The 1,129,931-nt window shown below is 41.2% G+C and overlaps 5 protein-coding genes, 1 long non-coding RNA gene and 1 pseudogene across 9 annotated transcripts; 4 read left to right on the forward strand and 3 right to left on the reverse strand.

Annotated features, from left to right (window-relative positions):
• Positions 1-8,509: 8,509 nt before the first annotated feature.
• On the reverse strand, positions 8,510-17,744 carry LOC138985792 (uncharacterized). The gene is made up of 3 exons (XR_011462753.1): positions 17,343-17,744; positions 10,800-10,887; positions 8,510-10,338 (listed from the first exon to the last, which is right to left on the reverse strand). It is a non-coding gene; the product is annotated as an uncharacterized lncRNA (long non-coding RNA).
• Positions 17,745-52,793: 35,049 nt separating this feature from the next.
• GOT1 (glutamic-oxaloacetic transaminase 1) lies at positions 52,794-77,314 on the forward strand. Its single transcript, XM_005892067.2, has 9 exons — positions 52,794-53,017; positions 62,122-62,303; positions 70,042-70,165; positions 70,617-70,729; positions 70,953-71,057; positions 72,224-72,374; positions 72,460-72,625; positions 73,343-73,485; positions 76,393-77,314. Exons 1-9 carry the CDS (start codon positions 52,900-52,902, stop codon positions 76,530-76,532), a joined length of 1,242 nt encoding a protein of 413 aa, XP_005892129.1. The 5' UTR covers positions 52,794-52,899; the 3' UTR covers positions 76,533-77,314.
• Positions 77,315-86,111: 8,797 nt separating this feature from the next.
• Positions 86,112-156,878, reverse strand: CNNM1 (cyclin and CBS domain divalent metal cation transport mediator 1). The gene is made up of 11 exons (XM_070363580.1): positions 155,065-156,878; positions 127,276-127,419; positions 123,691-123,831; positions 121,308-121,477; positions 119,298-119,397; positions 118,906-118,953; positions 103,157-103,320; positions 89,919-90,075; positions 89,610-89,759; positions 87,445-87,546; positions 86,112-86,251 (listed from the first exon to the last, which is right to left on the reverse strand). The coding sequence occupies exons 1-11, from the start codon at positions 156,626-156,628 to the stop codon at positions 86,172-86,174; spliced, it is 2,820 nt and encodes a 939-aa protein (XP_070219681.1). The 5' UTR covers positions 156,629-156,878; the 3' UTR covers positions 86,112-86,171.
• An 83,500-nt stretch (positions 156,879-240,378) lies between these two features.
• HPSE2 (heparanase 2 (inactive)) lies at positions 240,379-957,441 on the forward strand. Its single transcript, XM_070363563.1, has 12 exons — positions 240,379-240,800; positions 243,682-243,839; positions 314,968-315,129; positions 681,783-681,956; positions 693,739-693,910; positions 716,817-716,864; positions 787,075-787,168; positions 805,341-805,447; positions 809,625-809,739; positions 927,665-927,810; positions 935,332-935,478; positions 954,840-957,441. The coding sequence occupies exons 1-12, from the start codon at positions 240,511-240,513 to the stop codon at positions 955,003-955,005; spliced, it is 1,779 nt and encodes a 592-aa protein (XP_070219664.1). The 5' UTR covers positions 240,379-240,510; the 3' UTR covers positions 955,006-957,441.
• On the reverse strand, positions 274,106-274,900 carry LOC102284873 (small ribosomal subunit protein eS1-like; annotated as a pseudogene).
• A 16,115-nt stretch (positions 957,442-973,556) lies between the features above and the next one.
• On the forward strand, positions 973,557-999,545 carry HPS1 (HPS1 biogenesis of lysosomal organelles complex 3 subunit 1). Of its 4 annotated transcripts, none has more exons than XM_070363353.1 (20): positions 973,557-973,607; positions 975,283-975,389; positions 979,209-979,325; positions 982,855-982,992; positions 983,200-983,342; positions 985,665-985,773; positions 986,795-986,955; positions 987,436-987,538; positions 988,190-988,285; positions 988,426-988,495; positions 989,980-990,035; positions 991,330-991,497; positions 991,592-991,771; positions 992,840-992,901; positions 993,377-993,511; positions 993,593-993,657; positions 994,679-994,824; positions 996,904-997,017; positions 998,264-998,346; positions 998,815-999,545. In XM_070363353.1, exons 3-20 carry the CDS (start codon positions 979,209-979,211, stop codon positions 998,975-998,977), a joined length of 2,109 nt encoding a protein of 702 aa, XP_070219454.1. In that variant the 5' UTR covers positions 973,557-973,607; positions 975,283-975,389; the 3' UTR covers positions 998,978-999,545. The 4 variants fall into 4 exon arrangements, with proteins under 4 accessions (XP_070219454.1, XP_070219455.1, XP_070219457.1 ...); XM_070363354.1 differs by lacking the exon at positions 973,557-973,607 and adding an exon at positions 973,614-973,766; XM_070363356.1 differs by lacking the exon at positions 973,557-973,607 and adding an exon at positions 974,043-974,186.
• A 1,836-nt stretch (positions 999,546-1,001,381) lies between these two features.
• Positions 1,001,382-1,026,363, forward strand: PYROXD2 (pyridine nucleotide-disulphide oxidoreductase domain 2). The gene is made up of 16 exons (XM_070363534.1): positions 1,001,382-1,001,592; positions 1,005,829-1,005,848; positions 1,008,547-1,008,640; positions 1,008,721-1,008,794; positions 1,013,451-1,013,606; positions 1,015,730-1,015,883; positions 1,018,090-1,018,151; positions 1,018,243-1,018,340; positions 1,019,716-1,019,857; positions 1,020,215-1,020,349; positions 1,021,858-1,021,930; positions 1,022,185-1,022,341; positions 1,022,713-1,022,867; positions 1,023,591-1,023,697; positions 1,025,224-1,025,344; positions 1,026,107-1,026,363. The coding sequence occupies exons 1-16, from the start codon at positions 1,001,466-1,001,468 to the stop codon at positions 1,026,175-1,026,177; spliced, it is 1,746 nt and encodes a 581-aa protein (XP_070219635.1). The 5' UTR covers positions 1,001,382-1,001,465; the 3' UTR covers positions 1,026,178-1,026,363.
• The last annotated feature ends 103,568 nt before the right edge of the window (positions 1,026,364-1,129,931 follow it).

The raw sequence follows: 1,129,931 nt of genomic DNA on the forward strand, positions 1-1,129,931 counted from the left end.
ACTTTGATACAGCTTTTAGAAGACATCCAACTAGATAAGCATCATTTTGTTTCTAAGAGCATAAAAAATAAATTTCAAAGAGCATCCTCCCTACATATTGCATCCATCAATGTAATTATCTGCTCATATCCTCACTGTCATAGTTTCCATTGTCCAACGTAGTTCGCTATAGTGGTTTTGCAGTATAGACAAGAGCAATAAATAGAAGAATGGGGCCTTGGATATATTCTATGGTACAGTGCAGGTAAGAAGTTGGTGAGCATTTTTCACCCATCACTTTCCCCCTTCCCTACATCTTTATTTTTCTAGGAACTTCATAATCTGAGGATCTTTTATCTCCCTAAACTTACTTTCCATATGGTTTCTCAATCCAAAGCCCCTTTTACAGGTTAGGTCAAGTTTCCTTACTTCTATCCCTCCCCCACAGGATATAATCCCTTCCTCAGTTCCTCTTGGGAGGAATGCCTTTTCTGCCTTTCCCAATCCTTTCCTTCCTCCAAGGTCCACTTCAGACCAATGTCCTCCATCAAGTCCTCCCTGACAGCTCCTGCCCAGTTCCCTCTTCCTTCTCTGACCTCCAACGACACAATGGTATGTGATAATAATAGCCTTCATCGGTCCACTGGTTGACAAAGCCCTGCGTTCACTTGAGATTTTCACAAGCCTCTGAAGTTGGTAAGAAGAATTTTCTGGTCCCCTCAGAGAGAGAATGGAAAACTATTCCAAGGCCGTATTGCAAATGGCCAAACTGCGATGTCAGCCCAGGTCCTTAAAGTCCAAAGCTTTTCCACTACAGTCTTTTGCCTCTCACGCTTCTGTTTACCAACAATGCCCAGTTCAGAGGTGAGAAAACTTAGACTCTGAGAGGGGTATGGTCTCCTTGAGAGCTAGAGAAGGGGGGAATGTCTCTAAAGCACTGCAGAATGAGGACATGAATTCACTTGTTTGTTACGAGAAATTTTTTGAACCAAAGAAAAGAGGTATTTAAAAAAACACTAGCAAAGAAAATCTCCCTCCTTTGGCTGGATGACAGTTCGTGCCTGTTCATATCATTATGTCAGACTTAGAATAATGAACAGCTAACGAAGTCTCTTTCCTCACTAGACAAAAGGGAGAACTGGGTGTTTCCCCAGTAGGAGACCCAAATGTGATGACTGAAACATTAGGATTGAGGCTGAGTCACTGGCATTGGGGGAGGTCAGAGCCTTCCCCCCGAGCTTTCAAAGCTGGTAAATGTACTTAGGGCTGTAGTTACACACACCTGTTGGCTGCAGCCAGCGCTGGCATTGTTAGTAACTAGAACGTGGTTCAGGGAAAATCTGCAGCTGTCTTTAGCTTTTTCAAAATAGATCTTCTCCAGATCAAGGCACTAGTATTTTATGTTTTAATAATTTAAAAAAGTAATTTAGGATTCACAAGTAGTTGCAAAATACTACAGAGATTTCCTGTATACACTTCACTCAGTCTCCCCGATGATAATATCTTACCTAAACATAGTAGTTTGATTTTAATGTAGTATCTAAGAGCAAACACTTTATTATCTATGATGGATCTAGCTCCCCTGGTGGCTCTGTTGGTAAAGAATCTGCCTGTAATGCAGGAGACCTGGGTTTGATCCCTGGGTTGGGAGGATCCCCTGGAGAAGGGAATTCTTGCCAGGAGAATTCCATGGATAGAGGAGCCTGGCAGGTTATAGTTCATGGGGTTGCAAAGAGTTGGACATGACTGAGCAACTAACACACATACTATGATGTTTCTAGGGGCTGATGAGCCTAGTTGGGTGGTTCTCACCAGAAGTCCTTCATTCAGTGACTATCAGATGACAGCTGAGTCTAGAGTCATCTGAAGGTTTCTTCACTCATGTGAAGCTGGGCTGGTAAAGCATCTCTCTCCATGTGGCCTTTCCTAGTTCCAGCTTCCTAACATAAGGTCTCGGGATAATCAGATTTCTGGTGGTAGTAGCTTACTCCAGAGCAATTGTTCCAAGAGGTCTGGGTGGAAGCTTCTTATAATATAGTCTTGAAAGTCCCAGAACTTCCCTTCCATCACATTCTATCAGTCAAGCAAGTTATTTAGGACAGCCAGATTCAAGGAAAGAGGAATCAGACTCCACATCACAACGGGATAAGTAGCAAAAAATTGACAGCTATCTTCAATCGCTGACAACTGCCCTGCAGTTTGGTTATTCCCGAGTGGACAAGTGCACTAAGGAAGAGCTCATCAGAAGCATTGTTTATGTCATTAGCAGGATAAATCCTTACGTCTGATTGGCCCTATGAGAATTTTCATCCAGTTATAGGGTCACAACACCAAGAGTCAGCATATGCTCAATAAATGTCTGATAGGACAACTGAATCACCTTCTCCACCCAGACATAGTAAGTGGAAATAAACTGGGAAGCAGTGACTATCTCTGTGGACTTTAGGGTAAACCCTGGAATTAGCCTTCTACTGCTGCAGCTTCCATTCTCCAAATAGGCTGGAATCCATTGTATTTTTTTGCTGTATTTGTGTCTGTTACAGGGTAATCCCCCTGGAATAGATAAGGCACTGTGCTAGGTACGACATGGTTTACCAAAATGATTTATGCATGGGTTCTGCTCTCAGGAACATAACAATCCCTCACTACCTTTCTGCTGAGGTGTATTTTCCCACCTCTGCGTTAAGCAGGACTGGAAAACTGGTGGGGAGGGGAACTGTTTGGGGTGGGGGGCAATTGCCAGGATTGTTGTGATGGTTAAAACAGGTTCAAGTGGTTACTCCATCAGCAGCTTGTCTGTTTGCTTGTTATAATATTTATTTATTTGACTGCTCCAGGTGTTAGTTGCAGCATGTGTGATCTTCACTGTGGCATGGTGATTCTTTGCTGTGGCCTGTGGGATAACTAGTTCCCTGACCAGGGATCATATCCCCCGACCTCCTGCACTGGGAGGGCAGCATCATAGCCACTGGACCACCAGAGTAGTCCCAGCAGTTTGCTTCTTGAGAGCAGCATGTACTGGAGGGAAACATTCTTTTGGTTCTCAGGCTAAGAGCAGGGGATGCGGACTGGCATGCTGGATCTCGGATTCCCACCCCCCACTCTTTTACTTACATTACCATATGCAAAATAGATAGCCAACAGGAATTTGCTATATGGCTCAGGAAACTCAAACAGGGGCTCTGTATCAACCTAGAGGGGTGGGATGGGGAGGGAGATGGGAGGGAGGTTCAAATGGGAGGGGATAATATGTATACCTATGGCTGATTCATGTTGAGGTTTGACAGAAACATTAAAAAATAAAAATAAATAAATAAAAATTTACCTTCGTTCCATGTCCAGATGTCAAATCATCTGGGGGAACAATTCTTTGAGCACGCATTGTCTGGGTGAAAAGAAAAGCCTTCACCAGGAATGAAGATCATCCAACTCGGGGTGGGTGGAGTTGGGAAGTCTTAGGAGCACAATGGGCCAGAAAGGAAGGTGAAGACAGGAGGGAGCTAAGAATGAACCCTGCGCGGCTTGAACTAAGGGAGAGGCGCAAACTGAACAACCCAACTAGTTTGTATATTGAAAATGCTGCCTGTGCTCCTCTTTCTCAGATTAAAGTTCCAGCCCTGGGGTTTGTGGGGAAGAAATTCAGAGGAGAGGAAGTTAGGTGGGAAAATGGGTGTGCCTGACAAAAGCAGAATTGGGCGAAAGGGCGCCACCTGGAGGCCTTTTCTGGTGGTGGGAACAGAAAAGTGGAAACGGGGTGCGTCTGGGAAGCGGGGTCTCAGAATCAAAAGAGAGGAAGAAAAAGGTTTTCGCCTGAAACTCTCTTATAAACGGAGTCAGAATAGTGGCGTCCTGGCTTGATAGAGTGAGCTGGAAGAGAACTGTGTATGTCTGAATCCTGAGGAGTGTGATTAAGTGGAAGGGGGGAGGCGGCCTTAAGAATGAAGATGGAGGAAGGAGAAGCCATTAGACAAACCTTAAGGTCTGGGCTTTTGAGAAGCCCTCCTGGCTGTAGTACTGCCAGTTCTCTGGTTGTGCCATGCTTTTTCATACCTCGGGGCCTTTGCTCATGCTGTCTTTTCCGCAGAGAGTACTCTCCTCTTTTTGCGTGCGTGCTCAGTCGCTTCAGTCGTGTCTGACTCTTTGCGAGCCTGTTGACCGTAGCCCGCAGGCTCCTCTGTCCATTGGGTTCTCCAGGCAAGAATACTGGAGTGGGTTGCTTAGGCCCTCCTCCAGGGGATCTTCCTGACCCACTAATTCAACTTGCATCTCTTCAGACTTCTGCATTGGCAGGCGGGTTCTTTACCACAGGCACCACTTGGGAAGTCCCTCCCCGCTTCTTGGGCCTGGATAGTATGAGGTTTTCAGTACAGTGGAAGCTTCAGAACCTTAGGGAGTCCTTTCCTGATGATTCTCAGTTTGAATTAGGGGCTGCTCTTCTGTGTCCCTGTGACTTGGTGTTCCCTTCGGATATAAGCTCTATTAAGGGAGAGATTGTGTCTATCTTGCTCACTGTAACATTCCTAATGCCTAAAACTTGTAAATTCTTAATATATATCTGCTGAATGAAGCACCTCTGTTGCAGCAGTTATCATAGGAATGAAACTGTATAGATTTCTCTGTCTCTCCCACCACTTTGAACTTCCTGAAGGCCATGGCTTACTCATCTTGGTATCCCCAGCTCAGTAGCTCAGAACATGGGAAATACTGTATCATTTATCAGTATTTGTTGAATGAATATAAGAGGGGGCAGTCTAGGGGTGCATGTAAGCTAGTAGCTAGTTAGTGATTCTAAACTCTGGCTCAGGTCTTCCCAGGTGGCACAGGGGTAAAGAACCCACTGGCTAGTGCAGGAGACACAGAAGACATGAGTTCTATTCCTGGGTCAGGAAGATATGCTGAAATAGTAAACAGCAACCCACTCCAGTATGCTTGCCTGGAAAATTCCATGGACAGAGGAGCCTGGCGGGTTGTAGCCCACCAGGGGTCGCAAAGAGGCACGATTGAGTGACTGAGCACATGCACACACCAGCTTTGGTTCACAGGAAGACCATCAGGGGAGCATTAAAAATACTGCTGCCTAGACTCCACACCAAAACAATCAAAACAGAGTCTCTGGGGGCCAGGCATCCATATCCTTAAAAAGTTTCATAGGCAAATTAATGTTGAGAACCTCTAGGTGAGGCTCTAAGGGAATGTCAGAACCTAAGGCATTGGAAAGAACATTCCAGAACAGAATTCCATTCTGCTGGAAGGGAAAGGACTTTAACTCTCTTCCATAGCTGTGTAGCTACTGGAGCAAAAGAGAATAAAGAAGGCTAGTGTGTGTGTTACTCGCGTCTGACTCTTTGTGACCTCATATAGCCTGCCAGGCTCCTCTGTCCATTGGGTTCTCCAGGCAAGAATACTGGAGTGGGTTGCCATTCCTTTCTCCAGGGGATCTTCCTGACCCAGGGATTGAGCCCAGGTCTCCTGCATTGCAGGCAGATTCTTTACTGCCTGAGCCATCAGCAAAGTCCAAGGAAAACTAGATTCTATCCTCACACTCAATGGGTTCTCTATACGAGAAGAACTGAGGTAGCCAAATGAACTTTGCTTTTAAGAAATTGGGGCATTTTCAGGGATAATCTTCACCAGAATTCCCAGGGCAAGCAGCATCAGTATTATCTGGGAGCTTATTAGAAATGCAGCCTCTCTAGACCCCACCCTCCCAGACCTACTGAGTTAGAATCGGTATTTGCACAGGATCGCCAGTGATTCATATGCACACTGAAGTTTGAGAAGGATTGTTCTGAAGTAGTTTTCCCAAAGTGTGGTTGGGGTACCAGCATCATCTGAGGAAAGGATGGGGTGGGGTTGGGAGAATGTGGTTATCACACTTTAGTTTGCATCAGGATTACCTAAAGGGTTTGATAATCTCATAATGCTGAACAATTCCCATTCCACATGGAAAATGGTAAATCACCTCAGTCAGTAGTTCTGGGGTGGAGTATGAGAATTTGCACTTCTAACAAGTTCCCAGGTGATGTTGATCGTGCTGGTCCAGGGACCACCTCTTTGGTTTTTACAGATAAGCCTTCTTATGACCATTCATGTACAAGTCTTTGTAAGGAATATGCTTTCATTTCCTTGGGGTAAATAAACATCTAGGAGCAAAATTGCTGGATCATGTGAGAGTTATGTTTTATTTTTTAAAAAATTACCAAACCATCTTCTAAAGTGGTTGGACTCAACAGTGGACAACAGTTCTAATTTCTCCATGTTTTCACCAACCCTTAATATCATCTATATTTCAATTTTAACTATTCTAATAGATATATGGTAGTATTTCAGTGTGGCTTTAATTTGTATTTCCTTAATGTCTAATGAGGTTAAACATCTTTTCATATGCTTATTTGTCATCTTTATGTCCTTGTGGTGAAGTGTCTGTTAAATTTTTTTTGCCATTTTCTTATTGTATGGGTTAATTTTTTATTATTGGTTTTTCCTTATTAAGTTTTGAGAGTTTTTTATTCTGAATATAAGTATTTTTTATTATATATATGATTTGCAAATATTTCCTTTCAATCATCATTACCTTTTCATTCTCTTAGCAACATCTTTCAAAGAGCAGAAGTTTTAAATTTTGATAAAGTCCAATTTATCAATTTGGTTTCATACAGAATGTACTTTTGGGTTTGTGTCTAATAAATCTTTACCTAACCCAGAGTCACAAAGGTTTTCTCCTATGTTTTCTTCTATAAATTTTTTATAGTTTTAGGTTTTACATTTAAACCTATGGTCCATTTTTTGTATTACTATATAGAGATCCATTTTTTTCACTATCATTTGTTGAGGACACAGTCTACATCTTTAATGTCTGTCAACATTGCTTTGTAATTTGCAGAGTATAGTTATTTTGTATCTGTTGTCACATTTATAGCTAAACATTTTATATCTTTTAACACCCTTATAAATAGTATTTTTATTTAATTTTAATTTCTAATTGCAGTATGTAGAAATACCATTAATTTTTGCATATTGATCTAGTATCATGCAACCTTGCTAAACTCATTAGTTCTGGTAGTCCAGACCATATTGTTGTTGTTGCTCAGTCTCCAAGTTGTGTCCAACTCTTTGTGACCCCATGGACTGCAGCATACCAGGCTCCTCAGTCCTTCACTATCTCCTGGAGTTTGCTCAAATTCATGTCCATTCAATCAGTGATGCTATCTAACCAGACCACACTGTTGTCCTTCCCATATGCCTGGAGCTGTGTTCTAGGATTTTATTAAATCACTTGAGAACAGTTTAAGGCATTTGGGTCTTGTTTTTAAGATTTGTTAGGTAGTACCGGGACAGTTCAGTTCAGTCCAGGACTAATTAGTTTTTACTACAGAGGCAGTATCCTTCTGTGTACTCTTATCCCCAGCCCCACCTCAAAGCGTGCATCTTGAAGTTTTCAGGTCTTGCTGGTGAGAACAGATACTCCTCTCAGCCCTGTGTGCACGTCAGTTACCTCTAACCTTCTGAGATGATTCTCTGGCCTCAGTTTCCTTTTATGTATGTGCTGATCAGTCCTCAGCTGAATACTCACATGGGAACCTTCTGCACACCTCTAAACTTCCTCTTTCTGTGCAGTTCTCTCCTGAGAATTCCAGCTGCCGTGGTCTTCTCAGACTCTCAGCTTTGTATTCTCAGCTCGCTGAGTTTACCTGGCTTTGCCTGGGTGCCCTCTCTCTGTGCTATGGCCTGGAAACTCTCTCCAGGCAATAAGCTGGGACAATTATAGTGCTCCCTTCGTTTGTCTCACATCTTTCAGGAATCATTATCCTTCTTTGCCTGCTATCTCATGCCTTTCAAACCACTGTTTCAGGCATTTTGTCAATTTAGGGGGTTGTTTCAGGTTGGAGAGGAAATCAGTCCTTAATCTTGGCCAATAGTTTGCATTTAAAATTTAAAGCGTGCTTTTATCCTAAAAAGTTTTTTTTTAAAATATATTTTGTGGAATTAAAAATAATTGGCTTATGTATTTCTAAGATAGAACTATGGTTTTCTTCACCTGAAAACTGTTCCTGACCAAGTGAATTGCCCTGTTCTTTTTTAAAAGCAAACTCACTACTCTCTGCAATGTTAGAGCAGAGCCGCATCTGAATATAAACCAAGCTGTGTTAAATCACTGTGTGTGTATTTCACAATGATCAGCAAAACACAACTGTAGTCCTAGGTACAGCCACTTGAACTAGAGCAGCCGCATTAAATCTTCACCTCACTCAAGTATGGCCATTCTGTGGTTTGCTTTACAGCTGACATGTCAAAGACATTATGAGGAAGAAGATGAAACTCAAAGGTAAGATTTATAAACATACGCTCCCTGCTCTTAGATTAAGTGTCCCTGAAGACTTCAACCTAAAGTGGACCTCTGTAAGTCAGAATCCTGGTCATGTACATGCTGATGTCTTCTATTTGGATACCAGTGGGAATTGTTAAGTGACTGTGTAAATCTGACGATAGTGAAGCACAAGCATTTATTTGAGAATGTTGAACAGGGGGAGGTGCAAAACATGGAGCAGTAACAAATGAAAACCGCGTCTAGACATAGAGGCACGACAGGGATATATTCAGGCATATATTGAAGTATTAAAATTTAAGCACACTATAGAAATAATATAGATTCTGAGGCCTGGATTCAAATCCTATTGGTGACAATTGTAGCCATGTAACTTTGGGAAAGTCACTTTGTGCCGTGCTTAGTCCCTTCAGTCCGACTCTTTGTGATCCTATGGACTGTAGCCCGCCAGACTCCTCTGTCCATGGGATTCTCCAGGCAAGAATACTGGAGTGGGTTGCCGTGCCCTCCTCCAGGGGATCTTCCCAACCTAGGGATTGAACCGGGGGAAGTCATTTTACCCTTCCTTAGTTCCCACAGTACTACCTTATAGGGTTGTTGCAAGACTTAAATGAAATAATATGTGCAAAGCTCTTATAATAGTGCCTGGATACAATGAGCTCAATATAAATATTAGTCATTGGTTCCACCATCATCATTGTTTTTTTTTCATGGTGCGCAATAGAGAGGTTTATGTTATGGCAGAGAAGTTATGTATTAACACTCACATTAATACATTTTTTAAATCACCAGAGATAATATTAACACTTCAAGTCTTGATGATAGAATAGTGGGAGATGTATCATTATAGAAATAGGGAGACCAAGGAATGGAAGGCCTTTAGGGGCAAGATGTTGAGTCTGGAACTAAGCATGTGTTACAGCTGCAGCATCATTCCAGGAGTAGGTAGGCAAAAGAAAGTGGGATAAATAGATGGGAAGTTAAATGGATTTAGGTATCATCCTCAAAGAAATGATAGTTGAAGATGTGGGAATGAATGAGAAGAGAAATATAGAGAAAATATAGAGAAAGATGAGAGTTAAGGACAGAAATTCAGAAAATACCCACATTTCAGGATAAGTGCTGACAAGAAGGTTTAAGAAAAGAGAGAGTGGTCCCAGTGTCCAGGCCTCACCTAGACACATTCCATCAGAAGCTCTGGAGGTGAAATTCATGCGTTAACATTGTCAACACCTTCCCCAGCAAGTCCTTGTGCAGCCAAGGTTGAAAACCTTTGTTCTAGTGGCTTATGTGATGCTTAATGATCTTTAGGGTCGTGAAGGAAAGCAGTTGTTAAGGAATAAAGTCCTAGTTTATTGGATTTAAAAAACAGAAACTCTAACATTCTCATTTTGCTAAGGAACCTGGGGCTCAAAGCAATTAATTAATTGTGTGACGTTAACCAAGAAATTTGATACATTTCCAATCTTGTACTTACCCTCATAGCCTTAGACACGAACCCCTTTCCCTTGTCGTCTCTCACCCACTACTCCCCATCCCAGCCCAAGCGCTCCACTACCCTTGTGCTGAGACTCCCAAGGCTGCACGGTCCTTCCAGAGTCTGTCCATTCAGATTTTAGAACGCATTTCTGACAGCTTAAAGGCTCACCTGATGTCTCTTCAGCACCAGCAGACCAGACCACCCTGTCAGAGAAAAGCCCTTTAAGGGGCTGTCTCAGAACTTTGTGAGCCTGGGAAGAAGGTTAACCTCCAGGAGAAAATGGGGTGAGGGGATCTTGTATTTTGAGGTTCTGGAGGTAGAGAAGCTCTGACTTCTACCAGAGCCCCTTCCTTGCTTTTCATGAATTGGCATTGCAGTCTGGGGCTGTGGTGGCAAGGCTGCCAAACTGATGAGGACACAGCATTTGTGGGAATTCTGTGACTCCAGAAGGCGAAAGGTCAGTTTCTTTTCATTGACAGTATTCTTGCTGCCTGAGGTTTATCTCTGCGGATCTTGACTGGTTTCCAGGGTTAGGCTTCACCTCTATTGTTATCTGGAAACACAGGAACAGCCCTGTTGTCGTGCCAGACTGGGTCACGTTGGACCCCCCTCCCCACGGCACTGTAATTACACCCTCTTGTCACAAATGAAGTCCTATGGTCTTTTAAACCAGCTGGAAGAGGATTTTTAAAGATACACAAACCTGCTCATATTCCTCTCCTACATACATTCATTCATTCAGGCTTGATTTGTACTCTCCCTGTCTTTTGTTTTTTTCCTTTGGGCTCCACAAAGTTAGCCATGAATATGATCCAGCGCTGGAATGCACTCTGGAGCTTGAGGACACGCCTGAAATCCCCTTCAAACACTTGTCTTTCATGCGTCCTCATATGCTGAAAAGATGTGCACATGCAACCCCTGAACTCACACATGACTCTGCCAGCCCGCAGTCACACTAAAAATGGGTTTGAGTTACACGTGTACTTGCTTATACCTCAGCTCACCCACTCTCACCTGGGTATTTGCGTACACAGGGCCTGTTCATTCCCAGCAGAGCCAATATCTGTGTTCACGCCCACATCAAAAACACACCTCCAGGTTCCTAAGAAACAAATGGCAACAGAGAAGGGAAACAGGGAAGCTGAAAGAACTGCCCTGTTCCTCGCCTTCTGTCCTGAAGCAAAGTAACCAGGATCTTTCGGGCTAACTTGGCGTGCTGGGCCCCAGTATAGACTTTTACAACAGGCCGTGATCTGACTCCAAGGCTGAGCGTAGCAATCTCCTCCCCAACCATGTCTGCTGGATTCCTCCAGCTGTCTCCAGGGTAGTTCTCCCTAAATGCAAACTATTAGCATTTCCTGTTAAAACATTTCTAATAAATAAATGAATACATCATCTTCTTAACCCAAAGCAGGTCCGAAAGCAGCCTAGGAGCTGCTCTGAGCTAAGGACAGACATGGACCACCCAGCACCAGCCCTCTGGCTCAAGGCCAGTGCTGCTTTTGTTTGAATTCCTGTATGAGTAACTGCTCCAGTTGACGCCAACCAAACTCAGTGAAATATTATTTTTAATATTAAATAAATAGATGGTGGGGTGTGTTGATCTTTTTTCCCCTCCAGTAAACTGTAGCATCACAACATCGAAGCTGGCTCTGATATCCAGATTTCCCCAGATAGCAGAAGGAAGGCTGACATTCTCTTTGACCTTCCTCATGGAGCACTTACCCCGCAGGAGACAGAAAAGTCCCAGTTGGTTTTAACAGGACCCTATTTGGAGTCAGCTGGGAATTCAAATGCTAACAAAACTTGTATGGGATCACCAGCCACTTTTGTTAATTTTTCTAACTTATCAATTTCTTTCGCTATACAAAAGGCACATGCTCTTTACATAAAAGTCGGAAGGCACAGATAAACAAGAAGCTGCCAAAATACTACTACCTAGTAAGAGACAATTACTGCTAAATTTTGATGACTGTTCTTTCTTGCTTTTACATATTTACATGTATGTATAACACTTGGTGAATGTCAATTTTACAAAAATGTACATGGTAATGCATATGTTTTTTTTAATATAGAATTGATCTTGGGCATCTACTGTATGTCAGTAAATACTCTCCTAAATCTCTACTTGTAAGGGCTACATAAAACTCCATCACATGAATTTGTCACAGTATACTCTACTGGGATCTTTCTGGTGGCTCAGATGTTAAAGAATCTGCCTGCAATGCAGGAGACCCAAGTCTGATCCCAGGGTCTGGAAGATCCCTTGGAGAAGGGAATGGCAACCCACTCTAGTATTCTTGCCTGGAGAATTCCATGGACAGAAGACCTTGGTGGGCTATAGTCCATGGGGTCACAAAGAGTCAGACACGACTGAGTGACTATAACCATAATGAGTGTTAATCACTCAATCATTTCCAACTCTTTGGGACCCCATGGACTGTAGCCCGCCAGACTCCTCTGTCCGTGGAATTCTTCAGCAAGAATACTGGAGTGGGTTGCCATTCCCTTCTCCAAGGGATCTTCCCAACCCAGGGATTGAACTTGGGTCTCCTTTGCAGGCAGATTCTTTACCATATGAGCCATCTATGCTCAACCAGTCTCCCACTGTTGGATATTAAGGTTGTTTCCAAGGTTTTTTTTTTTTTTCTATTATAAACAACACTCCAGTAAAAAAAATAAATAAAGTAAAATTCTTGTAGCTAAATCTTTGCTTATGTCCTTAGTTATTTTCTTAGGATAAAGTCCCAAAAGTAGAATTCTAAGACCTTGGCCACATATTGTCAAATTGTCCTCTCGAATGATTATACCAACTTACATTGCCATCGGCAAGAAACCAAAATGTTTTCCTGCTTGACCCTCTGCCATTCTGTATATTATTCTTCAAAAACATTATTTATTTATTTATTTTTAGCTGTGCTAGGTCTTCGTAGCTGTGCGGGTTTTTCTGTAGTTGTCGTGAGTGGGGGCTTCTCTTGTTGCAGAGCACGGGCTTTAGGGTGCAAAGGCTTCAGCAGTTGCAGCTCACAGGCTCTAGAGCATGGGCTCAGGAGTTGTGGCACGCAGGCTTAGTTGCTCTGTGGCATGTGGGATCTTCCTGGATCAGGGATCGAGCCCATGTCTCCTGCATTCGCAGGTAGATTCTTTACTGCTGAGCCGCCAGGGAATCCCCCAAAACAATGTTTGACAACTTGTTAGACAAATAAAGAAAAAAGAACCAGAAACGAGTTGGTTATGGACAGGGAGGCCTAGGCGTGCTGCGGTTCATGGGGTCGCAAAGAGTTGGACACGACTGAGCGACTGAACTGAAACATAAACATTTAACAGCAGACGTGAGCAATATAAAAGTTTTGCATTTCTGAGTCTGTTTTTGCAGCATATCTTTTTTTGCCATGCTGGGCAGCAAAGAGTACAGACAGAAGAGGAGCCCCTGTCGGTGATGACCTTCAGAAAAGTTCAGACCAGTGAGAAGGTGCCTTAACATCAGGTATGAGTAGAGGAAGTCGACGCTCTAAAGCCCCAAGGTGAGCCAAGAAGAGAGGCTCTACCACGGGGTTCCCCAAATTCTCAGTGAGATTCATTTATTTGAAGGGAAAAGACACTGAGGTCAAGGAAATTTGGGGAACAGTGGGATAAACCAGCTTAGACCAGTTTCTTCACAGCAGGATTTCTCAGAACTTATTAAATGCTAATAGGGGTGCTGAAGCTTTAGGGGGAGACATTTTGCAATTGAACTACAGATCCAGCTTTGCCCTCCACCCTATCTTTCCATCTTTTTTAACTTTCCACAGAATATCTCATGGACCTGGTGTTTGGTGGGACACGCTATAGGAAATCCAGTCTGATGCCATAGTATAGAATGGTCTTCACAGGAAAAGCAGAGGATGGCAGCTAGAACAAAAATCGAGGGATGGGGCAGAGAGAAAAGAAGAGACAAGGAAAAGCAGGAGAATGGAAGGGTAATTAGAAAAAAAAGGATAGGTGAGAAACACAAAGGTGAAGGGAAAGGAGAGAGGGAGGAAAAACTTAAGAGAATGAGGAAAAGGAAGAGGGGAGCAGGAAAGTACCACTAGAGAGACCCCTCCTTACGAAAACCACCTCTCCATCGCTTTGATAGAGACCCAGGGGCCTGTGTCTTCTCTGTGCTCATCTCCCCCACAGCCACCCAACACCAGCATGTTACTCTCCACTGTGGGTTTTCTCTGAAATGTGACCCACCTCACAATCCCTTCCTCAATGGCTAATTACTTGAAATGCAAGAATTCATTTGCAAAGGAAGCTCGTAACATGGAAGTAAACAGTGGGCCCCAAAGAAACCCAGAAAAATAAAATAAGAAATTCCAAAAATATTTAATTACTGCATCTCTTATTGTTGTTGTGTAGCTTCTTATAGCGTAAAACAAGACCCAAACTAGCCAAACATACTCTACTCAGCCAGAAAGTCTAGTCGTCTAAAGAGCAGATGAAGGCAAACTGACAGCTTTTAAGCCCCAACAGGGCTTTTAACGCAAAAGGGCCTGCTTTCAAGCAAACTGAAAGCACCAAAGTAGTAAAATAAATTCCTAAAAGCTTAAATGCTGTGCATGTACACAGTGCTAAACCCCTTAGAATTCTACAACAAAAAGATACTTAACTACTTAATGGAAGCTGTTTGTTATTTTTTTTAAAGTCTCAAGTAACACATACTAAAATAGAAATAAGTATTTTGAAATAAACTCGTGGAGTGCTCATCCAAATCTGAAGCCCCTAGAGTTCTCAGAAATATGGGATAGGATTTGAAGCAGTTTGGGCTTCCCGAGTAGCTTCCTGGTGGCTTAGCAGTAAAGAATCTGCCTGCAACACAGGAGACGCAGGTTTGATCCCTGGGTCAAGAAGATCTCCTGGAGTAGGAAATGGCAACCCACTCCAGTATTCTTGCCTGGGAAATCCCATGGACAGAGGAGCCTGGTGGGCTACAGTCCATGGGGTCACAAAACTGTCAGATACAACTGAGCAACTGAGCACATTTGAAGCAGTTACATTAAGACTGATACCAGGTTTCATTTGAACAGTGATTCTCACCTCTTAATTCCCATGATTCTTGTGTGTGTGTGTGTGTGTGTTGTTGTTGTTCTCTACAGTTAGTCTCTTGTCTTGGTTTTCAGTCCATATTTATGTTCACAATTGCTCCTGGACTCAGTGCTGGACTGTCAGGTTGACCAATGACATCCCCAAACTTTCTCTGATTTCAATGAATGTAGTGACTAGCATAGTACACCCTGGGTTAGAGAATGGAGTTGATACTAGTCTATCCAAAAGGAAGGAAACTTGACATGTAGTTTAATTCTTCCACAGATAAGGAGTTGGCCTTTCTTATTATTAAAAATGAGACATAAGCCAATATTACTGACTTTGTAAGTGCTCCAGAGGATGAAAGCCCTCACATTTGAGATTTTTCTGAAAGCCTTCCAGCTTTCAACAGTTGCTGCATATTTTGAGTTTATTCATCTTGAGCCTCTAAGCCATGGTGGCCAGTGATTGTACACATGGTGTTCTCACTTTCTGTGCCTGTGGCAGACATCTCTAATCTATCTCTACCTTCTTTCCCACTGAGTGGTCTCTTAATACAGTGTTCCAAGCAACCAATGAGTCAGAGCTGGTGCTGAAAATGAAACCAACTTGTCTTTCTTGCTTTACTCTGAATCCGAGGTGATTTGTTCATAAAGCAAGAACAAGGAATATAGGCTCAGAACTCCTCTGAATAGGGAAGGTTGAGATCTCATGTTAAAGATAGAAGATACAAAAATGAGGGGAACCAAGAGATATAGAGTCACATGAAAATAAGATCTGACTTTTCTCCCATCCTCTTGAAAGCTCTTTATAAATAACTCCTCCTCATTCTTTTTGTATCCTATACTCCTCAGCACAAATGCAAGGATTGGACCAAAAGGTATCAGAAAGTTTTATCCAAGAATGGATTAGTCTGGGCTGGGGAAACTTTCAAAATGGTCTTGGAATAATACAGTTAGGGCTACTGGTCAGAATTTCCTGGTCTCCCAAGTCTTTCTCACATTAACCCCTTGGAGCTTGACATCTCTGTGAGAAAGGCGAAAGAGATGTCATCTTTTCTTTTATTCATGAGGAAAGAGAAGCTTAAAGTAGGTGGGGATTTTGCAAGCTCACATGGTTGTGAAGGGATGGAATCGGAAAAAGAACCCAGATTTTAACACTGAATCCAGCGCTCTTTCTGAAGAAAGTTGTGGTACTCACATTGGGGTGGAAGCATGCCAAGATAGGTAGGGCAGGGCCAAGAGATCATTTCAAATACTTGGTTTAGGGAATTCCCTGGAAGTCCAGTGGTTAGGACTCCACACTTCCACTGCAGGGGGTATGGTTTCAATCCCTGGTCGGGAAAATAAGATCTGGCAAGCCTTGCAGTGTGGAAATAAAAAAGGTATAAAATGTCACTTTTAGGGAAACATTTTGATATAAACAGAGTAAAGGCACATTATGAAGTAGAACACAGAATTTGCATGACTTTTTACAATAAAATACAATAAAATGTAAGTTTTCAAAGATGCTGACTGGCATCCTTTTTCTGGCCACGCCCCCAGGCCTTCTGATGGTATACCTTCATTGTTCTCTGCTGTTCTGGTGAAATGAGTGAGAAGTATTGCTCTTCAGCATGCTTTTCTTCACCCTTTCTTTTCTCCTCCTCCTTGTTCTTCTTTGTCGTCTTCATTTATTTAGGTGATGTTGCCACCCTCAGAGCCCCCCAGAGGCAGCTTGTTCGTGAATCATTTCAGAGGCATGGAGCTGCCATGGCTAGGTTCTGGTGAGGCTCTCTTCCTGGCTTACAGACAGCAGTCTTATCACACACATCCTCACATGGCAGTGAGAGCAAGAGAGTCTTTCTGCTGTCTTTTCTTATGAGGGCACTAACCCCACCACAGGTGCTCCAACTTCATGGCCTCTCTGGATTGGTTGATCCAGAGCCTGAGCCCTATTATCAAGGACTTCATACTGAGACTGATGTAGGATGTCTGAGACTTTGTGCTTCCTGATTCACCTACAGTGAACTTGTTTTGATAGTTGGAATTAGGCATGGGCCCATTTCCAAGCCAGTCACCATGGCCAGTGTGAGGGGCTTTACTGATTCATTTAACCCAATCAAAGTTCATTTCAGGAGCTGAAGTGTCAGCCCATCCAAATTGTACAGCTATTTCATAATCTGGGAAAGAAAGGAGTAGAGATGATGGGATATGACTATGTTGCCACCTACAATATCCTCTTTAAAGCCATCCACTTTAAACTGTTGACTGTGTCTGCTACAAGGTAAGTTGTAAGTACAATGAACAGTCTAACTGACCATCTGCCTGTTTATTATGAGCTATAGTGAACATCCTGGCCGAGGGTAATAATGGGATGGACCCTACAGAAAACACAAAGGGAAATGCTGTGAGGCCAACACCCGCTCTGAACTCTTATGTTGTGGCAACACAAAGGAATTCAAGAAAGGGACAGAAGCCCCTGACCCCTAAAACTGCATTTGGGACTTCACTGGGTCCACATCCTTACCTGCATTCACTCCTTCCTCCAGCTCTGGGAAGAGTCATCTTCATTCTTCTTCCATATGGAAATTTCAATCACTTTCCAGATGACTTTGGAATATATATAGTTTAAAAGTTGAGAGTCCATTATGCTAAGCGAAAGATAAGAGGACAAATATGGTATAATTATAATTATAATAATAATTATATGAGGCTCATATAAGTTATATAATATAATAATAACTTATATGAGGCTTCCCTGGTGGCTCAGAGGTTAAAGCGTCTGCCTGCAATACGGGAGACCTGGATTCAATCCCTGGGTTGGGAAGATCCCCTGGAGAAGGAAATGGCAACCCACTCCAGTATTCTTGCCTGGAGAATCCCATGGACGGAGGAGCCTGGGGGACTACAGTCCACGGAGTCACAAAGAGTGGCTTCACTTTAACTTTCACACTTATATGAGGTAGTCAAATTCATAGAGACAGAGAGTAGAACAGTGGTTTCCAGGGGCTGGAGGTGAGGCAAACAGGGAGTATTGTTTAATTGGTATAGAGTTTCAGTTTTGCAAGATGAAGAGTTCTAGAGATGGATGGGGATGATGGTTGCATAACAATGTCAACGTACTTAATAGGACTCAACTGTATACTTTAAAGTGATTACAATGGTTTATGTGTATTTTGCCACAACTAAAAAAATGTTGAGAGTCATTTGTGGAATTTCCTTTTTTTAACCTTATTTTCACCAGAACATTTTTTTTTCAAACTTCTATTTCTATTATAAACATCTTACATGAATAGTCAGCAATTTTTTCCCACCTCAAACACTTTTTTTTTTACAGATAAATTTAGACCTTCTAGTGAGCTACTCTAGATTTTCTTTTCCTAGATTCACAATGTATTTTTTATTTTTTTTGTCTAAAGTGTTCTTTTTCATTTTTACCCTCCTGATTTCCTCTCCCAAATGGAGTAACTTTAGTTAGTTTTAGTGGCTATTAGAGTTACCATCATTTCACATTTTCTTGGGAGGATGAGCATAGCCCAACTGTGTTTTGGGTAGGATTCAGATAAAGCCAAATCAGTCACTAACTAAGGCTGCAGCCTGAGTGTCACAGCTTTCACTGGATTCTCAACAGTCACCTCCTTTGCCAGGTCCTTTATGAACAAGATTTCACTAGGTTCTCCCAGCTTCCCTGAGAGGTCTGTGTATCATCACCATTATACACAGGGACACCCAGAGATGTTCAGCAACTTAAATGTTCAAAGCTCACAGTTAGCATCCTTGGCTCTAAGCTTTGTAACTTCGTTCTTTCCATACTAGCATGCCTCCATCCAGTCTTTTCCTTTTATTCCGAGCATTAGGATATTTCCATACCTGAAATGGGGATTGAAAAAGTTGGCTGGGAAGAACTGGTGGTGGAATCTCTGCAGTACAAGAGGATTCATCACAGCTTTCTGACTTGCCTCCTACCATCTTGCTCTCCATCTGCCCAGCTCCTCCTGGTTCCCCTACTTCTCCAGCTGCCATCACCACACCTGAAGGACACATCAATCCGCACCTTGAGGCAACCTCAGTCAGTCAGTCCAGTCACTCTGTCCTATCTGACTCTTTGTGACCTCATGGACTGCAGCACACCAGGCTTCCCTGTCCATCACCAACTCCTGGAGCTTGTTCAAACTCGTGTCCATTGAGTTGGTGATGCCATCCAGTCATCTCATCCTCTGTCATCCGCTTCTCCTCCTGCCTTCAGTCCTTCCCAGCATCAGGATCTTTTCCAATGAGTCAGTTCTTTGCATTAGGTGGCCAAAGTATTGGAGCTTCAGCTTCAGCATCAGTCCTTCCAATGCATATTCAGGACTGATTTCCTTTAGGATTGACTGGTTTGATCTCCTTGCTGTCCAAGGAACTTTCAAGAGTCTTCTCCAACACCACAGTTCAAAAGCATCAATTCTTCAGTGCTCAGCTTTCTTTATAGTCCAACTATCACATCCATACATGACTACTGGAAAAATCATAGCTGACTATATATGGACCTTTGTTGGTGAAGTAATGTCTCTGCTTTTTAATATGGTGTCTACATTTGTCATAGCTTTTCCTTCAAGGAGCAAGCATCTTTTAATTTCAAGGCTGCAGTCACCATCTGCAGTGATTTTGGAGCCCAAGAAAATAAAGTCTCTCACTGTTTCCATTGTTTCCCTATTTGCCACGAAGTGATGGGACTGGATGCTGAAGCTGAAACTCCAATACTTTGGCCACCTCATGTGAAGAATTGACTCATTGGAAAAGACTTTGATGCTGGAAGGGATTGGGGGCAGGAGGAGAAGGGGACAACAGAGGATGAGATGGCTGGATGGCATCACCGACTCGATGGAAGTGAGTTTGAGTGAACTCCAGGAGTTGGTGATGGACAGGGAGGCCTGGCATGCTGCGATTCATGGGGTCGCAAAGAATCGGACATGACTGAGTGACTGAACTGAACTGATGGGACTGGATACCATGATCTTTGGTTTTTGAATGTTGAGTTTTAAGTCAGCTTTTTCACTCTCCTCTTTCACTTTCATCAAGATCTCTTTAATTCCTCTTAGCTTTCTTCCATAAGGGTGGTGTCATCTGCATATGTGCAGTTATTGATATTTCTCCTTGCAATCTTGATTCCAGCTTGTGCTTCATCCAGCCCAGCATTTAGCATGATGTACTCTGCATATAAGTTAAATAAGAAGGGTGACAATATACAGCCTTGATGTATTCCTTTCCCAATTTGGAATCAGTCCGTTGTTCCATGTCCAGTTCCAACTGTTGCTTCTTGACCTGCATACAGGTTTTTCAGGAGGCAGATAAGGTAGTCTCGCCCACTCCAGTACTCTTGCCTGGAAAATCCCATGGATGGGGGAGCCTGGTAAGCTGCAGTCCATGGGGTCCCGGGGAGTCGGACGCGACTGAGCGACTTTACTTTCACTTTTCACTTTCCTGCATTGGAGAAGGAAATGGCAACCCACGCCAGTGTTCTTGCCTGGAGAATCCCAGGGACGGGGGAGCCTTGTGGGCTGCCGTCTGTGGGGTCGCACAGAGTCGGACACGACCTAAGTGACGTAGCAGCAGCAGCAGCAGTATTCCCATCTCTTGAAGAATTTTCTAGTTTGTTGTGATCCACACAGTCAAAGACTTTAGTGTAGTCAATAAAGCAGAAGTAGATATTTTTCTGGAATTTTCTTGCTTTTTTTTGTGATCCAGCAGATGTTGGCAATTTGATCTATGGGTGCTCTGCCTTTTCTAAATCCAACTTAAACATCTGGAAATTCTTGCTTCACGTACTGTTGAAACCTAGCTTGGAGAATTTTGAGCCAACCTGAGAGGAGGCAAATCTCTGGCTTCCCTTTTTAAAGCAGAAACAAGAATAGCACTTTTCAGAAATAAAGGAATATTTACTAAGATAAATTGTTATTCGTTCATCTATAATAAAATAACATGCCTACAGGTGCCCTGACAATTCCAAGGCTGACCATAAAAGGCCAAAAAGTGGGCAGTGACCCAATTCTTGGAAATCCCCACCCCTTTTCTAAAGTAGTTGGAATAATCCTTTCACTCATTAGCCTATGAAATTATCCAGTGCATAGGGAAACTGAAAGTGTGTTAGTCATTCAGTCATGTCCAACTCTTTGCAACCATATGGACTGTAGCCCACCAGGTTCCTCTGTCCATGAAATTCTCCAGGCAAGAATACTGGAGTGGGTAGCCATTCCTTTCTCTAGGAGATCTTCCTGACCCAGGGATTAAACCTGGGTCTCCTGCATTGCAGGCACATTCTTTCAGTTCAGTTCAGTTCAGTCATTCAGTATTGTCTGACTCTTTGCGACCCCAAGAACCGCAGCACGCCAGGCCTCCCTGTCCATCACCAACTCATGGAGTCTACCCAAACCCATGTTCATTGTGTCGGTGATGCCATCCAACCATCTCATCCTCTGTCGTCCCCTTCTCCTCCTGCCCTCAATCTTTCCCAGCATCAGGGTCTTTTCAAATGAGTCAGCTCTTTGCATCAGGTGGCCAAAGTATTGGAGTTTCACCTTCAACATCAGTCCTTCCAATGAACACCCAGGACTGGTCTCCTTTAGGATGGACTGGTTGGATCTCCTTGCAATCCAAGGGACTCTCAAGAGTCTTCTCCAACACCACAGTTCAAAAGCATCAATTCTTCGACGCTCAGCTTTCTTTATAGTCCAACTCTCACATCCATACATGACCACTGAAAAAACCATAGCCTTGACCAGAAGGACCTTTGTTGACAAAGTAATGTCTCTGCTTTTGACTATGCTGTCTAGGTTGGTCATAACTTTCCTTCCAAGGAGTAAGCATCTTTTAATTTCATGGCTGCAATCACCATCTGCAGTGATTTTGGAGCCCCCAAAAATAAAGTCTGACACTTTTTCCACTGTTTCCCCATCTATTTCCCATGAAGTGATGGGACCAGATGCCATGATCTTCGTTTTCTGAATGTTGAGCTTTAAGCCAACTTTTTCACTCTCCTCTTTCACTTTCATCAAGAGGCTTTTTAGTTCCTCTTCACTTTCTGCGATAAGGGTGGTGTCATCTCCATATCTGAGGTTATTGATACTTCTCCTGGCAATCTTGATTCCAGCCTGTGCTTCTTCCAGCCCAGCATTTCTCATGATGTACTCTGCATATAAGTTAAATAAGCAGGGTGACAATATACAGCCTTGACATACTCCTTTTCCTATTTGGAACCAGTCTGTTGTTCCATGTCCAGTTCTAACTCTTGCTTCCTGACCTGCATATAGGTTTCTCAAGAGGCAGGTCAGGTGGTCTGGTATTCCCATCTCTTTCAGAATTTTCCAGAGTTTATTCTGATCCACACAGTCAAAGGCTTTGGCATAGTCAATAAAGCAGAAATAGATGTTTTTCTGGAACTCTCTTGCTTTTTCCATGATCCAGCAGATGTTGGCAATTTGATCTCTGGTTCTTCTGCCTTTTCTAAAACCAGCTTGAACATCTGGAAGTTCATGGTTCACATATTGCTGAAGCCTGGCTTGGAGAATTTTGAGCATTACTTTACTAGTGTGTGAGATGAGTGCAATTGTGCAGTAGTTTGAGCATTCTTTGGCATTGCCTTTCTTTGGGATTGGAATGAAAACTGACCTTTTCCAGTCCTGTGGCCACTACTGAGTTTTCCAAATTTGCTGGCATATTGAGTGCAGCACTTTCACAGCATCATCTTTCAGGATTTGAAATAGCTCAACTGGAATTCCATTCTTTACCATCTGAGAAACCCCCTGTTTTGGGGCCTCTCTCAAGCCTTTTGAGACAGACCACATTCTGTCTATGAAGTGTGGGGTATATTTCTCTCAATAAATCTACCTATCACTCTGCCTCTTACTAGGAGGCAATCAGGAAGCTGAGATATAAAACACCTGAGCTTCAGTAAGTCCTGTGGCCAGGTGTGCGATCTCAATGAAAAGTAAGTGAGTTCGGATCTTAAGTCATGGGTTCTAGTCCCAATCTAAATTTTGGCTGGGTTTGAATATCATGTGACCTGTGCGGTTTCAGAGTTAAGAGTGTGTTCAAACTCTAGCAATGCCCATCACTAAGTGGCTGTGAGATTTCAGGCTGGCCAAATCTGTCCACCCCTCCAAGTATCATTTCCCTCCTATATAGGGTTTCAGGGAAGATCGAAGAGGTACATACACACAGCATTCAATAACCTCTCCCATAATGTTCTCTATCAATGAGCCGATGAGTTGGGTGTCAATACTCCAGTTTCACAGATAATGCGGCCTTTGAACCGAGGTCTGCTGTGGTCAAGGCCCATGTTCTTTCCATCTCCCCACTGCGGTGACCCTCATGTGAGCACTTGTTCACATACTGTCTTACACCGTTACCAGACTGTATTTGAGGAGGCCAAAACAGCCCTAAGTAAACAACTGTTTGAACTGCATGCATGAATGCCCATGTTAGTAAAAGGAGAGGAAATGATTTGAATTTGAAAGACAGAAAAAGCTCTTGTACCAGAGGCTAATAGAGTAATTCGTTTAGACAGTCAGTTAGTTAATATTTACTGAGTATTCATAAGATACCTGGCCCTATTCATATAGATTGTACAATTTTGGATGCCTGGAGGGAGTGGGTAAGGCAGGTTGGGGGGATTGCAGGAATGGGGAAGTTGGCCTAAAAAATTCTGAATTATAAATTTTAATATTTCTTATTATTTTCAGATAATTGGAAACCTCAATCTGGTTTAAAAACTATTATTAGAGATAGTAAAGACTGATATTATAGTATGATTTATAATAAATATATTATTAATGTAATAAATGTATTAATAGTAACTGTTATGTGAAAACATTTCTGTCCTCTTTCTATTCCCAAATTTGGTTGCTTGCAAACTTTGCATAGTCTCTCAAAACTAGCCATTTTAAATTCTGAATTAGCCAAGTGCAAGTAAAGGCTTTTATTGGACTGTTGCTATGGGCAGAAAATACTTGAAAAGAAGACTTCACTTCTTGGATAGGAGGTGCACAGAGTCTTCCAGAGAGCAGGACTTCAGGTCTGGAAGGAGGTTTATGTCATTCAGTTTATGAAAGGGACAAGCAGCACAGGTAGGAACCCAAAGGTCCCAGGTATGTGTAGTTAGTTGAGGGGTAACACCAGCATTGCTGGTGGTTAAGTCAGGATGTGATTAAGTCTGGATGAATTGGTAGAAAGTGGTGAAGAGAAGCAAGAACCCAAGGCCAAGGATCCCTCCACGTGGGCATCTGCAGGTTCAGGCAGGTTAGGAGAATGACGGGTTAAAGCAGGTTGGATCACAAGTGACACAGTGAGGAAGGGCTCAGGGGAGTGGTTCCCGAGCTTGAATCCTCAAAATGAGTGTTGAAATGGGAATGGGATGATTCTAGGGACCTCTCTCCTCTTTCTGTCATTCTTGACTCATTAAATGGATTCTAGCTGATGCAGAAAGGGGATGAAGGAAGGCAGTCTAATCAGGTGCCTCCAAGCAAATTTGAATCCCAGTCTGTCATAGGCTGAGCTATCTTGGTAAATCATTAATCTTCAGGCTTCCATTTCCTCATCTGTAAAGTGGGGATAACAACAACAGTACCTTCCTCCCAAGATGGACTGTCACATGTTCAGCATTGTACCCAGCACCGAAGCACCTCGGTGCTCAGTACCAGGCAATGATGATGAATGTTGAACTGGCAGGATCTAGGGCTCCCACTTTTGGTTTGCTAGCTCCTCCAGGGCAGGATCTAAGGTTTTATTTTTAGTGCTCAGTAAACTATTTAGTTCACCATCATGATTGTGAATAAAATAACATTCAGCTATTTTGTAACATGGCTTCTGCTCCCAATGATGACTAATACCTGATACCAAGCAACCTCTCTGTGGACTTGGAATCAAGTCCTCCAGGTTTTTTTTCTACCAGAACAAGAGACAGCTGAGCTATAGCAACCCAGTTGTGTTGTCATGTGAGTCATCCCTGCTCCCACTGCTTATCCTTCCATTAGTCCCTGAACCTCAGATCCTAATAAAAGAGCCAGCATAGAAAGAAAAAAGAAAGGAATATGACAGCAGAAGTAGAGAATGGTCCACCTGGAGGGTTGGAAGGCATTTCTGAAGGTTTTCCAGACCAACCGCCCCATAGCCAATTAAGTAACAGCAAAGTCCAGAAGGGGATGGAGAGAAGTGACAGGAGGAAGGAAGGGAGCCCGCCAAGGAAAGGCAGGTTACAGATGTTAAGGGGGTTCAACAGAAGCTTTGCTTCTAATTCTGATGTTAACAACTGATCTGTGCTATGTTAGAATACCAGACCACCTTACCTACCTCCTGGGAAATCTGTATGCAGGTCAAGAAGCAACAGTTAGAACCGGACATGGAACAGTGGACTGATTCCAAATTGGGAAAGGAGTATGTCAAAACTGTATATTGTCACCCTGCTTATTTGACTTGTATGCAGAGTACATCATGAGAAATACTGCGCTGAATGAAGCACAAGCTGGAATCAAGATTGCAAGGAAAAATATCAATAACCTCAGATATGCAGATGATACTGCCCTTACGGCAGAAGATGAAAAGGAACTAAAGAGCCTCTTGATGAAAGTGAAAGAGGAGAGTGAAAAAATTGACTTAAAACTCAACATTCAAAAAACTAAGACCATAGCATCTAGTCCCATCACTTCATGGCAAATAGATGGGGAAGCAATGGAAACAGTGAGAGACTTTATTTTTGGGGCTGCAAAATCACTGCAGATGGTGACTGCAGCCTTGAAATTAAAAGATGCTTGCTCCTTGGAAGAAAAGCTATGACAAACCTAGACAGCATATTAAAAAGCAGAGACATTACTTTTTACAAAGCGCCATATAGTCAAGCTATGATCTTTCCAGTAGTCGTGTATGGATGTGACAGTTGGACCATAAAGAAACCTGAGCACTGAAGAATTGATGCTTTTGAACTGTGGTGTTGGAGAAGACTCTTGAAAGTCCCAGAAGGACTGATGCTGAAACTGAAGCTCCAATACTCTGGCCACCTAATGCAAAGAACTAACTCATTGGAAAAGACCCTGATGCTGGGAAAGACTGAAGGCAGGAGGAGAAGGGGACAACAGAGGATGAGATAATTGGATGGCATCACTGACTCAATGGACATGCATTTGAGCAAGCTCTGGGAGTTGGTAATGGATAGGGAAGCCTGGTGTGCTGCAGTCCATGGGGTCAGAAAGAGTTGGACACAACTGAGTGACTGAACTGAACTGATGCTATGTTGTAGAGGCTGAGATTCCTGGGGAGTAGACAGGAGGTCTCTTCCACAGATTCGGAGTCTCTGACTGAGAATCTCTTTTGCAAAGAGGCATGTAACATCTTCTGTAGATATTCTCATCAGATAACTAGCTTAAATTATATTAGACTTTTTTCTCAACCCTAATTACTCTTTTCCACTTTGCTTTTGTAGTACTCTGTATGTTACTACCTTTCTTTCTTTGCCATCCCTTTCTTTTTTAAAATGTTGCTTCTCTACTTCTCTTTCATTCAAAGTATAAACATTTTTTTTAAAAAGTCCCTTCATTTCCTTCTTTTCTCTCCCACTGCCTCTTCAACTCTCTATCTCCTGCCCTTTGCCCTTCTGTTCTTTCTGATTATTTATTTCCTTTTCTGTTTTACTTGCCATTTATCTTGCTCTAACACTGCTTATGAGCTTCTACTTATATTCAGGTCTACATCTTCAGTCCAAGATAATTCCACCTCTTCACAGGGAGGAAAAAACTAGAAAAAAACGCAGAGCTGTGGGTTCTGGCTCTTCTCTTATTGTGTAGCTCTGTTATTCGCTCATGCTTTTGATTCTTAGTCTCAGCACTGAAAAGAGAGAATGATGCAGGAATACTGCTCAGCAATGTGCTTCACTAATCGTCTTTCAACTAAAGCCTTAGAAGGCACAGCTTCGCTATATAAGGTGCAAGATGTTCCAGGATGATATTATGCCACTGATATTATGCCTTTCAGGACTAGGTAATCTGCTAAAGTCCAGCCTCTGCCACTCTACTGCCCACATTGGGACACTATGTGATTCTGGGATTCACTTTGGAATTACAGAGATTTTGACAGAAAGCTTCTTCAAAGTCAACAGAGTCAATCTAGCCACTTGCCATTTATGTTCCTGAAAAGGGAAACTCATTACTTCTCGAGGCAGCCTAATTCATTCCATAACCAAATAAGAAAGCTAGGTTTAAAAAAAAAATTTCATATATTTTATCTTGGTGGCTGTTTGCTTAGCAAACTCTCCTTCCATGAACTATAGTTATTTGTAATCTTCGGTAGCCACAGGTCATTCCCCTCCTATCAAAGTCTTTGCAAGAGAGGGCTTTAGAGTTATCAGAATACTGGGTTATTTGTCTTTTTCAATTTATAGATGTGGTAGTAAAAATGTGTTTGTAGTGCATGGATCCATCCTCATCAGCCTCATTGTCATGTATGATAATAATAGCTAAAATTTCTATAGAATTACTATGTGCCAAGCATTATGTTTAGCATTTTGCATATATTAAATCAAGTTAATGTGATTTCTCTAAACAACTTTTCCTATTTGCTTCCCTATTGAGGAATTTGATGGCCTATCAAGAAAAGAAGGAATCTAGATGTCATCTAGTCCAATCCTCAACTTGTCCCATAAATCCCAGACAGGGTGTGTACCTTACCTTTGGTGGTAGTGTGGGATCTCAAGCATCTTACTAACAAGTTCATTGCTCATAGCCAGGATTAAGAAAGGTATTGTAGGAACCTGAGAGACTCTTTCATAAGAATTTGCCTTGCTTTGCTCTACTCGTGGCTAATACTCTGCCACAGGGTGCCCAAATCATGTACCTTACATTGTTATCTTTTAAAGTAAGTCCTTCTTTGAATTTCTTTTAAGGCCCTTATATTATCTCTCTTTCCAGAGTTTCCTTCCAAGCTATTGAGATTTCTGATTTGGAACAAAACCATTTCAACTGCTCTTCCATTAACTCCCCTATCAGAACAACTAACAGACACAGTTCAGTTGACCCATTAGAGGTCTGCCAGGTCTTTCTCCTGCCTGGCTTGTGGAAGGATGCAAGAAGCAGTGGGAGAACAGGTATCAGGAGAGGGGAACCCTGGGTGGAACTCGAGACGTCTTAGCAGGCTTCATGTGAAACAGAGCACCTCTCTGGCAGGAAAGAAGGGAGCTGGATCCCTGGTTATTTACTCCATGGAAGTTCACTTGAATTCTCTGGGATGGAATTGGAAACTCCTGCTCAATACTGATTGTGTACATTTCTTCTCAAGACCCTCTCTATGACCCATCTACCTTTGGAACCATGTCTGGCACATCAGTAGAGAGGAAAGATTTAAACTAGAAAGATGGAGTTTGTATGGATTTCAGGGTTACACACAGGCTTCCCTGGAGGTTCAGACAGTAAAGAATCTGCCTGCAATGGGGGAGACCTGGGTTTGATCCCTGGGTTGGGGAACATTCCCTGGAGAAGGGCATGGCAACCGCTCCAGTATTCTTGCCTGGAGAATCTCCATGGACAGAGGAGCCTGGTGGGCGACAGTCCATGGGGTCACAAAGAGCTGGGCACAGCTGAGCAACTCAGCACAGCACACGATCACACACACATCTGTGTGTATGGTCATTGTACCGCTTAAAACTGGGAGCTTGTATAAGTGACTTAACTCCCTGTCTCCAATTCTTTCCTTGTGACTGATAGCACTGATCTCAAACGCCAGTGTGGGTTTCAAACAAGGTAACATGGAATAAGTTTGCATAATGTTAGGTATAGACACTCAGTAAAGGTTCGTTTTCTTATCTCTCACTGTGTGTGTGTGTGTGTGTGTGTGTGTGTGTGTGTTTGGAGAGAAGAGGAGGAAGATTTGATGAATATGAATTGGAGAACTGGTCCAGAAATAAAGGATCTATAAATAGTCAAACACAAAAAGTCAAACACAAAACAGAAAAGAACAGAGGTGGAAGGAATGGGAAAAATAAGTTTAGAAAAACGCTACCTAAATTACCTAAATGCTACCTAAATGCTACCAAATATTAACTAAACACCTCCTATTTATTTGTTTAGGTTCTCTTCGAGTTAACCAGTGTATAGGATTAAAGGATTTTTTTTTTGGCTCTTAGTTCCCACCCGGCTCCCCTACATCTGGAAGCCTCAAGTCTTAACCACTGGACCACCAGGAAGGAAGTCCCAGGGTATTCTTGTCCTCAAAAAGCCTCAATACTTTTGAGAAGACAAAATTTATTCATTTGTAAAAGAGATAATTAAAATACAAAGGACCTGCTACTCTGGGAGTTAAGAGGCAAGATCTGTCTGTGTTTCTAGTCTCTGGAGACCAGACAGCAGTTCATTGGTGCTGTGGGTGGGAGGCAAGGGAAGATGAGAAAATCTTAAAATGATTTCAGTCTGATGACAAAGGCTTGGAAATGTCTTTACACGGGGAGACCGTTGATTTTGTTAAAACTGCAGTGGTGCAAACGATCTTGGTATTCTTTGTGACAACAGAAAACCCCCAAACAAACCTAAATGGGGCCTGGTGAGGGGGGCAGGGGTGGGGAAGGCTGAAGACGTCCAGTGCATTCTCCTGGTTTCCTTATTCAGTCTGAGAGATGCTGATACCCCTTGTTGAGTTACTTATCTAGATTCTCTCTAAGCTCCGTTTCTTTCTTTCCCCAGCAGATCCCTGGAGAGATGCCCTTTCAACCTTCCAACTCTGCTAAATGCCTTTTGGATCCCAGTAGTGCAGCCCTTTGGGTGGTTGGATTGACTTAGAGCAGACTATTACTGAGGGCTGTTAGGGTTGGTGGAAAGAATTCTAGCCGAATCCTCCAGGTTAGAAAAGAAATGACAGCTCCTCCTCAAAGTATTCCCGTGACAAAGCACAGCAACCACCCTGCAAAGGGTTAATACCCCCCTTCCCTTGCCCCCCCCCCAACTTGCTGCCAGAGATCAGCTAATCTGATAATTATGGCAACAAACACAGTTTAGACAAACAAGACCTGACCCTGAGGGTTTGGAATGAAAACATTTACTCTCTCCCTCCCCAGAGAGGCTGTGCCTGGAGCATACACACAGAGAGACACTGGGAAAATACCCTTGTGCAGAGGGACAGGGTGAAAACATCTGTGTTCCTGAGCTGCTTAAGAAGATAAAGTTAATGGGGAGAAGGAAGGGGTGGGGGCGGTGTGGGGAGTGGGGAATGGTCCAGTCGGAGGGTGTGCATGTATGGAGCAGATGGAAAATGTACCCAGAACTGGAGATGTAAGCCAATTGTAATTGATTTTACAACAGAGGCAGAGTGTGAGGAGAGGTACAGAGGAATCTGCTGCTGCTGCTGCTAAGTCGCTTCAGTCGTGTTCTACTCTTTACGACTCCATGAATTGCAGCACACCAGGCCTCCCTGTCCATCACCAACTCCTGGAGTTCACCCAAACTCATGTCCATTGAGTCGGTGATGCCATCCAGCCATCTCATCCTCTGTCATCCCCTTCTCCTCTTGCCCCCAATCCCTCCCAGCATCAGAGTCTTTTCCAATGAGTCAACTCTTCACATGAGGTGGCCAAAGTATTGAAGTTTCAGCTTTAGCATCAGTCCTTCCAAAGAAAGTCCAGGACTGATCTCTTTTAGAATGGACTAGTTGGATCTCCTTGTAGTCCAAGGGACTCTCAAGAGTCTTCTCCAACACCACAGTTCAAAAGCATCAATTCTTCGGTGCTCAGCTTTCTTCACAGTCCACCTCTCACATCCATACATGACCACTGGAAAAACCATAGCCTTGACTAGACAGACCTTTGTTGACAAAGTAATGTCTCTGCTTTTAATATGCTGTCTAGGTTGGTCATAACTTTCCTTCCAAGGAGTAAGCGTCTTTTAATTTCATGGCTGCAATCACCATCTGCAGTGATTTTGGAGCCCCCAAAAACAAAGTCTGACACTGTTTCCACTGTTTCCCCATCTATTTCCCATGAAGTGATGGGACCAGATGCCATGATCTTAGTTTTCTGAATGTTGAGCTTTAAGCCAACTTTTTCACTCTCCTCTTTCACTTTCATCAAGAGGTTTTTTAGTTCCTCTTCACTTTCTTGGATTGTGGCTGGAGGGGGAGAAACATCTTAAACTCCCAAAGTAGGACTTCTCCCTGAGAACTGGAAGGGAAGATTATTCCAAATAGCCCATGATGCTAAGTGAATTTTTAATAATATCTACCTGCTAGGAGTGAGGCTCACAATGACTTGGTTGGTCATCCTTTTCTCATCCCTCGTTTTGCTTCTGAGCTGAACACACCCTTTCCCCCTCGCTGTCTGCCTCAAAACTTGTCGAACTGATAATACTTTCCCCTCTTTAGGAATCTAAAATGATGCTTCCTAGAAGAAAACTTTCTGCTTAAACTGGAGATTCTGATCTTGGCTGGCTTTAACCTGGAATTCCAACAGTTTTTCCTTTCTCAACTACCCTCAAGTTTTGCCCCACGTACCCATGAGCCTAATGTCATCCTAGAGTCAGATGTCATTTCTTTTTTACACATGGCTGGTGGTGTATCAGCTGGTAAACACACCTTGCCCCTTAGAGCTCTCCAGAGGATCTCCAGGTATCCTAATCCTTGGAGATTTGCAGATCATATATATAGATGACACCAAGCTAAAAGGAGCAACTACTGTGATTGATGATAGGATCAAGGTTTAAAAGGAATTCCGTAAGGTGAAAGATGGCCTAAAATCAATAAGAGAGATGATGCGCCAGGAATGTGAAGCAGTGCATTTAGGTCCACTAATCAATTTACGAGTATGGGATGCAAAGACCTACAAAACAACAGTTTATGTAAAAAACAAAACACAACCAACAAAACATTTTTTGGTCAATGACTAGTTCAATATGAGATAACAGTGAACCTATCTGTTTAAAGAGTGAATACAATCATGGTAAGTGTTAATAAATTACCATAATCATATTGACATTTTACTGTGTTCTAATCTAGGGAAGGGTAGAACTGAACAAACTTTTTTCTTCCTTTTTTTCCTAAAGTGTAACTGTTGGCTGACCAAATAGAGTCTAAGAGGTTATGCAGATCAATTTTCCTTTGTTTGTGTTTTAATTTAATTTCAGATTCAAGGGCCCAGTGGCAATCTACGTAGGATCCACCTTGGAAATCATTACACCTTGTTCAGCTGGTTCCAATTGCCCCTGGCTTTTGAATCCCACTCGGGTCCACTTACCTGCTTCTCTACTGATCTGTTGGAGAGTCAGAGGGCCCTCTACTCCTCGAGGAAAGATGTGCCTATGTGTGTGCTCAGTCGTGTCTGACTCTGCGACCCCACGGACTGTGTCCCACCAGGGTCTTCTGTCCATGGGATTCACCAGGCAAGAATACTGGAGTGGGTTGCCATTTCCTCCTCTAGGGGATCTTCCCAACCTAAGGAAAGACACTTCTTTCCAAATAGGCCAGTTTTCTCACCTCTCCTTACACACTCCACGGTTGTTTGTTCACTTGTTCATTTATAAATCCATTGACATCCACTATGTGCCAGGCACTGTACCAGGAACCAGGATTCACTAGTGTTAAGACCCAGTCCTTGCCTTCATCAGGCTTATGTTCTCAGGGGGTTAAGCAGACCCTAAATAAAAACTAAGAACATTTCCGATAATAAAAGGATAAGAAAATTTGGGACTTCCCTGGCAGTTCAGTGGTTAAGACTCTGTGTTTCCACTGCAGGAGGTATGGGTGAGACCCCAGTTCCTTGCAAAGTGGCCAAAAAAAAATGGTCTGAACATTTACACTGTACTTGAAAATCCTCACATCTTCTGCCTAGAGTTCTCAGAATGTTACCTTCTGCTTCCTAACCCAGCTCAAGTTCCACCTTCCCCTTGAAGGCAGAGAGTTCTGCCAGCTCTCTCCTCCCTGATTTTCTGGTGTCCAGGGACTTGTAACACACAATTAACACTCAGTTGCTCTCTATTTGTTTCCCTTACACTAATTTTGCCTCCCAATAGACTGTAGGAGCCAGTAAACTTTGAAGTTAAAGGATATGCCTTCAATTTAAACATATTTGGTCCATCTTTACTATACACTGTTAAAAAGGAAATGAGAAGCACAAACATAATCTGAGGTTTTAAAGCTGATTCCCAGATAACAAGAGAACTTCTTCCAGTGTCTCCGAAATCCTCTAGAATAAGAGAGTAAAGTCAAGATGGTAGTTTGTTTATTTGCTGAACTTAACTCCTCCAAAGAACCCAAGACTCTGTAAGGAAGGGAGATCTTTAAAGCAACAAACATACCTTGAACAGAGTATTAGTAAGATTAGAGAGAACAGCAGGAGAGAAACAGCCAGCAAACTCAAAAAGGGAAAAAGGGCAAATTCAGAAAAATGCTCAGTCCAAAATGAAGCCCAGATAACATTCTTTTGGCCACCTCACACTCTCTAAAAGAAAAACGGCCCCCAAACAAAACAGAAACAGTACAAACGACCATCAATAGAGGACTGATTAAAGCAATAATGGCACCTTCAGAAGGTGTACAGGTATGTGGAAAGAGTAAAGTAGGAAAAGCTGTATACACGGATGTGAAGAGATGCCACTGTGTAGTTTAAGAAGCAGTTCTCAGAATGATACAGATAATATGATTCTTTTCATTAAAAAATTTGTACATGTGGAGAATATGCATTTAAGGATATATACACTAAATTGTTAACAATGGTATTCCTGGGAATGGGTTATAGACCATGGGTTTGGGGAGACAGGAGAGAATTTTAATAATTTTATAACTTTTATAATTTTAATAACTTTATAACTTCTGAACTGTTGTATATTCTTCACTTAATTATGAATACCCAGAGTGGTTCCTGGATTTGTATATGCCCCTTGTGCCTCATGGAAGGACTTCTGAAGAGAATTCCTGAGCACCTGCCGATGAACTGTGCATGGTTATGCTGTAGGGGCGTTCTTAGGTAGAACCAGAGTGTGTCCCACCAGAGATGTGGCAGGGCACACTGAGAGCCATGAGGAGGTGACAAGAAGCGTGTTTTGTGTTTGCTTCCTGAATGCAACTCAAGGATGCACTGAACAAATTCCTCGACAAATCTCGTTGTTGTTATTTAAAAGGATGCTGGGAAAAACATGTATAAATAGAATTTTTGCATCACCAGGCAGTGAGGGAGAACAATATTTAAGAGATGTTGAGGTCAAGAACGTGGCTTTGGAGGGACTTCCGTGGTGGTCCAGTTATTAAGACTCCACTGCAGGGGCCTCAGGTTCGATCCCTGGTTGAGGAATAAAGATCCTGCATGCTGCATGGTGTAGCCAAACAGAAGACATTTACATTTTTTTTTTTTTTTTTTAGAGAGTGTGGCTTTGGAATGATGCAGACATTTTGAATTCTAAGTTTGCAGCTTACTAGCTTTGTGATCTTGAACAAATTAAATCACCTCTCATTGTTTTCCTTCTCCTTCTTCTGAATCTTTTTCCTGGGTCTCCTCCTTTTCTTTCCAACACTTTCCTGAAATGCTAGTGTTCCCAAGGCTGCTGTCCGAGGCCCTCTTCTCCCTTCCTTGGGTGATATTATCTTCTGATGGCTTCAGTTACTACTGTATGCCTGTTAACATAAAAGGCAATGGATAAGACCAAATCTCTCTTCTCAGTTTCATGCTGTGCCTAATACCTTCTAATGGATCTCCATTTCCCTCATGCTAAAACCCTTTAACATGCATAACATAGTCAGTCTTTCAATATCTTGGGCCAGGTTACTTTTCCAATCTCATCACTGATACATTCCCTCTTCTCTCTCTGCTCCATTCAGACCAAACTATGTTTCATTTCTTCCACTAACCGTGTTATGTGCTCCTTGAACTTTGGACTTTTACAACTGTTTGGTCTTCCTGCTGTAGGCTACGGAGAAGGCAATGGCACCCCACTTCCAGTACTCCTGCCTGGAGAATCCCAGGGACAGGGGAGCCTGGTGGGCTGCAGTCCATGGGGTCGCTGAGGGTCGGACACGACTTCACGTTCACTTTCATGCATTAGAGAAGGAAATGGCAACCCACTCCAGTGTTCTTTCCTGGAGAATCCCAGGGATGGCAGAGCCTGGTGGGCTGCCGTCTACGGGGTTGCACAGAGTCAGACATGACTGAAGTGACGCAGCAGCAGCAGCAGCAGCTGTAGCCTACTGGTCTAGCACCTACCCTGGTGGTTTCCCAGTACTGCACTCTTCACACTGCATTGAATGACCTGTTTACACATCTGGTTTGCCCATCAGATCGTGAACCCCAGAAAGCTGGGACCATTTTTGTCTTGTTTGTCACTGTATACTTAGAACGTTATGCCACCAATACTGACACTTGATAGTCTTTCATTTCAGTTCAGTTCAGTCGCTCAGTCGTGTCCGTCTCTTTGAGACTCCATGAATCGCAGCACACCAGGCCTCCCTGTCCATCACCAACTCCCGGAGTTCACTCAAACTCATGTCCATCGAGTCCGTGATGCCATCCAGCCATCTCATCCTCTGTCGTCCCCTTGTTCTCCTGCCCCCAATCCCTCCCAGCATCAGAGTCTTTTCCAATGAGTCAGCTCTTGGCATGAGGTGGCCAAAGTACTGGAGTTTCAGCTTCAACATCAGTCTTTCCAATGAACACTCAGGACTGATCTCCTTTAGGATGGACTGGTTGGATCTTGCAGTCCAAAGGACTCTCAAGAGTCTTCTCCAACACCACAGTTCAAAAGCATCAATTCTTCGGTGCTCAGCTTTCTTCACAGTTCAACTCTCACATCCATACATGACCACTGGAAAAACCATAGCCTTGACTAGACGAACCTTTGTTGGCAAAGTAATGTCTCTGTTTTTTAATATGCTATCTAGGTTGGTCATAATGTTCCTTCCAAGGAGTAAATGTCTTTTAATTTCATGGCTGCAATCACCATCTGCAGTGATTTTGGAGCCCAAAAAAATAAAGTCTGACACTGTTTCCACTGTTTCCTGATCTATTTCCCATGAAGTGATGGGACCAGATGCCATGATCTTAGTTTTCTGAATGTTGAGCTTTAAGCCAAATTTTTCACTCTCCTCTTTCACTTTCATCAAGAGGTTTTTTAGTTCCTCCTTTCTGCCATAAGGGTGGTGTCATCTGTCTATCTGAAGTTATTAATATTTCTCCTTGCAATCTTGATTCCAGCTTGTGCTTCCTCCAGCCCAGCATTTCTCATGATGTACTAGGCATATAAGTTAAATAAGCAGGGTGACAATATACAGCCTTGACGTACTCCTTTTCCTATTTGGAAACAGTCTGTTGTTCCATGTCCAGTTCTAACTGTTGCTTCCTGACTTGCATATAGGTTTCTCAAGAGAAACCTCTAATTATAGATATTTGTTAAATAAAGCCCTATCGTTGTTAACATGAGCAAGGTAATATAATGGGTAAGAATTGTGAGCAAGGTGATATAATGGGTAAGAATCGGGATCTGGGTTCAAATTTTAGTTCTACTGCTTAACAGCCGTGCAACTTTTGGTGAGTGATTAACTCGTCTGTGCCTCAGTTTCCTGTTACCTTCTGTGACTCCATCTAAAATGCTTAGAGGAAATGAAGGACTAAATGAAATAATTGTTTTTATTACCAAGCAAGTGCTTAGTAAATATCAGATAATTTAACACTTAGAAAATGCTTAGAACAGTTTCTGTAACATAGTAATAGCATAATAAACATTATTTATTATTATTACTATAATTTTTGTAATGATAAAAATAATCTCTAGTTTTAAAACTTTAGATTTCTGTGTATAGATTTCACTTAAACCACAGAGTATTTGTGTTTAGTAAGTTAGGTAGTCTGATATCTTTTCCCCTCTAGGAAGGTGTTTGAATGCTCGAGTGGAAAGTTATTAGGAACTGTGAGACAGCAAGGGAGGAGATTCAACTGTGTTTGGTGTTAATAGTGTAGATTTCAGTTTTTCAATACAGTGGTTGGACCTTAATGTTTCTATGGTTGTTGCTTTTGTTCTGATGTCTGTTCTCAAGCTTTGGTGTGCATTGGCATCGCCCAGTAGCTTGTTAAATTATCCATCAACTATCTCCATTGCTGGTTCTGGGACAGGGCTTGGGTCCATGGACATTTACAAAGAGCCCCTGGTCATTCTGATGCAAAATGAGGTTTAAGATCGTGTGAGCTAATAAAAAGCAATTGGTTAAAATCAACAACTACTATGTCTGGGTGGCAGCTTCAGGCTCAGTAGGACTTTGTTGAAGTTGCCTTCTGGAAAGGGCCCTGAGAGACTGGTGTCCCAGAGATGCCTCTGCTGGTGGGCTCGATCTTTTCCTCCAGGAGACTCCTAAGGATGGCTGGCTTCACCTCTAACAGGAACAGCTGCCAAGGAACCGCCCTAGGCTTGTTAGGGGAGGGGAAGAGGAGGTCCCCCAGGAGGTGTGCTGGAAGCACCATTGGAAGCCCTTGCGGAGGCACCATCCTATAGCAGCAGGTAACAGCAGTGCATCTCAAAGCCAGACCCCAGGATCACCTGCATCCAGAATCACCTAGAGAGTTTGTTAAAATGCAAGTTCTTTGGTCCTACTCCATACCTACTGAATCGAGATCTGCAGTTTAAACAAGCTTCATAGATTTGTCTGAGACATGTTGTTGTTCAGTCACTCAATCATGTCCGATTCATTGAGACCCCATGGACTGCAGCACGCCAGGTTTCCCTGTCCTTCCCTAACTCCTGGAGCTTGCTCAAACTCATGTCCATTGAGTCAGTGAGGCCATCCAACCGTCTCATCCTCTGTCGTCCCCTTCTCCTCCTGCCTTCAGTCTTTCCCAGAATCAGGGTCTTTTCGAGTGAGTCGGCTCTTTGCATCAGGTGGCCAAAGTAGAGTCAGAGAACTTGAGTTGATCCCAGTGCACCCCAGCCTCTGCCATCTGAAATGGAGAGGTGTTTTTGTTTTGTTTTGTTTTGTTTTGTCATACTCTCCTTCCCAGCAGACTGCACAGAACCTAAACTGACTTCTCGGATTGTATTTTAACATTTTATTTACTTATTTATTTTTCGGCTGTGCTGAGTCTTCACTGTTGTGCGAGGGCTTTCTGTAGCTGCAACGAGCGAGGACTACTCTTTGTTGTGGTGCACAGGCTTCTCATTGCAGTGGCTTCTTTTGTGGCGGGGCAGCGCTCTAAGGCCAGGCTTCAGTAGTTGCAACACATGGACTTCAGAAGTTGCAGCATGTGGGCTTCAGGGGTTGCAACATGTAGGCTCAGCAGCTGTGGCTCATGGGCTTAGTTTCTCTGTAGCACATGGGATCTTCTTGGATCAGGGATCAAACTTGTGTCCCCCACACTAAGGCAGATTCTTATCCACTTTGCCACCAGGGAAGCCCCAGACTTCTCAGATCTTACATGATCACCAGCCCTCAAAGACCGGGTGGAAGGTGTAACCTCAAAAAGACTTTTGTAAATCAAAGCATAACTGTCTTTGAATTTTTAGATGTTCTGCCCTTTTCTAAGGGCAACTCGAGTGGGCATTTGGTTTTCAGGGAGTGTCCGGTTAAAAGGATTTTCTGTAGAGAAATCTCAATTGTGGGCCGTGCCTGGATTCCTCCTGTGGGTCCTGCGAGGGCGACAGGGCCATCCTGGTGCACTTGGCTCCGCTGAGTGAAGCGTTTTGTAGGTGACATCTATTCTCCTTATCTGTCAAAGAGAGATGAGCCGGGACTGGGTTGCCGCGGGGGATGTTACCGCCTTGGTTTTCCCATCAAACTCTGTCAAGCTTTGTAACTTGAAGGAATGAAAGGGGGGAGTGGGAGAGGGACAGTTTCTAACAAGCTGTCAGCAGGGCCCCACCAGCTTGCCTCTGCCCTGACTTTGTTCCAATACTATTAGGGTAAAAATCTTTGAGTTTCTCTCAGAGAAAGAGAAATGGCCTGGGGCTGAGAGGCACAGATTCATAAGTAATTTCCCTCATTATACACTTCCAGTGCTTAATCACCATTTCAAAGAGGAAGAGCCATCACAGCAGACTTTGAAAACTGCCTGAGAAAGGATGCACTGCCCTCACACTGTAGCTTCATCAGTGTGCCCTTCTCAGCTGCGTAAACTGGGGGAGACCTGGCTCTCAGCAAGGCTGAGATATACGAAGCCTTCTCTCCCTAGTGATTCTTAGGACTGGGACAAGGCCTAAAAATGCTTGTCCCACTTTTGCAAAGTGCTCGTGCAGAGATCACTCCAGAAGTAGGATCTGCTTGCACGGGTGAGTTTTCCAAGGAACCAGAGAAGTGGTCTGAGTCAATGCCAAGTGTTAACATTGGATGGGAAGGTATCTGGAAAAGTCAGAGCAACCCAATTCCAGTAATCCCAGAGTTGAAAAGCAACAGGTTTAACAGCAAAAACCTTGGTACACTAGCCGTTTTTGTTTGGTGTAGGAATTATAGATTTATTTTTGTAAGTCACTCTATTATTTATTATAAAATTACACACTCAAGATTATAATGTTAAAAAAGTCATAATTATCTTAAATAATCTGTAATCCAGGATTACAGATGGTATGACAACCAATAGCCCTGGAATGCACTTGGAATATTTACACAAGTAGTGCATGGATACATTCTTGTAAAATATTTAGAAGTTTACACAGTAAAAAGTCCCTTTCCCTCCCATTCCTCTTCCCAGAGGTAACCACTGTCAACAGTTTGGTCAGTATCCTTCAGTCATCTTTCTAAACATTTATATACACATGTATGTATATATGCACACTCATCTTTTCACATAAATGAGATCATATATCACATATTGTTATGTAACTTAATAAAACCCAAATAGTGTATATATCTTGGGGATATTTTAATGGCAGTACATATGAGTCTTCCTCATTCATTTTCACATCAGCACAGTACTGTATTATAGGGATGAACCCTTCTTAGGGAATCACTCACTAACTGGTGGGCATCAACATTTTTTCCAATGTGTTTGCTATTATAAACTTTTAAAAACAATGTATGCCCAAGCTGCACCCAGACCCACTGATTAAGAATCTTTGAGAGTAGGGTGTACATTTTGGATTTTTTTTGGAAAAAAAAAAAAAACCTGGAAAATTCTAATGTGAAGCAAGGATTGAGAATCATGATCTATACATCAAACAAAATAGAACTCTAGAGCATTTTAAGGTAGTACAATTACTATGGAAGCAATCAGAGACTATCAAATAGTCACTGATTAAATTTGAATCATTTACTTTGAAAACAGCTTGAGTGAATCAAGTTATCCAGGTGAAAATAAATTTGATGTTTAATAGCTACATAACATTTTTAATCTTTGGAAATGCTTTCCTTTTTTATCTCAGCGTCTTGGATTTGAAGCTGTGAGCAAGGTAGGCCAGGAATGAAACAGTCCAGGAAGCTGATGGGGGTAAAAATGATGCTTCTCAATTTTAATGTGCTTAGTAAAAGTCTGGGAATCTTCTAAAAATTCATATTCTGACTTAGTTGGTCAGGGGTGGGGCCTGAGGTTTTGTGTTTCCAACAAGCACGTGGGTGACACTGATGTTGCTGATGAGGACTGTACTCATTATTAGTAAGCACCTGGGTAAAAGGTAGTAAGCTACATACAATGGAGAACCCAATTCAACAGAAGAAACTGAGTGTCATCAGAATGATGGACACTTGGCATGACAAATAAAAGGATGAAAGGAGAAGGGAATACAGGGTGGGGAAGGATGAAGGGCAAAGAAGCTCTTCGTCTACATTAGCTAAACAAGGATACCTTCCATCTTGGAATCCCATGCCCTAGACAGGGGCACATCCTGAATATGGTACTAAAAGCATTCCAAGACTATTGGCTGTCATACCAGCTATAATCTTGGAGCTTGCCCAGTACTGTTTCTTGTCTCTGTAACTGTCCCTTCTGGGGAATCCTGATGGTGGCCCATGGGTCCTGACGTGCTCATGCCACAGCCTTTCACCTCAGTTGCAACCCACTCCTTCCCCTGGGAACCAGAGGCCTAACTCTGAACTTGACTTGCCTCTGCCCATCGTTTACTCTCTTGGTCAGTGGTCTTCCAGAGGAGACTTTGCGGCCCAGCACTGGCTGTCATACCCATCAGACATGAAGTAGGCACCACAAGTCTCTTGGCAGTACCCACTCATGATCTAGGATAGTTCTGGCCTCTTTGGGCAGTGCCTGTCATCAGTTTTCCTCTCACCCTTTAGAGATTCTTGTTCTGTGTAGAATAAAAATAATAAGCATGTAGGTACGTGTTTCTGATCCTTCCTTTTTCTTGATGTTTGTTTTTTTCTTTAAATTAATAAAAATCTATGACATTCACAATACACTTTTTTACTTGCTTCACACTTCTTAACTGAGTCACAAAGATAATATACTTGTATCTTACTAATAGAAATTAGATTTTTTAAATACTATTTTGTGTTTTTATCATTGGAAGCTAGGAGCACTAATACAATGATAAAGGTATTATTTTAATGGTCCATTTTCTCTTGAAAATATTGGCCACCAAAACAGATTCCAGAAATTCAAAATTAATGTGTGCAAGCTGTGAGGTCTGAGAGGTGCTACTGGGGTGGGAATTAGAAGGGGAATGCCATCCATACTGGAGGGAACATTCTGAGGGGGAAAGAACTGGCCTCAACTGGATGAATTCCTTATTATATGCTTTCAGTTCCTTTTCCGTGAAAAGACAAACAGCACTCACTATGGCTGTAATTTTAGTAATTTTATTTGTACCTTGCTTTTATTGTCTGTCTTCTCCATTAGATTAGCGAATTCATGAGGACAGGGACTTTGTCTTTTTTTTTTCACCATGTAATCTCTTTTTGGCCCTGCTAAATGGCTTGTGGGATCTTATTGTTTCCCGACCAGGATTGAACCCAGGCCATGGCAGTGAAAGCACCAGGTTCTGATTACTGGGCTGCCAGGGAATTCCCTCACCATGTTGTCTTTAGAACCTAGTGAAGTGCCTGGCACAAAGTATTAACAGAAGGTTAACAAGTATTGATATGATGAATAAGTGAATGGGAAAAATAATGAAGAAAAGAAACAGTGCTATTATGAGATGAAGTTAAACTGAGTTAAACTAAAATTAAAACTAAAAAAGGGCTCTCAAGTTTACAAAGCTAATAAATGTATTATTGCCTGCCATATTAATAAACAGAGGACTTCACTGTCATCAGGGACTGGGGCCACAGCCCAGGGTGAACTGGTGAACCCCGAGGAAACTCAGGAAGGAAAAGAATACCAGCCATCTACCTGCCGTTAGACTGCAGCTACCCTCTATGGTGAGCTCTGCGAAAACTCAGGATGCGAAAACACAGTATATTGGCCCCAGATAGCTGAGTACATATCAAAGGAATGATTTCAATGTGCCCAGACTCTTGCATCTTCCCATATAGAAAAACACTAGATTCCTTAACTTGCAATTTCTATTAGTAGTTTTCTTTAATTAACAGTAATCTTTTGTTCCTACTACCTGCCCTTTTTGTGAAACTCCTATATATCCTAGCTCCCTGCTCACCTCCTTGGAGCAGTTTTCTCAGGGTTCCTAGAGAGTTGCTGCCTCCCTGGCTTGAAGTCCTAAACACTCCCACCGAATGAAACATAACACTTGACTTTTAGGTTGTACATGTTTTTTTAGTTGACAAAGCTTAGCTTCGGAAGAAAGATTCCTGATTGGAAAAGTTGGAGATCCATTCCTTCAGTCATGTGGGAGATTGAAACACAGCGTACCCCTTTCAAATAATTTTGACATTGTGATGCCATTCTTTGTAACTCCTATGCCTCTTCCATTTCTAGAGCACAATATTTTTCTGTTCAGAACTTGGAACTCTTGTATGGAAATTAATATGACGTCAGAAAGCAAATACAGGGACTTCATTACAGAATAAGGACTTCCTGTGGTCTTTTTAAACACAATGAATGAACCACTAATACATTTAAAATGTTTTTTTTAAAAAATACAATTTAACTTAAGGAGAAATTATCAGATTAATATTTGGTATGCATTAACATAAAATATTCTTTGCTCCCTGGAATAAAAGCATAATATGATATCTCAAATCAGAGCATCTCATTCACCCTTTCATTCAGGAAAATTTTTTGACACCAGAGGCCACATGGCAGAGTGGAGCAGGGACCCTGAAGACAGACTACCTACATTCCTATCCCCACCATGGTATCAGTTCAGTTCAGTTCAGTCACTCAGTTGTGTCTGACTCTCTGCAACCCCATGGACTGCAGCACACCAGGCCTCCCTGTCCATCACCAACTCCCGGACTTTACTCAAACTCATGTCCATTGAGTCAGTGACACCATCCAACCATCTCATCCTCTGTCATCCTCTTCTCCTGCCTTCAATCTTTCCCAGTATTAGGGTCTTTTCCAATGAGTCAGTTCTTTGCATCAGGTGGCCAAAGTACTGGAGTTTCAGCTTCAGAATCAGTCCTGCCAATGAATATTCAGGATTGATTTCCTTTAGGATGGGCTGGTTGGATCTCTTTACAGTCCCAAGAACTCTCAAGAGTCTTCTCCAAAACCACAGTTCAAAAGCATCAGTTCTTTGGTGCTAGTCCAAGTTTCACATCCATACATGACTACTGGAAAAACCATAGCTTTGACTAGATGGACCTTTGTTGGAAAAATAGTGTCTCTGCTTTTTAATATGCTGTCTAGGTTGGTCATTACTTTTCTTCCAAGGAGTAAGCATCTTTTAATTTCATGGCTGCAGTCACCATCTGCAGTGATTTTGGAGCCCCCCAAAATAAACTCTGACAGTTTCCACTGTTTCCCCATCTATTTCCCATGAAGTGATGGGACCATATGCCATGATGTTAGTTTTCTGAATGTTGAGTTTTAAGCCAACTTTTTCACTCTCCTCTTTCACTTTCATCAAGAGGCTCTTCAGTTCTTCACTTTCTGCCATAAGGGTGGTATCATCTGCATATCTGAGGTTATTGATACTTCTCCCGGCAATCTTGATTCCAGCTTGTGCTTCTTCCAGCCCAGCATTTCTCATGATGTACTCTGCATATAAATTAAATAAGCAGGGTTACAGTATACAGCCTTGACGTACTCCTTTCCCAATTTGAAATCAGTCCATTGTTCCATGTCCAGTTCTAACTGTTGCTTTCTGACCTGCATACAGATTTCTCAAGAGGCAGGTCAGGTGGTCTGGTACTCCCATCTCTTTCAGAATTTTCCACAGTTTGTGGTGATCCACACAGTCAAAGGCTTTGGCATAGTCAATAAAGCAGAAGTAGATGTTTTTCTGGAAGTCTCTTGCTTTTTCTATGATCCAACAGATGTTGGCAATTTGATCTCTGGTTCCTCTGCCTTTTCTAAAACCAGCTGGAACATCTGGAAGTTCACAGTTCACGTATTGCTGAAGCCTGGCTTGGAGAATTTTGAGCATTCCTTTACTAGCGTGTGAGATGAGTGCAATTGTGTGGTACTTTCAGCATTCTTTGGCATTGCCTTTCTTTGGGATTGGAATGAAAACTGACCTTTTCCAGTCCTGTGGCCACTGCTGAGTTTTCCAGATTTGCTGGCATACTGAGTGTAGCACTTTCACAGCATCATCTTTCAGAATTTGAAATAGCACAACTGGAATTCCATCACCTTCACTAGCTTTGTTCGTAGTGACGCTTTCTAAGGCCCACTGGACTTCACATTCCAGGATGTCTGGCTCTAGGAGAGTGATCACACCATCGTGATTATCTGGGTCATGAAAATCTTTTCTGTATAGTTCTTCTGTGTATTCTTGCCACCTCTTCTTAATATCTTCTGCTTCTGTTAGCTCCATAGTATTTCTGTCCTTTATTGTGCCCATCTTTGCATGAAGTGTTCCCTTGGTATCTCTAATTTTATTGAAGAGATTTCAAGTCTTTCCCATCCTATTGTTTCCCTCTATTTCTTTGCATTGATCACTGAGGAAGGCTTTCTTATCTCACCGTTGTATGGATGTCCCTCTTTTGGCAAATTGTTCTAGTGCTTTTTGCCTCAATTTGTTCATCCGTTAAATGGAATAATAAGACCACCTACTTCAATTGTTTTTGTAATTTAAATGAACTAGTTTTTATTGAGCTCTTAGGACAGTACCTGGAGTATAATAAGCAACATGTGCAGGTGTGCTCAGTCGCTCAGCAGTGTCACCAACTCCTCTGTCCACGGGATTCTCCAGGCAAAAATACTGGAGTAGGTTGCCATTTTCTTTCCCAGAGAAATTTTCCTGACTCAGGGATCAAACCTGCATTTCCTGCATTGCAGGTGGATTCTTTACCCATTGAGCAACTTGGGAAGCCTGTAAGCACTATGCACATGGTTTTAAATAAACAAACTCCTGTAATGTGCCAAGCAGGTATCAAGCACCAACAGGCTCCCGGGAAAGTTGTGAACTAGTATCTACTGAACACTTGCGATATATCAAGCACTAATCTGTAGCAGTTTTGCCTCAGTTTTTATGACAATTCTGACGGCGACATCAGCCTTCCGCATCCCTTCAGCCAGTACTTACTGAGTGTCCACTAGATGTCAGGGGCTGTTTTCGGTCCTGAGGCACAGCATCTTGGGATTTATGTTTTTAAAAATTATTATTTTACTAAATGATTTTCAATAGCGCCCTCAATTTCCAGATCAGCTCTAAATTGTAGTGTATCTCACTAATCTCTATTAAAACATTCTTATAACTTCTGAAGTTTTAAATTACTACATTCCTAGAGCTTTGTAGAACTATTTTTTTGCGTGTCTGTTCTACTTAATTATCATTGTTAGAGACTGTCTTAATTTTGTATTCTTGTGAAATCACTTTCAAATCTGTTATTTTTCAACAATAACTTGATTTTTTAGGTTATAAAACAATATATTTGTTGGAAAATATGTCATTTTTCTATTGAAGCAATGCTGTAATGCATAGTTGTATATCTCTATGCCTATCTATCTTTGTAAACTTATGTAGAAGTCTTTAGGATAGATTCCTAAGAGGAGAAATTGCTCGGTGAAATGGTATATGCATTTTAATTTTGACTGATATTGCCAAAATGCATTCTAAGAAGAGGTTTTTATCTATTGACACTCACCAATAGTGCACGAAAGTGCCTACACCCCTACGCTCTCAACATGATTTAACAATATTTATAAATATTTTTGTCAGTCTCATAAGCAATAATGGATAAATTGGTGTGGTTTCAGTTTTATAACAAGAATGATTTTTGGTCCATTTATTGGCTATTTGTATTGATTCCTGATTGATTTCTCTATATCCTCAATTCATTTTTATATTGATACAATGAAGCTCTGACTATCTAACAGATGTGACTGACAAGCAGGCTGCAAGTATTTTTTCCAAGTCCTCATATTTTAATTTATGGTATCTATCATCAATTTTTTCTTTAGGGCTTCTGAGATTATGTCATGATTGGGAGAGTCTATTCCACCCCAGTAATGTTTGAAAGATCTCCACTATCTTCACTATTTTGTTTTAGTTTAAAATATTTAAATCTCAAAAAATTGCTGCTGTGATAGCAATAATGATTAACAATAGTACTTAGTTTTCAGTCATTAGCAGAAGTCACATATTTTGAAAATCAAATAATAATAAAGTGAGTTTGTTTTAATGTGGTAAGTTTCCTTCATATAACTGTTTAATTATGTGCTAGACATAAATGACTTGTGAAAGCATTTTATAGAGGCGCCTCCCATTTCTTGCATATATTCCCAGGTTTATAGAAAATGGCTGAGAAAATGGTTGGGGAGAGACCAGGGCAGAACCTCTATGAGGGGAATGAGGGTTTAAAACAGAGTAGAAGTCTTTTGATTACCTTGTTCTTCACAGCCCTATCCACAGAGTGAAAGTCCTATATTTTTTTCCTGTTTTTGCCCAATCAACAAAGACATGCTTTGGAAAGCAGGTGATGTGGAAGATGGTTATTAAGAATTAATTCTGGGTGAAAAAGTTATAGAGATCTGTTGCACACAATGTGCATGTAGCTAAATCGACTGTATTATACATTTTAAAATGGTTAAGATGGTTAGTTGCATGTTATTTTTTTTACCATAATTAAAGAATTCATTCTGCATAATAGTGTATGTTTTTAATCAATCAACTAGTATTTGAGTACCTATTATGTATCAAATATCTTGTTGTGGTGGAAGATACCGGGAAATATAATTGGTGATTTCAGTCCTCAGGGAACTAACAAGCAATCAAGTTGGAGAAAATAGTTGAGTATGCATGAAAATGTACAGTCTCAGGCAGTGTAATGATACCAAATGAGAAGAGAGACACAAATTCTTATAGGAGTTTTAAAAAAGCAGAAATCTGACTACAGTGATAGAAATGTTAGGTACTTAAACGGCTTTCAATGCACTTTAACGTATATTTTCCAAATTGACCCTTTTACCAGATCTAGGAGGCATTATCTCCATTTAACAGATGAGGAAACAAAGGCTCAGAGGTTGTAATTTTTCCGAGTTCACATGGCAGAGCTGGGAACTAGATCCAGTGTTTTCCAGTTCTTACTCCTAGTGGGCTTTTTTTTAAGCTGGCACTGAAGATTTATTGCCTGAAAGTTTTGAGGGTTAGAGCAGAATACAAATGTGCTAGGGACACTGTGGTTATGTATTTGTTAGAACTACGATTATTCTTTCCTCACTGTCATCATGCCAAAGAATATAAAGTAATTTTTATTTATTTATTGGTTATGCTACACAGCATACGGTGTCTTAATTCTGCTACCAGGGATCAAACCTGGGTTCCTTGCATTGGAAGCTCGGAGTCAACCACTGGACCACCAGAGAAGTCCCTCAAGTAACTTTTAATATAAAGTAAGGAATCTTTCTTTTTCTTACTATTTACTGCATAGAGAAACTCAAATCAAACTGCAATTGAATGAGGACTAACATGCAAGTCTGCAGTTTCACTGCTGGATATACACAGCCGTTTGGCCAACTGCAGTCCATGACAGACATTCCTTACCCATCACTTCTGACATCATTCTTTAAAGTCATAATACATGCGGTATAGTTAAAATCATTCTAATCTAACCCAGGTGTGACAGAAAGGAAAACTAACACAGGTAGCAGAATAAAGTCAGTGAATTCTAATTTAAAAGCAGTTCTCAGAGCTAAGACCACATGAGTTACACACATTTTCTTAAACCACATCCTGCTGGTTCAGTGAACTGACTTCTACCCAGAAAGTGCAGAGCCTTAGGTCTTTTCATACAATAACCCTATCTGATTGCCCAGGGTCAAGCTACTGTTTATCTTTGCCAGACACAACCCATATCCTGAACAGAACCCATATCCTAAAACCTGTGTTTTCACCAGTTACTTCAGGGCAATACAGGCTCTGACATTCTTTCTACATAATCACCTAAACAGGAGAAATACTCTAATTTTTTTTTTTTTTTAAGTATTAGGTAAAAGTAGCTCAGTGGTAAAGAATCTGCCTGCTAATGCAGGAGCTGCAGGGGCTGCAGGTATGATCCCTGGGTCCCGAGGATTCCCTGGAGGAGGAAATGGCAACTCACTCCAGTATTCTTGCCTGGAGAATCTCACGGACAGAGGAGCCTGGCGGGCTATAGTCCATGGGGTTGCAAACAGGCAAACACATACACAGCACTACTACAAACACACACACAGCGGTCAAGAGCTTTGCTTTTCATTTTCTTTCTCACGAGTGCTCAACATTCTGCAAAAGAAGGGCCGTGCTGCCCTCTACTGCAGGATGTTTAAATGTTCACAATACACTTTGATATCTGCCTGCCACCCCACACCACAACCCAGCCATGTGGGATAGAGGAAGACAATCTATTACAATGTTTTACACTATCCCTTTCGGAGGTGTTTAAAAGAAATGTGAACAACAACAAACAAACAAAAAAAGAAATGTGTTCTTGGAAAATACATTGAATTTGTTTCCATCATTATTTCTTTATCTACCTTCAATTTGTACCAAAGCGTAGGACTTGAGGACATGATCTAACAACAAAAAAAGGATATTACAACTTGGGTTGGGGGGAAGCTTAAGACATTGCTCTAGAGGTAAGAGGCTGTGTTTTGGTGCATTTAGGGAGAAACAGCGCAAAGGGAGGAAATTTAATTCTGACTTTAAGGTCTGTGATCTTTTGGTCTCCTTTCATTTGGAGTATTGTCATTAGCTTTCTGCTAATGGCACCCCACTCCAGTACTCTTGCCTGGAAAATCCCATGGATGGAGGAGCCTGGTGGGCTGCAGTCCATGGGGTTGCTGGGAGTCGGACACGATTGAGCAACTTCACTTTCACGCATTGGAGAGGGAAATGGCAACCCACTCCAGTGCTCTTGCCTGGAGAATCCCAGGGATGAGGGAGCCTGGTGGGCTGCTGTCTATGGGGTCGCACAGAGTCGGACACGACTGAAGCAACTTAGCAGTAGCAGCAGCAAGGTGATCTTACTAAGTGTCCAATACAATTTTAAGCATTTTAGAGTCAATCGTTTAATAACATTAAATCATTTAATCCTCACAGCAATCCCATGTGGTAGAATTATTATTATCTCTGTGTCACAGGTAAGGGAACTGAGGTATACAGGGGAAATCTAGTCCCAGAGGCCATGCTTTTAACCATTATACTACACTGCTCCTTTAAGTAACGTACAAAAATTACATAACGCAACAATTTTTAAATGGGGCTCAAGAACTTAGTTACATTAACAAGTAGATAAAGCCCAGCCATACTTTTCAGTCTTGTTGATATCTCTGTTATACAAAGGCCTCAGAGGTTTTTAAAAAGTTCTGCCCATGTAGGTGCCTAGTTTAGGACCTAATGTTAGACCTTGTCCACCCCAGGCCTCACTAGACACACCCTTCTATGAAACAGGAAACAGCAAGAGCCCTTCACTTGGTCTAATCCACGTGTGCAGGTGGGAAGAGAAGTCATACACAGGAAGGGAGCGACTTCTCTGGTGGTTCAGTGGCTAGGACCCCAAGCTTCCAATGCAGGGGGCTTAGTCTGATCCCTGGTCAGGGAACTAGATCCCATGTGCTGCGATGCAGAGTTCAAATGCCACTGAAGATCCCGTGCGCTGCAGCTACAACCTGGCACAGCCAAATAAATACTTTAAAAAGTATATGAGAGAGGAGAGAAGTGAGGGGAGAGATGCAAGGAGATGGTTCCACCAAGACACACCCAGGAAACAAATGAGTTAAGTTGAAGAGAGTGGTTGATAAGCGCTCACTTTCCTTAGCAAGTGTAATCTCAATACAGAAGGAGGACAGCATCAGCCTAGGACCTCTACTCTTACCTTCTCGGCCACAATTTAGCCACATGGTGACTACTGAACAGATCTCCTCTTACAGCTTTGATTTTTATTGTTTAGCACACAACTTAGATTCTAAATATCCTACCCTTTATGACAGCATACCCTCAAACACAATCATTCCAAAGTGCTTTTGTGCTTGAGTGCAAAGTGTGATAAACTCCTCTGTCCCTTGACTTCTTGCTAAGTGTAGATCTGGGTATCAGGAGCAAGATTAACTGCAATAAGCAGATGTAGATTTAGTTAGAGGTCCATGCAGTGCCCACTGCTGCCCTGGCTTGCCTCTTACACTACGGGGCAGTGCTGTCTAGCCCTGAAGGCTTCAGATTTCCAAGCGAGTATATTATTAAAGGGATTCATTCCTGATCAAGTTGTTGCTGTATGGTTCCCACCTCTTCCCTTTCAATTCTTTTGAAGAAAAAAGAAAAAAAAAGAAAAAGGCAGAAGGGAGATGGTAGGTACAGACAGTCTCTTGAACAGATAATCCTAATGAAGTCAGGAGGCAGGGGAAATACCTGCCAATCTTCCTTCTGACCCTCACTGCCCTTTCCCTGGACTCTTTTCCCTGGCTGCCTATTTGTCTGGGCAATGTTTGCCTCTCAAGAATCCTTTGAATTATCCATTGGCGGGGAGGCAGTCTTAAATCCATTCTAAGTGTTAAAATTAGTGATGGCCTGGAAAGCATTTTGTTTACTTCAATACACAGAGTTTGGTTAGAGGGGCAGCCTGCAGGGCTCAAGACAGGAGTACTGAACTTAATCTCCAAGAAACATATTCACGAGGAAAAAAGCTTGAGACTTGAATCCCACATAATACATAATGTCCTCCCCTAACACCCGGTAACTGTCCCTTTCTAAAACTCAGAACAGATATTATGAAGACATGAAGAAAAACCGCTTAAGGTACTTTACCCTTATCAGCACTGATTTGGTTATGAGGATGTTTAGGTTGCCAATCAATATTTATTTTGGCTTAGCTAAGTTGATAATGTTGAGGTAACCTAGGGTTGTTTTCCCCTCAGTGAATGACGTAAGTAGTGACCATGATATTTTCGGCCAGTGCTGTGAAGACCATACTTTTAAATCAAACTTTGGGAAGGCTGGGCTATAGAACATCCCACTCAGCAGTTGCCCTTTGCCTCTGCTTAGGGAAGCACGTAAAGTTCATTGTCATTTCACCTTCAGTGTTGAACTTGCAATCTTAAAGGAAAGTGCTGTCAATGAAACACTGTGGACAGTTACCTTTAAAACTAGAGGTTAAATTTCTGAAAAAAAGCAAATGATACAAAGGTTGGCAGCTGTTGCACAAAGGTCTTCTGGCTTTGTTACTTTGAATGAAAGATTCATTTTGAGATTTGTCATATTATCCAATGAAGCGAGGCTGAAGTATTGCGTTTTTTCCTGAAAAACCAAAAGCACAGGCTCTTCCACCATTTATTGAATACTTACTAAGTGCAAGAAATTAAGGGAGACTAATACAGACTAAGATCTCTAGCCAAGGGTGTGCAGATGTGCAATAATGATAATAGCCAACATTTAGTGAGTGCTTACTATGTGCAACTAAACACTTGATATTTATTAACTCATATAATCCCCACAACTCTTAAGGAAAGTACTATTGTCTCCATTTACTGAGCAGGACCCGAGAGATTAAATAACTTGCCTAGACTTACCTGAGTTGGTAAGTGGTAGGGCTAGACTTTAAACCTAAGTAGTCTGCCTCCAGAGCTGGGTTTTAACTGGGCGTTTTCTAAAATATTGCCAACAAGATACAGAAGCATAGGAAAGAGAGACGGATTTTAAGCAGACTGAGGGTTAAAGCAAAGCTTTATGGAAGACGCATTTGCTCTGGATCTTGAAGAGAGGGGCTGGGGAGGAAGGAACAGCCTGACTAAAAGAAGACACAGTTTGAGTACCGGCCAGCTGACGACAGCAAGATGTGGTTGAGTGCCCGCGTGGGAGAAAAGCTGGAGGGGGAGGCCGCGCCTGGATCCGGAAGGTCCTTGAGGACCAAGCTCTCAGTAAGGGAAGGGGAGCAAAAATCTCAAACTATAAGGGTGGCAGAAAGGAATTCCTGGACACTTCTCCAATTAGTAGGATGGCCCCCTGTCTGAAACCAAGGCAGGTGGCCCACTAATATTTCTCTCTGGGGAAAACAGCCGATCGAGATGGTCAAGGTCGTCCACGAGGGCTCCAGAGCTGCACGTCCTGGCCCAGGACTCACGTCCAGTGCGCAGAGGCCGGATTTAGCTGCCAACCGAGCCGGGCCAGGCTGGGTCAGGAATGTGCGTACTCCCGGGCCTGGCAACGAGAATACCAGCTTCGCGGGTACTGGAAGGCCAGTCCTCCAGAATTCCCGTCAGCTACCTCTCTCTGGCCTCTTGGCCCTTGAAGGTCGAGGAGGCCACCTCCTCGCTACGCAGCTTGGCTCCTCCCCTCAGCCCCGGGAGGGCTAAGGAACAACGGCCTCAGCGATAGGAGCATGCTCTGCCAATCAACCCTATCCCCGCCCCTTCCCAGCCAGCGTACGTTGCATTGGTTGCATCATTACCGGCTCAGATAAGAGTCTTTTCTTTGATTGGCTAATATCATCCCCGCCCGCCTGTCTTTTTGAGTCAGAAGCTCGCGATTGGTTAACCGCGTTGCCAAGCTCCGGACGCGGCTCGACCATTGGAGGCCGCGGGCCCGCCCCCGCCGGCTAGGTGAAGGTGAGAGTCTCCTCCAGTCGCCGCGGTTGGACCGGACCGAGAGGATCCAGGCGCTGAGTGGAAGCTTTCAGTCGACTCCTGCTTTCTAGCTATGGCGCCTCCATCAATCTTTGCCGAGGTTCCTCAGGCCCAGCCGGTCCTTGTCTTTAAGCTAACTGCTGACTTCCGGGAGGATCCGGACCCCCGCAAGGTCAACCTGGGAGTGGGAGGTAAGGATGCAGTGCCTAAGAATGTGAGCAGCGTGGGAGTGGAGCGGGCTGTGGGGACCGTAGGAGATGCCGAGGTCTAGCTTGGAGACGAGGCAAGATCCCCGAGGCTTAGTTCAACCTGCCCCTTGTTTATGGAGTCCCTGGAAAAGGGAGATGTATCTGTGAACACACAGAATAGGTGTAGCAGTCAAGACACAAACTCATGTTTTCTGATTCTGCATTGTGTATTCATTGTGTATTTCACTGCATTCTTTTGCCTCTCAAGAAATGGGGCAGTCAGGGATTGAAAGGAGAAGGAGAAAAATAAGCCTGATAGGCTTGGAGTCCTGGCTACAGGGGAGTGGATAAAGGAGACCTCTTAGCCCTACAGAGCTCTGGTCTGGGTCAGTGAATATTTGAGTGACTACAAGGTATCAGTCGGGTACTTTACCAAGCCTTGTTCAGGAAAGACTGAAGCTTGGTTTTAGCCCCAAGGAGATTAAAATCAGCAGGTGTTAAGTGAAATAATAAAGATCTAAAATGCTTCTGAGACAGGATAATGCTCCCTTGGGATCTGGGAAGAATGTTTTGGCTGTGGTGGGAATGGGTAGAGATGGTGGAAAAGAGAGGAAAGAATGTGGACAGTAGAAGCTTACTTTCCACACATCCTTGTCATCATTTCTTGCGTGTATTTCTTGGACCTTGGACAGCTGAGAGCATTGGGTTCTTTTTTTATTACTACCAAGAAAAAGATCTGGACTGGAGTGCCTCTGAAGTTCCTTTAACTCCTAATCTTCTCTGAATTTGTTATTTCTATCAACGTCATTGGGATGTTTGCAGCCGCACCGACACTTACCCAAGGGCATACAAAGCAAGCCAAGGAAAAGAGCATGAGTAGGATCGTGTTCTGTGCTAGGGAACAGACAGAATAGAAGGACTAGAAATTCAGAAAGAGAAAAATTGAAGTGTTTTGTAGAAGAGAAGAAGTGGCAAGAAGGAGATTCAGAATCAGGTGTCCCACAGTGATTCTGTTCAAAGGATCTTTTAAAGTTTTCACCAGGGAGTATGGAGTAGGGGTGAGGAAAAAGCAGGTAATGGGTACATGGTAATGAAGCAGCAGGTAATGAAGCTGGGTAATGGGTACATGGGCATCCATTATATTATTCTCACAACTTTTGTATATATTTGAAATTTTCCATAATAAAGCATAAAAAGCCAGTTGTACATAGTTTCACCCACAGAGGGAAAGTGATGCTTTTAGCAGGCAGCAAAGTGGGGGTGATATTGAAAGACCTTGAATTGAATTGAAATGAGCACTATTCAAGCTCTTAATTTAAAACCAATCCAGAACCTCCAGATATTTCTTCAGAGCTGGGTATAACATGATGAACTAGTATTGATGTTAATCTAAATACATCGTTTTAAAACTTCAGATTTTATTTGCTCAGTTACCTTTGAACTATCCTACAGGCTTTTGGTGAGGATTAAATGCATTTAAAATGCTTAGAACAGTGTCTTGCACCTAAGTAGGAGTTATGTAAGTACTAGCTATTACTGTGGTTGTTTTGGCATTTCTTTGGGTGGGTCACATAAAAGATGTTTAGTAAAAATTTTCAGCTCAAGAACTGCAAAATGAAATAACCCTGGTTCAGAAATATATTGCCCTTGCAGAATTAAGTACCCTGCCTGCTAAGGCCAGAAGTGATTGACTCAGAAGCGCATTCTGTGGCCCAGATTGGGGTCACTTTAACTGTGAAAGTGCCTTTGTCATGTGAGAACTGAGGAATTCTTTCTCTTTATTAGAAGCAAATGGTTTAAGTGCTCAGGATGACTCTGGAGGGTTGTTTATTACTATTACTGTTTTAGAGGTAAGAAAGCTGAAGCCCAGATTGATGAAACATTTTGGTGCAGGTCATAGGCTGTAAGTGGGAGAGCTGGGATTATAGGCCATGTCAGGTACCTGGGTCTCTGTCCCCTTCTCTATTTTGGGCAGCTTCAGGTGGTCCAGATGGAGCCAGTGCACTGTAGTGAGAAGAGTGAGAAGACTTGGGTACAGGCCTGGGTCTGTAGTCCAGTGATGTGACCTTGGGAGTGTTATTTAACATCCCAGGCGGGACTCTGTCTATTAAGTGAGGGGCCAGAAAGGAGTGATCTTCCTCTAAAATTCTACTCTTAAGATTCACAAGCATGTTACATGACTGTAATATAGGATAATAATGTTACTGATCTAATCAGATGACTTTGAAGTAAATAATTATGTGTGAAATGTGACATATAAATGAAAAGTGCTATATAAATGTTATTTTTATTGATCACTGAGACCCATTTTTTTTTGTGTGTGGATAGTAAGTGTTCAGATAAGGGTCTCATTAAAGTATAGTATTGTGAGAAGTCTCTTTATGGCTTTCTTATGTCCTGGCTCTGTTTATACACATCCCAAAGTATATCCTTTGTGAAGGAAATGTAATTAATCTTGCCGACTTTGGGAAAGATGCTTTTTTTTTTTTTTTCCTCTTTCTAAGTTAAGATAAAGCCTAATGGAAGTTATCCAGTTCAAGTTCTAGTGACGCTGGGCATTTAAAATGAGCTGCAACTCTAATCTTGTTAGCTCATTCCACTTGCAGGTAGTTTCCCCAGGAATTTTTCTTGCTGTTACTATTTGCATAATTTCCATGTAGTAACAGAGCAGAGCATCATATTTTCCAGTGTTGAATATGATGCTAAGTTTCAGAACTTTAAGGGCAGGGGAAATATGTGTCTAGCCTGATGTAGCCTGAAGCAAGACATTTCTTCACAGACTCCAGTCCGTTTATCATGTAAACTTTGTTTTGTTCCAGATAAACTGTGCTTGATTTTATATTTGTTGTTTTTAATGTGGTTTCCTAGCATTTTCAAATAAAACTGTGGGTGAGATGTGCTGTATCAAGTACCCCCGGCCCTTTCCCAGGGACCCTAGTTGGAGAAGGACCTTAAAGAGGCATATGTTCATGGGCTCTTGGATGGGGATGGATGAGGGAAGGGGAGGTGATGGTTTAATCACTTAATTTTCCATGTTCTTCTGGAAATTGAGACCACTGTACTCACCTGAACCTGTGTGACTCCTTAAGAGCTGGTCCTTGGGGAGAAGGCAGTGGTGCATGGAGTTGGGGTGGGTGTGCTGGTAGAAAGACCTCTTGCACAGTCAGTCCCCTGGGGCCTGCTGGCTTCAGGCTTTCCCTGAACATCTCTTGCTCATTAGAAAAAACACAGGGATCCATGCACTTAATAGTATGGCAGCCTAGCCCTTATCATCCTATGATCTTGGGGAAACTTCTGGCCTCAGTTTCCAGATCCCTAAAATAGAGATCATAATATTATTTTGTGAGTTGTTATAAGACTTAAATGACAGTTGTGTTTTTTTTTTTTAAGGTGAAGTGTTTAGCACAGTGCCCTGTATGTACTAAGTATTCAGTAAGTTCTTGTTATGACTGTGGCTTCAGCCACCGTCCATGTCTGTAATTATAAAACCTTTTTCCATCCTGTACTACTTCCCTGAATGCTGGACCCATACTTGCTACAGTTTGCTGGACACGTTGTACAACCACCTCAAATTCAGTGTATTTAGACAACACGTGAATTCTACCCTCCCCCATCTTTTCTTTTTCTCTTCTGCTTACTTGGTTGCCCCCTCTCCCACCTCACCCCCACCAGTCTTTATTCAGACTGGAGAGACTTTGGAGGTCGTTGGTGACACTTTCATCAATTCTACATCTATTTATTTGGTCATTCAGTTCAGTTCCATTCAGTCGCTCAGTCGTGTCCGACTCTCTGCGACCCCATGAATCGCAGCACGCCAGGCCTCCTTGTCCATCACCAGCTCCCGGAGTTCACTCAGACTCACGTCCATCCAGTCAGTGATGCCATCCAGCCATCTCGTCCTCTGTCATCCCCTTCTCCTCCTGCCCCCAATCCCTCCCAGCATCAGAGTCTTTTCCAATGAGTCAACTCTTCACATGAGTTGGCCAAAGTACTGGAGTTTCAGCTTTAGTATCATTCCTTCCAAAGAAATCCCAGGGTCGATCTCCTTTAGAATGGACTGGTTGGATCTCCTTGCAGTCCAAGGGACTCTCAAGAGTCTTCTCCAACACCACAGTTCAAAGGCAGCAATTCTTTGGCACTCAGCTTTCTTCACAGTCCAACTCTCAAATCCATACATGACCACTGGAAAAACCATAGCCTTGACTAGAAGAACCTTTGTTGGCAAAGTAATGTCTCTGCTTTTCAATATGCTATCTAGGTTGGTCATTACTTTTCTTCCAAGGAGTAAGTGTCTTTTAATTTCATGGCTGCAGTCACCATCTGCGGTGATTTTGGAGCCCCCAAAAATAAAGTCTGACACTGTTTCCACTGTTTCTCCATCTATTTCCCATGAAGTGATGGGACCAGATGCCATGATCTTCGTTTTCTGAATGTTGAGTTTTAAGCCAACTTTTTTACTCTCCTCTTTCACCTTCATCAAGAGGCTTTTTAGTTCCTCTTCACTTTCTGCCATAAGGGTGGTGTCATCTGCATATCTGAGGTTATTGATACTTCTCCCGGCAATCTTGATTCCAGCTTGTGCTTCTTCCAGCCCAGCATTTCTCATGATGTACTCTGCATATAAATTAAATAAGCAGGGTGACAGTATACAGCCTTGACGTACTCCTTTTCCTATTTGGAACCAGTCTGTTGTTCCATGTCCAGTTCTAACTGTTGCTTCCTGACCTGCATACAGATTTCTCAAGAGGCAGGTCAGGTGGTCTGGTATTTCCATCTCTTTCAGAATTTTCCACAGTTTATTGTGATCCACACAGTCAAAGGCTTTGGCATAGTCAGTAAAGCAGAAATAGATGTTTTTCTGGAACTCTCTTGCTTTTTTGATGATCCAGCGGATGTTAGGTTCTGTCTTTTCTTTTCCTCATAAGTTTATCGTGAATGTGTCCCCTTTTGTTTATCCCTGTGGCTGCTGCCTTAATTTAGGACATCATTATTTCCTTTGTGGATTATTGCAGAAACCTCCTTACTTAACCATCTACCTCTGTCCTCCTTCCAGTTTGTTTTCCATCATGTCACTCAAATGATTCTGTTTAAATGTACAGCTGTCCATGTCACTCACTTAAATGCTTTCAGTGGTTTCCCCATTGAGACAGTGTTCCTTAGAAGAGACTCCCAAGACTCCTTGAGCCATTCCTTGCTGCTTCTCCATGGATCTTATTTCCGAGCCACGAAAATGCAGATCCTCATAAACCTCATCTCTCCAAGCCCCTGGGACCTTGCACAAGTGTTCCGCCTGCCTGGAATGCCCCCTTTCCTTGTCTGTCTTTGAAACTCTTACCATCTTTCATACTCTGTCTTTTGTAAAATCTTCCCTGATCACTTACAGGAGAATTAAGGACTCTATGCTGTGTTTCCTGGGGGGAGACCAGACAGTATCTTGTTTTATCTTACTCATCTCTGCGTAGCTTTTTCTAGTCAGTGCCTGGTTCATGGTGGATTCAGTGAGTACCTGTCAAACACATGAGAGAATGAAAGAATGAATGAGAAGCTCATAGGTCCAACAAACCGGAATAGAATCCCTCTGGCAGAGCAAGAACAGTGGTTGTTGATAATGCCTCTTCCTCACTGCTCTGATCAACTCAGAGTGACTGCAGGACAGTTAGGACATTCAGCAGGACAGTTAGACAAGGCATTGAGAACAAATCTAGAACTGAATCTGGGGGAGCCTGGACAGTGAAGAAGGAAGCAGAGGTGTGAACTGGCCAATTTCTCTTTTGTCACAATATGGACCCAGTGCCTTCCTGCCTCCAGTCATATAACAGGATTTTTTTATAGTTGCATGGAGTATGTTTGTTACTGGTAAGAGCATTCGTATTAGGACTTTTTCTTTATTTTTCATATTTTATTTATTTATAATACATGATTTATAAATGACATGATTTACATGATTTATAAATCTATGTAGCGTAATTATATAATATATTAATAGAAATCTTCTAAACATAGATGGGAAGCATAATAGAATTAGTTTTTCTATGGGCACCCATATTCTTGTACATCTAAATAGTATCCCCTCAGTGCTGTAGTCTGGATATACTGCTATTGCCCAGAGTTTTCTGGAAACCTTCTTTTCTAGAGCATGTTGGACCCACAGAGGAGGCCATCTTTTTATAGCTGTTCTCCATTCATATTATTCAGTCCATTCACCCGCCTACTCTGCTGGGCATAATGTAAGTACTCTTTTCAAAGATTAAATTTATGTTCAAAGGATGAAAATATGGGACAGTTGAGGATATGCAGAATAATGAGACATAATAATGCCTCTAAAGACAATTCCAAGAGAATAATTCCAGGAATATTTAGAACAATGGTAGCATTGTGATCATAGATGGGGTGATCTCTTTCAGGGACAGTGATTATTTGAGAGTAAGTTATTTCGGTATCTCTTTGAAAAACCAGACCAAACCTCGCCTGATAAAGCAGGATTTTTGAACTCGTTGAAAGGGAGTTAGTTTGGTGGGCCAGTGGGTCTCGTGTGACTGATAGGACTGTATTGTGCATCAGATTCACCTACCCAGAGACTGGTTGTTGATTCGTGGCTGTGTCAGTCTGGAACTCTGTTCACATTTTTATTACTGGCTTGATATGCTTATCAGATTTGCAGATGACACATTCCTGGAGGACAGGGTTAGTGGACGGAATAGAAGACAGACACAGAATCAAAATATCTTACTAAGTCTTATTTGTTGTCTGACTTTTGATCTAGTAATTTTACATCTAGAAGTTTTTCTAAGGAAGCCCTCATGAATGTGTATAAAGATACAGAAATATTCGTTACCTTGTTTATATTAGCAAATAATCAAAAGTAACACAAACAGTTACTAAATTATATGTAGAAAGGAATATTGTCTAGCCACTAAAATTGTGTTGTAAATGGCTCATGTGTATGAAAAATGCCCAAGTACTTCTATGCTAAGAGAAAGGCAAATTTAAACTACGCTGAAATAGCATTTGCACTCTTAAGTTGGCAAAAATTCACTCAGTGGCTGAGGATGTGGGGAAGCAGACACTCTTATACACTCATGGTAGAAATGTAAGCTGATAAAATCCCTAACCTATGGTAGGAATGTGTGACTCAGACAGTGTAAGAATCTGCCTGCAACGCAGGAGACCCGGGTTTGATTCCTGGGTCAGAAAGATCCTCTGGAGAAGGGAATGACTACCCACTCCAGTATTCTTGCCTGGAGAATGCCATGGACAGAGGAGCCTGGCGGGCTGCAGTTTTTGGGGTCGGAAAGACTCAGACACAACTGAGCAACTAACACACACGGTAGGAAAGTAAACTGATGGAATCCCCATAAAAAAGCCCAGGTGGCCGTGTCTATCAAAGCTACAGATAACACAAAGTATGCTTAAAGGTAACATATTTGCATTTAAAAGGACCGTATTCTTTAAACTGTTCATCGATTGCTACCAGTTTCTTCCAGTCAGTTGTCTTAACCATATTTGTCATGTGTTGGAAGTGAAAATCGGTTGAAAGTAGTAAACTAATGTATACCCGCAAAAACAACAACGAAGCTACAAATACACATACTTCTCAACCTACTCTTCCATTTTCAACCCTGCCTCTTACAGCTGTATTTACGTACATGTAAGATGACGTGTGTACAAGGCTCACTGAGGAATTGTTTTCTAATAGCCAAGGATTAGAAACAACTCCAGTGTCTATCAGCAGGAGTCTGAATGAACAAATTATGGTGCATTTATCAGTTATGCAGCTCTAAAAAGAATATAGACATAGTACAGAGATTTAGGTAGTTAATGGTGATGAAAGATATTCATAATATACATTTAACAAGTGGAAAAAAGCATGCTGAAAATTCTATATAAAATTGATACATAATTTATAAAAGAGTATACTCATGTAAAGTTTGGAAGGTTATACACCAAAATTTTTATATTCCTCATCTCTGGGTGCTGGAATTACGTGTTAATTATAATGTTTATTATTTTGTTTCTAGGCTTTTCTAAATTTTCTGCAATCAAAATGTGTTGTTCAAAAAACATCAACTACCCTAAAAAGTGATTAGAAAAAAAAAAGTCAGGGATTAAAGCTGAGCAGAAATCAAGATAAGAATTATTTTAAAAATGTCAGTTTCACCATCCTTTGCCAAAGTATAGGCTTATTGGAGACCTAAACATTCCAGCAGAAGCAAATTCCTGTCAGGAATCCTGCTCAGAGAGGTCACTGGCTTGGATACAGGCCAAAGCAGCTGTCCTCTCAAGCTGTAATCTCAGAATGATCATAAGATACTATAGGGAGAAAAAAGTCAGTGATAGGGGTAACCCAAAGTAGACTGAAAATAATTGTAGCATAGAAGAAATGCTTAGAAATGTGCTTTAATCACTATTAAACGTTATGAAATAGTTAAACTTACATCAGTGAAAGTGTGAAGCTGAGGAAGTGAGTGGTAAGAACAGTCAAATTGGTAAACACTGGCTGTTATCAAAAATCAGCAAGAGGACAAAGATGTGTTTAAATTGGATGTTGGACGATTGTGTAACCAGTTGTTGGAATCTTCAGTCACAGAGTGTCTCCTTGCCATCTGTCCCATTTCTGCTTTACAGTTCCTCCCTCTCGTGCCCTCTTTCTCCGTGTTGGTGTTTGCAGGTGAGGCGTTCATCTAAAGTAGCACCGAACCCTTCTCCTGGGGAGATGCAGGAAGAAGGCGGTTGCAGGGCCAGTGGCCTGGAGACCTCAGTGCCCTAGTAATATTGACATAGCTAGCATTTGTACGCTATTTTTAATTTGCTAAGTACTTTTGTGTGTACTCTGTCACTCAGTCGGACTCTGTCATATCCCAGTTTTATTTCAGCATTCTACTTGTTGGAGGTAAGAGCTGTAATTTCCAGAAGGATAGGAATCACATCTGTCCTTCTGCCTGTCCAGCACCTAGTCTGGTGCCTGCTGAAAGCAGGCAGTGAGTGAGTGAGCAGCACAGTTCTGCTTTGATTGGAAGGTGGTAGAACTCCCCCTGTTCACAGTTCCAGACTCTTCCTTGGATCAAGCCTAAGGCTCCCCTGTTGTATGTCTCTTTCTTGTGTCCTAGCTTATCGCACCGATGATAGCCAGCCCTGGGTTTTGCCAGTCGTGAGGAAGGTGGAGCAGAGGATTGCTAACGACAGCAGCATAAACCATGAGTATCTGCCCATCCTGGGCCTGGCAGAGTTCCGAACTTGTGCTTCCCGCCTGGCCCTTGGGGATGACAGCCCAGCTCTGCAAGAGAAGCGGGTGAGTTTTGGGTGAGGATCTGTTTTCTCTTTAGAAGCTGTGAGGGTAAAAAGAGGTTAAAAATTAAGTATCGTGTCTATTGAACTGTCAGTGAATAAGGGTTTAAAGAGTGTGACCTCAGGAACCTGATTGTGGAAGTAACATGCTTTTGTATAACGCATAGGTTCTTTAGTTGTACACTTTTGCCCAAGAAATGGTCAGATTTCAGCTGCTGGGTTTGAAGTAGTCAGTGGGAATACCAAGCCAAGGGAGTTTAATGGAATGATCAAGACATCAGGGTCTGGATCCAGCTCTGCCACTACTTTTGACCAAAGGCAGCCCCTCCAGCCCCTACAACTCATCTATGAGTTAGAGAAAGACTAGTTTATGGTTCATGGTCCCATAAGGAGTATTTGCATAGGGAATCATTTAAGGGACCTCTGAACGCCCCAGATTCTGAATTTCAGAATTCTGTGTGTATGTGTATTCCATACCTTTAATCAGAGTTTCTGAAGGAGCCTGTGGCCCTCCAAAGTCTAAGAGCCACTAGTCTAGATGCTTCAAGATCCTGCCAGTTCTAATATTTGATTCTTCTAGTCTTAATCTCAGCGTCTCTCATTTAAGTGCTTCCTGGTACATAGTCTATGTGTAACTAGAGATCATGAAAGAATACATTTGGCGAGAGGCTGTGTGTGACAGAAAGTATTGGGATAGAGATTATCAGTGTTATAGGAATCCAGGGAGAGAGACTGGTGGAGTCTGGAGGTGGGGCTTGAGCTGAACCTTGGGGAATGAGACCAGGGCTCATTCTGGTTCTGTACTCTGACTCTGTTACCTAGGTGGTTTTAAAAGCATACTGGTGGCAGGATCCCATACCAGGCTCGTTATCCCATACCACCCTCCTCTGCCCTTTTATTTCCTTTCCCTCCAATTCCTTCCCTTCAAGGGTATTTTTAAAAAGCTCCTCCTTGTGACTCCAAAGGACAGCCAACGTTGAGAACCATGAAGTGCAGAGGAAGAGAAAGGAATATTTGTCTAGAACACTAGGAGTCCAGGGACAAAGGTTGGAGGTAAACAGGTCTGGTGCTGCTGCTGCTGCGTCACTTCAGTTGTGTCCAATTCTGTGCGACCCCATAGACAGCAGCCCACCAGGCTCCCCCGTCCCTGGGATTCTCTGGGCAAGAACACTGGAGTGGGTTGCCATTTCTTTCTCCAATGCATGAAAGGGAAAAGTGAAAGTGAAGACGCCTCTTAGCGACCCCATGGACCGCAGCCTACCAGGCTCCGCCGTCCATGGGATTTTCCAGGCAAGAGTACTGGAGTAGGGTGCCATTGCCTTCTCCGAAGCAGGTCTAGGTTGTAAAAAGACCTACCTGAGTAGAGCTGGGAACATGTTGGATAGATCAGGCAGGCTGATTTGGCAGCCAGGGCAGGGGAAGCCCCTTGAGGGTTTGCGCAGAGGAGTTACCCAATAAGGGTATTTGAAGAAGATGGACCTGGTTGGAGTGCAGGAGGGGGATGAGCTCAGGTTTTTGCAATAGTCCAATTAGGTATTGTGCAATTTAAACCAACTGCCCTATTGCTCTGCTGGGCCAGTGTCAGGCCATTGGAGCAGCCTTCATGCAGGTGCAGCCTTCATGTACGACAGGGACCATGTCTTGGAGTCATTGATTTATTCTCATGCTGTCACCCACACGCCCTGATAAGCACACGGCAGGGTAAAATGAACACTGCTCACTCTTAGATAATGGAGGAGACAGGGAGGCTCTGGATGAAGATCTTGGAATTCAGATTAATGATTAGGTAAGTATCAATAATTAACTTGATGAGGGTTTTATCTGGATTGGTATGAGAGACGGTGAAGGAATACTGATAGACATAGGATAGAAATGGTAGAGATTATGGTTAGCATTGGGCAGTTGCTCTGAAAATCCAGGGTTTCCACAGAGGAAGAGAGAGAGTCCCGATGAAGTTTGAAAATAGGGAACTTTGGTAACTGGGGGTGATCTTTTGAGAGATGGTTGATAAATTAGTTTAAACTCAATTGTTAACAAATGGAAACAGAGATTCTGTGTTGGCAAGCTTCTTCCTCCAAGACTGTACATTTCGTACATGCTTGTTAACTATGCTGGCAGATAGATGCTCGTTCCCCTGCCCAGTGCTCCCCGTTTTCCTCACTTAATACCCAGGGCTGTTGCTGGTGGAACAGAGCCCTTCCTCTTAGTCTAGTTCATCCTGTGTTGTGTTTTTGATCATAGAACAACTTTGAATGGCAGTCCGTAAACATTTGAAGACTTTTACTCTCTTTTTTTGGTAATGGTTTAGGGTACCCTCTTGGCATGTCCAACACCCTAGGTACCCATTGATACTGAGTTCTGAGTACTTCCTCTTTCCCTGAACCTCCCCCAGGTGACTATCTTGTTCAGCCCGTTGTCATCTGATTGGATTCTCATAATAGCCTCTGGCCTCTAGTCTCTTCCCCATTCTAGTGTATAATGCACAGTGCAGCTAGAATGATCTTCCTCAGCAAAAAAAAAAAATAAGCTGATCCTGTCACCTGCTTCCCCTGTCACACACACAGTGTCTCCTCCATTATCTACAGGGTAAAATGCAGACTCTGCCCTGGGCATGCTGCGTGTTTTGTAGCCAGGCTTCATCCTGTTCTTCCAGTTAGTTACTCTTGCTCCCAGGTCCTGGCGTCCGAAGAGCCTGCTGCTTTCTAGACCCGCTGGGCCCTGCCATGACTTGGCACTTTGCCTCAGCTGTTCCCTCTGCTGGGAATGCCTCCTTTACTTCTCAGACTCTCCAGTCCCACCTCCAAGTCCTTCAAGGCCTCATTATTTCCATGTTGAATCCTGAGCTCTCTCAGGTGGAGCTAGCTATTTGAGTGCTCTGAGTCATCACAGGACTGCATCGCTGGGGAAATAGCAGTGCTTTCTGGATTTAATGTACAGTTCTGTAAGCCTATCCCTCCCACAGACCCTAACTTCTTCCAGGGTAGGAGTGATGGCTTATTTGCTGACCTCGTAGATCTTCAGCACTTAGCTCCTAGCCTGGCACCTCAGAGACCTCAGATGTTTGAGTTCCGTCATTCGCTCAGTTAACAGATGAGTGCTTACCACTAGGCACTGTTCTAGATGCTGGAGCACAGTGGTGACCAAAACACCCCAGGGTCTCTGCCTGGCTTACAGTTTTGTGGGGAGAAACCAAGATTAAACATAATAAATAGGAGCACAGTATAGTATATTGAAAGGTGATAAATGCTAAAAAAAAAAAAAAAAAATAGGGCAGTGGAAGGTGTATTAGGAGTGCTGAGGGTTGGAGTGAAAGTTTAACTAGGGTGGTTGTGGTAGAAATAGAAATGACATTGGAGCCAAAACTTGTAGGAGTTGAGGCATGAATGAAAGAAGGAACCAGAAAACAAACAGTAATCACGTCTTTTCTTAGACTGTTCTCAAGATTTCACATTACCATGTCCGTTAACCACTTTGAGGAGCCCTGTTTTCTAGACTCGTCACCGCCTCCTACTGCTTTTCCATCTTCAGATCTTAGAATCTGGACTAAATGTCCAACTTTCATCTCAGCTGATAAACATTTCAGCTTCTGAAATTACTGGGCCCCTGCGGGTAGGAGGTCTTGGAACCATGAGATGGCATCACAGTTTCCTGGCTTGGACCACTGCCTCTCGGAGATTTGGGGTTTTCTCTGTGGCTCTCACCTTGTTATTGTTGTTCAGTCGCCCAGTAATGCCCGACTTTTTGCGACCCCATGGACTGCAGTGCGCTGGGTCTCCTGGTCCGTCACCATCTCCCGAAGTTTTCCCAAGTTCATGTCCATTGCTTCGGTAATGCCATCCAGCCATCTCATCCTCTGATGCCCTCTTCTCCTTCTGTCCTCAGTCTTTCCCAGCATCAGGGACTCTTTTTCTTCATCTAGTTCAGTCCATGTTTATTTAGTGCCACGTGCCAGATACCGCCCAACTAACTGGGGGCACCCAGATCAACACATCATAGCGTTGACTACAAGTGGCTCCTAAACGGCTCTCCTGCTCCTCACAGGGAAGTCATTACATCAGCAAATCGTGACCTTGGACAGGCGTTCTAGAGCCAAGTAGGGATTCCTTCCGGCAGTGTGGCTAAGTTGGGAGTACAGATTATACACTGGCATAGTTTTCTGCCAAGTCCTAACTGCATTTCTCTTGTTCTGGATACCCCTGTTTAGCCACCCAGGCCCCATTGCCTGCTCCCTTTGAAGTTTGCATTTATTTTCTTTGCTATTATGGTTTTTTCCTTCATACCAAATACAAGACTTTCTTGGGCTTTAGAGCAGTTTGCCAAAAATCAGTTCACAGAATGATCAAATTGACATACTATTGATTCACCCAAAGTTTGTTCCTGCTAGTTGTCGGTACAGTTTAGAGCAACTAGCATTTCACTGAATTCATCTAGCGTACAATATATTTTTAGAGAGAATGATAATTTCTTGAGAATTTGATATGTCACTGTCATATACATCATGAATGTCAAGGATTGGTTAATGTTAGTGAAGTGGGTTTATCTCTTCCAAACGTTTTTAATCTAGTGTACTGACTTTCTAGGGAAGCCCAGTTGGCTCAGTGGTAAAGAATCCACCTGCCAAGCAGGAGTCATGGGTTTGATCCCTGGGTAGGGAAGATCCCTGGAGAAGGAAATGGCAACCCACTCCAGTATTCTTGCTTGGGAAATCCCGTGGACAGAGGAGCCTGGCGGACTACAGTCCATGGGGTTGTAAAGAGTCGCTCATAGCTTAGCGACTAAACAGCAACAGTTGACTTTCTGACTTCTCTTAGTTAACGAATTTGCTTTCTAGAGTGAGAAAGGGTAGAGTTGGAAGCTGAGCACAGAAAATAAAACCTATGCCTGAGAATGTCTTCACTGATATCCACATGCCCCTGTCACATATCCATGGTAACTTAAAAACCCTATTCAAGGGAAACCTTGCTCATTCGTATAGGAAATAACACGCACGGTGCTGAGGTGTTTGAAATACGAAATAAGGAATAAAGTTGACATTCAACTTAGTTGATGAGAAATGAAAAAAAAAAATGTACATTTGGGTTACATGACCCTTGGTAGCCATTTGCACAAGAAATCCAGGTAGATCACACTGTGAAGCCGAAACCTTTAATGGGAAAGTCTGGTGTTCGGGGGCGGGGGTGGGGGCGACTCCTGTGAGGAGCTGTGTCGGATGTGCACTGACCTTTTCCACTCGCATCCGCGGCCTTTGCTTCTTGCAGTGGACGCCGTGCTTCATTCCTTGTTTCCCTGAATGTCAGTCTCATTTCTGTTTCATGTTTCAGTGTTCTCTCACAGATGCTCAAATCTCTGAATAAAAATAGAGCAGTGGGGAATAAGAGCGACAGTTGGTATCATTGCATGGTTCCGAGCTTACAGGGGATTTCTGCTCATGATTCAGTGTTCATCATGACGTGGCTGAATCAAAATTTTTTCAAGTTGTTTTTAGGATGTCTCCATTGGTTCTTGTTTTACTGAGCATTTATATCAGACATAGCTCTATTTTTCTCTCCTGTTATGATGGTCATTTGGTGACCATTTTCTTTATCTAGCAGACTTAATATTTCTTTTCTCTCGTTTTTGAACATGAGAGAATCAAAGTTTAGTGACACATATACATGGGAGAGGCCTAGGAAAACTGACTCACTCCTATATTTGTTAATAATCACATATTCAAGGGATAACTCATTTGACCAAGGGGTATTTTTAAATGTACTCTTGGATACATAGTGTTTATTAATATTTATTTAGGACATTAATATCCATATTCATGAAAGAGAGCTCTCTTTTTTGCTTTGTCATCTTCTTGCATTGATCTTATGCTAGTTTTTTATTTATTTATTTTATTTATTTATTTTTTTTTTTATGCTAGTTTTTTTAAAAAAAGATTTTGGAAGCTTTTTTCTTTATCTACAAAGATTTGTTTTTTTCCTTTTTTTGTGGAAAATTTCAAACATATATAAAAGTAGATAAAACAATGTAATGAACAAACCCCCATGGATCCATCAGCTAGCTTCAACAATGGTTTATATTTGGTCACCAAAGTGGAATTATTTTACAGCAAATTGCAGAACATCTAAATATAATTTTTTAGTTATTAAAAAATTTCCAACTAATGCATGAATAGATTCTCCTTATCTTAAAAAAAAAGAAAAAACATAGATTAGGCCAAAGTCCCTTTGACCACTATTCCACCTCCTAGCTCCCTCCCCAGAGGTTGTCGCTGTTATTACACTGGTACGTATACTTCTTTGTCGATAGACTTCCTTATGTGATCTTTTTCTCTCTTTTCTTCTTTAGATATTTAAACAATATGTAACTTATGACATTTCTCCAGTTAGAATTGTGAAAGGGCAGGATTAAAGATGTTCAGACAGAACAACAGAAGTGGGGCCCCGTGACTAGACGTAGACTGAGGCGATCTGGAAGTGTGCCCAGCTCTGCTGCTCACCAGCTATAAATCCTCTGGCAAACCACTTCTCTGAGTCAGTTTCCTCATGTATAAATTGGGGATCTAGTACTTATTTTATAGGGCTGTGTGAAGGTCAGATAAGTATGTGTGTGAAGTGAAAATCGCTCAGTCGTGTCTGACTCTTTGTGACCCCATGGACTATACAGTCCATGGAATTCTCTAGGCCAGAACACTGGAGTGGGTAGCCTTTTTCTTCTCCAGGGGATCTGCTCAACCCAGGGATCGAACCCAGGTCTCCCACGTTGCAGGTGGATTCTTTACCCTCTGGGCCATCAGGGAAGCCCAAGAATGCTGGAGTGGGTAGCCTATCCCTTCTCCAGCAGATCTTCCCGACCCAGGAATTGAACCGGGGTCTCCTGCATTGCAGGCTGATTCTTTACCAACTGAGCTATCAAGGAAGCCTATGTGTGTGAAAGTATTTTGTAAAAGGCAAAGTATAGGACTTTAATTATTGCTCAAGTGAGGGCATTCTAAGCCTGAGGAGAGAAAAGTAGTGTATGCATAGTACCTTTGTTCTATGAGGACATTTCTAAGGATTAATAAGCCTTCATTATAGCGATGAGAAGGGGCATTGCAGATTGATGTTGATGGCAAGCTCAGAACATTATTTTACAGGCTATTGTTGGAGGGCAGTTTTGATCTTGGGATGGGTGCAAAGGAATGAGTTTGCCTTGAAGGCCACACTTCACGTGGCTTAGGTATGTCCTCTACCTCTGTTCAGAGGGATGCTCCCTTGGGAGTCAGACTTCAAGACTGCCTGGGTGAACACCTGGCCTTTCCGCTCAATAGCTGGTAACTGAGGAAAGTGCTTCACTTCTCAGCCTTTGTTGTTGTTCAGAAGATCAGTCGTGGCCGACTCTTTCCAACCCCCTGGATTGCAGCCCGCCAGGCTTCCCAGTCCTTCAGTATCTCTCAGAGTTTGCCCAAACTCATGTCTATTGAATGGGTAATGCCATCCAACCATCTCATCCTCTGTCGTCGCTTTCTCCTCCTGCCCTCAATCTTTCCCAGCATCAGGGTCTTTTCTAATGTGTCGGCTTTTCCCATCAGGTGGCCAAAGTAGCTTAACCTTAGTTTCCTTATTTGTAAACGTGGGCAAATAATACTTCTTCGTGTACCTAGGACATTTTATAGAGAGAACACATTTAAGGAAGTGCTCATCATTACTGTATTTTCCCTAATGTTATCTGACCTCACCCTTAAATGACCAGCAACCCTGCTGTCTCTCTTTCAGGTAGGAGGTGTGCAGTGCTTGGGGGGAACAGGTGCACTTCGAATCGGAGCTGAGTTCTTGGCGCGCTGGTACAATGGAACAAACAACAAGGACACGCCCGTCTATGTGTCCTCGCCAACCTGGGGTGAGTCCTGTAGCTGTAATGAGAGGAGAAACAGAGGAGCCAGGGGAGTTATCCCCACAAGTCTCACCGCTTACACTGAAAATGTATGCCAGCCCTGGATCAACTAACGGTGAATGGCTTGAGCAGCGGATTATGGCAGGACATGGGTAACCTGATGCTTAAGTTCAGATTGGCAGTGCTTTTTCCCAAGAGTCTTGGCGAACTTGTGTTTTAGTGAATGTTGAACCTTCCCGGAGGAGGGAGATCCCTCTGCAGTGGGGTGTAAATCAGCATGACGACAACTGGTTGAACTTGTTCTTGGTTACAGTCATTCCTCTCCATCTTAACCTCTCACCTCGTGTCCCCCAGTAGACGTGGAGCCTGTGACGGCCCTGGAAGCTGCCTTGTGTCCTTTCCGTTTATGCCTCCTAGTGTTTGTAAAACATTTAACGTTTTACCCCTTTGCTTGCAGAGAATCATAATGGTGTCTTTATTGCTGCTGGATTTAAAGACATTCGGTCCTATCACTATTGGGATGCAGCGAAGAGAGGACTAGACCTCCAGGGTTTCCTGAATGATTTGGAGGTGGGTGATTAGAAGAGAAAAAGTGGACAGAATGCCAAGGTTTCAGGCAGAGTGGGGGACAGTCTTTGGATCAGTTGATAAGTGAAGAGTCTGAGCATCCTCCCCAAGCCGGTGCTCTTTTCTGAAATGGCACTTAGGAGGGAGTGCCTGTCCTGTGTGCCCCTGACTCTGCCCCACCACGTCCCTGCTGGCGTCAGAGCTGACACGGCTTCCTTCTCCCCAGAAAGCTCCCGAGTTCTCCATCTTTGTCCTCCATGCCTGTGCGCACAACCCGACTGGGACTGACCCGACTCCGGAGCAGTGGAAGCAGATCGCCTCCGTCATGAAGGTAACTGCCTTTTCAGAGCCGCTCTTACAGTGGTGTGTATTAACAGTTGATGTATTCAAAAGAAGTACCTGTTTACTGAAGCATTTGGAAAATGGAGAAAGCCCAAAGAAGAAAGTAAGTATTAACTATGAATTCCATTACCCAAAGAAAGCCGCTGATAGCAATCTGGTATACAGAATGTCAGGCTCTTTTCTTTTTCAATATTTTTAGTGTAGTTATACATGCTTAAGTGTGTCACGTTACACATTGATTAAATCACCTGATGGTTGTTTAGAGCCCAGGTTTCTTATTCTTGTGAACAATATATGTAATAAACCTTTTTATGATTTCTTTGGGATAACTTTCTACATTGTAATTTCTAGCTCAGGGAGTGTGTGTGTGTGTGTATTCATTAACGTATTTAAAGAATGCTTCTTGATAAACTGTTATGTACCAGGGGCCATGGGCGTACAATAGTGAGCAAAGCAGAGGCGGTCCTACCTTCAGAGAGTGTGGCCTGTTCGGGGAGATGCCGTGTTGATGGGGTGCCGTTGAGGCACATATCCCAGACTTTGGGGAGTGTGTGTCTTTGGGAGGGCTGATGGTAGCAGAAGAAGCTTTCCTGGAAGAAATGGTTTCCCTGTTTAGCTTTGAAGGATGAGGATAGGTTGGGGCTGACAGGGAAGGAAGTTTCCTACAGAGGGAAGAACACTGTCAAAAGCCCAAGACAGAGGTCTTGGTCTATTTAAGGAAGAGAAAGTAATTCTTGCTATGGGCTAGAGTTCCAGGGGAGGGGCTGAGTGACAGGCCAGGGGAGGGGCTGAGTGACAGGCCAGGCCCTGCGCTGAAGCCTCAGACTTGATTCTGAGGGCGGTGGGGAGCCCCTGGAAACCTTTGATATCCTGGAGTGACATGATCAGTTGTGCCCTGTTGGCAGAGCAGCATCATGACTCTCTAGGACTATGTACTTAAAGAAATGAGCTTTACTGATGTCATTAGATTTGTTGGTTGGTATTTAGGTGAACAGAGAAACAGACATAAAGTGGAGTTGGATACAGAAAGGAAAGATGTAGGAGGAACAGACAGAATGAGATGGTCCTTCCAGGCATCATTTGGGGAAGGAAGGCCTGTGTCTGAGGTTGGTTCCAGGAACATTTCCTGCCCTGACTCGCTTTGCTTCCTTGCAGCGCCGGTTTCTGTTCCCCTTCTTTGACTCGGCCTATCAGGGCTTCGCATCTGGCAGCCTGGAGAAAGACGCCTGGGCCATTCGCTATTTTGTGTCTGAAGGGTTTGAGCTCTTCTGTGCCCAGTCCTTCTCCAAAAACTTCGGGCTCTACAGTGAGTGCTCTCCTGCGTTACAGCCCAGCCACCCCGGCCCCACCCCCGCTGGAGCCCCAGGGCTGACACCTGTCCTTCTTTTTAGATGAGCGTGTGGGGAATCTGACTGTGGTTGCCAAAGAACCAGATAGCATCCTGCGGGTCCTTTCCCAGATGGAGAAGATCGTGCGAATTACATGGTCCAATCCCCCAGCTCAGGGAGCACGGATCGTGGCACGTACCCTGTCTGATCCTGAGCTCTTTAATGAATGGTAAGGGGCTCACGCCCGATGGGTGAGGGGTGGGGATGCAGAACAGAGATTGTCCCATTACATCTCACTGTCTCTTCCTTTTACTTTGGCAGAGGCAGGACAAAACTGCTTGAGCCTCTTTGAGTGTCAGTTATTTCTCTAAAATAGGGCTGGCATCTACATGTGTGTGTAACACAGAATCAGGAATGTAGGAAGGAGGCCTTGGGTGAATGGGAGTTTCCTCTCCTCTCCCGCCTCCCAGGCTTCCTCCTCTTAAAGTCAGGAAATACAGGGAGGGATTTCTGTTAGAATAGCATTAAGTTCGTGCAACAGTTTGGGGGCTCTTCGTTCTTATCTAATTTGTATGTATTTTATCCTGTCCTTGAAACAGAGTAATTGTTGTGTAGTAGCTGAATCTGCAATCTCTACTTAATTAAGCCTGATAAAATATATTATTCTGTCTTGAGCAGCACCTTGCTGAAGTGTGAGTTAAAACATAAGTGGTATTACAGCCAGTCTACTGGCCATAAACTCCATCAGTGAATATAGTCCTTCCCTTCTGTCCAGTAAGTCCATGCCTCTGGTCTCCTTATCTACCCATCCAGGCATCAACACACCATAATAGATAGGTTCTGACTCTGTTTTTAGCTTATAGTTTAGATGACACTTAAAAAATGTTTATATTGTTGTGTGCCATCTCTGCTGCCTGTGTTGGTATTCATATTGCTGTCCACTCAGGACAGGTAACGTGAAGACAATGGCAGACCGCATTCTGACCATGAGATCTGAGCTCAGGGCACGATTAGAAGCCCTCAAGACCCCAGGAACCTGGAACCACATCACAGAGCAGATCGGAATGTTCAGCTTCACCGGGTTGAACCGTAAGTGGCCCGCCTACCTGGAACGCTCACCACTGGACACGGCACTCCTCACAGGCAGTGCTCCTGGGCTTGGCTCCCTGAGCCGTCGCCCATTTGGTCAGCCAGACTTTGGACTGGAACTAGTTTGATTTTCTCAGTGTGGCCCCCCCCTCCATCTCCTGGACCCCTGGGGTTTCAGAAGAGCATTGTTGTGGCCCACTGTCCTGATCATAACTCAGATATCTTCATTTTGGTGGGCTCGGGAAGTGGCTCAGGGCTGACTGGGAAGTAATAGGATATGTACCTTGGAACCTTGATTTATGAAACGTCTTTTATAAATGCTCAAGCACCTTTTGGCTTGTCCTTAATCTTAAGTATAAACATTACCTATGATTTTCCAGGGACTTAATTTCTTAACAGGTCTTTCCTAGTCTCCAAGCATTGCCTAGGTTATAACATTCTGTCTTTATAAAAAAGAAATTAGATTTGTAGTTGGAATTCAAAGCCGATTGAAAGTCTAGTAGGCAGCCTCACATGATCTTGGTCAGCCATCAGTGGAGCATATCAGCGATGGGCCATCCCGTCTGATGAGAGAGGATGCGTCATTTAGTAAATTATTCCCAAGCACCTCAAGTCAAGCCACTGTTCACAGGGTGCAGATATGACCTTGGGTGGCACTTGTGTCCGAGTGGCTCTAGAGACAGATATGTGCTTTTGGGTTGTAAGGAACTGTCAGAGGTGCTGGTAGGTCCTTTAAACAAGGGCCATCAGTGCACCTGTTTGAATTGGGCTCAGAAAAAAATTGGTAGAGATTATAGAGATTATGTTTTGTAGACCCACAGAGATACTTTGGGTAAAATGAGGCTACGTAAGAAAGTAAACGGATAGCTTAGTTAACCTTGCGTGTCCTCACCATCCTGATGTGGGGAATTAGTACACTGGGCTAAGGAAAATCATCCTTATACAATTTTTAAGATATTAAGTGTAGTGGAAATGGTAGTAGTAGTAAAATGGAAATGGCTTAGTAGTAATATTCTGAAAGCTCACAAGGTGGAGATGTCGTCCCATAACATATCCATATTGTCCTGCTGTCCAGCGTAGGGACTTAGTTTTATTATGGATTGGAAAATGCTGAGAATAGACGTGAGCTTATAACATAAAGCTGTATATGTAGAACTTGGCATCATTTACCCACCCCTCCCTTTAAAAAAAAAAGAGAAGGGTTTTTTTTTGTGTGCTCCCAACATTTTATTAGGAAAAATTTGACACATACAGAGAAGCTGGAGGAATTGTACAGTGAACTCCATGTGCACACCACCTCGTTCTTACCGTTCTCATGTTGCAGAGCTTCCTTTACTACATTTCATCTATCAGAACAGGGGCTTTCATCCTGAAATGATGTTTTTAAAATTGTGTATGTTACCCTTTTTCTAGGGAAGGAGTCCCTAACTTTTACTCACTTCTCAAGTGTGGTACTCCCCTCCCCCACAAAAGTAGAGGAGTTTCGTTTCTATTTAAAAAATGAAGGTGGAAGTCCTGTATCCACATCTACCCCTGGGGCATGGGCTTAACAAGCATGCTCTGTTGGGAGTTACAGTGCCTACCTCAAAATTCCAGATCCAGTGAATAGCTGTGGGCCTTGGGAAGGTCACGTAGCTTCCATCTATGCCATCTGTAAAAGGGGGTGATAACTGAGCTAAGATAAAGGGAGTGGAGCACTGCCTGGCACAAGTGCTTGCTCCTCTAATGATTATGATTTTATTACCACGTTAGTCTGCTTGGGCTGCTGTAGCAAAATGCCGTCGACTAGGTGGTTTAAACAAGAGGTTTATCTCTCACAGTTCTGGAGACTGGGAAATCTGAGCTCAGAGTGCCAGCACCATCAGGTTCTGGTGGGGTTCTCTTCCTAGCTTGTAAATGGCTGTCTTCTTGCTGTGTCCTCACATGGGGTGGAGGAGGGAGGGAGAGAAGGGGAGAGAAAGAGAGAGCTCGTCCGTGAGTAGGCTCTCTGGTCTCCTCTTAGGAGGTCACTGCTCCCATCACACATGCTTACCCTCATGACCTCATCTAAACCTGACTCCACTTCCTAATACCATCATATTGGGGGTTGGGGCTTCAACATATGAACTTTGGGGGGACACATTCAGTCCATAACTATTAATATTATCCTGTTCTCTCAAACTGATGGTGTCTTAAGGGTGCTAATTACTTAAGGGGAAAAAAATCACCTAAAATCCACTAAATGGCTTTTACAATAAATCACAAAAGCTCTAGAGATTATGGCAGAAAGGAAGTACAGACAGTCCCTTCCCATTTTGTCCACAAGCGTTTCTGCAGACTCAGGGGAAAGCCCTCCTGGGTGTGTGTGAATGACAGTTGAGATGCGCCAGGCCTGAGAGGTCTCTGCAGTTTTCAGCCTGTGAGTTCACATACACAACATTTATCCAGTAGCTCTCATCTCAGGGCCTTGTCCAGTGTACTGTGAAAATGAAGTGTCAAAGGGAAGTTGCTCTAGGTGCTCAGAGTTAAGCAAATACAGTTGAAGAAACAGATAAATGAAGTGATTCTTAACAGTTTTTCATATCGTGGGTTGGTCTTGAGTCTATGGGTTTGGTTGGGTTGATGGGCTATCCCAGTGAATGTAACATTCAAGGTTTGATGGACAGGTAGTCCCAGATTAAAATTCCCATCAGGAAAAACCATGTTAAGCTTTCTGGGGATTAGAAACTTAGCTCATGAGAGTAGCTTCCAGAATCTGTTGAGCATTAGTTACTTCTTGCTATGCCAACCTAACAAAATAACTCCTATAGTTTTGCTTCTCTGTGAAGGGGGAAAGAAGGAAATTGTCACTATAATGGACTCTTTGGACCTCCATTGCTTAAAGGATTCCTTCTGCTCTGATTATATATCTTTTTTGGTTTTCAACAGCCAAGCAGGTTGAGTATCTGATCAATGAAAAGCACATCTATCTGCTGCCAAGTGGTCGGATCAACATGTGTGGCTTAACCACCAAAAATCTAGAGTACGTGGCCACCTCCATCCATGAAGCAGTCACCAAAATCCAGTGAAGAAACAGCACTCACACCAGCACCACCAAAGCGGTCCTCTGTTTCATGTGCTCCCTGCCTGCACAGACCTGGTTGTAAACATCACAACTAGATTAGAGACTACTGAGGGACAGAGACGGCTCCTCTGGTAAAGTGGCTTCTGTTTAAATTGGCCCCTCAGGAAAAGCACATCTCTTGAAAAGAAATAGGGGCCTGGGATTAGAGCCATTTTGGAGGTCAGAGCAAATTAAGGTTTTTATTTGAAGAATAAAAAGGTACTTTGATAATGAAACTTAAATGTCTTGCCCCCTCGCTGGAATCAGGAGTACTGCCCATGTCACTCACGTGCTCCCGTGTGTTGGTTTACTTCGCATCAAGTCGAGTCCCAAAGATGAAGTTGTCTGAAGAGCCAAGTGTGACTGTGGGTGTTGGCTGTGTCATTAAAACTCCTCATCTCGACCCAGAGTGTCTGTCTCCCTGCTCTTTCTGCATGGTTGTGTCCCTAGCCCTACGCTTGAGTTCTTTAGGGTGACCAAGGTAAGAAATGTATTTATGTGTCACCCACACCTTTAACTGAGATGGAAGTTTCACAGAACAGTGTTCACCCTTACTGTGCGTAGTGGATTCCGTCTTCTGTTCTATCAGTCATGTTCCATTTCACTGAAGTAATAAAAGTAAAAGTGCTGATCGAACCCATGGACTTGATTTTGTCATCCTCTAATGGGTCGTAACCCACAATTTAAAATGAATGCGATGGTGGGACTTACCAGTTGCCAAAGAAAATACTAAAATGTATTCTTGTGGCCTGCCTCCTTTTGTGAACTCACCATCCCACAGCCTTTTGTCAGTTCTGTCCTTCAGGGGCCAGCCATCATCTTATATCGGAGAAGGCAATGGCACCCCACTCCAGCACTCTTGCCTGGAAAAATCCCATGGGCGGAGGAGCCTGGTAGGCTGCAGTCCATGGGGTCTCGAAGAGTCAGACATGACTGAGCGACTTCACTTTCACTTTTCACTTTCATGCATTGCAGAAGGCAATGGCAACCCACTCCAGTGTTCTTGCCTGGAGAATCCCAGAGACGGGGGAGCCTGGTGGGCTCCTGTCTATGGGGTCACACAGAGTCGGACACGACTGAAGCAACTTAGCAGCAGCAGCAGCATCGTCTCATATTACACAAGAAACTGAACTTCTGGATTCATAGAAGGGTTGACATCACTCAGGGTGATTCTAAAACTTAATCCCTCCCTCTGTAGTTGGAGTACCTCAGTCTATTGAAACGATTAGAGCCACTTACACATAGATCGTATTTTTCCAGGGAGTCCAAGGCCCTCTCCAGATGATAGTTTAGTAGAATTTCAGCCTTACCTCAAACAAGAGGGCTACGACTTGGCATTTTAAAATATTGAAAAATAACTCTTGTTATGTTAACAGGATCTGCTATGTTATCCTGCTACAAGATCTGTTATGTTGACAGGCATCCTTTTTAGGATGCCTTTGAGTTGTTATAAAATCCTATAGATTTTTTTTTCCAGACTAGAAGAATATATTTGCCATGCATGTCCCTGACAAAGGATTACTATTCTGAGTTACAAAGGATTACAATCCAGGATTTTGTAATTTTTAAAATCCTACATATTAAACATTAAAAGAAAAATACAAATAACTAGAAAAAAATGAACCAAGGACATGAATGGGTAAATCAGAGGGAAAGCTCAAATCAAGTATAAACAACGAAAAGGCTCTGAACATTCCTAGAATAATGGAAATATAATTAAAGTAGCAAGATACCATTTTACACTTACTACCAGATTGGGGAAATGGAAAATGTGGCACAAACATGTTGGAGAGCATTTTGGCAGCATTTTGAAAAGCTGAGGATGTATGTACTGTACATTCAAGGGGTCATAAGCAGTTTATGTACACACTTTAGAGAAACTCACATGTGCACATGGAGAGAGGCTTAGGGTTGGACAGTGACCAGGGCACAGTGAAGAGCACATCCGGGCCAGTCTCAGGACTGGACATGGTACCGGAGCTGTGTGTGTGAGTGAGGGTAAAGCTCATGGTTAGTTCTGAGTGGATGAGAGGTGAAATGAGATGTCATTTATGATATCATCTCTTAAAATGTGCCGCACACTGTGGTTGCTTATGAGTACATACGTATGTAATAAATTTTAAAATATAGGTAGGAAAGGTATACCTCAATCTCGGAAAGGTGAAAGGGAGTAAGACGGTGAGATGCTTCACCTGTAACTAATATTTTCTTTAAAAAGTACATATCTAAGGGAAATCTGAGAGGCTTCCCCGGTGGTCCAGTGGCTAAGACTCCACGGTCCCAATGCAGGAGACTCGGGTTCGATCCCTGGTCAGGGAACCGTACCCCATGTGCTGTAACTAAGAGTTTGCATGCTGCAACTAAAAGATCTTTCGTGCTACAGCTAAGGTCGCAGACTCCCTGTGCTACAACCCAGACCTGGTGCGGCCAGATAAATAAAACTAAATGTTTCAAAAACAAAGGTCTGAGGAAAGACTTCATTGAATATGATTTATTGTCAGGCACTATTCCAAGCCCTTTATATATATCTATGTAGGTTCACTTAATCCTCAATGATAAATCAATGCAGTGGGCATTAATGTTACCATCACCCTCCACTGAGGAGAAAACAGGCACAGTGAATCAAGGGACTTGCCTAATACCAGTATCAGTCACGTGACTCACAGGTGCTAGGGATCTGAAGCCAGGGAGTCTGGCTCGAGTCCACAAGTTTAACCTGTTCCTTAATCCTGCTGCCGGGCCTTCCTCTCTGAATCTCCTACAGCAGGAAGGGTGAGTACCGAGCAGCTCTCGGGGTCTCACAGCGTGGCCTGTGACTCCCTCAGTGCCAAGGGAGGGAGTTCTCTGTCAGAATTCAGTCTTTCTGGAGCCTCATCTGAATCTTTGCCCTTTGTGACTCAAAAAGGTACAAGGTGACCACGTTTATCCAGGGCCGCCTCCTTCACTTGCCTCTCCCTTCCTGAAAATACCTGTCCAGTTTTTCACTCTTCCCTCACAGGAAGAGGAAAGACACTCCTCACCAATTCCTATCCTCACCAGCTCCTTCTTCAGTGTCTGCCTGGAATAGGACACCATGTATCTCCTCCGGGTTCCTGACTTGTCAAACGGCACAGCAACCCCTTTGCCTTTCAAGGGAAGAGCACACATCCCTCCCCAAGAACCCAGTTACACTAGAAGCAGACTTTCCCTCGGTGCAAGGCGAGAGCTCCTCTCCATTCCCTTACCCGATGAGCAGTGGCTGGAAGCATCGTTCAGACAAATCTCATGTCACGATGGAGGATTCTGGAAGGAACAGAGGACAGTGGGAAGTCACTGGAATCGGGGACTCTAACGTTACTTAGCACTCAGGAATTATTTAGTCCTCAGTTCAGTTCAGTGTCTCAGTCATGTCTGACTCTTTGCAACCCCATGGACTGCAGCATGCCAGGCTTCTCTGTCCATCACCAACTCCTGGAGCTTGTTCAAACTCATGTCCATCGAGTTGGTGATTCCATCCAGCCATCTCATCTTCTGTCATCCCCTTTTCTTTCTGCTTTCAATCTTTCCCAGCATCAGGGTCTTTTCCAATGAGACAGTTCTTTACATCCGGTGGCCAAAGGATTGGAGCTTCAGCTTCAGCATCAGTCCTTCCAATGAATATTCAGAACTGATTTCCTTTAGGATGGACTGGTTGGATCTCGTTGCTGTCCAAGGGACTCTCAAGAGTCTTCTCCAACACCACAGTTCAAAAGCATCAGTTCTTCAGTGCTCAGCTTTATGATCCAACTCTTACATCCACACATGACTACTGGAAAAACCATAGCTTTGACTATATATGGACCTTTGTGGGTAAAGTAATGTCTCTGCTTTTTAATATGCTGTCTAGGTTGGTCATAGCTTTTCTTCCAAGGAGCAAGTGTCTTAATTTCAAGCCTGCAATCACCATCTGCAGTGATTTTGGAGCCCAAGAAAATAAAGTCTTTCACTGTTTCTGTTGTTTCTCCATCTATTTGCCATGAAGTGATGGGACCAGATGCCATGATCTTAGTCTGAGCTGCCAGGGAAGCATCTTGGTCCTCATGATTACCACAAATAACCCAGAGGAATCTCATACCCACTCCTTGGGCTGTCTTAGAATGGGAAGTTTCTGGGCCAGGGGAGGGGCACCCAATGCCTCAGCCTGGGGATCACTCTGAGGCTTAGCAACCTTCAGGAGCTCCTGGAGCATAGGTACATGGCACTATCCTATAAATCTTGTTAAGTCAGCAGGTCGGGAACACTCAGTGTTGGGCTGCACTCCACGGGCCTGCAAGCCCTGTACTTACCCAGCCTCAAGACAAAAACAATAAAATTTTACAGTCTGTTTATTTTAATTTTTAAAAAATTAAAAAAAGGTTGCATTGTGCTGCATGTGGAATCTTAGTTCCCCAACCAGGGATCAGACCTGCACCTCTTGCAGAGGAAACGTGGATTCTTAACCACTGGACTGCAAAGGAAGTCCCTAAAATGCTACAGTCTTGAGGGGCCGATCAAGATTTTAGAAGTCATCAGCTGCAGCCTCTCTCTCCCAATGCAAGGGTCTCTTCTGTGTTGTCCCTGACTCACCACTTTTAACTGGGTTGGGTGGGGGGTTGTGTTCTTTCGATACTTGATGAAAAATCCCATTCTACTGATGGAGCATTTTCATTAAAGAGGTCTTTTACCTTGATCCAGAATTTGATTTCCATCTACCCTATCCCCTGGCTCCCCTCCTCCCTTCCTTTAAACCACACACACTAAATTTCTGGGTACTTTCTAACTGATGACCTTCCAAATATTTGAGAGTAGTAGTTGGTATTCCTTGCTTTTGCTTCTCCATGTGAAACTCCACCCTCCATGATGCTTCAGTGTTTCCGCACAGATTATGGCTTCTAGATCCTTCACCACCCGGCTGGTTCCCCAGAGTCCTTCAGAGAACTCATGTCGGTGTGTGACTGGGTCTGGAGGATGCGAATGGATATGACCTCACACTCATCTCTCCATTACCTTTCATTTTATCTTCCTTTCTATCAGTATTTGTTCTCCTTTCTGTTTAAAAATGCTTGCCCTTCATAAGGGAATGAGAAAAACTGGAGTCCAGTGATTTCTACCTTCTGTTAGAAGGTAGAAAGACCTTCTGTCTTCCCAAACAGCTTTAAACTGAATTCTCAACAGGGGTGATAGGACCTCTAAGGTGGCAAAGATTGGTTCATGAGGGCAAAAGAAGGTCTAAAATATTAAAGTGGTTCTGTGGCCTTCCAAAGCAAAATCCTACTTGACAAAATCTTATTTCTGGGTATCTTATCAAAATCATAATTTCTCTTGTTGGGGAGAATTTGAATTTAGTATTTCTCTCTGGGGGGATTGCTAATGAAAAACCAGTTGGAAACACTTCTTTAAGCCAAAGTATACTTACCAAAGTGTGCAAATGTTTTTAGCATATAAAGAAGTCCCAATCTCATGAGAATCTGGCCTTCTTAATTCTCTTCTTACATGTCTATTCCCTGAAGTGTGTTCCTTTTTCCCGCTAGTGTTCACACGAATGGCCTTGGGCAAGTCTGGGAAAAGCTGGCCTTAGCCAGTTACACAAGGTTCTTTACTGCAGGGCCTCTCCGTGTGCCTCTACATGTAGGCACACTCGTTTCTTTCTCAAAACCACCCTGGGAAGGAGCATGGTCCCTGTGCTGTGTCACAGTCTGTGAAATAGGTTATGAATTGCTCAAGGTTCCATGGCCAGGAAGCGGTGAAGGCTAGGTGCATGAGTGTTGGGCCGATCCTATCTTTGAAGTTCACATAAAACCCCCAACAAAATAGCTATAAGTATCATTTATTTAAGGCTTCCCTTGTGGCTCAGATGATAAAGAATCTGCTTGCAACGCAAGAGATCTGGGTTTGATCCCTGGGTTGGGAAGATCCCCTGGAGTAGGAAATGGCAACCCATTCCAATTTTCTTGCCTTGCTTGGAGAAGGGAAAGTCTACCCACTCCAGTATTCTGGCCTGGAGAATTCCATGGACAGAGGAGCCTGGCGGGCTATAGTCCATGGGATTGCAAAGAGTCGGACATGACTGAGCAATTAACATCACATCATTTATTTACTGTTAATGAACTTTAGGAGCTTCCCAGCTGGTGCTAGTGGTAAAGAGCCTACCTGCCAATTCAGAGGACATAAGAGATGCAGGTTTGATCCCTGGGTTGGGAAGATCCCCTGGAGTAGGAAATGGCAACCCATTCCAGTTTTCTTGCCTGGAGAATACCATGGACAGAGGAGCCCGGTGGGCTACAGTCCAGGGAGTTTCAAAGAATCGAACACTACGGAGCATGCGTGCACAGTGAACTTTACAGCCTGTGGCAGCTCCTGGGAAGAATCGCAAGCAGTTCTCATGCAGGTCGCTCAGTAATTGTCCTGTGTGCTGGTTGGAGACGGTAGTAGGTGAGAGATTCCAACCTTCCACAAAATCCATCAATACCTCAGTGACTGCCCACCTGTTGGTTGTCCCCTTGTTCCTGTCTTGGTTTATAACTATTCAATAAGCCCTCCCTGCTCCCTTGTTCCTTTTCCCAGCCTCTGGTTGGAAATCACTGGAATTGGGCTACTATGGCTCCTCTCCAAAGGGCCTGCAGAAGTGAGCCTGCAGAAGTGTGACCAGCACATTGCTTCAAACGCTAGACTGGATCTGGCCGCTAAGACCTTGAACTGGGAAGGCACCCAGTCCAGTGCCTCGCAAACACAGGGCTCCGAAAAATGCCAGCGCTTCTCATTTTCATCCTCATGCTCGTTTCTTGTCTAAAGTCACACTCTGGCTTCTCATCTGGGTTTTACTTTCCGTTTCTGAAATTTGTTCTTGCAAGATCTTACCCATCTGACATCCCAAAGCAGAGCGCAGGGCTTTCCTGTAACCTTACCTGCAACCTCACACCTGGCCTTGAGAGGGGTGCCTCTTCAGGCAGGTGGCCCTCAGGTAAGGTAATTATGTGTGTGCCTCACCCCACCCTACATCTCATACGAAAACTACTTTGGAACTCTGAGATGCAGGGGCAAGGAAAACAGCCATAGTCCAGGAAAAGGATTTTTATTTTATTTAAAAATTATTTACAATGTATTGAGGCTTCATAAATACTTTATTTCAAAATCCTCTTTTTTTTTTAACCTGAAGAAAATCTTGGGATGGGGTGGGGTAAAGGGAGAGGAGTGGTGACAGGCTCTTTAGGGGTTTTGCAAAGAGACGGGTGTAAAGCAACAGCAGTGACCTAAGGGGTAATGAAAGGAAGACCAGCCAGGCACAACCCTTGGGTCAGTGGCCAGCTGGGCAAGAAGACTGCGTGACTGCAGACCTTGTTTGAAACAGCATTCATCGGTTTGGGTCAGAGGCACCCAGCACCAAGGGCTGACACTTTGGCTGTTTCTACCAGGCAAGGGTAGGTGTTGGGGGTGGGTGGTAGCTGTGTTATTTACGAGAAGTCATGCACTGCTGAGCCTCAGGCAGGGCCAGGCAAAGGATGTGAAGTCAATAACACACTGCTGAGAAAGGCAAAGTCCACTTCCACATGCTGTGCCCCTCCTGTCTGCAGACACCTGCTGGGGTTTGGTGGGGACCCAGTTACGTGGGTGTACGCTGTACAATACCATAGGGTATGCCAAGGACTTCTGACGATTTCCACTTGGTGGGTGCCAGCTTTCGCCATCGATTTGATGGACACTTGGGAAGACCATTTACAACTAAAAATCTGTCTCAAACTACGCAGTATTCACTTCATTCTGCATTGCAGAAACTCTGGGCTGAAAGTTCCACTAGTTAAAATAGTGGATTTTAATACTTGACGGGTCTGAGAACTTTGAGAATCGTATGAAAGCTTTACCCTCTGGAAAACACACATAAGAAGGCAGACACTAAATTCTGACAGTTAGGGGTTTCATAGACCCGCTAAGTCCAACAATGGACCCCCCTGGAGTGACGGACCCCAAGTTAAGAACCCCTGAGGTAAATGTTCCCGTGGGTAAGCATTTTCTTTTGAGATGCAAATAACCCAGAGGAATGATCAGTTTCTCCACCCTCTATGTGATTATTGATTGAATGGGTATAGGGAGGTGGGAGTAATGGTTTTGGAGGAAGATGAGGGAAGCCTGAGAATTACATCCCCAGAGAAAAGTTAGGGAATGGTTTTGAGATGAGCACTGGATCACTGGATCCCTGATCGAGGGAACCCAATGGGTGGGATATACATCAGAAAGGGATACAGGTGTCCCAAAGACAACCTTCACTTCCACATTTTCCATAAGGCTGGCTCTGTGGTTTCTGATCAGTTTACTCTTCAAGCAGGTTCGTGCAGTCATCCTGCCATCTGGTGGTCACGCTTGGAATTGCACCTGTCCCAAGTGAAGCGAAGCGAGGTTCAAGTTGCTCAGTCGCATCGGATTCTTTGCGACCCCATGGACTATAGAGTCCATGAAATTCTCCAGGCAAGAATACTGGAGTGAGCGTCCTTTCCCTTCTATAGGGGATCTTCCCAACCCAGGAATCGAACCCAGGTCTCCTGCATTGCAGGCGGATCTTTACCAGCTGAGCCACAAGGGAAGCCCAACATCAGGTGAAAATGGTTGTTCAATGTACCAGCTCTCTCTGGTACTTTATTCAGAGATCTGGTACATTCTCAGAATAAAGTACACTCAGCTGACTTGACGGAGTGGAGAAAAGGGTGGAGGTGGGGGAATGGACAAAAAAAGAAGAGTGATTCTTCCATGTTCCTGTGTAATACACACTGAAGCCACGTGAGAGCTTGCATCCTTCTTGGCTGACCTGGGCACTCTTTGGTTTGTCATGGCTAAAACTTTTCCACATATATATATATATATATTTTAAAATTTAAAACCTGAAGTTCCATCTCTGGCTCCCAAATGGGTTTCTCTTCTTCTTGCTCCTCCTCTTCCAGAGCAGATTTACTGATGGACTGATGACTACTAATCAGGAGCCAAAACAGATGTGTCCCTGGGAAATACAGTGACTTGAGGGTCCATCTTACATTCTTTTCATTCCAGCCGAGACACACCTCCCAGGCTGCTGGAACCCTCTTCTAACAGGAAACTGGTCACCAACAGTTTTCTGTCCTGTAACGTCACACGGCAGCATGACTGAGTCCCGCTGCTCTAATGTTCTGGAGAAATTCTTGGTGTGTCTCCCGAACTACCCCTCCTACCTGCTGCCCCAGCCTCCTTTGTTCTCTGCCAGTGGCACCTTTTGAGCTAAGGGAAGCATGAATATGGTGCCAAGGGACACCAAGGAACAGGAAGTGCATCAGGGGTTAGCCTAGAGTGGCATTGTCAGCCTGGGGTCATTTCTTCTGCAGTCCCAGACTGTGCTGTGGACGAGATCATTTCCAGCATGTTCCACTGAGGCACCTCCTTCCGTCACGGCCACCGCAAGGCTCTGAGTCAAACTGGAGGCGATGAGAGAAAATCTGCCACACCGATGGCTAGGGGTGAAGAGGTGGTAAAGAAAGCAGTACGCTCTGTCACCAGTGGGAGGCCTTGGGGAGAAGCAGACGACGGGAGGATGGGTTCTCCCCAGCGCTCTGGAATCTCACGCCCCCAGTGGACACCAACAGCCCTGTCATGTGATGAGAGGCGTTAAGTTGGAGTTCTCCTCAGAGGTTCTCTCTCCATCTGGTGACCTCTTCCTTTTTCGACCACCTGAAAAACACATTTTCTAAGGGTCAGTCTGTAAGGCTGGGAGAACATGAGTACTCTCTCGGGGGCCCAAGCGCTCTTCAAAATAGAAGCAGGAATGGAGACAAAGCCCTCGATAGTTTGGCAGTAGCCTGCATTGTCTCCAGGTGCTGACATCAGCATATGCACGTCTTGAAGGATTAGAATGCACCTTCCACCTGAGATGACATCTCCAAAAAGCCACACGTCCAGACTAGTGCCAATATAGGGAGATTTCCTGGACGGGATCGAGCGAGGCCCACACGGTGTCCCAGGAGCATGCCTCCTCATCGTCAGCTCAAATGGTTGCCAGACACCCTCAGAAAGAAGACTGGTCTCACGGACGTTGATGTCCCTGAGCCAGAGGTGGCGGTGTAGCTGGGAGCCATCCCCAGGGACCTGCACTTTCTAGATCAGAGGCAACCTCCCTCTGCACTGGGGTATGTGGGGGTGGAAGGGTACTCTGTTCCCAGCTCCATTGTTTTTGGAAAGGACTATATTTCACCTTGTTCTCCCTGCCATTGACTTCCTTCCACAGAGGATATTGCTCTCCTTTTTATTGAGTTTCCTGAACACAAATTTTCTTTAAAAGACCAGATTGTAAGTATTTTAGGTTTTGCAGGCCATTTGGTCCCTGTTGCAACTACCCAACTCTGCCATTGTGGCCATCAAAGACTAGTGGGTTCTATAATCCAACAAAGTCAAAGTGAAAGTGTCTGACTCTTTGCGACCCTATGGACGGTAGCCTGCCAGGCTCCCCTGTCTGGGGAATTCTCTAGGCAAGAATACTGGAGTGGGTTGCCATTCCCTTCTCCAGGGGATCTTCCCAACCCAGGGATCAAACCCAGGTCTCCCACATTGGAGGCAGATTCTTTACTGCCTGAGCTACAGGGAAGCCTCCTTATTTTTTATAGGAATGGGCAGGGGAGGAGGTCAGGATTTGATCTGTGGCCATGGTTTACAGACTCCTGCCCTAGACAACTACCCACTGAATGGCACAGATGCCCAAACTATCAAGGGTGCAGTACCTGCCCAAACCCCATTACAGGTTTCCACAATTGTAGCTCATTAGGGTTCCCAAAAGGAGTCAATGGTTTCTCCTTCAGGAGTAAGATCCTAGCATGTTTTCATACTAACCAGCTGGTGGGTGGTTTTCATCCTGGTAAAGAAGTACTCACTCAAGGTTCTCAGCAACTTCCTGCCCATGGTTTCCTCCAAGTCACTGCTGCAGGGGCTGGCCTCTGTGTCCACGTTGATATGACAACATTCACTATCTGATGCTGAGAAAAAGAAAAGAAGAAAGAACACAAGCCTTTCCACCTGAACACCCAGGGATCCAGGTAGGGTGTTTTTTGTCAATGTTCCTTGGCAGGTGAAAGCTCAAAACCAGAGCCAAGGCAGTGGTGGCTGTAACATAGAAGGGATGTCCAGGAAGAAAAAGGCTCTAATTACTTAGCAAGAGGCTTTTTAGGGCCACAAAAGGAACTAAGAAACAAGAGAAGAGGAGCAGGAATCCAACTTTCCAAGCACTGTTAGGTCAGACAGAGACGGGAACACGAGCATTTCCACTCAGTATCTGCCAGATAAGAAGCACCTTGGAGCACAGGCCGGGTGTCACCTCACACTCCTCTCCTTGCACGGACCCTGCAAAATCACAGGGCTCAGTAACAACTAAGCTCATGTGCTCTCTTCTCCCACCAAACCCAGGGGGGATTCAGAGAACTGCCTGATCTGAGAGCTGGAAAGGGACCCAGGCCCTGACCACCAATGCCTCTGAATCTCACTGGGGAGGCAGATGGTGTGGTGGACTGGGCAAGTCATTTCCCTTCTCCGGGCGTAGGCCCTTTTGTGTCATACGAGGAGGATGGACTGGAATAATCTCCAAAGACTGGCCCATCTCCTCTATTCTCATTCCTTTGATATAAACTTCTTGCTACATGTGTTAGCTATTAAAATCAGTGTGCACAGGAGGAAAACCATCATTCTAAATTCAGGTCCTGGAGTTGTGATTATGCATATCCTTGATTTTCTGAGTTAGCTACAAGTTCAAACACGTTGTCTCACTGACTTCAAAAGTCTGTGAGCACTTGTCAGGCCACTGCTCTGGACCTGGGGGATCTCAGACTTTCGGACTGGGGTGGGTCTGGAGGCGGGATGGGTGCTGGCCTTGGGGTCGTTGGTGTAGGGGGCGGCAGAATACATGGAGATGACTAGCTTGATGAGGCAAGTATAGAAGGATCTCAGGACTGGTGGGACGCTTGGAGCTTGGAGCAACACTGCAGTCAAGACAGGAGTATTCAGTGTCTCCATAGGAGGTGCTATGATCTCAGAGATCAGGACAGATCCTACAGATTACTGCTAGTCTCAGGGACTCAAAGAAAGGGAAGAGCCCTGCCAGTAAGAGCAAAGGCTGACCTCAGTTTCCTAATCTACGTGCTCAATCGCTCATTTGTGTCCGACTCTTTGCAACCCCAAGGACTGTAACCTGCCAGGCTCCTCGGTACATGGGGATTCTTCAGGCAAGAATATTGGAGTGGGTTGTCATGCCCTCCTTCAGGCGATCTTCCCAACCCAGGGATTTAACCCAGGACTCCTGCATTGCAGGCGGATTCTATACTGTCTTGAGCCACCATGGAAGCCCTTCCTAATCTATAAATTAGGCCGAATAATAACTTCCTAATATTTAGGGAGCACAGTATCAGTACTGGGATGCGCCCTCCTATAAATGTTATTTCATTTCTGCTCAAAACTACTTCATGAAGTAGCCACCGTGATTTTTATCTATTAACATAAGGAAGAATTGGTTTCCTTGGATGCTCAGTGGTAAAGTACCCATCTGCTAATGCAGGGAAGTTTGATTCTGGGTTGGGAAGTTCCCCTGGAAAAGGAAATGGCAACCCACTCCAGTATTCTTGCCTAGGAAACACCATGGTCAGAGGAGCCTGGTGGGCTACAGTCCACGGGGACGCAAAAACGTCAGACATGACTGAGCGACTAAAAAACAAACATAAGGAAAGATATCTATTAAGCTAACGGAACCGAGTCTCAGGTTAAAGTAACTTGCCTAAAGTTGCCGAACTCCTAAATGGGGAAGCCGAGGTCTGAATCCAGGTGGAAACCTAGCTAACAGTGTTCTGAGAACAAACTACCGCGGATCTGATGCCTGGGAGAGGCATAGTAAGCCTTAATGTTCCTTCCCTGGTAGCATAAGGAAGTGGGGAGTTTTACGTGGGGGCTCTGGTCCCAGACTTCCCTCACCTGGATCACCTAGGGCCATACCAGGACCCAACGGCCTTGACCCATTCCCCCTTTACTCCCACGGGACTCAGTTTCCCTCCCTGACCTGCTCTAGCGGGCACAGCGGCAGGAGACAGCGAGAGCTGTTGCGTGTTCTGCTCCTCAAAGTCGGTCATTTCCTCCTGGGTGAAGGCCATCTCCTCCATCCTCAGGTACACGACCTCGCCGGGACTTCTCAGCCCATCTGAGCGGCTGCCTGGGGAGGACAGTAAGTGTGTCACCTCCCTGCTCTGGAGGAGACCTGGGGCTCCCTGCGGACGAGACTGCAGCTCTGGGCGGGGCCGAGGACGGAGGCGGGGCCGAGGAGGGAGGCGGGCAGTCCCTGGCCGGGCTCATCACCTCCCAACCAGCTTACACGGCAGGCTGCTCCGGTGGCTCAGGAGGGTGGCAGCAGGGTCATCCTTGGGAGTCTGGGGTGTGCCCCGGGTCGTGGAGGCCTCCATGTCGGGGGACTGGGGTGAGCTCTCCATGTGGCAGGCGGTGAGCGCGTTCTGGTACTGCTGCCGTGTGACCTGGAAGATGGAGGCAGAGAGGTGGGTCGAGGTCAGAAGTTGGGCAGACCCCTCCCTGGACCTGGCTCACCTTCCTGAGCTCAGAAGCACCCCCAGTAAGGTTCTTTGGAACCTTTGGCCTTGGTGGTCTGGGATCCATGTTCTGGGGCCCAGCAGTTAAGGGGCAAAGAGGGAACCCCTTTGCCACCAGCGTTCTTCTGTTCATTTTTATTGGCTCTGGACTCTTACACATGGAGGAACCTTCTCCTGAGACCCAGGAGAGGATGGAAGGCCTTTCAGTTAGCAGGTGGTTGCCCATGGAGAGGTTTAAAACACAGGCTTATGTTGTTGCCAAGGGCCCTCTTCTTAACGGGCAGTCAATGGGGACTCAGCAAGAACAAGATCCCCAACTTGTGTAGAGGCTGAAATAAGAAACCTCCATATGAAGAACATAAACTTTGGCAAAACCACGGATGAAGTCACTTTATTACTACTGTTTTTTCTAATGACTTCCATAATCATATAGGAATCCATTTGATAAATCCTTCAAGAAAGTAGTGCCAGGAAGAAGCTCCTTTCTGTAGATGCACTGTATACTTCTTTATATTGAATGAGGACTCAAATATCCACTAGGTTTCCTTTTTTTCCTTTTATGACAGGAAGCTCACAAATTTATTTATTTGCAGTAACAAACTCATTCCTGATAGTATTTGCACCAAATTGGCTTGTAATCTCAACTTTTTATTTAAAACATCATTGAGTTATTTATTTTTGGAAATCCTATGTATTACTGGAAGTGCTATAAATATACTAAAGAGATGGAACTGATGATTTGATTTTCAGATGTTGGTGAAGTGCTAATGTTACGCAGAAGAGTTTGCTTTTGCAGACAGACATTGGAATATGAGAATAAAACCTTCCATCCATTCAGTGCATTATGGCTTACAGAGCACTCAGGAATGCGTTATCTCCTTTGGGCACCATGGCTGCAGGGGGGTAAGCATGAGAGGTCCTGTGATGCCCATTTTACAAATAAGGAAATGACGTTCAGAAAGGTTGGGGATTTGCCTAAGCTTTAACAGTTAGCAAGCCTTCAGAGTTCCAGCACTGAGATGTGCATTCTGCTTGGGAAAGTGCTACTCATCCTCAGGGGCCAGGGAGAGGGAAAGCGAGGTGGGACTGTAGAATTCCAGGTTCTCTGAGGAGAAACTCCAGGGTCTGATAATGGGCAGGATCTGCCCTTGCAATCTGGTCATTTCAGTTTAAAGGGCCTTTACGCTTGCTGTCCAGGGGAAAGCATCTGAGCTCACCTCTGTACATTGTAAATGCATCTGGCTGCATTAGGCTGCCTTTCACAAAACTTTAGGGGAGGTCCCTCCAAAATTGCTATGTTATTTTGGGGGCCCATAGGCATCAGATGGGAGAAGACAATGGCAACCCACTCCAGTACTCTTGCATGGAAAATCCCATGGATGGAGGAGCCTGGTAGGCTGAAGTCCCTGGGGTCGCCAAGAGTCGGACACAACTGAGCGATTTCACTTTCACTTTTCACTTTCATGCATTGGAGAAGGAAATGGCAACCCACTCCAGTGTTCTTGCCTGGAGAATCCCAGGGACGGGGAAGCCTGGTGGGCTGCCGTCTATGGGGTCACACAGAGTCGGACACTACTGAAGCGACTTAGCAGCAGCAGCAGCAGGCATCAGATGACTGAAGAGAAGTAGGATACATGGTCTGAGCCAAGGTTATTATCAAAACTCAGTCTTCTAATGTTACCATGGGTTTCTAAAGGTGACGCTTTCTTTGGAGTCTTGAAATTTCTCCTGGCTTAAACAACAGGAAAATGTCCTAAATGACTCTTGGTAAGCTCAACAAAGCACTTGATATTATTCTATTTGGGTTCTTTTAACTAGTTAGTTTAGATTTGGCTTCCAGTTTAGTTCCCTGGTGACTCAGATGGTAAAGAATCTGCCTGCAATGCAGGAGACCTGGGATCAATCCCTGGGTCAGGAAGATCTGGAGAAGGGAATGGCTGCCCACTCTAGTATTCTTGCCTGGAGAATTCCATGGGCAGAGGAGCCTGGAGGGCTACATATAGTCCATGGGGTCCCAAAGAGTTGGACATGGCTAAATAACTAACACTTTTACTTTTTCACTTTTAGTTAAAGACCAAATGATTCTTTGCCTAAAAACTATGGTATAAAACACACTGCCTATTCAAGACAAAGGCATTGGGCAATGCCTTGGTTACCTGCTCTAGGGATCTCACAGCCTTGCTTTCACAATGCTTCTCTTTTAAGTTAGAAAAGTCACAAACAAATATGATGTCAACGAAAATGAAAGTTGCTCAGTTGTGTCTGACTCTGCCATGCCCTGGACTGTTGCCTGCATGCTCTTTTGTCCATGGAATTCTCCAGGCCAGAATACTGGAGTGGGTAGCTGTTTCGTTCTCCAGGGGATCTTCCCAACCCAGGGATTGAACCCAGGTCTCCCGCATTGCAGGTGGATTTTTTACCATCTGCGTCAAAGTGCCACCTTAAAAGAAATTTGAGAAGGCACTAGCCAAATGTATTCAGCAAATCTCTCCAGCTGCATTTCTAGATCCAAGCATCACTTTTTGTCAGTTCCCTCCTCCTGTTCAACTGTGGAGCCTTTTCTACCTAGCACAGTACTATCCAAGAAAAAGATAATGTGAGATCACATAGGTAAATTTTTTTTTGGCCGAGCAGCATGTGGGATCTAAGCTGCCTGACCAAGAATTGAAACCATGCCTCCTGCATTGAAAGTGCAGAGCCTTAACCACTGGACCACTAGGGAAACCCCCACATAGGTAATTTAAAATTCTCTAGTCGTCACGTTTTTAAAAAAGTAAAAGCAAACAGGTGAAATAATTTTATATATTTCATTTAGCTTAACATATCCAAAATAGCTTCACTTCAATGTGTCACCAATATAAAATAATTAATGAGGAATCTTACATTCTTCTTTGTATCAAGTCTTTGGAATCCGATATGTATTTTACATTCTAGCAAACCTCAGTTTGGATGAGCCGCATTTCATGTGCTCAACAGCCACCTATGGCCACTGGATTCTGTATCAGACACTGACGGTCCAGCAGATCAACTAGATAGCTCTGCCCAGTTTCGACAGTCCAGCCTGGCACGGCCCCAGTGTCCCGCTGCTTGCCAGCACAGAACCTCTGGTCCGGCTTAGCCCCTCTTTTACATTCCTTGAGTGCGCCATGCTCACTTGCCTCCCATACCCCTTCCTTCCTTCTCCCTCTTGGCCTTGCCTTCACTCACCTTTTATTCCTTCCTAATTCTTAAAGGCCCAGTGCTTTCTCCAGCCAATACAGTGCTTAAAGTGTCATAGGATTTCATAATCAGTTAGATGCTTCCCTGCATTGGTCACTGTCGTTTGACTTATGGTTCTTTTCCCCAATTACATTTCTTGAGTACAGCTCATGGTGCCTAGAACCATCGTTAACTGCTTACCAAATACTTACTGATTGGCACCAAGCGAATGAAACCACTGTTCAAAGGACACCATGTTCTTATTCTCTTTTCACTACTGTAGCTACCATTTCTTAGCAATAGCTTGAGTTCAAGTTGTCTTTTACTGTAGCCAATTAAGAACCCAGTTCAGTTCAGTTCAGTTCAGTTGCTCAGTCGTGTCCAACTCTTTGCGACCCCATGAATCGCAGCACGCCAGGCCTCCCTGTCCATCACCAACTCCCGGAGTTTGCTCTAACTCATGTGCATCGAGTCGGTGATGCCATCCAACCATCTCCTCCTCTGTTGTCCCCTTCTCCTGCCCCCAATCCCTCCCAGCATCAGAGTCTTTTCCAATGAGTCAACTCTTCGCATGAGGTGGCCAAAGTATTGGAGTTTTAGCCTCAGCATCAGTCCTTCCAATGAACACCCAGGACTGGTCTCCTTTAAGATGGACTGGTTGGATTTCCCTGCAGTCCAAGGGACTTGCAAAAGTCTTCTCCAGCACCACAGTTCAAAAGCATCAATTCTTCAGCGTTCAGCTTTCTTCACAGTCCAACTCTCACATCCATACATGACCACTCAACTGTCCTCTAAATTACAAAAGAAATGGAGATCAGTTGATCTCGAAACTAACAGGAGTTAAGGGTACCCTTTGGGACATTTTGACTTAGCAGTCAACGCGTCCAGAAGTTCACCTTTCAGCCAGAGTGATGTTTCCAATCCTCTTATGATGTTCTGCTTACATTTTCAACTCTTGGGTGGTTTATTCATCCCTCAAGGGCTTCCCTGGTAGCTCATTGGTAAAGTATCCACCTGCCAGTACTCGAGATGAGGGTTCAGTCCCAGGTCAGGAAGATCCCCTGGGGAAGGAAATGGCAACCCATGCCAGAATTCTTGCCTGGGAATCCCATAGACAGTAGAACCTGGCGGGCTACAGTCCATGGAGTCCCAGAAGAGTTGGACACAACTTAGCGACTAAACAGCAACAGAAATTAATTCCTCAAAACACAATTTTGCAATTTAGAGATTCTGCCTCCAGATGGTGATGGGGCATCTGGGCCATGGTTACAATTCACTATATAATGTCTGCCAAATATTCTTAATTTAAAGATGATATTAATATTTATGGAATACATTAAAGAATTCCTAAAGATTCTTTGGTACCTTCATAACTTATTAACGCCTATTAATCATGGCTTTGGGACTTTCCCAGTGGCTCAGTGGTAAAAAATCCACTTGCACTGCAGGAGACTTAGGAGACGAGGGTTCGATCCCTGGGTTGAGTTGATCTCCTGGAGGATGGCATGGCAACCCACTCCAATATTCTTGCTTGGATAATCCCATGGTCAGAGAAGCCTGGTGGGCTTCAGTCCGTAGGGTCACAAAGAGCTGGACATGACTGAAGCAACTGAGCACGCATGCACACACACACACACAAACACACACAGACACAATCATGGCTTTAATACCTTTCCCAGATACTCACTGGATATTGGATATACCTTTCTTTCTAATTTTATATTGAACTCAAATTACTCCTGGACTTAATGAACAGTTCTAGAAGTTAGTCCGTTGGACAGGAAAAGCCTCTGCAGCCAGTCACAGGGGCTTTGGCCAGTGAAATCACCCCTGAGCTTTCTCAAAAACTCTCTTTGTATTAAAAAAAAAATGTGGGTTTGAGGAGGTGAGTAAAAGAGCAACCTGAACATGGCCCTAAAAGTCCATTCAGTCAGGAGAAAAATGTCATCTTAACTTATATTAAAAAACAAAACAGAAAAATCAAACCCTTATGTTAAACAAGAGCTTGAACTTACAATGTTCCCTTCCGTAGAACAACCCATTGCAATTGAAGTTTTTAAGTGACTTGAACCACAAGTTGAAAGAGATTCCTGAATAATACTTTACTAGGTTTCTAGCCTTCCCTAAATTTCTACTTCTGACATGTAGCTTTCTCAATTTCAGAATATCTAGGTAGACAAAAGGACCATGTGCAGTGATGCCCTGCTGCCCCAGTCACAGCAAGGCCCTCTGGCCTGAGATAAAGGATAACACCTGTACCTGAGAACTGACCGCGGATTTGGAGTTCTCAGCATGCCACTGGCTCACTGTCAGGAAAGAGACATTCCTTTTAAGTTCCCTGTTATTTATAGAATGTTTCATTTGTTTTTAGGAGTGGATACATGAGCTATGTGAGATCAATTGTAAGTTTTAGGAAAATCCTTACAAACTTAGTGTAGGGTATTCATCCTAACAGGGCTTCCCTGGTAGCTCAGATGGTAAAGCGTCTGCCTACAATGCGGGAGACCCAGGCTCGATCCCTGGGTCGGGAAGATCCCCTGGAGAAGGAAATGGCAACCCACTCCAGTACTCTTGCCTGGAAAATCCCATGGACAGAGGAGCTTGGTAGGCTACAGTCCATGGGGTCGCAAAGAGTTGGACACGACTGAGCAATTTCCCTCACTCACTCATTCATCCTAACACATTCCATTTTGAGGAATAGCTAAATCCATCTCCTAAAAGTGCTCTCTAAGCTGTGCACTCCCAGAGATCTTTCAGAAAACTCTGGGCTTATCACAGTTGCTCATTACACATGACACCTCAAAATTTCCTTCACTTTTCTCTCCAAAGCCTCATATGGATTTTCTCGACTTATGATACAAATGGTGTATGGACTGGATGTTTGTGTTCCTCCAAAACTCATACGCTGAAATTCTAACTTCGAAGGTGATGACATTAGGAGGTAGAGCCTTGGAGGTAGTTAGGTCATGAGCAGGGAGCCCTTATAAGAAGGAAGCCTGCTTCCTCTGTCTCTCCCTCTCCCTGCTCCTTCCCACCATATGAGGATACACAGAGAAGACAGCCATTTTCAAACCATGAACTGGACTCTCACCAGATACCACCTGGATTGACCAGCACCTTGAACTTGGAGATCCAGCTTCCAAGAACTTCGAGAAATAAATGTTGGTGGTCTTAGTCACCCAGTCTATGGTAATTGTTATAATAGCTAAAATAGACTAAGACAAGTGGAAAGACATGAGAAACGAACTGAACAAAAATTCCCAATGCACTTAAAACAGAATCCAGACCCTGTGCTCTGGCCTAAAGATGCCAGGTAACACTGCTACCCACACTCTATTCCCAACTCAGATCAGCCTCTGTCTGCACATAACATGCCAGGCCAAATATCCTCGGACCACCAAACTCTTTCCTGGCTCTGTCATTTCTGTCTTGAACATTCTCTCCACAGCCCCTTCCAGGTCCCAACAAAAAATGTCCTTTTCTCAGCCTGCTCTAATAACCATTTCTAAAGCAGCCTCCTCGATAAGTCGCAGCATTGGCGCTCGCCCAACACTTCATCACCTGAGCTGCTCGGACCTGGGAAGAGCACAAAACGCAGGCCCAACTGAGTCTGCGCCTCTGAGGACTACCTGAGTGCCTGAACCTGAGCGGCTTGGACCTGGGAGGTGCATGCAACCCAGGGCCAGCCTCGGATTGTTCCCGGCGGAACAATCTAGAGCCTGAGCAGTGTGGGCAGGGAGGCTACACGCGCCGTGAGCGGGGGCAGACCCAGTGTGGCTGAGGCACTGCGAGCGCACGCCAGTGTCATTTGTTTGCAGCATCCCTCCCTCCCTCCCCACAGCGCGACTGAACAAAGAGAAGAAATACAGCTCCACCCACCAGAACACCGACACAAGCTTCCCTAACCAGGAAACCTTGACAAGCCACCTCTACATACCCACACACAGCGAGGAAACGCCACAATAAAGAGAACTCCACAAACTGCCAGAATACAGAAAGGACTCCCAAACTCAGCAATTTAAACAAGATGAAGAGACAGAGGAATACCCAGCAGATAAAGGAACAGGATAAATGCCCACTAAACCAAACAAAAGAGGAAGAGATAGGGAATCTACCTGATAAAGAATTCCAAATAATGATAGTGCAATTGATCCAAAATCTTGAAATTAAAATGGAATCACAGATAAATAGCCTGGAGACAAGGATTGAGAAGACGCAAGAAAGGTTTAACAAGGACCTAGAAGAAATAAAAAAGAGTCAATATATAATGAATAATGCAATAAATGAAATTAAAAACACTCTGGAGGCAACAAATAGTAGAATAACAGAGGCAGAAGATAGGATTAGTGAATTAGAAGATAGAATGGTAGAAATAAATGAATCAGAGAGAATAAAAGAAAAACGAATTAAAAGAAATGAGGACAATCTCAGAGACCTCCAGGACAATATTAAACGCTACAACATTCGAATCATAGGGGTTCCAGAAGAAGAAGACAAAAAGAAAGACCATGAGAAAATACTTGAGGAGATAATAGTTGAAAACTTCCCTAAAATGGGGAAGGAAATAATCACCCAAGTCCAAGAAACCCAGAGAGTCCCAAACAGGATAAACCCAAGGAGAAACACCCCAAGACACATATTAATCAAATTAACAAAGATCAAACACCAAGAACAAATATTAAAAGCAGCAAGGGAAAAACAACAAATAACACACCAGGGAATTCCCATAAGGATAACAGCTGATCTTTCAATAGAAACTCTTCAAGCCAGGAGGGAATGGCAAGACATACTTAAAATGATGAAAGAAAATAACCTACAGCCCAGATTATTGTACCCAGCAAGGATCTCATTCAAGTATGAAGGAGAAATCAAAAGCTTTTCAGACAAGCAAAAGCTGAGAGAATTCTGCACCACCAACAGCTCTCCAACAAATACTAAAGGATATTCTCTAGACAGGAAACACAAAAATGGTGTATAAACTCGAACCCAAAACAATAAAGTAAATGGCAACGGGATCATACTTATCAGTAATTACCTTAAACGTAAATGGGTTGAATGCCCCAACCAAAAGACAAAGACTGGCTGAATGGATACAAAAACAAGACCCCTACATATGTTGTCTACAAGAGACCCACCTCAAAACAGGGGACACATACAGACTGAAAGTGAAGGGCTGGAAAAAGATTTTCCATGCAAATTGGGACCAAAAGAAAGCAGGAGTCACAATACTCAGTATCAGATAAATTAGACTTTAAAACAAAGGCTGTGAAAAGAGACAAAGAAGGTCACTACATAATGATCAAAGGATCAATCCAAGAAGAAGATATAACAATTATAAATATATATCCACCCAACATGGGAGCACCACAGTATGTAAGACAAATCCTAATAAGTAATATCATAAAAAACAAAGAAAGGCTGTAAAAGTGTTCCAGATTAAAAGAGACTTTATCAACATGACAATGAAATGCAATATCTGATCCTGGACTAGATCTTGTACTAGAAGGAAAAAGTGCTAAAAAAGGACACTGAGGGTCAGTTAACAGTATTAAAATACAGACAGTAGATTTAATAAAAGTATTTTATCAAAAAAAAATAAATAAATAAATAAAAAATAAAGCTCCTAAAAAAAAAAAAAAAAAAAAAAAAAAAAAATAACCTACAGCCCAGATTATTGTACCCAGCAAGGATCTCATTCAAGTATGAAGGAGAAATCAAAAGCTTTTCAGACAAGCAAAAGCTGAGAGAATTCTGCACCACCAAACCAGCTCTCCAACAAATACTAAAGGATATTCTCTAGACAGGAAACACAAAAATGGTGTATAAACTCGAACCCAAAACAATAAAGTAAATGGCAACGGATCATACTTATCAGTAATTACCTTAAACGTAAATGGGTTGAATGCCCCAACCAAAAGACAAAGACTGGCTGAATGGATACAAAAACAAGACCCTACATATGTTGTCTACAAGAGACCCACTCAAAACAGGGGACACATACAGACTGAAAGTGAAGGGCTGAAAAAGATTTTCCATGCAAATAGGGACTAAAAGAAAGCAGGAGTCACAATACTCGTATCAGATAAATTAGACTCTAAAACAAAGGCTGTGAAAAGAGACAAAGAAGGTCACTACATAATGATCAAAGGATAAATCCAAGAAGAAGATATAACAATTATAAATATATATGCACCCAACATGGGGAGCACCGCAGTATGTAAGACAAATGCTAACAAGTATGAAAGGAGAAATTAACAATAACACAATAATAGTGGGAGACTTTAATACCCCACTCACACCTATGGATAGATCAACTAAACAGAAAATTAGCAAGGAAAAAAAAAAGAGGTGTGTAAGGCAACTGGAAATTTAAACATCACTGGATATTTGATGATATTAAGAATTTATTCTTAAAAAAAAAAAAAAGAAACCAATATTCATTGCAATACTATTTACAATAGCCAAGAAATGAAAGCATGAATAAAGAAGATGTGGTACATGTATACCATGAAATATTACTGAACATTAAAAGGAGTGAAATAATGCCATTTGCAGCGACATGGATAGACCTAGAGATGATCATACTAAGTGAACAAAGTCAGAGAAAGACAAATACATATGATATCACATATGTGAAATCTTAAAAAATGATATAAATGAACTTATTTACAAAACGGACAGACCCAAAGACATAGAAAACAAACTTATGGTTCCCAAAGAGGAAAGAGGAGAGAGGATAAATTAGGGATATTAGATTAATAGATACACTCCTATATATAAATCAGAAAAGCAACAAAGTCCTACTGTATAGCACAGGGAACTCTACTCAGTATTCTGTAATAACCTATAAGGGAAAGAATCTGAAAATAATATGTGTAACTGAATCATTTTGGTGTATACCTGAAACTAAAGAACACTGTGAATCAATTATATTAAAAAAAAAAAAAAAAACTACAAAGATCCAAGAGAAGTGCAAAACTCAATTGTTTTTTATCATATGTCATATTAATTTTACTCCATTACAGTTTACCATATAGTTTCACATATGTTAAGCAATTGCTTTCAACAGCTTACATAGAAGACAGCATTTATCCCTGCATCTCAGAGGAGGAAACAAAGTCAGAGAAGTGAACTCCTAATATTTATCCAAATAAATGTTAGTGGAATGGAAATTAGAGGACCTTCTAGTTCTTAAAAAAATGTGTTTCCATTTCACAACAAATCTTTTTTTACAAAAGGTTTGGAATGGTGGTGGGGAGGGAGTTCAGTATATTGCAGAATATCAGAATTTGGAAAGGCAGAATGGAGAGACATTTAAAAATTGAAAGAAGTGATTTTAAGATGAATAAAATTGCTATTAAGGCAGTTTAGCAAATCTATCATGCAGATAAAAAAAAAAAATAAATAAAGCAGCCTCCTTGCCAACTCTGCCCAGGCACTGTTTATCCCATGATCTGATTTATTTCCTTCAGAGCCTTCATCACTCTCCTAAATAACCTAGGTTACTGATGTGGTTACTTGTTTATCACCTTTCTCCTCCTATGAGCCTGGAAGCTCTAGAAAAGCAGGAACTTGCAGTCTTGTTGACCACAGTATCTTGTTGATGCCTAGACAGTGCTGAGCACGAGCAAGTAGTCAGTAGCTACCTGTTGAGCCACTGACTCATATCATGACATTCAATTTCTTTTCCCACAAACCATGTGCCCAGTACTACCAACCACTGAGTTAGCACAGCAGAATTTCTCTCCTCCCACTTTTTCTTACCTCATTTCTGAGGACGGTCTACAATTACAGGGCTTCAGGGCTGGAGGCAAAAGGGAGCAGAATCGTGGGCTGTGGTTTTCTGAGGTTCAACCTCATTGTCACGATAGACTAGTTAAAGTGTCCACAATCATACATACCATGCATACTGTTGGATTAGTTACTAAAGCACTTTCCCCTGGCTCCATCAGCTCTGATTTCCCCGAACTCTCTCAAAGCCCAGTGACTTGAGGGCTTGGACTCTGGAGACAGAGAGACTTAATCTTGCAGCTTGCAGCTTGGTTCTGCCACTTCCCAGCTATGAGATGTTATACTCCTCAAACTCCCACGTGTATGTGTGCTGAGTCACTTCAGTTGTGTCTGACTCTTTGTGACCCCATGGACTGTAGCCTGCCTGGCTCCTCTATCTGCGGGATTTCCCAGGCAAGAATACTGAAGTGAGTTGCCATTTCTGTCTCCAGGGGATCGTCCTGATCCAGGGATCCAACCAGCATCTCTTACGTCTCCTGCATTGGCAGGTGAGTTCTTTACCACTAAGACCACCTGGGAAGCCCCCCACAAACTCCTACTTCATCTATAAAGTGGGGATGACAGAGTACCTACCTCTTAAGGTGGTTGTGGGACTAAGTGGATAATTCAGATCAAGGACTTAAAGTGCGTGGCACAGGGCACGCCACCAACAGTCATTACCCCAGCCCATTCCACAGGTACAGCCCCTCCTCTGGTAACTCTCCAGGGTTACTTTTATCAACGATGTGTATTTTAGTTCAGGGTGTCTACAGAGTCATGGAACACAGAAAGCCAGTCAGCACACACCACCCTCAAATTATCAGGGTGAGTGTTCTGAACAGAAGGAAAGGACCTTTTCCCACCTTTGTGATTCAGCACACCCTCATCCCCTGTAACCGGGACGACAGTCACCGAGTGAGCACGTTGGGTGTTCAGCTGGACTCAGGTAAATGGGTTCCCTTCTGATCTCAGGCCAAGTGTGTAATGATTTGTGGAAGGCTAGCAAACAAAACCAACAACATAAAACCTATCAAAGCAAGAGAAAGCAGGAAATCTTAGAATGTGTTTGTCTAATATTAAACTCAATGAGGGGTATGAAGAAACAGCTTTCCTTAATTACAAGGTGATAAGCATTGCTGCCTCTCTCATACTTGCAAAGTGATTCTCTTCAGATAGTTCAGGGACAGGGCAAGGTGGTATGATAATTACTACAAAGATTTTCAGCTCACAGACTGCATTGTGTTTTAGATTTCTAGATAATAATATGTGAAACCTGATACATATGTAAGATCATAGCTGGGATTCCCATGTGGCTCAGTGGTTAAGAATCTGCCTGCCAATGCAGTAGATGCAGGCAATGCAGGTTTAATCCCTGGGTCAGGAAGACCCCTGGAGGAGGAAATGGCAACCCACTCCAGTATTCTTGCCTGGGAATCCCCACAGAAAGAAGAGTCTGGTGGACTAGAGTCCGTGGGGTCACAAAGAGTCAAACACCACGGAGTACGCATGGAGGCACTGGGAAGCCACTATACAAGACTATATTGTTGTTGATTAGTCCCTAAGTTGTGACCAACTCTTTTGTGACCCTATGGACTGTAGCCTGCCAGGCTCCTCTGTCCATGGGATTTCCCAGACAAGAATACTGGAGTGGGTTGCCATTTCCTTTGCCAGGGATACGCTCCTATATGCTTGGTTTATTAATCCCCTGCAAATGTATCTTGAATAAACCACATCAACCTTGTGCCAATGATGGGGCAACTAAAGGAAACAGTCCTGCTGGCAACTTCTCTCAGGCAAGCTAATTCCCTATCTCTTCCTGCCTCAGTTTCTCCACATGAAAAATGGGGAGACAGTCATGAACAACCAGGGTTCAAATGAACAAAGGAACGATAATAGTGACAAATAATGAACAGAATAAAACTGACTGGGAAAAAAAAAACAACAACTGACTAAAACCAGGGCCTTTAGAAAGCCGAGGTATGGGGAACGGGGAATAGAAGGGTGCAGGGTTGGGGTGGGGGAGGGTCCTCTGCAGAGTTACCTTCACGAACTGCACGTCGCTGAGGATGTGGACCGAGTAGTCGGGTGTGTAGAGGTTGTTGCTGCTGCTGCACAGCTGGGTGTTGCTCCCCCCAAAGTCGCTGCGCTCACGGTTCGGAGACTCCGAGCGGTTCAACCCACTGCAGCGGGAAGGGGACCGGTTTACTGCAGACGAGAGAGGAGATGGGGGAAAGGCAAGGAGGGTGGGGTGGGGAGGCAGTGGTGGGAGGAGAAGGAGGGAGAGAGAGGAAGGGGTGTGGTTTACTGAGGTCCCGCAGGACATTTAGGTGATGGCAGCATGGGGCCCTCACCTCTCCCCGCAGAGCCCAGGAAGTGCCCTGCTGCTCCGTTTCTGAGTATCAAATTCAGACCTCGGGGCTCCACGTGGCTCAGGCTCCTTCCCTCCCCATGACCTCTACCAGCGAGGAGCTGGGTGGCCCACTGCCCTTCTTGGTTCAGGGGTAAGGAAGGGAAGGAGATGAGGACCCCATTGTGAATGTGGGTGGCGACCCCAGACCATGAGACCCTTTATTTACCAAAGTGAGTTATTTTATATAAACTCCATTCACAAACCTTCTTTTAGAAAGGCTGAAGCCTTAGGTTTGCCCTAAAAACCACCTGGCAAGCACAGATAACCAGCCCTCACTGTGGTGAAGCATTTCAGAGGGAATATCAGGCCTGCCTCCAGGCAGGGACCAGCAGAGGCCCACAAACCATATGGATAGATATTTAAATCACATCAATAAACTGTTAAAATATGCTCTACACTTCTCCTTGACAAATAACACCGTCTTGACAACCTAGTAGGCCAGGTCAGGCTCCTTAGAGTTTTGTGCCAGAAAATAGGCTGTAGGGGGAGACCCTGCCCTGCCCTAGGGCTTCCCGGCCTGGTCTCCTAGAGCTGTCTGGGTGGAAAATTCAGGATTCTTGTATCTGAAATATGGTCTAGAAGGAAAAACACAGCTCTGGGTGGTACATCCCTTTGGCTCCACGAACTACTCACCCCGCAGAGAGGAGGTGGAGCTGGGGAGGGCCAAAGTGGAGCCCCCTGCGGGATGGTTCTCAGGCAGGGCTTTCTTTAGGCTCACAGGCCAGAGGCTGGAACAATGCTCCAGGCCTTTGGTCAAAGGCCTCCTGAATATTCTGAGTCAGTCTCTCTTTCCATTTTCAAGAACAATTTCTTGGGAACATTCAATTATGACCGTATCACTTGGTTTCAAAATGGACTGGGAACTGCCCTCCCAGGATCAATAGAAGAGAGGTTCTAAGGTGACTTTAGCATTACCTCCACCACAGAATAACCCTGAGTGAGACTGCAAAGCCCTTTCCACCGCTCTGCATCCCTCTGACACCACTCTGCATTTCTTCCCAAGAAAGAGAAGTGGGAAGCTGTGCCCTCTCCTGACACAGTCAGTTCAGGGGTGCCAATGAAGAGCCTGATTGTTAAGAGATTAGGCTCCTTGGTTCCTTCAGGGAAGAACTTTAGGAATTTAATTCTGTTTCTTAAGATAATGCTGCCATCCATCAAAATGATTAGCATCTCTTTGGAGTGTCTTCCGGAGGTCTGCCGGTCTGATTAGCTGTCAAGCTGTTACTGTTGTGGAAAGATTAAAATGACAATATGTTGAATCATTTTCTCATTAGAGCCAGAATAATCACTGCCTTGATCAGAGTATAGAATTAAGGGTTCTACCTTCAGTGTTTCCCTTCTCAGTTAAGTGTCATCCGCATATACACTGTTACTTGAACCAGAAACCTGGGAGTCTCCTGCGACTCCTGCCAATCCATCAGCCCCACATCAGGTCTCTGTTTCGGCTCAAGTCCCAGTTACCGTCACTCTTGCCTAGACCACAGTCTGGTCTTCCCATTTATAATCTCATAATCTGTTCTCACCTCAGCTGTCAAAAGCACATTTTCAAAACACAAATCAGGGGACTTCCCTGGTGGTTCAGTGGTTAAGAATCTGCCTTGCAATGTAAAGGACACAGGTCAATTCCTGGTGGGGGACTAGGAACCAAGACCGCATGCCACAGCTAGAGAGTCCGTGCGCTGCAACGAAAGAGCTTGAGTGCCACAACTAAGACCTGATGCAGCCAAATAAATAAATATTAAAAAAATACACAAGTCAACTTCCAGTTGAATCTAAGCCCCCATGACTTGACCCTAAGCACTAACCCCGCCACGGCTTGACCCCTGCTTTCCCATCTGATCTCCTCCTGGGGCTCCCTTCCCACCATGCTTGTTCTGCTCCAGCCTACTGGCCCCCTTGGGGATTCTCAATCATGTAAGCCTCCCCCACCTCAGTAGATGCCATTTCCCCTTCTCCCCTCCTGCTCATTTTACCCTCATGCCCCCTTTTCTCCCCTCATTTTACCCCCCAATCCCTGCACTCACTTTTCAGTCATTCAGTTCAGTCGCTCAGTCGTACCAACTCTTCGCGACCCCATGAATCGCAGCATGCCAGGCCTCCCTGTCCATCACCAACTCCTGGAGTTCACTCAGACTCATGTCCATCGAGTCAGTGATGCCATCCAGCCATCTCATCCTCTTGTCCCCTTCTCCTCCTGCCCCCAATCCCTCCCAGCATCAGAGTCTTTTCCAATGAGTCAACTCTTCGCATGAGGTGGCCAAAGTACTGGAGTTTCAGCTTTAGCATCATTCCTTCCAAAGAAATCCCAGGGCTGATCTCCTTCACAATGGACTGGTTGGATCTCCTTGCAGTCCAAGGGACTCTCAAGAGTCTTCTCCAACACCACAGTTCAAAAGCATCAATTCTTCGGCGCTCAGCTTTCTTCACAGTCCAACTCTCACATCCATACATGACTACTGGAAAAACCATAGCCTTGACTAGACGCACTTTTGTTGGCAAAGTAATGTCTCTGCTTTTGAATATGCTATCTAGGTTGGTCATAACTTTCCTTCCAAGGAGTAAGTGTCTTTTAATTTCATGGCTGCAGTCACCATCTGCAGTGATTTGGGAGCTCAAAAAAATAAAGTCTGACACTGTTTCCCCATCTAGTTCCCGTGAAGTGATGGGACCAGATGCCATGACCTTAGTTTTCTGAATGTTGAGCTTTAAGCCAACTTTTTCACTCTCCACTTTCACTTTCATCAAGAGGCTTTTTAGTTCCTCTTCACTTTCTGCCATAAGGGTAGTGTCCATCTGCATATCTGAGGTTATTGATATTTCTCCCAGCAATCTTGATTCCCTCTTGTGCTTCCTCCAGCCCAGCATTTCTCATGATGTACCCTGCATAGAAGTTAAATAAGCAGGGTGACAATATACAGCCTTGACGTACTCCTTTTCCTATTTGGAACCAGTCTGTTGTTTCATGTCCAGTTCTAACTGTTGCTTCCTGACCTGCATATAGGTTTCTCAAGAGGCAGGTCAGGTGGTCTGGTATTCCCATCTCTTTCAGAATTTTCCACAGTTTATTGTGATCCACACAGTCAAAGGCTTTGGCATAGTCAATAAAGCAGAAATAGATGTTTTTCTGGAACTCTCTTGCTTTTTCCACGATCCAGCAGATGTTGGCAATTTGATCCCTGGTTCCTCTGCCTTTTCTAAAACCAGCTTGAACATCTGGAAATTCATGGTTCATATATTGCTAAAGCCTGGCTTGGAGAATTTTGAGCATTCCTTTACTAGCGTGTGAGATGAATGCAATTGTGCAGTAGTTTGAGCATTCTTTGGCATTGCCTTTCTTTGGGATTGGAATGAAAACTGACCCTTTCCAGTCCTGTGGCCACTGCTGAGTTTTCCAAATTTGTTGGCATATTGAGTGCAGCACTTTCACAGCATCATCTTTCAGAATTTGAAATAGCTCAACTGGAATTCCATCACCTCCACTAGCTTTGTTCGTAGTGATGCTTTCTAAGGCCCACTTGACTTCACAGTCCAGGATGTCTGGCTCTAGGACAGTGATTACAGCATCGTGATTATCTGGGTTGTGAAGATCTTTTTTGTACAGTTCTTCTGTGTATTCTTGCCACCTCTTCTTAATATCTTCTGCTTCTGTTAGGTCCATACCATTTCTGTCCTTTATCGAGCCCATCTTTGCATGAAATGTTCCCTTGGTATCTCTGATTTTCTTGAAGAGATCTCTAGTCTTTCATATTCTGTTATTTTCCTCTTCTTCTCTAAGATCCGGTCTGGCCACCTTAAGAATATTCCCCCTATTTTCCTCTATCACTGTCCCCTGTTCATCCCTTTAAAGCACTTTTCACAAGTTTTAATTAATTACATGTTTGTATTTATTTGTAATGTCTGCTCAGTTCAATGCTAAATTCCATGAGGGCAGAGACCTTGTCTTTTCTGGTCATTGTTGTATATCTGGTATCTACCACAGTGCCTGGCCCAGAGTAGGTGCTCATTAAAGAAGGATGGAATGAACAATCAGCACCTAACAGTCCCTGAAGGAGTTTTTATTTAGAATCTAAATTTTGTTTTTAAAAAGGTTTCAGACCTTTTAGTCACTCTGGAATCAGAAAGCCTTTTCCAGCAACCTAAGTCATTCCTGGTAGACTGACTTCTTGAAGTAAGGGGTGGGCAGAAGGACACTCCAGGAATGCACTGCCACGGCCCCATAACTCGAGGAAGAGGCCTCAGGAAACATCAGAACCTTCTGTTTGTCTATTTAATAAGAGCGTGTGAAACCAGGAGGCCTGGAGTCCTACTTACCAGCCAGGTGACACTGGAGTGACCAGGGGCCGAGAGGGACAGTGATGGTGATGTGGAGAACAGAATAAAGCACCAATGTGACTGTGAAGAGCAGCAGTATTGGGCAGAAAAAGACGCATTTCACATTTGGTCCTGGTCCCTTGAAGTAAATGGACAAGGTCTGGCTTGCCCAGACCCACTGTGGCTGTTCTGAGGTGGTGGCTGACTAAGTCGTTTGGTAGTGTTTCCTCAGGTCTGGTTGTCTTGGAAAAGGGGGCAGGCAGCCCTGCAGGAGTGTGGCTTATTTGGTGCAAGAAGAGTCTGGAAAACCACACCTTGATCTGGTAGGTTTTGTCCTCAACTCAGTTTGGAACAAAGAGAGTGGGTGTGAGCAGGGGTTTGTGGCTTCAGTTACCCTGAGAGATAACCACTGCTCCTTGATAATCCTCCACTTTGCCTGGTGGGACCTGTGCCCCACAACCCCACATCTCTGTTCTACATTCTCATCCCTTATGTCATCATTCAAGACAGCTTCAGTGAGGCTGATAGGGAAATATATGGTGCCTACTAATCAACTTCCGCTTACTTACAAGCTATGACAAACCTAGACAGCGTATTAAAGAGCAGAGACATTACTTTGCTGAAAAATGTCTGTCTAGTCAAAGCTGTGGTTTTTCCAGTAGTCATGTATGGATGTGAGAGCTGGACCATAAAGAAGGCTGAGCACTGAAAAATTGATGCTTTTGAACTGTGGTGTTGGAGAAGACTTTTGAGAGTCCCGTGGACTGCAAGATCAAACCAGTCAATCCTAAAGGAAATCAGTCCTGAATATTCATTGGAAGGACTGACGCTGAAGCTGAAACTTCAATACTTTGGCCACCTGATGCCAAGAACTGACTCACTGGAAAAGACCCTGATGCTGAGCAAAGCTTGAAGGCAGGAGGAGAAGCGAACAACAGAGGATGAGATGGTTGGATGGCATCACCGACTCGATGGACATGAATTTGAGCAAGCTCTGGGAATTGGTGATGGACCGGGAAGGCTGGCATGCTGCAGTCCAAGGGGTTGCAAAGAGTTGGACATGACTGAGCGACTGAACTGAACAGAATTAACTTCTGCCTGAATCACTTCCACTTGCTGTTGAAAACAGGAAACAGTTTCACCCCTGTTTTTCCCAAAGCTCTCGTCTTCACTGGCACCCAGGGCAGGCATGTCACCCTGCTGTCACTCATAGGGCCCACAAGTCAAACACAAGCAACATCACTGTTGTGCTGGGAGGAAAAACATGTTTCTTGGTTTTTTAAGTAAAGACAATGCTATTGAAGGTTTATTCATAATATCCCAAAGGATTCTCTACAGCAAAAGATACAGCTGTCTTACAAAGGTTGGGTCTATAAAAGCCATCTTTAGAATGAAAAAGGAATCTTCATTTCATGACAAAGAAAGTCCCAGCTCATCTGACTGTTGTGCAAGATCAATGATTTTGTGTCCCAGAGCCTGACATTCCTCAATAGGTAGGACGCTGATGACTCGGCATTTTGGTAATTGTGCACATACACTCAGAAGTTTTTGAGCAAGGGAAATGGAAATGCTTTTAATAAAAAAAAAAAGAGAAGAAATCAGTAACAGACGAGTGTCCCAGCAGCATGGCAAACTAGTTCAAGTTGTATAATTCCCCTTGGCATTTTCTAAGAGCACAGAGGCGCAGCTTGGGGGAGTGAAGAGAGAAGAAAAATTCTAAGCACAGGGCAAAGAGGTCTAAGAGGCGACGGATTGGGCAGTGATGCATGAAACTGACCACAGGATCCCTCAATAGGGTTCAGGCCAAGCTGTTGACATCTCCCTCGCCCATCTTGCTCTTACATCATGCTCTCAATTTGGGTGGAGAAGTGTGGCAAGCTCAATCCTGCAGACTTCATGTGGTTTGCCTGTAAGGTACATCTGTCCTGGATGGCAAGTTGGAGTTACTGAGGTTGGGTGGAGAAGACACTGGGGTAAAATCGGGTTGTGGTGAGAGAAGGGGTGGAAGAGGATTTTAAAGAGAAGTCAGGGCTGGATGGAATCTCCCCTCATTCTGTACGGATAGGCAGGGGCCCTGAAAACCTAGACACACCTCTGCGACTCTTGCTTTACTCGTGACACCTGTGCCCAGAGCTCTCACAACTCTATCCCAGGAACAGGAGCCACACACAGAAGAACGCCTCATTCTCCTTTTCAGTCTGGGGATGTGAGAAGAGGTAGGGTTCATCAGCTGCCTGCTTACATCTTTCCAAGTCTCACTGAGGGACAGAGAGGAACAACCCGATTTGGTCATCATCACTATGCCACAGGCCATCTGTGCTTTCTAAACTGGATGCGGGAATTTAATTACACAGGCTTATAAGAGTACAAACTAGGATTATTAAAATTCATCATTCTGGGGTACTATTCAACATCAGAAAACCAAATGCCAAAAGCTCTCTGTCAAAGCTGCAATGTGAACTCTGCAAATCAGCCCAAGTTAGGAGCCCAGATGAACTCGCTCACATTACATGGAGCTTTAATGGTTCCCAAATGTTGACTACGCAAGAGCCGACCCAAAGGAATATTTCCACTTACCACATTTCACAAAGTAAAAAGATTATTTTTAGGTTCTTCCTTTATATTCTGGGGAAAAAACTATCCTCACTGATCTCAAAGTACATTACAAATGCAACTGGGCTTTGAACAAGGACTCTTGCTCGCGGCCTCTCTCTTGCTTTTGTTCTTTCATGGATTCAGAAGGACTGTCATGGGGAACTTGAAATCATCTCTACCATCAGGAGAAGACAAAAGGAACGAATCCGGGGAGAGGGAATGGTAACTGTAGTGGGGCTGTGTACTCTCAGTGGTTTTAAATAAAAACGCCTGCAAATCTGGCTAATCACATATCGCAGCATACTCTGGAGGTAATCCCCACACACTCTGCTCTCCTTATTTCACCCTCAGGCTCAGCTAGAAGGAAACTGCCTATGAGTAATAGTGGCAATATTTGGAGTAGGGACCACCAGCCTCAATCCAAGGTGAGTACATACCATAGTTGATTAGCACAGCTGCTTTCAAAATGCAAACAAGTCACAGCCCTCTAGAGGGCACAACAGGCCCACATTCAGAAACACAGTAAGGTCCCAGGCAACAGAACAAGGCCTAAGAGAGTTGGATTCTGGTCCTCAGCCCTCCGCATCCTAATTACACGTCTGACACTGACCCAACCGCTTAATTTCTTAGAGTTGTTTTCTTACCTATTGTCCCCAAACAATTTCTGCCCATCTCCTAAGGTGGTTGTGGGGATTTAAACAAAATAACCAGGTCTTTTAAAACTTAAAAGCCCTCTTAATTTCCAGGGACTCTCCTGGAGGTCCAAAGGTTAGGACTCTGTGCTTCCACTGAAGGGGGCAAGAGTTCGATCCCTGGTAGGGAAACTAAGATCCCGCCTGCCATGTGGTGTAACCAAAAAAAAAAAAAGATGGGAGTAAGACATAACAATGAAGACCTCCAAGACCTTTTAGAACTAACACCCAAAGAAGATGTCCTTTTCATTATAGGGGACTGGAATGCAAGAGTAAGAAGTCAAGAAACACCTGGGGTAACAGGCAAATTTGGCCTTGGAATATGGAATGAAGCAGGGCAAAGGCTAATGGAGTTTTGCCAAGAGAACCCACTGGTCATAGCAAACATCCTCTTCCAACAACACAAGAGAAGACTCTACACATTGACATCACCAGATGGTCAACACCGAAATCAGATTGATTATATTCTTTGCAGCCAAAGATGGAGAAGCTCTATACAGTCAGCAAAAACAAGACTGGGAGCTGACTGTGGCTCAGATCATGAACTCCTTACTGCCAGTTTCACACTTAAATTGAAGAAAGTAGGGAAAACCACTAGACCATTCAGGAATGACCTAAATCAAATTCTTTATGATTACACAGTGAAAGTGAGAAATAGATTTAAGGGATTAGATTTGATAGAGTGCCTGATGAACTATGGACTGAGGTTCGTGACATTGTACAGGAGACAGGGATCAAGACCATCCCCATGGAAAAGAAATGCAAAAAAGCAAAATGGCTGTCTGGGGAGGCCTTACAAATAGCTGTGAAAAGAAGAGCAGCAAAAAGCAAAGGAGAAAAGGAAAGCTATAAGCATCTGAATGCAGAGTTCCAAAGAATAGCAAGGAGAGATAAGAAAGCCTTCCTCAATGATCAATGCAAACAAATAGAGGAAAACAACAGAATGGGAAAGACTAGAGATCTCTTCAAGAAAATCAGAGATACCAAGGGAACATTTCATGCAAAGATGGGCTCGATAAAGGACAGAAATGGTATGGACCTAACAGAAGCAGAAGATATTAAGAAGAGGTGGCAAGAATACACAGAAGAACTGTACAAAAAAGATCTTCACAACCCAGATAATCATGATGCTGTAATCACTGTCCTAGAGCCAGACATCCTGGACTGTGAAGTCAAGTGGGCCTTAGAAAGCATCACTACGAACAAAGCTAGTGGAGGTGATGGAATTCCAGTTGAGCTATTTCAAATTCTGAAAGATGATGCTGTGAAAGTGCTGCACTCAATATGCCAGCAAATTTGGAAAACTCAGCAGTGGCCACAGGACTGGAAAAGGTCAGTTTTCATTCCAATCCCAAAGAAAGGCAATGCCAAAGAATGCTCAAACTACTGCACAATTGCACTCATCTCACACGCTAGTAAAGGAATGCTCAAAATTCTCCAAGCCAGGCTTTAGCAATACGTGAACTGTGAACTTCCAGATGTTCAAGCTGGTTTTAGAAAAGGCAGAGGAACCAGAGATCAAATTGTCAACATCCGCTGGATCATGGAAAAAGCAAGAGAGTTCCAGAAAAACATCTATTTCTGCTTTATTGACTATGCCAAAGCCTTTGACTGTGTGGATCACAATAAACTGTGGAAAATTCTGAAAGAGATGGGAATACCAGACCACCTGACCTGCCTCTTGAGAAACCTATATGCAGGTCAGGAAGCAACAGTTAGAACTGGACATGAAACAACAGACTGGTTCCAAATAGGAAAAGGAGTACGTCAAGGCTGTATATTGTCACCCTGCTTATTTAACTTATATGCAGAGTACATCATGAGGAACGCTGGGCTAGAACAAGCACAAGAGGGAATCAAGATTGCTGGGAGAAATATCAATAACCTCAGATATGCATATGACACCACCCTTATGGTAGAAAGTGAAGAAGAACTAAAAAGCCTCTTGATGAAAGTGAAAGAGGAGAGTGAAAAAGTTGGCTTAAAGCTCAACATTCAGAAAACTAAGGTCATGGCATCTGGTCCCATCACTTCATGGGAACTAGATGGGGAAACAGTGTCAGACTTTATTTTTTTGAGCTCCCAAATCACTGCAGATGGTGACTGCAGCCATGAAATTAAAAGACGCTTACTCCTTGGAAGGAAATTTATGACCAACCTAGATAGTATATTCAAAAGCAGAGACATTACTTTGCCAACAAAAGTGCGTCTAGTCAAGGCTATGGTTTTTCCAGTGGTCATGTATGGATGTGAAAGTTGGACTGTGAAGAAAGCTGAGCACTGAAGAATTGAGGCTTTTGAACTGTGGTGTTGGAGAAGACTCTTGAGAGTCCCTTGAGTGCGAGAAGATCCAACCAGTCCATTCTGAAGGAGATCTGTCCTGGGTGTTCTTTGGAAGGAATGATGCTAAAGCTGAAACTCCAGTACTTTGGCCACCTCATGCGAAGAGTTGACTCATTGGAAAAGACTCTGATGCTGGGAGGGATTGTGGGCAGGAGGAGAAGGGGACGACAGAAGATGAGATGGCTGGATGGCATCACTGACTCAATGGACATGAATTTGAGTGAACTCCGGGAGTTGGTGATGGACAGGGAGGCCTGGCATGCTGCAATTCATGGGGTCACAGAGAGTCAGACATGACTGAGCGACTGAACTGAACTGAAGACATAATATATGTAAATTAATGCATCTGTATAATAAATCAAGTATGGGGCCAGAATGTTCCCAGAACTGCTTTCTGTAAATCCAATGAGTGAGGCTTCTTCTTCTGCTGAGATGGAACAGAAGTAAGAATGACTGTAAATACTCAATTATAGGATTATACTGATGAACTAGAACTAACCTTTTTTTAAGTAGGAAGTTTTCATTAACTAGGTTTTCTGATGAGCTGAGGGTTGATTTTTAAAAAGTATATTCCAGCTCTCATGCTTTCATTCTTCTTCTTTTTTAATGCTTTGATCTTTTTAGTTGAAAATATTTTAAAAATGTGCATCTTCCCTTTCTGCTGAAACTAAAGAGCACGTTATTCATTCATCAAGACTCCCCACGTGGGAAGGATCTTGAAGGTCCATGATGTGGTCATTTCTAATTTTGCTGGCATGTGGGAGTGACCACTCAGCTGGTGAGGGCACCAGAATGGCATCTCTGATGGGCCATTCTCCTGTAGTCATCATAAAGGCATGAGCTCCCACAAAGTGAGAAAAAAAATTTTATTTATTGGTGGAAAATCACCATGAAGAGAGAAAACTGATAAAATTGGAGAAGGTGGTTAATTTGTTTTATACAGATAAGCATGGGAACCAGATGGCTTTTGATGGAAAACTGTGATTTGTGAGAACGTAGAAGTCAACATAAATAGTTCTGAAGTTGCAAATTTGGGGGTTTTAGGTCTCAGCCTATTTGAATGTTGAGAATCTACTATATACACAGTGAAATACAATTGATTTCTTGATGATGAGGCTATGGTGGGGCCTCAGAATCACTACCATAGCATTGGAATAAGGAAGACAGATGTAGAGGGTGTGGGGAAGTGGATTGTGCTTTAACTTCAGGGTAACTTAAATAAATCCTTAGTTTGGTCATTATTTCCTCCATGAAACTAAGAGATCAACTTCTAGGGATGAAAAAAGGAAACAAGTTCTTAACCGATTATTCAGATTTATTCTATTCTATTCCATCTTAGAGTTATAGTATGGAGCTGCTTTACCTGATTAAAAGGAAATCGGTAACTTTTCATTAACAGGAGAGGTTCAACCTAATGAAAAGCTGTTCTGAAGTTTTTAATATAGCATCCTTTGTGTGAGCAGAGCCAGAGCGATTATGGTCACTACATAGTAACATTTCAAGGAAGATGAGGTGGGGTTAGTGGTTAACTGAGGTCAGAGACCACGTAGAGGAAAAGACAGAGGAAAAATGGAAATAAAGCATAGCCTTTCATTGTTTTCTCCCATTTTTCATCTGCTGCACCTCTTATCCCTCCTTTCTGCAGTCAGACAAACGATAAGGAAAAACTCAGACCGTTCCTCTCCAGCCCTCCCCATTTCTCACATGGATGCACACAGGCATATCCCTGGGGGCTAAGTTCATAAGTGACACTGCTGCACCAGCAACGCTTGGGCAGTGAGTACCAGTGAGTAGTAGCAATGCATCGTGCTATGCCTACGTCCTGGGCGTGTCTGTTGGGAGAGGCTAGTTTTCATGCGGGACAGTGACAGAGACCAAAGGCCTCTTGTAAACCCCATGGATCTATGGAGACCCCATGGATCTATGGAGACCGAGACCCCATGCATGTTTACCTGGGGAGCCTGCCAGAGAGTCCCCTCTGCTGAAGGCGAAGGTACGAGACACAGAGACGGGCACTAAAGAGTCAAGGATTTGTGAGTTGTGAAGGGGAAGATAAACACAAAAGGAGAGAGACAAAGAGCAAAGTGGGTGAGACAGTCTGCTCCTGGATCTTCACAACATCCCATTTCTCTGCCAAAGGGAGTCTTGCCTCTGGAAACATGGAAATCGCATCTTCTCACAAAGTCACTCTCCGGAAAGAAGAAAATAAATAGATTTTGCTGAAGTTCTTCCAAAAAGATGCACAATAATCTCAGAGGGGATGAGACCCACCAGTGACAAGAAAGGCAGTGTCCCAGCAGGGAGTACGCGTGGGCAGTGTTCCGTCTGAGACGCCTTTTTGAGCCAGCACATGTGTTGGGAGCCCAGCACTGCATCCCCTCGGGGCCCTCCCGACTGCCTTAGGGTTTCTCACCTGTGGGAGGGCTGAAAGCAAAGTGCAAGCTCCTGCTAGGGGGGGCATCCTCGAGGAAGAGGAGGCTATCTTCTGCCTCGGACTCATAGGAGTTCCCTCTGTGGGCACAGTGCTGGGGAGGAACTGTGCACAGCTGGAGCCTTGGGACACAGGAAGGGCAGTTTCTAGCAATCTTCATGTGAATCAACTTGATAAACTAAATCATAGTCACTTCTTAGCCAGTACAAGTGCTCCAAAGAACCTCTCTTCCTATCCCCTTTTCCTTCGCTCTCTTTCCCCACAGTCTGAAATGGTGCTGGCTATCACTTGGGGCCTGGGTGGAGTGGAATGTGTAGTAATATTCCAGTCCTTCACCGACCTTGATCCTGATCCAGCAGTCCGGGAGGCAATCTGTCTTTATCCCTCTTATCTGATCATTCCCAGAGTCCCTTCCAAGAAACTGAAGTCAGTCTGCAGGTGACAGCACTCTGAAATAGGTGGCTTTGGCAGTCTTAGTTGCTGCACCCAATGATTTGCCTGAAATTACCCAATAGTGTAAAGGGGAGAGGGGAGAGGGGAGAGCCTTATCCTACCTGATAATCATTTATTTTGTCAAGAAATCACATTCTTTGTCAAGGAATATTTAAATGGGCCCCTAGTGTTGCAAGACACACTGGAATAAGAAACCCCATTGTCTCGAGAAGAATCCTAGTACTTCTGGCCTACAAATTAAATATATCTCAGTCAAACAAATAGGAGACTTGTTCTCTCCCACTTCCACACCCCTGTGGGCATCTGTTCTGGTCACGCTGAGCTCAGACCCCATTCCTCCAGATTACCAGGCTCACTTTGGTCCTCCTGGGTTCCCTGGCAATCAGAACCAAGACAAAGGAGACAATACTGATTGTGTTTCCTTCACCCAGCACAGGAAAAGCAGAGGGATTGACTTATAACCTCAGACTCAACTTTGAGGCATCGGTCACAGGGCCAGTGTTCTGGCAAACTCATCATCTCATTTATCACCCTCAAGGCTGACAAAGCTCCAGATTGGCATCAAGGACAGGGCTAGTTAGGTAGACTGAGACCCTACAAGAATCCACCACTTTGTGGTCCAGCCTTAAGCTCTTCCTTGACCTACAAGTAAGGTTCTTGGACAGTGAAAGATGCTGGGTGGCTGGACCTGGGCTGAGAGGTGGACCTGGAATAAGCAGGGGCAGGGGGGTAGTGGTGGTGGGCTTGGCAGTTATCCACACCTAACTCTATTAGATGTGGAGGGCTCGTGGGGGAGAAAGGAAAATGTCTCTATATCCCTACAAGCTAATTTGATTTCTTTTTCCTCCTGAAGATGGATAAATAAAGATGCTCAGAAGTGTGGGGAGGGAAAGAGAGGTTAACATTTCTTTTTAGTTAACCAGTTTTGAAGGAGAGATTACTATTGCAGGTTTATTCTGTCTCAATGATAAAATGGATTTTGATAGGAAGAACTAGAGACAGGAAGGAAGGAGGAACCAAATAACATTTTCCCACTACTTAAAAAAAAATTTTTTTAAAGAAAGAAAGTCATGTAAATTAGATGGGCTTGGGACCTTTACGCAGCAATTTACCCCTAGAGTCCCCACTTCTTTTGGTCTTATGTAAAGGCCAACACATCTAGGTAACACTTTGAATCTCAGTAGTCACTCTACCTTGAGCAAGGACCAATGTGATGGCTGGTGGAGACCTCCTTTAGAGAACCAAGGTCTACTTGGTCCTGTAGACCATCCCTCTCCCATATCTTGACTTCTTGTTCTGCGAACTGATGCTTCCTTCACCAACCTTAATTGACATTTGCCAGTTTATATAACAACATACCAGGGTTTTTTGTTACAGCCCTCCTTCCACATATGTGGGACCACTCCTTGGGTGTGGGCAGCTATTTCAATTTCTTTTAAGTCCTCTGTTGGGCCAGGATGGGAAATTACACTGTAAATTGTCCCAATATTCCCACATAGAAATGACATCCTGGAACATGTTGGATCTAAGATCTGTATTTCATTGTGCTGTTTGAACAAGTCAGGCCACTGGAATGCACTGAGTAAATAGTTGCATTGAGGTGATTCGGAGCAGGTCATTTCTTTAGTTTCTCTGTTAAAACAGTACCTACTTTTCAGGTGCCGTGGATTGTGATTTCAAGCTTTGGGACCCTCTGATAAATCCCAATATAAAGCACTATGGAAGATTTTCTTTTTTTTTTTTATGATGAGAAAAAACACCCATTTGGCATTAAAATGGCCACCATAAATACTAAGAGCTGAAAGCAATGCAAAATTCAGACTGGTCAATCAAAGACAAATCTAGAGAAATAATGCTTTTTGGATCACACTTGTATCACAACAAATGCCATGCCCTCTAAACACAAGTACGATAACTGATGCAGGCAGCAGAGAGAAGGTAGAGTACAGAAGGGGCAGAGAACACCCACCAGAAGCCTGTGCCAGCCCCTGCCATCAGCATGCATGGCCAGCCGCAGACCCCTCCCCACCTGCTGAGATGTGGTCAATGAGCAAAGAGAAGCAGATGAGCAATATATGTGCCAGCCTGGGCTTTACATCCTAAGATCTTGCTGTTGCTGCTTACTAAATGCCACAGACACAATAATAGCATATTACGGTTTGCAAGTAGAGGACAGAGGGTGAATTACCACAGCAGAGAAGGAATGGTTCAACCTCCAGCAGAGCACACAAAACCACCTGCTTGCATTCCCTGGCAGGTGACAGCAAATGGTGCCTCCCCTCACAACCTCCCTCGCTGGGCATTCATCATTTTGCACATGAGCAGAGAAGCAGCAGAAAACATTCTAGACTCTCAGAAACTAAGCTCCCCCGCCCCCTGCCCTGTGGTCTGCGGGTACCTGGCAGAAAGCAGTGTTCCTGGCAGAGCATACAAAGAGGCTGCCAGCATTTGTGTCAGTCCCAGCCCAGGCTGAGAGTGGTTGGTCCGGGTCCCCAGCCTGGGCTGAGGCAGGACCTCGGCAGGGAGGACGAGGGAGGGGTTTGAGAGATACATACGAAAGACAGAGGATCCAGCCAGACTTCCAACCTTCCGCACATCGTTATCTAAGGACAGAAGGATGCAGTGTGTTTCAGAGGCAATTCAGAAAACACACCTTCTTAAAGGAATTCTCCCTCTCCCACCCCACCCACAGCACCAATCAACCCTGCAAAAACAGGTAATCAGGTGGAAGTAAAGAGTAAATGTGTTTTTTCATATTGAAAATTACCACTATCCATCCCTAACACTGGATAATGTTACAGTCTACTATGTACTTCCACTTCTAAAGTCCGGGAAGGTAAAAGGCTTGTCCGGGGTCCATAACAGGAGTCATGACTTGGAACCCAGATGCATTTTCTCCACTATCCCACTGCTTCCCCAATAAGCTATGGCTTGGAAACTGGAATACCTGAGCAAGCAGTGGTCATGATGGCTGGGACACCATAGTAGGTGAAGGCTCCGTTCTCGAAGCGAAGGCCTTCCTTACCAACCTCCACTTCCACTTTACCCTGGAGAAAGAAGGTAGTGTGCTAAGGGTGTGGACAAGCACTTCCAGCTCTTTTAGTGAAGATGACCCTAAGTACTTCTGTTTGGATAATAAGTGGACCTAAAATCTTATCACAGGAGAATGTGAATTCCATCCAGATATGTTTTGAAACAGCAGCTTTAACTTCAGGAGCCCTTGGCAGTAAAGTTCTTGTTTAGTTAATAAAGCAGTATCCAGTCATGAACATGCAAGCTTTCCTTGAAGACTCTAATGGCTCCTTCTGAGGCAGGTCCAGCTAGCTCAGGACCCCATAAACCCCATAAACTGCTCCAGTGGTATAGTCTGAGACTGCTGCTGCTAAGTCACTTCAGTCGTGTCCAACTCTGTGTGACCCCATAGATGGCAGCCCACCAGGCTCCCCGACCCTGGGATTCTCCAGGCAAGAACACTGGAGTGGGTTGCCATTTCCTTCTCCAATGCATGAAAGTGAAAAGTGAAAGTGCAGTCTCTCAGTCATGTCCCACTCTTAGCGACCCCATGGACTGCAGCCTACCAGGCTCCTCCATCCATGGGATTTTCCAGGCAAGAGTACTGGAGTGGGTTGCCATTGCCTTCTCCGATAGACGATCTCTATTATCTCTAGCTGAGATAAAGCCAGATTCTGTGAGAAGCTTGAGCATATGGTATGCTATTAGGGGTCTGAAACCGTGTGTATGCACTGCATGGATCCATCCCAGACCCTACAAGGCCTGTACTATTTTTACCCCCAGTTTTATAGATGAATCAATTTTGAGGCTCATAAAGATTAAATAACTGAGTCAAGGTTAGTTAACAAGTACCAATATTGGAATTTTAAAACTAGGTCTTTCCAATTTCTGAACCTACCCTCTTGCCCCTATATTTTACCCCCGCCAAGATTTATTTGAAAATGGTTATGTTTATATTAGGCATAAGACTCTACTAGCGTTCCTTGTGTTATATAAACAATGTAAACACCCTTCTCAATTTCCAACAGTAAAGAATGCGACTCCATTTCTGGAGAAGAAGGCATTTTAACGAGGTTATCTGGAAGGATGGGTTTGAGGCATATACCATGTCCGAGCAGACAGGTGGCAGGGGGACTGTAACAGAGAGGCCCTTTCTAAGTCACTGTGAATTTAATTAAGATTTTAAGACAATCATTGTATTTAGGGTTCACCAGATTCTACTGGGAAGAGACTGTGAATAGGGGCGGGGCTAATGGTGGAGCCAGGCCAGGAGGCGGGGCTGGAACCTTGCCTGACATTTATTAACAGGCCTCTCCGCTTATTTACACCCACTCAGGGCAGGGTGGGTGACTGTACTCATGTGAGTACCAGGAAGATGCTGCAGCTCTCTCATTTGCTTGTTTATTCCCTCATAGCGCCTTTAAGGAGAAGATTAAGGGACTGCAACAGTTGAAGTGTGGCAGAGAGAGTGGACCTGTTTCATGTGCCTCCAGAGAGCAGAGCATGGACCAGTGGGTGGAAATCAGAGATGGTGAGGTTTTAGCTCGACAGAGAGAAGAGCTTAAAACAAGGAGTGCCTGAAATTTGGGAGGCATTGCACAGTTGCATTCCTGGGCATGGCCAAGCAGAGACAAGAGGTGATAGGGATTTTGTAGGACACCAGTTTAGGAAGTTCAGCAGCAGAACCCCTCGGCTGGGAGTTACCCACTGCACCCCCAACCACAAACATTGCTGACATCAGACTAAATGCCATCAAGACCCCATCACTCTAGGATGCCAGCCAGTCACACCTGTCTCCTTCTGTGAGTCATGGACAAACGCCCGCCCCAACTGGCCTTGCTCCCAAGGCAGCCTTGGAACCTGGCTCGGAGGAGGCATGGGCATTCCTCGTCAGCCTGGAGAAGTCCTACCTTGCCCTTGGAGGGTCCAAGGCTTTCCCACTCACCTGCAGAAGCAGCACAAAGTAGTCCACGGGGCGGTTGCGCTGGTAGAGGTAGTGTTCCGGGGCCTTCTTGTTCTTCTCATCAAACTTCAGCTCCTGGATCACGTTGGGATGTTTCAAGAGCCGAAGCAGGATCTTCTCCGAGAGGTACAGAGACTTAAATGGCTCCACTTCTAGGGGAGGGTGAAGGCAGGAGGAATCAGCAGCAGGGAGGAGTCAGGGTGGACATAACCAGAGCCATTCATGCTCCACGCTCCATCCTGCAATTCCCTTAGGTGGGTGGGTCGGGGGGTGTCTTAAGCCCAAGTGTGCATCTTCGGGCCCTCTGGGGATATGGGTACCTGCACTGGCATTTCAGGTCACTGTTATGACAGTGTCAATTTTGTTATTAATTTTCTCATTGACTTTATTTAAAGCTGCACATAGACTTAAAAAAGAAGAAAATCCTGCCATTTGTGACAGCATGGATGAACCTGGAGGATGTTATGCTAGGTGACATAAGCCAGGCACAGAGGGACAAATACTACACGATACCATTTATATGATGAATCTAAAATAGTCAAATTCATAGAAACAGAGAGTAGAATGGGCTGGGAGAATGAGGTAATGGGGATATTAGTCAGAGGGTACAGAGTTCCAGTTGTGCCAGATGAATAAATCCTAGAGATCTACTGCACAGCATATAGAGCCCAAGAACAATGCTATACTGAAGACTCTTGAGAGTCCCTTGGACAGCAAGGAGATCCAACTAGTCCATCCTAAAGGAAATCAGTCCTGAATATTCACTGGAAGGACTGATGCTGAAGGTGAAACGCCAATACTTTGGCCACCTGATGCCAAGAACTGACTCATTTGAAAAGACCCTGATGCTGGGAAAGATTGAAGGTGGGAGGAGGAGGGGAAAACAGAGGGTGAGATGGTTGGATGGCTTCACCTACTCAATGCACATGAGTTTGGGTAAACTCCGGGAGCTGGTGATGGACAGGTAGGCCTGGCGTGCTGCAGTCCATGGGGTCGCAAAGAGTCCGACATGACTGAGCGACTGAACTGAATTGAACTTAAAATTTTGCTAAGATCTTATATTAACACACACACACACACACACACACACACGAATAGTAATAACACATATAGAAAGTGGCAGGAAACTTTTGGAAGTGATGTTTATGGCACAGATTATGATGATGGTTTTATGAATGTATGTGTATCTCGAAGCTCATCAAGTTGTTTACATTAAATATGTACCATTTTTTGTATGTCAACTATATTGCAATAAAGTGGTTTAAAAAGCAGCTGGAGTTAGACATGGATAAGTAAGCCATGTGAACATGGCTAAAAATGTTTTTGTTTTAATGCTATGATCAAATGAAATACAGAGAATTTAATCTGACTTATTTGTATGATGTATATCTGTTGAGTTGAAATGAAATTTCAAGTTAACAGGAACACTTAATTATTTAAGTGGAAAGTTCTCAATAAGAAGCATCATTGCATTGTCTTTACATATTAATAGATATTATTATATACTATATTATTATGTTATGTTATACTATACTATTATATTATGGCATATCATTATATTTACAGATACATCTGCTTTGTTCTAGGAAATCAGATATCCAGTTGACATCTGTAGTCATTGAAAGACTATATTAGAACTATAAAGTCAGAACTATATTACACGTTTAAAACCCTAAAGAAGCTCCAATTTAAAATTTTCTACCTTTTAGCATCTGGAATAGTACTAGCATTCATTATGCACTCAATAAATACATGCTGGATTAAATAGTGAACTTACTAATGTGTGTGATTGTTCTAGGTCAGCACATAATTAGGCATGAATGAGGAGATTAGACAGCTCAAAGACAATTTTACCTTCTTACAAGAAGGAGAAGTTTATCTTTGGATCCTCTCTTTTTTTTTCTCTAAAGATTCTGGGATTCACAATCCATGTCTGTATTTGAAGAACTCATAGCTCACAGGCCTACATGGCCCCTGGAGAGTCCGGGCCCCCAGGGCTTTGTAGCTACATAGGACATCGCCTGTCCCTCCCAGATGAACCCTCTGGGCCACCAACCCCCACCATGAAGCAGGTAGAGGAAGGGAAAGTGCAGTGGTGGATTCCTCAGCTCTTTTCTCAAGTAGAAGAGAGAAAAGCAGAGTTGCATCATACTCACTTACCCTGAGAAAATCGGAGGCTGAAAACGAGCAAATGTAGGGTCCTGTTGCCCCTGCCCAAGGATAACCTCCTCTTCTGGAACAGAGGTTCTCAGTCCCTGCACTGGACTCGTTGCAAGGTGTTAAGGATGACTGGTGCCTGGGTCCCGCCCTCCAGAGCTGCCTTGCCTGCCTGGGGTGGAGATGCAGGAGGGCAGGGTCATCATACCTGTGGCCATGAAGCGGTGTGTGGCCAGCAGAAGCTGTGGCGAGATCTTCACCCTCATCTCCGAGTCGGAAAGCTTAAACAAGGAGAAGTCGTGCCGCTTCCTCTCCCTGTGTGGGACCCTCTGCTTTTTCCGATTGTCTGCTGTGGGGACAGGGGACAGATCGCAACTATCTCAGAGTCACTGTTGATTTTTGGAGGTTTCACCTGAGACAGGTCCTTTGGGACCATGGGGATTTCTGGAAAGTGTCAACAAGTCTCTGTATTAATCGCACTGAAGTGGTGAACAGTGGAAAAGTGGAAGGCTGGCCTGGGGCTCCAAAGTTCAGGCTTCTAGGGCTGGCTCCCCTGCTTATGAGCCGTGCAGCATCTCTAAGCATCACAGTCTTGTGTGCTTTAATTTATACAATAGAGTTAGTGATTAATCATAACTCTTCTGCTCATAAGTTTAGTGTCTGCATGCTTAGTCACTCCATCGTGTCCGACTGTATTCAACCCCAGGGACTGTAGCCTGCCAGGTTCTTCTGTCCATGGGATTCTCCAGGCAAGAATACTGGAGTGGGTAGCCATTCCCTTCTTCAAGGGTCTTCGAAACTCAGGGATAGAACTCAGGTCTCCTGCATTGTAGGCAGATTCTTTACCGTCTGAGCAACCAGGGAAGCCCCATAAGGTTAATGATTAATTGTAATTTTTCTGCTCATCTCAGGTAGTTATTATAAGACTCCCATCAGAATCTATCTGTGAAATGCTTACAAATAACTGTATGCTTACAAAAAGGACTTCACACACGAGGGACTTGTGTTCTTAGCATCAGGGACTCTGGCAGGGCCTGGGGGTTTATGCCTCGGCCATACTCCTGTCCCCAGAGCTGGACTCACCTCGTGTCTTCCCACTGATTTAAACCATGCTCCGAGCGGTACAGACGGATGCCACCCAAAGGAGGTGGGGGGTGGTCACTCCTCTTTCCACTCACAATTCTCTTGCTTCAACCCTGGCCCCTCCACCGGGAGAGAATTGGGGGAAATAAAGGAAAGGAGAAAAATGCAACTAGCTCTATAATCCATAAAGGTGAGTTCTCCGGGTGGGCCTCAGGCAGGACTATTGTGATTATTGATTGAAAAAAATCTCTGCTTTTTCCAGTTTAATTTTTCTCTCTGCTTTTTAAAATCTTGTCTCTCTCTCTCTAAAATATATATATATATATATATTTTTTTTTTTTTTTCCAGGGGTGACTTCCTTGGTGGTCCAGTGGCTAAGACTCCACGCTCCCAAGGCAGGGGGCCTAGGTTTGACCCTTGGTCAGGGATCTAAGATGCCACATGCCACAACAAAGTGTTTGCATGTTGCAACTAAAAAGATCCTGAGTGCTGCAACTAAGACCTGACACAGCCAAATAAATCAATAAAAATCTGTTTTGGGATAAAGGGTAGGTTTTCTTTGGTCATATGTCTCTTGCTTTCCCTTAGTACTGAGTAAAATATTGAAACTTTAACCTATCTTAACCTGTGCTAGGGAAGCAGAGAAGCAGATTAGGGTTTTTCTAAAGTTGCCCTGGAGCAAAACAGCGGTTCAGGGAACTCAGTGCAGGCTGAACAGACACACTGGAAATGAAAGGGAGAGAACTCCAGGGGACGGGCTCCCTGGGACTCTCCCCCTCCTTCTGATTTCGCTCTGCCACATGACTGAGTTCCCTTCTAGAAGGAAGAAAGTGCCCTCCTTCACACTGCTCTTTTGTGGGCCTGCCTTGGACTTCCGGCCCCGGCTTTAAGGCTCCTTGTGTCTGGTTGCCACAAATGGTGAGATCCCACAGTGAGATCCAGGCCCAGCTGTCCTGGGGGTCAGGATCTGGGGAGAAGCAACACAGTAGTCCTGGCTCCTCAGCCTTCTCACCGTTCTTAAGGATTCATGCTTATTTATAAGAATGGGAAAATCATAACCCTCTCTTTTAGAGAGGGGATGGTTTAGCAAGAGAGCAGCAAAGATATCTATCAGACCACTCTTTTCCATTACTGGTAAGTAACCTTCTGATTTATATGACGTGTTCGTCTAAATATTCCCTCTCTATCCTCCATCAGAATGCTACCAAATAGTTAATCACCGGAGAATCAGTTTCCTCTGATCTCCCTCTTCATTCCTTCTATTTTATTCTATTTATTTTTAAAATACTTTTTTTTTGATGTGAACCATTTTTAAAGTCTTTATTGAATTTGTTAAAAATTGCTTATGTTTTATGTTTTGTTTTTTTGGCCATGAGGCATTTAGGGTCTTAGCTCTCCAAGCAAGGACTGAACCCATACCACCTGCGTTGGAAGATGGAGTCTTACCCACTGGACTGCCAGGGAAGTCCCCATTCCTTCGATTTTAATAGTGAGTATTGGAATATCAGGTTGTTGAAACAAATGCCCTAGGAAGAGCTTACTCACTTAGACTGCTGTCACTACTATTAACATCAGCCACTAACACTTTAGTGTGAATATTTTCACCAATATATCTATTGAGACACTTGGGATTTCTAAATCTAGAGCACAGTGATAGTCAGAGGTGGAGAAGGGGAAAAGGACTGGGGGATGGAGAGATCAGCCCCTATTTTAAGGTAATGAGCTGGGCCGGGGCTCCACTGCAACAGCAGACACTGTGACGCTCCTGCTAAGTTTCATCAAGGCTTGGCCCACCTTGATCTGATCTCTTCTCACCCCAAAGGGAAGCACTCTTTCTGCACCACTCACTGCCTTAGCGTCTTGAAGTTTTTTCTACTAGGAGCTTGTCTCTGAACAGTTGCCCCCAGCAAACCAAGGACACAGATCTGGAGTGGGTTCTCTGAGGGGAGGATGGGGACTGCTGTTATACTTGATGAAACTGGGAGGAGGGGACACTTACTGGCCTAGGGACTCCCATGGATTTGATAACACTCCCATTTTTGAGGAAAGCAGGCCTTTGTAATGTTTGTGAGCAAAGCTTTGATAAGACTCAGTAACGAAAGCAGTCACTATCGCAGGGAGGAACCTGTGTTGTTCCTGGGAGGATTGGGGAGGAGGGTGAGGAGACTAGACCAGAGCCAGGGGTGAAAGGGAGGAGGAGGGGAACCAGGCAGCAGGGTTGAAACATACACAGGACAAGAGCAGCGTCTAAAAGGACGACTTAGGTCTGGCTTAGGTTGTGCTGGGTGATGTCATGAGTCTCCACAGCACGCTGATGTTGCTGTGAGTGAATCATGAGTGGAACCCCCAGGGATGCTGGGGTCTATGTCCAGGTGGACAAAGAGACAAGCCAGGAACAACACAGGGGACAGAAACAAGGGCAGAGAGGTCATCTGAGGTGCACTTCATTTCCTCCATCCAAAGGCCAGGAGGTCTCCTTTTCATAGTCTTGGCTCTGTTCCTAAAGGTTCTCTCTTGATAAACATTTAGCTAGCATACTCTCAGTGACTCATCGGTGGTTCAGGCTGGGGCATGTTGCCATGCCAGCCCCTGGGGCACACACAGCAACACTTGGGGCTTGTCCTGACCCCCTTTCACACTGTTCATTAAATTAAGCCAGCTCTGAGAACCTCACAGGAAAATATGATGGCTTTGGACAAGAGCCACTTACTGTAGAGGTCAGTTTCATCCAGGATCTCTGACTTGATGATCTCCTCTATGATGTCCTCCAGTGTGACGATGCCCATCACCTCATAGAAGGGGTCCCCTTCTCCCTCGTTATTCACCCGCTGGACAATGGCCAGGTGAGACTTTCCTAGAGACAAAGGAAGTCACAGTTAAGCATCTGGGATATTTTCAGAGAAATTTCCTTTTGAGAAAATGATACTAAATTGCTCTCTGACCAATCTTGGGACTGAACCACTGAACCCATTCCAGGATCTCTTTAAAACATGAAGTCTGTATACAACCTCTTATAAATGCAAACTTTATACTTTTATATCACTATCGCTTTTGAAGCAAGTTACTTGGACTTCCCTGGTAGTCCAGTGATTAAGAATTTGTGTGCCTAACAGGGCACATGGGTTTGATCCATGGTCTGGGAAGATTCCACATACCTCGAAACAACTAAGCCTGTGTGCCACAACCACTGAGCCTGTGCTCTAGAGCCCTCGTGCTGCATCTAGAGAAAGCCCATGTGTGGGAACAAAGATCCAGTATAGCCACAAATAAATAAATAAATAGAAAGTTACCTGATATACACAACGCCATTTAATTTTTTTTCCTGTAATTTTCCTATATTAAGAAGTATATCTAAGCTGAAGGAGGATGAATAATCTAATTGAGAGAATTAGAATTTGGAGTTAGAAGAAGTAGGTTAGAAGCCTGCAAACCTCCTCGCCCCCATCCCTAACTATCTTAGTGACTATCTGTGCAACTCACCCTGGACAAACCAGTATGTTAAACCTGTACTGAATCTCAAGCTTCTCATCCAGCATTAGAAGATAATACTAAAATGGTGATTTTCAATATGGCTCCCAGAGGCTTTGATATGCCTCCCATTGAGAAGCATGGTCTAATCAACTCCCTCGGGCTTGTGGCTGCTTCAATCAATCGAGAACAGGGAAAGTGAAAGTGTTAGTCGCTCAGTTGTGTCTGACTCTTTGTGACCTAATGGACTGTAACCCACCAGGCTCCTCTGTCCATGAAATTCTCCAAGCCCAAGGGATCTTCCTCACCCAGGGATCAAGCCCGGGTCTCCTGCCTTACAGGCAGATTCTTTACCACTTGAGCCACCAGGGAAGCCCAGAGAACAGAGAAATGTCTGCAATGAGGCTTCTGAGAATGCATCATAAAAGGCATATAGCTTCTGCTGCAGAAACACTCTAAAGAAGTCTGACAACTACCGTGAGGCCACCATGGTGAAGGGGACCCATGTCGGTGCTTAGGTGACAGTCCCAGCTAAGCCTGGCCTTTCCACCATGCCACCAAAGTGCTGGACAGGTTAGAGAAGAAGCCTTCTATGGCGGTGGATCCTGCCCCACCTGCTGGCATTCTCCCCAATCATCTGAGACGTTTCTAACCACGGGCACAATCACTGTGAAGCAGAGATAAGCAACTCCCACTGAATTCCTGACTCAGGAATCTGTGAGCATGATAAAATGGCTGTTGTTTCATGCTTCCAAGTTTTGAGGTGGCTTGTTAATAGCAGCAGTAACTAGGACAATCAATTTCCATCAAGTGATTGTGGAGTTCAAATGGCCTAGTGGATGTGTCCAGGATCAGTTGCACAGATAGTCACTAGGGAGTAGGGGCAGGGAGGTTTCCATAGTGCTTTCCATAAAGGCACTGTGTAAACTGTAATATGTCATAGGCAGTTAACTTACTGCCCAGCAGCTGACTAACAACAGTTAACATTTATTGAGATAACTACATGCCAGGTACTATTTGGAGCACTTTACATGTATCAGTTCATTTCATCCTCATAACAACCCCTGAGACAAGTACCATTATTATTCCTATTTTACAAGCGAAACAACTGGGGCACAGATGGTTAACTAATAAGCCTAAAGTTACAGTCTGTAAGTGGCAAAGCTACACTTTGTGAACCCAGGTAAACTGGTTTTCGGTCCTAATCTAGAGACTGTCTTACCTGAGTCCTGCTTCACCTTGGTTTATTTTCATCCACTGATAGATGCATTTTCTGGATCTGTTTCTCAAAGGACAATCTGGGTGGTTCTTTTCCTTGGCTAAGAGAACATCTTCTTAAATTAGGAGACTATCTAGGGTACGGATTCAGATGTTATTCTTGCCCCTCTCCAAAAAAAGGAAGTTCATGCCTTATCACTGCTACCCTGTATAAGCTTTTGCTCACCCACTGTTAGAAATATCAGACTAGTAAGCTTGCCAGTGCATAATTAACCATTAAAATTTAAACAACATGAATTTACGTATCAAATACTTCAAATCGCAAGACAGCTACTTATTGGGATTTTTAACGAGACAGATGGCATCTATATCACTCAAAAATAGTCTCTAATTTCCTCTCCACCTTCAACTCATCCTGCGACTTACTCCCAAACTGACTTGATCAGGCCACTCCCCCACTCAAACACCCTCCCTATTGCGCACAAAGTCAAATCTAGGCTCATTAGTTTGGTATTCTCAAGACTGCAAAATGTAGCACCTCCCTGTCTTTCTAACTGCATGCCCTACCACATCCTCCAAATATCCCGTACTCCAGAGGAACCCTGTTACCTCCAGCTCCTAACTTCCTCCACGTCCATTTTCCAGGTTCTCACTCACACCATCTCCTTTTCCCATTCTGTCTCCTTTATAACTCCATTAAAGCACTTATCACAATTTGCTGCTTCTCATAACTTAAAATGTATGTGTCCTCTACAGCAGCAGTCCCCAAACTTTTTGGTACCAAGGACTGGTTTCGTGGAAGACAATTTTTCCATGGATGGGGAGGGGGGTGGTTTTGAGATAATTCAAGTGCATTACACTTACGGTGTATTTTATTTCTAATCTAATGCTGCCACCGATCTGACAGGAGGTACCAGTCCGCGGCCTGGAGGCTGGGGACGCCTGCTCTACTGGGCCTACGTGTCTTCCTCAGATTGTAAGATTCTTCAGGACAAAGGCTCATACACTTAGTCAGGGTTTTCTCTACACAACAGGCAGTCAATAAGTGCCTGATGAACTGAGCTAAGACTGAATAAAAGTCCACAGTTTATGTAATACATGATATTAAAACCAGACAAAACCCTTTTTAAAAACTAAAATACAGTGTGTTTAAATTAACATTTAAACTGAATCAGTGGTTCTAAAATTATCCTTTGAAACAACTACATCCTGCCCAATTGGATTGAAGTGTTTTGTAGCTTAAATTAGATTATGTTAATTGTTAGGATGTGCTCAATTTAAAATTGTTTTTTTTAAACACATGTTCTTAAACTTCTGGCACCTGCTCTCACTTTTCTGCTAACACGTGCTAGCATATGACTAGCATAATGGAAAAAGTTGGAAAAGTGATTTCTTAAAATTATTTTCTATAATTGGATAATTTTTTGTTATGTGGAGCCCAGAATATATATAATACAGCCATACTTCCTGCCACCCAGAGGTTAGTTTATATAATGGGATTAAATAAATCAACATCTTATGTTGTTTCACAAGAAGTGTCCCAACTTCCAAGTGAAAATCCACCTTTGGTCTACACCTTTCAAGGTCAATTTGAGGACAAACTATATGATCATCAGGGAATAATGATTTCAAGTCCTAATTATATGATATTCAAGACAATGTACTTGTGTAATCTATTTAGAAATATTTTATAATTCACAATCAGCCTTTATGATTCCGTCAAGTGCCTGTAGAGATCTACAAACAAATGAAGGAAGTCATTGTTTCCTGGGGACAGACTGGAACAGGAATCAATAATCACATACCCCTGTTCTGAGCTGACAATGGGACAAGAAAGCCAGCTGTTCCCATGACACACATACCCCAGGTCCCTCCCTCAAAGCAGCTGGCCTTGGAGACGCAACTCCTGACACTCTTCCTCTTCCTGGGCCCCAGAAGTGCTAGAGCTGTGGGCCTGGGATGGAGAAGGTTCATGTCTCTTAGAGATCTTACCAACCCTGAGCGATGACCTATGAGTATTCAAAACTGCGGCAGTGGAGGCTCAAATTTCACAAGTGTTTCTATCTTTTGCTGGGCAAAAACTGTTTCTAACATGCTTTATGTCTCCTCCCATGGATGAGTGCTGTGTTTACTTGCAAATGGCACACTTGAGGGAGTGGCTTCAATCTTGGTTAATCCCCTCTGATGTCCTTCTATGAGGTTCTGTGAATGCTGTCCCTCTACAGACTAGCAGAATTGCTCAAGTTCCTTCTAACAACCACTAGCCTATTGATTTCAATTTCCTTCCAACTTACTAGAAATTTGGGTATCTGTGAAAGAAATTTAAAATATCAATGACCTCAGATATGCAGATGACATCACCCTTAAGGCAGAAAGTGAAGAACTAAAGAGCCTCTTGATGAAAGTGAAAGAGGAGAGTGAAAAACATTCAAAAAACTAAGATAATAGATTCTGGTCTCATCACTTCACGGAAAATGGGTGGGGGAACAATGGAAACAGCCAGAGACTTTATTTTCTTGGGCTCCAAAATCACTGCAGATGGTGACTGCAGCCGTGAAATTAAATGATGCTTGCTCCTTGGAAGAAAAGCTATGACAAACCTAGACAGCTTATTAAAAAGTAGAGACATTACTTTACCAACAAAGGTCCATCTAGTCAAAGCTATGGTTTTTCCAGTAGTCATGTATGGATGTGAGAATTGGACTATAAAGAAAGCTGAATGCCAAAGAATTGATCCTTTGAACTGCAGTGTTGGAGAAGACTCTTGAGAGTTCCTTGGATTGCAAGGAGATCAAACCAGTCAATCCTAAAGGAAATCAGTCCTGAATATTCATGGGAAGGACTGATGCTGAAGCTGAAACTCCAATACTTTGGCCACCCGATGCCAAAAACTGACTCCTTGGAAAACACCCTGATACTGGGAAAGATTGAAGGTGGGAGGAGAAGGGGATGACAGAGGATGAGATGGTTGGAAGGAATCATCGACTTGATGGACATGAGTTTGGGTAAGCTCTGGGAGTTGGTGATGGACAGGAAGCCTGGCATGCTGCAGTCCATGGAGTAGCAAAGGGTCAGACATGACTGAGCGACTAAACTGAACTGTGAAAACAATTTAGGTTAATGATGATGAACGTTAACATTTATATGCTGCTGCTGCTAAGTCGCTTCAGTCGTGTTCGACTCTGTGCGACCCCATAGACGACAGCCCACCAGGCTCCCCCATCCCTGGGATTCTCCAGGCAAGAACACTGGAGTGGGTTGCCATTTCCTTCTCCAATGCATGAAAGTGAAAAGTGAAAGTGAAGTCACTCAGTCATGTCCGACTCTTAGCGACCCCATGGACTGCAGCCTACCAGGCTCCTCTGTCCACGGGATTTTCCAGGCAAGAGTACTGGAGTGGGGTGCCACTGCCTTCTCCATAGAACTAACAATTTGTTAAGATGTTTCACACAGGGTACAGGAGAGTCATGGACATTGTGAGAAGATTTCCTGAGAATTGTGAGAACCCTTCATTTTGTGAATTAGAGATGTTTGGCCCTGCTTTCTCCAGAATCTATTGAGAGACAATAGGAACTGTGTCATATACAAGTGTCTTATGCATATTTTGAAGCAAGATAGCTTCTTTCTCAACTTCTGGATTCTCTCTCATTGGGTGCCCACTTCACTTGAAGAATTAAAAAAGACTATTTCTTTAGGATTGTTACTGTAAACAAGATGGTACATGGAGGACAGCAACGCCATGTTGAACTGCAGAGGGCGCTTTGCTCAGTACTTTGCTCTGTACACTCCCAGCCTATAGGTAAGTCCAAAGCAACTGGGTCCCTGGAAGAATCACCCTTCCTTTTGCTAAAAATAGTCAAAGTGAAAAAATTTAAGTTTGCTAATTCCAAGGCCCTATTTGATCTGATTAAGATATAAAGACTCAGGGCTTACCTGGTGATCCAGTGGTTAGGAATCCATCTGCCAGTACATGGGACACGAGTTCGATCCCTGGTCCAGGAAGAACCCATATGCTATAGAGTAATTAAGCCTCTCCACTGCAACTACTGAGCCCATGTGCCTAGAGCCCTCCCTCTGCAATAAGAGAAGCCATGTTCTCTTATGAGAGATGAGAAGCCTGTTCACTGCAACTACAGAAAGCCTGCATGCACTTAAAAAAAAAGATACAATCAGGCAAAAGGCAATTCTTTAAACAGAAAACTCATGAATGCTACCACTTGATGAGGTATTTTAACATGTCCCTTGACCATACTACCATGGCACTGAACACCAACAGATGAAAATCTCTGGATTGAATTGAAAGATAAGGAAACAATGGATCTTACTGCAATGCATTTTCTAGAAATTAAGGCAACATCTGTCTCTGTTGTAAGAATACATTTCATTCTGGTTTAGTAGCGTTCTACTTCTGAACTGGTAGCTACTGGCTTGAATCCCTGCCATGTTCCTGGTATCCAGCCTCAGCAGAAGTCCCAGTCCTGTCCTGATGATTTGGCCTGTTGACATGCCTTTCCTGGCTTCCAGCAGCTGTAGACTCCTTAAGCCTTGATTGCTGCCCTCTAGGCTACTTGCCCGGAGAAGGCGATGGCACCCCACTCCAGTACTCCTGCCTGGAGAATCCCATGGACAGAGGAGCCTGGTAGGCTGCAGTCCATGGAATCGCTGAGGGTCGGACACGACTGAGTGACTTCACTTTCACTTTTCACTTTCATGCATTGGAGAAGGAAATGGCAACCCACTCCAGTGTTCTTGCCTGGAGAATCCCAGGGACGGGGGAGCCTGGTGGGCTGCTGTCTATGGGGTCACACGGAGTCGGACACGACTGAAGTGACTTAGCAGCAGCAGCAGCAGCAGCAGGCTACTTGCCTGGGAGAAGGCAATGGCACCCCACTCCAGTACTCTTGCCTGGAAAATCCCATGGATGGAGGAGCCTGGTAGGCTGCAGTCCATGGGGTCGCTAAGAGTCGGACACGACTGAGAGACTTCACTTTCACTTTTCACTTTCATGCATTGGAGAAGGAAATGGCAACCCACTCCAGTACTCTTGCCTGGAGAATCCCAGGGATGGGGGAGCCTGGTGGGCTGCTGTCTATGGGGTCACACAGAGTCGGACACTACTGAAGTGACTTAGCAGCAGCAGCAGCAGCAGGCTACTTGCCTGGAAAATCCCAGGGACGGGGGAGCCTGGTAGGCTGCCGTCTATGGGGTCGCACAGAGTCGGACACGACTGAAGTGACTTAGCAGTAGCAGCAGGCTACTTCCTCTCAGACTCTGATTTGCAATCTTCAGCTCCATTGCTGTCTACAGCTCAATGAAACATGCAGTAGAGAATACGCACCTATGGCTTAAGACTTGTTTGGACCACAGTGTTAGGATGATTTTGGTGAAACTGGAGAAGTAATCCTCAAAGAAGCATAATGGGTAAGAATATGGGATTAAGTCATACTAAAACCCTCCATTAAGCAGGGCCACCTGGGGTAGAGGTACCCCAGTGCTTTGGAATACATTCCACCTAGTTCAGTGTTTCTCAATGCTGGCTCTATACAAGAATCATCTGAGAAACTAATAAATACACTCTGAAGACTGGATCTCATGCACAGACATTCTGATTTCATTTGTTTGGGATGGGGCCATGACACCAATAGTTAAAAACATTCCTCAGGTAATACCAATGTTCAGCCAAGTCTGAGAATTATTACTTGCTTTCCAGTCACGTTCTCAAAGTGTGGTCCCTGGACTATCAGCATCACTTGAAATGCAAATTCTTAGGCCCCACTCTAGACCTAGTAGATCAGAATCTCAGGGGGTATAGTCCAGTGATCAGTGGTTTAACAAGCTTTTAGCTGGTTATGATGCAGGCTAAAGTTTGAAAACCACTGGTTTATAGGTAGGCTCTATGGCACTCTGGTTATTTGTCTGATGACCTCTACTGAGGAAGAGAAACAAGCACTGAGATTTCTAATACAATCCTCATCTTTTCTGTGTACTTGGTTTAAGTCACAAGATGTTAAGTACTCATGAAAGGAGAGGAAAGAACCTCCTGGACAAATGATAGTTGTGTGGCAAGCTGATGAATGCTTTCTCTCATATGATGTGGTGGTTATGGTATTTTGTTACAGGGCATAGCGTGGCAGCTGACTCTTTCATGCTGAGCCTGGAAAGAGGTTTCTTTTTTTTTTTAATATATATTTATTTTAATTGGAGGCTAATTACGATATTGTATTGGTTTTGCCATACATTAACATGAATCCGCCATAGGTGTGCATGTGATCCCCATCCTGAACCCCTCTCCCCTCCCTCCCCATACCACCCCTCTGGGTCATCCCAGCGCACCAGCCCCAAGCATCCTGTATCATACATCCAGCTTTTGTACCAATGAGACAAGTTTGAAGTACTGCACCATCTATTAGGCTCTTGGTATAAGTGAGGTCAATAAAATTTCCCACTTCTGAAAGTCAAACTAGTCTTTTCTGTTGCCTCAAGAATCCAAAGGGTGGTCCTAGTACTGGTTACTGGTAGTGCTCTGTCTTTACCACCTGGCATCAACATGCCCAAGCTATAAGTCAGACTTCTTAGAAGGGTGACTAGGTTTTCAAACATTGCTTTTGAAGCAGTGGTTCTCAACTGGGGCTGATTTTTGCCTCCCAGGGAACATTTGGCAATATCTGGAGACAATCTGGCTTGTCACAACTTGGGGCAGGAGATGATATTGGCATCTAATGGTTGCATGTAGTGTTGCTCTCCAACAGCCTCAACATAAGGAGTGTCAAGGTTGGAAACCTTGCCCTAAAGAAAGTTACAAGTGTCAGCAACATTACAACTGTTCTCTGGTATTTGAAGAAGTTGGAATAACCTCCAAAGGTCCTTAATAAATGTAGCTTCTAGATGGTTTAGGCATATCCACAGAGAAGAGCTCCCAGGTACCCTATTAGCATACCTCCAATGCCTTGAAAAGAAAATCAAATAATTGATTTGCTTTCTCTCTCTTTCAAAAATAGTTACCGCACTTTGGTAAGGTAATTGTTCCCAAGATAAAATACAGAAGCCGGGGGAAAGCTTACTGCTTGAAAATAGAGAACCAAGGAAAGCAGAAATCATTTTATGGTTTTATGGTTTCTGCCTCACTTATGACCTTCACCTTGCAAAATCTAGTGGCTTTGCTACATTCTTATTCTTTCTGGTATCCCTACAATATCTTTTATTCACTTGGTAGGCAGTATTGAGTGCCTCTTCTTTCCTTCCTTTTTTAAAACAAAAATTTATTTATTTATTTGGCCGTGCCAGGTCTCAGTTGCAGCCTGAGGGATCCAGTTCCCTGACCAGAGATCGAAACCGGGTCCCCTGCACTGGGAGCACTGGACCACCAGGGAAGCCCCAAGTGCCTCTTCTTCCTTCTGTGGTCTTGGTGACTCTCTCACACTTGAAGTGCGGGACCAGCAGCATTGCATATCACCTCATTCAAAGTGCAGGCTCTTGCATTTGAGTCAGTTCTAATGAAGTGGATGAACCTAGAGCCTAGTATACAGAGTGAAATAAATCAGAAAGAGAAAACCAAATATCCTACATTAACACATATATGTGAAATCTAGAAAGATGGTCCTGAGGAACCTATTTGTAGGGCAGCAATGGAGACGCAGACATAGAAAATAGACTTGTGAACATGGGGGAGCGGCGAAAGAGAGGCTGGGATGAACGGAGAGAGTAGCACGGCAATGTGTACACTACCATGTGTGAAACAGATCGCCAGCGGGGATTTGCGATATGGCTCAGGGAGCTCAAACCAGTGCTCTGTGACAACCCAAAGGGGTGGGAGGGAGGTCCCAGAGGGAAAGGACGTATGTATACCTATGGCTGATTCATGCTGATGTATGTGGAAACCAATACAATATTGTAAAGCAGTTATTCTTAAATTAAAATAAATGAATTAAAAAAATGATGCAGGTTCTTGGGTTCTATTCCTGACTTACAGAATCTGGATCTTGGTGGGTGGGGTCCAGACAGCTGCTTTAATGATATCCCAGGTGATTCTTATGTACATTAGAGTTTGAGAAGCACTGCTCTTGACACTTGCTATTCAGTGTGGCCCTTGAACCAGGCGTCACAGGATCACCTGGGAGCTTGGCAGTTTGAGTCATGATCTGTAGATCCTCAAGATCTCAGGTGATTCTTTTGATCCTTATGGAGTTGAGTATGAGAAGAGCTGGCCAAGACTACCCTGTTTTTCTTTCTGCCCTTATGACTAATATTTTTCTGCTCCCATTGTGGATTCCTTTACTTTATCCTCACCTGAAGGTAAACATTGGAGAAGGAAATGGCAACCCACTCCAGTATTCTTGCCTGGAAAAATCCCATGGACAGAAGAGCCTGGCGGGCTGCAGTTCAGGGGGTCACAAAAGAGTCGGACACAAATTAGTAACTAAACAACAAGCACAATAAAGATAAATATATCTTAAAGACTTTAGCTCAGTGAGTCTTGACACTGGCTGCCTGTGGGAATTAGCTGGGGAGTTTAAAACCTACTGAGACCTGTGTCCCACCCAGGAAAGTTCTGACCTAATCAGTCTGGCGTGTGGTCCAGGCATTGGGATGTTCAAAACATCTTCAGGTGACTCTAAAGTGGGCAGTTGCAGTTAAGAACCTCCACTCCAATCCCTGATCCTCTGCTCTTCTCTCTCCTCTGGATTAAATATCCCTGGGACTTCCCTGTAGTCCAGTGGTTAAGAATCCACCTTACAATGGAGGAAATGTGGGTTTGATCCCTGGTTGGGGAACTAAGATCCCACATGCTGTAAACAACTAAGCCAGTGAGCCTCAACTAGAGACTGAAGATCCTGCATACAGCAACTAAGACCCGATGCAACCAAATAATCAATTAAAAAAAAAATCCCAACAGAGCCTTTCAATGTCACCATCACTTCTTTCCTGAACTAAATTTATATCTTAACATCAGAGTCTATTTTGAACTGTCATCTTGTTTTAGACGTTGTGCCTGAGCTTTCCCCTTGTCTTGTCAAAATCACTTATCCAAATAGGAACACACGGTTTCCAAGACCCACTATCCCCACTCTCCCTCCCTCTCCACCATAACAAACGGCACCTTCAGCTCTAACCCAGGAGTTGTAACCCAGGAATCAGTTTTTACCTTCTTTTTCTTTGTTCCTATTTAGAAAAAAAAAAAATCCCAAAAAACTTCCAATTCTTTCTCCTCTTCATTCTCTCAACTGGTATTTATTAAATACTACTATGTGCCAAGCACTCATCTAGGCACTGGACATGCAGCAATGAACAGATGGACAAAATCACCTTCTTCCTGTAGCTTACATTCTAGTACGTGGGGTGAGAGATAATAAGGCAGATAGATATATGAACTCTATTGCTCTGGCTACGGGAGAAGCACAGCAGGGAAGACTGGTGAGGGAGCGTGTGGATGGAGTGACCATGTAGTACAGTTTCAGGCAAGGGATGCCAGATAAATTCCCTGAGAAGCTGGTATATAAATACAGATCTAAAGGCGGTGAGTTAGGGAGCCCTGTGGATACCTGGAGCATATCAGCAGCATAAGATGCAAAGGCCTTGAATTTTGGAAGTGTAACTGATGTGCTTGAGGAACGGTTGCAGAAGTGAAAGAGGACAGTAGTGGGCCAAGGTCAAGGAGGAAAGGGGTGGGGTATCTGTCACTTTGATAGATAGAGCCTGAAAGGTCTTTGTGAGGACTTAGGCTCCTACTCTGGGTGAGATAAAGCCATTGTAGAGTTTTGTGTTTGTGTCTATGTTTGGTTTTGGCAAAAAAGTGATATGATCTGACTTACATTTTAAAAGAATCTCTCCAGCGGCTGTTTGAAGAGTGGACACAAAGTGGACAGAGGTGGAAGCAGAGAGACCTCACAGCTCTGGTATTCATCCAAATGAGAGATGGCTCATGGCATGGACCAGGGTGTATTGGAGGTAGTGAGATGTAGACAGATTCTCTATATATGTTGAAAGCAGAACACATATGAGGGACTGGATGTGTGGCAAAAGAGACAGCGAAGTTTGGGCCTGAAAATCTAGAAGAATGGAACTGCAATTTAGGGAGTTGGGGCATATTGTGCAGAGTGTAGATTTAGCAAAGAGAGCAGAAGTTCAATTCTGGATAGTTTGAAGTTTGAGATGCCTTTTAAGCCTCCAAGTGGAGATGTCAAATGTCAGTTAGAAATTTAAGTCTGGTTTAGGTTGGTAATCTTTGGGAGAATGAATGAAATAAACAAAGGGAGTAAGAGAAGACAAAGAGATTTATTTCTCAGCCCTGTGCACTCCCAACATTCAGAGGTTATAGAAATGCAACATTCAAGCAACAGATATTTGAGTGTCTGATAGGGGTAGGTCCTGTCCCAAGTGCTGACAATGTATCAGTGAATATGAAATAGGAGGAACAGAAAAGGAGACTGAGCAGGAGTGTCCAGAAGGCAATGAAGCCTCATATTTCCCTCTTTCCAATTGCAAGTATATAGTTAATTTCCATACTCTCATTGTATCCTGGAGAATTGCACCAATATCCTACCCAGTTCTCCTGTTGGTTTTTTTCTGCTGTAATCAATCCTATCCAGTAAAAACAGATTGACTGCCCCCAAACACTACATTCATGAGGTTATTCCCCATCTCAGTAACATGGACAGGTAACCGGGGAAGATCATTTCTGAACTCTTCTTTCTGCCATTAGAGGCCTCCATGGCTTGGGGTATATACGTTGCCTTCTTTCCCACTAACTCTATCAAAATATGTTGTGCCAAAGAATTGAGGCTTTTGAACTGTGGTTTTGGAGAAGACTCTCGAGAGTCTCTTGGACTTCAAGGAGATCAACCAGTCCATCCTAAAGAAAATCAGTTCTGAATATTCATTGGAAGGACTGATGCTGAAGCTGAAACTCCAATACTTTGGCCACCTCATGCGAAGAACTGACTCATTTGAAAAGACCCTTATGCTGGGAAAGATTGAAGGCGGGAGGAGAAGGGGATGACAGAGGATGAGATGGTTGGATGGCATCACCGACTCGATGGACATGAGTTTGAGTAAGCTTCGGGAATTGGTGATGGACAGGGAAGTCTGGCGTGCTGTGGTCCATGGGGTTGCAAAGAGTTGGACACGACTGAGTGACTGAACTGAACTGAACTGCAGCTTTAAGAGCTTTCATTGATCTGGTATGATATTTGTTTGTAGATTATGTTTTTTTTATTTACTGTGCCTGAGGAAGGTCACAGTGATACAGAAGGAAACCTAACTGATGACAGGATAAAAGAAATGCAAGGAAATTTCCACAATCAATTTGGTCTCTGGGCCCTATCCAAGGTAAACAGCTGTCATTCTTATTTTCTTATTGTATACAATGACTTCCATATGGGCTGAATCAGGGAAAGCACTTGTTACACAAAATAACTAACTAGATAGAATTCATTTAGGTAGATCAGTGAGGTGAAAGGCAAGTGGGGGAGTGTCTTAAGTACTATATAAGCATAATCTTTAGCCTTCATGTTAATCTTACAATGTAGGATTGTTTTTAAAATATTGTCATTTTAAGAAGGAAGGTAAGCCTCATTTGGAGTGGTGGAGTGACCTGCACTAGTCACACAGCTAGTAAACAGAAGAGCGGGGCCCAGGTTCCTGTGACTATGTCTGGCTGTGGCTCCATGGTCTGAGACAGCGAATCACAGATGTGGCTTCTGGTTCTGCCTCTGTCATTAACACTGAACAGGACACTTGTGTCTCCAGATCCCATGTGCCTCTTCAACAAAATGGGGATAAATTCTACTGACTTCACATGCGTGGTGAACACAAAATGAATTACTGTTTGAAAAGATCTTTGCAAATGTAAATGCTTTGCAACTATAAGGGATTATCATCGCTATTTTTATAATTTGTCTTTTCTGGGCCTCAGCTTTCTCTGCCTTAAAATTAAAGGACGGGGGGATTTACCTGGTAGTGCAGTTGATAAGATCCTCCTGCCAATGCAGGGGACACGGGCTCAAGCCCTGGTCTGGGAAGATTCCACATACTTTGCAACAATTAAGCCCTTACGCCACAACTGTTGAGCCCCCATTCTAGAGCCAGTGAGCCATAGCTACTGAAGCACGCATGCCTAGAGCCAGTGTTCCCCAACAAGAGAAGCCACTGAAATGAGAAGCCTACACACTGCAAGAGTCAGCACAGCCAAAATAAATAAATAAAAATTACAAAAAAATTAAAGGATGGGTTCAGGTGATCTCCAAGGTCATTTTTCATGCTCTAAAATTCTATACTAAACAGTCCTGGGCCACAAAACCAGTTTGGCTTAACAGGGTGCTTCTTTGTCATGAGATGTGCTTTGCTTAATCACTTAGTCACGTCCGACTCTTTGCAACCCCATGGACTCTAGCTTGTCAGGCTCCTCTGTCCATGGGGATTTTTCAGGCAAGAATACTGGAGTGGGTTGCCATGTCCTCCTCTGGTATGATGATATATGACATACCAAAATTTTAACAGTGCCAATAATTATAGCCTCTTAAGTTTACAAAGGAGCTTGAACTCCTAAGTTTTATATTTTAATATTAAAGAATAAGATAAGAAATATTACCTTGACACAAGCTAGACTTAAAAAAAAAATTTATACAATCAAATCAAATCACTTTCTATCAAATCAGGAAGAGCAACACAAAAAATATCCTACCAGTCCTGCAGCAACCACCTTAATCTGGAAAAGCAAAACAGTCCCTTTTTCTAGTTTTTTTTTAAAAGTCTGTACTTTGTAGTAATCCTGCCCTACTTCATCAGAAATAATCAATGCATTTATCATAAAAAAACTACTCGAGCCACTAAAAGGCAATTATAAAAAAAGCCAGCCATGTCACCCAGAACACCATGGTAACCAGCATCACCAGGCCTTGAAGAAAATAGGTGTTAGTCACTAGACTCTAAGCTGGTTGGCAGTCTGTTCTTGCTAAGCAACACTGCAAAAATAGCAGCGTAACCACCCATTATCTGGAGGTGACTTCGCACGGTTTTGAGTCTGGTCCCAGGAGGAACTATTCTAGGTCTGTACACCAACCCCATACCTGAGACTCCCAGTCCAAGCCTAATTAATCATTTATTCAACAAATATTTATTGAAGCCTATTGTACGTCAGGCATATGATTCCCAACCCATGTATTTACTTGGTTTCTCAGTTAAATAGAATGATTTTGTGATGAGCAAGGTGGGGACAGGGCTTTGCTTGAGGCTGACTCAAAAACAACCAGCAGCTGACAGCCAGAGGACAGAGAAAAACAAAAGAGCAGAGAACTGATTTACAACGCAGCATAAAATAACTACACTCTCATGACCATGATCATGCGTCATCAAGAAAAGGTTGTTATATTTAGGATCCTTTATTAAGGCAGGCAGGAATGGGCTTAAAACATTTTAGAAATATCACCACCAAAAATGGTTAACATATACAGTTTTGGCGCTTGGAGAGAACATAAATTATGTTTGACAAACGTCTCGATCTGCCTAGTTTCCCATTTTGCTGGAAGAAAAGGAACAATATAATCACAGCTTTAACAGCTTTTGAAGGTCCTCTCGGCTCCCTTTCCTTTTCTCGCTCAAGCTCCTGCCTCAGCTAAAATGTTCTTTCCCTTCATAACTGCTTATGAGAGTCCCTCTTCATTCACTTCCTCAGATAAGTTTTCCCAGATCCTTCCATGGAATCAGTTCTCCCTAGCAGCCAACCCCCCTCACCCCCAGGGGGTGAGGCCCCCAATCACCCATAGATGTTGTCTGGATGCCCTTGTCTGTACCCCAGGCTGCTCTGTATCATTTCCATCAGGGTCCTTCCTCTTTTCATGCTCTTGGATATTTATATTCAAATCCACCTCCCAGAGCCCTGGTAGCTCAGCATTCTGATAACGTCGATAGAAAGAAGACTGGTTGGCAGAGGTGGTGCTTTCCCCACTGGGTGTCAAATGGCCCATGAACCCTGCAGGACACCCGCTTGGCCCTCTTTCCTCAGAGCCTTTGCAGGTCTGTTCCCTTCTGGAAAGCTCTGGTGAACTCCTCTCCACCCTTTAGGATTCAGCACAAATATCACTTGGGGAGGGGGTAGTTTATCCTTACCTGTAAGACCAGGTCAGGACCCCCTATTATATGCTCTCAGAGCTCCCTATACTTTTCCTTCAAATAACTTGTCTTCCTTTGTAATTGTTTATTATTAGTGTGTATCTCCTTACTTGACTGCAAGCACCAGGAAGACTGGAGGCCTCATAGAGAATAATGTCATATGGAAGGAAGGAAGGGAGAAAGAGAAGAATGGAAGGAAGAATTGAGAAGAATCTAGTTTGGAAAGGAATAGCAGGAAATAGGGGATTGAAATTGTTATTAAAGGTCCAGGAATCTCTAAATATGGACATAGAGGTAAAACAGTTTATGAGTACTAGAAAAATCTATTCACCACTAAAAAACTAAGATCATGGCATCTGATCCCATCATTTCATGGCAAATAGAAGGGGAAAAAGTGGAAACAGTGACAGATTTTAGTTTTCTTGGGCTTCACGATCACTGTAGACAGTGACTGCAGCCATGAAATTAAAAGACGCTTGCTCCTTGGAAGGAAAGCTGTGACACCTGAAAAAGTGAAAGTGAAAAAAACAGTGGAAAAAAAAAAGTGAAAGCTCAGTCGTGTCCAATTCTTTGCGACCCCATGGACTATACAGTGCATGGAATTCTCCAGGCCAGAATACTGGTGTGGGTAGCCTTTCCCTTCTCCAGAGGATATTCCCAGCCCAGGGATTGAACCCAGGTCTCCCACATTGCAGGCAGATTCTTTACCAACTGAGTGACAGACCTAGACAGTTGTATTAAAAAGAAGAGATATCACTTTGCCAACAAAGGTCTGCATAGTCAGAGCTTTGGTTTTTCCAGTAGTTATGCATGGATGTGAAAGTTGGACCATAAAGAAGGCTGAACACCGAGGAACTGATGCTTTTGAATTGTGGTGCTGGAGAAGACTCTTGAGAGTACTTTGGACTGCAAGTAGATCCAACCAGTCAATCCTAAAGGAAATCAGTCCTGAATATTCATTGGAAGGACTGATGCTGAAGCTGAAACTCCAATACTTTGGCCACCTGATGTGAAGAGCTGACTCTTTGGAAAAGACCCTGATGCTGGGAAAGATTGAAGCCAAAAGGATAAGGGGACAACAAAGGTTGAGATGGTGATATAGCATCACCAATTCAATGGACATGAGTTTGAACGAACTCCGGAAGATAGTGAAGGACAGGGAAGCCTGGTGTGCTGCAGTTCATGGGGTTGCAAAGAGTTGGACATGATTCAGTGGCCGAACAACAATAGAAAAATCAACAGAACCCCTGCCCTGAGACATCAAATGCTTTAAGGGAGCCAGAAACATGACTAAGTCTATCTGGTTGTTAAAAAATAGAATCAAGGCAAGCTACTATGTCCTCCAAGTAAAAGAGGACCCACAAAACATGATAAAAAGAGGAAACAGAATTTGACTGTAGGCTGTGGGGTTTAGATTAGATATAAACAGGGTCTGATAACAAAGGCTGTTATGTCCTAGAAAGGATAAGTAAATCTAAAAAAAAAAGTGTGAATTAGACTCTCTCTCAGGTCTTTCAGTGCTCCTTTCAGTTCAGATTCTCTTGTTACCTGGTATATCTACTGCTAGGCAAAGAAAAAAAGAAGACTGCTGCTGCTAAGTCACTTCAGTCGTGTCTGACTCTGTGTGGCCCCATAGACGGCAGCCCACCAGGCTCCGCTGTTCCTCGGATTCTCCAGGCAAGAACACTGGAGTGGGTTGCCATTTCCTTCTCCAATGCATGAAAGTGAAAAGTGAAAGTGAAATCACTCAGTCGTGTCCGACTCTTAGCGACCCCATGGACTGCAGCCTACCAGGCTCCTCCGTCCTTTTTTCCTGGCTAGAGTACTGGAGTGGGTTGCCATTGCCTTCTCCAAAAAGAAGACTACTGCATAAAAGTATTAAAACAATCATAATGAAAAGTTGTAAAGAAAGAAATATAAATCAGCAAGTTTAGCACCTTGTATAATTAATTATTTTCACTTTTCCTTCTTTTCTTTTGTTCTTCCTCCCTGGATATGATGGACTATGCTTTGTTTACTGTTACTCTAGTTATTGTTTAGAAGGTAAACATCTTATTCTAAGTTTTACTAATTATTATATAGCAATGTTTAACACATTTTAAAGCATATTACCTCTAATTATATCGGTGAAATATACCTTTGAGTGAAATAACTTTTTATTTTCTTCTATAGAAGACAAAGAAAGGGGCATTAATGTTTTGGCAGCTTTTTATAGAATTAAACAGTGGGATGACTATTCTTTCTGCTAAAATAGCTCACAATAGAATTTGGAGTGATGACGCAGAATACTGACTTTTCAGATTATTCCCCAGTGAAAATGTTACACAGTGTGTCTGTGCCAGAAGTACTTACTGGCTGGTTGGATGTACTTTAGGGAACAAATCACATGCAGTAGACCAAAAACTGAAGTGGACCTTTTTCAGCCCCATAATTGCAGCTCAATGTCTTTCTTGTTCACGTCTATATTCCCAAGTCCCACCCAGGTGCCTGGCCCAAAGCAGGAATTCAATATTAATTGAATGAATGAATGAATCAATCAATGAACAAAGGCCGATTTTGAAAACAGCAATAGGCCATTTACATAATTTTAGATGGCTATGCTTGCCTACAGATCGAGTAACCCAACATTACATGGATTTTGCCGTCTTTTGTTTAGGAAGACAGAGCTGTATTGTTTAACCAAGTTAGATACTGGAGCTACAGTACCCAGAGGCCTTCAACTTTGGAACAAAGCTTTTTTCCTTCCACGTGTTATCTATACAAGATTAGTGTTCTCCTAAAAACAATCCAATAAATAGAAGAGTAAATTTTAGAAATTAAGTTCAATAAATTTCTAGGGCTGTGTTTTATGAATTAGTGTTTCCAAATTATAGAACTCAACTCAAGGAGACTACTGTGAAAATAATACCACCTCATCAAAAAATCACTCTTCAGATTAGAATGAGATATTTGATCTCTGGAAGAAGGTAAGACCAGAGGGTTTTTCTTTTATCCTGTTTAAGAATTTGATTAATGTTGTTATTGCATGCAACATGTTTATCATGGCAAAATATTAAAAGTTACTATTTCCAGACAGTAGAATGATTATCTTCTGGTAATTTTCATACTTTGCTCTACAGTTTTCAATTTTCTAGAGTGAATAAGTATAGAAACTTAAAACTTTAGTAAAAATTTTATAAAAGCAAAATAACCCTATCATAATCACTGTCTTCTCCATAGTCTCATTGCACATTAGTATTTCTATTATTTCATTTTTGCTTTCTCTGGTGGCTCAGCTGGTAAAGAAGCCACCTGCAATGTGGGAGACCTGGGTTCAATCCCTGGGTTGGGAATATCTCCTGGAGAAGAGAATGGTTATCCACTTCAGAATTCTGGCCTGGAGAATTCCATGGACTGTATAGTCTACGAGGTTGTAAAGAGTCGAACATGACTGAGAGAATTTCACTTTCACATTTGCTTTAACGATTTATGTACAGGTCTGTCTTATCCACATAACTTACATGTTAAGCTATGACTCATGAAATGTAACATTGTAGGAAGTTGGGGGGAAAGACCAGTTCAGGCTGCTTTCTAGCTTTTCAAAGGGGAAAGCTGTTTTCCCATTAGGCTGAAGGCTCCTTGAGAGGAGGGATTGTGCCTCATATACCCAACTTTTAGCACAGTGTTTGGGAAGGGCTAAAAAATTGTTACCTAAAGATGTAAAGAAACATAATGCTGCTGCTGCTTAGTCGCTTCAGTTGTGTCTGACGGTGCAACCCTATGGAGTGTAGTCTGCCAGGCTCCTCTGGTCCATGGATTTCTCCAGGCAAGAGTACTGGAGTGGGTTGCCACACCCTCCATCAGGGGGTCTTCCCAACCCAGGGATTGAACCCAGCTCCTGCATTGCAGGTAGATTCTTTTACCACTGAGCCACCAGGGAAGCTCAAAGAAACAAATACATAACACTTTTCCCCTAACATTTAAACTTTGACTTTGTCCTTCTGCATGGTCCAAAGTGATTGGACTGAAGATAATGAATGATTCATTTACTAGAGCTCTGCAGATCCCTTCCATTATATTGAAGTTTAACTCCTTCCAGTCATTCATTCAGTCATTCAATAAAGACTTATTGAAAACTTACTGTGTCATATCCATTGTTAGGTGCTACAGCTACAAAGGTAGATATGACAGCCTCTGCCCTGCAGATGCTCTTTATATGGATGGCTGGCACTTTTCAACAGACACTAATAATACCCCGTTAGTTCAATAATGGAGATTTTGAAGAATTAAGTTGGCCAAATCTGAGGTTTACAGAAGTTTCACAGAGAAGGTGGCTCTTGTGCTGTGTGTTAAAGGAGGGGCTAGAGTAGGAATTGGGCTTCCCTGGTGGCTTACATGGTAAAGAATCTGCCTGCAATTCGGGAGACCAGGGTTTGATTTCTGGGTGGGGAAGATCTCCTGGAGTAGGAAATGGCAACCCACTCCAGTATGTTTGCCTGGAGTAGGGACTAGTTGGGTGATGCATATTTCTGTCAAAGAGGACAGCATGAGTAAAGGGACAAAGGCAAGAAATAGCACAGTGTGGCCATGAAGTTTGGTCTTGCTGGAGCATGAAGCTGTGGGAGTGATGAGTCCGCAGGGGAGGGCTGGGAGCAGGTCCTAAGGGGAAAGCTTAGACCTCATCCTGCAGGCAGTGGGGAGGACTGCAGAAGTGTTTGAAGCAGAGGATAATGACACTAGGCATTATTTATTGGCTCCGGAGAGGATGGATTTGAAGGTGGAAAAAAAATTGGAGGACGTAGAACTTCTCAGGAGGCATTTGCACAAATGAGTATGTAATAGATTTGTGCTTATATTTAGTAATCAGGGCTAACATTTATTTAGCACTTATTATATGACAGTTACTAAATAAGCTGTATTATGCAATATTGTCTTTCTGCTGCTGCAATATTGTCTTAATATTATCTTAATATTTCAAATAATCCTGACTCAAACAGGTGCTCTGTATCAACCTAAAGGGATGGGATGGGGAGGGAGATGGGAGGGAGGTTCAAAAGGGAGGGGGTATATGTATACCTATGGGTCGTCCCTTGTGGCTCAGGCAATAAAGCGTCTGCCTACAATGCAGGAGACCCGGGTTTGATCCCTGGGTCGGGAAGTTTCCCTGGAGAAGGAAATGGCACCCCACTCCAGTATTCTTGCCTGGAAAATTCCATGGATGGAGGAGCCCGGTAGGCTACAGTCCATGGAGTCACTAAGAGTCGGACACGACTGAGCCACTTCACTTCATGGCTGATTCATGTTGAGGTTTGACAGAAAACAAAATTCTGTAAAGCAATTATCCTTCAATAAAAAAATAGAGTAAAAAATAATCCTATTATTATCCTTATTTTACAGCTAATGAAGCAAAGAGTTAAATAAATTGCCCAAGGCCAGGATGCAACCCAGTGGGGTTTGGTACCAAAGCTTATGCTCTTAATTCCTATCTCATTTGTTTAATTTCTGTCTCCTGTATTAGTATGAAAGCTCCATTCAGACAGGGTCCCTGTTGGTAGTATTCTCCACTGTGCCTACACAATATTATTTATTTAATAAAATTAAAGAATAACCTAAGTGGAATAAATAGTGGACTAAGTTATGCATAGGTATTCAGTAAAAGAAATATGCAATTTTAGCAAACTTTTTTGCAGACTTTGTTCAAATATGGGGCTGACTTTGGAGATTATTATGGACTGAATGCTTGTGTCCTTTCCCCTCTCCAAATTGACATGTTGAAGCCCCAACCCCCAGTGGGCCTCTAAGGTTCAATGAGGTCAGAAGGGTGAGGTCCTAATCCAAAAGGATGGGTAATTTCATGAGAAGAAGAGAGACCGGGGCTGTTTCTCTGTCTCCCTGTGCGTGTGCACTAAGTAAAGGCCACGTGAGGACACAGTGAGAAGGTAGCTGTCGGCAAGCCAGGAAGACAGCTCTTATCAGAGACCAAATCAGCTGGAACCTTGATCTTGAACTTCTCGCCTCCAGAAAAGTGAGAAAATAAATTTCTGTTGTTTAAGCCATTCAATTTGACATCTGTTGTGGCAGCCTGAAATCACTGTGGCAGACAGTGATTAATAGGATGAGGGTGGGGGGAAGGAGAGAATTTCTAGCCTGGTAGCCTGTGGGCACAGTGGTGCCACTAACTGGGGTAGAGAACCCGGGAGGAGGAAAGATTGGTCACGGTCAATGGAACAACACTAATTATTCTGTACTTAAAGTTCACCTCACTCAAACACAGAAATAAAATTGAAATCAGCCATTTAAGATCATTTATTCAATAAATATTTATTCAAGCTCTTGCCATGATGGCCAGGACTTTCCTGGTGGCTCAGCAGTAAAGAATTTGCCTGCCAACGCAGGAGATGTGGGTTCGATCTCTGGGTTGGGAAGATCCCCTGAAGAAGGAAATGGCAATCCACTCCAGTATTCTTGCCTGAGAATTCCATGGACAGAGGAGCCTAACTGGCTATAGTCCATGGGGTCATACAGAATCAGATACGACTTAGTGACTAAAGAAGAAGAAGTCATGAGGGCCACTGTGATTGTTCTGAGTACATAGAGTAAGTAAGATTCATTCTCTGCCCTCAAGGAATTCACAGTCTAGTGGGGAGAAATATTGTTCCTTTTTGTAAAGCTAGCATGCTTGCTTTCCTTTCCTCTATGTCTAAAGACTTGGAACTCCTAAGAAATATATAGAGAAAATCTTAAATGGATATGAGCTTTGGAGTTACAAGACCCAGACTTGAATCTGGGCCTTGGAATATACCAACCAGGTGATGATCTTAGGCAGAGCAAGTAACTCTTCTGATTCTTATGGTCCTCACCTACAGAGTTGTTTTACAGATAAGAGAGGTAGAAATTTTTTGTAAAATGCATATTAGCAATTAATGTAATTATAAAAAGCTACATTTCCAACCTGCAGAAACAGGAGGTGAATCAGTCACGGGCAGCAAGTCTGAATTGAAAGACCAGCTTTGAACTCTTTGGATGGCAGGAGTTTTGGGATGGGAAGTGAAATAAGACATGTGGTGGGGAAAAAATAGGCTTTCCGGTCCTTTGATCTGGTTCAAATCATGATTCAGGCAATTATTAGCTCTGGAAAGTTGAGCAAGTCATGTAATCAGTCTGAGCTCTAGTTTCTTCATCTGTAAAATGGAGTTAATAATTCTTACCCAGGAGGGTTGTTCTGAGTATATAAAGAGCTTGGTGTGGTGCCTAGTAGAGCTGTCGCTCAATTAATGGTAACTGTTGTTCCTATTAAACTGACTGTTTTCCTCTCCTACCTCCTAAGGGATTTGTTTGCTAAGTCACTGCTAAGTCACTTCAGTTGTGTCCGACTCTGTGCAACCCCATAGACAGCAGCCTACCAGGCTTCCCTGTCCCTGGGATTCTCCAGGCAAGAACACTGGAGTGGGTTGCCATTTCCTTCTCCAATGCATGAAAGTGAAAAGTGAAAGTGAAGCCGCTCAGTCGTGTCCGACTCTAGCGACCCCATCGACTGCAGCCTACCAGGCTCCTCCATCCGTGGGATTTTCTAGGCAAAAGTACTGGAGTGAAGTGCCATTGCCTTCTCCGAAGGGATCTGTTTAGGCAGTTAAATTCCCTGAAGTACAAGGGAGTGAGAGAAATGGAAGGGCTGTTATGACTTGACTAAAATGTTATTTTTAAAGATAAAGAAAGATAGTTCAATTCAGTTTTCCTCTCCTAACCTATGATGGAAACATAATTCTTATAAAAAATTACCACTGTATTATATGGCTTGCAGTCAGAGAACACCTACCTTAATAATTATACCTTATATTTATTCTATTCTAAGTTAATCTACCAATCATTGTTAATAAGCTCCTCATAAGGCAATGATTCTCAAAATTTAATGTACACGTGAGTCTCTTGGGGACTTGCTAAAATGCAGATTTTTATTCAGTGGATTTGGAGTGAGGCATGAAAATCTGCATTTCTAAAAAGGTCCCAGGTGAGGCCCATGATTCTGGTTCATGGACCATACTTTGAGGAAGGAGGGAGGTTCTAAGGGGGCATGGAAATATTTTCCTTGGTGTAACTACCTGCTTCTCTTTGGAGATCTACCTAATTGCAAACTAACCACTTGCTGATAGAACACTACCAGGCCTTTTTAAGACCAGATTTAGAAATTCTGCAACAAGACTCATATCTGATTAATTCTGACTTTTTCAAGCAACCTACTATGCGCAAAGCACAGTGCAAGGTGCCAGAGATACAGTGGTTAGAAAGGCACAATTTCTGCTTCAGGAGACTGCCTTTATTCTAACACTGTCCTCCTTGGAGACTGTTACCATTCTTAGGGCAATCTTATTGTCTCCCCTGTTCCCTAGCTCTATATAGATGCCCAGTAAATAATTAATGAAGAAATGAGTTCCCAGGAATTTCATTAAAAATGTTGTCTGGCAGAGAAAGGCAAATGCTATATGATATCACTTATATGTGGAATCTAAAAAATAAAACAAAGTAGTGACTATAAAAAAAAAGAAACAAGGCTTATAGATACGGAGAATAAACTGAGGGTTTATTTCTCCAGTGGGAGAAAAAAGAGAGAGGGGGTCCCATAGGGGCAGAGGACTAACAGGTACAAACTATTATGTATAAAATAAATAAGCTACAAGGATATATAGTGCAAAACAAGGACTATAGCCAATATTTTACAATTACTATAAATGGAATGTAATCTCTAAGAATTGTGAATCACTATGTTATATGCCTGAAACTTATATAATATTGTATATCAACTATGCCTCAATAAAAAAAATCTTGTCTAGCAGTGCATGACAATGAACACTATCTTGGCTATCACATGTAGAAAGTGAAAGTTGCTCAGTCATGTCTGATTCTTTGAGAGCCCATGGATCCGCCAGGCTCCTCTGTCCATGGAATTCTCCAGGCAAGAATACTAGAGTGGGTTGCCATTTCCCTTCTTCAGGGAATCTTCCTGACCCTGGGATTGAACCCATGTCTCCTGCACTAGCAGGTGGATTCTTTACCATCTGAGTCACCAGGGAAGCCCAATCACATGTAAGAGGTGGTTACATTAAAAAGGGGCTAATAGGGTGAGCCTTAGGGCTTCCCAGTCCATTCTAAAGGAGATCAGTCCTGGGTGTTCTTTGGAAGGACTGAAGCTGAAGCTCCACCTCACGCTCCACCTTTGGCCACCTCACTCGAAGAGATGACTCAATGGAAAAGACTCTGATGCTGGGAGGGATTGGGGGCAGGAGGAGAAGGGGACGACAGAGGATGAAGATGGCTGGATGGCATCACTGACTCGATGCACATGAGTTTGGGTGAACTCCGGGAGTTGGTGATGGACAGGGAGGCCTGGCGTGCTGCAGTTCATGGGGTCGCAAAGAGTCGGACACGACTGAGTGACTGAACTGGACTGAACTAGGGCTTCCCAGGTGGCTCAGTGGTGAAGAATCTCCTTGCCAATTCAAGAGATGAGAGTTCAATTCCTGGGCTGGGAAGATCCCGTGGAGCAAGAAATAGCAACCCACTCCAGTATTCTTGTCTGGAAAATCCTATGCAGGAGCCTGGTGGATTACTGTTGATGGGGTTGCAAAAGAATTGGACACGACTTAGTGACCAAACAACAACAAGGGTGAGCCTTAATCCAATCTGACTGGTGTCCTTATAAGAAGAGATTCACACGCACACAGAGACTCCAGGGATAAGCACACACACACACCCCCCGAACGGCCACTCTGTAAGGGCACAGCAAGAAGGCTGCCATCTGTGAGCCAAGAACAGTGACTTCAGAAGAAATCAAGCTTGAAGATACCTTAATCTTGGACTTTCAGCCTCCAGAACTATGAGATAATAAATTTCTGTTGTTTAAGCCACTCAGTCTATGGTATTTTGTTATGGCAACCGTAGTAAATTAATACAAATTTTCATAACTTTTATGCCCAGAACCAAGACTGTGTTCTGGAGGGTACACAAAATGTCAGAAAAATGCAAAGACTGGATGGATGAACCTCCAAGTGCAGTGGGATTGAGTCATGGAAGGACTGGGGGGAAACAGAAGAGGCTGAGATAGTAGCCCAGATTGGGTTAAAACAGCTGCAATACATGTACATTTCCTTTCCCTTCTCATGATCAACACAAAATGTAGGATTGTTCTGTCTCCAAATCTGAGATCAAAAGTAGCTTTTTTGACTTTTTCCCCCTTCTCAGGTTATGTTTTGATATTCAATACAATTTTACTTGTTTAAAAATATTGTGGCAGGAGGAAGACCACAGATTACTCTCTGAATGCAAATTCTTCATATACAAAGAATACCTGTGCTGATAAAATAGGTAATGAGACTGAATTTTTGACAAACATAAAAATATATCAAAAACACGCAGTCAAGTGAGATTTCTGCTAGGCAGAGGCAGCTACATTTGCAACCAGATTCTAAAGTCAAGGGATTAGTTTTTTGCTTTGCTTTGTTTTCAATAAACATGCCAACTCATATGTATAGATGAATGCCTCTTTCAAAATTCTGGGAGGTTCTACACTTATTCTAACTGTGTCACTGTTTTCAAATCATTTCTTGAATTGCTTTAAGGGTCTGTGAGACGGTCTTCTGAAAGCTCTCAGTGGTGACTCATGAAGGTAGATTTGACTTTCAAAAACAACCCAGGGTCCTTCTGGGTCAACTCTGGTTAACCAGGGGGACCAGTCAAACTGTAATGTCAAGCAGATCAGCCCTAAAGCTTCCAGGCTGATTTTTCTGGAGTGAATCATTCTCAACCTCAGAAGACAGTTTCCAAAGGCAAACGCCAGATACATAGTAAATATGTTACAGGCATGACAACAAGGGCAGGGGATGTGACTGCTCTGAAGGAAACTCCATTCATTTGGATATGCAAGTTTTTTAGTGGTTTCTTTTACCAGAATATTTCCTCAGATCTAGATCTACTTTAATTTACTTCATGAGACCACAGTTTCCAGAAGTCCAAGGATGTCACTACCTTAGTTAACTTTTAATCTCCAACCTGGGTACTTGGTCTGTGTCCAAGACAGCTGATGGAAAGATCAATATGGGGGAAGAATAGCTAAGATGCCTGGGGCTTGCGCTATGTGATTCAAAGGGCAAAATTAGGACCCAGAAAGAAGCTCTGGAGACATAAATTTCTGCTCCTAGTAAGAAATACATTGTCAGCTGCTGGAGCTGTCCAGCAATGGAGTTTGCTCTGGAATTGGAAATGGCGAACTTCCACCCAGAGTGTAGAGTTCAAGGCAAAGACTACTTGTTACAGGAACCTTTAGAAGTTTCTCCTGCAATGGGGAGCTATGCAGGGTCCCCCAAGGATTAGCCCTGAGTCCTACCTGCACAATACCTGACAATTGGTGGGCCCTGAAAAAATACTGGAATGGAATGAATGAGGCATGCAGTGAATCGTGTGAACCACATAAAGGGGAAGAGGCAGGGACTCAATCAGCCTCAAGGAAGGTAGGGAGAAGTGCAATGAAAAGACCCAGGGAGCCATGAGGTAGGACCTTCCTCGAGTTTTTGGTACCATAGGAGAGAAGCTGCTCTGGGTACCTGAAGCCTCACGTGTTTACGAAAGGTTACGATCCCTGGGGGGTCGCACCGAGTCGGGCACGACTGAGCACGCAAGCACTCCAATACTTTTAAAGGGGGGAAGAGTGGAGGGAGGAGATAGACCACATGCTCACCCTTCTTAAATTCCTCCAGCACTGTGTCCAGCCGGGTATCGTTGAAGACGCAGTGCAGGGGCCGGTTGTAGAAGCGGGTGACGGTGAGGAGCGGCGTGCAGTCGTCGGGGTCCACGAAGGCCAAGTCCTTGACAAACAGAATGTCCACAATGTTGTGCCGCTGGTCGCCCTCGTATACGGGGATGCGCGTGTAGCCGCTGCGCAGGATCTCGGAGACTGTCGCGAAATCCAGCACCGCGTCGGAGCGCAGCATGAAGCAGTCCCCAAGGGGGGTCAGCACCTCCTCCACCACTTTGGTGCGCAGCTCCAGGGCGCCCTGGATGATGTTGAGCTCCTCTTTGACCAGGTCGCTGTAAGGGTCCGCAGCTCGCAGCGTCTCCAGCAGCTTCTCCCGCGTGTAGAAAGTGCTGATCTCCTGGCGCAGCGCCCAGTCGAGCAGGCGGCCCAGTGGGTAGCACACGGGGAAGGCGGCCGCCATCAGAAGCCGGGTCAGGCACACGCTGTGCGAGGCGATGGCCAGCCCGTGCCGCGAACACACTGAGTAGGGGCAGATCTCGGCTCCCAGGAACACCGCGCCGGTGCACACGAGTGCCGGCAGCCACGGGAAGTGAATTCCCGCGTCGCCGTAGTCCTCCCCCGTGCCCTCGACCCCCGGCGGCAGCGAGGCGTACAGCCAGCCCGCCAGGGCCGCGTTGGCTCCGGCTTGGCCCAGGAGCAGGGTGCAGAGCAGATGGGTCCCCCTGCCGCGCACGGCCTGCACTCGGCGCGCCTGCTCCTGCTCGGCGGCCGAGCCGCTGTTCCGCAGCACCCGTAACTCCACCGGGTCCAGCGAGAGCAGGCTCAGGCGTAGGCCGCTGAACAGGGCAGACAGGGCGAGCAGCAGGAGTGCTCCAAGCGCCCGCAGCCAAGCGGGGGGCAGCAGGTCCCCGCCGGGGCCGTACAACCGCGGGCGGACGCGCAGCAGGAAGCCGCCGGCGGCGCCGTGGTGGTGCCAGGCGCGCCCGTCCCAGGCGCACAGGGAGAAGAGCTTCCCGCCACCGCCCGCGCCGCCTCGCTCCGCCTCACCCTTGCGGAGTTCCCGCACCCGCACCTGGACTAGGGCTGAGCCCGCCACGCCTCCGGGTCGCAGGGGCCCCAGGACCTCCACGTCCGATGCCCAGTCGCTCTGCTCGCGGCAGCGCTGCGGCCCCGGGGGGCGCGTGGGCACAGCGCTGGGCGCCGCGCCGCTCCCTCCCGGAGGCTCCTCGATAAACACGAGCCGTGGAGCCCAGTCTCCGGTGCTGTTCTCCCCCGGGGAAAAGGTGGGTGCAGGTACCGGCGCCGCGGGCGCCGCGGGCCCGGGCTGGAAATAGACGCGCAGGAGGAAGCTGGTGCCTTCGGCGGCGCGCAGGGTGCCCCCCTCTAGGGACACGCGGCCTCCGGCGGTGTCCTCGGGCCGCAGGCCCAGTAGCCAGGCGGCGGCGGCCGGGGGCCGAGGGGATAGGGAAAAGAAGAGCAGGAGCACAGCGCCCCGGCTGCAGCAGTCTCGGAGCCTGACACCCACCGCTGCAGCGGCCGCCGCCATCCTGCACCCGGCGCGGCTGCACGTGATACTGCAGAAAGCCGAACGAGAGCTGGAGGGAGGAGGAGCCGAAGCCGGGAACCCGGCCCCGGGCAGGTCACCACGTGTATGCCCCCCCGCGCGCGTGAACCGGAGGCCGTGGGGGTTCAGACCCAGCCCGGGCCGTGGGTCCCCACGAGAAGCTGGAGATGGTCATGCATCATTGCACTGTGACCCCGACCCACTTGAGTACCCAGAGTCGCAGCCTAGGGAAAGCTGGTCTTGGAGCATGGCCTCCTACTAGAGCATTAGGGCACCCCTGGGCGAACTCCTACCCGGCAGTAATTTCCTGCTGGTCCTTCCACTTCACCATTGGCCAGGGAAATTTCCCAGCATTTCGCTTCTCCTCCTGCCTCTTGCGTTCCCCCTCCTGGTGAAAAGATATTCTGGAGACAAGTCTTGAATCTGTGTGTTTCGTCTCAATTTCAGCTGACCTTTCATGTTTTAAAAATTTACAGATTACGTAGGTTAAATCCTTTTTAAGATCCCAATGTCCATTGATTGGAAATTGTGGAATAAAGTTGTGATTCCACTGTGTGATGGAATACTATGCAGCAGGAAAAATATTGATGTGGCTCCACGTGTTCGTGATATGGAAATACCTCTGAAGTAATAGTTGAAAATATCAAGGTGCAGAACAGTGTGTGTCATATGCTACTGTTTGTATTAAAAATATATAAGTATAAATGTTTATGTACACATATACATATATAAAATAATAGATTTAGTATGCAGAGGATACACAAGAAATTTGTAACAGAGTTCAACTCAGGGGAGCAAGCCTACAATACAATGCCAAAAGCAGGAAATTGGCATTGAAGAGTTTTGTCTCATTTTACTGCATGTATAGATTTATATAATCATTTCTGAATCAAAATGCAGAACTATTCTATCACCATAAAGAGCTAGGAGCGAGACTTTTTACTGAATTCCTTGTATTGTTTGAATTTACCATGGGCTTGTTACCTTATTTTACTTTTATGCATTTTGAAAACAATTATATAGTAAAATTCATCCCCTGGTGTACTATTCTATGAGTTTTGACATATGTTCATATAATGACCACAATAAATACTAGTGCCATGGGGACTTCCTGGTGGTCCAGTGGCTAAGAATCGGCCTCGTAATGCAGGGGACGTGGGTTCTAAGATCCCACATGCTGCGGAGCAACTAAACCAGCATACTTTAGCTACTGACCTCGTGCACTCTGGAGCCCGCTGGGTGCAACAAAATATCCCACATGATAACAAGTGGCAACTAAGACCAGAGGCAGCCAAATAAATAAATATTTAAGAAAAAAATAGTGCCATCATCCTCCAACTTTCACTCTTTTTCTTTGTGGTTAACTCTGCCCTCCCCCCACCCCACTTCTATTTATCATCTAGCAGCTACTGATCTGATTTGTTATCTCCTTAGCTTTATTTTCCAGAATGTCATATTAATGAAATAATACAGAATATGGCCTTCTGGCTCTAGCTTCCTTTACTTACTTAGCAATATGCAGTTGAGAGTCACACATGTTGCTGTGTTTATCAATAGTTCATTCCTTTTTATAGCTGGGTAGTATTCTATTACATTGCAGAAGGAAATGGCAAACCACTCTAGTATTCTTGCCTGGAGAATCCCATGAACAGAGGAGCCTGGTGGGCTACTGTTCATGGGGTCACAAAGAGTCAGAAACGACTGAGTGACCAACCATATTCTATTACATAGATGTATCACAGTTTATCCATTTACCAGTTAAAAAACATTTGAGTTAGTTCCAGCTTTTGACAGTTGTGAATAAAGCTGCTACAAATGTTTGTATGCAAATTTTTGTGTGAACATATGTTATCATTTCTCTTGGGTAAATTTGCCACAGGTCTGTATTACCTTTTAAAATATAAAAGTAACAATACTTTGGCATACTACCTTTGGCACCTCTAATTAAAAAAAATCATATATGAAATATTTCATCGAATTTCAAAGATACTGATTGAGAAAGACTTGCAAAAGATGAAGCTCAATATGGTGCAGACTCAAAGTTACCTTCTTTTCATAACAAACTCTTATCATCCAGAGTGGAAATAGCCCCCCTCCTTCCTTGTCTGTGACTACATAGGCCTTAGTGGGCTGCTGCTCACATTCTGGTCTCATAGGCTGCTTTTCACACTCTGCAGGGAGGGAGTGTGAAGCAAAGCTGCCATTGCCTTAAAATACATAGATCCTGTGTGCTACAAGCTGCCTCTTGCATGGACTGCTTAGAGAACTGAAGAAACGTTTAATCTAGAGAAGGAACATTGAAGCATTTATTGGAAATGTAGAGGAAAGGGTGGAGGTGTCAGGCATGTGATTGTTTAAGGCAAAAAAACACATTCTCACTTTTGTCCTCACACTTAGATCTCCCTCCTCTCTCAGCACAAAGTTACCTGTTATCATAAGGGTTCTCTCACCTCTTTTAGGTCACAGGACTTTATCATCATTATAATACCAGCTGACACCTTTAGCAAGCTTTAGAGTTACAAAGGGATTCCATATTTATTATCTCTCACACACACACACATACATGCACACAGCCTTGTGAAGTAGATGTAATTGTACCCATTTTACAGATCGGGTGAAATGACTGGTAAAACTTTGAATTCTAGGTTGATGCTCCCTCGCTCCATAGGGCTGACATGTGCCAAAATAGAAGCTATCAAAAATATTCAATTAGGAATTAAAAAACCTAAATGTCTAATATAAAGTATTACATTCCCATTGAAAACAAAGTTTTAATACAGAAAAGCTTACATAAAAATAAACTATAACCCTACCAAGCAGAGATAAACAGTTAATATTTTGACACATTTCCTTTTTTATTTTCCACATAGATAACTGAGAAGAACACATACATCTATAATTGAATACATATTATGCATACAATTTTAGTCTGCTTCTATCACTTAACATATCAGGAACATTTTCCCTAATGTAATAAAAATTCTTTGATAAGCATATTTTTTTAATATTAACAGGTATTAGGCTTCAGAAAGTCAACTCACAATTCTGGACCCATTTCTTTATCTGTGAAATGAAAGACAGTTTTAAGGTCCTTATCCTTTCATGAATCAGTGAGTACGGACTAATGTACACCAGGTGAAGATAATCTAAAGAGACTGAGTACTTTTCCTTTTCTGAATAAGAGGTTCTGGAAAAGTACTGGGTTTCAAAAGCTTTACTGTAGCTGAAACGATTCCTGGGGACAGATTCAGGCAGTGTGATTCTAGTAAGGAAGAGCTGCCAAAAACAGTTCTCCAGAATCTGGATGTTGATTATCTTTCTAGCTTATAAAGTGGGCAACTCCTCAGTTCTCAGAGAGATGGAGGAAATGATACTTGCCTTTAACCTCATGACTAAGATATTTCAGAATATATGTATTAAAATGCTTTTATTTGCTTAATTACTTGTTCATTCATTCAATAAATACTTGTTAATATTCAATAATCCTTGCCATCACTGAGTTTAGATTCTCCTAAGAATGACAGATGTGAACCAGAAATTGCTTACCTATCTAATTAGTTAGTTATTCCTATGAAAGAGATGTTCAAAGTGCATGCAAGTATATAACCTAGGCCAAAGAGGAAAGCCTGGGCAGATTATACCCAAGATGAAATAAAATGAAAGTGGAAGAACTTAAACATTAGGAAGAACATGAAACATATATTTTGTATCTTCTTTTTTGTAATACTTTTAAAACTATGACAATGTATTAATAATATCCTTGAGAATGGTCACAAAGAATTGGACATGACTGAGTCACTATAGATGGTGACTGCAGCCATGAAATTAAAAGACGCTTACTCCTTGGAAGGAAAGTTATGACCAACCTAGATAGCATATTCAAAAGCAGAGACATTACTTTGCCAACAAAGGTTCGTCTAGTCAAGGCTATGGTTTTTCCAGTGGTCATGTATGGATGTGAGAGTTGGACTGTGAAGAAGGCTGAGTGCTGAAGAATTGATGCTTTTGAACTGTGGTGTTGGAGAAGACTCTTGAGAGTCCCTTGGACTGCAAGGAGATCCAACCAGTCCATTCTGAAGGAGATCAGCCCTGGGATTTCTTTGGAAGGAATGATGCTCAAGCTGAAACTCCAGTACTTTGGCCACCTCATGCGAAGAGTTGACTCATTGGAAAAGACTCTGATGCTGGGAGGGATTGGGGGCAGGAGGAGAAGGGGACAACAGAGGATAAGATGGCTGGATGGCATCACTGACTCGATGGACGTGAGTCTGAGTGAACTCCGGGAGTTGGTGATGGACAGGGAGGCCTGGCGTGCTGAGATTCATGGGGTCGCAAAGAGTCGGACACGACTGAGTGACTGATCTGATCTGATCTGAGTGACTGAACTGAACTGACTGAACTGAAGAATATAATTTGTTGACATTTATCAAGTGCTTACCATGTGCCAAGTACATTATCCCTTTTAATTCTCACAACAGATGAGACAACTTAGGCTCAGATTGGGTAACTTTGCGAAATTCCTGTTGCTGGTGGGTAGTGGTGCTCAGTTGGATACACAGTTTGAGTTCAGAGAGTACAGCTTAAAAAGTTAAGAAAACGGTACCAGTTAACCCTTACTATGTATTAGGCATAAACTAACTCATTTAATTCTCAGAAGAACCTTTGGAAGTAGGTGTTATTATTATTTCCACTTTATATGAGGAAGCTAAACTACAGAGAGATTAAATACCATGTTAGCCAAGATTATACAACCAAGGGCAGATGCCTGCCACTGTACCACACAATTTTACACAATACTCTACTACAGCTACCTGTCGTATCTTTGCCCATTTACATACACCGTCTTACATAGTCACGTATATTTCTACAACTATAGTATTCTGTTTCTTTTCATTCATCATTATAACATGTTTTCCCTCATTAAAACTAATTGTAAACATGTTTTTCCTTTTTCCTCCCCACCTCCAAGTCCATATGTGCTCAGTCATGTCTGACTCTTTGCGACCCTATGAACTGTAGCCTGCCAGACTCCTCGGTCTGTGAGATTTCCCAGACAAGAATGCTGGAGTGGGTTGCCATTTCCTCCTGCATCCCACCTCTGAATTCTGTTGTTATTGTTGATTATTTGTTGGTTTTACCACAAGCACAGAGGATTGAGTAAATCATCTTTTTCAGTTCATGGGCTTTGTAAAGTCCTCCTCCACGCCATCCTGAAAGTTCCCTGGTGGCTCAGTGGTAAAGAATCTGCTTGCCAATGCAGGAGACATGAGTTCAATCCATGTGTCTGGAAGATGTCCGGAGAAGGAAATGAAAATGCACTCCAGTATTCTTGCCTGGGAAATCCCATGGAGGAGCCCAGGGGGCTGTAGTCCATGGGGTTGGCAAAGAGCTGGACACGATTTAGCAACTTAACAACAAAAACACTACATTCTAATCCCAATCCCATCTCCTCCTGCTTCAGGCAGCCATTCCAACTTTTTTGATGTGTCCTTAAAACAAGTATAAAATATTGTTTGGGGCTTCCTTGGTCATCCAGTGATTGAGAATCCATCTGCTAATGCAGGAGACACGGGTTCAATCCCTGCTCCAGGAAGATCCCACATGCCATGGACAGAGCAACTAAGCCTGTGTGTCACAATGACTAAGCCAGCACCCTAGAGCCTGTGCTTCACAGCAGGAGAGGCCACTGCGGTAAGAAGCCCGTGTACCACAACTAGAGAGTAACCCTTGCTCTTCACAACTAGAGAAAGCCCTTGAGCAACAACGAAGACCCAGTATAGCCGTAACTAAATAAATCTTTTAGAAAATACTGGTTTGTGTGTTTTTTTCTTTTATTGTAATATGGTTCCCATACCATAAAATTCACCCTTTTAGGATATACAATTCTGTGGTTTTTAGTATATTCATAAAGCTGTGCAACCATCATCATTACCTAATTCCAGAATATTTTCAGAAACCTCCCCAAAGAGGCCCTTATTTATTAGATGCTTCTCTCCCCCTCACCCAGCCTTTAGCAACCACTGGTCCACTTTCTGCCTGTGCTTTTAATTTTCATTAGAAGTGCTGTAGAACTTGTTCTGCTTATCACGTTTTCACTCAACACTACATTTGTAAAATCTGTCCATGTTGCTGAATTATGACTGATATGATGGTTCTCAATGCTCTTCCACACTGCATTGCCACAACATTAATTTCATTCTAATGTCCCTTAGAGAGGGACACTTAGATTGCCATCAATTTTTATCTACCACCAACAATGCCACAGTGACATCCTTACCATTGCCTTCTGGATCAGTGGGGGTTTCCTCTGATATGTACCCACTGTGGGACTGTTGGGTCACAGTGTATACATATACTCAGTTTTACTCAGTACAGCCAGATTTCCCTTAACCAGTAATGTCTGAAGTTTTCTGTTTTCCTACATCTTAGCCTACACTTAGTATCATTCACTTTTCAAATCCGGCCAAGCTAATGGGCATGAAGTATTTTTTCATAAAAACAACAACAACAACAACATCAACTTGCCTGTCTTTTATTTCTAACAAATTTAAGCATCTCTTTATATATTTGTTAGCCTTTCAGTGTGAAATTGAATGGATTGGGGCTGAAGTTTGAGGCTGGCATTAAAGTACACCTGCTCTTTTCTAGGACATATATTCAACAGTGCTTCATATCTGAAAACACTAACTCACGCTTTACTTGGCTTGAAGCCCTGCACCAACCCACATGGAGAGGGAGCTCCCTGATAGAGCAGGGGTAAAACAGCCTGGATTTGTTAATATCTATAATAAACAGTTAATTGTGTGCACAGCATTTCTCAGATAGAGGCATTTCTAAAAGTTAATAAGAGAAGCCCCTTTGCAGGGCAAAGAGAGATTTATCCCCCTAAAAATGTCAAGAGCTTTTGAGGGGAATGATTACACAGCCTCTGGGCAGTCAGAGGCTTAACTGATTAGTCAGCTGATCAGTTCATTCAACACCTGAATCAAGTAATACAGTGGCGGGGTACCAGCCTGGGTCACAAAGAGTTGGACCCAGGGGCAATAACCTTCAGTCAAACAGAAAAAAATATTATTAATATTGAAGGTATTTCCTTTACTGAGTGGGGATGCGGATTGAAAGTTACTTATATGTGATTGGCTTGATGTTGCTTTCCAGGATAACCTGGTTCTCAGATGGGCAGGAGAGAAAGTAAATCTTATTAAGATAGTCTTTAATGCACTCAAACATTAATTTTTTTCGTAGCTCAATGATTCTCAAATTTTTTATGCATAAAAATCTCTTGGGAGTGTTTTTTTTTTTTTGGACAGGTTCTGGAAGAATAGATCGGAGAAGGCAATGGCACCCCACTCCAGTACTCTTGCCTGGAAAATCCCATGGACAGAGGAGCCTGGTAGGCTGCAGTCCATGGGGTCACTAAGAGTCGAACACGACTGAGCGACTTCACTTTCACTTTTCACTTTCATGTATTGGAGAAGGAAATGGCAACCCACTCCAGTGTTCTTGCCTGGAGAATCTCAGGGACAGGGGAGCCTGGTGGGCTGCCGTCTATGGGGTCGCACAGAGTTGGACACGACTGAAGTGACTTAGCTGCAGCAGCAGCAGAATAGATAGGAAACTGTTAACAGTGGTTGCCTCCCTGAAGAGAAACTGGTCGCTGGGAAACAGGGATAGGAGAGACCTTTCCCTTTTGACCTTTTAAATTTTGTACAGTTAATATACATTTTCTATTCAAAAATAATTTACATTTTATTAAAAAATGCACGTCCCTATTTTGATTCTGTGAGTCTGGAATAGGACCCAAGAATCTGCATTTTAACAAGCATCTCCTGTGGTTCCAATATAGCTGACTGTTGGTTCACTTTTTGACAAAAGATGATATAAGAGTGGCTTTTATTCTTGTTTGGATTTACACACTCCTGTGAATTTCTAATGAAAGCTATGGGCCTTTTCCCTAGAGAACTGCACCTGTACTCAAGGACATAATCATGTGAATATGTGGTGAATACAACTGCAGGCATTCGTGCCATTCTGGTGGCATTATGCCATCCATGTTTCTTATGTCAGGGACCCTGATGTAGAGGTTTTGTTCTATATCATGGCAAGGAGTTTTTATTTTAAGAGAGGGAAATTCATAGAATTGAGAAGAATTTCAAGTGGGGGCATTCATGTGTGCATGGGTGTGTGTGAAAGAAAAGAGCAGAGGCAATTTCTACTTTTGATGACGGGGCTCCTTCTCTATTTCTAGAAGCAGTTCCTAATTAATAAGGGACAGAAGATGGATCCCTCAACAATTCCCTTCTAGCTACATCCTGTCCACAAACATGCTAATGAAATCTGCAGATGACTCCAAAAGAGGATATGCTCCAAACACCAGGAAAGCCAAAGAAATTATAGAAAACATTAGCAATATGGCAAATAGAATGACCCTCAGCTTGGGAAAATTTCAAGTTGAAGTATCTAGGGAAAAGTAATCAGAAAGAAAATTTTTCATGGGGAGGGCAACACCTGGAAAATAGTAATGTCTATAGAAGGCCCAAGGGTGGTGCTAAATGGCAAATTAGATACATGTCTGTTGTATAATATTGTGAGAAAAATAAGACACTGACCTCTTGTCACAAAGCAGGGAGATAATGGCTCTTTCTGTTTGGCCCTAGTGAGATAGCACCTGGGATGCTGTGTTTAGTTTTGGACACTTCATTAGTGGAAAATTGTTGATTAGCATTTGGGAATTTGGAGGCAAGAAACAAGAAACAATTAAAAGCATACATTTGAAATGACTCAACCATTCAAAGCCAACAGTAAAGAGAGAAAAAGGAATAAGGAAGCTGCACTTAGATTATGCTGCTGAGAAATCAAAAGTCTCTTCATTTCAAGTTCAGCATAGAACCACTGATTATTGGAGCTGGGAGGGACTTTGGAGATGACTTTTGCTGACCTTTAATTAAATTTCTGGGCAGTGCCAAGATTTTAGCTAGGCAGGTTGCTGTTGAGCTATGGATCCCACAGAGATCTAGAAAGGTTCCTCTTAAAATATAGATCTGATATTATTCTCCTAATTAAAACCCTCCAATGGATTCCACAGCATTTAGCATAAATTCAGCTTTTTATCAGGGCCCAAACTGTTCTACTGAATCTGGCCTTTACCTAAATCTTGACTTGTACTACTCTCCACTGAGCTCACCAATGTTCAGCCACAATGTGCCTTCCTCCTCCACCTCCTGCTGTTTCTAGAACTCTCCAAGATCTTTTCAACCTCAAGGCCTTTGCATTTCCTGTTTATTTCTCCAGTTCCTTGCATTATTGATTCCTTCTCATCTTTCTTCCTTCCATAACCATGTTGTCTAAAGGCTCCATCCCCACTCCATCATCCTGCTAATAGTGTTATCACAATTTGTAATTATTTGCATTTAGTTACTTGTTTGTTATCTTTTTCTTCTATAAGGACGTAGAATGCAGGAGAGTAAGGACCTTTTCTATCTCACCCATTCTTATATGTCCAGTGCCTTGAATGAAGTAGTAGCTAACGTATATTGAGTTCTTATTTTATTTCTGAAACTGTTCAGTGTCTGACATGTATCAGCTCATTTAATCCCCACAACAACCTTATGAAATTAAACTATGATTATCTCCACCTTCCAAATGGGGAAAATGAAGTGCAAAGAAGTTAAGTTAAATTGCCCAAGATTAAACAGAAAGTTCTAGGGACAGGATTTGAATTTTGGCAGTGTGACTTGCTCAGGGTCTGAGAAGTTAATGGAATAGTCAAAGATAGCATCCAATACTTTTGACTGCCTTGTGCTCATCTGCCTGGAAAATTGGCAATGGATTAATTACTTGGATAGTTATACACTATAACCTTTTCCTCTATGAGAAATTCTAGTAAATGAGAATTTGCTTCCATATTTGAGAATGTGTGATCTTGAGTCATTCCTTTTGGGGATAATGAGGAAAAGAGGCAATATAGGAAGAGGGACAGGAACAAAAACAGAAGGTTAAATATGTGGTGAAATGAGATTTGAACTTTCTGTGATATAGTCTTGTGAGAGGCAAAGGAAGCTAAGAGGAAGTAAAGCAAGGACATATTTTTCTGGACCATTAGGAAGCAGGGAAGTGAGCTGGGATAAGAATAATTAAGGGCATATGCTTTGGCAGAAATTTAATATGGGCCAAAACAAGACCTATATAACCCCATATTTTAGAGAGACAATTGAGAAATACCTTTTAGCTAGACCAAACAGACTAAACAAAATATGTCAAAGGACTTTTTGCATTGAGCATCCAAGTGCCGCAGTCTCTGTGAAACTGTGAGATCAAGAATGTGGGAGTCAGTGACAACCTGGTGTTACAAAATGAGAAAGGCATGTTTGGATAGAGCCAACAGGGACAACATTTTCTTAATTTTCAGATTATCTCTTACCAAACAAACCAAATTCCAAGCCAGCCAAAAACAAACTGGAAAGTTTTAGCACGCATGGTAATTTTAGCACACAGTGTAATTTCAATTACACTGAAATTATTTGGACATATCACTATTATTTATACAGTTCATGAGGTTCTCACAGCAAGTATACTGGGGTGGTTTGCCATTCCTTCCTACAAGTGGATCACGTTTTGTCAGAACTCTCCACTATGACCTGTCCATCTTGGGTGCCCTTACATGGCATGGCTCATAACTTGAGTGACACAAACTTCTTCACCACAAAAAGGCAGTGATCCGTGAAGGGGATAACTGCCCTGTATTTTGGTCATCTGATGCAAACAGGTGACTCATTGGAAAAGTCCCTGATGTTGGGAAAGTTTGAGGACAGAAGGAGAGAAGGGTGTCAGAGAATGAGATGGCTGGATGGCATCACCGATGCAATGGACATGAACTTGGGCAAACTTCAGGAGATGGTGAGGAACAGGGAGGCCTGGCGTGCTGCAGTCCATGGGGTCACAAAGAGTCAGAAACAACTGGGTGACTGAACAACAATGAACAACAACATCACTATTATTCATAGATGTGAGGTGAATGTCAGGAGAGTTCCAGAAAAATGTCTACTTCTGCTTTATTGACTATTCCAAAGCCTTTGGCTGTGTGGATCACAATAAACTGGAAAATTCTGAAAGAGATGGGAATACCAGACCACCTGATCTGCCTCTTGAGAAACCTGTATGCAGGTCAGGAAGCAACAGTTAGAACTGGGCATGGAACCATGGACTGGTTCCAGATAGAAAAAGGAGTACGTCAAGGCTGTATATTGTCACCCTGCTTATTTAACTTATATGCAGAGTACATCATGAGAAATGCTGGGCTGGATGAAGCACAAGCTGGAATCAAGATTGCCGGGAGAAATATCAATAACCTCAGATATGCAGATGACACCATCCTTATGGCAGAAAGTGAAGAACTAAAGAGCCTCTTGATAAAAGTGAAAGAGGAGAGTGAAAAAGTTGGCTTAAAACTCAACATTCAGAAAATTAAGATCATGGCATCTGGTCCCATCACTTCATGGGAAATAGATGGGAAAACAGTGGAAACAGTGAGACTTTGTTTTTTTTGGGCTCCAAAATCACTGCAGATGGTGATTGCAGCCATGAAATTAAAAGATGCTTACTCCTTGGAAGGAAAGTTATGACCAACCTAGACAGCATATTCAAAAGCAGAGACATTGCCAACAAAGGTCCGTCTAGTCAAGGCTATGGTTTTTCCAGTGGTCATGTATGGATGTTAGAGTTGGACTGTGAAGAAAGTTGAGCATCGAAGAATTGATGCTTTTGAACTGTGGTGTTGGAGAAGACTCTTGAGAGTCCCTTGGACAGCAAAGGGATCCAACCAGTCCATCCTAAAGGAGATCAGTCCTGGGTGTTCATTGGAAGGACTGATGTTGAAGCTGAAACTCCAATATTTTGGCCACCTGATGCGAAGAGCTGACTCATTGGAAAAGACCCTGATGTTGGGAAAGATTGAAGGCAGGAGGAGAAGGGGACGACAGAGGATGAGATGGTTGGATGGCATCACTGATTCAATGGACATGAGTTTAGGTAGGCTCCAGGAGTTGGTGTTGGACAGGGAGGCCTGGCATGCTGTAGCTCATGGGGTTGCAAAGAGTCGGACACGACTGAGTGACTGAACTGAACTGAACTGAGGTGAATGTTAACGTTAACAGCCTTAACAGCTTTATTAGCCTGAATAAAAACATACCTACGAGAGCTTTCATTGGTTCAATCTTGATAACCTTGGATTTTTCAACTCCTTTTTCCCTGACTCTAGTCTTCACAAATCAGAGATTGATATTTTTAAAATTTTATCTTAAAAAAATTATTATATTGAATTATAGTTGATTTACAATGTTGTGTTAATTTCTATGGTACAGCAAAGTGCTTCAGTTATACATGCATACTTTCTTTTTCATATTTTTCCCATTATTATTTATCACAGGATATCAAATACCATTCCCTACAGTCATTTTACAGTTCAAAGTGATTTATACCATCATTACAGTATTAGAGTATAATAAATCTCACTATATGCTTTCTTTTACCTATTAATTTTAAGCTTTCATGTTTTCTGATTACTTATTAGTGTCTTTTCATTTCAGCTTAAACAAATTCCTTTAGCAACTCTTGTAAGGAAGGTGTAGTGGTGATGAATTGCCTTAGCTTTTGTTTGGGAAGAGATAGGTATTCATAAAACAAATCTGATTACATCAACCCTCTGATTCCAAAGGCTCTCTATTTTTCATATGTGGCTTATCAAAGTCCTTCATGAACTGCCTTCTCTTTGCTTTGTCACCCTGCTTCTCCATGATGATAAGTGGCAGAGCTGGGGTTTGAACTCAGATGATTTACTTCCAGAGCCAATATTCTTAATGGCTTGCTTGCATTGCCCCAGCAGTCGGGCATACTGAATGTCCTTTATTGTCTCCAGGAGCTATGATTTTTCTTGTCTCTAGGCTTTATGACAAGCAGTTGCTTATGCTTGAAACTTTCTCTGTCCACTCTCTTGGCTTGGAAAAGCCCTTTTTATTATCTTTCATATTTTATCTTTCAAGTTTCTCTAAGCTTTATGAGATTCCCCAAGTCTGGGTTAAAAGCCCTTGTCTTATAGTCCTATAAAGGCTTTCTCTTCCTCTGACATGTAGCTTATTTGTTGTATTATAAGTTCCAGTTTATTTACCTCTTTAATGAGATTTTTAATTCTGTGATTTTTTTCAGAGGCTGGGCTATTTTATACATCATTACATCCCCAGTGCATATAGGAGGCACTGGTAAGATATCTTGTATAAACGAACAAAAAGATCCTATTCTGCAAGTTTTAGAAACTTAATACTGGGGGTTGAGAAAGGAGTACTGCTGTCATTTTCCTGTTTGGATCTCTTGCTGGGGAGGTTCAAAGCACAACCTAAAAAGAACTCAAAGGCAGTCATGATGCTCAGGAGAGAGAGAGATCTGGGATGAGCAGAATTTGGCGCTGCTTTGCTCCTACGGTTTTCTCTCCGTGGCCTTTCTTTGCAGGTGGACCAGTTTTTTTTGGCTGGGCGGAGCCAGAAGCCCCCTCACAGCCCAGAATATCTCGCGGTGCCTCATCATCGGCGAGAGCAGCGCAGAGCCTCCTCACAGCCAACAACGGTCCTGCGTCGTGTCACTGAAAGTGCAGGAACTTTCCACAGGTCGTCGAACATGTGGTGACTTTCCAACACGTGTTCCGCCTCTGCTTGACTTTCTGGGGCGCCCAGAACATGGAACTGAATCCGAGGAAGCCTGCGGAAGAACGATGGTCCTCTAATTGGCGCCCCCTGAGGGGAAGAAACCCGGTGAGTGAGGAAGAGCCCACCGAGCCTTGCGGGCGTTGCTGCAAGCGGCCACCCCACGCTTGACTCGGACCTCACCCTCTGCTCTCCCTTGGGCTGAGAACAAAAGGGAAAGCCGGCGTAGGGGAGCGAAAAAGAGGAACCCGCGAGGCGGGTATTTTTCCCTGTCAGCAGTGGTGAAGAGTCCCACGGTCGGTGGACAGAGGAGGGCATGAACCGACACCCGACCGTAGGCTGAGGGACCCTGGGCTGAGGTCCGAGAGCAGCAAGTGGCGACTCAGAAGACAGGTGAGCAGCACCCTCTTTTGAGGACCAGAGGGACTAATGGAAGAGGGGGTATACCAAGAAAATATGGACTCCCTGTTAGTGAAGGGGATGGGGACTGAGGGCACAAGATTTGGGGTGTGGCCCTGAGGGGATCAAATTTATACTCACCATTCTGGAAGATCATGGAAAATAGTGGTTGTATTTAGACTTAGATGTGATGCAATCGGGTGACCCTTTATGGGACTAAGTGGATAGAACTCAGCTGAAGAAACAACTTGTAAAACGTTAGTATAAAATCACCTTAGAAGTAACTCCAAGTACTGTCTGCGAATCTCCAAGCGTATTTGCTTAGCCGGAGTCCAGAGATGTAGCTGTATTTATTTTTTGCTCCTCTTCATTCTGTTTTGTCCTCCATCCTGTCTTCCTGCCCTCGATTTTCACTCCTCTCCTTGCTTCATCTCCTCCTCCTCACTACCTCCTTCCTTCCATCAAACCAGGAGTTCTTAACCTTAGAATTCTGGGGTCCTGTGAACTATTGTGGAAAGAAAATCACATTTGTTTAACATATAAATAGAATATTTAATCTTTATCAATTATGAAAGTGATTGTAACCACAGGAATATTAGCAGTACCCAGACTGTCATCAATAGAAATCAAGTGATATTAAAAGTGCCTGTACCTTTATCACAAATCACAGATGTCATTCATTTTGTGGTATGTAGAAATATTTTTGCTCACTACTATAAAATTGAGTTATTTGACTTGCCACCTTATCTTTTATTCAATACATTGACACTGAAACATATTTAATGTTTTTTTCATTAATTTAAAAAATATTTTGACAACTATGTGTGCATGCTCAGTCACTTCTGTCGTGTCTGACTCTTTGGGACCCTATGGACTGTAGTACAATATAATTCATTGCCTTTGCATACTTTTAATCCATTCCTGATCTTGCTATGGTGCTTAGAAGGTAAATTGATGATCTTGAGAAAGTGAATGACCCAAATCACTCGACCACAAATCTTTTTCTGATTTAGTTGGTTTGCAGTTCTTTCTTTCAACAAAGTAGAAGGAGGACCTAATGTAGCTGTTAACTGATAGATAATTAGAAGTAATTTTTAGTAATAGGTCACTATAGATTTTTTTGGCAAATAAGTCTGAGATCAAAGAATTACGTGCTGTTGCCATAGCAAAATGATTATTCCTAATTACTTATGTAAACAAGCTTTTTTCAGAATTTATATTTAAAAATAAATAAATATAGGAAAGGGATTGATTTTGTAGAGCAACGATTACCGACTTTGCTACTAGGGAAGCCCAAAGCAATTGTTACTGTGGGTAAAAGCATGAAGTCATAAAATAAAAGCTACATTCATCTCACTAAGAAATATGATGCAAATACAATTTTTCTTAGGTTTTGTATCTACATAAATTTTATTATGTTTATACTGTTTTGTTCAATTGCATGCTGATACTAATTGTAATGACAGTGTAATTCAGAAGAAAGTTTTAATGCTCTGAGCCTTCAGAGCTATGAGAGGATAAGTTTATTTTGTTTAAGCCAACAAAGCTATGATCATCTGTTACAGCAGCCACAGGAAATTGTTCGTTGTTGTTGTTTAGTTGCTAAGTTGGGTTTGATACTGCATGACCCCATGGTCTGTAGGGGTTTGTAGTGTATATATTTGTTCAGTTTTTGTAGATAAACCAAATAGTTTTCCAGAGTGGATTTGTGCCAATTTACACTCCCAGGAGCAATGTATGAGAGCTCTGGTTGCTCTACGTCAAGGGTTGGGGTTATATATTGAATAACTGGATAGTAAGTATTTTAGGCTTTATGGGCCATGTGATCCTATGGCAGACACTCAGGTCTGCTATTGTAGCATGAAAAAGCCATAGAAAGAAATAAAGAAAGTGAAGTTGCTCAGTTGTGTCTGACTCTTTGCAACCATGGACTGTAGCCTACCAGACTCCTCTGTCCATGGAATTTTCCAGGCAAGAGTACTGGAGTGGGTTGCCATTTCCTTCTCCAGGGGATCTTCCCGACCCAGGAACGAACCTGGGTCTCAGCGTTGCAGGCAGATGATTTACCATCTGAGCCACCAGGAAGCCCCTCTGAGCCACCAAAGAAGCCATGGACAGTATATAAATGAATGAGTATGGTTGCATTCTTATAAAACTTTATTTATGAATAAGGCAGTAATGAGTCTTATTTTGTTGACCCTTGCTCTTTGTCTTCACTAACACTTGGTATTTTCTGTCCTATTCATTTTAGCCATTCTGGTAGTGTGTAGTGGCATCTCATTATGGTTTTATTAAAAAAATCACACATCTCTGATGTTGAGCATCTTTTCAGGTGAAGCATCTTTTCAGGTGTTGAACATTTATATATACACTTTTGTGAAGGGCCGTTCGAGTGTTTTGCTAATTTTTAAAATGTGAGATATAATGTGAGATATAATCCACATACTATCAGATTCAGCCTTTAAAAAAGTATACAATACAGTGGTTATAAATATATTCACAGAGTTGTGTTACCATCAACATTACCTGATTTCACAGTGTATTTAAGCCCCCCCCAGAAGAAAATCCCACAACCATTAACAATTGCTTTCCATTCCTTCTACTCCTAGCTCCTGAAGACCACTAATCTACTTTCTGTCTCTATGAATTTCCTTATCCTGGACATTTCATATAAGTGGAATCATAGAATATGTGATCTTTTGTGTCTGGCTTCTTTCACTTAGCATAGTATTTTCAAAGTTCATCCGTGTATCTGTAGTAGGCAGAATAATGGCCTCAAAGATGTCCATGTCCTAATCCTGGTACCTTGAAAGTGTTACCTTATATGACAAAGGGGCTTTACAGATGTAATTAAAGACTTAATTGATATGGAGAGATTATTCTGGATTATCTGACTGGTCCAGTCTAGTAACAGGAATTTTTAAAAGTAGGAGCGCTTTCCTGGCTGTAATTGGAGGGAGATTTAATTACAGAAGAAGCATCAAAGAGGTGCAGTGTTGCTTGCTTTGAAGATAGAGGAAGGACCCTTGAGTTAAGGAATCTGGGCAGCTTCCAGAAACTGCAAAGACAAACAAATGGATACTTCTCAAGAGCCCTCCTGACAGCTTGATTTTAGCCTAGTAAGAGCTGTGTTAGGTTCTGATTTGCAGAATTTTAAGATAATAAATTTGTGTTGTTTTAACCCACCAAGATTTCATTGGTTCAATCTTGATAACCTTGGATTTTTCAACTCCTTTTCCCTGACTCTAGTCTTCACAAATCAGAGATTGATATTTTTAAAATTTTATCTTAAAAAATTATTATATTGAATTATAGTTGATTTACAATGTTGTGTTAATTTCTATGGTACAGCAAAAAGTGCTTCAGTTATACATGCATACTTTCTTTTTCATATTTTCCCATTATTATTTATCACAGGATATCAAATACCATTCCTACAGTCATTTTACAGTTCAAAGTGATTTATACCATCATTACAGTATTAGAGTATAATAAATCTCACTATATGCTTTCTTTTACCTATTAATTTTAAGCTTTCATGTTTTCTGATTACTTATTAGTGTCTTTTCATTTCAGCTTAAACAAATTCCTTTAGCAACTCTTGTAAGGAAGGTGTAGTGGTGATGAATTGCCTTAGCTTTTGTTTGGGAAGAGATAGGTATTCATAAAACAAATCTGATTACATCAACCCTCTGATTCCAAAGGCTCTCTATTTTTCATATGTGGCTTATCAAAGTCCTTCATGAACTGCCTTCTCTTTGCTTTGTCACCCTGCTTCTCCATGATGATAAGTGGCAGAGCTGGGGTTTGAACTCAGATGATTTACTTCCAGAGCCAATATTCTTAATGGCTTGCTTGCATTGCCCCAGCAGTCGGGCATACTGAATGTCCTTTATTGTCTCCAGGGAGCTATGATTTTTCTTGTCTCTAGGCTTTATGACAAGCAGTTGCTTATGCTTGAAACTTTCTCTGTCCACTCTCTTGGCTTGGAAAAGCCCTTTTTATTATCTTTCATATTTTATCTTTCAAGTTTCTCTAAGCTTTATGAGATTCCCCAAGTCTGGGTTAAAAGCCCTTGTCTTATAGTCCTATAAAGGCTTTCTCTTCCTCTGACATGTAGCTTATTTGTTGTATTATAAGTTCCAGTTTATTTACCTCTTTAATGAGATTTTTAATTCTGTGATTTTCAGAGGCTGGTCTATTTTATACATCATTACATCCCCAGTGCATATAGGAGGCACTGGTAAGATATCTTGTATAAACGAACAAAAAGATCCTATTCTGCAAGTTTTAGAAACTTAATACTGGGGGTTGAGAAAGGAGTACTGCTGTCATTTTCCTGTTTGGATCTCTTGCTGGGGAGGTTCAAAGCACAACCTAAAAAGAACTCAAAGGCAGTCATGATGCTCAGGAGAGAGAGAGATCTGGGATGAGCAGAATTTGGCGCTGCTTTGCTCCTACGGTTTTCTCTCCGTGGCCTTTCTTTGCAGGTGGACCAGTTTTTTTTGGCTGGGCGGAGCCAGAAGCCCCCTCACAGCCCAGAATATCTCGCGGTGCCTCATCATCGGCGAGAGCAGCGCAGAGCCTCCTCACAGCCAACAACGGTCCTGCGTCGTGTCACTGAAAGTGCAGGAACTTTCCACAGGTCGTCGAACATGTGGTGACTTTCCAACACGTGTTCCGCCTCTGCTTGACTTTCTGGGGCGCCCAGAACATGGAACTGAATCCGAGGAAGCCTGCGGAAGAACGATGGTCCTCTAATTGGCGCCCCCTGAGGGGAAGAAACCCGGTGAGTGAGGAAGAGCCCACCGAGCCTTGCGGGCGTTGCTGCAAGCGGCCACCCCACGCTTGACTCGGACCTCACCCTCTGCTCTCCCTTGGGCTGAGAACAAAAGGGAAAGCCGGCGTAGGGGAGCGAAAAAGAGGAACCCGCGAGGCGGGTATTTTTCCCTGTCAGCAGTGGTGAAGAGTCCCACGGTCGGTGGACAGAGGAGGGCATGAACCGACACCCGACCGTAGGCTGAGGGACCCTGGGCTGAGGTCCGAGAGCAGCAAGTGGCGACTCAGAAGACAGGTGAGCAGCACCCTCTTTTGAGGACTCCGAGAGGGACTAATGGAAGAGGGGGTATACCAAGAAAATATGGACTCCCTGTTAGTGAAGGGGATGGGGACTGAGGGCACAAGATTTGGGGTGTGGCCCTGAGGGGATCAAATTTATACTCACCATTCTGGAAGATCATGGAAAATAGTGGTTGTATTTAGACTTAGATGTGATGCAATCGGGTGACCCTTTATGGGACTAAGTGGATAGAACTCAGCTGAAGAAACAACTTGTAAAACGTTAGTATAAAATCACCTTAGAAGTAACTCCAAGTACTGTCTGCGAATCTCCAAGCGTATTTGCTTAGCCGGAGTCCAGAGATGTAGCTGTATTTATTTTTTGCTCCTCTTCATTCTGTTTTGTCCTCCATCCTGTCTTCCTGCCCTCGATTTTCACTCCTCTCCTTGCTTCATCTCCTCCTCCTCACTACCTCCTTCCTTCCATCAAACCAGGAGTTCTTAACCTTAGAATTCTGGGGGTCCTGTGAACTATTGTGGAAAGAAAATCACATTTGTTTAACATATAAATAGAATATTTAATCTTTATCAATTATGAAAGTGATTGTAACCACAGGAATATTAGCAGTACCCAGACTGTCATCAATAGAAATCAAGTGATATTAAAAGTGCCTGTACCTTTATCACAAATCACAGATGTCATTCATTTTGTGGTATGTAGAAATATTTTTGCTCACTACTATAAAATTGAGTTATTTGACTTGCCACCTTATCTTTTATTCAATACATTGACACTGAAACATATTTAATGTTTTTTTCATTAATTTAAAAATATTTTGACAACTATGTGTGCATGCTCAGTCACTTCTGTCGTGTCTGACTCTTTGGGACCCTATGGACTGTAGTACAATATAATTCATTGCCTTTGCATACTTTTAATCCATTCCTGATCTTGCTATGGTGCTTAGAAGGTAAATTGATGATCTTGAGAAAGTGAATGACCCAAATCACTCGACCACAAATCTTTTTCTGATTTAGTTGGTTTGCAGTTCTTTCTTTCAACAAAGTAGAAGGAGGACCTAATGTAGCTGTTAACTGATAGATAATTAGAAGTAATTTTTAGTAATAGGTCACTATAGGATTTTTGGCAAATAAGTCTGGAGATCAAAGAATTACGTGCTGTTGCCATAGCAAAATGATTATTCCTAATTACTTATGTAAACAAGCTTTTTCAGAATTTATATTTAAAAATAAATAAATATAGGAAAGGGATTGATTTTGTAGAGCAACGATTACCGACTTTGCTACTAGGGAAGCCCAAAGCAATTGTTACTGTGGGTAAAAGCATGAAGTCATAAAATAAAAGCTACATTCATCTCACTAAGAAATATGATGCAAATACAATTTTTCTTAGGTTTTGTATCTACATAAATTTTATTATGTTTATACTGTTTTGTTCAATTGCATGCTGATACTAATTGTAATGACAGTGTAATTCAGAAGAAAGTTTTAATGCTCTGAGCCTTCAGAGCTATGAGAGGATAAGTTTATTTTGTTTTAAGCCAACAAAGCTATGATCATCTGTTACAGCAGCCACAGGAAATTGTTCGTTGTTGTTGTTTAGTTGCTAAGTTGGGTTTGATACTGCGACCCCATGGTCTGTAGGGGTTTGTAGTGTATATATTTGTTCAGTTTTTGTAGATAAACCAAATAGTTTTCCAGAGTGGTTGTACCAATTTACACTCCCAGGAGCAATGTATGAGAGCTCTGGTTGCTCTACGTCAAGGGTTGGGGGTTATATATTGAATAACTGGATAGTAAGTATTTTAGGCTTTATGGGCCATGTGATCCTATGGCAGACACTCAGGTCTGCTATTGTAGCATGAAAGAAGCCATAGAAAGAAATAAAGAAAGTGAAGTTGCTCAGTTGTGTCTGACTCTTTGCAACCCATGGACTGTAGCCTACCAGACTCCTCTGTCCGTGGAATTTTCCAGGCAAGAGTACTGGAGTGGGTTGCCATTTCCTTCTCCAGGGGATCTTCCCGACCCAGGGAACGAACCTGGGTCTCCCGCGTTGCAGGCAGATGATTTACCATCTGAGCCACCAGGGAAGCCCCTCTGAGCCACCAAAGAAGCCATGGACAGTATATAAATGAATGAGTATGGTTGCATTCTTATAAAACTTTATTTATGAATAAGGCAGTAATGAGTCTTATTTTGTTGACCCTTGCTCTTTGTCTTCACTAACACTTGGTATTTTCTGTCCTATTCATTTTAGCCATTCTGGTAGTGTGTAGTGGCATCTCATTATGGTTTTATTAAAAAAATCACACATCTCTGATGTTGAGCATCTTTTCAGGTGAAGCATCTTTTCAGGTGTTGAACATTTATATATACACTTTTGTGAAGGGCCGTTCGAGTGTTTTGCTAATTTTTAAAATGTGAGATATAATGTGAGATATAATCCACATACTATCAGATTCAGCCTTTAAAAAAGTATACAATACAGTGGTTATAAATATATTCACAGAGTTGTGTTACCATCAACATTACCTGATTTCACAGTGTATTTAAGCCCCCCCCAGAAGAAAATCCCACAACCATTAACAATTGCTTTCCATTCCTTCTACTCCTAGCTCCTGAAGACCACTAATCTACTTTCTGTCTCTATGAATTTCCTTATCCTGGACATTTCATATAAGTGGAATCATAGAATATGTGATCTTTTGTGTCTGGCTTCTTTCACTTAGCATAGTATTTTCAAAGTTCATCCGTGTATCTGTAGTAGGCAGAATAATGGCCTCAAAGATGTCCATGTCCTAATCCCTGGTACCTTGAAAGTGTTACCTTATATGACAAAGGGGCTTTACAGATGTAATTAAAGACTTAATTGATATGGAGAGATTATTCTGGATTATCTGACTGGTCCAGTCTAGTAACAGGAATTTTTAAAAGTAGGAGCGCTTTCCTGGCTGTAATTGGAGGGAGATTTAATTACAGAAGAAGCATCAAAGAGGTGCAGTGTTGCTTGCTTTGAAGATAGAGGAAGGACCCTTGAGTTAAGGAATCTGGGCAGCTTCCAGAAACTGCAAAGACAAACAAATGGATACTTCTCAAGAGCCCTCCTGACAGCTTGATTTTAGCCTAGTAAGAGCTGTGTTAGGGTTCTGATTTGCAGAATTTTAAGATAATAAATTTGTGTTGTTTTAACCCACCAAGATATCAATAACCTCAGATATGCAGATGACACCACCTTTATGGCAGAAAGTGAAGAGGAACTAAAAAGCCTCTTGATGAAAGTGAAAGTGAAGAGTGAAAAAGTTGGCTTTAAGCTCAACATTCAGAAAACAAAGATCATGGCATCCGGTTCCATCACTTCATGGGAAATAGATGGGAAAACAGTGTCAGACTTTATTTTTTTGGGCTCCAAAATCACTGCAGATGGTGACTGCAGCCATGAAATTAAAAGACGCTTACTCCTTGGAAGGAAAGTTATGTCCAACCTAGATAGCATATTGAAAAGCAGAGACATTACTTTGCCAACAAAGGTCTGTCTAGTCAAGGCTATGGTTTTTCCTGTGGTCATGTATGGATGTGAGAGTTAGACTGTGAAGAAGGCTGAGCGCCGAAGAATTGATGCTTCTGAACTGTGGTGTTGGAGAAGACTCTTGAGAGTCCCTTGGACTGCAAGGAGATCCAACCAGTCCATTGTGAAGGAGATCAGCCCTGGGATTTCTTTGGAAGGAATGATGCTCAAGCTGAAACTCCAGTACTTTGGCTACCTCATGCAAAGAGTTGACTCATTGGAAAAGACTCTGATGCTGGGAGGGATTGGGGGCAGGAGGAGAAGGGGATGACAGAGGATGAGATGGCTGGATGGCATCACTGACTCGATGGACGTGAGTCTGAGTGAACTCCGGGAGTTGGTGATGGACAGGGAGGCCTGGCGTGCTGCGATTCATGGGGTTGCGAAGAGTCGGACATGACTGAGCGACTGAACTGAACTGAACTGAACCCACCAAGTCTGTGATAATTTGTTATGCATATGTGCTAAGTCGCTTCAGTCATGTCCAACTCTTTGCAAGCCTATGGACTGTAGCCTGCCAGGCTCCTCTGTCCATGGATTTCCCAGGCAAGAATACTGGTGTGGGTTGCCATTTCCTCCTCCAGGGGATCTTGGATTGAACCCTCATCACCTGCAGCTCCTGCACTGCAGGCAGATTCTTTATCGCTGAGCCACCAGGGAAGCCCAACAAAAGCTTAGTAGGAATCAGCAAATGCAACACAAAGCAGCACAGCTCCAAGTCTAAACTCTCTAGCAGGCAGCAGCACAGCTCAGAGAGCTTGCTAGCTAGCAGACAGCAACTGTACAGTAAAGTGCACGCACACCAGCAGTCAGCAGAACTAGTTAGCAAGCTAACAGAAGGAAGGAAAGACCCTCAGTGGCTGAGGTCATCATCTGAACATTCTACTCACAGCACCAGTTGTATTATGGTGCCCTGTGAGAGGCAGGATCAACCTCTTTCACCAAAAATTTCATTAGGATGTTGAGATTGATTTTACCACAGATGAATCAAGAGGATAAAAAAGGCTTTATTATTCATGGAATGAGGCTTTCTGGAGGTGAGCAGGGCAGGCTCCCAAGCAGGTCCAAGAATAGCTTGAGAGAGTGAGGAGGAGGGACTAGCTTTAGCTTTCATTGTGGAAATAGGTTAGGGTGTAGATGGGGTGATAGTGGCCCATGATAGTTACCATGGGCCAAGGCTACTGTGTTTTGAAACTTACCAATGCCAAAGTGGGTAGCAGGCAGGCTCTCTTGCTGGCTTGCCCATTTGTGGGGCACAAAGGTGAACAGGGGCGGTAAGGCTTGAAAGCTGCTGGAAACTTTTTATTCCAGTGGATCTTTGATCAGTTGTAGGAAATCCTCCATCATTATCTCTTCAGATGCTGCTTCTGCCTTGTTCTCTCTCTCTTGTTCTTCTGGAGCTGTAACTACATGTATGTTAGATCTTTTGACTGTGTCCCACATGTTTCCATGTTCTGTTTATTTTCTTTCTCTTCATATTTTTTTTTCTCTTCTCTACTACCTCTAGCAGTCCTTTTTCTTTTTGTGCTTCAGTTTGGATATTTTCTGTTGATATCTCTTTGAGCTTACTTCCTGTCTTTGGTTAGGTCAGTTTATTTTTATATATGTCCATTGGGTTCTTAATCTTATATTTTATTTTCAGTTTTAGAATGTCCATTTAATTCTTTATATAAATTTCACTTGCCTGTTGAAATTTTGTATCTTTTTATCTCTATCTTTTCCTTTCTTTTGTTTAATGTATGAATCATTTAAAGTCCTTGTCTGCTAATTCCAGTATCTAGATCACCTATTTTGCTCTGCTTTTATTGGTTACCAGTCAAGTGGTTATATTTTTGTATACCTAGTAATTTTTGTTTGAATGTCAGATGCTTTATATTAAACACACATACTCACACCCCAATAACAACTTTAGAAGGTTCAGATAATGGAATTTTTTTTTTTTTTACCAGAGAAGTAAGAGTCTAAGAAGGTTGAATAGCGTCCACCTTAATCCTGTTGCAAACTTATTTAGGTCAAGACTGGTTTTCAGTTTTGGTGAGATCTAGTCCATCTTTGTTTTACTTATTCCGAGGACATGGTCCTTTATGGTTTTTCACTGACAGCATGAGAAGAAGGGGGAAATCCTATGTTTAGAACCAATATTAAGTTTTCACTCTACTTTCCAGAGATATTTGAATTATTCTTTCACCTTTTGAAATTTCAAAATATCTCACATCTTTTGGGGAAAGACTGGCTGTAGGCTTGAAATCACAACTGCCAAGACTACTGGTTACTCTATTTCCTAAGAGCAGCTTTCTGAAGCCTAAATTCTTAGTCTCTGGCTGTGTCCATATCGGAAAATGCAATGAGGAAAAAAGTGATAATAGATGGTAGCATTAATCTGTCATTCCCTCCAATGCTTTCACCTCCCACTGGTTATATTCAAGACCCTTTATCTCCTAAATATCCATAGACTCTAGAAAATTCTACTCTACTTTCTGGAAGTTTTGGCTTACCTTCAGAATTTAGCAAATACTTTGAGGAAGAAACTGATCTTGTGTTTGAGGCTTTTCAAATCCTCAGTTTTGTCACTCCATCCCAAGCAGTTATCAAAGATTTGGCTCATTTCTCTGCCCTATAGTAGCATTCCTGTGCTTGCCCTGACTTCAAATCTCAGCCACTGGCTTGTGCCCCAAAATGACAAATGTCTCCCAAACCCTGTGCATTCTAAGATTACTTCTGAATGGTTCTCTGCTCTCTGGAATTTTGCCTCTGATATTTCTTATTGCCTTTGCTGCTCTTTTTTCTTTTTCCTCACTGCATGGCATGAGAGATCTTATTTCCTGACCAGGGATTGAATCATGGCACTGTGCCCCCTGCAGTGGAGGGTCCAGCACCTACCACTGGACTGCCAGGGAAGTTCCACATTTGTAGCTCTTTGATGGTTTTAAATATGTGATTTTTGTAATTTATCCAAATTTTAGTTGTTTTTCAGTCTGCTTCAGACTACTTCATCCTACATGGAAACATAAGTATTCATGTCCATATTAAAAAAAAATCTTTTGGAAGGTTGTGGAGCAATGTTTTGAAGACCACTAAACTAGAAATTGATTAAATAGATAATTCTGGTAAGTATTTGGCATGTTTAAGGAAATAAGTGCTATGAAAGTCAAGGTTAAAGAAACTAGTTTTGGGAGTACACTTTCTGAAGGCACTGTTGTCTAAGATGATTATCTAAATGTTAAGCAGGAATTAGTTGGGCATTGTTGAGGGTAGATTTTTTGAAAAAATTTTGGACTCTCTTAGCTAGCAGACTGCATCTGGCCAATTCCTCATGCTTTCCAGATAGTCGGTCCTGAGCATTTGGAAACTGTGTACTGTGCTTTCTGGTGTTCTGAGGTCTGAATGTGCCCATATCATACTTCCTATTTGCCCTTCATGTTAACCCACCTTTCCTAAAATCCTTATTATTTCATGTAAATTTAGATGCTAGATTCTTGGAAACAGTCCTTTTCAAATTGGATCTGCCAACTGGATTCAACTTTGGGTTCTAATTGCACAAGCCTAGGGTAGCATTGTTTTAAAGGAACTTTGCTTTCCAGTGGAGTAGTTCACTTTTCTAGGACACTGGAATAAGGAAAGGAAAGGTTTGTTAAGGTCCCTTACCTGTGCTATGTCAGAGAGGAGTGCAGCTTCTTTCAGGAGTCTGGGAGAATGAAAAGTGTTTTCACAAGTCTTTGAGGCTGTGAAAGATTACTTTAGTTAATTCTTCAGGACTACAACAATTTATGAAGTAATATTATTACCATTGTTTTACACATGTATAACTGACAGGCTAGGTAACTTTCCCAAGATCATCAGAGTGGGGATTCAAACCCTGCAGGTGTAATGCTCATATCTGTATTCTTGACCACTACCTTATTTTGAATATTGAAAATTGTTAGTTGAGGTATACTCTAACTTGATATAATTTAAAAATCATATTCCACTGGTCAGACAGTGTTGTTGCTTTCATCTGATAGAAATATCCCTAGGATATATCCTTAGGGGTATTTTTGCTCTGAAAAATTTAGCCAGGAGGTGAAGACTAAGGGAAAACCTATAACTTCATTTGGAGTTTACTGCATTAGCCTTGCTGATCAGCAGTGGACCTGGACAAGTATTTGTCCAGTCATATTGGCAAGTGTTTTGGCTGGTGGACTTGGAAAACCACAGAGATAGCCAGGGTTTGGACTGAGAAAGACATTTTTACCACTCTTTGATCATATTTCCCTCTCCTTTCTGTTTCCTGTAATTGGCTATAATCTGGGGCTGACCAACGTAGATAGCATATTCAAAAGCGAAGACATTACTTTGCCAACAAAGGTCTGTCTAGTCAAGGCTATGGTTTTTCCAGTGGTCATGTATGGATGTGAGAGTTGGACTGTGAAGAAGGCTGAGCACCGAAGAATTGATGCTTTTGAACTGTGGTGTTGAAGAAGACTCTTGAGAGTCCCTTGGACTGCAAGGAGATCCAACCAGTCCATTGTGAAGGAGATCAGCCCTGGGATTTCTTTGGAAGGAATGATGCTCAAGCTGAAACTCCAGTACTTTGGCTAACTCATGTGAAGAGTTGACTCATTGGAAAAGACTCTGATGCTGGGAGGGATTGGGGGCGGGAGGAGAAGGGGACGACAGAAGATGAGATGGCTGGATGGCATCACTGACTTGATGGACGTGAGTCTGAGTGAACTCCGGGAGTTGGTGATGGACAGGGAGGCCTGGCGTGCTGCGATTCATGGGGTCACAAAGAATCGGACACGACTGAGCGACTGAACTGAACTGAACTGGGGCTGAGGTTTAAAAAATTGTAATTGTATTATTAATTGAAATCTAAATTTCTGTTTTCTTGATCAGTTTTTCAGTTATTCGTCTGTGTTTATATATGGTTTTATATTGTTTAAAGATTAAAAACTATTTTTAGTGTTTTCTTTTAAAATTGAAAGCTGTAAAAAAACTTGTTTTTCTCTTGAGTATTACCCTTAATTGACTCCTCCCACCCTCATCCCTGTTTCTGTACGAAGAGCAAAATGTTCCTATCCACTTCCCCAAAACATATTTTAGGACTGAGTACATAGTCTCCTCAGAGTTTTTAAAAATGCGTTTTAAGTCATGGCTTGCTCAAGTTTTCAAATTACGATTTTTGTATGACAAAGGTGAAGTGTTTTAAGTTTTCTTTCAGTGTGCCTTATTGATCTTTCAAGACACAGTTCAAGCCCCATGCTCTCAATAAAGCCTTTCCTAACTGCTCTGGCCAATCCTAATATTTCTCAATCCAGCTCAGCATTTGCTGAGCATATATATATATATATATGCTATATATAGCATATATAGCTATATGCTATATAATCATGCTTTTGAGATAGTTCACATAGTTTGCTTTTTTTTTTTTTGGTTGTTTTTTATATCCTATAGTAGTTTTATTTTATATTATTTTATTTTATATTTGTGGCCCTTTAGATTCAATAGTGGCTCTCAGATAGGTGTTGTATGTGTGTAGTGGTAAAGGTGGGGGATGGTAGCTGCTATCAGACTTTACAGGTGAAGAGGATCATATCTTGGAAGAGCATAGAACTTCTGACCTCTTGCTTTAGCCAGTAAGGTGGTTGTTCAGTTGCTAAGTCGTGTCTGACTTTTTGTGACCCCATGAACTGCAGCACTCCAGGCTCCTCTGTCTTCCATTATCTCTTGGAGTTTGCTCAAATTCATATCCATTGAATCGGTGGTGCTATCAAACCATCTTACCCTCTGCCTCCCCCTTCTCCTTTTGCCTTCAATCTTTCCCAGCATCAGGGTATTTTTCAGTGAGTTGACTCTTCACATCAGGTGGCCAAAGTATTGGAGCTTCAGCTTCAGCATCAGTCCTTCCAATGAACATTCAAGGTTGATTTCCTTCAGGATTGACTGGTCTGATCTGCTTGCTGTCCAATGGACTCTCAAGAGTCTTCTCAAGTGTCACATTTCAAAAGCATCAATTCTTCTTTGCTCAGCCTTCTTTATGGTCCAGCTCTCACATCCATACATGACTATTGGAAAAACCATAGCTTTGACTATATAGATCTTTGTCAGGAAAATTAACATTTCTGCTTTTAAATATGCTGTCTAGGTTTGTCATAGCTGTTCTTCCAAGGAGGAAGTGTTTTTTAATTTTGTGCTGCAGTCACTGTCAGCAGTAATTTTGGAGCCCAAGAAAATAAAATCTGTCACTGCTTCCACTTTTCCCCTTCTGTTTCCTATGAGGTGATGGGAAATTCCCATGGAATTCTCCAGGCAAGAATACTGGAGTGGGTTGCCATGCCTTCCTCCAGGGGTTCTTCCTGACCCAGGGGATGAACCTGTGTCTGTTATGTCTCCTGAATTGGTGGGCAGTTTCTTTACCACTAGCGCCCCCTGGGAAGGCCCCATATAGGCTTAGTAGAGTGTTATACACATAGTAGGGATTCAGAAAATATTTGTTATTATATGAATGAATCAAATGATGCTTTCTGATGGAAACTTACCAAATGTTCACTTCCTCTGTTATTAGCTAGTTCCAAGCTGGTTTTCAGAAATTTCCAATGTGATATATCTGGCTACTTGCCTCTTTCCTTTCCTCTCCTTTTCCCCATCTTCTCCTTTCCCCTCTCCCTGTCCCTGTAAACTTTTTTGGGGGACATCTTCAAACTAAAGCCATTTAGTCAGACCCTTCTTGTTTCTAGATTTTGTTCCTCTTTGCAAATTTCAATTAAAGTTCACTGGAGCTTGCCAAGGGCTGAGAGAAAGACCAGCTTTCCTCTCTTTCTGCCCAGACACCTGCACAGGCCTTTCGCAGTGGGGCTCACTACAGTGTGATTTACTTGGCAGCTTGGAACCCTCTGCAGGCCACTACATTTTTATAACTAAATAACTAAATGGGACTGAGAACGAGAGAAGAAAAGAGAGAATATGAACCAAGCAAGAAAAAGTGCACAAAAATGAAGATAGTCTGAAGATGTGGGTGGTGGTGCCAGCTCAAGTCTTTACTAGATGTGTGATTTGGGGGAAATCTCTTCTTGGAATCTCAGATCTTCATTAGAAAAAATTCAAGAGAGAGGATGATTTCTCTGTTCCCTTCTGGCACTAAAACTTAGTGATTCTCTAACCACTAACCAGAGAGGGCAGAAAGAAACAAATGAAGATCAGACTGTTGTGAATTCAGGATGGGAACTCTTATTGGTTGACACATCTTTTGTGACCTTGTTGCTATATTATTCTAACATCAATGTTGTAAGGTCTCTTAATCTTTAATCCTACTTGTTACTCTTTCCTCCATAGTATTACTTCTGGAAACAGAATATCTATAAGAAGAGGGCTCCTCCAGGGTTCACTGTAGGTCTAATTCCTTATGGTTGTTCAACAATTGCTTTTCTCTCTTTTTAAAAAGCTATGTTTAAATACACATAATATCCCCCCAATATTAACCATTTAAAAATGTATAGCTCAGTGATATTAAATACAATCACATGGTTGTGCAGCTATCACCACCCTTTTCATCTTGTAAATCTGAAACTCTATACTTGAAGTGAGGTTAAAGTTGCTCATTCATGTCTGACTCTTCGAGACCTGATGGACCATACAGTCCATGGAATTCTCCAGGCCAGAATACTGGAGTGGATAGCCTTTCCCTTCTCCAGGGGATCTTCCTAACCCAGGGATCGAACCCAGGTCTCGTGCATTGCAGGTGGATTCTTTACCAGCTGAGCCACAAGGGAAGCCCAAGAATACTAGAGTGGGTAGCCTATCTCTTATCCAGCCGATCTTCCTGACCCAGGAATTGAACTGGGGTCTCCTGCACTGCAGGCGGGTTCTATACCAATTGAGCTATGAGGGAAGTGAAACTCTATACTTATTAAATATTAACTCCCCATTTTACCTTCCCCCAGTCTCTGGAAACCCCAATTATATATACTTTCCATCATGATGATTTTGACTACTTTAAGTTCTTCATGTAAATGGACTCACACAGTGTTTTTCTTTTTGTAACTGGCTTGATTCACTTAGTATAATGTCCTCAAGATTCACTGAAGCATATTGCAGAATTTGCTTTCTATTTAAGGCCTAATAATTTTCATTTTGCTTATCTATTCATTTATTGACGGACTCCTGGATTGCTTCCATGTTTTAGCTGTTGTGAACTGCCATAAACATGGGCATGGATGTGCAGCTATCTCCTTGAGACTTTGCTTTCAATTCTTTTAGGTATATACCTAGAAGTGAAATTAGGGGTCATGTGGTAATTTTATTTTTAATTTTTTTAAGAACCCCCACCATTTTTTCCACAGTGGTTGCACTGTGTTACATTCCCACATACAGTAAGCAAGGGTTCCAGTTTTTTCACACCCTCAGCAACACTTGTTTTCTTTATTTTCTTATATTAGAATGGGTGTGAGGTGGTATCTCATTGCGGTTTTGATTTATATTTCCTTAATGATTAGTAATGTTGAGCACTTTTTCATGTGATTATTGGCCTTTTGTATATCTTCTTTAGAGAAATGTCTATTCAAGTTCTTTGCTCATTTTTTAATCAGACTGTTTGTTTAATCAGATTGTTTCATTGCTGCATTTTAGGAGTTCTCTAAATATTCTGAAATCCCTTCTGAGATACATAATTTGCAAATGTTCTCTCCCATTCTATGGGTTGCCTTCTTACTCTGTGGGTAGTATCTCTTAGGGCTTCCCAGGTAGTGCTAGTGGTAAAGAACACACCTGTCAGTGCAGGTTAGATGTAAGAGACAGAGAGGTTTGATCCCTGGGTCAGGAAGATCCTCTGGAAGAGGGCACAGCAACCCATTCCAGTATTCTTGCCTGGAGAATCCCATGGACAGAAGAGCCTGGCAGGCTGCAGTCCTTCGGGTTGCATGGAGTCAGACATGACTCGGGTTGCATGGAGTCAGACATGACTGAAGAGACTTAACATGCACACACACAGTATCTCTTATGGTACAAAATTTAAAACTTTTCATGAAGTGCAGTTTGTGTTTTCATTTGTTGACTGTACTTTTTGGTGTTATATCCAAGAATCGTTGCTAAATCCTGTGTTTTCTTCTAAGAGTTTCATTGTTTTAGGTCTTACATTTAGGTCTGTTGATCCATTTTGAATTAATTTTTATGTACAGTGTTAGGTAAGGATCTAATTTCATTCTTTTGGGTGTGGATGTTCAGTTTTCCCAACACCATTTGTTGATAAGACTGTCCTTTTCCCATTGACTGAACTTGGCACCCGTATAAAAAATTATCTGACCATATGTATGTGAAGCTTTATTTCTGGGCTCTCTGTTCTATTCCACAGGTCTATATGGTCTTTATTGCCAGTACCACACTTTTTTGATTGAAAGTGAAGTGAAAGTTGCTAAATCACGTCTGACTCTTTGCAACCCCATGGACTATACAGTTCATGGAACTCTCCAGGTCAGAACACTGGAGTGGGTAGCCTTTCCCTTCTCCAGGGGATCTTCTCAACCCAGGGATCGAACCCAGGTCTCCCACATTGCAGGCAGTTTCCTTACCAGCTGAGCCACAAGGGAAGCCCAAGAGTGCTCAAGTGGGTAGCCTATCCCTTCTGCAGTGGATCTTCCTGACCCAGGAATTGAACTGGGGTCTTCTGCATTGCGGGCAGTTTCTTTACCAGCTGAGCTGTCAGCTTTTTTTGATTACTGTGGTATTGTAATAGATTTTGAAATCAGGAAGTGTGAGTCCTATAGGTTTATTCTTTTTCAATATTGTTGTGACTGTTATGGTCCCTTGAAGTTCTATATGAATTTTCTGCAAAAAAATTCTACAGAAATGTCATTGGAATTTTGATAGGGATTGCATTGAATCTATAGATGGCTTTGGGTAATATTTACATTTTAGCAGTATTCATTCTTCCACTCCATGAACATGGGATGTTCATTTCCATTTATTTACATTTTCTTTAATTTCTTTCAGGAATGTTTCAACTACAAACCATTGTAGTCGAAACACTGTACTAGTCTTTCAGCTCCTTGATTAATTTGTCGGCATTTTGGATTGCACGAATTTAACTCAGATGACCATTTTATCTACTACTGTGGACAACAGTCCTTTAGAAGAAATGGAGTAGCCATCATGGTCAACAAAAGAATCCAAAATGCAGTTCTTGGGTGTAGTCTCAAAAATGACAGAATGATCTCTGTTTGTTTCTAAGGCAAACCATTCAATATCACAGTAATGATGCCCCAACCAGTAATGCTGAAGAAGCTGAAGTTGAACGGTTCTATGAAGACCTACAAGACCTTCTAGAACTAACACCCAAAATGATGCCCTTTTCCTTATAGGGGACTGGAATGCAAAAGTAGTAAGTCAAGAAATACCTGGAGTAATAGGCAAATTTGGCCTTGGAGTACAAAATGAAGCAGGGCAAAGGCTAATAGAGTTTTGCCAAGAGAATGCATTGGTCATAGCAAACACTGTCTTCCAACAACACAAGAGAAGACACTACACATGGACATCATCAGATGGTCAATACTGAAATCAGATTGATTGTATTCTTTGCAGCCGAAGATGGAGAAGCTCTATAGAGTCAGCAAAAACAAGACCAGGACCTGACTGTGGATCAGATCATGAACTCCTTATTTCGAAGTTCAGACTTAAATTGAAGAAAGTAGGGAAAACAACTAGATTGTACAGGTATGACTGCCGGGGACCAGCCCCGGCTGATCCAGGGAATTCGAAGCGGGGACGGCGTTGGCGAGGATCAGGAAACAACTGCTTAATTAAACGTTTATTAAGGATATAAAGAGTGGTGAAATAAGGATAGCTCAGCGAAGAAATTCAGTGAAGAAAAGAGGCTGAATAAAATTCCAAAGCAGGGAATTCACGTCACCTACGAAGGCCGCAGGCGTCCTCCCGTACTCCCGAAGGAGAGGAGACACTAAGGCCTCCCCGGTCAGATCTTAGAAGCCCAGGCAAAATTAGTAGGCTTGACGAGCTTCCCTGCCTCAGAGGAAAAGTTCAGCTAGAAGGTGAAAGAAAGAACGACATGGGGAGACCAAATTCCGGTGAACAAAAGGACATACTTTATTTTCCAAAGCAGTTTTATACCTTAAGTTGTGCATAGAGGATAATGGGGGAAGGGGTAGAGGCATGCAAAGACAGCAGTTCCTGATCCTTATCGAAGTCAGGCTTTCAAACTTATCATATGCAAAAGTTTAGGTGATTTACATCATCTTCTGGCCAGGAAGCCTGTTAACATTTTAAGAAACTTATTTTTCTCTAAAGGTGATTATTCTAAAGTCAGGCGCCAGCCTCCAAAAAGCATTGGAGAAAGTTGCATTCCTATAGGGCAAAGGTGAGGTGGGCTCAATCAAGAAAAGAATTAACTCAAGGGTCCAAGATTACAAACATTGAGGCAACTGCTTACATTTCTATACACCCATTATATCAATCAATACACCGCCAAGGACACAGTAGGTAAGGGATATGGAGACTTAGCAGCAAAGATTGGCCCAACAAGTGAAAAACCCTTCACCAATACAATTTCTAATCAATCTTTTAACTACTCAAAGGAATCTGTGTTTAGACAGTTTAGAACATCTCCTGCCTCTCACAGTTGGGAGGCTCTGAACAATCACATGTTGCCGGAAAAAACCTATTCAGGCAGGCTAGAGGACTTCCAAAGGAGTTTGTAGGTTGAAACACTGTCACACCCAGGAATTATTAACTAGAGCTGTAAGCTAACTCTTTTTTCAGAGAGAGGTAGTGGGGGACAGCCCCCTGTAAAGTCAGAGGTGTAGGTGAAAGCACAAAGCAGAAAGTAGGCAGACTCTGGTTTTGGGGGTAGATTGCTCGAGAATTTCCAGGGAGACTCCTGAGGCTTGATCCCGCCTTTGCGTATGTCAAGCCTCCTTCCTCATGACCTTTGCCAGGGGCGGAGCTCGCTCCCCACATATGACCTAAATCAAATTATGCAGTGGAAGTGACAAATAGATTCAGGGATTAGATCTGATAGAGTGCCTGAAGAATGATGGGTGGAGGTTCGTGACATTGTACAGGAGGCAGTGATCAAGATCATCCCCAAGAAAAAGAAATGCAAAAAGGCAAAATGGTTGTCTGAGGAGGCCTTACAAATAGCTGAGAAAAGAACAGAAGCTAAAGGCAAAAGAGAAAAGGAAAGATATACTCTTTTGAATGCAGATCAGATCAGATCAGATCAGTCGCTCAGTCGTGTCTGACTCTTTGCGACCCCATGAATTGCAGCACGCCAGGCCTCCCTGTCCATCACCAACTCCCGGAGTTCACTGAGACTCACGTCCATCAAGTTGGTGATGCCATCCAGCCATCTCATCCTCTGTCGTCCCCTTCTCCTCCTGCCCCCAATCCCTCCCAGCATCAGAGTCTTTTCCAATGAGTCAACTCTTTGCATAAGGTGGCCAAAGTACTGGAGTTTCAGCTTGAGCATCATTCCTTCCAAAGAAATCCCAGGGCTGATCTCCTTCACAATGGACTGGTTGGATCTCCTTGCAGTCCAAGGGACTCTCAAGAGTCTTCTCCAATACCACAGTTCAAAAGCATCAATTCTTCGGCGCTCAGCTTTCTTCACAGTCCAACTCTCACATCCACACATGACCACAGGAAAAACCATCGCCTTGACTAGACGGATCTTTGTTGGCAAAGTAATGTCTTTGCTTTTGAATATGCTATCTAGGTTGGTCATAACTTTCCTTCCAAGGAGTAAACGTCTTTTAATTTCATGGCTGCAGTCACCATCTGCAGTGATTTTGGAGCCCAGAAAAATAAAGTCTGACACTGTTTCCACTGTTTCTCCATCTATTTCCCATGAAGTGATTGGACCAGATGCCATGATCTTCGTCTTCTTAATGTTGAGCTTTAAGCCAACTTTTTCACTCTCCACTTTCACTTTCATCAAGAGGCTTTTTAGTTCCTCTTCACTTTCTGCCATAAGGGTGGTGTCATCTGCATATCTGAGGTTATTGATATTTCTCCCAGCAATCTTGATTCCAGCTTGTGTTTCTTCCAGTCTAGCGTTTCTCATGATGTACTCTGCATATAAGTTAAATAAACAGGGTGACAATGTACAGCCTTGACGTACTCCTTTTCCTATTTGGAACCAGTCTGTTGTTCCATGTCCAGTTCTAACTGTTGCTTCCTGACCTGCATACAGATTTCTCAAGAGGCAGATCAGGTGGTCTGGTATTCCCATCTCTTTCAGAATTTCCCACAGTTTATTGTGATCCACACAGTCAAAGGCTTTGGCATAGTCAATAAAGCAGAAATAGATGTCAGAGTTCCAAAGAATAGCAAGGAGACATAAGAACATGATCTCAGTGATCAATGCAAAGAAATAGAGGAAAACCATAGAATGGGAGAGACTAGAGATTTCTTCAAGAAAATTAGAGATACCAAGGGAACATTTCATGCAAAGATGGGCACAATAAAGGACACAAATGGTATGGACCTAACAGAAGCAGAAGATATTAAGAAGAGGTGGCAAGAATACACAGAAGGACTATACAAAAAAGATCTTCATGATCCAGATAACTACGATGGTGTGTCTACATCTTGGAGTTAGACATCTTGCAGTGCGAAGTCAAGTAGGCCTTAGGAAGCATCACTGAACAAAGCTAGTGGAGGTGATGGAATATCAGCTGAGCTATTTCAAATCCTAAAAGATGATGCTATTAAAGTCCTGTACTAAATATGCCAGCAAATTTGGAAAATTCACCAGTGGCCACAGGACTGGAAAAGGTCAATTTTCATTTCAATCCCAAAGAAAGGCAATACCAAAGAATTTTCAAACTACCACACAAGTGCACTTATCTTGCATGCTAGCAAAGTAATGCTCAAAATTCTCCAAGCCAGTCTTCAACAGTACGTGAACCGTGAACTTCCAGATGTTTGTTGGATTTAGAGAAGGCAGAGGAACCAGAGATCAAATTGCCAACATCAGTTTGATTATCAAAGAAGCAAGAGAGTTCCAGAAAAGCATCTACTTCTGCTTTATTGACTGCTCCAAAGCCTTTGACTGTGTAGATCACAACAAACTGTGGAATTGTTAAAGAGATGGGAGTACCAGACCGCTTAACCTGCCTCCTGGGAAACCTGTATGCAGGTCAAGAAGCAACAGTTAGAACCAGACATGCAACAATGGACTGATTCCAAATTGGGAAAGGAGTACGTCAAGGGTGTATGTTGTTACCCTGCTTATTTACCTTATATGCAGAGTACATCATGAGAAATGCTGGTCTGGATGAAGCACATGCTGGAATCAAGATTGCCGGGAGAAATATCAGTAACCTCAGATATGCAGATGACACCACCCTTATGGCAGAAAGCGAAGAAGAACCTCTTGATGAAAGTGAAAGAGGAGAGTGAAAAAATTGGCTTAAAACTCAACATTCAGAAAACGAAGATCATGGCATCTGGTCCCATCAGTTCATGGCAAATAGATGGGGAAACAAGGGAAACAGTGAGAGACTTAATTTTGGGGGGCTCCAAAATCACTGCAGATGGTGACTGCCGCCATGAAATTAAAAGACACTTGCTCCTTGGAAGAAAAGCTATGACAAACCTAGACAGCATGTTAAAAAGCAAAGACATTACTTTGCCATCAAAGGTCCGCCTAGTCAAAGCTATGGTTTTTCCAGTAGTCATGTATGAATGTGAGAGTTGGACTAAAAAGAAAGCTGAGCACTCAAGAATTGATGCTTTTAAATTGTGGTGTTGGAGAAGACTCTTGAAAGTCCCTTGGAGTGCAAAGAGATCAAACTAGTCAATCCCAAAGGAAATCAGTCCTGAATATTCATTGGAAGGACTGATGCTGAAGCTGAAACTCCAATCCTTTGGCCACCTGATGTGAAGGACTGACTCTTTGGAAAAGACCTTGATGCTGGGAAAGATTGAAGGCAGGAGGGGAAGGGAATGACAGAAGATGAGATGGTTGGATGGCATCACTGACTCTATGGACATGAGTTTAAGCAAGCTCCCGGAGTTGTTAAAGAACAGGAAGCCTGGCGTGGTGCAGTCCATGGGGTCACAAAGAGTCGGACATAACTGAACGACTGAACTTTATTCTTTCTGGTGCTATTGTAAGTGGGATGTTTTTGTAATTTCCTTTTCAGATTGTTCATTGTTTGTGTATGGAGATGCCAGTGATTTTTGTTTGTTGACTTTGTACCCTGCTGCTTTGTTGAATTCATCTATTCTAACAGCTTTATTGTGGAGTCTTTAGGATTTTCTGTATATAAGATGATATTGGGACTTCCCTGGTCTTCCAGTGGTTAAGACTTTATCTTCCACTGCACTCAGTGCAAGTTGGATCCCTGGTTCAGGAGCTAAGATACCACATGCCTTGAGGCCAAAAAACCAGGACGAAAGCACAGAACTAATATTGTAACAAATTCAATAATGACTTTAAAATCCACATAAAATAATCTTAAAAATAATATATATAAAGATTCTAATATCTGTAGAGATAATTTTACTTCTTTTATTCCTATTTGGATGCTTTCACCCTTATTTTTCTTGCTTAATTGCTTTGACCAGAGCTTCCAGCACTATATTAACTAGAAGTGGTGAAAGTGGGCATTTTTTCTTTGTTCCTGATATGAGAGGAAAAGTTTTCAGTCTTTCACCACTGGTTATGTTTGCTGTGTGCGTTTCATATGTGGCTTTTACTGTATAGAGGTGGTTTCCTATTTCTATTTTATGTAGGTTTTTATCATGAAAGATGTTGAATTTGGTCACATGCATTTTCTGAATCAAGATTATCATGTTTTTTTCCTTTAATTTTGCTGATGTGATGAATTATTACATTGATTAATTTTCGTATACTGAACTACCCTTGCACAGCAGGAATTAATCTCACTTTGGCATGGTATATAATCCTTTTAATATGTTGCTGAATTGTGTTTGCTAGTATTTTGTTGAGAATTTCTACATTGGTCTTCATAAGGGATATTGATTTGCAGTTTTCTTCTCTTGAAATGTCTTTCTTTGGCTTTGGTGTCAGGGTTATGCTAGTCTCATAGAATGAGGTAGGAAGTGTTTTCTCCTTTTAATTTTTTTGGAAAAGTTTGAGAATGGTATTAGTTTTTCTTTAAGTGTTTGGTTGCATTCACCAGTGACACCATCAGATCTAGGGCTTTTCTTTGTATGGATATTTTTGATTACTGATTTCTTCATTTACTGATTCTTGGTAGGTTTTGTGTTTCTGGAATTTTTCCATTTCATCTAGGTTATCCAATTTTTTTTTTTTGCATACAGTTCCTCATAGTATTCTCTTATAATCCTTTTTATTTCTGTATAATTGGTACTAATGTCCCCACTTTCTAATTTTAGTAATTATTTTCTCCTTTTTTAAAAGTCAATCTAGTTAAAGATTTCTCAATTTTGTTGATATTTTCAAAGTATCAACTTTTTGTTCATTGATTTTTTTTCTATTTTTCTGTTCTTGGTTTCATTTATCTCTAATCTTTATTTTTTTTAATATTTATTTATTTTTGGCCGCATTGAGTCTTAGTTGCAGCACACAGGATCTTCACTGCAGTGTGTGGACTCTTTGTTGCAGTGTGCAGGCTTCTCTCTAGCTGTTGTGTGCAGGCTGCAGAGCACAGGCTCAGTAGCTGTGGTATGCAGGCTCCCGAGTGTGTGGGCTCTGTAGTTGTGGCACATGGGCTTAATTGCCCTGCAGCGTGTGGGATCCTAGTTCTCTGACTAGGAATTGAGTCCAAGTCTCCTGCATTGGAAGGTGGATTCTTAACCACTGGACCATGAAGGAAGTCCCTCTACTGTAATCTATTTTTTCATTCTGCTGTTTTTGGGTTTAGTTTTTTCTTTTCCTAGTTCCTTCAAGTTGTAAAGTTAGGTTATTGGTTTGAGATCTTTCTTGGTTTCAAGACTTGTAGCTATAAATTTCCCTCTTGGCACTCCTTTTGCCATGTCTTGTGAGTTTTAGTATGTTGTGTTTTCATTTTCATTCATTTCTAAGTATTTTCTAATTTCCCTTGTGATTTCTTCTTTGATATATTGGCTTCGTAGAAGTGCAATGTTTAATTCTCAAAATTTTGTGAATTTTCAGTTTTCTTTTTGTTATTGATTTCCAGCTTCATCCTGTTGTGACCAGAGAAGAAACTTTGTATGACATTTATATTTTTAAATCTATTGAGACTTAGTGAAAGTGAAAGTCACTCAGTCATGTCTGACTCTTTGGGACCCCATGGATGTCCATGGACTTCTCCAGGCCAGAATACTGGAGTGGGTAGCCTTTCCCTTCTCCAGGGGATCTTCCTAACCCAGGGATCGAACCCAGGTTTCCTGCATTGCAGGCAGATTGAGATTTATTTGTGGCCTAATCTATGGTTTATCCTGGAAAACATCTCATGAGAAGATGTGTATGTTGAGAAGAATGTGTATGTTGCTGTTTTTGGGTGGAGTATTCTGTATGTCTGTTAGATATGGTTGGTTTATTGTGCTACTTAAGTTCTCTATTTCCTTATTTATCTTTTGTTTGAATTCATTACTGTGAGTGGGATATTGAGATTCTGTCAGTTTTTGCTTCTCATATTTTGTTAGTCTGTCACCAGGTGTGTAAATGTTTATAATTGTTATATCTTTTTGGTGAATTGACCCTTTTATGAACATATAATATCCTTTTTCTTTTATAAACTTTTCGACTTAAAATCTATTTTGTATGATATTAATTTAGCTACTCCTCATCTCTTTTGGTTACTATTTGCATGAAATAAACCTTTTGTGTATTTGTATCTGTAGTGAGTCTTGTATAGACAATGTGTAGATGGATCACGTATTTTAAAACCCATTTTCCCAATTTCTGCCTTTTATTTATTTATTTTTAATTTGTTTTTTAAAAAATTTATTTATTTTAATTGGAGGCTAATTACTTTACAATATTGTAGTGGTTTTTGCCATACATAATTTCTGCCTTTTAATTGAAAAGTTTAATACATTTGTACTTAATTGCTGATAAGGAAGGACCTACTTCTGCCATTTAACTATTTTTTTTCCTATGTGTTATATGTGTTTTTCATCTCTTGATTTTTCCACAGCCTCATATTGTGAAGGAAATGAAAGTATCATGGTTTTAATACTTAAAAGTACTTTTTGAAGTGTACTCATTATATGATTCAGTACCAAGATGAGAAAAACTAGTTTTCAAATGTTAAATAGTCTTTAAGGAAAGTGAAACATTCTTGAAAAAGATGAAGTTATTTAAGAGTTCATTTTAAAACAACCATTAGTTAGATGGCTTTATTTAATATTTATAGATGGCTCTGTGGAGATATAGAATAATAGTAATGGCAGTCTCCATTTGTTGAGCAAGGACAGGCACAATGTTAAGTCATTACATTCACAGGACAAAGGAACAATGAACTGATTTCTTATGCTTTTACGAGTGATATTTTTATAATAACAGAAAACAAGTAATATTTATTTTCAAAGTCCTCCCAGTAGATAGCAGAGTCAGTTGGATATTTTTGTGAGTGTTCTCAATAAAACATCTTGTTAAATGTAGTATTCAGTTCAGTTCAGTCGCTCAGTCGTGTCCGACTCTTTGCGACCCCATGAATCGCAGCATGCCAGCCCTCCCTGTCCATCACCAACTCCCAGAGTTCACTGAGACTCATGTCCATCGAGTCAGTGATGCCATCCAGCCATCTCATCCTTCGTCGTCCCCTTCTCCTCCTGCCCCCAATCCCTCCCAGCATCAGAGTCTTTTCCAATGAGTCAACTCTTTGCATGAGGTGGCCAAAGTACTGGAGTTTCAGCTTGAGCATCATTCCTTCCAAAGAAATCCCAGGGCTGATCTCCTTCAGAATGGACTGGTTGGATCTCCTTGCAGTCCAAGGGACTGTCAAGAGTCCTCCAACACCACAGTTCAAAAGCGTCAATTCTTCGGTGCTCAACTTTCTTCACAGTCCAACTCTAACATCCATACATGACCACTGGAAAAACCATAGCCTTGACTAGACAGACCTTTGTTGGCAATGTAATGTCTCTGCTTTTCAATATGCTGTCTAGGTTGGTCATAACTTTCCTTCCAAAGAGTAAGCGTCTTTTAATTTCATGGCTGCAATCACCATCTGCAGTGATTTTGGAGCCCCCCAAAATAAAGTCTGACACTGTTTCCACTGTTTCCCCATCTATTTGCCATGAAGTGATGGGACCAGATGCCGTGATCTTCGTTTTCTGAATGTTGAGTTTTAAGCCAACTTTTTCACTCTCCTCTTTCACTTTCATCAAGAGGCTTTTTAGTTCCTCTTCACTTTCTGTCATAAGGGTGGTGTCATCTGCATATCTGAGGTTACTGATATTTCTCCCGGCAATCTTGATTCCAGCTTGTGCTTCTTCCAGCCCAGCGTTTCTCATGATGTACTCTGCATATAAGTTAAATAAGCAGGGTGACAATATACAGCCTTGACGTACTCCTTTTCCTATTTGGAACCAGTCTGTAGTTTGGTGCAAAAGTAACTGTGGTTTTGCATTGTTGAACTTTGCCATTTGATATTGGAATACATTCTTAAATAAATGTACATCATTTTAATGTACATTTCTGTCTTTTTTTTGCTAATGACTTATTACTTGCTGTTTATTTTATATTTATTTAGACTGTAGAAGTGATTTTAGACAAAAAGCAAATTCGAGGGATTTTTTTATTCAAGTTCAAAATGGGTCATAAAGGAGTGGCAACAACTTGGCACATAAACAACACATTTGGCCCAGGAACTGCTAACAAATGTACAGTGCAGTGGTGGTTCAAGAAGTTTTACAAAGGAGATGAGAGCTTTGAAGATGAGGAGCATAGTGGCCGGCCATTGGAAGTTGACAATGACCAGTTGAGAGTAATCATCAAAGCTGATCCTCTTACAACTACATGAGAAGTTGCCAAAGAACTCAACGATGACCGTTTTATGGTCATTCGGCATTTGAAGCAAATTGGAAAGGTGAGAAAGCTTGGTAAGTGGGTGCCTCATGAGCTGACCGCAAATCAAAAAAATCATTGTTTTGAAGTGTCATCATCTCTTATTCTGTGCAACAACTCTGAACCATTTCTCAATCAAATTGTGATATGCGATGAAAAGTAGATTTTATATGATTACTGGCAACAACCAGCTCAGTGGGTTGGACCTAGAAAAAGCTCTAAAGCATTTCCCAAAGCCAAACTTGCACCAAGAAAAGGTTATAGTCACTATTTGGTGGTCTGATGCCTGTCTGGGGGCTTCCCTGTTGGCTAGATGGTAAAGCATCTGCTTGCAATGCAGAAGACCTGGGTTTGCTCTCTGGGTTGGGAAGATCCCTGGAGATGGGAATGGCAACCCACTCCAGTATTCTTGCCTGGAGAATTCTATGAACAGAGGAGCCTGGCAGGGTACTGCCCATGGGGTCGCAAAGAGTTGGACATGCCTGAGTGACTAACACTTGCCCGTCTGATCCACTACAGCTTTCTAAATCCTAGTGAAACTATTACATTTGAGAACTATATGCAGCAAATCAGTGAGATGCACCAAAAACTGCACCACCTGCAGCAGGCACTGGTCAACAGAATGGACCCCATTCTCCACAACAACTCTTGACCTCATGTTGCACAACCAGTGCTTTAAAAGTTGAACGAAGTTGGGTTACGAAGTTTTGCCTCATATTCACCTAATCTCTCGCCAGACTACCTCTTCTTCAAGCATCTTGACAACTTTTGCAGGGAAAATGCTTCCACAACCAGCAGGAGGCAGAAAATGCTTTCCAAGAGTTCACTGAATCCCAAAGCATGGATTTTTATGCCATAGGAATAAACAAACATTTCTTGTTGGGAAAAATGTGTTGATTTGTAGTGGTTCCTATTTTGACTAATAAAGATGTGTTTGAGCCTAGTTATAATGATTTAAAATTCACAGTGAATTTAAAATTTAACCTGTAATTACTTTTTCATCAACCTAATAATTACAAAAGTAACCTCAGTGATAAGTAACTTAGGCTGTTCTGGGCACTAGTCTTTATTAGCTCTTAATTCTTCCAACAACTCATGAGGTAGTTATTTTTTTAATGTGTTAAAATTTTTAAATCATTTTACAGAGGATAAATTGAGGTACAGAAAGGTTAGCTATATAGTTTTTGTAATATGTTCAGTTCAGTCGCTCAGTTGTGCCCGACTCTGTGACTCCATGGACTGCAGCATGCCAGGCTTCCTTGTCTTGTATTCTTGTAGCTATATGGTTAAGAGAGAACACTTTTCTTTACTGTCTTTTTGAGACTTCCTTCTCAAGCAGTTTTGAGGAACTGTAATTTCAAAGCTAAACACTGAAATTCCATTAGAACTGAGAGAAAAGAATCAGAGAACGGAGACCTGAAAATCCTAAAACTGTTAGTACAGAAAAGGGCAGAATAGAATTGTAGCAAATACTTATTGAATGAGGGAATGAAATCTCATTTAACAGATAAATTGAGGCTCAGGGAGTTTAAGTGCCCTGTTCAAGTTCTCCGGAGAAGGCAATGGCACCCCACTCCAGTACTCTTGCCTGGAAAATCCCATAGACGGAGGAGCCTGGTAAACTGCAGTCCATGGGGTCGCTAAGAGTCAGACACGACCGAGCGACGTCGCTTTCACTTTTCACTTCAATGCATTGGATAAGGCAATGGCAACCCACTCCAGTGTTCTTGCCTGGAGAATCCCAGGGACGGGGGACCCTGGTGGGCTGCCATCTATGGGGTCGCACAGAATCGGACACGACTGAAATGACTTAGCAGTAGCAGTGGCAGCAGTTCAAGTTCTCAGAGCTATTAAGTGTGGAAGTTTGGATTTGAATCCAGAGCTGGAAGTTTAACAACTGCATTGCTTTTAACATAAGACTGGTATACTTACTGTTATTTATAACACAGGGTAGCAGAAAGACAGGGCTGTGTTATTACTGTACATATGCAGGGTAGGTAGTGATGATAGGGACTAGTTCCTAATTTGGCCAGAGTTTCTTTGTTGCTATGCTTCAAATTGTGGCTGTTTCACTGTTCCCCAGAGCCTGGGAAAGGTTAAAGGGAAATGTTGCCATTGTTTGACTGCTGATGAAAAGTGTGAAAGAGCAGTTGAAGTGATTATTAGATAGTTAAGATTTGGGGAATGAATCTCAAATATCTGTTTTGTTCCTTTTCTATATAACAGGGAACATTTGAGTCTCTACTATACTGCAGATGTTAAATAAATAAAGTTGTGTTTTAAAAGATGTGGCATTCATACTCTTGGTGATTTTGCCAAACTTCTCTTTTTGTTCATTTCTTCCATTATTAACCTTATTGAATCCTTCTTCAGATAATCTGGTTCATTCACTACCCGTCTAATAGACTGTTCACTTTCCTTTCTCCGAGCTCTTGCCTAATGGAGGCTGTAATCTCTCTTGTGATAAATCTGGAATATTCATAAATTCACCATCTTGGAAGGGACTGTAAAGAACTTCTGATCCAGAAAGCTGAAGAGACTTGTCCTGCCAGGGTCATACTACAACAGCTAATGACAAGGTTAGTCTCTGAACCAAGTCCTCCTGAACTTGCAGTTATAGGCTCTGTGCATAACTCACTTTTGGATTGCTAGGAGCAGTCTCTAAAGAATATGCTGAGAGGGCCTCTGGGTCTCTTCTGACATCAACTTCAAAATATGTGCCAGTGTGATTTTCATATACAGAGTATGGGATTTTTCAAGAAAGTCACGTCTGTTTTATTTACTCAGTGTAGTCCCTGACAGCAATATGCAAATATAGAATTTATTTAGTCTGCCTCCTCTGGTGACTTGCCAGTCTCTGAGTGGGGAGGAACACATTTCATGTTTCCCATGGGTTTTGTTTGTCATAGCTTGATTTCCCATAATGAAAAAGAGTCCTGGGTAGCCCCGTATGGGATGAAGCTGGAGATTATTAAATGCTTCTGTCTTATGTACATTGGGCATTCATATTTACGTATGAAGTTCCTCTATACATTGAGTTTAGAACTTGCCAAAATCTATCACTTAAAAATTGGTTTCTTGGGTATTCTGATAAACCATAGTATTTGACAAAGGAAAGTTAGCTATTTAGTTACAGTGTAAGAAATTGTAACCTGGGTTTTATTTGCAGTTTAGAAATTTTTCTTGGCAAAGTGTACTCTTTTAGGTAAAGAATAAAAGCCTTGGTTCTTATTTAGAATTATGAATTCTTTTGCCTCTGTTTTTGCCCATTACCAGCATATTCTTTTATCAGAATGGATGTTCTTGGTCCAAAATCCAGCATCGTTCTACCTTTCTGTAATTTTTTGTAGCATTTCTCTGAAAGAGCTCATTTATGTGCTTTCACTTTCTGTGGTATTAGTAAATTAGAAGCCATTTCTTCTTCCTTTCTAATTGGTTCTGTCATTTATCAAAAAGAACAATTACAACTATGTTGTTCTGAAGTGAGATTTTTTTCTGATGATAAGTGAAGATCTAAGGAATTTATATGAGCTCAATGATCAGGAGAAAAATAATGTTTTTTTAATAAATTGTAGTTTTGAAGACTTAGTTATCTTTGGTATTTTGAAGTCTAGAATCTAAAGAGGCAATTTTTTTTAAAGGAAATATGTGCCTAGAACATAGTCTCTTTTAAACATTACACTGTTACTCTCTTGCCCTTTTTCACAATACCCCCTTGTTACTTCAGTAAAGGAATAATCTGAACCTTTTATATATTAAACAACTACTGTGTGACAGCTACTTTTATGTAGTTTAACTTATTTAGTTTCTTCAACAACTTTATGAAGTGGTTATTTTTATACTAATTTTTACTGATGAAGAAATAAATGGTGAGAAAGCCCAAGTAATTTGCCTGAATTCACATAATGTGATAGAGCTGGGGTTTAAACCCAGATTTGTTGATTTCTGTGGCAGTGAATGCCAGTTGCCTACTTGGTATTCATCCTCTCTTCTTTCTTATAAACAGAACCCCAGTTTTATTTGAGGTGGCCAAAGACTGTATTTTTCAGCCTCCTTTTCAGCTAGGAGTGGCCATAAGATATAAGTGGAAGTTATTGGATGAGGCTTCAAGGAATGACTCAGCTGGGAGATGTCTTTTGCTCTTCTCAAATTAGATGTGATGGCTGAAATTCTAGCATGGGCATGAGGAAACCTTGAAAATGGAAGCTACTTGCCAGTGCTAAGAAAAACAGAAATCTGCAACGCTGATGATAATGTGGTGTTACCATGATAGTTTTGAATTGCCTGCCTACCTTAAGACTATGTTAATGAGGGAAAGAGAGAGGGAAAAACCCATTTGTCAGATCTGTATAACAAGCAGCTGAATGCAGTTTTCTGATTAAGACAGACTTCAAGAACCATTCTACCTTTGTTGTACCAGAGCAGTATAGCTGGTTTGCTTGCCATTTTTTGAATAGCTGAGTGACTAACTTTTAAAGTTTAGTACAGTCCAGTGTCACTATTCAAAGTATAGTGGGTAGACCAGAGCACCAGCATCACCTGGGAGTTTGTACAGCATTTCAGGCACTACCGTAGACCTATTGAATCAGCATCTATAATTTAACAAGATCCCCTTGTGATTTGTATGCCTATTAAAGTTCAAGAAACACTGATTGCCTTATAGTCACAAGAAGTTCTTAACTGAAAATGAATTTGTAAGTATACTTATAGGTATGCCTTGATTTATGCAATAGATGTATTTATAATAAACAGTAGGGCAGTTGAAGCTTTGTAAATTAAATCCTATTAAACACACCAGGATAGAGGGGCAATTAAAAAAAATTTTTTTTTGGCTGACATACTACTATATGCCAGTTACTTGCATTAATTCTTAAAAAAATCCAATGAATATAGATATCGTCATCATCATCAAAGATTGCCATTTATGAATGAAGAAACTAAAGATTTGAAAGTTTAAGTAACTTGCACACTCTCAAACAGCTAGTTTACAGCAAAACTGGGGCTTGAATTAAAATCTGCCAGATTCCAGAACCTGTGTTCTTAAGCATTTAAAATGATCTCATGATGTAGTCTTTGCTAAGATCTTTCTCTTTTTAAATGAAATCCCCTCTGATCTTTTTTCCTTACAGATTTTGATTTGCTGAAACAATTTATGTAATAAATATAAGAATATAATAATGCTGTTATATATTAAATATCAATTATTATTGGCACTAACAGCATTATTTCTGCTAGAACTCTTTAATTGAACATATATAAAGTTATAATGATAATACTCAGAATACAATCTGCATTTTGAAAGTTCCTAAGTATCCTTCTTTGATTTTATAGTTTAAATTTTATTTCTTACACTTATTTTTTCTGATTATGTGTTTACTATAGAGTGTTTTGGAAATATAGAATATAAAAAAGAATAACATAAAATCCCTTGTAAACCCAGAAATAGCTACGTCTGCCTTTCAAACTTTTTTCTTATATATATATATTACTTTACACATATTCACTGTCAAAGTATTATAGACTCCTGTTTGAAGTTTTTCCTATCAGTTTTTCTTAAAGTGAGATGCACACACATTAAATAGTATTAAATGATAGACATCTTGAAGATTCATCCTCTTCTTAGGAATTTGAGAATCTGTATTTGATTATATTGTGCATATGGCATTTACACTATAAAGAGTTAGCTAATTGTTCCAAAAACTACTAGGATGCACAAATGGTATTTCTATTATTAAATGTCTTCTAACATGGAGAAGTGGGGTCATTATCTAAAGTACCTTCAGAAGTGGAAGGGCTTGTAGGGATCTCACCTAGTGGGGAACGAATCCCCTTCCATTATCCTATCTTTTCATGGCTTCATCCAGTGAAACTGAGCTCACTATTTCAGAAGGCGTCCATTTCATTTTTGTTGCACAACTTTATTTGGTAGATTTTCTTCAAACTGGGCCCAAACCTTGTTTTCCTTAGTTTTATACCTGTTCCAAAGAATAGCAAGGAGGGATAAGAAGACCTTCCTAAGTAATCAATGCAAATAGAGGAAAACAATAGAATGGGAAAGACTAGAGCATGCATGCATGCATTGAAGAAGGAAATGGCAACCCACTCCAGTATTCTTACCTGGAGAATCCCAGGGATGGAGGAGCCTGATGGGCTGCCATCTATGGGGTCGAACAGAAGCGACTTAGCAGCAGCAGCATCAGAGATCTCGTCAAGAAAATTAGAGATATGAAGGGAACATTCATGCGCAGATGAGAACAATAAAGGACACAAATGGTACAGACCTAGCAGAAGATATTAAGAAGAGGTGGCAAGAATAAACAGAACTATACAGAAAAGATCTTAATTACCCAGGTAACCACGATGGGGTGATCACCCACGTAGAGCCAGACATCCTGGAGTGTGAAGCGAAGTGGACCTTAGGAAGCATCACTGTGAACAAAGCTAGTGGAGGTGATTGAATTCCAGCTGAGCTATTTCAAATCCTAAAAGATGACGCTGTTAAAATGCTGCACTCAATATGCCAGCAAATTTAGAAAACTCAACAGTGGCCACAGGACTGGAAAAGGTCAGTTTTCATTCCAATCACAAAGAAAGGCAATGCCAAAGAATGCTCACATTACTGCACAATTGCACTCATCTCACACGCTAACAAAGTAATGCTCAAAATTCTCCAAGATATGCTGCAACGGTATGTGAACTGAGAACCTGCAAAATAGAAGTGCTTCAGCTTCTCTCCGATTTTTCTCAGCATGCAGTGTAAGCATCTCAGGAGAATGAGGTGATCTCATTCAAGTTTTTTTGATTTATATTTTTGTGTACTTTTAATGTACATTTTTTGGTATAGAAATAAATATTTATAATTCATAAATTAGTAATGTATATTGATCTGTTAAAATATGGTCACAAAGTTTGGAGTCCACTTTCTATCCCTCCAATGTCCTTTCAAATTCAGAAGTCTCTCTTTTATAGTCATTTCTCTGGGTAATAGTGTCCTGGGAATCTTTCTTCAACTGACCTTCCTAAGATGCTGATTTTAAATTTATACCACCTGGTTTCTTTCCCCAGAGAGTCTCTGGCTTATCAGTACCCCTGCAGATGTGGCCTGCTCTGGTAGAATAACATTTTGTGAGGATAGACTCTAACAATATATTGTACCATGAATTATTTAACTATAGTTTTATTTAATTTTTTTTTGTTTAAAAAAAAACTTATTTTTAAGTTAGGCCTTAGCTGTGGTATGTGGGATCTTCCTTGTGGCATGTGGGCTTCTCTTTAGTTGTGGTAGATGGCCGTGGGCTCTGTAGTTATGGTGTGGAGGCTAAGCTGACCCGTGGCATGTGGTATACTAGTTTTCCCTCCAAGGATTGAACCCATATCCCCTGCATTGGAAGGCAGATTCTTAACCACTTGACCACCCAGGAAGTCTCTTAAGTATTCTTTTATTGTTAGATGTTTATGTTCTTTCCAACTTATAAATGATACTGTTTTCATATTTGTATGTGAATTCATGTATCATTCTGATCATTTCTTTAGGATAGTTTCCTAATTGGAATTATTCTATTTAAGACATTTGATATATATTGCCAAATTGCTCCCTAGAAGGTTGAATCGCTTTATTCTTTCACTGGAAATAGATGAGAGTATCCAATTATTATAGCCTTGGTAAAAATGAGTTATATTCCTTGGCATTAATATTTTATTTTACTGTTTTCTAATTAAATGGTCAAAATGAAATTCATTGTCATTCTATTATTAATTTCTTTGATTCTTAGTGTTCTAATTATTTCTATAATTAATTTGTATTGTACCAGATTCTGTCTCTTCTGTACATTATTCTAAAAAAAATTAAAGTATTTATTACTTTACATAGTTTTTCCCCAAAAGTAAAAAATTTAAGTTAAGAGATTTTTTATTGCTAACTTGTTGTAATGTTCATGGCAACTAAATGATACTAGAAAAATATTTTCAAACACCAGTTTCTAGAAGTCTATTTCTATAGAACGAGTTTCTTTCCAGAAAGCAATTAAGATCTCATTTGTTAATATGTCACCCTCCCCTTGAAAGTGGTGTGTGTGCACTTGAATGTCAGCTGTGTGTTTGTGTGTTTTAATATATGCAACATAGCAAAACACTGATGGCTTTTTAGAAGTACAGAAATGATCACAAAAGTGGAACACTTATTTTTTATTTTCAATAATACTTTTCAAAAATTGCTTAATTTTTGAAGTTTGATAATATTAAACACATTTGCCATAGGACAATTAATGAGTCACCATGTGATATAAAATATTTTAAAACATTTTTGTACTCATAACCCATTATTTTTCTATTCTATTGTGACTGTTAAATTAATTGATTAATTTTATTGATGTATAGTTGATTAACAATGTTATATTAGTTGCAGGTGTACAACAGTGATTCAAAATTTTTATAGATTATACTATATAAGTTATTATAAAATATTAGCTGTATTCCCTGTTCTGCAAATTATTTGTTCTGAACATTATTTGTTATTTGCTAAATACCATTTTCCTTGATTTAATTTTTGGGCTAACAACAAATAAATGAAAGAGTATTAATTAAGGCATCTAGGCATCTCATAGAAGTAGATTTTGTCTCTGTAGGAGTAAGGAAGAAGAAAACCTAATATTTGCAGGTTTGAATCAGTGCACTGATGATTTTAAAATGCGGATTATCTGAAGGGAAGTGCAGAAACATTTTACTGCTGTAGAATCAGAGTTTACTTTCTTTCAGGTTCCTACCTAGCAAAATTGTTTTTCCCTCTGTCACAATGCATTCTTTCCTTTTTTTTTTTACATTACTCAAGTTGCTCTATAAGCTTTGGGTCTGTGGTGTATGTGTGTGTACATACTTTAAATGCCATAAAATGATAGAGGTGATTGTTTTTATGTTATTTCTCCTCCCACTGCTTGGGGGATATCTTGCTTTGAATGGGGGATAAATTAATTTCCAGCATTTTCTAGGTTTGCTTTAAACATTTTTCCTGTAATTAGATAAAATCTTGCCAGATGATAGTCACTATCCATTTCTCCCACTTTGTCTTATTCTTTCAGAACTGACCTGGTGACTCAAAGATTATGGCTCCGGGTAATATAGTACCATAATTTAGTATTTCTATTCCTAGCACATAATCTTAACAATTACTGTGAATGGTTGCAGTCATCAGTTTTGGCAGGTACCAGTACATGTATTTATATCATCACTGTCACTGATTTAATAACCCCTGTAGAGAATAGAACTCAATATTGTTTCTTTTCTGCTGTTACTAACAGCTTGTTGTTGTTCAGTTGCTAAATCATGTCCAACTCCTTGTGACCCCATGACCTGCAGCATTGCAGGCTTCCTGGTCCTTCACTATTTCCTGGAGTTTTCTTAAGTTCATGTCCATTGAGTCAGTGATGTTATTTATCCATCTCATCCTGTGCTGACCCCTTCTTCTTTTGCCTTCAGTCTTCCCCAGCATCAAGGGCTTTTCCAATGAGTTATCCCATTTGCCAGCTATGGGGTTTTTAATACTCTAAATACAGATCAAAAACTCCACAGATTTAAAAAAAGTTCTAGAATCCATAAATGAGCATTATAAATATAATTTGGATGAGGCTATAAATGCTCAAGGTGAGAGTACAGGGGAAAAGAAGAGGCTGATAGGTTATTTAAGACATACATACATTAAAGGAGTTAGTGTGTAGTTAAAAAAAAAACTGGGCTGGAAGCAAGATTCTTTTAAAAATTATGATTAGATAATTATGCCACACAAGTGCCCAATTATGAAATTTTAACACTTTATTAGAGTTTTTTATGCCAATGAAATAAAGGCATTTAGTGATACATGGACTAAATCTGTTGGGTTGTAGGTAAACAGGCATTACTATGAAGCACTGAGCATAGCGTCTGGCTCACTGTGTGTGCACGTGTGCTAAGTTGCTTCAGTTGCGTCCGACTCTGTGCGACCCTATGGACTGTCACTGTTTCCATTGTTTCCCCATCTATTTGCCATGAAGTGATGGGACTGGATGCCATGATCTTAGTTTTCTGAATGTTGAGTTTTAAGCTAACTTTTTCACTTTGCTCTTTCACTTTCATCAAGAGGCTCTTTAGTTCTTCACTTTCTGCCATGATTACTAAAAAACCAAAAAATTTTTAGTGTTTGTTTTGCTGTTTTTTCATGCCTGTGTTCATGATAGCATGTACCAGTAGTCAGTTATTAACATTACTAGGGTTTTCATGTGTGTATATGTGTGTGTATGTCTTTCTGTCACACACACATACACACAGAGCAACACACATCTTGCATCCTGTAACAACCTATTTGCTTCACTTCCAGTAAAAGGGTTCTCTTACAGTCTCATGTCCTAAAGATACTGTGGCCGGATGGAGATGATTTGGGTTGGTACCTGGGATGAAGTTGGTTGTCCTAGGGGCAACACTGCAGTCATCTTGCTAGGGGAAAGAGGGTGAAGACACAGGAAGGATGCTGCTCAGCTGGTAAAAGGCAGTATTTAAAGTGAATGGACTTTACGTATTCCTGTGATGAGCTCTAAGAGCGAGAGGTTGGAGATCGGGATGGGGAAGATGGAGAATAGAGGGGGATACTTTCTGGCCAAACAACCTAAGCACGTAATACTTAGCAGAGTGACCATAATATATTCCAGTTTGTCCAGAGGAGTCCAGTTTAGATCTTGGTCCTTGTGTACTTATTAATAGTATTCTCTTAGCTTTCAGAAGTGCCCAAATTGGATGATAAACTATATGGTCACCTTAACTTTAGTTTGCTAAGGTGTAGGTGTCAAGGAAGTTCCCATGGCTCATTCTATCTACATGGCCACCTACAGAGAAAATAGAGACATATTGGGGGTAAATGATAACGAGAAAAATTAGCTTCAATCAGTAATGTAAACTTTAAAGATTTAAAAAGTTCTTTTATCTTTCTTATTTTTTAAATTATGAAAATATGATAACACACTTACAGGAGACTTTGAAAATACAGAGCAAAGTTATGTATAGTTCCACTATATATTACAGTTGTTTGTTTTAAGTAGATAAATTTTAAGATTTTTAGCTGGAGTTTCAATATCAAACTCTCAGAAATTTAGAATGAGTGTACATAGAAGTAGAATATAGTAGACCTGAAAACCATTGTAAACCAGTTTGACATAAGATTTGTACAATTGTCACACAACAGTGGGATCTGAATTCTATTTAAGTTCCCATAGACTATAAACTAGAAGACATATCCAGAGACATGAGACTGTGCAGAAATTTCATGGTCTATAAGTATTGAAATCATACAGAGTCTATTCTCTTATTACTGTGAAATTATGTTAGATATCAGTATCAAAGAATATTTTAAAATAACCCACATAGTTTCAAGTACAGTGTGACATTTACCAAGAGAGATCTTTGACTTAGCCATTGAAAGCCTCAATAAAGTTAGAAGACTGAAAAAATCACAAAGGGTAATTGCAGAGAAGAAAGCATTTAAATGAGCAATTATTATCGAAGATACTTTAAAAAATTCCATATGTTTGGAAATTAAATGTCTGCTTTTGAATGAGTGGTATGTCTAAGAAGCCATTACATGGAAAATTAGAAAATATTTGTAATAGAATAAAAACAAAAAGAGAATTTACCATAATTTGTTGCATACAGCTGAGGCAGCTCAGTGCCATTAAATATAATGTGGAGTCTTGAATAAGGTATGAAAACAAATAATGGACATTAGCATAAAATTTTGTGACATTTGAACAAAGTGTGTACTTTAGTCAATGATACTGTATCACAAAATTTTTAGCTAGGCAAAAATTCATAAGTTTTCTAAAATATATTTATTATATAATACATCCTATATATATACATATATGTGAAGTGAAAGTTGCTCAGTTGTGACTGACTCTTTGCGACTCCATGGACTATATACAGTCTATGGAATTCTCCATGCCAGAATACTGGAGTGGTTAACCTTTCCCTTCTCCAGGGGGATCTTCCCAACCCAGAGATTGAACCCACATCCACTGCATTATGGGCGGATTCTTTACCAGCTGAACCATTAGGGAAGCCCATACATATATGTATATATACACAAAAGCCTTTCTACTATACTTGGTAAAGGCTTGAGAAAGAACATAAAAAAGAAGAGAGACAGAGAAATTGGAAAACATAAACTAAATGAAATGGGAACCCTGAATATGAAATAGAAAAAGTGAAACAAACTAGATAAAAGTAAAAGATCCTCATATAGTCCAGTTGTTTTTAAACATGGCTGCTCATCAGAAACACATCTGGAGCTTTAGAGGAAAAAATGCCTGGGCTTTTGTATTTTTTTAAAAAAATTCCAATATAATTTTGATATTCATCTGAATTTTAAAAAGCGATTACAGAGTTTTCTATTAAATGGTAGTTTTACTGATACAGAATTCTGTTACTTTCTGTTGACCAATCATGATACAGTTATTGTATTAAGCAGAAATCATAATAGTAGAAGATGTTTATCAGTTTTCACAATCAATAGCCAGACAAAAAATATTATTACAATTGCAGGCCATAATGGAAACATGATTAACCTAACCATATAAAATAATTACATACAATTTGGGGGGTTAAGTAAAGTGATGTGGTAAGTGGAAGTGTGTACATGCACATGTTCATTTACCAGTCTAGGTCTTTTGGTTCCTGCATTTAATCCATTTACATTTAAGATAATTATCTACATGTATGATCCTATTACCATTTTCTTAATTGTTTGGGGTTTATTTTCTGTAGGTCTTTTCCTTCTCTTGTGGTTCATGCTTAGAGAAATCCCTTTAGCATTTGTTGTAAAGCTGGTTTGGTGATGCTGAATTCTCTTAACTTTTGCTTGTCTGTAAAATTTTTGATTTCTCCATCAAATCTGAACGAGAGTCTTGTTGGGTAGAGTATTCTTGGTTGTAGGTTCTTCTCTTTCATCACTTTAAATATCATGCCATTCTCTTCTGGCTTGTAGAGTTTCTGTTGAGAAAACTGATAACTTTATGAGAGTTCCCTTGTATGTTACTTGTCATTTTTCCCTTTCATATTTTATCTTTGTCTTTAATTTTTGTCAGTTTGATTACTATGTGTCTTGGTATGTTCCTCCTTGGGTTTATCCTGCTTGGGACTCTCTGTGCCTTTTGGACTTGGTTGACTATTTTTTTTCCCATGTTAGGGAAGTTTTCAGCTATTATCTCTTAAAATATTTTCTCAGGTCCTTTCTCTTTTCTCCTTCAGAGACCCCTATAATGTGAATGTCGGTATGTTTAGTGTTGTCTCAGAGGTCTCTTAGGCTGTCTTCATTTTTTTTTTTCATTCTTTTTTTCTATATTCTGTTTTGCAACAGTGATTTCCATCATTCTGTCCTCCAGGTCATTTATCCATTCTTCTTCCTCAGTTATTCTGCTGTTGATTCCTTCTAGTGTATTATTCATCTCTCCTTCTTTGTTCTTTAGTTCTTCTAGGTCTTTGGTAAACATTTCTTGCATCTTCTCCATTGTTTTCCTGAGATCCTGGAACGTCTTCACTATCATTATTCTGAATTCATTTTTTGGAAGTTGCCTATCTCCCCTTCATGTAGTTGTTTTTCTCGGGGTTTGTTTTGTCCCTTCATCTGGGACTTTCTGCTTTTTCAGAAGAATTTCAGAATCCTAATTAACTTTCTGTAATGTGGTTTTTGTTGCTGTGGGATTGTGGTTCTTTTTGCTTCTTCTGTCTTCCTTCTGATGGAGGAGGCTAACAGGCTTGTGTAAGCTTCCTAATGGGAGGAACTGTCATGGGAAAAACTGGGTCTTGCTCTGGTGGGCAGGGTTGTGCTCAGTAAAGCTTTAAGCCAATTGTCTGCTGATGGGTGAGGTTGTGCTCCCTGTTTGTTATTGTTTAGCCTAAGGTGACCCCACCCTGAGATCTGTAGGCTCTGTGATAGGGTTAGTGGCAGTTTAGAAGAGGATTTGTGCCAAGGGGCCCCTTCTAGGACTGCTTCTGCCAGTGCCCCTGTCCACATGACAAGCCACTGCTGATTCCCACCTCCCAAGGAGATCCTCCAACACTAGCAGGTAGGTCTGGTTCAGCCTCCTTTGGGGTCACTGCTCCTTTCCCCTGGGTCTTGATGCATGCAAGATTTTGTTTGTGCCCTCCAAGAGTAGAGTCTGTTTCCCCCAGTGCTGTGGAAGTCCTGTAATCAAATCCCATTGGCCTTCAAAGTCAGATTCCCTGGGGATTATGAGTCTCTTTGTTAGATCCCCAAGCTGGGAAGCCTGACTTGGGGCTCAGAATCTTCACAACAGAGGGAGAACTTCTTTGGTATTATTGTTCTCCAGTTTGTGGGTTGCCCCCTGGTGAGTATGGGATTTGATTTTATCAGACTACACCTCTCATACCATCTCATTTTGGCTTCTTTATCTTTGGATATGGAATATCTTTTTTTGATGAGTTCCAATGTCATCCTCTCGATGGTTGTTCAGCAGCTAATTGCAATTTTGGTGTTCTTGCAGGAGGAGATGAGCGAATGTCCTTCTACTCTGCCACCTTGAACTAGAAGTCAAACTTTAAACTTTAACTTCATCTTGCCCTTATCTCAATAGGAAAAATGAACTGAATGCAGAAGTGCTGAAATTCTTCAAGAGACTATAATACTAGATTTTGGAGGAGCTGAATTCTACATCTAACTCAGTCAGTAATTTTGCTGTATAACTTTTCCTCTTTTGCTGTGCAAGGGCCTATATTTCCACATGTGTAAAATGGAGTAAATTAAAGTATTTCTTAAGGGACTTCCCTGGCCTTTCAGTGGTTAAGACTCCAAGTTTCCAATGCAGGGGCTGCAAGTTCGATCTGTGGTCAGGGAACTAAGATCCCACATACCATGTAGTGTGGACAAATTAGAAAAAAACATGGAAGAGACCTCAGAGACTCCCTCTGCCTTTAAAAAAAAAGAAAATAAATTATTTCTTAGGTCCTTTGCAGTTCTGATATTAAATGACTATTTTTTTCATGAGATGTGAACTGGAAAATAGACCCCTCATAGAATTTTGTTCTAATTTATAAAGTTAGGGATTCCCTGGTGGCTCAGATGGTAGAGTCTGCCTGCAATGTGGGAGACCCAAGTTCAATCCTTGGGTCAAGAAGATCCCCTGGAGAAGGAAATGGCAACACACTCCAGTATTTTTGCTTGGAAAATCCCATGTATGGAGGAGCCTGGCTGGCTGCAGTCCATAGGGTCGCAAAGAGTTGGACATGACTGAGCAACTTCACTTTCTTTTCACTTTAAAAAGTTATATCCATGTAAGAGGTATCACTGAGCCTACTTTTGGTGACGTATATAACCCAGCTGAGTGTTGCATCGTTTGACTTTATGCTACATGAAGGCACTCTCCAGTTTGCTCTGTGGAAATTGAGGAAAAAAATTGTTTTTCAGACATCTGTAGTGCCATCCTTGTTAGAGAATTTCATTACCTGCATTTAGCCTACTAAGATGGTATCTCAGACAGAATGGAAAGTTCTGAAAATATCTGACTGCTCCTAGAGATGTTATCTCTTGCCAAGGCAGTTCTGATGATGAAAGTGAAATTCCCCTTTCTATCTCCATGTCCATTGACTGATAGATTGTAGCTCAGGAGCTCCAAGCTGTTTCTGTTCCTATCTTCTTGAACTCCTTGCTCATACTGATAAATACATTTAGCTATACTTTGTACAAATGGTATCAGAGAAATTGTATCACCACAGATTATTAATGATCTGTTTGCTTTTATCCTTTATAAGGGTTTGCTTCAGATTGGATCTTAGAAGTCATGTCCCTGGCATTAGATATAGTGAACATATCCTCATTGGTCAGAGCATCATGGCTTCCTATTTTCCCTGCCATTAAGTGGTTATTCCCTTTCTCTGTAGCGTTCATTTTTTAGAGGGTCAGTTACTGGATCATTTATCTATCACTCCATCCATCCATCTATCCACTGCCTATCCATTCATTCACCCATTTTATATGTGCCCTACCTAAACATCTGTATCAAGTAACTCCAGTAGAGAAGGCTTATCTCCTTTGTTTCTCTTGGAAACTATTGGGCCTGATTCTCCTAGGTTTTAGTGCCTAGACTTGGACCCTGTTTTCTCGGATTCTGTTTTGTCCATAATTTGTTAAGCATCTACCTTTAACCTGTTTTATGGTTATTGCATATTTTAATATTTTGATTTTTTTCTTTTTATTTAAAAAAGCTCCTTTAATGGAGAGTTTCCAGAAGATTCCCAGAATAGAATTAAATAATGAACCCCAATGTTTCTATCACCTAGATTCAATAATTAAAACATTTTGAGGATGTTTTCAGCTATTTTACCTCTCTTCTCTTTTTTCTAGAGTATTTTAAAGCAAATGCCAACATTTTTGAAATTGTGCTTATAAATACTTCCGGATGTATCATTAAGGCTGAAGATTTTTTCCTTTTTTAAAATATTACTATGACATCCTGGGTTTTGCTCCATCTTTGATGTTCTAATCTTTGCTTAAAAGGAGCTTTCATAATGGGAATGATTTAAAGAACGAATGAAGAGGAAGTTGGAGTGTATATGTGGGGGCATGAGAGTAGCAGTAAAGATCAGAGCTTTTGTTAAAGGGAATTTAAATCTGTCTTTTAAAATTAGATACAAGTGATCAGATGATTCAAAACACAACTGTTTACCTGATATCACCACGTTGCAGTTTTTATTTATTTATTTAAATATTACTTTTGTTTATTTATTTGGCTGTGCTGGGTGTTAGTTGTGGCATGTGAAATTTTAGTTGAGGCTTGTGGGCTCTAGTTCCCTGACCAGGAATTGAACCCAGGGCCCCTGCATTGGGAGCATGGAGTCTTAGCCACTGACCACCTGCGTGCGTGCTAAGTTGCTTTACTGCTACTGCTGCTAAGTCACTTCAGTAGTATCTGACTCTGTGCGACCCCATAGACGGCAGCCCACCAGGCTCCCCCATCCCTGGGATTCTCCAGGCAAGAACACTGGAGTGGGTTGCCATTTCCTTCTCCAATGCATGAAAGTGAAAAGTGAAAGTGAAGTCGCTCAGTCGGGTCTGACTCTTAGCGATCCCATGGACTGCAGCCTACCAGGCTCCTCCTCCCATGGGATTTTCCAGGCAAGCGTACTGGAGTGGGCTTTAGTGATGTCCAAATCTGTATGACCCTATGGACTGTAGCCTGCCAGCCTCCTCTGTCCACAGGATTCTCCAAGCAAGAATACTGGAGTGGGTTGCCATTTCTTCCTCCAGGGGATCTTCCTGACGTAGGAATTGAAGCAGTGTCTCTTAAGTCTCCTGCATTGTCAAGTGGGTTCTTTACCATTAGCACCACCTGGGAAGTCCCTACAGTTATTATTTAATCTGACTTGTAAGCAGATGCTTTTCTAGGGTTTCCTAACACAGGTCCAGAACTTGATGATATTCTAATACATATTTCATTATGTATCTCTAAAAGATAAGGTTTTTAAAATCATAACTTGAATTATATAGTTATATCACCTATAGAAGCATATCACTTGAAAGAATTGGCAGTAAGCCATTATGGTCAGCAAATGACCAATTTTCTTTTAAAAAAATTTTATTTTTAATTGAAGGGTAATTTCTTTACAATATTGTGTTGGTTTCTGGCATGTACCATCATAAATCAACCATAAGTATACATATGTCCCCTCCCTCTTGAACTTCTCTCTCACTTCTCACCCCATCGTACCCCTCTAAGTTGTCAAAGAGCACTGATTCGACCTCCCTGAGTCAAACAGCAAATTCCCACTGGCTATCTATATTGCATATGATAGTGTATATGTTTCTATGCTACTCTCTCCATTCGATCCACCTTCCTGTGTCCACAAGTATGTTCTCTATGTCTTCATATCCATTGCTGCGCTGCAAATAGGTTCATCAGTACCATCTTTCTAGATTTCATATATATGTGTTAATACATGGTATTTGTTTTTCTGACTTACTCCACTCTGTATGATAGGCTCTCGGTTCATCCACCTCATTAGAACTGACTTAATGCATTCCTTTTTATGACTGAGCAATATTCCATTGTATATATATACTGTAGCTTCTTTATCCATTCATCTATCGATGGACTTCTAGGTTGCTTCCGTATCCTAGCTAATGTAAATAGTGAGCAAATAACCAACTTTCTAATTGCTTTATAAATACTCTGTATTTTTTTATTTTGTCTGAATTATGTTGTGATTGGTTTATTTATGTATATTTATGGGCTCCCCAGGTGGTGCTAGTGTTAAAGAACCTGCCTGCTAATGTGGGAGACATGAGACTCAGGTTTGATTCCTGGGTTGGGAATTTCCCCTGAAGGAGGGCATGGCGATCCACTCCAGTATTCTTGCCTGGAGAATCCCGTGGACAGAGGAGCCCTGTGGGCTACAGTCCATAGGGTCGCAAAAAGTCAGATATGACTGATGCAACTTAACACACACACACACACACACAGACGTATATTTATGCATATGTGTGTGTAATTGAAGTATAGTTGATTTATAGTTGTAAAACTAATGTTACCTTAGTTTCAGGTGTACAGTATAGTCATTCAGTATTTTTATAGATTACATTCCATTTAAAATTATTATAAAATATTAAACTCCCTGTGCTGTACATTACATCCTTATATCTTATTTATTTTATATTTAGTAGTTTTACCTATTAATTCCCTTTTTCTGTCTTGCTCCCTCATCTCTCACTGGTTTGTTTTCTGCTTCTATGAGTCTGTTTGGTTAAATAGTTCACTTGTTTCGTGAAATTAAAATTCCACATATAAATATTTTATTTATTTTTAAAATTCCACTTATAAATGAAAATATATAGTACTTGTCTTTATCTAACTTCACTAAGCATAATACCCTCTAGGTCCATAAGATGATGTATTTTTTAAGTAAAATGCCTCCCCGTGTACAGTTGTGTGTGTGTGTGTGTGTGTAGAAGAAACTAGATCATTTGTCCTGTAGAAAGGAAACTGAGTCTGGCTTTTCCTATTTGCTTTTCCTTGATGTTTAATGGATTTCTCTTCTTTCTGTATTTTCATGTGACCTAGTAATTGAGTTTGGAGATCCAGATTCTTTTTTTATTTCTTCAAAACTTCTTAGATAATGCTCTGTTTTTCTACCAGGTGGCACATTATATCTGATTTTCTCTCTTCTTATAGTGGTATTTTCCTAAGGATCCACAATTCCTCTTGGTAGCGAAATCTGGACTTTAAGGGTACTCATTGCTATATTCAGTACTATAGGATTTTTTACTTAACCTCATATTTGTGTTTGTCTTTTAATATTACATGATATTCTAATTTTTTTTCCTTTTCTTTACTGAGAGCTGTGGTTCTCCTGAATGCTGGATATGATAGAATAAAAGAGAATATTACATGAAAGTTGATTTACTTTATCCCACATTATATATATAACAGTGTAAGAATAATAATACCAACACTACCGCCAACAATTTTAACTATTATAGATGTATAAATTACTGGGCTTTAAAGTCACTGGAAATAGTTCCTCTGTGTGTAGTTATATTGCTATGTGGATACACTTGTAGGTTGCTTTGTTTCATTTTATTTTCAGTTTTTAATGGCTGCTTAAATTTTTTCTTTTATAATTAGGTAAATTATTTATATAGTTCTAAGTCAAATCAGTAAAACAAGCTAATTTAGAAAATTCAGAATGAGCCATCAATATGGTGGAAGAATAGGATGTGAAGCTTACTTTCTACCACAACTACATCAAAAATACATGTGGAACAGTTCTCACAGAACATCTACTGAATGCTGGCAGAAGACCTCAGACTTCTGAAAGGCCAAGAAATCTCCATGTAACTGTATGACAAAAGAAGGAAGAAAAAAGAAAGAGAAAGGAATCTGGATGGGACCTGAACCCCTGGGAAGGTGCTATGAAAAAGGAAATGTTTCAGCACCCTGGGAAGTCCCGTCACTGGTGGGGAGATCTACCAAAATGGAGGGAGATCTTCTGAGCCTTGGAGGAGAGTATAGCAACAAGTTTGCAGAAGGTAAAATGGAGACCTACACAGACAGGTCTGTGCTCATAGCCTGCCCTGCACTCATATTTTTCAATTATTGTATTCTTCAGCTCCGTGGTTCTTCTTTATATTTCCTAACTCCTTGTTAAAATTGTCATTGTGTTTATCTATTCTTCTCCTGAGTTCAGTAAACATTTTCATTGTGTAGATTGCTTATCTCCACTTTGTTCAGTTCTTTTGAGGTCTTGTCTTGTCACTTTGGAACATATTCCTTTGTCTCCTCATTTTGCCTAGTTCTCTGTGTTTATTTCTGTGTGTTAGATGTTGGTTATGTTTCTCCAGTAGTAGAGAAGTGGCCTTATGTTGGAGACATCCCATGAGCTATATGCTCTAGGTGTGTCCTCTATATGGGCTACGTGGGTCCTTCTGTTCTGGGGCCAACTACTGTGGGCACCCCGATTGGTGGGGCTGGCCCCTGACCTAGTTAATTGCCTGCCCTGCCTCATCTGGTGACTTCTGGCTTCTTGGTAGGCAAGTATATGTTCTGGCATGGCTGACTATGTGACCTGGGGGGTCCTGAGGCTGGTGCTGGCCCACTAGTAGGCAGTCCTGGGACTTAGGGCGGCTTGTTGTGCAGCCTAGGGCATCCTGGGTCTGTTTCTGGTCTGTTGGTGGGTAGGGCTGAGTACCAGCATGGCTAGCTGCATGACCTGGGGGACCAGGGCTGATGCTGGCCTGCTTGTAGATGGGGCCAGGTCCAAGCATGGATGGCTGTGTGATTGGGGGAGTCGTGGAGCTTGTGCTGACCCACTGGTGAGCATATAAGCATCCTTGCACTAATTGTCTAGAGGGAGAACTCCAAAATGATGCATCCCAGTACCAGTGTCCTTATGTTAGAACAGGGTCCCCAAAATGGTTGCCACCAATGTCTTTCCCTAAGGGAGGTCCAAGTTGCCTCCTGCCTCTCCCAGAAGCTCTCCAAGATCAGTAGTTGGGTGTGCCCCAGGCTTCTTTCAAAGCATGTGAGATTTTTGTGTGCACCTTTTAAGAGCAGAATCTCTGTTATATGTAGCCCTCCAGTTCTCCTGTATGCAAGCCCTATTGGCCTTCCAAGGCAGACTTTTTTGGGGCTTGTCTTCCAGTGCAGCAACCTCAGGCTAGGGAGCCTGATATGGAGCTTGGACTCCTTGCTCCTTGGGGAACTTCTGCAGTTGTGATTGTTCTCCATTTATAGTTCACCTACCTATGGGTCTGGGTTTTGACTATACTGTGTTTCTGCCCCTTCAACCTGTCTTATATGGTTCCTTCTTTATGTATTAAGTAGTGAAATTTTTTTTTCTGCTAGTCTTTGAGTCTTCAAGTAAGTCTCAAAGATAGTTGCTCAGTAAATAGTTGTAATTTTGTTGTGCCCATGGGAGGAGATGAGCTCAGGGTCTCCCTACTCTGCCATCTTGACCATACTTATATTCTCTCCTCCACTTTTATCTGAGCTTTCTGTTTCCTTTGCCTAAATTGTCTATGCACTGGACAATATGGATTCTTTTCCCAACTATTTCTCCTCATTATGGGGTTTTGTTTGTGGAAGGGGAGTTTTGGGTGGTTGGTTTTGTGAGTTATCATAGAACCCAGATGCTTCAGGTGTTTTGAACTTCCTGTGGATTCTTTTTCTTTTTTAAAAGAAATTAATTTATTTATTTTAATTGGAGGCTAACTATTTTACAGTATTGTAGTGGTTTTTGCCAAACATCGACACGAATCAGCCATGGGTGCACATGTGTTCCCCATCCAGAACCCCCCTCCCATTCCCCTCCCCATTACATCCCTCAAGGTCATCCCAGTGCACCAGCGCTGAGCACCCTGTCTCATGCACTGAACCTGGACTGGCAATCTATTTCACATATGATAATATACATGTTTCAGTGCTATTCTCTCAAAACATCCCACCCTCGCCTTCTCCCACAGAGCCCAAAAGTCTGTTCTTTACATCTGTGTCTCTTTTGCTGTCTCACATATAGGGTCATCGTTACCATCTTTCTAAATTCCATATATGTGCATTCATAACTGTATTGGTGTTTTTCTTTCTGGCTTGCTTCGCTCTGCATAATAGGCTCCAGTTTCCACCTCATGAGAACTGATTCAAATACATTCTTTTTAATAGCTGAGTAATATTCCATTATGTGTATGTACCACAGCTTTCTTATCCATTTGTCTGCTGATGGACATCTAGGTTGCTTCTATGTCCTGGCTATTGTGAACAGTGCTGTGATGAACATTGGGGTACACGTGACTGTTTCAATTCTGGTTTCCTCTGTGTGTATACCCAGCAGTGGGATTGCTGGGTCGTATGGCAGTTCTATTTCCAGTTTTTTAAGGAATCTCCACACTGTTCTCCATAGTGGCTGTACTGGTTTGCATTCCCACCAACAGTGTAAGAGGGTTCCTTTTTCTCTGAACCTTCTCCAGCATTTATTGTTTGTAGACTTTTTGATAGGAGAAGGCAATGGCACCCCACTCCAGTACTCCTGCATGGAAAATCCCATGGATGGAGGAGCCTGGAAGGCTGCAGTCCATGGGGTCGCTGAGGGTCGGACATGACTGAGTGACTTCACTTTCACTTTTCACTTTCATGCATTGGAGAAGGAAATGGCAACCCACTCCAGTGTTCTTGCCTGGAGAATCCCAGGGATGGGGGAGCCTGGTGGGCTGCCGTCTATGGGGTCACACAGAGTCGGACACGACTGGAGTGACTTAGCAGCAGCAGCAGCAGCAGCAGACTTTTTGATAGCAGCCATTCTGACTGGCGTGAGGTGGTACCTCATTGTGGCTTTGATTTGCATTTCTCTGATAATGAGTGATGTTGCTCATCTTTTCATGTGTTTGTTAGTCATCTGTATGTCTTCTTTGGAGAAACGTCTGTTTAGTTCTTTGGCCCAATTTTTTATTGGGTCGTTTATTTTTCTGGAATTGAGCTTCAAGAGCTGCTTGTATATTTTTGAGATTAATTCTTTGTCAGTTGCTTTGTTTGCTATTATTTTCTCCCATTCTGAAGGCTGTCTTTTCACCTTGCTTATAGTTTCCTTCATTGTGCAAAAAATTTTAAGTTTAATTAGATCCCATTTGTTTATTTTTGCTTTTATTTCCATTACTCTGGGAGGTGGGTCATAGAGGATAGTGCTGTGATGTATGTCAGGGAGTGTTTTGTGTACATTTTCCTCTAGGAGTTTTATAGTTTCTGGTCTTATGTTTAGATCTTTAATCCATTTTGAGTTTATTTTTGTGTATGGTTTTAGAAAGTGTTGTAGTTTCATTCTTTTACAAGTGGTTGACCAGTTTTCCCAGCACCACTTGTTAAAGAGATTGTCTTTTCTCCATTGTATATTCTTGCCTCCTTTGTCAAAGATAACATGTCCATAGGTGTGTGAGTTTATCTCTGGGCTTTCTATTTTGTTCCACTGATCTATATTTCTGTCTTTGTGCCAGTACCATACTGTCTTGATGTCTGTAGCTTTGTAGTATAGTCTGAAGTCAGGCAGGTTGATTACTCCAGTTCCATTCTTCTTTCTCAAGTTTGCTTTGGCTATTTGAGGTTTTTTGTATTTCTACACAAATTGTGAAATTATTTGTTCTAGTTCTCTGAAAAATACCGTTGGTAGCTTGATAGGGATTGCATTGAATCTAGATTGCTTTGGGTATTATACTCATTTTCACTCTATTGATTCTTCCGCTCCATGAACATGGTATATTTCTCCATCTATTTGTGTCATCTTTGATTTCTTTTATCAGTGTTTTATAGTTTTCTATATATAGGTCTTTTGTTTCTTTAGGTAGATTTATTCCTAAGTATTTTATTCTTTTTGTTGCAATGGTGAATGGAATTGTTTCCTTAATTTCTCTTTCTGTTTTCTCATTGTTAGTGTATAGGAAGGCAAAGGATTTCTGTGTGTTAATTTTATATCCTGCAACTTTATTCATCGATTAGTAATTTTCTGGTGGAGTCTTTAGGGTTTTCTGTGTAAAGGATCATGTCATCTGCAAACAGTGAGAGTTTTACTTCTTTTCCAATCTGGATTCCTTTTATTTCTTTTTATTCTCTGATTGCTGTGGCTAAAACTTCCATAACTATGTTGAATAGTAGTTTGGTCACCCTTGTCTTCTTCCTTACTTTAGGGGAAATGCTTTCAATTTTTCACCATTGAGGATAATGTTTGCTGTGGGTTTATCATATATGACTTTTATTATGTTGAGGTATGTTCCTTCTATGCCTGCTTTCTGGAGGGTTTTTTTTTTTTTTATCATAAATAGATGTTGAATTTTGTCAAAGGCTTTCTCTACATCTATTGAGATAATCATATGGTTTTTATCTTTCAATTTGTTAATTTGGTGTATTACGTTGATTGATTTGCGGATATTAAAAACCCTTGCATCCCTGGGATAAAGTCCACTTGGTCATGATGTATGATCTTTTAAATATGTTGTTGGATTATGTTTGCTAGAATTTTGTTAAGGATTTTTGCATCTATGTTCATGAGTGATATTGGCCTGTAGTTTTCTTTTTTTGTGGCATCTTTGTCTGGTTTTTGTATTAGGGTGATGGTGACCTCATAGAATGAGTTTGGAAGTTTACCTTCCTCTGCAATTTTCTGGAAGAGTTTGAGTAGGGTAGGTGTTAGCTCTTCTCTAAATTTTTGGTAGAATTCAGCTGTGAAGCCATCTGGTCCTGGGCTTTTGTTTGCTGGAAGATTTCTGATTACAGTTTCAATTTCCGTGCTTGTGAGGGGTCTGTTAAGATTTTTTGTTTTTTTCTGGTTCAGTTTTGGAAAGCAATACTTTTCTAAGAATTTATCCATTTCTTCCAAGTTGTCCATTTTATTGGCATATAGTTGCTGATAGTAGTCTCTTATGATCCTTTGTATTTCTGTGTTGTCTGTTGTGATTTCTCCATTTTCATTTCTAATTTTGTTGATTTGATTCTTCTCCCTTTTTTTCTTGATGAGTCTGGCTAATGGTTTGTCTATGTTGTTTATCTTCTCAAAGAACCAGCTTTTAGCTTTGTTGATTTTTGCTATGGTCTCCTTTGTTTCTTTTTCATTTATTTCTGCCCTAATTTTTATGATTTCTTTCCTTCTACTAACCCTGGGGTTCTTCATTTCTTCCTTTTCTAGTTGCTTTAGGTGTAGAGTTAGGTTATTTATTTGACTTTTCTCTTGTTTCTTGAGGTAAGCTTGTATTGTGTGAACCTTCCCCTTAGCACTGCTTTTATTGAGTCCCATAGGTTTTGGGTTGTTGTGCTTTCATTTTCATTCATTTCTGTGCTTATTTTGATTTCTTTTTTGATTTCTTCTGTGACTTTTTGGTTATTCAGAAGCATGTTGTTTAGCCTCCATATGTTTGTATTTTTAATAGTTGTTTTTTTTTTCCTGTAGTTAACATCTAATCTTACCACATTGTGATCAGAAAATATGCTTGGAATGATTTCAGTTTTTTTGAATTTACCAAAGCTAGATTTATGGCCCAGGATGTGATCTATCCTGGAGAAGGTTCCATGTGCAATTGAGAAAAAGGTGAAATTCATTGTTTTGGGGTAAAATATCCTACAGATATCAGTTAGGTCTAACTGGTCCATTGTATCATTTAAAGTTTGTGTTTCCTTGTTAATTTTCTGTTTAGTTGATCTATCCATAGGTGTGAGTGGGGTATTAAAATCTCCCATTTTATTGTGTTATCGTTAATTTCCCCTTTCATACTTGTTAGCATTTGCTTTACATATTATGGTGCTCCTATGTTGGGTGCATATATATTTATAATTGTTATATATTCTTCTTGGATTGACCCTTTGATCATTATGTAGTGTCCTTCTTTGTCTCTTTTCACGGCCTTTATTTCAAAGTCTATTTTATCTGATATGAGTATTGCTACTCCTGCTTTCTTTTGGTCTCCATTTGTGTGAAATATCTTTTTCCAGCCCTTCACTTTCCATCTGTATGTATCTCTTATTTTGAGGTGGGTCTCTTGTAGACAGCAAATATAGGGGTCTTGTTTTTGTATCCATTCAGCCAGTCTTTGTCTTTTGGTTGGGGCATTCAACCCATTTACATTTAAGGTGATTATTGATAAGTATGATCCCATTGCCATTTACTTTATTGTTTTGGGTTCGTGTTTATACACCCTTTTTGTGTTTCCTGTCTAGAGAAGATCCTTTAGCATTTGTTGAAGAGCTGGTTTGGTGGTGCTGAATTCTCAGCTTTTGCTTGTCTGTAAAGCTTTTGATTTGCCCTTCATATTTGAATGAGATCCTTGCTGGGTACAGTAATCTGGGTTGTAGGTTTTTCTCTTTCATTACTTTAAGTATGTCCTGCCATTCCCTTCTGGCCTGAAGAGTTTCTGTTGAAAGATCAGCTGTTATCCTTATGGGAATCCCCTTGTGTGTTATTTGTTGTTTTTCCCTTGCTGCTTTTAATATTTGTCCTTTGTGTCTGATCTTCATTAATTTGATTAATATGTGTCTTGGGATGTTTTGCCTTGGGCTTATCCTGTTTGGGACTCTCTGGGTTTCTTGGACTTGGGTGGCTATTTCCTTCCCCATTTTAGGGAAGTTTTCAACTATTATTTCCTGAAATATTTTCTCATGGCCTTTTTTTTCATCTTCTTCTTCTGGGACTCCTATGATTCAAATGTTGGGGCGTTTGACATTGTCCCAGAGGTCTCTGAGGTTGTCTTCATTTCTTTTATTTTTTCTTTTTTCTTCTCTGCTTCATTTATTTCTACCATTCTATCTTCCACTTCACTTGTCCTATCTTCTGCCTCAGTTATTCTACTGTTGGTTCCCTACAGAGTGTTTTTGATCTCAGTTATTGCACTATTCATTATTGATTGATTCTTTTTATTTCTTCTAGGTCCTTGTTAAACATTTCTTGCATCTTCTCAATCCTTGTCTCCAGGCTATTTATCTGTAACTTCATTTTGTTTTCAAGATTTTGGATCATTTTCATTATCATTATTCTGAATTCTTTTTCAGGTAGACTCCCTATCTCCTCCTCTTTTGTTTGGTTTGGTGGGCATTTATCATGTTCCTTTACCTGCTGAATATTTCTCTGCCTTTTATCTTGTTTATATTGCTGTGTTTGGGGTGGCCTTTGTGTATGCTGAAAGTTTGTGGTTCCTCTTTATTGTGGAGGTTCCTCCCTGTGGGTGGGGTTGGACGAGTGGCTTGTCAAGGTTTCCTGATTAGGGAAGCTTGTATTGGTGTTCTGGTGGGTAGAGCTGGATCTCTTCCTTCTGGAGTGCAACAAAATGTCCAGTAGTGAGTTTTGAGGTGTCTATGGGTTTGGTGTGACTTTGGGCAGCTGTATATTAATGCTGAGGTCTATGTTTCTGTGTTGCTGGAGAACTAGCATGGTATGTCTTGCTCTGGAACTTGTTGGCTCTTGGGTACAGCTTGGTTTCAGTGGTATGGAGGCTGTTGGATGAGCTCTTGTTGATTAATGTTCTCTGGAGTCAGGAGTTTTCTGGTGTTCTCAAGTTTTGGATATAAGCCTCCTGCCTCTGGTTTTCAGTCTTAGTCTTACAGTAGCCTCAAGACTTCTTCATCCATACTGCACCGATGATAAAACATCTAGGTTAATGAAGAAAAGATTCTCCACAGTGAGGGACACCCAGAGAGGTTTACAGAGTTATGTGGAGAAGAGAAGTGGGAGGAGGGAGATAGAGGTGACCAGGAGAAGAGGGGGAATCAAAAGGGGCGAGCGCAGTCTAGCCAGTAATCAATTCCCTATGTGCTCTTCACAGCCCAGAATACCCAAAGAGATTCAAAGAGTTGGGTAGAGAAGAGAAGGGGGAGGGAGGAGATAGAGGTGACCTGGGAGAGAAAAAGGAGAGTCAAAAGGGGGAGAGGGCAACCAAGACAGTAATCACACTCCTAAGTAAAAATGGTTACTGAAGATTGGCTTCTTAAAGGTACAAAATTGATAACAAATACCAAAGAGCAAAGATTAAAAATCTACAGTAGAGGTTAGATTCTCAAAAATGCAATATTAAAAAACAAAATAAAATCACAAAAATTATAAAAAATATATATGAAATTTGCTTTAAAAATAGGGTCTTTTTTTTTGCAAGGTAATAGTATGTCATAAAAATGAAACTGAACAGAGTAATAAAGGACTTACAATTAAAAAATTTAAGAAGTGATAATAGTAAAATATATCTAGGAATTTCTCTTGAGGCTTTGTGGGCAGTGTGGGGTCAGTTCAGTTTCAGATAGTTCCTTGTTCCAGCTTATACTTCTTTGTGAGGTCTATAGGCCCCTTCCAATGTAGTTGGTGCTAACTACAGGGTTTTAATCTGTTGCACCTGTCACTTCCAAAGTGGTTCCCTCTATTTTGGCTTCTTCTGTTTGCATGTCTCTTCAGTGTCTAATTTCTGCCCTGACACAAGGGGGCGGAGGTGGTCACTTATTTAGGCTCACTTGTTCAGTTGTGCTGTGGGGAGGGAGGAACACTGCAAACAGATATCACTGGCGTGTGTGGGGAGTGCTTGCAGTGTCTGGGCCATACTGGGTTGTCCCCGCTAACAGCGTGTGTGCTTTCCTGGTCTACACTGCTCAGGCTCCAGGTTGCTCTGCAGGGGAACTGTCTAAAGTGGGCCCTGGGTTGTGTGCACTTCCCAGATCTACGCCGCTCAGGTTCAGGTTGTCGGGTACTCCACAATGGCACAGAGTCAGTTGGGCCTGTGTTTTGTGCCCTTCCCAGGTCTGGGCAGCTCAGGCAACCAGGTGCTTGGCGAACACACTCTCCCCAGGTGGGGCGGTGTGTCTTATCACCTCCCCCGTCCCAGCCGCTCAGTTTCCTGGGTGCGCAGTGGGAACGTTGTTTCAGGTGTGCCATGTGTCTCCTCTGGGGAGCTGATCTCTGGCTGCAACCCTCCTGGCAGATGTCAACTGTCCAGGATCCCAGGAAGACTTGTTTAGCAACTGGGGGCCTGCTCACAGTTTGGTGGAGGATGCTGTCTCTTGGGCCAAGATTGCCCCTCACCGGCTCTGGCTGTTGCCCACCTGCCTCTCTGCCTCTGGTGGGAGATGGGCCAGTCCGCAGCTGGCTAGCTCTCCTCTGGTATTTGCTCAGTCATTTGTTCTGTGAGCGGCCTGGCATTGCTTTAGGCTAGAGCTTTTTGTGGGGAAGTTCTCTCTCTCTCTATTTTTTCTCTCTGGCTATCTCACAGTTAAATAAGCAGGGTAAAAATATACAGCCTTGACATACTCCTTTCCCTATTTGGAACCAGTCTGTTGTTCCATGTCCAGTTCTAACTGTTGCTTCCTGACCTGCATATAGGTTTCTCAAGAGGCAGGTCAGGTGGTCTGGTATTCCCATCTCTTTCAGAATTTTCCACAGTTTATTGTGATCCACACAGTCAAAGGCTTTGGCATAGTCAATAAAACAGAAATAGATGTTTTTCTGGAACTCTCTTGCTTTTTCGATGATCCAGCAGATGTTGGCAATTTGATCTCTGGTTCCTCTGCCTTTTCTAAAACCAGCTTGAACATCTGGAAGTTCATGGTTCACGTATTGCTGAAGCCTGGCTTGGAGAATTTTGAGCATTACTAGCGTGTGAGATTAGTTTCACTAAAATTTTAAAGAACTAAAGAAGTTTCAGTATTTAAACATTAAGACATAGATACATTTAGCCTAGAGGAACAGGGTGGAGCTAGCTTTGGCAACCTCTCCTAAAAAATGGTGCTCAGGATCTATTTGCTGTTCTGTGAAGTAATGCTTATCAGATTTGAAATATGAATTTTAATCACTTGGGGAACCTGTGAAAATGTAGATTCTAATTTGGTAGGTCAGAGTGGAGCCTGAGATTCTACATTTCTAACTGCTCCCAGTTTATGGTAATACAGCTAGATCTGTGGACCACATTATGAATAGCAAGGCCTTAAAGCAGAAGTATGATCTGTTCAGATATTCAGTGAGCTATTAAAACACATTTTGCTTTACATTTACATTTTTATGGGAATTTATTGTATGTAATATCTTAGAGGCAGATTATTTATATTAAATATAAATATATAAATGAGGGGAAGATCCATTTACAGTTTTTAGCTTCATTAAGGATAGATTAAGAAGCATATTTAAATTAGTATTAGAGGTTTAGTTTAGCTGTTAAATATTTTTCTGATATTATTAAGCATTTCATTTTTATATGTGCCCTACAAATTACTACAATATCTCTATAAATTGGGTTACTGTTCTTATTTCACATATAAAGAAATTGAGATTTAGGAAAGTTAAACATTTTTCTTAAGGCTTCTTAGTATTTAAATAGTAAAGCTGAGATGAATGTAAGTCTGACCTTGAAGCCCATTTGTTTGGCACTCTAGTAAGCTGCCTTCCTAAGATTGTTTTCCTGGGAAATGGGACTTACATAAATGTTTAAACAGGTCTTATGGACCCCTGTAAAGTAGTTTATATGTTTATCTCTCTAGGAAAATTAAGGTAGTTTAGCTTTGTGAGTCTTTACAAAGTGTTGTGAGGCTCACAGAAGTGATGAAAGGGGTATGTGAAAATTCACACACACACACATTTTCCTTAAGTGAGATTCAGTATTGTAAGGAGATATTTCCTCATCTCTAAACCTTAGATGATTTCCAAGATTCCTTCAAGCCCAAATATCCTATAATGTATGTGACATTTTTGTTTTTTAAAATGGATTAAGATAGATAGGGGAATATAAAACATTTTTCACCAGCAGATGGCACTCCAACATTTCTACAGCAAGCAAGCCTTAGCTGTTCCCAAAGTAGAAACTACACAAAACTGGGCTTCCCTTGTGGCTGAGCTAGTAAGGAGTCTGCCTGCAATGCAGGAGACCTGGGTTTGATCCCTGGGTTGGGAAGATCCCCTAGAGAAGGGAAAGGCTATCAATACTCCAGTGCTCTGGCCTAGAGAATTCCTTGGACTAGTTCATGGGGGTCACAAAGAGTTGGACACGACTGAGTGACTTCCACTTTCACACAAAACTAGGAACAGATAAATAAGAAAGAAGAAAACAAAAAAAGCCCAAGCATCCAACTCATTAAAGTATGATATATTTCAATCATCATTTTGATGGAAAATTACGTGTACATTAAGTAATAGACCCCTTGTTGTTGTTTAGTCCCTAAGTAGCGTCTGACTCTTTTGGAACCCCATGGACTGTAGCCTCCCAGGCTGCTCTGTCCATGGAATTTTCCAGGCAAGAATACTGGAGTGGTTTGTCATTTCCTTCTCCAGGGGATCTTCCCCATTCAGGGATTGAACCTGCGTCTCCTGTGTTGGCAGGCAGGTTCTTTACCACTGAGCCACTGGGGAAGCCCAATAGGCCCCTATATAAACACACAATAATATTAAGTCATAATCTTTACAGTACTCCACAGCACTTTCACCAAAGTCTATTTACAGCACTTACCAAATGGATTTTAGTTAACTTGTTTATTTTCCCAACTGGCCTGTGAGGTTTCCAAGGGGATAGATATTCTTTGCCTCCCAAGGTGGAGAGGCAGACAACACTATCTAGCCTGTAATCAGCACACCCAATAAATATTTCTGTCTTTCACTTTCCAGAAAATGGATTAAGTATTGCCTTGAACGCAAGAAAGTGTTTATGAGCATTGGTCCCTTTAAAGCCTTTTGTTTAATTTTCTTCTTTCAGTGATTACCTTATAGGCATCAACTCTAATGTGTTTGATATATGTCCTTTGATATTTTTTATCCTTATAAAATATATTGTTTCATGTGTGTATATTTTATTTGTGCTAATGGTTATAATGCTATAGCTATGCTTTTGTTTTTTTGTTTGTTTCTCATGTATCATTCTACTTAAAGCCTATCCATGTTGTATGTACATTTAGTTTGTTGCATCTAACTGCTGCCTTCCTTATTTTACCTGTTCATTTCCCTGTGCTGAACATCTAGGTGCCTAATTCCTTAGTATTAAAATCAATTCTTTACTGCCTATCCTCATTCAGGTCCTTTGATGAGCCTTTTGTGAGTTGTTTGGGAATTTATTCCCAGAGTGGGGTTGCTAGGTTGTAGGGAATACACATATGTAATTTCACTAAATATTGCTAGATCACTCTCCAGAATGGGTCAACCAATTTACACTCCCATCAGTGTGCAAGAAGTTTCCTATCTCCCCACATCCAGAGTTAGTTATCCAGTGTTCACATTTTGCCAATAAGATGGTGTAAAGTGAAAACATTTCTTGAATGAAGGAATAATCAGTTGAGAATCCACTAAGCTACTAGGATATATGATATGTACTTGCATAATTTTCCCCCTTTGAGGATGATCCCTCACTATTTGAACTTTCATTGTCTAAATGTAGGAACAGAATAGATTAAAAATTTTTTTTGAATTATCCCTTAGTATTTGAACTCCTCATTATCTGAAATCTAGAAATCAAATAAATTCAAATAATATATCCTTTGTCATCTAAATTTTCTTCCTGAAACTAGAAACCAAATAAAGTTGTATAGCAAGGGATCCAGGATATACTGAGGCCCCATTCCAAATCAGTTACCAGCATATCTGGGGGTGGGCCCAGGCATGATTATTTTTAAAAAGCTCCTCAGGTGATTTTTATTTTATTTTTTTTTAAATTTTATTTTATTTAACTTTACAATATTGTATTGGTTTTGCCATATATCAAAATGAATGGAGGAAGGAGGAGGGTTCAGGATGGGGAACACATGTATACACATGTATACCTCAGGTGATTTTTTAAAAATTAACTTATTTTATTTTTTGTTGTACTGAGTCTTTGTTGCTTTGTGTGGGCTTTCTCTAGTTGTGGTGGGCGGGATTCTCTTGTTGTGGAGCTCAGGGGCTCTAGGCGGGTGGGCTCAGTAGTTGCGGCTCTCAGCCTCAGTAGTTGTGGCACACAGGCTCAGTTGCTCTGTGGCATGTGAAATCTTTCCAGACTAGGGATCAAACCTGTGTCCCCTGATTGGCAGGCAGATTCGTGTCCACTGTACCACTAGGGAAGTTCTCCTCAGGTGATTTTAATATGTGGCTGAGGCTAAGAATCACTGCCCTAAACTCTCAAATTGATTTTACATATTCCTGAAAGGGAAAGACATTTTTTAAATATTTATTTTCATTTGTTTATGGATTTGGCATGCAGGGTCTTTGTTGTGGCATGTGGGATCTTTTTTTTTTTTTTTAAGTTGTGGCATGTAAACTCTTAGTTGCAGCATGTGGGATCTAGTTCCCTGATGAGGGATGGAATATGGAACCCCTGCATTGGGAGCATGGAATCTTAGCTACTGGACCACCAGGGAAGTCCCGGAAAAATATTTTTAATTTTTTAAACACAGTATTATTATGGCTAGGCTTCAGAAGATCAAAAAAGAAAGTTAAAGTATCTGATGGAAATGAAACATACTTTCTAAAAGTCACGTCATGTTAATATCTCTAGGTGACCAAAAGGAGTAGAAGAATTGGGAAATTTGCTGAGTGTTAAGGCAGGTATGGTTTAGCACAACTGGCATTGAATGAGGAAGAACTTGGATCTACTTATGTGGGGACAAAACTACTCCAAAGAATTAGGGATCTAGATGTTAGTTTAAGCAGAGGCAAAATACTCAGTTGAGTAAGTATGTATGGATAGAGTGTGTCAGCTGATTTTTATTATTGAGGAGTGAACTGAACCTGTGGTAGTCTTTCTGTTGTCAATATTTATATAACTCCCATTATTATGAACTAAGCACATTAGGGTATTTAAAAAGGTCAAAGTGTGCCATTAGCCTAGGGAGCAAAAGCTATTCGTTTATGTGACACAATTGTGTTCCAGGCAGCTGTTTTATTACAGGCTCAACTTCTCATTGTTGAGGCTGAAATAGGAGGTAATTGAAATAAATATGATATACATATTTTACTTTCTTAGAAATTATCTTTAGTGTTATTTCTTAGAATTATCTCACTCAGAAAGTGGTATAGTGGAAACTATATAATATAAACAGCTTATAGTTATTTTAAGGTATGTATAAACAACATAATGAAGTTATAAAACATATGAAAGGCAATTTGTATTTTTGTCCTGGGACTTTATATGTAAAAGTTCTCAGGTATTTTCAATAACAAACACACTGAAAGTGTAGTCTAGTTTTCATTCAGCAGAGCTGGTTTTAGTCTCAGGTCCTTCAAGAAGTGGCATTTTGAATTTTTTGCCTCTTGATTTCCTTACCTGAATTATGAGGAGACAGCTTGTCCAATCTAAGCTATGAGCATAAAATGGGACAGTATATAAATAAGTTATTATACTATTTTCAAACCTTAGATTTCAGGTCGTGTCCGACTCTTTGCTACTCCATGGACTGTAGCCCACCAGACTCCTCTGTCCATGGGATTCTCCAGGTAAGAATACTGGAGTGGGTTGCCATTCCCTTCTCCAGGGGATCTTCCTGAACCAAGGATCAAACTGGTCTCCTGCATTGCAGGCAGATTCTTTATGGTCTGAGCCACTAGGGAAGCTCTTATTATACTATTTTGAAACCTTAGATTTCAGGTGAAGGTGTATAAATTTCTTATTTTATCCATGCAAATTACATTTATTTCCAATATGAAATCCCATCAGTGACGTTGATAGCTGAATAGTAACTGTGTGCCAGGAACTAATACCTCATTTAATTCTCACAGTGCACATGGAGGGAAGTATATTTATGCATATTTTATAGATGGGGAAATTGGGGCTCAGCAGGAATAAATGACTTATTCACCAAAGGTTCACATGAGCAGGCAGGAAACTGTGAACTGGGTTTTAGTCAAAGTCATTTGAGCTGTAGAGCCCATACAGTTTCCAGTGTCACACGTTGCTTTTCAGGACTTACCTGAATGTATAAAGGCAGACAGGACATCTCTTCAGTGAGTGTGACTTAGGACATTAATAATTTTGAGATATTTTTCTGTTACTTTTTTTTTTAACCTATAGCAGTTCTTCAAATCTCTGTCATCCGTACCTCCAAAAATGTTAAAGGATTTCAAACTGAACTCATTAATGAGTTAACTACATCTATTATGGTTATGATCTTCCCCACATAAGTTTACTGGTTGATGGTAACAATGGAAAAAAAATAATCAAGTTAGAGTTTCTTATATAATGAGGTGGAACAATCAGTTACAAATTCTTTTCCCCTTCAACTTTCCATATGGAGAAAGTGTTGCTATCCCTTGCTCCTCTAAGCAGGACAGAGAGCACAGTCTTTCTTATTCCCCAAAACTGTCCATTTTCCACTCCTGTCTTCCCCTCTCCCAGTGGAGAACTGAAGAAGGCACGTAAAACCTATTTAACTTTTCTTCGTTTATCAGATGCTAATCATAGGCAAAAGAGCCGGCAGGGTTAAAATATGTGGAACATACTCATTTTATTACTCCATTTATTGACAGAGTTGACTTTCCCCCCACGTTTATCAATAAGTTATTTATATATAGCTTAATTCTTGCTCCAGTTGTCAATTAAGGGAATATATTTGTGGCAAGTGTGGGAGAAGGAATAAGAAATAACAAGAAACAAGTAGTACAACTGTATAATATTTTAGGATTTATAAAGCACTTTCTCCATACATCATTTTATTAATTTCTTATTTAAAGATATTAATTTTAGAGTCAGCAGCTGTGATTTGTTGTTGTTTAGTCACTAAGTTGTATTTGACTCTTTGCAACCCCATGGACTGCAGCATGCCAGGCTTCCCTGTCCTTCCCTGTCTCCCAGAGTTTGCTCAAATTCATATCCATTGAGCTGGTGACACTATCTAACCATCTCATCCTCTGCTATCCCCTTTTCCTTTTGCCTTCAAATGCAAAAGCATTTATGTTTGGGCTTTCCTGGTGGCTCAGATGGTAAAGAATCCACCTGCAATGCAGGAGACCTGGGTTCAATCTCTGGGTCAGGAAGATCCCCTGGAGAAGGGAATGGCTACCCATTCCACTATTCTTGCCTGGAGAATTCCATGGCCAGAGGAGCCTGGCATGCCTGTATAGCTATGACTTAGAACAGTTTTTTAAAAGTACCCAAGGTAACAAAGCTAGAATATGTAGAATCTGTAAATATAGGACTTAAACTCAGGTCTTCCAACTCCTGTTCCAGGGGTTTTCCCATGAAAAGTTGGGACAAGTTGACCAGTTGTTTGAGGGAATACAGTACTTTAGCCTTAGAGAGTGGTGGTTAACACAGACATATGCTTTGGAGTCAGTGTGCCCTGGGTTTCAATCCTTGCTGACACTTATTAACTGTGTTCAGTTCAGTCGCTCAGTAGCACACCAGGCTTCCCTGTCCATCACCAACTCCAGAACTTTGCTCAAACTCATGTCCATTGAGTCGGTGATGCCCTCCAACCATCTCATCCTCTGTCGTCCCCTTCTCCTCCTGCCTTCAATCTTTCCCAGCATCAGGGTCTTTTCTAATGAGTTAGTTCTTTGCAGCAGGTGGCCAAAGTATTGGAGCTTTAGCTTCAGCATCAGTCTTTCCAATGAATATTCAGGACTACTTTGCTTTAGGATTGACTGGTTTGATCTCCTTGCAGTCCAAGGGACTCTCAAGAATCTTTCCCAACATAACAGTTCAAAAGTGTCAGTTCTTCGGCACTCAGCTTTCTTTGTGGTCCAACTCTCACATCCATACATGACTACTGGAAAAACCATAGCTTCGACTAGATGGACCTTTGTCAACAAAGTAATGTCTCTGCTTTTTAATATGCTGTCTAGGTTTGTCATAGCTTTTCTTCCAAGGAGCAAGTGTCTTTTAATTTCATGGCTGCAGTCACCACCTGCAGTGATTTTGGAGCCCAAGAAAATAAAGTCTGTCACTGTTTTCATTGTTTCCCCATCTATTTGCCATGAAGTGATGGGAACACTTATTAGCTGTGCATTTGTTGCTTAACAAGTCTGAGTCTCCATTTTCTTATATGTAAACTAGGTGTAATAATGAATTGTATCTACCTCTCAGAGTTATTCAAGATCAGTGAGATTTTCCTGAGCACCATGCCTGGACCATAAGATATCAATAAATAGTAGTCATCATGGACAAATACCCAGGCAGCAATGACACAGTGGACTGGCTGCTGTAGCTTCATGCTTCCTGTCCCATTATGGTGGAATGAATTTTTTTTTTTCTTTTTTTTCCTAGCTATTAGACATTAAGGAATAGTTCTCTCAGAAGGGAGGAATAGTTCTCTCAGAAGGGGAAAGCAGGCATTGAAATTACAATGATTTTCTGTGTTTAATAGAAGGAAAGGGAGTCAATAAGTTTGTGACAAGCTAAAAATGAGGAAAAAGCATAGGAGACTGGAAAGAAATTATTATAGTCACAACGACCATCATTAAAAAGTATCCTGACTGTATGTTACAAAGTAGAATTTGGCCATAAACACAAGATAAATCGTTAGTTCCAGTCACCAGTCATAGTACCCATATTGGTCACTGGCATATTTCCATTGCTCTGAGATGAAATGATAAAATATTATAGTGATTTTTCATGAAGCTAAATTTATTCAGTTTACACACTTGCTGTTTATTTTGACATATCATTTCAGCTCTTTTTTGGCAGTTAATGTCCTTTTCTTTTGGGAAAAAATAGTAATAAGTAGTTGATACATTTAAGGTTCTTACTAGACAAAATAAAAATTTGGCAAATATGTTGGTTCTTCCACACTAATACTTATTTTGAAATCCTATTGTTTAGAAATCACTGGACCAGTTAATCTTCAAGATTTCTTACAAATATGGAAACTTAGACTCCCAGAAAGCAAAATAATTTATCTATAAGGACCAAGGACCATTCAGTAACACCAGGCAGAGCATTTCCAAGGAGAGATTTCAATGCATCTAGTTCCCAGTAATTCATATTTTATACAGTCCCAATTCTTATCCCCTTGGAAATTACAATCTAAGGCAGAAGAGAGATAGATTGTTATCACCTGGCACACAAAAGATAGGATAGAAACATCAATATACGCATTAACAATGAGCTACTTACAGAATATAATTAGGGTTAGATGAGAGGTAAGATAAAAACTGTGATATGGGGAGGGAGGTCCTATTTGGAAAGAGTAGCCCTGTGGAGAGTTATATCCAAACTAGACCAAAGGACTAAGCAAGTCATCTCAGAGTTAATCAGGACTATCTAGGACTCCTTAAATGTTATTGAATCACTTTATTTGCCTAGATGTCCTCAGGCTGGACATGGCTAGAGTTTCAGTGGCCAGGCTAGAGAGATGGTTTTCCTCAGGAAGTAAGAAAAAAAACACTGTTTTGTTGGGTTTGATTTTTATACTACATAGAGGTTCTGGTGAAGACACTGAATACGGGTTAAAGTAATTAACTAGGCCACCGAGAAATTACTGAATGGTTGGGTTACTAACAAAAAATATGGATAAAATTTATAATTAAGCAGATTCTCATTATAACCAAGTTCATTCTTAGTCACAGGAATAGCTATTTTTGAAAGGTATATTAATTATAGACATCTAGTGGGTGAGTCGGAGAAGGCAATGGCACTCCACTCCAGTACTCTTGCCTGGAAAATCCCATGGATGGAGAAGCCTGGTGGGCTGCAGTCCATGGGGTCGCTAAGAGTCGGACACCACTGAGCGACTTCACTTTCACTTTTCACTTTCCTGCATTGGAGAAGGAAATGGCAACCCACTCCAGTGTTCTTGCCTGGAGAATCCCAGGGTCGGCGGAGCCTTGTGGGCTGCCGTCTATGGGGTCGCACAGAGTCGGACACGACTGAAGCGTCTTAGCAGCAGCAGTGGGTGAGTGATTTCTTTATTTCATTCAGGTGGTCTTCCTCTGGTCCCGATTAATGTGGCTTCTGAAAGTACATTCACTTGTAATCCAGAAGGTGTTTAAGCCCTTGGAAAATCTGACTCCTTGTTAAAAATATATAATTAGTTTTAATTCTGAGTATAAGCAATGAACTAATGGCTTCTGAATTTGGAAGATAAGTATTTCCTAAAGGAGATGACCAGAAAAATGCTAATAACTGAGAAAACAAATTACTGAAAAGAAACCTAAAAGTTTACTGTCACAAATAAAACTATGCATTTATTTTCACATTCTTCTTGAGAGCAGTCTATGATTTTAGTGTGCTGAGCATGATTTGATTTACCATTAATTTAGCTCACAGGCATTTATTGAATACCTACTAAGTGCCTGGTTCTGGTGATACAAAGATAAGTAAAAACCTTTGTTCATCAGGCTGTTCCCATCTCTAGGAGTTGCTCAGTGCACATTTAAAAATTACAATAATTTCTATTGAAACGCACACTATACTACACACCCTTACATAGAAGCACACACATATTTTCAAGGATCTAGACGTGTTAGACATTTTTAGGAACTGTGGGAAGCAGGTCTTAGGGCCAGAGATCACCTCTAATCCTTCAGTATATTAACATCTTGGTTTTAAATATCATCTTTAAATAATATGCTTTGGTTCCCCCCGCCCCTCCACTTTGGTCTCACTTTATGCAGACTTCCTAAAAGGTCTTCATGGCACTTCCCAGTCTAACCCACCTAAGCTCTATTTCCTGGTTGATTAGTTTGGTAGAAGTTCTTCAAGGAACTTCAGTTGAGGGGAAGGAGGGAGAGGTAGGTTGCCATTTTGCTGTTTTTTGGTGGCTGTGATGCTGCCCTTGGCTCACGAGCCCTTGGGGAAAACCTTGCCTCTGCATTTTAAGAGTTTTGCATGTTTGATACCAGTAGGCCCTGGGAGGCTCATGCATTCCCCACACCACATAAAGTAGTTCTCTTCATCTGCCAAGTAGAAGCCCCATTTTATTCCAGAAAGAAGCTGAAAGGTGGAACCTGACAGTATGACTGCAGCAAACTAGGTCTGGCCTCTCTCTCTGACTTTAACTGGGGACCTAGGGCTCAATCCTAGCACCCTGGGAGGTGCTGTGGGTTGGGGATCCATGAACCAGGGCGGGTGGTGCACCCTGCAGCTCTTGGCTGTTCTGGAGCATCCAGGAACTAAGTGTGGGAAGATTCTGGCTTTGGCTCCCGACTAAGTTTGGAAACCTAATTGTGTTACTGTTCTGTTCTGGCACCAGAAAGGTGTAATTCCCGGTGGGAGGGATGAGCCCAAGGTTGATATAGAGGTGGGGCTAAGGGGGTGGCTCTGCTGCTGCAGTGGAGTAGTCAACCAGTGGCTCAGATGGGCGCAACGCCTCCCAGACTAGGCAAGCATAGACAGGGTTGCTTTGACTTGGCCTAAGTCAGTATATAGTGAATCCCCCAAGACATTTTGGCCTCAGCTGCAGGCAGATGGGAACCATGGGCAGCCTTTTACCCACACGGGCAGATAAACCTTTTGATCTGGTCACTCTGTGTGTTCCTTCTGGCCAGTCTTTGCCCTATGGAGGTCAGAGGCGGCTTCTGTGTGTCTGCCCAGCGCCTCGAAGAGGTCCATACTTGGATCCATGGAATCTCCCTTTGCTCTCTGTGCTTTGGCAGGAATCACAGTCGCCACTGCAGGACCCCTCTGCAACTTAAGCAGCCTTGCTCTCGCTGCTTTACCCCAAAGAGAAGGGCCTGGAGGAGTCGAAATGCCAGACGCTGTCAGGGCAAACAGGCGAGCGACTGGTGCAGCCTCGACTCCATGGCGCAGGGGCTTTCGCGTCGGGGTCGCAGCTAGAATCGCCCTCCCCAGAGCCTTACTGGGAGGGAAGTAAAAACAAGACGTCCCGCCCGTACCCCAAATGTTACAACGGTATAGTTTCGATCCCTCCCTCCGCTTCCCGAGCCTAGAGGGTTAAATCAGGAGGGTACAACACCACCCCTTCCTCTTACTTCCCGCCTCCCCCCCTCCACCCCCTTACCTTTAAAAAGTTAAAAAATGTCTGCAGTCGAAATCTCTTAAAGGGGCGGTGCTGGTGAACGAGTACTCTTGGCACGAGTCTCTGAGAAGGCTGGCTAGGGGCGTGAGTTCGCTCCACCAGCACCAAAACACTGAAGGGAAAAAAAAAAAAGAAAAAAGAAAAAAGGGAGAGAGAGCTCAAGAGAGGGGGGGAAAGGAAGGGAAAAAAAAAGGGGGGGGGGAGGCAGACAGACACACACTTTAGATAAGGACAATTAGTCACCAGCGAGACCCTGTAGGAAGAGAGGTTTAAATCAGAGGGATTTAATGAGGGTGCTCTGTGCCTTCCCTGAAGCCATGCCCTCCAGCAACTCCCGCCCCCCCGCGTGCCTAGCCCCGGTGGCTCTCTTCTTGGCTCTGTTGCTCCATCGCTCCCTTTCCTCCCAAGCTGGAGACAGGAGACCCTTGCCTGTAGACAGAGCTCCAGGTATGAAGGAAAAGACCCTGATTCTACTTGATGTGAGCACCAAGAACCCAGTCAGGACAGTCAATGAGAACTTCCTCTCTCTGCAGCTGGATCCGTCCATCATTCATGATGGCTGGCTCGATTTCTTAAGGTAAGGCAGGGGCTTCGATGGATCATTTTTTTTTTTTTTAAGTAGCAACCCCCACCCCTTCCTATCCCCCCATTCCAAAGGGGGAAGAAGAAGAAGAAGAAGAAAATACACCAGGCGGATCTCTCAAAGAGAAGAAAGGTTTTCTTCCTCCAGGAATATTTGCTGTTAGGCTGTAACTGGTGATTGAGAAAAGCAATGTTTTCTATTAAGATGCACATGTTTGCAATGCAGAAGGCATTTCAGAAACTTATCAGTTATGACTGAAAAAATGTTGTGCTTACATATATCCACAATTAGCCTCCCGGACTCCTTCTGAAGAGAAACAAGAGATTCAGGGCAGTTACAAAAGCGAAGAAAAGGTCTCGAGCAACAAAGACCCGAGAGGAATGGGTGTGTGTGAGAGAGTGCGTGTCTGCGTGTGTCTGTGAATGTTTAAGCGGGATTCGCACGAAAGTGGAATTTTCCACGGAAAGATCGTTTCGTCAGTTCTCTCCCACTTCCAGACAGAAAATCAATCTAGGCAGAGGCTTGAGCGGTAGGCAAATTGGTTCGGATGTTTTAATTTTATATCCTCTGCTATCCTCTCCAAATTTAAGGACTTTGAAAGATACTTTTAATAGACCGAATGGTCCCCCAGTCCCTCCTCCTTAAATCTGCGGTAACTGCATAGCTTAGTTTTTCTTGAAAGAAAGAAAGAACCCTCGCTGCGGTCATAGCGTAAAAAAGGAGAGCGGAAAGGGTCCTAGAAATACTCTAGGGATGTTTCGGAGGTCTGAGTCTCGCACCGGTGGATTAGGAAGCCAGGAGATTTATAATCGTGGATTCTACATTACTTTAGGGCTTGGACTCTTAATTGGGGCGCACCCTCTCCCCGGTTATTACTGTTCAGCAGTTAGGCAACCACGATCCCTTCACAACAGGGAGAGGGTTGCATTGTAAAAATAAATAAATTGTCTACAATGTCGAATACAAATGTTGAGTTTTAAAAAATCCCCTCCAAATTGGAGCTCAGCTGTGGGCTCCCTCGAAGAGCTCCGAGCGCTCTCAGTCTCACTTCTCTGCCCTGAGGCCGCGTCCGCCGTGCGTCTTTCGTGAGTATCTTTCACTCTCCGCGAAATTCGAGTTTGCTTCTAGTGTGCGCCCGCCCCTCAGTTCTCCGGGTCTCTCCTGCCCTCTGCCCGGCGGGAGGACGCTGCAGGTAGCGGGAAGCGCAGTTTGGGGCGTTTCTTCCACGTGGAGCGAGCGTTGCGGGAAGGCTGAGTGCTTGCTGTTGCGGCTGCCGAGGCCGTTTCGGTTCCTGCCCGCGCCTCTGCTGGGAGGGCGGGAACAACTCTGCGCGGCCCGGATTCCTCTTCGGCAGCTCTTCATGCAGCAGCGCGCGTCTTTGAGCTCTCCCGGAGAGTTGGGTGGGGTGGGGGGCCGGCGACGGGGGGGCGACTACACTCCCTACTTGCATCGCGGTTCTCCAGCTGCGCGGACTCCTTTGGAGTTCTTTTGCTTCTTATCTTAAAAACAACAACAAAACCTTTACTGTTCTCGCTAAATGCTTGCCTCAGAAAAGACTGTGGAAGGCGGCTTTTCGGGAAAGAAGCCGTGGCGGGGCGTATTTGCATTGGCTGTGCAGGCTTCCGGCTGGATGGTTGTTGGAAACGCCGGTTCCGCGGGGCCGGACTCGCGCGACGGTCTCCTCTGCCAGCCGTGGGCCCACACGACGCCCGATTGCGCCCGCTTGGTAACGCAGTCCTGGAGTCCACGGCCAGGGTATCCTACTCCCTACTGGGACTTCTCTGGGCGGCCACAGCTTTTGTCCGAAACTCTGAAACCGGAGTCTCCGTTGTTCCCCCACCCCCCCTTTCCTATCCACCGTCTTCAAGATGCTCTTTAGTACCATTTGGATTTGCATTTTCAGAACCTGAACCAGAAAAGCGTTAAAAATAACTTAGAAATCCGAAACTCAATAGCAGATGCCCTTAGCATTAAGCGTATCCGCATTGCTCTTCTCTGCGCCTTCCCTAATTAGCTTTTGGCTTTTAAAAAACGTATTTATGGAAATCCTGAACCTAAATAGCTGTAAATGCCATTGTTCTGATGCTCTTCAGAGTCTGCTGCGACGCGCACGTTCCACATTTCGGCAAACTTCACTTTCCTCAGAGCTTCCAAATGATCCCAAGTGGGAATGGAAAAAGATGGAGCCCAACTGGGGGGGGGGGTGTGGAGAGAAGGTCGTTACCTTACCTGAGATCTGGCTGAGTTATTTCAGGGACCGAAGAGACCTTGCTTTTACTGTGCAAGGGTGTAGGGAGTGTTCTCAGAAAGACAAGGATTTGGGAGATGCATGCAGTTGTTATAAGGTAGTGGAAAAGGAAAATCAACTGGCGTTGAGAAAAAGAAAAAAGAATCAAACTTGATGTCAGGTGCCTGGTCTGAGAGAAGGCGGGTTTCACCTTCTGCATAGAGGTTGCGGTTGCCCCTGGGGCAGATTCCCTCTTTCAGCCGAGAAGTTTGGCAAACGTCGGAGCCCGAGGTCCCTGCGCTGCGCGACTCCTTTCGGAGCGCTTTCCCGGCAGGGGCAGAAGCCCAGCAACTGCGCCTTAGTCCAGTATTCTCAGCAGAAGCGTACCCCCACCTATGCACACACTGTTAACAAACAGTCTAACTCTTTGTAAATACTGCCTTACGTGAGCACCGTCGGGGTGCCTGAAGGAGAGGGCCGCGACCAGCTGGGCGCAGGAGGCGAAGTGCCGGGTCCCTCGGCCCAAAGCTAGGCGGGCTAGGGTGCCAGGCGAAACTCCACAGAGAGTAGAAAGAGGGATTTGCTGGTGCCCTGCGGCCTCTCGCTTGTCCCCCGTATCCTTTCCTTTCTCCTTCTCTACCCCTGCAGCTCCAAGCGTCTGGTGACCCTGGCCCGGGGACTTTCGCCCGCCTTTCTGCGCTTCGGGGGCAAAAGGACCGACTTCCTGCAGTTCCAGAACCTGAGGAACCCGGCAAAAAGCCGTGGGGGTCCCGGCCCGGATTACTATCTCAAAAACTATGAGGATGGTGAGAAACTTGGTTCCCACTTTTGTTGGGTGGGTAAAGTTTGGGGAGTGCAGGGGAGCAATCTGTGTGTGTGTGTGTGTGTGTGTGTGTGTGTGAGGGGGCGTGCAGATTTGGAGGAGGACCAGGTTGGAGCTCACTTGAAAAACTGGTAGCTGTAGGCGAGGGGACACAGGAGTGTGGGAGTTCTGAAGTGATTAGGTAAAGGGGGCTCCTCAGGTTCTCCTTGTCCAGGCTCCTGGCTTTTCTTGGGCGGATGAGTCTCAGACAGAGGCCCAGAACTAGTAGCCAAAACTTCTGGCTGACTAGTCCTGTGGGGAGAAAGTTCAAGGAATTTCTTGAGAAAATTCTTTCAGGTTCGTAGGCTGTTAAAGGGTCAGGGTCACATTTCCTTCTTGAAATTATAGGAAAAGTTGCCTTTTGTTTTTCTTATTCCTTGCTTTCCTGAGATGAGGCTACCGGTCTTCAGCCGTTTTTGAAATCCACTAAAATTTTCTGGAACAATCCCTTTTAGATTGGTCCCTTGTTGGAAAGGTTTGAAAATCTTTGCAGTGAGTTCTCCTTTAGACTGCCTAATCTCAGAATCACACTTTCCCACCCCCTAAATTTCAAAATGGGGTTATAACTGCCAGCTTTTCCTGCCAGGATCAGAGTTGAGTGCTGGAAGGGCTTTGAAAACTCTGAATCCCATTCTAATATGAGAGGCCAATTTTTTTTTTTTTTTAAATATACGAACAGTCTCTTTTTTACTAGGGAAAAGTGAAAATAATATTTTTAAAAATTGTTTAGAGGGTTTGGTTTTAATATCAATGAATTTTCTTTGTGGGTAAAATAGGCAAGATGGCAATTGTTGGGTCTTCAGCCACTAAGGTAGAAGATTAGATTCTACCTTAGATTGCATAGAAGAAGCATTAGTGTCCATTCCTGGAGGACTATCTCTGCCCTGCTGTCCCTTTTCATATGTGAGCTACAGTTTTATTTTTAAAGGGCTCAGGGACATGTTCTCAGAGCTCCCTGGATTTTGTTACATCTTGTCCTTATAAATCAGCAAAACGAGGAAAAGCCTGTTGTATTTTCTGGGGCTTTCACTGAACAGGAATTCTGGAGAGTTGGGATCTATTTCAAGGTTGGCTGAGAAACTTTTTTTTTTTTTTAAGTGTCAGATGAGAAAGAGGGCAAGGCTGAGGCTTCTTGAGTTTGAATCCTGAATCAGACTTACTCTTTTACAACATTTGCCAAGTGTGTAGGTGTTTAAGACTACATCTTTTCAAAGGTAAATGTCATTACTATGAAAATGTGGATTGCAGGTAGACTTTGCTGTCACTCAACATAAAAGGCTGAAAGCTAAAAGATAATCCCGAGCAGCAGCTCTGATGGTAATTTGACCCAGTGCTTTTTAGCTCCCAGGGTCACTGTCAGCTTTGTGTTCAGGTACAAGAAGGGAGGATATTAATGGTTTTCCTGATGAAACTGCTCTTCTTTGAGTCCATTTGAACTACTTCGTCTTTAGTTTGTGAAAAAACTTGTAAGAGTCCCAGGAACCACTGTGGGAGGTAGTGGGGGGGCATTATAAGTTTAGGAATTAGCCTTTTTCTCCAAAATTTGTACCTAGGGTTATATTACATATTCACTGAGAATGGGAGATCTGCTTAAAATGAAGGTTACAATTTGTTTCCGTTTGTGAAAGGAGAAAGTGGGCATCACGGGGAGAAAGGAAATTGGTAGAAGGCCGTGCTCCATAAAACTTCATAGAATTAGGAAAAAATCAGAAATAGAAAAGATCTAAGAGGTCATCTTCATTCCTCCCACCACTTCAGGGGCCAGTACAGTATCATTCCATATGGAATCCTTTTCTTGTCTTGTCCAACATGGTATTAAATATCTCTAGGAATGTAGTTTTCACCACTTCTGTGGGAGAAAGTTCTTTTGTCCCATAGGTTTTTGTTGGTAAATTTCTCCTGAATTTTCCCTTTATATTCTCCAAATATGTGAGTATTCCTTTTTGCACTGTTTTAGACATTTATCTTCAAAATAATTTCTTTGTTGTGAGTGTCAGCTTCAAAAAACAGGTTTCCTCTTAGCTGTTTTTTTATCTAGACTACCTGGATTTAATTCTTTTAAAACTTTCTTTAAAGTCAGTCCTTCCAGACACTAATCTGTTTTATTGCTCCTAGCTGAACTCCTTTTGATTTATGTCTCCCTGGTAATAAGATGCTCTGAACTATATCAGTATTTGAGGCCTTTGCACAGCTAAAGAGAGTAGGAATGCCCTGTTTCTGTCCTTTGATGCTCACATATCCTTAAATCACCCATATTGTCTTGTTACATGTTGTGTTGCAGAATTAAAGGCAAAAATGGTTTTGGTATAGGCTCAGCAATTTTGTAAATATTATACTTCAGTCATCACTTTTCATCTAGTGATAACTATCATCATAATGAGCCTCATAAAATAATTAGGTTTTCTCAGTAAATGGCTGTGTAATAGGGTCATTTGGGCATAAGTACCTAATTTTTTTAAAAAAGAGATGTATTGGCTTAAACATAGTATAGAATAATGACATACATTTTGAATAATTAGATATAGCTACTGGCACATGATGAAACTGAGTGACATAGGGAGGAGAATATGGAATTTGGATTCAGAAAACCTGTATTTCAGGCCTGACTCTATCACTTATGAATATGTGGCCCTGGGCTTGCTGCTTCTGTATAATATATGGATGATGATAATACCTGCTGTGCATTGCTTCTGTGAGGGTTCTGAGAGGTAATGTGTATAAAATATTTTGTCAACTGCAAAGGCTAAATATGAAGGCTAAATATTCCTACTTTTATTAAAGGCAGCTTCAGAAAATTTATAATATATATATTTAATATTTTAAAGTGGAACTAAGAAGTAAATAAAATACAGTAGACCAAAGAAGAAAGACCATAGAAGAAAGGAGATAGAATTAGGGAATTGTTTGAGAGGGTTAAGAAAATGTAGGGAGAATTCTCTTTAAGAAGTAGAGGTGGAGAACATAAGAGTGATTATTTTTTTGTGTGTGGTAATGAGAGAAGAGACTAATACTTGGTTTTGTTATATACTAACATTTAAAGGAACTGATACCCAGCTTGGGTAATGTACACTTTTCTGGTTAATGCATTCATATTGCTACCTTGAAGTGACTTTTTGTTTTTGTTGTTTTTCTCTGAACTAACTGAGCAATTAGCAAGTCATGTGGCTTGTATTTTCTGAATACTTTTAAAGCATTTTAAGGCAGCTGCATTTCCTCTTTCTAAAGTCACTGTTTATATATCACTTTGGGAACTTCTCTAGTTAGTCCTTTAATACAGTTACCTATTCCACTTTAGCTTAGGCAACTTGAATTTCATACAAACATGATGGAAGAAATGAAAATAGGAAATAGGATTATTCTTCATACTTTGGGGTCTTACCCTGTGCCTAACTTCCTTTCGGTTCTATGTGATGTTACGCTATTCTTGCTCCTAACAAAGAAATCATAGGTTAATCTTTTGTTCTTAAATTTATTTTGCTACAGTCTGCTCCTCTTTGTTATATATTCAGTGTGCTTTATTTGTATGCCTGTCTCTTTACTGCCATAATCATATCTTTAATCAAGGTATATACCATTTATTGTGCACATCAAAAGCCAGTTTAATATTTTTAAAATATCATGTTCATCATGTCACTCTTTTGCTGGAAATCTTTTGATTATTTTTGGATTGCTTACAGGAAATGTTCAAACTCCTCAACTTGCCATTCAAAACCTTTTTAAAATCTCAGCTTATCTTTTGTACTCTTATGTTTTCATATACCTTTTATTGCAGCTTTGCTTGATTTTCACTGTTTCCTTAAAACACCTTTATCTCAACCCCTTGTGTTCAGCCATTCTGTCTGTGCTTTAAATGCCTTTTTCTTGGCTTTGTTAAAATCTTACAACCCACTTTACCCAATTTTGCAAGTGCCCCTTATTTCCACAAGCCTTTCCTGAACAGGTCATTTCATAGTTATCTTTTCTTTCTTTGGACGGTTGCAGCTTTCTTTCTTTTGGCCCCTTCTGTCTTTTACTTTTTAATAGAATGTAAATTATTAATAGGAAGGGACCATATATAATTGTTGCATATCCCAAAATGTCTAGCATTCTAACACAGAGTAGAACTTCAGCAAATATTTCTAGATGCCTACTAGGTTAAAAGCATGTTAAAGGCACTGGAAAAATGGAGGTTGCCAATGAAGAAATGTGTAAACACATACATAAAAATTCTATTCATTTTTTACCTTCAATGCATTTTCCCATGAAGTCCATTCTTAATATTTATTTAATGACATACTTCATTATTTTAACTGTGTTCTCTTTATCTTTGGTAGTCTAAGTGCCTTGGTTTAATACTGTGTGTTAAATCAACTTTACCACCTGATTTAAAGCCTTGCACTGGAGTCACACTTTTTTTTTTTTTTATCATATCTGTTTCTTCTTTGCCTTTACTTTAGTTTTGCTTGGTTGACCTTTTGTAGTTTCTACATCTAATTTTCCAACTCACAGTTTAATAGTACCTTTTCACAAATTTAAATGTTGTTTTCAATTTTCGTTTCCTGAGAGCTTCTGAAATCCTAAATAATGAATGTGGAGTACACTTTGTAAACTCTAAGGCACTATACAACTAATATTATTGTTCTCCTTTCTCCAGGAAGTTTTCCTAGTTTTAGTAGAGGTGAGGTAGTTAATTCTTTGTCTTTCTATTCTCAGTCCATCCATCAGGACATATGACATATGAACAGCACAACTGCCAAAATACATATTTGCCTTGAACATACACACTTTGCACTGTCTCACTTTATTTTACATAAGTGTTTCTTGAAATTCAACTATGTTTAACAAGTCTTTATTGATTACCTGATCTGTGTTTAGTTTGATGCTGGACAAAATGGCAGATTATCAAACAAATAAAAGATACAGTACCATATCAACATTAGAGCACAACTGTAATTATTGCTGTAGGCAAGATCCACTAATCAGTATTAAAATAAGTAGGTGTAGTTTAAAGCAAAATGGGATATTTGCATAGCATCAAACATTTCTCTCATAGTGTTAATTAATTATTGTGGTGGTTTTAGCATATGGCCACCAATTCTTTGATACATTTAGGATGTGGAGCTTCTGTTCTCTGCTTGAGTGTGGGCTGGATTTAACAACTTGTTTCTAAAGAAGAGAGTCTGTAAGGGGGAAAATAGTAACTTTACAGTGGAGAAGCTGTCTGATATCATTTCAACAAAGTGATCAAGGTTAACATCAGCAGATGAGTCATGTTGATATCATGTATTCCCTGATATCATGTGATGAGAGGACACTTTACCTTTGTGATATTCTCTCTTCAAATCCATAACTCTCTGTAAATATGAGAAAACACTAGTCAAATTGAAGGATACCCTACAAAATACTTGACCTTTCCCCTTCAAAAGACATTGTCCAGCTATCAATGATCTAATAGCTTGTTAGTGAGATAACATTTGACAGGGAAAATAGAGATGAGTACTGGCTGGACTTACATGGGAGTTAGGTTGGGCCTTGTGAAATATAGAGATGAGGAGAGAAGACATTATATTCAAAGGAAAGAGCATGAGGCAAAGCCGAATTATGTGTTTGGGCAATATTACCCTATTTACCACCCTGCCTAAATAGAAGGTACATGTTAGAAATTATCTTAGTTCATATTGCTAGAAGCATAACATTTCTTTTTATAGAAGCCTATTTGCATACTTTTGTTAATTCAGAAATGTGTATAATTTATGAAAGGCACATACTAGAAAATATTCTAAGAATATTTTCTTAGAATGAATATTCTAAATGAATAGAATGAATATTCTAAAAATATTCTTTTTCTCAAATGTCTAGTTTGGATTTAAAGAAGTTCTAGTGTAATGTATTTTTGTTAGCTTCAAAATATGTAATTACAAAAGAAGAAAGTACATGTGGAAGAGTAAAGTTTGGTTGGGTAAATCCAGATCAGATGATGGGAATGTTGAATTTTAAACATAGTAAAATGGAATTGGCCCTATAGGAAAATAGAGGCTATTATAAATATTTTTACTCTATTGGAGAAGGGAAGGACATGTTTTCAACATGGGCAGTGACCCTTGCCCTTCCCCATTTTTTTCTAAATCATTGCACACATTCATATATTTTAGCTAAAGTGTGTTACAACTGCACTTGATGAGGTTTGAGTTATGAAGCATGTTTGAAGCACAGATAATTTAAAACTAAATTATTAATTTGGTTCTTATAGGGTATATAAAGTAAAGGTTTTAGGATTTACATGATAATTTTTATTACTCTTCTTCTATAGAGTAAAAACAGGCTACTATTTCATGTTTATTCACTCATGAATATACTCATTGAACAGGAAGCTAGTTCCAGGCTCGTTTGGTGCTGAGGCTGAGAAGATGAATGAGGCCCAGGTACAGTTGTCAAATTATATACTCCTGACCTCTTATCACTTCAGAGCATCAGCCAAAAATAGTTTCTAAAGATTTTTTAGGCCAAGAAAAGCCTCCATTCCAAGGTCAGCATTTAGCATTTCATGATTTGTCTGCCAGCAACTTTAGAAGGATTTGACACAATTTAATATTGTATTAAAGGGTGTCAGAAATTACCTGAAGTTTTATGTGTATTTTATTCTGCCTTTTGGAAACAAAGTGGATGTGTTTTCTGTAATTTTTGAAATTTGGTACCCAGGTCCGGAGTGCTAGTTGCAGCTCACTATATATACCCCTGTGAATTTAATGTGGTATCTCACAAAGATAGTTATCATGCCATTTGGTCACAGTTTAGTAATTGTGGATCTATCTAGTGCTGGAAGTGGTAGAGAAGAGATATGAAAACTCTCGTCTACTGCTCGTAGAGTTGACTTAATTTCAGTGAATCAGAAAATAGATGTTTCAATCACAACCACATTTTGCATAATTTATCACCTGATAATTGGGTACAAAGGTAATCCACAAATTGTTGTGTGTTCCTGTTGTGTTGCTGTTGCCAATACCAGATACCACTATTTCTCTTGCCATATTTATTTACATCCTATCTTCTCTTCTCCCAAGGCCTCCTGGTGGCATGGGTACCTCATGGAAGAAAAGAAATTTCTTTCAAAATTCCGTGGGCCTCTTCAGCCTGCCAGTCACATGGTCTGGGTTTGTAGAGGCAGGAAGGAGCCTCTTCTGAGAATCCTTCATCAAAGTGGATTAGATGTTAAGACTCTTAACGTCTGTGCTTCTTAGTACCTTAATCAAATTTTCAGCTGTCTCAGTCTGTGAGTAATGGATTGGAACTCTGAATAGTGTGTGTGTATATATGAGACAGAAAGAGATAAAAATAGACAGAGAGTATGAATACATGAGCATGAAAGAATTTTGTGTGTTTTGTTTTTTTTGCACTTGTCCACAGATAGTGATGTAGACAAGTAAATACACATTGGTGGACTAGTAGCTAGTACTGTGGAGGTTCCCTGGTGGCTCAGACAGTAGAGAATCTGTCTGCAATGAGGGAGACCTGGGTTGGGAAGATCCCCTAGAGAAGGAAATGGCAACCCACTCCAGTATCTTGCCTGGAGATTCCATGGACAGAGGAGGCTGGCAGGCTGTAGTCCACGGGGTCACAAAAAGCTGGACACAACTGGGTGGCTAACACAGCTAGTGCTGTAGAAGGTATAGATATCTTGTTGGACTCCTTTGTCTTTTGGTTTCATAATCAGTTTTGTTCACTTTAGTACAGTGGAAGACTATAATTTTGCTTAATTCAATACATGTTTTTTGATTATAAATCATATCCCAAGCTTAGTGCTAGATACTGTGGCTACGCAAGAGGAATAGAATATGAACCATACTCTTAAAGTGGTCTTACATATTCAATAGAATTTTTCAATGGTCTTGAGTATCATGTTTCTTTTTTAATCAGACTAATCTTTGTCAAGTCTTTCCATTTTGCTCATCCTATACCCTCTACCTGAACACTGATTTTCTGTCCTGAATTAAAATTTTTACTTGTCCTTCAAAGCTCTGCCCAAATTCCCTTTTTCATTGAGGTTTCTGGTGGGCCAGTCCTTATTAATCCTCCCTCATTCTCTAAATTTTTCTGAAATTCTTCTCTGAATTATTGATCTAATTTAGTCCAAGTGCCCCAGAATTTATGTTTGATTGACTTAAGCAGACATCATTTTTGTCTCTAGGAATTTAAAATTAAAACACTGTGGTTGATATACACATAAAAATCCATATAGAGATAACTATCATCACATTGCATGGAACAGACACATGAAGTAAAACGAAATATTTATATTATTTACAAACCTTGATGCATGTGTTTTGCTTTTTGTGTAGTGAAGAATGAAGAATGAAAACTATAAACTGTATATTTAGAAAAGATGGGGTACATATCTGTATCTGTATGTTTGAATTGAGGGATTTGGAAATTGAACCAGTACCTTATTTTTTACTAGCCCTGGAAAGGTAAAAACACCTTGAAAGATGGAAGATGAGATTGGAAAGCTGGGAAAAGTTGAATTGCTCAGATTTGGGTTATTATCTTAGAAATACTATGGAAGGATGGATATTCCCCTGCTGCTTAATAATAGTAATATTATCTAACATTGTTGGGTGCTTCTTATGTGTTAAGTACTATTTTAAGGAATTTACAGAGATTAATATTTAATCTTATCAGCCCTATGAAGAATGTAGTCTTTTTCCTACTTGATAAATGGGGAAACTGAGGCGCAGATTGGTTCAGTTCAGTTCAGTCGCTCAGTCATGTCTGACTCTTTGCGACCCTGTGAATTGCAGCACACCAGGCCTCCCTGTCCATCACCAACTCCCGGAGTCCACCCAAACTCATGTCCATCGAGTTGGCGATGTCATCCAGCCATCTCATCCTCTGTCGTCCCCTTCTCCTCCTGCCCCCAATCCCTCCCAGTATCAGAGTCTTTTTGAATGAGTCAACTCTTTGCATGAGGTGGCCAAAGTATTGGAGTTTCAGCTTTAGCATCAGTCCTTCCAAAGAACACCCAGGACTGATCTCCTTTAGATTGGTTAACTTGCCCAAAATCACCTAGGTGAAGAGTTGTAGAGTGGGGAGTCAGTGACATCATTTGTTAAACCTGAAGGCTTAAGCAGAGCCTGTGTTAATGAACTTGTTTTTCAACTAATTAAATGGGTCATTGTGTAAGTTGTTAACTTTCCTAAAGTCTTTGTTATCCATAAAATGAAGAAAATGGATCCTAGTGTCTGTTTGGGGCATCTAATTCTAATATTCTGTGAGTTAGAGATCTCCTCACACATACAAGGTGTGTAGGAAAAAATAGCAGTCAGCACAGGAAATGATATATTCAAAGGTTAAAGGATGTGGAACAAGCTGTAAGGGCTATAGGATTTCAGAGAAGGAGGTTAAATGAGAGCTGGAGTGGTCAGGACAGGTGCCTAGGGGGAGAGATCTTGATCTGGCCTTAAGGGTAACTAATAATAATAATGCTTAATAATAGCATTTTGTTTTGAGTTCTGTTTTACATATATTATCTCATTTAATTCTTAAATCAATCTGTTGACAAACGTGTGTGTGCTCAAATGTGTATGTATGAAGAAATAGGGACTCAGAAAAGACATGTCACATGCTGAAGGTCATAAGATGAGTAGTTAGTGCAACTAGGATTAGAACCCAGTCCTGTTTTCTCTACACCATGCTTAGATAAGAGAGATCCAGTCTTTGATTCATTCACTAATTCATTTATTTGTCCATTCATCTATCAGGTGCTCAGAAGCCCTATACCAAGTATCATGGAACATTAAAAAAGAAATGTGTATCCATAGACCCTCCCATGAGGGTATTCAAAGGTCTGGTGGGTTAGGACACAAAATATGTGTTAGGAAAAACAAAAGAATAATCACAGAGAGACACATGAGCAATTAAAAGAGATGGTTGTCACTTTTTATAATGTGTTTGCTTGTGTGCTGGGGTCTAGTTTAGTCTCCGGTTCTTTTTGAACTCTTCTTCATTGACAAACTTCTGGACAGGCTGCAGGATATCATTTTTTGTAGATTTTGCATCTGAATCTCAGAATCCCTTGAGATTGTAATCCAAACCCAGAGTGAGGTTAGAACTAGTTCAGAGAATGACACAGAGGGGACTTTGTAGAGCGCTGTGTGGATGCCAGTATCACTTGAGACTTCCAACAAAGAAATTAGAAGCCTTTAAGTTCAGGCATTCATTAGGAATCACAGTGTACCCAGTGAGAGGGATTCATTTACCACAGAGGAGGCCCACACTGAGTAAGCAGTTTAGTCGGTTCAGTTCAGCCACTCAGTCATGTCCGACTCTTTGCAACCCCATGAATCGCAGCACGCCAGGCCTCCCTGTCCATCACCAACTTCCGGAGTTCACTCAGACTCACGTCCTTCGAGTCGATGATGCCATCCAGCCATCTCATCCTCTGTTGTCCCCTTCTCCTCCTGCCCCCAATCCCTCCCAGCATCAGAGTCTTTTCCAATGAGTCAACTCTTCGCATGAGGTGGCCAAAGTACTGGAGTTTCAGCTTTAGCATCATTCCTTCCAAAGAAATCCCAGGACTAATCTCCTTTAGAATGGACTGGTTGGATCTCCTTGCAGTCCAAGGGACGAGCTGGAAATAGAATATGAGCTTTTGGTGATGGGCACTAAACCATGCGCATTTAACAAAATGTTTGCGATCACCATTGAGATAAAACTTTATGTGTCTTTCAGTACCCTAATGGGCTTCCCAGTTGGCGCTGGTGATAAAGAACCTGCCTGCCAATGCAGGAGATACAAGAGATGTGTGTTCAATTCCTAGGTTGGGAAGATCCCTTGGAGCAGGGCATAGCACTCCAGTATTTTTGCCTGGAGAATCCCATGGATAAGGGAGGCTTGGTCCATAAGGTCACAAAGAGGTGAACACAACTGAAGCTACTTAGCACGCATATGCACAGTGCCCTAATATGTATACTCTTCATCCGAATGTTTATTTCTTTGCTGCTGCTAAGTCGCTTCAGTCGTGTCCAACTCTGTGCGACCCCGTAGACGGCAGCCCACGAGGCTCTCCCGTCCCTGGGATTCTCCAGGCAAGAACACTGGAGTGGGTTGCCATTTCCTTCTCCAGTGCATGAAAGTGAAAAGTGAAAGTGAAGTCGCTCAGTCATGTCCGACTCTTAGCGACCCCATGGACGCAGCCTACAAGGGCTCCTCCATCCATGGGATTTGCCAGGCAGGAGTACTGGAGTGGGTTGCCATTGCCTTCTCCTATTTTCTTTGTAGTTGTTGGAGAAAAAACAGATTGTGGACTTACTGGCCATTATGAATCCTCTAGGAAGAGTAGACTCAGGTTAAATTCACTGTGTTGTAGATTCAAAAGAAACTGCAGTTCAGGTTTAGCCAAGTTATAACCCATAGGTGAAACTAAACATGTAACCTGAAACCATTAGAAAAATAAATGCTATTGTTTCATAGAACATTTGTAGAAGCAAATGAATGGTACCCCAGCCCAAAGGTCAGGATTTTCAACAACTTGCTGTAGAAAACTTACACTTATTAAATGTCACTAGGGGTTTTTGTGTAGTGGATGACTGAGGTCTTTTGTTTCTTCTATTTTCCTCGTGGCAATAAAGTTGAAATTTAGAAAGCTTTCAAAATGAAATTTCTCATAGAAGTTATAACCACAGGTTTTAAGATTTCATCACCTAAATGTGGAACAGAACGATTGACAATTTGCGGGGGAGGGAAAGAGAGATTTGAGGACACATGTGGTGTGCATCAAGAATCAGTGTAAATCAGGAAGGTGTGGTAAGGGGGATTTCCTGTGTTACAGACCTGCTGAAATAATGCTCCCCCACCTGCCATCAGTACATTCCAAATTAAGGTGCTGGCTTTTGCTGACACCTTGCAGGGATGGTGTGCCCCTTACCTGACACGTTGTAGTTTCCTTGAAGCTTCAATCAACAGTTGGCTGCTAGGAGAGGTCATCCTGGGGATAATGTGTTACTTTGATTGTGTCCTTTCTTTTGTACCTGATGAGTTTGGCTGGTACGTACCTGTGGGGCCAGACTAATATTTTGTTCTTTTTTTATCCTTGCCATAGGACAGTTCATTTCCACATTTCCAGTCTGATAATAATAACTGCCAATTATTGAGCACTTATACATCCCAAGTACTAGGCCAAAAACTCTTCAAAGGTGATCGGATTTTTTGTTCCTCACACCCCCTGTCCTGTTTGATAGAAGCTTAGAGAAGTTACTCAGTAGTTCTGAATTCTGGCTTCATTCCCCTAGTTAGGGGAGCTTTAAAAATTATTGGGTCAAAGGAGTTAGCAGCAGCAGCAGCAGGCTAATTAAATCAATTTCTGGTGGAGCCAAGGCTTTGTGATTTTTAAAAATCTTTTTAGAATCCAGGTGGTTCTAAAGTGTGCACTGGAGTAAGAATCCCTGGATGAAGTGATTTGCATAAGGTACTCCAGTGGGTCTGCTGTGGAGTTCAAGTCTAGACAGTCTGAATCTAGAGACCAGGTATAGTCAGCTCTACTTCAGTGTGCATGTAAATCACCTGGGTATCTAGTTAAAAATGAGATTCTGCTTTTTCAACAAATTCCCAGGTCTTGCTCATGCTGCTAATCTGGGTACCACATTTGGAGGAACTAGGCTTTGCTACTGGTTACTAGTACTAGTACCTATGGTAGCCAGAAGAGGTAAATGTTCTCTGAAAGGCAGCAGCAAGATGGAGAGCTGGGAGGGGCTTCTCAAACATTTTACTTTAGTAATGATGGCAGGGATCATAGGCTGATTATATAGACTTTTCAGAGTTTTCCGAGGGCTAAGGCAATGGCACCCCACTCCAGTACTCTTGCCTGGAAAATCCCATGGATGGAGGAGCCTGGTAGGCTGCAGTCCATGGGGTCGCTAAGAGTCGGACATGACTGAGCAACTTCACTTTCACTTTTTACTTTCCTGCATTGGAGAAGGAAATGGCAACCCACTCCAGTGTAATTGCCTGGACAATCCCAGGGACAGCAGAGCCTGGTGGGCTGCCGTCTATGGGGTCGCACAGAGTTGGACACGACTGAAGCGACTTAGCAGCAGCAGCAGCAGCAGCAGCAGCAGCAAACAACCTGTTTCAGGTTATTTTCCTGTTCCTGAGATCCTTGGAAGTTTAAGACTGGCAAAACTAGTTAAAACATCACTTGTTGAGGTGCTTTCATTTATTCAGTTCAGTTCAGTTCAGTTGCTCAGTTGTGTCTGACTCTTTGCGACCCCATGAATCACAGCACGCTAGGCCTCCCTGTCCATCACCAACTCCCGGAGTTCACTCAGACTCACGTCCATCGAGTCAGTGATGCCATCCAGCCATCTCATCCTCTGTCGTCCCCTTCTCCTCCTGCCCCCAATCCCTCCCAGCATCAGAGTCTTTTCCAATGAGTCAACTCTTCGCATGAGGTGGCCAAAGTACTGGAGTTTCAGCTTTAGCATCATTCCTTCCAAAGAAATCCCAGGGCCAATCTCTTTCAGAATGGACTGGTTGGATCTCCTTGCAGTCCAAGGGACTCTCAAGAGTCTTCTCCAACACCACAGTTCAAAAGCATCAATTCTTTGGCGCTCAGCCTTCTTCACAGTCCAACTCTCACATCCATACATGACCACAGGAAAAACCATAGCCTTGACTAGATGGACCTTTGTTGGCAAAGTAATGTCTCTGCTTTTGAATATGCTATCTAGGTTGGTCATAACTTTCCTTCCAAGGAGTAAGCGTCTTTTGATTTCATGGCTGCAGTTTACTAGTCAGGTATAAATGTGAGTTGTAATTTAGGTATAAATGTGAGTTGTAATTGTTAAATTGGCCACCTTTCAAAACCTCCTCCTCTTTTTTTAGGGAGGCTGAAACAGGAATTCAGAGATGAGAAGTTACAAGAATTCCAGGAAGTTTAAATTAAATGCTCATTCAATAAACATGTATTAAGCACAGTTACTAGGTATCAGCATTGCAGTATGTTCTCCCAAAGGATACAAAACTGAATGGAACACAGTCCTTACTCTGATAGAACTTAAACTTTAGTGGGAAAAATGTCATATGTTTACAATAGATAATGATGTGATGAAAGTATAAATAGACAAACTACAGAGGAAGAAGCAGTAAACTTTATCTGAAATAGTTGAGGAAGACTTCATTGGTATCACTGTTATTACTTCTGATTGTCATAGATGTTATTGTTTCTGATTATTGTAAATATTTATAGGAGTTTAGGTTATTAGAACATTGCTGAGATTTCTTAATGTTTCCTCTATATTACATAATAGTTTTATTATTTTGAGATTAAGTGTGCAGATGATTCTCATCAGTAACATGCATGAAAAAAATTGAGATTAAATGTATTTTCTTCCGGAAACAATATCAGTAACATCATCAGTCTACATTTATTGAGCACTTCCGAGATGCTATAAGCATTGTCTTTTTTAATCTTTAAAAAATGGCTTTATTGGTATATAATTTACATTCAATACAATTCACACACCACTTAAACACTCGATGGCTTTTAGAATATTCACAGAGTTGTGCAACCATCACAATCACATTTTCATCACTACAGAGGGAAACCTCACATCCCTTAGTTATCTCACCCAATCTCCTCCCACACCCAAATGGAGGCAACAACTAATGCACCTTCTGTCCCCATGGATTTGCCTATTCTGGGTATTTCAGATAAATGAAATCATACAATCAGTAGTTCTCTGGGAATAATTACTTTAACTTAGCATAATGTTTTAAAGTTTCATCCTTTTTATAACATATATCAGTACTTATTTCTTTTTATTTCTGACCAGTATTAGACTGTATCGATATACCATATTTTGTTTATCCCTAAAAGAATGTTTCTTTTAGTTCATGAGTGTAATGAAACCTTTTTGATGCAATGCTAAATCTCCTGCCTGACTGTTTGATTGCCTTTGATATATCTTACTTTTCCGTTGGTCTTACTGTCGCTGTCTTAGTCTAGACCATCTGCTAAAGTGGTAATCTCCTAATTGGTGTCAGTAGCCCCATTTTCTTTGAAACAAAGGTAATAAACAGTTCTTGAGCACTGACCCTCTGCAAGGCATTTTATATTATGTTTCATTTAATCCTAACCAGGCAGATTTTCTCACCTCTTCAAGTTAAAGAAGTGCTTCCCTGTTGACTCAGCTGGTGAAGTACCCGCCTGCCAGTAGAGGAGACATAAGAGACATGGGTTTGATCCTTGGGTTGGAAAGATCCCCTGGAGAAGGAAATAGCAACCCACTCAAGTATTCTTGCCTGGAAAATTCCATGGATAGAGGAGCCTGGCAGGCTACAGTCTTTGGGATCACAAAGAGTTGGACACACACACACAAGTTGAGGAAACTGAAGTTCAGAGAGGTTAAATAACTTGTCCTATTTTTACAACTAGGACTTGCTAGAATCAGAGTTTATGATTCTAAAATTTGTGTTCTTTTCAGCAATACATGGTTGCTTCCAGTCCATTTTAGAGTTTTGTAGTATCTGGTTCAGTGATGAGTACGTTGTGGGTGGTCAGAATGCTTACTTACTTGTTTTGAACTCCTATTTTAATATACCCTTACAGAATTTAAAAGCCAGAGAGGGACTAATGATCCTCTTACTATAAAATTATAATGCCTAAGGACTCACTCCACATTTCACCTTAGAGTAGACCTCTGTTCCTTGGTATCTCTGCCCTTGAGTGTGTGGTGGTGTTTTTAAAAATCATTATATGCCCTGTGCTAAGCACAGGCCTGGCACATAGTAGGTGCTTGATAAATGTTGAAGGAATAATGAATGAGTTAGCTTGTGGTGATCTGGAATCCATCAAAATTGAAGACAAAGGTCTTTAAATCACGTACCTTGAAGGTAGTTGTCCTTCCAGTGGTCTCTTCTGGATCTGTGTTTGCAATAACCATTAACCAAAAGAACCCCAGAGTCTACAGAGAATCCATGAATCTAATCTAATGAAATATTCACATGCAGAAAACAGAGATCTTTAGGAGTTGCTGCTTCCATGTGAAGAAGGCGCCCTCACATCTTGAGAGTCTTGTATTAGACAAGCTTGTTTATTCAGAAGGAAAAAAAAATATAAAGAGAGACTAAAAACAGACTAAAGCCAAACGGACAACTCCTAGTAACTGGATATGAGGCAGGAATAGAATTCTTGGATTCTGTTCCCAGCCTGGCAGTTGATTTACTCAGCTGCTCCCAGTCCCTGACTTGCCCCCAAGTAGTCGCATTTGCTTTACTAGTATAGGAGGGGGGCTGTGGTGAGGGCATGAAGTGAGCATTGTGAAATCTTGATGACATTGGAAGACTGATGAGTTACCACCATAGACACCAGTTTCATGCTCATTCTTTGACAGTCTTGGTTTACTGGAAGTTAGAAGAGCTCTGGAAATAACTGTGAGCATAGTTTGAGAAATAAAATTTTCTTGAGAATGAAGGAATATAGGGTGGATTTTTTTTTAACAAACATTAACCTTTGATCCTTTTCATGGGTTTTTAGTTGTGGTCAGGAGTATTTGGAAATGAAGGAATATTATTCTTTTTATCTTTTTTATTTTTCTGTAACTGCTTAATATTTGGGAATTGATGAACTACAGATAATGATTATGTGCCATTGAGTCAGTGTCATTTCCAATATACCAAGGCCATTTGGGAACCAGTTGTAAAAGGCATTCCTTGAAAGATGAAATTGGGATTGGGGATCAGATTGTGCAAGACAATCTGAGAATTAACTTGAGAGTTAAGTAAAGGGGTTTGGGTTTTATTCTTTACGTAACAATCAAGGAAAGGTTGTGATTAAGAAAATTATATGTGATATTTTAGGAATATTTGTTTCATAGCTCCTCACAGAACAGAAAGTGGTAGATTCCTAGCTGCAGAGGGACCAAGGAGAGACTAGTGAGAATATCCAGGAGTGAGATGTGGACAGATTACATTAGTAAAGCAGCAATGAGACAGAAAAGGAATAGTTGGGGAGTCATTACAAAGGAAAAATTGACAGGACATGGTAATTGATTTGATATGGATAGTATCCTCTGCAATTACTTTGTGCTCCATTTCTAACATGAAAGGGAGACTCTTTTTAAAAAAGAGATTCATTGGGATCAAACGGAGCTTACAAACTGAGGGATTAATAACATTGGCATGAGCCAAACTTAATTTTTTAAAATTTAGTCAGTGCAAAGCAGGTTTTTGGCTGTTAGTTCAAGTAGAAATAATCTCCTTTTTCACTTCTTTCTTTTCCGGACTTTTCTTTCAAAAGGCAATTAAAGTCAGACAGTTGGATTATTGAGGATGGGGTTAAAAATCTTTTCTAAGTATTAGTACATGGGAAGAAAACACTTTTGTATTTCATACCTGTGTGACAGTTATGAATCTAGTTAACATGTAGGGGGAAAATCTTTCCTGTAGCTAATATGTACTCTTAAACCTGCCCTGTCATCTTACAGTATTATATTCTTGCTTATAAATAAGGATTAGGTAAGTGAGTGGATGGCTCTGTTAATTGTCATCATCTTATCACCATGTTGGAGGAGTAAATGGCAACCCACTCCAGTGTTCTTGCCTGGAGAATCCCAGGGACAGGGGAGCCTGGTGGGTTGCCATCTATGGGGTCACACAGAATCGGACACGACTGAAGCGACTTAGCAGCAGCAGCAGCAGCAGTATCACCATGTTGTTGTCATCATCATATAGCTTTTTCTTTTTCTTTTTTTTTTACTGATGACTTGTATTAAGCATTTAATGTGAATCAGACATTGTACCCACATTTAATCTACTATTTTATTTAATTCTCATAATTTCTGCATTTACAGACAGCTGATCTTCAAGCAGGGTGCCAAGAATACACAGTGGGGAAATGATAATCTCTTTAATATATGGTGTTGAGAAAACTGGATATCCTCTGCTACTGCTGCTGCTAAGTCGCTTCAGTTGTGTCCGACTCTGTGCGACCCCAGAGACGGCAGCCCACCAGGCTCTGCTGTCCCTGGGATTCTCTAGGCAAGAACACTGGAGTGGGTTGCCATTTCCTTCTCCATTCATATGCAAAAGAACAAAATTGGACCCTTATACTATGAGCAAAATAAACTCAAAATGGGTTAGAAACTTCAAAATAAGACCTGAAACTGTAAAATGTATAGAAGGAAACATAGGGGAAAAGCTTCATGAAATTGATCTTGACATTGATTTTGTTGGTAAAAGTACAGATAATGAAATAAAAGACAAGTGGGACTACATCAAACTAAGAAGTTTCTGCAGAGCAGAGGAAACAACAGGGTAAAAAGACGACCTGTACAATAGGAAAAAATATTTACAAACTGTCTATCTGACAAGGGGTTAATACCCAAAAATATAGAAGAGGTCCTCACTTAATAGCAAGAAAACAAATAATGCAATTGAAAACTTGGCAAGTTCAGTTCAGTTCAGTAATTCATGGTCTTTGGGACCCCATGGACTGCAGCATGCCAGACTTCCCTGTCCTTCACCAGCTTCCAGAACTTGCTCAGACTCATGTCTATCGGGTTGGTGATGTCATCCAACCATCTCATCTTCTGTTGTCTCCTCCTCCTCCCTTCAATCTTTCCCAGCATCAGAGTCTATTCTAATGAGTCAGCCCTTTGCATCAGGTGGCCAAAATACTGGAGCTTCAGCTTCAGCATCAGTCCTTCCAATGAATATTCAGGATTGATTTACTTTAGGATGGACTGGTTGGATCGCCTTGCTGTCCAAGGGACTCTCAAGAGTCTTCTCCAATACCAGAAGTTCAAAAACGTCAGTTCTTTTGTGCTCAACTTTCCTTATGGTCCAACTCTCACGTCCATACATGACTCCTGGAAAAACCATACCTTTGACTAGGTGGACCTTTGTTGGCAAAGTAATGTCTCTGCTTTTTAATATGCTGTCTAGGTTTGTTGTAGCTTTTCTTCCAAGGAGCAAGTTTCTTTTAATTTCAAGACTGCCATCACCATCTGCAGTGATTTTGGAGCCCAAGAAAATAAAGTCTGTCACTGTTTCCATTGTTTCCCTATCTGTCATGAAGTGATGGGACTGTATGCCATGATCTTAGTTTTTTAAATGTTGAGTTTTAAGCCATCTTTTACATTCTTCATCTTTCACCTTCAGCAAGAGGCTCTTTAGTTTCTCTTCACTTTCTGCCATAAGGGTGGTGTCATCTGCATATCTGAGGTTATTGATATTTCTCCTGGCAATCTTGATTCTAGGCAAAGGACTTGGAACAACATTTCTCTATAGAATATATACAAATGGCCAGCAGATCTATGAAAAGATGCTCAACATTACTGATTATCAGAGAGATGCAGATCAAAACCACAGTGAGATATCATCTCATACCTGTTAGGATAGTTATTATCAAAGAAATAGAATATGACAAGTGATGATATAGAGAAATTGAAACCCTTGTGCACTGTTGGTGGGAGTGTAAGGTGCTGCAGCTGTTATAGCTGGAAAATAGTATAAAGACTCCTAAAACAAAGAATTGTCATACCTTCCATCAATTCCAGTTCTGGGTATTTATCAAAAAGAATTGAAATTAGGATCTCAGAGGTATTTTCACACCCATGTTCTTTGTAACAATAGTCTAGATATGGAAAAAACCTAAATGTCCATTGATGGATGAATGGATAAAGAAAATGTGGTATGTACATACAATGGAATATTATTCAGCCTTAAAAAGGCAAGAAATTCTGCCATATGCAATAGCAGGTATGAATCTTGAGGATACTGTGCTTAAAATTTTAAGAGGGTTGATCTCATGCTGTCTTCTTCTTCTTTTTTGTTCAGTCATTCAGTCTTGTCCAACTCTTTGCAACTCTATGGACTGCAGTATACCATGCTTCTCTGTCCTTCACTGTCTCCTGGAGTTTGCTGAAACTCATGTCTGTTGAGTCACTGATGCCATCTAACCATCTCATTCTCTGTTGTCCCCTTCTCCTCCTTCCCTAAATCCCCAGCATCAGAGTCTTTTCCAGTGAGTCAGCTCTGCTCATCAGGTGGCCAAAGTATTGGAGCTTCACCTTCAAGCATCACTTCTTCCAATGTGTATTCAGGGTTGATTTACTTTAGGATTGACTGATTTAATCTCCTTGTTGTCCAAGGGACTATCAAGAGTCTTCTCCAGCACCACAGTTCAAAAGCATACATTCTTCGGTGTTCAGCATTCTTTATGGTAGAACTCTCACATCTGTACATGACTGCTGGAAAAACCATAGCTTTGACTATATGGACCTTGGTCAGAATAGTGATGTCTCTGATTTTTAATGCACTGTCTAGGTTTGCCATAGCTTTTCTTCCAAGGAGCAAGTGTCTTTTAAATTTCATGGCTGCAGTCTCCATCCTCAGTAATTTTGGAGCCCAAGAAAAATCTGCCTTTATTTCCATTTTTTTCCCATCTGTTTCCCATGAAGTGATAGGTCCAGATGCCATGATCTTTGTTTTTTGAATGTTGAATTTTAAGCTAGGTTTTTCACTCTCTTCTTTCACCTTCAGCAAGAGACTCTTTAGTTCCTTTTCACTTTCTGGCATTAAGGTGGTGTCATCTGATTATCTGAGGTTATTGATATTTCTCCTGGAAATCTTGATTCCAGCTTGTTATTCATATAGCCTGGCATTTCACATCATATACTCTGCATATAAGTTAAATAAACAGGGTGACAGTATACAGCCTCGACACACTCCTTTCCCAATTTGGAATTAGTCCATTGTTCCATGTCCGATTCTAACTGTTTTTTCTTGACCTGCATCCAGGTTTCTCAGGAGGCAAGTAAGGTGGTCTGGTACCCGTCTCTTTAAGAATTTTCCACAGTTTGTTGTGATCCATACAGTCAAAAGCTTTAGCATAGTCAGTGACGCAGAAGTATATGTTTTTCTGCAGTTCTCTTGCTTTTTCTATGATCCAGTGGATGTTGGCAATTTGATCTCTGGTTATTCTGTCTTTTCTAAATCCAGCTTGAACATCTGGAAGTTCTTGGTTCAGGTACTGTTGAAGCTTAACTTGGAGAATTTTGAGCCTTACTTTGCTAGCATGTGAGATGAGTGCAATTGTTCAGTAAGTTGAACATTCTTTTTTGTTGCTCTTCTTTGGGACTGGAATGAAAACTGACCTTTTCCAGTCCTGTAGCAACTGCTGAGTTTTCCAAATTTGCTGACATCTGAGGTGCAGCACTTTCACAGCATCATCTTTTAGGATTTGAAATAGCTCAGCTTAAATTCCATTACCTCCACTAGCTTTGTTTGTAGTAATGTTCCCTAAGACCCACCTGACTTTGCACTCCAAGATTTCTGACTCCAAGATGTAGGTGTGTGATCACACCATCCTAGTTATCTGGGTCATTAGATCTTTTTTGTACAGTTCTTCTGTGTATTCTTGCCACCCTTTCTTAACATCTTCTGCTTCTGTTAGGTCCATACCATTTGTGTCCTGTATTGTGCCCATGTTTGCATGAAATGTTCCCTTGGTATCTCTAATTTTCTTGAAGAGATCACTAGTCTTTCCCATTCTATTGTTTTCCTCTTTTTCTTTGTGTTGTTCACTTAGGAAGGCTTTCTTATCTTTCCTTGCTATTCTTTGGAATTCTGCATTCAGATGTGTGTATTTTTCCTTTTCTCCTTTGCTTTTCTTCTTTTTTCAGCTATTTGTAATGCCTCCTCAGATACCCATTTTGCCTTTCTTTTTCTTGGGGATGGTTTTGATCACTACCTCCTGTACTATGTTACGAACCTCCACCGGTAGTTCTTTAGGCATTCTATCAGATCTAATCCCTTGAATCTATTTGTCACTTCCACCGTAAGGAATTTGATTTAGGTCATAGCTGAATGGTCTAGTGGTTTTCCCTACTTTTTCCAATTTAAGTCTGAATATTTCAATAAGGAGCTCATGATCTGAGCCACAGTCAGCTCCCGGTCTTGTTTCTGCTGACTGTATAGAGCTTCTCCCGCTTTGGCTGCAAAGAATATAATCAATCTGATTTTGGTATTGACCATGATGGATGTGAGTTTGAGTGAACTCCGGGAGTTGGTGATGGACAGGGAGGCCTGGCGTGCTGCTATTCATGGGATCGCAAAGAGTCGGACACTACTGAGCAACTGAACTGAACTGATCTGGTGATATCTCTGTGTAGAGTCATCTCTTGTTTGTTGGAAGAAGATGTTTGCTATGACCAGTGCATTCTCTTGGCAAAACTCTGTTAACCTTTGCCCTGCTTCATTTTGTACTCCAAGGCCAAATTTGCCTGTTACTCCAGGTATCTCTTGATTTCTTACTTTTGCATTCCAGTCCCCTATGATGAAAAGAATGTATATATATATATATATATTTGGTTGTTAGTTCTAGAAGGTCTTGTAGGTCCTCATAGAACTGTTTGACTTCAGCTTCCTCATCATTTGTGGTTGGAGCATAGACTTGGATTACTGTGATATTGAATGGTTTGCCTTTGCAACGAGCAGAGATCATTCTGTCATTTTTGAGATTGAACCCAAGTGCTGCATTTCATACTCTTTTGTTGACTTTGAGGGCTACTCCATTTCTTCTAAGGGATTTTTGCCCACAGTAGTAGATATAATGGTCATCTGAGTTAAAATCGCCCATTCCAGTCCATTTTAGTTCACTGATTCCCAAAATGTCAATGTTCACTCTTGCCATCTCCTGTTTGACCACTTCCAGTTTGCCTTGTTTCATGGACCTAACATTCCAGGTTCCTGTGCAATATTGTTCTTACAGCATTGGGCTTTACTTTCTCCACCGGACACATCCACAACTGGGCGTTGTTTCCGCTTTGCCTCAGTCTCTTCATTCTTTCTAGAGATATTTCTCAGCTCTTCTCCTATAGCATATTGGGCACCTACCAACCAGGGGAGTTCATCTTTCAGTGTCATATCTTTTTGCCTTTTCTTACTGTTCATGGGGTTCCCAAGGCAAGAATGCTGAAGTGGTTTGCACTTTCTTTCTCCAGTGGACAACATTTTGCCAGAAGTCTCCACCATGACCCATCCTTCTTGGGTGGCCTTACATGGCATTGCTCACAGTTCAGTTGAGTTAGACAAGGTTGTGACCCATGTGGTCAGTTTCCTGCCCAATACATAGTAGATAAATAACAAATGGTGTTTACTCTCTTCTTTTACGTGAGTCATGGCATGATTGCTACATAAAGTGATCTGTGGCAGAAAGGACTCTGTATGAATTAAGTTAGAAAACAGCCACTGGGAGGCAAGCAGTAGGGGAGATACATGTGGGGCAACAGAAGCATCAACATAGGGTAGTTCACAGAGGGTTGGAGGCACCCTTTTTGCTTCCTAAGCTGGGCAGAGCATCTCTTGGGCCTCCTCTGACTAAGAACAGTGAGAACTCCCCATTATTCAGTGTGGTCAATCTATTGAAAGAAAGGCAGGACATTCCTAGGATATTTAAAGGGTTTTCCTCTATCTCAAAAAAGATATGCCTCTCCCTTTAGAGCCACAGTCAGAGCTCATTTAGAAGAAGATTTTCTACATAAATAAAAATAAACAGGCAAACAAAACATAAAAAAATCATGCTCGATAGGAATTGGTTATATGTACCATCAATCGAGTTCTTTCAGAATACTAGTTTAGTTAGTTTAAGATGCAAATCCACTCTTAATTTCGGTTTGGTATTGTTTTATGTATAGGCCTTACTCGGCAATCTTCAGACATTGCAACAGAGAGCACTTGATTAGAATTTCCACACAATAAGAAAAACCACTTTAGTAAGTTATGCTTTTTAAACAAGGGCCTCTCTTCTCCCAAACATGTATCTTTTCTTCCTCAATTGTCTATCTGACATGTATAAAAGGAAAGATACATATCTCTGCCTTTTGGAGGAATGAAGAATCTACCATTTAAACTTGCTCTCATGTGTTTTGTTTTCTTGGCCTGTTTATATAAATATAAGAAGCCAGAAGCCAGTGAAAATAAAAATCATGAAGCTATCCATGAGACATGAAGAAGCAGACTCCTTGCGTGATAAACAAGCTCAGCTGCAGGAAGATCTATGGTCTGATATTCATTATTGAAAAACTTCCATTGGATGGACAGTTTGTCCAGATGAGTTAGTTAATTTTAAGAGCTCTCTGTCCTCTTAGAAATATACCATTCCAGATTGGCTGAAAATGTGTTTATTTTGAACATTCATCAGTAATTTTGGGTCAGCCACCCCACAGCTTGGTTTGCTTTGGTGCCAGCTGCATGTGTCAGGAAAGTTAGATGTCTCTTGTTTTGTTAAAAGGAGGAAAAGTCATGTGGGGGAATGGGACTCTTGGAGAGAGAAGGGAGTGTGGAGTTTTCAGTTTGCCTCAGGATTGAGAAGCTATGAGGAGAGGCTAGTCCATATAACCTGTAAGGAATTCAGGGGCTTTTTCCAAGGATAACTTCTCTTCTCTGCAAATGAAATTCCATTTTGATATTCCAAAACTATTTAAACAAATCATTTCACTTGTGCAAAAGCTCTTTTTCTATGCTAGATTTACTAATCCTTACAAGTTCTATTTGAATCCTGCTTTTACTCCTAAATTTTTTGTTATTGCTGCTGCTGCTAAGTCACTTCAGTCGTGTCCGACTCTGTGCGACCCCATAGATGGCAGCCCACCAGGCTCCCCCATCTCAGTGGCTTTGTTAAGCCTTCTCTTGTCTAAAGTTCTGAAGCAGTAGGAGATAAGAACCATTGCCCTTTACCAATGTATTATACTCTTTGTGTTCTCTGGTGGCTCAGTGGTAAGGAGTCTGCCCTGCCAATGAAGGAGACATAGGTTTGATCCCTGGTTCAGGAAGATACCCTGGAGGAGGAAATGACAATCCACTCCAGTATTCTTGCCAGGGAAATCCTATGGACAGAGGAGCCTGATGGGCTACAGTTAGTGGGGTAGCAGAAGAGTCAGACACAACTTAATGACTCAGTTCAGTTCAGTTGCTCAGTCATGTTCGATTCCTTGCGACCCCATGGACTGCAGCACGTCAGGCCTCCCTGTCCATCACCCACTCTCAGAGTTTACTCAAACTCATGTTCATTGTGTTGGTGATGCCATCCAACCATCTCATCCTCTATCGTCCCCTTCTCCTTCCTTTAGTCTTTCCCAGCATCAGGGTCTTTTCCAGTGAGTCAGTTCTTTGCATCACGTGGCCAAAGTATTAGTGTTTCAGCTTCAGCATCAGTCCTTCCAATGAATATTCAGGATTGATTTCCTTTAGGATGGACTGGTTGGATCTCTTTGCAGTCCAAGGGACTCTCAAGAGTCTTCTCCAACACCACAGTTTGAAAGCATCCGTTCTTTGGCGCTCAGCTTTCTTTATAGTCCAACTCTCACATCCATACATGACTACTGGAAAAACCATAGCCTTGACTAGACGGACCTTTGTTGGCAAAGTAATGTCTCTGCTTTTGAATATGCTATCTAGGTTGGTCATAACTTTCCTTCCAAGGAGTAAGCGTCTTTTAATTTCATGGCTGCAGTCACCATCTGCAGTGATTTTGGTGTCCCCCCAAAATAAAATTTGTCACTGTTTCCATTGTTTCTCCATCTATTTGCCATGAAGTGATGGGACTGGATGCCATGATCTTAGTTTTCTGAATGTTGACCTTTAAGCCAACATTTTCACTCTCCTCTTTACTTTCATCAAAAGGCTGTTTAGTACTTCTTCACTTTCTGCCATAAGGGTGGTGTCATCTGCATATCTGAAGTTATTGATATTTCTACTGGCAGTCTTGATTCCAGCTTGTGCTTCATCCAATCCAGTGTTTCTCATGATGTACTCCGCATATAAATTAAATAAGCAGGGTGACAATATATAGCCTTGACGTACTCCTTTCCCTATTTGGAACCAGTCTGTTGTTCTGTGTCCAGAACAGTTCTGTGTTCTAACTGTTGCTTTCTGACCTGCATACAGGTTTCTCAAGAGGCAGGTCAGGTGGTCTGGTATTCCAGTCTCTTTAAGAATTTTCCACAGTTTGTTGTGATCTGCACAGTCAAAGGCTTTGGCATAGTCAATAAAGTAGAAGTAGATGTTTTTCTGGAATTCTCTTGCTTTTTCTATGATCCAGTGGATGTTGGCAATTTCATCTCTGGTTCGTCTGCCTTTTCTAAAACCAGCTTGAACATCTGGAAGTTCGTGGTTCACGTATTGCTAAAGCCTGGCTTGGAGAATTTTGAGCATTACTTTTCTCAAAAGTGCAATTGTGCGGTAGTTTGAACATTCTTTGGCATTGCTTTTCTTTAGGATTGGAATGGAAACTGACCTTTTCCAGTCCTGTGGCCACTGCTGAGTTTTCCAAATTTGCTGGCTTATTGAGTGCAGCACTTTCACAGCCTCATCTTTTAGGACTTGAAATATCTCAACTGGAATTCCATCACCTCCACTAGCTTTGTTCATAGTGATGCTTCCTAAGGTCTACTTAACTTCGCATTCCAAGATGTCTGGCTCTAGGTGAGTGATCACACCATTGTGATTACCTGGGTCGTGAAGATCTGTTTTTGGATAGTTCTTCTGTGTATTATTGCCACCTCTTCTTAATATCTTCTGCTTCTGTTAGGCCCATACAATTTGTGTCCTTTATTGTGCCCATCTTTGCATGAAATGTTCCTTTGGTGTTTCTAATTTTCTGACGCCTAAAGAACAACAAATTCTAGTGAATGTAGAGTGATAATTCATGTTTTCATTTTCCTAAATCACATCCCTTATGATTGTACAGTGAAAGTAAGAAATAGATTTAAGGGACTAGATCTGATAGAGTGCCTGATGAACTATGGATGGAGGTTCATGACATTGTACAGGAGACAGGGATCAAGACCATCCCCATGGAAAAGAAATGCAAAAAAGCAAAATGGCTGTCTGAGGAGGCCTTACAAATAGCTGTGAAAAGAACAGAAGTGAAAAGCAAAGGAGAAAAGTAAGATATAAACATTTGAATGCATAGTTCCAAAGAATAGCAAGGAGAGATAAGAAAGCCTTCCTCAGAGATTAGTGCAAAGAAATAGAGGAAAACAACAGAATGGGAAAGACTAGAGATCTCTTCAAGAACATTAGAGATACCAAGGGAACATTTCATGCAAAGATGGGCTTGATAAAGGACAGAAATGGTATGGACCTAACAGAAGCAGAAGATATTAAGAAGAGGTGGCAAGAATACACAGAAGAACTGTACAAAAAAGATCTTCATGACCAAGATAATCACGATGGTGTGATCACTCACCTAGAGCCAGACATCCTGGAATGTGAAGTCAAGAGGGCCTTAGAAAGCATCACTACCAACAAAGCTAGTGGAGGTGATAGAATTCCAGTTGAGCTATTTCAAATCCTGCAAGATGATGCTGTGAAAGTGCTGCACTCAATATGCCAGCAAATTTGGAAAACTCAGCAGTGACCACAGGACTGGAAAAGGTCAGTTTTCATTCCAATCCCAAAGAAAGGCAATGCCAAAGAATGCTCAAACTACTGGCCGCACAATTGCACTCATCTCACACATGAATAAAGTAATGCTCAAAATTCTCCAAGCCAGGCTTTAGCAATACGTGAACCATGAACTTCCAGATGTTCAAGCTGGTTTTAGAAACGGCAGAGGAACCAGAGGTCAAATTGCCAACATCCACTGGATCATGGAAAAAGCAAGAGAATTCCAGAAAAACATCTATTTCTGTTTTATTGACTATGCCAAAGCCTTTGACTGTGCAGATCACAATAAACTGTGGAAAATTCTGAAAGAGTTGGGAATACCAGACCACCTGACCTGCCTCTTGAGAAACCTGTATGCAGGTCAGGAAGCAACAATTAGAACTGGACATGGAACAACAGACTGGTTCCAAATAGGAAAAGGAGTATGTCAAGGCTGTATATTGTCACCCTGCTTATTTAACTTCTATGCAGAGTACATCATGAGAAACGCTGGGCTGGAAGAAGCACAAGCTGGAATCAAGATTTCTGGGAGAAATATCAATAACCTCAGGTATGCAGATGACACCACCCTTATGGCATAAAGTGAAGAGGAACTCAAAAGCTTCTTGATGAAAGTGAAAGTGGAGAGTGAAAAAGTTGGCTTAAAGCTCAACATTCAGAAAACGAAGATCATGGCATCTGGTCCCATCACTTCATGGGAAATAGATGGAGAAACAGTGGAAACAGTGTCAGACTTTATTTTGGGGGGCTCTAAAATCACTGCAGATGGTGACTGCAGCCATGAAATTAAAAGACGCTTACTCCTTGGAAGGAAAGTTATGACTAACCTAGATAGCATATTCAAAAGCAGAGACATTACTTTGCCAACAAAGGTCCATCTAGTCAAGGCTATGGTTTTTCCAGTAGTCATGTATGGATGTGAGAGTTGGACTATAAAGAAAGCTGAGCGCCAAAGAATGGATGCTTTCAAACTGTGGTGTTGGAGAAGACTCTTGACAGTCCCTTGGACTGCAAGGAGATCTAACCAGTCCATTCTGAAGGAGATCAGCCCTGGGATTTCTTTGGAAGGAATGATGCTGAAGCTGAAACTCCAGTACTTTGGCCACCTCATGCTAAGAGTTGACTCATTGGAAAAGACTCTGATGCTGGGAGGGATTGGGGGCAGGAAGAGAACGGGTCAACAGAGGATGAGATGGCTGGATGGCACCACTGACTCGATGGATATGAGTCTGAGTGAACTCTGGGAGATGGTGATGGACAGGGAGGCTTGGTGTGCTCCGATTCATGGGGTCACAAAGACTCGGACACGACTGTGCGACTGAACTGAACTGAACTGAACTGAATGACTAATGATATTGAACATTGTCTTCTATAGTTATTTGCTTTATATATTTTCTTTGGTGAAATTTCTGTTCCAGTGTTTTGTTTTTAAATGGGTTGTTTTTCTTGTTACTAGGTTGTGGGAGTTTAGTATATTCTGGATACAAATCCTTTGTCAGCCATTTGTTTTGTAAATATTTACCCCCTGTGTATAGTGTCTCTTTTCATTTTCTTAAAATGTACCTTTTTGAAGTGTAAAAGTTTTGGTAAAGATGGGTGGTCAAAAGAGTAAAAAACAATAATCATTAAAAAAAAAGTTCTACATCCTTCAATTAGATGAATTCAGGTATGCATTACTAAATTTCCACTTTTGCCTTGAGGACAAAAGGAAGCTCACAGCTAAATTCACTGCTAAATCATACTAAACCATCCTTTCCTTAAGTCTGGGATGATCCATGTGCCTTGTGAGGGCAAAGGATGATTTTGTTTTTGTATGTATTTTCAGCATGCCTGATACTGTACCTGGTAATAGTAGTAACATTTATTGAATACTCACTACATGATAGGCAGTGTGCTAAGCATTAGAAAAGTTTTTTGTTTGATAAAGTCCAATTTATTTAAAAGTTAATTTGTGCCTTTTGTGTTCTAGGGTTTACAAAATGAGTTTTAAATGATCAGAATCTACTTTGAGTTTATATTACACAGTTACATGTATGGTGTAAGTACCATATTTTCCCTCCCATCCCTCATGCCATTGATATCATAATTTCATTGTAACATATGCCATGCTTGAAACCTGTTGTTCTTATTTTTGCTTGAACCATTCAGTTATCTCTGAGAGTAACTAAAATAAGAAAACCAATTTTTTTTAACCTTCACTTATCTTTTCTGACACTCATCAACTGTTTTTTACTTCCACTTTTTTTTTTTTCCTTCTGCCTGAATACTTTTCTTTAACATTTCTTAAAGAGTAGGTATACTGTCAGTGAGTTTGAGAAAATTATTTCTCCTTTACCTTTGAAGGATATTTTTGCATAGTGCAAAATTTTGGGTTGACCTTTTTTTTTTCTTTTAACACTTTAAAAATTTCATTACATTTTCTTCCATGGTTTCTGTTGGGAAGTTTGCTATAATTCTTGCTCTTTCTTTTTTATTTTTGGCCATGCTGCTGGCCATGTGCAGAATCTTAGTTCCCAGATCAGGAATCAAGTCATGCCCCTTGCAGTAGAAGTGAGGAGTCTTTAACCATTGTACAGAGAAGTCCCTGTAATTCTTTTTGCTCCTCTCTAAGCAGTGTATCTTTTGTTTTCCATAAGTGCTTTTTAGATTTTCTCTTTGTCTTTGGTTTTTAGCATTTTGACCTTGATATGCCTAGGTATGTGTGTGTGCATGTTTGATTATTGTTATTTATCCTGTTTTTAAATCACAAATAAGATCTTTTGTTTGTCACCGTTAAAAGTCTGCATTTTAAACAGATTCTTGAACTGCTGGCTCATATCCTTCAGCTCATTCAACTTTAGCACCTGTCTCATCCCCAGTGGCTTTTCCAGAACTACTAATTTCACCATTAGCTCCATGAGTTTTCCCAATTTAAACTTGAACTTTTTTAGCATTTTTACTTTTCTAATGAAGACATCACAGAGCACATAAAGAGATTGGCAAGCCTTTTCTATGTCTTTTCCAGTGGTGTCTGAAATCAGTTTATTAACCATCTTTTCCAAGTCACTTGTCTGCACCTCTTGGGTAATGATTTCCATCATCTTCTTGTGGATCTGGCGCACCTGCTGGTGCTGGGCCTAAGAAGTCTTCTGAGTCTGGTTACTGTGATTTTCTGTGTAAAACTCACACAGAACAGATGAATCAAGTAACCATTGGTAGTCGTACATTAATGTGAGCTTCAATAATGGTCTGCCATTTTTTAACTATGGAGCACATTTTGTCACAGGTAAGATCCATGCCATGGAAATTAGTCAGGAAGTTTTTGCCCTGAACATCCACAATAATTAACTTGAATTTTCTAAATGCAATTTCATCATTTTGCAGGTCAACAAGACTCACTTCAAAAACACAACCCTTGAGGCCATCAGATGAGATTTTGGTGCCTTGAGTTCTCGTGACCAGTGTTTTCCTGATATTTCTTATATTGAACTTAGCTGGTGCTTTCAGATCATACCAGTCTTTATTAGAAAATGGGTCAACCACTTTCTTCATGGTTGCCTTTTTGCCTCCTTTTGTAGGGCACTTATTCTTACTGACCACCATGGTGCTGCTCAGAGAACCAAAAGGGCTATTTATCCTATTAGTGCTATCTGAGTTTGTTGGATCTAGGCCTTGGTTTGTTGTTTGTTGTCTGTCACTAATTTTGGAAAATTGTCAGCCATTATTCTTCAGCCCTCTTGTTCTTTTTTTTTTTGCCTTCTAGGATTCTAGTTTTGTGTATAATATACCATTTCATAGTGTTCCTCTGCCCTTAGCTTCTCTGTTCCTTTTTTGTTGTTGTTCTTTTTTTTCCCTTCTCTTTGCATTTCATTTTGGTAATCTGTGTTGACTTGTCTTTTGCTGGTTTGCATTGTTTCTGACAAAAAGTCTACTCTACCTTATGTGTCTTTTTGCTCTATCTACTTTTAAGATTTTCCTTTAATCTCTGCTTTTTAGCAATTTGATTGTGATACACTTTGGTGTGTTATTCTTGTTTCTTCTTTTTAGGTTTTTATGGGTTTATAGTTTTCATTTAATTTAGAAGTTTGGACCATTATATTTTCCTTCTCCCATCCTGTTTTGGCACCAATTACTCATATAGTAGGATGCTTAATATTGTCTAATGGCTCTGTGATGCTCCATTAAATTTTCTTGAGTCTTTTCCCTCCTTATATATGTCATTTTATGCCATTAATTTTTTGCAGTGCCTTAAATTCAGTATACTTTTCAGTTATTATGTTTTATTTCTAGAAATTAAGTTTGTTTCTTTTTATATCTTTTATATTTCTAATTTTCACTCCTTTGCTTTCTTTTGTCTTCTTAAATATATAGACAATATTTTAAAACAATTTTTTAATTTCTGTGGCTACTACTTTAATCATCTGTGTCATTTCTGTCTGTTTCTGTTTATTTATTTTTCTGCTGCTTATGGGTCATCTTTTTTTTTTTTTTCTTTGTGTGCTAGTAGTTTTAAACTGGATATCAGAAATTTAAAATTTTACATTGTTGAATGCTGGATAGTTTGATATTCCTTTAAATATTATTTGTCTTTTTGAGAGATGAAGTTAAGGTCCTTGGGATCAGCTTGATTTTTTTCAAGTTTTCTTTTAAGTTTTGTTAGAATAGTCTATGACTAATTTGACTTCTCTGTTGTAGCAATACCTTTCTGAGGCAATACTTTTCTTTTTCTGTACCCTTCTTACTAGAAGCCTTGTATGTTATGAGGTCTTTTCAGTTGCCCAGAATGTGAATTATTCCTGGTCCTGTGTGTACTGTGCTGATTGTTTTACTTATTCCTTCCTGGTGGTTCTTTTCCTTACCTTGGTAGTTTTCTCACATATGCAAGGATGTCACTACTGGAGCTCATGTTCTTTGTGTAACTCCCTCCTCTCCTGTATGCTGCAAATTTAAGTTGCCTTGGCCTCTTGTAGCTCTGAACTCTGTGTCATCAACTCAATAAGACTGCTGAGTTCTGTTTTGGTTCCTTGTTTTGTACTACAAGCCTAAAAGTTCTCTCCAGGTATGGATGGCAAATGATAGGGCTCATCTTGTTTGTTTTTCCTTCTTTAGGAATCACTGTGCTGTGCTTTATGTTTTTATGTCAGAAAGCATTGTTTCGTGTACCTTGGTCCTTTTAAAAAGTTATTCAAGGTAAGGGGGTTAATGTGGTTTCTGTCATTCTAGCATAGCTGGATACTGGAATTTGTGATATGATTTTGAGTTTCCCAGAATGTCTCCCTGTCACCAAATAGATTCCTGACTGCCTTTCAGGAGGTTTATAATTCCATTGTTAAATAATCATTAATTTGGCTGCTTTGGAATTTGAATATTCTGTTAAGATGCAAACATGCCTCATAGGAAAAGAAACATGGCGCACAAGTACCTCAATGAATCAGAATATTAGCATTGACATATATAAATACTATGTGTAAAATCGATAGCTAGTGGGAACCTGCTGTGTAGCACTGGGAGCTCAATTCAGTGCTCTGTAATGATTTAGAGAGGTGGAATTTGGGGGATAGGAGGAAGGCTCAAAAGGGAGGGGAATATACATATACATACAGCTGATTTTTTCCCTTTGTTGTATAGCAGAAACTAATGCAACATTGTAAATTAATTATATTCCAATAATAAAATTAAAAAATAAATATTTATGGGGCACCTGAAAGCATAGAAATGTTAAGGAAATAAAGCTCTGGGTACCTGGACTCACAAACTACTTGTGAACCCTGCCCAACTTATTTAGCTTGTCTGGGCCCAGTTTTATCATTTGTAAAATATAGGGGAGGTGAATTAGGGGATTAGTTGGAATATGGATTAGTTGGCCTCTGGCTGAGAGCAGAAGTAGGCCAGTGCCTTACTCTTTAAGGAACTTAAATATAGTTGGAGAGACACAACTAAATTTCCTTAAAACTCTAGCAAATCATAAAGGACAATTTAGTAGAATGTTATCTGTGCCAAGTGCTATGAGAGTTCAGATATTACCATAATATCTGAACCTAAGAGAGTAATATGTAAGGTCTGAAGGAGTAAGATAAGGCTTTGTGGCAAGGCAAAGGTGAAACTCAACTTGTTCCTTGAATGATGGATGTTTTTGGATAAACCAAAGGGGACAAAGGTAAGGGGAATAAGATGTTCACTTTTGCTAGAAAATTTTCATTGTCTAATGAAAGTTTAATTTTCTGAGACTGGATCAATTTCAGGATGTTTATGAAAATGGATATGATTGTTCTTTTCTCTATATCACTAAGAGATAACAACAATTAACATTTTAATAATGGTTATCACTGTTGATTATTTTGAGATTGTTATAGTGTTTTTCAGAGTTAGGAGTTTTGCAGTCACTTCCTAGTGTTTCTTAAACAAATCATAAATTTTGTACCTCAAATAAAACTAGTTACTAATGTTCCTCATTATTACTCATCCCCTTGATTTCTTTTGTGTTCCTTATCTTGGTTAAAGGCATCGTCTCCTACCTTATCTTATCCTACCTTATCTCTTAAGGAAAATTTTGAACTATTTTTTATTCTTTTCTGAGCCTAGTCTCCCATATTCATTTGGCCATCAGATATCATAAGTCTTTAACTTAGGCCTTTAACACAGGTATACGTGCATACATGTGTGCTAAGTCACTTCAGTTGTGGCCGACTCTTTGTGACCCTATGGATTGTAGCCCGCCAGGCTCCTCTGTCCTTGGGATTTTCCAGGCAAGAATACTTGTTGGAGTGGGTTGCCATGCCCTCCTCCTCCAGGGGATCTTCTCTACCCAGGGATCTAACCTGGGTCTCCTGCATTGGCAGGCAAGTTCTTTTACCACTAGCGCCACCTGGAAAGCCCCTAACATAGGTGTAGTAGTCTAATTCTGAAATCCTCTTTCTTGCTACTGTGCTGCCAGCCCTTACCATTCCCTTGGAATACTGTGACATATTAATAGACTCTGCTCCCCAGCTCTCCTAATAACATTTTTCATACTACTATCAGAATTATTTTTGTGAATAGTCTTCAATAGGTAAGTCACTTATTTGATTTACAGTCTCTGACATCTCTCCAGTGCTTGGAAGATAAAACTAGAACCTTAAGGGTACTCAAGTCTTAGTATTCTAGGTATGATATATGGAAAAGGGAGAATAATCCAAAGAGGAAGGAGAATTAGCAAAGACATGAAAATATATATGTCCTGGGATTCTCTATCGGATAGACTTCCATTTTTCCTTTAGTCAAGACTTGGCTAAGAAGTCAACCCCCTTTATCACACACTCCTGAATTCATCCTTTCCCTTTATTTTGCAGATTATAAGTGCATATTACATTGAATCAGAGTTACTTCTGTTCTTACTTGTGTACATAGTAGTAGGCTGTGAATTCCATGAGGGTAGGGACAAACATTTATTCATCTTTGAATTCCCATTGTTTAATATAGTGTGTTGAGCACTATATCCAGGCCAGAATATTGGAGCGGGCAGCTGTTTTCCTTCCCCAGGGGATCTTCCCAACCAAGGGATCAAACCCAGGTCTTCTGCATTGCAGAAAGATTCTTTACCATCTGAGCCACCGGGGAAGCCCTGAGTACATTGTAGGAGCTGATATATTTGTGTGAATTGATCATCAGTATAGATAACAAACACTCTTGAAAGTCTGGTCCGTTCCAGGACTCCAGTTCTGTAGGTCCCCTGAGGCTGCCACTAGGAGGCTCCAAAGCCATCCACATGAAGAAATTTGGTTTGCTTCCAAGTTAGACAAGGAACTGATGATGCTTGATAAATCCTTATCAAAAGTTCAGATGTCTAAACTTTTATTTTGATTTATTTAGAATTCTGTTTTGTTTTCTGGTTGACTTTGACATTTAGCAGCTTTGGACTACACATTACCCTTTGGAGAACTTTAAACCTAAATGATGTAAGTCAAGGATATAAACATTCTAGTCCTAGTTAGTCTACCCATACCATGGGGGATGTCAACTTTCAAAGAAGCTAAGTTAGTTTCTCCAGGCACAAAATGAAGACAAATGCTACTGACTCTATTCCAGTGCCTAACTAAGTATTTCTTCACTTCATCAAAAAGTATGCAGTAAGTATAATTGTTGGTACCTGTCCTTACCTATCATTTTAATATATCAGATTCCAATAGAAGTAGCCATCTAAGATTATTACTGCTCAGTCAACAATTATGCCAGACTGTTGGCTTTAGTTGGTGTCATTACTGCTGCTTTGGTGCAGTAAATTCCAAATCATTAGCAGGTTCTCTTTAGAAACTTCTTGATATTGGGATCATCTTAGAGCTTTTGAGTGGATTTTATTGTTTGGGTATGAGGAAGAGAGGCGCTGTTTGTGTAGTTATTAATAACACTGATCGCTTCACATACCTCTCCCTTCACTTTCCACATCTAACACCTGTCTTTTCTTCATGCCCGAGTTCATCTTCTATGAGAGTTTTTCCAGGATGTAGCATTCTCTTTTTTCCCCCCTGAATTTAGACTAACTAAATCTTAGAGTAGGAAGAACTTTAGTTCATGTAGTCCAGTATTCTACCCAAAGTGTGACATATCAAGTGAGGGTAAAAACAACCCCAGATTTGTTGAGTAAATCAGCAAAGCCTTGGTTTTGGCCAAGGCTGATTATGTCGCTTTTCTTGTCCAAGCCCAGTCCTTTTCTGAGAACTACTACATTGCTTCAAGTTGTGTGTATCACTGCTAATAGCTATTTATTATTACATAGTCCTTCCATGAGGCTTAGTTGCCGTGAGGCAACTTATTTAGCACTTTTGTGAGGAATCAATCAGGTCAAACAAAATAACTCTATAGATGGAATCTTAGCAATTGCAGATGAATGAAAAGTAGATGTTCTATATTCTTATACTTTGTATAGATTAGTATTAGATCCAGTTCTGAAGGATTCTCACTTGAAAATAGACTTCAGGTTAATAGGGTGTAAGCTCTCTTGTACAGATGAAAAATCAGAGCTGTGCTCAATTTTGTGAGGCTGTCCTTAGAAATATCTAGCAGATGAATGATTTATGCTGAGTTATTGTGGGAAGTCTCTGCTTCTGGGTTCAGCCTTTAGCCCAATTGTATTGCATGTTTTCATGAACATTCTTGGGATGAAACCATGGTGTCTTCATCTGGGAATGATGTAAAATTAGAGAAATACTATACACCACAGAGTAGGAAGACAGCTGGAGCGGAGCCTTATATATTCATGGACTTCTGCCAAGTATCCATATATATTTGCATACATTTAGTAGAAGTGGATAAAAATACTTGCTGAGGCAGATTCTTCCAGGGTGTCATTTATTCTGTTAGGTGTCCCAGTGGGAAGAGCACCAGCAGTTAGGAGGCCCTGTTCTAATCACTGCTTGGTACAAACTGCTGTGCAGTCAAAACGTTGGGGAAATCACTTCATCCATGACCCCATTCTCTTATCTGTGAAGTTTGAGGATATTCTACTCTCTACCCATCCCTCTCAGCAAAGTACAGCCTGCAGGCCAAATCTTGCAACCACTTGTTTTTGTCAAGTTTTATTGGAGTATGCTACTGCTAAGTCACTACAGTCGTGTCTGACTCTGTGCGACCCCATAGACAGCAGCCCGCCAGGCTCCCCGGTCCCTGGGATTCTCCAGGCAAGAACACTGGAGTGGTTTGTCATTTCCTTCTCCAATGCATGAAAGTGAAAAGTGAAAGTGAAGTCGCTCAGTCGTGTCTGACTCTTAGTGACCCCATGGACTGCAGCCTACCAGGCTCCTCTGTCCATGGGATTTTCCAGGCAAGAGTTCTGGAGTGGGGTGCCATTGCCTTCTCCATTATTGGAGTATAGCCATGCTCATTTATTTATGTATTGTCTATGGCTGCTTTTGCATTACATTAGCCGACTTGAGTAGTGCAACAGAGGCTATGTGGCCCACAAAACCTAAAATATTTGCTGTCTGGCTCTTTATAGGAAAAGACTGCCAACTCTGACTCTAGAGCATATTTGAAAAAATTGGTGAGGGAAGAGGGGTGGTTCAGGCATCAAGACTAGGGATGCTATTGGTATCTAGTTGGTTGAGGCTAAGAATGTCAAATGTTCTGTGAGGCATGACATAATGAAGAACTGTCTTACATGAAATTCTAATAGTCCCTCCTAGGAATTTCTTTCCTATTTTTAATTCCAAGGAGAACCACTTTGGAAAGCTGTGTCAACTCTTTTAGGCCACTAAAATAGCAGTTTCCCAAGTTAAATGGGTAGGTTAGGAATTTTTTTTTAACAACTTCCCATAACTTGAAAAACAATATACACCAAGAATCTAAATCAATTATTATGCTTAATATTATGGTAAAATGTTAGAATCATTTTTCTTAATATCAGGAAGAAGACAACAATGCCCGTAGGTCACCACTGTACTGGAGGTTATAGCCAGCAGAATAATGTCAAGAACTTTGAAGGATCTGAAATTTTACCCTTCTTGTAAGCTAACACAGTAACTTGCCAGTTTTATGAATGTTGACAGAAGATATGAGACTCCTGTGTAAAACAAAAAGGAGTTTATTTTTTATAGCAATAGCAGTGGCCAGAGTATCAGCAAATTTTTGTGTTGTTTTTCTGAGTCCAAATTTCCATAGAAAAATGGGAAGACTGCTAGGTGATACTTGAACATGCAATGGGTTATATAACCGGAGGGTAACTCTAGATTAGGCTTCCCAAGTAGAGCTGTGCTAAAGAATCGACCTGCCAGTGCAAGAGATGCAAGAGATTCAGGTTTGATCCCTGGGTTGAGAAGATCCCCTGGAGGAGGAAATGGCATCCTAATCCAGTTTTCTTGCCTGGAAGGTTCCATGGACAGAGGAGCCTGGCGGGTAATAGTCCATGGGGTCATAAAGAGTTAGACACGACTGAGCATGCACACACAACCATGAGATTAGGGAACCTGAATCATTCATAGTGAGGAGTAAACAGGCATGCTCTTTATTTAGAGGGGAATATTATCTTTATTGCATTGGACATTTAAGTATGCCTGCCCTTTGCTCTGAAGTGAGGCACTGTCTCTTTCTTGTAAGACTGTTAAATATACAAATACCTTTGAAAAGATAACGTGGAACAAAGGCAGCCAGCGTCACTGATTGTAAGGTAAGCAGAAATGCAGGAGTTCCATGTCTTTCAACAAATAGGAAAAGTAAATAAATAAAATATGCAAGAAGAAGGAATAAACAACCTTGTTTTTATTAGCAGATGTGTGATTGTTTACCTAGTGAATTTATAAACTTCTAGTCTCAAATGGCTAGAAATAATAAGAGAGTTCATTGAGATTGCTGAATTCATGCTCCAAATAGCAAAACCATGTGCATTTTTATAAACTAGGGACAAAAGTTAGAATATATTATAAAAAGATACTATTTATAAAATCAAAAGCTATACTATCTTTGAATATATCTAAGAAATATTTTGCCGAATTTAAATAGAGTATATTGTAAAATTTATTGAAAAATGGAAGAGAAGCTTACATGGAGATGCAAAATGTCATGGATAGAAAGACTGAGTATCTTTAGTTTATAAATTTAATGCAATTTAAACTCCTACAAGCTTTGCGTGTGTGTTTGTGTGGGTGTGTATGGTGAGTGTGTAACTTACTTAACAGATTGATCATCTCAAAATATGTAGAGAAAGCATTTGATAAGATTTAACATTCATTCATGATATAGGCTCTTAGTAAACTAGGAAGAATAAGGAACTTCCCTAACCTGAAAAAAGGTATCTAAAAAATGCTATGGTAACATTATTCTTAATAATGAAAGACTGAATACTATTCATCTGAGATTGAGAAGGAGGCAAGATGTTCACTCTCACCACTCGTATCCAACTTCATACTTGCACATAGTGCATTACAGCAAGACAGTGAAAAAGCATGCAGTTCGGAAAGGAAGACATAAAGCTATCTCAGTGTGCAGATAACATGATGATTTACCTTAGGAAATCTCAACGAATCTATTAAAAATTTCCCAGAACTAATAATAAGTTTACCAAGGCTGCAGGAAAGGTAGACATAAAACTGTCTCTGTTTGCAGATAACATGATAATGTATATTGGAAAAAACCCAAAGAATCTATAAAAAATTCCTAGAACTAACAGTGAGTTTACCAAGGCTGTAGGATAGAATGTTAATGTACAGAAGTGAATTATGTTTCTATAAAATGAACATTAGAATCTGAGATTTCAAAAAAGGACATATATAATAGCACCAAAAGGTATAAATCTAACAAAATGTATATTTATGCTGAAAACTGTAAAACAGAGGTGGAAGAAGTCAAATATATGAAGAGAGAGAGAGAGAGAATGTGTTCATGGATTAGAGGACTCAATATTGGTAAGACATCAATTCTCTCTAATATGTAATCAACATATGTAACTCAATCCCTATCAAAATCAAATAAAACTCTTCTATAGGTGTGTGTAATATGTGTGTGTGTGTGTGTGTGTATGGGTGCTTAGTCACTTCAGTAGTGTCCAGCTCTTTACGACTCTATGGACTGTAGCACACCAGGCACCTCTGTCCATGGGATTCTCCAGGCAAGAATACTGGAGTGGGTTGCCATGCCCTCCTCCAGGGAATCTTCCCAACCCAGGGATCGAAACTGCCTCTCCTGAATCTCCTGCATTGCAGGCAGATTCCTTACCACTGAGCCACTGGGGAAGCCCGTATGTATGTGTGTGTGTGTGTATATATATATATACACACACATGCACAGTTAAAATAAAGCTTCTTAGGTCAGCTCCTTTTTTTTTCTTCCCAAGCCTTTAGTGTGGTTGTGTCATTCATTGTAATAGAGTTAGATTCATTTGTAAATCTACATTCCATATGTATATACACACACATATATATGTAATATATATTATATTTTAAACTTTATGACAAGTTTATAATACTTATTACACACGGACACACACAGGAATTAGAATAGGCCAAAAATATCTGAAAAAGAAGAACAAAGTTCTTTGAAATTCACATTTTTCAAGACATTATAAAGCTACAATTATCAAGATATAAAGTTTGATAACTTTATCAAAGTTATCAAGTTATAAAGCTACATAGATCAGTGGAACAGAATAGAGAGCTTAAAAGTAAATGCACACAAGTGTTGTGAACTTATTTTTGACAAGCGTGTAAAGGCAGTTCCAGTGCCATTTGTTTTGGAAGGAATAATTGGAAGGAAGTTCTGTGAAAAGATGAACCTTAATACATACCTCATACTTTATATAAAAATTAACTCAAAATTGATCATATACTTAAATATAAAACACAAAACCTACACAACTTCTAGACGAAAAAGTAGGAGAAATGTGTGTGGCTTTGGAGTTAGTGAAAACTTTAAAAATAACTATCAAAAGTATGATCCATAGAATAAAAAATTGATATATTAGACTATAAAAACTAAAAACTTGCTGTGTGAAATACCCTATGAAAAGAAGTGAAGCCACAGACTGGAAGCAAATATTTTTAAAAATCACAAATTTGATAAGAGATTTATATCCAGAACTCACAAAGAACTTTTAAAATTAAAGAAGGTTAGAAGCTGAATTAAAAAGTGGACAAAAGATATGAGCAGATACTTCACCAGAGAAAATATTTAGATGGAAAATAAGTATATAAAATATGTTCAACATCATTATCATTAGGGAGTGGAAATTAAAACCACAATGAGATCCTGTTTCAAATCTATTAGAATGTCTTATCAAACAAAATTGGCAATGCCAAGTGCTATTGAGGATGTGGAACAGTAAGAACTCTCCTACATTATTGGTGAGAATGCTAATTATACACCCACTTTGGAAAAAATTTAGTAGTTTCCTATAAAGCTAAACATCCATTTATCATATGACAATCTAGTCTTGCTCTTAAATGACTCAAGTCAGTTGAAAACTTGTATCTACAGAAAAAGCTGTATTGTAGATGAATGGGTCAGTAAACAGTGGTACATCCATTCAGTGGAATACTGTTCAGCAATATAGAATAATGAACTATTGATTCACAACAACATAGATGAATCCTAAATGCATTTAGCTAAGTGAATGAAGACATATCCCAAAGACTAAATGTTGTATGACTCCATTAATAGGACATTCTGGAAAAAAAATGAACTGTAGGGCCCAAAACCCAAAATCAAAAAACAACAAATCAGTTTGCTAAGGGGTGAAAATGGAGAAAGGGATTGATAATGAAGGAGTGGCATGAGGGAGCTTCTTGGGTAATCAGACTGGTTTATGTGGTAATGTGCTAGTGGATACTTGATTATATGTGCAACTATCAAAACTCATAGAAATGTTACACCACAAAGTGAATTTTACTGTCCTCAAATTTTAAAAAATCAACCAGGGTGATGGGAAACTAAAAATGGAATTTACAAATGAATCTTACCTCTATTACAATGAATGACACAACTACACAAAACGCTTGAAGAAGACAGGATTATTAATAAGAAACTTTATTTTGACTGAATTCTGCAAGACTAATGAAAAAAAGTACTGAACAAAACCACTGAACTGTAGTTGACAAATTTGTTTCTCCAAGCAATGTGTGTGTGCTAAGTCCCTTCAGTAATGTTCAACTCTTTGTGATCCTATGGACTGTAGCCCCCCAGGCTCCTCTGTCCATGGGATTCTCTAGGCAAGAATACTGGAGTGGGTTGCAGTGCCCATCTCCAGGGGATGGAACTCTTGTCTGTTGCATTGGTAGGCAGGTTCTTTACCATTAGCATCACTTGGGAAGCCCTCTCATAGGGTTATGGAATAGCAATTCTGAAGCTGTTTTTAATTGCTGTTGAACAGATAAGTAAATACAGTAGATGGCAAGCAGGTTTCTCACTATTAGAGAAAAAAATGACAAATGGGAATTCTAGAATGAATCCTTTGGTATCAGATTGGATTTGGAGGCATCTGTATGAACTAATGTATTCTATTCCCCCGTCTCCCTGCTTTTAATGTTTATACAGGTAGATAGATACAGAAATAAATATGGACGTGTGGGCATATATCAGTTGTATATACATATGAATTTCCTATCTCCTACTGAGAAGGACCTAGAAGTAGTAATACCCTAATAGTAATGAGCACATGTTGTGCCTAGATGTTGATTTTTAAGTTGTTGTTGTTCAGTAGCTCAGTCGTGTCTGAATGAGTCAGCTCTTCGCATCAAGTGGCCAAAGTATTGGAGCTTCAGCTTCGGCATCAGTCCTTCCAATGAATGTTCAGGATTGATTTCCTTTAGGCTTGACTGGTTTGATCTCCTTGTTGTCCAAGGGACTTTCAAGAGGCTTCACCAACAGAATCAGGGCTTTTGGAGAAGAGTATGATTCCAGAACTGGGGCAGGGAAAATACAAGGTGACCCTGGAACATTTGCAGTGTTAAAAAAAGTAAGAAAGTGCTTTAAAAAAATGATAGTATGTCAGAAAGACACAGAAGTTAACCTCAAAGTGCTCCAAATAGCTAAAGCTGGAACAACTTGTGTAACAGAATAGGTAAATATGATGATATGAAGAATAAAACACCTATGAATTCATGATAATATAAACAGTGGTTGCATAAATTAGGAGAAGGGACAGCTCTTCTCTTACAGGAGAATTCCAGTTAATAAATGTAGATGGAATGAGAAAAATGAGAAGTCACAACTAGAATACCAGAGGAATAATTGTAGGCAAGATTCACTGATGAATGCTAAAATTATTGAGTAGAAGTTTATAGAAAAATGTAGCATTGCATAGCCTCAAATAGTTTCTCCTATAAAATTTTCATTTAGTTGTCCAGGTATGAGATACATGGTATTAACTGAATTGAAAAGAAGAGGACAACTTTAAGACATTTTGACGCCAAAGTGGATAAACTCAGTGACTTGAAGGGAAAGGGAGAGAGAGGAATTCCGAGATGAGTGGGGATCAGAGACTAGAATATTAGGAAAGTATATAGTTGACTAGGTCAGGAAAATTAAAGGAAAAACCAGTGGCAGGGGCAGTGAGGGAGATAATGAATACTTTGGCTTGGGACTCCAGTCTCTTAGCACAGAGGCTCTTCTAGCATCTGTGAATCTTCTCCAAGGGACTAGATAGAATCTTTCTTTTCCTGCTGCTGTTAGTAGAGGCTGGTTTGAAGCCAGGAGGGGAGGAAGTATCTCTAGTCTGTCTCATCCTTGGTGAGTTTGTGTAAGAATAAGCCCCACTTTTTGTTTTTTGGTATTGTTTTCTATAAATCTCAAGCTCATGTTCTTTTGCCTTTTTCTTTTTCTTCCACCCTAAGTCCCAAGGGACTTCCCATTCTCCCCTCTTGAGCATCCCATTTGTGGTCTTCTATTGGCTATGTCCTAGGCTGGATATGCTTGAGGGACTGAATTGTGACAAAGGTAGGCTGATGTTCTTCAGGCCTGCTCCTTATTCTTCTGGATCTGGCACTGCTAATAGCAGCATACAAGATTCTTTCAAAGTTGTGCTATCTAAACTCATACAATCTACAGAGAAAACTGAACATGGACTATAGAGCAATAGCATTGAGGTCCCAAGGTTTTAAGGCGACTTAAGTTTTAAGTAAAAAAAAACAAAACCCTACATTTCTGGTTATTTTTATTACTTAAAAATTTATAATTGTGATAAAATACACATAATACAACTTACCACCTTAATCACATTTAAGTGTTCGATTAAATGGTCTTAAGTACATTCACATTGTTGTGCAACAATCACCACCATTCATCTTCATAACTCTTTAAAAATCTTGTAAAACTGAAACTCTATAGCCATTGAAAAATAACTTCCCATTCTCCCCTCCTCCCAGTTCTCTAGCAACCACCCTATGTACCTCATACAAATAGAATCAGAGTATTTGTCTTTTTATAGCTGGATTATTTCATTTAGCATAATGTATTCAAGATTCATCCATGTTGTAGCATGTGTTAGAATTTCCTTCTTTTTAAGACTGAATTTCTTTGTATATCTACCACATTTTGTTTACTTATCTGTCAATGAACACTTGAGCTACTTTTATCTTTCGGCTATTGTGAATAATGCTGCTATGTACATGCTAGGGGTGGTTTTTTGTTAGGTTGTACAGTAGGTTTAGGGCTTCCCTGTTGGCTTAGTGGTATGGAATCTACCTGCAATGCAGAAGTCACAGGAGATGCAGGTTCAATTCCTGGGTTAGGAAGATCCCCTGGAAGAGGGCACAGCAACTCACTCTAGTGTTCCTGCCTGGAAAATCCCATAGACAAAGGGGCCTGGTGGGCTATAGTCCATAGAGTCACAAAGAGTCAGACATGACTGAAGCAGCTTAGCACACACATTAGGTTTGCTGCTGCTGCTAAGTTGCTTCAGTCGTGTCCGACTCTGTGCGACCCCATAGACGACAGCCCACTAGGCTCCTCTGTCCCTGGGATTCTCCAGGCAAGAACACTGGAGTGGGTTGCCATTTCCTTCTCCAATGCATAAAAGTGAAAAGTGAAATTTAAGTCACTGAGTCGTGTCCAACTCTTAGTAACCCCATGGACTGCAGCCTACCAGGCTCCTCTATCCATGGAATTTTCCAGGCAACAACATTAGGTTTAAGTCTGGCTTTTTAAGAAATTGCTAAAGTATTTTCTGAAGTAGCTGTACCATTTTACATTCCCACCAGCAATGTGTGAAGGCTCGTGTTTTTCTACATTCTTGTTAACACTTGGTATTGTCAGTCTTTTGTATCACAGGGGTAGCACTTATTGTGATTTTAGTTTACATTTTCCTAATGACTACTGATGTACAACTTTTCATGTGTCTTGTGCTTATCCTTAAAGGCCCAGGGAGGCATGAGGCTTCTGAGCCGGTGTGGGCAGAGGCCCTTGATGTCCTGGTCTCGTCCTCAACGCTGGGGCCCTGGTAGCGTGGGAATTTCTCAGATTTGCTTGTCTCTAGCTACAGTAAGCCAGAGGTCTTCCCTGGTGGCTCAGACAGTAAAGAGTCTGCTTGCGGTGCAGGAGACCAGGGTTCGATCCCTGGGTTGGGAAGATCCCATGGAGAAGGAAATGGCGACCCACTCCAGTATTCTTGCCTGGAAAATCCCATGGATGGAGGAGTTTGGCAGGCTATAGTCCATGGGGTCACAAAGAGTCGGACATGACTGAGCGACTTCACTTTTCACTTTAATGACTACTGATATACAACTTTTCATGTACTTACTAGAAATTTGTATATCTTCTTTGATAAAATGTCTCTTTAGATGTTTTGACCATTTAAAATTGGATCATTAGTTTTTTAATTAAGTAGTATTAATATATTTTATCATATATATGGTTTTAAAATATTTTCTTTCAGATGTCTTTTCAAGTTCTTAATTTTTTAAAAAATTGAAGTATAGTTGATTTATAGTATTATATTAATTTTAGGTCTGCAAATGGTGATTCAATTTTTTTTATAGATTATACTCAATTCAAAGTTATTGTAAAATATTGGCTATATTCTCTGTTCTGTACAGTGTATACTTGTAGCTTATTTATTATATACTTATTTTGCCTCTTCCTCTTTCCCTCTACCACTGGTAACTACTAGTTTGTTCTCTGTATCTGCCTTTTTCTGTTTTATTTATTCTTTTGTTTCATTTTTTAGATTATTCCATATATTAATATGTTTGTCTTTTCCTGACTTATTTCACTAAGAATGAAACCCTCCAGATCCATCCATGTGAATGCATTATTAATTATTCAGTTGTATAAGCTACTTATGTATTTTGGATATTCACCCCTTATTTGTCACATCATTTACAAATATATTTTCCATTCAGTAGGTTGTGTTTTCATTTTAGCAGTGGTTTTATTTGCTGTGCAAAAGCTTTTAAATTTAGTTAGGTTCAATTTATTTTTGTATTTTCATTTTCTTAAAGATTAAAATCTTTTACTTTTGGTGAAGCTCAGTTCATTGTTTTTTTCCCCATTCTATATTGTACTTTTGGTGTTATAACTAAGAAATTCTTTATCTAACCTAAGGAAACACACTTTTTCCTATATTTTCTAGAAAATTAATGACTTTAATTCTAATATTTAGACATATCCATTTTGAATTAACTTTTTTTTGTTTGTGGTATGAAGTTAATACCTTCATATAAGTAGGGCATAGCAACCCACTCCAGTATTCTTGCCTGGAGAATACCATGGACAGAAGAGCCTGGTGAGTTATTGTTCATACTGTTGCAAAGAGTTGGACATGACTGAAGTGACATAGCATGGACATGAAGTTAAAAAAGTCTCAAGTTTTGTTTAAACTATTTTGAAATAGTTGTAGACTCATAAAAATTTGTAAAAATGCACAGTAAAGTTAACTAAACTACAGACTTTATTTGTATTTCACCAGGTTTTACATGTATTTATTTTGTATGTGTATTTAATTTTAATGAAATTTTATTACATACATGAATTTCTGTAAAAAATATAGCAATCAGAATACAGAACTACTGCATCACACAAGAGCGACAACCTCATGCTACTTATTTATAAGCTATTCTTTATTGCTATAATTTTGTCATTTTGAAAACATTATATAAATGGAATCATAGTATATAACCTTTCAATATTGCTTTTCCTCTCCTGGTTTTGATCATTTTTGTCTTCTTACTTTGTCAGTCTAGCTCAAGGTTTTCCAATTTTGTGTATCTTTTCAGAGAAGCAATATTTTGTTTCCTTGGTTTTCTCTGTTGTTTCTCTGTTTTCTGTTTCATAAATTTCTATTAGAATAGAAATCAATAGAAATATTTATTATCTTCTTTCTTTGTGTTTAATTTTTAATTCTTCTAGCTTGTAAGTGGGAACTTACATTATTGATTTGAGATTTTTCTTCCTATCTAATAATATAGGTGTATACAGCTATAATTTTCTCTTTAATCATTTAGGCTCTGTTCCATACATTTTGATATGTTCTGCTTCCATTTTCATTCAGTTCAAAATATTTTTTAATTTCCCTTGTGAGTTTTTGACTCATACCTTGATTAGAAGTTGTTTGTTTGGACTTACTTTGTGGGCTGGCATAGGAATATCCTAATTGTTTCATATATGCTTAGAAAGTATGTGTACTCAGCTTTTGTTTGGTATGTTCTATAAATGTCAGTAGGTTAAATTGGTAGATAATATTTTTCATACGTTTGCTACCCTTACTGTTTCTCTGTCTAGTTCTATCAAATACTGAGTGGAGTACTGAATCTCCAACTCTAATTGTTGAATTACTTTTTAAATTTAGCCAGATTTTGCTCCATGTCTTTTTTTGCTTCATTGCACTTGTTATGTGTATATATATTTATGGTTGTTATATCTTCTTGATGTATTGACTCTTTTATCATTATGATCTGCCCCTGTTTGTCTCCAGTAATATTACTTGCCTTAAAAATAATTTTGTCTTGCACAGAAAAGGAAAGCATCAACAAAATGAAAAGGCAACTTACTAAATAGGACAAAATATTTGCAAATATATTTCATAAGGGATCAATATCCCAAATATATAAAGAACTCTTACAATTCTAGAACAACAGAAAACCCCAAAATTCTCATTAAAAATGGGCAGATGATTTGAGGAGACATTTTTCCAAGGAGGGCCTACAGGTGGCCAGCAGGTACATGAAAAAATGCTCAACATCACTAGGGAAATGCAAATCAAAACCACAATGAAATGTCATCTCATATCTGTTAGAATGGTTATAATAAAAAAAGAATAACACTGTTGATGAGGGTGTGAAGAAACGGGAACCTCTACACTTCAGTGGGAATGTAAATTGGTGCAGCCACTATGAAAAACAGTATGGAGGTTCCTCAAAAAATGAAAACTAGAACTCCCATATGATCCAGCAATTGCACTTCTGGTTAGTTTTCCAAACAAAATGAAAATCCTAACTTGAAAGATATGCACCTGCATGTTATTGCAACACTATTTACAATAGTCAAGAGAGAACCACTTAAGTGTCCATCAATGGATGAATGGATAAAGAAATTGTGGTGTACATATACAACAGAATATTACTCAGCAATAAAAAGGAACGAAATCTTGCCATTTGTGACAACGTGGATTGACCTTGAGGACATTAGGTTAAGTGAACTAAGTCGGATAAAGACAAATACTGTATGATCTCACTTATATATGGAATCTAAATTTTCAAAAAACAACCATACTTTTCGATGCAGAGAACAGATTGGTGGTTGCCAAAGCAGGAGGTGGGCAAAATGAGTGAAGGAGGCACAAATTTCTAGTTATAAAATAAATAAGTCACAAGGATGTAAGGTACAGCCTGGTTATTATGATTGATAATACTATATTGCATATTGGAAAGTTGCTAAGAGACTAAATCTTAAAAATTCTTGTCATAGGAAAAATTTGTAACTGTATATGGTGACAGGTGTTACTCAACCTTACTGTGGTGATCGTTTTACCATATGTACAGATTTATAATGTTATATCAGTTATATCTCAATAAAAAATTCTGATTACCCAAAGCTTAAGAAAAATAAAACTTAAATAGGTTGTCTTTCTCATTCCACCCTTAGAGAAGTTTGGCTAGAAAGACTTACCTATGTGTTAGGTAGTGTGAAAGAAGGGGAAAAAAACACTAGGGCAAACCAAAGTCAAAATCAGTGACTTTTGTTAACTTGATCTGTGGATTCTTTGACTAAAAGGAATGATGGAGGAGCAAAGTTTAACAAGGAATTAGATTTAAAGAATGAACAAACAGAGATGAACAGTATAGTAACTGAAATGAAAAAATATACTAGAAGGAATCAATATCAGAATGACTGAGGCAGAAGAATGAGTAAGTGAACTAGAAGACAGAGTGGTGGAAATCACTGCCACAGAACAGAATAAAGAATGAAAAGAATCGAAGACAATCTCAGAGACCTCTGTGACAGTATTGAATGGACCAACATTTATAGGGGTCCCAGAAGGAGACCTGCTGGGTATTATAGGGCTTCTGGGTATTATAGGGCTTCCCTGATAGCTCAGTTGGTAAAGAATCCCCCTGCAATGCAGGAAATCCTGGTTCAGTTCCTAGGTTGGGAAGATCCCCTGGAGAAGGGATAGGCTGCCCACTCCAGTATTCTTTGGCTTCCCTGGTGGCTCAGCTGGTAAAGAATCCACCTACAATGTGGGAGACCTGGGTTCAATCCCTGGGTTGGGGAGATCCCCTGGAGAAGGGAAATCCTCCAGTATTCTGGCCTGGAGAATTCCATGGACTGTATAGTCCATGGGGTAGCAAAGAGTCGGACATGACTGAGCAACTTTCATTTTCAGAAGTAGAAAAGAAAGAGAAAGGGCTGAGAAGATATTTGAAGGTATTATAGCTGAAAATGTCCCTAACATGATAAAGGAAACACTCAAGTTTAGGAAGCACAGAGAGTCCCATATAGGATGAACCCAAGGAGGAGGAACACGCTGAGACACAAATTAATCAAACTGACAAAAATGAAAGACAAAGAAAAAATACTAAAAGCAACAAGTAACACACAAAGGAATCTCTATAAGGTTATCAGCTGATTTTTCAGCAGAACGTAAGCCAGAAGGGAATGACATGATATATTTCAAGTGATGAAAGGGAAAACCTACAATCAAGAATACTCTATCCAGCAAAAATCTCATTCAGTTTCAATGGACAAATCAAAAGCTATGGATAAGCAAAGTTAAGAGAATTCAGCACCACCAAACCAGCTTTATAACATATTTTAAAGGAACTTCTCCAGGAAAGAAAGCAACTTAAAACAAAGACCAGCAACTTAAAACAACCTTGTACGTATATAGACTGCTGTATCAAAACCTCCTAGGAATAGCAAACCCCCAAACTACAATAGATACACCAACTAAAAAGAAAAAGGATCCCCAATACCACACCAAAGATAGTCATCAAACCACAAGAGAACAAAAGAGGAAGGGAAGAAAAAAGACCTACAAAAACAAACCCAAGACAGTGGGTTTAAGAAAATGGCCAATAGGCATATGCTGTTGTTGAGTCACTGAGTCTGACTCTTTGTGGCCCCATAGACTGTAGCCTGCCATGTTCCTCTGTCCACGGAATATTCCAGGCAAGAATACTGGAACGAGTTGCTGTTTCCTTCTCCAGGGAATCTTTTTGACACAGATTGAACTCGTGTCTCTTGTGTATCCTTCATTGGCAGGTGGATTCTTTACCACTAAACATCACCTGAGAAGCCCTATGTAAACCATAGGTAATCAATTAAAATTCAATTCATTGAGTGAGAAAAGCAATAATATTAGAAAATGCAATCGTTCTTTTTTTTTTTCTATTGAGGAATTAAAAACTCAGTTATTTTATTCCACAAGCTTGAATCTTGCTGCAGATCTTGTAGATCATCTCTCATTTTTTTAAAAAAACAAAATGCACAATATTAAAAACTGAACTAAATTAAGGTTTGGGGGGCTTTTGTATCTTAATGTGTATGCAATACCTACTTGAGGAGTTTGGTTACATTGGTATCTTGATTTTTGAGACCTGACTTAGAATCCGAAGCTGCTAAATTCAAGCAAGGATCTGTTCTCTTAAGCAGTGACTTTGTTCATCTTATGTTGCCATATTCAGTTCAGTTCAGTTCAGTTGCTCAGTCATGTCCGACTCTTTGTGACCCCATGGATCGCAGCACACCAGGCCTCACTGTCCACCACCAGCTCCCGGAGTTCACTCAAACTCATGTCCATCGAGCCGGTGATGCCATCCAGCCATCTCCTCCTCTGTCGTCCCCTTCTCCTCCTGACCCAATCCCTCCCAGCATCAGAGTCTTTTCCAATGAGTCAACTCTTTGCATGAGGTAGCCAAAGTATTGGAGTTTCAGCTTCAGCATCAGTCCTTCCAAAGAACACCCAGGACTGATCTCCTTTAGAATGGACTGGTTAGATCTCCTTGCAGTCCAAGGGACTGTCAAGAGTCTTCTCCAACACCACAGTTCAAAAGCATCAATTCTTTGGTGCTCAGCCTTCTTCACAGTCCCAACTCTCACATCCATACATGACCACTGGAAAAACCATAGCCTTGACTAGATGGACCTTTGTTGGCAAAGTAATGTCTCTGCTTTTGAATATGCTGTCTAGGTTTGTCATAACTTTCCTTCCAAGGAGTAAGCGTCTTTTAATTTCATGGCTGCAGTCACCATCTGCAGTGATTTGGGAGCCCCCAAAAATAAAGTCTGACACTGTTTCCACTGTTTCCCCATCTATTTGCCATGAAGTGATGGAACCAGATGCCATGACCTTAGATTTCTGAATGTTGAGCTTTAAGCCAACTTTTTCACTCTCCTCTTTCAGTTTCATCAAGAGGCTTTTTAGTTCCTCTTCACTTTCTGCCATAAGGGTGGTGTCATCTGCATACCTGAGATTATTGATATTTCTCCTGGCAGTCTTGATTCCAGCTTGTGCTTCTTCCAGCCCAGCGTTTCTCATGATGTACTCTGCATATAAGTTAAATAAGCAGGGTGACAATAAACAGCCTTGATGCACTCCTTTTCCTATTTGGAACCAGTCTGTTGTTCCATGTCCAGTTCTAACTGTTGCTTCCTGACCTTCATATAGGTTTCTCAAGAGGCAGGTCAGGTGGTCTGGTATTCCCATCTCTTTCAGCCATATTAAGATACATATATTGTCTCTGCATAAGTGGGAAGGAGAAACAGAGATAGCAGTTTTCCTTGGAGTGTTTAATATCTCCCCCCTCATAAAACTTGTAACAATTTAAAAGGAGAATAGGAATTCCCTGGTAGTCCAGCTGTTGAAAATGAAAGTTGAAAGTTAGTTGTACAGTCATGTCTGACTCTTTGCCATCCCATGGACTGTAGCCCGCCCGGCTCCTCTATCCATGGAATTCTCCAGGCGAGAGTACTGGAGTGGGTTGCATCTCCTCCAGGTGATCTTCCCGACCCAGAGATCAAACCCAAGTCTCTTGCATTACAGGCAGATTCTTTACCAACTGAGCTACTACAGTGGTTAGGACTCAGTGTTTTCACTTCATAGGCCCAGGTTTCATCTCTGATTGGGGAACCAAGACCCTGCAAACTTTGTGGCCAAAATAAGTAAATAAATAAAGAGATAAATGAAAAGAATAGCATAAACCAAATATTCCTTGAACATATTCATTTACTTGCATTATAAACATTGCTTCAGTAAACTAGATCTGATTGGCTGGAGAAAATGTAAAGTATCCTTATCATTGTTGTATTAAAGGGTATTTTCCTCAACTGCAAAGCACAAATGAAAGTTTTTATACAATAATCTTAACAAATTTCATGAATATCATTCCAAAGTCCATCATCTGATAAGAGAAAAGAATTTTCTTTCTCAATGTAGTACACATTTCACTCTGGGAGGAGTCAGCAATTTCTGGCTCCAAATACTAAGGCACATTTTGGCTTGTACCCCAAAAGGTCATGTCATTCTTACACAACTTAATCATCAGCTACATAGAGAAAAGCAACACTGCAATTTTTCTGATCATTTTAGTGAGGATGACTGGCTCAATTATATTTGAGCAAGTCAGTTATATTTCAATTCAGTCATTGAAATGTAATTGACTGGTTCTCCTCTTATTTTCATAATAGACACTACTACCTAGACCACATTTACTTAACTATAAGAAATGTCAGGAAGAATTGGAACTTTTCTGAGTGTGCCCATTAAAGCTGAAAATATGCCATCTTGTCTTTTACACGAGCTGCAAACATTTTGCATTGGTCTCATTATGCAATACAATATGCAAATATTCCAGTTGCCCTTCTCACCAGACTGCAAGGCCAGGACAATATGCACACCAAAAATGTTTTGTTTGATCTTTGTTAACTTGATTAATATGTGTCTTGGGGTGTTTTGCCTTGGGTTTATCCTGTTTGGGACTCTCTGAGTTTCTTGGACTTGGGTGATTATTTCCTTCCCCATTTTAGGGACGTTTTCAACTATTATCTCCTCAAGTATTTTCTCATGGTCTTTCTTTTTGTCTGCAGATGAATGGATAAGAAAGCTGTGGTACATATAAACAATGGAGTATTACTCAGCTATTAAAAAGAATACATTTGAATCAGTTCTAATGAGGTGGATGAAACTGGAGCCTATTATACAGAGTGAAGTAAGCCAGAAAGAAAAACACCCATACAGTATAATAACGCATATATATGGAATTTAGAAAGATGGTAACAATGACCTTGTATGTGAGACAGCAAAAGAGTAAAGAACAGTCTTTTGGACTCTGTGGGAGAGGGCAAGGGTGGGATGATTTGGGAGAATGGCATTGAAACATGTATATTATCATATGTGAAATGAATCGCCAGTCCAGGTTTGATGCATGATACAGGATGCTTGAGGCTAGTGCATTGGGATGACCCAGAGGGATGGGATGGGGAGGGAGGTGGAAGGGGGGTTTCAGGATGGGGAACACATGTACACCCATGGCGGATTCATGTCAATGTATGGCAAAACCAACACAATACTGTAAAGTAATTAGCCTCCAATTAAAATAAATAAATTTATATAAAAAAACAAAACCAAAAATGTTTTGTTTTATCTGTATCATTTTCTTACAATTTAGTGTTATTTGCTCAGTATTTTAGAAAACAGGAAATAGGAACAGTAAGTATGTGTTACTGATTTTACTGAATTTTAGTAAGATTGCAGAGTAGGACTGATATCTTTCTTCTCAATAATTAATCTATTTTTATAAAAGTGCAAAATTTTCCTCCACAAACTTACATAATCTAAGGATTAGATAGATGTCATTTGCAAAATAATATTTATGCTGAGAGATTGAGCTTGCAAAATTAATTACTGTAATCTTTAAAACTATGTGAATTATTATATTTTGGAACTTTTATAAACATATCAATTAAAGCTTAAAGAAACAAAAACTATTTGATAATGTAGAACTTTAATGTGCACAAGATTTTGTGTGTGCCCTCCAAGAGTGGAGTCTTTGTTTCTTCCAGTCCCATGGAAGTCCTGCTGGCCCTCAAAGTCAGATTCTATGGGAATTCTTAGTCCCTTTGCTGAATCCTCATGCTGGGAAGCCTAACGTGGGATTCAGAACCTTTATAACACTGGGAGAACTTTGGAATTGTTGTTCTCCAGTTGGTTCATCCAACAAGTATGAGATTTGATTTAATTGTAATTGCACCCCTCCTACCATCTCATTGAATCAATCTCTCTGATAATGTAGGACTTATATAGAGATATAAACTCAATAGTTAGTCCACCATAGAAATATCAATAATTCATAAACCTCTATAAAGGAAACTAAGCATCTTGCCATCAGATATGTTTTTCTTAATGTGGAATATTCAGGATAGAGATGTCATTCATCAGATTAAGTAATAACTAATTAGTTCTATTTCAGTTAAGATAAACTTCTACTCATTTGTAAAGTTTTTTAAAATTAATTTTTGTTGGAGTATAGTTGCTTTCCAATGTTGTGTTAGTTGCTGTACAGCAAAGTGAATCAGCTATAGATATATATATATGTATGTATATATATACACACAGACATATATTCCTTATGTTTTGGATTTTCTTCCCATTTATGTCAACAAAGAGTCAAATTCTGTGTGCTGTACAATAGTTTCTCATTAGTTATCTATTTTATACACGATATCAATAGTGTATATATGTCAATCGCATTCTCGTAGTTCTTCCCAAGCAGAGAGGGAAACCCCTTGGTGTCTATACATTTGTTCTATATGTCTGTGTGTCTATTTCTGCTTTGAAATAATATAATCTATGCCATTTTTTCTAGATTCCATATATATGTATTAATATATTTATTTTTTCCTTTCTGACTTACTTCAGTCTGTATGTGAGTCTCTAAGTCCATCCATGTCTCTGCAAATTACCCAGTTTCATTCCTTTTTATGACTGAGTAATATTCCATTATATGTAGGTACCACGTCTTTATCCATTCATCTGTGAATGGACATTTAGTTTGCTTTCATGTCCTGGCTATTGTAAATAGTGCTTCAGTGAACACTGAGGTACATTTTTCTCTTCACTGGGTATATGCCCAGTCAAAGGCATATATCTGGGATTGCTGGATCAAATGGTAGTTCTACTTTTAGTTTTTTAAGGAGTTTCCATACTGTTCTCCATAGTAATTGTTTCAATTTACATTCCCACCAACAGTGTCAGAGGGTTCACTTTTTTCCACACCCTCTCCAGCATTTGTTTATGGATTTTTGACGATGGACATTCTGCCAAGTATGAGGTGATGCCTCATTGTAGTTTTGATTTGCATTTCTCTAATAATTAGTGATGTAGAGCTTCTTTTTATGTGTTTGTTGGCCAAGCATATATCCTCTTTGGATGAATGTCTATTTAATCTTACACCCATTTTTTGATTGAGTTTTTTTTTTTTTTTTAATATTGAACTGTTTGTATGTTTTGGAGATTAATCCTTTGTCAGTTGCTTTGCAATTATTTTTACCCAGTCCATAGGTTGTCTTTTCATTTTGTTTATGGTTTCCTTTGCTATGCACAAAGCTTTTAAGTTTAGTTAGGTCCCGTTTGTTTATTTTTGTTTTTATTTTCTTTACAGCATGTATCAAAAAGATCTTGCTGTGATTTATGCTAAGAATATTCTGCCTGTGTTTTTCTCTAAGAGTTTTGTAGTGTTTGGCCTTAAAAATAGCTCTCAATCCATTTTGAGTTTTATTTTTGTGTATGGTATTAGGGGGGCTTCCTAGGGGGCTCAGTGGTAAAGGAGTAGGAAATGGCATCCCACTCCAGTATTCTTGCCTGGAAAATTCCAGGGGCGGAGGAGCCTGGCAGACTATAATCAATGGGGCCACAGAGTTGGACAAAACTGAGGAACAGAACATGCACACATCTATAATATTAACTCTTCCCTACACCCATGGCCTTGTACATCTTTGATAAATATCCTTGCTTTGTGTTTATCTAGTCTTTAATACAATTTAAAACAGATTAGGGTTGAATAAAGAGTCTACAGAGAGTTTAACCAAGATGGTGGAGTAGGAAGACCTTAAGCTCACCACCTCTCATGGGCCTACCAACATTACAGCTATTTACGGAGCACCTACTGATGAGAAAGACACGAATCTAACAGAAAAGACCTTCTACAACTAAAGATATAAAGAAAGACCCACAATAAGATGGGTAGGAAGAGTGGAGCTGTGCTATAGTAGAGACTCATACCCTTAGGTGGGTGACCCAAAAAGGGGAAGATAAATAAAATTGCAGAGTTTCTTCCCAGGGACTCATGGGTCTAAGTCCTACAGCAGGCTCCCCCACTGAGGGTCCTGTACTGGAAAGATGAACCCCTCAGAATGATTGACTTTGAAGGCGAGCAGGGCTTACTTTCAGGAGACCAAGAGGGCTGTGGGAGGTAGAAAGTCCCCTCTTAAAGGGCATACAAAATATCCCACACCCTCTGGGACCTAGGGTTGAAATAGTAGTTTGAAAGAAGCCTGGGTCAGAACTACTTCCTCATCTTGGAGAACCTCCTGTAGAGGCAGGAGGCAACTGGAGCTCAACCTGAGACCATAGCACTGGCAGAAGCCATTTGGGGAGCTCATTATACCATGTGGACACTGATCCTGGCAAGTGCCTATTTGGAATTCTTCCTCTAGCTTATTAGCACCCGGACCTGGTCTCACTTGCAGCCTATTGGTACCAGTACTGAAATGCCTCAGGCCAAGCAACTAGCTGGGCAAGGACACAGTCCCACCCACCAGCAGACAGGCTGCTTTAAGATCCCTGAAGCCCACAGCCGCCCTGGGACAAGGCCATGTCCTCCAGAGGGCTGAGGACTGGGCTGCACACACCCCATTACAGGCACTAATCATGGGACACCCAGTGCCCTGCAGCCAGAGACCCTGGCCCATCAGTGGGCCAACATCAGCCCCAGGACAGTTGCAGGCCTTCAGCCTGCATGGCATGACCAAGATAACCCGTCAGCAGGCTGGCATAAGTTTTGGGATACCTTGGACCTGCAACCAGCCCCACCTACCAATGGGCCAACACCAACTCCATGACCTCCAGGGACGTGCTCCAGGTATCTTGGACATGGCTCCATCTACCAGTGAGACAACATTAGCTACATAACTCCAACATCCTCAGTTCTGCCCATCAGTGGGCCAACACCAGCTCTAGAACCCCTGGGCCCAGTAGCCAGAGACCTCAGAATCCAGCTCTGCCTGCCAGTGGACTGACTTTAGATCCAGGACCCAGCTTTACCCACCAATGTGCAAGCATCAGCTCCAGGATTCCCTGGGCCCCAACTCCACTCACCAGTGTGTGGCCACCAGTTCTAGGACCACTGTAACCTTGCAGCCAGCTGTATAGGACCCAGCATGCCCATCAGTTGGTCACCTCCAGCTCTGAGACACCTGAGGTCCCTCAGCCAGCTGTCTTGGGATCTGGCCCCACTCACTAGCAGGCTGATACAAGTTTTGGGATGCCCTGGATCCCTCAGCCAGCTGCACTAGGAGCTGGCTGCTCGCCAGTGGGCCAACACCAATACCCTGCAGGCAGAGATCCTGGGACCCAGCTCTGCCCACAAGTAAGCCACCACTAACCCCTTGATCCCCTGTGCCCTGATGCCATCAACCGGCAGGCTGACACCAGCACTGGGATCCTCTGGGCCTCCTGCCTCACTCCCCCATTCCCACCCCCACAGCAGGCTAACACCAGCTGTGAGATACCTTGGACTCCTCAGTCAGCCACTTCATGATCCAGCCTCATTTATCAGGCCAACATGAGCTTTGGGACACCAGTTGTGTCCAAAATGTGCAACTAGTTGTATCAGGAACCAGCCCCACCTACTGATAGGCTGACACTAGATCCAGGAACTCAGGTCCCACCAACTACAGAACCTGACTCTGCCCACTAGTGAGCCAGCACTAGCCCCAGGACCCCTCATGACTCCACAGACAGCCACCTTGTGACCCAGCTCCTCAACCAGCAGCCAGCAACCTCCACACAAGGCAGGACCTGGTAATCAACTGATCCAAGGCCAGCCATGCCTACGGAGGACCCATGCAGCCCACATAGGGGGCCTGCCTAGAGCATATGTTATGGTGACCATATGGAGAGGAGAGTATGCTGCTTGGATGCATAGTATGTCTCCTACAAAAGGTGCCTTCTCCAAGGTCTGGAAATGTAACCAACCTACCAGATGTATAGAAACAAAAACAGCAAATCAGGCAAAATGCAGCAACAGGAACAAGTTTCAAATGCAAGAACAAAATAAGACCCCAGAAGAATTAAGTGGAGATAGGCAATCTACCCAATAAAAAGTTCAAGGTATTTATTATAAAGATTATCAATAAAGATAAAGAATTTGGGAGAATGGATCAAGAGTATGAGAAGTTAGAAATTTTAAACAAAGAGAAAATATAAAGATGAAGACAAAGCAGAGATGAAGATCACAATAACTGAGATAAAATATACACTATAAGGGAGACTTCCCTTGTGGCCCAATGGTTAAGAATCCACCTGCCAATGCAGGGGACACAGGTCTAATCCCTGGTCCGAGAACTAAAATCCCACATGCCAGGGGCAACTACGCCTTTGTGCCATGATTGCTGAAGCCCATGCATTCCAGAGTCTGCACTCTGCAACTTCTGGGTGCATGCTACAGCTACTGAAGCCCTCCTGCTCTGGAGGACATGCTCTGCAACAACAGAAACCATCACAATGAGAAGTCCACACACCCTAATTAGAGAGTAGCCCCCACTCACTGCAACTAGAGAAAGCCTGTGCACCACAACAAAGACCCAGCAGCCAAAAATACATTAAAAAAATATACTAGAGAGAACAAACTGTAATTTAAATGATATAGAGGGACACATTAGTGAGCTGGAAGACAGAATAGTGGAAATCATTGAAACTGAATAGAAAAGAAAAAATGAGCACTGTATAAAGAGACCTTTGAGACAACATCAGGTATATTAACATTCACATTGTAGGGGTCTCAGAAGGAGAAAAGAGAGAGAAAATGACAGAGAGCATATTTGAAGACATAAGAGTGGAAAACTGCCCTAAACTGGGAATAGAAACACATCTAGGTCCAGGAACCACAGAAAATTCCAAACAGGATCAATCCAAAAGGCCCACACCAAGTCACATTGTAACTAAAGTGGCAAAAATTAAAGACAAATAAAGAATATTAAACAGGGAGGGAGGAGAGAAGAGGGTTCAGGATGGGAAACACATGTATACCTGTGGCGGATTCATGTTGATATATGGCAAAACCAATACAATATTGTAAACTTAAAAAAGAAAATTAAAAAAAATAAAAAAAAAAGCAAGAAGGGAAAAAGGAACGAGTTACCTATAAAAGAACTCCCATAAGGCTGTCAGCCGACTTTTCAGTAGAAACTCTGTAGGTCAGAAGGGAGTGGCATGATATATTTAAAACTATGAGAGAGGAAAACCTACAATTAAGAGTACTCTACCTGGCAAAGGTTTCATTCATATTTGGAGAGATCAAAAATTTTGCAGACAGGCAGAACCTAAAAGAGTTCAAAACCACAAAATCATCTTTACAAAAATGTTAAAAAGGCTTTTCTAAGTGGAAAAGAAATGGTCGTAACTAGAAATGTGAAAATTATGAAAACAAACAGCTCTCTGGAAAGGCAAATACACAGAAAGGGTAGTAAGTCAATGAGATAACAAAGCAAGTGGGAACATTAAAGCACAAAAGTAGTAAAAAGTCATCCATATCCACTGTCAGTAGTTAAGGGAAAAACACAAACATGGAAAGTAAGCAATATGCTACTAGACAACTAATGTATCAGTGAAGAAACCAAAGAAGAAATAAAAAATATCTGTAGACAAGTGAAAATGAAGACACAGTGATCCAAAATTAATGGGATATAGCAAAAGTAGTTCTAAGAAGGAAGTTTATAGTTATGCTTTACCTCAGAAAAGAAGAAAAATATCAAAGAAACAAACTAACCTTACACCTAAAAGAAGAACAAACAAAACCCAAATTTGGCAGAAGGAAAGAAGTCATAAAAATCAGAGCTGAAATTAATGAAATAGAGACTAACAAAAAATAGAGAAATCAGTGGAACTAAGAGCTGGCTCTTGGAAAAGATAAAATTGATAAACTTCTAACTAGCCTCATCAAAAAAATAAAATAAAAAGAGAGAGAGAGAGAAGGCCCAAGTCAGTAAAACCAGAAATGAAAAAGAATTTACAGCTGACAGCACAGAAATACAGAGGGTCATAAGAGATTGCTATACACCAATAAAATGTGCAACCTAGAAAAAAATGGACAAATTTTTGGAAATATATAATCTCCCAACCAAATCAGGAAGAAAGTACAAATAACAGTAACGAAACTGAATCAGTAGTAAAAATTCAAGACAAGATGGCTTCATAGTTGAAGCCAAACATTAATATCTATCCTTTTGAAACTACTTGAAAAAATTTCAGAGAAAGGGACATTTCTGAACTTATTCTGTGAGGTCAGCATCACCCTGATACCAAAACCAGACAGAAAAAATCACACAAAAAATAAAATTGCAGCAGTTATCTATATGAACGTAGGTGTAAAAATTCTCAACAAAATATAAGCTAACTGAATCCAACAATGCATTAAAGGATCATACACAATGATCAAGTGGAATTTATCCTAGTAATGCAAAGATTTTTCAATGCTTACAAATCAATCAATGTGATACATCACATTAACAAATTGAAGAATAAAGCCATGTGGTCATCTCAGTAGATGTTGAAAATGCTTTTGATAAAGTTCAACATCCAATTATGATAAAACAATCTCAGGAAAATGGGCATAGAGAAAACATACCTCAATATAGTAAAGGCCATTTATGATAAACATACAGCTATTAATAACATCCTGTTCAATGGTGAAAAGCTGAGTGCATTTCCTCTAAGATGAGGAACAAGACAAGGATGTTTGTTTACTCCCATCACTTCTATTCAACATAGTTTTGAAAGTCCTGGCCACAGAAATCAGAGAAGGAAAAGAAATAAAAGGAAGCCAAATTGGAAAGGAAGAAGTAAAACTGTCACTGTTTGCAGATGACATGATACTGTACATAGAAAATCCTAAAAATGCCACCAGAAGACTAATAGAGCTCTTCAATGAATTTGGTCAAGCTGCAGGATACAAAGTTAACATACATCTATTTGTTGCATCTCTATACAGCAACAAACTATCTGAAAGAGAAACTAAAGAATCCCATTTACAGTCACATCAAAAAGAATAAAATATCTAGGAAGAAACCTACCTAAGACCTGTACTAAGAAAACTTTTAAGATACTGGTGTAAGAAATTGAATATAACACAAACAGATGAAAAGATACTCCTTGTTCATGGATTGGAAGAATCAATATTGTTAAAATGATCATACTACCCCAGGCAGTCTGTAGATTCAATACAATCCCTATCAAAATACCAATGGCATTTTTTTCCTCAGAACTAGAACATTTAATTTTAAAATTTGTATGCAAGCACAAAGGACCTTGAATAGCCAAAACAATTTTGAGAAAGAGGAACAGATCCTGTGGTATTATGCTCCCTGACTTCAGATTGTACTACAAAGCTACAGAGATCAAAACCGAATGGTATTGCCACAAAAACAGACATAGATCAATGAAACAGATGGGAGAACCCAGAAGTAAACCCACAAGTTTATGGTCAATTAATCTATGACAGAAGAGATAAGAATGTGCAATGTGGAAACACAGTCTCCTCAGTAAGTGGTGCTGGGAAAATTGGATAGCTACATGTAAATAAATTGAACTGGACTACTTTCTCACACAAAAGTAAATTCAAAGTGGTTTAAAGACCTAAATGTAAGAACAGAAACCATAAAGTTCATATAAGAAAACATATGCATAACACTGTATGACATAAATGATGGAAATTTTTTTTGGATCTGTCTCCTAAGATAAAGAGAAATGAAAGCAAAAATAAACAAATGGATTTCAAAGCTTTTGCACGGCCAAGGAAATCATTGCCAAAATGAAGACAATCTACTGAATGGGGAAGAATATTTGTAAATCATATGACTGATTGGGAGTTGGTCACTGTTGTGATCTATCTATCTTATCTTTATCCTTTCATCTATTGATGGGTCAGTAGAATATTACTCAGCCGTAAAATGATGAAATCTTGCCATTTGCAATTACGTGGATGGATCTGGAGGGTATTATGCTTGGTGAAATAAATCTGAGAAAGACAAATACTGCATGTTATCACTTACATATGGAGTAATCTAAAAAATGAAACAAAAGAATGAATATAACAAAACAGAAAACACAGATAAAGAGAACAAATTAGTGGTTACCAGTAGGTAGAGGGAAGGAAGGAGGGGCAAAATAGGGACAAGGGATTAAGAAGTACAAACTACCATGTATAAAATAAATAACCCGCAAGGATATATTGTACACCACAGGGAATATAGCCAACATCTTATAATAACTTTAAATAACTGTTAATATAAAAATACTGAATCATGAACTTGTATACCTGAGATTAATATAATATTATGAATCAACTGTACATCAAAAAAAAGTCTATATTGCAAATCTATGTTTTCCACAAACATTGTTGAAATGTACTTTTAAAAAGTTTAGGATATACGTTAGGCTGTGCCCATTGTTTTCTTAGTATTCTTAATGTTAAGGTAATTTGTTCATTTTATTTCAAGTTTCTGGATTAAATGATGTTGAGGGTATCAGTTATTGCTTCTTCTGCCTTCTGAACAATATGTTTGTTATATAGGAAATAGTTTAGTAGATATTCTGTTGTTTGAATTAGATTTCTATCAGAAGATGTCAGGATAATTGAAACCCCTCTTTTTTCATATAGTGTATTTTGGAACAAGTTTTGTAATGTTTTTTGGGAAAGTATCATCCATGTTTTTTTTCTGGATAGATCAGCTGTAGTGTGCTACTGTATAGTATAAGGTTTTCTTTTTGGTTCCTCAGTTTTATTGATTACTATACTATTAAGTTCATGAGTTTCTATATAGGAGTAACTTCTGGAACAATCAGTGAATTTGGCTTTGAAAATTTTGGGATTTGGGACTCATGATTTCTGAACTTGAGCAAGTCACTTAAGCTTTGTGGACCTCGGTTTTTCCATATATAAATTAGGGATAATAATGTTACTCATTATCATTTAGGATTACAAAACAGATTCTTGTTTTTTAGTTGCTAAGTTGTCTCTGATTGTTTGTGACCCCATGGACTGCAGCACGCCAGGCCTCCCTGTCCTTCACTACCTTCCAGAGTTTGCTCAAACTCATGTCCATTGAGTCGGTGATGCCACCCAACCATCTCATCCTCTGCCACCCGCTTCTCCTTTTGTCTTCAATCTTTCCCAGCATTGGGTCTTTTTGAGTGAGGCAGCTCTTCACATCAGTTGGCCAAAATATTGGAATGTCAGCTTCAGTATAAGTGAATGATTATTCCAATGAATATTGAGGACTGATTTCCTTTAGGATTGACTGATATGATCTCCTTGCTGTCCAAGGGACGCTCAAGAGTCTTTTCCAGCACCACAGTTCGAAATATGAATTCTTCGGTGCTCAGTTTTCTTTATAGTACAACTCTCACATCCATTATATGACTACTGGAAAAACCATAGCTTTGACTATACAGACCTTGGTCAGCAAAGTGATGTCTCTGCTTTTTAATATTCTATCTAGGTTTGTCATATCTTTTCTTCAAAGGAGAAAACATCTTTTAATTTTATGTCTGCAGGTACCATCTGCAGTGATTTTCAGTTCAGTTCAGTTGCTGAGTTGTGTCCGACTCTTTGTGACCCCATGAATCACAGCACGCCAGGCCTCCTTGTCCATCACCAACTCCCGGAGTTCACTCAAACTCATGTCCATCGAGTCGGTGATGCCATCCAGCCATCTCATCCTCTGTCGTCTCCTTCTCCTCCTGCCCCCAATCCCTCCCAGCATCAGAGTCTTTTCCAATGAGTCAACTCTTCCCATGAGGTGGCCAAAGTATTAGAGTTTCAGCTTCAGCATCAGTCCTTCCAAAGAACACCCAGGACTGATCTCCTTTAGAATGGACTGGTTGGATCTCCTTGCAGTCCAAGGGACTCTCAAGAGTCTTCTCCAACACCACAGTTCAAAAGCATCAATTCTTTGGTGCTCAACTTTCTTCACAGTCCAATTCTCGCATCCATGCATGACCACTGGAAAAATCATAGCCTTGACTAGACAGACCTTTGTTGGCAAAGTAATGTCTCTGCTTTTGAATATGCTATCTAGGTTGGTCATAGCTTTCCTTCCAAGGAGTAAACAATCTTTTAATTTCATGGCTGCAGTCACCATCTGCAGTGATTTTGGAGCTCCAGAAAATAAAGTCTGACACTGTTCCCACATCTATTTCCCATGAAGTGATGGGACAAGATGCCATGATTTTAATTTTCTGAATGTTGAACTTTAAGCCAACTTTTTCACTCTCCTCTTTCAGTTTCATCAAGAGGCTCTTTAGTTCCTCTTCACTTTCTGCCATAAGGGTGGTATCATCTGCATATCTGAGGTTATTGATATATAATCTCCCAGCAATCTTGACTCCAGCTTGTGCTTCTTCCAGTCCAGTGTTTCTCATGATGTACTACTCTGCATAGAAGTTAAATAAGCAGGGTGACAATATACAGCCTTGACGTACTCCTTTTCCTATTTGGAACCAGTCTGTTGTTCCATGTCCAGTTCTAACTCTTGCTTCCTGACCTGCATGTAGGTTTCTCAAGAGGCAGGTCAGGTGGTCTGGTTTTCCCATCTTTCAGAATTTTCCATGGTTTATTGTGATCCACACGGTCAAAGGCTTTGGCATAGTCAATAAAGCAGAAATAGATGTTTTTCTGGAACTGTCTTGGTTTTTCGATGATCCAGCAGATGTTGGCAATTTGATCTCTGGTTCCTCTGCCTTTTCTAAAACCAGCTTGAACATCTGGAAGTTCATGGTTCATGTATTGCTGAAGCCTGGCTTGGAGAATTTTGAGCATTACTTTACTAGTGTGTGAGATGAATGCAGTTGTGTGGTAGTTTGAGCATTCTTTGGCATTGCCTTACTTTGGGATTGGAATGAAAACTGACCTTTTCCAGTCCTGTGGCCACTACTGAGTTTTCCAAATTTGCCGGCATATTGAGTGCAGCACTTTCATATCATCATCTTCCAGGATATGAAATAGCTCAACTGAAATTCCATCACCTCGCTAGCTTTGTTCATAGTGATGCTTTCTAAGGCCCACTTGACTTCACAGTCCAGGATGTCTGGCTCTAGGTGAGTGATCACAACATCATGATAATCTTGGTCATGAAGATCTTTTTTGTACAGTTCTTCTGTGTATTCTTGCCACCTCTTCTTAATATCTTCTGCTTCTGTTAGGTCTATACCATTTCTGTCCTTTATCGAGCCCATCTTTGCATGAAACATTCCCTTGGTATCTCTAATTTTCTTTAAGAGATCTTTAGTCTTTCCCATTCTGTTGTTTTCCTTTATTCTTTACATTGATTGCTGAGGAAGGCTTTCTTATCTCCCCTTGCTACTCTTTGGAACTCTGCATTCAGATGCTTATATCTTTCCTTTTCTCCTTTGCTTTTCACTTCTCTTCTTTTCACAGCTATTTGTAAAGCCTCCTTAGACTGCCTTTTTGCTTTTTGGCATTTCTTTTCCATGGAGATGGTCTTGATCCCTGTCTCCTGTACAATGTCACGAACCTCTGTCCATAGTTCATCAGGCACTCTTATCTATCAGATCTAGGCCCTTAAATCTATTTCTCACTTCCACTGTATAGTCATAAGGAATTTGATTTAGGTCATACCTGAATGGTTTAGTGGTTTTCCCTACTTTCTTAAATTTTTCTTACTTTCTTCACTTCAGAGCCCTTCTGAATTTGGCAATAAGGAGTTCATGATCTGAGCCACAGTCAGCTCCTGGTCTTGTTTTTGCTGACTGTATAGAGCTTCTCCATCTTTGGCTGCAAAGAACATAATCAATCTGATTTCAGTGTTGACCATCTGATGATGTCCATGTGTAGAGTCTTTTCTTGTGTTGTTGGGAGAGGGTGTTTGCTATGACCAGTGCATTCTCTTGGCAAAACTCTATTAGCCTTTGCCCTGCTTCACTCCGTAATCCAAGGCCAAATTTGCCTGGTACCCCAGGTATTTCTTGACTTCCTACTTTTGCATTCCAGTCCCCTATAATGAAAAGGACATCTTTTTTGGGTGTTAGTTCTAAAAGGTCTTGTAGGTCTTCATAGAACCGTTCAACTTCAGTTTCTTCAGCATTACTGGTTGGGGCATAGACTTGGATTACTGTGATATTGAATGGTTTGTCTTGGAAACGAACAGAGATCATTCTGTCTTTTTTGAGATCGCATCCAAGTACTGCATTTCGGACTCTTTTGTTGACCATGATGGCTACTCCATTTCTTCTAAGGGATTCCTGCCCACAGTAGTAGATATAATGGTCATCTGAGTTAAATTCACCCATTCCAGTCCATTTTAGTTCACTGATTCCTAGAATGTTGACATTTACTCTTGCCATCTCCTATTTGACTACTTCCAATTTGTCTTGATTCATGGACCTAACATTCCAGGTTCCTATGCAATATTGCTCTTTACAGCATTGGGCCTTGCTTCTATCACCAGACACATCCACAGCTGGGTATTGTTTTTACTTTGGCTCCATCCCTTCATTCTTTCTGGAGTTATTTCTCCACTGATTTCCAGTAGCATATTGGGCACCTACTGACCTGGGGAGTTCCTCTTTCAGTATCCTATCATTTTGCCTTTTCAGACTCTTCATGGGGTTCTCAAGGCAAGAATACTGAAGTGGTTTGCCATTCCTTTCTCCAGTGGACCACATTCTGTCAGACCTCTCCACCATGACCCTCCCATCTTGGGTGGCCCCATATGGCATGGCTTAGTTTCATTGAGTTAGACAAGGCTGTGGTCCGTGTGATTAGATTGACTAGTTTTGTGTGATTATGGTTTGTGTGTCTGCCCTCTGATGCCTCTTGCAACCCCTACCCTTACTTGGGTTTCTCTTACCTTGAATGTGCGGTATCTCTTCACGGCTGCTCCAGCAAAGCACAGCCATTGCTCCTTACCTTGGATGAGGGGTATCTCCTCACAGCTGCCCCTCCTGACCTGAACATGGAGTAGCTCCTCTCAGCCCTCCTGTGCCCGTGCAGCCACAGCTCCTTGGACATGGGGCAGTGATTTTAGAGCCCAAGAAATAAAATCTGCCACTATTTCCATTTTTTCTCCATCTATTTGCGATGAAGTGATTGGACTGGAATGTTGAGTTTTAAGCCAGCTTTTTCACTCTCCTCTTTCATCTTTGTCAAGAGGCTCTTTAGTTCCTCTTCACCTTCTGTGATAAGGGTGTTGTCATATACGCATCTGAGGTTATTGATATTTTTCCCGGCAATCTTGATTCCAGCTTGTGCTTCATCCAGCCTGGCATTTCGCATGATATACTCTGCATATAAGTTATATAAGCAGGGTGACAATATACAGCCTTGACATCAGATCAGATCAGATCACATCAGTCACTCAGTCGTGTCCGACTCTTTGCGACTCCATGAATCGCAGCATGCCAGGCCTCCCTGTCCATCACCAACTCCCGGAGGTCACTCAGACTCACGTCTATTGAGTCAGTGATGCCATCCAGCCAACTCATCCTCTGTCGTCCCCTTCTCCTCCTGCCCCCAATCCCTCCCAGCATCAGAGTCTTTTCCAGTGAGTCAACTCTTCGCATGAGGTGGCCAAAGTACTGGAGTTTCAGCTTAAGCATCATTCCTTCCAAAGAAATCCCAGGGCTGATCTCCTTCAGAATGGACTGGTTGGATCTCCTTGCAGTCCAAGGGACTCTCAAGAGTCTTCTCCAACACCACAGTTCAGAAGCATCAATTCTTAGGCGCTCAGACTTCTTCACAGTCCAACTCTCACATCCATACATGACCACTGGAAAAACCATAGCCTTGACTAGACAGACCTTTGTTGGCAAAGTAATGTCTCTGCTTTTGAATATGCTATCTAGTTTGGTCATAACTTTCCTTCCAAGGAGTAAGTGTCTTTTAATTTCATGGCTGCAGTCACCATCTGTAGTGATTTTGGAGCCCAGAAAAATAAAGTCTGACACTGTTTTCACTGTTTCCCCATCTATTTCCCATGAAGTGGTGGGACCGGATGCCATGATCTTCGTTTTTTGAACGTTGAGCTGTAAGCCAACTTTTCACTCTCCACTTTTACTTTCATCAAAAGGCTTTTGAGTTCCTCTTCACTTTTTGCCATAAGGGTGGTGTTGGTATCATCTGCATATCTGAGGTTATTGATATTTCTCCCGGTAATCTTGATTCCAGTTTGTGTTTCTTCCAGTCCAGAGTTTCTCATGATGTACTCTGCATATAAGTTAAATAAACAGGGTGACAATATACAGCCTTGATGAACTCCTTTTCCTATTTGGAACCAGTCTGTTGTTCCATGTCCAGTTCTAACTGTTGCTTCCTGACGTGCATACAAATTTCTCAAGAGGTGGATCAGGTGGTCTGGTATTCCCATCTCTTGATGAATTTTCCACAGTTGATTGTGATCCACACAGTCAAAGGCTTTGGCATAGTCAATAAAGCAGAAATAGATGTTTTTCTGGAACTCTCTTGGTTTTTCGATGATCCAGCGGATGTTGGCAATTTGATCTCTGGCCTTGACATACTTTTGCCAATTTTGAGTCATTCCACTGTACCAAGTCTGGTTTCAACTTGTTTCTTGACCTGCATGCAGGTTTCTCAAGAGGCAAGTAAGGTGGTCACAACAAGAGAAGTCACTGCAATGAAAAGCAATGAGAAGCCTGTGCACCACAACAAAATCTATTTAGGATTTCAAAAATAGCTTACTGTTAATGGTTTGGGCTTCCGTGGTGGCTCAGATGGTAAAGAATCTGCATGCAGTGCAGGGGACCTGGGTTGGGAAGATCCCGTGGAGAAGGACATGACAACCCACTCCAGTATTCTGTCCTGGAGAATTCCCATGGACCTGGAGGGGTACATTCCAAGGGGTCACAAAGGGTCGGACACAACTGAGCAACTCAGTACACATTAATGGTTTATACAAATAGTGCCTTTATGTTACATAACAAGAAAGAAAAGATAAGCTTTTCAGCACAAATATGATAGCTCAGTAATGACCTTAGGGGCATAAGCTCACCTCATCTTCCTGTTCACCATCTTTAGTATGTAAGACTTTTGCCCTTGTGCTTTTTGAGTCATTGCCACAAAATGGCTATTATAACTTCGGGCCTTTTGTTATATTTCAGGCATAAAGAAGAGAAAGGACTAAAATGCTCAAGGAAAAAAACTTTTTTTCTTAGTGAGGTTCTCTCTTTTAATTTGGCCAGAGAACCCCCTAGGGATATATGGCTGCAGCGTTGGCCAGAAGTATGTTACATGGCTACTAATGACTTTCAAGGAAAGCTGGGGTATTGTATATTTTGGCTCTTCACTCTCTATAGTAGAGGAAGGCAAAGGTGAATATACTGTGTTTAGGATATAGGTCAGCTAGTCAACAATGTTTGCTTTCGTCAGTGGTTCAAAGGATTTAATGATGCACTGTATTTTAAAAATTTTATAAAGTGTAATTTAAATAAAAGTTATTTATTATTCCTCTTACCTTTGATTATGATCTTGTAAACTAGAGTTATTTTTCATTTTATTCTAATTTTATATTCAAGGCTCAGAATATCTTCGAGATTAGTTACTTACTTGATTGTTAAATGAGTTCATCTTGTTGCCTACATCATAGAAATTAGTATAAATATGTTTATGTATAAATATTGCATTATTTGCAACCAGCTTCTGTGTTTTTATCTAAAGTGAGTGAGCACTATTCTCACATTTGGGTAATCTTTGTGAACCATACATCTTAATGCTTAATTGTCATGAGTTTGTTTTTATATCTGAGCTTCTCTTTTAGGGCTCTTTTGATATGTTTGAAAATCTTTTGCACAGAATGATGGCCCACCATTCATGTCTCCTACCTTGTTTTCTTTTAGGTGTCAATGATATCGCTTAAAGAGCCAAATCTTTCCTATTGGTACTGTTGACATGAGCATTAGTTTTTCTTTTCCAAAGCCATAGATGTCAACAGTTTTTTTTTTTTTAATTTTTAGCATTTTCTCCCTAAAATCCTTCAGTTTGTTATGTAAAACTTGAAAGTTTCTAGAGTTACCTTTCAGATTGCTGCATGACAATGACCTTCATAGTCACTAGTATTCAGGCAAGATTGTATTGTTTTTCCCCATGGTAAAAGATGTAAAGAAAAGGCCCTAGTTTCAAATAATGAAGTCATTCTTCATAAAAAAAAAAAGAAAATGCCCCAGGAGGTAAATAATTCCTGGAGGTGAGCTGAGAAGGGGAACCAAGGAGTGAGAATCTTAAATGAGGTCAGAGAAAACTAAGAAACAGAAGTCTCCAAAGATTTTGAAAATGACCAGAGAAAATTTTAGGATGCATTGTGAAGTGGGAGATGCTTCAGGTTTATTTCCGAATCTTTTCATTTTGATGAAAATGTAGTAGTTTACAAATTCTGTCATACTGGGTGAAATAGGACTTTGTGTATATAGTTTCTGTTTGTTTTTGTTTGTTTGTTTTTGCTGCCTGCCTTCCTTCTTTTTTTTTTTTTAGACATTGTTCGAAGTGATGTTGCCTTGGATAAACAGAAAGGCTGCAAGATTGCCCAGCACCCTGATGTTATGCTGGAGCTCCAACGGGAGAAGGCAGCTCAGATGCATCTGGTTCTTCTAAAGGAGCAATTCTCCAATACTTACAGTAATCTTATATTAACAGGTAAGGGTATTGGAGTCGGCTGGAATCTTAGAGCACTGTAGATTGATGGTCTCCATTGGTTAGCAGCTTGATGCTTGGGAGACACTGAAGTGGGATTCAGATGATCTGTCTGTCTCTTTCCACATATCCTTTTTAAAATCATGATGAGTATTCATATAAAATATTTATTATATTTTGCAGATGTATTTTGACCTGAGGTTATGGGTGGTTTGGCATGTGTGTTCTCAAAAGAAGGACCAATGAAAACCTAATGAAGCCTTGTAAAAATATGACTTTTTAGATGTGTGCCAATAGATTTGAGAGAATTACTAAATTTGGTGTCTAAGAAGCAGCTATTTTCCTCTTTCTGTGTATGCCCTTTCTGTGAACCCAGTGAATATAAAGATGAAATGTAAAAGAGATAATGATCCACAGGCAGAGCTGAGAATGTTCTATTTTTGGGAGAGTTTGAAACTATCTAGGGAATTTGATTTTCTTTTTGAGAGCAAAGAGGCAATGAGACTGAGCCATATTCACTTACATCTTTGGTTCTAGAAGGGAAGTGAATATATGTGAAAGTTTAAAGGAGAAACAACTTTTTGCGGGGCTGCTGCAAACTTTGTTTGTAAAGAGCATGTGAGTGGCATGCCTTTGTCAAACTTTGGAAAAAATTCTAATAGCACTCTCTAGTGTGAGAATCATGAAGGACTTGTGATGAACTAAGAACAGCAGTCTGAGTTACCTCCGTTTTCCTAAGGGTACGCAAGGCAGATCTGCATTATATTGATTCAGATAAACTTGAATAAATCGAAGTGTATGTTTTTTTTTGTTTATGAATATTAAAAATAAAAAGATGCAATGTCTGATGGGCAATGAACATCTCACAGTTACTTTTGTAAGCTCCAAGTTAGGAAAATTTAAAAATTTTTTACAAACTTACTGGCATTTCACCAGGAATTACTGAGTGGCAACCAAGTTGTTTTGCTTTTGAAAAAGCGCAAGTCTCTACTAACGTTCCATCTTGTAACTGGTGAAAAACCCAACAGCGTAGATGAAAGCCAGATTTAAATGTGACTTTGGAGAGCAGAAAAGAGGATTATGGGTTTCATAAGTATAGGCCCTATTTTTTGTTCTTGGATAGGTCATTAAGGAGGGAAAACTTTAAAGTGATTTATGGCTAATAAATCCTAAATTGGTTAGTAAAACTATGTTTAAGTTTAGATGTTTGGAAAGAACATATTTTTCTCCAAATTTCTTTAGTCTACCTCAGATGTACAAATGTACATGTGTATAGTATTTTCCAATTCAGTTGTTCTAACATTTTTCAGCATACATTAGAGAGGTCAAATCCTGTGTTCTTTAATGTGGCATAGAAAGAGCTTAGGGTAATTCTAATCCTAAACTGTGCATCCAGAGTGTGGCTTGAAGGCATATTATCTTTGAAAACACAAATGCTCTATTGAGTTCAATGGAATCTTTTCTAATTCTCAGTAACATAATCCCTTTGGATGTTTATTCACAGTTCAAACTGTTGGAATCAACATTGTCAACTTTTACCCTGACAACTTGCTTACTTTCTACTAAACAAACTTACCCTAGAGAAGAGCCTCTTTCCTGCTCTCACTTCTCCCAAGCTGCTTCAAAGAGCCCTCAGGCATTTTCCACATTTTTCACCCAAATGCCTGTGCAGAGGTGGTACCTTGCTGCAGACAGAGCATTTGGTGTGCCCTGGTTTGTTTACATGAAAGTTCGAAAGGTTTTGGTTCCAGGTGTTGGGAAGAGATGGAGTCATTTCGTTTTAGCACCAGTGGTAAAACTATTTTAATATCTTTTAACTAACTCTTTGATTTTACACAGTGTGGTTTTCTAATTGTTATGAAGTTTAATCCTTGATTTCTTGTATAAATTTTGAGAACATGGTCTCCAGACAGCTAAACATAATATTTAAACATAACTAAACTAACTTTTGTAAATATTTCCCTTTTCGGTGATGAATGTATATTGGTAAGGAGGGTGAGGTTGAAGGGGCAGAGACCTCTCAAATGAAGTGACTTTCTTTACCAACATGTTCAGAACACCTACCCTAGGATTTCTGCTTGGTGATGTTTCACTTATTTTGTATAACTGTGGAATAATGTTTGAAATGTCTGCGATGAAAGTTTGTGGGAATAGGATGAGGAAACTGGGCCTCCAAAATCTCAGAAATAGATCACTCAACCTCTCTCCCCAACTGTTTACAGAATTTCATGTATATGGGTAGCAGTGTATCATAATTGTTTCCTGCTAGTGGTCAGTTATTGGTATAGTCTTTATTTTTAAATTGGACAACTAAGATAACAGTAGAGGAAAAAATTAATAAAGTGATTCAAATGTCAGTATAGTAAGAAATTAATAAAGTGATGGAAATGACAGCTGCTTAAAAGTGTACTAAAAATGATGGCTATTGCCCCTACCTCACAAATAAGCCCTCATTCTTAGGTATTCCATCTTAGTTGATCATACTGACAGCGTTGAGATGAGGTATGCCTTCATATTCTGCATTCTAGCTCACGATCTCTCTTAAACAGCCATCCCTCAGATGACGGCAGATGATATTCTAGCTCTGAGGATCTTCTAAACAACCTTACGGTCCTAGTGACAACTCAGTCAATAGAAACAAGTAGACCTCATTATATTTTTTAAAAAATGGATTGTATTTTTGCCTGATGCTAAACATGTCTTAATATCTTCATGTGAATGATTTACATGGTATGGGAAATAATGTTAGCCTTAGCTAATCTAGAAGGTTTTTGAAGTAAACTCTTAAGGTTGTATGAAGGTGATGGAGGAATTCCAGGAGAACTTCAGTGATAGAACTGTTTTAAATATGCTGTATTCTTTCACACTAACTCTCCAACACATGCGTGTAATCTTGTCCTGTATTATCCTGTAGCTTCTTGAATCTGAGAGTATTAAATATCACTGTGCATGTTACTCAAGGAGTGATAAATGAAAGTGAAAGTTTGGTAGGTGACTTTAAGAAAGAGTAGGAATCATAACTTCTGTATCTTTGTGCTTTCATGATTCTTAATGTGATAATTTTCAGTGTTTGTTGAAAATGTTCTGCTGTATACACAATGAATAAATTCACTCAAAGACTACTTCTTAAGGGTTGATTTGGATGTCTGTTAAGTTTGAATAGGTTCACATATATTATTTGTCTCCCTTCCCTTGGCAAACCCCTCTCTTTTAAGGTGTAAATTGAACTTTTGTGGCAGACGCCTGTACTATAATTAAATCAAAACAGAAAATAAAAAGTTAAAAGCCAGCCTTAAGGGGCAATATACTTTCTAGGATTTTTTTTAGAACATAAATTCGCAGAAGGCAAGGAATATCATATTTGTGCAAATATGCATATTGTGCTGCATTCTACATGGTGAGTAGAACATAGTGAATGATCCTGAAATGAAGTCAACTTTTGAAAAATTTATGTTGTAAAGTCATCTAGTCAACTCTCATTTCCAGGCAGCCTGAAATATGTAGCCCTTATAAATGGATGGCATTCGTCAAGATGCTTTCCAAAATTCTTTTTTGAGGACACTTGTCATGTTATTGTCTGGTACTGTAGGTTTTGTACTTCTTCTTTCAGTAATTAGATTTCAAAGTAGACTGGAATTCCTATGGTTAGCTTTACTGTATTACTGTGAAAATGAATTGAGCAAAAGAAGCTCATACTTCCCTGTTATGGTCAATCTTTCTAACTTCAGCCGAGCAAAGGGCTCAAATAAGTGGAATGAAAATTGTCCTTTCAGTTTTCAAAGGACAGGATCCAGATCTGTTTAATTATTTGCATTATACAGTGTAGTACTGAGGGCTTCCCAGGTGGTGCTAGTGGTAAAGAACCTACCTGCCAGTTCAGGAGATGTGAAATGTGGGGTCAGCCCCTGGTGGAAGATCCTTTGGAGGAGGACAGAGCAACCCACTTCAGTATTCTTGCCTGGAGAATCCCATGGCTAGAGGAGCCTGGCAGGCTACAGTCCATAGAATCTCAAAGAGTCAGACATGACTGAAGAGACTGAGCACACATGCAAGCATGAATATTTCATAGTTGTTTAATTGATCTTCTATTGCTAGGCATCAGAGGCGTCTCTAATTTTTAGTGATTATAAATAATGTTGTGATGAACAGCATTGCATATATATCTTTGTGCAGTGCCTGTGAGTATGAGTGCTATGTCAAAGGAATGCACATTTAAATTTTTGATGCATTTAGTAAGTTGACTTTCAGAAAGGTCATGCTGGTTTATACAGTGTATGAGATAACTCATCTTGTCTTTGCTCATACTGATTATTTTCCAATCTTTTATCTGTGTTACTGTAATAGTGATTGGTATTGCATTTTTTTTTGTAAGTGCAAATTGTAATTTTTTTAATATAAATTTATTTATTTTAATTGGAGGCTAATTACTTTACAATATTGTATTGGTTTTGCCATACATCAACATGAAATTACATTTCATTGGTTTACCAGTGAGGTTAATAATCTTTTTACATTCAGTTCAGTTCAGTTCAGTCACTCAGCCGTGTCTAACTCCTTGCCACCCCATGAATCGCAGCACGCCAGGCCTCCCTGTCCATCACAAACTCCCGGAGTTCACTCAGACTCAAGTCCATCGAGTCAGTGATGCCATCCAGCCATACATTGGTTGCCATTTTTATTTCTTCTGTGAATTGTACATTTCTTTAGCCTATGTTTTTAATTGAGTTGTTGGTCAATTTATTATTGAATAATAAGGTCATTTTTTATATTAGGGATATTAATCTTTTGTTATGCATATTGCCAAAAAATGTATTCTTGGACTTTTAAAATTTATCTTTGTCATATATATGACTAAGGGACTAATGCTTTCTTTCACTTTCACTAAGAATAGTTTAGTTGTTTTTTCATTTTGTTTTATTTTTTTTCTCTCTCCCTTCCTCTGTGTTTATCCTGACAGGCTAACAGTTTGAGGATTGTCTCTATCCTGCCCTTCGTGTTCCTACTCTAGAACTAGGTATTATAATGGTGTTTGGTTCTACTCTGTAATGCTATTGGGGATGTTGTACATCTAGTTCCGGGGCAGCATAACCTGCCTGAGTTAAGTACTTTGCTTTTTTCTTGGTGCTATTTTTGGGAATCTTTGCCTTGGAGTGTGTCAGAACTAGAGGAATAGTGTTCTGTTCTTGTATTTGAATAATAAGATAATGAGTGTGGAGTTACTTCCTAGTAAGAGATTTGTTTCACCTTTTTATAAATGAAGGAATCACTGTGGTCCCTTGGTATAGAAATGTGTAAATGGTTAGGCAGCTTTTAATTCTACCTCGTGTATTGATTCAGCATGTGAGTTTTGAAATCAGATAGTCTGAGTTTGATTCTGGAACAGCTACTTAACAGCTCCGTTAACTTGGGAAGTTTTTTTATCCTCTGTTTAGCTTTAATTTCCTCAAATCATTGTATCTTACATACTTCAGAGACTTGTTTGAAGATTAAATGAGGTTTTGTACATAATTCCTTAGCGTAGTGCCTGAAACACAGTAAATATTCACTAAATGTTAGATTTTATTATTGTGATTAATCTTACAATGTTTTCAAATGCACATATTACTCTTGGGTGACTTTGTTGCTTTTGTGGTACTGAAATCTCTCTGCTTTAAGATGTCAGTTGACACAGTATGGTAAGATAAAACTAATCAGAAACAGTTTTGAACTCTGCTGTTAATTTATGGTAGTTTCATGATAAATCTCCTACCACTCTGAACCTTAGATTCTTAGTTGTCTATGATGTGTGTAATAATTAGTAAAATAAAGCATGAGTCACTATGTCCCCTGGAAAATGAAAGTCTGAAAATGTGTCATATATGGGAAGCTGTGTTCAGAATGTCTTGATCAAGCGTTTTGAGTTCTTTGAAAGCATGATACTAACTAGATGAATATTAGTTGGTATTAGAATTATTCCTGAATATCTGAAAATGCAGCTCTGAGGATGAGCAGAACATCAATTAGATGGTATTTTACATATTAAAATGAGCCCAGTGCTATTATCAAAACAGTGAAATGTCTGCATAAAAGTCAGTGGCCATACATAAGTGCATAGTCATGAAGTTATGTAGCACATGATTAGAAGTTCCCCTTTTCTCCAGCTCTTTTTGGTTTTAAGTACAAATATACATACTCTGTTGCTTGTAAGTCCTTATATGAACTATTACATAAGTGAAGATTCTTTTTGAACTCAATTCTTACTACTATATTCAACAGACACAAATTACATTTCAGTAAATGTGATCAGGAAAAAAAGGTAACATAGGAGAAAAGGATATAATTGCAAAAACTGTTCATTTTGTACATTACCACCATTGTACTGACAATAGTACAGAGAATCACTAAAGAATATATATATTTTTAAAGTGGTCACATTCTGCTTCTCTCAGAAGTAAACTTGGGGGCATTGATTGATTTCTGTCCCAAGTTGGTAGAATCTTTGTCTTTATGAATCACAGAGTGAACGTCCTCTTTTTCAGGAGTCTTTGTTAAGAGACTTGAGGAGATGATGATTACTTCCTGCTTTTCACCCATATTCTGTAAAAGATGATGTTGGAAGGAGTCCTTTGAATTTATTTATACATTAGCTCTCCTGTTTTCTTACTATGAGAAGCAGTTTCTCATAGGTTCCTTCATTTAGGTTGATGGCATCACATCAAAGCATAATTAAATAAAAGCAACTTTTTTGGATGGTGAATTAAGTGTGGATAGCCCTCTGCAAGTCTGGTTGAATCCAACAGTGAAGTTTAGTGAATTTAGGTCAGTGATCTCTAAGGTCCAGGTAGGTGTGGCAAAGGATGTATAGGCACTTCAGGATATGTATGAAGAAATCCATCGAGTCAAGATTTTCTGATTACTAGACAGTTAACTTGTCAGAAGATTATTAATTTTATACATTTTAAAATTCTGAGAATAGGGTGAGAATTTTCCTATTTGAGAGTAACTGACAATGTTCCATCATCTGTTAGTTTAAGCATATTTAAACATATTGCAGTTCAGTGTGCACAGCCAAGTGGACTTAAAGGGACTTTTGAAAAGAAACATAATTAAATATAATTCTATTAATAATAATGCCAGCATGAAGCAACAGCAAGAAAATTGAAAAACTGAGAGTTCACCTTTTAGTAAAAACTTTGTCAGCCACAGAATGCAGTAAACATGATCTGGCAATATACTGTCCAAAAAAATGCCTGAATTATCAAGAAGACTATTTGAAAATCAAATTTGCATGTTATTTTTAATAATATGTGTTATTGAAAGTTTATATAATGCCCAGAAATTATTATTAATACTATTTTAAGAATAGGAGCAAAAAGGTGTTTGAATCATTGTTAAAAAAAACACACAAAAAACATTGCTGATGAATTTGAAATTTCTATTTTGATCTATGTTTTATAATGTAACTAAAATATTACTGCAATTGGTGCATAAGTAGTATATGTATGTATCACATATATGTAATTTTATGTTACATATGGATTGTTTATGATAAAAATATTTTACTGGTATGAAATAAAAAAATTTAGGGACCAGAAACCTGTGAAGTCCTCTGTTCCTCATAGCAGTATAGGAGACTAGATATGAATAGGAACCTTAGGGTTAAACAGACCTAGGATTTAACCCGGAGAAGGCAATGGCACCCCACTCCAATACTCTTGCCTGGAAAATCTGATGGACAGAGGAGCCTGGTAGGCTGCAGTCCATGGGGTCACAAAGAGTCGGACACGACTGAGTGACTTCACTTTCACTTTTCACTTTCATGCATTGGAGAAGGAAATGGCAACCCACTCCTGTGTTCTTGCCTGGAGAATCCCAGGGACAGGGGAGCCTGGTGGCCTGCCGTCTATGGGGTCGCACAGAGTCGGACATGACTGAAGTGACTTAGTAGCAGCAGGATTTAATCGTGCACTTACCATGTACTAGTGTGAACTAGGGTAAATTGCTTAATTTCATTCCCATTTGTAAAATAGAGAAAATAATATCTTACATAGTTTGTGAGGACTGGATTAATTTAATGTTATAAGTTCTTAATACAGAGCCATATGCTCAATGAATGTTAATTTTTGTTGTTATTATTTTAATTATTGTATTATTAATAAAGAGATTGTCCTTTTGGGAATCTTTCATAAATAAACTTATGTCTAAGGTACTGTCACAATGCACAGTGAGAGGAACTAAATAGATTCCGAAAGAAGTAAGTCCTTGAGTTTTATGATTATTGTCAGAAGTAAAGTTTTCTGTGCATTTGTTTTGTGTGTGTTGTGTGTGTGTGTGAATAAGGGTCTAGATTTTGGAGGAAGTAGAGAGTTTATTGTGAGATTATAATTGTGAGATTATATACATGAACACACTTGCCCACTTGCCACACTTCTTCCCCAGAGCAGCTCTTTTCTCTGTTAGGGTTCTAAAGAAGAGAAATGCAGCTATTCTATAGTTTCTTTAGTCTTTGGATCATTTCCTTTGAATGTAATGACCTCAGCTGTTGTAGGTTACATGTTCCTTTTCATAGTATGAAGAAAAGTTGCAGATTTGCAGGTAAAGGTTTACACATAATCTGGGTAAGTGTGGAAGTAAGACCCCATGAATCGCAGCACGCCAGGCCTCCCTGTCCATCACCAACTCCCAGAGTTCACTCAGACTCACATCCATTGAGTCAGTGATTGCCATCCAGCCATCTCATCCTCTGTCATCCCCTTCTCCTCCTGCCCCCAATCCCTCCCAGCATCAGAGTCTTTTCCAATGAGTCAAATCTTTGCATGAGGTGGCCAAAGTACTGGAGTTTCAGCTTTAGCATCATTCCTTCCAAAGAAATCCCAGGGCAGGAAATGATAAATTATACTATGCAGGGGAAAATAGCATTTTGTTCATTTGAATAGACATTTGATTGTCCTGTGACTTATGTTGTAAAATATATTGCTGTTACAGTGATTGATAGATGGTACATTGGGGAGAAGATGTCAGAATCGAGAGATCTGGATTTCTTTTTGCTTTATGTGTATCCTTGGGGCAAGCTTCAGCTTTCTCATTCATAAATTTAGAATTATAGTATCTGCCTTTTGTCAATATTTTTTCAGCCTGTGTCTGAACACCTATCATTAGTTAGAACCACGCTAACCATGGGATCTCTGACGCTGGGAGGGATTGGGGGCAGGAGGAGAAGGTGACGACAGAGGATGAGATGGCTGGATGGCATCACTGACTTGATGGACGTGGGTCTGAGTGAACTCTGGGAGTTGGTGATGGACAGGGAGGCCTGGTGTGCTGCGATTCATGGGGTCGCAAAGAGTCGGACGACTGAGCGACTGAACTGAACTGAACCATGGGATCTGTGGATGATAAGACATGTTCTGATTCCTGCGCTCCCTGGAAATGTAGTCCAATAAGAAGATAAACCGGCAGACAATTATGGCTCACTGTGGTTAGGTTTATATTAAAGGAATAGGAGTGTGAGTTGACCTAGGAGAATCAGAGGGGCTTTTATGAAGGAAATGGTGCTAATGATCTCTAAGTTTCCTACTTTTATTTTAAAATTCTGGTTAGTGTGTGCTTCAGAAATTAAGGATTCTTTTGCAAACTGAAAGGGATTGGGACAGGAGGAGTTTTCTTCAAATTTGTTGATAGCCTTGATGCCTTCAAAAATAATTTAATCCATTTGAGTTTATTTTTGTGTATGATTTTACAGACTGTCTTAATTTCATTCTTTTACATATGGTTGTCCAGTTTTCCCAGCACCATTTACTGAAGAGACTTGTCTTTTCTTCATTATATTGTCTTGCCTCCTTAGTCTTAGATTAATTGACCATAGGAAAGTTAAAGTGAAAGTGAAGTCGCTCAGTCCTGTCCAACTCTTTGCAACTCCATGGACTATAGCCTACCATGCTTCTCTGTCCATGGGATTTTTCCAGGCAAGAGTACTGGAGTGGGCTGCCATTTCCTTCTCCAGAGGATTTTCCTGACCCAATGATCGAACCTGACTCTCCCGCATTGTAGGCAGATGCTTTACTGTCTGAGCCACCAGGGAAGGTGTATGGGTTAATTTCTGGGCTTTCCTTCCTGTTCCTTTGATCCATGTATCTGTTTTTGTGCCAGTATCATACTGTTTTGATTACTTTAGCTTTTTAGTATAGTCTGAAGTCAAGAGAGCCTGATTCCTTCAGCTCCATTTTTCTTTTTTAAGATTATTTTGGCTATTCAGGGTCTTTTGTGTCTCCCTACGAATTTTAAAAACTAAAAACTTTTTTCTAGTTCTGTGAAAAATGACACTGGTAATTTGAAAGACCTAAATAAATATAACAGATACTGTAAAACTCTTAGAGGAAAACAGGTAGAACATACTTTGACAGAAATTGCAGCAATATCTTTCTTGTTTCATCTTTTAGAGTAATAGAAATAAAAACAAAAATAAACAAATGGGACCTAATTAAACTCAAAAATTTTTGCACAGAAATAGAAACCATAAACAAAATGAAAAGGCAACCCACAGGATGGGAGAAAGTGTTTGCAATGATGCAACTGAAAAGGGATTAATCTCCAAAATTTACAAACAGTTTGTTGGGGATTTTCTCCCCGGGACTTGGAAGCGACGAACCTGAAAGAAGGACACTTGGACAGTCTCTTGCAAGGACTGACAAGTTTATTTCTGCAGTCAAGCTTTTTTATAGAAGCAGGAAAAAAGAGCTTAAAGTATGCGGCCAGCAGAGTGCATACGGAGTTAACACCTAATCAGTAGAAACATTTCAAGGACAGCACGCTCTAAATGACTCATGGGCTTCTCCCACAACCTGCTCTCACAAGTAACATCCCTATTTATTATTAACTCTTGGCGCCGAGCATAACCAAAGGCAGGAGATGTCTTTCTGTCCATAGTGCAAAGCCGAGTACTTCTGGCCCTTCGCCATTTTCCCAAGGACTTTCTCCTTTTACGGCTATTTTGCACTACACTTCCCAACACAGTTCATGCAGCTCAGTATTAAAAAAAACGAACAACTCAGTCAAAAAATGGGGCAGAAGACCTAAACAGACCTTTCTCCAAAGAAGACATACAGATGGTCAACAGGCACATGAAGATGTTCATTATCTTTAATTACTCGAGAAATGCAAATTAATACTACAATGAGGTATCACCTCACACCAGTCAGAATGGCCATCATCAAAAAGTCTACAAACAATAAATGCTGGAGAGGGTGTGGAGAAAAGAGAACCCTCCTACACTGTTGGTAGGAATGTAAACCAGTAATAGCCACTATGGAAAACAGTATGGAGGTCCCTCAAAAGGCTAAAAAATAGAACTACTATGATCCAACCATTCTAAGTAAAATATGTCAGGCAGAGAAAGACAAATATGATATTGCTTATATGCAAAATCTAAAATAAATGATACAAATGAACCTATTTACAGAACAGAAACAGACTCACAGACATAGGAAACACACTTACGGTTACCAAAGTGGGAAGGAGGGAGGGATAAATTGGAGTTTGGGATTGACATATATGCACTACTATATTTAAGATAGATAACCAAAAAAACCCAACTATATAGCACAGGGAGCTCTGCTCAATATGCTGCAATAACCTAAATGGGCGAAGAATTTGAAAAAGGATAGATCTGTGTGTATGTGTGGGTTTCTCTGGTGGCTCTGCTGGTAAAGAATCTGCCTGCAATGCAGGAGATCTGGGTTTGCTTCTTGGGTTGGGAAGATCCTCTGGAGAAGGGAATGGCTACCCACTCTAGTATTCTGGCCTGGAGGATTCCATGGACAGAGGAGCCTGGTGGGCTACTTTAGTCCATGGGTTGCAGAGTTGGATTACTGAGTGACTTTCACTTTCACTTCATGTATATGTATAGCTGAATCATTTTGCTGTACACCTGAACTAACAAAACATTGTAAATCAACTACAGTCCAGTGTAAAATAAAAATTAAAAGGAATAGTTTATAGATAACGTATCTTATTTTTTGTACACTAAGATTAGAGATATTACATGTAGGTACCTGTAGATATCATTTAGAATTAAAATTATTGAGCAACTTGGAGGATCTCAGTCTTTCTTCATTCTTGTTCTTTTTTCCTTACCTCTTTGTTTTGCTTGATTGAGGACATACATTAGGGCAGCACCCTCTGCTTTCTCTCTTCAAGTTTTTTTAAGTTTGACTTAAAAAATTTTTTAAATGGGAGGATAATTGCTCTATAATATTGTGTTGGTTTCTGCCATACAATGTGAATTAGTCATAGCTATATATATATATATATATATATATCCCCTCCCTCTTGAGTCTCCCTCTTATCCCACCCTCATCCCTCCTCTCTAGGTCATCACAGAACACCAGGCTGGGCTGTCACCAGAGAATATTAATTGGTGAGAACTCTCCCAAAGGCCTCCAAGTCAACACTAAGACCTGACTGCACAAAAGGCCAGCAAGCTCCCGTTCCCTTCAAGTTTTAATCCACCCTTATGGTTTGAACTGTCAGTAGAGGTTGAACTGTCCAATCCATTAATAAAGGAGAGAGAATAAAAATATCATTTTTATTGTCATCAGAATTCAAGTGGGTCTGATTTGGGCCCTGTAGGTTATAAAATTTTATTTGCCCCCATTTAGACAAAGGATACAAAATTAGAAACTCAAAATTACACACAAAAGTTTATATGGAAAGGCAAGAGACTCAGAATAGCCAGTACAATACTGAGTTAAGAACAAAGTTGAGGACAGATACCATCTGACCTCAAAACTTATTATAAAGCTACAATAATCAAAATAATGTAGTATTGGTGAAAGAATAAATAAATTAGATAATGAGATAGAATAGAAAGCCCAGAAATAGACCCATACAAATGTAGTCAATTGTTTGTTGACAAAGGAGAAAAGGAAATTCAACGGATAATCGTTGGTCTTTTCAATATACTGAGCTGAAACAATTGGACATCCATCCAGTGTAGAAACAGACCCTTCACTTTTCACAAAAGTCAACTCAATGAATCATAAACTTAAATGTAAAATGCTAAACTATGAAACTTCTAGAAGATAATACAGAAGAAAATCTAGGTTACCTTAGGTTTTGTCATGAGTTTTCAGATATATCAAAAGCATGATCCCTGAAATAAAAAATTGAAATTTGAACTCAAAAGTTTCTGTCCTTTGAAAGACATTGTTAAGATAATGACTGTGTTGGTTCAGAACTATTCTGAATTCTTATTTTTAATTTGGAATAATATAAAATGATGTTTTATGTTTGTCCCGTCAGAAATTATTTTCCCTTTCTCCTTGTGATAATTATTACAAAAGGAAAGTTGCTGATCCTTTAAAAAAGTATTAGAAATTTCTATTTTATGAAAGGGAAAAAAATGACCAATAAGGAAGACTTTAATGATGCTTTTAATGAATCTTTTGAATAATTTTAATAGGATCATTTGGCTTTCCAATCCATTAATAAAGGAGAGACAGAATAAAAATATCATTTTTCTTATAAACAATTCAAGTAAAATGTTTATTTTATGCCTTGCTTTCAATTGCCAATTTCTCTTTACCCTGAGCATATTTTCTCAAGATTACTATTTTCTCAATGCATTTTGTGAAAACATATAAATTCTCATATAGATGAGTCTCACTTCCATAAATCTTCCCCTTTCCATTGCACTGAACCCATACTTTATGTTGGAAGAGAGGAGGAGGCTTATTATTCTGTGCTCTTAAGGCAAGGACATGGTATACTTGTCAAGCATGGAGCTTTTGCACATACACCCTGAGGAGTAGTTACCATATTTGTGCTATGGCTGCCACTCCCATCTCTTCAGAGAGGAATTTGGGCTGGAGAGCTGACCAGGAGCTGAGAATGCAATTTCCTTTCAAGTGAACCTAGTTGAATGAAGATTATGTGCTAAGTAGGAAATAGTACAGGAAGCCAGTGTCAAGGAGCATGGGTTTTTCCTTTAAAATATCTTCAAGATTATATTCTTTTAGCAAGAGGAACCCCCAAACTAACACCCTTGTGTTTTTGAGTTAAATAATTCTATTTATGATGTTTTAGAGATGTTTACTGGTGACAGACTAATTTGCTAGCATATGAGTTCTGGAGAACAAATTGGTCTACCTTCCTGAAAGCTTTAAAAAATAGTTTTAAAAATTTATTGAATTATAGTTGACTTATAATAAGTTTCAAGTGTACAACATAGTGATTCCTAATTTTATAGATTACAAACCATAAAAAGTTATTATAAAATATTGACAAAATGCCTTGTGTTGTACAATACATTCTTGTGACTTATTTATAACTGCTAGTTTATACCTTTTAATTCCTTTCACCTATGTTGCCCATCTCTTTATCCCTTTCCCCACTGTGGTAATCACTAGTTTGTTCTCTGTATCTCTGAGTCTGTTTCTGTTTTGTTGTATTTATACATTTGTCTTGTTTTTAGATTCCACATATAAGCTATAACATACACTACTTGTCTTTCTTTATCTGACGTATTTCATTAAGCATAATACTTGCATGTCTCTCCATGTTGTTGCAAATGGCAAGATTTCATTCTTTTTTATGGTTGAGTAATATTCCATCATGTGGACATACTACATCTTCTTTATCTATTCGTCTGTTGATGGGCACTTAGGTTGCTTCCATGTCTTGGTTATTGTAAGTAATGCTGCTGTGGTTAGTGGGATGCATATGTCTTTTTGAATTAAAGTTTTCCTTTTCTTTGATAAATACCAAGCGGGTGGAATTGCTGGATTGTATTACAGATTTTTTAATTTACTTTCCCCTTGTCCCTGTCACATTACTGTCTTCAGATCTGTATTTTGTCATACTCCATATGAGTAAAATAGCAGAACCTGGTTTCTGTGGGACCTCACACAACCAGTGTCATCTGGTAGTGATGTTTACTTTTATTTTTTCTAATTTAATTGTCTTATCTGTGATGATTCTACTTTTTCATGTCCTGGCTTTCCAGTGTATGGAAAAGAAAATTTTTTCTGTCATCATCAACCTCTTAGTAGAATAAGTGAATGAGAGAAGAATAGAGCCCATGCTAGTTATGAAGATAAACTACATTCTGGAGTATTTGGGGGATATTGAATTCTACTAGTTTTGTTCTATTTTTTTTTTCCTTGAGAAGAAATGGCAGTAAGTAGCCAGCCTCACATAGCACAAGAGATTCCTGTTTAGCATTATCATTCCATACCATTTTTGTTTGGAAAATAATCCATTCCACTCTGTGCCAGTTGGGAATGACTCTTGTTTGCCTGGCTGAAGTCATCATTCCAGCATTTGGTACTCTAGGCAAGAATTCCAAGAAGCTCATAAAAGGCTATCCAGGTAAACAGTTTTCCAAATTAAATTTATTGCTGAAAGTGTTGTTAGGAATCAGACCAGGCTTGCAATGTTACAGGTAAGTAAACTGAGGCTACTTGTTCAAGGTCACGTAGTTGCCTATGCTATGCTATGCTAAGTCACTTCAGTCGTGTCCGACTCTGTGTGACCCCATAGCCGGCAGCCACCAGCCTCCCCCGTCCCTGGGATTCTCCAGGTAAGAACACTGGAGTGGGTTGCCATTTCCTTTTCCAATGCATGAAAGTGAAAAGTGAAAGCGAAGTCGCTCAGTCGTGTCCAACTCTTAGCGACCCCATGGACTGCAGCCTACCAGGCTCCTCCATCCATGGGATTTTCCAGGCAAAAGTACTGGAGTGGGGTGCCATTGAGGTAGGACTAAAATTCAGGCTTTGGATTTTTGGGTTCATTGCTATTTTCACTACACTTCAAAATACTTTCTCTCCTGGAAATTAAATAACTTCTGTCCAATTGGAAAAAATTATGCAATTAAAGAATTAATTCACATATGTACTCCAGAAGTTTTATTGAGGGCTGCTTTGACTAGTGTAGAAGTAGACACACAGTATGGAGGTAAATACTTTTAGCCACAGATGAGCCAACTGTCAGTCTGTTGGTACAACTGACAGATCCTTGACAACACAAGGAGGCTAAATGCTCTCTCTCAGATGTGGTGATCCAGAGTACTCTACCTGTGAATAGGGAAGTGGACCTTTTGCCTGAGTCTTGAAGGAAGGATATGAACTGTAAAATGCATGATAGGATGCAGGTTAACTTTATTGAAAATGTGACATCATTTAACCCTTTGTGGCCTACTAAGACTTCGAGTCCCTGTAGTAAAGGCATCACTTACAAGAGCATCCAATTTAAGAAACCACTTCAGACTGAGAGGATTAAGGCTATAGGATAAATCCAAGAGGGACTTTTAAAATTCTCTTTAGGTATTTTATTTTAGAGGGCTGGGTGGTAATTGCTACTAGGATTATTTTTTAGGGTAAATGATTAGATTTTAGGCATAGATAATGGAGAAAAACAATATTCTTCAGTTGTATGTTTGTATTTTTAATAGAATTATAATAGTTTACCTAGGTGAGAATACAAATTAGCCATGAAATATATATAGAGACTTTAGAAGAAAGAGATTTCTAAATTTGAGGGGTGTACATATCATGTTACTAAAATAAAGTACTTTTCCCCTTCTAATCAGAGTCTCTCTTTCTTACTTATGGGTTGCTACACATCACTTTCAGTTTACCCTCTCTTTTTAGTTGATGCCTATTACTCCACAGTTGCCAAATTCATGTTTTGTACTTTTCTGCTAATCTCTCTGAACACAAGTAAGCTTTTAACAGACTCTCAGATACTCTCAGCATAGGTCTGTTTTCCATGTCTGTTTTTGTATCTCTGTATTTCTTTGTTCTCAGCTGTTTCCTTTCTTATAGCTCAAAATGACAGTATTTTCTTTTCATTAGCTCTAAACTATCTCTTAAAGAGGAGACATGCAATGTCATTGTCTACTTCAACTGTTTAGAATTTCATCTAGAGAGTAATATAGTTTGTTATATTTTATAGGAGTTGTTGTATTTTAGTCACTAAGTCGTGTCAGACTCTTTGCAACCCCACGGACTGCAGCACACCGGGCTCGCCTGTCCTTCACTCTCTCCCGGAGTTTGCTCAAATTCATGTCCATTGAGTTGGTGATGCTCTCTAACTATCTCATCTTCTGCTGCCTTCTTCTCCTTTTGCCTTCAATCTTTCCCAATATTAGGGTCTTTTCCACTGAATAGGCTCTTCACATCAGGTGGCCAAAGTACTGGGGCTTTAACTTCAGCATCAGGAGTTCCATATTTTTATGTCTTGTTTGAAAAAGCAAAATAGATTTAAGCTAATTAAGAAGTCTACTTACAGGTAGTCTTTTCTTATTTCTTGATGTAATATGAACATTTGCGGAAGTCTAGTGAGATGCCTTCTTAGAAAAATGAGTCCAGTGGATCCTTAGTGTTCATTTTTTTCCCTTTTCTCATTCTAAGAAAACCAGACAAGTTCAGTGTGCAAGTCCCTGGGAGATATGTATTGAATGTTCATCCAGAAGTTTCATGACAATTCCAACAATATTCTGTTGTGACTTTGAGCAGTCTTTTATCAATCAATCACTTTTTAACTGAAAATCAAATGTATAAAGGTACAGTGCTGGGAGCCATGGAGAAAAAGAAGTTAAGTATGTATTCTTGATTTCCAGAGTAGCTAAAACAAAGTGTTAAATATTCATTTAAGAATAAGCACCAATATGAAACATCATTTAAAATGACAAAGTTAATCACAAATGTGAAATTAAATTGTTACAGTTTATGTTTAGTGTTGGTTGGGGTCAAGGAGGACATGGTTGTCGAGGAAGACATGGTTCCTTTGGGAAAGGAGTCTATGAGAGAGCAGTAACTCATTTTCTAAATTAGCTGAGAAATGGCAAAGGGCTAGAAAACCAATAACAGAAAATTAAAAAAAAATTATGGTGGCAGAATAGAAACTGATCAGTATATAAAAGTATAGTTAACCTTTCAGAACTGATTATTCTGTTTAAAGGAAAGTTTAAATAGCCTGTTTCAAAAGATGCCTAGACTATTATCAGATTAATGTCACAGAAAAGAACATGGAACATGATCTAGAAAAATTAGTGAAGATTAGCAAATTCTTAAAACATAGGAGTCAGAAAGGCCAGCAGGACTAGAATTCTGATGTTAATATAAACAGTAGGGGTTTGAAAATAACTTTTTAAAGTCTCAGCTTCCTCAGCTATAAAATGGGGAGTTTCATAGATTACTGTGAAGGTTAAGTAATATGCATGCTTAGGGATTGGGGCTTTCCTGGTGGCTCAGATGGTAAAGAATCCTCCTGCAGTGCGGGAGATCTGGGTTTGATCCCTGGGTTGGGAAGATCCCCTGGAGGACGGCATGACAACCCACTCCAGTATTCTTGTTTGGAGAGTCCCCATGGACAGAGGAGCCTGGTGGGCTACAGTCCATGGGTTGCAAAAAGTTGGACACAACTGAGCGAAGGGGACGGCAGAGGATGAGATGGCTGGATGGCATCACCGGCTCGATGGACATGAGTTTGGGTAGACTCTGGGAGCTGGTGATGGACAGGGAGGCCTGGTATGCTGAGATTCATGGGGTCGCAAAGAGTTGGACACGACTGAGGGACTGAATTGAACTGAACAGAGCAATTGAGTACCACACAGCATAGAAAATCTTAGGGCTTAGCACAGTGCCTAGTTCATAGTAAAACCCTCAAATAAATGGTAACCATTATAAATTTCGTATAACCAAAGCTTAGAAAAAATAGAAGGGGTTTAAAACATAATATTATTTTAAAAAATTTGCACTGTTTTCTCATATTTTAAAATCAGAATTGTTCTTATATCAGGTTATGAAAACCCAGGCACTTCAGTTAACTGATGCAGTTTTTAAAAAATGATTGGGGCACTTCCCTGTTGGTCTAGTCTCTACAACTCTGTGCTCTCAATGCAGGGCCTGGGTTCAATCCCTGGTCAGAGCACTAGTTCCCATGGGCTGCAACTGAGTTTGCAGGCTGCAACTAAAGATCTCACATACCATAGCTAAAGATTCCACATAACATAAGTAAAAAGATCTTGAACGCTGCAACTTTAGACTTGACACAGCCATATAATTAGATAAATAAATACTAAAAAGAATTTTAAAATATAGAAATTATAAACCAGAAATTAGTTACAGAAAGAAAAGTGGGAAAAAAATGTAAACATTTGGAGACTATATAACTTGCTACTAAAAAGCTGATGGAACAATGAAGGAATCAAAGAAAATCAGAAAGTACCTCAAAAACAATGAAAACAAAAACATTAAAGGAATTTGAAAAAGAACAAACAAAGTTCAAAGTCAACAGAAGGCAGGGAATAATAAAGATTAAAGAAGAAACAGAGATAAAAACCAAACAGAAAAAAAATCAATGAAACCAAGAGCCTTTCTTTGAAAAGATAAAATTGTTAAGCCTTTAACTAGGCTTAAAAGATCAAAATAAACTAAGAAGTGAAAAGAGGAGAAATTACAACTGATATTATAGAGATGCAAAGAAATAAGAGAATAAAGTTACATGCCAACAAATTGGACATTTTAGAAAAAAGGGATAAATTTCTCGAAACATGCAGTCTTCTAATACTGAAGAAGGAAGAAATAGATAACCTGAACAGGTTGATCACTAGTAGTGAAATTGGATTAGTAATCAAAAAACTCCCAGCAAAGAAAAGTTCAGAACTAGATGACTTTACAGAAGAATTCTACAAACAGATAAAGAAGAGCTAAATACCTATTTGCAAATTTTCCAAAAATTGAAGAGGAGGGAACATTTTCAAATTCATTCTATGAGGCCACTATTGCGTGCATATGTGCTCAGTCTTTCAGTCGTGTCCAAGTCTTTGCAACCCCATGAACTGCAGCCTGTCAGGCTCCTCTGTCCATGGAGTTTTCCGGGCAAGAATACTGGAGTGGGTTGCCACTTCCTACTCCAGGCTATCTTCCCAACCCAGGGACTGAACCTGCATCTCCTGTGTCTATTGCATTGGCAGGCAAATTCTTTACCACTGAGCCACCTGGGAAGGCCTGAAACCGTTATTACCCTGATACCAAAACTAGGCAAAGACACTACAGTAAAAGAAAGTTACAGGCCAGTATCCTCGGTGAATATATATGCAAAATCCTCAACAAAATCCTCAGCAAGCCAAATTCAGCAATATATAAAAAGGATCATACAATGTGATCAAGAGGGTTTTATTTCTGTGATATAAGGATGGTTCAATATTTGTAAATCAATGTGATACAGACCTTAGCAAAAGGAAAGATACAAATCACATGATCATCTCTATAGATTTAGTAAAAGTATTTGACAATATTCAACATCTGTTCGTGATAAAAACTCTCACCAGCATTGGTACAGAGGGAACATATCTCAACATAATAAAGGCCATTTATGACAGATTCACAGCTAACATCAAATTTATCAATGAAAAGCTGGAAGTTTTCCTCTAAAATGAAGAAAAGGACAAGAGTGTCTACTTTTGCTACTTCTATTTAGCATAGTATTAGAAGTTCTAGCCACAGCAATCAGAAAATGAAAAGAAGTAAAAGGCATTCAATTGGAAGGGAAGTAATATATCACTATTGACAGATGACATGATAACCCTAAATTCTCCATAAAAAGCATCTTAGAACTAATCAAGGAATTCAGTGAAGTTGAAGGATACAGGATTAATATAGAGAAATCTGTTGCTTTTCTATATACTAATAATGAGTTATCAGGAAGAGAAACCATCTAATTTAAAATCACAACAAAAAGAATAAAATACCTAGGAATTAACTTCACCAAGGAGGTGAAGGTCCTATACTCTGAAAACTATAAAACACTGATGAAAGAAATTAAAGATGACACAAACAGATGTAAAAATATTCCTTATTCATGTATTGGAAGAATTAATATTGTTAAAATGTCCATACTATCTGAAGCAATCTATGGATTTCAGAAAAATATCTTATTATATCACTTATATGTAGTATCTAAAAAAACGATGCAAATGAACTTACTTACAAACAGAAATAGACTCACAGATTTAGAGAGCAAACTTAGAATTACCAGGGGGAAGGGTTGGGGGAAGGGATAGTTAGTGAATTTGGGATTGACATGTGCATACTGCAATATTTAAAATGGGTAAGTAACAGGGACCTACTGTATAGCACAGAGAACTCCATTCAGTGTTATGTAACTATCTAAATGGAAAAAGAATTGGAAAAAGAATAGCTACATGTATATGTATAGCTGAATCACTTTGCTGTACACATGAATTAACACATTGTTAATCAACTGTAGTCCAATATAAAATAAAAAGAAAAAAAGAAGTTGGGTGTAAAAGTGCACACTGTATGATTCAATTTATATGAAACTCTAGGAAAACAGATTTAGTTTACAGTGACAAAAAAATTAGATGCTTGGGTGCTTGGGTGGGGATAAAGTGATTGGCAAGGAAGGTGCTAAAGAAACTTTTTGGGGTGATGAAAATGTTTTATATCTTTATGAGGAAGGTAGTTATATGGGCATACCTTTGTCAAATTTTATCAAACTGTATAATTAAAATGGGTGCATTTAATGTAATTTTTACCTCAATATTTTGAAATAAGTTCTAAATAATAATGCAGTCTCTATCAAATACCTATGACATTTTTCACAAAATTAAAACAAATAACCCTAAAATTTATATGTGGTTTCTATTTATACCACAGAAGACCCTGAATAGCCAAAGCAATGTTGAGAAAAACAATGCTGGAGGTATCATCTCCCTGACTTCAAACTGTAGTACAAAGCTACAATAATCAACACAGTATGTTACTGGCACAAAAACAGAACACACATCAGTGGAACAGGATGGAGAGCCCAGAAATAATCCATACAGTTCAGTTCAGTTGCTCAGTCGTGTCCGACTCTTTGCGACCCCATGAATTGCAGCACGCCAGGCCTCCCTGTTCATCACCAACTCCCGGAGTTCACTCAAACTCATGTCCATCGAGCCGGTGATGCCATCCAGTCATCTCATCCTCTGTCGTCCCCTTCTCCTCCTGCCTCCAATCCCTCCCAGCATCAGAGTCTTTGCCAATGAGTCAACTCTTCGCATGAGGTGGCCAAAGTACTGGAGTTTCAGCTTTAGCATCACTCCTTCCAAAGAAATCCCAGGACTGATCTCCTTTAGAATGGACTGGTTGGATCTCCTTGCAGTCCAAGGGACTCTCAAGAGTCTTCTCCAACACCACAGTTCAAAAGCATCAATTCTTCGGCGCTCAGCCTTTTTCACAGTCCAACTCTCACATCCATACATGACCACAGGAAAAACCATAGCCTTGACTAGACGGACCTTTGTTGGCAAAGTAATGTCTCTGCTTTTCAATATGCTATCTAGGTTGGTCATAACTTTCCTTCCAAAGAGTAAGCGTCTTTTAATTTCATGGCTGCAATCACCATCTGCAGTGATTTTGGAGCCCCCAAAAATAAAGTCTGACACTGCTTCCACTGTTTTCCCATCTATTTCCCATGAAGTGATGGGACCAGATGCCATGATCTTAATTTTCTGAATGTTGAGCTTTAAGCCAACTTTTTGACTCTCTTCTTTCACTTTCAACACGAGGCTTTTGAGTTCCTCTTCACTTTCTGCCATAAGGGTGGTGTCATCTGCATATCTGAGGTTATTGATATTTCTCCCGGCAATCCTGATTCCAGCTTGTGCTTCTTCCAGTCCAACGTTTCTCATGATGTACTCTGCATTTATGGTCAATTAATCTATGACAAAGGAGGCAAGACAGTATGATGGAAAAAACACAGTCTCTTCAGTAAGTGGTGTTTGGAAAACTGGACAATTACATGCAAAAGAATGAAATTAAAACATTTTCATACCATATACAAAAGTAAACTCAAAATGGATTGAAGACCTAAATGTAAGACCAGAAATCGCAAACCTTCTAGTGGAAAACACAGGCAGAACACTCTTTGACATAAATTGTGGCAGTATTTTTTTTGGATCTATCTCCCAAGATAAAAGAAAGAAAGCGAAAATAAACAAATGTGACTAAATTAAACTTAAAAGATTTTGAACAGCCAAAGAAACTATCACCAGATCAAAAAGACAATATACTGAATAAGAGAGAATATTTGCAAATAATATGAGTGATAACAGGTTAATATCCAATATATATAAATAACTCATACAACTCCATATTAAAAAAGCAAACAAAGGCTTCCCTGATGGCTCAGAGGTAAAAAATACCTCTTGTCAATGCAGAGGACATGGGTTCAGTTGGTTCTTGGTCCGGGAAGATCCTATGTGCTATGGGACAACTAATCCTAGGCACAACTACTGACTCAGTGCTCTAGATCCTGTGAGCTGTAGTTACTGAGCCTTAAATACTTATCTTAGTAAAGAAAGAATGAAAATCAGTGTACTAAATACTTAACTCAAAAAATTCAAGAAAGGAAAAAATATATATTAATATTAGTATGTATTTACATAAATAAATTAAAAAAGAAACAAGAAGCAAAAGTGATTATCTTAGAGATGGACACAGGTAGGGGAATAGGATGAATAAAAGATTGAAAGGGAAACTCTATATACCATTTTATGATGTTTTGCATCTTAAACTTTGTGAATGTATAACTTATTCAAAAGTTTGAAGAAAATTTAAAAGTTGGTGTTATTCTTTTTTCAGGAAGATATTCTCATGTAAAAATTCTACAACTATGATGAACAACTAGAGTATAGGTCTGAGAGAGGAATTCTTGAGAGGTGGAAAGGGCTGTACTTTTTAAGAATCATCCTTCTTGGAGAATTAAATAATTCAGTTTGCATGCCAAATGTATATTATATAATTTAAGAGTCTTAGAAGTCAACAAATCTCACTGGAACCATGAAAACATTTATTTTTTGACTGCCTGCTATGTCCTAGGTATGTTGTTTCTAAGTATTAAAACAACCTTGCAGAAATTGATGGTGATATCTTCAGTTTACATCCTGTGAAAATGTGGCATAGAGGAGCTAAAGGACCCAAGCTGGCTTCAATGTTTGACGTGTGTGCTAAGTCGCTTGAGTTGTGTCCGACTCTTTGCAATGCTGTGGACTGTAGCCCACCAGGCTCCTCTGTCCATGGGATTCTCCAGGCAAGAATACTGGATTGGATTGCCATGCCTTCCTCCAGGGGATCTTCCTGACCCAGGGATTGAACCCATGACTCTTATGTCTCCTGCATTGGCAGGTGGGTTCCTTACTACTAGTGCCGCCTGGGAAGCCCTAGGTGAATGTTTAACTGCAAAAGTCACTTAGACTTCTTCACTTAGACCAAGTTGTCTCCCAACACTATTTGATCATACTTTCTGATATTCTGAAGTAGTAGCATTCAGAACTGATGATGCCTAGGTTCCTGAGAGTTTCTTTGAGTATTTTACCCATATGATTTTTCATTGGAAATTGTAAACTGACATTATTTCCTAGGATCAGTGGATGTGTTTTAAACTGAGCACATTAGGACCACAACTTACCATCTATAGAGAATGGATTAACTGAGATGTGACATTTACTACTTGTTAATGATAGCAATAATAAATATCACTTATTGAACATTTATTGCTTAGCATGCATTATACATGTATTGGATCTTGTGATTTTGTTGTTCAGTTGCTAAGTTGTGTCTCTTTTAACCCTGAGGACTGCAGCTTATTAGGCTCACCTGTTCTTCACTGCTCCCGGAGTTTGCTCAGATTCATGTCCATTGAGTCGGTGATGCTAACCATCTCATCCTTTGCCACTCCCTTCTCTTTTTGTTTTCAATCTTTCCCAGCATCTAGGTCTTTTACAAAGAGTCAGCTCTTCACATCAGGTGGCCAAAGTATTGAAACTTCAGCTTCAGCATCAATGAATATTCAGGATTGGTTTCCTTTAGGAATGACTGGTTTGATCTCCTTGCAGTCCAAAGGATTCTCAAAAGTCTTCTCCACATTATAATTCAAAAGCATCACCTTCTTTATGGTCCAACTCTTATATCTGTACATGACTACTGGAAAAACCATAACTTTGACTATATAGACCTGTGTTGAGAAAATGATGTTTCTACTTTTTAATATGCTTTCTAGGTTGATCATAGCTTTCTTTCCAAGGAGAAAGCCTCTTTTAACTTCATGGCTGCAGTCACTTCCCTGGTGGCTCAGATGGTAAAGAATCTGCCTGTAATGCAGGAGACCTGAGTAGGGAAGGTTCCCTGGAGAAGGAAACGACAACACACTTCAGTAATCTGCCTGGAGAATTCCATGGACTGAGGAGCCTGGTAGGCACAGTGATGGGGTTGCAAAGAGTCAGACATGACTGAGTCAGTTTTTCAGTCAAAGAAAAGAAAATCTGACACCACTTCCATTTTTTCCCCTTCTGGTTGTCATGAAATGATGAGACCGGATGCCATGTTCTTGGTTTTTTGAGTGTTGAGTTTTAGGCCAGCTGTCTCACTCTCCTCTTTAACACTCATCAAGAGGCTCTTTAGTTCTTCTTCACTCTGCCATTAGAGTGGTGTCATCTGTGTATCTGAGGTTGTTAATATTTCTCCTGGCAATCTTGATTCCAGCTCGTGATTCATCCAACCTGGCATCTTGCATGATGCACTCTGCATATAAGTTAAATAAGTAGGGTGACAATATACAGCCTTGACATACTCCTTTCCCAATTTTGAACAAGTCTGTTGTTTCATATCTGGTTCTAACTGTTACTTATTGATCCATATACAGGTTTCTCTGGAGATAGGTAAGGTAGTCTGCTGTTCCCATCTCTTTAAGAATTTTCCATAATCATTGATCCACATAGTCAAAGACCTCAATGTAGTCAATGAAGCAGAAGTAGATATTTTCCTGAAATTCTCTTGCTTTCTCTATGAGCCAACAAATGTTGGAAATTTGATATATGGTTCCTCTGCCTTTTCTAAACCCAGCTTCTACATCTGGAAGTTCTCAGTTCATGTACTGCTGAGCCTAGCTTGAATGATTTTGAGCATAACCTTGCTAGCATATTAAATGAGCACAACTGCATGATAGTTTGAACATTCTTTGACATTGCCCTTCTTTGGGATTGGAAAGAAAACAGATCTTTTCTAGGCCTGTGGCCACTGCTGAGTTTTTAAAATTTGCTGACATATTGAGTGTAGCTATTTAATAGCATCATCTTTTAGGATTTTAAATAGCTCAGCTGGAATTCCATCACATCCACTACCTTTGTAGTAATGCTCCGTAAGACCCACTTGACTTCACACTCCAGAATGTTTGGCTCTAGGTGAGTGACCACATCATCGTGACTATCCAGGTCATTAAGACCTTTCTTACATAGTTCTTCCGTGTATTCTTGCAACCGCTTCTTAATCTCTTTTGCATCTGTTAGGTCTTGACCATTTCTGTCCTTTATTGTGCCCATCCATGTGTGAAATATCCCCTTGATATCTCTGATTTTCTCAAAGATATCTCTAGTCTTTTCCATTTTATTGTTTTCCTCTATTTCTTTGAATTGTTCATTTACGAAGGCCTTCCTATCTATCCTTGCTATTCTCTGAACTCTGCATTCAGTTGGGTATATCTTTCCCTTTCTCCCTTGCCTTTAACTTCTCTTCTTCCTTCAGCAATTCGTGAAGTCTCCTCAGACAACCACCTTGACTTCTTGCATTTCTTTTTCTTTGGGTTGGTTTTGGTCACTACCTCCTGTACAATGTTAAGAAACTCTGTCCATAGTTCTTCAGGCACTCTGTCTACCAGATCTAATCCTTTGAACACTGTATTATCATAAAGGATTTGATTTAGATTATACCTGGATGGCCTAGTGGTTTTCCCTACTTTCTTCAGTTTAAGCCTCAATTTTGCAATAATGAGCTGATGATATGAGTCACAGTCACCTCCAGGTCTTGTTTTTGCAGACTATATAGAGCTTCTTCAACTTCAGCTGCAAAGAATATAATCAATCTGATTTTGGTATTGACCATTTGGTAATGAACTGGCATGTAATGTGGTCTCTTGTCTTATTGGAAGATGGTATTTTCTATGACCAGTGTGTTCTCTTGACAAATATCCTTTAGCCTTTACCCTGCTTCATTTTGTACTCCAAGGCCAAACTTGCCTGTTTCTCCTGGTATCTATTGACTTGCTACTTTTGTGTTCTAATCCCCTATGATGAAAAGGACATCGTTTTTTGGTCATAGTTCTAGGAGGTCTTGTAAGTCTTCGTAGAACTGTTCAGCTTCAGTTTCTTCAACTTTAGTGGTTGGGACATAGACTTGGATTACTGTGATATTGAATGGTTTGCCTTGGAAATGAACCGAGATCATTCTGTCATTTTTCAGATTGCACACAAGTACTGCATTTCTGACTCTTCTGTTGATTATAAGGGCTACTCCATTTCTTCTAAGGAATTCTTGCCCTTAGATATAATGGCAAGATATATTAGATATAATGGCAAGATATAATATATATAATGGCAAGATATAATACATATACAATATATATTATATAATCCTTTAGAATTCTAAGGGATTCTTGCCCTTAGATATAGTAGATATAATGGTCATTTGAATGAAGTTCACCCATTCTTATATGTTTTAGTTCACTGATTTTTAAGATGTTGATGTTCACTCTTGCCACTCCTGCTTGACCACATCCAATTTACCTTGATTCATGGACCTAACATTTCAGGTTTCTATGCAATATTGTTCTTTATAGCATTAGACTCCACCACCAGACACATCCACAACTGAGCTTCATTTCTGCTTTGGCCCAACTGCTTCATTCTTTCTGGAGCTATTTGTAACTGTCTTCTACTCTTCCTCAGTAACATAGTGGGCATCATCTGACTTGGTGTCTCATATTATGGTGTCATATATTTTTGCCTTTTCATACTGTTCATGGGGTTCTCATGGCAAGAATACTGGAGTGGTTTGCCTTCAGTGGACTTTGTTTGTCTTGGGTCGCCCTGCACAGCATGGCTGATGGCTTCATTGAGTTATGCAAGCTCCTTTGCCATTACAAAGGTGTGATATGGGAAGGGGATCACATTAATATATGTATATATATTACATATATTTACCATTTGTATATAAAACATCTATAGGATATTTTAGATGTTGAATAAGGGGGGAAAAGTTTCATGGTTAATCAGGTTTGGGAAATGCTGAGTTAAAATGACTTTTCACTGAAGGACTTATCAGAGTCTTTAATATGCTTATATGCATATGAATTTCATTGAGGGGATATCGATTATGGTTTTCTCTAACCTTATTTAACCAGTAATCCTTTCTCTCCTCTCTTCCTTCCCCCATCTTCTACATGTTTTGAGATTTGGATTATCTGAAGAATATACTTTCAAAAATACCATCTAAAAATATTTGTTTGGAAACTTCAGGATTCTTAGAATTTGAGTTTATGCATATAATAAAGATAAGAAAACTTTTGAGTTAAAAAGCTTCTAAAAAGAAACCTCAAAGAGAATTAAAAACTCATAGTGAATTTTCAGTTAATGACCAAAATAACATTTCCTTTGTTGAAAGCAAGTATGATAAAAAGACCAGAAAAAAGTCAATGTGGCAGAACTGTGACATTGAGAACATTTGAATTAAATGACATAACAATGACATTCATGCCCCCCACAAAAGAATAAATAAAAAGTAGCTGGGGCAGAGGAATATGCTGGCAGTACTATCAAGAAACAACACAATAGGGAAGGGAATACAGAATACCAAGTGGAACATGTGTAGGAGACTTTGTGCTTTTCACTTTAAAATTTTAAATCAGAGCAGCTCTACTTTTTATGGAAAGAGAGAATTGGGCCAAAATTGTTAGTAAGTAGTGGTTGTGACTTTAAAGAATTCTGTTATAGATTGATAAAATAATCGTGGAGTCTGGGGTTCAGTTTTTGCTCTATGAGTATTAGTGAAGTGATTCTGGACAAATAACATAATGTTATTTACCCTCATTTCACAAGGTTTAGAATCAATGACATAATGAATGTGATTCTCTGTGCTACATGCTGCTGCTGTTTAGTCACTAGCTAAGTTACACAGAAGAACTGTACAAAAAAGATCTTCACGACCCAGATAATCACGATGGTGTGATCACTGACCTAGAGCCAGACATCCTGGAATGTGAAGTCAAGTGGGCCTTAGAAAGCATCACTACAAACAAAGCTAGTGGAGGTGATGGAATTCCAGCTGAGCTATTCCAAATCCTGAAAGATGATGCTGTGAAAGTGCTGCACTCAATATGCCAGCAAATGTGGAAAACTCAGCAGTGGCCACAGGACTGGAAAGGGTCAGTTTTCATTCCAATCCCAAAGAAAGGCAATGCCAAAGAATGCTCAAAATACCGCACAATTGCACTCATCTCACACGCTAGTAAAGTAATGCTCAAAATTCTCCAAGCCAGGCTTCAACAATATGTGAACCGTGAACTTCCTGATGTTCAAGCTGGTTTTAGAAAAGGCAGAGGAACCAGAGATCAAATTGCCAACATCCGCTGGATCATGGAAAAAGCAAGAGAGTTCCAGAAAAACATCTATTTCTGCTTTATTGACTATGCCAAAGCCTTTGACTGTGTGGATCACAATAAACTGTGGAAAATTCTGAAAGAGATGGGACTACCAGAACACCTGATCTGCCTCTTGAGAAATTTGTATGCAAGTCAGGAAGCAACAGTTAGAACTGGACACGGAACAACAGACTGGTTCCAAATAGGAAAAGGAGTACATCAAGGCTGTATATTGTCACCCTGTTTATTTAACTTATATGCAGAGGACATCATGAGAAATGCTGGACTGGAAGAAACACAAACTGGAATCAAGGTTGCCGGGAGAAATATCAATAACCTCAGATATGCAGATGATACCACCCTTATGGCAGAAAGTGAAGAGGAACTCAAAAGCCTCTTGATGAAAGTGAAAGTGGAGAGTGAAAAAGTTGGCTTAAAGCTCAACATTCAGAAAATGAAGATCATTGCCTCTGGTCCCATCACTTCATGGGAAATAGACAGGGAAACAGTGGAAACAGTGTCAGACTTTATTTTTCTGGGCTCCAAAATCACTACAGATGGTGATTGCAGCCATGAAATTAAAAGACGCTTGCTACTTGGAAGGAAAGTTATGACCAACCTAGATAGCATATTGAAAAGCAGAGACATTACTTTGCCAACAGAGGTCCGTCTAGTCAAGGCTATGGTTTTTCCTGTGGTCATGTATGGATGTGAGAGTTGGACTGTGAAGAAGGCTGAGTGCCGAAGAATTGATGCTTTTGAACTGTGGTGTTGGAGAAGGCTCTTGAGAGTCCCTTGGACTGCAAGGAGATCCAACCAGTCCATTCTGAAGGAGATCAGCCCTGGGATTTCTTTGGAAGGAATGATGCTTAAGCTGAAACTCCAGTACTTTGGCCACCTCATGCGAAGAGTTGACTCATTGGAAAAGACTCTGCTGCTGGGAGGGATTGGGGGCAGGAGGAGAAGGGGACGACAGAGGATGAGATGACTGGATGGCATCACCGGCTCGATGGACATGAGTTTGAGTGAACTCCGGGAGTTGGTGATGGACAGGGAGGCCTGGCGTGCTGCGATTCATGGGGTCGCAAAGAGTCGGACACGACTAAGTGAATGATCTGATCTGATCTGAAGTTGTCTCCAACTCTTTGCGACTCCATGGACAGGCTCCTCTGTCCATGGTATTCTCCAGGCAAGAATACTGGAGTACATTGCCATTTACTTCTGCAGGGGATTTTCCTGACCCAGAGATTGAACCCAAGTATCCTACCTTGGCAGGCGGATTGTTTACTGCTGAGCCACCAGGGAAGCTTTTGAGATAATTCAAATAATGAACTATTAGATATTGCCTGAAGCCAATGGAAAGCTACTGGATTATATTCATGAGAGTACCAGTCTTAGATTTACAGTTTAAAAGTATCATTCTGCCACCTGTGTGGAGAATGTGTAGTATTCAAGATAGGGGGAAAGGAGACCAGAACAATGAGACTATTGCAATTGTCTAGGAAGAAAAATGAACAGGGCTAAAAATAGTGAAGCTGAAGAAAAAGGGAGGTGTACTCAGGAATTAGGGAGACAGAATTGAGAGGTTTTGGTGAACTGAATGTTTATGTGTTTGTCTGTGGGAGTGGGGGGATATGGGTGGAGATCAGGCTAGGAAGAAAAAGAAGCATAGGATGAGTCTGGGTTTTCCAGGTAGTTCCAGATTGCCACTTTACCAGTTTATCTCCCTGTGTATGTAGTTTTATAAGTGTCCTGAAATTATTAGCATTTACAATTCAATTCAGTGAAAAACAAAAAACAGAAAATAAAATAATTTAGTAGCTACATAAATGAAGTTTATGAACTGAGTGCAGCTTTCATCCTAAAACTCTTAAAAACTGTTTTTAAAATCATCAGCATTAGTTGTAATCTTAGTTTTATTCTCTTTAATTAGGATGTGGGTCCAGAAATGAAAAATCTTGCTCTATGCTGGTTATCAGGGCAGTAGTACACCAGGGAATATAGAGGACTTAAAATCTAGCTCTTCCCTTGGGTCAAAAGGCTACACAGGCTACCACCTGGTTCTGAAGTGCTTCATTTGATCACAGCCTTCATGCATCATTTCTGGTATTGTATGCACATTTAAGAGAAAGAGAGCCAAAATCAAACCAGTCTTAACAAAGATAATTTCAGCAGTCACATTAGGAATACTCAGAGGACCATAGTCTGCCCTCAAATGCATATCCAGAATTTCCACTGACGTCAGTACTTATTACTCACATGTATCCAAGGGCAGAATCTGGCCCTTAGAAATTAAATTTAAAAACTCATTGTGTGAGATGCTAGAAAGTATCACAGATCTGCTGAAAGGGACAAGTTCATGACCATGAAAGGGAAGTTTCTCTGTGGTAATATCAACATTGATGGCTTAAGATGGCCCAGAGATGCAAAATACAGGCTCAGCTCATTACTGTTTAAGTTTACAAATACTTGTGATCTGCAAATGCGTTTTCAAGAGTATACGTGAGTTTTCAAACATGCAGGAGCTGACTCTAGTAAAGTTTTCATCCTTTGCCTGTTGTATGGTTTCAAATACAATGAAATTAAAATTCTAAACCCAAATATTCCAAAATCACTCTCATTTTATAATTGGAATAAAACAGAGAAAGAAAACTAACTATTTCTCCAAATTGTGCTACATTTCATCTGTTGTTGGGTGTATTTTCCACAATGAAGGTGTCTAGAGTTTGAGAATTGCTGAGAATCTTTTGGATTCAACAAATGGGAAAATGGTACTCTGCGTGATCTTCTGATTTGCAAGTTGGTTGGAGATTGAGTTCTTGCCAATACTCAGGAGAGAAATTGTCAGTTTTTTACATAGTAGTAAATAGAAGGGAGTTTTCACTTTGTGACACAGACACAAAAGTGGGAAACACATTTGTTCTTTGAATGAAGGATGACAATTTGTTTTCTGTAAGAAATTCAATTCAAATACGTACAGAGGTTACCATGTAAACTCTTCAGATGAAAGTTCTCTTGTGTATTACCATATTGAAGCTATTTAATGCTGGTTAATAATACTTCCTTTTCCCCAAATCTTCGGTTCAGTTAAAAAAACACTAATTGTGTGACTCCTTTAAGCCTGTCTCAGGGCTGGTATTCTGGGCTGAAAATCCAGTTCCAGCTATCTAAGTACTTAGTATCTGTTGATGGGGTAGACACAATACACTATGCACAGAAGATAAATGTAGTAAATTCTATAGTAGACATATAAACAAAATTCTTGAAGAGAATAAAGTCGGGGGAAGGGGAAGTTTTCACATTTGCCTGCTGTTTTTGAAGGGCCACAAATAACCCTGATCATCTGTGATGGCACTTTGAAAACAAGTGTGGTTTTCACTGATAACAGAGGTGTAGTTAGGATAATGAGAATAGTGTTCCAGGTGGAAGTGATAAGCCTGAAAAAATAATTAAATGGGTGCTTGATATGAATACTGGGGAACAATGAGGCATCTTGTGTGGTTAGAACATAGAGTGTATTGAGTAGTTATAGTAGAGATAAAATAGCTGGGACCAACTTTGGCCCCTGAATGTCAAGCTGAGGGATTTGGACTTTGCTATGAAAGCACTTCTCAATTTCTTAATGTTTTTGTCCAATCTCAGTCCATATCAGAATAAAATTCTAGTCATTTTTCTTGCATGTTGATGTATGGCAAAACCAATACAATATTGTAAAGTAAAAAAAATAAAATAATAATTTAAAAATTTAAATGATTAAAAAAAAAGTTTCAGATATTATCTCTAAACCTCTTAATCCAGTTTATATCTTCTCTCTTTCAGTGCATCAAATAAATGTGTTTCTCCACTTATTCAGGAAAGTTTTAATATTGAATAAAAAGGCTTATGAATCAGGATGGTGGATATCGTAGAAGGGATTCAAGGTGAAAAACAGTGATGTAAAAAATCTCTGGGTGAGAAAAAGAAACAAATGAAGGAGAAACAGTTTTCAGCTCTTATTTTCTCATTTTAGAGATGATGTAGGTGAATACCATAGGCATGCAGCTAACCCCAGTCTGACAAACTGTGGTACTGGGAAATAATCTTAGACCTCTGTGTTAGCCCCAGCACACACACTTGGACAGATTACTCCACTTCTCTGGGTTTCATATTTCTTAGTTTGAAAATGAGGAGTTGGTCTAAATATGCTCCAGGAACTCTTCCTCTGTTGATTCAATACTGAACAGTCTATAGAAGTCTCTCTCTCTATATATACATGTTTGTTTTCAGTTGCTAGTATCTTAATTTCAAATGCAATTCCCATTTCCTGCATTTGTACTCTCTTCTCATGGTTGCTGGTTTTGATATCATATTTGTTTGTGAATCAGATTTGTGTGTGGATGATTTCCTACATTTACTGTATGTTTGCCTTTACCATTGAGCTTTCTCATTTGTGATTTTCTTGTTTGTAGTTGTGCCTTTTTTTGTTTTTTCCCTGACTAGAGAATTTCCTTTAGCATTTGATTCAAAGCTGGTTTGGTGGTGCTGCATTCTAATAACTTTTGCTTGTCTATAAAGCTTTTAATTTCTCCATCAAATTTGAATGAGAGCCTTGCAAGGTAGAGTATTCTTAGTTGTATGTTTTCCCCTTTTATTACTTGAAATAGATCATGCCACTCCTTTGTAGCCTTTTTAATCTGCTGAAAAATCAACTGATAACCTTATGGGGGGATTTCCTTGTATGTTTTTTGTTGCTTTTTCTTTGTTTCCTTTAATATTTTTTTCTTTGTATTTAATTTTTATTAGTTTAATTAACATGTGTTTCAGTGTGTTCCTCCTTGGGTTTATCCTGTGTGGACTCTCTGCACTTTCTGGACTTGGGTGATTATTTCCCTTACCATGTTAGGGAAGTTTTATTACTATAATCTCTTCGGATGTTTTCTCAGACCCTTTCTCGTCCCCCTCCTCCTCCTCTACTTCTTGGACTCCTATAATGTGAATTTTGATGTGTTTAATGTTGTCCCAGATGTCTCTGAGACTGTCTTCATTTCTTTGTATTATTTTTACTTTACTCTGTTCTGTGGAAGTGATTTCCACCACTCTGTCTTCCATCTCACTTATTCATTCTTCTGCCTCAGTTATCCTGCTATTAATTCCTTCTAATGCATTTTTCATTTCAATTATTGTGTTGTTCATCTTTATTCTTTAAATGTTCTATCTCTTTAATAAACATTTCTTGTATTTTCTGGGTCTGTGCCTCCATTCTTTCTCTGAGATTTTGGATCATCTTTACTATCATTACTCTGACTCCCTTTACTGGTAGATTGCCTATCTCCTCTCATTTAGTTGTTCTTGTAGGTTTTTATCTTGCTCCTTCATCTACAACATATTTCTCTGTCATCTCATTTTTTTCTGACTTACTGCAGCCTTTCTGCAGGCTATGGGATTGTAATTCCTTTTGCTTCTGGTGTCTGTCCCCTGGTTGGTGAGGTTGGTTGAGGGGCTTGTGCAGGATTCCTGGTGGGAGGGACTGTTGCCTGACCTCTGGTGGTTGGAGCTGAGTCTTGTCCCTCTGGTGAGCAGGACCACATAAGGGAATCTGTTTTGGTGTGGCTGTGCACTTAATATGATTTTAGACAGCCTCTCTGCTGATGGGTGAGGCTGTGTTCCTTTCTTACTAGTTGTTTGCCCTGAGGCATTCCAGGAGTGGAGCCTGCAGTCTGTTGGGTAGGGCTGGGTCTTGGTGCTGAAACAGAGACCTCCAGTAGAACTCATAGGGTTTTCCAGGTGGTACTAGTGGTTAGGAACCTGCCTGTCAATGCAGGAGACATAGAGACATGGGTTCGATCCCTGGGTTGGCAAGATCCCCTGGAGGAGGGCATGGCAACCCACTTCAGTATTCTTGCCTGGAGAATCCCCATGGACAGAGAAGCCTGTGGGCTATAGTCCATAGCGTTGCACAGAGTCGGATGTAAATGAAATGACTTCACATACACGCATGTAGGAGAGCTCATGGATGAGATGGTTAGATAGCATCACTGACTCAATAGACATGAATTTGAGCAAACTATGTGAGACAGTGAAGACAGAGGAGCCTGGCATGCTATATAGTCCATGGGTTTACAAATAGTCAGATACAACTTAATGACTAAAGAACAACAAGGAGAGCTCATGTTTATTAATGTTCCCTGGGGCCTCAGCTACCAGTGTTCTTGCCTCTACAGTGAGTTACAGTCAATCCCTACCTCCCCAGGAGACCATCTAAGATCCCTAGATAGGTCTTGTCCAGGTTCCTATGGAGGTACTGCTTTGTGCTGGGTCTCAGGACACATGAGACCTTGTGTGCAGTCTCCAAAAGTGGAGTCTATTTTCCCCAGCTCTGTGAAGTTACTGCATTCAAGCCCTGCTGGATTTGAAAGCTAAATGCTCTGGGGGTTCTTTTTCTCAGTGCCGGACCCTCAGACTGTCTAGGAGGGCTATTTTTATGTTTTTAGTATGGATAACTGCCACTTCTTTCATCAGGTTTGCTGACTGTTTATCCCCTCAATAGGGAGTTTGACTGGTGGTGTGGTGACCAGAGCCTGCCCTACTACACTGTTGGTTGAAATGTAAATTGGTACAGCCACTATGGAGAACAGTATGGAGGTTCCTTAGAAAACTAAAAACCATATGATACAGCAATTTCACTCCTGCGCATATATCCAGAGAAAACCATGGTTCAAAATTATAATGCACCTCAATATTCATCGTAGCACTATTTGCAATAGCCAGGACATGGAAGCAACCTAAATATCTATCAGTAGAGGAATGGATAAAGAAGATGTGGTACATATATAAAATGGAATATTATTAAGCCATAAAAAGAATGAACTAACGCCCTTTGTATCAACATAGAAGGACCTAGAGATTGTCACACTGAGTAAGTTAGTCAGACAGAGAAAGATAAATATCATATGATATTGCTTGTATGTGGAATGTAAAAAATGGTATAAATGGACTTATTTACAAAACAAATATAGAGTAACAGATGTAGAAAACAAACTTATGGTTACCAGTGGGGAAAAGAGGGGTGGAAGGATAAATTGGGAGAGTGAGATTGACATATATACACTACTATATATAAAATAGATAACTAAGAATGATGTACTGTATAGCACAAGGAATTCTACTCAATACTGTATGATGGCCTATATGGGAAAAGAATCTAAAAGAGTGGATATGTGTATGTGTGTGTGTGTATGTATATATATATATATATAACTGATTCACTTTGTTGTACAGCTGAAACTAACACCACATTGTAAATCTACCATACTCCAATAAAAAAAAATACTGAACAGTCAAGGCTACCCCTGGCAAATTTTTCTCTGCTGCTATTGGGCAGTGCTTAGGCACATTAGCATTTCACTCTGGATGCACTCACAGACCTGCAATCTTATGCTGCTCCCTCCCCTTGTCTCATACCTACAGGCCAGGAAGAGTGGTGGAGGAGATGGGAATGGGAAGTACTAGACAGAGAGAGGAATATTGATAGTCAAGGTATACTTTGAGTGGAAGATGTGCAACATATGGACTAGGAGAGGGAGAATTATAACATAGGTAAAACCGATCTTTCTCATTGCTGACTATGTTGCTTTTTAATGTACCTTCTTTGTGTCAGGTATTATTGATAGGGAGTGGCAGGTTGGGGACAGTGTTTGGCTTGTTTTTGTAGATTGTACTCTCTGACTTCTTTGGAAATCCAACCAGTCCATTCTGAAGGAGATCAGCCCTGGGATTTCTTTGGAGGGAATGGTGCTGAAGCTGAAACTCCAGTACTTTGGCGACCTCATGTGAAGAGTTGACTCATTGGAAAAGACTCTGATGGTGGGAGGGATTGGGGGCAAGAGGAGAAGGGGACGACAGAGGATGAGATGGCTGGATGGCATCACTGACTCGATGGACGTGAGTCTGAGTGAACTCCGGGAGTTGGTGATGGGCAGGGAGGCATGGCATGCTGTCATTCATGGGGTCTCAAAGAGTCGGACACGACTGAGCGACTGAACTGAACTGAACTTCTTTGGATACATTCTGCTGGCAACTAAAGGCATGTATTTGTAATAGGTGCTATCTTTGGGGTTACCAGCTTTTTGTTTGTTTCCGTTTTTGGAATTTTGGTCCTTGAGAAATAAGCTTCAAATGGTTGACGTCATTCAGATCAGTTTCTAACCAATGGAGCCAAACTGCCCAGCAAAAATTGTGTCCCAGGGAGGTTCAATATTGGCTTGTTTGCAGAAATATCTAACTTTAAAAATAACTCCCTGAGAATAAGGGAAAACCCATGTCCTGTAGATATTTGGTTCCCTCTGTGAGACTCTTTGGTCTACATGGGAGTTAATGGGCATCAAGTGGTTTGTTAGTGAAAGGGGCCGATACATATTTGCATAGCAAAAAAAGTGAAAGTTAAAGTCGCTCAGTAGTGTCTGACTTCTCCAGGCTAGAATACTGGAGTGGGTAGCTGTTCCCTTCTCCAGTGGATCTTCCCGATCCAGGAATTGAACCAGGGTCTCCTGCATTGGAGGCAGATTCTTTATCAGCTGAGCTACCAGGGAAGCAAAAGGGCCACTTTATATTTTAATTTCATGCAGCATTTTCCACTGAGGGGAAAAAGCCTGAAATCATTGTCATTGTCCTTAATTCTCTGGAATTGAAAATATGGACTTCACTGCTCTTAAAAGTACGGGTTACCAAGAAAAGCAAATGCTTCTCTGTGGCATTCTTTTGACATTCTAGAAACATTACTCTGCCTAGCATTTATTTTAGGATGAGAAGGAATCAAGTCTTATGGTCCTCTCTGCCAAGAGCACAAGCTAAACAAATCTCATACTTCTGACCTGGCTGTGAATGGCAGCCTTTTCCCAATAGCTGTACCTTATGTTTCAGGTTGAAGATGGGGTGACCAGGCCTGAAATGACTGTTGGGAGAAAACCCTGAGCACTTACTTTTTTAAATGCTTTTTTTGTACATTCTCATACAGCTTTTTGGTTTAGACTTGCAGATGAACAATGGCTTCTGAATCATAGGCATTTTTCAGCCTTTAGAAAATATTCTTATTTTCTTCTTTGTCACTTGTAATTTTTCTTTTCAGAAAAAAAAAATTATTGACCCCAAAAGCATATTTTTTGGAGAAAAAGAAACTTGGGGCCCTCTCAGGAAACACTTGTTTCTAGGAAAAATGAGTGACACGATAGTTGAAAAGGGATAGAAGGCTTTTCACCATCCTCTGGATTGCCCATAGTGGATCCAGGAACAGTGTTGTCTGGACTAAAGAAGAAAAGATCTTTGCTGCTTTAATTTTTTAGTGTTCTCTGTGCCCTGGATCTATGATTTGTCTTTCATAGCTCATATGTGCATATATATTTTGATCTTACAGTCCATCTGTATAGTTTTTTCCTTCACTTTCTGATAATGCACACATTTTACCAACATTCTCTACCTTTGGCTTACTGATGAGTAAGGAAGAACTAAAAGGAAAAATAACAATGGGTTGTCTCTTTTCCTTTCTTTCCATGCCATCATTTTCATTGTAAGTAGTTGTATGTTAATACAGAGAAGGAAAACACGTAAGAAAGGATATGATAGGCTTCTTTTGTGAGAATTTCTTAGAATGCCACCTCCTTATTCCTGCATTCAAAGCAGGTTCTAGTTTGAATTGAAAAGCGTGACTTCTCACAGCTATTAGACTCAGTCATGGGCTTCCCTGGTGGCTCAGCTGGTAAAGAATCTGCCTGCAATGTGGGAGACTTGGGTTCAATCCCTGGGTTGGGAAGATCCCCTGGAGAAGGGAATGGCTACCCACCCCAGTATTCTGGCCTGGAGAATTCCATGGACTGTATAGTCCATGGGGTCGCAAAGAGTTGGACACTACTGAGAGACTTCCACTTTCACTTTACTCAATCATAGATGTAACATGCTTATCCTGGACTCACTTTGAGTCTTCCGAACTCCACATATTGTGGGTCCATCTGAGTTCTGTACTTGTAGAGCAACATGAAGTCTATATGTGAGGTGGCAGGAGATGGTGAGAATTGGGGGTGGCATGTGGAAGATATACATATTATTTGTTACCTCTACTTGTGCACATACTGCATTGTCCCTTGGACTTCACTTATAAAACACAAGTTCAAAGATGTAATTGGTAATAATAGAGATTAAACCAACCATAGGCCCTTCTGAGTGTGGGCCTTGTGTGACTGTATAGTTTGCATGTCTTTGAAACTGGTCCTGGATTCTTCACTCACATTTATGATGCCTGGGCTGGAATGACTCAAAGGTTGAACTCAGTGGGGCCTGTTGACTAAGAGGCATGTACATATGTCTTCTGAATGTGAATTTGGTTTCTCCCAACAAGGACTCTCCATGTGGTAGAGTCTTTGTGGCTGCTGCTGCTGCTGCTTAGTTGCTTCAGTCGTGTCCAACTCTGTGTGACCCTATGGACTGCAGTCTGCCAGGCTACACTGTCCATGGGATTTCCTAGGCAAGAAAACTAGAGTGAGTTGTCATGCCCTTCTCCAGGGGATCTTCACAATCCAGGGATGAAACGCAGGTCTCCTGCATTGAAGGAGCCACTGCAGTGGCTCTTTACCACTGAGCCACCAAGGAGCCACCAGGGAAGTCCTGGTAGAGTCCTTAGAGGACAATTATTCCAAAAGAACCAGATGAAAACTTTTTGGACTTTAATCACCTCATCTTGGATATCATATATCACTTCTTGCCTACTCTATTGGTTCAGTTCAGTTCAGTTCAATCGCTCAGCTGTGTCTGACTCTTTGTGACCGCATGGACTGCAGCATGCCAGGCCTCCATGTCCATCACTAACTCCCGGAGTTTACTCAAACTCCTGTCCACTGTGTCAGTGATGCCATTGAACCATCTCATCCTCTGTTGACCCCTTCTCCTCCTGCCTTCAGTCTTTCCCAGCATAAGGGTCTTTTCCAGTGAGTCAGCTCTTCGCATCAGGTGGCCAAAGTGTTGGAGTTTCAGCTTCAGCATCAGTCCTTTCAATGAATATTCAGGGTTGATTTTCTTTAGGATTGACTGGTTCCTTTAGGATTGATCTCCTTTCAGCAAAAGGGACTCTCAGGAGTTTTCTCCATCACTGCAATTGAAAGCACTAATTCTTCAGTGCTCAGCTTTTTTATGGTCCAACTCTCAAATCCATACATAACTACTGGAAAAACCATAGCTTTGACTATATGGACCTTTGTTGGCAAAGTAATGTCTCTGCTTTTTAATATGCTGTCTAGGTTGGCCATAACTTTTCTTCCAAGGAGCAAGCGTTTTTAATTTCATGGCTGCAGTCACCATCTGCAGTGATTTTGGCACCCCCCAAAATAAAGTCTCTCACTGTTTCCACTGTTTCCCTGTCTATTTCCCATAAAATGATGGGACCAGATGCCATGATCTTAGTTTTATGAATGTTGAGTTTTAAGCCAGCTTTTTCACTCTCCTCTTTCACTTTCATCAAGAGGCTCTAGTTCTTCTTCACTTTCTGCCATTAGGATGGTGTCATCTGCATATCTGAGGTTATTGCTATTTCTTCTGGCAATCTTGATTCCAGCTTGTGCTTCATCCAGCCCAGCATTTCTCATGAAGTACTCCGCATATAAGTTAAATAAGCAGGTTGACAATATATAGCCTTGACGTACTGCTTTCCCTATTTGGAACCAGTCTGTTGTTCCATGTCCAGTTCTAACTGTTGCTTCCTGACCTGCATATAGGTTTCTCATGAGGCAGGTCAGGTGGTGTGGTATTCCCATCTCTTTCAGAATTTTCCACAGTTTATTGTGATCCACACAGTCAAAGGCTTTGGCATAGTCAATAAAGCAAAAGTAGATGTTTTTCTGGAACTCTCTTGCTTTTTCTATGATCCAGTGGATGTTCGCAATTTGATCTCTGGTTCTTCTGCCTTTTCTAAATCCAGCTTGGACATCTGGAAGTTCACAGTTCATGTACTGTTGAAGTCTCACTTGGAGAATTTTGAGCATTACTTTACTAGTGTGTGAGATGAGTGCAATTGTGCGGTAGTTTGCACATTCTTTGGCATTGCCTTTCTTTGGGATTGGAATGAAAACTGACCTTTTCTAGTCTTGTGGCCACTGCTGAGTTTACCAGATTTGCTGGCGTATTGAGTGTAGCACTTTCACAGCATCACTTTCAGGATTTGAAATAGCTCAACTGGAATTCTATCACCTCCACTAGCTTTCTTTTTAGTGATGCTTCCTAATGCCTACTTGACTTCACATTCCAGGATGTTTGGCTCTAGGTAAGTGATCACACCATTGTGATTATCTTGGTTGTGAAGATCTTTTTTGTACAGTTCTTCTGTGTATTCTTGCCACCTCTTCTTAATATCTTCTGCTTCTGTTAGGTCCATACCATTTCTGTCTTTTATCGAGCCCATCTTTGCATGAAATGTTCCCTTGGTATCTCTGATTTTCTTGAAGAGATCTCTAGTCTTTCCCATTCTATTGTTTTCCTCTAGTTCTTTGCTTCGATCACCGAGGAAGGCTTTCTTATCTCTCCTTGCTATTCTTTGGAACTCTTCATTAAAATGGGTATATCTTTCCTTTTCTCCTTTGCCTTTAACTTCTCATCTTTTCACAGCTATTTGTAAGGTGTCCTCAGACAACCGTTTTGCTTTTTTGCAGTTGTTTTTCTTGGGGGTGGTCTTGATCCCTGTCTTTTGTACAATATCACGAACCTCTACCTGTCATTCTTCACGCACTCTATCAGATCTAATCCCTTGAATCTGTTTCACACTTCCACTGTATAATTATAAGGGGTTAATGGATAAGGCAATGGCACCCCACTCCAGTACTCTTGCCTGGAAAATCCCATGGACGGAGGGCCTGGTGGGCTGCAGTCCATGGGGTCGCTAAGAGTCGGACACGACTGAGCAACTTCACTTTCACTTTCACTTTATTTAGTTCATACCTGAATGGTCTAGTTGTTTTCCCTACTTTCTTCAATTTAAGTCTGAATTTGGCAATAAGGAGTTCATGATCTGAGCCACAGTCAGGTCCTGGTCTTGCTTTTGCTGACTGAATAGAGCTTCACCATCTTTGGCTACAAAGAATATAATTGATCTGATTTTGGTATTGACCATCTGGTGATATCCATGTTTTGCATCTTCTCTTGTGTTATTGGAAGAGGGTGTTTGCTAAGACCAGTGCTTTCTCTTGGCAAAACTCTATTAGGCTTTGCTCTGCTTCATTCTGTACTCCAAGGCCAAATTTGCCTGTTACTCCAGGTGTTTCTTGACATCCTTCTTTTTCATTCCAGTCTCCCATAATAAAAAGGACATCTTTTTTGAGTGTTAGTTCTAGTAGGTCTTGTAGGTCTTCATAGTTCAACTTCAGCTTCTTCAGTGTTACTGGTCTGGGTGTAGACTTGGATTACTGTGATATTGAATGCTTTGCCTTGGAAATGAACAGAGATCATTTTGTCATTTTTGAGATTGTATCCAAGTACTGCATTTCGGACTCTTTTGTTGACTATGATGGCTACTCCATTTCTTCTAAGGGATTCTTGCCCACAGTAGTAGATATAATGGTCATCTGAGTTAAATTCACCCATTCCAGTCCACTTTAGTTCACTGATTCCTAAAATGTCTATCTTCACTCTTGCCAAATCCTGTTTGACCTCTTCCAATTTGGTAGAAGTAGTCAAAAGACTACTCTAATTCAGGTGATGGGACATAGAGTCGACTTACTGATGGAAAGAGTGTCAAAAAATTTGGAATCATGTTTTAAAATTGCTTCATTGTTAAAAGTTATCAGGTGTTCAGGTGTTTTAACAGTCTTTTTTCTTTCCCCTCTGTTCCGATTTCTTCCCATGTAGGTCTTTCTCTCTCTTAACGTCTCCTCCTCCTCCTCTTTCCTCTTTTATTTACTCACATTGCAATACACTTTCTCTCATTGTTGAACAGGAGAAAAATTTTAGACAATTGGAGAGAATCATGAATGTGGGTGAGAAACTAAGTGGGAAGAAGAGAGAAAGTGAAATTAGCACTTATCTAACTATGTGAATCCCCAGCAGTATTTTAAAATTGCAGATATGTAGGTTATCTCCATTAACTTCATCTCAGTCCCACCTTCCTTTCAAGACATATTGGTGGTTATACAAATTTCCATTTTTAGCATTTATTTCTCATCTATTTGCCTTTGAATATAATCACTTCTACTAACCCTGAAAGATGAACTCCCCAGATTGGTTAGGTGCCCAACATGCTACTGGAGAAGAGTGGAGAAATAACTCCAGAAAGAATGAAGAGAAGGAATCAAAGCAAAAACAACAGCCAATTGTGGATGTGACAGATGATGAAAGTAAAGTCCAATGCTGTAAGAACAATATTGCATAGGAACCTGGAATGTAAGTTCATGAATCAAGGTAAATTGGAAGTGGTCAAACAGGAGATGGCAATAGTGACCATTGACATTTTAGGAATGAAATAAAATCAAATAAATGAAATAAATAAATAAAATAATAAGTGAAATAAATATGAACTGGAATGGGTGAATTTAATTCAGATGACCGTTATATCTGCTACTATGGGCAAGAATCCCGTAGAAGAAATGGAGTAGCCATCATAGTCAACAAAAGAGTCTGAAATGCAGTCCTTGGGTGCAGTTTCAAAAATGACAGAATGATCTCTGTTTGTTTCCAAGGCAAACCATTCAGTATCACAGTAATCCAAGTCTATGCCCCAATCACTAATGCTGAAGAAGCTGAAGTTGAATGGTTCTATGATGACCTATAAGATCTTCTAGAACTAACACCAAAAAAAAGATGTCCTTTTCATCATAGGGGACTGGAATGCAAAAGTAGTAAGTCAAGAGATACCTAGAATAACAGCCAAGTTTTGCCTTGGAGTACAAAATGAATCAGGGCGAAGGCTAACCAAGAGAACACACTGATCATAGCAAACATCTTGTTCCAACAACACAAGAGATGACTCTATACATGGACATCACCAGATAGTCCATATTGAAATCGGATTGATTATATTCTTTGCAGCCGAAGATGGAGAAGCTCTATACAGTCAGCAAAAACAAGACTGGGAGTTGACTGTGCTCAGATCATGAGCTCCTTATTGCAAAATTCAGATGAAAGTAGTATCGACGAAAGTAGGGAAAACCACGAGGCCATTCAGGTATGACCTAAGTCAAATTCTGTACGATTATACAGTGGAAGTGACAGATTTAAGAGATTAGATCTGATAGAATGATAGAAGAATTATGGATGGAGGTTCGAGATATTATACAGGAGGCAGTGATCAAGACCATCCCCAAGACAAAGAAATGCAAAAAGGTAAGATGGTTGTCTTAGGAGGTCTTACAAATAGCTGGGAAAAGAAGAGAAGCTAAAGGCAAAGGAGAAAAAAAAAGATATACTTATTTGAATGCAGAGTTCAAAAGAATAGCAAGGAGAGATAAAAAATCCTTCCTCAGTGATCAACGCAAATAAATAGAGGAAAATAGTAGAATGGGAAAGACTAGAGATCTCTTCAAGAAAATTAGAGATACAAAGGGAATATTTCATGCAAACAAGGGCACAATAAAGGACAGAAATGGTATAGACCTAACAAAAACAGAAGATATTAAGAAGAGGTGGTGAGAATACACAGAAGAACTATACAAAAAAGATGTTCATGATCCAGATAACTATGATGGTGTGATCACTCACCTGGAGCCAGAAACCCTGGAATGTGAAGTCAAGTGGGCCCTTAGGAAGCATCACTATGAACAAAGCTAGTGGAGGTGATGGAATTCTAGTTGAGCTATTTCAAATCTTAAAAGGTGATGCTGTGAAAGTGCTACACTCAATATGCCAGCAAATTTGGAAAACTCAGCAGTGGCCACAGGACTGGAAAATGTCAGTTTCCATTCTAATCCCAAAGAAAGACAATGCCAAAGAATGCGCAAACTACCACCCAGTTGCACTCATCTCACACGCTAGTGAAGTGATGCTCAAAATTCTCCAAGCCAGGCTTCAACAGTACGTGAACCGAGAGCTTCCAGATGTTTAAGCTGGATTTAGAAAAGGCAGAGGAACCAGATACAAATTGCCAACATCTGTTAGGTCATAGAAAAAGCAATAGAGTTCTGGAAAGGTCCCTACTTCTGCTTATTGACTATGCCAAAGCCTTTGACTGTGTGGATCACAACAAACTGTGGGGAATTCTTAAAGAGATAGGAATACCAGACCACTTTACCTTCCTCCTGAGAAATCTGTATGCTGGTCAAGAAACAACAGTTAGAACCGTACAAGGAACAATGGATTGGTTCCAAATTGGGAAAGAAGTGTGTCAAGACTGTATATTGTCACCCTGCTTATTTAACTTCTATGCAGAGTACATCATGCAAAATGCTGGGCTGGATGAAGCACAAGCTGGAATCAAGACTGCCGGGAGAAATATCAATAATCTCAGATATGCAGATGACACTATCCTTATGGCAGAAAGCAAAGAGGAACTAAAGAGTCTCTTGTTGAAAGAGGAGAGTGAAAAAGTTGGCTTAAAACTAAACATTCAAAAAATGAAGATCCCATCACTTCATGGCAAATAGATGGGGAAATAATAGAAACAGTGACAAACTTTATTTTCTTGGGCCCCAAAATCACTGCAGAGGGTGATTGCAGCCATGAAATTAAAACACGCTTGCTCCTTGAAAGAAAAGTTATACTATTCTAGACAGCATACTAAAAAGCAGAGACATTACTTTGCCGACAAAAGTCCATCTAGTCAAAGCTATAGCTTTTCCAGTAGTCATGTATGGATGTGAGAGTTGGTGTATAAAGAAAGCTGAACACTGAAGAATTGATGTTTTTAACTGTGGTTTGGAGAAAACTCTTGAGGGTCCCTTGACAGGAGGGAGATCAAATCAGTCAATCCTAAAGGAAATTAGTCCATAATATGCTTTGGAAGAGCTGATGCTGAAGCTGAAATGCCAATACTTTGGCCACTTGATGCAAAGAACTGACTCATTAGAAAAGACCCTGATGCTGGGAAAGATTGAAGGCAGGAGGAGAAGGGGACGACAGAGTATGAGATGGTTGGATGGCATCACCGACTCGATGGACATGAGTTTGAGTAAGCTCCGGGAGTTGGTGGTGGACAGGGAAGCCTGGCGTGCTGTAGTCCATGGGGTTGCAAAAGTCGGAGATGACTGAGTGACTGAACTGAACTGATTTCTGGTCTTGTGTTCTCTGCACTTCAGTTCCCTCTTAACATTCCTTGACTTTTCTAGAATTCAATCAACATTGTTTCAAATATTCTGTAACTAGCATTATGTATTGGGGAAGGAAATGGCAATCCACTCCAGTGTTCTTGCCTGGAGAATCCCAGGGATGGAGGAGCCTGGTGGGTTTCTGTCTTGGGGTCGCACAGAGTCAGACACGACTGAAGCAACTTAGCACCAGCAGCAGCATTATGTAAAGAGATAAAAGCTTACTCTAAGTAACCTGAAGCGAGATGGAGCTGCAGAGATATTTTGGCCTATATTTGTGAAATAAATCTCATGGCATATTCTAAGAAAATGCATTTGGTAAGAACACGGTCTTCAGTGAAAACTGATAGAGCTGGGTTGTAAAAATCATCTTTAATCCATATGCTACTTGAATGATGGCTTCTGACTCAATCTCCTTATTTCAAAGGATACCACTTGAATATTACCTTAAATCTCAAGCAGCAATCATGAAACAGCACTTTCATTTGCTAAATGGAACTAAATCAGAACCATGTAGTCTTCACACCACTCATATTTACGAAATGGTTGAGCAGTGTCAGGATAATGCCACATAAAATAATGTGATGGATCTACACATTATTCTCTCACATCCCTAAGAGTTCTTGGTTCCGGGCTCTCCAGAGTCAATGCCAAAAATACCCTTTTTTTGACAGAATCTATGGCTTTAAGAAGAAAATGTATCATGGTGTTTGTCCCCAAAGCCATTGTCTTCTACATGTGATAGGCCTAATTTAGATTTTTATTAGATAATAAAGATGGAATAGAAGCATTTCATATTGGATTATTGGTACATAAATTTGTTTTCCATAAGGAACATTAGAGGACCCCAAGAAAAATGTTTTCCGTTTATAATAATAAAATATTATTATATTTATTATAACATAATATAATTATATTTATTATTATATAATAGAAATTATCTTTTATTTCAGCAATCTAAGACAATCATTTTCATTTTTGATATGGTTAGATAATTACAATAACATGTCCATACCACTTGGTATTTCACTTTTCCCATGAATATACAGTGTGAAGAATGTGGACTTTGGCGCCAGACACATGTGGATTCAAATCTTAACTATATCATGTACAGTCTCTATGGATTTGGTCAAGTTATTTACCCACTTTGGTTCTCAGTTTATGTATAAAATAAGATGACAAGTGACACCTAAATATAGCTAGAATTCAACATAACTAATCTCTGTGTACTATTCTAATCAAATAAATAGCAATTTAGCAGAAAATTGTAACTGAAAGTAATTAAGATATTTTAAAAAATCAAAATAATAATTTATGGTATATAGTTGTAAGCAATTGATATACAATAAGTTGCATATATTTAAAGCAGAAATTTAATATAGTTAACATTGATATACACCCACGAACTCATCACCGTAATCAAGATAATGAATACACCTATGTTCCCCCAAAGTTTCCTCATGCTCCTTTGTAATACACTCCTTTCACCCTACCCTGGCTCCCTTATCCCTAGGAAGCACTGATCTGTTTTCTGTCATTATACATCAGATTGCAGTTTTAAAAATTTTATATTAATGGAATCATACAGGATGTATTTTTTGTTATTGTTGACTTCTTTCATTCAGCATAATTATTTTGAGACTCATCCTTGTTACTTTCCACTAGTATTATTGTATGGAAATTCTAATTGCTTCACGTGCTTTTCAATACTTGATCTGATCAGTCTTTGTTTAGCTATTCTGACAGTAGGCAGTGGTATCTCACTGTGGTTTTACTTTGCATTTTCCTAATGAAAAATGATGTTGATCATATGCTTATTTGCTACCAAATAAGCATATTTTGGGGACTTCCCTGATAGCTCAGTTGGTAAATAATCTGCCTGCAATGCAGGAGACCCTGGTTCAATTCCTGGGTAGGAAGATCCCCTGGAGAATGGATAGCTACCCACTCCAATATTCTTGGGCTTCCCTTGTGGCTCAGCTTGTAAAGAATCCGCCTGCAGTGCGGGAGAGCTGGGTTCGATCCCTGGATTGGAAAGATCCCCTGGAGAAGTGATAGGCTCCCACTCTAGTATTCTGGCCTGGAGAATTCTATGGACTGTACAGTGTCAGACATGCCTGAGTGACTTTCACTTTCATGTTATTTTTGGTGAAGTATATATGTTCAAATATTTTGCCCTCTTAAAAATTGAGTTGTTTATTATTGAGATATGAGATTTTTAAAATATATTCTTGATAAAGTCCTTTATCAGATATTTGAGTTGCAAATATTTTGTCTTGGTCTGTGGCTTATATTAACATTTTCTGAACAATGTCTTCCAAAGAGCAAAAATTCTTGATTTTGATGAAGCCGTTTATTGTTTCCTTTCATGGGCCATGCTTTTGGTGTGTATTACATTCTTAATGCACAGGAAAACTTAAAAAAGTCTTTAGGCGTTTCTTTCCATATTACTCTGGACAAAAGCACTAAAAACCTTGCTCTATTCTTTTCCCAAATCGCCCCACTATCTAGATATATAGATTCTTTTGTTTGTTTGTATCTACCCCAGTTTTACTCTCTTTATTATAGATAAAACATCCCAATTTTATTTGTCCAAATAAGCAGAGATTTTTTTTTACACGTTTACAAAATAAAAAACTGCCGCAGTTACAGTATTTGCAGTGTCTACTTAACTCTGTTTGCTGCTGCTGCTGCTAAGTCGCTTCCGTCGTGTCCGACTCTGTGCGACCCCATAGATGGCAGCCCACCAGGCTCCCCCGTCCCTGGGATTCTCCAGGCAAGAACACTGGAGTGGGTTGCCATTGTCTTGTCCAATGCATGAAGGTGAAAAGTGAAAGTGAAGTCGCTCAGTCGTGTCCGACTCTGAGCGATCCCATGGACTGCAGCCTACCGGGCTCCTCAGTCCATGGGATTTTCCAGGCAAGAGTACTGGAGTCGGGTGCCATCGCCTTCTCCGTAACTCTCTTTAGATGATAACAAACATGGGCAATGGTAGCATTATATGAGATAGCACATGACAGTGCTGAGTACAAGTAAATGCTTGATGAGGCGATCATTGTCATTGCCATTCTATGCTGATTAAGCTAAACAGTTTTCAGCATCACTCACAACTGTGAAGTTGAGTGTTGGTATTATATACCTATAACTGTGGTGTATATATAATAAATGTACATATAAGAAGGAAGGAAAGAAGAAGTTCTTTTTTGGAACATACTTAAAAAATTTTTGTTTTAACCTCATATATATGAGATGTTACTTACCTAAACCAATAAGGATGTCCAATATCTATAACATGATTGAGAACAGAGAGGCCCAGCTGTGGTGACTTGTTCCCAATATTGCCCTGTAACAAAATATTTCAGTTACTAACTATTCAGGGCAGAGATAGGGAAAAAAAGTTTTCTTTTGGCCTTTTAGGTAGCTGTTCTCAATTTCTCCATGAGGTGGCCTTAAATATTTAGAGGACTTTTGAGAACCAGGTTGGTTCTAGAGCTTTCTTTAAATGTTCTTAGATGACATTTCTAGCTTCTCAGCTGGCTTTAAGAATCCATTGAAAGCCCAGAGGTATAAGAACTAACTGAGATCTGATCTGTGATCTTGGGTTTTGTTCAGACCAGGTTAAAGAGTACCCTCAGGGGAGCGCTGGCCTCATAGAATCAGTGGGGAATTATTCCCCCCTTCTCCATTTTCTGGAAGAATTTGTGAAGGATTGGTATTATTTATTCCTAAATTTTTAATAGAATTAACCAGTAAATCCATTTGGATCTGGTCTTTTCTTTCTGCAAAAAATTTTAATTACTAATTTAGTGTCTTTACTCATTTATAAGTCTATTCAGATTACTATTTCTTTTTGACTTGGTTTTGATCATTTGTGTATTTCTAAGAATTTGTTCATTTTATGTAAGTGGTCTAATTTGTTGACATGAAATTGTTCATAATACTCCCTTATAATTCTTTTGATTTTTGTAGCATCAATGTTGTGTTCTTTTTCATTCCTGATTTTGGTGATCTGTCTTGTCATTTTTTTCTTAATGGGTCTTAGTAAAAGTTTGAAAGTTGTTTACCTTTTATGAGAAGCATTTTTAATTTTATTTATTTTCTATGTTTCTTTTCTATTTAGTTGAATTGCAGTCTAAACTTTATTATTTGCTTTGGGGTTGAATCTGCTCTTTGCTTTCTAGGTTTTTAAGGTAGAAGCTTAAGGCACTGATTTGAGATCTTTTTTCTAGCAGAGTCATTTAAAGATATAAATCTCCCTCTAAGTATTGCTTAGGTGAAAACAGACAAATTTATTGCTGGATATTTTGTACTTCAGAAGATATAGTAGCAGTTTTTAATCTTGGTTTGGCAGAGACTATCCAGATATTTATTCTGTTTGGACATTGGTGTTGAATATTTATTGCTCTGCCAAAGCTACAATCTTTAGGGGCATATACACTGTTGCTGGGAATTCTGTTTTGTCCCAAACATTTGTCCTCCAGAGAAAGTCTTACAGAGCCATTTTTTCCAGCTGTCTACCTATACCTACTCGGTTTCTGCCCTACATTTGTGATTTTCTTTAGCTTCTCATTTTAAGTTCAGTTGTTTTCCGTGACAATTTGAAAGTAAAGAAAGGAGAGGAAGTGAGGGATATAGTGTTCCAAATGATGAAAGGAATTAGAAGTTAGAAGGATGCAATTTTGTTCCTAACTTCCCTAGTCACCAGGGTCAGACATTATTTTAGATGGATGAGGTGATGTGATTTTAGAGATGTTAAGAAGGTATTCTTCATACATTCATTTCTTCTTCCCACCGATCTTTGACTGGTTGATGCCCCACTTAATGTTAACATCCTTGGCTTAGATATTTCTTCTATAATTTCCACACCCTTTGCACTTAGTGAGATCTTCCATCTTAAAAGACTGTGTCTTAGCCATAACACCCTGTTGTAGCCATCACTACACTTCAGTGTCACTGCTTGTCTGTTTTCCATGTTTTCTGAGGGCTGTTGCTGCTGCTGCTGCTGCTAAGTCACTTCAGTCGTGTGCGACCCCATAGAGGGCAGCCCACCAAGCTCCCCCATCTCTGGGATTCTCCAGGCAAGAACACTGGAGTGGGTTGCCATTTCCTTCTCCAATGCATGAAGGTGAAAAGTGAAAGTGAAGTCGCTCAGTCATGTCCGACTGTGCGACCCCATAGATGGCAGCCCACCAGGCTCCTCTGTCCATGGGATTTTCCAGGCAAGAGTACTGGAGTGGGGTGTCATTGCCTTCTCCATTTCTGAGGGCAGGGCCCATCAATTTGGTTCATATTGTATATAGTACGCAATACTGGGTATGCAAGTCAAATATTTAAAAATAAATATTCGGTTGTGCTGTGTCTTAGTTGCAGCATGTAGGATCTTCAGTCTTCAAAGCAAGAATACTGGAGTGGATTTCCATTTCCTTCTCCAGGGGATCTTCCCAACCCAAGGATTGTACCCACGTCTCCTGCTTGGCAGGTAGATTCTTTACCACTGAACCTTCAGAGAAGCCAAAAAATTAGTTCCCTGACTAGGGGTCAAATCTGGTCTGCCTGCGTTGGGAGCACTGCATCTTAGCCACTGAACCTCCACGGATGTCCCCCTCAAGTTGAATTTTAAATATCAGTTTTTGATATTTAGCAATTACAGCTTGATTTCTTCTATGTTGTTCACTCATCCATGTTTTTCCTGAAAGCAGGCTTTGCTGGGAGGGAGCTTGGGGTGCCTGGGAGGCAACACCACAGGAGAACTGGGCACAGAAAGGGGTACAGGGAATGCTAAAGACTCCATTTGCCCTTGGGCTTAACATGGTTTATTGAAATTCTTGTTTTTTGATAAATTTGCAACATTTTATATTACCTTTAGTGATGAAATGCAAGGTGTGTGTGTTTAATTTGCTTATCTGACAAAACTGAGCTGGTGATCTTTTTATGCCTCAGAGAAATATATTCAAATTTAAAATGATCTGACAAACTGAGAAAAGGTAAGATATTAAAAGAAGAGAATTTCAGTCTGGGGTAATTAGTCTAGAAGACAAGTAGGTCAGAGATGGTATCATGTTCTAGGAATAGTAATAATGTCTGTAAATTGCCTTAAGCATGCTGCTGCTGCTGCTGCTAAGTTGCTTCAGTTGTGTCCGACTCTGTGCGACCCCATAGACAGCAGCCCACCAGGCTCCTCCGTCCCTGGGATTCTCCAGGCAAGAATGCTGGAGTGGGTTGCCATTTCCTTCTCCAGTGCATGCATGCATGCTAAGTCACTTCAGTCGTGTCCGGCTCTATGCGACTGTATGGACAGCAGCCCACCAGGCTCCTCTGTCCACAGGATTCTGTAGGCAAGAATACTGGAGTGGGTTGCCATTTCCTTCTCCACATTAAACATGAGAATAATACTAAAAAAAAAGCTGGTATAATTTGCAAGGACATTTTCTCTACACCCTTTTTAAAGAGAACTATAATTCTGTACTTTAAGTCTAGAATCATCATATTTTTAAGGAAAGCTTGACAATTTTTGTTTCTTGACTCAAAGATAATTTTAAGTGAGAAATTTGGGTAAGAAATAATAACACTACATGTTTATTTTCACCTTAGATTCTTTTTGTTGATAAAATATAACAAGATTAATAACAACTATACTTTGCTTTATAATCTGCAAAATATTTTCTTTTTGTCTTTAAAAATTATGAAAGAAGTTTGGGTAGAGAAAATTACAGGATATATATATATATATATTTTTTTATATACATATAAAAATAAAATATAAGGCCTCCTCTCCATATTCTCTAATCTCACTTCCCTGGAATGGATACCATCAACAGTTTATAAATTTCTAGATCTTTTTATATTCACTAGAAACATATTTGTATGTGTATAACATATATAAGAAAGGAATAAGTATAAAATATCTATATGTAAGTGAAAGTGAAAGTCATTCAGTCATGTCCGACTCTTCGGGAAGCCATGGACTACATGTTCTATGGAATTCTCTAGGCCAGAATACTGGAGTGGATGGCCTTTCCTTTCTCCATGGGATCTTCCTAACTCAGGGATCAAACCCAAGTCTCCCTCATTGCAGACAGATTCTTTACCAGCTGAGCCACAAGGGAAGCCCAAGAATACTGGAGTGGGTAACCTATCCCTTCTCCAGCAGATCTTCCCGACCCAGGAATCGAACCGGGGTCTCCTGCATTGCAGGCAGATTCTTTACCAACTGAGCTATCAGGGAAGCCCTATCTATAAGTGCATATTTATTCACAATTAATTTAGTTATTTTATTGGATATCCTAGACATATATTTTTAAGAATTTGTAGTAATATTTCTTATTGATAGTTTGCTAGCAGTATGATATCCAGAGTAAAGGTTATTCACATTTTAAATATTAAAAGGAAATTGTCTACTAAGAATTCTCTGTGGAGAATAGGTGAATAGGCTAAGGAGACACTGAACAAAGAAGGATCCATAGAACAAACTGACTGCTTTTCAGGGCCCAGCCATTTGGGCAGCAGTTTTTAAGAAGACTATGCCTAAAGCCGCAGTAATAGCTTTGCAATGGCCTCTAGTTGGTTGTGGTGATACAAGGTGTTTGTAATTCCTTTGGCTTAGATTTGACACCCATTTCCCTTCCTTGCCTTTCCCTGCCAACTTTATTTTATGGCTTTTGGCTCAGATCTTGAATATTAACTTTGCTTACTTCATAATTTCTGGCTCTGATCATTGGCTGTACCTATGGACAGATTATTGGCTGCAATCTCAGTGGATTCCCTGGTTCCAGATCTAGGATTTTGCCCCTGGTTGAAGGCCATGGTGGTGATAACTGGGCTCTTAGATCTTTGTATTAGTGGATGACAGAGGTGGAGAGTTGCATTGGGGAAAATGAAACAGAAAATATTTTAAAATGCCCTCGAAATGTTTAATGAGAAAATTCAGCTACTAGATACCAAATATAAGTGAGGAGCTAGGGGTAGATTGGAAGTGTATGTTTCATTCTTCTTTCTGACTGGGAAGAACTCGCTATTGGCAGTTTACTCTCTCATCATATAAATTCTCCTTAAAAATTTTGTCACCTGTTGTTTGAGAGGAACAAAGGGACTAAAGGAAGCTGGCGTGTACCTCCTAGCCAGTCTGAAATTCAGAGAGTAACTAAGTTCTTGTCAAATAGAAAGCAAAGTGTGGAACATTGTGAATAGTATGATTCTATTGTTATAAAATGAAACCCTACCTTAGAATATTAATATCAGTTAGCTAACTCATAAGCAGTAAAATGCAACTCTGGCTAATTGAAGCAAAAAGAAAAAAAAAATCTCTCTTGATAGGTATTTTGGTGACAGATTTATAGCAGTCTTTGAGCAATTTCTGCCCATTTTCTCTCCCCATCCTACTACCCCCATGAGCTTACTATGACGTACATACAACCACTCTCTCTCATATGCATCAGTGGGGAACAGTAAAAATCTTTTTGAGAAAATATTTGACAAAATATTCTCTCTAATAATTTCCAGCAGATGGAAGTTTCTACCCGTAAGTTAATTTTTGCTAACGAACATTTCTATTTGTTTAGATATTGTTTACATACAATGTCTTATTTAATCCTTACAACAATCCTATTTACATATAGGGAATGTGACATAAAGAGAGTTTAAATGATTTGCCCAGGCTCATACCTAGTAAGTGGTAGAGCACAGGGCTCTATAGTCTGTCTTCTTTTTTTTTTTTTTTTAATTAAAGTGATTTTATTTTATTTATTTTTTTGGTTTTATTATTTTTAATATAAATTTATTTATTTTAATTAGTTGTTAGGTTGTCCTGCCTGTTATGGGTGAAAATATGGAAAAGGGGGATTTTTTTTTTTAATAGCTAACATTTATTATTTATTACAATTGCGCTTATTTCACATGCCAGTTAAGTTATGCTCAAAATCCTTTAGGACATGTATTACATACTTTATGTATAAAATGTTACTTAAACTTCACAATAGTCCTTTGTGGGAGGCATTATTATTATTATTATTTTTAATTAATATATTTATTTTAATTGGAGGCTAATTTCTTTACAATATTGTGGTGGTTTTTGCCATACATTGACATGAATCAGCCATGGGTGTACATGTGTACCCCTGTCCCAAACTCTCCTCCTACCTCCCTCCCCATCCCATCCCTCTGGGTTGTCCCAGTGCACTGGCTTTGAGTGCCCAGTTTCAGAGGCATTGTTATTATGTTTTATGGATGTAAAATCCTAGTAGCTCAAGAGCATACAACCAGTAATGTCAGTGATGAAATTTAAGCATAGATCTGTGTGATGCCAGGACTTGTAATGTTAACAGTTCTTTATACTGATGAAAAACAATAAAACTTAGATGCTTTTAGTCTTCTAAGTATTGAACTTATAAACCTACAGTTATAAGTATAGATACTAAAATGTAACTTTCAGAAATTTCTGAGAGTAACAAGAACGGACACACATCACTAGAGGACTTGGTATGAAGTGAGCGTGGTGCATACTGGACCATCTGGAGATAGGAGAATAAGGTTGGAATCTTAGGCCTGCCAACTGATTATATGAATTTGTGTAAGTCAGTTTATCTATCTGGTTTGAAGATGTGTATATGAAATTAAAGCATAGGATTCAGTTCAGTTCAGTTCAGTTGCTCAGTCGTGTCTTGACTCTTTGTGACCCCATGAACCGCAGCACGCCAGGCCTCCCTGTCCATCACCAACTCCCAGAGCCCACCCAAATCCATGTCCATTGAGTCGGTGATGCCATCCAACCATCACATCCTCTGTCATCCCCTTCTCCTGCCCTCAGTCTTTCCCAGAATCAGGGTCTTTTCCAATGAGTCAGTTCTTCATGACAGGTAGCCAAAGTATTAGAGCTTCAGTATCAGTCCTTCCAATGAATATTGAGGATTGATTTCCTTTAGGATGGACTGGTTGGATCTCCTTGCAGTTCAAGGGACTCTCAAGAGTCTTCTCCAACACCACAGTTCAAAAGCATCAATTCTTCGGCGCTCAGCTTTCTTTATAGTCCAACTCTCACATCCATACATAACCACTGGAAAAACTATAGCCTTGACTAGATGGACCTTATCTCAAAGGATCTTTCTAGTATTCATTACTGCTATACATTGATTGTAAAGAGGAGATATTAGGCTGTCTTATAGTTTGGTTTTACCTGGCTATCTACTTGGAAATTATGCTGTGTGGGTCTGTTGAGGGTTATTTTCCAACTGATGGACTCCCTTTGCCATGAGCAGGCATATTTCTTGAAAGTTTAAAAGTGGAAAAGGAATTTATTTTATATATACATTTATTTAGATCTCTGGCATATATACTTGAGAATGAAAAGTTTACCACAGCTACTCATGGTAGGATGTAACACTTTAATTTTTAAAAAATCTGCTCTGAGTAAGGTATCATGTGAGGGTCTTAATGTAAACATTGTGCATTTCTGGAACTAATCCTGGAATAACGGTCTTTATTGGTATTAAACAGGGATTGGCAAACTATTGCCTATGGGCCAAATTTAGCCCACTGACTGTTTTTGTATGGTTTCCAAGCTAAGAATAGTTTTTGTATTTTTAAATGGTTGAAAAAAAATCAAAATAATAATATTTTGTGACATGTTAAAAATATATGAAATCAAAATTTTGGAATCCATAAATTGAAACTTTTGTTTACATATTGCCTTTGATTGTTTTTATTCTACAGTGGCAGAGTTGAACAGTTGTGACAGAACCTGCAAGGCCCACAAAGCTTGAAATAATTTCTATCTGACTTTTAAAAGTAAAAGTTTGCTTTTATACCCCTGGTTTAAAGCAAGATAGAATAGGAGACTAAAAAAAAAGTTAGTTGGGGCAGAAATGAAGATAGAAGATAGAGGCATAATCCTCTACCTTTTATTCCTTCCATTGACCTTCCTGTTCCTCAGTAATCTCCTTTTTTCACCTTCTCTTCCCTCATGCACCCCCAGTCTATATTAACAAACACATACATGTGAAAGAAAGAAAACCAAAGTCTTTCATTATTTTGAGGGTTTGCAGTTGCTCTTAAATTTTTTAAATTATATTTCCCTTTACTGTTTTACATCTGGAGTTTGGACCATCTGGGAAAGAAAACTGGGGACCTCAGTATGTAGGCTCTTCGTTTGGCCACAGCTAAAAGTAGTGCTAAGACTAGTCAAGAGGGGTGAGAATGAAAATGAAGCTTAGTTGGCCGGTACTGGGATATTTGGACCAGATCTGACAGTTGGAGCACCATTTTTGACCACCATGCTGGCAATCCTATTTTGTTCCACTGTAAAGAAAACCTTTAGGGGTTAAACTCCTACATTCAGTTCTTTGTAGGGAAACAATAATGCGAAACTAAGGGCTCAGTTTGGAGGAGGAATTGAAACTGATTCAAACAAGATTTCATTAACTAATTTGGGGAGAATTCAGAGCTGTTCTGAGCTATACAGTTACTCCTTTCTTCATCTCCACTGGCACTCTGAGAATCGGATCACCTGGGGAAAGCAGATTTAAAAAATTCCAGATGGTGTGTGTGATGCTCCAGCTGTGGAGACTCTCTCCCAGTCAGGCAATCTGCCTTTCTGCCGGAACCCTCTAAAACTGTGCTGCCCATTTGTCATGCTTCTCCAATTGCAGCCTTCTGGATAGCTTCTCTTTGCCTTGTCTGACTCTTCCTTTCCAGTTTTTGTCATCCCTCCTCCATGAGCTAATGTAGTAACATCTCTTCATTGGCTATAAATCCATAGAAGAACCTGATATAAAATACGATTTTGTGAAGGAAAATTGGAAAACATCTGTTTTTTACCCATAAGATTCAGTATTCACTTGTCTCATATGCTGACGTGACTGTGCATGTGTGAAAAACAAAAGAAACGGGAAGAACGGAGAGAAAGGCTAGCATTAGGGTGAGCGAGAAAAAATTCATGCACATGTTTTTGTAGCTCGCTGGTCAAAGTAAGTTAATTTCCATGTCAGCTTAATTAGAATCCTGGGTTAATGTTGGGAAAGGTCAGTCTCACTGACTTGAATGACCTTAATGGGGCTACCAGAAGAATGATTACTTCTGGATTAGTTCTGGATATTATCTTGATAAGCTTTGTCTGGAGTTATTCCTAGCTTATAGTGTCAAGCCTGGAAGCTTATGGACATCTTTTGCGCTCCAGAGGGTTCAGGTGGGCTTTCCTTGGAACTCGGATGCTGTGGAGGGGTGAAGGGAAGAAGCAGATACTAGATGAAACCCCATGTAGTTGGTTGCCTGCTCCCGTTGTCGTGTCTTTCTACAGTGAATGTGCCTTAATCTGTGGAATATTAGATGGGTAAATTTTGGAATCTCTCATTTTACCTATGTTATAGGTGATAACTGGAAGTGGACTTCTAGATCCACCATTTTTCTGTTTGTTTTCTATTTGCCCTGGCTTTTATCCCCTCTCCCCTTTTCCTCTTTTTCTGTTTTCTTTTGGATTAATCAACGTTTTAAATGTTTCATCGATAGCTCAGTTGGGTAAAGAATTCGCCTGTCACGCAAGAAACCTGGGTTGATTCCTGGGTCAGGAAGATCTGTTGGAGAAGGGAGAGGCTACCCACTCCAGTGTTCTTGGGCTTTCTTTGTGGCTCAGCTGGTAAAGAATCTGCCTGCAATGCGGGAGACTTGGATTCGGATCTCTGGATTGGGAAGATCCCCTGGAGAAGGGAAAGGCTACCCACTCCAGTATTCTGGCCTGAAGAATTCCATGGACTGTATAGTTCATGGGATCGCAAGAGTCGGACACAACTGAGCGACTTTCACTTTCACTTTGATGACTTTCTAGCTATAACTTTGTATTATTTTTAAATGGCTTTACTAGAGATTACAATATGGATCTTTAAGTGATCACATCTTAGAGTTAATATAGTACAATTTCCAATAAAGTTTTATACTTTAAGTATAGAAAGTTTGTAACACAGCAATTCCACATGCAGCCCTGTCCTTTATGATATTGTTGTTACATATTTTTACATCTACATATATTACAATCCCCATAATACAATATTATAATATTTTCATTAGGTAGTTATTTTCTTCTTTTTGTTGTGGTAAAAAGCACATATAAAATTTATCATCTTATTTGTTTTTAAGTGTATAGTTCAGTAGTGTTACATATATGCAACCAGTTGTTTTTTCAAGGAATTAATAGACGGAAAATACCATCTTTTAAAATTATCCACATATTTACCTTTTCCTTTTATTTATCCTTGTATATAGATTTCCATCTGATGTAGTTTCTCTTCTTCCAGAGTACTTCCATTGGCATGAAGAGTATCTGTTTGAAGACAAATCCTCAAATTTTGTTCGTATGAAAATTTTTTAGTTATCTTTCATTTTGAAGAATACTTTACCTAGCCATAGAATTCTAGGTTGATAACTTTAAATTTTTGTTTGTTTTTTGATAAAAAAAATTATTGTTCTACTTTCTTCTGGCCGTCATTCTTAATGTTGGAAAGTCAGCTTACATATATATTGTTCTTTCTTTATATGTAACATTTCATTTTTCTGTGGCTGCTCTCAAGATTTTTAAATTATCTTTGTTTTTCTTCTCTTCTACTAAGATGTGCCTAATGCGCCTTTCTTTATGTTTTTCCTGTCTTGGGTTTTTTATTTTATTTTATTTTTAAACTTTACAAATTGTATTAGTTTTGCCAAATATCAAAATGAATCCGCCACAGGTATACATGTGTTCCCCATCCTGAACACTCCTCCCTCCTCCCTCCCCATACCATCCCTCTGGGTTGTCCCAGTGCACTAGCCCCAAGCATCCAGTATTGTGCATCAAACCTGGACTGGCAACTCATTTCATACATGATATTATACATGTTTCAATGCCATTCTCCCAAATCTTCCCACCCTCTCCCTCTCCAACAGAGTCCATAAGACTGTTCTATACATCAGTGTCTCTTTTGCTGTCTCGTACACAGGGTTATTGTTACCATCTTTCTAAATTCCATATATATGCATTAGTATACTGTATTGGTGTTTTTCTTTCTGGCTTACTTCACTCTGTATAATAGGCTCCAGTTTCATCCACCTCATTAGAACTGATTCAAATGTATTCTTTTTAACGGCTGAGTAATACTCCATTGTGTATATGTACCAAAGCTTTCTTATCCATTCATCTGCTGATGGACATCTAGGTTGCTTCCATGTCCTGGCTATTATAAACAGTGCTGCGATGAACATTGGGGTACACGTGTCTCTTTCCCTTCTGGTTTCCTCAGTGTGTATGCCTAGCAGTGGGATTGCTGGATCATAAGGCAGTTCTATTTCCAGTTTTTTAAGGAATCTCCACACTGTTCTCCATAGTGGCTGTACTAGTTTGCATTCCCACCAACAGTGTAAGAGGGTTCCCTTTTCTCCACACCCTCTCCAGCATTTACTACTTGTAGACTTTTGGATCGCAGCCATTCTGACTGGAGTGAAATGATACCTCATAGTGGTTTTGATTTGCATTTCTCTGATAATGAGTGATGTTGAGCATCTTTTCATGTGTTTGTTAGCCATCTGTATGTCTTCTTCAGAGAAATGTCTATTTAGTTCTTTGGCCCTTTTTTTGATTGGGTCATTTATTTTTCTGGAGTTGAGCTGTAGGAGTTGCTTGTATATTTTTGAGATTAGTTGTTTGTCAGTTGCTTCATTTGCTATTATTTTCTCCCATTCTGAAGGCTGCCTTTTCACCTTGCTAACAGTTTCCTTTGATGTGCAGAAGCTTTTAAGTTTAATTAGGTCCCATTTGTTTATTTTTGCTTTTATTTCCAATATTCTGGGAGGTGGGTCATAGAGGATCCTGCTGTGATGTATGTCGGAGAGTGTTTTGCCTATGTTCTCCTCTAGGAGTTTTATAGTTTCTGGTCTTACATTGAGATCTTTAATCCATTTTGAGTTTATTTTTGTGTCTGGTGTTAGGAAGTGTTCTAGTTTCATTCTTTTACAAGTGGTTGACCAGATTTCCCAGCACCACTTGTTAAAGAGATTGTCTTTAATCCATTGTATATTCTTGCCTCCTTTGTCAAAGATAAGGTGTCCATATGTGCATGGATTTATCTCTGGGCTTTCTATTTTGTTCCATTGATCAATATTTCTGTCTTTGTGCCAGTACCATACTGTCTTGATAACTGTGGCTTTGTAGTAGAGCCTGAAGTCAGGTAGGTTGATTCCTCCAGTTCCATTCTTCTTTCTCAAGATCGCTTTGGCTATTTGAGGTTTTTTGTATTTCCGTACAAATTGTGAAATTATTTGTTCTAGCTCTGTGAAGAATACCATTGGTAGCTTGATAGGGATTGCATTGAATCTATAAATTGCTTTGGGTAGTATACTCATTTTCACTATATTGATTCTTCCAATCCATGAACATGGTATATTTCTCCATCTATTAGTGTCCTCTTTGATTTCTTTCACCAGTGTTTTATAGTTTTCTATATATAGGTCTTTAGTTTCTTTAGGTAGATATATTCCTAAGTATTTTATTCTTTCCGTTGCAATGCTGAATGGAATTGATTCCTTAATTTCTCTTTCTGTTTTCTCATTATTAGTGTATAGGAATGCAAGGGATTTCTGTGTGTTGATTTTATATCCTGCAACTTTACTATAGTCATTGATTAGTTCTAGTAATTTTCTGGTGGAGTCTTTAGGGTTTTCTATGTAGAGGATCATGTCATCTGCAAATAGTGAGAGTTTTACTTCTTCTTTTCCAATTTGGATTCCTTTTATTTCTTTTTCTGCTTTGATTGCTCTGGCCAAAACTTCCAAAACTATGTTGAATAGTAATGGTGAAAGTGGGCACCCTTGTCTTGTTCCTGACTTTAGAGGAAATGCTTTCAATTTTTCACCATTGAGGATAATGTTTGCTGTGGGTTTGTCATATATAGCTTTTATTATGTTGAGGTATGTTCCTTCTATTCCTGCTTTCTGGAGAGTTTTTATCATAAATGAATGTTGAATTTTGTCAAAGGCTTTCTCTGCATCTATTGAGATAATCATATGGTTTTTATTTTTCAATTTGTTAATGTGGTGTATTACATTGATTGATTTGCAGATATTGAAGAATCCTTGCATCCCTGGGATAAGGCCCACTTGGTCATGGTGTATGATCTTTTTAATGTGTTGTTGGATTCTGATTGCTAGAATTTTGTTAAGGATTTTTGCATCTATGTTCATCAGTGATATTGGCCTGTAGTTTTCTTTTTTTGTGGGATCTTTGTCAGGTTTTGGTATTAGGGTGATGGTGGCCTCATAGAATGAGTTTGGAAGTTTACCTTCCTCTGCAATTTTCTGGAAGAGTTTGAGCAGGATAGGTGTTAGCTCTTCTCTAAATTTTTGGTAGAATTCAGCTGTGAAGCCGTCTGGACCTGGGCTTTTGTTTGCTGGAAGATTTCTGATTACAGTTTCAATTTCCGTGCTTGTGATGGGTCTGTTAAGATTTTCTATTTCTTCCTGGTTCCGTTTTGGAAAGTTTTACTTTTCTAAGAATTTATCCATTTCTTCCACGTTGTCCATTTTATTGGCATATAATTGTTGATAGTAGTCTCTTATGATCCTTTGTATTTCTGTGTTGTCTGTTGTGATCTCTCCATTTTCATTTCTAATTTTATTGATTTGATTTTTCTTCCTTTGTTTCTTGATGAGTCTGGCTAATGGTTTATCAATTTTATTTATCCTTTCAAAGAACCAGCTTTTGGCTTTGTTGATTTTTGCTATGGTCTCTTTTGTTTCTTTTGCATTTATTTCTGCTCTAATTTTTAAGATTTCTTTCCTTCTACGAACCCTGGGGTTCTTCATTTCTTCCTTTTCTAGTTGCTTTAGGTGTAGGGTTAGGTATGCCTGTATTGCTATGAACTTTCCCCTTAGGACTGCTTTTACAGTGTCCCACAGGTTTTGGGTTGTTGTGTTTTCATTTTCATTCATTTCTATGCAAATTTTGATTTCTTTTTTGATTTCTTCTGTGATTTGTTGGTTATTCAGCAGCGTGTTGTTCAGGCTCCATATGTTGGAATTTTTAATAGTTTTTCTCCTGTAATTGAGATCTAATCTTACTGCATTGTGGTCAGAAAAGATGCTTGGAATGATTTCTATTTTTTTTTGAATTTACCAAGGCTAGATTTGTGGCCCAGGATGTGATCTATCCTGGAGAAGGTTCCATGTGTGCTTGAGAAAAAGGTGAAATTCATTGTTTTGGGATGAAATGTCCTATAGATATCAATTAGGTCTAACTGGTCTATTGTATCGTTTAACGTTTGTGTTTCCTTATTAATTTTCTGTTTAGTTGATCTATCCATAGGTGTGAGTGGGGTATTAAAGTCTCCCACTATTATTGTGTTATTGTTAATTTCTCCTTTCATACTTGTTAGCATTTGTCTTACATACTGTGGTGCTCCCGTGTTGGGTGCATATATATTTATAATTGTTATATCTTCTTCTTGGATTGATCCTTTGATCATTATGTAGTGACCGTCTTTGTCTCTTTTCACAGCCTTTGTTTTAAAGTCTATTTTATCTGATATGAGTATTGCTACTCCTGCTTTCTTTTGGTCCCTGTTTGCATGGAAAATCTTTTTCCAGCCCTTCACTTTCAGTCTGTATGTGTCCCCTGTTTTGAGGTGGGTCTCTTGTAGACAACATATGTAGGGGTCTTGTTTTTGTATCCATTCAGCCAGTCTTTGTCTTTTGGTTGGGGCATTCAACCCATTTACGTTTAAGGTAATTACTAAGTATGATCCCGTTGCCATTTACTTTATTGTTTTGGGTTTGAATTTATACACCATTTTTGTGTTTCCTGTCTAGAGAGTATCCTTTAGTATTTGTTGGAGAGCTAGTTTGGTGGTGCAGAATTCTCTCAGCTTTTGCTTGTCTGAAAAGCTTTTGATTTCTCCTTCATACTTGAATGAGATCCTTGCTGGGTACAATAATCTGGGCTGTAGGTTATTTTCTTTCATCACTTTAAGTATGTCTTGCCATTCCCTCCTGGCTTGAAGAGTTTCTATTGAAAGATCAGCCGTTATCCTTATGGGAATTCCCTTGTGTGTTATTTGTTGTTTTTCCCTTGCTGCTTTTAATATTTGTTCTTTGTGTTTGATCTTTGTTAATTTGATTAATATGTGTGTTGGGGTGTTTCACCTTGGGTTTATCCTGTTTGGGACTCTCTGGGTTTCTTGGACTTGGGTGAGTATTTCCTTCCCCATTTTAGGGAAGTTTTTAACTATTATCTCCTCAAGTATTTCCTCATGGTCTTCCTTTTTGTCTTCTTCTTCTGGGACCCTTATGATTTGAATGTTGTAGCGTTTAATATTGTCCTGGAGGTCTCTGAGATTGTCCTCATTTCTTTTAATTTGTTTTTCTTTTTTCCTCTTTGATTCATTTATTTCTACCATTCTATCTTCTAATTCACTAATCCTATCTTCTGCCTCTGTTATTCTACTATTTGTTGAGTCCAGTTTGTTTTTAATTTCGTTTACTGCATTATTCATTATATACTGACTCTTTTTTATTTCTTCTAGGTCCTTGTTAAACCTTTCTTGCATCTTCTCAATCCTTGTCTCCAGGCTATTTATCTGTGATTCCATTTTGATTTCAAGATTTTGGATCAATTTCACTATCATTATTCAGAATTCTTTATCAGGTAGATTCCCTATCTCTTCCTCTTTTGTTTGGTTTGGTGGGCATTTATCCTGTTCCTTTATCTGCTGGGTATTCCTCTGTCTCTTCATCTTGTTTAAATTGCTGATTTTGGGGTGTCCTTTCTGTATTCTGGCAGTTTGTGGAGTTCTCTTTATTGTGGCATTTCCTCGCTGTGTGTGGGTTTGTACAGGTGGCTTGTCAAGGTTTCCTGGTTAGGGAAGCTTGTGTCGGTGTTCTGGTGGGTGGAGCTGTATTTCTTCTCTCTGGAGTGCAATGAAGTGTCCAGTAATGAGTTATGAGATGCCTATGGTTTGGGGGTGACTTTGGGCAGCCTGTGTCTTGAAGCTCACAGCTGTGTTCCTTTGTTGCTGGAGAATTTACTTGGTATGTCTTGCCCTGGAACTTGTTGGCCCTTGTGTGGTGCTTGGTTTCCGTGTCAGTATGGAGGTGTTTGATGAGCTCCTGTCAATTAATGTTCCTTGGAGTCAGGAGTTCCCTGGAGTCAGGGTTTGGACTTAAGCCTCCTGCTTCCAGTTATTGGTCTTATTTTTACAGTAGTTTCAAAACTTCTCCTACTATACAGCACCATTGATAAAACATCTACGTTAAAGATGAAAAGTTTCTCTACCGTGAGGGTCACCCAGGGAGGTTCACAGCGTTACATGGAGAAGAGAAGAGGGAGGAGGAAGTTAGAGGTGACCCGAATGAGATGAGGTGGAATCAATAGTGGAGAGAGTGGGCTAGCCAGTAATCACTTCCTTATGTGCACTCCACAACTGGACCGCTCAGAGATGTTCATGGAGTTATACAGAGAAGAGAAGAAGGAGAAAGGAGACAGAGGTGGCCAGAAGGATAAAAGGGGGGAATGAAAAGGAGGGAGACAGATCCAGCCAGTAATCAGTTCCCTAAGTGTTCTCCACTGTCTGGAACACACAGAAATTCACAGAGTTGGGTAGAGTAGAGAGGGATTAGGGAGGAGACACATGCAACCTTGTGGAGAAAAAGGAGAGTCCAAAGAGAGAGAGAGCAGTTAAGCCAGTAATCTCGCTCCCTAGTGAAAAATGGGTATTGAAGATTGGGTTCTTAAAGGTACAAAATTGGTAACAAATACATAAAAGCAAAAATTAAAAATCTAGAGTAGAGTTTGGAATTTCAAAAATACGATGTTAAAGAAAAGAAGAAGGAAAAGATAGAGAGAAAAAACGAACAAACAAAAACAAACAAGGTCGCGAAAATTATAAAGAAAATATAGGTACAAAATTGATAACTAATACCAAAAAGCAAAAGTTAAAAATCTAGAGTAGAGTTTGGAATTTCAAAAATACAATGTTAAAAAAAAGAGGAAGAAAAAGAAAGAGAGAAAACAAAAACAAAAACAAACAATGTCGCAAAAATTATAAAGAAAATACAGGTACAAAATTGATATCAAATACCAAAAAACATAAATTAAAAATCTAGAGTAGAGTTTGGAATTTCAGATATACAATGTTATATAAAAGAAGAAGAGAAAGAAAACAGAAAAAAAAGTCACAGAAATTATAAAAAAACTATAGGTACAAAATTGATTACAAATACCAAAAAGCTAAAATTAAAAATCTAGAGTAGAGTTTGGAATTTCAAAAATACAATGTTAAAGAAAAGAAAAAAAAAAAAAGGTCAAAAAATTATAAAAAATATATATATGAAGTTTGCTGAAGAAAAAAAATAGGGTCTTTTTTTTTTTTGCAAAGTAATAGGTTATAAAAGTGAAAATTAAAGGAATAATAGAGAACTTAAATTTTTTTTAAAAAATTAAAAAAAAAAAGAATGATCGTAAAAATAGTAAAAATATATCTAGGACTTTCTCTGGTTTTGTTGTGAGTATTGTGGGTTCAGTTCATTTTTGGCTAGTTCCTTGGTCCGTCTTATATTTCTCAAAATCTATAGGCCCCTTCCTATGTAGTCGGTAGTAACCACAGGGTTAATCTATTGCCTGTAGCTTCCAAGGTGGTTCCCTCTGTTATAGCTTCTTCTGTTTGCTGGTCTCTTCAGTGTCTGGTTTCTGCCCTGACACAAAGGGGATGGTGGAGGACACTTTTTTTTTTTTTTTTTAGGCTCACTTGTTCAGTCACGCTGTGGGGAGGGAGGGAGGGATGCTGCAAACAAATAACACTGGCGTGTGTTCGCAGTGCCTCAGCCACTCTGGGTCTGCCCCCGCTCACGGCGCATGTAGCCTCCCTGCTCACACTGCTCAGGCTCTAGGTTGTTCTGCCGGGAACCATCCGTGGCTGGCCCTGGGCTGCCTACACCTCCCAGGTCCAAGCTGCTTAGGTTCAGGCACTCGGGTAGTCCTCAGAGGCGCAGACTCTGTTGGGCCTGCGTTTTGTGCCCTTCCCAGGTCCAAGCAGCTCAGGTGATGAGGTGTTTGGTGAGCGCGATTGCTGTGACTTATCGCGTCCCCGCCGCTCGGTTATCTAGGTGTACAACCGGTGCACCTTCTCAGGCAGATGTTGACCATCCAGACCCCCAAGAAGTTTTAGTTAGCAAAGAAGCCTGCTTACAGTTTTATAGATAATGTCTCTCTGGGGCTGTGATTGCCCCCTTCCGGCTCTGGCTGCCTGTCACCAGAGGGGGAAGGTCTGCAGCCGGCTATCTCTGTTCAGTCCTTTGTTCCGTGTGCGGGCCTGGTGGTGTCTTAGGTTAGGGCTGGCTTTTCGCGTGGTAGATATCCCACAGTCTGGTTTGCTAGCCCAAATTATTTCGCTCAGATAGCGCTGAGGGTATTCAGGCCAGGTCCTTACTCTAAGCAATGCAGCCCGTGCCACGCCTCCCTGCCCAGCCCCCGCTTGCTAATGGCGTGTGCAGGCATCTGCGCTGCTTCTCCACTGGGGGAGTTACTGTAGGGCTCGCAATCTGCGAGTTTTAATTGTTTATTTATTTTTTTCTCCCTGTTATGTTGCCCTCTGTGCTTCCAAAGCTTGGCACAGATTCGGCAGTGAGAAGGTTTCCTGGTGTTTGGAAACTTCTCTCTTTTTAAGACTTGCTTCCCGGGATGGAACTCCGTCCCTCCCTCTGTTGTCTATTTTTTGGTCTTTTATATTTTTTCCTACCTCCTTTCGAAGACTTGGGTTGCTTTTCTGGGTGCCTGATGTCCTCTGCCGGCATTCAGAAGTTGTTTTAAGGAATTTACTCGGTGTTTAAATGTTCTTTTGATGAATTTGTGGGGGAGAAAGTGTTCTCCCCGTCCTACTCCTCCGCCATCTTGGTTCCTCCCCTGTCTTGGGTTTGATGAGCTTTTTGTCTCTTAAAGTCAGTGTTTTATATCAAATTTGTAAAATTTTCATCCACTACATTTTCAAAAAATTTCCGCACAATTTTGTGCTCTTCTCCTGAGATTCTTATTACACAGATGTTCAACTATTTGATATTGTTCTATATATTAATAAATTCCCTAAACTCTATTAATTTTGTCTGATCTTTTATTCTCTGTGTCTTCAGAGTTAATACATTCTATTGACCTGTTTTTCGAGTTTGTGATCTTTTGAGGGATGCCTCCAATCTTTTGATAAGCCCATCTCTTCAGTTTTTTAATTTTATATATTGTATTTTTCATTTCTAGAGTTTTCATTTGGTTCTTTTTTAAGTTTATGTTTTTCTGCTTAGATGCTCCATTTTTTCATTCAATATGATTATCTTTTTCTTTAGTTCTTGGTCATATTTATAATAGCACCTTTAAAGTACTTGATTGCTGATTCTGCATCATTTTGGGTTCTTTTTTTTTTTTTTTTTTTGACTGCATTTTCTTTTAACTATGGATCACATTTTTTTTTCCTCTTCCTATGTTTGTGTGTGTGTGTGTGTGTGTGTTAGCTTCCTATGTTTACTAATTTAAAAATTTTATCTGGACATTATATATATATTACAAATATTTGATACACCTAGACAACATATTAAAAAGCAGAGACATTATTTTGCTGACAAAGGTCTGTCTAGTCAAAGTTGTGAAAGTGAAAGTCACTCAGTCGTGTCCGACTCGTTCAGACCCAATGGACTGTAGTCCATGGAATTCTCCAGGCCAGAATACTGAAGTGGGCAGCCTTTCCCTTCTCCAGGGGATCTTCCCAACCCTGCAGAGGTCGAACCCAGGTCTCCCACATTGCAGGAAGATTCTTTACCAGCTGAGCCACAAGAGAAGCCCAAGGGAAGTCAAAGCTATAGTTTTTCCAGTAGTCAAATATGGATGTGAGAGTTGGGCCATAAACAAAGCTGAATGCCAAAGAATTGATGCTTTTGAACTCTGGTGTTGGAGTAGACTCTTGAGAGTCCCTTGGATTGCAAGGTCCCTTGGATTGCAAGGGACCTGTGCTAGGTCTTAGCTGTGGCACGTGGAATCTTTAGCTTCAGCCTGTGGGATATTTTTAGTTTCTGCATGCGAGCTCTTAGTTGTGGCATGTGGGATCTAGTTCCCTGTCTAGTTCCCTGACTGGGGATTGAACCCAGGTCCCGTGAATTGGGAACATGGAGTCCTAGCCACTGGACCACCCAGAAGTCCCTGGAAATTATATTTGACACATTATAGAGAATCTGGATTTTGTTCTCTTTCTCTGAATAGTTCTTTTTTTTTTTTTCCTTAATGCAAGGAGACAACTGTTCCTGACTCATTACCTTGAAGCAGTGTAGACGTTGTTTTACACTTTGATAGAGCAGTTCTGTTTTACTTTTTCTTTAAATTTAGGGTGAGATGTAGTCTTTGCTCCTATGGCATTACTCCTTTTGCAGTTTTACTGCAGAATCCAGATGATTATCAAGCCTTACTGACTTCGAAAAATTCAAATTCAAAGTACTCTCTCCTTGTATTTTACATCAACTGAAATCTCAGCCTTTTCAGTTTTTCAGCTGTTGCTTTCCAGCAGACTTTTTGGAGTATCACAGTTCAGCGGTCAGTTTACACTTAGATTTTATACTTAGATTATAATGTTATTTGGAATACATTCAAGTCAAACCCAAAGAAATCTGTTATCCAAAAAATGAGTAACAATGTGAAACTTGCTCCTTCAGTTCAATTCAGTTCAGCCACTTAGTCGTGTTCAACTCATTGCAACCCCATGGACTGCAGCACACCAGGTTTCCCTGTCCATCACAAACTGCCAGAGCTTGCTCAAACTCATGTCCATTGAGTCGGTGATGCCATCCAACCATCTCATCCTCTTTCATCCCTTTCTCCTCCTGCCTTCAATCTTTCCCAGCATCAGGGTCTTTTTCCTGTGAGTCAGTTCTTTGCATCAGGTGGCCAAAGGATTGGAGCTTCAGCTTCAGCATCAGTCCTTCCAAGAATATTCAGGACTGATTTTCTTTAGGATTGACTGGTTTGATCTCCTTGCAATCCAAGGGACTCTCAAGAGTCTACTCCAACACCAGAGTTCAAAAGCATCAATTCTTTGGCATTCAGCTTTGTTTATGGCCCAACTCTCACATCCATATTTGACTACTGGAAAAACTATAGCTTTGACTTCCCTTGGGCTTCTCTTGTGGCTCAGCTGGTAAAGAATCTTCCTGCAATGTGGGAGACCTGGGTTCGACCTCTGCAGGGTTGGGAAGATCCCCTGGAGAAGGGAAAGGCTGCCCACTTCAGTATTCTGGCCTGGAGAATTCCATGGACTACAGTCCATTGGGTCTGAACGAGTCGGACACGACTGAGTGACTTTCACTTTCACAACTTTGACTAGACAGACCTTTGTCAGCAAAATAATGTCTCTGCTTTTTAATATGTTGTCTAGGTGTATCATACAACCTTGACGTACTCCTTTTCCTATTTGGAACCAGTCTGTTGTTCCATGTCCAGTTCTAACTGTTGCTTCCTGACCTGCATACAGATTTCTCAAGAGGCAGGTCAGGTGGTCTGGTATTCCCATCTCTTTCAGAATTTTCCACAGTTTATTGTGATCCACACAGTCAAAGTCTTTGGCATAGTCAATAAAGCAGAAATAGATGTTTTTCTGGAACTCTCTTGGTTTTTCAATGATCCAGCGGATATGGGCAATTTGATCTCTGGTTCCTCTGCCTTTTCTAAAACCAGCTTGAACATCAGGAAGTTCACGGTTCACATATTGTTGAAGCCTGGCTTGGAGAATTTTGAGCATTACTTTCCTAGCGTGTGAGATGAGTGCAATTGTGTGGTAGTTTGAGCATTCTTTGGCATTGCCTTTCTTTGGGATTGGAACGAAAACTGACCTTTTCTAGTCCTGTGGCCACTGCTGAGTTTTCCAAATTTGCTGGCATATTGAGTGTAGCACTTTCACAGCATCACCTTTCAGGATTTGAAATAGCTCAACTGGAATTCCATCACCTCCACTAGCTTTGTTCGTAGTGATGCTTTCTAAGGCCCACCTGACTTCACATTCCAGGATGTCTGGCTCTAGGTCAGTGATCACACCATCATGGCTAACTGGGTCATGAGGATCTTTTTTGTATAGTTCTTCTGTGTATTCTTGCCACCTCTTTTTAACACCGTCTGCTTCTGTTAGGTCCACACCATTTCTGTCCTTTATTTTACCCATCTTTGCATGAAATGTTCCTTGGTATCTCTGATTTTCATGAAGAGATCTCTAGTCTTTCCCATTCTATTATTTTCCTCTATTTATTTTTACTGATAACTGAGGAAGGCTTTTTTCTCTCTCCTTGCTATTCTTTGGAACTCTGCATTAAAATGGATATATCTTTCCTTTTCTCCTTTGCCTTTCAGTTCAGTTCAGTTCAGTCGCGCAGTCATGTCCGACTCTTTGTGACCACATAGGCCTCCCTGTCCATCACCAACTCCCGGAGTTCACCCAAACTCACGTCCATAGAGTTGGTGATGCCATCCAGCCATTTCATCCTCTGTCATCCCCTTCTCCTCCTGCCCTCAATCCCTCCCAGCATCAGATATCTTTTCCAGTGAGTTAACTCTTTGCCTGAGGTAGCCTAAGTATTTGAGTTTCAGCTTTAGCATCATTCCTTCCAAAGAAATCCCAGGGCTGATCTCCTTCAGAATGGACTGGTTGGATCTCCTTGCAGTCCAAGTGACTCTCAAGAGTCTTCTCCAACACCACAGTTCAAAAGCATCAATTCTTCAGCGCTCAGCTTTCTTCACAGTTCAACTCTCACATCCATACGTGACCACAGGAAAAACCGTAGCCTTGACTAGACATACCTTTGTCTTCAGCTTCTGTTTTTTTCCCAGCTATTTGTAAGGCCTCCTCAGACAACCATTTCTCCTTTTGCATTTCTTTTTCTTGGGGATAATTTTGATCACTGCCTCCTGTACAATGTCACCAACCTCCGTGTATAGTTCTTCGAGCACTCTATCAGATCTAATCCCTTGACCCTATTTGTCACTTCCACTGTATAATCATAAGGGATTTTATTTTAAGTCATACCTGAATGATCTAGTTGTTTCCCTACTTTCTTCAATTTAAATCTGAATTTGGCAATAAGGAGTTCATGATCTGAGCCACAGTCAGGTCCTGGTCTTGTTTTTGCTGACTGTATAGAGCTTCTCCATGTTTGGCTGCAAAGAATATAACCAGTCTGATTTTGATATTGACCATTGCATGATGTCCATGTGTAGAGTCATCTCTTGTGTTGTTGGAAGATGGTGTTTGCTATGACCAGTGCATTCTCTGGGCAAAACTTTGTTAGCCTTCAACCTGCTTTGTTTTGTACTCCAAGGTCAAATTTGCCTGTTACTCCAGGTATCTTTTGACTTCCTACTTTTGCATTCCAGTCCCCTATAATGAAAAGGACATCTTTTTTGAGTGTTACTTCTAGAAGATCTTATAGATCTTCATTGAACCATTCAACTTCAGCTTCTTCAGCATTAGTGGTTGGTGCATAGGCTTGGATTACTGTGATATTGAATGGTTTGCCTTGGAAACAAACAGAGATCATTCTGTCGTTTTTGAGATTGCATCCAAGTAGTGCATTTCACACTTTTGTTGACTATGATGGCTATTCCATTTCTTCTAAGGGATTCTTGCCTACAGCAGTAGATATAATGGTCATCTGAGTTAAATTCACCCATTCCTGTCCATTTTAGTTCACTGATTCCTAAAATGTCTATGTTCACTTTTGCCATTCCCTGTTTGACCACTTCCAATTTGCCTTGATTCATGGAACTAACATTATAGGTTCCTATGCAATATTGCTCTTTCCAGCATTGGACTTTACTTCCATCACCAGTCACATTCACAACTGGGTGTTGTTTTTGCTTTGGCTCAGTCTCTTCATTCTTTCTGGAGTTATTTCTCCGCTGATCTCCCATAGTATATTGGGGACCTACCAACCTGGGGAGTTCATCTTTCAGTATACTATTTTTTTGCCTTTTCATGCTATTTCATGGGGTTCTCATGCTTTTCGTGGGATTCTTAAGGCAAGAATACTGAAGTGGTTTGCCTCTCCCTTCTCCAGTGGACCATGTTTTGTCAGAACTCTCCACCATGACCGTCCATCTTGGGTGGCCCTACACATCCTGGCTCATAGTTTCATTGAGTTAGACAAGGTTGTGGTCCATGTAATCAGTTTGGTTAGTTTTCTGTGATTGTGGTTTTCATTTTATCTGCCTGGCAACCCACTCCAGTACTCTTGCCTGGAAAATCCCATGGATTGAGAAGCCTGGTAGGCTATAGTCCGTGGGGTCGTAAACAGTCGGACAAGACTGAGCGACTTCACTTCACTTCTGATGGAGAAGGATAAGAAGCTTATGGAAGCTTCCTGATGGGAGAGACTGACTGAGGGAAAACTGGGTCTTATTCTGATGGGTAGGGCCATACTCAGTAAATCTTTAATCCAATTTTCTGTTGATGGGTGGGGCTGTGTTCCCTCCCTGGCCAAACTATGGTGGAGGTAATGAATATAACCTAGACCTCTTTCAAAAGGTCCCATGCAGGCACTCAGTGCCCCCGGCCCTGTAGCAGGCCATCGTTGACCCATGCCTCCCCCAGAGACTTCTGGATACTCACGGGCAAGTCTGACTCAGTCTCTTGGGGGTCACTGCTCCTTTCTCCTGGGTCCTCGTGTCCACAAGGTTCCATTTGTGCCCTCCAAGAGTCTGTTTCCTCAGTTCTGTGTAAGTTCTGGCAGTTCTATTCGAATTGTAGCTCTCCTATAAATAATACATCATTTTTCTCTGGCTGCTTTGAAGATTTTTTTCTTTAAGTTTCCAGCAGATTGATTATGATGGGTGCAATGTAGATTTCTTTATGTTTATACTGTTTGGAGTTCTCTGAACTTGAATCTGCAGGATTACATCTTTCATCAAGTGTGGTAAGTTTCAGGCATTATTTCTTTACATATTCTTTCTGCACTACACTTCTCCTGTTCTCCCTCTGAGACTCTGATGACACAGATGTTAAACATTTTGGTATTGACCCTCAGATCCTTGAGAATCTTTTAAATGTTATTCAATCTTTTTGATCTTTTGTTCAGATTGGATAGTTTCTCTTGATCTATTTTCATAGTCACTGACACTTCATCTGTCATTTCCATTGTGCTATTAATCCTCTGCAGTGAGTTTTTTATTTCGTTTACTGTATTTTCAGTTCTAAAATTTCCATTTGCTTCTGTTTTATATTTTTTTTATTTATTTACTATGACAGTATATATTTGCATTTATTTTAAGAGTGTCCACCTTTATTTATTGGAGAATTATTATAATAGCTACCTTAGAGTCTTTGTCAGATAATTCCAACATATGTGTCATCTTGTCATTTGCATCTGTTGATACAAGTTGAGATTTTCCAAGTTATTTTTATGCCATATAATTTTGAATATATCCTGGTCTTGTTCAGTACTCTGGAGATTATTGATATTTTTGTTTTAGTAGTCAATTCAACAGAGATGAGTTCAGGCCAGAAATCCAAACCAGTCCTCCATGGGTTATGGTTTCAATGAGAGTACTGTTTTCAAAGCCTTTATAGTGCTATTGAAAAATATTCTGCATGTATGCCTCCCCAGCCCCTGTGACAAGTACAGTGGTCCAGTTCTTGGTTCAGTTCTGATAGATTTAATATGGTGATTAGGATCAGATTTATGAATACCCAGCTCAGTGATAAGCTTTTGAACACATAAATAATTCATTTACTCTCCTGAGCTCCTCCTTTTTGAACCAGATTCCTTTGATGTCTGCTTTTCAGTTTTGTTGAGCAGGACCAGAGTAACCTTTGATCCAATACCGATTTTACTCCACCAATGAGGGAATCCCTTAAGAGTAATTTATCCAATGTCCCATTAATTATGAGGCTTTTGACTATGGCTGGTAAAAATATTAACTACTCCCAGACCTGTGTAAACCCCATAAATTATTCATTCTGCTTCTTTTGTGTGTACATTCCTTGCTTCTGACAATTATAACACATGTATGTGCAGATCAGTAATCAGCAGAAAAATCAGTGGGGTCCCACTGAATATCTCCTGAAACTCTCTCTGTGTACAGATATAAATTCTAGCCACCTTGCCTTTTCTGGAATCCTAGTTTAGTCTGCTCATTTCAGGGAAACCAAGGAGGAAAGATTCCTGCTCCTTCTACTGAAAACTGGAAACTTTCTACAAGCAGTAAACTGATGCAATTATTTTTTCCTTTTCTCAGAGATCACTGTCCTGAGCTACCTGATGTGCTATGTCTTCAAAACTTTTATTTCATATATTCTGCCTGGTATTGCAGATATTTCAGATGAGGAGGTAGGTCTAGTCCCTATTACTCCCTCTTGGTGAAAAGTAGAAGTCCCCACTCTTTTGACAGCAAGTTCCAGGTTCTGACCATGACGAATAATGATTAAGAATGAAGATTAAGACTGATATTGAACTGAGGCCAGAGTGTTGGGCATCCAGATAACATGGGTTCTGAAATGAAATATAATGGCAAAAATAAGGTCAAGTCACACAGGAAAGTAAATTAAGTCCAATGTAGTAGCTGAAGTCACCAAAGATTTGGAAAGAATAGGAAGATAAGAGAGCATAGACTTTCAATGAGAAAGAGTTGAATTAATAATTTGGAAAATGTCCCCACAACATGATTGCTCTATGAGGGCAAGGACTTTGTCTTAGTCATTGATGTATGGGTTAAACACTGTTATGGGTGCTTGATAAACATTTATGTTGAATGAATATTTGTAGAATTAGTATAGTTGAGGCTAACCTTCCAATTTTTCCCCTTGAATATATACAGAAATGGGGTAATAAGTTATGCATAGAATACCTATCTTACTTCATTTGAAAGCTAGTTTTTGGTTAATTAGGGAAGATGAAAAAAAAATAAAAGAATGTATTTAACAAGAAGGAATCTTCCCATAACAGGACAAGAACCCTTGGAAGAATCTTCATCTTTTACCTCTTAGCCTTCCAATTCTTAGTTAGTCTTCAATTATAAGATGAGCTCAGACATAGTATAGTCAAATAGTTCCCTTCTTTGTTCTAAATCAAAATTACCAAAGAAACTAATACACTATATGTTCTTAAATAGTCTAGTTCTTTGAACTCTGCATGTCAATTACGTGAAAGTAGTATGTCTCGAGTAAAAATACATTTATGCAAAATAAAAGGCAAACATACAGACACTAAAAACCAAGTTGCCAAAAGCTGGTTTTCAAATGTAAAGAACCATCTGTGTGAGTGGATTCATGTCAGTTGTCCTAGTTTTTCTACTCCAACAGTTATTTCATATAATCTTATGCAGCATCTCTTGAGAACTTAAATTTTATACTTGCCCTAAAGAAATGAGGAAGTAATTCAGAAAGTCCCTACTTTAAGGAGTTTATAAAGTAATCAGATTTCCATAATACGTAACACAATATTATAACTTCTCTGTAACAAATCCCTTCCAAGAATAAGAGGACACAATGAGGAGATAGAATTTCAGCTGGGACTTGAAAAATGCTTGAATTTTTGTAGGCTAAGATGGAGAAAAGATGGGAGGGAATTCTAAGTAGATGTAAGCATAGAAAGAAAAAGATATAGATCAGTTGTATGGGCCAGAAAACAACCAGTTTTGATAGTACTTGGATTATTTATAGGGCACTTTTGAAAGGCAAAACGGGGAAGGCTGTGGAAGTCCTCAAATACAAAGTTAAACAATTTGTAGTTAAGTCAATAGGTCCATCTCTAAGGTAAATGTAACATACTGGCAATGAAATAGGAATAGGTTCAGTATTTTTTAAGCTTATGTAGAGAATGCCACAAGTTCAAATATGGCAAGGTATTAGTGACTTTTGTTTCTGGGATTTCTGATTCCTTTTTAAGTATGAGAGCAATCACAACATTCACAAAATATGCACGAATCAACCTAGGCTTTTCGCCTAAGTTTGAATGTCTGCATCAATCACACCACATATATCTGCCTGAAGTATAAGCATGATAATCTTAATCTCCACTTGCCACTTCATAAATAAGACATTTTAAAGGTGTTTTTCATAGTTACTGCTGAAAGTTTGGAGCACATCATAAGAAAGTGAGAAACAGCTGTTGGATCTAGATTTAGCAGACACATACTTGCACATAGGGCAATCTTTAGAAAATGTCTTCTAACCTGTTCTATTACTTCTTGAGAGCATGAGGTCCTGCTTATATTCATCCACTACTTAAAAAATAACATGGAAAGAAAAAATTCAGCATATAAGAAACTTTGGGTCTACAAAAGCAGAAAATACACCATGATTTAGTCATTAAAAATCAATCTTCAAAGTGAATACCATGGAACCCTAAGGATTCCATTGAAGTATCTCAGGATACCCACATACTCCCTCTCCCATTTATTTCAAATCCATATTTACCTATTTTAACATACATTGTCTCTGCTTTTTAAAAGTTTTTAAAGATCTTATATTGAATGAACACTTATTGATGTGGAACAATTACACAGAACACAACTGACATAGAAAAAGCAAGAAAATGCCAGAAAAACATCTACTTCTGCTTCATTGACTATGCTAAAGCCTTTAACTGTGTGGCTTACAACAAACTGTGAAAAATTCTTAAAGACATGGGAATACCAGACCACCTGACCTGCCTCCTGAGAAACCTGCATGCAGGTCAAGAAGCAACAGTTAGAAATAGACATGGAACAACAGACTGGTTCCAAATTGGGAAAGGAGTACGTCAAGGCTATATATGGACACACTGCTTATTTAACTTATATGCAAAATGCCAAGCTGGATGAAGCTCAAGCCGGAATCAAGATTTCTGGGAGAAATATCAATAACCTCAGATATGCAGATGACACCATCCTTATGGCAGAAGGCAAAGAGCCTCTTGATGAAAGTGAAAGAAGAGAGTGAAAAAGTTCGCTTAAAACTCAACATTCAAAAAACAAAGATCATGGCATCCGGTCCCATCACTTCATGGCAAATGGATGGGGAAGCAATAGAAACAGTGACAGACTTTATTTTCTTGGGTTCCAAAATCACTACAGATGGTGACTGCAGCCATGAAATTAAAAGATGCTTGCTCCTTGGAAGAAAAGCTATGGCAAACCTAGATAGCATATTACAAAACAGAGGCATCGCTGTGCAGACAAAGGTCCATCTAGTCAAAGCTGTGGTTTTTCCAGTAGTTGTTTATGGATGTGAGAGTTGGACCATGAAGAAGACTGAGCACTGAAGTGCTGATGCTTTTGAATTGTGGTGCTGGAGAAGAGAGTCTTTGGACAGCAAGGAGACATAACCCATCAGTCCTAAAGGAAATCAACCCAGAATATTCATTGGAAGGACTGATGCTGAAGCTGAAGCTTCAGTACTTTGGCCACAAGAAGCAAAGAGCCAACTCATTGGAAAAGGCCTTGATGCTGGGAAAGATTGAGGGCACTTGGAGAAGGTGATGCCAGAGGATGAGATAGTTGGATGGCATCACCAATTCAATGGACATGAGTATCAGCTAACTCTGGGAGATGGTGAAGGACAGAGAAGACTAGCGTGCTGCAGTCCATGGGGTCGCAAAGAGTTAGACATGACTGAGAGACTGAACAACAACAAAAAAATAGAGTAAAAATCTAGATCTATGTTTCACTCCCTTACCTGCTGTCTCAAGTAAGTAACATACCAACCATGTCAAGCCTCTATTAGAATAGGAACACTTGCTTTTCCTAACTCACAGGACTACTGGGATAATCACATTAGATAGTGCATGTAAAATCTATGAAATGAAAGACAGTAAATATATATATTTCCCATTTTCTCTCTGAAGCAGCAGGTACTCTGGGCCGTGATTCTCCTTTGGCCTTTCCAAGTAGAGGTTTAGCGAGATCATCAAGATCATCATATAGCTATGGGTTATAGGCTGTTCAAGCTAGGGACAGCAGCACAGAGAAATGGAGCAAGTTCAGTGGAAATGGACTCTGGGAATCTTGGAATCAAGCAGTAGAAAAGGACAGTTAATACGTATAGTGGAAGGAAGAAATGAAAAGGAAGAAAGTCGGCTCTTTGAATTAACTGACTTATTTCTGATCTAGCCAAACTAAAATAGCTAAAGCGTCAGGGCTTTATTTTTACACTGTAATTTTATTCTAGAATATACTTCTCCTTAATTACTCTTCAAAAGTGATTTTAAAGTGTAAATGTCTACCTCTATCCCTTAAAGCTTACATACTAGCTTCAATTATCATTAACCATAAGCAAGAGAGTTCGAGAAAAACATTTATTTCTGCTTTATTGACTATGCCAAAGCCTTTGACTGTGTGGATCACAATCAACTGTGGAAAATTCTGAAAGAGATGGGAATACCAGACCACCTGACCTGCCTCTTGAGAAACCTGTATGCAGGTCAGGAAGCAACAGTTGGAACTGGACATGGAACAACAGACTGGTTCCAAATAGGAAAAGGAGTATGTCAAGGCTGTATATTGTCACCCTGCTTATTTAACTTATATGCAGAGTACATCATGAGAAACGCTGGGCTGGAAGAAGCACAAGCTGGAATCAAGATTGCCAGGAGAAATATCAATAATCTCAGACATGCAGATGACAGCACCCTTATGGCAGGAAGTGAAGAGGAACTCAAAAGCCTCTTGATGAAAGTGAAAGAAGAGAGTGAAAAAGCTGGCTTAAAGCTCAACATTCAGAAAACGAAGATCATGGCATTGGTCCCACCACTTCATGGGAAATAGCTGGGCAAACAGTGGAAACAGTGTCAGACTTTATTTTGGGGGGCTCCAAAATCACTGCAGATGGTGATTGCAGCCATGAAATTAAAAGACACTTACTCCTTGGAAGGAAAGTTATGACCAACCTAGATAGCATATTGAAAAGCAGAGACATTACTTTGCCAACAAAGGTCCGTCTAGTCAAGGCCATGGTTTTTCCAGTGGTCACTTATGGATGTGAGAGTTGAACTAAAAGAAAGCTGAGCACTGAAGAATTGATGCTTTTGAACTGTGGTGGGGAAGACTCTTGAGAGTCCCTTGGACTACAAGGAGATCCAACCAGTCCATCCTAAAGGGGATCAATCCTGGGTGTTCTTTGGCAGGACTGATGCTGAAGCTGAAACTCCAATACTTTGGCCACCTCATGCAAAGAGTTGACTCATTGGAAAAGACCCTGATGCTGAGAGGGATTGGGGGCAGGAGGAGAAGGGGACGACAGAGGATGAGATGGCTGGATGGCATCACCAACTCGATGGACATGAGTTTGGGCAAACTCCAGGAGTTGGTGGACAGGGAGGCCTGGCGTGCTGCAATTCGTGGAGTCACAAAGAGTCAGACACCACTGAGCGACTGAACGGACCTGAACTGAACTGAACCATAAAATATGTTTTCTTTCATAATATTTTTCTGTGATTTATATATATGCATATATGTACACATATACTTTCACACATACACTTTTCTCTTTGCAAAAATAAGATTATGCTATACAGATGCTCTTCAAATTGCATTTTTCATTTAAGTATATATCACAGACACCTTTCTGTATCAACTCATAGAGTTCTACTGTGTTCCTTTAATAGCTGTACGTATTTCAACTGAACAGATGTACTAAATTTATCTAATCATTCTATTAATGTGCATATACTAGTAATTTTCTATTTTAAACTATGCTACAAAGAAAACTTATAGTAAAATACTCATGGGCTTATTTCTATAAGACAGGGTCCTGGATTTAGGATTGCTAAGAATGTGCCTCTTAAATTTTATACCAATGTACATTCCTACCAGCAGTGTCCATTTTCACAGAAGTTTATCAGCTTTTTGCCTTCTTTATTTCACATCCATTTTCTTCAATCTGTTGTTCACATTTTTACTTTATGTATTATTTTGTAAAACAAGTATTCTGATGTAGTGAAATCTATTTCCTTTATTAGCAATAACTTTGATGACTTATCTAGATATACCTGAAATTGTGAAAAATATTCTTCCAAATTTTTGTAACATTTTTATAGTTAGAAAAGGAGTTATATTTAGACTTTCATCCAGAGTTTATTTTTGTACATTATGTGAAGCATAAAATTAAATCTAAATTTCTATTCTTAAAGTTGCAAAGTCCAGTATTAAGTTGTTGTTGTTCAGTCCCCCAGTTGTGTCCAACTCTTTGTGACCCCATGGACTGGAGCATACCAGGCCTCCCTGTCCCTCACCATTTCCTGGAGTTTGCCTAAGTTCATGTTCATTTCATCTGTGATGCCATCCAGCCATTTCATCCTGTGATGCCCTCTTCTCTTTCTGCCCTCAATCTTTGACAGCATCAGGGACTTTTCCAATGAGTCATCTGTTAACATCAGATGACCAAAATACTGGAGCTTCAGCTTATTGAATCTATCTTTCCTCATTGATCTAAAGGGTCACAATCTTTTTGATACATTAAATTTCCATATATATTTACCTATTTTCTAGACTCATTCCTCTAAGACATTGGTTTTCTTCACCTTTCTTGGTGTTTTAAAAATTTTACAATTATAATTTCTCAGATACTCTCATATCTTTATTGTAAATAAGTTTTAGAATAAACAAGCCAAATTTCATCCCCTAAAATCCTCTTGGGATTCAGATTGTAATTGTATTACTAACAGTAGGACAAACATATATTATATGTTTGTCACCTAATATATATATGTCACCTAATATGATCAAAGATGAAATACATAGAATTTAGGAAGAAATAACATTTAAGTTTCCTCTTCAAAAATATGGTTTGCTTTTATTTTATTCAAATCTAGCCTTATGAACATCAATAAAACTTTGCTTTTTAAATTTAGATTTCATGTCTTTTTGATTAAATTTATCTCTATTTTAGACCAAATTAACTTTAAAATGTTTATACCTGCTGCTAAGTCTCTTCAGTTGTGTCCAACTCTGTGCAACCCCATAGACGGCAGCCCACCAGCCTCCTCTGTCCCTGAGATTCTCCAGGCAAGAACACTGGAATGGGTTGCCATTTCCTTCTCCAATGCATGAAAGTGAAAAGTGAAAGTGAAGTCTCTCAGTCGTGTCCGACTTAGCGACCCCATGGACTGCAGCCTACCAGGCTCCTTTGTCCATGGGATTTTCCAGGCAAGAGTACTTAAAATGTTTATACCTACATGTATTCTATTTGAAATTAAAACAATAAAGAAAAATCCCTAAAATAATTCAAGAATAAACAATTATATAAAGCAACAAAATTCATATTTCTTCTCTACAACATGAAATGCAAGAAAACAACACGTTACAAAATTTAAGAGGAAATGACTACTGTCGACTACAAATTGGCACTTGCTGAGATCGTTGCCGACGATTGAACAAGGGCATTTGCCATCTGCCTCTGCAGAGACTGAACCCTGCAATCTTGCAGCTGTTGACCTTCAACACTCCCTGAAGGAGTTCAGGGTAGAGTAAGGCACTCTGTGCTCGAGGCAGTCTGGTGGGACAGGTTTTATTTAGTTAGTTCAGTCACTCAGTCGTGTCCAACTCTTTGTGACCCCATGAGTTGCAGCATGCCAGGCCTCCCTGTCCATCACCAACTCCTGGAGTTCACTCAAACCCATGTCCATCGAGGTGGTGATGCCATCCAGCCATGTCATCCTCTGTCGTCTCCTTCTCCTCTTTCCCCCAGTCTCTCCCAGCATCAGGGCCTTTTCCAATGAGTCAACTCTTTGCATGAGGTGGCCAAAGTATTGGAGTTTCAGTTTCAGCATCAGTCCTGCCAAAGAACACCCAGGATTGATCCCCTTTAGGATGGACTGGTTGGATCTCCTTGTAGTCCAAGGGACTCTCAAGAGTCTTCCCCACCACAGTTCAAAAGCATCATTTCTTCAGTGCTCAGCTTTCTTTTAGTCCAACTCTCACATCCTTTATTTTAGTCCAACTCTCACATCCATAAATGACCACTGGAAAAACCATAGCCTTGACTAGACGGACCTTTGTTGGCAAAGTAATGTCTCTGCTTTTCAATATGCTATCTAGATTGGTCATAATTTTCCTTCCAAGGAGTAAGCATCTTTTAATTTCATGGCTGCAATTACCATCTGCAGTGATTTTGGACGCCCCCAAAAATAAAGTCTGACACTGTTTCCACTGTTTGCCCATCTATTTCCCATGAAGTGATGGGACCAGATGCCATGATCTTCGTTTTCTGAATATTGAGCTTTAAGCCAGCTTTTTCACTCTCCTCTTTCACTTTCATCAAGAGGCTTTTGAGTTCCTCTTCACTTCCTGCCATAAGGGTGGTATCATCTGCATGTCTGAGGTTATTGTTATTTCTCCCGGCAATCTTGATTCCAGCTTGTGTTTCTTCCAGGCCAACATTTCTCCTGATGTACTCTGCATATAAGTTAAATAAGCAGGGTGATATGCAGTCTTGACGTACTCCTTTTCCTATTTGGAACCAGTCTGTTGTTCCATGTCCAGTTCTAACTGTTGCTTCCTGACCTGCATACAGGTTTCTCAAGAGGCAGGTCAGGTGGTCTGGTATTCCCATCTCTTTCAGAATTTTCCACAGTTGATTGTGATCCACACAGTCAAAGGCTTTGGCATAGTCAATAAAGCAGAAATAGATGTTTTTCTGGAACTCTCTTGCTTTTTCAATGATCCAGTGTATGTTGGCAATTTGATCTCTGGTTCCTCTGCCTTTTCTAAAACCAGCTTGAACATCTAGAAGTTCACGGTTTTGAGCATTACTTTACTAGCATGTGAGATGAGTGCAATTGTGCAGTAGTTTGAATATTCTTTAGCATTGTCTTTCTTTGGGATTGGAAGGAAAACTGACCTTTTCCAGTCCGGTGGCCACTGCTGAGTTTTCCAAATTTGCTGGCATATTGAGTGCAGCACTTCCACAGCATCATCTTGCAGGATTTGAAATAGCTCAACTGGAATGCCATCACCTCCACTAGCTTTGTTCGTAGTGATGCTTTCTAAGGCCCACTTGACTTCGCATTCCAGGATGTCTGGCTCTAGGTGAGTGATCACACCATCGTGATTATCTGGGTCATGAAGATCTTTTTTGTACAGTTCTTCTGTGTATTCTTGCCACCTCTTCTTTATATCTTCAGCTTCTGTTAGGGCTATACCATTTCTGTTCTTCATTGAGCCCATCTTTGCATGAAATGTTCCTTGGTATCTCTAATTTTCTTGAAGAGATCTCTAGTCTTTCCCATTCTGTTGTTTTCCTCTATTTCTTTGCATTGATCACTGAGGAAGGCTTTATCTCTCCTTGCTATTCTTTGGAACTTTGCATTCAGGTGCTTATATCTTTCCTTTTCTCCTTTGCTTTCTCTTCTTTTCTTTTCACAGCTATTTGTAAGGCCTCCCCAGACAGCCATTTTGCTTTTTTGCATTTCTTTTCCATGGGGATGGTCTTGATCTCTGACTCCTGTACAATGTCATGAACCTCTGTCCATAGTTCATCAGGCATACTGTCTATCAGATCTAGTTCCCTAAATCTATTTCTCACTTCCACTGTATAATCATAAGGGATTTGATTTAGGTCATACCTGAGTGGTCTAGTGGTTTTCCCTACTTTCTTCAATTTAAGTCTGAATTTGGCAATAAGGAGTTCATGATCTGAGCCACAGTCAGCTCCTGGTCTTGTTTTTGCTGACTCTATAGAGCTTCTCTGTCTTTGGCTGGAAAGAATATAATCAATCTGATTTTGGTGTTGACCATCTGGTGATGTTCATGTGTAGAGTCTTCTCTTGTGTTGTTGGAAGAGGGTGTTTGCTATGACCCGTGCGTTCTCTTGGCAAAACTCTATTAGCCTTTGCCCTGCTTCATCCATACCCCAAGGCCAAATTTGCCTGTTACTCTAGGCGTTTCTTGACTTCCTACTTTTGCATTCCAGTACCCTCTAGAGAAAAGGACATCTTTTTTGGGTGTTAGCTCTAAAAGGTCTTGTAGGTCTTCATAGATCTGTTCAACTTCAGCTTCTTCAACGTTACTGGTTGAGGCATAGTCTTGGATTACCATGATATTGAATGATTTGCCTTGGAAACGAACAGAGATCATTCTGTCTTTTTTGAGATTGCATCCAAGTACTGCATTTCGGACTCTTTTGTTGGCCATGATGACTACTCCATTTCTTCTAAGGGACTCCTGCCCACGGTAGTAGATATAATGGTCATCTGATTTAAATTCACCCATTCCAGTCCATTTTAATTTGCTGATTCCTTGAATGTCGATGTTCACTCTTGCCATCTCCTGTTTGATCACTTCCAATATGCCTTGATTCATGGACCTGACATTCCAGGTTTCTATGCAATATTGCTCTTTACAGCATTGGAATTTGCTTCTACCACCAGTCACATCCAGAACTGCGTGTTGTTTTTGCTTTGGCTCCATCCCTTCATTCTTTCTGGAGTTATTTCTCCACTGATCTCCAGGAGCATATTGGGCACCTACTGACCCGGGGAGTTCCCCTTTCAGTATTCTATCATTTTGCCTTTTCATACTGTTCATGGGGTTCTCAAGGCAAGAATACTGAAGGGGTTTGCCATTCCTTTCTCCAGTGGATCACATTCTGTCAGACGTCTCCGCCATGACCCTCCTGTCTTGGATGGCCCCACACAGCATGTCTTAGTTTCATTGAGTTAGACAAAGCTGTGGTCCATGTGATCAGATTGGCTAGTTTTCTGTGGTTATGGTTTCAGTGTGTCTGCCCTCTGATGCCCTCTCGCAACACCTACTGTCTTACTTGGGTTTCTCTTACCTTGGATGTGGGGTATCTCTTCTCAGCTCCAGCAAAGCTGTTGACCTTCAACACTCCCTGAGGGAGTATAGGGTAGAGTAAGGCACTCTGTGCTCCAGGCAGTCTTGTGGGACAGGTCTTTAGATAGATGTTTTAGGAACAGATTTTATAATCTCAGTCTTTGCATCTCCTCATATCTAGGAAAGCAATAAATCCTTTCATGGTGACATCAGATCCTAGTGACTAGCAGAAAATGCTTAATGATATTGAACTCCCCCCATTCACCAAAATCTTATATATTGACCTTCCCCTACTACCTCTTTGGAGCAGTGTCTCAGAGCTATCTGAGGTGCTGCCTCCCTGGCTGCAGTCCTCATTTTCCCCCAAATAAAACTCAACTTGCAACTCTCAAGTTGTGCATCTTTTTAGTCAACACTGTGATGACATATTTTTATACTAAGCCAACCTGTCATTCATATATAAATGAAACAGAAAGATATTCATGGGCTAATATAATAATTCACTCAATTGACCCCTTTAAAATATCTTGCAGATATGAAGAATAGAGAGAAAAAAAGATGGAAGAAAAATTAGTAAAGTCTCAGAGACCTTTAAGACAACTTCAATTATATCAATAGACTATAAAGTAAATCTCAGAGGAGAGAAAAGAGGAAAGGCACAGAAAAATAAACAATAGTTGAAAAGGGTTCCCAAATGATGAAATTCATTCAGATAAAAATAAAAAAGCTCAAGAACACCCAAGAAAGATAATTGTAGAGAGATACAAAGTTAGACACATCACAGTCAAATACTGAAAGCCAAAGACACAGCAAAAATTTAAAGTCTCAAGAAAAAACTATCCATTATATAGAGAAGAAAAAATTAGCATTAAAGGTGACTCTAATCAGTAACAGTCGAGGACATGGTACCAAGTCCAAGCTCATTCTGCTCGCCATATGACAGGCCAGTGAATCTGGGACACAAAGCATTGAGGCCAGGAATATGACTTCATTTGGAAAGCTGACTGATGAACAAGATGGTCAACTAATGTCTCAAAGTAACCATATTGTTGAGGTTTAGATGCCAGACTCTTTTATAGAGTCAGAGAGAGAAGCAATGAAGAACTAAAGTCAAAAAGCAGAATAGAGAGGAGAGGCAGTGGGGAAGTAAAGTCAAAGAGCCTTCAGTCTTACAAAGCATCTCTCAGAATGGTCTGCCTCAGGGACGTGATGTGTTAAACTCTTCTTTCACAGGTCAGATTATCTCCCTGTGAGCTAAACAAAGGCACTTTAACAGTCAGGAAGAGGGACAGGGTTCTCTGAGCTAGGACATTATGTATGATTGCAATAAGAAAAACAACAAAAAAAGAAGTTAAGAAACAGTTCTAACATGGAGTCAGAATTGGTTCTTCTCTGCAACAGACAGAATGCAGTGGAAACACATAAAGTGCTGAGAGGCAAAACTGTCAACCAAAGATTACATATCCAGCAAAACTATACTATAAATGTGAAGGTAAATAAAGACATACTCAGATAAATGACCAAAAATGAAAAAAAAAAATTGATTAGCAGGATTTTATCATAAAAACTTTTGCTCTTCCAAAGACATGTTTAAGAAAAAATTTTGGAAAATAAGTTACAGACTAGGAGAAGGTATTTTTCACAAATCACTTACATGATAAAGGATTCGTATCCAGAATATGGGTATATGCAGAGTACATCATGCAAAATGCTGGGGTGGATGAAGCACAAACTGGAATCAAGATTGCTGAGAGAAATATCAAGAACCTCAGATATGCAGATGACACCACCCTAATGGAAGAAATTAAAGAGGAACTAAAAGCACCCCACTCCAGTATTCTTGCCTGGAAAATCCCATGGGTGGAGGAGCCTGGTAGGCTGCAGTCCATGGGGTCACTAAGAGTCAGACATGACTGAGTGACTTCACTTTCGCTTTTCACTTTTCACTTTCATGCATTGGAGAAGGAAATGGCAACCCACTCCACTGTTCTTGCCTGGAGAATCCCAGGGACGGGGGAGCCTGGTGGGCTGCCATCTATGGGGTCACACAGAGTCGGACATGACTGAAGTGACTTAGCAGCAGCAGCAAAAAGCCTCTTGATGAAGGTGAAGGAGGAGAGTGAAAAAGCTGGCTTAAAACTCAGCATTCAGAAAACTAAGATCATGGCATCTGGTCCCATCACTTCATGGCAAATAGATGGGGAAACAATGGAAACAGTGCCAGACTTTATTTTCTTGTGCTCCAAAATCACTGCAGATGGTGACTGCAGCCATGAAATTGAAAGATGCTTGCTCCTTGGAAGAAAAGCTATGGCCAACCTAGACAGTATATTAAAATTCAGGCACATTACTATGCTGCCCATATAGTCAAAGCTATGGTTTTTCCAGTAGTCGTGTGTGGATGTGAGAGTTGGACCATAAAGAAGGCTGAGTGCTGAAAAATTGATGCTTTTGAACTGTGGTGTTGGAGAAGACTACCGAGAGTCCCATGAACTGCAAGGAGATCAAACCAGTCAATCTTAAAGGAAATCAACTTGAATATTCATTGGAAGGACTGATGTTGAAGCAGAAGCTCCAGTACTTTGGCCATGTGAAGTGAAGAACTGACTCATTGGAAAAGACCCTGATGCTGGGAAAGATTGAAGGCAGGAAGAGAAGGGGATGATAGAGGATGAGATGGTTGGATGGCATCACCAACTCAACGGTGACGAGTTTGAGCAAGCTCTGGAAGATGGTGAAGGACAGGGAAGCCTGGCATGTTGCAGTCCGTGGTCCAAAGAGTCAGACACAACTGAGCAACTGAACAACAACAACCCAGAATATATAAAGAACTCTCACAACTCAATAGTAAGATGAACAATTCAATTAAAATACAAGCGGAGTGAAATGTAGGTGCAAAATATGGGCTAGAGAGAAAGGTTTGGGATCAGCATCATATGGGTAGGATCTTCTAAGTGAGACCACTTAGGGTGATGTGGAGGTAACAAAGTGATGGGCTTGAACAGTAGCAAGACAAACAAAAACAAATCCTTTAGGATGGAACCTGGCTGTGTTTTAAGTATAGATGAGTGGAAGAAGAAAAGCCTGAGAAAGAATCCTCAGAAAAGTAAGATGCAATCCAGGAGAGGGTAGTGTAACAGATTCAAGGGAGGAATGAGACTGTCCAGAAGAAGGAGCAGGGTGTCAGACACAGTGGAGTCACCAAGAAAGAGGAGGACTGAAAAGAGCCTAATGAATTCAGTTTTCAGATCATTGGTTGATCTCAGCAGGAATAATTGCAATGGGATGAGGCTGAAAAAAAAAACCACTAAGAATCTGAACGGACACTTTACTACTACTACTACTACTAAGTTGCTTCAGTCGTGTCCGACTCTGTGCGACCCCATAGATGGCAGCCCAACAGGCTCCCCCGTCCCTGGGATTCTCCAGGCAAGAACACTGGAGTGGGTTGCCATTTCCTTCTCCAATGCATGAAAGTGAAAAAATAAAGTGAAGTCACTCAGTTGTGTCTGACTCCTAGCGACCCCATGGACTGCAGCCCACCAGGCCCCTCCGTCCATGGGATTTTCCAGGCAAGAGTACTGGAGTGGGTTGCCATTGCCTTCTCCAGAATGGACACTTAACCAAAGACAAATGGCTAATAAGCACATGAAAAGATGCACAATATCATTAGTTATTAGGGAAGTGTAAATTAGCACAATGAGATACCACTTCACATTCATTAGAATGTCAAGAGACATACCTCAGAGATATTGCAGATTTGGTTCCAGACCACTGCAATAAAACAAGTCACATGAATTTTTGCCTTCTCTATGCAAATAAGAGTTATGTTTACATTATACTGTAGTCTTTTGTAATAGCATTATGTCTAAAAAATGTACATACTTTAACTTAAAAATACTTCATTGCTAACAAAAATTGCTAATCATCTAAGCCTTCAGCAAGTCTTAATCTTTTTCCTGGTGAAGGGTCTTGCCTTGGTGTCGACAACTGCTGACTGATTGGGGTGGTGATTGCTGAGGCTTGGGATGGATGAGACAATTTCTTAAAAAGAAAACAATGAAGTTTGCCACATTAATTGACGCTTCCTTTCACTTGAACACCAAGGGGCCATTTTAGGGATTTTTACTGGCCTAATTTCAATATTGGTATATCTCAGGGAACTATGGTTTTTCCAGTAGTCATGTATGGATGTGAGAGTTGGACTAGAAAGAAAGCTGTGCACCAAAGAATTGATGCTTTTGAACTGTGGTATTGGAGAAGACTCTTGAGAGTCCCTTGGACTGCAAGCAGATCCAACCAGTCCATCCTAAAGGAAATCAGTCCTGAATATTCATTGGAAGGACTGATGCTGAAGCTGAAACTCCAACACTTTGGCCACCTGATGCAGAGAACTGACTCATTAGAAAAGACCCTGATGCTGAGAAAGATTGAAGGCAAGAGGAGAAGGGAGGTGACAGAGGATAAGTTGGTTGGATGGCATCACCAACTGCATGGACATGAGTTTGAGTAAAGCTCCAGGAGCTGGTGATGAACAGGGAGACCTGGCGTGCTGCAGTCCATGGGGTTACAAAGAGTTGGACATGACTGAACAACTGAACTGAACTGAACTGAACAGTTCGAATAAGTACAGGTTTCTCACCAGAAACAGTAATGGCCAGAAAAAAGTGAAACAACATTTTAAAAATGTTGAAAGAAAAGAACTCTCAACTCCACACTCTGTATTAGGTGAAAATATCCTTTAGAAAAAGATGAAATAAAGATCTTCTGAAACTAATGAAAATAATTCATTTCTTGGAAACGTCTTAAAAAATTGCTAAAGTGAGTTGTTTAGCAGAAAGTAAATGGTATCAGAAAGAAGCTTAGAAGCTCAGAAATGAAGGAATATTAATAGAAATGATAATTTATTAAATGCATTTTATTTTGAAAGTGAAAGTGTTAGTCACTCAGTCATGCCCGACTCCTTGCGACCCTTCTGTCCATGAAATTCTGCAGGCAGGAATACTAGAGTGGGTTGCCATTTCCTTCTCCAGGGGAACTTCCGGATGCAGGGATCAAACCCACATCTCCTGCATTATAGGCAGATTCTTTACGGTCTGAGCCACCAGGGAAGCCACAGTTAAAAATCCCTAGAAGAATGGAAAAAGTTTATACTCATTCCCAGTATCTGATTGGTTCCAGGACAACTCCACATGGATACCAAAATCCAAGGATGTTCAAGTCCCTTACAGTTAGCCCTCTGAATCCACAGGTTCTGTATTCTGTAGATTTAACCAACTGCAGATTATGTAGTATTTTTACTATGCAGTTGGTTGAATTCATGGATGCAAAATCTGCAGATATGGAAGACTGACTGTATATTGTGAAAATGCTAATAAAAAGAAATTTGTAGGGGCACATTAATATCAGACAAAGTAGATGTAAGAGATAAGAAAATAAAAGATAAAAGGTAAAGAAGGATCTTGCATAATGATAAAAGGATCAATTAACCAAAAAAATATAACCATCCTAAATTTGTATGTACCTGATAACAGAGCTTCAGAATAAATGGATCAAAAAATTACTGGGATAAACTTATTATTTAGATAAGTTATATTTGGCATGATTCTATTTATTGGAAATTGCACAGAATGTAGACTAATTGACAGCAACAGAAAATCAGATCAATGGTTGCCTGGGTACAAAAGAGTAGGATTACCAAGAACCACAAAACTCTGAGGGATGATGAATATGTTCATTATCTTGACTATTGTTTTCTTATGTATATAGCTATATTAAAATTTATCAAATTAGTACTTTAAATATCTGTTTATTGTATATTGATTATGACTCAATAAAGCTATACAGAAGCTTAAAAGATACAGATTGGAACAGCTCCAGTCTTCTACATTTGTCTTAGTTCATTGTCTGTATGATTCTCCCTATTCCTACTCTTCTTCCTTACCAAATCTCTTTATCTTTTTTGTATCTCTGGTGTCTTGACCACTTCAAGCTACTTCTTTGCTTCTGGATAGCCCCTTTCTAGGCATATATTAAAGAAAGTCAAGGGACTTAAGGAAGTTCTGGATTGTCTGACTTTATCATTTCAGCTGAGAAAATAGAACCTAATCTAAAAGAAAAGGGTATGGGAAGGGCAGATTGAAAATAATTTTTTTAAGATCTTGTGTCTTGAAATCACAAAACTGCCCAGTTATTTATTAGGTTGATCTACTGGAAGGAACCAAAAAAGAAGAAAAAAAACCCCCACAAAAACAAAAAAACAAGCACATTAAAATATGCTCAATATCATTAGTCAGTTAGGAAATGCAAATAAAAACCCTAATGAAATACTACTTCACATTCACTAAAATGGTCCATTTTTAAATAGAAAATAAGTGTTGGCAAGGATGTGAAGAAATTGGAATTTTAATACAGTGCTGGTAAATTGTATGCTTATGGTCTGAATGTGTGATGTGCTATCTCAGGGATATGATCTGTAGTTTGAGTTGGTGTCATATGTGCTTGTATTTGTATTCATTAAATGATTGTAGAAAGACTTAGTAAATAAGTGCTGTCTTTAGGACACTCTAAATTAGTGAGTAATGCAAAACAGAGGGCCCAGACCAGTGTTAGGACTCTAGAAGAGTCCTAGAAAGGAAAACATCTTAATTTCAGAAGATTATAATTGGAAGAGTAACTTGTATAGTCATAGAATATTAATAACTAATGAACACTTACATGAATATTCTGAAATTTGAAAAGCATTTTACTGTGTGTAATCTCATTTGTTCTTATAATGTCTCAGTGATATAAGTGGCATAATATTAATACTTATTTAATGAAAGAGAGAACTACTTACATTTTAGTACACTTATTGCCAGCCTAATTAATGTGTTTTTTTGCTGGATTAAAGATCACTTAATGCTACCATCAATGAGAGAGAATCCTTTCCCTCTTAAATATTTTCCATTCTTTTTGAAAGGTAAGATCCCTTCCTAGAGCTTTTGCAGTTTAAGGCAAACACTTGTCTCTAACTCCTTCATCCTTTGGGCTGAAGAAGCAATTGGATAGTCACTACTGATGTGAAGACTGCAAATATTGCAGGGAGAAAATAATACTGAATCAGGCATCTTGTGCCTCAGTGAGAGAACCCTTCAGGATAGGATGTGTAGGATTAATGGAGAAGCTGTTGTGTTTGTCATTTATGATGTGTACTATGTAAATGGCAGCTCAGAGGTTAAAGCATCTGCCTGCAATGTGGGAGACCCAGGTTCGATCCCTGAGTCTGGAAGGTCCCCTGGAGAAGGAAATGGCAACCCACTCCAGTATTCTTGCCTGGAGAACCCCATGGACGGAGGAGCCTGGTAGACTACAGTCCACGGGGTCGCAAAGAGTTGGACACGACTGAGTGACTTCACTTTCACTTTTCATGTAAGGTATAGATATTTAGAGAGAAAATACTGCTGGGAAATGTGAACTTGTTGATACGGATGGTTTGATAGTAATCTTCACTCTTTGTGTAAGCCTTGAATATATTATTGTAAGTTGATGTTTTCTCATCTATAAAATAGAATTAATATAGTGTCTGCCTCAAAGGACTTCTCTGGAGGATGAAAAAATATCATGCACACAAAAAATATAAAATCAGACCTGATGTGGAGTAAGGAATTGATACATATTAGCTATTAATATTAATATATCATTATGATGAAGACAAAGGTTAGATACTCTAGTAGTAGGAAATCTGTTAGAGAGCAGTTGGAAATGGAAGAAAGACTATCATAAAGAACACCTTTAGCTAGATAAAAAAGTCTTGGAAGAAAGAGAAAGTCACCTCACCCTGGCAAATCTCCATGAATAAACATTTGGACCTCCAGTGGCACAGCCTGATCTAACCGCAAAGATAGATCTTGGAAAGAGAAAGGAGAAAAGATCTCTACTCCTAATCAGTTATGAAAACAATGAGGTGGAGTATTCCCTGGACTTGGGGATGAGACTTGAAGCAAGGGTGGAATTAGGAAAGGAAGCAACAGACAATAGAAGTCTTATCAGTGCATTTATCTTGATTGAGCTGATTTAGGTAGTGAGATTCTATACTTGAAAATTACTTATTCTAGATTATCAGACACTGTAATTAAATAGAATCAGAATTTAATTAAAAAGACATTTATTGAGTACTTTTTACTTGTAAGGCAGTGCCTTTTGTACTTTGTTAAACTTGATATGTCAATATAAGACAAAGCCCATGTTCTTCAGTCCCTTGCTTAAATGAACAGATGAATTTGCAACGCAGGTGACCTTTTGGATGAGAAATACTGAGAGAACTGACAGGGAAAGAAGTTCTCCCAGCAGCATGGTCTAAAGAAGAAAAATACCTGAAATCAGTCTTGAGTGTTATTGGTAATAGGAACTGATTATAACACAGTGCTTGGAGTCTTTGTTTTGGGGGACTGCCCAATTTGTTTATTCATAGTTTTTCAAGCTAGATATAGCTACACTTTAAGCATCGTATTTGTACAGTTGCTCAGTCAGTCATGTCTAACTCTTTGCGACCTTATTGACTGCAGCACGCCAGGCTTCCCTGTCCTTCACCATCTCCTGGAGCTTGCTCAAACTCATGTCCATTGAGTCGGTGATGTCATCCAACCATCTCATCCTCTGTCATCCCCTTCTCCTACTGCCTTCAATCTTTCCCAGCATCAGGGTCTTTTCCAATGAGTCGGCTCATTGCATCAGGTGGCTAAAGTATTGGCGCTTCAGCCTCAGCATCAGTCCCTTCAGTGACTATTCAGGATTGATTTCATTTAGGAATGACTGGTTGGATCTCCTTGCAGTCCAGGGGACTCTCAAGAGTCTTCTCCAACACCATAGTTCAAAAACATCAATTCTTGGGTGCTCAACCTTCTTTGTGGTCCAATGCTCACATCTGTACATGACTTGGAAATACCATATCTGTGACTAGATGGACCTTTGTCAGCAAAGTCATGTGTCTGTTTTTTAATATGCCATCTAGGTTTGTCATAGTTTTCCTTCCAAGGAGCAAGTGTGTTTTAATTTCATGTCTTCAGTCACCATTTGCAGTGATTTTGGAGTCCAAGAAAATAAAGTCTGTCCCTATTTCCATTGTTTCCCCATCTATTTGCCATGAAGTGATGGGACCGGATGCCATGATATTCGTTTTTGAATGTTGAGTTTTAAGCCAGCTTTTTCACTCTCCTTTTTCATCTTCATCAAGAGGCTCTTTAGTTCCTCTTTGCTTTCTGCCATAAGGGTGTTGTCATATACATATCTGAGGTTATTGATATTTTACCTGGCAATCTTGATTCCAGCTTGTGCTTCATCCAGCCTGGCATTTCACATGATATGCTCTGCATATAAGTTAAATAAGCAGGGTGACAATATACAGCCTTGACATACTCCTTTCCCAATTTGGAACCAGTATGTTGTTTCATGTCCAGTTCTAACTACTGCTTCTTGACCTGCATACAGGTTTTGCAGGAGGCAGGTCAGGTGGTATGGTATTCCCATCTCTTGAAGAATTTTCCAGTTTGTTGTGATCCACAGAGTCACAGGCTTTGGCATAGTCAATGAAGCAGAAGTAGATGTTCTTCTGGAATTCTCTTGCTTTTTCTATGATCCGTGGATGTTGGCAATTTGATCTCTGGTTCCTCTGCCTTTTCTGAATCCAACTTGAACATCTGGAATTCTTTGTTCACTTACTGTTGAAGCCTAGCTTGGAGAATTTTGAGCATTACTTTGCTAGGATGTGAAATGAGTGCAATTGTGTGATAGTTTGAACATTTTTGGCATTGTCCTTCTTTGGGATTGGAATGAAAACTGACCTTTTCCAGTCCTATGGCCACTGCTGAGTTTTCCAAGTTTGCTGGCATTTTGAGTGCAGCACTTTCACAGCATCTTCTTTTAGGATTTGAAATAGCTCAGCTGGAAAACCATCACCTCCACTAGCTTTGTTTGTAGTAATGCTTCCTAAAGCCCACTTGACTTTGCACTACAGGATGTCTGGCTCTAGGTGGGTGATTACACCATTGTGGTTATCTGGGTTATGCAGATCTCTTTTGTTTAGTTCTTCTGTGTATTCTTGCCACCTGTTCTTAATATCTTCTCCTTCTGTTAGGTGCATACTGTTTCTGTCCTTTATTGTGCCCATTTTTGCATGAAATGTTCCCTTGGTGTCTCTAATTTTCTTGAAGTGATCTCTAGTCTTTCCCATTCTATTGTCTTCCTTTTTGCATTTCTGACTTCTTTCCATTGTTCACTTAGGAACAATGAGCATTTTATTGGCTTGCTATTATATAACAGACTGCTCCAAAATTCAATATCTTTAAACAACAAATACTTACTATTATTCATAAGTCTGAAGGTCAGCTACCTGGGGATTAGCTGATCTATTCTTGGCTTTATTTAAGTGTCTCTGCTCTTTGGACCAGTGAAATAATCTGGATATATTGTTAGAGTGGTGGTAGAAAGCAAGAGAGCAGATGAAAGCCTCTTAAGGCCTAGATTAAGATATAAGTCAGATATAGGTCAGTGTCATATCAGCCTCATTCTGTTAGCCACAAAAAGTCACTAGACTAAGGTTGGTTGCCAATCAAAGCTAAGATTGACTCATGGAAATAGAGGAGAGTCAGTGAAAATTTCTGGACAGTTATCTAATCTTTCAACATTAAGCTCTGAAAACACTGGCAAAGGCTCTTCAAAAACCCAAATATTTGGGGCACATTACATTGATTTCCATCATGTAAGTCATTCCGTTGACTAAAATCAGAACTTTTAACAGAACATTTTATTTGGCTTCCCAGGTGGCTTAGTGGTAAAGAATCCACTTGCCAATGCAGGAGATGTGGATTCCATCCTTGGGTCAGGAATATTTCCTGGGGAAGCAAATGGCAACCCACTCCTATATTCTTGTCTGGGAAATCCCATGGACAGAGGAGCCTTGCGGGCTACAGTCCATGGGGTTGTGAAAAACTCAGACATAACTTCAGTTCAGTTCAGTTCAGTTCAGTTGCTCAGTCGTGTCCGACTCTTTGTGACCCCATGAACTGCAGCACACCAGGCCTCCCTGTCCATCACCAACTCCCGGAGTCCACCCAAACCCATATCCACTGTGTCGGTGATGCCATCCAACCATCTCATCCTCTGTCGTCCCCTTCTCCTCCTGCCCCCAATCCCTTCCAACATCAGGGTCTTTTCTAATGAGTCGGCTCTCCGCATCAGGTGGCCAAAGTATTGGAGTTTCAGCTTCAACATCAGTCCTTCCACTGAACACCCAGGACTGATCTCCTTTAGGATGGACTGGTTGGATCTCCTTGCAGTCCAAGGGACTCTCAAGAGTCTTCTCCAACACCACAGTTCAAAAGCATCAATTCTTTGGCGCTCAGCTTTCTTTATAACAACTAAAATAAAAATAAAAAAAATTCTGCTTGTGTAGCAAATTAAAATTTGCAGAGAACTTTCACAAGTGTTATTTCATAACTTCTTATTAGTATAAGAAGAGATTATCATTTCTAAATAAGGTTCAGAGACATGAAATGGCAATCCCAGGTTAACAGTCTTTAGTGATGAAGACAGGATTGGGTTCCACCTGATTTAATACAGAAGAAATTCTGAAACGTGGGTAGTTATAACTTAGGAGCCATCTTGGGCCCTTGAGCAGCAAGTCGTCCTTTGTCTTAGAGTCAAGGGCAGAAGGATTGGAAGAACTGGCTTCTACATATTTTCTTCTCTTAGACTCTGAACTCTAAGAAAGAAATCATGTTTTTCTTTCTTTGACATCAGATCGGTGGAAAATGGATTATTTTGTTTGCTTCTACAGTTTCTTTTCATTCCAAAAGCCTAGAAGATTGGAATTGATTACTACTTTGCCTTTGGAAATAACTAGATTTGAAAGCATTTGTCAAGTAGTATTTGGCAGTGGTTAGAAAATGCTTCAGTTTATATAATTCAAGTTTTACTTTGGATTTGGTCTGAGTATGTAGCAGTTACTACTAGTTTTCTATCCAGCAGCCATTCCTGCCCTTCTGCTTGTTAAAAGGTCCTTACATATACTCTGGTTTCTTTTCAGCTCATATAAACCTTTTGCTTTTTTTCAAAGGATGTCACTTTTGTTTAGGAACAGGTGACTGTATGCTTCAGGGAAGCTGATTCCTTCTCAACCCTAGGTAGGTAAATATTAACTACTTTAAGTCAGTCGTGGTAATTCTAATCTCTTTAACAGTGATTGATTTAGGAATGGCCAATGAGGTAAAAATGGAAGTCTACTGGTGAGGTGAAGCCTTCTGGGGGAGGTTTCTGCACTTCTGAAAGAAATGCACTCAGAAAAACAGTTCCTTTTTTGCCTCCAGACACCACAGTGTGAGGAAGTAATGCCTGTAGTTGCTGCAGCCATCTTGCTAGCATTAAGGGCCATACCTGAAAACAAACCCAAGCACTCTGATGACAGCAGAGCAGGAATTGGAAAGGATTTGCATCATTGAAGATATCACTGAACCACTGAAGTAATCAACCATGAAAACACCTTACTTCAGGACTCCTCTTTGTATGTGAGATATTACTTTTATTTTTTGTTTACAATACTTTGTTCTTGTTTGCTGCTGAGAGTGATCTAATTAATTGAGAGTAGGACCCTGTAATGAGGTACTCTACATCTTGCCCTGACTTGATCCTGAAGGAGAAATTAAATATAGTGATCAGGAGCATGAACTTTGAGTGTGTTAGACCTAGGCTTGAATCCTGCATCTTGCTTTTTATGAGCTGAATAACCTTGGGTCAGTAATATAATCTCTCTGAATATTCATTGGAAGGACTGATGCTAAAGATAAAGCTCCAACATTTTGACCACCTGATGCAAAATGCTGATTGATTGGAAAAGACCTGGCTGCTGGGAAAATGGAAGGCAAAAGGAGAAGGGGGCTGCAGAAGATGAGATGGTTAGACATTATCACTGACTGAATGGACATGAATTTGTGCAAACTTCTGGAGATAGTGGAGGACAGAGGAACCTGGTATGCTGCAGTCCATGGGGTCGCAAAGAGTCAGACATGACTTAGTGACTGGACAACAATAAAGCCTTTTTGTTTTCTCATCTGTGAAATGAGAATAATAATGTTAGCCATCTTATAGGAACCTGGAATGTTAGGTCATGAATCAAGGTAAATTGGACATGGTCAAATAGGAGATGGCAAGAATGAACATTGACATTTTAGAAATCAGTGAGCTAAAATGAACAGGAATGGGCAAATTTCATTCAGATAGCCATTATATCTACTACTGTGGGCAAGAATCCCTTAGAAGAAATGGAGTAGCCCTTGTAGTCAACGAGAGTCTGAAATGTAGTACTTGGGTGCAATCTCAAAATGACAGAATAATCTTGGTTCATTTCCAAGGCAAAACATTCAACATCATAGTAATCCAAGTCTGTCCCTAACCACTAATGCCAAAGAAACTAAAGTTTCTTTGAAGAAACTGACTGGTTCTATGAAGACCTATAAGACCTTCTAGAACCAACACTGAAAAAAGATGTCCTTTTCATCATAAGGGACTGGAATGCAAAAGTAGTAAGTCAAGAGATACCTGGAGTAACAGGCAAGTTTGGCTTTGGAGTACAAAATGAAGCAGGGCAAAGGCTAACAGAGTTTTGCCAAGGGAACACACTTATCATAGCAAACACCCTCTTTCAACAACACAAGAGATGACTTTACACATGGAGATCACCAGATGGTCAATAGCGAAATCAGATTGATTATATTCTTTGCAGCTGAAGATGGAGAAGCTCTATACAGTTGGCAAAAACAGGACTGGAAGCTGACTATGGCTCAAATCATGAGCTCCTTACTGTAAAATTTAGACTTAATTTGAAGAAAGTGGGAGAAACCACTAGATCATTCATGTATAACCTAAATCAAATCCCTTGATTATACAGTGGAAGTGACAAATAGATTAAAGAGATTAGACCTGGTAGATAGAGGGCCTGAAGAACTATGGATGGATGTTTGTAACATTGTGCAGGAGACAGTGACCAAAACCATCCCCAAGAAAAGTCAAAGTGGTTGTCTAAAGAGTCCTTGTGAATAGCTGAGAAAAGAAGAGACGCAAAAGCCAAAGAGAAAGGGAAAGATATACACATCCGAATGCAGAGTTCTAAGAAGAGCAAGGAGAGGTAAGAAAGTCTTCTTAAGTGAACAATGGAAAGAAACAGAGGAAATCAATAGGAAATGGGAAAACTAGAGATCTCTTCAAGAAAATTAGAGATACCAAGGGAACATTTCATGCAAAGATGAGCACAATAAAAGACAAAAATGGTAAGGACCTAACAGAAACAGAAGAGATTAAGAAGAGGTGGCAAGAATACACAGGAGAACTGTACAACAAACGTCTTAATGACTGGATAACCACAATGGTGTGGTTATTGACCCAGAGCCAGGCATCCTGGAGTGTGAAGTCAAGTGGGCTTTAGGAAGCATTACTATGAACAAAGCTAGTGGAGATGATGGAATTTCAGCTGAGCTATTTCAAATCCTAAAAGATGACGCTATTGAAAGTGCTACACTCAAGATGCCAGCAAACTTGGAAAACTCAGCAGTGGCCACAGGACTGGAAAAGGTCGGTTTTCATTTCAATCCCAAAGAAGAACAATGCCAAAGAATGTTCAAGCTACCGCACAATTGCTCTCATTTCACATTCTAGCAAGATAATGCTCAAAATCATTCAAATGAGGCTTCAGCAGTACATGAACAGAGAGCTCCCAGCTGTTCAATCTGGATTTAGAAAAGGTAGAGGAACCAGACATTAAAGTGCCAACATTTGCTAGATCATAGTGAAAGCAAGGAAATTCTAGAAAAACATCTACTTCTGCTTCATTGACTGTGCTACAGCTTTTGATTGTGGATCACAACAAAGTGTAGAAAATTCTTAAAAGAGATGGGTATAACAGACCATGTTACCTGCCTCCTGAGAAACCTGTATTCAGATCAGTAAGCAACAATTAGAACCGGACATAGAACAACAGACTGGTTCCAAATTGGAAAAGGAGTATGTCAAGGCTATATATTGTTACCCTCCTTATTTAACTTACGTTCAGAGTACATCATGCGAAATGCTGGACTGGATGAAGCACAAGCTTGCTTGGAGAAATATCAATAACCTCAGATATAAGATGGCACCACCCTAATGGCAGAAAGCAAAGAGGAACCAAAGAGCCTCTTGATGAAGGTGAAAGAAGAAAGTAAAAAGCTGGGTTAAAACTCAACTTTGAAAAACTAAGTTCATGGTATCTGGTCCCATCACTTCATGGCAAATAGAAGGGGAAACAATGGAAGCAATGACAAACTTTCTTTTCTTAGGCTCCAAAGTCACTGTGGGTGGTGACTGCAGCCATGAAATTAAAAGACACTTGCTTCTTGGAAGAAAAGCTATGACAAACCTAGAGAGCATATTAGAAGAGCAGCGACATCACTCTGCCAACAAAGGTCCATATCATCAAATCTGTGATTTTTCCAGTAGTCCTGTACGGATGTGATAGTTGGACCATAAGGAAGACAGAGAGCTAAAGAATTGGTGATTTTGAACTGTGGTGCTAGAGAAGACTCTTGAGAGTCCCTTAGACAGCAAAGAGATCAAACCAGTCAATCCTAAAGGAAATCAAGCAGAATATTCTTTGGATGGACTGATGCTAAAACTGAAGTTCTAGTACTTTGGCCACTTGATGCCAAGAGCTGATTCATTAGAAAAGACCCTAATGCTGGGAAAGATTGAAGGCAGGAGGAGAAGAGGGAGACAGAGGATGAGATGGTTGGATGGCTTTACAGATTCAACAGATGTGAGTTTGATCAAGCTCTGGGAGACAGTCAAGGACAGGGAAGCCTGGTGTGTTGCAGTCCATGGGGTTACAAAGAGTCTGACATGACTGAGTAACTGAACAACAACATAGGATTCAGTTCAGTTCAGTTGCTCAGTCGTGTCCGACTCTTTGTGACCCCATGAATCGCAGCACGCCAGGCCTCCCTGTCCATCACCAACTCTCGGAGTTCACTCAGACTCACGTCCATCGAGTCAGAGATACCATCCAGCCATCTCATCCTCTGTTGTCCCCTTCTCCTCCTTGCCCCCAATCCCTCCCTGCCACCTGACCTGCCTCTTGAGAAATCTGTATGCAGGTCAGGAAGCAACAGTTAGAACTGGACACGGAACAACAGACTGGTTCCAAATAGGAAAAGGAGTACATCAAGGCTGTATATTATCACCCTGCTTATTTAACTTATATGCAGAGTACATCATGAGAAACGCTGGGCTGCAGGAAGCACAAGCTGGAATCAAGATTGCCGGGAGAAATAACAATAACCTCACATATGCAGATGACACCACCCTTATGGCAGGAAGTGAAGAGGAACTCAAAAGCCTCTTGATGAAAGGGAAAGAGGAGAGTGAAAAAGTTGGCTTAAAGCTCAACATTCAGAAAATGAAGATCATGGCATCCGGTCCCATCACTTCATGGGAAATAGATAGGGAAACAGTGGAAACAGTGTCAGACTTTATTTTTCTGGGCTCCAAAATCACTGCAGATGGTGACTGCAGCCATGAAATTAAAAGACACTTAGTCCTTGGAAGGAAAGTTATGACCAACCTAGATAGCATATTGAAAAGCAGAGACATTACTTTGCCAACAAAGGTCCGTCTAGTCAAGGCTATGGTCTTTCCTGTGGTCATGTATGGATGTGAGAGTTGGACTGTGAAGAAGGCTGAGTGCTGAAGAATTGATGCTTCTGAACTGTGGTGTTGGAGAAGACTCTTGAGAGTCCCTTGGACTGCAAGGAGAGCCAACCAGTCCATTCTGAAGGAGATCAGCTCTGGGATTTCTTTGGAGGGAATGATGATGAAGCTGAAACATAGGATTAGGATTATGTAAAGAAATGCATTCCAAGCCTTATCATAATATCTATTACAAGTTAAGTGCTCAGTAAAGTTTTCTTATTTATTAATGTTTGAAAATGCAGATTGATGCCACTGTCCACACAAGGGCAGCTTGTTCTCTCTTGTGGAGACAAAAATCTAAGCTGTGAGAAGACTTATATTTATTGCAGAAAATTTTAGAATTTATAGGACGTTGTAAAGCTCCTAATGGAGGGACTGACTACCTGAGACTTACCTACTTCCATGTCCTTTTCTCCTCCTCTGGGAAGGAGTAATTGGACTACCTGATTTGGCTACTTTGACTGTGGAGATAATGCTTCAGAGGGACCTGACTCTGCTCTTCTTGCCAAGAAGCATCATCCTTTCACATAGTTGGTTGCTCTGGTTTGCCAAGTCATGTCCATGGCCTCTGTGTTCCCTGGCCCTTTAGGCTGAGCTGAGTCACTATTTTCAGCCAGTATTTAAGACAGAAGCTTGTAGTTATTCTCAAAAATCACTTAGAATGCTATCACCTATTCCCAGATATACTTCTTTTGCCTTTGGGAGGTTATCCTGGTTCCTAGAGAAAAGCTGTGTATGCACTGCTTTCACTCGTGTAGTCTTGAGTGTTCATAACAATTTAGGAGACCTCCATCATGATGTTGCTTCTAGTTACACTGCCTCAACCACACCTCCCAACACACAAGCATATACCCTCCCTGTCTTTCCTCTAGGTATGCCTTTAAGGAGAAAAGCATTTTATAGCTTCAGTAGGAGGTAAAAAGCTTGGAAAGACCTGCTGTAGAGAAGCTGCTACAAGACTGCCTTGGAAATAGAGTATCAGATTATCTTTCAGTCCAGGGGAAAGACAGTGAAATGCACTGGGGTACAGCCCGAAACAGAACTGGGCTGGGAGCCAGGAGAACCGTTTCTATAAAAGATTTACTGTGGGACCTTTGGAAGTCACTTTGCCTTTCTATGTCTATTTACTCATCCTCAGTTAATAACTATACATTAACTGAATTAACTTATATAATGACTATAAAATTTTGATTTATGAATTATACATTCATTTAAATAATTACTTAGTGTTTTATTATTTAAGTGCCTCCAAGAGATCAGGAACAATGTCTGGGTCTACTCACTATTGTAACTGTTAGCATAATTCCTGATTTAGAATAAGTTTAAAAAATAATTATGACTGTAGGAATGAATATTTAATAGAAGAAACTCTGTAAGAGGATCCCTAAAGTCCCTTTTGTTCTGTAAATAAAAGGAAAATTATATTTCCTCATGCCCTCCTTCATGTAAAATGGAAGAGTGCCTCTTTTAGAACAAATACAAAAGAATATTTGAGGAGGGAACTATCTCAGTCCCTGAAGTATCAAGATAACTGGGGCATATGAAAGAACTTTTGAGGAAAAATTGGCTATTTTAACTTGACAAGAGTGAATTTGGCAAAGCTAGAAAGTATATACAAGTATGCACTTATCTTGAAGACCAAGGTAGGATCATGTACAGGTAAGACCATTACTTTGGACTATCTGGTCTCAATGAGAAATAAGAGAAAGTTCAATTCTTCATATATTGAAATAAGTTTGGGAGCTTCCAGAAAAGTAGTTGGGAACCAGAAGAATTCTGTAGAAAAAGTTGACCCCTATATATGAGATGTCTCTGATGCAGAGGACATCTTGAAGTAATATACATCTTTGATGACACTTCTGCAACACTTAGTAAATCTGACCTTTCCTTTCATCTGTCATTATGCGGAATCACATAGCCTAGCAAGCAGCTAACACGTTGCAACCAAACTTCACAACTGTGGGCTGGGAACTTGTGCTGTCTCAGATTGATTAGTGATATTATCAGTGTTTAAACCCATTTCCTGTCACCTCGGAGGATGTCAGTTACTTGACAGGAAGTCATACAGCAGGGCTGCCAATGCAGTTGTTTAAACTTGTCAGTGAGTAGAGTGGTGGCCAGCTTTACTTTGGTCTAAAGCTTTTGCTTTTGGAGAAGGAAATGGCAACCCACTCCAGTGTTCTTGCCTGGAAAATCCCAGGGACGGGGGAGCCTGGTGGGCTGCCATCTATGGGGTCGCACAGAGTCGGACACGACTGAAGCGACTTAACAACAACAACAACAGCAAAGCTTTTGCACATGTTGAGTAATGTAGGCATTTAGCATAGCATGGAAGCTCCTAGTTTTGATACTAATAGAATGTGCATTTTCTTGAGATTTCTAAGTTCTCAAAGGTTTTGGCAAATGCTGACACAGAGACTGTTGTAGTTTAAAATGAGCCTTATTTTGTGTTTAAAGAGTCATTCTGCATTAGCTGTATCTTCAAGTCAATTTTGAAAAATCACCTCTTTGGGGAATGGGCAAAAGAGAAATCCCAAGAGGCAGCACATTTCCTCTAATAAATTCAAGCAGCTTTTTCTTTGTATTGAAGATATTATTTGTCATACATTTTCCTTGTCATACTGAGCATTCCCAGACCATCATTTAAAACAGATTGGTAATTTGGCCTTTAATTTTGGCACCTGTACGTCTTTTAAAGCTCTGGTCTGTGTTTGGAGACTTAACTACTCTGTAAGTTAATACCCTTTTAGGGCCTAAACACCACCATTAACAGCAAATTGGCCTCTTAGGATTCTGGATAGAACCATTTTTTATATTTATTTGTTTAATCTTTATTAGCTTATGGTTGTCCAGCAGCTCTAAGGGAGTGAATTGCCCATGAGGCTTGGAGGCATGTTTAAATCTTTCTCTATAACTTCAGGTTGAGGAGAGGGTTTGAGCATTGTAAGTACTTTGGACTGCTTATGAGTCTAACCTTGTTTCTAGGCAGCCTTTCAAACCCAGCCTAAGTTGTTCACATTCTCTGGCCTATAGGCCTAATAAGTCCTAGATTTTCACAGCTGAAGGATACCACAGAGATCATCTGGTCAAAACCACTTATTTTATAGGTAGGCAAACTGAAGTCCAAAGAAGGGAAGTTATTAAGCTGCTAGAGTCTTAAGTTATTTCTCTTCCCAGGGTGTATTTGCTTTTTAGTGGTAGTCTTCTAATATGAATTCTTTAAAAAGCAAGGAAAAGGATTCTTATTAATGGAGTTTCACAAACTGTCAAATGGTGGGGAGCTATTCCTAGACAGGGAAGCTCTTCAAGTGCCTATTTCTTCTACTTTTCCTGTTTATTAATACTAATTCTGCCACTGCTAGGGAGTAAGACTCATTAAAATTAAAGAGGCTTCATTCTACATAATACCTGGGTGTGTTTATTTTAGGAAAACAATTAAGCACAGTGCCTGGAATGAAGTAGGTGCTTAAAAATGTGTATTTAAAGCATATATCAAAATAATTGTAAAGATTTTGGTATAATGAAAAGTAACATTGTATTTAAGAACATTTTAACTGAGTCCAGATTTCCAATTCTAATAATTGCTCATCTAAGCATGACTGATGATTGCTGAGTTGTCAATATTCTGAAATTGTGTAGTTAACATTTGTCCTCATGAGAGTTTTGTGTCTATTCTGAAGTATCTGACTAATCTTTTGCTGATTCTTGGTTTGTAGGGGTTGAGATGAAAACAAAATCCTAGATTTTTAGTGTTGGATGACTTCTTTGAGGTCATCTAGGTCAAGCAGTTATTTAAAACTTGCTTGATTTCTCTTTGCACTAAACCTGTGAAATTATTAACCAGATTTTGCTTAAAGCACTTCCAAGATTGGGTGGCTTCTCATATCATGAGAAGGTTCAACCAGCTTTGAACAGACTTATTAGAAAGTTTTATCTTTTAAAAATAAGTTCTTATCTTTAGCAATGCTGTTAATATCTTAAAATTTCTACCCATTGATGATAGTTCTGATCTCTGGAATCAAAATACAAGATTCCTTTTCTACAAGACTGAAGTTCATAAGTCTGTTTTTTCCCAAGCTTAGAGGGTGTATTGTTAACATTATTCCTGCTTCTAAGGAAAGATGAAGATTCCTAGTCAGGCTGATTCAGTTGTAATTTTTCTTTGTGCATATGTTTTATTTACCTTTTATAATATTTGTGCTTAAAGATTTTCAAAGTAGTAGCTAATAACACATTTAATTTCCTTGTTAGTCTTTAGACTTTCCAAAATTTCATTTCTTCCAAATTCAACACCGCCCCCCCCACCCCACCCCCCAAAAAGACTGTGTTTTGGATTATTTCTTCATGGGAGAGCAACTGTGATCACAACAGAGAAAATTCTAAAGGTCTGCCATTAATAACTGGTCTTTGGATGATTCCACTTTTCAATCCAAAATAAGTGAATGAATAGACAAGGAAAGAGTATATACTTCTCTGCTTAAAAAAAATTCAGCTGATCGTGAATGTTTTCCATTCATGTCTAAATGTTGCTGAATGTAGTGTTACTTACAATATGATCCACAGATCGACCTCGTCAACATTACCTGAGAAATAAATTCTCAAGCTTCACCCAGACCTATTGGACCAGAGTCTCTGGTCTCCCAAATCTGAACTCTGACAAATTTTCGGGGAATTCTTATGCACACTAAAGTTGGAGATGCATTGGTGTAAACTTAGATTGACATTCAACATCTACTGAAATGCCAAAATGACCTTTCTTATTCTTTCCTTATTATCTGCTTTCAAAGTTTGCCCAAATTCAAATGCTTGATATTACATCATAGATCCTTAACTTACTTTTCTGTTAATTTCTGCTCACACCATTTACTTGATTATGTATGTCCTTATTGCCTTCTTTTTTTTCTTCTCAAGACCCAGTTCAAATGTGGCCTGTTCTATAAATCAGGAAGTCCCCAACTATAACTAGTTCCTCCTTTTTCTCAAACTTTCATAGCAATTTGCATCTCCCTGCACATTACATTCTTCTCTAAATTAGAATTGTTACTTGTCTCTTCTCCAAACCTACACTTACTACCCTGTTCAACCCTGACCATAAATTTTTCAGGAGGGTTCTCTTTTTAACTTTTCCATAAGCATATAGTCAGGGATCAAGGAGTTCATTGAGCAAATGAAATAATCTGCTATCAATGGTAAAGCAAAATACTCAGAATTTAGAGAGCTGGGTTTTGGTCCATTCTCTGCCATCAGTCAGTTTTATTTCTGTGAGCAGTTCTTCACCTCTCTGGAGGTCAGAGTTCTCATCAGTAAAGTAAAAGGTTTAGACTAGCTGTTTGTTTCCCAAACAGTGGTCTATAAATGAATGTTAGTGCATGATGAATTTTTCAGCAATTTAGGGTGAAATGAGAAAAAAGAAAAATGTAATAAATTTTTAATGAGGTTAAATTTATTTAATTTTTAAGTTCCATGTTTATGTCCTTCACATATTTTTGGTATTAAAATGTAACAGCTGAAATGGTACTGATAATTAGCGGTAGTAGCTATTTTAGTCTTTATTTTGGTAAAGCAAACACCTATGAAAAAATGAGTAATCATATTTTGGTGCCCTCAATATTTACTTTTTTGAAATGTTACTGGTCCGTGAAATCTCTAAGTATGTGAATCACTGGCTTAGATGCTCTCCAAGTTTCCTCCCAGGGTTAACATTCTATAGTCTGTGAACTGTAGTTGGATCAGGTTATGTCCAACTGTGGTTGGACATAAAACCCCTATGGAGAACCCAGGTGCTGTAGAAACTGAAGTTTGGAATTCTGCAAGAGACTGGCTGCATTTGTCTCTATGGTCCACCGTTGATTCAGTACTTCAGGATGATGGCAAGGACATGTGGCTGCCAGTAACCCTGCTCTGGGGAGAAATTGAAAGCTGACCCTAATGCTCAGGCCTCTTTTAAGATCCTCAGAAAAGCTTTAAGAGCTTTGTCACTGAAAAACTACATAATTGAACTAAAATGTAGATTTCAATAACCACGCCCGCCCCCCACACACCACCCCCCACCCCCGCCCTGCCCCACCAACCTCGAAAAGTATTTGGTTCACACTTGACAGGTCAGTAGGGAATTTACAGGTATAAGTTAAGGAAGTGGTGTCAATTGATAGTAAGGAGCAATTTTTCTAAAGTGATGTATGTTTTCAGATACGAAAATTCTATTGCAGTAATAAAAGGACCATTTAAGAAAAGCTTATCAAACTGTCCTCAGAATTGCTTCATTCTATTTCCATTTCAGTCTTCATATCCATTCCAGTCCCCCAAGCACTGAGTCTAGCTGCTTTAATGTTCAAGCAGGCTTGACTCAAGAGGCTTTCTGTATCTAATTTTACAGTAGCATATCTCTCAATTATTAACACATTAAAGGCAATATATTTGCAGTTTAGAAATCTGATATTCATTGGCTTGGGATATTTTATTTAAAAAATATTTTCCAAAGGGGCTGTGAATTGTTCAGTTTTTTTTATCCAGGACTAAAGAAAACATTAATTCTGCCAGGAAAAGTTTGTTCAGCAGGGCAGAAATATTAGCATCTTGGAGTTCGCCTGTCAATCTTGTATTTTCATGTCCTTTGCCTGGAAACAAACCTACAAGCTAGTTGACTTCTGTTCTTTTCCTCTTGGCCTCTCATTTTTCTGAACATAGAGACTCAAATTAAAACAAAGATAAAATTCCAGGGGAAGCTGGCATTGATCAAGATTTGGATTAAATTAAATTAAGTGCTTTTATTGAACTCAGAAGTATTAGTTATTAAAACCAGAAGGCTTTAGCCTGGTTAGTGTAAAAAAAGAAAGCAATGACTCATGCTGCAGCACAGACTTTATTGGGAAATTAAAGCAATCATTTTCTCTTATTTCATTAAAACTTTTGCAGACAAACACATGTAAACAAGATCAGGAGATGGAAAGCAGTGAGGAGTCACTCTTCTCGGGCTCTGGTGCTTTGTGGGTTCTAGCTTTCGATTACAAGAATTTAGGGGAAAAAATCTTATCTGGGAATTGAAAATAGGAAGGCATAGTAGAATTTTCTTTTTGGAGAGGATAAGTTATATGTATTGACCAAGTGCTGAATAAGTGTTCCCGTATTTCTGTAGTGACTTGAAATTATGTATATAGGGAAAAGGAGAGGGCAGCAGCATAATGTAGCATAAAAAGCATTAGCCAAAAAGTTAAACCCCAAAATCCTAGCTTTAGGTCCACTGCTTACAGGCTGGTTGAACTTGGGTAAGACACTTAACCACTCTGCTCCTGTTTTCTCAGTTATAAAATAAAGTGCTAGACTAGATAGTCTCTAAAGGCTGTGCTCTCATTCTGTCATCTATTTCTATGTTTTGTTTTGTGCTTTGGGTGACCACCATGACCTACAGTGAATACAGCAATTAACCAAGGTTCAGTTCAGTTGCTTATTTGTGTCTGACTCTTTGTGACCCCATGGACTGCAGTGCACCACACTATCCTAGAGCTTGCTCAAACTCATGTCCATCGAGTTGGTGATACCACCCAACCATCTCATCCTTTGCCATCACCTTCTCTTCCTGCCTTCAATCTTTCCCACCAACAGGGTCTTTTGCCAGTGAGTCAGTTCTTTGCATCAGGTGGCCAAAGTATTGGATTTTCAGCTTCAGCATCAGTCCATCCAATGAATATTCAGGACTGATTTCCTTTACATTTGACTGGTTGGATTTCCTTGCAGTCTAAAGGACTCTTAAGAGTCTTCTACAACACTACAGTTGAAAAGCATTAATTCTTCTGTGCTCAGCTTTATTTATAGTCCAACTCTCACATCTATATATGCCTACTGGAAAAACCATAACTTTGACTAGATGGACCTTTGTCAGTAAAGCAATGTCTCTGCTTTTTAATATGCTGTCTAGGTTGGTCATAGCTTTTCTTTCAAGGAGCAAGTGTCTTTTAATTTCATGGCTGCAGTCACTATCTGCAGTGATTTTGGAGCTCCCCAAAATAAAGTCTGTCACTGTTTCTATTGTTTCCTCATCTATTTGCCATGAAGTGATGGGACTGGATGCCGTGATCTTTGTTTTTTGAATGTTGAATTTTAAGCCAGCTTTTTCACTCTCATCTTTCACCTTCATTAAGAGGCTCTTTCTTCACTTTCTGCCATAAGGGTGGTATCATCTGCATATCTGAGGTTATTGATATTTCTCCCAGCAATCTTGATTCTAGCTTGTGCTTCATCCAGCCTGGCATTTCTCATGATGTACTCTGCATATAAGTTAAATAAACAGGGTGACAATATATAGCATTGAGGTATTCCTTTTCCAATTTGGAACCAGTCCGATTCTAACTGTTGCTTCTTGACCTGCATATAGATTTCTCTGGAGGCAGGTAAGGTGAGTGTGGTATTCCCATCTCTTGAAGAATTTTCCACAGTTTGTTGTGATCCAAACAGTCAAAGGTTTTAGCATAGTCAATGAAGCAGAAGTAGATGTTTTTCTGGAACTCTCTTGCTTTTTCAATGATCCAATGGATGTTGGCAATTTAATCTCTGGTTCCTCTACCTTTTCTAAATGCAGCTTGAACATCTGGAAGTTCTTGGTTCATGTACTGTTGAGGCCTAGCTTGGAAAATTTTGAGCATTACTTTGCTAGCGTGTGAGATGAGTGCAATTGTGTGATAGTTTGAACATTCTTTGGCATTGCCTTTCTTTGGGATTGGAATGAAAATTGACCTTTCCCAGTCCTGTGGCCACTGCTGAGTTTTCCAAATTTGCTGATATATTGAGTGCAGCACTTCCACAACATCATTTTTTAGGATTTGAAATAGCTGGAATTCCATCACTTCCACTAGCTTTGTTCATTGTGATGCTTCCTAAGGCCCACTTGATTTCATACTCCAGGATGTCTGACTCTAGGTGAGTGATCACACTATCATGGTTATCTGGGTCATTAAGATCTTTTTTGCCCATCTTTGCATGAAATGTTCCTTTGGTACCTCTAATTTTCATCAAGAGATCTCTAGTCTTTCCCATTCTATTATTTTCCTCTATTTCTTTGCATTGATCATGTAGGAAAGCTTGTTTTATCTCTCTTTGCTATTCTTTGAAACTCTGCATTCAGATGGATGTATCTTTACTTTTTGCCTTTGCCTTTTGCTTCTCTTCTTTTCTCAGCTATTTGTAAGGCCTTCTGAGACAACCGTTTTGTCTTTTTGCCTTTCTTCTTCTTGGGAATGGTTTTGATCCCTGTCTCCTGTACAGTGTTAGAAACCTCCATTCATAGTTCTTAAGGCACCCTATCTATCAGATCTAATGCCTTGAATCTATTTGCCGCTTCCACTGTATAATCATAAGGGATTTGATTTAGCATATACCTGAATGGCTCATGGTTTTCCCTACTTTCTTCAATTTAAGTCTGAATTTGGCAATAAGAAGTTCATGATCCGAGCCACAGTCAGCTCCTGATCTTGTTTTTCTGACTGTATAGAGCTTCTCCATCTTCGGCTGCAGAGAATATAATCAATCTGATTTCAGTATTGACCATCTGGTGATGTTCATGTGTAGAGTCATCTCTTGTGTTGTTGAAAGAGGGTGTTTGCTATGACCAGTGTGTTCTCTTTGCAAAAGTCTGTTAGCTTTTGCCATGCTTCTTTTTGTATTCCAATGCCAAACTTCCTGTTATTACAGGTATCTCTTGCCTTCTTACTTTTGCATTCCAATCCCCTATGATGAAAATGACATCCTTTTTGGTGTTGGTTCTAGAAGGTCTTGTAGGCATCATAGAACCGTTGAACTTCAGCTTCTTTAGCATTATTGATTAGTGCATAGACTTGGATTACTGTCATATTGAAAGGTTTGCTTTGGAAATGAGCAGAGATCATTCTATCATTTTTGAGACTGCACCCAAGTACTGCATTTCAAACTCATTTGTTGACTATAAGGGCTACTCTATTTCTTCTAAAGGATTCTTGCCCACAGTAGTAGATATAATGGTCATCTGAGTTAAATTCACCCATTCTGGTCCATTTTAGTTCACTGATTCCTAAAATGTCTATGTTCTCTCTTGCCATCTCCTGTTTGACCACTTCCAATTTACCTTGATTCGTGGACCTAACATTCCAGATTCCTATGCAATATTGTTCTGTACAGCATTGGACTTTATTTCCATCATCAGTCACATCCACAACTGGGGGTTGTTTTCACTTTGGCTCAGCTTCTTCATTCTTTCTGGAGATAAGAGTTTTGTCCAGGTTGGCCCAGGCCAAATCTGGCCTGCCATCTATTATTTTCATTTTTAAAAATAACTAAAGAAGTATATATCTTATTCAGATTTCCTTAGTTTGTACATATGTTCTTTTTCTGTTCAGGATCTCACCCACATTACCATATTACATTTAGTTATCTGACTTTTTTTAGGCTGTTCTTGATTATGACAATTTCTCAGACTTCTCTTTGTTTTTGGTGATTTTGTCAGTTTTAAAGAGAACTGTCAGAAAATTTATAGAATGTTTGTTTATTGGCATTTTTCTGGTGTTTTTCTCATGACTAGACTTAGGCTTCTGGTTTGGGAAAGAAAAGCACACAAATAAAGTGTCATATTCTCATTGTGACATATTAAGAGTACATAGAGCCAGCATTGGAGAAGGCAATGGCACCCCACTCCAGTACTCTTGCCTGGAAAATCCCATGGGTGGAGGAGCCTGGTAGGCTGAAGTCCATGGGGTCACTAAGAGTCGGACACTACTGACCGACTTCACTTTCCCTTTTCACTTTCATGCATTGGAGAAGGAAATGGCGACCCACTCCAGTGTTCTTGCCTGGAGAATCCCAGGGTTGGGGGAGCCTGGTGGGCTGCCGTCTATGGGGTCGCTCAGAGTTGGACACGACTGAAGCGACTTAGCAGCAGCAGCAGAGCCAGCATGACTTATTTCTGTTCGTATGGACCTTGATAGCCTTGCTGAAGTAGTGTTTGTCAGATTCCTCCACTATAAAGTTACTCCTTTTTCTTCTCTTTCTATAATATGTATTTTTGTAAGGGAGTCCTTATGTTCAGCTCACACTTGAGTGCAAAGTTTTAACTTACCTCCTTGAGGATGGAGTAAATACATAAATTATTTGTATTCTGCATGGAACATTCATCTCTTTCCCCTTATTTGTTTATTTACTCAGTCACTTATTAATATCAGTATGGACTCATGGCTAGTTATATTCTTTTGATTTTATTTCAGTATTACTTTATTTCATTGCTCAAAATGTTCCAACTCTGGCCATTAGGAGTTCTTTTTGTTGGCTCCCGTATCCCTTTGACATATTCCATCATTAAGTTTGTGTTGTTGTTATTGTTGATGTTAAGCACTTCTGTTTGCTGCCTGTTTTTGTAAATACAATTTTAATGTAACACAGCCACACTCTTCTATAACATATTCTGTGGCTGAATTTGCAATAGAAAGGCAGAGCTATGTCAGTGCAATAGAGACTCTATGACTTGCAAAACCTAATTACTATCTGAACCTTAAGAGAAAAGTTTGCTGATTGTTTATTTTAGACTATTCCCTATGTTTTCTAATGTTGCATTATAGCTGTAGCTTGATGGAATATAGTTTCCAGCATTTTCAGATTTAACTTTATATAATGTTTTTACTCAGACATGATCTCGGCAAGCCTTCACTAAACACTCATGGGTTTGGGTAGCTATGTTTCTTTGGCTCTGACTGTTTCCTTTACCAGGGTACTTGACTAGTTGCAAAGTGCCTTTTCTGTCAGCAGTTTTTTCATTGAGAGGATACGTTTAAGTATCAGGTCTATTGAGTCTTTATTCCTTTTACTAACTCAGAATAAAAGAATTCATATAACCAAGGTCTGAGGTATTTAGTTGCCTATATCTTTGAGAAATTCCTAGATGGTAGCACTAGGTTTTCCCCATGGAAGTAGACAGGTGGAGAATTTGATCTGAATTGAGGAATGTTGTTTCACACAAGTTCATCAAGCTTCTTTCACTGGTAATTTTACTCAAATTGGAACCAAAGGTTCCAGTAGTGAAATATGAGTACATTAGCTCACTTCTTTTAAGTGTTCTCTAAGCCATATGCTCTGACCTATAGAGAGAGAAAATAAATCATCAGGCTCCATAGTGGTGTAATATGTCTAAACATCTGGATTTAGACATAAATCTTATTTCAATATGGTTTTCACGCTCCTATGTCATCATCTCACCAAATTGGTAAAGTTGTCAATAGAAGGTGATTACAGAAATGGGGTGATTTATTTCAAATAATAAGTATATTAATGTTCCAATGAACCAACATTAGTGTTATAAACTCAAATTACAGTTCAACCCTGTATTAACACAGATAGGACTGGAGTGGATAAGGATAATACTCACAAGCTTTCTCTGGTGTATTGAGACTGATATCCTGTATAATAGCATGCACACAGGGGACAGGATTTGACCCGCAGTATAGCTTGATTCAGATTATAGCATACTGATTCTTTATAATAGAATTGTAATATGAAAATAAAAATAATGGACTGAGAAAGTTGAAGTTCTCCCAGGTACATTAGCACATAATATAAAGTCCTATTTTTTTTTCTTTCACTGCCAATCTTTTCTAATATTATCTGTAGTCTGTCTCATAACCTCCACTTTTAATCCACACTCTCATTAGTTCTCAGAAATCTGCCTTTTTTTCTGATTGCTTGCCTTAACCAGAACATTTGAAGATCGCTATGACCTAATTGCCAGTTACAATTGTCTTTTTTAAGCCTTGGTTTCCTTGATTTAGATGCAAATTTGAAACTGTTTCGCATTTCTGAATATGTGTGTGTGTGTGTTTTCGTATGTTTATTTGTAAAATCTAGCTCTTAGCCATTAACTTTTGTCACTCTGTACGATTTTTCTTGGTGAACTTGTTCCCTACTTGGTTCATAGCAGATGGTGTGTGTGGGGGTGCTAAGTAGCTTTAGTCATGTCCAGCTCTTTGCGACCCCATGGACTGCAGCCTGCCAGTCTCCTCTGTCCATGGGATTCTCCAGGCAACCATACTGGAGTGGATTGCCATGCCCTCCTCCAGGGGATCTTCCAGACCCAGGGATCAAACTTGTGTCTCTCATGTCTCCTGCATTGGCAGGCAGGTTCTTTACCACTGAGTGAGCGAGGGAGTGAAGTCGCTCAGTTGTGTCCGACTCTTTGCGACCCCATGGACGGTGGCTACCAGGCTCCTCCGTCCATGGGATTTTCCAGGCTAGAGTTCTGGAGTGGATTGCCATTTCCTTCTCCAGGGGATCTTCCAGACTCAGGGATCAAACTCAGGTCTCCCGCATTGCAGGCAGATGCTTTACCCTCTGAGCCACCAGGGAATGCTTCTTTACCACTAGCACCACCTAGATAGCAGATGGTGGTCAAATCTAAATCTTCAGTCTGATCTTTCTCCTGAGTAATCATTTCTATCAAACATTTTCATGTGGTGTCTTGAGTTGTCTCAAATTTAGTGTGTCTTTGACCTGCCTTGCCCTTTGAGCAGAATGGAAGGAGACAAAGAACATGTCTTTTGATAATGATTAATGAGTTTACAAGGTTGGAATCTCTTTAGTATCCTCTGTTATCCAGGAGGTGTCACTACAGCCTCATATGCATCCTGAAAGTATAGAACGTATCTTTTTGCATGAGTGGATCTCTTACTGTAGGATGGCAGTCTGAATACTAGATTATCATTGTCTGGCCTTTCAAATAGTGCATGCATGACTATCAAGGAGGAAGCATTGAAATTCAAGACACAAATCCTTATATACTCCTGAGAAATGATGGGGAGTTTCTGGAAGGCTGAGTGATCTGGTTCAATTTTTATGTATGGGAAAAATGACTTTAGGTCTAGCATCCAGAATAGTTTAGAGGTAAACAAAGGAGGATTTATGTTTCCATAGATGTGAGGCAAAAGTGTGGTGGTTATTTGCAGGCATGTTTATGCCCTTCTTATAAGAAGCTTTCATATACGGATAGTACTGGCCAAAAGCACATGAAGAAGTCGGTCTTCTTTCATATCTTCTACATCTAGAATTCTTCTCTACGTCTCTTCTCAAAAACTAGATGAGCTTGTCTTCAGGAAGGTATTTGAAGGCTATCACAGGAGGGGAATATAGTCAAAATTGTCTCATTTAATTTAGTAAAACTAAAGAAATAAAACCAAGAATTTCAAAAAATACCTAAAAGGAGAGTCTTGGATGACAATGTGTTTATCTGTACTTCCTTAACCCAAATTACAGCTTTCTCTGTCCTATTTGCCTGTGGTGAAATATATCCAACCAACTATTGGCTTGACCTTGTGACATCAGAATAAAGATCTTGTCATATTTCAGCACATTTAAACTCGTGTGCAGTTTAGTACCTGGAAAGGAGACCTCAGAAACGAATGATTTGAACATGGCTAGTGGGAGCATTTTTCTTGTATTAGGAAATAAACCAGTGCTCCTGATGGAAGGGAAAGGTCACTGTGCTGTGGGGTGTGCCTTCTGTGAGGTGAGGTTTTGACCACTAATGACACTTGTGCTTTTCATTACGACAGAGGTGTTAACCACACAGTGCTGGCTGTGCTCCAGCCCATGCCATTGCAGCCTTCTGCTTCTACAGCCTTCCTCCTCTTTGCCTCAGTTGGCTGTAGAATTCTTCACTTCCTGTCCTAAAGTTTTGTGAGGTGTCATGGCTGTTAAACAGCTGCCATGTTGCAGGCCAGATGTCGCTGCACTTTAGTGTGCATGAAATGTTTCTCCTACAAAATATTAGATAGTTTAAAAATCTGTTTTGAAGGTTTGTAAAACACTTAGGATTCCCTCAGATAAGAGGGCTATTTGTATATTCTTAAATTATGTGTGAAAATTGTGCCAAAGTATAACATACAAAGAGTGGAAATACTGTAGTCCCTCAATCTCTTGATAGTGAAGATAAGTTGACAGCTATTTTGCGGGGAAGAAGTGGGTGTAATGCAAGCAAGACTTTTAAAAATCTGTAGCGAGGTTTCTAATCAAAGGCCTTTAAAATAAAGTCATTGCACAGTTTTTGGAGTGAGAAGGGTCTGTTTGGAAGGAAGGGACTTTATTTAGGGACAGGAAACAAATTTAGGGACAGGAAACAAAAGGAAAGAATAAGGCATAATCATATTATTTTAAAAATTGGTTTATTGAGGTATAATTTTGCATAACGTGAAGAACAGATATCTTAAGAGAGTAAGTTGGATTAGCGTTCACAAATGCATACTCTTAAGTAACTGCATCCCTGTTGGCATCCAGAAATTTCTATCACCTCCAGATAGTTTCCTCATATCCTTCACTGGTGAGCACTCACCCTATCCCACCCTCAAACAACCTCTGGTCTGATTTCTCTCACCATATATTGAGTTTGACTTTTCTAAGAGGACTCCATATAAATAGACTTACTCAGCATGTACTTTTTTGCATCTGACTTCTTTCACTCAGAATGATGTTTTTGAGATTCACCCATGTTGTTGTTTATATCAGTGATTTGTTCCTTTCTTTTGCTGCTGAATAGTACTCTATTTGGAGAAGGCAATGGCACCCCACTCCAGTACTCTTGCCTGGAAAATCCCATGGGTGGAGGAGCCTGGTAGGCTGCAGTCCATGGGGTCACTAAGAGTCGGACACGACTGAGCGACTTCACTTTCACTTTTCACTTTCATGCACTGGAGAAGGAAATGGCAACCCACTCCAGTGTTCTTGCCTGGAGAATCCCAGGGACAGAGGAGCCTAGTGGGCTGCTGTCTATGGGGTCGCACAGAGTCGGACATGATTGAATAGACTTAGCAGCAGCAGCAGCAGCAGCAGCAGCAGCAGTACTCCATTATATATATTACAGTTTGTTTATCCATTATTCTGTTGATGGCTCTGTGGATTATTTCCAGTCTTTGGTTATTATGAATGAAGTTTTCATGAACATTATTGTGGAAGGCTTATTTGAGACATACATTTTCATTTTTCTCATATAGATATCTAGGAGTGGAATTGCCGAGTCAGAAGGTAGATAAATATATGTTTCATGCTTAAACAAACTGCTGAACTGTTTTCCAGAAAGATTCTACCATTTTATATTCCCACCAATAATATTCAAGAATTCTGGTTGTTCATGTTCCCTCCAACATTAATTCTTTCTCACTTTACCAGTTCTAGTCTATGTAGAGTGGTACTTCACTTTTTAAAGGTTTTTATTTTCAATAAGTTTAGATTTATAGAAGTTTTAAAAACTTCTGTAAGTTTGGCTTTGAAAGTTCCTATAAACTTTTCACTTAGCATCCCCTCATGTTAACGTCTTACATCTCCCTGGTACCTTGATCAAAACTAAGAGATTAAAATATAATGTCATGTCAATTATACTTCAATAAAAATTAAGAGATTACATTGTTACAGTACTATTAATTGATCTACAGATTTTATTTGTATTTCCTCAGTTTTTCCACTATTGTCATTTTTATTTGTTATTGTTGTCCTAGGATCCAATCTAGGATACCATATTGCATTTAATCTCATTATGGTTTTTTAAATTTGTTTTTGGCTTTGCTGGGTCTTTGTTGCTACATGGGCTCTTCACTAACCGCTCTCTCGTTGTAGTGGATGGGCTCATTGTGGTGACTTCTCTTGTGGAGCACAGACGCTAGGCATTCAAACTTCATTAATTGTGGTTTGTGAGCCAGTAGTTTGGACTCTCGGGCTCTAGAGTACAGGCTCAATAGTTGTGCACAGGCTTAGTTTCTCCAGGGCTTGTGGGATCTTCCTGGATCAGGGATCAAACCTGTGTCTCCTAAATTGGCAGGCAGATTTTATTTTTACCACTAAGCCACCAGGGAAGCCCTCATTATGGTTTTGATTTGAACTTTTCTGGTGACAATTGATCATTTTCTTCATGTGTTTTTTGGCCATTTGTAGATTTTCTTTTGTGAAGTGTCCAGGTGTCTTGTTTCTTTTGGAGGGGAATTTGCTTTTTTTATCATGGATTTTAAAGAACTCTTTATTTGTTCTGAATATAGTTCTATTGTCAGATATACATGTTGTGAATATTTTTTTCCAGTCTATGGTTTGTCAGTTTTCTTAATGGTATATTTTGCTGAGTAGAACTCAGTGTTTATCTTAAGAGGGAAGTATGTTAGAATTCCTATGGATCAGAAAAAAAGGCTCATTTAATATTTTAAAAATTAACCTGTAAGGAAGAACATACAATGACTTCTTCAAAAACATAGGTTGAACTAAGTTTGCCTGGACATTGAGACATAAAGGGGGACACTTTAGGAATGTGCTTAGTCTTTCAGTCATGTCCAACTCTTTCTGACCCTTTGGACTATAGCCTACCAGGCTCCTCTGTCCATGGGATTTTTTTCAGGCAAGAATACTGGAGTGGTTTGCCACTTCCTTTACCAGGGGATCTTTCTGACCCAGGGATCAAACTCTTGTCTCCTGTGTCTCCTGCATAGGAAGTGGATTCTTTACCTACTGAGCCACTGGGGAAGCCCGATTTCAGGAATGGGCCTAATAATAGCAATAGTAACTGCTAATACTTGGGCACTTACTCTGTAGGAAACGCTTTGCTTATTGCTCTATAGCATTTCATTTTATCCTAACAACAATCTTATGATTATCCACTTTTAAAGGTAAGGAAACAGAGGCTTAAAGAAGTTAAATAATTTGTTCAAATTGTGGTTAGAAAATGGTGAATTGAGGTAGTCTGACTCCAGAGGCTGTAAGCTTAATTTCAGTACTAACCTGACAGAAAGAAAGAAAATCTGTGAACTTCAGTGTGTGTGGCTATGAGCATCAAAGCCAAGGAACACTGCTTCCTGATATCATTGTTGTGGAAAAAGGTGTATATTGATAATTTTCTGGAAAACACTATTTTATTTTTGGAGAAGATAGATGCCCTTCTACCTAGAGCATTGTGTATAATTTTTTTGGACACCAAAATTAAAAATGATAGAATCAGAAAGGACTAAAATAATAGAGGGGAGGAAAGTGTAGTGATGGAGATGTTCAAGAATAAATCATGTAGATTGGAACTGATGTATGAGATGAAGAGCTACAATAACCAATATAGAAAAACAGCCAGAGTATTAGCGAAATGAGCATGGTCTTAGTCATTGAGTCCCAGGACTGTAGGTTAAGAGGGCTATCATTGAGGCTTCTATCATGGATGGAATCTCAAGTAAAATAAAAGGAAAAAACTCTTTTATACAACTTATAGAACTTGTTAACTGAAGAGGTTGTAAAGGGTGAAAATATATTCAGGAGAAAGATCGAAAGGTTCGATGAATGGCAGTTCCATGGATTATTTAGGAGAACCTTGGACTTCCCTGTAGCTCAGATGGTAAAGAATTTGCCTGCAGTGCAGGAGACGCGGTTTTGATCCCTGGGTCATGAAGATCCTCTGGAGAAGGGAATGGTGACCCACTCCAGTATTTTTGCCTGGAGAATCTCATGGACAGAGGTCCCTGGCAGGCTACAGTCCATGGGGTTGCAAAGATTCGGACACAACTAAGCAACTAACTCTACTATTACTACTACTAGGCTGTCACAGAGATAGGACAGGGCTTTGAAGTTGATATCCAAGAGGACATCTGTGTTTCCTTTTAGCATATCTCAGGGTAAAACTTTCAGTTCAGTTCAGTTCACTCAGTTGTGTCTGACTCTTTGCGACCCCATGAACTGCAGCACGCTAGGCCTCCCTGTCCATCACCAGCTCCTAGAGCTTACTCAAACTCAGGTCTACTACGTCAGTGATGCCATCCATCCATCTCATCCTCTGTCGTCCCCTTCTTCTCCCACCTTCAATCATTCCCAGCATCAGGGTCTTTTCCAGTGAGTTAGCTCTTCACATCAGGTGGCCAAAGTATTGGAGTTTCAGCTTCAGCATCAGTCCTTCCAGTGAATATTTAGGACTGATTTCCTTTAAGATGGACTGGTTGGATGTCCTTGCAGTCCAAGGGACTCTGAAGAGTCTTCTCCAACACCACAGTTCAAAAGCATCAATTATTTGGTGCTCAGCTTTCTTTATAGTCCAACTCTCACATCCATACATGACTACTGGAAAAACTATAGCTTTGACTATACAGACCTTTGCTGGTAAAGTAATGTCTCTGCTTTTTAATATGCTATCTAGGTTGGTCATAGCTTTTATTCCAAGGAGCAAGTGTCTTTTAATTTCATGGCTGCAGTCACCATCTGCAGTGATTTTTTGATCCCCCCAAAATAAAGTCTATCACTGTTTCCACTGTTGCCCTATCTATTTGCCATGAAATGATGAGACCAGATGCCATGATCTTAGTTTTCTGAATGTTGAGTTTTAAGCCAACTTTTCACTCTCCTCTTTCACTTTCATCAAGAGGCTCTTTAGTTCTTCTTTGCTTTCTGCCATAAGGGTGGTATCATCTGCATATCTGAGGTTATTGATATTTCTCCCGGCAATCTTGATTCCAGCTTGTGCTTCTTCCAGCCCAGCGTTTCTCATGATGTACTCTGCATAGAAGTTAAATAAGCAGGGTGACAATATACAGCCTTGATGTACTCCTTTCCCGATTTGGAACCAGTCTGTTGTTCCATGTCCATTTCTAACTGTTGCTTCTTGACCTGCATACAGATTTCTCAGCAGGCAGGTCAGGTGGTGTGGTATTCCCATCTCTTGAAGAATTTTCCACAGTTTGTTTGGTCCTCACAGTCAAAGGCTTTGGCATAGTCAATAAAGCAGAAGTAGATATTTTTCTGGAACTCTCTTGCTTTTTTGATGATCCAACGGATGTTGGCAATTTGAATGGTTCCTCTGCCTTTTCTAAATCCAGCTTGAACATCTGGAAGTTCATGGTTCATGTACTGTTGGAGCCTGGCTTGGAGAATTTTGAGGATTACTTTGCTAGTGTGTGAGATGAGTGCAATTGTGAAGTAGTTTGAGCATTCTTTGTCATTACCTTTCTTTGGGATTGGAATGAAAACTGACCTAGGACATTCTATATGCCTGAACAACTTGTCTTTTCCAGAATATGATGTTGTTTTTTTGGTTGTATAAGCAGCGCTGTCTCACTCAGATGCCTAGCCATCTTCATCCTTTAAGACTCAACTTGAAAGCAGAAACACCATGCTCATTAAAAAAAAAAAAAAGACTCAACTTGAAAAGCACCTCTTTTGTGAAGCCTTGCCCAGCATTTTCAGGAAGTCAGTTATTCTCTACTCAGTGCTTCTTGTAACTTTTTCTATTTTAGTTCCAATTACAGTTCTTAGGCAATCGTACAGCCTATTTTTTACTGGTAAATAGCTAGATGGCAGATCTTGTGGTCAAAGAGATAAAGACAGGAACAGGAAAGTACAATCCTCCTATGTACCCAGAACTAGAAAACTGAATATTGGTTAACTTGTAGTAATTCCCACCACAACTACTATCCCTACTGTGAGCTAAGGCTCAGAGAAGTTAATTTGTCCAAGGTCAAATAGCTGCAAAGAACTATAGTCAGATTGTAACTCTTTGCAGTCTAACTTCAAACCCCAGCTTTTAATCAGTGCAATATGAAGATGTTTTGACTCCTGAATCACATTTTATTTTACTCTATACTTGACTATCATGGAGAATACTTGTAGGGAAGAAGGATGTTACTCCTTTCCTTAAGTGCTTTGTGCCTCTGTAACAGGCATCATTATTTCTTGTATATACTTTCTTGTTTAATAAGGTCTTTGAGTGAAAGAATTTTCTTATCTTCACTCTGTAGATCTAGCACAGCCTTGGACATGATAGGTGCTCAATGAAAAATTTATTGAATTGAATTAAATATTTCTGTACTCTAGTCATCCAACACAGAGGCTGGGCTATGACTTAGAAATAAAACTCTCATTGGTTTTAGAAATAAAACTCTCATTGGCTTCAGCTTCCTTACAGATCTCTCCAGTAAATGACTGGCAGCAACATAATCTCATGCCAGTGTTCTGGAATACATTAGCATTTTCTATTTTAATATGTCTTATTTTGGCTCTTTTAGAGAGTTATTACTAAAGAAGTTCTATTGTAAAATGCTTACTGTGAAAAAACAATGGTTTAAATTATAAAATTGATTCTAAAGAAGGCAGAAAGTTAAAGGAAAGGGGGATATTCCAGTCCTCTGAAGCCCAAGGGAACAATAAAATACTTATACGGTAAATTTTATTTTTGTCACTTCTAACATTTATTTTAAAAAATAGCCTTGCCTTAATATGACTGTATCATGTATTTAGGAATATGTAGCAACATATTGTTTTGCTTTTTGAAGAAATAAAAGTCTGATTGGGAGGACAAGATAGAGTTAAAAGTTGCAATTGATGAAATATGCAATTTACTTTTTTTCTACATGAATGGAAAAGAATCTATATATCTTTAGAGAAATATTTGTGGAACTTATGAAATGGAAGAGGTGGTTGAAACCTGGAATGGTCAGGAAGGGTTTGGGAGAGAGTGCAGCCTGCTTCAGCGCTGCTCCAAAGCAGCTTTATGCGGCTAGAGAAAAACATCCCCGTGGTAAGTAACTAGTTTTGTTTTAATGTCATGATTGTTGTTGTTATTGTTTAGTCACTCAGTCGTGTCTGACTCTTTGCAACCCCATGTACTGCAACATGCCAGGCTTCCCTGTTCTTCACCATCTCCCGGAGCTTGCTCAAACTCATGTCCATTGAGTTGGTGATGCCATCCAATCTTCTCATCCTCTGTTGTCCCTTTCTCTTCCTGCCTACTATCTTTCCCAGCATGAGGATCTTTTCCAGTGAGTCAGCTCTTCCCATCAGGTGGCCAAAGTACTGGAGCTTCAGCTTTAGCATCAGTCCTTCCAATGAATATTCAGGATTGATTTCCTTTAGGGTTGACTGGTTTGATATCCTTGCAGTCCAAAGGACTCTTCAAGAGTCTTCTCCAACACCACAGTTTGAAAGCATCGGTTCTTTGGTGCTTAGCCTTCTTCATAGTCCAACTCTCATATCCATACATGGCTACTGGAAAAACCATAGCTTTGACTAGATGGACCTTTGTTGGCAAAGTAATGTCTCTGCTTTTTAATACTCTGCTAGGTTCGTCATAGCTTTTCTTCCAAGGAGCAAGTGTCTTTTAATTTCATGGCTTCAGTCACCAGCCGCAGTGATTTTGGAGCCCAAGAAAATATCATGATTAAGCTGAAATAGGTCTTGGTGATGCCCAGCAATCTTACTCTTTTTCTTGTCCATTCACTTGCCTATTCTTTCTCTTCTCTCCTCAAAACACTTCTTTTTCTCCCTCTATCCCTTACTTTAATTGGCCTAACAAACATGAGTCCTTTAAACCTAAGTCGGACCATGTGATTCTTCTGCTCAAAATCTCTCAGTGGCTTTCCATGTCTCTCAGAGTAATTCCACAGTTCATAGAGCGGTATGCTGGGCTCTGTGGTCTGCCATCCATACTCCTCCCCCACTCCCTTATGCCTGTTCACCGTATGACCTATCTCTTACTACTCTCACATTTGTTTCCTCCTCTGACCTCCTTGCTTTTCCTTGAAAATACAGACCATGCGCTTATGTAAGGGATTTTGCATTAGCTATTCTTTTCCTTAGACATTTCTTCCCTCAGATGCCTGTGTGGGTTGTCTCTTACTTTTTTCAGGCCTATGTTCAAATGTTAGAGAGAGTTTTATGTAGAATACCAAGCCCCACTCTCACCACACTCTCCAGCTCCCTTACTCTGCTTTATGTCTCTTTCTCTCTTTTATATATATATATATATATATATATATATAAATATATACACACATACACTTGTTATACACACACACACTTGTTTATCTATTCAGTATCTGTCACTTCTCATTTAAATAAAGGACTTTGTTATATTTTTTGTTACATTCTCAGAACTTACATGTCATACACACTGCATTTTGAATGAATGAATGAGCTAGTAGACATTTGAAAAATGGGTGGACATTTGACAGATGAAGGCTACGCAAGTCATTTCATGTTAGGGAAATGGTATGAGAAAAATATAGAGATAGGAATATGTATGATCAATTGTAGAGACACTGAGTAGACCAGTATGACTGGGGCATTGAGTTTGAGTTGAGAAATGGTAGTACAAAATTTGGAAAGTTATGCTTATGTACAGTGTGAAAAGTTCTGAAGAACAAACTGAGGTGTTTATTTATATGTGCAGTTAATGTGAAGTGATGTCTGATTTTAGAAAAATGGTGTGTGTTTTTCCTACCACTGGGACAAAATCCGTTAGACACACTTGACAGAAACTTAACAGTCTGTCCAGTGTCTCCAGTACCAGAGTTTCAGCAGCTTGCCTTATTTTGAAATATAGATGAACAGGTTTTAATTAATTTTCAGTTTTGAGCTGGAAGATAAATTTGACATATCATTCAAACCATTCGTTGCATGATATTATAAGTACTCTCATAGCAAGAACCATTGTTTAGCACATTGTCTGGTGTTTAGTAGAAGCCAGGGTTTATTAGCAGTATACATGCTATCAATATTTGTTATGTGGAAACAAGTCTCTAAGAATTTAAGTGATAAAGAATCTGCCTGCAATGCAGGAGACCCAGGTTTGATCCCTGGGTTTGGAAGATCCCTTGAGAAGGGAATGGCAACCCACTCCAGTATTCTTACCTGGTGAATCCTGTGGACAGAGGACCTAACAGGCTATAGTCCATGGGGTCGCAAAGAGTTGGACACAACTGAGTGACTAACCCTTTCTTTCTTCACTTTCACTTTAAGGTTACTCAACAAAGTAGTTCACAACTGTAAGGGCTTTTGCATTAGCTATTCTTTTGGCAACTGTTCTTTATGGTTTCTTTACGGCCAGTAAGTCAAAAGATTAACCATATAATCCAGAGTTTAGAATTAGAACTTTTCCCCCTTTGACGATTAGCTATTAAAAATACAGCTGTATTTGTTATATTAGAGGTAAATAACAAATAAAATGTACTTTGGATTAAAATGGAATGGGATAGAACTGTAAGCATGAGTTACTTTTACTTAGTTGATTGCTAATTACGATTATAATCTTATCTAGAATGCATAGTGAATTTTATTTACATAACTTTTGTCTTGGCCTCTGCTTGGTTAGTTACTGGCAGCATTGGCATTAGAATGTTACATCTGTTTCTAGGCACCTAAAACCTCTTTTCTATTGATTGCTGATGTTCCTTTATTCCCTGTTAGCAAGAAGGAATACAGTTTATTTCCCTTGCTTTAAGATATCAGACACTTAGTAACTTTATCCTAAGAACTGAGCCAGGAATCTGCTTGTCTCTGTGAAAATCTTGTGTTATGAACTCTATATAGAATTCCTAGACAAAACTTACTCCATAGGGCTTCCCCCTTGCCCCTAGCTCTTTCATCTGTTTTTATTGTTTTTTTGTGTGTGTGATTGATTTAAACATATTATAACTTGGCAACTTTATATCCATCTCTCTTCTCTCTGCTCCAGATTTCTCACAAGACTGTGAGGAAGACAGTGTCTCTGTTTCTCTGTGAGTATGTGCTATAGCAGTTGAAAGAGAGATTTATATGTCATTATTCAGAGTATACATTTTATTTTTTGTGACAGATGGTCTTTTTTTGTTTGTTTTTCTGATTTTCTGATGGAAGTTAAGTCTTTTTTTCTCTAAAAATATTTTGAAACATGTATTGAGCAAGATGGAAGAAAACCCAATTTTTGAGGGAAAAAAGGGATAGAAGAAGTATCTTCTGATGGTAGTATCTTCTCATTTGGAAGTATCTTCTCATTTGGAAACAGTTATTTAAAATGAGCATGGAGTTAGACACCAGTCAAGTGAGCAGTTTGAGGAAAGGAGGCCAGTGAAGAAAGTATTGTTTAATCCAGGACTCAAGTATTAGTGTTAAGGAGATTTTAGAGAAATAGAAAATACTGTATGAACAGAAGGATAAGATTTTTTTTTAAGAGTTGTAGGAGAGGAATGAAAGTAGTGGAAGATATAAGGCATTTAGGAGGGCAAACTGGTTGTAGATATACTGGGGAGAAAAGAGGAGATGGGCATAGGGTGGAAATAGCCATGAGGTAGGTGATGATATTGGACAGGAAATTAGAAGAGATATCAATATTGGAAATAGAGATTTGAACTTTCAGTACTCTAGTAGTCTTTTACCTAAAGACTGTTTGGATCTCCTGGTGGAATCAGAGTGAAAATGAACAGGAGGAATTAACATTTTTTGAGCCTTTCATTAAACTGGTTACTATATCACTTCATAGCAAATAGATGGGGAAACAGTGGAAACAGTGGCTGACTTTATTTTTCTGGACTCCAAAATCACTGCAGATGGTGATTGCAGCCATGAAATTAAAAGACACTTACTCCTTGGAAGGAAGGTTATGACCAACCTAGACGGCATATTAAAAAGCAGAGACATTACTTTGCCAATGAAGGTCTGTCTGGTCAAGGCTATAGTTTTTCCAGTGGTCATGTATGGATGTGAGAGTTGGACTATAAAGAAAGCTGAGTGCAGAAGAATTGATGCTTTTGAACTGTGGTGTTGGAGAAGATTCTTGAGAGTCCTTTGGACTGGAAGGAGATCCAACCAGTCCATCCTAAAGGAGATCAGTCCTGGGTGTTCATTGGAAGGACTGATGTTGAAGCTGAAATTCCGGTACTTTGGCCACCTGATGCAAAGAGCTGACTCATTTGAAAAGACTCTGATGCTGGGAAAGATTGAGGGCAGGAGGAGAAGGAGACGACGACAGAGGATGGAATGGTTGGATGGCATCACTGACTCGATGGACATGGGTTTGGGTGAACTCCGGGAGTTGGTGATGGACAGGGAGGCCTGGCGTGTTTCGGTTTATGGGGTCACAAGGAGTCGGACACGACTGAGTGACTGAACTGAATTGATACTAACCTTTCATACATGTTATTTCGATGATTCTTACTTAATCCTGTGGGGGTATGAGCCTCATTTTTCTGATGAGGATGTCAAGGGACTTGCTAGCATATGGTTAAGCCAGGCTTAAACTTAATATTTTGTTTCCAAAGTCCATGCTTTTCCTAGTCAAATCATTGATTCTGACATCTAGGAATGGAAAAACTGGAAAGGAACTCTGGGGGTAAGGATTAAGAAATACACAAGGATAATAGTTTTGGTATTAGAAGAGTAGATGGAGAGTATGGAAGAATTGTTTAAGAAAGAAAATGGGGTTTTGCTAAGGCAAAAGTGCTTCCCTCATGGCTCAGCGATAAAGAATCCACATGTCAATGTAGGAGGCACAGGAGATCCCTCAGGTTTGATCCCTGGGTTGGGAAGATTCCCTGGAAAAGGGAATAGCAACCCACTCCAGTATTCTTGCATGTAAAATCCTGTGGACAGAGGAGCCTGGTGGGCTATAGTCCAGGGAGTCGCAAAGAATTGGACACAACATGTATGGATGTGAGAGTTGGACTGTGAAGAAAGCTGAGCACCGAAGAATTGATGCTTTTGAACTGTGGTGTTGGAGAAGACTCTTGAGAGTCCCTTGGACTGCAAGGAGATCCAACCAGTCCATCCTAAAGGAGATTAGTCCTGGGTGTTCATTGGAAGGACTTATGCTGAAGCTGAAGCTCCAATACTTTGGCCACCTCATGCGAAGAGTTGACTCATTTGAAAAGACCCTGATGCTGGGAGAGATTGGGGGCAGGAGGAGAAGGGGACGACAGAGGATGAGATGGCTGGATGGCATCACTGACTCGATGGACATGAGTCTGAGTGAACTCCAGGAGTTGGTGATGGACAGGGAGTCCTGGCGTGCTGCAATTCATGGGGTCACAAAGAGTCGGACACGACTGAGCGACTGAACTGAACTGAACTGAGTGACTGAGCAAGGCAGTATGAGAGTGCTGATTTACTAGCAATATTTTTTTCAAAACCGGGATATATAAATGTGAAATTGATTCTACTTGAAATCTTTTTTTCAGTTGTTTGGTGGCTGATATGCTTGAGTTCTTCTCTCAGTATTTCATATACTCAATACATTGGAATGTTGCCACCTAACATAAACATATTCCCATCTTTAGCTAAAGGTTCCACGAGGAAAGTCAAAACATTCTCTAACATAAATTGTCTCCCAAGGCAGTAGAAATAAAAACAAAAATAAGCAAATGGGACTGATCAAACTCACAAGCTTTTGCACAACAAAGGAAACCATAAACAAAGTAAAAAGAAGACCTACAGGCCGGAAGAAGATACTTGCAAATGAGATAACCAACAGGGGCTTAATTTCCAAAATATACAAACAATTCATAAAACTCAGAATCTATAAAACAAACAACCCAATCAAAATATGGGAGGAAGACCTAAATAACCATTTCTTCAAAGAAGACATATAGCTGGCCAGTAGGCATATGAAAAGATGCTCAGTGTTGCTAATTATTAGAAAAATACAAATCAAAACTATGATGAAATATCAACTCATACTGGTCAGAATGGCCATCATTAAAAAGTCTACAAATAACAGATGCTAGAGAGGATGTGGAGAAAAAGGAACCCTCCTACACTGTTGGTGGGAATTAAGAATAGAGTTGCCGTATAATCCAACAATCTTACTCCTCGGCATATATACAGAGACAGCTTTGAAAGATACATGCACCCCAATCTTCATAACAGCATTATTTACGGTAGCCGAAGACATGGAAGCAATCTAAATGTCTGTTGACAGATAAATGGATAAAGAAGATACAGTGTGTGTGTATGTATATACATACACATACACACACATGTATATAATACATATAATGGACTATTGCTCAGCCATAAAAAAGAATGAAATCGTGCTATTTGCAGCAACATAGATGGACCTAGAGTAGAGACTGCCATACTGAGTGAGGTAGGGCAGATAGAGGAAGACAAATACCATATGATATGTGTGGAATCCAAAATGGGACACAAATGAACTTATTTACAAAACAGAAACCGATGCACAGACATAGAAAACAAATGTATGGTTACCAAATGGGACAGGGGGTAGGGGAGAGATCAATCAGGGGTTTGGGATTAGCAGGTACAAAGTACTATATATAAAATATATAAACAAGATCCTACTGTAAAGCACAGAAAAATATATTCAATGTCCTGTAATAAACCATTATGGAAAAGGATATGAAAAAGAATATATGTGTTTGTGTGGGTGTGTGTATAACTGAATCACTTTACTGTACACTAGAAACTAACAACCCACTCCAGTGTTCTTGCCTGGAGAATCCCAGGGAGGGGGGAGCCTGGTGGGCTGCCGTCTCTGGGGTCGCACAGAGTCGGACACGACTGAAGCGACTTAGCAGCAGCAGCAGCAGCAGCAGAAACTAACACAATATTGTAAATCAACTATACCTCAATTAAACATTAAAAAAATTAAGCATATGAAATGAGTGCCATTGTGTGGTAGTTTGAACATTCTTTGACATTGTCCTTCTTTGGGATTGGAATGAAAACTGACCTTTCTAGTCCTGTGGCCACTGCTGAGTTTTCCAAAGTTGCTGCCGTATTGAGTTCAGCACTTTCACAGCATCATCTTTTAGGTTTGGAAATAGCTCAGCTGGAATTCTATCACCTCCACTAGCTTTGTTCATAGTGATGCTTCGTAAGGCCCACTTGATGTCTAAGGCCCTCCAAGATGTCTGGCTCTAGGTGAGTGATCACACCATCATGTCTATCTGGGTCATTAAGATCTTCTTTGTATAGTTTTTCTGTGTATTGCCACCTGTTCTTAATATCTTCTGCTTCTGTTAGGTCCATACTGTTTCTGTCCTTTATTGTGCCCATTTCACATGAAATAGTCCCTTCAGTTTAAGAATTTTCCTTTTTACAAGATTCAGACTTAAATTGAAGAAAGTAGGGAAAGCCATGAGGCCATTCAGGTATGACTTAAATGAAATCCCTTACAGTGGAAGTGACAAATGGATTCAGGGGACTAGATCTGATAGATAGAGTGCCTGAACTATGGGCGGAGGTTCATAACATTGTATAGGAGGCGGTGATCAAAACCATCCCCAAGAAAAAGAAATGTAAACAGTCAAAATGGTTGTCTGAGGGGGCCTTACAAATAGCTGAGGAAACAAGAGAAGTGAAATGCAAAGGAGAAAAGGAAAGATATACTTATCTGAATGCAGAGTTCCAAAGAATAGCAAGGAGAGATAAGAAAACCTTCCTAAGTGAACAATGTAAAGAAATAGGGGAAAACAATAGAATGGGAAAGACTAGAGATCTCTTCAAGAAAATTAGAGATACCAAGGGCCACAGGACTGGAAAAGGTCAGTTTTCATTCCAATCCCAAAGAAAGGCAATGCCAAAGAATGCATAAACTACCACACAATTGAATTCATCTCATATGGTAGCAAAGTAATGCTCAAAATTCTCCAAGTGAGGCTTCAACAGTATGTAAACCGAGAACTTCTAGATATTCAAGCTGCATTTAGAAAAGGCAGAGGAACCAGAGATCAAATTGCCAGTATCTGTTGAATCATAGAGAAAGCAAGAGAATTCCAGAAAAACATCTACTTCTGCTTTATTAACTACACCAAAGCCTTTGACTGTGTGGATCACCACGAACTGTGGAAAACTTTTAAAGAGATGGGAATACCATACCATTTACCTGCCTCCTGAGAAACCTGCATGCAGGTCAAGAAGCAACAGCTAGAATTGGACATGGAACAATGGACTGGTTCCAAATTGGGAAAGGAGTATGTCAACACTGTATATTGTCACCCTGCTTATTTGATTTATATGCAGAGTACATCATGCTTGAAATGCCAGGCTGGATGAAGCACAAGCTGGCATCAAGATTGCCGCAGAAATATCAATAATCTCAGATATGCACCACCCTTATGGCAGAAAGTGAAGAGGAACAGAAGAGCCTCTTAATGAAAGTGAAAGAGGAGAGTGAAAAGGATGGCTTAAAATTCTGCATTCAAAAAACGAAGATCACGGGATTCAGTCCCATCCACTTCATGGCAAATAGAAGGGAAAAAAGTGGAAACTGTGACAGATTTTTTCTTGGGCTCCAAAGTCATTGCAGATGGTGACTGAAGCCATGAAATTAAAAGATGTTTGCTCCTTGGAAGAAAAGCTATGACCAACCTAGACAGCATATTAAAAAGCAGAGACATTACTTTGCTGACAAAGGTCCCTATGGTCAAAGCTATGGTTTTTCCTGTAGTCATGTATCAATGTGAGAGTTGGACTGTAAAGAAGGCTGAGCACCAAAGAACTGATGCTTTTGAATTGTGATGCTGGAGAAGACTTTTGCGAGTCTCTTGGACAGCAAGGAGATCAAACCAGTCAATCCAAACAGAAATCAACCCCAAATATTCATTGGAAGGACTGATCCTCAGTATGAAGCTCCATTACTTTGGCTACCTAATGCAAAGAACCAAATCATTGGAAAATATCCTGCTGATGGAAAAGATTGAAGGAGAAGGGAACAGCAGAGGATGATTGTTAGATAGGATCATCCTCTCAATGGACGTGAATTTGAGCAAATTCCAGGAAATAGTGAAGGACACGGAAGCCTGATGTGCTGAAATCCATGGGGTTGCTAATGTCAGACATGACTTTGCAATTGAAGAACAAGAAAACGTAGCTGTTTATAAATTTGCCAGTAGCACTGAATTAGGGAAACTGGGCCATTGCTCCTGGGTGAGCAATACAAGGAGCAATACAAGCTCCTATGAGCTTCTGATCACATTTTCTTCAGCCAGTCAACACACAGCCTTGTTTATATTTGTTTTGTTAAAAGACATTTTATTTGATATGCACTTCCTACAAATAATTTTGTTATCAAACGGAACTCAGATCTGCTCACCCATGAAAAGCAAAGCCAATCTACGGACACGTGATTGTGGTAAAGAAAAAGTACAGTGTATATTGCAGGACACCATAAAGGAGAATGGGCAGTTAATGCTCAAAAGAGCCAAACTCCCTGATAACTTTAAGGAAATATTTAAAACAAACAAACAAAAAGAACATTGGTATGAGGGCTCTCGGATGTGTGATGATCTCACGGACTTTCTTCTGAGCGGTTGATGGTGCAGTAATCGGGTGACGTTTGGGAATCTTAATCATCAGCCTTCTGGTTTCAGCCAGTCTGGGGTGTATTTTCTTGTGGTCAGCATGTAGTCCTCTTCTTCCACCTGGATGGCAATCTTAGTTTCTGCAGAACAGCTCAAAAAATGTGCATCAGATTGTTGCATAGATCCCTTGGGGAGGAACTCAAACTCTATTTTATTGCTAAACATTGTTTAAGCTATCATTACTTTTCTTGATTGACTTTTTCTTTATTTCTGCATTCCCTCACTTCCATAATTGTTAACTTCTTGTGTCTGCTCTTAGAACTTGAAAAAGGCCTCGGAGACTAAAGCTGTTTTTTTCTTCAGACAAGAAACAGGGGACATGGAAGGGCTTTTACACCCAGGAAGACCTTACAAGGGCCTCCTCAGTTTCAGTTGTATGGAGTATTTCTTTATAATAAAACACTAGCTCAAAAGATTGTAACATATTCATGACCCTGAATACTGTGACTGTAAATTCCTTTCACTTGAAGCCTCACCACCACATTTTTGAAAAATTGGTCATCATCATGTGAATCCACACATTGACTCACTTTTCCATCTTTTCCATAGCTTCACCACACACTATTGATGTTATTGTAGCACTGTTGAGAGTGGCCTTTCTCTTGAGGTACTGTATTATTGATTTATTAACATTGACCTCAAGACCAACAAAACCAGGATTCACTTTCTGATGGAAGTTTATCTGCTATATGTAGTTCCTCTGGAAGACACATCACAGCTTTCTTATGCTTAAGTACACTAGAGAACACTTTAGCGCTGTGCTTGGGGACCACGTTAAATAATGATATCACCAAAAAAAGCACAAGAATGTGAAAAACATGGCATAAAATAGACTGAGAAAAGCGTACTTGTTTGCAGTTTGAAAACTGAAACAAGAAGGCAGACCATCACCTTATTTGACTTCTGTTGGGAACATGCGAATGGAATGTCTAAATTTTGCCATGCTGCACATTTCTGCAAATGAGCATGAGCGCACCATGAGTACTGACTTTGAGGTTACAAATAAATACATTTAGCAAGTACACAAATGAGCAAATATAAAGTCAGCAAAAATAGCATCAAAACTTTGATTGGGCTTATCACAAACCAATTTTTGTGCTTTGCAATTTTCAGGATTTTTATGATGCTTTGAATGAATTAGGTAATATTTTAAAGTTACCTCATGCTTTCAGTTCAGTTCAGTCGCTCAGTTGTGTCCTACTCTTTGCGACCCCATGAATCGCAGCACGCCAGGCCTCCCTGTCCATCACCAACTCCCGGAGTTCACTCAGACTCATGTCCATCGAGTCAGTGATGCCATCCAGCCATCTCATCCTCTGTCGTCCCCTTCTCCTCCTGCCCCCAATCCCTCCCAGCATCAGAGTCTTTTCCAATGAGTCAACTCTTCGCATGAGGTGGCCAAAGTACTGGAGTTTCAGCTTGAGCATCATTCCTTCCAAAGAAATCCCAGGGCTGATCCACACACTTTACTACTGTGTATTTCTCAGGGTAGCCCTGTAAAGAGAAAATTTTGACTCTATTATCAGATTACTATTAGACAAACAGAAGCTGAATAAATAAAGGGATAATTTACGTATTTTAATATATTTATTTTTTAAATGAAGGATAAATAGTTTACAATATTGTGTTGGTTTCTGCTGTACATAGCCACATATCAGCCATAGGTATACATATGTCCCCTCCTTCTTGAACCTCTAGGTTGTCACAGAGCCTAGTTTGAGTTCCCTGAGTCAGACAGCAGATTACCACTGGCTATTTTACATATGGTAGTGTATATATTTCCCTGCTTCTCTCTCCATTTGTCCCACCCTCTCTTCTAAAGGGATTATTTTAAAATCACAGAATAATCCACTGTTTAGTCAAAAAGCATCAGTGGCAAAACAGCACCAGACTGAGAGGGTGTTTTGCCCACTTCTACTGATGCTACCCTACATCCCTCTCTTTTTTTTTTTTCAATATCGCTGATGGAAAAAGCATTTCTTTGAGACTATAGCCTTTTCCCCCTCTATTTCTTATGTCTGCTCAAAAGTACATTTTTATCCAACAAATTCTCTTTCAAGGCTTTATCTATCAGTTACAGTTTTTGACATTTGTGTAACAAGTATGATGTGGTGGTTAAAACCGCATTGAGCCTGGTTCAAATGCTGGTTCTGCCTTTTTACAAGCTATGTAGACTTAGGCATATTTATCATCCATAAGTCTGTCTCTCCATTTTTAAAAATTGGTGAAATAATGATATTAATATGAGTTGACTCATTGAAAAAGACTCTGATGCTGGGAGGGATTGAGGGCAGGAGGAGAAGGGGACGACAGAGGATGAGATGGCTGGATGGCATCACTGACTCGATGGACGTGAGTCTGAGTGAACTCCAGGAGTTGGTGATGGACAGGGAGGCCTGGCGTGCTGCGATTCATGGGGTCGCAAAGAGTCAGACATGACTGAGCGACTGATCTGATCTGATATATACATAAGTAATAATTGGGCTTCCCTTGTGGCTCAGCTGGTAAAGAATCCACTTGCAATGAGGGAGACCTGGGTTTGATCCCTGGGTTGGGAAGATCCCCTGGAGAAGGGAAAGGCTGCCCACTCCAGTATTCTGGCCTAGAGAATTCTATGGACTGTATAGTCCATGGGGTCGCAAAGAGTCAGACACAATTATGTATAATCATGTACATAAATAACCATTAGGTTGTCCTAAGAGTTAAATAAGGTAATTTGTATACGATGCACAGCACAATGCTAGGTATGTATAAACATTTTATAAGGAGTAGGTATTATTATTATAGAGAACCTATTTTAAATGAGGACACAATAGTTCTCTAAAGCAGGAAGTGTTTGTATTGTCTCTGTTATTTACTATTTGTTATATCATGAAGTCTCAAAGAAGTTAAGTGAATTGTTTCCCAGACTCCACTATCTTGGAGCTGTCCCTTCTATAAATTTATAATGAATACTGCTCTTCTACTGTTAGAGTATTAATTACAGGATTTGGATATGACTGAGCGACTGAATTGAACTGAATGTAATAAGTCACCCAGAATGAAATGTGGGCAAGGATTCATTTGTTGTATTCATGGTTGACTTCCTGATTGCCCAGTTCATTGTCTGGAACATAGTAGGCCACACTATATGATTACTAAATGAATAGATTAAATCTCAAGGTCACAATTTTTATGTAGTAAACTCTTTTTCCATTTCCACTCTTATTTCCCCAAATTATTGCCATAAGACCCATGCCTTTTAGGCACTACACTAGGTTGAAAAAGTAAAGAGTATCAGTTCAGTTCAGTTCAGTCACTCAATCGTGTCCAACTCTTTGTGACCTCATGGACTGCAGCACTCCAGGCTTCCCTGTCCATCAGCAGCTCCCAGAGCTTGCTCAAACTCATGTCCATCAAGTCAGTGATGCCATCCAACTGTCTCATCCTCTGCTGTCTCCTTCTCCTCCTGCCTTTAATCTTTCTCGGCATCAGGGTCTTTTCCAATGAGTCAATTCTTCGCATCAGGTGGCCAAAGTATTGGAGTTTCAGCTTCAGCATCAGTACTTCCAATGAATACTCAGGACTGATTTCCTTTAGGATTGACTGGTTGGATGTCCTTGCAGTCCAAGGGACTCTCAAGTCTTCTCCAATACCACAGTTCAAAAGCATTAGTTCACTGGTGCTCAGCTTTCTTTATGGTCCAACTCTCACATTCATACATGACTACTGGAAAAACCATAGCTTTGCTGCCCTGTTGGCTCAGAGGTTAAAGCATCTGCCTGGAATGCAGGAGACCCGAGTTCGATCCTTGGGTTGGGAACATCCCCTGGAGAAGGAAATGGCAACCCACTCCAGTACTCTTGCCTGGAGAATCCCATGGAGGGAGGAGCCTGATAGGCTATAGTCCATGGGGTCGCAAAGAGTTGGACATGACTGAGCGACTTCACTTTTACTTTGACTAGACAGACTTTTGTTGGCAAAGTAATGTCTCTGCTTTTTAATATGCTGTCTAGGTTGGTCATAGCTTTTCTTCTAAGGAGCAAGCATCTTTTAATTTCATGGCTGCAATCACCATCTACAGTGATTTTGGAGCCCAAGAAAATAAAGTCTGTCACTGTTTCCATTGTTTCCCCATCTATTTACCATAAAGTGATGGGACCAGATGCCACCATCTTTGTTTTTTGAATGTTGAGCTTTAAGCCATCCTTTTCACTCTCCTCTTTCACTTTCATCAAGAGGCTCTTCAGTTCCTCTTCACTTTCTATCATTAGGGTGGTGTCATCTGCATATCTGAGTTTATCGATATTTCTACCAGCAATCTTGATTCCAGCTTGTGCTTCATCCAATCCAGCATTTCTCATGATGTATTCTGCATTAAATTAAATTAAATATGTGGGTGACAATAGACAGTGTTGACATACTCCTTTCCCAATTTGAAACCAGTCCATTGTTCCATGTCCAATTCTAGCTGTTGCTTCTTGACCTGCATACAGGTTTAGTAGGAGGCCAGTAAGGTGGTGTGGTATTCCCATCTCTTTAATAATTTTCCACCGTTTGTGGTGATCCACACAGTCAAAGGCTTTGGCATAGTCAATAAAGCAGAAATAGATGTTTCTCTGGAACTCTCTTGCCTTTTCAATGATCAAACAGATGTTGGCAATTTGATCTCTGATTCCTCTACCTTTTCTAAATCCAGCTTGAACATCTAGAAATTCTTGGTTCACATACTGTTGAAGCCTAGCTTGGAGAATTTTGAGCATTACTTTGCTAGCGTTTGAGTTGAGTACAATTGTGCGGTTGGTTGAACATTCTTTGGCATTGCCTTTCTTTGGAATTGGAATGAAAACTGATATTTTCGAGTCCTGTGGCCACTGCTGAGTTTTCGAAATTTGCTGGCATATTGAGTGCAGCACTTTCACAGCATCATCTTTCAGGATTTGAAATAGCTCGACTGGAATTTCATCACCTCCACTAGCTTTGTTCATAGTGATGCTTCCTAAGGCCCACTTGACTTCACATTCCAGGATGTCTGGCTCTAGGTGAGTGATCATACCATTGTGGTTATCTGGGTCATTAAGGTATTTTTTGGAAAAGTTCTTCTGTGTATCCTTGTGACTGTTTCTTACTATCTTCTGCTTCTGTTAGATCCATAGCATTTCTGTCCTTAATTGTGCCTATCTTTGCATGAAATATTCCCTTAGTGTGTCTAATTTTACTGAAGAGATCTCTAGTCTTTCCCATTCTATTACTTTCCTCTATTTCTTTGCATTGATCACTTAGGAAGGCTTTCTTATCTCTCCTTGCTGTTCTTTGGAACTCTGCATTCAGATGGGTGTATCTTTCCTTTTCTCTTCTGCCTTTAGCTTCTTTTCTTTTCTCAGCTATTGTAAGGCCTCTTCAGTAAACAGTATAAAGATACACAAAACACAGTTCCTGTTCAAGGAACTGCAGTCTGTTACAGATAGCAGGTGTATAGTGTATCAGTTTCCTGTGACTGCAGTAACGAAATACCACAAATGTAGTGGCTACCACAGTAGAAATTTATTCCGTCACGATACTGGAGCCCAGAAATCCAAAATCAAGGTGATGGCAGAACTGGCTTCATTTAAAGTCAAAAGGGATATTCTGTCCCTTGTATCTTCCAGCTTCTGTTGGCTCTAGATGTTCCTTGGTTTGTGGCTGCATCACTCCAATCTTGACCTCTATGATTCCATCCCTTCCTCCTATCTGTTCTCTTTATATCTCTTATCCACTTGTCATTGGACTTCAGGCCCACCCTGATACTCCAAGATGATTTCATCTCAAAATCCTAGATTACATCTGCAAAAACCCTTTTTTCATGTAAGGTGACATTCATAGATTCCAGATATTTGATGTGAATATTTTGAGGGGCTATTTTTAACCTATCACAGCTTGCAGTAACTGTCAAATTTGTTTTTATGAGGGTGCAAACAGTTCCTTACTTCAGGTGTGAGAAACGATTATGTTGCCAACTACAAATGGGAAGATGGCAGTATGTACAAAACACCGCTCAGCCATGCTTAATTGTTGTCTTTTTAAAGTATGTTAAGTTTTGAATATATTCCCAGCTACTTGTGCTTAGTTCTTACTGAGAAATTTAATAGGCAGTTCTGCTCATCACAAGCCTCTACAGCCAGAAAAGACAGTGGAATTCAGGCTCTGGTATGAGATTGCTTGGCTATAGATCCCTGGCCGTACCCCTATCATTTATTAGCCATGTGGCCTTTGGCAAGTTGTGCCTGGAAATGGGAATTATGATAGTAGTTGCCTCACTGAGTTGTTGTAAGGATTAAATAAGTTAATATGTGTAAAGCATTTATTATAGTTGCTGGCACACAGCATTTAATTAGTTAATGTTTATTAATTATTTTTAGCTATTGTTGTATTTGCCTTTGTGAGGATATAGGAGAAATATAAGACCTGGGGCTTTTCCTTGAGGTCTCTAAAATCCTGTGGAAAATACAAGACTAATATAGTTGGGTTCTAGTTGTAGGACGAGAGACCAAAATTATGGAGTCTATACTAGAGATGGTTATGATAAATCTCATAATGAGGTAAGGATGCTTGATCTTGTGCTGTGATAGAGAATGGAGTAGAAGGGTGGGATGAAAAGTGAAAATGTTAGTCATTCAGTTGTGTCCAATTCTTTGCAACCCCATGGACTATAGTCTGCCACACTCCTCTGTCCTTGGAATTCTCCAGGCAAGAATACTGGAGTGTGTTGTCATCTCCTTTTCTTGGGATCTTCCCCACCCAGGGATTGAACCCAAGCCTCCTGCACTGCAGGCAGATTCTTTACTGACTGAGCTACCAGGTAAGCCCTAGAAGGTGGGATAAATGAGTAATTTTAATGGAAAAGTGGGCCAAGGCTTGGTCATTTAATTTTACTTCGCTATATGGGAAAAACAATCTTTCTTAGTTCCATTCTGTTTCTAAAACCAGCATTGGTTGGTCTTTTTACTAAGGTAAATTAATTATAAGATTCCTTCCTGATCTCAAGTTTTCTGAATCTGAACTCTTCTGGTTTTTTAAGAAATCCACCAGATCAAACAATTTGCTTAGGTGAACTGAGTGCCAGAAACCTAACCTGTTCTAGCCTCTGCTGTTGTCTGAACTATACTCTTTGGATTAATCAACCCATATACACACTCAATCCTGCTCTTATAACTCTTGAAACACATGAACTGGGTCTCAAATCCCTCTATATGGGAAAAGATTAACTGAATAAATTATATATGCATATATTTTTCTATAAAAACTTCTCTTTCCAATCCCCTCTTCTGATGGAAATACAGAGAAATGGCCTAGAATAAATAGCAAAAGCCTTATGAAATAGGTGGGTGTTGTTTCTTTTCATGAGCAAATAGTGTGATCTTACAGTAGTTTTCTACTTTGTAAGAATGCAGCAAAGTACATACTTATTCAGCCAGATACATGAACATTATTATTTCAGCAATTGCTATAGTTTCTCTATTAAATCTAATAATATTTCATGAAAAGCTGGCACCCAAACAAAGTGAAAAAAGGAATCAATTTAGGAAATAAAGTTGAATATAAAATTAAAATTAGAACCTCCTTTATTTTCATAGTTCAGCCTTTATGTAGCTGTTATACAGTCAAAGGAGATAAATCTAACATTTCATCTGCTGTAATGAACACCAGAATAACAAAACTAATAGCATTAGGTTTTCCCATTTATAAAGGTTTGATGTTATCTTTATTTAGCATCAGTTCCCTGCTTCCAAAACAATGCATCTGTAGTCAATCTTAAGTTAGTGGTTGTAGCTGGAGAGATATTAACAATAAATGGGAACAAGGTAATAAGATTTTTATTTATTTTATAATGAGTATATTGGTGCCTAAAGTTGAATTACTGGGATTAATATAATTCAGAGTTTTTCACAGTGTCTTTCTATGATCACTAGGTAATTTTTTTCTCTATAAAGTTGCTTCAGATTTTCAAAATGTCACATTAAGAGTATTTTATTTGGGATTTCAAATCATCCTCTTTGCTCACTCAAGCTCCCCTGGACTTTGAACCTCTCTCTTTTGTCACTATGGATACTTTTGGTAGTGTTGGTGGTGGGAATATGGATGAACACAGTTTTTTAAAAGAAATTATTTCATTTGTTTGGTATATTTTGTATACTAAAGGAAATTTGAAAAATACAGACACATAGAAAGGAAGGTTAAAGACAGTACTCAAATATCCTCCTGAAAAATTCCAATGAAAAACACAAGATTCTTATTTTTACCGTTGGCAAAATGCTGTTCTTGCTTTTAGAACTTGTTCACAGTTGGTAAAGCAAATTTGCAGTTTACCTTTTGTTGTTACTAAGACGTGATCAAGACCATCTAGTTCAGAAGTGCTATTTGTACAGCAGACACTTTTTAAAATTTTGTAGACCTAAGTATCTTGCTTTAGAAGCAGTATCTTCACTATACACAAGAATTTACCTTCAGAAACAAAGGCATGCATGAGCAGGAAATTCTTTGAACATTATCAGATGGTGATACATTGGAGGGATATTCTGAAATTAGTGAATCAGCATGGATGGCAGCTTTCTTCTGAAGGATATTTCTTTGTGTCAAAGTTGTTATTTCCAGTTAGTTGATCTAGATGGAAAATTGCTTATCTATTGAGATAATTTTGACATGTGATTGTGATTATATAGCTCAAATGTAGAAAATTACAGACTCTTTCAGTTTTGTACTACTACTTTATTGAGGGTTTTCTCAGCAAGGATTATTACTGTAGCTTCTGATTGATGGAAGACACAATAGACCTTAAGTTTATAGTTTATTAATGTAGTTTATTATCATTTTCACCTGATTTGTGCAACAAATTTTTGTAAAATTATATTGTAATTTTATTGTACAATGGAGGTCACTGGAGTCCTTGTAAGAAAAAAATTTCACAGTTTTTTTTTTTTTTTTGGTTGCTTAATGAAATCTAGAATATATACACAATTCAGTACAATGGTGTTACTATTACTTGACTTAGGAATTAATATATGAATTTATTATCTTAAAAAAAGCATTTGCAATTAGTAATTTTGGTAACATTATAAAAACAGAGAACTATTATTTTTTACATACTAGACTGGCCAAGTTGGAAAGTTTAACAAAGTCAAGTTTTGGTGTGTGGATATAGGAACCCTTGTGCACTGTAAGTGGGACTGAACAGGGATAGATGTTCTGGACAGCAAATGAAAAATATCCTTACTCTCTTATTTTGAAATTCCACTCATATGTGTTTACTCCCATGGAAATTCTCATGTGGATTCATAAAGGAACATGTACTAGGGTATTCACTGCAACTTTATTTGTGGTAGAGAGTTGTGTAAACTGGATGCTCACTACTGGGAGCTTGCATAGGTAAAATAAGCACAGAGAGTATTATGCAACAATTAAAAAGAACCAATTTGTTGTTATACATAACAACACAGATGGATCATAAAAACATTGTGAAAGAAATAGTGATATAACAATATCATTTATGTAAATTAAAAAAATGCTGACATGATAAAAGCATATGCAAAGAAAAATAAATAAAGCACATTTAAGTGGTTTTCTCAGAGAAGGCAATGACACCCCACTCCAGTACTCTTGTCTGGAGAATCCCAGGGACGGGGGAGCCTGGTGGGCTGCCGTCTATGGGGTCACACAGAGTCGGACACAACTGAAGTGAGTTAGCAGCAAGTGGTTTTCTGTCTTCAGGATAGGGGAAAACTTTAATGTAATGTGGGTATAACGATAAACAAAAAAACTAAATGCAATAAGCGAGGGGATTTGCAAAGATTCATGATGATATGTATCATGAACTGAGTATAATTAATTCTGCCTTCTGAATTTGAGATTATAAGTAAAATAAGAAGCAAAAACAATAACAAGTTAAAAAATAAAAACCATCTATAATTCTTTTACAAATTCTATATTGTTTGAAAGAATGGTTTTGTTGTTGTTGTTAACCTTTGTAACTCTGGTACCTGAAACACAGTAAATTTTTGTTAGTTAAATGAGTAAATTGGATGGATGAATTAATATAAATAATTATTTTTCAGTGATCTTATGTTCCTTACAATTGTTATCTCCATGGTTTAAACTGCTGAATCAGGGAAATAAATATAGCCTCTCCATTTTGGTGGCTCTGCATGTCATATCACAAATTGTTTTAATTAAATCAGTGGCTTTATAAAATGCAAATTTGCTTACTTCCATGACTAACTGCTTTATTAGCTCCATTTAAGCTTTTAGAGGAAAATGAGGTTTTTTTCCCTCTTTTTAAAACTTTTAATTTTATATTGGAGGATAGCCAATTGACAATGTTGTGAAAGTTTCAGGTGCACAGCCACATGACTCAGCCATACATATACAGGCATCCATTCTCCCCTAAATTCCCCACTCACCCAGGCTGCCACGTAACATTAAGCAGAGTTAAAACTCTGTTAAAACTTAATCTGCACATGATTTCTTCTGACTATATATATATTTTTAAAAGATATATTATTTGTTTGTTTTATTTTTGGCTGAAGAGGGTCTTCATTGCTGCATGCAGGCTTTCTCTAGTTGTAGCAGCAGGGGCTACTTCTTGGTTGTGGTGCATGGGCTTCTCATTGAGGCGGCATCTTGTGCTGTGGACCACAGGCTGTAGGTGCACTCGCTTTGCTAGTTGCAGCACGTGGGCTCAGGAGTTGTGGCTCACAGGCTCTAGAACACTGGGGCCCAGTAGTTGTGGTGCTTGGACTTAGTCACTCTGTGTCATGTGGGATCTTCTCAGACTAGGGATCAAACTGGTGTCTCTTGCACTGCATGGTGGATTCTTAACCACTGGACCACCAGAGAAGCCCTGACTGTTATCTTTTTGCTTCATCCCTTTCCTCAAACACTCTGAACTCCATGCCATCAGGAATTTGTTTTATTTTACAAATATGACATGTTTGGTAACTAGAATAATGATCTTTCACCCAAGAAATTTACAAAGTGATTTCAGATACTTGTGACAATCAAAAAAGTCTGTTTCAAGCCAGTTACTTTTGTTAAGCACTGTCCTGGATTAAGGAGCTGCAGTGATAAAAGAGTACATTGCTTATGTCAGCATGCTTTTTAGTATCAGCCCACTTCTATTGTGGAGGGTTGTTCTTTTTTTTTTTCAGTTGTTAAGTCATGTCTGACTTTGCAACCTCATGGACTGTGGCACGCCAGGCTGCTCTGGCCTCTGCTATCTCCTGAAGTTTTCTCAAATTCATATCCATTGAGTCAGTGATGCTATTGATATCTAACTGTCTCATTGTCTGCTGTCACCTTCTTCTTTTCCTTTCAATATTTGTGCAGGGTTATCAAATCATCAATTTTACACTAATATAACCCTTTCCTTGACTTTATTGAGCCAGAGGAGATCCTGTAATTACAAAATTTAAGAATTGCAAAGGGTCTTTGAGATCACTCTAATGTAAACTCTCATATCACTGGTCAGGGACTGAAGGCAATAGACATTATTCTGTCTTCAGAATGTCACAGTGTATTCTGTCTTCAATCAAGGCTACTTTCTAGAAACTACATCATGCTCATTTTTAGTTAACCTCAAATAACCTATAAATGAACAGTGAATTTTTATTCTGATACTGAAGTGGTAAAAGGAAAGGTTAGTGTGGAAGGTCCTTGGTTGTTAAGACTTGACTTATGTAAATTTGGCTTTTTAGTTTTCCATAAGCCAAGATAAATTTTTCATGGTGCATAACATGTGTGTCTTGCTTATCCTTGAGTAGTCTGTTGTGTGAGGGATGAAAAGACTCAACAGGAGTCTCACTGAGAAGTCATATTTTCTCTCTATCTCTTTTAATTGTAGATAGTTGTCTAGTAATGTAAAGTGACTTTTTGTATGCCAAGGAAAAAAAAGTACTTACTGAGAGTTTCCACAGTAGTCACTCTATGAAAGTCAGGGATTTTTAATGATAAGAAACCCAAACAATATAGCTCTGGGATTCAGAGAGTGCTGATTACTCAAAAGGCAAACTAATCGTATGCTTAGGGTTCTAGGGAAAATAGATGCACCAGATTTAAAAAAATAATATTATTTTTTGAAAGCATTGAAGTGATTGCCATGGGGAAAATTAGATATTTCTTTGACTTTCTTATACTTTTTTTTTATACAGGTTGGCATTGTTTTTATTTTGAATTATATAGTGGAAGATGTATAGGGAGAGGAGAGCCCATAATTCTCAGTCCTGCAAAGGTTTTAGTCTCTAATCTGAAAAATTCATTATTTAATCCAAGAGTTTATGAATCGTGTGTGTGATAGACTTATTTAGAGTATTCCCAAAGGCCTCAGAATTTCAATCGTTAGTGGATCAGGCACTCCTCCTCATCTCACTTCTATCCTCTGGTCAATTTGGAAAGACACCCACCATAATTGGGTTGTTTCTGAACTCTCCCAACTCAAAAATCTTACAAGGCATCTATCCATAACAAGTGGCAGTTTGGGGTCACTAGTGGTTACTCAACTGAATCATCATCCAAATATGTTACTTTATTTGCTTTACCAGTTCATTATTTGAATTGTTTTTTTTTTCCACATTTAGCTTAGAGTCTGTCTGAAGCTTGACCACATGTGAAGTTTGACATTTTGAAGGTCAGCTGGTTTGAGTTACTTGTATGTAAGCATCAACAGATTTTTTTTTTTTTTTTTAAAACAGGGAAATGTCTATTGTTTTTTCCACTTGAAAAACTAAATAAAACATACAAATATCTCATGAGCTTTTCTTGGACTTTCCCAGAAAGAATCTTTATTTATGCTGAGACAGAGCACAGAGAAGTTACAACCTCAGATGGTTTGGAGACAGTTCACAATGCAATAGCTGAATGGTTAGATAAGGGGAAATCTGTGGAAGGAAGACTTCTAGTGACTTAAGTGGAGAGAAGAAAATATGACTTCTTTGTGTCTATGTTATAGCACTTTACAGTGTCATAAACTCTAACACGGAACCACATTTGGGACATGGTTGGGGTGGGCCTAGTATGTCAATATGTGCTAAGCTATTTCTGTGATATTCTGTTGCTTTTTGGTTTACAACTAGCTCCCATATCCATATGATCTTTTTGAGCTGAAGCCTCTATGGAAACTCTTGGCTAAACAGTTTGGAAGTCTCCCACCTTCTTCTAATCTCTCTCCTCTAGATCATAGTTCATATAGCAGAAAATGATTTATTAGGATGCCAGGAAGATCATACATTCCTTTGCATAAAACTCACCTTTTTCCCTGTAGCCTGGGAGTGCCAAGCATGATCTGAATCCCGGCTGAGGTAGAGAGAGGATCAGGGAGGGAGTAGACCAAGGGATCCTGGCCATTGAATGTTAGAAACACTATGGTTTAAAGGGCGGATTCATTTTGATATTTGGCAAAACTAATGCAATTATGTAAAGTTTAAAAATAAAATAAAATTTAAAAAAAATCACTATTTAACTACTCTTTTTGTTACCCTAGCAGTTTTCCTATTGCTATCTTTGAAGTCTTTTCATTATAGTATTAACAGCTATAATTTAATGTATTATTTGTTGTTGTTATTCAGTTGCTAAGTCATGTCCAACTCTTTGTGACACCGTGAACTTCAATGGCACTTTGATAGAACATGTTCAGGGTAAACAACTGCTTCCCCTTCTCTCCCACTTTACTGTGTTTCAGTCTGGTCTCTTTCTGTTTCTCCATGTCATCTCTTTTCTTAGTTACTTTAATTGGCCAAGCTGTTTCTGCCCCAGGAGCATCACACAAGCTATTCCTTCTGCCTGAAGCTTTCCCTCCCACTTTTTGCCATGTCAGTTTCTACTTATTCTTTAGAACTCAGTATAATTCAGTCCTCATCAAAGAGGATCTTCCATGAGTGATTGAATAAATGCTGAGAGATACAAAGAGGAACAATGCAGAGTAGTAGTCTTCAAGGAGAATGTAATATTGCCAAGACGATACATTCCGAGTAAGTGAAAAGTTTATGATAAAAAACTAGCTAGTAAGTTGAGATCTGAATGCTTGAAAAAGGTAGTGATGGTTTTCAGTTGAGGTTTTTGTTATGGACTTTACAGAATAGGTACGTTTTGAAAAGAACTTGAAGGATGCTATTTGCATAGATGTTGAAGAGGGGCATAAGAAAATGGAATTCCTGTGCGGGAGAGGTGAATAAGGGAATTGGATTGGAATTGGAATTTGAGAGACTGAGGAACACTGAACTTTAGAGAGAAAAAAGCTTTTATTGAGATTCAAATGACTTTGAATGCCTATCATATGTCAAGCATATTAATATTTTTTACCTAATTTTATTTACTCCAGGTATATGAAAACACTATTACTTATCTTTAAGCAGCTTTCCTTATCTTTGAGATTCATAAAGGTTAGTTGACTTGCCCATACAGCTAGTAAATGCCATAAATTGGAATTTTAACTTTTTATCTCCTTACTTAGAGTCTAGTTCTCTTTTCTCTTCCCCATGTTACTTATTACAGTGGTTTAGTTGCTAAGTTGTGTCTGACTCTTGCAACCCCATGGGCTGTATGCAGCCTTCCAGGCTTCTCTGTCCATGGGATTCTCCAGGCAAGAACAATGGAGTGGGTTGCCATTTCCTTCTCCAGGGGATCTTCCCAATCCAGGAATTGAACCTGGGTCTCCTGCATTGCAGGCAGATTCTTTACCAACTGAGCTACAAAGGAAGTCCTTGTATATATAGACAGTCCCAAAATAATAATCTTGGGTTGGAAATGGATTGTAGAGGACCTGAATGTGAAATCTGAGCTTTATTTTTTTTAGACAAAAATATCTTTAAAAATCTTTGATTACTTTTTTTTTTGATTGTGGAAATTTCCTGATTAAAGTAATATTTTAGCAGGATTATTCTAGTAGGCATGTGCAGGGTGTGTGAGAAATGGGAGAGTTTTGACAGAGATCCTAATAAGGAAGGTGTTGGAATTGTCTAGGTATGAAGTAATATGTGGCCCTATCTGGAAACAGAAACATGGGAAACAAGTTATAATAGAAATTAGGAAGAGGAGCAAGGGCGAATCAGCAGTGCTTGGTGAGGATTAAATATAGTCAGCTGGAAAGAGAAACCATTGGTGATTCCAAGATTTTGAGTCATCTGTAAGAGAATGGTTTACTTCTATTAAAAAAGAAAAGGAAACCAGGGATTGATATTGATTTGGGGGAAAATGTCATGGACCTGGATTGTTTATATGATCCTAGCAAGACATAGAATTGGAGATAAGAAGATGTGACTAGAATTTGGGAGAGAAGTCAGAACTTGAGAGATTTAACTAGAAATAATTAATAAGTAGTAGCAAATGTCATGAATGCATTTGAATTCTCTAGTAGAAAGGGTGTGGATAGTGAAGGGAAGTAAAATATACCACTTTGGAATATTGATTATTTTAAAGTTACTTAAGAAAGGGCTGGTGCAAGAAGGACACCTGACCCTCCTTTATCCACTTGCAAGCAGGAAATAAATCTTCCATGTGAAAGGTACCCTTCCTGAACCAGGAGGGTAGAAGGGAATTTAGCGTCAAGAAAGCTTTATAAACAAACTTTGTTACTTTTTTACTAATTTACTGCCTCAGATTCAAACTCCTTTGTTCTCATTGTGAGTGCATGGGTGCTAAATCACTTCAGTTCAGTTCAGTTCAGTCACTCAGTCATGTCCGACTCTTTGCGACCCCATGAATCGTAGCACGCCAGGCCTCCCTGTCAATCGCCAACTCCCGGAGTTCACTCAGACTCACGTCCATCGAGTCAGTGATGCCATCCAGCCATCTCATCCTCTGTCGTCCCCTTCTCCTCCTGCCCCCAATCCCTCCCAGCATCAGAGTCTTTTCCAATGAGTCAACTCATCACATGAGGTGGCCAATACTTTGCCAATACTGGAGTTTCAGCTTTAGCATCATTCCTTCGAAAGAACACCCAGGACTGATCTCCTTTAGGATGGACTGGTTGGATCTCCTTGCAGTCCAAGGGACTCTGAAGTCTTCTCCAACACCACAGTTCAAAAGCATCAATTCTTTGGGGCTCAGCTTTCATCACAGTCCAACTCTCACATCCATACATGACCACAGGAAAAACCATAGCCTTGACTAGACGGACCTTTGTTGGCAAAGCAATGTCTCTGCTTTTGAATATGCTATCTAGGTTGGACATAACTTTCCTTCCAAGGAGTAAGTGTCTTTTAATTTCATGGTTGCAATCACCATCTGCAGTGATTTGGGAGCCCCAAAAAATAAAGTCTGACACTGTTTCCACTGTTTCCCCATCTATTTCCCATGAACTGATGGGACCAAATGCCATAACCTTAGTTTTCTGAATGTTGAGCTTTAAGCCAACTTTTTCACTCTCCTCTTTCACTTTTTCAAGAGGCTTTTTAGCTCCTCTTCACTTTCTGCCATAAGCGTGGTATCATGTGCATATCTGAGGTTATTGATATTTCTCCTGGCAGTCTTGATTCCAACTTGTGTTTCTTCCAGCCCAGTGTTTCCCATGATGTACTCTGCATATAAGTTAAATAAGCAGGGTGACAATATACAGCCTTGACATACTCCTTTTCCTATTTGGAACCAGTCTGTTGTTCCATGTCCAGTTCTAACTGTTGCTTCCTGACCTGCATATAGGTTTCTCAAGAGGCAGGTCAGGTGGTATGGTATTCCTATCTCTCAGAATTTTCCACAGTTTATTGTGATCCACACAGTCAAAGGCTTTGGCATAGTCAATAAAGCAGAAATAGATGTTTTTCTGGAATTCTCTTGCTTTTTCGATGATCCAACGGATGTTGGCAATTTGATCTCTGATTCCTCTGCCTCTTCTAAAACCAGCACGAACATCTGAAAGCTCACAGTTCACGTATTGCTGAAGCCTGGCTTGGAGAATTTTGAGCATTACTTTACTAGATGTGAGATGAGTGCAATTGTGCGGTAGTTTGAGCATTCTTTGGCATTGCCTTTTTTTGGGATTGGAATGAAAACTGACCTTTTCCAGTCCTGTGGCCACTGCTGGGTTTTCCAAATTTGCTGGCATATTGAGTGTAGCACTTTCACAGTATCATTTCCCAGGATTTGAAATAGCTCAACTGGTATTCCATCACTTCCACTAGCTTTGTTCATAGTGATACTTTCTAAGGCCCACTTGACTTCACATTCCAGGATGTCTGGCTCTAAGTGAGTGATCACACCATCGTGATTATCTGGGTCGTGAAGATCTTTTTTGTCACTTCTTCTTAATATCTTCTGCTTCTTTTAGGTCCATACCATTTCTGTCCTTTATCGAGCCCATCTTTGCATGAAATGTTCCCTTGGTATCTCTAATTTTCTTGAAGAGATCTCTAGTCTTTCCCATTCTGTTGTTTTCCTCTATTTCTTTGCATTGATCGCTGAGGAAGGCTTTCTTCCCTCCTTGCTATTCTTTGGAACTCTGCATTCAAATGCTTGTATCTTTCCTTTTCTCCTTTGCTTTTTGCTTCTCTTTTTTCACAGCTATTTGTAAGGCCTCTCCAGACAGCCATTTTGCTTTTTTGCATTTCTTTTCCGTGGGGATGGTCTTGATCCCTGTCTCCTGTACAATGTCACGAACCTCTGTCCATAGTTCATCTGGCACTCTTTCTATCAGATCCAGGCCCTTAAATCTATTTCTCACTTCCACTGTATAATCGTAAGGGATTTGATTTAGGTCATACCTGAATGGTCTAGTGGTTTTCCCTACTTTCTTCAATTTAAGTCTGAATTTGGCAATAAGGAGTTCATGATCTGAGCCACAGTCGACTCCCGGTCTTGTTTTTGCTGACTCTGTAGAGCTTCTCTATCTTTGGCTGCAAAGAATATAATCAGTCTGATTTCGGTGTTGACCATCTGGTGATTTCCATGTGTAGAGGCTTCTCTTGTGTTGTTGGAAGAGGGTGTTTGCTATGACCAGTGTGTTCTCTCAACAAAACTCTGTTAGCCTTTGCCCTGCTTCATTCCATACTCCAAGGCCAAATTTGCCTGTTACTCTAGGTATTTCTTGACTTCCTACTTTTGCATTCTAGTCCCCTATAATGAAAAGGACATCTTTTTTGGGTGTTAGTTCCAAAAGGTCTTGTAGGTCTTCATAGAACCATTCAACTTCAGCTTCTTCAGCATTACTGGTTGGGGCACAGACTTGGATTACTGTGATATTGAATGGTTTGCCTTGGAAACGAACAGAGATCATTCTGTCGTTTTTGAGATTGCATCCAAGTACAGCATTTCAGACTCTTTTGTTGAGCATGATGGCTGCTCCATTTCTTCTAAGGGACTCCTGCCCACAGTAGTAGATATAATGGTCATCTGAGTTAAATTCACCCATTCCAGTCCATTTCAGTTCGCTGATTCCTAGAATGTCAACGTTCACTCTTGCTAGCTCCCGTTTGACCACTTCCAATTTGCCTTGATTCATGGACCTAACATTTCAGGTTCCTATGCAGTATTGCTCTTTACAGCATCGGAACTTGCTTCTATCACCAGTCACATCCAGAACTGGGTGTTGTTTTTGCTTTGGCTCCATCCCTTCATTCTTTCTGGAGTTATTTCTCCACTGATCTCCAGTAGCATAGTGGGCACTTACCAACCTGGGGAGTTCCTTTTTCAGTATCCTATCATTTTGCCTTTTCATACTGTTCATGGGGTTTTCAAGGCAGGAATACAGAAGTGGTTTGCCATTCTGTTCTCCAGTGGACCACATTCTGTCAGACCTTCTCCACCATGACCCTCCAATCTTGGGTGGCCCTACATGGCATGTCTTAGTTTCATTGAGTTAGACAAGCCTGTGGTCCATGTGATTAGATTGACTAGTTTTCTGTGATTATGGTTTCAGTGTGTCTGCTCTCTGATGCCCTCTTGCAACACCTACCATTTTACTTTGGTTTCTCTTACCTTGGATGTGGGGTATCTCTTCACGGCTGCTCCAGCAAAGCGCAGCCGCTGCTCCTATAGTATTGTTCAAATCCATGGTTTCCTAATTGATTCTTTGTCTGGATGATCTGTTTGTTGTTTGGATGATCTGTGCATTGTTGAGAGCAGGGTAAAGTCCCCAACACTTAAAGTGTTACTATTTTTTTCTTATCTGCTCTGTTAATTTTTACTTCATATATTTAGGTGCCAAAGAAGGCAGTGGCACCCCACTCCAGTACTCTTGCCTGGAAAATCCCATGGACAGAGGAGCCTGGTAGGCTGCAGTCCATGGGGTTGCTAAGAGTCGGACACAACTGAGCGACTTCACTTTCACTTTTCACTTTCATGCATTGGAGAAGGAAATGGCAACCCACTCCAGTGTTCTTGCCTGTAGAATCCCTGGGACAGGGGAGCCTGGTGGGCTGCCGTCTATGGGGTTGCACAGAGTCGGACATGACTGAAGCGACTTAGCAGCAGCAGCATATTTAGGTGCTCCAATGTTGGGCACGTACATATTTAAAATTGTTACATCTTTGTTGATGTATCGACCTCTTTATCATGATATAATGCCCCTCCTGTCTTTTTTTGTTAAAAATCACTTTTAGCTTACAGTCTATTTTGTTTGTTACCATTTTCTTGAAATGTCATTTTCCATTCTTTTACTCTCAGTCTATGTGTATATTTAAGGCTAAAGTGAATTTCTTGTGGGCAGCATATTGTTAGATCTTATTTTGCTTTTTAAAATTCATTCAGCTATTCTATGTCTTTTAATTGGAGAACTTAATCTGTTTACGTTAAAGTAATTATGCAGCTAGGAACTTACTATTGTCATTTAAAAAATTGTTTTCTGGATGTTTTGTAGATTCATTGTTCCTATTTCTTATTCTGCTGTCTTTTTTGCTTTGATAGCTTTTGGTATCAGTATTCTTTGAGTTCTTTATTGTTAAAGAATTAATTGTACAACTATGACATGATTTTACCTTGTAATTACCATGGGGCTTTCATGAAATAGCTTAAACTTATAACACCATATTTTAAACTGATGACAATTTAACTTCAATAGAATTTATAAACTTTACACTTTTTCTTCTTTTCCCCCTCACATTTTAGGTTTTTACTTTTAAAATTTACATGTTTTTAAAAAAAATAAATTGTGTAACTAATAATAGATTATTGTATATATGGTTGTTTTTAAAAACTTTTTTAAAGTGAGAGTTGTAAGTGAATTATACACCATGATTAGCATATTGCAGAATCTAATTATGACTGTATATTTATCAATATCAATGATATTTATACTACCTTTTAATAGTTTTATAATGTTCACTAGTGTTCTTTTACTGCCACTCAAAGAACTTCCTTTAGCATTTCTTATAATGTGGTAATGAACTCCGTCAACTTTTGCTTGGTTAGGAAAGTCTTTATCCCTCCTTTGTTTCTGAAATGCAACTTTGCTAGGAATAGAATTCTTGTTAATATTTATTTTCTTTCTATAGTTTGAATATATCATTCTATTTCTTCCTGGCCTGAAATTTTTGTTGAAAAATCTGCTGATAGTCTTATAATGTTCCCTTGTATGTAACTTCTCTCTTTTTTCTTACTGCTCTTAAAACTTTTTTCTTTTTGTCTTTTGTTTCTGAAAATTTAATTTCATGTGTCTTGGTGTAGACTTTGGGAACATGGATCTGGATGTCCATTTTTTTGACCAGGTGAGGGAATTTTTCAGTCATTATTATTTTACTTGCTGTTCCTTTCTCTTTTCTCTTTCTAAAATTCCTATTTTGCAAATGTTTCTTTTTGTTGTTTTCTGTAATTCCTGTAGGCTTTTTACACTCTTTTTCATTCTTTTTCTTTTTGTTCCTCTGACTGCTGAATGGGCTATGCAGCTCTCTGTGTGTTGTGGTTAGGTCCTCTGGTCAGACAAGCTGAAGGCTGTATTCAGCAATGAATGTGGCTACAACATAGATTCCCTGCCTGGGTGCATTGGGAGAAGCAGCTCTAAAGCCAGTAAAAGACTTTTACCTGTTGTCTTAAGCTGACAAGACTGAGCGACTGATCTGATCTGATCTGATCTGATAAGCTGACTTGCAGCTCAAGTTTCCTAACCAAACAGGGTCACCGACTTTGCAAAACTATCAGTGCTGCCTGCCTGCCTCTCCACATGGGTGCTTCTGGGCTGTACAACTTTCGGAAATTGTCTCAAGCCCTCTCAGTTAGACAGGGCTATGTCTCCATACTCTCCACAGTAATTGGGCTCCGTGTCAGCTCCCTTGCCTAGGTGGGAGAGAGAGGGGCTGTTCCAGGTTACTGTCAAATTTTTGAGGTTCTCTGGTTGGGAGGGGTCTGGGAGCTACTTTCAGCCTTGGACTATGAATTAATCCCCCTGCCTGTGCATAGCATAGAAACGCTTTATGCCCCAGGGCAGCTTTGCTCTGGAGGGCGATCATCTCTGCCCATTCACCTCTTGGCTTGATTGCCACTGGACCACACTGATTCTAGGAGTTGTCTCTAGCTCTTCTGGCCAGGTGGAGCGAAAGTGGATGGCACTGTGATTCAGCTCTTCGTCTCGATATAGATAAACTGAGATCTAGAGTTGACAAAATTCCTCATTTGAGGACCCAAATCAGGCAAAACTGTACCCTACCTAGTTGTCAGGTCAGAGTGCACCTCTGATTTGGTTCTGCAGATTAGCAAAGCCACTGGCTGGGATTACTACTTGGGCACTGCAGGTATGAACTGGTCTGCCAAGACCATGTGCTGATTGATGCAAGCCCCCTTCCCTCTTCTCTATCACAGTCAGATTCCCAGTTCTTGAGCCCTACAGATCCCCTGCAATCCCTGTGGTACACAATCAGAGTAGGGACTCCCACAAAGTAACCCACAATGCTTAAGGCAGTGCTGGTTGTACTCCTGGGTTCTCTTTTCCACTGGAGGAACTGTACTGGTCTGGAGGAGGGGCAGTGCAGTCATGTAGCCATTTCTTTTACCCTTTCAAGAGAGTGTATCTTGGTCTTTGTGGTACAAGGTATGCTTTAGTCTCACCCCCATGTTCTAGGATTCTCTCAGTGGTATCTTGTTCTTGAATAGTTATTAATTGTTCTTCTTTTAAGGAGAAGCAGTGTCAGGAATAATCTGTGTCTCCATCTTGGTGATGTCCCATAGTAGAAGTTTAATAAGTCTATTTTACTGTTTATTGACTGATATTTAAATAAAGTGATGAAAACCATGTGGTATAGAGAAACCTTCTTCTATTTGGGTCCTGAGGATACTTAAAGTAATTATCAGTATTCTGCAGGTGGGATCAAGATGAAACAGGTTCCCTATTCAACAAACATTCAGAGAATGTACTTTTATATTACATAGAGGGGATCTGCACATATCAGCAAGACTTCCAGGAGCTAACTCTATTTAGAGAAAATGAGAAACGTACCTACTACAATTCAAAAAAGATGAATTCATGGTGTGTGAGGCACAAACAAGGCAGTGTAACCACACATGAGGGAGAGGTTAGCTCTGCTTTAGGGTAGTAGAGGAATATATTTTTAAATCTTCTGTTTCCAGATTATATAATAACTAGTATCTCTCATCTCATCATTCTCAACTCACCTTCATAATTTCCTTTTTATCTGTATACCATCTTTACAGTTGATCCATCTTTTTAACTTTAATAATTCAAGTAAATGAATTAAGAAATTAAACTTCATCTTAGTACTATAAATGGAAAACCAGTTCACTTGCCATAAAAAGACGGTAACTAAAAATAAAAATGGTATAAACAAAATAGTGTTATTAAATTCTATCTAGGTAGTGTTGCCTGTTCCTTGGCTCTGAGTCTAAGTCTTTATAAAAGAAAGCTTAGCGAGTGTTGGAGAGATGCTCATGACATATTAGCATGGCACTGAAACTTGTTTCTTAACAAATCAGAAAATTAGAAAAAGAATTTAGAATGCCATTCTCACTATGTGATTCAGTGCTATCTAATGACTTCTCTTACCATTATTGGTATCAGTCTCACTTTTTAAGAAGTTTTTTGGTGAATCAATAGTCCAGATTTTACGTCTGATGGATATGATATCAGTAGAAGAGAGGCAAATTTCATGGAAGAAGTCATGTTTGAGGCATTTGGTTGACAGAATCTAAGGCAAGGATATTCCTATGGAGAAACTGCACAGAAAGTATAGTGGTTTCTACGGTGGCAGTAGAAAGAGGAGTGAGAAGACTTGCTTTTTATCTTACAGTCTTATTTTTCTGCCCCTTGAACTCATTCTGGGCTTCCCTGTTAGTTGAGCTGCTAAAGAAATGCCTACAGTGCAGGAGACCCTGGTTCGATTCCTGGATTGGGAAGATCCCTTGGAGAAGAGGTAGGCTACCCATTCCAGTGTTCGTGGGCTTCCCTGGTGGCTTAGCTGGTAAAGAATCGGCCTGCAATATGGAAGACCTGGGTTCGATCCCTAGGTTGGGAAGATCCCCTGGAGGAGGGCATGGCAACCCATTCCAGTATTCTTGCCTGGAGAATCCCCATGGACAGAGGAGCCTGGCAGGCTACAGTCCATGGGGTCACAAAGAGTCAGACACAGCTGAGTGACTAAGCACAGCACACAGCAGCAGAACTCATTCTGGGCCTAGAAATAAGGTTGAGCTGAATGCCATTTCTCATTTCTAATGAGGTGAGCTCATTTCTAATCCCTTTCTCTTAGGTGTCTCCATCTAGATGAAGGCCACCACCTTCAATACCGCATCAGCTTTAGACTATAAATACATTTACAGATGTGATTAATAGGTGCCTTTTCAAATGTATATGACATTGAAAATGAACTTCACTAGTGGGATTTCTTAGAGTCTGTCAGCTTTAGAAATACAGCCTCTCAAGTGCAGATCATTGAACACATTAGTATCATTTCACAAAACATTTTGGGGACCAGTTGTCCTTTGGTGCTTTGAAATCCAAGATAAATGCTGTCAGTCAAGATAGAAAATGATATTTCTTTATGGGTTAGACCTTTGAAGAGATATGGGTATTGAACTTGGCAGCCTATCAGCAGCCACTGGGACTCCTTTCCATTATCCATTTTTTCCCAGAGATAATTTTGACAAGAGACTGGAAAGAATCCTTCTCAGTTCCCTGGGGAATGTAAAATTACTAGATTTATAAGATTTATCTTGTTTGCCTCAGAAGAGCCCAACTTTGAGCTTGTTAAGATGCTTGGGGCTGGTGCACTGGGATGACCCAGAGGGATGGTACGGGGAGGGAGGTGGGAAGGGGGTTCAGAATGGGGAACACGTGTATACCTGTGGTGGATTCATGTTGATGTATGGCAAAACCAATACAATATTGTAAAGTCATTAGCCTCCAATTAAAATAAATAAATTTAAATTTAAAAAAAGAATTATAATTTGTAGGAGAACGAAAAGTAATAATGAAACCACTTCCTTAGAAAGGATGAATTCACAGCTCATGCTAATGTTCAGAAAATATGATCAATATCCTAGTCATTCTCTTCTTGGAATAATAATAGTAAATCTATGGGTTGCCATATTTTTATTGCCTTTTCTGCTTAGTCTATACCAGACACTGTTTTTCATTTCACACACATTAACTTTAATCTTCACATCAACTTTGTAGATTCTTTACCCATTTCAGATGAAGAAATTGAGGTTCCTATGTAACCGGCCAAGGTCATATAGTTAGGAGTGGTTGAAGACAATACCTCCTAATTTTATAAGTCTGTGTCATTAAATTTGGTTCCTAAATTTGACATGATAATCCATGTGAGGTGTGATAAGAATATAATCCAGTAGAAATAAACTTTTAATATAGCTTAAGTTTAGTCTCTCCTCTTTTCTACCCTGTCTTGCATATTAGCATCATGTAAGGATCTGCCTGCATTGCAGGAGACCGGGGTTCGATCCCTGGGTTGGGAAAATCTCCTGGAGAAGGAAATGGCAATCCACTCCAGTATCTTGCCTGGAAAATTCCATGGACAGAGGAGCCTGGCAGGCTTCAGTCCATGGGGTCACAGAACTAAGTCGGACACGACTGAGCGACTAATAATAAGCATAAGAAGTTGTTAGAGAATAAGATTTAGAGTGAGACAGATCTGGATTGAGTCCAGCTCTATCACTTACTAGTTCTCAGACTTGGCAAGAGATTTAATCTTTCTAGTACTCAGTTTCTTTAACTATAAATCAGGTATAATAATAGTGCCTGTCTCTTGAGGTTATTATTATTAATTGAGATAAGGTAATTTAAATGCTTAGTACTTTATCTAGTATGTAGTTAATGTTCAACAATTGCATGTATAATAATCACTATCATTATTCACTTATTTAATCAAAGTTTGACTTTTCCTCTGTGGCAGCTTCTCCTTTCTTCTGTAGTTCTTTGAGTGACCTCCTTTTCTGTGTATGTTGTTTTAAACTCCATTATTTGGTTAACTAATCCTTGACTTAAACTTGTTCTCTACAATGCCCAGCCAGGTTCTACAAATGTGTTAAAAAAAAAAAAGTCACATGCCAATTACTTGGCCTGGTGTAGCTATTGCATAGGTATATAAATATACGCAATTGTATGTGTGTGTGTGTGTTTGAGTGTGTAAGTGAGTGATATATACAGAGACAATGAAAGACCTTTGAGACACTAACCTTATAGGGCATTATTTTGTTAATAGCCCTGCTGATCTCCTCTTGGAAATCCAGATCCATTTTTAAACAGCTAAACTTTCTGGAAGGTCTATGACTCAAATTGTCAAAGCTTACAGAGAGCAAATGCTGGAAGAAGAGACAGCCCCTCCAGCTGTTCCCTTTCCCCTCTCTTTGCAGATGGGAACATGTTCGACAAATCCTTATATGAAATGTGGAAGAAGCAGAAGGGAAACTGTTGAACTGTTTATTTTATTGCAAACAAAGGTTAGGATAGTCTTTGCTGAATATTTTTCTAGGGAGCTGAGAATGAAATCTTATATTAATTGACCAATATGTTTATTTTGAGGGAATTTAAGATTTAACTACCTTGAATTGTATCTCTGTTCATAACACACCTACATGATCTTCTTTAGCCCAGGCACCCCAGTGCAGCAGTTGGGAAAATCTGCTAAGGAAGTAGGGGGAGGAGGAATGAGAATGAGATGAAGACTCAAGAATCATAAGTCACTTTATTGATGGAGCATGTAGAATTAGAAGACTATTCATGACAAGGGAACGAAGATAAATCAGGTGTTTGATGGTCTCAGATTCAAGGATGATCTTGTCTATCCATATTACAATGAGCATAGCCCTTTCAAGAGAACTGAACATACTCTATTCTAAACTTATTTCTCTGAACTATTTATTATAAGGTCTAACATGCTAATCTCCTAATTTCATTCTGTAGTACCCTTTCCCTCATTCAGTTTTCATCAGTGTCCTAGTTTTCTTTTGATTCAAAGATACACAGAGTTCATTCACACTTTAGGGATTTTGTACTCATCTTTCTCTCTTATTAAAATGCCTACTTCCAGGTCTTCGTGACTACCTTCTTCTCATCACTGAGGCTTCAAGCCATGTGCTAACTTATCAGTGAAGCCTTCCCTGACCACTTTTGGCAGGAATGCTTTTTGCTTCCCAATATTCCTTTTACCTTTCTTCCCTTTTTAAATACTTTGGCATACAGCCAAACAGCTATATTAACCAGGTTCTCTGTAACTAGGTATTCTGACCAAAGAAATGTAAGCCAAAGCATAATGTGGTGCTTTGAAAACAATCCCTAAAAAGAAGGAGGTTCATCCTTCTTTCTCCCCATCTCCCTGGAACATCAAGTGTGGTGACTAGGCTCTAGGAACTATCTTTAATCATGGAGAAAAAGGGATTCACTTTGGATTTGCATTTTTCTGTTGGAGCAGAGATCTGGAAAGTGTGAGTGCCTGATGAATTTGTGAGTCTCTAAACTTTTCATGGGTTGTCTACTTAGAAGCTTCTTTTAAATAAAAGAGAAATAAACTTTATCTCATTTAAGCCATTGCTATATATGTATACAAATATATAATTTGTATATTCATTCATATCTACACAAAACCATAGATTGCCTTGGGTAGTATGATTATTTTGATAACATCGAATCTTCCAATCTATCTTTCTATCTGTTTGTGTCATTATTTATTTCTTTCATCAGTGTCTTACAGTTTTTGGAGTACAAGTCTTTTGCCTCCTTAGTTATGTTTATTTCTGGATATTTTATACTTTTTAATGCAATGGTAAATGGGATTGTTTCCTTAATTTCTCTTTCTTATCTTTCATTGTTAGTATATAGAAATGCAACATATTTCTGTGTATTAATTTTTATCTTGCAACTTTATTAAATTCATTAATGAGCTCTAGTAGTTTTCTGGTAAAGTTTTTAGGATTTTCTATATATCGTATCATGCCATCTGCAAACAGTGACAGTTTTACTTCTTTTTTCCAATATGGATTTTTAAATTTCTTTTTCTTCTCTGATTGCTGTGGCTAGGACTTCCAAAACTATGTTAATGCAAGTGGTGAGAGTGGACATCCTTTTCTTGTTTCTGATCTTAGAGGAAATGCGTTCAGCTTTTCACCATTGAGTATGATGTTAGGTGTGTCATGTATGACCTTTATTATGTCGGGGTAGATTTCCTCTATGCCCACTTTCTGAAGAGTTTTTATCATAAATGGATATTGAATTGTATTAAAAGCTTTTTCTGCATCTATTGAGATGATCAAATGGTTTTTACTCTTCAGTCTGTTAATGTGATATATCATGCTGATTGATTTTTAAATATTGAAAAATCCTTAATCCCTGAAATGAATCCCACTTGATCCTGGTGTATGATCCTTTTAATTTATTCTTGTATTTGGTTTGCTAGTATTTTGCTGAAGACTTTTGCATACTATTTACCATAACCAATATATAAAAACAATTTGAATGTCCACTGACAGATGAAGGGATAAAGAAGATGTGAATTATATATTTACAATGGAATAATACTCAGCCATAAAAAGAATGAAATAATGCCATTTGCAGCAACATGGATGGATTTAGAGATTATCGTACTAAATAAAGTAAGCCAAACAGAGAAAGACAAATATCATATGATATCAGTTATATTTGGAATCTAAAAGAAATGATACAAATGAATTTATATGCAAAACAAAAATGGAATCACAGTCATAGAAAACAAACTCATGGTTACCAAAGGGAAAAGGTAGGGAAAGAATAAATTAGGAGTTTGGGATTAACACATACACATTACTGTATATAAAATAGATCACCAACAAAGACCTGTTGTATAGCATAGGGAACTATACTCAATATTTTGTAATAACTTATGAGGGGAAAGACTGAAAAATATATATACATATCCTACGGATATGATTATATTATACATGTATTATATATATTGTGTATGTATATAACTGAATCACTTTGCTGTATACCTGAAAATAACACATTGTAAATCAAATATATTTCAATTAAAAAAAACTGCACAAAATCAATTTAAAGTATCCCTCTCCTGCTTCCATACGCATTTCTCTATTAACCATTACTCTTTGACTTGTCTTCTTTTTATATTTTTAATATTTTTATATATTTATCTAATTTTGTTGGAGTGTAGTTGATTTACAATGCTGTGTTAATTTCAGATATACAGAAAAGTGATTCAATTATACATGTACATATATTCATTCTTTTTTAGATTCTTTCCTCATCTAGGTTATCAAAGAATATTGAGATAGTTCCCTCTGTTATTCAGTATGTTAGTCACTCAGTTGTGCCTGACTGTTTGTGATCCCCATGGACTGCAGCCTGTCAGGCTCGTATATCCATAGAATTCTTTGGGCAAGAATACTGGAGTGATAGCCATTCCCTTCTCCAGGGCGTCTTCCAGACCCAGCAATTGAACCCAGGTCTCCCACATTGCAGCTAGATTCTTTACCATCTGAGCCATCAGAGAAGCCTCATGTTATTCAGAAAGTTCTTGTTTATTATCTGTCTTTTATATATATATATATATAGTAGTGTGTGTATGCTCATCCCAAGCGCCTGACTTATCTCCTCTCTCCTGCAATTCCTTTTTGGTAATCATATGTTTATTTATGATATCTGTGAGTCTGTTTTGGAAATAATTCATTTGTATCATTTTAAAAATTAGATTCCACATATAAGAGATGTCATATGATATTTGTCTCTGTCTGTCTTACTTCGCTTAGTATGATAGTCCCTGGGCCCATCCATCTTGCTGCAAGTGGCATTACTTCATTGTTCTATGGCTGAAGAATACTCCATTGTGTATATGTACCACATCTTCTGTATGCATTCTTCTGTCGATGGATATTTAGGTTGCTTTCGTGTCTTGGTTATTGTAAACTGCTGTTCAGTCACTCAGTCGTGTCCAACACATTGCGACCCCGTGGACTGCAGCACGCCAGGCTTACCTGTCCTTCACTCAGCACGCCAGGCTTACCTGTCCTTCACGGTTTCCCAGAGCTTGCTCAAACTTATGTCCATCGAGTCAGCGATGCCATGCAACTGTCTTGTCTTCTGTCATCCACTTCTCCTCCTGCCTTTAATCTTTCCCAGCATTGGGGTCTTTTCAAATGAGTTGGCTTCTCCCATCAGGTGGTCAAAGTATTGGAGCTTCAGCTTCAGCATCAGACCTTCTAATGAATATTCAGGATTGATTTCCTTTAGGATTGACTGGTTTGATCTCCTTATAGTCCAAGGGACTCTCAAGAGTCTTCTCCAATATCACAAGTCAAAAGCATCAATTCTTCAGCACTCAGCCTTCTTTATGGTCCAACTCTTACATCCATACATGACTACTGGAGAAACCATAGCTTTGACTATACAGACCTTTGTGTTGGCAAAGTAATGTCTCTGCTTTTTAATATGCTGTCTAGGTTTGTCTTAGCTTTTCTTCCAAGGAGCAAGGGTCTTTTAATTTCATGGCTGCAGTCACCATCTGTAGTGATTTTAGAGCCCAGGGAAATAAAGTCTGTCACTGTTTCCATTGTTTTCCCATCTATTTACCTTGAAATGATGGGACTGGATTCCATGATCTTCATTATTTGAATGTTGAGTTTTAAGCCAGCTTTTTCACTTTCCTCTTTCACTTTCATCAAGAGGCTCTTCATAAGGGTGGTGCCACCTCCATATCTGAAGTTATTAATACTTCTCCTGGCAATCTTGATTCCAGCTTGTGCCTCATCCAGCCCAGCATTTCAAGCATGATGTACTCTGCACATAAGTTAAATAAGCAGGGTGACAACATACAGCGTTGATATACTCCTTTTCCAATTTGGAACCAGTCTGTTGTTTCATGTCCAGTTCTAACTGTTGCTTCTTGACCTGCATATAGGTTTGGTAGGAGGCAGGTTGGTGGTCTGGTATTCCTATCTTTTTAAGAATTTTCCACAGTTTGTTGTGATCCACACAGTCAAAGGCTTTAGCATAGTCAATGAAGTAGAAGTAGATGTTTTTCTGGAACTCGCTTGCTTTTTCTATGATCCAATGGATGTTGGCAGTTTGATCTCTGGTTCCTCTTTATTTTCTAAATCAGCTTGAATGTCTGGAAGTTCTTAGTTCTCATACCATTGAAGACTGGCTTGGAGAGTTTTGAGCATTACTTTGCTAGCATATGAAATGAGTGCAATTGTGCGGTAGTTTGGACATTCTTTCTGCAATGGACCTTGGGGTGTGGCCTGTCTTCTTCATGACACTTTTTTTAGTTTGTTTGTTTTTTATTTATGACACTTTTTAACAGTTGGAGAATTCTGATTTCTTTCCTTCTGTATTGCTTGTTCCTCTGATCTACAATGTAGATAAGAGGGGAGGGACCTTATCTTCTTTATTAACTATGGTGTCCTCAGAACTAAAAAATATCTAGTAGGATTCACAGACATAGAGAAAAGACTTGTGGTTGCCAAGGAGGAGGGAATGTGAGGGAGGAATGAATTGGGAGTTTGTGGTTAGCAGATGCGAAGCATTGTAAGTAGAATGAATAAACAAGGTCCTACACTATAGCTCAGGTGCATGCTAAGTCGCTTCAGTCGTGTCCAACTCTTTGTGACGCTATGAACTGTAGCCTGCCAGACTCCTCTGTTCATGAGATTCTCCAGGCAAGAATACTAGAGTGGGTTGCCATGCCCTCCTCCAGGAACCTTTCTGACCCAAGGATCAAACCCACATGTCTTATGTCTCCTTCACTGGCAGGTCGGTTCTTTACCACTACTGCCACCTGGGAAGCCAATAGCTCAGGTAACTACATTCAATATTCTATGATAAATCATAATGGAAAAGAATATGAAAAAGAATGTATATATATATATATATTTGTATAACTGCATAATTTTGCTATGCAGTGTAAATTAACACAGTATTGTAAATCAACTATATTCCTTAAAATAAATTTTAAAAACATCTAATAGGAACTCCATAAAAAATTGTTGAGTGGATGAAATTTGTAGGCTAAAATTCCTGCTGCTTGGATCTGTAGTTGTCTCTGATTCTGTTTCTATGGTTGACCAGTGGTCCTATTAATCATACCTTCTTCCTTTGGAAATAATAATGTATTGCATAACTCTTTCTAGCCTTGGCATGCCTTATGTTATTGTCTTTCACTTTGTTGTATTTTCCAGGTATTGCATTTTTACAAACTGAATGTTTGTGGCAACCCTGCATTATTAAATGATGGTTAGCATTTTTTAGCAGTAAAATATTTTAAATGAATATATGTTCTTTTTTTAGACGTAATGCTATTATGCACTTGATAGACTGTTGTATAGTGTAAACATAACTTTTGTATGCACTGGGAAACCAAAAATTTGTATGGCTTTCTTTATTTCAAAATTTCACTTTATTGTACTCAAATTTGCAATATCGCACAGGTAGCTTGTATATTTGCTGATGCTTTGATCTATTGGGTATTTAACACTCACTTTAACCTTTATTTCTAATTTTTTTGAGGGGGACATCCATTTTAATCTTTAAGTATTTAAAAAGATAAAATTTGAATTATTTTTACTGTATAACCTAAACTATATACATTAGAAAGAAACAGGGTGGAAAATGCTGGGTTTTGTTGTATTCACTTCATATTTATAACTGTTGCCTCAAATAGAATGAATGTGTTTTTATTTTCTTTATTTCTCACTAATGTGTTAAATGTGACAAGGCTGGTACTTTGTAGAGTTGTGCTTCCAGGATCCCAGCAGCTACATGTTGCTAACTCATGTCCAACTTGCCATCTCTTTTGACCTCATACAGAAAAACACACTAGATCTCCCTAAAAATGAGTCAAAGGCAACAACTGGTACAATGAGAAAATGTTTAGAATACTTTACAAGTAGTGGGAAACCAAGGGACACTTTGAAATATTTCTAATGTTTTAAAGGGGGAAAATTAGAAGCTACCCAGGACCAGTGATATTAGCATGGATAGGTGATCTCTGAGAAGAGATGATAAAATATAATGCTCTATACCCAACTCATAGTACCGAGAATTGAGAATGAGTTTCTCTGTATACATAGGGATACGACTAGATTGTGAAAAGGGCTTCTCTAGTGGCTCAGTAGTAAAGAATCTGCTTGCTGTCAGTGTAGGAGATGCGGGTTCCATCCTTGGGTGGGGAAGACCCCTGGAGAAGGAAATGGCTACTCACTCCAATATTCTTGTCTGGGAAATCCCATGGATAAAGGAGCCTGGCAGGCTAGTCCAGGGGGTTGCAAGAGTCAGACACAACTTAGTGACTAAACCACCACCAGTACCACAGAGCTGGAGAGCAGAGCTATCCCCCTCAAATACTACATTTCAGTACCCTTGTGCATTCAAACAGGGATGCCACTTAGGGATATTGCAGCAAATGGTGAATTGAATTAAAAAGGTGTAACACATCTTCTCAGTGTGACAACCATCAGTGTCATACCTTATCTCACATTTCAAAATGAAAGAAACAGTTTCTTTAATTATATTCCTTCATATGAATCAATAGGCTTTATATACCAAAGTCACAATAGCCATATTTAAATAAATCTGTAAATTACCTTTGTATTATAGAAAAGTAAAAGCATAAGAAATAAAGAAGCTTCAGAAATACTGGAAAGTAATTTCAACCAATTGATGACTTCTGAAGCTTACAACTTACTGTGTTCTTCCTAACAAACTAGTGTTGTCATTTTTTAGTAAACCTTGATATCTTACTATCATATTTAATCAAGAAGATTTCTGGTTACCTATTTGATGACACTGCTGCTGCTGCTGCTGCTGCTGCTAAGTCGCGTCAGTCATGTCCGACTCTGTGTGACCCCATAGACGGCAGCCCACCAGGCTCCTCTGTCCCTGGGATTCTCCAGGCAAGAACACTGGAGTGGGTTGCCATTTCCTTCTCCAATGCATGAAAGTGAAAAGTGAAAGTGAAGTCGCTCAGTCGTGACTCCTAGCGACCCCATGGACTGCAGCCCACCAGGCTCCTCTGTCCATGGGATTTCCCAGGCAAGAGTACTGGAGTGGGGTGCCATTGCCTTCTCCCTTTGATGACACTAGGGCTCCCAATAGAAGGGAAAAGGGAATGAAGATTTGGGGACCTTCTCATTTTGCTTCCTGTATCCCTTTCCAAACTTTTAGTGTTCTTTTCTCCCCACTCATCTCTTCTTAATGATAATAACTATTATATATTGAGTGCTTATTATAGATTTCACACTCAGCTTGCTTGCATTACCTTTTTAACCCTGGCGAAAACTATGTGAATTTAGAAGAGGGAGAGTGATGTCTTACTCTCTCCATGCACACCCACTGAGGAGAGGCCATGTGAGGACAAAGAGAGAAGGAGGCTGTCTGAAATCCAGGAAGAGAGCTCTCACCAGAATCCGGTCATGCTGGCACCCTCATCTTGTGCTTTCAGCCTCCAGAACTGGAGGAAATACATTTCTGTTAGGTAAGCCACCCAGTCTATGGTATTTTGTTATGGCAGCCTGAGCTGATGAATGCAACTACTTTATCATCAAAGCCTTTGTCCTCAGTGTCTTGTTACTTTCTTTGGCCAGAGCAACAGGAATTCTTCAGTCCCTAAAAGAAAAGCAAATTGATCAATGTAATTCACACTGATTTGTAAATGACTGACAAGTTTAACCTGAGGGAGGAGGAATTTGCCATTTTAAAGTGAGGTTTGTTATAGCCCTGTCTCACTTCTTCCCCAACTCTGTCCCCAATCCTGGCTCATTTTGTCCAGCTATACACACACACACACAGATTTTTTCTTGAGAAAAGAATTCTTCTTCAATGCCCTTGACTTTCTTGACCACCCTCTTTTCACACACTTGGGAACAGTGGGACATGAGAAAAAGAGGTGATCTGCTTAGCATCTCACTTGTCAAAGTGAGTCCGCCTCTGACAGTAGATTGTTTTTTTCTATCCATGACATGAAAAACAAAATCCTATGAAACCTAATCAGGAAGAGGTCACTCATTATCCCCCTCTAGAACTAAGAACAGAAATTCAAGTCAGCGATTATTTAGCATACGGTTAAGAGTGGAGAAGGAAATGGCAACCCACTCCAGTATTCTTGCCTGGGAAATCCCATGGACAGAGGAGCCTGGCAGGCTACAGTTCATGGGGTCGCAAAGAGTTCCACACAACTTAGCAACTTAACAGCAACAAAGAGTGGTAAGACTTTGGAATTGGCTACTTGGGCTTGAATCTTGTCTCCACAGATTATAGCTGTATGAACTTGGATAAGATTTTACCTCTCACAGCCTTCACTGTCTCATCTTTATAACATGGAGTTTAACTGTTTGAAGGGGTGTGGGATTTAGTTGGATAATCTATATTAAGCTTATAGCAGAGAATCTGGTTTTCTAAGTAGTCAATGAATGTTAGCTTCATTATTATTTACTAAGCACTTCCTGTAAAGGATACTTGGAAATACATAGATAAATAATGTTCTGTTCCTACCTGCAGGGAGCTTACAAGTATGAATAACAGCGTGCAGGATTCCTATGAGGTTAAGGGACTCTTCTAGACACTAAGCCTTTTAAAACATTTTCAAAATTCCTGTTTTCCAGAAAAAACTACTGTTATGCTTTCCTACACACTCAGTTTATCTATCTTCCTAGGCCTTTTGAAGTCAGTTCCACTGGACTTTTTTTGCATCTTTACTTCTAACCCTGTATACAATGTGGCCAAATATTATACCTCATGTATTATTTTTTTGTCACTTCCCTGGTGCTTCTCCAAAGCATGTACAGGAGAGAGACTTCCTTGGAAGAACATTTAGTCCAAAGGCTCCACGTATCACATATGCTGACTGTCATTTCTTCACAAAGATAGTGTATTATCTTGAAACAAACAAAACAACACCTCCGTAGAAATGATCAGCATATCTTAATGGTACCAATTAGCATAAAAATACTTTGCTTCTCTTCTATGTTAGAGCCAAGGCTGCAGTATTTCTGTAGTCACACTGTTGTTGTCTAGACAGGGTTATTGCACTGTGCTTTTTGTTTGAGAAAGAAAGGGAGCCAGTGTTTATCTCCTTGTGCTTATAAAATGGCTCTTTCACTTTCTAGCTCACTTTGAACCTCTCTTCCTTCTATATTTAAACTAATAATATGCTAAAGGGGCTAACTACCAGTTCTTGTCACTTTTCTTAAAGGCGTGGCTTACATAGCTTTTGTGTGAAATTTCCTTCATTACAGTCTCTGACTTAAGGTGGCACAGAAAGCTAGACAGAGGTCAGTGCATGTATAAACAGTATTTAGAACAGTGAAGGGGAAAAAGTCCAACCCGCTTCTCAATGGGCTAAAAATCACAAAGATACTATGTGGTGTGTGGTGGAGGAAGCATGTTTCAATTCATGGCTTATTTAAATTGCTTATCTTCCTGAATGAGTTATTTGAGATAAAAATATTGATATTGTTGAGTGAGCACATATTGCAGTAAGCCAATATTGCACTGAAAAAAAAGGTGATGGTACATTATGCCATCATATGATAGCATAATAAAATGCCAGGTTGATTATATTGTTTCTGGGATTTTGTACATTCAGAAAGTCAATATTAGGGAGGTCAGAATAGCCAGAGAGATACCAAGTAACATTTGGAAATATTGATAACATATGCAGGAAAATGAAAACAGGCACTCTCATTATAGTATCATTTTTTCTTAATTCTATTTAATCATTCAACAAGTATTTACTGAGTTTCTCCCAATGATTCTGAGACTTCATCAATTACACCCTCTTCCAACAACACAAGAGAAGACTCTACACATGGACATCACCAGATGGTCAATACCGAAACCAGATTGATTATATTCTTTGCAGCTGAAGATGGTGAAGCTCTATACAGTCAGCAAAAACAAGACTGGGAACTGACTGTGGCTCAGATCATAAACTCCTTATTGCCAAATTCAGACTTAAATTGAAGAAAGTAGGGAAAACCACTAGACCATTCAGGTATGACCAATATCAAATCCCTTACAATTATACAGTGGAAGTGACAAATAGGTTCAAGGGATTAGACCTGATAGACAGAGTGCCTGAAGAACTATGAATGGAGGTTCATAACATTGTACAGGAGGCAGTGATCAAAACCATCCCTAAGAAAAAGAAATGCAGAAAGACAAAATGGCAGTCTGAGGAAAGCTTACAAATAGCTGAGAAAAGAAGAGAAGCAAAAAGTAGAGGAGAAAGGAAAGACATATCCGTCTGAATGCAGAGTTCCAAAGAACAGCAAGGAGAGATAAGAAAGCCTTCCTAAGTAATAAATGCAAAGAAATAGAGGAAAACAATAAAATGGGAAGACTAAAGATCTCTTTAAGAAAATTTGAGATACCAAGGGAACATTTCTTGCAAAGATGGGCACAATAAAGGACAGAAACACTATGGACCTAACAGAAGCAGAAGATATTAGGAACAGGTGGAAAGAATACACAGAACTATACAAAAAAGATCTTAATGACCCAGGTAACTACAATGGTATGATCACTCACCTAGAGTCAGACTTCCTGCAGTGTGAAGTCAGGTGGGCCTTAGGAACCATTATTATGAACAAAGCTAGTGGAGGTGGTGGAATTCCAGTTGAGATATTTCAAATCCTAAAAGATGATGCTGTTAATGTACTGCAATCAATATGCCAAAAAATCTGGAAAACTCAGCAGTGGCCACAGGACTGGAAAGGTCAGTTTTCGTTCCTATCCCAAAACATGTTCAAACTACCACACAGTTGCACTCATCTCACATGTTAGGAAAGTAATGCTCAAAATTCTCCAAGCTAGGCTTCAACAGTACATGAACTGAGAACTTCCAGATGTTCAAGCTGGATTTAGAAAAGGAAGAGGATCCAGACATCAAACTGCCAATCTATTGGATCATAGGAAAAGCAAGAGAATTCCAGAAAAATATCTATTTCTGCTTCGTTGACTTGCTAAAGCCTTTGACTGTGTGGATCACCACAAACTGTGGAACATTCTTAAAGAGTTGAGAATACCAGACCACCTGACCTGCCTCCTGTTAAATCTATATGCAGGTCCAGAAGCAACAGTTAGAACTGGACATGGAACAACAGACTGGTTCCAAATTGGGAAAGGAGTATGTTAACACTACATTGTCACTCTGCTTATTTAATTGATATGCAGAGTGCATCATGCTTGAAATGCTGGGCTGGATGAGGCACAAGCTGGAATCAAGATTGCCAGGAGAAATATTAATAATGTCAGATATGCAGATGACACCACTTTTATGGCAGAAAATGAAGAGGAATTGAAGAGCCTCCTGATGAAAGTGAAAGAGTAAAGTGAAGAAGCTGACTTATACTTAACATTCAAAAATTAAGATCATGGCATCTGGTCCCATCACTTCATGGTAAATAGATGGGGAAACAATGGAAACAGTGACCAATTTTATTTTATTTTATTTTATTGACTCCAGAATCACTGCAAATGGTGACTGCAGCCATGCAGGTAAAAGACACTTGCTCCTTGGAAGAAAAGCTATGACAAACCTAGACAGCATATTAAAAAGCAGAGCCATTACTTTGCCAAGTCATGTAAGGATGTGAGAGTTGGACCATAAAGGAAGTTGAGTGTCAAGTAATTGATGCTTTTGAACTGTGGTGTTGGAGAAGACTGCTGAGAATCCCTTGGACAACAAGGAGATCCAACCAGTCCATCCTAAAGGAAATCAGTCCTGAATATTCATAGGAAGGACTGATGCTGAAGCTGAAAATGCCAATACTTTGGCCACCTGATGCAAAGAACTGACTCATTGAAAATGACTGTGATGCTGGGAAAGATTGAAGGTAGGAGGAGAAGGGACAACAGAGGATGAGACGGTTGGATGGCCATCAACGACTTGATGGACATGAGTTTGAGCAAACTCTGGGAATTGGTAATGGACAGGGAAGCCTGACGTACTGCAGTCCATGGGGTCACTAAGAGTCAGACAAGACTGAGCAACTGAACTGAATAGAACTGATTATCATTTCAAGTACCACTATAGTGACAAATACCTCTGACACAGCTCATTGATCCCTACCTACTATATCAATGCCCTTGGGTAATCCTTGAGTGTGGACTGGACCTAGAACTTGCTTCTGCACAATAGAGAGAAAACAGATGGGTTGTAATTTCATAAGTTGGTTACAAAAGATCATGACTTTAATCTTGCTAAGACTGTCTCTCTTTCTGGCACTCTCCTTTGCCTTTATGCTTGTTTGTTCTTGTAAAGCAAGCTGCCACATTGTGATGTACTCTGTGGAGAGGTCCACGTGGATCAGAGACTGTGAGGCAGAAGATGCAGTTAAGCTGCTCCTGGATAAGATACACTTTAAAAAGGAAATGCCGAGATGGAATTGGCTGTTATGAAAGATTCTCAAAAGTTATTTTTCTTAGCAATTTACAAACACTTGCTCTTTCTTCGGTTTCAACTAAACACAAATGCCATGGGTGTGTGTATATGTGTGTGTGTGTGGTATTTTACAGCATATTTCCCCATTTGCCATACTTCTATGTCTTTCTGTTTTATGTATTCACTTTTTATGACTTTTTTAGCTGCTTTTTTTGTTCCATGGAATGCAGCTTGTCTTTAAAGAAAATACATGTGCTTCAAGGCTAAAGCTTACTGACTTTGCAGTCTTACTTATTTTTTCTGAACCTTAGGTTTCCTGTGTGAATTTTCTTTTGATGTACTCCTTTCTCAATTTTGAACCAGAATACAAATATCTGCTATATTAGAAATTACCTTTGTATTTTAAGTGAGAGAAACCCAACTCAGACTAGCTTAGATGAACAATAAAGTAGAAATTTAGAAATGTATTGATTGAGGTAACTTCAGAAAGGGGTATAATTGAAGCTCAGGGATTACTGACATCTGGGACTGTAGTGTCATAGTGTAGTGTCATAAAAACTGTCCCTTTTCTTCTATAAACTCTACTACTTTCTGGTCAGCTTCATTTTCTCAGACTGGCTTCTTTCACAAGGCTGGTAACTTGGTTACAAGCAGCCCTTACTTACATCTATGACATAGGCTTGCCACCAGAAAAGGGAAGAATTTCTTTTCCAAGATCCAATTTAACAAATGCCAAGGAAAGTCTTATGGCAGAAAGCAAAGAATAACTAAAGAGCCTCTTGATGAAAGTGACAGAGGAGAGTGAAAAAGTTGGCTTAAAACTCAACATTCAGGAAACTAAGATCATGGCATCCGGTCCCATCTACTGCTGCTGCTGCTAAGTCACTTCAGTCGTGTCCGACTCTGTGCGACCCCATAGATGGCAGCCCACCAGGCTTTCCTCTCCCTGGGATTCTCCAGGCAAGAACACTGGAGTGGGTTGCCATTTCCTTCTCCAATGTGTGAAAGCGAAAAGTGAAAGTGAAGTCGCTCAGTCATGTCCAACTCTTCGCGACCCCATGGACTGCAGCCTACCAGGCTCCTCCGTCCATGGGATTTTCTAGGCAAGAGTACTGGAGTGGCTTGCCATTGCCTTCTCTGCCGGTCCCATCACTTCATGGCAAATAGATGGGGAAACAATGGAAACAGTGACAGACTATTTATTTATTTATTTGACTCCAAAAGCACTGCAGATAGTGACTGCAGCCATGAAATTAAAAGACCTTGCTCCTTGGAGGAAAAGCTATGACAAACCTAGACAGTATATTAAAAAGCAAAGACATTATTTTGCCAACAAAGACCCATCTAGTCCAAGCTATGGTTTTTCCAGTAGTCATGTATGGATGTGAGAGTTGGACCATAAAAAAAGCCGAACACCAAAGAATTAATGCTTTTGAACTGTGGTGTTGAAGACTCTTGGGAGTCCCTTGGACAACAAGGAGATCAAACCAGTCAATCCTAAAGGAAATCAGTCCTGAATATTCATTGGAAGGACTTAAGCTGAAGCTGAAATGCCAATAGTTTGGCCACCTGATGCGAAGAACCAACTCATTGGAAAAGACTGTGATGTAGGGGGAAAGGGAATGACAGAGGATGAGGTGGTTGGATGGCATCGCCGACTCAATGGACATGAGTTTGAGTAAGCTCCAGGAGTTGGTGATTGACAGGGAAGCCTGATGTGCTGTAGTATATTGGTTGCAAAGAGTCGGGTATGACTGAGTGACTGAACTGAACTGAAGAAAAGACTGCACCTTGGGTTCCATGGTTGTGGAAAAAGACAGAAGCCTATATATGTGGTAACCCTCAAGGAAATTGCCTAGTCATCATGTGTGAGGGGGGCATTACATCATTTTTGGAAAGATTATTGTGAGTTACAAATAAAAATTCTTCTGAAGTATTTTTCTTACATTATTATTGTTATTTTTCTATGCTTGTGGAAAGAATACTCTCATCTGTAGATATGTGAAATAGAAACTGTAGATCTGCTCTAGATTCATCACCAACCAATTTTGAGAATTAGAATAAAATCATCAGTGGTAAATGTAAAATAAGAGTTAAGTGTTTTCTAATTGTCTTTCTTTGCATGCATGCTAATTCGCTTCATTCGTCTGTTTGTCCTGTGGATCCTATGGACTATAACCCGTCAGGCTCCTCTGTTCATGGGATTCTCCAGACAAGAACACTGGAGTGGGTTGCCAATGCCCTCCTCCATCTCTCTCCTTAGGTATTATTAAATGTCTTCTAAAAAGAGGTTCAACATTGAGAATATTTAATATAAGATTAAAGAAAAACTTTGAGGAAGAAAAACAATTACCCAGAAACCCATTTACTTGTTGTGTTTTTGCATATATCCTTCCAGGTCTCCTCTACATCCCCAAAACACCCAAAGAGTTATGATTGTATTTACCTATTACTTTCTATCTTGCTTTTAATATTATGTGATAAATATTTCTTACCTAGGTAGCAATCAGAATGATAACATTATGCTATTCAGTTGTGTTGATAGTCATAATTTATGTTGTACTTCCTATTTATTGGCTGGATTTTACAATTTGTTGTTCAATCACTAAGTTGTGTCTGCCTCTGCAACTTCATGAACCCCGCACACCAGGCTTTTTTGTCCTTCACTATCTCCTGGAGATTGCTTGAACTCATGTCCATTGTGTTGGTGATGCCATTCCACCATTGCATCTTCTGTTGCCCCCTTCTCCTCTTGTCCTCATCTTTCCCTGCATCAGTGTCTTTTCCAATGAGTCGACTCTTTGCATCAGGTGGCCAAAGTATTGGAGCTTCAGCATCAGCATCAGTCCTTCCAGTGAATGTTCAGTGTTCATTTCCTTTAGGATTGACTGATTTGATCTCCTTGCTGTCTGAGGGACTCTCAAGAGCCCTCTCTAGCACTGCAATTCAAAAGTATCAATGCTTTGGTGCTCAGCCTTCTTCATAGTTCAACTCTCACAATCCTACATGACTACTGCCTTGACTATATGGATTTTATTTGCAAAGTGACATCTCTGCTTTTTAATATGCTGTCTAGATTTGTCATAGCTATTATTCCAAGGAGCAAGTGTCTTTTAATTAATGGTGACTGTAGTTACCATTTGCAGTGATTTTGGAGCCCAAGAAAATAAAATCTCTGTCACTGTTTCCAATTTTTCCTCATCTATTTGCCATGAAGTGATGGGACCAGATGCCACGATCTTAGTTTTTTAAATGTTGAGTTTTAAGCCAGCTTTTTCACTCTCCTCTTTCACCTTCCTCAAGAAGCTCTTTAGTTCCTCTTTGCTTCCTGCCATTAGAGTAGTATCATCTGCATATCTGAGGTTGTTGATTTTTCTCCCAGGAATCTTGATTCCAGCTTGTGATTCCTCCAGCCTAGCATTTCACATGATGTACTCTGCACATAAGTTAAATAAATAGAGTGACAGATAAACAGGATGTACTTCTTTCCCAACTTTGAACCAGTCTGTTGTTCCAGGTCTGGTTCTAACTGTTGCTTCTTGACCTGCACACATGTTTCTCAGGAGACGGGTAAGGCAGTCTGGTATTCCCACTTCTTTCAGAATTTTCTGCGGTTTGTTGTGATCCACACAGTCAAAGGCTTTAGTGTAGTTAGTAAAGTAGAAGTAGTTTTTGTTTGTTGTTGTTGTTGTTGTTTTTTATTTCCTTGTTTTATCTATGATTCAATGGAAGATAGCAATTTGAGCTCTGGTTCCTTAGCATTTTCTAAATTCAACTTTTACATCTGGAAGTTCTCGTTTCATGTACCACTGAAGCCTAACTTGAACAATTTTGAGCATAACCATGAGAGCATGTGAAATGAGTGCAGTTGTACGGTAGTTGGAACATTCTTTTGCATTGCCTTTCTTTGGGATTGAAATGAAAACTGACCTTTTCCATTCCTGTGGCCACTGCTTAGTTTTCCAAATTTGCTGACATATTGAGGGTATCAGTTTAACAACATCATCTTTTAGGACTTGAAATAGCTCAACTGGTATTTCATCACCTCTACTAGCTTTATTTGTAATAATGCTTAGGGCCCACTTGACTTCACACTCCAGGATGTAGGCACTAGGTGAGTGACCACACTATCATTTTTATCCGGGTCATTAAGACCTTTTTTGTATAGTTCTTCTGTTTACTCTTGGTACCTCTTCTTAATCTCTTCTGCTTCTGTTAGGTCCTTACCATTTTTGTCCTTTATTGTGCCCATCTTTGCATGAAATGTTCCCTTGATATCTCCAATTTTCTTGAAGAGATCTCTAGTCTTTCCCATTCTATTGTTTTCCTCTATTTCTTTGCATTATTTGCTTAAAAATATTTCTTAGCTCTCCTTGCTATTCTCTGGAACTCTGCATTCAGTTGGGTATATCTCTCTCTTTATCCTTTGCCTTTCACCTCTCTTCTTTTCTCTGCTATTTGTAAGGCCTCCTCAGACAACTATTTGCCTTTTTGCGTTTCTTTTTCTTGGAGATGATTTTTGTAACCACCTCTTGTTCAATGTTATGAACCTCTGTCCATAGTTCTTCAGGTAGTCTGTCTACTAGATTTAATCCCTTGAATTTATTTGTTACCTCCACTGGATAATCATAAGTGATTTAAGTCATACCTGAATGGTCTAGTGGTTTTCCCTGCTTTCTTCAATTTAAGCCTGAATTTTAGAATAAGGAGCTTATAATCTGAGTCACAGTCAGCTCCAGGTCTTGTTTATGCAGATTGCATAGAGCTTTTCCATTTTGAACTGCAAAGAATATAATTGATCTGATTTCAATATTAACAGTTAGTGATGTCTATGTATAGAGTCATCTTTTGTGTTGTTGGAAGAGGGCGTTTGCTATGACAAATGCGTTTTCTTGGCAAAGCTCTGTTAGCCTTTGCCCTAATTCATTTTGTATTTCAAGGCCAGACTTCGTTGTTACTCCAGGTATCTCCTGACTTCTACTTTTGCATTCAAATCTCCTGTGATGAAAATGATATCATTTTTGGTGTTAGTTCTAGAAGGTCTTATATGTTTTCATAGAACCATTCAATATCAGCTTCTTCAGCATTAGTGGTGGAGGCATAGACTTGGATGTTATGTGGTTTGCATTGGAAACAAGCCAAGATCATTCTGCCATGTTTGGGATTGTACCGAAGTACTGCATGTTGAACTCTTCTTGACTATGAGAGCTAATACATTTCTTCTAAGGATTTCTTGCCCACGGTAGTAGAAATAATGGTCATTTGAATTAAATTCTCACATTCCTGTCCATTTTAGTCCACTGATTCCTAAACTCTTGATATTTATTCTTGCCATCTCCTACTTGACCACATCCCATTTACCTTGATTCATGGGCCTAACATTCAAGGTTCCTGTACAATATTGTTCTTTATCGCATTGGACTTTACTTTTACCATCAGGCACATTCACAACCGAGCATCATTTCTGCTTTGCCCAGCCTCTTCATTCTTCCTGGATCTATTTTTCTGGTCTTCTCTAGTAGCATATTGGATGCTTACTGACCTGGGGTCTCATCTTTGGTGTCATATCTTTTTGCCTTTTCATGTTGTTCATGAGATTCTTAAGGCAAGAATACTGAAGTGGTTTGCCATTCCCTTCTCCAGTGGACCAGGTTTTGTTAGATCTCTCCACCATGACCCATCCATCTTGAGTGGCCCTGCATGACAGTTTAATTTTGGCTGTTGTAGATAACATCACATTACATTGTTAGCAGTGTACTGGATATGTTGTATGTGCATAATGTTGTTCACAAACAGGCAATTATAATACGGCAAAGTGCTCAATAAGCACTTGTTGCATAAGTGAATGTGTCAAAATATGGTTTCATGGAAGTAAGTAGAGTTAAACATGGAAAGAACATTGGACTGAGGTTAAAAAGAGAGGAAAACTCATGTGCAGTTGAAAATTGTGGTAAAGGAAAAAGGTATTAAAATTAAGATGCTTCCTGTATCATGAACATTGACTTCTGTGTATACCTTTTCGGTGTCCTTGGACAAAACCTTTACTCTCCTGAGCCTCAGTTTCTAAAGAATATTTGAAGTTACTTTCAAGTAAAACAATTAGTTTGCTGTCTGATGTTGAGTGTATGTAGACAGTCTAACCAAAGAATAGTTATCAATAATGCTTTTCTAATACAGATTACAAAGAGCAAACTATAGTAATTCTAAACAATTTAACTATCTTGATGGCTGCTGGAAGCCAGTGCTACCAAAGGCAGGGTATTTTATAAATCCTTTGCATGTTTGATTGATTTTTTTTATGTCTATGGGAGTAAAGAAAGAAAGCAGTGAGAGAATCTTTGTCATCTACAAATGAATATGATAAGTAGGTAAAGCTATCAAGAGATCAAATGTAAGCAAAATATTTTTAAGGGAGATGAATGAATTCTGGAAACACTAGAGTGATTTATATGTTCCAATATGCGTAAAAACAATGTAGAGGACTATGAAGCTTTTACTTTGTGGACATTTGGAGGAAAAACTAGTGATCAATAAAAGCCATCTTGTGTTAAGAAGAAACTCTGCCAAAGTAAATTTGGTTCCTTATTGTTTGGGGTTAGTGGCTTGATATATTGGATATTCTCATACACAGGAGTTATATTGGTTTCAGAAAATCAATTTACAAAGGCTTCCATGTCATACATCTTGTAGCTGAAATGATGAATTTGTATATACTTAAGCGAATTTACAGTCGATTAAGCAACCACTGTAGTATGACAACAAAGCAATCTAAGCAATCTTATGCTCCATTCATAGATGTTTAATGTCCATAAAGAGGGAAATAATGATCCCCTTGGTTATTAAAGTTAACAGTGCTCAGGAAGGTCCTTAGCTCTCCAGGTGCCCTTTCCTTCTAAAGACAGCACTGAGAAAAAGATAAAAGAATAGATGGGGAAGCTTAAATAGTTTAGAGATGAAAAAACTGGAAGCTAACTTACAATTTTAGAGATGGATAAAGAAAAGAGGAAACTTTCTACTTAAATCAAAAGGCAGGTGGTATTGAGATACCTGCCTTTTGATTTAAGTAGAAATAGTGTCAGACCAGGCAGAATGAGTGTATTGTGGGTTTCCTAAGGAATGATATTGCATCTTATTGAGCACTGGAATTCATTCTTATCCCTAAGGCCTAGCACATTATGCCTGGAACAGAGGAAACAGTAAACAATTATTGAATAAATGATAAATGCAAAAACTTGAACAAGAGTTACCTTCCAAACTGAGAACATGCCCTGACAATATGTATCTTCATCTCTCAAGGACAATGAAACAGTGTAAATTATAGTTTGCCCAAGACAGTGCTACTGCCTCTGCTGCTGCTGCTGCTGCTGCGTCACTTCAGTCGTGTCCGACTCTGTGCGACCCCATAGACGGCAGCCCACCAGGCTCCCCCGTCCCTGGGATTCTCCAGGCAAGAACACTGGAGTGGGTTGCCATTTCCCTCTCCAATGCATGAAAGTGAAACGTGAAAGTGAAGTCGCTCAGTCGTGTCCACTGCCTCTAGCATGGTGGAAAGAGAATACTGCAATGGTAGAGTCTATAGGTATCTTAACCAACTTTCCTTTCTAGATAGGGAACCAAATCCCCCAAAAGACCAAGAGGCTTGTCCAAGATCTCATAGCTAATTAGAAACACAATTGGTTTAGAAAATGTTTATCTTTTGTTCCTAGCGCAACAAAGCTTTCCGTGCCTCCTTCCTGCCCTGCTGATCTCAGCTGTTTCATAAGCAAGTCTTTGAATCCATTTTCCACCTGAGCACTTGATGTAAATTGATTCCTGTCCATCACTCCAGAACTCATTCCCTATCTCCACTCTTTGCCTGCTAAACTGATTTGGATTCTTATTCTTGTGCTTATTTTGTCCCTTAGTAGAGGCCTGCTGAGAGGCCTTCCCAGGAACACCATTGCTCCCAGTCTTGGGTTTTAGTCAACATTGTCATTATCCTTTTTCTCTTAGATCGGCAGAGATGATGGTTTTATTAGTTATCTATTGCTGTGTAACAGACTACCCCCAAATTAAGTGCCTTAAACTACGAATATTTATCATCTTGCAAAAAGCAATTGCAAAAGCAATTAAAATTAAAGCTTTTATTATTGGGGAATATATTTGTGTAGTCCCCAAATAGAAAACAAAAAATATTTGTTTTTAAATGTGTTATTTATTTATTTAAAAATATTTGTTTGACTGCCTTGGGTCTTAGTTGCAGCATGCAGGATCTTTTGTTGTGGAGTGTGGGTTTCTCTCTAGTTGTGGTGCTTGGGCTGTAGAGCACACAGATTCAGTAGTGACAGCTGCAACACATGTAATCTTAGTTTCCTGACTGGGGATCAAATCAGCATTCCCTGTATTGGAAGGTGGATTCATAACCACTGGACCACCAGGGAAGTCCCATCATCTCATTTTCTGTGGGGAGGAATCTTGTAGATGCTTAGCTGGGTGGGTCTGGTTTAAGGCTTCTCATGAAATTACAGTCAAGATACTGGTTGGGGCTGTAGTCTCATCTGAAGGTTCAGCATGTGGAGTGTCCATTTACAAACTCATTGACATGGTGTTGACAGACTTCACTTCCTCACTGGCTGTTGGCCAGAGGCTTCAGTTCTACACCACATGGACCTTTCCATAAGTTGCCTAAGTGTTCTCATAGCATGGCAGCTGGTTTCTCCCAGAGCTGATGAACTAAGTGAGAAACAGAGAGAGGGAAAGAAAAGCCATGTTTTTTATAATACAACCTCAGAAGTGAAATACCATCTGTTATGTGATATTTCTTACTCAGACTTTCTTGGTTACAGAGAGGGAGGAGATTACCAAGGATTGGAAAATTCCATGGGTGGAGGAGCCTGGTAGGCTACAGTACATGGGATCATAGAGTCGACCATGACTGAGCAACTTCACTGGTTCACTGGATGAATACCAGGAGGTGGGGATACCTTTGGGGTCCATACTGGAGACAGGCTGCCACAAGAGTACAGGAGTGCTCTTTGGCAATGATGTCCCAAAGCAATTAAAATTAAAGCTTTTATTATTGGGGAATATATTTGTGTAGTCCCCAAGTCAAAATAATATAAAAATACTCAAACAAGATTCTTATTCTTGTCCTCATCTTTGCCCCTTCTTATAGGTAACCATTTAAAAAACTTTCTTTTATATTAATTAAGAGATGAGAAAAACATTTTTAAAAAGAATCAGATGGTAAATATTTTAGGCTTTATGGACAATTCAGTCTCTGTTGCAAGTATTTTAATTCTTTTGTTGTAGGATGAATGTACTCAAAGACAATAATAGTAAGGAAGAGATCCTGTCTGTGTGTAAATAAAACTGTTTATGTACACTGAAATTTGAATTAAATTTTTTTTTCTGTATTATAAAATATTCTTATTTTGATTTTTTTTGGTCATTAAAAATGAAAAAATAATGCTTAGCTGTGTGTTGTTTTAAATCAGGCTGACATTACTTTGCCAACAAAGGTCTGTCTAGTCATGGCTATGGTTTTTCCAGTAGTTATGTATGGATATGAGAGTTGGACTGTAAAGAAAGCTGAGTGCTGAAGAATTGATGCTTTTAAACGGTGGTGCGGGAGAAGACTCTTGAGAGTCCCTTGGACTGCAAGGAGATCCAACCAGTCCATCCCAAAGGAGATCAGTCCTGGGTGTTCATTGGAAGGACTCATGTTGAAGCTGAAACTCCAATGATTTGGCCATCTGATGCAAAGAACTGACTCATTTGAAAAGACCCTGATGCTGGGAAAGATTGAAGGCAGGCGCAGAAGGGTACAACAGAGGATGAGATGGTTGGATGGCATCACTGACTCAATGGACATGAGTTTGGGTCGACTCCAGGAGTTGGTGAGGGACAGGGAGGCCTGGCGTGCTGCAGTCATGTGGTCGCAAAGAGTCGGACATGACTGAGTGACTAAACTGAACTGAACTGATTTTGCCCACTAGCAGTAGTTTATCAACCTCTGTTTTAGATTTTCTTTATGCAAATACAAGCAAATATGATTATATAGTTTTCTTTTTTCCCCTTTATGGACATTAAATAATTCTGGGTCACTCCAGAGCAAGCCCCTTATCTGTAATCTCTTCTTGGTATTTATCTGAAGAAACTAAAAACCCTAATTAGAAAAGATAAATTCCCTCTATATTCATTGCAGCATTATTACAATAGCTAAGATATGGAAGCAACTTTAGTAGCCATCAATAGAAAAAAATGAATGAAAAAGATGTGGTGTATAATACAATGGAATATTAGCCATAAAAAGAATGAACTCTTGGTATCTGAAACAATATGGGTGGACCTGGAAGGCATTATGCTATGTGAAATATGTCACATATAGAAAGATAAATATCATATAATTTCATTTATATATGGAATCTGGTGGGGGTGGGGCTCGTGTTCCAGTGTCCTATCTTTTTACCTTTTCATGCTGTTTCTGGGATTCTCAAGGCAAGAATATTGAAGTGGTTTGCCATTCCCTCCTTAGGTGGACCACATTTGGTCAGAACTCTCCACAGTGACCCCTTCGTCTTGGGTGGCCTTGCACGTTACGGCTTATAGCTTCATTGAGTTACACAAGGGTGTGATCCATGTGATCCTTTAGGTTAGTTTTCTGAGATTGTGGTTTTCATTCTGGAGACCATGGGATTGTAGTTTTTGCTTCTTCTGTTTGCCTTCTGATGGATGAGGATAAGAGGCATTGTGTGTGTGTGTGTGTGTGTGTGTGTGTGACATCATGTGACATCGTGGATTGCAGCACACGAGGCTTCCCTGTCCTTCATTATCTGCCAGAGTTGCTCAAATTCATGTCCACGGAGTCAGTGATGCTATCTACCATCTCATCCATCCTCTGCTGTCCTCTTCTTTTGCCTTCATTCTTTCCTAGCATCAAGGTCTTTTCCAGTGAGTCAGGTCTTTGCATCAGATAGCCAAAGTATTGGAGCTTCATCTTCAGCGTCAGTCCTTCCCGTGGATATTCAGGGCTGATTTCCTTGAGGGTTGACTGGTTTGATCTCCTTGCTGCCCAAGGAACTCTCAAGAGTCTTCTCCAGCACTATAATTTGAAAGCATCCATTCTTGGATGCTCAGCTTTCTTTATGGTCCAGTTCTTACAAATCTATCAGAAAAACCATAGCTTTGATTATATGGACCTTTGTTGGCAAAGTGATGTCTCTGTTTTTAATATGCTGTCTAGGTTTGTCATAGGTTTCCTTCTAAGGAGCAAGCAGTCGCCATCCACAGTGATTTTTAGAGCCCAAAAGAAAATCTGTCACTGTTTCCACTTTTTCTCCATCTATTTTCTATGAAGTGGTGGGATCAGATGCCGTAATCTCAGTGTTTTTAATGTTGAGCTTCAAGCCAGCTTTTCACTTTTTTCTTTCATCTACATTAAGAGGCTTTTTAGTTTCTCTTTGCTTTCTGCCATTAGAGTAGTATCATCTGCATATCTGAGGATGTTGATATTTCTCCCAGCAATCTTGATTCCACCTTGTGATTCATCCAGCTCAGCATTTCACATGATGTACTCTGCATATAAGTTAAATAAGTAGGGTGACAATATGCAGCCTTGATATACTACTTTCCCAATTTTGAAACAGTTCATTGTTTCATGTAAGGTTCTAACTGTTGTGTGTTGATCTGCATACAGGTTTCTCAGAGACAGATAATGTGGTCTGGTATTCCCATCTCTTTAAGAATTTTCCCCTTACAGTTTGCTGTGATCCATACAGTCAAAGGCTTTAGCATGGTTAATGAAGCAGAATAGATATTTTTCTGAACTTCCCTTGCTTTCTCTATGCTTCATCAAATGTTAACAATTTGATCTCTGGTTCCTCTACCTTTTTTAAACCCAGGTTGTACATTGGGAAGTTATCAGTTGACATACTGCTGAAGCTTAGCTTGAAGGATTTTGAGCATAACCTTGCTAGGATGTGAAATGAGCAAAGTTGTACAGCAGTTGGAACATTCTTTGGCATTGCGCTTCTTTGGGATTGAAATGAAAACTGACCTTTCCAGTCCTGTGGCCACTGCTGAGTTTTCCCAATATCTGACATATTTAGCATATAACTTTAACAGCATCAAATATTTGTATTTGAAATAGCTCAGCTGGCACTCCATCACCTCAACTAGCTTTGTTCATAGTAATGTTTCCTAAGGCCCATTTGACTTCACACTCTAGGATGATGGCTCTAGGTGAGTGACCACACCATCATGGTTATCCAGGTCATTAAGAATCTTTTTTTTGTATAGTTCTTCTGTGTATTCTTGCCACCTCTTCTTAATGTCTTCTGCTTCTGTTAGGTCCTTGCCATTTCTGTCCTTTATAAAGCCCATCCTTCCATGATAAATAGTGGGAGACTAAAGACTTCTATTCATAATGTAAGAAGAAGTGTTACAATGTAACTTTGTTGTTGTGGGGACCTATTTTATCACCTTTACATACAAATAATCTTAGCATTTGTCAATCACAGATGCCCTAAAAGCCCTGAGGTGGGGGCAAACCATTTTTGTTCCCTTTAGTTTTCCAGTAATTTTATAGAATATGATTCAGGTAGGTGCTGAGAAGCCTTTATTTGTTTTCTTCCTTCCCCTCTATTCTTCCTGACTCCTCATGGATGTCTGTTTCATGTTGCCGCCTTGTCTGTGTTCAGTGATTGTGAGAATCCGCCCACTGTGTGTCCATTCATCCTGTGTTTCAGAATGGGACATCTTCAAGGCAAAGACAAATGTATCTGTTATGCTTAACCTGATGGCCTTTTGTAGTTTAGCTTCAATTTGTTAGGCTCTGAGACACATTTACTAAGTGAGGAGAGGTTACAAAGTAGAATACCCTATCCTGTTATTTTTGATAGTCACAATAGTTTGGTGTACTTTATATGAGCAGAAACAATGTACCAAGCACTGTGCTAACAGCACAACACACATTATCTGTAGTAATCCTCAACTACCCAACATATAATGATGAGGAAATGGAGATCAAGGGAGACTGAGTGACTTGTTCAGGGTAATAGATGCAGTAAATGGCAAAACTGAGACTCGAACCCTTGTTTCCATAATATCAAAATCTGCATATGACATTCTCCAGATATCTTTTCAAGTTAGATTCATAGTTGAACCCACTATAGAACCCACTCTAGCTAGTTTAAGCATCAGGGAAATTTATTAAAGGATATTAAGTAGCTCACAGAAGCTCTGGGAATGCCAGAGAAGCCCAGGATTTAGTCCTTTTCTTACAGCTGATCACTTGCGTAGAGCACAGAAATCTTTCCTCACAAATATTCACCTTAATAATTTATAATGATTCAATCCTTATCTTTTTTTTTCTCTTTTGCTGTCATTTATTATTTTTATAACCAGACAAAAATATGTAAAAGTTTTTAAAAGCCTTTTGGGGCAGATAATTTTTTTTTTTTTTTGTATTCCAAATTTCTTATTCATCCAATAGTGTCTCAATAAATATATATATATATTTTAAATTTAAATTTATTTATTTTAATTGGAGGCTAATTACTTTACAATATTGTATTGGTTTTGCCATACATCAACATGAATCCGCCATGGGTATACATGTGTTCCCCATCCTGAACCCCCCTCCCACCTCCCTCACTGTACCATCCCTCTGGGTCGTCCCAGTGCACCAGCCCCAAACATCCTGTATCCTGAATTGAACCTGGACTGGAGATTCATTTCTTATATGATATTATACATGTTTCAATGCCATTGTCCCAAATCATTGCACCCTCTCCCTCTCCCACAGAGTCCAAAAGACTGTTCTATACGTCTGTGTCTCTTTTGCTGTCTAGCATACAGGGTTATCATTACCATTTTTCTAAATTCCATATATATGCGTTAGTATACTATATTGGTGTTTTTCTTCCTGGCTTACTTCACTCTGTATAATAGGCTCCAGTTTCATCCACCTCATTAGAACTAATTCAAATGTATTATTTTTAATGGCCGAGTAATACTCCATTGTGTATATGTACCACAGCTTTCTTATCCATTCATCTGCTGATGGACACCTAGGTTGCTTCCATGTCCTGGCTATTATAAACAGTGCTGCGATGAACATTGGGGTACACGTGTCTCTTTCAATTCTGGTTTCCTCGATGTGTATGCCCAGCAGTGGGATTGCTGGGTCATAAAGCAGTTCTACTTCCAGTTTTTTAAGGAATCTCCACACTGTTCTCCATAGTGGCTGTACTAGTTTGCATTCCCACCAACAGTGTAAGAGGGTTCCCTTATCTTAAAAGACAACATGGGAACTTCCCTGGTGGTCCTGTGGCTAAGACTTCGCACTCCTACTGCAGGGGCCCTGGCTTCAATCCCTGGTCAGGGAACTAGATCCCAGGTGCCACAGTGCCACAACTAAGAGTTTGTAAGCTAGAACTAAAAAAAATAAAATAAAATCCCTCATGTTGCAAGGAAGATTGAAGATCCCACATGCCAGAACTAAGAACTGGCACAGCCAAAAAATTAAAAAAAAATTTAGGTCAACGAGGATTTCATGAAAGCAAAACCTTTAAAATTTGTATTAAACATTCATGTGTCTAACTGAAAAAAAAAATGAAAGAAGAACATCAGCATAGATGACAGGACATCATGGAGAATATCTTCTTAATAAGGCTGTTTAGCACTCATGGGAGGAGGTCTGTGACTGCACTGATTTCAGAGATTTCCTCACAGGACGCTGGTTCCAACTGCTAGAGAATAGACTTTGAAATGAGAAGATCTGTGCTGATAAGTGATGTCACATTTGGGCAAAGGAGTATGCGCTAATGAACCATGCAAAGCCCTAGTCACTAAAGTTGGAGTTTTACAGATGTGTTTTTATGGCTCCTTATTTACCATGAACATTTAGATGGTAATTGGAGCACAAATTGTCTGTTAAAATAGTTATTTCAGCTTTCCCCTGACCATCATAATCTTTTGGTAATCCCTGTTTGGGCCCTCTCCAGCTGTCTGCCCCTTATTCAGAGAGAGATCAACTTCCCTCTTGCTGTTGTGAGTGAAGGCTGAGTCTTAATGTGTGGCCACTTATGTCACTTCTCAGCTTTCTAGTCAAAAAAGGGCCCAGATCACTCTATATGGTCACTGGCTTCTCCAATGTGGAGAGCAACTCTTTCCATTCCCAGAGCCAACATTCCCACTGATGACAATGACATAAATAATAATAATTTTCAGTTACTGATTATTCAGTACGTGCCAGCAACTGTGCTAAATACTCTCTCTGCCTTGGCTTATTTAATCCTCACAAATGCTCAAGATGGGTATTGTTATTATAATCATTTTACAATTGAGGGAACTGAGGATCAGAGAGGAAAATAAACTTCCCTCATAGCTCAGTTAGTAAAGAATCTGCCTGCAATGCAGGAGACCCGGGTTCAATTCCTGGTCAGGAAGATCCCTTGGAGAAGGAAATGGCAACCCACTTTAGTATTCTTGCCTGGAGAATCCCATGGACAGAGGAGCCTGGCAGGCTACAGTCCATGGGGTCATAAGAGTTGGACATGACTTAGCGACTAAAGAGAGAGAGAAGGTCACCCAGTTTGAACACCTAATGAAGCCAAAATTTAGACCCAGGTGTGTAGGAGTACAGAGCTTGTACATTTAACTATCATGTGAGACTACTTCCCTTGACTAGAATTCTTGTGTATTGACTGTGAGGCAGTGTCGTCCAAATATTCTCCTGGCAGCTGGATGAAGCTTCTTGTAGCAGGAAAGGCAAATTCTCCTGAGAAATGGATGAATGTTGTACTCCACGGAAGACTATGTGGTCTGCCTGAATTGCTTGTGCCCCTGGGGCTCAAAGAGGAGGCTATGATTATTTTAGTTGAGAATTCACTTGATTTAAAACAAAATTCTTATGGGTAGAGTTCTCACTATTTTTAGTTCAACCCCGTTTTTATGGAAAGTTTAATCTAATTTAGTTAAATTATATAAAATGTTAGTAAAAGATGTTCTGGAAGTTAGAATGGAACATATGACCCAAGGGAGGTGGGTTAGTCATTAGGAATAGAGTGTCTGTCTGTGAGAGCTGTCCAACACTGGGCCATTGTATCATCTCTGGAAAATCCTGAGGACTAGCTCCATTTCTGTCTTATGGAGGTGGCTTCGGTATGAGATTCTCTGTGGAAGACCTTGTGTTTTTTTGTGATTCCTATTCTGTTCTTTTAGTGTCTTTATTTGGTTTTTATGTCAAAGATATTCTAACCTCATAAAGTGAGTTGGGTTATTTTCTCTGACTTTCTAAGTTCTGAAACCATTTCATAGGGTTTGACTGTTATTGTGAAACATTTGAGTCTGGTGTCTTTTATGGGGGTAGTATTTCATTATTAGTTTCATTTTTTTAAAGGGAATTAATTTGGGACTTTTATAATTCGTTTTGAGTAAATTTTGGTAATTTAAATTTTTCTTGAAAATTGTCCATTTCAGTTTTCACATATATTGGCATGGGTCATGTTTCCTAATTTAAAAAAAATTGGAGTATAATTGGTCTACAACACTGTGTAGTTCTAGGTATAATTCTTAATAAAATTACTTAAACAGGTGTCTCAGTTCAAGTCCTCTGAGAAGCAGATACCAAGAGAGAAATTATATACGTATAAGGTTTATTTGAAGCACCCATGAAACGTAAGGCGAAATGAACAGTAGGCAGGGAGAGCCTTCAGCCAGTGATGCAGGTCCAACACTTGTGAGAGGAGTAGGAGAAGGAAAGAAAATTGGTCAGGAAGAGCTTCAGACCACTGTGCAGTTCTGAGAAAGTCTGGATCAGGCTGTTGAGAGTCTTTAGGCAAATGTTCTTTGTTAGAGATATCTAGGAAGATGGCCTACCTCTGCTGCATCTTTTGTACTTGGGAGCAGAAGGTCAGGGATAGGACTGGGGGCATGGCCTCAGTGAATGCTGTTGTGGATCTAAAGGTGTTAGATAACTAGGCTTCTAGCAGTAGGTTTTCTTGAAGAGAGAGCTGAGTGGGACACCTTCATGTCTGCCAGTTATATCAGTTACAGATTGCATTGATAAACTGGGGTACATTCCACGAATTTACAGCTGGTGTCAAGTGAACCAAGAAGCAGACTTTCCATTTCAGTGATATTTCCCTCTAAATATGAATCCTCTGATATCAAAGTACATTGCTTATAAGAATCCCCTCATCTCTTCCTTTCTAGACACATCTTCAACTATCTGACTTTTTTAGTTTCTGGAGTCTATTAAAGCTATGCCATTTTGGTAGCTAATAATTTTTCAAAATGCTTCAAATTTCTGTTCTGGTTTGAGTAGAAAGAACAGTCTTGTATATACTTTTCACTTTCATATAAATATTGATCAATCTACAATGATAACTTTGTCTCTTGAATATATTTAAAAATTGTTCTTTCTCTCCATTCCCTGAGCTATTAGATTAGTTCATTTCCCTCCTCCTCATTTCCTTGGATTATTCTAGTAGCTTTTAGTCTGTTCTCTCGGAGAAGGCGATGGCACCCCACTCCAGTACTCTCGCCTGGAAAATCCCATGGACGGAGGAGCCTGGTAGGCTGCAGTGTATGGGGTCCCTAATAGTCGGACACGACTGAGCGACTTCACTTTCACTTTTCACTTTCATGCATTGGAGAAGGAAATGGCAACCCACTCCAGTGTTCTTGCCTGGAGAATCCCAGGGACGGGAAGCCTGGTGGGCTGCCGACTATGGGGTTGCACAGAGTTGGATACGACTGAAGTGACTTAGCAGCAGCAGCAGCAGCAGCAGCAGTCTGTTCTCTCTTCTCTACAGATACAAAACACAAATCTGACCCTTGTATAAAACTTTAATGGCTTACTTGCCTTAAGAAGAAAAAATTCCAAGCCTCCTAGCGTGGTAAGTGAGAGAGGCAGTTTCTAGTTGAACCCTCCTCACCTTGCTAACCTTACCACTTTCTTTTTTCTCCCCTGTGCTTCCTAGTCAAGGGTACCGAACCATTTGTAGTTCTGCTCACTACATGCCTGTGTAATGCCCCTTTCTTTGTCGAGACTGGACTCTTTTGTGTCCATTTGACATACTGCTGTTAAAAATCTTGCCAGGCATGACATTCTCTTCTCAGTTTTTCCAATTTCTTTTCAGAATTGATCACTTCATCTTTCGTATTACTACTGAATTTCCTACCAGTCTCCATGTTTTGTATTGTAATTATTTGTGCCCTTTTCCTCAAGGGCTCAGGCTGTATCTTATTTTTCTTTACAGCCCTTGTACCTAGCACAGTGCTTGGCCCATGAGAGGTGCTCATTAAATACTGGTGAACTGAACCAAAATTTGTTACATTCTTTGTATTGTTTACAGTGTCTACCACAGTTTCCTTGAACAAATATTTGTATTATGGGATGTAAATGAATAAAATGAGGGTATAAATAAGGAACCATAAGAAACCTCAATTTTAATATTCGTTAACTGGACTTATTGTTGATGTTTAAATCTTATCATTTTCAGTACTTGATCATAGTTGCCTTACTTGCCTTGCTAAGGGGTCAACACCATTCATGTATGTATCACATGTGTATATATAAGTATGATGGCAACAGGCAAAAATTGAGGGCCTTAGTTATTTGGCAAGTGTGACCCTAACATGATATAATTTTCATATAATATATACCTTAATATTAGATTGTATCTGCAGAAAAATGTCACTAGTGATATGTGATTGCTCTTCATTAAAATTTTTGTGGGCCATCAGACTAACTAAAAAAGAAATGCAGTTTCCTTGCTAGGTACCCCCTAGAGTCTACTCTCTACAAGTGTTACAGTGTGTTTATTTTTCTTCTTTTCATTCATTTCATTAATTCATTCATATTTCAGCCTATAATAGTAAGTAAAAACATTACACCAGAAAAATAATAGTAGCAATAAGAATAGATGCAAGTTGTTGAGTGCTCATTCAGGTACCATACTAGGTGGTTTAATCCTCAGAACAACTTTATGAGGTACTAAATATTATTTTCATTCTAAAGATGAAGAATTGCATGTTCAGAGAAATTAAGTGGTGGAGGAAGGATTTGAAGGCAGGGGTTAGTGCTTTGAAATAGCTCTATTTCATGATTGATTTCAGACTTACCTATTTCAGAATCATTTCCACCTATTCATCTGAAGATTGTTTATACTATTTATATTGCTGAGGTTTTATTTTTTTTCCACTCAATCCAGGACTCTGATGATACTAACTTCTAAATGAGATTAGTCAGTCAGTTCAGTCGCTCAATCATGTCCGACTCTTTGCAAACCCATGGACTGCAGCACGCCAGGCTTCCCTGCCCATCACCAAACCCTGGGGCCTACTCAAACTCATGTCTGTCGTGTCGGTGATGTCATCTAACCATCTCATCCTCTGTCGTCCCCTTTGTCTCCTGCTTTCAATCTTTCCCAGGATCAGGGTCTTTTCCAATGAGTTGATTCTTCGCATCAGGTGGCCAAAAATATTGGAGTTTCAGCTTCAACTTCAAACCCTTCCAATGAATACTCAGGACTGATTTCCTTTGGGATGGATTGGTTGGATCTCCTTGTTGTCCAAGGGACTCCCAAGAGTCTTCTTCAACACCACAGTTCAAAAGCATCAATTCTTTAGTGCTCAGGTTTCTTTATAGTTCAACTCTCACATCCATACATGACTACTGGAAAAACCATAGCCTTGACTAGATGGATCTTTGTTGGCAAAGTAATGTCTCTGTTTTTTAATATGCTATCTAGGTTGGTCATAACTTTTATTCCAAGGAGTAAGCATCTTTTAATTTCATGGCTGTAGTCACCGTCTGCTGTGATTTTGGAGCCCCCCAAAATAAAGTCTCTCTCTGTTTCCATTGTTTCCCCATCTATTTGCCATGAAGTGATGGGACCAGATGCCATGATCTTAGTTTTCTGAACGTTGAGTTTTAAGCCAACTTTTTCACTCTCCTCTTTCATTTGCATCAAGAGGCTCTTTAGTTCTTCTTTGCTTTCTGCCATAAGGGTGGTGATATCTGCATATCTGAGGTTAGTGATATTTCTCCCGGCAATCTTGATTCTAGCTTATGCTTTTCCAGACCGGCATTTCTCATGATATACTCTGCATATAAGTTAAATAAGCAGGGTGACAATATATAGCCTTGACATACTCCTTTGCCAATTTGGAACCAGTCTGTTGTTCCATGTCAATTCTAACTGTTGCTTCTTGACCTGCATACAGATTTCTCAGGAGGCAGGTCAGGTGGTCTAGTATGCCCATCTCTTTAAGAATTTTACAGTTTGTTGTGATTCACACAGTGAAAGGCTTTGGCGTAGTCAATAAAGCAGAAGTAGATGTTTTTCTGGAACTCTCTTGCTTTTTCGATGATCCAACAAATGTTGGCAATTTGATATCTGGTTCCTCTCCCTATTCTAAACCCAGCTTGAACATCTGGGAGTTCTCAGTTCACATCCTGTTGAAGCCTGGCTTGGAGAATTTTGAGCATTTCTTTGCTAGCATGTGAGACGAGTGTAATTTTGTGGTAGTTTGAACATTCTTTGGCATTGCTTTTCTTTGGGATTGAAATGAAAACTGACCTTTCCAGTCCTGTGGCCACTGCTGAGTTTCCAAGTTTGCTGGCATATTGAGTGCAGCACTTTCACAGTATCATCTTTTAGAATTTGAAATAGCTCAACTGGAATTCTGTTACCTCCACTAGCTTTGTTCATAGTGATGCTTCCAAAGGCCCACTTGACTTCGCATTCCAGGATGTCTGCTTTGCTGAGTGATCACACCATCATGGTTATCTGGGTCATGAATATCTCTTTTGTATAATTCTTCTGTGTATTCTTGCCACCTCTTATGAGATAATGTCATACAAAATTAAGTTCTGAATCATACTCCTCTTTATTGGACAACTAATGTATAGAGTTTGGACATTTGTAATTTAGCTCTTATTGTACCAAGAAGGATTTTTCTATTAAAAATGCTAGAGATTCTCCCTCAACATCTCCCAGTTTTCAACCAGCTAATGGTAAATTGGTGTGGTGGAGATGGTGTCTGCATTTAAGTCAACAATGATAAAATAGTCTTGGGTGGATCTATATGTGTAGAACATTTATAAATGGCTTCCTTCTTTCCTGCTTCCCCCACCAAAAAAGGAAGAACTGAAAAACCTGTCACAGTTTGGAATAGTTAGTTGCCAAGTCGCCAGGTGGGGCTTCCCAGGTGGCTCAGTAGGTAAAGAATCTGCAATGCAGGAGACGCAGGAGTCATGGGTTCAATTCCTGGTTTGGGAAGATTTCCTGGAGTAGGAAACGGCAACCCACTCCATTATGAAGATCCTCTGGAGTAGGAAATGGCAACCCACTCCAGTATTCTTGCCTGGAGAATTCCATGGACAGAGGAGCCTGGCGGGAGTTTGTCCATGGAGTTGCAAAGAGTCAGACACAACACAGCACAGATATATAGCATGTGAGTCATTTATTTTGCTTTTAATACAGATATGCTACAATATGGGACTTCCCTGGTGGCTCAGAGAGTAAAGTGTCTGCCTACAATGCAGGAGACCCATGTTCAAACCCTGGGTTGGGAAGATCTCCTGGAGAAGGAAATGGCAACCCACTCCAGTATTCTTGCCTGGAAAATCCCATGGAGGGAGGAGACTGGTAGGCTACAGTCCATGGGATCACAAAAAGTCGGACACGACTGAGCAACTTCATACTACAATATAGCCTAAGGGGAACTCAAGTCAGACCTGTAGCAGCCTCATTTCCTCCCAGTAGGAGGCACGGCAAGGAATGTTTCTGAGGATAGATGCTTCAGATATACAGCAATGTTAATGTAGAAAGTGCTGACTGAGAAGGGGAGAAGGGGCTGAGCTCTGTGTAAAGGCAGGGGCCAGGCCAATGTGTTAAGACTAATCAGAATAGATGATCTGATGATCTCCCAGAATATAAACATTCCCAAAACTTAATGGTTCTATTTATGTTGAAAGAAATCAAGAAACAAACTTTGTTATGTTATTTGGAATAAATCTGTGCAGATGGTAAGCAGAACCAGAAACTGTTTGAAGTTTCACGACAAGCAACGGGCATGCATGAATATGATAACCTTTTCTTTTTGAATGAGCTTGATTTTATCAACTTGTTTACCTATCTGTCACAATAGAGCATAAAACCTAAGCGTTGTATAGACTGATATCTGAGAAATGTGTTTCTGGTAGCTGAGAAGCAATGAGAGGGTCATATATCAGTTTTCTGCTCTTTGTTAAATGCAGTAATAAACTAGTTTTTCAAAAATCACCTAACTGGTTGTCAAATAGAGTGTGACAGTGGACAGATTTATAGCAAGGAGTAGACATTGTCTGTGAAACAAATTGCTCTCTTGCACCAGTATTTCATGCCCTGTGCAGATAAATAAAAAACAATTTGTCACATTCTCAAAAATTCACTCCCATTAAGTTGTTAAACAAAGCAAGTAATTGCAGTACACAGTTTTCTGTTCTTTACTTTTCAACTGAAGGACACCATCTAGGCCTCTGACAAACCTAGAAGGTTACTGTAGCTGGAGCAGAACTGGTTAAATCTTATTCTGCCTTCCAAAAGGGAGCTAAAAGTAATTGCAAAATATTTCGTCCCTCTTGGCTCTGCGTGTAGATTTAAAATTAAATTGGTTCTGGTTAGCAAGCTAGAACAGGGCAACTAAATTGAATTTTCTGAGGAATGTTGTGAATCCTATATGAAAAACACACACACACATGAAGTTTGTATTTTTCCTGCTATCTTTTCTTTTTTGCTCTCTCTTCATTATAATCTTTTTATACTCTACCCCCAGTTGGTAAGGCCAGCCTCAAGTCTATCTCATTTGGAGTTTTATTTGCATTTTTACCCATTCATACTTCTCCAAAAGTTTGTCACTCATTTGTCACACACTTTTCAAACACTCTCCCTCTCCTTCTTAAGTGCATATTTCTCTCCTTCTTTCTCTTCTCACTTACACACTCTCCATGGAATGAGATTTTTATTAGCATTTTGTCGAGTTTGCACAGAGGAGAAACAAACACAGAAAGACCAGTGGCTGGAGCATGCAACATGTGAGGCTGTTTTTAAAGCATAATTACAGAGTTTTGGTGATGCTAATTTTCTGAGTTTATGATGATGTTCTAAAGAAAATTCTAGAATTATCCCCTTAGAACTAAGTGTTACCCCTCCCTCTTATTTTTCGTTTTTCCATTTGATATTTTTTGTTTGTTTGTTTGTTTTTACTGTAAAGCTAGTTGCTTGCTCGTTGTAGAAAAAATGTAAAACTCAGAAGAGTATTAAATTATATCAGAGTTTATTGGGGTATATAGAAGAATATAGAAGAAAAAAATACTTACCATTAAAGACAAAAACAATGAATTATCATATATCCTTACAGTGTTTTTGCCTTTTAGTATATAATGCGTTGCTGTTAAGATTATACTGTGTATATTCTTTTGGTTGTTGCCTTAACTTTGGAAAGTTTTATAATAGTTTTTTCTTCAATTGATCTTTGGTATAGGGGCCTGCCTGGCCTTGGGATGAAGTCTACCACATAGCTCCCTTCCATTATTTTATGAGTGTTTAGCTAGTAGGACATCTGGAATGGGATAAAACTGGCTTCAGTTGGGCAGTGGATGGATGTCCATTTTCTAAGCTCTTCCTTCACCCTTGAGTGTAGAGGGTGAGTACCTGAGTGCTGCTACAGTTCAGATTTCTCAGCTTCCACTAGGGTGCTTTTTCACAGGACTTGGGCAGATTCTCTTATTAAGTGTTCATTCTGCATATCAAAAGATGCGAGATCAGACATACATCTGAAGTTATAGCAAATTGCTCAGTGTAGCTAACTTGGAGTAAGAAATGTTTGCTGTTTGACATTTAGGTAACATATTGGAGCCATCTTAATTTTTATTTTATGCTTCCTTCCAGGAAGATAAATGCCCAACTGATACTAAATTGTGTGGATCTGAGAAAATCAGAGTGTTGTTTGTTTTGTTTATTTTGCCTCTTATTTTTGTTGAAGAAATAACACTAGATCTTACAATACTGAAGCCCTCTATTTTTACCTACTAAAATTTCATTTCCTTCACTGATCTTATGAGAAAGAGGGGGGAAAATTAGCTATTTACTTTATCCCCCTCAATTATTTCTGGATTTGAGGCTCCACTAGTTATTCAGTATGGTACTTGCTGGGTTTTATTAAGACATCATGCCCTTCTTTTAAGTTCTTTAAAACTTTCCTTTCAAGAAATATGTTTAAAAAGTTTTGAAGAGCCATCTCAGATTCTCCCAGAGAAGGCTTTAATTTTCTTTTATTTGCTCTGATTCAGGCATTTTCAAGCCATGTGGGTAGCCAGTTTTCTACATCCCTGGGTTTTTTTGGTGGCATTTGGGTTGTTCATTTTGGAAAGTTTTAGACTAATTTTTCTCACAAATCAAATGTCTTTAGGGTGATATTTTACAATATTTCAGAAGGAAACCAAAAACCAGAAATAGTTCAGTCTTCTCTTAGGTCAGTTCATTGTCAAAGTATTGTCAGGCCTGCTTTGCCTCTACTGTGCACTAATTAAAGAGCCTAAATTGTTTATGTGTTTCTTAAGAGCAGGAGCCAAATCCTGATCTTTGTACTGTCTCCTGTAGCTCCTAGCAAACAGTTTGGTAGTGGTCACCAAGTAAATCGCTGCCCCTAGAAAACAAAACCACATTATATCTTGGTTGAAGAAATAACAATCCAAGAGTAGAGTGACATTTGGTGAGATCTTGTTTCCTCTCCAAGCCACTTCTATACCCAATAGACTTATTTCTCATTGTTGTCTGATATTTTCTTCTCTTTCCTTCTCTTCTTTCTTGGCTAAGCTCTTCTTTTTTCTGGTTTAATTCTGTCTTCTATTTCTGATTCTTTGTATTCTGCATCACAAGGACTAGGAAAATATTTTCTTGTGGAGATAGACATTTCTTTGGAATGACTGGTGGAAACTCAAATCCACAAAAAAAAAAAAAATGAGACAAATAAACATCTAATAAATATTTTTCTCTTTCTCATATAATCATTGAGGAAAATGAAATTTTAGTAGGTGAAAATGAGAGTCCTGGTTCTGTGTTCTACAAAAGTAAGACACAAAACAATACAAATAACACTGTAAATTTCTTAATCCCATACTGTTTACTATCATTGGGCCATTTATCTTCCCGTAGGGTGGTCACATGAAGCTGAGCAGACAAACTTAATACCTTTTAGTTAAGCAAAGTTTTCTTAAAGGAAGATTCAGTGCTCATGCCTTAAGATTTTAAACAAAATAACCTATGTATTTTGCATTGAATTTGGTCTACTGGAAACATCACCAGATGATCAGCTGACCTGGGTTCAAGGTCTCCGTTCTGGGTCATTCTGAGTCTTAACTGTGGTAGTGATGTAGAAGCACTTTGGAAGCTACAAAGCAACGCACTGACACTGAGTAATTACTAATTTTCTGGGCCTGTCCTTGGCAAATATTATCTATTACTATGTGTGAAGAGGCTTGAACTCTCCAAGGCAACTATCAGTCTTAGGCTTTTACTTAAGTATCTTAGATGTTTTGCATCTGCCTGTTTGCTACGGAATATTCTAAGCACTTTTAAAGTAATTTTTAATTCCCAAAATAGGGTGATCTCTATCATATAAGTGTAACTACAGTGGTGAAAAGGAGATCTTCAACAAACACTGGGTGGTTGTTGGGGATACAAGGAGGGAAAGGAAGTAATAGTTTGTTGAACACCTACCATATGTCAGGTACTGTTTTTCACTTTTATACCATATCTCACGAAATTCTCCTAGTAACTCTGTGAAGCAGGTATTATTATCCAGACTGATTAGATAAGGAAAATGAGGTTCAGATAATTAATTCAAGATCACAAATGCTAGTAAGTAGCAGGATCAGAATTTAAACTGGATCTGTCTCCTGTCAAAGTCTCTCTACTATTCCAGGATGCCTCTAATTTATACCAGGATGCCTGTTGCACTTGTGATGTTAGTGTGGAATAATGTGCAGTTTTTAGGCCAGGCAGGGACAGAGCAATTCCAGTGACTGTTGTTAATCACCAAGAAAAGAAACCTAAAGTGAGAGTTCTTTAAGCTTGAGAGCTGCTTCTCACTTCTCCGTCATCTTTTTTTTTTTTCTTCAAACATTTTTGATTGAGAACTAGAAAGAACTCTTAACTTTAGTTTACAAACATTCAACCAATGTACTAGCATTAAAAACAATGGCTAACATTCTACCTCCTTACTCTGGGTGTATTGGCCACATTGCCCTGAGACCTCAAATATGAATATGTATGAAAACACAAATCCAATTACCCCTCAGAATTTTCAAGTTGATTTCTTACCTTACTGGCCATTTAAAACTCAAGTCTGGATTGCTACAGAAATTTGGGGAAATTTAAGCACAATTGTCATTTAAGCTTCTTCCCCTCTCAGTTATACTCCTCCCACCCTAGGGGGGTCTCTGTAACCTCACTAATGACTGATGTAAATTACCCTATGATAAGTCTCGTTTCCTTTGTCTTTTTTCCTTCTGCTTAATCTAGATCAGTTTGTGGACCAAACCTGGTATGTTCTGAAATCTGCATGTAGTTTTTATATTTAAAGTGTTGGGAAAGAGAAGAAGAAGATGTGACAGATCCTGACAGCCAAAGATATCTACTATCTGGCTTTTTAGAGAAAAAAGTTTGCTGACGTTTGATCTAGTTTTCTAGCAGATTAATCTATGGGAAAAGACCTCAGAGGTACCATGAGGTATATGACAAATGGGATGGACAGTAGCCCTGGACTGTGAATTCTTGGCTTCCAGTCCCTGGTTAACCTTCCTCTGACTGTTTCCTCATTTAGAAAAGGATGTGGAATAATATGATCTAACATTTGTGTTTTTTTTTAACTTTTAAAATTATATTAGTAATTTGTATGTAAGAGAAATGTTTTAATGTAATATAGAATATATATATATGTATGTATGTATGTGTAGATAATCAATCTGATTTTGGTGTTGACCATCTGGTGATGTCCATGTGTAGAGTCTTCTCTTGTGTTGTTGAAAGAGGGTGTTTGCTATGACCAGTGCATTTTCTTGGCAAAACTCTATTAGTCTTTGCCCTGCTTCATTCCATATTCCAAGGCCAAATTTACCTGTTACTCCAGGTGTTTCTTGACTTCCTGCTTTTGCATTCCAGTCCCCTATAATGAAAAGGACATCTTTTTTGGGTGTTAGTTCTAAAAGGTCTTGTAGGTCTTCACAGAACGATTCAACTTCAGCTTCTTCAACGTTACTGGTTGGGGCACAGACTTGGATTACTGTGATATTGAATGGTTTGCCTTGGAAATGAACAGAGATCATTCTGTCGTTTTTGAGATTGCATCCAAGTACTGCATTTCGGACTCTTTTGTTGACCATGATGGCCACTCCATTTCTTCTGAGGGATTCCTGCCCGCATTAGTAGATATAATGGTCATCTGAGTTAAATTCACCCATTCCAGTCCATTTCAGTTCGCTGATTCCTAGAATGTCGACGTTCACTCTTGCTATCTCTTGTTTGACCACTTCCAATTTGCCTTGATTCATGGACCTGACATTCCAGGTTTCTATGCAATATTGCTCTTTACAGCATCTGACCTTGCTTCTATCACCAGTCACCTCCACAACTGGTATTTTTTTTTCTTTGGCTCCATCCCTTCATTCTTTCTGGAGTTATTTCTCAATGATCTCCAGTAGCATATTGGGCACCTTTTGACCTGGAGAGTTTCTCTTTCTGTATCCTATCATTTTGCCTTTTCATACGGTTCATGCCTTTTTTTTTTGGCTTTTCATATTGGTTCCAAATGGGAAAAGGAGTACGTCAAGGCTGTATATTGTCACCCTGCTTATTTAACTTATATGCAGAGTACATCATGAGAAATGCTGGACTGGAAGAAGCACAAGCTGGAATCAAAATTGCCGGGAGAAATATCAATAACCTCAGATATGCAGATGATACCACCCTTATGGCAGAAAGTGAAGAGGAACTAAAAAGCCTCTTGATGAAGGTGAAAGAGGAGAGTGAAAAAGTTGGCTTAAAACTCAGCATTCAGAAAATGAAGATCATGGCATCTGGTCCCATCACTTCATGGGAAATAGATGGGGAAATAGTGGAAACAGTGTCAGACTTTATTTTGGGGGGCTCCAAAATCACTACAGATGGTGACTACAGCCATGAAATTAAAAGATGCTTACTCCTTGGAAGAAAAGTTATGACCAACCTAGATAGCATATTCAAAAGCAAAGACATTACTTTGCCAAGAAAGGTCCATCTAGTTAAGGCTATGGTTTTTCCAGTGGTCATGTATGGATGTGAGAGTTGGACTGTGAAGAAAGCTGAGCACCAAAGCACTGATGCTTTTGAACTGTGATGTTGGAGAAGACTCTTGAGAGTCCCTTGGACTGCAAGGAGATCCAACCAGTGCATTCTAAAGGAGATCAGCCCTGGGATTTCTTTGGAAGGAATGATGCTAAAGCTGAAACTCCAGTACTTTGGCCACCTCATGCGAAGAGTTGACTCATTAGAAAAGACTCTGATGCTGGGAGGGATTGTGGGCAGGAGGAGAAGGGGATGACAGAGGATGAGATGGCTGGATGGCATCACTGACTCGATGGACATGAGTCTGGGTGAACTCCGGGAGTTGGTGATGGACAGGGAGGCCTGACGTGCGGCGAATCATGGGGTCGCAGAGTCGGACACGACTGAGCGACTGAACTGAACTGATGTGTGTGTATCTTTAAAAGTCTAGGTAAAACTTTTCGAGCCTTTTGCACACACATGTATACATACACATATAAATATATATTTACAGTATTTTACAACTCAAAAATTTGTTCTAGATATCCTAACTTGTAGTGTATTAGAATATTTCGTGTCTAAACGTGGCAGTGCAGTGGTCTATTAACACTCCAGGTGCGTACCATGGCAAATGGAAATTCTGCACTTGTGCCTTGAAACAAAAAATTTTGCAAAGCACTGGTTTGGGCTATTTAGGGCTACTTGTGCCTTGAAACAAAAAATTTTGCAAAGCACTGGTTTGGGCTATTTCCCAGTCTTAATAAAAAGATAGGGCTAAGTTAATCCATATAAGTGAGAGTTATTGTTTCTTTTCAAAGTCTTCTCTTCCTCAAACACGCCATGCTTATTCTTGATCCTTGTTCATGTTATTCTGCCTTGCTTAAATGACCTGCTGTATTACCTTACATCTATCTGATTCTACTAGCTCTAATCTTTATCTTTTTTTTTTTTTCCTGAGAACTTTCACATCCCATTGCTTAATTTATTCTGTTTACAGAATTCCTACTTTTTTGGTCTCCTCTATTTTCTAGAAATATGAGACTTATCTTTTAAAGGGAATGCATATATGAATGTTATTTCTGCCCCTAGTTTTTCCCAAATTACTTACTCAGAGCAGTTTCCTTTAAGTGAATAATAGTTTAGTTTCTTAAAGATATATAACAATATAAAAATTTTTATCCTGTTCAACAAAAAATTATAAAATCCTAGATTTTATTGACCAGGGGCATCAGTTGTTTTCTGAATGCCTTTAGGCAAAAAAAAAAAAACGGTATCATTACCTCTGCTGCTAAGTTGCTTCAGTCATGTCCGACTCTGTGTGACCCCATAGACAGCAGCCCATCAGGCTCCCCCATCCCTGGGATTCTCCAGGCAAGAACACTGGAGTGGGTTGCCATTTCCTTCTCCAATGCATGAAAGTGAAAAGTGAAAGTGAAGTCGCTCAGTCGTGTCCAACTCTTAGCGACCCCATGGACTGCAGCCCACCAGGCTCCTCTGTCCATGGGATTTTCCAGGCAAGAGTACTGGAGTGGGTTGCCATTGCCTTCTCTATATGACACAAATAGCAACAGAAGCTCCAAAAGATTCTATGATTGGTCAGAATCTACATCAACTAGCCATTCTTCCCATTGGATTAGAGAAAATTAAGCATATCCTTTCATTTTCTCAGACTCTAACACAACACACAAAATATATATGTACCCAGAGGCAGTAGTCTGGATTGTGAGTTTTAGAGTCAGAAAATCCTGGGTTGGGATCCTTATTTTATCATTTTCTAGCTGTGTAACTTTAGACAAGTTACTTTATCTTTGTAAGTCTTGGGAATTTCTTTATCTATAGAATGGGCATAATAATAATTCTTCCTCATAGCACTGTTGTAAAGATTAATTACTTAAATATGCTGTATGACATGCTCAGCATAGCTCTTAACATAGAGTGAATTCAAATTATTTTATTTTAAATGGTATTAAATGAATAATCTAACTTCATTATCAGTTATTCTAATATTCTATCACTTTGAATTATTGGCAAATCTTATATCTAATCTATATCCTCTATACTAAAATTTTATTTTCTAATCTTATATTGTTGGTTTTCTCCCTGTCAATTGTCTTGAAATAAGTAATTCCAATTCCTTTTGGCACCTCTGACTCTCCAGGTTTTCCATAGGTTGATAATTAGTTGTCAGGTACTGAATGAAGACCAAGAATGGGGAGGGATTTGATAAACTTCTTAGTGTACTGGACTACCTAGGGACCTTTGATATTACTAATATCATAATTTATTCACAATAAAACTGCATAGCAGTGGTTCAGTATCTCCTTGACTTGCTGGTTGGGTTTCTCACAAAGCAGATTCTGAGGTAGAGACTAACATGGACAGAGTTTTCTGAGAAATGCTCTCAGTATCAATACTTTAGGGGGAAGGAAAGGAGTCAGAATTGGGCAGAGGGAGAGGCTGGTCTGTGGTAACATTCCAAACAAATGCTCTGCAAACTCCACCAAAGCTCTGGAGCTGGGATGGTCTTTCAGGATTGAGGTGAGGGAGTCAGAACTTCAGACCCTCACATCAATCAAGCAGTTATTGGATGCAGGCTGTATGACTTTGGAAGAAGCAACTCTTCAAGCAAGGACAATTCCTGGAGAGGGCAGTTAGCTGAGGATTGTCAGCTGGTAGCACTTCAGTAGCCAAGGAACTAAATTCTTCGGTCCTGAAGGGGGATCTGGTAGCTGCAATATAGCATCCATTCCAGCATGTTTTGTACAGTTGTATCTAGTAGCCCTGTAGGGCATGTCTTCCATTGTTTCTGTCAAATATCAGTTTTTTACTTTCAAATTCTATCTCCAGTTGTGTCCTTCTAGTCTTGGCTCAGGAACTCTATAAACTCTAAAATCTGAGCACAGCAAAAGGTTAAAAATCTAGGGCCAGTAACTCTCCACCTAATCCTCTCCAGCCTTTATTAAATAGTGCCATGTTGGTACTACTTATGGAAACTAATTGAAAAAAATATTTATAACTAATTTTCTAATGCTAATTTAGGAGAGAAGCCTCCCCCGCACATATGCCATGGGTGATAGTACTGCCATTCCTATAGGCTAGGAGGATTTGGGCCTGAACATTTACGTAACATCTAGGTTATGTAAATAAAACACCTCCCTTTTCTTAAGTTTAGTTTTTTTCCCCCCTCTCATCCATCAGTTGCTGGGCTCCAGTCAGAAGCACCTGTTAGGACCCATGATAAGTATTAAATAGGAATAAATGCAAACATTTAGCCCATATATGTGACTGATGTTATTTGTGGGCTGTAATTATTACATTATCTTATTATATCCAGCTAAGTGAGAACTTGGAATAATATATTAGACATTAAAGAATTTTTTGGAAATATATTACATTTGTATGTCATTAAGATTGAAACACACACACACTTACATATATATATATGAGTTGGGACATTGAAATATTAAATGTCAAATAGTAGTATTAACTCTATTATTCTGTTATTTGAGATTATAATTTATTTGCCTCTCTTTAATATATATGGTCTGTAGAGCTAGTTTGCCATTGTTATTATTTTTAATTTTTGTCTTTATTCAGATTTATTGGTTAACTTGTTCTTTAGCTTATAATTTATTTGGTATTTAAACAGAAAGGAAGGGTAGAAAATATACAGAGACTCCACAAATTTCACCAGGAGCCACCACTATGTCAGTCAGTTCAATTGCTCAGTCGTAATCGACTCTGTGATCCCATAGACTACAGCATGCCAGGCTTCCCTGTCAATCACCAACTCCCAGAACTTGCTCAAACTCATGTCTATCGAGTTGGTTATGCCATCCAACCATCTCATCCTCTGTCATCCCCTTCTCCTCCTACCTTCAATCTTTCCCAGCATCAGGGTCTTTTCCAATGAGTCAGTTCTTCATGACAGGTAGCAAAGTTTTGGAGCTTCAGCTTCAGCATCAGTCCTTCCAGTGAATATTCAGGATTGATTTCCTTTAGGATGGACTGGTTTGATCTTTTTGCTGTCCAAGGACTCTTAAGAGTCTTCTTCAACACCACAGTTCAAAAGCATCAATTTTTTGGTGTTCAGCTTTCTTTATAGTCTAACTCTCACATCCATACATGACTACTGGAAAAACTATAGCCTTGACTAGACAGACATTTGTTGGCAAAGTAATGTTTCTGCTTTTTAATACGCTGTCTAGGTTGGTCATAGCTTTTCTTCCAAGGAGCAAGTGTCTTTTAATTTCATGGTTGCAGCCACCATCTGCAGTGATATTGGAACCTAAGAAAATAAAGTTTGTCACTGTTTCCATTGTTTCCCCATCTATTTGCCATGAAGTGATGGTTTGAATGTCAGGATCTTCATTTTTTGAATGGTTAGTTTTAAGCTAGTTTTTTTCAGTCTCCTCTTTCACTTTCATCAAGAGGCTCTTTAGTTCCTCTTCACTTAATTAAACTGACCAGAAAACATGCTGTTCTTATGTCTGTGCATGTAGCTTCTTAGTTCTTTGTTTCTGGGAGATTTGAAATACAGTAGAATTTTGTGCTTAAGTTACTCTTGGAAAGGACATTTCCTCACTGAGATAAATTCACTTTTATATGTTAAAAGAAAGTGTATGTGATTGATAAGAGTATAGCAAGCTCATAGCTCTCATTAAAATTCTTCCTCACTTTCAAAGTCCTGCCTGCAATACCATGTTTTCTACCCCACCTATGTTCAGTTCAAGCTTGCTATCCAGTTGGGCTTTGTCTCTTCCAACCATGATCTAAACCTTTGTCCATGTTATTCTCCATCTCCTCAGTCAGTCTTGAAATCATTACATTTCAAGATGTTTCCTTTTGTTCCAGAAAGTATTAAAATTCCATCTGTTATTTTCAGTTATAAGAAAAATATCATTATTTTTTCTCAGATCTTAGAGCACATTACTTACTTTATCCTTACTAAATTGCAAAGAAAGTAGATGAAGCAATAATTATTTTCAAAATATTATTATCATGGTATACTAGAATATATAGTTTATAAAGTATTTTCATATTATGTTTGCATATGATTATCACACAAACCTGGTAAGGTAGATGGCATTTTCTCCATTTTACTGGGACTTCCCTGGTGGCTCAGACGGTAAAGCATCTGTCTACAATGCGGGAGACCCAGGTTCTATCCCTGGGTTGGGAAGATCCCCTGGAGAAGGAAATGGCAATCCACGCCAGGACTATTGCCTGGAAAATCCCATGGACTGAGGAACCTGGTAGGCTACAGTCCATAGGGTGGCAAAGAGTTGGACACGACTGAGCGACTTCACTTTCACTTTCACAGGGTAATTAAGTGACTTGTTTAAGATTTCAAAGCTATTAAACCTACTTCACTTAACCTAGGTTTTCTGGCTTTAAGTGTAACAGCAAAGTCTTCTCTCCCTTAGCTCTTTTACTTGCTTCAGTTATGGTACATGTTGATTTATATATGAATTATCTGTTTATATATCTGCCTCCCTTAATAGACTGCAAACATTTTGAGGGCAAGCACCAGGCGGTTTTTTTGAGTTTATACCTTAGGTGCTTAATAGAGTGTCTGACATGACATAACTACTCTATACATTTGTCAAATGAATTAATGGAATCAAGAAAGCCTCAAAAATTATTATAGTTCAAGCACAAAGGTGAAATAAAACTAAAAAAAAACAACAAAACTAAAACTAAAAATAAAATAAAACTAAAAAAAAAAAAGAAATCTAAGGAGTAGTTTTCCAGGAATATATAAGAAAGTTTAAGTGCCTCTGAAGCAAAAGACAAGGGAAAGAGTTGGTGAGACCACTTCTTGACCAGAGAGCTAATGAGACATAGGGCAGAGAAGAGACCAGAGAGAGACTGGATAAGTTTTGACATGATTTTCAATTTTTTACAGCTTTATTGAGGTATAATTTATATACCATACAATTCACTTATTGAAACTGTAAAATTCATTGACTTTTAGAACAATTACAAAGGATGTATCTATCACCACCATCAATTTTAGAACATTTTTACTGTTTCCAATCCTGTGAAAACCCTGCAGTCATTAGCCGTCACCCCAAACACTCATCTCCTCTAGCCTTTGGGAATAACTAACTTTCTGTCTCTATAGTTTTACACTTTCTGGACATTTCATATAAATGAAATTATACAATAAGTGGTCTTTTGAGATTGTGTTTGTTTATTTAGCATAAAACATTCAAATTTCATCCATGTCTTAGTATGTGTCGATACTTCATTCCTTTTTATGACTGAATAATATTCTGTTATATGAATATATCACATTTGTTTATCCATACACCAGTTGATGAACATTTAGGTTTTTTCCACCTTTTAGCTATTATAAATAATGCTATTATGAACATTGTGTTCAAGTTTTTATATGAGCATATGTTTTTATTTCTCTTGGGTATATATCCAAGGGTAGAATGATCAAGTCACATGATTACTCTGTGTTTAACTGAGGAACTATGAGCCTGTTTTCCAAAGTGGCGACACTATTTTACATTTCATCCAGCAGTTCATGAGAGTTACAGTTTCCTTATATCCTTTCCAGTATTTGCTATTGTCATCTTTTCATTAGCCGTTTTTTTTTTTTTTTTTTTTTTAATATTAGGGACTATATTACGGACTGTGCTAAAAAGATTAGGGAGGAGAATCTTGCCATGTGCTTGGTATTTATGCACATTAAGTCATTTCAGTCATGTCTGACTCTTTGCAACCCTATGAACTGTAGCCCATCAGGCTCCTCTGTCCAAGGGATTCTCCAGGCAAGAATATTGGAATGGGTTGCCATTCCCTCCTCTAGGGGATTTTCCCAACCCAGGGACTGAACTTGTATCTCTTACCTCCCCTGCATTGGCAGGCAGGTTCTTTACCACTAGCACCATGTAGGAAGCCCAGGGATATGTAGGATTACCAATGTTGTTTGAATATGTAAGAAGAAATCAGAATCGTGGGGTATTTTTTCTGATATTTAAAAGATTACTTAACTACTGGGGTTTTTTTCAACATTTTATTATGAAAATTTCATAGACCCAGGTTGACAGAATTTTGCAGACTTCCCCAGTGGCTCAGAAGGTAAAGAATCTGCCTGCAATGCAGGAGGCACAAGAGATACGGGTTCAATCCCTGAGTCAGGAAAATCCCCTGGAGAAGGGAATGGCAACCCACTCTGGTATTCTAGCTTGGAGAATCCCTTGGACAGAGGAGTCTGGTGTGTTGCAGTCCATGGGGTCACAAAGAGTTGGACATGACTGAGCAACTATTCCAGAAAAACGTCTGCTTCTGCTTTATTAATTATGCCAAAGCCTTTGACTGTGTGGATCACAGCAAACTGTAGAAGATTCTTCAAGAGATGGGAATATCAGACCACCTTACCTGCCTCCTGAGAAATTTGTATGCAGTTTAAGAAGCAACAGTTAGAACCAAACATGGAATGACATGGTTTCAATTGGGAAAGGAATACATCAAGGCGTATATTGTCACCCTGCTTATTTAACTTATATGAAGAGTACATTATGCATAATGCCAGGCTGGATGAAGCACAAGCTGGAATCAAGATTGCCAGGAGAAATATTTAATAACCTTAAATATGCAAATGACACCACCCTAAGGCACAAAATGAAGAGGAACTGAAGAACCTCTTGATGAAAGTGAGAGGAGAGTAAAAAAGCTGGCTTAAAACTCAGCATTCAAAAAACGAAGATTATGGCATCCAGTCCCATCACTTCATGACAAATAGATGGGGAAACAATAGAAACAGTGACAGGCTTTATTCTCTGGGGCTCCAAAATCACTGCAAATGGTGACTGCAGCCATGCAAGTAAAAGACGCTGCTCCTTGGAAGAAAAGCTATGACCAACTTAGACAGCATATTAAAAAGCAGAGACATTACTTTGCCAATAAATGTCTGTCTAGTTGGAGCGATGGTTTTTCTGGTAGTCATGTATGGATGTGAGAGTTGGACTATAAAGAAAGCTGAGCACCGAAGAATTGGTGCTTTGAACCGTGGTGTTGGAGAAGACTCTTGAGAGTCCCTTGGACTGCAAGGAGATCCAACCAGTCCATCCTAAAGGAAATCAATCCTGAATGTTCATTGGAAGGACTGATGCTAAAGCTCCAATACTTTGGCTACCTGTCATGCAGAACTGAATCATTGGAAAAGACCCTGATGCTGGGAAAGATTGAAGGCAGGAGAAGGGGATGACAGAGAGTGAGATGGTTGGATGGCATCACCAACTCGATAGACATGAGTTTGAGCAAGTTCTGGAAGTTGGTGATTGACAGGGAAGCCTGGAGTGCTGCAGTCCATGAGGTTGCAGAGACGGACATGACTGAGCAACTGAACTGAACTGAGCGACTATCATTTTCACTTTCTTTGACAGAATTTTATAATGAACCCTCATATACTCACCACATAGATTCTACCATTAACACTTTTGTATAGTTTCTTTCTCACCTTTCTAACCCTGCGTCCATCCATTTATCCTTCTTATTTTGGGTGCATTTTAGCAGAAATCAGTATACTTAATCCTTAAATGTGTGAGCATGCATATCATTAACTAAAGTTTATCATTTGTATATAGAGTTTTCTTTGATGTCATAAAAAATTTGTATCTAATGGAATGTGGAAATAATAAGAATCTATTGACTAAGTTTTAACAAATGCATACTCAGGTGTAACCTGGGTTATAGGGTTTTAAGTTAGAAAAGAGCTTGGAGAGCTTTACATTATCCCCCCTCCTCCCATTTTACATATAGGAAACTGATGTCCAAAGAAGGGAAATAGCTTGGTCAAAATCAAGGGAGGAATAGAACATCAGCTTAGCATGCTTTGACTCACATTGTCATCCAGAGCTTAGGTATTGAGGTTGCTATGATCCATAGGCAGCCCCCTAATGTGGCAATAATCTTAGACTTTAATCTCATGCTTATTGTACGTAGGCTTAAATGAAGCAGGGCTTTATATGTCAAGTATGAAGTTTCTTTTCAGAGCACTTCATGAAAAGAAAATAAATTAAGACTCTGGAAAGTCTAACCAAGATCACAAATTAAATTCTCCATTCTTTCTTTAATCCAACACACTGTTATTTATATACTTTATAATCTGCAAAATCATATTCAAGTACTATTTCTGCTGAAACTTTGTTTCAAGTCTTTTTTCTAATCCTTTTACAATTATTGTTTGTATCAGATAATGAATGCCTCTTAAGTCAGCATTTTGTGATTGTGAATTGAAAACTTAAGGCATATTTAATGTTGAAAGAAAAAAAAATGGATGACTGTGTAGGTTTTAATTACATTAACAATTTATAGCATTTTCAAGCAATCTGGATGTCAAATGCTCTGGAATTAAAATCTTAATGATTGAGGTACCTGTGTTGATTAGTCTGGTTAATATGCCAAGCATTATGTGAAGAGCTTTCCATGCATCATCTCCTTAATTCTCATAACCCCCATAGAGCTATTATTATGAATATTTTACAGCTGAGGAGACTGAGGTCTAGCAAGCTTAAGTAACTTGCTCAAGTTCACTAATAAGTGGTATGACCAGAATCAAATTCAGATCTGTCAGATCTCAGAGCCCATGTTAAAACAGCTCTGCTATACTCCAAGACAGGTATCTTTGAATATTCTACTGTTGTCAATAAGATTATATTAAGGTAGCTGCTGAGTGGAGAACTTATACCATTAGAGGGAAATATGTTTAGACTCAGCATGAGAAGTTTTTCTGACAGAGCTGTCATGAAGTGGACAGGGTAGCCTGTGTAGCTGCAAACTTCGGACATGAGAAATATTCAGACAGGGGTAGGTGATTATTGTAGAGAAGATATTTGCATACAACTGGAGGTTAAGTTTATTCAGAGATTTCTTCCCCAATGCTGGAATCACTTGGAGGAATTTTTTTTTTTCCAAACCAACTTTATTGAGGTAAAATTAACATACAATAAATGTACCTGTTTTAATTGTACATTTTGTATAAATTTGTACAATCATGTAACCACTACTATAATTAAGATGTCAGTCAGTCAGTCAGTCATTTTAGTCACTCAGTTATGTCTGACTCTGCGACCCCATGGACTGCAGCACGCCAGGCTTCCCTGTTCATCACCAATTCCCGGAGCTTGCTCAAACTTGTGTTCATTGAGTAGGTGATGCCATCCAATCTCATCCTCTGTCATCCCCTTCTCCTCCTGCCTTCAATCTTTCCCAGCTTCACGGTCTTTTCCAATGAGTCAGTTCTTTGCATCAGGTGGCCAAAGGATTGGAGTTTCAGCTTTAGCATCAGTCCTTCCAATGAATATTCAGGACTGATTTCCTTTAGGATGGACTCGGTTGGATCTCCTTGCAGTCCGAGGGACTCTCAAGAGTATTCTCCAACACCACAGTTCAAAAGCATCAATTCTTCAGTACTCAACTTTCTTTATAGTCCAACTCTCACATCCATACACGACTACTGGAAAAATCAAAATGTAAAACATTTCAATGTCTTCAAAGTGCCCTTATGTTCCTCCCCAGTGAATGCCCCCTCCATTCCCATCCTCAAGCAAACATTAATATGTTTCTCTTACCATAGGTTAGCTTAGTCTTTTCTAGAGTTTCATATGAATAGTATCTTAGTGTATGTTGGGTTTGGCTATTCCCACTCATAATTCTGAGGTTCATTCATGTTGCATGTGTCAGTATCTCATTATTTTTTACTGCTAAGTAGTAGTCTTTTATATGGGTATACCACAATTTCTCAATTCATTCACCTGTTGATTTATTTCCAGTTTTTCGCTACTATTAATAAAACTACCATGAAGATTATATACACATTTTTGCATGGGAATTTGTTTTCATTTCTCTTCAGTAGATAGCCAGGAGTGGAATTCATGGGTTGTATGGTAAATGTAGGGGTTTCCCTGGAAGCTCAGCTAGTGAGAAATCCTCATGCGATGCGTGAGACCCCGGTTTGATTCCTGGGATGGGAAGTTCCCCTCAGACGGTAAAGAATCCGCCTGCAATGTAGGAGATCTAGGTTCAATCCCTGGGTTGAAAGATTCCCTGGAGAAAGGCATGGCAACCCACTCCAGTATTCTTGCCTGGAGAATCCCCATGGACAGAGGAGCCTGGTGGGCTTCAGTCCATGGGGTCTCAAAGAGTTGGACGTGACTGAGCGACTATGCATGCATGCGTGCACGCGCACACACACACACACATATGGCAAATGTAAGAAACTGCCTGTTTCTGAGGTGGTTGCACCATCTTATGTTCTCATAAGCCTCATCCTAAAAATGAGGGTGATAATACCTATTTCATAATATTGTTTGCAAGAATTATATGAGATAATGTACATGAAATAGTTGGACCAGTTATGGCACTTGGTAAGTACTCATTAGCTACCCCCTTCCTCCCTGTTCCAAGAGAGGGGACGATTCTACAAAGGTTTAACACCAAAAAATAAAAGTGTTAATTGCTTTTTCAACACTGTACTTCTCACTTCTGTCACAGAAGTTAGTCACAATTCTTGGCTACAGAGATAATTAAAATCATTCAGGGGAAATGAGACTTGTCATAAGGCAATTTATTTTCAATGTCAGACAGTTAACTGGTTGATGAATTAGTTTGTGGTTTTTGGAAGTTGGGTCTGTAACTGAACTCAGCAGAAAAGACACTGGCACAGCTTTGAATATCCTGATTTTTCCTATATTGATCTGTAAAGGATAGTAGAGGGTTCTGTTCAACAAAGGCCTGAGAGTTCATAAACTGGGAGATCCGGAGAGAAGGGTTCATATTTTTTCGTTTCTGGTATATTTGCTGTATTTACTCCCATGCCTTGCACATTGTCATGTGTTATTGTATTAAGTAGAAGATTGACTAAGCGATGTCAGGATATATTGAAGAATTTTTATTCTAAATTTATTCCAAAACTCATTTAAGATTGCTGGGATTGTGATGACGCTTTGGTTATCATATTAGGTGGTGACCTTGGACGGCCGAGGATTTGGATAATGCAAATGGGATATAGTACGCCTAATCCCAAGGGCCCTATTATTTTCTGATAGCATTTATTTAATTTAAATAAATGCTTTTCTCTTTTGAAAAGAATTTTTTGACTTTTTGCTCATTTTTTTTTTTTATGTTTTCCATCTCTAGTTTTGTGTCTGAAAGATTTGTGGCAAAATGCTAGAAGTATAAGATAATTGGCAATGGCACTCCACTCCGGTACTCTTGCCTGGCAAATCCCATGGACGGAGGAGCCTGGTGGGCTGCAGTCCATGGGGTCGCTATGAGTCGGACACGACTGAGCGACTTCACTTTCACTTTTCACTTTCATGCATTGGAGAAGGAAATGGCAACCCACTCCAGTGTTCTTGCCTGGAGAATCCCAGGGATGGGGGAGCCTGGTGGGCTGCCGTCTATGGGGTCGCACAGAGTTGGACAAGACTGAAGCGACTTAGCAGCAGCAGCAGCACACATTTAAGAATGTAACAACTGTTAAACCCTTTACTTACATTCCATGAGTCAGTCAGAAATGAATGTTCCACATCCATGGGCTTTCATCTACACTGATTCTGCATGGTTTGAATTATTTATTCAGTTTATTCTTAACCCTTCTATGCTTATGTGATCACTTTGAAATTTTGATGACCTGCTATTCAAATGGTTTTCTTTGGCTATTGTTGCTCATTTGGATATGATTCTCTTTTTTGTTTGTTTCTAAGTTCAGTGGATATTGAGTTGCTATTGGAGTAAATGGAGTGGCCAGAAGAGTTTAAAATCTAGCTCTGTCAGTAAAATAATCACGACAAAAGCATACCTTCTAATGTCCCTGTGCATACAGTGTAGAAATGTGTAAACTGTTAGGATGTCCTGGGCTTAATGCCCCCTTTATAATCCCAGAAGAACCCAAACTGTCATGTATTAATGTTATCCTTTACCTGAGGGCTTCCTTGGTGGCTCAGACAGTAAAGAATCTGCCTGTAATGCATGAGACTTAGGTTTGATCCCTAGGTTGGGAAGATCCTCTGGGGGAGGAAATGGCAACCTACTCCGGTATTCTTGCCTGGAGAATTCTATGAACAGAGGAGCCTGGTGGGCTACAGTCCACGGGGTCACAAAGAGTGTGACACAACCGAGCGACTAACACACACACACACACACACACACACACACACATCCTTTACCTGGAAGGTTTTTTTCTTTTGTTTCTTTCATTTGTTTTTATGTACTGAATTTTTATGTGCATTATATAACAATACCACACTTATATTGAAAAAAAATGTTTTTAAAGAAAAAACCAGGATAACTCAATTTATCCAAATAATCAACTGATTTCATTTTCTGTGTTCTTTTCTAGTCCTTATATACATGTATGTACATTATTCTATAGTTGAAATCATAATATAGAAGCATTTGGGTCATGCTTTCTTTACTTAGCATTATATCATACACTTTTTTTCATGATATCATCTACCCCTTGTAATAATAATTTCAGTGGCTTATTTCTCTATCAAGTGTATAACCACTTTTTAATTGTCAAACATTTAAATATTTTGCAGTTTTTTTCCTGCTGCATTCAGTAATACCACAAATTATCTCATTAAATGCTTCATTTGTTCTTTATAATTATTTCTTAAGAATAAATCCCCAAGAGTGAGGTCACTGGGCCAAAACATAGTAAAAAACATTGGCATATATCTTGAGCACTTTCCATATGCTGATTTATGAGTGGAGCAAATCTCTACCCAGATTTAATCTTCACAATAACCTTCAGATAGCTGTATTATTGTCTTTAATTTATGGCTATGATAACTATGTTAAACAACTTAACTAAATAGGCATTGAATCCTGCCACTTTGAAAACAGCAAAAGTGCAGCTTGCAACCACTATCTATCTGACTCTAATGTTCTAGATATATTTTACTAAATTTCTCTTCTAAAGAATTCCATTAATTTGTAGCAGTTCTCCACCCTGTCCTGTCCACCCAAACTATGAACCTTATAAAACATTAACGGCACCCCCCTCCCCTCTGTCACACTCTACTCAGTCTTGTTAATTTATAAAAAGCAAAAGATACCCTGTAGTTAATCGAGAATATTGGAGCTGGAAGACAACTCCTGGAATAGCATCTTATTGATTAATAAATTGTAGTTCAAAGTTCAAGTTTTCTGAAACCAGTCTGAGATCCTTAATTCCCTGGGCTAGTGCCCTTTGCAGTGTACTTTGCTGCCATCCAGCTGTTCATGTCTTCCTTCTGTGTTCTGATTCTTGTTCTCACTTGGTCCATGCCCACAGATCAGATCAGATCAGTCGCTCAGTTGTGTCCGACTCTGCGACCCCATGAATCGCAGCGCACCAGGCCTCCCTGTCCATCACCAACTCCCAGAGTTCACTCAGACTCACATCCATCGAGTCAGTGATGCCATCCAGCCATCTCATCCTCTGTCGTCCCCTTCTCCTCTTGCCCCCAGCCCCTCCCAGTATCAGAGTCTTTTCCAATGAGTCAACTCTTTGCATGAGGTGGCCGAAGTACTGGAGTTTCAGCTTGAGCATCATTCCTTCCAAAGAAATCCCAGGGCTGATCTCCTTCAGAATGGACTGGTTGGATCTCCTTGCAGTCCAAGGGACTCTCAAGAGTCTTCTCCAACACCACAGTTCAAAAGCATCAATTCTTCAGCGTTCAGCCTTCTTCACAGTCCAACTCTCACATCTATCTATACGTGACCACAGGAAAAACCATAGCCTAGACCAGATGAACCTTTGTTCGCAAAGTAATGTCTCTGCTTTTGAATATGCTATCTAGGTTGGTCATAACTTTCCTTCCAAGGAGTAAGTGTCTTTTAATTTCATGGCTGCAGTCACCATCTGTAGTGATTTTGGAGCCCAGAAAAATAAAGTCTGACACTGTTTTCACTGTTTCCCCATCTATTTCCCATGAAGTGGTGGGACCAGATGCCATGATCTTCGTTTTCTGAATGTTGAGCTTTAAGCCAACTTTTTCCACTCTCCAATTTCACTTTCATCAAGAGGCTTTTGAGTTCCTCTTCACTTTCTGCCATAAGGGTGGTGTCATCTGCATATCTGAGGTTATTGATATTTCTCCCGGCAATCTTGATTCCAGCTTGTGTTTCTTCCAGTCCAGCGTTTCTCATGATGTACTCTGCATATAAGTTAAATAAGCAGGGTGACAATATACAGCCTTGATGAACTCCTTTTCCTATTTGGGACCAGTCTGTTGTTTCATGTCCAGTTCTAACTGTTGCTTCCTGACCTGCATACAAATTTCTCAAGAGGCAGATCAGGTGGTCTGGTATTCCCTTCTCTTTCAGAATTTTCCACAGTTTATTGTGATCCACACAGTCAAAGGCTTTGGCATAGTCAATAAAGCAGAAATAGATGCATTTCTGGAACTCTCTTGCTTTTTCCATGATCCAGCAGATGTTGGCAATTTGATCTCTGGTTCCTCTGCCTTTTCTAAAACCAGCTTGAACATCAGGAAGTTCACGGTTTACATATTGCTGAAGCCTGGCTTGGAGAATTTTGAGCGTTACTTTACTAGCATGTGAGACGAGTGCAATTGTGCAGTAGTTTGAGCATTCTTTGGCATTGCCTTTCTTTGGGATTGGAATGAAAACTGAGCTTTTCCAGTCCTGTGACCACTGCTGAGTTTTCCAAATTTGCTGGCATATTGAGTGCAGCACTTTCACAACATCGTCTTTCAGGATTTGAAATAGCTCAACTGGAATTCCATCACCTCCACTAGCTTTGTTCATAGTGATGCTTTCTAAGGCCCACTTGACTTCACATTCCAGGATGTCTGGCTCTAGGTCAGTGATCACACCATCGTGATTATGTGGATCATGAAGATCTTTTTTGTACAGTTCTTCTGTGTATTCTTGCCATCTCTTCTTAAAATCTTCTGCTTCTGTTAGGTCCATACCATTTCTGTCCTTTATCGAGCCCATCTTTGCATGAAATGTTCCTTTGGTATCTCTGATTTTCTTGAAGAGATCCCTAGTCTTTCCCATTCTGTTGTTTTCCTCTATTTCTTTGCATGGATCGCTGAAGAAGGCTTATCTCTTCTTGCTATTCTTTGGAACTCTGCATTCACATGTTTATATCTTTCCTTTTCTCCTTTGCTTTTCGCTTCTCTTCTTTTCACAGCTATTTGTAAGGCCTCTCCAGACAGTCATTTTGCTTTTTTGCATTTCTTTTCCATGGGGATGGTCTTGATCCCTATTTCCTGTACAATGTCATGAACCTCATTCCATAGTTCATCAGGCACTCTATCTATCAGATCTAGGCCCTTAAATCTATTTCTCACTTCCACTGTATAATCATAAGGGATTTGATTTAGGTCATACCTGAATGGTGTATGGTTCTCCCTACTTTCTTCAATTTAAGTCTGAATTTGGCAATAAGAAGTTCATGATCTGAGCCACAGTCAGCTCCTGGTCTTGTTTTTGCTTACTGTATAGAGCTCCTCCTTCTTTGGCTGCAAAGAATATAATCAATCTGATTTCGGTGTTGACCATCTGGTGATGTCCATGTATAGAGTCTTCTCTTGTGTTGTTAGAAGAGGGTGTTTGTTATGACCAGTGCATTTTCTTGGCAAAACTCTATTAGTCTTTGCCCTGCTTCACTCCGTGTTCCAAGGCCAAATTTGCCTGTTACTCCAGGTGTTTCTTGACTTCCTACTTTTGCATTCCAGTCCCCTATAATGAAAAGGACATCTTTTTTGGGTGTTAGTTCTAAAAGGTCTTGTAGGTCTTCATAGAACCGTTCAACTTCAGCTTCTTCAGCATTACTGGTTGGGGCCTAGACTTGGATTACTGTGATATTGAATGGTTTGCCTTGGAAATGAACAGAGATCATTCTGTCGTTTTTGAGATTGCATCCAAGTACTGCATTTCAGACTCTTTTGTTGACCATGATGGCTACTCCATTTCTTCTGAGGGATTCCTGCACGCAGTAGTAGATATAAGGGTCAATCTGAGTTAAATTCACCCATTCCAGTCCATTTGAGTTTGCTGATTCCTAGAATGTCGACATTCACTCTTGCCATCTCTTGTTTGACCACTTCCAATTTGCCTTGATTCATGGACCTGACATTCCAGGTTCCTATGCAGTATTGCTCTTTACAGCATTGGACCTTGCTTCTATCACCAGTCACATCCACACTGGGTATTCTTTTTGCTTTGGCTCCATCCCTTCATTCTTTCTGGAGTTATTTCTCCACTGGTCTCCAGTAGCATATTGGGTACCTACTGACCTGGGGAATTTCTCTTTCAGTATCCTATCATTTTGCCTTTTCATACTGTTTATGGGGTTCTCAAGGCAAGAATACTGAAGTGGTTTGCCATTCCCTTCTCCAGTGGACCACATTCTGTCAGATCTCTCCACAATGACCCGCCCATCTTGGGTTGCCCCACGGGCATGGCTTAGTTTCATTGAGTTAGACAAGGCTGTGGTCCTAGTGTGATTAGATTGACTAGTTTTCTTTGAGTATGGTTTTAGTGTGTTTGCCCTCTGATGCCCTCTTCCAACACCTACCGTCTTACTTGGGTTTCTTTTACCTTGGGTGTGGGGTATCTCTTCACGGCTGCTCCAGCAAAGCGCAGCCATTGCTCCTTACCTTGGATGAGGGGATAGAGAAGAATAAAATTCTAAGGAATAAGCCTACCTAAAAAGTCAAAAGAACTGTACTCATAAAACTGTAAGATGCTGATGACTGATACCAAAGATGACACAAACAGATGGCACAAACATATACCATGTTCTTGGATTGAAAGAAGTAACACTGTCAAAATGACCATACTTATCAGATACCAACTATACATGTTGCAGAGTAAGGTCAAGAATGAAAGCGTAAAAACAAGAATAAATCCAGTCTGTATGACTGAATCAAGCTCATTTTCAGTTCATTTTTATTGGAGGAGGAGCAAGAGAAAAAAATCTAAAACCTAAGTCCATATTGTTTTAGAAAAGAAAGTGATAGGTATCCCACTGATATCACTGGTGAGATGGCTAATTCTGGAGATGTGACTCGAAATGACTAGTTTTCATCTATCTTTTCATCAATTTCAAATTGAAAGGCATATGAAATTTAATTGACTTCCTGCAGTTCCTTGTTTTTGGCAGAGGAATGCCCTGTTCATAGTTAACAAGAGATTTATTAAAGCGTTATGGACTGTAGAGAAATATCTTTTGATATCCAAATGAATTATGTGTGTTTCAGTGTGTTTATGCCACTAAGTTTGAGGAGGAGAAAAGGAGAGGATAATAGAGAAATTAATAAGTGCCGTATTTGTGGTTAACAACAGATATTATCATTCCCATTTTACAGATGAGAAAACCAAAGCTTAGAAAAGTTAATTGACTTAGTGTCACAAAAGATAATTAAAAGGTGAGATGGTATGTCTCTGATTTCCTTATGGTTTCTTCTCTCATTGACACTCAATGACATTTTTGCCTAATTTTCTAGTACAAAAATTGGTATAGTCAATTATGACTATCATTTTAAGTGGATAAGTCAAGATTTTTAGCTGGAGTTTCAATTTCAAGTTCTCAAAAGTTAATAGAATGAATAGATAGAAAAGTAAAAGGATATAGTAGAAAAGCATTATGAACCAATTCAACATAATTAATATTTATACAATTTTCACACAGTAGCAGGATACAAATTCTATTCCAGTTCCCGTAGACTATATACCAGGAGACACTGGAACATATCCAGGGACTTAAAACAAGGTGCAAAAATTTCATGATCTAAAGGTATTGAATTGGGTTTCCTGGTGGCTCAGAGGTTAAAGCATCTGCCTGTGTCTGCCTGCAATGCGGGAGTCCTGGGTTCAATTCCTGGGTCGGGAAGATCCCCTGGAGAAGGAAATGGCAACCCACTCCAGTATTCTTGCCTGGAGAATCCCATGGACAGAGGAGCCTGGTGGGCTGCAGTACATGGGGTCGCAAAGAGTCGGACATGACTGAGCGACTTAATATAATATAATATAATATATATATAAAGGTATTGAAATCATTCAGAGTCTGTTCTTTTATCACTGTGGAATTATGTTAGAAATCAGTATCAAAAGATATTTGAAAATAACCCACAGGTATTTAAGTGCAATGTGACATTTACCAAGAGAGATCTTTGACTTAGCCATTGAAAGCCTCAATAAAGTTTAAGAGACTAAAAAAACACAGAGGGTGATTGCAGCGAAGAAAGCATTTAAATGAGAAATTACTATCAAAATGAGAAATTCATATCAAGAATATTTTAAAAATCCCATGTATTTGGAAATTAAATGTCCATTTTTAAATGATAGGTGTATCTAAGAAGCCTTAACAAGGAAAATTAGAAAATATTTGTAACAATAAAAATGAAAAAGAGAATTTATCAGAATGTGTTGCATGCAGCTGAAGCTGCTCAGTGCAACTAAACACAATGTAGAATCTTGAATAAGATATGGAAACAAAGAGTGGACCCATGAAATTTTGTGAAATTTGAACAAAATCTGTGCTTTAGTTGTTAATACTGTATCACATGTTACTTTTCTGTGTTTTTTTTTGTTGTTGTTGTTGTTGTTTTGCAGCATAGTATTTCTTTGTATTCTCAGAATTGAATTAGAGAATTCAGGCCTGTCCCCCCCAAATTTTTTTTAATCCTAAAATAATAAGCTTTCTAGACTTTTAGCAGTAGTATTAGATGTTTCAAAGTTCTGAGTGAATATAAATTTGAAATCTACCATTCTAGTCATGCTTAGTCAAACAAGTATAACGAAAATGTTATAAATTCTTTAGCTAAGCAAAAACTTAACGTTTGCTAAAATATATATATTATGCATACAATTATATGTATAATGCACATGCAAAAACAAAAGCTTTATATTATATGTATAATACACACAAAGAAAAGCTTTTCTACTACATTTGATAAAGGCTTGAGAAACAACAACAAAAAAGAGACAGAAATTGGAAAACATAAACTAAATGAAATGTGAGCACTGAATACAAAATAGAAAAAGTGAAACAAACTAGATAAAAGTAAAAGAGTATCATAGTCCAGTTGGTTTTAAACATGGCTGCTCATTAGAATCGCATGTGGAACTTTGGAGAAGAAAACAATACCTGGGCATTTGTATTTTTCAAAAAATCCCAAGACAATTCTAATGTGCATCTGGATTTAAAAAAGTGTTTACAGGTTTTTCTATTAAATGGTAGTTTTTTTGATATCGAATTCTTATTTTATCAGTTTATCAGTTTGATTTCTCTGTCACATCTGAACCAGAGTCTTGCCTGGTAGAGTATTCTTGGTTGTAATTGCTTCCCTTTCATCACTTTAAATCTATCATAATATTCCCTTCTGGCTTATAGTTTCTTTTAAGAAATCAGCTTATAACCTTATGGAAGTTCCCTTGTATGTTATTTGTTGTTTTCCCTTGTTGCTTTTAATATTTTATCTTTGTCTTTAATTTTTGTCAGTTTGATTACTATGTTTCTTAGTGTGTTCCTCTTAGGGTTAATCCTGCCTTGGATTCTCTGAACTTCCTGGACCTGGTTGACTATTTCCTTTCCCATGTAAGGGAAGTTTCAGCCATTATCTCTTCAAATATTTTCTTGGCTCCTTTCTCTCTATCTTCTCCTTCTGGGATGTCTATAATGTGAATGTTGGTGCCTTTAATATTGTCCCGGAGAAGGCACTGGCAACCCACTCCAGTACTCTTGCCTGGAAAATCCCATGGACAGAGGAGCCTGGTAGGCTGTAGTCATGGGGTTGCAAAGAGTCAGACACAACTGAGCAACTTCACTTTCACTTTTCACTTTCATGCATTGGAGAAGGAAATGGCAACCCACTCCAGTGTTCTTGCCTGGAGAATCCCAGGGATGGCGAAGCCTGGTGGGCTGCCGTCTATGGGGTCACACAGAGTCTGACACGACTGAAGTGACTTAGAAGCAGCAGCAGCAGCAGCAGGGGTCTCTTAGACTATCTTTCTTTTTTCATTCTTTTTTCTATATTCTGTTCTGTGACAGTGATTTCCACCATTCTGTCTTCCAGGTCACTTATCTGTTCTTCTGCCTCAATTATTCTGTTGATTCCTTCCAGTGTATTGTTCATCTCTGTTTGTTCTTTTGTTGTTCTAGGTTTTTGGTAAACATTTCTTGCATCTTCTCCATTCTTTTTCTGAGATCTTGGATCATCTTTACTATCATTATCCTGAATTCTTTTTCTGGAAGGTTGCCTATCTCCACTTCATTTATTTGTTTCTCTGGGGTTTTATCTTGTCCCTTTATCTGGAACAAAGTCCTCTGCCTTTTCATTGGATTAATTTTCTGTGGTGTCATCGTCATTCTAGTGGCTCTTCCCTCTGGTGGATAAGACCATGAATCTTGTGTAAGCTTCCTGATGGGAGGAGCTGGCAGTGACAAAAACTGGGTCTTGCTCTGGTGGGCAGGGCCATGCGCAGTAAAACTTTAATTCAACTGTCTGCTGATGGGTGGGACTGTGCTCCCTCCCTGTTTGTTGTTTGGCCTGAGGCAACCCAGTCCTGAAGTCTACAGAATCTATGGTAGGGTTCATGGCAACCTCCAAGAAGGCTTATGCCCAGGAGTACCTCCCAAGACTGCTGCTGCCAGGGGTCCCAACCCCACAACTGCTGACTCCTGCCTTCATAGAAGACTCTCCAACACTAGCAGATAGGTCTGGTTCAGTCTCCTGTGGGATCACTGCTCCTTTCCTCTGGGTTCTGGTATATGCAAGATTTTGTTTGTGACCTCCAAGAGAGGAGTCTGTTTCCCCCATTGCTGTGGATGTCCTGTAATCAAATCCCACTGGCCTTCAAAGTCAGATTCCCTGGGGATCCCTAGTCCTTTTGCCAGATCACCAGGTGGGAAAGCCTGACATGGGGCTCAGAACTTTCACAACAATGGGAGAACTTTGGTATTATTATTCTTCAGTTTGGCTTGCCCACCTGGTATGGGATTTGGTTTTATCATGATAGCACCCCTCCTACCATTTTGTTGCCGTTTCTCCTTTGTCTTTGGACATGGGGTATCTTTTCTTGGTGGGTTCCAGTATCCTCCTGTTGATGGTTGTTCAACAGCTAGTTATGATTTCAGTGCTCTCTCAGGAGGAGATGAGTACACAGCCTTCTACTCCACCATCTTCAGCCTTCTTCCTTATAATTATCATTTTTAATAAGTAGACAAAAATATTTATCTTTTTCTGACTTTAGAAAGTATGCTGAAGTAATTTCCTTAAATATGGGAATGTGAGTGATGAGATTCCATGGACAGATTTCAATGGAAAATAGATGTAGAGAGAATGGAAAGAAAAATCTGTTTGCTAAATTTCCTTCAGGGCTAATTACCATGTACTGCTGGGCTTTCTTTAGAACTTACCCTGATGTGTGTGTGTGTGTGCGCACGCATGTATGCAAGTACATGCATATTTAAAGGTCTTTCTCTGTATTCATTGATTTTTGCAACTGGTCTTTTTGTGTGTTGAACTTTCATTTTAAAATTACTTTCCTTGTATTTCCTTTTGCCATATTGTTTTCACTGAGGCTTACGTTTCCTGTTTTCTAAAGGATACATTTGTGCCAAGTTTGGCAAATGCTTGTTTTTCGTCTCCTCCCCCATGCTGCTTCTCTTATTTTCCTCTCTGTAAGTTTTTTCTTTACATTTTCAAGATTCATCATTTCTGTCCCTCCTCCCTTTTTGCTTTTTCTGTTTGTTCCTGGTTGCTGAATTGTTTTCCTTCAAAGGCCATCCCTGTGAATATTTAGATCCTCTTTCTTTCCTGACCACATGGCTTCACAATGCCTCTCTGTCCATCCTTCTTGCTTCCCATTTACTAGAGTCATTGATCCTGTGTTGTCCCACATGGTTCACATTTTTTAAACCAGAAACATCTGCATGGGGAGGAGATGCTAATAATAAATAATTAAATTTAGCACTTTCCTGTGTCTTAGGCCTCTTTACTAATGTTACTTAATTCTTTTACACAACAACAGAGTGAGTTGGCAGTATCATTTTTTTTCCCACTGCAGAAACAAAGGGCCTAATGACTTGAAGAAACTGAGCTAAATTGAGATCCAACCCTGGAATTCATGAAGTGTTGCAGCTAACATTATGAGTCCTAACTTTGATTTGAAAAAAATACATATTGTATGATTGTATTCTATAGAGAATGAATCAGAGGTGATACAGCTTTTGTGATACAGGAAAACTCATTGTTTAGTATCTTAATCATTGGAAACTTGTGACTTTTTAAACAATTAGCACTGAGGTATTTCTTTGTGTTATTTACAAAGGAACCAAAACCGTTACGTCTGCTTTACGTTCTTTAGAAAACAGAAGATTGAGAAGGGTCTGACCATCTTGTTTGTCTTTGTATGTATATAACTTATTGCAAATGAGACTCATTAAAACTGGGAACTATTTTTTGACAGTTAGTTCAGCTTCCCTGGTGGCTCAGATGGTAAGAATCTGCCTGCAATGCAGGAGGCCTGGGCTCGATCCCTGGATCAGGTAGATCCCCCCGTGAAAGAAATGGCTACCCACTCCAATGTTCTTGCCTGGAGAATGCCATGGACAGAGGAGTCTGGTGGGCTACAGTCCACGGGGTCACAGAGAGTCATACACAACTGGGAGTAACACCTTCACGTCACTTTTTATTTCTATTATAGCTTCCAAATTCATGATTCATCCTAAAACTTGCCTCCTTAGAAATAACATTCTGGCTTCCCATTCTCTGTTGAATTAAGGAAGTACTCTAGGAACCATATGTGGCTGGCTCTGCATTAAATATATCAATCTTTTCTTATGCTTGGGTGGCTTTGCATTAAATATATCAATCTTTCAATCCTTTTCTCTTCCCGAATCTCCAATCTTATTAAGTTACTCATCAGGCTATTCTACTATTTAGCACCAAGCCTGGCACATGGTAAGTCATTTCAGCTCTCCATTCTATGTATGGATGAACATCACTATCCCTTCTAATGAATCCTTTTATCTCTCTTCTTAGGCTTTGTGTTTGATTCATTAGCGTGCATTTCTTCTGTCGTTTTATAGATCTTTAACTCCTTATTAAAGCATTATACTCAGTAGATGATCTATAAATTTATTGGGAGTTAGGCATATGTGAAAATAATATATCTTTATTCAACATATTCTACTAAATTAGATTGGCATGCCTTTTATTTAGTCCAAGCAAGTGTATTTTTACCTTATATGCCTTGGGTGTATCTATATGTTGTAAATATTTCATTATGCCTGTTTTATAGATGAGAAAAATAAGTATCAAAGAAATTAAATAATTTGCCCAAGGTAGTGGATTAAAACCTGAATTGACCTACATCCAAGCCAATAAACCATCAAAAAAAAAAAACTTTGAGAACTTTTACTTACAATAATAGAATATACCTTTTCATCTTACTGCATTTCCTAAAATGATAACAACTGAATTTACCAAAGTAGTCTTTTCAATCTGATACTTCACTTATAAGTATTATGAAATAGTTCCTATAGTCTTTATGTTGTACAATAATAGCTATAAATGGAGTATAACCTTTAAAATATTTTTATTTTTTAACTTTTACTTTGTGTTGGAGTATAGTTGATTTACAATGTTGCTTTCAGGTGCACAGCAGAGTGATTTGGTTATACATATTAACGTATCTATCCATTTTCAGATTATTTTCACATTTAGGTTATTACAGAATATTAGTAGAGACCCCTGTGGTATATAGTAGGTCCATGTTGATTATCTATTTTATATACAGTAATGTGTAAATGTTAAACCCTAACATCTATAGTTTATCCCTTTCCTCGCCTTTCCCTTTTGGTAATCATAAGTTTGTTTTCTAAGTGTGTGAGTCTGTTTCTGTTTTATAAATAAGTTTGTATTATTTTCTAAGATTTCACATATAAGAGGTATCATATGATATATGTCTTTCTTACTTCATTTAGTATGATAATCTCTAGGTGCATCCATGTTGTTGCAAATGGCATTATTTCATTCTTTTAATGGCTGCATTATATTTCATTGTGGCTACTCTTGTTGAGGAGCATGGCACTAGAGTGCAGGCTTCAGTAATTGCAGTACACAGGCTTAGTTGCTCCATGGCATGCGGGATCTTCCCAGACCAGGGATTGAACCCATGTCTTTGGCATTGGCAGGTGGCTTCTTAACCACTGGACCACCAGTGAAATCTCTTAAATTTCTATTTTAATTAAATATTTTTAGAAATCTTTTACTGTAAGCCATCTACAATTCTATTTGCAGGTACAGAGTACTAGGAGGCAATTTAGGTAGCAATATAGTGAATACACATGCTCAAACTGTGTCCAGATTCTGGCTCCATTGTGTCCCAGCTCTATTATCTTGACATTTTACTTAACCAGTCTGGTCTTGGTTTCTCGTCAATTGAATGGGAATAATAATAGATACCATCTCATAAGTTTGTTGAGAAGATTAAATCAGTTAATGCTCAGTATGGTACCTGGCAAATCATAACTGAAAATAAATGCTAGTTGTTTTTCAAAAGTAATAAATGTGACACTTCTGCATTGCAGGCAGATTCTTTACTGTCTGAGTTACCAGAGAAGCCCAAATTAAATAATAAGTAGGATTTAATCTTGATGAAGAGTAAACTGATAAAGAATTTAAATAGTTAAAAATCAACTGTGCCATTTTTTTAACTTCTAAACCAATGTGTCAGTTATTTGTAGAATTGTGATTTGCCAAGGCCGGTGTCCTACTTTAGGTTGAGTAGCAGATATGCAGTGAGTGAGGATATTTGGGGGCAGTTTACATTCAACTTTTAATTTATTCAGCATCTACCATGTTCCCTGTGTTGCTCTGGGATCTACGGATTCAGAAATGAACAACAAAAATCTTAGCCCAATGGAAATGTGCATTAAGCTTAAGAGTATATCAGGGGAAGAAGGATAGCTTCTGGGGGGTGGAAAAAGGATCTAAACCACAGAGAATGTTAATATATAGTAATTACAAAGGAAAGTATGTGAGATCTAGTCTTTAAAACTAAACTGGAATGTCCATTTCCAGCCAAGATGGAATAATAGGAACCAGAATTATGCTCTTGACTTAAATAAGTAAAAAGTTGGACACAGTATAGGTAGATTTCAGATTCTGGACAACAGACAGCACAGGACTATCACTGAGAAAAGAGAGAGAAGTGTCTCCAACTTATTGCCTGCAAGTAGTTTCTAGGTCATGTGTAGGATATATAGGATGCTATTTTTGTTGTTGTTGTTTAGTTGTTAAGCTGTGTTTGACTCTTTTTCGACTCCGTGGGCTGTAGCCCGCTAGGCTCCTCTGTCCATGGGACTTCCCAGGCAAGAATACTAGAGTGGGTTGCCATTTTTTTCTCCAGGGCATCTTCTCAGCCCAGGGATGGAACTTGTGTCTCCTGCATAGGATGCTATGCATGCTAAGTCACTGCAGTCATGTCCAACTCTTTGCAATACTGTGGACTGTAGTCCACCAGCCTCCTCTGTCCATAGCATTCTCAAGTAAAGAATACTGGAGTGGGTTGCCATTCCCTTCTCCAGGAGATCTTTCTGACCCAAGGATTGAATGTATGTCTCCTGTGTCTCCTGCATTGCAAGTGGACTTTTTACTTCTAAGCCACTGGAGAAGCCCATAGAATGCTATCCGGATGTATAATAAAGGGATATAATTCTTTTCCTGAAAAGAGGCTTCCTTGAGGAAGTTAAATTTATGCTGAAACCTAAAAGTTTCATTTATCATTCAACACATATTTATTGAGCATCTGTCATATTCATGCAAGGGCTTCTCAAGTGGCTCAGTGTGTGGTAAAGAATCCACCTGCCAAGCAGGAGATGCAGGTTTGATCCCTAGGTTGGGAAGATTCCCTAAGAAGGAAATGGCAACCCACTCTAGTATTCTTGCCTGGGAAATTCCATGAACAGAGGAGCCTGGAGGATTACAGTCTATGGGGTCGGAAAAAGTCAGACACGACTTGGTGACTCAGCAACAACACATTTATGCGTTGTTCTAGGTGTTAGCAGAGAAGGCAATGGCAACCCACTCCAGTACTCTTGCCTGGAAAATCCCATGGATGGAGGAGCCTGGTAGGCTGCAGTCCATGGAGTCGCAAAGAGTCGGACACGACTGAGCAACTTCATTTTTACTTTTCACTTTCATATACTGGAGAAGGCAATGGCAACCCACTCCAGTGTTCTTACCTGGAGAATCCCAGGGATGGTGGAGCCTGGTGGGCTGCCATCTATGGGGTCGCACAGAGTCGGACACGACTGAAGCAACTCAGCAGCAGCAGCAGCTAGGTGCAAGGGTGGCAGAACTGAACAAGATGACAAGGTAGGTAACTTGCTCTCATGGACTTACTTCCTGGTGATGGAGGTTAGGGATGGCATAACCACTTAATATTTTATACTGAAAAAATAGAAGCTTCAATCACCTAGAAGTGAGAGAGATCCTAGTATGTCCAAGCAATTAAACATTTAGTTTGATTAAAATGGAAATACAGAGGACAGGTTAAGAACTGCAATGAAGCTGGAGGATGATGCAGGGGTCAGAGCATGCAGAGGGTTATAGGCCATGCTGAGAATATGGTACTTTATCCCAGTGGTAATAGGAAACCTGTTTGTGAAGCAAAGAAGAGATTGATTCAGTTGCTGTTTAGTTGCTAAGCTGTGTCCAGTTGTTTGCATCCCCATGGACTGCAGCATGCCAGGCTTCCCTGTTCTTCATCTCCTGGATCGTGCTCAAACTCATGTCCATTGAGTCGGTGATGCCATCCAATGATCTCATCCTCTGTTTCCCCCTTCTCCTTTTGTCTTCAATCTTTCCCAGTATCAAGGTCTTTTCTAATGAGTTGGCTCTTTGTGTCGGGTGGTCAAAGAATTGGAGCTTCAGCTTCAGCATCAGTCCTTGCAATGTATATTCAGGGTTGATTTCTTTAGAATCAACTGGTTTGATCTCCTGACTCAATTACATATTATTAAAAAAGCCTAGTCAAGAATGAATTGGAATGGACAAGAAGCAGGGAGATCAGTTAGCAGGTTAATGCAGATGCCCCAGTGAGAGGCTGTAGAGACTGTATGACAGTAGTATGAAAAGAAGTAAATGAGTGAGATAGATTGAATGCTAGATCAACTGTCTGGGGAAGGGTGAAACAGAGGGATATGAGGGATGGCATCCCTGTTTCTGTCTTTAGCAATTGGGAGAATAATTTTTTTTTTTTCTGAAGAGACAACTCTGAAGAAAGCATATATTTGAGGGAGAATAAGTTTAACTTTTACAAAACTGCATTTGAGATGCCTGTGAATACCCACTTGGAGTTGTCAAGGTAATGAACACATATGTCTAGGGCTCAGGTGAGAGTGCCATCAAGATATGGGAGACTTAAGCATGTAGACAGTAATAGAAGTCATGGGTGTTGATAAAAGGAACTCTGTCCCCAATAATATGTCTAAGCATCTATTGTTTTGATTTTGCTTCTCTGTATGCTTAGTGGTTGTTTTAAGGTATTCCACCCACATCTGTATTCTGTAAGTGATGCTTTTAGTCTTTGGTTTCTTTTAGAGGACTTCCTACTTCTTCCTAGCTTCTTGTATAAACTTCTATACATAGTGCAAGTACCATAAACACTTTTGGTAGAGAAACCAGGAAGAATTATTCCTGTTCCAACTGATGACTGGCAAGGATTCACTTTTTTCTCTAACAGGTTTATCATTCCACATTTGAGGCAATAGTTATCTTAGGCATTACAGAAATTTTGATGGATTTTTTTTTTCTTTTGCCATAACGTGTATTCTGGCAAAATAAATGTTCATTCCCTTATTGGATCAGGCGGCCAGGAATGTAGAGTTCAGGGAAATCCCTAAAGTAATGAGCTCTGCAGTGTAAAAACCCATGTGAATCATTTTCAAGCACGAATTGATTGAGCTTGTCCCCAAACTGGCAAAGGTTTTATGGAGCAAACATCTGTGGCTTTGGTGGACCTCAAGAAAATAGGCTTACAACTTAAAATTTTTGAGTTAATACTGGGGAACAACTGTGGCTCTGTGTGTGTGTGTGCATGTAAGATGCATTTCTTCAGAATTCTGTTCCAATGAGGAACATGAGTTTTACATTATGATTGTTTCCCTTTCTGTACATGACTTTGCCTTCAGTCTTTTGCCTGTTGAAGCTGCAGTGCTGGTCTATTCCGACGTTTCTTCAGTGCAGCTGGAGGCATGTCTTTTGGCAAGGGTCTGTGTTTATTATAATCTCTGTGATGTGCAGAAGTAAATTTCTTCTTTAACTTTCTCTTTAAATACTTAGAATTATGAATGTGGTTTTAATTAAGGATTTCAAATTGAAACATTTCCTTTTCCTTAGGACAGTTTTTAGTTAGAATATTTTAGAGTTTTGAGAAATACCAGACCCTAACACATAAAATGCAAAAAAAAAAAAAAAAAAAAAATCATCAGTCAGTCCTTTAAATTGCCATGGTGTGGATAAGGGTATAGTGCATGGATTTAGGTCACAGTCACAGCTAAATAACTCTTCTTTGGCCCTTTAAATGACTACAAGCTATTTGCAGACTTGGAAAATCTTCCCTAAATAATATGGTGAACATTCCTTTATGTAAACTCATGCCTGTAAGGCTTAGGTCTTATTCCAGGTCTGGCTTTTCATATCCCACACTAGCTTTTCCTTTCTTAGGCTCATGACCTTGACAAGTAAGTTAGCCTTCATGAACCTCAGGAGATGCATATGTGTAACTCAGGTGTTTTGCTCTTACCAGCCACAAAATGAATACTCAAAATTAAATAACTCTATGTGCTCTGCTTCCTCTTGGTTATTAAATCCATCTATCTACCTACCTATCTATCACCATCTATCTGTCTAGATACTCTCGTAAAATTACACTGAAATAACTCTGCAGAGCTATTACAGAATCTGAATAACAATTGTTGCCTCCAGCAATTGACTAGAGGTAAGAGGGAGACTTATTTTTCACCATATGGATATCCTTTTATACTACTGAATTCCGCCCCCTCCTCCATGTTTAAGTATTTTTAAAAAGCAGCAAAGCAAAATCACTATGAATAGAAGCCTCTATCTTTTGAATTGTGAGGATTATTTTCTGTTCTTGGAATTTGTTTTTTTCAGATATTCCTAAGATTACCCTCCCAGTCCTAAGTGGTCAGTCCTCTTTATTTTCAAAGGAAAGTCTGCTATGCCAACAAAGGATTTGTATTAATTCTTGTTGCTGTTGCTGCTCTCTCTATCTCATAGTGTTCTCCTGTATTTGAGGATAGCTTGTAGGACCCACTAGTTCCTGCCCAGAAGCATTGCTTTGTTTGCTTATAGTTTTGAGCCTCCACTCTTTTTTCCTCCACAGTCTCATGGCTGCAGCACAGTCAGCAAGCAGCTGCTAAGGAATAACTCAGAAAGAATGATGAAATAGAATTGCCAGTGTTTTCAGGAGGTCTACTCTTGCAGAAAGCTATTGGCTCCTGTTTCGTGGGTGGGGATTCCACAACTTCCCTGGATAGATGTGGTCCAATTGAGTCCTTCCATCCTATGTTGTTAGTATAAAATTTCTCTTGCTGACTTGGATGAAGATAGAGTACATGTATGAAATGAAGGTGATAAAATCAGGATCCAAAAATATCTGAGTAGGCTGCAACTAAACTAAGTATCCCAAGATAGACTTAAATATACATATAGCCAAGTGATCTATCACTTAAGGAAAGAGATGTTTGAGCATTCACATATGAAAGAGAACTAGGATTTTAGGTGAAAGTGATGGGCTACTGAAAATGTAAATGCTTAGGTTCTTTTAAAATAAGAATACCTAGAATGAGAACTATAATAATCCCATCCTGTCAGATAATAAATAAGCTGTTATTTTCTGTAGCAGCATCTTATTTTTGAGGAGGTAGTAACAAATTGTGTTTATAGGAGAGTAATAAAAATGGAGAATAGCCTGAATCATTTTGATGATGTTTAATTATGATAGCTAGTACTTGTTTTCCAGTTGCTGTGCATCAAACATTCTTTTAAGTGCTTGTATTAATTTTTATTGTGTAACCATGGTAGATTAGATTATTGTTTAGTAAATATTTGCTCCTCCATCACCCCAAATCCATTAGGAGAGTAAACTTTCCCACCCCATTAATGTTGAGCAGAGCTGTGTGACTTGCTTTGGACACATGGTCTGCAGAGTTTATTTCCTCTCCTCTTGACTTTGGGCTTGGGCATATGACTTTCTTTGACCAATGGTAAGTTAGTAGATGTGATAGGCAGAAGCCCAGCTCTTTTCTAAAATTTATTTTTAATTGAAAGATAATTGCTTTACAGCGTTGTGTTGGTTTCTGGCATACAACAACATGATTCAGCTATCAGTATACGTATGTCCCCGTCCTCCGGAACCTCCCTCCCACCCACTGCCCTATTCCACCCCTCTAGATTGCTATGGCGCACCAGGTTGAAGCTGTCTCTGTTATATAGCAAATTCCCACTAGCTGTCTGTTTTACGTATGCTAAAGTATATGTTTCAGTGCTACTCTGTCAGTTCGTCCCATCCCCTCCTTCCCCCACTGTGTCCACAAGTCTGTCCTCTATGTCTGTGTCTGTATTCCTGCCCTGCAAATAGGCTCATGAATACCATTTTTCTAGATTCCATCTATATGCATTAATATACAAAATATGTTTCTGACTGACTTCATTCTGTATAAAAGGCTCAAGGTTCATCCACCTAAGTTCAACTGACTCAAATTTGTTCCTCTGTATGACTGAGTAATGTTTCATTGTATATATGTGCCATATCTTTTTTTTTTTTTAATCCATTTAGCTTGCCTTCATGTCCTGGCTATTGTAAATAGCACTGCAGTGAACATTGGGGTAAAATATGTCTTTGTGGAGTATGGTTTTCTCAGGTGTATGCCCAGTAGTGAGATTGCTAGGTCATATGATAGTTTTATTTCTAGTTTTTAAAGGAGATGCCATAGTGGCTATATTAATTTACATTCCCACCAACAGTGCAAGAGGGTTCCCTTTTCTCTACATCCTCTCCAGCATTTATAGTTTGTAGATTTTTTTGATGACGGCCATTCTGACCAGTGGGTTGATACCTCATTGTAGTTTTCAATTGCATTTTTCTAATAATGAGTGTTATTGAACATCTTTTCACATGTTTATCTGCTATCTACAAACAAAATCTGTTTGTAGAAGCCTAGCTTTGTGTGTGTATATGTGTGTTTTCTTAGTTTGGTTTCCCCCCTTACACTCCTGCTTTTCATCGTGACATGAACTTGTCTTAGTAGCTGCTCATTTGAGGAAAATAGGACATATCTGGAGCAGACCCAGATCCAATCAGCAGCTTTTGGAGAAAATCACAGCTAAGACTAGTGTATAGCTCAGCCCCAGTCAACCTATAGATGAGAAGGCTAGAATAAATGCTTATTGTTTTTGCTATTGAGTTTTGGGGTGTTTTGTTATGCAATATTACTGTGGCAATAGTTGATCAGTTTTGTAACAGACAACCTAAAAGTCTTCATGGCTTACAACAAGAAATTATTTTTCTCAAAAGTTTATAAATCAGTTGTGGGCTTCCCTCATAGCTCAGTTGGTAGAGAATCTGCCTACAATCCAGGAGACATGGGGTCTATCCCTGGGTCAGGAAGATCCCCTTGGAGAAGGAAATGGCAACCTACTCCAGTATTCTTGCCTGGAGAATTGCATGGACAGAGAAGCCTGACAGGCTACAGTCCTGGGGTTCACAAGAGTTGAACACAACTTAGTGACAGGCCACAGTCCGTGGGGTCACAAGAGTTGAACACAACTTAGTGATTAAACCACCACCACCACCATGAATCAGTTGTGGTTCTACTGGATTTGGCTGAGCTAGTAGGGTAGGTTTGGCATTATAGTTCCAGTTGGGTTCAAGTATGCTTTGTGTGTTTTCTTACTTTCCTTGTATTAGTGACTTCCTGGTCCCATGTTCTTATGAAAGATCATCACAGCACATGAGAGCAAGCAAACCAAAAGTTTCTAAGTCACTTCTGCTAGTGTTACATTGGTGAAAGCAAGTCATTTGGCTAAACCCAACATCACTGATACAGGTAAGTATGCTTAACCCACAGTGTAGGCCCTGCATGCATTGCAAAGAAGATGAATGTTTACTTCTAACACAGAGAGGCATGAAAAGTTGAGGACAATGATTGTCCAGTCTACTCCAGTGATATGCACTTAATTTAATCTTTACAACAACACTATGGAATCAATACCATTATTATTTCTCTGTAACAAATGGGGTAACCTAAGATATAGGGTATTAAGTATCCAAGTATCACACAGTCATAGGTTGTTATAGAATTTGAACCTTTGGAATATGACGCCAAAGACTGTACTTTTTGCCACTATGATTCACCTCTTCCCAAACTTGGCGTATGAGCAATATGTAAAGGCATTAGAGCTGTTTTGTTTGGAGAGGAGAGGCCATGTGTTCACCATCCATCCTCCTACCTCTGAAGGGCTATCATATGGAAGAGAGAGATTAAATACTTTTTATGTATCTTCAAAATGTAGTGTCCTTGGTATTGGTAGCAGGTAGAGAAATCAAAGGGATATAAATTTTGGCACAATTAAAGAAAACCTATATAACAGTCAAATGTTCTCAAAGATAGAATGCATCCAAGCAGATACCTAGATGACTACTAGGTATAGATGTTATAGAGAAGGTTCATGTGATTAATCAGGTTAACTTGCGAGAAGATTGAAATTTCAGCCCTTCTAGCCAAAACATTCTGTAATTCTATTAAAATGTTAATTGTTCTAGAAGTATTCATTTGCAGTCAATAAAAACTGAAAATATAATAAAGCAGAATTTTCCGATGTTTAAAATGGCTAGAAAATTTTAAAAGTTTTTTATTTTATATTGAAGCATGGTTGACTAAAAATATTGTATTAATTCAGGTTTATAGCAAAGTGATTCAGTTATATGTTACATATATCTATTCTTTTTCAAATTTGTTTCCTATTTAAGTTAGTACAGAATATTTAGCAAAATTCCCTGAGCTATACAGGAGGTCCTTGTTGGTTATCTATTTTAATTATAGCAGTATGTACATGTCAAGCCAAATCTATTCCTCCTCCCCCATCGATCCCCCTAGTAACCTTAAGTACATTCTTTATGAGTCTGTTTCTCTTTTGTAAATAAGTTCATTTGTATCATTCTTAAAAACGATTCTACATATAAGCAATATCATATGATATCTGTCTTTCTTTGATTTACTTAGTATGATAATCTCAAGGTCCATCCATGTTGCTGCAAATGGCAGTGTTTCACTCTTTTTAGTGACTGAGTAATATTCATTGTATATCTGTACTATATCTTCTTAATCCATTCCTCGTTCGATGGATGTTTAGGTTGCTTCCTTGTCTTGGTTACTGTAAATAGTACTGCAATGGACAGTAGGGTGCAAGCATCATTAGAGTTTTCTCCAGATATATGTCCAGGAGTGGGATTGAAAGATCATATGGTAACTCTATTTTTAGCTTCTTAAGGACCCTCCAGACTGTTCTCCATAGTAGATGCATCAATTTACATTCCTACCAGCAAAGTAGGAGGGCTACTTTTTGTGCACACACTTTGCAGCACTTATTGTTTATTATTTGACAGCCATTCTGACTGATGTGAGAAAAGACCTCACTGTAGCATTGATTTACATTTCTCTAGTAATTAGTGTTGTTGAGCATCTTTTTATGTGTCTGTTGGCCCTCTGTATGTCTTCTTTGGAGAAATGTCTATTTAGGTCTTCTTCCAATTTTTTGATTGGACTGTTTGTGTTTTTTATATAAAGCTGTATGGCCTCTTTGTTTACTTTGGAAATTAATCCCTTGTCAGTAGAATCATTTACAGATATTTTCTCCTGGTCAGTAGGTTGTCTTTTCATTTTGTTTATCAGATCAGATCAGATCAGTCCCTCAGTTGTGTCTGACTCTTTGCAATCCCAAGAATCGCAGAACGCCAGGCCTCCCTGTCCATCACCAACTCCCAGAGTTCACTCAGACTCACGTCCATCGAGTCAGTGATGCCATCCAGCCATCTCATCCTCTGTCGTCCCCTTCTCCTCCTGCCCCAATCCCTCCCAGCATCAGAGTCTTTTCCAATGAGTCAACTCTTCGCATGAGGTGGCCAAAGGACTGGAGTTTCAGCTTGAGCATCATTCCTTCCAAAGAAATCCCAGGGCTGATCTCCTTCACAATGGACTGGTTGGATCTCCTTGCAGTCCAAGGGACTCTCAAGAGTCTTCTCCAACACCACAGTTCAAAAGCATCAATTCTTCGGTGCTCAGCCCTCTTCACAGTCCAACTCTCATGTCCATACATGACCACTGGAAAAACCATAGCCTTGACTAGACTGACCTTTGTTGGCAAAGTAATGTCTCTGCTTTTGAATATGCTATCTAGGTTGGTCATAACTTTCCTTCCAAGGAGTAAGCGTCTTTTAATTTCATGGCTGCAGTCACCATCTGCAGTGATTTTGGAGCCCAGAAAAATAAAGTCTGACACTGTTTCCACTGTTTCCCCGTCTATTTCCCATGAAGTGGTGGGACCAGATGCCATGATCTTTGTTTTCTGAATGTTGAGCTTTAAGCCAACTTTTTCACTCTCCACTTTCACTTTCATCAAGAGGCTTTTGAGTTCCTCTTCACTTTCTGCCATAAGGGTGGTGTCATCTGCATATCTGAGGTTATTGATATTTCTCCTGGCAATCTTGATTCCAGCTTGTGTTTCTTCCAGTCCAGCGTTTCTCATGATGTACTCTGCATATAAGTTAAATAAACAGTGACAATATACAGCCTTGACATACTCCTTTTCCTATTTGGAACCAGTCTGTTGTTCCATGTCCAGTTCTAACTGTTGCTTCCTGACCTGCATACAGGTTTCTCAAGAGGCAGATCAGGTGGTCTGGTATTCCCATCTCTTTCAGAATTTTCCACAGTTTATTGTGATCCAGACAGTCAAAGGCTTTGGTGTTTTTCTAGAACTCTCTTGCTTTTTCTATGATCCAGCGGATGTTGGCAATTTGATCTCTGGTTCCTCTGCCTTTTCTAAAACCAGCTTGAACACCAGGAAGTTCACAGTTCACATATTGCCGAAGCCTGGCTTGGAGAATTTTGAGCATTACTTTACTAGCATGTGAGGCGAGTGCAATTGTGCAGTAGTTTGAGCATTCGTTGGCATTGATTTCCAAGGAGATCAAACTAGTCAATCCTAAAGGAAATCAGTTCTGAATATTCATTGGAAGGACTGATAACTGAAGCTGAAGCTCCAATACTTTGGCCACCTGATACGAAGAACTGACTCATTGGAAAGACTCTGATGCTGGGAAAGATTGAAGGCAAGAAGAGAAGGGGATGACAGGGGATGAAATGGTTGGATGGAATCACCGACTCAATGGACATGAGTTTGAACAAGCTCCACTAGTTGCTGATGGGCAGGGAAGCCTGGTGTGCTCCAGTCCATAGGGTTGCAAAGAGTTCACATGACTGAGTGCCTGAACTGAACTGATAGTTTCCTTTGTTGTGCAAAAGTTAATTAGGTCCTATTTGTTTTTTTTTTTTCCCATCACTTTAAGAGATGGATCCAAGAAAAATATTGCCTCCGTCTTATGTCAGAGAGTGTTCTGCCTGTGTTTTCCTCTAGTAGTTTTATAGTATCTGGTCTTACATTTAAGTGTTTAATCCATTTTGACCTTTGTAGTGACCCCACGGTAGTTCACTAAGAATGTTCTGCAGTGTCGCTTTAGCCACTTAGAAAAAACATTCTTTTCCTTTATGTAGTATTTTTATAAAACTTTGACCTGCTTTTTAACAAAATATCACAGTGTGGCACAAATAACAAGTATAATTAGCAACGTGTTCTACATTTATTCTTCTGGTGCTTTTCAAATTAAAATCCCGGTTGGTTAAACTTTAATATACAAAATTTAATTTATATAGAATCCCAGTTAAAACAGGGTGAGGTCTGACAAATCATTCAGGCTTCTAAAATACTGTCTAGAATTGACTCCTTTTGGGGCCCATTTTCTAGAATACATACCAGTTAGAAAATTAAAAACAAGCAAACAAAAATTTTCCTGCAAATGGCAATTCTTTATATGAAAACTAAGTTTTTAGAGGAAAAAAACAGATCTCATCTTGAAGTATCAGTGGTCCTCAATATCTGTAAATTTATAGAAAATAAATTTATTGGATGCCATACTTTTTGTTCTAGATACTTAAGACAGTTTTCCATTTAAATATTATTAAACTGTTTTCTGTTTTGTTTTTCAAATTTCCTTTTATTGCTTTCATTAGAATAACATACAATAAACAAAACATTCATATTTAACAAATATCTATTAATATTCTCAAAGTGAGCAAACTTTCTTAACATAGGAAATACTAAACTACTTTAATACTCCCATTATATTTGTTTCTTAAATTATTTGTTTTATTCTTACTCAGATTAAGTTCAGTTTATTCACATCTTCTAAAAAATAGCTTTATTGAGGTATAATTGATATGCAGTGAACTGTACATATCTAAAGTGTCTTATTTGTTAGCTCCAAAATCACTGCATACGGTGACTGCAGTCAAGAAATTAAAAGACACTTGCTCCCTTGGAAGAAAAGCTATGACCAACCTAGTTCAGTTCAGTTCAGTTCAGTTGCTCAGTCGTGTCTGACTCTTTGTGACCCCATGAACCACAGCACACCAGGCCTCCCTGTCCATCACCAACTCCCAGAGTTCACTCAGACTCACGTCCATTGAGTCAGTGATGCCATCCAGCCATCTCATCCTCTGTCATCCCCTTCTCCTCCTGCCCCCAATCCCTCCCAGCATTAGAGTCTTTTCCAATGAGTCAACTCTTCGCATGAGGTGGCCAAAGTACTGGAGTTTCAGCTTTAGCATCATTTCTTCCAAAGAAATCCCAGGGCTGATCTCCTTCACAATGGACTGGTTGGATCTCCTTGCAGTCCAAGGGACTCTCAAGAGTCTTCTCCAGCACCACAGCTCAAAAGCATCAATTCTTCGGACCAACTTAGACAGCCTATTAAAAAGCAAAGACATCACTTTGCCGACAAAGGTCTGTATAGTCAAAGCTGTGGTTTTTCCAGTAGTCATGTGCAAATGTGAGAGCTGGACCATAAAGAAGGCTGTGAAGTGAAGTGAAAGCTGTTCATTCATGTCCAGCTCTTTCAACACCATGGACTATACAGTCCATGGAATTCTCCAGGCCAGAATACTGGAGTGGGTAGCCATTCCCTTCTCCAGGAGATCTTCCCAACTCAGGGATTGAACCCAGGTCTCCCACATTGCAGGTGGATTCCAAAGAATTAATGTGTTTGAACTGTGGTGCTTGAGAAGACTCTTGAGCATTCCTTGGACAGCAAGGAGATCAAACCAGTTAGTCCTAGAGGAAATCAACCCTGAATATTCCTTGGAAGGACTGATGCTGAAGTTGAAGCTCCAATACTTAGGCCACATGATGCAAAGAGTTGAATCACTGGAAAAGACCCTGATGCTGGAAAAGATTGAATACAGGAGTAGGGGGTGACAGAGGATGAGATGGTTAGATGGCATCACCAACTCAGTGGAGTTTGAGCAAACTTGGGGAGACAGTGAAGGACAAGGAAGACTAGCATACTGCAGTCCATGAGGTTACAAAGAGTCAGACATGACTTAGAGGCTCAATAACAACTTCTTTAAATGTGGGTAGAATTGCTAATGAAGCTGAAGCTATCTAGACCAATTTTCTATGGGGAAGCTTTTTTTTTTTCCCTTAACTAGTTTTAATTTCTTTAATAGATATAGGGCTATTTGGGTTATTTACTTCTGTTATCTGTAAAATTTGCAATGACATCTTTCTCCTTCCTATTACTAGCAATTTGTGTCTTTCTCTCTTTTTCTCCTGATTAATCTGGCTTGTGATTAATCTGGCTCAATATCAGTTTTATTGATCTTCTCAAAGAACAAGCATTTAGTTTCATAGATTTTTCTGTTATTTTTCTGTTTCATTGATTTCTACTTTGATCTTTATTATTCCCTTTCTTGTAGTTACTTTGTCTTAAACTTGCTTTGCTTTTTCTAGTTTCCTAAGGGAGAAGATGAGATCTAATATAGGTATTTAATGCTATAAATTTCTTCCTAAGTACCTCTTTAGTGGTATTCCATAAATTCTGATTTATGTTGTAATTGTATTCTGGTTAAATAAACGTTCTAATTTTCTCTCTCTTTCTCCATGCATGCATGCATTCTAAGTTACTTCAGTTGTATATATGCTTCATTTTTCAGAGAAGTTTTAGGTTCACAGCAAAATTTAGTGGAAATACGGAGTTCCCACATACCTCCCTCCCCAACAGGCATAGGCTCCCCCATCCTCAAAGTGGTACTCTCCCTCATCAAAGTGGTACATTTGTTATAATAAATAAGTCAACATTGACACATCATTATCAAACCAAAATTAATTGTTTACATTATGGTTCACTCTTAGTATTGTAGTCCTGTGAGTTTTGACAAATATATAATGACATGCCCAGTGGCTCAGCAGTAAAGAGTCTGCCTGCCTTGCAGGAGTTGTGGATTCGATTCCTGGGTCAGGAAGATCCCCTGGAGAAGGGAATGGCAACCCACTGCAGTATTCTTGCCTGGAAAATTCCACGGACAGAGGATCCTGTTGGGTTACCTTCCATGGGATCACAAAGTTTTGGACATGACTAAGCATGCCCGCATAATGACATGTATCCTCTGTTATAGTATCATACAGAATTATTTCCCTGCCCTAAATATCTGCTGTGTTCTATCTGTTCATCCCCACTCCCACCAACCCCTGTCAACCACTGATTTTTTCTACTGTCTCCATAGTTTTGCCTTTTCCAGAATGTTACTCACATTGTTGGAATAATACAGTACATTTTCAGATTATCTTCTTTCACTTAGTAATATGTATTTAAGGTTCCTCCATGTCTTTGTTGGCTTGATGGCACATTTCTTTTTTGTGCTGAATCATATTCTATTGTCTGGATGTATACAGTTATTTATCCATTCACCTATTGAAGGACATCTTGATTACATCCAAGTTTGGGCAATTATTAGTAAAGCTGCTGTAACTATCCATTGCAGATTTGTGTGGAATTAAGTTAAAATCAATAACAGAAAGACCTTTAGAAAAAGCTTAAATATTTGGAAATGAAATCAAACATTTCTTAATAACATACAATTTAGCAATTGCACTCCTTGATATTTACTCAAAAGAATTGAAAATTTAATTAATGCAAAGAAGCACTAATATTATTTTTTACATTGTTTAATCAGTGGTTATCCCCATCTCCTGTATTTTTCAACTCACACATTGTATATTTTGTCTCTAGAAATTTGATTTTTTTTTTTTAATATCTTCCGTGTCTTTAATTAACTTCCTGGACAAATGAAACACAGTTACAGTAAATGTTTTAAAGTCCTTCTTTTCCAGTTCTAGCACACCTGCCAGTGTGGTTTGGTTTTGATTAACTGGCTGTTTTCCTTGGTGTGGGTCGTGTTTTCTTACCTCTTTGCATGCCAGGTTGACTGAATGCCCAATATTATGAAAGTTACCTGGTCAGAATCTGTTTTTGCATTCTCATATATTTTTTTGAACTCTGTTTGAAGATAGAGTTAAGTTATTTGAAAACAGTTTGATCCTTTTATGGCTTGCTTTTATGATTCGGAAGATAGCTTTGGAGCAGTTTTCAGTTTAAGGGTAATATTCTCTAAAACTGAGACAACTCAGGCCTTCCTGAGTACTTTATCCAATATGTGGCAAATTATTACTATTCCCAGTCTGGCTGGTGGGAATTAATACTATTCTCAGTGTTAGTGAGCATTAGATACTGTTCCGTATTCTTTTGGTTGATTCTTTCCATGGCCTCAGGTGTTTCTTCATACCTATGTGCTGATCCGTTAGACTCTGTTGAAAGTCTCTGAGAACTTTCTACAGATACCAGGGTCATGTTTCCATGCATCTCTCTCCTCTCTGGTACTCTGAACTAAGTGACTTGGTCTCCTAGACTTTTATCTTCATCTCCTCTAATCAAGGAGTCTACCAGACTCCCTCTCACTTCCTCCCTGTGTTGTGGCCTATAAGCCCTTTCAAGACAGAAAGATGGATATTTATAGCATCACCTTATTTATTTCTCATTTCTTAGAGTGCATTGTCTTTTGCTGTCTGATAGCCAATGTTTTGAAATTCATTATTTCGTATATTAAGTCTGGTCCTTGTTATTCCATCCTGGCTGGAAGCAGAAGACTCCCACATTTTCCTTTAAACTGCATTTAGTAACTTACCAATGTGAAAATATCTTAGGAATCTGTCAATATACCCTCTATTTCTTAAATCTGGAATTTTTCTTTTTATGGCCACTTAGATTAAATTAATTCTTAAGAGAAATTTCTCAACTATAACTCAAGTTTTAATTATTCTTCTAACTTAGGGGTATTATTGTTGGGCCTCTGTTGAGATTATATTCTATAAAACTTTTAAACACCAGCATTTTGTGCATCTGTTTTCCTGTGACAATAATTGCAAACTGTTTTGATAACCAAATAAAAAATTTAATTTGACCTAATTAGGTATCATTACTGCCTGATAAAATTACCCAGTGGTAAAACCTGCTCTCATATCTCCTCTAAGGTATTGAAGGAGATGACCTGAGAGTTATAATTCTTTAAATTCTTTAGATTATTAGGAAATGAAAATTTCAAAACATTTAAAAATGGTTTTAAATAGTGCACATTTGATCAGTAGAACTCAAAATTTTTCTAATACCAAGTTGGCAAAGACTTTCTAGGCTTAATCAAATCATGAATGTTAGAGGGAAGAAACCTAGCCATTTATACAGCAACTTCATCTGATGCAGAATGTGTGGCTTTGACACAATTATTCATTAGGGGCAATTTGTATTTGTGGGTATCCTATTGACTGGTCTGGGAAATGTGCTGTGCATAGTGTTTTAATATAGTCCTCATGTGAGCATATTAAGTCTGACAAACTGGGTTAGTTTAGTCTCTCTCAGCCTCATTGTCTTCATGTATAAAAGTGGGAATAATAGTAATACTCATCTTAGTATAAGGAAAAAATAAGATACTTCCTTAGTCCATGCATTCTCAGTAAGGGCAGTATAGCCTCAACTTGGTTAAAAAAAAAGTTGGTTCTTAGGGAAATGTGTGGAAAAAAAACACCTTTTATATTACAGTGTTTTATTCCCCTCCATAGGGCTATAGTAATAAAACAGATACACAGTATATATGTAGCATTAAAATTTCATGGGGGAGGGAGGGTAATTAAGAAAAATAAATATCTAAAAGGCTCTTGGGAGAAAGGACAATAAAAAAGGCTGAGACTCACTGCCTTAATCCAGTATTTAGCCAATATAATTAGTAGTTTGCTCGATCAATTAGAATGCATTTTTTGTGTATATGTGAGTTTACTGTTATAAATCAGTGGTTCCTAACATGGGGTAGAGTTTTCTGGGAGCCTCAGAGTTATAAGGGGTCTTTGAATCCATTTATATACTAATTATTACCTTATAGGCTAAATAAATTTTAAGTTTTGTGTAGTACATATAAGTTTTAGCTCCTTAAACTTGGTATAAGTTTGGTAAACACACTTATAAATGAGAGAGTTTTTTAGACCAGCATTAAAGAACTATTTAACCTGTAGGATAGCTGAACGACAATGTTGATTGTGTACCTGAGTACCCTGAGATGAACACTTTCTAAACTTGAAGCAGGAAGAAATGGAGACTAGCTGTTACTGACTACCTTTTAGTAGTACTGGACAGGGTGAGTAGGAGTAGTCACGAAACAGAACTGTGTACATATAGGTAGCTGAGTTGTTCCTAAATTGGAAAAAATGTGTCTTGATCATATATATTTATTCCTTTTATTTTTGTCAGGTCTATTCCTGTTTCTTTTTTTAAACATAAATTTGTTTCAATTGGAGGCTAATTACTTTACAATATTGTATTGGTTTTGCCATACATTGACATGAATCCGCCACGGGTGTACATGTATTCCCCATCCTGAACTCCCCTCCGACCTTCCTCCCCATCCCATCCCTCTGGGTCATCCCAGTGCCCCAGCCCCGAGTACCCTGTCTCATGCATCAAACCTGGACTGGTGATTCGTTTCACATATGATAGTATACATGTTTCAGTGCCATTCTCCCAAATCATCTCACCCTCACCCTCTCCCACAGAGTCCAAAAGACTGTTCTATACATCTGTGTCTCTTTTGCTGTCTCGCATACAGGGTTATCGTTACCATCTTTCAAAAGTCCACAGGGTTATTGTTACCATCTTTCAAAAGTCCATATATAGGCGTTAGTATACTGTACTGGTGTTTTTCTTTCTGGCTTACTTCACTCTGTATAATAGGCTCCAGTTTCATCCACCTCATTAGAACTGATTCAAATGTATTCTTTTTAATGGCTGAGTAATATTCCATTGTGTATATGTACCACAGCTTTCTTATCCATTCGTCTGCTGATGGACATCTAGGTTGCTTCCATGTCCTGGCTATTATAAACAGTGCTGCGATGAACATTGGGGTACACGTGTCTCTTTCAATTCTGGTTTCCTCAGTGTGTATGCCCAGCAGTGGGATTGCTAGGTCATATGGCAGTTCTATTTCCATTTTTTTAAGAAATCTCCACACTGTTCTCCATAGTGGCTGTACTAGTTTGCATTCCCACCAACAGTGTAAGAGGGTTCCCTTTTCTCCACTCCTTCTCCAGCATTTATTGCTTGTAGACTTTTGGATAGCAGCCATTCTGACCCGCGTGAGATGGTACCTCATTGTGGTTTTGATTTGCATTTCTCTGATAATAAGTGATGTTGAGCATCTTTTCATGTGTTTGTTAGCCATCTGTATGTCTACTTTGGAGAAATGTCTGTTTAGTTCTTTGGCCCATTTTTTGATTGGGTCGTTTATTTTTCTGGAGTTGAGCTGCAGGAGTTGCTTGTATACTTTTGAGATTAATTCTTTGTCAGTTGCTTCGTTTGCTATTATTTTCTCTCATTCTGAAGGCTGTCTTTTCACCTTGCTTATAGTTTCCTTCATTGTGCAAAAGCTTTTAAGTTTAATTTGGTCCCATTTGTTTATTTTTGCTTTTATTTCCAATATTCTGGGAGGTGGGTCATAGAGGATCCTGCTGTGATTTATGTCAGAGAGTATTTTGCCTATGTTCTCCTCTAGGAGCTTTATAGTTTCTGGTCTTACGTTTAGATCTTTAATCCATTTTGAGTTTATTTTTGTGTATGGTGTTAGAAAGTGTTTTAGTTTCATCCTTTTACAAGTGGTTGACCAGTTTTCCCAGCACCACTTGTTAAAGAGATTGTCTTTTCTCCATTGTATATTCTTGCCTCCTTTGTCAAAGATAAGGTGTCCATAGGCACATGGATTTATCTCTGGGCTTTCTATTTTGTTGCATTAATCTATGTTTCTGTCTTTGTGCCAGTACCACACTGTCTTGATGACTGTGGCTTTGTAGTAGAGCCTGAAGTCAGGTAGGTTGATTCCTCCAGTTCCATTCTTCTTTCTCAAGATTGCTTTGGCTATTCGAGATTTTTTGTATTTCCATACAAATTGTGAAATTATTTGTTCTAGTTCTATGAAAAATACCATTGGTAGCTTGATAGGGATTGCGTTGAATCTATAGATTGCTTTGGGTAGTATACTCATTTTCACTATATTGATTCTTCCAGTCCATGAACATGGTATATTTCTCCATCTATTTGTGTCCTCTTTGATTTCTTTCACCAGTGTTTTATAGTTTTCTATATATAGGTCTTTTGTTCCTTTAGGTAGATATATTCCTAAGTATTTTATTCTTTTCGTTGCAATGGTGAATGGAATTGTTTCCCTAATTTCTCTTTCTGTTTTCTCATTATTAGTGTATAGGAATGCAAGGGATTTCTGTGTGTTAATTTTGTAGCCTGAAACTTTATTATATTCATTGATTATATTCATTGATTAGTAATTTTCTGGTGGAGTCTTTAGGGTTTTCTATGTAGAAGATCATGTCATCTGCAATCAGTGAGAGTTTTTCTTCTTCTTTTCCAATCTGGATTCCTTTTATTTCTTTTTCTGCTCTGATTACTGTGGCCAAAACTTCCAAAACTATGTTGAATAGTAATGGTGAAAGTGGGCACCCTTGCCTTGTTCCTGACTTTAGGGGAAATGTTTTCAATTTTGCACCATTGAGGATAATGCTTGCTGTGTGTTTGTCATATAGAGCTTTTATTATGTTGAGGTATGTTCCTTCTATTCCTGCTTTCTGGAGGGTTTTTTTTAATCATAAGTGGATGCTGAATTTTCTCTGCATCTATTGAGATAATCGTATGGTTTTTATCTTTCAATTTGTTAATGTGGTGTATTATGTTGATTGATTTGTGGGTATTAAAAAATCCTTGCATCCCTGGGATAAAGCCCGCTTGGTCATGATGTATAATCTTTTTAATATGTTGTTGGATTCTGTTTGCTAGAATTTTGTTAAGGATTTTTGCATCTATATTCATGAGTGATATTGGCCTGTAGTTTTCTTTTTTTGAGGCATCTTTGTCTGGTTTTTGTATTAGGGTGATCGTGGCCTCATAGAATGAGATTGGAAGTTTACCTTCCTCTGCAATTTTCTGGAAGAGTTTGCGTAGGATAGGTGTTAGCGCTTCTCTAAATTTTTGGTAGAATTCATCTATGAATCTGTCTGGTCCTGGGCTTTTGTTTGCTGGAATATTTCTGATTACAGTTTCGATTTCCATGATTGTGATGGGTCTGTTAAGATTTTCTATTTCTTGCTGGTTCAGTTTTGGAAAGTTGTACTTTTCTAAGAATTTGTCCAGTTCTTCCAAGTTGTCCATTTTATTGGCATATAGTTGCTGATAGTAATCTCTTATGATCCTTTGTATTTCTTTGTTATCTGTTGCGATCTCTCCATTTTCATTTCTAATTTTGTTTATTTGATTCTTCTCTCTTTCTTTCTTGATGAATCTGGCTAATGGTTCATCAATTTCATTTATCTTCTCAAAGAAACAGCTTTTGGCTTTGTTGATTTTTGCTATGGTCTCTTTTGTTTCTTTGCATTTATTTATGCCCTAATTTTTAAGATTTCTTTCCTTCTACTAACCCTGGGGTTCTTCATTTCTTCTTTTTCTAGTTGCTTTAGTTGTAGAGTTAGGTTATTTATTTGACTTTTTTCTTGTTTCTTGAGGTAAGCCTGTATTGCTATGAACCTTCTCCTTAGCACTGCTTTTACAGTGTCCCATAGGTTTTGGGTTGTTGTGTTTTCATTTTCATTCATTTCTATGTATATGAGGAGAAGAGGACGACGGGGATGAGATGGCTGGATGGCATTACCAACTCGATAGACATGAGTTTGAGTGAACTCCGGGAGTTGGTGGTGGACAGGGAGGCCTGGAGTGCTGCGATTAATGGTTGCAAAGATCCGACTCTTTGTGAACTGAACTGATGCATACTTTGATTTCTTCTGTGATTTGTTGGTTATTCAGCAACGTGTTGTTCAGTCTCCATATGTTGGAATTTTTAATAGTTTTTCTCCTGTGATTGACATCTAACCTTACTGCATTGTGGTCAGAAAAGATGCTTGGAATGATTTCCATTTTTTTGAATTTATAAAGGCTAGATTTATGGCCCAGGATGTGATCTGTCCTAGAGAAGGTTCCATGTGCACTTGAGAAAAAGGTGAAATTCATTGTTTTGGGGTGAAATACCCTATAGATATCAATTAGGTCTAACTGGTCTATTGTATCATTTAAAGTTTGTGTTTCCTTGTTAATTTTCTGTTTAGTTGATCTATCCATAGGTGTGAGTGGGGTTTTAAGTCTCCCACTATTATTGTTATCGTTAATTTCCCCTTTCATACATGTTAGCATTTGTCTTACATATTGTGGTGCTCCTATGTTGGGTGCATATGTATTTATAAGTGTTGTGTCTTCTTGCACTGATCCTTTGATCATTATGTAGTGTTCTTCTTTGTCTCTTTACACAGCCTTTATTTTAAAGTCTATTTTATCTGATATGAGTATTGCTACTCCTGCTTTCTTTTAGTCTCTATTTGCGTGCAATATCTTTTTCTAGTCCTTCACTTTCAGTCTGTATGTGTCCCTTGTTTTGAGGTGGGTCTCTTGTAGACAACATATATAGGGGTCTTATTTTTGTATCCATTCAGCCAGTCTTTGTCTTTTGGTTGGGGCATTCAACCCATTTACATTTAAGGTAATTATTGACAAGTATGATCCCATTGCCATTTAGTTTGTTGTTTTGGGTTCGAGTTTATACACCCTTTCTGTGTTTCCTGTCTAGAGAAGATCTTTTGGCATTTGTTGGAGAGCTGGTTTGGTGGTGCTGAATTGTCTCAGCTTTTGCTTGTCTGTAAAGCTTTTGATTTGTCCTTCATATTTGAATGAGATCCTTGCTGGGTACAGTAGTCTGGGCTGTAGGTTTTTCTTTTTCATCACTTTAAGTATGTCCTGCCATTCCTGCCATTCCCTTCTGGCCTGAAGAGTTTCTATTGAAAGATCAGCTGTTATCCTTATGGGACACCAGAGAACTCCTGACTCCAGGGAACATTAATCAATAAGAGCTCATCAAAAGCCTCCATGCCTACACTGAAACCAAGCACCACCCAAGGGCCAACAAGTTCCAGAGCAAGACATACCACGCAGATTCTCCAGCAACACAGAAACATAGCCCTGAGCTTCGATATATAGGCTGCCCAAAGTCACACCAAATTCACTGACATCTCAAAACTCACTACTGGACACTTGATTGCACTCCAGAGAAAAGAAATCCAGCCCCACCCACTAAAACACTGACACAAGCTTCCCTAACCAGGAACCTTGACAAGCCACCCGTCCAACCCCACCCACAGTGAGGAACCTCCACAATAAAGAGGAACCACAAACTGCCAAATACGGAAAGGCCACCCCAAAGACAGCAATATAAACAGGATGAAAAGGCAGAGAAATACTCAGCAGGTAAAGGAACAGAATAAATGTCCACCAAACCAAGCAAAAGAGGAAGAGATAGGGAATCTATCTGATAAAGAATTGTGAATAATGATAGTAAAATAATCCATAATCTTGAAAACAAAATGGAGTTACAGATAAATAGCCGGAGACGAGGATTGAGAAGATGTAAGAAATGTTTAACAAGGACCTACAAGAAATAAAAAAGAGTCAATCAATAATGAATAATGCAATAAATGAGATAAAAAACACTCTGAAGGGAACCAACAGTAGAATAACGGAGGCAGAAGATAGGATACGTGAGGTAGAAGATAGAATGGTAGAAATAAATGAAACAGAGAGGAAAAAAGAATTAAAAGAAATGAGGACAACCTCAGAGACCTCTGGGACAATGTTAAATGCCCCAACATTTCTATTATAGGAGTCCCAGAAAAAGAAGACAAAAAGAAAGACCATGAGAAAATACTTGAGGAGATAATAGTTGAAAACTTCCCTAAAATGGGGGAAAAAATAGTCACCCAAGTCCAAGAAACCCAGAGAGTCCCAAACAGGATAAACCCAAGGCAAAACACCCCAAGACACATATTAATCAAATTAACAAAGATCAAACACAAAAACAAATATTAAAATCAGCAAGGGAAAAACAACAAATAACACACAAGGGGATTGCCATAAGGATAACAATGGATCTTTCAATATTCCTGTTTCTTAGCCATTAGAATTACCAACAAGATCTCCCAGAAATTATGTCAAGTCTCTATCTCTCTCTGGAAGTCAGCTTCCTGCCTATTTTCTTGTGCTCTCACGCTATGGAAATGGCAACCTACTCCAGCATTCTTGCACAGAGAAGCCTGGCAGGCTACAGTCCATGGGGTTGCAAAGAGTTGGACATGACTCAGCATGTATGCACTCACATGCTATGGGGCTCATATTTAGTACTCTTGGGGCTCTGGTTCCAGAATACTAAAGATCCTAGTTCCACACAATGGATATCTCTCTGAGCCTTGGCTCCAGCCCAGCCAATACTTCTGTTATGAATTCATTTATTGCTATGTCTGTTAACCAATATTTCATTAGGAGCCCATAATTATTTCAGGTGAGGTGTCAATTTTCACCTTAATATCATACTAGACAACTCATTCCTGCTAACACTAGAGAGCTTATATTTCAAAGATTCAACTCCTCCAAGAGATATTTAAATCATGAGGCATCTTGGAGTCATAAGTAACAATGACAACATTATTTACCATTCGTGGCTCTAGGGTTAGCCTGCCACAGTGTTGAGATATTGCCCTCTGAGTCATTTTTTCTGCACCCCCCATCTTGTTAGTGCCAGAATCATTATCTTTAAGCTGTCCAGTGGCTATGTGATATGGTTACCCTCTCATGTCTATTTTTTCTTGACCTCAAAAACTTCTCTTGGTCTCAATTTCCCAACCTGTAGATGGGCAAATTAATAGTAGCTACTTCATTGATTTTTTGTGACAATTAATTTAAAAAATACCTGTAAAAATTTTAAAACATAGAAAAGTACTCGATTTTGTGAACTCATGTTCAGTTCAGTTCAGTTCAGTTCAGTCGCTCAGTCGTGTCTGACTCTTTGCGACAACATGAATCGCAGCACGCCAGGCCGCCCTGTCCATCACCAACTCCCAGAGTTCACTCAGACTCACGTCCATCGAGTCCGTGATGCCATCCAGCCATCTCATCCTCTGCCGTCCCCTTCTCCTCCTGCCCCAATCCCTCCCAGCATCAGAGTCTTTTCCAATGAGTCAACTCTTCGCATGAGGTGGCCAAAGTACTGGAGTTTCAGCTTGAGCATCATTCCTTCCAAAGAAATCCCAGGGCTGATCTCCTTTAGAATGGACTGGTTGGATCTCCTTGCAGTCCAAGGGACTCTCAAGAGTCTTCTCCAACACCACGGTTCAAAAGCATCAATTCTTCGGTGCTCAGCCTTCTTCACAGTCCAACTCTCACATCCATACATGACCACGGGAAAAACCATAGCCTTGACTAGATGTATTAGCTTTTTTATTTCAGGGGGAAGAGTATTCCAAGTTGACTGAACAGCATAAGCAAAGGTCTGAAATATGACTCTTAAAATTTGCTATCTTTTCATGTGTGTATCTATTGTAGATTTTTGGTTTGCAGTTACCATGAGGTTTTGATACAGCAGTCTATATATAAACTAGGTAGTTTTAAATTGCTTGTCTCTTATTCAAATGTACCTCCTATATTCTGCATTTGTACTCTTTTCTTCTCACAATTTCTGGCTTTGATATCATATTTGTATGTGGATGATTTCCTACTTTTACTGTTTTTTTACTTTTAGCAGTGGGCTTTCCCATATATTCTTGCTTTTAGTTATGATCTTTTCTTTTCTGCCTCAAGAAGTTCCTTTAACATTTGTTGTAAAGGTGATCTGGTGGTTCTGAATTCCCTTAGCTTTTGCTTGTCTGTAAAACTTTTGATTTCTCTTTTGAATTTGAAGGAAAGCCTTGCTGGGTAGAGTATTCTTGATTGTAGATTTTTTTTCCTTTCATCACTTTAAAAATATCATGCCACTCCCTTATGGCCTGTAGAGTTCCTGCTGAAAAATCATCTGATAGCCTTGTGGGAGTTCCTGTGTATATTATTTGTTACTTTTTCCTTATTGCTTTCAATATTTTTTCTTTATCCCTAATTTTTGTCAGTTTGATTACGATGCTCAGTTCCTGAAACTGTCCTAATTTGTTTTTATTCTTTTTTCTTTGTTCTGTTCTGCAGCAGTGATTTCCACCATTGTGTCTTCAAGCTCATTTATTCATTCTTTTGCATCATTATTCTGTTATCAATTCCTTCTAGTGTATTTTTCATTTCAGTTATTATATTGTTCATCTCTGTTGTTTTTTCGTTAAATCCTCTTCTCTTAACATTTCTTGTACCTTCTTGATCTGTGCCTCCATTCTTTTTCCAAGATCTTAGATCATTTTTACTATCACTACTCTAAGTTATTTTTCAAGTAGATTGTCTATCTCCAGTTCACCTAGTTCTTCTAGGGTTTAATTTTGTTCTTTTATCTGGGACGTATTTCTCTGCTATCTCATTTTGTCTAACTTGCCAAGAAAACTCCCACCAAGGAATTCCCCTGGGCCTCTGCCACTAGTGTTCTTTCCCCTGTGGTGAGCCACAGCCAACCCCCACCTCCCCAAGAGATCCTCCAAAACCCACAGCTAGGTCTGACCAAGGGTCCTGTGAAATCACAGTTGTGCTCTTGGTCCCATTGCATGTGAATCTTGTTTGTGCCCTTCAAGAGTGGAGTTCCTTTTCCCCCAGTCCTGTGGAGCTCCTGCACAGAAGCTCTGCTGGCCTCAAAGCCAAGTGCTCTGGGGGCTCCTCGTCCCAAAGCCAGACCCGCAACCTGAGGACCTGATTTGGGGCTCAGAACTCTCACTCTTGTGAGAGAACCTCTGCAATATAGTTATTTTCCAGTTTGTGGGTCACCCACCTGGTGGGTATGCAATATGATTATATTGTGAAAGCACCTCTACTGCCATCTTGCTGTGGCTTCTTCTCTGTCTTTGGGTGTAGAATATCTCTTTTGAAAGGTTCCAGTCTTTTTTGTTGATGGTTGTTCAGGAGTTAGTTGTGATTTTGGTGTTTTTGTGGGAGGAGGTTAGCTCAAATCATTCTACTCTGCCGTCTTATCTGCTTTCAACCCTGAAAGATTTTTCTGGTATTCAGTGCTTCCACTGGTGGACTGCCACCAGAGTTCTCAAAAGAGCTCAAAGCATAGACTTGGGGATGGTATTAACACCACAGCACAAACACATTTTAAATGATATCACTTTTTTGCCAGATAATCTGGGAATATACTAACCATTTGTAATGAAATCAGCAAATTAAATTATTTGTAATGAAATTGGATAAATGAAATTTTTACTGTAAAGGGCCAGATAGTGTGTGAGTTCATGCTTTTGTAACCCATAATGTCTCTGTCACAACTCTGTTGTTATGTGTGAAAGCAGCCATAGAAATACATGAACACATGAGTGTTGCTGTATTCCAATAAAACTTCAGGGACACTCAAATTTTAATTTCATGTAATTTTCATGTGTCATGAAACAGTAGTCAACTTTTGACTTTTTTTCACAATTAAAAAAAATGTAAAATTCATTTTTAGCTTGTGAGCCATATAAAAACAGGTGGTGGTCCAGATTTGGCCTTCAGACTACAGTGTTGATCCCAGATTTGGAACATTGTTCCCCTGGTGAAATTAATTCTGCATTCTAAACAAGTTACCTGGAAACCAATTTTTGTAATACAACTTGTTGGTAAGGTAGGGTCTTTGTAACCTCTATGTTTTCTAGCAGTCCCCTTTGCTGATTGTTATTCACAAATGTCATCATGAACGAACCAAGGTCATTCTGTTGATTTTGAGATTGTACCCAAGTACTGCATTTCAGACTCTTTGGTTTGAGGGTCCACTTCATTTCTTCTAAGGGCTTCTCTCCCACAGTAGTATTAATAGATATAATGGTCATCTGAATTAAACCACCCATTCTCGTCCATTTTAGTTCACTTATTCCTATGATGTTGATGTTTACTCTTGCCATCTCCTGCTTGATCATGTACAGTTTACCTTGATTCATGGACCTAACATTCCAGGTTTCTATGCAGTATCATTCTTTACAGCATCAGACTTTACTTTCGCTGCCAGACAAATCCACAATTGAGTGTCATTTTTGCTTTGGCCCTGCTACTTCATTCTATCTGAAGCTATTAATAATTGCTCTCCATTCTTCATCAGTAGCATATCGGACACCTTCCAACCCAGGGGCTCATCTTGTGATGTCATATCTTTTTGCCATTTCGTACTGTTCATGGTGTTCTTGAGGCAAGAAAACTGGAGATCAAACCAGTCAATCCTAAAGGAAATCAACCCTGAATATTCTTTGTAGGACTGATGCTGAAGCTGAAGCTTCAATACAAACTCCAGTACAGCAGAGGATTAGATGGATAGTGTCACCAACTCAATGGACGTGAATTTGAGCAAACTCTGGGAGATAGTGAGGACAGGGGAGCCTGGTGTGCTGCAGCCTATGGGATCACAAAAAGTTGGACACGACTTAGTGACTGAACAACAAGAACAACATCATGAACAGATTCTCAGGAATTCATTTTGCTTACAAATAATTGTAATATCAGCTCACATTTACTAATAATGTTTATTATGGCATCCTTTTGCACAGTTCCAAAGAATCTTTTCATCTAGTTCGTAGTCTCTGATACGGACTCCTTGTCCTTCTCCAAACTTACTTTTGTATAACTTCTTATTGATTTCTTAGTGAAGGTTTTAGTCTAAGGCCATAGAAGTCAACCTACAAAGAACAAGAATGAAATTCTTATTGTCAAATTTGGTTTTCTGTTAGTTGCCCTAAAAAATTACTTTTCAAATTTAAAGTCAATTTTAAAGTTGCCAAAAATCAAAGTTTATTATATTTCAGGGTTTTGTTGTTGCCTGTTTGGTTTTTTTTGTTCTTAACAGACTGCTAATTACCAGTGCTTACTCTATGTCAGACAATCCAAGTCAAGATTGGCAGAATTTATAGTTTCTGAGTCAACCCTATTCAAACTAAATGTCAGCCTTCAGAGGTAGGGATGCTAATGATTAAGACAGATTCATTTACATAAGCATTCAACAATCATTACTATAGCATTGGGCACACTACTTAGGCTTTTTGAATTTCAGCTAGCTTGTCAGTAAATGGTAAAGAATCTGCCTGCCAATGCGGCAGATGTAAGAGATGCAGGTTCCACTCCCTGGAGAAGGGAATGGATACCCACTCCAGTATTCTTGCCTGGAGAATTCCATGGACAGAGGAGCCTGGTGAGTTACAGTCCGTGGGCTCATGAAGAGTCAAACACAACTGAATGACTAACACTTTCACTTTTAAAATAGGAAGAATAGTTATTTTGAAGGATTGTTATGGATTGAATGAAATGGTATGTGATATCTGATACATATTGATAGCTATGATTTTTATTTGGTAGCTATTATTATTATTTGCCTCTAATAAACTGTTTTCCTTTTATAAAACTGTTTCTCAAATAGTTCAACCTCCACATTTTTTTTTCTATGTACAATGTTTTGTGAGATCGTGTTACATTTTCTCATCTCTTTGACATTGTATAAAATAGGAAATTTTCTGTACTCTATAGTTTCCACTCTGCATTCCCTGTTTCAAATAATGCATAAAAATACTAAATAAAACTGTCTTAGATCAGATCCTTAGGTAACTCCATTAGTAATACTTCTTTGCTAAAAGCCATACACATTTAACTTTCATCTTTGCTTCTGATCATTAGTATAATTCTCTTTCTACTGTAAGACACAACTCTGTTGAGATCCATACTGTACATTTTTTATGTCTTTGGAACTAGATTTGGGGTCCATGTGCATGTGTGTGTTTACTAGTCTGTATTTCGAAGTTTAATTTTTATGTTGTAAATGTTGTACTTGTATTAATATACTTTGGGGAGTGATCTAAAATTTTATAGTGTTCAGTGTTCTCAACCAATAAAGAGATTTTTTTTTGCTCCAAAAATATACTCTTCCACTCCAACTAGTAATTGCAAAACTGAATTGCCTTCACATTGTTGTTTAGTTGCTAAGTCATCCCTCTAATTGGTGCAAGAAATGATTTTCTAGATTATCTAACTTTTTCTTGTCCTTAAAGTGGGAATGAAGTTTCCTGTATTCTAAGAAGTTATCAAAAAGTCCAATGAGTTGCCACTAGAACTTTTAAAGAGGTGAAATAGATTAATTTATCTCCTTTTGTTAGCTTCATTGATTATTATAGGTGAATGTTATATATTTCTGCTTTATTGACTATGCCAAAGCCTTTGACTGTGTGGATCACAATCAACTGTGGAAAATTCTGAAAGAGATGGGAATACCAGACCACCTGACCTGTCTCTTGAGAAACCTGTATCCGGGTCAGGAAGCAACAATTAGAACTAGACATGGAACAACAGACTGGTTCCAAATAGGAAAAGGAGTATGTCAAGGCTGTATATTGTCACCCTGCTTATTTAACTTATATGCAGAGTACATCATGAGAAATGCTGGGCTGGAGGAAGCCCAAGCTGGAATCAAGATTGCCGGGAGAAATATCAATAACCTCAGATATGCAGATGACACCACCCTGATGGCAGAAAGTGAAGAATTAAAGAGCCTCTTGATGAAAGTGAAAGAGGAGAGTAAAAAAGTTGGCTTAAAACTCAACATTCAGAAAACTAAGATCATGGCATCCGGTCCCATCACTTCATGGCAGATAGATGGGGAAACAGTGGAAACAGTGGCTGACTTTATTTTTCTGGGCTCCAAAATCACTGCAGATGGCGATTGTAGCCATGAAATTAAAAGACACTTACTCCTTGGAAGGAAAGTTATGACCAACCTAGACAGCATGTTAAAAAGCAGAGACATTACTTTGCCAAGAAAGGTCCATCTAGTCAAGGCTATGGTTTTTCCAGTGGTCATGTATGGATGTGAGAGTTGGACTACAAAGAAAGCTGAGCACTGAAGAATTGATGCTTTTGAACTGTGGTGTTGGAGAAGACTCTCGAGAGTCCCTTGGACTGCAAGGAGATCCAACCAGTCCATCCTAAAGGAGATCAGTGTCTTCATTGAAAGGACTGATGTTGAGGCTGAAACTCCAATACTTTGGCCACCTGATGCGAAGAACTGACTCATTGGAAAAGACCCTGATGCTGGGAAAGATTTAGGGCAGGAGGAGAAGGGGACGACAGAGGATGAAATGGTTGGATGGCATCACCGACGATGGACATGGGTTTGGGTGGATTCCGGGAGTTGGTGATGGATAGGGAGGCCTGGCATGCTGGGGTTCATGGGGTCACAAAGAGTCAGACACGACTGAGTGACTGAACTGAACTGAATGTTATATATAAGGAACCTCAGTGGTTTAGAATAACTCTTTATAAAACTAGGTGACTCAGTCAGTAAAGAATCTGCCTGCAATGTGGGAGACCCGGGTTTGATCTCTGGATAGGAAAGATCCCCTGGAGAAGGGAATGACTACCCACTCCAGTATTCTTGCCTGGAGGATTCCTTGGGCAGAGGAGCCTGGTGGGCTACAGTCCAGGGAGTCCAAAGAATCAGACATGACTGAGCAACTAACAGTTTCACTTTTCATACTTTTTTATAAAGCTAAACCTCAGGGACTTCCCTGGTGGTTAAGATTCCACATTTCCACTGCAGGAGGCATGGGTTCCATCCCCGGTTGGGAAACTAAGATCTTGCATGGCACAGAACAACAACAACAAAAAAAAAAACAAAAAGACCCTAAACCTATAAGTACGAAAAACTTGGTTTTCTTGCCCCTCACTAGTAGTGTCTCTTTCATTTTAGTGCCCTGGTTTACATATATTTCTCAGTATGCTCCTTACATGTTATATATCCTTCTCTTTTCTCCCTACTAGAGTTTCTGCTCCTTTAGGGCAGCAGTTATATTTACTTTTCATATTTATTCTTCCCAACCTCCCACATGCTGCCTATGTATAGCAGTAGGTTCATACATTTTTGCTAAATTCCAATTTAAAAAAATTTTTCTTAATTATAGATCACTAGACTACTGGGCATCACTGACTCGATAGACATGAGTTCGAGCAACTCCATGAGTTGGTGATGGACAGGGGAGCCTGGCCTGCTTCAGTCTGTGGGGTCACAAAGAGTTGGACAAGACTGAATGACTGAACTGAGACTACTGGGTCTTTAGAGACATTTCACTCCCTGAATGGAAAGTTGAAATATCATGAGTTGGCCTTGACAAGCAAAGATATGCTGTCATTAATGCCTAATGATACATTAAATAGAAAACAAAACAAGACACAGGTTTCAGTCTTCTCTGTGTGAGTAGAACATTTAGCAATTCATAATTGAATTTCTTGTAAGTGAACCTTGAGACAATTCCCTCTCTACTTGATTACACGGTAAACCATTTCTCATAAAAGAATCATCAACTCATAAAATAGTCATTATGATATAAAGTGTGCATGAAATGTGCAATATGGGGAAAGCAGTGTAGAGAAAATTAAGAGAAAGAGCAGAGGACATTCAAGAAAACTTCACTTTTAAATTTTCATTCTTGCCTATATCATCACCAGTTCCCAGAGGAAAGAAGGCAACTTTTTCTTGTTATATTATTTTAGATTGTTTTTCTTAATATAATTTAAAATTGCTGAGATACAAGTCTTGCTTATTATCTTGATTTTTCTGATGAACGTACTTAGAAGATGAAGAAGATAATAATATTTCCTTTCACTTGTTTATCACTTGACAGTATACAAAACAATTTCACATACCTCATATGTGAGGCAGGGCCTTTAGTTTCATTTTACAGATAAAGCAACTGAAGCTCAATGTAGATATATGAGTGGACTAAAGTGATGTAGTAAGCAGTGGAACTGAACCATCTCCTCTGGTTTAGCATCAGAAATTATCTCTTTATAACTTCCCTATCCTTTGTTAGGATTATTTTATATGTATGTTGACATTACCAATTGAATAGTTGGTACTAAGGAAGAGATTACTATGGGTATGTGAGGTTCTTAGGGGAGATGGCACTTTTAGTTTTTCTTGACCATTTTACTATAAACCATGTTACTGCATTATGCCAAAACATTTTTCCTAATAATATTTCTGGAAAGGAAAGGGGATGGAAAGAAAGGAGAGGTGATAGGAGATGAGGCGAAAAAAGAGACTGAGAAAAAGATGAAGATAGGAAGCTTGTTTTTTTCTGTCTACTATCAGTATCAGAGGCAGTAACATTGCCTAAAAGAACTTGGATTAGAACTTAATTCTTCAGGAGCCTTTTTCATTGAAGCACCTTGCTTCTCAGGAGAGGAATAGAAAAATTGCCCCTATACCTCATTTGGCTTTTTGACAGACATAAGAGGAAAAGCATCTCCCTTTGTCTGTGTTTTCTTTACAAGCTCTCCACAAGTGCTCAGAACTTTGGGGGGAAGTTTTTCTGTTCCTCCTTCATTTAGCTGTGAGAATAAAATAGTTCAGCCTTCTATAAATAGCCTATTTTGTAAGAATTTTTCAAAGAAGATTAATTGCACAGATATTTTTGAAAATGTCTGTGTGATTTTCATTTGTAACTATTCAGATATGTGGTTTTTGCCATTTGTGTTTAATTTACATTCTGAAACTTTTGTGTTGGAGCTCATCCAGACAACATATAGCCCTGTAGAGGGCTTTGAAGCTGTGAAAACAAATAAATGATGCAATGAATGTTATGTACATATAGGAAACTTTTCAGCTCTTGTTCAAGGAAGTCAGCAGCTCTCTAGTTGCAGGCGAGTAGAAAAGCTCATCTAGCTTTTTCCAGTTTCTTCAATTTCTTCCTTCAGTTTGTAGGTTGTTAGAAAAGATGAAGAACTATGAGGTTTGTCAAATCTTCACTAAAGAGAATTAGTTTTTTGAGTGTAAATGAAAATAGGGGCTACCATAGCTGGACAGTCTTGCTAACATGGTGAATTCATGATAAACCTTACATTTTTGGAGTCATTTTTAGTCTCTTTCTGGTTTATCTCCCAAGTATAGCATCTATGTTCCCCAAGTCTCTTAGAAGGCAAAGTAAAGGAAGAAATTCTGTAAAGTCGGCAACTTGTTCTCTTATGAGTCTGGCAAAATACGGTAAGACAGACATGACACAAGCTGGTCTACAGAGTAGGTCACATATCAAATGTAGAGAGATTAATACTTCATAAAATCTGGTCCCATCACTTCATGGGAAATAGATGGGGAAATAGTGGAAACAGTGTCAGACTTTATTTTGGGGGGCTCCAAAATCACTGCAGATGGTGACTGCAGCCATGAAATTAAAAGACACTTACTCCTTGGAAGAAAAGGTATGACCAAACTAGATAGCATATTGAAAAGCAGAGACATTATTTTGCCAACAAAAGTCCGTCTAGTCAAGGCTATGGTTTTTCCAGTGGTCATGTATGGATGTGAGAGTTAGACTGTGAAGAAAGCTGAGCGCCGAAGCATTGATGCTTTTGAACTGTGGTGTTGGAGAAGACTCTTGAGAGTCCCTTGGACTGCAAGGAGATCCAACCAGTCCATTGTGAAGGAGATCAGCCCTGGGATTTCTTTGGAAGGAATGATGCTCAAGCTGAAACTCCAGTACTTTGGCCACCTCATGCGAAGAGTTGACTCATTGGAAAAGACTCTGATGCTGGGAGGGATTGGGGGCAAGAGGAGAAGGGGACGACAGAGGATGAGATGGCTGGATGGCATCACTGACTCGATGGACGTGAGTCTGAGTGAACTCCGGGAGTTGGTGATGGACAGGGAGGCCTGGCGTGCTGCGATTCATGTGGTCGCAAAGAGTCGGACACGACTGAGCGACTGAACTGAACCGAACTGAATGACGCATTACCTAGGGCGCAAATACTTGATACATTTGTCACTGCTACCACTTTCACCCCTTCATTCATACAAGACATCAATAAATGACCACAGTTTTTCCCCGCTGAGGTTATACTTTGCCTTGCTGCTAAGTCGCTTCAGGCGTGTCTGACTCTGTGCAACCCCATAGACGGCAGGCCACCAGGCTCCCCCATCCCTGGGATTCTCCAGGCAAGAATACTGGAGTTGGGTGCCATTTCCTTCTCCAGTGCATGAAAGTGAAAAGTGAAAGTGAAGTCTCTCAGTCTGTCCAACTCTTAGTGACCCCATGGACTGCAGCCTACCAGGCTCCTCCGTCCATGGGATTCTCCAGGCAAGAGTACTGGAGTGGGGTGCCATTGCCTTCTCCAATTAATCTCCATAAGCAGCCGCTTTTCGCAAGATATACATCACATCCTTCCAAGCAAGTAAGGTCATAAAGCAGAGTAACACCTTTAAAAGCTCTAATATATTTTTCTGGGTCCTCTAAATAGTATCCCATCACTTCATGGGTAATAGATGGGGAAACAGTGGAAACAGTGTCAGACTTTATTTTTCTGGGCTCCAAAATCACTGCAGATGGTGACTGCAGCCATGAAATTAAAAGACGCTTACTCCTTGGAAGGAAAGTTATGACCAACATAGATAGCATATTCAAAAGCAGAGACATTACTTTGCCAGCAAAGTCTCGTCTAGTCAAGGCTATGTTTTTTCCAGTGGTCATGTATGGATGTGAGAGTTGGACTGTGAAGAAAGCTGAGTGCCGAAGAATTGATGCTTTTGAAGTGTGGTGTTGGAGAAGACTCTTGAGAGTCCCTTGGACTGCAAGAAGATCCAACCAGTCCATTCTAAAGGAGATCAGCCCTGAGTGTTCTTTGGAAGGAATGATGCTAAAGCTGAAACTCCAGTACTTTGGCCACCTCATGCGAAGAGTTGACTTATTGGAAAAGACTCTGATGCTGGGAGGGATTGAGGGCATGAGGACGACAGAGGATGAGATGGCTGGATGGCATCACCGACTTGATGGATGTGAGTTTGAGTGAAATCTGGGAGTTGGTGATGGACAGGTAGGCCTTGCATGCTGAGATTCATGGGGTCACAAAGAGTCAGACACAACTGATCGACTGAACTGAATTGAACTGAAATAGTATCCCAGATCCTGCCTGATTCTTTGTATTTATTGAAAAGAAAAAGGCATATTAACTCTCATAGACTGATTTTTTCTCCCTGTGGGTGCTTCATGAAAAGCAACAGCTTGTGTGGCTGTTCCTCAGTCTCTCTGGCTGCTCTGTACATATGATCCCAGAGATAGATTGGAGAAACCTGATTTTCTTTATCTCTTTGTCTCCTGTCCTCCATCTCATCTAGCAAAGTAGGAGGACAGGAGGGAGCTAAAGGAGTCACACCCAAATCTATACCCTTAGGACATAAGTCTGGCATCTTTCACAGAGAGAAAAAGGGCAACACATATGCTACTTCTACCCATTTCCCTTGTTTTCTACAGAACCAGTCTAATTGTAGAACAGTATTATACTTAAGTGGAGAAGGCAATGGCAACCCACTCCAGTACTCTTGCCTGGAAAATCCCATGGACGGAGGAGCCTGGTAGGCTGCAGTCCATCGGGTCGCCGGGAGTCAGACATGACTGAGCGACTTCACTTTCACTTTTCACTTTCATGCATTGGAGAAGGAAATGGCAACCCACTCCAGTGTTCTTGCCTGGAGAATCCCAGGGACGGGGGAGCCTGGTGGGCTGCCGTCTCTGGGGTCGCACAGAGTCAGACACGACTGAAGCGACTTAGCAGCAGCATTATACTTAAGAGACCCTCCAACCCGCCACCGTTTGCCATCCTCCAATGGATACCGTGGCATGCAGTATCACATAGGAAGACCAGGTGTGTCTTCTTTAAACCCTGAGGATCAGATCTATCCCAGTTTTTCAGGATACAGTTCAAAGGAGTGAGGCTGGACTTGTTAGCTCCCATCTTGTCCTGAAGAATCCTGGATCAGCCCTCAAGATGACAGGTTGTTGCTGAATCACACAAAGACGCCGGGATTCTTGGCCTCTGGAGGAGAAGAATTCAATCCGGGGCCAGAGATGAGGCTTGATCACTCAGAGATTTTGTGTAGCTTTGCCTTAGAATCCAGGAATGTATCCCTAATCCAAGTAAGTTGGCATATAAAATGAAATCCAACAGCCATGCCTGGAGTAGTGGTTAAAACCATTAGCTTTAGTGTTTAGGCAAATTTGTGTTCAATCCCAGCCCAATTGCTTATTAGATGTGTAACTTCTCTTAGCCTTAATTCCCTTAGTTATTATATGGAGATAATAGTAAATGTCTCCTAGGATTGTTTTAATTATTAAATGATATAACATGAAGTACTCAACAAATACCTGACACATAACAAGTATTCAGTAAGTGGTAGCTGCTATTATGATTAGGATTAAAAGAGTTACTAAATGCATTTTGGGAGATAGTATGAACCATCCCTAACTGAAAGGCAATGGGACGTAGATTACATTCTTAAGAGCACATACAGTTATACAGCATTTATAACTATCTAGAGTTATATAGAGTTATACAGCATCTGCATAACTCTGGGAAACCTTTTTAATTTGGACTTTGTGTCTCTTGTCAAGTGTTTTCATTGAATCTGAAAGTGGATGGTGAATTGAAGAGATGAATGTCCCAGACTGTCAAGGATATGCTTGGGCTAACTTTAGGCATTGGTATTCTTCTTCTGTAGTTTATACTTGCTTGGAACTTCTCTGAAGTTGTGTTGTATCTGCAGATACACACTCTCTAAACTTGCCCAGAATATTGTGGAATTCAGTTCCTGCACTCATCAGTGTAAACCCTGTCAGTGAAAATAATGTGCCATTACAGCAGTTTGCAGCTGCATTTGCTCATTTATTTGTTAATTTTAATCTATTTATTTGCTTGGCTTGAGTTTCAGTAACTTTTTGATTTTCCAGATTTATTGAAAGTTTTTTTCCTTAAAAATTAAAATGTTTAAATTGTACATCAGTTATTCCAGCAATCTCTCCAAAAGATCCTACACTATTCCTAGGTTTCCTGGATAACAGGGGAAAAAATGTACACAGCTGTGTATCAAGGCATGTCTCCATGCTCAGCATACTGAAATATAGACTTGTGCTATATTTTAAGATTCTTCTTTAATAATGAACTTCAATACCTGGATCATGAGAAAAAAAAAAAAGAAATATAACCAAATGTAGGAAGTAGCATAGCATAACAGAAAGATCTAGGAGCCTTGGATTCTAGTCCCAGATCTGGTATTAACTAGTTGTCTGACCTTTCTTGCTTAAATCCCTTAATTACCCTGGGCCTTAGTATCTTTATCCCCTATGTGAACATATAGGCCCACGGTACAGATTCTTGGTAGTGCCTCTGGGGCATTTTAGAATGCCATGTCATATGAGTAGTCTGAAAAGGTATATTCAATATTGTTATGTTATAATTGAAAAGCAAAAAATATATCATTCCCATAAAGAAACAGAAACTAGTTTCATTCTTTTACAAGTGGTTGACCAGATTTCCCAGCACAACTTGTTAAAGAGATTGTCTTTAATCCATTGTATATTCTTGCCTCCTTTGTCAAAGATAAGGTGTCCATATGTGCGTGGATTTATCTCTGGGCTTTCTATTTTATTCCATTGATCAATATTTCTGTCTTTGTGCCAGTACCATACTGTCTTGATAACTGTGGCTTTGTAGTAGAGCCTGAAGTCAGGTAGGTTGATTCCTCCAGTTCCATTCTTCTTTCTCAAGATCGCTTTGGCTATTCGAGGTTTTTTGTATTTCCATACAAGTTGTGAAATTATTTATTCTAGCTCTGTGGAGAATACTGTTGGTAGCTTGATAGGGATTGCGTTGAATCTATAAATTGCTTTGGGTAGTATACTCATTTTCACTATATTGATTCTTCCAATCCATGAACATGGTATATTTCTCCATCTATTAGTGTCCTCTTTGATTTCTTTCACCAGTGTTTTATAGTTTTCTATATATAGGTCTTTAGTTTCTTTAGGTAGATATATTCCTAAGTATTTTATTCTTTCCGTTGCAATGGTGAATGGAATTGTTTCCTTAATTTCTCTTTCTGTTTTCTCATTATTAGTGTATAGGAATGCAAGGGATTTCTGTGTGTTGATTTTATATCCTGCAACTTTACTATAGTCATTGATTATTTCTAGTAATTTTCTGGTAGAATCTTTAGGGTTTTCTATGTAGAGGATCATGTCATCTGCAAGTAGTGAGAGTTTTACTTCTTCTTTTCCAATTTGGATTCCTTTTATTTCTTTTTCTGCTCTGATTGCTGTGGCCAAAACTTCCAAAACTATGTTGAATAGTAATGGTGAAAGTGGGCACCCTTGTCTTGTTCCTGACTTTAGAGGAAATGCTTTCAATTTTTCACCATTGAGGATAATGTTTGCCGTGGGTTTGTCATATATAGCTTTTATTATGTTGAGGTATGTTCCTTCTATTCCTGCTTTCTGTAGACCACTTTCTAACACCATACACAAAAATAAACTCAAAATGGATTAAAGATCTAAACGTAAGACCAGAAACTATAAAACTCCTAGAGGAGAACATAGGCAAAACACTCTCCGACATATATCACAGCAGGATCCTCTATGACCCACCTCCCAGAATATTGGAAATAAAAGCAAAAATAAACAAATGGGACCTAATTAACCTTAAAAGCTTCTGCACATCAAAGGAAACTATTAGCAAGGTGAAAAGACAGCCTTCAGAATGGGAGAAAATAATAGCAAATGAAGCAACCGACAAACAACTAATCTCAAAAATATACAAGCAACTCCTACAGCTCAACTCCAGAAAAATAAACGACCCAATCAAAAAATGGGCCAAAGAACTAAATAGACATTTCTCCAAAGAAGACATACAGATGGCTAACAAACACATGAAAAGATGCTCAACATCACTCATTATCAGAGAAATGCAAATCAAAACCACTATGAGGTACCATTTCACACCAGTCAGAATGGCTGCAATCCAAAAGTCTACAAATAATAAATGCTGGAGAGGGTGTGGAGAAAAGGGAACCCTCTTACACTGTTGGTGGGAATGCAAACTAGTACAGCCACTATGGAGAAGAGTGTGAGATTCCTTAAAAACTGGAAATAGAACTGCCTTATGATCCAGCAATCCCACTGCTGGGCATACACACTGAGGAAACCAGAAGGGAAAGAGACACGTGTACCCCAATGTTCATCACAGCACTGTTTATAATAGCCAGGACATGGAAGCAACCTAGATGTCCATCAGCAGATGAATGGATAAGAAAGCCATGGTACATATACACAATGGAGTATTACTCAGCCATTAAAAAGAAAACATTTGAATCAGTTCTAATGAGGTGGATGAAACTGGAGCCTATTATACAGAGTGAAGTAAACCAGAAGGAAAAACATAAATACAGTATACTAACGCATATATATGGAATTTAGAAAGATGGTAACAATAACCCGGTGTACGAGACAGCAAAAGAGACATTGATGTATAAAACAGTCTTATGGACTCTGTGGGAGAGGGAGAGGGTGGGAAGATTTGGGAGAATGGCATTGAAACATGTAAAATATCATGTAAGAAACGAGTTGCCAGTCCAGGTTCAATGCACGATACTGGATGCTTGGGGCTAGTGCACTGGGACGACCCAGAGGGATGGTATGGGGAGGCAGGAGGGAGGAGGGTTCAGGATGGGGAACACATGTATACCTGTGGCGGATTCATTTTGATATTTGGCAAAACTAATACAATTATGTAAAGTTTAAAAATAAAATAAAATTAGAAAAAAAAAAAAAAGAAAGAAACAGAAACTAAAACTTAAAAAGTCTCTTCTTGGTTGGTAGGACATGTGTTAAAAAAATGAAACAACAAAACTTTGCAGGTATCTCTGCCCTCTTCTACATTTATTTGCCATGTTAGAGATGCCAGGGTTTGTTTGAATTGGTGGGTTCAAATGTGAGTACAACAAAATTTCTATTATCTAAACTAGCTAGGAGCTAATTAATTAAATATTGGTACTCTTCTACCCTTACTTTCCAGTCTCTGCTCCTTGAACTGTTAAAAAAATTTATTATTTCTTATTAATTTTAAGTCATCATTTGTAGGTAATATAACAACTGCCATTTTAAAGCTTTTTTTTTTCCCCCCCAAAGTGAAAAATGAAGCTGCTCAGTCATGTCTGACTCTTTGCGACCCCATGGGCTGTAGCCTACTATGCTCCTCCATCCATGGGATTTTCCAGGCAAGAGTACTGGAGTGGGTTGCCATTTCCTTCTCCAGAGGATCTTCCCGACCCAGGGATTGAACCCGGGTCTCTCACATTGTAGGCAGACACTTTACTGTCTGAGCCACCAGGGAAGCCTTATTTCCCAAAAGCATTCATTAAAAAGTACTCTGTGTTTTCGATTTCAAAAATCCAAAACATGAAATCAGAACATAAGATAACAGTTATACTTTTAAATTTCTAACTAATGTTAAAGAATGTTCTACTTAAAAGGGGTGAAAAATCTTCACTCAGTATTTATTAATATAGCTATCAAAAGAGAACTTAAACTAATTCATATATCATCATGGTCAATAAAGTCATTAGGCTTCATTTTCTTTATAGTATGTATGTATGTATGTATGTATATGATATCAAGTAATTGTATGTTAAATCTAAACAGAACATTTTGACTTTCAAAGCACTTACAAGTGAATCTGGTGATCCCAGGAGGTAGGCAGGCAGGGCATTATATAGCTATCAAAAACTTTAGCTTTGACCTGCTTCTTTTTTAAAACTTTCAAAAACTGGTGTAGGCTTTTTAGCCTGGCTTCTTTTCTTGTTAAGCTATATATTAAAAAACAAAAATTTTCTATCAGTAAGTTTGTGATAATATATTTCTCTACAGAATCAGCTATGACAAACTTCCATTTAATGGTGAATAAACTCTAGCTGTAAAGAAAATCTGTAAAGTTATCTTGCTTGATAGGAAACAGAAATCCCACACCACATGCCAGACTCCAGTTCCCTTATTCTGCATCTGTTCAAGAGGGAAATACTTGGAATGGAAAAGAATTCCTATTGGTTGGGAAACACAACTACTGGTAATTAAAAATTCTGATTCCTTTACTGAGCAGTCCCAAGGCAATCAGCAGAAGCTTGTGCTCTGAAGACTCCAGCTGCCTTTAGGCTACAGATGACCCAGTTCCCAACCTGATGTTAGTGCATGTCACACCTGTGCACTGGCCAGGAGACACTGGAGAGTAGACGGGAAGTCCCTTGTCCAGGCTGCTAGCAGCCACATCAGAGACATACACCAGGTGTCACTGGAAAGTAATGAGGTTCAATCAGAATTGAAGCAAGACAACTGGACCAAAAATAGGATTTATGCATTCAATTGAGGATAGTTTCTCAAGGTGATGGCCTTGGAAAACATAAAATGCTGTCATTGCTCATAGCACTTTTAGAGTGTCTTCTTGGGAGTGACCTTTAGAGATTATGAGCTCTAGAAAATTTGTTCATTTCTTTAATACTCAGCTGTCAGTCTTTTAACCAAAAACTTTGTGATATATATAGATCTGATGCTCAGATAGGAGGTCCACACAGGAGATATATACCACTAGAGATGCCTTCATTGCCACAGACTACCTGTTAGAAACAACAAAAGGAGATGAGAAACCGATGTTGAAAGTCATCTTTAGGCTACTCACCCAGTTGTCATCACTGAAACATTCATTTGAGAGGAATGAAGTATTGAGCCCTTCTGCCCTAACCCCATGCTCCTAATTTAGTTGGGCAAATTACTTTTTATTTCCCTTTTTCTGAATTCTTCCTCATCCCTGACTAACTGAAGAAACTCCCTTGTTATTAGCCATCCCTTAGCACCTTTCTCCTCCCAGTTGCAACTTTAGGAGTTAACCTCCATTTCATTTGGGTCACACTTGGCAATATATTCAGCTAGGAAATTAAAAATCTTAATGGACTTTAACAACTGCCTTACCTTGCACATAATAGAAAAAGATATTCTTGATGTAATTTGTTAATAAGTTAGGGTTTTTAGTCAGAAGGTAAGGGTTAGAATCTTGTTATTCTTAAGTAATGTCACCACTCTGAGTTTCAGACTCCTCATGAGAATAATTAAACCAACTTTTCAGATCTGTTGTAAAGATTAAGTATTAGGAATATATTTGTAATGTAAACCTACATAATGCCTAGGACATAATATGTATTTAATACGTAAAGTGAAGTGAAGTCACCAAGTTGTGTCTGACTCTTTGCAACCCCATGGATTATAGCCTACCAGGCTCCTCTGTCCATAGGATTTTCCAGGCAGTAGTACTGGAGTGGATTGCCATTTCCTTCTCCAGATTTAGTATGTAGTAGCTGTTATTAGAAGTAAATGCTTACGTTCTCAGAGGCTGAGTTTCCCAAGGCAACATGACTGATTAGTATCCTGCATAGACTTGGATTCAAGTGTGTTGTACCTCTGATTACTGCTAAACTAGGTGTTGACTTTTTCATTTTATTAATGTTTGTCTGTCTTTGTCTCTGAAGCACAGGTCAAAAATAGATAAAGGTCTAAGTTTTCAATCTTCTGTCTAATTCTAAGGAAATTACTTTTAGACATACAGCTATCATTTAAATAATTACCACATTACATAAGACTATGGATAGCTTAATATCATAAACTCAAGCATAGCCCACAACCCAAAAACGTAAGCAGTTCTAAATGAAGTCAAAGGGTTGAAGATTCCATACACACTGAGTTGTTCTTACTAAAAGCTCTAACTTTGCACATGCCTTCTTAGGAAATTCTGCTCCTTTTTATACTTCTCAATTCAGAGAATATCAGAGCTGGAAAAGACCTCAGAAATCATCTAGCCTATTTCCTCAGTTTATAGACGAGGGAACTTAAGCCCAGAAAGGGAAAGTGATTTGGTCACATAAGTAAGGTCATATAAGTAAGAAATAGAGCCACATCAATTAATGACTGATTTAAAAGAGCACTTGCCACGGGTAACTCCTTAGAAGCACCAAGGAATTCCTGTCTTCCGATGAAACTATCATCCTAGGAGTGAAAGATAATACTTTAATCGGAATTAAAATTGTGATAACACTTTCTAAAAATATAAGAAATGTATATCTAAAATTAAGTCAGAAGACTCAGGATTTTATTTACCTTTGATCACCAGACAGTAAACTCATCCAGTTGGAGGCTTTAGAACAAAAGCATTTGAATACCCTTTCCCCAACCTGGGAAAAGAGTCATGTACAAATATAAATATCTAGAGAGAAGACAAAATTTATCATTTGTAGATTTATGTAGAATGCAATTTTTCTCATGAGAGGTAATGTTATGTTTACTTTCAACAGTGAGAATGGGGATGGGCATAGCTGTAGTAGGAAATGGGAAATTTAAAGAGCCTTTCACTACATTTCTTTATGTTATGGTTTAATTTAATTATTGAAATGTGATATAATTAAAAAACCTATCCATATTCAAACATAAGCCAAATACAAGTATCTTTTGAATTAGCTGTAACACTCCAGTTTCACTCCAGTTTTGTTATAACTGAGAATGTATGTATTGTATCCTATATTGGGTTATTCTTTCTGTTATCAGCCATTTCCTTTATATCCCAATACAGAATTTTAAGTTAGGAAGGATTTAAATCTCAGTGAATCCAATATCACATCATTGACATGACTATAAAATATGAGGCAAATTTTTGGCAAACTCAGCCACAACCAGTTTATCCAACTAGACACCACTGTGGCTTATAAAAGTGTACTTGTGGAGTCAAAGAGCATAGCCATGAGTGGGTTGTTGCTCCTAGGTCAGCACATAAGAGGAGAGTATCTTCTGATCTTCTGATGAGTGTCTCTGTCTTTGGATCACTAATGTTTATGTATTACTAGTTCCCATTGCTTCAGTGTATGTAAGTAAATATTTTTTGGCTATCTATTGTGAACGAGGCAAGGAGACACAGCATGGAATAAGAAAGACAGCTGCTGCTGCTAAGTCACTTCAGTCGTGTCTGATTCTTTGAGACTCCATTGACTGTAGCCCAGACTTCTCTGTCTTGGGATTCTCCAGGCAAGAATACTGGAGTGGGTTGCCATGCCCTCTTCCAGGGGATCTTCCTGACCCAGGGGCCAAACTTGTGTCTCTTATGTCTTCTGCATTGGCAGGTGGGTTCTTTACCACTGGCACCACCTGGGAAGCCGTGTTAGCATATTACGTGAGAATTATTGAAAAAGGAATCCTTATGGAGAAAATTCTCAAGGGAGTAACTGTTCCCCCTGTTTCACTCACAGCTACAATTCTGGGAGCAAGATATTAATTAGGATTCCACAATGCATTATAGCTACATAGAAGTGAGGCTAAACCTTAGCAACATGAGTGAAAAAAGTAAGTCCCAGAAGATTACTTAAAATATGAGTTTAAAAAGTTATTTTGTCTTTTCTAAATGATGCTAAATTACAACCGAAACTAAGAAATACATACAGTTTTTAGGAATATATGTGTTATTAACCTATATTTTTAAAAAGGCTACGGGAATCATAAACAGAAGATTGGGATAGTAGTTACCTTGTAGTAACTACTCAGAGATTCTGTCAGAAAGGCAGAGAGAAGTGATAGGGAAGGAGCATGTACATAAATGTTATCATCATTATTACACTGCTTGTGTTGAGTGTTGAGTTCTTAAATGTTAATTAGTTGACTAAATAATAGAGTGTGCCATGAACCAACAATTGTGGTTAATTCAATACTATGTACATTAGATTAAAACCAATACAATATTGTAAAGTTAAAAAATAAAATTAAATTAAATTAAAAAAAAATTTATTCCTTCTTAAAGTTAAGTGACCGACCTTTAAATAAACATGGCTATCCTGTGTTTCTGTCATTTCTTAGTTCTAGGATAGATGAGCTGATTTCTTTAACCACTCTCATTTATCTCAGTATGACTAAAAGTCACCTTATTATCTTCTTCCCATTTTTTTCTTCTGTATTTCTTGTTTAGGTAGATGACACTATCTTCCTCTGAGCCACTCAGACTTGAAAATTTGGAGTCATTTCTCTGAAGCCTACTTTTTTCTTTTGTCTCCTCCCGAATCCAGTTTTAAAGCCCTGTACAGTCTTTCCTGGCCCCCTCTTCTCTATTCCCATTGTCATCGTCTTTGCCGAAGCTCTATTATCTCTCTTACAATACAACTACTATCTCTGACTTTTGTCTGCCACCTCTCCCAACCATTTTCATGGTGCTGTCAGATTTATTCTCCCTTTATACTTTCAGACTTCATGGCATGCTTCTGCTCAGAACTTTTTAGCACTTAAGGATAAAGTCCAAACTCAATAGCTTCTGCCATCTACCACTGCCTATTTTCAACCATATTTTCTACTCTTCTCTTTTTATCCATTATATAAAACAGCTCAACTATTAACTCATTTTTCCTTATAAAAGATTTCCTGCCCTATCCTGAGAAGAGATTTTCTTAATTAAGGATAATTTGTCTACTAGAATGAACAATGAACATGAAGTACGAAAACTTGAGATTAAGTTCACCAGCTACAGGATCTTGAACAAGTCACTGAATTTCGCCAAACCTCAATGATCTTATCTGCAAAAAATGAAATCCAACTGAAGATTTTCATAGGTTTAAATAAGAATGTATATTAAAATGTAAATGTGTATTTTTAAAATGCTTTGTAAAGTATTTAAAACTGTAATCATGTGCTTAGTTGCTCAGTCATGTTCAACTCTTGCAGCCCCGTGGACTGCAACTCGCTAGACTCCTCTGTCCATGATGATTCTCCAGGCAAGAATACTAGAGTGGGTTGCCATGCCCTCCTCCAGGGGATCTTCCCAACCCAGGGATCAAACCTAGGTCTCCTGCATTCCAGGCAGATTCTTTACTGACTGAGCCATGAGGGAAGCCCCAAAATGTAATTAGGTACTCTGATTTTTGCTTCTCAAAGATGATTTTGAATGCCTTTCTTGGAAATTTTCTTTTTACTATCATCACCTCTTCCTCCAACTGAATGTAAGCCCTTCTTTCTTTGAACCCCAGTAGCCTTTTCACGTTACTTGGGTAACAACCAGCATACCTTTCATTATTAAAGATGTATGTTTATGTTTTAACTCTCCTAATAAATTGTAAGGATCTGGAGAACTGGGTTCCAAATTATAGTTCATCTTTGTTTCTACCTCCTAGAACTTAGTATAGTGTCTTGAACACTCTGAGTGTTCCCTTACACTTAATAGATGAATGATAAATTTGAATTTATGTTTATAAAAGTATTATTCACCTTTTTGTAATATTTCTTAAAAAAAAAAAAAAACTCCATCTTATCTTTCAAGAACAGAATACTGGAGAGGTTTGGGAACGGTTTGAATCTGATAAGACTTTAGAGCTTCATGTGCATGCATGTGTGCCAAGTCACTTCAGTTTTTTGGTGCTCAGCCTTCTTTATGACCCAACTTTCACATCCATACATGACTACTGGAAAAACCATAAAGAAGGCTGAGCGCCAAAAATTGATGCTTTTATACTGTGGTGCTGGAGAAGACTCTTGAGGGTCCCTTGGACTGCAAGGAGATCAAACCAGTCAACCCTAAAGGAAATCAACCCTGAATATTGATTGGAAGGACAAATGCTGAAGCTGAAGCTCCAATACTTTGGCCATCTTTTGTGAAGAGCCGACTCATTGGAAAAGACCCTGATGCTGGGAAAGATTGAGGGCAGGCAGAGAAGGGGATGACAGAGGATGAGATGGTTGGATGGCATCACTGACTCAGCAGATATGAGTTTGAGCAAGCTGCAGGAGATGATGAAGGACAGAGAAGCCTTTCTATGGAGGTCGCAAAGATTTGGATACAACTTAGCAACTGAAGGATGATCAACAACAAGCAGTGCATGTCCATTTTGTTATATCATCTGGAGCATCAGCCTGTAAGTTTACTATGACAAAATTATAAAAAATTTTGAGTATTGTACCAGATGCTTTAAAAGTCCAGGCCCCAAAGTGGTATATATAACTTACAGCCACATTCCTCATTGGCTGAATTTAATCACTTTTGCTACTTAATTGTGAGGGATGCTGGGAAGTATAGTCTTCCACTGTGCCTGGGAAAAAGTGGTATGATGAATACACCAGTGCCTCTGTAACATTAGGTAACTTAGTTATCATCTGTATCTCAGTTTTCTTATATATAAAATAAGGACAATAACAAAGTCTTGTTATTATAACAAATTACTTTACAGGGTAATATTAAGACTTGAACAAGTTACTGAAAAAATATTTCATTCAGTATAAGTGCTCAGTAAATGTTACATATTAATAATATTATTTCAATAGCAATGTCTTAAATGCTTAATATGTTCCAGAAGTCTGAGCATGATTAATCCTTAAAAGGCATTCTTTGGAGCATGCTCAGATTTAATAAGCACAGAAGGTTTTGGCAACTATATGGATGCTCTAAACTAATCCCCTAATGAAGCCATCTTTTTTGAATTCACCTTAAATTGTCAGGTCAAAGAAAAAAGGTCTCTAGGAATAAGACTAGTTGGTAGTCATGGATTGATTTTTGCTTCTTCCCTATAGGATCTGGTTCCATTTTTGTCTCTCTGACAGCCTCATGGATTGTTAGGTGTTTGGAGAGCTGTCTGCCTCTTGACTATTTGAGTATGCTTTAAAAAGTTTCCAGAAACTGATGTTTGTTGATAAATTGGAATAATCAGAAAGAAGAATATTAGTGAAACTGTAAAAGTAGGAACAAGATTTTATGCAGTGGTGCCAGCTGTCATCCCACTTAGGAATACACATCATAGATTTCAATGCTTTTCAGACATCTGCTTTCTTAGCCATATAAAACAGTCATTCTGTCAGCAAAGTCCTGGCACAAGAGCTCCATTATTTCAGGAATCACATTTCCAGGCCTGGTGCCTGTATCTTCATAGTTATGGATATGGAGAAGTCCCACAATATTCTTTTGCAAAACTAGCCCATGACCTAGTACTTGTATATACATTTTCTTATTCCATGGTTGGAATTCAAGCTTCTTTCTACATTAGCTAAGTAGTCCTAGGTCACTGGTATGTGGGCATCTTCTCTGTCTCATAATCTGAAAAGAGTAGCCACTATCTAAATCCTTTCCCCATGTGGATCATGACCACAAGTTGTCTCTAATCATCTGGTGCAGATTCTTAGCTACTTCACCTAGACTGTAGAATCCTCCAAGCTGAACTCATTTCTCACGACAATTATCTAAACCCTTAACATTTTGAGATTGAACGCAGATCTTGCAGTTTATTTCAAGCTGTTTGTCAGCTTTCACTTGAACCTAGAAACTATTGTTGTCATTTGAACTCTTTACCATCTGACGATTGAAACCAGACCCCCAAGCTGGTCTTCCAAGCTTTTTAATGACAAGCGATTGAACCCAGACCTCATTCCTGACATCCAAAACTCTTGCCATTTGAGGATTAAATTCATTCTCAAGTATTGTCCAAACTCCATGCCATCTGAGGACCAAACTTTAGGTCTTAGGACTTATATCTGTATCCTTTACAGTTTCTGGATTTAACCCATGATGTTCATATGTTATCAAAGTGTTGTATCAATTGAAGGCAGAGTGACTGCATAACAGAAGGCAGACAGCCAAGCTCTTTAGCAGTTAGATATTGAACCCAGACCTCATTGAAGTTTGTCTTCCAAGTTTTGTGCCAGCTGGATTTTGAGCCTGGCCTGTGGTTGTCTTCCAACTCCCTTATTGATGAGGGAGAAACAGAGGTCCCAAAACCATATTAAACATTCTATCTCAAGGGATGAAACCTATCTGTGGTCATTATCCAACCTCTTTACCAGCTGTGGATTGGACTCGGCTGTCAAAAACCAAGCAGAAAGATTGGTTGAAAGCCTGTTTATCATTTTCAGCTGCTAAATTATTTTTTTTTAAGCTGCTAAAATTTTTGAATGATGATATTAGTAACTCTGAGGAGCAGAACTTCTAAAAATCTGGTTTTCTACCACCTGCATCAGAATCACCTGAGGCTGCTTATTAAAAGGCAGATTTCTGGGTTCCCTCCCAGTTCTTCTGGCTCAGAATTCTTAGACCTGTGACCATGGAATCTGCATTTTTACAAGCGCTCTAGCTGATTCCAGGCACACTAAAATTTGAGAACCATTGCCCTTGAATAAGGTCTCCCTTTATCTGTTGAAGGGCAATCTCAGATCTCCCAGCTGCCATCCAGCTGCTCACCAGCTGGGTCTAAAATGCAGATTCTTATGAACATACTGTATCAGTACATTACTAACTTGGATGTATAAGCCAAGTTTTTCCTAACCATTATTCAGTTGTGCTGGTTTATAGGATGGGACTCATTCCCCTGGTTCAATAAATATGGGGGTGGGAGTAAGCTGCGTTGTGGACGGCACAGCCAACTCTGCCACAGGGATTTCATTTCCCACTCAGAGAGGACCACCACCACTACAGTATCCTGCCTTGGGGGAAGCATATCAGCAACCCTGAATGCGTTTTCTTAGGACCCCACCATCCTATAAATATAGAAAGGCCAGTATAACTTTCATGAAGGTAAAACTGGCCCTCCCCCAGTTTCACTCCAGCAAACAAGCTGGTCAAATTGGCATATTGGGTGAGACCCTAGTTCTTTCCTATCCTACTTCTTCCCTCTTTCCTGCAATCCCCCAGTATAAAAAAATCAGAACATTTACAAATGTACTGTTCTGTAAGGAAATGCAGAGGGGCGGAGAATGAAAAACAAACAAATCTAGATGTTAACATCTGGAGCACACCAAATTAAGACATAAGAACTCATTATTGTAGCAATTACTTACTAAGTCTGGGAAACTTAAACCTAAATCTGGGTTGAAATTTTTCAAGCATGTCTTAATATAAAAATAACTTGGGAAAAATATGCATGGACTATTGTGAATCAAATTGAATTTCATGTCCACTATTGAAAATGCATGGCCTTACTTTCCCATTGATTCTGAGGGGAGAATCATGCTCTCTAGAGCCGACATGTGTGTGTTTGTTTTTAACCAAGAGATGTTAAGTTAAAGACTATTTTAAACCATCAAGTCTTTTTCCCACACACAAGATGGATGTTTATTTTTAAGTTTCTTTGTTAAAGTGAAGCAAAATTCTCATGTTTGAAATTTTGTTAATAAGCCTTTCTTGTTTCTATACAAACACTTTTACCATGGAGTTAGATTCCGTAAGTTGTTCAATCGATAAGTTGAATCCAACTCTTTGTGACCCCATTGCAGCAAGCCAGGCCTCCTTGTCCTTCACTATCTCTTGGAGTTTGCCCAAGTTCATGTCCATTGAACTGGTGATGCCATCCAACCATCTCATCGTCTGTTGCCCTCTTCTGCTTCAGCAAGAATCAAGCATAATTCTTGTAAATTCTTCTCCTTCTTCCCAGGAGGTTATAACCACTGAAACTCAGGGTTCTGTCACTGAACCTACTGTTTTCAGACTGCAGCCTTTCGGTTCTGAATTGCATGGTGTCTTTTGCCCATGAAATAGAGGAAGTGAAGGGCTTCCCGGGTGGCTCAGATGGTTAAGAGTCTGCCTACAATGTGGGAGACCTGGGTTCAATCCCTGGTTTGGAAGAGCCCCTGGAGAAGAGAACAGCTACCCACTCCAGTATTCTCACCTGGAGAATTCCCTGGACAGAGGAGCCTGGCAGGCTACAGTCCATGGGGTCACAAAGAGTCGGACACAACTTTGAAACAGAGGAAGGAACGATGCTAATCTAAAATAGTACCTTCCTCTCCTTTAAGTCCTATTCCTTATCCTGGTTTCTTCTTTACCTTCCACTCATCTTCTTCCTCTTCTTACTTCTTCATTATATTTATTATTATTTTTTTCTGTCTTCCCCACTAGAATATAATCTTCATTAAAACAGGGACTGAATCTGCCTCATTCACTACAGTTTCATTGTGCCTGGCACAGAATAATATTTATTGACTGACTGAAAGACTGCCTGATTAAATAAATGAATGGATGAGAACATCCAGAAAAGAAACAAGTTACTTAAAAAATCCCCAGTGATTTGGCAGAATAATTAAAGATAAAAATTTCCTAAATCAAGATGGCATTGAAAAATCACTTTGAAAATACAATCTAAGCCCTTATGATAAATGCTGGATGGGATTTTCAAGGGTCTTTGTTTGTTTGTTTGTTTTGAGGGTTTTGGATATTCACTTTTTAAATTTTATTTTTTATTGTGGTAAATATACATAAAATTTATCTTTGTAATCAGTTTTAAGTGCACAGTCTCATAAGTGCATAGTGCTAATGGAAATTACATTCTAGTAAGGAAGAAAGAAAACAGGTACCTTATGTATAATATCATGTATGAAATGAGTCGCCAGTCCAGGTTCGATGCACGATACTGGATGCTTGGGGCTGGTGCAATGGGACGACCCAGAGGGATGGTATGGGGAGGGAGGAGGGAGGAGGGTTCAGGATGAGGAACACATGTATACTTGTGGCGGATTCATTTTGATATTTGGCAAAACCATACAATATTGTAAAGTTTAAAAATAAAATTTAAAAAATAATAAAAAATAAAAAATAAAAAAGACATTCACATCGTTGCACAACCATTACAATCATCCATCCACAAAATGTAAAACTGAAAAAATTTTCATTTGCAAAGTTGAAGCTCCATAGCGATTAAATAACACCTCATTCATACAGAAGGTAGGATGACATAGCAGCAATAATCTGTACCAAGAATCAGATGATTATGACTTGTAAGCCAGGCTCTGCCACTTAGCAACCTTGTGACACTGGAAGAATTCTTTAACTTGAACATCCTTGAAAATTTCACTCTGCTGCCTTTCAAGATTATGGACATCCAATAAGAAAATACATATAAATTGTTGTTGTTCAGTCATTAAGTCATGTCCGACTTTCTACAACCCCATGGACTGCAGCACACCAGGCTACCCTGTCCTTCACAATTTCCCAGAGTTTGCTCAAACTCATGTTCATTGAATAAGTGATGCCATCCAACCATCCCATTCTCTGTCACCCTCTCCTCCTCCAGCCCGCAATCTTCCCCAGCATCAAGATCTTTTCCAAAGAGTCAATTCTTCACACCAGGTGGCCAAAGTATTGGAGCTTCAGCTCCAGCATCACTCCTTCCAATGATTATTCAGGGTTGATTTCCTTTAGGATTGACTGGTTTGATCTCCTTGTAGTCCAAGAGATGCTCAAGAGTCTTCTCCAACATCATAGTTCAAAAGCATCAATTATTCAGCACTCAACCTTTATGGTCCAACTCTCACTTCCATACATGACAACTGGAAAAACCATAGCTTTGACTATGTGGACTGTGTTGGCAAAATGATGTCTCTGCTTTTTAATACACTGTCTAGGTTTGTCATAGCTTTTCTTCCAAAGAGCAAGCGTCTTTTAATTTCATGGCTGCAGTCACCATCTGCAGTGATTTTGGAGCCCAAGAAAATAAAATCTGTCACTGTTTCCATTTTTTTGGACTGTATGCCATGATCTTAGTTTTTAGAGTATTGAGTTTTAAGCCAGCTTTTTCACTCTTCTCTTTCACCCTTATCAAGAGGCTCTTTAGTTACTCTTTGGTATCTGCCATTAGAGTGGTATCTGCATATCTGAGGTTGTTGATATTTCTCCCGGCGATCTTGATTCCAGTTTGATTCATCCAGTCCAGCATTTTGCATGACATACTCTGCATATAAGTTAAATGATCAGAGCAACAACATACAGCCTTGACATACTCCTTTCCCAATTTTGAACCAGTCTGTTGTTCCATGTCCAGTTCTACCTGTTGCATCTTGATCTGCATACAAGTTTCTCAGGAGGCAGGTAAGGTGGTCTGGTATTCCCATCGCTGGAAGAATTTTCCACAGTTTGTTGTGGTCCACGCAGTCAAAGGCTTTAGCATAGTCAGTGAAACAGAAGTAGTTTTTCTGTAATTCTCTTGCTTTCTTTATGATTGAACGGATGTTGACAATTTGATCTCTGGTTCCTCTGCTTTTTCTAAATCCAGCTGAACATCTGGAAGTTCTTGGTTCACATACTGTTGAAGCCTAGCTTGAAGGATTTTGAGAATTACCTTGCTAGCATGTGAAATGAGTGCAGTTGTACAGTAGTTTGTGCATTCTCTGACACTGCCCTTCTTTGGGATTGAAAAATGCAAAGCTTTATGCAAAGAAGAAGCGATGTATTGTTAGAGGTTTCTAGAAAACAGAACCAATAGGATGTGTGTTGTGTGTGTGTGTGCATCCTAAGAAAGAGTGCTTGAGAGAGACTGGTTTATTTAAAGGAAACAGCTCTCACAATGTAGAGGCAGGCAAATCCAAAATCTGCAGGGGTGTGGAGTGTGGGCTGATGGGCTACAAATCCAGGAAGGAGTTGAAATTTATATCCAAGGCAGTCTACTGGCAGAATGCCATTTGCTCTAAGAGGTCAGTCTTTATTTCTATTAAGACCTTCAACTGATTAGATGGGGCACACCCACATTATAGAGGGTAAGCTATTTTACTCAAAGTCTACCGATTTTAAATGTCAATTTCTGTGAAGGTATTTTTTGACCTAATACTTGGGTACCATAATGTTTGACCTAGTATGTAGGTACCATGACCCAGAAAAGTTGATACATGAAGTTAAACACCACATGGTCATATAGTGGGCAGATACATTACTTGGTGAAACTACTGCCCCAGTAATCTCAACTATTATTTATCTCAACATAGCTAAAAGCAGCTTTTAACTATTAACTTTCAGTTCAGTCACATAGTTGTGACAGACTCTTTGCAAACCCATGGACTGCAGCACGCTAGGCTTCCCTGTCCATCACCAACTCCCAGAGCTTACTCAAACTTACATCCTTTGAGTCGGTGATGCCATCCAATCATCTCATCCTATGTCATCCCCTTCTCCTCCTGCTTTCACTCTTGCCCAGCATCAGGGTCTTTTCCAATGGGTCTGTTCTTCGCATCAGGTGGCCAAAGTATTGGAGCTTAAGCTTCAGCATCAGTCCTCCCAATGAATATTCAGGACTGATTTCCTTTAGGATGGACTGGTTTGATCTCCTTGCAGTTCAAGAGACTCTCAAGAGTCTTCTCCAACACCACAGTTCAAAAGCACCAATTCTTTGGTGCTCAGTCTTATTTATAGTCCAACTCTCACATCCATACATGACCACTGGAAAAACCATAGCTTTGACTATATGGACCTTTGTCAGGAAAACAATGTTTCTGCTTTTTAATATGCTGTCTAGGTTGGTCATAGCTTTTCTTCCAAAGAGCAAGCGTCTTTTAATTTCATGGCTGCAGTCACCGTCTGCAGTGATTTTGGAGCTCAAGACCCTGTATACGAGACAGCAAAAGAGACTCTGATGTATAGAACAGTCTTTTGGACTCTGTGGGAGAGGGAGAGGGTGAGATGATTTGGGAGAATGGCATTGAAATATGTATAATATCATATATGAAAAGAGTCGCCAGTCCAGGTTCGATGCACGATACTGGATGCTTGGGGTGGGTGCACTGGGATGACCCAGAGGGATGATATGGGGAAGGAGGAGGGAGGAGGGTTCAGGATGGGAAACACATGTATGCCTGTGGCGGATTCACTTTGATATATGGCAGAACCAATACAATATTGTAAAGTTTAAAAATAAAATTAAAAAAAAAAAAGAAAATAAAGTCTCTCACTGTTTCCACTGTTTCCCCATCTATTTGCCATGAAGTGATGGGACCAGATGCCATAATCTTAGTTTTTTGAATGTTGAGTTTTAGGCCAGCTTTTTCACTCTCCTCTTTCACTTTCATCAAGAGACTCCTTAGTTCCTCTTCGCTTTCTGCCATAAGGGTGGTGTCATCTGCATATCTGAGGTTATTGATATTTCTCCCAGCAATCTTGATTCCGGCTTGTGCTTCATCAGCTGGCATTTTTCATGATGTACTCTGCATATAAGTTAAATAAGCAAGGTGACACTATACAGCTTTGACCAACTCCTTTCACCACATGATAAAATGTATAATTCATTCACTTTTTCATTTCCCAGTCTTTTACTAATTTGTAACTAAATTTTAGCTGCTCTTTAGTAAGCATTTTTCTACTCTTTTCTGTTGAAGGCTGTTACAGTTTTCTGTTGCTGCATAGCAAAACACTCCCAAATCTAGTGGTTTACAGTAATAATTATTCAGCTCACATCTTAACACAGCCAGCTGCACATCTTAACCTGGGAACTGATGATCCACTTCCAGTGTGGCTGACTCATGTGGCCAGTAAGGTGGAGTTGGCACAATACCTGCTGGGGTTGATGGCTAGGGCCCTCATTCCTTTCCACATGGATCTCTCTGTGGGCTGCCTGTCTTTCTCATAAAATGATGTCTGGGTACCAAGAGTGAGCATTATAAAAGATAGAAATAGGAAGCTCCTGGCTTTTAAAAAGGCCAAATATTGTCTCATTGTCACTTCTGGAGTATTACAGAGTCTAGATCCAGAGCCTACATCACAGAGTCTAAATCTAGATCTTGACTTATGATGTAAATTGGTACTTTCCTTTCACCATGAAAAAATTCCTTTAGGGTATAGTGGCTGCCGCTTATCTTCTGCTTCCAAATTTTCCATTAATTCCTTTTTGGCCAACTCTAACCCAGAACAATATGGGGAAGGAGACATGGGGGAATGTTTCCAACTTAATCAAGTTAGCACCAAAGCAAACATCACACTCAGATTGTCATTTTCCTCCAGAAAGTATTTACTTTTTTTTCTAATTTTATTTTATTTTTTTAAATTTAAATTTAACTTATTTTAATTGAAGGCTAATTACTTTACAATATTGTATTGGTTTTGCCACACATCAGCGTGAATCTGCCACAGGTGTACACGTGTTCCCCATCCTGAACCCCCCTCCCACCTCCCTCCCCGTACCATCCCTCTGGGTCATCCCAGTGCACCAGCCCCAAGCATCCGGTATCCTGCATCGAACCTGGACTGGCGATTCGTTTCTTGTATGATATTATACATGTTTCAATACCATTCTCCTAAATCATCCCACCCTCTCCCTCTCCCACAGGGTCCAAAAGACTGTTCTATACATCTGTGTCTCTTTTGCTGTCTCGCATACAGGGTTATCATTACCATCTTTCTAAATTCCATATATATGCATTAGTATACTGTATTGATGTTTTTCTTTCTGGCTTACTTCACTCTGTATAATAGGCTCCAGTTTCATCCACCTCATTATAACTGATTCAAATGTATTCTTTTTAATGGCTGAGTGATATTCCATTGTGTATATGTACCACAGCTTTCTTATTTTTTGTTATTAAACAAAGTAGGAACCAATTACCTTAATCCATTTTGGGATGGAGCTGACTTGAAACTTGTTTCAGTCTTTGTGAGGACTTCTGTTTCTCATTAATTCTTTCAACTAGAATACATCTTTTCAAGACCCCAACAGAAAGCTTAGGATAAGTGTTATATTTTCGTATGGTGAGACCGTGCTCACGTTCTCAGCCCTTTAGCTGCTCCTTTCTCCTTAACTCTGCAGCTTATTTCTGCACACACATGAATCAGCAAATACTCTGAGTGGAAGACCATGAAAGAATATTCAGCTAACCTCAGTAAGACACCCTTCTTTCATAGATCTACCTCTCAGGTCCTGACTTTTTTTGATGACACTCCAATGCCTTCAAACTGATTTTTTTTTTTTTTTTTTAGTTTTCTGTTTTTTTTTTTTTAATTTTATTTTATTTTTAAACTTTACATTATTGTATTAGTTTTGCCAAATATCAAAATGAATCCGCCACAGGTATACATTTGTTCCCCATCCTGAACCCTCCTCCCTCCTCCCTCCCCATACCCTCCCTCTGGGTTGTCCCAGTGCACCAGCCCCAAGCATCCAGTATCGTGCATCGAACCTGGACTGGCAACTCATTTCATACATGATATTATACATGTTTCAATGCCATTCTCCCAAATCTTCCCACCCTGTCCCTCTCCAACAGAGTCCATAAGACTGTTCTATACATCAGTGTCTCTTTTGCTATCTCATACACAGGGTTATTGTTACCATCTTTCTAAATCCAGTTTTTCTAGCAAGAGGAAGAATAGTCTGATACAGCATGACTCTTCATAATCAAGAATGGAAGTCTCAGAGTTATTTTTAAATTTATTGGCCACGAGGGTATAACATAATAGCAGGTTATATTGAGTGATAAATGGGAAGGGGCAGAGATAACACTAAGAAACAATAAATAATGGTTATTTTACTGGATGACTTCTCTATTGCTAAAGATAATTGCTTATATACAATAAATAAATAAATCTCTGCTGCCTCTAAGTATGGAGCATCATAATACATATATTTTCCCAAATGAAAAGCAGGTCATAAATTGCAGTTTAGTATGTCTGCCCTTAATGTGCTCCTTAATTGATTGTTTCTCTGTCCCTGGTATTTTAATAAGTGTGTCCTTTCCCTTTGGTCATTTTTGGATAGATTATTAGTCTAATCACAAGTCACAGCCTCAAAGTTGGTGAAAATCCATAAAGTCATTTTTACTTAACATGATACAGAGAAATAAACAGACAATGATGTTTCTGTAGACTGGGTCTGTATAATCTACAAAAATGCTAGCAGGACTAATCAGTGAATTTGGCAAGATTGTAGGCTATGTGTTCAGTATACAAAAATCAATTATATTTTTACATACTAGCCACAGATGACTGGAATATAAAATTTTAAAATACCATTTTCAATAGCAGCAAAAGAAAATATACATAGTAACAAATTTGATAAATTGGATCTGTGAAAATTTACATAATACAATTCCAATAACTTGTACAAGCTTTTGGGGTTAAAAAATTCAAACCGTACCTCTTAACTGATTACTAGCAGGATAACATTAGATAGGTACTCAGCCTTCCTAGAATTAGGTTTTCCTTTTTGTGAAATTAAGGTAGTAAAAATTACCTCAGAAGGTTGAAATGTGTCAACATATATGGCACATAGCAAGTTCTTAGTAAATGTTAGTGATTCCTCTCTTCTCTGAATAATAATATAGGGATATGCTCTACTTTTGAGTTTAAAATATTTTACTTAAAATATGGCCAAATTGGCTATCTTAACCTTTTTAGATATCAGTTGATTTACTAAAATAAAACATAATGAAAGAACGAATACCATTAGAAAATATAATAACTCATCTTTCCTTTTCTCCTTTGCCTTTAGCTTCTCTTCTTTTCTCAGCTATTTTTAAGGCCTCCTCAGACAACCGTTTTGCCTGTTTGCATTTCTTTTTCTTGGGGATGGTCTTAATCACTTCCTCCTGTACAATGTCATGAACCTCCATCTATAGTTTTTCAGGCACTCTGTCTATCAGATCTAATCTCTTGAATCTATTTGTCACTTCCACTGTATAATCGTAAGGGATTTAATTTAGGTCATACCTGAATGGTCTAGTTTTTTCCCTACTTTCTTCAATTTAAGCCTGATTTTGAATTTAAGTCTGGATCACAACAAACTGTGGAAAATTCTTAAAGAGATGGGAATACCAGACCACCTGACCTGCCTCCCGAGAAATCTGTATGCAGGTCAAGATGCAAGAGTTAGAACTGGACATGGGAAAACAGACTGGTTACTAATTGGGAAAGGAGTATGTCAAAGCTGTATATTGTCACCCTGCTTATTTAACTTATGTGCAGAGTACATCATGCAAGATGCTGGCTGGATGAAGTACAAGCTGGAATCAAGATTGCCAGGAGAAATATCAGTAATCTCAGATATGCAGATTACAGCACCCTCACGGCAGAAAGCAAAGGACTAAAGAGCGTTTTGATGAAAGTTAAAGAGGAGAGTGAAAAAGTTGGCTTAAAGCTCAACATTCAGAAAACTAAGATCATGACATCTGGTCCCATCACTTCATGGCAAATAGATTGGGAAACAATGGAAACAGTGGCTGACTTTATTTTTTGGACTCCAAAATCACTGCAGATGGAGACTGCAGCCATTAAATTTTAAAGATGCTTGGTCCTTGGAAGAAAAGCTATGAACAACCTAGACAGCATATTAAAAAGCAGAGACATTACTTTGCCAACAAAGGTCTGTCTAGTCAAAGGTATGGTTTTTCCAGTAGTCATGTATTGATGTAAGAGTTGGACTATAAAGAAAGCTGAGTGCCGAAGAACTGATGCTTTTGAACTATGGTATTGCAGAAGACGCTTTGAGAGTCCCTTGGACTGCAAGGAGATCCAACCAGTCAATCCTAAAGGAAATCAGTCTTGAATATTCGTTGGAAGGACTGATGCTGAAGCTGAAACTCCAATACTTTTGGCCACCTGATGCGAAGAACTGACTCATTGGAAAAGACCTTGATGCTGGGCAAGATTGAAGGCAGGAGGAAAAGGGGATGACAGAGGATGAGATGATTGGTTGACATCACTGACTCTATGGACATGAGTTTGAGTAAGCTCCGGGAGTTGGTAATAGACAGGGAAGCCTGGCATTTTGCAGTCCATGGGGTCACAAAGAGTCAGACACAACTGAGTGAATGAACTGAGTTGAACTGATATCAATTAATTCATAAAGCAAAGGCCAGAGAACTGTCATATGGAAAATACTGCTTTATAAATACTGATAGTGGCAACCCACTCCAGTATTACTGCCTGGAGAATCCCATGAACAAAGAAACCTGGTGGGCTACAGTCCATAGAGTTGCAAAGGGTCGGACACAAGTGAAGCATCTGAGCATACATGCAGTGACAAAGAAGGCTATTTATGGAGAGACAGTAATTTGGAACCCATAGGATAAAGTAAAGCATGTTCTATTGTAATAACAATATCTAATAAAATCATTTAATTATCTTAGGGATATCTATTACTCCTTCAAAGAAATAATTTTTTTTTTCTATAACCTTTAACTCTATCAGACCCATAGAGCATAAGCTCAATTCACAGGTATATTTTTGTAGCATTATGTTCCAAATTATCTAAAATATTTTTAGTTAGCAGTCGATTTCCAGGAAAGCTGATTGTGAAATTCAGTATGAGGACAGGAGCAGATATATGATAGATTATAAAAGGTCGTTGCATCCAGTAGATCATCTGGCTTCTTTTAGACTAGTGACTACATGAGAGCTTTAAAACACAAAATATATGTATTTAGTTTATATGTGTATATATATAAAAAGACACTTGCTTCTTGGAAGGAAAGCTATGACAAACTGAGACAGGATATTAAAAAGCAGAGGCATCACTTTGCCAACAAAGATCCCAATTATCAAAGCTATGGTTTTTTCCAGTAGTCATGTACAGATATGAGAAGGCTGAGCACTGAAGTATTGATGCTTTCAAACTGTGGTACTGGAGAAGACTCCTGTGAGTCCCTTGGACTACAAGAAGTTCAATTAATCAATCCTAAAGGAAATCAACCTTTATATATTGGAAGGACTGATGCTGAAGCTCATGCTCTAATAATTTAGCCACCTGATGTGAAGAGCTGACTCATTGGAAAGACCCTGATGCTGGGAAAGTTTGAAGGCAAAAGGAGAAGGGGGCAGCTGAGGATGAGATGGTTGGATAGCATGACTGATTCAATGGACATGAATTTGAGCAAACTCCAGACGATACTGGAGGACAGAGGAGGTTGGCATGCTACAGTCCATGGGGTTGCAAAGAGTTGAATACAACTTAGTGACCGAACAACAACAACAGCAATATATATGTGTGTGTGTGTGTGTGTGTGTGCGTGCGCACGCGCGTGTGCGCACACGCCTGTGTTAGTTGCTCAATCTTGTCCAACTCTTTGCAGTCCCATGGGCTGTAGCTCACCAGGCTCTTCTGTCCATGGAATTCTTCAGGCAAGAATACTGGAGTAGGTTGTCATTCCTTTCTCCAGGGGATCTTCCCAATCCAGGGATCAAACCCAGGTCTCCCTCATTGCAGGCAGATAACGTACCATCTGAGCCACCAGAGAAACCCCCAAAATATATATAATTTATATAAGTATATGAATAATTTGCTAAATCTTATCATAAATAATTTAATCAGTAAATAATCTTTATATAATTTATTATATACCACATCTAATTATATAAATATATGTTTTACACTTTATAAATTATTTAAATAGATATATTTTGTACATACATATATTAGCATTAAGCTGATTGCTAAGAATTTAGCTGGAGATGGAGATGGCAACCCATTCCAGCATTCTTGCCTGAGAAATCCCATGGACAGAGGACCCAGGCAGGCTGCAGTCCATGGGGGTCACAAAATAGTTGGATACAACTTGATGACTGAACAACAAGAATTCAGCAGTGAAGAAGTCAGACATAAATTTATGGTGAAGCTACTAAAGCTTAGACTTTAAGATCCATCACCTACTAGTGTGTGAGTACCAGTAATGGGAAAGGAAAGCCAGGTTGCAATAAGGATGCATTTCTATGTAAGCATCTCTAGTAAATTGTCTAAAGAAGTCTCAGAAGAGAGGGATCATAAACTCTAAAGCCTCAATAATCTGTTGTAATTTCTCTTCTCATTCTAAATAATACACATGTTTATACATAATTCTGCATATTTTGTGCTTATAATTTATATCCTTTTCTTAAAGAAGGCTCCCTAAGTTGTATTAGATTCAGAATCCACAAAATTTGGACCTTTCCTGGTTGCTGCTTTCTTGCAGTCTTACAGGGAACGTGCATAATATGACAGCTAATTTGATAGAAGAAAGTACTAGACCCAGACATGGATGGGAGATAGTGAAAAGCAGGGATACTAGGACCTGAAGGGTATAAGAATTAGTAGATACCAAAACAAGGAGAGGTACAGATCCCTGAGTACAGACAGTGAAGTCCCAGTGTCTTTCGGCCAAGCAGAAAGTTAGCAGCTATAGGTTGCCATGGAAATCGACTGTGATCATAATTTTGAAGAAAATTATGAATTTGGACCAGACGAAAGGGGCAAAAAAAATCTTTTACGGCTTTCCTCCATCTGTTCTGCCTATAACAAGGAAAGATCAAAGAATTAAGTAAAACCTTGCCAGGAAGTAACAGAAGGCAGTCCCAGATAAAGTTGGTAGGGAAAGCACTTAATTAAAGTCAATGCCTTGAGAGAATAGGTCAGATAAACAGATTGGATTTTACCTTTATTATGTAGCATGCTTTGAAGTATAGATATATATCTTTAGTATTCCTCAGTATTTAATATTCCCAAGAATATAAGCCTCTAGGTCCCTATAGCATGGAAGATATTAGTTATTAATATAATTATTTTCTTTATTTTTCAAACTTAACAGATGCTAGTAAAAGTTCAAACCTTATTGCAGTATATCGAGCAAGATGTGCTCGTCCACTCTTATTCCTCCTAATTCTGGGGGTTATCTGTCAGTTTCGTGGGCCTCTGTTTAGACCTTTATCTGTGGTAATGCAAAAATATATACTCATAAACATATGGAGAGCTTTAAAAATCCCCAAGAGGAGATAAATAAACTCATTGTTTATTTATTCATTATTATTTGCACTTGACAGTGTATCATAGCTCTATTTCTGAGTATAGATCAACCAATTAATTGTTTCTAGTGTTACATTATATTCATAGTAGGTTTATCCCTTAATTTGAAAATTTTTTATGGAAAAATGCAAACATACACAGAAAAGCAAAGATAATTGTATAATAAAACTATCACTCAATTTCAACAAGAAACAGCTCATGGCAATTTTGTTGCATCTGTATACTCACCCAGGCTTCCCTGGTGGGTCAGTGGTAAAGAATCTGGCCTGCAATGCAGGAGACCTGGCTTTGATCCCTGTGTTGGGAAGATCCCCTGGAGGAGGGCATGGCAGCCCACTCCAGTATTCTTTCCTGGAAAATCCCATGGACAGAGGAGCCTGGCAGGCTGTAGTGCACAGGGTTGCACAGAGTCAGACATGGCTGAAGCCACTGAGCAGCAGCAGCATGTACTTACCCACTCTCCTACCCACTTACGAATTGACATTGTTGTATCTAAGATTTTACTAAATAAGTGAGACTATAATGTATATATTTGTAATTGTATCTATGCATGCATATTATCAGAACTTTGAGCCCCAGAGCACTGGAGTGAGTGAATGTCAGTTGGGGTATTCTCTGATGGAAGAGTCACCTGGGAAGGTAAATGTTTAGACTGTACTCAGTTGCCTGAGAAAAACTAAGCAGAAAACTAAAATCTGGAAGTTAGCTGTTTTGCATAGCTGGGGGCTTGGAATGGAAACCAGTCATTAGAGATAAATGTTTTCAGTTAAGATAAGCTCTAGCTTGCATGTTAAGCTAGTAAACTAGAACTTCAGAGCTATGTAACTAGGACACTAATTGGAGATTATCAAGACTGGAACTTTATGTCAACTTTGAAGGGCTCTCTAAATGTAATAATGGGAATATAAGTTTTTATGTAGAGACCATAAAATTAGGGAAATGTGAGCTATATTTGAGAGGGCCCAGATTGCACTCAGATTTTGTTAGTGTGATTTCTCTGAAGATTATCAGATGTTTGCATTATTCAGGCCTAGTTATAAAATAACATGCTTTACCAATAAAGAGAACTCTGTTTTATCTGACTCAGAAAAAGGATCTATATCTTTTTAAACTCTCCTAAGTGTTAGTTGAAGGACTGTTGAGGCATGATTGACTTCTAGAAGAGTTCAGAATTTTGATTTCTTAATTCAGAATATGCTAGAAAAGCAAAAATAATTGTATAATAAAACTATCACTAGATAGTGATATATATGTGATACTTTATATCACATATATATTTATTTCTAGCATATATATATAGTTTAGTGATATATATATGCTAGAAATCATATGTGATTGACCACATGAGCTATTGCATTAATTAGGTTGTAAGTTGTAATGTTTCCAGTTAATGGAGTTGGGTAAAGTGTGGAGCAAATGAAAGAATTATTTCTAAGGAGGAATCACTCTTCCTTGGAATTGAATTGAACATAGGAGTTAGGGATTTAAAAAATGGAATGATGAGGCTTTTAGGACACAGTGACCAGGAGAGTGATGGTACGATCAACAGAAAGAGGATTTCTGGGAGGGAAAAGGGAGTTTGCAGGGAATAGTGACGAGTTCAGAAGATTCTTGAAGTCAGAGAATTGTGGACTGTGGATGTTGGTTTTAGAATGGCTCATATATAGAGCTTTGACTGAAGTCATTTAAATAAGTCATCTACTGGAACTTGTAAAAGAACTTAAGGTTGAGGAGTAGTTCTTAGAATATCTTCCCATTTAGTATGCAGAAAGTTAAAATGAAGCTGAGGAAAACCTGTCAGAGATGAGAGAGCCTAGACAGAGCAGTGACCCAAAAGAGGGGAGCCAACCCTTTCCTGTGTCTTCTACAGTGGCTTAGTTATTAAAGGAAAATCAAAAGTGTTTCTTATTTTCTCATCAACAAACTTGAATAAGTTATTGTATAGAGTTGAGAAACTCCTCACTTAGGCTACCAGAACTTATTTTATTACTTTTATGATTAAGCACTGTCACCAAGACGTAAAGAACTTCCTCATCACTTCTCTGTGTGTGTTAGGTGGTCAGTCGTATCTGATTCTTTCCAATCCCTTGGACCATAGCCCTCCAGGGTCCTCTGTCTATAGGATTTTCCAGGCAAGAATACTGGAGTGGGTTGCCATTTCCTTATCCAGGGGATCTTCCCAACCCAGGGATTGAACCCAGGTCTCCTGCATTGCAGGCTGATTCTTTACCATCTGGGCCAGACAGTTATCATATTGGAAACTTAATTAGGTATATATGTCCCACCCAGATAGGATACAAAGGAACAATGAAGAAATGTCAAGAAAATATTCCAAGTAAAACTTGAGAGTTGTCACATTAGTGACATAGAATCCACTGTGTTTTCAGCACAGCATTGCTGGGATCAGTCATACCATATGAAGGGTGCAAGCAAGTGAACTAAGTTATTGAGTGCCTGCTATGTAATAACAGAGTGCTTTCTTTAAACTTAACAGCAACTTTGAGAGAGAGGTGTTATGATACTCATGAAGAAGAACTGAGGGTTAGAGCAAAAAGTTGCATGTGAATTTGGATGGAAATTGAAGTGTTAGATGTCTGATTTAAACCATGAGATTTTCAGATCATGGAGCCAATAGGTGGAGAGTAGGTGGAGGTTTGGTGCATGCTTAATTGCTCAGTCGTGCCTGACTCTTTGAGACCTCATGGACCATAGCCCACCAGTCTCCTCTGCCCATGGGATTTTCCAAGCAAGAATACTATGTATCTACCTGCTCCCCTCCTATTTCCTCCATGATATGAGAATCTAATAGCTGTGCTATTACATAGTAGGCATTCAGTAACTTAGGTCACTTGCTCGCACCCTTCATATGGTATGACTGAATGCATGGATTCCATGTCAGGAGATTTAGGTAACATAAGAATGGCAGACACAACATCTGAATGTGCTTATTGCCACTGAACTGTACACTTAAAATGGTCGATTTTATATTATGTATCTATTACCACAGTAAAAAAAATAAAAGAGTGGTGGAATTTTGAAGATACTGATGCTGTGTGAAAGATACATGGGGATTCATTATATTTGATTCCCTGTGTATATATTTGAAATTTTCCATAATCAAAAGGTTAAAAAGTAAGATTCTTTAAAGTCAGATTTAAATCATGCAACATCTTTGCTGAAGCATGGGTATTAGTATTCAAACTGTCTGTTATACAACATCCCCATAACCATCTACTTACTTGAAAAACATATATCTTTTTAACCATATTGTTACTATGAGATCATCATAGTCACAATTAAACTTAAGTCATGCTAATGTGCTATGCTAAGTCGCTTCAGTCATGTCAAACTCTGTGTGACCCCATAGATGGCAGCCCACCAGGCTCCCCCACCCCTGGGATTCTCTAGGCAAGAACACTGGAGTGGGTTGCCATTGCCTTCTCCAATGCATGAATGTGAAAAGTGAAAATGAAGTCGCTCAGTCGTGCCCGACTCTTAGCAACCCCATGGACTGCAGCCTTCCAGGCTCCTCCGTCCTTGGGATTTTCCAAGCAAGAGTACTGGAGTGTGTTGCCATTGCCTTCTCTCTTAATTCCTTAAGTCATAGGAATTAAACATAGTCACAAGGAAACTTAAAAGGCATGAAAATTAAAAGAAATATGTGTTCCTGGGTTGGATCAATAAAATTTCTGTGAAGGACATTTAGGTCTATAAATTAGATAATAATGTTGTTATATAATTTTTGTTAATGTTATTTTTTGATTTTGATTGATTATTTTAGTGAAAATTTCCTAACTTTGATAATTACACCTTCATACTTGCCATTGATCTTAGGAAAAACACACGAAAATTTTTAAGAGTTAAAAAAAAAAGTCACAATTCTTGAGATCCCTCACGTATAACTTCTTCATGATTTAGCTGTGTGAGCATCTCACCTCAGGATAGCAGTCTTTGACACTCAAACAAAAGCAGCTTTCCACCCAGTCTCCATCAAATTTACCTGATTTCTTGTCTTCATAGGACTGCTGCTGCTGCTGCTAAGTCACTTTAGTCATGTCCGACTCTGTGCGACCCCATGGACAGCCAGGGCTCCCATCCCTGGGATTCTCTAGACAAGAACACTGGAGTGGGTTGCCATCTCCTTCATAGGACTACTGCCATCCAAATTTATCTTATTATTGCCTATCATCTCCCTCAATCCCCATCTTCCTTTCCTCCTTATTTAGGGTATAGGTCACTGAAAGCAGGGACCTTGTCTGTCTTACTAATTTCCATAGACCCATTGTCTAGAACGGTATCTAGCACATAACAGGTACTTAGCACTATTTGTCAAATGGATGAATGCATTTATATATACAAAGATGAGATGAATAGCAGCAGAAAAACATTGGTTGTAGGAATTGATGTTATAGATAACTAAAAAATTTATCAAATACCACTAGCCAGTTGATTTTGTAATTGAAAATGCCCATGACTCCAAAATAATTAACACTTGGAATGCGATCTGCTATAATGGTAGCAATGATTGGTTACTTTCTTTATAAAGCAAAAGCCTAAGGAGATAGGACATGGCATAAGGATTAGGGAAAATTGGATTTCCAAACTTAACTGGTGTAACAGTTAGGGGAGAATGCCTGAAGTCCAAACTATCCTGGACTGTTCCTGGAGCACTACATATGCCCCTGAGAGAGAAAGGGTCTCCAGGCTGATGAAACAGAGCATTCATACACTTTGAAAACAGCTCATTGGCCTGAGGGCCCATCCTAATGAAAAATTTCACATTCCAACTTACTTTTTTGTCTGTTAAGTGGGCATGTCTTTATTACTTTGCCATATTTTGAGGCATGCTAGAGAAGAGCTAAGGCAAGCATTTGTTTAATATAGGCATTAAGTAACAACATTCCTCATTTCATCTTCTTCTGACCTTTTCAAAGCTCTTCTTCAAAGCTATTCTCTGAGGCTATATTTACCCCGTATTAAATGTCTTTCTGAGTAAATTCTTTGGGTAAGGATCAGTCTTCATGGTGTTTTGCTAATGCAAGACTTTGGAGCTATCTATAAATGACAGGTCTCCCTTGTACAGTTGGTGGGAGCAGTACCACCACTCTGACCCCTGAGTAGCAGGAACCATTTCCCAGTCTTCAATTTTTGAAGGAATTTGTAAGGAGCTGGACTTCATTAGACTCTTAAATGCATAAAAATGCCAACCACATTTTGCAGACATGATGTTTTCAGACACTTGTGACTTCAAAAATACCCTTTATTCTTTCCAATGCAGTAAGAAGGCTGTTCCCCCATGGAGGCCTAGCGACAAAGCAAGCTTGAAGTTTTCTTTCGTTTGGCTTATATAGAATTACTGATGAACTAGCTAGAAGTGCCCCCCCACACCCCGATGCCACACCCTTTTTTATGTTTGAGGTGGAGGAGGTGAATGGTAGAAACAAAGCTAAAGTTGTCTTCATTTCATTCTTCTTTATGTCTAACATGATCAAATATATTTTTACATGAATATAGATACCAATAATGTTTTCACCTTGATGATCAATAAAAGATAAAAACAAGTAGCTAATGATTGGATTTATTGGCTGAAAGGAAAACTGTTTTGGATCATTTAGTAGGACTGTATTCTGGCAGAAGTATCTACACATCTAATCAACAGGCATAGGATTTTACCTCTTTAGTGATACATTAATTCATCAGTTCTTTTGGAGAAGGGAATGGCAAACCACTTCAGTATTCTTGCCTTGAGAACCCCATGCTGCTGCTGCTGCTAAGTCACTTCAGTCGTGTCCGACTCTGTGCGACCCCATAGACGGCAGCCCGCCAGGCTCCCCCGTCCCTGGGATTCTCCAGGCAAGAACACTGGAGTGGGTTGCCATTTCCTTCTCCAATGCATGAAAGTGAAAAATGAAAGTGAAGTTGCTCAGTTGTATCCGACCCTTAGCGACCCCATGGACTGCAGCCTACCAGGCTGCTCCATCCATGGGATTTTCCAGGCAAGAGTACTGGAGTGGGGTGCCATTTCCTTCTCTGATGAGAACCCCATGAACAGCATGAAAATGCAAAAAGATAGGACACTGAAAGATGAACTCCCCAGGTCGGTAGGTGCTCAATATGCTGCTGGAGATTAGTGGAGAAATAACTCCAGAAAGAATGAAGAGACAGAGCCAAAGCAAAAACAGTACCCAGTTGTGGATATGACTGGTGATGGAAGTAAAGTCTGATGCTGTAAAGAGCAATATTGCACAGGAACTTGGAATGTTAGGTCCATGAATCAAGATAAATTGGGAGTGGTCAAACAGGAGATGGCAAGAGCAAACATCAACATTTTAGGAGTCAGCAAACTAAAATGGACTGCAATGGGTGAATTTAACACATATGACCATTATATCGACTACTGTGGGCAAGAATCCTTTAGAAGAAGTGGAGTAGCCATTATAGTCAACAAAAGAGTCTGAAATGCAGTACTTGGATGCAGTCTCAAAAATGATAGAATAATCTCTGTTCAGTTCCAAGGCAAACCATTCAATATCACAGTAATCCAAATCTATGACCACACCAGTAATGCTGAAGAAGCTGAACAGTTCTATAAAGACCTACAAGACCTTCTAGAACTACACCCAGGAATGATGTCCTTTTCATTATAGGGGACTGGAATGCAAAAGTAGAAAGTCAAGAGATACCTGGAGTAACAGGCAAATTTGACAGTACAAATTTGGAGTACACAATGAAGCAGATCAAAGGCTAATAGAGTTTTGCCAAGAGAACGCATGGGTCATAGCAAACACCCTCTTCCAACAACACAAGAGAAGACTCTACACATGGACATCACCAGATAGTCAATACCAAAATCAGATTGATTATATTCTTTGCAGCCAAAGATGGAAAAGCTCTATACAGCAGCAAAAACAAGACCAGGAGCTGACTGTGGCTCAGATCATGAACTCCTTATTGCCAAATTCAGACTTAAATTTAAGAAAGTAGGGAAAACCACTAGACCATTCAGGTATGACCTAAATTAAATCTCTTATGATTATACAGTGGAAGTGATAAATAGATTCAAGGGATTAGATCTGATAGACAGAGTGACTGAAGAACTATGGATGGAGGTTTGTGACATTGTACAGGAGACAGAGATCAAGACCATCCCCAAGAAAAAAAAATGCAAAAAGGCAAAATGGTTGTCTGAGGAAACCTTACAAATAGTAGAGAAAAGAAGAGAAACTAAAGGCAAAGGAGAAAAGGAAAGATATATCCATTTGAATGCAGAGTTTCAAACAGTAGCAAGGAGAAATAAAAAATCCTTCCTTAGTGATCAATGCAAAGAAATAGAGGGAAACAATAGAATGGGAAAGACTAGAGATCTCTTCAAAATTAGAGATACCAAGGGAATATTTCATGCAAAGATGGGCACAATAAAGGACAGGAATGATGTTGACCTATCAGAAGCAGAAGATATTAAGAGGTGGCAAGAATACACAGAAGAACTATACAAAAAAGACCTTCATGACCCAGATACCCACGATGGTGTGATCACTCACCTAAAGCCAGACATCCTGGAATGCGAAGTCAAGTAGGCATTAGGAAGCATCACTACGAACAAAAGCTAGTGGGGGTGATAGAATTGCAGTTGAGCTATTTCAAATCCTAAAAGATGATGCTGTGAAAGTGCTGCACTCAATATGCCAGCAAATTTGGAAAACTCAGCAGTGGCCACAGGACTGGAAAAGGTCAGTTTTCATTCCAATCCCAAAGAAAGGCAATGCCAAAGAATGTTCAAACTACTGCACAGTTGCACTCACCTCACATGCCAGGAAAGTAATGCTCAAAATTATCCAAGCCAGGCTTCAACAGGATGTGAAACGAGAACTTCCAGATGTTCAAGCTGGATTTAGAAAAGGCAGAGGAACCAGAGATCAAATTGCCAACCTCCATTCAATCATCAAAAAAAGCAATAGAGTTCCAGAAAAACATCTACTTTTGCTTTATTGACTACTCCAAAGCCTTTGAGTGTGTGGATCACAACAAACTGTGGAAAATTCTTAAAGAGATGGGACCACCTGACCTGCTTCCTGAGAAATCTGTATGCAGGTTAATATGGAACAGTTAGAACTGGACACGAAACAACAGACTGGTTCCAAATGGGAAAAGGAGTACGTCAAGGCTGTATATTGTCACTCTGCTAATTTAACTTATATGCAGAGTACATCAAGAGAAATGCTGGGCTTGATAAAGCACAAGGTGGAATCAAGATTGCTGAGAGAAATATCAGTAATCTCCAATATGCAGATGACACCACCCTTATGGCAGAAAGTGAAGAAGAGCTAAAGAACCTCTTGATGAAATTGAAAGAAGAGAGTGAAAAAGTTGGCTTGAACTCAACATTCAGAAAACTAAGATCATGGCATCTGGTACCATCACTTCATGGCAAATAGATAGGGAAACAGTGGAAACAGTGACAGATTTTATTTTTAGGGGCTCCAAAATCACTGCAGATGGTGACTGCAGCCATGAAATTAAAAGACACTTGCTCCTTTGAAGAAAAGCTATGACCATCCTAGATAGCATATTAAAAAGCAGAGACATTACTTTGCCAACAAAGGTCTGTCTAGTCAAAGCTATGGTTTTTCCAATGGTCATGTATGGATGTGAGAGTTGGACTATAAAGAAAGCTGAGTGCTGAAGAATTGATGCCTTTGAACTGTGATGTTGAAGAAGATTCTTGAGAGTCCCTTAAGCAGCAGGGAGATCCAACCAGTCAATCCTAAAGGAAATCAGTCCTGAGTATTCACTGGAGGTACTGATGCTGAAGCTGAAGCTCCAATACTTTGGCCACCTGATGTGAAGAACTGACTCATTGGGAAAAAAAAAAAAACAAACCTGTTTCTGGGAAAGATTGAAGGCAGGATAAGGGGATGACAGAGGATGAGATGACTGGTTTTCATCACCGACTCAAAGGACATGAGTTTGAGCAAGCTCTGGGAGTTGCTGATGGACAGGGAAGCCTGGCATGCTGCAGTCCATGGGTTTGCAAAGAGTTGGACACGATTGAGCAATTGAACTGAAGTGAACTGAACTGAATTTGTCAGTTCTTCTTTTAAGCTCAGCTCAAGGGCTTCCTTTGTAGCTCAGCTGGTAAAGAATATTCCTGCAATGTGGGAGACCTGGGTTCGAGCCCTGAGTTGGGAAGATCCCCTGGAGAAGGGAAAGGCTATCCCACTCCAGTATTCTGGCCTGGAGAATTCCATGGATTGTATAGTCCATGGGCTCACAAAGAGTTGGGCACGGTGAGTGACTTTCACTTTCAAGGTTATATTAGGTTTTATAAAAATGAGAAATGGTAATGAACATATTTTCCCATACTATTCCAGACACAGGTAATGTTTAACTGTTACAAGTCTTGTATAGTTTGGAAAATATACAAAACAGGGTAATTTCAAGGAGCCATTTTCATTTTGTGCATGCTATAAAAATAAAATTAGATAAGTAGAAACTTGAAATAGAAATTGAGTGACAGGAAGGATAATTCTAGAGAAGGGGTGTGGAATTATGCATCAGAAAACTGGCCCACAGCTCTGTTTCTATGCAATATTAGGCAAATTTTGAGATCTGTAGGCTTTCATTCAAACACTCACTGTTTGGGCAATATAATATGATGAATAAATATGAATTTATTTTGAAAAGAAAGAAGTGCTATAATACTGGGGAACCAAAAGAGTTATTTAGTTAAACACACGTATTTCTGCAGCAGAAATGCATTTACTTTGTAGAGATACTGTTGTATGAGATCAAGTGCCATTTAACAGGTAGTTTGGTTAAGTATTTGAAACTTATGGATAAGGCAAACAATGTTTCATTTGGGAAGTAATCACTTTCAAGGAAAAAGTCTACCTGTCTTCCATCCTGTCTTCCCCAGCAGATGAGCTAAACACATAGTCTGTCTGCTTTTTCAGACGTTATTGGTCCTCAACACTAAGCCATCTGGCTTCCATTTCCATCTGTATTAATTTTCTTGAAGCTAATTGGTCTTCATTTGACGGCTGGTCCCAAAGCCTTTTGTTAAGACTTCGGTACTATCTGCTGTAGCATTACATTTGTTCCCTCCTCCAGATTCTAGTACCTCCCCCACCTCCCCACTCGTTTCTAACATTATGTATTCATATTGTAAAGGGGAAAACAATGATAAGCTGTGGGGGAATGATAGAAAATGAGACACAAGGTTATACGTAAGTTGTGAAACATACAATATCCTCTTTGTTCCGTGACAATAACATTTTTGTAAAATGTTTATAGATAGAAACTCAGAAAAAGAGGAACTATGAGTGCCATCTTGTGGCAAGGCATGCCCTACCACAGCTAATTTGACATACTTCACCCACTGCTCTTCCCCTGCCCAAATATTGTATAGCTGTATGTGTTCTGCCTGTATGTGTCATTTAATACTGATGCTATTCCTTTTTGAAGCTTTTTAAAAAATCTGTAGTCTATTTGTCACTGCAGTAGTTCTCAGTCTTTATCTTCTTTTACGTATCTTCTTTAATTTTCAAGATTTGCTATTATATCCACCTTATTATATTGAAAATCACCTTCTTCTTTGGATCTTATTGCTATTCTTTCATCTTGGTTCTTGAATCATTCTATGACTTTCTCTTATCTCTTCTTGACAATTCCACTTACTTCTCTCCTGACAACTATAGCTGTACACTAAGACTCAGCCCATAGTAGAGTTGTCAGATAGACAACAGGACCTTCCCTGGTCCAGTGTTTAAAAATCTGCCTTGCAATGCAAGGGACCTGAGCTTGATCCCTGATTGGGGAACTAAGTTCCCACATGCCTTGGAGCAATTAAGCCGACATGCTGCAACTACTGAGCCCAGGTACTCTGGAGCCCATGTGCCACAACCCAACACAGACAAATATATAATAAGTGTTAAAAAATTTTTTTTCAGGTTCCAGCCTCCAGTTTGTGCACAGACTACTATGTCTGAGTAGGGCTGAGCATGTGTGGACCATTCCAGGTGATTGCTGATGCCTTTGAGGGCAGGATGCAAGTCTTGTAAGAAAACCTGAGGGATAATATTGATAAAAATTTAGAGATGAGTAATTGGAACAGGAGGGAGAACAAGACGGGGGAGGAGTAGGTGGATGTGGAGTACATCTCTCCCCACAGATACATCAAGAATACACCTTCAGACACAGAAGTGCATTCAGAACACCAGCTGAGAATGGACAGGAATACCTGACCAGAGGAAAAGAATATATAGAACCACTCAGAACTTGGTAGGATGAAGGAACTAGTGGGAATAATAGAAGTGTTAGTAGGACTGGACCTGCCCTTAGTGGGTGGGGGAACTGAAGCAGGGGTCCAGCCTCAACATCGGGGCAATGGTCTGAGTCAGAGGAGAAACATTTAAGGCCGAGAGTTAAACAGTTGATCTGGGGCAGCCTAAATGAAATGAGAATCACAGTCCTTGCCACAGCCATACATACCCCAGATAGAGACACAGGTCCCCTGGAAGGTGCAGCAGCTGGGAGCTGGAGTTTAGGGTTTGTGGAGCAATCCAGGGTGAGGGCTGCTGTTGACTATGGAGAGACTGATCAGGGGGATGTGAGGGAGGAGATTGTGGTAGGAAATGCCTGTGGAGGAAAGCCGGGCAGCCATGGAAGCAAGGTGATACTGTTGAGTCACGTGTAGGGGTGGAGCCATCACCACAGCCTCTCTCTCCCCACAAGCCAACATCCACAGCTGAACAATAGGGAGGCTGGTCCATCAAATGGCTGACACACTGAACTACAGAGCAGGACCCCACCCAGAGTGCTCCTTTCAGTGACTGATGTGCTGAACTACAGAGTAGGACCCCAGCCAGGGGTGCCCCTCTACTCACCGAACAACAGAGGAGTCCAGGCAAGGGAGCCCTCTAGGTTCCTGAATGGGCGGAGCTACAGAGAAAGACTGGACAAAGAGGCCTTCTGATAGCCAGCTACAAGAGGCTCAAAAAAAGACTCTGATAGGGCCATAATTCCTGCGGTGGAGGCAGTCCATGTCCCTGCACACTTGGCACCACCAGGGTCCCCACAAACCAAGCAGCTGCGCCACCTTCACGCTCAACTCTCACTGAAGCAGAGCTACCACAGGCAAAAAAAGTCTTGCATCTATAAGTGCAGGGTTGCTTCAGTAGTGTCCGACTCATTGTGACCCTGTAGACTGTGGCTTGCCAGGCTTCTCTGGCAGGGAGGCGGGGTTCTCCAGGCAAGAATACTGGAGCTTATTGGCCAACACTGGTTGCCATACCCTTCTAAAGCACTATATTTCCTGCTGCCCTGGCTGCCAACTCCCCTGAGTACCTAATGCTGCCAGAATCCCTGCGACCCAAGCAGCTGCACCACTCCACACCTGGCCCTCACAGAGGCAAACCTAAGTCCTCCAGGACAACCTCAGGAGCAAATCCCAGTGGGCAACCCACGTACAGAGGTGGAAATAAAACCACAGTTGAAACCCAGGGGCACTGTGGCTAAGGAAGAAGACACAAAACCTTCCCACCAGCTGTACAAGCTGCAGATTAAATCCACACGATCAACTAGGCAGACTGGGTGTCTATGGAATACTTAAAAGGGCATTGAGGGCGCTCACAAAAGAAAAGCACTAGTTCTGTTAGCTGTGGACATTGGAGACAAGAACACACAGGGGTAGGACCAGATTAGAGTCTGAACTGCCACCACAGCAGGTCCAGAGATCAGCACAGTGTTGGAGGGCATCCTAGGGAGGTAAAGTGGACTGTGACTCACAGCAAGGGCAAGGACTCTGACAGCGATGACTCAAGAAAAACATTTTTTATTCTTCTTGACTTGTTCTGTAGATTCTTTTGGATTTATTTTATTTTTTCCCTTTCCCCTGCTGTTGTAGTTGTCAATTTTATTGGCACTATGAAATCTAATTAAGCTTTTGAGCTTTTTTTTTTTTCCCTCAGTCACATTTTTTATTGTTGTTATAAACCTTTGTCTCTACATTGGTTTTTTGCAGTTCTCTGGAGTTTTCCTTTTTTTCCCCTTTTTTCTTTCTTCTTTTTTTTTTTCTTTTCTCTTTTTTTATAATTTCATTAAAATATTTTTGAACCTATTATATTTTTTTCTACATTTATTCCTTTGTTTGCTTTTCCTACTGTTTTTTTCCCCTTTCAGTTAATCTTTAATGTATATAAATCTTCTACACCTACCACTATTTAACTGTGCATATCTATTCTTTCTTTCTTTACTTTCTTTCCTTTCCTCTCAACATTTTGTTAGTTTTATTTTCATTGCTTTATTTCCCAATTGGTACCCTGCTTTAGTTTCATTTTCCAGTTTGTGCTTTAGTTAGTTTTGTTCTAGTAGATACAATTTTTGATTTCCTTTGTTCTCAGGTCAGTCTATTGTACTTTAGTTTTCTTGGACTGTTTTCATTTTGCTTATGGGTGTATATCTATATGTGTATATTCAGTCACAGTTTTTATTGTTGTTATAAACCTCTGCCTCTACATTGGGCTTTTGCAGTTCTCTGGAGTTTTCCTTTTTTTCTTTCTTCTCCCATTTTTTTTCTTTTCTCTTTTTTATAATTTTAATTTTTAAAGCCTGTTATTTTCTACATTTATTCCTTTGTTTGGACAAAGTCCCACATTTATTCACTTATTTCCTACTGTTCTTTTCCCCTTGCAGTTAATCTTTAATGTGTATAAATCTTCATCTACCTCTATTTGACTTTCCATATCTATTCTTTGTTCTTTTCTTTCCTCTAAACATATTTGTTACTTTTGTTTTCATTGTTTTATTCCCCACTTGCTTTAGTTTTGTTTTCTGGTTTGTGCTTTAGTTAGTTTTGTTCTTAACTGGCATACATAATTTTTGATTTCCTTTGTTCACCAGGTCAATCTACTGTACTTTACTTTTGTTGGGCTGTTTTGACTTTGCTCATGGATTTATATGTATATGTGTATGTGCCATTATTTTAATTATTATTTGCCTGATTTTCCAACTGTCATTTGTCTGGGGTTCATCTTTGGTTTCTAATTTTTGGATATTTGTTTTGATCTCACTTAATGCCATAACAAATCACTTGTTGAATCTTTGTTCCTGACCAAAGATCAAGCCTGAGCCTTTGGAATAGGAGCACTGACTCCAAGACCCTAGGATATCAGAGAATTAACTCTAGGGAGTATCAAATACTGAGAACTCACACAAAGGAAACCACTTGAATACAAGACCCGGAATCACCCAACCACCAGTAGCAACCTGTGCAGGATGCCTCGTCTAAACAACAAACAAAACAAAAATACAAGCCCAATCATCAGCAGACAGGATTACCACCTCACTCAGCCTTGCTCATCAAAGACAAACAAATAACAACAACAACAACAAAAGTCAGCACAAATATCACCCTATACCAACCTTACACAAACCACTGGACCAACCTTAGCAGGACAGAAACCAAAAAAGAAAGAATTCAGCCTTGAAGCCTGGGAAAAGGAGACTTCAAACACAATAAGTTAAAAAAAAAGGAAAGGCAGAGAAATACTACATAAATGAAGGAACAAACTAGAAACACAGAAGTCCAAATAAATGAAGAGGAAATAGGCAAACTATGAAAAAGAATTCAGAATAATGATAGTAAAGATGATCAAAACTTTGAAGACAAAATTGAGAAAATTCAAGAATCAATTAACAAAGACCTAGAAGAATTAAAGAATAAACATACAGAGACAAACAAGACAATTACTGAAATTAAAAATAGTCTAAATGGAATCAATAGCAGAATATCTGAAGCAGAAGGACAAATCAGTGAGCTGGAAGATGAAATGGTGGAAATAACTTCTGAAGAGCAGAATAAAGTAAAAAGAATGAAAAGAACTGAGGATAGTCTCAGAGACCTCTGGTACAATAACAAATGCACTAACATTTGAAATATAGGGATCCCAGAAGAAGAAGAGAAAAAGAAAGGGTATGAGAAAATTTTTTAAGAGATTATAGTTGAAAATTTCCTCAACATGGAAAAGAAAATAGCCAATCAAGTCCAAAAGGCACAAAGAGTCCCATACAGGATAAACCCAAGGAGAAACACACCAAGACACATACTAATCAAACTAACAAAGACTAAAAGCAAAGAAAGAATATTAATAGCAGCAAGGGAGAAGCAACAAGTAACATACAAGGGAAGCCCCATATGCTTAACAGCTGATCTTTCAGCAGCAACTCTGCAGGCCGGAAGGGAATGGCAGGATATATTTAAGTACTGAAAGGGAAAAATATACAATCAAGATTACTGTACCTGGTGAGGATCTCATTCAAAATTGTTGGAGAAATAAACAGCTTTTCAGACAACAAAAGTTAAGAGAATTCAGTACCACCAAACCAGCTTTACAACAAATGTTAAAGTGACTTATATAGTCAAGATATGAAAGAGAAGAAAAAAAAATCTATAAAATCAAACTCAAATGATTAAGAAAATGGCAATAGGAACATATATATCAATAATTACTTTAAATGTAAATGGATCAAATGCTCCAACCAAAAGACACAGACTGGCTGAATGGGTAGAGAATCAAGACCCATATATATCTGTCTACAAGAAACGCACTTCAGACCTAAAGACACATATAGACTAAAACTGAGAGGATGGAAAAATATATTCCATGCAAATGGGAAGAAAAGAAAGCTGGAGTAGCAATCATCATATCAGACAAAATAGGCCTTAAAATAAAAAAGATTACAAGAGATAAGGAAGGACACTACATAGTGATCAAGGGATCAATCCAAGAGGAAGACATAACAATTGTAAATATCTATGCAACCAACATAGGAGCACCTCAATACGTAAGACAAACACTAACAGACATAAAAGGAGAAATTGGCAGTGACACAATAATAGTAGCAGACTTTAACACCCACTCACATCAATGGATGCATCATAAAACAGGAAATTAATAAGGAAACACAAGTCTCAAATGATACATTAGATGAGATGGATCTCATTGATATCTTCAGGACATTCCATCCAAATGCAGGAGAATATACCTTCTTCTCAAGTGCACATGGAACATTCTCCAGGATAGACCACATCTTGGGTCACAAATCAAACGTCAGTAAATTTAAGAAAATGGAAATCATAACAAGCATCTTCTCTGACCATAATGCTATGAGACTAGATATCAATTACAAGAAACAAACTGTAAGAAACACAAAGACATGGAGATTAAACAACTCATTTCTAAATAACCAACAGGTTACTGAAGGGAAATAAAAAATTTTCTAGAAATAAATGACAATGAAAGCACAACTCAAAACCTACAGGATGTAGCAAAAGCAGTTCTAAAAGGAACGTTTCTAGCAATACAGTCCTACCTTAAGAAACAAGAAAAACATTGAATAGACAACCTCACTTTACACCTAAAACAGCTGGAAAAAGAAGAACGAAAAAACCCCAAAATTAGTAGAAGGAAAGAAATCATAATGATCTGAGCACAAATAAATGAAAAAGAAATGAAAGAAACAATAGTCAAGATTAATAAAACTAAAAGCTGGTTCCTTGAGAAGGTAAACAAAATTGACAAACCTTTAGCCAGACTCATCAAGAAAAAAAGAGAGAAGAATCAAATCAACAAAATTAGAAATGAAAAAGTAGAGGTTACAACAGACAGTGCAGAAATACAAAGGATTATAAGAGACTATTATGAACAACTATATGGCAATAAAGTGGATAACCAGGAAGAAATGGACAGATTCTTAGAAAAGTTCAATCTGCCAAGACTGAACCAGGAAGAAATAGAAATTATGAACAACCCAATTACAAGCACTGAAATTGAAGCTGTGATAAAGAATCTCCAAAAAAGTCAAAAGCCCAGGACCAGATGGCTTCACAGGAGAATTCTATCAAATATTTAGAGACGAGCTAATGCCTACCCTTCTAAAACTCTTTCAAAAACACTACTGAGGAAGGAACACTCCCAAACTCATTCTACAAGGCCACCATCACCCTGATACCAAAACCAGACAAAGAGAACACAAAAAAAGAGAACTATAGGCCAACATCACTGATGAATATAGATGCAAAATTCCTCAACAATTTTAGCAAACGGAATTCAGCAACATGTCAAAAAGCTCATACATCATGATAAAGTTGGGTTTATTCCAGGGATGCAAGGATTCTTCAATGTACACAAATCAATCAGTGTGATACACCATATAAGAAATTGAAGGATAAAGCCATATGATTATCTCAGTAGATGCAGAAAAAGCTTTTGACAAAGTTCAGCAACAATTTATGATTAAAACTCTTCAAAAATGGGCATAGAAAGGAACTTACCTCACCATAGTAAAGGCCATACATGATAAGCCTACAGCAAATATTATTCTCAATAATAATGAAAAGCTGAAAGCATTCCCCCTAAGATCAGGATCAAGACAAGGTCCACTTTACCACTAGTATTCAATATAGTTCTGTAAGTCCTGGCTACAGCAATCAGAGAAGGAAAAGAAATAAAAGGAATCCAGATTGGAAAAGAAGAAGTAAAGCTCTCACTGTTTGCAGATGACATGATTCTGTACATAGAAAACCCTAAAGATAGTATCAGAAAATTACTAGAGCTAATCAGTGAATTTAGCAAAGTTGCAGGATACAAAATCAATACTCAGAAATCATTTGCGTTTCTATATACTAACAATGAAAAATCAGAGAGAAATTAAGGAATCAATACCATTTACCATTGCAACAAAAGGAATTAATAACTAGGAATAAACTTACCTAAGGAGACAAAATAACTGTATACAGAAAATTATAAGACACTAATGAAAGAAATCAAAGACAACATAAACAGATGGAGAGATATTCCATGTTCCTGGGTGGAAAGAATCAATATTGTGAAAATGACTATACTACCAAGGGCGGTCTACAGATTCAATGCTATTCCTATCAAATTACCAATGACATTTTTCATAGAACTAGAACAAAAAATTTCACAATTTATGTGGAAACACAAAAGACCCTGAATAGCCAAAGCAGTCTTGAGAAAGAAGAATGGAGCTGGAGGAATCAACCTTCCTAACTTCTGATTATACTACAAAGCTACAATCATCAAGACAGTATGGTACCGGCACAAAAACAGAAATATAGACCAATAGAACAAGATAGAAGCCCAGAAATAAACCCATGCACCTATGGGTACCTATTTTTGACAAAGAAGGCAAGAATATACACTGGGACAAAGACAGCCTCTTCAATAAATTGGGCTGGGAAAACTGGACAGCTACATGTAAAAGAGTGAAATTAGAACACTTTCTAACACCATCAGATCAGATCAGATCAGATCAGTCACTCAGTCGTGTCTGACTCTTTGCGACCCCATGAATCGCAGCACGCCAGGCCTCCTTGTCCATCACCAACTCCCGGAGTTCACTCAGACTCACGTCCATAGAGTCAGTGATGCCATCCAGCCATCTCATCCTCTGTCGTCCCCTTCTCCTCCTGCCCCCAATCCCTCCCAGCATCAGAGTCTTTTCCAATGAGTCAACTCTTTGCATGAGGTGGCCAAAGTACTGGAGTTTCAGCTTGAGCATCATTCCTTCCAAAGAAATCCCAGGGCTGATCTCCTTCAGAATGGACTGGTTGGATCTCCTTGCAGTCCAAGGGACTCGCAAGCATCTTCTCCAACACCACAGTTCAAAAGCATCAATTTTTCGGTGCTCAGCCTTCTTCACAGTCGAACTCTCACATCCATACATGACCACAGGATAAACCATAGCCTTGACCACATGAACCTTTGTTGGCAAAGTAATGTCTCTGCTTTTGAATATGCTATCTAGGTTGGTCATAACTTTCCTTCCAAGGAGTACGCATCTTTTAATTTCATGGCTGCAGTCACCATCTGCAGTGATTTTGGAGCCCAGAAAAATGAAGTCTGACACTGTTTCCACTGTTTCCCCATCTATTTCCCATGAAGTGGTGGGACCAGATGCCATGATCTTCGTTTTGTGAATGTTGAGCTTTAAGCCAACTTTTTCCACTCTCCACTTTCACTTTCATCAAGAGGCTTTTGAGTTCCTCTTCACTTTCTGCCATAACGGTGGTGTCATCTGCGTACCTGAGGTTATTGAGATTTCTCCCGGTAATCTTGATTCCAGCTTGTGTTTCTTCCATACACAAAAATAAACTCAAAATGGATTAAAGACCTAAATGTAAGATCAGATACTATAAAAGTCTTAGAGGAAAACATAGGCAGAACACTCGATGACATAAATCAAAGCAAGATCGTCTATGACCCACCTCCTAGAGTAACGGAAATAAAAACAAAAGTAAACAAGTGGGACTTAATTAAACTTAAAAGCTTTTATACAGCAAAGGAAATTATAAGCAAGGTGAAAAGACCATCCTCAGGATGGGAGAAAATAATAGCAAATGAAACAGCTGACAAAGGATTAATTTCCAAAATATACCAGTAGCTCATACAACTCAATGCCAGAAAAACAATCCAATCAAAAAGTGGGGAAAAGACCTAAACAGACATTTCTTCAAAGAAGACATACACATGGCTAACAAACACATGAAAAGATGCTCAACATCACTCATTATTAAGTTCAGTTCAGTTCAGTTCAGTTGCTCAGTCGTGTCCGACTCTTTGTGACCCCATGAATCGCAGCATGCCAGGCCTCCCTGTCCATCACCAACTCCCAGAGTTCACGCAAACGTACGTCCATCGAGTTGGTGATGCCATCCAGCATCTCATCCTCTGTTGTCCCCTTCTCCTCCTGTCCCCAATCCCTCCCAGCATCAGGGTCTTTTCCAATGAGTCAACTCTACTCATTATTCAGTTCAGTCACCCAGTCGTGTTGGACTCTTTGCGACCCCGCGAATCGCAGCATGCCAGGCCTCCCTGTCCATCACCAACTCCCAGAGTTTACTCAAACTCATGTCCATCAAGTCGGTGATGCCATCCAGCCATCTGATCCTCTGTCGTCCCCTTCTCCTCCTGCCCCCAATCCCTCCCAGCATCAGGGTCTTTTCCAATGACTCAACTCTTCACATGAGGTGGCCAAAGTATTGGAGTTTCAGCTTTAGCATCAGTCCTTCCAATGAAAACCCAGGACTGATCTCCTTTAGGATGGACTGGTTGGACCTCCTTGCAGTCCAAGGGACACTCAAGAGTCTTCTCCAACACCACAGTTCAAAACCATCAATTCTTTGGAGCTCAGCTTTATAGTCCAACTCTTACATCCATACATGACCACTGGAAAAACCATAGCTTTGACTAGACGGACCTTTGTTGACAAAGTAATGTCTCTGCTTTTTAATATGCTATCTAGGTTGGTCATAACTTTCCTTAAAAGGAGTAAGCATCTTTTAATTTCATGGCTGCAGTCACCATCTGCAGTGATTTTGGGGCCCAAAAAAATGAAGTCTGACACTGTTTCCCCATCTATTTCCAATGAACTAATGGGACCAGATGCCATGATCTTAGTTTTCTGAATATTGAGCTTTAAGCCAACTTTTTCACTCTCCTCTTTCACTTTCATCAAGAGGCTTTTTAGCTCCTCTTCACTTTCTGCCATAAGGGTGGTGTCATCTGCATATCTGAGGTTATCGATATTTCTCCTGGCAATCTTGATTCCAGCTTGTGCTTCTTCCAGCCCAGCATTTCTCATGATGTACTCTGCATATAAGTTAAATAAGCAGAATGACAATATACAGCCTTGACATACTCCTTTTCCTATTTGGAACCAGTCTGTTGTTCCATGTCCAGTTCTAACTGTTGCTTCCTGACCTGCATACAGGTTTCTCAAGAGGCAGCTTATGTTGTCTGGTATTCCCATGTCTTTCAGAATTTTTCACAGTTTGTTGTGATCCACACAGTCAAAGGCTTTGTCGTAGTCAATAAAGCAGAAATAGATGTTTTCTGGAACTCTCTTGCTTTTTCAGTGATCCAGCGGATGTTGGCAATTTGATCTCTGGTTCCTCTGCCTTTTCTAAAACCATCTTGAACATCTGAAATTTCATGGTTCACGTATTGCTGAAGCCTGGCTTGGAGAATTTTGAGCATTACTTTACTAGCGTGTGAGATGAGTGCAATTGTGCGGTAGTTCGAGCATTCTTTGGGATTGGAATGAAAACTGACCTTTTCCAGTCCTGTGGCCACTGCTGAGTTTTCCAAATTTGCTGGCATATTCAGTGCAGCACTTTTGCAGCATCATCTTTCAGGATTTGAAATAGCTCAACTGGAATTCCATCACCTCCACTAGCTTTGTTCATAGTGATGCTTTCTAAGGCCCACTTGACTTCACATTCCAGAATGTCTGGCTCTAGGTGAGTGATCACACCATCGTGATTATCTGGGTTGTGAAGATCTTTTTAAAATAATTCTTCTGTATATTCTTGCCACCTCTTCTTAATATCTTCTGCTTCTGTTAGGTCCATACCATTTCTGTCGTTTATCGAGCCCATCTTTGCATGAAATGTTCCCTTGGTATCTCTAATTTTCTTGAAGAGATCTGTAGTCTTTCCCATTCTGTTTTTTTCCTCTATTTCTTTGTATTGATCACTGAGGAGGGCTTTCTTATCTCTCCTTACTATTCTTTGGAACTCTGCATTCAAATGGGAATATCTTTCCTTTTATCCTTTGCTTTTCACTTCTCTTCTTTTCACAGCTATTTGTAAGGCCTCCCCAGACAGCCATTTTGCTTTTTTGCATTTATTTTCCATGAGGATGGTCTTGATCCCTGGCTCCTGTACAATGTCTCGGACTTCTGTCCATAGTTCGTCAGGCACTCTGTCTATCAGATCTAGTCCCTTAAATCTATTTCTCACTTCCACAGTATAACCATAATGGTTTTGATTTAGGTCATACCTGAATGGTCTAGTGGTTTTCCCTACTTTCTTCAATTTCAGTCTGAATTTGGCAATAAGCAGTTCATGGTCTGAGCCACAGTCAGCTCCTGGTCTTGTTTTTGCTGACTGTATAGAGCTTCTCCATCTTTGTCTGGAAAGAATATCAATCTGATTTCGGTGTTGACCATCTGGTGATGTCCGCTTGTAGAGTCTTCTCTTTTGTTGTTGGAAGAAGGTGTTTGCTATGACCAGTGCATTTTCTTGGCAAAACTCTATTAGTCTTTGCCCTGCTTCATTCCGTATTCCAAGGACAAATTTGCCTGTTACTCCAGGTGTTTCTTGACTTCCTACTTTTGCATTCCAGTCCCCTATAATGAAAAGGACATATTTTTTGGGTGTTAGTTCTAAAAAGTTTTGTAGGTCTTCATAGAACTGCTCAACTTCAACTTCTTCAGCATTACTGGTTGGGGCATAGGCTTGGATTACCGTGATATTGAATGGTTTGCCTTGGAAACGAACAGAGATCATTGTGTCATTTTTGAGATTGCATCCAAGTACTGCATTTCTGACTCTTTTTTGACCATGATGACTACTCCATTTCTTCTAAGGGATTCTTCCCCACAGTAGTAGATATAATGGTCATCTGAGTTAAATTCACCCATTCCAGTCCATTTTAGTTCACTGATTCCTAGAATGTCGACGTTCACTCTTGCCATCTCCTGTTTGATCACTTCCAATTTGCCTTGCAAGAAGCAAGATAAAACGTATGTGTGTGAGTATATGTGTGTGGGGTTTTTTTGTTTTTTGTTTTTTAATGTTTGTGAGGAAGCAGAGCAAGTTTTAGAAACAGTGGCCAGGGAAGGAATGTTAGAAACTTAGGTTCGGTGGTTTAGCCCAACAGTTTAGTTTTTGTTCATAGGAAGACTGATGTAGATGATTCCTCACTCCATTCTGTGAGTCAGCTTTCAGGGCTTCTTCCACACTGTGATGCTGCCACACAGACTTATAGCTTCTAAGGGCAGAGAGAGACAGTAGCCAATACGTTACTTGTCCTGGAAGTGACACAATGCTCCTGCTTATGTTGCCTTTTGCCAAAATTAAATCACATGCTCCCACTCTTTGCTACAGGGATACCTAGCAAAGGTCCTCCTGTATACCCAGAAATAGGAAATGGTGCAATGAACATGCCATTTTTGTTACCTGCCACAAATGGCTTTACTTAAAAAGAGACATTTGAATAAGACCTGAAGGAATTTTCCTAGAATTTTTGCTCTTCTTTAAAGTTTGTTCAGTTGAGTTCAGTCACTCGGTCGTGTCTGACTCTTTGCGATCCCATGGACTGCAGCACTCCAGGCCTCCCTCTCCATCGCCAACTCCCAGAGTTTACTCAGACGCAAGTCCCTTGATGCCCTCCCACCATCTCGTCCTCTTTTGTCCCCTTCTCCTCCTGCCTTCAATCATTCCCAGCATCAGGCTGTTTTCAAATGAGTCAGTTCTTCACATCGTGTGACCAAAGTATCGGAGTTTCAGCTTCAGCATCAGTTCTTCGAATGAATATTCAGGACTGATTTCCTTTAGGATGGACTGGTTGGATCTCCTTGCAGTCCAAGGGACTCTCAAGAGTTTTCTGTTTCAAATATGTTATTACTCACAACCTGTTTCTCATTGAAAGCTTCAAGTTATATTGTATTCTTTTTCTTCATCTCTATTTAACCAATAAAAAGTCTGACTCTTGTGTATAGTGTTGCAATAATCTCCTATATTCTATATCTATCTCTAGACCTTCTCTGTTTCTCAGCCCCAAACGCATCTTCCATGCCACACTCGGAGTGAAAGTTTTAAGGAAAAAGTCCTGTATAAGTTGCTTTTCCTTAAACTTTTTAGAATTGGTATACGGACACCAATTGTAACCATGCATTTGTGATTTTCCCACTATTAGTAATACATTTAAAAATTTTTTATGGCTGTTAATATTCCATTGTATATGTGTACCACATCTTTTCAGTTTTATATTAGAGTATGGTTAATTAATAATTTTGTATTAGTTTCAGGTATACAGCAAAATGAGTTAAACATATTCTTCTATCTATTCTTTTTCAAACTATTTTCCTATTTAGGTTATTATATTAAGAGTTCTCTGTGCTACGCAGGATGTCCTTATTGATTAGTTAAGTATAGCAGTGTATGTATTTAAATTTGTATAGTTTGTACATTTTGGAGATTAATCCCTTGTCAGTCACATTGTTTGCAAATACTTTGTCCCATTCTGTGCATTGCCTTTTCATTTTGTTTATGGTTTCCTTTGCTGTGAAAAAGCTTTTAAATTTAATTAGGTCCCTTACTTATTTATTTATTTTCATTACTCTAGAAAGTGGATCCAAAAAGATATTTCTGTGATTTATGTCAAAGAGTGTTCTGCCTATCTTTTCCTCTAGGAGTTCTGTAGTATCCAGTCTTGCATTTAGGTCTTTAATCCATTTTGTGTTTATTTTTGTGTATGCTGTTATAAAATGTTCTAATTTCATTCTTTAAAATAATTTTTTTTGCAGTATAGGTACTTTACACTGCTGTATCAGTTTCTGCTGTACAGTAAAGTGACCCAACTATATATATACATATGTGTTCTCTTTTTTTGGATTTTCTTTCCAGTTAGGTCACCACAGAGCATTGAGTAGAGGTCCCTGTGCTACACAGAAGGTTCTCGTTAGTTATATATTTTATCCATAGTAGCCAGCACCACTTATTGAAGAGACTGTCTTTTTTCCACTGGATATTCTTATCTCCTTTGTCATAGATTAATTGACCTGGAGGCAAGTCAGGTGGTCTGGTATTCCCATCTCTTTCAGAATTTTCCACAGTTTATTGTGATCCACACAGTCAAAGGCTTTGGCATACATAGTCAATAAAGCAGAAATAGATGTTTTTCTGAAATTCTCTTGCTTTTTCTGTGATCCAGAGGATGTTGGCAATTTGATCTCTGGTTCCTCTGCCTTTCTAAATCCAGCTTGAATGTCTGGAAATTCACAGTTCATGTATTGCTGAAGCCTGGCTTGGAGAATATTGAGCATTACTTTACTAGCGTGTGAGATGAGTGCAATTGTGCGGTAGTTTGAGCATTCTTTGGCATTGCCTTTCTTTGGGATTGGAGTGAAAACTGACCTTTTCCAGGCCTGTGGCCACTGCTGAGTTTTCCAAATTTGCTGGCATATTCAGTGCAGCACTTTTGCAGCATCATCTTTCAGGATTTGAAATAGCTCAACTGGAATTCCATCACCTCCACTAGCTTTGTTCATAGTGATGCTTTCTAAGGCCCACTTGACTTCACATTCCAGAATGTCTGGCTCTAGGTGAGTGATCACACCATCGTGATTATCTGGGTTGTGAAGATCTTTTTAAAATAATTCTTCTGTGTATTCTTACCACCTCTTCTTAATATCTTCTGCTTCTGTTAGGTCCATACCATTTCTGTCGTTTATCGAGCCCATCTTTGCATGAAATGTTCCCTTGGTATCTCTAATTTTCTTGAAGAGATCTCTAGTCTTTCCTGTTCTATTTTTTTCCTCTATTACTTTTCATTAATTGCCGAGGAAGGCTTTCTTATCTCTCCTTGCTATCCTTTGGAACTCTGCATTCTCCTTTGCTTTTTGCTTCTCTTCTTTTCACAGCTATTTGTAAGGCCTCCTCAGAGAGTCATTTTGCTTTTTTGCATTTCTTTTTCTTGGGGATGGTCTTGATCCCTCTCTCCTGGGCAATGTCACAAACCTCCTTCCATAGTTCATCAGGCACTCTGTCTATCAGATCTAGTACCTTAAATCTATTTCTCACTTCCACTGTATAATCATAAGGGATTTGATTTAGGTCATACCTGAATGGTTTATTCCTAGGTATTTTATTATTTTTGGTGTAATGGTGAGAGGGATTGTTTTCCTAATTTCTCTTTCTGATCTTTCATTGTTTATGTATAGAAATGCAACAGATTTTTGTATATATTGTAGTATTCTGCAACTTTATTGAATTCATTGATGAGGTCTAATATTTTTCTGGTAATATATTTAGGATATTCTATGTACAGTATCATGTCATCTGCAAACAGTGATAGTTTTACTTCTTCTGTTCCATATTGGATTCCTTTTATTTCTTTTTCTACTATAATTGCCATGGTTAGGACTTCCAAAATTACTATGAATAATAGTAGAAAGAGTGGACATCATTGTTTTGTTCCTGATCATAGAGGAAATGTCTTCAGTGTTTCATCATTGAGAACCATGTTAACTAGGCCACATGTATTTCTCATATATGGCCTTTATTATGTTGAAATAGGTTCCCTCTATACCCACCTTCTGGGGAGTTTTTATCATAAATGGATGTTGTATCTTGTCCAAAGCTTTTTCTGCATTTATTGAGATGATCATATGGTTTTTATTCTTCAATTTGTTAATGTGGTGTATCACACTGATTGATTTGCAAATATTGAAAAATCCTTACATCCCTGGGATAGAGTTCACTTGATCATGATATAAGATCCTTTTAATATATTGTTGGATTTGCTTTGCTAGTATTTTGTTGAGGACTTTTGCATCTATCTTTATCAGTGGTATTGCCCTGTAATTCTCTTCTCTGTGTTATCTTTGTCTGGTTTTGCTATCAGGGTGTCAGTGGCCTCATAGAATGAGTTTTGGAGTGTTACTTCTTTTGCAATTTTTTGAAATAATTTCAGAATGTTAAGTGTTAACTCTTATCTAAACGCTTGATAGAATTTGCTTGTGAAGCCAGCTAGCCCTGAATTTTGTTTGTTGGGAGTTTTAAAATCATAGTTTCAACTTCAATACTTGTGATTAGTCTGTTCATATTTTCTATTCCTGGTTCAGTCTTAGGAGATTGTACGTTTCTAGGAATATGTCCATTTCTTCTAGATTGTTCATTTCATTGGCATGTAGTTGCTTGTAGTACTCTCTTATGATACTTTGTATTTCTGTGGTGGGGATTTTAACTTCTTTTTCACTTCTGATTTTTTTAGATTTACTTATTTTTAATTGAAGGATAATTGCTTTACAGTTTTGTTTTGCTTTTTACCAAACATCAACATGAATCAGCCATAGGTTTACCTATGTCCCCTCCCACTTGAACAACCCTCCCACCTCTCTCCCTATCCCACCTCTCTGGGTTGTTACACAGTCCAAGTTTGAGTCAGTCCCTTGAGTCATACATTCCCATTGGCTGTCTGTTTTACATATAGTAATGTTTGTTTTCATGTTACTCTCTCCAGGCCCTCTCCCTTTTTTTCTTTGGTGAGTCTGGCTAAAGGTTTATCAATTTTGTTTTATCTTTTCAGAGATCTGATTCTTAGTTTTATTTATCTTTTCTATTGTTTTTTCTCTATTTCCACTCTGATCATTTTGATTTCTTTCCTTCTATTAACTTTGGGTTTTGTTTGGTCTTCTTTCCTACTTGCTTAAGGTGTAAGTTTAGGTTGTTTGTAAGTTGTAAGGTTGTTTGAGATTTTTCTTTTTTTCTAGTGTAAGATTGTATTGCTATAAACTTTCCTTTTGCAGTTGCTCCTGCTGCATCCCACTGGTTTTGAATTTTTTTCATTTGTCTCTAGGTAGTTTTTTATTTCCTCTTAAATTTCTTCAGGATCCTTTGGTTGTCTAGAACCATATTGTTTAGCCTCCACTTTGTGTGTGTGTGTGTGTGTGTGTGTGTGTGTGTGTTACTTTTTTTTTTTTCTTTTTCCCCTTGTAGTTTATTTCTAGCCTTGTAGCATTGGGGTCAGAAAATTTGCTTGATGTGATTTCAATTTTCTTGAATTTACTGAATCTTGCTTTATGGTACAGTATGTGATCTATCCTGGAGAATATTCCATGTGCACTTAAGAAAAAGAATATATATTCTGCTTTTGGATGGCATGCTAAATATCAGTTAAGACCCTCTGGTCTAATGTGTTATGTAAGACCTGTGCTTTCTTACTGATTTTCTGTTTGGATGATCTGACATTGATGAAAACGAAGTGTTAAAGTCCCCCACTATTATTGTGTTGCCACTGATTTCTCCTTTTATGGTTATTAGCATTTGTGTTTTATATTGAGGTGCTCCTATGTGGGTGCATATATATTTATCTTCATTACATCTTTGTTTTGGACTGATACCTTGATGATTATGTAGTGTCCTTCTTTGTCTCTTATAATAATCTTAATTTTAAAATCTATTTTGTCTGCTATGAGTATTATTACTCCACTTTCCTTTTAATTTTTATTTGCTTGAAATAATTTTTTCCGTCCTCTCACTGTCAGTGTCCCTAGGTCTGAACTGGGTCTTTTGTAGACAGCATATATATGGGTCTTATTTTCATATCCATTCAGCCCCTGCCTTTTGATTGGATCATTTAATCTGTTTACATTTTACATTTAGATTTTGGGGGTGTGGTTATCATGAGATTTTGATAAAGCAGTTAATATTTATATACAGTATTGTTTTATGTTTCTCATCTCTTAATTTCAAGTGTATTTCCAATATCCTGCATTTATACTCTCCTTTTCTCATGATTGCTGGTTTTGATATCATATTTGTGTGTGGATGAATTTCTATCTTTACTGTCTGACTTTACCAGTGAGTTTTCCTATTTGTTAGTTTCTTGTTTCTAGTTGTAGCCTTTCTTTTCTGCCTAGAAAGATCCTTTAACATTTGTTGTAAAGCTGGTGATAGTGCTGAATTCTCTTAGCTTTTTCTTGTCATTAAAGCTCTTAATTTCTCCCTTGAGTCTGAAAAGAGCCTTGATGGGTAGAATCTTCTCTGTTTCAGGTTTTCCCCTTTCATCACTTTAAACATATCATGCCACACCCTTCTGCCTACAGAGTTTCTGCTGAAAAATTGGCTGATAACCCTATGGGGATTTCCTTGTATGCTATTTATTGCTTTACCCTTGTTACTGGTAGTATTTTCTTTGTCTTTAATTTCTGTCAGTTTGATTACTATGTGTTTCAGTGTGTTTCTGTTTAGGTTTGTCCTTTATGGGACTCTCTGTACTTCATGGATTTGGGTGACTGCTTCATTTCCCATGGTAGGAAAATTTTCAGCTATTATTTCTTCAAATATTTTCTCAGGCTGTTTCTTTTCCTTTTCCTTTTCTGGGACCCCTATATTATGAATGTTGGTGTGTTTACTGTCATCCTAGTGGTCTCCTAGACTGTCCTAATTTCTCTTCACTCTTTTTTCTTTATTGTATTCTGCAGAAGTGATTGTCCCCTTTCTGTCTTCCAGCTCACTTACCTGTTTTTCTGCCTTAGTTATCCTGCAATTGATTCCTTTTAGTATATTTTTCATTTCAGTTATTGTATTATTCAACTCTGTTTGCTTGTGCCTTATATTTTTTAGCTCTTTGCTAAACATTTCTTTTATCTTCTCAGTCTGTGCCTCCATTCTTCTTCCGAGGTCTTGGGTAATCTTTACTATTATTATTCTGAGTTCTTTTTCAGGTAGATTGCCTATCTCCAGTTCACTTAGTTGTTCTTCTGGGATTTTATCTTGTTCCTTCATCTCAACATTTTCCTCTGCTGTCTCATTTTGTCTACTTTTTATGTTTGTGGTCTCCATTCCACAGGCTGTGGGACTGTAATTCCTCTTGCTTCTGGTATCTGCACACTGGTGGGTGAGGATAGTCTAGAGGCTTGTGGAGGCTTTATGGTGGGAGGGACTGGTGCCTGCCCACTGGTGGCTAGAGCTGGATTTGTCCCTCTGGTGATCAGGGCCATGCCAAGGGGTGTGCTTAGAGGCAGCTCTACTTTCAGGAAGACTTTAGGCAGCCTATGGACTGCTGGGTGGGGCTGTGTTCCCATCCTCTTGGTTGTTTTGGCCTGAGGCAGAACCAAAAATGGAACAATGGACTGGTTCAAAATTGGGAAAGAGTACTTTGTCAAAACTGGGCAAAGAGTATTTTGTTATCCTGACTATTTAACTTATATACAGGATACATCATACAAAATGCAGGGCTGGATGAATCACAAGCTGGAATCAAGATGCCAGGAGAAATATCAATAACTTCAGATATGCAGATGATACTACTCTAATGGCAGAAAGTGAAGAAGAAATAAACAGCCTCTAGATGAGGGTGAAAGAGGAGAATGAAGCTGGCTTAAAACTCAAGATTCAAAAAACTAAGATCGTGGCATCTGGTTCCATCACTTCAGGACAAATAGAACGGGAAAAAGTAGAAGCAGTGATAGATTTTATTTCCTTGCACTCCAAAATCATGGCAGATGATGACTGTAGCCATAAAGTTAAAAGAAAAAAAGAAAAGCTAAAAGCCTAGACAGTACATTAAAAAGCAGAGACATCACTTTGCCAACAAATATCCATATAGTCAAAACTATGGTTTTTCCACCCACTCCAGTGTTCTTTCCTGGAGAATCCCAGGGACGGGGTAGCCTGGTGGGCTGCCGTCTATGGGGTCGCACAGAGTCTGACACGACTGAAGCGACTTGGCAGCAGCGGCAGCAGCATGTATGAATGTGACAGTTGGACCATAAAGAAGGATGAGTGTCAAAGGACTGATGCTTTTATTTATTTATTTTTTTCAAATGTATTCTTTTTTTTTGTCACCCTGCTTATTTTTTTTTTTTAATTTAATTTTTATTTATTTTATTTTATTTTTAAACTTTACAATATTGTATTGGCTTTGCCAAATATCGAAATGAATCCGCCACAGGTATACATGTGTTCCCCATCCCGAACCCTCCTCCCTCCTCCCTCCCCATACCATCCCTCTGGGTCGTCCCAGTGCACCAGCCCCAAGCATCCAGTATCGTGCATCGAACCTGGACTGGCGACTCGTTCCATATATGATATTATACATGTTTCGATGCCATTCTCCCAAATCATCCCACCCTCTCCCTCTCCCACAGAGTCCAAAAGACTGTTCTATACATCAGTGTCTCTTTTGCTGTCTCGTATACAGGGTTATTGTTACCATCTTTCTAAATTCCATATATATGCGTTAGTATACAGTATTGGTGTTTTTCTTTCTGGCTTACTTCACTCTGTATACACAATGGAGTATTACTCAGCCATTAAAAAGAATACATTTGAATCAGTTCTTTTTTTTTTTAAACTTTACATAATTGTATTAGTTTTGCCAAATATCAAAATGAATCCGCCACAGGTATACATGTGTTCCCCATCCTGAACCCCCCTCCCTCCTCCCTCCCCATACCATCCCTCTGGGTCGTCCCAGTGCACCAGCCCCAAGCATCCAGTATCGTGCATCAAACCTGGACTGGCATCTCGTTTCATACATGATATTTTACATGTTTCAATGCCATTCTCCCAAATCTTCCCACCCTCTCCCTCTCCCATAGAGTCCATAAGACTGTTCTATACATCAGTGTCTCTTTTGCTGCCTCGCACATAGGGTTATTGTTACCATCTTTCTAAATTCCATATATATGTGTTATTATACTGTATTGGTGTTTTTCCTTCTGGCTTACTTCACTCTGTATAATAGGCTCCAGTTTCATCCACCTCATTAGAACTGATTCAAATGTTTTCTTTTTAATGGCTGAGTAATACTCCATTGTGTATATGTACCATGGCTTTCTTATCCATTCATCTGCTGATGGACATCTAGGTTGCTTCCATGTCCTGGCTATTATAAACAGTGCTGCGATGAACATTGGGGTACACGTGTCTCTTTCCCTTCTGGTTTCCTCAGTGTGTATGCCCAGCAGTGGGATTGCTGGATCATAAGGCAGTTCTATTTCCAGTTTTTTAAGGAATCTCCACACTGTTCTCCATAGTGGCTGTACTAGTTTGCATTCCCACCAACAGTGTAAGAGGGTTCCCTTTTCTCCACACCCTCTCCAGCATTTATTATTTGTAGACTTTTGGATGGCAGCCATTCTGGCTGGTGTGAAATGGTACCTCATAGTGGTTTTGATTTGCATTTCTCTGATAATGAGTGATGTTGAGCATCTTTTCATGTGTTTGTTAGCCCTCTGTGTGTCTTCTTTGGAGAAATGTCTATTTAGTTCTTCGGCCCACTTTTTGATTGGGTCATTTATTTTTCTGGAATTGAGCTGTAGGAGTTGCTTGTATATTTTTGAGATTAGTTGTTTGTCAGTTGCTTCATTTGCTATTATTTTCTCCCCTTCTGAAGGCTGTCTTTTCACCTTGCTAATAGTTTCCTTTGATGTGCAGAAGCTTTTAAGGTTAATTAGGTCCCATTTGTTTATTTTTGCTTTTATTTCCAATATTCTGGGAGGTGGGTCATAGAGGATCCTGCTGTGATATAGAAAACTATAAAACACTGGTGAAAGAAATCAAAGAGGACACTAATAGATGGAGAAATATACCATGTTCATGGATTGGAAGAATCAATATAGTGAAAATGAGTATACTACCCAAAGCAATTTATAGATTCAATGCAATCCCTATCAAGCTACCAACAGTATTCTTCACAGAGCTAGAATAAATAATTACACAATTTGTATGGAAATACAAAAAACCTCGAATAGCCAAAGCGATCTTGAAAAAGAAGAATGGAACTGGAGGAATCAACCTACCTGACTTCAGGCTCTACTACAAAGCCACAGTTATCAAGACAGTATGGTACTGGCACAAAGATAGAAATATAGATCAATGGAACAAAATAGAAAGCCCAGAGATAAATCCAGGCACATATGGATACCTTATCTTTGACAAAGGAGGCAAGAATATACAATGGATTAAAGACAATCTCCTTAACAAGTGGTGCTGGGAAATCTGGTCAACCACTTGTAAAAGAATGAAACTAGAACACTTTCTAACACCATACACAAAAATAAACTCAAAGTGGATTAAAGATCTAAACGTAAGACCAGAAACTATAAAACTCCTAGAGGAGAACATGGGCAAAACACTCTCTGAATCAGTTCTAATGAGGTGGATGAAACTGGAGCCTATTATACAGAGTGAAGGACTGATGCTTTTAAATTGTGATACTGGAGAAGACTCTTGGAAGTCCTTTGGACTGCAAGGAGATCAAACCAGTCATTTCTAATGGAAATCAACCCTGCATATTCACTTGAAGGACTAATGCTGAAGCTGAATCTCCAATCCTTTGGCCACCTGATGTGAAGACCCTACTTATTAGAAAAGACCTTGATGCTGGGAAAGACTCAGGGCAGGAGGAGAAGAGGGGAACAGAGAATGAGATGGATGGATGGTATCACTGACTTGATGAACATGAATTTGAGCCAACTCTGGGAGATAGTGATGGACAGGGAAGCCTGGCATGCTGCAGTCCATGGGTTGCAAAGAGTCGGACATGACTTAGCAACTGAGCAACAACAATCCCAGCACTGAAGCCTATAGGCTGTTGGGTGGGCCAAATCTTGGTGTCAAAATGGCAGCCTCCAGGAGAACTCACACTCATGAGTATTTCCCAGTACCTTAGTCACCAGTGTCCTTGTCCTCACAGTAAGCCATAGCTGCCCCCTGCCTCCCCAAGAGACCCTCCATGACCAGCAGGTATGTCTGGCCTAGGCTCCTATGAAGTTATGCCTTCTCCCCTGGGTCCTGGTGTACCCTTGTGTACCCTCCAAGAGTGGCATTTCTACGTCCCTCTGTCCTGTGGAGTTTCTGGGATCAAGCCTCACTGTCCTTCAAAACCAAATGATATGGAGGTTCCTCCTCCTGTTACCAAATTCCCAGACCATAGAGCATGATGTGGGACTCAGAACTGTCACTTTTGTGGGAGAACCTCTGTGGCATATATGTTTCAGTTTGTGTGTTACCCACCCAGTCTATTGGGGTTTGATTGTATCACAAAGGCACTTTTCCTACCATCATTGATAGTCTTTGGATCTTGTTTTTGGATGTGGAATATCTCTTTTGGCAGGTTCGTCTTTTTTGTCAATGGTAGTTCAGCAGTTAATTGTGATTTTGGTGTTTTCATAAGAAGAGGTGAGGTTAAGGGCTTCCCTGAGAGCTCAGTTGGTAAAGAATCTGTCTGCAATGTAGGAGACCCTGGTTTGATTCCTGTTTTGGGAAGATCCGCTGGAGAAGGGATAGGCTACTCACTCCAGTATTCTCAGGCTTCCCTTGTGGCTCAGCTGGTAAAGAATCTGCCTGCAATACTGGAGACCTGGGTTCAATCCCTGGGTTGGGAAGATCCCCTAGAGAAGGGAAAGGCTACCCACTCCAGTATTCTGGCCTGGAGAATTCCATGGACTAGTCCATGGGGTCGCAAAGAGTCAGACATGACTGAGCAGCTTTCACTTTCACTTTCAAGTTCTTCTAGTCTGGCATGTTGTCTCCAACTCATGTATACATCACAAAAGTTACAACAAAGAGCAATATTTTAAAAATATATAAGCACTTAAGTAAAAGTGAAATAACTTTCTAGTAAAAGTTTAGTGATTTATTAATTGTTGCAAACATTAATTGATAAAACAGTTTTTTTCCATAAGAATTAATGGTTTTCTATTTGGATCTTCACTATGGTTTCATTTGTGTCTGCACCTTGTAAGCTTCTATTCACTCTTATGCTATCTGCCAGTAATTTATCATAAAGAACATATCACTTGTTTTCTGACACTTTGTAAATAGTTCTCAGAACCACTTAATTCTTCCTTCCTGCATATACTGTTTCTCCCTCTTTCTCTTTCTCACTCTTCCCCAAATATGTTCTTATAGAGGAAACAATTTTAATGCCCTGTAACTTAAAATTTTCTCAGAGAATTTCAGCTCGAAGGAGACAAAAAGCATGTATTATGTGAGACCTGCATTTTTGGAACCAATATGTGGCTCTCTAGTAACTCTTTTTGAAATCAAGAAGCCCTCTACTCTTTGACGTCAGCTTTTTGATAAAACTATCTAAGTGAGCTTCAGTGATTTGGCTTTGCAACTAGATATCCTTAATGACATTAGCAGTATTCAGACTGGTTTCTAGTTTGTGGGATTAGGGATTGTGTCATTCATTCTTGTATTCCCTTTACCTCACTCAATGTATTCTATTACTAGGCTTTCAATAAATGCTAAATAATGAATGAATTCTCCAGCTAGTTTTGCTTCTGAACATCTAAAAACATATTTCAAAATTAAAGTTTTTGAACTACAATACATATTAATTAATTTTCTGATTCTCAAGGTCATTTCCTAAGCATTGAACCTGTGGTATGTATAAACACATCAGCATTTCCTAGAATTATTACTTGCTTGAAATCTTCCCTGAATAGAAAAGTGAAACTGGAATATAGTTTCCCTCATTTGTGTTACCACTTCCCACAGTGAGTGAGTCAAATAATATGGGAATGCTTCTTCCTCTAGCTTTATTACAATTGATTCCTCACCACCCAGGTGTCAGTTTCAACGTGAGCTCTGAGACTTTTGAAAGGAAGAGAGACGGAGAGATTGAATAATTTCAAGGTGTTTCTGTGTTAGTGACCTTAGGAGCTAATCTTCTCCAGAGCTTTTAATGATTTATTTCTGTGTCTAACAGATGAGGGAAAATGAAACACTAAGTTTTCTCCTTCATGGGCTACAGTCATATCAGCACATTTACTACATAGACGCAGTGCCCCCTGAGCCCATTTTCTGCCTGATAGCCAAAGTGGAGCTAGATTTCATACTACAACTTAAAACTAATCTCTCATTTCACATGTTTCACAATATTATTTAGATTTTCATATGTAATTTGATGTAATCTCCAAAGATAAACACATTTTGGATTTATGTTGTATCATCAGTGAAGTCCATTAAACTTGATTGTGAATTGGAACTTTATCCTTCATTTGACTTTCACAACTTATTTGAGATGATTTCTCTTAAGAGGAGGAAGATCTCTTTTATACCAGAATTTATCACACAAATCTCTTGTGCTTCCTCTAGAGCAACTTCATAGATCCATGGACATTGAGAGAAGTAAGGAGATGGACATGTGAGATTATCTGATTTAATCACCTCCTTTTATAGGTGAGCAAATTGAAGCTCTGTGAGGACAAGGGAGTTGCCCTAATAACCATCCTAGAGGCAGAATCTTGGTCTTTTCACTCCTATGTATAGATTTGGTCTTGAGTGTTTTTGTATTTGATATGCTTACATTAGCCAAAGCCATGGCATAAGGAGCCACATCATGTTTCCCCTGATTTAAACGTTACCAGGCATGGAACAACTGACTGGTTCAAGACTAGTAAAGGAATACGTCAAGGTTGTATATTGTCACCCTGCTTATTTAACCTATAGGTAGAGTATATCATTCAAAATGTTGGGCTAGATGAATCACAAGCTGGAATCAAGGTTTATGGGAGAAATATCAACAACCTCATAGATGCAGATGATACCACTCTAATGGCAGAAAGTGAAGAATTATGAGAGTTTCTTGATAAGGGTAAAAGAAAAGAGTGAAAAAGCTGGCTTAAAGCTCAACATTCAAAAAACAAAGATCATGGCATCTGGTTCCATCACTTCATGGCATATAGCTGGAGAAAAAGTGCAAGAAGTGACAAATTTTATTTTCTTGGGTTCCAAAATCATTGCAGGCAGTGACTGCAGCCACAAAAATTAAAAGAAATTTGCTCCTTGGAAGGAAAGCTATGACAAACCTAGACAGTATATTAAAAAGCAGAGACATCAGTTTGCTGACAAATGTCCATCTAGTCAAAGCTATGGTTTTTCTGGTAGTCATGTACAGATGTGAGAGTTGGACAATAAAGAAGGCTGAGCACCGAAGAACTGATGATTTCATTTAAAAAAGTATTTATTTTAATAAGAGCTAATTACTTTACAATATTGTAGTGGTTTTTGCCATACATTGACATGAATCAGCCATGGGTTTACATGTGTTCCCCATCCTGAATCCCCTGTCCACCTCCCTCCCCATCCCATCCCTCTGGGTCATCCCAGTGCACCAGCCCTGAGTATCCTGTCTCATGCACTGAACCTGGACTGGCAATCTGTTTCACATATGGTAATATACATGTTTCAATGCTATTCTCTCAGATCATCCCATCCTCGCCTTCTCCCACAGAGTCTAAAAGACTGTTCTATACATCTCTGTCTCTTTTGCTGTCTTGCATATAGGGTTATTGTTACCATCTTTGTAAATTCCATATATATGCATTAATATACTGTATTGGTGTTTTTCTTTCTGGCTTACTTCACTCTGTATAATAGGCTCCAGTTTCATCCACCTCATTAGAATTGATTCAAATGTATTATCTTTAATGGCTGAATAATATTCCATTGTGTATAGGTACCACAGCTTTCTTATCCATTCGTCTGCTGATAGACATCTAGGTTGCTTCCATGTCCTGGCTATTATAAACAGTGCTGCGATGAACAATGGGGTACACGTGTCTCTTTCAGTTCTGGTTTCCTCAGTGTGTATGCCCAGCAGTGGGATTACTAGGTCATACGGCAGTTCTATTTCCAATTTTTTAAGGAATCTCCACACTGTTCTCCATAGTGGCTGTACTAGTTTGCATTCCCACCAACAGTGTAAGAGGGTTCCCTTTTCTCCACACCCTCTCCAGCATTTATTGCTTGTAGACTTTTGGATAGCAGCCATTCTGACCCGCGTGAGATGGTACCTCATTGTGGTTTTGATTTGCATTTCTCTGATAATGAGTGGTGTTGAGCATCTTTTCATGTGTTTGTTAGCCATCTGTATGTCTTCTTTGGAGAAATGTCTATTTAGTTCTTCGGCCCACTTTTTGATTGGGTCATTTATTTTTCTGTAATTGAGCTGCAGGAGTTACTTGTATATTTTTGAGATTAATTCTTTGTCAGTAGCTTCATTTGCTATTATTTTCTCCCATCTTGAAGGCTGTCTTTTCAATTTGTTTATAGTTTCCTTCGTTGTGCAAAAGCTTTTAAGTTTAATTAGGTCCTATTTGTTTATTTTTGCTTCTATTTCCATTACTCTGGGAGGTGGGCCATAGAGGATCCTGCTGTGATTTATGTCAGAGAGTGTTTTGCCTATGTTTTTCTCTAGGAGTTTTACAGTTTCTGGTCCTACGTTTAGATCTTTAATCCATTTTGAGTTTATTTTTGTGTATGGTGTTAGAAAGTGTTCTAGTTTCATTCTTTTACAAGTGGTTGACCAGTTTTCCCAGTGCCACTTGTTAAAGAGATTGTTTTTTCTCCATTGTATATTCTTGCCTTCTTTGTCAAAGATTAGGTGTCCATAGGTGTGTGGATTTATCTCTGGGCTTTCTGTTTTGTTCCATTGATCTATGTTTCTGTCTTTGTGCCAGTACCATACTGTCTTGATGACTGTGGCTTTGTAGTAGAACCTGAAGTCAGGCAGGTTGATTCCTCCAGTTCTATTCTTCTTACTCAAGTTTGCTTTGGCTAGTGGAGATTTTTTGTATTTCTATACAAATTGTGAAATTATTTATTCTAGTTCTGTGAAAAATACCATTGGTAGCTTGATAGGGATTGCATTGACTCTATAGATTGCTTTGGGTAGTATACTCATTTTCACTATATTGATTCTGCCAATCCATGAACATGGTATCTTTCTCCATCTATTTGTGTCCTCTTTGACTTCTTTCACCAGTGTTTTATAGTTTTCTATATATAAGTCTTTTGTTTCTTTAGGTAGATATATGACTAAGTATTTTATTCTTTCCGTTGCAATGGTGAATGGAATTGTTTCCTTAATTTCTCTGTTTTCTCATTGTTAGTGTATAGGAATACAAGTGATTTCTGTGTGTTAATTTTATATCCTGCAACTTTACTATATTCATTGATTAGCTCTAGTAATTTTCTGGTGGAGTCTTTAGGGTTTTCTATGTAGAGGATCATGTCATCCGCAAACAGTGAGAGTTTTACTTCTTTTCCAATCTGGATTCCTTTTATTTCTTTTTCTGCTCTGACTGCTATGGCCAAAACTTCCAAAACTATGTTGAATAGTAGTGGTGAGAGTGGGCACCCTTGCCTTCTTCCTGACTTTAGGGGAAATGCTTTCAATTTTTCACCATTGAGGATAATGTTTGCTGTGTGTTTATCATATAGAGCTTTTATTGTGTTGAGGCATGTTCCTTCTATTCCTACTTTCTGGAGGGTTTTTTTTTTTTTTATCATAAATGGATGTTGAATTTTGTCAAAGGCTTTCTCTGCATCTATTGAGACAGTCATATGTTTTTTATCTTTCAATTTGTTAATATGATGTATTACATATATTGATTGGAAGATATTAAAGAATCCTTGCATCCCTGGGATAAATCCCACTTGGTCATGATGTATGATCTTTTTAATAAGTTGTTGGATCCTGTTTGCTAGAATTTTGTTAAGGATTTTTGCATCTATGTTCATCAGTGATCATTGGCCTATAGTTTTCTTTTTTTGTGGCATATTTGTCTGGTTTTGGTATTAGTGTGATGGTGGCCTCATAGAATGAGTTGAAGTTTACCTTCCTCTGCAATTTTCTGCAAGAGTTTGAGTAAGATAGGTGTTCAGTTCAGTTCAGTTCAGTCTCTCAGATGTGTCCGACTCTCTGAGACCCCATGATCGCAGCACACCAGGCCTCCCTGTCCATCACCAACTCCCAGAGTTTATCCAAACTCATGTCCATCGAGTTGGTGATGCCACCCAGCCAACTCATCCTCTGTCGTCCCCTTCTCCTCCTGCCCCCAATCCCTCCCAGCATCAGGGTCTTTTCCAATGAGTCAACTCTTTGCATGAGGTGGCCAAAGTATTGGAGTTTCAGCTTCAATATCAATCCTTCCAATGAACACCCAGGGCCAATCTCCTTCAGAATGGACTGGTTGGATCTGCTTGCAGTCCAAGGGACTCTCAAGAGTCTTTTCCAAAACCACAGTTCAAAAGCATCAATTCTTTGGTTAGCTCTTCTCTAAATTTTTGGTAGAATTCATCTGTGAAGCTGTCTGGTCCTGGGCTTTTGTTTGCTGTAAGATTTCTGATTGCAGTTTCAATTTCTGTGCTTGTGATGGGTCTGTTAAGATTTTCTATTTCTTCCTGGTTCAGTTTTGGAAAGTTGTACTTTTCTAAGAATTTGTCCATTTCTTCCAAGTTGTCCATTTTATTGGCATATAGCTGCTGATAGTAGTCTCTTATGATACTTTGTATTTCTGTGTTGTCTGTTGTGATTTGTCCATTTTCATTTCTAATTTTGTTAAGCCTGTATTTCTATGAACCTTCCCCTTAGCACTGCTTTTACAGTGTCCCATAGGTTTGGGGTTGTTGTATTTTCATTTTCATTTGTTTCTATGCATATTTTGACTTCTTTTTTTATCTCTTCTGTGATTTGTTGGTTATTTAGCAGTGTGTTGTTTAATTTCCATATGTTGGATTTTTTAATAGTTTTTTTTTCCTGTAACTGACATCTAATCTTACTGCATTGTGGTCAGAAAAGATGATTGGAATGATTTCATTTTTTAAAAATTTACCAAGGCTAGATATATGGCGCAGGATGTGATCTATCCTGGAGAAGATAGAAGTGTGCACTTGAGAAAAAGGTGAAATTCATTGTTTTGGGGTGAAGTGTCCTATAGATATTAATTAGGTCTAACTGGTCCATTGTGTCATTTAAAGTTTGTGTTTCCTTGTTAATTTTCTGTTTAGTTGATTTATCCATAGGTGTGAGTGGGGTATTAAAGTCTCCCACTATTATTGTGTTATCATTATTTTCCCCTTTCATACTTGTTAACATTGCCTTACATATTGTGGTGCTCCTATATTGGGTGCATATGTATTTATAATTGTTATAACTTCTGCTTGGATTTACTCTTTGATCATTATGTAGTGTTCTTCTTTGTCTCTTTTCACAGTCTTTATTTTAAAGTCTATTTTATCTGATATGAGTATTGCTACTCCTGCTTTGTTTTGGTCTCCATTTGAATGGAATATCTTTTTCCAGCCCTTCACTTTCCATCTGTATGTGTCCCTTGTTTTGAGGTGGGTCTCTTGTAGACAGAATATATAGGGGTCTTGTTTTTGTATCCATTCAGCCAGTCTTTGTCTTTTGGTTGGGGCATTCAACCCATTTACATTTAAGGTAATTATTGAGAAGTATGATCCCATTGCCATTTACTTTGTTGTTTCGGGTTCGAGTTTATACACCCTTTCTGTGTTTCCTGTCTAGAAAAGATCCTTTAACACTTTTTGAAGAGCTGATTTGGTGGTGCTTAATTCTCTGAACTTTTGCTTGTCTGTAAAGGTTTTGATTTGTCCTTCATATTTGAATGAGATCCTTGCTGGGTACAGTAATCTGGGTTGTAGGTTTTTCTTTTTCATCACTTTAAGTATTTCCTGCCATTCCCTTCTGGCCTGAAGAGTTTCTATTGAAAGATCAGCTGTTATCTTTATGGGAATCCCCCTTGTGTATTATTTGTTCTTTTTCCCTTGCTGCTTTTAACATATGTTCTTTGTGTTTGCTCTTTGTTAATTTGATTAATATGTGTCTTGGGGTATTTTGCCTTGGGTTTATCCTATTTGGGACTCTTTGGGTTTCTTGGACTTGGGTGACTATTTCCTTCCCCATGTTAGGGATGTTTTCAAATATTATCTCCTTGAGTATTTTGTCATGGCCTTTCTTTTTGTCTTCTTCTTCTGGGACTCCTATGATTCAAATATTGGGGTGTTTGACACTGTCCCAGAGGTCTCTGAGGTTGTCCTCATTTCTTTTAATCCTTTTTTCCTCTATGTTTCATTTATTTCTACCATTCTATCTTCTACCTCACTTATCCTATCTTCTGCCTCCGTTATTCTACTGTTGGTTCCCTCCAGAGTGTTTTTTATCTCATTTATTGCATTATTCATTATTGATTGACTCTTTTTTATTTCTTCCACGTCCTTGTTAAACATTCCTTGCATCTTCTCAATCCTTGTCTACAGGCTATTTATCTGTAACTCCATTTTGTTTTCAAGATTTTGGATATTTTTACTATCATTATTCTGAGTTATTTTTCAGGTAGACTCCCTATCTCCTCCTCTTTTGTTTGGTTTGGTGGGCATTTATCATGTTCCTTTACCTGCTGAGTATTTCTCTGTCTTCTCATCTTGTTTAGATTGCTGTGTTTGGGGTGGCCTTTCTGTATTCTAGCAGTTTGTAGTTCCTCTTTATTGTGGAGGTTTTTCCCTGTGGGTTGGGTTGGATAAGTGGCTTGTCAAGGTTTCCTGGTTAGGGAAGCTTGTGTCAGTGTTCTGGTGGGTGGAGCTGGATTTCTTCTCCCTGAAGTGCAATGAAGTGTCCAGTAGTGAGTTTTGAGATGTCTATGGGTTTGGTGTGACTTTGGGCAGCCTATATATTGAAGCTCAGGGCTATGTTTCTGTGTTTCCAGAGAATTTGTGTGGTATGTCTTGCTCTGGAACTTGTTGGCTCTTGGTTGGTGCTTGGTTTCAGTGTATGTATGGAGGCTTTTGGATAACCTCTTATTGATTAATGTTCCCTGGTTTCAGGAGTTCTCTAGTGTTCTTAGGTTTTGGGCTTAAGTCTCCTGCCTTTGGTTTTCAGTCTTATTCTTACAGTAGCCTCAAGACTTCTCCATCCGTACAGCACTGATGATAAAACTTCTAGGTAAATGGTGAAAAGATTCTCACAGTGAGGGACACCCAGCGAGGTTCACAGAGTTAAATGGAGAAGAGAAGAGGGAGGAGGGAGATAGGGGTGACTGGGAGGAGAAGGAGGGAATCAAAAGGGGAGAGAGCAATCTAGCCAGTAAACAATTCCCTATGTGGTCTCCACAGTCTGGAACCCTCAGAGAGGTTCACGGAGTTACATAGAAAAGAGGGAGGAAGGAGAGAGAGGTGAGCAGGTGAAGAAAAGGGGGAATCCAAAAGAGAGAGAGAGATCTAGGCAGTACTCTGTTCCCTAAGTGTTTTCCACAGCCTGGAACACACACAGAGATTCACAGAGTTGGGTAGAGAAGAGAAGGGGAAGGGAGGAGATAGAAGTGAAATGAGGGAGAAAAAGGAGAATCAAAAGGGGGAGAGAGTAATCAAGCCAGTAATCACACTCCTAAGTAAAAATGGGTACTGAAGACTGGATTCTTAAATGTACAAAGTTGATCAGATCAGATCAGTCGCTCAGTCGTGTCCGACTCTTTGCGACCCCGTGAATCGCAGCACGCTAGGCCTCCCTGTCCATCACCAACTCCCGGAGTTCACTCAGACTCACATCCATCGAGTCAGTGATGCCATCCAGCCATCTCATCCTCTGTCATCCCCTTCTCCTCCTGCCCCCAATCCCTCCCAGCATCAGAGTCTTTTCCAATGAGTCAACTCTTCGCATGAGGTGGCCAAAGTACTGGAGTTTCAGCTTTAGCCTCATTCCTTCCAAAGAAATCCCAGGGCTGATCGCCTTCAGAATGGACTGGTTGGATCTCCTTGCAGTCCAAGGGACTCTCAAGTGTCTTCTCCAACACCACACTTCAAAAGCATTAATTCTTCGGCGCTCAGCCTTCTTCACAGTCCAACTCTCATATCCATACATGACCACAGGAAAAACCATAGCCTTGACTAGACGGACCTTTGTTGGCAAAGTAATGTCTCTGCTTTTGAATATGCTATCTAGGTTGGTCATCACTTTCCTTCCAAGGAGTAAGTGTCTTTTAATTTCATGGCTGCAGTCACCATCTGCAGTGATTTTGGAGCCCAGAAAAATAAAGTCTGACACTGTTTCCACTGTTTCCCCATCTATTTCCCATGAAGTGATGGGACCGGATGCCATGATCTTTGTTTTCTGAATGTTGAGCTTTAAGCCAACTTTCTTACTCTCCTCTTTCACTTTCATCAAGAGGCTTTTGAGTTCCTCTTCACTTTCTGCCATAAGGGTGGTGTCATCTGCATATCTGAGATTATTGATATTTCTCCCAGCAATCTTGATTCCAGCTTATGTTTCTTCCAGTCCAGCGTTTCTCAAGATGTACTCTGCATATAAGTTAAATAAGCAGGGTGACAATATACAGCCTTGACGAACTCCTTTTCCTATTTGTAACCAGTCTGTTGTTCCATGTCCAGTTCTAACTGTTGCTTCCTGACCTGCATACAAATTTCTCAAGAGGCAGGTCAGGTGGTCTGGTATGCCCATCTTTTTCAGAATTTTCCACAGTTTATTGTGATCCACACAGTCAAAGGCTTTGGCATAGTCAATAAAGCAGAAATAGATGCTTTTCTGGAACTCTCTTGCTATTTCCATGATCCAGCGGATGTTGGCAATTTGATCTGTGGTTCCTCTGCCTTTTCTAAAACCAGCTTGAACATTGCTGAAGCCTGGCTTGGAGAATTTTGAACATTACTTTACTAGCATGTGAGATGAGTGCAATTGTGTGGTAGTTTGATCATTCTTTGGCATTGCCTTTCTTTGGGATGGGAATGAAAACTGACCTTTTCTAGTCCTGTGGCCACTGCTGAGTGTTCCAAATTTGCTGGCATATTGAGTGCAGCACTTTCACAGCATCATCTTTCAGGATTTGGAATAGCTCAATTGGAATTCCATCACCTCCACTAGCTTTGTTCGTAGTGATGCTTTCTAAGGCCCACTTGACTTCACAGTCCAGGATGTCTGGCTCTAGGACAGTGATTACAGCATCGTGATTATCTGGGTCATGAAGATCTTTTTTGTACAGTTCTTCTGTATATTCTTGCCATCTCTTCTTAATATCTTCTGCTTCTGTTAGGTCCATACCATTTCTGTCCTTTATCGAGCCCATCTTTGCATGAAATGTTCCTTTGGTAGCTCTGATTTTCTTGAAGAGATCCCTAGTCTTTCCCATTCTGTTGTTTTCCTCTATTTCTTTGCATTGATTGTTGAGGAAGGCTTTCTTATCTCTCCCAAATACCAAAAAACAAGGATTAAAAATATAGAGTAGAGGTTAGATGCTCAAAAATACAATATTTAAAAATAGGGTCTTTTGTTGTTGTTGTTGTTTTGCAAGGTAATAGTAGGTTATAAAAATGAAAATTAAAGGAGTAATAGAGGACTTAAGAAAAAAGAAAAAAATTTAAAAAAAAAATTACAATCATAAAAATATATCCAGAAATTGCTCTTGAGCTGTTGCAGGCAATGTGGGCCCAGTTCAGTTTCAGATAGTTCCTTGTTCCATCTTATACTTCTCAAGATCTATAGGCCCCTTCTGATGTAGTCGATGTTAACTACAGGGATTTTAATCTGTTGCACCTGTCACTTCCAAAGTGGTTCCCTGTGTCTATTTGGCTTCTTCTGTTTGCAGGTCTCTTCAGTGTCTAATTTCTGCCCTGACACAAGGGGGTGAGATGATCTCTTGTTTAGGCTCACTTGTTCAGTCTTGCTGTGGGAAGGGAGGAACACTGCAAACGATATCACTGGCACTTGTGGGGAGTGCTTGCAGTGTCTTGGCCACACTGGGTTTGCCCCCGCTCATGGCGTGTGTGCTTTCCCAGTCTACACTGGTCAGGCTCCAGGGTGCTCTGCAGGGAGCGGGCCCTGGGTTGCGTGCACTGCCCAGGTCTAAGCCGCTCAGGTTCAGGTTCACGGGTACTCCACAAAGGCGCAGACTTGGTTGGGCCTGTGTTTTGTGCCCTTCCCTGGTCTGAGCAGCTCAGGCGACCAGGTGCTTGGCGAGTGCACTCTAACCAGGTGGTGAATGAGTCTTATCACCTCCCTGGTCCCAGCCCTTGGTTTTCTGGGTGGCAGCGGGAGTGCCCATCTCTGGTGTGCCGTGTGTCTCTTCTGGGGAGCTAATCTCTGGCTGCAACCCTCCTGGCGGATGTCAACCGTCCAGAATCCCAGGAAGTCTTGGTTAGAAACTGGAAGCTTGTTTGCAGTTTGGTAGGGGATGCTGTCTCTGGGGCCGATTTTGCCCCTTTCTGGCTCTGGCTGGCGCCCCCTGCCCCCTGCCTCTGGCGGGGGATGGGCCTGTCCGCAGCCTGCTAGCTCTCTTCTGGTATTCACTCAGTCCTTTGTTCTGTGAGCCGCCCAGCAGTGCCTTAGGGTAGGGCTTTTCACGGGAGTTCTCTCTCTCTCTCTCTTTATTTTTTCCTCCCTCTCTCTCTCTCTGGCTATCCCACAGTTTAGGTTGCTATCTCACATTAACTCCCTCAGGTTGCCCTTAGGGCATTCAGGCCAAGTCCTTACACTAAACAGTGCAGCCCTCTCCTCCCTGTTCAACCCCCACTTGCTGGTGGCGGATGCGAGTGTCTAGGATACTTTTCTGCTGGGAGTTGCCTTTAAGCATGTAATCTGTGAGTTTTATTTATTTATTTTTCCTCCCGGTTATGTTGCCCTATGAGATTCCAAAACTCCCCACAGACCCGCCGGTGAGAGGGCTTCCTCGTGTTTGGAAACTTCTCCTCTTTAGACTCCCTTCCTGGGATGGCTCTCCATCCCTAACTGTTTTGTTTCTCTTTTTATCTTTTATATTTTGTCTACCTCCTTTCAAAGACAATGGGCTGCTTTTCTGGGTGCCTGATGTCCTCTGCCAATGTTAAGAAGTTGTCTTGTGGAATTTGCTCAGCGTTCAAATGTTCTTTCAATGAATTTGTGGGGGAGAAAGTGGTCTCCCCATCCTAATCCTCCACCATCTTAGGACTGCCTCTCCATTGATCCTGATGATTTCAAATTGTGGTACTGGAGAAGACTCTTGAGAGCCCCTTGGACTGGAAGGAGATCAAACCAGTCAGTCCTAAAGGAAATCAGCCCTGAATATTCACTGCAAGGGCTGATGCTGAAGCTCCAAACCTTTGGCCACCTGATGTGAAGAGGTAACTCATTGGAAAAGACCCCGATGCTGAGAAAGATTGCAGGCAAGAGGAGAAGGGGGTGGCAGAGGGTGAGATGGTTAAATAGCATCACCACCTCAATGGGCATGAATATGAGCAAATTCCAGGAGACAGTGAAAGACAGGAGAACCTGGTGTGCTGCAGCCCATGGGGTCACAAAAATTCAGACACAACTTAGCGACTGAGCAACAACAACAAACTATTACCAGTAAATGCTGGTGGCATGAGAGAACCTATGTTTGAAGGAAGTACAAGTAGTTAAGTATGGCTACAACATAGGGAGTAAAATGGGGATGTGACAAAGGAATAAGAATTACAAGGAGACAAAAACTCCATCATAAGGAAACTTCAGGTTCCTATCCTAAGTGCAACAAAGATTGTATCATGCCTTAATGTAGTTTTTTTTTTTTTTTTTAATAGAAAAGCTTTGTTGTTGTGAGGCAGAGTAAAGCTATAATATAAAGGACAAATAGCAAATTAATACTGCTATAAAAGAAAAAAGGATTCAAGCATCCTGCTTTTAAAAGGTTAACATGTTTACCTTTAGAAAACATCTCAGTTCAGTTCAGTTCAGTCACTCAGTCGTGTCTGACTCTTTGCGACCCCATGAATCACAGCACGCCAGGCCTCCCTGTCCATCACCAACTCCCGGAGTTCACTCAGACTCACGTCCATAGAGTCAGTGATGCCATCCAGCCATCTCATCCTCTGTCGTCCCCTTCTCCTCCTGCCCCCAATCCCTCCCAGCATCAGAGTCTTTTCCAATGAGTCAACTCTTCGCATAAGGTGTCCAAAGGACTGGAGTTTCAGCTTTAGCCTCATTCCTTCCAAGGAAATCCCAGGGCTCATCGCCTTCAGAATGGACTGGTTGGATCTCCTTGCAGTCCAAGGGACTCTCAAGCATCTTCTCCAACACCACACTTCAAAAGCATCAATTCTTCGGGGCTCAGCCTTCTTCACAGTCCAACTCTCATATCCATACATGACCACAGGAAAAACCATAGCCTTGACTAGATGGACCTTTGTTGGCAAAGTAATGTCTCTGCTTTTGAATATGCTATCTAGGTTGGTCATAACTTTCCTTCCAAGGAGTAAGTGTCTTTTAATTTCATGGCTGCAGTCACCATCTATAGTGATTTTGGAGCCCAGAAAAATAAAGTCTGACACTGTTTCCACTGTTTCCCCATCTATTTCCCATGAAGTGATGGGACCAGATGCCATGATCTTTGTTTTCTGAATGTTGAGCTTTAAGCCAACTTTTTCACTCTCCTCTTTCACTTTCATCAGGAGGCTTTTGAGTTCCTCTTCACTTTCTGCCATAAGGGTGGTGTCATATGCATATCTGAGGTTATTGATATTTCTCCCGGCAATCTTGATTCCAGCTTGTGTTTCTTCCAGTCCAGCGTTTCTCAAGATGTACTCTGCATATAAGTTAAATAAGCAGGGTGACAATATACAGCCTTGATGAACTTCTTTTCCTATTTGTAACCAGTCTGTTGTTCCATGTCCAATTCCAACTGTTGCTTCCTGACCTGCATACAAATTTCTCAAGAGGCAGATCAGGTGGTCTGGTATTCCCATCTTTTTCAGAATTTTCCAGTTTATTGTGATCCACACAGTCAAAGGCTTTGGCATAGTCAATAAAGCAGAAATAGATGTTTTTCTGGAACTCTCTTGCTTTTTCTATGATCCAGCAGATGTTGGCAATTTGATCTGTGGTTCTTCTGCCTTTTCTAAAACCACCTTGAACATCAGGAAGTTCACGGTTCACATATTGCTGAAGCCCGGCTTGGAGAATTTTGAGCATTACTTTACTAGCATGTGAGATGAGTGCAATTGTGCGGTAGTTTGAGCATTCTTTGGCATTACCTTTCTTTAGGATTGTAATGAAAACCGACCTTTTCCAGTCCTGTGGCCACTGCTGAGTTTTCCAGATTTGCTGGCATATTAAGTGCAGCACTTTCATAGCATCATCTTTCAGGATTTGAAATAGCTAGATACTAGAAAACATCTAATATCACCTAATAATGTACTTATTTGTTTGACAGTTATAAAAACTCTAGGAAATAATTCAGTTTGATTTTTCCTTGGTTTTCTCATCTCTAAAATGAAACTAAATGTCTCATTTGGTTATGGAGATTTGATGAGAGTTTGCTTGTAACTGTTTGTATTGCTTGTATTCTTTGTTGTGAAAAAGATGTCTAGCTTGAACTCACTTTGTTGAACTACCTGCTTGCTAAATTGCTTCAGTTGTGTCAGGCTCTTTGTGACCTTGTGGACGGTAGGTTGCCAAGCTCCTCTGTCCATGGGGATTCTCCAGGCAAGGATACTGGAGTGGGCTGCCATGCCCTTCTTCAGGGGATCTTCTCAACCCAGGGATTGAACCATATCTCTCAATATCTCCTGCATTGGCAGGTGTGTTCTTTACCCCTAGCACCACCTGGGAAGCCCTGAACTACCCAACCACTTTTATATAACATCTTCTAAGTCTAGCATTATTAATTTACATTATTGTGCTTACTTGGGAATTAAGCCTACCTGTGGTACTGGGGCGGAGAAGGCAATGGCACCCCACTCCAGTACTTTTGCCTAGAAAATCCCATGGACGGAGGAGCCTGGTAGGCTGCAGTCCATGGGGTTGCTAGAGTCGGACACGACTGAGCAACTTCACTTTCACTTGTCACTTTCATGCATTGGAGAAGGAAATGGCAACCCACTCCAGTGTTCTTGCCTGGAGAATCCCAGGGACAGGGAAGCCTGGTGGGCTGCCGTCTGTGGGGTTGCACAGAGTCGGACACGACTGAAGCGACTTAGCAGCAGCAGCAGTGGTACTGGGGATGAGAGGAAATGGCTTTGATAAGTCAACCTTATTGACCTCCTTACCTTTTTTTTTTTTTTTTCTAAAATCTCCAAGAAATTTAAGGACTTTGTGGACATAGAAGATATCTACTGGAAAAATAGTTTAGCAGTGGTGACTGTATGTTCTCTCTCTCTTCTTGCCTCCACAACTTTCTATTTTGAAAACATTTTAAACTTGAAGATTGAAAGACTGCTGCTGCTGCTGCTGCTAAGTCACTTCAGTCGTGTCCGACTCTGTGCGACCCCATAGATGGCAGCCCACCAGGCTCCCCGGTCCCGGGGATTCTCCAGGCAAGAACACTGGAGTGGGTTGCCATTTCCTTCTTCAATGAATGAAAGTGAAAAGTGAAAGTGAAGTCACTCAGTCGTGTCCGACTCTTCTCGACCCCATGGACTGCAGCCTACCAGGCTCCTCCGTCCATGGGATTTTCCAGGCAAGAGTACTGGAGTGGGGTGCCAGTGATTCACCAATTATTTACATTTGCCTCATTTAATTTCTTTCTGTCACCTCTTCACCTGTCTATGTAATTTTTTGATGAATTGTTTGAGAGTGAGTTGCAAACATCATGACATTAACCCCTTAATACCTTAATATATATCTCGTAGGAACAAGAACTGTCTTCTGCATAACCACAGCATCATTAAAATACCAAAGAAACTCGATTTCATTGATTCACTATTATCTAATGTATAGTTTCATATCCTAATTTCCATTAATCATCCCAATAATGTCTCTGGTAGGTATTCACACCTGCTTTCCCTCAATCTGCATCCAAACAAGGATGATGTTTATATTTAGTTCCCTTGATCTTCTTTAATCTAGAACTATTCACCAATTACATTTTGTCTTTTGTGACACTGACATTTTTAAGACTCCAGCCCAGTTTTCTTATAGAGTGAACTTAAATCTGAATTTATCTGATTGTTTCCTTATGGTTAGATTCTGTTTGAATGTGTTTGGCAAGAATACTACATAGGTGATGTATATATCTCCTTTTTGGAAAACTCTGTGGGCTGCAGTATGGAAAAAGGATTGAAGGATGCTAAATGGGGCAAGTGTGGTAGTTATTTGTGTGAATGATATAGTGGCCTATATTAGAGGAAAGATGGTAGGGACTGAGGTAGGGAAAATCTGGGAAAAGTTTAGAAGATGAACTTCATTATGTTGATCGTAGAGAAGAAAGAACCTAGGATAATTTCCAGGGTTGTTGATAAGTGACTTTGTTATTCACCAATTCAGAGAATATAAAAAAGAAAAATGTTTATCAGAATATCTGATGACTTTATGTACTATTTGAAATGCCTATGGATCATTCAGATAGAGATGACTGATATGAAGAGTCTGGAGTTCAGGAGATGAACGCTGGACAGGAATTTAAATTTGGGCCTAAAATATTAGCATACAGGCAGGGTGTAAAGCCATAGGGATGGTTTAGATCACCTGGAAAGGGTATTACATGAAGAGAGATGGGGTGATAAAGCTTTCTTAATTAACATTTAGCTATAGCTATTAGTTCAGGACTCTTTCTGTAGAGTTTTTTCTTCAATTCAGTTGGTCACTCAGTCATGTCTGACTCTTTGCAACCTCATGGGCTGCAGCATGCCAGGCTTCCCTGTCCATCATCAACTCCCAGAGCTTGCTCAAACTCATGTCCATTGAGTCGGTGATGCCATCCAACTGTCTATCCTCGGTTGTCCCCTTCTCCTCCTGCCTTCAATTTTGCCCAGCATCAGGGTCCTTTCCAATGAGTCAGTTCTTTGAATCAGGTGGCCAAAGTTTTGGAGTTTCAGGTTCAGCTTCAGTCCTTCCAATGACCATTCAAGACTGATTTCCTTTAGGATTGACTGGTTGGATCTCCTTGCAGTCCAAGGGACTCTCAAAGAGTCTTCTCCAACACCACAGTTCAAAAGCATCAATTCTTCAGCACTCAGCTTTCTTTATAGTCCAGCTGTCACATCCACATATAACTACTGGAGAAACCATACCTTTAACTAGATGGAGCTTTGTTGGAAAGTAATGTCTCTTTTTAAAATGCTGTCTAGCTTTGTCATAGCTTTTCTTCCAAGGAGCAAGCATCTTTTAATTTCATGGTTGCAGTCACTATCTGCAGTGATCTTGAAGCCTGTGAAATTAAAGTCTTTCACTCTTTCGATTGTTTCCCCATCTATTTGCCATGAAGTGATGGGACCAGATGCCATGATCTTAGTTTTATGAATGTTGAGTTTTAAGCCAACTTTTTCACTCTCCTCTTTCAAGTTTATCAGGAGGCTCTTTAGCTCTTCTTCACTTTCTGCCATAAGGGTGGTGTCATCTGCATATCTGAAGTTATTAATATTTCTCCCTGCAATCTTGATTCCAGCTTGTGCTTCATCCAGCCCACCATTTCACATGATGTACATTGCATATAAGTTAAATAAGTGGGGTGACAATATTCAGCCTTGACGTACTCCTTTCCCAACTTGGAAATAGTCTGTTGTTCCGTGTCCAGTTCTAACTGTTGTTCTAACTTCTTGACCTGCATGCAGATTTCTCAGGAGGCAGGTAAGGTGGTGTAGTATTCCCATCCCTTGACGAATTTTCCACAGTTTGTTGTGATCTACATGGTCAAAGGCTTTGGTGTAGTCAATAAAGCAGAAGTAGATGTTTTTCTGGAATTCTCTTCTTTTTTCAGTGATCTAATGGACGTTGGCAATTTGATCTCTGATTCCTCTGCCTTTTCTAAATCTGGCTTGAACATCTGGAAGTTCATGGTTCACATACTGCTAAGGCCTGGCTTGGAGAATTTTGAGCATTACTTTACTAGCATGTGAGATGAGTGCAATTGTGCAGTAATTTGAGCATTCTTTGGCATTATCTTTGGGATTGGAATGCAAACTGACCTTTTCCAGTCCTGTGGCCACTGCTGAGTTTTCCAGATTTGCTGGCATATTGAGTGCAGCACTTTCACAGCATCATCTTTTAGGATTTGAAATATCTCAACTGGAATTCCATCACCTCCACTAGCTTTGTTTGTAGTGATACTTCCTAAGGCCCACTCGACTTCTCATTCCATGATGTCTGGCTCTAGGTGAGTGATCAGACCATCATGGTTATCTGGGTCATGAAGATCTTTCTTGTATAGTTCTTCTGTATATTCTTGCCACCTCTTCTTAATATCTTCTGCTTCTGTTAGGTCCATACCATTTCTGTCCTTTATTGTGCCCATCTTTGCATGAAATGTTCCCTTGGTATCTCTAATTTTCTTGAAGAGATCTCTAGTCTTTCCCATTTTATTGTTTTCCTCTATTTCTTTGCACTGATCTCTGAGGAAAGCTTTCTTATCTCCCCTTGCTATTCTTCGGAACTCTGCATTCAAATGGGTATATCTTTCCTTTTCTCCTTTGCCTTTCACTTCTCTTCTTTTCATAGCTATTTGTAAAGCCTCCTCAGACAACCATTTTGCCTTTTGCATTTCTTTACTTGGGGATGGTCTTTATCCCTGCCTCCTGTACAATGTCACGAACCTCCATCCATAGTTCTTCAGGCACTCTCTCAGATCTAATCCCTTGAATCTATTTGTCACTTCCACTGTATAATCATTAGGGATTTGATTTAGGTCATACCTAAATGGTCTAGTGGTTTTCCCCACTTACTTCAGTTTAGGTCTGAATGTGACAATCATGAGCTCATGATCTGAGCCACAGTCAGCTCTTGGTGTTGTTTTTGCTGACTGTATAGTTGTTGCTTAGTTTTTCAGAATTTAAGTTCCAAGGTTGTTTCACTGATTTGGTCTTAATTCACCCAGTAAACTCAGAATTGTTGAGCCTCATCACAAACTGAATTTGTCCCTCCAGTATTCTTTTTTGAAGAATCTCCATGGACAGAGGAACCTGGCAAACTACAGTCCATGAGGTAACAAAGAGTAGAACATGACTGAACTACTAAGCCCACACACACACAACTAGGACAATCACCAGCACTGACCCCATATGCATAATAATTCATGTTTAATCCAGGTACTCTGATTAAGTGTGGGACCATCTTCCCCAAATGAGCCACATTCTAGTTAAGATGAGAGTACCAGACCTCCCCCACTGTTAGTGGGTTCAATCCCAGAAAGTTCTGAGGCACATTATGCAGATCAACCAAACAAGATAAAGATGATCATGTCAGCTGTGCACGTGCACATGCTTCTGCAATCTGGATTGCAGCTCTGCTATGGAAAAGTTCCAGACTGACCTAGCAGAAGAGAAAGAAAAAGATTGTTATCTCAGCTCCATTTGATTATTTGACTTTATTCCCTCCCCACTCCTCCAAGATATCTTTTATTCTTCCTGCACAGGAAGCCTAGGTCACCAACACCACCAGAGAGTGTTGTGTGTTCTGTTAGCAAAATCCTTCCTATTCCCAACACATTTAGAATTGTCAGGTGAATATCAGCAAAATGGAAATTCTTATTCAGTGATCTCTAAAGAGGAGATGAAGGAGATCTAGACAAGGTAAGTAGAAAAGGGAAAGCCTAGATATTTTGTACAGGGAAAGGGAAGGCTGAGCCCATTGGGGAGGGCTGAGTGTTCAGCTGCCAATACTTGTTACTTAAGGACTGACATTTTCCAGATCTTACTTCAGGGAAGGCAACACCTGATTTCACTTAAAATTGCAGCATCTGCTCTGCCGCTTTCCCTGACCAGGCCCATGCCTCACCAGTCAGAACCTTGGGGGCTAGACTAAAACAGGATGCAATTATTGGTGAGTGGGCGTTGGGATGAGTGGGAACCTCTTGAGAGCCTCCATTGGAATTGTGATCTGATTGTGCAGTTGACGCAGGAGGTTTCTCCCACACACTACCAACATAGTTAAGTGCTAAAAAGTGAGAAAGATAGCTAACACAACCATTTATACGTAGTGCTATATATTTTCTTTTGGTGGTGGTGGGATTTGTTTAATAGTTCTCTAGCTTCTGCTTTCTTGAATTACCGACATTGCTTTATATGTGGATCAGTTTGTAATTTTTATCTTAAATATTATATTAGCCTTGCCAAGGAGAGCTGTAAAAGTTGATCAGGGCACTAATGTTCAAATATTTTGTTTTCTATTCTGGTCTTTAAGGTCTTCTCGGCCTTGTGTACACCAATATATACACTGAAGGCTGAGAATACCTTAAAGACCAGAGTAGAGTACAGGTGTTTATGTATATGGATGTGCGCATGCTTAGTTTCATCAATTGTGTCCAACTCTTTGTGATTCTGTGGACTGTAGACCCTCAGGCTTCTCTGTTCATGGGATTCTCCAGGCAAGAATACTGGAGTGGGTTGCCATTTCCTTCTCCAAGGGGATCTTCCCAACCCTGGGATCAAACCCAGTTCTCCTACATCTAATGTATTGGTGGCAGAGTCTTTACCCACTGAGCTACCAGAGAAGCCCCAATTATGTATATATATATATACAAATGTAAAAATATTTAAAATATAGTATATATTAATATATAATATATACTTTATATATATACAGTAGATATACATTTACTCAAAATATGACCCAAATTTCCTGATGTCAATTTTAATCTAAAAGATGTCCATTGAGGCTGTAATAAGACAAAAGCCCAAAATTGCAGCAATGCAGAAAATTTTTAAAGCTCAGAAATATTTGTTGTGAATTTTTTAACAACAGAAGTATTATATTTTTTGTTCTGCAGGCTGTTGTTTTTCACTTAGCTATATGTTAATTTTTTCATGCCAAAAATATTCACTTTTCTATAGTGCATTTATTGAATTCTATCTTGTGGTTAGTCACTCTCCTATTGGAGCCAGTCACAGTGTCTCCCTCTTTCTCTCTCTTTCTTTCTGTGCCTTTAAATATGTCTGTAATGAACATTCTTATGTAGTTTTCATGCAGTTCTATATATTTCCTCAGAGACAATTTTTAGAAGTCAATTTTTATTTAAAGGGTATATGCTTTTTAAAAACCTTTGATACACATTGACAAAGTGTTTCTTTACAAAGGAAATTTTACAATCTTTTAATGATTACCTGATCTGAAATTTTTACAAATAAATTGAGATTTAGAGCAAAAGATTACAAAATACAAGAGAGTTTATTACTGTCTATACTAAAAGTATCTAGACCAGAATAACCAGGACAGTTGTCATTGAAGACTATGCAAGAATACATCCTATTTACCTTTCTGGACTGGAGCAAAGAAAGAGATCTAATCTGAGAATTGGGCCTCTGATTCATTATTGGTGATGTACTTATTGAAGCATAATTAGTACTAAATGAACCCACTGGGTCTGAGATGCAGAATATTAAGCCAAGATTCTTTTTTTTTTAAGTAATCTAAGAAAATATAAGGAGATAGTATAGTAAGGAAATAATTAAACTACCAAAAAATAGATTCCTGTAATGCCCACTGGATTAAATACTTCTGATATACAGAATAACCTTGACTGCTGGATGAAGGTTCATATACCTCTGTCCAGGATCTTGAAAACAGACTACCATAATGGAGCTTTTAAATGGAGAGCAGATAAAGTAGAAGTTAAGGGTCTCTGTGAGAAAAGGAAATAAATCTTTCCTAATCAATCATAATTATTTGCTGGCCTTGTTAGTTTACTGTGACCTAATGAAAAGCAGATACATTACTTTGCCAACAAAGGTCCGTCTAGTCAAGGCTGTGGTTTTTCCAGTGGTCATGTATGGATGTGAGAGTTGGACTGTGAAGAAAGCTGAGCACTGAAGAATTTATGCTTTTGAACTGTGGTGTTGGAGAAGACTCTTGAGAGTCCCTTGGACTGCACGGAGATCCAAACAGTCCATCCTAAATGACATCAGTCCTGGGTGTTCATTGGAAGGACTGATGTTGAAGCTGAAACTCCAATACTTTGGCCACCTCATGCCAAGAGTTGACTGATTGGAAAAGACTCTGATGCTGGGAAGGATTGGAGGAAGGAGGAAAAGGGGACGACAGAGGATGAGATGGCTGGATGGCATCACCGACTCGATGGATGTGACTTTGAGTGAATTCTGGTGATGGACAGGGAGGCCTGGCGTGCTGCGATTCATGGAGTCGCAAAGAGTCAGACACTGTGACTGAGTCAGACACTGTGACTGAGTGACTGAACTGAACTGAACTGAATGGAAGAATTTATGCCGTCAAACTGTGGTGCTGGAGAAGAGTCTTGAGAGTCCCTTGGACAACAAGGAGATCAAACCAGTCAATCCTAAAGGAAATTAACCCTGAATATTCATTGGAAGAACTTATGCTGAAACTCTTCTTTGGCCACCTGATATGAAGAGCCAACTCACTGGAAAAGACCCTGATGCTGGGAAAGATTGAAGGCAGGAGGAGGAGGAGACAACAGAGGATGAGATGGTTGGATGGCATCACCAACTCAATGGACATGAGTTTGAGCAAGCTCCCAGAGTTGGTGATGAACAGGGAAGCCTGGCGTGCTGCAGTCCATGGGGCTGTAGAGAGTCAGACATGACTGAGCAACTGAGCAGCAATAACAATGGAAGAATCATCCTTGCAATTCTCATCTTTTCTAAAAACCTCTGGTGTCTAATAAATTTTTATTCAGAGTTCCAACCTCCCAGCAGTAATTCTCATACTCAACACATTTTGTTAATGCTATTTTTGTCTCTAGAATTTGTACATGGAAGGTTACTTTCTGTAGTTTTGTCCAAGGGTGGACACTCTCTATTTTTCATACCCATTCTTGGAGTAAATCAAATCAATCAAATATTATAGTAAGCATCTAATTTGCATTAAGTACAATTCTTGGACTCCATTTTATTACCTAACCTTTACAATTTGCATTCTGTTATGAGGGTCATTTTGACACTTTGAGTCTCCAGGTATCACTGTCCATTCAGATCGTGTGCTAAATATTCCTCAGAATATCTGGGTATTCCTTTTTCCTTAGTGTATAGTCACCTGAGTAAATGACTATAAGACACTTTGAGGAAGGAGAATCATTGTAGTTTATGATGCTGCAGACATAAAAACCTAGCTGTATCTTCACTCAGTGGGTTCTGGATGATCTGAAAATTGGCTCAGGACCAAGAAGTAGCAAAGGAGGAGGACTTTTTGTTGAGGCAGCCATCCTCAGCCTCCTGCTTTCCGTATTTGTCCTTTTGTGGTTATAGATATTAAGTAACACTACTGTTGGCTGTCCATCTGTTTGCCACTAGAGAGGTCATGCTCTATTAACCATTTCCATAGCTCCTTGCTAGTCAGCCCCCTTGGCTGTTCCTCTAGCTTTATTGGCTATTATGGTAGTTGCAACTTTTGGCTTCTTATAGTTAAGAACCACTGCCTGAGCTCTTTTGCTTTCCCTGACTCCAACCCCCCTAACCCCCCACCACTCTATCATCATGGTTATTGACAAGCTCAAACATGGCTTTCAAATAAGAGCAATCATTGGATTTCTTAGTGATGCTGTACCCCTCTTACCAGCACATTCCTAATGGCCTTGGTGGAATGGTGTCCTTTGGGTTCTTCCCTGGACCATAATCCTCTGGTGGGCCTTCTGGCTTTATTAATTTATCTATTATAGCATGGTCACTTTCCTCTGTCTCTTCTATTTCTCCCTCTACCACCAGTCTGGCAACCCACTCCAGTGTTCTTGACTGGAGAATCCCAGGGACAGGGGAGCCTGGTGGGCTGCCGTCTATGGGGTTGCACAGAGTCGGGCATGACTGAAGCACCTTAGGAGCAGCAGCAGCTACCACCAGTCAGGGTAACTCCAACATTTCTACTTTGGTCAACATGGCCATTGCTTTTTCTAGGCTTCTAAAATCAGTCTGGTAGCAAGTTTGCCCCTTCTCCTGGTATCCTTGCCAGGGTGTTAAATCCCATGTCCTAGGAAGATATCCATAAGTCAATGAATTCTTGATTATCTGGTCTTAAATGAATAAGGTATATTATCAGGCATCTTTAAAATCCAATCCCAGGAGTACATCCTCAGCTCCTATTGATACATACTAGCTAATTCTCACAACTCCTTGACTTCACAGTCTTCATTTTCTGCTTTTCCTAATGCTGGACTTTAGTTCTAGTCCTCAGCCTTGTAGCCATAAAAAGAAGTAGGGCAGGTCCTGAGAGGTGTCACCTGCTGTTTGACAGGGAGAGGCTTTTGAAGTGTTTTCCAACCCAGGGCAAGTGCTACCTATTACTAGGGATGTATAGGACACTTTGTAAATGAAGTTTGGATGGGTGTTCAGCCCCAACATCTGGAGCATCCATCCACGTGTCTCTGTTTCATATTTCATGGTACTTGGCTTTTCCAACTAGGGCCCTGATATTACCATTTCAGACCTGTCTTGACTGAGCTTTCAAATGTCTCTGAAGCCCTGTAACTCTGTCAGATCTTCAGTCTTCTGCTTAGGTATATCTGTTCCTCTACTACAGGATATAAGGGGACCCTTATAAATGACCAGAGAAGTTTTCTGGCTCTCACACTTACCTATTAGTTACTTGTTGACAGCCCTCAATTTCTCATTATTTTTATTCAGAGCCTCAATACAAGTTTGCAGTAATCTTCAAATATTCTGTCTTTATAGACATCCCGTCCACATCCCCCCCCCCCCGCCCCCACATCTTTTAAATTATTGCAGCTGCATCCCGCTACTTGGCTGTTCTCTCAACTCACCACTACTGAAATCTTTGGCACTATCCATCTCACTCAAAATGTGTAGTGGATGAGCCAGTCCCAAATCTCCATCTACTGCCTGCTTTCTATGACTATTCTTACTATTATTCGTGGTAGTTTGAGTATGCCAAGAAACAGACACAAAGATAGAATTAGATTGCCAGAGATTAGCTGGCAGTAGGGGCAGGGAGGAAGTTGGCCAAAGTGAAGAAAACCTCCAGACTAGTCTAATGTCTGTGGCGAGAGGAAAGGAACAATAGAGTAGGAATATTGAGTTATAGCATGATTCCAAGAAAGGTTCGGTTAGGGCAATAGAAACTCCTCTAGCCAGATTTGTCTGCAGGAGTCCTTTGGCCACCATTTTCAGTCATTGACTGGGAATAGCTCAGAGGAAGTGTAGCCTCAGAATGAACACAGTGGTGAATGCAGAAGGGAAACAACTGGAGCCGATAACCATTTATACCTCCTGTAGCAGGATTTTGAATGACCTTTTTCATAGTTCACAAACAGATCATTGCTTAATATCAGTGAATCTTCATGTTCAATACTAGCAGATGAGAGCATCTGAAGAGCTATATCCAAGAAAGGGGATTCTAGCATCTACAATTCAAATTCAGAACACACACATATACACACACAGTACACCTAGGAATCACTCTATCATACCATTAGTATTATAATTTTTTTAATTCAGAATGGATTTGTATAGCATTTCTTGGCCAGTCCAAAGAAACTGACTCCCATTTGTGACTTGTATTTGTATGTGAAAATATGTACCAAGTTTCCTACAGCTTACTGATAAGTGCATCTTTGGAACATAAGAAAATTACAAATGGAGAACTCCTGTGGTCATGAGACATCACTTGAATTTGTGGGCGTTTGATAATGTAAATGATCGAGTGTGTCTTCTAATCGCTATTTTAGTGCTTAAGCAAAGGGACTTCTCTACCCACGCATTTTCTGCACAAAGACTCTTCAAGGTTAGCATGATGCTGAAGCTGAAACTCCAGTCCTTTGGCCACCTCATGCGAAGAGTTGACTCATTGGAAAAGACTCTGATGCTGGGAGGGATTGAGGGCAGGAGGAGAAGGGGACGACAGAGGATGAGATGGCTGGATGGCATCACTGACTCGATGGACGTGAGTCTCAGTGAACTCCGGGAGTTGGTGATGGACAGGGAGGCCTAGCGTGCTGCGATTCATGGGGTCACAAGGAGTCAGACACGACTGAGCGACTGATCTGATCTGATCTAATACAAGTGTAGCTTTTGTATGTGACTATTGAGACTAGCGTATGTGTTTTTGTCTCATTATTCTATACTGCACTGATAATCTGCTGGTTATATCCAATTTACTATATGTCAGCCTATAAATTCCTTGAAAGCAAGGACCATGTCTCATCTTTGATTACACTCAATATCCTAATGACTAGTTCAGTGTCAGTAACTGTTTGGTGACCTCTTTTCTTAACTATCTCCCTCCTTCCCTGTATCAGCTCTTTATTGTTCCCTATTAGAATCACAGTCATTGGAGAGACACCCCATATTTCTCTATAAACATTTCTTTTCCCTGCATAATTTAGCTCCCAACCCTTTCACTCATGGGAGAGCTGGGTCTATCCCAGAGCCAAAATGATTTTAGGCTAGGTAAGAAGTGTACTTCTTACTGCCATACAGTAAGATTTATCACTGCTTCAGGGAGACCTATGCCAAAACCTGGTTAGTATGTCACTGTGGCATCTTAAGAAATTTATCCCTAAGAAAATGGCTTTATGACTAAAGAAGCAGTTTTCATATTGTCCCTAAACAAAAATATCACAACTGCCACCTCTACTATCCACCCCATCAGAACAAGCCATATTCAGAGGCTCTACCACACATTTCTGCTCCTTCTCCAGCTACCACCTATCTTAGGCCCTCTCGAGGGCAATGATCTTCATTAAAATATGTTAAACAATTTTTTTTTTCTTCCTGATAAAAACACTAAAAACTCAGGAAGAAAAGAAAACTCTGCAAATGCTATAGAAAATAAAGAAATAAATATTCATCTACCCACCATTAACTAACTTTGTTAAGATTGATATCTTTTTATATGTACATACTTCAAATCCTATTTTTTTAAAGAAAGAAAATGTTACAGATATAGGTAAAGCAAATTTGAGTATTCCTCTCTAATCCCATTACTTTCCATCTCAGCATAGAGGTAACCACTAACCATTTCTCCTCACTTTTTACTTTATATTTGCATGGTAAACATATAGGTGCATATGTAGTATACTGTCAGTTTGGTTCAGTCACTCAGTCTGTCCTACTTTTTGTGACCCCATGGACCACAGCACGCCAGGCCTCCCTGTCTGTCATCAACTCCCAGAGTTTACTCAAACTCTTGTCCATTGAGTCGGTGATGCCATCAAACCATTTCATCCTCTGTCTTCCCCTTCTCCTCTGCATTCAATCTTTCTCAGCATCAGGGTCTCTTCAAATGAGTCAGTTCTTTGCATCAGATGGCCAAGGACTGCAGTTTCAACTTCAGCATTAGTCCTTCCAATGAATATTCAGGCCTGATTTCCCTTATGATTGACTGGTTGGATCTCCTTGCAGTCCAAGGGACTCTCAAGAGTCTTCTCCAACACCACAGTTCAAAAGCATCAATTCTTTGGTGCTCAGCTTTCTTTTAGTCCAACTCTCACATCCATACATGAATACTGGAAAAACCATAGCCTTGACTAGATGGATCTTTGTTGGTAAAGTAATGTCTCTGCTTTTTAATATGCTGTCTAGCTTGGTCATAACTAGTCTTTGAAGGAGCAAGCGTCTTTTAATTTCATGGCCGCAGTCACCATCTGCAGTGATTTTGGAGCCTAAAAAACATAAAGTCTCTCATTATTCACCATCTATTTGCCATGAAGTGATGAAACCAAATACCATAATCTTAGTTTTATGAATGTTGAGTTTTAAGCTGGCTTTTTCACTCTCCTCTTTCACTTTCAAGAGGCTCTTTAGTTCTTCTTCACTTTTTGCCATAAGGGTGGTGTCATTTGCATATCTGAGGTTATTGACATTTCTCCTGGCAATCTTGATTCCAGCTTGTGCTTCATCCAGCCCAGCATTTCTCGTGATGTACTCTGCATATAAGTTAAATAGACGGGGTGATGATATACGCCTTGACATTCTCCTTTCCTGATTTGGAACCAGTCTGTTGTTCCATGTTCTGATCTAACTGTTGCTTCCTGACCTGCATACAGATTTCTCAGGAGGCAGGTCAGGTGGTCTGGTATTCCTATCTCTTGAAGAATTTTCCACAGTTTGTTGTGATCCACACAGTCAAGGTCTTCAGCATAGTCAGTAAAGCAGAAGTAGATGTTTTCCTGGAATGCTCTTCCTTTTTTGATGACCCAGTGAATGTTGGCAATTTGATCTCTGGTTCTTCCGCCTTTTCTAAATCTGGCTTGAACACCTGGAAGTTCATGGTTCACATACTGCTAAAGCCTGGCTTGGATAATTTTGAGCATTACTTTACTAGCATGTGAGATGAGTGCAATTGTGCGGTAGTCTGAGCATTCTTTGGCATTGCTTTTCTTTGGGATTGGAATGAAAACTAACATTTTCCAGTCCTGTGGCCACTGCTGAGTTTTCCAAATTTGCTGGCATATTGAGTGCAGCACTTTCACAGCATCATCTTTTAGAATTTGAAATATCTCAACTGGAATTCCATCACCTCCACTAGCTCTGTTCATAGTGATACTTCCTAAGGCCCACTTGACTTCGCTTTCCATGATGTCTGGCTCTAGGTGAGTGATCATACCATCATGATTATCTGGGTCATGAAGATCTTTTTAAATAATTCTTCTGTGTATTCTTGCCACCTCTTCTTAATATCTTCTGCTTCTGTTAGGTCCATACCATTTCTGTCCTTTATTGAGCCCATCTTTGCATAAAATGTTCCCTTGGTATCTCTAATTTTCTTGAAGAGATCTCTAGTCTTTCCCATTCTATTGTTTTCCTCTATTTCTTTGCCCTGATCACTGAGGAAGGCTTTCTTATCTCTCCTTGCTATTCTTTGGAACTCTGCATTCAAATGGGTATATCTTTCCTTTTCTCCTTTGCTTTTCAGCTTTCTTCTTTTCATAGCTATTTGTAAGGCCTCCTCAGACAGCCATTTTGCCTTTTTGCATTTCTTTTTCTTGGGGACGGTCTTGATCCCTGCTTCATGTATAATGTCATGAACCTCTGTCCATAGTTCATCAGGCACTCTATCAGTTCTAATCCCTTGCATCTATTTGTCACTTCCACTGTATAATCATAAGGGATTTGATTTAGGTCATACCTGAATGGTGTAGTGGTTTTCCCTACTTTCTTCAATTTAAGTCTGAATTTGGCAATGAGTTCATGATCTGAGCCACAGTCAGGTCCTAGTCTTGTTTTTGCTGACTGTATAGAGCTTCTCCATCTTTGGCTGCAGAGAATATAATCAATTTGATTTCAGTGTTGGTCATCTGGTGATGTCCATGTGTAGGGTCTTCTCTTGTGTTGTTGGAAGAGGGTATTTGCTATGACCAGTACATTCTCTTGGCCAAACTCTATTAGCCTTTGCCTTGGTTCATTCTGTACTCCAAGGCCAAATTTTCCATTAATCTAGGTGTTTCTGGACTTCCTATTTTTGCATTCCAGTCCCCCATAATGAAAAGGACATCATTCTTGGGTGTTGGTTCTAGAAGGTCTTGTAGGTCTTCATAGAATGATTCAACTTCAGCATCTTCAGTGTTACTGGTTGGGGCATAGACCTGGATTACCGTGATATTGAATGGTTTGCCTTGGAAACGAACAGAGATCATTCTGTCGTTTTTGAGATTGCATCCAAGTACTGCATTTCCAACTGTTTTGTTGACTATGAGGGTACATGTATAATGTATTTTCATAATGAATGTATACTATTTTTCATGTTTTTGCAATTCATGTAAATAATATCATAACACGTGTATCATTCTGCAACTTACTCTTTTTTACCCAAGGTTTATTCTTGAGATGTTTCTCTTCCAGTACTTGTAGCTCTGGATCATTCTCTTTAAACTACTTGTCAATTCTCATTGATGGACATTTAAGTTGTTTCTAATTTATTGTTAATGCAAACAACATTTCAGTCAAAATTCTTGATCTTAATCCTTATTCACTTGTGAAAAATCCTCTCTGGAAGGAGGAAGCTTTCAGTTTTCACATTTAGTATGCCATTGGCTCTAGATTTTTCTTTAACTCTCTACTGAGGTATGATTGAAATATGAAAAGCTGTAGTTATTTAATGTACCGACTGGATGTGTTTGGAGAAAAGTATACTCCCATAAAACCATCCTTACTATCAATGCCATCATCTTTTGTCATCTCCAAAAGTTTCCTCCCACTCCTTATATTTTTGTTTGGGTTCATTCTTTTGTGATAAGGGCATTTAACATAATTTCTGGTCTCTAAGCAAAAGTTTAAGTACACATCAGTATTGTTAATTAGAGGCTCTATGTTGTACAGTAGATCTCCAGAACTTATTTCATTTTCTTTTTTTTTAATTGAAGTATAGTTAGTTTACAGTGTTGTGTTAGTTTCAAGTGTACAGAAAAGTGATTCAGTTATATGTCATCTGCTGATATTCATTTAGGTGCTTCTGTAATCTTTGGGGTGCATGTATATTTTTGAATTAGCGTTTTCTCTGGCTCTACACCCAGAAGTAAGATTGCTGGGTCATACGGTAGCTCTCTTTTTTGTTTTTCAACAAAACGCCATTCTGTTCTCCATAGTGGCTGCCCCAGTTTACATTTCTCAACAATAGTGTAAGAGAATTCCTTTTTTCCCCCCACATCCTCTCCATCATTTATTGTTTGTAGACTTTTTATGATGATCATTCTGGCTGATGTTTAGTGATACCTCATTGTAGTGTTGACTTGCATTTCTCTAATAATTAGCAACGTTGAGCATCTTTTCATGTGCTTTATTACCCATCTGTAGGTCTTCCTTGGTGTTGCCTGATGTCAATTTTATATGTCCATTCTTCTACATTTATTAATATATATTCTGTGAAGAAGAGCTGTTCCTCCTTTTCCTTTTATTTATTTAGTGAATTATATATTTATACAAAATGACTTTCAGATATTTATTTCATTCTGTGGGTTATAATCCAGTGCTACCATTATTTATTTTGTTGTTCACATTGTCTCATCTTTGGCCAAGGTAGGGATCCTTCAAGTTGACTTCTATGTCCTTTTAACATCCCTTCATCATTTTTGAGCATTCCTTATTTTCTGGTACCACGAGATGGCCTAGTCTCTTCTCATGTTTTCTCTGACCTAGCTCTGGCATCAGCTGTTTTTCCAAGGAAACCTGGTTCCTTTTATTAGAGAATTATATTTAAAAACCAAGCTCTTGGTGCTGGGTGTGTTCATTGATACTGGAGTGTCATTGCTTCCAGGCCTGTTCAATGGATAGGAAATGTGTGTAAATATTAAACACACCCATATATACACATATTTTTGTATCTATTCATCTATACATATATTAAAACCATGAGTTATACTAATACCTCCATATATCCATCTCCACAAGGCTTCTTGTAGCCTTCCCCATTTCCTTATTTAGAACCTCTTCCTGTAACGTAGATTTATTATTTGATTAACCAGGCCCCACTTGATAGGCATTTGGATTGTTTTCAGTTATTGATTACCAAAAAGAGTGCTGACTGTTTATAGTGGCTAAGACATGGAAGAAAAGTAAATGTCCGTCAACAGATGAATGGATAAAGAAGATGTGGTATATATACACAATGGAATACTATGCAGCCAAAGAAATTAATAAAATGCCATTTGCAGCAACATGAATGGACCTAGAAATTATCACGCTAAGTGAAGTAAGAAAGGGAAAGCAAATATCATATGTTTTCACTTATGTTTGGAATCTAAAGTGTGACACAAATGACCTTATTTATGAAACAGAGATAAACTTACAGACATAGAAAACCAACTTATGGTGACCAAAGGGGAAAGAGTGTGGGGGAAGGATAAATTAAGAGTTTGGGATTAGTAGATACAAACTACTATATATAAAATAGATAAACAACAAGGTCATACTGTATAGCACAGGAAATTATATTCAGTATCCTATAATAAGCCATATGGAAATGAATATGGAAAAGAATACATGTATACTTCGTTTATATATGTGTATATGTATATACATATATATATGTATAAATCACTTTCTTAAGAGTATATTTCTTAAAAGCAGTCCTAGCCATTTTAATAATGTCAGTGCCTCTTTTACTCTTTTCCTGTCATCATTTAGACAGAATTCTGATGAGATCCAGAGGTCTTACTATACTCACTGCCATTTAGTTTTCCCTTTAATCTAGTTAACTTGATTAATGCAGTAATTAGTCTCTAGCCCAGAGCCTTGTATTAATATAATATTGTACTTTTAATTCACAACGTTTTCCAAGTCTCATTCACCTTCAACAGCTTCAGTCAAATTATAGGCATTTATGCTGATTTCTTTATAACCTAGTTAAGGTTTCATTCCCCTGACTAAACTGGAGATATTCTTCTTTGTAATGAAATTAGCTCTCAGCTTAGAGATAGCTTCACTCTGTGAAATGTCTGTGTTTTCCTCCCAGGCAATTCTCAACCTGTTCTCTCTTAATAGCTATGATTAAAATGCCCTACTTCTTATTGGTTGTACTCACTAATTCTAATGGTTCCCCGCTAACTGATGATGTCTCTCTGAATTACAAAAAGCAGAGGTAGTTCAGAGTTCGCCTCACTCTGTTTTTACTCTCAATTTCTTCCCCCTGGCTTCCACCAGAAATTCCTCTGTTCTTCCAGTTTCTATTGAATAGTCACCTGTGCCTCCTCAATATTATTCATTCCAAACTGAACACTTAAGGTAAATTGAGTATATGATTTAATTGCATTTAACAGCATGTAGTAATAGACCATAATCTAGAGGGAATTTGCTACCATGAACAATGATAATTCAGGTTGGATTATGTATAGGGTGAGGACAGTCTACAAGTGGTATTGAATGGGCCTAAATAATACCTGTATGAGTCACACATTTATTAAGGCTTATTGTGTATTATATACTGAAATGGATGCTAAAAAAGCAGACATGGTACTTTTTTTTTTTTTGTAAATGTTCCAATCTGCCTTGAGAGAGGGACACAGAACTGAACAATGATACAAAGATTGGCTATGGCTGTATCAGGAGCCAACAATGAGCAGAGAGAGATGAAAGGACGGAGCCCCAGTGTCTCTATCTTGGGGAATAAGGAAAGACCTCACAGAGAAGGCTATAGACCTAAGCTATGAAGAATGAAGAAAAGAGGAGAAAGGATATTCTAGGCAGAGATAAAAAGCTTAGAATAGTGAGAGCCAAGGAATAATGTGGTTTGTCAAGAAATGATGAGGAGTTCTAACATGGCATAAAGTTAATCAGACTAGTATTTGAGGAATTCTTTGGCCAAGTCTAAGCAAGTATCATGCAGAAAACATTGTTTGTTTGTTTTAAAGGCTCAATCCAGTCTTACACATTTCTGAATCAAACAAAAATATCCAGTTTTGTTAGTGACTATTTTCTTCTTTTGAAAACTTCTTGTGAAAGAAGAGTGCTTTTTCTGTGTGGCTAAGGATTTAAACATGTGTTTCTTACTGTTAGCTCCTAGAGGACAGTACTGAAGTTCAGAAAGGGAAACTGGTGCTGAGTTCAACAGAGTTGTTGTTGTTGTTGTTTAGTTGCTAAGTTGTGTCTGACTCTTTTATGACCCCATGGATTGTAGCCCACCAGGCTCCTCTATCCATGAGATTTCCCAGGCAATAATACTAGAGTGGAGTGTCATTTCCTGCTCCAGGGAATCTTCCTGACCCAGGGATCAAACCCGTGTCTCCTGCATTTCCTGCATTGCAGGGAGATTCTTTACTACTGAGCCACCAGGGAAGCCCATTCAACAAGTAGTATCAGCTTATTCTAATTATGAGCACATGAGAATATGAATAGAATATCAAGTCACGTGAAAAGCACAATGTAGAAATGGAACATACTTGAACAGAGCTCAGTTGATACTCTGACATCCTCTGAGGCAACTACTCCCTGCTCCACCCAACCCCTTCAAAGAAAAAGTTGCACTTAGTGGAAAGGGGCATGTTTGGGGTAGGGTTAATACTGGCATGACTTCCTATATATTGAATTATGAAGAGACTTTAATGCCTCATCTTGACAGAATTCTGGGGAAGCACAAATTACTTAGAAAATGACTGTTTAATTCCCAGGTGACATTTATGCCTCCATAATTTCTATAGAAGAGGATTTAAAAGTGGCTATCAGGAAGGACACTTTCAATCACTGATGGGACCATCAGTGATGACCGGACCATGGGGTTGAGAAGAGTCGAATATGACTTGGTGACTGAACAACAACATCAGGAAGGAAAAGGATGAAGGCAAATATATAAGTTTTGTTCATGTAGCAATTTACATAACATATAGAGAGTTCTGACAAAATGTGGCCCACTGGAGAAGGGAATAGCAAACTACTTCAGTATTCTTGCCTTGAGAACCCCATGAACAGTATGAAAAGGCAAAAAGATAAGACACTGAAAAATGAACTCCCCAGGTCAGTAGGTGCCCAATATGCTACTGGAGATCAGTGGAGAAATAACTCCAGAAAGAATGAAGGGATGGAGCCAAAGCAAAAAGAATACCCAGCTGTGGATGTGACTGGTGATAGAAGCAAGGTCCAATGCTGTAAAGAGCAATATTGTATAGGAACCTGGAATGTTAGGTCCATGAATCAAGGCAAATTGGAAGTGGTCAAACGGGAGATGGCAAGAGTGAACGTTGACATTTTAGGAATCAGCGAACTAAAATGAACTGATATGGATGAATATAACTCAGATGACCATTATATCTACTACTGTGGGCAAGAATCCCTTAGAAGAAATGGAGTAGCCATCACAGTCAACAAAAGAGTCCGAAATGCAGTACTTGGATGCAATCTCAAAAACAATAGAATGATCTCTGTTCATTTCCAAGGCAAACCATTCAATATCACGATAATCCAAGTCTATGCCCCTACCAGTAACACTGAAGAAGCTAAAGTTGAATCATTCTATGAAGACCTACAAGACCTTCTAGAACTAACACCCAAGAATGATGTCCTTTTCATTATAGGGGACTGGAATGCAAAAATAGGAAGTCAAGAAACACCTGGATTAATAGGCAAATTTGGCCTTGGAGTACAGAACGAAGCAAGGCAAAGGCTAATAGAGTTTTACCAAGAAAATGTACAGGTCATGGAAAACACCCTCTTCCAACAGCACAAGAGAAGGCTCTACACATGAACATCACCAGATGGCCAATATCAAAATCAGATTGATTATAATCTTTGCAGCCAAAGATGGAGAAGCTCTATACAGTCGGCAAAAACAAGACTAGGACCTGAACTACTTATTACCAAATTTAGACTTAAAATGAAGAAAGTAGGGAAAACCACTAGACCATTCAGGTATGACCTAATCAAGTCCCTTAGGATTATACAGTGGAAGTGACAAATATACTCAAGGGATTAGAACTGATAGACAGAGTGCCTGAAGAACTGTGGACAGGTTCATGACATTATACAGGAGGCAGGGATCAAGACCATCCCCAAGGAAAAAAAAAATGCAAAAAGGCAAAACGGCTGTCTGAGGAGGCCTTACAAATAGCTAAGAAAAGAAGAAAAGCAAAAAGCAAAGGAGAAAAGGAAAGGTATACCCATCTGAATGCAGAGTTCCAAAGAATAGCAAGGAGAGATAAGAAAGCCTTCCTCAGTGATCAGGGCAAAGAAATAGAGGAAAACAATAGAATGGGAAAGACTAGAGATCTCTTCAAGAAAATTAGAGATACCGAGGGAACATTTCATGCAAAGACGGGCACAATAAAGGGCAGAAATGGTATGGACCTAACAGAAGCAGAAGATATTAAGAAAAGGTGGCAAGAATACACAGAAGAATTATTAAAAAAAAGATCTTCACGACCCAGATAATCACGATGGTATGATCACTGACCTAGAGCCAGACATCATGGAAAGTGAAGTCAAGTGGGCCTTAGAAAGTATCATTACGAACAAAGCTAGTGAAGGTGATGGAATTCCAGTTGAGATATTTCAAATTCTAAAAGATGATGCTGTGAAAGTGCTGCACTCAATATGCCAGCAAATTTGGAAAACTCAGCAGTGGCCACAGGACTGGAAAAGGTCAGTTTTCATTCCAATCCCAAAGAAAGGCAATGCCAAAAAATGCTCAGACTACCGCACAATTGCATTCATCTCACATGCTAGTAAAATAATGCTCAAAATTCTCTGAGCCAGGCTTCAACAGTATGTGAACTGGGAACTTCCAGATGTTCAAGCTGGATTTAGAAAAGGCAGAGGAACTGGAGATCAAATTGCCAACATCCACTGGATCATCGAAAAAGCAAGAGCATTCCAGAAAAATATCTATTTCTGCTTTATTGACTATGCCAAAGACCTTGACTGTATGGATCACAACAAACTGTGGAAAATTCTTCAAGAGATGGGAATATTAGACTACCTGACCTGCCTCCTGAGAAATATGTATGCAGGTCAGGAAGCAACAGTTAGGATTGGTCATGGAACAACAGACTGGTTCCGAATAAGAAAAGGAGTATGTCAAGGCTGTATATTGTCACCCTGTTTATTTAACTTATATGCAGAGTACATCATGAGAAACACTGGGCAGGATGAAGCACAAGCTGGAATCAAGATTGCTGGGAGAAATATCAATAACCTCAGATATGCAGATGACACCACCCTTATGGCAGAAAGTGAAGAAGAACTAAAGAGCCTCTTGATGAAAGTGAAAGAGGAGACTGAAAAAATTGGCTTAAAGCTCAACATTTAGAAAACTAAGATCATGGCATCTGGTCCCATCACTTCATGGCAATAGATGGGGAAACTGTGGAAACAGTGGCTGACTTAATTTTTCTGGGCTCCAAAATCACTGCAGATGGTGACTGCAGCCATGAAATTAAAAGACGCTTACTCCTTGGAAGGAAAGTTATGACCAACCTGGAAAGCATATTGGAGAAGGCAATGGCACCCCACTCCAGTACTCTTGCCTGGAGAATCCCATGGATGGAGCAGCCTAGTAGGCTGCAGTCCATGTGGTCACTAAGAGTTGGACACAACTGAGTGACTTCACTTTGGACAGCATATTAAAAAGCAGAGACATTACTTTGTCAACAAAGGTCCATCTAGTCAAGGCTATGGTTTTTCCAGGAGTCAGGTATGGATGTGAGAGTTGGACTATAAAGAAAGCTGAGCACAGAATTGATGCTTTTGAACTGTGGTGTTGGTGAAGCCTCCTGAGAGTCCCTTGGACTGCAAGGAGGTCCAACCAGTCCATCCTAAAGGAGATCAGTCCTGAGTGTTCATTGGAAGGACTGATGTTGAAGCTGAAACTCCAATACTTTGGCCACCTGATGCAAAGAGCTGACTCATTTGAAAAGACCCTGATGTTGGGAAAGATTGAGGGCAGGGACAGGGGGATGACAGAAGATGAAATGGTTGGATGCCATCAGTTACTCAGTGGATATTTAGTTCAGTTCAGTTCAGTCCCTCAGTCGTGTCTGACTCTTTGCAACCCCATGAATCTTAGCACACCAGGCCTCCCTGTCCATCACCAACTCCCGGAGTTTACCCAAACTCATGTCCATCGAGTCAGTGATGCCATCCAGCCATCTCATCCTCTGTCGTCTCCTTCTCCTCCTGCCCCCTTTAGTTTGGGTAAACTCCAGGAGTTGGTGATGGACAGAAAGGCCTGGCATGCTGCAGTCTATGGGGTCGCAAAGAGTCAGACATGACTGAGCGACTGAACTGAACTGAATAATTACTGATGTTGAGCATCTTTTCATGTGTTTGTTGGCCATCTGTATGTCTTCTTTGGAGAAATGTCTGTGTAGATCCTCCCCCTAAATTTTGATTGTGCTGATTTTTGGATATGCAGTTCTATGAACTATTTGTGTTTGTATATTCTGGATACTAATCCTTTGTCTGTTTCTTCATTTTTGTTTTATTAATGGTTTCCTTTGCTGTGCAAAAGCTTTTAAATTTAATTAGATCCCATTTGTTTATTTTTGTTTTAATTTTCATTACTCTGCGCTTCCTGATCTTTATATTTGGACATTTCTTAAGGTTTTATCCTGACATCTTGTCCTACAAAAGTCTCAAGAACTTTCACAGCATCAACTATCTCAGCACTGTATAGACTCCCAAGCCCCTCTCTTCCATCTCTCTCAGATTCCAGCTCCTCATCTAGCTGCGTGCTAGACAAGGCTCCTTAAAGCTCTGTTCCTATGAGATGCCAAGGCAATCTGACTATTGGACATAGAGGTATTGGTAACCTCTAGTAGAAAGAGTAGAAGTCATCTTTAAATATCTTCTTGGATGGAACTGACAACAAATGCTCCAGGAAGATTCCATTTGTTGAGCATCTACTAAATGCACTGTATTCAAATATATGTCATTTGAAAATAAACTCCAGGGTATATTTGTTGAGCTAGTAAGAATAATTATTAGACATATCTTTTATCAGTAACTTTCAGTTTCTTATTACACCATTTTCGTGAAATTTCATTTCATGAAATCACATGTTTGATGTGCTTTTGTGTTTGATATGTGTTTTTCTATTACACATGAAACAAACACAGAAAATCCTCATTATGTCAACACTTAATCAAATATTGAGTATCTTTCTGATAAAATAATTTAACTTTTGTGGCACAATTTAAAATATTAAAACCATCAAAGTAGACCTAGTTAGAGATTTTAATATTCAAATTATTTTTTGAGTAATTTATTTTGTTATCACTCTTGTAAGTTTTCTCTTGTTTAGTTAACTGATATAATTCTTCTGGATCTTTTTTAGTGGATTGGCATGTAACTTAAACATTTATCAATCATTATTTTCATTGATCTCACAAAATCCTGTGTCTTTTGCTCAGATTTGCAATTTGACTTTCCTACAGCTTTGGAAATATACTGGGTTTACTGTATATTGGAGAAATTAACAGCATCATTGATAGTATTCGTGAGGATATTAGTGAGGATGTTGCCAAATAGAAGGAATGTTTAAGTCAATTCTCAGCTCAACAGTGACTATTTTAGTGTTCGGATTACTTTTTTGCTATGTATTCTTTAGCACTAGGGCAGCCTTCTCAAACGTTTTATATCAGATACATTTGAAATATTCTCAAGTATCAGGGGACTCCTAGATGAAAAATGTAATCACTTAGTTGTAGATACTATAATTCAATAATAACTGCTAGTGCTTTTTTAAACAGAGCAGTGTTTTCCTGAAAAATCTGTTTAGTTTGGCTGACATTTTAGCCTATTCTTTTGTTGGTCCCCTCTCCTTGCATATTTCAGTGGTACATGTAGAAGAGACTTCAGTTTTTCCCTTTTAAAATGTCCTCCTTGACTTTTTGGTACCTTACCCATGTAAGATTAAAAGCATTATCAAAACTTTCTGTCATATAAATGCTATTGAAATATAGTATGTGATATATGGTAAGTTGCAAGCTTAGGATTTTTCCTGCCTATTTAAAATGAAAATGATTTTTTATACAGCCTTTTTAGAAGAGGGGTAAAAGCCAAGTAGTTAACTTTGTTTCTTGAAATTAATCCCTTTTTTCCTTTTTATGAATTTGCAAAATTTTAAGGCAAATATAGATGGGGAAACAGTGGAAACAGTGTCAGATTTATTTTGGGGGGCTCCAAAATCACTGCAGATGGTAACTGTAGCCATGAAATTAAATGACGCTTACTCCTTGGAAGGAAAGTTATGACCAACCTAGATAGCATATTGAAAAGCAGAGACATTACTTTGCCAACAAAGGTCCATCTAGTCATGGCTATGGTTTTTCCAGTGGTCATGTATGGATGTGAGAGTTGGACTGTGAAGAAAGCTGAATGCTGAAGAATTGATGCCTTTGAACTGTGGTGTTGGAGAAGACTCTTGAGAGTCCCTTGGACTGCAAGGAGATCCAACCAGTCCATTCTGAAGGAGATCAGCCCTGGGATTTCTTTGGAAAGAATGATGCTCAAGCTGAAACTCCAGTCCTTTGGACACCTCATGCGAAGAGTTGACTCATTGGAAAAGATTCTGATGCTGGGAGGGATTGGGGGCAGGAGGAGAAGGGGACAACGGAGGATGAGATGGCTGGATGGCATCATCGACTTGATGGACGTGAGTCTGAGTGAACTCCGGGAGTTGGTGATGGATAGGGAGGCCTGGCGTGCTGCGATTCATGGGGTCGAAAAGAGTCGGACACGACTGAGTGACTGAACTAAACTGAACTGAATATGTTTTTGTTAAGTAACTGGTTTAAGTCAAAATGGGATATAATATTTCTAAAGGTAGGTTTGTTAGGTTTATTTAAATAACATTTATGAACTTACATTAATGTTGTTTTCAATAGGAAAATAAATTAACAGTTGAATAACAAAGTTACTAAAACTATATGTCAAAGCAATATGAGTAAAATTATAGTCTAAGACAACATTTTCTAAGAGACTTTGAAAGAAAACATGTTCTTACTGAGTGGCAATGTCAGGAGTATGTAGATAATTATAAGATTGATATACATGTGTTGGTTTCATGATCATTTTAATAGGCCTAAAAATGCACTTTAATTTTAATTGCTATTTGGAACTAAAAATAAATGATTAATTTTTTTAAAAGAATGATTATGTTTATTTCTTTAATGTGACACCTATGCCATTTTTTGTTGTTGCTTATTTACTTGATTCTGGGCTTAATGTGAGATAAGTTCCCATGGATTTTATTTTCAGCAAAAATGAGACAATTTCTGTCCTTTTTTTGATGTTTCTTAAAAAATATTTTCTCATACATTGTTTTTGCTGTTGTTGTTCAGTCACTAAGTTGTGTTCAACTCTGCAACACCATGGACTGCACATGCCAGCTTCCTCTGTCCTCCACTATCTCCCAGAGTTTGCTCAAATTCATGTATGTGAGAATTCTCATACATATATACAGAGATAAAGATGGCAGCAAACCCTGAAACCCACTTCAAAAACTGATAATCAGTTCAGTTCAGTTCAGTTCAATCGTTCAGTCGTGTCCGACTCTTTGCGACCCCATGAATCACAGCATGCCAGGCCTCCCTGTCCATCACCAACTCCCGGAGTTCACTCAAACTCACATCCATTGAGTCAGTGATGCCATCCAGCCATCTCATCCTCTGTCGTCCCCTTCTCCTCCTGCCCCCAATCCCTCCCAGCATCAGAATATTTTCCTATGAGTCAACTCTTCGCATGAGGTGGCCAAAGGACTGGAGTTTCAGCTTTAGCATCAGTCCTTCCAAAGAACACCCAGGGCTGATCTCCTTTAGGATGGACTGGTTGGATCTCCTTGCAGTCCAAGGGACTCTCAAGAGTCTTCTCCAACACCACAGTTGAAAAGCATCAATTCTTTGGCGCTCAGCCTTCTTCACAGTCGAACTCTCATATCCATACATGGCCACTGGAAAAACCATAGCCTTGACTAGACAGACCTTTGTTGGCAAAGTAATGTCTCTGCTTTTGGATATAATCAAATGATCATGGTCCTGCTTTATAAGACTAAAAAACCTATGTGTGCATGCTAAGTTGCTTCAGTTGTGTCTGACTCTATGACCCACTGGACTGCAGCCCACCAGGCTCCTCTGTCCATGGGATTCTCCAGGAAAAAATACTGAAGTGGGTTGCCATGCCCAGGATTGAACCTGCATCTCTTATGTCTCTTGCATTGGCAGGTGGGTTCTTTACCACTAGTACCATTGTGGGAAGCCCTAAAAAATCTATAGCAGCCGCTAATGGAGCACCGTGGTCACTGTGTCATCTTTTGCAGAACTCCCTAATGACATCTTATGGAGCCCCACATGGTGTTGCACAGAATTCCATTTGAGAAACTCTGCCCTAGGGATTTGGATAATATATACGAGGATAATGTGAACCCCTGTAATTAATTATTAACCTAAAATTTTTTTTCAGTCTGTATACCACTGAAAATTGTGTCATCCATATTTTGTGAAACAATATATAAAAGGGCAAGTAAAATCTGGATATGTTTAAAAGAGGGGGAAAAGGCATGACAAATGAGAATCAGGACAAAGGCCAATAGGGCAGGGATTCTATAATAAATAGAACTGGATAACACCCACAAAGAACTTTTTGACAAAAGTAGAGGGGCCTGAAGTTGGGGAAAAATTATGGTTGCGTTGTAGAGGCTTTGAATTGAAAAAACCAAAGGTCTTGAAAATCTACTAAGATTTTGAAGAGTAAGTGAGACTTATGAAATTGATTGGGAAAAGATGAATCTGGCAGTGTGGGAAGAATCTAAAAGCAGACAGGCAAGTACATTCTTGTGATAATTCATGCAAGTGGAAATAATAGCCAGAACCAGAATGGTGGCAATAGATGTGAAGGAATGGGTTGGGTATGGAACATATGGTGAATAGCTTTCATGATATCTGGGGTCAATCTGACAATGAACATATTTCTATTCGTGGTTATGGTATTAATATATCTGTTTTCAGAAATATTAAAAATGTGAAATTGAGTAAATTTTTTGGGAAGTGTTTCTAGGCTGAGCTGTTTTCTGAGACTCCCCAGCCAGTCATCTTTCCTGGCCTTGTCTCCTGACACTGTTCCTCTCATTTCTTTTCATTAGAGAGTACAGATCCCACAGTGCCAGATTTTTAAATTTTTTGAGAAGAACTGTAAATCTAGCTAGTTTGTGATATCTTCCCATTTCTAAATGTTAGCAATTCAATTTTTTTAACAAATAAAATAAAATATACTATATCTTATGTACTAGACTTGGTTGCCAATTTGTGACCTTTATCTGGAGTTGTGTATGCTGCTTTCAGAAATCACCTTGAAGTGAACCCTGAACCAAATGGTAATAGTCCCTTTTGGAAGCCTCTGTATAATTCTTATTAGCAGGAAGCTCATAAAAACATTTTTTTTTTAGTAGTTAATAGTTTCATTTTGTTGGGATGTTGATTTGAAAGTTACAAGCCTTTCTCTGCTTCTTCCCAGCCAGGTCTCTAGACAAACTGTATAACTTTGCTGATTGCTCTGGACTCCATCTGATATTCGCTCTAAATGCACTGCGTCGTAATCCCAATAACTCCTGGAACAGCTCTAGTGCCCTGAGTCTGTTGAAGTACAGTGCCAGCAAAAAGTACAACATTTCTTGGGAACTGGGTAATGGTAAGTAAGGATGTTATTTCCTCTGAATTGACAAGATAAAAGGTGAAAAATAAATTGGCTTGGGATATAGTCTCAGACCATATCTAGTACATCCCAGAAAGCACTGGGGTTGTTTGACCACTGAGTTGACCTTCCAAATAGTAAAAGACCAAACAGTTGGAGAGTAGATTTAGTGAATCCCACTATTTGCATCTACAGTTATCTCTAGTTGCCTTATTCCAAATGTAGGGGAAATGCCACATGTGATGGAGAAAGCAATGGCACCCTACTCCAGTGCTCTTGCCTGGAAAATCCCATGGATGGAGGAGCCTGGTAGGCTGCAGTCCATGAGGTTGCTAAGAGTCGGACATGACTGAGCGACTTCACTTTCACTTTTCACTTTCATGCATTGGAGAGGGAAATGGCAGCCCACTCCAGTGTTCTTGCCTGGAGAATCCCAGGGAAAGAGGAGCCTGGTAGGAGGCTGTCTATGGGGTCACACAGAGTCGGACATGACTGAAGCGATTTAGCAGCCATATGTGACTTATAATTAACAAATTGATGTTAAATCAGATATAGCCTATCTGCACAGCCTAAGCTGCATTTTACAATGTGTCTCTCTGGAACACTGGTCCTGTAAGATGACCTTATAATAATTCGAAAGAGTTTGGTGAAGTATATTCAGGAACTGATCTTCAGTATATGTACGTCTTGAAGGTTCACAATGCACATTAGCATATAAGAGACTCTGTGAAGTCCTCCTGCAATGAGATCTGTGTAACATTTTTAATCCAGCATTAAAAATGTTTTATTTCAAGACAGCATCTCTTTTTTTTAATTTATTTATTTTGACCAAGCTGTGCAGCATGCAGAATCTTAATTCCCCTGACCAGGGATTGAACCGGTGCTCCCTGCATTGGGAACACGGAGTCTTAACCACTAGACCACCAGGAAAGTTTCAGCCCAGCATTTTAAAAATCATTTTAAAAATAGGTTTTGGTTGGTTTCAGGGGAATGCATCTTGTGTAGTCACATATGATCCCATGCTTAGAAAAGAATCATGCTTGATTTAATGCTCTTCTATTGCCATCTTATTTTTAAAATAAAGGGATCTACATTTTCATTTTGCATGGGGCCCTGAAAATTATGTAGCCAGTCATGTTTAATCATTGCAGTCTGTGTATTTGTGTGTGTGAGACAGACCTATTATCATCTCATGGAACAATGTTCCATGGAACACACTTGGGAGAAATACTGCCTAAGTCACACTATTTTTCCTAGTGGTATGAATGTATGATTTGTTATATATATGATATTCTATAAATTCCATGACTGTCTAATATTATTGAGTCAACTAATATGGATTATAGTTAAAATTATGGATAATTTAAATTGGAAAATATTCTGATTCCCTAATTAAAACATATTTTGGTAAATCTTAGAACAAAACAATTGAGTCTAATAAACCAAGAATTCTTTTAAAATTACTGTTACAAGTTGATATTAACATTTTGGTCCATGACCTGGTATATATATAGCTAACTCATATTTGTTCGGAGCACTGAGTGTGTTTGTGTACACATGCACGTGTGTGTTTTTATGCACTCTAGAATTTGAAATTCTCATAAGGAAGCAGGAGATGAGGATTTTTTCAGAACAAGTGTCTTTTTTTTCCTATCATTAACCATTTACTGGAATGTAGCTCTCTCTTCCTTCCCTGGAGTCAGGGAAATTGGGAGATAGTTAGCTACCAAATGGAGACTTGAGCTGAACTGAAGCTAATTTGGATACAGGGAGCAAAACTAGGGTTACAGGGAGCGTAACTAGAGTAGCCTGAGATTTTTCATCTTCCCAACCAGTCTAAGTATCATACATTCTAGGACAAAAGCAAGCATGATGTGGTCAGCTTAGAATGAGGCAAAATTATTACACAGCAAAGAGATTTACTGATCCCTTCCCATCCTATCTTCTATTTCATGTCAGAATATCTTGACATTCTTTGGTATTTTGTGTTGTCTACCCATGACTACCGTACCTAACCTTACCCTGTTCCTATATTAGACTCTACCCAGCTTATCTCTTTTCTCCAAACACAACAGAATACTGTTCAAACAATGCATTCTCCAAACAGGACATTAGAGCTCTCATGAGGGACAATGTTTAAAACGAGTGAGTGAAAGACAGTAAGGAGTGGTAGGGCCTCTGGTGAACTACAGAATACATGCTCTGCCTAAACTATTTGTTTTCTTTCTAAATTATTTCTAAATAAAATTTGTTTGTAAAAGAATCTCAGCTGTATTGTAAAGTAATTATCCTCCAATTAAAATAAATAAAAAGAATCTCAGCTGGTTGTAGATAAGCACAAAGCAATTAAAACTTACTTACCAGTGACTGATGGGAGTAATTCCTCCAGGGTTTTTGGCATCTCTGAATTTGGGAGCTTATTAAACTAAGTAAATCTTTAATTGATATAACTGAAGTGATTTGGTGGCAGGAGGTGGGTGGGGAGAGTATATGCATCTTTCTGTATATTTCTATCTGTTCCAAATAACTGAGAGTCTGCCTCTTTCCATCCTTCCCCCAAATTACATTGAACAGTTTGGAGATGGAGCTAATTGCATTTTAAAAATGTTCAGTCACCTTAGCCACACTTGATTCTCATCATCATCTTTTTGGTGTCTCTTCAAGGATGAACAAAAACAAAGAATCAGTTTTGAGGAGGAGAAAAGGCATGGTCATAGATAAGAAAATAGGGATATAGACAGGAATACAGAAAAATAACCAAGGCTATGAATTTAAAAATTCAATAAGATAGAAAGTATCTGGTAAAGTTTCTTGTGAGAATTTCCATCAAGGTAGATATAGATAGTTTTTTGAGTTTCTAGTCAAGAAGACTGGAGTTGATCGGTTTACCCCTTCTTCCTTTTATTTTAAAAGCTGCATTTCTATTTTTTGATATGACAAATAAGTAGTCTGCCCAACTAAACACACCTTTTAGGATTTGAAGATTTATCTTGTAGCTTTTTCTAATTCATTTTAAACTACTGATAGTTTTTCTTATGCTAGCACCATATCCCTAGAGATATCCAGTGTATTCTGCTCACAACTATTCTATGTTGTATATTCAGGTCCTTGCCCCTCAAAAATTATCTGGTCATCTTCCTGGCCTGGATTGTCTCTCCAATCTTTTACCCATTTTCTTCTCTGTAACCTTATCTTTTTGGACAGATGTAATAGTTTAACGATTATATCCACATTTAGGGAGAGACAACAGAACTGGTCAGTTCTCTTATCACTCAACCTCCCATATACTTACATCCTATTAACAAGTACTCCAGAGTAAATCTGGCCTTGGAAAAACTGAAGTAGATATTTCTTTGGTTGTTTCTCTTAGAGTAGCTAAACTTCAAATGACTTACTTTTTTTCTTCTTTAAAATTGGTGAATAGTGTGGGCTACAGACCATGAAAACAAAAACATACTTAATTTCGAGAGGTGAAAATTTAGTAAGCTTAGGATGTCAAAGTCTATGAAAGAATGATTTCCTTGATATAAGATTTTTAACAACTATGTTTTGTAGATATGAAATGTTTCCTTGCATGTCATGTCTGACTGGTTGCAACCCCTTGAACTACAGCCCGCCAGGCTCCTCTTTCCATGGAATTTTCCAGCCAAAGATACTGCAGTGGGTTGCCATTTCCTACTCCAAGTCACCACTTTACCTGCTTACTTTTTTCCTTTCCCTCTCTCTGCTTGCTTCTCACCTTCATCAACTATCTTCTCTATTCTTTTTCCACATACTCCCATCTACATATATACTCTCAACAAGTTCATAGACCTATACAACTATTTCCACAGTCCAATTTTAGAACATTTCCATAACTCCAAAAAGATCCCTCATGTTGGTTTTCAGCCAGTCTCTGTAACCATTCCCAGTCCCAGGAGACATTAATCTGCTTTTGGTCTTTTGTGGACATTTCACGTAACTGGAATCGTACAGTATGTAGACTTTTGCATCTGTAGATTTCTTTAACTTAGCAAGTTTTTGAGGTGTATCCGTGTTGTAGCATGTAAAAGTAGTTCATTCCTTTTAATTGCTGAATGCTATTCCAATGCATGAATATACACATATATTCATACATATATACGTGTATACATATACACGTATATATATATATAACATTTTATTTTTCCATTCACCAGATTACAAGCATTTAAATTGTTTCTGTTTTTTTATTATGATCGGTAATGGTGCTGAAATATTCATTTACAAGTCTGTGTGTGGTTCTATACTTTCATTTCTTGTAGGAAGATACCTCAGAGGGGAATGGAGTTGCTAGTTTGTATGGTAAATTTATGTTGATTTTTGAACAAATTAACCACACTACTTTCCAAAGTAGTGGTAGCGGTACCATTTTGCATTTTCCTCAATAATGCATGAGGATTACAGTTTTTCTACATCTTTGCAAACACTTTTTATTGTCTATCAGATTAGAGCCATTTTAGTGGGTTTGAAGTAGTATATTAATATGCCTTTAATTAGCACTTTTCTAATGACAAGTGATATTGAGCATCTTTTCACATGCTTATCAACCATTCTTACATTTTCTTAGGTGAAATGTCTACTCAAATCTTTTGTCTTTTAAATTAGGTCATCATATTATTTAGTTGTAAGAGTTTTAAATATATTCTGAATGCAAGATCTTCATCAAACATATGATCTGCAAGTATTTTCTCCCAATCTGTAGCTTATTTTATCATTTTCTTTATGGGGTCTTTTGAAGTTCAGATGTTCTGAATTTTGATAAAGTTCAGCTTATCAACTTTTTTTGATGTGTTATGCTTTTGATATTATATCTTTGCCTAATCCAAGATCACAAAGATTTTTTAACCCAAGGTCACAAAGAGTTTTTTCTATTTTTTCTTTTAAAAGCTTTATAGTTTTTGCTTTTGCTTTTGGGAATAAGATCCAGTAGGAATTAAATTTTGAGTATGATGTGAAATAAGAATCTAAATTCATCTTTTTGCACATGGCTATTAAATTGTCTCAGCATTGTTTATTTAAAAGATTTTCCTTTCCTTATTGAATTCTCTTGACATTTTTGTCAGAAATCAGTTGACCATAAATAGGTTTATTTCTGGGCTCAGTTCTCTCTCACTGATCTGTATGTCTGTTCTTGGACTACATTGTGTGTTTTTGATATATGTATTTATTACAAAATGATCACCATGATAAGTTCAGCTGACATCCATCACCTCACATAGTTACAAATACTTTTATCTTGTGATAAGAACTTTTAGAATCTATTCTCTTATCAAGTTTCAAATATATAATACAGTATCATAACTATAGTCACCAGGATGTATATTATATCCACATGACTTATTTATTTTATAAAGTAAGTTTGTACCTTTTGATCATCCTCACCCATTTTGCCACCCTCACGCCTGCCTCTCTGGTGTAATAATCATGTGCTTAGTCACTCAGTCATGTCCGACTCTGCGACCCCATGGACTATAGCCCTCCAGCCTTCTCTGTCCATGGGGTTCTTCGGGCAAGAATACTGGAGTGGGTCACCACTTCCTACATGTGTGTATTCTTTATGATTTTCTGTATACAAGATATATTGTGAGAATAAAGATGGTTTTGCTTCTTCCTTTCTAATTTAGATGCCTTTTTATTTCTTTTTCTTGCCTAACTGCACTGACTATAATCTCTAATACAAATGTTGAATATAAGTGATAAGAGCATACATCCATGTCTTGTTCCTAATCTTAGGGGGGAAGCATTCAGTATTTGAATTAAGTATGATGTTTTACCATTAAGCACTCAGTATTTTACCCATAAGTATGTAGATTTTTTTTAGATGCTGTTAAGCATCTCCCTTCTATTGAGGAATTTCCCTTCTATTCATAGTTTGTTGAGAGTATTTATCAGAAATGAGTGTTGGATTTTGTAAAAGAGCTTTTCATTTTGTTTCTTTGTTTCTTTGTTGAAATAATAATGTGGTTTTGGTCTTTTATTCTGTTAATACAGTATTTTACATTAGTTGGGTGTTGCTATAAAATCAACTTTGCATTCCTGGTGTAAATCTCACTTGGTCATGGTACTATAATACTTTTTATACATTGCTGGTTTCATTTGGAGATATTTTGTTGCGTATTTTTGAATCTGTATTTATGAGAGATACTCATCCGTAGTTTTCTTATGATGCTTTTGGCTTTGGTATCAGGGGAATATTGGCCTCATAAAATAAGTTGGGAATTGTTCCTTCTTTCTTAATTTTCTGAAAAAGTTTGTGAAGGATTGTGCATTATTTCTTCCTTAAATACATTATAGAATTCACCAATTAATCCATCTGAGTCTGGGCTTCCTTTGTGGAAATAATTTTAATGACTGATTAAATGTTTTTTGTAGTTATAGACCTATTCAGATTTTCTATTTTTTTTTTTAATTTGGGTTTCATAGTTTGTGTCTTTTCTAAAAATTTTTTCATTTCGTCTAAGTTGTGTAAATTATTGGCACAAAGTTGTTCATTTCTTGGTGGTGGTGTTCACTTGCTGACTGTGTCCAACTCTTAGAGACCCCATGGACTGCAGCACACTAGGCTCCTCTGTCCTTCACTATTTCTCAGAGTTTGCTCAGATTCATGTCCATTGAGTCGGTGATGCTATCTAACTATCTCATCCTCCACTGCCCCCTTCTCCTTTTGCCCTCAATCTATCCCAGCATTGGGATCTTTTCCAATGAATCAACTCTTCACATCAGGTGGCCAAAGTATTGGAGCTTCAACTTCAGCATCTGTTCTTCCAGTGAATATTCAGGGTTGATTTCCTTTAGAATTGACTGGTTTGATCTCCTTGCAGTTCAAGGGACCCTAAAGAGTCTTCTCTGGGACCACAGTTTAAAAGCATCAATTCTTCAGCATTCAGCCTTACATTCCTACAGCTTCTTACAATTCTTACAGCTACCCACTCCAGGATTCTGGTCTGGAGAATTCCATTGACGGTATAGTCCATGGGGTCACAAAGAGTCAGACACGACTGAGTGACTTTCACTTTCACTTCTCACAGCCTTCTTTATGGTCGAACTCTCACATCCATACATGACTACTGGAAAAGCCACAGCTTTGACTATATAGACTTTTGTTGACAAAGTGTTGTCTCTGCTTTTTGATATGCTGTCTTGGTTTGTCATAGCTTTCCTTCCAAGGAGCAAGTGTCAGTAGTCCCTTATCCTTTTAACTAATGTGAGGTCCTTAATAGTATTTCCTCTTTTATTCCTAAATTTGGTCATCTGTTTCTTCTCTCTTTATTTTTTGGCCAGTCTAGCCAAAGGTTGTATCAATTTTGTAGATCTTTTTAAAGAACCAACTTTTACTTCAGTGGATTTTTCTCCTTTATTATATCATTGATTTCTACTCTAATTTTTATTATTTTCTTTCTTCTTGCTTTGATTTTATATCCCTCTTCTTTTTCTCTTTGTTTTTAAGAGAAAAACTTAGATTATTGACTTGAGATCTCTCTTATTTTCTAATATAGGAGTCTGTAAGGCTGTAAGCACTGTTTTTTTTCCTAACCAATAAAAAATGTTAGAAGTCTAACATATACGTATCACCAGAGCTTTCCCCCCACCGAGATCTGTTTCTTGGCTTACAGATGGCCACCTTCTCACTATGTCCTCACATGGCCTCTGCGTGTGTATCCCAATCTCTTATTGCTCAAATTAACTTTTTAAAAAACTTTTTAAAAGAATGGTTTTAGGTTCACAGCAAAACTGAGAAGGTACTGAGATTTCCCATATATTCTTTGCCCCCACACTTGGGCAGCCTCCCCCAATATCAATATCCCTCACCAGAGTGGTACGTTTGTTACAGTTGATGAACCTACATTATACATCATAATCACCCAAAATTCATAGTTTATATTATGGTTCACTATTATGGTTCACTCTTGATGAGTACATAGTATGGGTTTGAGATGTATAATGACATGTATCCATCATTATAGTATCATGTAGAGTATTTACTGCCCTAAAAATCCTTTGTGCTCCACCTATTCATCCCTCCCACCTCTCCCCAATCCCTGGCAACCACTGATCCTTTTACAATCTGTAAAGTTTTTCCTTTTATTTTTATGATATAAGAATATCATATATTTGGAATCATACAGTATTACAGCTTTTTAAGATTGGCTTCTTTCACTTAATGCCAGCTTCCCTGGTGGCTCAGACAGTAAAGAGTCTGCCTGCAATGCAAGAGACCCAGGTTCAATCCCTGAGTCAAGAAAATCCCTTGGAGAAGGAAATGGCAACCCATTCCAGTAGTCTTGCCTGGAAAATCCCAAGGATGGAGGAGCCTGGTGGGCTACAGTCCATGGGGTTGCAAAGAATCCGACACTACTAAGTGACTAACACTTTCTTTCACTTAATGATATACATTTAAAGTTCCTCCATAGAACCTTTCATGGCTTGATGGCTCATTTCTTTTTAGTGCTGAATAATATTCCATTGTGTGAATGTACTACAGCTTATTTATCTATTCATCTACTGAAGAACATCTTGTTTGCCTCCAACTTTTGGCACTTGTGAATACAGATGCCATAAATCCATGTGCAGACAAAGTGAGGACATAAGCTTTCATCTCCTCTGTGTAAAAGCACGGAGAAGGCAATGGCACCCCACTCCAGTACTCTTGCCTGGAAAATCCCATGGACGGAGGAGCCTGGTAGGCTGCAGTCCATGGGGTCGCTAGAGTCGGACACAACTGAGCGACTTCACTTTCACTTTTCACTTTCAGGCATTGGAGAAGGAAATGGCAACCCACTCCAGTGTTCTTGCCTGGAGAATCCCAGGGACGAGGAAGACTGGTGGGCTTCCATCTGTGGGGTCGCACAGAGTTGGACACGACTGAAGTGACTTAGCAGCAGCAGCAGCAGTATAAAAGCAAGGCACATGATTGCTGGATTATATGCTCAGAGTATGTTTTGTTTGTAAGAAACCACCAAACTTCCAGAGTAACCATATCATTTTGCATTCCCATCAGCAATAAATGAGAGTTCTGTTCCTCTAATTCCTCCATATTCTAGCTAGTATTTGGTGGTGTTAGTGTTACAAATTTTGGCCATTCTTAATAGGTATATAGTGGAACTTCATTGTTGTTTTAATTTGCACTTCCCTGATGACATATAAAGTAGAACATCTTTTTTCATATACTTGTTTGCCATCTGTATGTCTTCTGGTGAGTATCTGTTAAGACCTTTAGCATATTTTTAAATCAGGTTGTTTGTTTTCTTAGTAAGTCTTAAGCTCTTTCTATATTTTTAATAAGTCATTTATTAGGTATGTCTTTTGTAAGTATTTTCTCCCGATCTTAAGCTAGTCTTCTATTCTCTCAACATTGCCTTTTGCAGAGCAAAAGTTTTTAATTTTAATGAAGTCCAGTTTCTTAATTATTGCTTTCATGGATTGTGCCTTTGGTGTCATCCTATACATTTTTATGTATTATATTTTCATTTTCATTTCATTAAAATATTTTCTAATTCTTCTTGCAATTTCCTCTTTGACTCATGGATTATTTGTCTGATTTCCAAATATTTATAGATTCTCAAATTTCTTTCCATTGTTGAATTCCAGTTTAATTCTATTATGGTCAGGGCACACATATATTAACATACACTGGTGTTCTTTATTTCTCTGTGTGCTTTTGGATCACTATCTGCTGTCATTTTCTTTCAACCTAAAAGATATCCTTTCTTATTTCTTGTAAGACAGATTTTCTTACAACAAGTTCTGTCCTTTGTTTTTCTGGGAAGATCTACATTTTGCTTTCAGCTTTGAAGCATAGATTGCTGCATACAGAATTGTTGATTGATGTTTTTCCCAGAATTTTGGATGTATCCTCTCACTGTCTTCTGGCCTTATTTCTAATAAAAATTCAGCTACTAATTCCATTGTGTTCTAAATGTGAAGAGTTGTTTCAGTTCCAAGATTTCCATTTGATAATTTTTTGTAATTTCTGTCTGTATTTATTTTTAGTATCTCTATATTTATATGTAATTAGTCAGTAAAATCATACCTTAATTTTTTATTCTTCCATTAGTTCTTTAAGCATATTTATAAAAGCAGTTTTGAAGTCCTTGTCTGCTAAGTCCTACATCTGAGTTCCCTAAGAAATAGTTTCTTTTTTCTTTTTTGCTTGCTTATGGGTAGTACTTTCCTATTTTTTTACATGCTGTCATTTTTTGTGGTTTAAAACTATACATTTTAGATAATATGTTGGGGGTAACTCTGGATTCCAAATCCTCCTTTCCAGAGGTTTTTTTGTTGTTTCTTTTCTGTTTGTTTAGTCACTTCCTGGACTAGTTCCATAGAGTTCATTTCCCTTGCATCATGTAGCTACTAATATCTATTCGTGTTTTTTTTTTTTTTTTATTTTTCAATTATTTTTTAATTGTAAAGCTGGCTTCCCAGGGGTTACCTCTGCGTCGGCATAGCTTAGTGGTGAGGTGACGAATGATCAGAGGTTACGCTTGCCTTGAGCTGTTACGGCTTCATCTTTACCATTAGATCTGTGTATAGGTTTGTGAACACATTCAAAATTCAGGCATTTTGCAAGTCTTACTGGCTTTTAATTTCTGACCTGCCTTTTCATGTGTCCTTTATGAGTATATTATGTTTCATATTCATCTGGGAATGTGTAGATAGCTAGTGCCCTCTCCAGTCCCTCCTGAGAACAACTTTCCAGACTACGAGGGGTATTTGTGGGTTTACCAAAATCCTCAGTGATTTCCTCGCTCCCCAAATCTCCCTGTTACATTTCTTGTGAGTCTGCTGATCTATTTCTTGCCCCTACCAGTGTCAAAACCTCAAGTTAACCAAAATGTTGGCCTTCTCTGGGATATGTCCTTCATTGCGAATCAAGTTAGCTCTTCCAGCAGCGGAGCTGCTGATTTTAGGACTTTCCTTGTCTTTTTAGGACGACCAAGTTAATAGGAACTGGGCGAGAGGATTCCACTCAGCCACTTTGCTATAATTGAACATTAAATTTTTTCTGTCTTTTTGACACAAGGATCATCTTTATGAAGCGTTCCCTTCTTACCATTTGTATTAGTTTTCTAGGCCTGTCATGACAAGCTTAGTGGTGTAACACAAGAGATATTTGTTCTATCACAGTTTAGGAAGTCTGAGATCAAAGCATTGCCAAGGTTAATTCCTTCTGGAGACTTTAAGAGAGAATCTATTCAGTGCCTCTCTCTAGCTTCTAATAGCTACCAGCAAGCCTTGGAATAGCAGTATCCCTTGAATTCTTGCCTCCATTGACACATGGGCTTCCTCCCTGTGTGTCTGTGTACCTGAATCTTCCTCTCCTTTCTCTATAAAAACACCAGTCTTTGGATTTAGGGCACATCCTAATCCCATATGACCTCATCTTGAGTAATTACTTCTTCAAAGACCCTATTTCCAAATAAGATTACATTCTAAAGTTTTGGATTGACATTAATTTGGGGGGATACTGTTCAACTCAATATGCCATTTATTATAAACTATCATTTGAAAATCAGTATGGTCTTTCTGTTGTGGATTAGATGACCTTTTGTGAAGATTAGTTTGAAAATAAATAGAATGATAAAATGGCACTTGACTTTTTTGCTGGGATAGTTTCTCAAGTTCAGCTAGCTTGCACCCTCCTTTGGTTATTTTATTTACATTGTTAAGAAAAAAGGGAGAAAGATCTGTGGCTAGGAAAAGGTTGGCAGAACCTCACTCTTCCCAACTCTGACTTGCATGTCTGCTTTTAATCTAGAACCAAATAACTATCGGACCATGCATGGCCGGGCAGTAAATGGCAGCCAGTTGGGAAAGGATTACATCCAGCTGAAGAGCCTGTTGCAACCCATCCGGATTTACTCCAGAGCCAGCTTGTATGGCCCTAATATTGGGCGGCCCAGGAAAAACGTCATCGCCCTTCTAGATGGGTAGGTCAGATTATTTAGCAGTTTTTAAAACGTTTTTCATTACATGTAATGAGTTAATGTATTTGTACTCTTCCTGGTTATTTCCGGTCTTAAGAAGGACAGAGAGACTCTTTCAAAATGAAAATTCCCACCATAAACCAAGGATTCTCTACAAACAGTGCAAGAACTTATCTCTCCAGGCCTTCCACAGTCAGCAGAAGTGGGTGGGATTGGGAAGAATATCGCAAACTCCAAAACAGGTTGGAAAGGCTGTGTTGTTTTAAAAAGCACATTTAATATTATAGCATTGCATAATATAACTTAATATTTTTAAAGGGCGAAATATTATCTGCTATACTCTTGGGAACTCTTATAGAAAGTAAAATTTGACAAAATCCTGGACACTGAAACTAGGTTAAAAAGTTGAGAAACACTACAAACATCTGTACATTAAAGCATAGCTTAACAAATTTGTTAGGTATTCTAGAGAATTACTATCGTGTGATTTATTTAATTTTGACTGAATCGAACAATCATTTATTAAGCATTGGTTGTGGATGGTCACTGTGTTAAATGCTGCCTTCCCCAGTGCTGCTGGTGGGCCAGGCCCAGATAAAATAAGTGGAATATTCATGCATGTTGAGTCTAATTATGCAGGGTTGGAGGGAATGTCGCAGGGAATAGCATGAGGAAGACTGGAGTTAGATGTTGAATCCAAGACCCAAAGTGGAGATGTGACTATACCTGGAAGGGCGGGAACAAGGAAGGTGGAAGAGGCAGGAGTTCATCTGGCATATGTTTTATGCAGCATCCTGTCATATTCTGGGATAGTTATGGTTATTCCTATAAATTCAAAAACAAGTAAGGTGTTTTCCAGTGAATTGTACAGCCCAAGTGAGGTTAGATAAATGCTATACAAGTATAAACAGATATATCCCAGTAGAAAGAAACCTATGGCAACCTCCTTAATGGTCCTTCTGGCTTGATGGCTCTTATGACTCTCTCTCTTCCCTTTTGTGGTAGCTTAGTCTTGATCTAAGCTAATTAACATAGCAGATGTTATTGAAGGCTTGGGAAGGTGGAAGGATTTACACTGTAACATTAACAGTCTGAATTTTAATTTTAGGTATTTTCCTCTTTACAAAGACTCCCCAAGCCTTTATATTAACTCCTGTCCTTCCTTCACCTTTTTTTGTTTATCCCCCTCCTTCTAGTTCCCTTTTGCCTTGCAGAACAATTTTTCTGACCTTTACTCCTACCTACAAGTACAAACTCTGGGCTTCCTTTTGCATACTTTTGCTGAACTTTTAAATTATCTCGTGTATGTGGTGGAGAGGGGGGAGGGTGATGAAGAAGTTGGCCTTATTTTACATGTTGTAATTAGGGGATAAGAATCACATATTTAGAACATTTTCATAGTTCATAATACATAAGCAAAGCCAATAACTAAGTCCACATAGTTATTCTTTTAGATTATATCTTTTCTTTAATGATCTGATTAATATAGTTTCATGGGACTGATAGTGTCTTCTCAGTAGCATGACTTTGTATCAGTAATTCATTCATTCTGCAACTACTTCTTGAGTAATTGCTATGTTCCAGGTACTGTGTTTTAAAACAGGAGTGTTATAATAAACAAAAACAAATACTTTCTCTACCTTCATGGAGTATGTCCTATGGTAAGGGAGACATAGGCAATAATCAACTTATCTTAAGACTGAAACAATAACAAGGAGAGGAACAAGGTTCTATGAATGACTGTAAATGCTGAGATTTGACCAAGTTAGGTGGTTGGAAGTGTTCTCTAAAGGATTAACACGTAAGAGGAACAACCACATGAGAAGATGCTGAACGTTGCTTATCATCAGAGAAATGCAAATCAAAACCACAACGAGATAGCACCTCACGCCTGTCAGAATGGCTATCGTCAAAAAGACCACAAATAACAAATGTTGGTGAGGATATAGCGTAAAGGAACCCTAGTCTACTGTTGGTAGGAATGTAAATTGGTGCAGCCTCTTTGGAAAACAGTATGGAGATTACTCAAAAAACTAAAAATAGAACTACCATATGATCCAGCAATCCCACTTATGGGTATATATCTGAAGAAAATGAAAACACAAATTCAAAAAGATATATGTACCCCAGTATTCATAGCAACATTATTTAAGATATGGAAGCAACCTAATGAATGGATAAAAATTTGGAATGGAAATATTGCTCATCCATAGAAAGGAATGAATTTGCCATTTTCAACAACATGAATAGACCTGAAAGGTACTATGCTTTGTGAAAAAACCAAACAGAGAAAGATAAATACTTTGTGTTATTACTTATATGTGGAAACTAAAAAATAAGCAAATTAATAAATATAAAAAACAGAAACAGTCACAGATATAGAGAACAAACCAGTGGTTACCAGTGGAGAGAAGGGAAGGGGAAGGGACAAGACAAGGGTAGGAGATTAGGAGGTACAAACACAAGCTTATGTATAAAATAAATAAGCTAACAAGTATATATGGTACAGCATGAGAAATATAGTCAATGTTTTACAGTAACTTTAAATGGAGTATGATCTATAAAAATATTGAATCGGTATGTCATACACCAGAAATAATATAATGTTGTAAATCAACTGTACTTCAATTTTTAAAAATTCATTTAAGTGTAATTTGAACTTGAATGAGTGTTAACTAGACAAAATGAGAAATGAACAGTGTCAGTGTTCTTGGAAAATGAAAAGCATGTGCAAAGATCCTAAGGATGAAAAAGGGGCCAGATTGACAAAAGAAAGGTATATTTAGAGAAGTAATTATGTATATCTATGGCTGATTCATGTTGAGGTTTGACAGAAAACAACAAAATTCTGTAAAGCAATTATCCTTCAATAAAAAATAAATGAATTTAAAAAAACTAAACAAAAAAGAGTTATATAGAGACTTATAGGCATAATGAAGGGCTTAGAATTTCTTCTAAGCACAGTGAGAAAGATACTGAATGTTTCTAACCTGGGGAGTGAAAAAATTTGATTTATTGCACAGAAAGTATTCTATGTCTCCTCTATGACAAATAGATTGGAGAGGAGGCAGGGAAATCAGTGAGAAAAGCTGTTATAGTGGTACACATAATGATAGGAACCTGAAATGGGTTGTGGAAATGGAACGTGTCATTGGCAGTGGAAGCCACAGGACGATATGTTGGATAAGGGTATGGTGATGTGCTCCTTCATGGATCACAGCTGTGTTGTGGTGAAGGGACTCTTGTGTAACTCAATGAAGCTATGAGCTGTGCCCTGCAGGGCCACCCAAGATGGATGGGTCATATTGAAGAATTCTGTCAAAATATGGTCCACTGCAGAAGGGAATCGCAAACCACTCCAGTATTCTTGCTACGGGAACACCATGAACAGTATAAAAAGGCAAAAAGATATGAAATTGGAAGATAAGTCCCCCAGATCAGAAGGTGTCCAATGTGATACCAGTGAAAAGTGGAAGGCAATTTACATATGGCTTCAGAAAGAATGAAGTGGCTGTGTCAGAGGAGAAATGACGCTCAGTTGTGGATGTCTCTGGCAGTGAAAGTAAAGTCTGATGCTGTAAAGAACAATATTGCTTTGAACCCTGGAATGTTAGGTCCATGAACCACGTTAAATTGGATGTGGTCAAGCAGGAGATGGAAGAGTAAACATCAACATCTTAGAAATCAGTGAACTAAGATGGATGGGAATGGGCAAATTTCACTCAGATGACCACTGTATCTACTACTGTGCAGTAATCCCTTGGAAGAAATGAAGTAGCCCTCATAATCAACAAAAAAGTCTGCAGTACTTGGGTGCAGTCTCTAAAATGACAGAATGATCTCAGTTCATTTCCAAGGCAAACCATTTAACATCACAATAATCCAAGTCTATGACTAGAGATCTCTTCAAGAAAATCAGAGATACCAAAGGAACATTTCATGCAAAGATGGGCTCGATAAAGGACAGAAATGGTATGGACCTAACAGAAGCAGAAGATATTAAGAAGAGATGGCAAGAATATACAGAAGAACTGTACAAAAAAGATCTTCACGATGCAAATAATCACGATGGTGTGATCACTCACCTAGAGCCAGACATCCTGAAATGTGAAGTCAAGTGGGCCTTAGAAAGCATCACTACGAACAAAGCTAGTGGAGGTGATAGAATTCCAGTTGAGCTATTCCAAATCTTGAAAGATGATGCTGTGAAAGTGCTTCACTCAATATGCCAGCAAATTTGGAAAACTCAGCAGTGGCCACAGGACTGGAAAAGGTCAGTTTTCATTCCAATCCCAAAGAAAGGCAATGCCAAAGAATGCTCAAACTACCACACAATTGCACTCACCTCACACACTAGTGAAGTAACGCTCTAAATTCTCCAAGCTAGGCTTCAGCAATATGTGAACTGTGAACTTCCTGATGTTCAAGCTGGTTTTAGAAAAGGCAGAGGAACCAGAGATCAAATTGCCAACATCCGCTGGATCATGGAAAAAGCAAGAGAGTTCCAGAAAAACATCTATTTCTGCTTTATTGACTATGCCAAAGCCTTTGACTGTGTGGATCACAATAAACTGTGGAAAATTCTGAAAGAGATGGGAATACCGGACCACCTGATCTGCCTCTTGAGAAATCTGTATTCAGGTCAGGAAGCAACAGTTAGAACTGGACATGGAACAACAGACTGGTTACAAATAGGAAAAGGAGTACATCAAGGCTGTATATCGTCACCCTGTTTATTTAACTTATATGCAGAGTACATCATGAGAAACGCTGGACTGGAAGAAACACAAGCTGGAATCAAGATTGCTGGGAGAAATATCAATAACCTCAGATATGCAAATGACACCACCTTTATGGCAGAAAGTGAAGAGGAACTCAAAAGCCTCTTGATGAAAGTGAAAGTGGAGAGTGAAAAAGTTGGCTTAAAGCTCAACATTCAGAAAACAAAGATCATGGCATCCGGTCCCACCACTTCATGGGAACTAGATGGGGAAACAGTGGAAACAGTGTCAGACTTTATTTTTGGGGGCTCCAAAATCACTATAGATGGTGTCTGCAGCCATGAAATTAAAAGACGCTTACTCCTTGGAAGGAAAGTTATGACCAACCTAGATAGCATATTCAAAAGCAGAGACATTACTTTGCCAACAAAGGCCCATCTAGTCAAGGCTATGGTTTTTCCTGTGGTCATATATGGATATGAGAGTTGGACTGTAAAAAAGGCTGAGCGCCAAAGAATTGATGCTTTTGAACTGTGGTGTTGGAGAAGACTCTTGAGAGTCCCTTGGACTGCAAGGAGATCCAACCAGTCCATTCTGAAGGAGATCAACCCTGGGATTTCTTTGGAAGGAATGATGCTAAAGCTGAAACTCCAGTACTTTGGCCACCTGATGGGAAGAGTTGACTCATTGGAGAAGACTCTGATGCTGGGAGGGATTGGGGACAAGAGGAGAAGGGGACGACAGAAGATGAGATGGCTGGATGGCATTACTGACTCAATGGACTTGAGTCTGAGGGAACTCTCGGAGTTGGTGATGGACAGGGAGGCCTGGCATGCTGCGATTCATGGGGTCACAAAGAGTTGGACACAACTGAGCGACTGATCTGATGCCCCAACCACTAATGCCAAAAAGTTGAAGTTGACCCTAAGTTCTATGAAGACCTATGAAACCATCTAGAACACCAAAAAAAAAAAAAAAAAAGATGTCCTTTTCATCACAGGGATTGGAATGCAAAAGTAGGAGATCAAGAGATACCTGGAGAAGCAGGCAGTTTGGCCTTGGAGCTCAAAATAAAGCAATGCAAAGACTAATAGAGTTTTGTCAAGAGAACACACTGGTCATAGCAAACACTCTCTTCCAACAACACAAGAGATGACTCTATACATGGGCATCATGGAAATGCTGCTGCTGCTGCTAAGTCACTTCAGTCGTGTCTGACTCTGTGCCACCCCATAGACGACAGCCCACCAGGCTCCCCCGTCCCTGGGATTCTCCAGGCAAGAACACTGGAGTGGGTTGCCATTTCCTTCTCCAATGCAGGAAAGTGAAAAGTGAAAGTGAAGTCGCTCATCCGTGTCTGACTCCTAGCGACCCCATGGACTGGAGCCCACCAGGCCCCTCCATCCATGGGATTTTTCAGGCAAGAGTACTGGAGTGGGTTGCCATTGCCTTCTCCGTCATGGAAATGGTCAATATCAAAATCAGATTGATTATATTCTTTGCATCCGAAATTGGAGAAGCTCTATACAGTCAGCAAAAACAAGACCTGGAGCTGACTACGGCTCAGATCATGAGCTCTTTTTTGCAGAATTCAGACTTAAATTTAAGAAAGTAGGGAAGACCACTAGACCATTCAGGTATGACCAAAATCAAATCATTTATGATTGTATGGTAGAGATGATGAATAGATTCAAGGAATTAGATCTGGTAGACAGAGTGCCTGAAGAATTATGGAAAGAGGTTCTTAACATTGAACAGGAGGCAGTGACCAAAACCATCTCAAAGAAAAAGAAATGCACAAAGGCAAAGTGTTTGTTTGAGGAGGCTTTACAAATTGCTGAGGCAAGAAGAGAAGTGAAAGGCAGGGAGAAAGGGAAGGATATTCCCAACTGAATGCAGATTTCCAAAGAACAGCAAGGAGAGATAAGAAGGCCTTCTTAAGTGAACAATTCAAAGAAATAGAGGAAAACAATAGAATGGGAAAAGCTAGAGACCTTTTCAAGAAAATTGAAGATACCAGGGGAACATTTCATGCAAGTACGGGCTTTATAAAGGACAGAAATGGCAAGGACCTAACAGAAGCAGAAGAGATTAAGAAGAGGTGGCAAGAATACACAGAAGAACCATACAAAAAAATCTTAATGACCCAGATAACCATGATGGTGTGGTCACTCACCTACAGCCAACCTCCTAGAGTGTGAAGTCAAGTGGGCCTTAAGAAGCATTACTTCAAACAAAGCTAGTGGAGGTGATAGAATTCCAGCTGAACTATTTAAAATCCTAAAAGATGATGCTATTAACATGCTGCACTCAATATGTCTGCAAATTTGGAAAACTCAGCAGTGGCCACAGGACTGGAAAGGTCAGTTTTCATTCCAATCCCTAAGAAAGGCAATGCCAGAGAATATTCAACCTACCTTACAATTGCACTCATTTTACATACTAGTAAGGTAATGCTCAAAATCCTTCAAGCTAGGCTTCAACAGTACTTACCCGAGGACTCCCAGATGAACAAGCTGGTTTTAGAAAAGGCAAATGAATCAGAGATAAAACTGCCAACATTCATTGGATCATAGAAAAAGCAAGGCGATTCCAAAAAACATCTAATTCTGCTTCATTGACTACGCTAAAAGCTTTGACTGTGTGGATCGCAACAAACTGTGGAAAATTTTAAAAAGATGGGAATACCAGACCGCAAAGAGTCATACATGACTTAGCGACTGAAAACAACAACAACGGAAATAGAGGAGATTAGTTAGAAAATATAAAGAAAAGAGCCAAAGGCTTAGGAGAGAGCTCAAAGGAACTATCATGTTCAGAGATGTGAGAAAAGAGGGATGGCCTCATAATGTAAGAGAAAAGGGAGAGAGAGAGGTGTAGGAACCAAGAAAACAGAGGAGATGCTGCTGGAAGGCCAAGAAGACAAGTAACAGGAAGACAGAAAAGTGCCATTGAACCTGGGAACATGCAGGTTGTTGGTGACCTTGAAAAATATAATTCAGTGGGGTGGTGGAACTGAAGTCAGATCACAATAGTTTGTAGAGTGAATGAGGAGTGAGAAATTGGAAACAATAATGTGGACAGCTCTTAGGAAAATTTGTACTGTGAAAGAGAGTAGAAAAATGAAGGGAGATTTGGGGTCAAGGGAGATAATGGCATTTTTCCATTTAATTTAATGTGGGAGATAGCAGAACAGGTTTGTATGTTGAGACTTATATAGGAGAGAAGAGCTAGATGGTATAAGAGATAAAGGATATAACCAAATTAGAAGTTTTTTAAGGCTAGAAGAAATAGAATCCAGAGGAATTGGACTTTACATTTAATAAAGGCCCATTTAAGAGAGATAGTTACACCAGGGTAACAGAAGGTAAGAAACAAATATTTCTCTATGTCAAAGATTAAAAAATCATACTGAGGAGATATAACGTATAGCTAAGGCATCCTAGTACATGGTGTAACTGTGAGCATATAGATGTTAGCTTGCTGTGAATAAGAACTTGGACACAATCGTAAGGGACAGTTTAAAGAATGAGCATGTGACCAGGTGGTATGGTGACAAGTGGAAAGGCCTAGTTTTCCATACATCTAAACTAATAGGACTCAAGAGGCTAGAAAAAATTACACAAGGCAAGAAGGAAAGGTACTGATGAATACTTTTTTTTATGTTCCTGAAAAAATGGAGATTTACCTTTCTTAATGTATATGTACTAAATACACAGTGCAGTACAACTTTAAATGCATAAATATTCCCAGTGACTCAACTAACAATAACAAAAATGTCAGCACTCTAAATTACCAGCTCTGTAGTTTCTCCAGTCCTCCTGGTTATACAGATAAAATTTTACATAGTTGTGATCATTGTATACGCATCATTTTAAATTCTGCATTTTTTGCTCATTGTTTTATATTGCCCTTGCCTTATTTCTACATAGTTCTCGTATTTGTCATTCTTAATACCAATCAAATATTCCAGTGCACTGATGTCCTGAGTCTGCCTAAACAAGCCCTCACTGTTGGGCATTTGGGCTGTTTCCAATTTTTGTCTGGAATATATACCACAGTTGTAAACATCTTTATACAAATAGTTTTTTTTTATTTCTTTTGAATTACATCCTTGGGCTGTATTCCAAAAAGCTGAGTTTCTGGGTCAGAGCAGATGATAATTTTTTATGGCTCTTGTATTTGTTGCCAGATTTCTTTTCAGAACAGTTTCACCAGGTTGCAGGGCAGTAATGTATTAGTGCATCTTTTCCCCCAATACCCCACAGCAATGAGTATTATTTTTATTAATGTACTATATTTTAATTAATGCGAGATTATATGTCATGGTTGTTTAAATTTGAATCCTGTTAACTGGGAAAAGAACCAAACATTTCCCAAAACTTAACGGCGTCTCCTTTCCCCTTATCCCACATTGGCCTAAGGACACAATCCCCGTTTTGCCGGAGGGCAGACTAGGTGGTCATTTGAGATGCATTCCTCTCCTTTGTCACAGACTCCATGTGCTGTTGCTGTCCAGTCACTAAGTCGTGTCTGGCTTTTTGCGACCCCATGGACTGCAGCATGCCAGGCTCCTCTGTGCTCCTTTATCTCCTAGAGTTTGCTCAGATTCATGTCCATTGAGTTGATGATGCTATCTAACCACCTCATTCTCTGCTGCCCCCTTCTCCTTTTGCTTTCAATCTTTCCCAGTACCAGCGTCTTTTCCAATAAGCCCACTCTGCATAGGTGGCCAAAGTATTGGAGCTTTAGCAACAGTCCTGATGAATATTCAGGGTAGATTTCCTTTAGTATTGACTGGTTGGATATCCTTGCTGTCTAAGGGACTGTCAAGAGTCTTCAGCACCACAATTCGAAGGCATCAATTCTTCAGCTCTCAACCTTTTTTATGGTCTAACTCTCATATCTGTACATGACTACTGGAAAAACCAAAGCACTGACTATAGGTACCTTTGTCAGCAAAGTGATATCTCTGCTTTTTTAATATGCTGTGCAGGTTTGTCATAGCTTTCCTTCCAAGGAGCAAGTATCATTAGTTAGTTATTAAGTTTTGTTTTTTCTGACTTGTTAGTATCACTCATATCCCATCTTTTCATTTTTATTTTAAACCTTATCATTTTTCTTCTTGAACAGATTTCTCCTTACCTAGATTTTTAAAAATGCAACATGTGGTCAAGTCACTCTTGCTTGAAATTCAAACCCTTTCACATGCACCCCTGGCCTTTAGGGTCCAGTGCCTGCCTTCTTTGCAGCTAGTCAGCAGCTACATACCCTTGCACAACCTGCCCTCAGTACATCAAAAATATATATGTCCATCTTAGAAGAGGCCATACTTTTTTACCTTTGCACCTTTTGGTTTTGTATCATTTTCTTTAGAATACCACTCTCTTCCCTCATTTTCCAGTAGATCTTCTCTGACAACTTGGGGCAGGATTTCTTGTCACCCCCTTCTTTCCTTATATGGTACTTTACTTTTCTGCTATAGTACTTACCAAATTGATGATAACTTTTTATTTACATATCTGCCTCCCACAACAGACTGTCGACTAGGATCAGGACTCAGTCTATGTTTTATTGATTCTGAAGCCTTCAGGATGTAGGAACAGCTTTAGTGTTTTAGAACCAAACTAATTTTTAAGTTTAAAAAAGTTTAAAACTACTTAGGTATTTACTGGACTATACAGGACTGTTTCCCCCAGTGAGGATATGAAAAAGCTGAGATAGAATCTTCATGTTTGTGTCTTCAGGGACTACCACGTTGCCTGGAATATGGGAAGTACTTAATAAAATGCACATTTTATTATTTTCATTTCCTCATTCAGGAAGTGGCCCTTCCCAGTTATTGATTTTTATCTACAGGCATGAAGTAGTGTTCTTTAGGCTTTTATCATTTTTCTCTGCTTTTCTTTTTCAAACTTTTATGCATCATGTATGTAATGGCAATTTTATCTTAATGTATCACTTTTCTTATTACCTTGAATATGTTTTTATTATTTCAGAAGTTACTTTTTATGATAGTTGTTCTTGTCTGTTTTCTTATTGATTGTCTTCTCTGTTTCCTTCTTTATACAGTTAGGATAAAGCTTTCAATTTTATCTAGCCTTTTACAAATGTTTCAATTTTCAAGGTTAGGCTCTTTCAACTTATTTGGAGTTTATTGTTGGATCTACTATAGAATGAGGACTGAATCTATTTTTGGTGATGTGGCAATGTCAAGAAAAGCAGTTATTCAATGAAAACAGGTTCACTAAGGCTTCTTTGGGGGCTTTTAAGTTATAGTGAAATTAGTACTAAATTATCTCTCAATAAACATTTATTGAACACCTATTTTGTGTTTGATCCTGGCTTAAGTGTTGGGTTTATATTAACGAATAAAGCCAAAGTAACTCTTACTCTCTTGGAGCTTAGCAAGACAATAAAAATAGTGACAGTCACACAGTCATGGAGTCTTTGCAACTCCATGGGTTGTAGCCCTCCAGGCTCCTCTGTCCGTGAAATTTTCTGGGCAAGAATCCTGGAGTGGGTAGCCATATCCTTCTCCAGAGAATCTTCCTGACCCTGGTTCAATGCAGGGATTGAACCTGGATTTCCTGCATTTCGGGTAGATTCTTTACTATCTAAACCACCAAGGAAGTCCTAAAAAACCGAACCACAGTAAATAAGAAAACAAATTACCCCAAATTGTGTGTAATTCTGTTAATTAAATGGATACCTGGAGTTGGAAGACTTATGTGGACAAGGTAATCAAAGACAATTTATCTGAGGAACAATATATTTAAGTCAAGAATGAAAAAATGAGAAGGAACCAATTGTTCAAAGTGTAAAGTGAAGAAAGTTTTAGTTAGAGGTGGTCGGTCATGTTTGTCAATGTCCTGAGTCAGAAACAAAATTAAGGCATTTGAGCACCAGAAGGATGGGCATTATAGTGACCAAAAGGAGAGCAGTAGGAGATGAGACTGCATAGACAAGCAAAGATCATATTATTACTGAATCATGTATACCATGGTAAAGAGGTTGTGTATTTTATCCTCTGAGCAATGGAAAGCTATTATGGAGTTTTTATAAGGGCAGCAGCATGTACCAGAATCTACTATATTTTGTGTGCCAAATAGATTTTAATGTGCAAAAGTAAGAAATCAAAAGAGCTCAGTAAGGAGATTTTCACTATGAGGTATGTTTAATTAGATTAAGGTAATGGCAGAAGAAATGGAGAGAAGTTAAGATAGACATGCTTTATTGATGGAAATCTCAGTAAGGTGGAGGTGAGAGAATAGGAGGAATTAATAGAGGATGATTCCCACCTTTTGAACAGTTAGCATCTCTCATTCAAGAGCCATCACGTGCAGAAAAGGGACATTTTCAAAAGAAAGATACACCAAAATGAACACATATTCATACTCAGGAAATAATATCTCTGTAGCAACGAAAAATGATTTTAAACTATATTGGGTGTGCTTCAATTTGAAGATAGTGATCTGATCACAAGGTCCACTTTCTTCTGGTAAAACCATCCCAACTCCTTTTAAAAACTGATAATAATAATTAATAACAAACACACAGAAGAGGGATCATCTGCAGGTGAGAGACTTTTGACAGATTTCTCTAAGACAATTAACAGATGAAAGCTCATTGACAGAATAATCAGAGTGAGGAAGTGGCAACCCAGAGAACATGGACTCTCAGAAAAGATGAGAATTTGCCTTGCAGATAGGCTCAGAGTCGAGAGAGGGTGAGGTAAGAAAGGGTGACCAAGCCAAGGGCTTAATATGAAAATCTGTCTGCAGAGGGACAGACAGATGTGGAGAAAAGGAGGCCCAGTAAACCATACACGTGGAGTTAACCTTTGGTTAGAATGACTTATGGCAGCATTTCCTTAAATATGCTCTGGAAAATACCAGTCCTGCAAAACAATAGCATTAGGTGGAGGGAGGGGGAAGTAAAATTTCCATAGTCAAGTAAGTTTGAGAAATATTGAAATACACAAATGTACTGAAACACTTCCTAGCATCTTTATTAAATTAGTTTACATTCTGAATCTCCAAGAAGGGTATTTAGCATGCAGAATTTTAAAAATTTATTTGACCGTAGTCTTGTTTTCAGTGAATATCTTGAGAGACTAGTGTTCCACTAATGTGTTTGGACAACGCTGACTTGGAATGTGAGCCCTGCTTTAGGTGAGAGATGGCCATAGAGAAAACAATAACAGAAGAGTTATAATTTGGAGAACTCAGAACTTCGACCACTTCAATAGCCCCATGACTGGTCTATTTGCTTCTATTCCTGTCCTCTCTAACATTCCCTGGTGGCTCAGATGGTAAAGAATCTGCCTGCAATGCAGGACTCCTGGGTTCAGCCCCTGGGTCAGGAAGAGCCCCTAGAGAATGGAATGGCAACCCACTCCAGTATTCTTGCCTGGAGAATTTCATGGACAGAAGAGCCTGGCAGGCACAGTCCATGGGGTCACAAAGAGTCGGACATGACTGAGTGACTAACCCACTGTCCTCTCCAATCTATTCACCACACAATTGCCAGAAAATCTTTTAAAAACATAATTCCCATGCTGTCAGTCATTTGATAAAGACTGTTTAATGACTATTCATTGCTCTTAGAATAAAATTGAATCTCCTTGCCATACCAACAAGGCTCTATGACAAATGATCTGGCTGCTTCTCAGCTCTTCATTCTTCTCCATATTTCCCTTTTTCTTACTACACTCAAGCCTCACTGACCTGGCATGTGCTAAGCTTCTCTCTCTCCCTCTTTTTTTTTCAGCAGGGTGGACAGGATGGGGTTGTACAACATATACGCTTCTTTCTACCTAAATTATTCTCTCAGCTTGCCACATTACTGATTTCACCTCATCCATCAGAGTCCTTTCTTGAATAGCCTTGCTAAGTGATTCTCTATCAGCACACTGTTAGTTCCCATTATGGCATTTATCACAAAACTGCATATTTATTATTTGTTTCATAGAGATTATAAACTTCATGAGAGCAGGAAGTTGTCTGTTGTATTTACTAATGTATATTCAGTACTGGCAAAAAGCCTAATATAATGCTTTGTGGGTGCTCAAGGTTGTTGAATGAAGAATGGAAGTTATCCTAACATTCTATAGACTTGCTGGTAGCATATTCTAACTTGAACCTGGGTTAGAACAGAAAGCTAGACAGGGCCTTTAGCTCCCATGGAGGCCCAGAAAGCTATGGAAAGTATTCTAATTTGGGCAAAGATGATAAAAGCAGAAGAGAATTAGGAAGCAAAGAATGGTCTTTTCCATCACAGTAGACCACATGATATATGCTATAAACTCAGTAATCTGCAAACCAGAAATAGAAAAATTGCCTTTTTCTACCCAGAATTTCTATCTTTAGTTGCGTCTAATTACCAAAACTTGTGTGAAGCGCCTAATGCTAATTCATAGGCTCCACTTGTACTCAAAGTGGCAAATAAACAATAGTGAAGGCAGTATGGGTGGGTAAGGACGGAAAGTTCACTATGTTCCGATACACAAGCTCTTATGACTTCTGTGGGCCCTGGGCGTTTCTGACCTCATGGGTCCCTTCCTCCAAAAAAACATTAACAGCAGCCTTCTGTTTTCTGTAGTGAGCCAGTGTAGCAGGACTGAAGACGAGGGTGGAAATAGCAGAATGGTAAAGTGTATACGCTTTGGAACTAGATGAGGCCCAGATCAGCATCCAGTCAGGTCACCTTGTTGCTGTTCAGTCACTCAGTCGTGTCCTGCTCTTTTCGACCCCATGGACTGCAGCACGCCAGGCTTCCCTGTCCTTCACCATCTCCTGGAGCTTGCTCAAACTCATGTCCATTGAGTCAGTGATGCCATCCAACCATCTTGTCTTCTGTCGTCCCCTTTGCCCCCTGCCTTCAATGTTTCCCAGCACCAGGGTCTTTTCTAATGAATCAGCTCTTCACATCATGTGGTCAAAGTATTGGAGCTTCAGCTTCAGCATAGCCCTTCCAATTAATATTCAGGATTGATTTTCTTTAGGATTGATTGGTTTGATCTCCTTACAGTCCAAGGGACTCTCAAGCATCTTCTCCAAAATTACAGTTCAAAAGCATCAATTATTTGGTGCTTGGCCTTCTTTATGGTCCAACTCAAGGTCACCTTGAGGAAATCTTTAATCTCTTTAAAACCTCAGTCTCCTCACTGGTAAAATGAGGCAAATGAAATTACCTATTTCTTAGGCATGTTGTGAAGTTAAATGAGATAATGAATTTAAAATGCTTAGTGTGGTTCCTGGAGAAGGCAATGGCACCCAACTCCAGCACTCTTGCCTGGAAAATCCCATGGATGGAGGAGCCTGGTGGGCTACAGTCCATGGGGTCGCCAAGAGTCGGACGCGACTGAGCGACTTCACTTTCACTTTTCACTTTCATGCTTTGGAGAGGGAAATGGCAACCCACTCCAGTGTTCTTGCCTGGAGAATCCCAGGGACGGGGGAGCCTGGTGGGCTGCCGTCTATGGGGTGGCACAGAGTCGGACACAACTGAAGCGACTTAGCAGCAGCAGCATAATGAGGGTGATCACAGCTCCTGCCTGCAAACCTACTTATACCGAATTCTTGTTTGGAGTGGGAAGTTGCACAGCTGGGGACAGTTTGGTGCACAGAGAAATTATTATTAACAGTTATTCCTAATAACCTTTCTGTTTTATTTCAACTGTGAAAGAGTTATATGACTTAAACTACAAGAGGAGAAAACAATTTATTCCTCTTAGTTCATAAGAAAAGAGTTTCCATCTCTGCCTCTAGAGAGAGGCAAGGCCTCCCAGCAGCTGTTCAGTGCTAATTAACAAGGAAGCACTGGCTACTGCAAAGGTCTGCTTCCTAGCTGAGAGTTATGCTAATAGCATATGCCAATTATGCTAATATTATGCTAATACCCACTTCTAAACTTACTTTCTTTTCTTTTTCTTTTTTTCCTGGACAAAACTTCTTTCTTGATTAAAGAAACAGCCTAATTCCTGACCCAAGCTGAAGGTTAGCAGTTATTACTGTTAGGATGAAGGATGTTTCTCTCATCTTCTGTTGTCAGAGAAGTCAGATAGGGAATAGAAAGAATATTGAAGAAGGAGACTGGAGTCCTGGGTCATAGATTAAAATTTAACACGTATGGTCTTGGGAAATACTCTTCTTCACTTTCTTTTTTGCATTTCTTTCCTCACTTTCCCATGCTACTTTCCCTTAGAACCTATTTTTTTTCTGTATGAATGGCCTATCCTAATAGGTGTTGGTAAGATCATTTTGTAAAAGGTGTGGCCCATAGTTGTCCTGCATTGGAAGTACCTGGAGAGCTTCTTTAAAATGCAGCATGATATTTAGTCCAGAGAAATCCCAAGTGCCCTTTACCCAGTTTCTCCCAATAGTGACCTCTTGTGAAACTATAGGATAGTATCACCACTAGGACACTGGCATTGATACAGTAAAGAAACAGACAATTTCCATCACCACAGGAATAGCTCATGTAGCTCTTTTTTTCATGTAGCTCTTTTACCCTGCTCATTCTTCCTGTTTCTTAAAACTTCTGCCAACACTTACTTGTTCTCTATTTTTATAATTTTGCAATTTCAAAAATGTTATGTAAATGGAATACTGTAAATACAACCTTTTAGGACTGGATTGCCACTCAGCATAATTCCCTGGATATTCAACCAGGTTGTTGTGCATGTCAATAATTGGTTCCTTTTCATTGCTGGTTAATATTCCATGATGTGGGTGGACTACACTTTGTTTAACCATTCACTCACTGAAGGACATTTAGTTCTATTGTTGTTTATTATGAACAGAGCTGCTATGAGTATCTTTGTTTAAAAATGCAACATGATTCTTAGTCTCCAGCCCAGACCTACCAAACCAGAATATGTGGGGATAGGACCTAGATGTTGGCATTTGAACAGGAGAACCAGGGAAAAAATAAATCAGCATTTTATTTGTTCTAGAGCTTAATATATAATTAACCTAGTATAGCTTAATATATAATTAGCCATGGAAATGGAAATGGCTTTGGACTAAATGGAAGATGCGTGGTTTGCTGTAACTCAAAATGAATAATTTCCTCACAAGCTTTTCCTAGCTTTTGTGTAGAGTGGCTGTCACATGTTATTCATGTTAGTTACATAACCAAAGATTCTCTTTGTGAGCAAGGAAAAGAAGGATCAGGCTCCTACACTCTTATTGAAGTTTATAGTCATTTAGACATCCAGTTCCTCATGAAGGATTTATCCTCTTTCCTGGGAGCAAAATTCAGAAACTAGTTTTTAGGGTTACACTCTGTGGTCCAAAAGTAGAATTCAAACCCCAAAGACCATGAATAAAGATGTGCCTTATTATAAGAGGGAGCTGTGATATGCCCTGGGAGAGAAGGCTCAACAATATTTTAGATACGTCATATGTGCAGGTGGATAACAAAGGAAAGAAACTCTCCCAGATTTGGGGTCCCTTGGGGGAGGAAAGGAACTCTCACAATGTAAGGGGATATTTTGGTTTTTTCCATAGCAGCATATTTGCTCCAGTGGGAAAGATCCCTTCAACCTGCCTGAAAGGTCTACCTGGCATTAGCCAATTTCCTTAGGTAGAGGTCCCTGCCTCTTGCTTCTCTTGTCCCTTTTTGCATGACTGGATGTCAGCATGAAGGCAGACATCTTCTGTTCTCTGAAATAATCATCCAGGATTCCTGCTTTCATAATTCAGGTATGGAGACATCCAACCTTGGAAGAAAACCCAAGATTTTCCCTTTTTGTCATTATTCACATCCTAGGTCATCTTTTACTTGTTCATTCATAGACCTAAATCTAGGGATTAGAATGGAAGTGGATGGTTGAAAATCCTTGGATAATACTGGACCCTAAATGGAATTTCACTTTCCCAGTGGTATTTCACTCCTGACAGCACTAGTCTGTGTGCATGTTATTCCACCTCTAATATTACTATTGCTGAGCATTCTGCAGCTGTGTTGAAGTTATTCATTTATGTGGTTTGGGCCAGTTTCTGAGAAACAGGCAAAACTAGGGAGCAGAGGAATCCATCAATGTTAGATTTAAACAAAGAAATTTATAATCTTTTTGGACTTGTCGTCTTGCTTATTGCCAGGATAGATATAAAAACAGAGTATGGAAATGATACAGATACACAGAAGATATAGAAAAACCCTAATTTTCAGAGGGGGAACGTGGGGCTAAGAAGTCACCAAAGTTAGTGGCTTTAGTGTCTATTCTGTGGAGTTTTATCAGTTTCCTTTTAAGTATTATTTCTGTGCTTGGTTTTTGTTTTTCTAGATTTTAAAAAAATCATTCAAAGGGTTCTGAAAGCAGAAAATTTGCTCCATTTTAGGTGAATTTTCTATACTTCTCAAAAAACAAAAATGTGTTTAGTGATCCTGGTTGCTGTTGTTCAGTCGCTAAGTCATGTCCAACTCTTTGTGACCCCTGGACTGCAACACACCAGGCTTCCCTGCCCTTCACTATCTCCTGGAGTTTGCTCAAATTCATGTCCATTGAGTCGGTGATGCCACCCAATCGTCTCATCCTCTGTCACCCCCTTCTTCTTCTGCCTTCATTCTTTCCTAGCATCAAGGTCTTTTCCAATGAGTTGGCGCTTTGCATCAGGTGGCCAAAGTATTGGAGTTTCAGCTTTAGATCAGTCCTTCAGATGAACATTATGCTTGATTTCCTTTAGGATTAACTGGTTTGATCTCCTTGCTGTAGAAGGGACTCTCAAGAGTCTTCTCCAGCATCACAATTCAAAAGCATCAATTCTTTGGTGCTCAGCCTTCTTTATAGTCCAACTCTCATATTTGTATATGACTACTGGAAAACCACAGCTTTGAATACAGGGACCCTTGTCAGCAAAGTGATGTCTCTGCTTTTTAATATGCTGTCTAGTTTTGTTATAGCTTTTCTTCCAAGGAGCAAGTGTCTTTTAATTTCATGGCTGCAGTAACCATCTGCAGCAATTTTGGAGCCCAAGAAAATAAAATCTGTCATGCGACGAATAGATTCAAGGGATTAGATCTCTAGACAGAGTGCTTGAACAACAATGGACAGATGTTTCTAACATTGTACAGGAGGTGGTGACCAAAACCATCCCCAAGAAAAAAGTCATCCTGGTAGTAGTATTTGGAAATGCAAATTTTGTTTGACATTATTTCTGAATTAGATTCTTCTTCCTCAGAATAAGAGTAGAAATGTTCCCATGTTTTTGAAGTTGTTCTCATTATTTTACTAAGAAAGAAAAAGGAAGAACATAGTTTACAAACATTTTCATGTGAACAAATATTTAATAATGTTTTTCCCTCAACTTTCCTACTGCTTAAATATGCTACCAAAGTTAAAATAATAATATTGGTCTAAACATATTAAATTGTGATTGTCATATTTTTTAAATATTTATTGAAATGAAACTATATTTTAATATTTTGATTTATTTTACAAAATAAGACTTTAGGTAAGGATCTAACTTTACTTTTTTTCCAAATAGTCACAAATCACATGACACCATTAAAAATATGCTTCAATTTTTCACATACTAAATTCTTTTCCATGTAATAAATTCTTATATAAAAATTTTTATAAAAATCCCCTTTTGTTCCATAGATATCCTTACTAATTCCTGATTTCTTTACTAATTCCTAAGATCTCCTGACTAACTCCTAGGAATGTTTTAATAATTGCAGGTTTTGTGGTGTATTTTAATATGTGGTAGATCAAATAAATATCCCTTTGGTATTCCAATTTTTCTTCAGAACATTCTTGGCTTCTTTCAGATTAATGTTAGAATGATTTTGCAAAGTTTCAAAAATATCTGGTGGGATTTTTTTTTAAATTAGAATTTCATCAAACCCATAAATTAGGTTAGGAAGAATAATTGATTTTCCCAGTCCAGGTCATGGTAGGTGTTTTCCTACACTCAATTTAAAAATATATCTCTGTAAACTATATAATATTACATATATGGATCCAGTGTATTTTGTATTTAATTATAGATTTTCTTTGAGGATGAAGTAGGAGTGTGGGGAGAAAACTTTTGCATTACTTTAAATGCTCCTGATGCTAATGCTAGTTTTCCCGTTCTTTTTGTAATGTAACTTTTGATAATGGAAGGTTATTTAAAGACTTAATTATCAACCTTTAGCAGAACAAACTATCCAAAGCATGTGAGGAACTCCAGATCATAGTATCATGGAAGACAAGTTTCCAGCTTCTAAGACACAAAATGTGATGTGTTCTTAATTGCCTGTCCAGAACCTTTTAGCCAGAAAGGGCATTTTACCCCTAATTTTCTTGTGAATGCATAACGGTTACCGTCAGTGACCATTTGCTTCAAGTCTTCTGTGGCATTTTCGGAATTGGAGTACATTCAGCAACGCCAGCATTAAAGTCTGTCCCTGTATTGCCCGTCTTAGGCAATGGTATTACTGCAGTTAAAACTTCAGGATTCTCTCTCACACCCTGTCTTACACCCTTTCCTCACTTAAACTCACCCTTGCCAACCCCCCTTGGATGCACCAACAGTGTTTTTTCAGTTGTGTCTTTTCTCATTCCCACATTTCAAAGCCTCCCATAACTCTGCAGTTATCTCCCACCAGTGTGTCCACACCACTACTTTTCACCTTTACTGTAGCCAAAGTGATCTTCTTAAAACTCATGTTCCAGCCTGACACCCCCCTCACTTGCTTAAGCACAGGATAAATCCAACAGGCAGGAGGAGCTGTATTTTACAATACTGTGTTGGGTGCTAATCATGCAGAGATAAACAAGACGTCAACTTGTACCAAGATGTTAAGGAATGATTAAAGGCCAGATGTGTCAGCATCATGGACCAGTTATCTGACCACTCTGTCAGATAACTTCCTACCTGTCCCCTGACATCCACATATCCTGGACTCCTGAGAAAATATTCACCTTGACTCTATCTGGCTTTACTCTAGCTGTTCCTATGCCTGACCTGCTCTTTAGGGCAAAATCCTACCCTTCTTTCAATATGAGATTCAACGTCTTGTGAGATACGAAGCTTTACTCAGTGCTTGTCCCTCTTTTAACGCCATAGAAGGTAGAGCTAGCTACTCCCTGACTGCTGTCCCCCAGCAGTTAGTTCACAGCAGGAGTGCAGCACAAAGGCACTGTAGCTTATTTGTCTCATTGTCCATCTTCTCAGCTTTACTGTAGTTGTTGCAAAGCAGAGGCTCTGACTCGGTCACCTTTCAACACTTTTGCTCCAGTACATTCCTTGCCTTACAGAAAACACTGAAATGCTCAAGTCTGTGAGAGGAAGTCAACAAGCAAATGAGGTGCTGAAGCCTTTTTACTTTTTTGAAAAATATAGGGTAGTGCTTTCTTAAGGCAAAAATTCAACTTATTTTTTTGCATTTTAGAGTTGTATGTACTTCTTGGCCTCAGTGAAAACAGCTTGAAAACAACATAGCATTCAGAATCAGAAAAACTGAATTTAGTTTGCATTACTATATGAATTTGAACAAATCGCATAACCTCTATGTGACTTAGCCACCTCCACTGTATTATAAGAATATCTGCCTACCAGTGCTGTTTTGAGAGTTATGTGAAATTATACACAGAGAAAGCTGAAAAAAAATTTAATGAGAAAGCACTATAAATGTCAGTGTAATTTTCATTATGGTCATTTTTGTATGTAAATAGAGATGATTTTACTTTTCAGAGATTTTAGAAATAATTTTGTAAAAGTAAAGCCCATGTAAACACGCACACACAAACACACATGCAGGGTTGGCCAAAGTGTTTATTTAGCTTTTCCTTAACACCTTATGGAAAAACCCAAACAAACATTTTTGCCAACCCAATACTTAATGACACTTGTGTCTAAGTTTGTCTAGGCTTTCTAATTTCTGAAATATCCTGGGAAGGGGGTACTCAATTTCATTTCCCCTTCTTAATTTTTGGGTTTTCCTACTTGGTCTCTGCAGCTTAGAGTGCATATGTGACAGGGATAGTATTTTGGATCCTAATCTGTTTTCCCCTCTCCCTGGACTTTTCCATTTTCCTCCTCTCTATTCAAGCAGATAGCTGATTGTGTACTTATTGGCTCAGGGGTGGGACATAAAAAGACGGAGAAGAGAAAGTACAAGCCTTTCTGGCTTTTGAATTTTAAAGAAAGAATTCTGGGCATAGAACTTGAAATAGTGAGGAGCGTGGAGCTATTCTCCCAGATTCAAGTGATTTTTCTGGGCTGGAGAAAGGAGAGGAGAAGAGAAAGAGAAATCCATGGGCTCCAAAAGCAGAGGCTACCTGTGTCCTGCTTCCAAAAGAAGTACTCCTAGAAGGGGTGGCATGGGTCCATGAAAAAGAGCTGATTAGGGTGTCTAGAAATACTACTTCTCTAGCCAGTTGGGCTTCCCAGGTGGCAAGTGGTTAAGAATCTTCCTGCCAATGCAGGAGACTAAAGAGACATGGATTTGATTCCTGGATCAGGAAGATGCCCTGGAGTAGGAAACATATTCTTGCCTGGAAAATTCCATGTACAGAGGAGCCTGGCTAGCTACAGTCCATGGGATTGCGAAAGAGTCAAACACGACTGAAGGACTAACAACAACAATGACGACATGGAATCTGTGTGGCCTTGAGTGCTTTCTTCTGGCCCAGTGTTTCTGATAGAACTTCAAAGGGCACAGGAGGGTGGCGAGTTGCTAGCAAGACTTTGCTGCATGCCTTTCAGGAAAACAGCTAAGCATGCTGATTGGGAAACTCAGTTCTCTATTTAACTGTTCCAGAAATGGTTAAATTTCTCTATAGGAAGAGAGGGTTTTCAAAGGCTGTCTTCCTTTGAAAATGTTATTGTTTATTTCTTAGTAGATCTCAAAGTCCTCAGAAAATAGGAGATGGAAAAGATAGGTGGTGATCACAGGGAAAGCAATGTGGGAGCCATCAGGCATGAGATTGGGAAAACAGGCAAAGATATAATGCTATCTTGGAGTCTTGATTTCCAGATGATAAAGGATGTATGGAGAGCTGGAATTGTGATTGCTTTCACCTTCTGCACCTTTTAACCTTCAAAGGCTATGGATAGACCATGAAGCTGGACCCTCTCAGAAAGCGCAGTTGCCCAAGAATTGGCCTGATCTATGTCTCAGCTTATTTCATCCCTGGGGATATGGCTTACTTTAAGTTGCAACATCTTTGTTTTTTCTGTTTCTTACAGATTCATGAAGGTGGCAGGAAGCACAGTGGATGCAGTTACCTGGCAACAGTAGGTATTCACCTTTTTTGCTCTTATTTTCAAATGCTGTGAAATGAAAGATAAGGAGTTGTCATGAAGTTATAACTGACATTTAATAAACTATCCTTCATCCTCCAAGAAAAATAGTTAAAATTAACTCCAAAGTTATTATTATGATACATAGGCTCTCATAGTAATATAATTTTATTGTTTCCAAAAATGAAAACAAAAACAGGGTAACATTTTGGAAAGCTCAGCTATTGTGTACACTTTTAAACTAACCTTGCATTAGTGTACAGGTTATGGGAATCTAAGTATGCCACCCTAAGCTTTTTTGGGGGGAATAAATTTCCTTAAGAGAGTAAATAGTTTTAATTATCTAATATATCATAAGAAAATAAAAACACTTTATTATATTAATGGTAGTAATATAGAGAGTCACTAATGTGAAGCAATACACGCACACACACACCACACCACACACACACACACACACACACACATATATATATATAGAGAGAGAGAGAGAGAGCAGTTTTGAGAAAGGATCAACGTTCCAGGGAATAAGCTTACAATGGCAGAGACCTGTTACTCGAGGGTAGCTTAACTGGTAAAGATAATTATCTGATATATAAATTTAAATTTTCTTTAAGTCCCCTTACAAACTTTGTGCTGGAATGTCCAGCATCTCACAGTGTCTCACTGATTTTATACTGGAATCCTGCCCTTCGTTTCTGTAAGAGATCTGTCACATAGCATCTTTCAAATCATCTCTCATCTGATGTGGTCCTCACAGCTCAGACATGACTCCCATTCTGGGCCCTCAGAGCTGTCAGCCATGGCCACCTTTCTCAGTCACTCTCATCCTGCCTGCTTAGCATGTTTACTTCTGTCCTTCGTTTTAAGTGGGTCACAGAATCCCTTAGGATTCATGACAGTTATGAAACAAAGAAAAGTGAATGCAATTTTATTAAGTATCCTAAAAGATTTTTTGGTTGTTGGCAATCAATAACTTTTATCATAATGAAAAATATTTTATTCTACATTTATATTCTTAGTTTCTGTAAACAAGAAGTTCCAAATACTTGGAGAAATTCTTATTCTCCTTCAGTTTGTCTTTGTGAGCCTTGGATTGAGTGGGTTTGAGGATCTTGTCATTCCTTTGCTTAAATTCCCTCAAGTTCCTTCCCTTTGCATGTAGACCACAAGCTAGACTCTCAGACTTTCTACTCCCGCCTTTAAGGCCCCTTATGTTTGATTACTGCTCTCTTCTGATCCCACCCTGCCCGTACTCATTCTTTCGCAGCACTGGTGAGGTCTTTCAGTTGGTTGAGGGTTCACATGAATGTCTGCCTCAAGAACTTTGTATGTATCATTCCCTCTGCCTGGAATGCTGTTTTCTTTATTTTGTGTGTAGCTGACTCTTTCTCATCTCTTAAGATTCAGCTTATGCGTCACCTCCTTCAGGAGGTCTTCCCTGATGATTCTATCTAAAATAGAACTCCTATTTAATTCTCTTTCTTTATTTTTCCATAGTACTTACCATAACTTACAATTACTGTTTTTTTAATACTGGTTTTTGTAATTTGTGTGTTTTATCTTTTACCAAAATAATGCTTATTCAGTTCAACAAGTGCTTATTTGGACAATTGTTAATTGGGCATTTACTATGGGAGAAAATAACAACAAAGATAATAATAATAACAATGTGGTAGAAATTTTAATGTATATTACTACATCTGATCCTCGAAACAAGTAAATGAGATCAGGACTGTTTTTATCCCTAATTTTCTACAACTTAGAGAACGGTGTATAAAATCCAAAGATCACAAAGAAGTGGCAGATTTTGAATTCACAGCTGGGTCTGTCTCACTCCGTGGGCTTCTCCTAACTGTTACTGCTTTGGTAACCGGTCAGTGATCCTTTACTGGAATTCTAGTTGCTATAGTTGTTTCGTTGCTTAGTCATGTCCAACTCTTGTGACCCCGTGGACTGTAGCCTGCAAGACTCCTCTGTCCATGGAACTTCCCAGGCAAGAATGCTGGAGTGGGTTGCCATTTCCTGCTCTAGGGGATCTTCCCGAACCAGGGGTTGAACCTGAGTCTGCTACATTGGCAAGCAGGTTCTTTACCACTGAGCCAGCAGGGAAGCCCATTACATTCTAGGGTGGGAGATAGGGAATTAAAACCCTCTTCAGGGTCTTAACCAAAAGCTATCTGGATAATGTAGCATAAAGACTAAAGAATGAAGACTTTATAGTATTTAAGAAGAAGTAATGAGATCAGTGTATAAAAATTAGTGGATAAGAATGTAGGGCTTGTTCAATTATCATGCCTGACAGGGAGGGATCAGAAAAATTTTTTCTCCCCTACTCAAGTACTTTCCATAGTACAAATGCAGTGAAGTGAGCAAAATATTTTTTAAAGGAAAAATAATTTTTTTTTGCAAATACAGCCTATTAGCTATTTAAAAAAATATTGGCCATCTCTCAAAATAAATATCATGTATTTGTAGCTACTCTAAAAATACCCCCAAAGAAGGCATGGGGTTGCATTTCTTTTGGCTTTAAGATCAACACTTTTTTGGGGACAACAAGTAGTACCTTGTCTCTGCCATTTATTCCTTACAGCCATAATCTTCAGTCAAGACTTGGGATAGTCACAGAACAATTCTAAGAAATCCTGGCTAGAAGGACTCGGTGAAAATTAAAGCCAAATGCCATGTTTCTCTAACCCTGAGTATGCTGAGGTGAATATTTGTTAATAATGTAAAGTAAATCAAGAGTCATTGTCAGGAAAAAAAAAAGGAGCATAGAATTTGTTGATATACATCAGTCTATGGTAGCCAAAGGTACTGAGATATTGAGCTTGGAGCCTGAACAACCAGAGCTCTGAGTCTGAAGTCATAAATAAATAAGTCTATATAGTTAGACTATTTTGATTTGGACTTTCATGCTCTTGGATTTACACAACTTGATGATTTGTTCTGCCCACCAACCCATGCCGAAAACCCAGAAGTGAGATGAAGTTCAGATTACAGGAATGGTGGAATAGCTTATATCAAATATCAATGATAAATCTGGACAACAAATATCAATAAATAAATAAATACACACACACACCCAGAAGAGAGATCAAAGAGCTAGAGGAAGTTATTCAATCCCTGAAAGAAGTGAATGACACTGGTGAGATCTGTGGTTACTTAAGAATCCATACAGTTTGAGATGGCTTTAAACTCAAAATAAATTCATGGTCATATTGGCTTGAGATGTTGAAAAAGGGAGTCAAAAGGTAGAAATCTCCTAAGGAAGAAGCTATGGGGAAACATACCAAATATGCATATAAACTTCCTTTCAAATCTTTGCCTAATCTCTGAACTGTACATATATAAGGGAGACTCCAAGGAGCCTGGTAGAAAACAACAGCTGGAAGTCTGAAAATGTTGAACAGAAATTTCAGCTGCTGTCTGTCACATGAGGGACAGAGATTAAAATTTGAATCTCACAAGTTTAGAGGGGCCTGATAAACAGCTCGTGCTTTCCAGTGAAAACTAAAAGACTATGCCCAGGAGTAAAGTCCGTGTCCCAGGTCTAAGGATTTGCCTTAAGTCTAATGTGTAACCAACACATGTAATATAAATTGCTAGAGTCACCCTAACAAATTCTAAACTGCAGCTGCCACAAGACCAGCTATTCATCCAACTGCCTACCCAGATCCCAAACTAACACTCTTCTATCCCTACAGCATATCATCCACACTTTCCAATATACAATTTACAAATTACTAGGAATGCAAAGAAACAGAAAAATGTGGCCCATGGCCAAGAATGAACAATAACTAGAAACTCTGAGATGACCCAGATAGTAGAATTAGCTGACAAGGATTTTAAAGAAGCAATTGCAAATATATTCAAATAATTAAGAGAAAATGTCCATCTTGAGTGAACACAAAGGGAAATATTGGCAGTAACATGGAAACAGTATATATGTAAAAGTACCAAATGAAATTATTAAAGAAAAACAGAATAATAACTGAAACGATGGGAATTCCCTGATGGTCCAGTGGTTAGGACTCCATGTTTCCAATGCAAGGGGCATGGGTTTGATCATTGGTCAGGGAACTAAGTTCCTACAAGCCATACAGTGTGGCCAATATAACTGAAATGAAAGACTCTCTGGGTGGGCTTGCTAAAAGATTAGAAAATACAGGATCCTCTATGACCCACCTCCCAGAATATTGGAAATAAAAGCGAAAATAAACAAATGGGACCTAATTAAACTTAAAAACTTCTGCATAACAAAGGAAACTATAAGCAAGGTGAAAAGACAGCCTTCAGAATGGGAGAAAAATAATAGCAAATGAAACAACTGACAAACAACTAATCTCAAAAATATACAAGCAACTCCTACAGCTCAATTCCAGAAAAATAAATAACCCAATCAAAAAATGGGCCAAAGAACTAAGTAGACATTTCTCCAAAGAAGACATACAGATGGCTAAGAAACACATGAAAAGATGATCAACATCACTCATTATCAGAGAGATGCAAATCAAAACCACTATGACGTACCATTTCACACCAGTCAGAATGGCTGTGATCCAAAAGTCTACAAGCAATAAATGCTAGAGAGGGTGTGGAGAAAAGGGAACCCTCTTACACTACTGGTGGGAATGCAAACTAGTACAGCCACTATGGAGAACAGTGTGGAGATTCCTTAAAAAACTGGAAATGGAACTGCCTTATGATCCAGCAATCCCACTGCTGGGCATACACACTGAGGAAACCAGAAGGGAAAGAGACACGTGTACCCCAATGTTCATCACAGCACTGTTTATAATAGCCAGGACATGGAAGCAACCTAGATGTCCATCAGCAAATGAATGGATAAGAAAGCTGTGGTACATATACACAATGGAGTATTACTCAACCATTAAAAAGAATACATTTGAATCAGTTCTAATGAAGTGGATGAAACTGGAGCCTATTACACAGAGTGAAGTAACCCAGAAAGAAAAACACCAATACAGTATACTAATGCCACAGGACTGGAAAAGGTCAGTTTTCATTCCAATCCCAAAGAAAGGCAATGCCAAAGAATGCTCAAACTACCACACAATTGCACTCATCTCACACGCTAGTAAAGTAATGCTCAAAATTCTCCAAGCCAGGCTTCAGCAATATGTGAACCGTGAACTTCCTGATGTTTAAGCTGGTTTTAGAAAAGGCAGAGGAACCAGAGATCAAATTGCCAACATCCGCTGGATCATGGAAAAAGCAAGAGAGTTCCAGAAAAACATCTATTTCTGCTTTATTGACTATGCCAAAGCCTTTGACTGTGTGGATCACAATCAACTGTGGAAAATTCTGAAAGAGACGGGAATACCAGACCACCTGATCTGCCTCTTGAGAAATTTGTACGCAGGTCAGGAAGCAACAGTTGTAACTGGACATGGAACAACAGACTGGTTCCAAATAGGAAAAGGAGTATGTCAAGGCTGTATATTGTCACCCTGTTTATTTAACTTATATGCAGAGTACATCATGAGAAACGCTGGACTGGAAGAAACACAAGCTGGAATCAAGATTGCCGGGACAAATATCAATAACCTCAGATATGCAGATGACACCACCCTTGTGGCAGAAAGTGAAGAGGAACTCAAAAGCCTCTTGATGAAAGTGAAAGTGGAGAGTGAAAAAGTTGGCTTAAAGCTCAACATTCAGAAAATGAAGATCATGGCACCCGGTCCCATCACTTCATGGGAAATAGATGGGGAAAGAGTGGAAAGTGTCAGACTTAATTTTTCTGGGCTCCAAAATCACTGCAGATGGTGACTGCAGCCATGAAATTAAAAGACGCTTACTCCTTGGAAGGAAAGTTATGACCAACCTAGATAGCATATTCAAAAGCAGAGACATTACTTTGCCAACAAAGGTCCGGCTAGTCAAGGCTATGGTTTTTCCTGTGGTCATGTATGGATGTGAGAGTTGGACTGTGAAGAAGGCTGAGCGCCGAAGAATTGATGCTTTTGAACTGTGGTGTTGGAGAAGACTCTTGAGAGTCCCTTGGACTGCAAGGAGATCCAACCAGTCCATTCTGAAGGAGATCAACCCTGGGATTTCTTTGGAAGGACTGATGCTAAAGCTGAAACTCCAGTACTTTGGCCACCTGATGGGAAGAGTTGACTCATTGGAGAAGACTCTGATGCTGGGAGGGATTGGGGGCAGGAGGAGAAGGGGATGACAGAGGATGAGATGACTGGATGGCGTTACTGACTCGATGGATGTGAGTCTGAGTGAACTCCGGGAGTTGGTGATGGACAGGGAGGCCTGGTGTGCTGCGATTCATGGGGTCACAAAGAGTCGGACACGACTGAGCAACTGATCTGATCTGATCTGAACACATATATATGGAATTTAGAAAGATGGTAACAATAACCCTGTATACGAGACAGCAAAAGAGACACAGATGTATAGAACAGTCTTTTGGACTCTGTGGGAGAGGGAGAGGGAGAGGGTGGGATGATTTGGGAGAATGGAATTGAAACATGTATAATATCATATATGAAATGAGTCGCCAGTCCAGGTTCGATGCATGATACTGGATGCTTGGGGCTGGTGCACTGGGACGATCCAGAGGGATGGTATGGGGAGGGAGGAGGGAGGAGGGTTCAGGATGGGGAACAGATGTATACCTGTGGCGGATTCATTTTGATATATGGCAAAACCAATACAATATTGTAAAGTTAAAAAATAAAATTAAATAAAAAAAAAGAAAACAAACAAACAAGAAAATACAGAAGAAAGGGTTAGTGAACTTGTGTATAGATCATTTGAAATTATATAATTTAAGAACAGAGAAAACATTGGAAGAAAATTATCAAAGTTTCAGCAGCCTCATTGCCAATATCAAGTAACATCTATGCAGTTAGAATCCAGAGGACAAGAGAGAGAGAATGGGGCATAAAACCTTTAAGAAGCCAAAGCTGAACTTCTCTCAAATTTGGTGAAAAACATTAACTTATAGAACCAAGAAGCTAGGCAAGCCCTAAGAAGGATAAATACAAGGAAAATCACACCTGGGCAATAATAAATTGTTGAGAACAAAAGGATGGAGAAAATCTCCAAAGTATTCAGACAAAAATGACAGCATAGAGAACAAAGACAAAAATGATGGCTAACTTGACATCAGAAACAATGAAGGACAGAAAACAGTGGAACTACATCTTTTTAAAGGCACTAAAGAAAAAGTCAAGCTAGAATTCTCTGTCTGAAAAAATATTCTTTTAAAATGAAAGTGAAACAAAGATGTTTTTGGCAAACAAAAGTCAACCAGACCTGTGCTACAAGAAATACTATAATAAAGGAAGTTCTTCAGACAGCATCAAAATGAAAGTTGGATCTCAAAAAATAATGAAATGTCTTGGAATGTAGAAATTTATAGATAAATATTTTTTCTCTTAATTTATTTAAAAAGTCTGACTCATGCAAAATATAACATTGTAGTATGGGGATTATACATAGATGTGAAAATATATGGCAATAATACCACAAAAGATGATGAAGGCAGGAGGCTGTAAATGGAGTTATACTGTTCCAGATTTTTTTAATGTGAAGTAATACAGTGTTTAAGAAGACTGTGAAATTGTATTTCTAGAATTAAAGTTTCAGATAGAACTAAGGTTGCTGACCTAAACTATGGAGGTTATCTTAGATTGTCCAGATGGACCCAAAAATGACTTAGAATGAAAGAGGCAGTCAGAAGAGAGGAGGCACAGGAAGATTTAACCACAGAAAAGAAAGTCAGAGGGATGTGATGTGAGAGTTATTTGACTGCTGTTGTTGCTTTTCAAGATGGAAGAAGAGGGCGATGAGCTAAGGAATGTGGACAGCCTCTAAAAGTTGGAAAAGTCAAGGAAATGGACTCTTCCCTAGCATTTCCAGAAGGAATGCAACCTTCCCAACACTTGGATTTTAACCCAGTGAGATCCACGTTAGTTTCTAACCTACAGAAAGGAAAGTGAAAGTCGCTTAGTCGTGTCTGACTCTTTGAAATTCTCCAGGCTAGAATACTGGAGTGGGTAGCCATTCCTTTCTCTGGGGGATCTTCTCAACACAGGGATGAAACCCAGGTATCCCACATTGCAGGTGGATTCTGTACCAGCTGAGCCACCAGGCAAGCCCAATCTACAGAACTGTAAGATAATAAATTTGAATTGTTTTAAGCCATTGCTTGTGATAATTTGTTTAGAACAGCAATGGAAATACAATACCTAATAACAGAGATTCAAAATATCCCATGAAAAAACTAAAAGAACAAAAGGAGAGAAATAGATAAATCTTTTGTTACAGTTGGGGATTTAAAAGCATCTCTTACAGTAATTAACAGGACAACTAGATTAAAATAAAAACAGAAAGGATAAAGAAGATTGAATAACATCATCATTAAGCTTGACCTAACTGACAGTTATGGGCTGCATTTGAATGTACATTTTTTCCAGTGCACATGGAGCATTCAACAAGATAGATCATATATGCTCATCTGTAAAAATAAGTCTCAATAAGTTTGAAAGGATTGAAGTCATGCACAAGTTTTTAATTGAAATATAATTGATTTATAATATTATATATTAATTTCAGTTATACAGCAAAGTGATTCAGTTATATATGTATTTTTTCTAATTATTTTTTATTATGGATTATTACAGAATGCTACATACAGTTCCCTGTATTATATAGCATATTTTTGTTGCTTATCTATTTTATATATAATGGTGTGTATCTGTGAATCCTATATTCCTAATTTATCCCTCCCCCACTTTCCTCTTCGGTAACCATAAATTTGTTCTCTATGTATGTCTGTGAGACTGTTTCTGTTTTGTAAATAAACTCATTTGTACTACTTTTTAGATTCCATACATGATATATCATATAATATTTGTTTTTCTCTGCCTGACTTTACTCAGTATGATAATCCCTAAGTCTACCCATGTTGCTTCAAATGACAATATCTCACAACACTTCATCCTTTTTATGGCTGAGTGATATTTCATGGTGTGCGTGTGTGATACACACACACATCCTCTTTATCCAGTCACCTGTTGATGGACCTTTAGGTTGCTTCCATGTCTTGGCTATTGTAAATAGTACAACTATGGACATTGGGGTTCATGTATCTCTTCATATTAGAATGTTCATCCTTTCTGGATACATGTCCAGGACTGGGATTGCTGAATCATATGGTAACTCTACTTTTAGTTTTTTAAGGAGACTGCCTACTGTTTTCCATAGTGATTGCACCAATTTACATTCCCACCAACAATGTAGGAGTGTTCCCTTTTCTCCACACCCTTTCTGGCATTTATTATTTACAGACTTTTTTGATGATGGCTGTTCTGACCATTGTGAGGTCATGCCTCATTGTGGTTTTCAATTTGATAATTGAAATGGACAAATTCCTTGAAAAATACAACTTATCAAAAATGACACATTAAAATTCTTAATATCGTTAAAGTATATCTGGTTCATTTTGGAATATCTGGCAATTTCTAAAATATACCTATCCTACGAAAAAGCAATTCCACTGCTAGGTATTTACCCAAAGGAAGTGAAAATATGCCACACAGAAACTTTTATATGAACATTCATAGTGGTTTTATTAATGTTAGACAAAAACTAGAAACAGGTGTCCATCAGCATAGAGTAGATTTAACAAATTGTTGTATATTCATATAAAGGAATGGTACTCAGCAAGATCAAAAAACAAAGTAATGATACACTTCTTAACATGAATGAATCTCAAAATCATGCTAAACAGTGTACCCCAATGTTCATCGCAGCACTGTTTATAATAGCCAGGACATGGAAGCAGCCTAGATGTCCATCAGCAGATGAATGGATAAGAAAGCTGTGGTACATATACACAATGGAGTATTACTCAGCCATTAAAAAGAATACATTTGAATCAGTTCTAAAGAGGTGGATGAAACTGGAGCCTATTATACAGAGTGAAGTAAGCCAGAAAGAAAAACACCAATACAGTATACTAACACATATATATATGTAATTTAGAAAGATGGTAGCAATAACCCTGTATACGAGATAGCAAAAGAGACACAGATGTATAGAACAGTCTTTTGGACTCTGTGGGAGAGGGAGAGGGTGGGATGATTTGGGAGAATGGCATTGAAACGTATAATATCATATATGAAACAAAAAAAAAAAAGAAAAAATGAGATTTTATGTTCCTTCACCATATAAATGTTTATGTTCAGAGCAATAAAATTAAGATTGCCAAAAAGAAAAAAAAAAAAATGGGAGAATTTAGGTAGCCTAGGGATAATGTGTTCCTTGAATGTTTAGGTGAATATTAAAGTGTATGTCCCATGAAAATATTTAGACCTAATGTTTTTAGGGAGAGTTTCTTTTAGAATTTTCTTAACTTCTTATATCTTTATTTGATTTCTTAGGATTCTACTTCTTCTTGAGTAAATTTTAGTCATCTATATTCTTCTAGGAAATTATTTTTATCATAATTTATATATTTTACCATTTTTAATATTTTGAAGTTTTTTCCCCCAATATTTTTTTCTCTGGTCATAGTCTGTATAATCAGGTCATTTGCTTTGGGTCTTCTTTTTCTAATTAGATTTGCCATCAATTTAGCTATTAGATTTATCGTTCATTTCCTTTTTAATTTCTATTTTTATTTCATTTCATTTTGGTTTTTTCTAACTAATTAATTTCTTTGTTTTTGTTGTTCCTATATCTTTATCTGTATGCTTCATTTTTTTTTCAATGATAAAAGCATTTAAAGTTCTGAGTTTTCCTGAGAGCAACTTTGAACACATCCCATTATGTTCTGATGTGTGCTGTTGTTATTATCATTATTATTAAATTGTCTATGAGTAGAATTTTGATTTATTCTTGGATGTAGAATTTATTTAGGAGAAGCTTTCCTTAGTTTCTCTATTATTTAATATTTTTAATCATCTTATATTGGTTTCAAATTTTATTGCAAGGTGTTCAGAGATGTTGGCCTATAAAAACAGTTTCACTTGGAGTTCAGTTTTTTTGTATAAAATAAAATTAATTTCTAAAACTAAAAAAAAAAGCAGCACATGTGTGTTATACCACTTATATGAAGTTATGGAATAGATTTTGAAAATTAGAAAATTAACTGCCTCTGTGGTTGTAGGCGGTAGAGACATGGATTGAGAAGGAAAGGCACAAGAGGGACTTTCCTTGGGTAATTGTAATGTTCTGTGCTCTGATAGGGATTTGAGTTACACAGGACTCTGTATGATTTAGTCAGACTTCATCAGACGATAAACATTTAAGTTTTGTGCAGATCGTTATATGTGAAATTTACTTAAGAAAAAGAACCATATAGATATTGAACTCCAGTTAATAGTATGACTGATGAAGTGTGTAGGATAAAGTGTACTAAAGTCTACAACTTACTTTGAAATGCCTCAAAATATAAAATAAGTCAGTGGATGGATAGAAGGATAGATTGATAAGTGTGTGATGAAGCAAATGTAGCAAAATGTTATAGAACCTAAGTGGTACGTATATTGTTTTCACTATACAAATCTTTCTATCTGTTTCTATTTGAAATCTTTCATAATAAGATATTGGAAAAAAGCCTAAATTGTTATACCTAAATAAATAATATTATATATTATTAAATAATATATTGTGAAAATAGTTATGAAAAATGGTAAAATGCTTTTAAGTGACTAAAATAAGATATAACATATACAATTCATACCTCAATAATGTAAAAACGCACAGGATTCAAAGAAAGGCACTGATGGGTTAGCAGTATTAACCTTTAGACATAGAGAACATAGGAACACTTATGGTCATCTTACTTTTCTGTAGTTTCCAATTTTTCTGTAATAGGGTTGTGTATTTCATTTTTGTTTATAATAAAGACCATCAGTACCCAGCTCTACCCTTCACAACCCCAACTCCCCCTCCCCAGAAGCAATCATCACAATTTTAGTCATTTCTGATATTTGTTTCTATATTTCTAAATAACAATCTAATGGTATTTTATATTTTTTGCAAGTTAAATATTATCAATTTCCTACTACAAAGGATGAGAGTTTAGCTCTCACATCTCCCTTACTCCTTACACACTGAAATGTACTTACATTTCCCTGTCCTCTAATATTTTATATCTTAAGTATTGGGTAGATCAGAATTCAGTGATCACAGTTTTATTGCCATGTAAATATGACTTGCAGAAGAGAATGTTTGTGCAATGATTACATTTTCTTTCTTCCACAACTTTTTGTTTTCCTGCAGTTAATAACTCTTTCATTTACTTAATTTCCCTTAGTCTTTCCCCAATTCATCCCTAAACTCTGTACCAGAGGGGTAAATCTTGCTCTTTGTGCAAACACTCCAGGTAGCCATCAGTTTCATCTCGTCCTTGGAGATGTTCTCCTGGAGCATTCTCTCCTCTGGTCCCATCTGGACTAGTTGATCTCCGTGCTTCCTGCACAGCTGTTGTCCTGGGATCTCCCTTTACCATCATCCTAGGGATTCCTTTTGGCTCTCTTATTTGTTGGATCCATGCCTTTTTATGAACTTCACTCCCCATTTTGGTGGAACATTTTTTTCCCAAGAACTTCCTGAGAAAAGATAAATGAGAGGTAAACATGTTGAGACCTTGTATTAGAATTTGATTTATATTTTGGATGAATATGATTTCCCTTGGATTTTGATGCTTTGGCTCCATCTTCTTCTAGCTTTTCTTGTAACCTTTAAGAAATCGGATGCTTTTTAAATTTCCAGTCCTTTTATTTGCCCTGTTTCTTCTCTGTTGGTACTACTAAAATCTTTTTGTCCTCAGTGATCCTGTGTGTGACTCTCTTTTTATTCTGTTAATAGGTATGTGGTGGGCCCTATCAATCTGAAACTCATGCCCTTCAGTTTAGGGAAATTTTTCTGAATTTCCTCTTTGATGATTTTCTTTTTCATTATTATTTTTTGTGTGTGCTCTCTCTCTCTCTGTCTGCAATTTCCACTAGTCAGATATCAGAACTCCTCAAGCAGTAGTCTTGTTGTTGTTCAGTCTCTAACTTGTGTCCAACTCTTTGTGACCCCATGGACTGCAGCAAGTCAGGCTTCTCTGTCTTTCACTATCTCCCTGAGTTTGCTCAGACTTATGCTCATTGAATCAGTGATGCCATCCAACCATCTCATCCTCTACCACCCGCTTCTCCTCTTGCCCTCAGTCTTTCCCAACATCAGGGTCTTTTCCAATGAATAAGCTTTTTGCATCAGATGGCCAAAGTATTGGAGCTTCAGCTTCTGCATCAGTCCTTCCAATGAATATTCAGGATTGATTTACAGATTGACTGGTTTGATCATACAAACAGTAGTCTAATTTTTATATATTTTCTCTTGTTTTTTTTTCTTCTGTTTTCTGTTAAATCTCCTTAATCATCTAAATTTTCTGTTGAAATTTTCATATCTGTTATCATATTTCTGATTTTCAAAAACACTTTTTATTCCTCAAAGCTTCCTTTTTTTTTCTTTTTAATTTACTTTTTATTGAAGGATAATTGCTTTACACAATTTTGTTGTTTTCTGTCAAACCTCAACATGAATCAGCCATAGGTATACATATATCCTCTCCCTTTTGAACCTCCCTCCCATCTCCCTCCCCATCCCACCCCTCTAGGTTGATACAGACCCTCTGTTTGAGTTTCCTGAGCCATACAGCAAATTCCTATTGGCTGTCTCTTTTACATGTAATGTAAGTTTCCATGTTACTCTTTCTATACCTCTCCCCTACTCTCCCCATGTCTTAAAGTCTATTCTCTATGTCTGTTTCTCCATTGCTACCCTGTAGATAAATTCTTCAGTACCATTTTTCTAGATTCCATACATGTGTGTTAGAATGTGGTATTTATCTTTCTCTTTCTGACTCATTTCACTCTACATAATAGGTTCTAGGTTCATCCACTTCATCAGAACGGACTCAAATGTGTTCCTTTATATGGCTGAGTAATATTCCATTGTGTATATGTACTACATCAAAGCTTCCTTTTTATGGCTTCTTATAGCTTCTTTCCTTGTTTCTGAATGCTTCTATCAATTTTAGTTGTGTTTGTTTGTTTCTTTTCTTACTTTCTCTTTTCTTCCTCCCTCCCTCCCTTTTTCTTCCCCCTTTCCTTCCTTCTTCCCACTCTCCTTCCTTCTCTTTCTATCTTTCTCCATTTCTTTCTCCCTCTCTCCCTCCCTTCCTTCCTTTCCTTTCTTCTCTGATAGTTTTTCTTATCGTTTCTTCATTTAACTTTTTACCTCTGTATTCTTCCCTCCTTCCCTCATTTCTCTGTTTTTATCTTTCACATTAAAGATTTTCCTCGAATGTAAAATGATCCTTAAATCTCTATTCCTATTTAAGAGAGAGGCATGAAAACTGATTGGATCATTTTTGCTCATGAACATTTCTTCTTAGCTAGTTGGACGTCTATTTAGGGCTATCTGCCTGAGTTATTACTTTACGGGACTCCTAAATGTTCTTATCTTTTGGTCCTTTCTCATGTGCAATTTAGTTTTCCAGAGAAGAATTCTCTCTTCTGAGAACTTGGAAGTATAAATCTCCTAGCACCCTCACATCTAAGAAAGGAGCTGTATATCTCATTGTTTAGTGTGTAGCCTTTCACTCAGTCCTCTTGTTTCACCTCAACTCTGTTTGATGGTCTTAACTCTAGCTCAGCCTCCAATGCTCTGCTGTCTTGGAAATGGGACAGTTTCTCAACTATGTAGCACAGTGGATCATATTCATAGATACCACTGTATTATAATTAAAATAGAAACTTTAAAAATATTTATTTTAAAATAAATTCACTACTATTTACCACAAATTATGTATTTTTTATAAAATAACTATATTTTCCCAGCAATCCCACTGCTGGGCATATGCACTGAGGAAACCAGAATTGAAAGAGACACATGTACCCCAATGTTCATCGCAGCACTATTTATAATAGCCAGGACATGGAAGCAACCTAGATGTCCATCAGCAGACAAATGGATAAGAAAGCTGTGGTACATATACACAATGGAGTATTACTCAGCCATTAAAAGGAATACATTTGAATAAGGTCTAATGAGGTGGATGAAACTGGAGCCTATTATACAGAGTGAAGTAAGCCAGAAAGAAAAACACCAATACAGTATACTAATGCATATATATGGAATTTAGAAAGATGGTAACAATTACCTCCATGCAAGACAGCAAAAATAGTCTTTGGGACTCTGTGGGAGAGGGTGAGGGTGGGATGATTTGGGAGAATGGCACTGAAACGTGTATATCATCATATGTGAAATGAATCACCAGTCCAGGTTCGATGCATGAGACAGGGTGCTCAGGGCTGGTGCACTGGGATGACCCAGAGGGATGGGATGAGGAGGGTGGTGGGAGGGGGGTTCAGGATGGGGAACACATGTACACCCGTGAAGGAATCATGTCAATGTATGGCAAAACCACTACAATATTGTGAAGTAACTAGCCTCCAATTAAATAAATTTATATTAAAAAAGTAAATATATATATATATAATAAAATAAAATAACTACATTTTCCAAAAAAGTTAGTGAGAAGAGTGGCATTATTTTTATTCTTGAAAATCTCTTTAATGCCTAGCTGGTGGCTCAGATGGTAAAGCGTCTGCCTGCAATGTGGGAGACCTGGGTTTGATCCCTGGGTTGGGAAGATCCTCTGGAGAAGGAAATGGCAACCCACTCTAGTATTCTTGCCTGGAAAGTTACATGGACGGAGGAGCCTGGTAGGCTACAGTCCATGGGGTCACAGAGTCAGACATGACTGAGCGACTTCACTTGATTGAAGATATGTGGATTCTTATATCTTCCATGTTTTGTAGTAATATATTGTTTGGCTTAAGATTATGCACACAATTTGCCCTCACAGAGGTATGTAGCTTAAAAAGGGAGGAGTATTTAAATAGCCTTTTTCAAATTCTTGTGGCTGTTCTCAGATACTATACCAAAATTCAATAAGTGATAGCTTCTTAAAGTTAGTTGCAATGTGGATGGATTATGAAGCCATATCTATGAACTTCTCATACTCCGATGCATAAATTTTCTGGTTTTGCATTTTGAATGTATCTTTTACCCAAGAATGATTTTAACATTATGCATTAATCATTTGGAAAATACTGTTTTGTTAGGTTGTGACACGTTGACACATTTTATTATGAAATATCAAAAAGCACATTTATTAATATCACCCCTGACCTAATCAGAAAAAGCCTTTAAGTTTTGAGAAGCTGACAACCTCATGGTGGCAGACACAAATATTCTAAAATTCTAATTTTCACTTAACAGTTCAAACTTTATAATCACCAACAAGTTCTATCTTGTTTACCTTGAGGTGACAGACTTATTTTTTTTCATTTTGAGAAAAATGTCTTCTAAGTACCCATCTGAATAACCATAATTTGTCTGTCAGTCACTCTTTCAAGTAAAAATTTTGCTTCATGAAAAACATGACCAATTCAGTTTGCAACCCAAACAATCAGTAACTGTTTATCCTTGAGACAACCATTATCATAATTAGCTGTGAAAGTGACATCTTTTATGAATATTTCTCATTTAGTCATATAGAATATTTCTAAAACGTATACTCAGAGGTTAAAATTTAATAAAATTTGTAATTTTTATTACTCTATCAAAGGAATTATTAAGTAAAACTGACATTTTGTTTTAAGTATGTGACTTGACCACCAGCATGGTTTGATGTTCCTGCCTTGATCTGTATTAAGCTCTTGGGCTCATTGTTGCTTTTGTACCATCAGTCCAAGCGTCAAGCAGTTTTCCCAGTACAAACCATGAGAGTCAAATTATTTAAAACTGTATTTAATCACCCTATGTATTTAGTGCCAAGCATTTGTGTTTAGTGCCAATACACCAGGCGTATTTTACTGCCAGTCACATGAAAGAATTTATTTATCAATGATTAGTTGGTGCTGATGTTGGATAGATACAAGAAAAAGCTATGTCTGTAGATATGAGATATTAATATCCAGAGATGTTAACTTTGTCTTCATGATTGCAGTTAAACTTTTAATTTAATGTGTGTTGTTAAGAAATAGCCTGGGCTGATTTCTTTTACTAACTTTAATGACTTTTCATCTAGCAGGTATTCAGCAATGTCAGCCTCTATGAGTCTTTTAGCTACCTTGCGTATCTTTCTAGTTGGTGCAGTATGAAAACCTATTCTTTAAGATGCTTTTCTAAATTTATGTATACACTTCTGTATTTTAAATAGATAACCAGCAAGGACCTACTATATAGCACAGGGAACTCTGCTCAGTGGTACATGGCAGCTTGGATGGGAGGGGAGTTTGGGGGAGAATGGATACCTCTATATGTATGGCTGAGTCCCTTTGCTGTCTACCTGAAACTATCACAACATTGTTAATCAGCTATACTCTAATATAAAATAAAAAGCTTAAAAAATAAAGTTATTTTGAAGACTTCTCTAGATTTTAAATTTAGACAAGTCTTAAATAATTTTGAAATGCTATTTGCAAAATAAGACAAAAATGTTCTTACTTTTATATATGCCTAAGAAAAACATTAGAATTTCAAAATAACTTATTGGATGATTTTAAGGTTACACAGATGATAGCAGGTAAAATAAAAATAGCTTGTAATAATACAGTAGAAGTATTGAGAACAAAGTGAGTTAACCTGTGAAAACATACATATTTATACCCCAAAATATCATAGAAAAATCTAGAAACAAGAATAAATAAGTACATATTCCATTATGTCAGGGCAATTACATTGTCACATGTTATATAGATTCTTATGAGAAAGTGAGAGTGAAAATGGCAAATAATTGTCATCATGTTATTATGAAAATAGCTTTGATCTCATGGACTTCCAGAATCTTGGGGACTCCCAGGTGTCCCTGGACCATACTCTGATAACCACAGATGTAGAGTGAGGGTAGGCATCAGAGAGTCTGGTTGTTTCTCAATATTCTTGTTTCCAGCCCCTTTTCTCCCCTATTCTCAAAGGCACCTGGTGCTTCCAGCTTCTGAAACTTTATAGGGTTCCACAGCAAGAAGCAGCCTGCTTTTGGGTTTCCCTGAAAGGATTCACAGGTGTAAAATTCAGCCTCCTCCAGTTAGCTAAGTCAGTTACCACTCTTCCTTCTGTTTTCTAATATCAACATTTTTACTGTGGTATTTTCCTGTCCTGTTCTCTTAGACCTTCTGGGTTAATACCTTTCTCTCTCTCTCTCTCTCTTTTTTTGGTCCCATTGCCATTGTTTCAGTGGGATTTTGGGAGTGAGCTTAAGAAATCCCTGTTTTTAAACACCATATTTGACTTGAAATTCTGCTATCTGCTTTTTTGATCTTCTAGGATTATTTTTAATAACAGAAATTTTAAAGATTAATTTAAAAATATGAAGTTAATGTTAATATTTAGCCAGTTATATATGAACACATGTGTGCTCAGTTCTGTCTGACTCTTTTGCAACCCCATGGACTGTAGCCCACCAGGCTCCTCTGTCCATGGAATTTTTCAGGCAAGAATACTGGAGTGGGTTGCCATTTCCTACTCCAGGGGATCTTCCCGACCCAGGGAGAGAACCCACGTCTCTTGCATCTCCTGCACTGGCAGGCACATTCTTTACCACTTGCGCCACCTAAGAAGCCCCATTTATCAAGTTAGGCAAACCCAAATATTCTCTCTGCTTAGGCCTCATCAGAGACAAAGAGAATAAAAAATTATAGCTATGTAGCCCAGACATCAGGATTTTGAAATTTATTACATGATTCTGACATTTAGTGAGGACTGAGAACTACTGCCCTGGATTCTTCTGATTGAGCAGGTAGCCCATGAGCACTTGAACTCCAGAGAGCACACTCAGCATACAGCTTCTAGACCACCACCCGCAGCAGCACCACCTGGGGGCTTGTGAGAAATGCACATTCTCAAGTCCCATTCCAGACTGACTGAATCAAGGCCCAACAATCTGTTCTAGCACACCCTCCACATAATTCTGATGCTCTCTGACCTTGAGAACCACAGAGGATGACTGCCTGCTCTCTAAGAATGCATTCATCACTGAATTTTTTGGCATAAAACTTTATTCAGTAGCTTCTCTTCTGACATGGCAATGGGAAAAAAGAAGCAAGAAAAATTTTCTTGGGAGTTAGCCTTTAGAAAATTCCTGCCTCTTGTAGTCAAAGACAGAGCTTCAAATTATCTAATTTTCAAGAAGTTTTTCTCTCTTATAAGAAAGTCCTATATTAAAGTCTTTCTTTCCTATAAGAAAGAGAAAAGAAAGTTTTCTCTTTTTGGTCTTGGTCTGCACTTATATACCTCACTTCTGCTGTTGTAAGAAAATTAAATATGATGCATATAATATAGCTGTAGGCTTAAATAGATCAATTTTAAGAGATCAAGTGTATAATTTAGACTTTTGGCTATATTTAAAGGCATAAAAATGAACATTTAAAAAAGTCATCGCAAGAGCAACTATGGGTTTGCACACAATGTAAGTAAATGTGAGCAAAATGACCCTGAGAATAGCATCTATTTGAAAAATCATGAACATTTCCAGAGGTGATTGGACATTAGAGTGACTTTGTAAGCAACAATTCTGCTTAAAGGAAAAAGCTGAAAGAATCTCACATAGGTAATCCGTTTTAGAGAAAAGAGTGCTAATGAAATGCAAGCTTTATTTACCAAAAAAAATGGAGAAAAAAGCAATGTGATTCACAGGAGTGTTAAAACTTATTTAAAACACTATTTTGGAAGTGAAGAACTTCTAGGGCTGCATCTTATAGTTTGGAAGAAAGAACAAGAACTCTGAAGTCAAATAGCCTTGGGCAGAATCCCTCTGATTCTTAGTAGGTTGTGGCCTTGTGAAGAAACAATCTTTCAGAGCTGTTTCCCATCTATAAAGTAGGGCTAATGTCTACTTCACAAAACTGTTATTAAAATTAAATGAGGTAATGCATGAAAAGCACTTTGTGCAGTGCACACAACAACATATTGAGTCCTCATGAAATGTTGAGTTCCCTTTTCCTTTCCCCTTCTGTCTTTCTGTGACCCTTCCTAATCTCTCTGTTTCTGGAAGTGTCTTGCTATATAATACACAGATGTTTAGGACCTATTCTATTACTGAACATCTTTATATTGGATTGGTCAAAATGTTAGCTTGGGTTTTTTTTTAACATCTTACAGAGAACCCTGACGAACTTTTTGGCCAACCCCAATAGCACTGTGTGGATGCTTCAAGTCTTTTGCTTATAGTCTTTTCAATCAAAGGAAGAAACTGAGTGGTTCTGTGAGGTAAACCTGTTGTGTTTTGTTTATTAATTCATTCAAGAGATATTTATCAAGCATGTATTATATCAGGCATTGTGCTAGATCTTAAAGATAGACTCAGGAGAAAAAATGAGACAAGAGCCTTCCCCATGAGGAGCTTAGTGGTCTTCTAGTTAGCAAAGAGTTTATCCCTCCAGTGATCACTTCTATAAGCCATACCTATTCTTCTGGAAGAAAAGATAGAAAGGGAGAGGTGCTCCTGGTAGAGGAAATAAGAATGACAATAGGAAGCAAATCTTTGTGGGCCCCAGAGAGAGCTATGCCTAGATAAATGTCTGCTGCAGAGCATTTAAAAAGGAAAGGATAAGGAGGAAAGGGAGCCATGAATAACATGGAGTCTGACTGCAAAAGAATTAGAGAAAAAGAAAGAGAGAAAAAAAGATCTTTCTAAAATAGTGTTGAAGAATCAAAGAAGCTCCATTTTAAGAAAGTGAAGATTGGAAATTCCCAGTGGTCCAGTGGTTTCGAGTCCATACTTTCACTGCCTAGCCTGGGGTTCAATCCCTGCTCAGGGATCCTGCAAGTCATGCAGAATGACCAAGGGGGCAAAAAAGTGATGATTATACACACACACACACCTGTAAGGATGTATTTTATTTAATTGGGCCTTTTCTGGTGTCAAACTCTGTGTTAAGTTCTTTACAGAAGTGTTTCAGAGCGTGGGTTTGCTGCCTAACAGACTGAGTTCAGGTCCTTAGCACCTACTGTCTGTGTGACCTTGGGCAAGTTGCTCAGTACCTCATTGAGCCTCAGTGTCTTCATTTGTAAGTTCAGTTCAGTCACTCAGTCGTGTCCGACTGTGATCCCGTGGACTGCAGCACGCCAGGCTTCCCTGTCCTCCACTATCTCCTGGAGTTTGCTCAAACTCATGGCCATTGAGTCAGTGATGCCATTCAACCATCTCATCGTCTGTCACCCTCTTCTCCTGCCTTCAATCTTTCCCAGCATCAGGGTCTTTTCTAATGAGTTGGCTCTTTGCATCAGGTGGCCAAGGTACTGGAGCTTCAGCTTCAGCATCAGTCCTTCCAGTGAATATTCAGGATTGATTTCCTTTAGGATTGACTATTTGATCTCCTTGATCAGAGCACATACATATACATAAAACCAGAAAGAAGGCTAAATGTGGCATTATCTCCAGGTTCTCATAGGGTCTCCTCTGCCTAAGGAGGGAAAGTTTGAGAAATGCCAATCTAGGGCTTACACATAGATAATAACATCTGCCATTCATTAAAGCTGCCCAAGCACATGATGTACATTATATCAAGGGTAACTGCTACCTGTATGGATGTTAAATGGCTGCATGTGGGGACTTACTAAGCTTGAAATTCTAAGATCACCCCTCTATCGTTGTGCCAGGTCCTGACTCTAATGCTTAATTATCTTGTACAAGTCATTTGACTGCACTGTCTCAGTTTTTCTATAAAATAAGTACTCATTAAAAAAATTTTTTACTCTGTGCCAAACACTGTTTCAGGTTCTTGAGATAGATCAGTAAACAAAACATACAAAAATCCCTGTCCTTATGGAGCTTAGATTCTGGCAGGGAAATAGGGATTGGTTGGAAGGTAGAAAAGATGGGTAGGTAGAAAGGCAATAAACAATAAATATAACAAAATTTATGTTATAAAAAGTCAAAAGTTGAAATAAAGGAAGTACTGTAGGGAGGAGGCCAACTGCAGTATTAAACAGAGTGATCTATGAGAAGGTGAGATTTGACCAAAGATGTAAAAAAGTTGAGGAAATTAGCCAAGCTAATACCCTGAGGAAGTGTGTTGTAGGCAAAGGAGAAATTAGATCAAAGGTTCCAAGATGGGAATGGGTCTTAGGTATCATATTCATTCCCACCATGTAGAATTATTGTGAGGATAAGTGAAATAATGCATGTATAAAGCCTTCAACACTTAAAATCATGAGTGTTTAATATATTTTGGTTACAATTATTATTTATCATTTTTATGGAAGTCAGATTTCTAAATATCAATATGTTGTAGAATCTTTCAGACTGATCGGCATAGTACATGAATGGAAATGGTGCCTCTTTGAAACTGCTGTTTTCCTCCCTACATAGTCTTGACTTTTATACATACTACTATGAGATGAAAAAATGTATTTATTGTCTTTGAACAATTTCCTTCCTTGGCAAAAATCATGCAAAAGGTGTAAACTGAAGCCAAATGGTAGCTGTAACCATTTTCCCCAAGTATTCAGTTGCTTTATCAGTCTCTCAGTGGTTACTGTCTGAAAGGTCCCTATGGTGAAAAGCATAACCATTTTCTATGGAGGACTTACCAGTATTCCCAACCAATCTAACCATTTTTCCTTTCCATATCTCTTTTCTTTTTTAGAAGAAAAGAATGTGAGATGTTAATGTTATTAGAATTTGATTTTGGCTGTCTCAAACTCTCAAATCCTCAGAGGAATCAGAGCTCTCTATACATAGTGTTTTATATAATATATTGTGTGGGGTAAGGATGATGAAAATTGAACAGATGAGTACTAACTGAAAACCTTCCATCTGCCAATGTTTAATACACCAGATATTGTTGTATTAAATCCTTGAAAACCCTGACTACCTTTTTGTTCAAACTGTGGTCCAAACCAGCAGCATAAGCACGACCTGGGAGATGTTAGAAATGCAGACTCTTGGGCCCCACCCCAGACCAGCTATTGACTCAGAAAACTTGCATGCTCTATCACTCAGTTGTGTCTGACTCTTTGTGTCCCCATGGACTGTAGCCCGCCAAGCTCCTCTGTCACTGGAATTTTCTAGGCAAGAATACCACTTCCTATTCCAGGGGATCATTCACACCCAGGGATTGAATGCCCATCTCATGTCTCCTGCATTGGCAGGAGGATTCTTTAGCACTGTGCCACCTGGGAAGCCCACTGAGTCAGATCTGTATTGTAATAAGAACCCCAGGTGTTGCACAGCCACACTGAAGTCTGAGAATTACTGCCCTGATGAGACACATAGCATTAGCACCATCCTTCTCAGATGAGGAGAGTAAGCTTCCGAGAGAGCAGGTAACTTGTCTAAACACCACAAGTAAAGGGTGATGCAGGATTTAACTGAAGTCTCTCCATAGAGTCCAAACTCTTTCTACTACATTCTTTCCCTCACGAGTTCTTTTTAATAGGTATATTTCATAGTCTATTTTATACAGAAAAAAGTAAATTAGCTTCTATTTGAATCTACTTTGAAAGCCTCTGCCTAGACAGTCTGAGATAAACAACTGGTCCAAAGAAGCAAGCCTAGAAGATGATAATTGAGTTTGTGTGTGGCTGTGGGCGGATGAGTCACACGCTCTCCGGCTCTTAAGAGGTAAGCTGCCTCTCTGTTGAATTAGGAAACCCAAGTGTAATTGTTGGCAGGATTCTCCCCAAATCCTGTTCTGATGAGCAGAAGACAAGAGCAAATGGAGAAAGGCAGACCATAGCCTGAGGAGATGAACAATCTGGCGAACGAGTCAGGGAATGTCTTTTTTTATGAGCAAGGAGGTATTTATATGGTTTGCCTTGAGTCAGTCGCCTCTGATGTTGGGAAAACAGACTGGGAACAGCTGGACCACACTTTGGATCTGTTGCCACAACAACTTGATACATTTGTCTCTGGTGTCATTTGATCACTTTGAATGCTGTTATTACCTCTGTGTGGATGTTTGACTTTCAGGCTTACTTCGTGCAGTGAGCACGTCTGTTTGATTGTGTTCCTCAGATTACATGGAGTGTTGATTATATCTTTTGGGAGTTTGGGTTCTAGGATTACAGGACATGGCAATCTCACAGGTGCCTGGATCCGAGGCTCCCATAGAACCACTGTTGTATTTACCATTATCAGAACTCTGATTTCCAAGAATAAATCACACCTGATGGTATCTGGGAAAATCGTACAGATATTCAAAGTCATCTCCCAATTTCAGTTTCTCCTCGCCGATGATTTTTGTGAGCAACACCTTGCAAACTTGATCTCAGCACAGAAGTGATGGTTGTTACTATTATTTAGTATTTACCTTTTTCTTGGACAAGTTAGGCAAGACCCAGTTTGAAGGTTTGCAAAGTAAATTGAATGCATTTGTGTGATTTAAAGAGCTGCTTAAATCTTTCCTCCAAAGAAGTTTAGAAATGACTGGTCTCTTGATAAATTGAAAGTGAGCCCAGCTACTGTCACAAGAAGAAAGGCTGAAGGTTCTGCATGAATCATTTACCCCAACAGACATTTGTTCTCCTTAAGAAAATTGGCTGTTTTCTCTTTTCTGATAAGAAATGATCCCAGCTCCCAAATTTATGGCAGCTGAAACTGAAGGATATATTTATATTACCAGGCCAGTGCCCCCCACCACAACATTCTCTAAATGTCATAGTTGGGCTTCTTTCTAAGGAACAAAATCTCAGAGAATTCAAGTAAGCAAAGAGAAAAAAAAAATTATGTCATTAGAAGCTAGGGAGGATGATTTTGAGCATGTGCAGGATGTAATTTCATTATTGTCTAGAGTTACACGGCTGTTTCTGGAATCAGGGAGTTTCCTAAACAGAATATATTGTTGTTAGATGGCAGCATAACTGTGGTTTTCTGCTGGTATTTTAGTGCGGAGGTGGATAGCTGTTTCCTGTAATTTCCAGCCCCCCCCTTTTTTCTCTCTTCCCACTTCATTTTGTATAAATAAAAGGAATCAAAAGAGTAACAAAAGAACCACCACCAACAAACATTTCTGTTAAAGTTCTAAACTTGGCCTAAAATTCAAGGAATTCAAATTTTCTATCATTTGAAAAAATTCATTTATATTGTGTGTAATTAACATAGATTTTCAATGCTTGTTCAACTTTTACATAAGAAGCTTTAATGTGAATCACATGAAAAATGTGGTCAAGTATTATGAGCACTTTGACATTTGCATTTCCTGTTCTGTGTGGGTAATTTTGTAAATTTGGGGTTAGCCTAACAGACTGGGAGGGGGGCAAAGAGGAAGTTGGCCAGCTTGTTTGGAAAATGCCCTTCCTTATTGAGTATTTGGCATGCCCTAAGTGAAGGGCTGGTGATTTCCCTGCAGCATGGGGGACGTTATCTCATGAAGAGCCAAGTTTTACCGTAAGGAGAGCATAAAAAGCCTCTGTTCCAGCAGGGCAGTATCATCAGTGTCACCAACAGCAGCGTTCTTTCAGTGCTTGAGAAAACCAACTTACTGAGTGAGCAGACTATGGACTGGAAGGACTCAAAACCCAGGAAAGACCTCCAGGTCAAAACCCCAGGAAAGACCCCCAGATTCTTACACAGTTAACCACAAGAAGCCAGAACTACATGCTGTTTCTTTGAGTTTAAGGCACTTTTAAGGTAATCAATCCTTTTATAATTGTAATGAAAGTTGTTGGTTTTCTTAGAAAAATGTATGTGTATGCAAAAATACACCCACGCACATACAATTTTACGTGTGATTTCAAGGTGTTTATGGATCCCCTGAAGCCCATCGATGGACCTAAAGGAATTCAAATACCCTGTGTTAAGAATTAGGTTTGAGCAGCCTTCTTCCTCAGAGAAGACAATGGCACCCCACTCCAGTACTTTTGCCTGGAAAATCCCATGGACGGAGGAGCCTGGTGGGCTGCAGTCCATGGGGTCACTAAGAGTCGGACATGACTGAGAGACTTCCCTTTCACTTTTCACTTTCATGCATTGGAGAAGGAAATAGCAACCCACTCCAGTATTCTTGCTTGGAGAATCCCAGGGACGACGGAGCCTGGTGGGCTGCTGTCTATGGGGTCACACAGAGTCAGACACGACTAAAGCAACTTAGCAGCAGCAGCAGCAGCAGCCTTCTTCCCATCATACTACTAACTCTCATACCCTCAAGTCTTCTTTTAAAATGTCTTTGAAGTAGAACACATAAAGTCCCAACAATCTCAATATAAATTATTATTGTATAACAAGAGGCAGAAAGGGGTTGTGGGAACCAGAAGAAAGAAATCTTAGTCTCCCCTCCATCACTTCACTCCATGTTTTGTTTATGATTAGTGTTTATTAATCCACCCCACTCTAGTACTCTTGCCTGGAAAATCCCATGGACAGAGGAGCCTGGTAGGCTGCAGTCCATGGGGTCGCTAAGAGTAGGACACAACTGAGTGACTTCACTTTCACTTTTCACTTTCATGCACTGGAGAAGGAAATGGCAACTCACTCCAGTGTTTTTGCCTGGAGAATCCCAGGGACGGGAAGCCTGGTGCGCTGCCGTCTATGGGGTTGCACAGAGTCGGACACGACTAAAGCGACGCAGCAGCAGCAGTGTTTATTAAAGCACTATGCAGAGAAATGGACATGATACGCAAAAAAGACACGTAAATGTCTGAGACATTTTATTTTTATCTTACTTTATTTTTCCTGGACATATATTTGCCAGAATTTGGATGTGAGAGAAAAGCAGGCAGTGAAATGTTTGTATAATCTCATGATCCATACAATTTCTATGAATTCCTCCCTTATAGATTCATGGAATGTTGCTGGTAGGCATGTATTCCTGCCCAGAACTTCTGGGAACATCTATAAGGACAAACATTTTACAATCGTAGTAAGAGTTTTAATTGACATAAAATAATGCACAACCCATATATAACAGATATTTAGTGAAGAGACTGCAAAAAGCTGCTGATTATTCTGGCACAGCATCATTTTGCATTATCTATAATTAGCGATTGCTTTCTGCTGTCTTGCTTCTGTGATTGAGCTTCTGCACTTCTAGAGATACGCTGTGTGCAAGTTTAGCAGAGAGACAGGAAAATCCTCTGGATGCCATCTACCCTAGTCTCATCCCTTTCTTTCCTCTCCATTCAGTGCTCTGTCTACCTCCATTTACTCAGATCATGATCACTTTCTGTCTCCTGGGAACCCTCAATTCACATGGTCTCTGTTGCTTGCCTCCTTGCTCTCTGCCCAAGGCACATACATAATTAGAGCTATAATTCTAGTGTCTCCAGGAAGAAGGAAACTGATATCTTTTTATATGTAATTGTCATTTTATTTCATCTTTGCAACTTGTCTTTGGACAAGTTGTCTTTGGAGACTCTTGTCTTTCCAGCCCCTGCCCACTTTTATTACTAAATACTATCATTTTAATTTATATATGGTTTTGTAGTATGGAAGAAATTCCATTCGACTTGGGAAACAGAGATCTTAGCCTTCTATCTATAATCTGCTATTCACAAGTTGTAGGGCCTTAGGCAAGTCAGTTCATTTTCTGAGTCTTGATTTCTTCATAAAATGAAGGTAATATCTTCCTCATAGAATTATTGTGCAAGAAAAAGAAGTGACATATGTTAAAGTATAAGGTTGAACCAAATAAAATTGACAATATTCAATAATTTTTGGCCCACAAGAAAGGCAATTTCATGTGGTTCAACTAATATCAAGCACAGTTCAGTTCAGTTCAGTCGCTCAGTCGTGTCTAACTCTTTGTGACCCCATGAATCACAGCACGCCAAGCCTCCCTGTCCATCACCAACTCCCGGAGTTCACTCAAACTCATGTCCATCGAGTTGGTGATGCCATCCAGCCATCTCATCCTCTGTCGTCCCCTTCTCCTCCTGCCCCCGATCCCTCCCAGCATCAGAGTCTTTTCCAATGAGTCAACTCTTCGCATGAGGTGGCCTAAGTACTGGAGTTTCAGCTTTAGCATCAATCCTTCCAATGAGCACCCAGGACTGATCTCCTTTAGAATGGACTGGTTGGATCTCCTTGCAGTCCAAGGGACTCTCAAGAGTCTTCTCCAACACCACAGTTCAAAAGCATCAATACTTCGGCGCTCAGCTTTCTTCACAGTCCAAGTCTCACATCCACACATGACCGCAGGAAACCATAACCTTGACTAGATGGAATTTTGTTGGCAAAGTAATGTCTCTGCTTTCCAATATACTATCTAGGTCTTAACATTCCTTCCAAGGAGTAAGTGTCTTTTAATTTCATGGCTGCAGTCACCAAGTGCAGTGATTTTGGAGCCCAAAAAATAAAGTCTGATGCTGTTTCCACTGTTTCCCCATCTATTTGCCATGAAGTGATGGGACCAGATGCCAGGATCTTAGTTTTCTGAATGTTGAGCTTTAAGCCAACTTTTTCACTCTCCTCTTTCACTTTCAACAAGAGGCTTTTTAGTTCCTCTTCACTTTCTGCCATAAGGGTGGTGTCATCTGCATATCTGAGATTATTGATATTGCTCCTGGCAATCTTGATTCCAGCTTGTGCTTCCTCCAGACCAGCATTTCTCATGATGTACTCTGCATATAAGTTAAATAAGCAGAATGACAATATACAGCCTTGACATACTCCTTTTCCTATTTGGAACCAGTCTTGTTCCATGTCCAGTTCCAACTGTTGCTTCCTGACCTGCATGTAGGTTTCTCAAGAGGCAGGTCAGGTGGTCTGGTATTCCCATCTCTTGAAGAATTTTCCACAGTTGATTGTGATCCACACAGTCAAAGGCTTTGGCATAGTCAATAAAGCAGAAATAGATGTTTTTCTGGAACTCTCTTGCTTTTTCCATGATCCAGTGGATGTTGGCAATTTGATCTCTGATACCTCTGCCTTTTCTAAAACCAGCTTGAACATCTGGAAGTTGACGGTTCACGTATTGCTGAAGCCTGGCTTGGAGAATTTTGAGCATTACTTTACTAGCGTGTGAGATGAGGGCAAAAGTTTGAGCATTCTTTGGCATTGTCTTTCTTTGGGATTGGAATGAAAACTGACCTTTTCCAGTCCTGTGGCCACTGCTGAGTTTTCCAAATTTGCTGGCATATTGAGTGCAGCACTTTCACAGCATCGTCTTTCAGGATTTCTGGAATTCCATCACCTCCACTAGCTTTGTTCGTAGTGATGCTCTCTAAGGCCCACTTGACTTCACATTCCAGGATGTCTGGCTCTAGGTGAGTGATCACACCATTGTGATTATCTGGGTCAAGCACAGACCATTGTAAATTGGAAATAGTCAACAAATGTTGGATCTGAATCTGTTTCAATTAGGGGTAGTGGAACAATCATTACAAGGTTGCTTCTTAGATATCTTCCCTGATAGATATCTTCCCTGATCACACTGAAAAACACACAGGAAGATTCCTGAAGAACACCCTTCACAGAGCTGTGGGAAGACACTTAAGGTCTATTCTGCAATATATCCCAACTTTCCCCTGAGGATAAAATATGAAAGTTTCAGGATCACAGTATTAGATAACAGAAGGGATTTCAGGCCCTCTAGAAAAGAATAGCCTTAAATACTGCACTTCTAAATTTTTCAACCTTCTTGCCAAAGTTATATTGGTATTTAATTAATAAAATTATGTTATAGCACATGTATTAAAGAGTACTTAGAACTTTGTTTTGGTCAAAACAATATTATTATTCAACTTTGCAGATGATGAAAAAGAGGTTGAGAAAAGTTATATAATGTAATAAATGTATCTTTGTTACAATATAATAATTCATCAATTAATATATTTAGTTAATAGCAAAGCCTTTACCAGAACCTAGATTTCTAGAACCTCATGTTTTCTTCATTTCTTTACTCATCTGGCACATATTTATTGAATACCTGCTATATAACAGACTGTGTGCTTCTTCTGGTCAGTCCCATGTTGCAGTTCATCAGTTGGAACTGATGCTTAAGTGGAGTCATCTCCAAGTTCCATTTTAGTTCTAGATACAGTTCTATTCTTAATAGAAACAAGACAAAAAACTGTCAGAATTTCCAACAATTTCTGTTAGAATGATACCAGTGCTGCTTTTTAACATTTTGCCCAAAGAGATAAATTGAGCATCTAATAATAGATTGGAAACAAAATTGGTCTAATCCATGTTGTGGTGATATAATATGGTACTTTATGATTAGGTGTTATATATAATTTGGATATTAATATATAAGGCAATGAAATAGAAGAAGATAAAGGTACAGAGGAACAGGAACAAAGAGAGGAAAATGATCATTTATGATGCTTCTTTTTAGAAGATGCTTTTCTTTTTTCAACACTCACCAGGAGGACATTTGAAGGGAGATGAAAACTAAAAGTGCTGAAAACAGACTTATTCCTTAAAGATGATCAGTTTTCTCAGGGCTGAGCCTGCCTTTAGTATGCACATTAGGAGATGTTGGGTTTGGGGAGAGATTAATACCTCAAATCAGTTGTAAATGCACACACCTCCAGTTACAGGTGGTCCAGAATAATAGTTTTACGTGTCCTAGAAGGGCATTAAAAATAAAATCAGTGGGTTACTTTCTTCAAGTGGTAATTTAATTAAAATGTGAAACATCAAGGAGGCAGAAAACTAGCCCCTACCCTTCTCATGTCCATTGGCCATCAGCTAGCTCTTCAGGGCCAGTTAGCACTGTAAGTAGCTCCTCTCTCTACGTTTCTCAAGACCCAAGAAACTTCTCAGTTAATTGACATGTTCCTAGAACACTCACTGCAAAACGCTATGTTTGTACTTTTAAGAACCTTGATACATGAATTTTATTCCTTATAAATTTTAAACCATAAACATGGTTTATGACATGCAAGGCTGGCTATGTGGCTATGTGACCTGTACAGTTTCACATAGGGCTCCATGCTTAGAAGGGCTCTGTACTTAGATTAATGTTTTATCGTCAATGTCCTGAAATTCTTTGTTTTTAACAAGGGGTCTTGCATTTTCGTTTTGTACTGGATCCCACAAAGTATGTAGCTAGTCCTGTCTCCTTATAATCATTTTTAGACTTTTCTTGCTCTGTTTAAAAATTTTCATGAAAATGCTAAATTTTGTTGGGAAGATTATCAAATAATCTATCTAACCTGATACAGTAAGGGGCATGAAGGACTAAGAAATGAACAGTGTGATTCAGTGTGATTCTTCTCTGCTTCCAAAATGTCAAATACTAAAATTCCCCATTCTCAGATTAATCTTTCCCAAGTCGTTTTTACTACAAAACTAGCCCATGCCTTCTCCCTGGTGAAATAGTTATATGTGTCACATACTGATTATATGCCTTGTACTTTATATGTTTCATCTAATTTAATCCTCATAACAACCATGGATGGTTGGTAGTATTATACCCTGAGGTATAATGATGAGGAACGCAAGGCTCAAGGGCTTCACTTAATTTGCTCAGGATTTAAAGCTCAGTCTAATTTTTGGTTGGTTGGGTGTTTGCATAACCAGCATCTGTCCCCCAGTTACACAGAGATCCTTCTTTATGTAAGACCAATGTTTAGTTTCTATTGAGTCCTCTCTAATTATCTCTCAGTCCTGACCCCTTTCATTTTCTTTGTCTCATCTCCTGACTTCTCCCATATTCTCATTCTTTTTTCCCTTGTTTCTTACTCCTTCTAGACCTAGACTCCCCTTTCTCTCTCATTCTCTAGTCAATGCAAATTCTCTTTCACTGTAAAGAAATTCCTACATATCTCTAAGCTTTTCACAAATAACCACTTTGGCTGCCTTTTACAATTTTATGACTTTGATATCATCTTGTAAACAAAATTTATGTAAACCAGCCATCCCTGTAGGAAAGCAGTAACTATTTTGCATAAATCATGGAAAATATTCTTCTCCAGGTAGTCAGTTACAGCAATTTTGCTATCATTATCACTGCATATTGATTGATTTCTCAGCAAACAATGTAGATCGGATACTGTTGAATTAATTAATGCCTTTCTACCTTAATTTTACAAATTAAATACCCTGGCATGTCAGTATTTTTAAAGAAAATAGAGTTGTTATTAGCATTCAGTTATTTAAATTCTATTCAACAAAGTTCCTTTTGATTATAATAAAGACCATTGTGTGTGTTAGTTGCTCAGTCATGTCCAGCTTTGCAACTCCATGGACTGTAGCCCACCAGGCTCCTCTGTCCATTGAATTTTCCAGGCAAGAATACTGTAGTGGCTTGCCATTCCCTATTTTGTCTCACCTAGACTGTCAATATTCAGCTAACTAACTGGTCTCCCTGTAACTTCCCATTTTCTCCTTGGTAATCTCAACATTTTAGAATGACATGTTGGGTTTATCATAATCTGGATGTGATTTATCATTCCAGTTTTATCCTTCTCCATTCTTCTGCCTCCCTCACCCCTGGGCATGCTATTTTCCAATTGAGATAATGGTTCTTTTTCCATAGTAAGCACTTCCATGCTAGTGCTATTTCTTCTTCCTGGAATGCCTTTCTTCCCCTTCTCTGTCTTACAAAAGCTTACCTCTCCTTTAGAGTTGAGCTCCCATGTCAGACTTCTAAGTCTTTCTTAAGTAATCTCCTACCTCAAAATAGCAACCATTAAATTGGAGTTTCCTTCTTTTTTGCCCTTCCTTTCTTGATCTTTGCAACTGGGGCTTGTTATTATGCACTAAATTTAAAGATTCATAAGAAAAGTAAAAAAAGTAGTGGAGGATGAAGAATTACAAAATTCATTAACAAACAATGCAGCGTACAATTCATCTCGGCTTATTATTTGAGGATTAGTTATTTTCAATCAGTCGGTAAACACTGGATGATATGTAAGGATATTATACAAGGCCTCTGCCTTCAAGATACTTACAATATAGTTCTTTACATCAAACTAAATGAATAATACAAGAGTAGATAATTACGTACACTAATTTTGAGACCTAGATTAGCCAAATTTATAGATTTTACAACTGAAGGCACTTCATGAGATCATTTGACTTGGCCCCCTAGCTCCAAGAAAGAACTTAGTGACCCCATTCCGTAGGTGGGACAAATAAGAGTCAAAGAGGAACCAGAACCCAGTATGTTTCCCTCCTTGTGTGGAGTTTCCCTCCTCCCTCTTGGCTCTATATTATCATCAGACAATTCATCAACAAATTCTGCTAGTTCTACCTTCAAAATGTATCCAGAGTCAAAACACTTCTAACCATTTTAACTACTACCATCAATATTTAAAACAGCTTTCATTTCTTAACCAGATTATTGCAATAGCCTCCTAACTGATCTCTTTGCTCCCACATATAGCCTATTTAAACAAGCATCTAGAGTGATACTATCATTCCTCTGCTCAGAATCCTGCAATATCTCTTCATCTGTCTTAGAAAAATAACCAAAGTCTTTAGGTTGGACTATAAGGACCTACATTAACCGCGTCCCTGAATTCATCTCCTGCTGCCATCCTCCTGCCTGCTGTCAACTCTACTTCCTTGAACAGGACAGCCACGCTCCCATCTTTGATCTTTTCATTTGCTTTTCCCTTTGCCTACAGTCATCTTCCTCCAAAATCCTCATGACTCTCTCATTTCAGTATTCTGTTCCAATGACCTCTAATGAGAGTGGCCTTCCCTGGCCACCTTTTGTAAAAAGGCACAATTTCCCTCAGTCCAATACTTCATGTATCACCTTTTTCCTGCTTTATCTTTTTCTTCATAGCATTTATTCCCAGTCTAATACATTTATTATTTTATTTTTATTTTTTCTCCCTCTTCTAGAATGCAAATTCCATGAGAGTAGAGGCATTGTCTATCATATTTAATGCTATATTTAATGCTATATCATATTTAATGCTATATTCCCAGTACCTAGAATACTGCTTGGTATTAATACCAAGTAGTAGATCCTCCATAATGAATTGTTGAATGAGAGAACTGAAGGAATCTTGCTAAGGACTGAAGCCCTAATCAGTGTGCCCACACCATGCCTTCTGTTTTCTTGACTCTTGGAATGTCTAACTCTCACACCTCTGCCATTGAATCTGTTCATTCTTTGTGACCCATATTAGATTTCACCTCCTCTATAAATTTTAAGTGACTTTTATCTATCTCTAAACTCTCATATTCAACATGGGACAATTTTTTGACAACTCATCATACCCTGTTTTAGTTACTTCATCTTTACTTTCTTTAGATATTTTGAAATTTATTTTAGAACTTTGTATTACCTTCCTCACCAGATCACTGTTTAAAACAAACCAAATAGTATTTATTGTGCTGTACTATTTAAGCATGTGTTAGATGCTGAACATACAACCTTGAGCCTTTCCGATTCCATAGCTCTAAAGCAAGAAGAGGTTAGACTAGACTCTCTTTTTCCAAAGTGTACTTTAAGGAACGTCAATGGTTGGTTCCTGTATTAATCAGGCTTTCCAGAGAAACAGAACCAACAGGACCTGTGTATAGATACAAAAAGAGATTTATTGTAAGGAATTGGCTTGTGATTATGGAGACTGGCAAGTTCAAAACTGCAGAGTTGGCTGCCAAGGTCAAGACTCAGGAGAGCTGATGGGGAACTCCAAAGGCATCTGCTGGACTGCCTTTTGCTGTCTCATTCAGGGAAGCCAGTCTTTTTGGTCTATTAGCTCTTCAACTGACTGGATGAGGCCCACTCACTTTATGGAGGGCAATTTGCTTACTGAAAGTTCATTGATTTAAATGTTAATTTCATCCAGGATTACTCTCCAAGTAGATACATAAAATTAACCATCACAGACTCTGAAAAAAATGACCCCATTATGAAATAAATTTGTGAAACCCTGGATTAATTAATGTGTATTCACTGTGGTCTCAGATTCTAATGTGTGCTACTAATTTTCAGGGTGCACATCCTTTGGGACTAGTGTTGCATGCACATGCTTTGGGGAAATGCTAGAGCAAATGGTCATTAAGATTATTTTCCTTTCTAAAAGGTCAAAATCCTAACTGAATTGCTCAAGGCCATAAGGCTACACAGCATTAAAATTTAGACTACAACTCAGTCCTTTTAGACATGCGTAAGATTATTTACTGTAATTTTGTAATAGCAAAAGATTGAAAACAACATAATGCTTTATAAAGAGGAAAGTGGTTAAATAAAAATCATTTTATATGCTCATAAGAGATACTATGCAGCTTAAGTGACTTCCCTAGTGGCTCAGCAGTAAAGAATCTGGCTGCAATGCAGGAAATGCAGGTTCGATCCCTGGGTCAGGAAGATCCCCTGGAGGAGGGCATGGCAACTCACTCCAGTATTCTTACCTGGAGAATCCCTTGGACAGAGAAGCCTGGCAGGCTACAATCCATAGGGTCACAAAGAATCAGACACAACTGAAGCGACTTAGCATGCATACACGCAGCTTAAAGAAGAAGCTCTTTGTGTACTAATATGATGCAGTCTCTAAAATATATCATCTAGTTGAAAAAGGAAAAGTCAAGAATGATAGGTATAGAATATTACCTTTTGTGTCAAAATGTATGTATAGATAGGGGGTACTTTCACTTTTCACTTTCATGCATTGGAGAAGGAAATGGCAACCCACTCCAGTATTCTTGCCTGGCGAATCCCAGGGACTGAGGAGCCTGTTGGGCTGCCGTCTATGTGGTCGCACAGAGTCGGACACGACTGATGCAACTTAGCAGCAGCAGCAGCAGCATGGGAGGAAATAATATGCTTTATTTATACATGCTTAAAATCATTTATAACATTTTTTGCCTCCAAGAAGAATAGGGTCACTAGGACATAGAGATGAAAAAGAGACTTTTCATTACATTCCTATATACTCTTTTTTCCTATTGATTTTTTAAACTTGTGAATCTATTGCATATTCAAAAACAAAAATTAAATAAAAAGCAAGCTCAGGTGATTCTAATGAAATAGAGATTTGGAAACCACCAGACTAGATGTTGTCCTCCTAGATTAGAATCCTTTGAGACCAATAGTTCAAGTTTTATCATGCTGCCTCTGGGGACTTTGCTTATGCATTCTTTTTGAAAAAAATAATCATGCCCTGCTCCCTTCTCCTGAATCCCCAACTTCTCAGCCCTCAGGAAGGCTTGTGATTCTCTGGGGGAGCACCAGTGCTGGTTAGTCTGTATCTGCCAGGCTTAATCCAACCTGGAAGGAAGGCTGTGTGTGGCAGGGCAAGGAGGGGCCAAGGAATGACTAGTAGCTCAGATTCAAGGTGGGCCTGGGGCTATGAGCCTTGACCTGTGGTACCGATTTAGCATACTCCCTTTTTGTGTTTCAAGTTTCTCCTCTGGAAAATTAGAAAACAAGATTTGACTTACTTGTGTCAGGCAGGGTTTGAGGCTCCAATGAAATTATAGATGAAAATGTATTTGGCAAACACAAGGGGTTCCATATATATGGAAGAGATGGATTTGTTGTGGAGGGTAAATTGCTTCAGGTGCATCCACTAACATGACGATGAAGCCGTTTTGTTCCTGGCACTGCACCACCATCCCACATAAAGGAAGCAGAAAGCAGCCATATCTTCTTCAATCTCTGGAATCTCACCCTGAGTTTATAAGGGACATTATGGGGGAGCTGAAGTCCAGACATCCAGCTGATGCCAGGAATTACCTCCCCTGTTCAAATGGGCTCACATGTCAGCCCTTTGCCAAGGTCTTTTCTGTGGCCAAGAAAGGCTATTATGTGTCAAGGGAGCTTTTTAAAAGCTGCCTTTTTAATAGGGATGGAATAATTTTAGAAGTAGAACGTGGAATTATTTTCAGAGGCGTTGGAAGGAGACCCTGTAATGAGTTGTATGATCTTAGACCAATGATTTCACCTCTCTGGGTCTCAGTTTCCAAGTCTGCAAATGAGACTGTCCTTAAAACCGTGTAGACCCTTCCAGTTCTAAAGTAAGAAAACTACCCAGCACAAATGGAAAAAGGAAAACAGAAATCCCAGTTATTTGTGCAATTCTGTGCTCAAATTGTCATCAGATTTAGAAAGTAAATTTGCAGTGAGTTGATTGTGCTGAGAACCACTCCAGGATCAGTTCTATTTCATTAACAAGAGAGTATTCTTTTCTTTGCTGTATACTTCAGTTTGATCTGCCTTACCAGCAGCACTTTCCTCTCTTCATTCAGACAAACAAATAAATAACCAGCCTAGTAGCCAAGAATGAAATTAGTAGCAGGTGGAACAGCTTAGTTTTAATGATGCTGCAACCAAATTTTAATTGAACAAAGACTCATAACTTTCCTGTTTTTAGCCCATTAGAGCCTCACAAGTACTCAGTGAAGTTGGCACACCTAAGTCCCGGGGAGGAAAATGCTAATATTCTTGACATCCTTTGTCAGCTGTCCTTTCCATCTCTAGAAATGAACTCGTTTTCCTGGAAAGTTTCAATTTCTCTTTGGCCTGGGTTTTGTGTGTTTTCTTTATCTTTAAGAAAAAATTTGTGTTGAAATTTTTTTCAGAGGAAGCTCTTTACTGCCTCTTTTCCTGAAGTGAGAGGGTGATTTCAAAAGAACCATTTGTAGAATCTTCTTTCTGATTTGTTTTATGAGAAGTCAAAAATGGTTGCAGAAAGAATTATGTAAAAACATTCATTTCTCCACACTCGTAATTAATAAGTTTTAGTATTTTTAGGTTTTGCTTATGACATTTTTATATAAAACAAAATATTATAGATATAAAATTGAGGTTTACCTATTCCTCTACCTTGTCCCATTACTTCCTAGAAATACATAACTTTAGATTGCATGCATTCTGTCAATAGGTTTTATAGTTTTACTAAAGCCATGGGAATCTTTATCTATTGTATTGCTTTATATACTTTAAACATTTATGTGAATTATATAATTGAAAATTATATAGAATTACATAAGTATAGGGTGATAACACTACATGTTCAATAAATTTCTTTGTTCAACATGTTTTTAAGATCTGTGTATACTGTTAAATATAAATTTATTTCATTTATTTTCTCTCCTATACAGTATAATAAAAAACATTTCCTATTATAAAATCATAAAGATATTCTCCATTTATTTTTTAGAGTTAAAAAAAAATTTTTTTTAATGACATGACATACATGCTCAGTCATTTACAAGACCATGGATTGTTCCAGGCTTCAATATCCATGGAATTTTCCAGGCAAGAATACTGGAGTGGGTTGCCCTTTTCTCCTCCAGGGTAATCTTCCTGACCCAGGGATCAAAAACACTCTTGCATCTCCTGCACTGGCAGGTGTATTCTTTACTGCTGTACTACCTGGGAAGCTCCAGTTTTAAAGCTTTTTTTTTTTTTTTTGATACTTAGGCCTAATTCCATCTGGAATATATTTTTATTTTTAGATGTAAACTAAAACTCTGATCTTATAGTTTTCTTCATATAGTTCCTACACATTGGGATAAATTTGTTCCTAAGGATCTTACAGGTTTGCTACAGTTGTGAATGTCATTATTTTCACTATGTCTTTTAATTAGTTGTTTTTAGTATTTGGGACGGAGAAGGCGATGGCACCCCACTCCAGTACTCTTGCCTGGAAAATCTCATAGGCGGAGGAGCCTGGTAGGCTGTAGTCCATGGGGTCGCTAAGAGTTGGACACGACTGAGTGACTTCACTTTCACTTTTCACTTTCATGCATTGGAGAAGGAAATGGCAACCCACTCCAGTGTTCTTGCCTGGAGAATCCCAGGGACAGGGGAGCCTGGTGGGCTGCCATCTATGGGGTTGCACAGAGTCGGACACGACTGAAGGGACGCAACAGCAGTATTTGGGAATGCTATAGGTTTCATATGTTAATTTTTAAAGTTATTATCATGTTAAATTTCCTCTCTGGTTTTCAGTTATTTTCTATAGTTTATTTTTGTTTTGTTTGTTTTAGTCACTAAGTGGTGTCCGACTCTTCGTGACACCATGGACTGTAGCCCACCAGGCTCCTATGTCCATAGGATTTTCCAGACAAGAATACTGGAATAGGTTGCCATTTCCTTTTCCAGGGGATCTTCCTGACCTAAGGACTGAACCCATGTGTCTCCTGCACTGCAGGCAGATTCTTTACCCACTGAGCCATTGAGCTTTTCTATAGATCATTGTATTGCTTACAAATTATGATCAATTGGTTTCTTTCTTTCTAATCGCGATGTACTTTTGATTTTCTTTGTGGGTTTTGTCTATTTTTTTTTTAACTTGTTAGGATCTTCAGTATGCTGTTAAATAGTGAGGGTGATAGAACGTATCCTTGTTTTTTCTTGACTTGAGTGGGAATAACTTAATTTTCACCATACAGTATGATATATTTTCTGGGTTTTTGGTTGATAGCCTTTATCAGTTTAAGAAGATCTTATCTCTGTTAAAGAATTGTTTTATTATTTTAAAATTATTTCTGTTTTTTTATTTGGCTTATCAAGGAGTAGAGTTTAATGTCTTTGAATAAATAAGACAGATCAAAAGAACCTTTGCCATGATCAAAGGATAATGAGTGATTATCTTTTGGGAGAGTCATTTGGAAAAGGTTGAAATGACAAAACTTTCTACTAAATATAGGAATATTTAAGATATTTATTTTTAAATGTTGAGGAAATGCCTTTTGATGAACTTTAATCTACTTATTTTTGGTGCCATATCCTTTCAGCATTTGCATTTAGTCAGACATGTAATTTTATACGACTAGGTTTTCACATAAGTAAATTAGCATTACTTTATTTTTTAAATTATTTTCCCTTTGTGTAAATATGAGACAAGTATAAAGTTCATATTTCTTTAATAAAATGTATGTATGAAAAATCACCAGTAACTTAGCCTGTGTATGGAGTATTCTTTCTTTTTGGTCTTTTAAGCTTGCTTTTGTATTCCTCTTGAGTTGTTTTTTCTTTTTAGAAAAGATTTTTATTGAGTATAATTGATTATTATTTTTGAATATTACTTTTTAAGTAATGGAAAGTGTCAAATTTTATCTAACTCTTTTTTGTATCCACTGAGATGATTATGTGATTTCTCTCCTTTAGCACCTTAAGATTGTGTATTACATGAACAATTTTTTTGACATTGAATCATCTTTCTATTTATAGGATAAACCCTATCTAGATGGGAATTTTTTTTAATACGTTGCTAGCTTCTATTTGCTAATACGTTAAGATTTTTGTTTCTATATTCATAAAGGAAATGATTCTATGATTTTATTTTCTTGTTCTATTCTTTACCACATTTAGAATCAGAGTTCTACCATCATAAAATGATTTGAGTAGTTTTTGTTCTTTATTCTTTGAAACAATATATTCTTTTACCACAATTTAATGTAGGGATTATTTGTTCTTTAAAGGTTTTGTTAAACCGGTTTGTAGAGAGCTTCTGGTCTGGTCATGAGAGAATAGTTTGTATTGGACTGACCCTCCCATCAAAAACAAATCAAAAAGGTGGTCAAATAATAAAATAACTTCTCAAAGGCATTGGAGTATAGTCAACACAGAGACTTAGAGAGGCTGCTGCTGCTGCTGCTGCTAAATCACTTCAGTCGTGTCTGACTCTGTGAGACCCCATAGATGGCAGCCCACCAGGCCCCCCCATCTCTGGGATTCTCCAGGCAAGAACACTGGAGTGGGTTGCCATTTCCTTCTCCAATGCATGAAAGTGAAAGTGAAGTCACTCAGTCGTGTCCGACTCTTCACGACCCCATGGACTGCAGCCTACCAGGCTCCTCCATCCATGGGATTTTCCAGGCAAGAGTACTGGAGTGGGTTGCCATTTCCTTCTCCATTAGAGAGGCTAGGACTTGAAAAAAGGTAAATCTATGAAGTGAACTCCCTATCACCATCATCCCTAAATTTCTCCCTAAGGAATTTTCCAGAGTATTACCTAGAGGAATAGAGTTTAAACAGAAACAGCATTCTTTGGGGCTGGGGAAATAGAATATGGGCCTGCCAAAGTGGTTGTGGTATTAATGGGCAAAATCCCGGAGAAAAACAAACCACAAAGAAGGAATCCCAAAATATGATACAAATTCTCCACAAGTGACTGGCCAACTCCTCAGCTATATGTATAAGTGTTGAGATCCCTAGAAATGAAGCAAAAAACCATAGTTGAGAGGCTGGACAACTAAACAAAAATTTCAGCAGCCACATAAAATAGTAGAGAAACAGATTAGAGCTCAAGTCCCGTCAATAGGCAGGAGATAAGCCTGGTTGAGAGTCTCAGACTCTGAAAGCCTTATCAGTTCAGTTCAGTCGCTCAGTCGTGAATGACTCTTTGCAGCTGCATGGACTGCAGGCTTCCCTGTCCATCACCAACTCCCAGAGCTTGGTCAAACTCATGTCCATTGAGTCGGTGATGCCATCCAACCATCTCATCCTCTGTCATCCCCTTCTCCTCATGCTTTCAGTCTTTCCTAGCATCAGGGTCTTTTCCAATGGTTTATACCCTGGGAGTAATGACCACGCCCTGGAAGTAAGAACAGTATCTTAGGGGTAAGGGTTAATCCAAAAAGACCAAACCTACCAAAGCCTTAAACTAAACTTTAATAGGATCAAGATGATCTGCTAGTATTCTCTGTTCTTTCTAAAAGTGAACATAACTGTCTTTGAAAATGGCAAATTGTCCATAGCCTTTACAGCTTTTAATTTGCAATGTCCAATATCCACTTGAAAATTATGAAGCCAGCCAAAAAAGCTAAGAGAGAAGCTAAGAGAGAAGAAACACACTCACAGACATGTGCATGTGTGCACTCATGTGATTCTGGCATTTGTGTTGTCAGATGGAACTTGAAATAATTCTGATCAACATGTTCAGGAAAGTATAGAAAATATGAATAAAGGTTAAAGACAGGATTTAAAAAAAATTTGGAACCCATTTTACAAAAATCAGATGGACAATCGCAAGTGCAAAGGTATCTGAAGTTAACAACTCTTTGGATGTGTGCAACAACAGACAAGATATAGCAAAAAAAAAAAAAAAAGGATTAATCAACTTACAGACAAGTTAATAGGAAATATCCAAAATGAAGCACAGGAAAAAATAAAAACAATGCTGAAAGTGAGTATATGGAATATGTGGGATACAGTCAACTTCTACTGTTGACTTTTTTTTCTGGAGTGCCAAAATAAGAGGAGAGAATGCAACAGAAGCAATTTTTGAAAACATAATGACCAAGAAAATGCCACAAATTGAAGAAGCTCACATGTTTAAAAAGTTAGAATTAATATCTGACTCAGCTCTTCTTCTTAGAGTTATATATTCCAAAGAACTGATAATAGGTATTTTTAAAATCGCAAGCAGGTATTCTTAAAAGCAAGTACTTTTCCATGAATGTTCATAACAGCAATATTTACAAAAGGTAAAAGAAGTCTACCTTTTGAATACATAAACAAAATGTGGTATATCTATTCAATGGGATAAATACTGGTACATGACATGACATGGATAAACTTTGAAAACATTATGCTAAGTGAAAGAAGCCAATCACAAAGGACCACATATCAAGTGGTTCCATTTATATGGAATGCCCAGAATATTATATCCATAGGAACAGAAAGATTAGTGGTTCCCAGCGGGTGGTGGGTGGAGAAGGCTATGGCACCCCACTCCAGTACTCTTGCCTGGAAAATCCCATGGACGGAGGAGCCTGGTAGGCTGTAGTCCATGGGGTCGCGAAGAGTCGGACACGACTGAGCGACTTCACTTTCACTTTTCACTTTCATGCATTGAAGAAGGAAATGGCAACCCACTCCAGTATTCTTGCCTGGAGAATCCCAGGGACGGGGGTCTATGAGGACGCACAGAGCCGGACACGACTGAAGGGACTTAGCAGCAGCAGCAGCAGTAGCAGGGGATGGTGGTAGAGCAGAATGAGGATTGACTGCCTAATGGATATGGGGTTTCGTATTCAGGTGAAAATGTTTTGGAACTAGATACTGATGATGGTTGTACAACATTATGACTGGGCTAAATGCCACTGAATTATAAACTTTAAAATGGTTGATTTTATGTTACACAATTTTGGCTCAGTTGAAAAGCATTTATAGAAGAAGCTCAGCAAATTGTTATAAGGATACGTACAAAGAAAACCACACCTAGATAAATCATAGTTGTACCAAGAAAAAACAAAATTAGCCATTGAAAGAACTCTCATTTCATTATCTTCTATCTTCTATAGTTTGTGTTGAGAAGTCAAATGTAAATAATATCGCTCTTTTGAAGGTGAAGTCTTTTTTTTTTTTTTTTGGCTGGTTTTAAAATTTTTTCTTGATTCATATCTCACACCAGAAATGTTGATTAAATAGATTACAGAAAGATAAAACAAAGCTTTAGAAGAAAACAGTGTATTCTCATGACCTGAAGACAAAGATGTCTTAAGATATAAAAATCACTAACTCTGATAAAAAGATTGATTAACTGAACTTCGTTTCAATGAACAATCTCTTTTCATTAAATTTTTTAAAAGACACCATTCAGTTCAGTCAGTTGACTCAGTCAGTCATGTCCAAATCTTTGCAACCCCATGGACTGCAGCATGCCAGTGGAAAGGCAACTCACAAACTGAGAGATGGTATTGGCCATATAGTTACAACAGAAGGATTGCATACAGGATGTGTAAAATATCCCAGCTAGTCAATAAGAAAAGACAAGAGATTAGATCTTAGAAAGAGCAAAAGATACAAACAGGGTCTTCACAAAATGTCCTGTTTCGTGTATGGAACATTCCTCTGAGTTTTCTGATGTAAGTTATAGCCCCCAGTCCCCTTTCTTGTGGCCTATGCTTAATTCAGGTTCTCTTGATTCTACTTACTATTCTGATTTTGAATCCCTATTTATATCTATTTAGAGATTTTTCTTCATTTCAGAAAAGTTTAGCTTATATTCTTTGCTTTATTTGTGCAGCATTTCTATATGTATAAGATTGGAAAGGGGATTCCTAGTATCCACTCATTCATGTGTGTTTACTTAGAAGTCCAAATTCCATTTTTATGAAGTCAGTTTAAATTAGAGTGGGTGATACAGCTTGGACTGTTTCTGGATTCATAACTATATTACTGTAAATCATTGTGGGCACAGTCAGTTAAAAGTTCACAAAGAAGGAAGCTATTTAGAATAGGAAGAGAGAAATAGAGGGATCTATCTAGAGGTTTATACAACCATTGGAAACCAGTGTTGGCAAGCCAGTGCCAACTTTCTTTGCTGGTTGACCATATTTTGAGTGCTTGATTTTTGTCACTAGGGACCTAGTGCGGTTTTGTTTATGTGTTTTGTATAAGCAAAGTACCTAATAATTTACAGTGATCCAGTGATTTCTCACGGAGAAGGCGATGGCACCCCACTCCAGTACTTTTGCCTGGAAAATCCCGTGGACTGAGGAGCCTGGTAGGCTGCAGTCCATGGGGTCGCTGAGAGTTGGACACGACTGAGCGACTTCACTTTCACTTTTCACTTTCATCCATTGGAGAAGTAAATGGCAACCCACTCCAGTTTTCTTGCCTGGAGAATCCCAGGGACAGGGGAGTCCGGTGGGCTGCCGTTTATGGGGTCGCACAGAGTCGGACACGACTGAAGCGACTTAGCAGCAGCAGCAGCAGTGATTTCTCAAGGATTTAAATCTAGTCACAAATTACATCACCTGGGATGCTGATTAAAAATGTAGGTTCAAGAGCTCCCCCCAGAGCAAGGGAATCTACATTTAGCATGCTTTCTACAATGGAGGTTTATATATTGGAGTGTGAATATCATTACAGATAGGTACCAGAGATGTGTATGTTAATTAACCCTACAAGTGGTGATTGTATATCAACTGTGGGAAATATGACAGATAATGCTTTAATCCAAGAGAATAACTGATGGATTTTTAGCTGTGGAGAATTTTAATTGCTTAGAGCATCAGGGATTTTCAACCTATAGACTATAGGCCAAATCCAGCCCATCATGGTTTTTTGTTTGGCCACCCGGTTTTATGAAATGTTATTTGTATTTGTAAATGGCTGGAAAAAATTAAAGAAAAAAAACACTTGTCACATGTGAAAATTCTATGAAATTTAAATTTTAGTGTCCATAAATAGTTTTATTGGAATACAGCTATGCTTATCAATTTATGAATTATCTATGGCTGCTTCTGCATTATGATAGCAGAGTTACAGTGTTACAGCAGAGACCACATAGCCCCCAAGGCCTAAATTACTGATTACTAAATTACTGATCTGTGTCTTTCAAGAAAAAGTCTGTAGACGCTTGGGCAAGGCTATAGGCTTTCACCATACTGTGCAGGCCAATCAATCTGATAACCCCAAGGCTGTTTCCACTTCTCTACCTCCCCCAGCAACCCCCCTACACAGAGAGAGACACACACACATACATTCTCTCTCTCTCACTCACACACACGTACACCCTGACTTAATGTCCATCAGTAAAGCCCTGGACTGTCTTGTTCATTGTGAAAGAAGAAAGCAAAACTGTGCTGTTCTCACTCAGAAAGATTCTGTAAGTTTACCTGTGAAGTATTCTGTGATCTTTGGGAAATCTGTTCTGGAAATATCAGTAACTCTCATTATATTAATTCAACCCTTACCAACACTTGGTGCCACTTAGAAGAACTGATTTTAGCCCCAGGAAAACATAAAAATGTCTAAAAAGTCTTAAAAGGGGAAATCCATTTACGACAAGCTAAAGGTTAATGGATTCATTATTCAACCTCAAATTGTATTGTATCAAATAAATCATCTGATACAACAAAGAAAAGAGTGTTTTTAAACTTGATAAGAGAATAGGGCTTCCTGAAGCTTTCCCAAATATTTAATAAGATTAAAGATAGATTTTGGAGAAAAGAAAATAAAACAGAAAAGAAAACTAAGGGGCTTTGCTTTGTTTTACGTATATAGAGGGCCAGATAATTATGAATTATTGAGTGCCGTTTTTTTCACAGCTTCTCTCAACCTTCTTTCTGGTCACTTTTCTGTCCAATAGCAAAATGATACAAATAAATAAATGAGAAAGAGTAAACAGAAAACAGAGTTAGAAGAATAATAAAGCAATGGAAAAGATTAACACTCTAATGTATATCAATGGCTTTATTTTCTTGTTAGATATATGCCACAGATTTGATTTTCTGCTTTCAAATAGCCAAAAAAAAGCAGAAACTATAATTTAGTGTCCATGAGTCAAAACCTAAACTAATTTTTCTTAAAAAAAAATATCGTTTTCCTGATACTAAACCTTGAGATAAATGTTCCTGGTAGGTCCTCATAAAAACTCTTACTGTGTGATGACATGGATGCTCTTTTATGCATGCACACACACATACACATACATATATAATATAGATGCTTTTTGTCTATCCTATTCTTTCAAAAACATGAATACAAAACCTACATTAAGGTAAAGGCATGGTATAGGGTCTGAGGCAGTACAAAATAGTAATTTCTTGATCTCATAAATAAATGAAGGTGTGGAAGATCAAACTCAAGTAGGAAACTTACATGAGATGTTTGGGCAAGTTATTTTGTTTTGCTTTCTTCATGTGTTGAATATATTCCTGTGTGCATCTGTTGGACAACACCATGTGAAAGTGTTATTTTCTCAGTTGTGTCTGACTCTTTGCAACCCCACAAACTATACTCCACCTCTGTCCACAGAATTTGCCAAGCAAGAATACTGGAGTGGGTTGCCATTTTATTCTCCAGGGGATCTTCCCAACTCAGGGCTTGAACCCAGGTCTCTTGCATTGCAGGCAGATGCTTTACTGTCTGAGCCACCAGGGAAGCCATACGCAAACACAACTTCATTAATACCAATTGAAATGTAGTAGTCTCACAGATATTGAGGGGATAGCACATGGTATAATTTCACTCTGTGTCAATGAGGAGACCTTGAGCTTTGGATATTGAAAAGGCCTTAGAAATCATCTTAGTCAAAAATGGCAAATGTGTGACATATGTGCCTATGTTCTTTATTCTCAGTACCATTGCTGCTGCTGCTGCTGCTAAGTCACTTCAGTCATGTCCGACTCTGTGCAACCCCATAGACAGCAGCCCACTAGGCTTCCCCGTCCCTGGGATTCTCTAGGCAAGAATACTGGAGTGGGTTGCCATTTCCTTCTCCAATGCATGAAAGTGAAAAGTGAAAGTGAAGTCTCTCAGTTGTGTCTGACTCTTAGCAACCCCATGGACTGCAGCCTACCAGGCTCCTCCATCCATGGGATTTTCCAGGCAAGAGTACTGGAGTGGGGTGCCATTGCCAGTACCATGGAAGACATTACTAATTGATCACATTAATACACAGGTGGATAATATAAAGTGGCAATAAGGCTATTTCTCAACAAAACCCTTAATACAAGTACTGTATCAAAAGATCAATGCTGGTTGGACTTCCATGGTGGTCAAGTGGTTAAGAATCAGACTGCCAGTGCAGAAGACATGGGTTCAATCTGTCGTCTAGGAAGATTCCTCAAGCAACTAAGCCTGTCCACCACAATTACTGAACCCATGTTCTAGAGCCTGTGTTCTTCAATAAGAGAAGGCACCACAATGAGAAGACCATGCACCACAACTGGAAAGTAGCCCCACTTGCTGCAACTACAGAAAGCCTGTATGCAGCAACCAAGACCCAGCACAGTGAAAAATAAATTTAAAAAAATCAGTGCTGGCATGCCTTATAAGAGGCTTTTAATGGATTTCTGGTTTTAGTCCCAACATGTAAAGAGCTTGGAAGTTGTTACTCTCACTCACTGAACTAAAAGAAACTTAACAATTTGATAATGAATGAATTTTCTTAGATCCATCAGAGAATTAAGATTGCAGGGCAAACCACCACCAAGAAATCTGGATATAGACGTGAATCCAGAGAATCATCACCAAAATTTGCTTACCTAGAACAGAAAATTGCTATTGTTGTTGTTTAGTCACTAAGTCATGTCTGACTCTTTTGCGACCCCATGGACTGTAGCCAACCAGGCTCCTCTTCCATGGGATTTCCCAGGCAAGAATATTGGAATGGGTTGGCATTTCCTTCTCCAGAGGATTTTCCCAACACAGGGATCAAACTTGAGTCTCCTGTGTCTCCTGCTTTGCAAGTGGGTTCTTTACCACTGAGCCAAGAGGGACACCCATAGGATGCTACCCGGACATCACTGGATCTTTTATTTAAGAGGGGATGGATAGAGCTGAATCCAACAAAGAACCAAAACTTGTGCCATCAACGTCAGGCATTGAAACTGTAGTTTGTCCTCCATCTCATATTGCTGATGATCCTTTAGCTCTATCATCTCCCACCTCTTCTCCTCCTCCAGTCAATAACCCTTCTTGCCTGTTCATTCAATGATACCAGCCCCTATATGCCAGCTGTTGAACTGCTACTGTACATTAGTTTCTCTATTTGAAAGGGGATGTTCTGCTAAAATGGTGGAGGGAATTTTATTGTTTCTAAGAGAGTGATGCCTAGCATTTCTCCTAAAGTGGTCTATCTAGCTATCTTCTGGTAATAAGCTTTAATGTAGTCAAAGATACTTAAAATCAAAAATCTAATATTTAAGCTCCCTCATTTTTATGGAGGACTCTTATATCATCTGGTTATATGTGCCTGATTTGTCTTTCAAAAATAGAGGGAGCAGAAAGCAGTTTTTAAGCATACAGGAATTTAGGGAAAATTTAGCTATGCACAAGGCTTTGAAGAAAAGTCTACTTGAAGATGAAGCAGCCAAACAAAAGGAGTCATGATGGAGAAATTATGGTAAAAAAAAATTGATTGTAAATATCAAATGAATTTTATGTATTTAAACATTCAGATTAAAATTACAATTCAAATTGTTGGAATTATAGTTAAAGACAAATATAAAAACTTTCACTTTAAGAATGATGGACACAGCCCCAAGCTAAGAAGCAGGCACAGCCCTTTGGCCTTGGGAACTCTGGTCTGAAGTACCTGGAGCGAGGCCTCTTCATGCAGTATCCTGTGGGCAAGTGAAACTACAGGAAGCACAAAGTGGGGGAAAAAAAGGAGTGTATGAGAGTTCCTGTTGCTCCACATCCGAGCCAGCATTTGACGTTGTCAGTGTTTCAAGATATTGGCCATTTCTAATAGATGTGCTTGAATGATACAACAAATTTTGCTGATGGTACGTCACTATAAATGATTCTAAATTGCCACTGACAGCACTATCAAAATCTCACAGGGAGAAATCGAGCCCTGAGCCTTTGGAGTGGGAGCACTGACTCCAAGACCCTAGACTATCAGAGAATTAACTCTAGGGAGTATTAAATAGAACTCACACAACAGAAACCACTTGAATACAAGACCTGGCATCACCCAACCACCAGGAGTACCCTGTGCAGGACGCCTCATTTAAACAACAAACAAAACAAAAATACAAACCCAATCATCAGCAGACAGGATTACCACCTCACTCAGCCTTGCCCATCAGAGGAAAAACAAATAACTAGACAACAACAAAAAAAACCTCAGTACAAATTTCACCCTATATGAAGCTTTCGCAAACCACTGGACCAACCTTAGGCAGGCAGAAACCAAAAGGAAGAAAGAATTCAACCTTGAAGCCTGGGGAAAGGATACCTCAAACACAGTAAGTTAAAAAAAATAATAATAATGAAAAGGCAGAGAAATACACAAATGAAGGAACAAACTAGAAACACAGAAGTCCAAATAGATGAAGAGGAAATAGACAAACTACCTGAAAAAGAATTCAGAATAATGATAGTAAAGATGATCAAAACCTTGAAGACAAAATGAAGAAAATGCAAGAATCAATTAACAAAGACCTAGAAGAATTAAAGAATAAACATACAGAGACAAACAACACAATTAGTGAAATTAAAAATAGTCTAAATGGAATCAATAGTAGAATATCTGAAGCAGAAGAACAAATCAGTGAGCTGGAAGATGAAATGGTGGAAATAACTTCTGAAGAGCAGAATAAAGTAAAAAGAATGAAAAGAACTGAGGATAGTCTCAGAGACCTCTGGTACAATATCAAATGCACCAATATTTGAAATATAGGGATCCCAGAAAAAGAAAGGGTATGAGAAAATTTTTTAAGAGATTATAGTTGAAAATTTCCTCAACATGGAAAAGAAAATAGCCAATCAAGTCCAAAAGGCACAAAGAGTCCCATACAGGATAAACCCAAGGAGAAACACACCAAGACACATACTAATCAAACTCACAAAGACTAAAAACAAAGAAAGAATATTAAAAGCAGCAAGGGAGAAGCAACAAGTAACATACAAGGGAAGCCCCATATGCTTAACAGCTGATCTTTCAGCAGCAACTCTGCAGGCCAGAAGGGAATGGCAGGATATGTTTAAGTACTGAAAGGGAAAAATATGCAGTCATGACTACTGTACCCGGCAGGATCTCATTCAAAATTGATGGAGAAATAAACAGCTTTTCAGACAAGCAAAAGTTAAGAGAATTCAGTACCACCAAACCAGCTTTACAACAAATGTTAAAGGGACTTATATAGTCAAAATATGAAAGAGAAGAAAAAAGATCTATAAAATCAACCTCAAACAATTAAGAAAATGGCAATAGGAACATATATATCAATAATTAACTTTAAATGTAAATGGATCAAATGCTCCAACCAAAAGACACAGACTGGCTGAATGGATATAGAATCAAGACCCGTATATATCTGTCTACAAGAAACCCACTTCAGACCTAAAGACACATATAGACTAAAAGTGAGAGGATGGAAAAATATATTCCATGCAAATGTGAAGCAAAAGAAAGCTGGAGTAGCAATCCTCATATCAGGCAAAATAAACCTTAAAATAAAGAAGATTACAAGAGATAAGGAAGGACACTACATAATAATCAAGGGGTCAATCCAAGAGGAAGACATAGCAATTATAAATATCTATGCACCCAACATAAGAGCACCTCAATACATAAGACAAGCACTAATAGACACAAATGGAGAAACTGACAGTAATACAGTAACAGTAATAGACTTTAACACCCCACTCACACCAATAGGCAGATCATCAAAACAGAAAATTATAAGGAATCAGTTCAGTTAAGTTCAGTTGCTCAGTCATGTCTGACTCTCTGCGACCCCATGAATCGCAGCACGCCAGGCCTCCTTGTCCATCACCAACTCCCGGAGTTCACCCAGACTCATATCCATCGAGTCAGTGATGCCATCCAGCCATCTCATCCTCTGCCGTCCTCTTCTCCTCCTGCCCCCAATCCCTCCCAGCATCAGAGTCTTTTCTAATGAGTCAACTCTTCGCATGAGGTGGCCAAAGTACTGGAGTTTCAGCTTCAGCATCATTCCTTCCAAAGAAATCCCAGGGCTGATCTCCTTCAGAATGGACTGATTGGATCTCCTTGCAATCCAAGGGACTCTCAAGAGTCTTCTCCAACACTACAGTTCAAAGGCATCAATTCTTTGGCTCTCAGCCTTCTTCACAGTCCAACTCTCACATCCATACATGACCACAGGAAAAACCATAGCCTTGACTAGACGAACCTTTGTTGGCAAAGTAATGTCTCTGCTTTTGAATATGCTATCTAGGTTGGTCATAACTTTCCTTCCAAGGAGTAAGCGTCTTTTAATTTCATGGCTGCAGCCAAGGAATCACAAGTCTTAAATGATACATTAGATGAGATGGATCTCATTGATATCTTCAGGATATTCCACCCAAATGCAGAAGGATACACCTTCTTCTCAAGTGTATATGGAACATTCTCCAGGATAGACCACATCTTGGGTCACAAATCAATCTTCAATAAATTTAAGAAAACTGAACTCATAACAACCATCTTCTCCAACCACAATGCTATGAGACTAGATATCAATTACAAGAAAAAAACTGTAAGAAACATAAACACATAGAGATTAAATAACCAACAGATTACTGAAGAAATCAAAAGGGAAATCAAAAAAATTCTAGAAACTAATGATAAAGAAAACACAACAACTTAAAACTTATGGGATGTAGCAAAAGCAGTTCTAAGAGGGAAGTAAGTATATAGCAATAAAATACTACCTCAAGAAACAAGAAAAACCTCAAATAGACAGCCTAACTTTACACCTAAAACAGCTGGAAAAAGAAGAACAAAGAAAATCTAAAATTAGTAGAAGGAAAGAAATCATAAAGATCTGAGCACAAGTAAATGAAAAAGAAATGAAAGAAGCAATAGTAAAGATTAATAAAACTAAAAGCTGGTTCTTTGAGAAGATAAACAAAACTGACAAATTTTAGCCAGACTCATCAAGGAAAAAAGAGAGAAGAATCAAATCAACAAAATTAGAAATGAAAAAGGAGAGGTTACAACAGAATGCAGAAATACCAAGGATTTTAAGAGACTATTATGAACAACAATGGACGGAGGAACCTGGTAGGCTGCAGTCCATGGGGTCGCTAAGAGTCCGACACGACTGAGTGACTTCACTTTCACTTTCATGCATTGGAGAAGGAAATGGCAACCCACTCCAGTGTTCTTGCCTTGAGAACCCCAGGGACAGGATAGCCTGTTGGGCTGCCGTCTATGGGGTCGCACAGAGTCAGACACGACTGAAGCGACTTAGCAGCAGCAGCAGCAGAAGAAATGGACAGATTATTAGAAAAGTTCAATCTTCTAAAAGTGAACCAGGAAGAAGTAGAAATTATGAACAACCCAATTACAAGCACTGAAATTGAAGCTGTGATCAAAAATTTCCAAAAAAAACAAAAGCCCAGGACCAGATCACTTCACAGGAGAATTCTGTCAAACATTTAGAGAAAAGCTAATGCCTATCCTTCTAAAACTCTTTAAAGAAATTGCAAAGGAAGGAAAATACTTTCAAACTCATTCTATGAAACCACCATCACCTTGATACCAAACCAGACAAAGAAAACACAAAAAAGAAAACTACAGGCCAATATAACTGATGAACATAGATGCGAAATTCCTCAACAAAATTTTAGCAAACAGAATTCAGCAACACATCAAAAATCTCATACACCATGATCAAGTTGGGCTTATTCCAGAGATGCAAGGATTCTTCAGTATACGCAAATCAATGTGATACACCATATTAACAAGAATTCTTCAATATATGCAAATAAATCAATGGGATACACCGTATTAACAAATTGAAAGATAAAAACCATATGATAATCTCAATAGATGCAGAAAAAGCCTTTGACAAAATATAGCACCCACTTATGATTAAAACGCTTCAAAAAATGGGCATAGAAGGAACCTACCTTGACATAGTAAAGGCCATATATGATAAGCCCACAGCAAACATTATTCTCAAGGGTGAAAAACTGAAAGCATTACCCCTAACATCAGACACAAGACAAGGGTGTCCGCTTTCACCACTAGTATTCAACATAGTTCTGGAAGTCCTAGCTACAGCAATCAGAGAAGAAAAAGAAATAAAAGGAATCCAGATCAGAAAAGAAGTAAAGCTCTCACTGTTAGCAGATGACATGATACCATACATGCTGCTGCTGCTAAGTCACTTCAGTCGTGTACGACTCTGTGTGACCCCATAGACAGCAGCCCACCAGGCTCCCTCGTCCCTGGGATTCTCTAGTCAAGAACACTGGAGTGGGTTGCCATTTCTTTCTCCAATGCATGAAAGTGAAAAGTGAAAGTAAAGTCACTCAGTCATGTCCAACTCTTAGCGACCCCATGGACTGCAGCCCACCAGGTTCCTCCATCCATGGGATTTTCCAGGCAAGAGTACTGGAGTGGGGTGTCATTGCCTTTTCCAGATACTGTACATAGAAAACCCTAAAGATAGTACCAGAAAATTAGTAGAGCTAATCAGTGAATTTAGCAAAGTTGCAGGGTACAAATCACTTGCATTTCTATATACTAACAATGAAAAATCAGGAAGAGAAATTAAGAAATCAATCCCATTCACCATTGCAACAAAAGGAATTAAAAATCTAGGAATAAACTTACATAAGGAGACAAAAGAACTGTACACAGAAAAAGAGATCAGATCAGATCAGTCACTCAGTTGTGTCCGACTCTTTGTGACCCCATGAATCGCAGCACGCCAGGCCTCCCTGTCCATCACCAACTCCCGGAGTTCACTCAGACTCACGTCCATCGAGTCTGATGCCATCCAGCCATCTCGTCTTCTGTCGTCCCCTTCTCCTCCTGCCCCCAATCCCTACCAGCATCAGAGTCTTTTCCAATGAGTCAACTCTTCGCATGAGGTGGCCAAAGTACTGGAGTTTCAGCTTTAGCATCATTCCTTCCAAAGAAATCCCAGGGCTGATCTCCTTCAGAATGGACTGGTTGGATCTCCTTGCAGTCCAAGGGACTCTCAAGAGTCTTATCCAGTACCACAGTTCAAAAGCATCAATTCTTCGGCAAAGAAATCAAAGATGACATAAACAGATGGGGAGATATTCCATGTTCCTGGGTAGGAAGAATCAATATTTTGAAAATTACTCTACTACCAAATGCAACCTACAGATTCAATGTGATCCCTATCAAATTACCAATGACATTTTTCACAGAACTAGAACAAAAAGTTTCACAATTCATATGGAAACACAAAAAACCCTGAATAGCCAAAGCAGTCTTGAAGAGAAGAATGGAGCTGGAAGAATCAACCTTCCTGACTTCAGATAATACTACAAAGCCACAGTCATCAGGACTGTATGGGACTGGCACAAAACCAGAAATATAGACCAATGGAACAAGATAGAAAGCCCAGAGATAAACCCATGCACCTATGGGTACCTTATTTTTGACAAAGGATGCAAAAAATATACAATGGGGCAAAGACAGCCTCTTCAATAAATGGTGCTGGGAAAACTGGACAGCTACATATAAAAGAATAAAATTAGAACACTTCCTAACACCATACACAAAGATAAACTCAAAATGGATTAAAGACCTAAATATAAGACCAGAAATTGTAAAACTTGTAGAGGAAAACTTAGGCAGAATGCTTGATGACATAAATCAAAGCAAGATCATCTATGACCCACCACCTAGAGTAACGGAATTAAAAACAAAAGTAAACAAGTGGGACCTGATTAAACTTAAAAGCTTTTGCACAGCAAAGGAAACTATAAGCAAGGTGAAGAGACAGCCCTCAGAATGGGAGAAAACCATAGCAAATGAAACAACTGACAAAGGATTCGTTTCGATTCATTTCCAAAATATATAAGCAGCTCATACAACTCGATGCCAGAAAAACAAACAACCCAATCAAAAAGTGGGGAAAATACCTAAACAGACATTTCTCCAAAGAAGAAATACACATGGCTAACAAACACATGAAAAGATGCTCCACATCACTCATTATTAGAGAAACGCAAATCAAAACTACAATGAAATATCGCCTCACACCAGTTATAATGGCTGTCATCAAAAGGTCTACAAACAATAAATGCTGGAGAAGGTGTGAAGAAAAGGGAATGCTCTTGCACTGTTGGTGGGAATGTAAATTGATACAGCCGCTATGGAAGACGGTACGGAGACTCCCTAAAAGAACAGAAATAAAACTAGCATATGACCCAGCAATCCCACTCCTAGACATATACCCTGAGGAAACCAAAATTGAAAAATACACATGTATCCCATTGTTCATTGCAGCACTATTTACAATAGCTAGAACATGGAAGCAGCCGAGATGTCCATCAACAGATGAATGGTTAAGGAAGTGGTGGTACATATACACAATGACATATTACTCAGCCATAAAAAGGAATGCCTTTGAGTCAATTCTAATGAGGTGGATGAACCTAGAACCTATCATACCGAGTGAAGTAAGTCAGAAAGAGAAGGATAAATATCATATTGTAATGCATATATATGGCATCTGGAAAAATGATACTGAAGAATTTATTTACAGGGCAGCAATGGAGAAATAGACATGGAGAATAGACTTATGGACATGGGAAGAGGGGAAGGGAGGATGAGATGTATGGAAATAGTAACATTGAAACTTACATTACCATATGTAAAATAGATAACCAACAGGAGTTTGCTGTATGGCTAATTCAGGGGCTCTGTATCAACCTAGAGGGGTGGGGTCAGGAGGAAGACAGGAAGGAGGTTCAAAAGGGAGGGGATATATGTATACTTATGGCTGATTCATGTTGAGGTTTGACAGAAAACAACAAAATTCTGTAAAGCAATTATCCTTCAATAAAAAAAAAAGAAGAATGATGGAGTATACACACTTTTCCTTATTCCTCTGATTAAGTACAGAGGGAAAAAACTTAGGTATTATTTATAAAACAAACATGAAAAAATTCTGAAAAGTGAAGAGAGTAAAATAGGCTGGGAACCAGGGAACAGTATAGTGGTGAGTTTATTGGTTTAGGGTTTTTTGGGGTTTTTTTCCCTCTTATAGCCCAGACTTGGTTCTAGAAAAGCTGGCAACCCAGAAGCACCTACAGATCAAACAAAAAATGTGCCAACAAAAGCCTGCTCTCTCTAGCCAAAGGACCAAGAAAGGAACAAGCTAGCAAAACAGAAAACTTTTAGACAGTAACCACTCTACTCTAGTCACACAACCATAGCGGGAGAAAAGTGCAGTACCATCCCCACCCCTACTCCTGCCTGCAAAAGCCAAGCAGGAAGCCAGGACTCTTACCCCGGAGGGGCTGTAATACAGTATCTCTGTGCCTCCATCAGTGAACACCTAGTGAAGAATGCCAGGGCTTTTCATTACTGCTAGGTTGTAATAAAGATCCTCCTCACCATCCCCACTCATCGTTACTGGAGACCAAATGGAGAGCTGGGATTCCCCTACTCGGCTCTTAGAAATGAGGTGCCTCTTCCCCCTCCCTGGGGTGCAATCAGAGGATGCCTAGTAGAGAGTTAGGACTTTCACCACCACACAGCAGTAATGTGACTACTCCCCACTCTTGTGAGTGGGTGCCATGTGGGAAGAAGTAACAAGGCCCTCCTACCCTTGAAGTCAGGCTAGTATATCAATGGAAGCCTAATGGGGAGCTGGAACTCTTACACCCACACTCCAATAAGGAAGTTCCCTAATCCCTGAGTGTTAATGGAGGACAAGTGGGGAGCCTAGACTTCTACCCATACCAGGCAGTAACAAGGCAGTATTCCTTCCTTATCCTTTCTGAGTGGTATCCTAGGAGGCCAACCAAAATAAAAGATTTAAGACCCAGAGTCCTATGATGCAATACCCAAAATGACTAGATATCATGTGAAAATCACTTGTTATACCAAGAACCAGAGGAATATCAACTTGAATGAGAAAAAGCAATCAATAGATGCCAACATCGAGATAACAAGAGATGTTCAAAATACAAGGCTGTTAAAGCAGCTGTCATAAAAATATTTCAATAAATAATTACAAGTATTCTTGAAACAAGTATAAAAAAATAGAAAGATGGAAAATAAGTAGGAAGTCTCAACAAATGAATAAATGAAGAAGAACCAAATTGAAATTTTAGAAGTGAAAGTACAAAAAATGAAATAAAAAACTCAGTGGATAGGCTCAACAGAATGATGGGAAAAGATGAAAAACAATCAGTGAATTTGAAGATACAATAACAGAAATTCCCCAATCTTAACAACAGAAAAAAAAACACAGACTGGGTTAAAAAATAAAAATGAACAAGAGTCTCAGAGATCTGTCGGACCAAAAGATTTAACATTTATGTTGTTGAAGCCCCAGAATGAAAGCTGGTGAGACTAAAAAAATACCTAAAGAAATAATGGCTAAAACTTGCTATAACTGGGCAAAAGATGTAAACCTTTAAATTTAACAAGCTGTGTAAACCCCAGATACAGTCAAAGAAATCCATACCAAGATACACCACACTCAAACTGCTGAAAGCTAAAGACTGAAAAATCTTGAAGCCAGTGAGAAAAGTGGCACCTTGCATGGGCTACTCAGTTGCTTCAGTCATGTCCAACTCTTTGTGACCCTATGGACTGTAGCCCCCAGGCTCATCTGTCTCAGGGATTCTCCAGGTAGTACTGAAATGAGCTGCCATGCCCTCCTCCAGGGGAGCTTCCCAACCCAGGGAGCAAACCTGTGTCTCTGTGTCTCCTGCACTGGCAGGTGGGTGGTTTACCACTAGCATCACCTGGGAAGCCTGCACTTTACTTATAGGTAAAAAAAAGAAAGAAAGAAAAAAAAAAAAAATTTTAATGGCGGCAGATTTTTTTTAATCAGAAATAATGAGGTCAGAAGAAAGTGGCAGTTTTTAAGGGCTGAAGGAAAGAATTGTCTACCTAGTCTGTATCCAGCAAAAATACCTTTGGAGAATGAAAGGGGAATCAAGACTTTTTCAAATGATGGGAGTCTAAGAGTGTATTGACAAAGACCTACCTAAAAGAATGGTTAAGGTAAGTTTTCTTTAAAAGAAAGGAATGATAAAAGATGGAAACTTGGAGCATCAAGTAGGAAGAAAACTAAAAAGGCAAAGAGTGAATAAATGCAATAGATTTTCTTTCTCCTCTTGAGTTTTCTAAACTATGTTTGATGGTTGAGACAAAAATAACAGTCTATTGTGATTGTCAGTGTTGTAAAAATATAGGAATAATGCCCTTACCTTCCACAGAGGCAGTTGATATATACTATCTAAAAAAGTTGGACATAGTAAAAGCAAAAGCATGAATCCATTAAAAAAATTTATAAAAAACATTTTAAGGAACTAGTGTCTGATATATAACATAATATATAATGTCACTCTAAAATTATTGATATTAGTATTTTTATTATTCCTACATGTATTTACACATGTATTTGTATGTATATACAGGTGCATGTATACAGACATACAGAACTGACTGGCATGATTTTCTCTGAATGTTGATAAAGTTGGTGCACTGAGATTTGGTTTAATCACCAAATTGTTTATACTTTTCGTTGTCATGTTTAAGTTTTAAAATGTGTGTATTTTTAACAGAATTATTTTTATTATATTTAAAAATCATGAATCAAAAGAATAAAAATAATTTAAAGGAAAATTATAAAATATTAATGATACTCAAATTTAATTATACAAAAATGCAAATACTGAAATTTAAAATAGTTTCTTTGGGGGCTCAATTCACATTCCATACAGCACAAAAACCAACCTTATATTTATCCAAATCTTGAAGTCTAATTAATAGATGGATACCTCTCTCCCCCTCAGTCTGTCCCTCTTAACACAAATAAACACATATACACACACATGCATGTTTGTTCATGATAAATGTTATCGTGTTCATCATAAATAGTTTCTTTCAAGGCCTTACATGGGGAGAGCCAGCCTTTCTTTTAAAATGAAGACATGGCTATTGTTGTGAAAAGAATTATACTGGTGTAAGGTTTTTCTCTAGGTGCAATATTCTACACAGTGTCTATACTTCAAGGTGTAGCTCTATGACATTGAGTTTGCTGGGAATAAATGTTAAATGTTGTTTTCTAGTCGCTAAGTGATATCCCGGAGAAGGCAATGGCACCCCACTCCATTACTCTTGCCTGGGAAATCCCATGGATGGAGGAGCCTGGAAGGCTGCAGTCCATGGGGTTGCTAAGAGTTGGGCACGACAGAGCGACTTCACTTTCACTTTTCACTTTCATGCATTGGAGAAAGAAATGGCAACCCACTCCAGTGTTCTTGCCTGGAGAATCCCAGGGACGGGGGAGCCTTGTGGGCTGCCGTCTTTGGGGTCGCACAGAGTCGGACACGACTGAAGCGACTTAGCAGCAGCAGCAAGTGATGTCCGACTCTTTTGCGACCTCATGGATTGTAGTCCAACCGGCAAGAATACTGTGGAGGGTTGCCATTTCCTTCTTCAGGAGGTCTTCCTGACCTAGGGATCAAGCCCACGTCTCCTGCATTGGCGGGCAGATTCTTTACCACTGAGCCACCAGGGAGGGAACTAAAATATACAGAGTATTGGTGAATGCAGCTAGAGCAGCAGTTTGTGTGTGTGTGTGTGTGCACGCATGTACAATTATGAGTGCTGGGTGTCTAGAAATAAGCAACATCATCATACAGAGGAGAGCTGAACCTCTGCTTTTCCTGCTTGTGTGATACATGCAAGTTAGGATGTGCGATTTCATTGACAATATTGATGCTGAAATAAATCTACCTCAAACTATGGCTGGCCTTCAAAGGAAAACTCAGGTTTTCACCAGCAGCCTAGTGGAGGACTCTGGATGTAAGTCAAAAGGCTGCCACCCACTGATAGGTAGCTTCCATTAACTGACCTCCCTTCCAATATTCTAGATTCCATGTCCTCTCTGGTCATTAGTAGTCACCTTAGTCATTGTTTCACCCTGAACTCAGTTTGCCTAGATATAGAAGAATAAGAATCATCTCTCCCCTCCTCAACTGTCCTTGCATGATATTAGAATTCAGCCCATTGTTGACAGTTACCTAGACAATTCAAACTAGAGTTCTCTGGGTTAATCTTTTTATTTTCATAACAGGGACCATTTTCTCTCAAAGGACAACCTTTTTATTGTACACTATTGATCAAACAGATTGGTGTAATGGAGCTTCGTAGTAATGAATACGTATGTACTAGGAAATATAACAACATTGTTTTCTTATAAATAAACCCCCAAATATCGGTGGCTTAACAATTAGACATTTGTTTCTCAATAATGTCACATTCAGTGCTGAGGTACCTGGTGGATGGCCTTTTATGTGATTTTTCAGGATCCGGATTTTGTCCATCATGTGACTTCTGCTTGGAGACTCTTCCATTCATCTGGCAATGGAGGAAAGAATATATAAGGAAGGACATGGCTTTTTAATTTCTGCTCAGAAGTGATACACATCTCCAGCTACTCTAGCCTAAGGTGACACATCACTTCTGCTCACAATGCTTTGACCTGTTAGTCTGATGGGCACCCCTTTTGTGATCTAGGCAGAGGTATAATAGGTTCTGGCTAGGCTGCTGCTTCTTGTACACAGCTCTGCACTGTGGAAGGGGAGCACAAAATTTGGGTGGTCAATAAATTATCTCCACCCTCTCCAGAGGAGCAAGCCCAGGTAAATGTGGGGCTCACCTCAGGTGCCATGCCTTTCTCAAGGATCACAGCTTGAGTTGGCTGCTGTCTGACCAAAGAGTTGTTATGTATTTTGTGTTCAATTTTGAGTTGTCTGTGACTGGAGGGTAATTCTAATCTAATCCATGCTGGCTGGAACAGGAAATGCTACTTAACTTGGTTTTAATCCAGCATTTCTTAAACTTATTTTTGACCATAGAGCCCCTTTTCTTCGTATAACAATTACTGATAAAAAAAAAATACTTTGAAAAACACTTGCAAGAAAAAGAGTAAAGTTATACCATCTCCATTCCTTTACTTATCTCCCCAGGTTTTTGCTTTTGTTATTGTTTTGCTTGTGCTTTTATTTGTTATAATTGTTTCATTTTCTTTAGCTCAGTATTGTTTAGGTATTCAGGATAGTTGAAATAGGTAAGACTAAAGGAAGTTGAAAAGCAGCAACTTGATTACAGATAAATGAAGTAAGCACAGTAGTCTTCATAACCCTCACACTTGCAGAGCAAAGTAGAGGGGAACGTTTTTGGTATCTGTTGCCTAGTACCTACTTGGTCTCTGGTTTCCTAGTTACCGTGTTTCTTGTCTTGTTTTGTTGCACTGGACCTTTATTGTTCTGCTGGGGCTTTCTCTAGTTATGGGCAAGTGGGGGCCACTTTTGATTGTGGTGCATGGGCTTCTCATTTAGGTGGCTTCTCTTGTTGCAGAGCACGTGCTCTGGGGCACAAAGGCTTCAATAATTGTGGCACACAAGATTAGTTGTTTCAAGGCATGTGGAATCTTCCTGGACCAGTGATCAAACTCATGTCCCCTTCATTGGCGGGCAGATTCTTATCCACTGTACCACCAGAGAAGTCCCTACTACATCTCTTTGAGCCACAGGTAATAATCTGCAAAACAGTAAGTGTTCAGGAGGTTAAATGAGACACCATATGTAAAACAGCTAGCAAAAAAAAAAAGGGGGGGGAATTTAATACATATATGGCTCCTCCCTTCCTCATTCTCCTCTCTCTGTTTTCCTAGTTAGTAATGCACTAATTATAGTCGAGTTAGTTGTAATATTCAGCTACAATGGCAATTATATGAAAAGAGGTCAGGGAAAGATTGTGGTAACTGTATAAGCTCCCAGTTTACAAACACTGAATGAAAATAAATACTGCACATAGATGGTTAGATTCTAGTAACTTAGATCGTACCAATCCTATTATTGATGACCCCACAGTTAAACTGACCAGGAAGCTAATGACTTAAGCTTCAAGCCCTTCCCTTGCATTGATTCCTAGGAATGCTGGGAGTTGCTCAGAATTGTAGAATGTTCTAGGTGGTGAGGGGGAAGCTGCTGCTGCTAAGTCGCGTCAGTCGCGTCTATGTGCGACCCCATAGACGGCAGCCCACCACTCTCCCCCGTCCCTGGGATTCTCCAGGCAAGAACACTGGAGTGGGTTGCCATTTCCTTCTCCAGTGCATGAAAGTGAAAAGTGAAAGTGAAGTCTCTCAGTCGTGTTCGACTCTTAGCGACCCCATGGACTGCAGCCTACCAGGCTCCTCTGTCCATGGATTTTCCAGGCAAGAGTACTGGAGTGGGGTGCCACTGCCTTCTCCAGAGGGGGAAGCATTGCTGTGTAAACATTTCTGGTAAATTGCGTAAAGATCGCTCAGAAAAAGAGGGATTTGAAAGAAGTTTCTGGGAGTTTGTTGTGATTTATTTTGTCATTCTAAATAAATATTTACTTTTGTACCTAATTTTGTGTTTTGTACTTCTGATTTCCTTTTCTTAAAGAGGGTCCCACAAATTGTTTACATTTCAGACTCAAAACACACAGATACACCCCTGCTCACACTTTTGGTGCCATCACGTGCTGCTACTCTGAAAATTCCCAGAGTTGCCCCCCTCAGAGCCTTCTGCAGATGGCTTTCCTATCCCTCTCCTTCCCTGCTCCCCTGGAGCTCTTCTTAGCACTGCTAGGATCAAGGACCAGCTGTTTGAGTCCCTGCCAAGACAATGTCTCTCCACATGCATTGTGTCCACTGGGGAGAATGATTAGGGCTCGAAGCTCAGGACCCAAAGTGTGCAAGGAATTAGGAGAGAGAAAGATTCAAGAAAATTAGGCCCTTGTGACTGTACTCAAGACTCAGGCCCACTCTTTTGGTGAATTGTGGGTTAGATTATACAGACACCCATGCTTTCATTAAATATATCTTTTGAGTACTCATTACGTGCCTGATGGATTGCCTACCACCTTGACTGTTACTTGTATAATTTTTCAATGATAACATTTTACCAAACTCTGAAATTCCTGTACCACAACCCTTCAGTCATTTGGGTGACTCCTTTATAGATAATATAAGAACTGGTTGAAGAAAGCCAAAAGACATCTACATTTCATAGGACCTTTTTTTTTTCCCTAACAGCATTTATTTCATCCAAGCTCTACTTCTCAAAGTAGTTCTGAACACAAGATAATAATGTTGACCCATAGCAAAGACGATCAAGAATAGTGCAGCCTCAGAAAGCAAACCAAAGGTAAATATGAAAATGTGCTCAGTGGGAACCCAGAGGGAGGCCCTTGGAGGAGGGGAAGATAACAATTTATAAAGCTTTGGAGAGACTAGCATCAGCCTCTCCAGTGTTTGACTTCAAGGTGTCAGAATAGCCTTTATAGGTCAATAGGGTTGTTCTAGTGATTATCCAAACTTCTGTCCAATCCAGTGGGGAAGGCCCCAGTTTTATGGCATTACCTGCCCAGGCAGGAGGCAGGGTGTTAGAACTCTGAGTAGACAGCCCCTCCTCCCTGAAAGCAGCAGGCAGCAAAATAGGTCCGGAAATTCCTGAGCTTTGGAAAGCCAGCACTAATGCAATTACCTGAAATAAAAGAAGAGGTCAGATAATAAGGGGCAAAGGTTTTTCCTTTTAAAGTAAAGAGCCAGGTAAACAAAACCAGCTGCCCCTGGAGCCAACAAGCTCTCCTCATTAAATGTTTTAAGAGGCTAATGGGCATAAGTGGCTAATTGGAGTACAATCCTGAAGACTAAATCTAGGGGCCTAGAGAAGGGGGAAGGGGACTCAGGGTTAAGCAAAGAAGAAAGGAGATGAGACCTGCTCCTGGCAGAGGATCCTATCTGGCCAGAATGGAATGGAAACAAGAATAAGATGATTTCATCTGGAGTCTCTAATATTTGTTTGGATCTCTGTGATACCGGCTTCTTGAGAATCAGCTGGGACAATTTTATGTTTATATGCTAGTGGAATAGTATCTGGAGTAAGTTTTTAAAATAACTAATTATGGGAAATTTTATGTATATTTATGATGAAAAGTCTGAAAGGGTACAAGTCAAAATGTTAACAATGAGTTTCTCTAGGTGTTGGACTTACCAGTGATTTTTCATTTTCATATTTTAATTTTATGTGCATTTCCTATTTTGTCTATAATGAGCACTTGTTTCTTTTATAATAAACAGATAAAGGGCAGACTTTTAAATAGGATGAAAAGCATTAAACAAAAAATAAAATTTAGAACAAAAGAGAGCGAGAGAGTTGGTCAATGAATTGGTAAGTAGTTCCATTTCCTTTGTATACTCTGTCATCTTTGCTGCCTTCCCAGGTATGTGCTTGGCATGAGCTACCGATCTGGAGGCCAGCAGAGGAAGGGATGATGGTCACTGGTACTGAGTCGGACAGGCTCTTTGTCCACACACATGTCCACACCATTGTCCACACACAATGGTTTCTAGCCCATTGTGTTTGTAGTAGTAGTTCACACAAAGGGTATTTCTGCACAGCCTCTCCTTGCTTCAGCTTTTAGTGGAATATCTCAGCCATTTGTGGTGTGATCCTAAGAGATGCTGAGATTTCAAGAGAGCTTAGAGGAGGACTATGATTTAGAGGAGGACCTAAAATTATCCATCTAAGCATTTCTAGAACCAACCTTTCTGCCAGGTTTATGTGGAAGATGCCAAAGCACATCTTACTGGCAAATTCCCTTCCTCTGTCTTTCCCTTCCTTTCCTCTCTGATTCTTTTGGTCCTCTGGTGCCTTTGTAGCCGTCACTAAGCTAGTTACCTCTTGAGAAGAAACCTTGGCAGCTCAGAATCGTCTTTACCCTCCCAGTTAGGAGGACAGAGGAAAGCACATCACTGGACAGTCAGCTGGAATCCAGTCCCACTTCCACTTACCCAGTCTTGGTTAGAAATCACCATCTTTTCATTTTTAACAATTTATTCTTTCCAAGTGGTTATCATAGGCTCTTATGTCCAAATCTAACTGATATATTGAGCCCTTTACCATAGGCAGCCACTATCAGAGAGCCAAATCTCTGGAATAGGCAACATTTTTCAAATAACTACAAACTGCTGACACTGAATGTTTTCTAAGAAGCTTCACATATATAAAGTCCCAGGGTACCCAAGAAAAAGGCTCAGGTATTTATCAACTCATACCTATGGTTCAATTGTCTCCTCTCTTAAAAGAGAATACTAAATTCTGTAGGACCAAAGTTCTTATTGGCAAATAGATGGGGAAACAGTGGAAACAGTGGCTGACTTTATTTTGGGGGGCTCCAAAATCACTGCAGATAGTGATTGCAGCCATGAAATTAAAAGACACTTACTCCTTGGAAGGAAAGTTATGACCAACCTAGACAGCATATTAAAAAGCAGAGACATTACTTTGTCAACAAAGGTCCATCTAGTCAAGGCTACGGTTTTTCCAGTAGTCACATATGGACGTGAGAGTTGGACTATAAAGAAAGCTGAGCACCAAAGAATTGATGCTTTTGAACTGTGGTGTTGGAGAAGACTCTTGAGAGACCCTTGGACTGCAAGGAGATCCAACCAGTCCATCCTAAAGGAAATCAGTCCTGGGTGTTCACTGGAAGGACTGATGTTGAAGCTGAAACTCCAATTCTTTGGCCACCTGATCCAAAGAGCTGACTCATTTGAAAAGACCCTGATGCTGGGAGGGATTGGGGGCAGGAGGAGAAGGGGATGACAGAGGATGAGATGGCTGGATGGCATCACCGACTCAATGGGCATGAGTTTGAGTAAACTCTTGGAGTTGGTGATGGACAGGGAGGCCTGGCGTGCTGCAGTTCTTGGGGTTGTAAAGAGTTGGACACAGCTCAGCGACTGAATTGAACTGAAAGTTCTTATTTCCCTAGTACAATATAAATGTGGATTTATGTTTGCAAATGAAAGTTGGTGAAACTTCATGGTAATATGGGGTTCCTTTGGCATCCAAATGTGAATCTGACTCAGACTGCAATTATTAAAAAGACACTGCGATGGTCAGGCTGGGGAAGGGACTCTTATTCAGGCCAAAGACAGAGGCAATGTTCAGGGCCACAACTGAGAAGCTTTTAGAGGATCTCCCATTTCTGTTAACTTCTCTGATTCCCTGAGAGAGCTCATCTATGGCCATGACTTCATTCATTATTTACAAACTGAAGAAAAGAAAACAGCAAGGTCAACATTTTCTATCTCAACTTTTCTCTATGCTGACTTCTCACATCTCCAAGGACCTGTTTTCTCTTGATATTCTCTGTGTCTTTGATATCTCAGGCAGAATAATTTCTCTCCTTTGACAAACCTAAAACCTAGTCTGAATGGCCGACATGTCCTTGGCACCAGTGTCCTCTAAGACATTCTCTCTCATAAGCTCATGATCGTCACTGACTCCCTTCCCATCTCTCCTACACTCTACAGCTTTATTTTATTAGTTCTTTCTTCACAGGCTCTCACTTCTACTTTTTCTGTGACCTCCCATACTTAGACTCAGATTCCTTCTTGCCTGCACTGTTGAGATAAGATAACCTCGTCGAACTGGTTTCCTGCCTAGAGTTTTCTAGGCTCTCGTCTAATTCATGGCCCTCAGGATAGCCTGAGACCAACTGAGAATGATTGAATCCAGCTTGTTAGGTTAAGAGTGGGGCCAAGAACAGGCTCTAAAATGCTTAAGCTAAAATTTTTACTGGAATTCCTCCCCCACATGTCACATGAAGGAGGAGCTGGACTATTGCTGGGTCCAAGAAAACAGCTGTTGAGTCAACAGTAAGAGGAAGCCAATGTTAGACCCATGGTAGAAGAACCTTTCCTGGGTTCGAGCTGTGCTACAGTGGATCTGTACTAGTAGGGTATGAGAGTCGATTCCCTGTCCCAGATAATCACTCTCAGGGATGTTGTCACTGGCTTACCTACTTTAGACCACATGACCACTAAGATCTTTAGACTCTAGACTTTTGCAGCATAATCACAGCCCTCCCCATTTCATTATCTCTCTCTCTCCATCTCTCTCTTTCTTTCTTCCTGCCCACCTACTGGAAATCCAGACTTTGTTTTTGCTCCTCCATAATACCCTCATTCCAGATCCTACAGTGGATGAACAGTGTCTTTCTCCAGATAGGTGTTTCCCTGCTCACCCCGTCCCATGGCTTTTTAGTTTGGGTTGCTACCACCTTGGATATTTAAGGAACCTGGAGGACAGATTTGGTTATTGAATACCTTCTGTGTGCCGTGTTCTGTTCTCAGCATTTCTCCTGATTTTTATTCACAGGGTACAGTAACCCTGTGAAAATATATGTTTGGGTTCTTTTTAAACCAATTTTAAAGAAGGGGAAGCCTAGTATCATATAGGTAGTACATGGCAAAGCTGAGCTTAAACCAAGGCTTTCAAACTCCAAGTTTTGCGTACTTGAGAAAAGTGACCAGAGGAAGGAGGGGAAGACCGAGGCCCCTCAACCCTGGGTCATGGACTATGTGGGATAGGATGCATGTTCACAGGGAATCCTACATATTGAAAGAGTACATCTGGCACTTTTATCTCAAGGAGCATTAAACTATATGTGCTGCCAGCAAAACTTATATTTCTGATGTTTAAAATAGTTACTGGGAGCAGACAAAGAAAAAAGAGGAAACTATAAAGTATTTGATCAAAACATAAAAGAACACTAATTACAGTACATTTTTAACATACACATAGTCATTATGTAATATAATACAAATATTTATGTCCTTCATTATGTGTTACATTAACATTGCACGAATTATTTTTTTATTTAAACACTGCAGTGTTTTCATATGCCTAGCTTTCAGGTAGTAAGCTGTCTAATCACAACTTAAAAACAATTGGAGGTGCTGACAGTGGAGTACTAATAGAGTTGTGAGGTGATGGATATGGACATTACCAGCTCTGTGTGTTACACATAGTAAATGTTTATTGGATCTGAGTCTAGCATCTAGTACCAGGAATGAGGTGAAAGGTCCTGTCATTGGTTTGTTTTATTCCCTAATATAAGTAACCACCCAAATTTTCAAAAGCATGTACCCTTTGCCACAACAATCTCACTTTTAGAATTCTATACACATGTAATTTAGTCAATCTCCTATTGTTTATGACCCCATCTTTGTGAGCTGAAAATTTAGAGAAATCAGAAAGAACTAAAAGTTGTTGAATGCTTACTGTATGCCAGATACTTTAGATTTATCTGTTTAATCTTCAAATAATCCTGGGAGGCAAATAGGCTACCTCTCTTTTAAGAATAAGAAAACTGAGGCCCATAAAGGCCAGGCATGTTGTCCAAGATCATATAGATTGTAAATATCTGATATGGAATTTGAATTCAGATATCTCTGGCTCCAAAACTTGGACTCTTTCCAATATACCAATGATTTAAACATTAGAGTCTGTGGAAATGTGTGACGTGGTGAGGGAGGCCAAGGGGAAGGCTGAATGGGAGGCACTCAGCTACCACCCACACTGCAACCAGAGCACCTGGTTCAAAGTGTGATTACAAGGAATTTTAACCATTCCACTACATCACGTATTGGAATGGCAATTTAACATTACAAAGGATTTTCACATGGTTCTATAACATGTACTGAGAGGTTGTTGACTAACTAAAAATGACATGGTCTATCATTGTTCATCAACCAAGGAGACCTAAGTAGATTGGAAAATGCACCCAGGAGTCATAAGTTTTGACTTAAATTAAATTGATTTAATTTGAAATTTTGCAAAGATGAGTATTGGGATATTTAAGATAATGAAGGTCACTTAACCCTGGACTTAGTCTTCAGAGTAAGAATTCTCAGAGAGTCACACAAAGCCGGATGGACTTGTTTTGGTTGAATGTTAACAGTGTAGCGTCAGCACAACTTGATGTTTCACTTAAGCCATCTAGCAGAACCAGGGACACTGCCACCCTGAGGAGTGCCAACTGTTGCTATTTTAGTATAGGGCACCTGGACTTTAGTCTGTCTTTCTTATTTGTTTTTTCATTTATTGTAGAGGTAGAAGGAGGTTGACTACAAGGTTTTTGCCAGGGAAGTGAACTGGAGATGAAATTTTTGTGACACACTCACTGCAGAAGGCAATGGCACACCATTCCAGTACTCTTGCCTGGAAAATCCCATGGACGGAGGAGCCTGGTGGACTGCCATCTATGGGGTCGCTGAGGGTCGGACACGACTGAGTGACTTCACTTTCACTTTTCACTTTCATGCATTGGAGAAGGAAATGGCAACCCACTCTAGTACTCTTGCCTGGAGAATCCCATGGACGGAGGAGCCTGGTAGGCTGCAGTCCATGGGGTCGCGAAGAGTAGAACACGGTTGAGCAACTTTACTTTCACTTTTCACTTTCACCCATTGGAGAAGGAAATGGCAACCCATTCCAGTGTTCTTGCCTGGAGAATCCCAGGGACAGGGGAGCCTGGTGGGCTGCCGTCTATGGGTCGCACAGGGTCGGACACGACTGAAGCGACTTAGCAGCACTGCACTAAGTCTGATTTTTTGTGGTTGGTGTTCTCTTATTTAAAGATGTGGAAACCTTTCAAAATGTTTGAATAGTCTTGCAAACCTCTCACATACCTTCATTATTTTAAAGTGGGAGTAAGGATGGTATGGAAGGGATGTTAAATTACTTTCCCTATGGAGGAAACAAAGTAAGCTTTTCCCCATTAACCAATTCATGTTATGGATTCCTATCAGTTCCTATAGAGCAATAAATGCAGTTTCAATGGACAAAGGCTGAAAAAAATCACAGTATTAGCCCACAAATGGATGTAAAAATAAAGAGGATAAGATGTTTATTTTTGTTTGAAAAGTATGCAGGATCCAAACTTTTTTGAATGTAAAAGCTCAAGTGAACCCTGGGTTGCTGTTTCTCAGGCAACAGAGACCTCTGGCTAGAGAAATATATTTGTAATCTCCTGCTTGAGATTTTACCTGATTCTTATTTTATTTTTATTCCAGTTGCTACATTGATGGCCGGGTGGTCAAGGTGATGGACTTCCTGAAAACTCGCCTGTTAGACACACTCTCTGACCAGATTAGGAAAATTCAGAAAGTGAGTAAAAATCTCTGGGGAAGAAGAGGAGAGAGTTTGGGAGTAAGGCAAGGAAAGGTCACAGGGTTCCAGCTAGATGGTAGCACTGTGGATAGTACAGTCTAGACTTGCATGGCCACAAGCTACCTCTCACAGTTGATGATTGTTATTTATTGTTTTTAGATTGAGAAGGATTTGAATGTGCCATATCCAGGTTTAAACGCTCCTATATTTAATAACAAATACTTTGTAATAGTTTGCTTCTAAATTGTGAGTTTCTTAAGGGAAGGATAGGTTTACTTTCTTTTTGTAAGAGTTTGTTTTGGATTAGTTTAAGGAGAGGATGATTACATTCATTTAATGGAATTGTGGTCTAGGGTATTGGCAATTTTCAGCCACATGTACAGTACTCCTAGGCATCTTAGAATCAGCCAAGTAACATCTTACTTTTGTAGACATAGATTAAGCAATCACATGTAGGTCATATTAGCAAGAAACCTGTGGTCAGTAGTTCTCAAACTTGAGTAAAATGAAAATCACTAGAGGCTGCTTGTAAAATTTCCACTCTCACTTCTGATGTTTTGACTTAGTGTGTCTGGAATGGATCCCAGACATCTCTGCCTTTTAATAGTCATCTGTCAAGTAATTCTACCCAATGCAGATCACATTTTGCAATACACTAGATTAGTTAAGTCTGAATTGTGAGGATCTTATGTCTACAATTTCCATCTGCCTCTACAAAATAGTATCTCATCTTTCTTTAGTTTCCTAGTCAGGTACTTTTCCAGGGAAAAGTGAAGGTGAAAGTCACTTAGTCATGTCCGACTCTTTGCAACCTCAAGGACTATACAGTCCATGAAATTCTCCAGGGGAAAATACTGGTGTGGGTAGCCTTTCCCTTCTCCAGGGGATCTTCCCAACCCAAAGATCGAAACCAGGTCTCCTGCATTGCAGGTGGATTCTTTACCAGCTGAGCCACAAGGGAAGCCCTTTCCAGGGAATGGAGACCTTTTAAACATTCAACTTCCTCTTGGGCAAATTAAATACATCTTTGCAAAAAAAAAAAAAAAACAGGTAGGCCCCCACTAATATGGGATGAATGGGGGAAGTTCCCTGGTAGTCCAGTGGTTAGGAATCCATGCTTTCAGTACCAAGGTTTTGGGTTCAATCCCCAGCCATGGCATGGCCAAAATATATATATATATACGGGATGAATGAATAAATGAATGGGTAAATAAACAAATGGCTCATTATAAAATTAGTTGTGTAAGAAAATACTATTTGGAGCAATCATAGAAAAGCACTTAATGTCTTACTCAGATTATAAATAACCCTTTGAGTCTTTAGAAGCTGTGAGGCCTCAGGACTTCTGAATTTCTACATCCCAGTCTGATCCCTCTGGGGATCAGGTGCATTGACCAGCACCCTTATCTGTCACTGTCTCCTACTAGGCAACACCTAGGAGAACTAAATGATTTGAAATGTCTGTCAGTCTCTGCTTGACATTCACTTAGTTTTTAATATTTAACTAATATTTACTGTGCTTTTAACAAGTAGCAGGCATAGTGCCAGCTGCTGCGGATACAAAATCGAATGAGACATGGTCTTTGTCCTTGAGGAACTTTACAGTTTCAAGGTTTAATACTTACTTTGAGCAAGCTGAAAAACATATTACCTAATGGAGTAGAATGTCAACCTTTTAAACTCTAGAGTTTTCTAACAACATTATGCTAATCCAGTATTAGTCTCTAAAAAGAGGGGAGGAAATTTCTTTCATTTATTCACTTGTTCCTTCTTTCATTCAATGGATATTTACTGTTTACTGTGTTCCAGCTACTATTCTAAGTTTTTGTATTACAATAGTGTTCAACATAACAAGTCCCTGTAGTTTTGGTTTTTCCAGCTTTGAGTCTAGCAACCTGATCAAAGGATTATCACTGGAAGTAAAATGATTCAGTGGTGTCATGGCACTGTGAGTGAAGGTTCTAACTGTGTTCATGTAATTCTTTAAGTATAACTAGGTCAAAACCAAGACAAATGAGTTAGGAGTTAGATTCTCCTCTTTCTCCCCACAACTTAGTACTCTCCACCACTGAATATTCCTTCACCATCACAGAATGTCCAGAGACTGAAATAAGAGGCTAAACTCACTTCCTGATTTGTCCAGGCAAGGCTGAAGAAACTTAAGGAAAAGGTCTCAAATTCTGGGCACAATTGAAATTCAGATCTTTAAAAACACGTCTGATGCACACAGAAAAGGAGAGCCAAGTGTGATTGCAGAAAGGAGCAGTGGAGCCTCGAAGAGAAATGGCCTATGTATACAGAAGGCACCTGGCAGGGGGTAGATAGAATTAGCAGTAGGGCCTGGAGCCACCTTTTGGCTCTGGCAAATACAAAATGCTCAGCGGTCCCCTCAGGCTTACATTTCTGTTCTGGTTATGTCTTGCTGTGCAATAAATTATCCCAAAACTTAGTGACTTAAAACAATCATTTATTATGACCATGAATTCTATGGGTCAGGAATTCCCATAGGATGGCTTTTCTTTGCTCCATTAGTTTCAGCTGGAAAACATGAAGGCTAGGCTAATTCAAAGGCCAGTGACTGGAATCATCAGAAAGCTCATTCACTCTGAAAGTTGATGTCAGTTGTCAACTATCACCTTTGTGGGGCTGATAACCAGAATACCTCTCCTTGTAGCCTTGGACTTCCTCTCGAGGTTTTAAAGTCAGATGCCCAAGAGAGCGAGTCAGGTGGAAGCTCTATTAACTTTTCTACCTATCCTTAGAAGTCACAGGGCATTGCTTCAACCATAGTCAACTCATTAAGACAGTCACCAAGACCCTTAGGGATTTAAGAGAAGAGGAAGTAAACCTTCTTAATAAGGGAGTGATGAGGTTCTGGAAGGGCATATAAGACCAGAAACATTTTTTCAGTCACTTTGGGAAAATACTGTCTGTCAAAGTTTCGTCCTCCTTGTTTTATTTAGTAGCCCATTCAGTTCTCTCTCTGACTGGTTTTCTTTTTTCAAATCTCTTTTATAAAGCTCTTGCCAGAGATTGTCTTAAATGGGTATCTGCTAGGGTCGCTGCTAGATCACAGATTCATTGAGGTTTGACTCATAGGATAGACCTTCTACTGGCTACAGTAACCTGGACCCAGTTGTTAGGGCCTTGAGAAGGGGAGTCTCTCACCACAGCAAAGGATATACTAGGTAGTGGCCTGATTTGGGGAGATGAAGGCTAGGAGACCAGAGAAGAGTCATCAAGATTTGTCAGTTGAAAAGTTACTTTGGCTGTTCCTGAAATCCCCTGTGGGTGGAATGGGGGTTTGGGAAATTTGATACTAGGGTACAGTCTGGGGCAGAGTGATCAAAGTTCTTTGCTGTGAGCCCCCCCAGTCAGCTTGGAGATGGACCAAGTAAACATTTTATTAGGTATATACATGGAACTCTCATCCAAAAGCTAGAAATGCAATCTCTGTTTCTTTTTTATTTTTAGAAGTTCAGAGAAATCTTAATGATCTCTCCTTAGGTCCTAGTAGTGGAAAAAGGGTAGATTTCCTACCCAAACAAATTCATGCAAGATTGGTTTATATAAGACAGTGGTGAGGCTGTTTGAAGAAGAGATAGGAGACAGGATTTGAAGTCTAGTGGCTTGGGTTTTATGACCCTCAGCCATTCACTTAACCTTTCTGATTTTCTTTCTTCACCTGTAAAATGAGATTGCTAAGAACAGAGCTCTCTCTATCTGTATCTGTGTGTTCTGCATCTATGGATTCAACCAAACACTGATTGAAAATATTCCAGAAAAAAAGCACTTTAGAAGGTTAAAAAAAGCAAAACTTGAATTTGCCAGGTACTGGCAACTATTTACCTAGCATTTTCATTGTATTAGGTATTATAAGTAATCTAGAGATGATTTACAGAGAAGGCAATGGCACCCCACTCCAGTATTCTTGCCTGGAAAATCCCATGGACGGAGGAGCCTGGTAGGCTGCAGTCCATGGGGTCGCTAGAGTCGGACACGACTGAGCGACTTCCCTTTCGGTTTTCACTTTCATGCATTGGAGAAGCAAATGGCAACCCACTCCAGTGTTCTTGCCTGGATAATCCCAGGGACGGGGGAGCCTGGTGGGCTGCCGTCTATGGGGTCGCACAGAGTCGGACATGACTGAAGCGACTTAGCAGCAGCAGCAGAGATGATTTAAAGTACAATACATGGAAGAATGTGCCTGGGTTATACTATAAACACTACACGGTTTTGTATATGGGCCTTAAGCAACTGCAGACTTTGATATCCACACCAGTTCCTGGAACTAGTACTTGGTAGTAACCATTGTATATCCTCCTTCCCTCTTAAGGAGATTAGGAAGATCACATGAGACTCTGATTTGTTCATTGCTAGTGAATGGTAGTTCTTATTGCCATAATTATTGTTGTTTCAGTTATTATGGTTGTTTTTTAATAACAATTCATTTTACTGGAGAAGCTTCATGTTACCTTTATTCTCAACTTGTTCTTTGCTTTCTTCCTCTTTCCTCTTTCTTTGAACCCTGGAGAATAGATAGGTGATATTTTTGGCACCTGAAAGACAATGACTCAATTGCTAAAAACAGCTGTTGTTTCCAAATTTGGACTGCCACTTAAGAATGTTTAGTTTTCTGAGCAGTGGGTGAATTCTGGTTATATGAAAATCTACATGATGCATTTGAAAACCAAACAGAGACAGTGTTTGGACAACCCACTCATCTGGGTGATTCACACACTCGCTCCTTTCGATTAGAATGAGAATAATTGTCTGTACTTTGAGAGATGAGGGAAAGAGTTGAGAATCTCACAATGCAGCCAATAGTCCGATGGGAAAGTGAGAGATGTTTAGGATACAGTGCAGATGGTATAGTGTGGATAGCTGGGCAGACTCCAAAACAATAACATAAGAACCAAGATGAACCATTTTGGCTCAAGTCACTTGGACTCTATGATTTGTATCTTCATTTCCTAGAGGAATCAGAGGAGGAAATAACACTTTTTGATATTATTTTCAGCAATTCAATAAGCACAGGAAGGAGTTGGTGAAATTCCAGTCATAAGGGAAGTATTTTCAAAAATACTGTCCTTATGATTGTATTTTGAATACTAAATAAACTGAACAATTGGCTTCCCTACTATTTGAATATTTCCTTCCCTCCTCCCTTCCTTCTTTCTTCCTTCATTTATAAACTATAACATTCTTGTGTATTCCAAACTCCTGAGGATAAAACAATGAGCAAGAAGGATATGGTGGTTATACTCACAGACTTTATGGTCTAGTGGGAAAATAGTTAATGAAACAAACAATGATAGTAAGATGCAATGACTCACATAACAGTGGAATTCAGGGTGCTTCAGGAGCCCATGGTGGGATATATCTACTGTAGTTTGTAAAGGAAGGGAAATTTCAGATATTAGGGAAGCCAATATTTTTTGTTAATATCATCATATTTATGATTGCTTATAATAATAAAGAGTAATTCTTTTGAAATCTTAATAGATACAGTAACATTATAGCACTTTTTCCAATATATCTTAGTGGCAGGATCATGGACATAGGTAAGGCAGAGAAGTATTTAATCCTTTGGAAGTAATGAACAGATTAAAAAGGAAACTTTTTTCTCAATCAATCTCTGGTTTACCTACTAGTTATATCAAAGTATATCAAAGGGGAAGAGAGTAGAAGAATAACAGTTACTCTTAAAGGTCATAGAATAACTGGATGCACAATTAAAGGAAAATGAGGACAATGACAATGTTAACCTTCTCTAATGAAGAAAACTGAAAATGAAAACACACTAGTTGGTTAAGAATAGTTGTATTACCACTGGAAAAAAATCAGTGTTTGATTGATTAATGTATTGATTGATTCATTCAATAATCTATATATATTTGCTCAGTTCAGTTCAGTTCAATTGCTCAGTCATGTCCAACTCTTTGCAACCCCATGGACTGCAGCAAGCCAGGCCTCCCTGTCTATCACCAAGTCCCGGAGTTTACTCAAACTCATGCCCATTGAGTTCATGATGCCATCCAACCATCTCATCCTCTGTTGTCCCCTTCTCCCACCTTCAATCTTTCCCAGCATCAGGGTCTTTTCAAATGAGTCAGTTCTTCACATCAGGTAGCCAAAGAATTGGAGTTTCAGCTTCACATCAGTCCTTCCAATGAATATTCAGAACTGATTTCCTTTAGGATGGACTGGTTGGATCTCCTTGCAGTCCAAGGGACTCTTGAGAGTCTTTTCCAACACCACAGTTCAAAAGCATCAATTCTTTGGTGTTCAGCTTCCTTTATAGTCCAACTCTCACATCCATACATGACTACTGGAAAAACCATAGCCTTGACTAGATGGATTTTTGTTGGCAAAGTAATATCTCTGCTTTTTAATATGCTGTCTAGGTTGGTCATAACTTTTCTTCCAAGGAGTAAGCGTCTTTTAATTTGCTCAGTCATGACCATTTCCATCTCCAGGGCATCTTCTCAACTCAGGGATCCAACCTGAGTCTCCCGCATTGCAAGCAGATTCTTTACTGTCTGAGCCACCAGGAAAGCCCATGTTGAATGCTTGTTTCAATGTGCCAGTGCCTACTACGGTGCCTATCACTTAACAGGCTCTCAGTCAATATTAGAGGGAGACACGGAAGGGAAGGTGAATGAACAGAGTAGAATAGTGGTAGAAGTGTGGAAGAAGCAAAGTAAATCTTTTTCTCATCTCATTCGGATGTGCTATCTCTGCCATTCAAACCCAAAAGAATCTAATTCACTACTGATTTTGTAGCATAGTGTTGAATAGACAGAAATTGATTTAGGCAACCATAGTGGACTATGAGGCTTCCCAGGAGGTGCCAGTGGTAAAGAACCCGCCTGCCAATGCAGGAAATGCAAGAGACATGGATTTGATCCCTGGATCAGGAAGATTCCCTGGAGGAGGGCATGGCAACCCATTCCAGTATTCTTGCTCGGAGAATCCCACGGACAGAGGAGCCTGGTGGGCTACAGTCTATAGGGTCACAAAGAGCTGGACATGACTGAAGTGACTTAACACACATAGCACACAAATGGGCTATGCCTATATGTAGGCATAGTAGGAGAGTTTCCTCTGGGTATGTCTTTAAGGGTGAAACAAAGGTCTCTTTGTGGCTCTGAGTAACATTTTAGTCAGTTTGCTAATGCCAGATATTTTACTTTAGAAAAATATTTTTTGATTCTACTTTAGCGAGAGAAGCGACTTCACTTTCCCTTTTCACTTTCATGCATTGGAGGAGAAAATGGCAGCCCACTGCAGTGTTCTTGCCTGGAGAATCCCAGGGACGGGGGAACCTGGTAGACTGCCGTCTATGGGGTTGCACAGAGTCAGACACGACTGAAGCAACTTAACAGTAGCAGCAGAATGTAAATAACCCAAGGAGAGGTAAACTATACTGATTTAAAGTCACACTAAGGCCTTAATATAAAATAGATGATCCTTTTCCAAAAGCAAGGTTATTTCCTCTGTGGTAATTTTATTTTACTAAAATATTTTATTGAAATATAGTTGAGTTACCATGTTGTGTTAATTATTGCTGTACAGCAAAGTGACTCAGTTATACATATATACATTCTTTTTCATATTCTTCTCCATTATGGTTTATCACAGGAAATTGAATAGTTCCTTGTGCTATACAGTAGGGCCTTGCTGTTAATGCATTCTGTAAATAGCGGTATGCATCTGCTAATCCCAAACCCCCAGTGAATCTGTCTCCCAGCCTCCGCCCCTTCACAGCCACCAGTCTATTTTCTCTGTCTATGTTTTTGCTTCTGGTTTACAGTAGGTTCACCTGTGTCATGTTTTAGATTCCACCTAGAAGTGATATCATATGGTATTTGTCCTTCCCAAGAGCAGGTTTGGATAGAGGGGAAGAGAAACACAGGCCAAGGGAGAACTCAAGAGATAGAGGACCCTGAACACAAACTGTGCCACACTGATACCTTAGGTGACATCCAGGTGTGATTCTAACTTTTATGGGGCTGGCAACTTATACAATGGGGACCACTTTAAGAAAAAGAAAGCAAAACAAATTTGCATGTTTTAGAAATATATCTGACCATATGAACAAATTACTAGGGCCCTTCCCAAGACATTAACAGAGGCCTGGGGAAATGGGGAGCTAAAGTTGATGAGCTTCACAGTAAATTGTTGTCTGTGACTCCACTTGACTATGCATCTGAAAATGGGAGAATATGACCCAGTGGAACTTTTGGCTCTTCTCTTTCAGATATAAGACACTGATGATAAATAGGGGAATCTAGCTGGAAAGATATGTTTACCACAAAAAAAAGCTCCAAAGTTTTGCTCAGTGTCATTCTGTGAACTATATTTCCTTGATTCTTAAACTCAAACAATGATAGAATTCCAGCTAAGCTATTTAAAATCCGAAAACATGATGCTGTTAACGTGCTATACTCAATATGCCAGCAAATTTGGAAAACTCATCAGTAGCCATAGGACTGAAAAAGGTCAGTTTTCAAAGAAAGGCAATGCCAAAGAATGTTCAAACTGCCGTACAATAGCATTTATTTCACATGCTAGCAAAGTAATGCTCAAAATCCTTCAAGCTACACTTCAACAGTATCTGAACCAAGAACTGCCAAATGTAAAAGCTGGGTTTAGAAAAGGTAGAGGAACAAGAGAACAAATTGCCAGCATCCATAGGCTTTCCTGGTGGCTCAGATGGCAAAGAATGTACCTGCATGCAGAAGACCCAAGTTCAATCTCTTGGTCAGGAAGATCCCCTGGATAAGGGAATGACAACCCACTCCAGTATTCTTGCCTGGAGAATTCCATGGACAGAGGAGCCTGTCAGGCTACAGTCCATGGGGTTACAATGAGTTGGACATGACTAAATAACTAACGTTGGATCATAGAAAAAGCAAGAGAATTTAAAAAATAAACATCTACTTCTGCTTCACTGATTATGTGAAAGGCTTTGACTGTGTGGAACACAACAAACTGTAGAAAATTCTTAAAGAGATGGGACTACCAGACCACCTTACCTAACTCCTGAGAAACCTGTGTGCAGGTCAAGAAGCAACAGTTAGAACCAGACATAGAACAACAGACTGATTCAAAATTGGGAAAGGAGTATGACAAGGCTGTATATGTCACCCTGCTTATTTGGCTTCTATGCATAGTACATCATGTGAAATAGTGGGCTGAATGAATCACAAGCTGGAATCAAGATTTCTGGGAGGAGTATCAACAACCTCAGATATACAGATGATACCATTCTAATGGCAGAAAGCAAAGAGGAACTAAAGAGCTTCCTGAGGAGAGTGGAAGAGAAGAGTGAAAAAGCTGGCTTAAAACTCAGTATTCAAAAAACTAACAACATGGCAACCAGTACCATCACTTCGTGGCAAATAGATGGGGAAAAGTGGAAACAGTGACAGACTTTATTTTCTTGGGCTCCAAAATCACTGCAGACAGTGACTGCAGCCATGAAATTAAAAGGCACTTGCTCCTTGGAAGAAAAGCTATGACAAACCTAGACAGCATATTAAAAGACAGAGCCATCAATTTGCCAACAAAAGTCCCTAGAGTCAAAGCTGTGGTTTTTCCGATGTCATGTATGGATGTGAGAGTTGTACCATAAAGAAGGCTGAGTGCCAAAGAATTGATGCTTTCAAATTGTGATGCTGTGGAGACTCTGGAGAGTCCCTTAGACTGCAAGGAGATCAAATCAGTCAATCCGAAAGGAAATCAACCCTGAATATTCATTGGAAGGACTGATGCTGAGGTTGAAGCTTCTATACTTTGGCCACCTGATGCAAAGAGCCAACTCATTGGGAAAAATCCTGGTTCTGGGAAAGACTGAGGACAAGAAGAGAAAGGGATGACAGAGGATGAGACAGTTGGATGGCATCACTGACTCAATGACATGAGTTTAAGCAAACTCCAGAAGGTAGTGAAGGACACGGAAGCCTGGCGTCCTGCCATCCATGGGGTCGCAAAGAGTTGGACATGACTTACTGACTGAACAATAACAGCAACCTTAAATTTAATAATAGCTGGAGGGAGAGAGTAAACAGCTGGCTAGTTTCTTTTGATGGAAAACATTCTTATTTCAAAACCATTTGATGCATTTTTAAATGCATCAACTTACAGAACTATAGTAATTGTATTACCTTTTAGGTTACAAATTCCATCCACTGAGTGCATCAAATATTACCAATCTATTGAAGAAACCAGTAAGTTTTTTGAAGGCCACACTTGCTAAGTAGTAAAATTGGAACTCCTAATTCCAAGGCCCACACTGTATCCAATACACCATTCTGAATCTCCCATGCATGTTGACCATTAATTTTGTAACCCATGTAATATTTATATTCCTGACCACCCAGGATTAGGAAACCTTTTTAAAAAGAATACTGAATGTTCTTGGTGAGAGAATATCAAATTGACCTCAGTCAGTTGATATAATCTGAGGTGGGTGTTCTAGAAGTGAGGGCTGAATGAAAGTTGGGTGCTACAATATTAGGTGATATATAATATTATCACAATATTAGAGAGTGGAAGAGGACAAGGATTTCCAGGGAGTGATTTGCATTCATTCACTGGACTCCATTCATATGTTTCATGTACATGGTTTTTGGCCAGCATATAGTGAGGTCCTGTTGTGTGGAAGGCAATGAGTATATTAAGGACATATCGGAGGACTAGCCCTCAGAACAAATTGCTCCTTAAACAAAAATCTTCTTCATGAGGAAAAGGCAGCTTGGGGTGACCGTCTAACATTTCCACATGGAAGTGGGGAGATTACAGGGTTTGTCCTGAGCAAGAGGAACTTACCTCTGAGGCTGCTGAAACTTAGGACTTGTCAGTAGGTAGACAGTCCAGTAAGCCTGAGGGGTTGGTTAGTCACAGAAAAGGACTGGAGATGGGAAGAAGAGTAATTTATGTGCAGGTAGCTGCTGTCCAGTCTTCCCTCCACCAAGCGCTTATTCTTGAACATAGTCATTGCTTTGGTACTGTGAAACTTTCTTCCTCATTTTCTTGCCTATGCTCATAATTTCCTTGTCTCCTCTGTGACTTTCCTTTTTGTGTATTTTCTTATTTTAATTTTATGTTTAGTTGCAATTACACTCAGTTGCTTTTCTGCGGTTTGAGATAACAAGAGCAGAGAATGCAATTTTAAATCCTAAAAATGACACAGAAACAGAAGCCACAAATTAAAAATTGATCTGATACCAAAAGAAAATGGGCAAATACGGCACTCCGGAACAGGGAGATGATAAAAAGAATTATACAGAAAAAAATTAATGAAACTGACAGGAAGTACATTAGACAGAAGAAATAAATCAGAAAGAATGTGATGAGATATTGGAATCACTGAGCTCAGAATAGCTCAGCTTGTCTTACCTGAGAAGAACATATTAAATATGGAGGCAGTTTAGTGAACTAGAAGCTTCTAGCTCTTCTCAAACAACAAAATTCAATTAGAAAGTGAACAGAGTTCTGAGCTGAAACTGTGAAAATATAATGTTTGTTCTTATGATTCTGAAATTATTAGTTATATTTTTTGATACTCAGCCTTCCCATTGGTAAAATATTACCTCTCTCATTTATTAACAAGTAAACTACTTCATTGTCTCATTATTTAACAAGTATTTAATAAGCAAAGTGACTGACAAAAATTCTATAAGGCATGCAAAATGGGAAAAAATATGGCTTTCTCAAGCTGCTTATAGTGTAGGAGGCTAGGCGAACAAAAATTTACAACTCAGTATAATAAGGTCAAGAATAGTGATAGATTCAAAGAACTTTGGAGGCCAGAGGAGAGAATTAATATCCTGAAGTTTTGAGAGAAGTTTCACAAATGAGATCACATTAGAAATAAGCCATGAAAAAAACAATGTCTCAGACAACATGGGTAAGGAATGAGTAAAGGAGAAAGTGATCAGTGAAATCCTAAAAGAAGATCATGTAGTTGAAAAACAGTGAGTCCATTGTGTTGTGAACCTCAGGTCTTGTGGGGAGGGAGAGGAGGAGGCAGCTAAGGGATGGTTATGAAGGGTCTTAGATGCCAAGTTAAATAAAGCAGTTGGCGTCATATCCCATAGATCAGTGGTTCCCATCACCATTTCACCATGTTTAACATGCTTTCGGACCATCTGACCTGCTTCTTGAGAAACCTGTATGCAGGTCAGGAAGCAACAGTTAGAACTGGACATGGAACAACAGACTGGTTCCAAATAGGAAAAGGAGTATGTCAAGGCTGTATATTGTCACCCTGTTTATCTAACTTATATGCAGAGTACCGGAGAAGGCAATGGCACCCCACTCCAGTACTCTTGCCTGGAAAAATCCCATGGATGGAGGAGCCTGGTAGGCTGTAGTCCATGGGGTCGCTAAGAGTCAGACACGACTGAGCGACTTCCCTTTCGCTTTTCACTTTCATGCATTGGGGAAGGAAATGGTAACCCACTCCAGTGTTCTTGCCTGGAGAATCCCAGGGACAGGGGAGCCTGGTGGGCTGACATCAATGGGGTCGCACAGAGTCAGACACGACTGAAGCGACTTAGCAGCAGCAGCAGCAGGAGCATGCAGAGTACATCATGAGAAACGCTGGGCTGGAAGAAGCACAAGCTGGAATCAAGATTGCCAGGAGAAATATCAATAACCTCAAATATGCAGATGACACCACCCTTATGGCAGAAAGTGAAGAAGAACTAAAGAGCCTCTTGATGAAAGTGAAAGAGGAGAGTGAAAAAGTTGGCTTAAAGCTCAACATTCAGAAAACTAAGATCACGGCATCTGGTCCCATCACTTCATGGGAAATAGATGGGTAAACAGTGGAAACAGTGTCAGACTTTATTTTTCTGGGCTCCAAAATCACTGCAGATGGTGACTGTAGCCATGAAATTAAAAGACTCTTACTCCTTGGAAGGAAAGTTATGACCAACCTAGACAGCATATTCAAAAGCAGAGACATTACTTTGTCAACAAAGGTCCATCTAGTCAAGGCTATGGTTTTTCCAGTGGTCATGTATGGATGTGAGAGTTGGACTATAAAGAAAGCTGAGCACCAAAGAATTGATGCTTTTGAACTGTGGTGTTGGAGAAGACTCTTGCGAGTCCCTTGGGCTGCGAGGAGATCCAACCAGTCCATCCTAAAGGAGATCAGTCCTGGGTGTTCACTGGAAGGACTGATGCTGAAGCTGAAACTCCAATACTTTGGCCACCTGATGTGAAGAGCTGACTCATTTGAAAAGACCCTGATGCTGGGAAAGATTGAGGGCAGGAGGATAAGGGGACGACAGAGGTTGAGATGGTTGGATGGCATCACCGACTCAATGGACATGGGTTTGGATGGACTCCAGGAGTTGGTGATGGACAGGGAGGCCTGGCGTGCTGTGATTCATGGGGTTGCAAGGAGTTGGACACAACTGAGCGACTAAACTGAACTGAACATGCTTTCATGGACAAATGAACAAAATAGACTACAAGCTGTGTGTAGTTTACTGGCTCCTTTGCTTTCTTTCCATGTTAAGGAAGCATTTCATAATTCTGGCTAATGAAAGGAATGTTATTATGATAACCTTGAACCTACTTTATTTTATCAATACTTTTAAGTAAGTCATTCCCCAAATTACTGTTTTAAATATTATCTGAAGCAAGTCACTCATAACATGTCTGCCAACTAGTCACACAGACCACTCCATGAGCACATGATTGAGTTCTGCTGCTGGTAATGAGAAGTCATATAGGTTATGAAGCTAGGGTGAAGCTGGTTAAAAGACAGAAGCAGTGTAGAGGAAAGTCTTGAGAAGGAGGTCTTCCTTGCAGGAAGACCAAGGGAGAAAGGATAAGATCCGGAACTCAGAAGGGGACAGTAAGAAAGGAGAGGGCAGAATGGAATGATTTTGTCCTCATCTAACATAGTAGGTAGCTTAGAGTCAAAAACACACAAGAATAATGGAAAGAAAAATTGTAACATTATTGAGCTCTCACCTGGACGTTTTATGAATACAATAAGGAATAAAGAGACAGGAGCACCTCCAAGCAGAGCCCTGTCCATGGGTAAGGAAAGTTTAAGAAGTTCCCTAAAGCTATTCAGCTCCTTCTAACCAGTGACATAGGGGACCTGGTTGCTTAAAGAACCACTGCTTTTCCTAAAGTCCTAGGGAAGGTTGATTTCCAACTATATGAGATGCTGGAATTAATGGACTCCAGCTTCCTTTGGAGGGTGGGCCTCTTGCCAGGCCTGATTAGCCCAGCTGGCCTGTCCACTATTCCTGTTTTATTGCTTCCTTTCTCATTAAGGAAGGTGTTGGGTTTGGATAACCATAAACAACATGTCTGCTGCTACAAGGCTACCATCACTTGCATAGCCAGTGGCTGAAACCAGGCTCTCAGGAGTCTTTTTTAAAGACAAATCACAGTTTTGGAGAGACAGGAAAGGGAAGCCCAGGTTTGAAAATGTGCTACAGAAATGGTTATTTTCCTATTTTTAACTGTTTCCTTTAAAAAAAAAATTTCAAAGTGGTAGGGAAAATAAAACTTTTTAAAAAGTCAAAGCTATTTTTCTCTCTCACCTCTCCTTTTTCAATATAGCCATACGAAACAGTCCTGATGTCCTCAACCCCTGAAATGAGAGGGAGGGAGCTGGAGGGTTTCCCTTCACACCACCCTGCCCCCAGCAGGCTGAAGGATTCTGAGCAGCCACTGGCAACCTGCTGAGCTGTCCTGTGGGTGCTTCAAAGCTCCCTTGTCCACATGGGCCTAAGAGCTGAAGTCTGTGGGGGATAAAAAAACTGCTGAAGGGAGCCAACCATTCAACTCCCCTCTCCCTTCACTTCAATAATCTCGGCATTTGGGCATTTGTACTTCTCCCTCCCCAGACAATGTGTTCCTTAAAATAACCTTCTTTGGCACATCATTTTTCACCAGGAACTGTACCCTTGCTCTTTGCAGTCCTGCAATTTTCTCTCTTCTAGCACAGGGGGAATCATATTTACTCAGAAAACCGCAGTGTTGAACTATAGCCCTCAGTTTCTTAGAGTTTCACTTTCTAAGGGAATTTTGCAGCTGGTTCCATCTGTTTTTCCTGATTTTTTTCCTCTCCTCTTCTGCCCATACTAATTTCCTCTCTAGGCCCAACCAGCACCCAACCTCAGTACCTCCCCCACACATGACTATGATAACCTCTTCTTGTCTCACAGTAGACACAATATTCATTAAGCCTCTCACCATGTCCCAAACAGTAAATGTTCAGAAAATCCTTGCTGACTCATACCAACTACTCCCAGAACCTCTAACACAGATACTTTCTAGGAATTTCTCTGCCATATAACATTTCATATAACTGGCTTGGTTTTGTATCAAAGCACACTCTCCCTGTGTTTTTTTTGTTGTTGTTCATGTATTAATAGCTTCTCTAGAAAATGACAAGAATTGCTCCTGTGCTGAGTGGATAAACAAACTACTCTGAATGCTAATTACATTAACGTGAGCTACCCATGTAGATTTTAAATTCTAAATAGACCTTTCCCTACTACTTAGCACACATCTGGCCTATTACCTACCACCACAAACATATCCAAATAAAAGCAACCAATTCTAATGTTAGATTGCCAATCACAATCTCATGTAGTTTGGACAAAGAGAGTGATCTAGGTAACATTTGCTTTACTTTAAGAGCCTATCATTTGCCAGACACCTTTCCAAGTGCTTTACAAATATTAGGTCACAAATATTTTTTAAAATGCACATTTATTATTCTAATTTTACAGCTAAGGAAATTAAGGCACAGCAAGGTCAACAGTGCGTCAATGATGAAACCAGGATTCACACCCAGGCAATGTGTGTGCAGACCACTAACTGCTAATCAATTCTACCTCACTAATTATAAGAAGTGTTAGATTGTCTCCTTCCAAATCTTCCTGCAAGTCAGAAGAGAATTCAAATGATGTGTATTTACACAGTGTCTGTGTCCTTGATGAGTCCTGTGTACACAGCAATTTATAAATCCATCCATTTTCTGGAATCAAGTCCTCATTTAATGGAGCTTAACTAAAGTCCTTATATAAAGGTGCTAGAGGGATCTTTCCTGACCTTCATCTAAAACATCAACCTTCCTCTCCTTCCAAGGCACTTTCTGTCAGATTAATCGATTTTATTTTCCTCCTAGCACTTCCTATTTCTAAATTTATGTTTGTGTGTCTATTGTCAGTCTCTTCCCCTTGACTAAAATATGAGCTGATGAGAGCAGAGACTTGTGTTTCATTCACTGTTTGCCCCTAGAATTCTGCTTGGCATATAGTAGGTGCTCAATAAATATTTACTGAATGAATGAATAAATCCATTTGATAATGCCTTCATGTTTTTGCATAGACAGCCTTAGCCCTTCTTTGGTAGTGATGGTGGTCTTGTCGCCAAGTTGTGTCCAACTCTTGCAACCCCATGGACTGCAGCCCGCAAGGCTCCTCTGTCCATGGGATTTCTCAGTCAAGAATACTGGAGTGAGTTGTCATTTCCTTTTTCAGGGCATCTTCCCGACCCAGGGATCAAGCCTGGGTCTCTTACATTTTAAGCAGATTCTTTACTGCAGGCGGTCTCCTACAGTGCAGGCAGATTCTTTACCAACCAAACCACCAGGGAAGCCCAGTATAATTTTAAATATTCCTCTTAACTAATTTCACCTACTCCTGTGGCTTTTTTCTACCATTCCCAATAATTACCTCTAGCCAAGATCTTTATTTTTGAGATGACCAAATCTGGCTTTTTTGTCTCCTGTATTTATGTTATTTTAATTTCCATAATCAAATTTACTCTTGACATTTGGGGAATAGGAGCCAAGGGGACATGCACAAGCATTACAAAATACTGATACATTTTATATTTAGAAAGGACTTACATTTCATCTCCTCCAAATATGTTACTTTATATGTTGGTGAAGAAATTGAAGTCCAAGATAATGATTCTACAAGCGTCTCATGGCCGCTATGTGGTAGAACCCCAGATTTTCAGAATTTATTCCCCTTTCCACATCAGTTATCTACCTATTAGGGTCTACCTCTCCTATTGTTAATGATACATATTACACACTCAGCTCTATTGAGATACAATTCACAAACCATGAGATTCACCCTTTAAAAGTTTGAAATTCAGTGGTTTTAGGTATATTCACAAAATTGTGAAACTGTCACTATTTAATTTTAGAACATGTTCATATCCTCCAGAGAAACCCCATACCTGTTTGTAGTCACTCCCCATCTTCCCCCCTCATTCTCTTTCCCTTTTTCCAACCCTAGAAATCCATTAATCTACTTTCTGTCTCTATGGATTTGACTGTTCTGGACATTTCATATAAATGAATATAATATGTGGCCTTTTGTGTCTGGTTTCTTTCACTTAGCTTAATGATTTCAAGGTTCATCATCTTATACTATTTACCTTTTTGTTTTTTTAACAAAACCACTTTTCTCTGACTGCCTTAATAATCTCTATATCTGTCTTCGAACAAAAATTAAACTTTGAATATCCTAGAAGCCAAAGGCAAAAAAGAAAAACAGAAATATATTACTCAGTTCCAGTTAATCTTAAAGGAAACACAAACTTTATCAAAAGCATGAATGTTTTAAGGGGAATCATTACTGTAGACCTTTACTTTCACAATATGACTCAGTTTTCTAATCATTTAAGGTATTTTTCTTGCTTTCTTATTTATAGTATTTCCAGGTCTCCTTGGGTTGGGCACTCTGAGCAGTGTCAAGAAGAGGGAGAGGACCACCTTCTTCTAGGTGCAAGGGGAAACTCTTCTTTAATCTTTAACAGCATTCCAGTTTGACCTCCACTATTAATTTTCACTGAAGGGTGTTATAGTCAACTTATGTCCTAGAATATGCACTTGTTCTCCTGTCACAATGTCACTTTGGTTCATTTAGGAGAAAAAAATGATCATTTCTTTGAGTGGACATGAATCAATATTAATGTGTGTGTGTGTGTGTGTGTGTGTATTTGTGTGCCAGCTGTATGGGCTGTATCAACATGAAAAAAACACAGATCATGACCACCTGGGAGCAGAGGATCAGAGGAACTTTAAGAGAATGTATGGTCCTTCTCATTTAGGAACAGTTTTTTAAAATTTCATTATCTCTTTCTGCTTTTGTTGTGTGAACAGGTGGTTAACACATACACCCCAGGAAAGAAGATTTGGCTTGAAGGTGTGGTGACCACCTCAGCTGGAGGCACAAACAATCTATCAGATTCCTATGCTGCAGGATTCTTGTGAGTAGAACTTGTAATTTCACTCCCAAGGGCACTGAGGAAAGGACAGTGAAATTACTTATTATTCTGCCCTTTGGATGGGGTGGTGGTTCGTTTCCTACTGAAAATTCTTCATCCGTTTTTTTGTAAATGTGTTTAAACACTCAACAAACAGTGATTAGGGACTTGTCTAAATAATAAGATCTCAGGTACAGGCATTAGAGCAAGAATAATAATGGTAGTTATTAGTAATAAGGTTAGTAATAAGTAATTAGTAATAAGTAGATAGTAATAGAGTTTTATTTTATGTCTACAGTGCAAAATACAGTACAGACAGCATAAATTTTTTTTCTTGTAATTTTCACTAGAGTCCTGGGAGATAGGTAAGAATAAGAGGGAGGTTTTGCCCTTTAGAAACTCAGACAACTGGAGGAATAGAGATGGAGGGTAAGAAAAGCTATCGGAGATAAGTTTCATCATCATAATTTTAACTGCATAGTGCTTACCATGTGCCGAGGGCATATTTAATAGTGCTTTGTGCATATTTAATGATTTAACAACCGGTGTAGTAAATGCCCTTATTTTATAAGAACCCAGTGAGATAGATGCAATTATTAATTAATGGCAGAGCTTGGACTCAAGTTATAGCAGTCTGCTCCAGAGGCCTACCTTTTTGCCATTAAATTATACCATCTCTCTTCCTTCCTTACATGGTCTGACCACACAAGGGATAGACATGCAGAGGAATCAAGAATTTCTGACTGCGAGTATCAGGAAGGACTTGGTGGAGGAAGAGGCAATTGAGTGGAACACTAAGAAATTTCTCTAATTTCTGTAGGTGAAGGTTGTTGCTGAGGGTAGTGGGGAGCACTCTAAAATGAAGGAACATTATGAGGAGAAATGATTAGCATGAGAAAGCCTCAGTATCTGCAGGGGTTAGTGAAGGTATGACTGTGCTAAGCCACTTCATTTGTGTCTGACTCTTTGTGACCTTATGGACCTTAGCCCACCAGGCTCCTCTGTCCATGGGATTCTCCAGGCAAGACTACTGGAGTAGATTGCCATGCCCTCCTCCAGGAGAGCTTCCTGATTCAGGGATCAAACTCGGGTCTGTAATGTCTCCTGCATTGGCAGGCAGGTTCTTGACCACTAATGCCACTTGGGAAGCCCAGGTATGATTAGGGACAGAGTTTTACCACCAAATCATAGAAGACCTTGAAAACCAAGGATGCAATATGAGGCCTTATTCTATACTCAGTGGCAAGCCATTGAAGATTACAGAGGAGGAAAGAGGTCCTACAGAGATCTGACCTGTACTGAAAACACTGGGTTTGATAGTTTGTACCAGTTTGGAGAGGCAAGAGATAGGAAAATGAATTTGAAGGCTACTACAGTTATCTGGAGAGCAACTTAAGCCAGAAGCACAAGGGCTTCTGCCTGGCCTCCCATTGTCATGAGACAGGGACAAACCACTCGGGACCACAGACTGACCAGGTGACCTGTTTCTGGTCCAATCTAGTCTGGGGTCCTGGTTTTTCATCTGAACAAAGTTCTCCTAAGAACTGCAGCTCTGCCCTCAACTACACATTTCACTACTAACAGCCACTTCTAATTATACAGCTATAGTTCCTCTCCATTAAGGCAGCTTCTTTATTACATTTGTGAAGGGCAAATCAGGCTGGTCAAGCAAATATCTTTTAAGATGGAATCCTGGCAGATGCAGATGAAGATAATGAGTCAGTGGCTACATGATATGCCTGGGGTCTTCCAGCCCCATGTCCTCACATGGAGCGGCACAGAGAGGTTGTTCAGTGTTGCTGAGGGTTTTCTTTCAAAAATACTCTGCTCAGCAGGTTTCACTGTGACAATTGGGTTGGCTGCTGGAGGCCCCTTGAATCAGAAGAATATGGCCTTTGCTTAGTGGTCTCAGAACTCAGCTGCAGGGCCTAGCAAGTAGTCCGTTTGTACTGAGTGTTTTCATGAACATTCTTCCCTTAAAGAGTGATGTGAAATGAGAAATAACACAGACCATCATGGAGAGAGTTAGAGAGAGACTTTCCTTTTCACTAGCATCAGCTAAATATCCATAGATCTCCACAGTCACTTTTGTGAACACAGATTAACATCGTTGTTTAGATTTTGGTGTAGTTCAGATGTTCCATGCTTGGTTGACAGATCAAATGAAAAGCAGCTCATTCTGCTCCTGGTCTTCTCTCTTACCGTTTCATCATCCACTGGCTGTAAGCTCTACTGGCAGTACCCAGAAACATGTTCCTTGAGTCCAATTTTCCAAGGGGTATAAATTGCTTCCAGGAGAAAAAAAATGTACAGCATTCTAGGAAGCTCCAGAAGACTAGCAAGGAGTTGGAAAGAAGGCATTTTACAGCCCTTTTTCAATATATGGCATAAATATAAGCTTACCAGGACACATTCACATGCATGCATAAATTAGAATTCTCTGCTGCCAATATGCAAGGGTAGTTTTCCCAATCAGGACTTTGAGATTCTTTGATGCCCTACCCTTGGCATACTGCTGTGTCTGCAGCACCTACATGTCTGTCATGTAATAGATATTCAATAGTGTTTTGTGGATAGAAAATAATAGCCACAGAAGTATCCTTGGTGAGATGTGTCAATTATCTTGCCACTTTTCGCTAATTAAGTATAAAAGGGAGACATGGAACACCATTTATTTCTCCTTCTCAGGAGACTTATTATTACAGAGGAAGATGAAGACAATTCCAGAACTAACCATTCTATTCTGAAAAGCTATGGAGAAGCAGGGGCTCTGGCCATAGTCATTTGTTAATGCCCTAGACCTGGGATGTGCATATAGGATGTGGGTTTAAAGAGGAGAATGAATATTCTTCCCTCTCTCTTTAAAGTTCCTTCAAAAACTACCCATATGCTCTCAGGAGAAAATCCAAAAAACTCAGATTTACAAGTTAGTGTTTATTTGTTGAATATATATTCTTTATATTTCACTGTGCTAGGCTCTGTAGAGGTCACAAATAGGAATTTGATAACATTCTTGTAAATGTGTAGGTACAGCTACATACCCGGTCCTTTACAAATGACTTATGTGGTCTCACAGGCATTTTTTTTTTAATCTATTCTTAATGCTAAGAACAAGATCTAGCATTTACAGTTGATGAATTCATATTGTTGGATGAATAATAAATGAATGAACAAATGGGATCTTATCACATGTACAAATACAAATATTGACATCTAGATGCCACTAGAGATAGGGATTCACATATATGTGATTATGTATTTACTTATCATTTTGTCTCTTCATTCATTCAGTAAGCCTGGGGATAGAAGGGTGAGAAAGACAAACTTGTTTGGACATAGAAATACTTGTTATTTGTTAGAACCTACTGTATTTGTGCTATTTCAGTGGAGAGAACACTGACTTAGGAGGCGTCAGCCCAGAATTCATGTTCCAGTTCTACCACAGGTCAGCTAAACTGTGTCTCAGAGGCTAAAGCAAAGCTAAACCTGTTCTCCTGACTTCACAGTGTTGCCAAATGAACAAAAATAAGAAAGACAAGTAGCTTAGCCATGTGATATTCCAAAAGCATTTTCAGTTTCCTTGGGTTACAATGTCCCAATCTGAACAACAGCAACAAAATGGTTCTACTATATTTTTGTCAGATTTCTTTTTGGATTTATAACTTTTGTCTTTGCATTTTACTGTGTTTGTGTGTGTGTTGTATGTGATTCATTATCAGTAGGTATTTGTTAGTTTTATCAGAATAAAATATAATTGTCAATGTGGAAAAGATTTGAAAATATTTTATAATATTCACTCATAATGTAAAAATTAGCAGTGGTCTTTAGTGTTAGAAAGATCACTGGTTTGGAGCTCCATATTATTTCAGATTTGGGGAATCATAACTATGCATGATTTGTCCCTAGTATGTAAATGGTGATTCTCAAAATCCTAGAATCTAATTTTATCCAGATCAGTTTCAACTTAGACTGTTGAGCACCTATAGTGTTCCAGAAACTGTGATGGTTGTTTGGGGTACAAAGCTAAAACGTGTCTATTCTTGATGAGCTCATACCATCTGGGGAAAGACAGAGAACTAAGTAATTATCATTAAGCGGGCCAGCAGAGGGTATGAGTAAGAGTTTTTAAATGTATTGATTTTAAATGTATCGATATGGTTTTTTCCCCCTTGCTTTTCAGATGGCTGAACACTTTAGGAATGCTGGCCAATCAGGGCATTGATGTTGTGATTCGGCACTCATTTTTTGACCACGGATACAATCACCTTGTGGACCAGAATTTTAACCCATTACCAGTAAGTGTAAGATCAAGATTCCCAACTCCTTTCCCATGTCCTTCAGTTCTTTTGATTGTGCTCTGATCCCCACTGGGAGAATTTTTCTCCTTCTGTTACTCATTAATTTCACAAATTGGACAGAAATATTTTTGACCCATTTTACAGACTTTTAGCTTTACCTCCCAGACAGACCCCAATATATACTCACATGTGTGTACATATGGGTTTATACATATACACATTTATGCATTTATATATATTTACCACTATTATTTTAACAAACCTTGTGCAGTTGAGATTCCAAATCTACTTGTGGCCTGTTTGAACTCTGCTTGAGAGTGAATTTTTCCAGATTGTTTTCTTTTAATGCTAATAGGAGACATTAGTTAACGTCAGATGCAACATGTTGAAAGCAGATGGGCGAGTGTTGTCCAAGATCAGATATAGTAGAAACCCATCCCTTGGAGAGTGGCTTAAGTGCACTCACACTGGATGTTGATCCCTGTGTGATGAGGGGATTTGCCCAGGTGTCACCTACTCTAGGAGAGCAGAGAAAGGGGAGGCTAAAGAAGAATGGCAAGAGCAGAGAGCTGGGCATGTCCAGCGACTTTATTGACTCATCAAAGAAACCCCACTTAGTCCAGAAAAGCTGTGCTTATCAAAAATATTATGTGAGTTATCCTGCTTACAGACATCTTGGTCATGATAAAAGGCGAGTCCTCTCATTAGCCCATAGAACGTCAGAGCTGGGATTCCCCTTGGAGATGATCCAGTTCCACCGCATGTAACAGAGGGACTGATAGCCTGGATTGGGAGAGGGGTGTATAGTGCCAGCCCTAGTGCCCGCTCCTGTGCCCTGGCCCAGTATTCTTCCTACAGAATTACTGCTGCCCTGGGGTCCACAGTAAACAAACCCAGCTGGAACCCAGAGAGCATTCCTGCCCTTTGCTTCCCTCTGCCCATTTCTACCCTCTGTGTTCATCTCACCACCCTCACCCCAGCCCTTAACTAGGAAGCCTCCAAGTCCAGAACAAAGAACAGCTTGGCACCCAACAGCACCATTTCTATGTCTGGAAAGAATCCCTCTAGTTAGTGTACTAAGGAATTATTTTATCTCTGATTGTACATGACTCCAATTAAGTCACAAATACTAAAGCTGACTGGCACAGTTGCTTTTATGCACAAGGCCAGGATACCTCTCTCTTTCAGTGTGTGGGGGGCTGGGGTATGGAGGGACGGAGAGGAAGTTTTCAGTTTGGAACCATAGGGGGTTCTGTTTGTTCATTGTTTGTTTTGAGCTCATAAACTTGTGGTGATAAAACAAAATAATGATTAGAAAAGCATCTATGAAATGTAAGCACAGAACAAATATAATGCCACACAAATGTAAATATTTATTGACCATCAGGCACTGGGGAGGAGACCAGTAGTAGATAACTGAATAAATAGTAAGAGAGGGTCAGTGAGGGCTCCTTTAGAGAGTGTACAAGGAAGTCTTCTCTGAGAAGGTGACACTGAAGCCAAGAGTCCACCTACAAGAAGGAGCCAGACATGCAGATTTTTGCAGAAGGGCTTTCAGGCAGGGGAAGGGGCCAGCACAAAGATTCCAAGGCAGGAACAGAGTTGGCATGTTTAAGGAAACATAATCGTGCTAGAGTGCTGGGGGCCTGGCAAGGAACAGGGGGACTGGTTGGACATGGGGCCAGCTTGGGTCAGATCACACAGGGCTTTGAAAGCTAAAGGGAGTTTGACTTTTATTGTAAGTAAAATGAAAAGCCACTGGAGGGTTTTCTGCAGGGAAGTAACATGATCTAACTTACATTCTTAAAAGATCACCTTGGTATAATTAATGCATCAAATGTTAGTTATATGTTTAAAGATGTGGATGTTTGCCTGAGTGCTAAGTTGCTTCAGTCATGTCCAACTCTTTGTGACCTTATGGACCATAACCCACCAGGCTCCTCTGTCCATGGGATTCTCCAGGCAGGAATACTGGAGTGGGTTGCTATGCCTTCCTCCAGAAGATCTTCCTGACCCAGGAATCAAACCTGTATCTCCTGTGTCTCCCGAAATGCAGGCGGATTCTTTACCACTGAGCCAAAGGGAAGCCCAATAATGTGGATAATACTTAAAATTTTATAGGGCACTTTCATATACAGCGGGCTTCCCTGATAGCTCAGTTGGTAAAGAATCCACCTGCAGTGCAGGAGACCCCAGTTCGATCCCTAGGTCAGAAAGATCTGCTAGAGAAGGAATAGGCTACCCACTCCAGTGTTCTTGGGCTTCCCTTGTGGCTCAGCTGGTAAAGAATCTGCCTACAGTGTGGGAGGCCTGTGTTCGATCCCTGGGTTGGGAAGATCCCCTGGCGAAGGGAAAGGCTACCTACTCCAGTATTCTGGCCTGGAGAATTTCGTGGTCTTTATTCCATGGGGTTGCAAAGAGTCGGAAACGAATGAGCGACTTTCACTTTCACTTTCACATACAGCACATCAGTAATACTACAAACATTCTTTCTTTCCCTCTGTTCATCTTTTTCTCCTGTCTTTCCTTCTCTCCTTTATTCCTTCCTTCATACATTCAAATCTCATTCACTCCTCTTGATCATGTACTACATGCTGAACACTATTTCTGACAATGAGCCACGATGATGAACCAAAAAGACAAGGTCCTTGAATTACTGGAGCTTGTAGTCTAGTGAAGCATACTAAGAAGAGGAAAGTATATAAACAAATAAATAACTGCTCTTGGACATAATTATTCTAAAGTGAGCCGGTGACATAAGTGTGCCTTTATTTTGCTGAAGAGACACTATGGTTCTTTGAAGTTGTTTAGCAACTTATCCAAGGTCAGAGAAGTAGTGAGAGCTGGAACAAGGAATTTTGCAGTTCAAAATGTTATTTACTTTTCAACATGCCACACTATTTCTAGCAGTACTCTCTTTGGTGTCTGTGATGGGGTCTGAGGCCACTGTTTGTCTCAGAATTGGGTTTAGAGTTGGGAACAGGCATCTCGAGGAACTGGAGAGAAGAAAACCTAGGCTAGAAGAAAACCTATGGTCTTTGGGTGACTGGACAGTCTTGAGTTTCAGAGCTGGACAAACCTGGATTGTGTATCAAATCTCTCTGTACCTTTGCATGGCCAGCTGTAGGTTAAAGATGCAAGATCTCATGATTTTGTTCTCCCCAAATGGGAGATAATGTAGGTGACTTTCTTTAAAAGCTTACCATGAGACACCTTGATTGATAGGTAGTAACAGCACAGATTATGACCAACCTAGATAGCATATTGAAAAGCAGAGACATTACTTTGCCAACAAAGGTCCATCTAGTCAAGTCTATGGTTTTTCCAGTGGTCATATATGGATGTGAGAGTTGGACTGTGAAGAAAGCTGAGCGCCGAAGAATTGATGCTTTTGAACTGTGGTGTTGGAGAAGACTCTTGAGAGTTCCTTGGACTGCAAGGAGATCCAACCAGGCCATTCTGAAGGAGATCAGCCCTGGGATTTCTTTGGAAGGAATGATGCTAAAGCTGAAACTCCAGTCCTTTGGCCACCTCATGCGAAGAGTTGACTCACTGGAAAAGACTCTGATGCTGGGAGGGATTGGGGGCAGGAGGAGAAGGGGACGAGAGAGGATGAGATGGCTGGATGGCATCGCTGACTCGATGGACGTGAGTCTGAGTGAATTCCGGGAGTTGGTGATGGGCAGGGAGGCCTGGCATGCTGCGATTCATGGGGTCGCAAAGAGTCAGACATGACTGAGCGACTGAGCTGAACTGAACTGAACTGAACAGCACAGAGGTTCTTTGGAAGCTAAAACAAGTCCTATTGATTTAGCACAAAGGCTCAAGTGATCTGAGCAGCTGTATTTCTGGAAACACCAAGCTCTAATAAAGAAACTGTATGTAAAAGCACTTTAAAAGGTAGCAGGCTTTCTTTTTATCTTTCTTTGGGCTAATAAATTCTGCACCTTATAAGCAGAGAACTTGGCAGCTGGGAGAGTGTGTCCTAAGTCTCCTGGAAATAATTTACTAGGCTAGACCAGGGCACCAATCTGACAGACCTTGCCAGCCGGCCCCTGGGATGTGTAATGGACACACCTAGGAATCATACTGGTTGCCATTTCAGAGATTTGTACGGTTGAGGTCCAAACACTGCTGATAAAAACTTTGGATTTTACATTGTGATTAAATCTTCAAGAGTATTAGGAGTTTGTGTGTGTGTGTGTTGCTCAGTCGTGTCCTACTCTTTGTGACCCCACAAACTATATCCTGCCAGGCTTCTCTGTCCATGGAGTTCTCCAGGCAAGAATACTAGAGTGGATTGCCATTCCCTTCTCCAGAGTTAAGAGTTTAGGACCTTAGTAAGTTGTTTTTTGGTTGGCTCCCAGAAAAATCAGTATTTTCTATTCCAGTTCCTTCAAATTCAGCATTTCAGGAAAAGCTCGTATTAGCAAATACTACTTTTTCCTGTTGTTGTTTTTTATAGGGTCTTAGCCCAATGGCTTCCCAACTTATATACCATATGACCCAGTCAGCTGAGTATGTAGGATTCCAATCCAGTGGCAAAGCCATTCCAATCTAAGGGAAGAGAGAATATTGAAGGTAGCTCTTTAAAAAAAAACAACTTATTTTGAGAAAAGGTCACTTTCCGCTACAGCCCATGTTCTTTCTGGCTGTTCCTCTAGAGAAGTGCCAACTCTCCTCCTGTTGTGAGATTTTCCTTCTCCTGGGAAGAGAAGAACATTTAGTCCAGCAGTGTTTCATCACTCGACTCCCACCCCTTTCCCCTGACCCCCTTGCCATTGGGAAAGAGGGAACGTGTGAGTCTCCACAGCCTGTCGACTAGTCATGGGCTCCCTTGGGAATAAGGGATGTTTGTGCAGAAGAGATCTGCACATTCAGTGGACATAGTCCAGACCCCACCAGCCATGGGCATTTCTCCTAAGCGAGGGTTTTGGAATTTAGCTTGCTGCTTTTTTTAAGAGCTTGATTTACAGAGCTTTCAGGGAAAGGAATGGTGAATTACTAGTCAACATCTTCTTAACTCTCAGGCTGACCTAGCAGATATAATTCAATTCAAAAAAGCATTGACACTTGAGATGTGTCTGGCTCTAGGCTAGGTATTCTGGGGACATGCAGATAAATAAGATTCAGTTCCCTCATCTGTAGAGCTAACAATCTGGTATGTGTTTGTACTTGAGGGATTATATTTTAGTCCTTAGAATGAAATAGAAAACAAGTTCCCATCAGATAGCCTTTTCTATACTGAGTGTAGTGGTAGGGATATTTACATTTACTGACAACACTCTTTTTTGCTGACTGTCCCTTATGAACAACAATAAGCATTCACTTCAGCTCAGTACACATTTATTGAATTGAACACTCACTGTGTATGTTCTAGAATACAGTCAGTAGTCATGGATTAGTTTATAACTCGCTAGTCTATGGTGGGATTGAACCTATAGCTGTGGTTCCCATAGCAACATGGCTATTGGAAAGAAACTCTGCATCTTAATGTTATCTGCATAGCTCTGTTAGGGATGAGAGCCTTGCTGCTCTATCCTTGTTTCCCTTTGGAACATTAAGACACTGTTCTTTATGCACTATACAACCACGATATGGACACAGGATCAGCTTAAATCTGTCCCTTCCCTGAGGAAGAACATCCATTATAGACCCACGTCCCACTGATGCCAGATGTTGTGCAGCACTGCCTAATGAGGAGGCCTCGGGAAGCAGCAGGAAGGGGCCCAGTACTCTGACAAGATTCACAGGTTCTAGTCCTAGATCTACCATCCATTAGATGTGTATCTCTGGATTTTAGTTTTCTTTATCACTCAAATTGTAATAAAAATGTCTCCTCTATCTGCCTCCAAAAGACACTGTTATAATTCTTGTGAGAACTAGATACGACAATAGGATTCCAATTTCATATATACATATACACATAGAAAATTACTGCAAGGGACTACATCTAAATGTCAAAGTGGTTTTATTTGGGCCGTGGGGTTACTGATAGTTTCCATTTTCTTCTTTGTGGATTTTTATGAAAATTGCTGCAATCAGCATTATTGCTTTCATAACCTGAGCAAAATAAAGGCTATTTTAAAAAGGAAAAATAGAGCAAAAGAATTAGGTGCTTTATTACACTTGTGCTGTATGCTTGATACAGTGCTAGACACTGGAGAGTATCCCTGCCCTCAAGGAGCTTACAGTGTGGATAGAAGATCGGTCAGCAGGGACAGTGGCTGAAGTGCTTTAGCAGGACAGGAGAAGGATAGAAGCCTGCCAGGATAAAGGGCAGGCATGGGGCATCAAGGAAGACTTCCTGGAGGAGACAATGCCTGAGCTGGATCTTGAAGGAGAGGAGCAAGTTAGCCCTAGGAAGAGAAGTTTGAGGTCTGGGGAGAATCTTCCAGAGGCAGTAATATGTACAAAGGGTCAGAGGCATTAATTTTCCAGAGAGTCATGGTCAATGGTTTATGAAAAATTTCTTAGGAAAGTTTTTCCCATTGGTGTCCATTGGCCACACAGGGTGTGTAAAAATTAAGGAATTTTAAAGTAACGAATCTGGAGGTGGTGGGGCAAAGGTGTTAAAAAACCTTGCCAAACCGGCCTGTGACCTATTTCTTGGCGTAGCTTCATTTCTCTTTCTTTTCTTTCCCGTGGGAGCCATCAGGAAGATGAAAGAAGCAGAGTACCTGTTTAGGGGTAGCTGTGATGTGAAACCCAATCCTCTCATCAGAGGCCCTGACAAAGACTTCTCCATGTGCAACCTCCCTTTGTGGAAACCTGCGGCTGCTGAGAGAAGGGCACCCTCAGCTGCAGGATCAATCACTGGGACTTGGGCTGGTTCCACGTCAGTGGCTGAAGTGCCTGGGCTGCATGCCCAGTGGGCATGACTTGCTTCTTTCCCCTTCTGTGCCTCTGAACTCTGGCCTCTCAGACCAGAGCCTGAGCCGGCACCATGTGACCAGGCATGCAGCTCTCTTTTGCCCCTGATACTTTAAGGAGAAGCCCGTCTCATTTTTAACTACCAGTCCTCATCCGTTGCTTATTTATTAATCCAAATAGTGTGAATGGATGTCAGCAACCCATACCAGCAGTTGAACAGCTCACCCTGGTGGAAGCTGCCCTAGGAAGAAGAAAGAGCTCTGCTACCTGGAATCAAAAGATGCAGGCTCCACGGTGTCCCCACGGTGTTCCAGTTGCTTGAGTTTGCATTTCCTGCTTTGTAAGATGGGGCTAGTGTGCTGAAGTCACAAAGTGGGGAGTATCTGAAGGTAGTGCTTAAAAATATTGACTTTGGAAACAGACTGACCTGAGTTTCAAACCCAGATCTACCATTTACTACTGTGTCCCTGGGCGGATTACTCAGCCTCAACAACCATCCATTTCCCTTCATAAAAGGGAGACAATGAATAATCTATCTCAGGGCACTATTGGAAAGGGTTGAGTGAACCAATGCATAAGTATCTTTCACCACCTAGAAAGTACTCAACAAATGTCAGCTGCTATTAATATTTTATAAAGTAATTTTATAAAATGTAAAATTCTGTAAGTTGGTAATAATCATCATTAATAACTTGAATATAACTGTGCCAAGATAATATACAGTTGAATATTCATACAAATATCTGAAAATCAATCAAGTAACAATAGCCAAAGTATGAAAAGTAGATTTTTTTTTGGTAAAAATTAAGTGATGAGAAAATTAGAACAGAAGAGGAGAGCTCTGATTCCTGCACTTGAAAGGAATTGATTGCAAATGGTTAAAGGCAAACTAAAAATTACATTTTATTTTCCTCCAGAGAAGATGCTGCCAACCTTACCCAATGAAGGCAATTAAGACAGTAGCCTCACTGCAACACTAGCTCTAACACCTTCATTTGGTATTTATAAATGGCCCAATAAGCCCTGGAAGCCGTGATATGTCACATCAAAGCGCTAATGACAGCACATTATGTGAAGCACTGAGGAGCAACAATTGAAAATCTCTCTCTGCCATCAACCATTTATATTGCTCCCAGATTGCAATACTGAGGGATTACAGATACAGCAAGTTGTGCCGCAACCTAAATAAATGAGGGAGAGGGAGAAGAAGCAATTACAGCCCCACTGTGCTTGAGCTTAGCAGCAGAGCGCACCACCCCCAAAGCAACCTTCAGAAGACGGAGGAGCATGACCAGTGCTGGAAATGAGAAAAGTCGCACCTCACCCAGCTTCATCAGTTCACCTGAAATGCTGGAATGTTACCTAAAAATAATCTGACTAGAAAGCTAGGAAGGGAGAGAGGGAGGAAGGAAAACAAAGATAGGAGCGGAAAAGTGGAATGTCTTCTGGTAGGCTGTAAATGTCTTTTGCCAGTGGCACAACATGACAAACTTGAGGTTTTTTCATGATATTTGCAGACATCAAGGGCACAGTCATGTCTGGTTATGACATTAGGAATAGGGATCTGATAGAAGTCACCATGAGAGCCAAACATAATACATTGTTTTTCTAACTCAGTTAATGGGATTCTATTTTTGTTTGTTTAAATAAAAGCTGAAATGTTTAAAAATAGAATTAGAATATTGTTTTTAATTCTTATTTGAATACACTACTCTATTTATGTATGTGTGTGTTAGTCACTCAGTCATTTCCTACTCTGTGTAACCCCACAAACTATAACCCACCATGCTCCTCTGTCCATGGAATTCTCCAGGCAAGAATACTGGAGTGGGTAGCCATTTCCTTCTCCAGGGGATCTTCCCAACCCAGAGTTCAAAGCCAGGTCTCCCACATTGCAGGCAGATTCTTCACCTTCTGAGCCACCAGGGAAGCCAAAATCTGTAAGTCATTAGGTATCTCACTCACTAACTTTCAACTATTACCAATCTGTTCATCTCTGATCTGGTTTTAAGCACTGAAAAGACTGAATAGAGCATATCATTTTGACTGACTATGAACTTGACTTCAGCAGACCTATCTTCTACTCCAAATTCACTGCCTTTATCGTAACCTCAAAATCTTTGCAGCTTTTCTTCATTAGAATAGTGATTCTTAAGCCTATGGTCGTTATAGTAACCTGTGTGCATGCATGAGTGCATGCTCAGTCATGTCCGACTCTTTGCAACCCCATGGACTATAGTCCACCAGGCTCCTCTGTCCATGGGGTTTTCCAGGCAAGAATACTGAAGTGGGTTGCCATTTCCTCCACTAGGGGATCTTTCTGACCCAGGAATCAAACCTGCATCCCCGGTCTCCTGCATTGACAGGCAGATTCTTTACCACCGGTCCACCTGGGAAGCTATAGGGCTTCAAAAAAAATACCTAAGCCACCCCCAGGGATTCTGATTCAGTTGGTCTATAGAGGAGGGCAGATGTTTGTATTAAGCTCCCCCCTGATTCCAATATGCAGTGAGAATTGAGAACCACTGAGTGTGCCATTTACCCTGATTAAATTAGAAATTATCCTTTCCTTTTCTTGTACTCTTGGGTACCCAACTTGCGCTTCAACAATCAAAACAACAAAAATCCTTTTTATAATGTTATTGATTTATTTGACTGTATGGGGTCTTCCTTGCTGTGCAGGCTTTTCTCTAGTTCAACGAGCAGGGGCTGCTCACTAGTTGCAGTGGGCTTCTCATTGCAGTGGCTTCTGTTGCTGGAGAGCACGGGCTCTAGAGCGCTGGGGCTTCAGGAGTTGCAGCTCCTGGACTTTAGAGCACAGGCTCAGGAGCTGTGGCACACAGGCTTTGTTGCCCCGTGGCATGTGGGATCTTCCCGGATCAGGGATCGAATCCGTGTTTTCTGTACTGGCAGGTGGATTCTCTACCAGTGAGCCATGAGGGAAGCCTAAAATATTAGCAGAATTTTTAATTCACTTGCCAAGTATTTACTGAATGTCTATTATGTGTCAAACAGTTTTCTAGTTTCTGAGGAGATAAAGGTAAAGGAGAAAGATAAGATCCCTGCCCTCATTGGAGATTACAGTCTAGCAGGGGAGACTAAAAATGAACAAGTAAACTAACACTAAAATAATTTATACAGTGTTCAGAATGGTGTGTAGGAAGCAGACAGGCCGTGAAGTTGAAGAATAATGAGGAGAGGATACCTCTTAAGAAAGTGTGACCGAGGAAGTGTGCACTGAGGAAGCAGCCGTTGGAGACGCTGGTAGAAGAGCAGTGTTCTTGCAGAGGGAGCAGCATCTGCAAAGGCTCCATCACACCGTGGCCAGGCAGCTGGCACAGTGCTGGGCACAATTTATCTCAAGCTCCCCACGCCTGATTCCCAACCCTACCTGTGTCATCACCACTTGGCAAACCGCCTTGCTTCCTGTCCCTTCCTGTGAATAGTGGTATCCCATCACCTGCCGCTGTGTCCAGGGTCCTCAACCTAGCCTGTTGCCTACTGCATTCCCCTGTCACCAACCTGGCCATTTCCAGGTGCACCCTCTGCCACCTCTCAGCAGGATTTGAAATAAGAATGGCAGAATAACAGTACTTGTGGAAGCTGGTGGTGAACATTTGGGAGTTTGTCATATAATTCCACTTTTGTGTGTGTGTTTAAAAATTTCGATGATATTTTAGATGTCTTCATGCTAGGGTGTTGTGAAAAACAATAAAGTAAAGCACTGCTTTAATTGCTCTGGGACATAAAAAATAAAGTCAGACTCTTTCTCTCCATGTTTACAATCTCTTTGGGATGACAAAACATAGAGCTTTTGAGAGAGAGCTAATAGATGATGCACTAAGCTCTGTCTTGCTCCCTCAGTATCTTGGGAGCCAGACCTCCAAGTAGGAGATATTACTGTTGGCTGGAAAGAAAGCGCTAGAGGGGAGAATCAGGGAAGGCTTGTACAACAAGATGTCATTAGTGGACGTTTGTAAGATTAGTATCCAACAGATACATGTTTCAAGCAAAGCCTCTTGCCCATAGGGCACCCTCTGCTGAGACAGTGAGAAGGAAGGAGTGCCTTAGAATGGATGGAACACCAGGTGTTCCAGATCTGATCTCAGGTTCTGCCACCAGCTCATTCATCCCAGGGTGCTGGGCACTCTAGGTTCACTGGAAATGTGGGTGTTGAACTCGACCATTTGAGGTCTCCTTCAGCTCTGATGTTTTCCGATTCATTGTCAAGATTTCTATACCAGGATCTTCAAACGTTCCTCCCAGCTGAACTGATACTAATAAAGCCTTTTAAAATAAAGCTAAACCACACTGTTTTACTTTGAAATCACACAAGGAGTGAGTCCTCTGTTTTTAAGGCTCTTGTAACCCCATTATCACTTTTGTTATTAGAATTGTTTGGATACATCTAATTTCCTCTCTCTGACTGAAAGCTCCTTGAAAACATAAGCCATCTCTTATATCTTTAAATCTCCCACAGCGCCCTGCTCATAGTCAGTCCTTACTGAATTCTAAAGATGCTAAGTGACTGGGCAATCTGGGGACTTCAGTGCACTGCTCAGTAATGGAAATACGGAAGCAGGCATTTGTTGTCAGGTGTTACACGCACACTGTGTACAGGCAGATAGTCAGCTTGGTCCTTAAGAGTTTGGGCTCTGGAGCCAGATCTGGATGTTAATCCAATTCCACTGTCTACTTGCTGTGTCCCATTGGGAAGATTCCTTCATCTTCCATCTTCTGTATAATGAGGATACCAATGGTTCATACATCTCAGGGTTCTTGTGAGTGCATAAGATAGCACCTGACAGTAAATGTGTAAAAATGTGACCATTATTACCTATTCTAAATATATGAAAATGATTTCTTGGACATAAATTATAGAAATATTTTCTTAGGTCAGTCTCCTAAGGCAAAATAAATAAAAATAAGCAAATGGGACTTAATAAAACTATTTGTCTTTCACTGTTGAGTTGTAAGTGTTCTAGTAATACAGATCCCTTATTGGATATGATTTGCAAACATATTCTCCAATTCTGTGTGTTATCTTTTCATTCTCTGGACAGTGTCTTTTAAGCACAGAAGTTTCTAATTCTGATAAAATCCAACTTATTTGTTTTTCTTTTTCTCATTTGTGCTTTTGGTGTCTGATCAAATTTTAATTCTGTGTTTTATTCTAAGAGTTTTATAGTTAGCTTTTACATATAGATCTCTGATCCATTTTGAGTTAATTTTTTTATATGATGTGAGATAGTGATTCAGTTTCATTCTTTTGCTCATGCACATTGAATTGTCTTGGGACCCTTGTTGAAAATTAGTTGACCATAAATGTAAGGGCTTTTTTCCCCTGTACTTTCAATTCTGTTCAATTAATCTAAATGTCTGTCTTTATGCCAGTACTACACTATCTTGATTACTGCAGCTTTGTAGTAAATTTTGAAATTGAGAAGTACGAGTTCCATAAAGAAGACGTTTTTCAATTTCAAAATTATCTTAGCAACTACTTTCAGTCTTGAGCATCGTGTCAGCTGCTCGCAGCTCAACCAAGTGAACTTGAGTGGTTCACCCAAAGCCCCGTATTGGGTGGCAAGGTCATCATTACCGACATCACCTATTTCAGCTTTAAGGAATCCTTGGTTCAGTAACCTTAGCCACATTGTCTTCAGGTTGGAGTCACAGGGCTCACTGTCCCCATGGGCATGATAATATCCCTTTCCTCACCTTCCTGGGGAGAGTGAAGGAATGAAAAATAGTCAAGCTACAGTTTTGGTGGCTTATCTCAATCCTACCCCTCACTGCTCAGCTTCTAAATATGAAATTAACTTTCGTTTATTAATAGGCAGGACACTAAGGGACCCTTACTTCCCAACCTCACCCACTATTGGGGTGAGAGCATTCACCACCAGACCCTAGGAAAACTTCTTATATCCCTGAACCTAGTCTGCAAAGCCTTTGTCCCTCCTCTTACATAAAATCATGCCACTGTCTACATCCCATCCTTATCACTGTAGCTGTCAAGAAGTGTGAAGGGCCTGAGATTTTTACCTACTTTGCAACCTAGTATATCCACTTTTGCTGCTTCATAAATGTAGGCAGAAGACACAAGACTCCGGGTCAGCAGCAAGAGGTTATATACTCATACACAGCAAACATCATGACATTAGTATATTTGTATTGATTCTCCTGGCCACTAGGCCCCACAGGGGCAATGCAATGGGCCCAAATGTATGCTCCCCATGCGGTGGGTTTGAGTTGCAGCTGAGGAATTCAGGACCAAGGACCAAGTACTTTTTGAACAAGCAGAAAATATTGTAGCAAGCAGTACATAAGCCAATCTTCCTCCACACCAAAGCATGTATGGTAGTTATATTCTGTGGTCGTGTTGACCCAATTTGTTGCTTGTGTGAGTAACTGCATAAACTGCTCTTTATTTGAATACAGATAAGCCTTATAGACTAGCACACTCACCAAGATCATGCAGGAAGAGTCAGAACTGGTGGCCACCAGGTTGGTGGCCTCTCCCAACAGTCTACCCCTTGGCCCTGTATGTTTTTGGATGAACTCCAAATTTACATCCAAGTGTGACACTCTGGGAGTCACTCTGGTTAATCTGACTGACAGAAGTCTGAGACCAGATTTGTTCAATTTATCTCATATAATATGATGGTTAATTTTATGTGTCAAGTTGGTTAGGCAGTGGTACCCAAATATTTAGTCAAACATTATTCTAGATATTTCAGTGAAGGTATTTTTAGATGAGATTAACATTTAAATCAGTAAACTTTAAGTAAAGCAGATTACCCTCCATAATGTGTGTGGGCCGTATCCAATCAGTTGAAGGCCTTAATAGAAATGAAACTGACTTCTCCTGAGCAAGAAAGAATCTGCCAACAGACTGCCTTCAGACTAACCACAGCATGACTCTTCCCTCGGTCTTCAGTCTGCTGGCCTATCCAACAGATTTTAGACTTGCCAGCTCCCATAGTCATGAGTCAGTTACTTAAAATCAATCTTTCAGATAGATAGATAGACACAGAGAGAAAGATACACACATAACATCATAATGGTTATTGGTTCTGTTGCTCTAGAGAACTATTACACGTATAGCATTTAACTAGTTACTATCAGAGGGACCTTTGTATCAGTAAAATACTGACAGTATTGTATTACAATTCACTCATTCATCTTTTTTCCTTTTCCTCTCCCAGAAGAGGGAGAAACATTTGAGTTGAAAGAGATTGTGAAACTTTGGGTACAGAGACTTTATTTTAGTAATCTCTCTGTTCCTCAAACACAGTACACACTCAATAGAGATTTGTTGAGTGAGAGGGACTGGGTGTGTCAGTACATGACTGGCATTCTTCTATTGCCTATGGTTGCCTTCCTAAACATCTCCATCCAGTGAAAATGCCTAGCTATCTTTCAAGCTTTATATCACAGATAAAGTTTCACAAAGCTTTTCTTGAATTCTTCTAGGTGAATGTTTTCTCTCTTGCTTCTAAATTTCATTAACATTTTAACTGTATTCCCTTTATGCATTTTGTAGGTATCATATTGTCTAGAAATATTCATAGTCATTTGAAATCTTGTCATATTTCCCTTCCCAGAATATAAATTCCTTGAGAGAAGTATACTGATATACTGATTCTTACATCTCCTCTAGCACCTAGAGGAGCTAGATACAATTGGTATCTAATAAACAGTCAAAATGTGAAGAAAGCTGACTGCCGAAGAATTGATGCTTTTGAACTCTGGTGTTGAAGAAGACTCTTGAGAGTCCCTTGGACTGAAAGGAGATCCAACCAGTCCATTCTGAAGGAGATCAGTCCTGGGTATTCTTTGGAAGGAATGATGCTAAAGCTGAAACTCCAATACTTTGGCCACCTCATGCGAAGAGCTGACTCATTGGAAAAGACTCTGATGCTGGGAGGGATTGGGGGCAGGAGGAGAAGGGGACGACAGAGGATGAGATGGCTGGATGGCATCACTGACTCGATGGACGTGAGTTTGGGTGAACTCCGGGAGTTGGTGATGGACAGGGAGGCCTGGTGTGCTGCAATTCATGGGGTCGCAAAGAGTCAGACACGACTGAGCGACTGAACTGAACTAAACTGAACTGAAACAGTGAAAAATTGCCAATTTGGGCTGTCTCAAACCAGAATAGGGAATCACTGTTGCAAATATGCTGCTCATCCACATCTGGTGTTAAAGGTGTTTCTGATTATTAGTCAGCAGTTCAGTTTCCCTTTCGGAAACATGGCGCTTTCGCTAATGATCACTTTAACTACCACACATCTCTGTAATGACTGGTTGCTTTTAAAATGAGCCACTAACTAGATGTTTATAGAGATCATACATGTGAAAGACCTGTGAAGAGAATACCCAAAAGCTTCAGAGACTCGATAGCACGGGTGTTGAATTTTTCTAGAAATCCTAGTTCATGTGTCTCACTATCATCTTCATCTTCTAATCTACCATGAAATGAGAATCTTCTGTATGCCAAGAACTAGGTCATTTCATACCATGTTTTTTAATCTTTAAAACAACTGGAATTTTCTTTGTTGCTTTTTAATTTTAGATTTATTTTTATCAAAGTAACATTGGTTTATAACATTTTATGTTTCATGTGTACTCCATTATATTTCTAGTTCTGTATGCCATGCAGTGTGCTTGCCACCAGAGAACGAGAAATACTGTCTTTCGTCTGCTATTGAGAAAACGGAGACCTAAGGACTTTAGGTAACTTACCAGAGGTCACTCAAAGCTGACCTAATCTTCATTGTGTCTTCCGGTACTGGAGACATAGTCATGTCACCTTCTTCAAAACCCTTTCTTAGATTCCCATTGCCCTCCGACCTCAAGGATTCTTGTGATCTGGACTTGCCCTCAGTTTCTAGCCCTATTTTTGAACCAGTTACTCCCAGATTAATATCCCCAGTAGGAATCCCTCACTCTGGTTCTCTAGTAGCACCTTAATTATGTTGTATCTGGTTCTTCAACACTGTCTATCATAGTTGTAAATATAGGTCAGTCTCTCCTTTTAGACAATTAACAAATTTAAGGCAGAGAATATTATGACTTATTGTGCTTACCACATAATAGTGCCTAAGGAAAGGTCTTTAAATTGTCTGAATTAAATTGAAATGAGGCTGAATTTTGGGTGACTAAGCCATTAGAACCCATACCCCATTTTGAGGAACAGTTGCAACTGTTGCCTAAAGGGAACTGATTATAAATTCTCTAATCATTCTCTATACTGTAAGATGCCAACCATTCGGGCAGTTGTGTATCAACTACAATATGGACAGAATGGATCTGATATATTTAGGACTACTTTCTTTTGCTAGCTCTGAAAAGAATGAGTGCCATGGTGCCATATTAACTCAACTAAGACTTGGGAGGGGATTTGGAGGGTGAGAGAGAGGTAGCTTGCCAAATGAAATGTCTTAGAAACACCAATTTAATGACTTACATATAAATTAATCATAAACATGTGGATTAAATTTCCTCAGAAAAGGCATGTTTTGGCTCTCTGTGGACCACAAATGATTGAAAAATGATTGGAGATATTTCCTGAGCCCAAAAATGAAGAGAGCGCAGGTCTATTAGACTTTTTAACTATGAATATTAGTGCAATAGATAAATTATCCAGGGGGTCTGGGGAAGCTAGAAATATGCACAGGAAATAAGAAAATGAGATTCAGCTTGAAAGTATGCTCCAGGTACATCTGGGGCAAAATAATCGGAAACAGAGAGATTTTGTTTGAGGGAGAACCCAATAAAGTTATAGAGACTACCAGACATTCAGGATAATTTCTACTTGGCATGACCCATGTGATAGAAAGTAGGTCATTCTTATTCCTGAAGATGTAAGACAAAAGGCCCTGGACTATGGGATATGAAACAGCACTCATTGCCCACAGAATGTAAATAAGTCTTTGCTTTTGGTTACATCAAGATTTACCTGGAAGAAGAAAGATTTGGCTAAAATTGGACTAACTTTTACAAATAACTCAAGGAAATAAATGATCAAAATCAAAACTAATCTTTTGAGCATAGAGTCCAGAGGCAAGATGGAGTCTGAGATCCAGAGCAATAGAAACTGAAGCTCAAGTTCAAGTGAGATATCTTCACAAGGATAAGATGTAATCTTTGTTTGATGCCATGAACACTTTATGGACCATCAACAGGAGACCTTCCTAGAAGTGTTTATCCTTATCATTTGAAAACACTTTTGGAGAGAGTAGACATCTAAATAGGCCATACTAAAGTCCAGTCATTATAGGCAAGTTCTGACCTTGGAAACTGGGCCATGCAGTTTTATATAGGAACATTGAAGTGAAAACCAAATGCTCTAATGACAAGGAAATACAAAGAGGTTTTCTTCAAGTCTGGAAAAGAGAGTTGAATAATCTGTTGCCTTCCAGCAGGCAGGATATCTTGATCTTATAAAAGTCTCTGATCAATGATAATTATAATCTACATTTGTACTATGTGTTGCTATTTACCTCGTGTTTCTTATACATTGTCCCATAATCTTCTCAATAACCATCAGACAATATGACTATTTCATTTTTACAGATAAGAAACTGAAGCACAGAAATGACAATTTGTTAGCTAAAGGCAGTGTCAGGGACTCAAGACTGGTTCTTCTCAGCCTTAATCCAGTATTCTTTCTGTACCTAGGTAATTCTTTACTGTATCAGTATAACTCTATTTGGAAGATTACTACAGCTTGTTCAAAGTTTCTTTACATAGTTTAAATTTCTTGGTGGAATTGATTGGATAGTCTAAGTGTTTTACTGTACTAACTCATTTAATACTCTCATACTTTGAGGTAGTCCCTATTATTACCCTTATTTTAAAGATAGAGAAACAGGTGCAGAGAAATTAAGCAACTTGTCCACTCTTTAGTAAGTGGAGCAGCTGAAATTCAAATCTAGACAGTCTGACACAAGGACTTACTCTCTTACCATTCTCATTTTCCCTGGTGAGGAGAAATCCATAACAAAATGAAGTCGGCATCTAACTCTGGGTATATCAATCCTGAAGTACAGATTTCAATTAACTGCATGGTTCTGTACTGGAGAAAAGCTAATGTGATGTGTCTATCAGCAGATGACATTGTGACCCCAGCCAGACATGTAACTCTAGTCTCAGCTACTATTGTAACTGCTAAATCCTAGCAGAGAGAGAATTCCACAGTATAACAATAAGGAATGACATTTAAGTAGTACAATATTTAAATGATATGACCCTGGAAGTATAATCAGAGATTCCCATTGCAGGATGGTGCTTTTTCCTTCTTGGTGGGGAGCAGAGAGAATGGAGTTCCCTTTTGTGATTAGGAGAAAAGGGGACAGGCTTTGGGGTTTGATGTTGGGGTGCACAAATACCCTTGCCTTACTCTCTTATTTTTCTTTTCTTGTTCTATAGAGAAGTAGTGACCAGGGGACTTGAACCCAATGGCTGACCCACTAATTCAGCTCCTCTTTGTTTAAATATGCAAGCTTAATGGAGACAAGGCAAGGAAAATCACGAACATCTGGATAGCTGACTCACAGCTGCCAGGAGGCGTTTTCCTAACAGGCTGACTAAAGTCTGCAGTAATTCTATAAGGGGTTCAAGTCAAAGATGAGGATTCAAAGGGAATGAGAAGACCCATTCCAATCAAGGCTGAGAATAAAAGTGTAGTATTATCAAGCAGTGACGTGCAGCAGTGTGGAATGAGTGTGAAGGGAATATAGGCAACTTGCAACAGCTTGTAGGCAGACTTATCTGGATGACTCCAGGTCATATGATATGAGTGTGGGTTGAAAGTCTTGAGGAAAGTAGGTGAAAGAAGGGCAGTTACAGGTGATATGCCGACTGTCTTCTGACATTTGAAAGGCTGTCACGTAGGAGAGTTTAGATTTCTTCTATAAGACATAGATTTCCTGCAATGCACAGAACTGCACCCCTGTGTGGAAACTAAAAGGAGGGTTTCAACTCCTGCCAGAAGTGATGAACCAGGATCTGAAGCCCAAGTCTGACCCCAGAGCACTTCACCTTTTCTCTTACTTAATTTTTATTTTATCTTGGAGCAAAGAGTCAGACACACTAGGCAACTAAACAACAACAATAGTTGGTTTACAATGTTGTTTGTTACAGGTGTACAGGAAAGTGATTCAGTTACACATACACATGTATCTATTCTTTTTCAGATTCTTTTCCCATGTAGTCTATTACAGGATACTGAGTAGCATTCCCTGTGCTATACAGTAGGTCCTTGTTGATTATTTTATATACAGTAGTAGTGTCTATATGTTAATCCCAAACTCCTTTCTGGCCTGAGAACTAGGGGATGAACTCAGGGTCTCTTTTCTGTGATCTAAGCAGCTTCCTAACACAGATCTCTTTGCCACCAAACCTTCTCTATCATATTCTCAGTCCTCTCTACAGTAAGAGCTCCCATGAAACTTTTTATATTCAGACTTCTGAATTTTGCTATGTTAAGACTAGTTTTAAAAATTTAGGGGGGAAAGAAATTAACGGAATCTGTTTTCCAAAACTTTGCCTCATGAAGCTTTCTTAGGCTAATTTGAAACTTGGAGCTGAGTACCGCCCCTGTTGTTTTAAGTGGTTTCTGAACTTCTAAAGAACCGTGAATGTCTTTGATTCAATATATAAAGAGCTGAATCAATATATTAAGATTTACAGGGAATAAAAGCTTAAATTGGTTATAGAGAATGAAAACTAAATTGGTTATTTTATATATTCTTTGTTTCAAGAAATATTTTGTAATAAAAATTTTAAATACATTGGTTTAATCTTAAAATATCATTCTCATTATACTTTACTGCCTTCTGTAGTAAAGAAAATCAACCCAACAGCCTGTTAACATGTCTTTTTCCAAAGTGCCAGGACAGAAAAGGTTCCAAAGGAGCTTTCTGACTTAAGGAAGCCAGGCAGAAGTTTTCAATAGGGCTTTAGCAAGAGGGGTTAGCCGAAGTTCAGCTAGTTTCGGGAACAGTTGGATCAAGACAGTTCTCAGAAGAGCAGAGAATTGCACTTGTGAGTTAGCAGCCATTGTTTGGGCAATTTGAATTTTATTAAGAGTAGAGAGGAACAGCTGGTGGAAGACAAGGACACGCTGGGGCCATTGTGGAAAATCCTCTGGACTTAAGTGTCTCTTAATTTACAAAATGGACAAATATACCAGTTGTCTGTTCAGCATATAAAAGGCTGTTTTCTAATGATGTTACCCTAACCTACTGTGAGTCCTCTGTCTTTCCATAACCAAATTTGTGAACTTTTTTTCAAATAATGGTTTGGTTCAAAAAGCTTTGAACACAGTAGGTTTTCAATCAATGTCCGCTTTTTAAAAAAATTAATTAATATTTTTAATTGAAAGATAATTGTTTTACAGAACTTTGTTTTCTGTGAAACCTCAACATGAATCAGCCATGGGTATACATATATCCCCTCCCTTTTCAATGTCTGCTTTGTCTAAGAAAAGGCCCTACCTTTGAAGAACTCACCAAACAACAAATGAGACAGATATAAACAAATTATTCTATCAAAATGAAAGAATATTCAGAGTTTTGTGATTTCAGGGAAGAAATTGGCATGTTTGCCAAGGGAATGACATTTGATTTATACCTTAAAGGATGATAATGGTGATGATAAAGACAATAATATTCATATAAACTCCTGTTCATTCAGACCAATCATGTGCTACTCATTCTGTGTACACATGATCTCAAATCTTCAAAATATTCAGCTCTCTTCGTCCATTTTCACTGCTATAACAAAAATCCCATAAACTGGCTAGCTTATGAACAGTATAAGTTAATTTTTCACAGTTCTGAAGGGTCCGAAGTACAAGATCAAGGTACCAACTGATTCCATATCTGGTGAGGCCTGCTTTCTGGTTCATAGATGGCTGCATTTTCTCTGTGTCATCTCATAGAGGAAGAGGAGAGGGATGTCCCAAGGGTCTCTTTTATAAGGACCCTGATCCCAATCAAAGTGCTGCACTCAATATGCCAGCAAATTTGGAAACTCAGCAGTGGCCACAAGACTGGAAAAGGTCAGTTTTTTTTTCCCAATTCCAAAGAAAGGCAATGCCAAAGAATGTCCAAACTACCACACAATTGCATTCATTTCACACACTAGCAAAGCAATGCTCGAAATTCTCCAAGCTAGGCTTCAAGTGTATGTGAACCAAGAACTTTCAGATGTTCAAGCTGGATTTAGAAAAGGCAGAGGAGCCAGAGATCAAGTTGTCAACATTCACTGGATCATAGAAAAAACAAAAGAATTACAGAAAAACATCTACTTCTCATTTATTGACTACACCAAAGCCTTTGACTGTATAGATCACAACAAACTGGAAAATTCTTACAGAGATGGAAATACCAGACTACCTTACCTGCCTCCTGAGGAATCTATATTCAGATCAAGAAGCAACAGTTAGAACTAGATGTGGAACAATGGACTGGTTCCAAATTGGGAAAGAAGTATATGAAGGCTGTATATTTTCACCCTGTTTATTTAACTTCTATACAGAGTACATGATGTAAAATTCCAGGCTGAATGAAGCACAAGCTGGAGTCAAGACTGCAGGGAGAAATATCAATAACCTCAGATATACAGAAGAGGCAGAAAGTGGAGAACTCAAGAACCTCATGATGAAAGTGAAAGAAGAGAGTGAAAAAGCTGGCTTAAAACTCAGCACTCAAAAAATGAAGATCATGGCATCTGGTCCCATCACTTCATGGCAAATAGATGGGGAAACAATGGAAACAGTGACAGACTATATTCTTGGGCTCCAATCACTGCAGATGGGGACTGCAGCCATGAAATTAAAAGACACTTGCTCCTTGGAAGAAAAGCTATGACCAACTGAGACTGCATATTAAAAAGCAGAGACATTACTTTGCCAACAAAAGTCCATCTAGTCAAAGCTATGGTTTTTCCAGTAGTCATGTATGGATGTGAAAGTTGGACTATAAAGAAAGCTGAGTGCTGAAGAATTGATGATTTTGGACTGTGGTGTTAGAGAAGACTCTTGAGAGTCCCTTGGACTGCAAGGAAACCAAATCAGTCAATCCTAAAGGAAATCAGTCCTGAATATTCATGGGACAGACTGATGCTGAAGCTGAAACTCCAATCCTTTGGCCACCTGATAAAAAGAACTGACTCATTTGAAAAGACCCTGATTCTGGGAAAGATTGAAGGCAAGAGGAGAAGGGGACAACAGAGGATGAGATGGTTGGATGGCCTCATTGACTCAATGGACATGAGTTTGAGCAAGCTCCTGGAGTTGGTGATGGACAGGGAAGTTTGGCGTGCTGCTGTCCATGGGGTCACAGAGAGTCGAGATGACTGAGCAACTGAACTGAACTGAACTGACCCCAATCATGAGGGTGGAACCTCCCAAAGGCCCCACAGCCAAATATCATCACATTTGGGGATTAGGATTTCAACACATGAATTTTGAGACGAGGAGCTCATTCAGTCTATAGGCCCCAAATGAGGTAGATCTTATACGGTACTTAAGAAGAAGTAGAAAGTACAGCTCACAGAGGTTAAGTGTTTTGCCTAAAGCTAAATATATTAATGACAGAGCTCAGATTCCAGCCCAGAACAATCTGGCTCCAAAGCCTACCATTGTTCTCAATGTACCAGTGTTTGCAAAGTGGGGGACAGACGTGCTGTGAACAAGCTTAAGAGAAACAAGGCATAGCATTACGTAACACTGAATTCCATAGTGGGGGAATTATTCCCATTTAATTGTTCTGTTAACATCTGGGAGGAAGTTTCAGTTTGATAAACTATGTCCTTAAAGCTCTTTATTCCTGCCAACCTCTCATTTTACAAAGAGCCTCGGGCTCACAGCATTTGGTAACTTTCTGGCTAGAATTTAATAATGTGTTTTTTCAGAGTACTTATTTTTTTGGTTACCTTCTAATCATAGAAAATGATGCTTTTTAAAAATTTACATAACTCTATGTGAAGTTTCCAATTTATGCACTTAAGTAAGAAGTAAGTAGTTTTTTTAAATATTGAGAAATTGCTGGTGGAGATGGATGTTGAAATTGTGATAGTGGCCTGTGTGAATGACACTGGGGACCCTGAGGCACTGCACCTCACTCAGTGAGACTTTATCAGTAAGCAGTGATTGTGGGGAATGGCTGCTAGTGGTAAAGGGAAAAGAGCACCCCAAGAAGAGATAATGAGTCATAAAATGAGAAGCATATTAAGATATGATGTATTTGTAAATGGTGAACAGCTTGGGAAGCTAAAATATATATGGTGCGGGTTGAGGCATGAAACTGGCAGTGTTACTGTTGCATAATAATTTCACAATAGAACTGTGATTGATATTAAATACCATCTTTGTGTTTCTGGCTTTCTATTGTGAAATTTCCTTTCCTTTTTTGTAAGAAGATGCCATAACCTTGATTAAAAACTTGAAAAGCTTCATTCTGCATAAGCAGGTAAGAGGTGAAGATGAAAGGAATCAAAATATACCATCCCAATATATACCACTTTAGCTATATTGTTTTAGGCTATAGGCAGTTGGAAAGCAGCAAATGCAGGAAGTACTATCTGCCTCCCTTCATTGGCCTATTATGAAGGTCTTCCCCCTTCCATCTCTCATACCATAAGCAAGATAAGCAGTGACGATCACTGAAGACAGAACATCCGCACAAATAAACCTTCCCAAAATAACCATTATCTTCTGTTATATATAGTTTCCCCCATATATTTACCTTCCCATAGTCTACCACTCCTAGAAGCCCAATATCTTTTCTTAGTCTTACCCCTTCTCTATAAATCCAGCACTTTTTGCTAAAATAGTGTATACCCTCTGAGACTAACTGCTTCTGTGGGTTTTCACTTCACTTCTATGAAGACCTCCATCACATGTAAAAATTAAAATATTAACATTATATAAAATCTGTACGCCTTTTCTCCTGTTAATCTAGCATTTGTCAGTCTAATTCACAGACCCCAGATGCAGAACCTCACAGGGTAGAGGAAAAAAATTTTTTCCTCATATATAAAGCCCTTTTAAAAAAATTAGCCATATCACAAACTCCTCAGAAAGGAATGCTGGGGGAATAATTAGGCTGTTTTTAGTTTGAAAAATATGCCCCCAGAGTGAGGTATACCTGTCTCCTTGAAGAAATGTATTTTAGGACAATTCATGATATTTTCCAATCCTCTACCTCCAGTTGCTTCAGGTAAAATAATAGTAAAAGAAGTATGCGGTAACTTATACACAAGGTAGGTTATATTCATTTCCAACTAATAATAAATAAGTTAATTTTCTGAGAAAGGCCAAAGACAAGTGGTTTGGTTACAGTTAAATATTCTCATGTAGAAAGCAAAGACTGAGAGACCATTAGGCTCGCTGGAGTATAGGGCCCTCTTTCTCTGTTTCTTCTCTCTTCTGTGACTCATACAGAGGAAAAGGAGTACCTTTGAGAGAGAGGATGTGGGAAAGTGAATTGAAGCTTTCTTATGATTTAATTCGAACACCTTACTGCTACTGCTACTGCTAAATCACTTCAGTCGTGTCCGACTCTGTGCAACCCCAGAGACGGCAGTCCACCAGGCTCCCCCGTCCCTGGGATTCTCCAGGCAAGAACACTGGAGTGGGTTGCCATTTCCTTCTCCAATGCATGAAAGGGAAAAGTGAAAGTGAAGTCACTCAGTCGTGTCTGACTCTTTGCGACCCCATGGACTGCAGCCTACCAGGCTCCTCCGTCCATGGGATTTTCCAGGCAAGAGCACTGGAGTGGGGTGCCATTAGGTGAGGTAAATAAAGAAATACAGTAAAAGCCATAAATAACAGTATCTCTGTGCTGTGATACTGGTCCTCAAGATGAAGACAGAAAGGACAAGTCAAGCTTAAGGCATACGTGTGTCTTTATCCCAGGGTGGTGGCAACTTTTATCCTCCTCATTTAATCATTGTTGATTAACTAAGTTAATCACTTACCAAAAATACGCCTCTGTTTGAAATTTACTTTTTATTGAAGGATAATTGCTTTACAGAATTTTGTTGTTTTCTGTCAAACCTCAACATGAATCAGCCGTAGGTATACATACATCCCCTCCCTTTTGAACCTCCCTCCCATCTCCCTCCCCATCCACCCCTCTAGGATGATACAGAGCCCCTGTTTGAGTTTCCTGAGCCATGCAGCAAATTCCCGTTGGCTATCTATTTTGCATATGGTAATGGAAGTTTCCATGTTACTCTTTCCATACATCTCACCCTCTCCTCCCCTCTCCCCATGTCCATAAGTCTATTCTGTTTCTCCATTGTTGCCCTGTAAATAAATTCTTCAGTACCGTTTTTCTAGATTCTGTATATATGTTAGAATATGATATCTCTCTTTCTCTTTCTAACTTACTTCACGTTGTATAATAGGTTCTAGGTTCATCCAATATGCCTCTTTAATACAAAACATGAAGCCTCAGATTAACATCAGGCAATCATTTCCTTTAAAAGACACTAACTTAAGAGCAACTTTTAAAGCAAAGAAATACTTATGGTATAATTTGGCACCTTTTTTACTTATGATAAATTATCATGTAGCAACTAACCCAAAATTCAGGGCAAACTATATTACTTAAGGCATTCTGGTCAAGGCTTACTACCACCACCTGCAGTAACAGACCGAACTGAGGGGTGTTGGGGGGCAATGATTAATTTATTAAATTATTGGAAATCTCTAACAGAACTTGTAGATTTAATATAGTTTAAATTTTGTTTTCTATGTTTGCTTTTATCATTTCACACTGTTTGGTTTTTTTTTACTATCACAGTATTTTATGACTTTAAAAATTTTATCCATATTAATACAGGAAGCTTTTACTAAGGAACCTTCATTCCTAAGCAGGTCTGGCCTTTCAGATAGGAAGACAAGACACTGTCTCCATATGTATTGGGTTGATCAAAAAGTTCCTTCTGGTTTTTCCATAGGATGTTACAGAAGAATCCAATGAACTTTTTGGCCAACCCAGTACTTGGGTTTGTTGGCTTCTTTTCACAAATATCTACTGTTGAATGCTAGCTTTCCAGAATTTCTCCAAAGCATTCTCTTGGTAAGTTTGTTTTAGCTGGTAAGGAAGATACGACCTAAACTGAACCTTGGTATAGCAGTAAGGAAAGCATTATCTAAAGAGTCTTGGTAGCATCTCAGAGCAGGAAGGGCAAAATTAGGGTATTTATGAGACTTTGGAAGTCTGGCTTAGGATGGGTGCTTCATTGTGGGAGCTTAGGACTGGGAAAGGATCATGATGTATTAGTTCAGTATTGGTGGAGAGCCAGGTGAAGATTTTGACTTGAGGAGTTCAAAGGAGTCTTGAGGAATAAACTGTTGTTTGCTACTTTCTGTTGAGGGGTTGATGAGTCTTCCAGGAAGTTCCTGGAGTGCACAATTAAATGATTTCCAACTTCTATCATTTATTCTTGGGCAAGAATTTCCTGCTGTAGTAATGTTATATTGATAACTGATGAAGTGGAATAGTTAAGTCAGGTTACTGTGGATGGTAAGCTGTGTAGATATAGTTTCAATTCATGCCACCCAACTCCCCATTTCTGCCCTTACACTGCTGAAGATTCATTCAGGTTTTTTGGTCCTCATGGTAGCACACTGAGAATTGTGATTAGGATCAGGAGTTAATATATTTTGTATAGCCCAGTGCTTAGCAAGTGTTCATTTCCTCTGCTTTCAAAGGCTTCTGTTAAGATGTGGAGCAACTGGAATGCTCTCATACGTTGCTCATGAAAATGAAAAATGGTGCAGTGACTTTGGAAAACAGTTTTGCAGTTTATTTAAAAGATAAACATAAACTTACAGTACAATCCAACAAATCTACTCCTAGGAATCTACCCAAGAGAATTAAAGACATGTGTCCAAACAAAAGCTTGTGCATGGATGTCCATAGCAGTGTTATTCACAATAGCTAACAAGTAGAAACAACTCCAATGCCCATCAGCATTTGAATGGATAAATAAAATGTGATGTGTCCATGCAGTGGAGTATTATTTGGCAATAAAAGGAATTAATTATTGTATATGCTGCAACATGGATGAAACTTGAAAACATTATGCTGAGTAAAAGAAGCCAGTCACATAAGACCACATATTTTATCATTGCACTTCCATGAAATGTCCAGAATAGGTAAATTTATAGACACAGAAAGTAGTGATTGCCTGGGGCTAGCAGGTGAGAAGAAGAAGATGAATTGGGAGGAATGAGGACTGACTACCAATGGTCATGGGGTTTCTTATTTGGGGTGATGAAAATGTTCTAAAATTGTAGTGATGATTGCAAAACTCTGTGAATATACTAAAACTAGGATGGTATGTTTTCAGTGGGTGAATTTTGTCATGTGTGAATTACATCTCAATAAAGCTATTTTTTTTAAGTGTTCCCATAAAATGTAAGTGTTCATTAGAGAGAGTAATGCTGTAAAAGAATATGTTAACTGAGTGCTGAGAGTGAAATTTCAGGAAAGGAATCTTGGATTCGGTAAAAATTGGGACAAGGAGTGGAAAGGAACAGAGTCTGGAAAAGGACATGCCTGTGGAGCTAGTGAACTGGCACCACCGACCTCTCTTGGTTCAAACACTGTCTGGGCTTGCGCTTGCAGTGGCCAGATCACACAGGGGTGCACTCTCTGTGCTTTGACTCCTAGAGGAGGGCCATTTTTCAGAATACTCATTGCTCAATATGACAGCTATTTGTAGTGATAATCAGTAATAGCATTATTTTCTTGATGCTTTTTTTAGTATTAAAACAGCTGACCCTGTAGAAGAGTGAATATGTTTTTATTTTAAAGACACTTCTATTTATATAGATTTTTCAAATTCAGAAAAGATTTTAGTGTAAATTAAAATTTGCATTTATCAAACAGGGAGAGTACACCTTACAGCTTGTATTCTGTTTCACTGTTTAAATTTTAAACAAAAATCTCCAAGTGGTCATATAAAATAACAGTACTGAAATAATTCTAGCTCTGTTTTCTCATCTTTAAGATCACTGTGCAATCACTGTTTATTTAGAATCCCCAGTTTAAGTGTAGGAATATGTAGCCTCACAGGGTTGGAGATGTGAAGTGCTGGCTGAAAGAGAGTTAACACAATTCCGAGCAGCTCACACTGTTCTAAGCTCATTTTCAAAAGGAACATGTGTAGCCAACTGCATGTGTGTAGGAGACCCGCTGAATAACTGAGAGCCCTCAGAATAACTTCCATGTAGAATACAATGTTTACTAACAGTTAAATTATTAAATTGTGCCAACTTGAAGCTTACACATACATTATTACAACTCAGGGGTAACTTTGAGACAACCATTGTGGTTGTCTCAAAGTTAGGCCAACAAAAGACTTTTTCAGGGAGGAGTACTTTATCACTGGCAGTGTTTAGAATTGTTGGCACATGGTGATAATAAAAAGCAGACCAACCTTTAGTCGGTTTTATTACTGTGTTTGAGATCTCTACACGTAATGTACCCCACTCCGTGCCTGTACCAGGGCAGACTGCTCCCTCTACCCTACACTGGAATGCCCCTGATGTTGCTGCCTAAGTCTGAGCAGATGTAATTGTATTCATGGTAAGTGATGGCTTATGTATTCTATTAATAACAACTATAGTTACTGCGAATAAAATATGTAAATCTGAGAGTAAAAAATTGTATCCCTTAAGTTTAAATGTGCTATAAATGTGTTAAATAAGCCTAGCACTGAAATTAAACAGTTAACTTTTGGCAAACTTCTAAGCTCACAGAGATTCTAAAGCCCACATTAAGTTGTAAGAGTTAAAATGGGTTTTCCAAGGTAAAAATTGGTTTTGTTCATTAAGAAGAAAAGACTGACTTTTTAAATTTTAGTTTTTATCAAAGTGTAGTTGATTTATAGTGTTATGCCAATTTCTGCTGTATAGCAGAATAACTCACTTATGCACATATAGACATTTTGAATATTCTTTTCTATTATGTTTTATCACAAGATATTGAATATAGTTCCATGTGCTATATAATAGGACCTTGTTTATCCATCCTATATATAATAGTTTACATCGCTAATCACAAACTGCCAGTCCTTCCCTCCCTCACCTCACTCCCCCTTGGCAACCGTAAGTCTGTCCTCTATGCGTGAGTCTGTTTCTATTTCATAGATAGGTTCATTTGTAGCATATTTTAGATTCCATGTATAAGTGACATCGTATGGTATCTGTCTTTCTCTTTCTGACTTCGCTTAGTATGATAATCTAGTTGCATCCATGTTGCTGCAGATGGCATTATTTCATTCTTTTCTATGGCTGAGTGACATTTCATTGTATATATGTATTCCATCTTTTTCCGTTCATCTGTGAATGGACATTTCCATGTTTTGGCTGTTGTGAACTGTGCTGGTATGAACATAGAGGTGCATGTATCTTTTTGAATTATAGTTTTGTCTGAGTATATTCTCAGGAGTGATATTGCTGGATTATTGTTGTTGTTTAGTTGCTAAGTCATATCAGACTATTTGCGACCCCATGAACTGCAGCATGTCAGGCTTCCTTGTCCCTCACCATCTCCCTGAGTTTGCTCTAACTCATGTCCATTGAGTCGGTGATGCCATCCAACCATCTCATCCTCTGTCACCCTCTTCTCCTCTTGCCCTCAGTCTTTCCCAGGATCAGGGTCTTTTCCAATGAATTGGCTCTTCGCATCAGGTGGCCAAAGTATTGGAGCTTCAGCATCAGTCCTTCCAATGAATATTCAAAGTCGATTTCCTTTAGGATTGACTGGTTTGATCTTCTTGGTATCCAAGGGACAAGAGTCTTCTCCAACACCACAGTTCAAAAGCATCAGTTCTTCAGCACTCAGCCTTCTTTCTGGTCCAGCTCTCACATCCGTACATGACTATTGGAAAAACCATAGCTTTGATTATACAGACCTTTGTTGGCAAAGTGATATCTCTGCTTTTTAATATGCTGTCTAGGTTTGTCATAGCTTTTCTTCCAAGGAGCAAGTATCTTTTAATTTCATGGCTGCAGTCACTGTCTGCAGTGATTTTGGAGCCCCCCCCCCAAAAAAATCTGCCACTGTTTCCACTTTTTCCCCATCTCTTTGCCATGAAGTGATGGGACTGGATGCTGGATTATATGGTAATTCTATTTTTAGTACACTGAGGAACCCCCATACTGTTTTCCATAGTGACTGTACCAACTTACATTCACACCAACACTGTAGAAGAGTTCCTTTTTCTCCACATCCTCTCCATCATCTATTATTTTTAGACTTTTTAGTGATGGTCATTCTGACCAGTGTGAGATGTTGCTGTGTTTGTGCTGTGCTTAGTCGCTCAGTTGTGTCCACCTCTTTGTGACCCTATGGACTGCAGCCAGCCAGGCTCTTCTGTCCTTGGGAATTCTCTGGGCAAGAATACTGGAGTGGGTTGCCATGCTGTCCTCCAGAGGATCTTCCAACCCAGGGATCGAACCCAGGTTTCCCACATTGCAGGCAGATTCTTTACCAACTGAGCCACCAAGGAAGCCCAAGAATACTGGAGTGGACAGCCTATCCCTTCTCCAGGGTATCTTCCTGACCCAGGAATCGAACCAGGTCTCCTGTATTACAGGTGGATTCTTTATCAGCTGAGCTACCAGGGGAGCCCTGTGAGATGATACCTCACTGTAATTTTATTTTGCATTTCTTAATAGTTAGTGAGATCTTTCCTGGTGGCTCAGCAGTAAAGAATTCACCTGCAATGCAGGAGACACAGCTGTATCCCTGGGTGAAGAAGATCCCCTGGAGAAGGAAATGGCAGCCCACTCCAGTATTCTTGTCTGGGAAATCCCATGGACAGAGGAGTCTGGCAGGCTACAGTCCATGAGGTCACAAGAGTTGGACACTGCTTAGTAACTAAATCACCACCACCACAATAATTAGTGATGTTGAATATCTTTTCATATGCCTACTGGCTGTCTGTGTGACAAGAGACAAACTCTCACAAACTACTTAGAACCAGATGTTGGGCTCTTTGGGCACCTGACACACATTTTATTTTTAAATGTTGAAAATATTTTAGTATAAAAAATAGCTAGAACATGAAAGGAGAAAATAATAAACAAACAATTGTAACAATTCTGTATAACAGCATTTGACATAGTAAAGGCATATTGTCTGGGTTTACCTATTTTTCATTGGAAAGGTGTATGAAATATAAGATAAATATATACAAGGAAAAGCAAAACCAATTGACCCAAGACCCTGAACATTAAGAATTCTAGAGATGTCTTATAATGTACTCATATGTTAGAGATCTAAAGTTTGTTTGAACAACTAAAATATCCCATCAACCCACCCATCCATTCTCTTTCTTACCTGCCTACCTTTCTGCCCTTTCTACTTTTCTTGTTTAAAAAATTCTTCATTCATTCAGTTCCCCTTATATTCCAAGCACTATGCTAAGTAGTAGATCACAAAGATGAATGTTATCATTTCTTCCCACAAAAATCTTTCAGTCTGATGGCAAAGACAGACACACAGACAACTTATTATAATTCAGTATGGTTAGTGCTGCAATGTAAGAATGTACAGAGAGCTGCAGGAGCATCAGGGAAGGGGTGACTAGCCTTTTATGGGCAGAGAGGAACTCGATAGGAGGTGACATCACACTGGTTGGGAACTTCACAGGTGGCTAAGTACGGTGGGGTGGGAGGTGGTAGATGAGCAGAAAGAAGATATTCTCCCATGACAGTTCAAGACCTGTTTTGCTTTCTTCTTATGTTCTTCAATTTGGTATGGAAGTAATTTTTAAACTAATTTATCTTCAGTGGGCAACATTCAGTTAATGGGAAATCCCTGGATTATTGACAGCTTACATTAATTGATTTTGTATTTTTTTTGTAAATTAATTTATTTATTTTAATTGGAGGCTAATTACTTTACAATATTGTAGTGGTTTTTGCCATACATTCACATGAATCAGCCGTGGGTGTACATGTGTCCCCCAAGATTTTGTAGAACAGGTTGTCAAGCTCGCTTAAACAGGACCTTCATAAACTTGAATTCTTACTCAAACATTTTCTTTCTGCTCAGCTCTATACACAAGAATGATTTGGGGTAAGTGGTACTTTATAATTTTTCCCATCTCCATCTTTCAGGTTTAAGGGGTCCTATTAATTCTAATTGTCTATAACTTGACACACAAAACTTTTTACACTGCTTAATTCCTTTGAGAACAGGGTTCAGTTCAGTTTGGTCACTCAGTCGTGTCCAACTCTTTGTGACCCCATGAATTGCAGCGTGCCAGGACTCCCTGTCCATCACCAACTCCTGGAGTTCACTCAAACTCACGTCCATAAAGTCGGTGATGCCATCCAGCCATCTCATCCTCTGTCGTCCCCTTCTCCTCCTGCCCCCAATCCCTCCCAGCATCAGAGTCTTTTCCAATGAGTCAACTCTTCGCATGAGGTGGCCAAAGTACTGGAGTTTCAGCTTCAGTATCAGTCCTTCCAATGAATATTCAGGATTGAATTCCTTTAGAATGGACTGGTTGGATCTCCTTGCAGTCCAAGGGACTCTCAAAAGTCTTCTCCAACACCACATTTCAAAAGCATCAATTCGTTGGCACTCAGCTTTCTTCACAGTTCAACTCTCACATCCATACATGACTACTGGAAAAACCATAGCCTTGACTAGACAGACCTTTGTTAGCAAAGTAATATCTCTACTGTTGAATATGCTATCTGAAGTGAAGTGAAGTGAAGTCGCTCAGTTGTGTCTGACTCTTTGGGACCCCATGGACTGTAGCCTACCAGGCTCCTTATTCCACGAAATTTTCCAGGCAAGAGTACTGGAGCGGGTTGCCATTTCCTTCTCCAGGGGATCTTCCCAACCCAGGGATGGAACCCAGGTCTCCCACACTACAGGCAGATGCTTTACCATCTGAGCCACCAGGGATATCTCTGCTTTTGAATATGCTATTTAGGTTGGTCATAACTTTCCTTCCAAGGAGTGTCTTTTAATTTCATGGCTGCAGTCACCATCTGCAGTGATTTTGGAGCCCAGAAAACTAAAGTCAGCCACTGTTTCCAGTGTTTCCCATCTATTTGCCATGAAGTGATGGGACCGGATGCCATGATCTTAGTTTATGAATGTTGAGCTTTAAGCCAAGTTTTTCACTCTCCTCTTTCACCTTCATCAAGAGGCTTTTAAATTCTTCACTTTCTACTATAAGGGTGTGTCATCTGCATATCTGAGGTTATTGATACTTCTCCCGGCAATCTTGATTCCAGCTTGTGCTTCCTCCAGCCAGTGTTTCTCATGATGTATTCTGAATATAAGTTAAATAAGCCAGGGTAACAATATACAGCCTTGATGTACTCCTTTTCCTATTTGGAACCAGTCTGTTGTTCCATGTCCAGTTCTAACTGTTGCTTCCTGACCTGCATACAGATTTCTCAAGAGGCAGGTCAGGTGGTCTGGTATTCCCATTTCTTTCAGAATTTTCCACAGTTTATTGTGATCCACACAGTCAAAGGCTTTGGCATAGTCAATAAAGCAGAAATAGATGTTTTTCTGGAACTCTTTTGCTTCTTCCATGATCCAGCAAATGTTGGCAATTTGATCTCTTGTTCCTCTGCCTTTTCTAAAACCAGCTTGAACATCTAGAAGTTCACGGTTCATGTATTGCTGAAGCCCAGCTTGGAGAATTTTGAGCATTACTTTACTAGCGTGTGAGATGAATGCAATTGTGCAGTAGTTTGAGCATTCTTTGGCATTGCCTTTCTTTGGGATTGGAATGAAAACTGACCTTTTCCAGTTCTGTGGCCACTGCTGAGTTTTCCAAATTTGCTGGCATATTGAGTGCAGCACTTTCACAGCATCATCTTTTAGGATTTTAAATAGTTTTGTTCACTAGCTATTGTTCATAGCTAGCTTTGTTCATCACCTCCACTAGCTTTGTTCATAGTGATGCTTCCTAAGGCCACTTGACTTCACATTCCAGGATGTCTGGCTCTAGGTGAGTGATCACACCATCGTGATTATCTGGGTCGTAAAGATCTTTTTTGTACAGTTCTTCTGTGTATTCTTGGCACCTCTTCTTAATATTTTCTGCTTCTGTTAAGTCCATACCATTTCTGTCCTTTATTGAGCCCATTTTCATGAAATATTCCCTTGGTATCTCTAATTTTCTTAAAGAGATCTCTAGTCTTTCCCTTTCTATTGTTTTCCTCCATTTCTTTGCATTGATCACTGAGGAAGGCTTTCTTATCTCTCCTTGCTATTCTTTGGAACTCTGCATTCAAATGGGTATATCTTTCCTTTTCTCCTTTGCTTCTCGCTTCCCTTCTTTTCACAGCTATTTGTAAGGCCTCCTCAGACAGCCATTTTGCTTTTTTGCGTTTATTTTTCTTGGGGATGGTCTTGATTCCTGTATCCTGTACAGTGTCACAAACCTCCATCCATAGTTCATCAGGCACTCTGTCTGTCAGATCTAGTCCCTTATTTGTAATTCTGTTTATATAACATTCTTAAAATAACAAAATTATAGAGATGGAGAAGAGTTTCATAGCTGCTGGAGATCAGAGATGGTGGGGGTTGTGGAGTGTGTGTGAAAGGAAGGGGTGGCGTGAGGGAGATCTTTATGGTGGAATAATTCTATCTCTTGATTTTGGTAGTGGTTGCACTAGTGTACACTGGGATAGAATGACATATAGCCATACACTTTACATTATGTCAAATTCTTGGTTTTGATGTTGTATTATCATTACATTAAGATGTAACCATTAAGGGAAATTTGGTGCAGGTTACATGAGACTGAACAACAGCAACATGAGACCTAGCAAACTCCAAAAACTCCAAGAAATAGTGAAGAGGGAAGCCTGGCCTGCTACAATCCATGGGGTTGCAAAGAGTCAGAAATAAGTAGGCGAATCAACAGCAACAACAATGTGAGACCAGTCTGCATACTATCTCTGCAACTTCCTAAGATCTTTGTTCAGTCACTAAGTCATGTCCAACTCTTTGCAATCCCATGGACTGCAGCAATCCAGGCTTCCCTGTCCTTCACTATATTTTGGAGTTGCCAAAGCTCATGTCCATTGAGTCAATGATGCCATCCAACCATCTCATTCTCTGTCACCCTCTTCTTCTCCTGTCCTCAATCTTTCCCAGCACCAGGGTCTTTTCCAATGAGTCAGTTCTTCACATCAGGTGGCCAAAGTACTGGAGCTTCAGCTTTACCATCTGTCCTTCTACAAATATTCAGGGTTAATTTCCTTCAGGATTAACTGGTTTAATCTCCTTGCAGTCCAAGGGACTCTCCAAAGTCTTCTCCAGCACCACAGTTCAAAAGCATCAATTCTTCTGTACTGAGCCTTCTTCTTTTTTTTTTTTAATTTTATTTTATTTTTAAACTTTACATAATTGTATTAGTTTTGCCAAATATCAAAATGAATCCGCCACAGGTATACATGTGTTCCCCATCCTGAACCCTCCTCCCTCCTCCCTCCCCATACCATCCCTCTGGGTCGTCCCAGTGCACTAGCCCCAAGCATCCAGTATCATGCATCGAACCTGGACTGGCAATTCGTTTCTTACATGATATTTTACATGTTTCAATGCCATTCTCCCAAATCTTCCCACCCTCTCCCTCTCCCACAGAGTCCATAAGACTGTTCTATACATCAGTGTCTCTTTTGCTGTCTCGTACACAGGGTTATTGTTACCATCTTTCTAAATTCCATATATATGCGTTAGTATACTGTATTTATGTTTTTCCTTCTGGCTTACTTCACTCTGTATAATAGGCTCCAGTTTCATCCACCTCATTAGAACTGATTCAAATGTATTCTTTTTAATGGCTGAGTAATACTCCATTGTGTATATGTACCATAGCTTTCTTATCCATTCATCTACTGATGGACATCTAGGTTGCTTCCATGTCCTGGCTATTATAAACAGTGCTGCGATGAACATTGGAGTACACATGTCTCTTTCCCTTCTGGTTTCCTCAGTGTGTATGCCCAGCAGTGGGATTGCTGGATCATAAGGCAGTTCTATTTCCAGTTTTTTAAGGAATCTCCACACTGTTCTCCATAGTGGCTGTACTAGTTTGCATTCCCACCAACAGTGTAAGAGGGTTCCCTTTTCTCCACACCCTCGTACTGAGCCTTCTTTATGGTCCAAGTCTCACATCCATACACCACTACTGGAAAACCATAGCTTTGACTATACAAACCTTCGTTAGTAAAGTGATGTCTCTGCTTTTTAATATGCTGTCTAGGTTTGTCGTAGCTTTTCTTCCAAGGAGCAAGCATCTGTTAATTTCATGGCTGCAATCACCATCTGCAGTGATTGCGGAGCCTAAGTAAATAAACTCTGTCACTGTTTCCACTGTTTCCCCATCTATTTGCCATAAAGTGATAGGACTGGATGCCATGATCTCAGTTTTATGAATATTGAATTTAAGCCAGTTTTTTCACTCTTTTCTTTCATCCTCATCAAGAGGCTTTTTAGTTCCTCTTTACTTTCTGATAATTTCAAAATAAATTTGAACTGAGTTTGAACTCAGTTATTTGAACTGGGTTTTTGTCTCACTCTCTTAAAATCCTTTCAGACATGTAGGGATTTGATCTTTATCTCTGTTTAAAAATGAAGAAACTGAGTCTCAGAAAGGTTTTGACTTTCCTAAAGCCACATGGCTAAGATGATTCTGGAACTGGGTCTCTGATTCCAGTTCCAGTGTTCTTTCATTCAGGTTTTAGTAGCTTAGCTTAGCTTAGCTCAGCTCTGAGGATCAGAAGCTTAAGGTTTCTGTTCTTCACAAATGCTAAATTAGGTGAACTTTTCATGTTGTATTCAATAGAAAGTTTTAACTATCTGAATTTATTAGATAGTGTATCATTTTATGAAATAGCCATTTGTATCTCTGTAAAATTAATCCCTTATTTGTATGACTGGAAATGTTATATAACCAAAAGAGCATGAATTATCTATTTGAGTGCTAAGCTTGAGTTCAAGATCTTTTTTAAAAACCTATACAATATTTGGAGCTTCAGGGCCTAAAAAATTGAAAGTCTCAAGATATTTGGAGGTTTCTGTCTGCAGAATGGCAGGTCAAAGTACATTTTTTTTTTTTTATCATTTTTGTAGTTTCAGTATTTATACAGCTGAAAAAAGAATATAAAACTGCTAATCCAAAATGTGTATCAGTTCAGTTCAGTTTAGTCGTTCAGTCATGTCCGACTCTTTGCGACCCCATGAATCACAGCATGCCAGGCCTCCCTGTCCATCACCAACTCCCGGAGTTCACTCAAACTCATGTCCATTGAGTTGGTGATGCCATCCAGCCATCTCATCCTCTGTCGTCCCCTTCTCCTCCTGCCCCCAATTCCTCCCAGCATCAGAGTCTTTTCCAATGAGTCAACTCTTTGCATGAGGTGGCCAAAGTACTGGAGTTTCAGCTTTAGCATCATTCCTTCCAAAGAACACCCAGGGCTGATCTCCTTTAGAATGGACTGGTTGGATCTCCTTTCAGTCCAAGGGACTCTCATAACTTCATACAAAATTTAGGATTATTTGTTATACTTCAGTGAAACATGCTATGGGTATTTTGATAGGGATTGCACTATATCTGTAGATTGCTTTGGGTAGTATGAACAGTTTGACAATATTAGTTCTTCCTGTTTATGAAGCATTTAATTGTGTCATCTTCATTTTCTTTCTTCAGTGTCTTATAGTTTTTTCAGTGCAAGTCTTTTGCCTCCTTAGTTAAATTTATTCTGAGATAATTTATTCTTTTTGATGTAATTGTAAATGTGATTATTATCTTCATTTTTCTTTCTGATAGTTTATTAGTATATAGAAATGCAACAGAATCTGTATATTAATTTTGTATCTGAAACTTTACTGGATTTATTAGTTCTAATCATGAATGAGGTTTTTTTAGTGATATCTTTAGGACTCTGTATATAGTATCTTGTCATCTGCCAATAGCGATAGTTTTACTTTTTCCCATCTGATTTGGATGCCTTTTATTTCTTTTGTCTGATTGCTGTGGCTAGGACTTTCAGTACAATGATGAATAAAAGTGGTGAGAGTGGGCATCCTTATCTTATTCTTGATTTTAGAGGAAAAGCTTTCAGGTTTTCACTGTTGAGCATGATGTTAGCTTGGGTTTGTCATATGCTGCTGCTGCTAAGTCACTTCAGTCGTGTCCGACTCTGTGCGACCCCATAGACGGCAGCCCACCAGGCTCCCCCGTCCCTGGGATTCTCCAGGCAAGAACACTGGAGTGGGTTGCCATTTCCTTCTTCAATGCATGAAAGTGAAAAGGGAAAGTGAAGTCGCTCAGTCATGTCCGACTCTTAGCGACCCCATGGACTGCAGCCTACCAGGCTCCTCCGTCCATGGGATTTTCCAGGCAAGAGTACTGGAGTGGGGTGCCATTGCCTTCTCCGTTTTGTCATATACCTACAGCCTTTATTATGTTGAGGTATGTTCCTTCTATACCCAGTTTGTTGAAGTTTTGATGTTGACTTTTGTCAAAGGCTTTTTCAGACAAGAAAATCCAAAAAGCACCAGCTATGTAGCAAATTTACAGAGCAGATGGTCCAGATTGGAGCCATTGGAAGATGAAGACTCCAAGAGGAGGGTTTCAGGGGAGAAAATGGCAATTTGACGAAACAGGCAGTATGTTGGAGATTTTTGGAAAAACTGAAGAAAGGCCTTTTAGAAACTCTGAGTTAGAGAGGAAGAGTGAGAATAAGGAGAAAACCATATGAGAAAGCCATATTCAAATATGAGCAAACTAAAAGTTGATATAACTTTCAGCAGGTGATTTTCTAATTTTTAGTAATATAAAAAGATATTCATGGTTATAGAAAAGACCATTAATATCGTCAGCCTTGGGAAAATGTGTAAAACCAAGGCATGACCAATAAAAGTTGAAAAGTGGAAGGTGAGAGGAGAGATGGAGAGAAAGATGAGAGAACTAATGACCTTCTCTTACAAAGTAGAGTTGCTGCTGCTGCTAAGTCACTTTAGTCGTGTCCGACTCTGTGTGACCCCATAGACGGCAGCCCATCCAGGCTCCCCGTCCCTGGGATTCTCCAGGCAAGAACACTGGAGTGGGTTGCCATTTCCTTCTTCAATACAAAGTAGAGTTGAGTGTCCTGCAAATACCACTGAAATAACCTGTTAATGTGGCAAAGATGAGTGAATTGCTTACTGTAGTAATGGAGATAATAGAGTATATTACCTTGGCAAATCTTACTGTATTTTTGTTCTCAGACTCTTTTAATACACAGTGAAGTATTAATGATCTGGCAACAGGACTCTTTCCCATTCTAGATTTTGCTTGTGTATATATTAAATCCCCTATTTCTGGCTTAAGGCCATTCACAAAAAGTGAAAAGAGAGCTAGAGTCACCCTCTGCTTCGGGATCAACTCCTGAATGTTGTGTAAAGGTGTGGGAAAGTTTATCCTGGAAGTTTCAGATGGACTCATCCTTTCTTTACTTACAGGACTGAATCTGAGCTTCTAGTGCAGTTCTAGATCTTTTCAGTCACCCTCAGGGTCTTCCCATTCTGCCTTCTCCATCTGATTGTTTGCAACTGAGGTCTCCACTGACGAATTAAATAGTGGGTGTGGATTTGGGAACTCTGTATTATGTACAACCAAAACTACTCTATAAATTCCTCTGCAAATTTCACTAGATCTTGTCTAGACTTTGAAAAGTGTTATTTCACTGGGTGCTCAGCTAGGGAAACTAAAAGTTTCTTTTAGCAGAAACTAAAAGCTAGGGATTTTCTCTGTTCTGAAAGGGGTTTAATGTTAAGGAGCTTTGAGGATTTCTGGCTGGCCAGGAGAGTAGTAGAGTGGGTGAAGAAGAGACAGAAGCAGAGTAAAATGGAAGAAATTCTGGTGAAATTATGCCATTTACAAAATAAGCTCAAGAAGCAGGAATATAGCCCGGAAGGTTGAACCATTACATTTAGACTGAGACAAACTCATGAGAGGTTGGAAACGGTTGTTAAGTGTCATCGTGCTCCTCATGACCTGCGTCCCCATCCAAATGGCTGGGCCATTGCCATTGGAAAACTTGATGGATTTCCAGTTCCCATGGAACAGAAAGTTTGAAGACAAGATCTCTCCCTGAATCAAAGTCTCACAGACAAAATAGCAAGAGTGAGAAATTCTCTTACAAGGTTTTGAAAACTTACAGGAAGCATAGTTTACCCAAAGCATACTGGTCAAGAAGAAACAGTTGGGGTTCAGAATACAGTATCCCCAAATATGGCCCCTAGGTATGTTGAATATGATAAGGTGAAGGAGTTGGAGACAACAGCAGAAGCATAAAGGTCACGCTGACCTCTCTCCCACTCTCCTTGGCAGGGAAGCCAAGAAAACTTCAACAAGCCTTGCTAAACTCCCCTTCTTTACTGCACTTATCTCATACTCTTTGACCAATCACATTTCTCAGTGATTATCCACTCGTCATCAAACCTCACATAAAAATACTCATGTTTTAAACATTTCCTTGGGTCTTCATTTCTTTATGAAGGCTCCTGTGTCATGCAAAAACTTACATTAATATATTCATTTGCTTTTTTCCTATTATTCTGTATTTGTCAGTTTAACTTTCAGACTCAGCCAGGGACCCTAAGAGGGCTGAAAATTTTTCCTAACAAAACCTCCTGAACTTCTTAGTCCTTGGGGCCAGTTTGAGGAACAGACTCTGAGTCTTTGTCCTGTTCTCTTTGAACTTTCATCTTAAAGATGCACAGTAAAAAAATGAGAAGGGCATTCAGAAACAAATAGTAGTGTTTTTACTAATAAGGCAAATTTTCATCAAGGATAAAAGTTTTTCCAATCTGATCAGATAATCAAAGGATTCTTAAAATGGCTTTCATATTCTTAGGACACAAAGTAAACTCAACATTTGAGGGGCTCAAAGAAGTGAAATAAAAAAGCAATCAGAATCGGGCCAAATGCAGGACTTTTAAACTTAAGTGTTAGTATCAAAGAGACCCCAGCAGGAGGCTGAGGGTGTCTGAGAAGCGCTGTTTTTGAATTGAGAGCCTTGAGTCCTAATGGTGAAGAATTCTCAATTGGATTTCAGTGGGAGTACCAAAATTAATGAATGCTGACTCCAAAATACCAACCAACCTATTGGTAAGGCAAAACTGAGTTTATTGTGATGAGAGAAATACCTTTACAAAGTCTCAGCACCATCTCAGGGGGTGAGAACAAAGTCAGGATGTTTATGAAGATGTTGAAGTCTGATTTAAAATAGGTCTTTTGATGTGTGGGCTCGCTGAGGTTTGGGTAAGTATCATGACATAATAGTTTAGCACTAGTGGATACAGCAAAGCAAGGGTTTTGAGGGGAGTGTTTCATAGTGTCTTGGAGAGTAAACAATTAATTGATAATTTCCTGGGTGGCCCAGTGGTAAATAATCCACCTGCCAAAGCAGGAGCCACAGGAGACACTTGTAGGATCTCTGGGTCAGGAAGATCCCCTGGAGGAGGAAATGGCAACCCACTCCAGTATTCTTTCCAGGATAATCCCAAGGATGGAGGAGCCTGGTGGGCTACAGTCCATGGGGTCGCAAAGAGTGAGACACAACTGAATATGCACACATTGAAATTTTGAGCAGTCTGATGTTCCTTTAAATGGGTTTTCATAGATACTGAAACAAACAATAAACTTATTTTCAAGTTGTATCTTCCTGGGCAAGAGCTTGAAATAGTAAAGTCATGTTGATGAATACAGTGAAATAATGAAGACAGTGGGGTATCAACAGGTAACTGTGTGTGTGTGCATGGTAAGTCAATTCAGTCATGTCCAACTCTTTGTGACCCTATGGACTATAGCCCACCAGGCTCCTCTATCCATGGGATTCTCCAGGCAAAAATACTGGAGTGAGTTGCCATGCCCTCCTCCAGAGGATTTTCCCCACCCAGGGATCGAACCGTGTCTCTTATTTCTCAGGCACTGGCAGGCAGTTTCTTTCCCTCTAGCCCACCTGGGAAGCATTGTTGTTGTTCTTGCTCAGCTGCTGTCCACTCTTTTCCTCCTGCCCTAATCTTTCCCAGCATCAGGATCTTTTCCAATGAGTCAGCTCTTCGAATCATGTGGCCAAAGTATTGGAGCTTCAGCTTCAGCATCAGTCCTTCCAATGAATATTCAGGACTGATTTCCTTTCGGATTGACTGGTTTGATCTCCTTGCACTCCAAGGGACACTCAAGAGTCTTCTCCAACACCACAGTTTGAAAGCATCAATTATTCGGTGCATGGCTGCTAACTAAAGAATTTATCTGTTTAAATGTCCTGTTGAAAATTACAGAGATGAACAGTAGAGGAAGTGAAAACACAATTTAACCCTATCGGAAGAAGGGAAAAGAGGGTGGGGCTTTAAAGAACTAAACACTTATACAAGAAAATCAGGGATAATTTTCAAATTTGATAATTAAAAAATGGTAGTATATTTGGCAAGAGAGACAGTACTCTTCATTATGAACATTTGTTTTTTTTTATATAACTTTGTGAATGTATGTTACTCTAATAATTAAAAAATAATAATAAGTTTAGTTGCTTGGTCATGTCTGACTCTTTGGGACCCTATGAACCATAGTTTGCCAGGCTCTTATGTCCATGGGATTCTCCAGGCAAGAATACTAGAGTGAGTAGCCAATCCCTTCTCCAGGAGAGCTTCCTGACCTGGAGATTGAACCCAGGTCTCCTGTATTGCAGGCAGATTCTTTACCATCTGAGCCACCAGAGAAGCCACAATAATAATAAAGGAAGGGCTAATCACTGCAGATGGTGATTGCAGCCATGAAATTAAAAGACACTTACTCCTTGGAAGGAAAGTTATGACCAACCTAGACAGAATATTAAAAAGCAGAGACATTACTTTGTCAAGAAAGGTCCGTCTAGTCAAGGCTATGGTTTTTCCAGTAGTCATGTATGTATGTGAGAGTTGGACTATAAAGAAAGCTGAGTGCCGAAGAATTGATGCTTTTGGACTGTGGTGTTAGAGAAGACTCTTGAGAGTCCCTTGGACTGCAAGGAGATCCAACCAGTCCATCCTAAAGGAGATCGGTTCTAGGTGTTCATTGGAAGGTCTGGTGTTGAAGCTGAAACTCCAATATTTTGGCCACCTGATGTGAAGAGTTGACTCATTTGAAAAGACCCTGAAGCTGGGAAAGATTGAAGGTGGGAGGAGAAGAGGACGACAGAGGATGAGATGGTTGCATGGTATCACTGACTCGATGGACAGGAGTTTGGGTAAACTCTGGGAGTTGGTGATGGACAGGGAGGCCTGGCATGCTGCGGTTCATGGGGTCACAAAGAGTCAGACACAACTGAGCGACTGAACTGAACTGAACTGAATTAGCGATTGATTGTTCAGTAGAAAGACTCTAGACAGTGAGGGCTTTGGTTAGACAAAGAGTCGTTGAATATCTTCTCCAAGTTTAGTGAGGGGGAGGGTTAAGGAGAGCATGGGGAAAGGGAAGAAGGGGAAGCAAAGTGAGAGCGTGAGCAGTTAGGCAGCAAGGAAACAGAGCACTAGGACAGTCTGAGGAGGGCACTCGGGGGAAGGTCTGCTGGTGACAGACGCAGGGGTGGCCGGGCCAACCGAGAGTCCGCTTTTCTGCCCCTGCATTCCCTCCCTCTTTGCTTCTCCTTTTCCTCTTTCACTGGCTGTACCATGGGCCTGAAATAGATTTTATTACAATTTTTGGTGTACTTATTGACTATAGTTTTATGTTTCCTGTTCATAATTGAAAAAGCAGATGAGTTAAACGTTTTCTGTTTCTCACACACAAAAAATACTAAACTAAATTGAGTTGCTTTTTATTTCTCTGTGGTCTTCAGTTGACTTCCTTCTGTGGGTGAGTCGTCTTCAAAGACTTAACCCCCCCACCCCCCAACCTACACTATTTCTTTTGGTAAATGTAATCTGCCTTCTCATATGCCAGGATTTTATTGTTTCCCAGGTGATTTGTGCTCTTTTATGACACTTTTCATTATTTTAACCAACTCTAAGTTTATCTATGAGGTCATAAGTTGGTCACTTTGTAGCTTAGGATATAATATTCAGATTATTTCTAAACTCATTTTTCACCTTTACCTATATTTTTCCAGTAGAAAAGTGAAGCAGGAGTTTTATTCCACTTAGTAAATCAAGAGTAAATTTCAAGTTTTAGTTAAATACTGAAAACAAACACCTAAATTATAAGTGTCAGCATATAAAAATACCAACAGGAAGTTTACAAAGTTTGAGCAGAATTCTAGCAGAATATTATTTATTAAAATAACCTTTTGTCTTTATCATATAAATTTAGCTCAAATATACAGTTAGAAATTATAATAAAAGATTAAGTTACCTGTATTCAGTTTGAAAACTTATTAGGAGTTAAAGGCTCCAGTGTAGGAAGCCTAGGGCAAGAAAAGTCAAGAATTGGCATCATGGCCATAGCATGGCAGGAATATTAGACTGGAATCAGAAGACATGAGGTATAGTTCTAGCCTCTTACTAGCTCTGCGACCTTACTAGCTATCAAATTACTTAATCTCTCTGAGAATCTATTTCTTTATCCATGAAATGGGGATAATAATAGCCTCTATATCATAAAGCAATTGTGAGAACTAATTGAAATAATGAGTATGAAATGCTTGACATAGCGCTTTGGCGCATAGTAAATATTTAATAAATATTAACTTTCATTTATATATTATATATTTATAATATTTATGACTTGTTATGTGTAATATATATATTATATATACATAACAACCTTTGAGCAACATAGGTTTGAACCATGTGGATCCACTTATATATGGTTTTTCAATGATAAGTACGACAGCTGTTGTTTAGTCCCTAAATCATGTCTGTTTTGTGAACCCATGGACTGTAGCCCGCCAGGCTCCTCTGTCCATAGAATTTCCCAAGCAGCACTGGAGTGGGGTTGCCATCTCCTTCTCCAGGGTATCTTCCCGACCTGACCCAAGGATCGAACCTACATCTCCTACACTGGCAGGTGGATTCTTTTCCACTGAGCCATCAGGGAAGCCCAAGTACAACAGTCCCACACGCATGATACAAAGTTGGTTAAATCTGTGGATGCAGAATCACACATGGACAAACGGCATATAAGGCAGGCCAGCCATGTTGTTAGACGTGCATTTTTGACTGCATGAAGGGTTGGTGCCCCAACCCCTGCATTGTTCAGAGGTCAACTGATTGTATACCATATTTAATATACTATAATATTTTATTGAAATATTAAAATTGTTCTATAAGGATAATTAATAATTTGCCATCAATGTTACTATGACTGCTGCTGCTGCAAATTCACCATTTCGCTTCAGGTAAATGATTTTACCTATTTGGGTGTCGGTTAGGATATGAGTTCTCGCATCTCTGTTTTAATGTGATACTCCAACTCGGCTCTCTTTTGCTTAAGACTTACCGTGGACCACCCCAGTTAGGTAGTGGTCTGTGTTCTGTCCACACATATGGCGATAGCGGACATTCTTTTCCTTCTAAGGTTATTACGTAAGCAAATTCAGTGATACTTAGGCCTTAAGCAACAGGAGAGTTTATTGACAATGAACCTGAATCCTTTTCATGATCTATAATTATTTGCCTAAGCCCAGGGTTCTATCTGATGTCTTTTCCTTGTCAAGGCTGCTCAGCCTGTTTTCTTAGGGGTCCTCCCCTACAACTAGCTGCAGATCTAACTCACCCAGATTCTTTCTTCCCTATCCCAGAAAATAGTTTAAAAGAAAAAAGTTCCTTTTCTCTTTTGGTTTTGAGAGTTATTCCACTAATCTCTGGAGACTTCTGAGGTCGAGGTAGTTCCCAAGGTTCTAGAAATTGGATCCTGGTTTCTGTGTAATCATCCTGGGCAATGAGTTCCTGCCGCCCTTTCATTTCCTGGTAATTTCTCTCAATGCTCACAGGCCCCAGACTACCACTTCCATTTAAATTATAGAAAACTGAGGACAACTTGGGAATGTCCTGAAGTTGAAGCAGATCTTGTTCCTTACTCCCATGCTCAGAGGAGAGCATCTCTTTCTGGGCTTTCCTCTGGGTCTGAATCTTATCCACACATTGGGTCAATTGAGCAGGTCCGGGTTGTCAGAATGGTTCCAAGTTCTTCAGGATGCATCAGGGCACCTATGACTTTCTGTTCAGATTCCTTCCAGGTCTGTCCAAGGAAAACTTCCACTTATCTTTCTGTCTCTCTCTCTCTCATTTCTAACATTCTCTTTTTCAGTTTCTATTCTCTTTGCTTTTCTATTTTTGAAGATTCTATTGACATATCCTCTAGCTCAGAGATTCTTTCCTCGGCTGGGTCCAGTCTATCAGCAAGCCCATCAGTGGCATTCTTCATTTTTTGTTACAGTATTTTTGATCCTTATCATTTCTTTCTGGTTCTTTTTTAGGACTTCTTGGAAAATCTCTCTACTTACATTGCTGTCTATGCTTGCATGCTGTCTTCTTTATCCATTAGAGCCCTCCTTACTTTATCTATTGATCATAGTTGTTTGAAATTCCTGGTCTAATAATTTCTAGCATCCCTGCCAGGTCTTATTTTGATGCTTACTCAGTCTCTTCAAATTGTGTTTTTTGCTTTTTGGTATGCCTTGTAATTTTTACTGATAGCTGGGCATGGTGTACCGAGTGAAAGGAACTGCTATATATAGGCCTTTAGCAATGTGGTGGGAGATGTCGGGGAGGGGAAATGTTCTATAGTCTCATGATTAGGTCTCACCCTTTCAGTGAGTATGTGCTTCTGGACTGCAAACTTCAAGGTATTTCTCAATTTTTTTCCCCCTCCCCTTAGGTGGGACAGGATGTCCAGAATATTTTGACGTTGGGTATTTCCCTTCCCAACCTTTAGGTCATTTAGGCTCTGATTATACCTCAGTAGATAAGGCTCTGGTTAACTAGTTTCCCCTGAGGGTAGACCTTGTTAAGAACAAGAGTACTCTGCTGTATTTCAATATGCTTCCTTTTCTCCACTTCCTGCTGAAAACCTGAGGGATTTTTCTCTAGCATTTACTGTGGGAACCTGGTTGAGATCCTGGTGGTATATCTCAGTATTGGAGCCAGTGGGCATGACTGGGTCCCTCTGGAGTTTTTAACTCAGAGTCAATGACAGTTCGGGTTTCCCTGCCTGGCCTCTGGTTCCCAAGATGGTTTCCACTCCCAGGTCTCCTCTCTGGTTAATGACATGTATTTGCCATCTGACTCTCTAGTCTTGGAAGCAGCAGTGTGCCCTGTGTCCTTCCCTCCCTTATAGACCCAAGAAGAATTGTTGATTTCTCAGCCTGCTCAGCTTTTTACTTATTGTTAGGATGGGATGGCAATTTCCCAGCTCCTTACATGTGGAACCAGAAACTAAAAATCTAATGTTCTCTTTTCTAATTAACTCTTAATTATGAAAGTAATACATGAATAAGCTATTCTTGAAAAAAAATATATTCCAGATAAGAGAAGCTTTCTTTTTATTGCATCCCCAGTCTTATTCCCATCTCCTTCTCCTTAGAGGTTTCCACTTTTACCATTTGGTTGTATATTTTTACAAATTTCATACGTATGTTCATATTTGGAGACCTTTATAATATAATGGGGGGCTTCCTCAATGGCTCAGATGGTAAAGAATCCACCTGCAATGCAAGAGACACAGGAGACGCAGGTCCGATCCCTGGGTCAGGAAGACCCCCTGGAAAAGGAAATGGCAACCCATTCCGGTATTCTTGTCTGAAAAGTCCCATGGACAAAAGAACCTGGTGGGCTACAGTCTGTGGGGACCATGGGGTCGCAAAGAGCGAGAGACAACTGAGCACACAAGCACAAAACATTAATATGATAGACCTGTCTAATGCTTTAAAGCACTGCAGTCATCTACAGTATGGCTGCACTCTGCTTTATTTAGCAATTTCCCTTTTGACAAACTTTGGCAGTATCTCTGACTTCAAGAAATAAAGTAGTGCTCAATGAAAGAAGCCAATCACAAAAGACCATATATTGTATGACTCTGTTTATATGAAATATCCAGAATAGGCAAATCTAGAGACAGAAAGTAGATTAGTGGTTTCCCGGGCTGGGGTGAGAGGGAGAACAGTGTTGGGAGTGAGGGATACAAGATTTCTTTTTAGGGTAGTGAAAATATTCTAAAATTGATGGTGTTGATGGACAGATGATTCTGTGAATATACTAAAAGCCATTGAATTGTACACATTATCAATGACTTGTATGGTATGTGCATTATATCTCTATGCTGTTGCTGCTGCTAAGTCGCTTCAGTCGTGTCCGACTCTGTGCGACCCCATAGGCGGCAGCCCACCAGGCTCCCCCGTCCCTGGGATTCTCCAGGCAAGAACACTGGAGTGGGTTGCCATTTCCTTCTCCGATGCAGGAAAGTGAAAAGTGAAAGTGAAGTCGCTCAGTTGTGTCTGACTCTTAGCGACCCCATGGCCTGCAGCCCACCAGGCTCCTCAGTCCATGGGATTTTCCAGGCAAGAGTACTGGAGTGAGGTGCCATTGCCTTCTCCATTATATCTCTATAATGCTGTATAAAAGAAAAAGAAATATATTAATAATATCATTAGATATGCTTCTTCAGGGCTGGTTAAATCAGAGACTATCTCCAAGGTCTGTCTACTGGTGCTGGTGGGTTTTACCCTCAGCTCCTCATCTATACAGGCAGCATGTTCTGTGATAAGCCTAATCTCTTTAGCAGTTAAAGTTATTTTAAGTTTAGGCCATGAGCTATGCGACCATAACCTTTGTAAAGAAGTGAGGAAAGGGATAGACAGGGGCTGAGCGGTGTAGACCCCTTGTGGTTTCCATCATCTATCCTAAGAGCTGGAGTCAAGTGGGAAACTTGCTCTCACCCCACTTCACTTGTGACTCTAGAATGGAACGCAGCAAACTCAATGTCCCCCTTTTATCCCTGTGGGCCTGAACAACAGACTACACTTCCCAGAGTGGGTCTCCAAAGAGTGCTTCATCACCTCCTGGTAAAAATGGGCCCTTTCCTTAGGAGTACAAAGATGTTCTATATGCCTGGCCCAGAAGTCAGGCTTACCAAAGAGGCTGGAGCAGTTTCTGTCTCCTTTGAACTAGAGGCCTCTCTGTGAAGGCTTTTCTACAACAGAAGTGGTTTCAGATTTTGTATTGCTGACTCTGAGGCCCTAATAGTAAACACTGCTATTATATTAGGAAACAATAAATAATCAATCACCATATGTTGAATGCCTAGTATATACCACTCATACTAGTAAATTCTCATAAGAACCCCTATGACAAAGGTATCATCTCCTTCCACAACTGGGAAAAAATGAGGTTAAGTAGCTGATCTGAAGTCTTATATATCTAGTGCCCCAAAGCCTACACCCCTTTGGCTACATTATGCTGTCTTCCGTGTATTTTAGCCTTGAAAATCATGCTAAGGACTTGAGGACAAGAGGTCAGAGGCCTTACGCAACTAATCCCTGTCTCATTCACCACCTCTTGCAAGCTGCTCAGCACACAGTTGTTCCTGGTACATGTCAGTGGAAATGTACTCTTAGAATCTCCTGCCTTACTTCATCTGTGCAGGCCACGTCTGAGCGTGGCCATGTACTACTTGAGGCATGAGTTCCCTATTGGGCTCACACAGGAGGCCAGGTGGAGCCTTTGACTAACTCCGAGAAAGGGATTTTCTTTTTAAAAAGAGTATGTTAAGAAGAGTCTAAAAGGAAATGTTAGAAAATTAAAATCTGTGGAATCAGCATGAAGGCTGCTTATGGATTGCATTAGTCATGGAAGGTAAATTCACTCTGAAGAAAGCAGAAAAGTGGAGAGATGGGGAGGATTCAATTCAGTTCAGTCAGTTCAGTCGCCCAGTCATGTCCGACTCTTTGTGACCCCATGGACTGCAGCATGCCAGTCCTCCTTGTCCATCACCAACAACTGGAGTTTACCCAAATTCACGTCCGTTGAGTTGGTGATGCTGTCCAACCATCTCATCCTCAGTCGTCCCCTTCTCCTCCTACGTTCAATCTTTCCCAGCATCAGGGTCTTTTCAAATGAGTCAGTTCTTTGCATCAGGTGACCAAAGGATTTGAGTTTCAGCTTCAGCATCAGTCCTTCCAATGAATATTCAGGAGTGCTTTCCTTTAGGATTGACTGATTTGGTCTCCTGCAGTCCAAGGGACTCTCAAGAGTCTTCTCCAACACCACAGTTCAAAAGCATCGATTCTTCGGTGCTTTCTTTATGGTCCAACTCTCACATACATACATGAATACTGGAAAAACCATAGCCTTGACTAGCTGGACCTTTGTTGGCAAAGTGATGTCTCTGCTTTTTAATATGCTGTTTGCTAGGATGCAAATGACAGGTATAGGAGTTAACAAAGACTCTTCAGAAGGAAGAAACCCAACCACAGTCATCCCTAGTGCACATGAGCATGTGTGTATCAGATTAGGAAGGAGAGAAAATTAAAGGATGGCCAAAGCAGAATGATGCACATTGAAAAATGGTTACATGTTCATAGAAACCAATAAAACTGTCCTCTGAAACACACAGATTCTATATCCAGACAAAAACCAAATCATCAACTATAGCATCTTGCCTTGATGGAAGGTAGAGACTACTCTATTTGGAAAGTAGTTTTGTTCTGAAATTAGAAGTAAGGCCAGATAAGCACAGAAAAGGATTAAAGGAATCCTCTTCCTCTGGATTAGAACTTCAGGTCTTGGAGCCCAGAATAGATAAAAGTCCTCCTGAGAGAGATAGCTTTGAAAATGAGCCTGGCCTAACTGTCAGGGCCAGAAATGAATAGGGCTGGACTTGAGGACCCTTCCTTGCCTACCAATTATTTTGTGTGAGTTTTTTTTTTTCAATGTGACTTTTTTAAAAAGGGATTTTTGGATGCCCTCTATTCTGCTTGTAATTTCTTCATCTCATGAAATAAGCCAGTGGTCCATGAACATTGTGACTTCAAAATTGGAGTCTGATCTCTGGAGTAAGTAAATCTTGAATTCAGTCCTAGATCTGCTATGGACACATTATGAGACACTAGTCAGTTCCTCAATTTTTTCTCAACATCTCCTTTTGTAACAGAGATAATGTAGTTTTATTGGTCAGTGACCTCAGGATAAATGCTTTTAAAAATATAAAATTATTTTGCTCCTTTGAAACCCATTCAACAATGATTCATTAAATATGGGTCTCCTTTGTGCAAGGTATAGGGCTAGAGTCTCTGCAACATGATCCCATGCTTAATCCACAGGATTATTGTACCAGGCAGCAAGTGGACCAAGCACTGACATGCATTAGGTCTCTTCTACTTTCTGTTCTAGAAATATCTCTCCTGGAATCCGCCTCTGGTATTTCCTGAGTTTTCCAAGTTTAGATAATAAATCTTCCATTGCACTAGGATAACTTAATACCTTTATTTGCCTGAATTATATTCTAAAAAGAGTTATATAGTCCTGCTGCCCTCAATGAGGCCACAGTAAGCATATTTCATTAGATTTATACACTTAGATTTTACACTGTACAGTACCAAGAACTTTAAACATTCAGTAATTAACACTATACAATTGGAAACAGAATCTGCAAAGGAATAGTATTTTAAAAATTGTGCAGGATGGATTATTTTGAGCCTCAAACTTCGAGTCAGAAAATCCAAGGTGCAGTTTGGTCACCACCCAGTTGACCTATACTTGTTAGTTGTCTTGCCCCTGAGCCCCTCGTCTCTGGCCACAGGGTCACATTATACAAAGGGCCACTTCTGCGGTGACCATCAGATGGCTCTGTTTAATGAAAAAATTAAGGGAATGGGTAGATTGGGGCTGAGCAGACAAAACAGTGAATTTAACTACGAGGCTACCACTAACTGCTGGTTTCTAGTTCTTAGCACATGGACAGTTAATTAACAGCTTATTTTAAAAAGAAAAACAAGCTTTCTCATAGTTCAGAGGGAGAGCTCTGAAGTAACCAGGGCATATTTCTTAAAGAAGAAAAGTCAAGTCAGTAAACATTCATTTGAACACCTACTGAGTACAGCATATCATACTATGTGGTGAGGGCACAAAAGCAAAGGAAGCTGTGCCACATATTATCAGTGAGGGCAACATAAGGGACCATGACGAATGAAGAAAGATCAGGTAAGTGTGGAGTAAGGCTCCTTAGGGGAAGACTTCCTGCAAGGAGAAAGAACTTTCAGACCTGGCTTTGGAAAGAAGTGAGGGTCAAGGAAGGGGCAGCTTGGAGAGAGGATTCCAGCTGCCAGGAAAAACCCTTTGAGACAACAAGTGGGTATATTGGGAAGTGGCCAGAGATGCCAGTGAGATATAAAACAGCTGGTCTAGGGAAGTTCTCTTAGATGGACTCAGTTAGCAAGTGGGACTATGTTGGATTCTCAATTCCGAGAGGAACGTCAATGGAAGTGGTGTTTGATAAAGCTTATTTTGCACATTGAGAAATGGTTACAGGGACTCTCCAGGGTCTGGGAGTCAGTGGGGTAGGAGAGTCCAGGAGGCAGGACAGTCTTGTGGGCATCAGCCGTGGTCTAATTCTGAGATTGGAGCTTTCCTGGAAGAAGTGAATGGGAGAGACTTCTGGGTGGAGGAGTCCCCAGTAGTGTCCTATTAATATCCTCCTTCACCTCCTCATCTCTACACCCTGAAGCCTGGTCCCATGCAGAATAGACAGAAGTAACTAAGCACTGGTTTTATACATGATTAGAGAGAGGATATTTGCTGGTGGAGACCAGGAAAGGCTTTGTGAGATAAATCTGGAAAGATGAATTGAATTTTGACAGGTACAATGATACTTGATGAGGAGGAGAGAGAGTGTGAGAAGGGATATAGATTTTCAAGATAGAGATGATATTTAATCTTGGTTCAAAATGCTATATGGTATGTTATGGCCCTTTATAATTTAATTAAATTTATATTTTATCATTTAAATTTTTAATTTAATTTTATAATTAGATTATAATTTATATTTCAATTAAAATTAGAGAAAGAAGAATGGAAAGCTAACTTGATAATCTCAACTATTTTATAACAGATTTATTGAGATATAACTCATATAACATGAAATTCACTTTAAAGTGTACAGTTCAGTGGTTTTTAGTATATCCATAGAGTTGTGCAACCATGCAACTCTCCAATTGTCGGACATTTCATTACCCTAAAAGGAAACCCCACACCTATGAGCAGTAAACTGAACTATTTTATTTTAACTCACAAACAATGAGAGTAGAGGCTTCAATTGCCAGGAATTCTCTGTCTTCCTTTATCGTTGTTGTTCAATCACTAAGTTGAGTCCGACTCTGCTTCCCCATTGACTGTAGCACACTAGGCTTCCCTGTCCGTCACCAACTCCCAGAGCTTGCTCAAACTCATGTCCTTTGAGTCAGTGATGCCAACCAATCATCTCATCTTCTGTCATCCCCTTTTCCTCCTGCCTTCAGTCTTTCCCAGCAACAGGGTTTTTTTTCCAGTGAGTCAGTTCTTCACAACAGGTGGCCAAAGGACTGGAGTTTCAGCTTTAGCATCAGTCCTTCCAATGAACACTCAGAACTGATCTCCTTTAGGATGGACTGGTTGGATCTCCTTGCAGTCCAAGGGTCTCTCAAGAGTCTTCTCCAACACCACAGTTCAAAAGCATCAATTCTTCAGTGCTCAGCTTTCTTTATGGTCCAAATCTCACATCCATACATGACTACTGGAAAAACCATAGCCCTGACTAGATGGACCTTTGTTGGCAAAGTAATGTCTCTGTTTTTTAATATTCTATCTAGGTTGGTCATAACTTTTCTTCCAAGGAGCAAGTGTCTCTTAATTTCATGGCTGCAGTCACCATCTGCAGTGATTTTGGAGCCCCCCCAAAATAAAGTCTGTCACTGTTTCCATTGTTTCCCCATCTATTTGCCATGAAGTGATGGGACTGAATGCCATGATCTTCGTTTTTTGAATGTTGAGTGGTAAGCCAGCTTTTTCACTCTCCTCTTTCACTTTCATCTAGAGACTCTTAAGTTCCTCTTTGCTTTCTGCCATAAGGGTGATGTCATATGCATATCTGAGATTATTAATATTTCTCTGGGCAATCTTTATTCCAGCTTGTGCTTCATCCAGCCTGGCATTTTGCATGATGTACTCTGTATAGATGTTAAATAAGCAAGGTGACAATATACAGGTTTGACATACTCCTTTCCCGATTTGCAACTAGTCTGTTGTTCCATGTCCAGTCTAACTGTTGCTTCATGACCTGCAAACAGATTTCTCAGGAGGCAGGTAAGGTGGTCTGGTATTCCCATCTCCTTAAGAATTTTCCACAGTTTATTGTGATCCACACAGTCAAAGGCTTTAGCATAGTCAATGAAGCAGAAGTAGATGCTTTTCTGGAATTCTCTTGCTTTTTCTATGATCCAACAGATTTTGGCAATTTGATCTCTGGTTCCTCTGCCTTTTCTAAATCCAACTTGAACATCTGGAAGTTCACGGTTCAAGTACTGCTGAAGCCTCGCTTGGAGAATTTTGAGCATTACTTTGCTAGCATGTAAGATGAGTACAATTGTGCAGTAGTTTGAGCATTGTTTGGCATTGCCTTTCTTTGGGATTGGAATGAAAACTGACCTTTTCCAGTCCTATGGCCACTGTCTAGTTTTCCAAATTTGTTGGCATATTGAGTCCAGCAGTTTCACAACATCATCTTTTAGGATTTGAAATAGCTCATCTGGAATTCCATCACTTCCACTAGCTTTTTTGTTGTGATGCTTCCTAAGGCCCACTTGACTTCACACTCCAGGAGCTCTGGCTCTAGGAGAGTGATCACACCATCATGGTCATGTGGGTCATTAAGATTTTTTGTATAGTTCTGTGTATTCTTGCCACTTCTTCTTGGAGCTTCAGCTTCAGGGTCTGTCTTTCTTAGATGGATAGAAACTTTGAATGACTCTCCTTGATCTTTGAGTCCATGTCACTGCTTCTCTAGGGAGAAACATTCTGATGTGAGCAGATTGCAAGCATGGAGAGGAAAGGGCCTGGAACACTGGAGCCTGGAAAGGAGGGACAGGTGAGAAAGCTTCGTGGACCCTGAGGGAGGGAGAAGGAGAAGCCAACTATGGTTAAAGTTGTGGAGCAGAGAGCAAGGCAGCACTTCCACAGCAGCCCCAGTAATGCAGGGATCTTATAGGACAATTGCACAACTGTTCTTGCCCCACAGACCTTCCGGGGCTCTCCTGAACAGGAAGTCATTTCCCTATTTCTGTAACCCCATCCTGGAGCAGTTGGGCATGCTCATCTCTCCCTTTCTGCCTTGGTGCCAGGCCTGAGCCAGGAACTGTCTCTGAGTTATCGCCCAGAGGTAATTAATCCCTACAACAACCTTATGAAGCTGAGATGGCTATCCCACTTTTGGAGAGATTAACAAACTAAAGCTCATAGAGTTAAAAAAAAATTGCTCAGAATCACACACTAGATAAGTGCCAGCATGTATTTCAAACCCAGGACTCCAACAAGGACTCATCTAGTTTCTGGGTGTTTACTGTCACTAATTCCATGGGGGTCGGTGTCCTTATGCAACCCTCTTGACTCCCCAGGACAGAGAACCAAGGCATAAGAAAAAGTCTACTACCCAAGCCTGATAAAAGCACTGTGGTGACTAAGGTTAGAAAAATCTTTGAACCCCTCACTAATGCTTTTGAGAGCGATGTGATCTTCCCAGCAGTGTCTTTTCTGTTAGCCCTTTGCACATCTGGCATGCTAGATCCCAGATGTGTGATTTTCATCCCATGTGGTGGGGCCACAGCACTGGGGATCCTGCCGGTTCAGCTGTGCTCAAGAAGGCCTGTTTCTTTGACAGGGCCTGAAGGAGGTGGCTAGTGGTGGTTTTGTAGCCCCTGATTTATTACTGTCTCCAACCAGAGACAAGTGCTACATGATTTTGTACACAGACACACATGTGTGCATGCTCATACACCAACCCACACACACTCACACACACACACACTCCATCCATTTGGAGAGGAACATGAAGAAGAAAACATTCACAAGGCATCACCATTGATTTCTCTTTTCTCCCAGATCAACTGGTCTGACTTCTCCCTGTTGCCTCCTTTGCCTGTGGTCTGTCAGCTGGAGGTGATGACAAGGAATATTTCAGACTCTTTCCCCATCTGCTCCAAACACCAGGAAGCTGCAGGCCTGCTTCCCTCCAGGCCAGCTTAGAAATCCTGGTGTCAGGATAGAGCAGCCTTCCAAAAGCCAACCACAGAACATTTAATACCTGTGCAAACCCCACATAGAATTCATATGCCATAGGGTCATGGCTTTATGAGTGTTTCCATGACATGGTATTATTACACCCCAGATCTCTCACCTCATATGTCACTCAAGCATTCTCTGTCAGGAAACCAAGGAATAAACATCCAAAAAGAAGATTAATATTAGAGAGACTAAAAGAGTAAAGTTCACCCAAACCATATGGTGCAGCTCAGAAGGGATGTGCGTCAGCCCTACTCTCTCCCCTCACCCCTGCCTTCCACCTCATCTCCTCTCACACTCCAAACAGAAACCCCTTTACAGTAATGTTGCTTGGTTACTTGTGTCAGAATCAGCGAGGAAACTTGTTAAAGATGCAGATTCCTGGGAATCAGCATTCTGGGGGCGTGGCCTAGGAAGCTGTGTTTCACAAGCTTTCTTCCTTTGTGACTCCACACACATCCACCCCTGTTTCAGTGTGCACTGTCACTACTTCCTTGGGCTGCTGTCTAGTCTAAGATAATTGTAATGAGGGGAAAGACCTCTTTCATTGGGCTTTTACTCCTATGTTTCCTCTTCCCTCTGGAGCCAGAGGGATTGTCACCTCACTTCCATTGGAGAGCATCTAGCTTAGACCCTTCTGAGTCCCAACTCAAGAAAGAGAGAACTGAATTCACTCACAGGACTGGTATAGCCAGTCAGGGCACAGCACTGAAGCAAAAACTCTGACCATCTGGGGTCTTGCAGAGGCCTGGAGCTGAGTGTCTTTGTTTAAAGCCCACTCTCTGGACTTCTGTTACTGGCAGATCCTGTATGCATACCCTTAGGTAAGATGTTCCCACTCTCTGTGACCTGTTTCTTCACCTGCAAAAACAAGGATGATGATGATAATGATATTATAAATTTTGTGAAGACTAAACAAAATAATACTTATAAAGCTCTCACGAGAATGTGTGGTATATATTAAGTGCTCTATAGGTATCATCATCATCGTCATCATTGAGTGTGTAGACAAGGAAAAAAAATTCTTCAAGCTTTGCCTACTTAGGCTTTCTGCTTGCTATTTTCCGATTCCACAAATTGACAAAAAAGGAAAAGCTTAAGAATAAAAGGTTGTTACATGGACCACGAGAACGAGTTGTTCTTCTCCAGTGAGTATCAAGTAAAATGACGTGGGCAGCACTCATCACGGGAGGGACTGCCATTAGTGCGGTGACTGGATGTCCCAGCAGTTTGCCCAGAATTGCCTCACTTTGTTCCTGTTATAACTATTAATACCTTTAAAATGTCCCAGTTTAGATGATATTTGTCAAGTCACCCCAGACATTAGATTTTCAAAAGACATTCAGTGTGGATTGGAAACATTAAGACAGGTTACTAAGAAAGCTTGTGGAATCTCTTCCTTGGAAATATTTAAAACATGACCATCTGGCTGGGATGATTTAGAATAACTGCAAATAAGTACTCATTTATAAACCCCTAAAATGCTTTGTTTGGTTTGGTTTAACTAAACTGCCTTGCCCTGCCTCCAGGAGGTATGTAGGTAGTAAAATTAATGGAAACAACATTCTTAACTACTCAATTTGCCAAACAAAAATTGCTTTGTGCTGTGGGCTAGTGGATGTGAAGGAGCAACCATTTTGAGTGTAGAGCCAATGACACTCTGCCCCAGATTGTGGAAAAGAAATGCTGTAGGTTTTAACAAATTCTTAGACAACTAAACATTTGAAATAAGAAGGCAGACAACTACTTGGGTAAGAATATTGTAAGGATAATTAACAATGGGCCAGGTACTGTATAGATATTAATACATTTCATGCTCAAACTGCTGCTACTGCTAAGTCGCTTCAGTCGTGTCCAACTCTGTGCGACCCCATAGACGGCAGCCCACCAGGCTCCCCCGTCCCCGGGATTCTCCAGGCAAGAACACTGGAGTGGGTTGCCATTTCCTTCTCCAATGCATGAAAGTGAAAAGTGAAAGGGCAGTCACTCAGTTGTGTCCAACTCTGCACGACCCCATGGACTGCAGCCCACCAGGCTCCTCCATCCATGGGATTTTCCAGGCAAGAATACTGGAGTGGGATGCCATTGTCTTCTCCTTCATGCTCAAAAAACCCATAAATTTAGTCCTACTATTATGCATAGTTATAGATAAGAAAATTGAGGCACAGAGAGATAAGTAAGTTGCTCAAGTTAACAACAGAGGCACAATTTGTCCCAGGAGGTTTGGATCTAGAGCTTGTGCTCTTCACCACTATACTTACTGCAAGTTTCCTGGAGACAGAACTGTTCTGTTTAAATGAAGTAGGGACAATAGTACCAGTTAGCTTCTAGTGTATCTGAACTGGTTACTGGTGACAGCAGACTGCCTTGCAACCGAGGGAAACAAATTGGTCTTCACTGAGGTATAATTGAAGAAAAATTCTATTTAATCCTCATGGCATTTAATTCTCATGACATCCATGGAAAGTAGGTATCAGCATTTACATGTCACAGTTAAGGAAAGTGAGGGCTTGAAGAGGTTAAGGAGTTTTCCCAGGCCCCTTAGCAAGTTAGAGACAGAAGCAAGATTCTTGACTCAGGAAGCCTACCTGAGTCCAGAGCCCCTGCTCTTAGCATCTGTAGAAAGTGCCTTTGACCACTATCACTCCAAACACACAGCCTGCAAACTTGAACTTAGAAAGTTACCCTAACCATGTGTGTGTGTGTTTGGGTGTGTGTGTGTGTACACACATAAAAGAGGTAAGAAGAAAGTACAACAATAATGTCCATGGTGGTTTATCTGTGGATAGTAGAATGATGGGTAATTTGTTTCTTCAGAATATATTTTCTAAGTTTTGCTTAATGAACATGTATTTTATATAATAGCTTGACAATTTACATGCCATATACTTCACTCATTTAAAATGTACAATTCACCTATGTTCTCCTCTAGGAGTTTTATAGTTTCTGGTCTTACGTTTAGATCTTTTTATTGCTAAATAATCATGCATTAAATGGAGGTATCACATTTTACTCATCTACTCATCAGTTGAATGTTTATGTCCAATTTTTGCCTGTTATGAACATTTATGTACAAGTTTTTGTATCCACCTATGTTTTTATGTTTCTCTTAGCCATATAGGTAGGAATTGGAATCATTGGGCCATATGGTAATTCTCTATGTAAATTTTTGAGGAACACATGTATCCTTTTGAAAGCAATATTTAAAAAAAAAGCCAGGACCCTCAGAGCCACTTATATGATATTTGGAGCACAGAAGATCATCTTAAAATCAGATGTTCCATGTCAAGCCTCATATAAAATCAAATAAAGAAAAGAGAAAAATGAATAAAAAATAAGACACTCATCCTCAACAGAGATTGAAATGTACATCAAATCATTTGTCTGTTCATGTTACAAATATTTTTGGTATCTATTATATACCAGAAAAGACCAATGGATTTGAAGTCAAAAGATCTAATCGTTGCCTTTCTGGGGCCTCTTGAAAGGTGTCTGTGAGGCTCCGGGAAGACTGAATGCTTAGTATACTATAAATGGCTGTTCAGCTGTGAAGGGGTTATAGTAGGAGTGTTCTCAGGAAGGTGACATTTTCCTGAGGTAGAACAAGAAAATACACTCAATGGAGAAGAAAAGGCTTGAGAGGCAAAGAGAAGATGGGCCCTACATGGGAACAGGACTAGGCTTTGGTCTCAGGCTGCTCAGGGATTATCAAGAGGCCCCAAAGAAAGGATCCAGGCCCAGGACCACCCATGAAGTGCATCTCAGGGCAGAGACAGGCCTGTGTGGCTTCATCTCTTCCCCTGCCTGCCTGCCTGCTCTTTATCCCACTAAAAACTGGTTGGGAGAAGAAGGCACACATCGCCTGATACTTCAGGAGATTGCAATTTTATTAACAAAGGACTAGGGAGAAAGAAGCAAGTTGTGACCATCATTCCCAGTTCCTAGGACTGCTGTCTGTCTGGGGGAGAAGATTTTCAAGGAGATTTAGGGATGCAATCAGTAGTAGTGATAGGTAGAGCTTCCGAGGTGACCTCGGGATTTAGAGAGTGAGAAAAGAGATCATGGATGAAACAGAATCTTTATAGCCCCAGCTCTGCACTCTTTTCAAAACCTTCCAATAGTCTGTACTACCTATAAAACAAAATAAGTCCTTAGTGGCACGATGACCCTTCAAGATCTGACCCCAACTTTATTTTCCAGCCTTACTTCCCCTTGCTCCCCTTTAGTACCTCCAGCCACACTGAAGTATTTACTCTCTCCCAAATAAGGACAGAATCTAAGCTTTGTCTCAAATTAGTCTCAAACTTTCCAGGAAACATATAACGCTTTCTCTGAATAGTGATACTCACAGGTTGTCTTTATTTCTTATCAGAGTGTAGGTCTCTCAGGGGCAAAGACTGTCCCTTAATTCACCTGTCCCTGATAAGAGTCTGGCATGTAATAGCTATTCAGTAAATGTTTGTTGAATCAGTGGATGGATGACAGTGAAATAGAGATATGGATAAGGGGAGTGAGAAGAGGGTTGGGGAATGGGAGGTTGAACATAAGCAGATAAATGCCAGTGCAGGCCATGAGAGGAGGCTTCAAGGTGTGAGACACGGAGGCATGCTGAACTTTAGTCACCTGGGAGTGGAGATTGGTGGTGGGGTGCACAATTGGACAGAGGAGAAAGGAGCATTCAGGACAAGACGGGGATCTATCCTGGGACTCAGACCTGAGCTAAAGAACCAATTGACAGAACGGCTTTCATCTCAGGGATGAATTCAGATGCCTACAGAGACTGAACAGGGAACATGGATGAGTAAGGTGAGGGTAACAATGTGAGCCTCCTCTGATGGGCACCGCCTCTGCACAGCCACAGAGGGTTCCTCAGGTGAACCACCATGGATAGATCTTAAAATGTTTTCAAGAGAAATCAGAAATATATATTTTAGTGAAATCTCCCATTCGTGAAATATTAGAAACTGAGTAGGATTCTTTAAAAGCATTTTATTGAAACATATATACAAAAATGTACATATATCTAAGCAAATTTTCAATTAATTTTCACAAACCAAACACATCCATGTAACTAGTAGTACTCTGATCAAGTATCAGAATATTATCAGCAATTCAGGAGCATTACTCAAATGCTCCCTTCCAGTCCTTACTGTCTCAGCAGTAACCACTATCTTGACTTCTAATATCACAGAATAATTTTGCCACTTCTGTATACTATATACATGGAATCATGTAGTATTTTGTTTTGTGTGTGTCTAGGTTCTTTCATTCAACATTATGTTTGAGGATGTGGTTGTGGATTGCTCCTTCTCAGCTGTATAATATCCCACTATGTGAATGTAGCACAATTTATGTCTATTCTACTGCGTTAAGATATTTAGTTTCAGTTTTTTAACTGTTACACATATAGTACTACTAGGAACATCTAGTAGATGTCTTTTGTGAACATATGTGCACACTTTCTACTGAGTATATATCTAGGAATGAAGTAGCAGTCATAAAATAGGTATATGCTCAGCTTTAATAGAAACTTCTAGAGTGTACAGATTTATATTCCCACCAGCAATGTATGAATATTCCAGTTTCTCCACAACCTTGTCAACCATGATTTTTATTTTTCATTTTAGCCATTCTCATGGATGTGTAGTGGTATTAACATTATGGTTTTGATGTATATCACCCTGATGAATATTGAAGTTGAAAACCTTTTCCTATATTCATTGGCCATTTAGCCTATTTTATGAGGTTCAAGTTTTTCTCTCATTTTTCTACCAAATTGTCTATCCTTTGTTTTCTATATTCTGGATGTGAATTCCTTTGAGAGATAAATGTACTCTGTGTATCTTCTCCCACTCAGTCACATGTCTTTTCACTCCTTGAGTGTACCTTTTGATAAACACAAGCTCTTAACTTTAACATCATCCAATTTGTCAACTTCCTTTTTATGATCAGAATTATTTGTGTCTTGTTTAAGAAATATTTGCAAACTTCACTGTCGCAAAGATGTTATCCTATGTTTCCTCTAAAAGCTTTATTGTTCTACCCTTCATATTTAGCTCTGCAATCCATCTGGAATTGTTTTATTGTATGATATAAGGTAGGGTCAGTAAATATTTTTCCAGATGGATGTTGGATTGTCTCAACACCATTTACTGAGAAAAATCATCCTTTCCCCAATACTCTACAATGTTGCCTTTGTAGTAAATCAGGTTATTGTTTATGTGAGGATCTGTTTCTGGACTCTGAATAGCCTTTCATTCGTTACTTGGTCTATTCTTGCCCCCAGAGCTCAGTGTCTTAATTACTATAACTTTATAGTAAGCCTTCATAGCTAATGGTAAGTCTCTTCCAGCCTTGTTTTTCTTCTTCAAGGTTGCTTTGGATATTTTCGGCCCTTGGCATTTGACTTCTGCATGTGAACTTTAAAACCAACTTGTTGCTTTCTTTTTCCAGTAAGCAGCCTGCAATGACCTCTAAAAATGAGGCGCTATTCACTAAACCCAGAAAACCCCCACAAAATCATGCAAATCAAGAGGTTCGAATCTTCATGTTCACTTTAAGAACACTAGTGAAACCACCCAGGCCTTTAGGGATATGCATATCCAAAAAGCCATCAAGGATCTGAAGGATGTCACCTAAAGAAACGATGCGTGCCATTCCATCATTGCAGTGATCAAGTTGGTAGGTGAGCACAGGCCAAACCCTGGGACTGGACGCAGGATAGGTGGCCCAGAAAGAGTGCTCAATTTATACTGCACGTGCTCAGAAATGCAGAGAGCAATGCTGAACTTAAGGACTTAGATTCTCTGAAGGAGGGAATGGCAACCCACTCCAGTATTCTTGCCTGGAAAATCCCATAGACAGAGGAGCCTGGTGGGCTACCGTCCATAGGGTTACAAAGAGTCAGGTACGACTGAAGCGACTGAGCACACAGAGTTGATTAGCAATGTTGTGCTGGTTTCAGGTGTACAGCAAAGTGATGCAGTTATACCTGCTGAAGTTTTGATAGAAGTCACTTTATGACTGTAGTTTAATTTAGGGAGAATTAGCATTTTCTCATGGTATGTCTTCCATACCATCACTCTGATAAATCTCTTCATTTATCTAGGTTTCTTAGTTTCTCTCAACAATATTTTATAGCTTTTCAGGGTAGAGGGCATACCCACTCTTCATTAGATATATTCCTAGGTATTTGATATTTGTTTATGTTATAGCTTTTATTGTTTTATTTTCTATGTAGCTGTTGCTAATATATAGCAATCAAATTGATTTTTATATGGTGGCCTTATATCTAGTGATCTTGCTAAATTCACTTAATTCTAATAGTTTGTAGATTCTTTTGGATTTTCTACATACATGATAATATTATCAGCAAATAATGAGAGTTTTATTTTTCCTTTTCTGATTATTACTCATCTTTGATCAGGGCCTTCTCTTTGCTGAAGAAATATGCTTGTGGGGGTGATCTATAATTGCTATTGAGAGTCTTTGTTCATACCTCCTTCCACCAAATTCATATTTCCTTTGCTCTGAAAGTATGCTCCTTCCTCTGTTCTCTGTGTCCCAGGGGTCAGTGTAGCTCACAGTAAATCCCTTTAGATCTAGACTCTTTTAAAATCTAATAAGCTCACCCTCTGCATTATTATCACCAGTCTCTTTTGGCTAGAGGCACATGTGGTAAACAATAAAAGTGAGAAGTCAGCATGATTTATTATTCACTCAGTCTTTTCTGGATCGGGAGCTAAGTCTCTGGTAGGGACAGTCTCCACTTCTCTGGTGGCCTACCTGTGCCCTTAGGTTTCTTAGTGCTAACAAGAATATAGTTTCAAGACTGGCTTTATTCTACCTCAAGTGAAACAGCTTAATGCTTGTAAAGATGGTAATTATGGTGTATGGTGCTAATGATGGCATACTGTGGTTGTTTCCTGGTTTCGTGGATTATGGCCCTTCTTCTTAATGCTGTTTTTCACTCTTTCTGTTTTTGTCAGTGGGTTTTGAAGGAGGGGAATAAAGTTTAAATTCCGTTATTACATCATCTGTAACCAGATGTCCCCTTCACTTTTTCCCTGTTCACATTTCTGAAAAATAAAATTTATAGTTTTTTATTATAAGCTTTATACAAACTCATTGTAGAAAGTATAGAAAATAAATGGAGATGCACAGAAGAATCGTTAAGAATGGAATAATAAGGACTTATTTGCCTGAGGAGAGAGCAGCAAAGACTTCGGTTTAACTACAAGACAAGAGGTGTTAATGGACAAAAGAATCCCTTAGAGAGCCAGACAGTGCCAAAATATACAGCCCTCAAAGGGGAGTTTAGTTAGACAAGTCCACAGGACAAGCTGGGTGTGCAAACATAAACAGCCCTCAAAGGGGAAATCTGGGCAGGCAAACACAGAGGGCCCTGCAGGAAAGGGGAGGTTGCAGAAAAGGCAGAAGGTGCAAACAGCCCCGCTCAGAGGGGAGGCATAAAGAGGGTGGAATCCCAGGCGTTAGAGGTGCTGGAAGGCTTATTAAGTTACATTCCGTTCCCTGGGGCTAACGCTCACTTCTTTCCAAAGAAGCATTTAACGCACTTTGCTAAATGGCTTAAGGGGGGCATGATGTCCCCAGAGAAGACAGAACTGTTTTTGCTGGGAGGGACCTCAAGAAGGACCTAGGCCAAAACCTCGTAAATAATGGTCCATGTGCCACTGCTGGCATAAGGAGTTATTTTAATGGTACACGGATTTTTTTTTTTTACTTTCACAGTTATATTTATTTTAGTTTATGTTGGAAAAAAATTATAGCTAACACAATGAAACCACAGTTTCACAGATAGCCTTATTTAGGATGAGGCTGAAGTTGTTAGTCATGTTAGGCCTGGGTTGATTGAAAAATTAAAAAAAAAACTTAAGCAAATAAAGCACAGGTATTGTGCAAACATTGCAAAAATCAAGACGCTTTGGGAAATACTGAACTAGAGCAACCCGTCATCCAGCTATGAGGAAACTAAGCCAGAGAAGAGACAAAGCAGAACCAAGACAAACACTCATGTTTCTTAATTCCCAAACCAGTGTGCTTTCTTTTGTAACTGACTAGATTTCCTAGTCGGAGAAGGCAATGGCACCCCACTCCAGTGCTCTTGCCTGGAAAATCCCATGGACGGAGGAGCCTGGTAGGCTGCAGTCCATGGGGTCGCTAGGAGTCGGACACGACTGAGCGACTTCACTTTCCCTTTTCACTTTCATTCATTGGAGAAGGAAATGGCAACCCACTCCAGTGTTCTTGCCTGGAGAATCCCAGGGACGGGGGAGCCTGGTGGGCTGCCGTCTCTGGGGTCACACAGAGTCGGACACGACTGAAGTGACTTAGCAGCAGCAGCAGCAGATTTCCTAGTTAATGTAAGATAAATCAAAATTGGAAGAGTTTCTAGATATTCAACTTACCCTTCTGTTGATTTAGCCTTGTAATACTTGTTTAGCTATAAACAAACTCTCTGCCTTTGTGTAGTCATTCATTGAATAAACATTACAAAGCATTGTAGGGAGAAATATAAGGAATAGTAAGGTAAGATCATGGAGTTCCTGATCACAAAGAATGTAATTTTATGGGGCATTAGATGGTTAAGTGAAAATAATTATTCAGGACACAGTAAAATAAATGTAGATATAGCAATACAAGAGTAGAAGGACAGAGGAAGAGGCAGTTCTTTCCAGGTGGAAACTGAGAGACTTCATGAAGTAGGTGCTGCTTAAATTAGGCTTGGGTGAATGAATAGGATTTCAGTGGGCAAAAAGGAGGGAGAGGATTTAAATAGATGTTTGTACAGCCATTCATGTTCATAGCCACATTGTTTGTAACAGCTAAAATGTGGAGGCAACCCAAGTGTGCACTGACAAATGAATGGATAAACAAAATGTGGTATATGCATGCTATGGATTATGTTTCAGCCTTCAAAAGGAAGGAAATTCTGACACATACTACATCATTGATGTTGAGGATATGATTCTAAGTGAAATAAGCCAGTCACAAAAAAGACAAACACTGTATTAATCCACTCATGAAGAAGTACTTTAAGAAGTCAAAATCATAGAGGTAGAAAGTAGATGGTGGTTGCCAGGAGCTGGGGTAGGAGGCAAATGGGGAGTTGGGTGTAAGGGTATAATATTTCCATTTTACAAAATAAAAAGTATTCTACAGATAGACAGTGGTAATGACTGCCCCATTTGAATGTACGTAGTACCACTGATGGAGAAGGCGATGGCACCCCACTCCAGTACTCTTGCCTGGAAAATCCCACGGACGGAGGAGCCTGGTAGGCTGCAGTCCGTGGGGTCGCTAAGAGTCGGACACAACTGAGCGACTTCACTTTCACTTTTCACTTTCATGCATTGGAGAAGGAAATGGCAACCCACTCCAGTGTTCTTGCCTGGAGAATCCCAGGGACTGGGGAGCCTGGTGGGCTGCCGTCTATGGGGTTGCACCGAGTCGGACATGACTGAAGTGACTTAGTAGTAGTAGTAGTAGTACCACTGAATTACACATTTGAAAGTAGTTAAGATAGTAAGTTTTATGTTATATGCATATTACCACAACAAAAAAAAGAATTAGAGGTAAAAAAGAAAGGAAGGAAGGAAGAAAACCCCAGACTTAAGTAAACAACAGGAACAAAGATTGAGAGGTGCCTGCGTATATGGTGAGTTTGGGAAATAGTGATTAGTCTGATCAGCTGGAGGCCTATGTAGAGGAGTCAGTGTGTAATGTTCTGAGATATAAGAATTGTAGGACAGGATGAGTCTGAGTTTTGGTGGCCAATGGATGCAGTGCCAAGAAATTTGACTTCTACTCTGTAGATGATGAGACAATGTAAATGGGACTGAGGAGTCACATAGTGACAATTACATGCCTATATCCCCACTTACTTAACACTAAGAGTACCTGAAGTACTCTTTGGTGTAAATCTTTGGTGAGTTCTGAGGAGGACAGAGTACTAATGAACAAGGTCATGAAGCCAGATCATATTATAAAAAGAAACAGGGGCTAGAGGACTGATCAGGCAGAGACACGGTTGGCTGTCCACCTGGACAAAAAGAGTTCCAGAGGGATGGAAAAGCAACTCTTCAACTAGCACAGGAAGAGCCACAGAGAAAAACACAATAGCAGTCATTGTGAGGACAAGTACATTCTCTTTTCTGTTGTGACACTAGAGAGGCCTCAGCAGCTTAAGGCCTCGGAAAAGAAGGAAGGGTAATGACTGCGTGTGATCTGAGGATCCAAAAGGAAAGAGGTGAAATCAGGGCTTGTCCAGTGGGATGGCAGGGCTTGAAGTGGTAGAGAGGAGGCTGGTAAGAAAAGTGAGCTGGAATAGACCATGAGAATTCACCCAGCCATTGCCAAATTTGAAGTTTGCTTCTGCAAAGAGTAGGCTTAAGGGAGAGATAAGCCCTTTATTTCACTTAAGGAAGCATGTCTGGGAATGTAATTGACCCCTGGGGATCCTGGAAGACTGGAAACACAGATAAGCCACCCAAAGTCACACATGTCAAAAAGAAAGGAATACAGCTTCCAAAACAGGCAGAAAGAACAGACAATGCAAATTGAGATCACTCAGGAAGAATAAGCATCTACCACAATTTGCATAATTAATCATTAATATATGTGTGAACATTGTTCTCTGTTCTCAGTATAACTTTATGGTAAGATTTCTGGTCCTATCTTTTAAATTCCTAGGAATGACAGGAATATGTTTTCTTGAAGTAGTTCAGATAATCAGCTATCTGTGGAATTCATGTGACAGATGCTTTGAATCATGTATAATGTTAGTAATCTGCAAATAAGTGTGTTTATACATGTCAGATTAACTAAGGGGTGGGAATAGTGATGAGGCTAATTGCAAAATATCGGAAATTCTACAAATAATTGGTATCCTGCTTTTTAATCCAATTTAATTCAGGCAGTTTTTATTATTTTCCTTCTACAGGCAGAGTCATTTAATGTGTCCTTGGAGAAACTAAAAGGAAAATCAGGGGCTTTCATGATCCTTGGGGGCCTCACAGTCTCGTAGTTGACAGACATCTCTAATATAGGAAGACTGGAATAAACGTGATGGGGAAGCTCATCTAGTGTGTCTTGAAGGTTCAAAGAAGAGAGATCACACTTCTATAGCTCCTAAAATCTAGCTACTGTCAATTGAGAGATACACCACTATTTTATTCCCCACTCAGAAAAAAAAGAATTCTGATAATTAAATTATGACATATCATTGAGTTTAAGAGGCATTCCTTTTCAGGAGATGTTAAATCACTTTAGAATTGATGAAATGTGGTAATTGAAGAATTTTGGCAGTTTGAAATAAGAGAGAAGGCCCACCAAGCAGGGGCTCTTCTGTTTTTTATATACTACATACTTTCTTTGATCATTCACATGACTTCAATCACTCCCTCTAGGATCGTAACTCACAAATCTTCATTTCCTGCCAGAATTTCTCCCCTTAAATGCATATCCTTATATCTAATTTCATTTCTTTCATTTAGCACTCGTGTAGTAGTGCCTATCATGCACCAAGCAGCATTCTGTTTTATATTGTGTCATAAAAGCCTCTGAATAAGTTATTATTATTCCCATTATAGAGATTAAGTAACTTGCCCAAAGTCGTACAGCTAGTAAGTGGCAGAACTAGAAAAAAAAATGGATCTGAGAGACATTGCAAATCCACAGGATTCAAATCTAAAATACTTGTCAACTGAGTGGGGATGGAAGCTGAGAAAGGACAGTTAACAGGAAAAATCATGGCTTTAGTCAATTCAAGCTGCTGTAACAAAATGCCATACACTAGGTGGCTTAAACAACCTGAATTTGTCTCTCAGGGATCCAGAGCCTGAGAAGTCCAATACCAAGATACCAGTAGAGTCAGTTCCTGGTGAGAGCCCTTTTCTTGACCTGTAGATGGCTGCCCTCTCGCTGTGTTCTCACAGGATGGAGAGAGAACAAGCTCTGCTCTCTCTTCCTCTTCTTTTAAGGACATTAATTTCATCATGGGGCCACACACTCATGACTTCATCTAAATCTAATTACCTTCCATTGGCCCTATCTCCAAAGACCATCACACAGCGGGGTTAGGACTTCAACATATTCATCCAAGTAGGACATAAACATTCAGTTCACAGCAATCATCAATAGGGATAAGGAGGTAAAATAAGAAAATTTCCTTTGGAAGGAAAAGATTTAAACTGGACAAGTCCAGTTCTTAGTGCTACAAGAAGTGCAGGTGCAAATATCCTCTACTCAGGTGGAAACACAAGTGTGTAGATTTTGGTAGATACTGGGCTGGGACATTGATTTGGGAGTCAGATGCAGAGCTGAACTTTTTGGGAACAGATGATACGGCTGGTAGAAACGAGCTAAGGACAACTTGAGAAAACTCTACATCTAAGAGAGATAGAAGAGAGGCTCAGTCTGAAGTAGGAACCGTGGAAGGTTTCAGAAGGCAAAGAAGAGAGTTTGAAGAAGGAGGCAGTTTGACCAACGTTAAATGCAGAGGTGGAGAAGAATGACTCAGTAAAACCCTAATGTAAGGTGATGAGAATCTCACTGGTGATGAGAAAGAACTCTTGCATCAGACTGATTCGATGGGGACCAGAGGGTAGTACTATAGTACGAGTGAGGAAACAGGTTCTTAAAATGGAATTTTGATGTGGTGAGGGAACTGGCTTAATGGAAATGTCAAAATATAAGATGCAGATAATCAGAGGAGTTGACTTCTGAAGGAGGCTGGAATAAAGGGGCATCTTAACAAGTAGGAAACTTCATTCTCTGCAATGGAGGGATAATAACAACAGTATTATTATTTTCAACTTTTGCTAAGTATCAAGAATTATTCTAAGTAGTTTATGTGTGTAATCTTATCTAAAATCCTATGGAGTAAACACTATCGTTTTCCTCATTTTACAGATGAAAAATTTTTTTTATTTTTATTTTATTTTTAAACTTTACAATATTGTATTAGTTTTGCCAAATATCAAAATGAATCCACCACAGGTATACCTGTGTTCCCCATCCTGAACCCTCCTCCCTTCTCCCTCCCCATACCCTCCCTCTGGGTCGTCCCAGTGCACCAGCCCCAAGCATCCAGTATCGTGCATCGAACCTGGATTGGCGACTCATTTCACACATGATATTATACATGTTTCAATGCCATTCTCCCAAATCTCCCCACCCTCTCCCTCTCCCAGCAGAAGAGACACTGGTGTATAGATCAGCCTTACAGATGAAAAATTTGAGGCTTAGAGTTTTAAACAACTTTTCTGAGGTTTCAAGTATTATACACAAGATTTCATTCTCAGTCACTTGATTCCAGAATCTCCAGTCTAGACCAGCACACTGTAAGATAATAAAGATTTTGACATGGCTTTTGGGGGGTTTCCCTGGTGGCTCAGCTGGTAAAGAATCTGTCTGCAATGCAGGAGACCCTGGTTTGATTCCTGGATCAGGAAGGTCTGCTGGAGAAGGGATAGGTTACCCACTCTAGTATTCTTGGGCTTGCCTGGTGGCTCAGCTGGTAAAGAATCTGCCTGGAATGCAGGAGACCTGGGTTTGAACCCTGGATTGGGAAGATCCCCCAGAGAAGGAAATGGCAACCCTCTCCAGTATTCTATTATTCTGGCCTGGAGAATTCTATGGACTATGTAGTCCATGGGGTCACAGAGTTGGACACAACTGAGTGACTTTCACTTTCAGAATGGAAGTTTAGGATACGTGTGTCAGATAGCCTAAAACTATGCAGTAAAATGGGACTTCCCAGGTGGTGCTAGTGGTAAAGGACCCGCCAGCCAATGCAGGAGACGTAAGAGACGTGTGTTCGATCTCTGGGTCAGGAATATCCCCTGGAGGAGGGCATGGCAACCCACTCCAGTATTCTTGCCTGGAGAATCCCATAGACAGAGGACCCTGCTGGGCTATAGGGTCGTGAACAGTCCAACTGAAACAATTTAGCATACACATATGCAGTAAAATAGAATTTGAGGCCATCTGTGGCACATAGGCGAAGGTAAGATTGGAGGCCTCTGTGGGAACAGGGAAAATAGGGACTCTACTGTAAGGAACTCAATAGAGAGCTGTCACGGGGTGAATCAAAAGAGTCATGTCCTTCTTACCTACCATAGTGAGAAAAATGATTGTTAAAGGACAATTAATGTGTTTGTTTTTCTTGATACTTCTAAGATGTATCCAGATGCTAGAATACTTGATTGTAGAATTAAGGGTGGGGGAATGGGCCTGTTTTCTCAGCTTCTCAATGTGCTAAATAGGATTCTGACCATGGTAGGCCCATATCAGTGTGCAAAGGAGCTCTTGCACCTCTTTACTTAAAGGTTAAAAATTGTATCCATCTCTGAATTTCTGCAGGAAGATAGAGGGGAAAGGAGTTTGCCCACCCAATGTTAATAGTATATTGTTTACTGACATTCTTCACTAAGTCAGAAAATCAAGATGATGGCAAAAGTTTTATAAGAGCTATTAGACATGACCATTATATCTACTACTGCAGGCAGGAATTCCTCAGAAGAAATGTAGTAGCCATCATGGTCAACAAAAGAGTCCGAAATGCAGTACTTGGATGCAATCTCAAAAACAACAGAATGATCTCTGTTTCCAAGGCAAACCATTCAATATCACAGTAATCCAAGTATATGCCCCAACCAGTAACGCTGAAGAAGCTGAAGTTGAACGGTTCTATGAAGACCTATGAGACCTTTTGGAACTAACACCCAAAAAAGATGTCCTTTTCATTATAGGGGACTGGAATGCAAAAGTAGGACGTCAAGAAATACCTAGAGTAACAGGCAAATTTGGCCTTGGAGTATGGAATTAAGCAGGGCAAGACTAATAGAGTTTTGCCAAGAAAATGCACTGGTCATAACAAACACCCTCTTCCAACAACACAAGAGAAGACTCTACACATGGACATCACCAGATGGTCAACACCGAAATCAGATTGATTATATTCTTTGCAGCCAAAGATGGAGAAGCTCCTCTATACAGTCAGCAAAAACAAGACCAGAAGCTGACTGTGGCTCAGATCATGAACTCCTTATTGCCAAATTCAGACTTAAATTGAAGAAAGTAGGGAAAACCACTAGACCATTCAGGTATGACCTAAATCAAATCCTTTATGATTATACAATGGAAGTGAGAAATAGATTTAAGGGTCTAGATCTGATAGATAGAGTGCCTGATGAACTATGGACTGAGGTTCATGACATTGTACAGGAGACAGGGATCAAAACCATCCCCATGGAAAAGAAATGCAAAAAAGCAAAATGGCTGTCTGGGGAGGCCTTACAAATAGCTGTGAAAAGAAGAGAAGCAAAAAGCAAAGGAGAAAAGGAAAGATATAAACATATGAATGCAGAGTTCCAAAGAATAGCAAGGAGAGATAAGAAAGCCTTCTTCAGCGATCAATGCAAAGAAATAGAGGAAAACAACAGAATGGGAAAGACTAGAGATCTCTTCAAGAAAATTAGAGATACCAAGGGAACATTTTATGCAAAGATGGGCTCGATAAAGGACAGAAATGGTATGGACCTAACAGAAGCAGAAGATATTAAGAAGAGATGGCAAGAATACACAGAAGAACTGTACAAAAAAGATCTTCATGACCCAGATAATTACGATGGTGTGATCACTGACCTAGAGCCAGACATCCTGGAATGTGAAGTCAAGTGGGCCTTAGAAAGCATCACTACGAACAAAGCTAGTGGAGGTGATAGAATTCCAGTTGAGCTGTTTCAAATCCTGAAAGATGATGCTGTGAAAGTGCTGCACTCAATATGCCAGCAAATTTGGAAAACTCAGCAGTGGCCACAGCACTGGAAAAGGTCAGTTTTCATTCCAATCCCAAAGAAAGGCAATGCCAAAGAATGCTCAAACTACTGCACAACTGCACTCATCTCACACGCTAGTAAAGGAATGCTCAAAATTCTCCAAGCCAGGCTTCAGCAATATGTGAACTGTGAACTTCCTGATGTTCAAGCTGGTTTTAGAAAAGGCAGAGGAACCAGAGATCAAATTGCCAACATCCGCTGGATCATCGAAAAAGCAAGAGAGTTCCAGAAAAACATCTATTTCTGTTTTATTGACTATGCCAAAGCCTTTGACTGTGTGGATCACAATAAACTGTGGAAAATTCTTCAAGAGATGGGAATACCAGACCACCTGATCTGCCTCTTGAGAAATCTGTATGCAGGGCAGGAAGCAACAGTTAGAACTGGACATGGAACAACAGACTGGTTCCAAATAGGAAAAGGAGTACGTCAAGGCTGTATATTGTCACCCTGTTTATTTAATTTATATGCAGAGTACATCATGAGAAACGCTGGACTGGAAGAAACACAGGCTGGAATCAAGATTGCTGGGAGAAATATCAATAACCTCAGATATGCAGATGACACCACCCATATGGCAGAAAGTGAAGAGGAACTCAAAAGCCTCTTGATGAAAGTGAAAGAGGAGAGCGAAAAAGTTGGCTTAAAGCTCAACATTGAGTAAACGAAGATCATGGCATCCGATCCCATCACTTCATGGGATATAGATCGGGAAACAGTGGAAACAGTGTCAGATTTTATTTTTTGGGGCTCCAAAATCACTGCAGATGGTGACTGCAGCCATGAAATTAAAAGACTCTTACTCCTTGGAAGGAAAGTTATGACCAACCTAGATAGCATATTCAAAAGCAGAGACATTACTTTGCCAACAAAAGTTCGTCTAGTCAAGGCTATGGTTTTTCCAGTGGTCATGTATGGATGTGAGAGTTGGACTGTGAAGAAGGCTGAGCGCCGAAGAATTGATGCTTTTGAACTGTGGTGTTGGAGAAGACTCTTGAGAATCCCTTGGACTGCAAGGAGATCCAATCAGTCCATTCTGAAGGAGATCAGCCCTGGGTGTCCTTTGGAAGGAATGATGCTAAAGCTGAAACTCCAGTACTTTGGCCACCTCATGCGAAGAGTTGACTCATTGGAAAAGACTCTGATGCTGGGAGGGATTGGGGGCAGGAGGAGAAGGGGACGACAGAGGATGAGATAGCTGGATGGCATCACTGACTCGATGGACATGAGTCTGGGTGAACTCCGGGAGTTGGTGATGGACAGGGAGGCTGGCGTGCTGCAATTCATGGGGTCACAAAGAGTCGGACACGACTGAGTGACTGAACTGAACTCAACTGAATATATCCTTCTCTGTGGCCTTAGTGCTTTGGCCTTTTATGGAATATATAACTTTCATTATATTATGCTTTTTGTGGGAATTTTTTGTCCCTCTATGAGACCATCTGCTTTGGAAAGCAGGGGTTATGTAGTGTCCATATCTGTATTTCCAATGCCTAGATTCTCATAAGTGCATAGTAAGTCTTTAAATTGAGTTACTATAGAGGAGAAAGACTTCTTACCCTACTTCTTGGAAATTATGTCTAGTTCAAATAATTCTGAACTTAAATGAATTCTTGGACATGGACATGTCAGTTTCAATACTGTCACTTTAGATATTATTTAAGTAATCTGCAGAGACAGTTGCAATGTTTCAATAAATATGCTTCTCTATGGTTCCGAACTTGACATATGCAGCATATTTCAGGGGAGTAAAGTTCAACTTTGAAAAATTAAATTTTAGCAATTAAACCCTGACTTAGCAGTTTAGGACTTCCCTGGTGACTCAGTGGTAAAACATCTGCCTGCAATACAGGAGGCTTGGGTTCAACCCCTGGGTCAGGAAGATCTCCTAAAGAAGGAAATGGCTACCCACCAAGTACTCATATCTGGAGAATTCCATGGACAAAGGAGCCTGATGGGCTATCATCTGTGGGATCACAAAGAGTCCGACATGACTGAGAGATTAACACTTTAACTTTCAACACTTCAGCAGTAGAAGGATATTCTAGTGTTAAAGTCTTTAAAATTATGAAAAGTAGAAAACCATTTTCCAACTGTAGTGACTATAAACATTTATGCCACACTAAATTATCACACTGAAACCCCATTTTTTAAATTATATGAAGAGAATTAATAAAAAGTTCTTTAAGTATTCATCTGATACTAAATAAGGATTATTTCTAAAGAATAGCTATTCTTCTTCTTCACATTGTTCTTGCTTTGCCTTTATAATTTGATACAGTTTATATGACAGTCCTTAAGTCTATACAATCTTAAATTTAATTATCCTGATATTTCCTTTCTAAATCTAGAATCCAATTATATCATGGTGGATACACTTGAAACTATGCACTTTAAACTTGCTGTTTCCTAACTGGATTATAAGTCTTAATGTGCTATGGTTTAGTTGCTTTTGTTTACTTAATTTTCTTACTGTTTAACTTTTGCTTCATCTTGCAAACTATATTTTCAGAGAGCAAACATTATCCATTTAAGTTATTTACATGCTTTTGAGGGAGTTTGTTTTATATCATTGGTTTACTGCTACAAGATCCTTTGGACTCTCTTCTCTATGCATGTAGTCTAGAAAGATTCTTTTGCTTTCTTCATATGCTCTTGATTTCCTCAAAAATGTGTTTAAGACACACTTATAAATGGTTTTAGGGAATGGTCAAGCCAACCATAATTGCTTTTGGCCCACTCCATCTTCTTCATGGTCCAGCAATGGTCGAGGTCACACACCCTTTACCACATGGGCCAGTTTATGTCACACCATTTACAGATCACAGTCCTTGCTCATGACCTTGTTCAAAATTCACACAAATGTATGTTTTTAAGCACAAGAGAAACTAGAGTAAAACATATGTATGAATAAATCTGAATCCAACCCATGGCTTAAAAATGATTCAATTATGTGCTCTACCATTGATGGCTTATTCAAGCAACAAAGTTATTCATTTATTCAACAAGTTATTAACTTCTTCCTATACTCCATGTACTCTTTTAGCTACTGGATATACAGGAAACAAAAGAAACTACTCTAGTTCTCATGGAATTTTTATAGCCCCCACCCTCACAATATATAATAAACATGGTAACTAAGTAAGATATATAGCATGTAACATAAAGATAAATGAGAATAATTTCTTAAAAATAGTAAGAGAGATGGTTAGAAAGTATTAGTGAGAAAAGTGAAATTTTACATAGAGTGAGATCTCTGTGAATATCTTTCGGGCACCTGCTCTGTTCCATGCGTTTGGTCAAGAGGCAGACACAGTTCCTGCCTTCAGGGAGCTAACAGTCCAATAGAATCAACAGATATTGAACAAAAAATTACAGTCTGATAAGTGGCCTAAAAGGGGAGAGTATAACTAGGTACTATTAATATAAGGGATGCCAACCTAGGATTCAGGGGAAATTTACTTAAAGAAATGATATTTAAAAAGAGACCTATTGGATGAAGGTTTAGCTATGTGATAATGAAGAACAACATTCCAGGTGAATCAGTATAGTCACTCTGAAATGCCCAGTTAAAGTTCTAGAATCATAGAACTCAGGGGACCTTTAGATATACTCTCTCCAAATTCTTCATTTCATGTATGGGAAAACTAAACCCCCAGAAGATCCAGTTATTTACCCGAGTTATACAAGGAGTTTATTTTTGGGGGTTCCAAAATCACTACAGATGGTGACTGCAGCCATGAAATTAAAAGACACTTACTCCTTGGAAGAAAAGTTATGACCAACCTAGACAGCATATTAATTAGCAGAGACATTACTTTGCCAACAAAGGTCCATCTAGTCAAGGCTATGGTTTTTCCAGTAGTCATGTATGGATGTGAGAGTTGGACTATGAAGAAAGCTAAACACCAAAGAATTAATGCTTTTGAACTGTGGTGTTGGAAAAGACTCTTGAAAGTCCCTTGGACAGCATGGAGATCCAACTACTCCATCCTAAAGGAGATCAGTCCTGGGTGTTCATTGGAAGTACTGATGCTGAAGTTGAAACTCCAATCCTTTGGCCACCTGATGTGAAGAACTGACTCATCTGAAAAGACCCTGATGCTGGGAAAGACTGAGGGCAGGAAGAGAAGGGGACGACAGAGGACGAGATGGTTGGATGGCATCACTGACTCAGTGGACATGAGTTTGAGTAAGCTCTGGGAGTTGGTGATAGACAGGGAGGCCTGGCATGCTGCAGTCTATGGGGTTGCAAAGAGTCGGACACGGCTGATCGACTGAATTGAACTGAACTGAACTGATAAAAGGAGTTAGGATCAGGATTAGGACTAAAACCCAAATTTCTGAGGAAAGCTCCATAGAAAAGGGATTCTCATCTGTTTTTTTCACTGCTACATTCCTAGAACAGTACCTAGAACAGTAATAAATATCTCATTGAATTAAAGAACAAATGAACGGCCTGATTGGTTTGTCAGTGTTGTTTTCTTTTCCATTCTATCATAAAGCTCATACATAATGCTGTGCTAGGGCCATAAGGCCGAGTGTGATGCATGAAGCTAAACACATACATTTCCTGTCCTCCAATAGCTTGTCATATGAAACAGCAGGTCTCAAACTTCTTAATCTCAAGCTCCCTGTACACTCTTAAAAATAACTGAAGAACCCAAAGATATGTGGATTAAATCTATCAATATTTACTTTATAGAAATTAAAACTGAGAAAAATGTAAGTATTTATGTATTAATTCATTCAAAAATAATAATAAATTCCATTATATGTTAATATAAGTAACACTGGGCTTCCCTGGTAGTTCAGATGGCCGAAGAATCTGCCTGAAATGCAGGAGACCAGGGTTCAATCCCTGGGTCAGGAGGATCCCCTGGAAAGGGGAATGGTTACCCACTCCAGTATTTTTGCCTGGAGAATTCCATGGACAGAGGAGCCTAGCAGGCTACAGTCCATGGGCTTGCAAAAAGTCAGACATGTTTGAGTGACTAACACACACACACATAAATAAAATAGCTGTATTTTCAAAAACAAAAAATGTATTAATGAGAGGCGTGGCACTGTCCTACATTGTTTTTCAAATCTGTTTCATGTCTGCTTTAACAGAAGATAGCTGAATTTTCATCTGCTTCTGCATTCAGTTTTCTGCAATATATTGTTTCTGTTGAACCATATGAAGAAAATTTGTACTTTTACAGACATGTAGTTGTAAAAGGGAGTTATTCAATAGGATTTTCAGATGATTCAGATATTGTTATTTGATACTATGTCAATTAGCAGTGATTTTTCAAAGGGTAATTGCAATGTGGAATCCAGACCTCTACCAATGAACTTTTTATACTTTGTTGCATTAAAATCCATCCATCTGTCTTGTTATTTGAATGGCTCTTTTAATCATGCATGATTGTGTATTTAACATCATTCATTGGTCATTTGGAAAATATTGGTTCACTGGGCTATATGGATCCTCCAAATATTTTATTATTGAATTACATAATATGAAAAAATCTCTTTGTTGACATCTCTACCAATCTCATCAAGAAGTTTTTAATTAGTGGGAAACTATCATACTCACAGAGGTAGCTCAAAGTTTTCTAAAATTCTCATCTTCACTTGAAAGTCATTTTCCTTGAGGTGAGAGACTCATTTCATTGATTTTGAAGAAAATGTCTGTTAAAATGCCCAAGGCTGAATATTCATAGTTTGTCTGTTAATCATTCATTCAAGCAAAAATTATATTCCATGGGAAAAAAAGCAGTTAGTTTAGCTAGAAGTCAGTCGCATAAGCTCTTCTTGAGCTTTTCTTGTGCTTTGTTGCATAGCAGGAGTCCATTTTGCATACTTATTTTATCACAGGGAATATTTTTAAAAGAATTCAAGGGTCAAGAATCAATAAACATTTTTTCTACTGTTTCATCAAGAACATCCTTAAGTGAAACTGGTTTTGTTGCTGTTGCTCACTGCAAGTGTGTGTTGGTGAATACAACTGCTAGTACGCTTTGGTGGCTCTGCTTGGATGTGTGCCAAGGCTCTATTTTTACCCTCTGTTGCTTTTCCACCATCAGGCTAAATGCAGCCCAGTAATGAGGCAAATGTGCATGCATGCATGCTAAGTCGCTTCAGTTGTGTCCAACTCTTCGTGACCCTATGGACTGTATCCCTCCAGACTCCTCTGTCCATGAGATTCTCTAGGCAAGAAAACTGGAGCAGGTTTCCATGCCCTTTTCCAGGGGATCTTCCTGACCCAAGGATCGAACTTTATGTCTCTTATGTCTCCTGCATTGGCAGGCAGGTGCTTTACCACTAGCGCTACCTGGGAATGAGGCAAATAATGACAGTATTGGAGAAATAGCTTTGACTTCACAGACCCCATGAAAGTCTCAGATCCCCTGGAGTTTGCAGACCAGCCTTTGAAACCTGCTGAATTAGACCATCCCTAACAGTTCTTCTAGTGTCTCAGTATCAGTAGTTCTATAAAATTGATTTTTTTCCCCAACATTTTAAACTTCTTATTCATGTTAACATTTCTGATTGGCACTTAAATTAGGGCTTTACCCGCTCACTGAAGTTTTCCATGAATTCATCTTATTCCTTTTCCATGCTCCTCATTACATGAATGGATCTTTTACTCATTCATGTAACACTTGCTTCATACAAGTCATTACTGACATGGTTGAAGTAAATATGCCTTCCGGCCTGTCCTTCCAGACTCCTTTTTAATTGCATCCTTAGTGCTATTCGCTCATCCCTATTTGTCTTCTCTCAGCCTTGAAAACCTAGAACCTTGGAACTATGAAATTGGAAAGCGTCTCCAAAGCAGAGCTGGAAGTGATATAGGCAAAAGAAGATGGGACAGAATTTGGGGGTTCCGAGAGCAATCTTCTTATATCTCTTTAGGCAGAGGAAAGTGGAACTGGCAGTGGTTTCATCAGCACATATTCTGATTTCACTGATCTGGAATGTGACCCTGACATTGGAATTTTTTAAAAAGCTTTCCAGATGATTCTACCATATGCAGTCAAGATTATGAACAGATAAGGAAACTGCAGCTTATCAGTGTTAAAGTGGCTTATTCCAGTTAATACAACTGTCAGGGTGGAGCTTGAATTCCAGATTTCATACTCCTCCAATCAAGGACTTTGCTGCCATAATGCCTCCTCTTAAAGTTGAAGTGAGACTTCAAGGTTCAGGGAGAATTGTGGATGACAGAGCTAAGAAATATGTACTTAATAGTGTGTAAAACCAGGAGTGAATATGGAAATTAAAAGAAGAGGCAAAGAGCTTAGGGCAAAGTGCCAAGTAACTGAAAGAAGCATATGTGTGGGAGACAGAGAAAAAAAGAGAAGGAAGTGGAGGGAAAGAGTGAAGAAGGGAGGTATGGAACAGTGAGAGCCAGGATCAAAGAAAGAAAGAGAAGCAGACATGACAAGGAAAAGGTGGAAACATTGCTGAGGTAGAATGACACCCACACTCTTCTAATAATATGAAAAAAATGTTAAAAATAGCATCACACAAACAGCCTTCTTAAAATGCCTTTCAAGGATGGATAAGCATCATGCCTTGCAGTGTTACATGTCATGGCATTGATTTGTTGATAAAATGATTCAACAAGAGAGGGCCATCAATTCCCTGAGCCTAATATTTAGCAATCACCTATTGCTTTCCCTATGTGATGAGTCAGTAATTCTAGAGAATGATACTCTTATCAATAATTTTCTATTTGGTGCTGCTACTGGAGAACCAGCCTATGTCCAACAATGGACAGTTAAGACAACACATGTCAGAATACTTGGCAGTACATGAGAAACCATCTGCTGCAGTCCCACCAACATCTTCGCTACCCCAACAAATGGGTATGCTCGCTCCATTCACTTGCATTCCTCAAAAGCCTGCTCAAACGTTTCACTTCTTCAATTAAGCTAAACCAAGCAGTTATCTAGAGATGACTGCATGTCCTTTATTGGGAAACTGATGCAAGATCAGAACCCATCTTAATTAAGGTCAATTGTTCTTAGTCTTGGCTACACATTTAGGATCACCTGGGGAGCTTTTAAAAATTCCAATTGCTATGCAACATTCCTAGGCAAGAGGTAAGACCCATTTATCAGTATTTTTTTAAACTCCCCAGATAATGATTGTGTACAGCCAGGGTTCAGAATCTGGGCCTTCTTAATGATATATACTGGACGACTTTATGGAGACCTAAAGAATGAACAATCTGCCTTGTTTACTCCCAGCTGCCCCAAGAAAAAAATGTAAAATTATAATAAATACATTCCCAAATCTACTAGTGATATTAGGCAAATCAAGTTTCAGGAAGTTTCATGACTATCAGGACCCACAGGAAGATGAAGAAAGCCCCATGGAGGAGGAGACTGATGGTAGATGCTTAACTTTGAGACACCCTTCTTTCCTGGCTCCTTGCCTGTCTCTCTGGCAACATTTCATTTCCCTTTACAAGCTCTTCGTCCTCTATTTATCCCATAAATGTTAATAGCCTTTAGGGTTCTTTCTTAGTCTTTCTTTTTTCTTATCCTACATATACCTTATATAAGCTCATCCACTCACATAGCTCGTTATTGATATCATCCATAATTGCGTTTGTCTAGCCCGTTTCTCTCTTCTGTCTTTGAGCTTTCTACTGAATACATCTGATTGGATACTTTACGGGTATGTCTGTATACAAACTCAACATCTCAATATCCCTACCTCTCTACTCCCTAAGTCCTCCTGTGCTACATCTAAAGGAATGGCACCAACAGCCAAACTCACCCAATTGCCTGAGTTAGAAATCTTGACTTCTCCCTTCATCTCACTCCCCACGTCTTCTTAATTTGCTCTATCTTTCTGCTATACCTCTCTTCAGTCTATTTTCTATACTGCGATCAAAGGTATTATCTAAAACCCAATGTCTATTAACACTTGCTTAAAAGCCCTTTAATTCATTGCCTCTTGAATAAAATTCAGATTCATTAAAATGGTGACCAGGGACTCACATGAGGTGGTGTCTACCCACACCTCTAATCCCATTCCTGCTACTCTTTTTCTTACACTCTGTGCTCCAACTACATTGAATGTCTTTTAGTTCCTTGAATGTGATACTTCCTTCTCATCTCTGGGTAAGCTCTGTTATGTTCATTGTGGCAATTTCAGGGCCTCCCACAGTACTTGGTACAAAGTAATCACCAAGGAGCACTTGGGGCTTGTGTGTGTGTGTGCATGAGAAACTGAAGCCTTAGAATGTTCTCCTTCCTGACAATGTGCTAACTCATTAGCACTAATATATTGATTCGCTTTCTGACCCTTATGGCAGAAAGCAAAGAAGAAGTAAAGAGCCTCTTGGTGAAAGTGAAAGAGGAGAGTGAAAAAGTTGACTTAAAACTCAACATTCAGAAAACTAAGATCATGGCATCTGGTCCCATCACTTCATGGCAAGTAGATGGGGAAACAGTGACACACTTTATTTTGGGGGGCTCCAAAATCACTGCAGATGGTGATTGCAGCCAGGAAATTAAAAGACGCTTACTCCTTGGAAGAAAAGTTATGACCAACCTAGATAGCATATTCAAAAGCAGAGACATTACTTTGGCAACAAAGGTCCGTCTAGTCAAGGCTATGGTTTTTCCTGTGGTCATGTATGGATGTGAGAGTTGGACTGTGAAGAAAGCTGAGCGCTGAAGAATTGGTGCTTTTGAAGTGTGGTGTTGAAAAAGACTCTTGAAAGTCCTTTGGACTGCAAGGAGATCCAATTAGTCCATCCTAAAGGAAATCAGTCCTGAATATTCATTGGAAGGACTGATGTTGAAGCTGAAACTCCAATTCTTTGGCCACCTGATGCAAAGAACTGACTCATTTGAAAAGACCCTGATGCTGGGAAAGGTTGAAGGCAGGAGGAGAAGAGGATGACAGAGGGTGAGATGGTTGGATGGCATCACCAACTCAATGGACATGAGTTTGAGTAAACTCCTGGAGTTGGTGATGGACAGGGAGGCCTGGCATGCTGCAGTCCATGGGGTCACAAATAGTCGGACATGACTGAGCGAGTGGACTGAACTGAACTGAATCTACTGATTCAGAATAATAATGCTCCTCTTACCCTACTTGATTCTAATCTCTGTTTTTTTTAACCTTGGCTGAGCAAACCTCGCTCTGGCCTCTTATCCTATTGACCTCATTTCTTGATGGTTTACCACCAACCCTGACCTTTTTATTTCTTCCCCATCTCTGACAACCAGGTGCATCACTGCTTAATTCTGCCTTAATAGTTTAGAAGGAAGGACATTAATATCCACTGTTCACATCAGAAACACTCTGTCTCTTTCTAGGATCACCTCAAAGTCCCCTATCAGAGCTATGCTTTTAGTAGTTTTGTCCAGGTTCTCTATTAATGCAAAATAAAGCATTTCAGCTATGTCTGAAATAATTTTCCTAATCATAAACTGAGTATATTGTTTCAGCTGTGCCTTGGTTCTGATTCTCATTGTACATTTGCTTTTGAAACAAAGGGACTCTTTTGTTGTCCATGTCAACTGAGGCCCCAGCCCCAAAGTTGAGGTCAGCTCCTTAACAGCTTAGAAGTCGGGACAGAAAGAAAGTTCTTCCTCTCATCCCCAAGCCAAGTGAGAGGACTCCTCAGCCGCAGATATGTTCTAGAAGGACTTGATGCGTGTTCTCAGAAGCTTGGTTCACACAGAGTCCAGTGCCGTGTCCTCACCTGGAAAGGTCTAATGAAGAGACTGGCTAGAGCCATCTGACAGCTGAATGAGGTGAGACAGCTTGGGCTACAGTGGACACTATGGAAGGCAATCACACCAGTTGTCTTTAAAGAATCACGTGCAGCAGAAAGAGTTTGTGAGAGATACGTCATAAGGGTAGATGTAGAGGAGTTTTAGAGGGTCAGTCATAAGGCCTATTGCCTGTGTAAGCAAGCAGTACCATATGCAGGGTCTCAGCAGGAAAACGCTGGAAGAACCTACTAAAGTGTCCCCCAAGAGAAGGATCCATTACTTGGACGTCTCCCTCAGGGGGTACAGCAACGCCAGAGTACTATAGCACTAGTCAGAGGGTTTTTGCCCCGTTTACCTTTCTTCCATACCTCTACTCCTTCAGGAACTGCTGGAGAAGCGGATTAAAAGCAAACAGACAAAACTATGTATCCCCCTGCTCCATTACAGTTTCTGATTTATGTCAAGCCTGTACTGGTCAGGATATGAATAGAATTGGATGAAAAACTAAACTTTTGATACAATTTTGAGCTGGTATTTTTATTACCTGAAAACTGAGATTAATATCCAAAATCTAAGAACTAAGTTTCAAGAGGCGATTCAGGGATAGGAAACTGGCTTTGAAAGACAGGGGTTAAAAAAAGCATGAAGTTGTTTGCTGTGGGTATCCCACCAAGTTGAGCCCTTTCAGGAAACTATTACTCTAGTACTGCTAGTTTTTAATGGGGCAGGAAAAAAGGGCATATGACGTAAGATTAGTAGATAGTGTGCTAACTTTTTATCAAACATGCCAGAACTAATATACCCAAATGGAGTTCTCTTCAAGAGGATTCACTTCAGAAGGTTCTGCAGTTCTTTTACTAATACTGCCTTTGCTCAAAATATGTCTTAAACATCTCTTTAGGAATTGCTTCCTGGGTTTATAGCATATTATTTTGCAACTTATCTATGGATAATCTTCATCCTGCAAATGTGGGCTGGATTATTTGAAATACTTAAATGTTTTTTGGAGCCAAGTCTAATGAGTAGAGTGAATAAGTTAGCTGAGAAATTCCACTTGGGGTGAAAAAAATCCCAGGTTATGACTATGAAGTGGATTTCTTCCATGACTTTTACTGGCTGAAAAGGCAATTAAAATTTAAATATCCAAATGGTTGTGAGTCACGGCAGTGTTATTTGAAGCACAAAGTGACCAAGTTGGTGTCCAACTTTAAGAATTGAATTGTCCTCAGTCTCTTGGTAGGACAAAAGCAGGTGGGAGTTGTCAGATCTTTAGAGAAGATACCATCAATCCTTCAGGATCATGGTTTTTGTCAGTTCTTCTAATTGTGATGTCCTGGCATTTAAAGCTTTATGTCTGACCCTTATCTGTTACTTTTTAAACCATAAATTTCTTCTTCTCCTGAAAAGCTAAGTCATCTCCCAGCCTCCTTTTCTTTAGACAAAACAACAAGCACAGTTGTTGAACAGCAACGAAAAATCTGGTTAATTGCTCTCTGAGGACTGAGTGAAACTGTTTCACATCATTAGAAAAAAATGAAAATGGTCATTTTGAAATTCAGAATGACTATTAATGACCAATAAAATCAGTATGCTCTCCATCTGCAGTTAAAGTCCCCATGAAAGGATTCACACATTGGCTTTCACTGTTCTGTCCAATTTTGAAATTTCCAGAACCTACCAAAGTCTGCCGGATAGCTTCCTAACTCCCTCCATCCTCAGAGTGAGTAATCTTCACTGAGCTATCCCAGGCCTTCATGCTTTGCTTCCGGAGGCACCTTTTGCAGTTCCAATGCTGACCCTGTTGCTGGAGTGATCTGAGGAGTTCTCCCCATCTTGAATACCAATCAGAACCACCTCTGAAAAATCAGCTCCTAACTTCATCGAAGAGTTAACTGCTGTTTGGAACCATCCAGGTCTATTCAATATAAAAAACATATGTTTAAAATTGACATTTGGACCAATTTTTGCATTCATTAGATCCCAGATTTAGAAGAATTGCATGTGATTAACATTACGAAACATAAACACTGTGTTCCAGTGATTCAAAAGAAAGCCAGGAAATTTTGTATTATGGTGTTTTTATATCTTCAGAACGTCCCATGTGACTCCCATAAATATCTCCCTCAAATATACCTTATTCTGTAAAATTCTACTTTATACTGTTTGAGCCTCAAATTTTAGTGATGCTTTTTGACATCACAGCTACTTCATTTAGAGTCTAGCCCATTGGCTGAAATCTTTTTTGCCCACACTGCCTTTGAACCATCTGGCTTTGTGGTGGTCATAGCTAAATCTCCACTGGAAAACGGTACCAGTGGAGACTTGCAAACTTACAAAACAATGAAATTAGAGGAGACCTTAGAGATCATCCAATCCCTAAAACTGAGACTGCTGAGGATGCAAGAAGGGGAATATCTGGTCCTAGGTCCTCAATAAATATCGAGATACCAAGGGATCAGAGTAAATTCAGAGCACCTGAAAAAATGAAAACAGACCCAGAGCCAGGAAGGGAAAGAAACCAGCTTAGCCTTTGGCCCTGAGAACCAGTAAGGCCAGAAGCAATAAAGGTCAAAGTAGACAAACAAAAGGAAACTTTTCCAGGGTCTGCAGTCTATTCTCTGAACACCAGAGAGAGAGAGAAGGCTATTTTTCCACCCTCTGAAAGGTAAGATGATAGGCTAAAATCAGCTGATTCAGATGTGGGAAGAATCTTTTGAGATCATCCTTGCCTAATCCTTTATTTTATTTTAAAAGAGGAAACCAAGGCCCCAGGAGGTTGTCTAATATAAAGATGGCTAGTGGCGCACCTGGACTAAGAATCTGTTACCTCAGCTTCCAGTGTAACCTTTCCGTTACGCTACAGCGCAGTCCTGCTCAGTGCTTGCCACGTGCCAAGCGCATACTAACGCTGCTTGACCCAAAATATATCATTTAATCTTCCTGACAACCTCTTGATGGTCAGTACTTTTATCATCTCCATTTTTTCAGCTAAGTAAAGTTGTACAAAGAGAGGTTAAGGTACGTGTCCAGGATCACAAAACAGAGGCAGGATCCAGACCCACACTGACTCAAGAGTCAGAGAGCTTGCCATTCCGTATTCCCTACAGAAAGAGGCCTTTCAAGACTTCTGTGCTCATCATTGTGTTGTAAATTATCCCTTAGGACCTGATGTACCTTCTCTATTTTTTCTAACTTTGTACCTTATAAACCATTTGGAAGAAGTGTTAAAGATATACTAGAGACAACATATCAGGAAGAGGAGAGTTTTCTTCCCCCGAGCTCTTAAATATCTAAAGAAGTCCTCAGTAACAGAACGTAATTAGGGCCCTCAAGTTGAAAAGGCAAACACTGTGCATGGCGTGTCTAGGAAGGGCCCTTATGAAATCCAGATAGAGTTCTGAATTAAAAATATTGGGGGGGGGAGTAGAAATTAGCCCTAGAAGGCTAATTTGCTTAGGTCAAGTGTTAATAGAAAAAGAAAAGAAAAACAACTAATAGTTACTAAGTGCTTACACTTATTAATTCATTTAATTCTCACAACATCCCTATGAGTTTAGGTATTATTGTGATCCCCACTTACGGATGAGGAAAATTGAGGTACAGAGAGAGAAAGCGACTTGCTAAAGGTTAGACAATTAGGAATTAGGTAACAGAGTGGAAGTTCAGAATTCACTAGATGGTTTTCTGTGTTGTATTTTCAGTTAAATATTCATTAAAATAACTGTTCCATTTCCTATGTCATGGGATCTAGGTAAAGAAAGCCCACATATCTAGTAAGGCCACATCTTACTAGTGTGGGTACATGTTTGAAAGTGAGATGTGTAAGACAACTTGCTGTCCTACATTTGGAGAACTGGTCATCTTTCCCTAGGAAGACCCCCTTTGAGGTTTTAAACTATGCATATTGGTCATGAGCTCCCCCCACACACATTTTTAGCATATGTACGTGCTAAAATTGTTAGGCCCAAAGTAAAACCGATCTCGACAGCAGCTGCAAACTTAGGAAACTGACAAATATCCCTGGAGGGCAGAGCTGCAGCTGGAAAGATCTGATGCTTTGATGGCACCAAGGAAAAGCTCAGAAACACACTGTTCCCCATCTTCTGTTTGCCAAAGCAGGCTCCTTGCTTCTCCCATACGCCTCCTGTGGCCTGCTGAAATGGCAACCTCTTTTTGAAGTCTTACTTATATCTCCAGTTAGAAATGATTGTTCCTACTTCCATCTCCCTGTTCTGCCATAGGTTTACATTTTAGCACTTACTGCTTTTGATCTTCTGTGGTTAACGACTTAGATGTCTGTTTCCTCCACTGGGGTATAAACTATTAGAGGGTGGGGACCAGAACATCAGTATCACCTGGGAGCTTATGGGAAATGCAGTTTCTTGGGCCCACCCCAGTCTCACTGAATCAGAATCTCTGGGGATGGGGCCCAGGAATCTGGGTTTTAGCAACTCAGGTAATTCATTATGCACCCTAAAATTTGAGAACTACTAGAGCACCAATCCCCAACCTTTTTGGCACCAGGGGCCAGTTTCATGGAAGACAATTTTTCCAAGGACAGGATGGGGGATGTATGATTCAGGCAGTAATGCAGGTGTTGGGGAGTGATGGGAGGGGCAAATGAAGCTCCGCTCGCTCAGCCACTGCTCACCTCCAGCTGTGCAGCCCAGTTCCTAACAGGCCATGGACCAGAGCCAGCCCACAGTCTAGGGATGGGGGACCCCTGCACAAGAGGATTTAAAGCCGTGCAAGTGGACAGGCGATGGAGCACAAGTGAACTGCAGTCAGCTGGCTGGGCTTAGTACCTTTGAGTGGAAGAGACCACATAGCTCACCCTTCCCTATCCCCATCTATTATACATACACCCCTCCGTTATGTCTGTCTATAAATACAAGTGAAGCAGCCAGAAGGAAAGAAGCCAATGGGCACAAATGAGGTCTGCAAGTTTTCGAATGAGACAAAGCCCAGGCAACTGGTGAAGATCACAAGACCTGGCCCAGAGGCATCAAGGATGATTCTAATCATTTCAGCAACTTACAACTAAAGGCACCTCCATGTTATCACTGTTAGCAGAGGAACAATGGGAGAGTTACCTGGTCTGTGGTTTTTAAATCATAAAATGTTACAAAGAGGTTAAATTTGCTCTGATAATCTTCCTGGCTGCCCAGATTAAATTTTTTAAAGCTCAAAGTCTTCTGTGATCCTCGAGCTCCCATCCAGTTAATGCACGCCACTTGCTCTGCATACAGGGTCCTCCCTGACCTGGTTACAATGCCACCTTTCCTACCCGTCACACAGAACACAGTTATTTGTAGTCACATCGAGTGAACATTCTGGAACAAGGCAGAGCAAGTCTCCATCAATTAATGAAAATGATTACTTACACATGTGTCTTTTACCCCTGTAGTTTCTATCAAATAGGAATTAGTACCCCCTTGGAGCAGGAACACAATACATAGCTAAGTTTTTGTTAATTAATATACGTTTATATTTTTATTTTAAAAGGTTTTTCAAATTATAAAAGTAACACATAATCTTGATAGGATATTCAAGTTGTATGTGAGGACACAAATGATTCCTTTAAACAGAAGTATCAGCTGTTAATAGTTTCTCATTTTGGTTTCAGAAACTTTGCACGTACATGCAATAATATATTTGTTGTAGTGTAAGCCTTTTTAAATACCATGTTCTACAGTTCACTCTTTTCACTTAATTTATCCTGGATGGCTTTCTACCTCAACAATTAGTTCCACCTCTTACTATTATAAAGATATGCCATCATTTATATAACTATTATTCAGTTCAGTCGTTCAGTCGTGTCTGACTCTATGTGACCCCATGGACTGCAGCATGCCAGGCCTCCTTGTCCATAACCAACTCCCAGAGTTTACTCAAACTCATGACCATTGAGTTGGTGATGCCATCCAACCATCTCATCCTCTGTCGTCCCCTTCTCTTCTTGCCCTCAATCTTTCCCAGCATCACGGTCTTTTCAAATGAGTCAGCTCTTTGCATCAGGTAGCCAAAGTATTGGAGTTTCAGCTTCAGCATCAGTCCTTCCAATGAATATTGAGCACTGATTTCCTTTGCCTGAGTGCTCAGTCGTGTCCAACTCTTTGACCCCATGGACTGTAGCCCACCAGGCTTCTCTGTCCATGGGATTCTCCAGGCAAGAATACTGAAGTGGGTTGCCATTTCCTTCTCCAGGGGATGATTTCCTTTAGGATGGACTGAGTTGGATCTCCTTGCAGTCCAAGGGACTCTCTCTTCTCCAACACCACAGTTCAAAAGCATTAATTCTTTGGTGCTTAGCTTTCTTCATAGTCCAACTTTCACATCCATACATGACTACTGGAAAAACCATAGCCTTGACTAGAGGGACCTTTGTTGGCAAAGTAATGTCTCTGCTTTTTAATATGCTGTCTAGGTTGTTCATAACTTTTCTTCCAAGGAGTAAGCGTCTTTTAATTTCATGACTGCAGTCACCATCTGCAGTGATTTTGGAGCCCCCAAAAATAAAGTCTGTCACTGTTTCCATTGTTTCCCCATCTATTTGCCATGAAATGAGGGGACCAGATGCCATGATCTTAGTTTTCTGAATGTTAAGAGACATTTAAATTGTTTACATTTTTGCTGTTATCATAATGTTCTAATTAACACTCTTGTATTCATTTACTCAAATATTCATCAATAGTTATTGGTCTCTTTATGTGTGACATAAAGTGGGAAGGACTAGGTATATGTATCCGAATAATATTCCTTGCCTTGTGGAACTTACAATCTAGTAGCAGAAATATGTAGCATAAATGAAGATAATATAATCACAAATTAGGGAAGTGTACTAATGTAGAGTTGGCTAGGAACACTTACCTGAATACAGAGCCAGAGAAGGACTTTTTGAGAAGCTGACATTTAAATTAGGGTCCCAAAAGTGGAAGCGCGTTCCAGGATAAGGAACACCACTCGCAAAGCCCGAGGCGCAAAGGAGCTTAACATTTTCCAGGAATGCAAAAGAGTCCAGTGTGGCCAAAAAACGGTGGATGAGAGAGTGTGGCATGAAATAACACTGGAAAGGTAGGCAGAGACCAACTGTAAAGTATCTTGTAAGCCTTGGTTTGAAGTTTGGGTTTTACCTGAAGTGTTATGGGAAGCCAGTGAAGAAATTCATTCAGGTCAGTAATATGATCAAATATATTAAAAAATACAGATATGAATACAGATAGAGGTGTATAAAAGACTACTCAGATACTCTGTGGAGAACAAATTATAATGAGACAAAGGTGAAGCCAAGAAGGAACCAATTCCAGTACTAGAGGCAAGATAGCCTGGTTTGGGCCAGGCTAGTGGCAATAGAGATAGACATATTTAAGATCTATTTACAAGGCAGAATTGACATGAATAACAGGAAGGGATGAGGGGATTAAAGAAGAGAAACCTAGACAATTAAGGAGTCGTGGAGATATTCACTGCATGGGGAAGATTAGGAGAGAATCTGTTTTGGGGGAAGGATGGATGAATCAAGGGCCCATTTTGAGCATGTTAAGTCTGAGATGCTTGGGAGACATCCAAATGTAGCATTGAGTATGCAGATTAATCACAAGTTTGGAGCGCAAAGGAGATGTTTGGACTGAAGATATAAATTTATCAGTGTATTTAAAGTCAGGTGAAAGTATGAGGACTGATGACACATGCGAGAAACAGGATGAGAGATGTAGACCAACCTTCTTTAGGAGAAACAGTGCTCTGACTTGTATCGGAAGAATAGGATCCAGAGACAATCGTACATGAATTGAGTGATGGGAGGAAAGGAGCTCTCAAATCATGATTTCTTATATTGCTTAAAGTATAGGCGAGGTCGTGGACTGAGAGGAAGGGAAGTGAGTAGAGAAGAGGATTTTAATAGAGGGGAAATGTACAAAATCTTGGAATTCCCTGGTGGCTCAGATAGTAAAGAGTCTGCCTGCAATACAGGAGACCTGGGTTCCTGATCCCTGAGTCAGGAAGATCCCCTGGAGAAGGAAATGTCAACCTGATAAAGAGGCTAGAGAAATATCGTAGGATTACTGATAGCACCAAGAACACATATGAGGTGTGGAATCATATGACCATATTTAAGGTGAAACCTGTCTGCCTGATTATATGCTTTTATCCAGCTACATTCAGCTGCTTGGGTACAAAAATGGGGAAGGCAGGTGGTTAAGGATGTCTTAGTGTATTTGTGAAGTCAAGTGGGCCTTAGAAAGCATCACTATGAACAAAGCTAGTGGAGGTGATAGAATTCCAGTTGAGCTATTCCAAATCCTGAAAGATGATGCTGTGAAAGTGCTGCACTCAATATGCCAGCAAATTTGGAAAACTCAGCAGTGGCCACAGCACTGGAAAAGGTCAGTTTTCATTCCAATCCCAAAGAAAGGCAATGCCAAAGAATGCTCAAACTACCGCACAATTGCACTCATCTCACGCGCTAGTAAAGTAATGTTCAAAATTCTCCAAGCCAGGCTTCAGCAATATATGAACTGTGAACTTCCTGATGTTCAAGCTGGTTTTAGAAAAGGCAGAGGAACCAGAGATCAAATTGCCAACATCCGCTGGATCATAGAAAAAGCAAGAGAGTTCCAGAAAAACATCTATTTCTGTTTTATTGACTATGCCAAAGCCTTTGACTGTGTGGATCACAATAAACTGTGGAAAATTCTTCAAGAGATGGGAATACCAGACCACCTGATCTGCCTCTTGAGAAATTTGTATGCAGGTCAGGAAGCAACAGTTAGAACTGGACATGGAACGACAGACTGGTTCCAAATAGGAAAAGGAATACGTCAAGGCTGTATATTGTCACTCTGTTTATTTAACTTATATGCAGAGTACATCATGAGAAACGCTGGACTGGAAGAAACACAAGCTGGAATCAAGATTGCCGGGAGAAATATCATAACCTCAGATATGCAGATGACTTCACCCTTATGGCAGAAAGTGAAGAGGAACTCAAAAGCCTCTTGATGAAAGTGAAAGTGGAGAGTGAAAAAGTTGGCTTAAAGCTCAACATTCAGAAAATGAAGATCACGGCATCCAGTCCCATCACTTCATGGGAAATAGATGGGGAAACAGTGGAAACAGTGTCAGACTTTATTTTTCTGGGCTCCAAAATCACTGCAGATGGTGACTGCAGCCATGAAATTAAAAGACACTTACTCCTTGGAAGGAAAGTTATGACCAATCTAGACAGCATATTAAAAAGCAGAGACATTACTTTGCCAACAAAGTTTCGTCTAGTCAAGGCTATGGTTTTTCCTGTGGTCATGTATGGATGTGAGAGTTGGACTGTGAAGAAGGCTGAGCGCCGAAGAATTGATGCTTTTGAACTGTGGTGTTGGAGAAGACTCTTGAGAGTCCCTTGGACTGCAAGGAGATCCAACCAGTCCATTCTGAAGGAGATCAGCCCTGGGATTTCTTTGGAAGGAATGATGCTAAAGCTGAAACTCCAGTACTTTGGCCACCTCATGCGAAGAGTTGACTCATTGGAAAAGACTCTGATGCTGGGAGGGATTGGGGGCAGTAGGAGAAGGGGATGACAGAGAATGAGATGGCTGGATGGCATCACTGACTCGATGGACGTGAGTCTGAGTGAACTCCGGGAGTTGGTGATGGACAGGGAGGCCTGGTGTGCTGCGATTCATGGGGTCGCAAAGAGTCGGACACGACTGAGCAACTGATCTGATCTGAGTGTATTGCTATAGGTCTATAGTAAAAATACTTGGAAATAAAATTACTTAATCAAAGGGTATGTGTTTAGTCACTAAGTTGTGTCCAACTCTTTGCAACCCCATGGACTATAGTCCACCAGGCTCCTCTGTCCATGGGATTCTCCAGGCAAGAGTACTGGAGTGGGTTGCCATTTCCTCCTCCAAGGGATCTTCCTGACCCAGTGATTGAATCCTGGGTCTCCTACGTCTCATGCATTGCAGGCAGATTCTTTATGCTGAGTCATCAGGGAAGCATCTGCATCAATACATTTGCAATTTAAGTGGACAGTTTTTTTTAAAAAAATACTATTTTCATCTCTGTCTCTTTCAATGCAACAAAAACAAAACAGTAGCTCAGCTGGTAAAGAATCTGCCTGCAGGAGACCCTAGTTCAATTGCTGGGTTGGGAAGATCTGCTGGAGAAGGGATAGGCTACCCACTCCAGTATTCTTGGGCTTCCCTGGTGGCTCAGCTGGTAAAGAATCTGCCTGCAATGCGGGAGATCTGGGTTTGATCCCTGAGTTGGGAAGATCCCCTGGAGAAGGGAAAGGCTACCCACTCCAGTATTCTGGCCTGGAGAATTCCATGGACTATACAGAGTTGCAAAGAGTCACAAAGAGTTGGACACAACTGAGAGACTTTCACTTTCAACTGGATAACAGTATTATCTAAGACCAATAACTTAGAAATTTCAAAACAGAAAAGCTTAATATGATTTAAGGAGAAAAGCAACTTCCTTGTATAATTTATCCAGTGTATATGAAGTTTTTACTGCAGGTTAGTTGACTGAGTAAGGGTTCGGGGTGTTTGTGTGTGTGTGTGGTTGAAAATGCAAGGTGACCTACCTTGCCCTGAACAGATCCAAAGATACCCTGATTGAGCCCAGAGTGTACTCATAGCGGTTTGCGGTTATTTCCACTGATTTTTCACAGTGCTTTCCCACTGTGCATGTCTGTGTCAGCAAAATAGAGTGGTTTGGCGAGATATGATTGGGATTTGCTATGAGTGGGGTGGAGCTGTCAGATTTATATGGATTTTTCTGTTAAAAATATATGGCCTTCCTCTTTCACTCGCAGTAACTGTGAAGCTCATTTGGGGCTGCTGCTTCCCAATCACTTGGCTCCCCATGTTCTAATGAATTACAGTACAATTCTCAGAGGGGCTACACTTCCGGCTGACACACCAGACCAGAAACTCAGAGCGGTTTCTTCTCCAAATTTCTTTCCGGGGGTCCACAGTTTCATAGGTCTCTCCTGTCACTTAGCAGTCAGAGGTTATTGTAACTAACTGGGTGTCTGTCCTCCACTGGCTCTCACAGTTTGATTTGCACACACTTAGCCCCACTGATGGAATCACCATGTGGCCTAAAGTGATGATCCTCTTGTTCTCCAACTCTTTTTAAAAATAATTCCAGCTCTGCCTCCGGAAATGCCCTCTTAAAACTCACATCACATGTTTTTCGATAAAATGACATGACTCAGAGAATATAAGCATCTAGAATTGTATCTCATAAAGCTCAGCTTTCAAAACTTAAGTGTGTTGAATTGAAGCCAGTCAAATGAACTACAAGCTGGCTGGAGGAAGACAAACAAAGAAGAGTGATGAGTGACTTTGGGCTGAACAGAGGGATGCCTGCTGTGAGGCTGTCAGGGATGAGGAACCATTTAATTGTTGTCTCTCTCATCATCATTCATAATCTAGAAGGCAGATGTTAAAGCCACCTTCATGAGAATGTAGGTGACACTGAATTTAAAGGCATTCTCCAAGGCATAGAACATGTTGGTGGAAAGTTCACAAAAGAAAAGGATATTTTCTCCAAAGTGGTCACTGCTGTAATAAAAGGTTCAGAGGTTATCTGACCATGCATGGTATCTACCTGTCCCAGATCTGAAGGGCCTCAGATAAGCAAATTGGGAGCTTGAAAACAGGGTTAATTTTACTGTTCACGTGCATGCATCAACTCTGTGACTGTAGACCACAGGATACAGAGATCTATTTTTAAAATATGGTGGGCACTGCAGTGGCCTTGTGCTAGGAACTGAGTTTAAAGTAATGCTCAAAATCTCCAAGCCAGGCTTCAGCAATACATGAACCGTGAACTTCCAGATGTTCAAGCTGGTTTTAGAAAAGGCAGAGGAACCAGAGATCAAATTGCCAACATCTGCTGGATCATGGAAAAAGCAAGAGAGTTCCAGAAAAACATCTATTTCTGCTTTATTGACTATGCCAAAGCCTTTGACTGTGTGGATCACAATAAACTGTGAAAAATTCTGAAAGAGATGGGAATACCAGACCACCTGACCTGACTCTTGAGAAAACTATATGCAGGTCAGGAAGCAACAGTTAGAACTAGACATGGAACAACAGACTGGTTCCAAATAGGAAAAGGAGCACGTCAAGGCTGTATATTGTCACCCTGCTGATTTAACTTATATGCAGAGTACATCATGAGAAACGCCGGGCTGGAAGAAGCACAAGGTGGAATCAAGATTGCCGGGAGAAATATCAATAACCTCAGATATGTACATGATACCACCCTTATGGCAGAAAGTGCAGAGGAACTAAAAAGCCTCTTGATGAAAGTGAAAGAGAGTGAAAAAGTTTGCTTAAAGCTCAACATTCAGAAAACGAAGATCATGGTATCTGGTCCCACCACTTTATGGGAAATAGATGGGGAAAAAGCGGAAACAGTGGCTGACTTTATTTTTGGGGGCTCCAAAATCACTGCAGATGGTGACTGCAGCCATGAAATTAAAAGACTCTTACTCCTTGGAGGGAAAGTTATGACCAACCTAGATAGCATATTCAAAAGCAGAGACATTACTTTGCCAACAAAGGTTCTTCTAGTCAAGGCTATGGTTTTTCCAGTGGTCATGTATGGATGTGAGAGTTGGACTGTGAAGAAGGCTGAGCGCCAAAGAATTGATGCTTTTGAACTGTGGTGCTGGAGAAGACTCTTGAGAATCCCTTGGACTGCAAGGATATCCAACCAGTCCATTCTAAAGGAGATCAGTCCTGGGTGTTCTTTGGAAGGAATGATGCTAAAGCTGAAACTCCAGTACTTTGGCCACCTCATGCGAAGAGTTGACTCATTGGAAAAGACTCTGATGCTGGGAGGGATTTGGGGCAGGAGGAGAAGGGACGACAGAGGATGAGATGGCTGGATGGCATCACTGACTTGACGGACGTGAGTTTGAGTGAACTCTGAGAGTTGGTGATGGACAGGGAAGCCTGGCGTGCTGCAGTTCATGGGGTCACAAAGAGTCGGACACGACTGAGCGACTGAACTGAACTGAACTGAACTTAGCTATTCAACACATACTTACTGAGTACCAACCAGCCTTGTGCTAACACCGTGCTACTTTCTGGGACTATAGCTATGAAAGAAACAGATATGAACTCTTGCTGTCAAGCTCAGAGTCTATCTAGGGAAGAGACATAATAAATAAGTGACCAGATAAATAAAATAATTACTACAGATAATGAGAAATGCAATGAAGGTTTAGAGAAATCTAGTGAAGGGGCTATTTTGGATAAAGTCATGAAAGATAGATCCCTGAAGATGGACACTTAAGCAGAGACCTGAAGGATGAAAATGAGGTAGTTTCAATAAGAGCTAAAGGAAGCACTTTTGTGCTGGGGCCTTATAAGGGAGGAAGCCCAGAGGATTCATAGAACAAAGAGGAAGCAAGATGTAGCGAAGCAGGAGAAGAGTGACAAGACATGGGGTTGGACAGCTAAGCAGGAACCAGCTGGTAAAGGGAGAAAGATCACCATAAAGAGATCACAGCATCATCTTTTAGCTATTTCAAATCCTGAAAGATGATGCTGTGAAAGTGCTGCACTCAATATGCCAGCAAATTTGGAAAACTCAGCAGTGGCCACAGGACTGCAAAGGGTCAGTTTTCATTCCAGTCCCAAAGAAAAGCAATCCCAAAGAATGCTCAAACTGCCTCACAATTGCACTCATCTCACACGCTAGTAAAGTAATGCTCAAAATTCTCCAAGCCAGGCTTCAGCAATACATGAACCATCAACTTCCAGATGCTCAAGCTGGTTTTAGAAAAGGCAGAGGAACCAGAGATCAAATTGCCAACATCCGCTGGATCATGGAAAAAGCAAGAGAGTTCCAGAAAAATATCTATTTCTGCTTTATTGACTATGCCAAAGCCTTTGACTGTGTGGATCACAATAAACTGTGGAAAATTCTGAAAGAGATGGGAATACCAGACCACCTGACCTGCCTCTTGAGAAAGCTGTATGCAGGTCAGGAAGCAACAGTTAGAACTGGACATGGAACAACAGACTGGTTCCAAATAGGAAAAGGAGTACGTCAAGGCTGTATATTGTCACCCTGCTTATTTATATGCAAAGTATATCATGAGAAACGCTGGGCTGGAAGAAGCACAAGCTGGAATCAAGATTGCCAGGAGAAATATCAATAACCTGAGATATGCAGATGACACTACCCTTACGGCAGAAAATGAAGAACTAAAGAGCCTCTTGATGAAAGTGAAAGAGGAGAGTGAAAAATTTGGCTTAAAGCTCAACATTCAGAAAACTAAGATCACGGCATCCAGCCCCATCACGTCACAGCAAATAGATGGGGAAACAGTGTCAGACTTTATTTTTCTGGGCTCCAAAATCACTGTAGATGGTGACTGCAGCCATGAAATTAAAAGACGCTTACTCCTTGAAAGAAAAGTTATGACAACCTAGACAGCATATTAAAAAGCAGAGACATTACTTTGCCAACAAAGGTCCATCTAGTCAAGGCTATGGTTTTTCCAGGAGTCACGTATGGATGTGAGAGTTGGACTATAAAGAAAGCTGAGCACTGAAGAATTAATGCTTTTGAACTGTGGTGTTGGAGAAGACTCTTGAGAGTTCCTTGGACTGAAAGGAGATCCAACCAATCCATCGTAAAGGAAATCAATCCTGGATATTCATTGGAAGGACTGATATTAAAGCTGAAACTCCAATGCTTTGGTCATCTGCTGTGAAGAACTGACTTATTGGAAAAGACCCTGGTGCTGGAAAAGACTGAAGGCAGGAGGAGAAGAGGATGACAGAGGATGAGATGGTTGGATGGCATCACTGACACAATGGACATGAGTTTGAGTAAACTCCTGGAGTTGGTGATGGACAGGGAGGCCTGGCGTGCTGCAGTCCATGGGGTTGCAAAGGGTCAGACATGAACTGAACTGAACTGAAGAGCTTGGATTTTAGTCTAAGAGCGATTAGCAGCCTCTGATGGAATTTTACAAGGAACCCATCTGATCTAAGTTTGAGGCGGATTACTTTAGCTGCTCTGTGGAGAATGGATTGTAAACAGTCAAGAGTAGAGGCAGAGAAGTCTAGAGAGAAGGCTGTTGCAGACCAGATGGAAACTGATGACTCGGACTAGGGTAATGGAAATGAAGAGGGCTGAAGTGGGCAGATGAGAGCTGGAGTAGGAGGTAGAAATGAACTGGATGGGAATTAGTAAGGATAAGAAAAGAAACATTTTTTTATATTCTGCCTCCTTTTATGCAAACCTCTGAATAGTATCATCTTAAACCACAACAGTGCTGTACAAACCCCAGAATGGGTTTGAGTCTCCTGAAAATATTTCCACCCTCCCCAAGCAAGGCTGAAACTTCTTGCAAGGGAGTTGAGTTGGTGTTAGCACAGTTGGACACTGGCCCCTGTTGCAGAGTGGTAGGCCCCAGAAATTTATACCAGCGTCATCTCCCTCAAGCCCAGTGAGCACTGATCCTAATCTAGTCATGACCATACAAAGGCAGTCCTTTACCATCATTCACTTTTATGGTTGAGATTTTCTCTCCAGGCCTCTACCCTGCATTTATTTCTATGTGAATTCCTAACCCACCCTTCTTCCCATTAGTGTCATCTGTAAACTTAATGATGACCACATTCTGTATTTTAGCCTCCAGGTCGTTTAGAAACAATGTTCTCTGTATTTATTTTTGAAGTCATGAGCAGATGGCTGTGCTATATGAACACAGACACTGAAATCTGAATCAAGGAATGAGACTCGTTCCCCACAACTAGAGCTAAACTTTATACTATAGAGTTTAATTTAATATTGGAGTTAGTGTTATAACCAAAATAAAACTTACATCAGAGTTGATCTGAAACATCTAATAATGTGATTGTTATAATGCCACGAGAAATGATGCTTGTGTAAATGACTTATATACATTTCTATTCCACAGTTATACCAAAGCTATAAAGCTGTATAGTTTTCTTATAAGAATTGTTGGTTATTGTCTCTATCACCCACCTGAACACAGCTCATCGTAAAAGACAATTGTAATCACTGTAGTTACAGGGATGTGATTCCCTTGCTGCACCCAGTCCTCTCCTATACCTTCCCCCTACACCAGGTCCTCAAGTAGCACGCTACTTAAAAAGCACACTTCCAGATCCTTAAGGAGCACGCTTCTACATCTAACCACACTGGAAAGAGAGAGATAGCAGAAACTCCAGCTTCTGAGGCTGTGGACTTTTTGCCTGAAACAGTCATAATATCCCTTTTCTGTGGCATGACTAAGGAGTTTATAATGTTGGGAAATTACATCTTAGACAATACATTCTTAGACAACCCTTGATATAATTTTGCCTTGCTACTGTGGGAGCATCTAACCTACAAGAGAGGTATTCTTACTGGAGAGTTACATCAAAAATTTTAGGTTGAAACCTTATTTATATGGACGTTAAAAGCTGCCAAATGCTACTTCCCTCATGCTGCCAAATTCTCATATTCCTTTATGGAAGTGAAATATTGAAGAATTTTTCTACCAGTCTCGCCCTTCTGGGGTTTCCCAGGTGACAATAGTGGTAAAGAAATAGCCTGCCAATGCAGCAGACATCAAAGACACAGGTTCGATCCCTGGGTTGGGAAGATCCCCTGGAGGAGAGCATGGCAACCCACTCCAGTATTCTTCTCTAGAGAATCCCATGGACAGCGGAGCCTGGTGTGCTGCGGTTTAAAGAATCACAAAGAGTCAGACACAACTAAAGCGACTTAGCACACATGCACACACATGCCCTGCTGAGCTCACAGGCTCCTCAGCCCACCCTACTCCTAATTTTTCATTTCCTGTTCTTCTGAAACCTGAAGGCCACAGAAGTAGATGTATGTCACGATAGCAGCCCATGGGTCTGCTTTGCTTTCTCTGAAACTTGTGGGCTTCACTTATCAGACCCAAGTTTCACCAGAGAAGAATCCTTCTATTTCCCTTATTAGCAGCTGCTATCTTTTCTTCTACTACCTTGGCTTTTCCTTTTATAGTCAAAAGCCCACTTAGGATCGCCCTTAGGCCTGTCTTCCCAGAAAGCAGCCCATCATTCTTTCTTGTGTTTTTTGGACTCCCACCCTATTTTACGGTATCTGCCTATGAAACATACAAGAAGAAGAGCTATTACAATGCCATAGCATTGTTAAGAAAAGTGAAGACCTATCAGGCCACCTACATAATCTGCAGGACCCCATGCAAAATGAAGATGTGGGACCTCAACTTTTAAAAAATGCCATTAAAGGCACTAGAATGCAAAGCTTTTTTGCTTTCTGCCAGTCTCTTGACTCTGACATCTTTCACTTGCTATTTAATGTTTTTCTACGTAAAGAAATAAAATTTTAAATAATTAGCATGAATTTTGCCTTTCATCTTGATATTGTGCACGTGAGACTTAATTGTTAATAGAGCATTTAGGTTGTATGTGAATTACCAAAATTATACAATTTATATTTTATAGCCTATATATATGCATATGTATTTTGTTCTTACCATAACAGTGGGATCACTGCACAAAATTAACTCAACTATTTTTACTTCACTTCTTGACGTGTGGACATTCTACCAATGTTCCCTACCTTCAGATTACTGATAAGTAAGAAAGGACTGATAGAAATAGGAACTGTGGGTTGCTCTAGCTTTCCCTTTACTTCTGTTTTCATCTTCAGCAAAGTGATCGGCTAATACAGAGAAGCAATATGAGTAAGAAAGAACTTGATAGGATTCTTTTATGTTTCATAGAAAGCCTCTGCCTTCTTCCTGTGTTTGAAATGAGTTCTGGTGTGACCAGAAAGTGTAGCCTCTTGAGGCTCTCAGCCCCTCTGCTTCTCACTTGCACACACTCGTCTTGCACTCCCACAGGTTATGGATTCACCAGAATTCTGTCCTTGTGGAGCTCATCACAAACACTCTATGTTAATTGGAGAGCAGAGAACTATAAACACACATATTGGTACATCTTCTCTGCTCACATGCATGCTTCCTTGTCTCATTAGATTTCATTTACAAAACACAAAATGAAAGACAAAGTTATCAAGAATTTCAAGACAGCAACAGGAGAGCATTAAGCCAAATGCAGGGCTCTTTCGAGCACAGGGCCCTTCTGAGTATGAGGACGAACTCTTATAGGATTGGGGAGTTGGGAAAATAGGTGGAACAGAACCTTGACTTCGCCAAAGGAAATCTCATTACGAAAATCCCCTAACCTATTGGACTTTCTGCTCCAGTTTCTATCAAGAACATCTGAAAATTTTGTTTATATCTTCAGCTAAGGAAGTAGAGAAGATAGGTGGGAACTCTGCCAATTTTTTCATTCCAATTTACAAGGAAACTTCACGGAGGTCAAAGTGAGAGACCAGGTAGTGAACCTATATAACACAGACTACTTCTTAATTATAAGGGAAATTTTAAATGCATTTTCAGTGTCCCACTTATACTTTTAAAACAACTGCTGTCACTTAAAACTAAGAAATGGTGATCAGAGAAAAATTAGAATAAAATTTTCCATCCAGCTTCTTTTGTAGGGAGAATTTGACTTGTGCAATTCAAGACTTATGTCAGTGCTTTTGCAAATGTCAGAATTATCAAATTATGTAATGAGGTTTATAATAATGTCTTCATCAGGGTTCAATAAGCTGTTCTCCAGCTGGCAGTTTCCTGGAACTGGACTTTCTTTTGAACTTCGGAAATTTTGCACATTTAAAAGAGTTCATATTTTATTTCACACTGGGTTTCTGTGCCAAGGTTGCTGTTCTTTCCAGCTTCCCCATCAATTAATATTTCTTTGCACAAAGTCTGTAAAGCCCCATAAATGAAGCTCTTACGGTTTGTAATGATTGATTTCCAATATGTGGGGAATATTAAAGGTAATTACTGAGTTCGTACTTTGACTTCCCATTTGTACTTATTAAGAATAATAATATATATTGGCAAAGTACTTGTTCCAAAGTGTTCCTGTCACTAACCTTCAATCCCTCCCTGAATAGTAAGGATGAGGTAATGGCTGGAAATAAAAACCTCTTCCAATGGTTCTGTGCTATGTCCAACCAGGAGGACAGGTTATTGTCTCTGTTCAGAGGGCAGCATCATTAAAGAAAAAAATCAAGCCCCAATCCAGAAAAAAATTGCCATACAAAGGACTACTTTGGTTAATCTCATTTCTAGTGTATTTTCTGCTAGGGATGATCCAGGTTGGCAAGATGGCTTTGCCAGTTAGCTACCAGTCCTTCTCTTCACTTGATGTTGACAAAAGTGGTCACCATGCCTAGACTCAAGGCACAGGATAGACGCAGTCTCTGTTGCCTCTGTCTCCTCCTCTCAAGATTCCCTGATGGAGGTGGCTTTTTCCCACAAGACCTACTTACTCCCATCCCAGAACTACCTCGAAACCCTACACATTTCTTTGGTTTTCATAAAAAGGAACAAAGTGCCTATCAGCATCAATTATAGGAAATGAAGGGGAACAAAGGTTCTCTGTCCATCCCCAGCTTGATTCTTCATCTTTTCCATATTTCTACACACATGCCCTGGCTTTGGAGTAGTAAATATACTTTGGTGACTGAAAAGTTAATTATTATTTTAAAATCACAGAATGTCTGATAACAATGAAAATATCCTAAAAGCCATTAGATACACAGTGTCTCCTTAAATGACAGATCTTTTCTTGCACCTTGAAGTCTGATATACTGCCAGGCCTGGATCCACTCAAGATGGGCCTTGTAGAGCCGAGTCTGGAATCGAGACAACCTTAATGAACCCCATTCAAGCACAGACAGCATATCCTACACTTAAAACAGTAAAATGTGAAGTTATTTGGGACAATTTCCTGACAACTGGTTTTTAAATCTCTCTTCAGATGATCCTAGGGTCTATCAGTTGTGACCTTCCCCAGCAATTGAACTTCTGCCCAGGAGCAAGGGGAGAGGTGGGGAGACTAATCTAGTTATCTGCAGCCAGCATTTCTTTTCCCCAGGAAAGATCTTGACCTTAGAAGTGACTGAAGCATTGAAAGCCCCTTTCCAGTGTTCAGAAAAAGTAAAGGGAGCTAACCCCTTCTGCTAACCCCAGCTGAGTGTGAGGTGTATTTGTCCTGTGGAGGACGGATTGATAGACAGAGCTGCAAGTTGGTCATGCTTTCCCACCAGTTACACATTGTAGCCATTTTAGCTTCAGCCACGCACGCCAAATTGAATTAAATGCTTTTTAAAGTCTCCAAAGCAGGAAAACATCTTTCTCCAACTGGGTTTTTTTTTGTTTTGTTTTGTTAATGAGTGTCTGCACAATAAAGATGTGGTCTGTAGCTTGTTTTCCAAGGAGAAATCCAATTTGGCTCTCGGGGATGTTGCTGCTACTCAGATACAGTTTAATTCTTTAATTGAAACAGCTGCAAAATAGCTTGTGGACAACGGAATGTTCCACGGGCTTTCCTAGAGCTGTCTGGGTGGAGACCACCTTCACTTTGGGGTTCTGAATCCCCTGAGCTCATCAGATTTGTCAAGAAAATATCTCCTCTGGGATTGGTTGACCCTGACTTTGGCCTCTTGGAGCTGTGGTTAAGTCTGTGGCCGACTTCAATGGGCTTAACTTGACTCTTTCTTATTCAGAAAGGTGCTAGCATTCTGCTGCCCTGAACAAAGGCATGAACCAGCTCCTCTCTAGACGCTTCCAGGAATCTCTGTCTTCTGTAGCCTGTCCAGAAGGCAGCCTGTTATTATGAAGCCTCTTCTCTAAGCACCTCACATGCACTTCCCTGATTTGTTCAAATACTTTGGGGACAAAAAAGGTTTGGTATAAATGAGGAGATCTGCTCAAGGTCACACACTTGTACCCTCTGTCTACCAACACCCAAAGGATAAGTCAGTTAGAGAGATGGGACCTCAGAGTTTACTCAGAATCTTCTTAAAGACATCACTGGCTTTCACCAAGTTAAATTCTTGAGCTCTTCAAGGTGTGAAACTGTGTCCTAGTTATTTCTGTTTGTACAGTGTATCACAGGTGCTCAGCAAATGTAGAATGATGATGATATCTAGGCCAAAAAAATCTACTCCCTATTTCTTCATTTCTGTTGTTCAGTCGCTCAGTCGGGTCCAACTCTTTGTGACCCCATGGACTGCAGCAACCTCACGGACTGCAGCACATCAGGCTTCCCTGTCCTTCACTATTTCCTGGAGTTTGTTCAAACTAATGTCCAATGAGTAGATGATCCAATCATCTCATCCTCTGTCTCCCCCTTCTCCATTTCTAGTGACTGATGATAATGATGATGATATGTAGACCAAAACCATCCACTACCTATTTATTCATTTCTAGGAAAAACTTGTCCAAGAGTGTGATCACACAAGTAACTGGCCGCCAGCTTTTTGTTAACTATTCACTTTTAACCTTTATCCTTTATGGCCCACTTTTTCTTTCTATCTTGTTCCTGTGTTTTTCGCCCATATATACTTAATCCTCTGTTTTCTTTTGATTGGCTAGTTGCTTGAATTATATTTTGTCTACCCTGGGCCTTACTTTTCCCATCACTCATCCTTTCTAAAATATATTGAGAAACAATACATATTGTTATTTAGTTGCTAAGTCATGTCCAACTCTTTTGCAACACCATGGACTATAGCCTCCCAGGAAATCCATGGGATTTCCCAGGCAAGAATACTGAAGCGTGTTTCCATTTCTTTATCCAAGGATTTTCCCAACCCAGGGATTGAACCCACGTCTCTCATATTGCAGGCAGATTCTTTACCACTGAGCCACTAAGGAAGCCTCAGTTCAGTTCAGTTCACTCGCTCAGTTGTGTGTGTGTGACTCTTTGTGACCACATGAATCGCAGCACGTCAGGCCTCCCTGTCCATCACCAACTCCCAGAGTTCACCCAAACTCATGTGCATCGAGTCGGTGATGCCATCCAGCCATCTCATCCTCTGTTGTCCCTTTCTCCTCCTGCCCCGAATCCCTCCCAGCATCAGGGTCTTTTCCAAGGAGTTAACTCTTTGCATGAGGTGGCCAAAGTACTGGAGTTTCAGCTTTAGCATCATTCCTTCCAAAGAACACCCAGGATTGATCTCCTTTAGGATGGACTGGTTGGATCTCCTTGCAGTCCAAGGGACTCTCAAGAGTCTTCTCCAACACCAGAGTTCAAAAGCATCAATTCTTCGGCGCTCAGTTTTCTTCACAGTCCAACTCTCACATCCATTCATGACCACTGGAAAAATCATAGCCTTGACTAGATGGACTTTTGTTGGCAAAGTAATATTTCTGCTTTTGAATATGCTGTCTAGGTTGGTCATAACTTTCCTTCCAAGGAGTAAGTGTCTTTTAATTTCATGGCTGCAATCACCATCTGCAGTGATTTTGGAGCCCAGAAAAATAAAGTCTCACACTGTTTCCACTCTTTCCCCATCTATTCCCCATGAAGTGATGGGACCAGATGCCATGATCTTAGTTTTCTGAATGTTGAGCTTTAAGCCAACTTTTTCACTCTCCTCTATCACTTTCATCAAGAGGCTTTTTAGTTCCTCTTCACTTTCTGCCATAAGGGTGGTATCATCTGCATATCTGAGATTATTGATATTTCTCCCAGCAATCTTGATTCCAGCTTGTGCTTCTTCTAGCCCGGCGTTTCTCATGATGTACTCTGCATATAAGTTAAATCAGCAGGGTGACAATATACAGCCTTTACGTACTCCTTTTCCTATTTGGAACCAGTCTGTCGTTCCATGTCCAGTTCTAACTGTTGCTTCCTGATCTGCATATGGGTTTCTCAAGAGTCAGGTCGGGTGGTTTGGTATTCCCATCTCTTGAAGAATTTTCCACAGTTTATTGTGATCCACATAGTCAAAGGCTTTGGCATAGTCAATAAAGCAGAAATAGATGTTTTTCTGGAACTCTCTTGCTTTTTCAATGATCCAGTGGATGTTGGCAATTTGATCTGTGGTTCCTCTGCCTTTTCCAAAACCAGCTTGAACATCTGGAAGTTCATAGTTCACGCATTGCTGAAGCCTGGCTTGGAGAATTTTGAGCATTACTTTACTAGCGTGTGAGATGAGTGCAATTGTGCGGTAGTTTGAGCATTCTTTGGTATCGTCTTTCTTTGGGATTGGAATGAAAACTGACCTTTTCCAGTCCTGTGGCCACTGCTGAGTTTTCCAAATTTGCTGGCATATTGAGTGCAGCACTTTCACAGCATCATCTTTCAGGATTTGAAATAACTCAACTGGAATTCCATCACCTCCACTAGCTTTGTTCATAGTAATGCTTTCTAAGGCCCACTTGACTTCACATTTCAGGATGTCTGGCTCTAGGTGAGTGATCATACCATCATGATTATGTTGGTCGTGAAGATCTTTTTTGTACAGTTCTTCTGTGTATTCTTGCCACCTCTTCTTAATATCTTCTGCTTCTGTTAGGTCCATACCATTTCTGTCCTTTATCGAGCCCATCTTTGCATGAAATGTTCCCTTGGTATCTCTAATTTTCTTGAAGAGATCTCTAGTCTTTCCCATTCTGTAGCACAGCATTTATAGAAGATAATTATTAATAGTAATATCAGCTGGTATTTTTCAGTGTCTGTTACTCACTAGGCACTGGGCCTTTGCTTGCATTTTTATGTTAATCTTCACAACATCTTCAGAGGTAGGCACAAGTGTTATCCTGTTTTACAGATGACAGTCCTGAGGCTTGGAGGGGAGAGGAACTTGCCCAAGGTAGTAGTCACACCCAGCAAGTACTGAGGTTGGACTCAAATCCAAGTCTGACTTCAGTTAGGTCTGTTCCATTATAGATCACAAAAATGATGTCAGAGAGGTCTCCTGAGTGAAACGAAACCGCTGTACCAGCCGCCCCTCACTTTGTGAGGACATTCTCCTTGTCAAAGCCCTACCCACTCAAGCCCAGTCTTCACTTACCGCCTCTCAACTTCTTACCCACTTGAGGTGAAAGCTGTTAGTCACACTCAAGAGGCCTCCTTGATTTTCCCAGCATGACTTTGCCACCTGCTCTATCTGTTTCAAGAAGCTGAAAGAATATTCTGGGGCACTAGCCACTGGGATGAGAGTTTCCCCTTACTCCTGCTTCCTGAGTGAAAAGCACCAAAAGAAAGAAAACATTAATCGATAGGAACTGCTTCTACCTTCCAGAACTGGGCCAAACGTTTTCCCAAACCTTGTCTCATTTAAAGTTCATCATGATCAAGCAAGAAAGGTCCTCATGGTTGAGGAACTTGTGGCTTAAAGCAGCTGAGTTATTTGCAATGATCACAGATAAATGAAATGTATATAACTGGAATTTCAATCCCAGTGTGCTTAACTCCAAAGCTCCTGCTTCTCTGCCTCTGCTAGGATCATACACAAGTGTCTGGAAATCCAAAGAGATCCAGGGAACTAACTCCATTGCAAAAGCAAAGAGCATAGTACAAGTTTTCCATGCTTGAAAATAGTAAACTGGGGTGATTAGGAGGAATATTCCTAAATCATTCTTAAGAACTTAGACATTCATCAAACATAAAATGTTAGGTTTAATGGGATACTGTTTACTTCCACTGCACACTGCTGGTAAAGAATCCGCCTGTGATGTGGGAGACCTGGGTTTGATGTCTGGGTTGGGAAGATCTCCTGGAGAAGGGAAAAGCTATCCACTCCATAAATAAACAAGTATGAGTGCATCCACATATATTTATGACACACTCTATGAAGTGTGGGATGCACCAGTATTTTCTACTTTCCGCTTTTTAGGTCAGAGGTTTGCCAAATAAGGACCCCCAGGGGAGACTTGGCAGTATCTGAAGACACTTTTGGTTGTCACAACTAGAGGAAGGGTATGCTACCGGCATCTAGAAGTTGTAGGCTGGGGATGCTGCTAATTATCCTGCAGTGTGCAGGACAACCTGCCACAACAGAGAATCATCAGACCCAAGCTACCAAGAGTGTTGAGGCTGAAAGACCGTGCTCTGTGTTTTAAGATCAAGGAAATGATATACTTTCTCCCAGGGTTCTGGCATTCTAGAGAAGGGATTATTCCTAGCATATTCCCCTGCATCCTGGATAAAAAATAACTGCCTGGAACCAGGTATGTTTAGGGGAAACTCACTATTTTTTCATTTACTCTCACACTGCTGCCATACTCATAGCAATTCTAGCACAGCATGTGGATTTTTTTTTTTTTGTACCAACCAATTATCTGACACCAGCTGGGTGCCCTACAATTCAGTGCGGTTCTGGCACCATCTATCTGGCGTTAGTGTCACATCCCACAACTTAAGGACTCTGTCTTACAAGACTGCCCCAAATTCAGATGCCAATCGCAAGTCCCAGGTTGTCCCTGGTACTTTTGACCAACACCATCTCTAAATCAGCATTCCTTTGACTTTCTTCCTCAGATTTGATAACTTGCTAGATCAGCTCACAGAACTCAGGGAAACACTTAAATTAATCAGCATATTATATGATGAAGGATATAGATGAATAGCCAGTTGAAGACATACATAGGGTGAGGTCCAGAAGAGTCTTGTATATAGGAGCCTCCAACACATGGATGTGTTCACCAAACCAGAAGCTCGCCAAACCTCATATTTTAGGGATTTTATGAGGGCTACATCATGTAGATATTATCCATTATTAACTCCATTTATAGTTCCTCTCCCCTCTCCAGAGAATGGGGGAGTAGAGCTGAAAGTTACAAACTTCTAAATATACTTGGTCTTTCGTGACCAGCCCCATCCAGGAGCCCAGTAAGAGTAACCTCATTAGAACAAAAGATGTTCCTGCTGTTGCTGCTGCTAAGTCACATCAGTCGTGTCTGACTCTGTGTGACCCCATAGACGGCAGCCCAACAGGCTTCTCCGTCCCTGGGATTCTCCAGGCAAGAATACTGGAGTGGGTTGCCATTTCCTTCTCCAATGCAAGAAAGTGAAAAGTGAAAGTGAAGTCGCTGAGTCATTTCCGACTCTTAGCAACCCCATGGACTATAGCCTACCAGGCTACTCCGTCCATGGGATTCTCCAGGCAAGAGTACTGGAGTTCCTATCACCTAGGAAATTTAAGGTATTTAGGAGCTCTGTGTCAGAATACAGGTTCAAAGAACCAGGAACTGAGGGTAGATAATAATAATGTATAACTTATTACTTCAGAGAATCCCACAGAGAATCAAGAAGAACCCAGTGAATTTTGGAAATTTGACAATCCTTGTGAAAAGCAGATTTATTATTATCACTGACTTTTCTGTTTGCTGAACCCCAACTTAAATTGAGATTCTGGCAGCCTGCACTCTTTATCTTCCCTGCAGTGCTCAGTTGATTATCACTTTTGTCCCAGGTCAGTTCTTCATATTTTGAAGAACTATGAATTCTTCATATTCTTCATAGCCCAGGCCTATTCTGGGCTCTGCTCATGTCTTCAGAGTGCAGCCAACAGGGTTACAGGGCATCTTAGGGGGTAGATCAGCAAGGAGGAGGGTGTTTACCTCTTGCTTTTCCCTGTATCTAATTCAGCCAGTGAACTATGGCCTGCCTCTATTTTACTAATTCATAGCATTCGGAAGGGGGAGTGAAGATGGGACTGATTTTTATCTCCTGGCAGCACTTGCTCTGAATTTTTAAGGGAGCTTCAGACTGAATTCTGGAGAAGGCAATGGCACCCCACTCCAGTACTCTTGCCTGGAAAACCCCATGGACGGAGGAGCCTGGTAGGCTGCAGTCCATAGGGTCACGAAGAGTTAGACACAACTGAGCGACTTCACTTTCACTTTTCATTTTCATGCATTGAAGAAGGAAATGGCAACCCACTCCAGTGTTCTTGCCTGGAGAATCCCAGGGATGGGGGAGCCTGGTGGGCTGCCATCTATGGGGTCACACAGAATCGACACGACTGAAGCGACTTAGCAGCAGCAGCAGACTGAATTCACTAATCAGTGAGACAAGATGTTTGGCTGCATACTGACATCTTACCCATTTGATCAGGCCAGTATATTTAATTCTAGCAACACTTTTTAATCATAAATTCAGAGAACTGCAGTGGTGAAATTTATCTAAGTAATTTTAGTATTTTCATCCATTAATTCAAAAAATATTTATTCAACACTGAGGTTAGAGCTATAATTCTGCCACCTCAGTACCTTGCTTTATATCCATGTCTAAGCCTCAATATCCTCACCTGTAAAAAGAAAAATAACAGTGCTTCCTCAGGATTTATTGGTGAAGTCAATGAGATAATACATGTGAAGCACATATTAATCACTCAAGAAATGTTCGTTGACATTGTTAAAACAAATATGGACCCTGGTGTCACTGAGGGTCTAGTGGAGAATGCACTAGTAAATGGGCAATTAACAAGCACTATGAAAATCGCTATGAGGGGGAAATGTCTGGTTTCCCAGGATCACATACAAGAGAAGCCCAAACCTGGACATAGGCTTCAGAGAGGCCGCTAGAGGAAATCCCACTTAGGTAGAAACCCCCAAAATGAGACGGAGTTAGCTAGGTAGGGCATGGGGGAAAGAAGTACTCTAGACTAAGGGAGTGGCATTTCTGAAGACCCAGAAGTGTGGGAGGATAGGCCTTTCAAGGAACTGGAAGAAGGAAAGGAGAACTGCTCAGAGACAACTGTTTTCATTCGAGTGTATATCCTTCAAGTTTAATTGCAGAGACACTTTTTTACCCCTCAAAAATAGAATCACTCTATTTTAGCGTCTCCTTTTTCTGCATGCTATACTGAACATCTTTTGACGTTGTTAAATATTCTTCTAAAATAGAATTTCTAGTGACTAGTCTAATTTCTAGTCACTAAGGGTCTTATGGTCATGCATTGTAGACAAGCCAGGCTACAAACCCAAACCCTGATCACATCTCCATCAGCAGCTGCCCCTTGCCACCTTTCCAGCATAGTGGTGCACACTCCAAAGCTCCAGTCTGCTCCCAGGAAGCCAGACCCCAGGTTGAGGTCCAGACTGGTTCTGGCAACAAAACTTCTTCCCTGGCCGTACCCCTCCACCCCATACTGGGCCACACCTTCTATGATACGGTATGGTCTCTTAGATTTCTCATTGCCATTAGCTCTAACGAAATTCACCACCTAACTCACCGGCTTAAGGACTATTTTTCTTGCTAATATTATAAACTTCATGTTGGCAGGAACTGAATTTGTCTTATCCACCACTATATTCCTACTGCCTAGTATGGAGCCTTAAACATAGTACCCAGTCCATAACTGAATTCAAGCACCTCCTGTAAGTCAGGCATTCTACTAGGCATGGGCTTTAGGAATGGGTAAGTAGTCTTAGACCTCAAGGAACACATGGTTCAGTGATTAATCCAGTAAATTCTGCAGCCTTCCGTCAGTTTCTTTCTCTTTTCCCATTTATTTTGGTTCAACTTACTCTATATACTGCATTTTCTAGCTCTCAGACCACAATTGACTTTTTGACAAATACTGAAGAAAAAGAAAAGATTTAAAACCTCTGTCGTTCTAGTGTCATCTGTTATTTGTTTTCCCCCTCAAACTAATAAATGGCCACTGTTTTCCTTCAACCTCTCCTCATGCCTGATGCACTTAAAGACTGTCTGTCCCGTCTCTCTTTGTCCCTTGAAAACTGCAATGCAGTCCTTGCTTTGGATCTTCTTTCTTGTTGACGTGAAAATCTCATATATTTGCTTTCCTTCTTTATGATTCTTATTGTTTGAAAAGTTCTCTTTATATTCCATCTTTCATGCAGTGTCTTTTTGTTGTTTTTGTTATTAGATATATATGTGTGTGTGTGTGTGTGTGTGTGTGCGCACCCTATGCATAAAGATTTTTTCTTCACTTTTCATGTCATTTCCTTTAGAGATATTCAGGAATTACTCCATTTGTTTAATTTTATTTGTGATTATATAAATGACACATTTGTAGCAAAATAAAAGAAAGAAGAGAAAGGGAGGAAGGAAGGAAGTACAATTTGATTCTGCTGGTTTACATGAGGGAGAAATAAGGACAGTGAGAGAGGGAAAGGGAAGTTTTTTTTAAAAAAGGTTGGATAGATAGGGACCTGAGAGTAGAATGAGGGTGAGAAAGAAGTCTGCAAACAGTGCAGAGAGCTAAGAAAAGGTGCAAATTTGATGTTCACTTTGGCTTTTAACCTACTATCAACTGACTTACCAGCCCAAATCCTAGATTCCCCCCAGGAATCTAGACTGATTAAAGACTTCACCATGAAAGAAGAAACTCTAAAAGTTTTAAAAGAAAACGTAAAATATCTTTATGAACTAGACATGAATAAGGATTTCTTAAACAACATACAAAAAGAAATGGATATTTTATGCCCACTGGATTGGTAAAAATAAAGGTCTGAAAATAACAGGTGTTAGCAAGGCTGTGGATCACAGGGAACTCACACAGACACTGCTGGAGGACGTGTAAGTTGGAATAATTGGAATCACTTTGGAAAATAACTTGGCATTATCCTGTAAGCCTGAATATTTGTATACCTGCATGTAATCCAGCAATTCCTCTCTTCGGTTTGTACTGTAGAACAGTGCTTCTCTAACCTTATCAAGCATCTGAATCACCTAGAAGGCTACACAACTTGGGGGCCTCACCCCTGGACATTCTGATTCGGTACATCCATGATAAAGTCCATGGATTTCATTTCTAAGAAGCACCCAGGTGATGAGGCTGCTGCTGCTTTACAAGCACAGTTGGAGTAAGTAAAGCTTCTCCAGATTTCTTCACCTGGGTCTTTTGGAAACAGAAACAATAATGTTCAAATAGAAAAGGCAGAACACAACTCAAATATCTATTGGAAGAATGGATAAATAAACTGTAGTATTTTTACACAGTAGAGTATCATACAATATTGAAAAGGAATACTAAGTGGGCTTCCCGGGTGATGCTAGTGGTGAAGAATCTGCCTACCAATGCAGGAGACATAAGAAGCACAAGATTGATCCCTGCGTGGGCAAGACCCCCTGGAGGAGGGCATGGCAACTCACTCCAGTATTCTTGCCTGGAGAATCCCATGGACAGAGGAGCCTGTTGGGATATTGTCCATAGGGTCACAAAGAGTTGGACACCACGGAAGCTACTTAGCGTGCACAAACTCTTAGTATGGGTACTACCTGAATGAATCAGGGCCTAATGTTACATCACAAAAGTAAGTCACAGAAAATCACATATCATGTGATACCATTTTTATAAAACTAACAAATTAAATAATATATTGCTCAGGTGCAAATAGAGAGATTAAACTATGAGGCAAGACAGCAAAAAACAAAAATGAGAAAAGGAAGACTCACATAACTAGATGCAAGAGTGTGGGTATTCTGGTAGCTTTTAAGAAGGGTGATGGGTTCTCATGTGCTTCAGAATTGTCATTAAGTTACATATATGCTCTTGTATATGGAAAGCAGATACATAAGAATTTGAAGCTATATTTAAAGAAAATTCTCACAGATTGAAGAAAGGTCTTGTCTTTCCAATTAAAAGTAGTCCCCAAATACAGGCAAATTAATGCAGAAACTCACATTGGCACATTCCTGGTAAAAGTTCCAATGTCAAGAATAAAACGTGACTCCTATAAGCATCCTGACGGGACACAAGAGATAGAAAACAAGGAGGCTAACCAAACACAGAATAAAATTTGTGCTCACTTCAAACTTCTCTGCAACAATAACCACTACAAACAAAAAACTTTCAGAATTTACTTAAGGAACGTTTGAAAGAAAAGGAAAAATTATAATGCAGTAAACTTGAATCTGCAGATTAAAATGCTAATTATTATGAAAATGATATGAAACTGATATTTTTTAAATGGAGAGTTCAGTGGAAGAAAAAATAGAAAAATCCATGTAAAATGGATTTATTATATAATATATATAATAGTTCTCATCAATATAGGTATCATGATATACATATCATAAAATATATTATATCTGCATGTATTTATGTATATATTTGTGTGTGTGTGCTCAGTCACTCAGTCGTGTCTGACTCTTTGCAACCCCATGAACTATAGCCAGTCAGGCTCCTCTGCCCATGGGATTTTCCAGGCAAGAATACTGAAGTCAGTTGCCATTTCTTCTCCCAAGGGATCTTCCCAACCCAGGGATCAAACCGCATCTCCTGCATCTCCTGCATTGGCAGGTGGATTCTTTACCCCTGAGACCTGGGAAGTCCTTATATATATTTATATATGTATTCTATATAGCATGAGATTTTATAATGTGTTATATAATACACATATTATATTTGTATCATTTATATTATATATCATAATGTATTGTATATTAGTATGTGTATCATGTATCTGTATATACTATATATATACTACGATATGCAATATTATAACAGTGTGTGTAATAATCAGGGGTCGTGAAGAGTTGGACACGACTGAGCGACTTCACTTTCACTTTTCACTTTCATGCATTGGAGGAAGAAATGGCAACCCACTCCAGTGTTCTTGCCTGGAGAATCCCAGGGATGGGGGAGCCTGGTGGGCTGCCATCTATGGGGTCGCACAGAGTCTGACACGACTGAAGCGACTCAGCAGCAGCAGCATATAGCATAATGTATCTATAATATACATTAAAATATAGTATATATGGCATATTATAACAAATATGGTAATGTATATTATATAATACACATACATATTTCATGCATATAAAATTTAGTTTGTGGTAAAGGTGAGTTTAGGGATAGATTATTTACTATATGATGCTACAACTAGTAAATTATTTAGTCAATAATAGTCATGCCCAACTTTTTGCAACCCCGTGGACTGTAGCCTACCAGGTTCCTACATCCATGGGATTCTCCAGGCAAGAATACTGGAGTGGGTTGCCATTTCCTTCTCCAGGGGATCTTCCCAACCCAGGGATCGAACCCAGGTCTCCCGCATTGCAGGCAGACGCTTTAACCTCTGAGCCACCAGGGAAGCCCAATAGAGTCATTACCATGCACCAAAGTATTTTCTCAGTGAGTTAAAAGGTTAAATTTTTAAATGGTAATATAAAAAGAACTAGAAAAAGTGTCAGTGAAGATTGATCTGATCCTTGTGTGAGGAAGGACTTTCTAAGAATAAAAGAAAAGGAAAAAATCAAAAGAAAAAGATTGATATGTTTTTCTATAATTTGTTTTAATTCTCCATGTCCTAAACATCATAAAAAGTGATAAAAAGCAAACTACAAACTTGTACAGAATATTTGTTTTATAAATATTCCAAAGGATTCTTCCACTAATATTTAAAGTTGTGTTACAAATCATTGAGAAAAACATAGACATCCCATTGGAAATATTGTGACTATGATAATAACTTCACAAAGCTTGCTTCAAACCAAATTATAGTCAAGTAAGAGCAAATTGGACCAATGAGCTTTTCTTTTCATCTGCATGATTGACAATGATGACGTATTTGCCATTTTAAATATAAGGAAACCATATCTAACTGCCATCCTAAGGGCACTTAAAGTGAAATAAGGTAAATATTTGGGCAGGGGTTAGTGCTCAGGGAAAATCTGGAGCTATTCTGGTGACAAAGGAGATTTGAGACTTTATTCAGATTTATGCAGTTCACCAGAACTTTTTAAACACCTGATGTTATAAATGACTACAAAAGTTGGAGGGGGGGAGATTATTAAGAGGCTTCTGACTGAAAAGATGAAGGCTCAGAAAACAAAGTTGATGTCTTTAAGATCTTGAATAGCATGCCTGCACTCAATAGGATGTCCACTGAACTCCAGAATTGGCGGGGAAGGAGGAAGCTCCTAAACAAACTAGGAGGCCCTGTTTATGTGATGAGTTATAAACACTTAAGTCATTACCCCATAGTAGGATTTAAAAGCAAATACAAAACAAATACAAAATATGTTGTGTGTCAAATATAACAATAAAACATGATAATAGCAACAGTAGAAATTAAGGTGGCAGTAAATAGGCTTTTGTAAGTTCAAATACATGTGTGGATTGCAGATTCAGTATTTATTAATCAGTTACAAATGGACCCTGGAGTGGTTAAAAGAACTAAACTTTTTAGTTTAGATTTATTTAGGATGACCAAGAATTAGCACCATGGTTTGCATTCTTCTGTTTGCATTTTTGACTCTGGAATTAGGACTCTGGGCTTTCCTGATAGCTCAGTTGGTAAAGAATCCACCTGCAGTGCAGGAGACCCCAGTTCAATTCCTGGGTCAGGAAGATCTGCTGGAGAAGGGATAGGCTACCCACTCCAGTATTCTTGGGCTTCCCTTGTGGCTCAGCTGGTAAAGAATCCACCTGCAATGTGGGAGACCTGGGTTCGATCCCTGGATTGGGAAGATCCCCTGGAGAAGGGAAAGGCTACCCACTCCAGTATTCTGGCCTGGAGAACTCCATGGACTGTATAGCCCATGGGATCGCAAAAAGTCAGATATGACTGAGCAACTTTCACTTCGCTTCACTTCAGGACTCTGGTCTCCTGTCTGATGGAGCTTCATCCTCCTCCCACCACAGAAAAGTCTTTAGTGACAATATTTGGAAGATGACATTTTGGATTCTCATATTGGTGACAATCCTAAAAGATTGGAAACCTTACATTCTATAATTAAACAGAAGTCATAAACCAGTATGAAAGTAACATTTGTGTGTTAGTTGCTCAGTAGTCTTGTCTGACTCTTTGTGACCCCATGGACTGTAGCCCATCAGGCTCCTCTGTCCATGGGATTCTCTAGGCAGGAATACTGGAGTGGGTTGCCATTCCCTTCTTTAGGGGATCTTCCCGATCCAGGAATCAAACCCGGGTCTCCTGCGTGGCAGGCAGATTCTTTATCGTCTGTGCCAAAGGTAAAAGTCATAGGGAAAGAAAGTTGAAAATTCAAGGCCCTAGCTGGTTGTTCTTTTCTATGTGAAAAACTGATTCATTTGCTTTGTGTGCCACTCTGGGTTTGCCCTATGGGCATTTCCTCATTTGGTCGGTTCCAAAGGCCTCTTTAGATAGTGCCCATTTCATATGAACTGAAGCCGAGTGCTTCGTTGTGCTGACCTTGCTTACAGGGTTAGAGCCTTCCCGTCCTGATTCCCTGTACTCCTGGTATGAAGTGCTTTCTGGCCTTTGTGTTTGTATGTTTACTCAGAACACCTGAGTATATGTCGCTCTCTGACTCTGTTTCTCTGTTCCCTTCAGGACTACTGGCTCTCTCTCCTTTACAAGCGCCTGATCGGCCCCAAAGTCCTGGCCGTGCATGTGGCTGGGCTCCAGCGGAAGCCCCGGCCAGGCCGAGTGATCCGGGACAAACTAAGGATTTATGCTCACTGCACGAACCACCACAAGTAAGTGTTCAGAGAGACGGCACAAAGACCACCCCTGAGAATTTTTAGGCCCGTCTGAGAACTTTGTACTACACTGGACCCCTTCAGGACACTGAAAACTGCTTCTGATTTCACTAGACCCACTCTTTGCAAGTTTCAAATGATTTCTGATAAACAGTTTTTTCTCCAAGTAAAACCCCTTTCTCACACTTAGAGGAATTATTCATAAAATGTTCATAAAGATACATGCCATTGTTATTTACTTCTTCATCCAACAAATTTTTATTGAGCATTTTCTCTCAGCCAGTTGATGTAATGCCCAGGAGGCTTATTTGTGTGCCTACGCCTGAACCAAAAGTAGAGATCTAAAATCTGTTCCTAAGATATACCAGCAGAGCTAGAGGAAATAAGCCTAGTTTTCTAAGATGCATGTTGGAGAGCTGTACCACTAGAAACCTAACCATGTACCAGTACATCCCAAGCTGGGAGTGCCCAAAGCTAGACATGTCAGCTTTACAGCCATTTCAGTATTTTGAAAACCATTTCAGCTATTTTAAAGGTTAGACGGTTAAATAAAATAAATCTAGGCTTCCTTTTTTTAGGGGGCCAAACCTTGAATGATCAGCACAGTAACGGGGATGGTTATCCTCTTTTTCATCTGAAGCTGAGGTTATTGGGGTTGTCTTTTAAGAAGTAGGAAACATAATTAGTACATAAAGTTTAGCAGATAAAATATTTTAAAACATGAGGATCATAAGGTAGAAACTTAAAACAGAGCCTGAAGCAAAACCCACCTGACCAAATATGGCTTTCTTACATCGCTTCCAATTTAAGGAGCAGAGTAGGCAGCCCTGGAAATAAGAACCCTTTCTCTTAAGGCAGAGAAACCTTGTGTGGACTGGGAGTGAGGAAGAAGGAAGCAAGTGCCTCCAGCCAGACCTTCATTCCAGGAGCCTATCAGGGCCGATCACCGGCAGTGGTGAGCACAAAGAGTCCCCGCGGTCAGGTTACAACAGATACCCCTTCCCTTCCCTGATGACAGAGGAGCCATGCCAATTAATTTATCCTGATAAGATTTTTCAAAGAATCACTCTGAGCACAAGGGGGCCAGGGGCCAGTTGTCTTGTCTACAGATACAAGTGCCTATTGTGGATGAGAAGAGGCTGGATTGGGCAGAGGCCAGAGGCTTTCAACGTCCCTTTTGCTCAACAGGAAGCTCAATCCAATAGCTGACAGAGAGTGACTGCTTTATGGCCTTGGTTGGAGTTATCTGATCAACATACAAGGAAACGTTGTGTTCCTTGTCTCCACCCTGGCCTTGAGGTAACCACCCAAAAAGTGGACTCCCAGCTTCAAGAGAGGAAAAGTTCTCTTGGTACCTTTTGTCTCTTTTGGGAAGCATATCAGTCGGTGCCCTTTATACTATGGCTCTGCGGACTCAGGAGAAAATGTCAGTAGCCAAGCCATGGGCTTAGCAGAATTTCAGGGGTCCTCAGAGAGGTCTCCTCACTTGGCTTCATCCCAGTGTTCATCCTGATGCTCTCTGACATTCTTGTGGGAAGTTGTCACTGATATTCTGAATATACCATGCACTCAGGGCCAGTGCTTCATGCATTTTTGTATTATTGGCGTCCCACAGAGTGACTGGTCTGAGGAAGGTGTCAGTGAATGTTTTATGAATGAATGCAGAAACAGGGCGTCAGGGCATCGCTGATGCTTTATACTTCTAGCTCTCTTTCCCTTTGCGGTCACCACATTGGCCAGAAGAAAGGGATTTGGTGGAGTGCTTAAGAATTTTGCATTCACCAGCATAAAATCATTCATTGTATTCAATATCCTTTCTCCATCACCAGATCTCCTGTACTTTCTGTGGGAAGTCATTCCAGAATCTCTCGGGGGAAACTGTGCTTCTGCCAGTTCCATCCCTCCTCCCTATTAAAAAAGAAAAACAAAAGAAACAACTTTACTAATCTGTGTCACCGATGACCTTAGATTACTGGGGTGAAGGTCTTTTTGTTCTTATTAGAGAAGAAAGCCCCCAGTAGACACACTGCGCTAGCTAAGGATGAGCTGGCTGAGTCTGCAGATCTCCTCCATGTCAGCGGGTGTCCAGAGCCTTAGACAGATGCGCACAAGGATGAAGTGTCTCTGCCCTTCTCTGTAGGAAGCCATATTCCCTATCTGAGCCCCCTCACCCTCCACAGTAGTATCAGGAAGCACTCCTGATCCACTTGGTTTATTTGTAGCCAAAGAGACCAAGGTCACAAAAACATCCCAGAGTGGGCATGTTAGCTTCATGCTGTTCAGTCTTGACCAGTCAAAAAGTACATATCCTTGGTCAAAACGGGGGATTGATGAGAAAGTATAAGTTTATTGATAGTATAACCCAAAAAAAGGTCTTTTAAAATAGCTCCTGCACTAAAGTATATGTTGAACATTTGCTATGTGCCAAGCCTCTTGCCAATTATTTGCATTAGTGTAATCGTATTAAATTTTAAAGGTTCTACAGTATCACATGTATATACAAATAGCAACATTAATAATATAAAGAATTTTATATTTGGAAAGAACCCTTAGAGATCTTTGGCCTGTTGTCCTGTATAACATAGAAATTCCCTTAATAGTCTCCCTGACAGTCATGAACCTCTGCTTGAATACCTCACTGCTTCTCATGGCATCTCGTACATTGTGGGTCGTTTCTGACCTAGTAAAGCACTGTCTTTTATGACTGATTTAGGATAACTGAGTCAGATACTCATAGCCACACTAGCAGGTGCTTTTCTGCTTTCTGTTCTAGAGCCAACAAATTAGGACCTGGCAGCACAGCAGTTCTCACCCTAAGGCTTCTTATTCAGAGAACAAACAGGTTTTGACTAGGAAACAGTCTTTTTATAAACCATTCTGCTTACACAATGTATGTATCTGGGGAGGAGCTGAGATCCTCAGCCAAGTTTAGAACCAGTTGGAGCCTGGTGGACACTGAAGAAAAATTGAGTCTTTTGGGGTTCAAGTTTGTTTATTGTTGGCAAAGCACAACTTCCTGTTTTTTCAGAAGAAGTTTTTTTAAAGACTCATAAAAAGGTTCCTGAGGCTTCTTGGACATCAAATGGCTCTTACAAAACAATATTTTGATGAGTTAAGTGTAAATGAATCAAAAACATGTGGATTAAATTTCCCTTAAAATACACAGGGGCTTTGAAATTGGGAAAAAGATGTTTGGCAAAACATGGCCTGACTGTTACCGAACCCAAAAACTTTGAATTAGATTTGGAGAAAATGGACCAACCCAGTTTTCAAATACGTAGACTTTCACTGGAAATGGACATGGATTTCAAAGCATCGTCCTCCCTTCCCTTTCCTAGTCTCCCAGCTTCACTGGAAGTATTTCTAGAATAGGGACTGCTTTTCGTCTATAAGTCAAGAGGCACCTCCCAGTATGACACCCCTCACCTCTAATATCCATGACATTCCAATTCCAGCCCCCATCCTGACTCACTTCCTCCTCCTCCCATGGCAACACAGAGATGTCAGCCCGCAAAAGAACAGCCGGAAAGATGAACTCCAGATACAGGCCTTTTCTGCTAGTGAAAAAGTCTCACTGTGAGTGAGACAATGGAGCAAGATAGATGTTCTACCAGATAGAAAGGGGCATTAACTAGGAGAACCAAAAGCCACCTGGACTTGACGACATCAGAAGGTCAGCAGTTGCCTCCAGGCCACACCTTCGATAAGACCCCATTGTCTTAGCGAGCAGACACTCCTTCAAGATTATTTTTCTGTCAGCAGAGAATGGACATTCTTCAGGAATCTGGATTCTCAACATAGTACTTTCAGGTTGGTGCTGCATTCCCCAGCCAAGAATGTGTCTTCACAGCCAAAAGGCCTCTGCTTAACGTCCTTGCCCACCAGCCAAGCAGCAAAAGGACTGACAGGGGGGTCTTCAGTGTCAGGCCCTCCCTGAGGAGGCTCCATGAGCCCTATGGGAGCCTCCGCAAGTTGGTGTCTGAGCTGGCTTTCAGTGCTGGTTTGTCTCCCCCAGGGAACTATGGAAATGGAAATCAGACCACTGCCAAGCAGCTTGAAAAGATAGCTTTCCCTGAAGCAATGCTGTGATTTCAGGTCTCCCTCCCACCCACCACTTCCCCACATCCTGCCCTTCTCCTCTGCGGTCTCCAAAGGCTCATTCTGCCCTAACTCTGCAGAGGAGAAACTCATAAACGCAAGCACGCAGCTCTCTCCTCCTGGGCTGCTGGCCTTTGAGAAGGCTGTCTGATGATAGTTAGCAGAAGAGTTTACCACAGTCTGTGAAAATTGGTACCCTCGCTTGCCTATTTTTGCTCACACTTTGAAGCCTAGAGTACCTGTAGTTAATGGTGTCTTCTTCAGTTTTGCACACAACTTAAAGCCCACCAATGGAAATAGTTGGTGTTTTTTTAATGATGATGGTACCGGCTTCCCTGATAGTTCAGTTGGTAAAGAACCCACCTGCAATTCAGGAGACCCTGGTTCAATTCCTGGGTCAGAAGATCCGCTGGCGAAGGGATAGGCTACGCACTCCAGTGTTCTTGGGCTTCCCTCGTGGCTCAGCTGGTAAAGAATCTGCCTGCAATGTGGGAGACCTGGGTTTGATTCCTGGGTTGGGAAGATCCCCTGGAGAAGGGAAAGGCTACCCACTCCAGTATTCTGGCCTGGAGAATTCCATGGACTGTGTAGTCCATGGGGTCCCAAAGAGTTGGATACAATGTGACTTTCACTTTCAATAATGGTAAATGCTGACATCAGCTAGCAGCATCTTTCTTCAGATCTCTGATGACACAAGTCCACTCAAAATAAATTGGCATTGTCTTCTGATTGAACTAATTTAGCTCCAAAAGTTGGTTCACATGCTTCAGGGGTTTGAGAAGAAGGACCAGAGGAGAAAGGACTAAATAGAAGGGTCATTTAATAATTTATCACTTAATAATTTTTCAGAATATCAGTGCAGGCATCCAAAAAGCCTTGAATGCAATAACGTACCCTCCTACAGATGCGAGAAAAATCATCAGACACACAGCCAAAAGGATATACACTGGGAATTAATCACATAATCTTAACAGATTACCCTAGGCAAGTAGTTCCCAAACCAAACTCATCTGCCAAATATACTGAGATTTTTTTAAAATATCAAGTCTCAGACACAATCACAAATGGATTAAATAACGGAATGAGCCCTGGAAACCGTATTTTTTAAAATCTAAGTTATTGTGTTAACCTGCTGTTGGTCAGGAGAAGGCAATGGCAACCCACTCCAGTACTCTTGCCTGGAAAATTCCCATGGACGGAGGAGCCTGGTGGGCTGCAGTCCATGGTGTCACTAAGAGTCAGACATGACTGAGCGACTTCACTTTCACTTTTCACTTTCATGCATTGGAGAAGGAAATGGCAACCCACTCCAGTGTTCTTGCCTGGTGAATCTCGGGGACGGGGGAGCCTGGTGGGCTGCCGTCTCTGGGGTCGCACAGAGTCGGACACGACTGAAGCGACTTAGCAGCAGCAGTAGCAGCTGTTGGTCACTCAACTCTTAATTAGCACCTTTAGAGGCATACATGAGTGACTCAGAGGCTGAGGTGTGCTCTTTCTGCAGAGGATGATATTTTCCTCTGGGCTCAGTTGACTTCGAGTTTCTTGGAACTCGTCCTTTTAAGGCAGGATAAGGCCATTTTTTCTACTTTCTCTCATTAACCCATCCAGAGGGGGCCCTAAGGGACCCCTTAGAAACAAAGTCCTTTTTCCTACAAGAGAGAAGGAAATCATTGCAATCTTGTTGACAATGCTAAAGGCTGTTGCGTACAAGCATGTTGTTCTCTCAGGTTTCTGAATGTCCTGTACTGGTTTAGAAGGATTCCGAAACAGTGAATAGTTTTATAATCATGGAGTAGATACAACAGCAAAAGTAGAAATCAAAAAGGTTAATAAATTTGACTACCTAAACGTTTTTAATTTTTGTACATCAGAGTACAATGTAAACAGACGGAATTAGTCAAAGAAAACTGGGGGAAATTTTGCAATATACCTGAAAACAAAGGATCACTATCTTTAATAAATAAATAGTTTTAAAAAATCAATAGAAAAACAGGTAAAGGGCATGAACAGTCAGTTCACAAAGGAAGAAATGAAATGGCAAAGAGGCCAATAAGAAAAATACTGTGCCTCAGTGTGAATTTTTTAAAAATACAAATTAATACAACATTGAAATCCAATTATCACCTCTTGGGTTTGGGAAGTGATAGTTTAAACCTTAAACTGTAACCTTTTAAAAGGTTATTATTAATATCTGATGTTCTTAGGGATATGTGGAAATGGGTGCTCTCACGCATAGGTGATCAGAGCAAATTGATGCAAGCTTTCTAGATAATATCAGTATTATCAAAATGTATTAGTCAGGATAGGCGAGGTTATACTGTGATAACGAAGGAACTGCAAATCTCCATGGCTTTCACTAAGAAAATGTATTTCTCTTTCACACTACTCATCTGTCACGGCTCAGCTGTAGCTATGTTCCATATCATTCTCATTCCAGATCAATAGAGCAGCCTTAATCAAGAACATTGTCAGACTTCTGGCAGAGGGGAAAGAGACGTGGCAAAATATGGACTGCTTACTAAAGCCTCGGCCCAGAGGTTTTAACATGTCCACCCACATTGCGTTGACCAACACCAGCCATGTGATCACTCTAGGCTCAACAGAGCAGGGACAAAAAAATCTTCCCACAGGGAGGAGCCCCACTGAGAATGAAGCAGCAGATTTGATGAGGAATCATGCACTGCATCCCCTGTGACCTAGTGTTTACAACTTTCGGCACTTTATCTGAAATAATCATGATGTCCAAAAAGTTTATGTAAATAAAGTCCTTCATCACATAATTTATAATAGCAAAAAAATTAAAAACAACTATGTCCCCAAAGGAGGAGGCTAGTTAAATAAATTTCTACGAATGAAGAACTTAGCATTCTTGTATAAGTAGAAGAATATATAATACAATAACATGGCAGCATGTTGAAGATGTTCATGAACTTAAAAAAAAAATGCTAACAATGTGATCCCAATTATGTAAAAACTGAGAAATATATATGTATGTGTCAAAGAACTCAGTAAATATTTGTCAAATTATTAAACTAAAAATACTGGAAGGTTGTCAACCAAAATGTTATCATATCTTAAAACACTTGGATTATGGGGGACTTTTCTTTTCCTTCTCTGTGTTTCTCTGTATTTTGCCTTTTTTTTCCCCAGTCAGCCTTCCATATTCAGAAAAAGATACTTTGTTTTCTAAAATCATTGTAATATATTTAAGCAAAAACAAAAGGCATATGGTGGGAAGTGGGTATCTTCTTTGCAGGAAACCACAGTAAGAAGGCCTTTCTGTCTTTCAAAGTCCAGGATGGCCAAGAACCATGAAGTAAATGCCCTTTCCTGGGGTGCTCCTGTTCTGTGCAGCCCATAAATGATTTAGAAGCGTCTAACAGACCACTTTCCGTCTTTCCCTCTCTCTCTGGATACCAGCCACAACTATGTGCGAGGGTCCATTACACTTTTTATCATCAACTTGCACCGATCAAGAAAGAAAATCAAACTGGCCGGGACTCTCAGGGACAAGCTCGTGCACCAGTATCTGCTGCAGCCCTATGGACAGGAGGGCCTGAAGTCCAAGTAAGTGCCAGCCCAGAAACAGCTTAGGAGGGAGTGCAGTAGGAACTGGGTGTGGAGGGAGTTGGATGGCCGCTTTGCTGAGGGCACCAAGGTTGCTGCTCATTCATTCACTCAGGGACGGCTTACTCCCTTTAGCACCCTAGACAAGCCCTTCCCAGCCCCTCTAGGCTTGAGGTCCCCAACAATAAACTCAAATGATGGACTAAATATATCTCAACAAGGGCATTCTTGGTATCGGGACTAGAGGACTCTGCATTATGCCAGATGATCACATTTCAAGCTATTTAGAATCCTTGGTCCCTACCCACTAGATGCTAATAGTGCCCCCAGTCATCTAACAACCAGAAACGTGGTAGTTAAGAACCACGTCCCTTCCAGGGGAGCGTTCTATTCTACCGTAACAATTTGTCAACATCTACAAACCTTGTGAGGTAGAGCACCTCTAAAGGACAGAGCACTGGACAAAAATCAGAAGTTCAGAGATCAAGAGTCAGTTCTAATAAATTGAAAATTTGGATTTAACTAAAAGATTTAATTTGGGATTAATTTGGATTAATTTTTAATTTAATAAAAAATAAATGTGAATAAAAACCTGGAGAAAGAAATAAAATACTGTAAGAAAAAATAAAAGTCAGTTCTGCCCCAACTTTATAACTCTGGGCACTTCTCCTCTCTGGAACTATTTCCTTATCTATTCTGGGAGCTCTGTAGTCTCTTCAAACTCTGTAATTATATGATTCTGTGACACTCGCTACTGCCCTCAGTCTCATCTAGAGACTCTGGCAGCACTGACCTCTACCAACAGAAGGCAGCTCTGGGCCACCCCATCCTGGAGGGAGGCCTCCCAGGAAGGACATGAGTGCTGTACAGACCGGGAGCGCTCCCATTCCACTTTTAATGTTTACCAAGTTTAACAAAGCTGTAAACTTGGAGCAGGTGGCTTGAACTCCCACAGCTGCCCACAACTATTTGCGCTGTAATTGTTCACCATTTCACTGCAACCTTGGTGGCTTGCATTTGGTTTCCAACTGTATGCGATGGGAACAAAACACAATCTGGGAAGTCACTTACTGGGTCTCTTTAGCCCACCCTGCGTTTGTTATTTGCAGTCTCGGTTCACAGACTGGCTCTTTTTTCTGGCTGCATGTCCATTACTCTCAAGCCTACCTATCCCAGCAGAACTCTCGAGTATTTCATGCCCTCTCTCCATTTCTCAGTAGTTCACGATTGGCGTGCTGAGTTTCTGGTCTTCATTCTAGGCCCAAGACGCTGTTCTGGTTCACTAAATAACCTGGGCAAATCCTTTAGTCCTAATCCTCAGGCCTCAGTTTTCTCATCTGCAAAATTCATTATATATATGGTGAAGTCCCTTCCAGCTCTAAAGTGCTCGTCCTGGTCTGATCTTCTGAGGCCTGTGTGCTTAAGTATTGCACTGCCATTCAGTCATGATCTGCAAAGTCACATCCGGCAGAGAGGTGACTCCAAACAGTGATTGTGATAGTTCAGGGTCCTTTAGAACCCAAGATGACTGGGAGCTGAGCCTGCCCTGTGTCCAGAAGACCACATGTACCGCATGGAAGAAACTAACCAAAGGCCTTAGTCTAACAGGCTAAGGGGTCAATCCCTGCTCTACCAAGGACATACATGCTAGCTGTATGTCCTGAGACAAGTTACTTGATCTCTGTGAGCCTCAGTTTCTTGAGCTGTGAAATTTTTTCTGTGGAGAGGAGCAAATGAATTCTTCTATATAAATTTCGTGACACATAGTAAATGCTCAGTAAATACTCACTGCCTTCCTTTTCCTCACCTCAGACCTCTAGCCAGTTGGGGATGAAGAGAAGAAGAACTGCTCTAAGGATGTTCTTCAAAAGCGGCATCTTCTTAGATTTTTAAGATAATATGTGGATAAGACATTTGTTAAGATTATGATAAAAAGAAATGATAAGACTTGCATCAGTGCAAAACCATGAAACATGCAGAAATGGTGGCAGGCAGCATCATTTTATGAGCTTGTTTCTCCATCACCCAAGGGCACAAACCTCTAACCCTGTTTGCCCAACTCTACATTCCTGCCTCCAGGATTACAGCTCTGATGTTTGAACTGCCCACATCCTGGCTTCTGTCCTGCTTCTGTCTTTAAAGTGACTGAAGTGACTCTCAGTGGCTACTGATATGCTGCATTCCCAGTTACACTGTCTTGTACCTCACCTTGCCATCATATTGTTGAGGAGCTATGTAATGGCTTTATTAGATTGTCAGAGAGGGACAGGAAAAAGAGAATTTCATTCCACAAGGGTCCTGAAGAGGAATTTGGTAACACCAACTGAAATTAAATAGCAATGTCACACAGTTGGAAGAAGAGGGAGCTGGAACCAGGAAGTCTGGCTATAAATCCAGCTGCTACCATTTACCTGTGTGACCTCAGTTTGCTCACCTGTCAGACAAGGTTATTGTGAGAATCAAGTTAGAGCATATGGGTGAAATGAAGCCTTCTACAAATAAAAATTTCACACATCCATGCATACAGATATATATATACCCACAGACACTCACATATGATTTTACCTATATTGTATTAAAGAGAGTTTGAAATTGAAAGTCTACAGAACTGGAATCCAGCCCTAATCTTGCCACTGCTTCACTATGGAACTTTGGGCCCTTCACTCCTCCAAGCAGGTTCCTCTTCCTGTGAGCTACTGCTCATTTAATGCCTCTCTCATTCTTGAGAGAACATGCTGCGCCATCTCTGACTGCAGGCTGCCAGACAGGGACTGCCGTGTACCCGCTCAGTGCCCACGTCCCACTGTCCCGCTCAGTAACTGCTCGTAAGAGCGGGAGCCCTCAGTGGTTCTGGGATGCGGGTCTCACAGGAAAGGTGCCGTTTCAGTGCAGTGAACTCTGCAGGAAAGGATGAAAGAAAATGCTAGGAAGTGACTTCAGCCTTTGGTGTCTCCTTCTCTGTTTTATAAGCCTCTGGGGCCAGATTCTGTGTTCTTCGCCTGCTAATTCCTGCTGTCGCCTGAAGCCATGTTAGTTCAGAGCAGGGATGGAAAGCTCTGGGAACCTGTAGCTGCTCCTGTCAGTAGCAACCAGGAAGAGGATATAAAGCAAATCAGTGTGCCAGTTAGGCTACCAGTGGGGCCTTTTGGCCTGGGGCTTTAGGAGCAGGGAGATACTGGCAAACTTTTTCAATTAGTAGAGAACATGGGGTAATTCTCCTTCTCTTGGAATTGCCATCAAGGCTGGAAATAGTTCAGGTCTTTAAAGGGTAGTGGCATGTGAACTTGGGGCACTGGGTTGTCAGGTATTCTATAGGTAACAGCCTGAGGCCACTCAAAAGGCCTAGTCCAGGCATCCAGGTCCTCAGCGAAGGTTCCTGTTTCTCATCTCAGTGAGCAAACTAGTCAAGAGACCCACCACTCAAATCTCAACTCTTTAGGTAAGAGATTGTTCTCACTCGAGGGACCAGACAAAAAGTGAGTGCCCTGTACCCTATGGGATAGAAGCAGGGAAACTTAGAAAACTGCAATGTGGATCAGAGAAGGGTGTTCTGTGTCTGGAGTATATATTCTTCAGGGATGGCTGAAGAAAATGGGGAGATTTGATTTAGACAAGAAAAATAAGGTAACTTGTGAGGACTTTCTTTGGATATTCAAAGGACTTCTAAGTGAAAGGAAACAGATTTGGCCTAGGATCCTCTAAAATGACAGAAAACCAGGGACTACAATTTAAAAGAGAAAGAGCTCACCACAAAATGAGCTCATTTTTCAAAGGCTTGCCTGGTTTAACTGGGGACAGGACAGGCTTCCTTAGGAGGTAGACTATTAATCAAAGAATGAGCAACATGGCCATCTCAGGGGTGCTTTAAGATTCCTTACTCAGTGGGAGGTTGAGGTGAAAGATCACTGCTTCCCATCAAACTCTAAGATTCTATTATTCTCTTCCATCCCCTCCCCTCAACTCCCACTTCACTTTTGGAGCCTATAGTCTCTACGGTCACCAGGAGAGTAGCTTCTTCAAGCCATCAGAAGGCCACACAAAGAAACGATGCTATAAGAGAAAGTGGTGGTAATACCAGACCAGTTCCTGTCCAAAAAATCTCCAGCTGCAGGTCCTTCCCCTGCCATTTTCACTGCTTTCTCATCTTTCTGAAAGAAGGACTAGCCATTCACACCTAAGACGGTAATAGTTCCCCCTCTAGGTGAGTCTAACAGCAACTTTGGTGCAGCTCTCCCATCCACTAGGGAATCTGCCCAATGCCTCATGTGACCACAAATCAATGAACATCATCCTCTAGGGAATCATCTCTCCCAAGACATAAATATCTCTAATGTCTTTCAACAAACAGGAAGGCAACATAAAGTTGGGCCAAAGAAGGCAAGTTGTATCAAAAAACAGGAGGACTCAAACCAGGACTCTGTAACAACCTAGGGGAAGTAGGATGGGGTGGGAGGTGGGAGGGAATTTCAAGAGGGAGGGAACATATGTATACCTATCGCTGATTCATGTTGATGTTTGGCAGAAACCAACACAATTCTGTAAAGCAATTATCCTTCAATTAAAAAGTAAATTAATTAAAAAACAAAACAAAACAGGAGGACTCACTTTGTAGGGGAAAGTCAAACCAGGAGCAGGTTTGGTCAGATCCCAGCATTTTTCCCTGTGTGTCATATTCAGTTCCATTTGGAGGGAGAATGATCCAAAAACTGGAAAAGAAGGAAACAACTTTCATCATGCTGGCTCTTTTATTCTGACACACTGATGCTAAGAAACCTGTGGTGGGCTAACATTTTGAGGCGGTCTGGTTCACTCCCCTGCCCCCTGTCTGTGACTAGGACATCTGGACCAGAAGATGCCCTATGTCTAAAGACCCCTAGGAAAGGAGTGCCCACAGTTTCAATCCTGTCTGAACATTTAATTTTATAAGAACACTGGGGCCAGCTGTGCCTGTGACTGGGACTTTATAGATAATAAACAGCATCAAGAAGCATTTTAGGGTTGAAGAAATGGAATTTTAGGGCCCTAAGTGACTTACTGAAGAGTGACACAGCTAGTAACTGATAGAGCTAGAAAGTGCCTAGTGTCCAGTTCTCCTGCGTCAACTGTACTTTATTCAATGCTGCACTACCCCAAAAGTCAGGTAGTATAAAATTATAATGATATTGCAAACATACACTATTTACAAATATATATATTTGTATATAAATATACAAATATATATACATATACATTGATAGCCAATCTCTGTCATGACACTGAGGTCATTCCATCTTAGAATTACGAATATAATATGTATTCATGATACATTATGAGTTGATTAGAAAAGTGTTTGGTGAGCCATCAGTTTTCTCTCCTTTAGGCTAACTCATCCCAGTTCCATTAACTTTTCTTCAAAAATCCTAACTTCAGATCCTCATCAAAAGTTCTTCTCTGAGCTGTTTTTAAGATTCCATTTCCAAGTCACAAAATTTTAGTGAAAACTATTTTTTTCTCAACTAGATGGAAGAATTCCCTTCTGTTTCTTCTATGCTCTTCTCAAACAAAGATTACTGAATACCAGGAGTGACTGTAAGTTGGTTTGATTTGAGGTCTCTAAAAATCACTCTCAGCATATTATATTCTGACCCAGAGCACACAGACACTGCCAGCTCCCTAAACCTAATGGACCCCCTCCTCAGAGGGAAAGAAGCTGTCAGAGGAGGCTTCCCAGGGAAATGAGGGTACCTATCCTCATCCACTCATCAACTTGATTGAGATCCTACTTGTGCCACACAAAACTGTTTCTCTTCAGCACTCTAACTTGCAGTGGCAACTAATCTGGCTAAATTCTTAATGAATGTGGTCCCATAACTAATAAGAACTAAGGAAACCCGAGTAGATAAATTAGAGGGAAAGTCTGAATGTAAAGTTTAATGTGATATTTCTTGATTGTCTTAATGCCAGGCCACGTCATCACCTGACCTTCAAGAGCTGTTTAATAGGTTCATTTGAGGGGAAGGGATTAAAGTTCAGCTCTATTATTAGAAACAAAAAACTAACAGGAAGTAGACTGTGGGTGGTGCCATGAGAGAGGTGCAGAATATTTCTGCTTTGAGGCTAATAATTTTCATATTAAATGATCAAATTTCATACCTGCATGAGCCTCTCCTTCAGCTGCCATAATTTTTAACTGAAAGAATTTCAAGCCTCCTATTATGAACCAAGAATCTTTTTGCCTATTCTGCAAAGAAATGAACATACTTTTTTCCTTTTTCTACATACTGCTATTTTTTTCATCTCTCTGGGATATAACTTTTGCTTTGATTTCACCCTCATTAAATCCTGTATCAAAGGAAAACATTGGCATCTAACTGCATGCCTTTAGAGAGGTGTCATTTGATGTTAGCCAAACATAGTGGTTCTGAAAATACTGAAGTAACTCCCAGGTGCTAAGACGTTAAAAATATCCTCATGTCCCTGCTGGAACAGACCACATTAAGATACTTCATCTCCAAACTCAGAGTTTGGCTAGTAATAAAAGTCCTAAGGGCTGAACTGGCCACTGCCGGACCCACCACAGTTAACAGGAAGCATCACATTTATTTTGGGACGTGGACAGATATGGCAAAAGGAGCTTTGGGGAAAACCTTACCTTTTAGAATTCTCACTCAGAAACAAAACATAAAGACCTGTTTTCTGGGACTGAAGGGCCATTACTCCATACATCTCAGCAGACTCATGATGTCTAAGTGTTTAAGTACTAGACTGCAGATATTAGTTGGTGGAAATTTTGAACACTGGTCAACCAAATGTACTCCCTGCAGGTTTCCATTATCTTCATTTGTCTGGGATCATTTAGTCTCTTCTTGAAATAAACCATTCTATGAAAGTTCTGCTGTTATTAAAAGATGACTTTAGAAAAGGGAATTCTGAAAGTACTGAGAGTACTTCTATAGCATCCCTGACAAAAAGCCTGTCAGTTTGTGCTTGATGAGACTCTTCATCTCATGAATTGAGTTGAAAATGAGTTGGCCCACTTTAGAACTAGTCAAGTCTGATTATAGGAAAGATCCTCCTTACTTGTGGCCAAAGTGCATTTTCTTTCCATTTCTACCCTTGCTTTAGAAAAATTAAGAAATCTATGTCATCCTTATAACAATTTTCCAATATGTCTGCCCTCAGGCTTCAAGTCTCTCAGCTTTTTAACCATTCCTACTCTTGCCTGGAAAATCCCATGGACAGAGGAGCCTGGTAGGCTGCAGTCCATGGGGTCGTGAAGAGTCGGACATGACTGAGCGACTTCACTTTCACTTTTCACTTTCATGCATTGGAGGAGGAAATGGCAACCCACTCCAGTGTTCTTGCCTGGAGAATCCCAGGGACGGTGGAGCCTGGTGGGCTGCCGTCTCTGGGGTCGCACAGAGTCAGACACGACTGAAGCGACTTAGCAGCAGCAGCAGCAGCATAGAACCTTATCTCTTATAATTAACCGTTCAATTTTCTTACCTCATACAAGCTTAGTTGTAGAGGTCTGAAAAGTAGGAAATATGAATATTTTGTTATTACAATTTACCTCAGCAATGCAGAACAGTAATATTCTAAAATCTTTTCTAACTTCATAATGAATAGTACTATTTTAAGTTGTATTCTTTAAGTATTAGTGAAGTTAAAATTTTTGTGTCTATTAGTATTTTATTGCTCTTGTGAATTTTCTACATCCCCTTTATTTATTTTTCTATTGGGCTGTTATCCATTTTATTAATGATTTGCACATTTTTTCTAATCATGTTTACCATGTGTTAAAATATTTTCTTCAGCGTTTTGTTATTTTTCCAACTCTTTCATTTTTAAGGTATTATCTTGACATGCAGAAGTGTTCCCTCTTTATATAGTTAAATTTATCTTTTGCTTTGTGGTTCCTTCTGTTCCATTTATATGTTTATTTATATTCCTGAAATCAGAAAAATACATAGCTTTACTTTCTGTAGTTTCTTTTTTGCTTCATTTGTTATATTCATCTCTTCAATGCATTTGGAATTTGCTTTGATGTTCTGTAAGATGTGAGGAACAATAGTGCTGTTGAAGCTGAGAGTGTGTGAGGAAATCTGTTAACCTCTGCAGGGCTTCAGGTGTCAGTTTTAAAATGTCAGGGGGGAAAAAAAGAGGATAGAGACTGCTGTTTCCTGGAGGAAAAGGCCCTGCTGTTACAGATGGAAGCATGTTACCTGTAGCTCTTCTGAAAGGCCACTCAGAGGCCCTCGGGAGAACAGACTCAGAGACTGGGAGCACAGAGTGGGAAGAGAGATGCCTGGGACTGGGGAGATCCATGAAATGGTTATGAGTGAACAGAAAGGTAATACTTCTAACCAGCAAAGTCCAAGCAGTGTTCCAGTTCAGAAGGTCTGAAATAGATGCTGCGAAAGTATAAATATAAATACATATGATATACGTAAGCCTCAGGGTCAGTCTGTAGGAAAAATAAAGAGAAGTAAATATATAGAGAAATACGCCTTCCAAATTTTACTTAGTGAAAGCTTACTCATCAAAACTTAGAGGAGTTTGGATTCTTTTCACCCTTGTGCTCATTTGAGGGTGTTTGGTGGCTCCTAAAGAGTTAGCAACTATAGCCAACATACACAGAATTACCTAAGTAAATAATTATATACATATCTGGAAAATACAGTGAGGGTACTGACGGATATATTTAACCCCTTAGTTCCTTCTGCCTGAAGAGAGCTTGAGCCACTCCTGGTCTGTGTGGAGCTCTCTGTGACACAGCCCAAGACCGGAGAGAAATCTACATGACTTTAGAGACTTTGTCCTTCAAGCAGAGCAGTTTTTCTTTTCAGTGCTGAAGAAACGCAGAGTTTGTTATCTGTGCAAATGCTCCATCGGCTTTGGTCCTGAATTCCTGCTGTAAAGTCACACACACACACGTCCCTGGTCCATGCTGAGGAGCACGTTCATCCCACCAGAGAACTCACTACAGGGAAGGCATGCAATGAGGCAGTTCTGCAGAAATAGCAAAAGTGCCCACTTTTGACTATTCAACAAGAAATTCGCCTTTGAAAAGTTCACATCTTTGTTTTAGTTTTTAAAATGTGGCCTCTTACATGGTACTCCAAAAGAGTAAGAAAAGATCTGTTTATTCAAAATAAATTCAGAATGTAATGGTTAGAAAGCTATTTGATTCCCTGCCCCCCCGCCAACCCCTGCCCCAGCTGCAAACATATTCCCACTGTTTCTTCATCAGCTCCTGCTGCTCAGCCATGGCTGCACTTTGAATTACCTGGGGAGTTTTAAAAACCCCAGTGCCCAAGCCGTCCCCAAGACCAATTAAACCTAAGTCTCTGGGCTGGGACCCAGACACCAGTATTTTTTTAAAGCTCCCAAGTTAATTCAAATATGTGGCCAAAGTTGAGAACTATTGTCCCTTTAAAAATGCTGGAACAAGATTCCAGCTGATTTGCATCTTTGATTTCACCCAGATTCTATTCTTCATGCAGGCACAAAGCCATTTTACCAAAGGTGTGAACATGCCAGGAGCCCCTGGGAGCTCTCTCTATGACTAAGTGGAAAGATGTGTACGGCTCCCAAACGTTTTACTGTTTGTTTGTTTTAACTCCCAGATTAGTAGTGTACAGATCACTGTACAGATTAGAGGATTATAAAACACTTTTATATTTTACAGTGACTTGACATCTTAAACCAAGATGCTTAGGAATCCAACGTCTTCACTGTTATTTTCTGAGAGATTTCATTTGTTCTCAGCTCCAGAACACATTTTCTTCCAGATCATTCCTAGCAGCTGGAATCTCTCTGCATAGCTGAGCATCAATACTGTGGTGTCCCCACCCCAGCTCCACTCACATGGGCACCCTCGTTGCAGGCAGAGATTTCCACTCTGTTCCGGATGACCCAGATGAAATTCTGGTGAAGGAGCACTTCAGAGCAAAGCTAACATGTTTCCGAGCAGTTGATTCTACACTGAGGGGCAGGGAAGCTGAATACATAGGCAGTTCTGGTGGGCAGAAAAGTAAAGGTCCCTGTCTTCTCCTTTCTCCTCATCTTCCAGAGGCTCTGGTTTAGGTGACAGACCAAGATAAGCCTCAAGGAACTGAAAAGTCCTAAGCTACCTCATCCCTATAGCAGGGCCAGGGCCTTGAGTCAGCATTTCTTTGGCTGCCAAGCATCAGGAGTCCACAACAGGATCTGGTTCATTCCAGACAAGGGGCTGGAGCACCAAGCTGTGGACCAGTTACCAAACCCCAGCAAACACTTGGCAGCCTACATCTTCCCCAGTGACCTCAAGAATGACTCAGAATCACCACACTCCTTGCACGCTGACATCTATGGGCCCTGGAGCAGAACCTGTGCCACCTGAGACATCTTATTTTTCCCTTTTAAGAGTATGCCAGTGCTCCTCATGTGCACTGAGGGAACACTGTCAAAATCTGATAAAACCGAGGTATTTATCCCGTTGGCTTAATGTATTTGAATAGGTATCCGAGAAGCCGAGCCTTTACAGTGTTGCTGTTGTTGTTGTCTAGTCACTAAGTTGTGTCCGACTCTCTGTGACTCCATGAGCTATAGCCTGCCAGGCTCCTCTGTCCATGGGATTTCCCAGGCAAGAATACTGGAGTGGGTTGGCATTTCCTTCTCCAAGCGATCTTCCCAACCCAGTGATTGAACCCACATCTCCTTCAAGTGTTTGTGGCCCAGATGGTAAGCGTCTGCCTGCAATGCAGGAGACCCAGGTTCGATCCCTGGGTCAGGAAGATACCCTGCAGAAGGAAATGGAAACCCACTCCAGTACTCTTGCCTGGAAAATTCCATGGACGGAGGAGCCTGGTGGGCTACAGTCCATAGGGTCGCGGGACACAACTGAGCAACTTCACTTTCACTCTCCTGCTTGGAAAGCAGATTCTTTACCCCTATGCCACCTGGGAAGCCCCCATGGTTTTTGTAGCTGGTTTCTCTCGTGGTTTGAGTGTGATATACCTAAGATGTGGAGCTCCGAGATGGTCACAAAATCAAACTTTCTTCCCAAAGTGCCCCCAGATGACTCCCTCTCATCTGATGGAAATGAACACTATCAGTATAAATCCAGATTCCTTAGCTAAGCTCTCATCTTCTCTGCCAAGTGTGCTAAGTTATTTTGAACCACTAGAAGCAGATGGTAGGATCCCATGATGGTTTAGACCATTATCACACAGACTTGGATAGAACACAGTTCAAATCATGACTCCCAAACCTAACTGCCAACAGGAAAAGCTTATATCCCTGACAACCTGCCTATAAAATCCTCAGCTCTGCTTGCATAAAGGAATCCGAGTGTTTTCCCTGTTGAGCGATATAAGAAGTTAGATCAACACTCCTCATTTCAATATGCTCTCAAAGAGTAGGACTTAGGGAAAGTGATCGTATCCACCTTAAACTGTTCAAGTGGCCAGGAACTTCATATATGATGAGGGCTTTTTGAGGGGTAAGGGGAACAGGAAGCATTCACCCCCATTTTTCAGTCTCCTCTCTTTAACAACATCAGAGGAAGGGACTGGAGTGTCCAAGCAGCCACATGAGAATAGAGACTGACTGAGTGGAACTCGACAAGAATTCATTTAAACTACTATCCTGGGCAATAAGGCACTGAGCCACGTGCCACTGAAAATTTTAAAAAAGAGAACAATTAGTTTAGCAGGTGAAATGACTGCAGCACAGAGAATAAATCTGAGATGTCGCATGCTGAAAAGAAGCTGCCAAAAACGTGCCCCTCTTCCAGCTGGGGCTCTCAGATAAGGTTGGGGTGGAGGAGGCCACATTCAAAGGGGCCTGGAAGACACATCAGGCTTTTTGACAGTCTACCAGATTTCAGGCAGAGCAAAAAGCTCATAGGTCACCCTTGGGAGGAAATCATCTTCCCTGTGACCCCTGAGGAGTAGCAGCTCTCTCAGAGGGTCATGAACATCCTACCGCCTTTGCTCCAGCTGGGCAAGTGGGGACCAGGAGACACGAGGCTGCTTGCAGCCACTTGTGAGCAGTCCTCCTCAGCGGGTAGTCTCTCACGGCCATTTCAAAGGAACCTCCCTCCTGTCTAAGCTACTCCAGATGCACAGCCTCTCCCGGAGAAGCAGGGGAACGGAGCGGAGCAAGGCTCCTCTGTCCTCAAACCCGGCCGGGCTCCCTCCCGGCTCTAACCTGCCCCTGACCTGGAAAAGGGCAGGGCAGCTGCACACACCAGCTTCCTAACTCAGCGAGGGGGCCTCCAGGGGCAGCGGGACCTCGGGGGGCCTGTAAAGCGCACACAGGTGCTGCCGGCGGGAGGGCGGGGCGCCAGGACCGGGGTTGGAGAGCGGGGCGCCGGGAGCCCCGCACGAGCGCGGGCCCCTCCCTGCACGCCGGCGAGGAAGCCGCTCCCCCAGCAGGAATCGCTGCGGATTTTGCATGGTTCCTTAATATTAGCCACATGGAGGCGGTGGGGGGGGGAGGGCGGGGTGGGAGGCGGTTAATGGACCGCAACGAAGTTTTTGCCGGGATTGGACTGATCCTGAGGTTTGTAGCTCCAAGAGGCCAAGCGCCGGGCCCGTCTCCGGGGCTCCCCGGGACTGGAGAGCGGGCTGGAAGGGCAGAGGCAGGAGCTCCGCTGCCTGGGAGCCGCCGCGCGGGCTCTCGGCACCGTTGTGAAGAGCAAGAGTGCCCTCTAGTGGCAGGCGGGCGAGCCCGCTGGCGCTAGAACTAGGAGGTTGTAAGGGTTATGCCCTCCAGTGTCCCCACCACCACTCAGATTCTTACACCTTCTGCTTTCTCTTCTCCTTCCTCCCTCTCTTCTGCTCCCTACTCCATCTTTCCCTCCTTCTCTCCCTGAACAATCTAGAAACCCCAAACCAGAGCCAACTGTGACATTGCTAGACCTTCACGTGTCATGCTCAGAATGTGAACTGTAACTCAAGTCTCTGTCCTCCCACCCTAGTGTCTTTTCCTTCCAGATTGTGATTTATCTACCCACATATTTACATCCAGGCCTTCTTTTACTGAGCACCTGCTGTGTGAGTTGGTGGACGGGAGAGCGCAGGATGAGCAGGACCGACACAGGGTCTTCCTAACTAGGGGAGAGGCTGACAGGCAGTCAGCAAGCCGGATACTGTGATGAGCGCAGAGACAGAGAAGTGCTAGGTGATCGGGAGTACTTTGCGGGCACCTGACCTGAAAGACAGGTAGGAATTAGTAAAGAAAAGGAAGCCGGAAGCAGGGAGGGAGTACAGAGAAAGTTCCAGGCAAAATGACATGTACAAAAGCCCTGAGAGTAGAGAGTTTGTGACTGGAGGAAGCTTAACACAGAATGAAAGGAGGTAGTGGGTAGTGGGGAGCTTCAGTGGGCAGGAGCTCGGGGAGCCTCTAAGGCCTTGCTTATGGGGTCTCCCAAGGCCCTTGGAGAATGTTCTAAGACCAGCAGGAAGTTACTGAACATTTAGACAGGTGAACGTCATAATCAGATTTCTACCTGTGCAGGATCACTGAATTTGGCTTTAAACTCTGCTTCAAGCTAGCTATTAGACTGTGGGCAACCCACCTGAAAAGTATGGGAACCAGAAAGAATCTTAGGGTTCACCTAGTCTGTCTTACAGACAGAGAAACCTAAGTTCACAGAAGGCAGATCACTTTCTCAAAGTGGTGGAGATGGAACTAGTTATCTCTGAGACCTTTCACCTCCCATTCAAGGCCCCAGATATGCCAGCAGAAACCTGTCACTAGCTCCCCAGGCTGCTCCCAATAATACACAGGCTTCCCTTGCCTCTGTCCCCACAAAAATCCACCCAGAGCCAGACCAACAAATTATCTTCAAGACTGGCAAAGAGCATGCTCACTAGAGTTGCTTCCCTGAGACATCAGAAGAGCTGAAAGCTTACTTCAGTGTCCACAGCTAGCAAGAACCTTAATGAGACCAGAGATTGTAGACAGGTGGTGGGGGGTGGATGGTGACCTAGCCAGGGGGATCCCACAGAGACCCAGGGAGCAGAGGGCTTGACTCCAAATTGAGACCTGGAATCCCATTTCAAATAGCATGCAGTGTAAAGAAAACAAGTTTAGGAATTGCAAAGCAGCTCAGACTTTGAAAAAACAGATGGTGATTTAAGAAAAAAAACAGCACAGTTGTCCTAATATTTGGATAATTTAAAAGCCCTCAGCAGCTAGGGAATTAAGAAAAATAGCTCCACGTAGGCTGGATCATTTAGCATCTGGTTTGAAAAGTCACAGGCTGGGAAAGAGGTCCCAGAATGTGATGAAAATATGATAAGAAAGGTTTTAAAAGAAAGAAACATGATCCTAGTGAGTGCCATGTGGAATTGGGGAACAACACAAATAATAGAAACAGGTGTCAAGAGGCCTGAACCCAAGACTAAGCTTAGCCAGCTATTAGCTGTGTGACCTTGCCCAGGCCACCTAACCTGTCTGACCTCATCTCAATAGTGAAGTTAAAATAATAATAATAATACTTGCCTATGTACCTCACCGGGCTCTTTAGCAGTCACAAGGGAGGTATAATGCTGCAGGCACGTCTCAGCTCCACCGCTGAACGGCTGCACGACTTGGGTGAGTCTTAGATCCCTCTAAACGTCAATGTCTCCGTCTGCAGGGGTGCTAACACCTGCCTCGGCTGGTAGTTGTGAGGACTTCACGCAATAGAGTAAATCACAGCATCTCACCTTTGGCATAGACAGTGCTCAATAATCAGTGGTTTTTATCATTCACGTGATATGTTTGCAAACTGTTCAGTGCATAGAAGTGAAAGATAATTGCGATATTTAGTGTGATATGACTTAACTGGGTAATAGGATAAATATTACAATAAAAACATAAACAGGAAAAATAGAATGGAGGTGGTATAGCATACTGTCCATCATTATAATGAAGGAACTTTGTAGATAAGGACATGTGAGGACTTAAAGTCTCACAAAATCAGCTCATGTTGGCTTAGCTAAGAGATGGTCATATAGATCTTTTTTAAGATGAAAAACTCTAGCGATGATCAATGGTCTGTGTCTGATTGGGATAAGGTACCTAGTGAGTGACTGTGAAAATCAGCGATAATTCAGGTCTTATCTAACATCTCCAGGGCCACTGAGAGCAAGAGTAATTGGTACATTAATGAAATCTGTAAAGACAGCGAATGTCCAGGGAGCCTCTTTAGAATTGGAGAAACTCAGCCCGGGAATACCAGAAATAATGTGAAAGGGCCTCAAAAGTCCATTCGCTCGTTCAGAAAATATTTCACCCCAATTCTATGCCAAGAACCTGAGTATTCAGGGTGAAGGCACCATTCCTTTCCTCACCAAGCTCGCAGCCCAGTGAGGGGCACAGGGCAAGTCCTACCATTCAGTGTGGTTAGAGGGAAGTTTGGGGAAAAAGAGAGCCCATAGTCGGGGCTGCTGACCCAGGGCTCAGAGAAGATTCCCCAGAGGGGACAACAAAAGAGCAGGCTCGGCAGGGACCCAGAACAGTTGTCCCACGGAGGAGGAAGATTGACTGTGCTCCAGGTGGAGGGAGTACCACACACGATGACCCGGATCACGCAGGGGCAAAATGCACCCTCGAGTTCTGGGAATCCTTTGTGATGTCAACAGATGTCGATGGCCCTCCCACATTATAGTAATTGTCCCTTTAAAAATCTTTAGCTTGATAAAAGCACATGATGCCCCCTTCTTCCCAAAATACCTATTAGGAATTTTACAACAGTTTTAAATGAACTCATCTCTTATCCCAGCAGTGTCTACAGGTATTTGCATTTGAAAAATATTTACTGTTCTTTTAAATGAACTCATGTATTTTATTCCCAACAGGATCTACTGACCTTTTCATTTGAGAAAGATCTACCTCATTTATGTACAAAGCTTAACTGTTTTTCATCAGGAACAGTCTGTTCATTCATACACTGATGATGTCCTTACAGTGACTGCCAGCTCACCCCAAACCCACCTCCAGAGGTCTGTGATCTACAGTTAGCCCTGGAGTAAGGGGCAGGGGCAGCATCTGAGACTGGGGAGGTGCCCAGAGCTTGGCTTCATCATCCGGATTAAGGGAAGGGATGGCGTTGTTGGAGAGTTTGAAGCATGGACAGCCACAGATGGCTCTCTCAGCAATGTGGCTGGCATGGGGGATGAAGGCGAGGCCAGGGGCCAGAAACAGGTCATGGGTTCGTTCTGAACTAAATAATAGCAATGAAGAAAGAGGAAGAAGCAGATTTGAAAAATATTAAAAGGTAGAATTGGTTGGATTTAGCAACTTCCCAGGTGGCTCAGTGGTAAAGAATCCTCCTGCAGTGCTAGAGACACAGGTGACATGGATTTGATCCCTGGGTTGGGAAGATCCCCTGGAGGAGGAGATGGCAACAGGCTCCAGTGTTCTTGCCTGGAAAATTCCATGGACAGAGGAACCTGGTGGGTTATAGTTCATAAGGCTGCAAAGAGTCAAACACAACTTAGCAACTGAGCATGCGTGCAGCAACTCCATACCTGGGACCTGGAGGAGAAGACCCAGATGACTCCCAGGTTTATGGCTTAGGTAATCCGACAGATGGTAGAACCAGCCCAGAGATTAAAAAGTCAGAGATTCGAGGAGATCTTGATTTTGGACACAATGACTTTTGAAGTTCCTTTGGGACAGTTAAGCAGAGGTATGTAAATCAGAAGAAAGATGCAGGCTTCAGATACAGATTTGGGGAGCAGCAGCATGCAGATAGTAATCCAAGTCCTGTGTGTGGGTAACAGCATCCAGTGGGAGTGTGTCGTATGGAAAGCAGAGAGGTCCAAGGACCAAGCACCAGGAGTCCCAGCATCTGAGAGGCAGGTGTAAGGGAATAGTCCCCCTGAAAAGGAAATGGCATGCAAAAATGAAGGAGAGAAACAGGAAGAGGGAGACACGCAGACAGACAGACCGCTACCATGAGAGCCAAAGGAAGACAGTTTCAGGAGAGGAGCCGTGAAACTCGCCGTGTCACAGTACAAGGACCAAAAAGTTCACCTACCCGGCATGACCATGAATAACGACAGAAAACACTGTCTCCCACGTAATGGCTCACTATGCTTTCAAAGCACTTTGACATTTATATTTCATTTCAATTCGTTCTACAGCCCATATCGCCTGTCTTCTCACAGATGCAAAACCGCAGGAAGTGTGATGAAGAGCTTTGCAACCGCCATCTAGGAAGTCAGTGGCCGGCTCCTGGAGTTAGAGATCAGTCCAGAATCTTGGTCATGCTCCCTGGTTCTGCTTACACCTGAGTCACCTTTTTAACCAACCAATATCCCTGGTGGCTCAGACAGTGAAGAATATGCTGTCTCCACCAGAGACGGTTATAAAAAGTTCTCGAATTCTGAGGAGGTCAACACTGCTCTTTAGATCCCGATTCTTATACCTCTGCATCTTCCAGAGGCAGGCCTGGCTCTCCATGCAGGAGACCCTTGCTTGTTCATGCATTCCTCAGTCATACCAACAAGAGAGGGGGGCTGCCCCAGGCCCTTCAGATTTGGACCAGGCCGGAACTGGTCCATGTCGGGCTGGGCCTGGAGCTGCCACTCTGCCCCGCTCTCCCTGGAGCAATTTATATTTCATGTACCTCAAGGAGTTCACGGCTCTGCTGAGCAGGGGGTCTGATCATGAATCTCTAAACCCATCTGTCATTCAGAGCACAGAAGGGATGCGAAACCAAGACCTCTTATCAGTTTCTAACAGTTTTATTCTCTTGGCAGCTCAGATGATACCACTGCAGTGTCACCCCACTGGAGGCTGGGCGAGGCCCAAAGACAGTCGACACTGTCATGCGGATTTTCCAAAAGTCCCTTGCAGCCGTTATTTACAGCTAGTGGCCTGGTTCTGGCCTTTTCTACTTACCCAAAGAGCTGAGCTTCATTCTGGGTGCGTGGCTTCCCAAGTCACATCAGAAACAGCTGGGAGCTTGTCTGGATTCTGTACCACAGACCCCAGACGGGTGATGAGCCATTTCCCTTTGCTGTCTAAGTCCTTCTCAGGGCTGAAGCTGGCTGGTACACAGGAGGGATAAAAGCAAACAGGATAGGTGAACTGGGGTCACAGGTGCCTGCTTTGTCACTTACTTCATGGTGTCCCTAAAATGGAAACATCCTTTAAATATTAGACATGGAAACTCGTGCTCAGATTAGAGGAAGGTAGGTGGTTACGTAGTCACTGTCCTCCTTTAGAACTGCCGGGGACAAGTGACACGATGTCAGTTCTCTCATCTCTCAAATAAACTAATGAAGATGCAGTTATATAGGAACTTCTGGAGCCGTCTTCAGCCTGTGTGTTATTCCACTCTTCAGGTACAAGAGTCCAGTTCAGTTCAGTTCAGTTGCTCAGTTGTGTCTGACTTTTTGTGACCCCGTGTACTGCATGCAGCATGCCAGGCTCCCCTGTCCATCACCAACTCCCGGAGTTTATTCAAACTCACGTCCATTGAGTCGGTGATGCCATCCAACCATCTCATACTCTGTCGTCCCCTTCTCCTCCCGCCTTCAATCTTTCCCAGCATCAGGGTTGCTTCAAATGAGTCAGTTCTTCGCATCAGGTGGCCAAAGTATTGGAGTTTCAGCATCAGCATCAGTCCTTCCAATGAATATTCAGGACTGATTTCTTTTAGGATGGACTGGTTGGATCTCCTTGCAGTCCAAGGAACTCTCAAGAGTCTTCTTCAACACCACCAACTGGACTGCTATTATGGTTTTAAAACAATAGGCATCAGACACTTCTGCTTCTGCCTCAGAGACTTTTTATTTGTCTGAATAAATGATGCGTCTCTGGAACCGGACTGCTGCTGCTGCTGCTAAGTCGCTTCAGTCGTGTCCAACTCTGTGCAACCCCAGAGACGGCAGCCCACCAGGCTCCCCGGTCCCTGGGATTCTCCAGGCAAGAACACTGGAGTAGGTTGCCATTTCCTTCTCCAATGCATGAAAGTGAAACGTGAAAGTGAAGTCGCTCAGTCGTGTCCGACCCTCAGCGACCCCATGGACTGCAGCCCACCAGGCTCCCCCATCCCTGGGATTCTCCAGGCAAGAACACTGGAGTGGGTTGCCATTTACCTGTGTTTAAATCCTGGCTCCCAGGACTACAAGATGTATAGCCTTGGGCAAGTCACTTAACCACACTAGGGAGAATGGGACCAGGACCATTTCTTCCTCAGAGCATTGCTGGGATGTTCACGTGCATTGTTTGAGTGAAGCACCAGCTGAAAGGCTGGGCAGAGCTGGTGTCAGTGAGTGGTCACTGTCTGGGCACGGTCAGTGGACAGGGGCAAGCTGAGGCTGCCCAGGCTCTGCTGCCATGGCTTCCTTTCAAGGCAATAACAAGTCCCATGCTGTTTCTTCTCACTGTAGGTCAGTGCAGCTGAACGGCCAGCCCCTAGTGATGGTGGACGATGGGACCCTCCCAGAACTGAAGCCCCGCCCCCTGCGGGCCGGCCGGACATTGGTCATGCCTCCAGTCACCATGGGCTTTTATGTGGTCAAGAACGTCAACGCTTTGGCCTGCCGCTACCGATAAATCCCCTTACACTCACGAGTCACCAGCAGGCCTGCCAGACTACTTTCCACTCTTCTGCCCTAATGGTATCAGTATTTTTTCAGGCATCTTCTGAGCAACCAACCAGTCTCTGCCAGCCCATCCTGCTGGAATCAACACTGACATGCTCTCCAAAGAGACAAATACCCTAGCATGAGCTTAGCCTAAGTAGGTCACTCCCACCCTAAGGGAAGAAGTGGACGTCCCCCGCACCTGTGTTAGCACGAATGCATGTGTGTGAAGCTGTCTGCAGCCTTGTCCACGCACCATGAGAACGAGCTGACGGTGCGTGCCCAGGACAGATACAACTCCCCACAATCCTGCTCGCGTAGCAGAGTAACTACAGACCTTGGCCTGTGGCTGCTGCCCTCGGCAGAAGATGAGGAAGGAAAAAACCCTGTGGACCTTTGAGAGCCCAGTCCCGCCTAACTCCTTTCCTTTGTCTGTTCCCTGCTGTTGCCTTGGGTTTCATATCACCTCTCCTCCCATAGGGGAGCAAGTGGGTGAGTCAGTGCTGGCCTGCTGGGCGAGCTGTTTATGTAATTTCCTGGCTGATGTATGAGTGTGTGCATCTGGGTTTCTGACAGTGGCATCAATCACTAGCTATTCCTCTGGGAAGCGGGTACTTCTAAAGTAAAATTGCAATCATACTCCAGATTTTGTAAGAAGGTTCTATTCCTTTGTGAATCCAGATTCCCCCAGGGTTGGGACGGGAGTCAGGTAACAGTATTCATTGAGTGGAGAGCAATGTATTAGGCACCAGAGAAAGCAATCATCATCTGTCACGTGGCTGCAAGGGAGAGTTTTAGAGAAAGCACACCCAACCACCAAACACAGACACACAGACACACACACACACATACACACCCCAACTGAACCAAGAAAATAGACCTATCTCAACTTTGAGAGAATATTAAGGGCTTGATAGGGTAAGCCCTTAATGGTTTGGTTGACCAAAACCATCTTTAAAAAAGGTACAAATCAAAGGTCATCAGAGCTGTAAGACACAACTGAATCTAACAACTTTCTGCTGCTTCCCAAGTAGCTGAGTGCTTTCAATAGCTTATATTAGGCAGAAGACTAATGTGCTCATAAAAGATGACCAGATCCATGCTCTCCCAGACCAGCTTATTTGAGCACAGAAAAACACTCAGTTCACCACGTTGGGGAAGGGCGATCTGGAGGCTGAGGTCTCGTGGGGAAACTGTTGAAGAACAGGAGATGGAAGACCCTCTGGGTTGGGCAGTGGGGAGTGGAGTGGTTTAAATTTCACGACGAAGACCTTCTGTATGATTCAAGAAGTTTGTGTGGGTCTTTGCAAACAAGTTACAACTGAAATGACTTTCTTTTCTGTGGATGTGATTTTCTTTTGCAGGATAAATGACACAGGATTTCTTTTTTTAAAGAGGAGGTATTAGACAATGTCATAGGATTCCAATAGAGAGAGACACAATTTCTGCTGATGTGGAAGGATAGCAATTAAGGAGGGGGCACGGTGGCTGAGGCCAGAGGCCGCAGAGACTGCCTGAAAAAGAGTTAAGGAGCAGGGCCAAGCCTTCAGAGTGAATGATAAGGAAGATTAGACAAGAAAGGAGGGAGCAGACTCTCAGTGTGGAAAGCTGGAAATTGGTAGAAGGAATGGAGTCAGTTTTAACAAGCTTATTATTAGGTAAGGAGCAACAGCACCAGGAGGTGTGAAGTGGGAAAGGGGAGACCGAGGACCAGGTTGGACCCGGTCAGTGGTGGCTCAGTGCAGCCCACTGATGCTTCAGGTCAGTGGTAGCTCAGTGCAGCCCACTGATGATTCAGATGTGGGAGCAGGAGAGAGAGAAGTGCCAACACTTGGGGTAGAAAGGCAGGGAAGAAGCAGCCAAGAAAAGAGAAGAAGAAAAAGGAAAAGAGGAGTAAGAGACAAAGAGGTTGTTTCCCCCAATTTAAAAAACTCAGTGCAAATATCAAAGTCTTTTCTGTAATACATACTGGCGCAGGTGCAGCTGCAAGCCCTCATGATAACAGGAGTGACCAGAGGTCCCTGCGGGCCAGCCCTGAGCTAGTTTGCTTTCCTAACATAGCAGCCCTTCAGGGAGATACTATTCATATCTCCATTTTTCCTGTGAGACCTGGAGTGGGCCTGTAGCTGCCCAGGGTCACCCAGGGAATGGGTTGCTGAGCTCAGAACAGTCCAGAGCCTGTTCATTTAAGCACCCAGCTCAGTGGCTGCCTGATTCACAGACTTACCTCTTTCCTTTTTCATAGGTTCCGCTAAATCAGTACAGCCAGAACCTCTGAAGCTCCACTCAGACACACCTTCTGTAAATAAGTGTTGACTTTTCACTAAGACTCTAAATGTTGCAGGATATAGGCAGTCTCTGCTTCTTTTGTCTTTATATATTAAATATTGCTCCTAAATTTTGGTTTGGGTTTTTTTCTTCTTTTTTAATTAATAAAAAGGGAGAGGGAATCAACAGAGTTTATCTTTGGAGTCCTGCAATTCTAACTTTGCAACTGCCTCCTGGAAGAAGTATTTTCATATTTCAAAATATACCAAGAAACTCATTATGACATCACATTCCATAGGGATTTTAGTGTGGGGCATCTGTCCTGGCTTTCTCATCTGGGAGTGAGGGGTAATTACTAAATCACTGGGGATCCTCCTAACAAGGGATTTTCCTACTACACTCACTGCAAAAGACGGATTGTGGCAGAACTCAGCATCACCCTGCACGTGACAGCTTGCACCCAGCTTGCCAGGCTGGGCCCGAGGACAAAAGAGCTCATCTACCAACTTCCTCCCATCATTTTTATCCTCCCCAAACAAGACATGGCCAAGATAGTCTTTTAAGACTTAAGACCCATTTTATTTTAAACCAAAGAATGGGCTTGCACAAATGCTTATTTGAAAGCATAATAATGTATAATGAGAAGTTTGTGCCTTTTGCTGAGATGATTTTCCACCCCTCTCCTGCCTCTAGGAATGATTTTCTTTCTCCTTTCTTATCACAAAGGCTCAGAACAAATTCTCATTGTTCCTTGAAGAGAAAGTCTCAATTCTTCTAGTGCCCTGAAAAAGCTGCAAGTGTGCGATATTAATGTTATCTCCAACTGGAGACAAGCTGGAGAACACCAGACCTGCTCTCCAGTGAGCATGTGCCCAGGACCCCCAGAACCACCATTCCCAAGGCGCACTCGCCATCTGTAGCCCTAGCCCCTCCCCAGTGAAAGCAGTCCCTGGGCAGATGAGCCCCAGCCCTGCACCCTCCAACATGGCAGAGGGTGTCAGCAGGTTCTGCCTGAGAGGCCTCTCCAACTCTAGCTCTCAATAGCAAGGACCCTCAGCAGTGGGGAGGACCCCGCAGGCCTGTGAACTGCTGAGCGGCCATGGGGGCCGGGCCAGCCCAGCAGCTGCAGGTTCACCCTGCTACCTGCACCCAAGGCCCCTGTATGTGGGGTGGATGCCTCTGCAGGATTCACTTTGGAGACGCAGTGAGAGCAGCTTCACATCTGAAAACCAAACCGGAAGTGTTTCATCTCCGCAAAAGCCAAGGTGAACCAGGTGGGTCACTCAGACCATAGACACACTGGGACACAGAAAGACTCTAAAATTTTGAATCATCAACAGAGCAAGCAAAAATAATAGAGCTGTGTCTTGGAGAAGGTAAGGGAAGAAGAGGCATAAACACGTCCCTTTCTCCAACCTCAGCACCACTGCCCACTGCTCTTTTCCACTACCTTCTATCCAGTTCCACAGCCTCACCTCTGCCAGCCACTCTATCCCCTGTCCAGAGCCCAGGGAAATCCATTGTACTGAAAGGGAATTACGTTTTGATTGTAGAATAGTTCACACCATCTTAAGAAGTACCAGAATTACAAGATGGTAAGGAATACTCAAAGAGAGACAGTTATTATAATGCCCAAGAGTGTTAAAACCCCTCCTCTGAGTTCCACGAGCAGTTTCCGTAACTGCTCTGCCCCCTCCTGGTGGTGGGGACTAGCTGGCGTGTTTGGAAGGACCTGAGTGGCGTAACTAGGACTTGAACCCAGATCGGTCAGAGCCCCAATTCTGCTCTCATGGTACTCTGCTCACTCTTGCTGGACTGGCTGTGGCCAGCTTCCTCTCAAAAGGAAGTTTTTTGTTTTTTTTTCTCTGCTGCCCACAGCTAGCTCTCTTAAGGTCCTTTGTGTGTCCACACAGAACACTGGTGGTGCCTTCACCCAGGAGAGTCGATCTCGGGGCCTGGAGGACCTGACCAGCAGCTCTGCTGAGTGGTGAGTTGAGGTGTGACCAACCTTGGATGTAGAATTTTGAATCCAGGCTCACCTTGGCCCTCCCGATGTGCTCCTCTCTGTCTTTTCTGGAGAGCAATTTAAAGGGCCACTTCTGCCACTTCTACCCACGGCAGGTGATGACTTGGTATCCTGAAGTCGTGGAGGTAAGTGGCAGAGCTAGTCAGCACCTACACAGGTACTGCCCCTGAGCACTGCTCCTCCTCTCCTACCACCCAGAGCTTTGGAAGTCTCTCTTCACCTTCCCAGACTAAATAATAAATCCAGTAACTATGGCCCTCGGGGTAGTATTTGCAAATATCACTGTAAAACAAAACAAAAAAAGCCAAAATACACCAAACCAGCTGCTTTGGCATCCACTTTCTTTTAACATCAGAGTAGCCCCAGGAGCCCAGGAAGCATTAGGGAGGAGCTGACCAAGTTCCACAGGACTGGCTTGAGAGTACATCCCACTGTCCTGCGCATCCAGCAGAGAAAAGGGCCTTCTGTACAGACCATGTCATGCTCATTATTTTCCAATTACTAGTCATGAATATATTCTCAGGTGCTTTTCTACTTGTAAATGTTATATAGTAAATTATACTTTTGGAAGAAGCAAAAAGAAGTCTTAGTTTTATTCATCTGGAAGTAACAAAATAAGTGCATTAACACCTCCCAGGGAAATGTTCTCTGTGCAGGGGATTTGAAGAGGGGTTAATATTTTCTTCCAGGGAACAGATTATATTAAGGTTTATATGAGCCTAGTAATGGCAGAGAGTTTGATTCCACAAGGCAGTTTATATTTTGAGGTAATGTTTGTAAGTAACAAAATGTGACTACTCTAACTTTCTTCACAGGGTGTTCTGTGGGGAAAGGGAGGCCACCATTGTCCACACCACACCTTGACCTGAAGCCTGATTGCTGATGAACTCAGATATGCTGGGGATCTTTGGTTTCATGGCGTGCTACCTTCTTCCTCTACTTTCTCCCCCATAAGTATTGCTTCAAGCACTCCAAGTGGAAATTCAATTTTATTATTTAAATTAGATGTCATTGACTATGTTAAAGTAACTGTTAGCTGCACACAGGTAAACCCTAACCTGTCAGAGGCCTAACACAATTAAAGTTTATTTCTTGCTAATAGATCACATAAAGTTTAGTTGGTGGTGATGGATAAAGTGGACAGTGTTTCTCTTCTCTGTAGTCCTTTAGGGATCCAGACCGATGTAGGCTCTCTGTCATCTTCAGCACTTGGCCTCCAAGGTCGCTATGGCATCAGTATGCAGTTGGAAGTCAGGGAAAGAGAGTATGCAGATCATATGAGAGCATTATGGGGGGTCTCACCTGGCATAAATTCCTCCCCCTCGGTTCTTTAGGTCATAAGTCAGTCACATAGTCCCACTGAATGGGGGTCTAGAAAATGAAGTCCCTAGCTGGGCAGCCACTTCCCCACAACAATTATGTTTTGTTCCTATAGACTGGTTGAATGTCAATGTCCCTCTAGAATTTACAGGCTGAAATCTAATCCCCAACATGATAGTACTTGGAGGAAGGGCCTCTGGGAAGTGATTAGCTCATAAGGATGGAGCCCTCATGAATAAAAGAGACCCCAGAGGGCCCCTCTGCCCCTTCCACCAAGTGAGGACATATCCAAAGAACACAGCCTATGAACCAGGAAGTAGGCTCTCACAGACACTGAATCTGCCAGAACCTTGGGCTTGGACTCCCCAGCCTCCAGAATTATGAGGAATAAACTTCTGTTGTTTACACGCCACCCAACCTATGGTATTTTTGTCATAGCACTCTGAATGGACTAAAACATTCGTGAAAAAAGAGCACAAAACTTTGATGGACAGCTAGGCGGCCAGAGAATGAATCAACGATACTGGGTCCTTCCAGGGGATTTGCCATCGAGTGAGTGTTATACACTGTGCAGTGCTATCTAAATTCAAAGGACCTTTTTTTAACATACTTCATAATGACCTCAAGGAGCTTTCTTTTCCATCTCCCCCGGTCCTTAAATCCCTTTTCTAGTATTTGGCTTGGAGAAGGAAATGGCACCCCACTCCAGTACTCTTGCCTGGAAAATCCCATGGACGGAGGAGCCTGGTAGGCTGCAGTCCATGGGGTTGGGAAGAGTCGGACATGACTGAGCAACTTCACTTTCACTTTTCACTTTCATGCATTGGAGAAGGAAATGGCAACCCACTCCAGTGTTCTTGCCTGGAGAATCCCAGGGACGGGGGAGCCTGGTGGGCTGCCGTCTATGGGGTTGTACAGAGTCAGACACAACGGAAGCAACTTAGCAGCAGCAGCAGCAACAGCAGTATTTGGCTGATTTTTAGCAGAAAATGCTCTGTGTTGTCCCACTGCCATCCAGTTAGGCTACTGGATACTGTGCCCAGTATCTACTGCTGCTGCTGCTGCTGCTGCTAAGTCGCTTCAGTCGTGTCCGACCCTGTGCGACCCCATAGACGGCAGCCCAACAGGCTCCCCATCTCTGGGATTCTCCAGGCAAGAACACTGGAGTGGGTTGCCATTTCCTTCTCCAATGCATGAAAGTGAAAAGTGAAAGTGAAGTTGCTCAGTCGTGTCCAACTCTTCGCGGCCCCATGGACTTCAGCCTATCAGGCTCCTCCGTCCATGGAATTCTCCAGGCAAAATTACTGGAGTGGGGTGCCATTGCCTTCTCCACCAGTATTTACTAGACACATCAAAAATACCATTTAAAGCCTCAAGTAGCAAAGTGGTTAATGGTTCACTGGCAAGTCATAGAGGCCTCAGCTGTAGCCAAGATGGGTACCCATACCTGGAGATCCCACTGATTGAATCCATCTGAGGCAAGCAGGAACTCGAAGAAGGCTGCTCTGACAGAGACCTTGATTCTAGTCCCAGCTCTCTAGCAACTGACTGTGAGATGTCAGACAAGTGACTCAGCCTCTCTGAACTCAAGTGTCCTTCTCTGTAAAATTAGGACTTTGGATTAAGTGAACCCTAGGGTCACCTGAAACTCTCCGTTTCCAAGCCTAAGTCAGATGGTCCCTGTTCCAGCTGCTATTGTCTTCCTGTATAATTTCATACATATTGCATATGAGAAGAAAACAGTAAAATATGCATATATATATATATATACACACTCAATTCATATATTAACTATGTCTTTCTGAGAGTTTTCAAAACTAGCCTTAAAACTTTTGACAGTATTTCTACATATATGCAAAGTGCATGTGAAGTTCAACACAACACATTTTGATGGTGGTTTCTTTTTTTCTGGAGATATTGTCATGATTTTTCTTTGAGTTAATTATGTGACTTCTTCCAACCAGTTTCTTCCAAGCAGTGATTTACTGCAAATTTAATGTAGATGAAGCATGCCCCAAGGTACACTCACTTTGTTACTAGTTTTTAAAAGAAAAAGATTGACCTCACTTTTAGAAATTAGTTAAACTTTAAGACACATGCATGGAATGACTACAGCAGCACCTAACGTAGTATAGTAGACTTTTATCATGGTGTGAGCCTCATGTTCTGAAATTCAGCTAATTACAGCTGGTGCAGGCAGGAGGTGGGAAATTGGAGGGACAATGAAAGGAAAGATTCCGGGGAAGCAAAAGAATGAATAATCACAAAAATGCTAAGGGAGATGCAGGAAAGAATGAAGAGCAACATAAAGGGCAAATATGTGGGGAAATCTAAATATAAAACAGTAGCAATGTCTCATGAGACTTAATATAGAGAATTAAAAATGCATTACAGTAGTAGCATACATATTGAAAGCAGGTAAATGGAAAGTATTCTAATATTTTTTCCATTTTTGAGGAAGAGGTAAAAGTACCAATTTATATTAAACTTTGATAAGTCAAGGATGCATATTTTAATCTCCAGGGTAACCACTAAAAGAATATTAAAATAGGAATTACTTCTAAGTGAATGGTTGGGGAAGTGGAATCATAATTAAAAATACTTGATCTAAAATCAAGAAAGAAGAAAAAGACAACAAAGAACTGGTGGAACTAATAGAAAGCAAACTGTAAAATGATGAATTTAAACACAAAATTATTTGTAATGTTATTGTCAATAGGACAAATGCTTCAATTAAAAGACAAAAATTTTCAGATAAGAAGAAATGAAGTTCAACTAAATGCTGTTTGAAGAAAAATCTAAAATATAAAAAGGTAAAAGAATTAAGGAAAAGCTATATCATGCAACGAAAGGTATCGGCTACATTGATATGAAACAACAAATGCTTTTGGAAAACAAAAAGCAGTGCTAATAATAGAAAGGGACATTTTATAAAGAATGAAATTTGATTTAACAGTAAAAATTCTAAATTTGCATGCACCTAATCCCCTGGAGAAGGAAATAGCAACCCACTCCAGTATTCTTGCCTGGAAAATCCCATGGACAGAGGAGGCTGATGGGCTACAGCCCATTAGAGTTGCAAAGAGTCAGACACAAGCAAGCAACTAAGCACAGTGAAGTACTCAATGTAAAGTAAAACCTCACAGAAATAATAGGAGAAATAGACAAATCCACAATTATGATAGATTCTTCTACATATTATACCTCTCAGAAAATACAATGAACAAATTTCACCTAAGTAATATATATAGAACAGTAGAGCTAACAAATGAATACAAAATATTTTTTTCAAGAGTACATGGAAACATTTACAAAACGTTACATGCTGTGACACAAAGTTTCAAAAAAATTCAGAGAATGGTAACATATAAAGTATTTCTCTGATAACAGTGAGTTACAGGTGGAAAACTTTTTAAAAGATAACTGGAATACCTACCTGTGCTCGTGATTTAAGAAACAAATCTATAAATAATCCATGAATCAAAAAAAAATCAGAAATCACAATAAAAAAGAAAATATTTCAAACTCAATGGAAAATACTACATATCGAACTTTGCGAGAAGTTCCAACTTCTGGTATTAACATTAACATTTTATCAGACTGATCCTTTTGCCAACAGCAATTCTAAACTCTTGACAAGATACAAAAAAAAAAAAAAGCCAGAAAACCACACACACACACACACAGCTCTTTGAAGGCAATGGGGAACAGCTGAACGTCTAAAAGCAGGCATAAACTGCAGGAGCCAAGACCCTTGAATGACAGAAATCACACAGAGTAAGAACCAGATTCATCTGGCTTTTCCTCTAAAGGAATTCCCCCACTTCACAACAAAAAGGGAATTGAGGTTAAGCAGAAAGCAGCTGTGTATTAGACTGTGAAGTAAGAAACTGGTTTTCAGGAATGACTGAGCAGCTGAAAATGGAAGGGAGTAGAAAAAGGAAAAACAATGAAAATGAAAGTCGCTCAGTCATGTCTGACTCTTTGCGACCCCATGGACTGTAGGAATTCTCCAGTCCAGAATACTGGAGTGGGTAGCCTTTCCCTTCTCCAGGGGATCTTCCCAACCCAGGGATCAAACCCAGGTCTGACACTGCAGGCAGATTCTTTACCAGCTGAGCCACCAGGGAAGCCCAAGAATACCGGAGTGGGTAGCCTAGCCCTTCTTCAGTGGATCTTCCCAAACCAGGAGTCGAACCAGGATCTCCTACATTGCAGGTGGATTATTTACCAGCTGAGCTACCAGGGAAGTCCTGGAGAAGCAATGGGAGAAGCCCACAAAAGCTGGTGCCAACTGCCCTCAAATATTTGACTGACTTCTGAACTGTGTATGTGCAGAGTGAGACTCCAAAACTCTAGCAAGAAAAAGAGCCAGAAGACTGAGAGAGCGGCAGAGACAGAAATTGCTGCTCAGTGCTGGGGAGAGGGCTTGAGTTCAAGTCCTACCAAGTTAGAGGAGCTTGGTAAACACTTCAGACTTCCCACTGAAACCCCCAAAAGGCCACACCTTAAGAGTAAGGATCACACCCTCTTAGGATTAAGGAAGAAAATGAAATACGCCATTCTAACAAAGCCTAAGATCAAGCCTGTACAATCAAAATGAACTGCCATTGATTCAACTGCCTTGTAGAACAAAACTCAACACTTCAGTGGAAGATAGAATTCAGAGTCTTTTCAATGCATCCCTTACAATGTCTGGTATAAAAGATAAAATTAATAGACACACAAGGAGCAGGAATATGTGACTCACAGTCAGTAATAGTGTTGTGTTGAGCTATATTGGAGACTGAGGCAACAGGAAAAACCATAAATAATGATCATGTTTATGTTTGAAATTTTGATATTTTATTCATCATGTATTTTCTATTAATTTTGACTTTTAAAAACATTAATTCATATGTATCTTGATTACCAACTTTTTGACATCCCTTTAAATTTTGCATTCATGATGAGTATCACATTCTCACCTCAGTCCTAGTCCTGAAGCCAACAAAGGAGAGAATACAGAACCATAAAAATACCAATAGATTTCTTGAAAAAGGCATAAAAAGATGAAAGAAGGAACAAAGAACAGACAGGACAAGTAGAAAACAAATAACAAGATAACAGACTCATAGACTTAAACCATGTTAGTAATGAAAGTAGACTGGCTTAACATATAATCTGACAATTTAGTCTGGCAGAGATTGTCAGTCTGGATAAAAAATTAGATCTAACTATATGCTGGCTACCAAAATACACACTTAAGATATGAAAACAGAAGTATGTTAAATGTGAAGGGATGGAAAATTACATATGTAGGAGAGGTAAAGGGGCTTCTCTGGTGACTCAGCAGTAAAAAATATGCCTGCAAAGCAGGAGACCTGATTTTGATCCCTGAGTCGGGAAGATCCCCTGGAGGAGGGCATGGCAACTCACTCCAGTATTCTTGCCTGGAGAATCCCACAGACAGAGCCTGATGTGCTACAGTCCACAGGGTCACCCAGAGTCGCAACTGAAGCAACTGAGCAGAGCACAGGGGAGGTGAAATTTCTCCTCAACCCTCTGAAGATTTCTGGCTGGGACTGACACAAGCAGATTAACAGGAGAAAGGCATACTGCTTTTATTTAGTAATTTTTTCACATGCAGGTGGAAACTCCCACAAGGAAAACGAAGACCCAGAGGAGTGGCAGGGTTGACGTGCTTATATACTGGGTTCAACAAAGTGTGGCAATTGTGGAAAAGTAACTAAACTATTTGGGGAGACTAAAAAAGCTAAGAATTTTTTTTAACAAAGTCTGTTTGTACAGATTTCTCTCCGCCTGGACTCCTCATTCCTGGAGACAAGGATGTCTCTTTTCTCCTGATATGAGGAGGGTGTCTTTCACACAGGAATTTAGTTTCGTGCCCTGCTTTCAGGAAGAAAAGTGAAGTACATCTGCTGTTTTTTTTTTCGAGTGCCTTTAGCTCAAAATAATCAATATACTAAAGTGACATGTCCTGAACTTCTTCACGGGCCATGTTAACACTAATCAAAAGAAGGCTGTGATAGCTATACTATTCTCAGACAAAGTAGATTTAGTGCAACAAAGATTGCCAGAGATTAAGAGATAATTTCATAATAGTATAGGAGTTAGTACATTGATAATAATATACTACCATAGTTATTATAATTATTATAACATAATAATTATAAAGTGAAAGTTGCTCAGTCATGTCTGACTCTTTGTGACCCCAGGGCCTGTACAGTCCGTGGAATTCTCTAGACCAAAATACTGGAGTGGGTAGCCTCTCCCTTTCAGGCAGATTCTTTACCAGCTGAGCCACAAGGGAAGCCCAAGAATACTGGAGTGGATAGCCTATCCCTTCTCCGGTGGATCTTCCTGACCCAGGAATTGAACCAGGGTCTCCTGCATTGCAGGCGGTTTCTTTACCAACTAAGCCATCATAATGCTCTCATAAATATAATAATAATAATCATAAATGCTTATGCATCAAATAACAGAGTTTCAAAATAATATGAAACAAAAATGACATGACTACAGGGAGAAATAGACAAATCCACAATTACGATTAGAGTTCAAAACTCACTCAATATTTGATAGAGTAAGATCACAGAACACCATCAAGGATATAGAAACGTTGAATACTGCTATCAGTCAACTTAACCTATTTAACATTTATAGATCCCTCAACCCAGCAAAACAAGAAACCATACGCTTTTCAAGTATACATGGAACATTCACCAAGACAGACCATACGCTAGACCATCAATAAACGTCTTGATCAGATCAGATCAGATCAATCGCTCAGTTGTGTCCAACTCTTTGCGACCCCATGAATCGCAGCACGCCAGGCCTCCCTGTCCATCACCAACTCCCGGAGTTCACCCAGACTCATGTCCATCGAGTCAGTGATGCCATCCAGCCATCTCATCCTCTGTCATCCCCTTCTCCTCCTGCCCCCAATCCATCCCAGCATCAGAGTCTTTTCTAATGAGTCAACTCTTCACATGAGGTGGCCAAAGTACTGGAGTTTCAGCTTTAGCATCATTCCTTCCAAAGAAATCCCAGGGCTGATCTCCTTCACAATGGACTGGTTGGATCTCCTTGCAGTCCAAGGGACTCTCAAGAGTCTTCTCCAACACCAAAGTTCAAAAGCATCAATTCTTCGGCGCTCAGCCTTCTTCACAGTCCAACTCTCACATCCATAAATGACCACAGGAAAAACCATAGCCTTGACTAGACGAACCTTTGTTGGCAAAGTAATGTTTCTGCTTTTGAATATGCTATCTAGGTTGGTCATAACTTTCCTTCCAAGGAGTAAGCATCTTTTAATTTCATGGCTGCAGTCACCATCTGCAGTGATTTTGGAGCCCAAAAAAATAAAGTCTGACACTGTTTCCCCATCTATTTCCCATGAAGTGGTGGGATCGGATGCCATGATCTTCGTTTTCTGAATGTTGAGTTTTAAGCCAACTTTTTCACTCTCCACTTTCACTTTCATCAAGAGGCTTTTGAGTTCCTCTTCACTTTCTGCCATAAGGGTGGTGTCATCTGCATATCTGAGGTTATTGATATTTCTCCCGGCAATCTTGATTCCAGCTTGTGTTTCTTCCAGTCCAGCGTTTCTCATGATGTACTCTGCATATAAGTTAAATAAACAGGGTGACAATAAACATCTTGATAAAAGTATTCAAATCACACAGAGCATATTATCTGACAAAAGGGAATTGAAATAGAAACCAGTAACAGAAAGATACATGGAAAACCTCCCAATATTTGGAAATTAATAACACTTTCAAATAACTCATGGGTGAAAAAATCAAAACAAAAATTAGAAAGCATTTTGAACTAATGAGAAATGAAAAGACAACATATCAAAATTTGTGGATGCTGAGAAAGCAGTAGATCGGGGAAAATTTATAGCAGTAAAATCTTTACTTATAAAAAATAAAACTTCTCAGATCATTGGGTCAGTTTCTACCTTAATAAACTATTTTTTAAAATAGTAAATTAAATCCAAAGTAAACAGAAGAAAGAGTAAATATCAGCACAGAAATTGGTGAAATAAAAACCAGACAACCAATGAAAGCTGATGAAACCAATAGCTGTTTTCTTCGAGAAAAATCAGTCAAATCCTTAGTGTGACCTGAATCCTTCTAAATTTATTGAACAGAATACAGTCCACAAATATATCCACACATGTATAGTCATCTGATTTGAGACAAATGTGTCAAAGTTAATTCAGTGATGAAAAGATATTTTTTCAGCAAACGATGCTAGAAAAACTGCCTATTTGCAAAAACAAAAAACCCAAACCCTTCCTTTACACCACCTACAAAAATCAATTCAAAATGGATCACTGACCTAAATGCAAATCCTAAAACTAAAATACTTCTGGAAGAAAACAAAGGATAAAATCTCTGTGACCCTAGCTTCAGTTCAGTTGCTCAATCATGTTCGACTCTTTGCAACCCCATGGACTGCAGCATGCCAGGCCTCCCTGTCCATCACCAACTCCCAGAGTCTACTCAAACTCGTGTCCATTGAGTCAGTGATGCCATCCAACCATCTCATCCTCGTCGTCCCCTTCTCCTCCTGCCTTCAATCTTTCCCAGCATCAGGGTCTTTTCAAATGAGTCAGTTCTTTGCATCAGGTGGCCAAAGGATTGGAGTTTCAGCAAAGAAAACTCAGGACTGATTTCCTTTAGGATGGACTGGTTGGATCTCCTTGCTGTCCATGGGACTGTCAAGAGTCTTCTCCAACACCACAGTTCAAAAGCATCAATTCTTCAGTGCTCAGCTTTATTTATAGTCCAACTCTCAAATCCATACATGACTACTGGAAAAACCATAGCTTTGACCAGATGGACCTTTGTTGGCAAAGTAATGTCTCTGCTTTTTAATAAGCTGTCTAGCTTGGTCATAACTTTTCTTCAAAGGATCTAGCGTCTTTTAATTTTATGGCTGAAGTTCATCACCTGCAGTGATTTTCAGTTCAGTTCAGTTGCTCAGTTGTGTCCGACTCTTTGCGACCCCATGAATCGCAGCACGCCAGGCCTCCCTGTCCATCACCAACTCCTGGAGTTCACCCAGACTCACGTCCATCAAGTCAGTGATGCCATCCAGCCATCTCATCTTCTGTCATCCCCTTCTCCTCCTGCCCCCAATCCATCCCAGCATCAGAGTCTTTTCCAATGAGTCAACTCTTCACATGAGGTGGCCAAAGTACTGGAGTTTCAGCTTTAGCATCAGTCCTTCCAAAGAAATCCCAGGGCTGATCTCCTTCACAATGGACTGGTTGGATCTCCTTGCAGTCCAAGGGACTCTCAAGAGTCTTCTCCAACACCACAGTTCAAAAGCATCAATTCTTTGGCGCTCAGCCTTCACAGTCCAACTCTCACATCCATAAATGACCACAGGAAAAACCATAGCCTTGACTAGACAAACCTTTGTTGGCAAAGTAATGTTTCTGCTTTTGAATATGCTATCTAGGTTGGTCATAACTTTCCTTCCAAGGAGTAAGCATCTTTTAATTTCATGGCTGCAGTCACCATCTACAGTGATTTTGGAGCCCAGAAAAATAAAGTCTGACACTGTTTCCACTGTTTCCCCATCTATTTCCCATGAAGTGATGGGACCGGATGCCATGATCTTCGTTTTCTGAATGTTGAGTTTTAAGCCAACTTTTTCACTCTCCACTTTCACTTTCATCAAGAGGCTTTTTAGTTCCTCTTCACTTTCTGCCATAAGGGTGGTGTCATCTGCATATCTGAGGTTATTGATATTTCTCCCGGCAATCTTGATTCCAGTTTGTGTTTCTTCCAGTCCAGCGTTTCTCATGATGTACTCTGCATATAAGTTAAATAAGCAGGGCGACACTATACAGCCTTGATGTACTCCTTTTCCGATTTGGAACCAGTCTGTTGTTCCTTGTCCAGTCCTAACTGTTGCTTCCTGACCTGCATACAAATTTCTCAAGAGGCAGATCAGGTGGTCTGGTATTCCCATCTCTTTCAGAATTTTCCACAGTTTATTGTGATCCACACAGTCAAAGGCTTTGGCATAGTCAATAAAGCTGAAATAGATTTGGAGCCCCCCAGAATAAAATCTGTCACTGTTTCCACTGTTTCCCCATCTATTTGCCATGAAGTGATGGGACCAGATGCCATGATCTTAGTTTTCTGAATGCTGAGTTTTAAGCCAACTTTTTCCACTCTCCTCTTTCACTTTCATCAAGAGGCTCTTAAGTTCTTCTTCGCTTTCTGCCGTAAGGGTGGTGTCATCTGCATATCTGAGGTTATTGATATTTCTCCCGGCAATCTTGATTCCAGCTTGTGCTTCATCCAGTCCAGCATCTCTCATGATGTATTCTGCATGTAAGTTGAATAAGTAGGGTGACAATATACAGCCTTGACGTACTCCTTTCCCGATTTGGAAACAGTCTGTTGTTCCATGTCCAGTTCTTTTTTTTTTTTTCCATGTCCAGTTCTAACTATTGCTTCTTAACCTAAATACAGATTTCTCAGGAGGCAGATCAGGTGGTCTGGTATGCCCATCTCTTTAAGAATTTCCCCCAGTTTGTTGTGATCCACACAGTCAAAGGCTTTGGCGTAGTCAATAAAGCAGTAGATGCTTTTCTGGACCCTAGCTTAGGTGAAGACTTTTTAAATAGGACACAAAAAAGCACAAAAATTTCTGTTCCTCAAAAGTCACCATAAAGAGAACAAAAAGACAAAGTCACAGATTGGCTAAAATAAGTAATTAAATAATGATAATAATGCAAAACAGATACCTGATAGTTTGTATCTAAAAAAAGAGATCATAGAAATAATAACAAAAACAATCCAATTTAAAAATGAGCAAATGATTTGAACGCTTCACCAGAGAAGATATACAGATGGCATATAAGCACATGAAAAGGTCAATGTTATTAGTCTATTTTCGAGGAAAATGGAAATCAAAACCACTATGAGATACCACTGTATACCTATTTGAATGACTAAAGTTAGAAAAGGGCAATATCAAGTGCTAAGGAGGCTACAGAACAACTAAACTCTAAGTCTTGCTAGAGGGAATGTAAAACGGTGCACGCACTTTTGGAAACAGTTCAGCAGGATAATATACACTTACTATACAGCCCAGCCACCCCACTCCTAGGTATTTACCCATGTAAAATAGAAATTTATGTTGACACCAAAACCTGGACAAAATACAAATATTAGTAGATAAACTGAGTTACAACAAAATTGAAAATTTTTGTGCCACAAGTGATAACATTAGACATACCACATAACGAGAGGACATTTTTGCAAATCTTATATCTAAAAAAAGGTATTTGAGTGCAGAATATATAAAGGACAATTAAGACTAGATAATAAATGAACAATATCAAAACAGGCAAAGAATTTGCATAAACATTTCCCCAAGAAAATAGCCAAAAATTGAATGAAAATATGCTAAACATCATTAGTCTCAGCATCAAATCTCAATCACAATGAACTATAACTTCACACCCACTGAGAAGTTAAAGCGAAAGTCACTCAGTCCTGTGTCTGACTCTTTGGGACACCATGGACTGTAGCCTGCCAGACTGCATGGAATTCTCCAGGCCAGAATACAGGAGCAGGTAGCTGCTCCCTTCTCCAGGGGATCAAACCCAGGAATCAAACAGGGATCTCCTGCATTGCAGGTGGATTCTTAACCAGCTGAGCTACCAGAGACGGCTAAATTAAAATAGACAATAACAGGTGTTGGTGAAGATGTGGACAAACTAGGTTGCTGATATGTGGCTGGCGGGAATGAAAACTACCCGTAGCAGAAGTAAGTAAACAGCAGCACATTCATTTGATGGAATTTATTCAGCCATTGAAATTCATGCTCAGGAAACGTCTGACAGAGAGAAACATGAGTGAAATGAGCAGGATATAGAGGGTGCAGCCAGAATGACCCCAACTGTGGGCTGCAGAGAGCGATGCCTGAGCGGGGCTACGTGCTGTAAATGGAGAGCTGCAAGGTCTGGGGCTTACGGTGGGCTGGGAGGGGCGGGCGCCGTGGAGTGGAGAGCGATACTCCCTTTGCGTGCAGGTGGTGGAGGCATTAATTCTTGGCCCCGGCTTTGTCCCAAGTGGTGCTCAAGCTGCTGTACCCCAGCCAGTCCTCACAACTCATTGCTGGGCTGTGCTTAAAGCTCCCAGGGGGCACCGGGGCATTAACAGGTGATTTGGGTGGGACTTTCTACCCTGCCGTGATCTTCATCACTCTTCCCAACCTTCAACCATTAAAAACATACGCAATTGTAAGAGACTCTAGCAAACACAGGTTCAAAACAAAGACCCTAATGTGCACCCCACCCCCAAAATGAACTGAGAACCCTTATAAAGAAAGTCTAGTGTTGGAACTCTGGGGATAACTGGGTCCTTCTGCAGATTGTGTCTTTTCCAAGGAACCCAGGAAAGCAATCACAGAGGAGCAGCTCTCACCCTAGAACTGTGGTTCAGCAAAAAAAAAAAAAAAAAAGAGGGTGAGGAAAAGACGGGGAGCCAGGAGACCTGCATTCTGATGCTAACTCTGTCCTCAACAAGTGATTTCTTCTCTCTGGGCCTCAGTTTTCGCTTCTGTAAAATAGGGACGTTCCCAGAACCTAGGTGGGGAGTGGCCTGCGCTTAGGCAGGTGGCGGGGCCCAGCGCAGTGGCCGATGCAGCAGGGGCCTCTGACGGCTGCCGGGGAAGCCCGCACACTGTGGGCCTCGGCGCCCTCCTCGTTGACCGGAGGGCGGTAGCCACTGTCCCGCAGGAAGTGAGGGTCGCAGCCAGGGCTCGACGGTCCCTGTTACCTAGCCGGAGCAAAGTGCACGGCGGCGGGCAGAAGCCTAAGCCAGCTAGAGGCGGAGCGAGCTTCCAATCCGGCCCCAGGCGGTCACGTGGGCGGTCACGTGACCACACCCGGAAGCGCGGCGCGGACTCCTGGCAGGCTGGTAGGTGTTTGGCTACGACTAGGTACGCACAGCCCGAGGGCCTCGGTAGGCGGCGGGGCCCCCTCCGGGACCCCGGCACGGCCCTCCCGGAAGTAGAGGGGTCCCCACCGCCAGCTTCACCCACCCGGCGTGGGAACGTGGCGGGTCACTTCACTTCTGGTAATCAAAGTTTCTGCTGCCACGAAATGGGGCGGTTGCCACTCTGAGGTTCGGGGAATTGGGGGGTGAAACTGCTGCATAAACTGTGAAGTGCCAGGCAAACAAGCAGGCTGCCAGTGGACAGGTCCTACTCCTGCGTCCTCCGGCCCTTCAGGGGCGGCGGTCATAGGGGCAGTTTACAGGGAGAATGGTGAAAATGAGTCGGGGGGCGGGCGGAGAGAAGGGGCAGAGAGGTTCCCCAAGTTGCCCCTGCTCCATCTAAAGCTTCACTGAGTCCTGTGTTCCCTCCTTAGAGCAGAGAGCAGGGAAGCCACAAAATAACACCAGTGAGGTTCTCTTTCCAACAGACCTTTTGAAATAAAAGTAGAACTTAATGTCCACTAAAGAGGATTTCCATGTTAATGGGAAGACGGCGTTAAGGTCAGTCATGCCAGTGACGTAGTAGTGAAGTCTCATGTTGCACAAGATGCTGAGCCCTTAACAGCCCTTTCTTGCCTTCTGTTTGCTTGCAATGTTTGGCTTCCTGATTAAGCTAAAGCTTTATATTGTTCCTGCTTTTTATCATCGAAATATGAGTGGTTCTGGAACTAGTTTAGTTCACCCTGTTTTTGAGGAGGGGAGCTGGGACATAAGAATAGTGACACCCCCACCTCACCTCTCTGTGTAAGAAGAGCTTTCCAGGTGGCCCAGTGGTTAAGACTCTGCCTGCCAGTGCAGGAGACACAGGAGATGTGGGTTCAATCCCTGGGTGGGAAAGATCCCTCGGAGAAGGAAATGGCAATCCATTCCAGTATTCCTGCATGGGAAATAGCATGGACAGAGGAGCCTGGTGGGCTACAGTCCATAGGGTTGCAAAGTGTAGGACATGATTGAGCACACACCTTGTAAGAAAGTGGTTTGCTAAGGATGTGACTGCCTGGTTGCTCCCTGACTCACTAGAACCCTGGAGGGAGATGGAGCCAGAGGTTGAGCCCAGAGAGGTGTAAGTGCCTTGGCAAAGCCAAGGAGAACCAGGTCTCCTGTGCCTGTTGTGTTGGTTTACTGCCATTCACTGCATCATCTTGGGATATCTCCTGTCTTCCAGGACTGCATCTCTGTCTCCCTGGGATGTGCTGTGCTATTGCCTAATATTAGTCACTCATAGCAGGCTCCCTGGGGGTGCTCAGGGTAGGCTTGCTGACCACACCATGGTTCAGAGTGACCCACAGGGAAGTGAGAGTGCTCAGGAGGAAACAGTAGGTGAGAATTACCATTTGTGGCCACCGGCTATGTCCAAAGGACTGTGCCTGCTGGGTCCATGTTCTCCATTGTGGGAAGGCAGGGGTGAGCAGTATGTGGAGCACAGGGACGCCTGGCAGTGGGGAGTGTGTTCTGAGCAGGCTGCCCAAGAGCCAGAGAGAGGCCTTTGACCACTCAGCCCTCCACCATCTTGTCCACTCCCCGGAACGGGCAACAGTTGAAATGAGAGCCTCTGCTTACTCTTAGCCCCCCTCCCCCTCCCCCCCGTTTTAACCAGGTCGTGGAATGCTGTGCTGTTCTCCATGAGCTGGTCACCGAGGCTGTCTCCTGCAGCCCTTTCTGAGCCTTCAGCTGTCAGGAAGCTCTGCTGTGCTCCTTGCCACGGTAGGTGATCCTGCCTGAGATGCAGGTAGGCGGCACCCGCCCTGGGGCTCCTCGGACTATGGGAGGTGGACAGGGTGAGGCAGGCAGAGGACTGAGCTCTCTCAGGCTCTGCAGAGCTGTCAGCCCCGCCCCCTGCCTGCCCCAGCCCCGCCCCCTGCCTGCCCCAGCCTGCATCCTCATGTCACCTTTGCCTGTTCTGCTCTCCCTCCCTGACATCTAGGTGATCATCACAGCCCGTTGCTGTTGTTTAGTTGCTAAGTCATGTCCGACTCTTTTGCGACCTCATGGACTGTAGCTCACCAGGCTCCTCTGTCCATGGGATTTCCCAGGCAAGAATACTGGCGTGGGTTGCCTTTTCTATCTCTAGGGGATCTTCCTGACCCAGGGATCAAACCCACCTCTCCTCCATTGGCAGGTGGATTCTTTACCACTATTCCACCTGGGAAACCCCATCACTGCCTACCAAACCTCTAAGCTACACCTCCTGAATCAGCCCCTTCCTCCTCTCAGTTCAGTTCAGTTCAGTCGCTCAGTCGTGTCCGACTCTTTGCGACCCCATGAATTGCAGCACACCAGGCCTCCCTGTCCATCACGAACTCCCGGAGTTCACTTAGACTCATGTCCATCAAGTCGGTGATGCCATCCAGCCATCTCATCCTCTGTTGTCCCCTTCTCCTCCTGCCCCCAATCCCTCCCAGCTTCCTGCTTTGGCCTTCAGCAAAGAGTGGACCCACATTAGCCCACACCAGGACAACTGGCCTCCATAACCTTGGCCCCACCCATCCACGACACATACCCTTACCAGCCTACAAGGACTCTCTGTTGTTCATAGACTTCATTCTACAGCCCACTGTTCTCCAGTGCACGCACTCCCTTCCCACCAGGCCAGCCCCTCAAGTCCTGAACCTTGCCAGGCTCACCTGGGAGTCCCAGGGCAGCCTCTTCCGGGCCCACCTGCCCTCATGCAGCAACCTTCCCTTTCACGCTCCATTGCTGTCCTGGTCTCTGCTTTGTGTGTAGCAATTCCATGGGAGTAGGCTACATTCTCTTTTTTTCACTGTGCTAGAAACACTATGAAGCTAGGTGCTCTGAGTTAAAGTTGATAATCCAACTGGTGATTAGGGAGGTACTCAGTAGGAACCTGGAGAAGGCATTGGCAACCCACTCCAATACTCTTGCCTGGAAAATCCCATGGGTGGAGGAGCCTGGTAGGCTGCAGTCCATGTGGTCACTAAGAGTCGGACACGACTGAGCGACTTCACTTTTCACTTTTCACTTTCATGCATCGGAGAAGGAAATGGCAACCCACTCCAGTGTTCTTGCCTGGAGAGTCCCAGGGACGGGGAGCCTGGTGGGCTGCCGTCTATGGAGTCACACAGAGTCGGACATGACTGAAGTGACTTAGCAGCAGCAGCAGCAAGTACCACCAAGCTGGTCACCTAGGGGATCCTGAAGAGCGTAACTGAGTCTGAGACCTCGAGATATAATGGTCCTTCTGAGGAAACTGGATGTCCATCCGTGGAAGAGTTAAGAGTGGGGCTTCCTCATCACTGTCATGTCTTACCACGCGTGTAATGTGCTCGTGTCCGTGTGACATGCTGAGGTACAGGAGAAGGTCTGAAGCCCCTGCCTGGGGCAAGCAGCTGGCCCGAGAGCTCCGGCTTCACCAGACGTGGTCAGGCTGCCCCAGGAGTTGAGAAGGTCAATGTCTTGCTGTACTTCAGGGGGCCAAGGCCCAGAGTAGGAAGCTGTGGATTAAAAATCTACCATGGTGAATAAGAAAACACATTTTACATAATCAAGCATTGTGTGTTGCAGAGAGGGAACATGTGTGGGTGATGGGGAACGAGGTCTGAAAGGGCAGAGGATACTGGTGGAGGTGGCTGAGGAAGCAGCAGCTAAGCAGGGGTGAGAAGAACTGTGGCCAAGGTCACGCAGCCTCTGTGTCCCCCAGGGCAGGAGGAACTTGTGACTGAGACTCCCGTAATGCTGAGCCCACTGCCTGTGGGCTTTGGAGCTGGTACTCTGGAGCTGTTTTTGACTTGAGTGGAAGTACTGGGCTGCCCAGAGCGAGGTGCACTAGCTGCCCAGTGTTCCAGACCAGGCCTTGACTGCCTGCCTCCCTCGTGCAGTCGACCCCATGTCCAGATCACAAGCTGGGTCCTTCTTTACGCTTGATCCCAGTGGGCTGGTAGTGTGTCTGATGCTGTGTTTAGAGAGCCAGGATAACACAGGAAAGAGCTCAGCCTTGGTTTTCAGTTCAGTTCAGTTACTCAGTCGTGTCTGACTCTTTGCGACCCCATGAACCTCAGCACGCCAGGCCTCCCTGTCCATCACCAACTCCGGGAGTCTACTCAAACTCATGTCCATTGAGTCAGTGGTGCCATCCAACCATCTCATCCTCTGTCATCCCCTTCTCCTCCTGCCTTCAATCTTTCCCAGCACCAGGGTCTTTTCAAATGAGTCAGCTCTTCGCATCAGGTGGCCAAAGTATTGGAGTTTCAGCTTCAACATCAGTCCTTCCAATGAACACCCAGGACTGATCTCCTTTAGGATGGACCGGTTGGATCTCCTTGCAGTCCAAGGGATCTCAAGAGTCTTCTCCAAGACCACAGTTCAAAAGCATCAGTTCTTTGGTGCTCAGCTTTCTTTATAGTCCAGTTCTCACATCCATACATGACTACTGGAAAAACCATAGCCTTGACTAGACTGAGATTTGCTGACAAAGTAATGTCTTTGCTTTTTAATATGCTGTCTAGGTTGGTCATAACTTTGCTTCCAAGGAGTAAGCGTCTTTTAATTTCATGGCTGCATTCACCATCTGCAGTGAATTTGGAGCCCCAAAAAATAAAGTCAGCCACTGTTTCCACTGTTTCCCCGTCTATTTGCCATGAAGTGATGCGACCAGATGCCATGATCTTAGTTTCTGATTGAATGTTGAGCTTTAAGCCAAGTTTTTCACTCTCCACTTTCACTTTCATCAAGAGGCTCCTTAGTTCTTCACTTTCTGCCATAAGGGTGGTGTCATCTGCATATCTGAGGTTACTGGTATTTCTCCTGGCAATCTTGATTCCAGCTTGTGCTTCTTCCAGCCCAGCGTTTCTCATGACGTACTCTGCATATAAGTTAAATAAACAGGGTAACAATATACAGCCTTGACGTACTCCTTTTCCTATTTGGAGCCAGTCTGTTGTTCCATGTCCATTTCTAACCATTGCTTCCTGACCTGCATACAGGTTTCTCAAGAGGCAGGTCAGGTGGTCTGGTGTTCCCATCTCTTTCAGAATTTCCCACAGTTTATTGTGATCCACACAGTCAAAGGCTTTGGCATAGTCAATAAAGCAGAAATAGATGTTTTTCTGGAACTCTCTTGCTTTTTAGATGATCCAGCGGATGTTGGCAATTTGATCTCTGGTTCCTCTGCCTTTTCTAAAACTAGCTTGAACATCTGGAAGTTCACAGTTCATGTATTGCTAAAGCCTGGCTTGGAGAATTTTGAGCATTACTTTCCTAGCGTGTGAGATGAGTGCAATTATGCGGTAGTTTGAGCATTCTTTGGCATTGCCTTTCTTTGGGATTGGAATGAAAACTGAGCTTTTCCAGTCCTGTGGCCACTGCTGAGTTAAAAATAGGAGTAACTGAAGACTCCTGCTTTGTTGTGAGGGTGCTGCGAGGTAACACCAGGAAGGCCCTCGTGGTAGTGCCCGCACACAGTAAAATCCAGTAGGCATTTGCTGGGATTATAATTTTTTTCATTCCTCAGGCTGAGTCTGTGGGTGTGGGGCTGGAGGTGACCTTGACCTCACTTCTCCTTGGCAGATGAAGTGCGTCTTGGTGGCCACAGAGAGTGCGGAGGTCCTCTTCTACTGGACAGATGAGGAGTTTGAAGAGAGTCTGCACCTGAAGTTTGGACAGACAGAGAATGAGGGCGAGAAGGTGAGTGCAGGGCAGGAGGGTCGGACGGGGGGCTAGCGCAGCACTGTCAGGAGTCAGGGAGCCTGACCACTGGCCCTGGCGGCCGGAACGGCGAACAAGGCCGCATGTGTCTGCACCTCTCGCACCCACATGTCCTCAGAGGTTAGCCCTTGGTGCTCTGGAGGGCTGTGCCCCACCCTCACCCCATGAGATTTTGAGCACCTTGTCATGTGCTTATTTTCCATCTTTATATCTTCATTAATGAAGTGTCTCTTCGGGTCCTTGGCCTATTTTTTATTGCATTGATTGTTTCTTATTATTCTTACCAAGTTTTGAAAGTTAGTGGATACGTGTTGTGCAGATATTTTCTTCCAGTCTGTGTCTTGTCTTCATATCTACTGCACAATATCTTTCAAAACAGATATTTTTAATATGATAACTCCATGTTATCCACTTGTTGCTTTTATGGATCATACTCTTGGTGTCATATCTAAGAAGCCTTTGCCCAATCCAAGATCACAAAGAATTTTCCCCATATTTTCTCCTGGAAGTTTTCTAGTTTTAGGTTGTTTGTTTTTTTTTTCAGTTTTAGGTTTTATATTAGGTCTGACGATGCACTTTGAATTTTTGTATGTAGTGTATAGATTGAAGTTTATTTCTTTGCATATAGATATCTAGTTTAACACTTTAATGTGACGACTCGAAGATAGTTGTCCTTTTCACTTAGATAAGTTCTACTGTACATTCTAAAGGAATAATTCATTTTGAAATTTTTTTCCAGATTAATTTTGGATTGAACACTTTTTTACTGAGGATCCAGCAGAGAGTCCTTGCATTTCTGCGGCCACACAGGCTGGTTGCCTCTCAGTGTCCTTCCTGGTCCAGTGGGCCTGGTCATCAGCTCAACTAGTGCCGTGTCAGCAAGTTAACTGACCTCAGCATCGCTGATGCTCTTTAGGAGTAATACAGCGTATCAGAGATCATAGACATTTAAGTGATTTTATTTAAGCTAAAAACAGGTCTATCTGTTAGGCGCCTTTATTTTTTAGTAGTCAATATACATAATTTTTAAATTAAGAATTTCTAAGTATATTAGTTCTTAAACCATTGCATCAATATGGTCTAAAAATGGCATCACCGACTCGATGGACGTGAGCTTGAGTGAACTCCGGGAGTTGGTGATGGACAGGGGGAGGCCTGGCGTGCTGCAGTTCATGGGGTCGCAAAGAGTCGGACACAACTGAGCGACTGAACTGAACTGAACTGAACTGAAAAATTTAAGAGGCAAACGATTTGATAGTGTTTCTCTGCCTCTTTATTAAAAACCTCAGAAAGGGACAAATTCCGATTTTTCAGTTCCTAAATGACTGGCATAAAGAAAAAAGGTCTTCAAAGTTTTATTTCTCTTGGATACAACACTTTTTCCCCTGGTCCTGTAAATAACATGACTTAATTGTAGGAAATTTGGGAAGTAACAGAGAAATAGTTTTTAAATGACCCATAATTCTTCTACCTCGAGCTATTAGCTCTTCAATATATTTTCTTTGGGTCTGTATCTTTTACAAATAGTTGAGCTCATACCACAGTTACAGTTTTAATTCCTGGGTTTTTTTTCAGTTGCCATTATAGCAAAAGCATTATTCCATTTTGTTAAATATTGTCAAAAGCATAAATCTTAATGGAAACATTATATTCAGTGTATGAATAAATATAGCATCATTTATTTAGCCATTTCTCCAGTACTTGACATGTATATTGCTTCTAGTTTGCTATAGCTATTACTGTTGGGAACATTTGTGCTTGAATTTTATCCCACATCTCATTATTTCCTTAGGATAAATTCCTAAAAAAGAATCATTGATTCAAAAGCCATTCAAAGATATTGTACCACTTTATAACCACACCACATATCAATAATACAGGAGAATTCTCTTTACACCCTAGCTACACCAAAGATTATCATTCCCCCCGCCACCCCACCAAAACAATTCTTGTCACACCTGTACACCTAGTGAAAGCTACTGCTTTTAAAATGAGTTTCTGTACACCATCTAGGTTTTTAAGTCACATTTCTATTAATGTAATTGATTCATGACAGTTCCAGAAAATTATGGTACATGAATAATTCAACCAGCATTTGCCCATGTGAAGGGATATTTATTCAACAAATACTAATCAAGAATCCACTATTTGCCAGCCTCTTGGGGCCAAAGCAGTGAATGTAGCAACATGACCCTGCACTCACAGAATTTAGAGGATAAAGATGAACCAGATGGCAAAAAAACACCGTGGGTTTTTTTTTAACCAGAGTGTGGGACGGGGCAGGCTGGGGTGGGGTGGGTCTAGGGATGGTCAGGAGAGGAGCCACCTGAGCTGGGACCTACTGAAGGTGACTGGCAGCCCCTACAATGGTGGACACAGGCCTGGGTTCCTGAATGTCAAGTCTGTGGGAGGAAATTACGCCCCACGTGCCGTAGTCCCCTCATATTTCAAGTGCCGCACAGTACCCCTGGCTGCTTGCCTGTTTTTCTTTTCAAGGCCAGGTCTTACTCAGCGCCTTGTATCCAAGTGAAAACTAGGACTCTGCTTCCTCCCTGTTTCGGTCAAGGCTCCTGAGATCAGCATGGGGAAAGTCAGCTGTGCCCTTGTACCTGTTCATTCTTGTGTCAAGAACTTGACTTATTACCATTCGCCCTGACCTTATCCCATTTTCACTCACAGATCTTCAGCACATCCGTCCAGTTTCTTTTTGGTTTTGTCTGTTTGTTCTGTTCTTTATTTGGAAGGCAGGGAGAATGGATGAGGGAAGAGATTATAAAAGAAAAGGCATGCTTGCCACCAAACTAGGAAAGTACAGAAAGATATAAAAACTAGGGGGCGAAATCATTCCTGATCCTCCTGTTCAGAAGCAATCACTTTAATGATGTTGAATTTTTAAATGTTTTTCAATAATTAGTTTTTCCTGTGTACTTGAATGTACAGAGCGTTCACACCCTTCTTTTAAAAACATTACTCTGTATCGTAGGAATTCTCCACCTCACTGAAGTGCTCTGATGTCTTAAGTGCTTTGTATCTTCCCTTCGTTCAGATGTACTGCTGTATATTTAACTCTTCCCTGGTACTGGACATTGACATTCTCTCCAGTTTCTTCTGCTATAAATGATGCGGCGGGGAGCATTTTGCTCCTGTATCGCTGCCCCGTTTCTGATTGTTTTCCTTAGGATACTTTCCCTAAAGGAGACTTACTGTGACAGGGGGCCCGGACTTTGGTGCACATGTCAAACTTTCTTAGAGTCGGCTTCCTCTGTGGAGGCGTGGCCTAATTCCTTACCTTTCCTTCCAGAATTCAGGCCTGAACAATGCAATTAGGTGCCTGACCTTTCCCAGTCTTCCTGACCCAAGATTTGGGGTCTCCCTGTCAGGACAGTGACAGCCTCCTGGGTGTGCCTAGAACTGCGGAGCCCTTGACGCCAAGTTCTGGGTCTTGTCCATTCCTTCGGCCCCTGTGTCTGGCCCCCTGAGCAGTGTTGTTCTCTGCCCCCGCTTGCAGCCTCCCGCCCTGGAGGACCAGCTTAGCACCCTCCTGGCCCCGGTCATCATCTCCTCTATGACCATGCTGGAGAAGCTCTCGGACACATACACCTGCTTCTCGACGGAAAATGGCAACTACCTGTATGTCCTTCACCTGGTGAGTGTGCCTCCCTGGGGCCCACGTTCCTCTGCCCCTTGGTTCCTTGGACGGTCCACACGCCTCTTCCTCATCTTGAACCTCAGACTCCTTTAGAAGGCAGATGCTGCATCTTAGCAAAATCCCCTGGGATCTGACCGCCCCCCGCCCCCTCTCCCATCTCTGTCCCGGGGGCTGGCTGACATCAGCTGATTTCTGTGCCTGCAGTTTGGAGAATGCCTATTCATCGCCATCAACGGAGACCGCACAGAGGGCGAAGGGGACCTGCGGCAGAAGCTGTGCGTGCTCAAGTACCTGTTCGAGGTGCACTTTGGGCTGGTGACTGTGGATGGACAGCTCATCCGAAAGGAGTGAGTCCTGGGGTACTGTGCTGAGCCCCTCTCGAGGCCTTGGTGAAGCTGCTGGTCCCACTCTGCCCCTGCTGCTTCCTGGCACCTCCCTGGGTCTCTCTCGCTGGCATTTGTCATGTATGTGTGAGCGAGAGGCTGAGAAGTGAGGTGAGTTGCTCAGGCACCCGCCTCCCGGTTCCACCCCCGTCCCACTCTGCTCCATGGCAAGAGCACAGCCAGATGCACCCCAACTGTGTGTGGGTCCCCCAGTTGTGGTGTGGCTCCCCCATGTGTGTTGTGTGGGTCCCCCAGGTATATTATGTGACTTCCCCCCAAGGTGTGCTGTGTGGCCCCCCAGGTGTGCTGTGTGGCCCCCCAGGTATATTGTGTGACTTGCCCCCCGGAGGTGTGCTGTGTGGCCCCCCAGGTGTACTGTGACTCCCCCAGGTGTGCTGTGTGGCCCCCCCAGGTGTACTGTGTGGCCCCCCAGGTGTGCTGTGTGGCCCCCCAGGTGTACTGTGACTCCCCCAGGTGTGCTGTGTGGCCCCCCAGGTGTACTGTGACTCCCCCAGGTGTGCTGTGTGGCCCCCCAGGTGTACTGTGACTCCCCCAGGTGTGCTGTGTGGCCCCCCAGGTGTACTGTGACTCCCCCAGGTGTGCTGTGTGGCTCCCCCAGGTGTGCTGTGTGGCCCCCCCAGGTGTATTGTGTGACTTGCCCCCCCCCCAGGTGTGCTGTGTGACTCCCCCAGGTGTGCTGTGTGGCTCCCCCCAGGGTGCTGTGTGACTCCCCCCGGGTGTGCTGTGTGACTACCCCCGGGTGTGCTGTGTGACTCCCCCCGGGTGTGCTGTTTGGCTCCCCCAGGTGCGCTGTGTGACTCCCCCAGGTGTGCTGTGTGGCTCCCCCAGGTGTGCTGTGTGACTCCCCCAGGTGTGCAGTGTGACTCCCCCAGGTGTACTGTGTGACTCCCCCAGGTGTGCTGTGTGGCTCCCCCAGGTGTGCTGTGTGGCTCCCCCAGGTGTGCTGTGTGGCCCCCCCAGGTATATTGTGACTTGCCCCCCCCAGGTGTGCTGTGTGGCCCCCCAGGTGTACTTTGCGACTCCCCCAGGTGTACTGTGTGACTCCCCCAGGTGTGCAGTGTGACTCCCCCAGGTGTGCAGTGTGACTCCCCCAGGTGTGCAGTGTGGCCCCCCAGGTGTGCTGTGTGACTCCCCAGGTGTGCAGTGTGGCCCCCAGGTGTGCTGTGTGACTCCCCCAGGTGTGCAGTGTGACTCCCCCAGGTGTGCAGTGTGGCCCCCAGGTGTGCTGTGTGACTCCCCCAGGTGTGCAGTGTGACTCCCCCAGGTGTGCTGTGTGGCCCCCCAGGTGTGCTGTGTGGCCCCCAGGTGTACTGTGTGACTCCCCCAGGTGTGCAGTGTGACTCCCCCAGGTGTGCAGTGTGGCCCCCCAGGTGTGCAGTGTGACTCCCCCAGGTGTGCTGTGTGGCCCCCAGGTGTGCTGTGTGACTCCCCAGGTGTGCAGTGTGGCCCCCCAGGTGTGCTGTGTGACTCCCCCAGGTGTGCAGTGTGACTCCCCCAGGTGTGCAGTGTGGCCCCCAGGTGTGCTGTGTGACTCCCCCAGGTGTGCAGTGTGGCCCCCCAGGTGTGCTGTGTGACTCCCCCAGGTGTGCAGTGTGACTCCCCCAGGTGTGCAGTGTGGCCCCCCAGGTGTGCTGTGTGACTCCCCCAGGTGTGCAGTGTGACTCCCCAGGTGTGCTGTGTGGCCCCCAGGTGTGCTGTGTGGCCCCAGGTGTACTGTGTGACTCCCCAGGTGTGCAGTGTGACTCCCCAGGTGTGCAGTGTGGCCCCCAGGTGTGCAGTGTGACTCCCCAGGTGTGCTGTGTGGCCCCCCAGGTGTGCTGTGTGACTCCCCCAGGTGTGCAGTGTGGCCCCCAGGTGTGCTGTGTGACTCCCCCAGGTGTGCAGTGTGACTCCCCCAGGTGTGCAGTGTGGCCCCCCAGGTGTGCAGTGTGACTCCCCCAGGTGTGCAGTGTGACTCCCCCAGGTGTGCAATGTGGCCCCCCAGGTGTGCTGTGTGACTCCCCCAGGTATGCTGTGTGGCCCCCCAGGTGTGCAGTGTGGCCCCCCAGGTGTGCAGTGTGACTCCCCCAGGTGTGCAGTGTGACTCCCCCAGGTGTGCTGTGTGGCCCTCCCAGGTGTGCTGTGTGGCTCCCCCAGGTGTGGTATGGGGCTTCCCCCAGGTGTTTGTCACAGGAGCTTGCCCAGCTCTAACAGTGAGCTCAGACTGCTCCTTTGGTTGAAGCTGGGGATGCCACTTTTCTGTGGGTCTCCCTTGCTCTGTCCCAGGCTGCGGCCCCCGGACTTGGAGCAGCGTGTGGAGGTGTGGGAGCGCTTCCAGAGCCTGCTGTGGACCTACAGCCGCCTGCGGGACCAAGAGCAGTGCTTTGCCGTAGAGGTGACGCTGGGTGCGGGAGTCCTGGGGCCACGGAAGTGTCAGGCCGCGGGGGCTGGGCAGCACTGAGACCATGCTTTGACGTCTGTCCCCCAGCCCAGTGAGTGAGGGCACCAGCAGTCCCCAGGCTCATGCATTTCAGAGGGTTGCTCTTTCTGGCTTTGTGGTGCGTTAGGCACTCTGATGGGCCTCCCTATAATAACATGGCTAGACTTTGGGTAAAACAGATTTCTTAGTGCAGTTTTTGGGCTCTCAGTAAATTATGGAAATTTCTGAAGTTAGCTCCCTCGCCTCTGATCCCTTCCCCAAAATTATACTGAGCTGAAACTAGAGTAGAAAATAGTAAAAAGTAAGCAGCACTAAAGATTGCCTGAGTGCAAATGATGGTACCAACCTACAACCAGCAAACTACATCTCGGGCCAGCAGTGACAGGTGCGCTGAGCCTCGGCTCCTACTTAAGCACAGATCTGAGGAGTAGGCTGGTCGTCAGTACCACCCCCCTTGCTCCCTGTTGTAGACAGATGCTCTGTAGGTCAGTGGTTCTCCTCTTTGTATGCATCAGAATCATCTAGAGGACTTATTAGGTTCCTGGGCTTCACTTTTCTCAGTCACTGTAGGCATTGAGGGTGGGAGGCTCTATAATTTGCATTTTGAACAAGTTCCCAGGTGACGCTGGTTATGCTGGTTTGGGAACTACAAGTTGAAAGTCACTGAGTTAGAGGACAAATGAAGAGCAAACAAGTATGAGCTCACCATTAACAGCCAGGTGCACAGGAGAGTGAGCCATGAGTGTGTGTCAGGGGCATCCGCCCCCGGCAGATGTAGACCCCGCAGGAGCCTGTTACACCGGTACAGACTGAGCCCCTCAAGAGCACAGCCTATGTTGGTCTGAGCCTCCCTGCTCCCAAGCGTCTGGCACATGGTGTGCGCTCACTGTGGCCCAAGTGAATGTATCACTAGACTTTGGCTGGGACGGGAGGAATTGGGGTGACATGGCTTCCATCCCCCTGTCTGCGTGCCCAGGCTGTGGAGCGGCTGATCCACCCTCAGCTCTGTGAGCTGTGCATTGAGGCACTGGAGCGGCACGTCGTCCAGGCCATCAACTCCAGCCCCGGGCGGGCTGGCGAGGAGGCCCTGCATGCCTTCCTGCTCGTGCACTCCAAGTTGCTGGCTTTCTACTCCAGGTGAGCCCCAGGACCCCTCACATTCACCCTTTCTTGCGACCCCTTCCTGAAAAGCACCACCTCCTGGACCAGGGAAACCTTCCAGACCCATCACTTCTAGGAAGTGTTGATTCTTAGATTCTCAGTTCTTCATCCCCCTCGGCTCACTCCCCTCTCTGAATTACTCCTTCCTGGAATACTGTCTCAGGGTCTGAACTTAGGGTTTCCTGATATGCCGTTCCTGGTCCCTGGTGGTTTTCCACTGGTCATGGGTTTTTTTTTTTTTCAGCACAACCAAGTTTTATTTTTAAAAATGAATGAGTTCGTTAATTTTGTATATTCCATGTCTTTCTCAGAAGAGGATAAAGTCAGCTGGCACCTTTATAAACTATGGAGGGCAGGGACCCTCTCCAGACCCCCTTACTTGCCTGCTCCCATCCACTGTTACCTGCGGGCAGGGGCAGTGGAGACGTGCTGACCGGCTTCCTGTCCTCTCCACAGCCACAACGCCAGCTCCCTGCGCCCAGCCGACCTCCTGGCCCTCATCCTCCTGGTGCAGGATCTCTACCCCAGCGAGAGCACGGCAGAGGACAGTGACCCCCAGGTCTCTCTCGGGGCAGCTCTCTGGGCAGTGGGAGGCCACCAGAAAGGCAACTCAGATGGCCAGTCTGGAGAGCGCTGGGCAGGCAGCTGGGGAGACTGGTTTCTGAGTCTCAGTCCTGAATGTGTGGTTAGGCATGACTTTTCTACCTGCTTTCAGGTGTAAGGGGAATTCTAGAAGGCAGGTGGATTAGAGGGTTAAAAGTATAGGTTTCTGGAGTCACGTAGTCCCCGCTCCGCCACTTAGCTGTTTGCTGTGCAAGTACTCACCCATGGGAGCCTCAATTCCCTCATCTGTGCAATGGGACAACCATGGCATCTACTTCTCAGGGTTACTTGGAGCCCAGCAGTGCCTAGGGCATAGTGAAACACTTAGAAAGTGCTGGCCAGCCTGGTTGCCACACCACCCTCCTCATCAGTGGCAGAGTGGCAGTGATTGGGATGCCAGTTTGTTGGACTTTGTAGAATTTCTGTGGTTCTGGAGAAAGACTAGACCTGAAACATCCCTGGGAAGCAATGGCGCACACTCGGGGCTGTGCAGTGGAGTGGGCGCAGGGGCCGGCAAGCCCCCCCGAGGGCTGTGCCATGAAGCGCTGGCAGGAAGAGAAGCCAGTCAGCAGCTTTAACCAGCATCCGCGGGCCTGTCCTGTCACAGCCTTCCCCACGGAGGCTCCGCCGCAGCCAGAGCATCCCCGTGCAGCAGGCCTGGAGCTCCTGTTCTGCAGACCCGACCAGGGATTCTGCGGGGACCGTATGTGCTTTGTACCACGGGGGGGACCAGGAGGGAAGAGGAGGGGAAGGTCTGCCTCTCCTGGGAGAGCAGGGTCCAGGGCTGAGCCCCCGGGAGAACCTCCCTGAGCCCTCAGCCCAGGTGCCCCTTCTCCCTCCCAGGAGACAGACAGCTTCTCCCCGACTGAGGAGTACTTCACACCAGCTCCTTCCCCTGGGGAGCAGAGTTCAGGTGAGACCTAGAGTGGAGGAGGGACCCTGGATGGTGAGGGGGAGGAGCTGGGTGCCAACTGGTAGCCCTGGGAGTCTATCTTAGGGGTCAGTGGATCCCAATGCCCTGTAAGAGGCCAGGCACAGACACCCACATTCCTAGAGCCCAGGACGCTGTCTGCTGCAGCCCCTCTGTCTGTCTTGCCAGCTCCAGCTTGAATTCAAGGACTACTGAGGCCACTTCACTGATCCATAAAACTTTTTATGAAAGTTGATTTCATTTAAAAATTCAGCTCGCATGTGTGTACTCTCCTGCCTTCTGTTTCTTTTTTGTAGTTAATAAGTAATCAGCTAATTAAGTAAGTTTCTTTCCAGCACAGTGGTTTAAAATATCAATATTCAATCTGTATAGTTTATATTTTACTTCCAAAGTAAGTGGATAAACAATAAAAAAAAAAACACCAAAATGTTTGAAATATTATTAACAAAACAAAAAAGGAGCCTGGGACCTCTGAGACCACGTGGCAGCTCATCTCTGCTTGTCCACTTCTCCAGGGCCAAGGTCGCAGCTCTCCTGGGCTCTGTAAGCTTGCCACGAGCCCAGGCACATCAGAAAGCGCTACTTTGGGGTGACAGCTGAAGTGGTTTTCTTCCCACTGCTTCCTCCCCTTGTTCCTCGTCCCGACCCCTTTCTCTCAGTGGTTAGTTTTTTCATGCCTCAAAGCTGTAAGCAATTCCTGTTCCACAGCGCACAGAACTCAGCTTACAAACAGCTTGAGTTGCTTTCATCCATTTTAAGACGGGTGTTTGAAACACGGATACAGGCTTTCCCCAAGAAACGTGATTATAAATGGTGGTTATTTGCAGTGAAATATACAAGAGAACACTGTTAGTACAAAGCTATAATATTTCAAATACGTACTTGGTTCAGTAGTTTTTCAGTAGTTTTTGTGAGCTGTCCTAGGAAAAGAAGTCTAGTTCAGTTCCCAGCACACAGTAGGTGCTTCAGTAAAAGTTTGCTGATTGACTAAATGAATGGGGAACTATAGACGGTTTCTGCTGCCTCCGAGCAAAGAGTGAAAAGGCACTGTTACAGCCAGGGAGGGGCTCGAAGGGGTAGAAAAGACAGAAGCAAGGAGGGGATTGGGGGGCTGAGGAGGGGTCTGAGGGACCTGCCCCCCCACTGCGAGGTACAGGGAGAGGAACTCGTGCCTGGCAGCCAGCTTGGGCAGGGGGGAGCGGGCAGGGGTGCCTCTCTTCCCCAGCCCAGGCTGCCCTAGCTGTGGTACCACAGAGGGAGCTTGCCCTGCACTCACCAGCTTGGGGTAGAATGAGAAGGGGAAGGCTCTCCTGTTCACACTGAGGTGCTGTGCCCAGCGAGGTGCTTTGAGCTGCCAGTGGGGAAGGGCCTCTTTTCCATCGTCCCCTGCTGGCAGGCTGTTGGGCCAGTGTTCACATTTTCCCACTGTTTCTGTCGTTCTGTTATTACCTACGGTCTGTCTGCAGGTAGCACCATCTGGCTGGATGGGGGCACCCCACCTACTGACTCTCCCCACATTCAGGTGAGTTTTTCCTGGGGGCCCAGGGCGCTTGGCCAGGGTACCAGCTGATCAGAGATGCTGCAGTGGGCCCTGGTGGCTCTGGGGGCTTCCCCTGGGGTGACGCTCCAGCCATGCCGGTCTTCCTGGTGCTGTCTCACGGCTGTCCGGCCAGCGCAGGGAACGGAGCTCAGCCCAGAGGTGGAGGCCGGGGTAGGGTGAGGCGTGGTGAGTGAGGGTGGCCTTCTCCCTCCCACCTCCCCCTCCCCCAGACACACAGCCTCCACTCCTGAGAAATCCCCACTCTCACTGTTCTTGGGAGTGAAAGTCTAACTTAATTTTTAATTTTTTTTTTAATAAGAGAGTAAATATGTTCACTGTAGAAAAATTGGGGAAAACAGAATTAAAATATGGAAAAGGAATAAAAACCACTCAGTCCCAACCCCAGATGTTAGCTACTGTTAAACACTTTTGGAGTGTTTCCTTCTAGGCTTTCCTATGACTTTATAAGTGTATTTATACACACACACAACATATATATTTTTTCTTTTACCTGATTTGAATCCTAATGCTCTGCATTATTTTTTGTTTTGAGCATTTCCCATTGATGAGGCAGTCCTTGGCAATGTGGTTTTTAACGAGACTGTTCAGAGTGCATCGCCTGCATTATGTTATTATTTATTTAGCAAATTCTTGGAGCAACCAGTGTGTTGCGTCCAGTCCTTTGCTGTCGTCATAAGACTACCATGACTTCCTTACAAAGAAGCTTTTGTGGCATCCCTAATGATTCCCTTAATTTTCCACTTTTGCCCACTGAAGACTCTTACCCAGAGCCCTCATGAGGCTAGAGTTTTCTCATTTAGTCCAGGAAGCCCTCACTTGCACCCTTAGAATGACTTTCGGAGGTCCGGAAGGTGGTCAAATGATCAGTTGTTAACAGGCTTTAAACCCTTTGTGTACATGAAGTTGGGGAGGAGCCTCCCCCCCAGCTCATGCCACCCCGTCTGCCTTTCCCACTTTCCTTTCTTCCTCTTCCCCTTTTTTACTACCCACCACCCCTGTGTGGCATCCAGTCCTGGTGCTGTGCAGAAGGGCTCTGAGGATCCTGAGAGAGAGAGACAGACAGCAGGACGGGAGCTGCCAGGGGAGCCTCAGCAGAGGGCCAGCATTTAGGAACTGGGACTTTGGGGGCTAGAATAGTTTGTCCCTCGAGGTTCTGAGGGAGACAGCAAGTGGGCAGCTGCGGGGGGACCCAGCCTGGGGAGGACCCCCAACGACTGCCCCTCCCCTCCCCTTGACAGCTCCTCTTCCTCTTCAGATGGCTGAAGACACCCTCCAGACGCTGATCGCTCACTCCCCAGGACCCTCTGGCCCCAGAAGGATTTTCCTGGACGCCAGTGTGAAAGACAGCTACTGCCCCCTGGTGCCCCACACCATGTACTGCCTGCCCCTGTGGCCGGGCATCAGCATGGTGCTCCTGACCAAGGTATCAGCGCCCCCGCCTGCCCTGGGGCCATCCCGGCCTGCACACCTGCCCCCTGGCCACCCCTGTCCACCCCGCCCTGCTCTTCTCCCCTCAGTGCCCCAGCACGGCCCTGGCCCTGGCCCTGTACCAGCTCCTGGATGGGTTTTCTCAATTGGAGAAGAAGCTGAAGGAGGGGCAAGAGGCTGGGAGTGCCTTGCGGTCCCACCCCATCATGGCGGACCTCCGCCAGAGGATGGACAAGTTTGTCAAGAATCGAGGTGGGCAAGAACTTCAGGTGAGACGCAGGCCCCGGACGTCCCACCTTGGGGAGGGGAGGCCTGTTCTCATCACACCTGAGGGGCCAAGGCTCAAGGGGAGGGGGCTGGCCTCTGCCCCACCCCACCAGAGGACTGTGCTCTGATCCCCCGCAACTCAGCAGTGCACTTTATATTTCCTAAACGTTCTTGTGTAACTTCGGCAGAACACAGGTTCCAGCTCCCATGTTTCAGGTGAGGAAACCAGGGAGGGACTCAGATAGATGGTGATTTGGCCAAAGTTACTGGACGGGTGAGCAGTGGAGGCAGAGCCCAACTCGAGGGCTCAGGAATGGCCAGTGGCCTGCCCACTGTGCCCCTCACCACGTGGCTGGTCTCACAGGCTGCAGGACACAGGGAGGCCGTCCCACCCACGGGGGGCTTAGAGCCCAGATAGGGTCGTGAGGCCCAGACACAGGGACAGTACATGGACAGAGGAGGAGACCAGGTGCAATCCAGGCAGGAGCCTAGGAGGGAACTCGCCAGACGAGAACCCTAGGCTGAGATCTGAGGCCGTTCAGGAAGCTGGCAGGGCTTGGGTCTGTTTGAGGAACTGAGATTCATTGTGGCTGAAGTTTGCACTGGTTTGAAACTAAGCAGGGGATTAGACGAGGCAGAGCAGGTGACTGAAGCCCAGTCAGTCCACAGCGCCCCATGTCTCTTGGTGCCCGGCAGCCCCAGTGAGGTGTCAGGAGGCAAAGACCCCTGAAGGGGATCAGCACCCCCGCCCTCGGCTGCATCCAGCCCGCCCTCGAGGCACTGACCTGCCGCTGGACAGCACTGGCTTACGTGTCTGCCAGTGAGGCCGAGAGCCTGGGGCTCAAACCCAGAAGTTGCTTTTTAAGGAAAAGCCTGCTGAGTGACTAGACCGCGGTGTACAGTGGGCTGCAGCGTGCTGGGGGCCCTGCCAGAGACCCAGCCTGGCTGTGGACAGCAGCTATGTGCTGTGCATGGAGATGGGGAGCCTTCTAGAGCCCAATGTCAGAGCCCCCCTGGACCTCACTGTGGGAACATTGTCAGGAAGCCGCCTGTCACTTGTCTGCTTACAGAAAACCTGGCTGGAGTTCAAGACCAAGGCCTTCTCCAAAAGTGAGCCCGGCTCATCCTTGGAGTGAGTGGTGGGCCCTGAGGTCAAGGAGGGCATCGTTTGGACGAGACGGCAGGTTTCCTCCAAGCCCAGGAGGGAGGCGCTTCTGAGGACAGAGGGGGTCCTGGGAGGGCGGGTCCAACCCCCACGATGCTGAGGGGAGGCTGGGGGCAGAGAAAACAGAGGTTGAGGAGCAGGGCCTGAGGACCGGACACCACTAGCAGAGACCCAGCTTCCACACAGACCCAGCGTGACCTTGGGCAAGTCACTGCGCCTTGTTTTTCCATAAAATAAACCAGGAGGTTGGAGGAGATTTGAGTTTCTCGGAGCCCCATGTCAGGGGAACGTGGAAGCTGACTCCCAGCTCAGTGAGGGCCAGGGTGTAGTTCATCAGCCGTGTCCATCAGTCCAGGAGGAGGGTGACCACAGGGACGGGGTGCCGTCCTGGCTGTGCCCTCCAGGATCCTTCCCTCTGTGACAGTTCATCTCTGGCCCCCAGGCTGCTCCAGGCGTGCAGGAAGGTGAAGCGGCAGCTATGCGCCATCTATCGGTTCAGCTTCCTAACCGTGGCCCCAGGCCAGGGGGGCCCCCACCTGCCCCAACACCTGCAAGACCAAGTCCAGACACTCATGCAGTAAGTGGCGGTGTGACCCCTTGGCAGCCAGGGCGGGAGCCGGGCACGCCTCACCCTCCTGCTCCCCTGCTCCCTCGACAGAGAAAAGCTGGCGGACTGGAAGGACTTCCTGCTAGTGAAGAGCAGGAGGAACGTCACCATGGTGTCATATCCTGATGCCCGGCCCTGGGCTGGCCGTGAAGGCCCCTTGGGCTGCTGCCTCCTCTGCCCCTCACTTGAATGACAGCAGCTTTAGGGAAAGAGCACATAGTTCGCACCTCAGCTTCCTTTTGCTGAAGAAAGTGAGGAGACTTTAGTGTCCTGTTGGTGTCCTATCAGTAGGAATGCTCCGAGGCTGGAATTTCAGAAATCCCTGGTGTCCCAGGATTACTTCATAGAGATCATCTGTGTAGATGTCCAGCCAGCAAAGTGGCAGTGGGTCTCCAGGAGGGGCAGGGGCCTGGGCTCAGGTAGGTTTGAGGGGCCGTGTCCCCCTCCTTAGATGCTACAGTACAGAGGAATATGAAGGCTCGGAGAAGGCCTGCGGTAAGGGTGTTAATTGGTCCCTGTTTAAAAAACCATCTCTAAGACGTATCCTTTTATTAGAGAACTAGTTTTATCAATTACTGATCTTCCCTGAAACTTTATATGAAGCAGTTTTTTCAGTATTGAAATTTCCTGAGACTTGAGTCCTCAGCGTGCAGGTGGAAGCGGTGACAGAGGGCCTTGCCAGCCACCTGCTGCTGCCTGTCCTCTCAAATGGAGCCTTCCAGCCCAAGATGAGGCGTAGAGATGAAGAGGACTATGGCGAGGCATGTGGGTGGCGGCCAGTGAGGCTCACTCCTCAGCTCCGTAGCTCTGCTCCCACCCTGGCCTCACCACGTGTGTCATTTAAACTCATCCTGCATGAAGATGGTAAAACATAAACATGCTGTGTTCCTTGGGAGCAGAACTCCCGGCGTTAAATGTGCCAGAACCAGAGATCCATTGTACTTGCACCTTAGACCTTCTTGGGATTGGGAGTTCAAAGGGAAAGCGAGACCTGGGAAAGAGAGTGTCCTGGGAGGGTAGGGTGGCTGAAAAGGAAACCTATGGGGCAGGGGAGGGGGACGCTTGAAGGAAGCCTCGGTGGATGGAGGAGCTCCTTCCCTGGTTCTGGCTTCAAAAGCACCTTAACTCAGCCCCTCACCTTCCTGGAAGACTTCCCAGGCCTGGTGCATTTCATCTTCGTGGACCGCACCACTGGTCAGATGGTGGCCCCTTCCCTCAGTAGCAGTGAGAGGACTTCATCGGAGCTGGGCCGGGGGCCCCTGGCCACCTTCGTCAAAACCAAGGTAACCTGGCCCAGCCCAGGCACGCTCCCCGCATGTCAGACGAGGCGTGCCTGACCCTGCCTGGGAGGGCTAGTCCCCGCGCTTGGGCCCCCGCCCAGGAAACTCCGAGCACCCCCATGGGAACTCTTCCTGCATTCTTCCTACCTCCACACCCAGCTTTGTAGGCTCCTAAGAGAACGGTCCTGTCTTTGTCACCCTAGGGCCCCAGCCAGCATGTGGGGCCACCTCCCCAGATGTGTTAAAGTTCCTGGAGCAACACTGGGTAGTGAGGCCAGGGAGGGAATGGCCGGGGCCCAGGAAGGGTTTGTTGAGTTCACTAAGACAGAAAGGGGACACACAGGTTAATGGGTTTGAGTATCAGAATGTAAAAGTAGGAGGTTTCTACAGAGGAAACAGTCTCCAGGGCTCCTTTTATTTTCTTTGATTCATCTTCATGGCAAACTAGTATTTTTGGTGGGGAGGCCTCTGCCAGTTTATAAAAAGCTGTATTTTATACGTATATTATACATATTATGTTACTATATATTATACGTGTTACATATATTTTACATTATTATATATGTGTATTTTATATATCTAAGTAAAATGTATCATAATGGTGCAAACAAGGTCGCTGACAGCCCACTGGAGACCCAGCTCTGCCCCTCGCTAGCTTTGTGGCCCGGGGCGGTAGGGAGTCTTAAGTTTCAGTTGCCTCTTCTATAAAGGAGAACGGGAACACCAGTAACGTCGTGGAGTTACCGCGTAGGTTACAGATGCACACACACGGTGATGCACAGCAGTGGCCCCGGAGGTAGCTGGGCTTGGTCGAGCATTTCCTGGGACCGTCCACACCAGCGTCTCGTCTCCGTCCGGGGTAGTTGGGCTCGTCTTGGTGCCTTTCTCTCCGCCGTTTTCCTGTGCGGTTTGTTGTGGTTGAGGTCATCCTGCATATGCATGTGTTTCCCGCATTTTTACTTCACTGTGTATCTGGTGCATTTCCTCATGTCATTAATTCTTTATCAACATGATTCTCACCGGCTCCACGGCAGTCCATCATGGGAACGCAGCACCATGTACTTAGCCGTTTCCCCAGCGTTGAACACTGAGACTGTTCGCAGACTCTGTCATAAATAATGCTGGTGCACACACCTCTACGTATTTATCCTTGTCCTCATCTCGGATCATTTTCTCAATATGGATTCCCAGAAATGGAATTATGAAGTCAAGTGGGAGGAATTGTTTTTAAGGTTACTGATATACGTTGTCTAATTGCTTTCCTGAAAAACAGAGCAAGTCCATGTTATTTGTTTGCATTTAATTAGATGCTGTGTGTGATCAGCTTGGGAGGGGCTCATGTACACCTGTCACTAAGCGTCTTGGTTGGAGTGCAGAAGGCCTTTGCCAGCCCTGGGAGGTGGGGGGTGGGGGCAGAGGTGCCCTCTGCTGCCAGCTCCCTTCGGGCAGCTCACAGGCAGCAGCGGAAGTCCTTGAATCAGGGAGGAGAGCCTCGCAGAGAGGACCTGAGGCACGTTGACCCTCAGTCACTGTTCCCATCAGTGCCCTTGGTGAGCCCTCGTTCAGACTTCACCTCAGAGCAGAGGGTGTGCCAGGGCCAGGGCACTGTGCATTCAAACACTTTTCTAGCACCTTCTTGGCATAGAGCCGTGCCAGAGATCCTCAGCCCTGAGGGGTCCATGTGAGCCCTCAACATCAGGAGAGTTCCAGGGGGCTACCCTCTCATCTCTGCTTGTGTCCCTGGCTCTGTTCTGGCCTGAAAGATGAATTTGCTACTTTATAGCTTGTGTATATAGTAAAGATTCATAAAGTGTTGATACATATATTTTGTCCTTGCAGTAATGAGAGGGATAGGTAGTCCATCCATCCATCCATCATCTGTTTATTACTAAGCTCCTGCTCTGAGCCAAAGCTGGGCCCAGGCACCAAAGAGGAAGAGGAACAGGAGAGGCCCCTGGCCCTCCAGGAGCTCCTCCTCTGAGTGCTTTTCTTCACTGGGATTTGAGAGCCCGAGCCCAGCCCCCGACGTGGGGTAAGGGCCACCCTCGGGCTGCAGAGACAAGCACTGTCCCCTCTCCCCAGGTCTGGTCTCTCATCCGGCTGGCGCGCAGATACCTGCAGAAGGGCTACACCACGCTGCTGTTCCGCGAGGGGGACTTCTGCTGCTCCTACTTCCTGTGGTTCGAGAACGACATGGTGGGTGTGACTGGCCCGGGCAGGGCAGTCCTGAAATTCTCCCTTTCTCCTGGATTCTGTTCAATCTGTCTCTCCAACTCTTCTTGACACCAGTGGGACTGACAGCGAAGCCCAGCTGGCTGGGACCCAGAGCTCAGGTCCGCCTTTGCGCTCAGGCTCTGTGACCCCTGCCCCCAGTTCTCTGAAAAACTCACACTGTTGTTCAAGAGGCATCCTGGTGACACATGAACAGACCTCCATGCCCCGCGCAAGCAAGGATGCTCAGCCCACACTTTGTGTGATACAAGGCCTCGCTTCCTGCTCCCATTGCTGAGACAGATAAATGGAGGCTGAGAGCAGTTAACCAACCTGCCCTGAGCAAAGCTGCTCACACCTTGCATGCCCTGTCTCTGCTCCTGGCAGCATGCCCTCCTTCCCCTCAGCCTGAGGTCGTGGCGAACCTTTCCATGGTGCAGTGTGGCTATTGGGATCTTGCTGCTCTCACAGCCTCACACACCTGCACAGCCCATGTGTTGGTTGGGACAAGTGTCACTGATCCCATTTTGCAGGTGGAGGAACTGATGCCCTGAGATCAAACACCACGGCCAGGGCACCGAGGTCCTAAGTGATGACGTCAGAACCCAGGCTTGGCTTCCTGGCCTGCAGGCTCCCATCTTTGCCCTGTGCCCTCCTCAGAGGTGCCCAGGACGTGGAGCTGAGCGTCACCTCAGCCTCTAGGGAGAGACAGGCTCTCTGTGTGTGTGTTTGGCTCCATGGGGTAATGGGCGGGCCTCACCATCCCAGTGGGCACAGGACTGCAGGAACCCCATGACGATGCCTGGCACATGGTGGGAGCCCAGCCGAGCCTGAGTCGCTTCCCTGGCATGTCCTTCCCTGGGATTCCCAGTCCTTTCAGAGAGAGACTTGGCCTTTGGTCACACTTTGCTTTTACTGACACCTCCCCAATCACCATCCTTCACACTGAGCCAGGTCCACTGGTTGGTGGGAATGAGAGCTACCAGCATGGTGCCCGGCATGACCCCAGGAACTTTATGTTCATCACATCTAATGTTCTTGGGAGTTTATTCTTATCCCCAGTTCACAGGTGAGAAGACAGGGTAGAAAGAGGTCAGTGCATTTTGCCAGCGCTAAGCACTTGCTAAACAGGGCTGAGCTGGGCCTCGGACCCGCTGTGTCTGACTCAGGCCCATGGTCTTCCCGCCGTGCCCACCGCCTCCCCACTCAAGAAGCTCTCCTCCTCCCCCAGGGTCACAAACTCCAGATCATGGAGGTGCCTGTGCTGTCTGATGACTCAGCGCCCGTCGGCATGCTGGGAGGGGACTACTACAGGTGAGGCCGAGCCGGAGGGCCGCTGGGGACAGGGGGACAGGTGACAGGTGATACGCGCCTGTCTCAGCAGAGGCAGCAGCCCTCCTTCAGGAGTGTTTCCTTGGCCCCCCGCCCCGAGCCCAGCCCCCCTTGTTAGAAGCTCCTCACGGCCGGGCAGTCAGAGGAAGAGAGAGGGGTGCTCTTGGGGTTCCTCCCCTCCTGTTGCACCCTGAGACAGCATTTGCAGCTGTCTCTGCTGGGCTCCTGGGACCTTCCCTAGCTGGCTCTGTGGCCCCATAGCTGGGGCCCTGCCATCCAGGGTTGGGATTCCAGAGGGTGGGCCCTGACGGCCTGGGGCTGAGCCTCAAAAATGGGGAGTCAGCAAGGAGCAAGGAAGTCCTTTCCAGCCTGGTGCTAGAGTCCAGTGAGGGGACCTCATGGCCATGTCTCCCTCGTGAATCCTGTCCTCCTTCCCCCTCTCTCCCCCAGGAAGCTCCTGCGGTATTACAGCAAGGGCCACCCGGCCGAGGCTGTCAGGTGCCACGAGCTGCTGGCCCTCCACCTGTCGGTTGTGCCCACGGATGTGCTGGTGCAGCAGGCCGGCGAGCTGGCCCAGCGCCTGGGCGAGGCCTCCCGTGTCCACCTGCTGTAGGACCAGGAGGGCTGCCCCGTGCATCCGCCTGTGCCCCTGGTTCTCCAGGCCTACCTGGCTCACAGACATCACCACGGCAAGAGCCTCCTCTTGTCCACAGTGGCCCTGGGGATGGTACTGTCTCCAGGGCAGCCCCAGGATTTCTTAAAGAAACTCATTTAGAGCCACCTCCATTGCGGGTAACAAGCAAACCCCCAAACCCTTCCTTCTGGAGAAAGAAGAAGGCCAGTCTCCTTAGCTAGAGCAGCTGTGGATGTGACCTTAGACCCAGGGCCACCCCACTTTGGGAACTGCCTCTCCGTTTACCCCAGGAGACCGACAGGAAGTGCCCAGCTCTTCTTGGAGTGGGGAGAGCACCTCAGGAAGCCGTCTCCTCCTCGCGTGAAAGGTGCTCCCCTGGCTGGGTTGAGCTCTGGCTCTGCCGTGTGCTCGCTGTGGCTCTGGACGCTGTGGCTCTCTCCCCCACCTCTGAGCCTGTCTCCCCACAGTCAGTGTGACTGCGCCCCCGTCAGGACAGTCGTGGGGCTGCAGGATGGCGGCAGGCACGAATAAATTCTGGTCACGGTTATTGTGGTTCCAGCCCCGGCCTTTCTCGGTGGCCTCTTTGTTCCCTTCTTGGTTCTCGGCTCCTGCCCCAGCCCTGCCCCAGAGGTTCGTGTCACTCAGTCCCACAGATCCCAGGCTGTGAGGTTTCTCAGAGCCTCCTGGGGAGGGGGCGGGCGGGGCAGGGGGTGGTCTTGGCGTGCCCTGGATTGAGAGCACTGCCCCGGGTACAGCCCCTGCTCTAAAGTCCCCCCGGCCCCCACCAGAAAACAGGCCCAAGGACAAGGGGCAGGCAGAGCCTGGGACCTGGGCGCGCCCGCTGCCAGGGCTGAGAGGCCACGGCTGGGACGGAGGGAAGCGAGCCAAAAGCGAGCATGACGCAGTAGAGCCGAGGGCTCACGTATGACGCCAGAGCTGAAATGGCGTGAGAGCTGAAACTCATGCAAGGACTGTTCTTTCCCTGTAAGTGAGCAGCGTGTGGGGTCGTGGGTACTGGAAAAACTGGAACCGCACCTTGGGCTAAAGGCCTCAGAAGGTGGCCGTGAGGGACAGTCAGGAGGCAATGGGGACTGCCTTCCTCCTCAATGTCCTGATTTCACCGATGGGGATTACCACATGATTGTGGACAATACAAGAGCAAAAGGGGAAGGACTAAAGCCTCGATCCCACCACTGTTTAGGATCCTCCGTCTTGTCACCTGCTGTTTTCCCTTACCTTTTAACCACTGTGTGATGTGGCATGTCCAGTTTAACCAGTCTTCTTAGTTTTTCGGTATTATAAATAACACTGAGGAGGAGGTCCTGACTTGTGTTTTAGCAGAGACACACGGAGTGTAAATTTTCCCTGGCGTGTGGAGGGGTGTCTGAGTTGAGAGTAGAAATGTCCCCAGAAGTCCCTCTTACCCAGAGGCAATTTTCCATATTTTCTCCTAATTGTGAAATGCACTTCCAATAGCAGGTTTCTGGAAGGCTGACAGATGTCAGAGGTGTACAGAGACTCCCAGCCCCTAAGGTGTTTTTATCCTGCATGGGGAATGGTCTAACCAGTGGGCAGGGAGCAGAGGGGCCCCTAATTCAGGACAGGCCACAGGAGAGTGAGCATTTAGCTGAACCTTTTTACAGATGTGCTCTTTAAATCCTTGAGGATTCTTGGGAAATGAGAAAGGTACCAAAACACACAAGAGAAATGTTCAGACCTTCAAAAGAAAAAGGCAAACTCCAGAATCACAGAGAACTGAACTAGCCCCCCAAACCTTGCCAGCTTTGTGAAAGCCTGTGAAGCGGATGGCGCTAAAGCATTTGGGCAAGGACGCGGGGCTCTCTGGGTGTCCCGGGGCAGATGGCCCCCCTCCCCCTGCAGTGTTGCCGAGGCCCTGGTCCTGCAGGCAGCGGATCCCTGAGCCTGCCGCAGGCATAGAGCATCTACCCTCTTACAAGCCGCAAGGACAGGAAGTTGGACCTGAGTCCCTCTCTTTACTTGGATTCCCACCCCCAGCTCATCCTGGACATTGAATTCCTTAATGAGAAGCAGGACAGCACAGGGTAGGGGACAGCCCTTTGGAACACACATGCACAGACGCGCACACACACACACACTTGTCTGAGCCTCAGTGCTCCCCGTCTGGGGCCCACGTGAGGGGTTGCATGACTGGTCGGCACAGCGCCTGGCACAGCGGAGCCCTAGAGAATGAGCAGCACAGTGATCACTCTGGAGGTCTGCAGGCGCAGGACCTCTGCCGGGTTAACAGGTGACTGCCCATGACTCTGCCCGGGTGGAAGGCCGGGCCGCGGGCAACTCAAGTGTCCCCATTTAGTCGTGGCCCAGGGCCAAGTACGGCAGCTGGGCTGCAGCTCCTCCTCTTCCTCCTTCTCCCTGCTCCTCCCCCTGCCTGGAGAGGCACAAAAGGCTGCTTGCAAGCAAGTTCCCAGCCTGGTCCTGGGCAGAAATGACCACATGTGGCCGAGGGCTCAGGAGGGCCGTAGGCGCCTCTCCCCGCCCCACATGGAGACGAGCTCTCTCGGACACCAGGGGACGCCTGAAGCCTGAGTACGATGCAGTGGTGGTAGGCGCAGGTAAAGTGGGCTGGGCTGGAGTTGAGGGGCCAGAGGGCAGCCTGCCCAGAATCCTGGGGTGGGGGTGGGGGGGTGCCCATCCACGCCCCTGCCCTCTCACTGCTTTGGCACAGGCTGGCCAGGATTTGGGGTGAGAGCAAGTTGCTAGGGTGAAAACTCCACCCGTCTGCGAGCAGATGCCAGGATTCTGGAGCTGGCTCTGCCATCGACTTGCTGTGTGGCCTGGAGCAGATTTTTGCCCTCTCTGGGCTTGAGTCTACCCATCTAAAATGACCAGGGAGGACTAAGTGAGTTCAGGAGTTTCCATGAATCTCCTGTGAAATTAGCTAGTTGCTGCCACATCCTTGGAAAGCATATGGTAGATAAGGGTTGCAAGGAAGGAGCCCTGGTACAACAGACCTGTGAAATCCTGCCGCCCCAAGTGTTCTAGGGCTTCCCTGGTGGCTCATATGGTAAAGAACCTGCCTGCAGTGCAGACCTGGATTTAATCCCTGGGTTGGGAAGATCCCCTGGAGAAGGAAATGGCAACCCAGTCCAGTGTTCTTGCCTAGAGAATCCCATGGATAGAGGAACCTGGCAGGCTACAGTCCACGGGGTCACAAAGAGTCAGACACGACTGACTAGTGTGAGCAATTAACACAAGTGACTTGAGTTCTGGTCACCAGTACCTGACCACTGAGACCATCCTGAGGACACTACAGTCATTCCGTCAAGGGGAGTTAGGGGAAAATAGACACGAGTCCCAGAGGTCCTCTCGCCTGTCTGCAGAAGTGACAGCCCTCACTGCCTTGCCCACCTGGGCTGTACAGGACCTGCTGCGGTGACCCCACTGCGCTTTGCTGAGCCCCAGGGTGCAGGGCACTGGTTCCACCTTGAGCCTGTGAGGCACCAGGCCAGGACCAGGCTCCTTTTCTCGGGGCCTTCCACTCACAGCCTCAAATTCTACTTCTGACATTATTTCCAGCTGGGTTTATACAGAAAGAGGATGACAGGCCTGGAAAGACCTGCTCATCACATGGCTTTAAAGCTGCATCCCTATTTGGGCCTTTCTTCATTTTCATCCCTACGGAGAGCTGTCCTATGCTGCTAAGTGCTTACCAGTAACCTCTCCAGGGGAGAATGTGTGCATACATATTCATACATAAGTTTATTGTAAATACTGAAGTCAAAGAAGTGTAGCACAGTTTTGCAGGTGAGATATACAATACTCTAAATTCCAGGTGGCCAGTCCACTCAGCAAGTGCTCGTGACTTTTGCTGAACTCAGTGACCAACCTACGGCTGCAATTTGACAAATGAAAATAGTTTTGAAGGAAACATTGTATGATATTTTTATTTTCTTTAAAGAGCAGAAAGATAGTGAAACAAAGATTTATGTCAGAACTTCTCTCCTCCTTCAACAATTGGAATGATCTTGCTCAGTCAAATAATATTTTGCGAACAGGAGAAGAACAGTTCCTCAATTGTTTGCTCTGTTTCACAAGGTAACTGCTGTGGGCACAACTGCCAGTTAAGTTTAATTTGCATTATTAGCATTTTCTCCATCACTTTCTTAAGTCTGCTGCTGCTGCTAAGTCACTTCAGTCATGTCCAACTCTGTGTGACCCCATAGACGGCAGCCCACCAGGCTCCCGTCCCTGGGATTCTCCAGGCAAGAATACTGGAGTGGGTTGCCATTTCCTTCTTCAGTACATGAAAGTGAAAAGTGAAAATGAAGTTGCTCAGTTGTGTTCGACTCTTTGCGACCCCATGGACTGCAGCCCACCAGGCTCCTCCGTCCATGGGATTTCCCAGGCAAGAGTACTAACAACCAACAAAATAACAACCCAGGCCCTGGTGTGTAGTGTTCGTGGATTTCCATGGTGTGACTACTCCCACTGCAGCCTTTTTCTAAGTTACCAACGTGATGTCTCTGTGAATTTGGGGGAGAGATGCAGCCAGGCATCATCAGGCAGCATGGCCCCTGTATGTGTCCATGGATGTAAGTAACCATGAAGACATAGACAACAGGAAAATATAGTAAAACAGTTAGGAAATGACAAGCTTTGAGTATTTATTACCTTTGTCTTTAATATCATTATTTCATTGTAAGTTTATATAATTTTTATCAGGGGCTGTTTGACAACTGTCTCACCAACTTCCAGGGCTGGGGGACTCCAGCTCCAGTGCCCACTGACTGGGCTCAGTAAACGGAAGTTCCTCCCACCTTTTCTGCCCTTGGAGACAACCCACCCCTGCTGTCTCTTGGCAGAGAGAGTTGATCCTAGGTCCCCAGGTACCTGGGTGAATGGCTCACAAGTGTGTTTCTCAGGTGTGAATTTTTCTTCAACGTTGCTTCTCTGATTGCCAAGCAAGGCAGGAAACCTGGTTTGAAGACTTATCCAACCTGAGTGAGGAGCACAGCGGTATCTTCTGAGATACAGATCATCTCTGCTCCCTGAAGTCACACCAGTAACCTGGCCATCATCCTGATTCAGTTATTTGACCAAATTTGCCTAAAGGATGACCCAAGGAGCTTGTTAAAATGCAGTTCAAGGGCTCCCTACCTGGTGATTAGAGTTCTGAGGGGATCATCACACCTAACCAGCTCTTGGAGTGGATCTGATGTGGCACCTGCAGCCCACACATTCGGGAACCCACGTTCAGCACACCCCTCCCCCCGAATCCCTCTGTGCCTGCTGCCTAAGGAACTCTGCAGTCAGGCCTGGAGATTAGCTGAGCCTGCAGCTTAAGACTCCTTGCAGGGGAAGGGAGAGGTCACCAGAAGCCGCAGGACAAAGTTTCAGCCACAGCTAGAGTGGGGGAGTGGTGGAGGGAGGAGGAACTTGGGCTCTTGGATCCCTGCCCTTTGCCATTTGAGGTCTATTTGTGCATTTGTGGGCTTACACGTGATGACTGAACTGGACCCTGTTGCCTGGAAGCCTTTATTAGTTTTCCAGGATTTATGATCAGCACTAATTATGGGTCTGCTAAGGCACAAGTGCTTTACGTATATTACTGGTCATCCTCCCTGCGACACTGCAAGCCCAGCAGGCCCTCTGTTTACATGTGAAAAAGACACCAGACAGCAGGGCGAGCCCAGGACAGTCTGCCTTTAATCTGTTGTATGTGTTTGAGAGCACGGCTTTTCAGACTTCAGGTTGCAATTCATTCATAATTCCCATCCATCACACTTTTTTAACTTTTTTAAGAAAATTATCAAAAGCAGGTTAAAAACAGTAGTCTATCAACTAGCATTTTTAAATGAAATATAATCAAATAGATCATGACGTGCTTATCACATGATGATTCGATATTAGTTCATGAAACACGTGGGTCTGAGACCACCTGCATCTGAATGACCAGGGAGCTTCTATGAAGTCCGTCCTAGTCCCTGCCCCCAGCCTGCCCAGTAGATTCTGGGGAGGGCTCCGGGAATCGGTGATGACGCACGTTCTTAAGTGACCCTGAAGCTTCTCAGAGCTGGAGAAGCACTTGCTAACCATGGACGTGGTGTGGGATGTGGGACCCCAAACCAAGTTCAGGGCTTGCACCCCAGGGGCTGCCTGCCTAAAATTTTTGGAAAGAAACTTTATACCAGACAAATCTACCCAATCGTCTAGCACCCTGAAGCACACTCAGCAATTCTAGCGAACGTTGACGCTGTATGTGTTGAGTTCATTTTGAGCTGTTCTATCTCAGGAACACTGGAAACTGACAAAGATTCCCCTTCTGGAGCCCTGTTGTGCGGCATGCTTGGGCAAAGCAAGCCCTGCTTGGCGGCAACTGTCCACATGACCAGCACTTACCTGGATGACCAGGGACACCAGCATCAGAGCACGATCAGGCCTCCCTCTCTTCCTCTAAGTCAACTCTGACGCTTCCTCCGACAGTCATCTGCTCAACCTCCCTTGCTGGAAGCCCAGCAAGGCTTTGTGGGGTCACTTTCATCTGATGCCTGCGGGTTCCCCTTGTCCCCACTCCAGCATGAGCCATTGGCCAAGCCAAGGTGACAGGATTTTTTTCAATTTGGGGCAAGAACCAGGGTTTTGTGATTCCCCAAAGACCAGGTGTCTTACAGTATCAAGCTAGATGCTGTTCCAACATCCAGGTTCAGGGGAGGGGGTCCCCCAGGTTCTGCTACCTTGCCAGGATCTTCATGGGCATGGGGACAGGGGTGGGGGGCCACACTCCTCAAGGAATGTATCTGCCCACTGACCACGGTCACTTTCCTCCCCTCTCCTCTGTCTCGTTGCAGGACACAACGGGCTGGTGGCTGTGAGTCCCTCCCCCTCCGCCCCACTTCACTGGCCCCTGGGTGTGTGACTCCCAGCAGGAGTGTAAGGAAGCCAGCAGGATGAGGGTCGCTGGGGGGAAGCAAAGGCCGGCTGGTCCCCTCACCCCGGTGCTGACCAGTGACAGGCTCAAGAGGACATCCACAGCCCTTAAAGACGATATGGGATTGCTGGCCTCTCCTTAATGCTCATAGGTTTCCCCCTTGACCTTTCAAAAGCAAGGTGATAAACGGCTGGGAAAGTGTGTAATGGACATAACACAGGAGGCAGGTTGGAACTTTAGGGAGCAAGTAACTGGGGCCGGGGGCCCTTTGACTCCAGATGGTGGGCTGTCCTTGTATACAGAGCCAGTGTTCCCCAGCAGGTCTAGGCCAGGCACCACCTTGGGGAACATGCAGCTGCACATGGTCCAAGGTCCACCCTGGAGGCAGTAAGGGAGCCAATCCAGCAGAGAAGGCAGGGCCCTGCCCCGGCACAGCTGGCGTCTGGGTCCCAGGCTGACCGCAGGCCAGGGTGACCCTGAGGCTGTGCTTCTCAAACCAGAGTCCATGTACCCCTAGGAGGCCATAGTGTGTGATCAAGGTTCAGGCCTCAAGATTCACACAGAGCATTCTGAGCAGCGTCTGCTCCAGAATATCAGTGCAGGGGATTCAGCAATGTGGGGAGCCAGGAGACCTGTGTTACGTCTTAATACTTTCCCCAGTATAGCAGTTTTATTCGAACATGTTACAGCAGACATTATTTAACTCAAGTGAAAGTGAAAGTCGCCCAGTTGTGTCCAACTCTTTGCGACCCCATGGACTGTATAGTCCATGGAATTCTCCAGGCCAGAATACTGGAGTGGGTAGCCTTTCCCTTCTCCAGGGGATTGTCCCAACCCCAGGATCAAACCCAGGTCTCCCACATTGCAGGTGGATTCTTTACCAGCTGAGCTGCAAGGGAAGCCTAAGGATACTGGAATAGGTAGCCTATCCCTTCACCAGCTTATCTTCCTGACCCAGGAATCAAACCAGGGAGTCCTGCATTGCAGGCAGATTCTTTACTAACTGGGCTATCAGGGAAGCCCCCTATTTAACTCAACTGATCAGTAATTTAAAACACTGATTTTTGTATTAATATGAACATGGGTTTGTCTCCCAGCTCAGCCACTTTCCACCTGTGAAGGTTAAGGCCAGTCAGCTAATCTCTCTGACCCATGATAAAATGAGAATTAAAATGCCCACCCTCACTGAATTGAGGGGAAGGGAAATAGATGATGTGCCCTGAGGCCTCAGCTCAAGAAGCCTTGCTCAAAAGGTAACCTTGGGGCATCCCAGGATGAGAGGATATAGGAAGAACTTAACTCTAGGTCGTGCACTTTGCTGGATGATTTGAGGCCAGCTTGAGAAAGTAGGCAGTTGGTCCTAGATTGATTACTGTTGGAGAGTTGGGGGCATCTCTGAACCGTGTCTGCAGGGAGGGGAGGCTAGCATGCAGAGTGGTCGCCACACACACACAGCATCACACATCTTGGCCACGAGAGCCAGTGATTGGGATCTTGAGGTGACCCACAGACCTCGTCTCGTCTTTGCTAAGACACAGCTGTGAAGTGGCCCTGCCCTGTCACCTGTATCGTGGTCTCAGACCACCTCTGTCTGCCGTCATCACTGTGGGACTGTTGACGTCTAACGGGAGAAACACGGCTCACCTCTGAGGCCAGTTTCCAGATGTTGACACCGAGGCTCCTCTTTCTCCTTTCTCGTTAGGATATGTCAGGAGCATAGATTCTGTGTACAGACCGGGTGCAGTTTCCACACCTCTACTCATCAGTTCTGGGAACTTGAGCTGTTAGCCTCACTGAGCCTCACTTCCTCCTCTGCAAAATGGGGAGAATCATGGTGCCTACCTCTAAGATGGATCATATGAGACGATGCTCGCACAGCATCTGGCATAGTAGTCACCAGAAGTCTACCTTCTGAGCTACACCATCCGTGTGGTCACCTTGGTTGTGGTGATGGTGGGAGAGCCAGCATTTTAGGTCAGTAGATGGAGGGCTAGTTTGGTTCAACAAATATTTATTGATTTTCCACCAAGTGCTAGAGAAAGATGAATACTCTCCCCTGAAACATTTGTTCCCCAAAATGACGCCATATTATAATCATAGCTTCATTGACCGAACACATCCCCATGTGCCAGGGACCCATGTCTAAGTTCCTTCTAGGGACCAACTCAGAGAATTCTCACAGCAGCCCTGTGAGGCAGGAAAAGTGGGTGTTGCTATCATCAGCCCCATTTTTGCACAGGAGGAAATTGAGGCCAGATGGATCAGGTACTGAGGTCGCCCCAGCAGGAGAAGAGGGGAGTGGAAAGGTGTGCTCTGTGTTCACACGACACGCCCCCCATGCTGCCTGCTGCAGGCTAGGGAGGAGGGCGAGGCTTGCCGCCACCCTGCCCAGGAGATGGGCACGAGCTCACAGAGGCTCCAGACCTTGCAGGAGGGAAGGTCACCTGGGGCTGGGAAGCGGAGGGGCACGAGCAGTCATGTCAGGCCTCAGAGGACATCTGAGGAGGTGGGCATTTATGAAAGGGTGGGGGAAGGGCATCTCAGAGGCAGGGACAGCTCGAGCCAGCCCTGTGGTGAGGTCCCTGAGACTGCGGGTGGACCCCAGGAATAAAGGGAAGGTCTGTGTGCCTCGTCCCAGGCGGCATACCTGCAGAGATTTGGAGTGAACACGGCGGTCTTCGAGAGACGCCACGTGATCGGGGGTGCGGCTGTCACAGAGGAGATAGTCCCAGGTGAGCCAAAAAGGTGGGTGAGGGGTATGGGGGTGACCACTGCTGATCCCTGTGACTGTCTTCATCCAATTCATCTTCAGGGTTTAAGTTCTCCCGAGCATCCTACCTCCTCAGCCTGCTACGACCGCAGATTTACTCCGAATTGGAGCTGAAGGTAGAGTGTGTGTGTACATGTGTGTGTCCATCCACCTGCTCCATGGTCTGGGGGCTGGGGAAGTGGGCAGCTGCTACTCTTCCCTCTGAGGGTACGTCTATCTCCCATGCTCTCCTTGATGCCTGCCCACAGATGGGCTTTGTCTGGCCCACCTGGTGTCTTAAAGATCGAGAAATTTCATACATAAATCAAATGTCTCAAAGCCCATGTTCCTAGATGCCGCACCAGCTGACCCCTTACATGAATGCCATCTTGGCAGTGCTTTGTCCATCACTCCCTGGGGCCCTGTCCAGCCCCCATAGGAACCCTTGGGCACCTGGGCACCTGAGTTTGCAAAGCTGCCTTAGGTCCTGGGCCCACCTGCTGCCCTCCTTACACTTGAGAGCCAGTCACCATCCTCGGCAACTTGAGCAATCAGACTTTCAGCTCTTCAGGCTCCTGAGCCGTTGTAGGGCATCCTGGGAACTCCCAGTCTGCCCCTGTAGACTCCTTTTAGCCTTGCCTTAGTCTACAGTCTTGCCCCCGCCCTTTCAGATTCCTTTTACCCCCAGCTGCCTTTTTGACAAACACAGTCATGCATTCCTGGAGCCACTTAGCTGCTTGGTGCCTCTGTCACCCACCACTCAGAGAGGGTCCTGGGTGCCATCTGCATATGATGCTGACAGCACTTCAGCACCAACTCTGTGCTGAGTTCGAAATTAATAAGACATTAAGCCATGGTCACCATGAGAGAAATTACTCTTTGAGTCCCTGAGACCGCTAGCACACCTGTCGCCAGCCAGGATCAGGTGGAATCCTGCCAAGGCCTGGGGACGGGTCTCTGTCCCCAGACAAACCAGCCTATCACTGAAGGCAATTTTCAGACACACTAGCTATGCACCGTGGCAAGTGCATGAGTAGGAGTCCCCATTTTATGAGGGAACTCAGGGGATTAAGCTCACACACAAGGAAATGACTGAGGAGCCAAGTCTAACCAACCCCTCCCCCTTGTTCTGAGCTCTGATGTGCCACCGCCAAGGGCGTCTTGATGGCCACCCTGCTCAGCCTCGTGCACTCTGCCGGTGGCCATGGGCCAGGTCTCAAATGTGAGCTCTCAGGACGGACCTCTGTCGTGGGTAGAGCACAAGGCTGCGATTTCAGCCTCTGGACCCTACCTGCTCAGTTTTGAATATCTGCTCTGCCGTTAGCAGCTGTGTGACTTAGCCTTGCGGTGCCTTGTCTTCCTTATCTGTAAGATGGGGATGTAATCTTACCAGCCTCAGAAGGCTCTTGTAGTAGTTGGTGTTCGCGCATCATTAGCACGGTGCCTGGGGCAGCCGGCTGGGGCTCCAGTACTTTGGCCACCTGATGTGAAAAGCCGACTCTTTGGAAAAGACTCTAATGCTGGGAAAGAGTGAGGGCAGGAGGAGAAGAGGGCGGCAGAGGATGAGATGGTTGGATGGTATCATCGACTCAATGGACATGAGTTTGAGCAGGAGATAGTGAAGGACAGGGAAGCCTGGCATGCTGCAGTCCATGGGGTCACAAGGAGTCAGACAGGACAGTCACTCTCTTTATGGGAAAAAGTCCTGGAATCAGACAAATAAATGAATCGTGTTCAATTACTTAGACCTGAAGCAAACTCTGGGTTCTTCTTGGATACCTTTTTGGGGGGTTATTGATTCATTCATTCAGCAAATGTTGCTGAGTACCTGTCCTGTGCCGGGCCCGGGGAGAAACATGTGTACTGAAGGTGGTGAGGGAGGGTGGCAAGGCTGAGCGCTTAGTGAGAGAACCTCAGGTGGAGGTAAGCACACCTACAGAAAGGAAGCTAAGGCAGCATGACAGTGAGGGCCTGGACGCCCGGCCTGGACTGGTGACCAGGAAACCCTCCCTTGGAGGCGGGGGGAACATCTGAGCTGACATTCAAATGCCAAGCAGTCACCAGCACTGTGGACATCTGAGGGGAGGATATTCCAGGCAGAAGGAAGTGGAAGTGGACAGGCCTCAGGGAAAGGAAGGTCAAGCGGCCAGAGCAGAAGTGCCAGGCAGAGGGGCAGCAGGCAGTAGGGGAGGTGGGCAGGGCCAGAGGAGACTGGGCCTTGTGGGCTGGGAGGAAGGGCCTGCGTTTTATCTGAGCACAGCAGGGAGACAGTAGAGGTGCTGAATCGGGAAGTGAGGTGATGGGATTTATGACTTTATGAAAGATCAGTCCTCTTGGTGGATGGCGTGGATTGTGGTGGAAGCGGTTGCAGGGCAGCTCAGAAGGTGGCAGCTGGGCTGAGGCAGGGCAGGGAGTTGGGGAGATGTGGATGAGGTCTGGAGGCTGAGATCTGAGACTTGGTGATGGATGGGAGGCCAAGGGTGAGAGGCTCAGAGGAACTGAGGGTGCCTCCTGCGTGTTAGAGGGTTCACTGTATCAAGAGGAACCAAGCTGGAAATTCCTCCAGTTTGTAATCAAAGAAATTTCCCATCTCAGCATTAGGAAGGATCCTGTGGGTCTCCCAGCCCCACCCCTTCCAACACTTGGATGCACCTCCACAATGCTCAGTCATGGAGATCCTGCCATCTGGAATGCCCATGGTTGGGGGGAGACTTCTGCTGTAATATTGGAAAGGTCTCTTTGGGTTTCTGTGTGTTTTCCTAAAACTTCTGCTCACAGATCTCGTTTCTGTCCTCTGGGGTGGTGCCCTGTCTGCAGCAGTACATTTAGTTAGTCAATAGACTACGTATTGATCACATGGTGTCTAGATGCTGCAGATACAGCACTGAGAAAAAGAGACTCAGCCCCTGAGTTCAGAGAGCTCACATTCTACCTGTGTAGACAGAGGAAAACTAAGTGTGTCATTGACCAGGTGGTGATCAGAGCCAAAGAGTCAGGGGGAGCTGAGCATGCTACTCAGGTAACATCTGAGCAAAGACCTCAAAGAGGTGGGAGCAGACCAAAGTGTATCTGGGGGAAGAAGTCTCTAGAGGCCAAATCTTTCAAGCTGCGTACTTTAAATACATACAGCTCCTTGTATGTCAATCACTCATCCAAAAAGTGGTTTAGGAAAAAAGTCTCTAGAAGGAACAGGATGTCTTTTATTTGTAGGGGTTGCACAGGCCCCTTTTGTTTTATCTCCAACTTCTTTGAAGAAGTAAATGTGCTCTTGGAAAGTTCTGTGTACTAATCAAATATTTGTAAATCAACTATTTTAAATGCATCAAGGGAACTTCCATTTAAAGTGACCATGGAGTAAATGAGTCTGCAAAGTAAATAAAAGGGTTTTTTTATGTGAATAATTTATCTATCTAGTAAGTATGGATTTTCACATAACTGTGGCTTTATTGTGTCTTTCTCAGTCTTAATTATTACTGAAATGGGGGCATTTAAAGACTACTGCTGAGAGCCAGGGCTTTGGAGTCACAGGGATGTGGTTTGAAACCTAGATCCACCTCCCAGTGTGACCTTGAACACGTTTTTCACTTCTCTGAGCCTCTGCTATTGCATTTGACAATGAGGATGATATACTTACAGAACCACTGTGATGGTTCTGTAACCATTGTAACCACTGTAAGCCCCAGTACAGTCCCCGGCACTGGGTAGTGTGGCATGGTGCGATGTGGCATAGCATGGCATGTACGTGTGGCGTCGCATGGTGTGGTATGGTCTGCCACAGTGTGCCTGGGCAAGAAGGATTTTTATACACTTATATCTAAGATAGGAACCAGGACCACATGCCTTGGGAAACTACATGTATATGTTCATGCTAAGTCGCTTCAGTCATGTCCAACTCTCTGTTACCCCATGGACTGTGTAGCCTGCCAGGCTCCCTGGTACATGGGATTCTCCAGGCAAGAATAATGGAATAGGTTGCCATTCCCTTCTCCAGGGGATCTTCCTGACCCAAGGATTGAACCCGCATCTCATGTCTCCTGCATTGGCAGGCGGGTTCTTTACTACTAGCGCCACCTGGGAATCCCCTGGGAACCTGCATACAGGTACCTAAATACATACAGGTCAGTTCAGTTCAGTTCAGTCACTCAGTCGAGTCCGACTCTTCGTGACCCCATGGACCACAGCATGCCAGGCCTCCCTGTCCATCACCAACTCCCAGAGTCTACTCAAACTCATCTCCATTGAGTTGGTGATACCATCCAACCATCTCATCCTCTGTCATCACCTTCTCCTCCTGCCTTCAGTCTTTCCCAGCATCAGGGTCTTTTCAAATGAGTCAGCTCTTCGCATCAGGTGGCCAAAGTACTGGAGTTTCAGCTTTAGCATCATTCCTTCCAAAGAACACCCAGGGCTGATCTCCTTTAGAATGGACTGGTTAGATCTCCTTGCAGTCCAAGGGACTCTCAAGAGTCTTCTCCAACACCACAGTTCAAAAGCATCAATTCTTCAGCATTCAGCTTTCTTTATAGTCCAACTCTCACATCCATACATGACTACTGGAAAAACCATAGCTTTGATGAGACTTTTGTTGGCAAAGTAAAGTCTCTGCTTTTCAATATGCTGTCTAGTTTGGTTATAACTTTCCTTCCAAGGAGTAAGCGTCTTTTAATTTCATGGCTACAGTCACCATCTGCAGTGATTTTGGAGCAAAAATAATACAGGTCACCTAAGCACAATCAGAGAAGGGTCATGGGCAGAGCCCTTCAAATGTTACCTGTGCTGTCTGTGTTCTGCAGAAACATGGGCTGAGGCTTCATCTTCGAAACCCCTACTCCTTCACCCCCATGCTGGAAGAGGGCACAGGGGGCAAGGTGCCCCGGTCTCTTCTGCTGGGCACAGATATGGTGGAAAATCAGAAGCAGATCGCCCAGTTCTCAAAGAAGGATGCCCAGGTAGGGAAAGTGACCAGCGATGGATCTTCTCCTCCATCTCAGCCTGGAGGCTGCTCTTTTTTCTTTTTAAACATTATTTTCTGAGAGATGGGCTGTCTTAAAAAAAAAAATTATTTGACTGCCCTAGGTCGTATAGTTGCGGTATGTGGGATATTTAGTTGCAACATGTGAAAACTAGATCCCTGACCAGGGATTGAACCTGGGGCCCCTGCATTGGAAGTACAGAAACTTAGCCACTGAAAGGGGAGTCCTTTGGAGGCCACTGTTGAAAGGAAATGGGCCTGGTTGGAATTCTCCCAGAGCAAGTTGTCCAAGGCCACAGGGGTGTGGACAGGCCACCCCATCTGCCCTACAAGGGCTCCAGTCTGTGCCAGCCTTTGATCTTGGGCACTGCAAAGAGAAGGGGTGGAGAACAGTGGCTAAGACCGGTGGACACGGGAGACCCTCAAACCAGTGTGTGTTCAGCATGAAGCCACTGTTCAAGTTTCAAAAGGGAGTCCACTGATATGTCCTTATATTGTATGTGCTTTCTACCTCTCCTTTCAGACAGAATTCCAGGTGGTTTTCCATATTAAAGCACATGAAGATCAAAAAGAAAAAGGGGGGATCAGAGACAGTTAAAGATAGAACAAACTGGATCAGGAATTTAGGACAAGAGAGTTATAATAAATATTCATCTATTTTGGCATCATTCCCTGGCAGCCCAAGGCAAGAATGTGCCCAGGATGATGAGCAGGTCTGATGGAGAAGGCACAGTTTTCCCTTGGGACTGAACTGCGAGGAGTTTCTTGGGTAGCTTTGTCTAGATGAGTCATTGAATGTAATGGGCCTGGTGTGATTGGTTTTACAGACAGAAAAAGATTCTCTGAGTGGCCATTTGTTGTACCAACCTAGATACAAGCTGACGGCATAGCATTAACTCATATCTTGGTGGAGACATTTTTCTAAGAAGAACCTGGGTTAAGCAATCCATGGGGGATGATTTTTGTTCTGTTAATCTACTATTGGGTAAAACCAAGAAAACCACATATCCAGCCTCTCTCTTTAACCAGTGGTTTCCTAACCTGGTGGACAATCAGGTCACTAGGGGAGCTTTGCTTTTTTTTTTTAAGTGCTTTGCACATGATTCTTTTGTACAGTTGCACTCTGTAGGTTGCACTCCCTACACTCTCCTCCAAGTCCTACCCATCTCAGATACACTGGAGAGGATTCAGGACAAGACTGGGTCCCTGAGCTAGAAGACAGTGGCCGTGGCCATGGCTGGTGACCACAGGAACAGGAGGCAGAGGCCACATCTCAGTGTGGAAAGTCAGGAGCAGAATTCTGGTTTTGTCTTTGCATGTTGTCACATTGAAGACCTGTTGCAGAGGAAGCTATTTACCTTCATTTTAATCAAGAGTCTCCAGTGCAATTCAACACAGAGCTTTTCTTAATGTAACAGGTGTTAAAATTCCATGGATATATCCAAGAGTTCTAGAACGAAAAATTAAAAGCTCTGAGCTAAAAAGTAAGATAGGGCCTCGGGTGGCATAGATGTCCATCCCTGCTCCTGTCACCCATCCGGGAAGGGGGATCATAACCAGGCTGTCATATGCATTCTGTTGTAGGAGATTGCGGGGTAAAGGGAGGCAGGGTTCTGTTCCTGCTGATGATGAAAGGATGTGGGGGGTGGGGTTTGCAGACCAGGAAGGAACAGTCAACATGCTGGGGTACAGAGCAAGAGATCTTACTTCTACCAGTGAGATATAGAAAGACAGGAGAGAGAGAAGAAACTTGTAAGTGGTCTTTGGTTTATCACAGAGACCATGTCCTAGGGTACTTGAGTTTTCCATGGCCAACAGCTGGCCAGCCTTAGGCTCTTGTGCCTGCCACCTCTGGTGACCTCCTACTATTACTATGCAGACCCTCTGTCACCTGCCCTAGTGCTGACACCAGTGCACAGACCTAGAACTGGGAGCAACCCTGCACAGTCAAGCAGAATCATGCTTGGCAGGGCGTGGGGCCTGACGAATCATCAAGGCTTGGCTGGGAGGCACAGGCCAGGTGGTCTGGAGGGCAGATCATGGGGACAGGGTCCTGTGGAATTCTAGGCAGTGGGACCTTGACTCAGAGCTCTGTTCCAGGCCTTTCCCAAATATGAGGCATTCATGGATCGCTTGGCATTAGCCATTGACCCTCTGCTGGACTCAGCCCCCGTGGACCTGGAGGCCTTCCAGCGGGGTTCCCTGCTACAAAGGCTCAAGTCGCTGTCCACCCTCAAGCCCCTGTGGCAGGCAGGTAAGTCCAAGGGCAGGTATCAGGGCATGATGAATGCCTTCATGTGGCTGAGCCCAGTTTCTCCATGATTGGACATAAGCCTGAACCTCCGAGGCAGCCTGCCAACTTCTGTCAATTAATAGGGGCCGCCTGGAGCACTGTGAGTGAGATGATCTTATCTTAGGCTGGCATGCTCTAAAAATGGAGCCTGAACCAAGGGCTTATGTTCAAGTAGTTCATTTTGAAGGAGGATCCTAGGGAAAGGAGGAGGAACGGGAAAGAGGGAGAGTCAGCACCAGGGTGTGTTACTGAACTGGCCACCACTGTGCGTGATAATGTCCTGCCTGGACCTTCTGAGGAGCCTTAGGGAATCCACGTGACAACGTGCTCAGGGGAAGAGAGGGGAAACATTTGCCCACTGGGTTCTCTTCCCCAGTGTTCAGAGGTTGCCCCCATGGGTATTAACTCCCACATGAGGCATTAACTTCTGGGTTGTGCATCCATGGGTGCCAAGTGAGTCCCATGGGTACCCTGTCCTGGTGTCAGAGAGGCCCCAGGGAAGACATGAAGAAGAAGCGCATCTTACAGGCCTGAGGTGAGATGCGGTCAGGTTGCACTGCGTGCAGCTGGCTGGAGCCTGCATGGAGCTCGGCACCATAGCCATGGCTGGGGGAGGCTGAGAGAGATGGGGCCGAGAGAGTTTGAAGAGATGCCCCCATACAAGAAGGATGCTGGATGACTGGACTCAGCAAGAAAAATATCTGTGGCCAATTAGTGATGTCTGCCTTGGGTATGAGAAGGGAAGTCTCACCAAGCCTGCTATTATTTTCCACCACTCGTCTAGGGTACAAAGTGTACCCAAACTGTGGTGCTGGAGAAGACTCTTGAGAGTCCCTTGGACAACAAGGAAATCAAAGCAGTCCATCCTAAAGGAAATCAACCCTGAATATTCATTGGAAGGTCTGATGCTGAAGCTAAAGCTCCAGTAATTTGGCCACCTGATGTGAAGAGCCGACTTACTGGAAAAGACCCTGATGCTGGGAAAGATCGAAGGTGGGAGGAGAAGGGGATGACAGAGGATGAGATGGTTGGATGGCATCACCGACTCAATGGACATGAGTTTGAGCAGACTCTGGGAGATAGTGAAGGACAGGGAGGCCTGGTGTGCTGCAGTTCATGGGGTCACAAAGGGTTGGCTACGACTGAGGAACTGAACAACAAACAAGGATACAAAGACCAGTTAAGCGTCTACATTCTACAAAAATACTGAACCAGTTAGCTGTGGTCACAAAGTTGCCACATAACAAACTACAACATTCCAGTGGCATGTAAAAATGAACATTTATTTCTCATGTGTCTGCATGGTTCAGCTGGTCCCAACTGGGCTGAGCTGGTCTGAGCTGGTCTCATGCGTGCATCCGTGGCTGGAGCAGCCCTGCTCCAGGTGCCTCTCATCCTCTTCTTGGAAAATGCTGGCTCGTCCAGGCATGACCTTCTTATATCCATGACAAAAGTGCAGAGGGCAAGCCCCGATGTGCAGGCCAGTTCCAAGCCTCTGGTTGCATCATGTTGGCAAACACTCCAATGGCCAAGCAAATCGTGTGAGCCCAGAAGCAAGAAGTAAGGCAGGTCCACTCAGCTAGGGCGGGAGGCAGTGCAGTTACAGGGCAAAGTGTGTGGACCCGGGGAGGGTGACGGAGCCAAGCTGGTAGAATCTATCACAAATGTCAAGAGCAGACATTGCCTCCCACATCACCAGTCCAAGGAACCTCATGCAATAAACATGCATTAAGCATTCATGTAGTCAACATTTATTGAGCAACTGCTCTGTGCCAGACGGCAAGCTCAGCACTGGGGCAAAATGCCTAGAGTTCATGACCTCTACCTTCAAGGTTCTAGTGCCCAGTTACTCTCTGAGCTAGTTTAAATCAGTGTCAGAGAAATGGGTTAGCCAAACCACTGCCTCCCAGGGTACAGCCTTAGAGAATTCAAAGAGAGTAAGATACAAATTAAAAATGGCCCCCAAATAATTCTAACAGTTAAAATGTACTAAGTGCCTATAGATTTAGAAATGCTTTACCTACCTCATTTAATCCTCACAATAGCTTTTAAGGGTAGAAAATATGACTCCCGTTTTATAGATAAAGAAGCAGGTGCAGAGCCATTAGGATCAAAGTGTTCCCTTCTTGCCTGTCTCGGTTTGCATTTTATGAATCTCGTCTTTCAGGTTGCATCCTGGGAGCCCAGCTGCCCCAGTATTACCAGGTCCTCACAGCTCCAGCCGCCAAGGTGAGTGCTGACCCAGCCTCAGGCTGGACCTCGCCGGGACAGGGCCTCTGCTCCCAGGTAAGCCCTTCTCCATGCCGCTCTGCTTTCCCAGGTGCTGAATCAGTGGTTTGAGTCTGAGCCTCTAAAAGCCACTCTAGCAACGGATGCAGTGATTGGAGCTATGACAAATCCCTACATTCCGGGAAGTGGGTGAGTGTGGCAGGTGAGGGGGGGCAGCGGGAGGGGCGCAGTCACCCCCACAAGAGCGAAAACTATCACTCACTGAACTCACCCGATGAACCAGGCAGGTGCCAGCTACTTCACACAGGATTCATTTAACCCTCAAGGCAACACTGGGGGGCTGTGGTTCAGAGAAGGGAGATAACCTTCCCAAAGTCACCCAGCTAGTAAGGGCAGAGCTGGTTCCCAGCCCGACTTGTCCGAACCCCGCATCCCTGCCAAGTCTTCCTTCTTAGCCACTGCTCCCCACTGCTGCAGTAGAAGAGCCTTGGTCCTGCCTCCCGCTGTGATGTCTCAACATGAGTATCTTCTCTATCTATCTATGCATCATCTATCCATCTACGTATCTATCTAGGCTCTCTTCCCTTCCCACGAAGCCCCGTTGCCTGCCGCTCTCCCGCAGGCCCTTTCCCTGGGTTCCAGGATGCGCACACACACAGACACCTCCACATGGATGGGAAGCTGCCTCTCCTTGTGAGTGGGAGGTGTGCTGACAGCCTCATCCGAGAGGGGGCAGTCAGACACAATGAAGTGTGCAGTTGTGGTATGCCTTAATGAGCCCTGAAGGAGCAGGAATGGAGGGTGTGTGTGTGTGTGTGTGTGTAGGGGTAGAGGATGCTGCCAAGTCTTGGGCCGTTTCCAGGGCACCAGAAGATGCAACTAGAAGCTGTCAGTGTGGCTTATCTCTCAAGGGATAAGAGCACCCCTCAGAGGTGGTTTTTCAACACACACTAAGCCAGCCCCAAATTTCCCAGGGCCATGGAAAAGGGGGGTGTGCGTTGGCAAGTGCTTGCAACACCTTGACCAAGATCAACCAGCCAATTAGGAATTTCCAGCTGGGGCCTGCAAGTCCTTTTCTCTGTGGGTGTCCAGGAGGCTTCGCCACTGCCCAGTTTATGAAATGGGCCTTTAAGACATTTTTTTTCCCATTAATTCTTTCAATAAATATGAATGGAGCAGTTGCCTGCACTAGGTGCTGAGGACACCGTAGTGAATGGAGCTCAAATCCCCATGGGAGAGGCAGATACAGAATGTGGAGTGGAGGACTATTTACTGTGGGCGTTGTGATGGGAAAACGAGGCAGCGGGCAATGTGATCCAGGCTCAGAGGAGCCCCCATGCGGAAAAGATATTTCATCTGAAACTCTAGGGACAGGAGGAATTAGCCAAACAAAAGAAGAGGGAGAAAGGGGGTTCTAGATTCCAGAACAGCGTGTGCAGATGTAGAACTGCAAGTGGATTATGTGGTCCATTCAAGGCACTGAGAGAGAAAGAATATTTGCACCTAGAATTCTGGGGAGATTATACCCCATCTCCAGCCGCTGATTCTGATTATCTGTCCTCAGGTATGTGCTACTCCATCATGTGATGGGGAGTCTGGAGGGGGTTCGGGGGGCCTGGGGCTATGTCCAGGGTGGCATGGGTGCCCTCTCTGACGCCATCGCAAGCTCCGCCACCGCTCACGGAGTCAGCATCTTCACCGAAAAGGTGAACACCCCTTGACGCCCACCCCGATTTTTGGCAAGTATCTTAGAATGGAACACAGTCGCAGATTCAGAGGGTCCTCAGTTTACTGATGGACAAGGCTGGGTTTGGGCTCTGCAGACTGTCGCTGGCTGAGCAGCTGTGACCCAGGCCTGTCCCCTTTGAATTTGCACTACCATCGCATATTTGGGGTGAGCCTTTGCATTGGGGAGTGGGCTGACGCCTCACCAGGATCTGCAGGAAATCGGCAAGGGATGAGAAAGCTGTAGGTCCTAGGAGCAGCACAAACAGCAGAAATCCCCTAAAGCCAACCCTTGTTTCTCCTCCCGGGGGTCCTGGGACTCCTACTGGCGGCCATAGACAGTGGCTAAAGTACAGGTGAGCAGTGGAGGGCGCGTTCAAGGAGTCGTGCTGCAAGATGGCTCGGAGGTGAGGAGCAAAGTGGTGCTGTCCAACGCGTCGCCACAGATCACCTTCCTGAAGTTAACGCCACAGGTGAGGCTGGGGAGGTGAGGCGTCTCCCAGCACGGGACGGCAGTTTGGAACCTGGGGGCTTCAGGGGGCTGCATCAGGGTGGGAGATGTGAATGCCAAGTCTCCCCACATTTGGGGAAGCCCGTCCTTCTCCGCTTACCTGACAGGCAGGTAGCAGCAAGCCTCACAGGTGAGGGAAAGGTCCAGGGAGGTAAGGTGACCGAGCCCAGGCATTTGGTGATTGGCAGAGCCACAGCTAGAACCCAAGTCTGACTTTCAACCCAGAGTTGTTTCTACAGCTTTCTGCTATCCTGATTTTTCCCCTCTAGCCAGCTCTGATTCCACTGTTTATGTCAATAACCCATCATCACATGAACGTTGCATAACAACCCCACAACTGCCGGACGTATCACAAGAGTTACGGATTAGTACACGGAGCAGGAGCAATCAGTTGATATTGACTGAGTTCAGCTGATCTGGGCTCACCCACACATATTCCAGCAGCTGAGGGGCACTCGTGGGCCCTGCTGACGGCTGTGGCTAGTCCAGGGGTCTCAGTCAGAATGTCCGGGATGACTCAGCCCTGCTCCATGTGTTTCTTATCCCCCAGCGCAATAGTCCAGACATGTCCTCAGGGTCTGGCACAAGGCAAAATGAAGCAAACTCAATCACACAAGTGCTTCTGTTTGCTCCCTATTTAACATTAGCCTTGTCTCAGAACCAAGCTCAGAGTCATGCTGCTGCTGCTGCTAAGTCGCTTCAGTCATGTCCAACTCTGTGTGACCCCAGAGACAGCAGCCCACGAGGCTCCCCCGTCCTTGGGTCTCTCCAGGCAAGAACACTGGAGTGGGTTGCCATTTCCTTCTCCAATTCATGAAAGTGAAAAGTGGAAGTGAAGTCGCTCAGCCGTGTCCGACTCTTAGCGACCCCATGGACTGCAACCTACCAGGCTCCTCTGTCCATGGGCTTTTCCAGGCAACAGTACTGGAGTCATAGTGGAGGGCAATAGAAAGGGGTGTCCGTATAGGGAGGGGTGGGGACTTGGAATAGCTTTTGCAATTGACCACATGTGCCCTGTCCCCCAAAGATGTGCTAATATGTGTATGAACATGGAGCTCCCAATGACGTGGGGTTTATTCTTGGGGACAAGGCATCATTTTTCTGAGTGATTCCACTAATAAAATTCAACAAACACCAGTTTCAAAAGCATCTTAAGACAATTTTGAGAGCATCAAGACTTCCAAGAGCTTAGAGGCCAGAGGAGAAAGAGGCTGCAGCTCTTGGGCCACATCCATACCAGGAGCTGGTCTGGGCCACTTACCACCAGGACGCTGGCAAAGTACACAGGAAAAAGTGGTTAACACTGAGTGGGAGGAGCCCAGGAGGGCTTCACAGAGGAGGTGTTTTGGCTCACTCTGAGGCGGGGAGAGGATCTCCTGCAGTAGAGATTGAGGGACCAGTCTGAGTAAAGGAGGAAGGCAGCTCCTCTGGGGCCTCAGCCCCCACTAGGGTGGAACCTTCTCTTTTCAGGAGTGGCTTCCTGAGGAGTTCGTGGCGAGAATCGCCCAGCTGGACACCAAGTCGCCTGTTACCAAGATCAATGGTAAGAGGCACAGTGGACAGCAGAACTGTCTTTTCTGAGGTTTTCTGAGCGGGAAATCTCCATGTCTGGGAAAGACTGACCTGTCTCTATTCCCTGCCCCCCAGCCTACCCCCTGTTTGAAGATGAAACACTTTTTCATGCTTCTTGTTTCCAGCCCACCATGTCGGGGAGCAGGCGATGGGTAGAGAAGGAGGGCCCTGGAGGGGCTGAGGACCCAGGCCCCTGGGCCCTGACCCTCCCCTTTGGTCTCTCAGTGGCTGTCAACAGGCTGCCTGACTTCCTGGCAGCCCCCAACACTCCCGGGGGCCAGCCATTGCCCCATCACCAGTGCTCCATCCACCTGAACTGTGAGGACACCCTCCTTGTCCACCAGGCCTTTGAAGACGCCCTGGATGGCCTGCCTTCCAAGAGGTGGGGGACCTGGAGACGCTTGAGCCCCTGGTTAGAGCACAGGGTGTGTGTGGGCGGTGGGGTGCAGAGCCCACTGCACATTTACCTCCCTGGGCCGGCTGGGACCCGAGAGCCTGGAGCCTGGAGATCTGATTGAGTCAGGGACCTGGGGATGAGAGAGCTCCCCGTGGGTGGTCTGGACTGTCCTACTGGTCACCAAGCCTGCGCAGACAAACACCACCATAACCTTACGGAGATGATCCATCCGGCCCCAGCATCCCCAGCTCAGGTCTTCATTTTGTCCCATCATCTCAGAATGGCTCCACGGCCCCTTCTCTCAGGCAGGCGTTGCTCTTCAGGCCCTGCCCTCTCTCCTCCCCTGTCGTACACAGACCTCTGATCGAACTCTGCATCCCTTCCTCGCTGGACCCCACCCTGGCTCCCCCCGGCTGCCACGTCGTCTCCCTCTTCACTCAGTACACGCCCTACACGCTGGCTGGAGGCAAGGCCTGGGATGAGCAGCAGAGAAACGCCTACGCAGACAGAGGTAAGGCGAGCTAGACCGTCAGGTCACCACAGTGACAGCTGGCTGAGTGGCCTCAATGGGCCCCTCTCCTCCTGATGGCCCCACTCCGGATTAATACCTGCAAGGCCTGTGCCAAGGAGAGAGGAATACCCAGGGAAACCAAAATCAACACAGTGAGTGCCTGCTGGGGTCAGGCTGTGGGCTAAGAAAGGCAAAAAGACATGGTTCTTGCCCTCAGGATGCTCGCAGTCCAGTGGGGGAGAGTAATAAACCAACCTTACAGTCAACAGACTGTGTGAACCAAAGGAGGAGCCACGAGCCAGAGTGGCAGGAAAGCCTTCCAGAGAAAGGGACATTTGAGCTGGGTTTTAAAGGGTGAATAGGAGTTGACCAGACAGCACAGGGCATTCCAAGCAAAAGAAATAACTTGAGTGGAGCCATGAGGTGAGGAAATCTTTGCATATTCAAGGGGAGACAGAGTTTAGGGCTGGAGTGTAAAGATGGGAAGAAGTGGGAGGCTGGGGTGATCTGAGACCCACAGGCCTTCGTAAAAAATTGTTTATTTGCTGGTGGACTCTGTCGTTTTGTTGTTGTTGTTGTTTTGCTTATTGAGGTATAATTTGCATATGAAAATATTCATTTTAAGTGTAGCGTTTAACGAATTTAGTAAGTTTGCCAAATTGTATAATCATAAGCCTCTTCTCTTCCGTAACGCTGTCTCATTCCCCTGTGTTTGGCACCTAGTGTTTGATTGCATCGAGGCCTATGCACCCGGCTTCAAGGGCTCCGTGGTGGGCAGAGACATCCTCACACCCCCTGACTTGGAGAGAGTCTTTGGGCTTCCTGGGGGGGTGAGTTCGTATAGGACGGGAGGCTCTCGTCACACTCTGCCTTCACTCTCTTTGCACCTCCACTCCCTGACATGCCCACTTGGCTTTATCTTGGCCCTCCACACCCAGCCTTAGGCAGGAAGGGAGGACAGGGGCAGAGACCACAGCGGAGAGAGGACAGAGACAGGGTCAGTTGCAGGCAGTGGGGGAGGAGAGAAGAGATGTAGACGGGAGAGGCAGCGCCCACTGGAGAGATCACCTTACTGTGGGATTTCCGCCCAGACGTCCACATCAGCATCTCCCATCTGCCTTTCTTCAGAGGGGCCTCCCCTCCCCTGAGCAGCTTGATCTCACACTTCTCTTCAATTTATCAACAACTCACTGAGCCTGGAGGCAGGGAGTGGGTAGGCCACCAGAGCCAGTATGGCAGCGACTAGCTCCGATTGGCCATTGCATACGTAGACGTGGCCAGGCCAACATGAGATGTGTTTCAATATAAAATGCACCCCAGATAGCAAAGACAAAAAAAATGCAGCAAGTCTCATCAATAATTTTAATATCGACCACATGTTGAAATGATATTTTGGATCTGTGGGGTTAAATTAAACATATTATTTAATTGGGTTAAATTAAATGTATTATTAACACTAATTTCACCAGTTTCTTTTTAAGTGTTCATGTGGCTAATGGAAAATCTAAAAGTACATGTGTAGCTCCAATTATATTTTTATCAGACAGCATAGGCTGGCTAGAGAGTGAAGGAGGCCAGGCAGTGGAGAGGGAAGGGAAAGGGTTGAGGTGGAAGGCTTGGGGCAGGTGGATTGAGACATCTTGATAAACGCACGTGTAGAGAGAGGGCTGGAGGGGATGTAAAGGGTCCACCTGGAGGCCGAGGAGGGGGCGGTGGTGCTGTCCGTCCATCCGTCGAGGAGGAAACTCCAGGGAAGAAAACGAGCTCAGCTGGGGACACACTGAAGGGGCAGGTGACGGTCACCCTCACCATGACGTCCAACAGATGTTGGTCTTGTCAGACCTACCCCTCGGGTGTGACCTTCCCCTGCCCCCACACCCCCCTCCTCGTCTGGTCTGACCCAGGCCACTGGAGTAGAACCATACTCGGCCCCAGCACCCTTGTCTGCCACTCACTGTGACCTTGGCCCCCGGGGCCCAGGCTCAGATGGGTGTCTTGGCCAAAGAAACACACATCAGCAGTCAAAATAAATCAAATTCCTCTACTTTTCAAACAGAGTGGGGGGGGGTTCATAGTCCACAACACAATCTTTCAAGTCTCCCTTTTCTCTCCCATTCAGTTTCCTCACCCTCTGAAGATACACCCAACCCTTCCTCCTTCTTGAAAAATGCCTCTAGGAAAATTGCCCCCCAGCCCTGGGACATGTGCCTGTTCCCTCTCTTCCTCTTCTCATTCTGCATCATGAGAGCCCAAAAACACCCTGGAAGGAGAAGAACCTTCCTTGGAGAACAGGGGTGGGGAAGGGGGTGGAGACTGTAAGACTCCTATGTTAATGACTACAGCCCTGCCTCTGCAGAACGTATTCCACTGTGCCATGAGCCTGGACCAGCTGTACTTCGCGCGTCCTGTGCCCCTCCACTCCAGCTACTGCAGCCCGCTCCGGGGCCTGTATCTCTGTGGAAGCGGGGCCCATCCTGGTGAGTGAGCCTCGGTCCCACTACCCCTGGTGGCTGGCGAGGGCTGGCCAGATATCAGAAGCTTGCAGACTGTGGGACAGGATGAATAAGGCGGGAGATGAGAGGGAGGGGAGCGGGGAACTCCCCGGAGAACAAGCCCTCCCCTGCATTGAGAATTCTCCAGCCAGACCCCTCGGGTTCGCTCAGCCCTCTTCGTGAGGCCTGGGGACACGTCCTAGTGGAGGTATCTCTCCAGTTCCCGCTGGGGGTTGTGAGGGACCCATGTCTCTAAATTCAGCGTCCATATTTGAGACCAGTAAGGATCAGCACAGTGCAGTTTCTCAATTTTAAAATTCTTCCCTGCTCACATCGCAGGCCTAATTGACCCCGTGGAGGCTCATCTCATACGGGTGCTTCCTCTGAGCTATTGGGCCTCGGCCTCCCAGACAGGCCCATACCGCCAGGTCTTCCCCTCAACCCCTAGTCCCACATTCTACTTCATGTGCTGGGAGTCTTGCCCCTCAGCTCTCAGGCTGGGAAGGCAAGGGGGACACTTGCTTGGACCAGACACTGGCCCTTCCTGCATGGATTCAGGAAGCCTGGAGGGGAGTCCAGGATCTGTTTTGATCATCGTCCCAGGTGGTTCTGTTACCCATACCCCAGTACCACCCTTCAGTCCTCCCTGTTCTGCTTTGTGGCTGGTGCCTTGGCAATCCCACAGAGGGGATAGAGGGGTGGGAGGGGGGTGAGCACAGCTTTGGCTCATGGGAGGCTCCCTTCCAGGAGGAGGTGTCATGGGAGCCGCTGGACGCAATGCAGCCCACGTGGTCTTCAGGGACCTCAGGAGCATGTGACCTCGAACTAACTCTGACCCAGGAAGATGAATTCACCCTTGAGACGTCAGTTTCCCAGGATATGGCCTGAGGCAAGCAAGTCCTCAAGGCCCAGGCCACTGTTCTGGAAGAAGCGTACAAGTCACATGGGGTCCTGGTTAACCTCTCATCCACAGCTTCATGAATAAACTGGTTTTGCTTTATATAGATAGCTTGCATTTTTTCTGTGTATTAGTGGAATAGGTAATATGTAATAACCACATGGGGTAGACTTGTCTGGGAGACTCAGTAATCTCACAGCATCAGCTCCAAACAATCCATTTGACCAACAAGCATCCTCTTCTCACTGCCAGGCCCCCACTACCAGCTGATCAGAGGCCTGCCCTGGGGAGGCCCAGTCTACTGCTGTCGCACTTCTGGCAAACTGTATAAGAAAGGACCCAATTCCCCAAGTGCCCCACAAAGTTACCCACAGGAGCCACTGCCTGGAGCCATGCGTGGCCTCTCCGGCCATCAAAACCTCCAGAATCAGGCAAACAGCAGGTGGGGTGAGTGCAAAGTGGGTGCAACTGAGGGTCGTCTGGGGGCCCACGCTCCCAGTCTAGAGACGCAGCCTCTCACTTTCCATGAGCAAACCGCGCCTGTCACATTACCGAAATCTTTCCTTACAAACTTGCATTATTCTAAAGTGAGTTGGCTTGTCACTCTCGGTCTGAAAGAGTCCCGCAGATGTCCCCATAGAAACGCACCTCTCCTAGCCAGCCCCTTCCATCCTAACAGCCAAGGCCGTGATGCAGAGGCCCCAGAGCAGAGCAGGTGGGAGATTCCCCGGGGCATCTCCTCCCACCATGAAATTTATACAGAGTAACATAGACCTGCCTTACTACCAGGAGAAATATCAACAACCTCAGATGTGCAGATGATACCACTCAAATGGCAGAAAGGGAAGAGGAACTAAAGAGCCTCTTGATGAGAATGAAAGAAGAGAGTGAAAAAGCTGACTTGAAACTCAACATTCAAAAAAAATAAGATCATGGTATCTGGTCCCATCCCTTCCTGGCAAATATAAGGGGAAAAGTGGAAGCAGGGGCAGACTTTATTTTCTTGGGCTCCAAAATTACTGCAGATGGTGATTGCAGCCATGAAATTTTAAAAATGCCTGATCCATTGAAGGAAAGCTATGACAAACCTAGACAGTGTATTAAAAAACAGAGACATCACTTTGCTGGCAAAAGTTCGTATAAGCAAAGCTATGATTTTTCCAGTAGCCGTGTGTACATACACAAGAGTTGGACCATAAAGAAGGCTGAACGCCAAAGAATTGGTGCTTTTGAATCATGGTGGTGGAGAAGACTCTTGAGAGTCCCCTGGACTGCAAGGAGATCAAACCAGTCAATCCTAAAGGAAATCAACCCTGAATATTCATTGAAAGGACTGATCCTGAAGCTGAAGCTCCAGTATTTTGACCGTGTGATGTGAAGAGCCAACTCATTGGAAAAGACCATGATGCTGGGAAAGATTGAAGGCAAAAGAAGAGCATGGCAGAGGATGAGATGGTTAGATAGCATCACCAACTCAGTGAACATGAAGTTAAGCAAACTCCAGGAGACAGTGGAGGACAAGGAAGCCTGTCATGCTGCAGTCCATGGGGTGGCAAAGTGTCAGACACAACTTAGCAACTGAACAACAACAAGCCTTATTACATAACTTCAATAAACCCAGATTTCTCACCTGTAAAGAGTTATTTTAAAGATCAAATAAAACAATAGATCACTATCTGTCATAGGATAAGTATTTGGTTCATGGTGGCGCTCTTGCTGCTAATATTGTGGCTGGAGATATTATTGTCATTTCTAGATTCTGCAGAAAGCAGTCTTTTCGACATCCTTTTTAAACCTGGCACCAGATTGAAGCCAGCCAGCTAGAAGCACTGTGACCAGAGAAGAGCAGAGCAATCTTTGGGTCCACTGAGATTTTCCCACAAGAAGGGCTGTCAACCTTGTCCTGTCCCCTTGCTCCATGCAGTATTGGAATAGCTAAAATTTTGAGCTTGTTAAAAATTTGGTTTTAGCCTGGGTTCCAAGATTTGCTTTCCTCAAAAGACTTGCCAGGGCACAAGGGGGAGGGAGAAGGAAGAAAGAAAGAAGGAAGGGAGGGAGGGAGGCCTCGGGGGGAGGGTAAGCACTTCCTCTTAACACTTAGGTAAAGAGAGCAGAACTGAATAACAAATAGGAACTTGTCAGATCCCAGGGGCCTGGGGCAGATCACATCAGACTTGATCTTTCAAAATACTATTTTCTTGTAAATAAAAGTTACAGATGCTTATTGTAGGAAAATTTTTAAATATAATAAGAAAGAACATAAAACTCAAACCTAATCTTACCTGCAGAAATCATCACAGTCACCATTTTACAATGGTAATTTCCAGCAATTTTACATAACTGGGATCATATTTTATATTCTATAGGTGGGTTTTGCACCTTTCTTTCCTTCATTTTACTTCATGTCATGAGCATTTTTCAGTCTCATAAAAATTTTTGGAAAACATTATTTTTAATGGCTGCTTGATATTATCTTGTAAGGATTATGCAGGACTTATTTTAGGACATTGAGGGTAGCCTTGGCCTTGACTGCTAATTAACCTCCCTTTTATCATGTCCACTCTGACTTATATGACTCGCTCTCACCCCTAAGAGGGTGCTGCTGCTGTCCTGGCATACATTTCATCTGAAGGAGGAAGAACTTGGAGGAGGGGCCGGGGTAAGCCAAAGAGCAGCGTTAGCAGAGAGAGGAAGAATTTCCCACTGTTCGGTGACTTCCTGTCTCTGTCTCACATCTCTGGAAGATAACATTTGGTTTCCACTGAGATATGTGATCAGGGCCCGGCCCTGTGGGGTGCCTGGATTTCTGCAGGCCCCAGCATGCCGCCAGCTGAGCAAAGGGGATTGCGCTTTCCCAAGATAATGACTGCAAATTGGCCGTGGATCGGCCAATGGGTCCCTTGCTGACTTCAGAATATAAAACTCTTATAAGGATAAATAAGTCAGTGCCACGCTGTTCCCTGATTTACAGTTGCCTATTTCCCCCGAGCAGTAGGAAACACTTCCTCTGAGGCACAGCGGAGCACATGTGAACCTCACCTGGTTAAGTCATCAGGTGCCGTGGCCGGCCCCTCCTGCTCTGAAGGTCCCTGGGTGATGATCCAGAGTCTGAGTGAGATGGAAGGTTTGCAGCTCTGGGAGGGATTTGGGCATCCTAGCTGGAGGAATGACAGATGTGGCTGGCCAAGCCACCTGCGGCCCTTGTGAGTGTGCATTTTTCTGACACACGTTCTGTTTGCACAGTGCTTGACTGTGCTGAGTTCTGTGGGACACTGAGAAGACTCCTGTGGTCAAGGCAGGAGCACAGCAGGGAAGAGGCTGGCCCGAGCACACGGCATTCTGAGAGAGTGGGGGACACGTGGCAGAGCACAAAATGCAAAAGAGGGAGAAACGTGAATGGACAGCAAGTCTGACAAAATGTATAACCTCACCAGGAATCAAAGTCAAGCAACTGTGTTTTACTATAAAATTGAGAAAGATCATTTATAATAGAAAATTACCAGGGTGTTCAGAAAAGACACTCTTTTATGCACTGGCAGCAGCATAAATTTGATTTTGATAATGAGATTCAAAAGCCAACATTCAAAAGCCAACCCATTTGGTAGGTTATTCAGCATCTTGTCATTTAGCCTGAGGAAAATATCAGAGATGTCCCCCAGGAGTTAGGTACAATCATATTCATGCAGTGTTATTGACAAATGGCAAAATATTGGAAAGAGTTTAACTATCCTGAAATACAGAATTAATTAAATTAATCATGGTGACTGCATTGATGGAATATCAAAGTGCAATATTTTCATTTATTTGTTTATTTTTGGCTGCACTGTTTCTCCACTGCTGCTCATGGACTACTCTCTGGTTGCTTTACACAGGCTTCTCATTGCAGTGGCTTCTCTTGTTCCAGAACATGGGCTCTTGGGCACATGGGCCTCAGTAGCTGTGGCTCACAGGTTTTGAACCTCGTGGCACATGGGATCTTCCTGGACCAGGGATCAAACCCATGTTCCCTGCATTAGCAGGCAGATTCTTAACCACTTGACCACCAGGGAATCCCAAACAGCAATATTTTAAAAATCATGCTTTTGAAGTAACTTTTTCAGTCACATTGAAAAAATGCTACTTCCCTGGTGCTCTAATGGCTAAGGCTCTGTGCCCCCAGTGCAGGGGCCTAGGTTAAATCCCTGGTCAGGTAACTAGATCCCACATGCTGCAACTAATACCCAGCACAGCCAAATAAATGAAAATAATTTTTTTTAAAGTAAGATACAGTGGAATCCCAATTTTTTCATATTATAAAGATATAAAGATAGACATCTTTCTGTCACTCTCTAATATATAGGAAAGTGAAAGTGTTGGTTGCTGAGTTGTATCCAACTCTTTGTGCACCATAGCCCACCAGGCTACTCTGTCCATGGAATTCTCCAGGCAAGAATACTGGAGTGAGTAGCCAATCCCTTCTCCAAGGGGTCTTCCCCACCCAGGGATCAAACCAGAGTCTCCTGCATTGCAGGCAGGTTCTTTACCATCTAAGCCACCATATATTTATCTATGAGATATATGTATATGGGAGATGTATGAATGGTATGTATATCATACATACACATATAGTTAGAGAGATAGAGAAAGAGAGACAGAGATGGAGAAAAATAGAAGCAGACAAAGGGGAAAGACCTGAGACACTCATATGTCAGCAATAGCCTGAAGTCTTTCTGGCCACATGGTGGCAGCTTAGAAAGTTCCTTTCTACTTACATGTGACCTATCTTCAGTTCGATTCAGTTCAGTTGCTCAGTCATGTCCGACTCTTTGTGACCCCATGGACTGCAGCACACCAGGCCTCCCTGTCCATCACCAACTCCCAGAGTCTACCCAAACTCATGTCCATTGAGTTGGTGATGCCATCCAACCATCTCATCCTCTGTCATCCCCTTCTCCTCCCGCCTTCAATCTTTCCCAGCATCAGGGTCTTTTCAAATGAGTCAGTTCTTTGCATCAGATGGCCAAAGTATTGGAGTTTCAGCTTCAACATCAGTCCTTCCAGTGAACACCCAGGACTGATCTCCTTTAGGATGGACTGGTTGGATCTCCTTGCAGTCCAAGGGACTCTCAAGAGTCTTCTCCAACACCACAGTTCAAAAGCATCAGTTCTTCGGCACTCAGCTTTCTTTATAGTCCAACTCTCACATCCATATGTGACTACTGGCAAAACCATAGCCTTGACCAGATGGACCTTTGTTGGCAAAGTAATGTCTCTGCTTCTTAATATGCTGTCTAGGTTGGTTATAACTTTCCTTCCAAGGAATAAGTGTCTTTTAATTTCATGGCTACAGTCACCATCTGCAGTGATTTTGGAGCCCCCCAAAATAAAGTCAGCCACTGTTTCCCCATCTATTTGCCATGAAGTGATGAGGCTGGATGCCATGATCTTAGTTTTCTGAATATTGAGCTTTAAGCCAACTTTTTCACTCTCCTCTTTCACTTTCATCAAGAAGCTCTTTAGTTCTTCTTCACTTTCTGCCATAAGGGTGGTGTCATCTGCATATCTGAGGTTATTGATATTTCTCCTGGCAATCTTGATTCCAGCTTGTGTTTCTTCCAGCCCAGCGTTTCTCATGATGTACTCTGCATATAGTTAAATAAGCAGGGTGACAATATACAGCCTTGATGTACTCCTTTCTCAATTTAGAACCAGTCTGTTGTTCCAGCTCCAGTTCTAACTATTGCTTCCTGACCTGCATACAGGTTTCTCAAGAGGCAGGTCAGGTGATCTGGTATCCCCATCTCTTAAAGAATTTTCCACAGTTTATTGTGATCCACACAGTCAAAGGCTTTGGCATAGTCAATAAAGCAGAAATAGATGTTTTCCTGGAACTCTCTTACTTTTTTGATGATCCAATGGATGTTGGCAATTTGATCTCTGGTTCCAGATCAGATAGTGAGCAAGTGACAGTCACTTGGTAGCTTGCTGTGTAGAAATCTTCCAAAATAACGAGTCTCTTAAGAAAAAGTAATAAAGAGGGTTGTCAATAGTGAAAAAGCATTAGAACCAGACCTACACTTCCTCCACTGGGCCTTTGCTTCTGCCTGATCTCTCAGGAGCTCTGGAGGAAGTGCAGGTCTGGCTCAAAGGCTGGCATGCGTAAAGGGGCTGACAATGCCTTCCTCACAGAGGGGATGTGAAGATTCTATATATAAACACAGCCCATAGAAACACACCCACCCTACAACCCAACAGTGACACTCCCAAGTATGTATCAGACAAAAGTGCTTACAAGCGTTCACCGAAAGATACATAATACACTGCTCATAGCAGCACTATTTGTGATACCTCCAAACTGGTGGCAACTCAGTGCCCATTAACATGTAAGCAAGTTATAGCATATTCATTCAAGGGAATCCTGTTCAGCACTGAGAATGAACAATCTAGAGCCACATGCCACAGCTCTAAAGCAATAACAACTGGTCATCTGTTTGCCGCAGGGCTAAGCCTGGAGTCTGCCGTCACTGAGGTCATTTCTCAGAAACGCCGGGGGTATGGACGCTGGTTCTACTACCAGCTGACCTTGGGAAAACTCCTTAACTCCTCTGAGTCTCAGTTTCTTTTGACTAATGGGGATAATGATCTTTTCCCTGGTGTAAGGCACACAGCAGAGACTAGATTTCTTCCTGCCTTGCAAAATGACATGTTACTGCACTCAGAAGGTTCAGACAGACTGAGAGGCACTCTGGAACATTCTGGACCCACAAGAGGAATGAAATTAAAGCCACTACATGAAGAAATGGAGTAGGAGAACTTCTAGTGTCAGGTTTGAAAATCGCCCAGACAGAGGGCCCCCAAGCCAGGACCTTCCATCCTGGGACAGCACACACACACCCCCCTCAACAATAAAGCACCAACTCACACACGCAGATCAATTTATCAGGGCAAGAGAGAAAGAAATAGGCAGGGCAGTTTGCCAAAGATGGAGTCTCTGTGTGGGCTGTTGAGCTGTATTTCAGGTCCAATGAATCAATCTGCCTTGAAAGAGCTCTTCCAAGTCCATGACTGTAATCAGAGCTACCTTCCTCGGGGTTTGTTTGTTACTTTCAAGGTCAGGTGACAAATACAGATCTTCAGAGTCACATACAGTCACTCTTCACCTGCCTCTGGAAAAACACTGCAATATCTGGAGAATCAGCTAAGAACTAGTCTGACTGCAGGCGGTTGAGAAATAGGTTTACCTCTAATTTCTCTCCTTATTGGATCTCCAAGCCTCACTTCAATGTTGCCTCTACAATGCCTCCCCTAAAACCAAGATCACCATTAATTCACTATTTGTTGAGTCTTACTGTAGCAGGGATACCTGGGCACCAGACCAAAAAAGAACCAGGTAATAATAATGGCTGCTGTTTATTGAGACCTGATTCGGTGCCAGCCAACGCACCGGCCATGCCTTTCACATGTGTTCAGTTCAGTTCAGTCGCTCAGTCGTGTCCGACTCTTTGCGACCCCATGAATCGCACCACGCCAGGCCTCCTTGTCCATCACCAACTCCCGGAGTTCACTCAGACACACGTCCATCATGTCAGTGATGCCATCCAGCCATCTCACGTGTTACTTTGTTTAAATTCACAACAAACCAAGAAGCCAATTACCCTGGGTGTCTGTTTTCACAGGTGAGAAATAGCCCAATGAAGTTAAATAGCTTGCCAAAGGTCATAAAGCTCAAGAGTTGACACAGTCAAAATTAGAAGTGAGGTCTTTAAGACACCAAAACTCACTTTCAAAACAAGAAGCTACACTCTGGATGCAACTAGTAGATAACTGGTTGTGTTATCCTCAAGTCCCACTCATTACTGGCCTTCTGCTGTGAAGGGTTCTGCATGAATGTGAGGTCCCTCGTCTCACAGCATCCACAGGATAGTTGGGGGAGGCAGAGAACACTTATGTCAGGATTAACATCTCCAGGGCCAGACGAATCTGTACAGAGCATACTCATAGAACCTGATGGAGACACAAACTGCCTGTGAGTACATAGGGTCACAGAGTATTTCTTCCAGCAGAGGCTTCCTGAGCTAGAGTCAGATCACTCCAGACTTACCGGGTGAAAAGGATGAAGAGGGCTTTCTAGTTCCTCCAGGGCACCATGCAGCAAAGGCAGGGAGTTAGCAATGGGCAGAGAGCTCAGGATAATTTTGAATGTGCTTTTAAATTGGTGTGTGTACTAAAATATATGGCTTTCCTGATGGCTCAGCGCCAAAGAATCTGCTTGCAGGAGATACAAGAGACACAGGTTCAATCCCTGGGTTGGGAAAATCACCTGGAATCAGAAATGGCAACCTACTCCTGTATTCTTGCCTGGGAAATCCCATGGACAGAGGGAGCCTGGTGGGCTACAGTCCATGGGGTCACAAAATGTTGGACACAACTGAACAACTGAGAACACACACACACACACACACACACATACACACAAGGATGGGAAGTAGGCAGGACAAAAGGCTCAAACCTGGCTGAAGGTTGGCTTCATTCCACAGCCAACATAGAGTTAATCCGAGAGGACACTGGGGATTGTATACGAGTTGGAAGGTCACAAACTCTTCATTTGTTTAAGGCACCACATTCACAGTGTTGGCAGAAACCCTCCAAGGCTAGCTTATAGGCTGCCTTCTCTTGGCTTCTTCAAAGCCACCCAACTGAAATGGAAGTGAGTTAGGAATAGGACAGTGTCTCCAGAAGGTTAGAATCAGAGCTTCAGACCACTACCCCGGCTGTCTGCTCAGAGCAGGAGCTCAATGTGGGGGTGTCCACAGGAGGCCAGCAGGGATCCTTCTGGTCTGGATAGAAGAGACCTGTCACCAGTAGCCTCAATGCCAATGCTTCCTTGCTCACCCCTGCCACAAGAAAAGGGAGAGACCCTGGCCTTTATGGGAATCCCCTACTTTGTAGAGATGTTTGTAAAACCTGGTAAGCAGTGGGCCATAAGCCCTTTATTCCAGAAGCAGCCCAGACGCATCAGTCATTGAGCACCTGTTTTGGGACGGTGCAACCAACTTGCATTTCAAGGATGGAGGTGGGTGAGAACCCAGGGGCTGGGTTTGTCCTAGAGAAGGCGGAGAGTCATCTGCACACTGTCTAAACTGGAGCAGCCTGTATTTGGAGTTGGGAAGTTTAATAATAGTAAACAAACTTCCTTGGAAAGGGGTGACCTAAAGGGGAACCGTTTATTAGGAGAAAAAAAACCCAACACCACTAACCCTCCTCAGTCTATAATGAGGAAACCTCTCTCCTGTATAAACCACCTCCTAACATGAGTCACCCCAAGACCCAGCTCCCAAGCCTCAGCCCAGGAAGTAGGGCACAGAGAAGCAGTCAGGTATAAATTACAGGAGCCCTTCAAGGCAGGAAGCAAGGTGAGTTATAATGGTAGAGTAAATTAATTTCACATAAGTGGGATTAGCAGTTAAATAAATAGCAGTCCCACCACTAGCCCTGTCTGGAATGCTGAATATCTGTCCCCTGGCAGGAGACAGAAAAACCTTACAGCTGAGCAGGAATCAGGTCACAACACAGTCACCTACCCGCACTTAAGGACACGTCCTCCAGAAATGTAGGGCAGAGAAATATTTGTATTTGAAAAGACATTCCAAACTGAGAAGAGATGTATGTTGGGGGTGGGGGAAGCAGCCACCTTTTATGGTGGCCATGATGCCCCAGGAGCCAAGGGAGCCCTAAATGCAACCAAAACAGTAAGGGAGGAGCCACCCAGTACTTGGGGTGAAGCGAGCGTAGGCAGTGAGTTATAAGGATGGGCCCCTCAGCAGCTTTCATGCCAGGCTGAGTACGTGTTGGTTTTATTTCATATTGTCAACCTGTTTGTTTGGGCTTTTTAAGTCTTCTGCTCCTTTCACAGTTTGAGAGCAATCTCTGCTCAAGCAAGTGGAGCCCTGGGTTCTTTGTGACCCCAGGGTTTGAGGTACATCGGGCCAAGACAGTAGATTCCTCATCTACAAAGTCAGGTCAATCACACTTCATAGAGCTGCTGTGAGGATGAACGTAAATTAAGTCAGAAGCAAAAAGTCCCTTATCTGAGCTCTGCCGTGCTGAAAGTGACATATCAACAAATAGCAGCTCTCTCCCCGCGCCCCGCTTCCCATAAAACAGAGGATGGGTGCTGGATACTCTCCAAGGAGGCTAAGCTTTAAAATCTTCCTAAGGGGGCAAGAATTACCCTTGCTTTGGGTAACTCTCGGTCACACCTGCAGGGAAGCTTCACAAGGCCGTGGTCCTCCCTCTGCATCTGTCGAGAACCTTGAGCTAAGTCAAGGTGGATCTGCAACCCGAGGCTGCGGTGGAGTGGCAGCAGGAGGAGCATTACTCTGCGTCCCTTACCCAGGGGGTCCTAAACTTTTTTGACTGTACGCCCTTGGGCGACTCCAAAGAACTCCCAGTTCACGCCTATTTGTTCCATGCCTCTCTTGCATAATTGGGGCAATGAGCTTCTAGGGAGGACAGTGAGAGTCATAGAGGAGCCCACTGAATTTGCTGCACTGAACTTGCTGAACATGGGACATTGGACTCACTTCCCGTCTGTGTTAAAGAAGAGCCTGGCGTACACTGGGCTTCACGTGGTGAGTGCTCTCCAGTCTCAAAAATAACCCTACTCCATTTTATTACACTAACCTCAACTGTGAGATGCAAGTTACTAGAGCAGCATAAAACCACAGGCAAGCAAGCCACTAAGCCAGTGTCCCTACATGAGAGTGTGACCAGTGGTGCCAGGTTGCCCGGATTTTCCCAATGTTAGTGTTGGAAGTTCCACATCCTGGCAACTTTCTCAGTCCTGGGCTGACTGGAATGGCTCGTCACTCTACAATCCAAGCAAGCTGTAAGGGACTGTACATCCATCTCGTCAAGCAATTGGGATCTGTATGGGATTACTTCCTTAATTACATTCATTTATACCCACATCTGAATGATGAACAATTTATAGGACCAAAATACTCACCACAGGACAAACCCAAAGCCTCTTATCAGACTAAAATGGATGATGAAGGCATAAAACTATAGCAATTTATAAATACAATGTATGAATAACAGCTATTGGAAACCACAACAACTCAAAACAAATGCCAAGCAACTAACCAAAAAGTCTCCTTCCAAAATCTGGAGGAATCCTGCCTGTATATAGCATGGAATGACAAATTTGAATCCTTGGTGAACCCTGTGGACACTAATTTTGGCTTATGAATACCAAATTTTTTTAGAATTCCTGGCAAGTAGCCTTTAACTGTACCTGAGAAGCAACACGTGTGAGTCACCTGCAGAAGTTAGGAGAAAGACTGGCATTCCTGGGTCATTCATAGTCATCAAAACAACACTTAGTTCCCACCAGTGTCAAGGCTGACACCTTCAAAGGCTCATTAAATGGTAGCTCAGCTGGCAAAGGGGAGAAGGCAATGGCACCCCACTCCAGTACTCTTGCCTGGAAAATCCCATGGATGGAGGAGCCTGGTAGGCTGCAGTCCATGGGGTCGATAAGAGTCGGACACGACTGAGCGACTTCACTTTCACTTTTTACTTTCATGCTTTGGAGAAGGAAATGGCAACCCACTCCAGTGTTCTTGCCTGGAGAATCCCAGAGACAGGGGAGCCTGGTGGGCTGCCGTCTATGGGGTTGCACAGAGTTGGACACAACTGAAGTGACTTAGCAGCAGCAGCTGGCAAAGAATCTGCCTGCAATGCAGGAGACCCCAGTTCAATTCCTGGGTTGGGAAGTTCCCCTGGAGAAGGGATAAGCTACCCACTCCAGTATCCTTGCCTGGAGAATCCCCAGGGACAGAGGAGCCTGGAGGGCTACAGTCCATGGGATCTCAAAGAATCAGACACAACTGAGGGACTAAGCACAGCACAAGGCCCAGAGGAGTTGAATGACCTTTCTAAAGCTATAATTGTCATAAAGACACCAAAAAGATTTTGAGTAAGAGGTGTGTTAGGAAGCAGAGTTGTAGGAATGTTAGATACTCAACCTGTCCTATTTATTTAATAACTCACTCCAGGTATACGCTGGACTGGAAGAAACACAAGCTGGAATCAAGATTGCCAGGAGAAATATCAATAACCTCAGATATGCAGATGACACCACCCTTATGGCAGAAAGTGAAGAGGAACTCAAAAGCCTCTTGATGAAAGTGCAAGAGGAGAGTGAAAAAGTTGGCTTAAAGCTCAACATTCAGAAAATGAAGATCATGGCATCTGGTCCCGTCACTTCATGGGAAATAGATGGGGAAACAGTGGAAACAGTGTCAGACTTTATTTTTCTGGGCTCCAAAATCACTACAGATGGTGACTGCAGCCATGAAATTAAAAGACGCTTACTCCTTGGAAGGAAAGTTATGACCAACCTAGATAGCATATTCAAAAGCAGAGACATTACTTTGCCAACAAAGTTTCGTCTAGTCAAGGCTATCATTTTTCCTGTGGTCATGTATGGATGTAAGAGTTGGACTGTGAAGAAGGCTGAGCACCAAAGAATTGATGCTTTTGAACTGTGGTGTTGGAGAAGACTCTTGAGAGTCCCTTGGACTGCAAGGAGATCCAACCAGTCCATTCTGAAGATCAGCCCTGGGGTTTCTTTGGAAGGAATGATGCTAAAGCTGAAACTCCAGTACTTTGGCCACCTCATGCGAAGAGCTGACTCATTGGAAAAGACTCTGATGCCAGGAGGGATTGGGGGCAGGAGGAGAAGGGGACGACAGAGGATGAGATGGCTGGATGGCATCACTGACTCGATGGATGTGAGTCTGAGTGAACTCCGGGAGTTGGTGATGGACAGGGAGGCCTGGCGTGCTTCGATTCATGGGGTCTCAAAGAGTCAGACACGACTGAGCGACTGATCTGATCTGATACCTAAATAGTGAAAGAGGATGGTGGTCCCTAAAAAAGAAATGTCATGGTTCTAAACCCCAGTCTCTTTATTGGTGTTGCAGGAAAAAGTCAATTTTGACTTCATGTTGAAACTGTTTCTTTGACTTACTTTTTATGGCTTTTGTTATATTGTTGGTGTTCTACTGTTCAATTGCTCAGTTATGTCTGACTCTTTGTGACCCCATGGACTGCAGCACACCAGGCTTCCCTATCCTTCACCATCTCTGGGAGTTTGCTCAAACTCATGTCCATTGAGTCAACGATGCCATTCAACCATCTCATCCTGTCACCCCCTTCTCCTTCTGCCTGCAATCTTTCCCAGCATCAGGGTCTTTTCCAGTGAATCAACTCTTCACATCAGGTAGCCAAAGTATTGGAACTTCAGCTTCAGCATCAGACCTTCTAATGAATATTCAGTGTTGGTTACCTTTAGGATTGACTGGTTTGATCTCCTTGCTGTCCAAGGGACCCTCAAGAGTCTTCTCCAGCACCACAGTTTGAAAGCATCAATTCTTTGGCGCTCAGCCTTCTTTAAGTCAGTACATAACTACCAAAAAACCCATACCTTTGACAATATGACCTTTGTCAGCACATAATGGCCTGCCTCAGAGAATCTTGCCCCTCTGCCTGACTGTTAAACTGAAGAGCCTTTGTTCAGGACCCTGTCCACCTGTAGCTGACAGGAAGAAGTTAAAACATCCCCTGCCTTAGACTATTCTAGGAGATATATGCAAGACGAATGGCCTTTTTACATTGTTTCCTCACCTCCCCCCATCTCTGATCTATAAAAGAACCTGGCACCCAGACCCTGATCATATGGTTAGTTTGGGACATTAGACTGCCACTGGTCGTATTCTTTGCACCAGCGCCTCGTCCCTCGGTGTCCTGCAGTGAGCAGAGCGAGCTTGGACTCTAACATTGGGAAATAGGGTCTGCGCAGACATAAACAGGTTAAGATGCAGTCATTAGGATGCATCCTGGTGCAGTATGACAGATGTCCTTACAGCAAGAGAGAGACTGAGAGGCGCACTCTGGAGAACATCCTGTGAAGACAGACAGAGGGAAGACAGCCACGTGAAGACAGGGGCAGAGCTCTGAGTTATGCTGCCATAAGCCAAGGGACGGCTGGGGCTTCCAAAAGCAGGAGGCAAGGAAGGATCCTCCCCTAGAAGCTTCACACCTGGCCTTCCAACTTCTAGTCTCCAGAATAGTGAGACAAGAAATTCCTGTTTTTGTTGGTTTGTGGTACTTAACTTGCGGCTGCTCCAGGAAACTAATGGCTTCCCAGGTGGCTCAGTGGAAAAGAATCTGCCTACAATGCAAGAGACAGGGGTTTGATCCCTGAGGTAGGAAGATCCTCTGGAGAAGGAAATGGCAACCCACTCCAGTAGGATTGCCTGGGAAATCCCACGAACAGAGGAGCCTGGTGGGCTATAGTTCATGGGGTCGCAAAAGAGTAGGATCTGATTTAGCAAGTAAACAACAACATGAACAGGAAGAGGCCTCTAGTAGCTCACAGCCCCAGAGACTGGATGCCTTGCAAACACAGGGGGAGTGGCAGCTCCTCACCAGAGTCTTCACTGTGTCTTTCCCTTTTCTGTGACAGCAGCATCCAAGAGCTTTGGAGCCTCCCTCCCCTCTGTGAGGGGCACACAGCCCAGGCATGGAGAGGGTGGATGATGTCTGGGCACCAGGAGGTTGGGGGGACCTGGCAGGCACCCCCTCCTCCTCCCCGGGGGTGCCATTCTTGGTCGGGTGCCTCTAGCAGGACCACTTGACATTTTCTTGTCCACACACCATTTGGCAAGGGCATGGGATTCGATGAGCCATTCTGCCCTTTGCTGTTTTTTTCTAGGACAAAAGCAAATTGTGCATCAGATTATCAGGGGAGGGGCTACGTCTGTGGAAAATGAGAAGATTACACATTATTTCAGTTTCAGGTTTAACATTTTGTAAAGCACCATGCAGGACTTGATTGGGTTACAAACTACTCTGTGATCTGACTGCCCATGAACTTCCACCCAGAGGAGGGAGGAGGCTTCCCCATTGCGACAACAGTACCAGCCAGTGTGAGGTCAGTGGTTATAGATGTTCACCAGATGTAGAGTATGACTCTAATTTTATACAATAAATGTACTTATGAATCTATCTGTATATGAAAATGCCTAGAAAGGAAACACCAAAGTGTTCTCTCTCCAGGGTAGAATTATAAATGTTTTTATTTTACTTTTATCACTTTTCTAATATTGCTGCAATAAACTAGGAGGAATGATGTAATAAAACTAACAAAAGGAAAACCACCCATGTTACAGCTCTTGAGCACAAATATTGTAATTATTTTGATGCTTGATGGACAGATGAAAACAGGAGAGAGCTATAATAATGTATGCAACTACACATAATCTGTAACATTAACCCTTTCTTACTCTATAAAGGCATAAAGAGGACTTTTTCCAGTGAACCACTTTTCTTCCTAGTTGTAAACACATTTCCCAAGTTTAAAAATTTGTGGTTTCACTTGAAGTCATCACAAGCATTTCCTGTGGTTCTTCATTCTTAATAATCATGATATTTAACAGGTGCGTAACAGTCATTAAGTACACAATCCTTTATTTACCCAGTCTCTATAGTTGAACATTCTAATTTTAGGTTTGGAATTTTAAACTTTCGAATTTTGTGTTTCACTTCTAGCATCAAAAATCCAGAGCACCAGACAATTTGCAGGTTGTACTATCCCCTTTGTAATCCCATTGGTTTATTTTTGTTGCTGCTGCTGCTAAGTCGCGTCAGTCGTGTCCGACTCTGTGCGGCCCCATAGACGGCAGCCCACCAGGCTCCCCCGTCCCTGGGATTCTCCAGGCAAGAACACTGGAGTGGGTTGCCATTTCCTTCTCCAATGCATGAAAGTGAAAAGTGAAAGTGAAGTCGCTCAGCCGTGTCCGCCTCCTCTAGACCCCATGGACTGCAGCCCTCCAGGCTCATTTATAACTCTCTGCGGCTCATATGCATGTGTTTGTTACTATCTCATCAAAGTGTTATCCCCTTTTCTTTAAATTACAACTTTTTTTTTCAACTTCACAGCATTTTGTGTCCCCAGATGCAAGTTGACTTGCTCTCCCTCATGGGATGGCAACTTACCTTCTCCTGAAGCTGAGAGAGGCCTGCAGAAATCAGTTTAGAGCTGAGATTCTCCTGACACGTCTGCTCCATGAAGTTGGATGTACCTGGTCCAAGGGACGAGGGTCTTCGCTGCTCCGCCATTGCCTCATGCTCCCGCCAACACTCATGAGCTGAAAACCAGCTGAGCTGCTGCTGTAGCTGTTTGACGGAAGTTTGGATTTGAGACTGTTTTGCTCCCTACCAGCCAGGTGGCATTCATGCCACTATTTTTCACTGTGCTACTAGTCTTGCTGGAATGAAAGTGATTTGAACGTCATTTGATACTGAATAAAAGGATACTATTTCTGCCACCGTGTCTCCACTTTCCTGAAACACCAGGGCTATTTTTGAATCCCGCCCTCCCTTCACCCACATGACTCCCCTCACTTTCTGCAAGGAGCCAGATATGTGACAATGTCACTCTCATCCTGTGCCTGTGGTCAGATCACCAAATGGTCACTGCGTTCTTTCTGGCAAAGCCTGGACACAGCACTGGTTGGCAGGACACCTGAGGAAGAAAACCGTATGATCCTTGGACTCAGTGATGCTGTGTGTCTCTTTCAGTGATGGTATTCCGTGAACCTCTATCCAAATCTTTCCACTTTCCCCTTTTTAATTTAAAATCTGGATTGTGTAGGATTTCAAGCAGAATATAAGAAGTCTCTGCAGTGACACAAGTCCTGATCCTGCTGCAGGGAGTGGAACTTCCCTAGACCACACAGTGAGGGGGCAGAAGCAGCCTGGAAGCTGGAGGGAGAGGCTCCGTGAGTGGTGCACAGACAATAAACCCAGACCAGCTGAAAACAGGGACATGTCCTTAATGGTTTTTCCCCAATCCTTGGTGAGGAGTGATCGGAAAGTAACGTCAGAATCCCACAGTATCGCTGTATAGTTCACAACATGTAATTAGGCTTAAGTTTATTTTACAGTCAGCTGTCAGTGATTCTCATTTCAGAGTGAAGTTTCAAATGGTCTCAATTCCTTTGCCCTCTTTAGAAGTTCTACAGTAAAAATGCTATTGGATGTCATTATAATTATATATCTGTAATAGAGGGTCCCCTAGTGACATCCAAGGGAGAAGGCAACGGTACCCCACTCCAGTACTCTTGCCTGGAAAATCCCATGGACAGAGGAGCCTGGTAGGCTGCAGTCCATGGGGTCGCTGCGAGTCGGACACAACTGAGCGACTTCACTTTCACTTTTCACTTTCATGCATTGGAGAAGGAAATGGCAACCCACTCAGTACTCTTGTGTGGAAAATCCCATGGACGGAGGAGCCTGGTGGGCTGCAGTCCATGCGGTCGCTAAGAGTCGGACACAACTGAGCGACTGAGCGACTTCACTTTTCACTTTCCTGCACTGGAGAAGGTAATGGCAACCCACTCCAGTGTTCTTGCCTGGAGAATCCCAGGGACGGGGGAGCCTGGTGGGCTGCCGTCTATGGGGTCGCACAGAGTCGGACATGACTGAAGTGACTTAGCAGCAGCTGCAGCAGTGATGTCCAAACAGGAGAACCCTTATCAGAATTCTGCTTTCACGATGCTTAGTTTCTACCGGAGATACTGCTTGTCACAGCAGTGTCAGACGGCTTATCCATGCAGGCGGGCCCTCACTTCACAAGCATGTATTGAGCACTTCTGATGGGGCAGGTACTGCGCTGGGTGTTAGGGATACAGCCAAAAATAAAACAGTCCGTAAACCTCAGGAAGCCTCTCGGAATTAAGTAAGCAATAAAGACATGAATGAGAATAGGATTTTAAGAAGGGATCTGGAATACTCACTAAGGGACAAGGATTTGGAAATCAATGAGAAAATAGTAAAAAAAAAAAAAAAAAAAGTCTGATGTTTGACCAAGCCAATCTTGTGACAGACCAGGTCCCTAGAATCTGTATGGAACATTTAAGATGAGATGAGAGGGCTGCTTTCTGTCTCATGCTCTGAGGGCATACACAGCACAAGCAGTGAGATTTTGAAGGATTTGGATAGCTTTGAACATCAAGATGTCAGGTGGCAAGTATCCTGTAGTGTGTGCAGATGGCTTGAAGTGGGGCATGTGAGCGAGGGGAGGAATTCACGTCCCCCTGGAGTAGGGAGAGATGAAGCGATTAGGGAGCGATGACTGAAATGCTGATCTTGGAGCACAGCTGCAGGAAGCCTGGCCAGCGAGATCCAGGCAGGCGATGAGAAAGGGATCATTTTATCAGGTTTCAGCCTTGCCCAATGCCAAGGGGAGGAAGGGAGGATGAGAGGCAAGGAAGGGAGTCTGGAGGCAACCCAGCTTTGTTAATGCTCAACCTCAAGAAGTTTAATTGCCATGAAGGCTTTAGCACTTGGGTTCTCAACAAAGGAGAGAGAGCTTAAATCAGAGCTTCTAAAATGACTGTTGGAATTTGTAAGTCTGCCCTCAGGCCATTTGGCCTTGGGATGTGTGATGGAGTCTAGCGAAACCTCACCTATTTGAAGCACTTGACCTTGAGAAGAATCTGACAGTCTAGATGACTGCCCTCCAGGCTCCCACCCTCCACTCCTCAAAACCTCCCCTCAGTTATTGTGGTTTCTAGCTGCATTTCCTGCCTCTGTCCACTTATCCGAATGGCCTGGCTTCTCTTGATAATAATGAAAATTATAGAAATGCCTCTTTGTATCTGTATATAGCTCACAGCTTACAAATTCCGACAGTTTTTACTTCATTTGCTAGAACGACATGTAGACTGAAGCAGAGTACATGTTATATCTCCCCATTTTACAGCTGAACAAACTGAGGCTCAGAGAGTAGATGGGTATTTTCTCAGAGTATCATAGCTGGTAAGTGGTGTTAGATGTCCAACTCAAGTTGTTTGATGATAAAGACCACTGCATTGTGACTGAGTGGTATTTATAAGACAGTTGTGTCTACACCGTCAACTGTGAGCAGCTGATTGGTCTTCAGTCTTAGCTCTGGATCTTAAGTTTTCGAATGAGGACTAATTCCTGAGAGAAGAAACACTCCCTCCCAGCAGCCAGGTTTGGAGGATAGAAAGGAGATGGTGGTAATTATGGTGGCCACCCCAATGGCAAGAGTGAGACTCAATGGGCAGGACCCTGCCCCAGCCCTAATCCAGTTTGGAGTGGCCAGGATCTTAGTCCCCAACACCTGGAAATTTTGGCATAGTAGTTTATTTGTTGTTTGGGCACTCAGCATCCATTTGACTTCATTTGCTAACAGCACATAGAGAGCTAGATGTTTATCTGTGCCCGCCCCGCCACAGCCCCTCCACTGGTACCATCTTGGGGCTCTTCTCAATCCTGGCTTCAGTTCAGTTCAGTTCAGTTCATTTCAGTCGCTCAGTCGTGTCCAACTCTTTGTGACCCCATGAATCACAGCACGCCAGGCCTCCCTGTCCATCACCAGCTCCCAGAGTTCACCCAGACTCACGTCCATCGAGTCAGTGATGCCATCCAGCCATCTCATCCTCTGTCATCCCCTTCTCCTCCTGCCCCCAATCCCTCCCAGCATCCGAGTCTTTTCCAATGAGTCAACTCTTCGCATGAGGTGGCCAAAGTACTGGAGTTTCAGCTTTAGCATCATTCCTTCCAAAGAAATCCCAGGGCTGATCTCCTTCACAATGGACTGGTTGGATCTCCTTGCAGTTCAAGGGACTCTCAAGAGTCTTCTCCAACACCACAGTTGAAAAGCATCAATTCTTCGGCGCTCAGCCTTCTTCACAATCCAACTCTCACATCCATACATGACCATGGGAAAAACCATAACCTTGACTAGACGAAACTTTGTTGGCAAAGTAATGTCTCGGCTTTTGAATATGCTATCTAGGTTGGTCATAACTTTCCTTCCAAGGAGTAAGCATCTTTTAATTTCATGGCTGCAGTCACCATCTGCAGTGATTATGGAGCCCAGAAAAATAAAGTCTGACACTGTTTCCCCATCTATTTCCCATGAAGTGATGGGACCGGATGCCATGATCTTCGTTTTCTGAATGTTGAGCTTTAAGCCAACTTTTTCACTCTCCACTTTCACTTTCATCAAGAGGCTTTTTAGTTCCTCTTCACTTTCTGCCATAAGGGTGGTGTCATCTGCATATCTGAGGTTATTGATATTTCTCCCAGCAATCTTGATTCCAGCCTGTGTTTCTTCCAGTCCAGCGTTTCTCATGATGTACTCTGCATATAAGTTAAATAAGCAGGGTAACAATCTACAGCCTTGATGGACTCCTTTTCCTATTTGGAACCAGTCTGTTGTTCCATGTCCAGTTCTAACTGTTGCTTCCTGACCTGTATACAAATTTCTCAAGAGGCAGGTCAGGTGGTCTGGTATGCCCATTTCTTTCAGAATTTTCCACAGTTTATTGTGATCCACACAGTCAAAGGCTTTGGCATAGTCAATAAAGCAGAAATAGATGTTTTTTTGGAACTCTCTTGCTTTTTCCATGATCCAGCAGATGTTGGCAATTTGATCTCTTGTTCCTCTGCTTCAATCCTGGCTTAGGACACACAAATGGTCCTGATAAAACCAGTCAGGCTGTATCCTGGGACTCTGACAATTCCTCAAAGTGAGACAGAAATTGATAGAGCAAATTTATCCCAGGGCAGTGCCCCAAGGCAGTTATTAATTAGTTTCTCCTGCACAGGCCACAGACAGACTCTAGTTCATGCCCCTTTCAAAGCCCTGTTCTTGGACATGTCACTGGATTCTGAAAGCCACGTTGTGCCCCTCTAAAAGATTCCCTTAGATGTCAGTTTCTGTCGCTTGCAACCAGAGACCACCTCTGCCTCCCTTCCCTTCCCCACATCCTTCTTCTCCTCTATCTCCCTCTTAGGGGAAGCAGAATAGCATAAAGGAAAGAGCCATAGAATATAAGTAAAAATCTGAGTTTGAATCTAATCTCTGCCAAGGCCTAGATTTAACATCAAATTAACCGTGATTTACACGCGCCTGGGACACTTTTAGTGGTGCTTTTATCAATAGATCATGAGACATCAGGTCAATTTAAAACAGTTTCTAAGATAAGTAAGACTAAGGAAGTAATTCATAAAGCTGAGGGGAGAACTGTTTATCCTGGGACAAGGCGCGGAACCGGAACAGGATCCACAGGCCTCTCTCCATCTGTGAGGGGATCTTTGTCCTAGATACTGTGGGAAAGAGGACAGGCTTGAAATATCCTCTACAAAGAAGAGTAAATATGCCGGGGAGCCAGGGCACCAAGCGATACAACCGTCCCTTTCACTTGGGATAAAGAGGGCACTGAGCCGGGGATGGCGCCAGTGAGAGTCGGAAATTGTGTGTGGCGACGTCAGGCTAGTACCGGCTCAGGAGGCGTGTCTGGGGGCCTGGACAACCCTTTCCTGTTGTGCCTGGTCTCCTGTTTCACGCCACATGTGGCAAGGTGGGGTGGGGAGGGGGTGTCACCGGGGCTGCGTGCATTACCCAGAGGAACATGTGGGTCCCCAGGCTGTAATTAGGCTTCAGGAAGTCAACAGACAGCTAAAACATCAGGGTCTGACTCACGACTTTGAAATGTGGAGCGAAGTCCAGGGCTACTGTGCTTCTGTCCCTCCCGTTTCGGTTGCCATGAGCCGTTCCTGCTCTGTACTCATCACTCTGAGTCTCTTTCTGTCCAACTTAAAAGCAGCATTTTTGGGTGTTTGTTTAAATTTGGTTCCACCAGCCCTGGAGGCTGAAGCATTTCCTGCAGGAACAGCAAAAGTCCCTCTGGGCTGCCCACTGGCCCCTCCTCTGTTTGGAACCAGAATTCAGTTCAGTTCCCTCAAGTGCTGTGTGTGCCTGGTGGATGATCGTGCCCAAGTAAGCGCTCCAGGGTGGGCCTCCTGGGAGTTCCTATCAGATGAGGGCTATGGGAATTAAGCTTCCTCATCCCTAAAGGGAGATACTAGTGCTTAGAGAATGGTGGTGATTAAATAAGATAAAGTGGGAAGCATTTGGCACAGTCCCTGCCATATAGTAAGGGTCTGTAAATGTTAGTTCCCTTTCTGTGGTTGCTTGATGGTAGTAATGACCACCATCTGTTCCCTGGGGTCAAGACAGGTCAGTATGAAAGAACACCCTGATTGATTAGTGAGGTCTGCATGAGCATTGGAGTGGCAGCCTCCTGCAGGTATTTATCATCTCTGGGCTGCTACTGCTGCTGTGCTGCGTTTAATCATGTCCAACTCTTAGTGACCCCAAGGACTGCAGCCTGCCAGGCTCCTCTGTCCATTTTTTCCAGACAAGAAGAGTGGAGTGGGTTGACATTTCTTCCTCCAGGCAATCTTTCCAACCCAGAAATCGAACCCACATCTCCTGTGACTCCTGCATCGCAGGTGGATTCTTTACCACTGAGCCATCGGGGAAGCCCACCATCTTCAGGCTAGATAACATTTAAAGTCTCTTTGGTTTTTAATGGTCCATGACTAACAACATTTATTTTAAGACACAGCCATGCCACCCAGAGTCCAAGTTGCTTAGGGTGGTCATGGGAGAAGGAATATGGGTATTAAAATTTTCTTGTCTGGGTTTTTCACCCAGAAAACGGAAAATTGGTTAGTCTGGTCTAAAGTCCTGCCCACTGCAAACATGTTGGCCATCATGTCCCAAACAAGCAAACAACCAGAAACCTTAGAAAACAATAGATGGAAAGAAAAGTGGAGGAAGGATTAACATAAAATTCAGTTGCCTTTGGGAGGAGAGAAGGCAATTCCACTGGGGTGAGTAATATTCTTGGTAATATTCTATTTTTTAAGCTGGCTATTAAGTACTTGGGTGTGTAGTATGTGAATATTTTGGGGATATTCACAAAGTTGTGCAACCATCACCATGATCAATTTTAGAAAATTTCCATCACCCCCAGAAGAAACCCCATAACCATCTCTCTCTAAGCCTCCCAGCTCTAAACAACAAGTAATCTACTTTCTCTCTGTAGGAATTTACCTATTCTGAACTTTTCATATGAGTGTGGTCATACAGTGCAATATTTCATGATTGGCTTCCTTCTCTTAGCACGTTTTCAAAGATCCTCCTTTTGGTAGCATATATCAGTACTTCACTTCTTTCTAGTGCTGAATAATATTCCATTATGTGGACAGACCACATTTTATTTATCCGTTTATCAATTGATAGACATTTGGGTTGTTTCCACTTTCTGGCTGTTACAAATAATACTACTATGAATATTCATGTACAAGTATTTGTGTTCACATGTGTTTTTACTTCTCTTGGGCATATACCTAGGAATAGAATTGCGGTTATATGATAAGTCAATGTTTAACATTTTGAGAAACTGCTAAACTGCTTATCAAAGTAACTGTACTGTTTTACATTCTCAATGTATACAACAACGGATAAAGGGCTGTATTTCTTCACATCCATGGCAACACTTGTTATTGTCTTTTTTAATACAGCCATCCTAGTCAGGATAGAGTGGTATTTCATTGTGTTTTTGATTTGCATTTCCCTCATGGCCAGTGATATTGATCATCTTTGCATGTGTTTAGTGGCTGTGTGTGTGTCTTCTTTGGAGAAAGGCCTGTTCAGATCCTTTGTACATTTATTTGTCTTTTTATTATTGAGCTATATGTGTTCTTTATATATTCTAGATACAAGACCCTTTTCAAATACAATTTGCAAAATTTTTCTCCCATTTTGTGGGAGAAAATTTTTTTCTTTTCCATTTCTTGATCAAGACTTTGGTCTTTTTTAAAAAAAATGTATTTATTTATTTATTTGGATACGCTGAGTCTTAGTTGAGGCACACGGGATTGTCAGCCTTCATTGTGTCATGAGGGATCTTTTTTCTTTTTTAAGTTGTGGCATACGGGACCTAGTTCCCTGACCAGGGGTTGAGCCTGGGCACCCTGCATTGGAATCTTGGAGTCTCAGCCACTGGACCACCAGGGAAATCCCAAGACTTTGGTCTTGAAACACAAAAATTTTTGGTTTTGATGGTGTCCAGTTTATCCACTTTTTTCTTTTTGTGTGTGTGTGTGTTTTTAAGAAACCATTGCCTAATCCAAATTCATAAAGATTTTCCTGTGTTTTTCCTGAGAGTTTTATAGTTCTAGTTCTTACACTCAGGTATTTGATCCATTTTTTACTAAATTCTTTGCATATGGTATGAGATAAAGATCCAACCTCATTCATTTGCATATGGATACAATGTATTTATGACCTAATCTCAAAAGTGACTTCCATTATTTCTGCCATATTCTATAAACCACACAGGCCAGTCCTCTTACAGTATGGAGAGACTACACATCCCCCTCTAGTCACGAAGACTATGAGTCACAGGACATAATCTTGGAAGCTGGTTATCATACCACAGACTTTCAATATTCATAAATTAGAGAAATCCCTTGATATTACTTTTGCTGCTGCTGCTGCTGCTAAGTCACTTCAGTCGTGTCCGACTCTGTGCGACCCCATAGACGGCAGCCCACCAGGCTCCCCGTCCCTGGGATTCTCCAGGCAAGCACACTGGAGTGGGTTGCCATTTCCTTCTCCAATGCATGAAAGTGAAAAGTGAAAGTGAAGTCGCTCAGTCGTGTCCGACTCTTCCTGACCCCATGGACTGCAGCCTACCAGGCTCCTCCGACCACGGGATTTTCTAAACAAGAGTACTGGATTGGGGTACCATTGCCTTCTCCACTGATGTTACCTTTACTGAATAACAAAAACGAGATTACAGAATACTCTCTCAGCTAAGAAAAGTGAAAGTGAAGTTGCTCAGTCATGTCCGACTCTTTGTGATCCCATGGACTGTAGCCTACTAGGCTCCTCCGTCCATGGGATTTTCCAGGCAAGAGTGCTGGAGTGGGTTGCCATTTCCTTCTCCAGGGGATCTTCCCGACCCAGGAATCGAACCCGGGTCTCCCGCATTGCAGGCAGACACTGTACCGTCTGAACCACCAGGGAAGCCCTCAGCTGTAAATGACAGCTAACCTCTTCCTTTATTATTGATTTACTTTCTTGTGTATCCTGGTAATATTAACATTTATCATTTCTTGGTCAACTATTTGGTTCCAGTCAATATTCCTAACCATTATTTCTAGTCCCCACCTATTACTGGTTACTACAAGCAAAGAATTTTTTAAAATAGACTTTTAAAATAATTAATCTTATTTTTGGCTGTGCTGGGTCTTCATTGCTGCATGCAGGTTGCTCTAGTTGTAGGGAAAGGAGCTACTTTCTAATTGTATTGTGCGGGCTTCTCATTGTGGTGGATTCTCTTATTGCAGAGCACAGACTTCAGGAGTGGTGGCACACAGGCTTTGTTGCCCTGTGGCATGTGGAAACTTCCAAGACCAGGGATCAAACCCATGTCCCATGCATTAGCAGGTGGATTCTTATCCACTGTACCACCAGGAATGTCTTTTATATCCATTAATTGAGAAAGGAAATGAAGAAGGGATTAAATGACTTGTCCAAGATCACCCACCCAGCCAGGAAGTGGTAGTCAAGTTCTAAAACCTTGACTTAAGAGGCTTCAGAGTCCTTCCTTCCACCTTCCCCAGCTGCTGCCCAAAATGTTCCTCTGAGGGCGTATCAGATCTGCTTCTGTCTGCTTCTCTGCTCCCTCCATGCCACTTCAAGCTGCTCATTCTTACAATCAGCATCCTCAGAATGCTCAGACGTAGATGCTGAGGTGTCCTCGGCATTAGTTTGCATTAGATCAAGCTGCAAGGTCTGGAGAGTGGGTGCAGTGTCGGTGCTGGGTCCCGGGGGGCCTGCTCAGTTCAGCTGCCATTCTTGTTGGCACAGCAGATTTCTAAGGTGTGTGCCAAAGCTCAAACAGACTCCAAGTACATTTTTATTTGCATTTTATAGTTTATTTTGAATAGCCAAGCTCCTGAATAGTTATCCAAAGTGTATTATTTTCCTTTAAAAGCACACTTTAAAATGTTTCACAGCATCAAATACAATTTTATTACATCTTAGAATCAAAGTGTTTTCTAAAACTAATGTCTGATTTTATGACTCAAGACTATGGGAAAATAAGCTGAGTTACACATTCAAAAATTACATTACTGGATACTTCTGTGTGTAGTGGGTGTGATATGCTCCCCGCTTTCTCTCCTTCATTTCAGGGAGGGTCAGAGACTAGCCGATGGACATAGAGACTACAGGACTATTTTTGACTCCCAAAGAAACTGAAAGCCATTTTCAAACATTAAATTCCTTGTACCTTTTTGAAAAGATGAGACATCGCAATCTGGATCTTTTTCACTGTAAGTATTTGCCAATAAAACAAAAACAAAAAACAAACAAACAAAAAAAAACAGCTGATGTTTCTCTCCTTTAAAACACACACAGCAAACCACACAGGCAGGGATTCTCGTTGTGCTCCAGTTCTTCCCAGCTTACCTTCTAACCCCTGGGGATTTTATGTTTCCAGGGAGGGGCAGTATATTACAGATCTGATTCACCCAACAAACTTCAGAAAAAAAACAAAAGTGGGTTTTTTAATAGCCATAAAATGGCTCATTCATTTTGCTGTATTTAGTTGCTTCATGGCCCTCAGGTGACTCCCAAGTCCCTCCAGGTCACAAAAACAAGCCTGTGGTTTCAGAGGGATGCCTGCAGCTGCAGAGGGCGTTCTGAACAAAGGCACCCCTCGTTTGTCATTGTTGTTGTTGTTCAGTCACTCAGTTGTGTCCTGCTCTTTGTGATCCCATGGACTGCAGCACGCCAGGCTTCCCTGTCCTTCACCATCTCCTAGAGTTTGCTCAGACTCATGTCCGTTGAGTCGGTGATGCCATCCAACCATCTCATCCTCTGCTGCCCCCTTTACAAGAGATCCTGGATGAGGCTGGAGGGCAGCAGCTTGCTGAGATCACTGCAGAAGCCTCCCAGCTGGCCTTCCTGCTTCGCAATCTCCCTAACTCTGCCCAGATTCCACTTTACAGAGAGCCCTTTGGGAAAATCCCAGTGTTTCTCTTCCCAGCACAAAATCATACTGATGCCAAGAAGGGAGACAACCGGGCATTACTGAAACTGATTGGTGTCATTTCCAGGGCTCCGAAGAGCTCTGGCACCATAGTTCTTTATGTCTTCATGCAGAGAAGAATTCAGGAAGAGCAAAGTGGTAGATAAGTGATTTATTATAATAAGACACTTGGGAGGTTTACAAGCAAGCGAGTGAGAAATGTTGCACCCCCAAGAACTTAGTGGCTACACTTTTATAATCAAAGGAAAAATGGGGAAGGAGAGAAGACCTTCTTTGTCTGTCTTGAGAAGACGTCACGTTTCCATCACCAGTTCCTCCCCATATAGAGCAGGGAAGTTTATTTGTCCCTCCCTATATGGTCAGGCCAGGACTGTCATAACACTTTGGAAAAATATTTTCAAGTCTCAGTACAATGAGAGTCTTTCATTTTGAAAAGTTACCTTCCCATAAATGATTGTTTTTTGTGTGCACAGAGCCTGTTTTGATGGTCATTACCCTGATGACATCATTGGGCAGGTTGTATTATTTTCTCCAACTGTTTTATTGTTTGGGGGCATTGTGCAAAGAACATGTCTTAGGGGATAAACAACATGTTTTGGGGGTTACTAACTCACTGAACTCACTGGGCGGGATGTAGGTCTCATGTTCAGTTCAGTTCAGTCACTCAGTTGTGTCCGACTCTTTGCAACCCCATAGACTGCAGCACGCCAGGCCTCCTGTCCATCACCAATTCCCAGAGTTTACCCAAACTCATGTCTATTGAGTTGGTGAATCCATCCAACCATCTCATCCTCTGTTATCCCCTTCTCCTCCTACCCTTAATCTTTCCCAGCATCATGGTCTTTTCAAATGAGTCAGATCTTTGCATCAGGAGGCCAAAGTATTGGAGTTTCAGCTTCAACATCAGTCCTTCCAATGAACACCCAGGACTGATCTCCTTTAGGATGGACTGGTTGGATCTCCTTGCAGTCCAGGGGACTCGAAAGAGTCTTCTTCAACACCACAGTTCAAAAGCATCAGTTCTTTGGCGCTCATCTCTCTTTATAGTCCAACTCTCACATCCATACACGACCACTGGAAAAACCATAGCCTTGACTAGACAGACCTGTGTTGGCAAAGTAATGTCTCTGCTTTTGAATATGCTATCTAGGTTGGTCATAACTTTCCTTCCAAGGAGTAAGTGTCTTTTAATTTCATGGCTACAGTCACCATCTGCAGTGATTTTGGAGCCCAGAAAAATAAAGTCTGTCACTGTTTTCACTGTTTCCCCATCTATTTCCCATGAAGTGGTGGGACCAGATGCCATGATCTTCGTTTTCTGAATGTTGAGCTTTAAGCCAACTTTTTCACTCTCCTCTTTCACTTTCATCAAGAGGCTTTTGAGTTCCTCTTCACTTTCTGCCATAAGGGTGGTGTCATCTGCATATCTGAGGTTATTGATATTTCTCCCGGCAATCTTGATTCCAGCTTGTGCTTCATCCATCCCAGCATTTCTCATGATGTACTCTGCATATAAGTTAAATAAGCAAGGTGACAATATACAGCCTTGACATACTCCTTTTCCTATTTGGAACCAGTCTGTCTCATGTTACCATTGTTTTATTGTTTTGGGTCATGGCTTGTGTTTCTGTTGCATGGTTTTGTTGTTAAACAAAGCCTGTTTGGTTTTGTGGTTAAGCAAACCTGCTTTCTCGAGTAATTATTAACTTACAAGGGTCTTCCATATATTTCTACTTTAAATCCCCTAGTGGGATTAACTATTTAATCATCTATTTAGTCTCTTTATTCTGTCCCTATCATTATGGCCCTCCTGAAGTAGTCTGGGGGGTGAGGGCAGAATCAAACCCGAATCTGATGACAATTCTAGCTCTAGCTCCTAATTTACAGGAGACACAGATAGAAGCACACGTTAAATGACACCGGGGACATGCAAAATTCAGACTGTAGAACTCTATAGGGCAAATGACCAGTGTGAAATGAAATATTTCCTGCCATGTTGGTGGGCAAAAATATGTCACAGCTATCCATGATTCTAGCCCTTCAAATGTGAATTTCTGAGCCATGCAGTGCCGCTTTCTGCATGAAGAACTTAAGGATGTCACAATCATCAGCAGTTACAGCCCTTCAGTGTGAGCCAGAAGGCCCTAAGAAAATTCAAGAAAGAGAAAAATATGCAAGATGCTAGCCCCAAAGAGCTGAGATACATATGAAAGGGAAAACTTCAATAATCCCAGACTCTTGTATGTCCCTATGCATAAAAGAATACTAAATTCTTTAACTTGATATCTGGTTTTCCTTAATTAGCAATAATCTTTGATGTTCAGACTGCCTGCTCCCTTGTTTACAGCCTGACTCCCTTTCCCACCTCCTTGGAACAGTATCTCAGGGCTACTGAGATGCTGTCTCCCAGGCCTGGAGTCCTTAACATTCCCACCAAATGAAATAACTCTCTAATTTTAGATTGTGGCTAATTTTTTAGTTGACACCAGGTTTCTTCAACAAAAATTGGAAGAGAATGAAAAAAAGAGAAAGAAATGAAAGGGGAGCCTATGATTTAAAAGAGACTATAATGACCAACTTACGAACTGTATATAGATCCCTAATCAAAGAAGCAAACTGTTAATAAACGTAGGCAAATGTGAGCACTTGACTGTATAGTTGATATTAAGGAAACATTTTAGAGGACTTAAGTTTGTGAGTTTGTTTTTTCCCCAAGAATCCTTATCTTTTAGAGACACATACTGAATGTTTACAGTTGAAACAATATAATGTCTGGAATTTGTGTTGATTTAATTCAAGAGAGTGGGAAGGGATGGAGGAATAGCTGAAATAAGACTGGCCGTGAGTTGGTCATCACTGAAGGAGGGCATTTTGAGTGTGTTATATTGTGTCCATTATTTTTGGTATATTTGGGAAATCTCTATAATAAATAATTTTTTAAATGACATGATGGGTCCCTTTTGGTCTAAATCAGCAGTGAGGGACCTCACTGAGACTCTGATTAAAATATAGGGAGTCTCCCTTTAAAACAATGTGTGTACAATCAGCTATTTCCATACAATCTGGGAGATCAGATTCCTGTTTCCCCTACACTGGATGTCAAGTTTGAGTATTAACCACTGCTCTTTGCCGTCTGGTCCCAACTACTTCTCCAGCTTCTCTCCACCACCTGCCGCAGGCTACCCACACCTGGTCCTGCACACTTCTGTCTGAAAACTCTCCTAAGAAGGCCCTCGTCAAATCGCCCTCCTTTCTCTGGTTCTCTTTCGCCAGCAGCCACCCACTGGGTGCCCAGAATTCTCCAGCACCCTGCCCTCCCGTGGGTGGCTCATTGCCTAGTTCCCACCAGCCCTGGACTAGAAGCCTGGGCTAGCAGGTTTGTTCCTGTTATTCCACGAGCTCTCCCAGGGCCAGTTCACTGTTTGCTTTTCTGTGCTGAGCCCAGAGCTTTGCACAGAGCCAATAAATGTTGGTTAAAATGAATTCAGTGGAAAATGTAAAGCCCCAGGGTCAGGGGAGAGCTAATGAGATCTCACAGCTCAAATACTACTTGTCAGAGCAGGAGAATAAAACGCTGAGCTCACTGAGAGCTGGTGAGCCAGTCTCAGTGGCATTTGTCAAGTGCGAAGTCTGTGTCCCAGGGTAGCAGGGGTGGAGGTGGGGACCGCAAGGCCTCAGCCTACAGGGATTCTGCTCTTGACCTCAGCCAAAAGGTGAAGACAGAAAGAGATTCACTCAGTCATGACCAATTCTTTGTGACCCCACAGACTGTAGCCTACCAGGTTCCTCTGTCCACGGATTTCTCCAGGCAAGAATACTGGAGTGGGTTGCCATTCTTTTCTCCAGGGGATCTTCCCAACCCAGCCAAAAGGTGAAGGCTGTCTAAGTCTGGGAGCCAATTCAAGTCCCATGGCCAGTGTTTCATTCTCCCCCTTGAGTCCAGGGAGAATGTGTCTGTGGATGAGGAAGGGGTCCTTGGGCAGGGGGCAGTCACGCTGCTCCTTAAGGTGTGTGCTGGCCTGCAAACCTGGCGACCACACACCAAGTCGTGCACACCCACTCCCACAGCTCTCACCTCTCCCGTCTTCCTGAGCTGCAAATACATGCATGAGCTCAGCCTCATTTGCCCCTCCGTGTAAATCAGTGCAATTTACTGGGCTGAGGTGAGATGGAGGACTGAATGAAACACATTCAGGAGACAGCCTGAGACCCAAGGCTTCTGGGACTGCAGAAGCAGGATGTCAAAGAAGAGTTCAGAGAACTGAGGAAGGTTTCATCTAGGGCAGACAGAGTGGCTGAAACTCAGAAAGAAGCCACCAGGCCTCAGGGGAGTGAGCACAGGGCTCCATGATAAAGAGACCCGGCCGATGACAGGGCCCAAATGTGGCTCTCAGGGGCTCAGATCCCCACCCACTCATTATGGCATTTGCCTGGCACTTGGTATTTCTTTTAAACAGTTTACCTTTCCTGATTTTCAAAGGTACATCTAGGCTTGAAAAAGATGGGAGTGGGCCAAAGGAAACTACGGTGACTTCTCTGAGCTTGTCTCAATGGCTAAATCACAGTGTTAGGCTACTACTACTACAGTCTGGGCTACTGCAAACAAAGATTCCCTTAACCTTGGTTTCCCTGAATGCACTGGAAAGGGAACCATTTTCTTGAGCACAGTACTGAAGTGTAGCTCTGGGCTCTACACCTGTTATCTTCAGAAATCTTCTTGATCATCCTCTGGGGGACACAATGTCATTCCCCCTTTGTGGCTGAGAACACTGAATCTCAGCGAGTAAACTAAGTAGTTAAGTCCCTTTCCAAGGAGACAAGGTTAGCAGGTAGAGGCACCAGGATCAGAAGTCAGGTCTGACATGCTTAGACACCCAGGGCCAGTCACACCATCATTTTCTAAATGTGGTTGTTGCCTTTCAGGCAACGCAACTCCAACCTTCTTCAGGGAACTTTCTATGCCTTGAGAATCACTCCCTCAGCTCTCACCACAGTAATGTAGCTCAAACACCAGCTGGTATTAAATACCAGTTCTCACAAATGTAGCTTAGTAAGGATAGGGAACTGTCCATCCAAGCTAGAAGAGGAGCCAAAAGGGAAGCTGACCCCAGGAGCTGAGTGGGGTCACGCTTACCACTACAGGCTTGGCCAGGGTTTGCTCTCTGTGAGCAATGAGGCGAGAATTGCTGGGACGCAGTTCTTTGATATCTGTTCCAGAACTGGATCTTCCCCTCCACGGCCTCTCAGTCCCTAGGCAAGGTTTCTGATCCCCAAATCCCTCCCTTCCCCTTCTGTCACTAGCGTCTTAGGAGGGACACCCAAACTGTGTTCCAGTCTCAGTCACACTCACATTCTCTGACAGATCTGGAAATCGCCCTTATTAATCTCTCATTATCTCATCAGCCACGTGGTCTCAACTTGCCCCACTTTGTCCTTCAAAGCTGTGCACCGCCCCGCCCTCCTCCCCAGGGCGCAAGAAAGGATGTCATGAAGAATGTACTCAGGAGGAGGGCTGGGGTCGTTTCCTGCCCTCCTGTTCTTGTCTGCAGAACTTTAATTCTCGTTATTCATTCTCACATTTTTTCTTTAATCATAGATCTCCGTAGCCTGACATGCATACTTACCTTTTTTTTTTTTTTCTTTTCTCTTTGAAGACTTTCATGGTCACTTCCCAAGTCTCCTGAGCCTGTTCCGCCCAGAGCTCATCCTGTGTGTATTTTCTATGATTTCCTTTGTTGCAATTTTAACTCTTCTATAGCAATTCCAACATATGGAGCAGAGCCCACCTTTCTAGTCTCTGTACCTGGTCCTTCTCCCTGGAAAATGGCCCCAAACTCCAAAACCGCTGCTTCTTCATGTGTCTTAATAGCAATGCCACCTGCCATTGCACAGTTGTGTTACAATTTTCAAAGCCTGTTTGCTGTCCCAGGTAATCCTCACAGTAACCCCATGACTGTTTCACAGAAGGGAAACTGAGCTTCAGCGACCATGGAAGGTTGCACAGCTGTAGTAAGAGGTGACCCTTCAGGGTGAAACCAGTAAGACCTGGGAGAGCCCAGTTCCCACAGCCAGATATCCCTCCCTGGAGCGAGATTCCCCCAGCACAGTCTGTCCTCTTGTCCTGGAACTTGCCTGAGCAGTTGAACACATGAAGTGCGTGTCTTGTTAGGGGAAGGGCAGGACTGGGAGACCTTCCTGTGCGTGCGACACACCCAGGAGAGCCCAGGGGAATGTGGCTCCAAGACAGTCTCCAGCAGAGGCGGGGTGAAGGATGAAGCTGTGGGTCTAAGAGGTAGTGACGTGTCTTAAAGGGCTGTGGTGAAGGGCAAAGGGGAACTGGCAGAAGGGTCAGCAGACAGCTTTGGATTTAAAAGCAGGGCATTTAAGGAAATGAAATCTCCAAACAATAGCCATCCTAGTCATAGCTTTTCCCACCTATCCCCCTTTTTTTCCTTTCTGGTCTGGCGCTGTTTATCTTGAATTAACTACAGATGCAGAGGAAGTTTCAAAGATAGTACAAAGATGTATCAAGCTTTGTTTTGTAGATTTCATACCAAAAGATAGTGCAAAATGTCACCCAGTTTCCCCCAGTGGCTGTGCAACTATAGGACAATATTGAAACCGGGAAACTGACACTGGGACGATGTGTGTCTACAGTCTGTGCCATTTTCTCACATGTGTAGATTTATGTAACCACCACCGCAATCAAGATACAAAACTATCCCATCATTACAAAGAATACAGCTTCTCTTTTGTTTCAATTGCTGTGCTAAGTATCATCTCCTGTACTTCCTGTAACACCCACCCTACCAGACAGGGACAATAATTATCTCCATTTCTCACATCAGAAGACTGAGGTTCAGGATGGTCAAGTTGCTCACCCAGGAGCAAGCAGCAAAGAGAGAGAACTCGAGTGGGGTCTCTGTGTCCCCATCACATGGCCAACCATGTGGTCATATCTCTGGGCACAGGTCACGAGGCCCCTTTAGTCTAAGTCAGCCGGGAGTCAAGTGAGCTTGGACTTGACTTGGAACTCAGAGACCAAGCAGAACATCATCTGGGTCTGCCTTGTCTGTGATTCATCCCCAGAACTTGATGTTCTTCTGGTTCACATTAACAAAACTCCAGTGAGGAAAGTGATTGGTGGAAGATAGTGGAAGAACTATACACTTTAAGAAGTCTGTACTATCAACTCTAAATCAGAGAAGGAATTTGTAAGGGACCGAATTTCTCCTGGAGAATAAGGAAGGGCAAGCATTGGAAGAGGTGTGAGCCACAGGCTGTGATGAAAGAAGGATGGGCCGAGCAGCATTGAAGTTGGGAGGGGGCATTGCCAGAAGTCTCTAGGGGCAGGACAGGAGAGCTGGAGCTCCTATAGTGCTTGTTCAGGAAGGGGCCATTGACACACAAGTTCCTGCAAATCTCAATCTCTTTCCTACCATGGCAGCAGTGGTCCTGCTCAGAGCAGACTCTTGGAGTACTTGCCCCAATTTCTGCCTCAACAACTTTATTTTGTAAAAGAAGGACTTTTCCACTTGCATCATCAACTGACTTGGAGGTATCAAAACTTGATGCCACATTTCACCACTACTGGGTCTAGCCAGGCAAAACAGACAAAGGACCAGGAACTGTGAGCAATTCCAGTGTGCTGGGCCTAAAGGAAGACTCTCCTGAATGGTAAAAAGTGCGATTTAAGTCATCACGTGTGGACTTATGGATTCATCATATATTTCATAGTATACACTCGTGGGTTCATATAATAACATGGATATGGATTCACTCATATGGACTTACGGATTTATTCCACCCTACCCAAGCTGCGGGGCTTCCCAGGTGGCTCAGGGTGAAGAATCCACCTGAAATGCAGGAGACATGGGTTCGATCCCTAGCTCAGGAAGATCCCCTAGAAAAGAGAAATGGCAACCCACTCCAGTATTCTTGCCTGGGAAATCCCATGGACAGAGGAGCTTGGTGGGCTACAGTCCAGGGGTTGGGAAAGAGTCAGACATGACTTAGCAACTAAAACAATAACCACAACCCAAGTTATAAGCTTTAGTCCTTAATTAGCACAACCAGAATGTAACTCCTTTTTCTAGAACATAAAATCCCCAGGCCATTAGCCATCCTAGACCCATTTGATGAACTTCCTCCCTTGTGTGAGTTCCCTCACAAGGCAAGCAGATTTTCTCTCATTTCAGTTGATCCCTGTTGTGGCCTTCATTTCCCCTTTAATAACTTCTTTCTCTCTCCCTCCAGGAAATCAGTACAAAATATAAGTGAAATGATGAGAAATCTCAGATATATTTTGTCTTTTTTCTTCCCAGCATGAATTCTTTACTTTTGAAACAAATGAGTTGTAACATGTCACACCTAATTATGACAATGCAGTTTGAGAACCAACCAACCTCCATTATTTTTCCTGCAGTATGAGTCACTATTTTCTAACATCAAATGCAAGGGTATCAGAGACTCTACTATGCTGACCGTGATCAGAATCTCTGTGTAGTTAGCGTGGCTGCTGGCAGAACATCACTAATTTTGAGATGCCTTTAAGGCAGTTTCTACCTTACGCTTCCCTGGTGGCTCAGATGGTAAAGAATCTGCCTGCAATGTGGGGGACATGGATTCAATTCCTGGGTTAGGAAGATCCCCTGGAGGAGGGCATGGCAACCCACTTCAGTATTCTTGCCTGGAGAATCCCCATGGACAGAGGAGTCTGGCAGGCTACAGCCCATGGGGTAGCAAAGAGTTGGACACGACTGAGCGACTAAGCACAGCACAAATAGGATGATGCTGTTTGGTGAGACAGAGCTTGTGGAAGTGGCTCGATGTGGCCGTTCACACAGCCATTACTTACACATAATTTTTTTCCCTTCTCTTTTTATGGCTGCAACATTTTATAGTTACATGTTAATCACATTTTCTACTTCCTTCTCCACTAAGCTCAGCCCAGGCAGTGATCTGTTTAAGAGCTTCCTGTCAGCATGAAGCAAGGATGCCTGAATTCTTGGTTGACAGCAGTTTGTAGACTTGGACGCTTTCCCTCTGTTATCTTGGAGAATGTGGGCTTGTTTGAGGTCAGGATGCGGGAAGTGTCTGTGTTGGCTAGACCTGCTGGGTCCCTGGGGAGCCATACTTCAACAGCAAGAAAAATGTACAGCTCTCGCTCTTACTAGCACGTCCAGATGTGCACACTCTGATGAGACAGCCTGCTGAGAAATGTTCAAGGCCAGCACTCCGGGCAGCTGCTCTTCAGAAGCGAGGTCTACAATTTGGCACCAGGCACACTCTCCTGCCGTTTGTCTGGAATTGACATTGTCGTTCATTATGTTTTGAAATAAACAGTAAATCTCTCCCTGCCTCTGATTTGATCTAACAAGCTGCTGATGCTTATGGGTCGAGCGGGTAGGTTGCCTCCGCAGTGGGGGACCTCCAGCTGTCCTTCAGGGGGTGGCCTCAGGGAATGAATTATAGCCTCCGGGCCATGAGCGTTACCTGGAAATTGTGCACATGGAATCATGACCTATGTCTGCAGGTCTCAGGAGGGCCGGAGAATGTGAACGTCCTCGGCAGACTGGTTGATTGACTTAGCTGTGATTCCAAAATTCTACGGAGAGGTGCACACAAAGGCTTCTTGGACATGGATGTCAGGAGAGGCTGGCATTGGGAGACAATGCACAGGCTTCCTCCAACCCAAAGGGTAGCTGATAAACAAGTGGGAACTTCAAGTTCAATGTCCAGAGGGAGTGGTCTTGATAGGGGCAGGTGGTTTATATCATGGCTGTTGTTTTTTCTTCTAAGTAATCTCACCAAGAAATGCTCTTGCCTCAAAATGAAGGTATTTTCCTTTAAATCTAACATTTTCTAAGGTAAAGTTTTACTATGTCCCACATACCCTATGTATGACTTCTCCCTCCTCACAAGAGATTTCCATGGTAGGTGTTGAGATCACTGAGAGTCAGAGAGAAAAAAACAATGCGCCCAAGGTCCTCCCAGTAGCAAGTGGCAGAACTGAGGTTCAAATAATGCTTTATTCTTGAAGTTACTTTACCTCTAAGAGGGCGTATTCATCTGCTTGGTCTGCTGTAGCAAAATACCACAGTGGCTTAAACAACACAAACTTTCTCAGAATTCTAGAAGGTGGGAAGTGCAAGATCAAGGTGCTTATCTGATTCAGTTGCTAGTGAGGGCTATCTTCCTGGCTTGCAGATACCTGCCTTCTTGCTGCTGTGTCTTCACATGGAAGAGAGAAAGAGCAAACTTCAGTGTCTCTTCTCATAAGGACACTAATACTCTTGGATCAGGGCTCCACACTAATGACCTCATTTAACCTTAACCACTGTTTTTTAAGAGGTCCCTTTTCCAAATATAGCCGCACTGGAAGTTAGGGTTTCAACACATGAATTTTGGTGGAGTACAAACATGTAATCCATGAGGAATACCATATCCCACTTGGTATGAATATTTTGAAGTTAAATGCATGAAAAGCCTTCTTATGAAGTAAACAGCTCTCTTGCTTATACTAGAGGAGACCAAGTGGGGAGCTGCACCTAGGAAGGTCTGATGGGAGGGAGTGACTGAGGATTGGGATGACCAGAGTGGAGGACTAGACTTAGGCTGTGTGACCCAGCGAGAGGCATAGATCTGCCTGGAGAAGGAGCATGTGAACCACAGGTTGTTCTGAGTTGGGTGTGGGTGGTGTCTGAGGTTCCCCAAGGGGGACCAAGGATTGTGGATAAAAAAGATTCTCAACAAAGCAAAACCGCAGAGGTCCCCATATCTTCCCCTTCTTCCCCTGAGCCCCTTTCCTTTCCCTATGATTTTATATTATTTATTTATATTGGGCTTTGCCTCTGGAGCCTTATAGGCAGAATTAAATGGGCCATGGATGCCATTTTATATCCTATCCAGTATCATAGTAATCCACCTACAACATTAGTGCCACAGATTCATCCAGCTTCTTCTTAAATATCTCCTCTGGCGAGAAACTCATGCCTCCTGGGCCAGCTCATTTTCAAATACCTTAACTAAAACATGCTCCATCTCTCTGCAGGTCCCCATCTACCTTCTGGGGCACCCCAGAAAGGGTCAGTCCTCTAGGAGACATTTAGTACAAATCTTTCCCATCTCAAAATTCACCTGTTCCTCAGGCTCAGTCTGTCCACACATTTTTCCGTCTCTAAGATGATCTGGTCACTTTCTAAGACATATTTTTGCTTCTACACCAGCAGCAGGCTCTAGTTAGATCAGCATGCATTCACAGGAATTAAGCCCATTTTAACTACTCCCTCCACTGCTTCCCCTTGAGCCAGAAAGCTGTCATTCTGCCACTCCAAGACTACTTAATGACATTATCGATGTAGCAAGACCACCCAAGGCGTGAGAGCTACAGCTCTGAGATACAACAGTCAGAATTTCTGCTCTCATTGAGATTTGAGGCTAATGGAGGAAAGAGGTAATAAACAGGCAAACAAGAATGTCAGGTACAAAATGCCATGAAATAATAGCATTTCCTTTTGCAATCAAACTGCAGTTCTAAAGTCTAGTGAGCACTTATTTTAAGCAAGGTACTTTGCTCATTATAGAGCTAATAATCTTGTATGCAAGGATTTTTTTAAAAATAAGCTTCATCGAATTTTACACTCTTCGATCCTCACAATAATCTCATAAGGTAAGTAGACTGGGTATTGTTTTTGATTATTAAGCCCATTTTGCTGACAAGGAAACAGACTTATTCCAGCAACAACTCAGTCAGTGGGTGCATGAAAACTTGAAGGCCTTAACACTGTTGCTGGCCAAAATCTTGGCCTTATCTGCGTACAGAGCAAAAAAAAAAAAAAGATATGGAAGCAGGGTTTGGAGGAAATAGAAAGGTGGCTTTAATTCTCAGCTGGCAGAGAGGGGAACACAGGAGGCTTATGCCTCAGGAACTGTTCCCCGCCTCCATGAGTAGTCTGCTGCTGCTGCTGCTGCTAAGTTGCTTCAGTCGTGTCTGACTCTATGCAACCGCATAGACAGCAGCCCACCAGGCTCCCCCGTCCCTGGGATTCTCCAGGCAAGAACACTGGAGTGGGTTGCCATTTCCTTCTCCAATGCATGAAAGTGAAAAGTGAAAGTGAAGTCGTTCAGTCATGTCCGACTCTTAGCGACCCCATGGACTGCAGCCCACCAGGCTCCTCTGTCCATGGGATTTTCCAGGCAAGAGTACTGGAGTGGGGTGCCATTGCCTTCTCTCATGAGTAGTCTAGGGACTTACATACGCAAGGGCTCCAAGTCAGGAGTTGGTGATGAGGAACAAAGGTGACAGGATCTTGATTTCTTCCTCTTGCATTGTTTCAGATCGTCATAAACTGGCATCAGTAACCCAGTAATTGAGTCTGGCAGTTCGGTGGTGGTGGCTCTGCAGTTTTTCTTTAACTAGGCTCTGCAGCCTAGATATGTAACTACAAGCGGAAGGGTGTTGTAAGGGAAAACACCAGATGGGGTCATATTTAGCATACAGTCAAAGGAGAAATTGTGAACTGTAGCTCCTGGAGAGTTAGGGGGCAGAAAAGCAAACTTAGTAACAGACATGCAGAGTTCAGTTCAGTTCAGTTCAGTCGCTCAGTCATGTCCGACTCTTTTCGACCCCATGAATCGCAGCACATCAGGCCTCCCTGTCCATCACCAACTCCTGGAGTTCACTCAAACTCACGCCCATCGAGTCAGTGATGCCATCCAGCCATCTCATCCTCTGTCGTCCCCTTCTCCTCCTGCCCCCAATCCCCCCAGCATCGGAGTCTTTTCCAATGAGTCAACTCTTCTCATGAGGTGGCCAAAGTACTGGAGTTTCAGCTTTAGCATCATTCCTTCCATAGAAATCCCAGGGCTGATCTCCTTTAAAATGGACCGGTTGGATCTCCTTGCAGTCCAAGGGACTCTCAAGAGTGAGGAGCAGTTAAAGTAAAAAAAAAAAAAAAAAAAAACAACAAAACAAAACTAGGAATGTTCAGGCCTGCTCACTGTTCTCTTTATCTTCTTTGTTCTCAGGAAAAAGGAAAGAAAAACTCATTCCTCTCTTTTACTTTTCACTGCAACAACACTAGCACTCTCTTCATGGTGTCTGTCTGCCACAAATTAACAGGTTTGCTGGTCGCTTACCTGGTTTTCCCCAGCCCGCTCTGATTCAGTCATTAGCAGTATTGTGTGCCCGTTCTTGACAAACGTATGCATTCATATACTTGTGTAGTGCCTTTGGTGGTTTGAAAATGTATCTTGCATCTCCCTGTCACAATCAGCCTTTGTAGGGAGGACCCTGATGTAGAGAGTTGGGAACAGGCTTGCCAGGATCAAGAGACACCACTGCAGAGCAAGGAGGCTGGTTTCTGAATCAGGAAGTTCAGCCTGAGACATGTGGGGAGGTCAAGCAGCCACTCGTTCAATAGGCAGGATTCTGGGGCAGGTGGAGAGCCCCAGGCAGGCAGGTCACAGCTGCGGGGGAATAGCCGAGCTGGGTCTGCAGATTGCTGGGGCCATGGGGATGAGCGTCTCCCAACACTGAGGAGGTGGCTGCCTTTGGAAGTCTGTTAAATGAGGTGGCAAAAAGCACTCTGGCTCCCATTCTGAGTGCTCGGCTTTTCTGGGACCTAGCATTTCCTCCTTCTTTTTGCTCGCTCAAAAAAGGACAACCCAAAACAATGTGCCCATCTTTCTTTGGTTTTCTCGTTTGAAAAAAAAAAACAACACACAGGACATGTTTTATTCATTCTCGGATTGGTTCTGTAATCATTTTGCCGTGTAGCCTCTCCATGACATACACACACACAGAGCTATCTATCAGTCCCTCGTATTTGCAGGTACAGATCAGTTAGCTGAGCCAGTACCCAATGGGGAAACTTAGGTAGATTTGCCATTAAGATGGGGCCAAGCTCTGTCAAAGACAGGAAGCATGCTCCATGCAGGAAACCAGGCAGAATGGAAAGACTTGCCCTTGGGCAAGGGAGAGCAAGTTGATGCTGCAGAAATGGGGGAGCAGAGACTTTTCATTTTTTCCCTGCTGACTTGGCCAGTTGGATGCAGACCCTGCAGAAGATCATCTTTGCCAAAGTAGCCGGGTCAGAGCATCAGAGAGTCAAGGGGTCTGAGCTACAGTAATTAGCATTATACTAAGGCAATGGCACCCCACTCCAGTACTCTTGCCTGGAAAATCCCGTGGACAGAGGAGCCTGGAAGGCTGCAGTCCATGGGGTCACTAAGAGTCAGACACGACTGAGCGACTTCACTTTTGCTTTTCACTTTCATGCATTGGAGAAGGAAATGGCAACCCACTCCAGTGTTCTTGCCTGGAGAATCCCAGGGATGGGAGAGCCTGGCGGGCTGCCCCAGAGCTCTATGGGGTCGCACAGAGTCGGACACAACTGAAGCGACTTAGCAGCAGCAGCAGCAGCAGGGCTTCCCTGGTGTCTTAGTGGTAAAGACTCTGCCTGCAAAGCAGAGGACCTGGGTTCCATTCCTGGATTGGGAAGATCACTTGGAGGAGGGCATGGCTGCCCACTTCAGTAGTCTCATCTGGAGAATCCCATGGACAGAGGAGTCTAGCAGGCTACAGTCCGTGGGATCACAAAAATGTCGGATACACCTGAGCATGCACAGCAGCAGCAGGAAGATAAGAGGCCTGGGAGCTGCTGAGTGAGCTTTCAGCCATGCATTCAGCAAATGGTTAGACTCTGCTTTTCTAAAGCAATCAGGATGTCCCGAAACTGACACATGGAATAAAAGTAAAATGTAAACTAAGGGAGTAAAGAACAAAGCAAACCATTAATTTAGAAGAGTCTAGTGCTGACAACCTTTGATCAGTTTGATGCCATTTGATAAGTTGTTTAATTAGCCGCGGGAGTCTCTTGAGCCCACTTCTTAGCCTAGAACAGTACAGGAAGGAGTCAGAGGAACTCCAAGATCCCTCCATCTCAGAGATACTGGGTTCTTGGGAATAAAACTGCAGGATAAATGAGGGGGGCAGAAGAAAACTCATAAAGAATTCTTCAAGGACACCAGATGCATTCAAATCTTGCTAATTTGCCTTCTCTCTGCATCGTCGCATTTCACCGTGTACAGTGTTTTCACATATATTAACTCCCTCATTAAATCCTCACATTGACTGGAGGCCTCCTTGTTTCACTGATGATCGCTCAGTGGGTGGAAGTAACTCAGTTACCCAAAGGGGCGTGTGTCACAGACCAGTGCACACACAAACCCAGGGAGTCTGACTTGGTCGCCCTTATTCAGTGAACCCATCAAATGATCCTACTTTGCTCTCCATGCCTTCATCTGTTCTTCACCTTATGCACTCTCAGATTCTTACCCTGACTCCCGCCTACAGCTCATATTCCTGCCCGCTCCCCGCCGTCCATTCCCGTCCTTGGGGTGCATTTGTTCTTGTCGATCCAGGCAATCCTCAGTTCAGACCCTGAGGCTTACCCTGGTTACCTGCATAAAGCAAGAGGGTCTTTCTGCCACATCTCTGAACAAGAAAATCAATTCAACAAATATTTATTGAGCACTTACTCTGTGCAAGGCACGGTCTGTATATTAAAAAGAAAAATGGTATGGCTTTGAGGTGGTGGGAAAAATAAAAACAGGGTTCAACTAATTTATAAATGTCTGGGACAATACAGGGAGCAAGGGTGGCTCTATAAAGTGCTTGTCCAATCAGACTGATATCTCGATTTGTTCCAGAATACGAATAATGACATCTTGAAGGATATGTCATTCCTTTGGCTGGCAGTATGACTTCTGTTCCAGACACCAAACAAGGAGCTACATCAGGGAGTGTTCTGTGCCTGAGCTGAGTGGGGGTTCAAAACACAAGGGGCCCGAAGGCAAAGGGAGTGGAGTTATAACCAAGTGGCCTCTAGTGTTGAAGGCAATATTAACAGGGAATGTTGTACTGTTTGCATCTCCTTACCCACTTTCCCACCATCCCTGGTGCCTCAGAGAGTAAAGAATCTGCATGCAGCACAGGAGACCCGGGTTTGATCCCCGGGTTGGGAAGATCCCCTGGAGAAGGGAATGGCTACCCACTTCAGAATTCTTGCCTGGAGAATTCCATGGATGGAGGAGCCTGGCAGACTATAGTCCATGGTGTCGCAAAAAGCTGGACACAGCTGAGCGACTTCCACTTTTTTTCTTAGCCACTTTTCCAGAATCTTCCCTTCTTTCCAATTTAGTACTCAATTTGGCTCTATGTGCATCTTATACATCCTTTTTTTTCCTCACAGAGGGATCATCATCCATAAACTTCTTGGCACATGAAACTAAGAGATTAATTCAAGGCTTCTAGGAATGTGTTTGACTAATAGAAATTGGAAGTAGAAATAAAAGAAAGCAGACGGTGACTAAGACCCCTGGAGAATATCCTCTTAGCAGTCAGCCTTAAAAAAAAACAACAAAAAAACCCCCACAAAATCCTGCCTTCTGATGCACCATGTGGAATCACAGAACTGCAGGGACATTGAGGGCATGTGACTCAAGTCCCTGACATCACTTCCAGCAGAGGGCCCCCAGCCTCAATCCAAACACCTGCCCTGGCCATCAACACGCTTGCTGGCCAACCGGACAATCCTCCGGCAGCTCTGCTTATGCAAACTCCCTCTTGCAACTCACTTCCTCAATCACTTCCACTCTGTGATCACAGCTTCTGCCCCTTAAGGCCATAACGAACAAGCATAATTGCTCGACTTTTCAGTGTCTAGGACTCTAACACAAGATGAAGAGCCCCTAGTGTGTAGGTACCAATTTAAACATTTGAGATCTTTTCAAAATCATGAAAGAAATACAGCTCACTGTAGAAAATTCCAACCACACCGTAAAAAACATTCAGGTCTCCCCGCACCCCTTCCCCGGAAATACCCACTATGGGCAGTTTGATAGGTATGCTTCCAGACTTTTGTTAGCGTTTCTATTCACCAAGAGTGTGACTTGGTCCAGTTTCCACTTTTGAAAAGCTCTCTCTGGCTGCAGGATGGAAAATGGATAACTGGAGGAGCCTCCAGTGAAAACAGGAAGTCCACTTAGAGGAGGTGAAAAATAATGACTTCCTGAACAAATATGGCAGCAAAGGAGATGGAGTCAAGTGGGCAGATCCAAAGTATTTTAGAACCAGTAAATAATTGTTGAGTGACTCACTGAACAAATGTTTGAGGTGACCTTCCTTTGCTGTGCTCCTCTTTTGTCCACCTTCTCCCTGGCAACAGTCAAAAAACCAGAGATCTTTAAAAATAGACCTGAGTTTCCCCTCACCTGCCATCCAAACCAGATCCCTGGATAGCGGGGTAAACACCAGCACAGGGAATTGTCACCCCTGGACACGGAGGAAACTTTCCGTCTAAATCTCTATTTTTATAAACGCTGAATGCTTACTAGAAAGTGACCCTCCAATGAGCACATGTATTTGGTTCATGACAGTTTCTGACCCAAGAGCGGAATTTGAAGAGGTCAGATACTTGGGGAAATAACCAACTCACGCCACCTTTCGAATTGCCCGCCCACCCCCACCCCCACCCCCACCCCAGGGTTATCCCTGGCGTATGAGCCTATTTGCAGATTTCTTTTTGTCTTCCCACTTGTTTTCAAGTTGCTGAGTCGTCCCTATACATAGCTAAGGAAGAGGCGGCTTAGCCATGAAAATAGCTGCTTAGAGAAACAGAGCAATTTGGAATGAGCAAAAATAGCTCTTTGTGGTCACTTGAGTGTCTCATTTTCGATACTGATTTCCGTGCCCTCTCCAGTGTGGTTTTTTGGACTCTCATGTGAAGGCAGGTGATGGCACCACCCTTGTTTATTTCCTGGTCCACACAACACTTGGGAGCTCTCTGGTTTGAATGTTTTGAATGCTGAAATAAACCCAGGGAGCAGACTTATTTTCATGGGTGGTCATAAGGTAGGTACCACATTTGTGATGCTCCATGGATGTCTTATAATGTGGTTCAGACACTGCAGAGCATCTCATTTTTTTCTGTGAAATATGATTCTCACCACCAGGTTCTGCTGAATTCCTTCCTTTTTGCTTTAGTGTTCACTGCCCAGGTGACTTTTGGAAATTCGTGGCATTCCTCGAGAACAGTGATCTTCAACCACACCACACCTCAGACCTATGAGCCCCTGGGAATGAGGTCTAGGTGCTTTGCATGTGCAAAGGCTGCCTGGTTTGTGCCCTTGAAATCCTGCTGCTTTTGAGCCATCTGTACTTGTATGCTACTGTGACACAGGGAGCATCTAAGTGCTCAGAATGCAAGCGTTAGAAACCCCAGCAGTTGTGAGTGTACACTTAGAAACCCAGCCCAGACATTAAGGAGGCACTCCACTGGCCCACATCTCTCACCTGGAAATACTTTGTCCATCATGTGTGGAGAAAGGGATGAAACACCCCAAACAAGTCAATAATAAACAGGATGGATGAATCTCAAAATAATTATGCTGAGTAAAAGAAGCCAGACCGAAAAAAGCAAGTGCATATGGCAGGATTCCATTTATAAGAATTCTAGAAAATGCAAATGTCTCTAGTGACAGTGATCAGTGTTTGCTGGGCAACAAGGAAGGAGTAGGAGGGGTGGATTATAAAAGGGCACAAGGAAACTTTTGGGGTGACGGGTATGTTCATTGTCTTGATTGTGTTGATGGTTCCATGGACATATACATATGTCAAAACTTATCAAATTGTACACGTTCAAGTATGTGCAATTATACTTCAAAAAATTGAAGGAAAAACAAAAGACTGCTTCAGAAGAATGAGATTGGGAGTGCTTTTTTCTGAGCCATAGGAAGTGCATTAGACTACAGTAACATTTCATCCCCAATACCACTCCAGACCAGTGCTAAGCCTTCACATGCATTATCTCATTTAATCCTCATAACAGACCCAGGAGGAAAGGGAGGTGTAGAAACAATGAGTTGTTTGCTCAAACTCCCCCAGTGAGTGAGTGATAGAGTTGGGATTGGACCCACATCCAACAATTCCACAGCCCAAACCCCAAAGTCCAAAGAAGTACTTAGTCCTGGCTCTGCCAATAAACAGCCATGGGAATGAGCTGAGAGGGTCCCTGGCAAGTATCCTTTTGGGGGCCTGAACATCCTCCAAGTGATATCTCTTTATAATAAAGATTTTCCTTTCTTGGTGGGGTCCCCAATTGTCCTCCAAGTTAGTCAAAGCCTGTGGGTCTTAAGTAAAAAACTAGCTGATGCCATTTTACTATCATGTGGCCGTCTGAATGTAGGAGACACTATATGTTTGAGATGTAAAAGTGCATCTTACTTGCAGCTTGATCCTTTTAAAGCATGGTGGGTTCCTCATGCCTGGGCAGCCCAGCCATCCAGTGGGAGTCCCTGAGGGCCATGTTTCTGGGGGAGCCCCACAGACGGAAGGGCTGCTCCCCTCCTCACTAGAGGAGGAAGAACAAGAATCTCAGAGCCCTTTGGCCCTTCTCTACACCCTAGTCCTCCAACCTGTTGGAGAAGGGATTCAAAACTTTTCTTTCTCTCCTATTGGGTCTCATACTTGTTTTGCCCACACTTATAAATCTCCAGTGTTCTCCAAGTCACCGCTTTCTCCATTTATTGGGGAAAGAGCCTGCTGATAATTTTCCTTCAAAACTAAAACACTATCCCTTCCTCAGACTAATGCTGGACCAGTGTCTTCAGATGCAATAAAAATAAGAATTAAGGAAATGACCCGGGGCAAATCTTCTAACCTCTATGCGCCTTATTTTCCTCATCTGTAAAATGGGAATAAAAATATTTGCCCTCATATGGTTAGACATGTGATTGTTATAAAGATTAAATGAAATAATGGAAGTGCTCGGAACAGAGCAGAACACATAACTATTCATCGTGGTTGAAATGCGGTTTACTTTGCCTTTTACAGAGAGCTTTAAGCGTTGATTTTACACCCACTTTATAGAAAAGGGACCCTAATGGTCAGGGAAGTTAGTGAGTGAGTACAGTTAGAATTTGAGCCAGGAATTGCCTAGATAGTGAGAAAGTTCCCTCCTGCTCTAGCGCTGGGTGGTTTTTCTTCTTTTTTTGACATCAGTGATGTTAACTTTGCAATATCCTTCCTAAATGGTATCCCAAGTCACTAACAGTTCTTGGGTGGTATGGGAGAGGGTGGGATGGAGGAAGAGGAGAGTGAGCAGGGGCCCACTGGCATCTGTTGGCAAGTCAGCTAACCCTGAGGAGTTTCCTTAGTTAGCAGTCGGCTTCTGCTTGCTTGGAGTCCACTGCTTCCTGTAAAGGGGATAATTTTTACCTCTGAAATTATCTTCTGCTAGTGAGTTTGCAAACTTTTTCTCATGTGAACTCTGAAGTTATTTGGAACTGGATGTAAGGCACCCCCGGCAATCTTGAATCAACAGTAATCCCGAAGGACACGCAGACCCTTGATTTAGAAGGCATCTTCATGAAGCAGAGTACAAATCGAGAGTAGTAATGCCAGAACTGTAACTTCTGATTCTTCTTTATTTACTGCCGCAAAACCCCAAACCTTATCTGGCAATTCAGTGGTCTAGTTAAGAGGAACATTTTTCAGGAACAAAAGTGGTGAGCTGAGTTGGCCTTCAAAATTGAAAGGAAAAAAAAAACAAACGTGTCTGCTCGTTGTCAATGCTTTCACACTCAGCGTTCCGGCTTCCGGGTGCAAGAAGCAGAAAGCCATTTGGGTAATTTAATTTAAACAGTAATGGAAAGAGCAAGGAATATCTAAAGGCCACAAGTTTATATACTCACATCCATATCCTTTTTCTTAAAGAGGACTCCCAAGTTGTAAGAGCCTCAGGCTCCACACAAGCCATTCCTGTGCTCTTCAGCTCTCTCTGCAGACTGCTCTCGTCTGCTGGCCCACCCACCCATGTGTAGTGGCTGTCACGTCATTCAGCACAAGCCCCAGGTTTGTCGTCTAGAGTCTACCACCTTCAGCCAATTCCTTGATAGAAAGAACTCAACAATCTCCACCAGGTGACGGCCAACCAGTGCCTTGACTCCCCCCATCCCCCACCCCACCCACCTATCACTTGGAAAAGTGGAGGGGATGGGAGTCCTTTAGTATAAAAATAAGCCCATCCCTTTAGCACAGTCTAGGAGTGAGGGTGATATCCAAAGAGCGTGGCCTCAGATTTGGATAACTACAGAGGGAAGCAAGATAGAATGATCCTGAAGAAAATGACCAAGTTCTTAAAGTCCTATTCCTCCTCTTCTTCATCTGCCTTTCTCCTTCCTTCCCTTGGAGGTGGCAGTCTAGCTGAGGGCTGAGAGGCAGCAGGGCCAAGGAGGTGATGTAAGGCCCTAGACCCAAGAAGCTGCCATGGGCTGAGATGGTTGTGGCTGGGATGGAAACTCAGAGACTGCAGGGTACAGAAGGGGGAGGGAGTAAAGAAGCAAATATCTTGAGGCTAATTGGGACCAAGTTTTTCACTGTGGGAGAAGAGATTTACAAACATGGACAAAGGGAAGGATAGGAAAAGGTGATAGACTATAGCTGGAAGTGATGATGTAAACTTGAGGTCAGATAAACAATTGGATGGATAGATGACTAGATGGGTGGATAGGTAGTGGATATAGATAGATGATTAGACAGATGGATAGATAAATAGGTGATTAGATGAGTGAATTGATAGATTGGGCTTCCCCAGTGGCTCAGACAGTAAAGAATCTGCCTGCAATGCAGAAGACACTGGTTTGATCCCTGAGTCAGAAAGATCTCCCAGAGAAGAGAACTCTCCAATACACTCCAGTATTCTTGCCTTGGAAATCCCATGGACAGAGGAGCCTGGCAAGGCTATAGCCTACAGGGTCTCAAAGAGTTGGACACAACTGAGCAACTAACGCTATGCTATAGATAGATAGATATAGATAGATAATTAGATAGATGATGGATGGATAGATAAATCAATAGATGGTAGATAGATAGATGATAGACATGCATAGACAAATAAACCAGAAAATTTAATTCTTCTTTACCATAAGATGTCAACAAGCAAATGTGGAAGGAATGATGGAAATTGATTATCACTATAATGATAGTGATAATGGTTTGGTTTGATAATGGTTTGGCAACCATCTTAGAGGTTGTTGGTACAGGCATCCGCAGGTGCTAAGGCTGAGTAGACATTTGATGGGGAATAAGATATGGCATAGGCTTAGACTATCTCCCCACAAAAAACATGTCAACCACAAATGGGGACTGGTGAGCTTATAGCAGAGGAGTCTGGCAGACACCACCTTGACCAGACGATGGAGAGTCCATCCCAGTGGAGCAAAGGGTCAACATTATGAGCCCCTGAGGAAATGCACCAAGAAGATCTCAGCCTCATTTTTGTGTCTTTCCTGTCAAAATGCATGGCCTGAGTCTACACATGAGGAAATGCTGGAAAAACCCAGGGAGAGATCTGTACTCCTTATAAATTGCCATGGTCAAGAAAAATAGGGAAAGATGGAGGAACTGATTCATATGGAAAGGAAATGAAGACACATGACAGCCAGAAGGAACATGTGCTTCTGGACTGGTCTTGAACCAGAAAAGAAGAAGAAACATCGTTGGGACGTTTTGCAAATTCTGAGTGAGATATGTGAATTGGAAGGTCCTGTCATAGCGACATCATCTCCTGGTTTGGAGGACTTGTGGCTGTTATGTAGAAGAGTGGCCTTGACTTGGGAAGTCACACACTGAAGTATTTGAGTGTGTGGGGGATCACATCTGTAACTTGTTCTCAGATACCTCAAAAAAAGAATAATGATAATGGGTATATACACACACACAGAGAGAAAAGAATGGAGCAAGTGAAACAATGTGTTAACAAATGGGGAATCGGCGTGAGAGGGTGATGGGAATTCTTGGTATTGTTCTTGCAATATCCCTGTCTGAATGTACTTCAAAATCAATTATAAAAATCTGTTTATTAAATTACCAAGACCTGCGATTGCCATCCACACTCCCAAACCTTTGATAAAGGGAAGGGAGGGCTTCACCATGATGAAGCAGAGCCTCTTAAAAAGGTCTAGCCATTATCCACTCCAGTGAAGCAAGTCCAGCCCTCTCTTCTGCTGACCAGTGCAAAATGCCAAAGCAAAATAGAATAAATTTTAAATCTCTCACAAGAGTAAATAGGAATCAGAAACTCGTCCTGCTTTGGTAAGATACTCTGAAATGACCCTTTGTTTACAATATCAAAAGCAAACAACTGATGCATGCCAGAAATAGAAAGCCTTTAAAGTTTTAAAAACAAGTGCTTCTAGCAAACAATTGGAGCTGATCAGTGCCAAGACAAAGGCATTGCCCTAAATATTTTCATCTACTTTTGTCATATTATAAATACTGGCACCGAAGGAGATTTCATGGCAGAGCATAAAGACTCAGGCTTGGGAGTCAGACATATGTGGGTTAAAATTCTGACTCCTCTGCTTTTTAGCTGTGTGTCTTTAGGCAAGTTACTTAACTATTCTGAACTTTAATCGCTGCATCTATCAGGTGTGGGTAATAACAGTTCCTTCCTCTGGTTGGGGGTGAGGTTTGATGAAATATATGCAAAACATCCTGCATCTGGGAGACTCTCAATAATACCTGTTTCCTTGTTTCATGAGAAAGCTTTCAGGCCCAGACGGATCCTACTTTAAGAACCATCTCAGCAATGAGGCACTTGGCTGGCTTCATTTGTGTCTTGCCAAGCCCAAAACTCCTGTAGTCTGTGATTTCTTGCTTTTCCCCCAATGACATTTTTCTTGCCTGTCTTTATTTCAACCAACCCATCCCTTCATCTCATGGCCCCAACTCCAGACAACACTTTTGACATGGCCAAATTTATTCTTTTCCCTTGAAGACATTTCCTTTCACTCCTCATGGCTTATAAGCTAGGGAAACCAAAAGGAAAAATGTTTGTCTGTCTCAGCTGGTCTGCAAAGAGGAGCCACATGGTAAGAAATTGGACTGAGACGAATTTTCAAAAGGCTGAACTTAATAGCAAAAAGTCAAGTAAATCTCTAGGAGTGTATACACAAGACACCAGAGCACTGCTTTGGGTCCTCGTCTCTTAGAAGCCGGTTGATCCTGAGAAGAACATGTCATCTTTTAAAAGCCAGCCTGATGTCAGGGTCAGAAATTGTTCTTGGTCTTTCTTCCCATCATTTCTCATGCACAGTATATAATAGGGCACTTCACCCAGAAGCCACTGTTTCAGGACAAGCTTCAGAAATCAACTCCTACCGAATCCTTTACCATCATGTCCATTGGAATGAGAAGGGAGGAGAGAAGGATGGATTTGCTGGGCTTTCAGGCTCTCATACGAATTGCTTCAAGCCCAGGGAGGACAAAAAGGAAACAGCAGAGGAGATAAATGGCCAAGATCCTCTGATTCTATTCAGCTCCAACTTCCTGTCCTGAAGCCTGCAAGCCTGTTCCAAATATGCTTCTTACAGAGCATCTCAACACGAGGGATGTTCCTTAGGTTTTCAGAAGACAGAACTATGAAATAGTGCTGCTTTGGAAAAAAAAGAAGCTTCCTTCTGCTTCTTTCTTCTTACCAAAGAAATGCATAGTCATACTAGTTTTCATTTAACAAAGAACTGCAGAGCATTGTTCCTTGTCATTAAGAATCCTTCCAAGCTATTCTTTGTGTTCCTTAGGACCAGAGTTGAATTAATTAAATCTCTAATGGTGAGGATTTAGGTTGTTCCCCATATTTTACTATTGTGATAATGTTGTAAGGGTTATTTTTACAGCACAGTCTTCACATGTGGCCATGATTATTTCCTGAGAATTAAGTTGTTTGTTGTTTAGTCGTTAAGTTGTGTCTGACTCTGCAACCCCAGGGGCTGTAGCCCACCTGTTTTCTCTGTCCATGAGATTTCCCAGACAAGAATACTGGGGTGGGTTGCCATTCCTTTTCCAGGAGATCTTCCTGACCCAAGGATCGAACCCATGTCTCCTGCATTAGCAGGAGAATTCTTTAGCACTGAGACACCAGGGAAGCTGAGAATTAAGTACCCACAGGTAAACAACAGTGTGCACATTTTTGAGACTCCTGCCACATACTGCCAGCTCTCCTGCCAGAGAAGTTGTCCCAATGAAATAACACGTTCTTATTTTCAGGAGATCACAGCTGCCAAGCTCTTCCATCATTTTCTTTATCCCACTGTGAAACGAACACATGTGACTTATTTACACAATTTGGAAAGGCGGGTTAGGTTTGGTAGCTTGTGGAGAAGCACAAAAAGAAAGAAGAGAGTGCTTTAAGCATCTGTTCAAGAAAACACGGGCTGTTGCTGGTGATAGTTCTCCACCACTTAGAAATATCAAAAACCAGCATTTAGAAATCTTTTTTTTTTTCTTTTTAAAAAAGTTACACAAGGTCAATCTAGAAGATTTGAAAAGTAAAGAAAACCACTAAACATCCTCCAAAGGTCCACAACCCAAAGGTTAGCACTATGAACATCTTGGCAGATTTCCTTTCAGTCTTTTTTTCTTTACATACATGTCTTGTTTGTATAAATGACTAATACATTCCATTCTGTACTGATTTGTATTGCTTTGTCCGAGGGCTTTCTTGATCTTCCCCTGCCTTGCTTATCTCCAATGCCTTTGGGGGACATGGGCAAGAGGAATGCATTCTTAGCCTGGCCTCCAGGAGGAAAGCCACACTTCTCTCCAAGCCTCTGACCTCTGGCTCCAGCCTTTGAAACACTCCTAACTGATCCTGCCTCTACAACAATCTATAAGCCATTAGCTGGGGCTATATTGAATCCAGAAGGGTTCATCCCTAAGACCTCAGCTTTTATCCAGGGTCGATATAATAAACGACCAGCCGAAGAACATTTTTGCATCTTCTGCAGAAGTCTCTGGAGGGAACGTCTATTATGTGCCTCACCGTCCTTATATTGAGATTCTCACGATAAATTTGTGCTCACGTTGAATGTCAGGGAAAAGTTTGCCTCTCCTGATGAATGGCTATGCTTCCTTTTATCCAATAACTCATCACATTTCCCCTTTCGCTTTAGCTCAATTTAATGCACAATTGCAGTAACTATCCTCTGCCGGGTTTCTGGTTTAATCATTTCCTCCCTTCATCCATATGACTTTGGAGATTTCATCTTTAATCTCACTGTCCTAGGGCCTCGATTTTTAGGTGTCAATCATCTCAGATTTGTTGGAAGTTAGCAACAATGCAAATTAGAAATAAATAAACAGCAATCTTGACCCCTAGGCCATCTCTTTAGAGTCATAGCTGCCTTAGTAATTAATAATTGCCTTCATTAATGCCAAGTTCCTTCCTGGTATTTCCAGGCAACTGTGCCCAGAGAGCTATTATAAGATGCAATTGAGCATGTTAGGCCTGAATGAGAAGAGTGGAATTTTTTAGGAATGAATTACTTAGTCTTTTTCCTATATAACTAAAGTCCTAGTAAATCCCTCTGGTGGAAAACACCTCTTACTGATACTGCTGCGTTTAGTTGCTAAGTCATGCCCGACTCTTTGTGTCATGAACTACAGACCCCAGACTCCTCTGTCTATGGGATTTCCCAGGCAAGAGTACTGGAGTGGGTTGCCATTTCCTTCTTCAAGAGATCTTCCAGACGTAGGGATAAACCTGTGTCTCCTGCTTGGCAGTTGGATTCTTTATCACTGAGCCACCAGGGAAGCCCCTTCTTACTGATGTAACAGTAGATTACTTCCCTGCAAGGATGATAGCCACACGAGTTCCACGCCAGCCCACTTGACAACTGATGAAGTGGAATGGAGAGAGGGGCCTCTTGGCAGTACCCAGGGGCCATGAGAGGGACCACTGTTGTCTCTCCCTGAGCCTGATCTGTCATTCACATTTCCTCTCTCGTAAAGCCTTGACTGTCCTTGGTGTGTGTCTCTCTACTTCGATGATCTCTCTGGCTCTCATAGCCACTCCCCTAGCCCCATCAGGGCCCACTGTTTACATGGTAGATTAAATTAGAGACCACAGTTCCTCACCCCTCTCTGCAACCCCTGCCATGGTCTCAACATGGAACAGAGTGGATTTTTCCCTCTCCTTGACTTTAAGCTTGGCTCCATGACTTGCTTTAGTCAGCAGAATGGGGCAGAAGTAACAGCGGACCAGTTTTAAGCCTAGGCCTTAAGAGGCCTGGTGAGTTTCCGCTAGCTCCCTGTGCCATGAGACGAGCATGGGCAGAGCTTCCCCAGATGACTTGTAGATCCATGAGCAAATTAAATGCTTGTTGTTGTATGCCACTGAGATGTTGTAGCACTCCTATGTGCAGTGTCCCAGCTCAGATCAGAGTCCTGGGCCTCCCGCTTGTCCCCTGGGGGCTGGAACCTCTCAGACATCCTAATCACAAGTAGGAGTAGAATGCATGCATCTTCATCTCTGGAATTTGGGTTCCTGACACCAGACAGTTAACACTTACTGAACATACAATTATATACCGTAACATGCCAGCCCTGCACTAAGGGCCTGTGTGTGTTATTCCAGTTACTCCCCTAGAGTTTTGTGGTTTATTACATCTTTGCTGTACTCACAAGGAGACTGATGCACTAAAAAGTAAGTAATTGCCCATGACTCACAGTCATATGGAGGGAGAACTTGAACTCACTGATGTCTAGCTCCAGAGTCCACACCAACACCACGCTGCTGCCCTTTTGTTTACCTAGATTGTATGTCTCACTCTGTGCCCCAGCAACTAGACTGGCAGACAAAGCAATCTCCATCATGCTGGGCTCTCTACCCATCTCTGTGCCCTGGGCCAGAAAGCCTGGTAAGGGCCCAGGTCCTGGGTCTGATAAGTGGCCGTCCCTATGTGGCTCCTTCCCCCCACCCGCCCCCCACCCCCATTGCAGGCAGCCTCCTAGACACAAATTGTGACAGGAGCCTGTATAGGTCTCATCTAGCCCCTTCCCACCCCCTGTGCCGCATCCTGCTGAGTAGTAGTGAGGCCTTGGGGAGCCACCCTGTGGCCAGTGGAGGCTGAAGAATCAGAAGTGAAGAATGATAGATAGTCAGGAAGGCCTTCCAGAAGCTTCGGGGAGGAGTTTCATGTGGCTTATGGAAAGTTTGTATCATACTTCCTCTTCCAGGGCAATGCCTGAGCCCCCCGCTACTGCCAAAACCCACGGAAAAACAGTAAGGCACCACTGGATATGGTCCTCAAGAACTTCAGTGGCAGATGGGAAAACCGAGGCCCATTTCTCTACATGCAGGGTCCCATGCTTCACTTCTCAGCAAGGCCAGGAAGAATTACACTGCTGAGGCAGCACACTGGTCCCCTTACTGAGGCTTTTACCAGCCTTTGTCTTTAACTTGAGATTATATTCTTTAATCCTAATGCCGCATCTTGTGCACTCCTTACTGAAAATGAAAGTGTTAGTTGTTCATTCGTATCTGACTCTTTGCAGCCCCACGGACCTGCCAGGCTCCTCTGTCCGTGGAATTCTCCAGGCAAGAAACACTGGAGTGGATAGCGAATCCCTTTTCCAGGGGATCTTCTCGACCTGGGGATGGAACCCAGGTCTTCTTCATTGCAGACAGATTCTTTACCATCTGAGCCACCAGGGAAGCGCTCATTACTGTCAATGCACTAATTCATCCACCTGAGACTGAGTGTGTCAGTCCCTCTCTGGGCCCTGGGCCACTGAAGGTGGCATGTGTTTCTTTAGAGGCTCTGATCAAGCTGGTGTTTTGTGAAAACCAGGGGCCCAGATGACTGCTCCTCCCAGGGACTGTGTTTCTGAGCAGACACAGGCCAATGTCATCCCGAAGAGAAGGAGCTCCTCCTCTTTCTTCATTTCCCTCATCCTCACAAGTCTGCCACCTACCTGGTGATGAGGGGTCTCACCTGAGAGATGGTGTTCATTGCCTAAGAGACTTCCTCCCCACAGTGGAGACCAAAGGTAAGCTCTGTTTCTGGTAGAGAAAGTTCCAGGTCTCTCTTAGAGAGGAAGGCTGAGATCTTCTCAGGAAAGTCCCCAGAGGTCACCGCCCAGCTATCCCTCAGCAGGGATCTGTGTCCTCACTGCCTTTTGACAGGTCTCAGGAGGTGACAGCCTCCCAGAGGTCCTCTGTCTTTCAGAGCTGCCCCTTGCCTCTCTCAGTCTCCTCTGATGGGTGTAAATTGGTTCACAAATCCTGCAGTTCTTTTAGCTCATGCTCCACTGAGTTTCCTCGGCGATTTTCTGGTTTATTGCCCACTGCCTGGTTGCTAAGATTCCTTGTAAATTGCGTTGCCCTCTGCTCTGCGCTGCCATTCGTCCAGACTCGACGTGGAAGCCGTGGTCCTGGCATTTGCCGTGAGCTGGCCATGAATCGCTCTAGAGCAACGGCTGTGCTGCCGGCAGGTCCTCCACCTGCACAGCACGGAGGCCGCACAGTGGACAAAGCCCCAAGGGCACAGAGCTAATTTATGCCACCAGGCAGAACTCATCTTTCTTGCCTGTCTCATTCTGGAGGAGGAATCAATATATTGAGGTAGTGGAATCACTCAGCGCACTCGAAATGTTTCTTGACACCACCCCATTACACCCTGGGGACTGCAAGTAACTGAAAGACAGATAGATGGCCCTCCTCTTGCACTACAAAGACAGATAGGGAAGATGCAAATGGTGAAAAAGAAGAGGTGAAAAGTGCAAGTTCTAGTCAGACAATCTCGGTTCAAATGCAAACTCTCCCACTTCCTGGCTGTGTGATCTTGAAGAAGTTACCTAAGCTCTCTGTGCTTCAATTGCTAGTCTACAAAATAGAAGTAACAAGAGCACCTGGATTGTTGTGAGGTTTAAATGAGATCGGGCATAAACTAAGTACTCAGTAAATGTTAACTATTTTCACAATGATCATCATCAACATCATCATCCCAAAGTAGCATGCGTGAAGCCAGTGAACACCGCACCCTCTGCAGCCCTTCACCCAGCTGATCCATCTCCCTGTGTCAGCACTATTATTCTGACTGCTCCTTTGGCTTGGTGTTGCTTGCTACTTCCCTCCCTTGTCCGTCTTTCTCTCCCCCTCCCTCTGGTTAACACAGTTTCTTCATATTTCCTTGCACCCTTTAATTGGGAGAGGCAAGTCACTCATCATAACAAAAAGAGGGGCCCAGGCTTTTACTCCCACCTCTTCAGAGCAGGACTGTAAATTACACATCACATTTCTATAGATGCCATATAGTTATATAAATTATAGGCAATGCTCTTAAAACATACACATATGAACCTTTATATAGATAAAATATTTATGTGCATCCCTATAGAAAGGTTGATATACCTTCTCCTGACATAGACCATTTCTCAAATGTTCTCAGCAGTCACCAGCAGCCAATGTGCAGATGAAAGCATTGTTCCCCATTGACCTTCCTCTTACCTCTTTATCAAAGAGCTTTTAGAAGCTGGGCTTCCCTGGTGGCGCAGTGGGTAAAGAATTTGCCTGCAATGCAGGAGACCCTGGTTCAACCCCTGGGTCTGGAAGTTCCCCTAGAAAGGAAATGGTTACCCACCCCAGTATTCTTGCCTGGAGAATTCCATGTACAGAGGAGCCTGGAGAATTCCATGTACAGAGGAGCCTGGCGGGTCCATGGGGTCATGAAGAGTCGGACACGACTGACTGACTAACACTTTCACTTTCGACACTTTGCAGAACCTTGAGGGCTTAGAAGTCTCTACTTTTGCAGAGCCCTTCATGGGCATTCAGAGGTGAAAGAAACCTGAGTGGGCATTGAATCCAAACTCCTACCACACCTAGAAATGCTTTTCCAGTAACCATTAGTCAAGTGATATTATAAATCTACAGAGGAAGAGCCTGTTCCATCAATGGGAGGGCAGGTCAAGATGTTAGTTATTTTTCAAGTTGAACCAAAATGTCCCTTCACCATTCCTCACCCTGCACCTCTTGGACAATGATGGAAAATATCTGACCTTTTAAACACAACTGGTGTTTCAACCATTTGACTCTGCCATCCCATCTTTCCTTAGCCTTCTTTTCTCCAGGCTTTAGCCCACAGTCCCTCAAACATTCCAGGTGTGGCTTCCTGCCTCTTCTCCATCGTGGTCATTTTCCTCGGGCCACACCCTGGTGTATTAATATGTTCCTTAGAGTGGAGAGACCAGCGTGGGATGCCTTCTTCTACCTGTGGTCTGACCAGCCCAGTGGTGCTCCCCTCCCTCGTGATACCATCATGAATTTAGAATCCTTCTGTAATCCAACATTTGAATTGGCTTTTCAGTTGTAGCTTTGACAACTAAAGCCTCTTTAGAGCTTCCTTGCTGGTACCTGATACCCAGTCATGACTCCCCTAACCTGTGCTTGCAACATTGATTTTTTTCTGATGGTAAAAGTGGAACTTTACATTTTTTCCTTGTGATCTTTAGCTCAGCATCTCCATTTCTTCAAGCAATGAGGACTTCACGCAAAAAGGGGGTGGACTCAACCACTCCAGCACTTCAAGAAGTTTGAATCTTTACAGTGACCCCGGGCCATTTGTTTCTCTTTCACCAGTGTCTCTCGTGGTGCTATGTACACAGTAGGCACTCAGTAACAGTTGAATCAGCATCCATCCTGCTGTGTCACCCCTCACAGCATGAGCTCACGTACGTGCTACCTGTGAAAGTGCTTTGAATATCCTCAGATACTATGCGGATGTCAGTTATCGTGAATATTGCTATTCATGTGGCTGTGTGCTCGGTCGCTGTCATGTCCAACTCTTTGTGACCCAATGGACTGTAGCCCACCAGCCTCCTCTGTCCATGGAATTTTCCACACAGGAATACTGGAGTGGGTTGCCATTTCCTACTCGAATTCATATGGCTGTTAGAAGTTTATTGAAGGCAAGAGGTATGGATTGTTTTTCTCCATTTCCGTAGTAGCTGGAACGATGTCTTTTATACAGTGGGTGCTCCACAAAAGCTGTTGGCTGAACTGAATTGAAGGAGTTGGCCCAGCATCCCAGACACAGACTTAGAAAGACCAAGCATGGAATAGAAGGTTCTGGCTAGGCTACAACTGGAGGTGACTTCATGGCACAAAAGGGGAAAGAAAGGTGGGAAGTGGGGGCTATGCTGAACGTAAAGGGCATCATTTCCCTGGGTATCTATACTACATCAGATATGACTCCATAACTAGCCACTCCATGGCAAATGGCTTAAAAACAACAAGCATTTATAACTGATTGTTGGACCTTGGGTCAGCTGGGCCTATCTAAACCAGGCTTGGCTGACCTTGACTGGGCTCAATCTTGCATCTGTGACCAGCTGGTGGGTCAGCTGGAGGCCCCTGACACACATACTGGTGGGTGGTTGGCTGTAGGCTGTGATGGGGTGACTGGACCATGTGTCTCGCATCACCCAGAAAGCCATATCATGCTTATTTACTCAGCGTTTCAACAGAGTTCCAAGAGAAAAAGCAGAAATGCACCAGATGTCTTGAGGTCTTGACTTGTTACTTCCACTGCATTCCATTGATCAAAGCCAGTAACAAAACCAGCCCAGGTTTGAGGGAAGGAGGAAGAAAAACCTCTACCTCTCATATGAGGAGCTGAAAGTCACACAGCAAAAAGAGTGAATGTAGAAGAGTATGAAGAACTGGAGGCATTTAAATCATCAGTTAATCTCATCCTCACTTCTTTCCCTGCTTCAATCCATTCTTCCCCTCCCTCCCTCTCTCCATCCATCAAATACACACTGACTGGACACCTACTACAGGACAGGACCATGCAGGTTTTGGAAGCGTGGCTGGAGAATGTTTCTTCCAAACTCTAGACTTTGGAAGAAAACCACCGCTGTCTCAGATTAGGAGGAGGGCGACTGGTAGCCATTGAATTGCTTCCAACAGGCATGAGTAGCCTCCATACTGCTGGGGTCACAGTGCGATGGTCCCTGGGCACCTGACCTGTCCATGTGCGTTTGCATCTGTGACCAGGCTGAACTCTGACACCCACCCAGCATTGCTGCTGCTGCTCCTGCCAGAATCCTGAAAAATTTATGAAATCAGCCAGTCACTGTGCACCCTGCCACGCCACGTGTCAATCCAGCCCCAGTGAGGATATAAACAACCTGATGGGTCCTTTGAGGACTCGAGAAGCTTGGCAGCTTTCATCGGCCACAGAACTCCCCCCGAGTGACTGGGGACAAGGCTGGGACCGCCGGGTCGGGTGCAGCGCAGGATGGAGAGCCCCGTGCAGAGCTGTTGGCAGCATACTGTTATAGCTCAGTTTTATGAGCTCTTAAATCTCAACATTTACTAAAATGAGGGAGCCAGGCAGGAAGATTAAGCATGGCTGGGCCCTTTAAATCATCAGCACCAGCCATCCTGGGGGCTAGATTTGCTTTAGGCCCTGGCATGATCTCTGTGTCCAGGACCAAGGGGAAGGAGCAGTGGCTAAGAGCTCGGGTTCCTGGCCAAGTTCTGCCATTTACCAGCTGTGTGATATTGAGCAAATGACAGAACATCTCTGTGCCTCAATATCCTCTTCTATAAATGGGGCTGTAAGCATTTGAAAGAGAATGCCTCTTGTAGTTCAAGTATGCTCTTATAGAATCCAATGACTCTGGGGGCTCTTAGTGGCTTCCAGCTTCAGGAAGAGCCCCTCCTCTCCCAGCTCACCCTGCAATGACTTGGAGCTACGAGAGGCCTGGAACTCATGTTTCCATAGGAACCGTCAACTCTTAATCAGCCAGAGTCAGAAAGAGATGCTCTCCTCCAAATGTAGATGACCCCAGTTCTGGAATATTGTCACTCAGAATTGCTGGGTAACTCTGGACAAGTCACTTAACCTCTCTGAGCCTCTAAGAGGTATCATAATGCTCCCCAGGGCTTTGGTGAAACAAACAGTGCATTAGGGATGAAAACCCTTCAGCACTTGTAAATCTCTGTGTAATTTATTCATTTGGTCAACAAACTTACTGAACACTATGCACCAAGCACTCGGCAGGCCCCGGGGATAGAAAGATGAGTGAGCCTCCCTCCCAGCAGGTGCTCACAGCCATGTGGGGAAACAGGCGGTCTCCAAGCTCCTCATAGGCACAGGGCCAGGGGAGCTGAAGGAGAGGTAGCTGATGAGCCTGGGTGTCAGAGAGGCTTCACAGGGGAGGCAAGAGCAGTTCAAGTGTGATGACCCAAAGGGGGAAGCCAGCCCAGAGGCGAGTATTCCCCCAGAGAGAGCAGTGGGGAAGGACAAAGAGGGCAGGTGACAGCATGGCTGATGGGGACGTGATGGGCAACTGCAAGCTGTCTGGCTGGGACCTTATCAGCAGTGAGGAGGTCAGGGTGGGAGAGGAGAGGGCGAGCTCACAGAGGGCCTTGCGGGCCATGTTGAGGGGGCTGGAGTCTAACCTGAAGGTCACAGGTGTCCATTAGCAGCCACAGCAGCTGTTCCTGTGGAGTCTGTCTTGTGCTCACCAGGAGGGAGTCCCTCCTGAGCACTTACTCTGCACTGTGCTGTGCCACAGGCTCACCGTCCCCTGCAAACTCACCTGGAAGGGAGGGTGGTGATTAACTGGGTTTTGCCCATGAAGCGACCTTGTATTTTGCCTGAGGCCACGCAGTGAGTCAGAAGCAGTGCTGGCTCTGCCAAGATGCTTTACCGCCTCTCTGGGAGCCTGGATGAAATACAGCCTCCCCCACCTTCCCAGGACCCCAGGACAGGTCTCTGTCTCCTCAGTCCCATGGTTTCACACTCCCAGCCTGCCCATCTCCCTCACCTAAAGAAGTCACCATCCAATCTGAATTTAACCGCCCTGCCAGGGACGAGACTGGACCTGCCAGGAAACCCCGTCCTTGAAGAGCGCACTTTGAAATCCTCTTCATTAGACTCCTAATGTGGGAAATTAAAACTGCGAGCTTGAAGCTTTTCAGGGCAGCCAAGAATATTTACGGTAATACCATTTTAGAAGATCAAATATTTATAATAGAGTAGACTCCATTGTGCTACCCATTGTCTCAGCCTCTGGGGCTGCGGCAGCTACAGCATGATGGGCTCGGTCATTAAAATGCTTTCAAAACCATATGTGCTTGGTAGCTCCTCTCTGAGAGGCACGGCGTGGCCCTGCACAAGGAATTTCACCACGTGACCATGAAGATGTGCCCCTCTACCCTTATCCCCCTGCCTGGGAGATGCCCCTCCACCCTTATCCCCCCGCCTGGGAGATGCCCCTCCACCCTTATCCCCCCGCCTGGGAGATGCCCCTCTAACCTTATCCCCCCACCTGGGAGATGCCCCTCCACCCTTATCCCCCCGCCTGGGAGATGCCCCTCTAACCTTATCCCCCCACCTGGGAGATGCCCCTCTACCCTTATCCCCCCGCCTGGGAGATGCCCCTGCCTTGTGCAGATGCTGGGTTTCCCATCAGGACCCTTCCCATCAATGCACCTGATGCTGTAATCACCACCTCCTTCCTGGATGCCCACCAAGGAGCTCGTTTCTTAAAGGGCAGATAGTATCTGTCTTCCCCAGGACCCAGCACAGGGTCTGACACATGGTAGGGATGGACGAGACCATTACTGAATGAACAACAGGCCCCAAACTCATAATTTTCTTTAAGAGCTGATTGTGAACCCGTTGAAGACGGGTTTTGCTGAATCTTTTTTTTCCTTTAGCCGTTTGCTGTGTAGGCTTTCTTGTAATCCACTCCAAGTTGCAAGAGTACTTTTTTGTTTGTTTGATTTCAAGTCATCCTTTCTAGGTCAAAAGTGGATCTCTTACTTGCTTTTTCTAAACCATCTTCTTCTTTCTCATCATCATCTGATATTAATCAAATAAGAATTTAATTCTTTGTATGGTCTAATTATTCTATTGATTTTTCTGCCATTTGCATCCCAAATTACCACCCCATTTGTCCTCTGGAAACTTTCTGTTTGAACTGACTCTGATGTGGGGATGTCCTGTGACCAAGCTGCATACCATACTCCCCTGTGGCTGGTCCACTCTAGGTTCGGAAGGAGAATAATGTTTTTCTGGCAGACGGTCAATCAATGTTCAGGTTTCTTGGCCTTTACAGAATGTCTTCTTAACAATAACTGAAAGGCTTCTATGTCCTTTTCCAGGGTTTTATCTGATAGCTCAGTTCAGTTCAGTCTCTTAATCGTGTCCAACTCTTTGCGACCTCATGAACCACAGCACACCAGGCCTCCCTGTCCATCACCAACTCCCGGAGTCCACCCAAATCCATGTCTATTAAGTCGGTGATGCCATCCAACCATCTCATCCTCTGTCATCCCCTTCTCCTCCTGCCTTCAATCTTTACCAGCATCAGGGTCTTTTCCAAGGAGTCAGCGCTTCACATCAGGTGGCCAAAGTATTGGAGTTTCAGCTTCAACATCAGTCCTTCCAATGAACACCCTGGACTGATTCCTTTAGGATGGACTGGTTGGATCTCCTTGCAGTCCAAGGGACTTGCAAGAGTCTTCTCCAACACCACAGTTCAAAAGCATCAATTCTTCAGCGCTCAGCTTTCTTTATAGTCCAACTCTCACATCCATACATGACCACTGGAAAAACCATAGCCTTGACTAGACGGACCTTTGTTGGCAAAGTAATGTCTCTGCTTTTTAATATGCTGTCTAGGTTGGTCATAATAGCTCAGTAGAATACAACTCAGGTCCAGGAGACAACAGCCCTAATCCCAGGAGAGTCACTTCTCTGGATGGTGCTTCCTGAATCAAGGATGAGAAGTGGAGTGTGTGTGGACTGTGGGGCTGGGGACCAGCATCTGTGTGTGGATTTTACACATGCAGCATCTATTTGCATGGACAGGCTGACAAGGACACATCAGAGTGTGGCCAGGAAGTCATGAGGCTATGCTTGGCTCGTGAAATATTGAGACTGATTTCTGGCTTAGCTCTGAAGGCCAAAAGAGGGCTTTGAGAGGGTTTCACATCAATTCTATTAGACAAGAAGTCTAATCACATACTCTTTGAAATATTTAAATAATTTAAATTTATTAGTTTGTCTGTACCCATATTCAGTTTCCACCTCCCAGAATGCTGATGGGTTAGTGACAAATGGCTTCTTTCGAACAACCCGCTTGCTTGTGTGTTCAATGATTTTACCCTTTATTATAGATCAGTGGTTCTCAAACTTGTCCCTGTGGCTGAGCACCTGGAAGTTATGGGGCTCTTTGCGGAACACCATGAAATACTGACATATTTAATCCCATTATATGAGCCAGCAGCAATTTTACTAGCAGAAAATATGACTATATTAATTTGTGCAGTATAATATGCAACCACAAACACACGTGTCCTAGAAGAAGAAAAAAAAGGCTGTCAAGCTGAGATTGGCTGTGTGTGTGATTTATCTTTTGTATTTGTTTGCTGCTTGTTCATTCATGCTGTTGTCTCCTGAAGCTGCCCAGCAGTCAGGGAGCAGTAGGTACCAAAGCTTTAAGAAAAAAAAAAAAAAAATCTGGATGAGAATACTGAGCATTTGTGAGCAGCAATCTGGGCCATGAAGGTCAGAAAGCCCCTTCCAGCTGCCCAGACATGGAGCTCTGATCTCAGCAGTCTCCAGGAACTCAGGCAGCCCCCAGCACTGTCCGGAAGCCCTATAGCTACTGACATATCTGGTTGAAGCACTAGATTCTGGTGTGAGTCAGCTCCCACGGAGATGACATCGCTGCTACTCTATATTCTCCAGCATTCTTAAGTCTGTTGGGCAAATCTCTTCCTCCTGAGCACAACAAGGCAGGTAGATATAGCTAGAAGGATGGAGAAAGCAGGAGTCAAATGTAAGTCACCATCTGACCACCCATGTTGCCCCGGAGAGGCCCTATCCACGTAATGCAGGACCTCTCACCTTTGGCCTGAGCTTGTGCTGCCCGAGGAAGAGGACAAGAGGCTCTTCATCTCTAACCCCTTGTTTCCTATAACAACCCTGCCTGGGCCCACTGCCTCAAAAGATCCTACCTATTTGAACCCACAGTCTTTACAGGTTCCAGTCTTCAACCAATGTTTCCACCACTTCTTTCTGTACCCACTGTGTCAGTTTCTTAAGGGTCTCACAACAAATTACCATACACTCAGGGCCTTAAAACAGCAGAAATTTATTCTCTCACAGTTCTAGGAGCCAGAATTCCAAAAATCAGTATCCTGGCTCAAAATCAAGATATCAGCAGGGCTGTACTCCCTCCAAATCTCTGGGGGAGAATCCTTGCCTCTTCCAGTTTCTGGTTCCCAGTATTCCCAGGTTTCATGATTCTAATCTCTGCTTCTGTCTTCACATGGCTTTTTGGTTCTTATAAGGATTTAGGTTTCAGTGTGTCTGCCCTATGATGCCCTCTTGCAACACCTACCATCTTACTTGGGTTTCTCTTACCTTGGGCATGGGGTATCTCTTCACAGCTGCTCCACCAAAGCGCAGCCGCTGCTCCTTGGATGAGGGGTATCTCCTCACCACCGCCCCTTCTGACCTTGAACGTGGAATAGCTAATCACACTAGGACCACAGCCTTGTCTAACTCAATGAAACTAAGACATGCCCGTGGGGCCACCCAAGACAGGTGGGTCATGGTGGAGAGGTCTGACAGAATGTGGTCCACTGGAGAAGGGAATGGCAAACCACTTCAGTATTCTTGCCTTGAGAACCCCATGAACAGTATGAAAAGGCAAAATGATAGGATACTGAAAGAGGAACTCCCCAGGTCAGTAGGTGCCCAATATGCTACTGGAGATCAGTGGAGAAATAACTCCAGAAAGAATGAAGGGATGGAGCCAAAGCAAAAAGAATACCCAGCTGTGGATGTGACTGGTGATAGAAGCAAGGTCCGATACTGTAAAGAGCAATATTGCATAGGAACCTGGAATGTCAGGTCCATGAATCAAGGCAAATTGGAAGTGGTCAAACAAGAGATGGCAAGAGTGATCGTCATCATTCTAGGAATCAGTGAACTAAAATGGATTGGAATGGGTGAATTTAACTCAGATGACCATTATATCTACTATTGAAGCAGGAATCCCTCAGAAGAAATGGAGTTGCCATCGTGGTCAGTGAAAGAGTTTGAAATGCAGTACTTGCGTGCAATCTCAAAAATGACAGAATGATCTCTGTTCATTTCCAAGGCAAACCATTCAATATCACAGTAATCCAAGTCTATGCCCCAACCAGTAACACTGAAGAAGCTGAAGTTGAATGGTTCTATGAAGACCTACAAGATCTTTTAGAACTAACACCCCCAAAAGATGTCCTTTTCAGTATAGGGGACTGGAATGCAAAAGTAGGAAGTCAAGAAACACCTGGAGTAACAGGCAAATTTGGCCTTGGAATATGGAATGAAGCAGGGCAAAGACTAATAGAGTTTTGCCAAGAAAATGCACTGGTCATAGCAAACACCCTCTTCCAACAACACAAGAGAAGACTCTACACATGGACATCACAAGATGGTCAACACTGAAATCAGATTGATTATATTCTTTGCAGCCAAAGATGGAGAAGCTCTCTACAGTCAGCAAAAACAAGACCAGGAATGGACTGTGGCTCAGATCATGAACTCCTTATTGCCAAATTCAGACTGAAATGGAAGAAAGTAGGGAAAACCACTAGACCATTCAGGTATGACCTAAATCAAATCCCTTATGATTATACAGTGGAAGTGAGAAATAGATTTAAGGAACTAGATCTAATAGATAGAGTGCCTGATGAACTATGGACTGAGGTTTGTGACATTGTACAGGAGACAGGGATCAAGACCATCCCTATGGAAAAGAAATGCCAAAAAGCAAAATGGCTGTCTGGGGAGGCCTTACAAATAGCTGTGAAAAAAAGAGAAGCAAAAAGCAAAGGAGAAAAGGAAAGATATAAGCATCTGAATGCAGAGTTCCAAAGAATAGCAAGAAGAGATAAAAAAGCCTTCTTCAGTGATCAATGCAAAGAAATAGAGGAAAACAACAGAATGGGAAAGACTAGACATCTCTTCAAGAAAATTAGAGATACCAAGGGACCATTTCATGTAAAGATGGGCTCGATAAAGGACAGAAATGGTATGGACCTAACAGAAGCAGAAGATATTAAGAAGAGGTGGCAAGAATACACAGAAGAACTGCACAAAAAAGATCTTCACGACCCAGATAATCACGATGGTGTGATCACAGAGCCAGACATCCTGGAATGTGAAGTCAAGTGGGTTTTAGAAAGCATCACTACGAACAAAGCTAGTGGAGGTGATGGAATTCCAGTTGAGCTATTTCAAATCCTGGAAGATGATGCTGTGAAAGTGCTGCACTCAATATGCCAGCAAATTTGGAAGACTCAGCAGTGGCCACAGCACTGGAAAAGGTCCGTTTTCATTCCAATCCCAAAGAAAGGCAATGCCAAAGAATGCTCAAACGACCACACAATTACACTCATCTCACATGCTAGTAAAGTGATGCTCAAAATTCTCCAAGCCAGGCTTCAGCAAAATGTGAACCGTGAACTTCCAGTTGTTCAAGCTGGTTTTAGAAAAGGCAGAGGAACCAGAGACAAATTGCCAGCATCCGCTGGATCATCGAAAAAGCAAGAGAGTTCCAGAAAAACATCTATTTCTGCTTTGTTGACTATGACAAAGCCTTTGACTGTGTGGATCACAATAAACTGTGGAAAATCCTGAAAGAGATGGGAATACCAGACCACCTGACCTGCCTCTGAGAAATCTGTATGCAGGTCAGGAAGCAACAGTTAGAACTGGACATGGAACAACAGACTGGTTCCAAATAGGAAAAGGAGTAGGTCAAGGCTGTATATTGTCACCCTGCTTATTTAACTTACATGCAGAGTACATCATGAGAAACGCTGGGCTGGAAGAAGCACAAGCTGGAATCAAGATTGCTGGGAGAAATATCAATAACCTCAGATATGCAGATGACACCACCCTTATGGCAGAAAGTGAAGAGGAACTAAAAAGCCTCTTGATGAAGGTGAAAGAGGAGACTGAAAAAGTTGGCTTAAAACTCAACATTCAGAAAACGAAGATCATGGCATCTGGTCCCACCACTTCATGGGAAATAATCAGGAAACAGTGGAAACAGTGTCAGAATTCATTTGGGGGGGCTCCAAAATCACTGCAGATGGTGACTGCAGCCATGAATTTAAAAGACGCTTACTCCTTGGAAGAAAAATTATGACCAACCTGGATAACATATTGAAAAGCAGAGACATTACTTTGCCAACAAAGGTCCGTCTAGTCAAGGCTATGGTTTTTCTAGTGGTCATGTATGGATGTGAGAGTTGGACTGTGAAGAAAGCTGAGCGCCGGAGAATTGATGCTTTTAAACTGTGGTGTTGGAGAAGACTCTTGAGAGTCCCTTGGACTGCAAGGAGATCCAATCAGTCCATTCTGAAGGAGATCAGCCCTGGGATTTCTTTGGAAGGAATGATGCTAAAGCTGAAACTCCAGTACTTTGGCCACCTCATGAGAAGAGCTGACTCATTGGAAAAGACTCTGATGCTGGGAGGGATTGGGGGCAGGAGGAGAAAGGGACGACAGGGGATGAGATGGCTGGATGGCATCACTGACTCGATGGACGTGAGTCTGAGTGAACTCCAGGAGTTGGTGATGGACAGGGAGGCCTGGCGTGCTGCGATTCATGGGGTTGCAAAGAGTCAGACACGACTGAGCGACTGAACTGAACTGAACTGCACTGAAGGATTTAGGACCCACACAGATAATCTAGGATGATCTTTAGTTTGATCACATCAGCCAAGACTTTTTCCAAATAAGGCCACATTCGTGGGTTCTGTGGAGAAAGAAATGGCAAATCACTCCAGGCGGGCTACAGTCCATGGGTCACAAGAGTCGGATATGACTTAGCAACTAAACCACCACCACATGGGTTCTGGGAATGAAGATGTGGACATCTTCATGTCCACATCCCCCCTCTTTAGAAAGAGGGGCACCATTCAATCCGCACCCCCCCAAGACAAGGTCACCCCAGCAGGAAATCTCAAACCAGGTATGATGCTAGTTCCCCCAACATCGCTGCTGGGTTCCCTTTCCCTCAATCTGCTCTTCATCCTCCTCTTGCCAACGGGGTCTCAGCTTAACCATATTGTTAGGGTCTAGATCACACATGGACAGGGCAGCAGCCACCTCGGTGAACCAACCATCCAGCAGGCAAACCTAACAGTTACATTTACCTTCATTCCCATCTCACCCTAAGGTCAGCACCTCATCCTGACCTCCTAGAAGGACATAGATTTTCCATACAGACTGTGATGTATCCCCAAATGATAATTTTTTAATTAAAATTTTAAACTTAGCTCCTAAAGATGATCTTTTGGGTACAAGGTTGATAATACTAAAGAAAAAAAGTATTATCGTTTCTTTTCTACCATTAGGATCAGAGACTGAAATTCTCGCAAGGTTAATTAAAGCTGAGAATTTCTGGGGGTCATTGGAAAGTCTTGTCTCCTCTGCTGCCAGAGAAATACTGTCCTTAAGATCGTGACAATTATAAAGCAGGTGATACTTAAGAACAGAGTTCCACCTCTGGGTGATTCCTTCAGGTGCAGCAAAACGGAAAGGTGAGCCCCTACCAAGCCCAGCCGGCTGACCAGACCTCCACCCCAGTGCCAGAGGAATTCTGCTAGGCCCAGGAATGAGGGTTCCCAACTTCACCCCACTAATCCTCTTCTGCTTTATCGCTTCCAGACTGCTCATCATTGCCAGAGAATTATCCTTTCTTGTGCTACTTGTCATCAGGCTGTTAAACTTCTTGCTCTTATGTATTCATTTCAGCCATTTGGATTTTCCATCTCATTGTCTCCTGTCTGCAGTACAGAATCAAAAAGGATCCTCTGCAACTCTTTCCAGTCCCAACGCGGTTCTTCTCTCCTTTCAGAAGGTGAAACTGTTCACCCCATGGGATCGGGATGGTCAGAGCATTTGCAGACGGTCCCACCTCCGGAGCAAATATGACCTCAGTGCATCTTGTAGGGTGCAGGGAGGCAGGAAATTCAGACACCGCTACTTGGTAAAACTCAGCATCACTTCCTAGCCGAGTCATTAGGAAATTATCTGTTTCTTTTAATGTCTGTGTCTCACCAGACTGTGAACTCCCAAGGACAGAGATAATAATAGCTCTAATAGCCACCACTTATTCAGCTCTTACCTGTGTGCCATGCAGTCTTCTAAACAGTGTAATGTACCTAATCTCATCTAATCCTCCACTGCAGCTCGGAGAGCTGGGTGCTGCCACTGTCTTCAGTTTGGGGATGAGGATGCTGATTGCAGAGAGGTTAAATGACTGGACTGGGGATGGACCTGGAATTTGAATTCAGTCCAATGTGCTCCAGAGCCTCAGCCTCTTAACCCCAGCACCAACCACAGCGCCTGCCACAGAGCAGGGGGTTCATGCAGTGTGATGAAAGGAGCAAGTAGGTGAATGAATGAATGTGCTCCCAGCTTCCCCTGTTCTTCCCAGGCTCAGCCTGTACAAGCATCTCCCCACCCCACTCCATCCTGTTTCATCAGCCCTGCCCTGCGGGGCAACTCTGCAGCCTAGCCCTTCCAACTGTGTCCAAGGTCTGCACCCTGATCTCTGCTGCAAAGACCTGAGCCTGATGCCTTCTGCATTGCCAATGAGGCACCAGAACAAGTGGGTGATTCTAAGGAAGAGGAACTTATCACGACTGCACAGTGAAATGTCCAGAGGATCCAAGAAAAAGAAATCTAAATTCCCTGCTGGCACTCTAGTGAGTCTGGCATCACAGATGGAAGGTAGGTGACTCAGTTCACCCCATCATCACATGTCTCCCTGTCATGAGTACGCTTTGTTTTTTTTTAAACTATTTAGCCTTGGGTCTGGGATGCCAAGGAAAGAGGCAGAAAGTAGGTGTGAGCAGACGCCTGGTCCTCTGAGTGTCCCACTGAGTTGGACACGATGCTCCTGGGGCTTCCATGGACTCAGAACCTCAGAGTGCAGAGGGCTCCTAAGGGTGCCAAGGAGCACAGGGACACAGGTGGGCTTTGGAGGCAGGCAGGTCCAGGGCTCCCTCCTAGCTGGGTGGCCTTGGACAAGTCTTTAAACCCTCATCTGCAAAGCAGGACAGTAAGGCCTGTCTTAGTCATGAAGATTAATAAAACATCAATATGTAAAGGGCCCCCCTAGTTCTCTAGAGGCCTGGTTAGGGATGGGCTGTGTTTCGCACTTTGGCCCTGCAGTGAGTCTGAAACCACAGCATTGTGTGGAACGCTGGTTAGATGCCCACGCCCTAGAGTGGGCATCCTGGGGCAGGTCTCAGCTCTGAAGCTCACCAGCTGCGTGGTAGCAGTTTTCCTCAGTGCTTCAGTGTCCCCAGCAATAAATAAGGAATCAGCTGCCCTTCCTGGCAGTTGCTGTGAGGATTAAATGAGACAAAAGTCTCGATCAATGTTCCTGTAACCAGTACCTCCCAGCAGAGTTCATGGCAGTGCTTTCATTACAAACCTCTCCTCATCACCAGGAAATACGGGAGTACTGTCACCTGGAGGGCCAGAGCCAGAAGACTCCTCCTCCCTCCCCAGTCCCCCCACTGGGACACCTGGTCAAAAAGCCCCAGGAAACCACCGGAGCCCTCAGAAGCCTGTGCCCACCTAGAACGTTCAGATCCCTGCCCCCAACCCCCAGAGATGTCCCAGCAATGATTCAGAGCTGAGGTCTGGGGTTCTGCACAGACCCACCTGGGTAGGAATCCCAGCTCCTCTACATGTGACCTGAAGCTAGGGACATAACCTGTCTGGGTCTCAATTTCCTCATCTGTAAAGTGGGGAGAATCATAGGATCCTATATCATGGGGTTGTGGTGAGGCTTAAACGAGATAATGGAAGTAATTCATTTAGAACAGACCTTGGCAAATAATGAACACTCAATAAAGTTTAGCTATAACCCTTTCTACTGTGCAGCCCTTTACACTGTATAAAACATTTTCACGTGCATTCTCTCTTCTTGACAATCCAGTCATAACAGCAGACCCAGGATGGGGGACCCTTCAAATTCATCAAGTCCTAGACATATACCAAGGCAGGAATTACCCTCTTTGGCAGAAAAACCCCAGGCTCAGAAAGATCACATGACAGTCCTGAGCCAAGCCTGCATAACACCAGAGAACATCCTTTTAATCACTGTGCCAGAGTATTTCCCCACCAAGGAAGAATGTCACCACACCCGTGAAGGCATTTAATTTTGTTACAGCCCTACGCATCTAGGTCACTTCTCTACACTGGCTCTGCTGGGTAAACAGCTCTGCTACGTGTCACTCCAAGAAGAAGCCACTGTTACAAGCCAAAGGGTGTTGACATGCTGGAAACAATTGCCACCTATTTTCATTCTGCAAATAAACGCCATGGTTCTGGCCAGGGGCAGAGTGACCTCAGTATAGATGAGAGCCAAGCCCTGTTGACGAACCCCTCCAGGCTGAGATGATGGCCCCTGCTTGGCTGGTTTCCAGTATGTTCTCCCTATTAATATGCAGGCTGTCAATTTCTTATTGGAAATTGTGTTCTTGCATACATCATGAAAGCCGTGACCATATTCACATCCCTCAAACACTTGGCTGTCTACCCAAGAGATCCCCTTATCTAAAAGGCTCAAGGCCTGAGTAATCCCTCAAGTTCACAAGACACCCTTTTAAGAAAGCAGCTAAGGCTAAGCCCAAGCAGCAGACACATCTTCTGCCCAAGAGAGGAAAGAGTGGGAGAGATGAATAGCCCCCAAAGGTAGAACCTTCTAATTTACTTTAAAAAATGAGAATGTATTCATTCTTCAGCCTTGTAGTCCCATCATGGAGCTGCCCCAGGCCACACAGCATGTCCAAAATACGTTCTATGGAATACTCTGAGGATGTTAATAAATAATTCACTGGGGACAAAAGGGCAGTGGTGGTGAGGGGGACTCTTTGCCAGTTAAGTTTGGGGGGACTAGAGAAAATTATGCCAATGTCCTTCCTTCTCAAGCTTTTGCGAAGGCTGGTGTGGATGAGCTACTAGAGAAGGGCCCAGCATGTGATGCTCGCAAACTTGTTTGAAGACCCTCACTCGAGGATGCCATTCAATACGGTGATGCCAGAAGCACCTCTGCCCCACTCCGGAGAACTCTGTAGAGATAGAGACCTGCCTCGTCCATCTCTGCTTCCCCAAAGCACCTGAGCCTATAATAAAAGTTTGTTGAATTGAGCAGAATTCTAAGCCCCTTAATTCTAAAGCTGTTTGTCAGCAGCTTTCCAAGGACTCTGTCCTTGGAATTCTCGAAACAGATTTTAAACGCTCTCAAGTGTCTCTGATTTCTTGGAATAATTTCTACTTTTGCCTCGATTAAATACAGCTTAGGTTCCTGCCCAGGATGTTACTGGTTTCTAAGAACTCCCCGCTAGGATACTGGGCCCTTATCCTTAGAAACAAGAGAAAGGCAACCAGCCCAACACAAGTTCAAGACTGAGCTCCTGTCTTCCCTGGTGTGGGGCCCTGGGTGATTCTCTGCTTCTCATCTGGAACCTGGGCTTGATTACTTCTCAGGCTCATGCGGAGGCTTTAATAAGAGAGTGCAAGTGACATACCTGGCAAGTGGCAGGCCCTTCCTCAATATCAGACCGTTCCCTGTCATACTTCCAAAGGCCTGAATCACAGAGACAGGCTCAGCCTAACGGCTGGGAGGTCCCTGGTGGAGGGGAAAATGCAAACCTTTACCTGACAGTTATGACCGACGCCATGGAAGAGCTCGGAAACATGAACTCCACCAATAGCAAAGTTATGCACATCTTAGAACCCAGACCTGGATTCCCAGCCAAGAAAGCCCAGCTTACAGAGGCCTTCTCCTCAAGGGAAGGCGTTTACACTTTGTCAAAACCACAGAATGCCTAGTACTTAGCCTGAGGTTTTAGCAAATAGTTCATAAGCCTCATCACCAAACTTGGCTTCCCATTCGGAGCACTTCCGTTTACACTGTGCAGTCAGCAGCTCCTGGCCAGCAAAACTGGGGTGGGGGCCCACACCTGGCCCAGGGTCCCCACCTAGCCACTGAGTAACTGTGTGATTTGAGACAAGCTACCAACTGAATGGACATGAGCTTGAGCAAACTCCTGGAGACCGTGAAGGACAGGGAAGGCTGGCATGCTGCAGTCCATGGGGTCGCAAACAGTCGGACACTATTTAGAGACTGAACAACAACAAATGTCTTTAAGCCTCAGTTTCCTCACCTATAAAATGAGAATCCTAATATCTATGAGAAAGTCATCACAAAGGTGCATGAAAGGACTTTGTACACTGCATAGTGTTCAAAGAGAGGTGGTCTTGGCCCCGACGACAGACTAACTCAGCACCTTTGCTGTTCCCTGATCCGCTGGGCGATTCTGAACGTGATCTTCTCGCCCATCCAACCTGGCACATGGAGCAACCTTCCCTTTCACGTTCAATTCCACCAGAGCTACAAGAGCACCTACTGTGTGCTGGGTGCCTGGCCAGACTTGGGGATGACCAGGACCCAGCCCTTGGCTCTCAGGAGACTGTTTCATGCGCAGAGCCAAGGCACATGCCCTCTCTGGAGGACCGCAATGCCAAGCAGAAAAAATAATGCCGAGGAAATAATTTTAAAAGAAGAACGGTCTACATGCACAAAACCATCCTTTAAAATGACACATTTGGATAGATACATAGTTGTTAATTTACCTCTGTAATTTTTAATTGCTTTAAAGCACAAATTTTCTTCCAAATAAAATCTCTCCCAGAGCTCCAATGTATTGCAATGACAACAAGAACGACAAAGAGGCTGTGGAAAACATATAAGCAGAGCTCCTGGGGTTGAATGAGCAGTCGGATGTCACCCCTTGCCCAGATTGAGAACTCCCAGTCTACCTGACAAAAAATCACAGAGCCACTAAAAATTATTGTTCTAAGGAATAGGTACCAGCAGAAGAAAATGATCATATAATGATAAAAAATCAAGAAGAAAATACCAGGTGCACCTGGGCTCCTACTGATGGGCTGCACATCGAGGTGTGAGTCGTGGGGTTTCAGGTTGATTTTAAAAGTAACTGTGTCTTGCCAGGGGAAGACAGGGAGCATGCATCCGCTGGGGGCATGCAGTGGAGGAGGAAGTAGGATTTTCCAGGTGGGATTGAAGGTGCTTCAGGGCAGGAACCTGCATTTGTAGATAAAGGGACTAACTGAGCAGAGATCTGGGGACTGCGAAGTCTGGAGGTTAAATGGAGCACAAAGTCAGAGGAGAGAAATTGGGAGGAATGAGGCAGAGGAACCTGTCGTTGGTGTTTTTCTTTGACTTCCAGGCAGCAGAGAGCTGTGTTGGGGGGTGGGGTGGGAACATGGAGCTGTCTCTGTTCTCTTGTGGAAAGAGGATCCAAGGGTGCTTCCTGACATGGTCCCTGGGGGAAAGAGCTCCCCAGCTTCCCTCTCTGTCTCTCCTAGGAGCCAGGGCCCTGGGCATCCTTGCCAAGGTCACTGGTGAACCCCAGGGAGCTCTGTAGCAGAGGCTGGCTCAGGGGCGGCCATAAGAGGGCAGGAGAGGGCTGGGAATGGGTCGGCAGGCAGCCCCAGCTGGTGTCCCAGCCAGGCCTGCAGCTGGAGGCCCTGGCAGCCTGCTCTGGCCCGGAGTCTGTGTGTAGGCGGGGTGTAGGGAGGAGAGAGAGAAGGGAGGAGGAACAAGACTAACACTACTCTTTGAGGACAAAGGCCGGGACAAGAAGGGGACAACGTCAGCCAGACTTGGGCTGGATTCCCAACTGAACCACTTCCTGGCCATGTGAGATCAGATGAGTTAACTGTCTTCTCTGTGCCTCATGTCCTCTTTGGCAAGTTGGGAGATGCTAGTAGCAAAGTTATGGAGGTGTTAGTCTTAATGTACTGGCCAGCGCCAGTCCTATATACACGGGCATAGACCGAGGGCTGTGTGTGGTCAGGGCCGGAGCTTCTCTCACCTTTACTGGAAGAAAGTCCCCTGGGGGCCCATGGGCAGCCTCCCCAGAGCCTTTCTCTGCTGGACCACACACACCCCTCTTACCCACTTCCTCTCACTCCACCCCCATCACTTTCTCAGTCAACACCAGGAAACCACTTACCCACCCAATGCCCTGACTGCTAGGAACCCAGCCTCCAACCTGCTGGAATGTGCTCCCAGGTGTGGGGTCCCATCCAGGGTTCCCTCCAGACCTAGGGCCCCATCTGCATGGTTCGCTTCCCCAGAATGAGTGAGACCAGAGTGCACACACAAACACACACAGGCTCTCTGAGTGCAGACACCAGAAGGAGGCCTCTCCAGTGAGTGGCCTGAGACAATCAAGGTCCCAGTCCCTTCCTCTTCTGCACCCTACCCTCCCTCACTTTGTCCCTTTTAGGACTTTGCTCCCCAAAACTACAGGTTAGTGATATGTGCAATGGATCCCCCTTCACTGACTCCCCCAGGGCATGGAGATGAGGATCACCCTGTGTCTCTCTCTCCTTTGGGTTCCTAGCCCCTAACAGAGGGCCTGCTTATTGGTTCACACTTGATATATGTTTGTGGGCCAGAGGTCACTGGATTATGTTCCTGTCACCTGGGACAACCAGGGGCCACTAACTTCCTTGCATCTCACACAGATGCGCCAGCTGCTCTGTCCTCCTCCCCTGCCCTCACCCCAGATCCTGCAAACAGGAGCAGGAAGCCCCAGGTCCTCTCTAGGTCCTTATAATCAGGCGGTCACAGAAACCTTTGAGAACCTGACGAAAGCAATAGAACTTCTTCCCAGAAAAAGTCACCTGTGCATTCTTTTCTACACACATTTTTAGAAAACCTAATGGATGCCCCCACCCTCCCACCCCTGCCAAGGCCACTCCTGAGCCCTCCTGGGCAAGAGGCCCTGCACCAGTTCCTAGCATAGCTCTCCTCACCCTTAGTGTCAGATCAGGACTAGAACCAACTCTGCAACCAGAAGCAATTTAGTTTGCCTCTGTGGGCCTCAGTTTCTGCATCTGTAACTGGTAGTGAGGATAAACACAGAGCTGGCTTTACAAAGTCATTTAAGGAGCAGACGTGCTCATGTGCAGAAGCGCTCTGGCTTATCTGGAGGGCAGCCTCCCTTCCAGGCTCTGAGGAGGGTGCATAGCCCCTACCCTTGGAGAGCTATTGTTAGAGGTCCAAGCTTCATATCTAGGACATAAAAGGAAGGACTGTGTTCTTGGCCCCAATCCCCCGTCCCTCAGTTTTCTGTCTCTATCAGTGCCCAGGCTAGAAGCTTAGGCTCTTTTTCTCCCCAGTGCCCTGCAGCCTCTCCTTCACAGACGTGCGTGTTTTATCCCTTTGTTTTTGCTGTTTCATCACTCAGTCATGTCCAGTTCTTTTTGTGACCCCATGGACTATAGGCCACCAGGCTCCTCTGTCCATGGGATTTCCCAGGCAAGAATACTGGAGTGGGTTGCCATCTTAGATATCTCTTAATTCTGTCCTGCTCTCTCCCTCTCATTCTCTTATCTGGAGGGCTCCAACAGTCCCTTGTCCATAGACCTGCCTCTTCAATTTATTCTCAGAAGAATATCAGGGAGGTGTCCCTAAAACACCAATATGAGCATGTCAGTTCCTTTCTTAGCACTCCTCAGTGGCTCCCCACCCACCCACCCCTCCGAGGAAAAATCACACACATGGCCCCTGATTACTCACTCATGGCCCCTGATTCATGAGGCCTTGCTGACCCCATCTCCCCATGGTCCCTAAGGACTTGAAGCTCATGAGTGTTTGCTGCTCTCTCTGGCCCCTGGACCTTTTGCACATGCCATTGCCCTTTCTAGCACACTCATCCCTAGCCTTCCTTCTCTTCCCCATCTCCTCCCACCTTCTCCAGCCAGCTGCTAGGTGTCCATCATCTCTCCACTTAAACCTCACAGGCCCTGGGAAGCCCTCCTGTCCCTTTTCCCCAGGTCTGGATTAGTAGCCCTTGCCCTGTGCCCCTCTGCCAAAGCACCAACTTCTCTGGTTTAGGTCAACCATCATCCTGTTCAGGCACAAGCTCCACAAGGGTGGGGACCAAGCCAGAACTATGGCAGCCTCAACCCCTAGCAGTGCCTAGCCTGTGGTTGAAGGATGTTCCAGAAGAGTGAGCTGAATAAACGGATGATCAAACGTACACGTGGGGTGAGAGGAGGCACATGAAACCGAAGCCATGGCGTTGGAGGACTACCTTCACATGCTCAGGACTACTGGCATGCTCAGGGACAGTACGGTTCCCCATCTCCTCTGCTGTCCTCTGTGACACATTCCTTATCCTATAGAAAACCCCTATCCCAACAGTAAACTGCAAAGAAGCTTGGAACCCAATTAACTGGTGGAATAAAAATAACCAGAGCCAACATTTAGCTGCCCTGGGCATTGTGCTGAGCTCTCTACAGGGGGCACTCTATTTAATCCTCAACAAAAGCTGTATGAGGCTGCTGTCCCATTTCACAGATTAAAAAACCAAGGCATGGAGAAGGTAAGGGGTTTTCCAGGAACCCTCAGTGGGCTCTCACAGCCTAGCTGTCTCATCTGAGGGCCCAGTATTTATCCCTCCCTTCACTCCCTGTTCTTACCCAACTGAGAACTAGCCCCACCAAGGCCATACAGCAGATTCACAGAGATCTGGACCATACTCTGGGTCTAGGACTCTCACCCTCGCCACCCTGCCTGCTCTGGGCAGCCCCCAGGTCCAGAGGCTGCCACCCATTTCCTTCTAATGGACTATTACCTGGACACCCTGAGGTGCTCCCGGAAAGCTGAACTCCTCTCCGGACCAGCAAGCGTATGCGCATGAGGTCATGCATATTACCCCGGGTTCCTGCCCCCAACTGGCCATATAAGGAGCTCAGTTCTTCAGGAGGCTTGATGGTGACTGCATCACAGCTGCCAGGATCTCATCCCAAACCCCTCTTGGCCCAGCAACCCTGTTTGGAGCTGCATCCCATCCCCGTTTTTGTATCCCCCTCCCTGGTTCCTGCCTGGACACTGTCACTCCCTCATATGGGATTCAGGTTTTCCAGCTAAGCCCAGGAAGCCTGGGGAGGTGCCTGCGGCGGGGATGGGGTGGCAGAAAAGGGCCCAGACCCTCCTCCACGTCATTCAAGAGGCTCCCTGCTGGAGCTGTTCGTGGAACAGAATTCCACGTATGCTTTTGTTTGAACAAAGGATTTCTTCTGACTGTGAGAAAAAGCCTTCAAGCCTCTAAAGCCAGCTCCAACCCTGAGCAGCTTCTGCCCTCCCTCCAAGCCTCCAACCTCCAGCAAAGACGGATTCCAGCCTCTCTCCCTTGTTGTCAACTTGCAGATATTTATAGCATCACCATGTCCACCAGAGAGCGTAATGGGCTTTTTAGGCTAAACCAATTAAACTCTCCTCCCGTAAGTCATGTCTCCTGGATCGCTTCTGCTGCCCTTCTCTGAACTTGTTCTGTCTTCATTATCTCGGCTCTTCGTGCGGGGAGGACAGGACCTGGGAGTACACACTGGTTGCTGGGGAGTGTCTGCCTCTCTTTCCAGCCCTGCCAGCATCTCTCTGCCACTTCTCATTCCTTGGTGGTGCGGACACGCTCCAGATCTGCTCTATGCAGTCAACCCCCTTGAAAACTGGGAAACAGAATATTCTCAAAGAGGGGTCATTGATCTTTCCCTCCTTTTTATCCTTGCTCGCCCCAATCCACAACAACGCAGCCTCTCAACCTACAGGAAACGTGCTGGGCCGGCACCATGAAGGGTGCCACGTGCAAAGATGATTGAGTTCTGGGATGTGCCCCCAGCCCCACAGTTTGATGGAAGTTGCTGCAAAGCACTTCCCAATGGTTGGTTGTGATCCCAAGGGCCCCTGAAGTTAATGCAAGGAATTCATCTGCTTAAAGGCAATGATACTATGTTCCCCTTTCTTTTCTAAATTAGTAAAATAATTACTTTTTTAAATGGGATGGTATAAGTGCTCAGAAGGCATGCCCATGAAAGGGTACCTACCTTGAGTCCACTGAGGTCAGATCAGCCTGCTAACATGGGCTCATCACTCAGCCGATGGTTGAGAACCATCCTGGTGGCTTTCACTATCATGCAGTATTAAATTCTCTTTATGTTTAGTGATACTCTGTTTAATTTACACTCAGTATGGACCATTGATTTAAGACAAGAAGCATAAGGAACTCTGAGATGGAAATACAATATCAAGTTAATGAGGAACATAAAAAACAGAATAATTTTGAAATTTTCCCTAGAACTCCATAAACCAATGCTAAAAAGAGAAAACATACAGTGGCAATTATAGTCAACTTGGCTTTTTTATTTATTAAGAATGAAGATGCTCCACTTCTGTAATATGTTTTTGAAAAGTGTCTACAAATAGCACTTTCAAACTTTCTCTTTCATCTCAATATTGAATGGAACAAAACTCTACATTTAAAAAAAAAAAACTGATTTTTCAAAACACAAAAATTTCAATAACTCCAAACAAGAGATCCCAAGAACAGTTTTTATGGTACAACTATAATTACAACCTGAATTTCAAAATATATTTGCTCCCCAAATGAAACATAATGTATCAAATTAAAATTTGTCAACAAATCACCTTTTTATATAATTAAACAGCATTTATCTCTTATTCAATGGGGAAAATGCCCAAATTCAGCTTTAAACATAATGGATATGTTTACTCTTTAAAGAGTAAGTAAAGAGTAAATAAACTTTATAATATAACCTTTAATAATACACTGAACTAAAATTACATTATTACATTTTAAATTCCTGTCTTATATACCAAAGAAAAATTACAAAATAATTTTAAAATATTCATTAGTGTTGTTCCAAGTGGGAATATATGAGATTACCTATCTCTTTATTCCTAGATAATCTCTACCACTAGGAATAATAATGCAGTGGGTCAAGCTTGGGCCTTGGGGGAAAACACACCTGTGTCTGAGGCCTGGCCTAGCTACTTACTAGCCACGTGGCTTTAGTAAGTCACTTAACTTCTCTGAACTTTGTTTCCACATCTTTTAAAATAAGATGTACCATACCCAACAAATAAGATGTACCTTTTATTGGTTCTTAAAAGGATTAGAAACAGCGTGTGGAAAAGATCTTGCATCAAGTCTAACAGAGACGTGATAGAAATAGAAGACATTATAAGGTATTTTAGTAAGCTTCTTTTATCTGCCTAGCACCCCTTTTCCATGTCTCTTTCTTTGGCAAACTACTCCTTCCTCTGTCTAATCATGTGATCCTAGTGAGGCTGCCAATATCCCTGGCCTGTGCCTGGCTGAAAGGATGTGTGTGTAACCAAGGCCACATCAATCCTCCTCCCCGTTCATAGTGATTGGTCAAAGGGCTAAGAATGTGACTCAAGAGGGCCCAATCAGAACACTCTGGTGGGATTGGATATAAGGATAATGGGAGAGAGATTCATCCTCCATGGACAGTGATCAGTGATGCAATAAGCTGGAGCTGACAGTGGTCAGATTCTCTACCACATAGAAAAGGTTCTTCCGTGGAAAAGAATGAGGTCTCTGTATAGAGAGAAGAGCAAAGAGACGGAATAATGAGAGAGGGGTGGGGAGGAAACGAGAGATGTAGGAAAGGAGAGTGAGAGAGACAGAGAGACAGGAGAGAAAGGAGCTCCCATCACAGCTACCCTGTATCCATCCAGCCATGTCCGATGCTAGTACCCCCTCTTTATTCCTAGTTATGTGAGTCAATACATTCCATTTGGGTTATGCTGATTTGTGCCGAGTTTCTGTTGGTTACCATCAAAAGCATCCTGATGAATTCAGACATGTACATGTAACACATAAGACGTGCACACAAATGTAGCACAATTCAGGCAGAATGGTAAGCACCATAGAAGACATACCAAAGGTGAGCAAAAGTACAGGAAATGGAGCAGTCACATCTGACTGGCTCAGGTAGGTGGCAATCAGGAAGGACTTCCAGTTGGGGGAAGGCATTTCCAGCAAAGCCTTGAAGAAGAGCAAGCAATCAATGGATGTTGTATTTATTATTTCATGTTTTAAGGGGCAGTGAAAGCATACTTCCTCTCATCCAACCTCATCGCTTTCAGACCCGCACAATAAAACCAGAAGGTGATGTGACCTTCTCCTATTTCACCACAACGAAAGATTAGTGTTAAAGAAAATGTTTCAGAAAAGTTCCCAGAGAGATTTTTCCTGAGCTTTGCAGCTTACCCACATCCCCCCCAACCCTAAATACTAATTAGGTGCCAACAAGGTGGGAGTGTGAAGGATACGCAGAGAAACCAGATTCACCTGCCAGCCTCATGGACAGACAGCCCCCTGGGAGTGGCTGAGGGCATCACATCACATCACTGGGGAGAGCCGTGAAAGAAAGCAATGAGAAGAGAGACGGGAAGTAGCTGTAGGGTGGAGCGTGCAGGGAGCCATCTCAGATAGGTGGGCCAATGCTTCGTTCAGGACTGGATAGAGAGAAGGAGACCATCACTGGCTCATCAGGGCAAAGGACCAGTGTGTTCAGAGGCTCAGAGGTGGGGAGGAGCATCTATTAGGGGAATTGAAAGAGAAATATGGATACAACAGGACAAGAGCAAGGAGGTTGGAAGGGAATGAGGCCTGAGAGACAGCCAAGGGCTCAATCACACAGAGTCATGACGGCCACGGAAGGAGTCTGGGTTTATTTTGTAGAAATAGGAAGCCCTGTTTTCTTGGGATCCAAAGTCACTGCACATGGTGACTGCAGACATGAAATTAAAAGACGCTTGCTCCTTGGAAGAAAATCTATGACAAACCTAGACAGTGTATTAAAGCAGAGACATCTCTTTGCTGACAAAGGTCTGTCTTGTCAAAGCTATGGTTTGTCCAGTAGTCATGTATGGATGTGAAAGCTGGATCATAGAGAAGGCTGAGCACCAAAGAATTGATGCGTTTAAACTGTGGTATTGGAGAAGACTCTTGGAAGCCCCTTGGACTGCAAGGAGATCAAATAAGTCAATCCAAAAGGAAATCAACCCTGAATATTCATTGGAAGGACTGATGCTGAAGCTGAAGCTCCAATACTTTGGCCACCTGATGTGAAGAACCGACTCACTGGAAAGGACACTGATGCTGGGAAAGACTGAGGACAGGAGGCAAAGGGGGCGACAGAGGATGAGATGGTTGGATGGCATCACCGACTCAATGGACATGAGTTTGAGCAAACTCCAGGAGATAGTGAAGGACAGGGAAGCCTGGTATGCTGCAGTCCATGGGGTTTCAAAGAGCTGGACATGACTTTGTGACTGAACAAAACCAGGGAAGCCCCTATAAAGATTTAAGTGAGGAGATGACAAGATCTCTCCCACCCCCATTGCTTCAAGCCCGAATCCTAAATTTTGCCCCATCAGCCCCACATGGAGAGACCTGATGGGGGGCCCAATGCCACTCACCTGGGGGGAGGCACCTCTGGGAGCCCCGTGCCACTGTCCTGATGGCCAGCACTCGTCTCGTGTCTGTTGCTCAAGCTCCAGCCTTACTTGTCCTGAAGTCCGTTTTCTCTGAGATTTGGGCCTTCCCAGCTCTCATCACTTCTCCTGGACTGGAGCTTCCAGAAGTATCACGCCCCACACACAAATACACATACACACACAAGCATCTGAATCAGAATCACCCAAAGACCTTGTGTAAAACCCACTCCAGAAGCCCCTCTCCAGAGAGGCTGGTTGGGCAGGCCTGGTGTTCTTAGTTTGTTGAAGCTTCTGAAGGCTTCAGAGGAATCTCCGAATGTGAGGTAGGGCTCGTCACCTGGCCTCCCTCCCCAGGGCCGACCCCTACATGCTGGCTCACCTGTTTGCCCTCTTGCTGGACGTGCACACATGAATAACCTTCCCAGAGCACCCCCACCTCTCCAGATTCCAGGTAGCCAAGCTTGTCTGCCAGCCCCACACCCCCGGGTATTTCCTGCACGACACCCACCACCACCACCACCCAAGTGCTGGACATCTGAGCCACCAACACCTGTCGTCACTCTGTCCTCCTCCCCATGGGTTCTGGCTGCTCAAACTTCCCCTCCCTGCAGCATGGGCTCCACAAGCCCCACAGGCAGGTCTGCTCCCTCATACTGCATGTCTGAGCATGTGGGCTTTATGACTGCACAGCCCTGACTTGGAATCCTGGCATTGTTACTGACCAGCTGGGCAGCTACAGACAAGTTACTCTCTCTGAGCTTCCATCTCTTGTCTGGGGAATGGAGCTAATAGAGTTTTTGCTCTGAAGATTAAATGAAATAATACATTTAGCAGTTTCCAGCACATAGCCAGTACTCACTAAATGTTAGCAACTATTGCTACTATTACCATGATTACTATTATTATTTCTGGCCAGGGGAGATGTGCTTGACAACCATTCTCATGAATAGTGACAGGAGCCCTCCCTCCCTGAGTGAGGAAACTGGTCCACACACTGTCACAGGCGATTCGGGAAACGGGAGATGGCAGGAAGTTATTGCTCCAGGAACCAGTTGTCCTGTCCTCTAGGGTGGGGGTAGCATATACCTGGTGCTGAATTTTCAGGAAGGAAAGGGTCTGAGTTCCCTGTTCCTTCCTCCCACTTCTGCTGCTCTGGCTAAAGTCTATTTTTATCAGCTTTGTATTCCCCTAAGCTGAGATGTTTGGCTGCAGGGAACAGCTTCTCCAGGGCTGGGGGGGGGGGGGTGCGGAGCGGGGGGGGAACTCATAACCTCCAAGCCTCTCTCTAAAATCAATTGCATGAGCGGTTCTGCTGCCCTGGCACCTCCGTGTGCTCCAGCTGGGGGACCAGCTGTCTAGGAGTGGGGGCTGCCAAGCTGGGCTGAGGCATGCCCAGCCCCGGATGGGAGAGGAATGCATTTCCTTCCAACCCAACTGCCTGAGGGTGGCCTGAACACTCCAGGGCCAGAGCCAACATGGACACAAACCCACATGTGAGCCATCTCCTTACCTGGCACCTATAGGCTGTGTCAGGAAGTGAGCTGCCCAGAACCACACCCATTAGAGTTGGCAAGGACCTCAGAGATCATCCCTTCCAATCCCTCCATTGACTTCTGGGGATCTGCATCCTCACTGAGGCAAAGCCACAGCTCCTGGCCTCACAGTGACCTCCCTGGAGACTCGCTGGCTGTGCTGCTCGGCCAGGTCATCTGTTGACTAGAGTAACAGCTCCATACCTGGCTCGAGCAGCACCCCTTTCCAGACATATGGTTGGCCCTTGGTCCCTCTCTGTTTACTGCCAGTATCGCCTCTCTGTTTTTTTTCCCTTACGGGAAGAGCCAAAGGGGCCAGACAGGGCCACAGCTACTGAATGGCTCTTCTGAAAAGCAGACTGTTACTCCAGCAGCTCTGGAATGTCTAGAAGGATGAAATGGGACTGCTGTGTGCAGAGGTGGGGAGTGCCCTGGTCCCTGCTTCAGCTCTGTGTGTTTAGGGTTACGGTGCTTAAACAATGCCAAACCCCAGATTCCAAAGCATGTGGGCATCATTTTCACACTCGCACCTCCCAACATCCCTGGGAGGGTAAGGTCAGGGGCTTTACAGCAACCACAGTCTGTAGATCAGCATCTGAGTTTTGCTTAGTCGAGTGAGCAGCCCAGTCCATGGCTCCCATACTTCCTACACTGAATTGAGAGGTTGGAAACCAGTTTAGTGCCACATTCCCAGGGCCAGGCACAATTGGTGGCGTGAGATGTACTCTATGCATGGTGCATCAAGTCCCTCAAAATTTATGGGGTTTCCAAACAGGTGTTGGCCCTTTCTACACCGCATCCTTGGATGAAATAGAAAATGGTTCCCCTTCCACAATTCTGCTGAGAAATTGTTATAATATACTGATTTTGTTAGTACAAGACACCTGAGTGCCAGGAAACTGTCACAATTCATTTATAAGTCCACAATGTATACAACATGAACAAGGCCCCCGTGACTGTGGATCTGTCCCCTGCACAGTGGTATGGGGTGACCTGAGCTGACAGCTCTGCTCTTTCTCTTATCTCAGATTCTTCCAAAACGGCCCCATCGAGACCTCTGATTGTCTCCTTCCATTGCCTGAACAGTTGGCTCGGCCTGGGATGGTCAACCTGTGGTTCCCCATAAATTCAGAGAGCAGATTGATGGGTCCCTAAGTGCCTCCTCTGCTCTCCCCAACCAGAGGCCCCCGGGTAGAGGGAGGAGCACAAGCCAACATCTGCTTGGAACAGGAAGCGGGCAGGAGGCTGGAAGCTGCCTCTGGCCATGTAAGTAAAGGATGCTGATGGAGGCCATAGGTACAGAGAGTCAGGACAGCATGGGAGAGAAATAAATAGAGACGCAAAGCCAAATGCATCCAAAAAGCACTGAGACTCTCTTTCCAAGGTCTCTCTCTAAGCCGGGGAAGGAAAATTCTAGCTAACTTCCTCCCCAGAGGGGAACATGAGAGGAGAGGGCCAGGAAAGCTGACTCCTGGGCCTCAGGCTCCTACAGAGGCTGGGAAAGAACATTAAACTCCTGGATACACTCCACCAGCATCTCTCCGAATGCGGGGAGAAGAGAAAAGTCAGGCAGTGGGTTAGTTAATTTTCTGTTTCCTTTAGGAGCGAGGAAGACAGCTTTGCTCCCACTTCCCCTCACTCACCCCACCCCCTTCCCTCCATCTGGGCCCTCACCCTGGTCACTGCCTGTGGGCTCATTATCTGCCCACTGATATTCAGAAGGATTTCATTACATCGCAGATGCAGTCATGGAGAACTTATTAAGGAAGTTTGAACTAGCCAACACTTCCCACAAAAAGCCAACTTAAATACCATGCAAAGGCTCCATTTATGGTGTCAAGGAAAACACCCAATGCATAGGGTCAAAGAAATGCTGTTGCTCTTGTTTGATGCAGAGGGTGCTGCCAGAAAACCGAGGGAATATTGCTAATATCTATTTGGGGAAAACATGGATTAAAAATAAACAGACTGAGCTGAGGGCAGACATGTGATGATGGAGCAAATGTAAAAAGCAAGTGTAAAGATGCTCAGTCACAGATTTTGAGCCTGAATGATCAGCTTTATTTGTTCCCTATACAGCTCATAATTTTAACCTTTTATTATGCAAATCAGCCAGTTTGGCTTTACACTGCCAAAGGAGGCTTGGCATGATTAACAGATCACATTTGCCAGTCACTTCATCTATGAAAAGGTGGGTTAGCTTGAAAGAAATTATTTAAGTTATTTTCAACGATTTGAACATGGAGACATGGACAGCCTGAGTCAGCATTCTTTCCCAAAAGCTGATGCAGAGAAACACCTAGGTAGGGTGTGGGAGTGCATGGGACGACCCGGATAATTTCTGGGGTCCAGAGGAATAACCCTCTCCCCCTCCCACTCCCATATATGCCAGTGAACAGCCTTCAGCCTCCTGAGGTTCATGACAGAGGCCAAGCTACCCAGGTAGGAGGGTTTAGGCTTTGTTGTCCTTGGGAGCTCTCCAGGGTCCTGAACAGCTTCTGCTAAAACTCTTTCTGACCTAGTAGACCCTCAGGCCTGGAGCTGGGCCCACCACCTCTGTCTTCCAGGCTTTGCCCTCCGGATACCAGCTACACCAAATATAAACAGCTTGCCAGTGTCTGCATCCTCCTCAGTTTTACACCACATGAAGAAGCAGTGAAGTGTAGTTGAAAGAAGCTGGACTTTCAAGTCAGATAGACCTGGGTTTGAATCTCAATTCTATACTCATTTTGTGAATTGGGCATGTTGTCCCTTCCCTTTGAGCCTCAGCTCTCATTTCTAGAAAATGAAATAATAACATTCGTTGTTTAAGGTCATTGAAAAGATTCTAATAGTTGGTGACTATGAAACACTCATCTTGTGTCTGACATACAGTAGGTGCTCAGTAACAAATGCCTAACATTATTATCCAGTTAGCTTCAATACTATGCCTAGGCTGCTCTAGCAACCTGTCAGTCCCTGGACTGGTGACTCCTTTCCCTGCTCATAAGTTAGGATTCAGTGGTGACAAGGAAAAGAAAATGGGTTTTGGTTTATGTTTTTTGGGTTTTTTTTTAATGGGCATCACATTACAAGGACATGGGAGTGTCTGATGGAAGCCAAGACCCCAGTGCACCAACCTCCCCAGGACCCGCCACCATCTCCCATCTCTGCTTCTCTCTGACATCTCCTTACTCAATCTGCAAGTGGCTGTCTCTGTTCTTCCAACCATTTGGCAGAATATGCCGTCCATTGTTCATGTGTATTCATTTTTGGTTGAAAATAAAGACTGGGTAAGACTGGCTCCACTTTCTCAGTCCCAACTGCAGTTTACTAGAGGGGAAAAAATCTGACTGGGCCAGTTTGGAAGGACCCCTGATCCAAACAAGCCAAACTAGAGGCAGCTCACCCAACAGGAAAATGACCACTGGGCAGGGAGGGCCATCCCCAGGGGAGATAACCATTCCCATTCCCACAGACAGTAGCATCCTTGGATTTCCAATACAAACTACTTTCAGATGCTGGTTGATGCATAAAAGCTGTTAAATTGTTGTCCCATAGGTAGATAGATAATAAATGACAGATAGGATTTTAGGAGTGATAGAATCAAAAGTACTTTAGTCACATACATTTTACATGTGTTTTTCTTATCATCAGATTCATGCAAAATAAAAAGCTAATGGTCTTGTCAAAGTGGGACTTACCAATGCCACCTGATAATTTTCACTGTGTCGGGGCTGTGGTGGAAAACATTGCAACCTTGTATTGAATACTTTCACAGAAGTTCCTTGTACTTTCACAGAGCTCCCTGTCTCCCTGGCAGGGAGGATGTCAGAGTGGCTGGGCCTCTGTCTGTGGACTAGGTGCAGTGTGACCCCAAAAGAGACGCTCCTGACCAAGAAGGGCTGACCATACCTAGAGAGACCTGAATCTAGCGTCTGTCCCCACACAGCATGCTTTGGGAGAAATATTCAGCCTGAAAGGGCCTAACTGCACAGTCTCATCCTCCAGGTTCTTCAAACCTTTCTCTGCATCCTTTTTTCCTACCAATGTATTCCATCTGTCTAGGCAGTGCTTCCCAATTTGTATGAGCATCAGAATCATTTAGAGAGTCTTTAAAAGAACAGAGATCCTAAGACAACCTCCTGCTTCCCAGGGACTGTTTTGAAGCTCAGTAGTGCTGGGGGGTGAGGAACAGAAATTTACTTTTAAACAGCTTCCCTGGTGATTTGGATTTACATCAGACTCGAAAGTCCTGAACTAGGGTAAACAGTCTCACTCTGCCAACGTCAGTTGAGCCTAACTGTGCTATGCCGGGGGTAAAAGCGTTAGATGTGATTTCTAAGAACTGCCTCTGCTTCACTCCTCAAAGGAGATGATGGCTTTCCTTTTTCTGCACTAGCAAGCTTGCCAGAAAGCAGTGCCTTGGGGAGCACCTTAGGCTAAGCCACAGGATGATGACTTGTGTACTTTTGAGGGTGGCACCCCATCTTCCCAAAAATCCTCAGAAGAATGATAGCCACAAGCCTGCAATTATAGGGGGAAAAAAAAAAACAGTCTTTTAGGGAAAGACAGCTTAATCAATGCCCATGGAGCAGCGAGGCAGGGACTTGCTATGATTACAGGGTTATACGCTGGGCTGAGCCACTGTTTACATAACCCAAGAGCCAAGACTAATTGCTAAGGGTTACCTGCAAATGGGGAAGTGAAAGCCCCTACCCCTGTAAGAGAGATAGAGAGACCTAGGGCTGGGTGGGAGAGGGCAGTTAGGACCAGCAGAGAATCGGGCAGTAGGGGGAGCAGGGTGGACCAGAAGTACAGAATAAGAAGCTCAGAGGAAGCTCAGGGCTAAATCAGAGGAAGCAGAGAACTAGATAGAAAATGCTAACTTGTAAGGAAGTCTAGGAGAGAAGGGTACTGCACAGAAACAGGCTGACCTCAGCTGGCCTGCAGAGGCTTTCAGGAAGGGTAATTTCAGTGTAGCTCATGGAAAGACCTTGGAACTCCCCCCACTGAGACACAGAATTTGGCCCTAGCCCATGTTAGGGCTTGCCTCTAACAAGCTGTGTGACCTTGGGCAAGCTGCCTAACCTCTCTGTGTCATGGTTTCTCCATGGGTGGGAGCCGTTGATCTCTAGGTTCTCTTCCAGCCCCAAGATTGTGGATGCCCCAGTCTGGGCCCTGTGGGGACCTTTCCACCACACCGAGAGGACCTTCCCTAATGACTGACTAGGAGGAGGGAAGGTGGCAACCTGGGAGGGAGCCATGGGAGTCTCAAACCTGAACAGGTGTGAGCCATCTGGGGAGCAGAGAGGTCTGCAAGAATTAGGAGACCTGAGGCCAAATCAGTGCTCCCATCATGATCTCCACCCAACCGCACCCCAAGGATCTCGAGGGACCCAAGAAGCCTCACTACTTCTAAAGACAGAAGGGAACACCTCCTCTGCTCATGATCAGGTTACAAAGGCTGACCAAGGCATCAGGGTTTTTTTTTCGCTTTGGGCTGGAACAGCCTCATGGCAGTGTGGTAACTGGGTTAGCTGGCAGCCTTTGATGACGAAAAACAGATGGTGAATTACAGCTTCCTCATGTAGTCTGTTGGCAGCCATGGGGTCAGTGTCTGATCCAGAAAACAGAAACCACAGCAGTTATTTTAACAGAGAGAATTTGATCTAGAGAATTGCTTAAACAGATATTGGATGACTCAAAAAGAGGAGAAAAAAGGAGGGGAGACACATGGAGAAAACAGAATGAACACAGGCAAGAGCTGCCACCACCCCAGGACAGGAACAAGGAAAGGTTGGAGATGTTGGGATGTAGAAGCGTAAAAGAAGGGCTCAGGGGGAGGCACTGGGCCCTGGGCTTCTGAGGGTGGGTGCTGCTGGCTGGCTGGGCATCTGAGTGGGCACAGGAGGCTGATTCTAGAAGTGAGACAGAAGAGCTAGAGACTGGACCTGACTCTGCTGCCAGGATGAAGAACCACTGTCAGGGTGAGGATGACAGGAACAAGAAGCAAATCCTGTCCAGGGGGAGCAAGTCCCAGCTCCCTCCACCTCCTGCCTCTTACCTCTTCTGGCCTCCTCATCAGCAGAACCTACCAGGGCTGCCTGGTTTGCAGGGACCCAGCCAGGGCACCCCAAAGCCCCTTCTAGAATAGGGGCAGCCGTGGGGGCCAGGTGGGGAGGATTAAAAAGACCTGGGGTGCAATGTGACAATGAAGCTAAAGTCTGCTTTGATGGGATGCTCGAGGCCTATGTAACATCAAGGCCCTGGTAGCTGGTTTATGTAGTGAGATCTAGGCTCGGCATGGCCGTGGGCTGCTGGCTGGTGCTCCCAGAACTCAGGGCTGGACAATCCTACTTTGGAGAGAGGAAACTAAAGAGAGGCTGGCTTGCAGGCTCCTTACTTTCACCCTCAGTACGTCCTCTTCTTCCTTCCTGTGTAGGCACTCATTCGTGTCCAACTCTTTGTGACTCCATGGACTGTAGCCCACCAGGCTCCTCTGTCCACAGAACTCTCCAGGAAAGAGTACTGGAGAGGGTTGCCATTTCCTCCTCCAGGGGATCTTCCCAACCCAAGGATCTAACTCGCGTCTCCTGTGTCTCCTGCATTGGCAAGCGGATTCTTTACCTGCTGAACCATCGGGAAAGCCACCTTCCCTATGGGAGACAGGAATGAACTGTGAGGAACTAACTCCTTGATGTGGATGCAGGCAGAAAGGAGTGATCCTACTCTAGGAAAATCACCCCCTGAACTGCCTGCCCCAGGGTGGAGGGTTGGGCACTGCCTTTGCCTCCATCAGCCATTCTCCTTGCTGGGCCAAACCCTCTCTCCCAGATGGAAGGAGAGAGGACAGGTACTCTCTTTCCTGTTAGAGAAGCCTGGGACACATCCAGGGGTGTTGGCCATCTTTACTAGCTGCAGCGCCTAGGAGTGTTGAGTCTAGGAAGCAGCCACCTGCATGGGCCAGACATGGAAGTGCAGCCACTGTCCCTCAGCCTTTACCACCTCCGAGCTGGTGGCCCAATTTCCTTCTCTCTCCCTGCTCCCCCGACCCCCCTTAGCACTGCAGCCTGCTCTGCTGTGGAATGATGGAACTGGCAGTCCCTAATCAATGCCCAACAGAGTATAAATACCCCAGTTCCCTTTCTCCCAGATGGGCTAACTCTGAGTTGCTGGTCTGGGCTATTTCCCAGCAGAATTCAACCCCTGATGCCCACAGTAGTAACTCACTCAGTCATCTTCTCCTTCCTCCCATGCGGCCTTCCAGCTCCAGCAGGAGTGTTTCCTAGGATCACCTCCAAGGGTCTCAGCATCCAGGTCTGGGGGAATGAAAATGGGAAAAAGGGAGAGAGGCTCTGTGTCCAGATAGAAGCCAGGCCCAGGAGAGGACCTGGCCATGGACGGTGGGGTGGGCTGAAGCCTCACCCTCCTCAGGGGCCCCAGAGGCCCACAGGAAGTGCCTGCAGCCGGGCTGCCCTCTGGAGTCTGGCCCAGCCCTCCGGGCTTGAGGTTTCTCTGAGCGAGGCTGCTGCTGTGCTTGGATGGTGTGTTTGCCCCAAGACTCTGTCCTGCCCATGTATCTACATGACAGCCGGGTCTTTGAGCTCTGAGCATACTTTTGAAAAGGGAAAATCTGGGTCACACAATCACCATCCAAGTGAGGTTTCAAAGACTTTCCATCCCTCAAGCTTTTCCCTTTGAACTTGGCCAAAACTTTCCTCCCAGACTGATGTTTCTTCCACAGAATGGTAGCCCAAAGGTGAAAAATGCAGGGCAGTGTTCACCACAAGTGGGTGGAGTTGTTTTTTGAGTCTGATGAGCAAGTGGGGGAAAGTACTGGCAGCCGATGCCGGCAGCCCTGGCCCCCTTGGGGTCACCCCCCTCAGTGCCGAGGCCTGGCCTGTCACTCATGACACAAGCTGCCACTCAGAGAGCCCCCTTCTGGGAATCACCGCTGGTTAAAACCACCAGCTCGGTCTTTTCTCCTCCTGCCTCCCATACGGCCCTGTGGTATGTGGGTCACCCACAGAGCTCCAGCTCACACAGGGCCGGAGGGCACTCACTGCCAACATCAGTGTCACTGCCCTGGGGGCTCTTCCCTCATGGGTCATCTGTGCCCACAGTGCTCTAAGCTCCCAGCTCAGTTGGCCAATTCAGGTGCTGTGGGAACTGTTCTCAGACCTAGGGGCAGGAGACACATGTGATGCAGAGGAAGGGACCCATTCTGGCACAGGCGGCAAAGACATCTGTGGTTGTATCTGGACTTTCTCTCTGGACCACCCAGTGCCTCTTCCCTTCCTCGTCTCCCTAGGTCTGGATCTCGAGAATCAAAGCCTCCACACGCCTCACCCCTCAACAATAAGCCCCCAGAGCAGAGGGCTGAGAGTTCAGGCTCGGAACCAGGGGGACCTCACTCAGTGCTGAGCCCCTCTCTGGCTGGGTGACCATGGACAAATCACTCACCTTCTCTGGCTTCACTTTTCTTGGCTGTAAATGGGGAAATAACAGTGCCTCCGACATAGGGCTGTTCCAAGGGTCAAACGAGGCCATGCCTGGGCAGCCCTCAGGGTGGGCCTGGCACAGCAAGTTTTCAGAAAAGGTCAGTTTTGTTTGTTGCCTGCTTGTTGTTACTGTTGTTTTTTAAACTTCAAAGAAGGATGTTGGGCCTCAGATCTCTGTCTTCTGGTTCTTGAGTTCATTAAAAAAGACTGGGGCCTACTTCAGCCACTGTAGAAATTTAAAGTTATGCCAAATTGATTTACTGACCCCAGGAGCTGCTCCGGAAGAAGGGCTAGCTCTGGCCCGGTTTTAACTACTGAACCCAAACTGACTCAGCAACAGTTTTGTTGGCTATTGAAAGACTAGGAATTCTCCAGCTCCTCCACCTTCCTCTTGCAGGTGGAAAGAGTCACTGTTGAGAGGTCAGAGGCCCAGGTCAAGCATTTCTGAAGGCTGAATGAAAGAGCAAGAGGGGATCTGTGTGCTCCTATCGCCATACCCCGTCCCCCACACGCATCTATCACCCACAACCCACCCTGTTCTTCAGTGGATCTCCAAACTTATGTTTTAAGTCATGGAAATTTGCTTCTGGACTTTGTTTCAGCCACATGAGATGAGGGAACATTTAACCACCCTGATCTTGTAAATATGCAAACAGACTTCATTTTGTTTCAACAGGTGCCCCAAAACTGCATAATAAAAGGGATTGTAGTAAAGCAGCCCAAACTTTTCCAGAGGTCCAGAGTTGTAATTGGTGGTTACTGGTCTGATCAGCGGTGACTTAACAGAGAATTTATACCACCACCAACGTCATAAAAGCAAATACTGTATGTCTCCATAATCGCTTGCAATACTTCAGTTATGCTCCGAGTCCTATAAAATGGGCATAAATATACCCAACACTTTATTACATGAGAGGAACCAATGGCCTATATGCAATATATGTGCAGCTATAAAAAATACAGCCATGTCATAAATTTGAACTAAAGCCAGTATTCCAGCCTTAACGGGCATCAATTAAATATTTAATTAATGCCAGTTTCTAACCACTTGCTTTGAATTCCAAATGAATTTGAGTAGCTCAGATCTCTTTTAAAAACTGCCCAGGGAAGTTTGAGTGGTTACTTTTGCTTCTTAATATGTATGAAGGTCCCAGAGGTGGCAGAAGATGGAGCTCAATGCATTGGACTCTGAGCTAAGTGACTTGGTTGTTAAGAATGGCATTTATCTCACAGAAGAGGACGTGCCCCACACAATACTCCCCTGGCCTCTCCATCTCTGAAGGGGAAGCTGCCTTCCCTAATGAGGCTGGCAGTTGAGCACCTGAGTTATAGGAGGGAGGGAGGGCGTTTGCCCCAGGGGTGTTGCTAGGGACCACTGGCATGAGAATCATGGGAAGCTAGTTAAAATGCAGATGTCTAGGCCTCCCCCTGACATCCTACTCTGTATGGCTGGGATGGGGCCTAGGAACCTGCATTAAACCAGCCCCTTGGTAACTCTGGTGCACAGCAGGGTTTGAGAATCCCTGAAATTGGGGTCATTCCCATCTTACCCTCTCCTGGCCAGACATTACAGGCCACCACTATTTCCCAGCTCTACAAAAAAATCAGTTCAGTCACTCAGTCGTGTCCAACTCTTTGTGACCCCATGGACTGCAGCACGCCAGGCTTTCCTGTCCATCACCAACTCCCAGAGTTTGCTCAAACTCATGTCCATCAAGTCGGTGATGCCATCCAACCATCTCATCCTCTGATGTCCCCTTCTCCTCCCGCCTTCAATCTTTCCCAGCATCAGGGTCTCTTCAAATGAGTCAGTTCTTCACATCAGGTGGGCAAAGAATTGGAGCTTCAGCTTCAGCATCAGTCCTTCCAATGAATATTCAGGACTGATTTCCTTAAGGATTGACTGGTTTGATCTCCTTGCAGTCCAAGGGACTCTCAAGAGTCTTCTCCAACACCACAGTTCAAAAGCATTAATTCTTTGGTGCTTTGCTTTCTTTATGCTCCAACTCTCACATCCATACATGACTACTGGAAAAACCATAGCTTCGACTAGATGGACCCTTGTCCGCAAATAATGTCTCTGCTTTTTAATATGCTGTCTAGGTTGGTCATAGCTTTTCTTCCAAGGAGCAACTGTCTTTTAATTTGGTGCCTGCAGTCACCATCTGCAGTGATTCTGGAGCCCAAGAAAATAAAGTCTGTCACTGTTTCCATTGTTTTCCTGTCTATTTGCCATGAAGTGATGGGACCGGATGCCATGATCTTTGTTTTTTGAATGTTGAGTTTTGGGGCAGCACAAAAAATTTGGGGGACCAGGGTCCTGATCACACCATGCTACAGCTACTCTCCCTTCCCTACAGGTAACCCTGTCAACTGTTGTGCATCTTTCCAGACCTTTTAAAAATGTATGGATCTCCCTGGTGGTCCAGTAAACACTGAAATCTGCCTGCCAGCGCAGGAGATAGGAGTTTGACCCCTGGTTGGGGAGGATCTCACATGCCATGGAGCATGCCCGTGCATCACATGCCCTAGAACCCATGCTCCACAACAAGAGAGACGTCACTGCAATGAGAAGCCTGTGCATTGCAACTAGAGAGAGCCCCCACTCACCGCAACCACAGCCTGCACACAGCACCAAAGACCCAGCACAGCCGAAGACAAATAGACAAATACGTAAGTAAATACAATTAAACAACCAAAAAGTGCATCTGCATAGTCACATATGAACCACATATAATGAGTTCTTACCAGGCACACCGGTGGCGTCATTCCACAGGCATGGTTACGGAACTTTCGCTTTTTCACTCTGTATAAAGTGTGCGAAAACCACTCTGCCGGTGTGCGGAGACTGCCTCATTCTTTATCTCTTGCACCATATCCTACTCCAGGGCTGTACCATCTCCCCTCCCGCCTTCTCCTGGTTACCGACCATATTTCTCTGTGCAGACCTTTGGGATCATTCACAATCTGTCACTTCCCAGGCCTGAGCCCTGGGCTGGGAATAGGAGGAGGGAGCAATGGCCTGGGTTGTTGATGCTCCACACCTCAATGAAAAGCCTTTAAACAGTCACCAGGCCCTTAGCTCAAAGATTAGCTTCTCTTACCAACTTGCCACCTCCTTAACTGAGAGTCCTTATCATTTCACCCTGGGGTCACCTCCCAGCTATTTCTCCACACAGCGGTCTCCAGCCTGTGCTGCCGAATTGCTCTTCCTAACCCCGCCCGTGACTGTCTCATCACCTGCTTCCTCTGCAGCAAGAGATAGGGCCCTGACTCCACACCAGGCTGTTCTCGCTCAGCCCAGCCCTGGACCCCCTTTCTAGACTTACCTCCTTTTGGTCCCCTGCACTGATCTGATTCTCTGTCAGGCTGAGAGTCTCCGTGCTCTCAGGCCCATGTATGAGGCTGTGGGCATGCCTACCCACCCAGCGTGTACCCCTGTTGGTACCAGCCCACTCCTCAGGCCCCATGCACAGCACACTCCCCCACGGGACTGCTCGCAGTGCAAGCTTCCCCTCCATCCTTCTTGCTCCCCAGACACTCACGTCCCCTCCTCTGCTGAAGGTCTCCCCTCCAAGCAGGGCTGTTCGCTGGGTGCAGGTCTCCTCTTCCAGCCAGGGGCAGCCCTCGAAGGCTGGGAGGGCCCTTGCCCTGCACAAATCAGGGCTAATTCAGTGCAGTGCAGACACTCTGGACCCGGTGAATGGGTTCTGAAGGGCTCAGATTCTGCACTCATCTCCTTCACCCCTTCCCGTTTCCTACTCAGGATCTAAACCTACCTGCTGAGGAGTAACTGCAGCCCCAGCCCTGTATCTCCCAAAGACATGATGTCAAGACATCCAAATGCATGTCGTAGCTGGCCACTATGACTATCTACACAGGGGTCTCTGTTTGCCTGGAACAAAATAGGGAACCTACCACCTCCCCAGCCTCTGTGGTCTCAGATGCAGCAAAAGAGCATGGGCACCCAACCCTCCTCCCACCCAGGACAGGCCTCAGAAGCATTTTCACTCTCAGCCTCCACTGTGCCTGTCTCAGGGAGGGTAAGCAGGGCTCTCAACCTGCTGAATCAGGCTTACCTCCGGCACTTAGCTCCCCCTAAACAAATCTATCATCAAGTGAGGAGGAGATGCTCATTCTCCATGGCAGTAGTTCTCAGCTATCACGTGCATGCGGTTCATCCAGAGGATTCGTTAAGACACACATTGCTGGGACTTCCCTAGTGATACAGTGGACGAGAATCCGCCTGACAGTGCAGGGGATGCAGGTTCAATTCCTAGTCTGGGGACGATTCCACATGCCTCAGAACAACTAAGCCAACGTGCTACAACTACTGAAGCCTGGCACCTATAGCCCGTGCCCCATGACAGAAGAAGCCATCGCAATAAGAAGCCTGTGCACCACAGAGATGAGCAGCCCCCGTTCACCACAACTAGAGAAAGCCCGCACACAGCAGTGAAGATCCAGCACAGCCAAAAAAAGACAGATTGCTGGGCCTTGCCAGAGTTTCTGATTCAGAATGTCTAGGGTGGGGCCTGACCACTGGCATTCCCACTAAGTGCTCAGGTGATGCTGAGACTGCTGATCTGGAAACTGCTTTTTGAGAACAACCACTTTAAAGGGTTTGGAACTGGCTCCTGCTGCCCTAATTTTGGGTCAGGAAAGTCTGAGGCAGATGCCTAGGTATTTCCCGTGTGTGCTAAGTCACTTCAGTTGTGTCTGACTCTTTGTGACCTTATGAACTGTAGCCCACCAGGCTCTTCTGTCCATGGGATTCTCCAGGCTAGAATACTGGAGGGGGTTGCCATGCCCTCCTCCAGGGAATCTTCCCGACCCAGGGATGGAAACTGCATCTCCTGTGGCTCCTGCATTGTAGGCAGATACTTTACCACTGAGCCACCTGGGAAGCCCTAGTTACTTCACACCTGCCTCCAAATCTTGTTCTTCTCTTCTCTCAGCGGGTTTCAAGCAGCTGATAGAGGATACCCAGCAGGGCTGGTGGCCAGGCTACCCAGCTGCTGAGCTAAGGATGGAAGGGCAGTTTTGTGGGGTTGTAACAGAAATGCTACAAGAGACTTCTGGTATCAGAATCACCATAGCTTGAATCCCCATGCCCACTTCCCTGGCTCAGACCTTCTGTCTCCGTTATGTCCATGCTTTGTGTCCCCTGGAAGGTCACAAGTCACTATGAGAATCTGATGAACGCAATGGACTCCTCTGCCTAGAAAAGTTTACATGCAGATAATTTTGCACGCATTTTCAGGAGACATCAAAGATACCCGCAAGGCCCACCACAGATCTCAGGTTGAGGGCCATACTAACTCAGTGATCCTTAACCTTCACCATGCAATAGAGTGTCACCTGGGAACTTCAAAAATACAGATGCTCTGAAAACCAACCCCCATCTCCCAACCCCCTTCTGCCATGAGTGTGGGGTGGGACCACGGCAGAGGTTGATCCAGGGGATTTGTTAAGACACAAGTTGCTGGGCATGGGTCCTCTTCAGGACCCATGGGTCCTTTTAGTGCAGGTTGAAATGCTGCACTTGCCTTCTTGCTCTGACCTAGCCCTTCCTCCCCTTTCCACGCTCCTGCACCTGAGGCATCTCTAGGTCCTCCAATCAGTGGGGTCACTGGACAGTTCTGAGCCCCTGTTGCTGCCATGATGATTACAAATGGATGGCGTGACTTGGTCACTTGGTGACTCTGTCCAAGGTCACCTCTTCTCAATTATCATCCTCACCAGGGTTCACGGCCAGTCTCCAGGCTGCATCCTGTAATGTTTCTGCAAGGGCCTTTGGAGCAGCCAATCCCATCCTTCCCACCTGGGAACAGCTGTATGCACCATTAACCCGGCCGCTCCTTCCCACTTAGATTCAGATTAGCAAGAGAAGGAGCTGCGATTCTGTCCTGTCATCAGATACAATTAAGATGAGAAACTATCCCAAGCAACCACATGGAAAGGTCAGCTCCTGCACCGGGTGCTCACATGCCTATGAGACCCCTAGTGTCAGTGACAGCATCATGGGGGAATGTGCTAAGATTTCCAGAAGGTAGGACCCTATAATCAATACCTGGAGACAGCATAGGCCATTGTCATTGATTAAGTGAGGTTCTTAAATAGACCAATCACAGTCTAATTATCGCTCATCGCTGACTCAAGGCATCCTGTGAAGTTATAAAAAACAATCCGTGGCTTCTCCTTACTCCTTCCGAGGAACTGAGCAGGAAGGAGTAGAGATCGGGGGTGGGGAATCATGGTGGGAAGAGAAACAGGAAGCCGGCTGTTGCTCCTTGCTCGGGCAGCTGGGGGTCCTGTCTACCCAGTGTCCCCTCCCCTTTGTGGTATCATCACTGCAGTTTCCTTTTGAGGAACTACCCTCCCCCATTCCAATTTGCCTTGGTAGCACTGTCAAAGCACCCCCTTCCCACCCCACTCCCTTGTCCCTGAGCAAGCTCTGATCATCAGCCCCAACAAGAGCCTTTCCAGTCAAATTGGAACTTGAGTGAGATGACCTGGCGTCCTAGGTGTCTCAGTGGGAAAGAATCCGCCTGCCAATGCAGGAGATGCAGGTTCAATCCCTGGGTCAGGAAGATCCCCTGGAGAAGGAAATGGCAACCCATTGCAGTATTCTTGCCTGGAGAATCCCATGGACAGAGGAGCCTGGCAGGCCAGAGTTCATAGAGTCGAAAGAGTCGGACATGACTGATCAACTGAGCATGAACACATGAGATGGCCTGAGGACATTCCACAGGCAGCAACTTGAATCAACTGCCCTTTAATTCTTGCTCATAATCAAGTTCCCTGGAGCTGTTAGCCTGTCTTATGCCAGCCTACACTATTTAGCTTTTCCAGTTTCTTTTCAATAAATCCCTTCTTTATTTAAATTAGCTGAAATCGGTGCCTAGATTTTCCAATCCCTACTAGGAAAGGTCAGAGGGATGACAGATAAGAGGTTGTTTCTCAAGTCTCTATCAGAATAGGGCCTGGGTGACTAAGCTTCAGGGTTATACAAGAGGAGTCGCCATGCAGAATCAAGGCCATATTGAGTAGGTACGAAGACCACAGACGTGTCGAAGTTCAGTCACATTAGAGATGAGGTTCCGGAGGCCAGCAGACTACTGAGAGGATATTTCCCGGCATCCAGAGGAGACAGAGCCATGGGGCAGCTGCTCCGTCTTTGAAGTACTTGGTCCCCTCACAGCAAAAGTTTTAGTTCGTGGTCAGTGTGCCAGCTTCCTATGGCTGCCATGACAAGTGACTACAAGCCAGGTGATTGTAACAACAGGAATGTGTTCTCTCGCCGTCTAGAGGCCAGGTGTCTGAAATCAACGTGTCAGCAGGGCTACGCCCCCTCTGAAGGCTCCAGGGGAGGGTCCTTCTTGCCTCTTCCAGTTTCTGACCACTCTACTTCTCTGACTTGGGAGCATAACTCCAGTCTTTGACTTCATTTTCACATGACTTTCTTCCCTTTCTGTGTCTCAAATCTCCCTTTCTTTTCTCTTGTAGACATTAGTCACTGGATTTAGGACTCACCCTAAATCCGGAATGATCTCAATCTCTAGATCTTTAACTTAATTGCATCTGCAAAGATCTTCTTCCCAAATAAGGTCACTTTCATAGATTCAGGAAGTTAGGACTTGGATATATCATATTTGGGGCCAATTTCATAGGATTAAAAAGTCAATGTTCAAAAACTGATGATACTTTTATATGCCAGTGAGGATCAAGTAGAAATTTTTTTAAAAAATTAAGTGCTGTGTACAATAGTACCAAAATGTGGAATACCAAAGCGTAAATCTAACATGTGTATGTTATGTGTGGGATCTTTATGCTAAAAACTACAAATCACTGATTAAATAAATAAAAGGAGAAAAATATATATGGAGACTTAACCCATGTTCATGGATCAGAAGGCCCAATTTCCTTAAAATATTACTTCTCCTCACTGATTTATAAATTCAGCACAATCCCAATCAAACTTCTGGCAGGCTTTTTTGGTAGAAATTGACAAGCTGATGCTAAAATGTATATGGAAAGGTAAAGGATCTAGAATAACTAAAACAATTTTGAAAAAACAAAGTTGAAAGACTCACTATGTGATGTAAGACTTACTGTACAGTGACAATGATCAACAGAGTGAGGCATTGGTTTTAAAAAAGCCATAAGCCAGGGGAACAGGCTAGAGTAAGAGGCCACAGAACAACACCATCTGGGAGAGGCATTTTCCTCACTTTGTGCCTTGAGAATCTTTAGAAGTGTCGATAACTAGTCCCACTGGCTTGGATATCAGCATTTTCAGCTTGTGAGCATGAGCCACAAATACTTGAAAAGTTTTTCAAGAAGCTTCTCAGGAAACAGACATCAGTTGTGGTGGGGCAGCAGAGAGTTGCAAACTGGGTGGAAGATTATGGAAGATGCTGCAATCTAACTGCAGCTTACAGTCTGTTTTATGAGTGCATGTTGACCACTCCCTGAAAACTCCTAGATGTAAACTGAGTGAGGCTTGATTGGGGGCGGGGGTGGGGGGGGTCCTGAATACGCTACCAGAATACTATAGAGAAGAACCTAGAAAATATGGCCTTTACCATTAGTATGACCCCAGTAATACCCTGGAGTCTGGGAAACTTGGGTTAAATTTACTTTTCTAGATTTCCCAAAGCAGTTCCATAAATACTAGTTGCTCAGTAACTATCATTGAGCAAATAAGTAAATGAACAATCTCATCCATACATACAGGCAGATTGCACTGGCTGATGTAATTCATATAATTCATATGATATAAACAATTCATGACTTCTGTGGTTACTATTGAGGACAGGAACTGGGTCTTTATGTCTCTGAGTCGGCCTTGTGCCTGCCTATGCCTTGCAAAGTGTTCTCTGTTATAAATATGGCAGATCAACGCCCAATATTTAGTAGAGGATGATGCCCCAATTTGAACAAGGAACATTCGCCTATTAGCTCCGGTTTACAGAGCCTTGCCAAAAGCATAAGGCGTTAACACGAAGTTCCCATCACCCTACCTCACCAGTAATTCAGCTGGTGGGCAGAGGCTTATGTTCATTAATTGGTAATGAGGAGAGGAAATTATTTCCCCTAAGAAGTGAAGTTTCTGCTGATACCTTGATGGAATTCCTTCTCTCCTGCCTTGTTTACTAGTACTCGATGCTAAAAGGAGACATCATGTATTTATATTTTTTCTGGATAGTTCGGTCAACACTTTAGGGGTCAAGCTGTCCTAAGAAAAGTGGTTTTCAATTTAATGGCTAGGAAATGAAGTTTTTCTTGTCTTTTCTGGGCAGTTTCCTTTGTGAACAAATCAACAACCCTGTAACTGTTTACCTCTTCTTTGGCCACCAGTATATCCAGAAGGGTCCAGGGCTAAGAATCGTTCCTGCAATTCAGGACTCACTGCAGGTTATGAAAGGCAGGACCAGCTGTGAGTGGAAGGAGAGGGCATTCGGAACAGGTGCCAGGCCCCTTCTGCCTGCCCAGAGCTGGCAGGCATCAATGACTCCTGTCGCCCAACCTCAGACACTCAGTTATGTTCACCACAGCATAGATGTTTGCGGTGTTGGATAGATGTCGAACTTCCGATCATGGAGGAAGATTCTGCCAGAATCTAGATGCTGGCCTGACCTCCTACTCCTGGCCCAGCACAGGTAGGGCCTTCTGAGGACAGTAATGAGGAATCCCCCACGACCACCACCCAGTGATGAACTCCTTGGGGACATGAGCTCTCTGTAGAATTCTACATGACGATATGGCCCTACCACCCCACATGAAAGGACTAATACCCCTTTGCGACTAACTGCCGTATAGAAGACTGTGATCCCAGAAGATCAGCCCATCATCCATAGAGGGGGGCCTTCATGATGGAAGACAGCCACTGAGAGGCGTTGAGCCCACCAGACAGGTCTGAGACTCCTAGGAAAATGGCATCCACAGGGCTCCAGACTCTGTCAGGGCAAACATTTCCTGAGGGGGTGGACTTGAGAGGTGGTTCCCACATTTAGCCGGCGTTAGAATTCCCTGAAGGACTTGTTAAAACATAGATGTTAGGCCCCTTCCAGGGAGTACCTCATTGAGTGGCTCTGGGGTGGGGACTGAAACTGGCATTTCTAACAGGTACCCAGGTGATGCTGACGCTGCTCGTCTGGGCCACACTGGGAGAACTCCTGGGCCACCATGTGCGACTGCCTGCCTGCCTCTTGCCCCGTCTGCTGTGGTCTGAACAGGCCCATCATTAGCCCCACAAGTCCCACCCATTAGTCCTACCTTCTGGTGGGGCTCGTCTCCCACCCCTGCACCCCAGACTCCCTCCTGGTTTG

Source organism: Bos mutus, chromosome 26 (genome assembly GCF_027580195.1).
Source record: "Bos mutus isolate GX-2022 chromosome 26, NWIPB_WYAK_1.1, whole genome shotgun sequence".
Classification (NCBI taxonomy): domain Eukaryota; kingdom Metazoa; phylum Chordata; class Mammalia; order Artiodactyla; family Bovidae; genus Bos; species Bos mutus.

What these genes read in the sequence shown, in the direction of transcription:
- GOT1 (XM_005892067.2), top strand. Translation starts at nt 52,900, where the DNA reads ATGGCGCCTCCATCAATCTTTGCCGAGGTTCCTCAGGCCCAGCCGGTC. An exon ending in CAAAAACTTCGGGCTCTACA is followed by an intron (nt 72,375 to 72,459) that starts GTGAGTGCTCTC and finishes CCTTCTTTTTAG; the next exon opens with ATGAGCGTGTGGGGAATCTG. An exon ending in CCTGAGCTCTTTAATGAATG is followed by an intron (nt 72,626 to 73,342) that starts GTAAGGGGCTCA and finishes CTGTCCACTCAG; the next exon opens with GACAGGTAACGTGAAGACAA.
- CNNM1 (XM_070363580.1), bottom strand. Translation starts at nt 156,628, where the DNA reads ATGGCGGCGGCCGCTGCAGCGGTGGGTGTCAGGCTCCGAGACTGCTGC. An exon ending in CATGACCACTGCTTGCTCAG is followed by an intron (nt 118,954 to 119,297) that starts GTATTCCAGTTT and finishes TTCTGTCCTTAG; the next exon opens with ATAACGATGTGCGGAAGGTT. An exon ending in CGCTGTGCCCGCTAGAGCAG is followed by an intron (nt 87,547 to 89,609) that starts GTCAGGGAGGGA and finishes TCTTTTTCTCAG; the next exon opens with CATCAGATAGTGAATGTTGT.
- HPSE2 (XM_070363563.1), top strand. Translation starts at nt 240,511, where the DNA reads ATGAGGGTGCTCTGTGCCTTCCCTGAAGCCATGCCCTCCAGCAACTCC. An exon ending in TTCTTGGGAACTGGGTAATG is followed by an intron (nt 681,957 to 693,738) that starts GTAAGTAAGGAT and finishes CTTTTAATCTAG; the next exon opens with AACCAAATAACTATCGGACC. An exon ending in GTCATCGCCCTTCTAGATGG is followed by an intron (nt 693,911 to 716,816) that starts GTAGGTCAGATT and finishes TGTTTCTTACAG; the next exon opens with ATTCATGAAGGTGGCAGGAA.
- HPS1 (XM_070363353.1), top strand. Translation starts at nt 979,209, where the DNA reads ATGAAGTGCGTCTTGGTGGCCACAGAGAGTGCGGAGGTCCTCTTCTAC. An exon ending in CCCTGGGGAGCAGAGTTCAG is followed by an intron (nt 988,496 to 989,979) that starts GTGAGACCTAGA and finishes GTCTGTCTGCAG; the next exon opens with GTAGCACCATCTGGCTGGAT. An exon ending in CTGACTCTCCCCACATTCAG is followed by an intron (nt 990,036 to 991,329) that starts GTGAGTTTTTCC and finishes CTTCCTCTTCAG; the next exon opens with ATGGCTGAAGACACCCTCCA.
- PYROXD2 (XM_070363534.1), top strand. Translation starts at nt 1,001,466, where the DNA reads ATGACCACATGTGGCCGAGGGCTCAGGAGGGCCGTAGGCGCCTCTCCC. An exon ending in GACACAACGGGCTGGTGGCT is followed by an intron (nt 1,005,849 to 1,008,546) that starts GTGAGTCCCTCC and finishes GCCTCGTCCCAG; the next exon opens with GCGGCATACCTGCAGAGATT. An exon ending in AAACGCCTACGCAGACAGAG is followed by an intron (nt 1,022,868 to 1,023,590) that starts GTAAGGCGAGCT and finishes TTTGGCACCTAG; the next exon opens with TGTTTGATTGCATCGAGGCC.